Source organism: Ambystoma mexicanum, chromosome 13 (genome assembly GCF_040938575.1).
Source record: "Ambystoma mexicanum isolate Mex_15411 chromosome 13, UKY_AmexF1_1, whole genome shotgun sequence".
Taxonomy (NCBI): Eukaryota; Metazoa; Chordata; class Amphibia; order Caudata; family Ambystomatidae; genus Ambystoma; species Ambystoma mexicanum.
This window is the reverse complement of record NC_090938.1, coordinates 142,279,630-143,341,724: the sequence shown is the minus strand read 5'-3', so window position 1 is coordinate 143,341,724 and position 1,062,095 is coordinate 142,279,630. Positions and strand designations below refer to the sequence as shown.

The 1,062,095-nt window shown below is 46.9% G+C and overlaps 2 protein-coding genes across 5 annotated transcripts; one reads left to right on the top strand and one right to left on the bottom strand.

Moving 5' to 3' along the window:
• Positions 1-193,146: 193,146 nt before the first annotated feature.
• On the top strand, positions 193,147-732,112 carry BLTP3A (bridge-like lipid transfer protein family member 3A). Of its 2 annotated transcripts, none has more exons than XM_069633498.1 (21): positions 193,147-193,370; positions 322,977-323,139; positions 323,814-323,852; positions 324,674-324,765; positions 358,141-358,330; positions 403,968-404,108; positions 404,433-404,603; positions 404,705-404,882; positions 428,099-428,185; positions 431,845-432,009; positions 469,462-469,586; positions 490,120-490,261; positions 511,442-511,635; positions 574,483-575,963; positions 643,801-644,003; positions 651,875-652,032; positions 654,369-654,522; positions 661,081-661,349; positions 661,661-661,769; positions 709,989-710,095; positions 729,159-732,112. In XM_069633498.1, the coding sequence occupies exons 1-21, from the start codon at positions 193,327-193,329 to the stop codon at positions 729,285-729,287; spliced, it is 4,341 nt and encodes a 1,446-aa protein (XP_069489599.1). In that variant the 5' UTR covers positions 193,147-193,326; the 3' UTR covers positions 729,288-732,112. The 2 variants fall into 2 exon arrangements, with proteins under 2 accessions (XP_069489599.1, XP_069489600.1); XM_069633499.1 differs by lacking the exon at positions 193,147-193,370 and adding an exon at positions 249,585-249,688.
• A 26,794-nt stretch (positions 732,113-758,906) lies between these two features.
• TAF11 (TATA-box binding protein associated factor 11) lies at positions 758,907-1,061,016 on the bottom strand. Of its 3 annotated transcripts, XM_069633496.1 has the most exons (7): positions 1,060,976-1,061,016; positions 1,060,787-1,060,885; positions 825,980-826,196; positions 824,526-824,737; positions 765,813-765,900; positions 765,392-765,488; positions 758,907-759,484 (listed from the first exon to the last, which is right to left on the bottom strand). In XM_069633496.1, the coding sequence occupies exons 3-7, from the start codon at positions 826,163-826,165 to the stop codon at positions 759,354-759,356; spliced, it is 714 nt and encodes a 237-aa protein (XP_069489597.1). In that variant the 5' UTR covers positions 826,166-826,196; positions 1,060,787-1,060,885; positions 1,060,976-1,061,016; the 3' UTR covers positions 758,907-759,353. The 3 variants fall into 3 exon arrangements, with proteins under 3 accessions (XP_069489597.1, XP_069489596.1, XP_069489598.1); XM_069633495.1 differs by lacking the exons at positions 1,060,787-1,060,885; positions 1,060,976-1,061,016 and adding an exon at positions 844,456-844,602; XM_069633497.1 differs by lacking the exons at positions 1,060,787-1,060,885; positions 1,060,976-1,061,016 and adding an exon at positions 844,204-844,406.
• Positions 1,061,017-1,062,095: the final 1,079 nt, after the last annotated feature.

Genomic DNA, 1,062,095 nt, shown 5'->3' with positions numbered 1-1,062,095 from the left:
TACAATCTGCCTTCTCCCTCTCTGTTCCTGAGGTGGTGGAAGCAGAGCTGATCCCTAGGGCTTCTGGGGATTGTAGTTCCGATGATTACAAATAAGAATAGCCAGGAATAGATGGTTATAGCCAAGTGCATTGTGGTAAGTGTAGTTTGTTGGGAAAAATAGAAAAGCACCAAAGTCTCGCAAATGGGAAATAAGGTCCAAGAAGTGAATAGCGGTTGATCCAAGAGTTTTCCGCAGATAAATGAATAACAATTAGTCCATATCGATCGCCAATGTTTGCGCCCATGGTGCAGGCATGACATCAACACACAAGAATGTGAAGAGACTTGCGTCCAAGGGATCCACACCACCTCGAGACCCAAGGACATATGGGCCCCGCTCAGATCATACTTGCTCGATAAGGAGGAAGAGACTAGAACTACGAGCACCGTAATGCCTCCCGAATGATGCCCTTCCCTGATGTCCCTCCCTCTCCTGCCTCCCCCCACCTGTCCCCGTCCCCTTCATTTTCCCCTTATGTAAAAATTACTAGCAAAAGTTCCCATACCGCACTGCACAAAATGTATGCCATGACTGTGTGAAATATGCTTGCCCTCATATGTGAAAATGTCAGCATTAAATAAAGTTTAAAAAAATAAAATTCAACAGAGATCGTCGACCTACTCGACGACAGCGACATTCTGTTCATCACAGAAACATGGCTGGACGACAACTACAAAATCACACTCCAAAGCTGCCTTCGAACCAACTTCAAATGCCTGCAAACAGGGGAAAAAAAATGAGGAGGCATCGCAATAGCATTCAAAGAACACCTGAAAATAAAAACAGACAAACCACTGAACATCCTCAACTGCGAAACCATGGTAATACACCTAACGGTGAGCCCAAAAACCAACATCACATTCATCTTGGTGTACAGACTGCCGACATATGATGCAACCTTCGTCGACAACTTCATAGAAGCCATCACCAATTTAGCCATCAACCACGAACACTTATTCATCCTGGGGGTCTTCAACATCTGGTTTGAAGACAGCCATGCCAATTCCCAAAACTCACTGATTGAACAACTCGCCACCATGAAACTATGGCAACTACTCAAAGGGGCAACACAATCAGCAGGACACACCCTCGATGCAATTTTCGCCAAAGAAAAACTCCTCAACGGCAGCACCAATACAAATACTGTGGAGCGACCACCTCATACCATTCGTGTTCACTCTGCCTACTCAAGTCTGCATCCAAACCCCGACACTCACAACCACCACAAAAAGAAACAGGAAACACGTCAAAGAAAGCAACCTATTAGAGCAACTGGAATTAACCAAACCCTCAACTACAGAACTAGAGCTAGCTGACCTAGACGGGAAAGCAGAGATACTACACAAATGGATTGCAGATACAATTGACAAGATCGCCCCAGAAAAACCATTCACCCCATCAAAAAAAAGAGCAATTGCAAAATGGTTTACCCCATTATTGAATACCATGAAAAAGGAAAACAAAAAGATGGAACTGGAATGGAGGAAAGAATACAACCCAGACCAAAAAAAACACTGTTCCAGAAACAAATCCGCGCATACAAGAAGGTAAGGCGAAGAGAAGACATTACAATGCCAGAATCACCAATGCCGCCAACACACAAAAAGAAATGTTCAGCATCATTAAAGAAATGAGAAACCCACCAGGCTGCAATAGCACACCAACCCCCTTGGAGAAACTATGCAACGACCTGGCAGACCACTACAAGAAAAAAATCAGTGACATCCAACAAACCATACAAAAGAGACCAACCGACCACAACATACAACCTAACGAACCTAACGCAGAACCACAGCACAAACTCCAAAACTTTCCTGAAATATCAGCAGATGCATTCGCAATGCTGCTAAAACAAAGCAAGAAAACTGGATCATCCATGGACCCCTGTCCCCTGGACCTCTTCAAATCAATCCTCGCGCAAGGAATGCCGGCAGAACACTACAGAAACCTTCTAAACCTATCCCTAGCAACAGGGACTGTACTGAAGATCTTCAAATCAGCATATATCAAGCAACTCCTGGAAAACTCAAGTGGCGACGTAGAAGACCTCCAACTACAGGCCGATCACTAACATCCTCTACCCGGAAAAACTCCTAGAAACCTACGTATATAAACTAACCCAAGAACAAGTAGAAAAACACTACCTGCTAGAACAAGCCAAAGTCGGTTTCAGACCAGCAAGAGGAACGGAAACAGCACTACGATCCATCTGGGACGACCTCAAAACTAACGCAGACTCAAACACTACCTCAGCCCTTATTCTGCCCGACCTCTCCACAGCCTTTGACACAGTTAGCCATGACACCTTGATCAAAAGACTAGGAGGCATAGGCATAACAGACAGCACTAATATGGACCAAATCATTCCTAGCAGACAGAACAGAATCTGTATGGATTAAACCAGTCAAATCCACTCCACGAGTTAACGACTGTGGAGTGCCACAAGGATCCTCACTATCTCCGCTATATTTCAACATCTACCAGTTTCCGGTCATCAGAATCTTCAAAATATACATTACATACTACAACTAGGCAGACGACGCTCACATCATCTACAAAATCAAAGACACTGATGCCGATCATTCAAACCTAATTGACTGTCTAAAAGAAGTCTTCAACTGGATGAATGCCAACAACCTAAAAATCAACCCAGGAAAGATAGAAATCCTGATCATATCCAAAGACCAAGAGAACGACACCACCATCCCGTGGCCTACGGAAAAGGGAAATGCACCAACAGCATCTAAGGTAGTAAAAAATCTGGGAGTCCTAATGGGTAACACCCTAACCTTAGAACCACAAATAAATGCAACAGTGAAGAAATGCTTTTTCCTCCTCCACACGGCAAGAAGAATTCTACCTTTCCTCTCCTTCACGCACAAAACACTCACTATCGTCTCCCTCATCATGTCACGTATTGACTATGCAAACAGCCTCTACCTCGGAATACCAGAATACCTCCTGAAGAAACTACAACAATCCAAAATGCAGCAGCAAGACTACTCCTCATACTATCCAGAAGAGACCCCTTCACTCCTGCCCTAAAAACACTACACTGGCTCCCAGTAAAAGATCGCATCACCTTCAAAACAATGTGCATAACGCAAGGGCAATCAGCGGACAAGGAGCAGAATTCCTACAAAAGAAAATAACAATCTACAAACCAATGAGACCCTTCTGAGAGTACTCAACATGCTTTGATATCGGTCTTCTTGAAAGGAGTGAGAGATGATACTCCGCCTTCCAGTTATAGGCCCATTAGTCTTGTTAATGTTGATAATAAGATTCTGGCGAAAATGCTGGCTTGCAGGTTGGAGCGTCTGCTTCCGTCCGTGATACTTGTGGATCAATCTGGTTTTGTGAAGGGTAGGAAGACCTCCAGTAACATTAGGAAGATTTTGAGTATCGTATCGAAAGCGAGTGGTCAGGAGGGGGATAGTGCTGTTTTGTCATTGGATGCGGAGAAAGCGTTTGATAGTGAATTGGGAATTCCTCTACACAGTGTTGGGCAGGATGGGCTTTGGTATGAGGTGTATTTCATGGATCAGGTTGCTATATAGTGAGCTGACTGCGGAGGTAGTCGCCAATGGTATGAGGTACAAGGCAGGGGTGCCCTCTGTCACCTCTTCTGTTTGTGTTGGCTTTGGAACCACTGGCCGAGTTTATCAGGAGGGCGGAGGATGTGGTTGGTCATTCGTGCTGGGGGGTAGCGCAGAAGATTTGGCTGTTTGTGGATGACATGCTCTTGGGCCTTAGTGACATTAAGAAATCTATACCGGCGTTGATGGATGTTATGGGGGAGTTTCATCGTTGTTCTGGATACAAAATTAATTGGATGAAATCAGAGATTATGCCTTTGACACATTCTGTTGATAGGAGGTTTGTGGTGGACTTGGGCTTCAGGTGTTGTCCAGATAAATTGCTGTACTTGGGGGTTTGGTTTTCTCCAGAGATGGGGGGATATGGTTAAGGAAAATTCGCGGGTCATCTGTAGTGGCTTGCGGCCAGACCTTGAGAGGTGGAGTCTTATGAATCTTTCTTTGTGGGGTAAGGTGAATGCCTTAAAGATGATATCTACCTGGAGAATTACTTATGTTTTGAGTATCGTCCCTTTGATGTTCCCTGAGACTTTTTGGAGAGAATTGGACAGGATGCTGCAGGATTTCTTGTGGGATAGGAAGCCGTCGAGGTTGAAGTTATGGAAGTTACAATTGCCATTGCATAGGGGTGCCGAATTTCAGGGCATATCACCTGGCTTTCTTTTCAGAATTTTTGGTTCCATTTGTGGAGGACTTGCAGGATGTTTGGGTAGAGGCTGAAACCAGTTTCCATGGGCCTCTTACTTCAAGAGCTGTTTTGACTTCGGTCTCCAGACAGAGTTGTGGACATGATTTTCTGATGGATGACGTGAGGAGCACCTGGAAGGGCTTGTGTCGTTATTTGAAGGTGAACGCTTTGAGGGAGCCCAGTGCCTCGGTGTGGCTAAATCCTGCTATCAAAATAGATGGCAAGGTGGTCTTTTGGGCAGATTGGTTTCTGGGTGAGGTGGGTTGCTGATCTGTTTACAAATGGTTGTTTGATGAATGCAAGGGAATTGCAGCAAAAATATGGTATTGAAAACTTTAGACCCTCTGATTTTGTGAAGCTTAAACTTTCGATTGGTGGTGTGGATTTGGAGAGGAAAATTGCATTGGATCTGTTTGCAAGGAATTTGGTGGGTTCGGGTGGGGGACTGGCCAGTCGCCTGTATAAAGTGTCATGTTATCAGGGGAATGATTCTTTAAGAGAGGAGTGGGGCAGGAGAATCGGATTGGATATCACAGAGGGCTTATGGCAAAACATGTGTATGAATGTGAAGTTGTGCTCGCTGGGACTCACGGAAAGATCAAGACAGATTAAAATTCTTAATCAAATTTATTGGGCGCCTGAGAGAATGTTTAAAAGAGGGATGTTGGAGAGTGCAGATTGTTGGAGATGTTCGTGTGAGATCGGTACGCTGGAACATCTGCTATGGGATTGTAGGCTGGTGAGACTGTTTTGGGGGTGAGACGTTTGTGTGATGAAGTGATTGTCGGTCTCCCGGTCTTGGATTTTAGTGTGATCATATTGGGGAGTGTTGAGTCTTTGGATGATCTCACTCAAAGTGGAAAGAAGTGGTTGTTCAGAGGGGCGATGACTGGTAAAAAGAATTATATTGAGGAACTGGAAGAATGCTTTGACATTGAATGTGGAGGAGTGGTTGTCTGAGATGCATGAATTGGCAAATATGGACAGAGTGATGTATAGGAGACTTGGTAAATTGGCTTTATTTGAGAAAATATGGGGTAGATTTTTGCAGTTGTTTTAACTTGACATTATAGTTGTCAGGTGGGGGGGTAATTGAGAGATGTATTTGAGATGTTGGGGATTTAGGGTATTGTATATCTCGATGTGTACATAGTACTGTGTAAAATGCTGTGCTTTTCTTGTGTTTTTTTTTTTCCATGTGTTATTTGATATACGCTAATTGTTTTGGGATTTGTTATGGATGTTGTGTAAATAAAGTTTCAAAAAAGAGACCCTTCCGATCAAGCAATGAAATCCGCCTGGAACTTAAACCATATCTTAAGAAAAAACTTTTTGAGTCTGTGGTGTTGAAGAGCCAGATTTTTAGTGATTTTCTGAATTTTAAGTGTTCTGTGTTTCTTTTGGGATGTTCCAGGTTTTTGCGGCTAAGTGGTAGAAGGAGGTGCCTCCAAGTTTTTTATGTAAGGTAGACCGCTAGGAAGTATTTTCCAATCACTGCTGTATCTTCAATTTAGCTGTTTCGCCTTTTACTACTGGGCTCTCAAACTTACTTATCTTCTCATATTTGGGTGTGTATTTTGCAGCTATGTTCCAAATGTAGGTGGTTTCTCCTTTTGCTGTTATGTTGATTACACTGTGGTTTGCTGTTGTCTCAGATTTAGGCTTTTCTCCCACTGCTCAAGTATCTAAAAGGTAGCGGTCTCTATTTACCGGACTATCTCCATTGCTCTGCTCCTTTTATCTTGGGTTTTTGCCTGGTTGGTTTAGTAACGTCTACATGTTTCCCTGCAGCTGTATTCTAATGCTAGGTCTAGGTACCTTTGCCTTCTTGTTGCCTCAAAGCTAAGAGTGTGTCCACTGTTGTAATCTCCTTAGTTGAGGCACATTGCTGCCTGCTATGTTGTGTGAGATCTGCGGGATCTGTTCTGTTGGATTCCTGGTGTGTTAGAGTAATCTGGGTTCTTTAAACTACATGTACTGTTGCCCAGTTGCGCCCTCTTGACCAGGCTACCTCCCGTTTCATTAATCCAGCTGCACTGACCATACGTGTGTGAGCTCTCAATGAGGGGTGCAGCTGATCCACAAGATACACCATGCCTCGCACTGCCCAAATCGGAGCTGCACGCTGGTGTGCCAGTATGCCTAACCATGCCCACTCCACCCATCTTGCCATCACGTTCATACAATTCAGAAAATAACTCCCCACCCTCCCAGCACATCATCAGCCCTCCCGCCACCTTGCTCGCTAGATGCCACCCACCCCTCTACTCCCCATCACCAGGTACAGCTGTAACCCTCTTTACTCCTACAGCCCGTCCCCTTTCCTCGATACTTGTGGGATATTGCTTCCTTCGGGACAGTACCAGTGCACTTTTGTAAAAAGCATAAAAACGTTTTGTTTTTGTCCTTTTATTTTTATGTGGGGCCACCACACGTGGTTGTAACCCCGCCCTCCTGAGTCTCCCGCGCATCGCCCTAGTTCTTCTCTTTGCGCGGTCGGGCTGGATGCAATCGCATCACTGGGAATTTTTCTTCTTATTCCCTTTGTCTGTCCTTCCTGCTCCGGTTCCACGGTCATCTAGTTCTCCGTCTATGCCGGAGCGTCTGGGATTTGTGTCCTGTTCTTCGTGCAAACGTCGGTTGCCCCCACTCTCTTTGCTCTGAGTGTCTAGGCCTGGAGCATCGCTGGGATTTGTACTTCTATTGCGATTCCCTCTCTGTCCGCCCACTCCAACTGTCTTCTTCGGTGGGAGTGTTTCAGTGCGTTCCTCTAACTCATTTACAGCTTTCATAGACGAAAAGAAGAAATGCCTGATAAGTTATTTACTTTTTAGGGCGCCCCAGCCAGGGGACTCCTTCCCGATATCTTCCAGGACGGGGAGGGGCTTGTGTAGCTCTGTCACCAGGGGTTCCCCTGAGGTGCCCCACCAAGGGCCTAATAGGCGCACTGGAGTTGTCTCTGAGGGCACAATTTCTAGAGCTTTCCACACCTACACTGGGGTACGCCCTGAGGTCTCCATTTCTGGAGCTTTCCACACCGAGTCATGGATTGAGGCCCCTTTTGAGGGAGCCATTTGTCGTGGGTTGAAACCAGAGGTTCCTCTTCTTGGGGCTAAATCCAGCACTAACAGAATCGAGAGATCATCCTTTAAAGGTCTTGTCGATGAGTTATGTTCCTCCGCCGATGCACGCTCCGGGTCATGGTGGTACTGGTTCTGTAGAGGGGGCAAAGAAGGCAGTCACGGACTACAGGCCTTCCAGTGCCGGCTCTGACGAGGCTCCTCAACTGGAGGCTAATTCTGGAGCAGTTCCTAAGATGTCCAGTAAACATCCAAGACCTGCCAGCACCGGCTCAGCCGAGGATCCTTGTTTCAAGGCTAAAGTGTTAATTAAGTCCCTTGAGGAGACCATTGCCTCATCTTCACATGTGAAACCTTTCTCCTCAGGTGTTGACAAAATGGAGGCCCAACCTCCATGGTGGCCATTTTGGATACCTCCCTTACACCAACGTTCACAACGTTTCATGCTGGGAGCATTTCTTTTGGGGCTAAACGGCTCGATCCTAGGCAAGCTTCGGTTGACTGTTCTATCTTTTGTCTCTCATGTGGTCGTTTCTGGCATCCCTGTTCTGTCATGCAGAACTTACTTAGCCACTATTACGGCCTACCTGTCCACGGACAGCTGTTGTCTTTTGATGACTGGATTGGTCAATGAAAAGTATTTGCGGGTTTTACACACTTGGCCATCAGGCGAGCCCTGGCGTTTTACCTCAATAGAAAGAGTGAACTCAGAAGCTCCTCACAACTCTGTCACATACAGAAACCCGAAAGGGAAACCAGCTTCCAAAGCAACTATATCCCGCTGGATTGCCTCATGTATTTCAGAAGCCTTTAGCATTCAAGGCCTTCAACCTCCGAAAGGCATCCATGCACATCTTGTACGTGGCAAAGCGGCTGCTTTCCAAAAGTATGTCCCTTGGGAGTCCATTTCCAAGGCAGCTACATGGGCTTCCCCATCAGCTTTTTGTAAACATTACTGCTTAGACCTGAGCTCCAGGGCTGATGCCCAATTTGGCCAGGTTGTTCTTAAGAACTTATTCAAGTAAAGGAGTTTTTCTAATCCACCTGTACTACCTGTGATGTGTGCTTGGGAATCTCCCACAAGTATGAAGGCAAGGGGACGGGACGTGCGAGTATAATAAAGTTACCGTAGTGACTACCTTACTCCTAGTCCATAGTCCCCCTTTCCTCCATACGCCCGCAGTCCCCTCTAAAAAGTATCCACTATTATTATTGATTAAATGGTCTGACCTGGCGATAGAAAATGACTGGAGGGCGATGCTCGGTGGAGCGGGGGATACGTAGAAATAAAGGAGAAAAAAAAATGTTTTTATGCTTTCTATAAAAGTGCTTCAGTCCTGTCTTGAAGGACGGAATGTCCCACAAGTATGGAGGAAAGGGGGCTATGGACTAGGAGTAAGGTAGTCTGTTAACTCTGAAAATGTGGTATACCTCTGTAAAGTGCTCTGTTGCTTCTTGAAGCCATGTCTGCTCAGTAAATACCATAATAAAAATCTCCAACCCTCATCCACACACAGCCCAACCTCCAACACTCTGAGGTATACATCCCACAGCTACCCATGTCCAACCTCCACATAGATCTCGCTCTGTGTAAGCGGCACGTTGGAGAGCTAGAAATGAGACGATTGACTGCCCTAAGCCCCTGAACAGCTTGCACTGCCCACCTACCCAGTCCTGCCAACCTTCCCACTCAAATGCCCCACCTCTGCCTGCGTGTCTCACCTCTACTGAATGTCATGCCCCCACATTCATATTTCCCTTCACTTAGTGCAGGAAGCGCAGCCCTGGCCAACATACTGACCGCAACAGCCCCCCCATATCCACAATCCTGTGGGCCTCCTGAAAGATGAGAAAAGGCCCAGGCATCTCACACTCCACTTGGCATCACCTGTGCTCCACCCCAGATCCCATTCTTTGGGCCTTTGCTATAGCGCCCAAATCTCCCCTCCCAATATGGTAATTGTGCAATTCCCCCCTTTCCGTCCACCCCACATGACCTCCAATGGCCGCCCCCTCTCCAACAATACCCACAACGAACTGGGCAAGCTCACTCCTTCCAGCACGGCCCACAACAACCTGTGCTGCACGAAACTGCCCTCTCCTTACAGCCCACCAAATCTCTTGCTGCTTCATCAACGCGAGGTTGGTCTCTAAAAACAAATGTGACATTGTTGACTTTATCTCGGATGAAAATACTGACATCGACTTCATCAAGAGACCTGGTTTGCTGACTATTACAAACCCATTGCACACAAGGCGTCCCCAGACACCTCACCTTCTTTCACAAACTCCACATTCCAGTGCTTATCAAGGACATCTTGGCCAGCACCACAGATTCCGAATCCATAGTTGTAAAATTCCACCTCTACCCACAGCTTCCTACTCATTTACAGACCACCCCCTTGGCTACATCAAAAACTTTGCAGACACACTAAGCAACGCTCTCTACCATCTTCAACCTAATCCAACACTCACTATTATAGGTGATTTCAACATCTGGCTTGACTCCCCTTTCAAACCCCATGACGCGCTCGCTCAGATTCAACCTAATAACTAATTTCTCTGCCCACAACGGAGGCCATACTCTCGATGCAGTTTTCAGTGCCACAAACATATCCACTCTGCCTCCTAGCCAGGACAGATCGCTCAGTAATCTTCTCCTTTCTGCCTTCACTCTGGACCCCTCCCCTCCCAACGCCACGATTCCACCAACCTCTGCCTCTTCACTCCAGAGCAAGGTCGTTATCAACCCTGATCTAGTCAACTCACTCCAGTATTCTCCCCCCAAGAAGGGCCCCCCAATCAACTTCGACAACTGGCTCTGCAGTGCCCTCACTCCAACAAAAACAGACCTCTTCGAGATAAGGCCCCACACCAAATGGTACATTACCCACCTCAAATCTCAAGCACTGCCACTTGTAAGACTAACAAGGGCCTACAGTTTTGAAATAATAAAAACCAAAAAAGCATTCTATGGGAACAGAATATAGAACGCTTGCAACCCAAGCAAGGAACTGCATGGAATTTTCTCTGAATTGAAGTCGCCATGTTGCTTCCCCCCCTCCACTTTATACACTTGTGTATAGGCGTGTTACAAATGCCATATCATATCAATCCCTATGTAATGCCTTACCTGAACATATTCACATTGTTGCTATTGACACACATCCTGCCAATCTCTCTAAAATGGCTATAATGCCCCTGCCCGCTTCCCGTTCCCAACTTTCTCCTGATGCAAACCTTTGCCTCTTTCTCCTTGATTTCACACCAGGAGTTCCCCCCCACTCCTAGCACAAAGCTGCCTTGTTGGTCCCCAGAGGACCCATGCCTGCTCGCCTCAAAAATCATAACCTGTGTAGGCAGTATTGCACGCTCAATTGTTAATCCCTTACCGGGAATCTTCTTGAAAGCCCTCAAAACCCCCTAGATCAAACCCCTTCTCCAAGAACCTTCGCGCGACCATTTCCAGCAGACGTTTCATTGCCAAACTCATGGTTTGCACAGTATGTAAGCAACTCTGCCACTTCACTGAAGCAAACCATCTTCGTGACTCTGCCTTCAGACCACTTATGAACCGAGTCCTCCCTCCTCCTTTACCTCTCTGCTGCCTATGATACTATTGATCACACCATTCTAGGCCGGCTACACTCTTTAGGAATCGAAGACACTACCCTCAGATGGATCTCCTCCATCTCCAATCGCTTACAAATCACACACCTCCCCCTTTCAGCTCTGCTTCATGCCCAATGCTGAAAGTGGTCCCAAAGGGAGCATCCCCATCGTCCCTCCTACCTCAAGCCCACACCCTGCACTCATCTGCTTGCACAATTCCACCAGCTAAAATTATGCAGATGATATCCAGATTATCCTTAAAATCCCAAAATCGCCAAACTCTGCCTGTCTAGATCTGTCATCATGCTGCTCGGATATTGACCATTGGATGACGACCAATCACCTCAACCCTGGGAAAACAAATCCTAGTCTGTGGGGAAAAACCTCCCCAACCCATCACCTGGCCTCACTCTCGAGGTGACCCCCACTGTCCGGCAATATCCATTTAAGTGAAAAACCTCAGATGCATGCTGGTTCCGGATCCCTCACAATACATCAATTCTGTATCCAGGACCTGCTTCTCCCACCTATCCATCCTCAGGTGCATCTCCCCATACCTCACCTATCCGCACTGACTGCCTCTGCCTGGACCACCAACTCTATAACTGATGCAAACTGGTTACCAAATAACTCCTGTGAATCTGATCGCACCATGGATGTGGCCGCTTCACGGGCTCCGGACTGAATGACATTCAGACCACTAGAGGTAGCAACAGTAGCAGGACTAGTTTTAATTGGGACCAATGGGGTGGAGCACTCGGCTATGTGTCCCTACCCACCCAAGCACTCAGGCTCAACCCATAGGTTTCAATAAGGGGTAGTGGGGGGTGGGGGGTGGTGACCCTCTGTCAATCTGTCTGACTCAAAGGTATGTATGAATTGCACCATGTCTGTGGACACATGCTGCAGGCACAGTCTCCCCATACGTGTGCTCTAGAATGCAGCTACGGTTATGTCAAATCCGTGTAGGAGCTTGCATAACTGTCCACACTAAAACCCCTGATGTGCTACAACACCGCTGACATTAGTATACAGTGACAACCTATGTAAAAATTGGGTCTAGCTGGACACACATGAAGTCTCCTGCACTAGCACTCTGTGTGTCCCTTGGCCCTGCTTATTTCATCCACTTCTTGTTTCTGCTCCTGAGCTCTGTGATTGGGCCTAACAGCCCTACTTTAAACACACCACCCAGGGCAGCCCTTGGTGCAGGGCAGCTCCAGAAAAAGCAGCTCCAGTCTGTGCTTGCCTTTGAAGCCTGCTGCCCTCAACCAGCAGTGACTGACAACTTAAGTGTGGTCAGAGTGGGGAATACAGCAATTGCTGTACTCCATTAATAACCCTTCCACTCTTATTACCTTACACACAATTGCACACCCATGTTGGCCATCTAGTAGAAGTCCTCCAACCATTGCTGTGCGCCAACTGGAGGAGGATCTCCATTTACCACTGCATTTCAAATTTAGCCCGCTAGGTATCTCAAATCTAACTGTTTTAACCTACTGCTGCTGTCTCAGATGTAGGTGTTTCCTACTCGCTGTTAAGTCTCACATTTTGGGAGTTTTCTCCCACTAGCTGGGTTTGTCTAGTCTGTTTTCTACTTGCGTCTGTCTCAAATGTAAGCATTCCTACTAACTGCTGTGTCTCTAGCTCTAGGCGTTCACTGCTGGATTTGTAATCTGGCTTCTCCTCCCTTTACTGCCCTCTCAAACGGGGTGGCCTAGCCTCCTGTCCACCCAGGTCACCCCCCAAGCCAGACCCTTGCATGACTGAGTGCAAAGTTCAACTCAAGCTGGGCATTGTGACAACCTAGACCCTTGCCTTTCACAATTCTGCTGCATCAGTACCACACCCTCTTAGTCACACTTCCGCACTCATTGCACACCCTCCAACTAAAAAACAAGATGCTCGGGCAGTGCAAGCAACACCCCATCCACTCTACCTCATTTACCCTTGAACCCTCCTTCATGAACCCTTGTTACACGCCACAAAACCTTTTCACCTCCCGCCCTTACACTCAGACTGACCTGACTCAACCGCCTATGACCACGCACCCTTCAACTCTGACCAGAGGAGCTCTCTGGTGTGTCAAGAATCGCCCATTCCCTGCCTTCACACACCTTCACTCACTCTCCTCACCCCAATCCCTCTCCCGTCAACCCATCAGGAAGACATATACCCTCCCACTTCAACACTCATCACAGCTCCCAGAACAGAGGAGCACCCTAGCACACCCTGAATCATGCTAACCTTGCCACTTTCCCATTTACCTCTGCTCACACCCACCCTCGGCCACATAACTCAGCATCCAATCCTTGGTCCAGTGGAGCCCTCTGGTGCTCCAAGCACACGACCGCCCTGCCACCACCACCACAGCCCCTTTGCCGCCATTGTGGAACTCGCTCCAGTTCAGTCTCCCTGCTCCCATCCCACTCCTTCACAGCCAGAACACCAAGGACCTCTGCGCATCACACCTCGTCAAGCTCATATGAGCCGTGTTCCACTTCATACCAAAAACCCTCCTCCACCACCCCTTGAACTCATACCCTCTGACCTGTCCCTTCCAAGAAATCCTGGTGATGCTGTGACAGCCAAAACCCACCCGTACCATTCCCCACCTCTGCCTCAAATGGCCCAACATCCACTTCACCTTCCCTCGCACACCCCACTGACCTCCAACAGCAGATCACCCCCGGCCACTCCTACACCCATCATCAGTATTGCATGTCTGCCCTTTCCAGAACCATTGCTTCAACCCTATCCCCACCTGAGAAGCTCCCCCCATCTTATTGCACACATCACCACCTCAGTAATGAGATTTGGTATAATGATGATTGTTGTTGGAGGATTGAGAAGGTAAAGCCGTTCTTTGTACGACTTATTGCTGGGTATAACCACCTAAAGCAATGCAAAAGCAGCAGACGTTGCTTCAGGTGAAAAGCTATAGTGCATTTTGTAATTACATTCTTTTTCGGTGTGTTTTGGGGCTTGGTGTGGGCAGTAGCGTTAATCGAGCAGAGAAGTACGGGAATTTGGTTAAATGAATTAATTGAATGGGGTTGATTTTTTTTTTTTCTTCCTTCCTTCTATGAGCGATTGTCAGAAAATGTGCCCACCACCTTTGCCCCTTTTGGGAGAGTGTGATGTCTCGATCATGCCTCATTACATGCATACCCAAAAAGCATTGAGGGAGTTGGGTTTCTGAGTGCAATGCTAAAGTGAAGTGATTGTCAAATCGCAATCAAGACGCATTGTCATAAACCTCCCCCGTGCATGAATTGAAGTCATATGTCTCTTGTGATCAAGTTGTTGTATGTACAAGCATTGTATGAACTTTACCTGGACATTTGTTTTCTTCCACAGAGCATGTAATGCTAGTGTTAGATGGCCTGTCCTCTGTGCCGCTGCTCCCCGTATTTTTTTTTTTAAATAAACTAGTCCGTTTTCTTCCTGATCCAAGTGATTAGGTGTTTTTTTTTTAATGGGGGGGGCGGTGTTTTGGTTTTCTCACATTTTGCCTTTTAGAAGACCCAGCAGGTAACTGCAGTGGATTAGAATCACTGCCCAAGAGTCCACCTAATGCGAAATGGCCCTTAAATTGTGCAGGTTCTACGTTTGGGGGCTGATGACGATTTGGGAGCCATTCTGCTCAAAAGAAATGTGCAAGTAGACCATGCCCTCAGAATTGTAATGGACACATTTTTTGATCTAGAGGGACATCAACTGTTTTTCATTTAATACACTCTTGATCTGCTGTTAATTGATTGCCCTTCGCTGCTTTCCTCCCCGCCCCCCCGAACCTTACACACCCCTCCCCCCACTCCCCTGCCTTAGGTTTTTTGATCCTGAGAAGATGTGGAAAGAATTGTATGAATATCTTGAAGGATAACGATTTCCACCAGTTGTTTAATGCTGTTGGTTTGAAAAAGGAATTACTTTTGGTGATAAAATTGGCAACGCTCGGTGTCTACCACTGCAGATAAATGCTGTAACGCAGGTGGTTAGTGCACCCCCCCCCCCCCCCCCCCCCCCCGATCGCCCATATACCATCTGAGAAGGCAGCAGGACCAATCTTTAACTCCCACCAGCAGTGTTGCTGCTAAAATCCATAGCAGATCAGCCCTGTGTGGGCTTTGTTGTTACTGGCTGGCGATTGCATTTCTTGCAGCGTTTGCTGCCGGGCGTGCAAAATGCTCTAAATTGACTTGGAAGAAGCTCCATTCATTTAATATGAAAGTGCTCTTTGGGGGTGGGTGGGGCATGTTTGAAGGGCTGCAGGCTTCCTTTGTGGCCTTTTTCCCATCCACCAGTATCTCTCAGTGGTAATGTAAGATGGCTGCCCCTTCCTAGTGCTGAGGAGCCATTGATTGATTGCAAGCAGCCCCCAGTGTGATTGGCTGCCTCTTTCATCTTAAGCCAATCGGAGGTGCCGGGCAGGTGGAAGCCAGCCCCTCCAGCAAAGGGCCACATCTATGACCCTGTCTGTGCCTGCCTGGGCTAAGCAGGGCCAGAGGGGCTCCAACCTTCCTTAGCCCTGCAGAGAAGCAGCCGACTCCTCACAAACTTGGACCCCTGCACCTTGATGGGTCAGTGATGTCTGAACCGTTCAACTGCCTCCACCACTCACATTCTGAACCATAACTGCCGTTCCTCAATCTGCTTTCCATGGCTCACATATTCCACCTCTCCCTTCCTTCATTGCATTCTCTTTTTCGAATATGGGTGTGTTTGTAACCCCTAGCACCACACTGCTGCATTGCATCTGTGCCCTGTTGATTTTCGAATTTGGGTTTGTGAGCATTTTACCCCCACTGCTGTATTGCATTGTGTCCCCCTGTAAACTACAAGGCCACTTGATGAGCTTGGGCTAGGACTGTACAGTGCAACTACTCTTATCCTCTGCTGCCCACCATCTCTCCGATCTTCTTTAACTGCTACACCATCACCTACCCTCCCTTATGAAGTCTGGAAGAAGAAAAGCACAAAAAAAGACATCCTTGCCACCAACCCTGGCCTACTTGTCGCTGATACCTATGTCAGAGCAACTTCCCCAGATCTATGGATGCCTCATCTATACTCCCTTTTTCACATGTGCTTCCCCTCAATTGTGTCACCAATGGGAAGTCCTCTTGGTGGACGCCTCATCATCCCACTGCATCATTAATATCTACCACACTGGCATTGTCTTGGTTCACGGTCCTCAACCCAACCTCTTCCTTTTTGACCGGTACCTGCTGTCCCTCATTAACTTCCTTCCCTCACCTGTCCCTCCCCCTACCATGCTCTGTTCTGCCCCCTCTGACTGGTGTACCATGCCCCTGTACTCCTCATTGGAAAATCTTCAAAGTGGAGACTGCTTTCACGTGGCCACACTTAAAGCCCGCTCGGCCAACAAACGCTTCACCGACAACTGCCTCCTTCTTGAAGACATTGACCTTGACATTCTCGCTCTTACCAAGACATGGTTCAATGCCAGTTCAGTCACTGCTTTGGCCTCCCTTCTCCCTGATGGCTACAAGATAATTTCCAAGCCACGACCTAACCGGGCTGGCAGTGAGGTTGCCTTGATCCTCCGTGAATGGGTTCTTCCCTTCCTGACACCCACCTGCCTAACTCCTACTTTGAGAGCCTGGTCTGCAAGTTGATTATCGCTCCCTCCTCTCTGACCATTGCCACCATATACACGCCCATGGGCACTAACCACCCTATTCCGCTCTAAATGGGCTGTTTTCTGCTTCTTTCGGCCTCTAAACTTCTTCTCTTGGGTGACTTCAACATCCACTTGGACTCCACAATCACAGCATCTGCTCTCTTCATTGACCTCTGTACTTCGCTCTCCCTTCTGCTCCTACCCACGTGGCAGGACACACTCTTGATGCCTTCACCCCCCCCCCCAATTGATCACACCTCTCTCCTGGTCTGACCACTCTCTCCTCTTACTTGGGACCCATCAGCCCTTCCAACCCCATTCACGAACATCTGTCTGATGAAATGAGTGTTAGCTGCTGCTTTCACATCACCTTCACAATTTCCCCCTCTGCATACACCTCTCAAACTCTAAACCAAACAAAACCACAAACCTACAGCACAACACACCTCACAAACTTCACTACACTGCAACAACAAAACAAAAAAACAAACATAGATTTGCACAACAGTACACAACGTCTACCGGCCGCAAACGCCCCAGGCCCAGCCAACGGACGAACCTGGCTGTGGCCGCCAACACCACATAACTGCTCTCTTGCACTTTTCCAGCTTCCTCCCACTAACTCACCCTACCGTCCTGTTTCAGAGCACCAGGGGACCACTCTGGTGGTGATAGTGTGCGGTACAAATGTCCTTTAACATTCACCCGCCCCCTTCGCCCTCCTCCCCAACCCTCCCAGATACTACCTCTGCTTTCAACAACCTCCATCTGGCCATTGCTAACACTCTGGACATTCTGGCCCCCCATCATGAGGATTTGCCTGAAACCTGCCACCAAGCATAATGCCTGGTACGATTCCAAACTTGCATCCCTGAAAGGCAAGTGTGGATCTCCAGAACGGAAGTGTCAAACCTCAGGCTCACCCTCTGACAAACTGGCCTGCAGCCTGGTCCAAAGGCAATACAGACTCTCAATCCATGTCAAGAAAGGGGCCCACATCCAGGCATGGGTATCTGGTGCATCCAACATGTCTGTACTCTAAAATCTGCAGGGAACTAGCCAACCCTTCCAGTCTCCTCCCCAGACCCTCTGCAATGTACTTGCCACTCCCTTCACCATTAAATGCTTGACATCCTGAGCACTCTCGTTACCCTCTTCCCCTCCCACACTCCCTTACCTCATATGGCCTCCCACCCTCCTCCTGCCTCTCTCTCTCCTCCTGTTCTCCCTGTTAGAGTTGTCTGCTCTTTGAAGGTCTCATCCGAACTGGTTTCCCCTTGCTCTTCCAGAACTGTCAAGGACAACAGTGGCTCCCTTGCTCCTGCACTCGCTGATTTCTGCAACTATTCTTTTGCTACAGATTGTGCCCTGTCGTCCTGAAAAAACCTTCAGCAGACTCTACCTGTCCAGCCAACTACTGCCCTATTTCTGTCACTACCTTCCTTGGGGAAACTCCTGGTGAAGTTGGCCTTCCCCAAACTTACTTCACACACTGAACTTGGTGGTCTCCACAACCATCGATCTGCATTCAGAGCATGAAGGGGAACGGAAACTGCTCTTCTTAACACCCTTGAAGTACTGCTCACATCTCTGGACTCTACCTCTCCAGCTGTCCTCATTCTACCCGATCTCACATCTGCCTTTGACATGATCAACCACTCCATCATAAAATGGCTCCATGATACCCTGGGTATCTAGGAGTGGGCACTGGATTGGCTGACCTCCTTCCTAACTGCCCAACTGCCCAGGTTATTCTGGGTACCTTCTCACCTACCCCACCTGTGGGGTTCCCCAGGGTTCCAATCTCTCCCCCTGGCTATTTAACACTAACCTTGCTTAGCTGGCGCTCCTCAATTCTGCCTCCCCCCACACCCCCCATCTTCCAGTGTTATGCAGATGACCCACAACTCTTTTTCAAACTTCCTGCAGACCCTCTTGCATCTTCCATCATCCTGGACTGCCTATCTGCCATCCAGTCCTGGTGCACTTCCAACGATCTCTGTCTCAATGCCAGCAAGACTGAGATCCTTCCAATTGGGACCCCTGCTTCCTCTTTCTTCCCCTCATGCTGGCCATTCTCTATGGTCTCTCTTCCCCCTTAATCTCAGGCCAGAAATCTTGGAATAATCTTCAACTCATGTTTTGCCCGCCTTCCTTACATTCAAGAGATAGCCAAGAAGTCCAACTTCCAAATCTTCGTTCTCAGGGGAATTCTCTCTTTTCTTGTTTTCCTACAGAAGCTCAATGTCACCAGAGCTCTGGTTCTCTCTAGGCTAGACTACTGCAATAGCCTACTCTTGAATCTACTTTCTTCCTCTCTACAACCCCTCCAGCTAATACAGAATAGGCTAGTGAGACTTAACCTTAACCTTGGCCTTAAGCCAAGGGACCGCATCTCTCCTGCCCTAAAATCTCTTCACTGGCTCCTGGATGCTGCAAGGATCAAGTTCAAATCCCTCTGCATCATACATAAGGCTGTCTGGGGCCGGGGACCACGCTTTGCAACTTGCTCTTACTAAATGCTCTCCCTCTAGGCCTCTTGTTACTTTGTAATTGTTTATTTGTAAAGCGCTTATACACAAGTGAAGTGCTTCAAAGCGGGAAGGGAACAAGGGAAAACAGTAGTCATTCTTAGGCTTTGAAGTATCCGAATGATCTAATAAAATTAGTGTACTAGACCAAGGCATTTCAACTAGTGCAAGTGTGTGACAGGAGGGTAGGGAGAGCAAACAATCAATAAGCTCCTGTGCTAGGCTTAATGACTTGCCAGCTAGAACAAGTGCATGACAGAGAGTGTGGAGAGAAATAGGGAGGGCGGGGAAGACATACAGAACCATAAACTACTGTGCTTGACCTGCCAACACTCAAGTTGCGTGATGATCGGTCATCAATAATGGGTTTATGCACAAGTGTTTCAGGTGCAGCCAAGCTAGGGTGGGAAGACTGAGGGAGGACAGACAAAAAAAATCTTGCTGGGCCTAGTGCAATCGGGTCGTGCAAGTGTGCAGACAGGAAGTGCGAGGGAGGGGGCAGGTGAAACGAGTGCATCAAGTCCATCAGGGGCCTGGGATAAGTGCAGAAGAAGTTGCCTCTCACATGGAATGTGTGCAGAAGTGGGAGTCCTGGAGGCAAGTGTAGAACTGGCAGGGGAGACTGGCACCTGTGTTGCTCTGGAGGTGCACCAGGCGACCAGTCAGTGAAACTGAGCAGAGTTTGGGTGGAAAGCAGGAGAGAGGAAAAAGGAGGTTAGCAGGAGAGAGGAAGATAAGAGGAAGGTCTTGAGAAGATCTGGCTCAAGACTGAGAGAGGCAGGGAAGCTGTTCTAGAGGGCGGTGTGATGCTGGAAATGCATCGGAGGGACAGGGCCTCCGTATCCTTGTCCTTTACTGCTTTTTATCGTATGTTCGGTCGTGTTTTTCGCACAGGAGTTCATGTGGGACTCCTGGCGGTGCAGCTCTTTCTTTCCGTTTGGTGAACGGACCCGTGGGATACCCTTATGGCACCCATGGGTGGGGGTACAACCCTCTGCCCCTAGTGGATGTTTTTGGGTACCTGTGGGTGGCCCACAGAGCAGGGTATGGGCTGGTGGCAGCTCCATGCTGAATTTGACAGGTGCGCGGAGTATCCTCCATTTTGGGATACCCCGGCCCTGCCATTGGGATCAGTTGATTCCTGATGGAAAACAAGATGGCCCCGGTGGCCTCTTGCTTTCTATTACCCATTACCTTGTTTTCCCAAAGTCCTGGGAAGCCCTGACTCTGTCCCTTCCCCCTGACTGGCTGTTGGATGGAAGTTCCATATATGGTGTTGTTGTGAAGGCCCAGTCAGACTAGCTGGAGCCTTCCCGGTGATGTATGTTGTGGGTACCTCCTGTGGGTGGGACCTGGGTGAATAGAGTGTGTGATGAATATGCATTCTGTGTTGTGGGTGTCTAGTATCTGGTGGTTGACACAATGACCGAGACAACCCTGCCCGAAACCGGTATGAATGCAGCTTGGAGTGTTGAATGGCTCGGTACTTGTCCCAATACACATAACTTGTTGTGAGTGTCTGGAGAGAAGTGAATAGCCTGAATACCTCGTGTGCCTGATTGGCTGCCTGCCTGCATGAATGCCCGTAGTCGTGATTGGATGCTTGAGTGTGACCCAGAGGAATGAATGGGAGATCACCAGTGTATCTGGGGACCTCTCACTGCTAGGAATCGTGTTCAGAAGCTGAAGTCCACTACGACGAGTAACTGGATTAACTGACGCTTGACCTTGAAGCCCTGCTGGACGAGAAGAATTGCTGTTGCTCTCCTTCACAATCTGAAAGCTGTTGTGCCTCCAAGGACTGACCCAGAGAGGACCTGGTAAAACGCCCTCTTCCCGAGCTACGAGGGACCATTGTGCACAGCTGATCTTTGCCAACGCTCCCTGGTAGACAGACCTACAACAGGTTCCCGACCCGATACGGGGACTTCTGCGGAACTCCAAGGAGAAGCACTCGGACTGTTGTCCGCCACTGTCGACGACCGTCGTCGCCGACCGGAGCCGCCGTGCTCCCATTTGCCTAAGAACTTCCATTGATCATCGGACACTCTCGTCTGCATCGTCACCCGCTTGTCTCCCGCTGGAGAAGGCCCGACCATCGACGCGCCGAGGAGTATCCACGGGTGGGTTTCCCGCCACCTACAGACCGCAGAGACGCTGACTACTCGACACCCTTGCTGGGCCACAGTTCTTCATCTCTTTGCGGTCCAGAACTATTGTCATCGAGGTGCCCCGCACGCCTCTTCCTTGCAGGATGCCAACGCTCTGTCGCCGACGAGCACCGCTAGGAACGAAGCGGCCACTTCCCTGCCATAGTTCACCCTGTTCACCATCGGACGTTCGACGACCCGTGACTCCTGCCTTAAAGGGAGGACACTCAACAAGGGCCGTCAATTCCCCGACACCTCTCGACGATCCGTGGCTCCCGCCTGAAAGGGAGTCACTCAAGAAGGATCAGTCGGTGCATCGTCGGAGAACTCTACTCCAGCAGGTACAGTGGGGGGGGTAAAACCTTAATAGGAAGAAGTAAGACTATTGAATATTTGGACTGGGCTTGTGCTATATATCTTTATTTACAGGTTGCCCAGGTGAGGGGGATCTCCACACAGAACTGTGTCTGGGGTACGGAGCCAGTATTCTGCATACTGTTTCAACCATCTTGCGTTCCTTCCTAGCTCTATTGCTGGTTTACTCGTTATTGATCTGGGTGACATTTTAACCGTACAGTTGATGCACTTTAATGAGATTCGATAACATAAGTGGTACCACTCTAGACGTGTATATATTTATCATTATTGACTTCCAAGTACAAAGTGCGTTATTGTGATTATATACATACCTTTGAATATTATATAAAGACTGTGTTTTCAGTGATACAGTGTGTGGACATTCCTTTGTGGGGGTTCGGGGACTACACTGTACTTAAGAACCAGCCCGCACCCCCTCCTGAGAAGCTAGGCCTTGATTGCTCGACTACGTTACCAATAATAGAGAATCTTGGCTGGGGTCCTCTGTGCCTCTCCTCTACCATGTAGAGAGCGGACACCCCCTACCGGTCTTTACAGGAGGCACTTGCAAAGGAGAAGGTTCTACCCCCAAAACTCTGTTTGGAGAAACGGCTCACCCGCAGAGAGTTGGAAGGGGCCGAACGGAGGACTTGAGAAAGGGAGTATTTAGGGAGAGAGCGTTGTAGGTAGTGCAGGCCCCAGAAAGCCTTGTGAACTATGTAGATGGACTTGAAATTGATCCTTGCAGCCACTAGGAACGAAAGGAGAGATTTCAGTGCTGGAGAGATGCGGTCCCTGGGCTTGAGGCAAAGGATAAGTCTTGCGGTTCTGTTCTGGATAAGTTGAAGAGGTTGGGGAATAGAAGTAGGAAGATTGAGAGAGACTGTTGCAGTAGTCCAATCTAGAGAGAACCAGAGCTCTGGAGACAGTGAGCCTCTGGGAGAAAGTGAGTAGTGGGACATTTTAGAGACGTCTGAGATGTGAGAAGAGAAGGAGAGTGGAGTCGAAGATGACACCTAGATTTTTTTGACCGAGGGAGGCCGGCTAGAGGGCAAGAGGCAAAGCGGGAGAAGGGGTCCCAATAAGGATGATCTCTGTCTTGCTGGCATTAAGGCAGAGATCATTAGCAGCACACCAGGACTGAATTGTGGACAATCGGGGATGAGCGAAGAGGAGGAAGAGGCCGAGGGTATCCTGAAGGAGAGCGGTGTGTCATCTGCATAACGCTGAAAGTTGGAGGTGAAAGAAGAGATCATGTGAGCCAGAGGGGCCATGTAGACATTAAAGAACCAGGGGCATAGATTAGTTCCCTGGGGAACACCACAAGTAGAGAGAGTGATAGTGGAGAGAAAGGACCCAAGTTCCACCTGATAAGGATGATCAGTGAGGAAGTACCCTAGCCGCACTAGGGCCTGCTATGATACCCAAGGTATCACGCTGACGGGAGATCAGGATGTTGTGGTTTACCTATTTTACGCAGAAAAGAGGTCAAGAAGGAAAAGGACAGAGGGAGAGTGTCAAGATTTGAGAGTGGGTGTTCAGAAGAGCATTTTCCGTGCCTCTGGATGGTTTAAAGCCAGACTGATGGTCATTGAGACAGCCAACACATTTGGTGTGGAGGGTAAGCTGAGAGATAGCCAGCTTCTCCAAGAGTTTGCCAAGGAAAGGGGTGATGGTGATCGGGCGTTAGTTTGCCAGAATGGATGGGTCGGCAGAGGGTTGTTTTGAGCAGAGGGTGCACAAAGAGAGAGAGTGCTTGAGAGAAGTGGGGAAAACTGTGGCGAAGGAGAGGTTGCAGAGGTCTGTGTGAGAGAGTCAATGTTCTCCTTGATGGTTTTGGAGGGGCAGGTGTTCACCTGTGTGGAAGAAGCTTTCATAGATTGGACTCGTCTGGAAACCTTGTCAGGTGTGACGGGAGAGGAAGGAGAGGCGAGAGGGCCCAGGGGATGATGGTGCATTAGTGGGTGTAGCAGAGAGAGGACAAGATGTCCTGAGTTTTGGCAAAGTGTGCAGCCAGGGCCAAACTAAGGGCCTTGGTGGGTGCAGTAAATGATGAGGCTGCTGTAGGGTTGGCTAGTTCCTTGCAGACTTTGAAGAGTTCCGCTGTGGTGTTGGATGCCCCGGAGATGCAGGCTTGAATATTGACTATTTTCTTGGACTGGATGCAGAGTCTGTATTGCCTTTGCAGAGGGCGGCAGGCCAGTATGTCAGAGGGTGCACCTGAAGATCCCAATTTCCGTTCCGTTGCCCTGCACTTGCATATCGGTCGTATCTACAGTTGCACTTTTTTGGCAGGCTTCAAACAAACCCTTATGACGGGGGCGAGGGTATCTAGTGTTGGAAAAGTGAAAGTTAGAAAGGGCTATGTTACTGTGGGAGTTGGCTGCAGGTGTAGGAGGAGTAGAGTAGGTAGAGGTAAAGGCGGTCCCCGACTCTTTGTTCATGGGTTAGGTGACCTTGAAGGTGGGAGGCAATGCAGGGTGTGCCAGTGTTAAAGGTGCAGCAAGCTTTAAGTGAGAATAGAGTGGATAGATAGAGGGATGGCTGCAGATATGAGAGCATCCAAGGTGTGGCCAGCAGTGTGCATCGGACTGGGGGGGTGGGGGGGGGTGGATGAGAAAAAAATTAAATGTCCTGAGGAGTCGGGTGAGTTGAGATGGATGTTAAGATCCCCCAGCAAGAGGAGTTGGGCGGAGGAGGAAAGGAGAGAAAATGCCAAGTCAGCCCATTCAGAGGGGAAAAGAGTGGACTGGCCTGGCGGCTGATAGGTGGCCATGGTGAGTGAGGAAAACGGGGATCCACTCAGGAAAGATCAGGGCCACTCCTCCTCCTGGCCTGTTGAGCCTGGGTTCGGAGAGGATCTTGTAGCCAAAAATTGGGACAGAGCTGTCCTTCAACCATGTCTGTGAGAGCAAGAACATCAAGATCTAGTTGTTCAATGAGGTGGCAATGTCTGAGGAGTGCTTGACAGCGGAGCAACCGTTCAGCGTGGCAACGTGGAGCCGTTTGCCATTTCTGGAAAACTACTAGTGGGTGTACAAGGGACAGATTCCCCCCCCCCCCTGCAAGGGAGCCCCAGATATGTTGGTAGTGGGTGGCAAGGGCACCCGTGTTGGAGAGGATGATATTGTGCCGAGAGTGTAGGTGACGTAGCCAGGGAGGTAGTAGGGGTAAATGGAAAGGGAGCCAGCAAGGAGAAGGGGGGGGGTGGGGAGTGGATGAGGTGAAGGAGGAGCATATCAAAAAGGAGGTTGGGTTGAGGCCCTTGTACCAAGATGGTACCATTTTCACAGCCATTTATTCTTTATTTTCATTATTAAATTTAAAGTGCAAATGGGTTAATTAAAACCTTAGACACTAAAAAAAAATATTAAAATGTTTACAATATTTCTTCAACACAATTAAAACAATTCAGATCAAGTCATATCTCCTTACAAATGGCCTAGTGGTTACATTCAATTTTAACTTTACTACATAAAATCATACATATAGCTCTTTATGATAGAAGGTTGGGTTGAGGCCCTTCTACCTCCCACTGGGTGCCACCATTGATGTGTGAGGAAGAGTAGGGAGAGAGCAGAGCAACCATATGTAGCGTCCATAGGTCGGGAGAAGGAAAACCAAAGAGGATGTTGGTAAGTCTCTCTGGTGGAAGCACTGACGTAGGTGGCAGCGATAGGAAGGCCTGGGTTGGAGCCCAGTGTGTCCTCCTTAAGTCTCTTCCTGCCAGACTTAGTGAGCAGTGAAGAATGGGAGATAGAGAAGCAGTTGAAGAAGATGGAGTGCGCCATAGTGAGGAGACAGTGTGTGGTATACTTAACCAGGCTCAGGAGCTGAGGCACAGTGGAGGGAGTTGACAGGAGGGGGCTGGGAAAAAACAGTGAGAGCAAGGGGGGGAGGTTGTGAGTGAGCAAAACAGAAACAATACGGAAGGCAAGGGAGTATGTTGGATTTTACACTAGCAACACAACACCTAAATTCAATTTGTAAATTGCAGACACAAAACAATAAAATTATTTTTTTGTAAATTATTTTTATTCAAATTTTAGTACATTTTGTAACGGTACCTTTAAGGATGAGTGACTCTTACTACATGTCATTCCTCGACCAACTGGAGTCTATATCCACTCTCTCCCCAACATTATCCATCTCCCACGAACAGCTCACCCACTTCACCGCAGAACCCTCCTTGAGAGATTGCTCCTCTGTGGCTGATCGCTACCAGCCACGTGCTTGGGATACTTAATGTGCTTGGTGTCTCTACCATTGGGTCTATTTGTTACCATGTTTACTATCCTTGCTTTACCATCACTGGGCCTTTCCGTCGCCCCCCCCCTTCTAGATGTATGGGTTGATTATTTCTCTGAATCATATTGCTCTGGTCGGATTATGTGTCGCTTGTCTTGTGTATGCCGCACTTTCCAATCGGCATGTTTTGGAGAGGAGTGCAATCTGCTCAGCAGTCGAGGATGGAGCTTCATCTTTCCACCGGATGACAAGGAGCTTTCTGGCAGTGAACACGAGTCCTATGAGTTTGCGGACTAGAAGGTCTGTCTGCCAGGAGTCTGAGTCTGCACTCTGGAGTAGAGCCTCGGGTGGGTATGAGACATTGGCCCCTTCTATGCTTTCTATTTGCTCATGCATGCTCTGCCAGCAGGGGGTGATATTGGGGCAACGCCATAGTATGTTTCCTGTTGTGCCTGTAGCTCTTCAGCCCCGCCAGCATTTGTCAGAGTGGGTGAGCCCCATTTTATGCAGTTTAGTTGGGGTATAGTATAGGCGTTGCCAGATTTTGTATTGGATGGCCCTGTTCTTTTAGTTCACTGAGGTTAGGGGTATGGCTGCATAATATTTGAGGATGTCGGGTATGTCAATTTTGGGCCCCTAGGTCTTTGGACCATGACGGCGCTAGTGTGTGGTTTCTGCCCTTGTTGTTTGGTATTGCCATGTGATAGAAGTCGCAAAGGAACGGGAAGGACTCTTGTTGTTCCATCTCTTTCTCGCATGGGACCGGGGTCTGGAGACGGGAGTCTAGCGATGTGTGGGAGTATATCGTGCTTTGAATCGTAAGATAGGTGAGCCAATCCCCCTGGGCCAGCCCCAGCTTTGTGCGTGCTGTTTGAAAGTTCAGAAGTATCCCATCCTCACATAAGTCCATCAGCCTGATGTTGTCCCACTCTCTTGTCCTGTTTTTGGTGTATTGTTTGAGTTATCCCGTAGGAGAGTGCTTGGCCCCAGGATCGGGTGACTTTTTAGATAGGGCGGGAGCCTATTCAGGGGTATGGCCATGGTCGCTATTAGGGACAATGGTTTCAGGAGGGCAACTTCCATTGGCCTCCAGCTGGAGTCGTTGGTCTCGTCCAACCAACTTTTCATCCAGCAAACTTGGGCCGCTTGATAGTAGGCTCTTGGGTGTGGTGCAGCGAGTCCACTGTTAGTCTTCCCTGCCTGCAGAATTGAGAGGTGGATTCTCTCCTCCTTTCCAATTAAACTTGGTGATTGCCTTATCTAGATCCTTCATTGATTGGGTAGTCGGGCAAACTGGGATCATCATCGCGATGTGCATGTTCTGTTACTTGGCATTTATATAGCGCCTTATGCATCATTGGTATGATCTCAAAGCGCTGGTTGGTTGAACGGCCTCGGGACCTGTAGTTCAAGTCAGTAGAGAGAGAGAGAGAAAAAGAGAGAAAAAAAGAGTCATAAGGTGCGTGGGTGACCGGATATGTGTGCAGCCGGTGTGGCAATTGCATGATAGCTACTTCTTAGCGGTAGGTGTGGTGGTGGGGTGGTCAGTTGTATGTGTTCAGGCCTGTAGAGACGCTTTGGCTAGCATTGTGTGTGTGTGTTTGTGTGTGTGTGTGCGCGCTCAGCCACATGTTTTTAATTAGGATGATGAGTATGTGGAGGGTGTTAACATTAGAACAGCTATACCGAATGTGTCATAGTATCGCTGTGTTCTAGTTGAGTGGGGGTCTGTAGGAGAGAGTAAGTGTGGTAGTGTGATATGGGGGTTATCAGTAATGCGCTTGAGATCGAGTATTCCATCTGTACCATCTATACTATCTGTTTTATTTACTCTGTTACAACCACTTAATCTACAAGTCCTTCTAACCATTCCATCCACTCGACCCTTCATCCACATGGTCTATTCCATCCATTCTGTAGACCCATTTCATCCCTGCAATATGCTTAGTCTGTTCCATCTGTTCCAATTACACTGGCTGTTTAGTTTTCAATTTGTTCGATCAGGACTTTATGCAGGATTGTTATCTTTCTTCAACAATCTTGGGTTTCTGTTTATTGTGGTTGTTTATCCTTTTTGTGTTAAGAGTCCATTTTTAAGGGAAGAGCCACGTTTTCAGTTGTTTGTGGAAAGACATGAGGTCTTCGGTGAGTCGAATGTGGGGTGGAAGTGAGTTCCACAGAGTGGGGGCCAAGGCTGAGAATGACGATCCACCTTACCTGACTGAGTTGGTGTTTGGTATCACTAGGAGGTGGGCGGAGCTTGATCTTCGAGAGCGGGCGGATGGTAGGGTTTTAGCTTGTCCTGAAGACCTTGAGGTCCGGTTTTGTGCATTGCTCGCTGAGAGATGCATAATGTTTTAAAAGTCACCCTTCGTCCAACCGCGAGCCAGTGGAGAGTTTTGAGAGCAGGGGAGGTGTGATCTCCAGGGCCAAGTGTTAGTAGCAGTTTGGCTGAAGCTTTTTGTGCTCTTTGTCTTGGACTCCGAGGTAGAGGGAGTTAGCATAGTCCAGTCTTGACATTACAATTGATTGGACAGCGGCAAGTCTGTTGGGAAAGGAGAGGTATGGAAAAATGCGCCTAAGAATTTTGAGGTGGTAGTGGCAGGACTTAGAAACGTTGACTTGGTGTGAGAGAGTTAGGTCGGAGTCGAGAGTGCCTCCAAGTTTGTTTTTACTGAGGTTGAGGTTGTTTGGGGATTGCCCATGGATGATGACCAGGGTAGAGGGTGTGGAAGTAGTTTGGTGTTGCCACATACCATGATTTTGATTTTGGTGGGCTTTAAAAGGAGGTGGTTTGTGGTCATCTAGTGATCAATGTGAAGGAGGCAGGCAGCGAGGTCGGGCTGGCGGCTGGGTTTTGAGTTAAGGAGTTTTAGGATTAGTTTGGTGTTGTCGGGGTAGTTATAGCACAGGATATTGTGCAAGCGGATTATTTGTGGGAGGGTGGACACATAGAGGTTGAACAGCAGGGCTGATGGGCACGCTCCTTGTGGAACTCCGGTATTGACTGGTCGGGCAGCAGAACCAATGGAGGAGAGCAGGGTTATTTGGTTCCTATTGTTGAGGAAGGATGCTACCACTTGAGAGCGTTTCCACAGATTCCTAGGGAGTGGAGGCGGTCGAGGAGGATGTAGTGGTAGGCGGCGGATAGGTCCAGAAGGATTAGTGCAGCGCATCCCGCAGAGTCTGCAGTGTTTTTAAGGTCATCCCAGATTGAGGTCAGGGTGGTTTCGGTTCTGTGTCGGGGTCTGAAACGTGATTGGGCGGGGGCTAGGAGATTGTTGGCTTCTACAAAGGCATTTAGTTGGGAGTAAGCAGTTCGATAGATGAGTTTAGCAAGGAACCTGGTGTTTGAGATGGGGCAGTAGTTTTTGGGGTCGATAGGGTTGAGGGAATGTTTTTTTAGAAGAGGCTTGACATGAGCGGTTTTGAATGCGTCAGGAAAAATTCCAGAGGAGAGGAAGTCATTTATGATAGTTCTTGCGTATTCTCCTGCGCAGGTACATTAGATTATTTCTTTCAGGGTTCAGGCTGGGCAGGGGTCTAGCGGGGAGCCGGATGGTTTCCGAGCTGAGAGAAGTTTGAGAAATTTGTCAGTTGATATTGGTGTGAAATAGTCGAAAGTCGAGTGGGTTGCAGTTGCAGGCAGTGGGTTGGTAGGGTGGGTGGATTAAGTGGTGGGTGCAGGAGCGCCAGTTTGTTTAGAACAGTGGTGTAGAAGTGGAGAGAGCGGGAGTCGCAGAGTGACTGAGATGGGGTTAATTGGGTGGTGGTACATGATGGTTTGGTGAATTCAGAGATGATTTTGTGGAGTTCCTTGCTGGGGTTTTCACAGTTGAGGATTCTAGAGTTGTAATGGACTTTTTTTGCTTTCCGGATTTCGGCTTTGTAGTGGCGATGGTGCCGGGCCAAGGTGGATCTGCTCAGGGTGGTTTTATCTTTTCGCCATTTGCGTTCAAGGGATTTATATAGTTGTTTTGCAGTCTTCAGTTCTGGTGCAAACCATCTTGGAAATGGGCCATGGTGTGCAGATGATTGGCAAATAGGGGGGAGCGGGATTAGTGAGGTATTGAGCCATGAGTCAAAGGCGTTGTGGTTAAGTGTACATTGCGTGGGGGGGGGGGGGAGACCGAAAGAGTTTTCGGGAATGATTTTTAGTTTCTTCCAGCATTTGCGTCGGTTAGGAGGTTCTGGTTTGGGTAGGGGCAGGGGGCGGGTGAGCGAATTTTTGAAAGGGACAAGTAAGTGATCGGACCAGATGATAGGGGTGGGGTTAGATGTATCTGGTTGTGGGAGCTGAAGATGGCATCAAGGGTGTGTCCTTTATAGTGAGTTGGGCCGTTTATGTGGAGGCGGAGGTTAATTCCATCTAGGGAGTCGACCAGAGAGTGGGTCATAGGGTTGGTGGGGATGTCGAGCCAGACATTGAAGTCTCCTAAAAGAGTGAGGTTAGGATGGTTTAATTGGATGGTGGCTATTGATTTGCAGAGGTTACTTGAGAATTGTCTGTCATAGCCAGGCGGTCTGTAGATTAGGAAGCTGTGGGAGGGATATTTTGACGAGAAGCGATTCGCAGGAAGGGATGGTTGGCTGGCTGTCGATGATTGAGGTGGAGAATTGTGACTTGAAGGCGATTGCTACTCCTCCTCTAGAGGGTCGGTTGAGTGGAATGAGGGAGTAGTCAGGGGGGAAAGACTTCATTGGCGATAGGGGCAAAGTCGTCAGAGAACCAGGTTTCCATGATAAAGACTAGGTCTGGTTTGTCTGAGGGGAGGAGGTCAGAGATGCTGTCTGTTTCTTGCTACAGATTGGGCATTGAAAAGATGCATCTTATTCCGGTACAGGAGGATGATGTGGAGGTTGCAGAGGTGGAGGTTGGGAGGAGTGGGTAGGAGGGGTGGTGGGGAAGGTGGGTGGAGCGGGGTGTGGAGAGAGAGTGGAAACTGGCAAGTGAGCAGGGGGATGGTCGATGGTAGGAGTAGGCGGGTGGTCGAGGTGGTGGGTGTGGGGGGGGTTGTGGTTGGACGGGTGTGTGAGGTTTGTTGGATTTGGGTCATTGAACTCAAAGGTGGTGTGTAGGGGGTTATGGGTTCCAGTTGTGGTTGATGAGAGTTCAAGGGAGAGGGGTTTAAGGTACGGTGAGGTAGGGGTGAAGGGTGGTGATGATCGAGATTGGGATATTTAGGTGATGGGTCGAGACAGGAGTAGCAAGGAGTAATGAGAGATTGAGCGAGACAGCTACGTTTTCTTTTCAGGGTATTTGATGCTGTTGGTGTGTGAGAGAGGGTAGGGGGGTCCGGAGGGTGAAAGGGATCCGGTTACTGGTCTTGCCAGGGCGAGACGTGCAGTTTTTAGAGAGGGGAAGGAGGGGGGTTGGAGGAAGATGTTTGGGAGAGTTGATGAGGGGGAGGAGGAGCAGGTGGTGGTGGTGGGGATGGGTGTGCCTGGGAGGATGGGTTGGCCGTTAGTTGGAGGGGCCGGGGGTGTGAGAATGCTCATAGTGGGCGATTGGGAATGCTGATAGTGAGTTGGTGGAGGGGATGGGAGGACCAGAGGTCTTGGGATGATCGTCTCGCCATCGGGCTCCTCTGGATTGGTGTTTGGATAGGGGGCGTGGTGGAGGGCGGGCTGGAATGGTTCTTTTGGTTTGTGGGTTGGACATCGAGTGGGCTGAGAATGTGGTGGCGGGTGGGCTGGTTCTCTTGTCATGGGAGTTGGATGGGGAGTGGGCTGCGGATGTGGGGTAGAGCGGGATGGTTTGGGGAGTGAGGGGAAATGAAGTAGGGTGAGGGGGAAGGGAGGCAGGGGTGAGTGGGTCTCTTTCAGCAGACCTTGGTGTGCAGGGTGGACTCATGGCGCGACTGAGTTTAACTATGCTACAGTTGGAATAGGATGATTGTGTTCACACGTTCCAATTTCAACTATACCATAGGATGTTATTCACTTTCTAAGTTCAGATATACCAGTTAGGGACACTTTCTAAGTTCAGTTGAACCACAGGAAGATATTATTCACACTTTCTAAGTTGAGTTATACCAAAGGATGATATTATTTACATTTTCTAAGGTCAACTATACCACAGGAGGATGTGTTCCTCACCTTCTAAGTTCAGCTGTAGCATAGGGTGAGATTGTTCGTAGTTGCCAAGTTTAGCTATACCACAGGATATTATTCACACTTTAAGATTACCCATACCACAGTTTGGGACACTTTCTAATTCAGCTGTAGCACAGGATTATATTATTCACATCTTCTAAGTTCTATTTTACCACAGGAGGATATTATTCACAGTTTCCAAGTTATCCTGCAATTAAGCTATTAGGCACACTGGTTCGACTATAACATGGTTATGCTATCAGGCACACTTTCTAAATTCAACTATAACACAGGATGATATTATTCACACTTTCAAAGATTAACTATCGTGCAATTACGCTATTGGGCACAGTTTCTAAGTTCAACTACACTACAGTTATGCTATTAGGCGCAGTTTCTAAGTTCGACTACTACAAGCTGCTGTCGTTCACACTTTCTAAGTTCAACTATACCACAGTTTTGCTATTAGGTGCACTTTCTAAATTCACCTATACCACAGGATGATATTATTCACACTTTCTAAACTCAACTATACCACAGTTCTGCTATTAGGCGCACTTTCTGACTTTCTAGCAATTTAGGTACAGTCAAAATTTGTGGGTTTGAGTGGTAAGGTTGTCTGGCGTGAAGTAATTGCTTCAGTCCTCCCCCCCCTTGCCACACTTACTTTTAGGTTGTTGCTGGCTTCCTGCTTCTCCTGCGGATACCTGCAGATATGGTCTGGAGCTGCCTCGTTGAAGCTGTCCTTTGCCTAGGGGTACTTAGATGAGGGGGGCTGCACGGGCAGAGGGCTGCCCTGGGAAGGACGGTGATGGCCAGGGTAAGACGGTCACAGGGCCAATCAGGGCAGGGTGGTGGGAGACCAGGAAGCGGGGAGCAAGAGGGGGTTGCGGGAGGGAAATCGGGCAGCTGTGGGGCTAAGGGAAGGTGGATGGATGCACATTTAGGGCAACATGGCTAGGAGCAGCAAAGGAACACTCACCAGAAGGACACTCGAGGCAAATGGGGTCTTGTAGGTGGAACGGGCCACTAGTTCCCAAACACACAGCCTACTGGCCAATCAGGGCACGGTGGGCGGGTCGGGAGACCAGGAAGCAGGGAGCAAGAGGGGGTTGCGGATACCTGCTACAGTATGAAACATAGGCCCATTGGTACAAGACTCCATTCTAGACCTGGACAAATATTGTCACAGCCGAGCAATCTTGCAACCTACAGTACGCACATCTCACACCACAGGCACGGCCCAACATCCATGCATGATACAATACGGCTATGGCTAAGCACATCCAGACTAGTTTCACACATAGCTGTCCAGACTGAAACACACGACGTACCTCAACACCTCTACCACTAGCATACAGCGACCACCACCAGAAAGGAACCCAGTATAGCTGGCCTCACAAACTCTCTCAGCAATAGCAATCCCTAACCCTCAACGGCACCCACCCATGTGTCAGACCTCTCTTGGGCTGCTTAGTCAAGCCTTGCCAACCACCCAAGTCTTAGTTAGAACGGCAACATGCGCACATGCATCTAAGCTAAACTCCCTAGGATTTCCAACCACACCAACTATGGTCACCAAGGGCGTTCAACCAAGGAAAAAAAGTACATTGAGGCCACATAGGTGGGAAAAGAGTGCCATTTAAATAACCAAATACAACACAATACTTGTGTCGCTGCGCCACAGGGAACCAGGGTGCACCTCACTGAGGAGGTCCAACAAGGCCGAAACATGTCTGGGGTTGCTTGGTTTTCTGTGCAGAGGGGACCTGGCCTAGCAGTTCGGGCTGGGCTGCTACCTTCGGTGGCGGCAGCTGCTGACTGATTTGCACATGGCTGGTCCCCTTTTGCAATGGCGGAGACGGGCTAAAAAAACGGTGGTGTGGAAGGTTGCCCAGAGCAATTGCCAGTGGTTTAGATTAATTCAAAACCTTCCACCCATCACTTTTGTGGTCAGTTTGTTTCTCCTTGTGAGAGAGGGTATGCCCAGACGTGGGTCCCTTGCTCGCTGCGCCACAGGGAACCAGGCTGCACCTCACTGAGGAGGTCCAACAAGGCCGAAACATGTCTGGGGTTGCTTGGTTTTCTGTGCAGAGGGGACCTGGCCTAGCAGTTCGGGCTGGGCTGCTACCTTCGGTGGCGGCAGCTGCTGACTGATTTGCACATGGCTGGTCCCCTTTTGCAATGGCGCAGACGGGCTAAAAAACGGTGGTGTGGAAGGTTGCCCAGAGCAATTGCCAGTGGTTTAGATTAATTCAAAACCTTCCACCCATCACTTTTGTGGTCAGTTTGTTTCTCCTTGTGAGAGAGGGTATGCCCAGACGTGGGTCCCTTGCTCGCTGCGCCACAGGGAACCAGGCTGCACCTCACTGAGGAGGTCCAACAAGGCCGAAACATGTCTGGGGTTGCTTGGTTTTCTGTGCAGAGGGGACCTGGCCTAGCAGTTCGGGCTGGGCTGCTACCTTCGGTGGCGGCAGCTGCTGACTGATTTGCACATGGCTGGTCCCCTTTTGCAATGGCGCAGACGGGCTAAAAAACGGTGGTGTGGAAGGTTGCCCAGAGCAATTGCCAGTGGTTTAGATTAATTCAAAACCTTCCACCCATCACTTTTGTGGTCAGTTGGCAACTCACAACCGTCGGGGACTCCACGACAACCGAGAGCACCTCTCCGCCCTCACAACTGATCCATCTGAACCGCAATCACCCAGAGCATCACTCCCACAAACAAACCCTCTGGCAAGTCAAAAAACACCCCTCCTCCTTCAGACTAGCACCTTCATTCACAAACCCTCCCTGCATGCCACAGCTCCTGTCCAACCCCTGCACTTGAACCGTACACATTGACCTGCCTCACCACTTCTTGCACCCCCCCCGAGGAGCTGTCTTGCACACCAAGAAGCACCCCTCCCCCATACACTTCCACCCCACCTCTTCTAAAGCCGGTTTCCACTGCCACCCCACCACCATCCCATGAGTATGAACCCCCCCACCCCATTTCTACACACTGCAACAACCAACTCACAGGCCAGATGAGCTCTCTGGCAATCCAAGCACCCCACCCACCCCGCCACCACTGCAACAACTGCGCCATCTTAAAGGAATTACCCTTCCAGATCAGTCCCCCCCCCCTCTCCACCTTCCATCTCCGGCTTAGCCAAAACTCCAATGATCCACGCACACCACTCCTTATCAAACACTCACATGTGGAGAGCTCCCCACCAATAACCCTGACCCCTCTGCCAGTACAGACCCCCCTGCCACTTCTGACCTGAACCCCCCTCACAAATGCCACTCCTCTGCATCCGCTCAACCTCCGTCCCCAGACGACACCCTCCACTCCTTTCCCTTCTCGCAGCATAGCACGTATTGCTCTTGCCAAAACTATTGTTTCACTCCCTTTCTCCTTTGTGCCACAGCCCTCTCTCAAACTCCTTTTGCCCCCAAACGCACAAAACACAGGAGACCGGTCCTCAACTCATGCCTTTCCTCCATCAGTCCACCCACCTCACCGCATCTACACCTGTACCTCCAAAAAAGAGGGGGTGAGGCGCACACTCCAATTCCTGGTCAATATACTACCAGAAGAAAGAAAAAATATATAACTGGGTTAAATCCCAAAAGTGTCCAATTCACTGTGTTAGATCCCAATTGTTGCCAAAATGTTCACAGGGTTGGAGCCCTTCTGCTGCATTTGTGCTGCTGTTCTCCTCCTCCTAGCGCTTTTGTGTCCCAACACTCTTCAGGGAGGCTGTGTTGCCTTGCTTTTTAGGTGAATCTAATTAAATAGCTAATGCAGTCTCTAAGGATTATGGGAGCTGTAGTGAAAATGTTTTTGTTCAGTTCAGGTGACCAAGGAAACACTCTCCTCCAGGAGCACACATCTTACCCTTAGCAGGGGGAGGGGGGGAAACCATGACTATGGTTCTCCACTGTAGGGCAAATTATCCCCGGTGCTGCAGCCTCTGGAGTCCGGATCTCCATAACTTACATGTAAAAAAGAGGGGGTGAGGCGCGCACTCCAATTCCTAGTCAATATACTACCTGAAGAAAGAAAAAATATATAACTGGGTTAAATCCCAAAAGTGTCCAATTCACTGGGTTAGATCCCAATTGTTGCCAAAATTTTCACAGGGTTGGATCCCTCTGGAAAAACGACCCCCGCTCAAATTGCCTGACTCCACCCACCACACTGGCACTGCTCCCCACCTCCCTACTTTCATCATGTCGCGCATCAGCCACTGCTCATTCATTCCTGATCATCCCTGATCCCCATCCCCACAATCAGAATCCCCGACCCAAACCATCACCATCCCACCAGCCACTGACTTATCGACTCCCCACCACCCTGCGACAAACAGCTACCCACAGGCCACTCGGGAGTGCACCCCCCCCCACCTCAAGCCACCATCCCTCCACCCCCTCAACGGCTTACCACAGGACCCACCCACATTGGAGTGACACCCTTGATGCAGTTTTCAGCTCCTCAGACCTCGTTTCTGTGTCCAGCCCCAAACCCCTCATCTGGACAGGCCACTCTTTCTATGGCTGCACACCACCCCCCCTCCACACAAAGCCCACCCTGCCCCCCACGCAAACATAAATGCTGTAACAAGGTCAAGGTACTGCCCAACCTGGTGGATGCCCTGCCACGCACACTCCCGGCCACAGATTGACCCAAAACCATGTAATCCTTTGACTCCTGGATCAATGACGCCACCCTCTCACCAGTCCCATCTCGTTACCACCTGCAACCTCTAAATGGTTCAGGTCCCCCACCTTAAGGCTCTCTAAATCCATAATTGTTCCCTCAAGCACAAATGGAGAGCATCCAAAACCCCTCATAGCAAGACATTGTGCACCCACCACCATAACTCCAAATCAGAGACCCGAAAAGACCATAAAAGCCTACAAAAATAAAAGAATCCTTAAGTGCTGCTGCAGCAAAGAGCTCCGCAGGATCATTACGTGATCTATGAAGCCCTCACCCGCTTGATATTCCACCATCTCCTCCCCCACAACACCATCTTTCAACCCCATCTCGAGCAGGGAGTCCCTCAAACTACTTTCCAGAAGCAGACCTTCCGGGTTTCCCCCTGAACCCATGTCCCGCCTCTCTCGCCTCAAAGAAATCTCCACCTCCAGCTCTGCAGGAGAACAGGCGAGGTCCATTTTCAACGACTCTTTCACCTCTTGCATCTTTCCAGAACCCTTCAAAATAGTGCATGTCAAACCCCGACCCTGTACAACCAATCAATTACAGGCCGATCTCCAAAACCAGATACCATCGACCGCTCTGCATACTCAAGGCTCAACCTCTTTGTTGAATCAAACAACCTCTCGGACTCTGCACAATCAGGCTTCCGGCCACGCCACGGAACAGAAACCACACTGATCTCGATCTGGGATGACCTCAAAGTCTCAGCAGACTCTGAAGGATGCGCTGCACTGATTTTCCTTGATCTCTAAGCATCTTTTGACACCAATAACCACTCAATCCTCCTTTGAACGACTCCACTCCCTAGGAATCCGAGACACTGCACTCAACTGGATTGCCTCTTTCCTCAACAGAAAACAAAATGCTTCCCCTCCCTTAACCCCTAGAGTACCACAAGGCGCCTGCCTCTCACCTCTCCTATTGAACCTCTAAATGATCCCTCTGTCGGGAATCATGTTAGCACAACCACACCAGCTATAACTATGCTGACGACACCCAAATTATCCAGAGAATCTCCAAAACGTGTTCCGGTCTAGCAACATGTCTCAGAGATATAGACCCATGGATGACAAGTAACCACCTCATTCTTAAAACAGATCATGGTGTGCGGCAATATAGCTCTACTCCCGCAACCACTCATATGCCCCACCCACCCCCCAGGCATCCCCTCCACCACAATCAAAAACATTGGATGCACAATGCACTCAGGCCTAACACTGTCCCACCAGATGAATAATGTATCCGAATCCTGTCACTAGCACATTAGGCTTCTGAGACGCATTCTACCCTAACTCACTGACCCCAACAGACTGGCAGCAATTTTGTCAACTGTCATGTCCAGACTGGACTATGTAAACTCCATCTACATGGGGGCACCAGCAAATCAAGTTAAACCCTAAAGAGTAAAAAAATGCGGTGCCAGACTCGCTTGCTGATCTCTGTACCAGTCACTGGCTCCCTATTGGATGAAGTGACACTTTCAAAATCGTGTGCCTCACCCACGGCCAGACCCGGAACATCGACAAGAAAAGATAATGCCTTAACGCACAACACACACCGTAAGGTCAAGCAAGGCCCTCCTGCTAGTGATCCCAGCCTCCAATTCAGCCAGGATTGGAGGGTGCGCCTAGTTATCCCTGGCACTAACACTATGGAACTCAGACTCGCCACATTCAACACAACCAAGACTACATGGCCTTCTGTAAAGCACTGAAAACTTGGTTTCTCTAAACGATATAAGGGGCCACCTAGTGCTGCAAGCAGACAAAAAACACCACTTGTCAGATTTTGGCTAGAGCGGCATTATCATGGAAAATATGAACCATCGGGTCATGGAAGCCAGCTATAACGGCATCACAGAAATGGTGGAACAGTTGGGGCACAGAAGCCGGCCGGCTCAAGAGATCTGTTTGCTCTGGGCTAGGTAGCTCTAAGCATAAAATGAGCAGTGTTGCATAGCAATTTAAGTTACCTGTTCAATTAAAGCACAGCCTGCCCTGCAATTCTCTTGCCCCCGGGGCACTGTGCACCCTCTTTTTTTCTGTTCACTGCAAGTGTAAAGGGGCTAATGGAGAGAGTGTGCAGCAGTAATCATCTAATCCACTCTTAAGTACCAAAGGCATGTGTGGTAGTACTAGGCAAGAAGGATTTATTTTTAAAATTGTTGCAAACCAGAAGTTATTGGATGATACTTTTATTAAGCCAACTAAATCCTGTCCGGCAAAGACAAGTGCATGTAATTTTTTTAAAAAATTATTATTATTTTTTAAAGACGGTCGTGCATTTCCATAATTAAAAAAAAAATGACATAATGCTTAATTACAGTATTGATGCTGTAAAACACTGCACCATCTCCATGCTTTACAGTAAAGTGAGGTTAGTGTATCTAAATCTCAGTGTAAATTATATTTCATTTTGTTGGGGACGATGCATCATTAACTAGTGAACTTTTGAAAATGTACATGGCAGACCTAGTTCTGCAACTTGCTGGTTGCATACATCTGCAACTGGTGCTCAACCAATGAGCTGATCCCTTACTCCATACTACATTCTATGTTATCACCCTGTTGCTGAGAGCAAGATGGTCGCAAACTACAATAGTGCCCCTAGTTTGCCCACTTCTCTGCCTGCTACCCCACCCACTCTGCTTAGCATCTTTCCCCTTACATAATGAATACAGAATGCCAACTAGATGTTTATGCAAAGTAGTGATTAATAGTTCAATCTAGTCTGTACATCAACAGATCTACTGCACTACCATACACTGTAGTTAACTTTTTAGCTCAATAAGAGAGAGCTACCCTAAATGTTTTCAGAGCCTTATATTTATTTAGGTCCATTCATGCAGCTAACATTTTATAGACATTAGGTCAGGGCTTGCAAAGTCTTTTCTCCCATTCAAATAGTCTAGTCAATTTCGTGATGGGCGAATAACACTTGCAGGAGATGTTTGAAACTTTTCTTTTAACGTTTACTTTGCAGTAATGTCAATTAGAAATGTCCCTATGTATATCTAGCCTCTGGGTGGCAGCAGTGTGCCAAACAAAGTGTGTTTGTAGTTATCATGCACCATTTTACAGAAAGCACACTTAAATTTGTCATTTCGTTGCCATGGGTTGAGTGCATGCCTGTTCAACGGGCAGGTCTAGTAGAATTTTAAAGAATTTGCAAGGCCTGACTCTGCTCACTAATGTCTTACTTCAATGGAACACACAACTGCTGTATTGTTGCTTATTTTATCTGTTCGGTACAAATAACTTCAGGTGACACTAAAAATAAGAGTACAACATTGCTCATCAAATGGGTGGTTTGCTAATCAAGAATATTTTAATTGGCAAACTGCTAATCAATTTTTGAAAACTAATTCATGCCTTGTAGCTGCTGGCTCGACTATAATGGCCTAGCAGCACCCCCACCTGTGCCAACAATCGGGCCATGCCCCCCCAGCGCTCCACTCGCTAATGCCGACCATTCCAAACCTGAAACTAGACTGCACCATAATCGTATACTATGACCTAGAAAGCTCACTGCTGCCCAACCAGATATGCACCACACTCCAAGAACAGGATATGCTTGTCTGTATCTATCAAGCTGCAAAGGAATATCCCTGACTCCAAACCAAAGCCCAACAGCACCCAAGCTCTCACCTTAAATCAAGCTTAATCATTATCATCCCTAAGCAAGCACAGCGCTACCACTCCAGGAGATGCCAACTGTTGTTATACCAACCTACCCGCAAACGTCTGCACATATCTACAATCCCAGAACGTAATAGCTCCTCTGAGTCTATAGGATCAGACCCGTTCTCGGTACCCCGTGCAAACCCTACCCATCAGGAAATAAACTAGCAGAATCACTATCGCAGCGTCCTATATCAGTCTAATACGATTGGCCCTACTCCTGTTAACCCTGTGTCAAGCGTTACACTTATCTGGGAAGTAACACGCAGGGCCTTATAGCACTAATGTCTCAAACATTACCATTGGACCAGATTATGTCACCTATCCAGTACATAGGCGGTATTTGATCAAGTCAGGTGACCCAGACCCACCCAGGGGTAATGCCATTAACTCCCTGACTTGAGGCGCTAAAGCAATTGTGTGTGGTTGGCCTTGCTCTCATCTACTGAGAATAAGCACTACGATCTCCAGCCGGTCAGCTCTCTAGCACTCGGAAGGTACAAAGTTGATACGATATAACTCCATACATGACAGGAATACCGAGCCACCAACTATAAACAATGACCTGCGACTCCGAAAATGTGCCCTCTGGCACTTAACTTCAGAAACAAGGACCCTCCAACCGTGCAATCGCAACATATTCCGCACCAACCAGAGAATCTCTGAGAACAATTACCAAGAACCGCCAGTACAGACTGCAGCTCAACAGGCTCTGGAAACCAACCTGGAATAAGGGCCGTCTACCATCAAGCACAGACACTCACTCGTAGCAATATGCTCATTCTCTCCTTCACACCAACAAACAATAGAATGCAGCTATACCCCCTCGATCAATTCAGCCACTGCACGCATACCTACACTACTCCATGAACACTTAAACATTCTTTCAGAACGCAGTGAAATAAAAAAGAAAATTGACCTAGCTGCACAAAACCTCTTACACAGGGCCCACGGCCGGCAGAATGCAGACTCAGGCCACCTACCCTGCTGCACACATTCCACTGACCTCACAACCTCTGCGCCGTGTCTAGCATTAGAACACAGCCACTCTAAATACTTAGTGCACCCAAGCACTATATACTATCCTACTCTCTCCACTGACCTAGACTGCTGTCCCCAAGGGCGTTCAACGCTTTGAGATCATACCAATGGTATATAAGGCGCTATACAAATGCACAATAACATACCTGCGAGAGAGCATCAATAGAGACAAGAAAATATTCAGTTGAGATAACGTCTACATCATTGCTAAAATGGCAATATAACGTAACAATTTTCCAGTCAATTACATCCCTCAATATAGGACTTGGATCACAAACATCCATGTCTGGTAAGTACTTATTCTCATGAGTTAGACGAGAAATCCTCAGTCAATTATAATTCTCAATATGTATGGTGGTCAGAAAGATCTAGGGCAAATGCTTATTCTCACAGAGCTGGACAATCTCAACGTGCATCCAAATAGTCATTACTGGGAAGTCCTAAGCAGGGCCCCTTATCATTGGTAAAGATCCATTCTTCTTAACAGATCCAAAAACTCTGCATCAAAGACTTCTAAGAGGACTCTGTCATCAATTGTAAAAATGGCTGCCTCAAAATGGCATGCTGTCTGTATGTTATACTTCTGCCAACGCCCAACTGGGCTGGATATTGGCCATCCCGCCCATGAGCATAGACACCCCACAGTCGAACAACTTGAAAATGAATATGCATATAACCACAGTTGTCCGTAAGTGGCCAACGCGCCAGATAAAAAGATGTCAAGCCATCCCATGCCTCTCCCCCCATTTGGAACTCTCCCACCAATGTGGGTTAACCATCCATACCAACCCCTTCATCCCTCAAAGCCTGCTCCCCTGTCTCCCGACACAGCGTCCCCCACCCCACTGTGCACCCAAAAACACAGGGGAGAGGCTGCGAGTAGCCCCCGATATGTTGTGACATTCATTCACCTTTGCAACCTCTCCTTTTCCACTGCAGTTTTCCCAACTGTTCAATAAACCCTCTGCTTATGAGTTTGGGGAATCTATTCATATACAGCGTGTTTATCCTCCCTGTCAAGGAAAGGGCAAGAGTGTGCCATCTGCGTAGGTCTAGTGAGGCGCTTATGTTGATGCCTAGATATTTAATGTGGCTTGTTTGTAGTGCGAATGGGGTTACCCCCCGGGGTCCCATGGAATGTCTTGTCTGAGTGGCATTACCTCGGACTTGCTCCAGTTGATCTTATATCCAGCCATTGGGCCGATCTCCAGCAGGAGCGCTCAAATGTCTGGCAGAGATGTGGGTCCCTTGCTTATGTACAGTAACATGTTTTCTCCAGCATTGGATCTTTCATGGATTCACATGCTTAGAATATTCTCCGTCGTCAGACTGGGACCCCTCGGTACACATAGCCTTTTCCAATAGGAAAACTTCCGACACTTTTGTGTCCTATCTACGTCCTTTTAGGACCCGCCTACGCATGCTCCGTAGGCCGTCCCCGTATAAGAGGCCCGCCCCCGCGGTTCCCCTTCAGATTTCAACCGTCTCCATAGTAGTGGGATCTCCTCGCGTTGTCTTACTATTTTGTACAAGGTTGCATTACTGGAATTTGAGTACAGAAAATGTCCTTCGTGTCAGGAAAAGCGCTGTTCCGCCCATGCGCGACGTGCGGCTTGAAAAAAGTTTACGAGGGGGACGGACATATGGATTGTATATATTGCCTCCACCCTCATCATTCGGCGGATAACTGCGACATATGCAAAGGGTTTTCTCAAAAAACCCTCAAAGACCGCAGTCGACGACTGGTGGCATGGCTGAATGATGGAGCGGGGGCATACCCCCCTTCGGAGGTAGGCTCCACACAATCGGCGAAAACATCACGCCGCGCTACCTTGTCGGAACCACCGGCGAAGAAATCTCGACCGACGGAAAAAGAGTCGTCTGGAAGTCACTCAACTAGAGACTCCTCGTCAAAGAAATCATCATCTTCATCAAAGGAAAGGAAATCCTCCTCGGGCGATCATCATAGATCGACCACGAGTCGAGAGTCGAGTAAAAGCAAGCCAAGTGTGGAAAAGGCAGGACCGCCAAAACCACCTGCTAAGTCACCGTCGTCGACGGCGGCCCAGTCATCGGCCTCCACCCTGCCACTTATGCAGGTGGCATCCACCGTCCCACCGACAACGACGTCGACGATGGCCTCGTCGACAGGGGTTCTACAGGAGGCCTGGAGGCCTGAAGTTTTTGATCCGATCCCCCCGGATACTTTACTACAAGAACAGGCTGTGTTGCTGTCCTCGGAGGACGAGAATGAGAATAGCTGGCCCAGCAGACCTAGGGCTACGAGTGGCTGACAAGTCGTCGACGAGGGGATCTGTTATACTGGTATCTGCCTCTCTTCTTAATCCTCAATCTGTTTTGTCGTTGGAAATTCTGTCCACGCTTCAATCGTTGTTACAGTCGTTGGACCAGAGACTACCTCAGGCAAACCTGCCACAGTCACCCGTCGACGAGCCGGGCCCGTCCCGTCAACCGACGCACCTACGCACACCAATCTCAGCACTAGCACAAGAGGAAGGTGAGCTGCCAGATTCGGAGTCTGACAGGGGAGCCATGTCGGATATCTCATCATCCCCCTCCAGGGATCCAACCTGGGAGTCAGAGGTGGAGTTGGAAACCCCTAGAAGCCCAGCTCACCCCTCCCCTCCGGACGACATTGCGTCATTCCATTCTATGATGGAGAAGGCATGCAAAGAATTTGGTGTGTCCCAGGAAGAACAGAAAAAGGACTGTTTTTTGTTCGACCACATGGGTAAGAGAAGGAGGTCTGTGTTCTCGATACCAATACTAGACCATGTATGGAAGGAGGGGTTGCAGACAATGCGTCACCCGTTTTCAGAGCCGGCAGTGAAAGGACGCCTGGAAAAAAAGTTTAAGGCTCCAGAGTCTACCCCCAAGTGTTTATCCTCCCAACCAACGCCAGACTCGGTGGTGTCGGCGGCAGCGGCGAGGAAGGCGAAGGCCCAGCACAAGTGCATGACGACTCCTGAGAACGAAGCGAGACGCCAAGATGCCTTTGGCAAAAAAGTGCTATCCGTGGGAGCGACCACAGTAAAGGCCGCAAACTCTCTGGCAATTGTTGCCAGATATGATAGGGAGATGTGGCACAGGCTAGCTCTGTTGCTTGATCATCTTCCGGAAGAGCATAGGAAGGCAGCGATGTTACTCGTCCGAGAAGGTGAGGAAGCCTCAAATCACGCAATAAACATCGCGGTGGACCTCGCTGAGTCAGGCTTCAAGCAAGTCAATAATGGGGTCGTATTACGTCGACAGTCATGGCTTAAGTGTACCTACTTCAGGCCAGAAGTACAATGCAAAGTTTTAGATATGCCCTTTGAGGGAGACCTTCTTTTCGGTGAGAAGGTGGACGAAGCCCTAAAGGGAATGAAAGAGGACTCGGACACGGCACGTTCATTGGGTGCCCTCCAGAGTGGCAGAAACTACAAGTCTTTTCGTCCCTTTAGAGGGGCTTCAGGTAATTCAAGATTCTCTGCATCTGGAGACAGATCCTTTGGCAGATCAGCTTACCCCTCCCAGGGATACAGACGTGCCTCCCAAATGGCAAACCGTCGCCGGAACTTCCAGACTTCCAGAAAAAGACCATCATATCCGTCGTCGTCGAGAGACAAGCAAAATAAAGATCAGCAGTGATATACAACACACCGTTCTGGGGGGGAAGAGTTTCAGCATATGTCGACGAATGGGAACGAATAACGACGGATCAATGGGTGCTGGATACTATAAGAAACGAACACTCTCTACAATTCAAACACTGCCCTCCGCAAATTCCACCTGCGTTCACCGCTCATTCCCATCTGAAGATACTGCAACAAGAGGTAACACTCATGTTAGCAAAGGGCGTGATAGAGTTAGTTCCAACATCACAGAGAGGTCAAGGAGTCTACTCAAGATATTTCGTCGTAAAAAAGCCGAACGGCAAATGGCGTCCCATTTTAGACTTGCGCGATCTCAACAAATCTTTGAAGAGCCTAAAATTCAAAATGCTCACTCTGCAGGAAGTGATCCGCGCCGTTCAAGAGGGGGATTTTCTAGCGTCCCTGGATTTACAGGACGCGTATTTCCATATTCCAATGTGTCGGAAACACAGGAAATTCCTAAGATTTGTAATAGGGCGGACTCACTACCAATTCACGGTTCTTCCTTTTGGGCTCAAGACCTCCCCCAGAACGTTCACGAAATGCCTGGCTCCAGTAGCGGCCTGGCTAAGGAAGCAAGGCCACCATGTATACCCATACCTCGACGACTGGCTGGTAAGGGGATCCTCCCCAGCGTCGACCAACACAAGTTTACAAGCCGCCATGCAGCTTCTACAACAGCTGGGATTCGCTATAAACTTCGAAAAATCCTCTCTGCAGCCATTGAGATCGCTGGTATTCCTGGGGGCACAGTTCGAGACCCAGTTAGGGCTAGTGAAACCTTCTCTCAACAGAACCTCAAGACTCAATCAACAAGCATGCCGACTACGGCGAAACACCAAGATCTCAGTGAGAAAATACGTTTCGGTCCTAGGGGCCATGGCATCCTGCATCCATCTGGTGGAAAACTGTCGCCTATTCATGAGGCCAGTCCAGGAATTCCTCGCGGACCGATGGACGCAGGCTCAAGGATCGTGGTCAGACAAGATAACCATCGACGACGACAAGCTGCTTCGGACCCTTCAGTGGTGGCAGAGATTCCACAATCTGAACAACGGCGTACCCCTACAGGAGCCGGAGTTTCAGCGAACCATAGTCACGGATGCGTCCCTAACCGGATGGGGAGCTCACATGGGTGCTCTCCAAACGCAGGGTCGCTGGTCTCCAACGGAGTCACTCCTACACATAAACGTGTTAGAACTCAGAGCAGTACGATGGGCCTTGAAGGCATTCCTACCACACATCAAGGGCTCGCGAGTACGAATACTGACCGACAATACAACGGCCATGTTTTATCTGAGGAAACAAGGAGGGCCGTGATCAAGAACTCTTTCCATAGAAGCCCAGAAAACATGGCATTGGGCATTAAAGCACGAAATTTCCATCGTGGCTCATCACCTTCCAGGAGTGAGGAACTCCCAAGCAGACTCCCTCAGCAGAAGCATGGCCAGATACACGAGTGGGAAATGGACACAGTTCACCTGATGAAAGTGTTCGAGAAATGGGGTCACCCCCCTCTGGACGCCTTCGCGACCAAAGACAACAAGAAATGCGAGCAATTCGCAAGCAGATGGCCTCAAGAGGGCTGCAGGGGGGAGGCATTCTCCTTCCCATGGACGGACATGTTCCTCTATGCTTTTCCCCCGTTCCCCCTCATACGGAGGACAATACACTGGATACGCAGATACAATTGCCGGGTAATTCTAGTGACACCATACTGGCCAAGGCAACCGTGGTTCTCCGACCTGCTTCACTTGTCGCTGGAACATCCCATAGGGTTTCCGAAAGCCCCGAACCTACTATCCCGGGACAAAGGCACGGTGTGGCATCACGACCCGGACAGTCTCAACCTTACAGCCTGGCTCCTGACTTTTCGGAGTTCGGTGCTTTAGACGTTTCGGTGGATTGTCAAAAAATTCTGCAGGCGGCTAGAGCCCCTTCTACAAACAAATTCTACTCCTATAAGTGGCGGAGGTTCTGTGAATGGTGTAGGGGACAACAGGGCCTACAACCGTTGTCTGTGACGCCGGAACAAGTTTTACCTTACCTGCTTCTCTTGGCGGAGAGGGGATTATCCTTCACATCGATAAAGGTGCACCTGGTAGCCATCTCGAGGTTCACAAGGAAAAGGCAGTCGTCTCCTCTATTTAGCGACAGACTTGTAAAACACTTCATGAAGGGTTTATTTCGAGCTTTTCCCCGGAAAAACGTTTCCCCCCGACTTGGAGTCTCAACACAGTGTTGGCAGGCTTAATGAAACCGCCTTTTGAGCCTATGGCCACGTCCGACATAAAATTAATTTCGTGGAAATTGGCATTCTTGATTGCCATCACATAAGCTAGAAGAATCTCGGAACTGCAAGCGCTGGTCGTAGACCCGCCATACCTAAGATTCTTTAAGGACAAAGTAGTCCTGGCAACTAATCCTATGTTCGTCCCAAAAGTTCCGACAGTGTATCACAAACACTCGTCCATTGTTCTCCCTACTTTCTTCGCCACACCATCGGCAGCAGAAAAAGCTCTTCATACCCTGGACGTTAAGAGGGCTCTGAAATTTTACCTACATCGTACACAGGAATTCAGGTCTACTAGACAACTGTTCGTCGCATATGGTCCGTCGACGAGAGAAAAAGCAATCTCTAAACAAGGATTGGCTCGATGGGTCTCATCGACGATTGCGTTTTGTCACTCTAAGGCCGGAAGGCCACTGCAAGGACATCCTAGAGCCCATTCTACGAGATCGATGTCCTCCTCAACAGCTTTATGGGCAGGAATTCCGTTGACGGACATATGCCAAGCTGCAGCATGGTCAGTGCCCCACACGTTTACCCGCCACTACTGCCTTGCCAGGCAGCATGCGGACGAGGTGCAGATGGGAAGAGCTGTCCTGCGCCATCTGTTTCAGTAAGGTAAGCTCCACGCTGTGGAGAATATGTTGTCTACCTTTTTAATGACAGTTTATTTTAGGTGGGTAAGGTTATATGCGGTAACTTATTCCTACTGTACATATGCATTGTGTAGTATGTTGAGGGTATATTACATTACATTCTCACCGCCGTCTCAAGTGTTACTGCTATACAATCTATTCTAAGCATGTGAATCCATGAAAGATCCAATGCTGGAGAAGGGAATAGTTTCTTACCTGTAACTCCATTTCTCCAGCATTGGTATCTTTCATGGATTCACATGCGCCCGCCAACCTCCCCGGAATGTAATGTATTTAATTGATAAATTTAACCCTTCCAACTTTGGAGGGGCCGAAATCTGAAGGGGAACCGCGGGGGCGGGCCTCTTATACGGGGACGGCCTACTGAGCATGCGTAGGCGGGTCCTAAAAGGACGTAGATAGGACACAAAAGTGTCAGAAGTTTTCCTATTGGAAAAGGCTATATATGTGTACAGAGGGGTCCCAGTCTGATGACAGGGAATATTCTAAGCATGTGAATCCATGAAAGATACCAATGCTGGAGAAATGGAGTTACAGGTAAGAAACTATTCCCGTCTGCATAAAGGGAAATGTGATGCCCCCCTGCGCAATGGCCACCCAGCGGTTGTTGGCGCGGAGCTTAATTGCAACCGGCTAGGTAGAGAGGGCGTAGAGAAGGGGCGAGAATGGGCACCTCTGGCGGGTGCCTGATTGTAGGTCGAACGCCGGGGAGGTAATGGCGTTTGTAACCAACGCTGTGGTGGGCCCGTGTAGAGCAGTTTTATCAGTTGGACCAGATATGGGGGGGACGCCATATTGGGGTAGGACCCGAATGATAAATTCCCACTGTACCTTATCAAAGGCCTTTTCTGTGTTGACCGGGTCCCTCTCCCTGGCTACTAAGTGCAGCTGACGTCTGATGTTATCGCTTGAGCGCCTGTTGCAGGTAAATCCTGTTTGGCCTTGATGAATTATGAAAGGGAGGCTATTTTCTATGTGCCTGGCCAGACACTTCACTAGAATTTTAGCATCTGCGTTAATCAAGTAGATGGGCTTATAGGAGCCACACATTTCGGGGTCCCTCCTGCTTTTGTGGAATAAGACTATGTTTGCAGCAAGCAGTGATTGTGGTAGACTGCCTCATTGAATACCTCCTCCAATCTAGGAGCCAATTCTTCCTCAATGTGCTTATATAAGTCTATGGGGATCCCATCTGGGCCTGATACTTTCCCTGTGGCAAGTGCGGCTATAACGCTTACTATTTCTGTCGCTGTAATGCGAGAGCCTAAGGCTGCTCTATGTTCTGCTGGAATCTTGGGGATCTTTATAGAATCCAGGAAAGATTCTATGTCCTGAGCTGTACTATCACCTGAGGCTGTATATAGATCTCGATAGAATTCTGTGAATCTTAAATTAATTCGGTCATTGCCAGCCAGCCGAATGCCCCCTCAGCCCCCCTCCCCCCCATCCTTGATTGCGAGTATGGTTTGCGCAACTTGTCTCTACTTAAGGGACAGGGCCATTAGCCTCAGTGGCTTATCGCTTTCTGACTAGTATGTCTGCGACGAGCAAGTATACGACTCCCGGGCCCGAACTGCTGTTACCTGTCTTATTTTCGCCCTCAGTTAGTTCATTTCAGGTCTAAGCTGCTTGTCCCTTGAAACTTTATGGCACTTTTACATCCTCTCCAGTTCTGCCGTTAGTCTGGTTTCTTCCTCCCCCCATGATTTGCGTTCATGGGCCCATCGCGATCTGCATTGTCCCCGGATAAATGCTTTGAATGCGTCCCAGCATGCATAGGCTGTATAGTCCCCCACTAGGTTAAGATCCCAGAATCTTTCTTCATCCATTTCTAATTGGTGTGTGAGGTCAGGGTACTGTAGCATGCGCAGGTTCAGTCGCCATGGCAGCGGTCTACGCGCTGTGTCCAGGAGGGTGATCTGCAGCAGGACAAGAGCGTGGTCCGACAAGTTGGCCGTGAGGATCACATGCTCTGTGAACAGATAGTGTGTTGGCTGGGTCTAGCCAGTAGTCCAGGTGGGAGTAACAATCGCGCAGGAGTGAGTAGAACGTGAAATCTTGACTTTGCCCGTGTGTGCTTCTCCAGATATCGACTAGACTGAGATTGTTCATTAGTGTTTGGAGGTCTACCCGCTTTTTTAGGAGTGGTGAGGGTCCCTGTGGCTGTGCATTGGCGGTCTAGGAGGGGGTCAAGAGCTAGGTTTAGGTCTCCTCCTATTAAGGTGATATGTCCCATGAATCGTGCGCATTCTGCGAACATGCGAGTGACGAAGGATGGGGTGTCCGAGGTGGGGGAATATACGTTCAGCAATGCAATGTGATGGGGTATTTATTTTTGTTTATTTATTTGTATTGCGCTCCTTGCCCTGAGGGTGTTGGTGTGTGTTGGTGGAGCAGGCCTTGAGCTAGTGTGTACCTGCCTTCCTTGTCTGCGCATGTATGTTGAATCTGAAATGGGACCCGTTTGTTGATGAGGATGGATACTCCCCTTTTCCTATGGTACAGTGAGTGGACTGCGGTTCCCACCCATCCCCATTGTAGTTTCCTCGAGACTACTTCCCTAAATGGATTTCTTGGAGGTATACTATGGCTCCTTGGAGGTCTTGCATGTTGCTGAGTGTTCTCTCGCTTTTTATAGGGTGACCCATCCCTTGTATGTTGAGCGTCACCAGTGTGATCTGGGTAATTCTGGTGGTTTTTGGGCTGGCGCGGTGCAGTCTTCGGTATTGGTGTGTTGATAGTCTAGTGCAGAGGTAAGCAATCTGTTTACCCCATTCCCGTCTAGATCTAGGAGCATCTCTCTCCCCCAAGCTCAAATGTGAGCAACATATAACCTTATAAACAACAACACTGGGTTGGCCAATCTAATTGCCTATCCCCAACACTGGGCAACTGTGCCCGCATGGGAGCGTCAGGGGTGGTCCCCTTCCCCCTCCTGTCGCACCCTTCATTGGGTGTCTTTCACAGTGAGTGTTTCTGCTGAGGCGCCGGCCTGCCTCAGTTGATCAGGAGCTGCTGCTATCCAGTCCGGTCTGCTGTTGATCACGTATTGAATAGAGGAAAGTTATTTGCGTCATATGTGTGGATCCTGGGGTCCTGTTTGTTTCTGTCTTGTGGACGTGCTCGGAGGGATGCCTGTTGCTGCAAAGTGCAGCGTGACCCGTTGAGGCGGCGCGCTCTTTTCAGCAGTTTCGCCCACCAGCCCTTGGGACATCTGCCACCTTTGTGCCATCTGCCACTTGTTTGTTGACTGTCCAGGCTGGTTGTCTGGTCGCTGAACCTCCATTGGTGGTTTTTCGTAGTCGGTGGAGACCAGGTTGCGCTGCTGGAGAAAGCGCCATGCCGTCTCTGGGTCGTCTAAGGTGTGCCATTGCTTATCTATCTGGATGCACCATGTCGCTAGAAATTTTAGATGTCTGTGCTCCGAGGACTTTAGCGCCTCGAATATAGGGTTGAAGCCCTTGCGTCGCTTGGAGACTTCCATCGAATAGTCGTTATATATCCTTATGTCAGCTGCTTGGAACCGGATGGGGCCTGCCGCTCTATAGGCTTTAAGGATAGCCATATTGTGTTGGAAGTTGAGGAGGTGCATCGTTATGATACTGGGGCATTCCTAAGCTATGGGTTTGGTATCTGGGCCCTGTGCATCCTCTCAATAGTCAGTTCTCATGCATTTTTGATCCAGACGGAGTCACGAAGGAAGTTATATATGTGTGTGATTCCAGACTCGGGCCCCTTGATGTTCTCGGGGAGGCCCACCACCCGTAGGCTGTTGCGGCAGGACAGAGTTTCTTGGTCATCAATTCACCCCCCCACCCCCGGTGCTGCAACTCCCTGATGGCCCTGTCTAGATCTGTCGCCATTGTCATCTGATTCGCTGTTCTTTGTCCGTGATTCTTTCCGCCTGGGCGGCAAGACGCGCCTGCACGTCCTGTAAATCTCCCTTAATGTCCAGCATGGCAGTATTCGTTTCTTGGGTCTGCTGTCCGATTATCTGCATTTCTGCCAATGTGGCCTGGAGCAGTACATTAGTTGGACATACGAGGAACACCGGAATAGAACATCAAGAAGAACAGACACGGAAAGGGAGAAGAGAGACAGAAAGAGAAGTGTACCACAACTAAGGACAATACTCATCTTAAGACTGCAAAGCAAGAGTCTGAGTCGCAGCCCGTCTGGACTCGACGCGCAGGCAGTGGCATCACCAGGAATCAAATTTAGGAGGGGCACAGAGGGGGCCAAAGACGAAACTAGGGAGGGTACAGACAAAAGTAGGGGGGCATCTATGAAAGGTAATGAGTGACGCAGTGGCGTAACACAAAATGTGGGGGCCCTCCTGCGAGCCATGATGAGGGCCCCCCCCCCTACTCGGCAACAAATCACGGCTCGCACCACACTCTAGGCCAGTCTAGATGATCACGCTTCAACAATACGCACAAGCGTGCTGCTGAAGGGGTATGCCACACACTGCACTAGGAGAAAGATATAAATGTGTTTTTAATGCAATATACAACACAATTTTATGAAAACATTTGGCTATGAAGCCATAGTGTTTGCAATTGTTTTGTAGCGTAACACAAATCCAATACATGCAGTCACCATCAGTGCACAGGAATATTAATGCTTTGCTATTAAAAATGCCATGCCACAATCAAAACACGTCCAACTGACTGCACAATGTAGACCAGTGTAGACACTTAATAACATTACAGCAAAGCGTTCCAGGCCACATTTAGACATACCTCGACTGGTTGCACCAAAATGCCAGCCGAAGCAATAACACTCATCAAGAAGAGAGCACGCATTAAAGCCTGTGTCTACACGGCCTCTAACAACACGGCCAAACTCTTTACAATCTGGAAGGAAATGGTCAATACTGTTGCGGTCTCTACCTCTCCTGTTCCCTCCCAGGCCCTCTATACAGCTCTGGCCTCGCACTAAATCTCAGAACATCCTGTCCGCTATCTCCTGTTCCTCTCCCTCTCTCTGCCTCATTTGGCCATCTCTACCTCTTATCCTACTTTTTCCTCTTTCTCTCTGACAACACCTGAAAAGGTTTCTAGACAAGTTCGATCTATGAAAATTTCATCCAAGCAGGTGCTTCCCTGATCCTCCATAACCATCAAGGACCATATTGACACCCTCTCTCCAGCCTTGGGCGATTTCTGTAATCACTCTTTTGCCACTGGAACATTTCCCCCCCCCCCCTTAAGCACTCCCTTGTGCACCCACACCTCAAGAAACCGTCTGCCGATCCGAACTATCCAGCAAACTATCGGCCATTCTCCATTACCTCTTTCCTGGGCAAATTCTTGGAAAAGCTTGCCATCTCCCAGCTTACTCTCCACACTGAATCTGTTGGTTGTCGTCATGACCATCAGTCTGGCTTCAGAGCTGCCAGAGGCATGGAAAATGCTCTCCTGAAAACCTGTGAAGATCTGCTCACTAACCGTGATTCAAGCATTCCTTCTGTCCTCATCCTCAGCTTTCGACATGGTCAACCACGCCATCCTGATCAATCGACTCTGTGAGAATCTGGGCATCACGGATTAGGCCCTGTAGTGACTGATCGCCTTCCTATTGGACCACCCCACCCCTCCCCTCTCAGGTCCAACTTGGTTCCTTTCTCTCCGCCGCCACCTCTCCCCACCTGTGGCATTCCCCATGGCTCTATCCTCTCACCCTGGTTTTTCAACCTCTACTGGCCACTTTGTCTCACCTGATCTCTGCCTTCTCCTCTAACTTTCAGTGTTATGCGGATGACTCAGCTTTCCTTCAGGCTCCCCTCAGCCTCCTCTCCTCTCTCGCTCATTCCTGACTGTCTATCTACGATCCAAGGTTGGTGCACCTCCAACGATCTCTACCTTAATGCCATGAGATCTGTCTCATTGGGACCCTGCCCCTGCTTTCCCTCTCTCACTCTGGCCTCCCACCTTGGGCCCCCTTCCTTCGCCTTCCTGAGAGGCAAAAAACCTTGGTGTTATCTTCGACTCCACTCTCTCTTTCTCTCCTCACATCTCCGACGTCGCCAAGATGTCCCGCTAGCAGCTGCTCCTCCTCAAAGGGGCTCTTCCCTTTCTTACTTTCCACCAGAGGCTCACTGTATCCAGAGCACTGGCTCTCTCTAGGCTGGACTAATGCAACAGCCCCTTTCTCAATCTGCCTGCCTCAACTCTCCGTCATCTGCAACTAATCCAGAACAAGACTGCCAAGTCTTATCCTTGGCCTCAAGCCCAGGGATCATATCTCTTCAGCCTGAAATCTTTCCACTGGCTCGCAGTGGTGGCAAGGATCAAGTTCAAGACCCTTTGCAAGGATTTCTGGGGCCATGGCCCGCACTACATCCAACGCACTCTTCCAAAATCCCTTCCTTCTCGAGCCCTTCGCTCAGCTACCTCCAACTCTCTAAGGGTTAGACCCTTCTCCAGGCAGATAGTGGGGGGTATATCTCTCACCTCTGCAGGTGCCTCCCTCTGGAATGGCCTCTCTGCTCCTCCCAAACTTGAGGCAGACCACCTGATGTTTCGGAAGCAGCTCAAAACGTTCCTCTTCTCCTCTGCTTTCTTTCTCTCCCTCACCTGCTGACCTACCTGTCTGATGTACCGACTGGTTGCTTGGCTACCCTCAGAGTCTCTCTGAATCCAGGCACTTTCTTGATCGGTTACCCTTTCACTGCCTCCCGGCCTACCATGCACTTAGCCGCTGTAACTGTAACCCTGAAATCCCTTGTTCTCCTTGCACTACCCAGAGCCGTGCTGCCCTGGCTGCACCTACTCGGAGCATTGCTGCCCTGATTTTCCCTCCCCTCCTCCCTTTGCCCTTGCACTTCTCGTACTCGCACTTGCACCATCTGAATGACACATGGCCTAGTAAGATCATTTGTCTTGGCCTCCGTTTATCTTCCCTCCCTTGTCTTGTCACGCCATAATTTTATCACAGATGCCCAGAAAAATATGCAATGCGGCAGTAAGAAATTACTAGACTGGCAGCACTGAAATGCCAATCTATCCCGGTAATTACACTTAGCAGGACTGCTTTATCAGAAATGCCCAGTTAAAAGAAAGTCATACCAAACTGAGGAATGACTAGACTGGCTGCACCAAAATGCCTCTCTAGCCACTAATGCCACATATCATGCCTGCTTAGCCTGGACATGGACAACCATTATGATTTATCACACAATCCCGCCCCTCCACACCTTCCCTCTCTTACCCCCTACCCCAACCTCCAAAATCAGCTCCTTGGCCCAGAATTACCTCCACGTCCCTCATTCTTGTCCAAGAGCTTACGTATGAGGCTCTTTGCCTCATAGGTAAGTACTGGGGTGAGGAAGAGTGGGACTAGGGGTAATGAAGATTACAGGTAGCTAAGTCAGACATCACCGCCATGTACCTCTTCCTCACCACAGTACTTGTGTATGAGGCAGAGTGCCTCAAACACAAGTACTGCCGTATGCATAAGTACTGGGATGAGGAAGAAAAGGGCTAGGAGTAATGAAGATTACCAATAAGTAATCGATGCATTAAACACAAGTAGTAGTGCAACACCATTGAGTTGACTGTGCTTCCGCACCCCCTCCCCCTCCTGAAATTTTATGCTATGTTGACTCGACCTGGCTGACCTTTAGAGTAGCTGCTGGACAGAATAGGACTCAGATGTTAACCGGCACCTGGGCTTCACTGTTAACAAGGGCCCAGAAATTACCAATGTAAAGCATTTCACTGTTAGTACCTGCCTTTAAATGCCACATTTTTTAGGCAATTGAAATTGTGATGTGGGATTAGTACTTGCATGCCAGTGGAGTGATTGGTAGGGTGGAGAGGGAACAGGAGACCGTTCATTCTCACAGTAGTCCATAGCTGGGTGCTTTTAGAATTAAAGGAGAGAGTTAACTGCTTGTAACATTGAAGCTGCACTAGAATAGTCTCATTAAAATGCGTAAAGAAGTTAGATGCCCCCACACAAATACGTTTTCCCCTCCCCACCACTCGTGAAGTTAGCGCCTCTACCAACAGTTGAAGGATTAGCCCACCCGAAATGTAGGTTTTGTTGCACCCCTGAACATAAGCACAGGCACCATTCACCATATACACACACGCACACCCAGCCATTCATACATTTAAGTGTGCACCCTTTCACCATACAGGCACACTCAGGCAGCCACCCATACATTTAAGTGTGCACCCTTTCACCATACACTCACACAGGCTGCCACCTATACATTTAAGTGTGCATCCTTTCACCATACAGGCACACTCAGGCAGCCACCCATACAGTTAAGTGTGCGCCCTTTCACTATACAAGCACACACACGCGCAGCCAGCCACCCATACATTTGTGTGCACCCTTTCACCATACACTCACACAGGCAGCCACCTATACATTTAAGTGTGCACCCGTTCATCATACACTCTCACACGCACACGTCATGGGGTTGAGTGGAGCCCTATTACTTCAAAAAGAAATGTGTTTTTTTTTTTTAAGTCACTCTGACTTCATTAAGAAATGATTTCCGGTAAGGACCGAACCATAACAGAAATAATTTCTTTATGAAGGCAGAGTGACTTCAAAAATAAACTATGGGCCTCATTCTGAGTCCGGTAATAACCGTGCTGTTGCCACGGGTGGATTGCCGCCAGTCTCGGAATGATTTACGGCGCCTGACTTCCCAGTGCCACCGGGAGATTACAACCCCGGCAGCCCAGAAAGTCAGGCGCCGGTAAAATGTTTCTCCCTATTCCCATAGGACTCTGTTAATTGTTAATGGTGCTCGTGCTTGTATGGCGGTCTGCCTACCATGTGCGCTGTGCAGGGCAGGGTCAGACCTGCCGGCACTGTGGCTATGGCAGGCAGACCTGTAATATGCTGGTCCAGAAACAACGGTGCCGGTAAGCTTACCAGCACCGTTGTTTTCAGACCGGCATAGCTGTAATGAGTTCCTATTTCTTTTTGAAGTCATAGGGATCCCCCCAACCCCATGACATGGAAGCCTCGAGCCTAGGGTCTACCATGTCATGGGGTGGGGGAGGTGGGGGAGGGCAGACTTCAAAAAGAATGTTTCTTTTTGTAGTCACTCTGCCTTAATAAAGAAATGAGTTTTGTCAAAGAAATCATTTCTTTATGAATGCAGTGATTTCAAAAAGAAACAAAACTTTTTTGGGGGGGGGGGGGAAATGTTTCATTTTTTTTCTCCAAGTGGGACCCCCTCCCAGGGGCCCCCTGAACCGTGGGGGCTGCGGGGCCCCCTCAGTATGCCAGTGGTGGCGTCACAAGCCCTCCTGCAGAGAGGCTTTTGTGCACACCAACTACCCACACCCCACGCAGCTCCCCTCCCTCCCATCAAAATGCAGGCACGAAACAATTCAGTGACTAATGGCCCATCATTAGCAGTTTCGTGGCTACATTCTGATGGGAGTGGCTGCAAGCTGCTCGAGCACTACTCGCTTTGAGACAAAAGGAGTATTGCTCTGTGATATGCAGACATTTGCCTCAGTGAGTGTCACAAAACCACGAAAAGAGAACATGGTCACTGCGCGCCTTAGGTAGGGGGGTCACAAGGGAGGGCACAGGACTTCAGAGGGGGGGCACTGGCCCTCCCTAGCGACGCTCCTGCGTGCAGGCCCGTGGACCAGGGAAGCAACTAGGTCTATTCGCCGCCTGCAATGGCACCCTTGCATAGGAAAGCCAGACAGAGTTCATTGTTCATATATCCAAGGATCAGTTCCTCCCCTCCCCCCAAGGTTGACCATTGACCAGAGTGACTCCAGGAGCAGTCTAACCACGCCAGGCATTGTTTGGTGCCCCTGAGGAGACCAGGAGAGCGTAACGGGTGCCCTGTGTGGGATGGGCGCTTGCGCATGTAGGTGCAGCCCCTTTTGTGACTAATCCATTGCACTTCGTATGGTGTCGGCGCCACCTGTCGGGCCCTCAAGGTTTGTGGGGGTTGCGTCTCCAGGCAGCACTATTCATGGGGGGGGGTTATGGGGGGGGGTTGTCGCTGGTGTCCACTACTTATGGTTTTGCTGCTTCAGGTGTACTTTGTGTGAAGACCCACGTGTTATGAAGTGACCACCTCGCCCACTTGTGGCCCTCTGGCGTTGCCCAGTGGGGGCGTGGTGCGTATTGGTGTGCTGCAGTGTCTTTGGTGCCGTCGGGCTGCGATCCTCGGCCTCGCTTGCTCCCGGCTCTGCATGCCTGTGTTGTAGTGCTGGTTTTGGGGCACAGCGCAGGTTCCGAGCATGTATATAGTGGTGCTCCTCCACTCTCTGTGTGTAGGTGCTTGGGCACTGCCCTTCCTTGGGGCTACAGCACCGCCCCCGGGGGTCTTGCTGCTGCGGGAAGTGTTTTTGATGTGAGCCCACCTCTGTGTTGTACAAGAAGGACCCGGCTGTGGGAAGGGTGCCAAGCCCCCTGTTTCTGCCGGTGTAACGTCACTTTTTCCTATCTGTCAGAAAATCCTATCTTGCTGCCGGCAGTTGTTGATTGGACTGGATGGACCTCCTGCCCAGGGCATTGTTCAACCGTGTTTGCACTTAAGGTTTGGGCGGTGGACAGTCTGTCTTTGTGAATTGGGTGGCAGCGAGATGCCATGCCTCCCTTAAGTGTCTGTTTCGTGATGTGGGGTCGGATTCCCTCTATTTGCACTGTCCCGTTGGCCTGGGTTCCCCGGGGGGGGTGCATGTGTGGCGGACGCCCTACTGCCCGGTTGTCTGTTATTCCCCTCTCCTGTTGAGCAGCTGCAGAGTTTGGGTTCCAGCAGCTGGGGTGAAAGGGGGAGGTGGAGGTATGGCCCACTGGGGCCCTGTGTCATATTATTGGGTGCTTATGGCCCCACCCCTGCTATGCGTCCGGATACCCTCTCCTTCCCCCTGCTTACTTGTTAGCTATCCTGGCTTCTCTGTGCGTCCCGGCCATCTGCCTGCCCCGGGCTCGACCTCTGACGTGGTGATGTGCACTCTGGGGCACGCAGCAGCACTACCGCTGAGTACCAGATGAGTGGGCCTGTGTCCTTTGTTTGCTCACTTCAGCTGCGTCGTGGATGTCAGTATTATCTCAGTGTGGAGCCGCTGAGTTCTATGTGTCTTCTGTTGGCTGGGGTGGCTACTGGGTTCCTGCACTCGACCTCCTGGTTTTGCTTTGTTTCGGTGCCCTCTCTGCGACTCTGGTGGGCACTGCGCCAGCAGCCTCCCCATTGATGCTTGTTGGGGGCTCTGGCAGTAACGGTCCAGGGTTGCGAGACCCGTTACCTGTCCCTTGAAATTGGCGGCAGTGGCGGGCTTCTGTTTATGCCATGCTCAAGACCTTTAGCAGGCCACCTCCTAGTATCTTCGGCTCTGCAGCTCTGTTTTTTCCCCGTTCAGGTGTCCCCATGGTCCCACTGGGTGCAATTGCATATTCCTCTATTCTTTCTTCGGCTATTTTATGCTTTTAACGCTTCTATTTGCAGTTCCGTGCCTACTGCGGCAGGAATTCCGTCAACCTGCTGCCATCTTGTGTGGGCTCTCTCACAAAACACCTAAATTCAATAAATGAGACACAAAACAGTGCAGGATGAGGGCACACTTTAATTCAATTTCTAAATAGCAGACACAAAACACCTAATTTCGATTTGAATCCCAGGGTAATACAGTGCTGCAGTACAGTAGTGAGAGAGTCGGAGCTCAGAGAGGGGATGCAAAGTAAAAAGTTGTGAGCAAGTAGGAAAGGCGAGAAATGCCAGCTGTTATAGAATAGTCACCATGTCAGTGGCACAGGGTCAGAGGAGAGGTAGCCAGGCAACGGAGCAACAGTCGGCACTCGTGTAATGTCGGAAGTTGGGATGCCAAAGTCAAAGAGTGCATGGAAGATGTCCCCAGTGACAGGATGAATAACATGACCTGGAACAATGTAGGGCCTCAGAGCCCAGCCAGGCCTGGACAGGCACAGACAGAGCCTTAGAGTTGGGCCTTTGGTGAGGGGGCGGTCTAAAACCTGCCGGCACCCTGATAGTCCATAAGAAGGCTGAGTCCACAAGAAGGCTGTCCTGCCCAACCAGGCGGGCCAAAGGACTGCAGAGGTGCCTTCCTAGTGTGGGCTGGAGTTGGCAGCCATCTTGGGAGTGCCGAGAGGAACCAGTGATACCAGTGAATAGGCTCACTGGTTTCTTCTTTTGGTCAGCCTGCTACATGCAGTGCTGTTGGCCCACTGAATGTTTCCAGGCAGCGGTATGCCTGCTAAAGTGCACCCCAGCAATCGCAGATTTAAAAAATGCAAATTTTTTGTATTTTTCTCAAACCGCTCTTGGAAAATCCAAATGCTGGCAGCAGATGTATGTAGAGCTTCATGGGCATTATTGTGGCCTGCAGGAGGGAGAAGAGTCCTGTTCTTCGGGACTCTCATGCAGGAATTTGGTACCAACTCTCTGTGTGTTGGGTGTTCTGATAAACGGAGGCCGATCTCTTTCCTCTGTGGGCTCTCTTATGGAACAGCCTTCCTCTTTATCTTGAGCTGGACCTTCTCAAATTCCGGAAGCTCCTCAAAACTTTCCTTTTCACCACCTCCCTCCATTCTTCCCTCCTCTGCTAATCATACGGTCACTGTGATTGGTGACCAGGGCCCTTATCTGTCCTTCGGGTGCTGGCCTCCTACACCCAATTGCATTCAGCCTTTGCCTAATCACAGCACTTGACTTGGCACTTTCTGGCCTTCGCCACTGTAGGCCTACACTTGCCTTTTTATTATTTTACAGATGGTAGTTCCCTAGCACTTACACCGGCTGCTCACTCATGAGCATGGTCACTCCAGCACTTGCTTCACTCAGCCCACTCTCCCTCATCCCCTCCCTGCACTTGCATGCTCTGAATGCTCACAAGGCCTAGTAGGTTTGTCTTTATCTTTGCGTGTATTCATTGTTTTCTATCCCATGTGCCCTCCCTGTTGCCTTGTGGGTGCTTTGAAACGCAATTTACTTGTTGTATAAGCCCCTAACAAGTTCCCAATAAATAAATAAATATAGCACCAACACACACACAACTCGGAGGCAGAGACTGCGCCTCTACATTCCATAATCCCCCCCCCCCGCATCAGGTCCAGGCCACCTTTTCTAACCCCTCTGTCAGGACCACTCACCCATGCTTCCCATGTCCCCTCTTTGAGCATGACCCGCCCCGGCCCCCCCCCTTCATCTACAATTCACCCTACCCCCTGGGCACAAATCCCAAACTTCAGAGCCCAATGCCACCCACTGCCGTGCCTCCACTCAGCACCCCCCTCCAGCGACATTCCTCTTGCGAAGGCGTGCTACCGCCTGTTCACTCTTCCTGCTCCCGATCCATGTCCCACACTCTTCGCTCTCACAAATAGAATGCCTCAAGCCAACCAACAATGTCTTCCCCAGTGACATACACCTTCTCACCGGCCATTCTAACCAACCAAGTCCTTTTACTTTATTATATTTATATAGCGCAACCATGGACCCTTTGGCATTATGGCGCGTAACAAGAAGGACAACAAAAAACAGAGAAGGTTATAGAACGAATGGATCAGGTCACAGCACAGAACTAGTCGGATAGAAGGGAGGCGGGAAGTGCCCCGGACGCCTGGGGAAACCCCGCCCCAGCCACTTCCCATTAAGTCACCTGTCGCCTTTTCAATGCCTGCTCTCTGGCCAAAAACATACGTAGCATCTTTGACCTAACCTCTGACAATCCTGATCTAAATTACGTCACTGAAACCTGGTCCTCTATTTCAAACCAATCGCAAATGAAGCATGCCCTCCCGAATACTCACTCATCAGCCACAACCGACCCTCTAGAGGAGGCAGAACAGCCATCCTCCACAAACCTCACATTTCCCCCCACACTGACTGAAACTCAGCCTTGCACAGCTAACTGTGAATCCCTTATGGTCAAACTCTCTCTGCTGCCCCCTCTCCTGCACAGCCTCCTACTCATCTACAGGCTTGCTGGCTATGACCGACATTTCGCCAACAGCCTTTGCGACTCACTAGCAACCACACTAGTTAACCACCCAGCACTTGTCCTACTGGGGGACTGTAATATCTGATTTGATGTGTCGGACAATGCCATGACTCAACCCCTGGTTATGTTGTCATGTTACTTGGCATTTATATATCGCTCTATATATCATTGGTATGACCTCAAAGCGCTGGTAGGTTGAAAGCCCTCGGGAACCGTAGTTCTGGCCATTAGAGAGAGATAGTGTTGTACGGTGTGTGGGTGCACCAGAATATGTGTGCAGCTAATGTAATTGCTGGGTGGTAGCTGCATCCTAGTTTTAGGTGTGGTGCTGGAGATATCAGTTGTATGTGTGCAGTCTGGTGGGTGGATGCCCAAATTGGGCTCTGGCTACATTAGGCCTGAAGGACACCTATGTGAGTGACTAGTCCGGAATGTGCTCGGCTAGCTGCGTTTTATTAGAGTGATGAGGTGTTCATGTGGTAGTATTCATATGTGACCAGCTAGGCCAAATTATCAGGGGTATAGCTGTTTTCTAGATGAATGATGGTGTAAAGTAGAGAGTAAACATAGTGGTGTGATATGATGGTTATCTTTAAGCGCCTGAGACAAGGTATGTGAACAGGATGGCAGGGAACATAGCGACACACGGTCACATAGAGACAGGGGGCTGGGCTTATAGCGACAGGAGGAGGCATATGGATATAGCAATAGCATGGGGAACAGGAAGGCAGGGTACGCAGTGATACATTAGTGGGGCATGCTAACATTTACATTCGCATTTCTATCTAGATGTCATTCAGGCTGTTTACTACTCCATCCAAGTGTGGGAGATGCCGACATTTGCATTTCTATCCAGATGTGGTTCAGGCTAATATTTGTGTGACTTTGTCTGAGTGAGGCATATGCTTCATCCACAAGTCCATCCAAGTTTGGGACATGCTGTCAATTACATTCTCGTCTTGGTGTGAGACATGCTGGGACATGCTAACCTTCATATTTCTATTGACATGCGACTCAGTATAATGCTCATGTTTTGTCTGAGTGTGGCACATGTTAACATTCACAATTCCATTGAGGTGTAGGAAATGCTGACAATCACGTTTCTATCTAGGTGCGATCCAAGTAATGTTCATGGGCTCATCCGAGTGTGGCACATGCGATCATTAATAACTTTGTCTAGGTGTATGACATGCTAACATGCACAATTCTATCAAGATGCGACGCAGGCTAGTCTAAGTGTGGGACATGCCACCATTCCTAATTCTATCCAAGTGTGGCATATGCCACCATTCACAATACCTTTAAAGCGAGGCACATGCTATCATTCACAATTCCATCTAAGTGTGGCAAATGCTAACAATCACAATTCCATCTAAGCGCGGGGCATGCTGGCAATTCCATTCTGTCTAGATGCGACTTAGGCTACTGTCTACGATTCCATCTCTAAGTGTGGCACAAGCTAACATTCACAGTTGAAAGTTTAGAGGCACTCAACATTACCTGGCATATCACAGGACCCACCCACATTGCAAGCCACACCCTTGATGCCATCTCAGCTTCTCTGACCTCGTTTCGGCATCCACCTCAAAACCCCTCATCTGGACAGGCCACTCACCCTTTTTTTTTCCCCTCTCTCTGTACACTGCCCCCAAAGGCCTCCTCTGTCCCTCCATCTCATTCCAAATGCTGGAACACTGTCAAGGTATTACCTGACCTGGCTGAAGCTGTGCTATGCACCCTTTCGTCACGCCCAGCCACAGAGAGACCCAGTATACAATGATTATAATGAAATAAAAATAACAAATGAAATTATAATAATGAAAAATTACTGATTTCTTTAAATAAATATACATGTGGGGATGGGAAAGGGGATAATAGGATTCAGGAGGGACTATAAAAAAAAGAAATGTGGGATCCCCCTAATCAAATAAAGAATTAAGTATTTTTTGTTATTTTGCCCTTATAATTGAATTTGTTATTTAATCATTAGTTATAAAGACATGGAACCGATAGACCCATCAAGCCCTTTGACTCCTGGCTAAATGACTCATTCTTACCACCCCTGCTCCCTCCCGCAAAGGACCAACCCCTAAGAGCTTCACCCCCCACCTAAAGGCATTCAAAACCCAAAATAGCTGCCTTAAACGCAAATGATGAACCTCCAGAACCTCTCAGAGCAAATCGGTGTTTACCCACTATCACTGGAACTACAAATTAGAGATACAAAAGGCCAAAAAAACTTATCACAATAAAAGAATCCTGTGCTGCTACAGCAAGGAGCTCCACAGGATCATCACAGAAATCCTGAACCCTTTTTGCACTGCTGCTGGGCCACCTCCTCACAAACGCTCTGCAGTTCCATCTCTGAAAACATCCACAAAGCAGCCCTAAACCGGAAAGCCACCCTCAATTGCCAAAACCCTCTGGCTCCTCCCATGACCCTTGTCCCGACTATCCTCAAAGAAATCTCCCCTACTTGTGCAGGAGAACTGACGATGCCCACACTTACTGACGCACTCATCACCGGCAACTTCCTAGAACCCTTCAAAATCGTGTATGTCAAATAGTGTATGTCAAAACCCTTGTAAAGAAAGCATCCCTCGACCCTCTACAACCAATCAATTATGGCTCATCTCCAACACCCGTTTTGTTTTTTACAAAGCTCATCAATCCTCTGCATACTCTCAGCTCAACATTTTTGTGGAATCCAACAACCTCTTGCAACCCCAACAATCAGACTTCTGTTTGTGCCATGAGAACAGAAACTACACTGATCTCTATCTGGGATGACCTCCAAGTCTCTGCAAACTATGAGGGATGTGCAACACTTGTTCTTCTTGATCTCTGGGCAGTGTTTGACACAGTTAACCAAACAATCCTCCTTGACAGACTACTCTCTAGGAGTCTGAGGTTAGACACTCAACTGGATCACCTCCTTCCTCAATAACAAACAGCACATCACCTTCCTCCTCTGCTTTCCTCTCCATAGCATGCCCAGTGAACTCTGGAGTACCCCAAGGTGCCTGCCGCTCACCTTCTCTTCAACCTTTACATGACCCCTCTGTTAGGGATCGTCCTCACTCACAACCACACCTGCTATAACTACACCGACGACACATAAATCATTCAGAGAATTTCCGAATCAATTTGTGATCCTTGCATGACCTAGCAGCATGTCTCACAGATGGTGACTTCTGGATGACATGTAATATCTTCTTCTGAACGCAGGGAAAGCAGAGATTATGATGTGTGGCAATACAGCTCTATTCCTGCAACCATCTCCTTGGTCACCCTCCCTTGGCATGCCTCCACCACTGTCAAAGGCCTTGACTGCACAATGGACTCAGACCTAAATCTGTCTTGTCAATCTGGAAAAGTGAATACCCTTCATTTGAATGACAGACGTAACTTGATGGCCGTAGGCCAACCGTCTTATGCACCGAATTATAGAAATATAGACTGTTATGCTTGACCAACAAGCGGCCATTTTAAACGTAGCAAGAATCGCCATTTTGCTTGTTAACCATTGCTCATTGCTTTCTGTCTAAAACTGCTTTGCAGCTTGCAATTCTTGCGGATTCTGCTCACTCTGCTCAACTGTTAAAATTGTCTGAATATGAAAGGGCAAGGTCGCGGGACTGAGGAGTTCGTTGAAAACTCCTCATGAGTAGCCCAGAAAGGAATGCCCACGCTCCCTCTCTGTAGCCTTGAGGGAGAGCTGTGGGGCATTTAATCACTTCACAACTGCCAGCCAGTCTCGTACGATGGTAGAATATGTTAGAATAAAACAACTAAAGGCTTGAATTATCCTCTTCTTACGGCCCCCCTTCGCAAAACCCTTTACAGCGTGTTGGCTCCCAGGACACGAATAGTACCTCATAGATAGCAAAGCATGGAATGTGGCTCTTCCCCCGTGTGCAGCTTGCTTCCAAGAACAGAACCACCGTGTTCTGTTCAACAACTAAAAGATGCCTCCGCACTTTCTAAATTGCACATTGTTACTAGAATAGACATCGAAAGTGTCATAACTGTCATACCCGTCGGAAATGTCCATCGTCATCCCGAGTTCAAAGAAACTTAATAAAGGAGGGTGTTAAACATGACATAGCTGATTGTATGATATGCATTTTGTATATATGTAACTGATGTACGTAATCCGCTCTCTTGCGTCCCTCGAGGTCTAGGAAACTCACGTCGCGGGGCGTGAGACCAGAATTGGCCAATTGGGACTATTTTTGCTTGCAATAAACCCTAGCATTGGGAATTTGAACCTTGTGTCTGGCGCATCTTTTCGTGTATGGTTATTTCCTTGTTTCCATATCACGAGGGACCCCTAGGGGGTCCCTTTCAGTCTCACCACATCAATAATGTATCCAAATCATGTCACTATCACCCTAGGCGTCTGAAGCGCATTGTCCCTTACCTCACCTACCACCATAGACTGGGTGCAATTATGTCCATTATCATGTCCAGACTTCACTATGTGAATTTCCTCTACCTGGGTGCACCAGCCTACCAACTAAACAAATGCCAAAACGCAGCTGCCAGACTGCTTCTTCCACTGGGATGAAATCTTACCTCATCCCCGTACCCTACACTGGCTCCCAATTGGACGAAGGGCCACTTTCAAAATCCTGTGCATTACTCACTGAGTGGTGCACACATCTGGCCCAAATACCTACAAGAAAAGAGTGTGCCTTACCTCCCAACCTGCACCATAAGGTTAAGCACGGCCCTCCTCCTATTGGTTCCTGCCTCCAATTCAGCCAGTATTGGAGGGTCCACCTACAGAACGCTGTGCAACATTGTGGAACTCCATGCCTTCCCACCTTTCACACAACAAAGACCAAATGGCTTTCCAGAAAGTACTCAAAACATGGCTCTTTCCCTAAATCATTTAAGGGACTGGTGTTGGGCCACTCGACCTACCACCAATGGCCAGAAATGGCTGGAACCACATCAATATGGGGAGGTAAGAACAATCGAAGCATGGAAGCCGGCTCTAGTGATCAATTTATTTCAATGCTAGAAACCTGTTGGCTCAGCAAAACAAAAAAAAAGGCCTAGCTACTCGCATGCGCCAATAAGCGGACTGTGCCACCCCAAACCATTCTAAAATTGTAAGGGCCACAACTCCAAACCCGAATCATAATAACACTTGTGCTCTTACGCTATAACTAGGCCCGCTCATTGTCCGCGACCAGGCATGCACTATGCTCGAAGACCAGTAGATGTTTAATTCTAACTATAGATCTGGAATCCAATACCCTTGATTCTAGACCAGAGTCCTAATACTTAGGTTCTTGGGCCATGGCTGAGCTTAATCATCATCTTTCACCAAGTATGCACTGCGTTCTCAGTCCAGGGGATGTCTGCCTTTGTTAATCTTACTTATCTGGGAATTAATGTGCAGAACTACAAACCCAGAGCCTAATAGCACTTATGTTCAAACAATACGATTGGTCCTGATCTTGTCTTCCACTGGGTATACAAGGTGGTCTTTGAGCATGTCATGTTACCCCGATCTGCCTGATAATTGATGCTAGGAATTCCTTCACCCGGGGCGCAGTATCAATTATGCTTTGGTTGGTCTTGCTCTTTTTTCTCTTGCAGATGTGCACTATGCTCTCCAATCAGATGAGCTCTCTAGCACTCTCGCAAGTGACAATGATGTGCAACAATTCAAATAATAAGCTATGACAGGAATACCCATCCACTCGCTGTAAGCAATTCCCGGGACCTGGTAAATGGGCCCACTAGCACCTTTATAAGCCACCTTCAGAATGGACTGACTCTGTTCCACATCAAGGGACTACGCTCTAAATCAGGCGAGGACTCTAGCAAGGCATGCTCTTGCAAGTGACATCGCCTGTCATCAATACTTTAACTGCACCCCAGATCAACAACACTCAAACCCCTGCTGCATGTAACTGTGCCAGTAAGACACACCATGGCCTGATCTGTTTCTGGATCTCTGGGCACCATTGAGTACCAGTCTTCATCTAGGATGTGCTTGTGAGTCTGATAGAACAGAACTGAAGTAAATGCACACTGAGAAGGTGTCATCAAATAAGCAACTGCAGACGTATCAAGACACAGGGATGACCATAGTCTTGGATGCTGGACCTTTGGGTCCATTGAGCACCAGTCATTGAATCTAGAATGTACTGATACTTCAGATAGAACAGAACTGATGTAACTGAACAACTAGAAGATATCCTCAAATAAACAAACGTAGTTTAAACGAGACACAGAGATGACCATAGACCTGCCATTGTTAACCCAATAAAGATTAGAATCGGGCAATTTAACACTGATGACGCTGGCAAGCAGGGAAAACGCCCTTAAGCCTGGTAATCCGAACACGCCCCACACTTGACAGAAAATTTCCTTATGAGAACTAATGCGCCAAACCTCTAAAATAGATATGGTCAGCTCAGCAGACACTGGAAGGAAATCCAGAATAGGGGTCTCCATCCAATCCACACACACTTGCACATACTGATATGCTCACTCTCTCCTCTACACCAACAAACAATAGAATGCAGCTATACCCCGAGATTAATTTTCAGCCTAGCTGCACGTATACCTACACACCTCCATGGACACCTCAAAAGTCTTTGGAACACAGCTATACCCCACGATACAATCAGCCTAGCAGCACACCTAATCTCATACACAAGCTCCACCACTGCCGGAATGCAGATACCAAGGTCAACAACCTTGTTGCACACATTCTACTGATCTCACACAACCACAACACCATGCCCAGCATTAGAATGCAGCTACATACCAGGTAAATCATGCTGGCTGCACACATACTGAACGCACCCAAGCACTATTTACTACCCTACTCTTTGCACTGACCTGGACTACAGTCCCTGAGGGCATTCCACCCAGAGCGTTTTGAGATCATACAAAGATATGGACATTTTTAAAGTAGTGGCAATATGAATTATTTTTAAATTTTAATTCTGTTTTATTATTCTTGTTAGCTGAAAATGATGTATGGATTTGTTATATGTTGTATGTTACGTACAAAGCCCAATGCGGCTATATGTATTTAAAAATAAAAAATTAAAAATCATACAAATGGTACATAAAACGCTATACAAATGACCCCTAACATAAAATACATGGTCTTCGGTCCCTGAGTACGTTCCAACCACAAAGTGCATTGAGGCCATTTAAATGGGGGAAATGGTGCTGTATAAATGACTAATATAATACAAGTTACTATGCTCAGTTGGGCGTAGGCCTATCCCCCACTATGCAGGTCTCTCAAGTCTAGCCGTTTCCACACCAGGTAGGATTCCCGAAACCCAGGCATTCAGCCGTACTGTGATTAGCTGCAAACATTTAAACCACTAACCAAAAAAGCTCTAAAATGTCTACATACTTATCTCACTCAAACTAACACAACCACCTCTCGCACCGCAATCCGCATGCACTTCACCACACCGCTACAGCATATAAACCGCACCAACAGCACATGAGGACTGACCTCTCCCGATGCCGCACCAAAAGCTCAGCACCCGGTGTATACCGAGTTGAAGTTTCCAACAGAACACCACTCATCATTATCCTACTCCTCCATCACCCTACTAACCCATCCCACCTTCTCGTGTGCTGATCCGCGAGAGCGCCTGGGGACAATGCTAAACAGAAAACCTAAATTTACGACCTCTTAAGCGAAGGCGGCACTGACACGCTCTTCCTACCAGAAACATGGCTATTGGTCAACTACCAAGTAATCACCCACAAAGCTATACCCATCAACTTCAAACTAATACACTATAACACAGAAAACCGAAGAGGATGAATCTCAGTAGGGCACAAAAGCATCTGCTCCACCTCCATGCCACTTTCCTAAACTGACATGAAAGATTGCGAATCACTCCTAATCAACATCAACATCAACAACCAAGCCAACCTACTGTTCCTCCTGATCCGTAGACCGCCTTCCTACAACCCCAGATTTTTTCCAAGCGTGAATAGATCAAAATACACTCCTAATTGTTACACAGAAGTAGATGTAAAGGTGTATCCTAAGAATTATTTATTTTTAGGTGCGGAGGAGATAAATAACAGCCCTGGCAGATGGGTTGCAAAAATGTACACAAAAAATCAAGTTCCCAAATGTGGGAACTCCCGTCCTCTGCACTCTATGGGTGGCTCTGTGAGGAGTCCTTATATGTTTAATTAATTATTAGCTGATGATTAAACAAATTAATTTGCACAATAATGTAGGTAATTTACTTAGTAACACATATCAATACATATATCAATACACATTGACACAGTTAGGTATTTTTTAGAACCAATCCATTGATTTATTAGAAGCCCAACATGTTTTGTGAAACAATTCACTTCTTCAGGGGCAATTTGCATAAGTTTTCTTAAAGTAATCTGGAAAACATAATATTCAAGTAGATGCGTATTAGTCCCAATAGTATAAATAAATTATATAATTTCAAAAGCAACAAAATACATAATGGAACCTCCATATATATCCTTTAAAAAAAAACTCTATAACCTCATTGGTAGACCTAAGTCAAACCATTTTGGGATCTATATGCGTTCATCAATGATTAACATGGTGACATTTTTGTTTTACTTTACAAGTATTTTGTTGCTTTTGAAATTATATAATTTATTAATTTATTTGTTTAATCATCACCTAATAATTAATTAAACATATAAAGACTCCTCACAGAGCCACCCATAGAGTGCAGAGGACGGGAGTTCCCACATTTGGGAACTTGATCTTTTGTGTTCAACCCCAGATTTGCCACAAATCTCACTGATGCCATTGCCAACCTCTCCACATACCAACATAATTGTTTTGTGGGGACTTCAACATTTAGGTCGAAAGAGAAAATGAAAGCCCAGCAAACTCACTCGGCATCCTACTGGAAATTGTCTACTTCAAACAAATAGTAAACCAACCAACCCACCCATAGTGCTGAACTCACTTTAGATGCAATCTTCTGCAGAGATGGACTCTCGACCTCTCCCCCACCGGTACCAATCATATGGAGCAACCACCATGTGATCCCATTCACTGTCAAAATCCTAAGCTGCATGATGCCTACAAACAAAACTTCTGAAAAGAAACTGGAAAAGCTTTGACATGGAAACAATAGCAGATGTATTAGAATTAACCAAGCCAAAACCTCCAAGCTAAACAGAATGACGCTAGGCACAGCAGAACAGAAGCTTGACACCTGGATCACAGATGCTCTAGATCAATTGGCACCTACAAAACTCTTCAAACCCTCCCCAAAGAAAATTGCAGTGAGATGGTTCACAGGAGAACTGGGGCACTCCAAAAACCAAACCAGAAACTGGAAAAAGAATGGAGAAAACACTACAACCAATTGGACAAAAACAAATGTTGATGACAAATTTGAATTTACAAATCAGCAGTCCTCAAAGCCAAAAAAAGCATACTACGCTGCAAGAATCCAATTAGCAACACACCCACAAAAAGTGTTCAAAATCTTCAAGGAAATTAAAGCACCAATGTCTTGCAACAAATGTGTCCTATAAGTGAGGACAATTTCAACAAACGAATAAGACCCCAATCCCGCTAGGTCTCTCGTAACTAATGCCCACCGGGCATCTACAAAAAACTCAACCACAGAACGCCCACCTCATACTTTCGACTACTAATTAATCTATCCCTAAACCCTGGTATCGTGCCTAAATCAGAGTGCCTCTTTGACTAATCAACCTCAGGGGCACCAGTGGTCCAGGGATGAATATCTTTTTCTCAACCATCAATGAACCCCACACCTATAGTACACCAGAAGGGATCTGAACAGATTGGAATACAAGTGAATTATAAGCCCTCCTGGTCCAATTTTGGTAACATGGACGGAACGGCAGGCTTATCTCTCCGCAAGGTCGTGGATCGTTGGTTAGTTGCAACACAGCGAAAATATAATTATTTCCCAATGATAAAAGGGACTGTCCAGTCAAGGTTTTCTAAAAATATCTACTTTATTATTACTACAACTGTCATGCGGAAGTGCGATTTATCAATATTCAGTTCCCACTAACCTGGATCAAGTGCAGCAGTCGACTGTGAGGAATCCCCCCGAAACCTCTACTCCTCCGACTAATTGTAATAAGTGCTCGAGGAGCAGAAACCTCAGGGAAACCCTCTGGGGTAGAAAATCCTGATAGCTGGAGTCGGGTGCGTTGCCTTCTGGTAGTCAGGACGAGAGCGGACAGGGACTGAAGGTGAGTCGGAGTACCGGTAACTCTCAGCTGTGGTCTTCTCTGGCAAAGGCTGGAGAGGAAGTAAGAAGAAGTTATCAGAGTGAAGAGTCGGAGGTAAGGTGGAATGTAAAGAAGGTAGAGGTGTAACCTGGGAGTCTGTCCGATGCCGTCTTACACTCTGCGGGGAACCCCAGACTGGATGAGAGGACTTGAAGGGAAACCCTACAGTTGAAGAGAAGGAATACGGTAAATCTGCTCGATGTAGTGAGGAAGAGAAATGGGGTATGAAGTAAAGCTTACCGAGCTGGGCGTATCGTAGTAACTGTTATGGGTTCTACTGCAGGAGAGGGAAGAAAGGTAAACACCGGAGAGGTCCGAGTGAGCGCGTTTAGAGCTGGAGAGGAAATAAGGGAAAGTGAGGAGAGATCGGATCAGGACGATGTATGCGAGGGATTGAAAAGATACTAAATAGAGATTTCCAAGGAATACCTAGTTTCGAACTTCGGCGCGTCAGTGAAAGGAGTAGAGACTCGGCTGTTGATAAAGCTGGCTCGAGGAGCACCGAGCAATGGATTCCGCCAACACTGGAAAGCAGAAACCCATCAGAGTGGGAGGCTGTACGGCTGCCATCTTGGGTGAGGAGAAAAGTGTAATGGCACTGCACCGAATGTTACCCCTACGGCGCAACCAAGACCAGCACTTAGGGAGTCATAACACTATGCCCACCCCCCCGCAGAGGCGAACCCCCTGGTTTGGCCGGATGAAGGCGATGGAACCGGCGAACCAGGCCGGGAGCATGAACACCCAAAGCAGGTTCCCAGGACCGATCCGCCGGTGAGTAGCCACGCCAATCAACCAAATACTGCTCCGGAGGAGCAGGTTTGATCTGAGAGAAGTGGAAGACCGTATGGATCCTGGACCAAGAGGGAGGAAGCTTGAGCCGCAGTGCCGCAGGGCCCATCAGTTGCAAGACTTCAAAGGGCCCAAAATAACAGGGAGATAGCTTCGATGGGACCAAATGACGGGGCAAGAATTTAGAAGCCAACCATACTAAGTCCCCAACTGCGTATGACGGGGCAGGAGACCTATGTTGATCTGCGAAGCGTTTCAACCGGTTTTGAGCTTCTAAGAGCGATGTTCGAGCCGCCTGATGACCACGTTGAATGTCGGCTATCAGAGCGTCCACGCCAGGAAATTTGGAGGATGGCGGCGTAAGTGTAGGGGCCAAAGTCAGATGGAAACCATAGGTACAAAAGAAGGGGCTAGTCTTCAAGTCTGAATGTGGGGAGTTGTTGTAGGCATATTCAGCCAAAGGAAGAAGTTCGACCCAATTGTCCTGGGCTGCTGATATGAAGCAACGTAGGTAGCCTTCCAGCGTCTGGTTCAAGCTCTCCGTTTGCCCATTAGTCTGGTGATGGAAGCCAGAACTAAGGGAACATCGGATATGGAGTCCCGAACAGACTGTTTTACAGTAAAGGGAGGTGAATTGTGGGCCACGATCCGAAATGATGGTCTCTGGTAGGCTGTGACGAGAAAAGATGGTACTGATGAAGATTCGTGCCATTCGGGACGCTGTTGGAACCCCAGGCAAAGGCACAAAATGGGCCAGCTTCGAGAAATAATCGACCACTACCATGATAGCAGTGTGATGTTCCGATGGAGGTAGTTCCACAATAAAGTCCGTGGAAATAATCTGCCAGGGTTTGTCAGGTATAGGCATGCATGAAAGAAGAGCTGAAGGGAGTTGTCTGGGTGATTTGGTCTGGAGACAAATCGGGCAAGAGGACACATATTCTTGAATATCTTTGTCCATGTTGGGCCACCAGAAGTGTCTCTTAGTTAAGGTAAGTGTGTTGGAAATGCCCTTATGTCCAGCGGCTAAAGAGTCATGACACATCTGCATAGTCTCCAGACGAAGCTTGGAGGTAGGAATAAACAATTGGTGGTCATGGAAAAGACACCCATTTTCAGATGTCAATATGTTTTGCGTAAGAAGATCTTGATAATGTGCCAAATGTTCGGTAGTGGCTGCCTCAACTTCCTGGAGGAAGTCAGTGATAACATGCAGAAATCTGGCCTTGGGAAATATTCTTTCGGTCTGGAATTTGATAGTAGAGTGGTCCTCATGAGAAATAGCTTCTGCTCGAAGGTTTCGTCTGCCAGGGAGGAATGTAAAGAGAATGTTGTAAGGGGAAAAAAAAATGGGCCCATCTGGCTTGTCTACTGTTCATAGTATGTGCATACTGTAGGGCTTTAATATTTTGATGGTCTGTGCAGACTTCGATAGGATGATTAGAACCTAAAAGGAGATGCCTCCATTCCTCGAAGGACTTCTTTATGGCCAGGAGTTCCTTTTCTAACACAGAGTAGTTAAGTTCTGAAGGACTTAAAGTCCTAGACAGGTAGGATACCGGGAGTTCTTCTCCGGACTCATTTTCCTGGAGGAGCACGACTCCAATAGCATGATGAGACGCATCAGTTTCCAATATGAATTTTTTGTTTTGGTTCGGAGTAATAAGGATGGGCTCTCGTGAAAAGGCTTGCTTCAAAAAGTCAAAGGCGGCTTGTGCCTGTGTGTCCCAAAAAAACGGAACATTCTTCTTTAACAATTTCGTAATGGGTAAAATGATCTAAGAGAAGGCTTGGATAAACCTTCTATAGAAGTTGGCAAATCCAATAAAGCGTAGGATCTCCTTCACCGAGTTAGGCTTTGGCCAATTCAAAACAGCTAAGACCTTGGAAGGATCCATAGAAATCCCTTCCGCAGACTGGATATATCCTAAGTAGGAGACTTTGGACTGATGGAATTCACATTTTTCTCTGTTGCAGTACAACTGGTGCGTCTGGAGTCTCTCCAATACTAGACAAACGTGTTTCACATGATCCAATTCGTTAGAGGAAAAAATCAGAATGTCGTTGAGGTAAACCACAACATAATGTAGGAGGACGTCTGAGAAAATGTGGTCCATAAATCTCTGAAATATGGCCGGCGCATTCGAGAAACCAAATGGTATTACATGGTATTGATAATGGCCAAACGGGGTTCGGAAGGCCGTTTTCCATTCGTCTCCCTCGGCGATTCGTATCAAATGATACGCTCCGCGTAGGTCTAACTTGGTGTATATTGTAGCTCCTTTAACTACCTCCAGTATGTCGGGTATTAAAGGCATGGGGTAACGGTCAGGGATGGTTATCTTATTGAGACCACGGTAGTCTAGACAAGGATGGAGTTCATCTGTGTCCTTCTTTGGTATGAAGAATAAGGAGGCACCAGCCGGGGAAGTGGACTCAGAGATAAGACCATTTTGTAGGTTCTTTTGTAGGTAATCTTTCAGTATGGCTTTCTCCCTTTGTGAGAGCATGTACATTCTTCCGAAGGGAATGGGTTGGTCGGGCATTAAATCGATGTGACAATCGTCTCGTCTATGAGGTGGTAACTTTGCAAAGTTAGGGGAGGAAAACACCTCCATGTAATCCTGGTAGGTTATAGGAATGTCACAGACTTGATTTAGGATTTTGTGTGACCTTTCACGGTTGCACATAGGTACAGTGCAAACACCAATGGCTCTTTGGGTGAGGCAGCGACTTACACAGTATTCAGATCGCAAGAATATAGTTCCTGCAGTCCAATTTATATAAGGGTTCTGAAGTCAAAGCCAGGGTAGACCTAAAATTATCGGGAAGTGAGCTGCCCGTATGATGTCGAAACTTATTAATTCGAATGGGTTCCAATTCTGCAAGAGACCTCCAAAGTCTGTTCTCTGATCGGTCCGGAAATCAGAGGACTTCCATCCACCCCCTGAACCGGGATGGATACAGATTTTGTGAGACGGTCTAATCCGTTTTCCTTGGCCCAATGGTCATCAATGAAATTGCCGGCTGCTACACAATCTACTAGGGCGGGTACGTTCTGAGTATTCTTATCTTTGAAGGCAATATGTAGATATATGACCACCATTGGGGTTTCCACAGTTTCTGCGTTTTGCGAAACAAAAGGGTTTGAGGAACATGGTAGATGCAGCCCATTCGTAGTTCCTCTAACGATTGGGGTTTGGCGTTTCCCGGTTTCCATGCATTCTTGCGGCGAGGAGGAACAAGAGTGCGCTCGGGAAGTAGGTGTTCAGAAGACCCACAGTACATGCATAAATTATTGGACCGTCTGTGCTTTCTTTCCTCTGAGGAGAGAGGTCCCCTTGCAGTTCCTAATTGCATAGGTTCGTCTGGGGGAGTTTGACGGGACATATGTGTCATGGACTCCGTTCTACTTTCTGGCCTAGGATGAGATACCTTCCCTTTGCCTTTCTCGTGTTGGCATTCTTGAATAGGGTAGTCCATTTGCATAGGTAACGTGATCATGGCTGCATGGTTGGGGGATCGAGGTACCCTGGAAATTTCATCTTTAAGTTCCTCCATTAGCCCCGCCTAAAAAGGGTCAACAACCCTTCATCTGGCCAAGCTATTTCTGATGATAATTGTTTGAATAGCGTGATGTATTCTAGTAAACTAAGTTGCCCTTGGCGCAGGTTTAGAAGTCTTTCTTGGGAAGTAACCATTATTTCCTGGCGGCTAAACATACTTTTAAGGCTATTCACGAAGGCAGGATAGGCATCCAAAAGAGGATTGTTAGATGTTACTAAAGGAGTTGCCCAGGCTAGCGCAGGACCGGATAGATGGGAAATGAGAAACCCAACCTTATCGCGGTCCGTGGGGAAGTACGTCGATTTAAAGGAGTATTGAATGGTACAACTGTTCAAAAATTCCCTTAACTTGTGGGGATTTCCTTCGTATTTACCCCCGGGTAGAGAAGTAGGAGGGAGTGCTGGTCCTACTGTCAGTCGGGCTACCTGTTGTCAGAGGTACGTATTCTCTTGCTTTAGGTTTTGTACCTCATGTGTCAATGATTGCATGGCTTGCATGAGCTGCTGCATTTGATCCATGCCGTCAGCTGATAGGGCGTTGCTATTTGTCATGCGGAAGCGCGATTTATCAATATTCAGTTCCCACTAACCTGGATCAAGTGCAGCTGTCGACTGTGAGGAATCCCCCCGAAACCTCTACTCCTCCAACTAATTGTAATAAGTGCTCGAGGAGCAGAGACCTCAGGGAAATACTCTGGGGTAGAAAACCCTGATAGCTGGAGTCGGGGGCGGTGCATTCTGGTAGTCAGGACGAGAGCAGACAGGGACTGAAGGTGAGGCGAAGTACCAGTGGCTCTCAGCTGTGGTCTTCTCTGGCGAAGGCTGGTGAGGAAGTAAGAAGAGGTTATCAGAGTGAAGAGTCGGAGGTAAGGTGGAATGTAAAGAAGGTAGAGGTGTAACCTGGGAGTCTGTCTGATGCCATCTTACCCTCTGCGGGGAATCCCGGACTGGATAAGAGGACTTGAAGGGAAACCCTACAGTTGAAGAGAAGGAATACAGTAAGTTTGCTCGATGTAGTGAGGAAGAGAAATGGGGTAAGAAGTAAAGCTTACCGAGCTGGGCGGATCGTAGTAACTGTTATGGGTTCTACTGCAGGAGAGGGAAGAAAGGTAAACACCGGAGAGGTCCGAGTGAGCGCGTTTAGAGCTGGAGAGGAAATAAGGGAAAGTGAGGAGAGATCAGATCAGGACGATGTATGGGAGGGATTGAAAAGATACTAAATAGAGATTTCCAAGGAATACCTAGTTTCGAACTTCGGAGCGTCAGTGAAAGGAGTAGCGACGTGAAGTAGTTCCGACTCCGGCTGATGATAAAGCAGTTATAAGTATTGTACGGATGCCCTCCAGGTATGACTCTTCTTAATAGTGGACACATACTTATTTTTCCGTGCTCTTCTAGTTACACTCTATTCTCTATACTTTTATTCTTTCAGGGCGTTATTAATCTTTGGATTGAACGCATTACCGTTTTTCGGAACTTTTGGACCAATCTCCAGTGTTCATCGGCTTTAATGAGATATTGCTCTCGTTTTCCCAATATATTGTGACTTCTATCACGTACCATTCACGGTAATTACTATTTTCCTTATATCTCTGCTTTGCTTCCTAATTTTATTTTTATTGGATCTGAACTCTATTGAGTACCATCAGGCAGGGACAATCCAGATTTTTATCAGTCAACCCAACACGGTGAGGATCACTCAAGGTGTGGTTCTATCTTGAACACTTCACTGTGACATATATAGTCTGAAAATTGGATTTTCATTATGAAGTTGCCATCATTCGTTTGAACAGATTAAAAAATAGTGAAAAGTTCACAACTTGATTATGACATGGATATCCAACTTCATGAAAAAAAACCTGATTGTTTAATTTAGATATCTATCATTTATAAAAAGGTGAATCAAATTTAGTACGTTGATTACAATGTTGTAATTTGTTTTTTTCCCTTAAAGAGTCTGTTTTGGCCATATGAAGAAGAGGAAAGCATCCTCGAAACGTGTCGCTGTATAAATCGGACTCCATCTTGTCTTAACTTTTGATGTTTACCTATGATGCCACATTGTTTCTTTATTTGCAAATATTTATTCCCCTTGGAAATTGAAATATATTTTCGATATAAAATATTTTGTTCTGGAGATTCTTGTCTCCTAAATTTTGTTTCTGCATACAATTTTATTACATTATTTGACTAATTGTAGTTTTGGATTTTTTTCCAAACAATTGAAAGTGTGCAGGGGACGGGAGGATTCCCAGGCCGAATCTTCTTTCTTTTGTAAGCCGAGTTCCTTTCCCTTTTTGTCAAATGCCTGCTAATGTAGGCGACAGGTTGCTCTACCCCTTCAAAGTTCAGCTGCGCTAACACTGCTCCAATCCCAAAATCACAGGCATCTGGCTGGATGGTATCGTACAAAAATGTCACCCTCATTTGTGCGCCCCCGCAGTCACTGCGACTTTGGAGGTGAACAAAATGAGGTCGACATTTACTGCGGCCAAGCAGCGCAGGGGTTGCGGGGGTGTCCCCTGCTCTTCCTGGGCGCAGTAATGGGGGCCAGGGGTTGCGGGGGTTTCCCCCGCTTACCATTTCGGAAAGCGGGACACACCTAAGAAAAACAAATAATAATAATACATTTTTAAAAAAGCACCCTGCGGCATTAGCTCCAAACCACTTTAGTGGGAGGAGCTGACTCTGCAGGGATCGCAGAGTGCGGGCAGCACACGCAGAAGTATGCCACCCTAAAGGTGAGTGGGGTGGGGGGGATGGGAGGTGTAATGCAGGCCAGGGGAAGAGGGCACAGTAATCCATCAGCATTTTCGGCGTCGCAGTTGCGGGCGGCGCAGTAATCACATAGATCCGTCTGGATAAAGAATTCCTGACCATAGTCTGGCACTACTTTCAGAACTGGAGCCCTGCACAATCCATCCTTTAAATCGTGAAAGGAGGTTTGACAGGCGGGGTCCACGTTACCTTCTTTGGCATCTTTTTGGACGTTACATCATTCAGCGGCATGGTAATGTCCCATACCCTCTGATGAACGATCGGTAGTACTCGGTGAGACCTAGAAAGGCTCTCACCTGTGTCTTTGTGGTGGGGATGTCTCAATCCTTCACAGCTTGTACCTTTGCTTCAAGAGGTTGTTTCTTACCTCCACTGAGCAGGAGGCCTAGGTAAGTCACGGTACCCTGCGCAATCTGGCACTTTGTGGCCTTGATAGTCAGAACTGCATTCTGCAGCGCCTGAAGCACTTGTTTCAGGTGATATGATATGGTATTTGTAACGCGCCTATACACAAGTGTTTCAAGGCGCGACGAGGCAGGGAAGGGGGAACAAGGGGAGACAGACCACGATCCTACTAGGCCAGGTGTCATTCAGATCGCGCAAGTGCATGGGTAGAGGGGGACGGTAAAAGTGCAAGGGGGAAAGGGAGAGGGGAAAGTGCAGTACAGGGTTAGTAATGAACAGGATAAATAATAAGGGTCAGCTGGTGGCAAGTGTAAGATAAGTGCAGACAAGTGCTGGGAGGGGGGCTGTAGGGATACAGAGACAGTCCCGCAGTGCAGGGGTTGCCAGGAAGGCAGTGCAGGGGAGAGTGGCTGGGCCAAGGACCGAGATTGGTGAGTGTGGAGTTGAAGATGACCCTGAGGTTTTTTGCCTTGCAGGTAGGAGCAGGAAGAGGGCCAAGAGAGGCCGACCAGAGAGCTGCAGGGAAGGAGGGAGTGGGTGTGCCGATGAGTAGAGTCTCGGTCTTACTGGCATTAAGGCAGAGGTCATTGGCGGCACACCATTCCTGGATAGCAGAAAGACAGTCAGAGATTAGGGAAGGAGAAGAGGAGGCCGAGGGTAGCCTGAAAATGAGCTGGGTATCATCCGCATAGCACTGAAATTTGGGGCAGAGAGCAGCGATGCGGTGAGCGAGAAGTGCCAGATACTGGTTGAACAGCCAGGGAGAGAGGTTAGAACCCTGGGGGACACCACAGGTGGGATACATGATACTCCCAGGTGTGGCTGAACACAGCAATGTCATCTGGATAGGCGACGCTGATGATTTCCAGTCCGGACAAAACCTGGTTAACCATCCTCTGAAAAGTGGCAGGGGTATTTTTCAGTTCGAAGGGCATCACAGTGAACTGATAATGTCCTCCCGGGGTTGAGAATGCTGACCTCTCTTTCGCTTCTTCTGTCAAGTGGACCTGCCAATCCCTAACTGTGAGGTCAAAAGTACTCATGTACTTGGCAGCACCAAGCTTGTCAATGAGCTCATCTAGCTGAGAAATGGGGTGAGCATCTGATTTCGTAACAGAATTGAGCACTGTGTAGTCCACATATAAGCGAACTTCAGTCTTCCCACTACTGGTCTTTTTAGGGACCATTACCACTGGCCTAGCCCAGGGACTGTGCGATCGCTCTATCGCTACTAGGGACAACATCATGGAAACTTCCTCCTTGATGGTGTCCCTGACCTTACCGGACATCCAGTGAATTCTCCTCTTCACCGGCTTACTGTCTCCAGTGTCCACATCATAGGTGCACTAATCTGCGCAACCAGGAGTCAGTTAAAACAGACCGGCAAACTGTCAGTTGCTGTTCTAACAGGTCCGTTGCAAGGTTGACAACTTCAGCTGACCCATCTGTGGCTTCAGTGTGCAGGAGGTCTGGCAATGAATCAGTCTCCTCCTCAGTCTCTGTCCGTTACTAAGACCATGACCAAGTCATCCTGGCTGTAATGGGGTTTTAGCTGGTTGATGTGAAAGACCCTGCACATCTGTTTAGGTCCTTTCACATCAATGAGATAATTCACCTCACTGACCTTTTCCAGCACACAGTATGGCCCAGTCCACTTGTCTTGATGGGCACTGGGTTTGACAAGCTCCATATGCCACACCCAATTGCCCGGAGAATAGACTATCACTGGCCTTCTGGTCGTGCCAGTGCTTCATCAGCTCCTGACTGGCCTTTAGATTCTTTGTTGACTGTTCCATGTACGTTGCCGTTCTAGACCAAAGGCTGAGTACACAGTCCACCACATCTCGTGATGGGGATGAGGGTTTGCTTTCACATCACTACTTCACTAGACTGAAGGGGACCTTGTACAGGGTGTCCAAACAGAAGCTCAAAGGGGCTAAACCCAACTCCGTTCTGTGGCACCTCCCTGTAGGCGAACAGAAGACATGGCAGGAGAATAGCCCATTTTCTCCTCCGGTGCTCTTCCAAGACACCTATCATGCCTTTCAGGGTCTTGTTGAACCGCTCAAGAAGCCCATTGGTTTATGGATGAAAGGAGGTAGAGAACCGGCATTTGACTCCACACTCTTCCCACATAGCCTTCATATATGCTGATATGAAGTTTGAGCCCCTGTGAGAAACGACTTCCTTGGGGAATCCAACATGGGACAATATCCGAATCAGAGCCTTCGTAACCACGGGGGCTTTGATGCTCCTCAGAGGGACAGCCTCAGGGTATCTCATGGCATGGTCCACCACCACCACCATATATTGGTTCCCTGAGCTGGTTTGAGGATCCAAAGGACCCACAATATCCATGCCTATTCTCTCGAAAGGCCGCCCAACCACAGGTAGTGGAATTAAGGAGCCTTTGTGGCACCACCTGACTTGACAGAAGCTTGACAAGTTGGGCAGGAACTGACAAATTCCTTAACGTTTATGCCGAACTGCGGCCATAAAAGTGTGCAGACAACCGGTCCAATGGCTTAGTCACTCCCAAGTGGCCCGCTAAAGGAATTTGGTGAGCCAAATTCAAAAGAAACTTTCTGTGGCATTGGGGAACCACCAATCTTCTGTTGTCCTCGCCCTCGGAATCCTTTGGCTTACTGTACAGGAGTCCATCCTCCCGGTACACTTTGAACAGACCAGGAGCCTCGCCCTTAGCCTGTTCCTCCACCTGCTTCTGCAGACCCACCAGACTGGGGCACTCTCTTTCTGGGCTGTGTAGAAGACAGTCTGATTTGGGCCCCCACTGATGTGAACTCATCCAGCTTGGGCAGACCCTTCATATCTGCGCCCACCTGGTCCTCCACCTCAGGTTCCTGCTGTCACACACAGCACACGATCCTACCTGTTTGTCCTGCACCGATTTCTTCTTTGTGGGTTTCTCAGGTTTCTGGGAGGTCCTGGACTTGAACAGGTACGGCCGGTGATCCTCTATATCCAGCGTGAACCGTGATTGGAGACAGAGGAAGAGTTCAGAATTCCAGGGAGAAAGAGTTGACAATGTCCAGGAATAAGCGCGGAACCAGGAAGGAACTTGTTGCCCGCAAGCTAAACAAGCAGGCGTGGACACAGAGCAAGGTAAGGAACCAGGAAGGAAAGAGAAAGCGGTCAGGAAGACATGTAAGCGTTGCAAGGGCCAGGAATGAAGGGAATAAACGGGTAGAGGTATCGGAACAGCGATACGAGGAAGGAACGCTAGGCACTCTAGCTGCAAACTCGTACAGGAGCGTTGAGACGCAGAGCGCCGCGGGGGCGTGCCCTTTTTGTAAGAATCCATTGCTCTGGCGTAAACGCTGGAGCGCAGCATGATTGATGCGGCAGCCATGTTGAGAGGAATACTGCTCCGGTGGTACGATGCATCATGGACCAGGAAGTCCAGAAGGGGCGCAAGTGGCGGTTCATGACACCTGCACTACGCCAGGCAACTCTGAACTCACAGGGTCTCCTGCTACCAAAGTAGGGTCCTCCGTAGCTACTAGCACCTTTCTCGCAGGAGTAGGCGACTCTGTAGTCTGTGGAACTCGACTAAGGGCTACCGGCCACGCTAGTCCTTCCAACGAGCCCTTTTGTAGCACTCCAGACCCTAAAGCTTTCAGGGCATTCAATCTGGCGTTCTCTTTGGCCCTCGATTATGTAGTCACTGCGACTATTTCTGGATCAGGAAGATCATTACCCAACAGACATGGGACAGGGATGGAGTCATTTACTGCTACACAACGCTAGGTCATTACACCTCGCCAGCTGAACTCTACTATCGCCAAAGGACACGTACTCTTACCATCAAATCCACTTATGCACAACTCAGATCCATCAATATACGGGCCGGGTGTCAGGGTTCCATTCCAAAAAACCTATCGTGGTCTCAGATCTTCTCCCTCACGTCTTGGACATTCTATATACAGAAGGAAGCAGCCCTGTGCTCCCAGCAACTCCGCTATTATCTCTGAATCTTTGGGAGTTAAACGCTGTTTGCAAAGGCCTCAGGCTACACTTTCATCTAGGAGCATTTGTTCTTTCAGAGAACGCTATGGGTTGCCTTGGAAACGCTGGCTACCATTGCACAGACTTATGCCTCGTGGATTACTGCAGCGCGTTGTGCGTGCTGTCAGCTGTTCGTGATATAATCTCCACCCACTCTGCACGTCGCCGCTTCTGAATTTGTTCTGAAAGCTGCTTTACGTTTTGTTACCCTTGATTCCTGGTTTCTTGACTCCATGGTCTGTACTTCGGATTTCCTGCTCTGTCTCCTGATTTGGCTCGACTTTGGTTTATCTGGCTGATTCAGAACGCTTAACTGACTGCTACGGTTCTCCTCTGTATACTTGCTCCCGTCTGTTGCCGACTCGGAACGCTTACTGGATTGTCACGGTTCTCCTCTGTACATTTACTCTCGCCTGTTGCCGACTCGGAACGTTTACTGGGTTGTCACGGTTCTCCTTTGTAGTCTTGTTCCCGCCTGTTGCTGGCTTGGAACGCTTACTGGATTGTCACAGTTCTCTTTTGTGTTTCTGCTTTCACCTGTTGCTAACTGGGAACACTTACCTGATCATCACGCTTCTTCACGTCTCAATACTACAGTGTTTGCGGACTATAAACTTCAGCTTTGGGATCTTCTAAGACACTCGGGGACATTGGTGCATTGGCGCAAGGATCAAGTACTTTTGGTTTAGGCACCCTTGTGCCGGCGGGAATAGAAGGATTTTGTTGTCCTGGAACTACTGCTTTTCTTGCTGCAACTATTCCTCGTGGGACACTTCAAGACACTCTACACTGTTCTATAGGTAAGCAGACTGCACAGCAGCATTGTTGTTTCTTAGATTAGTTGTGCCTCCTCTATAATCAGTCTGTTCTATTTCCCAGGGTTACCCATCACACTTCTTCTGGAAACGTTAGCCAACCCACTCATTCTTTTTGTGAGTACTTCATCCTATCCTTGTTTAAGTCTTCAGTATTGTTCATTGACTTTATATTAATCCTTTGTTTTCTTTTTGCAGCCAGCTGTGTGTACCAGGGTGTACTCAATTTTCAGGCAATACTCACCTCAATTGGGCCTTTTGTACTCTTGAGGGGTATATTGTCAGAAAGACTCAATTGCTTCACGACATGTCAAGCCACCACTTCTGATTGTAGTCCTCGAGCCTATCATGCAGCATAACCATGAGGTTGAATATGGTTGATATTGTATGCCTTTCAATTGTAAGGGCAGATTTTATGCATTGCTGTAGTGTGTCCTATACATTTTAATGATCTATGTATGAACTTTGAAATTATGTTTAACATATTGTATTTTAGTATTTTGGTTTGTACTAGAATACATGTATTAAAGATTGTTTTCAAAGCATACAAAAGAAAATGTTTGTAAAAAAAGAAAGGCCATATTCCAACCTCTTTTGAAAGACTGGTGTTAGATGTAGTTTCAATAGTGTGATGTGCAAGTTAGCACAGCTTACCATTTAAAAAAAACATATAAAGCCTCACTCTTTGCAGTTCTTAATCTTCCCCATCCTGCACCTTGCATATCAAATTCTCAGTTGTATAATAGTTTTAAGAATCAATTTGATAGGGCCAGACCAGAAAAAAAATGTTCTCAGATCTTCCAATGGCTGGCCTGGGCACAGCTATACCTCGGTTTAGGCAGCACAGCTTGGTTCAGGTTACAGAGGGCAGTTTCAATTATTGACAAAAAGGTAATTCGTTATCCATGTAGATCAGGAGGTAACAGTTCAAGTTGGAAGTCCCTCGCCACCTCCAATCCTAAACGTACACACAGCACACCATTTCTTACTCGCAATGAATCAAATATCAATAGCCAAAGGCTAGTGCACGTGTTTGAGCCCTGATGTAGGTCATGAAATGTTTCTACAATTGTCCTAAAATCGAGATCAAAAAAGGATGTTCTGACATGGCCAATACATTTTCGACTATTAGTGCAATAAAATTGTTTAAAATTAAAATAGCAATTAACATTGTTTAATATGACTCTTGTGTGAACAGCAAATTCCTTGTGTTTTCAATAGAAACTAAGCCAATACTTCTTGCATGATGGAATGATTGACAACTTGGATAATTGGGTAACAAGCTTGCACTGGTAACTGGAACACTACAGGTTCTACACAAGGCTGGCCAAAAAGCACTGGTCATGGTTCAATCTATTTGAGACCATCCCTATCTGGATTATAGTTCCAGAAGAATCTGCCCCGGGATGGGGGCGGGGGAGGTAGCAGGGGTGGGGGGGGCGAAACATGTTTGGTGAAATTTACTTTTTTTTTTTGTAAATTGTTGATTTTATAACAACAGTAACCAACATAACAATTATCGGTAAGATAAACACAAAAGAAATGGCAGCAATGCAAGGCGGATAACTGCTTGTAGTTTTCTCAAAGTAAGACATTTCATTAAAGTAAAAAGTTGCAAATAAAGCCTTGCTTGCCCTACCCTACAGATGAATGCCCTACCTAGTCTAAAGGCTAAGGCAACAATCTCTAGCATAGATAAACTGGCCCTCACTCTAAACCACAAAAATTCAAAGTTAATGATAAAGCAACACAAGATAATATACAATGATCAAACAATATTTGGATGACCGTCACCTGTCCTGGGAAAAATCATGCTCCCCATGTTTCAAAGTCAGCTTCAAAATGTTCAAAGAGAAAGAAAAGTCTTGAACCAGTTCTTATCAATTCAAAGTCAGAACAAATGTTCATCAAACAAAAATCCACTGGTAACAATTCTCTGGTTTGGTTGAAAAGATCCCCTTCCAATCTCCATCAAAGAAAATAGCATCAATGGTAATCATGATTGTCTCCTCTTCAAGATTATTTGCCACAATTCAAAGGAACAGGTATATAACTTCTCCAACTACAACTTAAAAATGGCTTAAGACTTCTGCAATAAAAATTGGTATATGTGTCAGGATGCTTCTTTGGGTTGCTACTTCCTTTTAACAAACACCCTTCTACTATTGTTACTATGAATACAGTTACTTTTGTTTCACAGTATGCCACTACTGCAAAACCACTCCAATGTGGCATCCACTGACAGCCGTGTATGCCACCACAGTTCAAGTATTTCTCCCACTGTTTTGTACTTCAGAACTATCAGCAGAGTTTGACAAGACACTTCGACCTCTTCAGGTGGGCAAGGCACCCTTCCCTTTAATGCCTTTCTAAAAAGAGGGCAGCCTCTTTGCCTCTTCTGTCTGTCTAACCGCAGCAAGGATAACTTGCCTCTGCCCACAAGACTTACTTCCTTTCAACTTCAGCAGTCTTTTAGCATTACAAGTTAACTTCTGCAGCTTCTTTACAAACATCCGACTCCCCTTCTCCAGCTTTCTCACACCTCTTCTGCCCAAGTAATTACCCAGAAGCTGTAGTGCCACTCTTCCAACTTCAGGTAACAATGCCACGCTTAGGTCTGAAGTCCCTGAATAGTTGACAACTTCACATATTTGGTGGATGGGTTTAAACAGTACTTGTTTCACTATGAAAAGGGGTTGCCTCTTGGCTTGGGTATTGCGTGTTCTATTCTTCAGTATAGTAACTCCTTACAATAAAGAATATTAATTCAGGATAATACAAGGTTCTGTCTTCAAATTGAAAACATAATTAGGCCCACGCGACCAATCTTTAAGATAGATTTTTACTCTTAAAGTATTGTCTGGAATTGTATTCCCAGGTAGTAGCACAGAGGCATCTTCTACTTTCCTCTGGAACCACAATTAGTCACGCGCGATCTTCTCTTTATGCAGTTCTCACCTGTAACCTTTGTAACTCTTGTATGCCACTCTGATTAGGGTTTCGGAGTGGATTAAAAATGCATTCCTTCTATTATTAAGGACACGCAACCACTCCAGTACTTCTTAAAAGTTCAAAAATGGATGTAATGGTCTTTTATTTCTCACATGAACACTGCAGCTTTCCGAGTAAGCGCGCATGTTACATTTCTATTGTTAAAAGTCAGTTGTATAATAATGAACAACTTCTCAATTTTAGTTATACGTGCCACTTTGGAGCTGGTTACAGTTAACCGTCATGGCTTGTAAAGTGAATCTGGACGCTGTGCTTCACTCACCGGCTTCAGGGACACTGCGATTGCGGGTTTCCCCGACTTCCTCGACTTCTGCTACTGCTTCGGGCTCACTTGGGACCCACATCCTTCTCCAGCATGGGCGTCTCCGGTCCGACCACCTTAATTGGGAGTCTCTTCCATTCCCTAAACCCTTGGCTTGCCTTCTGCCTCTGGGCTTGGGTAAATGCATGGTCATGACTCTGCAATCGCAGTGACTCGGCTCACATGGGGGGACATTTTACTTCCAGCACTTCTTCCTCTGCGCAGCATCTGCAATACAGGTTTTGAGAACACAGGACCCTCTCAGAAATTGCATGTCAAATCTGCTGTCTCCATGTTCCGGTGTCTCTTCTGTGCTCTCACTTGCTTGTGAATTGCCAGCCTTGTGCTTCTCCTCTGCTACTAATACTGCCAGCTTCCAACTCCTGCTCAAGCTCCTTCTTTCTCTCCTTTCCGGCTGGGGCCTTTCATGCCCCACAGGTTTGACAATTGACTTTAGGTGTGAGCCATCAGTCTCAATTGCCTGACTCCTGCAATGGCTATTGGGCTTAACTGCCTGACTACTACATCTACATGCCTCCTCAGCCCTCTTCCTTGCCTTAGTCCCTCCAGGATTCTGGCACATCTAGTTTGTTTCATCAAAGTCGTTTTTTCCTGCTTTTTGATTACTTATAAAGGTCGATTTAATTCCCTTCATATTTTTAACAGAGGGGCTGTGGGTTTTAACTTTTACAGAGGAAGATGTTTTAGAGAAGACAACATTTCCACAACCTTTGTAGTGCACTTCTGGAATTCAGGAGTACATTTAGTTTTAACTACCAAAGGTATCTTTCTTTTGGTATAGTGTGGTCTGATGTTACAACCTTTGGGTTTACAACCTTATGTTTAATGGGAGGTTGAGAGAGATTAAAATGACAATAAGCCATAACCTCTTTTGGCACAGTAGTAAGAATCTCCCTGTCAGAGGAAAAATACTGTGTCTCATCCCATGGAATCTCCTCACTACCCTCTGTCCTGTCTTCATTCAGGTGATCCTGCTGCAGTACACAACCCCCAGGGTTCGGATCAGGAAGCGTCTGCCTTCCCCATGGCACCTGGAAGGAGACTTTAGGCAGGGTACAATTGTTTAAGCACTTCCACATTTCAGCCACGGGGTATTCCCCGCCCTTAAGAATTCAGTCTGTGTTCCCTGCAGTACTTTAAAGAAGTTTTTGGGTAGGATAATCAGGAGACTTTGAAATAGATATAGACATTTTGGTAAAACAACCATTTTAATAATCACCACCCGGCCCATTACAGCAACGGGTAGACCCCATCCGTTTTTGAACCTGATCTTGTAATTTGTCTACTGCCCTGCCATAATTCTCCCTAACAAAAACAGCTGGGTACCGTGCTATTTCAATACCCAGAGATTTGTCACCAGAGAGCTCCCGTTTAAACCCAAAGTCATCTTTGAAAGATATCACAGTGGGAGTCGGAGGGAAAATCACCAATTTGTCATAATTAATGTTTAACCCTGCCAACTCCCCAAATTGGATTATTTGCCTCATTACTGCATTAAGATTTTCTCACTGGTCTTTTAGGAACAGGACTATATCGTCCACTTAGAGTGATATAATGGGGGTCATTACGACCCTGGCGTTAAGGGTTTAACGGCGCCGTAAAAGGTGTCGGCGCCGTTAAACCCTTAACGCCTGATTACGAGGTCCCTTTGCGGGACCCGACCTTAAAGGCTGGTTTCACCAGCCGTTAAAGGAGGGTGCCGCAAAGGGACCTCGGTGCTAATTACGGTACCGCAATTAGTGGTACCGTACTTAGTGCCTTCCCCAGTCCCATTGAGCCCTATGGGGGCGAAAATGGGAACGGGGAAGGGCCATGGTGAAATAGGGAAATGCCGCCCCGCCAACCTTGGAATGGGGCGGTATTTCCCCATTCCACCATGGCGGACTCGTTACAACACCAGCACCAACCATGGTGCTAATAGCACCATGGTTTAGCGCCGGGGTTGTAATGAGGGCCAATGACTTTATGTGAATATGGTTGGATGCCTCTATGCAAATGGCGCTCCCTCAGTAATTAAGCCAAAGCCTCAATAGTAAGTGCAAATGAAAGTGGCTAGAGGGGGCAGCCCTAGCATGTCCCTCTTGCCATTGTTAGGATTTTGGGGCACCTACCATTAGCGTCAACTTGTGCACAAGGAGATGCATAGAGTAAGGTTACATAGTCCAGAAACCTGCAGCCCAAGCACATCTTCCAGAGAGTCCTGAACAGAAATTACCACTCTATCAAGTCAAACACCTTCTCAGCATCCAAGAGGACTGTTCTGGTACCTCTAAAAGGCCAAAGAAGCTTTGGAGGCCATACACAGTGCTTCTCCCAGGGGATGAACCTGGATTGGTCCACCATAACCATGCTCTGCATAAAAGGAAGAAGCCTGTTTGTTAACAACTTAGCTAGAATGTTATTGTCTATATTAATGAGTGATATGGGCCTATACTAGGGACATTCCTCCAGAGGCTTCCCAGCCTTATGCAGGAGTGTTATGGTGGCTTCCCATAGCGTCAGTGGAACAATGCCATCCCGCACTGATTCCTGATATACCTGAAGTAGATATGGGGCCAAAATATGCCCATTGGCCTTGTAGAATTTGCCTGGGAGTCCATTAGGGCCTGGCGACTTTTACCCTGGTAACTATTTAATAACCCCTTTGATCACTTCCAATGTCAAGTGTGAGAAACCAGAAGGTGTCTCACCCACTAGTCCCCAGGGATCTGTCATCCAGGTGGCCAGGACACAGCCATCGCTTTTGGATCCAGTTCCTAGGGGTGGACCAGTGCGGGGGGTCATCTGGGTGAGGGGTCTTCGGGGAGTGGGACACTGGATGGTGAGGCGTGGTATCCCCTTCCCTATAAACACCTTTATTCCATCCTATCAAGTAGGATATTTAGGAACTCCAACCCCCCTGCTCCTCCCCCCTTTACACCACAAACACTTTGTCACGGTCGGCCTGCTATGAGAGAAAACAGACTAACACCCGAGCCGTATACCGGATGTGTCCCATACAATGGTCAGGCAATTACTGACCATCACACACAACTGACATACTTCCATTAAGCATCCTCACACGGATAAAAGGCAGAGCACGAGAGCGCACTCTGAGTGAGGCAAAACACACAGGGAAACAGCAGTTCCAAGATGGCAGTTTAACGAGAGAAGAAAGACGGCTAAGCAGAAGGGGATCTCAAGGAGGGAAGTTCCCTTGACCTTTTTCGACAATTAATTGTTGCTTTCATGAACCCTCGAGATTGGAAAGCGTAAAACCAGGAAAACAGGTTGAAGAATCCTACATTGAATGTGGAAGATACCCGGGGCCCTCCCGCGTCAATAATCAAGGTGGGGAGAATCACCAGCTGCTGTGGTACTGTCCTTGGCTCCACAAGCAAAGCAGTGTTAGTGAAATCTACACAGCCGGTGAGTTGGGGAGACCGATACAAGACTGGTCTGTGTTGAAGCCAAGGTTGCAAGCGTCAACATTGTATGGTGAGTGCTGGAATGAGCATTGTTTGAAATACGTGTGATAAAAGACACAAGTAAAGTTAAACTGCTGATTAGAGATTGAACTTTGAAACCCAGATACAATACCTTTGACAGAGTTGTACGGCACTGGATGAGTGCTCAATTGAAGGTCTCTGTAAAGTATCCAGCTGAAAAGTGAGAGTTGTAGAGAACTGTGAATCAAAGTGGTCCTGCGAAGGGTCGAGCTAAATCCCACGCACAGTCAAAAGTCTTCGATGTTAACACAGTAAAGAAAGTTTGTGGCAAAGTGGATAAAGTTGGCCCAAGCCCAGCAGAAGGAGATCATTTGAAAGCTTTGTGTTAAAGGGGGTCTGATTCCGGCAGAGGGGCACCCGGGGTGAACAGAAAATCACCTTAGATTGTTTTGTGTTAAAGGGGCTTTGAGCCTGGTGCAGGGGGACTCCAGGGTGAACAGAAAATCACCCAAGAAGGTTTTGTGTTGATGTGGGTCTGAGCCCGGCAGGGTGAACAGAAAATCACCTGAGAATTCGTACATGTGAAATTCTAAGAAGAAAGGAACTTTGATGTTTGTCGTGTTACATCAGGCCCTCTGAAAAAGAGACTTTGAATAGCAAAGAGACTTTGGTGTTGAAGTTTTTAACTGCACCCTCGTGCTATAGAAGCCAGAGACTGTGCTAAACTCGAGTGTGCCGCTTCGTCCCGTTCTGAAAATGTGGGGAAGGGAAGCCAACAGCTTGAATATCCTGACATATCATTTCATGAACACTTTTATGTTGCATAACATTGTTTCCCACACTATTTGTATTTAAAAGTAAGTTATTGGCAATAGGTTTATTAATATAGGCCCTTTTATTTTGACAAGACACCACCAGGACTGCGTTAATATTATTTGATGGTTGTAGCTTGCTCCCATCTTTAGATTTAGGTTTAGATAGGCATTTTTCAAACCCAATTGAAGTTCAATAAACACCCTTAAACTGTGATCACTTGTGTCTGTCTTACTGTTTGATACCATGCCTTCTTTACATATGGTGTTAGTAGAGGGACTTGATTCAATTGATACAAATTGAGAATCCATGCTGATAATCATTGTACTACCAGAAGGAGAAAAAGGAGAAACGAGAATCATTGAGATCTTTGACTCTGACCGTGCATCCACTCTTAAAGAGGTTTTGCCCTCACAGCTGCACGTCCCAACTGGTCAACAAGATTTGTTTTTCAAAACCCAGTTGTTATTAGATACCCTTTCACTGTCCCACTATAACACCCAACAGTGGGATCGAATAATCTTAAATACACAGCCAGCACCCTCCTTTATTGGACCTAGTGCTCTAAATCACCCTTGTCCTGAACCTTTTTTGCTTCGGTACCAAATTAACTTTGGTCCCAGGTCCATCAGGTTTAGAAACCAATCTATCTAGATCTTTCCCTTCGGCGGAATCAGACTCGGAGGAGTCAGACAACTTTGAAACTCTATCAGAGGGAGTCGAGACCTGTTTCTTTTCCAATTCAGAAAAAACTACAGAAGGAACCCTTACCCCACCGAAAGAAATGGCCGACCTGACAGTTATCATGGCCCAGCTTGGCCACCCATCAAAAATTAGGCCGAAGCTAGGCTTCAAGAGAATTGAAGAAAATTGGTTGATTTACAAGCACGACCTCTGCTAGCTCAAGGGATACCTAGAGCGCAAAGATCTAGGGAATTTCTTTCTGAATTTCAAGCGATTAGCCGAACAATTAGGATGGGAAGAAAATCGAAAAACATTTTATCTAGGAACTCTGCTGAAAGGTGAGCTACACACCGCCAACAAGCTAATTAATCTTGCCCTGGGTGCTACCTTTATATCCATAAAAGAGGGGCTTTTAAAAAGGGTAGGACAAACCTGCTACTTCTATCAGCATACATTAAGGGCCATTGGACTAAACCCCCGGGGAAACCCCCCTTGAAATGGGAGAATGAATTCAAAACACAACCGCTCTTTGGAGTAACAACAAAACAATGGAATAATTGGTAGAAATTATTACTTTAGACCAATTCACCAATTCTTTACCCCCCTTTTTGAAAAAGGCAGTATTACAATGTAATTAACCTAACCTAGCCATGGCTATTGAGACTGCCCAAAACCACTCGGATGCAGCCAAACACTTCCACTCGATACACCGAAGTGAGGAGCGGAAAGATCACAAACCTACTCACCGGCCCCAACCCCAGGCATTACATAGGGGAGGAGGATCCTATAAAACCAAGGAATGGATACCGAAAGAAAGAATGGAAGTTAAAAGACTTTGACCATAGAAGTAGAGAGGCAAGTAAAAGAGAAGAACCTAAGGGAAGCAAACCATCTCAACCTATCTGCTTTTCATTTAGAGAAACTGGCCATTTGGCCAGACACTGTCTGAAAAAAATGTAAAGGAAGAACCCATGGAAATAGGCTGTCTGAAAGGGGAAGAAACCGAAGAAGATCTGGAAACCTTTAGCATGTGTTTGTGTCAGTCCTCTGCTGACTTCATATATGAAAAGGCCTGGATAAATGGGAAACGAGTAAGAGCCTTAATTGATTCAGGTAGCAAACAAACCGCCATAAGGGCTGATTTGGTCAGAACAGCAGACCTCGAAAATGCCACCCTAGTTAGAGTTATCTGTGTACACAGGGAAAACAAAATTTCTGATGCTTGATAATCTGCTTAGAATCACATGCTGTGCACATTGTCCGACATCTCGTGGTAATCGCGGAGTATTGCATCTTTCTTTCGAGGATCGAAAGGGACGTCGACATAGGTGTGCTTGTAACACTATCCCTAACGTGACGTGTAGTGTACCCAAAATCCCTCATGCGTCGAGGCCCCTCAGATTGTTCTTTTCCATCAAACTAGTTTTTTTGCCTTATGCGGAGCTCGAAAGAGATATATTGCAAATTCATAATTTGTTTGTCCCACAATCGATGGTCGTCTAGTCTTGGACTTTCATCTTCGACCGCTTTTCATGGACCCCTTCGCTGAAGACGTCTACGGCTTTCGGCGACTGGTGCATCGGTTGACGCTGTCCACCACGTGGCCTCGGCCCTCTGGCCAGGCCTATGCAGTAGGGAGAGTGGGGCCCGGGGTTTGATTCTCTGAGAATGAATTTGCATTTCCCCTCTCTATCCCTTTCTGGTCTGGCTGCCGCCCCTTACTGCTGTCTTGTAACAGAAAATACCCTTGGAAAGACACCCATCGCAAGTGCAATAGGTGCTTGCCTAGCTATCACGACGAGCAGTCCTGCAAGTCTTGAAAACATTTCCATCCAAAGACGCTAAAAGATAGGCGGACGAAAAGGTGGGCAGTGTCAGGGTTGCACACCGGTACCTGGCGCAGGAGTGGATGTACCAACTACCCCCACACTGGTCTTGATACCTGCAAGACGAAGCTTACGCAGGTCTTCGCGACCAGGGCAGGGAAAGAGGGTTAGGGTCTCGTTGATTGGATAGGTTGGGGGGTTGTGGGAAAACCGGGAAAAGGAGTAGGGCGAGGTAATGGGTAGGTAGAGGGAAATAGGGTGAGGCTCAACTGCTGCACACCTTCATCGTCATCTTATTAACACACCACATGATAATTCCTGCAGTGCCTACAGGCTGGGCCAACAGTACGCTTTCTGAAGTATGAATCACATAAACAACATTTGACCCCTTTGAGCAGTTCAATTGGCAGTGGGCAACCACTGTCACAGTTAGACTAGCATACAACACTTAGCTTGGGTTCATTGTCCGGTCCAAGTGCTCGGTCCTTGGAAAGCTGTCAGTCTGTGCTGCGTCTCTGAAAACGGTGTAGACTGGTCACGTCTTCCGCTACAAAGAAAGAATATGTGTTATTCTTGGTCACACATACACACGGTCATTCACTCCATGCCGCATTCATACTTTCTTCCCAGGCTTAATGATACGGCTCCCCACGGACTATGCCGCTCGCCGTGCTTGTCTTTTTAGCAAACAAGTCGTTAGTAAAAATGCCAGCGCGAGCTTCGCCGCGCGTGGCTTGGGGCGCGGGTATTCTCCGTTTTACGATGCCAATGTTGTGTTCCTCATATCTGCATGACTCGCGCGGCTAAACACTTTTTATCCCAGGGCTTGTACTTATCTCGTATGCCGGCGCAGGGGCGAGCGATATGGACTGGGAGACTGTGCCCCCTGCGCTTCCCAAAACTCTCTCTACGGGCTTTCTCAGGACTGAGTATTGCGCGGCTTCGATTCCCCGGGTATGCGTCCCCGACTTATCTGAGTATAGGCGAGGGGCCGGATTCTCAATCAGGCGGGGCGGGGCCCCTCGCACGAGTTTTCCTGCGGAGCTCGGTGTCTCACGTCCTTCTCCACAGCGATCTCGAGCACAAGCCCCGTGCCGGTGTTTTCGCGCGTGCGCGTTGGGGCGTACCACGCCCGGTCCGATCCCTGATTGGCTGTCTGTGCGCGAGGCATGCTGGGAAGTGTAGTCTCAATGCATTTGCAGTGCCTGCAGCCTACAGGGAGGACAAAGCAGTCTCCTTTATGGCAGCACCCTTCCCCATCCTACCTGAACACTACACACATTCACAACACATGGCCCATAGTGCAGGGCACCCACCAGTTTCTTCACTTTAGGTTTCGCTGCATGCTTCGCTGCATGCTTTTTGCGTGCCCCCCTGGGTCTGCCCCTGACATCACTCCCCCCCCACGGAAGGCCGGTGGAGGCCGGGGTTTATCTGGGAAGTTTCGATTAAAGGTGCGCAGCAGTCTTGGGGCATGTATATGAGCGGATGGCTCCCAAGAGCGGTCTTCAGGTCCATACCCGACCCAATCTACCAGATACAAAACCCGTCCTGCCCTATCCCGTTTAGAATTTAGGATTGCTTGGACCTCATATTCAGGTTCTCCTTGTACTAGGACAGGTGGTGGTTTTTGGGTCGTGGTGGTCTTGGGGGCTGGCTTCAATAATGAGGTATGGAACGTTGGATGTATTCTCATTTGAGGGGGCAATTTCAAACGCACGGCTACTGGATTGATGATTCGTTCTATGGGGAATGGGCCCAGATATCGTGGTTGTAATTTACATGGTCCATGTAAAGTTATATTTCGAGTGGAGAGCCAAACCATGTCTCCCACTTGATATTGAGGGCAGGCTCTACGATGTTTGTCAGCATACCTTTTGTAGATGGTCTTGGATTGTACAAGATTATCCTGCGCCTCTTTCCACACTTGTTCCATGCACTTCCTCCATCCTATTATGGTTGGAAGGGTCGGCTTGGATTCTGCCAATGCAACAGGGAGTACCATGGGATGGTAGCCATAAAGGCAGTAAGAGGGTGATTGCTTTGTGGAAGTATGGTTTGCGTTGTTATACGCTAGCTCTGCCAACCACACATGTTGCAACCAAGTTGCTTCCCGACTGGCAATAAAACAGCGTAGGTACTGTTCTAGCCCCTGATTGACTCTCGCTGTTTGGCCGTCTGCTTCCGGATGATAGCCCGATGTCAGGCCCACATCCATTCCTATGATTTTGCCGAATTCACGCCAGAAGCGAGAGGTGAATTGTGGTCCCCTATCCGTTATTATGTGGGAGGGCAGTCCATGGAGGCGTTCTATATGCTGAAGAAATAGCTCTGCGACTTGACCTGCGGTTGGTACTCCCATACAAGGGATAAAGTGTGCCATTTTAGAAAACGTATCAACCACCACCATGATGGAGGTAAACCCCTGGACTGCAGGTAAATCTACTATGAGATCCATAGTGATGGAGCGCCAGGGTGCAGAAGGTGTTGGTAATGGGCACAACAACCCTGCTGGTTTACCGTGGTCGGATTTATTACGTGCACACGTATCGCAGTCCCTCACATACTGTTGTACGTCTCGCCGCCAATTAGGCCACCAGAAATACCGTGATACCAGTTCTTGGGTCTTTGTCCTACCTGGATGGCCCGCAAGAGGGGAATCGTGGCACCAAGACATGGCTTTTGTCTGGAGTTTGGTAGCGGGTAAGAGTTTCTGGCCGTGATACGGGAGTCCAGCAACTACCTGATGCTGCGGGTCTTCTGCACACCACTTGTGTAAATCCTGCACGGATAATTCTTGCTGAATCATCTCAAATAGTCCAGTCGTAGCACCAACTATGCGTGCCAGTGGAACTATGGTCTGTGGAACACTTTCTGTCTTATTGACAGGATCAGGATACCGTGACAGAATGTCGGCCTTTCGGTTATTAGTGCCCGGCCTATATGTAATCATAAAATCAAATTCCGCGAGGAACAGGGCCCAACGCAAGTGCCGCGGGCTCAAGTTTTTAGCAGTCCGGATAAATTGCAAGTTCCGGTGATCGGTTATTACACCAGTTTCTTCACTTTAGGTTTCGCTGCATGCTTCGCTGCATGCTTTTTGCGTGCCCCCCCAGGTCTGCCCTTGACAGGCAGCCTACACAATGCAGTCCGAATGTAGTTCCCCGTAGGCACCATCGCCAACAGCGAGGACTCTAGTGGCAGCCATGCCTCTGATGTGGAGGCCATACACCTCTCAGCAGAACCATCCGGTTACCAGTTGCACATCCCTAGCCAGGCTGCCGGCACTGCTATGGGGAGATCACACCCCGGTGACACGGGCACACCCGCTCCATCAAAAGCTAAACATTCAACCCCACGAGCTCCTTCGACAGAAGCGTTCAGGAAGCATCAGACTCCAATAGGCCCGCCGAAGGTTTCTATGGCACCCTCTGATCCTCATGATTGGCCTCCTTCCCCGCATTCGTCGTCTCGACATGCGTCCTGGCCTTCCACCCATGAGGGCGTCTCTTCCAAAAAATACACGAGCGCCGACAAGCCCTCTAAGAGCACGAAAGGCCCAAAGGTTTCGGCGGAGGCGAAAACCTCAACGACGCCTACAGGCGCGTCAAAATCTCGATATTCTTGCAGCTATTGTCTCGGTGGCGAATAGACCAAGAACCACACCCTCTCATCGAGAGGAGTATTCAGAAGGGTCCCGGCCCCTCTCTAAGACGTTGTCTGATAAGGCTCTTTCTTCTAAGGACCCCTTTCCTCCTTGAGAGCCTTTCCCCCCTGGTTTATTCCTATGGACCAGAGTGAGGTTTGAGAGCTATATGGACGAACTGTCACAATTTGTAGACTTCTCAGAAAAATGTATTGCCTCTAAGAGACCTAGGGAGGAGGATTCCTGCCCTACTTTACCAAAGGCATAGAAACTTTCCAACCAAACTCCACAAAAAAACATTTTTGAATTCTTGGAACCTGAAGAGGTCTATGAGGATCCCTATGACCAGGAAGACAATCCTTTTGGGCAGGACACACCTGACCAGTGCCCAGATTGGGGGCGAGATCAGCCTGTAGAGGAAGCACATTGGCTTTCCCCCACTCCAAATCCAGACCCAGATGTCATTTGTCTGGATCCTCCCTCCTCGCCTCCACAGAGGCAAGCATCGCCTATTGACAATCAGATGGCTTTTAATGCAATTGTGAAAAGGGCTGCAGACCATTTTCGAATTGCCACGCAGGAAGCTGTTCAAGACACAGCCTTTGTTGAGGACATTCTAAAGGAAAGAAAAAACACAAGTCAGGCAATCCACCTGCTAAATTCCATCAAGAAGCACCTCACACCTTCTTTGCTGTCCCCTTCCCTTACAAAAAAAACTGTTTCGCCCCTCTCCCTTTGACCCGTTGTACATCCGAGGGCATGCCACTCCAGGCTCCGTAATTGTCACTACCACCCGGAAGAGGGCTGGGGTGCCACTATCAATTGCAGAAGTGTCCCCCAAGAAAGACTGCAAAAAAGTGTAGGCCCTTGGCAAACGCATCACCTCCTCAGCGGCATATTCAACAAGAATTGCTAATAATACAACACTTCCTGCGAGTTATAGTGATGTACAGTGGAACCTGCTTCCGGAGGGCTTCCAAGTAGTCCCTGAACCGGTGCGATCACGCCTACTGGAGATTGTCTCGGAAGGAAAACAGGTGACCCACAACATCCTAAAGAATATATTAGATGCAGCAGAGATGGCAGGGCGAATTCTGGCCCAGGGTACGCTTCTCAAAAGGTATGCCTGGCTTAAAAAATCAGGGTTTAAGATGGAGACCCAGGCCTCCCTAATAAACAAACCAATCTGTTTGGTAAGGCTGTAGATGATGCCTTGGAGACAGCGAAAAAGTCTCTTAGTCAGATCACTGCTAGACCTTATCAACGGGGAGTTAACTCTCGTTGTTCCTTTCAGTGCCAGTCTTTTCCCCGTTCTCCACACAACTAGTATGATATGATAGTTTATGATATGATATGATAGTTTATTTACATAGAGCCTATACAAAATGAGTTTCAAAGCGCTTCAAGGCAAGGGAAGGAACAAGGAAAAATACAATGACATTCTTAAAGGACATAAACAGTAAGGATTTGAAATTAACTATCGTTCTCGACCTGACGACATTTCAGATAGTGCAAGAGCTAAGACATAGATAAAGAAGGGAGGGGGAGAGTGGGAGAGTGGGAAGGAAATGGAAACAGACAGGCGACTACCACCATACTAGGCCTGACAACATTTCTGGTAGAGCAGGTAAAAAACAAAAGGTGAGGGAGAGTGGTGCAGAAAGGGAGGGGAGGAACAAAACAAGCGACTATCGTCCTAGGCCTGAGGACATTTCAGATAGTGCTGGAGGGGGGTGGCGGGGAAAACAAGTAAGGGGAGGGGGGAGGAGACAGACAAGGTTGTTATTATACTAGGTCCAGGGACAATTCTGATAGAGTAAGGGGATAGAAGAAAGTAAGGGGAGGAGGGGAGGTGATAGGAAAAGGGAAATAGGGTGAGGAGGAGAGAACAGAGAGTAAGCAGTCAAAAGAGTAGAGAAGCAAGAGGGGAGAGCGAATACAATTGCATAATGTTGCAAGTCAGGATACAAGATGAAGATGGGAACAGCATGACTCAGGGCCACCATGAGTACAAGATGCAATGGAAGTCCAGCATGAGAGTTGAGAAAGGGTGACGCACCGTGAATCAAGGAAGTCCATAAAAGTCAAATCCAGCATTGGCCACAAGACGGTGATGGTGAAACCAGAATGTATCAGGACAGACTCCTGCAGAAGTAGGCTAGAGAGGGTGGGAGGAGCAGGGTAGACGAATCAAGCAAAACAGGCAACATCTGTGTGCGGGAAGGGGGGGGCACAAGGGAACATCACAGGGGAGCCAGAGGGAGAGGGGATGGCCTGTGGGGACAATAAACACATGTTGGTGCATGCTTACCTGCTGTCTGAGCAGAGGTTCCGGCCCTGGGTCCTCCTGGTCCGAACAGATCCAAACAGGAATTGCCCTTTTCTTCATCTGCCATAGGTCCAAACAAGAATCACCCTTTTCTTTGTCTGCCCTACGTCCAAACAGGAATTGCCCGTTTCCTCTTTCGTTGGAAGCTCAGACGGGAGACGCCCTTGATCTAAAAGTTAAGAGCAGGAAGGAAGAGGCAGGGCTAAGAAGGTAGGCGGGGCTTAGGCCAGGTGCCCTAGATCCACTTGCACCCGCTCCCCATCTGCAAACGAAAAGAGGCTGGAGGGCTCCTTAATTAGGGAAAAAGAGCGGCAGCCAGGAAGACACCACGTGGGCGGGGCTTGCTAAGTGGGGAAAAAGACCAGCAACCAGGAAGGCACCAGGTGGGCGGGGCTTGCTAAGTGGGGAAAAAGAGCGGCAGCCAGGAAGGCACCAGGTGGGTGGGGCTTAGGCCAGGTGACATAGATCCACTTGCACCTGCTCCCCATCTGCAAAGGAAAAGAGACTGGAGGGCTTCTTGAGTAGGGAAAAAGAGCGGCAACCAGGAAGGCACCAGGTGGGCGGGGCTTGCTAAGGGGGGAAAAAGAGCAGCAGCGAGGAAGGCACCAGGTGGGCCGGGCTTAGGCCAGGTGACCTAGAGCCACTTGCACCTGCTCCCCATCTGCAAAGGAAAAGAGGCTGGAGGGCGCCTTAAGTAGAGAAAAAGAGCGGCAACCAGTAAGGCACCAGGTGGGCAGGGCTTGCTAAGTGGGGAAAAAGAGCAGCAGCAGGGCTTGCTAAGTGGGGAAAAGAAGGGTAGCCAGGAACGCACCAGGTGGGCAGGGCTTGCTAAGTGGGGAAAAAGAGCGGCAGCCAGGAAGGCACCAGGTGGGTGGGGCTTAGGCCAGGTGACCTAGATCCACTTGCATCTGCTCCCCATCTGCCCACACGAGGTACCCCATGGTCCTCTGGCGAAGGCGCAGCTGGCAACAACCAACACCAGCAAAGGGGAAAACAATGAGGCAAAGGTAGGGGCAGGAACTCCACCCCAAGAGGCTCCCCGGCCACCGCACCAAAATGACTTGGCAGTCCAGGCCCCTCCCATGCCTCCCCAGTCGGGGGACGTTTAACATCTTTTCTTCACACCTCAGATCAGTGGGTGCTCAAGACCGTCACCCATGGTCACTGTATCGAGTTCCACCGGCCACCAAGAAGCAGACGCCTATTGCCAGCACACCTGCAGATTCTGCTGGAAGAGGTCAAGATCCTTCAAGAAAAGGGTGCCATAGAAGTCTTCCCCATTCGTCAGGTAAACAAGGGTATTTATTCAGTGAACTTCCTTGTATCCAAAAAGGATCTCACCATGCGCCCTTTGTTAGATTTGCGCCCAGCGAACAAATTTGTCAAGCCGCAAAAGTTCAGAATGACAACATTGCAGGAAGTAATCCCTCTGTTGATGCAGGGGGATTACATGGCAACACTGGATATGAAAGATGCATACTTTCATATTTCAATGTTGCCAGCGCACAGAAAGTACCGAAGGTTCATGATCGAGAACAGACACTATCAGTTCAAGGTTCTTCTCTTTGGCATTGCCTCAGCCCCACGGGTTTTTACGAAGGTACAGGCGGTACTAGCGGTTCACCTCCGCAGGCAGTCAATCCCGGGCTGTCCTTACCTCGACGACAGGCTAATTACAGGGGATTTGTAGAGAACATGCCTATCAAATACCCAGAAGACGGTAGATCTCCTCTTCAGACTGGGATTCTCGACCAACTAGAAATAGTCCAGCCTAGAGTCCAGCCAAATCATGATAAATCTGGGGGCTCTAATTCAGACCAAAGATGGGCTTGTCTTCCCCTTTAACAAGAGGGTCCAAAACATGCTGTTCCAGATCACTCACTATGTAGCCAATCGCGAGGTGACCGTATGCAAAGCCATGCGACTGTTAAGGATGATGGCCTCCTGCATTTATCTAGTCCCACACACAGGTTTGCGCCTGCGCCCATGCAAGAGTGGCTCCCGAGCCAATGGTGTCAGGCCAGCGGACAATGGGATAATCTAGTGGTTGTCTCGGCAGCCCTCGTTCTCCCTGTATAGTGGTGGTTGAGGGAAAACCTCTTGCAGGGGAAGAGCTTCAACACCCCTCAGTAGAAGCCACTTTCACCATGGATGCATCTCTGTCTGGGTGGGGGTCTCACCTCCTTCATCAGATGGAACGCAGTGTTTGGTCACCAGCAGTAGTGTCCAACCACATAAACCTGTTGGAACTGCTAGCAGTATTCAAGGCCCTGAAGGCCTTTCAGACACACACCCAGGGAAAGACAGTCCTAGTCCTCATGGACAGTACCACGGCCATGTATTACCTGAACAAGCACACAATCTCCAGGGCTATCCAAACTGTCACAAAACATATGGAAATGGGCTCTCAAACACTAGGGGAACTCAATCTTCTGGCGTGCATGCTCAGCAGAGACTTCCCACTACCCGTAGAGTACTAATGGCGATTACACAAGGACATTGTTTTCAACATCTTCGCAGACTGGGGCTTTCCAGAGATCGACCTGTTTGCAATTCTAGAGAACGCACAATGCCCAGGTTACGCCTCCAGGTACCAGCTGACCTGCTCCAAGGGTAACAGACTCTGAATCACATGGTCAGGGAAATGTGTCTACGCTTTTCCCCCGATGTGGGCCCACACACCCTGGTTCTCTCATCTGATGGCGATGTCAGTCTCACCTGCGAGGAAACTTCCATGCCCGCACAACATGCTGTCACAAGACCAGGGGGAAACACTTCATCCATGCGGTTCCATGTGTTAAAATTGCTGCAAAAATGACAGTTTACACAAATAATTGCGGCAAAAAGGCTGTGGTTCTGCTGCCGCAATAGATGTAAAGGATGCGGGGGAAACCCCCGCAACCCCCAGACCCATTAAACCATTTTTTCATAGTTTTGTCCTCTTATTGCGGCTTATTTGACTGTTTTTGGCCCTTCCAAGATGGCCACCGTGGTTTTCTTTGTTGTGTAGACAGGCTGTGCTGAATCACCTCTCCCTTTGCTGCACTCCCATTGGTTGCTGAGTGTTTTCTTCCATCCAATCAGGGACCGGCAGGCTTCAGCCGGCCCTCTCAGCAAGGCCCACTGGCTGGAACTGGTTTCTTTCATCTGCTTCACACTGGGAGTGAGGTCCTGTTTCCACCCTCCTGGCCATCTGTTGTTCTCCTGCACATGTGCCTGGCTGCTGACCATTCCATTAGGTAGGTGCACTTTCTGTGCATTACTGCACCTCCTGGGGAATTATTGAACCTGAAAAATCAAAATTTGAAAAAATAATAATAAAAAACAAAAAACAAAAAAAAAGAAGAAAAAGAAAAATAGAGGAAATTTGCATAATATTGTTGGAAAGGACTGTTTTATTTGGCATTTTCATCGTGCAGCCATTTTTTTTTAGCTTTTTAATACCTGGAGCTGCGTTGCTATTTTGAAAGCACTAGTTTTGTCCTTCCAAGATGGCCACCGCGGTTTTCTTTGTTGTGTAGACAGGCTGTGCTGAATCACCTCTCCCTGTGCTGCACTCCCATTGGTTGCTGAGTGTTTTCTTCCATCCAATCAGGGACCGGCAGGCTTCAGCCGGCCCTCTCAGCAAAGGCCCACTTCCAAGGCCCCTGTCTGCTCCCTGTCCGCTTCCAGAACACTAATTGGGGTCCTCCCTGCACCTTAACCACAATGATGCGGCCACCTCTCTCCTCTAAGAAATCCAGACTGCCTTGACTTTGCCACCTCCAGAACTATGGGTTAGTTCCCTCCTTATGGACTCTCTTCTACTGCCTTTGACTATCACTGTTCTTTCTGCTTGTTGCTCCCATGTTGTCATCTTGCTGCACAATGCTTCCTAAACCCTTTGCCAACATCCGATTCCAAAATTGAAAAAGTCAAATCTTGCTGTTTTTGCTTTGCTCTTAAAAGTCAAATCTTGCTGTTTTTGCTTTGTGCTAAAAAGTCAAATCTTGCTGTTTTTGCTTTGCTCTTAAAAGTCAAATCTTGCTGTTTTTGATATCTTGCTGCCCAGTGCGAAATTCTCTGTATTTTGCTTGTATACTGTTTCTTTCTGTAACTTGCCAGCCCAGTGACCTCACCACTCTCTTTTGTCTCACACCTACCTGCCTTAGCCCCCCCCAGTATCTCCATCCTCTCCTTACTTCCACCCCAATGCCGCTTTCTGTTTCTCCTATCTTCTCCGACTGCTTCTCCATTGACTATCCTTCCCTTCTCACTAAGTCTGGTAGGAAGAAGTTCAAAAAGGATATCTTGGCCTCTAATCCTGGTCTTCCTATCGCCGACACCTACTCCAATGCTTCCGCCAGACAGACCCTTACCGACATCCTCTTTGTCGTTCCTTCGCCAGATCTATGCATCCTCATATGGTCTCTGTGCTCTGCCCTATCTGCTCCTCTCCCATTAATGGTGGCACTCGCTGGGAAGTTCTCATGGCTTCCTTCGACTCCTCTAAAGTCATCATTAATGTCTACCTAAATGGCACTGTCATGGTCCAAGGCCCTCAGGCCAATCTCCTCCTCTTTGATAGGCGCTTCCCTCGCCTCATCAATTTCCTCTCATCTCCTGCTATCCCCTCCTCTCCCCCCTTGGCTACCTTGCCCTCTCTCTCCTCCTCCTCTGCCCCTCCTAGGGCTCTTTCTCCTCCGCAGGGCATACCTCTGATCTCTACCCCTCCCCGGAAGGTCTTTAGGGCTGGCAACCTTCTTCATATTGCCACTCTCAACTCTCGCTCTGCCGTCAAACACTCCTCTGACATCTGCCACCTCCTTGAAGAACTAGACCTTGATGTCCTTGGTCTTACTGAGACATGGTTCACGGCCAGCTCTGTTACGAGCTTTGACACTCTCCTCCCTGATGGCTACAAGATCCTCTCAGCACCCAGATCCTCCCGGTCCGGTGTGGGGGTAGCCCTGATCTTTCCTGAGTGGATTCCTGCCTCTATCATTCCCACTCAGACCTACTTCGCTTTTGAATGCCTTGTCTGTAGGCTTTCTCTCTCGCCTACCCATTCTCTTACTGTGTTTACAATCTACCGGCCTCCTGGTCAAATCACTTCATTTCTCTCTGAGTGGGCAGACCTCTCCTCCTCCCTCCTGGCCTCTACCACTCAACTCCTCCTCCTCGGTGACCTAAATATACATTTAGACTCTCCTTGCTCCTCCTCTGTACTCTTCCGTGACCTCTGCGACTCCCTCTCCCTGTCCATCCTCCCCTCTGGCCTGACTCACTCTGCAGGGCACACACTCGATGTCTTGAGATCTCCTCTGACCTCCCCCTCTCCATCCCTCTGACCACTCCTCTCTCCTGGAGCGATCACTCCCTCCTCTCATCTCATCTCTCCCTCTCTTTCCCCCAAGCCAAGCCTACCCCAACACTGCCACCTACCTTCTCGGACATCCGGCCCATGAAGCGTGTGTCAGTTGAGGCTTTTGCCGCCACTTTCTCCGCCCCCCCCTCCACCTTTCGCTGTCTCTCATCTTGATACCGCCCTGTCTCTGCTCTACTCTTCAATTTCTGATACGCTTGATGTTCTTGCCCCTGTCATGAGGATCCTTTTGAAGTCCAAAGCCAAGTGCAATTCCTGGTATGACTCTGACCTAGCTACACTTAAACGTAAGTGTAGGGCAGCTGAGAGGAAATGGAGGACTCCCTGTTCATCCTCTGACAAACTGGCCTGTCGCCTACTACAAAGGCAATACCGGCTCTCTGTCCTCACCAAGAAGAGAGTCCACATTCAAGCTTGTGTCTCTGCGGCATCTAAGAACTAGGCCGAACTCTTTAAAATCTGCAAGGAGCTGGCCAACCCTGCTGCAGTCTCTAACCCTCCTGTTGCCTCCCAGGCTCTTTGCAATGCCCTTGCCTCTCACTTCATTTCAAAAACCCAGGACATCCTCTCCACCCTCTCCACCCACACTCCTCCTCTTCCCTCTCCATCTGTGCTTGCTGACCCTCCTTTAGCCACCCTCCCACCATCCTTCTCGTCCTTTCCTCTTTTCACCCCTGACAAGGTTGCTAGACAAGTCCGATCTATGAAAGCCTCTTCAAAAGAGGTTCATCCCTGTTCCTCTAAAACCATCAAGGACCACATTGACGCCCTCGCTCCAGCCCTTGCTGATTTTTGCAACCACTCCTTTGCCTCTGGATCCTTCCCCTCCCCTCTGAAGCACTCCTTTGTGCATCCTCTTCTCAAGAAACCCACAGCTGATCCTTCTTGTCCAGCTAACTATCGCCCAATTTCCATCACTCCCTTTCTTGGCAGATTCCTGGAAAAGTTGGCCATCTCTCAGCTTAACCTTCATTCCAATTCTGTTGGCTGTAACCGTGACCACCAGTCTGGCTTCAGAGCTGCCAGAAGCATGGAAACTGCTCTCTTAAACATCCGTGAAGATCTGCTCACCAACCTTGACTCTAACATTCCCGCTGTCCTCATCCTCCTCAATCTCTCTTCTGCCTTCGACACGGTCAACCATACCATCCTGCTCAACCGTCTCAGTGAAAACCTGGGTATCACTGATCAGGCTCTGGCCTGGCTGACCTCTTTCCTCTCAGATCGACCCTCCCAGGTCCAGCTTGAGTCCTTCCTTTCATCTACCTTCCTCTCTACCTGTGGTGTTCCCCAGGGGTCTAACCTCTCGCCCTGGCTTTTCAACCAATACCTGGCAACTCTCGCCCACTGCGTTGCCATTTTCTGCTCAAATTTCCAGTGCTACGCTGATGACACTCAACTCATTTTCAGGCTGCCCTCTGCCACCTCCTCCCCCTCTCTCATCTCTGATTGCCTAACTGCCATTCAAGATTGGTGTGCCGCCAATGATCTTTGTCTGAATGCCAGCAAGACGGAGATCCTCCTCATCGGCACACCTTCACCATCCTTTCCCCTCACTCTCTGGCCGGCCTCCCTTGGCCCTCCTCCTACCCCCACCTGCGAGGCTAAGAACCTCGGGGTCATCTTTGACTCCACCCTTTCCTTCTCCGCCCACATCTCTGAGGTCTCTAAAAAGTCACATTTCCGACTTCACCTCCTCAGAGGTACTCTGCCTTTCCTCTCCTTCCCCCAGAAGCTCATGGTATCTCAAGCTCTGGTTCTCTCTAGCTTGGACTATTGTAACAGCCTCTTTCTAAATCTACCTGCCTCTACTCTCCGCCCTCTGCAACTAATCCAGAACAGGACTGCGAGACTTGTCCTTGGCCTCAAGCCCTTGGATCGTATCTCTCCAGCTCTGAAATCTCTTCACTGGCTCCCAGTGGATGCAAGGATTAAATTCAAAACCCTCTGCATTGTCCACAAGGCTTTCTGAGGCCGGGGTCCAAAATACCTTCAGCTATCCCTCCGCAAATACCTCCCCTCTCGAGCTCTTCGCTCCTCTACCTCCAACTCACTCAGGGTCAGCCGTTTTTCTAAGAAACAAGCTGGGGGTAGATCTCTGTCTTCGGCTGGGGCCTCCCTCTGGAACAGCCTCCCTGCCAGTCTAAAACTTGAGGAGAACCATCTCCGGTTCCAGAAGCACCTTAAGACCTACCTCTTTTCTTCTACCTTCGCTCCCCCTTTCCCTTGCTGATCTGTTCTCTCTTGGCACCGTGCACCTGGCCACCCTCTGTCTTTTGGGACCTGCTCATCCTGTCACCCTCCCACACTGCCTCCGGGCCACCCCTTGCACTGCGGTCTGTATCTGTACCCATACAGCCCCCTTTTTCTTCCTGCACTTATCGGACCTACCCTGTCTGCTGCCTTAAACCTAGCACTTGTAAATTGCTGGCTGCATTACCACTGTTTGTTGCCTTTATTATTTATTTATTGTTATTTATCTGTTTCTCCTCTGCTTCACACTTTCCACCTCTCCCCCCTTCCATGCACTTTTCCCCTCCTCCCTCTCCCGTGTACTTGCGTGTTCTCAATGTCACTGGGCTTAGTAAGATCGCTGTTTTGTTCTCCCCTGTTCCCCTCCCTTGCCTTGTCACGCTCTGAAACACTTGTGTACGAGCGCGATAGAAATAAAATATCAATCAATCTATCAATCAATTTAAGGGGAGCGTGGGACACCCCCGCAACCCTCGCTTCCCTTAAATGGTATAATGGGGCACACCTTTACCGGGTCAAACCACTGCATTTTTGCTGTAATTTTTTGTAAAGGCGACATTTTTGCCGCTAATTTATTTCTGCATACCATCCATGCCCACATACTCTCAATTTAGCAGCCTGGCTCCTTAGGTCATAGAGTACGGACACCTCCAACTCCCTCAGAGATGCATGGACATACTTAGAGAAGCACAAAAACCTAACACCAGACATTGCTATTCCAGCAAATGGAAACGCTTTGTCATCTGGTGCAATGCCAAGAGCATTCCTATTGAATGCTCCCCAACACGTATCGTCCTGTACCTAACTCACCTGTTAGATTCAGGCCTGGTTTTCAATTTGCTAAAAGTCCACTTAGCTGCACTTTCAGCTTACACCACGTCCCAGAAGAACGTATCGTGGTGGAAAATTCCAGTAATCAAGGCTTTTATGGAGGGGGTAAAAGACTTCATCCCCCTATTTCCAACCCAGCTCCCAGATGGGACCTGAATGTTGTACTAACTAGACTAATCGGGCCTCCCTTTCAACCTATGCATAAGGATAGCCTTAAAGCACTAACGTACAAGACCGCCTTCCTGGTGGCAGTCACATCAATAAGGAGAGTTAGTGAACTGCAAGCCCTTTCAGTTCAAGACCCATTTGTCACGATTCACATGGATAAGGTGGTCCTGCGCACTCACCCACGGTGTGCACCTAAATTTATTTCAATGTCCCACGTGAATCAATCAATAGAACTACCCACCTTTTTCCTGAACCCAACTAACATGGCAGAATGATGCCTCCACACACTTGATGTGAGGAGAGCGGTGATCTATTATCTGGAGAAAACAAGACCACTATGAAAGACAAACCAGTTTTTCATTTCAGTGGCAGCTGGTAGAGAAAGAGACCTTGCCTCTAAATCAGCCATTTCAAAGTGGATCATAAACTGCATCACACTGTGCTATACTCTTGTCAACAGAGATCGAGATCTGCCCTTCAAGTCTAGAGCACACTCTACTCTGGGCACTGGGGCTTCCATAGCATTCATTGTAAATGTTCCTCTTGGGCCCATTTGAAAGCAGCAACCTGGAGTTCAGTACACACCTTTACACAACACTACTGCCTAGATTCACACTCTAGGTCTGACTCTAAGGTGGGACAAGCGGTGCTAAAACATCACTTTGCTACTGTTCCTTCACACATCCCACCACCATCTCTGGTTATTGCTCGCTAGTCTATGCACAGCATGTGGTTCTAAGCAGATTAACAAGCATCAGAAGACATGCATTACTTACCGTAATAGCATTTCTGATGATTGTATCTGCTTAGATTGACATGCGCCAACCCATCCTCACCTCTTGGAGTAGAAGGAACATAGACATCTTACACCTCTCTCTCTCTCTCTCTCTCTCTCTCTCTCTCTCTCTCTCTCTCTCTCTCTCTCTCTCTCTCTCTCTCTCTCTCTCTCTCTCTCTCTCTCTCTCTCTCTCTGTCACTCACAGTAGTCATAAGGCTCCCTCACGGCAGAAAAAACACAATCTGAGGGACCTCGACGCGTGAGGGATTTTGGGTACACCACACGTCACGTTAGGGATAGTGTTACAGGCATGCCCATGTCGACGTCCACGTCCCCTTTCGATCCTCGAAAGAAAGATGCAATACTCTGCGAGTACTACTAGATGTTGGACTAGATGCACAGCATGTGAATCTAAGCAGACACAATCATCAGAAATGCTATTACGGTAAGTAATGCATGTCATACCCTAAGATACATGTGTACATTAACATCAGGAGCGAGCCATGTCTGATATCATCAGCCATCATTTCCGGGCTCCCCGAAGAAGTCATTGTGGGAAAGTACTTCCCTGCATTCTCCACTCTTTTGCAGAAATCTCCAACTCCCACTCTAACTGTTACTCCCAAAACTCTCCAATATGGGATTGGAAGGAGACAGAACACCATGAATCTACCATTTACCAAGAACCTTCCACGAGACATGAGGAGCACATAAATCAAGGGTCCCCCTCGAGGCCGGTTTATGGGATACCTTCGAGAGACAAATAGAAACACCTCGCCTCTGCCAGTACAGAAGAAATGAAACCCGTGGAATATGCGAGAGTCCTTGGATATATCTCTTTCTTGTTCTTTCCAAGGTTTTCAAAATCTAGAACGTAGACAAAGACCAACTATATCCACCTCGCATAGGGGAACGGCATGTGAGAAACCAAAAGATGTCTCACCCACTCTTCCCCAGGGATCTGTCATTCAGGTGGCCAGGACACAGACATTGCTTTTGGAACCAGTTCCTGGTGGTGGACAAGTACGGGAGGATCACCTGGATGAGGGGTCTTCGGGGAGTGGGAGTGGGACAGTGACTGATGAGACACTGTATCCCCTTCCCTGTAACACCTTTATTACACCATCCTACCAGGTAGGATATTTAGGAACTCAACCCCCCGCCCCCTTTTACAAAATAAACACTTTGTCACAGATAGCCTGCTATGAGAGAAAATGGTCTAACACCCGAGCCATATACCTGAGGTGTCCCAATACAAAGGGGTCAGGCAATTACTGACCATCACACACATACACCTGACTTCCATTACACTTCCACACACTAATAAAAGGCGGAGCACGAGAGCACATTTTGAGTGAGGCAAAGCATACAAGAAAACAGCAGTTCCAAGATGGCAGTTTAACAAGAGGAGAAAGACGGAGAAACAGAAGGGGATCGCAAGAAGGAAAGTTCCCTCTTTGACAAGGAACCGTTACTTTCATGAAGCCTCGAGAATAGAAAGCGTAAGACCAGGACACTAGGCTGAGGAATCCTGCATTGTGTGTCGGAGGTACCAGGGGCCCTCCTGCATCGATAATCAAGGCAGGGAGAATTGTCACCTACCGTTGTACTGTCCTTTGCTCCAACAACAAAGCAGCTTCAGTGAAATCAACACTGCCGGTGAGGTGGGGAGACCGATACAAGACCGGTCTGTGCTGAAGCCAAGGTTGCAAGCGGCAACATTGTATGGCGAGTGCTGGAAAGAACATTGTATGAAACACGTGTGATAACCTACGTGAGTAAAGTTGAACTGGAGATGAGTGATTGAACTTTGAAACCAAGATACAATACGTTTGACAGAGTGGTCCGACTTTGCGTGGGTGATCAATCGAAGGTCTCTGTAAGGTATCCAGCTGAGAGTTGACAAAAGTGAAAGAGTGGCAAAGGATTGTGAATCGATGTGGTCCTGCGACGGCTCAAGCAAAATCCTGTGCACAATCGAATGTCTTCGATGTTCATACAGTAAAGGAAATGTATAAAGAAGTCGATAAGGTTGTTCTGAGCCCGGCAGAGGGAGATCAATTCCAAGCTTTGGGTTCAAGCAAGTTTTGTGTTACAAAAGATAAATTGGTCCGAGCCTGGCAGAGGGAGACTAATTAAAGATTTTGTGTCCAAGTGGATCTGAGCCCAGCAGAGGGGGATCCAGGGTGCACCGTGAATCACCCAAAAAGGTGGATATGTGAAAATCCTGAGAACATTGTGTTAAAGTGGGTCCGAGCCCAGAAGAGGGGATCCGAGTTAAATAGTAAATCACCTAAGAAAATTGGGTATATGTGAAATACATAAAGGAAAGGAACTTTATTGTTTGTTTATTGCATCAGGCCCTCTGAAAGAAAAGTCTTTGAATGGCAAAGAGACTTTGGCACAGCAGTCCATGATGTTGAAGTTTTGAACTGCACCCTTGTGCTAGAGAAGCAAGAGACTGTTCTAAGCTCGCGTGACCCGCCTTGTCCTGTGCTGAAAACATGGGGAAGGGAAGTAAACGGTTTGAATATCCTGACATATAATTTCTTGAACACGTTTCTTTTGCATAACATTGTTTCCCACACTATTTGCATTTAGCGGTAAGGATTGGCAATAGGTTTATTAGTATAGGCCCTTTTATTTTGACAAGACACCACTAGGACTGCGTTATTATTATTTGATGGTCGTAGCTTGCTCCCATCTTTAGATTTAGCATTAGATAGGAATTTTTCAAAACCCAATTGAAGTTCACTAAACACCCCTGAACTGTAGTCACTTGTGTCCGTCTTACTGTTGGTACCATGACTTCCTTACAGGGTGCTCAATCAAAGGTCTCTGTAAGGTATCCAGCCAAGAAGTGGAAGATTGGTAAGAATGAGAAGTGAAGTGAATCGAAGTGGTCCTGCGAAGGTCTAAGCAAAACCAATTGCACATTCGAAAGTCTTTGATTTTCTATATCAAGAGGAAAACTTAGAAAGTGAGATTACATTATCCGAGACCGATCGAGAAGACCAATTGTGAACATTGTGTTAAAGGTTTGAGCCCGAACAAGGCAGACCAATTGTAAACATTGTGCTAAAGGGTTATGAGCCTGAAGGAGATCCGTGATTTTAGCCCGATCAAGGGAGAGCAATTGTGAATATTGTGCTAAAGGGGTTCGAGCCCGAAGGAGGGAGATCCATGGTCCAAGCCCGAACGAGGGAGACCAACTGTGAACTTTGTGCTAAATGCTTTCTCAAAAATAAAGGGGATTGCCCGATAATATCCAGGGTCCTTCAGGCTAAATATATATCAAACAACAAGGGTGGACCCTTGGATAGAGGATGACAACCTATTCATTTATCTTTTTTTTATTATTATCGACAAATGATTCTCTAGATTCTTTCTAATCTTTCATTTGTTAAATATTCACCAATTAGGTGTAAAATGATTCAAAGCATAAAAAGAAAACTATTCATACTTATTTTTGATCCATAAAGCCATTAATCCCTACATTCAATTCATTCACTTCCTCATCCAAACAATGACACTAGTACACTACAACCTAATTTTAAAGGTCACAATACAACAATTGTATATGTAAACAAAACAATTCAATCCTTTTAGTTCAAAATTCCGATAACTGCCTGTTTTTAATCATGCAGTAGGTCGACACGTATTTCGGTTGTATTTTATAGACTTCAATCAGTCCACTAAGTAAGTCAACCATCCTCAGGACATAAACAGGAACAACAATAAAGTCCCATTAGGTATAGTAGGGTGGATTACACTTCCTAAAAAACAAGAATAAAAACCTTTATCAAAATATATACTAATGTCATCCTCTTTCTATTTAAAGACACTATTATTGTGATGCGAACAGTGTCTATATAATCTGACACACAAAATCGTCCAACCTCTGTCTTGTAATGCCGATGTGGGCAATGAAAAAGATGGATTAATCCTGTCTGCAGCCGTAGCAATATCCCCGATCAGTGAAGACAAACTCTACAAGGATTCAGTACATAATGCCTTTTAGACCATTTTAGCATTAATTTGTTTATGATTCAAATGTTTAGCTCAAAAACACACTTAAGAAACAACAGGTTGAGGCTCTATTGGAGTCTTTCTGATAGAGTTCCCCCTGGAACCACCTTTCTTATTAAAGTTCCACTTCAAAAAAACCTTTTGGAATGTGGTATCAGGCTTCTGGTCAGTGCTTATAAAAAAGTGATCCACAAAGTCACATAATCGAACAACACACATCCACCCCTGGTGCCTATATACAATTGTCACCAATTTACACTTACTTATGTAGTCACCAACGGTCTCTCCGATTACATGGACATAGTGTGTCTTTTGTGTAACTAGAGCAGTTCTCAATGGGTTGGATCAAGTTCCAAATGAATTGCCAATTTCAACTATTAAGGGAAAACGGAGAAACTTGCAATTAGTGCATATCAATTCGGTGTGCCCGATATTATCTAACATAGTACACTCTATTTGTTTAACTCATATATATACACTATCACCCTCTCTCTGCTGGCACCAAGGGTCTGTCCTACCATTTGGCAGTCTATTTAAAGAAATTGGGAAAGATCCAGTTTATGGGAACACCACCCTCAGGGATCAAAAAGGATATATGCAAGAGGCAAAGGACGGGGGTGGTGACCCTATCTCATAGAACTACACTCAGGTCAATGATGTGCTTACTGTACAAAGACAGAACCACTGAAACACTTATTCGGGATAAAGAATCATATTAATAGTGCTCAACTAATCCAGACAAAAAAAGCACACGTGGAGAAAACATTTAGAAAGCAACTGATAAAGACAACCACTGAATAATAACAGCGCTCATTTTATTTTTCATCATAATAAACCCAAGCTAAAAATCATTAAAAGGGAAGAACAAAACAATTTTCACAGTAAATATGTATGCAAACAGCAATTCATGTGGTATTTGTAAATACTAGTGGGGTTAGTACGTGAGGAATGGTGTTGTATAAGCACCAAATGTGCAACATCAAACACTCAGTAGTGGAGCAATATTTAGTTGAACCAGCTCTATCGAGAAATAAACCTATCAGATATCTTAGGTTTCTTTTTTGTGAGAGTCGACATATGTTTCGACTAAAAGCATCAAGAAAAATCAGGCAATGCACAAAACAGTTGTCTGTTGATGCAGATGTAGCCGTCTTCAGGACAAGGAAAAGGGAACAATGTAACAACTTGATGGTGTTGAATACTTCTAAATAATCATACTTTTTTGGAACAGGGAACCCACTATGAAAAAAACAGACATAAACACATAAATATATGTACAGTGGTTGAAAAAATATTCAAAACAGTAACAATGTTACAGGGACAGTGCCTTCCATAATAGTGCGCATCATTGTTATCAACACTGATTGTGGCCATGAGACAAACAAGTGATATTATTTTTTCTTTTTTCTTTTAAACCTTCCAACTAACAAGTTCCTAACGCATGCGCACCGTTTCGCTCAATGCGAGATTGCACCCCATGAGATGGAGAACCCGGAAAGGCACCCTTCCTCCAAATCCGGAACCTAGGGTACAGCCACCAGGCTCGCCCCCGCCCCAGAGGACCCCCCTGTCTCAGAACCCGGGTAGGTGTCCTAACACTATGCTCCCTCCCAGAAAGACCAGAGGCCCCCAGTTTCCATGGGTGGTGGAGAAAGAATTCACGTCCCAAACAAGGAGCATGCACATTCCCACTTGGTTCACAAGTGCGATCACAAGCAGAATATCATTTCCAGTCCACCAAAAACTGCGATCTCCCTCATCGGTAACGAGAATCACAAATCTCCTGTACCTCGAATTCTGGGGCACCTTCCACGTCAATAGCGGTAGGTCGGGAACCAGAGCGCCCATAGGGGTCGTCCAGATAGGGCTTCAACAGGGAGACATGAAAAACGGGGTGAAACAGCCAGGATGGAGGCAAACCTAATTTGAACGCCACTGGAGATACACATTTCACAATCCGAAAAGGCCCAAAGAAACAAGGAGCAAGTTTCGTGGACAGATTGCGAACAGGTACGTTTTTTGAGGAAAGCCACACCATCTCCCCAACCCGAAATGCTGGTTCTGGGTTTCGTTTCCTGTCCGCCTGTGCCTTCATGCTCTCACGTGCCTTTGCAAGGGTACCAGTTGCCTGAACATGTAATTTCTGGATTTCGTTGATCATCTGGTCAGCTGAAGGAATGGTGCTAGGTTGGACAGGATGAAACGGCAGAAATCAAAATGTGTCGCCCAGTCGGTCTGTGATGCATTGGTGAAGCAACGCAGATACTGCTCCAAAGTCTGGTTTGTTCTCTCTGTTTGTCCATTGGATTGTGGATGATAGCCGGAACTGAGAGCCTGATGTATACCCAGGTGACGACAAAGTTGTTTCTAAAAGGAAGAGATGAACTGAGATCCACGGTCGGAGATGATTTTTTTTGGAAGTTCATGCAGGCGATAGATGTTATGTAGAAATGCTTGTGCCATACAACCAGTAGAGGGAATTTTAGCAAAGAGAATGAAATGAGCCAATTTGGAGAAACAATCAACGACTACCATGATGCAGGTATAACCCTCAGAGGGTGCAAGTTCCACTATAAAATCTGTGGTGATGGTGTGTCATGGATAAGGCAGTGTTTCAGTAGGTTGTAGTAGACCAAGAGGCTTCCTTCGAGGTATCTTGATTTGGGCACACACGGGACAGCATTCCACGTATTGACTGATCTGATTAGCCCATCCTGGCCACCAAAATTGTCTGGTGACCATTTCTTGAGTTGAACGTATGCCACAATGCCCCCCAATCTTAGAGCCATGGAGTCCATGCAAAACTGCAGTCCGAAGAGACCCGGTGGGTATGTACAATCTGTTACGAAAGAAGAGCAAACCCTTGACTTCTCTGATCTGGGGATGTTTCAACAACTCTGTCTTGCAGGGGTCTACCAAGGTATCCTGTAGAATAGAATGCAAGTAGTGAGAGAGCGCCAGCAGAAAATGTTTCGGAGCAATCAATGGTTGATTCTGACACTCCTGCTTGATGTTGTTCTCCAAGGAGCGAGACAACGCATCCGCCTTCAGATTCCGAGGGTTCGGTATGTAGGTAATTGAGAAGTTATAGTGAGAAAAAAAATGTCAAACGAGCCTGGCGAGAGGTACGACATTGAAGGGATTGTAAGTATTGTAGATTTCGATGGTCAGTGCTGACTTCCACAGGAAACCGGCCTCCCAAAAGGTGGTGGCGCCATTCTTCAAATCCAACCTTAATGTCCAGGAGCTCCTTTTCGATTACCACATAATTCTGCTCACTAGATGTTAGTTTCTGGGAGTAATGTGCTGCAGGGAATTCTGTATCTGACTGAGGATCTTTCTGTAACAGAACCGATCCAACAGCAAAATCCGATGCATCAGCCTCTACAATGAAAGGCCTATTCTCGTCGGGGTGATGCAAAATCGGAGAAGTACTGAAGGTTTCCTTGAGTTGTTCAAAAGCAGTTGTTGCCTCGACATTCCACACAAAAGGTGTCTTGCTGCTGGTTAGATTGGTGAGAGGAGCAGTAAGTGCGAGAAGCAGGGTATAAAACGTCTGTAGAAGTTGGCGAATCCTAGGAATCGCTGAAGGGACTTCAAATCATTAGGTTGTCTCCACTCCTGGATTGCGCGCAACTTGGTAGGATCCATGTGTATGCCAGAAATACTGATCACATAACCGAGGAATTCAATACTGTTCTGATGGAAAAGACATTTCTCGGCCTTAACAAACAAATGGTTCTGGTGTAATCGACTGAGGCCCTCTTTCACATGGTATATGTGTTCCTTCTTATCCTTAGAGAACACCAGTATATCATTAAGATATACCCATACTGATACCCCAAGCAAAAACGGCTGGGGCATTACATAGTCCGAAAGGCATGACTCAATATTCAAAATGCCCAAATGGTATCTTAAATGCTGTTTTCCACTCGTCACCAGATTTAATTCGTACCAGAATATATGCTCCTCGTAAGTCCAATTTAGAAAACACACAGGAAAAATGCAAGGATTCTATGATGTCACATATCAAAGGCAGCAGATATCTGTCCTTCCGTGTGATATCATTCAACTGCTGGTAGTTAACACAAGGACGCAGGGTGCCCTCCTTTTTCTTGACAAAAAACAATGGGAATCCCACCAGAGACTTGGTGGGCGTGATATACCCTTTCTGGTGACATTCGTCTAGGTATACCTGTAATGCTTCCTTTTCATGTGGAGATAAGGAATACACCTTGCCATGTGGAATCACTGTGTCAGGTAGCAGTTCAATAGCACAATCAAAGGCCCTATCAGGTGGCAAGGGTATGTCCCCTGGTTCAGAAAAGACAGGATAGTAGTCTGCATATTCAGACGGCACAGTAGACACAGAACATACACAGGAATTTCCTCTTTCCTCCGTCTGAGTTGATGTCGTAGATACATCAGCGGTTAATCTGGAAGGACAGCACTCCTGAATGCAAAGATCCGAAACAAATGTCAGTGTACGGGTTACTCAGTTAATATTGGGGTTGTGGTACAACAACCAGGGCAAACCCAACACAATAGGATAAGAAGGTGACTTAATCACATCCAGAGAAATCATCTCTCAGTGTTTCTCGATCTGCAACAGTGTGTTGTTGAATGGGACCAGAAGCCAAGGGAGTGCCATCAATGACCTCAACCAATGTAGCGTGGTTCTTTTCGAGCAGAGGTATACTGTTTTTCTTGGCGAATTCGGCATCAATGTAATTGCCAGTGTGTTGTCGAATGGGACCAGAAGCCAAGGGAGTGCCATCGATGACCTCAACCAATGTAGCATGGCTCTTGTCGAGCAGAGGTATACCGTTCTTCTTGGCTAATTCGCCATCAATGTTATTGCCTGATGCGCCACAATCCAAAAGACCCAATACAACAACCGACTTGTCTTGTCAATTAACTACGATCCGTAGTACCAAGAGGACTACCGGTTGCATGGGCCGCAATGCTATCCCAGGACCTGGAAGGGCTGGAAGAGACGAAGGGCCTGTCATTGCCTTCCCCATACATGACAGGCCTATTAGTTTTCCGACTTCCTGTGTGGTCGCAAAGGACAGGTACCGAGATAATGTCCAGCTGCACCACAATACAAACATAAATGGAGATCTCTTCTGCGTTTCTTTTCCATCTCGGACAAAGGACCTCTGAATGAACCCAATTGCATAGGTTCTGGACCCGTCTCTGGAGTACTTGAAGCTCCAGCTGGTACTGGAAAAGACCTAGGATGTGCTCTGTCCATCCGGCGTCTTTCACCCCTTTGTTCAGCCAAATGATGATCGATCCGAAGGACCTATTCCTGAAGATTTAGAAATCAGGGCTCCTGGAAAAGACCCTATTCTGCCCAGGAGGGCTTCTTATGAAACAAGGATACAAATGAATGGGTCAGTGATTTACTCATGCACTCTCCTTTTGTCCAGTCGCCGTGAAAAATACATAAACACTTTCTACTTTGTACCCAGGTATGGTAAATGCTTGGTTTTTATAGATTAGCATATACTTGCAAAAAGTATGGTACAATGTAGGACATCACAGAACACTAAGTGTTGGTCATACAGATAAAACACAAGAACATAAACACTAAGTCAATACAATTACTTGTGCATTGAATGATGCATAAATCATCTACTGTCGATATATGGCGAACATTATCTAAACAACAGAAGTGAACATTTACAACAGGGATACAAAACAACAAGTTTCTTTTGAACAGTGTCAATACACCGGTGACACTGCGGTTAAAAGGTGCGTCTACACAGGGGTGTTACAGCCGTCTATGGGGGCTGGATATGCCTCATATCTGACACGGCCTTCTTCAGGACGGGAGACTGTATGAGCTGGATGTTCATGGAGTGCTGTGAACAGTGAAAAGGAGGTATGGTCAGGGGAGTGCTCAAATATCTTATTTAGCAGAGGATTTAATCACTAAATGTGTCATGTATTAATACTAGACACCGCTTAACTGTGGAAAAGAAATTGCAACAGGTGTTCTAGTAGAAACAAATTCCCATCGGGGAAGGTCCCATTGGACTCCTGTAGTCAAGTAGAAAGGTGACATTAGTGTTGTCTCCTCCGTACTGATGCACTTGGAAAAGGCACAAAATGATTGAGCACACGTGTATATTACCATAGTATACATAATTAAGCTTACCTCTAAATTGGGGTTGTGGTTTTCGGGGTGCGATGTCACAGGATTGGTGTCCTACAAGAGGGCACGAAATTAGTAAAAAGGCATGGTTTGTATCGAGTGTGATTGGAAAATGCATCTTGCAGTTGCTACATACCTTTTTCAATGATCTGTGCGTTCGCGTACTGCTTGTTGCGAGCGATGTACTCTGCAGGGAATGCTGAGTCACAGAATGCGGCGCGAACTGGCTCGTAACTCGTGGACCGGGAAGCACACCATTGCTAACGCTGTTGCTAGGTCACGAGTGCTTAAATACCGGCAGCCATCTTGGACTGGGGCATAAGATCGTGTTGAAGATCATGTTGTTAAAAACCTAATGGGGGTCCGAAATAGTTAATAAACCAATTTCGGTCGATGCCCTATTGGGGATATAAATTGTAGTAACATAGGGCCGCATGTTTGTTGCGATTGTCATGGCAACCGCGGTGGAAGGAAAAAAACACCTTGATTAATTGGATTGAAACACATATAAATACAACGTGTGCTCCCATATGAAACAGAATGTACAATTGATTAACAGGGAGCATTCAAGATTTATACATACTTGTTCAGAGAATGGCAATAGATGTCAACATGAGGGTGCGTATAGACACAATCTATTTCAATCAATGTACAAAGATTTGGTGGAATACACAGTTTGTTATTATCTCGGGAGGTTGAGCACGGGGCAACAGTATCTACACATGGTGCTCCCATATAACATAGAATGTACAATTGATTCACAGGAACCTACATACTTAATGAATAAGTTGTTAGGAAAAACATATTCTATTCTATTTTGTATAAATCAATGTAGAGTCAGATGGGACATAACATGGTGTCAGACAATATGGACAGAGAAGAAAGGATGGCCCTAAGGAATTTACAAATGGACAAGACCATCACAATCAAGCCCGCTGACAAAGGCGGAGGCATAGTGGTTTGAGATACTGCTGACTACGATACCGAATGCCTACGACTCCTGAGCGACCGAGAAGCATATAAACCACTCAACCATGATGCCACCAAAGAGCTGCAAGAAGAGATTAAGAGCCTCTCCCAACACGCTCTCGAACAAGGATGGATCTGTGAGGATGAACAATGTTTCTTGAACAAAGTCCACCCATGTACCCTGGCTTTTTACATTCTGCCAAAAATACACAAGGATACACCAGGGAGACCCATTGTGTCAGCTTGTGAATCATTGCTCGAACCCTTGTCTCTCTACATGATTTTTTCCTAAAACCTTTCGTAGCCAAGATGCCATCATACTTAAAAGACACCACCAGCACTATAAATTTACTTGAGGAAATCCTGCTGACCAACAACTGCGTCCTTGCCACCATGGACGTGGAAGCCTTATATACATCAATTCCACAAGCCGAGGGTCTAGAGGCCATACGAGACATCCTTAATACAAGAAGCAACATCAATTCAACTCCCACATAATGTATTATGGAATGCACCAGACTGGCGATATCAGAAAACTTCTTTCTGTTTCAGGACCAAATATATAAACAAACCAAGGGAGTGAGCATGGAGGCCTCCTACGCCCCCGACATTGCAAATCTCTACATGTCCAACTATGAGAAAAACATGAGAAAAACAATGTATTTATGGAAGAGAATCCCTTCCTATGGAATATCTCCCTCTGGAAACGTTACACAGACGACATTATAATCATATGGAATGGCTCCTCCCTCGAGTTGCAGGACTTTCATTAATGGATAAATCGACGTAGTCCACACATCAAATTCACTATACACTGGGACCATACACTAGGACCATCACCAGATTGACTTCTTAGATCTCCACATATATAAAACAGGAGACCATCTAAAAACTGAGTTATACAGAAAACCGACGGACCGCAACAGCCTTCTACACTTCCAAAGTTACCATCCTTTGGGCTTAAAATACAATCTGCCCTACGGTCAATTTCTACAGATTCGTAGGAACTGTACGGAAGTAGACATGTACAAAAAACACGCTGAAGATTTACAAACCAGACTGACAGAAAGAAGCTACCCCCGCAAGGCCATAAGACAAGCAGGAAAAAGAGAGATATATACACCACGGGAGTTCTGCTTTGAAAAAAAGCTGAAGAAAGAGCTGGGGAGGCTGGTGTGTGTGACCACTTTTGGTCCACTTAGCAATCTGGTACAAAAAACCATAAAGAAAAACTGGCACCTAGGGAAGCAGGTGGGAACACTGAGAAAAATACCCTGTTTTGCATTTAAAAAGAACAAAAATTGAAAGGACTCTCTTGTACACACGTTTTTAGAACCACCACCACGAGTGGAGAACACACTGTGGAACCTTCCGCCACTCGTGGGACACTACAAATGTGGAAAATGTGTGGCCTGCGCGCTCACATTACAGAAGAAATCTTTTGAACACAAGAAAATCAAATGGTTAATGAAGGACCGTACTAATTGCAACACGAAGGGAGTAATCTACATCATACAATGTCCTTGTGAACTCCTCTATGTAGGGAAAACCATCCGTCCAATCAAGATGCGCATCTCCGAACACCGTTCTTGCATCAGGAATAAGATAGCTGATAAGCCACTGGTAGAACGCTTTAGCAGAAAGAATCACAAAGACACAGACCTTAGATGGTTTGTCTTGCAAAAAGCGACACCCGCCACACAGGAGTCGAGGGGGGGTGACATAAACAGGACTTTAACACCTTGAGCAAAGATGGGTGCACAAATTAGACACTGTGCATGCCGGACTCAATATCTCTGTTGAATGGAAATCTTTTCTATGATGGCAATTCTCTGATTTACACCTCCCACGGGTTTCTGAGAGTATGTTAAGTGTCATCCGACTCTACATTGATTTATACAAAATAGAGTAGAATATGTTTTTCCCAACAACGTAGTCGTTAAGTATGTAGGTTCCTGTGAATCAATTGTACATTCTGTGTTATATGGGAGCACCATGTGTAGATACTGTTGCCCCGTGCTCAACCTCCCGAGATAATAACAAACTGTGTATTCCACCACATCTTTGCACATTGCTTGAAATAGATTGTGTCTATACGCACCCTCATGTTGACATCTTTTGCCATTCTCTGAACAAGTATGTATAACTCTTGAATGCTCCCTGTCAATCAATTGTACATTCTGTTTTATATGGCAACACCTTGTGTAGATACTGTTGCCCCTTGTTCTTTTTTCCCGAGATGATAACAAACTTGCATTCTACCACGTCTTTGCACATTGTCATCTACCACCTGATTGAAGCATTCTGTGTCCATATACACTGTCGCATATATGCCAGCACACGTGGTATTTATATGTGTTTCAATCCAATTAATCAGGGTGTTTTTTCCTTCCACCGCGGTTGCCATGACAACCGCAACAAACATGCGGCCCTATGTTACTACAATTAATAACCCCAATAGGGCATCGACCGAAATTGGTTTATTAACTATTTCGGACCCCCATTAGGTTTTTAACAACATGATCTTCAACACGATCTTATGCCCCAGTCCAAGATGGCTGCCGGTATTTAAGCACTCGTGACCTAGCAACGGCGTTAGCAACGCTGTGCTTCCCAGTCCCAGCAGGAGGACACACATTCTCAAAGCTCCTCCACCCAGACCTGCCCGCTCCGTCGCTCACAGCGTACATTGCTCCGCCATGACATGGATCCCCCTGGCTCTGGGAGCGCACATTGACAATGCTGGCATACACGCGTGGCCTATGTTGTCCTTATGGGACTAATGTGGGGCTGTTGTGGGGGAAGGGTGTGGGGGGTGAGGGTGTGTTTGGGAGTTGTGGGGGGAGGGGAAGGGGGGCGAGGGTGGTGGAGGGTTTGTTTTTCACATTTGAACCTACTAATTCAATACACCGGTTGTTCATCAAAAAAACAACACAGTGGACATTCATCATTGCGCATGTGTCATTTAATGTTTCACAGTGCATAGTGTACATGTATCCCCACACCCAGTGCCCGATGTCCTGACACCCTCACACCCTCTGCTGACTTGTGTGTCAGAAATATTGTCTAATCAATGATTGCCGCACAGCACGTCCCTCCTGTGCATCGGCACTTTGACGCTGTCCTGCCACTTATTCCTCCTCCTCCCCTTCATCATCATCATCAGGTGGTTGCAGCTCCATGACAGGGGGCACAGGTACGTTCCGACGGATGCACATTTGGAATGACCCCCATTGTGCAGCATTACACATGCCATGGTGATCTTGTCCACCTTCTCATGGCTGTAGATAAGTGCCCCACCCGACCGGCTGAGGCAACTAAATCGTGCCTTCAACAGGCCAAAGTTCTGCTCAATCCCCACACGTGTACGGGTATGGGAACGATTGTAGTCCTCCTCGTGCCTGTTCTGTGGGTTTAGGACAGGGGTCATGAGCCACGCCTTCAAGGGATAGCTACCATCACCTGCATGAGAGGGGAATGAAGGTAAGTGTTTGTACATTCATGGCGGACAAGTGCACTAGACTTACATGGCAGCAGGTAATTTCTGCCCATACGCACATGTCCCTGGATGCATTGGCCCCATTTCTGACCCTGCTATGTGTCCTGTGCAATGGGATGATGGAGTGGGTAGTTTCCTCAGGATGGTTTATGGTGTGCACCCACATCTTGTTGCACGTGCATCGTATATGCATGCAGCAGTGTTGGAGTGTGATCCTTGCTGTGTTGTGTTCTGTGAGATTTGGTATTAGGGAGTGTTGGCTGTTGTCAGTAGCACATTCGTACCACGCTGTGGTATCCCTGTTAGGCTCAGTTCAATGCACTCCCAGGGATGACTCTCCGGTGTGGTGATATGCTGGAGGCAGCGACATAGTGCATATGCAGTGCATATTGCTAGATGCCCTTACGATGTGTGATGACCGCCGATGAGTGGTGCATGTGTTGTGGGATGTGGCCTGGTCACCGGTTGGTCATGTAGTGTTAGGTGTCGGCCTTACTTCATCACTGTGGGATTTGGTAGTCATGTGCCGTTTCACTGGCTCTGGGGCACAGTGTTCGGTGAGGTGCTCATCGTGCACTGGTGCCTTCATTTCCACCAAGGTGGAGTATGCATCTCCCCCCCTTCCCACTCAGCTGGAGTATGCAGGCACCCACCTCATAACCTCATAACCCCGATGCACTGCCATGAGCCAGTCAGGAAACTCACCAAGCAGCCAAGCACGACGTCCAGCCTGTCGCTCCATGTAGCGTGGTAGCGTGATGTTCTGCAGGACCAAATAGTCATGTGTTGATCCTGGATAACGGGCACAGCAATGTGTGATGATCTTGCTTGCGTTGCATACCATCTGCACGTTGATGGAGTGGTATTGCTTGCAGTTGCGATACGCCACCTCCATGGCATGCGGGACCACCAACTCCACGTGGGTGCAGTCGAGGGCACCGATACAATTTGGCATGCCTGCCAGTGCATGAAAGGCAACTTTTGTATCGAATATCTCCTGGGGAGTCCGTGGTAGGGATATGTAGTCCCTTGTGTGCTTGAGGAGGGCATCCAGCACTTGGTTCAGTATGCGGGAAAATAAGGGTTGTGATATGCCATGGATGTGCCCCACTGTGTGCTGGTAGGTGCCATTGGCAAGGAAGTGAAGCACAGACACTACCTTCAGTGGAGGGGTGATGGCGGTGCGTATTTCTATTAGGCTCACTATGTCGTCATGTATCAGGTCTACTATGGTGGTGATGGTGTCACGGTCATGCCGGTACAGGGTGTGGATCTGCTCGGGTGTTAGGTTGAAGGGGGTGGCTGTGATGCGAGAGATTGGGGGCTGCCAGCGTGGTAACGGTGGCTGCACTGGTGGGGCATGCTGGGCCTATCTCACCCTCCTTCTCCTCCTATGTATCCTCTGTGGTGGGGGCTGTGGTTGTTGTTGTTGTTGCTCTTGTTGTTGCTGCCTTGCAAGCAGGGTCTCCAGCTCCAGTAATGCTACTGCTATTGGTATCATCTTGGTGTACGAGGAGGTGTGGTGAGTGGGTGTGCTCCTTTTGTGCTGTTCCAGACTCCATTGCCTCCGCCTGTGCTGATTGTGTGCACCTGTGGCACTTGGAAACATTGGACAAAGACAACAGGGTAAATTATGGCTCGAAGAGCCAGGTTAGCAACTGCCTTCCCAAACCGTAGGGAATAGCTGATACACAGGAAACGGTATGCGCTGCTCCTACGCCACCTCCTTATCTCGGGGCGGAGGGGAGGAACACCTGGACTGTGTGCAAAGGTGCACTCCACGGAAGGAGCCGAGGCCGCGCCTCCTGAGCCCGCCGGACCGGCGGCACTCTCCAGCGGACCAGGGGCACAATGATGAGGTACAGCTGCGCCGGGAGCGTCACCACCTCCGAGACCGTGGAGCCCAGCAGGCGGGGTAATATTTGTCGTTTGCGCCTGACTCTTCCTGTTGATGATCCTTCAAATTCAGAGCACAATGACCTTAAGAAGGACAAAATGGAAAAGGATCCACTTTGCAGCCTGTTATCGCTGCCCTAGTAAGAGGACAGACACTATTCAATAGAACATGAAGATTGATCTTGTCCTGAAGAAGATGGTCGTTAATCAGTCATGAACCATCGAAACCGGTCGACCTTACCTGTTGTGGCTCCACCACAACATTTTATGATACCCCCAAGACCAATAGGGGTTACTGCATAAAATTGAGAGAAAACCCTAAAAGTATTGGTTTTCCCATCCCACACCAAGTGGGACAGTGAATTTCTTTATTGATTATTCGGTACTTTGGTAGTCACCCCCTTGGACAACCACCCTTTTTGCAAGGAACTCTCTAGTCATTATTGTTAAAATAAAGTTACATGACAAATCCAATGTCTCAATCTTCGCAGTTTTGATTGCCAGCTGCCTAGATTTAAAAATGCGAGATTGAATTCCCCTCTCGCACTTTTGCATATTTGTGCTGGTTGCCCTCACTTTCATCCCCGCACCAGACCAGCTTCACACCCTGTGTCCAAGAGGACAGGACCACGGTCCACAGAAATATCATTAATTGTTTGGTCTTGCCCTTACCGGCAACTTGGAAACATTGCTCAGGGTTCTTAACACCTTCTCGGAGATGCCGGTATTTACTCCATGCCGGTAAGGTACTTTTCGGGCCTCAGGAGGCCATTATTTGCATGTTCGCATTACTTGGGATCAGCTCCGGTTTACGGCATGCCGCTAATATCGGCATAGTGTGTCGTGCGCGCGACCCTAGACCGCTATTTACGGCATCGTACTTTACGGTGCCGTAAATAGCGGTCTGGTTGGTCAGAATAGCCCATAGCAGTAAGCGATGCCGGTAATCCTTTACCGGCATCGTTTTTCCCTTACCTCCAACCTCGGAATGACCCCCAATATGTCTAGATTCCTTTCCATTATACTTTTGGGAATAAGGAGGGTGTTTATCCTGAAATACTTTGAAGGGTCTTTCTGTGGGTAAGGCTTGTTCAGGTTTTATAGTAGGTGCGCCCAGAGCCACAGATCGCATATGTGATTCAGGAACATTATAATGACAATAAGCCATTACCTGTTTAGGCAATTTGGAAAGATGTTCCCTTTCAAAGCACACATACTGTGTCTCCTCCCACAGGATCACCTCAGCACCCTGGGCCTTGTCTCCTCCCAAGTGATACACCCGCAGTACACCGACCCCAATGCCAGGATGCATTCGCCTTTGTTTGACCACCTGGGAGGAGGCTTTAAGCAGGGTTTCAGTGAGGGATCCGTAGTATTCTTCACACCAGGCTCCCGGTGACTCATGTCCTTACGCATTTCATAAACTATAGTTATCATGCAACAGAACTGTCACACTAATCTGAAAGTTCACTGTTTAGATCTGACCTGATTGTTTAATTGATGCAATTGCACAAGGAAAGGAAAAGACTGAATAGCTATATTTTCACGCAACCCATGTTGTACTGTTAGAGATGTGTATAATTTTGAACTGCATGAAATCGAAATTCTATGTCAAGAACCGGAGGTTCCTATTATGCTTGCTGTCTTTATTGACTACTCGAGCAGCAAAACCAACAAGTTTAAAACATTAACAATAAAGCACTGCCTTCTTGAAAGGTGTGAGAAACCTGAAGGTGTCTCACCCACTAGTCCTTGGGGATCTGTCATCCAGGGGTCCAGGACACATTGGATCCAGTTCCTGGGGGTGAACCAGTGCGGGAGGATCACCTGGATGAGGGGTATTCAGGGAGTGGAAGTAGGACACTGGAAGGTGAGATGCAGTATCACCTTTCCTGTAACACCCTTTCCCCATCCAACCAGGTAGGATACCTAGGAACTGAAGCCCCACCTCTTTCCCCAACACTTTCTCGCAGACAGTTCACCGTGAGTAAAAACAGACTACACCAGAGCTGTATACTTGACATGTCCCAATACAATGGTTAGGCAGCGTCATGCAGTTACTGATCACTTCAAACACCTGACTTCCCCATACGGATAAAAGGCTGAGCACGAAAGCACACTCTGAGCGCGACAAAGTGCACACGGAAACAGCAGTTCCAAGATGGCAGTTTAATACAAGGAGAAAGACGGCAAGACCAGAGAAGGTTGCAAGGAGGGAAGTACCCTTGACCTTTTCAGACTGTTACTTTTGCGAACCTTGGAAAGCAAGTAACCTAAGACCGGGAACTAAAGCTGAACAAACCTGCATTGTATGTCGGCGGTATCTGGGCTCCCCCGCATTGATAACCAAGGCGGAGAGGAGCGGTTGCCGCTGTGTTACTGTCCTTGGCTCCTACAACAAAGCAGCACCAGTAAAGACAGCATAGCCGGAGAGACTGATATCAAACCAGCCTATGTTAGAACCAAGGATGCAAGCAGCAACATTGTATGAAGAAATCTAAAGAGAATAGCGTGTGAAACATATGTGACGAACGATGCGACTATAATTGAAAACCAGAGGAGTGATAGAACTTTGGGAGGCCAAATAAGATACCATAGAAAGAGTGGTCCAGCACCGTGTGGGTGCTCACTCAAAGGTCTCTGTCAGGTATCCAATTAATTGGCAACTATTGAAAGGAGAAATTTGAGATTGAAGTGGTCCTGCAATAGGTCAAGCCAAAACCCATGCACATTCGAAAGTCTTTGATAGTTGAATGCGTGCTACAATTGGTCTGAGCCCGGCTGAGGGAGATTAATTGTGACGGAGAAAGGATCTGAGGCCAGCTGAGGGGGATCCGGGGTGAACCGTCAGTCACCCAAGCAAAGGTATTCTATAAACACTGGAGAAGAGGATCTGAGTCCGACTGAGGGGGATCCAGGGTGAAGAGTGACTCACCTGTCTTGAATATATGTGAAGGAACTTTTCGTTTGTTTTGGTACATCAGGCCCTCTGAATCAAGAGACTTTGATAACTTAACAGACTTGGGCGCAGAAGGCCCTGATACTGGTAATGGAACTGTGTCCTTGTGCCGAAGAAGCCTGATCCCTTTTACACAATTAGTCTCCCTCAGCCGGGCTCGGACCAATTGCAGTTCGTATTAGCCATTTGCCATAGCTTGCAACCTTGGTTATAACACAGACCGGTCTGCTATCAGTCTCTCCAACTTACCGGCTGTGCTGACTTTAGTGGCACTGGTTTGTTGTAGGAGCCAAGGACAGGACCACGGCGGCAATCACTCCTCCCCGCCTCGCCTATCAATGGGGTAGAACCCTGGGTACCTTCGACCCACAATGCACCTTTCTTCAGCTTTAATTCCCGGGGTTATGTTTTTTATTCTCGAGGGCTCGTGAAAGTAGCGGTTTCCCTCCGAAAAGGCTAAGGGCAATTCCCTCCTTGCAACCTTTTTCTGGTCTTGCCGTCTTTTTCGTCATATTAAACTGCCATCTCAGAACTGCTGCTTCCTCGTGTGTTTTGCCTTGCTCAGAGTGTGCTTCCGTGCTCCGCCTTTTATCCGTGTGGTGAAGTGTGATGGAGGTCAGGTGTGTACAATTATCAGTAATTGCCCGTCTCTGCCTAACCCTTGTGTTGGGACATGTCAGGTATATGGCTCAGGTGTTAAGTCTGTTATCACTCACTGTAACCTGTCCGTGAGAAAGTGTTTGTCTTGGGAAAGGGGGCGGGCAGTTGAATTCCTAAGTATCCTTAGTATGGGGAAAAGGTATTACAGAGAAGGGGATACCGCGTTTCACCATCCGGTGTCCCACTCCCCGAAGACCCCTCATCCAGATGATCCTCCCGCACTGGTCCACCCCCAGGAACTGGATCCAAAAGCGATGGCTGTGTCCTGGCCACCTGGATGACAGAACTTCTGGAATTAGTGGGTGAGACACCCCTGGTTTCTTACACCACGTACATCCGCAATGGGAAGCGTCTTTTTGGCAAACTTAGGCATATCTGTTGATGAGTCTCTTAGGGTGGTAAATAATGAATGAATATATAAATTAAAAAGTAGAAGAGCAAATACACAGCCCTGTCTGACACCGCGAGTTAAATTAATGGGATCCAATAATTCCCCAAAAGTATTAGCTAGTACTCTTATTGTGTGAATGTTATTCATAGCTACCAAATGATCCAACATTGAAGATGGAATACCAAGGGAATGCAGATGTGACCATAATTTTGCACAGTTCACACAGTCAAATGCTGTGCCTAAATCCATAAAAGATACGTAGATTGGAACCCCGTAGCCATGGACGTATTGTTCCAAATGAAAGTCAAATTTAAAGTTTGACCCACTCTCCCCAGACCCTTACAAAAATCATATTCCATATCTGAAAGGATAGCACTACTATCCTCTACCCTATCTAGGATTTTACCATAAAGTGCCCTACCAAACCATTTAGCCGTTGTATCGATTAAGGGGCTATAATACGTTGGATCTGACACATTAGCTTTCTTTTTTTATAACTCTGTTTATTGATTTATTCATAGTACATAACAATATGAACAACAGCAGGGTCACATGATACACATACACATTAATAACCATGAACAATTTTGGCATCACACTGGTGTCTCGGGCGGCCCGCGGGCAGTTCCTTGAATGTAGGCATCTATTATTTTAGGAGGTACATGAGATGCCGGGCGACCTCATTCGGGAGGGGGGGTTATCCAGAGTCTTCCCAAATTTTCTGGAATTTTGTGGGGCATCCTCTGGTATTATAGATTCTCTTTTTGAGGGAGGCACATCTGTCCACTTCGTTGGACAATCGGTCAATACTTAGTTTGTAAGCCGAGCCCCAAGTTGCGGCCGTCAGCCGTTTCCCTGCACCCAGTGCCACCGCCAGGAATGTTTTTTCATGTTTAGTAAAGTCCACCTCCCCCCAAATTCCCAATAGTATAAGTTTAGGGTCTGATGGAACCGGTGACCCCAAGGCTCTGGAGATCCTACTAGTGAATCGCTCCCAAAAGTTCTGTAGTACATTGCAGTGCCAGACCATATGGAAGAAGGTGCCCTCTGCACTTTTGCACCAGAGACATTCCCTGTTGTCCGCCACCCCCCACTGGGCCATCATTGTTCGTGAATAGTACGCCTGGTGCAGTATTTTAAGCTGGACCAGTCTTAGCTTGGTATCAATCCCTATCTCCCTAGGGAACATCAATGCTTCAACCCATTGTTCTGTTTCTAGTGGGCCCAGGTCTCCTTCCCATTTCCCTTTCAGTCTTGCGAGTTCTCTGGTCCTGAAGGAATTGAGAACTTGATACAGTGTGGAGGTGACCTTAAACAGGATGCGTACCAGGAAAACATTGGTCTCTAGGGGGGAGCAGTTGGGTATTTTGTCCAGATTCAGGAATTGGGTATTAATGGCGTGAGTGAGTTGTATGTGCCTATAATGGTCCATTGGTTGTAGCCCATATTTACCCTTCAGGGTCTCAAAATATAAAATGCATCTCTCTTGAACTACATCTGCCAGTGTGCTTATGCCTCGCCTTTCCCAGTTTGAAAAGTGCCCCATTCCCTGTAGTTCGGGGAGATGCTTGTTACGCCACAGAGGTTGGGACAGTGTTGGTTTTGCGTCCTAGCCGATGTGCTGGTGGGCATCACTCCAGACTCGACGGATATGGAGTGTCATTTTTGACGTTCCTACTGCTCCCTTGCAGTCACCATATAGTATCTGAAGAGGGGGAACAGAGCCTGTGCCGTTTAATTCAACCTTGATGTGTGGTAGTGCAGGGTTGCCGTGCAGCCAATCATTCACCACTCCCATTTGTGCAGCCAGTAATAGGTGCGTAAACACGGCAGTCCAATGCCCCCTCACATACTGAGCATTGCAGTGTCTTGGGGGCAACCCAGGGTTGCTTCCCCCCCAAAGTAGTCCCCGAAGCATCCTGTCTATTGTTGCAAAGGTATTGTGGGGGATGGGGAGTGGGGAGTTCTGAAGAACATATAGGAACCTCGGCAGTGTCATCATTTTGAACAGTGCAGCCTTGCCCATTAATGATAGTGGGAGGGACTGCCAATGGGAGACATCAGCTGCGAATCTGTCCACCACTGGTTGTAAGTTAAGCTTTAAGGAAATCGTCTAGGGTTGGACTGATGCGTATACCCAGGTAGGTAAAGACCAGGACAGAGACGGTATATGGACACTGTTCTGGCATTGCAGCGTCTCCCCCTTGGATTGGAAAGTATACAGTTTTTTGCTTGTTCACTTGAAGCCCACTGAAATATTGGTATTCTGAAAGAATATGAGACACTATCAGGCAACAGGTAATGGGGTTACTAAGGTAGATAAGGAGGTCGTCTGCATACAGCGAGACCCAATCTTCCCCTCTCCAAGGTCACAAAAATCCAGACCATTCCTTATCCATTTGAAGACAAATCGCTAATGGTTCAATAGCAAGGAGAAACAATAGGGGGGAGAAGGTGAAGCGCTGTCTAGTACCTCGGCCCAGTGGGAACTGTCTAGAGGTCCTGCTGTTTACTCTCACAACTGCCTCGGGTGAGTCGTAGAGAAGTTTAACCCATGATGTGAAACCTTGCCCAAATACCATCTGACCCATAATTTCCCACAGGGCATCCCACCCGCACAGTCAAACGCTTTCTCAAAATCCACCGCCAACAAGGTGAGTGGATCTGGGATTTCGGGGGGCACGGTCTATCGCGAGCTGGACCCTATGCAGGTTCATACGGGTAGATCTGCTAGACATGAATCCACATTGAACTGGATGAATGCGAGATTCTATCACCCCAAGCAACCTGTTTGCCAGGGTTTGTGTCAAGATTTTAGCTTCTCCGTTTATCAGTGATATAGGCCTGTAGAAGGCGCATTGTTCCGACAGTTTTTCCGTGTTTGGGAATCACCACAATGCATGTCCACCTAAGGTCTGAGGGGAGTTGTTCCTGCTCCTTACTGCACAGGAGCATGCAGTGTATGTATCCCGTTATTGATCCCCCCAGTCATCTCCAGGTTTCCACTGGAAAGCCATTGGGTCCAGGAGTTTTACCCGATTGGAGCTGTGATAAGGCTTCTTGAACTTCTTCGACTTTGACCTCGAACTTGAGATTCCTTGCCTGTTGTTCAGAGAGCTGAGGTATTTCAACTGAGTCTAGGAATGTTCAACTACTCGTCCCAGGTTCCCTTGATGGGGGCGGGTGGTAGAGTCGTTCACAGAAGTTAGCAAAGGCTTTCGCGATGTCGAGGTCTGCCGTTAACAGTTTGCCTTTGTCCGACAGAATGGCGTGTACCTGCCCTTTGCTTTGCTCGTGCCTTTCTAGCCATGCCAAAGTCTTGCCCGCTCTGTCCCCTCTCTAATATATTCGGCTCCGGACCGACTAATGGGCAGCCTGTGCATTGCCTAAGGCTATATTTCTGAGTACCTCCTGTGCCGTCTCTAGGGTGTCCTGTGAGGCCGGTGTCCCCAATTCCAAAAGCTGTTCTTCCCTTTCAGACACCTGTCTCTCTGCCTCAGCGATCTCTTGCATGTGTTGTTTACGGTGCTCTGACACTAAAGAAATGACTTCCCCACGGAGGACTGTCTTATAGGCTTTCCACAACGTAATTGGACAGTCCACCAACCCCTCATTCAGGTCAAAATATTCAGTGGTCTTCTGAGAGAGGCCCTCCGCTTTTTCCGGTACCCCTAGATTGTCTGTGTTCAGATGCCAATTGGCTTCTGGGTTGTGTTGCCTGCCTTTTAATGTAATCACCAGGGGGGAGTGGTCCAAGACCCCTCGCGCAAGAAAGATTGCAGACAGCAGTCGATGGGACATGTTCCTGGGGGCAAAGACATAGTCTATCCTTGAAAGTTATTTGTGTGCGTTAGAATAAAAAGAGAACCCAGTGTCTGCTGTGTGTACTGCCCTCCCAAGTATCCACTAGTCCCAATGCTTCCGCAAAGGTATATAATTTAGTTGGGGTGCCGATTCCTGGTGCTGCTGCATGACCTGTCCCTACCAACCTACATGACCTAATTAAAGTCCCCTCCCAGAATCCATTAATCGGCCCGTTCTGTAAGCAATATTGCCTGAAGCTCATTTAGGAACTCCATTGTGAGTGGAGAGGGAGTATAAGCTGCCATGAAGCCCCGCCTTTCTCCCCACATATCGCTGATCACCACCACAAAACGACCGGGGGTTCGGCCTGCACTTTTCTCACTTGGAATGGCGCTCACTTGTGGAAGAGAACCATAGTACCACTGGCCCTTTTGAGAATCCGGCATGGTATGTTTGCGAGTAATTAGACCATCTAAAGAAACTGCACTCTGTACCGACCAAGCAGGTCTCTGTAAAGAGGGCAATATCAGGAGAGTAACGATTAAGAAACTGGAGTAGCAATCTTCGTTTTATGCAAGAGCCTAGCCTGTTAACATTCCAAGTCATTAGGGATATTTGCACATCACGTGCCATATCTATTTATGCGTTGTTTTGTGGGGTCTGAAAGGAATGTCGTGGCCATAAATTCACAACCCCATGAGCGCCCCTGCAGACCGCGGACCCCGGGCGCCCTGCCCCGTATGTCTTGGTTGCTCAATGCCGACCCTGCTGTCGCTGTGTAACCTTGTAACTTGAACTCTGAACAGTTAACATCTCTAATCCCCAAATGCTTGGTGTACTGCCCAGGTCGTGGTCTGGGTGGAGTGGGTGTGGTATCTGCGTTTATAGCAGACTTCTGTGACAAGAAGTCATATACCCTCTCCTCCAGTTTTACCTGTTGTACCCCATAAACACCCCGCACCCTGCAGTTTCCCCCAACCAGAAGTACCTGTCACCCAAACTCATGGAACGTCGAACTTGTGAGAACATGCTCGAGGTAGCCCCCAGGGGCCAGTCTGAGACTCTTCACCTCGGTCCGGGGCTGCCGATTTTAGGATTCATATCGCTGTGCAGTTGAAGACATCATGTGGGAGGGGGGACCCCCACCATTATTGCATTCCAGACCCCTTATTGGTTCTTGCCGTGCTTCCCTAGTTTTTAGGTGTTTTCTGCTTGACTTGGGGATCCCCCAATCTTGTCCTCGCGTAGTATCAGGGTGTCGGATTGAGCTAGGCTACCTCTGTCAAAGTCTTTTCGAGTTGTGCAGTCCCTCGTCACCCCCGAGCGCGGGACAGAGAGAACTTGGGGTTCCAGCCAGTCCCAGAACTCATTCGGGTTATGGAACACTTGAACCGTGTTGTTGAAATGAGCTTGAGAGTAGCCAGAAAAAACAGTGCATACTTGATGCCCAGGGATGCAAGCTTTTTCTTCACTGAGTCATAAGACTGGCAGGACTTCTGGACCTCTCTCGTGTAATCTGGGAAGAAACCAATCCGATTGCCATTGTATGTTATTGGGCCCGTTGCCCTTGCCATGTGAAGGAGTGTATCCTGGTCCCTATAGTTTATAAGTCGAGCAATCACTGTGCGCGGGGGGGGGGGGCACCGGTTATTGGCCTGCCGGCAGGGATCCTATGTGCTCTCTCGATGGAGAAGTTCAAAGGTTTTTTGGTTGCCATGAGATCCGAGAGCCAGCTCTCTAAGAAAAGCTCCAGGGATGGTACCTCTTCTTTTTCTGCAAGGCCAAGAATTTGCAGATTATTACGGCAGGATCTGCCTTCGCTATCTTCTGCGCGAGTCTCGAGGGTGGTAAGTTTCTGCGCCATGTGCTCTAGGCATTCTACCATTTGTTTAATGGTATCTTCGTTGTCTGATATACGTTGTTCCGTGTCACCTACTCAGGATGTCAGATTCTGTAGATCTTGTCGAAAAAGGAGACTTCGGAAACCAGGCAATCAATTTTAGTCTCTACCGATGTCCTAGATTCTCTGATGGCTGCCATGATGTCTGTGAGCGAAGGCGTCTGGCCGGCCCCCCCTTTTGCTGCATCTTCTCCCAAGTTATCCGCAGCCACTAAGGCTTTTGCAGGGGTGCACGTTGTGTATCTGTCCATTTTATGCTCTGCTGTCCCCTTGCAGGTCATATCTTTCACCATATCCTTAATTCAGTGGCTCTCTTCAGAAGCCACAGACCGACTTAGACTTGCCTCCAAGTTGGTGACTCGCTGCTCTGATAAGTAGGAGGGCAGGTGATGCTCAGCAGGATTTTCCAGGGGTCTGGGTTTCTGCTTTCTGGGGGGTGGGAGCCGAGGGGGCCGACCACCCCAAGTTCCAGGGCCCCAAGGGTCCGGATGATACCAAGAGCGCACTTGCAGCTCCAAGCGGGAGTCAATGAGGGACTATTGAGTGGTGTCCCATATTTCACTAGTAATATTCGCCGGGTCCTTCACGCCTTCCAGGCTTAGCCCTCATCAGGTTCTCAGGGTGCAGAGTCACTGACTGTGCAGCCTCGCCTGCGAACTAGGCTGTTCTCCCCAACCCCAATGAACCCGCGTGATGTCCTTTGCCTTCTGGGGGGGGGGCTCTTTATGACTGGAGCCCCCGTGGATCGCTGTTGCCCCAAGGGCGTGCCACCCTTATCTCATCCCCCTTTCTCATGGCTTTGCAGCATCTCTCCCGGTGGCATACAGTCACCGCCTGTACTGTGGCCTCTTCCTCCCGTGCCTCTCGTTTCAAGCGGCCCACCTGTACCGCCCTGATGCAGCCCTTACTTGCTCAGTCTCCCCTGGGGAGCTGCGTGTCATGCCAAACGTCGCCACAGCCTGGTACAGTCCACCTCTGTGCCACCTTCTGTACTTCATCGGGCCCGGAGGACCCCGAGGAGCGCCCACAAGTCTACCGATCCTCCTGCTGTGCCCTTTCACAATTCCTTCCAGGTGCTGGGATTTCCTCTGCAGCTGGGATCCCTCCCTCGTCTCTCTTAGTGGGGTCCCGCCATGTTGGATTCTTCAGCCGGGGAAGCGTCTGGCAACCCGTCCCAGCTCGAGCATCCAGCGTTGACTCGCCTGTCTCTCCCCCCAAGTCCCCTGACGCGGTCTGGTGAGAATTTTCCGTTGGTGTCTCTCAAGGGCTGCCCGTGGTGCCCCGCCTACATCCGTGGCTGCAGCCACCACCCGTCTCCAGTCCCGACACGCAAATCAGTTTGCCTATGCGCCCGGCAGTTGAGGCAGCGGGTGCCCCCCCGCATGTGTCCTGGGCTCACCGGGTTCCCTCTGGTGTAGCCCACTTATCTTTCAAGGGGGTATTATCTGTTCAAGCCCCCTGGACCTCCATCTGGTCTGGGAAGCACCAGTAATCGGCACACCCTTAGCGGCGCAGCCTTGCGTCCAGGATTTTCTTCCCGCTAGTCGCTGTCGGCTCACGCCCTCGCTGCACGGACGATGCCAGGAGGCGTAGAAAGCTCCGATTTTCGTCAGAATTTCAGGAGGATAAAGCCTGTATGTTCCTCGCTCCGTCTATACTGTTTGCATGCACAAATTATGTAAAAAAACAGGATATTTCACAGGATAGAGACAGCCCTGGCGGAGCAGCAGATTTTCACCTCTGCATCCGTCAGCTGCTTGACAGCGCCCCCCCCACATTGCCTTTCGTAAAAATAGGTAGACTAGGAGCTTGATTCCAGCTGTGTCAGAGAGCCTTATTTCATATCACACGCTCATACTTAAAAAATGTGATTGGAACAAGTTCTAGGCCAGTGGCTTTTCCATTAGACAACTTTTTTAACGCAATGTCAAGATCTTCTATAGAAAAGTTAAGACAGTCACTGTCACGTTGACGTCTCCGTGACGATGGAGGGCGGGAGGAGGAAAGGGGAAAGGGAAGTGACGTGAGTGGGGCGGGATCCGGGAGTTCGTTGTAAGCAGGGAAATAAAGAGGATGTTTGTTCATGAGCTCTGTGTCTGCCCATGATTGCTGCGCCACGCACAGGCCTGTCGCGCGCAGACAGCACACTGGTGACGAGGATGGGATCCAGGGCACCGCGGCGCACAAGGAAGCAGCTGAAGCCCATCCACGGATCCTACAAGCAGACGCACCCGTAAGCATGAGACAACTCAGCAAATGGCGGATCCCTACTCAGCCCGGGCCGTGGCAGTGACTGCCCACGTGGGAGCAGAGCAACGGGAGGAGCCGGCGCCGACACATGTGCTCTCCGGAAGAAGCACCTCACGCTGCAGCCAGCGGAAAAGCACACAATCCACATGCTTTCTGGCTGCGGCAAGGGGCGCCGGCAGCGCGGGCCCACATGCATGAAAGCAGCCTGAAACGCACCTGCGCCAGAGAGGGAGAGGCCCTCTATCCTCCCGGCAAGTAAAGGTGTGGAGCATACGTGCTCTGCAGGGCACAGGAGACCCTGCAGCTGACCAGCACAGGGATTAAAGTCCACACAAAGGGCCCCAACATTAGAGGGCACAGAAAACCCAGCAAGGGGAGGGACAAATCGATGGTGCTCGTGCCAAGTTGGCGGCCATCCCCCACTGACAAGTGGAGACATCAGTCCTAGGAAGAGGAAGAAAACCGCCCCAAAGGGTTCTCGAGTGGTATTACCCCGCTCACATCACGAACACCGCCAGCAACTACCACGCCAGACATCATGTCAGGCCAAGATGACGGACAAGGAGCGCAAACGCAGGTAAATGCACCCCCAGCTCCAGGCGTGCCAGCGCTGGACCACGTGCCATACTAGCTACCGGACACACTGGCCACCCAGATGCCGGGAGCATTCGACTTGACAGACACCAGCAACATGGGCCACAGGTGAACCAAATGGATTAGAGACTTTGGCCTCTATATGGGAGCCACCGGACCAGTTGCTGATGCAAGTCAGGTATGCTTACTCGAACTAGCTGTGGGATCTGCCACACAAGACATAATTGATGAAATGCCCCAAGACTCTATTGACTCAATTCAAGACCTCAAAGATGCGCTTGCTGCATGCTTCGCACCACATACCAATGTAGATTATAAAAGGCACCTGTTCCATAGCACCAAACAGGCAAAAGGGGAAACCATGGACGCATATGTGATGCGCCTGCACACCAAACTAAAGCATTGTGACTTTGCAAATTATTCAAACACAAAGGCATTAAGGTCACAGATCATCTCAGGGTGTGAATCCCAAGCCTTCCGCCGGAAGCTACTGCAGAAATCGCGCACCCTGGAAGAAATCCTAGCGCTGGCAAGGGTCGAGAGAGCCATTGACTCCCAGGTGGAGAGCTTCGGAAACACAAACACTGCCCAGAACCAACCCATGGGCGACCAGCAAGAACGAGACTCAGGAGAAGATTGGCAGAAAAGGAGAGAAAGAACAAGGTTCGTAATGCGCGCAAAACCAGGGCGCAGGTCCCGACGCCATGTGCGATACCTGGTGGAGCAATCCCCCACAGACTCTGATGCCAGCTCATCCGGGAGCGATCAAAAGTAAAAGGCATACGTGTACGCTCTGGGCAACCCCATGGCGACAGCACACAGCCCAACACTCATAATTAAGCTACAAGAGAGGCTGACGGAGTTCCTCATAGACACAAGAGCCATGGTCAACGTGGTGAGCGAAAAGGTCTACACCGACCTCCTGCAAAAACCCAAGCTGCTCCCAGCGACTGTGGATAAATACGTATGTGGAGCCAAAACACCGCTCAAATGTCTGGGACAATTCAGTGGCCCGTGCCGCTACAAGGGACATGAAATGAGGATACCAATACATGTTCTGGCCACGGAAACGGACAGTGGCTGCGTCCTCAGCTTCAAAGCGGCTGCCGATATAGGGGCCTAATACACATCCTTTACAACATAATGGTCCACAATTACATAGATCCAGTTGAAATGATAAACAATCTATACCCCAAAACTTTGGAAAACTTCGTAATAGACAAATAAAACTCCACGTGGACAACTCAATTCGTCCAGTAGCCCAGTCTTATCGTGGGATCCCGATAAACATCCAAAAGAAAGTTGAAGATGAACTGCAGAAATTGCTAGAACACGACATCATCGAGAAAGCCACCGGTCCCACCACTTTGGTATCCCCGATCGTCCCGGTCCCCCAGAAAGGCTCTGAGGCCATCAGACTTTGTGTTGACATGCGGCGCCCGAATCAAGCCATCAAAAGAGAGAGGCATCCGGCGCCACGAATCGCAGACATGATACACCTGTTGAACGGGGCAAAAGTCTTTTCGAAGCTTGACCTGCAGAAAGGTTACCACCAGCTCGTTCTACATCCCGAGAGCCGAAACATCACGACCTTCGTCACGCACGTTGGTCTTTTCAGGTACAAAAGACTAAACTTCGGGGTATCCTCGGCGGCGGAGACGTTCCAAGCTGAGGTACATAACATCATAAAGCACATTCCCAATTGCCTCAACTACTCGGACAATATACTAGTGTTCGGGACCGATGTAAACAAACACGACGAAACTCTAATGAAAGTGTGTAAGGCCCTACATGACGCCAACCTCACCCTCAACAGAGACAAGTGCGAGTTTCGGAAAAATACACTGAAATTCTTCGGCCATGTCTTCTCGGAGTCAGGCATGACGCCAGACCCGGACAAAGTGGCAGCACTGAACGACACCGCTGCCCCATCCAACGTGTCGGAGCTCCGGACCTTCTTGGGCCTAGCCAGCTACTGTAACCGATACATACAGGATTTCGCGGCAGTCAGCGAACCACTACGACAGCTAACCCACCAGGATATGAAATTCGAATGGACCAGTGACTGCCAGAAAGCATTCCAAGTGATCAGGAAAAGAGTTGCAAAGGCAGAGAACATGTCCTATTATGATCCCAACAAGAGGACCAAGCTCACAGTTGACGCCAGTCCAGTGGGCCAGGGGCCATCCTAGCGCAGCTCGACCCGAAGGACCCCCCACAGAAACATATTGTGGCATACGCCAGTCGCAGCTTATCCACCACTGAACAAGCATACTCGCAAGCGGAAAAGGAAGGGCTTGCGGTGGTATGGGCGTGTGAGCACTTCCACCTGTTTCTGTATGGGAAACCATACCAGGTTTCACGGACCATCAGGCCCTCTTGTTCCTCTATGGCAACCCTCAGGCCAAAATGCCCCCGCGTATCGCCCGATGGGGTTTGAGGGTCCAAGACTATGCTTTCGAGATCATCCACAGGCCAGGGAAGGGCGAAAACCCGGCTGACTTTCTATCCAGGAGACCCCGGGAAGAGAGTGCTCCGGAACCATCAGTAGCCGACAGGTACCTAAGATACCTCATACATCAGTCCCCGCCAGAAGGAATCAACATGGAGGTGCTTGCCAGAGAAACAGAAAATGATGCAGCGTGCAGCATCATTCGCGGAGGACTGGAGTCGGGGTTGTGGCGAAGGGCGAAAGAAAGGGGGAGGGCCGCAGGAGGCACGGTGCAAGAGGAGGTGGAGAGATTACTGTAAGTAAAGGAGGAACTTGCGGTGTCAGATGATCACCTGCTCATCAAAGACTGCAAGCTCATAATCCCCCAGTCCATGAGAGCCAGAGTCATAGAACTGGCCCACGGGACTCACCGAGTCATGGTGTCAACAAAACGCATGCTCCGACAAAAGGTCTGGTTGCCTCACACGGACACTCTAGTAGAAGCCGCACTGAAGGTGTGCCCCACCTGCTGCCTGATCACACCCAGTCGCCATCCGGAAGCGCTACTCATGTCTGAACTACCACAGAGAATATGGGAGGCGGTGGCGGCCGACTTCTTCGGGACCATGGAAGGGGGAAAATACGTCTTGGCCATGATGGACGAGTACTCACGATACCCTGACGTACGGCTGATATCGTCAACTGCTGCCCACCATCTCATCCCTGCTTTAGACCACATGTTCTCAGCATATGGAGTACCGAAGGTATTGAAGACAGACAATGGGGCCCCGTTCTGCGGACATCAATTTGCACAATTTGCTGAATACCTGGGATTCCACCATAGGAAAGTCACTCCTCTATGGCCCCAGGCCAATGGAATGATCGAACGATTTATGGCCAACCTAAAGCGAGCTCTCCAGATAGCCAGACTAACAGGCCAGCCCTATGAACAAGTCCTAAACCAACCGATGAGAGACTACCGAGGGACACCTCACAGCACCACAGGAAAGACCCCGGCAGAACTGATGTTTGGCCGTAATACGCAAACGCGCATCCCGCAGGCCAATGACATCGCCCCGCCACCGATGCTGGATCAAGCAGTCCGAGAGCGAGATGGGGCAGCGAAAGCTTGTATGAAGGAGTACGCAGATACCCGCAGGAGAGCGCAGCCCGCCCACATAGAGGTGGGAGATGTCGTGGCAGTACGCCAACCGCTGACGCACAAGCACACGTCGGTATTTCGTGAGGAACCTCTACCGGTCACCCAGAAGAAGGGCTCCATGGTGACCGCCCAAGGCGCAGACAGATCTGTCACAAGAAGTTCCTCACACTTCAAAGAGCTTCCACTGACTGGATCTCGGCGCCTGAGTGGGAGAGTACAGACACACGTTACCTATGAATCAGATGATCCCTATCAGGGTGATCAGTGGGACTTGCAGGAATCAGGACAGGACAAGGTGAATGAAGTGGGGGAGAGTGGACCATCCCCAGGGCGAAGTCAAGCACGCCCACAGAGGGCTCTGAACAGATCTCGTCGATGGATAGAGGAAATGGACTAGAAGCCCACCAGACCGCCGCTCGTTGCAAAGAATCTGGCAACTGTTTAAAAAGGGGGGAGATGTCACGTTGACGTCTCTGTGACAACGGGGGGTGGGAGCAGGAAAAGGCAAAGGGAAGTGACGTGAGGGGGGAGGGATCCGGGTGTTCGTTGTTAGCATGGAAATAAAGAGGATGTTTGTTCATGAGCTCCGTGTCCGCCCATGATTGCTGCGCCACGCACAGGTCTGCCGCACGCAGACAGCACATCACCATGTGCAAAGTTATGTGTTGCCCCAGTGCTCACACTGTCCTTCGACCATGTTTCCAGAACGAGAGATTGGCCTGCGGGATTATACAATCTCGAAATAATGTTTGAGCCAATTGGGTATGGGAATCTCACTGGTCCTCACATTGCCAGTGTATGGGCTGTCACTTAAACCAGCGGCAATCGTCTTCCAGTATAATTTGGAATTGCCAGAGGCAGCAGCCTTTTCCAGGTCCCCACCATCTCTTTTCAGCCCATCTTGCTTTCCCCCTGGTAACTGCATTTTTATATACTGATCTGACTTCTACGATTTCGCTGCTGCACCTCATTGGGCGTTTTAGAGCTATAAGAAGTAAGTGCTTAGCACGCTCCAACCTGACTGTTATAATTTCCACGGGCCTCATTACGAGTCCGGCGGTAACCGAGCCGGTAAAACCGCCTGGTTACCGCCAGACTCGTATTACCATTCCGCCTCCGTGACTCCCGGAAATACCAGGGCATTACGACCCTGGTGTCCCGAGAATTCCGAAGGCGGAATTCGGTAAATCCCCATTCCCATTGAGTCCAATAGGACTCAATGGGAATGGGGAAGTGGAAACACCGGCACCATCTCGTGATGGTGCTGGTGTTTCCACGTCTGCCTGCAGGCGGGCGATGTTAAACCCGCCAGGTCAGACCTGGCGGGAACATCACCTCCCACCTGCAGGACTCGGGATTGGGCGGTCCGGAATTAACAGTGGCGGCGGGTTTACCGCCACTGTTAATTCCGGACCGCCCGACCTGTAATGAGGCCCCACATGTTCTTGTAGGCTGCAGAAAGGCTTTGCTTGCAGTCCTCATTATATGCCTCCATTCTTCCAACACCCTGTTTTGGTCAGTAAGAGGATTCAGATACAGCTCTAGGCTGGGCAAGGCATCACAAATAAAATTCGACATTAAGTTTTCTAGAAGTGGGCCAGAGGTCAGTAGTTAAAATCATTGAGTCCTGATCACTTCCTAAGCGGGCAAGCACTTCAAAATCATGTACCAGCTAATTATATCTATAATAAAATAGCCAATGATGGAGCGGAATTTGTAATTTGTAAAAGTATAATTAGCAGGGATATCAGAGCTACATCTGCCATTCACAGGACACGGACCAAGCTCATAAAGACTTAGCAAAAATGTCTGGCCTCTAACATCTGTGGTGGAATCAAGTGTTTCAGAGCGCGTTGAGGCAAGGGAGGGGAGCAAGGGAGAACAAAAACAATGATCTAACTAGGCCCAGTGACATTGAGAACGCACACGTGCCTGGCAGAGGGAAAGGGGTTAAGTGCATGGGAGAGGGGCAGAAGTGGAAAGTGCTGAGCAAAGGAAAACAATAATAAATACAAATAAAAAGCAGCAAACTGGGTAGTGCAGACAGCAAGTGGCAAGTGCTAGGTTTAACTCAACAGAGGGTGTGTCTGATAAATGCAGAAACAAAAAAGGGGGTCTGTAGGGTTACAGATACAGACCCCAGTGCAAGGGATTGCCAGGAGGCAGTGTGGGTGGGTGGCAGGGTGATCATGTACCTGGGCCCGAAAGTCAGAGGGTAACCACGTGCACGATGCCGAGACAGAACAGATCAGCAGGGGAGAGGAGGAGCTAGGGTAGAAGCAAAGAGAAAGGTCTTGTGGTGCTTCCGGAACCAGAGATGGTTCTCCTCAGGTTTTATAGTGGCAGGGAGTCTGTTCCAGAGGGAGGGCCCAGCTGAAGACAGAGATCTACCCTCAACTCGTTTCTTTGCAAAGCGACTGACCCTGAGGGAGTTAGAGGTGGAGGAGGAAAGAGCTTGGAAGGGAAGATATTTACGGAGGGACAGCTGAATGTAATTTGAACCTAGGCCCCAGAAAGCCTTGTGGACAATGCAAAGGGTCTTGAATTTACTCCTTGCAGCCACTGGGAGCCAATGGAGAGATTTCAGGGCTGGAGAGATACGATCTTGAGGCCAGGACAAGTCTTGCAGTCCTGTTCTGGATAAGTTGCAGAGGGTGGAGAGTAGAGGCAGGTAGATTTAGAAAGAGGCTGTTGCAATAATCCAACCTAGAGAGAACCAGTGCTCAAGTGACAGTGAGCTTCTGGGGAAGGGGAGGAAAGGCAGAATACCTCTGAGGAGGTGCAGTAGGAAGTTAGACTTTTTAGAGACATCAGAGATGTGGGCAGAGAAGGAAAGCGTGGAGTCAAAGATGACCCCGAGGTTCTTAGCCTTGCAGGTGGGGCTAGGAGGAGGGCCAAGGGAGGCCAGCCAGAGAGTGACAGGAAAGGAGGGTGAAGGTGTGCCGATGAGGAGGATCTCCGACTTGTTGGCGTTCAGGCAGAGATCGTTGGCGGCACACCAATCCTAAATGGCACAAAGGCAATCGGAGATGAGAGAAGGAGAGGAGGTGGCCGAGAGAAGCCTGAAGATGAGTTGAGTGTCATCATCATAGCACTGAAAATTGGAGCAGAAAATGGCAATGAGGTGGGCGAGAGTTGCCAGGTATTGGTTGAAAAGCCAGGGTGAGAGGTTAGACCCATGGGGAACACCGCAGGTAGAAAGGGAGATAGGAAGGATCCAAGTTGGACCTGGGAGGGTTGATAAAAAAGGAAAGAAGTCAGCCAGGCCAGGGCCTGATCGGTGATATCCAGGTAGTCACAGAGACGGTTGAGCAGGAAAGTATGGTTGACCGTGTCAAAGGCAGAAGAAAGATCGAGTAGGATGAGGACAGAGGGGATGTTAGAGTCAAGGTTGGATAGCAGATCTTCACGGTTGTTCAGGAGAGTAGTTTCTGTGCTTCTGGCAGCTCTAAAACCAGACTGATGGTCGTGGAGATAACCAACAGAATCAGAGTATAGGTTAAGCTGCGAGATGGGCAGCTTTTCCAGGTGTTTGCCCAGAAAAGGAGTGATGGAGATTGGGTGATAGTTAGCCGGGCAAGAAGGGTCAGCTGTGGGTTTCTTTAGAAGAGAGTGCACAAGAGAGTGCTTCAGAGGGTAGGGGAAGGTCCTGAGGCGAAGTAGAGGTTGCAGAAATCAGCCAGGGCAGGAGTGAGGGTGTCAATGTGGTCCTTGATGGTTTTGGAAGAACAGGGAAGAACCTGTTTTGACGAGACTTTCATAGATCGGACTTGTCTAGGGACCTCATCAGGGGAGAAAAGAGGAAAGGACGAGAAAGAGGGTTTGGGGTGAGTGGTGGTAGGAGGGCCAAAGTTCACAGAAGGAGAGGGGAGAAGAGGGGGAGGGGACGAACGGGTGGACAGGATATCCTGGGTTTTTGAGATGAAGTGAGAGGCAAGAGCTGTGCGAAGGGCCTGGGAGGCGACAGGAGCGGTAGAGACTGCAGCAGGTTTGGCCAGCTCTTTGAAGATTTTCCTTTTTTTTTACAAACTTTATTTCTCAAGAGCACACACATGGAAGGCATTATGCCACATTTTCATCATTATTCTCCTGGTCACGCCTCAGTTCTGTTACATAAGTACTTATGAGTTTAACTGTTATAACACCCTTCCCCCGCCCCCAAAACCCTCTATTCGCCATGTAATGTCCGGTATTTGGTTAAGGCAACACGACAATGTTCAGTGCGATGAAGTGCGTTGTGAACTAGTTTGTTTTCTTAAGGCGCAAAGTTCACAGGATGGAAATCTTGCGGAGGGAATTAGGTTTAAAGTACATTTGTTCCCTATCTTCCATAAACTCGTGGAATGGCGACCATGTGTTTTGGTATTTCGAGAGCGATCCATATACCAATGCCGTTACCTTTTCCAAGGCCATCACTGCCCATAGTCTCACCCACCATCTGGCCACTACCGGCCCCTGTTTATTTTTCCATGCTTGTGCTAGATTGAGTCTGGCCGAGCTCAACAGATGGGTGATGAGGGCGGCTTTATTCCCAGTGTTTGTGTAACTTCCCTCTACCGCCTTTCCAAGGAGGATTACCATTGGGTCAAGGGGCAGTTGTACACCCACCACCTCCTTGATATGGCTTAGAATTTCTTTCCAATACGTCTCTGCCGTTGGGCCAGCCCACCACATATGGATTAAGTCCCTGGTTTGCCCGCAGCCTCTCCAGCATGTTGGGGGGTATTTTGGGTTAATGGAATGCATCCGCTGCGGCATCATATATCACCTCAAGTGCATTTTGTACGCCGCCTCAAAGATTGAGGCACATTTGGAGCCTTTCGTGGCCCGTCGCCATATTTGACTCCATACCTCCCCAGGTATTGGTTCCCCTACATCTAGCTCCCATTTCTGCATGTCCAGTAAGCTCTCTTCAGGGCCTGCTCCACTCATCAGCCTATAGAGTCTTGACACCCCTTTCTCTGGAGTCCCCTCCTTCAAGGTGAGTTCTAGGCCTACTGGGTCCCGGGTTGCCCCATTCCTGTGTTTTGGTGTTTGTAATCCAATGTCTGACTTGGGTGTAGCGAAATCGTTCCCTCTCTGGGATTTATCCCTGCATCCTTCGAATGTCAAGGGTGTCCCCTCCATGTACAAGTCCCCCAATGCCAGGGGTTGCCCCCCTCCCCAATGTGTCCAAAAGCCAGGCTGCAGTCCCGCGTGAAATCAGGGTTGTATGCCACTGGCGTGAGGGGACCCTCTTTTTTATTCCTTTTCCCCGTAGCGCCTTATCCCAGTACCATAGTGTGGCTTTAGTTGTTTCCAAAAGTGTTCCTCCTCCCAGACTTTCCAGAGGGATGTTAGTTGCTTCCCTTTCTAGGGTTGTCCACATGTTTTGGTTACCTCTAGGCGCCCATTGCAGCATCGGTGCCACTTGTGCAGCACATAAGTACCTACGGAATTCTGGTATCCCCAGGCCCCTAGTGTCTGTGGCCGGTACAAGACCTTTCTGGGAACCCGGGGCTTTTTCCTGTTTCAAATGAAGGACATCACTTCCTTTTGTACATTTTTGATTGCTGGGTCTGGGATATGTATTGGGAGCGCTCCACTGCCATATAGGAACCTGGGGAGAAGGGACATCTTGACTGCAGCTGTACAAGCAAGCCAGGATAACTCCTGCATATCCCAATGTTTCAGGTCCGCTATTAGCGTTTTCAGTAATTCTGGAACATTTGACCCGTAGAGCCTCCCATATTCGGGTGCTAAGTGTATCCCTAGGTATTTCGTGGATTTCCATCCCCATTTCAGTACATAGAGGCTTTCCCATTCTGGCACTTGATCTGGGTCTTCGGTAATGTTGAGGGCTTTGGTTTTGGAGTAATTAATATGGAACCCGGAGACTTTGGCAAAGCTGTCAAGCAGTTTTATGGTTGCAGAGAGTGAGTGTGTTGTATCTTTCAGGAACATCAGGACGTCATCCTGCGATTTTCTGGGGCCTGCTGGTTCCCGCCTCCACCCCTTGGATTCCCTGATCATCGCAGGCTTTCTGCGCTAGGGGCTCCATGGCCATTGTGAAAATCAATAGTGACAGTGGGCACCCTTGCCTCGTCCCTTTACAGATCGAGATGCTATCTGTGAGTTGGCCGTTAACCATTAGTCGTGTGGTGGGGTTTCCGTAGTTGGCTAGGATCATACGGGTGAAAATTGGGCCGCATCCACATTTCAGTCGTCAGTCGTAGGAACTCCCAGTTTAGGCTATCAAAGGCTCTAGAAGCGTCTAGGGCCAGCACAGAGAACCACTACCCTGTCCTTGCCCCCATTCAATGGTGTTTATGGCCCTAGGGATGTTATCATATGTGTGGCACCCTTACACAAAACCCACCTGATCCGGGTGGATTATTTTCGGGAGAACGCTTGCCAACCTCTGGGCCAGAAATGTAGAATACATTTTTGCATCCCCATTCAATAGTGAAATGGGGCGATAGTTTGCACAGTCCGATGGGTCCCTGTCCGGCTTCAATAGGAGCACCGTGGTAGCTGGGCCCACATCCCGGTAGGTTCACCCTGTGTCTCTTATGTGATTAAACAATTTTGTTAGGTGGCCTACCAGGGTAGCCTTGAACATTCTATAATATGCGTTACACAGCCCGTCTGGGCCCGGGGATGTATGTCCTTTCAGAGCTTGTATTACCCTTCCTACCTCTTCCTCAGTTATAAGCGGTTCTAGCATTTGCCTATCCGATTCTGTGATTTGTGATAATGCCACCTGTCTCAGAAATGCTTCTTGTGCCTCTCCGTCTACTCCGTCCCCCCTCAGGTTTCGTTTATAGTATGAATACATAATCTTTCTTATCTCCTTTTCCCCCCTCATTAGGTTGCCTCCTTGTTCTCTGAGTTGAGTGACGCGGTTACTGGTTTTCTGTTTTCTTAGTTTGGCAGCAAGAAATCGATTGGCTTTATCCCTTTTTATATAGTAGGACTGTTTGGTTCGTTGGAGGAGCTGTGCAGATTCATCTGCCAGGTGTGCATCTAGGGCCTCCCTGGCTTTTTTGAGTTCCTGCCATGTTTGTGACCCTTAATTTTCATAGTGTGTCTCTGCGACCCTATTTTCAGCTTCCAGTTCCCGGCTCACCCTCTCTTTCCTCTGGACAAAGTGTGCAGTATGTGCAATGGACTCGCCCCTTACCACTGCTTTGCTAGTGTCCCAGATGGTTCTCCAATCAACCCCCTGTGTGGTGTTTTCTTTAAAGTAATTTCTTAGGGCCCGTTCTATGTCCGCCCTCAGGGCCAGGTCTTTTAATATTATTTCGTTTAGACGCCTTGGCTTCCCTCAAGGAGACCGGTGCATGGACGGTCAAGCATCGCACCCCTAAGTCTATCCCTGTGACTTGCGGGACCATGGCGTCTGAGATGAGCACCATGTGGATCCGCGAGAAACCTCTATGTGCGGTGGAGTAATGAGTATAGACTTTTTCCTGTGGGCAAAAAAAACGCCAGGTTTCGATCAGGTGTAGTTCCCTGAGGAATCGGGCTAGGGCTAGTCTGTGCATGCTGTCATTAGGAGTGGCTCGGAGGGTTTTGTCCATTGAGGCGTCCATTACAGCATTGAAACCACCCCCTATCAAGATCTGCCCTACCCCCCACTCAGCAATCTTGGGCAAAAGCCCTAACATAAACTGGTCTTGTTTATCATTGAGGGCATAAATTGCCACTAAGGTAACCTGTTGGTCCATCAGAGTCCTTCTCAGTACCAGGTAACGGCCCTCCGGGTCTCTTTTTATAAATTGTTTCTCAAACAGAATTCCTTTGGCCAACAGTATTACCACTCCCCTCTTTTTGGTCCCGCTGGAAGCTATGTATTGCATGGGGAAGGCTCTATGTCTCAACCTGTGTTCATCTTCAGGGTGCAAGTGTGTTTCCTTAAACCATACCACTGAAGGCCGGAGGTCCATAAGCCTAATCAGAATAGATTTCCTTTTAATATGGGAGTTAAGCCCCTGGGCGTTTAGTGTCACAAACGTTAAATCAGCCATAATTGAGATATAGATGGGTGACTTTCATCCCACTATGGAGCCCTTCCGTCCCCTTTTGAGTGTCGCCAGAGTCGTGCATGCCTCCAACCAAAGTGTTACATTCTTTTGTCCTGCCCTTAACACCCAAACTTGTAACACCCCCCCGAACTTTAACAGTAACTTCCACAATGGTTACCACAGTGGATCACCGGGTTTCTATGTACCCCTGGGAAATTTGGAATCTGAGCTGGATTTGCCAGAACAAGTCTACTACATATTGTTGCAGGTCGGAATCCGCCACTGACTTCGGGATCCCTCAGATACATATATTATTGTGCCTGGACCTGTTTTCGGCATCTTCCTGTTTATTTTGGACACGGTCCATCTGTTGTTCTAATTCTAGCACTCTTCTGGTTAGTTCATCATGCTCCTGCCCTTGTTCCACCACCACAGTTTCCATTTCGTCAACTGTTTTTTCCACCGCCATTTTCCTCTGTTGAGATCTGCGATGGACTTGGCTAGGTCAGGGGCATTTTCTTTAATGTCCTTTTTAAGCTCTTGCAGCATTGCCAGCATGTCAGATTTCCTCATCGGAGGATCCTCCGGCTCAAGAGAGCTCTCTGGTGGCGGAGAGTGTATCTGCGCAGTTGCCTGCTGTTGGCTACGCTTCTGAGCCTCCGCAGTCTGCATTAGGGCTTTGATGTTGCCAGACGCAGCTCCTTTCGATTTCGCTGTTTTTTGGACATGGTGATCTGTACGACGGGTGACAATGCCTTCGCTTTGATTCGGGCCCCCACTCGTTAGTATATGCCTAAAACCGGCAGCCTCCTTTGGTTTCAGGTCTGTCATTATTTTCAGCAGTGCTGGGGTGCAGGAATGCGCCTTCTTACTTCCTCAGGTGTCCACCCTTTACTGCTTTGTGGGTGCCTCTCGTGTTATGGGGTTCATCCTTCTCCGCTGTGCTGTGCAACCTTGGGTGTTTAGAGCCGTGGGGAGAGCCGCCCACTGTCTGTTGCTGTAGAAGCCTACGGGTAGCGGAATCTGTGGGCCACCTTTTGCGGGGGGCACCCTGTCCTGCTTGTGCTTGCTACTTGGTTCCACTCATCCCCCGTTTTACAGTCATGAGAGCTCCTGCTCTGCTGGTGGGAAGGGCTGCCGAGATGGTCGTGCCTGTAACTCAGGGCCTCCAGTGTTTCATTCTGCTCCTGTCGGGGTTCTGGTACACTGGGCCAGGTATCTAGTGCCTGCCTCAATGTCTAGGCAAGTCAATGTCTTGGACCTCTTTAAGAGCAGCCCCCCCATGTCAATCATTATGGTGTTGCCGCTCTGGGTCATATGCACGCAGTATTTGCTGCTTTCATTTATTATTCCTGCATTATTCCCCACTCTGTCCCAGAAATAAGCTCTGCGGGGTCAGAAGTGTTTCCACTCCCAATGAGGGGGCTTCTGCGGCACTCAGATACCGGGCTGGGATAGCCCCATGTTCAGGAGTGGGCCTGACCCTCCCCTTATTCCTGCTGCCTCTTTCAGCACCCCTCAGCACCCCCCCCCGCTCCTCCTTACTTGTACAAGTTCCAGTGCTGCTTGCCTCCGCTCCTCCAGCCCCCTCCTTCCCACCATCATTCCTTCCCATGGCAGTGTTGGGTGGGGGTGAGGGGCACACAAACGTGCGCAAGTCTTGGCCGATTCCTCCAAGCCGGGGGGGCACACGATTCTGCTCTTCTCCGGCTTCACCCCCCGTGGTCAGTGTCGGGCGGCTGCTGGGGTTCTCCACTGCTGGTGGGCTCGCTCAAGACCCCCAAGGCTCTGCTCCAAAGTTCCCCATGCCTCCGGCCACCATCTTGGCAACGGGGATGGCCTGTGCTGCGGAGTCCGTCTCAGCTCTGTTAATTGGGCATCTCAGCGCTACAAACTCGCCAAACTGGTGCCCGGGTGCTCATGTGCCCCTGGAGCCCGCCGTTGGGGCAATCGCTTTTACTGGAAGGGGGATTCGGGCCTGGGACTGGAAGGGAGATCGGAGCTCACTGAGAAGGCATCTGTCGGCTTCCTCAGCTGGCCACGCCCCACTCCTTGCAGATTTTATGGAGTTCGGCCGAGTTGTTAGATGCCGCAGAGACACAGGCTTGGATATGGGCTCTCTTCTTAGTGTGGACAGAGAGACGGTATTGCCTTTGGAGCAGGCGGATGGCCAGTTTGACAGAAGATGAACAAGAAGCCCTCCATCTCCTCTCAGCCACCCTACACTTACGTTTAAGTGTAGCTAGGTCTGAGTCATACCAAGAATTGCACTTGGCTTTGGGCTTCAAACGGATCCTAATGACAGGGGCAAGAGCATCAAGAGTATCAGAAATAGAAGAGTATAGCATAGACAGGGCTGCGTCAGGATGTGAGTCAGCCAGAGGCAGAGGGGGTGGGGGCGGGGGATGGCAGCGAAAGCCTCAACTGACACATGCTTCATAGACCGGATGTCCGAGAAGGTAGGTGGCCGTGTTGGGGTAGACAAGGCCTGGGGGGAAGAGATGGGAGGAGAGGAGGGAGTGATCGCTCCAGGAGAGAGGAGTGGTCAGAGGGATGCAGAGTCGGAGGTTAGAGGAGATCAAGACATCAAGTGTGTGCCCAGCAGTGTGAGTCGTGCCAGAGGGGAGAATAGAAAGGGAGAGGGAATCACAGAGGTCACGAAGAGTACAGAGGAGGAACAATGAAAGTCTAGATGGATATGGAGTTGAGTGGTTGAGGCCAGGAGGGAGGAGGAGAGGTCCACCCACTCAGAGAGAAATGTTACGCTCACCTGATATCCCCAGGGGCGTTTGGAAGGCTCTGAGATCTGGAACCCTAGATGCGTAGTTGCCCAGTGCTGAATAATGAATCTTAGTTATTTGTAGGGTGAGCTATCCGTCCTGCGTTTCTTGTGCAGGGGCGCTTGACGTTTGTTGGCGAGCTGCCCGAGTTGCTTCACTGGTGCAGTACACCTTCCTTGTGCCCAGGCCCGGGTCTGTGACCCCGAATCTGCTGGTAGGCAGGTAGGTTTGTTAATTGTAAGTCTTTGTTCTGTTTATGGTGGGAATTCGTTAATGTCTTTATCTCCTTCTTTTCAGGTGCAAAGGTCTTGATGCTGGCGTGCCAGATGGAGAGGCACGTTTCTAGGTAAGAGAAAGCGCGAAGTGTAGCGCCTTTATTGTCTTTTAAAGCTAACCTGTGTTTTCTTCTTCTCCTCAAAGGCCGCTGTAGTGCTGCGAGTGGATGAGAGCGCGATGAAAAACAGGCCCCCAGAATCCGTTAAGGTAAGTACAGCGCTGTGCCGTTGTTTAATATTGAAAGCGAACCTGAATATGTCTCTTTTCCTTTGCAGATGTTTCTGTGGTGCTCCGGATGGAAGCGTGGCATAGCGCGATGGAATTCAGGTAGGACTGATGGAATTCGATGTTTTGGAAGCGCACGTTCTAATATTGTTTTCCCCTTTCTTGTTATTGCAGGTTACAATGGCCGAACAGCAGCTGTGGTAGCGGTTCGCCGGAAGTCCTTAAGCTAGTACTCACAGGTGAGTGATGTTTCTTCTTCTCTCGGTTTCCACAGATTGCAGCCCAGTTGAGATGCTGAGTGCTGGATGGTGTTTTCTCAGGTGAAACAGAATAATCTTGTTCTTGTTCTTGCAGGAGTACAGAAAATGCTGAAGACCAGGAGCTGGACACGATGAGTGTCACGCTGCTGGTTGCAGAATAATATGAAGCGTGTTCTACAGACAGGGTGTGGTTTATATAGCCCAGGTAAAGTAGTACTAGGGAAAGTAGTTCCAGGCCTGCCACACCCAAAGCACTAAACAGCGTGGCTTGGTTCTTAGAACTAGACTGTGTGGGTGCTTCCATGTTGGATTTAAAGGCCCATGTACATAAATGGGACCTAGTTTGAACAGCCCTTCCTTCCTACATATGAGCCCGGTGCCAAAGGTGCCAGGACTGGCTCCAGGAACCCTTTTGCAGTGGTTTTAAGGCCCTCTGGGTTCTGGTGGGAGCCTGCTTGGGGCACAACTTGTGCCCCCTCACAGTGGTCATGACAAGAAATTAGGTGATCTGACCAGGAGGCCGGTAGATAGTAGCCACGGTAAGAGAGTGGCTAGGAGAGAGAGAAAGCCTGCAGACAAGGCATTCGAAAGAGGAGTATGTCTGAGTGGGAATGATAGAGGCAGAAATCCACTCAGGAAAGATCAGGGCTACACCCCCTCTGGACCAGGTGGATCTGGGTGCGGAGCGGATCTTGTAGCCATCAGGGTTGAGAGTGTCAAAGCTTGTGACAGAGCTGGCCGTGAACCATGTCTTGGTAAAACCAGTGGACATCAAGGTCAAGTTCTTCCAGGAGGTGGCAGATGTCAGAGGAGTGTAAAGTGCCATTAAGGTAGACATTAATAATGACTTTAGAGGAGTCGAAGGGAACCATGAGAACTTCCCATATGGTGCCACCATTAATGGGAGAATAGACAGGACACAGCACAGAGATCATATGAAGAGTCCATAGATCTGGTGAAGGAATGACAAAGATGATGTCAGTGCGGGTCTGTCTGGAGGAATCGCTGGAATAGGTGTCGGCGATAGGGAGACCCGGGTTGGAGGCCAAGATATCCTTTTTGAACTTCTTCTTACCAGACTTAGTGAGAAAGGAAGGATAGTCAATAGAGAAGCAGTTATAAAAGATAGGAGAAACTGAAAGCGCCATTGGTGTGGTAGCGAGAAAGAAGGGGGGGAGAAGCAGGGGGATTGGGAGGAAGGGGAAATCAGGTAGGAGTGGAACAAAGAGAACAGCAAAGTTACTGGGCCAGCAAGTTACAGAGAAGAAACAATACAAGCAGAGTGCAGAGCAAGTTAGCAAAACACAGCTAGATTTGACTTTTAACCAAAATGCAAAACACGGCTAGATTTGACTTTTAACCAAAATGCAAAACACAGCTAGAATTGTAATTACAATTGTGTTAAAATGCTAGCAGTGGGTGTACAACGCAAATTAAATGGTAGTGTGAAAATGAGAGACAAGCAGAGAGGGAGGTGCAGTGAAGAGGGGGTACGAGTGTGACCAGAGGGAGGGAACTAACCCATAGTTAATGGGGAATGAATGTCATGGTAGTCCAGATCACTTTCAAAAGTGAGTTAGCAGCATCATGGAGGCTCATGTGCAGAGGTGAAGAAGAGTCTCAGGCAGTGTACTCGTAGCTGACAGGGAGCAGACAGGTGACTTAGAAGTGAGCCTTTGAGGCAATGGGCTGGCTCCCGCCTCCCGGTCCCGCCGATTGGCTATTGTAGACAAGGTAGCCAATGGTGTGGGGTCAGGTGCACAGGGAGCATCACATAGGAACAGCTATCTTAGAAGCTGGAGAGGGCTGCTCTAACAGTGCACATTGCGTGCTGTTCAACAACTTAAGGGCACACGGCAAATGCACCAGAGTGGATCCAAAAACACATGCTTCTGCACACGTCTAACTTAAGAAATGCGGCTGCGTAATACACGCAGTGAAGTAAAATGCCAAAAATATATAAAGGTGCTTTTATTTTCTCCTTGTAATGGTTGTAGTGATAAAAGGGGCCTGAGGCGTGAAATGGGAGCCACAAGGCTTATCTCAATCAGGGTGTGCGCAAGCTGCAGAAGGTCGCCCGAGCCGAGAAAAAAAACATCTGATTGAAGAAATGGCACAGAGAGCGCAAGATCAGCTGGTTGTAGGACAGCGTAGTTGACGAAGTGAAAGTCCAGGGCCCTGCCCGATTGACTATTGTAGACAAGGTAGCCAATGGTGGGGGGGTCAAAAGAGTGTTGGATATCAAAAGAATGTTGGATGTAAAATACTTTGAAATACTGACCCGACCCAGGTACTTTGAAATAAAAGTGACCAGCCCCCCACACTTTCTACATCATTTACTAGAGGTAGCAATGATATAAAAAGAGATGTAATTCACTTACTCAGGCGGATCAGTAGACCAGGTTTCTTGCAGGATAATAACATCAAATGGACACAGAATGTCAACCAGTTCTTGCTCCCCAAGTCTACTCTCTAAACCTTTTCTATGATTGTTTTTCGCGAGAGTTAGCCTTTTATAGGCACTAGGAAGAATGAGACTGTCTATTGTGAGAAACATGAAGGTGTTTCACTCGCTAGTCCCTGGGGATCTGTCATCCAGGTGGCCAGGACATGGACATCGCTATTGGATCCAGTTCCTGGGGGTGAACCAGTGCGGGAGGATCACGTGGCTAAGGGGTCTTCGGGGAGTGGGAGTGGGACAGTGAATGATGAGACACTGTATCCCTTCCCTGTAACACCTTTATTACACCATCCTACCAGGTAGGATATTTACCTCAGCCCCCCGCCCCCTTTTACAAAATAAACACTTTGTCACAGATAGCCTGCTATGAGAGAAAATGGTCTAACACCCGAGCCATATACCTGAGGTGTCCCAATACAAAGGGGTCAGGAAGTGGGATGCCGATGGGTGAGACGCAGTACCCCCTTCTCTGTAACATCTTTTCCCCATCCTACCCCGTAGGATATTCAGAAGTTCTATCCCCCCTTTTCCAACACAAACACTTTCCTACACTGTAACAGACAACGGACTAACACCAGGGCTGTTTATTTGACTTGTCTCAACACAAGGGTCATGTAGAGTGAGGCACTTGACAATACCTACGCACACCTGAAGGATCTTTCCCTTCCCGACAGGGATAAAAGGCGGACCACGAGAGCACACTTCGAGCAAGGCTGAACACACGAGGAAGCAGATATTCTGGACCGGCAGTTCAAACCAAGGAGAAAGGCAGAGAGACCTGGAGGGACGACAAGGAGCAAATTGCCCTTGCCCTTTTCAACTCAGACCCGGGAAATCTGGCTGGCGTGTGATGTGACAGGTGTCAGCGGCACACTTGACCCTCCCGTGCTGATAGCCAAAGCGGGGAGAAGAGCTTGCCGCCGTGGTGCCGTTGTTGACACCCGAAACAACAAACTCCAACAGTTCAGCACAGCCGTTGAGTCAGAGAAGACAGAAAAACCGAAATGTGCTGGGCCCAAGATTGCAGGTAGCAACCTTGTTGAACAAAGAACTTGTTTAGTTGATCTTGAAAGGAACCCTAATAAAAGGTTCAGAAGCAGAGGGGTCAGGGGTCCCTGGGGCGCTCATTCGAAGGACTCTGGGTTTTGTTGTCGTGTTGAAACTACGATAACCAAGAGGCCTTATGATGGGCTAGTGTGAAGTTTTAAAGTGGTCCTACGAGGGTCAAGCCAAACAAAACCCCTCGTACACTCCAAACTCTTTGACACATTAGAGAAAACTGATTGCAGCATTATTTCTTGCATTTTCCAAGCAACATCGCTGAGTCTGCGCTTGTAGCCTCATGAAGAAGCCCAGTTTGCACCAATAATTTGCACCAATGAGCTATGGACTGAGCTGCCTCGAATAGTGTTAATGTGTTTGACATTAGTAGGTTCAAGGTGTTAGTAGCAAGTAATTGTTATTCCTACATTTCATTGCAACTCAGTCCATGCTATACCAAGGTATGTGCATTGTACTATGGGATCTGCTGTTATGCAATGCTGAACACAAACCCATGTTGGTCTTGTTTTGTATGAGTCTCACACCGAGTGTCACACATAATCATACCTTTTTTGCAAGAGTCTGAGTTTTTTTTTATAAACTTTTGCCCTAGCTGCAATGCGGAGTCTGTAACCCTTACATAATTCCTACAGACATGAAACCTTTCTAACCATGGACTGAAAATGTTGACACATGTTGGACTCTAAAAGAGGTTATAATTCTATGCATAGAATTTAGGTATGTTGCTTTTTTTCCCTCTTAGGTGATTTATAGTTATGACTGATGTAATAATGATGTAAATTAATGTATATTTGTATTTTATTATATGTGAAAAGTAATATCTTTGACTCTAGCACATTATACATTTAAAAGAATAATACTTTGCACTTGAAGTGCCTGCCAGTTTTTTTTAAAGCTGTCTTCTGAAGGTAATGTTTTAATTGGTTCTATAAACAGACTACTGGTGCAATAAAAAAATGTCTTAACCGTGTCTGCCTTTGCCCACTTGATTTATACGCAGTATGTGTGCCCTTCACTGAAGTATTATTAAAAAACACAAGCATTAGCAAAGAACACATTTTCTGCTTGTGTATCATTAGATAGGTATTTGCACTGATATCATATGTTGAGGTACGTACACCATTTTCAAGCTGCTACCGTTGATGGATGGTTTGTGCCATAACAGCAATTGAATTGAAATTTTATTTCTAATGCACTCGTACACAAGTGTTTCAGAGCCCGACAAGGCAATGGAGGGGAACAGGGGAGAACAAAGCAACAATCTTATTAGGCCCAGTGATATTGAGAATGCGCAAGTGCAGGGGAGAAGGGGAGGGGAAAAGTGCATGGAAGGGGGGGAGAAGGGGAAAGTGCGGAGCAGAGGAAAACAGATACATAATAATAAATAAATAAATAATAAAGACAACAAACAGTGCTATTGCAGCCAGCAAGTGGCAAGTTCTGGGTTTAAGGCAGCACACAGGGTAGGTCTGATAAGTGCAGGAAGAAAAAGGGGGTGCCTGAATGGGTACATATACAGACACCAGTGCAAGGGGTGGCCCGGAGGCAGTGCAGGAGGGTGGCAGGGTGAGCAGGTACCTGGGACCGGAAGACAGAGGGTGGCCAGATGCACAGTGCCGAGAGTGAACAAATCAGCAGGGGAGAGGGGGGGAGAAGGCAGAAGCAAAGAGGAAGGCCTTGAGGTGCTTCCGGAACCAGAGATGGTTCTCCTCAAGCTTCAGAGTGGCTGGGAGGCTGTTCCAGAGGGAGGCCCCGCCAAAGACAGAGTTCTACCACCAGCTTGTTTCTTTGAAGAACGACTGACCCTGAGGGAGTTAGGTGTAGAGGAGCAAAGAGCTCGCAAGGGGAGGAATTTGCGGAGGGATAGCTGAAGGTATTTTGGACCCAGACCCCAGAAAGCCTTGTGGATAATGCAGAGGGTTTTGATTGTAATCCTTGCATCCACTGGGAGCCAGTGGAGAGATTTCAGAGCTGGAGAGATACGATCCAGGGCGTGAGGCCAAGGACAAGTCTTGCAGTTCTGTTCTGGATTAGTTGCAGAGGGTGGAGAGTAGAGGCAGGTAGATTTAGAAAGAGGCTGTTACAATAGTCCAACCTGGAGAAAACCAGAGCTTGGGAGAGAGTAAGCTCCAGGGGGAAGGAGAGGAAAGGCAGAGTACCTCTGAGGATGTGCAGTAGGAAGTTTGACTTTTTAGAGACATCAGAGATGTGGGCGAAGAAGAAAAGTCTGGAGTCAAAGATGACCCTGATGCTCTTAGCCTCGCAGGTGGGGGTACGAGGAGGGCCAGGGGAGAGTAGAGGAATTACCTTTCCCAGAACTACACAAAAGCCAAAAACAGTGCTTGTTTTAGGTATCCTATGAAAATGTATAGTGAAAATATATTGAACTAAAAACGATGCTGACACTAGGTTACCAATAACATAAATCGGGTGATCCCCTTCCTTCAAAAGTGGCTGGGGTAACAAACCTATATAACATAAAAGTGTTCCACCATTGGTTTTTCTTAAATGGCCTACTTATTCAAATTTGATTCTATATGGTCGGGTATCATAACCTAATATCCTGCTCTGTGTATCTGAAATAGAACACATAAAACAAACTATAATTAATGATTCAAATACTTATTTAAAGGTTACAAATGGTTCAAACACTCGTCGTTCACAGTATATATATCGTAACTGAAATTTTATTTACACATTTCGTTAGTCACCAATTAAATCATTAACAACAGTTAAGACATCAAATAACATGAAACCAGGGGACAGTACCCTGGGGAAACAGAAAATGAAAAGGTGAAAAGGAGGATGGAGACTTGAAGGCTCGAAAAGTATTAATGGCCTAGAGCTTTGCCAAGTCTTCCTCAAAGTAGAATTAGTACATGAATAAATGAAAATAAAGGAAAGGAATGTATGGAAAATACATAACTTAATTTTAAATAAAGAGAATACAAATATGTGTTGTTCCTTATTTTACGGTTGTTTCTGTTCACATCCCATCATTCAAGATGTTTTTGAATATGCAGAAAAAACAAAACGGAAAAAGAGAGAAAACATTTTCTATTTTATATAAAGTTCCCTGTATGCAAAGGGTCTTCCAATGTGGGTGTAACGTAAGTGTTGCCACTAGATGTTCTGAGCGGAATCCTTGCAGGAGGGCAAGATCCACAGATTCAACACATTTCGGCAGTCCAAGGTACAAATCGGAGTGCCTTCTTCAGGGCGTGTTCATAGACCCCGTGGACAGATATATATATATATATATATATATTATGGTTAAGTTGCACTACTAAAAATCCTATGAAATTCAATGGAAAAAGGTTGCTACATGGATGTTATGGTTACAGGTAAAAAGCTAAAAACCCCACAAATTTACAAGTTATGGTACGGTACGCAATCATAACTCGCACTACCACTGTGCACTGCAAGGACTAACACCCATAACATCAAAGATGACATCACTGATGACATCACAGGTCGGACTCCTTTTTTTGTTTAGTGACATATGCACACTAGGTGCTTTTCTTCACTAACAATGAGGAACTACAAAGTGAAAAGGTGCTATATGTGTACACCTTACCCTTGTTCTTACACTGCTTTCCTTAGGGTTCACTCACATCACATGGTACATATACATATGGGAAAAAGGCAAGCCTTAAATACAGCAATCATTTCTGTGCAGGAAGATAATCAGTTAGGTTATTAACACTTTCTGGTTGTACCGCTACTATTTTACTTAATTTACTTACTTTGTATGTGCTGCTATTGGTATGCGTTGTGGTGTCTTTTAGTTTTGTGTGCAGTAGTACATTTATGTTGTAAGTGTGGTATTTGTAGGTACTTACTACATGTCTAACAGCCCAGAAAAGTCTAAAAGGAAAGCATTCATAATTTGACTATGAGAAGAATTTGGATATTGCACCTGTATCATGCATGATGCACACAATGCCTAAGTTTGTACATGACTTCAGTTATGTAATGGAAAGAAATGTGTAATCCAACACTGTTTATACCAATGCATTACCTAATCACCTATTTATGTAATGATAGTTATCCCAATGACCTCTGATATTTTTCTGCCAACATTACAATGACAATCCCTTCTGGAGACTTTTCATGACAACTAAATGCACATGTGATGTCATCAGTGATGTCATTGTTAGGCAAAATTGCATGCAGTTCGATCTGGGACCACCACATACAATTAGGACTACAGGTGTAAGCAAGACCAACCTTTGGTATACATCTGTCCCACACAGTTTTTGGTAGTGAGCTGAGCAGCCAGGCTTATCTCAAGAGTGAATGTGAGCAGTACAAGCAGTTACACAGAGGACCTTCATCACAGTGGTTCAAGTAGACACTGATACTCAAGGTTTCTTGGTAAAACACTTGTTAATTTATTACACAATCATTTAGAAAACATTTCACTAGTAGAAGACAACTTAATATTATATACCAATACACTGCAATACAAAACTGTAAGATTTTGAGACAGTTTGAGCTCCCCTGAAAGAGGAGCAAAATGGCAGTTCAGTTACTTAGAAGTGAGCAAAAGGGACAGAAGTAAGTAGAATAGATCACATATACTTATTAAACAGTGTAAATAGTTTCAGTTCACCAAAGGAGTTCAATTCAAGTCAATAGGCCAGGCCAAAGTCAATGGGCTACTGTTCTGGATAGGAAAGAGCAGTTCTGGTATCAAATGGTAAAGTCTGTGCAAACGTTTTCAGAAGTAGTTTAGCGAAATAGAATCATTTGTTGGCTCACAAGCTTATTAGGCCTGTAAATTGGGAAAGTTTCACAAACTTTCACTGCGAGAGTGGTGTTCTCTCAATCAGGTTGGCACGGTACCTTTGTATGAAGAAACAAATGCTGCTGAAGTCGTTGGTTCCTGGCAGTTCCTGCAGATCTCGCTGTTCCTGGGCCTTAGTCGTGGGGACAAGAGGGAGGACGTCGGGAGACTCCTGCACTGCACGGGATTGTTGAAGAAAGCAAACAATATGGAGTCACTTCAGTTCCAGTAGCTGTAGATTCAAGAACACAAACTGGTGTCCCCCTCCCTGGTTAATCCTAATCAGCCTTGAGAATGGTATGCAGGTGTTTTACGAGTTGATTGGTCCCACCAGCTCAAAGGAAGAAGCCGTCCTTGAAGGAGCTTCTTTGTCGAATGGAGTTTGGCAATTCGGACCTGAAGCAGGTCTTCACCGGGCAAACCAACGGACCAGGAGTTGCAGCAGCCGTCCTCTTCCAGCTCATCTTCAGTTCTTTCTTTCCAGTGGTCGACTCTGCTTTCCCGTTCAAGAGACTCGCCTTTTAAACAGTTTTCTCCCTTCCATTCCAGCCTAGCTGTCACTCACCCAGCAGGGTGGCTGTCCTTGCCGGACAGTCAGCTAGCCAATCACAGCAGAGGGCATTTGGGTCTCCTAGGACACTAAGCACAGAAAGTTTCGGGCACCTCCCTCGCTTCTTGCCCACCCCAGATACTCAGACGCCAGAGCCAGTCTTCAGTCCTGAAGCCCGCCAAAGGCACATGAACAAAGGGACCAAACCTGGTTTGGCGCACAGAGACAAACACTAGAAGGACCTTTCCAAAAAGAAATGATGAAAAAAGAAGACCGGGACCTGTTTAAACAAAGGGGCTTAAGGCGCCATCTTGAAAAACATGGCTCTCGTGATTTTTAGCTACCGGTGTTCGCGGTCGGGAAAAATCATGGTAGTTTGTTGTAAAACCACTGCCACCACCCTTTTCAATAGGAAAGAGTAGCATTTGACTGCTACCTGAGTATTTAGACACAGGAGATACTATGTAACCCCTCCAGCACTCCATTGTGAGATGGTGTGTGCTGTGTCTAGGCATTTGGAAAGACTAGTAAAGTCAATTTCACTTTACATTCTCTGGGAAACAGTAGTTTATCCCAAAGGTATCTAAACCTTTGGGAAGTCTAAAAGACATCCCTGTGTCACTGTGTCACTGCACTGAGGGTAACACACATGAAAAGATGATGCCTATGGAGTTATCTAAAACCCCATAATCAAAGAACAAAAGTGAAAAACACACATCAAAATACATGAAAGAGTGGGAAAAAAGGCTCACACTCTTTCCAGGAAATAAATCAAGTCCTAAAAAAAACAGCAAAGTTGCTGGGGGTCTCTAAGGTGAAGGGAATTAGCACATTTATGAGAATTCTCCCTAACACTCATCAATGACATTTGTGATGTCATCTTTGATGTCATGGGTGTTATCCTTGCAGTGCACAGTGGTAGCGCAAGTTATGGTTGCGTACCGTAATATAACTTGCAAATTTGTGGGTTTTTTAGGTTTTTACCTGCAACCATAAAGTGCCTGTAGCAACGTTTTACCTTTTGAATTTCATAGGTTTTTTAGTAGTGCAACTTAACCATAACGTCCCTTTAACAAGGTTTTTTGTTAGTGAATTTCATAGGTTTTTAGTAGGGCACTTTAACCATAACGTTGTTTTAGGCTACTCTTTTGCAATAAAGGGGAACCATTTTTTTTAGTAGCGCAACTTAAACATAACGTGCCTTTGACAATGTTTTTTGTCAGAGAATTTCATTGGTTTTTAGCAGGATACCCTTAGTTTGTAATGAAGAACTGTGCAACATGGTGAAACTGCTGGCACCATGCTAATGCAGACAGCAATTGCGGACTGTGCGTCTGTCTGCAGAGATTGCGTGGCATCCAACCTACCTTGGAAGGCAGGTGCTCTCTTACATAGTGGTACCAATCACCAAAGGCAAAGAACATATACAAACCGCACCACGTGCAAGAATTGCAAGTGAATAAAGAGTAGGTTTGCAAATTGTGTACTTATGTGTCATGATCTCTGCTTCCAAAAGGTCAGGGTTTTCCCAACTCCCTTGGAAGCAGATCCATAACCCAGGTTCCGAGTGCCAACCAGTCCCAATTGGGACCTTTTGGACCCAGTCCTGGCGCCAGTGGCACCAGGCTCATAAATATGCCCAGTCCCAGCGCTGGAAGCGCCGGGCTCATAATGCTTGGGTGGACTTACCTGCAGCAGACCATGCTGCTTACTTGCCTGCCAGTTGAGCCTCTGATCCTCTTCTGTTTGGAACTACTTTTCCTGTTGGGTGGGGCAGGAGCCACTCCCTAGATTCAGAACACTGGAACTCTTCTGGAAAGCAGGAACTCTTTTCTTACCTAGGCGTGGCTGTGGAAGGAGACACCTAAGCACTACAGGAGGCTATTTAAACCACACCCGATGGATGAATCTTGCTTTGCGTTATTCTGCATCCTCTCCAGCAGAACGCTCATCGTGTCTTCTGCATCTGATCCTGGGCCTAAGGAAAAAGGCTTACCATCCTGAATCCAGTCTTCAGCAACACCTATAAAGACAAGAAAGAACAGGTTAGCATTACGGTCTTCAGTGACAGCTCTTCACTTACCTGGTGCATCGGCTGTCACCAACGCCTCGCGCTGCATTCCGGCATCTGAAAGACAAAGGCTTACCTACTCTTCGTGCGCTCCGGAGGTCTTCACACTGCATCCCGGCATCTGAATGACAAAAGCTTACCAACTCTTCGCACGCTCTGGAGGCCTTCGGCGCTGCATCCCGCATCTGAAAGACAAAACAAGGTGCGTTTAAAGACATTGGGGAACTTTAATACTCACGTGCCATTACTCCTTTCCACATCTAACCCAGTGGGTATTCTGGCACCCTGCAGCCGCTCCGAACTTGTACCTGCAAAATAAAAAGACAGTTAGAGCGCATCGTGAAGCAGGCAATAAGCGCTTACTTACGTGCTTCCAGGCGCTTCTATTCATCACACGGGCTCCATTTTCAACTCACTTCAGCCCGTCATCCGCCATCGACGGAACCCTGCAAAACAAGAAACATCATTACTAAAGACTTTAAAGACATTAGAATTACTCGAAACTTACCGTTCGTGCAGTAAACGACAGACAGCAGTCCTCTGAAGTCAAGAGGCCTGCTCCCCTTATCCAGTGAAGAAACTGGTTACAGCACCCTGCCCCGAGGCAGATGGAGAGCACGGCGTTCACTTACCTAAGGTGAGAGCGTTAACCTTTGGGGTTCTACAGGAGAAGAGAAAGGGAAGAAGAGAGAGACATTCAATAACCCAGCTCCTTAATCCCATATTTTCTATCTGCAGACATCTTACCCTTCGAGTCAGAAATACAGTGCACAGAGGTCCAGCCCAAAGAGCCAGCCGTGTGTTACACATCACCTTTGCCCAGTCAAGACCGGCGCCTCTACGGGAATCAGGTGAGCGTTACATTATGAAGTATACAGGAGAAAGGCATAGGCTGTACACCATAACGGAATGCATGAACTTCAGAAGTGACGTCCACCTTCAACAATGTAGCGCACTGCTACTGTAAATGGGAACAAAGAACGAAGTGCCACAGTAACGACTGGAAAGTGCTAAGACCTCAACATCACTACAATGTAGTACGGACACTAAACTTTATGTTATAATTATACAGCTGCTGCAGTATGTAATAGAACATAACCATAACGTGTTTTTGTGTAACGCAGCAATAGCAAGCACCTTAAAGTGGCAGGACGAAAATTTCCCTCATGACGCAAACAGTTTCTATAGTAATCCCATTGGTACGCACAGTAAAGTGAACCGTAAATGATGTAATACATGTTGCTGCATGTACACCAAACACATTCTCTTTTCGGTAAGAGAACATATTGCAAAGGAAAGCAAGGCAGTACAAGTGGCATTCCTTGCAGAACAGCATACGGGCATAGGAAAGGAAAGAAACCCTGTGCATAGGGCAATGGACAGCCTGGAGATAAAAGTGGAAAAAGTGGTGAACAAATGCACATATATGTATCTTTTTTAAAAATGCAGGCCTGTTTGCCGAGTGCAAGTTCTCCAAAGCAGTCTTACAAAAGTGCACACCGCAAAGTTCCACCACAATTTCTTTGTAGCTTCCCAAAACAGAGTAGGAGGCCACAGTACTATGCCCTGTAAGTGAGGTTGGACCGGGTCTGGTGTGCTGCATTTTCTTTGCAATTAATGCCTACCCAGCTCAGTATGTACTGTAATTATTAAAAGTATTAACTGCCCTTCCTGTAACCCACACCCTAAGTTGCAATAGCCCCCTGCAGTGGCCTATCAATGATCACACCGGACGTGAAGGTTAATTTCCTGTGCTTTTATTAACTCTTCACAAATAGCACTGCCGTCAAGTTTTAGTCACCACGCATCATACATTTCAGCATATACTTATACAAATGTTATTGTCCTGCTGATGGTCCCTGTATTTAGGTGAGTCAAAGTCTGTGGAGGAAGGTTGTAGTGGAGACAGTATGGCTACTGCTACCTGGCTTGCCAGGCTGACAATGTGCTCAGCGGGAGCTGGCACACACGATCTCACAGGTTCTTCAACGTAACTTCCGCCGATACCTGCCTAATGTCCTTTACTGTGCAACTCCATTATGCCATTCCATAGGTAGCATGTTGCAAGCGGTTTTATGTGCCACGTGTGTTTCTTCAACTACGGCGAAGGCCGTACCCCAGTGAAGCACAAACATTCCTTCCTCCCTTTCATCTTCCTTCTTTGTAACACGCCAGCAGCGGTTGCTGTTAGAATGTTCCACACACATCTACCAATCACATTGAAAAGGTCTCCATTGAACTATATTAGTTTTGTACACCAGTCCTCTGCGTACATACCACACCCAGGAGCGGTATTGGGCAATTCCTCAGCTCTACAGTCCCATTTCCATGGCCATCCTCAAAATCCCCGATTTTGTGCTGTGTGCGGCTGGTACTTAATAAAGTACAACCAGGAGGAGGTTGTTTGTGCGGACAGCTCTAAAAATAGCACATTTTGTTTTAAGTTGTATTGTAGATGCTTCTACTAAACATTGTTTCTTTCATGTTTCAATTGCCTTTGTGTTTGATTGTGCTCACATTGTCACACTGAAGTCTTCAACGCATCCCGTAGGCGGGCAAACAAAACAGCATTACCAATGGTCTACAACGAAATACCTTCTGCTTGCAAAGACTCTGCATTTGCACAACCACTGGGTTCAATGCTACTGAGAAATATGCCCCCAGCGTACAAAAAAATGTACATGCTTCTGTTCAAAAGACATGTTCCAACCTGTTGCTCGGAACAATTTACATGACCATTGTCCCACACTCTCATTACTATTATGCACCAGAAAAGCACTTTGGTAGTGCGACAAAGCATCTGCACGACATTTAGCAACCTCTTCAGTGGACGGAGGATGCACAAACAAGGCAGGTAACCCATATACATGTCGCAGTACTTCATGACGATAACATCGCCAGTATTAAAAGGGGCCATGTCTCTCCAAAGGGCATGCATATCGGCAATACGACCGTCATACACAGCGCACCACAATGCTTGCACTCCTTCCAAATCTCAGTGGCCATCAAAGTGTCTTTCCTGGGCATACTTGTGCATATGTCGCATCAATGCATCACCCAAAGGCAACTCAAGGCATTTCGCCATGTCAAACAGACTCACTACGCAGAGCAATATACAACAGTATGACCAGGCCTTTGTGTGAACCACACCCACAGTACCATATTTCATATTCCCCACAGTTCCATTTCCATTGTCCCGTATGGTGAGACGCACAGATTGTAGCACGTGCGCATCTGAAAATACGGCGAAGGCCGCGCCCCAGTTAAACAGGAGTAGGTCTCCCCTTAGCCATCCTTGTCTGTGACGCACACCCTGCGCACCTCATTGGACAATGCCCACAGTCCCATTTCCATTGGACACCATGGTGAGAAGAGCTGAATATGGCACGTGCGCTTTCCCAAGTATCGATACTGGCGCGGCCAACTGAAGCATCAACAATTCTTCTTCCCTTTCCACTTCTTTCCTTCTTGCACGCCGTCATTATGGTCTCTTACAATGTTGCCCATACATCCACCAATTACATTAAAGAGCTCTCCATGTAACAGTATGAGTTTTCAACACTAGTCCTCTGTGTACACACCACACCCAAAAACGGCATTGCGCAATACTTCAGCCTGCACAGTCCCCTTTCCATGGCCATCGTGAAAATCCCCGGATGAGATTTTCGTGCTGCGTGCTGCCGCGGACAGATACATTTCAATTTTGTTTTTAAGGGAAGCTGTCCAAAGGCTTTTTTTTCAATTTCTCATTTTAGATGCTTGTAGCGAGACACCTTTTTTTTCCAGTTTTTCATTTGTTTTCTGTGTTCTTGCAGTCACAATTTTACAGTAAACTCTTCACCGCATATTGTAGATTGGCAAACAAAACCTCATTGCCAATGGGCGACAAGGAAACGCCATTTCCATCTAAAAACTCTGCATTTCCACAACTAATGAGGTCATTGTTGCAGAAGAACATCCTACGTGAGTGCACACAATCTGACAGGCTTCTGTTGATGAGACACCTCCCAGCGTCTAGCTTAGAACAACATTCATCAGCATTCACCCATAATCTTCTTGGTAGTATAGATGAAACAAGCACCTGTGTAGTTGGAAAAAGGTGCCTCACTGCATTCAGCAACTTTCTGATTTGACGGAACAAACCTAAACAAGGCACGTAACCCATATGCATACCGCCGTAGTGAAGGACGACATCCACAGTTTCAAAGGTAGCCAAGTCTCTGCAAAGTGCATGCATATCGGCGAAACTGCGCTCATAGACACCGTTCCACAAGGCGTGCACTTCTTCTGAACCAAAATTGCCATCAAAGTGTCTTTCCGAAGCATACTTGTGTAGATCGAGCACAAACGCATCACCCAAAATCCCCACAATGCGTTTCGCCATCTCAGCCAACCTTACTACGCATATTAATGGAACACTGTATGAGCGACCCTTTCACTGAACCACACCCTCAATACCTGTTTGGATAATCTCCAGAATCATATTTCTATTGGGCCGCATGGTGAGAAGCACACAATGTGGCATGTGTGGTTCCCAAATTGCGCGCAAAGCCACGCCCCAGTACAGTAGCAGTCTTTTCTCTCTTTCCACTAATTTTTTCTCCACCAGTACCTGATTGGCTACGTGTAAGCAGTCACACACACATCCACCAATGACATCCAAGACCTTAGCATGTAACACTGTGGGATCTATGCAACACTTCAAAAGTACTGTTACTAAATCAGCCTGCAACTATCCAGTCATTGGAAAACACTTGTAGTAGAAAGTTATGTGACAGAGTGCAAAGATTTTGCATCCACGTTCACCCACATGAGCACCCAGCATGACAAAATGTAGGTATGCTAACTTCTCCCACAGTATGTGTACAACTCTGTTAAGGAACACCTCTGCACACAGTATCTGCCACTGAGCAGCCATTACGTTCTTTACAAGTAAACTGGATGCTTTCCCATCCCCTACCATTAAGTAGCACTTCAGCGATGTGTGCTTACAACATTCTTATTTGCCCACATCATACATTGTAATATTGAAACAGTTCCTTCCGACAATTCTATGAAATGTATTACCCACTAACCCACCTCCTACATAAATCATAAAAAAATAGCACCAATAGCAGCATTGAATGTATCTCACTAGGCAAAAGGAGCTTTCCCAAACATCACTATGTGCACAGCTGCACTTATGTCTAGGCACCACTATTGCCACAGTCTTCTTTTAAATCTGCCCCCTTCTACTGTCGGCCTCTGGAACGCATCCAGAAGAGAAGTATGCAATTTAGGATGCTAAATGGCCTGCACTGAAATATCACCAATAACTCCCAGTGGCTGCTAAAAATAAAGTGGGAAGACTCTGCATTATGCAAAAGGTCTTCTGGGCCCTGGGACATCAATACCGCCAACTGGGACTTCCTATATATTTGCATGCACAAGCACTTTCCTCATCTGCCTCCAACACCCTCAGGGCCACGCACTTCTACAAATAACCAGTTTGTGGTAGGTATGTTTCTTCACCTGTATAGTCCCTCTGTAACAGCCTCCCTGGCTCCCTGACACTTGAGGGGTATCATCGGCAGTTCAAAAAGCACCTCAAACCCTTTCCCTTAGCGCCTGCTGTTTATTCCCCTCTCCCCGGCTAACTGCCTGAGGTACACTCATTCTGCATTAGTTACCGCGCAACTCTGGTATGTCGGTCCCATATCATCTACCCCCACCACACGGACCGCTGCACTGGCTTTCAATGATACACCGCACTTAAGGACTGTTTTCTGTATGCCTCACAGTTCATCCACCACCTGTTCTGTACACGTATCTATTCACTTGTCACAATTGGGCCGTATTGTTAATTATAGTCCTTTGTTCTTCTTCCCATATACTGTACCTTACCCCACCTCCACCCATGCCCTTTGACTACGTAAGTCACATATGGCCTACTAGCGTAGTTGTCTCTATCTCCCCTCTGTTTCCCTTCCCTTGGCTTGGTCCGCTTTCCTAGACTTGTGTGTAGGGGCATGACAAATGACACAGCATACAATTACACATCATGTGATGTCATACACAGAGCGCATGTACAACAGTACAATGCCTGCCACTTATCCCATACACTGCAGTTTGTGTTTGTTTTCCGCAATACCCCACTTACTGCACACTTTTGAAAAAATAACGCGCACACGCATCTCAGCTTCCAAGTTACTAACTTCAAACAAATTCATACATTGCATGCATACACCCAAATTGCCTGCCCCTTACCTTGCACACTTCCGCCATACCTTCTGCATTTCTTTCTCCAAAGTGACCTTGGGGCACAGTGTTTCCGTACACACCAGACCCCCAGGCTTATAGAGCAGTCTCTTTTTCATTTTCATACCTCCCATCGAAAAAAAGTCTGCATGTGGGGAACTGTAAATCAAGATAAGGGTTTGGGTGTGTACAACTGTCTCAAAAAACAAAATGTTTTTTTGTGTCCTGGTTCTGTTATGTAAGTGTTATGTAAGTGCTTTCATCCAATCTTTTTTTCTCTTTCGATGGCTCTCTTACAGTTCTACAAGATTGTCTGCAAATCATAGTGCAGAATTGCAAACCAAACAGCATTGCCAATGGAGGTCCAAAAAATAACATTTCCTTGCGATCACTGACAATCTTGCTCGTTAATGCTGTCATAGTCGGTGCAGAACATCCCAGCACTGCACATAAAGTCACACAAGCCTCTGTTTATTAAACAGCTCCCATACTCTGGCTGTGGGCAACTTACACCAGCATGGTTCCAATCCCCTTTCGTTATATGGAGAAGAAAATCACCTAAGCAGTGGGAAAAATGTGCATTACTGCTGACAGCTACTTCTAGAGGTGAGGTAGCAAACGTGCGCATGACATCTAGGGCAAATGTAGTGCTGCATAATGCACTACCACGATATCCACTGTACCGACAGATGCCACACATGTGCAAAGGAGAACCATAGCACCGAAACCCCACTCATAGACCGTGCCCCAAAAAGCCTCCACTCCTCCCAACTAAAAGTTAGTATCAAAGCCTCTTCCCACAACATAGCTGTGCACATCTTGCACAAAGGTATAACCCACGATAATAACTCTGCGTCTCTCCTTCTCAGTCAACCACACTGCAGCAACATTTAGAGACATCTACCGCCTCCCCTTCCTGTCACCCACATCCTCCACACCTCATTTGATAATCCCCACAGTTTTATTTGCAAAGGCTTCATGGTCAGAACGTTACATTGTACGACGTGCGCCTTCCCACCTACAGCGAGGGGCACATCCCATTGAAGCTGAGGCACTCCTTATTCTGTTTCCACTATTATATCTACAGCACTCCTGCATTATGTACTATTTAATAGGCACAAATGCATTTAGCATTCACATCCAAGTCCTCTGCATCGAACACTTTCATTTCTGCACTACACTGCAGACATACCTTTACACACTCACAGTGCCGGTCTGGTGTCATGTGAAACCACCTCCACATAACGGCTCTCCTAAGTGATCCACAATTTCATCGTCCACATTCAACCACTCCAGTAGCCAACACAACCAACTGCACCTACCAGTATTTTATTTTCCTCCCAACACTCCACCAACTGTAATGATACAGTACTTCCAAGTGCAGTACAGTATTTACTAATCTGCGCAATGCACACTACTCAAGCACACACTACCCAAGCACATGCACTATACAGTTCAACCCGATGCACTACAACACATACACTTTCTCAACACAACACTCAGTGGACACACTGCATAACTGTACACTCCATAAGCTCCTGCCATGCACTGCTAAATGTACTATGTGTGAACAATGAACACACCCATGGAATCAACAATGCATGCACAACTCACAAACCGCACACAAAAGGCAACATATTAAGGACTGCTTACAGACAACCCACACACGTCTTTGTGCAAGGCTTCCAGCCATGCATCCAAGTGTCATGCCACAGCGACGCGGGGATCAGATGACACTCACCGGATGCCACGTAACTCCTGGTGGCATCCCTCGTGTTGGTTCTCCCTGGTCCTGTGGTTCTGCGGCCTCCACTGGGGAAATGAACTGTGGGTCACGAAAGTTGCAGCTTCTGCGCTCCCGGTGGCGGTCGCATTGGCGGTTGCGATGGAGACTACAGGACGCTAGAAGGGCGCCTGTAGTCGCTCGCCGGCAACATCTTGATCAGGTGACATGTTCCCATGGCAACGGCCTTAAAAGCCATTCAAGCACGTAGCTCAGTGCTTCTCAGCTGTTCATTCCGGCAGTTTGTGCAGCTCGTCACATCGCAATTGTTTGTATTCACAGAACTTTTTGCCTTCCTGTCTTCTGGCCTGTTTCCCTTGAACTGCGCTTTGGATCTCTCTTCTATTTTGGCAACTTTGGACTTTCTGTGCTGATTTTCTGGTTTACCTGACCCACGGCTGTTACTGGACTACCTACTGGATTTTCCTTGGATTACTGTGTTTTGATCTCTCCATTGTTGATTTGGATTGCTCTTTGGACTTCTGCTGTCTGCTCCTTATGTACCCTGTGTTTGTGGGTCACTCTTGAGCCCCGTTGATCACTTCCATTGGTTCTAGTGGTTCCTCCGCCGGGCCTCTTACCACCTTCAGACTTGCACAGGTCACTGGAACCCCGTTCATCTACAGCACTCTTGGGCAAGGAAGTACATCCGGGCCTCCTGGAGACTGGTATCCCTCCTTACCCATGAAGCCTCTGCAGACCCCTCTTAGGTAGGTGTACTAGGTTTCCTGTTTGGTCCCTTGTTTGATACTTACTTGTATTTTATCTAACCTTCACCTTTCTCCCTTTAGCTACCCAGGGCTTTGCTGCTGCTGTTCCAGTTAACCTATGGCCTCAATGACTGGCCAGTGAGTGACTTACTCTTTCTGGCTGGTACTTGGGGACGGAGGTGTTCGATATCACTGTTGCAACCACCGTTCTTGACAGACTGAGAAGCCTTTTTGCAGCGTGGATATGGAGGCAGCAACTGGGGATCCGGTGGCTGCGTTGGTACAGGCTATTTTGGTACTTAGAGCAGACATGTCTGCTGCTGCTGCCGCAATACACCAATGGTTAGATGCCTTAAATAGTGAACGCCATGCCCTTCCCCCTGATCCAGAATTGTGGGACACACCACCACAGCCTATTGCTTCTGCCCATGCCCCACCACAGAACCCAGTCTATGTCCCTACACCCTTCCCTCTAGCCGCTCCTGAGAAATTCCAGGGGAATCCTAGGAAATTCCACACCTTTATAAATCAATGCAAACTGCATTTTCTGTGTTGGCCTCAGGCTTTTCCACTCTATGACCAAAGCAGCATTTATACTCTCACACCTTAGCGGGATAGTGGCTGCCTGTGCTAACCCCCTCCTAGAAACTGACAGTTCTGTTCTTTATGACTTCGATCAGCTAGTGTCCAAAATGACTTGGGTATTTAACACTCGTTATAAGGCGCAGTCTCGTGACTTGGAATTGCTGGACTTGATTCAGGGAAAGAGTAGTCTCATTGATTACATCACTAGATTCAATCAGTTGGTGGTAGAAACTTCCTGGCCTGAAAACAAAAAAGCTGTGGTTTTCCACAAAGGCCTGAGTGACCCAATGAAGAATGCCCTTGCAGTAGTGCCTACTCTACCAGTGGCTTTCCCCGAACTTGAGGATCTGGTTTTTACAGGTAGATGCCCGCAGGCCTGAACGTAGGGCTGAATTCGGCAGGACAGCTACCACTCCTCTTGCAAATCGTTCCCCCTCTGTTGAAGCAGCGGGAGAACCCATGCAGATAGGAGGGATTTGTGGCCCCTGTCCCCTGCCGAGAGGGAACAACGCCGTGTGTCCAACGCCTATTTTTACTGTGGACTTCACGGTCATTTTGTGAAAGAGTGTCCCAAACGTCCCAGGAAACCCTTGGGATTTCAGAAGGCTCATCCCTGATTGAGGGGGCACGGATGAGCCCATCTGTGACGTCCCTAACCCGGTCTACCATGACTACCTCCATAGTTCCCATGGCGCTACAAGCTCTCCTAAGTATCCCTGATGGTCTTTAACACACAGTGCACCTGGTTCTGGATTCCTGAGCAACTGGCAATTACATAGACATTACCTTAGCCACGGCTTTGAATTTACCCCTAGTCAACAAGAGCAAGCCTGAAGTGGTCCAAGCAGCTCTTTGCTTGTTTCAGGTCCCATTAAACAACAAACTGAGCCCCTTACCCTGACCACTTCTGATAGCCACCAGGAAGTGATTTACTTTGATCTAGTCACCACTCCCCAATGCGGTATCATTATTGGCGTCCCTTGGTTACGACAACATAACCCTACCATAGACTGGTCCCAAGGACGCATCTCCTTTGAGTCCTGCCATTGTCAGGTACACTGCTTGAAAGCAAGTAGTGGGCTTCATGCCCTCTGTCAGGCTTTGATAGCCATTGCCCAGCTTGACGTTTCTCAGGAAGTGGAACCGTCTTATTCTTCTATGACCCACACAGTGGGAGCAGTTGTCCCTGATATTCCCACTGAATATAGGAACTATATCAGCGTCTTCGACAAGGGATGTGCTGAGTTGTTACCCCCTCACCGTTCATTTGATTGTCCAATTGAGCTGATCCCGGGTGCAGAAATCCCCTGTGGGTGCATCTATTCCTTGTCCCCCACAGAAGACCAGGCCCTGAAGGAATATTTTGAACAATCCTTGAAGTTAGGTCATATCAAACCCTCACAGTCACCTGCTGCCAGCCCCATATTCTTTGTTCCTAAACGGGAGGGCGATCTTCGTCCTTGTGTGGACTACAGAAGGTTGAATCAGATTACACTGAAGGACAGGTATCATATTCCCCTCGTTACTCCTCTGCTCGAACAAGTGGGTCAAGCCACCATTTATACCAAGTTAGATCTTCGCCGAGCTTACAACCTTATTAGAATAAGAAGCGGGGACGAGTGGTAAACCGCTTTCTGTACACGTCATGGCCTCTTTGAATATATGGTAATGCCCTTCGGCCTTTGTAATGCTCCGGCCACCCTTCAGCGTTTTATGAACAGCATCTTTCATGACATCATGGATGTCTATGTCATTGTGTATTTGGACGACATATTGATCTTCTCTCCCAATTACCAGACTCATGTACAACACGTGACGGAGGTCTTGTCCCGTCTCAAAGCTAATGCGTTGTTTGCTAAGCCAGAGAAATGTCTGTTCCATGTAACCGAAGTAGATTTCCTAGGTTTTCATATCTCGCCTCAGGGTTTCTCGATGAACACTACCAAAATCAGAGCAGTACTGGACTGGCCTGTTCCTCGCAACATAAAATCTTTACAATCCTTCCTTGGTTTTGCCAACTTTTACTGGCGTTTCATTTCTGGTTTCTCCACCATTGTAGCTCCTTTGACTGCACTTACTAGCCCCAAGCTGTCATGACCCGGCGAAATTGCCCCTTCTGGATCTCATGGTCATTGTCACGAAGGGCTTGTACTCCTTGTTCCTCCCAACATGGCCGTACCAAGCTCTGTGCTACGCACTAGCTTTCACGTTGTGGCATGTACTATATATTGGTCACGCCCCTGCGGGTCCGCGCGTCTCAACGCTATCTTCGGTAGTGACCCGACGTGTGTTTACTCTCTACATTGGTTTCTTTTGATCCTCTTACTTCCTTCCTTGCCTTTTATCCTATTCCTGGATTTCCCCCCCTACTTACTCGTTCATCGCTATCCTGGATACCCTGGAACCACGAACTTCCCGGAACTCTGAACGCATCCTGCAACCTGACGAGGCTCGGGCGAGCCTATTCAAGACCCGAACCATCCACAGGAAGAGTACTGCGGCCGAACAAGGGAGATCCCGATCACAGGTGAGACAGGGGGAGATTTACGACACAAGCACCCCTATGTTTGGTCCTCTGCACAACAGGAGGCATTTGAGACCCTTAAATTGGCTTTTACCAGAGCCCCGCTTCTGCAGCATCCAAATACAGAAGTACCTTTTATCGTAGAAGCCGATGCCTCTTCTTTTGCTTTAGGGGCAGTTCTGTCTCAGTCCTGTCCCATGACCGGGTTGTTGCATCCCGTGGCTTACCATTCACGAAAATTCACTCCCACAGAGAAGCATTACACAGTGACTGAAAAAGACCTGCTAGCTATTAAGGACGGATTTAGACTTTGGAGGCATCATTTATTGGGAGCTAAATGGCCCATCACTGTCTATACTGACCATCGTAACCTACAGGATTTGGCCACGCTCAAATGTATCAACAGTCGACAAGTCTGTTGGCACTTGTTCTTTTCAGCATTTGACTTTGTCATTCGCAATAGGTCAGGTTCTACCCAAGCAGACGCACTCTCTCATATGGTAGGCGGCGAATCCCTTCCTGTGTTCCCTGACTCCTTGTTGGATAAGACACACTTTATCTGTCTTTGCACACCAACTTCCACTTTGTTGGACGATATACGGCTTTGGATTTCTGTCCACCCGGACCTGGTGCAGGACTGGAATGCAGTCGTGCTGGAGGGTCTTCTGTTTGTTCAGAACCGGTTGCTTTTGACCACGCCAGAAACGCACCTACAAGCCGTAGCGTGGTCCCATGACGCAGCAATAAACGGACATCCAGGTCAGAAACACATCTTTCTCCTTCAGCGTTGGTGCTGGTGGCCTACTATGCGACAGGATGTTACAGCATACGTTACAAACTGTTCCATATGTGCGTAATGTAAGAACAGAAAGGGTAGACAACTAGGCCTCTTCCAACCACTGCCATTACCACAAAAACCTTGGCATACTATTTCCATGGATTTTATTACAGATCTGTCAAAATACCAGGGGTTGACACTTTATGGGTAGTAGTTGATAGTTTCACTAAAATGGCTTGCTTTATACCCTGTTCTGGCCTCCCTTCTGCACGTGTACTTGCCAAGTTGTTTTTCCGTCAGGTTTTCTGCCTTTTTGGCCTTCCTGATGTCCTAATTTCAGATAGGGGTACCCAGTTCACATCCCGTGTCTGGCGGTCTCTTACAGCTCTTCTGGGTATTGATTCACGCTTTTCGTCCTCATATCATCCAGAGACGGACGGTCAAACTGAACGTGTGAACCAAACTTTGGAGCAGTATCTCCGCTGCCTTTGTTTGCAATATCAGAAATGATGGTTTCAGATACTGCATTTAGCTGAGTTTGCTTATAACAATGTTCCTCACTCCTCTAGGGGTACCTCTCCTTTCTTCTCTCTATAAAGGCAACATCTTCGTGTCCTACCCTTGTCTGATCTACCACTCTCCTCCACCACCGCCGCTGATGCTTGTCTTAGAGACCTCACTGTCACCCATGAGCAGACCCTGTCTCATCTGAAGGCAACCCAGGAATCTATGTGTCGCTCTGTAGACAGGAAGAGTAGCCTGACGCCCCTCTATAATATAGGTGACATGGTCTGGATGTCCACTAGACACTTGCACATCCCTGGTTGTAGGAAGTTGTTACCAAGCTATGTGGGTCCATATAGAATCCTTAAGATAATCAATCCTGTTTCCTACCACCTAGCTGTACCTGCATCCTGGTGTGTTCACCCAGTGTTCCACACCTCCCTGTTGAAACCTTGCCCATCCTCGACCCGACTGGTGCTTCTTCCTGCCCCGCTGGTACGGGGTTGTCCCTGCGATGAGTATGAAGTACATGCCATTCTTGATTCACGTGTGTGCCGGGGACAGTTGCAATATCTCATCGATTGGAAATGATATGGTCCTGAAGACAGATCATGGGAACTGGCTGGCAATGTCCAGGCTCCTATTCTTGTTGCTCGTTTTCACCATGACCATCCATCTCGCCCACGTGGACGTGGGCCATTGAAGGGGGGGCTCTCTCATGCCACAGTGTTACGCTCACCTGGTTCCCACGGGGGCGTCGACCGGAACTGGGCCGCTGTTATTTTCACCAGCGTGACGTGTAGCGCCGAGATGACTGACTGGACTGGCCCGCTCAGCCTATTTTGTCTGGCTCGCAAGAATATTCTTCTGCAAAGGAGAAGAGGAATTAACCACCCGTGGAATTGAGTGTCAACCCACCTTCCCCACTCCCGTTGTCTTCCCACTAATCACTCTTGCTGTCCCCTCCTTAGTCTCACCTGATGGTTTGGAAGGATGAGCTCTCCATCCTGCGTCGACCGCAGGGGCGCGTTGATGACCAGTTACTTCACTGGCGTAGAGGAATTGGTGAGTTCCAGTATTGACTCTAAAGTCCAATTGTTCATAAGAGTTCAAATGTCTGCTCTTCACTCTGTCCGATTCCTTGCAGGTTGCCGATTAGTCCACTCGAAGATTTCCAAATGGCACTCAGTAAGATTCAGGTAAGTCTATTGTGTTTTTCCCCCTAGGGGCCGGGGTACGGCGATGAAGCAGAGTTGACTGTGCCGACCCGAGATGAGGTGAGACCCCCGTGGTAAATCAGGTAAGTTTTGTGGGGGGTAACTGGTATTGTCCTTGCTTTCTCCCCTTAGGGGCCGGGGTACGGCGATGAAGCAGAGTTGACTGCGCCGACCCGAAATGAGGTGAGTACCTCCCGTGGAAAATCAGGTAAGTCCTTGGGGTAGCTTTTATGGCCTTGAGAGTCCCCTTGCTCACCTTGCTGTCTTTGTCTCCTTAGGTGTCGGAGGGCGGCCGCAAGATGGAGAGAGCGTGATGGAATGCTGAAGTACCACCAAGCAGGTGAGTTCAGCGCGGCGCCGTAGGAATGCGAAGCAATGCTTCAAAGACTTCTGTCTTTCAGTTCCGTGGCAAAATGGATCAGGATTCAGGTAAGGATTAAAGTTAAAACTCCTGTTCTAACCTTTATCCTTTTTGTCTTCTTGTTTCAGGAGTCCCAGGACTGAAGCGGGCGTGGCTGAAGACTGGAGCTGCTGAAAACACGGTGAGCGTTACGCTGCAGCAAGTAGAATAACGCGAAGCACGTGTGGCAGTCCGGGCGTGGTTTAAATAGCCTTGGAAGAAGATCCAGGTAAGTATTCTTCCACAGCCCCACCCAAGTAACAAAATAGTCCCTTCAGAAAAATAGTCCCTCCTAAGCCTCATTTGGCGTGAGTCTTCATCCAGCATGGTCTGCCTCAGGTGAGTATGCAGCATGGTCTGCTTCAGGTAAGTTATCAATAATGAGCCTGGCGCCCATGGCGCCAGGACTGACTTTATCTTTATGAGCCTGGCGCCACAGGCGCCAGGACTGTACCCAAACAGCCCCTAACTGGGGCTTTTGGGCATGCTCCAAGTGGCATGATGCCTGCTTCCGGGGCTGCTGGGCCTGGTCTGGTCTTCCGGGGGCAGGCATCATGACACACAGCGATGCAGGGATCAGATGACACTCACCTGACGCCACGTGACTCCTGGCGGCATCCCTCATGTTGGTTCTCCCCGGTCCTCGTGTTCCGCGGCCTCCACTGGGGAAAAGAACTGTGGGTCATGAAAGTTGCACCTTCTGCGCTTCCAGCGGCGGTCGCATTGGCGGTTGCCATAGCGACTACAGGACTCTAGAAGGGCGCCTGTAGTCGCTCGGTGGCAACGTCTTGATCAGGTGACACGTTCCCATGGCAAAGGCCTTAAAAGCCGTTCAAGCACATAGCTCAGTGCTTCTCATCTGTTCGTTCCGGCAGTTTGTGCAGCTCGTCACCTTGCCATTGTTTGTATTCACAGAACGTTTTAACTTCCTGACTTCTGGCCCGTTTCCCTTGGACTGCACTTTGGATCTCCCTTCTGTTTTGGCAACTTTGGACTTTCTGTGTTGATTTTCTGGTTTACCTGACCCACGGCTGTTACTGGACTACCTACTGGATTTTCCTTGGATTACTGTGTTTTGATCTCTCCATTGCTGAATCGGATTGCTCTCCAGACTTCTGCTGCCTGCTCCTTATGTACCCTGTGTTTGTGGGTCACTCTTGCGCCCTGTTCATCACTTCCATTGGTTCTAGTGGTTCCTTCGCCAGGGCTCTTACCATCTTCAGACTCGCACAGGTCACTGGAACCCTGTTCATCTACAGCACTCTTGGGCAAGGAAGCACCTCCGGGCCTCCTGGAGACTGGCATCCCTCCTTACCCATGCAGCCTCAGACCCCTCTTTGGTAGGTGTACTAGGTTTCCAGTTTGGTCCCTGATACTTACTTGTATTTTGTCTAACCCTCACCTTTCTCCCTTTAGCTACCCGGGGCTTTGTTGCTGCTGTTCCAGTTAACCTCTGGCCTCAATGACTGGCCAGTGAGTGACTTACTCTCTCTCTGGATGGTACTTGGGGACGGAGGTGTTACATATCACAGTTGTAACCACCGTTCTTGACACCAAGATGCTAAGGCATCACCACACACAGGACACCCTAGTACACCTCATGTAGTACTCCTTATGTCATGTGTCATGGATCCCCATCTGCATATGCGCCTGCCACCTTTCACTCAGGGCACATCTTTGCATGCAGGCAACCATGACATTGTGTTGGCTCTGTTAAATGGTGTGTCAGTAGCTCTGTATAGTGTCCATTATGCAACTTTGTGATGGTAAGCACTTCCTTTCATAATGCAATGACACTTCCTCAGTCAATGGTCATGTAAAGGGAATTCCATATTAAAAGCACATGCTGACATATGCCTCCCTAAAATGCAACACTTGCAATTGCCTACACCATCTGCTCGTGAACATATAGCACCTCACTTCAGGTGCTCCACCAAGTGTCAAATGCTCTCTGCACATATTATTTAAAGGTCACCATCCTCCGAGAGATACCAAGGCAACTCGGCAGGGCTGCATTATGGTATGCTGGATGCCGCCAAGAGATACGGTCTTGGGTGCATAGTTTATGGCCTTTGGCCATGTACCCAATAGTCAAGTCCTTACCCACACCCACCACAACAAAACTCTCTCATTAAGGGGAACATTTGCCACATATCACAATCCACAAATGTAACATACAATGGGTGCTTGAAAAGGCAACTGATGACAAACTGCAATAGCGCCACGTGGCTCCCTAAATCAACGGTGGTGCAATAATGTACACCATATAGGATTGCACGCATTTGAGGTCACTGGTGCTGTTCTACCATGTCTACAAGCTCCTGCACAACCATTTATTGAACATCACCACCATTTGACACATTCATACTTAAAACTAGATGTCTGCGTTATGGTGGCGTACTACAGTGCATGCCGAGGCTCTTTGAGTCCTCGCCTACACCCTGTGGCTTTTTGCCATACACCCAACAATATACACCTGGGCCACACCCAACACTACATAACAAAGTCATGCAAGTGAACAAGTGGCTAGTTACATGCAGGTCACCCCTAGCCATTTCTAATCATCCAGTACTTAAGCAATGCACAAACAGGATACACTACACAAGTTGTCACTCCATGAGGTCCAGGCATCCAGTATCCATTGTAAAAATTGCAACCAATCCCCATACCTAGGAATCCAACATGTTATGCAATAAGCACATCAAAGGCAGCAATGTCAAACCTAATTCACCCCAGGGCACATATTTTGCGGTGCATTCTACCCACCCATTCATCAAAGGAGCTACGGGCGTAGCACACACAACATGCCATACTACAGTGTAAGTTTCAACGTTCATGTCATCTTCATTGTACTCCCCTTCTACCATTGCTGTACCGGCACTTGCCGCTTGGCCCTCACCACACACAACACACTCTACTACAACCCATCTTCTACTCCTCATGTCATGTGTAATGCACTCGCCATCTCCAATAGCACCCGCCACCTTCCACCCTGTCCACATATTCACATGCAGGCATCCATGACATTGTGTTGCCTGTGCTAAACGGTATGTAAGTAGCTGTATACATTATCCATATTGCACATTTGTAATCCAGAAACCTTCATTGCACAGCGCAATTTGTTACAACACTTCCTCAGGTAAAGGTCGTACTAGGGCCCAACCAAAGCAAACTCAAAAGGTGACGTGTGCCTCCGTGTTGTGCAACAGGGCCACTAATAAACACCATATGCTAATGTACGCATAGCACCTCACTTCTGCTGTTCTACCAAGTGTACAATATCGTCCACAACCATTGTGTGCTACTCAACAACTTCAAACGCATGCAGAGTAACAACTGCATCACTGCATTATGTTCTAGTGGCTGTCATGCAGGCCTAGCCTGTTGGGTGCATGGCCCATGGCCTGCAGCCTTCGGCCTTGTACACAACAATTTAGGCCTACGCCACACCCACCACAATGTAACAGAGCCATACAGGCGACCATGTATGCATATACCAGACATCAGAAAGACAACATAAGCACCAACACTTCCACCCAACCGCCACACCATAAAGCAGGGGTGCAGGCACACATGTTCCACTTACCTAAATACAGACACATATCGCTGTATTTGACACCGCTACCCACTTCCTATCACAAAGCATTATAAGCATACCAACCAAAGAATACAATCTTCACAACATTGGGCCTACTCCCAACACTCTAGTATGTGCACAACATAACACAGCCATGCAGGTGAACATGTAGCCATATACTATACATCAGAAAGGCAACATACGCACCAACACTTCCACCCAACCGCCACACCATAAAGCAGGGGTGCAGGCACACATGTTCCACTTACCTAAATACAGACACATATCGCTGTATTTGACACCGCTACCCACTTCCTATCACAAAGCATTATAAGCATACCAACCAAAGAATACAATCTTCACAACATTGGGCCTACTCCCAACACTCTAGTATGTGCACAACATAACACAGCCATGCAGGTGAACATGTAGCCATATACCATACATCAGAAAGGCAACATACGCACCAGCACTTCCACCCAACCACCACACCATAAATCAGCGAGGCATACACACGTGTTGCACTTACCATAAAGCAGAAACATAGCACTATGTTGGCCACCGCGACCCACTTCCGATCGCAAAGCATTATAAACATACCAACCAAACAAGACACTCTTCACAACATTTACCCTGCTCCCAACACTCAACTACGTGCATACATGCAATGCTGCACAGGGCACTGCAACACTCACTAATCTGGGCAATACACACTACACAAGCACATACAAGAACCAGAGGCACCGTCACCTCTTACGGCTCTATGCCATTGTGTTGTCTGTGCAAACGGCATGTGAGTGGCTGGGTAGATTCCCCATATAGCAGATTTCTCATGCTGAAGACTTCCTTGCATGGCACAATGTGTAACAACACTTCCTACAGCAAGGGTCTTACAAGGGCCTAACCAAAGGAAACAGAAATGGTCACATTTCCCCCCTATTGTGCAACAATGCCCATCATTAACACCATAAGCTAATGTACGCATACCAACTCACTTCTACCGTTCTACCAATTGTACAATGTCCTCCTCAACCATTGTGTAATACCCACCAACTTGAAAGGCATGCAGAGTAACAACTGCATTAGTGCATTATGTTCTGTTGGCTCACATGCAGGCCTAGCCTGTTGGGTGCATGGCCTACGGCCTGTGGCCTTTGGCCATGTACCCAACAGTCTAGGCCTGGGCCACACCCACCACAACGTAACAGAGCCATGCAGACGAACATATAGTCATATACCAGACATCAGAAATGCAACATACACACCACCACTTCCACCCATCCACCACACCATAAAGCAGGGAGGCAGACAGGCAAACATGTTCCACTTACTGTAATGCAGACACAGATCGATGCGTTTGGCACCGCTACCCACTTCCTATCACTAAGCACTATAAGCATCCCAACCAAAGAATACAATCGTCACTACATTTCACCTGCTCCCGACACCGTACTACATACTTACAACCAATGATTTGTAGTGCACTGCGACACTTACTAATCTCTGCACTACCCACTGGGCAAGCACATATAAGAACCAGGTGCACCATGACCTCTTCCATATGTACACCATTCCGTTACTGCAGCCATGCAACATGCTACATGACTTGTCACTGCTGCATGTCCACCCATACACCGACAAGTGTAGACTGCTCTACCAATCACCACACCCATGCTACCAACATTATGTGCACTGCAGCCAAAGCACACACACAAAGTTACAATGTAGCACCTTCTTCCAACAAGTGGACACTCTTTTCAGTGCTAGGGCTGCAGCCATGCATCAAAAGGGCTACAGACTTACCTCACACAGCACACCATACTACGCACTATGCTTACATCCGCAAGTGTCCTGCAATGAATTGCCCTTCTGCAAATGTGCCTGCCACTACTCATCACAGAAACACATTTACTCTGCAGCTGCCATTTCATTACGAATGCTGCCTGCAATCACCATGTAACAGTGTTGTCTGTTCACGTAACCGCACATTGGCGGAGTATGAACTACTACCGATGGCAAGGCAGCATCTTCATCAAATGAGGTATATCACATGAACCATTTCTCACTCTTGCACCTTTTCATCCCTTCTTCCCACCACCAAATAACGTCCATTATGTTTCTCCGTCCCTTTCGCCGCCGCATTGTCCTCCCATACAACATGCCGCCAACATTAAACACTTTTAACACACATCCCGCAACCGCGCACTGCAGTGCACTCAAACTTTTTACTGCTCAGCGAACAGGTAAATGGGACGCTGAAGCAGAGCCTCATCAGACTACTTTGAGTGCACACACCAATACTTACAACACTCCCAGCCATGCTCACAATGCCTTACAGCCTTGCCACACACACCACAATACTATCCTCCGATACACCATGGCAGTGTTTCCCGAAAACTTTGACGCAGAGCACGCTTCCCTCCAGCCAACCACCGGCCGCGTTCATTTTTCACCAACATCACGGTTTGCCGCACGCAAATCAGACTACGGTCTGCAGAGCGAACAGGGAAATGGGTCAGCGGAGCGGACCCAGATATCACTAATTTTTTGGGATGTACATTTCTGTGATTTGTAACAAAAGTACTGGTCGGATTTCCACCAAACACACACAAGCACGCTTTCTAGCCCAAGCCCCTGCCACAAATTTGGTAAAAATCCATCCAGCCGTTCGGGCTGTAGCCGTGCGCAAAGTTTTACCCCTTCAGTCTATGGGTAAAAATAAAATGTGGAACCCCCCCTATAACTTTATCCCCCCTCAGCCCGCACGACACCTCACCCAACTTGGCGAAAAAATTCTGAGCGGCCATATACTGTTTTTGCACAGTTTGGTGAGAATTCAGATTTTCAACACATTTGTTCCAGAAAGTCATAATTCTATTCAAGACACAAAGGCGAAGGATTATGCTTCTCTTCCATTTACTGATCTCAGCAGCAAAGTACAAAACCAATGAAACATGAATAACAAAACTCAATAAACTACAATAACCATGTTTTTGTGCTTTTGGTAGTTCTGTTCCCATTGTTCCTGAAACTGACCATGTGATAAAACCTCAACCAATCATCATAGTCTTTGTCCCCAAATCACCCTGTCCTTCTTCTCTTCCCCCTCTTTCTTTGCCAGTCGAGAATGCGTCCCGTGAACTTTGCAATCTTGTCCGTTCCAAGTCGATGTAACTTCAATTTCCAGAAAGTTTGTTGTCCGCCACCATACCTATAGAACATAAAGTAATAGGTGACTATAAATCGAAAGAGGGTGGGACAATCGTAATACTCAACCACAATTTTCATAAATTATCCTATGTGCCTTTTACAAACTGTAACACTTTCATGTATTCATCATTAAATATACAGAAATATGCATTAAAAACATGTAAACATTCCAGTACTTTACCATTCCATTACATTTATTACGATTGATAGGGTGGGATAATCCTTCGCCTCCGTGTCTTAAATAGAATTATGACTTTCTGGAACGAATGTGTTGAAAATCTGAATTCTATGTCAAGACCGGAGGCTCGGATTATGCTTGTTCAAAGCATACTCACCACTAACGATGTCGCACTTTCTATAGGTTTGAAATAGAAAGTTTTAAAAGTCGATTCATTCGACCAATCTGCCGACCTCATAATGTCCTCTACTCTGGCCCCTATGTTGAAAGCCTTGTTAGCCATTGCTCCTCTAGCTGATTGAGCGCCATATTTCACTACATCAATGCCTGCCTGTACCATCACCCATCTAAGCCATCTGGCTATGGTAGCCGGTGTAATGGCCTTAAAGGGTTTACAAATTGCTATCAATAACTGGGATACTCATGGATGTCTTACTTCTCTTGTCATATCCTCATATGCTGCTAAGCATCTGACCGGACATAATTTTGGTTGTCCCGGAAAAGCTTTGTAAGATATGGATCTGAAACCTGTCTTGGTCCTTCTCGTTATGAGAAAGGTCACTTCGTTTGGAGATACACTTCCTGTTGATTTCTAGTGTTCTAACGTCTGATGATCTCTTACAAGCTAAAAGGCATAGAAGCATGGCTAGCTTGCCTGAAATAGCCTTCCTGGATAGATCCTGATTATCTGGCCATGATAGAAATAATCTCAAAACTGTGTCTACATCCCATAATTGATTATACTTTTCGCTAGGAGGTCTAATCACTTTTACTCCCCTTAATAATCTACAGATCAAGGGGTGTTCACCTATTTTTATGCCTTCTACCCTAGGGTGTCCTGCTGATATCACGGGCCTGGCCTTGTTGATAGTTCTGTATGCCTTCCCTTTGGCTGCTAGCTGTGCTAAGAAATTTGCTACGTGTACTACATACGTTCCATCAGGATGAATGTTACTTTCCACACACCAGCTACTCCATCTAGCCTATGCTGATTTGTAGGCCCTGTGTGTCACTCGAGCCCAGGATTCGCTAATGATGTTATCAGCCTCATTCGATAGTCCTGGCCTAACCCAAGATCTCCTGAAATCGCCCATGAAATTAGGTTGAGTCTTCTTGACCTCACTAGTGGATGGCTGATATCTCTGGGGTCTCGAACAATGAACTAGTTGTTGGGTAATGCCACTGGGTTGTGGTGTGATAATTCCAGAAGACTGGGAAACCACACTTGCCCTCTCCAGTCCGGCGTAACTAGTACTAGGGATTCTTTCTGGCATCTAACATGGGCTAGCGTCCTCGCTATCATGGAGAAAGGAGGGAATGCGTAGTTCGTCTGGTGGCCCCATGACTGTAGGAAGGTATCTGTTGCCTCTGCGTCCGGTCTCCAGCTGAAGAACCAGGGTAACTGCTTGTTTAGTCTCGATGCAAATAAGTCGACCTGGCATGGTCCCCATCGAGTCATTAGTTCTTGAAACACTACCTTTTCCAGCTTCCAATCGCTGGCATCCCTGAGGTATCCGGAGTTCCAATCGGCCACTTCGTTCTGATGGCCCGGCAGGTATACCGCCATCACTGAAACTCTCTTCTGAAGACAGAGTTCCCAGAAGTCTTTTGCCAGTTCTCCCAGTAGTCTGGATCTTGTCCCACCCAGTCTGTTTATGTATCTGACTGCCGAGACATTGGGGGTCATTCCGAGGTTGGAGGTAAGTGAAAAACAATGCCAGTAAAGGATTACCGGCATCGCTTACCGCTCTGGGCTATTCCGACCTAAGACCCCGCTATTAGCGGTACCGTTAATAACGGTGCCTCAAATAGCGGCATGGGCGCGGTCACGCGGTCCATCATACCGGCAAAACCGGCATGCCGCTAATGGGAGGAAATCACAAGTCAGGCGGACAAGCAAATACCGGCATCTGAAGGCGCTAATAGGGGACACCGGCATGCCGGTAATACCGGCATCTCGAACCAACCGTAAAATGCTATGTGCAGTGTTCCCAAATGCCACACATGCACGCAATCAGCACAGGTGGAGCCAATGGAGTCTGGGCCAGTACAAAAGGAGCACACCCACACACCACACCCCTTCCCACACCAAGATGATTCCAATAGTAGTAGTAATACTGGAGCTGGAGGACATGCTTGCATTGCAACACCAGCAACACCAGCAACAACAACAGCAACAGCAGGCACCACAGAGAAGACGCAGGAGGAGGAGGGTGAGACAGGCCCAGCATGCCCCACCAGTGCAGCCAGCGGTACCACGCAGGCAGCCCCCAAACCCTCGCATCAGAGCCAGTCCTTTCAACCTAACCCCGGAGCAGATCCAAACCCTGTACCGACTGGACCGGGAGACCATCACCACCATTGTGGACATGATACATGACGACATTGTCATCCTCATTGAAATAGACACTGCCATCCCCACTCTACTGAAGGTAGTGTTGGTGCGCCACTTCCTTGCCACAGGCACCTACCAGCACACAGTAGGGCACATGCATGGCATATCGCAACCCTTATTTTCTCGCATTCTGAACCAAGTGCTGGATGCCCTCCTCAAGCACACAAGGAACTACATATCCCTACCACGGACTCCCCAGGAGATTCTTGATATCAAAGTTGGCTTCCATGCACTGGTAGGCATGCCAAATCGTATAGGTGCCCTCGACTGCACCAACGTGGAGTTGGTGGTCCCGCATGCCATGGAGGTGGTGTACCGCAACCACAAGCAATACCACTCCATCCGTGCAGATGGTATGTGATGCCAGCAAGATTATAACACATTGTTGTGCCCGATATCCCGGATCAACTCATGACTCTATGGTCCTGCGAAACTCCAAGCTACCATGCTTCATGGAGCGACATGCTGGACGACGTGCCTGGCTGCTTGGTAAGTTGCATGACAGACATATGGCACTGATTCGGGGGGAGAGATGCACACACTACCATGGTGTCAATGTTGATGTGACAGCATGATGTGCACATCACTAAACACGGTGCCCCAAAGCATCCCAAACAGAACATGACATCCAGCTCCCATAGGACAGAAGTAAGGTTGTCACCTATCACAACATGACAAACAGTAAACCCCCCCACATCCCACTAAACGTGCACCACTCATCAGCTGACCTCACCTTCCGTAACACCATCCAGCAACATGCAGTGAATATGCACTATGTTGCTGTCTCCAGCAAATCACCACACAGGACAAGCATCCATGGGTGTGCATTGAACCAAACCACCAAGGGAATCCACTGTCTGTCACAGGGCTGTCTATCTTAACCAACAGAGACCTCTTTCTCTCTCTGGTGATAGCGTGGTTGGCATTTCCCAACATACATATTGCTCTCTGGGCCCACCCGATTAGGATCGTCGGGTCTACCGACTCTCCTTTTTCTCTGGCCTCTTCTCCAACCTGGAGAATCTTAGTGAGGGAACCTGTCATGTCCAGCATTTTGTCTTGGCATGAACGCCAGGACCTATCTAGACCTTTGCTCACGTCTTTAGTGTACTTGCTCATAAACGTGATCATTTTGTCATATATTTCGGGTGTATTTGTTGCACACTCTGGGAGGTGAGGCCTAGGGCATTCTGCCCTCATTTTACTCCTGGCCTCTTTTGCTAGGGGCGCCCTCAGGTGCTTTCTTAAGTAGGCCGCAATTCTCTTTGGCGGCTCCCATACGAATGACCTTGGATGGATTAGTGCCCCGGGATCGAAGTCATCATCACCTTCACCATCCTCCTCTGTCTCCTCCTTCTTCTTTTTATTTGGCGCTTTGTGGCCTTCTTCCTCTGAGGAAGATATAGAAAATACTTCTTCTGACTCTGAGTATTCTTCCTCCCAGTTGTCCTCACCCTCATCAGAGGTGTCTGAGGATTTATCCTGTCCCCTGCTAGGCCCCGCCTTTACTCTTATTCTCCTTCTTTTACCAGCCTTCTTCTTTGGTGGTGTGCCCGGGGGGGGTGTGGGCTAGCTCTGCCCTACGGGCTGCTTTTCTGCCCCCTTTTGATTTCCCCTGTGCCTTAAGCCCTCTGATCTCCTCCAGTCCCTGTGAGAACTTGAGCCAGTCCTCCATTAGAGCTATCTGCTGTGGTCCATGTCCAACGAGGCCCTCAGGGCTTTTTGGAGGACCTGAGTCATCTCCGCATGGCTCCTCTTCTGGCTAATGCTAGTCTTCCCCTCATCACTAGAGGAGCTCATGTCTGCACAGAAACACTGGGGATTTTAATAATATACCAGGAATATTTATGATCTTTATATATACTCTCTTTGAGTTGAGATATATATATATATGTATGTGCAGTAATCACCTGGTCTGCTATAATATATATGGTATATATGTAGTATATATCAGGTTTTACTTGTGACTGAGCCCGTATTGTTATTGCAGTACCTTATGATGGCCTGCAGAGGCGCTGTGCTGTTTGATCACGTAACGCGTTCTCGGTGGAACGTTGCGCTATGACAGCGAAACGTAATATAATATGTTTGCCAAGTCAGTAGAAAAAATCTCTCAGCGATCGCATTTGTGACTGAGATCCTCCTCTAATGGTTGCGGAATAAGGAGAGAGAGCGCCGGAACTACTCAGTTCCGTCGCGCTCTCTCTTCCGTGACCGCAGTGCCCTCTGCCTCTATTCATTGGAGTTGCGGTCGCCAGAGCACCAGCCCCGATGAGACTGCAACTTCAAAGAACTCAAGCCGATGCGGATATGCTACGTCAAACACTCCTTGAACAATGCGCGCGTCTGCGTGCAAGTCGCTTAAAGTAAAACACTCAACCCACATAAGTAAAACACTCATTATCACACATACACAACAAAGGTAATGAAAAGGGCACTTAACTCGCTGCAGAGCAGCAAAGAAAGAGGAGGAAAAGAACAAAGACAGGGTGATGTATGGACAGAGACTATTATGATTGGATAAGGTTTTATCACATGGTCGGTTTCAGGAACAATGGGAGCAGAACTACTAAAAGCACAAAAACATGGTTATTGTAGTTTATTGAGTTTTGTTATTCATGTTTCATTGGTTTTGTACTTTGCTGCTGAGATCGCAAACGGAAGAGAAGCATAATCCGAGTCTCTGGTCTTGACATAGAATTGGTCCAGGGGGAACAAAGTTATAAACCGCTGAAAAAGTGCTCTTCCTATGAGTTTAGCAACTTAACCATAACTACACGCCCGCTGCTGCGGGCCGTGTAATATACGTACATTTTAGTGCCATGTCTGAAACAGACCTACATCATTCTAAATGAGCCTTGTGTGTATACCCTTGGTCACTTACCCAATGTGGAGTAAGTACGGGTACTCCAGGCATTTGCTGCCCTCTTGGTCGTTACATGGTGACAGCATGGCCGTCCATGCAGCAACGAATCTGATATAACAGTCTAGCTTGCCAAATAATCCTGCAATGGTATCTATGCAGAGGAAGTCTCTGGATTAGTAAAATGGAAGGGATGTCCTTCAATCTGTGGACAAAATGGGGAAGAGTATGGTGAGTGGGCATATCATTTTGGGAATGTGACTCTACCTCCGAACTGGGGGGTGGGGGAGGGTCCATGCATATTCAAAACGAGGGGGGTTTGAATGACGTGCCACCCTTGTAGTTTGGACACAATATAAGGTGAGGGGTGTCTCATGCTGTTGCTCGCGCATGTAAGGTTACCAAAGGGGGATACAACTAGCCCCAGGGTACAGAGAGGGAAGCACGTAGTTACGATTTTTCAAGGGAGGAACGTGGGCTCAAAGACAGTCAACCTTAGGCAGTGATGTCAACCGCTACATGTTCAGAAGCTGGACACACCACCCATTAAATTCCCTTGCACCAGCAGAACTTTGACCCAAACAAAGATGGCTTCAGGACAATGTACCACGAATTACAGTACCCTTGGTAACAAATAGGCGGGGAATAAACGTTACATCCAATCAGCTTTCAAAATAAATGACAGCGACATAGATACTGCAGTGAGCCAGAAAGAGGTTTGCACCGCAGAGTGACGATTTGCGCCATCGCTTAACGGGTTCAGACCATAGTCATTGATCTAGATGTGCACTGTTTCCTGCTTTGGACGCCATCTTCAAGCCTTGCGCTGGTTTTACGAGACCGCGGTGCATGCTGGGATAATGGAGCTCTAGTCTGGCGCTGGCTCCGTTCCCGCACCCTGCCTCTCTCTCTCTTTCTGGGTGCGTGAGGCTGGGCGGCTGACTAAGCTGTCAGAGCTACCGGGAGAGGCACACACGGGTGCCTACAGCTGTCCCCCGGACGCACAATGGCTGGGATCATCAAGAAGCAGATCCTGAAGCACCTGTCCAGGTCAGAGGGCACGGAGGGTGGCTAGGTCCCACTATCCCCGCATCACACCACTGTCTACTGAAAAAGAGCAACCTTACACAACTCCTTGCGTATCATTCAGAATTGCCTGCAGCAGCAGCTCAGAACCACTGTTTTTACACTCCCTCCCCCAAATCCTACTTAACCAAATGCTAAGTCGAAACTTCAACAACTATCTTAGCTTCTGCAGCAACTCCGTGCATATGGTACCCTCCCCAAAACGTCTGTAGGTGCTGTCTATCAGCATAACACACCGCATAGAGTGCCCTTCAAAACCTTATGCCTGGACCCCATATTTTACGTCAGTTAATCCTATCATCTTGCAGATAACTCCCTCGAGCCCCTCCCCCCTTTCAGGACAGATACTGCCATCAACAAACTCCTGCAAGCTGCAGTTTCGCAACTCACTGCAGGTAAGCTACGAGTTCCGATCCCCGTCCCCCACCCCATCGATTTGCATTTGATGTAGAATTTACGACCCCGCGCCCATGTCTGGTTGCAGACACTACTATCCCACATCTGGTTGCAGACGCTCATCTCTCAAAATGCGCTGCATGTACTGGTCCGCTCTCACAACTCCCTGTAAAGTGTCTTAAAGCAACTATTCCCTACAGGGAGCGCCCCATCCCTTTGCCCACGTAACCCCTTTGCCCACTCTGCACCAGCAGCTCTCAATGAGGACTTGCTGTACCCCGCCTGACTACTCGAGGGCGGGGGTGGAGGAGAGGGGGGCGGGCATAAAACAGGTTGGATACCACTGGCTTAGGCTTTGTGCATGTGAGTATTTGAGCACCATGCACTGTCAGAAGCTGTGGAGCAGCCCGGTAGACATATATGTTTACAAGGGTATTCAGGGAGATAGTCCACCTACTCCACCTATATGCATCTAGCATTTTATAAGGGCACACAAACGAACTAGGGTGAACTAGGTTTGTTTCATTGAGTTAATTGCATCCAGTTTTACGTCAAGTACTATACAATTCTAAATCAAGTGTGCACTGGTGGCACACCGGTCCCATAGAAAAGCTAAATAAATACTTGGAGATGATTACTGGTATAGATTATATGAGATTTATTTGGTAAAGCACAGCATGCAATACAATTACTTAAGAGTGCATCAGGTGAAGCGGGATGGTCTTAAATAGAGCTTAAAGATAAATGTATAGTGCCTCATTTGGTAATTAAAATTAAGCACTTTTTATAAAAGAGATTAAATATGAGGATTTAGGTGATCTGTACCTAATCCAATCGGCTAGGGAACGTTTTTGGGACAGGAAAGTCCTTAAAGCTTTTCATAATTTGTGGTGGTTTTCCTATTGTTTTGTGGCTTGAGGTAGCCAGTTCCAGAGTCCTGGGTTCTTTTAGGAATCCACTGATCTCCGCCATAGATTTCCATCTTTGGGCTACAATTAATGGTTTGTTTAAAGCACTTGCTGCCACTGATTTGTGGTCTCTTACCTTTGCAAACACCTTTTGTTATTATTACTCAATTCAGTGCTACTATTTTCATGACCTTGTTGGATGATCTTTTCCTTCTCTTTCCCAGGGGTCTAACCTCTCTCCCTGACCCTAAAGTCCACTACCTGGCACCTCTTGCCCACCGCATCGCTACTTTCTGCTCCAATTTTCAATGTTATGCGGTTGACACTCAGCTCTCTTTCAGGCTCCCCTCCGCCACATCTGCTTCTTCTCTCCTACCAGACTGTCTGGCCACAATATAGAAATGGTGTGCCGCCAATGATCTCTGCCTTAATGCTAGTAAGACTGAGATCCTCCTCATTGGGTCTCTATCTCTCTTTATCTTTCCCTGTGAGGCTAAGAACCTTGGTGTCATCTTTGACTCCACCCTCTGTCCTTCTCTCCCCACATCTGTCGTCTGTAAACAGTCATACTATCAGCTGCACCTCCTCGGAGGTATTCTTTCTTTTCTTGCCTCCCCCAGAAGCATACCGTCTCCAGAGCTCTGGTCCTCTCTAGGCTGGACTATTGCAACATCCTCTTTCTAAATCTTCCTGCCTCTACTCTTCAACCTTTACAACTTATCCAGAACAGGACTGCGAGACTTGCCCTTGGCCTCCAGCCCAGGTATCGTATCTCTCCATCTCTGAAATCTCTTCACTGGTTGCAAGGATCAAGTTCAAGACCCTCTACATCGTCCACAAGGCTTTCTGGGGTCTGGGACCACTCTACCTCCAACGTTCTCTTCCAAAACATCTTCATTCTCGAGCTCTCCGCTCATACACCTCCAATTCTCTGAGGGTCAGACGCTTCTCCAAACAGAGGGTTGGGGCAGATCTATCTCCTTGGTTGGGGCCCCCCTCTGGAACAGCCTCCCTGCCTCTCTCAAACTTGAGCTGAACCACCTCTGATTCCGGAAGCAGATCTTCCTTTTTTGCTTCAGCTTTCTTTCTTCCTCTCCCCTGCTGATGCACCCGACTGCTCCGCACACTGGTCACCCTCTGAACTTGGGCCCAGGCTCCTGCATGTCCAGTTGCCCTTGCACTGCCCCTGGGCTCCCCAGCAATGATCTGCAACCCTACAGTCCCTTCTCTCTGCACTTATTAGCCACCCGCTGGCTGCACTTGTGAGTTAACTGCACTTCCCCGTTCCCCTCCACCCTGGCACTTCAACTCTTCCCTGCACTTGCACGATCTGAGTGACAGAAGGCCTAGCAAGATCGTTGTTTTCTCCTCCCTTGATTTCCCCCTGCTTGTCGTGTTGCGCCTAGAAACAATTGTGTACAAGTGCGTCATAAATGTCATATGATATCATGAGAACGGCTGCCTGGGCTGCAGTGAATTTTAACTTGTGGCTTCCAAAGTGCACACAGATTAGTCCTGTAAGTATTGTCCCACTACTTCTGTAAACCTGCCAGAAACTGTATTTATGATTTAACAAAGAAGTGTGGAAATCTGCACTAAGCTGAGTCACAGCCACATAGAATCTATCCCAGGGAGCTACAGTGCACTACCAGACATGAATACTTAGCTTAAAAACAAATTCTGCTTCATGTTTGAATCGTGAGTGGCACGTGCAAAAGCACTGTATTGTGAAACGCTGTTGGAGGTTTACTTGCCTGTACAGACTTTTGCTGGTGTGATCTGATGTGCTGCACTCTACACACCCATTTCTTATGGGTGTGTGTATTTAGTTGATTAAATTGTGATGGCATAGACTTGGCCCTATGATCCCAATAAGTATAACTTGCGGCTCCCCATAAAAAGCCCCTTTTGGGTGGCAAGAGAATAGATTTCCCAGTATGTATCATGAGCTATTTGAGAACAAAGGATGACTTCATTGTGTAGATTCATCACTGTTCTGACTCGTTTCCATCTGGAAAATCGCATGAGGCACAGGGCCTTTAAGACGCGATCGGTGGAAATTAAAAGCAAAACACTACGACATTTTATTGAAATCAGGGACTGGGTGGCGTGGACGAGGGGAGGTGCCAGTTTATGGGGTGCCCCCAGTAGAGAACCGGACCTCGGCTTGAACTGACATGAGTGTTGACTCCAAAAAGTCTGGGGTGACGAGTGATATTTGCCATGCCAGCCTGTTTGCCAGATCCATGTGTTTTAGAAAGATTTGGGCTTTAAGGCAAGACTGGCATATTGGGGAGAAGTGCACACCTCTTGGCCATCTTTGCTTTAACGAGAAATTAAGAGATATTTGTCTTCTTTGGTGGGAGGGAACATTTCCCAGGGATTTGTCTTCCAGTGAGCACCAACTGAAGAAGGTCTCATTCAACCACTGGTAACATTTAGGGCGGAAGTTGAGAACAACGTCTGTAGTGGCAGAAAGAGAAGCTGGTGACCTTTTCACTTGGTTTAAATAACCTTTGGTTTACAATTATTGTAGGCTCAGAACCTGTTTAAATTCTTGTTTTTTAAGCTCTTCTGACTTCAGTTCGATTTTCACCTATTGAGTGTGGTGGATGATGCGCGTTTCTGACCACTTCGGTTTTCTGGCTACTTCCAACGTGGTAGCGGAAAATGTTACGTTTCTTTTCCCTTTGAGATTGTTTTCCTTGGGTTAAATCTCAACCTGGCTCCATCAAGCCACGCCTCATCATACACCCCAGCCCACTCTGTGCAGACATTGTTGTTAAATGTATTTTTTGTGACTGACTGCTACTATTGATATGTCCTTCTTCTTTTCTTAGTTTTTTTTTTTGTTCTTCAAAATATCTGGGTTTCCATCTTAGTTTTGTACTGCCATAGCTTCTGCACTCCAGCGTCCGAAAGAGAAGCCCTGCGCCCCCCACTTTTCATGAAAATCGAGCTATTTGGTCGCACTAAGGAAGTTATTTTTCTCAGGCTAAAGCATAGCAGAATCATGGCTTTTTGGAAACTTTAGTCCCCCCAGCTCTGTATGCTTCCAGGCTTCAGCAAAGATAACGGGATACATTTGCAGTTTGTCTGTGTAGATTTTGAAATGGGTAAGGCAAATCTGTGTGAGTCAATGCTGTGGCTGTTCCCCCGTGAGCTCCCTAACTAAAACCAGTCGCTCTGTCTGAGCTGGGAAGCGCGAGACCCCCCAGAGTCGCAAAGAGGACCACCAGCAATGCCTGGATTCTGCAACCCCCTGCTCGTCGCCGGATATTCTGCACTAGGGTTCCTGTGATCCCTCACTGGGCTGACTAGGGCTGATGGAAGTATGTGGTGGGCTGGAAGAAACCGACCCAGTGCTAGTTTGTCTTTCGGACGGTAATGTGGTTTGGGGGCACAGGAGTGTGGAGGGCGGCACGTGCATGGCATCTGATGGGCATAAGGCAAAGGCCCTTTGGTAGCGTTGGTCAGAAGGCTGAACTGCCGACGCACGCTCCTAGTTGGGGCTTGCGCGCCCGTCTAGAACCTCTGATGGGATCCGCGACCTTCATTGCTCTGTCCTGGGACGCTGCCCCCATTGCCATGGCCGAGTGGCGCTCCGACGGACGGCGACAGAAGGTCGGGAGGCAGCAGCTTCTGTGGCGAACTCCCTGGCCGCGCAGACGGCTCTTCATTGCGTTCTGCATCCTGTTTGCTCGGCTTGGTCTCCTGTTCCTTCTAACCTCCCTGGCACTGCTCTGCCAGATCCTGGTGTGAGCGCCCGCCTTGCAGGCGGCAGAGATGTTTCTCTTCTGATCGGGAAAAGATGCCAAGTGACTCTGTTTTATGACTCGCACCTTCCGCTTCCACACCTCACGCGAGGCCAGTGGTCCCCCGTTCCCTTTAAAGGTAATGGGCATTTGTTTATTTATTTGTTTTACAGGTAAGGCTTACATTGACTAATATTAGAACGTTTTTGATGGCCCACATATTTCAGCCGTTTTGAATTAGTAGTTGAGGATGTTTAACAGTTGCAAGTCGTGTGTTTTAAAACACCATTTTCAGATTTGGCATTTGGGGGCGCACCTGTAATGCTATTTGCACGAATGGGGAAGAACGTTGGAAGAGTGGGTCCTCGGGTTGAACTGGCATCTCCAGCTCCCATCGGACTAGAATAGGGAGCTGCTTATACTGTGCTCTCTCTGAGAGAGGACGTAGCGTTGTCTTTTTTTCAACACAGTGCATTGATATAAAGGGTTGCTGGCACTGTCTAGACCGAGAACCAAAAAGGTTTTGCTCGTCTGCCTCGGTCGGCCAAACAATAGACCACATAGTGGTATGGCCCATAAACCTTTGGCCTCGTTGTGTGTGTTGTTTTTTTCGTTTTTTTTTCTTCAATTATTAGATTGGCTAAATGTTACTTCTTCATCAAAGCCATCCTGATGCAGAAGCTGTAGTAAATGTTACACCTGCTTGATGGGCACTAAGTAACACTTGGTACACACGGCTTTCAGGAATGCAGCAAAAGCTGAAAAGCAGACGCCGGTCAATGCTACGGTCAAAAATAAGAGCAAACTGCTCACCGAGCAGTCATGTGTTTTGCCCTTTAAAAAACCTGTTTTCTTATAGTTTCTCAGATCGTTGCAAGTGCACTCATCTTCACAAACTCAACATTTTACTTGTATGTATATGTGTGTGTGTAAATATATATATTCCATGGTCTGTGGTAGCGGCCATGTAGTTATGGTTAAGTTGCTAAACCCATAGGAAGAGCACTTTTTGGGCGGCTTATAACTTTGCTCCCCTTGGACGAAGCCTCACCAAACTTTGCGAAAAGTATATGGCCCACTCTGAATTTTATTGCAAAGTTTGGTGATGTTTGGTCCGGGGGGAGGAGGCGGGCAAAGTTATAGGGGGGATCCCAACATTTATTTTTTCCCCACAGACTGAATGGAGAAAAACTTTGCTCATGCCTAGAGTCCAAACCGCTGGGCGGATTTTCACCAAATTTGCGGCAGGAGCACCGGCTTGGTTCCAAAAGCATGCTTTTGTAAATTTGGTGAAAATCCGTCCAGTAGTTTTTTAGAAAACGACTTAAATGTAGTAAAAAAAATTAGTGATATCTGTCGGCTCCGCGAACACACTTCCCTGTTCGCTACGCGGACAGGACTCTGATTGGCTTAAAGCGCAACGTGGTGTCCGCAGACATCGGACGCACCCGCTGATTGGATAGTGAAAAGCGTGAAGTGCGTCAGATTTTTGGAAACGCTCGCCATCTTGGATTTGCGGCCGGTGTCCGCGGACATCGCAGTAAAAACATATTAAAAAACACAACATTGCACTTGTCAAACTTATCAAATAATCTCTGGGGAGGTGAGGGGTGATGAGGATGGGATGGGATATGGCTGCAAGAAGCAAAGGTGCTTTTTTGCTGCGAACAGTTCAGATGTTCGCGGACACCTGCATTACAGGGTTGGTGAAAAGCAGTTCTTGGATGGCTTATAACATTGGCGCCACTTAATTAAACTGCATGACATGTTGCACTTCTATTCTTGACCTGATCCCGAATGAGTCTGCAAAGTGTGGTGGGATTCTGTCAAGAGGGGGAAAAATCAGAGGGGTGGGGTCCCAAAATAATATAAAGGCTTATAAATGAGGTGTCATTTGACGAATCTTCACTTAAGTTGGGGAACTGACAATAGCTCTAGGTATACATGCTTTTGCAAAGTTTGGTGGGATTTTTTAAAGAGGGGGCAAAACTAGAGGGGTGGGATCCCAAATAATTTTAAGGCTTATAAATGGGGTGCAATTTCACAAATCTACACAAGTTTGCAAAAATATTTTAGATCTAGATATAAATCTTTTCATAAAGTCTATATGGATTTTGTCGTCAAGTGTGGCTAGGTTATGACTGTTGTATGTGCATACATTTGACACTTTTGAAAAAATGAAACCTGTGGATTTCCAGCAAACTTGTGAAAGGAGCATTGGCAAGGATCTGAAAGCATGGTTTTGCAAATGTGCCCGTGTTTTATTGTTGAACAAGTCTCATAATGTAGGTACAAAAAATAGTGATATCCCTTTTTGGTGACTGAGGTATAGCCGGTAGCCATGGGCAGTGGCCAGATTGTTCCATGACCCGGACAAGGTCATGATCTGGACAATCTGGCTACTGGCCATGACCACGAGGGACAACACATGGGGTTAAAGTGGCCATGTCCACCTGGGACCGGCTTTGTGGTAAAGTTGTTCGAAATTGGGATAGGTTTGAAAGGGAAGAAAAATGTGCTTGTAGTAATATGGTCATAGGGTTTTCTCTTCGCCTTCTGCAGGCTGCCATGGAAAGTGAAGAGGGGCCCTGTATGGAACCCCACCTTACCTTTCCATGGTGGCCATCTTGGAAAAGGATTTTCCTTCCTACACCAGGAGGCGTCCCGGTGTAGGAAGGAAAATCCTTTTTGGGCACCCCGGTTCCCGCCTTGGGAACCTAGGGTGCTAATGGCCTTCATCCCTCATTTCAAGGGCTGGAATGGGGGATAATGGTCTGGAGACCTCGTTATCCACCCTTGCTTCGGCTGGGCTGATATCTTGGGCTGCTGGGCCGGTATCCACCGTTCCAGTCCCTGGAACGGGGTATGAATGCCACAATATTCCCATTAGCATAACACAAAATGCAAATGGAAATGTTGGAAAATCTTATTGAGTCTATGTACTTTACTGAGAAATGTAAAGTAGATGGAGTCTATTCTTTTTGAAAAAAATTTTTGGGAAATTAATTAATGAATTTTTTTTAACTGTGAACTGTGGTTCCTAAAGGAACATTTCTTTTTGTTTTTGGATGTGTATATTTTTTTTAATTTATTTTTGGCAGGTGAGCTAAGAACGAAAGGTGGGGAGAGAAATGAGGGAAGAGGCACCAAAAACTAATATGGAGGGGCAGGTGGACCGGGGATAGATGTTGCGGTTGTGTTATTTCTAAGGTAGGGGGCAGTGTTTCTCACGCTCCTTGATTACAGCACTGGTGGTGGCTCTTGGGGAGGAGGGATGGCAATAGCTGATGCCATTTTAACATAAATAGCAGTTTTGCTAAATGTATGTACTGTGTACTAGATTGTTAATGGATAATGAGTAGGTATAGGTGTTGGAGCTGTGCAAAGGAAATTTTGAAGTTGAAAGTTCCTAGATCAAATGCAGTTCTGAACTGTCCGCGAAGCACAGATCTTACCGTGAAGTGCGGACTGGTTCTTGGACACCTCATCATGCCGCACGTCAGCATATGGTCATGTGGCACTGTCCAGAAGGTCCGCAATGAAGTCAGATGTTCGTAGACGTCTACAGATGCAAAACTAGTTGAAATAGTTGCAAAAAGTTTATAGAAGTGTCTAAAAATTATTCTAGAAGGTGGGAAAAGGCAGAGTTTTAAGGTGACACTTTGTAAATTGGACACAAATATTGTTATATTGGGTAAGTATGATATTGGTAAGTTGTAGGAAATAACATGCACTAATAAAAGCCTATGAAATTCAATGAAAAAACTTTGTTAAAGGACGTTATGGTTACAAGTAAAATAGAAAACCCCCTGAAATTCGCCAGTTATGGTAAGCGAAGCAACCATAACTCACACCACCACCGTGCACTCCTAAGACTAACACCCAGCAAAGATAACCTCACAAATATCATTGATGACATCACATGTCTAGCCCCTTCTTTTTTGTTCACTGCCATATCTATGCCAGGTGGTTTAATTTACTGTCTGAAACTTAACATTTAAAAGGTATTACATTTATAGATGTTGCTATTCTTGCCAAGTACAAAATGCCAAGTACAGAGAAAGATGATAATTTAGGTTTGAAATAAGAGTGGGCAAATAAAAAAAATTTAAAAAATTACGTCTCTTCATTTCAAAGAAGACCAAAAAAAGTGCAAAGTTATACACAAAGCTATGTGGACAAAGTAAACGTTTCAAAGTAGAAATATTAATGGTAAAAAAGGTTGAGTGCAGTCATATCCTGCAAATGAGCAACCTGTGCACTCTGCAACATTACAGGAAAATTGTAAAAGGGCAGAAAAATAATATGTCAATTATATTAGCACAATTAGATGTGCAGTTATGTAAAAATAAAGCACGGTTCGCTATAGAGTGGGCCAAAGTAAACTTACAAAATATTTACAGCCTCATCAGTCACGAATGTGTTCGCAGCGAAGAATCTTCGTTGACTGATAATAGCATGTCCCTTACAAACTTTTAAAAACATAACCTTATCAATTCCTGTTTTTTTTCGACCCTTTCATTCTGTGAATAGCGAGCAAGTTTCTTTTGGGCTCAAGAACAAAGAACAATTGCCCCTTTACATTCACTCGGATGCACGGGCGTATTGAGAGATCAACCAAAAAAGCAACTCGTGTGGCCTTCACTCAGAAGCCAAGTACATTCTTGCTTTGAAGCAACATATTGAAATCCAATAATGAGAACCTCTACTCCCATACACCTCCAGAAGCGCTGTTTCAAGCAAACAGTGCAGATGATGGCCTCAGTTTTCAAAACTGAAGAGGCCAATGTGAGGGAAATATTATTCCAAAACACATTTTATTCCACACGCTGTAATTGGTCGTGGTGCAGTGAGCATGAACTTGCATTTAAACGTATCATTTTGCAGACAAGAAAACTGCACTTTTTCACTTTGTGCTTCCACAGCTCACTGGCCCCCCTCAAAGGTGACCTTGTGAAATACTATTACTTGAGTTTGAGAAGTCTAATGCTCTCTTGTTTTGGAAGTGTTTCTGGCTGTATCCGCGCACACGAAAACATTAGTAAAAGATAGGGGGGGCCAGCGAAGAAAGCTGCCTTACTTCACGCTGTTCTTCAAACAATCTGGGAAAGAGCCACATGGTCGTGAGCACAACCTTTTTCCTCCGTTCAGTGCAAGGGGGAAAAGAGAGGTTTTGAGAACCGCTCCCCCTTATAACTTTCACCCCCCTGCACCAAACCTCACCAAATTTGCCAACCAAAATCAGAGTGCCCGATATATTTTTTTCCCAAAGTTTGGCGACAATTCGTCCAAGGGTAGGACAGTATAAGGCAGCCAAAACAGTTCTTTCTATGGAAACAGCCACTCCACCAAAGCAACAGTCACTAACGTGCCTGTCTAATGTGCTGCAGTGGGTGACGGCAGGACCTAGAGGTTAAGATATATGTCCACGTACTTTTGAATGTATAGGCGTGCATTGGCTTATACCTCCACCGCTAACCAGGTTGTTTCTGGGTGCATGGGCTTCAGCCATGCAGCCAAGACAGTACACCCTCTCCAGAACCATCTGACATGCTAACCTATAGGACGAGTGTATGCATGCAGTAATATGATGTGGTGTTTCTGGCCAGGGCCTAGGGTTTTAGGAGTATGATGTATCGGCTATGGGCTGCAGCCATGAAAGCAAGTCTACATCCTGCCCACAACCACCTCAGTGATGTCTAGTAGTACGGGTGTATTGATAGGTGTGGTATGCTTCACTTATTCTGGCCAGAGACTGCACTCCTAGCTATGTGTCCATAGATATTATTGCAATGTGTTCATGCGCACTGGCTTATAACTCCAGTGCTTATAACTTTGTTGTTGGGTACATGGCCTCCGGCCATACATCCAAGACTCTAGGCCCTGCCCACAACCACTGCAGCATGTCTCGACCATGGTGGCGTACTAAGCAATAACACACCCATAGGAAAATGTAATATAATAGGGAAATACACTCAAAAGCAATGGTCACTAACGGCACGCGTGTTCTGGGAACATTTTCAAGGTGCCTGTACACAGCACAGACTCAAATAGTATCCTTATTAGATTCCTCATTTTCTGCACGTACAAACATCCTGAAGAAGGCGCCAATGCAGAATATATAATAGACAATTGCCGTCCAAACAAGTGCAGTATTTCATCCGTCTCTTACTCTTTAAACCTCCCCAAGCACTGTAGGAAATCAAAATCCTTTCCCAAACACAATTTCTCATGGCAAATACATCATTAACATCTACCGGCCAAACAAGTACAGTATTTAACCCATCTCTTACTCTGTGATCCTCCCCACACACTGTAGGAGAGGAAAAAAGTTTCCAAAACAGCATTTTGCCTCTGCTAGGTAGCGCGCTGTCTTCTGATCCAAGATGTCAGGCGCATCCACATATTCTGACGTATATCACGGCTCGCTGTAGCCAATCGGTGAAGATGTTGCGTGTCTGCGGTGATGACGCCACCCCCCCGGCCAATCGGTATCATGTCCGTGGAGCAAACAGGGAAATGTGACAGCGGAGCGGACATAGATATCACTAATTTATTGAGACATATTTTTGGGTCGTTTTAAAGGAAAGTACTGGACGGATTGTCACCAAATTTACTAAAGCATGCTTTCGGGTCCAAGCCCCTGCCGCAAATTTGGTGAAAATCCATCCAACGGTTTGGCCTGTAGCCATGCGCAGTTTTTTTTCCCCATTCAGTCTGTGGGGGGAAAAAAGACGTTTTGGGACCCCCCGCCCCTAGAAGTTTTCCGCCCCTGGACCAAACATCACCAAACTTTGTAAAAAAAATTCTGAGTGGCCCATATACTTTTTTCTGCAAACTTTGGTGAGGATTCGTCCAGGGGGAGCCGTGCTCTTCCTATGGAAACAGCAACTTGACCATAACTACATGGCCACTACTGTGGCCGTGTGATATATTTGTATCGATTTACAAGTTTCTTAATACCATGCACAGAGTGGTCTTTCTTTGCATAACCAAGAAGTTGTGGCATCACTCTATGAAGTCGATTTCCTAATACTTATATTTCACTCCCTCCTGCTGTGGATGACATTAAAATTGTGGGAATTCTTTTCTGGTTTCAATGTCAATTGGTGTAAATCAGGGCTACACGCTTTGACTAAAGTTAACCCTTGTGTGGCTAGGGCCTTGGCTTAAGGTCTTGGCAAGATGAGTCTTGTTCTTCGAGTATTCGATTTGCCAGATCATCCAGAGCACTTGGGTTTCTCGTGGCCATGTACGAGAAGGCCATTCAGTACTGGTTCCCCACCCCCCCTTTGAATATGAATATGAATATATATATATATATATATTTAGTTTCCTTTTTGAAAATTACAAATCTTAGAATTTAACTGGATGACTTTCTCACGCATGGCCACAGGAAACTTGGAGTATGACCTTTACCTTGCTCCAGTGCTCCCTGAGGGTGCTACCAGAGTGCACCGCTGAGTTTTGCTCCAGTTCTCGCTGATGGCACGAATTTTGTTAATTGAATCTCAAAGGTTTGTATTGATTTACCAATATTCTTATTTGTCCTTCTGCAAATTGACGTTCATGCTTAATAAATTGGTAGGGGTGCACTGGGGTATGTCAAAGTTGTTGTATGCGCTTGGTGGGCTCTGTGCCTTAAACCCTGACGAATATTTTCTTGCCACCGGGCCCACCACTAGATAACTTGGTTTGTTAGTAGTATGAGGGCCAACGCCTATATGTGGCCCACTGTTGAAACCTGTTCATTGGCTGTTCGCCCATTAAGCATGCAGAGATTGGCACTGTGGCTGTCGCCCATTGGGCCTGTACCGATTCCATGTTAAATGACATTAAGCCCCACCCTACAAACCCCCCCCCACCCAAAAATGACTTCATAGGATTAATGGACTCCCTTTCTCCTCTGACACGAATATCTTCTAAACTTCAAGACCTGTATGAAAATGTTTTTTTTTTCTCTTTATAAATGTGAAGAGCTGGAGGGGGGCGGGAGGGGTCCTCTCTTTTACCTTTTACACATGTTCAGCTACATACAGATCGAGGTGTGAAAATGCCCAGAAATGTACATCTTCCCTTAGTCACCCCTGAAAGTGCTACAGATATGTCACAATCCTAGTCTAGTTATAAAGCCATGTCTTCTATTTACAAGCCAGTGATGGGCTGGCACAAAGGGGCATTGGTAATATCCAAGTGCAGGTGGAAAACTGTTCAAAGTGCCCATCAAAGATAATGAGTGAGTCAAGATAATTCTCTGAACTAAATTGATATATTTGATCTATAAATACAATCTCCTGCGCTTTAAGTAAATTCATCAACTTTATTACACTTCACTTGATATCAGAAAAATCTGCCCTGCTGTTCCAAGCAACTGTCACTGCTGCAAAGTGGGCGACGCCTATTGCCTCCCCTCGGCATGACGTCTCCCGTTTTTGGAATGCGTTGAGGGAACAGCTCTGAAATCGTGGAAGCTGAGGTGCCACCTGACTCGTGGCCTATCCTTCGCCACAGGGCGTGCTCTTAACAGAGGTGTAACTCTGGCACTCACCAAGGCCTGAAAACAGACTGAGGTACATTAGCTGGGAGCTCTTGGGCCAAGGTTACTGTCTGCTATACTATGCATGAAGGTGAAGAAACATGAAGGGAGTTCTTACCCCTGCCTGACCACTCAAAGGACATGCTGGCTTCTTTCATACGCTACTTACCTTCCTCTCTTAGCCTGTATCGGATGAGGGGCCATAAATACTATGCCGGATGCGGATACTGATCGTAATTTATCCCACTAGTTCAATTGTCTGAGACATCTGCTCCAACAGACCCGGATAACCTAATTTCGTTTTCGTTTCTATTCTTAGCCAATGCATGATGTCAGGCTGTGCCCTGCTTCGTTTGTATTCCACGCAGTTTTTTTTTTTTAGTATTGTTAAAAATCTGTACTCAAAAGACTATTGGTGCGGACGTCTTTCTTCTCCCACTGCTCATATCACAAGAATTTGTGGCAGTGGCAGAAAGAAGGGGCTCCTTAGACAGGTGCTTCCAAGAGGGTGAGGCACACAATGGCACAACTAGAAGAGGGATGAACGCTGCCCCTGAGCCCAGTTTACCAACCTAGTCCCATTGACTTAATCCAGTGGTCTTCAAACTGGATTAAAACCCACTAAGAGGGGCATGAAGGATGTCCAGGTGGGGGCCCCAGACGCTTTTAAAAAGGATTAGGGCGACTGCTTTTAATAGAAAATCTATAAGCAGTAGATACTCTGCTTACATTTTAAATAGCCTGGTGCCCCCTGGACATCCTTTGGACACCTTACTTAGGCGGACAACCCCTAGGTGAGGGAGGGGGGGACCTAGAAACAATATTTTTATTCGGGGGGGGGAGCTTGGTATGAAAATGTTTGAATACCACTACCTTAATCACTGGAGGTGGGATGCGGCTGGGAGACATGGTGGGGTGGGGTCTCTAGGGATGACTAGCCTTCACCTGTCTAAAGCAGTGTGGCATGGGAAGTATATTGTATTTTGTATTTTTTTGTTGAATATTTTGTTCATAATATACATATTTTTAGCCGGTAAAACAGCTCAGTGGGTTGACCGATCGCTGCTCTGATCCTTGTGTGATCTACAGGTTCGAATTCCGGCAAGGCCAACATGGTCATGCACCCTAAAGTGGTCGATAAGTGAGTACCAACTTCGGTTGGGGGATACTGTAAGTACATATGGTCTACGTAAAGCATATTGGAGAAAGTGCTATATAAATAATACATAATTATAACTCTCGACCAAACAGAATTACCAGCATTTAGGTGCAGATCTTACTTTATTCTTCATTTCATCGTAATAACACTATAAAAGAAATACACAATATATACAATAATAAAACTTCAGAAACAAAGATAAGTTTGTGAATTATGCCAAGCACATCACCCCAAAACATCAGAAACGGAGAGACCAGATCCAGAATGATGCCAACCACATCATCCTAAAACATAGTTAAAATTAAAAAACCGTTTCCTGAAAGTGAAATTTTAAAAAAGCTACAAACTCCATCATATCTGCAGGAGTGGTACAGCATTTCAGATTCAAAAGCCACGCATGGACAGGGCAAAATCCAAAAAAGTGCATTTCATCCTTGGTCGTAGAAAGACAACACAGACGCGAGATGACTTGCTCTCGCCCCAATTGCAAGTGTAATATGCAAGTGGCAAAATACCAAGTTGAAATTTAGCATAGATACTCTTCACATTCGGATCTAACTGGTAATCCAAATACGGCTCCAGTCCCCACATCTTTTAAACTATCAGATAATTGGCTGCCAGCTTTCTCGTGCGGCAAGAGTCTATTATCATACCTCATGCTCAATACCCAGCCGGGTCAAATAGATCTTAAGGGGTACCGATACTGCCTCACCCACCCCCACCCGCCCCCTATCCCTCACAAACGAGAGACCATGCTTGAAATGACACCACGTTGCTGTATGCCTGTCAAAAAGCTCTTTGCAATCTGATGCAGCCATTTCAGTTTATCACAGAAATCCATCCCAAATAGTCCACCATCTCCCGAGGATAGTCATTCAGATAGAATTTGGTCATTAAACGAGAATGGCTCCCATGAGGAAAACACATCATTGTCTTAGTCTTCCACAAATTGATGCGAAGGCCTTTGGCACAGCATAATTTCCTAAATACCCCAAGCTGCTTTTGGAGCCCTACCAACGTTTTGGCTAAAAGAACAGAATCCTCGGCAAAAAAGTAGACTCCATTTACGACTTCCCAGGCTAAGAGCATCCTTTGCCACAGCATGCAAATCAAGGGCAATATCATCTATATATAACACAAATGGCAGGGAAGCTAGAACACATCCCTGCTTAACTCTAATGCCAATAGGAACTGGCTCTGTCATTTCACCATTTGCCACCCCACAAACGCAGACACAGTTACTAATATACAAAGACCTTATGGCACTGCGCAAGCCTCGGAGGGTGGTGGGGGATGAGGTATGTGCAGCTCCTCTAGGGTAGCCCATAAGAGGTCTCTTGGAACAGTGTCAAAGGCCATTTGCAAATCAACAAACGCCAAATAACATGGGTTGTGAATTTAGGCGCACATGTTTGTGAAGCAAGAGGTCCAACCTCATTGCTTGTTCTAACGTGGAGGCCCCTGGACGAAAACCTGCCTGAACATGTGTAAGAATGCCTAAGTTGTCCACACGTTCCTCCAATCTGTGTAAAATAACCCTTGAATACATTTTAGCCAAAGAGTCAATGAAAGAAATGGGTAATTTGATGGTACGTGTTTATAAATAGGAAGCATAACTGATTCTTTTAACTATTCGGTGGGGTGTTAGTAGAAAGTATGCAGTTAAAAAATAAAAAAAATAAAACTTGGTAGGTTGGCCACCAAGGGGCGCATGGCGAGCAGCTAACTGTTTAGCCAGCTCCTGTGCCTGGCCTTGCAAAGGGGTACTGAGCCCCAATCCCCTGCCACAAGGAAGATTTCCCCCAGAAGGAGAATTCCTGGGGCACCTGCGCTCAAAATTTGAGGATTTGTGGCAGGACATCCGCGATAACCGTCCCGGGGATGGGAGTGGAGGAGCATACCTGTGGCAGAATGAGGGACACGGGGGACCCAGACCGGCCCCCTCAGAGGAGGGCCTTGACAGAGGCCTGCGGAGACACAGTAGTTAGCCCTGGCGATGGCAACACGGTATAGCGGAGGACCCTCCCCCAGAAGGTGGTGGTGGGGCCTCCACCGAAGTAACGGTGCTATGTGGGAAGCTACTCCCTCTGAAGAGACAAGGAGGTGGCCCTGCATCCTGTCCAGAGGACGTGGGGACAGCAGGAGCGATGGGAGTGGGAGTAGCAACCCGGTGGCCCCGGAAAAGACACCACTTGGACCCTGTGGGGAGGAAAGCCACTCTTGCAGGCCTGAAGGATAGGAGAGTGCACCTCTGAGACCCGGAGCGAGGTAGGACTGGAGGCCTCCCCGCAGCGTCGCCTCCCCCCACCCCCAGTGCATAGGGGGCCGGTGAGCAGGCGAAGGGGAAGAGGAGGAGAACGAGAGAAGCCGTTGTGGAGCACTGAAAAATTGGTCCACGGGAGTTAAAATGATATGGCATTTATAACGCGCCTATAAACAAGTGTTTCAAGGTTTGACGAGGCAAGGGAGGGGGAACAGAGGGAAGACGGAGACAACGATCTTACTAGGCTAAGTGACATTGAGATAGCGCAAGTGCAGGGCAGGGGGAGGGTTAGGGGCAGTGCAGTACATGGGAATGACAGTAAAATAAATAGAATAAATAAAGCAATAAGTGAAAGTGCGACCAGCTGGTGGTAAGTGCAAGGGTAAGTGCAGATATTAGGCTGTAGGGATGCAGAAAACAGCCCCCAAGTGTGGGGGATACCAGGGAGGCAGTGCAGGGGTCGACTGGCGGGGGAGGGGACCTGGTCCCAAGATCAGAGGGTAGCCAGGTGACCAGTGCAGTTTCAGCCTGAGTTCAGAAGGGGAGAGGAGGAGAAAAAGCAGAAGCAAAGAGGAAGGTTTTGAGGGGCTTCTGGAGCCGGAGATGGTTCTCCTCACGTTGAAAGGAGGCCCCAGCCAAAGATGGAGATCAACCACCAACTCGTTGCTTGGAGAAGCGATTGACCCTGAGGGAGTTGGAGGCAGATGAGCGAAGAGCTCGAGAAGGAAGTTATTTAGGAAGAGAGTGTTGAAGGTATTGAGGCCGCTGGCCCCAGCGGCCTTGTGAACAATGCAGAGTTTTGAACTTCATCCTCGCAGCCACTGGCAGCCAATGGGAGCCAATGCAGAGATTTCAGTCCTGGAGAGATACAATCCATGGGCTGCGGCCAAGGACAAGTCTCGCAGTCCTGTTCTGGATGAGTTGCATAGGGCGGAGAGAAGATGCAGGCAGATTTCGAAAGAGGCTGTTGCAGTACTACAGCCTAGAGAGAACCAGAGCTGTGGAGACAGTGAGCTTCTGGGGGAAGGAGAGGAAAGGAAGAATACCGCTGAGGAGGTGCAGCTGGTAGTGTAACTTCTTGGAGACGTCAGAGATGTGAGGAGATAAGGAGCGTGTGGAGTCGAAGATGACCCCAAGATTTTTAGCCTCATAGGTGGGAGCAGAAAGAGGCCAAGAGAGGCAGGCCAGAGAGTGACAGGAAAGGGAGCACGTGTGCCGATGAGGAGAATCTCATTCTTGCTGGCATTAAGGCAGAGATCATTGGCAACACACCACTACTGGATAGCAGACAGTCAGAGATGAGCGAAGGAGAAGTGGCGGAACGGAGCCTGAAAATGAGTTGTGTTATCCGCATAGCACTGAAGGTTGGGCCAGAGAGCGGCAATGCGGTGGGCAAGAAGTGCCAGGTATTGGTTGAACAGCCAGGGAGAGAGGTTAGACCCCTGGGGAACACCACAGGTAGAGAATAGCAATAGAGGAGAGGAAGCACCCAAGTTGGACCTGGGAGGGTCGATCAAAGAGGAAAGAGGTCAGCCAAGCCAGGACATGATCGGTGATACTCAGGTTGTCACGGAGATGGTTGAGCAGGATGGCACGGTTGACCGAGTCAAAGGCAGAAGAGAGATCAAGTAAGATGAGGACACGGAGTGTTGGAATCGAGGTTGGAGAGCAGGTTTTCACAGATGTTCAGGAGAGTAGCTTCTGGCAGCTCTGAAGCCAGGTCAAGAATCTGGGCGGGGTTGGATGTCGAGGGGCTGGGGGGTGTGAAGGGGAAGATGGAGTTGGGTTTGTTATGCAAAGTTTGGAGTGGAAGGTTTCAAAGTTTGTTAAATGTTCATGGATTCCGGGGATGGAGGCCCATCGAGGGAAATGTCTCATGGGGAGAGTGGGGTAGTCATGTTGTGTTCCGACAGCTGAGTAATGTCATGGAGACAACCAACCGATTCAGTGGGCTCACCAGGCCCCATTGAAATGCATACTGGGAGCAGCCTGGCCCTGTGCCCTACTAAAAGGAAAGGCGACACCTTGGACAAGTGAAACCAGAACAGGTGAGGGCACCCTCCTCTGGAAGAGGGGCGTGTGCTCTCCTCACTACAACCCGCCTAGGGTCTGCCATAGAAGTGTGCCAGTTTCAAATCCCTGTGGCTGGTGCACCCCAGACCTTGCCCACCCAGACCAGTGTAATGGAGGATGCCCCGGTGTCCCCCAAGAAGGACATAGCTGGACTGATGGATTGAACCGAGGGAATGCGTTCAGCACTGGGCTTCAGGTTAGATAACATGGACAAGAGAATGGACTCCATCGACAATAGGGTTCAATGCCTGGAGAACAATCAATCCTCACTTGATACTTTGGAAACACAGATGGATATGAGGCTCTCAGAACTGGAAAGGAGGGAGACCTAAGTGAAATAAAAAATGGATGACTTTGAAAACAGGGAGCGAAGGAAAACCCTATTTTATTTATTTTTTGGGGGTTCCTGGAAAGAGAGGGAGAAACCGAGGGAGATATGAAGAGGTTGGTCATGAAGGTACTGAGAATGGTTCCACTACTTCCCTGAAAAGTATAAAATGCTGGAGAGGGTGAGGAAGGCGGGTCCATTGACTTATGGGCCCGCAAAGATAGCAATGTGATCCCCTGATGAAATGGCTCACTGACAAGGGAGTGAGGTACTGATGGCTTTTACCCTTCTCAATATCTTTTGAGCTTGAGGGCTGCTCGTACAGACTAACAAGGGAAGATGACATTCAAAGGGCGATCACCGAAGGTATGGGTGACTCCCAGCCCCTGCCACGGGGTCCTGGCGAAGCGATGGAAGGAGCTTGCAGCAGCGGACAGCTGAAGGATAGACGGAAGATCCCTAGGACACGGAAGTTTAAAAAACTTAACACTCCCACGGGAGGAAGGTGGAATCGATGAGTATTTCGGGGAAGGGTATCTCTGGGGCCATTGTCATATAGGGAAGGAGTGGTGGGTCCCTTGGGGCAGGACGTTGGGTGGGGGTGTGGCAGGAGAGAGGTGATTGGAGGTATTCAGAGATGTGGGGGGGGTCAGGGAAAAGTGCTTGATTTAATGTCTGGTTCTGAGTTCAGGGCCACCACTGGTGATTTGATCCCATCTGAGGTCAGGAAGCTGGGCGGGGTTGGATGTCGAGGGGGTGGGGGGTGTGAAGGGGAAGGTGGAGTTGGGTTTGTTATGCAAAGTTTGGAGTGCAAGGTTACAAAGTTTGCTAAATGTTCATGGATTCCGGGGATGGAGGCCCATAGAGGGAAATTTCTCATGGGGAGAGTGGGGGAGTCATGTTGTGTTCCGACAGCTGAGTAATGTCTGGATTGGGTAAAATAAGTATTGGCTCCCTCAATACGCGAGGCCTCAATTCTCCAAGTATGAGATTGATAGTGCTCTGTGAATTTAAGTGGGCAAAATTAGATTGGATGTGCCTTCAGGAAACACATCGGCTGAAGGGCAAAGACCCTGATTGCGATCCAGGGAGGTGGAGGAGGTGATCATGGCTTCTGATGTGGGGAAAAGGCAGGGGGTGGTCGATCCTGATTTCAACACCCAACCAGGATTTGTTGTGGAGTTGGTTACTCAAGCACGGCCCGCTCAGCTTCCTTGGCGGTGATGGGGCTAATCTTGTCCTCCACACATTGAGGACCCACCCATGGCTCCATCACAGCCACTCGTGTGCCTCCCTGTACAATAATTAACCATCTAGAGAATATAGTGAAAGTGCTTATTCCATTCTCCTGCTGTTATATTTTGAGATGAGATTGCTAAATCAAGCTTGTTTGCTTTAACTAGCCGCCAAAATACTGATCCAAAGGCAGATATGTGTTTGTAAAGTTTATGGCGCAACACTCTTTTATATTAGGTAGCATATGTCCAAATCCAGAGCTTCTTAGAAGCTAACCAACTCCTAGGTTCTCGCCAATCTGGTTTGCGGCCATTACATGGCACAGAAACAGCACTTATTGATCTGAAAGCTCAAATAGATAAACTAAGAGCTAATGGAAAACTATCATTATTCTTCCTCCTGGACTTGTCGGTAGCATTCGATTTAATGGAGCATAAAGTCATATGCAGTCACTTGGACTCAGCTGCCCATTTCTCCAGAGGCTATAGTTTGGATACAATCTTTCTTAGCAACCGAACTATGAGGGATTTCTCGCCTTCTGCAGCTACGGATCCCATTTCCATCAACTGCGGGGTGCCCCTAGGATCATCCGTCTCTCCAACTCTGTATAACATATTCACCAAGCCCCTGTTTGATGATAGGGGTGTCGTCTACACAAATTATGCAGATGATACCCAGATCCTCCTACCACTTCCTGGGGATTACAACAAGGAATTGGCCTTGGTAGATAAAATTTACAGCATCATTCAGGCATGGATGGCTACCCATGGCCTTTGCCTGAACGATGATAAAACATAGCTCCTTATCCTGGGATCTGCATCTCTTCTTACCAAATTAAGCAATGATTACTCATCATTCATCATCGATGGGAACTCCATTAAGGTAGCTAAAGAAGTAAAAACTCTAGGTTTTTATTTAAATTCCACCTTAACATTCAATAAACAGGTAAACTCCCTAGCCTCTTCTACAGCTTATACATGTAAATTAATTTGAGCTGGTAAACCATTCCTATCTTCTAACAGTTGCATGACCTTAGCGAGAGCCCTCATTTTATCCAAACTCGACTACTGCAACGCCTTATACATTGGTGCCAATAAATATATTATAAACAAAATACAGATACTTCAAAACAGTGCCCTTAGGAGCTGCTCTCAGTACCTCTAGGAAAGAACATATTTCTGAAACAAGAAAAAAACAGAAGTGGCCATCCACATTTGAGAAAATCTGACTAAACTGCATCCCTTATCCACAAATGCTTAAATAAAAAAGCACCATGCTATCTGATAGAATCTCTAGAAAAACTTCCAATAGGCCCACGAGACTAGCTAATTCCAATTGCCTTCACATGCCCAGCTTTAAATTATCCACCATTGGTGGTACTAGCTTCCCAGTCAAAGCAGCCCAACTGTGGAATTCACTACCTATACCACTAAGAATGGACCAAACCTTTGCTAAATTCAGGCAAAATATGATAATTTGGCTGCTAGAAAATGATGAGAAATGAACCTTTTAGAATTTGACTACATCTGCAAACAACTGTACATGTATATGCTTGTATATAGAGTGCTTGTATATTCTTTACTTGTGTTTTTGTATGTTCTTTATATCACACACACTTGCTAGTTTAGATGTCGTTATTCTTTATCATAACTACTGTAACCTTTGTAGTAAGCTTAGGGACTTCCTAGTTCCTACGCCCTGATACCTTTGGGTCTGGCGGGCATAATAATTGATAAACAACCAACCAACACTGGCTTGGTGTACACTCCAAATGTGGCTCAGGGTGACTTCTGGGAGGTTCAGGATAAACTGAGTTTGCAGATGGTCAGTTGATGGTTGGCGATGACTTCAATATGGTTCTAGACCAGGTTATGGGCCATACACCTATTTGGCGGTGCACAATTCATTCTCGTGCATTGACCTAATGCTGGTGGACGCAACCCCGAAAGTGCAGGTTCAGGAATCTTGAGTCTCCCCAATGCCATGGTCTGATCACGATATGGTTAGAGTCTCGGTTGACATGGGGAGGAGAGGAGACACAGGGGGAGCTGGAGGTGTAACAACCTCCTACTGAAAGATATGGAGGTGCAACAGGAGCTGCTCGCGGGAATTAAGTAATATTTTTCCTTTTACAACACCGGAGAGGTGGGGATTCAGTCTGTGTGGGAGGGCTTCAAGGCAACGATTCGATGGGGTGGTGGGGGGGTGTGCTGATCAGGATAGGCTTCCAAAAGAAAGAGGGGAGAAGAAGGAAAGCTTTCTACGGCACAAGATGGCGCAAATACAGCTGGGGGGGGGGTGGGGCCAGGAAACTATATTTCTCTGGTGTTTTAACACAGTTGAAGGATGACCCAGTACACAGAAAGGAAGGTTCTATTCCTGAAACAGAAATATCATGTAGGGGGGGGCAAGGCAGACAAGATTCTGACTTGGATGGAAATGGGGAGAGGAAGCAGAGAACAATTGGTGCTATAAGGACCGAGAAGGGTGGGTCCTTCTTCGACTCCCCCCCCCCCCCCACCCCCCCCACCAAGGGCATCTGACATGAATTCCCAAAGTACTATTGCAACCTCTATGCGTTGGAATGGATGGGGAGGAGACACAAATAAATGTTTTCTTGAGGGGTCTACCCATTCCGGGGCTTCACCAGGATGTAATGGAAAACCTTGAGCGCCCTATAAGTGTTGAGGATGTTTTGATGGCCATTAAGGGTATGAAGGCAGGAACGACCCCGGGGGAAGATGGTTTCACCATTAAGGTTTAGAAGCTATTCAGGTCACTGTTGGCCCCATGCTTAGTGAAGATGTACAACTCCTGTCTGCAGGGGTGGGAGGGGCCTGGTTTAGAAGCTATTCAGGTCACTGTTGGCCCCATGCTTAGTGAAGATGTACAACTCCTGTCTGCAGGGGTGGGAGGGGCCTTTGCCCTCGATGATGGTAGCAATTCTGAAAGGGGGGGAAGGACCCAACTATGTGCATGTCGTATAGACCTATCTCCCACCTTAGCAGTGTCGTACTGGTAAAGTCCTGGAAACGGGACTAGAGTGGCGAACGCTGAAACTGGTACATGGAGACCAGGTGCGCTTTATTAGAGGGAGCCAGGGCTCTGATAATAAACAAAAGACTATACATTTGATTCATGGTGCACAGGAGTGGTGGGGGGCTAGATTCTTGCTTGGTATCGAGTTGAATGGCCTTTGATGATGCAGGTCCTAAAGGAGATGGTGTTCTGGTCGAACTTCCTGAGATGGGTAGCTGAGCTTTATAATAAGCCCACAGCTAGTCAGTGTGAATGGCAGACTCATGTCCTTTTCGGACTCTCAGAGGAACAACACAGAGGTGTCCCCACGCTCCAATACTTTGCCTTCACGATGGAGCTGATTGCGATCCGTTGTAATGGGCAGATCAAGGGCATAGGCGGTGGGGAGATCGAGTGCCAGATCGAGTGCCAGCTTTTGCTTTTCGCAGACATACTGGGATACCTCACTGACATCCAGCATTCATTCCCAGATCTCATGACCCAGATCACGGAATATGGCAACCTCTCGGGCTAAAGATTAATGTAGGGAAATCATGCATTATGCTGATACTTTAGCACAGTCGCCTTCTCGATTCCAAGAGACAATACCAGGGCATGAGAGTTGACGACAAGGGCATAAGGTACCTGGATATTCAGATAACTAGAGACCTAGAGGCGATGGTGTCAGCTAATTATGATCCATTTCGTACACGGCTGACGGCGAATCTTAAAAGGTGGGACCCCCTTATATTAGCTTGGTAGCGACGGATGACATCTATTAAGATGAATGTACCCCCCCCCCTCCACTGCTATACTTATTTACAGCCATCCCGAGACCGCTCTCAGAGAGGTTCTTTCTAGCAGTAACAGGAGAACTCTGTAGATGTATCTGGGGTAATAAGACACACAGGCTGAAAATGGTGACTCTGATGCCTCCGAGGGATGGGGGGGGGGGGGGATTTGGATTCCTAGAAGTATGACTGTACTACAAGATGGCGCAGCTGAGGGTGATGCTCAAGCACATGAGGGACAATTTGGGGACCTATTGGACCTATTTGGAAGATTTGGTAGCTCACCCAGTGAAGGTGAGCTACTATTTCCGGTCCCCACCTGGTGCCATCTCGTAACGTCTCCGCTCCCACCCTACCTTGTGGGTGTTTTTGTCCATCTTGCGCAACAACGGAGGTAACCAAAGTTTTTCAACGTGGCCCTCTCTGATGTCCTATGTGTGGGGCCCCCTATTTCACTTCGGGTGCCAGGTGCTTGCTTTGCATTAATGGTCAGACGGGGGCCTGGAACGGGTGGGACAAATGTTTAAGGACAGGGTTTTTCTGGACCTGGAAACTATCTGAGGGGCATTGGCAAAGGATGTGGTTTCAGTGAGTACCTCCGCATCAAAAACTTATTGACGGACCCAAAGTGGGGTGGCTCAGTGGCAAGTGGGCTTACCGCTGTTGAGAAGGTCTTAGATGTCGCTCCCACAAGAAAGGGGCATCTTGTCTAGACTACTACAGTGTGTTACCTGTGAGGTTGTAGAGGGAGAAGTGGGGACCAAGAATGTCGATTTTTAGTATGTGGTTTGGAATTTGAAAACAACATTGTCTTGTTCCTTTAACAAATGTCAATAAAAAAACTAAAGTTAAAAAAGCTTGGTAAGAAAGGGATCCCAGATGGCAAGTTCACCCTCAAACAAGTCAGACGGGAGAAACTCCAGATCTGGGGCTCTGCCACCTTGTTGCTCAAGCACGGCCCGCTCAGCTTCCTTGGCGGTGATGGGGCTAATCTTGTCCTCCACACATTGAGGACCCACCCATGGCTCCATCACAGTGTGCCGCCCTGTACAATAATTAACCACCTAGAGAATATAGTGAAAGTGCTTATACCATTCTCCTGCTGTTATATTTTGAGATGAGATTGCTAAATCAAGCTTGTTTGCTTTAACTAGCCGCCAAAATACTTTTTCCTGTGCAAAACAAGTTTATAAGCACACCTTAAGCTTGCAACCCTGCCTTCGATTCTGCCCTTGAGTGCCTTTACAAGCACTCTACGCTCACCATCGATGACACTTACAAGTAGGGGTGTCACGGTATTCTTTTTATGATGGTACGATAACCTTCTTGCCAAATGACGGTATATCATGGTTATCGCGGTGTAGCAGGTGGAGTTAACTGATCTTAACAAATATTTTCTAAAAGGTCATAAATTGACAGATGTATCATCACAAACAAAACCAGGCACCCAGGGCCAGAATTGGGCTTTTCAACATACTTTCCACTGAAATGCCTTGCTTCCACCAAACACAAACACACGTGTGGAGAGGAGGGGGTGGGGTGGAGGCCTGCTGCAACTGGCAAAGCAAACTGAATAGCTTTTCTTAAGTGGCCATTTAGGCTTTTTGCTTCCCCACTGGCTACTGGTGAAGATGAACATGTTGCCATCTTGATAACCTGCATGCCACAGATCAATGGAGGCTGATGGTAGTATATGCTTGTATACACACACACACACACACACACACACACACACACACACACACACACACACACACACACACACACACACACACACACACACACACACACACACACACACACACACACACACACACACACACACACACACACACACACACACACACACACACACACACACACACACACACACACACACACACACACACACACACACACACACACACACACACACACACACACACACACACACACACACACACACACACACACACACACACACACACACACACACACACACACACACACACACACACACACACACACACACACACACACACACACACACACACACACACACACACACACACACACACACACACACACACACACACACACACACACACACACACACACACACACACACACACACACACACACACACACACACACACACACACACACACACACACACACTCTTTCTCTTTACGTTACAGCCTTTAGTTTACTTGCGGGCCAAAAGGTGTTCAGTAATCACTGACATGTTACCCTTTGGTATGGCAGCAGGGAATACCCACAGATATGAGTGAATTTCACAGTGTGACTTATTATATGTAAATTCAATGATAGAACCAGGGAAATCCCCCATTGCCATATGTTTAGAGAACATTATCCATTATAAATATATAAACCCTTTTCCTTCTTGGCACTGTATCTATTCTTCCTATTGCTAACATATTGATTTTGTGTAAGGCACGTGTGGTTTATGGAATGGCATTAAAAACTGCTCCAACTGAAACTACTTGGCAGACGGCACATCCAACAGTGCAAAACCAAGACGGCACAGCAATTGCTTACTGCAGCCTTTCCAAATCAGATTGAAAAGCACACTTAACGGTATGAACGGTATAACGGTATAAACAATGTGACGGTTATTATTGTTCAATTAAGTGGTTCACGGTATCTTTAACGTTATACCGTTACATCCCTACTTACAAGTAAAAGGGGATATGATGCTGCCTCTCCTTGTAACGGAGAGAGCCGACCTCACAACCACCTCATTATGAAAATCAGCGTGACGGCATTTAGGGCTGCACTGAGGGTAATCCTCCAGCACAGGAAGTACAGCCTTATAAATTGAGGGAAAGTTTCCTTGCGACCACAGATGACAAACACCAACCTCCCCTGCCTCCCACCCCACCCCCCAATCCCCTTACGGTTTAAAACTCTCAGGGATATGAGACAAGGGACCCCTCGAGCTCCCATCACCTCATAACATTTCAAGTAGGAGGGAAACGATGAGGGGATCGTTATCACTTTCAGAACGTTCTACCACTTTAAAAGAGACCAGGGCCTGAAATCCAAATATAATGAATAGGACTACTCTTGCGTTGGGTACAGAAAGTCACGTGCACCGGTGAGTCCTTGGGGAAACCTCCCCTTACAAGCTTGCAGCCCATGAGAATACAAAATAGATCGCACCCTGCCTGCGAAAGCACAAAGGGATCGAGGAGGATGGACAACCGGTGTTGGGATTCACCAAAGTTCTTATTTATTAAATCATCTGGAGTTTGATTGGAAGCCTCAATCTGGCAGTTGCAATTGCCCGCGAGAAGCAATATCATACCCGGAGACCCAGCAATATGAGCGCACATTTTGGTAACTGCTTTACGATTTTGCCTAAGATATAAATTCAAAAGAAGTGCATTAGGACCACCCCAGCGGCTCAGCGCTATACAAAGCATATTGGGCGAGTTTAGTTCCAAGTAACTGCAAGAAACCTTCAAACTTGCGTGAATCCAAATCAAGAAGCCACCTTCAGGTGACCCTGCTTTAGATTGCAATGCCCCACTTAAAACTAAACAAAGAGAAAACCAAAATCTTGATAATGGCAGCTGGAAAGAAAAGAAGCAACGACAAATTCAAATGGTCTCTTGAGGGAAATGAGATCGAGAGGGTCACCGAATATAAATACCTGGGAGTTTCGATAGACAGCTCGAAACATGAGAATTCTATGCAGGCTTCCCTTCAGATCAAAATCAGGAAGCTGGCCTCGCAAGGGAAAGCAATATACTTAAAATTTGGAAAATTCTCATGTATCCCAGTGATAGAAGGGACCACTTCTTTTGCTGTAGAATTCTATCACCTACGGTGCTGAAGCTATGCCATCGATTCCTCCCAACACATGGCAGACATTAGAAAGCCAGTTTTGGAAATCGGTCCTTCCACTCCCAAAATCCACACCTATTGCTGCAATTGGTCGTGAGCTGAGCCTGCTGTCATTAAAAGCAACGGTAAACATCAATGCCCTCAGGCTATACAGAAAGTGTATTATGGACGACAGCGATCATATCTATGAATTGCTAAATAAAGATCTCCATTCCGGTAAGGTGAAAATGTTGACATCCTGGAAGGAATTTAAAAGGGCCCAACTCGAATCGGTTGTTTGCTTGGAAACCGAACTTTGCGCAAACCCTACAAGAGTCTACCAGAAATTTAAAGATCTAGATTGGATCCAAACCCAAGAGTCAGCAGCAAATCACAAACTCCTCCTTCATCTTCCGCCCTCGTTCTGCAAACTCAACGAGCCAATGAAGTACCTTCAAAAATGTCCTAGAAGGGGGGCCCGAAACTCTCCTAAGGATTAGGCTAAATCAGCTAGAGACAAAGGAAATTTGGAACATCAGAGGTCTATCGGATGCAAGTTCCTGGAGTTTGTATAACTCGGAGACCGAAACTATCAGACACCTGCTTCTGATATGCCTGACAAAATCCAACCTAAGAGTGGCTTACTTGAATCATCTAATCGCGGACGATCAGGGGTGGGATGACGACACCTGGTGGCCAAGACTGATTGGAGGAGACCGCACTTCCTGGCTCCTAGCAACTATAAAAATTCTTGAACACACCATGAAAATGTTAACACCGTGAGGGTCCCACCCTGTGTAGTCCCTATGATTTTCATTTTTTCTCAACTTTTTCTTTGTAAAGTTCTCTCTTGAACACATACAAATAAAATAAAAATAAAAAATGCCCCCCTTTAGGTGACCCTCCTTTAGATTGCACTGCTGGCCTGAAAAAGGTACGGTAGTGTAATTTATGGGTTGGACCAGCAAGCCACGTTTCCTGAAGGCACACCACCCTGTAATTGGCATGGAAGGCGTTGGGATCAGTGAGTTTGCTAGCCAGACCATTCACATTCCAGGACGGATGGGAGCACGTGGGATGAGCCTTGGGCCTTTTAGTTTCAAAGCAGGCCCTGCCATGGAGCGCATAATTAATCCGAGGAAAAAACATGGCCATTAGTCGTACATGACCACACCCTCAATCTTTTGCCCCACCGGACCCTCTCCAACATGAGATGGGGGACGGCAGGGGGATCATGTTCATGCAGCTATAAACATTCTCCCGGGCACCTCAAGAAATGTCTCAAACAAATTTCGAGGGGGGATGCCTTTTGCCTTTAACACAGAGTCCAGGGTTGCATAGGGGCAGTTCAAAATCGAGTTCCTGTCCCAAGGCCGAGGACCAGAGCTCCCACCCTCAGCCCCCCACCTGGTCTTCATCCTGACCAGACCCTCAGGTACAGAAGATTGGCACAGAATTGGATTGAGCCAGGAATTGTGAAGATGACGCATTTTAAAAGCAGCATCTAAACACACCACAATTCCTTTTACTTTCCTTACAATTCAATGTAAATATTATAACATGGGATTTAATGAGGACAAACCTAACATTAAACACCCCACAGAACATACAATCCGAAAGTATTCTAAAAGTCGAAAATATAGTACTGGTAATGTCATTGACTTCTATCATTCCTGACAGAGCTTTTTTACGCTCTTTTTTCCCTTGAGTCCTGCCCTTGAAGGTAAATATTAGGTTTGTGGATTGCCAACCCTGTATCAGGTCCGGTACCAGCGGATTAGCTGCAACTTGTCCCAACTCCGCAGGCGACGCCGCCGCAACAAAGATGTGGAGCCAGGCCACACCCTTTCACAGGCCTCCTGCCCTTGCTCACAAGAGCACCACGAAGGAGTAGACGATCGCCTCCTGCCCATGGAGGAACTGATGCTGAGGCGGCAGCCAGTGGCAGCTGATTGGCCTGCCTCGGCTGTGGCAGAATAACTACCTCCTGGGCCCCTCCTGGACAGACTTCAGCACTATGCCAGTCACCTGGGGTTTGCAAGGCCCTCTCCGTAATATGCTGCCTCACTCTTGCCAGTTCCATTTTTTTTTTGTTTTGTTGTTGTGCTGAACAGCACACGTTTTTAGAAAGCTATGCGCCATTTAGGAGGCTAGAGATCATACTTAAGCACTTCTCAACACCGCCATTGCCACGCATCATGGCTTCACTCTGCTCCCATACCACATTTTCCAGCTCCTGTAAACGCTGCACAATCTTAATCCTAAATGGCGAAAAAAAGGTGAAGAGGAGGTTGTGCTGGGGCTCGCCTGATCTACATCAGTCTATACCAGAGCACAGCAGTGAGCAAAGCAACGAGCAATGAGTAAACAGTAAGCAAACGTGACTAGCTAGTGGTCTCAATAGTCACGATGGAATGAACATTGCATTGCCCCCGTATTATGGGTTATGGTTATGATTGCACCAGGGAAGCTCATGCTATGCCAAACAATGCCTCACAGTTCTATTTAAACCCTTTTGTGCTGCGGCACGTTGCACAGTTGCGATGGAGCTCAGTTGGGCTCAAACCCTGGGCCTATAGCTATACCTCGAGACTAGGTAGGGTGAGACATTTTAGCAAGGCTCTCCCACTTCCGAAATCTGCTGTTGCATAGCATTTGCCAACAAAAGCCACCAAGTGGCTTGGCACTCTCGGCGTTCACTACCTTGCAGCCTCAATGTCCGTCTGTGACTCCGCTCCTGCAGTTCTACACTGATGTCCAAAGACGAGAGCAAATGGGAGCCAATGAGATAATTAAGGAAACTAAAACTCCTTCCTAATGAGAACTACTGTATGAATCTCATTTTGATTTACCGTCCCGCAGAGGCTATGCCAGCCTTCACAGAAGAACTGACTCATCTACTTGACGCCCTAAACCAACCTAACTGCGCTACAATTCTACTTGGCGACATAAATCACCAGCTGAGTAACACTGTGGACAAGGACGCTTACGAGTTAGAAAGCCATCTTAAACTTTTAGATTTCCTAGTCCTTTACACAATCATCTCACTCGGGTGGCAACATCCTGAATTGGGTTGCCACCAGAAACATTATAATGGAAATTACAAAACACTAGACCGCGACCGTGGTCTGATCACTACTTTGTAGAGTGTGATGTAGGTCTCCCCAACAAGCCTTTTAAGGTGACTAATCGGCCAAAAAGGATTGTTAGCAGAAACCTCAAAAGGAGAACTCCAGTTGACTTAGAAATTTGTCTCAATAAGATGATTGGTTTTACGTCAGACGCCATTCCCCCTAAAATCTTGGTAGAGGTGTACAATAACACTAAAGCATCTCTTGGATGGAGTGGCTCTTCTTAAATCCAATATGATCAGCGATCGGGCGTGTAAACAGCTATGGTATAATTCCACCTTGGCTTTTAAAAAAAGGGAAAAAAGGAGGAACGTAGATAGATCACTCAAACTAAGGAGAACAAGGAAAAATGGAAAGCTTTACAAAAGACATATAAGGATCTCGTTTATGAGGCAAAACGATTTTTTTTCTAACAAAGGGGCTGCCAAGAAGAATTCTAAACAATTATTCAAAGTTTATAGAAACCTTGAAAACCCAAACTGCAGCCCTTGTCCACACCACCCACCATTGAGGACTGTAAGATGATGCAGCAGGCCATCGCAAAAAAAAAAATCTAACTGCCCACCCAAAAATGTTCGATCTCACGAAAGATACTATGCACACTCCAACGCTGGCCTACCCTAAAGAAAAACGATCATGTCCCCCGTTCTTCTTTAGTTCCATGTCAAAGGATGAAATGCTTGGGGTGCCTAAATGTATGTACTGCCCAGGCGCGATACTCTCCGCTAAACTTATCTTGCGAAACCCCATTATCTTTGCCACTTTTCTGACTCGATTTGTTAACTCATCCTTTGATCACGGCAAGACCTCATTAAAGATGTAGCTGATGGACCACTGCCCAAAAAACCTGTCTCTTGCCCTAAAAGATGGGAGTAATCTGCACCCCATTACAAACTCGCTTTTCCTGCTGGAAATTTTTGACAAATTGGCCCCATCTCGGCTGCAACAACATTTAGAAAAGGCTAATATGCTCTATCCCAAACAATATGGTTTCCGTGCCCACCACAGAACTGAAAGTGTGCTACTCGAGCTGCAAACACACATGCTGAATCTCATGGAAAAGAGCAAACCTGGTTTGCTCATTCTGTTAGACTTATCAGCTGCGTTTGATTTGGTTGATGACGGCTGTTTGCTGGATTGCCTAACCTCTTATGGGGGAGTGCTCTAGTGAAGGCAGTGGGTTGGATTCATTTTTTTCTGACCAATTGAAGCTTACGTGCATGCTGGGGAGAGGTCTCTTCAAGCCCAGAGCATATGCACTACAGGGTTCACAAGGCGCATGCTTGTCGACAGGGGTGTTGCTAGGGGGGGGGGCGCCTAAGAGGGCTATAGCCCCTGATCTTTTGGTTGTAGCCCCGGATAGAATCTCAGGAGCTACAGCCAAAAGACTAGCTAGCCCCCAGTCCCAACAGTTCCGATATCAGCGTAGCCCCGGGTCTTTTCCAGACCTAGCAACTCCCCTGCTTGTCGACCCTGTTTAATTTCTAGCTCGGGCCTCTCTGCGACCACCTTACCATCTGCGCTGTCCATTTCTCCAACTATGCTGAAGACATCCAGCTCATTATGGAGCTGAGTGGTGATTACGCTACTGATTCAACCGGGCTTGCAAACATCTATAAAAGATGGATGACCCAAAATTGGCTGTTTAAATCCGGCCAAGACTGAGCTGATGATCTTTGGGTCCACGCAAGCAAGATCGAAGCTACATCCCGACTACTCATCTGTCCATGAACCAGTTAAAAATCATTACCAAAGTTGAAACATTGGGAGTCCATATTGATGCTTCGCTAAGTTCTGATTCCCAGGTAGATGGCATTGTAGGGACCACTCAGTACCACTTGAAAGTACTAAGGCATGTCAACCATTTCTCTCAGAAAAATCGTGCCCCTTTGGTCAGGGCAATTATTATGCCATGCATTGATTATTGCAACGCTCTCCGGATTGGAGCAAGTAACAATAGTTTAATTAGACTCCAAACACAACAAATCGACACAGTTCGTGTTGTGATATCTACCTATTACGCATGCTAGAAAGGGGCTTTGCTGGATGAGTGTGGCAGCAAAAGTGCATCTCAAGGACAAATTAAAATTCTACACTCCTCAGCACCATCTCCGCTTCAGGCGGTTTACTGTTTGTTCCCACATCTGAAAGAGCTAGAGGTCTGGGCTGTTCTTTCATTGGCCTAACTACTCTACACTGGAACTCACTACCATTAGAATTACGCCTGGTAAAGTGCTACCCAGCGTTTAGGAAACAATTCAAAACTTCTACTATTTGAAGCGCCTCCCCTGACTTGTGACGGACCTGTACTGAATCATTCTGCCCTATTTGTCCCATTGTTTCTCTTTCTTGGTCCTTGTGTATGTGTAGCACCCTGATGCCTGTGGGCTTTCAGCACTTAAGAAACCAATAAATACTAATACAAGGACTTGATGCCTGAGGACGCCGAAGCTCATTGGTTGGATACAGACACGGCGAGCCCCAAACAATCGCGAGAACATGTGAGACTGATCTCCCCTTTGAGTACAATGAGGGGAGGGTGTGCCGATGTAGGGAAGTGTAGGCGAGGTGCAGGAACGATGCACTGTCTGGATATGCTATGCATCCTACCTTCCTGGAGCTAACCTGCGAAGCAAAGGGGTTCGACTTAACAAAAGTCAAAACTCCACTTCGCCAATGCTTCTTTGTAAGCCCTTTGTAGGAATTGGGGTTGTAAGTCCGTGGCTGAAACTTTCGAGGGAGAAAAGACCGAAAGTAATTTTTTTCTGAAAATAACTTTCGGTCTTCTCTCCCCTGAACATTTCAGACTGCCTTTGCCCCCAACCCCTACTTACCTGCGGGCGGCACACCACCTTGTGTGCAGCCATCGCCAACATACCTCTGCGATGCCGGTTCCCTTCACTTGCGTGTATGGGAACCAGTGTCACAAACTGGCGCCGCAGGGTCTGTTTTTAATTTATATTTTTTTTATTACTTCGAGTCACGGTTCCGGGGGACTGCAGCCCCTGCTCTCATTACAGTGTAGGGTGCGGGGGGTTGGGGCGGCTGCAGCCCCCGTTGCCCTTCTTCACTCTAATGTTTTGTATGGCATATTTGTTAAAATTTTATTTTTATGCTATACGAGAATTTCGTGTAGCCAAAATTAGGACAAATATGTCACACAAGCGGGGTCCAGGTAGGATTTTGAAGTGAGTGTATTTTACTCCCTATTTTTCAAGTTTGGAGTACAATGATGTCTTGCAGTAAAACATTCAATCTTGTTCCAAAAGAGGATATTTTTGGGCAAGTTAAAATATCTTTACAATTTTTAAAAGGGATTTCAGGGTTCTTAGCAACTATTCATGCACAAATGCATGTTTTCATTAAAATGCACTCTTCAACTCTGGCAGGAACAATAGTATTGGTGATGGCTTTGCTGTGCTGGTACTATTTATCAACACATATCCATTAATGTGGGTGGCAGTGTAGGGGCAGGATACCATATGCCCTTGGTTTCCTTTTTAAAATTTGTATTTATATTTTTTTGTGAGCGTATTTGCTTGTTTTTAGGGAGTAAAAGTGGCTGGTACATGCCTTGTGGCGCAGCTTGGTACAATTATTTTCCTAATATGTACTGAAATGCATACATGCCAATCTGTGCTCCAGATAAGATTTTGAGGTGGGAGTGTTTACTCCCTATTTTTAAACTTTGACAGTAAAGGAGGTTTCAAGAGAGTTTTCTCCTTTGCAAGAGAGTAAAATGTATGTGACGTCCAGCCGACATTTGTAAAATCTGTATGGAAATAATTACTATGCAGCAGCTTTTTGCATTGGGACAGAATACACCTTTTTTTCTCCACAGTCTGGCCATTTGATCTCTTGTGTATATACTTAAATGTTGAACAACACCAAAACCTAGCCAATTAAATAGTAAAGCAAACAGGAATTATATTGTGTTGTTCAATAGCAGAATTGTCTTTTGATGTTTAATGAAAGTCCTCATTTTCTGGTACTATTACCACCAATGGTATGCAAGGACTCCATGCAAAATTCTATATCTAATCTCATGGTGAAATGGTTATTTATATAGCACTTTTGACAAAGCGCTGTACGTAGAACATATTTATCACAATTATCACCCAACCGAAATCGGTACTCGTTTATCAACCTCGAGGATGAAAGGCTGAGTTGGCCTTTTCCTGGGATTCAAACCTGCAACCTAGAGATCACACACAAATTGCAGCAACAAGCGCTCAACCGACAGAGCTATCTCATTGGCTAACATCCTTCACAGGTCGGTAAACTGAGTATTGACTGAGGTATAATAATCTCAGTGCCTCGATTATGATTTGGCCATTTATAATGCGCTTAATACCCAGAGGTTTCTAAGCACAGACCTAGGGATTGAACCTGTGTTGCTCCGCATCGTCTTGCTTCCAAGGCGAGTGCGTTTCCCCTGAGCTATGTTGAAGCGCTAAATAAAGTTCAATCCCTATCTGGATTATCACATGGGCAGGTTTCGCTGAATGTCTATTTCAATTACAAATGTAACTTTTATTTGTTTGTTTTTGAACAGCTCTTGCACTTCTTTGAGTGTCAGGTTTTGGATGCTTTAATTGAAGTCATGAAGATCTGAAAGGCTATAACACCTGTGATTGGTGTAATGACATTCACTCACCCTTAAGCAAAGACTCTGCTCCCACTGACCATTTATAGTAATGTACCCCATTGACTGCAAAGTTGAATGGATGTAAACTAGACCGTGCATATTCATAATTTTAAACACAGTTTTTTAAATTGGAGTATAAAATTAAATTATAAGGGTAAAAATGATCTGCCTCTGCATGATTATGCACACAGCACAGGAACTCTGAAAAATAGAATTGTGAAATACTGGTTTGCTTTCACAGGGGAAAAAAGCATAATTTGTTAGATTAATTCTCAAGTGCAACTTAGTCTACCATCTTATTAATTATACAATCCTAAAATGCTAGGAAAATAAATATGCACAGTGCTTCTGTTTGATCCATGAGCATCAACGCAGCAGAAGCTGAATGCAAAGAAACCATTCCTTTAATCACAGTGTGCCGTTTCTTTTTTGAAGGGCTTCACCGAAATACATTCTGTTTCAGAGGCTTTTCTCCATGGTGTGCAATTACTTTCATGCAGATAAAAATCAAAAGCAGCGTTCTGGTATCTGTCAAGTAACCTGACCTTTGCGCTGCCGTCCGCTCTAAACTTGTGTGTAAGTGTACACGGGGAAAATAAGAAAGCTGTTGTATTTACAAGATTTTAATGTGTAAAAAGGCCTGGTACACACCTTATCTGGAGGCCTGATGCCAACAATTCCAACTGGAGATGCTATTTCAGTCCTGGTTTTAACTTTGCATTCTGGGGCTAGCAGTGCTGGATTTATATTGGGGAAATCCAGGATTATAAAGTCACAGAATCCACAGTTAAAACCAGGACTAGACTGCAGTCTCCTGAATGGGATGGGGCATGCATGTGAAATGGAACACATAACTACTCAAATTATTACCTGAATCGGCTCTTATTTTATGCATTGTAGTTTGACTTAAAATTGTATTTGTTGGTTTGGGTAGTTTCTCTTCATCAGTCTCCCCAAGTGAGCATTTTAGCTTATAACAGTTTAATATTTTACCAATAAGATGTTCTGTCCCTCCACATTATATGTTGAATTGCTCTTAAATCGATATTACATTTGAGGGGCATCTGTTACAATAACCTAGTCAGTGTGATTTTGAATAAAGGGAAGATATGCCTACTGGGGATGCATTGATAATGAAGCATACAATCTTGTACTACTAGGTGTTTTGTCAGAATTTGTGATAAAGGGCCTGTGTGGCATTAATCCAAGATGGCTGCCGTTTTCATTTTTTGAGCTGTAACTGCTTTTATGGTGGTTCTATGAAAAATTGACTGTTTTTTTTGTATATAGCCTCGGAAATTATTGCTGCTTCATTGCAAACCTTCAACTGTATGCTCAATAAATTAGGTTTGAAATAATGTGCAACTTTCTCATTGAAATATGCTATTTATTAAAACTACAATAGCTGTTTACATTTGAAGAGATAAATTAAGTTAATTTTTTTAACATATTTTATTGGTTTTACAAACATTAAAAGTATCAACTCCACCCCCCCCCCCACTCCCCACTCGTGTGGTGGTGTCAGATTCTCCCTGTCACGGTGTGGGTAGGCTTACAGAATGTCGAGGATTCTGATGTTGTGTGGGTGCCATTGTAGCATATAGTCATTTTATTGATCGGACAGGATGTTGCCCCAGTCTGACCGAAAGGCTTCCGGGGTCCCTTGAAGCTTGTAGGTCATCCACTCCAAAGAGACACATCTCCATACTTTTTGAAGCCAGTCGTATATTGTGGGTGGGTTGTTATTTTTTATTTTTTATTTCTATTGTTGGCCTATCGTTAACCAAGCCACTATAGCCAGCATCATCACTCCCATCTGTTGTGCTTTGGTGTAGTCCCTTTGGCTAGGGTCCCACATGCCCGCCATGCAGACCTTTTCCTGTAGGTCATCTGCCCTTTGTATAATTTTTCCTGCTGGAATTTTCACGTCCCCCCAGAATTGTTAAAGGACTGGGCAGCTCCACCAGATGTGATTCCAGTCTCCTTTTGTGGTACATCCTCGTCGGCACTTGTCGCTTGTGGCTGGTTACATTGCGTGGAGTCTCTCTGGAGTGTAGTGCCATTGGACTATGACTTTCTGCCACATTTCTCCCATCTGTATGGAGCATGTCCGCTTAGGGATTTTGTTCCACACGTCTACCCATTGGTTCTTTGCTGTGGGTTCTCCCAATGTCTTCTCTCATTGTTTCATATAGCTCCATTGAATTTCTTCTCCTTGGTTGTTCAAAAGTTTGTATAGATTGGAGACTATATTTTTGGAGCCTGTGTTTGTCATATAGATTTCAAACTGGGTCATTTGTCTGGTGGCCGTTTCTTTGTTGGGGTGAGGGGGGAGATCCAGTTGGCCGTATTTGCATTCCTCTGTGGGCTTTATCCCCCACCATTTGTTTACATTCTTGAAATGTCATAATGGATTGGCCCCTGTACACATCTCTTATCTTGTTGCATATCTAAGATATGATTTCTGGTCCATCCCTGGCTGGAAGTCAGGGTTTCTGAACATTGGGGTGAAGGGTGATGGGGGGGGTGTGTGTGTGTGTAAGACTTTGGGGCCCCTCTTTGACCGCTGTTTACCAGGCTTCAATCCCTGCACCCACCACTTTGATTATTTTGGTATTCGGATGTCTGCAGCATTTATGTAGCCATAGAAGATAGGATAGGGGGGAGTCCGCCACAGCCCTGTCTTGTTTTGCCAAGATGTGTTGGGGAGGTTGTGCTACCCATTCTTTTATGACTCTTTGCTGCTTCGTAGCATCTTCGGAAATGGGCGTGCGTGAGCCTGGTCTTTCTGAGCTGTTAGGGTTGACATCGCTATTCTAGGAGTTTTATATTGTCATATGAAGGTAGACTCCATTTTGTTGAACGCCTTGAAGAACGTTCTCTGAATTTTTACTGGGAGTGTTTGAAAATAATAGAGAAGTTTCGGTAGGACTGACATTTTAATGGCCGCCTGTGTCCCCCACCAGGAGATGTTGAGAGGATTCCATTTTGCTAGGTCTTTTTTTAGATTCACTCGAAGGTTCGGATAGTTGGTGTTGTAGAATTGTCCAATTGAAGATGTTAATTTAATCCCTATGTACGTGATACCTTCCGTGGCATTGTTAAGTTGGGTAGCTTGGGCCAGTTTGTCTTCCGTTGCTGGATCCTCAGTAAAGTTCAGGATTTCTGATTTTTGTTTGTTGATCTTTAGGCTTGAGATTGGTCTAATTCTTTCAGAAGCGCAGGGAGTGAACGTTCTGGGTTTATCAAAGCTAGCAGCATGTTGTCCGCAAAGGCCACTGTTTTATGTTCCTCTGCTCCCATCGTTATGCCAGTCACCTGGCTTGCTTCTCAAATCCGAATCGTGAGCAGCTCCAGAAATATTGCATATAGTAAAGGTGAGAATGGGCATCCCTGCTTTGTGCCTCTGGTCAGGGGTACCTGTTTCGAAAGGATGCCATTCAATGATATCCTCAACACAGGCATTTTATAGTTCGCTTTGATCATCTGTATATAGTTTGGCCCGAAGCCCATGTTTTTTCCATTGTGTGGAACAGCTGTGTCTATTGTGTACATTATACTCTATCGAACGCTTTCTCCGCGTCGAACGACATGAGGATAGCGGGGGTGCAGATGTGTTCAACTTTGGAATGAATCGTGATTGGTTTTGTGTATAGAGTTTAGCGTCCAGATTAATTGGGGCTATTGGGTGCTATGAACCCGGTAGAGTTGGGTCCTTTCCTGGTTTGGGGAGGATGACCAGTTTCGCTTCATTAATGGAGTCTGTTCCCTTGTGTCCTGAAACTGTTGTATAAGTTGGACAGTTTTGGGGCCTGAACAGCTTTATATTTTTTGTAGATGTTGTCAGGGTAGCCATCTGGGCCCGGTGCTTTATTTCTAGGGAGTTTTATGATTGCCTGCAGGACTTCCTCCACTTGTATGTCTGTCCAATGACATTTTGTCTGCTTCTGTGATCTGGGGGAGAGTGAGGTTCTCCAAGTAGGCCTCTTTGGTTCATCTGACTTGTATAGGGTCTGATAGTATGCTCTCATTAGTCTCCCCCCCCCATTTCTTCATTAGTTGTTTTAAACTTGCCCATGTTTGTCCCTTAGTTTCAGTATTACAGTCTTGCGCCCTTTTTCGCGGAGCTGCCTCGCCAGTAGTTTGTCCGCCTTATTGGCGCTAATGTAGTACCTATGTTTCAATCTTAAGAGCACTAATTCTGCTTTCTTGTTTTGAATCCTCCCCAATTGGCCTTTTATATGTTTCAGGACTAATTTCGTCTTCCTACTGGGATTTTTTGCAAGCTCATTTTGCTCTCCCTTTAGCTTCTCTTCCAATTCATCCTCCCATCTGCTTCGTTGTTTGTCTTTTTGCGCCTTTTATTGCTATTTGATCACCCCTTAGTACCGCCTTAAAGGCGTCTCACACCACGCCCTGGGGGGTTGCGCCGTTTCATTTTCAGAGAAGTAGAGTTCGACCTTTCCCTTTATTGTTTCTACTAGCAGATTATCTTGAAGGATGTCGGTTGGGAATCTTCATGATCAGTCCCCTTCCCTGGCCCTGTTGATGTTGAAAGATGCCATTATCCGGGCAAGATCCGAGAGGGATATTGGTCCAATTTCTAGATCAACCGCTTTCCCCACTAAGCCCATGGATGCCCAGATATAATCGATTCTAGATTGGGAGTTATGCATATGTGAGGTGGGTGAAACCCTGTGTTTCCCCTTTCATGTTACGCAAGATGTCCTGGAGTGATAGTTTCAAAAGCTTTCTTCAGGGCCTTTTGAGAGGGCATTTGTTCCTGCGCGTTTCTTGGCGCTACCATCTAGTCTGGGGTCCCATGCTAGGTTGAGATTGCGCCCTAGTATAATTTCCCCTGTGGCAAATCCCTATTGTGTCGTGAGGTTCCCTATCCGGAAACAATCTTGTCCCGTGTTGGGAGCATAAATCGAAGCTAATGTGAGTTGCTTGCCTGCTATATTTACATTAAGGAAGAGGTAGCGCCCCTCCTTGTCTGCCGGAAAGTTCTGGACGTGTGGATTAAGCCTATCTTGTATGGCTGTGAGGACTCCGCTCTCTTCTCTGCCGCGTTTGCCTGATATGTCTGTGAGGCCCCCTTGATTTTAAACTGTGTTTTTGTCTTTCTTCTTTGTGGTAGTTTTTTCCTCTTAATTGGAGTATTCATCTCCCAGACGTTGTGTAAGACTTATCGGTTTTGGGCTCCCACTATCCGCTGGTTCAATTCTTACTCTCCCATGATACCACCCCCAATTGGTTCTCTCTGCTCAGTTCCTTTCCCTCCTTTCCTCCCCCCTTGTGCTCCCCCCCCACCCCAACTTCTCTTTCCCCCTCTGGAGGTTGGGGGGGGGCTAGGTTCCTAGGAGCGCTCGGACGAAATGTCCCTCGCGCCTAGGCCCCCTATCAACCTCTGGTTCAGTTTCTCTCCACTTGAGATTCCAAGATCGCCCTCCTCCCTCCTCCACCCCAGGGCCTGAGATTATGTAATTCCAGGTGGGATACAGCCCCCTTGACATGGGTTGGTGCACTCCATGCCTTAGGTTCTTACTTGGGTAGTATTAGGGATGTAGTTATCTTCATCACTTCTCACCCCCCCCTCCCCCCTTGGTTTTTCCTTGCTACAGATTTCCAGCCTTCCTGCTTGCCGAAGCCTTGTACTCTCCCTTGTGTTTGATCTTGGCTGTCTCCTTCATCCTGGTGCAAGCCTAAGATCTGTTCCCCTTCTTCGCATGAGGAGATCCTATACTGTCTCCATTCCCATGTGAAGAGGAGTCCGAACGGGAAGGTCTATTTATATCTCAATTGATTGGTCGTTAAGTGTTGGACTACGAGGCCCATTTTCCTTCTCCAAGCGCGTAGCGTGAGAAAGGTCTTGGTATGGTTGTACTTCTTGACCGTTTATTCGCAACGTGCCTGTATTTCTTGCCTTTCGTAAGATTTACTCTTTTTGAGTGTAAGATGATATGGCTGCCAGGACGTCCCTTGGTCGTACCCCTGGTTCGGCTGGTCTTTTTGGTCCCACTCTGTGAAGCCTGTCAACCTTGACCTGTGTGTCCTGACAGAACTTACGGAAAGTGTTAGAGGACCGTTTCAGGGAGGTCCTTGTCTTCAACTGTAGAAAGGACATGGGGTTTTTTGGTAGCACCAACTTATAAGTACTCTGTGACCAAGTATATAAATTTCCTTTCGGAATGGTTGTCGCATTTGTCGGAGGGGCAGAGGTAAGCACCCCATCTCTGGACAATATTGAACACACAAGTGCACCCTCCTATTGATTAATGCGCCACATTCAAGTTCATGGGTGCTGAAAACTGTTGTTTATTGGCACAAATAGTTGAGCATGCGTAACACAGATTGCCCTATGATGACACGTGTTTCCGCAAACAACTCCTTGCCTTTTTCAAATCAGGGCTATTAACATACTGAATAATCAATGTTTCATATATGAACAAACATATTGGTGAACATATGTTATAGAAGACAGAGATGAGGGACGGGGCATGGGGAAGGATTCATGAGGAGTAACGTAATGAGAGAAAAAGAAAACTGGACAAAAAACATGAGACCTCTGAAGCAAAAATCAAGAATTCGCACAGCATAATTGGTCCAACATAAATAACACAATAGTATAATTTGCAAACCATGAAATAAAGCCATATTTTAAGTCACCAATAAACCACAGAGAAACGCAACATCATAAAGTTCACGTGGCATATACTACTGCACTCAAATGTGCCTATACGTGGCAAATTCTGAACCTTCGTATTGTGCCACAAAGTTAGGTCTGATGTTAGGTGTGGCGCATTAATCAATAGGAGGGTACACTTGTGTGTTCAACCTTGTCTTCAACTGATTCCGATCCATTTTTGATTCTGATATTTGATCTTCCCGATCTGTTCTCCAAATCCTCACATTGGTGTTCAAGGTTGTTAGAGATACGAGCTATTTGTTCCAGCAATCCGTCCGATTTTTGGGTGTCGTCCTATTTGTTGCACTACATTTTTTAAGCCTGTCCGTCCTCTATTTCAACTTCACATTGTCTTTCTTTACCTCCTACAGGGATTGCTTCATGTCTTCTTTTAGCGTCTTGAATTGTTCCTGGAAGGAGAGCAAAAATTGGCTCTGAAATTCCTTGAAACAATTTTGCATGTCCATTTTGGTCATGTGCTGTTCTCCATGTTGTGCCGGTGTTGGATGAGCACTTCAACTCCCTGCGTCGTCGCCGTGTCATCCGTGCTTGATAGCTGTTTCAGGTTTTGGCTTGCTTCCCTTGGTGGGAGAATTGAGTTGGGGTTGTGGTTTCCAGTCTGGATTTTGACTTCAATGCTGTTGCTGTGGCACTGTTTCTGCTCCCTCTTCCTATGCTTGTACACTTAGCTGTATGGATTTTAATGAGCTACAGGGCTTTGATTGGGTCTCCCTTCGCTTTGTCCCCTCTGAGTGTTGAAGTTGTGTGGCTGCGGGGCCTCCACCTCTCCTCTTCATGCTGGCTGAGTTTGCTGTGTAGTATTGGCGAGGTTTCCTCTTCCTTTTCTCCTCTTTTCTTCCCCTGTGGTCTATTGTGGCTTAGGCCCTTGCTCTCTTACTTAAAATTTGTCGCCTGGGAAGGTCCATATTACTTGGGATGCCCAAGCCCGGCCTGAAGTTAAGGCTTTTATTGCTTGGGGAGGGAGACTTTGCTTATTGACCCAAATCCGCTGGGGTCTTTCACTGCATCTGTGGAGTCTGTGACCGGGGCCCCCTTAACACTGGCCTCTTTCTCCTTATTTGTTCGCACCAGGGGTTTAAGTGTCTTGGTTGTAGTGCGCTGCTGGTTGCAGGAACGTGTGTTCCAGTGCAGCTTTGTGGGGTTGCTGGTTTATTTATGAGCTTGGGGTTCCCGTCTTTCAGATTGCTGCTTTGCTCTTACTGTGCAACTGGGTCCCTACCTTGTGGGATTTCATCAAGTGCTGGAATGCTTATGGCAGGTCCGTCAATCCTTCCAGCCGCTGGCCCTGCTTCAGACTGGTCCCCTATGCTTCCCACTTCCGCAGGCCACTATATTTTCGTGCTGATGGATGGGCTTCTATTATTGGCCCTATGCTGTGCTTCCTTTGTGGCTCGTTAAACTATGGGTTGGGTTGGGTTGTGGGATGGTCGTGTGTTTCCCCCTATGTTAGGTCGCTGTCTGTCTGTAGGCCGCCCCCTTGCCTCGGCTGCTGCCGGTGTCACAGCTTGTGGGTGCCCGTCTCTAATCCGAGGACGCTCTGCGGACCACGGTTTTCCTCCCTTGTTGTACAGGGTGTTGTATTGCTTGCCCAAAGTGCACGGACAGTCATTAATCGCCAATGCAATTGCAGAGCCAATACTTTAAACCAGGTAGACGACGCACTGACTTACAACCACACGCACTCTTAGAAAATAATGATCACTTATACGGCTATTTATTCAAAGCTTGGAAGCAACAAGTGATAACACAGAAATAAATCACAGAAAAGACAGCAAATTCAAAAGAAAATACATCACCGTGGGCGTAACTGAATCCCTCATCTCACCAGAAGCGGCTGGAAGACCCCGATAACAGCAAGGCCGAGAGCACAACAGCCCACAGTTATGCCGGACGGAAGCGTCCCCCCTCCGACTGAGGTCTTTGTACTTGTCCCGTCTGACCGTTGAGGGGTTCCGCATATATGCACTGCTCAAAAAGGGGTGGTAATTTCTCGAACCTTCTGGCAAATGCACTTGCGCATTGATGGGCAACCGTTGGTTGCCAGCTGGGTCAACCAAAAGTAACCTCAAGGAGCAAAGCGCTTCCCTCCTCTAAGAACAAGCGCCACAGAAAACAGTCTCATAACTCATAACAAGACATAACAAAGCCAGCTTTCCCAGCAGAATGTCCTTGTCTGCATACCAGGTTTGGAAAGCATGTTTTCTTCAGTAAAGTAAATTCAGCTCTCCGCGAAGTAAGTACAGCTTTTCACTGCGGCATGAAGTAAATATCCATTATGGCTCTGAGTGCCCCCAGAATACACTGCGCACCAGTGCCATGTTTTGGCTCCAGCATAACAGGTGTGCAGCAGCTGTCTCCCTCCCCCTCGCCCCCCCTTCTTTTCCGAGTGCACTGCTGGTCCGATTTGTGTTCCATTGGAGCGAGATGTCACCTGAAATTCTAGATTTTATTGATTGTTGGCGCGGCCCGATGGAGAGACACCTACGCACGTCATCCTCTGCCAGCCGCCATCTTGGAATCCCAGAAATTAAGGTTTTAAAGGTTATCTTTCGTGTCCCAGAGTTAATTTTCATCATCTACTAAATCGTTGTTATCACAGAGCTTTGTCACCACCACACTTAACAGCTCTGTGCACCTTAGTGACTGAGCTTGGTATTTGCAATGCATAGCACACAGTCCTTTGATTCATGCACACTCTACCAACTGTATGTTTGCGGAGCACATGGAAGCGTACACATAATAAGAGAATATTGTTTATATGCTTTCTCCCACTCGAATTGTGATGGCTCTGGGAGATTTCGGTGGTGTTCATCAATTCGTCGCCACTCCACCACCCAGTAATGAGTCCTTAAGATGTATGGCATTGGAGAGGAGCTTGTTTGCGGCAGAATTTTACTTTGCATCTGCTTTTTATTTTTTGTGTTTTTATTTTTGTGTGTGTGTGTACACATACACCAATGCAGTTGACCAATTTCTCTATGAATCATTCATTTTTTCTTAAATTCTTCTAGACATCCAATTCTTCCCAAAGCTTCCAGGATATATTTTTCTGAAATCTTAAACTTTCAAGAAAGATAGTTTTTCTTTCTTCGTAAAGCACTAGGTAACCTCACATTCTGAAAGAGCACAAAGGCGTTGTAATGCCTGCACTTTTGTCGACCCTACGCATGAGCACACATGTTTCAGATCTATAAATCTTCTATTAGTTCCATCTCCTGTGACAAACATGCTGTCAGATGGAAAAAACGATGACCACCACAGTGAAAGGACAAAAACGTTGGCACTGGATGACAAAATGTGCATGGTATTAGCATGACAACATGATACATAAAGGAAGGAAATTATTATGTTTGTGTCTGCCTCCTCATGTGTGCTTTCAATCACTCCAGCATCATTTCCATTTGATGACTTGGCTTCATTTCTCCAACTGACTAGTAGGCTTTCATATCCTCTGTGCGTGCAGAATTGCTTCATATGAGAGGTAAGCTGTTAACTCGGCTTTAGTTTTAGAATGCAGTAGGGGGCTTTTGTTTGCACGTAAAATCATTGTACCATCAAAGTTGAACGTTGACAGGAGTAGTGCAGGGAATTTGTAATTACTCAAGCATTCCTGTTGATCTTCTGAATTCTTTTCATCAAAAACGGCCTTTGCCGGGATGTTGATGTTCATAATTCACAGGATTAGTCATGTCGTGATCGAGTTGTAGATCCTGAAAAACATCTTCCTTTTGGCGTGTTGCTTCGGATGCTGCTAGGTGGTGATGTTTTGACCGTTCGTAATCTGTGATTATTAAATATTATTTGCTTCTGTAGACGGCCTAGAGAGCTCAGGAGGGACTAAAAAGAACCGTACTAGGGCCAGTTTCTTTTGAGTAATATTAAACACACCACTGAATACGGCCATTGCCCCCTTTTGATGTTTCAGGGCTTCATCTGTACCTAAAGCACAAAAGAGAACTTTTGTCTTGCTTACTACCAATTGCCTTTTTGAAACTGAGTCCACAAATCCGGGTTATTGCTTTCAAGCTGCTTAATTGCTGCTGGTACCATGCTATCATACTTGCGTAGTTTATCAAATCCAGAGCTAATAAGTACTTAAACTCAAGTGATGCAAGGTCTAAATCCCAGTTTGCAGTTCGGACGAATCTGATAGATAAAAGCATTGTGTCCAACATATGAATGTACTGAAGAGCAACGGTGTGTTTGTTTTTTCTTGAGATTCATTAGCCTCCAATGCTTCCATTTTGGCCATCACATTCAAATTTGTCAGAACTGTCGCAACGTAGTTATGGACTGATTTTGTGTTTCTTGGGAATCGTCCACTTGTAAACCTTCAAGTAACATCTTAAACTCAGGTTCCATCCTTCCCTTGATTTCAACATTCTCGTCAAATGCATAATCGATGAATTCTACAAAAGTGCAAGCCTTAGTGACGTGTGCTTCAAGTGCTGTTCTTATGCACTTTCCTGAACTGTAGCGAGTGTTTCTAACTCAGCCTTACTTACATCAGTCTAGGTTTCTTCAGTGAGAATACAATGTGTATTCAGCAACTCTTCATCAAAACATTTTTGAAAATCACTCAATGGCAACACTTCCATCACCAAAGTAGGTCCTAGAGCCTGTTGGAATCTAAAATTACCTTCTTCATTGCTGTATAATCCGTGATTTGACTGCTTACAGGATTCTGTGGTCTACACCCTTTGGGAATGTTGCAAGACATGACCTCAGATGGGGACTGCTGAATCTTCTGCAGTGATCAAAGTGATGATGGTCCTGATATTTCGGTTGGGCTTAGGACATCTGACCCCTCCTTCTCGTGATAAAACACCATAACTACTGTGCAAAGTTCCTTTACAATACGGAGTATCCTCAAGGATGTCAATGTTGTTAGCAGTTCAATAGACACATCTGCCTATGACAAGCTCTGAGGGAACGTAAGACCCTCCACACTCATCCATGCGTTTTAATACCTTTGTGGCGATCTGTCTAAAAACGAAGGACTCTGGTGTAATCTATAGAAGCTCCCATGCAATGCAGAAATTGAATTAAGATTTTGCTGCGGATAGCTGTGTGCATTGTGAGCCCAGCTACCACTTGCAAGGACCTTTTCTCAAGTATGGCGTGTTGTAGAAGTGCTTGCATATGAAGCTTATTGTGGTGATACCATTTCATATATAAACCTCTGAGAATTTGAGGCCCTGTTCATTACAGGGGTATCGCACTTTTCTGAATTACTTGGGGAAGCCAGTGTAACCAGCCGTCAACCAGCAGCAACTTCCAAAGTAAGTGTGGCATGGGTTCCACACCGAGATAGAATTGTGAACATTTAGCTTGCGTTGCATCCAGACATGATTGTGAATGTTGGCTTACGTCGCATCTCGATAGATTTGTTAATGTTAGCAAGTACCTCATTTAGATAGTATTGTGAACACTAGCCTGCGTCGAACAAGCTACAACGGTGAAAAATAGCAGTGGCCACACCGAGATAGAATTGTGAACATTGGCCAGTGCCGCAACCAGGCAGGATTATGAATGTTAGCAAGTGCTACAGTAATTGTGAATGTTGGCAAGTACCACATTTGGATTGAAGAGGGAATATTAGTCTGTAGGCATGTTTTTTGTGTTTCCCTTGTTCCCTCCTCTGTCGCAGGGCGCTTTTGAAGTGCATTTTGTATGTACGCTGTATAGATGAACTATCATTTCATATCCAGATGCTTACTCTCTAGACCATCCCACAACTAGGGTGCAGCTATACCCCTCCTTCGGCCTAGCTGTTCAGATACGAACGCTATCCCATGAACACCTCCTCATTCTAATACAGCGCAGCTATACCCCACGACAAACCGGCCTAGCTGCACACATAAGCGTCTCACAGGCCTAACGCAGCCAGAACCCAGTGTAGGTGTCCACCCACCAGACTGCACACATTGAATCAATATCAATACCACCACACCCATGCTAGGAGGCAGCTACCAATTACATCAGCTGCACACTTAACTGGTGCATCCAAGCACCCTTCGACACCTTACTCTCTCACCTGACCTGGACTGCGGTCCCTGAGGGCAGTCATCCTACCAGCGCTTTGAGGTCCTACCAGTGATATGTAGAGCGCTATATAAATGCCAAATAACATAACATATCCATCTGTCCTTGACAGCACAAAATAACTTCTTCCTTTTGAACATCTGCCCAATTCCCTTTTTCAAAACTTCCATTGAGTTTCCAATGTTCACAAGTAATTACAGCTCTCAGTAAAATCGTAGTTGCTACAAGAAGGGCTCTCATATTTTTCTCAATATCCTCAAATTCTTCTGCTAGAGAGAGTAGCAGCGGATCCTTCAGTGAGACCTGTTGTGGTTCATTTACCCTTTTGGGATTACTAAAAATGCCAATACATTCAAGCTCTTCTTCCATCCAACTTTGGATTTGTTTTCTTTTTTCATCTGTCCTTTTTCTAAGCCATTGTTGGCTGCAATGTTCCTGTAAAACATTTCAATTTCCCCCTATTTTGTTCGGTTGCCTTCAAGGAGAAAATCACTGATTGATGATACAAATTCAGCATTTGCTGCTTTGTAAGACAGGGAATTTGGCTGCATATTTACGCTTAGTGGAGGATCGCATCAGTATACATTCACTACATGTGTGCAACATAGCTTGTGATGTGCAATTTCCCTTGTGTGGGGGCGATGGGGGGTCTCCAGGATTTGTACAATCACTAAGACGAAACTTCAGTGTGTCATTGTTGGACGTTCTGCTGAGCTCTTCAGATGCCTGCTGAATCAGTTGGTATCAAATATAATCGATTTCTTCTTTTTCCTTCTTTATTTCAAAAGAAGCATTTCTGTCATAGATGGGCATTTTTGATCTTGTAGTCTAGCTTTGTTCTACTTCTTCCTGGCTGGAGATAGGTGGCTTTGGCTCACATAACTACACTCCATACAACCTTTTGCTTCGATCCATGTTTTCTTTATGAGTACGTTGATTGTAGCACTCTGAATGCTGTGATGCTTTTTTCATTTTTCAGTTCTTCGGGTGTGAAGTTTCCTAATCATAGACTTATGTTCAAGTATTCGTTATTCTTCTACTCAGCTCTCTTCTTAATGCACTCTAAAACCTTTCCATAACATTTTGGATTAACCAGGGGAGATTTCTTAATTTGTTGACATACGATGCACAAGGAAAGGTCTGTTATCTGTTTTCTTTCTTTGTCTGAGGGTGGAAGTTGTAATTTTAAATGACTTTCGATATCTGGAGGTATCGACATTTTAAAAAAAAATGTATTTTACTTGAAGATGGAATCAAAATCTTTTACAGACCTTCATTGGATTTTTATGGTGAAGAAAAAAGGTCCTTTGAAAATGTTTAATAGGATCACCCTGAAAGGAGTTATAGATCAAATTCTGATTCATAAATTGTAGCGGTGACCATCTTGAATTAATTACATCACACAGGCCCTTTGCCACAAATTCAGACAAAACTGTTAATAAATGATTATATGCTTCAGCTGCAATGCCCCCCCCCCCAGTATTCAAAACTTCCCTTCATTCAAAATCCAACAGAATTACACCCCTCCTCCCCCAAACTAAAGGGCAATACAAGAAAGATTAATTCTAACATACCTCTTGTTATGACCTATGGAACTACTGTAGGGAACACACAAGTTGTAATAGTGCTCTCCTGGCATGTGGCTCCTATCTAAGCGTTGTGAATTTTTGCTTCTAACAAATGAGCAGTCTCACAAGGTGATAGTTTAGCAGGATCACATGTTGAGATTTGGAAACTGTTCTGTGCACATATGGTATATTTTATATTCAATCAAACTGAGTATTCTCCGAAGCAACGTGTTTTATGATGATGATGATGATGAATGTGGCTGTTTGAGTTGATGTGCAGTGCCGGATTTCCGAACGTAACTTGCAAGTATTGCTTTTTTTTCCCCGGAAGTTCACAATACATGCATTTGTGGTTGTGGCCTCTGCTGCTGTGAAGCTTCACGCGTTATAGGTTGTACCCAAAGAACTGCGAGATGTGGGCAGAGATGTGTTGGCGGGGGACGGAGAATGGGGAAGAGTGCTTAAGACATCACAGGAGTTTGTGGTGGCAGGGTTCCGCCAGTCGATCACTAGGCAGACTCGGGCGGCAATTTGACCGTCCGGCTAGATAGGCCAGCTTTCCATTGGCCTTTGAATGAAATCGGTGTTGTTTTTGATCAGTTAATGAAGACCCGCATGTCTGCAAAGCATTCTCTTTGCAAGGCTCGTCCTTTCGGCAGTCCCTCTTGGATCCCTTCTATATGATGAGTGTGGCGAACCAGGCTGTTTAATGTGAATGGGGCACGTAAGGGACTTGGGGTGAATGTTATCCATTGCATAGCGGGACCCGAAATTTGGGGGAGGTATTTAGCTCCTGCTTCTAGCCCAGGAGATCCTGGTTTGCTTGACACCTAGAGCTACTGGTGCCATACAACCATGCCTAATGCTTTCTGTATCTACATTTAAAGAATCATTAGACTTCTAGAAGACCTTTAAAGCGTAATAAATTATTATTGAATATTTAAGTGTTTGCAACTCACGAAAAGTACATTTGCGGCACAGGTTTCCTGCCTACTAGGCAAAGGGTGATACCCAGGGGCTCGTTTTTAGTTTCTGCTCATGAAATCTTAATTTCGGCCCCTGGACAGCGCACCACTGCATCGGTAATAGACTCTCGCTATACCCTATATGGAACGGCGCTAGTTCTATTCCTTGTAGTTTATTTGGCAGATAAGGAAACGTGGTTCAGGGAGGAAAAGGTATACGCCCAGCATTATGCCAGTTTGTTCAAGTAAATGTAAACAGTGCCTTGGAGGATGCCCGTTTCTGCCGTATTTGACTCCCAGTGCGAAGACTTGTCCGCATCTTGGCGAAACGTGCCCCTGCCATGGGGTCGAGACCCCAGCCTGCGGAGGAGAAGCGTGAACCGGAAGGGTTAAGTGGGAGGAGCTACTGACAAAGCATGAATTGTTTATTATGCATAGAATTAAGCATTCGAGGGGAGAACGTTTAAGCCAATACTTGAGGCGTCTACAGATGGGTGGCAGAATATTCTTTAGACAGCATGTACTGATGGTGGCCATTTGGTTTCCTGATGGGCTCGAGCGGCGCGCAACCATGTAGCACTCACACCTAGCTCACCAGAGTCCCCAACTCTGCCACTAGACTCCAGATCTGCTGTAGACCGCATGGTAGTTGTCATGGGCTCCTCTATGTAACTGAGTTAGACGTCATTGCTTCAAAATCCAAATTTTACTATGTATTTTTTTATTTTCTTATTTGAGGGTTGGGGGGGGGGCGCTTCCCCTCCCCTCATCCCCCCCCTTCCCCTTCACTACTACACTTACCCCAAACTCCTCCCCACCCCTTTTTACCCCTTAACCCACAACCAATTACTTCGAAGTAATTACCGTTGTTGAAACCCTGGGATACCATTGTTATGCATGATGGGAGTTGTAGTCCAGAACATCTGGATAGCCACAGATCACCATAACTCCAGCAAGCATTGGCGGCTTACTGGCTCCTGGGGCCAACAGTACATGTCCCAGTTGGCCAGTCTCTTTCGAAGGCTGTAATTCACACTCGTGCCTAAGCGACAATCGTTGCCCAATAACTCGCCTTATTCGGGCCTTCATATGTTGCATAGGCGTTAGTGGCAGTTTGCAGCAGCCACCCTCTTCATGGAAGCACAGGACGGCACACCGCAGAGTTTATTTATGAAACGCATTGTTTGCTCCGTGGAGAAGTGACATGATGCGACCGTGCCCCTACTGGTGGTCTCATAGGAGAGCATGCAACCCCTGGTACTGGATGTGAGTAGCTCGGCACCCAGTGGCAAAAGCTAGCATGTAATGGGAGGCCCTCATTACTTGCAGGATTCTGCTGATACTAGCCATATGGCGTCACCACTTGCCAACATAGGGACTATTTTCACTGTATATAATTCCAAACGATTGGCTTTGCTAGTACTTGCCCTCCTGTCTGGTGGAAGAGACGAGCTTCTACTTCTCGGATCTATCCATGGATTTCTCTCTGGTATTAGCCATCTAGACACTTGGTCCAGCCTCCCCGCGGCTGGAGCAGGGCTCTCCCACTCTCCAGAGTAGGTACAGCACCTTACAGTATACTTGGGGCAGCCAGCACAGGGTTCCCTACGCGCGTGTGTCACTCTATGGTTAAGATCAGCATTGCTTGCCTCCTGTTTAGAGTTTGCCTGTGTTGTGTTTTCTGGTGCTTGGGCGTGGGTCTTCGGCTTATAAACCCATCGTGCTTCTTATCTAGTTGCGTTGTTACGTTTGGCCTTCTCGATGGCAGAAAGCGAGGTGATCTCTGGGTATGCAAGATAATTCTACCTGTGCTGGTTTCACCTCTACGTAGGCGGGCAGGTGTTGCTACAACTAATGAGTTTGTTTTGCTGCTTCTTGTCAATGGCATCGGCAGGGTGGGCTGGCCTTTAGGGAACTCTGGCGATTTCCTGGTAGGCCTCAGCACCCTGGGCAGGGGTAGGCTGGCCTTTAGGGAACCCTGGAGATATCCCGGTAGGCCTCTGCACCCTGGGCTGGGGTGGACTGGCCTATAGGGAACCCTGGAGATATCACGGTAGGCCGCTGCACCCTGGGCAGTCTACAGGGAACTCTGGAGATTTCCCGGTAGGCCTATGCATCCTGGGCAGGGGTGGACTGGCCTATGGGGAACCCTGGAGATATCACGGTAGGCCGCTGCACCCTGGGCAGTCTACAGGGAACTCTGGAGATTTCCCGGTAGGCCTATGCATCCTGGGCAGGGGTGGACTGGCCTATAGGGAACCCTGGAGATATCCCGGTAGGCCGCTGCACCCTGGGCAGTCTACAGGGAACTCTGGAGATTTCCCGGTAGGCCTATGCATCCTGGGCAGGGGTGGACTGGCCTATGGGGAACCCTGGAGATATCACGGTAGGCCGCTGCACCCTGGGCAGTCTACAGGGAACTCTGGAGATTTCCCGGTAGGCCTATGCATCCTGGGCAGGGGTGGACTGGCCTATAGGGAACCCTGGAGATATCCCGGTAGGCCGCTGCACCCTGGGCAGTCTACAGGGAACTCTGGAGATTTCCCGGTAGGCCTATGCATCCTGGGCAGGGGTGGACTGGCCTATGGGGAACCCTGGAGATATCACGGTAGGCCGCTGCACCCTGGGCAGTCTACAGGGAACTCTGGAGATTTCCCGGTAGGCCTATGCATCCTGGGCAGGGGTGGACTGGCCTATAGGGAACCCTGGAGATATCCCGGTAGGCCGCTGCACCCTGGGCAGTCTACAGGGAACTCTGGAGATTTCCCGGTAGGCCTATGCATCCTGGGCAGGGGTGGACTGGCCTATAGGGAACCCTGGAGATTTCCCGGTAGGCCTATGCATCCTTGGCAGGGGTGGACTGGCCTATAGGGAACCCTGGAGATATCCCGGTAGGCCTCTGCACCCTGGGCCACATTTGAAAGTTAACATATTTTATTTCCACTTTTTTTGTCATAGGAAAAGTGTTGGATGCTGAAAATGTGTAATTTGGGGCCCTTTTGAAAACTATTTCCAGGGCCTCTCTTGGTTCCCAGTTGACCCCTGAAACAGAGTTGCCGTATTTAAACAATAATGCCCAGGGAATTGCCAGGTGATTCTGGCTGTTGGAACACTCCAGCCTATGAGGGTAGAATGTTTAGTTTAAAACTAGGTGAGAATAAGGCGAAACGTTGGAATGTTGGCACAAGGGGCTTATACCAGCCACTATTGCTTTCTGGCAGTGCTCTGGCCTCACTATGAGTTTGGTAGTATTCCGGTGGTAAATTCACTGGAATACTGCCAAATGGAATCGCTGTTACCTCCACTTGGTCCTGTGGGTTTATCACAGAATTACAAATGTTAGTAAAGCAGTGTTAGTCTCCGCAGTGGTGTTCTCCCTTTTTTTTTTTTTAAAGTTCAGGATGTACCCCTTTTCCTTCCAAAATTGACAGAATTATCACTCGGTAATTCCGTTGGTGGTAATTTCGCGGCACCATCAACCTTGTAATGAGGCCCATTGTCTGCAACGGAACTGCCAACATTCCAATTGTCAACATCACACTGGGGGGGGGGGAGAGGGGGCTTATCAGATGACCGCGATCATGAACTAGTGTGAAATTGCTTAAACGTAGTTCTTTGCTGAGCTACACTGGCGGCCAACGAATAGTTAAACGGGGTTCAAGCATAGGCAGACCACCCTCAGCTGGTAAACACTGCCTGCCTTGTTTTATTCCTTTTTCTGTCTCTTCCGCCTCAATTATTTTCTTTCTCGCTCATTATTTTTTCTCTTTCTCGCACATTGTCTATTTTCTTCCCCTCCCACTCCCCCCTCTATGCTTTTTTTTCCAGGAGTCCCTCCTCCAGCCCACACCAAGGCTAAAGATAACCAGCCAGCAGACCTTTCTTATTCCCCAAATCGGGCAAAAAATAGGGCGTAACGGGTAACTGTGTCCGGCCCTTGACCCACCCGCACTGTGGCGTGAGGAGTCCTTTCCACAAAGGGCACTCCTATTAGAGTGATGCTCCACGTGGCAACTTCCTGTCGATGATGCTTGAATTATAAGGAAAATGCATTGTAGAAAATAAATCAATGGGAATTAATTTTTACTTGCCTAAAATATGCCAGTTGGGGTTGAGTACTAGGTTTTAGAACACTGAGAAAAATCTTTTCTCAAGTAACTTTACAAAATAGTCAGTAACATTCTTGTGCGCCGCCTTCTGTTTTGCAGCATTAATGCCGTGCAGGTGATGGCGCACCACTGATTGGCTGCACGCAGGCATTCACTGATTGGCTGCACGCAGGCATTCACTGATTGGCTGCACGCAGGCATTCACTGATTGGCTGCACGCAGGCATTCACTGATTGGCTGCACGCAGGCATTCACTGATGGGCTGCACGCAGGCATTCCGCGCATATTGCTTGGTATGTGGCAACACGGCTGCACCCGCAAGAGCCTGCCGCTGGCCACGTGCTTGCAGTGTTCCTGTCGGGCCTGGTGATCCCCTATCACTGAGACTCCAGGATGGTGTTTTTTTGTCACCTGGTGGTATTTTTATTTTATGAGGCAGCTGCCACTATATTGTCTCGGGTGTTTCTATAAAGAAAATAGTTTAAGGCCTGCTGCGCACTGATCCACCCCATACAGGCCTTAACGTGTTTGACTGCTGGAACATTAAGAGATTTTTTTTTTCCACCGACAGTCACCTATCGTTTGACATTATTCTGAGATGTCGCCCGAATTCCGACAAGCAAAGGTTTTTTCCCCCCACCCTACGAACGTCCTGCCAAGCAGCATAGCTGGTGACACTTCGGTGGACGTTTTTATTATGGAGGAATGCGTTGGTGACGCAGGAGCAGCGCCCCCTAGTGTCCGCCCCACCCTGGCATGCCGCTGATTCAGCCGTTGTCCCCGCCCAGGAGCAGGTAACCGCAGAATTCCTTCAAGGTGAGTGTCCCAGCCGGCAGCTTAGGGCACAGCTGAGAGAAAGCACGACGCACGCAGAGCGCGCTGGGCTATTGCACGTTTCCATGTGAGTTGGACGAAAATGCACGCCCCAAGTACTTGGGGAATGACATGCGTCACCACGAAAGCCGCGCACCCCCTTCGTGTGTTTTTTAAGTAGACCGCGCCAGTTGTTCCTAGAAGGGCCTTCACCTCTTCTGCCCGCTATACTGGTTCCCGCACGCACACGCAGGATGGGGGTTCCTCAAAGAAATGTCCCGAGTTGAGCACAGCTGCGCAGCCCCTGTCAGCCAAAGGCACATCCGAGGCGGGAGCTTTGTGGCAAATGCAAAGTGCGTACCATTTCTTCTACCTCCCCATTGGTGTGTGTGTATACACCTGCCCTACCAATGTTCCCAACCTCTCATTGGTCCTGCCCTTAAACGGGTGCAGTGGCAGTGCATGGTCCTGTGAGGCAGTAATGCCACATCAGGCTGTACTTGCCTTGACATCATAGTACGTCTGTGTTTGGGGCCACACTCCCAGTAGGCGATGACGTTCACCATGTATGTTGCCTGGGCGCCCGACATGACCCATTGCTGTACACTGTACACATGCTGTCTGCTATGGCTGTTCCTGGCCATGACCTGTGGGATGATCCTGGGCTGGGCATATGGAGCTGGACCGGGCACACAGTTCCAATAAATAAGAATGTAATCACTGCAGACATTAGTCGGTATCTTGCTTGCATTCAGGGGATGTACATGGGACTTTGCCTGCTCATAGCATGGATGTTTTTGGGCATATTTGGGTTGAACTTCCATAAAATGGCTCTACCTGGACTCGTGACAAGGGGCCAATGGCCGTGCTATGAGAATTGTACATGTAGACCTATCGACTTAGTCAGTGTTTGCTAAAACAATGTCTCTATTCATATTTGTCTATGTGGGTCATAAAGTGCGCCCGAGTCTTAATGGCCTTGAGCCTGCCTAACGCACTGTGTCAATACTCGAGTTCAGTGCCTTCCCGCTTGCGTCTTGCATCCAGGGACCCGTCTTGCAGTTCCTAGTCTGGCACCTGGCGTCTATAGATCCCTTCTCTGGCTTCTGCCCACTCGCCAGTCTTGTGCCAACAAAGTCCGCGTCTCGATTTCGGGCTTAACGTCCACCTGTTGAAATGAGCACTCGATGGCCTCTGAGGAAGCTATCCGTTTCTGACCCTGGCATGGGTTAATTTGCCAGGAACTTCCAGCATCAGCGTGAAGAATTACGAAACGCCATTGCTGCTTTAGGGATGCAGAAGAGCATGATGGGTGGCAGCACATCTGGATGGCTCGTGGATGCATGGGCACCGTGTGTCCATGATATCCACGGATGCAGAAGAGCATGATGGGTGGCAGCACATCTGGATGGCTCGTGGATGCATGGGCACCGTGTGTCCATGATATCCACGGATGCAGAAGAGCATGATGGATGTGAGCACATCTGGATGGATGGGCACCGTGTCCATGATATCCACGGATGCAGAAGAGCATGATGGATGGGAGCTCATCTGGATGCATGGGCACCGTGTCCATAATATCCACGGATGCAGAAGAGCATGATGGCTTGTGTGTGCACTCTGTCCAGGATATCCACGGATGTATGGTGGTTGTGAGCACATCTGGATGGTTTGTGCGTGTATGTGCACTTTGTCCATGATATCCATGGATGCAGAAGAGCATGAGCCAGGCCTTTGCAGCAGCAAAGGCCTGGAACTATCTCCCAATCGCCCTTCGCACAATGGATAATCGCCTCTCCCTGAAGACGCTTCTTTTCTAAATCGGCTTGATTCTGTCTCTGCTGGCTACTTTGGTCGTTAGCGCCAAGATGCCCTTGGGTGACCGTTGCGCTCAATAGGTTTTATTAACCTAACATGATGGATGTGAGCACATCTTGATGGCTCGTGGATACCTACTGCTCAATATAATGAAAACCACGGTCCTTGCCTCACATCTCCTAATGCCTCACCTCTCCTGTCGCCTTTCTACCAGATCTCCTCATGCCATCACTGAAATCTAGCGACCTCTGGGTCCTGTCCGGCTCCTCCTGTTCATTACCTCCACTGCCAGAATCGCCTGGAACAGGCCTCCCTGTACCTGCTGTTACACCAAACCCTTCATTGCCACACTCTTCCTCCACAAAAACAAAGGGGATGGCTGGAAGGTTTAGAATGAATCTTAACCTCTGGCATTGCTCTGGGCAACACTCGTCCTCCACAGGCAGGCCAACTCCCCCACAATTCCATCGTCTCCTTGAAAATGTTATGAGCTTTGTAACCCACACCCTCTTTACCCTGCCTTGCCCCCCCCCCCACCCCCAACCTCGCACCCCTCCTACCTCTGCCATAGACACTGAATTCTGCGTGCGCCTGTTGCAGATCCAACGGGACACCCTTCTGAGTTGGATATCTCTGCATTGAGTGGTGTAGGGAGGAGGGGTGGAGCGTATTTGATGTTTTTACCGATACGTGATGTCTGCCATCATATAATGCTGCATGTGCATTTTATAACGAAAAACGAAACGCACTGGGATAATCCTAAACCAAATGTGACTATTGCACCTTATGATTCTCTGCTTCGCCTGAGACCATAACTTGGTGGCGGGTCATTATCCCATGATAATTGACCCCTACCCCCCCCCCCCCCCCCCCCGATCTAAAAGACTATATTATTTTCCTCTCGGTAACATGTCCTACCAGCACCACTGTAACGTGCTTGCTGTTGCTGCAGCCTATTGTTATGCCTGTCCACGCCAAACGTTCTTGGATTGTGTGTTTCATGGAATGCAGTTCGTGCAGTTTTTCCTGTCTGCTCGGCTCAAGCCTTGGACTCCCCTTCAGGCGTTTACGAACTAATTGGTTTTTGGGCCGAGGGAAGGATTCCCCCCCCCCCCCCCCCAGTCCCCCTTGCCCTTTCCTTGCAGTGCATCGCTGTGCACTGATTGATGAGCGGCTTCTCCCGGATCTCTGCGCTATCGTCCTTAGACGAGAGCTGTGGAGGGCGAAAGGGGCGCAGCGTTTGTGAGGTGCAAGTGGAGGATTTTTTTAGCAGTTAAATGTGAGCGGAAGGTTGGAGTGTGATTGGGTAAGGGTCCGGGAGCTCGTGCCTAGGGTTGGACCTGAGCTCTAGTGGTGCATCCAGAAAGCGGGTCATTGGGCTGGGAATGAAGTATTTGTGCAGGTGGAGGAGAGTGAGGGTGCAGGCCGGTTATGGGAGAGGAGGAAGTGGGGTAGGGAGTGAGGGAGGGAGGGGGGGGGGGGGTGGTCGATGAGTGGCACTGGAGGAAGTGGAAACAAAGGGTATGCGCGTGGAGAAAGGTGGGGTGTGCCAGTGGAGCAGTGAGGAGGGAAGAAGGGCAAGGTGGAAGCTGTCCTAGTTGCTCCGGTGTTGAATCTCTTGTTTTGAGGTTGTGTACGCTCCGATTGGCTGCAGTAAATCCCAGCCCCGTGTCTGACCACAGGCCCATGCCACGGAACAGTCGCATGCTGTGTGCTGTGCTCGAGTGGCCATTAGCTGTATCATAATAGTGCCTGGCATGCGTATTACATGGCGCTTGAGAGGCCTACAGGGCAGATGCCCGTGCTTGGCTGGGAGGCTCGGTGCTGTGCCGGGAAGGGCAGCGGCTGTCTGCAGCCAGTGTCCTGGGCATCAGAAGGGTGAAGCACAGCTGGGCGAACGAACTGCCCCGAATTATTTCAAGAGCAAGCAAAGTGGACGTTCTCACTTCTTTATTCATTACTATCTGCCAGATAACTTTGTTTGGTTTATAGTGACATTTTCGACCGTCATATTTTCGACATGGCATTTTTTTCGACACAAAAATGCCGGAAAAAAAATGTCGAATAGTTTTATTGACCTTTTTTTTTTTTTTTTTAATGGGGGGGGGGGGGGAATCCCCCAACCCCCCGTTTTTTTTATTGTCACTTTTTTTTCTACTAACGAAACAAACGTAAAACATAATTTTTTTAAAAAAACGATTCGAATTTTTTTTCCCGACATTTTTGTTCCGAGATTTTGGCATGTCGAAAATGTGTTTTCGAAAATATAACTGGATACCCTTTTTTTCTTAAGGGTTACCTTGTAAAGCTTACCATTACTCTTGTGGCCTTACCACGTGGTACAATCTCTCGGGGGCGTTCACAAGTCCTGTGTGGCTTCATGACGAGGCACAGTTTGCCAGTGGCTTACCGACCATCTTTTGTGGCATTCTCATGAAGCGCCATCTGTTGCCAACATTGTGTGGCATTGCGTAGAAGCCCCATCTCTGAGGTTTACTGACCGCATCTTGGGGCATTGCTGGTGGCTTGAGCGCCCGAAGGCACCTCTAGTCGTGGCCTGGTCAGCAGCTGGGAAAGAAACGGAAGAGGCATTCTGGCAATCTCGTCCAGTTGTGGGCCGGGACACTGTATGGATTTCTTCGGGTCCTCTTGCCTAGTCTGCCAGGGGGTTTGCAACTTCATCAGGTGACCGTGGCGACACAACACCGCAGTTGAGACGTTTGTGGTTCATCACACATTGGGATTTCTGGAAGAGGATGCTGCGGTATAGGTGTGGGGACCATTGAGGTGTACCAGTAGTGATGCTTCTGTTTGTGAAGGAGTAGCACGGTGTACAGAGCAGAATTTTGGGTCAAATGCCTCCCACTATCATGCAATCCTTTGTGGAAGCACAAGCCTAGCCTATTGCCCTTGATACACAAAGAATTAGAAAGAACACTGACCCCTGACCTAACATTTCCCAGAGAAATCCGAGATGGCACCCTATGCTTTAGGACCTCTCTTCCCTAGACCACGTGCTTATAGATCAGATGCAGCAAACGGTGGAGCATGAGAAGAAGCCATAGGCCAGTGAGGACCGGTCCTGCTAAGTCACTGGCGGTATGAGAAGCGCAAGACACACCGCAGAATGGGCGAAGTTGGGGAGACCTGGAAGAGGTTACCAGCAAGTGGTAGCTGAGGAAACCTGGAGGAGAGATGGCTCGGAGAAGACTCTTAGCAGGAGACGCCCCGACATTGTTGGGGCTGGGCACTGGCAGAAGATTCTCTCAGAGAACCCCTTTATTGTGGAGGGGTTCTGAGACCATGCCCCTGTGGCAGAGAATCAAGCAGATGGTGTCGACCGATGAGTATGGGACGCTGCAGTCACCGCCACAGGATTGTTGGAGGTCATGCGAGAGCAGAAGAGGAAGGAAGAGGCCATGGAGGTAGGAGGGCATCTGGTGGGCTTCATGCACATGTTGTGAAGGGTAGTCAAACATGCAAATCGTCCTATGAAGGCCCCTCTACTATGCTCTTCCCTCCTTACTACACAAACACCCTCTTTTCACCCAGTATCAGTCATTTCACATTCACTCCTTAAATGAACTTCCTCGGCGTAAACGCCACGTGATCATGCACACTCAAATTGCAGAATAACTCTACCACTAAAACCAGTACTTCACCTTGTCCAACAATCTCTGCTCCCTCCTTCCGCCTGCTGGTCTCTTGTTCACCCTCCACCTCTGAACCCATGCTGAAAACCTACATCTTCCCCTTCCTGCCTTGTATTGCTCCTCCTCTCTAGGGATTGGTACCCTTTCCCTAGCCAGTAGTTTGCTGTCTTTTTTTCCCCAGAGCTGTGTATGTGTGTGCAAAAGGCATAAAACGGGGACTAAGCCCTACCCAATTCCACGCGTTTCTGCAGCAGAGCTTCCATGGAGGCCCTGGATGGCCAGTGTCCCAAATTCGTATCTCAGGACTGGTTCCATGCCCCCCTCGAAGGGAAGTGCTTGAGCTGGGACAGTCCCAGCTCCCTTCATCTGTTCCTGGTGATAAAGTGTGTCCCAAGAAACCATATTGGTGCACCCGCCAGTGAACAGCTGAGTGTGTGGAAATTATGCAAGTCCTGTGGCTCCGTTCTCTCGCTAGTCCCGGTTGTTGGCCCGAGGCATCAGGTACACGGCTTCCTGGAGGGGTGCCGGTGCTTTCAGATTTCTCGGTTTCCAGTGCTTGACCAACATGGCATTGGGTCGTTAGTTACTTGCTCCACTTCTTGGGCTGGCCTAAATTCTCTCATCTTACCTCTTCAGTATGGTGCACCTCGGAGCTCGGTCATGGCTGGGTCCCCTAGCTTTCTGTTTACACCATCCTGCTTGCCTCTTATCACCTCCTTTGGCCTTTCCCGTCATCTTTATTTTCAGGATGCACAGCTCTTGCTCCCGTGTTCCTCATTCTCTGTCCATACACCCAACTCTTCTTGCCTTCTAGCTATTCAGCCTTGGATGTCGGCCCACTTCCTCCTTCTCAATCCCTCCAACACTGAAGTTCTCTTCCCTGCCATGACTCTGCCCCCTCCTCTGCCTCACCTTCTTCTCTCTCCATCGCTCTTTCTGCCTGAAATCTTGGTGTTATTCTTGACTATTCCCCCTCTTTCTCCTGTCATATTTCTTCTTTCCCGCTCCTGTCAGTTTAAGCTTAACATTTGAAAGGCTAGGCCATTTCTTTAATTTAATGCCACCAAAATTCTTGTTACTGCCACCAAAATTCTTGTTTCCGTTTATTTTCTCATGTCAATTTCACTGTTCTCGCCCTCTTGCTGCCCATCTCTCTCCCCTTCACTCCATCCATAACTCAGCTGTACGTTTTCTCTTTGCCCTAGCCTCTCGCGACACTATTGCCCTTGCTCTTGCCTCTCCTTTGAGTCACGGTTGCTATTTAACTGTGGCTGGTTTTTAAATGTCTCCGTGATCTCGTCCCTCTATATCGGTCTTCTCTTATTTCTTTCTGTGTCCCATCCAGTTACCTTTATCACTCCATGGTTCTTCTTACTGTTCCTCGTCCCCTCTGCGCTGATTCCCGTTTACGCTTGGTCCCTAAAGTCTGGAACACGTTTCCTCTTCCATCGTTTGTAGGAATTTGGGCCCTCTCTGCTTCCACAATCCAGCTCGGGCTAGCACTGGCTCTGCATAGCCTCCTGGCCTCCCACCCCTCCGGCGACAGAGGTTCCTGTGTCCTCCAGGCAAGGGATGGTTATTGGCCTTGTCACAGTAAATCCAATCTTTGCTTTCCAAGCCTGTTTCCAGTTTGCCACAGATTCTCATTGGCAGGACATGTGCTGCACACGGATAATGATGCCTTGGCACAGGTGCCGGAACTCTGTGCTTACGAGAAGGAGGCTCTGGCACAGGTGTGTGAACATTAGTTTGCTGTGGCTGATTCATATTAAAATGTAAAATATTTATTATCAAGTTGGCAAATTTGTCGGGATATTTTACAGTTTCCATATTTACAGCATTTTCGGTTTGTGTGAAGCTCTTCTCCAACTGTGGGAGATATAAGGTTAACTAGTCTCTTCGACTTGCGCCAGACTCTCTTCCCCTTCCTGTAGCCACATGCTTTGTAATGTATTAGGAAACGTAAACTGCCTTGGTGACACTTTTCCTGCTTGCTTAGTTTTGACATTCAGGTGGTGATTTAGTGCTATCTATCAAGGTTTGGCATGGGGTTACAGGTAGGATGACGCAGGCGGTACGTGAGGTTGTCCCAGCTTGGCTGTGGTGATCGACCTTTGATCTTCCTGTTCGACCACCCATGACAGCTTTATTTCTCGGCAGTCCTCTGAAAGGCAATGGCTGAATTGCAGCTGTAAATCATCTCTTGGTGTAATAACATTTTTTAGCCAAGTGTGCCTTCAGCCACTTGAATGTTAAGCCCTGTGTCCATGTATCTGTTCCTGCCACTGAAGGCACATTAAAAAAAAGCATTGACGAAGCCTATCGCGTTGGATGTTTTACATGCATTATATAGACCCTGCTATCGTATTCACAGGTAATACTGCCATCTTAAGCCTAGGTTGTACCATTGTGGCAGTGTTTGGTAAATGTCTGTCCAGTGGCTACACAAAAACCCAAACTGTTCACTTTGCCAGTGCTTGTTTTTATAGCCAAAGCACCCCCCACCCCTCTTACCTTTTCTTAGTTTTATTCATTTTCTTCGGCCCATGGCATGAACGGTAAACCCTCCTCAGCTGAGCTTCTCAGTGTGGTATAAGTAGCAGAGGTGAACTATAACCAAAAAAGTGATGGGTCGAAGGTTTTGAATTGATCTCAACTATTGGCAGGGCTGTTGACCCTCTACACCATTGTTTTTTTTTTTTTAGTCTGTCTGCGTCATTGCAGAAAGGGACAAGCCATATGCAAATCAGTCTGGTGATGTCAACAATGGGCATAGTCCAATTCAAACTCTTGTGGATATCTTTACTAACCACTACCCACCCCTGCTCCTCGCTCCTCTCCAGCACACCCCACAGATACCTTGTACGAACGAACTCGCCAGCCCTACCTCACACAAGATGCACACTTCGCACACCCGCAAGAAGAACAAACTGCTGCAAACAACCCAGACACTGGACGTTGACCCTTCCGGACACAATAACCCCAGGGCGCACAATCCAAACGCACTCCAAGCCGACGCGCTCAGACGCCAGTTTCTCCTGCTTCTGTGAGCACCAGCAGAAGAGCACAACCTCTATCCTATTCCTCTTCCCTCACTACCCAACCCACTTTCTTACAGAGCCATGTGAGCGCCTGGAGACCATGGTAACGGTGCTCGCTACAAATCAACTTAACGTAAGGTTTGCACGGAAATGCTTGGTTCCCTATGGTGCACGGCATGAAAGGGCCCTACGCCTGGCCATACCGTCTCTCATAGGAGACCATCTAGAACGGAAAAAGAGATGGGTGAAAAACCTTCCAGCCACCACTTTTCTGTTTTGTAAATTTCACCCAGAGTGGAACGGGTAGGCCCAGAAGTGGGTCCAATCTGTCTAGATTCCCTTACTGATGATGCCCAAGCAACTGATGATGCCCAAGCAGTAGGGTGACCTTGGGCAGGCAGGCCTGTTTCCACCTCTATTGGTAGGGGCATGCGTTTTCCTATCCCTTGTTCTGTCTTCATCCATTTGTTAGGCTGTTTAGGCGGTACGCACAATGTATTCGAAGTGTATGTTAAGGGGCAGATGCGGCCTCTGCTATGTTACAAATCGGAATGCTAAGGCGCAGGTGTGAAATCGTTGCAGTTCATAGATATTGATTCTCTGATGCATGTGTGGAAACTTTGTGGTTTACCGATGGGGCTACTCCGGCGCAGGTTTAGGAACATTGTGGTGTTTTAAAGGGATGCTGCGGTTCTGTTGTCGGGACATCTCGGTTTATGGATAGCGATGCTCCAGTGCAGCTGTCGGAACATTGTCGGTTAAACCTACCGATCCTCTGGTCCAGGTGTGGGAACTTTGGAGGCTATGGAAAGAGATGCTCCAGTGCAGCTGTGGGAGCATTGGAGGATATGGAAAGAGATGCTCCAGTGCAGCTGTGGGAACATTGGAGGCTATAGAAAGAGATGCTCCAGTGCAGCTGTGGGAACATTGGAGGCTATGGAAAGAGATGCTCCAGTGCATCTGTGGGAACATTGGAGGCTATGGAAAGAGATGCTCCAGTACAGCTGTGGGAACATTGGAGGCTATGGAAAGAGATGCTACAGTGCAGCTGTGGGAACATTGAGGCTATGGATAGAGATTCTCTGGTCCAGGTGCATAAATATTGTGGGTTACAGATAGAGATGCTCGGGTGCAAGTGTAGGAACATTGTAAATTAGGGATAAAGACGATCATTGCAGAAGCGGAAACATTGTGGGTTTTAGAGAAGCTTTGCTGCATGTGTTGGAGCACTGTAGATTATGGATTGGGATGCTCCGGTGGGAGTGTGGTAATGGATGCTCCATTACAGGTGTGGGAACATTGTAGGTTACGGATGGAGCTGCTCAGGTCCAGGTGTGCGAATAGTGTGGACTACGTATAGAGCTGTTCGGGTGAGAGTGTTAGGAACATTGTGGGTTTGAGATGCTCGGTACAGGTTATACATTTGTGGGTAGCAGATCGAGAAGCTTCTGTGCAGGTGTGGGAACATTGTAGGTTACGGATAGAGATGCTCAGGTGGGGGTGTGGGAAACGTAGTTTACGCAAAGAGGTGCTCGGCTGCAGGTGTGGGAGCATTGCTGTTCACAGACGGCAGGGAGTAGCACCTGCCCAAGCCCTGTCGAAATGGGTCCAGTTCTGTGAACACGCATATCATTTGCCCTCCAAAAGTACCTTCTTGCCATTAAAACGTAAGTACAACGCAAGACAATTGTGAAAAACTCCTTGGACCACTGTGTAGGGGTGATGCAGTGCAAGGTGTTTAGCGATAGGGATGCTGTGATTGAGGTGGCAGTGTCTGGAGGTTTTCAGATAGGGTAAACTTTGCAAGCTGCTAGCCAGGCATGAAGTGTCAATCACCCCACGCCCTGCATTGTGCACATGCACACCAATTCGTACACGCCTAGAGGCTATGCTCCGATAGGTGCAGGCTAGATGGTGGTTTATGGATCACATAACTCCAGTGCATATGATGGAACATTGAAATTGGTGTTCATTGATGAGGGAGTCTCCGGTGGAGCCTATGGTTAGACTCCATGATGCTTTTATGCTTCTGAGTGTCCTTGTAAAGCCTGCATGAAGTTTTTCAATAAGATTGCTTTAGATGTTAAGGTGCACATGGCTGCTCCGATGCTGGGCACATGGCGTTTTTTCCCCCCACTTAGCAAGTCCCGCCCACCTGGTGCCTTACTGGTTGCTGCTCTTTTTCCCCCACTTAAGAACCCCTCCATCCTCTTTTCCTTTGCAGATGGAGAGCAGGTGGATCTTGGTCACCTGGCCTAAGCCCTAGACAGCTTCTTAGCCCTACCTCTTTCTTCCTGCTCTCCCTCTCCCTCTCCCTCTCCCGCTCTCTCTCTCTCGCTCTTATCGCTCGCTCGCTCTTATCTCTCGCTCGCTCGCTCTTATCTCTCGCTCGCTCTTATCTCTCGCTCGCTCTTATCTCTCTCTCGCTCTTATCTCTCTCTCTCTCGCTCTTATCTCTCTCTCTCGCTCTTATCTCTCTCGCTCTCGCTCTTATCTCTCGCTCGCTCGCTCTCTCTCTCGCTCGCTCTCTCTCCCACACACCATAGACTCACATAAAATTGTACATGGGTGACTATCATCTAAGGGGAAATGTTACATCTCTGGGTTCTGAGCCACAACCTAGAGAAATCTGGCTTCACACTTGACTGAACCCCACGGTGGAATATTTCGGTTCCATGTGTTAATATCCCCGCAAAAATATTGCAATACAAAAATATCACCATATTTTTTCAGCAATATTGCCCTATGGACCCTGCAGGGGACACTCCCGCATTATTTTAAAATGTGTGGGGGACACCCCTGCATCCCCCCAACAAAATATCACCTATTGCGAGACAAACGGACATATGTACGGTGATATTTTTGGTGGGGATATTTTGTAGGGATACCAATATTTCCCTAGAATTGATAGTCCCACATGTGCAATTCTGTTATTATTTTTCACATGCAGTGTACCCTAGTCCTAGTCCCACTGCCTGGCCAGTGTTCTAAATTGTGCCCCAGTTCGCTTTACAAATCTGTGACCTATGACCTATTTTGTTCCATGTCTGCAGTGTTTGGACGTCATTGAGGAATGCAACTGCAGCAGAGGGGGTTATATAGCCCGCTTTTATTTTTAATTTGAGAAGTGCTGCAACTACCTTTATGTACCTTGTACCGTCTATGTCTGCGGCCAGCATCTTGCATGCTTGAGCTGTCGGTGGCTGTTCCCTGCTGTAGCGTCTTGGTTTGCCAGGCCCTTCATGTGGAGGGACTCCTCTTTGACTTGGCCTTGCTGCGCGCCTCTAAAAGTGCGTGGATTCTTCCACCACAGCTGAGGCAGGTGTGAGGGGAGGGTGGGGTTCACGCTAAAGGACCAATCGGTCAGAAGCTTGATTCATGAGGAGTAGAAGCTCCATTACCAATCCAAGCCAACGTTGTGGCAGTGGGAGGCCTGGATGCGGTGGAGTAAAATGGGCAGTGTTCTGCCTCTGTGCAATGACCTAATGCAGTCCTTGCCGCTCTAAATGATGTCGCCTAATGGAGTGCTCCAGAAGATTAACAACATAATGTGGAGCAGGGAACACTGCCTTTGGCAGCCCTGATTTGATGCACGTTCTGGTGCCGGGCAGTCTGGATCCGGTTGTCTTTCCCCAGTGGTTTGTAAATAATCGTGACTGGGGCCTCCACCTTACCACTCGGATTTTCTCAGAGTATGCTTTGGTTTTCGTTGTTATGCACAGCAACTCATGTGTGGCCTCTCGGGTGAAGTTCTATTAACCACTTTAATGCACGTTAGACGTGCATCTCCACCACAGGGAACAGTCCCTCTGGTGTGGTATGTAGCATTGTAGGACTAAATGTGCCCACTTGTGTTGCAACAGTAGGAAATTGCATGCCGCCTGATTGTGTCGATTAGAAGGGAGACCTAGTTTGAACTTTTTTCAAGGCAAAGTGATGCATTCTCTAGTCTGCTTAGGCACACCATTGGCACCGATGGCGTGAAGGCCATGCCATTACACCAACATTGTCTTGTTGGATTGCATTCCTAGCACAAGGGTAACGTTTAGTTCGTCTCCGTTGTATTTCATACTTCTGTAAGCCTGAGAAGCACATCACACATACACCAATGAGTGCACGCTTTTGTGCAAGAGTGATTTTGTCAATCCCTGCAATGCATTGTTTGACACTAATAAGGTGCCACAGGAAGGGCTTTGCTAACCTAGAGACGGCCTCATCACTCCATTCCTGACTTATATTATTGTGTGGTCATACAGCGCTGTGTGGATTTCCCTCTGCTCTTGTGGTAGCAGCTTTCAAACCGAGCATCGATCCAGTATTTGTCCCCGGAGAGTCCTCTTCAGGCTAAATAAAATGGCTGTTGGTTCCTGAGGTTGCAGGATTTATTTCCACTGATTGGTATCGACAGTTCAGTCTTGGGTTGCTGGGGCTGCTGGTCTGTTTCCTCTGCATTTGGAAAGATGTGGAAGGAAAGTGTCGTGTCTCATGGAGCCACAGCATGGTGGCCTTGCTCCGTGCAGGATCGCTTCACCCAGAACTAATATTGCAACATTGAAATGGGGGCTCTTCTTTCCGCCTATGTAGGTGGCGAGGCGGATTGCACCCCGTTAGTAATCTGCCTAACGCCCATGAAGCTGTTGTACGGGTCTTTGCAAGAGTACTCACCTAGTTGCCTTCTTGCTTTACGATATAGTGTAGTACATTGCACTGTCTGCCACAGAGGTCAAATGAACTGCGAGAAGCTTGGTCGAGTCCTGCATGTAGGCTCGAGCCTGGTAAGCTGAATACACTTATTATTATTATTCTTTAATGTGATGTAGTATGAAATAATTCAAACTTTACACACATAATTTTTACATATTACAAATCACAAATACATAACCTTATGCTCAATTAGGCTATATACATATTCATGTTAAAAGGAAATAGAAAAGTCATATAAAAACTCATATAAAAACTAAAAACTAAACACCCTAACTAAGGAATAAACATTGACATTCTATCACCCGAGTCTAATTGAGGCCTTTATATATGGACTATCAAACTTACTCATTTCAGTCTCTAAGTGGATTCATCATGCACCCCCTTACATTTCCTCCATCTTAGAATGGTACTAATTCACACTTCAACTCCCGCTCGGCTTGTTGCCAGATGTTATATAGGGCGATAAATAAATGCATATTGCTGGTATTAGTGCAATATAACCAAAAGGACATTTCAGGTATAGTAGCATGATCATGTGCAAAATCACCCAGATGTCGAATGATTGTCGCTCTCAATTTCAAACATTCCGTAAGTAGGTGTCGAGCTGTCTCTAGGTGATCAGGGGATTTACACAAGCGACATATACGTTTGTCGGACGGGATTTTTTCCCAACCCCCTCTGTTATGCAGGGTGGGCAATTGCTCAAATCTAAGTAAGAGAATAAAACGTCTAAGTTTACTAGAGGGACAGAGGGATAAATAGGTTTGTGGCTTCATAAAGCTAAACAAACGATATTTAATAAACTGATACGACTTGAGGTTGCGCATGTGATTGTAATTCTCAAGCCAATCCCATAGATCCACTTTTTTACTTAGGGCATATAGGATTTCCTTGGAGGTGTTAACCCTTCTATGTGTCCATCCAATGTCAGTTAGGAATGTCACCATATCTTTGTAAAGGGGTGACGTAGTATATTTATTGGTCACCTCGTGATGGATCACCAATAGGAGGGGATTGATCGAATCATCAGTCATCTTGAGATGTAAACCAGCTCTTTTCTTTAAGACCATGGCTTTAAGGGAGGGTAGTCCCAGTTCTAATCTGATCAGGGCCATTGGTATCCCCGGGTGTAACCCGAGGATCCGTCTCCAGAACTTACCCTCCAAGACTTGTAACCATCCTAGGTCCATTGTGTGTAGAGAATCAAGCCCATATATAATCATTGGTGCCATTACTTGGATATAGAGCTGACGCGTTCCCCAAAGGGTAAAGCCACCCTGTTTTTTTGTAAATGAGGCAATGAGTGAAGTGACTTGCATGGCTCTCATGGAGCGCCCCTGTCTGCACAATGAGTAATCCCCTAAGGGTTCAATATCCACTCCGAGGTAGCGGTAGGATGGAGCATAAGGGATGACACTTCCATGTACCATAAGATTCACCCTGGATGCTTTTTTACTCGTGAATCTCAGTACCTTCGTTTTATCTAGATTGATCTTCAATCCATTTATTCTGGCGTAATCCCACAAAGCGGTAGCAGAACGCCTCAAACCGCTTATGGTATTATCAAAGATCACAAGATCATCCGCATACGCTAGTACCATACAATGCACCTCACCCACTTTCGGGGGACAGTTATTTGCTTCAGCCAGGGCTGCAGGGATGTCGTAGACATAAAGATTGTATACTAAAGGTGCTGTCACACATCCCTGTTTAACCCCACTATCTTGTATCACATTACGTGTTGAATTACCTTCCTGGTCCAATCTAAGGCATGCCGTTGTGTTATAATGGAGTAATTTTAGATAGTATAATAGGTTAGGTGGACATCCCAATTTCTCAAGTTTGGCCCATAACCTTAAAAGCTGAATACAGACTACCTGTACCTTTCGACTCCGAAGGAACGGATGCCAAAAAGAGTCTAAAGAAAAAACGAATGGTTCAGTTTTATGCAAAACCTTTCACCCATCACTTCTTTGGTTATGGTATTGATCCCTGTGTGAGAGGGTGTTCCCAGACGTGGGTCCCTTGCTCGCTGCGCCATAGGGAACCAAGCTGCACCTCACTGAGGAGGCCGAACAAGGCCGAAACAGGTCTGGGGTTGCTTCGGTTTCTGTGCAGAGGGACCGAATTTAGATCGGGCTGGGCTGCAGTACCTGACTGATTTGCATATGGCTGGACCCCTTTTGCAATGGTGCAGAGGGGCTAAAAAAACTTGTGAAAGGTTGCCCAAAGCAGTGCCGGCAGATCACTTTTTTGGTTATTAAAATATACTCTTGTCACATAGCGGAAGTGTTGCCATTTCGAGATTTTGAACTACTTTTAACATTTTCAGATGCTTACTCAAGCCTTCGTTGCCTAAAAACTGGATTATTGTCGATCCACATCAGGAGCCAACTGAACTCTAATAAATGCATTGCAAATGCTGCAGAATTCAGCAGCCAGATTGCGGAGCCGCCGTGAGGAGACTGCTCGCCAGTAACGTTACTTACTAGCTACTCCCTGTCGGCGAAAGATGCACATTTCAATTCTTGGTTTAACCCAGAAAACGCGGCATGGAAAAATCCCAGATTACTTACCCAACTCATGTACAACCTACAATCCAGCCAGCGCTTTTACATTCAAGCAACAAGAACCTTTAAGGCTGCCCGCAATGGTGGGGAGAAGATTCGCATTCATGGAGCTTTAGTCCATCCTTTAACCATCCACCGCAACCTGATGACCAGGCTTTTCGTCCAAGCTTTCCAAGACTGCTCGCGCTGCCATGTCTGCTTCCTTTCTGTAGCCTTGACGCTTCATAGCGATACATGTGCTTTACAAATTCTCAAAATAAAAGAATTTGTGTTTAATCACGCCTCCTAATAGGGTTTTTTTTTTACTGTGCAAAATTGTGCTATACAATTAACCAGTCGCATTAGTTGTGTGCTTTTGATATCGTCGGACGTTGATTGCCATCTAGGCCCGTGTACATAAGAGCGACTCTTCGAGGGCCATTCGGTAAAGGCAACCTGCTGAAAAGGTTTTCCTGTCTCTCCCCCACCTCCTTGTCTTCAGGGAACCACCTCTCCAATTCACGTTGTGCGCCCCCGCAGTGGAGTAACTTTGCTGAAAATGTGGGGGGGGGACATGACATCTGAAGAAAAGGTGCCCCAGCCAAATGAATGAGGACAAAATGGTGTGCCATGAAAGTTGGCGGGGGGCAAACACCCCTATCCCCCCTAAAATTATGCCCATGGGCCCCACATCCACCACCGCTGCCCCTTTTCCCCATGCATTCACCTGTTTCCACCACTTAACGTTGCAGTTACTCCGCCCTTTCCACAGTTTTCAGGACTGAAGCGCGATGCACTGTGAATCGGCCTAGGCACGGTGCTCGTTTGTGTGGCGCATTTCAGCCCAGCGGTCTGCAGCTCGCAGTCGGTTGATAATAATAATATGAGTAGTGAGCAGATATTAATTCATTTACTTTTGTTCTGTGCATGATTTTAGGAACTCGATTAGAAAGTGTTCCTTCTCTTTTTTTACATGACTGCATTTGGAGTCTTCTAGAATATACCCAGAACACAATGTTTCAACAATTGTATTATAGTTGATGGTGAAACTGACTTGCTATTTGTCATATACGCGTCACTGGGTGAATTTTCTATTTACAGCAGCTATTTTTAGCTCCTGCTTACAACTATTCCAATTGACTCTACAGCAGATATGGCCGTGGGCCTGGGGATCCTCTTCTGGCCTGTAGCAGGTGTGGCCAAGAGCTGCAAAAGCCCTGTGCATCTGGTACAGGTATGGCTGATGTCGGCTGGCTTACGTCACTAGGACTGAAAGCCAACCTTCTGAGTGGTCTCACATAGAGCGGAGAGCCACCTGCTGCTGGCCTATCAAAGGCTCGGGTCTGAGATGGGCGCTTCGTCATCCGCACTGCTCCACTACAGAGATGCCAGAGTTGGGTAAAACGTGCTGCACTAGGCCATCTAGTCCGTTTTAAATCTGGTTCCAGGGGGGAAGCAGAATCATTGTGCCTCCGTACGAAGTGCTGTTAAATATGGACCCAGCCTGATCCAAAAGTTTGATACCGTTTTGATCTCCTTTTAATACTCCAGATTTTTCTATATAATTCCACAGCAGGAAACTTACTGTTACAGGTGGTGGTTTAAGAGATTTCCAAATATCCTGGGGAAGAATTGAAGTACTAGCTATAGGGGCCCTCTAAGGAGGGTTTCACAATCTTTGGCTCACCAGATGTTTTGATGTCAATTAGCCTTTGCATCCTAGTCCATAGTGAACATATAGAGAATATATATATATATATATATATATATATATAGCGTTGCAGATCACCGCTGTAGAGTAACCCCCATGTGGGTGCGAGGGAGTAATAATAACCCTCCAAAGATTGATATGGATTGTTGATCAGGATCAGAGGTTACGTTTGGTTGCTTTTCAATCCCAGACACTTTGTAATAAAAGATCGATGGGGAGATGTTTATGCACCTGTGAGGGGTCAAAAAGGCGAGGCGGACAACTTGGTGAAGGGTTTTCACAATTATCCATTTTATTAACTCAAAAAGGTGTGACAAACGCCTCCCTACCCATAATCTAAATAGTTCCCTGCCTATCAAAACAGAACTAAAGGAAACTGCTGTAATAAAAAGGAATCTGTCACTCACATTTATACATGCATCAAAATCGTAAAGGTAGAAGTGTTATTCTTTGTATTCTTGTTACTTGGATTACATCCCCTTCACCATGTTCAAAGAAAGATTTCCAACAAAAGTACAAAATAAGAAAGGTTCCATTTTGTAAACAAGTTCTGTGCATGAAGTTCTCCTAGCTCCAAAAAGTATTTCACTTGGCAATGTTTCCACAGAACAGAAAGACTCTAATTGTCCACCTGATAGTCAATATCTCAAATATCACGTCCCCCTTCTTTAAAAACAAACACTTTTATAATTCTTCTTTATTCACAGTAGTTGTCAGAATCGTTTTTTACCACAGATCATCAAACACAGTAGTGGCTTTGCCAATTCCTTTCCTCCAGAACCACAATTCAGTACTTCAATTTCTTCTTCCTGGTTCACTAACCTGCCAGGAGTACCACTAACCATCCTTTTTCTGCTATATTCACCTGCCAGGAAGAAAGCTCCTAACACTAAGTACTCAGTGGTGAGACTGCTTCACAATATCAGAAAAAGTCTTCAACAACATTGAGATTCATAACGTCTTCTTTGGGGACACAATACACGTTGGTGTTGGTTCCTCTGACATATTGGCCACATGCAATGCAGGTCATCTTCCTTTCCTCCTTGATACCTCTTCCAAAGGGGTGGGTGTTCTCTCCTGCCACTCTTGATCTCTCAATTTCACATCAAACAACTGCTGACAATATCTCTTTATTACACTTGCCTTTCTTTAGCTTGGGAAATGCTTAATTATCGCCTTTTCCCCATTCTGGGAATAATAATCTTTCTGCAATATCATTCTCTTGTTACTTTGCCAGTGTGTGTTATGTTTTCTCAAAGTTTGCCCCTCTTTACTTTGGTTATTATATTGCTTCTTTATTACCCGCTCAGTGTTCTGGCAATAATTGTAACCTTTCTTCTCAGGTCTTCCTTCCCCAAAAAGACTTTCTCGCATTAGTTCGGGATTCAAAATATTGATTATCGGTCAGCGTTCACCCACGGAGGGTTCCGGGCTAGCTGTTACAGGCCAACTCACGGGTCTCTCTACATGTGTCTGCTCGATCAGTTGCCTCTGCTTCTGCTGCTGCTCCTTCAACATCTGATGGCTTCAGTTGTGTTCCCGCGGCCTGTGCCGCTGGGGAAAGGAGCCTGTGTTGCCCCTCCTGCACTCCGGTGCTTGCCACCCACCGCGATAAGGCACGATATCTAGGAGCTCCTTACTCCCACGGGACAGCCTGTCAAAACACTGCTTCCCGCTGCATGAACTCTGCACTTCAGTCTTTTAGCTTCAAAGACCCCCTCAGAACTAGCTTCCGCTTCAACAATAGAGGCGACTCCAGCGTCTTTGTTTTCCAGCTTCAGCTGCTGCAACTACAGCTCTCCACTACTGCTCCACCTTCTTGTTCCAATGGCCTGCACCTGCACTAAAGGTCCGGCTCAGGTGTGGGTCATCGGGACCACTTAACTGCATGCTGCAGTTTTGTGCCTCTGAGCTCCTACTTCTGGTCCCAGTACCTAGGGCATTGTGGGACTTGTAGTCCCCAATGTTTTGGTTACTTTCGAGACTTATCCTTTGCCTCAATCCCGGGGACTGCATCCCTCCAGCCCTAATCTCTCTCCACTAGCTCTGGGATGCTGCTAGGATCCAAGACCCTCTGGATCATCCACAAGGCCTTTTGGGGCCTGGGACTTGCTACATCCTTGTTTCTCTCCTTAAAACCTTCCTTCTAGAGCCCTTCGATCTGCTAGCTCCAACTCTCTCTGAGTCGGTTGCTTCTCCAAACAAAGAGTGAATGATTTGTGGATTTATACCGCGCATATCCTTGGGGGCAGGGGGGGTGCAAGCACAAGTACATCTAGGTGCAGGGTGTTCATCTATACATTAGTCAGTGTTGCATGGGTTGAAATGTTCATACATTCTATACTAGGCAAATAGTTATGTTTTCAGTTGTTTCCTGAAGGTTATTAGAGATTCATGGAGCCGAAGGCTCAGTGGAAGAGCATTCTACATTCGAGGACAAAGAACTGAGAAACGTTGTTCGCTCCATGTGGCCGTTTGTGGCCGTTCCAACCCTTGGGATCTGCAGAAGTTGCTGATCCAAGAAACGCAGCTGTCTGAGGTTGGTACAACTGAATCGTTGCTCTCAGATAAGCTGGTGCCGTCCCATGGATGCACTGAAATACCAGGAATAGTAGCTTAAAGAGAATCCTTTGAGATACCAGGAGCCAGTGCAACGGTCTTCTAAACAGAGAGAGAGGTGTTCTCTACTCAGTGAGAAAATCAACCTAATAGCTGAGTTTTGAGCTACCTGGAGCCTCTTAATCTGTAATTTTTTGCACCCCCCCCCATGCTAAGAGCATTGCAGTAATCCAACCTAGAGTTGGTTAATGTTCCAAACACAATTGGGCAATCCTTTGCCGCAATCGGAGGCATCACTGGTTTTAGCAGCCTTTCACCATCTGATTAACCTGTCCATACTGTACTGCCAAATACAGCCAAGATTCTTTTTATAGTATCCACATACTTGGTGGATGTGTCAAAGAGAGATGGGCACGGGACAGTATGAACCAAGTCCCGTACCTTCCTCCTTGCGCCCAGTACAATGACCTTGGTTTTTGATGGATTAAGCTGCAGTTTATTTTTCAGCACCCATTCCTTGATCTTAGTAGCACAAGCTAACACAATTTCTTGTGTTATGCCTCTCCTCTGCAGGAGCTGCCCTCTGGAATGGTCTCCTTACCCCTCTCAGGCTTGAGCAGGATGTCCTTAAGTTCCGGAAGCTTCTCAAGTCCTTCCTTTTCGCCGCCTCCTTCTCTCTCCCCCTTCCCTGCTAACCCCTTACTCCTCCTCTCACTATTCTCTTGGTCTCCTCCGAGTATTACAGGACTTCAGGCCCTCTTCCGCCAGTCCCCCTGCTTACCTGCTCTCAATGGCACTTGCCCCAACCACCCCCTTATTCCTACCTCCCGCTTCCCTGTGCATACCTGCTTGCGATGGCACGTGCCCTTTGGCCTCCCATTATAACTGCACTTCCGCCTGCCTTTCCCTTCCCTCTTAGCCCTTCATTAGTTCCAGACCTGCACTTCCCCCTCCCCTTTTCCCTTGCACTTGTTGTTCTGCACTTGCATGATTTGAATGTCACAGGGCCTAGTAGGGCTGTTATTATATCTTTCTCCCTTGTCCCCTTCACCCCTTTTTTGACTTGTGGCGCCTTGAAACACCACTTGTTGTATAGGTGCCTTACAAATGACCAATAAATAAAACAAACAATAAATCCATTTTTATGTCCTGAAAAACAGCTTCCAGCTTTAATTAACTTTTCAGGTGGGTAGCTTTGGGAATGAAAGCCTCACTCTGGCAACAAGCCATTAAATATTCTGGTATCATGGAAATCTTTCTCTTTCTCCTTCTTTCTCATGGGGTCCTTCTCGACCCAGGTGATCCTGCCGACTAATACCACCCGAGGGTTAGGATCGGGTAGCGGCTACTTTCCCCTGGCCACCTGGGAGCAGACTTGAGGCAGGGATTCTGTGAGGACTTTGCAGGATTCATTGCACACCGCATTAACACAAATCGTGATGCACTGGTCAAACCTTTAATAAATACCCGCAGATTACCATTGGAGCCTGCCCAGGAACACGGGTAAATACATTATGATCTATTAGGGTAATTACTGTCTTCATAAAGAAAAAAATATTACATGGAGATGAAGTGATTTGATCAGCGGGAAGTAAAAGCAGATTGTCGGTGTCGGCATCACCTAGTACCTAACTTTCTTTTGAGATTAGATGAAACTATAACCTTTGTCCATTTTATATTTGAGTTACGACTTGTAATATCTTTTTAGATGGGTTCTATTCTTTCACATACGTTTCCAAACAATAATGGCCCGATTCTGAGGCGCATGCAAAAAATAGAAAAGTGTTCTTCCAGGGCAGAGCAACACTTTTCTTAAACGCAACATATTCTGTTAAAGTAAGCATGGGGCTGCTGGGCACCAGACCCTCTGCTTTTGCATGTCCCCTATTTACTCCCTTACAATGGCCATAGTGACCATCATTAATTCAGGACAGACGCAGGAAAGGCACTCTCCTTTCTAGAACCCTTCCTTTCAATGTTCAACAAGAGTTAAAATACGGCACCTGTGAGTCGTTGCTAACATTACTACACAATGTTATTCTTCAAAAGCTATGCTTTTGCTTGGATAAAACCACTTTTCTGATTTACTTGAAGTTAGACGAGACTTTAATAATGAAAAAAAGTGGCAGACGTTTTAGAAATCCTCGTAGTCAGCCTGGTGCACACGTTGCTCCCACAGAGACAGATTTTATGAGCTGGAACGCATGACTGCTCCTCTACAATCCCCCCAACACGCCTCAGAATGGTGGTGCTGGAAACTGGAAGGGAGAATACCCACTTTGTCTCAAGTTTTTGCCACAACTCTCAATCGGCCCCTCACGTTCATGTGACATAGGTACGTACGTTCGTATGGCTTCAATTGCCCAATGGATGATGAAACGAGAAGAGCACTTTTAATGCAATCATCAATGGTTAATTAGGTTGATTGTTGTTTGTAAGGTTTTGTATATATCTGCTACTATTTTAATTATGAATAGTTATTTTCCCCAATGGGCATGTTTTATGCCACGCTGTATTTCGAATAAAGTGAATTTACTGAGCCTTGGCACCTCTTGGTGTACAGATAACGAAGCACTTCCAGTCTGCAACAGGGGCTTGTTGGAGTTAGTAGTTTCAATCGCTTGTTACAACCTGTACAGGGAATTCGGCCCATTCTATCCTGCTGATCTGAGTGCAGTTTCCCCTCGCCTACCTTGGAAGATTATGCCCAAGGCTGGATCATGTAATCTGAAACATAATATACACTGCATTCATAATGTTTTGTTACAAGTTCTTCATTTTTCTTGTATGGTGCATTACGCCAGGGTGATTTACAATAATTTAAGTGGTGCAAAAAAAGTGATGACCCTCAATAACAGAATACAACTGAAAGAAACGAGAAAGAAAAATGAATGGACGGTCTGATGAACTGTAAAGAAGGTCCAGCAACATAATTAACCATTCAACCAAGGAAACCCCACTTGCGGGAAGCCAGGTTTTAACTAGTTCAGCTGGTAGCTCCCTCTTTGATCTTTCAACCGCACTATTTATAGAAACCCCTGCAGGGCTTGGTGAGGGGTCTAATTTAGCAGTTCCACCTTGAATACGCGAATGCAGTAAAAGTCTTGGTATCAAGTGGCTACCAGGGGTCGGAGTTGCTGAAAGGTGGGAGCGTTCTAGCACCTTGCCGTGGCCCAGAAGAGCCTTGTTAGTCTGACGCCACTAGCTAGCCTTTTATTCTTATTGAGGGTCAAAGTTCAATTAACAAATCAACACATCTTTACATTTCCCTTCAACAGGATAGAAAAAATAATTGCCCCAATCCACAGTGTGGGGAGATATGAACGAATATCTTTGGAGGTGGACTTGGGTTGCAATCCTGATGGTTTTTGAGCAAGAAGTTATTTTTCTTGAACTCCTTGGCAACTCCCTTTTGATCTCTCTGCCTTACTTCTAAGCTCACCTTGTTGGTTATTGACCAACCTTTGTCATTAGTGGCAATTGTGTGGATCTTGATCTCAATTTGCAACTCGAGGCGCAGCAAGAGGGCAAGGCAGAGCCTGATATTTTATTTTTCTTTATTTTATTTGTGGTTTTCAGGAGGTTAGCATTGGGCAACCGTCCTTTTAAAGTTTTTGGTGGCAACCACCTTGGGGCCAAGACTAGAGGAACTTTCTTTGGTCCTCAATCAGCATAGTTGAACTATCACGAAGAGCTGGAATAAGGATTATTTCCTCACCCATAGTTTCTGGTCTCGCCATTGCAGGTGCCGGGATTGCAGCAGGGTTCAGCTCGTCCACTGTATTTTTGCTCAGAGGGACAGAAATCTGAGGCACTTTGTGTTATGGCGAGGCCTTCCTGGGCTTGGGCCTTATTGATGGAATTAGACAAGACACAAGTCATGTTGGACAAGGCTCTATGGGTGCTCAATTGCTCTAAATTGGCGTTCAGGAGAATGGTGTAGTCGGATGAAGTTGTTTGCAGCTCTTTGCAAAGCTTAACGAGTAAAGTCAACAAATGGTCAAGAGCTTGCAATTGTGGTGGAGTAATGCTAACATTTCCATCTGATGCTATAGCGGCCTCGCCAGAATCAAAACCATCAGGTTCCTCGTCAGAAGAAATGGTAGAGTTTGATATTGGTAGTTGAGGAGAAGCAAGTAGTCTTTTGTTTGAGTTTGCGGTCCGTGTCATGTACAGTTATTTTTGTTTACTACCAGTTATTATTCGGGAGTGTACTCGCAGCCAGATTGCTACCATCAGTAGAGGGCGTGGGCTCAACATCTAGGAGACCGCATTCTCGAAGAATTGATGTAATTGTCCAAAATGTCTGATTTTAAATGACCGAATGTGTGATTTAGCTGAATTTTGGCCGTTCAAAAATTCCTAACGGACGAATCGTTAGATCAGTTCACGCATTCGGTGCTGGGGGCTGCAGGGGTGTCCCTTGCACCCTTGCTCACTATATTGTGAGTGGGCGTTGCGGGGGGAGTCCCGCAGCCGTTCCGGGAAAAAAAAAGGAAAGGACCCTGCTGTGCATGTTCCCGATCACGAAAGGGAACGGGGGTCATAGGGATACTGCGATCAGTGGCTCCAAGGTAAGTAGGGGGGCTGTGGTGGGGGTGTGGGTGGGTGCCGGGGGCCAAGTTGGAAATGTTTAGGGGAGAAAAGACCAAAGGTTATTTCAGAGAAATAATCTTCAGCCTTTTCTCACTCGAACATTTGGATCTCGGGCTTTCAACCCCTGATCCAGAATTGACTACAATAGCTGGCAGAATCGCATTTTGTCCAACAGAATTGTTTTCTGGATTACTGTCTCTACAACTATTTAACTTTCTATGCAGAATGATCGGGGTGGCTTCCGTAAGAGTCGCACTTTACACTATAATTGGAGTAGGAGGATCATGCGGGGGAGGAAGTGGCGAAACCATGGTCATCATCAAAGGCAGACACTATTGAATGAGAACCTGCTTCCCAGGCACCTTAACAAGGTCATTAATTGAGCCTTCAACGTTTCTGCTAGTTGGTGCCTTAACAATAGGATCTACATCTAGTTGTGCAAAATATTTAATAATTTTAGGGGCACAACACAGAGTTTTATCAACAGAACTCAAGGGTTTTGTAGATCCTAATACCGTGGTAGTCTGATCAGTGGCTCTAGTTATAGTACGAACAACAGAGATGGTGCTTGCCACAGTAACCAAGGCAGTGAAACAGTCCTTGGCAGTATCTGCAGAGGTTGAGGGTTGGCCCGCAGGGGGCCGAACCTTTGGTCTCCAACATCCTACATCCTTACAGTCATGCTGCTTCAGCGCTGAGGTGCTGCTTTTATGGGGAAGCAGTGGTTCAAAGGGCACTACTAGCCCAGCAATTGCCGCCTCGGGAGAGATAGTAATTAGTCCAGTGCTGCGCGATAAACACCCAGGAGAGCAATTGTAGTACTTAGTTTTGCACTTCCCATCCAGTAAGTTCTCTGGCACCTACAGGGGGTCCTTCAACTTCAGTTAGTCCACAGCAGTATCGCCCCCCACCCCCATTGTTCGCGGGAGATGTTTAGGGAGCAGAGCTTGCCTCTGTCTTGGGTGCCTTCTGTCTTCACCTCTGTGGTGGAGAACTGTGACAAATTGAGGAAATTTGTCCCTTTGGAGACCCTCGCCGCTGTGAGGCTAGGGAGGTGAGCCTCCTTTGCAACACCCTCCCAGGTTTCGAGGCAAGTGGGACCTCACCGGAAGAGATTCTCCTTTCCATGACAAGGACTCCCATTCCCATGAGGAACTCCATAATGGCCTCAAAGGGGTGGCTTACATGGACTTATACAACATACCAAATTTTTATCAAACTCATGAAGATAATGTGAAGTAATTAGGAACAAGAAATGGAAAATATCGCTTTTGAAGAAAATGAAGACCTGAGAGACAAAGGGAAAGATCTCTGTGCGTAATGTAGCAGTAGAAGGCAGGGCTCTGGGAGAACACAGAGCTGACAGGTGACAGCCACTCCAGTGCAGAAATGCAGAGCAACCGTCTTGCAAGAGTGGAAGAGTGAGATATAGATAGATATATTGGCGTGACCATGGAATCTGATACCAAGCGGGATTCATTATAATTTACGTGCAAGTAGTCCTAATGATGGGAACAGTTTTGGAAATAATCCAGTGAAACAGAACTGTTTCAATGAGACCAGAAGAAATGCAGAAACAATAGATTGGGAAAGCAATACATTTGGAGGCTTCTCACGTTGGGGGAAAAAGAGAAGGTCCACCCATATCTCGAAGATACATTTGAGAGCATAGAAAATAGGGACATTTGGGGACAACACACCTGTGTAGCCACGAAGCACAAACTCCTATATGAAACTACACCCTGGGAATGGGGGAATTGTAATTGGAACTTGAACTATTATAGAAGAGTGTAACGGAGATTCAGGAACCGTACAATAGGCAGAAAAGGAACTTAAATAGACTCAAGCTGACCAGGAAGAATAAGGACCAAGGCAGTACCAGTCCCTTAAAAGAGCAACAAAACCCGATACAGAGGATGAAGAGAGACCATTTGCATATGGCCTACTGAAAGGAGTAAGAGGCGCAAGAAAGAAACTTGTGAGAAAACACGAGCACCTGTCATTCTCCTGACCTTAGTAATACTAGTGGTAGGGTCGGATAGCTTGGATTCTGAAAGGGGACTGATTTGCTTTTGGGCATTTATCCTGATTGACGAGCACCTTAGCCAGCAAATTGGCCGGGAACATCCCAGAGAGAGGCCTTATTTTACTTTAAGTAAACTTCACAGTAAGAACATGCCAGACCCTCCACAGGACTTGGAATAGGCTCTATTCCCAACTGAGGTCCAGTGAATCCTACATCAGAGTCCAAAAATGAATCCCCAAAGTGGGAGGATTTTCTCTCCTTACAAAGGCAGAATATCACAGCCCTGCTGCAAGGGGTTGAATCCGGTCTGTTGTAGCTAGTGTACCCTGCCTTCTGACATAAAAGCCACAGTGCTTTGCCTGCATGCAGGAAATGGGGTGTTGCAGAGGTTTTAGAGACCCCTGTGTGATGGGTCAGAAAGAGGAAGCAAGCTCTTTGAGGACATTTTTAAGGAAGGGTGTTTTTTTTTTTTTTTTTTTTTTTTTTTTTTTAGATCAGTCAAAGGCCTAGCTATCCATACAGTTATGGGGTGTTCCCTACCTAAAGAATAACTAAGGTGCTTGTCTGTCTCCTTTTCCTCAATGTCAAAAAAGAAATCTGTCCACCGTCAAAAACAATCACTATCTGACCCTATCACTTATTGTAACAAAATAAAGACAAGAGAATGTCGCCCTTCTCCTGCTTCGTGCTTCTAGCACTTGTTTTCTTGGTATCTGTTCTTCTTTGGCAACTGTCTTGATCAGTTCAGATAGTTCCTTTCTCACACTATAGAATTTGCATTCTACTTTAGGCAGGTCTTTGTCTTGTTCAACTTGTTTGGTGATATAGGCTATGCGGGTGATTAACTCTTGCTATTCTCTTTCTTACTTCACACTTTTATTTTGGGCGTCCCATATGTTTGTCTGTCTTTCCAGGATATAAATACATTCCAGGGTTCATTGCCTCCAGTGAGGAATCAGAGATTTGAGACGGACACAACTGTAAAGTTTTCTCAAGGTTTGCAATTTATTAAAGGAATATGGGTTGGTTGGATAAATGACCATCTTTCCCTTTCGTAATAAGGAGGTCCCCGCCTAGCAAACATAAGACTAAAGAAAAATTACTTTATATCCAAAACATCTGACCCTCACACTAATACACACAATAAATGTATACAAGGAAGATATGGCCACCTTTTTGGTTCATCAAAACAGTTCCTCAATTCAAACTTAAAGGTTCTTAAACACTCCTTGTGACCAGAGTGGTACTCCCTTCCCCCTGGATCAATTCACGAATACTTTGAGCACAGTTCTGTTTTTAACAAAGTTCCTTTTACGGCAACACAAAAGTCTCAACCAGTGTCTATCCTTGGGACACAGCAAATGGCTTTTCCACAAATGTGTGTTCACAATTCAAAGCAACTGACGTTTTCCACAATATCCTTCTCCGAAACGTAAATGTCCTCCTTCATAATACAAGATCAGAACAAAAGCAACTGTACTCTTCAAAATGTTCCATAGGTATTATCTTACTTCACCTTCAAATGGACCACGTTTGTCAGGCTAGAAAACCAACTTTTCTTGGCACACCTTCTGCAAATAAATTACTGTTGTCAGGACAGCACAGTTCAGAAAAAGATTTATAGTTTTTTGCTTCAACAAAAAGGTCTTTTCACCATAGCTTTTTAACAGAGATATACTTAATTATAGCATCACCTTGTTTCCTGGTATACTCGCCTGCCAGGAAGAACTGCTAAAACTTCTTTCAACTTTGATGGCAATATTTGTTCCACGATATTCCACACCAATCTCTCTTGGACTGGGAATTAAACTACTTTTTCTTAGATCTCTTCACTCTTGTGTGTTTCAGTTTTCCCCTAAACTGATTACTTGTTTCTTTTTTTATAAAAGGGGCATTTTCTAAGTGTCTTTTAAATTCTTCTTCACAACCGTTGGCAGTTTGGGTTACAAGTTTCATCCAGTTGGTATGCCAAAAAGGGAGAGTTGTGCCCTTGTCACCTCGGTATGGGTTCATTCTCTTGGCTGTTGGCAACATGTAACACAATTCTTCTCCAATCTGTCTCTTGAAAGTGGATTTATATCTTCGTTGATTTATTCTATTTTTCTCACAGCCTTTTGGCTGTTGGCAATGCTTATTGTAAGCTTTCCTCACTTGTAATTCCCCATGAGGGAATTCACGTTCTTTCCACTTCTGCTTTCCCCCTTTAGCCACTTAGTATTTGCAGTTTTGCAATTAGAACGTTTCTGCATTTTTTCATTGAGTATTTGGTATTCTAAATTATGTGACCTCTGCTTTCCTTCTTTAACAGTTCAGTATTCTAAATCCTCTCTCCCCCCTCTTATATCTTGGGATTTAAATATCCTGCTCATGTGCCTAGGTCTATCAAAACTAGACCACACCTTTTGTTCAACAGTACTTTAAATCTTCATTGCTTCTGGCCCTTCTTCCTCGTCCCAGTACATATGCATTATGGTTAATGTAGTCCATATTAGATACAGTGACATTAGTTTGTTACGTTTCACCTTAGTTTAGACGGTTTTAGGTTCTGAGAATTATTAAAACCAGGAGAGGTTGATAAAAGGCCTGTGCTTTAACTTTTTAAGGAAGACTTCCATTTATGTGGAATTAGAATAATTAAAAGGTTTCATTTTAAGCTCTTGAATCCCTGAAGCATCAACATTATTCTGTCCATATGATTTCCTCTGACATGTTCTTGGAGCATTTATATCAGAGGGACGTGCACATTGATAATATGCTATTAGATATTTAGGAATGGTTTGCCTTTCATCCTCAGAAGATGAATACTGCGTCTCGCCTAGCGGATTGACCACTTCCTATTGATAGCCGTCTCCTCCCATGTCATTAACCCCCACCCCCACCCCCGCCCCCCACCGATGCCACCCCCACAGTTACGATCGGGTAGCGGCTGCCTTCCCCTGGCTACATGGGAGGAGACTTTAGGATGGGGTTTGATGACTCCGCAGGATTCGTCCCACTCCTTTGAGGATTTCTGTACCCCTCTTCCTTTTACTCAAGGTGTTCTCATTCATTAAGGTTGACCTTGGGCGGCTTTCACTTTCATGCAGCTCACTGTTTGGGAGTGTTACTCCTTCCTAGTAAGAGTTCGCTTTTAGTAAACCTATTGTATTTCTAATTTCCTCCCCTCCAGGGAACATTCTTGTTGTTTTCCCCAAAACTATCGCAGTTCATATGTAACGATAATAATTCACTTCTATTCAACTCTCCTTCAATGAGCTTTATGGGTTTCATGCTTATTTAATCACAGTTCCAATATAGTAACTCTCATTTCTTATTTGCACTGTGACAAGTTAGTTGTTCTGTATTATACTCTTCGTTATGCTTCCAGTGTCTCACCGGTCCCCCGTTACCAAAATTCTTCTTAGGAAACGGTCCTGGCACTCTTACGGGTCTGGCGTCGGTTCGATTTCTTCGTTCTACTTGCAAGCAGCCGTCCCTTGCCTGCGGTCCTGGCACTTCCACAGGTTTCCATGGTATCTTGGCTGCTAGTATTCGCTTCTCTTGGATTGTCTCTGCATTGTTGAGCGGGCCAGCTGCCCACCTTGACTCTCCCAGGGTCACGACACACCAATTCTTCTCCACTCAGGCTCTCTGGGACACTGACCGCTCAGCGTTCGTTCCCTTGCTTCCAAGCAAGTTTGGAATTAGCAGGATCTACGTCCCGAGATGGGTCGGTCACTTCCGAGGCTCATCTCAGCATCAAACTTACCCTGTGTGGAGATGTACTGCCCTCTCTCGCTTCATTCTCATTCTATACATGACCAGTGCTCTCTTTTCAATCCTTTCATCTCAGTGGATTGGTTAGTTTTTCCTTCAAGAGAACTCTTCTCTTTCTTCTTAAGTTTATTACCCCTCAGTCTTTGCTTCGACGCAGTCTTGATACTTTACAGGATTTGGTAGTCCCTTGTATGCCATTGTATGCACTTGTAAAGGGAGTTCCTCGCAGGAACAGGAGTTCTTGTCCCCAAAGGGGGAGGTTCAACTTGCCTCCTCCCCCTGCGGAGGGTGTTGCAGAGTGGGCTCGCCTAGCTGGCAGTAGTATACCGAATTGCTGTGGCTGTAAAATGGTTTGACCCTATTAGTCACCATGCATGTCTTATATTTACAGTTTTACGTGCTAGCGAGCTGGTTAGGGTACACAACTACAGTTCTTTGAATCAAGAGTTGCACAAGATAAAAATTGCACCTCTGCCTGTTGCAGCTTTGTGGTCCATCTGCTGCCAGGCATGTACATGTGACATTTGAACCTTCCCTGCTTCCACTGTAGACCAGCCACTTTGGGTGTCATTAAACTGGCACCGCAAAGGCATATGCATGCCCTATGCTTTTGGCATGGGACTTTTTGAAAAGTGGGACTGGTTAGCTGACCTCCCTTTCAGAAACAGAACTGCATACATTATTTATTTATTCATTTTTTTTATAAATTAAACAAGCTTGGGCTATCCCACCAGGTGGTATTCGGTCCTACCTGATTCCTTAAAGCATTGTGGACGCTTCAGTGTCTTAATGCAGCCTCATCTTTCAAATTCCTAATGATGGTAACCAAAACTAACCTGATTGAGAAGCTAGAACAAATCCCACATGTTGAGGGATGGTTGGGGAAATCTAGACCAGAATATATCTCGTCTACTCTTCAGTCCTCCACATTCCATATCCCCTCAAGTAGAGCGCAGGCCTATTCATCTTAATGAACCAGCATCACGTTGCTTGCCAAAATGCATTTTTCTGTCCGCAGTCTGAAATTCCAAAGTACTCGGTTTGGGGGCGAGTTCAGCATTGTACTGCTGGGACAGTGTTTAGTTCTTGTTGCCCTTAATGTTCTCTAGCATTTCGTCTCCTTAATGGATTCTCTAGCTCAAACTGTTACTTCCATGACTCTGCAGATTGCTGTATCTTGGCTTGGATATGCTGACGATTTCCTATTTGATCGTATGCAGGTTGCTCTACAAATGAGTGTGCTGAGCACCGCCAATTAAAAATAATTGGGTGGGAATTTTTTTTCAAACCATGATATTTAATTACAAGAAATGTAACGGGAGAGAGAAATGGTATCAAGAGGGTAATTCCATTGAAATAGTAAACCGCTGTAAGTACCTTCGCGTTGGAGTTAAACTGCTAAATTGGAATAACCACTTTAATAAAATCGCCAAGAAGTAATCCATTAAACCATGGCCTGAAGACGATTGAATTTGGGACATTGCGTGAACAGCCTCTGCCTAGAAGCCGCACTTGAAGACTTATGGCAGAACCCGTTATATTAAATATGGGGTGCGATCTGGGTTTTTAAGAACAAGGACTGAATCGGCAGGAGGAAAGGGAAATGCTTGTAATTGCAGCTTGGTTTGCCACAGGGAACCGCAATGGTATATATTTGGACAGCTTTTGGACTTGTGTCAACTGGAATGCTTGCTTAATTTCGGGCATTAACGCTATATATTAATTTGAAAATTCAATGCACCGAATTCTAAAAGAAGAGAAGTAGGTGTACTATTGGAGAAAGAAAAGTGCTTTTTATCTGGCTGTAACGCTCGTTTTTTTAACATTTCTTCACCAACCTGCACTGCGAGCTGAGACGGGGCTCTTGCAGGTGCAGGCACTCGCATAGCGCTGTGGAGGCGGGGCCTGCGCTCATCACGTGACCTATCACGTGACATCACCCAGCCACAAAAGGCACTGCCATCCGCCCGAGCGGCGTGTACTATTGGAGAAAGAAAAGTGCTTTTTATCTGGCTGTAACGCTCGTTTTTTTAACATTTCTTCACCAACCTGCACTGCGAGCTGAGACGGGGCTCTTGCAGGTGCAGGCACTCGCATAGCGCTGTGGAGGCGGGGCCTGCGCTCATCACGTGACCTATCACGTGACATCACCCAGCCACAAAAGGCACTGCCATCCGCCCGAGCGGCGTGTACTATTGGAGAAAGAAAAGTGCTTTTTATCTGGCTGTAACGCTCGTTTTTTTAACATTTCTTCACCAACCTGCACTGCGAGCTGAGACGGGGCTCTTGCAGGTGCAGGCACTCGCATAGCGCTGTGGAGGCGGGGCCTGCGCTCATCACGTGACCTATCACGTGACATCACCCAGCCACAAAAGGCACTGCCATCCGCCCGAGCGGCGTGTACTATTGGAGAAAGAAAAGTGCTTTTTATCTGGCTGTAACGCTCGTTTTTTTAACATTTCTTCACCAACCTGCACTGCGAGCTGAGACGGGGCTCTTGCAGGTGCAGGCACTCGCATAGCGCTGTGGAGGCGGGGCCTGCGCTCATCACGTGACCTATCACGTGACATCACCCAGCCACAAAAGGCACTGCCATCCGCCCGAGCGGCGTGTACTATTGGAGAAAGAAAAGTGCTTTTTATCTGGCTGTAACGCTCGTTTTTTTAACATTTCTTCACCAACCTGCACTGCGAGCTGAGACGGGGCTCTTGCAGGTGCAGGCACTCGCATAGCGCTGTGGAGGCGGGGCCTGCGCTCATCACGTGACCTATCACGTGACATCACCCAGCCACAAAAGGCACTGCCATCCGCCCGAGCGGCGTGTACTATTGGAGAAAGAAAAGTGCTTTTTATCTGGCTGTAACGCTCGTTTTTTTAACATTTCTTCACCAACCTGCACTGCGAGCTGAGACGGGGCTCTTGCAGGTGCAGGCACTCGCATAGCGCTGTGGAGGCGGGGCCTGCGCTCATCACGTGACCTATCACGTGACATCACCCAGCCACAAAAGGCACTGCCATCCACCCTTGCGGCGATAAGCCCGGTGGAGTCAAGCCCTCTGGCTGTTGTGTGGCTGTTGGGTGGATGGCAGCGACCTACTAGTTTTGACACAGGTACTGTTTCTTCCGCTGCCTTCACCTAATCAGCCAATATGCAACAAAGCCTTGCCTGCTAGTACTAACCTCTCTCAATCCGATAATTCAGCTAATTGATTGCATTTTTCCATACACAAAGTAAAAAAAAAAAAAAAAATTATCTTACAGTCTATAAGTGGTTGTAAACCATTAATGTTTACCCTGAAAACAGGTATGCCATCTGAAATCACAAGAGATCCGATGAGTGCTCTCTCATGCTCAAGGCCAAATCTATTGGAACACGAGTGCCTCCCACAAACCCCTGTGCATTTGAATATATCTAACTTACAGATTAAGCCTAATAGTCGTATGCGCACTTCTAAGAAACATATTAATTTGACACCCCCTATTAGAGCCCCTACTCAACATGATATTCGTAATTTTTATGACAAAACACTGTGTGGTAAGGCTTTAATTGATCCGGTAGGTTTTGCATCTTTGAGAAACACACCCACTGTTTTATCCTCCCCTAAGGCTCTTCAATGTGTTTTGAGTCCAGTAAAACTCTCCTTCGTTAACAAATGCCCTCCTACTTCAATTTTGGGTACTACTATTTCAGATCAAACTTTGCTAACTGTATCTCACTCTCCGAATAAAATCATCAAACCTTTTCCAATTTTTGCTACAGTTATAGAGGAATCTATTCATGATAGTGAAGAGTTATCACAAAATAACAATAAGTTAGCTTGTGATAAGTCTGTCATAAATACCTCGGTAGCTTCAGTACTTATTGAAGAAGTGGGTCAGGTTAGTGTAAATAAGCATTCTCCACCTCCTTGTCTCACTCCGGTTGAGAGTAGAGACTTAGAAAGTTCTAGAGTCTCAATTTTGACTGATTATGCACAGTCATGCTCCATGGACTCTACAAGACAAGAGGACGAGGTGTCTTTTATCCAACCGACTCCCCGTCGCTGTCCCATCACTGATAAGAAAAAACAAATTTCTACCTCCCTGGCTAACCCTGCTTTACTAGAAGTTACTCTGGGAGCTATCAACACCACTATTTCTAGTTTATTTAAACTCTTTGAAACTTTAGATCACAAAATAGCTAGTCAAACAACACAATTAGATTTAATAAGCAATTCGATGAGAGATAATTTGCCTAAAATCGTCAAAAATCTCTCTTTAGAAAACTTGGAGCAAAGAATAACCTCCCTTGAAGCCAATTGGTCGTCCGTTCGACGCACTCATGTACAATCTCGAGACATCTCTACACAACGTCTCTCAAATTTAGAACCACTAAATAAAGTCTCCTCTTCTACCTATTCAGTGTTACCAGCTTTTTCAAAGATCATTCGACCAATTGAATGTGTTGAAGATGCCTTGATCTCAACTCACAATGAGTCTTGGATTAGTGTTGACTCCCCAGTAAGAACTGCTATTCAATCAGTAATCAATTCCAATGCTTCTGCTTGTTCAAAACAAAATTCACAAAAAACTGGTCGTACATCTGCTAATACTGGCAAAAAAGAAAATGTGTCTTCTAAGGCCACATTAAGACATAAACCCTCGGGTGGCTCAACAAAAAAACAACACCAATTAGCTACCCCCGTGGGTGTTATTAGTACTTTTGACAACTCACCTGTGGCTCCAACACAATTGTTTAACGAATCTGCATACAATGATACGACCGGTATGTCAGCTAATCCAATGCTACCATGCGACTCTCAGCCACCTCAAACTATCCCCAAAACGGTATCTAACACCTCATCAAACTATGATCCTTTGAATGAGCTGGTACACTTACTTATAGCCCAACCTGATTGTGTGCAAAATAGACAACCTTCACAGGTTGCACAAACTTTGACTGCGCACTGTGATGCAATCTCCGTTAGTGCTGGTAAGCAATCTAGACCTGCCATCTCCACAACAGGGGCTAATGACCGACTAAGCTCACTCAAAGCAGCTGTTGACACTTATTTATACAATAGAATTTCTGTGGTTATGCCAGAAGCTGTGAATGTTAGCACCGAACCCTCTCAAATACCTAATGCTCAACATAGCACTAGAAATGAAATTTCCAGAGTTAATGTTCAACATAGCACTGGAAATGAAATTTCTTTTCCAAAAGCCCAAGTAGATACTTGTGCCAAACGTCTAAATTGCCAGCGCAATCAAGCTCCTCTTAAACAAAACAGCAAATGGAACTCAGATTCTCGTATTGGTGGAATTAAACCTCGCACCGATGGTGATAGCGTTGCATTAACAAAAAAATGTAACGTATTACATAGTCTGATTTTAAAGTGTCGAGATGGGCCGTTCCCTAAATATGATTTATGCCGTGCCAGTGTCCTCAACATTTTTGGGGACATAGAAGGTTTGGATGCCATCTCCTCCTCTGATTTAGACCAAATTGAATTTCTATGTGACCAGAACCTTTCCATTGTGAGACTATGGATGAAGTCCGGAATTGTACGTAATACCTTATGGAATGCCAGAATGGATTTATTCAATCTCGGCTTTTTACTAGCACAAGATCCGGCACGCCAGCAAACAAAGAAGGTTGATTTTAATGATTCTATTGCAAGCACGGCCTCTGAAGCCTTGTGCTCTTGTAACTTCTGCACCCAAGAATCATTTCCTGATTCCATGTACTCCACTAACCCTCACTCATAACCACGAACATGTACCAATCTAACTGAAATTTCACTCGCTAGCTGGAATACGCGTGGTTCGTCCCACCTACAATGGACCTTAAATACACAACTAAATACATACGATATAGTAGCCTTACAAGAAACGTGGCTCGTAAACGCTCCTATATGGGATGATCACGAACTTGTTCTTCTTCCAGCAGAACAAGGCGAGAAAGGGAGACCTACTGCTGGTTTGTTAGTTGCTGTAAAAGCAAGCAAGGGCTTCAAAATCTCTCCATGGCAGGCTCCAAACAAATTCATGCAATTGGTAAAGATCTCATTTAATTCACTAACTTACGCTCTTATTAACCTATACCGCAATCCACTGGGCATTATTGATGATAGCTTTTATACAGCTCTTTCTACTCTATTTGAACTTATCTCTGTGCAAGATAATATTGCTGGAATTTTGGTATTGGGAGATCTGAATTTGTCTTGCTTTGAATTTAGTACAGGTTCTAAGAATCGTGAGGGATTGAGATGGTTGTCCTTTATGGAAGATCTTGATCTAAAAATGGCAAATGGTGCGATCTCTGGCGACATCCCTCCCATGAATACTTGGGAGAGAGGCTCTTCTAAATCGATAATTGATTACATTTTTTTGTCTAATAATATCTTTATGAACACTAATAAGTTTGCGGTTGTCAAACAGGCAGCTAGTGATCACCATCTCCTAGCCCTATTTTGGTCGGTTCGAAGTATCAATTATGTTAAACCTACCCGTTGGTATAAACAGACCTTAGTAACCAATAATGCCAGAAATCGCTTTAAATGGTCTTCTGACAAACTTCTAGCCCTGAATGATGCCATCTTGATTAGTCAAAAGCTACTCAAAGCGGACTCCTATATAGATGTATTGAACACCTTTGCTAACTTACTTCCTGTTTCTAACAACCCATTAAAAAGACACGCTCACGGGTTTGATTTAGCTCTTTGTGAGAGGAAAAAAGCTTATAGAAAAGAAATTAGAATACTTCGTAAATTACCCTTGAATGATCAGATTAAAGCTGTCAATATTGCTAAAGCAAAATATCGCCGTTGGATCCGGTTTAGGAAAGCTGCATTGTATCAAATGGATGGGGAAATCTTTCTTGCAGCCTGTTACAATAAAAATTCTGCAACAGTGTGGGAACTTTTGAATAAATGTAATACTGTTCCCAACATCCACTTGCAAATTAATGGAGTATCTGAGTCTGTGTGGGTTACCCATTTTACTACACTGTATGAGGATTCTCAAATGAATCACTATAACTACAACAGCAACTCTGTGAAATGTTGGAGTTTGCGCTGTACACAACATATTATACAGAACTTCATTAAGTTATCATCCTCGTCAAGAGCGGCAGGTCTTGACGGGCTTACGAATTGGATGTTTAAACAACATATGAATGAATGGGCGTTAATTCTCAATAATGCTTTTCATCATATTTTGCAAACTAAAACCATTCCTGAATCTTGGCGCTCTTCTGTAATTATTCCGGTCTATAAAAAAGGCGATCGTATGAATGCCAAGAGTTATCGTCCAATAACAATACTGGATGCCCCAGGAAAAATATTCTCCAGACTGGTGCTGAGAGATTTTAATGACTGGACAAAACTGGCTAATCAACGCGATCCAGCCCAAACAGGTTTTGTCGCTGGACTGGGCACTAGTATCAATCTAATTACTTTAAACGCCATAAGACAACAAGCTCAGAATAAGAGACAATCTAGATACTTTGCATTTGTGGATCTTCATTCCGCCTTTGATTCGGTCTCAAGACCGAAACTTATAGACAAACTAATCAGGGCGGGATGCCCCTCCACTCTAGTTGACATTATTTATGCTCTTCACTCAAAAACTAAGGTCTTTATAAGACTAAACGCTGAGGGCTTGTTATCTTTACCAATTTGCACATTTAGAAGGTTAAAACAGGGATGCATTTTAGCGTCAGCTTTGTTTAATTTCTTTATTAATGATGTCCGATGGATTTTTGATAAAATCATAACTGACGCACCTAAACTAAATGGCGTGAAAATGTATGCCCTGTGGTATGCTGACGACTTAGTTTTGGTATCTAAAACACCTAGTGGTTTACGTAACCTTCTTTCTGCGCTTTGCCATTATTTTAAAGATAATGAACTGATAGTAAACACTGGTAAAACACAGATTGTCACTTTTGTTCCCAAGGGTTTACACAAGCATTTACTAAACTGGCAAATTGAAGGCACTCCCATAAAAATAGTTCCAAATTATGTTTACTTGGGTCTTATTTTTGATGGCTGTCCGGCATTAGAGTCACACCTGAACAAAATCAAACAGAAATTAACTATGGCAATTTGTCAAACACGTTTGATTATTTCAAAATATGGTAAGTTTTCGATCAAGGCAGCCATTACTTATTGGAATCAGAACGTAGTGGCAACTGTGCTCTATGGTCTTGAAACACAAATTATACCTAAAGGTTTCCTAAACACATTAGAAGCCAAGTTCTGGAGAGCAATTTTTCATCTACCTCAATGTGTACCTGGTGCGTTACTGCGCTATGAGTTAGGCTTAATTTCTCTAATGGCCCTCCATAACTGGCGACTATGTGCCTTATTTCGTAAATGCTTGTTATCCACATGTGACAATTCTACATTATCATCTATTTCTAGTTATTTACTTACTTCATTAGAAATTTTTCCTAAAAATTGGTCCACAAGTATTTTGAAGATCATGGTGAACGCTGATATTCCTCTTGATCTTCTGGTGTTTTATCCGAAACAAGCAAAGAAGAAAGTGTACATGATGGACTGGATAGATACTAGAACCCAATGCTTAACTTACAAAGACTTTGACTCTGCAATATTTGGTCCTAAACGATACAGAGAAACTGCTTCCTACTTATGTCTGGCTCCATCTGCTGCTATTAGATCAGCTATTTTGCGTCTGCGACTTAACATCTGGCCCACGCGCCAGGTTAAAACAAGAAGGAAGCAGATCTCCCCAGATCTTAACTGGTGCAGATTTTGTAATAACATCACCATAGTTGAAACTCTGCGACATATAATATTGGACTGTCCGGCTCTTATGAGCACGAGAAGTGTACATTTTGTGAATCACCTTGCGTATTTTGCACAAATTGACCCAAGTCACAGATGGGCTGCCTTGGCTGCAACTGAATGTATGAGCATAAGAATTGCTACTGTTAATTTTTTAAATGCTTTGAACATGGAATGAATCTGGTATTATGCTATCTGTTCAGCAAGATGAATTTGTTTTAAACATCTCATTATAACATGAAATACTTTATTAATATTTAACCAAATTTTTGTCTAATCGGCTGATATTTTGTAGTTGTATCTCTTTTATTGATATGTTTATGTTTATGAAATTTTGGCTATGTTAATCATTGAAAAAGTTGATATAAATTCAGCTATATTCAATAAATAAAAAAAAAAATAAAAAAAAATAAAAAAAATTAATAGATGACCCTTTCGAAAAAAAGTTCTAACGTGCTCATCAATGAATTAGAAAGTTGAATCATGGAAAAGGCTTGCATTTTGGGCTGACTGAGAATAAGCGTGAGACGAAAGCAATGGCTCGCCATCAAAATGACAAGGGGTTCAAATAATTCAAGAATGCTGTAGAATATGCTAAATATGCTACACAGCTAGGTGTGATACCCCAATATGAAGACCATTTTCCTTGTCGATAACGTACATGCAGTTATGATCAGCGACCTGTATGGGAGATTCCAGTAGCCTGGAACCTCCTACATTATAAAATCCTCGCTTCTATGCTGGGAGACCATTGAGCATTCATTGCTGACCCGTCTTGCTCTAAGCTCAGATCAACATCCTAATTAAAAATGGAGTCGTGAAGTAGGCTGTGATATTTACTCTACCATTGTTGGTGGTATGGGGTTGTGGCTCATTTACAAATTATTGACATTAAAGATTGTTAGTTGATTAGTACACAATTAACTATGTTATTAAGAATTGTATTACGTTTCATCAAAGCATTGTTTACTGAATTAATTCCTATCTGCTGGAATTATAAAAGGTTCTTTTGTAACCATATCACATTGTTGATTTATTAAATTTGTAATAAACCTACGCTGGTCCCTGTCACAAGCAAGCATTTTATTTTCTGGTTGCTGCCATTGCAGACACGTTTGAGATCAATGGTCGAGTAGAGAACTTAATACCTTGGTTTGAAGCTCACACCTCCACTTATTGAGTTTATTGGACCCTCCTTAGAATTTTTGTTTTATTTTATAAAAGGTGACTATTTTAGTTTTATCTAGCGGCCTAATACTGGTTTGTGACTAGTTTCTGAGCACTTACACTCCAACAATGAGAACATAATGTGTCGAGCTCGAAACTGAGGAGCAGCACTATTTTCTTGTGTAGTTCCTTATTTTTTGGGTGTTTTTTTTATGTTATTTTCGGCTATGTCCCATGCCAATCTATTTCTAACCCCATTCACTCAACACTTCCTGTTGTGTCTCCAGAAATCTCATTGTAACCGCCCATTATGAACTGATCTTGCACTGCCAATATCGCCATATGTGATGTTCCTAAATGTCTTCTTATGAACAGCGATGAATATTCTCTTCATCTGCGCATGTTCTGATCGCATATATAGAATCCAGACTTCTTTTAACCTCTGTCCTCTTCATCTAATCTTGACATAGCGTTGTCAAATGGATGCAGTTTTGTTTTCTGCCCTGGGGCCGTTGGTTGAGGAATCCTTCTTCTCCAGAAGGCAGACCGGCTCCAGCTCGAACTCTCCAAAGAGTGCAAGGGTTTTGGCATCTGGGCAGCACAGGAATTAAAAGCGTGTAGTCTTTTATTGAAGGTGTATGGTCTTCTTGACAAGAGCACCCAAGGACCAGAACTTTCTCCAAGCGTCTTTTGTCTTGTCTCTTACACGCTGTAGGGGTGTTGGAGACTAGTGGGTGTCCTCAGAGGGTGCCTGGGGGCTGTGTTTACTCTGCGTCTTGAGGATTTCCAACAGTTGACTGGATCCCGACCCAGCATGTGATTGTTTTGCAGCCTGTTTGCAGGATTCCTGTATCCTTCCTCCTCTGGTCCTGGTGGCCCGGTCAGTGATTCCATATGGAAGAGTCAGCATTTTGTTGGCTTTGTAACCCCAGTTGGTGAGGTATGCTTGTCTTGGCTGCCTGCCTCTGCTTGCAGTGCAAAGAGAGCAAGAGAGCCTGGTGACCATGAGACACAAACTGCATCCTGATCTCTGGCCACCAGAACTCTTAGCATGCCGCGCGGCACAGGGGGTTTCGCACAGTGCTGGAATGGACCGATGGCTACCTCTGGGGAAGCTGCTGGCCATGGTTTTGGCGCTTGATCGCCTGTGAGTTTGTAGTCCATGCTGTAAAAACCCCTGAATGAAAACGAGCGAGAGGGTGTCTGGTCGGATTAGGAGGCACCTAATGGTGGCGAGCTTTTTGGGAGCCCTGCCTCTGAGAAACCACAAGCAGTAGTAGTGTGGGGACTGCTCGTTGATCAGAGCAATTGGGAAGAGTCTCGGAACAAATGCTGTGTAGTAGTAGCTCCCTTGGGCTCTTGGGACGTCGTAGTGGGATGATGTAAGAGCCCTGAATGGCGCCAGGTATTTCGTATTTGTAGGAGTCTTGCCTATCACGACGGTCGGCCTACGTATCCTTCTACACAGTTCATGCTTGGGTGTGTAGTAAGGGGTGTCCGGAGGGTTGGCTCAGGCCTGGAGTGGAAATAGTAGGGAGTGATCTGGCCCTGTGGAGGCTGTAGGAATCGGTGCAGCTGCTTAGGCGCGTGATTGTGCATGGAGCTGGGTGCTGCATAGAATGGCGCTGGCCACGGTTTGTGCAGCAGTGGCCTTTTGTCCCTTTTGGCTCGGCAGCACCGTCCTAGACCGTGGAGTGGGAGATTTTGACAGCAGTGGCCTGCTGGGAGCCCGAGGTCCCGGGGATGGGTTGGTCTTGGGATCCTCGGTTCCCTCCGCCCTTTACAAGATGAGGCCGAGAGCCTGAAATAGACCAAGGCGCTGTGCCTACGCGCCTGGCATCGCAATCCCGCCTGCCTGACAATGCGGCCTTTCTTCAACCCCCCTCAACAAGACCCTCGTCCGGGCAGCGGGGGCGAAGTGTGTGACAGAGCGACAATAACCTGGAATGCGGGCAGTGCCAGAGCTGCGTCCGCGGAGGAGCCTGACAGCGCCACTCTGTGTCGCCTGACTGTTCCCGTCTCTTGGCGTGGCCCCGCCTCGCCTCCTCGGGCCTCTCTGACCCGATGGCTGGATTGCTGTGTCGGCAACACCGGACTGAAGTCTGCTTTCAAACCTAGTAGCATGACTCAAGAGTGTAGAAATGTCTGGGCGAAAGGACAGTGTTCCCAAAAATACAGGCTTGGCAAAGTGTGCTTCTTATCCAGGTGAGGGGGGAGGAACAGGGCAGAGTAACAGGGTAGAGTTTCTGATTCTGAGATCTGCCAAAACCGGGACCTCTGGTCACCTACACTAGCTGGACTGTGGGGACCCCAAACTAACTTGCCATCATCTTGCAGGCCCTACCATTCTCCTCACCCAGGCGGGTGCATTGCACTCTTTTTGCAGTGCGACTACCACATTCTCTTCATGTATAAACTAGACTTCAGACCCTTGTCGGCACGCTAAATGGGCCCATCGTTTATCCATTTAATGATGAGTAATGCCTACCTCTGCCCTTGACAACCTGACCTTTTTTTTTAATATGGTTTGGACTAAGACTCCCGTGATCTCTCACCTATGACTGTGCTGGCTAAGGCTTATGGGATTTGTAGTTGAATAATTACATCAAACCACTCATTGTCAGTTATTCGGATGTCCCATAATTTCAGTGTTGAGGGGAGAAATAACGCCCTATAATGCTCAAGACTGTAAAATCTTAGTCCCCTCCTAAAAAAGGCAAAACTCAGCCTTTCATCCTTCCGTCCTTCCGAGGTCGATAAATGAGCACCACACACCGTAAGCAGCGCTCAGATGCCTTAGGGTTCGTAGTGCTATATAAATGCTCAATTATTATTAAAAGTACATAAACAATTTTTATTTGAAAATATTTTTTTAAACCTATTAGGACAAACTAAAATGATTGTAGACAATCAAAATACATTTAAACGTACCCGGTAACACAAAACAAAATGCAACGGTGCTGTGTAAATGTACAAACCAGACAAAACAGTACAATGCGTCCATTCCAAATGTAACCCCATATAATACATCATTGAATAAAAGTTCTTGGGGTACAAAAAAATCCTTTTTTTCACACGATTAATGATTTAAATGAATTGTAAAGCCCTACATGTTTCAAACTACTGGGGTAATTTAGGGGGATTTTCTTCAGGGGCTTTAGACCTTGGACGTGGGGACTGGTACCTATAAAAAGGTTAAAACAGGGGGGACAAGGTATGTGTTCAATTCCATCACAAAGGGAGACTAAGAAATGGGGTGCTACCTATTGTTAGTGATTTGTGGCCAATGCGGAATGTGTTCACAATTCGTGTTAATATTCTGGTGAAGGAATCGATACTGCAGGCCCCTTAATAAGGAGGGAATACCTGAAACGAGCACAAGAATTTCATAAGATTACCTATTTCGTTACACACATGTATATAGAGTGCAGATGTTTGGTGCAGTAACTGAAAATTGCTCTACTCTCCCTCTAGCTGCTGGAAAATAGTGTACCTCCAAGTAAATGCAACTGAGCCTTATATATCGAAATCTGAAAAGGGACAAATAAGTTGCCTCTGAGAATCTACAGCTCAGAACTAGGTGATCACCTAGTAAAATGCTATGTATCCGGAAGTGTGCACGTTTCTTACTAGAATAGGGATGATCGCAGGGCATGGAGATGTGTGGCTGCTGCCTCTGTTCGATGTGAACTGATCCTACGGGATGATAGTAATAGGTGTGCACGCATGAAAGTGAGGCTATACACGCGCTATATATATATATATATATATTCAAGGAAAACCAAAAAACTCTTGAAAGTCTCCAGTTATGGTACGCTAAGCAACCATAACTCGTGCCATCTCCGTGCACTGCTAAGACTAACACCCAGGACATGAAAGATGACATCACAAATACAAATGTCATTGATTACCTCACTGATGACATCATCACATATGGGTGCCACTTCTTTTTGCTCAAGCGACATATCTAGGCCACGTGGTTTTGTTCACTGATGGAGACGATCTTAAAAATCAAAATGTGTTACATATGTAGACATAACCTTGTTGTCTGTTAAGGCACTTTCCTTGGGCTTTTGCCTCAGTTCATGGTACACATACATGGGGGGGAAATAACCAAGCCTCAAACACACAATTCATTTCTGTACTTGATGGTAAAGTCCAATGTTACTGTCATTTTTGGTGGTGTTTCTTTCCTCCTTACTGAAGTTTACTTGTATGTGCATCACGTTTGTATGCGTTGTGGGTCTTTATGTATTGTTTGTACTAACACAAGTATGTAGTAAGTCTTCAATTATTAGCTATTTATTCCATGTGTGTCATAACTCAAAACTCTGATAAGGTACCATTCATTATTTTACTATCCAAAATCACCAGATTAAAAATATTGTACTTCTATAGTGCATGCTGCAGCCATTGCCTATGTGCATGTATGATTGGGTTCCTGTATTAACAACACTCCAATATCATGTTTTGTTCAGATTAGTACATTCTTTAATACAGTAAGTAGTTCATGATTGGTCTCCTGATCACCCCTAACATCTTGTTAGTAACATTATAAACGCAACCCGTTCTTAGAGACTTTTCAAAATTAATTTCATATGTAATGTCATCAATGACATTTGTGATGTCATCTTTGTCCTGGGTGTTAGTCTTAGCAGTGCACAGAGGTGGCACGAGTTATGGTTGCACAGCGTACCATAACTGGTGAATTTATAACTTCCCTCTAAAAACATTTTTTCAGTGAATTTCGTAGGTTTTTACTAGTGCATCTTTAATCTGCTACAAGTTCCTTTATATTATCCCTCCACTGCCTCCCGGTAGCAGGTATGGAGTCCGCGGACATCTGGCAGCATTCATAAGGCTCAATCATGGAGACCAAAAAAGTTGTACCCATCAACCAACAAACAGAAGTACATAAAATGAGAACTAATGTTTACGACGCGCAAATATACATTTTTGTACAAACCTACCTAAAATTGAATTTTTTATTTATTTACCACACATTGCAATGGAATGCACCAATCACAAACCATAACTGTACACTTCATATAATCTCCACACTACATACAGATTGTAAAACACAAATTCTCACTAAATAGTAAGTGCACACCTTACTAAAAATGATTTGTTTTCTTACACTACATAGCTTTCATGAAGAAACCATGGCCCAGTTTAATTATCCACTATCTCCAAAATCACAAAGGGAAGCCCTATCCCCAACTGTAAATCAAATCATGAACTTGTCTAAAAAATGTGAACCAAGTAATGAATTCAAAGAACTTTAGAGTATGTGAAAAATCATGTCATTAAAATGTTTCACTATCACTGTTCTTCTTGCACCTGTCCCCAGCGATATTCCCCATCAAATTCTGAACCTTTCAATCAAAGTGCCAGGGTGCCAGGACAACTACATACCTAGTTTCCTACTTTCACATTTCAGATGAAAGGTTTTTTTTCAACTTTTTTAAACCCATCATAACTTTCTTGGTGATATCGCCAAGAAAGTAATGGTGGGTTCAAAAAGGTATGAGGGGGGGGGAACAACCTTTCACCTGAAATGTTAAAGTAGGAAAGTCCGTTTGAGCCAAGTCACACATTCCACAACGCCACCTAGTAGCCATCACTGGAAGTTCACTTCTAGTTCTGAGCCACAACAGCATGGCATTGTGGGTATGCAAATTAGCTCAAATGCTAACTTTTTTCCCCACCGGAAATTGTCTTTGTACTGCACTGATGATCCCTAATAAGGGTGAAACCAGGTATGTAGTTGTCCTGGCACCCTTGCAAATGTCTGTCTTGGGCTGATTAAGAGGGCAGTGCTACTTTATACATAGCTTAAAGACAATTTCCTGGAGAAAAAGTTTTGCATTTGAGCTAATTTGCAGACCTACAATGCCTTGCTGTTGTGGCTCAGAACTGGAGGTGAACTTCCAGCGATGGTTACTAGGTGGCATACCATAGAATGTGTGACTTCGCTCAAATGGACTTTTGATATAAATTCTCAAAACACAACACCTGAAGGGAAGTACTGACAACATTTGCTAGCTCCTGCCTTTCCTTACTTGGCGGTGCCAGTGCATGCACACCTCCATAACATACACTAGATAGTAAATATCACCTTTCATTGATTTCACAATACAAACATATTCACTTGATCAACTCTCATAAAAAACATACAAAGACTTAACAATAGTGTGGGGGTTAGTATGATGGTCAATTTAATGCTCTTGCGATACCTAATTCAAACACAATACTACACAGTTTGACTTCTACGGAAACCCTCCAGCCCCACTGTGTCTGGGGTGGTGCTCTTGTGAATATCTAAAACCTATGGTCCATTAGTGGCCTCCCTGTACAATGAAAATGCTTTTGCATGTAAACACATCTGTGTTTTGGGCCATTTAATTTGGGGTCAACCATGTTTTTTTTTTTTTTTTTTTCAACGTCCCCTTCATTCCAGTCGGACCTTCAGCAGCACTAGCGAGCGCACTGAACCCCTATTCTTCATTGCTGTCCTCCTTTAAAATAATCCATCATTTTGCAAAGACTTTGCTTGTAAAAAGCAAAATTTGTGTGTATGCATAAGTACCTCTCACTATATTCACCAAAGTGATCCCAGCATCAGGCACAGGGGTTGAACTTACTTGGAACCTCTCGGTGGAACCATCAAGAATCGTGTCCAATTCCCCAAAACGTTACTGTTCACAAATCGTTTTTTCTTTTTTTCCTATGGCTTTCCAGAGTGTTCTGTAACAGAACTCCAACACCCTGTTTAGCTTATTTACCACTTGACGTTTATGGTCACACATTCACCATTCAACCATATAAATAAACTGTGTTCGCCACTTGCATTCTTTACAGGTACGTACCTCACTCCTTTTTCCTGTACCGTTCATGTTTGGGTGCAAACAAGTGGTGGCCTCTGTGCCGTGCAAAGCAATTGCGGCTCCATCTGTGAAATGTGAATAACATGCTCAATGTTTTGTCTCCCTGGTCAAAATGTTATCACAGTTTTGTTCGGAAAATAATTCTTTTTACAACCACGGGATGACTGTGATCGTGCGGAGCCCTTCCGCTTACCTCTTGCTTCTGGGTGAGTCTCTTGAGACTCAAGCACTCACTCACGCGCTAGTGCATGCTCTCCACCAGGGGTGCATGACTGTGATCGTGCGGAGCCCTTCCGCTTACCTCTTGCTTCTGGGTGAGTCTCTTGACTCTCAATCACTCGCTCACGCGCTAGTGCATGCTCTCCACCAGGGCTGTTGCTAGGTCTGGAAAAGATCTGGGCTACGCTAATGTCGACACTGTCGGACTCTAGCTAGCCTTTTTGTTGCCCCTGAGCTTCTATCTGGTGCTTCAACCAAAAGACCCGGGCTATAGCGCCCTCAGCCCCCCCCTCCCTAGCAACGCCTCTGCTCTCCACACTTCACTGCCGCCTCAGATGTCCCTCGCGCCACTAGAACGTTATATGGCTTTCTGTGTGTCCCCGTTTTGGAATTGAATGAAGACTGCCGTTCATGCTGCCATCCAATGGGTGCTAGTTTTAAAGCATCTCACTGCCTATTCCCTTATTGCCAGAAGCCTGGAAGTGTTTTAGTGCGAGGAAGTGGTGCAGTTAAGGCAGGATGAAATAATGAAATAACCTCACCACAACACCCCCCCCTCTCCCCCCACCACCCCTCTTTCCCTCATAAGAGGTCATAGAGTACCATAATCATGAGACCAAACAGCCAGGTAAGGTGGAAAAACGTTGTCCACAAGCTTTATTAGATAATTGGCTATGTGTAACGAAAACTAACCAAACAAAACTATTTCGGGGAGCATGGGATCGGGTGAGCGGGGACCCTACTCCCCCGTAGGGTCAACTCGAGGCTGATCCCTGCCGCCCTTCACAGAAAAGCTTGCGACTTTGTAATGACCAGGTGTTGCGCCGTGTCTAGTTTTATTTTGGCCACTTGTTCCCTTCTTTTTATCTGGTAGCTTTCCTTTTTTCCCCCTGCCTCTTGCAAAGGGTTAGCTCTTTATCGTGTTTATCCTCCTTCATATTTATGCTTTGGTTTAGAAGTTGCCTTATTCTATGAGCCACTTGTTCCCTTCTTTTTATCTGGTAGCTTTCCTTTTTTCCCCTGCCTCTTGCAAAGGGTTAGCTCTTTATCGTGTTTATCCTCCTTCATATTTATGCTTTGGTTTAGAAGTTGCCTTATTCTATGAGCCACTTGTTTCCTTCTTTTTATCTGGTAGCTTTCCTTTTTTTCCCCCTGCCTCTTGCAAAGGGTTAGCTCTTTGTCGTGTTTATCCTCCTTCGTATTTATGCTTTGGTTTAGAAGTTGCCTTATTCTATGAGCCACTTGTTCCCTTCTTTTTATCTGGTAGCTTTCCTTTTTTCCCCTGCCTCTTGCAAAGGGTTAGCTCTTTATCGTGTTTATCCTCCTTCATATTTATGCTTTGGTTTAGAAGTTGCCTTATTCTATGAGCCACTTGTTCCCTTCTTTTTGTCCAGCATCTTTCACTTTTAATGAGACCGAGGGTTGTTGCCTGCTATCTGCGCACAAAGACACAATTCAACTAAAATTAGCGTAAAGTTTAATTGAAGAAATCTTGAAGAGCCTTAGGAAGATTCATAAAGCAGCCTGACACGTGTTTCGAGCAGAAATGCTCGTCATCAGAGGCTGGTCATTCTGTGCATGTTTATATAAAGATCCAAAACATAAACCCAAAACAGAGATAAACAGAAAATAAAATATAGGGGGTTGGCTTTGTTATACCAACAGTTCCAAATAAGGGATACATGTGTGGCCTCACCCGCAATTTTAAATCAAAGGGTCAACAAAGACAACGGATAAAAGTAATGTACCAGCATATGATTGCATGAATAGAAATTATAAACAATTAGATTGCATATTTTTGTTTAAAATAAAGAATATAGTAATTGCATACATAGTTACCAGAGTCGTTGCATGATCAATGGTTTGGAAGAAAAACAAGAATAAATACGAATTGACATCAATTAGTAGTCCAAAAACATGTTTTAACAAAAGCATGAGAGGTAATGTCTCTCCCACTCAATCTTCCTAAGGCTCTTCAAGATTTCTTCAATTAAACCTTACGCTAATTTTAGTTGAATTGTGTCTTTGTGCGCAGATAGCAGGCAACAACCCTCTGTCTCATTTACATACCGTTGGCAACATTGGCAGGTTGCCCTCAACCTTTGCCTCATTCTGCAGCCCTTGCACAATACATTTAACAGTCAGGGCGCCTATTTCTCACATTAATCCTTTTCTGCCAAATACAAAGTCATCTTTCACTTTTATGTTGCCTCTTGTGAGGCATTAGCCCTTTTCCGGATTTATCCTTTTCGCATCTTTAAGTTTTAGTCGGGTGTTTCCTTCTTTAATTCTCCTAGGTAAAAAATGAAGGAAGGCGAGGCGCGCACTCCAGGTCCTGGTCAATTAGACCTGTTGCAAAAAATATATATATCTGGGTTAAATCCCAAAATGAACCAGTTGCTCAGTGTTACCAGGGTTAGATCCCTTCAGCTGCTGTTCTGTTGTCTGTAGTTGTACATGTTTTACCTACTGTTATGGGAGTTCCGGGCTCCAGAGGCAGCTACACCGGGGTGACTGCACCACTTTGGAGAATCATAAAGATGGTTCTCTCCCCTCCCCCAAACTTGAGAAGGACTTGTGCTATTGGACGGGTGTCAGTTGCTGGTCACCTGTACTGGAAAAACGTTCTCACTACAACTACCAGAATTCTTTGAGACTAATCAGTAACACCTGCTAATGAAACTCGGCCTTCCTGATGATTATTTGAGATGAGAAAGCGCTTGAAGGAGTACAACTACAGATCACAGAACTGTAGCTGAAGGGATCTAACCCTGGTAACACTGAGCTACTTGTTCATTTTGGGATTTAACCTAGATCTATATATTTTTTGCAACAGGTATAATTGACCAGGACCCGGAGTGCGCGCCTCGCCTTCCTTCATGTTTTATCTTCTTTAATTCTCCACTTGCTTCATTCTTTTTATCCATCCTATTCCTTCTTACATTGCCTCTTGCAAGGCTTTAGCACTGTTTGCGATGTATCCTTTTCCCATCTTCATCTCTTAGTTTGGATTAGAATTCTCCATTTGCTTCCTCCCTTTTATCCATCATATGTCACTTGTTTATAGATTGGCTGTTGCGAGGCGCTAGCTGTTTCCCGTATTCATCCTTTTCTTACCTTCATGTTTTAGTTTTATGTTGGCCTCTTTAGAGGGACTTGTTTTTGTCTTTTTACCCATATTCCAGAGAGATTGTGTCGTTTTATTATTGGTGCTACTTGAACCTTGCACTTCTTATGGGAGGGAGGGTGGTATTTTCGTTTTTCCTTCAGAACGCCTGGCCTTGCAGCAGATGTGCGCCCAGTGCCAGGGAGACGGGAGTACTGGAGGGGCTACCTTGCCCTCCTCACATGTAGGCCAAAAAAGGCCTGAGGGCAGGTAGCCCCCTTTGTCACATCAAAGGCCCTGGGTCCTCCCGTCCGGATGGAAGGTGGGCCTTGATGTAGCTGTCGGGGGCAGGGACCACCTGTTTGGCAGGTGCTTGTTAATTGTCCCTGCCACCTTCCAGCCTGCCTGGGCACCCAGTAGTCTGGGCCCCTTTTGTCTTGTGGGACTTGGAGCCCTCCCTGCACACATGGGTGCCACGGGAAATGCACCTGTTGGTGTTGCCCTTTTCCCTTGGGAGGGGCGCTTCCTCCTGCTAGCTTACCTCCCACCTTATGCCTCTGGGCATTCCACCTCCAAGGGGCCCATGTTAAATTAACTCAACCATTCCTTGCATAATGTAAGCTACATGTCTATTTTACACACAGTACGTTCCTCACTTGCGGAGACCATACATTTGATTGTACTGAACAGTGAGGTCAACATAACCTTTCTTTTTTTGTTTTTTTGTTCTGATTATGGCATGTTTTATTCTTACCACTCCACTCGGTCCTGCTTTACAGGAGGGGCCCGCATTTTATACCAACATTGAGGCCCTTCATGACTCCATCAAATATTTGTATTAACCTCTGCTCCGTTCTATGTAGCTGTTAAGCATTGCACTAACCTGGCTTGTTGTTTTTTAGCTGCAATACAACAACCCCGAACAAGTCTAATGCTGAATGCTGTTTCATGATAATGTGCTCAATTAGGGGTTTGTCTGGCACACGTTTATTTTATACAGGAATACAGTGCCTCACTTCTCTTCGTCTTTCCTAGGTAGACCAAATTGCATGGGCACTTGATCCCATAAATCAGCCATTTAATTTTACTGTTAAAAAAGAAAAACTTCCAAACACTGCCAGTTAGCTCCATTTCTTTAATGTTTTTAGTTGGGCCACACACACCAACCTCCCCTCTCCCCGCCCCCCCACTTAGCATCCTGTCACTAGGGAAAGCCCCCTTAGGTGCCTTCCGTTTCCAATTTCTATTAGCCTCTAATGTTGGGCTTGCACAAGGTTTTGCCTGATGTTGCTTCTCCTTGTGAAGGCAAAGAGTGGTTTCTTAATAGCAAAACCTGTTGTCCTTAGGAGGTGCCAATTCTTCCTCAATTCCGTTCTAATCGTTCTCAATGGACTTAAAGTAGTGACACAATCCTGTCTTGTTTCAGACATTTGTGCTGTTGTAAAAAACACTTCACGTTGTATGTCTGGAGCTTGTTCCTTATGTTGCTTAGTCCATCTCCTTGGATACCCTCGTTTGGTGCGCGTATTCTAGAAGAAAAGCTCCTCTGCCAAGAAATCGCACCCTATTTGAGCAATTTCCCCTCACTCTTAGAAACTGTCTAAATGGAAGATTTTCTCTCATTGCCTGTGGGTGATAGCTGTTAAAATGTAATACACGGTTTCTAAAACTTGAAGTTGTTTCCCATGTTTCCCAGATAACTCGTAAAATGAAAGATTTGCCCCTCCTTGTCATTTTCGAGTTGGGGTCTTGGCCCTCTGTCCTCTGCTTAAAAAAGGTCTAGACTCTTATTGATGTTGCATGGATCTTCCTTGGTCTCTGCCAAACCTTTCCCCCCCCTCGTCTCTATCCTCTAGTATTTATTCGCGTGTTGAGAGACAAGGGAGGTACTGGGATTTTGAGTAGTCTCCCTACTAGAATCGCTGTCTGTACTGTAAGACGTGTTCCTGAGTCTTACTCGTTTTTGATTACATTGTGTCCTCCGGGGCTCAATTGTAAAATATTTCAGAGTAAGGAAAAGCTCCTGTTAGTTTAAAGTTGGGAATGCCTTTTATTTTATTCTCCCCATTCTGTCTGCTGTCGCAGGTATTTTGAACTAGTTTATTTCCTTGTTGATCTCTTCCAAGCGTTTTGAAAACTGTTCTAAATGTACTAATTTCTCCATCTCCTTCACATCTATTGAGCATGCATGTGACAACAGGGGATAATGAGAAGCTAGGGAACTGTTAAACTGTTTATTATCTAGACTTTATTTTCCAGCACTACGAGTTTCATCAGTCACCATTAAAAAGCATAGGTTTTGTCTCTAATAATAATGGTTGTGCATTCAGTTCTGAAAAATGCTTGCTCCTGAAACTCCTGCATAAGCGAAAAGATACCCAAGAGTCCGCAAGTACCCTAGGTTGGCACCACCTCGGGGCAAGCAACCTGCCAATGCCAACTGAACTACAAAAAAAGAATCGGTCATGCAACTAACGTTTGTGGTTCACACCTAAAACGCTTAGGCTGGCCGTATGAAGAGCATTACCTGCACACAGGGAACAATACGTTAATTAAATTAATACCTTCTTGATTGTGAAACTGTGTTCTCTGTTAGCTTGGCTCTAAACTGCATGCAGTAGGAATAGGTAGTGTTTATTTTATTGGAAATGTGTATGGGGCGTATACACAAGTGTTACCCGGCAGCACAAGACATGAAGAGGCTGCGGGGGATGGGGAGCATGGGATATCGGATATCGTAAGAAAACGGCAACAAGAACCAAAACGGTTATAATGGTCCTGTGAAAATCCTACTGTGCAAGTGCTTGACAGGGTGATAAGTGCAAGGGGGGGAGGGGAGAGGGAGAAGTGCAATAGTGGGAGTACCCCACAGGGGGGGTGGGCGGGCAAGTGCTATTCAGGCCGTGGACACTAGTGATCTGTGATGTTTATTTGGTTTATGGTCTTTTCATTGAAAAAGAACCATCAAAGTAAAGCCATTGAAGAAAATGCATCAAAAATAAATGCATTGAAAGTCTATCTTTTACATTTAAAAGTACAGAGCCATCGAAACTTGCCCATCGAATATACTGTTAAAACGTTACATGGAGCTGTCCAACCCAAAGGCCCCCCCAACCCCAACCCAACCCTAACCCAAATCAAAATCCAAAGAAATGTATTCAATGAAAGTGCATTTCGATGGAAATGACTTTCAATTAATACACTTCGTTGGATTTAACTTCGATGAATTTATTTTTGATGGGTAGTCCAGATACCTTTTCATTTATATAGCGCCTATACACAATGTGTGTCAAAGCGCTTCACGTCAAGGGAGGGAACAAGGGAAAATACAAAGCCGCCTTACAGGCCATGAACAAGAATGTGAAATTAACTATTGTACTCGGCCTAGCGACATTTCAGATACTGCATGTCCTAAAACACAGATAGGAAGGAAATGGGAACAGACGGGCGACTACCGTACTAGGCCTGACCACATTTCTGGTAGAGCCAGAGAATTACACAAGGTGAGGGAGAGGAACAAGCGACTATCGTACTAGGCCTGACGACATTTCAGATAGTGTGGGGGGAGGGGGAGGATAACAAGTAAGACAAACATTTGTTACTATCATACTAGATCCAGGGACAATTCTAATAGAGTAAGTACACAGAAAAAAGTAGTGGAGGCGGGGGAGAGAGCGAAGGGAGAGGAGAAGAAAATAGAATAAAAACAGTTAAAAGAGTAGAGAAGCAGAGGGGAGGGTGAAACACTTTCAAACTGCAATGTTCAGCCAGTGGGTTTGCATCGCTGTGCTCATCTGAGGCTGTTACTGGTAAGTGCGGGGGGGAAAGGGTGGGGAGGGGAGGAAATGTGCAGTGGACAGGACTGGATTGTGATAGTCTAGGAAAGGGAGCCCGACGGCAAGTGCAGGCTTGCACTCCTCTTGCAGGTACGTTTACGTGAAACCATATATTCATATTAATTTGACTTAATTGCTATTTAATACACAGTATGACCCGAGCAGTTTGTTTGTGCCAGGACAATCCATTTTTAAAAATGTATTTTTAAAGTTTTTATTTAAAGCTCTGCCCTTCCCTTTTGAGCAGATACTCGTGGAGCTTCACAGCTGGGGGTGAGGAGCAATGGAAGATTAAACAATCTAGTGATGAACCTCAAACAATAGACACCAGCTCTGTCCCACATAACATCCACTGAGCACCCCTGCCTAAATGCTTCAGTGACAGCACATAAGAATCGGACTAAGTGAGAGAAATCCGGCCAGTCCCAACTCCATCTTACAGGCATTGCTGTGATCCTTTTCCTTGCCGCCTTCTCCCATCAGTGGCTTGCCCTTCTCTTGTATGCACTGCTGTGATCCTATCCTTTGCCTTTTCCCTGCACTGGCTTGCACTCCTCTTGCAGGCGTTGCTGTGATCCTCTCCCTTGCCTTCTTCTCCCAGCAGTGGCTTGCCGTCCTCTTGCAGGCACTGCTGTGATCCTCTCCTTTGCCTTTTGCCTGCACTGGCTTGCACTCCTCTTGCAGGCATTGCTGTGATCCTCTCCCTTGCCTTCTTCTCCCAGCAGTGGCTTGCCCTCCTCCCAGGGTGTCATTTGCCTTCACATTTAGCACTGGCTTGCCGTCCTCTTGCAGGCACTGCTGTGATCCTATCCTTTGCCTTTTCCCTGCACTGGCTTGCCCTCCTCTTGCAGGCATTGCTGTGATCCTCTCCCTTGCCGCCTTCTCCCAGCAGTGGCTTGCCCTCCTCTTGCAGGCATTGCGGTGATCCTTTTCCTTGCCTTCTTCTCCCATCAGGGGCTTGCCCTCCTCTTGTAGGCACTGCTGTGATCCTCTCCTTTGCACCCTTCTTCCAGCACTGGCTTGCCGTCCTCTTGCAGGCACTGCTGTGATCCTCTCCTTTGCCTTTTCCCAGCACTAGCTTGCCCTCTTCGTGCAGGCACTACTGTGATCCTCCTCTCCCAAGGAATCCCTTGCTTTCATCTTCCGGCACAGCTAGCCTCCTTTTTGCATGCACCACCATGATTCGCCCTCACCCCGCCTCACCTTAAGGGGCCCGACTTCCCCAGACTCCCAGGACACAGGCAAGTTCAGTGTTGGATTCCCAAACATGGAGGCTGACTATATTGACCATCTTTGTGTGTTGGCCCTTAAGGCCAACATCCTTTTGTCCAGTGCCTGCTGACTTTGGTGCATTCACAACTTGCATTTGACTGAGACACGGCTCACTCTGTTTGCAAACTATGCACTTGGACGCCCCTTTGGCCATGGGAGGAGCAAACTGGGGAGCTTCTTTTTTTAGGGCCATTAGCTTTTTTCCTGGGCTGTTGTAGTGACTCACTTTAGATAACAAAGGTGACCTTTTAACATTTACAACAATAATTCGAGGGGATTGGGTCCTCCGACGTATTCCATATCTGACAGTAATCGCCACAGCTGTGCTGTTTCGGAAAATCTTTCTGCGTCGATGACGCCGATACGCCGTATTCGAAGACCTCCTCCGACGGCCGACGTCACCGGATGTTATAAGTAGGACGCACGACGCCCGTAGTCTCAGTTCCGTTTTTTCAACGAACGTGTTCGCTTCGGAGATCTCAGCACGCCTCGACTCTTTGGAATTTCTGTTCTTTCGGTTCTTCGAACCTGTTCTTTTGTGAAGTTTATCAGGATGTCTTCATCTTCTTCCACCCCGCGTCCGGGCTTCAAGAAGTGTGGGGACTGTGGGTCCAAGATGTCAGTGACAGACTCGCACGACGCCTGCCTCTGGCCCTCTGGGAGGCCCACGACACGAATGATTGTGTCGACTGCTAGTCGCTTACGTCCAAGGCCTTGTGGGAGCGTAAGAAGCTGTCCGTCGGTAAGGTGTCCAAGCCCCAGAAGTCGAAGTCCACGGGGCTTTCGACGGATGATTCGAGAGGCGACTCTCCGCATCGTCGTCGTAAGTCTAGGGGGTCTCTGTCCCGGAGTGGGTCCCGCCACTCCTCTGCCTCTTGAAGGCACTCACGGAAGCGCCGTCATCGGTCGCCTTCCCCGTCCTCGTCCGAGGACTCCGCCCGTCGGCCGGTTGCTTATCACACCAAGCATGTGACTCCGGAGGAATAGGCTTCCTTCGGTAAGAAAATGTTGGCGATTCTTGAATCGCAGGGCACTGGTCTGTCCGCGCCTCCGAGTGAGGTCGGGCGTCACCGTACTAGAGACACCGCTCGTATGCCTTTGGGCTCGGGTAGTCAGCACAATTCACGGGAAAGGTCCTGCTCGGACAAGGGGAATCTTCGAAGAAGACGTCGACGCCTGTGGCGCCGAGGCCATCGGGACTATCTCGAGGCTTCGCCTCCGAGGAAGTCGCCGATGCCATCGGCGCCCAGGCTGTCGAAGGACACGCTCTGGGCTCTGCCCTCGAGGCCTGTGTCGGAGGTACCCCGTGGCATGGTGGAACCTTCTCGAAAGGCTCTGGCCAAGGCCAAACATGTCTTTGTCCCCCATTCTGTGCCCACTTTACACCATCTGGATTATATTTCTGAGGTGGAGGAGGGCTCTGAAGATGGGATGGTTCCTGATACGGTACCAGACGAGATTATCTCGGGACATAGCCAGATTGAGGACCTGCATTAGTCGCTGCACGACGCCAGTGGTCCGGACACCTCTCCGGAGGTGGAGTTCTGTAGGCCTCAGCCTGGCACCCATGGCGAGTCCTCGTACCAACGCCTTATGTCGAGGGTCGCCGAGTACTTGGAGTGGTCTGCTCCACCAGGGGATTTTCTGCAGGATGACCTGACGAATATATCCTCGACCAAGGTCCACGAACTGACCCGGTACTGCCGTTCCAGATGGCTCTACAAAGGAGGGTGGCGGCGGCTTGGACTGCGCCGGAGAGTCTCCCGATAGTGGGCAAGTCTTTGCCGCGAAAATACCGCCCAGCCAGTAGCGACCCCTGCTACTTGACCACACACCCCACTCCGCAGAGTTTGGTGGTGCAGGCGGCTACGGCCCCAGCAAAGCAGGCGTCGTATCCTACCATGCTTCCTGATAGGGACGACAAGCGTTTTGATGGTTGGGCGAAGAAAGTGTTTTCTTCAGGGGGTATGGCTCTTCAGGCAGCCAACTGCGTACGTGCCTTGTCACGTTTCACGCACTCTCTAAGGAACTGTGTTTCCTTAGTGGCTGAACATATTCCCGAAGGGGACGAACGGGATGGTTTTCTTGCTACGATACAGGATGGCAAGGATGCATGTGTGAGGCCGTTCAGTCGGGTCTGGACATGGCAGATTGCGTCAGCCGGTCCATGGCGGTGAGCATCGTAATACGCAGGTTTGCGTGGTTGCTGAAGTTGGGGTTTGCTCCTGATGTGCAAGCTCGGCTCCTCAACATGCCCTTTGATGGTGTACATCTTTTTGGCAGCAAGGCTGACGAGAGCCTTGAGAGGTTGCAGACCTCAAAAGCTGCAGCAAAGTCGTTGAGCGCTGCAGTTCGACATCCTCCGCCTTTTCGTCCTAGGGGACAGCAATGGAGGGGAGGTTACTTTCGTTATTACTCCTCCTTTGGTAAAGCAAGACGAGCTGGTAGTCCAAGGGGCCACCGTAGGAGTGCCAGAGGTGGTAAACCAGGTGCTCGAGGTGCCAAGGCCGCTCGGGCAGTTGCCTCTTTCCCCTCAGGCAACGCCGCAGCTGCTTCAGCTCAGTCATGAGGCCATGTCCCATGGTTCGCCGGTTGGGGGCAAGGCTGACGCAGCATCTTGTAGAATGGCGTGCCATTACTTCAGATGTGTGGGTTCTGGAGATCATAGCCCACGGTTACTGTCTTCCCTTTCGGCAGAGGACTCGCGACAATCCACCAGAGAATCTCATTGAAGAGTCAGGATCCGCTCCTTGCGCAGGAAATTCAAGCCCTGCTGGAGAAAGGCGCCATAGAACTGGTGCCTGTAGCGGAGAGGAACAAGGGATGGTATTCCCCCTTATTTTTTTATTTCAAAGAAAGACGGGGGGATTGAGACCCATCATGGACTTGCACGGTTTGAACCAACTCCTCAGGAGGGACAAGTTCAAGATGGTTACTCTCTCTCAAGTCCTCCAGGCCCTTCAACTTCAGGACTAGTTGGTGTCTTTCGACTTCAAGGACGCTTATTTTCATGTGCCGATCCATCCAAAGCACAAGTTCCTGAGGTTCGCGGTTGGCGACTTGCACTTTCAGTTTTGGGTCCTGCCGTTCGGATTGACCTCCGCCCCGAGGGTCTTCACTAAGCTCATGGTAGTGGTGGCAGCGCATCTCAGGAAAGGGGGGATTCACGTCTACCCCTACCTGGACGATTGGTTGATCAGGGCGTGCTCTCCAGAGCAAGTCCTGGATCATCTGTCAGTCACCTGCCACTCCCTTCACAAGCTGGGCTTCTCCCTCAACTTAAAGAAGTCCCACTTGACGCCAACTCAGAGGCTCCAGTACATTGGAGCAGTGCTCGACACGTCCCTGGGGCAGTGTTTTCCTCCCCAGGTGAGGGCTCATCACATTCAGCAGATGGTGCACAAGTTTCAACATGCCCAGAGTCTCCCAGCGTTCGAGTTCTTGAGGTTGCTCGGCCTCATGGCATCCTGCATTCTTCTGGTGCCAGTGGCCAGGTTTCGGATGAGATCTTTGCAATGTGCTCTCAAACTCCAGCGGTCACAGTCCTCCGGCAGGATGTCGGACCCGGTTCAGGTGCCACTCTCAGTCGCCCGGGACCTTCTGTGGTGGGCTGTCGAAGGCAATCTGATGAAGGGGGCTCCATTTTGGCTACCCTGGCCGGAGGTGACAATCGTGACGGACGCATCCCTCGCTGGATGGGGAGCTCATGCCAACGAGTTGACAGTCAGGGGTCGTTGGTCTCTGTCGGAGTCCAGACTCCATATCAATCTGTTGGAGCAGAGGGCCGTCGGGCTTGCCCTGAAGGCTTTTCTGCCGACTGTGCAAGGAAAGACTGTCCTGATCCTGACGGACAACACAGTGGCCATGCACTACCTCAACAAAATTGGGGGGGGGGCATTGTCACTTCCTCTGTGCAGGGAGGCGATGCAGCTCTGGTTCTGGGCAATCCAGCCGGAGATTTCAGTCTCGGCAGTTCATCTGGCCGTAAACGAAAACGAGACGGCGGACGCTCTGAGCAGGCAGAACGCGATCTCTCACAAATGGGAGTTGGCTCAGGAGATTCTCCTGGAGATCTTCGCCCTTTGGGGGACCCCTCAAGTGGATCACTTCGCCTCCAGTGTCAACCGGAAGTGCGAAGGGTTCTGCTCGCGGGAATTTCCTCCAAGAGGAGCCTTAGGGGACGCATTCGTGGTGGAGTGGTCATTCCCACTGCTGTACGTGTTTCCTCCAGTCCCCGTCATCCCGCAAGTGCTGCGGAGGTTACGGAGGTTCGGTTCCCTGATGATCCTCATTGCTCCGGCATGGGCCAGGAGGACTTGGTACCCGGACCGTCTCGACTTGTCCATCTACCCTCCAGGTCGTCTTCCCTACCGAGACGATCTCTCACGGGAGGGGGGTCAGGTTCTCCATCCAGAGGTCAGAACACTCAACCTTCACGCTTGGCTTCTGAAAGGTTGAGGTATAAGGATTGGGACATCCCTGAAGACGTGATGGAGGTGTTGCTTTCGGCCAGACAGCCGACAACAAAGACCCTATACCGTTGGAGAAAGTGCTGCGACTGGTGCAGGGTTAAGAATCTGGATCCTTTTTCATGTGACATTCCTTTGGTTCTGTCTTTTTTGCTTTCTTTGGACCACAAGGGCCTGCAGGTGGGTACTGTTAAAGGTTACCTGCAGCGCTGTCTATATTTAAGCGCTCGTCTGAGGAGTGTTCTTATTTTAAAATCCCTTTAATTTCTTAGTTTATGAAAGGGCTCACTAATGTATTCCCTCCGTCACCGTTCCAGGTGCCCGGTTGGGATCTGAACCTTGTTCTCAAGTTTCTAATGGGTGCTCCCTTTGAGCCTTAGCATTCTTGTCCTTTGAGACTGTTAACCCTTAAAACTGTTTTTTTAGTTGTGATCACTTCCGCTCGCAGAGTGAGTGAGTGAGTTACAGGCACTTTCAGTTAAGCCACCCTTCACTGTGTTTCATAAGGACAGGGTTGTCCTTAGAGTTCGTCCTTCCTTTTTTCCGAAGGTGGTGTCGGAACTTCATTTAGGCCAGAAGGTTATTCTTCCGGCATTTTAGCCTCCTCCGCATCCTGGTAAGGAAGAGGAGAGGCTGCATAGGCTGGATCCTAGGAGAGCTTTAAGCTTTTATATTTCACGCATGTCCCGGGTCAGAGGACGATCAACTCTTTATTGGTTACGCTGGAAGGCGTTTGGGACAAGCTGTTACTAAGCAGACTTTGTCTCGTTGGATTATCCTGGCAATTTCTGAATGTTACCGCTTGGCGGGTAAGGACCCTCCGATAGGCTTGCGGGCCCATTCTACCAGGGGGATGGCTGCCTCTACTGCCCTGCAGAGGGGTGTTCCTATTCGTAACATCTGTGATGCAGCCACCTGGGCTTCGGTCCATACTTTTGTACGTCACTACTCCCTCTATTCTATCCATGGGCAGGATCTGGCCTTTGGCAAGGCGGTCCTTTACTCTGCAATTTGATTGGGCATTCTAAATTTCTATATTCTAAATTCTTTTCCCACCTCCTTACGTTGGTACTGCTTTGGGAGTCTGTCATAGATATGGAATACGTCGGAGGACCCAATCCCCTCGAAGAACAAGTTACTCTTACCTGGTAACGTTCTTTCGATGGGATGGTCCGACAACGTATTCCATATCTATGACAGTAATCACCACAGCTGTGCTGCTTCGGGAAATCTTTCAGCGTCTCCCTTCTTCCTATCCACCAAAAAAACAGTACATCATCAACTGACAGACAACTAAACTCCTCTTACATGTATTGTTGTAATAGAATACCGGAAGTATACTCTCAACATGATACTATGGCGAGTAAGAACATGAGTAATGAAGAGTGTATGTCTGTCAAATATTGACGAGAAGAAGCCAACAGGAGGCATGGTGCATATGAACCCAACACCAAAGTAGGACTTTCCTTGGAAGCTGGGGAAGCCGCAGTAGTGAGTCATAAAAGTAGAGAGTCAAGAGAACAAGGAAGAGTGACGAATTCCTGGATGTCGCCCCCCCCTCCCGGCCCCTCCCCACTCCCTCCCCCGAGGAGGAGCCCCTTCCCATGAGGCCAGGGAGATGAGACTGCCCGCCGATAGTCCCCCTGTAGGTGGTACTCGGCGGGAGGATCTCATGGGCAGAACAATGAAGTATCTTTGAGAACGTACATGCACGTTCTAGTTTTACTATACTCCAGATAAAAACAGAAGAAGGACTTACCAAAGTGTTTAGCCCTCCCTGGAGGAACCGTGAGTATGAAGGCGGTATGTCGCGGGACTAGAAAGCAGATCGGGAGGCCGAGGACTGAGCCGAGAGGTCTGGTCCAAGTAAGAGGGAGAGCATGGCAAGCTGCCGGACGGGAGCTCCAGGCATTCCTGAAGCCTGGGTGGCATGGAGGAGAAACACTGCACATCTGGGAGGAAGCCAGTCTGCTGCAGTGCCGTGCAGGACAGCAGAAGTCTATGAAAGCTACAGGGACCCCACTGCTGTAGGCAGATGCCCAGGAGAGGCCAGAACCCCTGCAGACCATGCACAAAGATGAACAGATTGCCGGGAAGGCGTTAAATACCCGGGAGGTCAGTGGCAGATACAGAGGGGCAGCAAAGAGCAGCCAAACTTCTGCTAGGCCTGGCAGGGAATCTTCCTGAAAGGGTCAGCTGCGAGACCCTACCCGAATTGTGGGAAGCCAAGGTGAAGGTAGAGGACATCTTCCTTGTCAGGGTATTAGCAAGAAGACTGAAGAGTAAGATAAAAAGGTGGAAGACCACCCAACTGAGATTATCAGGATCATACTTTGCAGATTAGTGAACCAAGTTGGTCCAAGCCAGGAGAAGCAAGTCATTCCACCCCTGCCCCCAACATTGTGAGCCGCCTATGAAAGGCCAAGGGAAGGGAGACATTTCCCCCTGGCTGCGTGTGGAGAAGAAACACTAAAAGTCAAATATCTGGAGAAGGCAGTCATTCTCTTGGAACCCAATAGTGAAGAAGCAACTATGGTTAATGAGGAATGTTGATGTTTGAACTGGAACTTTATCCTTTGATTTGAACTGAGAACTGCTTGCTGATATTTCAACCAGGAACTTTGTTTTGGACCTTGGAATGGGATTGAGACCTGGAGAAGAGTCCTTCCCTCAAATACAGATCCCACATAACAACTAGAATCGTGATCCATTGTCCAGAAGAAGGGAGTTCTCTCCATGGGCCAAGAAGATCCTATACATAAATATGTAGAAAGAGACACATATTTGTGCCAGTGATTAGCAAAAGTATTTATGGACCAATGTTCCCTCTAATTATTTTAAGGTATGTGCGGCAATAGCTGGTCTTTTGAGTGCACATTATTTTTCATTTGCCCAACAAACTAACGAGGCAAGCCACTTTCTGAGCATGCTTAGTTTGTGAGCTAATATTCCCAAAGCGTTTATAAGGGAGTTGCTCCTTTTAAAGCCACTGTAACTCTTTAGAAATCAGTGTAATGAGTATTCATGTTTCCAAAGAGATTAATTTCTTTTATTTTATGCGATGAAGACTCCAGGATCTGCAATAGTACTCCTTCAGAGACCATGCATTAAGTGTTTAATTTCCTAGGGGGGGGGGTGCAGGGCTCATCTGTATTACAAAAAACAAATAATCACTCCTAACTGAAGTGACTTTCAAAAAGCTGACTGGATACAATATCTGCATATGGTATAATGGCAACTAAAAGAAACCGCCACTAAAATGAACTACTTCAAAGGCCAGGAGAACATAATTTGTTGAAGGATGAAAATTGCATCAGAATAACTGCACCACAGAATGAGAATTTCTTGCTGCTACTTGTAATCCACGTTACATTGTCCTGTGAACGGAGCTTTGACAATTCTTTCTGAAAACTAGTCTTGCAGCTAAGAGGCATACCGCCACCCATTTCTACTCCCTGAAACAGGAAAATGTGGCCAACAAAAACGGTTAACAATAAACATATGCATATATCACCTTGCTTTTAACCACATAGTTCCATTGATATATTCTAAGCAGTGGCCAGCAGAGCAGTGGCGTAGGAAGGAACTCTACTAAATATTACTGCCTGATTTCAAGAGGAATTTTAAGGGAGAAAGAACGTCTTTTAATAGGCATAAAGTATCCCTATTGGCAAACTAAATTACTTTTTCACTCCATGGAAAAATCATTTGATTCCATATAGGAAGTAAAATCTCATCAGAGCCCTACTTGCAACCCTGGCATAGAAAGTGAAATGACAGGACACATAATACAGTGCATGGTTTTGCCCTCCCTTCCTCACCCCATCCTAGATAACAATTCAGCAACAGACTTACTGCGATTTCTCATGGAGCCTGTGGAAAAAAGGCACATGCATTTGTCTTTTATGTCTTCTAGCAGCATTCTCAAAGGTGCAACAGTTTGAGTTCCATCTTCTGTAACTAGGGACCCCTCTATTGCAATTCACTTATCAGTTAAACAAGATACATGGGCATGCTAAGGGCACTAAGCACAGAACACGTGATTATATTTAAAAGTCCTCTGCTAATGAGCATGGAAGGAAACAGACGGTGCAGTTTCCTAGACTGCTGCTAGAGGTTCCAAGGAAACACATTCCCTACACTGTGATGTACTGCTGAAACACCTGACCTGGTTTTTGAAAGTTGCTAATTTGTTCTCTACACCCTCTGCCCCCACCAACATCCCCCTCCCCCAATGAGTGTTCTCTTGGGTCCGTCCCCCCAGATCCTTCACAGCTCCTATGCTGGCTTTCAATACTAGTTGGAAGGGCTATATAAAAAGTGGGGGATTGCAGCAGTAAAACACTCACTGGGATATTTGCAAACCCATAATACTTTACAAGCTAAAAAACCCAATTAAAACCTCACTGTGATTGCATGGGCAGTTTAAGAAAATGACATGAATCTGCATGTACACAATTATTTTGCAGTATAAACAAGATTTTTGTCCACTTGGAAGCACGATATCCCTGAAGGAAATACGGGATCTGAGTAACCAATCTGTAACGGAGAACGTAGTACCTCCTTGTTTTTTTTATTGGTTTCATTTGCCAACTTTGGGTGTGTAAAAAAAGAAAGAAAAAGGCATTTGGAAATTGGGTACTTGACATACATGAAATAGCAGATTTTACGTTCTTTTATCTTTTAAATCACTGGAATTGTATTTTATATTTTTATCATTGTGTTGACCCACGCATTACCATCGGGTCTACACACCATGCACACACTTCTTGGAACGTGAATAAAATAACTATACTATGGAAATACTTCCTTCATGAAATGTCCATGGGAATAACGCAGACTTGGTCCAAACTTTTTATCTGTGGAAAAATACTGCAAATATATACACATTGTAGGTGTAGGGACAGCTACCCTCTTCTCTTTGCTATTAGATAGGCGGTGCACCAGCTCTGACCTAGGGACAGGGACCCCCTACAGGGATAGGTTGTCCTTCCACCTAGGGATATTGGTAGCATACACATTTAATGAAAAGAAAATGAGCACTAGAAAAATTGTTTGTCTTTTGCTCTCAAAGTGTTTTTGTGTGATGGAACAGATACCGTACCTAACACTTAAGGTCACCCATTGTCCTAAATCAGGTGTCCTGCTTGTTGTTGTGGAGTTTTTATTCAGTTTTCATCCTTCAACAAATTATGTTCTCCTGGCCTTTGAATTACTTAATTATAGTGGAGGTTCCTTTTAGTTGCCATTATTCCATCTGCAAATATTGTATCCCGTCTGATTTCTTTTTTTTTTTTTTGACATCCACGTTAGTTTTGAGCGATATTTGTTTTTAGGAATACAGGTCCACCCCAAGGGATTGATCCCCCAAGGGAATGAAACACTAGATGCATTGTCTCCGAAGGAGTACTTTTGGTAGTTACTGTGGCAGATCCTTTAAGTCTTAGACTGGTTGATCATCACATAGACTAATTTCTTAACTGTATATCTTTATGTTATATGGCATTTATATAGCACTCTATATATCATTGTTATGATCTCAAAGCGCTTGTGGGTCAAACTCCCCTAGGGACCTTAGTCCAGGTCGTTGAGTGGGTAGGTTACTTGGGTGCACTCAATATGTGAGCAGCTGATGCGATTGCCTGATGGTAGCTGCATCCTAACATTAGATGCATTGGTAGTGGGAGATCAACTGAATGTGTGCAGTCTGGTGGTTGGTCTCCGAGACTGCATTCTGGCGGCATTAGGCTTGTGTAGGACGTTTATGTGTGCAGCTAGGCCCATTTTATTTTTTAATTAATTTTTTTCCCTCTTATTTCTTAAATATATATATTTTCTGTGGGGTATTGCTGCTTTCTGGCAGGATATTGAGGTGTTCATGGAGTATTGTTCATATGTATTTATCGAGGGGTATAGCTGCGCTCTATTTTGTGTTGGTGTAGAGAGTGAGCATAGGGATAGGAGAGGTGAGTGTCTGGAGTGTATCTTCTATTCGTACAAGCCCACTGTTCCAGGATTACATTCTGGATCTGGATGAGTTGGTAGTGGTCCTCCTCGTGTTTCGTGGTAACTGCACTCTGAGGTAGATTCACAGTTAGGAGCGGGTAAGATATGTTAGCTTGGTCAGAGTGTTTTTATTCTTAGACTCAGCACTATGCATCTCGGGGGCCTGATTTCCGGGTCACTGGTTGTGGTTTATGGTGGTTTGCAGGATAGGGTTAGCAGGGTATTTGGTTATAGGGTAGGAGCTGTCTTTCTCCAATGTAATCACACCGAGCTCATTTTCCCAGTTTCTGGTTGTTAATGGTGGGTTGCAGGGTAGGTCTAGACAGGATATTTGTTATAGGACAGGAGTTATTTTGCACCAGGGTAGTAACATTGAGGCAATGACGCTAAAGGATAGGCTGGACAGAGGCAGTGTAGAATCTGGGTGTTCTAGCACCTAGGAGGGATCGTATCTAAGGTATGTAGTTGGGACCAGGTATGGAGCGAATGGGTATTATCGGCTAGATGGTGCGAGAGGCTGCTAGGCCTGTGTAGTAGACTCGGGGAAGCGCAGAGTAGAGCAATTGCATATCTTGGCGCCTGCAGGACGCTAAGGTCTGCCATGGTGTGTGGACAGTGAAAGGGATGGCAGAGTGCTCTGTCCAGATAAGCGGTTTCGGACTAGATCTAGAGACGAGGTTGTAGGCTCTGAAGATCGCATCAAGGGTGTGACCAACGGAGAGGGTTGGACCTGTGGTATGTCGGGAGAGGTTGAGTGCCTCTAGACTGTCGACCAGGAGTTGGGGTCGGGGTCATGGGGTTGTTGGGCACATCGAACCAGATATTGAAATCTCCCAGTAGTGTGAATTTTGGATGATTTACCTGAATGGTAGATTTTGAGTCAGATTGTTGGGAAAATGTCTCATATCCAGGGGGGTTTCTGTATATGAGTAGGAAGCAGTGAGTGTTGATGGTAACAATAGTTTCCCTAGAAAGGATTCACAGTTGGCATCACATGTCTGGGTTTTGGTGAGTGAGTTGGAGAAATGAGGTTTGTAGAGGATTGCCACTCCGCCACCTCTGGAAGGTCTGTTGTCAGAGATAAGCGAGTAGCCAGTGGGGGAGGCCTTGTGCACGACTGGTGCAAAATCGTCTGAGAACCAAGTTTCAGTGATAGAAATTAGGTCCGGATTGTCAGAGGATAGGAGGTCAAAGATGCTCTGCCTGTTTCCCGCCACAGAGCGGGCATTGAAATGGAGGCAGGTGACTTCATGAGGCAAGGTGATTTTCTTGACGCTCATGGCTGGGAGTGCTCAGTGCACATAGGTGCCCTTTGCGATGCAAGGTGAAGTCGGATCAGTCTGGTTGGTTGAGACTGGCTGAGGGGTGATAGTGGGGGGGGAGTCAGGATGCAGGTACTCTTTTAGGGGGGGTCTTTGTTGTCGAGGTATCTCCATCAGGGAGGGGAAGTCAGTCATGGTTGTGAGATGGAGCAGTCAGCAGCTGAGCGATGTGGGGCGGCGGGGTTGGGGGGTCAGAGAGTAGCTGCCCTTCCAGAGGGCTAGGTCGAAAGGTATCTGGGTTAAGGCACCCAAGACGGCAGGAAGTGTACTGAGCTATAATGCAATAGCAGCACCTAGCTTTGGGACACCTGGGTAGTGGAGGGAACAAGGGTCCAACACGGGGGAACAGTAAATGCAATAACAGTAAATCCAACAGCAGCACCTAGATTGGGAACACCTGGATAGAGGGAGAAAGGGCCTAAGAGGGGGCGACAACAGGAAGTACAACAGCAGTAGTAACAGTAACACAAAAGGCAGGTAGTAATCAGAAAGACTAAGTTTTACATTTCTGAATAGTGCTAGCTAAACACAAACCCCACAGGCCACACCACGGCTGGCAAAGGATGAAGCCTGGGAAACCTGCAACCTTGAGCCACGGGATGGGAGATTGGCAAAGAGTAATAAAAAGTAATACAAATTACACTGATTCTGTAAAGAGTTAGTGGCTGGTAAGGGACAACTCTCTTACAAACGCGTTGGTCATGATGGCTCACTAACTAAGCATGCTCAGAAAGTGGCATACCTTGTTGGTCTTTTGTGCACATGGAAAATAATGTGCGCACAAAGGCCAGCCATTTCTGCACATAGAGAAAAATAGCTAGAGGGAATATTGCTGCCCGGTAAGTTCTCCTTCAACTGCTTAAGTCCTTTGGTGAGCCGAGCATTCCCCATGCTCATGGTTCCCCCACGGAGGGCCTCTCCCTTTCCTGGTTTCCCGGAAACAGCTTTAAATGAATGGGCAAGACCCAATCAGCTTTCGGGAACAACTAAACTGTTCATTCAGGTTCTCATGAGGGCTCTCTGTATGCTTCTGCACTGCTTCTTCATCCCAATACTGATCTTTATTTCTACCAGTAAGTTAACTGGTCTTTCCCTTGTTTCAGTACATAAGGGATACATGCTCCTTGAGGGGTCTACTCTTCCTTGTCCCAGTACTCGACATGACAAACCTTTAGGAACACTAGGGAAAGTGTTGGTGGGGGAGGGTGAAGAGGAAGGTGGGCTATGGGGATTCCCAGGTAATCGCTAATTCCATAGGGGGTTTCCATAAGATCCACACACTTAGTACCACCCCCAGGGGGACTATCGGGTAGCGGCCCCACCTCCCTGGCCTCATGGGGAGGGGCTACCCTTAGGGAAGAATTGACCACAACCAGGTATTTGGCACAGAAGATGGCTAAGTAAGTTACTTGCCCTCTCTAGGGATCTGTGAGCCACCTGCATTCACTGGTTTGGACTGGCAGGGCCAACCGAGGGAAGGAATTGGTCATGAAGTGGTATATGAAATCTATTATCCTGCTCAATATTTGCTCGTCTTATTGACGAGTAATTCAAATGGGGTGATGAAGGATTTATGGCCACATCATTATTACAATTATGCAGAGACATTTCCCGAAGTAAATGGCTTGCTAGTCTCTCGGCGTCTTGATCTGATGCTTTAGGATTGTAATCATTTTAATGATGGCTTGCAGATAGTAGTGACTTCGGCAGACCAGCTTTTTATTCCCAGTTTCTCCATGTGAATATCTATTTCGATACTGAACAAAGCATGGCATTCCACATTGTCTTTGTTCTCTTGTTTGCTGAAGTTGATATCCTTAGAAATGGGCCAAAAGCTTATATTCTGAGGTAGGGATTTGAGGAGGTTGTCATTACTCTAACCCCTCAATCGAACAAGGAATTATCATTGAATTTGGATGAATAGCCGGGTGTTTGAGAACAAGGCATAGATTGCAGAAATATGTCTGTTTCAGACTTAAAATATATTTGTATTTGACCCCCAAAAATCATTTTTTTTTCTTTTTACTCCTTAACCATTTTACTTCCAGCTTAAAAAATACAAATATTAAGTACACTATTCGCATTTCAAAATCTTCATCTGGAGCCCTGCCTCCTGCGGCTTGGAATGCTATTAAACTCTACCATACATCCATTGCTTTCTACTTGGTTCATGGAGTTGCGAACGAGTATGATTAGTAGTCACTTCTCAGTTTGTCAATATTATTCAGGGTAGGTCGGTGATCTTATTAAGTGTCTTCTTCCAGAGACTTATAGTTGATGTTGCTGCTAATTGGTGCACAGTTGTTCTAATGTTGACGTTTATTTGTTAAGCGCTCATGCTAACCCTGTGGCTGCTTCAGTAAATGAGGACTAGTTTTGTATAAGGCTGCAAGAGTGAGTAGCTTAATGGCTGTGTTTTATATTGGAATTGAAGCATGAAAGTGTGGCACCTGAGTGCATTCAAGATGCAGTTAGTGAGTCATGAGAGGTGTGGGCATGTGTATGATTGACGTGATAGACTGATCTGGTGCATTTGATTTTTGCTTCACTTTTATTTTATGAAGTGATCTTAAAACTAGTATTGACCTAATGTTCAGCGAGGCGGTGCAGCTCCAACCTGTAGTTGAATAGGATTTTTATATAGCACATGCAGTGCGCTAAAATGCCTCCAGAAGGGATGCGTGTGTAAGTGGCAGATGGGGCATAGTAGATCTAAATGTCCTCAGGCCAGTCTAAGATGCCTCCTGACTCTACATGTGCCAAAGGTGAAAGAAATGTGCGCAGTGGAAGCCATTGATCTATACCCATCTAGGTACACATTTCAATTTAAATCTTAGTGATTGTCTCCTTTGGTTCATTGAATTAGCTGATGCTGTTTTTTTCTGATTAAAGCAGCAGTTTAAACGTTTGAGAACGCTTCATGAATAATATATGAAGACATTTTACGTTTGGTGTTGTGTGGCAAAGCCCCACCACGTGGACTCTGGACTCGCCACCTCATTGTTTTTGTTGCCAAAAATGGAGGCGGAGAACGGAACAGTTTCAAGTGGTTATTTACAGTTCTACATAAAGAGTCAGAATGTTGTTCAAACATAGCTTGACAGCATCAGGATGATAATCCTGCTCAAACCTAAGGGGCTGGATAACGTTCACAAAGTGTCCATCATTGATCTGAGGGTAGGGTAAAAAAGAATTTCCCAATTCCAGGACTCAAAAATAGGGTTCTTCCTCTGAGGCCAAAGGGTATCCTCATCAATGTCCAGTTCTCAGAAAGGGGCAATACAATGTCCTCAAAACTGCATTGAAAAACCAGAGGTTCCAATGACACTACTCCAGTGTCCAAACAAATGTATGCAAGGCATCTCTTAAGGAGGCCTTCTCCTTTCCTCCCTTTGAACCTGTCTCTTAAGGAGACCCTCTCCTGGCCCCAAGTGTCTCCTCACTCCCCAAACCCCCCCTTCCCCTCCAAATCTGCACTCCTATAGCTCTCAGCCAGACTGATTCTTTGGTGATCTGCAAGACCTTTGTCTCCTAGGTTGCTTTTCAGTTGTTGATTAGGGTTTCACCCGCCAAGAGGTCAGTTGGCCTGGTGTGGCTTGATTGAGTAGCATGGCCCTATTCCTACCTGCCCATGTCTCCCCTCGTTTCCCCTGAACTTGCACCCTTTTCTCCTTTCCATCCTATTCTCTTCTTCCTGCTTCGTGGTGTAACATTTCTGTTTCAGACCTTATTGTCCATTGCAAGACTAACCTGAATAGAACGGCGCTTTGTCTTGATGAAAAATGGCCATCCATCTGAAGAATCCACATGGTCTAAATCTATTACCAGATAGGTGGTCCCCCAAAAACGGGTGCCCAACTGGGGGTGTAGAGGGTGTGGGGGGTGGGGAGAATATGCAGTCACCAGCAGGAAGCATAGGAAACAGAACAAAAGACTCGGAGCAGAAGAATCTATGGCGCAGGAGCAGACTAACCCCATAAGAATGGGGAGGAGAAAATTGCAGGAAATGGCAAGAAATCAAAGGTCGATCAAGAAGCACTCGTGCGATAAGGCGCGCACCCACATCTCCCGCTGTGAAGAAGTAGCCGATGAGCTGCGCATCTGCCATAGCTGACCTGGGACTGGGTACATGTATCCGACGGCTACGTGCGCCATCTTGTTATGGGCACTCACCAATGTAAACCATGCAGTCTGTGGTGCCAACGGCTAGACCAGCTGTGCCGGGATATGACACTCCTCTCGCTTCTATTCTCTTCCCTGGACCAACCGCGTTCTCCAGAACCTCCCTTCTCTTTGACTTCCCTCTTTCTCTAGTTCCCTGATGGGGTTTTCTTTAGTTGTATTTTCTTTTATTTCTCACTTGTCCACCCTCATCTTAATTCCTTTTTCTTCCCTTATGGTGTCTCAGAATCTTTGCATACACTAGATGTATTCACTCTCTGGTCTGCCCCCTCTGCCCCACGCCTCGCCCTCTGCCTCTGTGCCTCTTTCTGTCCCTCTTTCTGGTGTCCTCTTACACCCCTCAACGTCACTTTCCCTTATCTCCCATCTGGTACTCCTTGCTTTTGTCCCAAAGTTGGTACTCTTCTCTTTCACTCTGGTTCTTTCCAGACTTCCTTCCGTTTCCCCCTTTCTTTCAGGTTGGCACCCTTCACACTTTGCTCCCAAGTAATCTCTTCTGCTTTCTCTGTATACTTCAAGTCCACCTAATGTCCACTCTTACTTTCAAGACGATATCCATTCACAGCCAGTTGATACCCTTCTTTTCGAGTGACTCTCTCTAGTAGTATCAATCATTCTATATTTTACCCATGTTTCACAATCTTGTCTCTCACCAGGTTGTGCTCCCAGAAGTACTTTGCCATTGCACTTTCTTCTTCTAGGGGACCAGTTCCGACTCATGGTCTGCACCTCTTGTCTGGCCAGTTCTTTCCAGGTTGGGTTCTAGCCACGTCTCCTTACTTGGAGTCTCCCAATAATTGCATTCCACCTCAATGCTCTTCCCGGGACTGACAAACTCTAGCTGGGTAGATTGGCTTATAAAGGTTTGTTGCTACTACCCTTGGGTGTGGGCTTCATAGAAATATTCTGCACCTGTGTTTTGTGGGTGGCGGTGTTCCGTGATTGGGAAATGTGTGTTTAGTCTGGTGGTCCCTCAGGGGGTCTGACCTAATGTAATATAAGGGCCAGCTGCTGTTTTGGATTTCAAACAGGGTTGGATGGTATGCTGGATCTCAATTTCTGCCTCCCCAGGGTGTCTGCTTTTCTTGCCGCCTCTCTGTGAACCCAGCATATGTTTTATATGTACATACATTCTCTGGTGCGCTTGGGGAATGTGTATGCACTTTAACTTTGTCTGGTTTTTATATTGCAGAATCCTACATTTAATTTCTGCTTGGGAGACGCACGTTTCTTCTTGTCAGACTCGTACAATGAAATAAATTACAAATGCATTTGTATGTTGCCCCTTTTGGGGAGTGGTCTGTCAGTTTTTGCCGGTAGTAGTCTTGCACGAAATAAAAAATAAAAATAAAAAAAAGAATTGTTGCTGTTGCCACTTTGTTTCCTTTTTTGTTCACTTAAAGCAAATGCACTCCCTCCATACCCCAAGATGATGGTTCAATTTAATAGTGTTTTCTGGCTCACTTGTCCATTGGGTTCCCCAATGAGGACTTCTGGTGCCTCAGTGTGGCAGACACCTGACCGTGAAAGGGCTGCCTCGACGCACCACCCGGGTGCCGGATCAAGAGAACGGTTGGTATCCTGAGAATAATCCTACTTTTTTTCTCTGTCTACTCTTAGGTTCGCCAAGAACCTCTCCGCAGATAAGATCAACCTCAGCACTCTCAAGGGGGAAGGTCAGCTGACCAACCTCGAGCTGGATGAGGAGGTTCTACAGAACATGCTGGACCTTCCCACCTGGCTGGCCATCACCAGGGTCTTCTGTAACAAGGCATCAATACGGGTATGGGGCTGGGGCAAGGTGGGCTAATGATGGTTGTTGGAATCAAGGTGCCCTGCAGTAGGTCACCCACCTAATTGCTAAAAGTATAGGGGGGAAATTAGCAAGGGAGGTTAGGTTGACCTGCGACAATCATGCTTTTCTGGAGGAAAGAGTATCAAGGGAGGGAGGAGAGTGGCACAGTTACATGTCAGACTAACCCATAAATGAAGTGTCCATTGGGGTGGTAAAGTGCAATGGTGAACCTAGGGCAAGGTATGGGATAGGAAAGTGGGCATGAACCTGCCGTCTGTGAAAATTGTAAGAAGTAGTGCACACAAGAGAACAGTGATAGAAGAGCAATTACCTCCAAGGCTGTGAAAATAGCACTTTATAATGCACTGGGTATAGTGAGCATAGCAGTCTGTGGCACAGGAGACCGGAACAGCCACATTAACTAGTTGATAAGTTTAAGGCACTAGGGGCAGGGTGAAAGATGTCTAGTGGTGCTCTTAAGCCCTCACGTGAAGCACCACGCTTGAGAAGATGGGTCAAGGGAGCCAGGATCCCAATGTTTTTAAACGGGCCAGGCATGGTTGAATACCAGAAAAATCTTTATGCTGTGGTATGGGGGCTGGGTTCATTGGTTGAATTACTTCACAGGGTCCATTTTTAACACTGTACTTTCCCTTGTACAGATCCAGTGGACGAAGCTTAAGACCCACCCCATCTGTTTGGTAATGCTCGGTAGCTTTTTCTTTGTACTCTCCTCCCCCCAACCCATTGTTATTTTTACTTCTCTGTACCAGCTTTTTTCTTTCTCATTGCACAAATCCATGTCATTTACCTCCCCTTGTTCCTCTGTTACCTTCTTTCCAATTCTCTCCACTTTCTCTGCTTGTCTCCATTCTCTCTATTTGCTCCATCTTTTATTACGTTTTCCCCGTATTCATTCCAGGCTGTTTTCCTCTTTCCCCGCCTCACTTATTTTCCCTCTCCCGATCTCCTCCCATTCTGATGCATTTTCTTCTATCAATTTTCTTTCCAACCCTTTTTTCCTCTGTCTTCCATTCCAATGTCTTTTTTCCTTTTATTTTGCATCTTTTTCTCTTTGAGTCTATCTTTGCATGCCTGCCTATCAGTGACTCAGAAATGTCCGCCCCCTTCTCACAGGTCGATCCAGCTCCAGGTAAGCTATTGGATGCCTGGGGGTCTGTTAAATTTTTTATCTTAATACGGAATGTTTTCAAAGTTGCAGAATTGGATTGGTAGTCACAGAAGTGTTGTCCTGGAAGATGTCACTGTGATGCTCTTAATGCTGTTGATGCAGGTGCCAATCGTCTTCTCCACTGGTCTCTGGGTTGGTGTACCCACCCGTAGGGTACAGTGACCTACTATTTGCTCTCCCTCCTAAATTCCTTTTCACCCTGCTCCCCGCCCTCCTGGCTGTGCTCCTAGTTCCCTAGCAGCAATGGCGGTCTCTCTGCTTCTGCCAGTCATCCTGTGAATGATGGTCATGCTGGTGGAGTGATGGCTGTTTCTGTTTCTTTACTCGCAGTACCTGGATAAAGTGGAGGTGGAAATGCGGACGTGTGAAGACCCACGGCCCCCAAACGGACAGTCTCCTATCGCCCTGGCTGCCGGGCAGAGGTTAGTGGCCACCAGCTGGTCTGGTTTACCATCACTTTCCCCAATATGAAAACTGATGTTCAGGGGCTTGGTGTACCTGTCCTATGATCATGGCCACCACATGCTTGGACTCCTAGCCGCCTTCTTCTTTTTCAATCCCAAGGCATTGCCTTATTTTCACTAGAGTTCCTGATATAAGGACAAATGGAAAGGCGAGAGGTTTCACTGAGAAGATATTGAGTCTTAACTGGAATTCTGCTGAAGTAAGCACCCCCTACTACTGCAAATAAATGCTCTGAAAAATAGTTGCATTGCTCTGTTTTTTTCAAACCTCAACATATCACCCACATACGGCCCCTTCGCAGATGCACTAGAAATAGGACAGATTCACATCGGTTCTATGTAATAATCTCGAATATTAAGGGCTGCTCACAAAAAATATATATATTTTTTTTCTTTCAGCACGTGCAGGACAGTTGAGATTTAGAAAGACCCTCTGAGCATTCCTACAGTGGTCTGTCTAAATCGTGCTTTTTAATTTTTGGGAAAATGAAAAAGATATTTTCACTCCATACAATTCACATCCTGCTGAAGAAACCCACACACTATCTAGGATGACCTTGTCAACTGTTGCCCCCATTAAGCATCTACTTTTCTTGGAAAAGTGATTCAAAAGATTTTCTATCATCCTACAAGTGTGTTGGACCAGTATGGTGGCCATCCATTTAGGTACCATACATTATTTTATTTTAAGCCCTATTCCCGGCCATTTTGTTTTGAGCCATGCCTTTGCTCGTGGGAACCATGAGGCAGGCCTACAATGACTGTTGTGCTGGCGTGTGCTCACTCAAGTACATACCTGCACCCTCTCGCGTGGAGCTAATGGGGTCAGCCAGTGTTTCTGCACCAGGCAAGCCCAATACACATCCTCTGTGTGGAATTGAGTGTTTGGTGTTTTCTGCGGCCAGTCTGATTGACTGGATGGCAATACCTTTGTGTGTGATTGGGAGGCTGGCTTGGCTGAGCTCCTCAGTAAGTGTGCTTATCAAAGGGAGACCATGTGGATGCCTTATATCAGTACATTCTTACCTGGATTGCTGCAGAATTGGAGATTTGCAAGAAGATGGGCTGCTGCATTTGATGACCTGCTGGATGGGCTGGTACTAAGTGATTAAAAAAAAGATCGATTTAGAAAGACCGCTGTGTGACCGCACAGAGCGGCCTTTCTAAATCAAACTGTCATGCCCCTGCCATACACAAGTGCATGCAGGGGCTAACGGGCAAGTCAGGACCGGGAAGAGCCGTTGCGGGAGAACAAATACATTTTTTGTGTTGGGTGTTTGTGTGTGTGTCTTTTTAGGATCGGCGATTTCTGGGGTGGGGCGGCGGCTGTGCGTGAACAGGGTTTTGGGGGTAACCCCCTCCCAATTTAGAACACATCCGGCCGGAGAGGGAGAGGGAGAGGGAGAGGGTGGAGGCAAGAAAATTGGATAATTTTGCTTTTTGTGGGCCGCCTAAATTTGGCCTAAAAATTATCTGTCTTTTTGTTAGGCGGCAAAAAACGGAAATATCACATAGCACCGATGGACTAGCTCTCGCTTGGACTGTTTGTTTCATTGGTTTTTTGTCTCCCTGCTGAATCCTCTTAGAGCAAGTGCTTTGATGCAGAGGGTCTCTGGCCTGGAAGAGTGGTGGGGTCACTGTCGGTAAGGAAACCTACTTTCTATTCCATGTGGTACCGCCTGTACATTTTGGTGGTTTTTAAGGCTTTTGCACGTAATTTTATCAAAACGTTCTCCAAAGCCGGGTGTTAGGCAGAAACCTGTGCAGTTCCCTTGGGGAACACGGCAAAAGATTTAGAACTACAGGTGTTAGCAGTAAACCCACTTGGTAGCAGTCTGTACCACCCAGATTTACCTGGTAGCTGTGGCTGTAGACTTCCCTCAAGAAGAGTTAGGCAGTATGCAAAGTATACACAATAGGCACTCAGATACAATAATACAAGGAAACACTGACCAGAGCTTTGGTTTCAAAGTATATAATTATTTATTTAAAAACACACTGAAACACTCCAGCACTCTTATTGTAAAAGACTCTAAACACAGTTACTATTATAATATATACAACCCTTATTCCTTATCAGATAAGTCTTAGTTAACACCACTTATTTCCAGACAGAGGTGAGCGCTTAACTATAGATGACACTCCAATAAGTTCATGAAGAAGGGAGGGAAAAAGACAGAATATGGAAAGATACACCACTCTAAGATTTAGGAACACTATTAGCAAGGCAGAAGAGCAAAAGTCACTTGTGAGCCAAAGTCCATAGGCCGGGCCCACTCTTAGAGAGAGCAGAGCACAAATGCGCCCAAGATCACACAGTTACACTGGGCTTAGAAAGTCTTGCAGAGAGTTCGAAAAGAGTTTAGAGAGGCTCAGAAAAGTTTAGCCAGGGTGTCCCACGCTAACCCAGGTTTGAAAGCCGGGGGCTAAATCTACCCTGTACAGTCGGTGGCAAGGGAAGCCAGGCGGAACACGGTACCTTAAGTGGGAAGGATCCTCCAGCGGGGACAGTTGTTCCTGGCAGCGGGTGCAAGTCTCGGCATCGTCCAGGGGTAGAGAAGATCTCGACTTGGAGGAAAGCTGAAGGTCATTGCACTGCCAGGGAAGAAACCAGCCGCAGAGTTTTCAGGATAAAGGTATTACCCTTTATTTCGCGGTCGTGGTAAAATGTGGTATTCCGGTTGCCGGGGTGCTTGGCACAGGCAAGGCGGCCACGAGGTACGTCGGGAAGGCGAAAAGACAGTGAACCTGGTTATCTCCACCAGTTAAAGGAAGAAGACTCTCCGGCGGGAGATCTCCTCTGTCGTTGGGAAAAGTGGTGAGACAGTCCAGCAGGGCTCCACCAGTGGTGTCGTCGTGGCAGGTCGGCTCAGCTTCTCCCTCGTCGGATTCTTGGGTCCTGTGGCGACTTCTGAAGTTCCAGTCCCCAAAGCCCTGCTTTTATGCAGAAAACCCCCATTCACTCAGCCTAGCTGTCACTCAAAAATGCTGAGTGGTGAGCCGGCCGGCTCACCACTTGGGCCAATCAGGACAGAGTGTGACTTGAGTTGCCAAGGCAACTCAGTCCAGGGTGCCTAAATCCCCCTCCACCCCTCCTAAGTACCTCAGACAGAATGGCACCACTTTGGAGGGCTTCTGTGGAGAAGCCCGCCAAAAAGTGGAACAAAGGGCTCGACTTGGGTTGGAGTCACAGAAGAGAACACAAACGCCATTTTAGAACCGAGTTTTGGCAAAAAATACCAACCGGAGAATTAATAATAATTAAATAAACCGGCGGTATGTTCGAGGCTATCGTAATTAAATAAATAAAGATAGTAGCCTCAAACAATGGGAAAATCCCATAGAGAAATATTTGCGGTTGAATATAAAAAGTAGTATCCACTGCCACCAGCCAAAACTCGATCAGGGGGGACGGAGACGTGCCTCCTCGACTAACAGACCCCGGGGCAATCGAATTGCCCCAGCAGTACGTCCACAATAAGATGGGTTGTACTGGTTCTGTTCAGAATTCAAGACTAGTAAAGTCAATGGTGACTTTACATGCCCTGGGAGACAGTAGTCAGTCCCAGGGTATGGAGTCTATACTGGGTGGTCACTATGACGTCTCTGTGTTACTACACTGAGGGTGCTGTCTAACACACATCGCAAAAACACATGAAGCCCTATGGAGTAAAAGACCCCATAGCCCATTAAACACATCTAGAGTCAAAGGCATACACTCAAATCATGTCCAAGAGTGAGGGTAAAAGAGTCTCACTCTTGGCAGGAGAAAAAAAATAAACCCCAAAAATCCAGCAAAGCTGCTGGGGGACTCACTAGGTTAGGAAATTCAGCCTAAACTGAGAATTCTCCCTAACACCGGGCTGAGGGTTTGACTCTGTTTTTCTTATCTGCCTTACACGTTCTTATGACTCCTATGGCGGTTCCCCATAGTGTCACTGGGAAGGTACAACTTCTCGGGTAGTCTGGTGACATGATATGAGATGTTATTTGTATTTTGCTCAAACACAAGTGTTTTTGAGTGTGACGAGGCAAGGGAGGGGAACAAGGGAGGACAAAACAACAATCTTACTAGGCCCAGTGACATTGAATACACGCAAGTGCAGGGGAGAGGGAAGGGGGAATAATGAAAGGGAGAGGGAAGAAATGGAAAGTGCTGAGCAAGGGATTACAACAAATGGTAGCGCAGTCAGCAAGGTGGCAAGTGCAGGTTTAGAACGCAGCCAAGGGGTGTCTGATAAGTGCAGGTAGGAGACTGTAGGGTTACAGATACAGACCCAAATGCAAGGGTTGCCAGGAGGCAGTGCGGGTATGTGGCTGGGTGGGCAGGGACCTGGGCCTGAAATCGGAGGGTAACCAGCTGTGCGGTGCCGAAACAGACCGATCAGCAGGGGAGAGGAAGCGCGAAGGCAGAAGCAAAGAGGAAGGTCTTGAGGTGCTTCCAGAGATGGTTCTCTTCAAGTTTCAGAGAGGCAGGGAGGCTGTCCCAGTGGGAGGCCCCAGCTGAGGAAAAAGATCTACCCCCAACTCATTGCTTGGCGAAGCGAATGACCCGGAGGGAGTTGGAGGAGTGAATCTCTTCATTGGCACTGGGAGCCAATGAAGAGATTTCAGGGCTGGAGAGATACGATCCCAGGACATCAGGCCAAGGACAAGTCCTGTTCTGGAGGAATTGCAGAGGCCGGAGAGTAGAAGCAAGCAGATTTAGAAAGAGGCTGTTGCAGTAGTCCAGCCTGAAGAGAACCAGTGCTCTAGAGACAGTAAGGGGGAAGGAAAGAAGGGAAGAATACCTTGGAGTAGGTGCAGTTGGTAGTTTGACTTCTTAGAGACATCGGAGATGTAATGAGAAAAGGAGAGTGGAGTCGAAGATGACCCAGAGGTTCTTAGCCTCACATGCGGGAGCAGGAAGAGGGGCAAGGGAGGCCGGCCAGAGAGTGACAGGAAAGGAGGGTGAAGGTGTGCCGATGAGGAGAATCTCCGTCTTACTGGCATTAAGGTAGAGGTCATTGGCGGCACGCCACTCCTAGATGGCAGAAAGTCGGAGATGAGAGAAGGAGAGGTGGCAGTCATCCGCATAGCACTGAAAGTGGGGGCAGAGAGCAGCAATGCGGTGGGCAAGGGGTGCGAAGTATTGGTTGAACAGCCAGGGAGAGAGGTTAGACCCCTGGGGAACGTCACAGGTAGAGAGTGAGATGGAGGAAACGAAGGACCCAAGCTGGGCGTGGGAGGGTCGATCAGAGGAAAAAGGTCAGCCAGGCCAGGGCCCGATCAGTCATACATAGGTTATCACCGAGACTGTTGAGCAGCGTGGCATGGTTGACCGTGTCAAAGGCAGAGAAGAGATAGAGTAGGATGAGGATAGAAGGGATGTTGGAGGCAGGTCTTCACGGATGTTCAAGTGAGCAGTTTCCATGCTTCTGGTAGCTTTAAAGCCAGACCGATGGTCATGGAGACAACCAACAGAATCGGTGTGAAGATTAAGCTGGGAAATGGCCAGCTTTTCCAGGAATTTGCCCAGGAAAGGAAGGAAGGATGGAGATTGGGAGATAGTTAGCCGGGCATTAGGGGTCGGCTGTAGGGTTCTTGAGAAGAGGGTCACAAGAGAGTGCTTCAGAGGGGAGGGGGGGGGGGGAGTGTCAACAGGAGGCGAGGTTGCAGAAGTCGGCCAGATCAGGAGCAAGGGTGTTGATGTGGTCCTTGATGGTTTTAGATGAACAGGGAAGAACCTGTTTTGATGACTTTCATAGATCGGATTTGTCTAGAAACCTCACCAGGGGAGAACAGAGGAACGGATGAGAAAGACTGAGGTGGGAAGGCCACAGGAGGAGTTAGCAGATGGAGAAGGGAGGAGAGGGCGAGAGGGTGGACCGGATGGCCTTTTTCTTTTTTTTAGATATGAGAAGCAAGGGCATTGCAAAGGGCATGGGAGGCGACAGGAGAGGTAGACTGCAGCAGGATTGGCCTGCTCCTTGCAGATTTTAAAGATTTCAGCAGAGTTGTTAGATGCTGCAGAGACGCAGGCTTGGATGTGGGCTCTCTTCTTAGTTTGGACAAGGAGCCAGTATTGCCTTTAGAGCAGGCGGCAGGCCAGTTTGTCAGAGGATGCACAGGAAGTCCGCCATGGCCTCTCAGCCACCCTACACTCGCGTTGAAGTGTAGCTAGGTCAGTGTCGTACCAAGAGTTGCACTTAGCTTTGGGCTTCATGCAGATCCTCATGACGGGGGCAAGAACATCCAGAGTATCGGAGATGGAAGAGTAGACATTAATGATGACCTTAGAGGAGTCGAAGAGGGCCAGGAAGGCTTCCCAGCGGGTTCCACCATTAATGGGAGAAGGGAGAAGAGGCTAAAGGAGAGAGCACAGAGACCATATGAAGAGTCTATAGGTCTGGCGAGGGAGCGACAAAGAGGATGTCAGTGAGGGTCTCTCTGGAGGAAGTGCTGGGATAAGTGTCAGCGATAGGGAGACCAGGGTTAGAGACCAAGATGTCCTTTTGTAACTTCTTCCTGCCAGATGTAGTGAGAAGGGAAGGATAGTTGATGGAGAAACAGTTAGAGAAGATAGGAGAAACTGAGAGCGCCATGGGTGAAGAAGATAGAGGGGGGTGTGGGAATCGGGCAGAGTACCACAATGCAGTCACTGGGTCAAACCAAGTTCAAGAGAAAAGCGAACGGTATAGCCTCACGAGCACAGCTAGATTCAAATTGGCAGCAGCAGTTAAAACACAGCTAGATTCCTAATGGCGGCAATAGGTGTAAATTGTAGTAACACAGGCTGCAAGAGTGGGATAGGGATATGGAGAGGGAGGGAAGACAGAGGGGTAGCAGAGTGACGGGTTGGAGGAGACTAACCCATTGCTGTGGTGGAGAAAAAGTCACGGTAGTTCAGGCTCCACTGAAGGGTGTGGGAGAGGCATTCTCAGTGCTTACGTAAGGGGTTGTAGGAAGTCCTCGCACTGCGAACCGGCAGCGAGCAGACCGGGGCCTTCGGGGGTGGGCTGGCTGAAGCCTGCCGGTCCACCATAGGCCAAAAAGTAGCAGCAGGGAGCCAATCGGAATTCCCGATAACAGAAAGCTGAAAACACAGTGAAGTCTTTCTTTTAGCTTGAAAAGACGGTGGCCATTTTTTTGCAAGCCACAAGACCGCAGAGAAAGGCATCAAGTGTGGCTTTCAACTCGTGCTACACAGTCGAGGGCAGCAGGCAGGGTGCGAGTAAACAGGAAAGCATGCCAGATTAAAGAACAGTCTGGTGGCTCTTTCACCACTGTAATATGGTTCCAATGGGTGGAGTCCATTTTTATCAGGCTTTGTATTTAAAAAAAGAAAGAAAAAAAATATTTTCAATGTTTTACCCCATCCTCCTTTTCACAAAATGTTGGCTGTCTTTGTTTGCTTTGAAGACCTGAGGGGTCAATGTCTACACAATGTCCCTCTTTTTGAATGTGAGAGAAGTTGGCCACCTATGGGATGTGCCACCGGAAGCTTGTATTCAGGACTTGGGGCTGTAGTTGGCCTAAAACCAATTTGGATTGGCATATTGTAAGAGGATGCATAAGGAGGAGACGACACCTTGTGGCATAGTGATTGCTATAGACCTTTATTCACCAAGAAAATGAAGAGAAAACCTTACTTTCACAGCTTCTGTGCAGGCTGTCCCTGCCTCAACTAAAATGCTAAAGGGGTCTGTCAGAAAGTTCTTTTAAACTAAAGAGTCCACCTTCCTGAGTCAAAATTTCTAATTCTGTCCCTTACACTTAACTTTCCACCGGTACCATCCCTAGTAACCTAAGGAGTCCTGGGTACTCCCTCTCCTTAAAAAAACAAACACTAGACCCTGCCATACCCACGAACTACAGACCCATCACCACCGTTCCCTTATTGCTCAAATTTTTAGATGGGATTGCATACCTCCAAATACAGCAGTACTTGGAACAAAACCATCGGTTAGGTGTCCGCCAGTCAGGCTTCAGGCCTCAACGCGAGACCGAAACAGCACTGATGGACCCTAAGGCCCAAATTGACGCATTCGTAGACAATGGAAAAACCCCCCTGCAACTATTACTTAACGTCTCAGCGGTATTCGATCTGGTAGACCATAAAGTCCTCTGTAACCACCTAGACTCGGCTGCGCCCTTCTCGCAAGAAGCAATAGGCTGGAGACAGTCCTTCCTAAATAATAGGACTATGTGTGTCTTTTCACCCTTGGTATCTGCTGACCCTATCCCTATCACCTGTGGAGTGCCTCAGGGCTCTTGTCTCCCCGACTCTGTACAATATTTTCACTGAGCCCCTTTTTTGATGATCTCGACGGTCTTGGTATCTCATACACCAACTATGCAGATGATACACAGATCCTCTTAATGTTGACGGGAGATTATGACAAGGATTTGGCCTTGGTGAACAGTGTACCTCCTCATCCAGGCATGGATGGCCACCCATGGTCTATGCCTGAATGATGATGATGAAACTGAGCTCATAATCCTCGGCACCACCCCCAAACTGAACAAACTCAGCCACAACTACACCAGCTTCATTATTGATGGCAATACTATCAAAGTTTTCAACTAGGTTTCTACCTAGACGCTACCCTCTCTCTCCCCAAACAGGTCAACTCCATGGCCTCCGCCACGGCTTACACCTGCAAGCTAATTAGAGCTGCTAAGCCCTTCCTATCAACACACAATTGCACCACCCTGACCACAGCACTAATTCTATCTAAAATAGATTATTGCAACACCCTCTACCTGGGAGCCAACAGATACATCCTCAATAAAATACCGATCCTCCAAAATAACGCCCTCAGAGCGGCACTGGGTATAGCAAAAAAAGAGCACATCTCAGAAATAAGATCAAATAACTGGCTTACCACCAACAATAAAATCTTGCTAAAAACAGCCTCACTCACACACGTGTCTAAATAACGCCGCCTTGATTACCTTTTATAGAAAGATTTAAGAGACAATCTTCAAACCGTCCAACAACATTGGCCAACTCGAACTCCCTGACTGTCCCCAGATTCAAACTCTCCATAACGGGTGTTTGTAGCTTCCCAGTGAAAGCCACGCATCTGTGGAACTCCCTAACCCCAACCCTAAGGGCTTACCAAGCCTACCCCCACTTCAGACGTAATATCAACTGGTTTAAAGAAAATGACCACAAAAACCCTGGGTACCTCCTACCACTTCCACCCCCCTATCCTACATTGTATATATTGTATACATCACAACTTCTCCCTCATCACAGTTGACGGTTTATGCCACTTTTATGCCTGTATATGTTTCCAAATGTTTTTCCTACTTTTTTCTGTGTATATTTGTACAGCACTGTAACCTAAGTAAATAAGCTGAAAATAAAAACCTAAAATAAATAAATAACCTGAAAATATCCTTGCTGCTTATTGCACCCTGATACCACCAGGTCTGGCGCACATTATAAATAATAAAACAAACAAACTTAAACTAGAAGGTTGTGTCAATGTTCTTGGTCCAAGAGAATGACTAGCTTCTCCTGCACTTGGTGCACAGATCTGGTTCCAAGTTCTTAAAGCGGGTGAATGATTCCTTTCCCCTGGCCTCTTTCACTTTGGTTTCACAATTCTACTTTCAGTTTGAGGGTCCCAGACTTGGGCTTCCCTGTTTCCAGACTGGTGCCCACTTGGTTCACTCTTCTGCCAAGTACTGCCACAAGGAAGATTATTGCACTTCTCCACGTGTGGGTCCCGGAATCATATTTCTCCATTACTTTGGTTTGGCAGAAATGATTGACCCTCCTGCCTTCTGGGCATCTCCCATCCGTAGTTTGCCCCTGTACGCCCATGGACGCCTGACAAAGCACCCTATTGCAACAACTAAGGTAAGGTGGCATGAGTGGTGAGCACAGCCATGACTGTGCTCTATTAAAATCCTGCCACTTCTTCATTACTGCAGAACAAAAATTAGGTGACAGCCAGAAGGTTTAGAATTAATCTTAACCTCTGGCATTGCTCTGGGAAACCTTCCAGACCATCGTTCTTTGCCTGCCAAGCTATAACTAAAGAGGGAAAGACCTTGTGGATATCAGGCTTGGTCCCACCCCAAAACAGGCCAGCCCAAACTGCTAGGTCACATCCCTTCTGCAAGAGGCCACCAGCATCCCCAAACATGTTTACTCCTCATCGGTGAGGAGTAGCTTGGATCTCTAGGCCCAGCAGGCACAGAACCCCCATCTGGGCATAACTGTCCCACTCTGGGTGACTTCAAAACAAAAGGGGTGATGGCTGCAAGGTTTCTTCGTTTACAAACATCCTCTGAGGAGGTGAGTCCAGCATGCTATGTGCTCTGGGGCTAGCGACCCCATTTTCTTTGGGGTGCAAGTAAATTTGTTTATTTGTAGGCTTTTCACACACCATTGCAGTCCTCTGCCCCCCTCTTCCCCCATCGCTTCCTGGTTCCCGCCTCCACTCCTACCTTCCCCACTGGGCCTCTGATTGGGCAACAGAACCCTCATGGACCAACCTCCCAGGGCAGCCCCTTCGGCTAAAGGCCCGAAGGCAAAGGGCAGCTCCAGATGGTGTCCGCAGATGTCCGTAGAGGAAGCAAGAAGCCAGAAGCCGTCACCACGAGCGAATGAGGCGGTCTGTGTCATGCGGATAGGGGGTTCAGCAATCACTGCACCCAAAAAACTGCCCCACTTCTCTTATTACTCCTACCTCACCCTAAAGGATGCATATAGACACACTGTTTTAGTCCAACACAACTAGGCAGACTGTGTAGCTTAGCTACCCCTCTCATCTAGGTGAACTGTGTCTTAACTGTGCCAGTTAGCAATATCTCGCATCTAGTCCAGTCAGGGAGAACCATTACTGCTCTCCTTTGGGCTGCCGTACCGCTCTTGGAGCCTAGCGGCTTTAATGTGATGAACAGGGCCTGCAATGGGTTGGTGATCATATCCTGCACTAAAACCATTATTGTAGTTGGACTCTCTGGATAATCCTTTGACTACCCACCTGTAGTATCACCAAGTACCCTTCTCCCCCATGCCTCCCTATGTCTATCAGCCATTGTCAGCATTTACCACACTTTTACAAGGTAGCCATCCTGCAACCAGCCTCATTGTGTACATTAACCACAATTTGCATCGTGTCAATGATGTTGGCAACCCACAGTGTGCTTTGCAGCATGTAGGGATGGGATAGTATTGTGAATTGACTAACTGGCACCACATCCAAAAAGAATTTTGAAGATAATCACTCATCTCGTCTAGATAGAATTGTGGAGATTAGCATGCGTCACGTCTAGATAGAATTGGGAAGTTTAACATGTGCTGCATCTAGATATTGATGCCATTAACCAACCCTACTACAAATCTCACCCCTCTGCAAAAACTCTCCTACTCAAACCAAACACAACCATTTCTTCAAACACAGTAGACAGCACACGCTTCACTACACCGCAACAACAAAACAAACCACGCGGTCTCGCACAACAGCACATGACGGCAACCAACTGAGAAGCACACTTAAGCTCAGCGAACAGTGTTAACCGAGCTGTTGCTGCCAACATCACAGCTCTTCCTCTTTTCCCGCTCAGTCCTACTAACCCACCCACCAACCCCACCCTCTTTCTCTTTCCACCAGGGGGATCACTCCGGTGGTGATAGTGTGCAGTGTGGATATCCTTTAACATTAACATCTAGGAATCTAGGATATGGGCGCATTTTCTCATTGGCTACCATTCTTTTGAGACCTGGGCCTTTATTCCCACTATCTAAGACAAAAAGGTAAGGAAGATCTGCTAACCCAACTCTAAATCCTCAACTTTCCGCGCGCACTTCTCATATAGAAACTCAAACTACCACCTCTCTGCACAGCAATCTGCACATACTTCACCACATTGTAACAGACCAACTGCACATGGGAATTCGCACCGACCCAAAAACCGCACTTAAGTTCAGCGAATGGTGCAAATCGAACTGCAACTGCCAACAGGACATCACAACTTTCACTTTACTATTCCTAGTAATCGCCCCCAGATCCCTTTTATTTTTCCACTCTCCTTTTCAGATCTGCCAAAGCGCCTGGGGACCACTCCGGTGGTGACGGTGCGCGGTATAAATACCTTTACCATTACTACCATAAATCAGAACATTGTCTAGATTACCTGCTGCACTCGTAAAATAATCTGATAGATGTACCTAGAGGGGTTGAAAACGTGTTGCATGTGGATGTATTTTGGGGAGGGTCAGACAATGTGTTGGAGGACCATGAAGGTTGGCCCATTGTATCCGATGTGTTGCACTTGAAATTAACCTTGGGGTTAGCCATGTGTTGCACTTAGAATTGTCATGGTTGGCCTACTTGTTGCACTTAGAATTGTGAGAGTTAGCCAATGTATTGCACTTAGAAATGCAAGGAATAGCCATACTGGTTAGTGCGCCTAGAGGAATCTCTCACACGGACAACCTGATCAAACTGTGGCGTCAATAACAAAGCTCCAACCGAGCCACAAGATGCATATACTTTGGCGGACATCCGTCGCATGCATGGCGACCCACACACACCAACGCATCAGAATACTGTGACGACCCACGACAAATTGGGTCTAGCTAGGTACATAATGTTATCGCCTCCTTAAACCAGATTATGCCTCAACACCTCTGCCATCAAAATACAGTGATGACATACAACATTTGGGCCAGCTGGACACATTGTCTCTTGCACTCGCGCACTCTCCTGACCTCCCTCAGCACACGTCCACATGCCATATCTCTTTGGTTGCTTAGTGAAGCCTGGCCCGCCCACCTAATTCCTTATCTGGGCCAAATGCACACACACTTTCTAAGCCTTTTTCAAGGATTTTCCCATACTTTTGACTGCGGTCCCCGAGGGCGTTCCTACCACAAGCAGGTCGAAGCCTTAGTAATGGGAAAAGGCACTATATAAATGATGACTACTGCTACTGGCAGGCACTACCACAAAGATGATGATATGGAACTTCTTCTCCTTTGAAAAGCTAGGGGCTTGATAATCCCTAACTGGGAATTCCTCCCCTTTATGGATCTGAGTTTCTCTATATACAAGTGGGTCTTTTGCTCACCCAACTCCTATGATTTATTCCTCCTGTTAATTTCATATACTTCCAAAAATCCTCTTGTGTCCCCATCAGCCGGGCTGTGTGCTCCATTACCTTCAGGTATCTTTCTGGCAGGCTCTGGTCTGTCAGGGCGGTGGGGGGTCCATGTTCGGGCTGCTTGCGTCTTCCGTGCCCTTCGGCTCTGCTGCGGCAGCCTCTGGCTCTCTGCAGTTCTTACATCCGCATCGGATCACGTGATCCCTCCTCTTCTTTCTGGCGTGCTTCTGCTTAGTTAGTTTCTTGCATCTTCGAGACGCTTTGGTTCTCCTGACCGCATCTCGCTCTGCAGCTTTTTCGTGCTCCTGCACTGAACCGATTTCCAGATCACGGTTTATCCAGGGATGGTTTGGCTCCATATTGAGTCCTTCTTGTCAACCTTTCATATTCTTTGTATGTTGACTAGAAAGCTCACCTCTGTTCCATGGGGTGTTCCTTGCTCCACACCCCTTCCTTGTCCCAGTACTTACTTATTTATTTTATTTGTTTTGGCTACACAGTAACCTTTACAGAAAATAAACATCTTAGTAAGAATACATCAAATTTCAATGGATTAAAAACAAATACAAGTAACATAACATTTTCTTCCTCGGGCACTTTACATTTTCCCCCAAAAAATATTTTGCAAAATTTTGCTACAATCTTAGCATCTTTGTCCTTGAGTTGTTGTTTTTTGACCCAATGGTACATTTGAAATTTAAGAGCTGATTTTTCCATAACCCGTGATGTTTCGTTCTACATATCTTTAACCCAATCAACACCTGTCGCAAATACATCACAATTCTTACACAGATCTTACATATATAATAATCATACCTCAGCCAAGTAATTGACATTTGTTTTTAAAAAAATGCAGCACCGCCAGTTGCAGTTTAACCCTCGACCCGTGAAGCATCTCCATCCAGAGAGTGTCCAGGTTAACACATTCTGGGTTGGGGACATATTTCAGAAAGTATTCAATGTGTGCTGGTCTAAGTCCCACGCATTGGGTCAGAAGTTGCTCTAGTGTAACATCCCTTGAATCCAAATGACAAAATCTGCATTTAGACTCTACCACTTGCGTACCTTGCCTTATGCTCATGATTTGACCCGTGACCAGTACATTAAAACGGAATCTCATGAATTCCTGTCTAAGCAACTTGCAAGGGAATTTAATGAGATATAATTCCATAGTGCCCATTTTTTTTTTGTTTTCCTTTACAAGATGCCCATACAGTTTTTTTTACTAGATATTACACCAACCGTCGGATTCCAATCTGCATGCTGCAAGAGCATCTTAACTTTCAGAGGATTGTTGATAAGTAATTCTTTGGAGACCTGTACTTCTGTAAGTGCTTCCTTAGCCTCCCTTTCCAGTTCATGCAGAACTATGGATAACCCCTCGCCTACAACCAGCGACCTTCCGATAATTCCATAGAGGGTGGACATCTAACCCATAAGTATTTTCCTGTACAGTGATATTCTCCGCCAAAGTATTATACCGGATAATGAGAAAAACCCAAGCTCATAGCGTATAGCTGCTAATGGGACACATTTGGGGAGGAACCAGACCAGGGACCCCAACAGACGCGCCTCATACGTTGGAAATTCATTTTTAAACCAGAGGGGGGGGGGGCAATTCCATTCCGTAGCATAGCTGGGCCCACGGTCTTATTGCGGTACACTTTTAAACACAGCAACATGGAAAATTTTCGGTATTTATTGTCAATTTTACGCAGTTGCGCACTAAGTGGCCCAATCTTCTGATCCAGGAAGGAACATAGATTTGTCCTGGTTACAGACTCAAAAATGGGGTATCCTAGGTAACGGAGAGCATGACATATAACAAGTTTAGCATGATCTACGAACCAAGAGAATCTGATTGAACTTTTCTTGTAGCTTAGTCTTATGATGAAAGTTTTTGCATGTTTAACAGCCAATGAGTTTTCACCCGTATATTTCTTAAAAGCGGAGATCACACGCTGCAAACCAATGGGAGTCAGGTCAAAGAGTAATACATCATCGGCATAAGCGGTCCACACAATTTTAGTCCCCTCAACTTTGGGCGCAGCAAATGATGCTTCCTCCAGAACAGGACCCACATCCGATAAATACAAGTTAAAAATGGTTGGAGCGAATATACAGCCCTGACGGAGGCCATTTGATGTAATGATTTCTTCTGATAGTGTACCTTCCATGTTTAAGCAAATCCTAATCTTAGTTTCCACATGAAGATGGTAAATAATAGATAGAAGCTGGGCAGGCATGTCAAGGGCATACAGTTTGGACCACAGCTTAGCTCTATTTACTAAATCAAAAGCCGAACTCAAATCTATTGATGCCAAGTATATAGGTTGGCTGTTTCTAGGCCTGGTCTGGGCCTGCATAATGGATAATAGCAGTCCCCCCAGCATCGGTGCCCACCATTTTCCTAAAACCGAAATGCTGGGGAGATAATATTGCCTCTTTATCCATCCAGGAATGAATGTTCCAGGACCAGGGACGCAAAGATTTTCGAGTCTTCGTCCAGGGGAGCAATAGGTCTGTAACTAGAATGTACGGACCTTTCGCCCTTTTTATAGATTGGTACCACGTATGACAGATGCCAGCTTGTTGGGAGGACCCTAGATATAACGATGTCCTTAAATAACCGATACAAGATCTTGGCCCACAAAAACGAATTCCCCTTGAACACTACGTTAGCCAACAAATTTGTCCCTGGTGCTCGGGACGACTAGCATCTTGATATTAATCTTTGTACGTCCAGTAGTGTAAAAGGGAAACGCCAGTTGCATGTCAAAAGGTGTGCCGGCACTGGCCAGTTTGTAGAAGGTTGGCTATATAGCGAGCCAAAATGCCTTTCCCAGACAGCCGATGATATGCACCTACCTTGTTCTCTAATTAGTTTTAACTAAAACCTCCAGTATACTTTCGGCAGCCTGCTGCCATATTTTTGCTTTTAGTGTTCGAGCTTTTGTTTTCCACTTATTTTATGTTTTTTTTAACGCTTCCACTATATTCGGAGTGTAAGGCTGTTTTGCTAAACGCCGAATCTCTCGATTCCTCTCTTTTTTGAGTTGATGCATAGTTGGGTCAAAAGTATGTGTATGGGCAGGACCTTGTGTCTTAGTCCTCCTGATCCTTTTGGGCCCTAAAATGACACCCTTAACGTCATTATTAAAATCCCCATGAGTATACATGCTAGTAATTTTTTTTTCACAACCATTACTTTCGTAATCCTGGAAAAAAAATCTTGTTTATTTTTACAACATTATCACAATGCCAATGAATTCTATTTCCTGCGATATTGGGTTCCATAGTCAGTGGATATGTCTCCCTAGAAACTGCCACCGACGGGAACCGAAGGGACAATTTGAGAACATTGTGATCGCTGACCGCAGAAAGAATTATGGTGAAGTCAGCAGTGCAATTTAACAAGTACTTATTTACAAATATATAATATATGGTTGAGAGTTCAGTACCATTTGTCCAGGTGTAACTTATAGCTTCCTTACACAGGGAATTATTTACACAGCTTAATCCCCAACGCCTCAGAAAGTGATTCCACTGTAATCCTTGTACTTGTTTTCTATAGGAACCAGGATAATTGGGACACTGCGTCTCCTCTCCCGGTAACCCCTTTATGCACAGACCTGCTTCAGAGTTGAAGTCACCCATGATCATTATATTCAAAACTTTGCACAACAACTGGCATTCCTGTATGATACCATCAATTAGATCAATAAATTTACTTAGGTCAAGTTCCGGACTCCAATAAACATTGACAACCAACAGATGACCAAATGGAATTGGGTGAGAGAAATGCACCAACATGGCAATACAGCCCTTATCCAGGGAAAAATGCTTAAGACACTTAAATAGCAATGAATTTCTGATGGCTGTAAGCAAACCTCCTGCCGGTCTCCCTCTAGCTTTTTTAACTGCAGGTACTTGGTGAATATAGTACCCATCCAGCACTGGGGAGATAGTGCCCATGTCTCCTGGAGGCAAAAAATACTTGCTTCAAGTGGGTGGATGGCGTTGTCAGACGCCAATCTAAGAGATTTATTTCCATGAGAGTTCCATGTCACCACTGTGAAAATTGAGGAGGTCTATGATTTAACATTAAGAGCTTGAATTGTGGCTACAGATTCACTCAATGTTTGCACCAACAACCTTAAATCAGTTTCTGAGCTTGTGGTCTTTGTGCTCGCCCCCTCAGCCTTTTTTGAGAGTACATGAGGAGGCATCAAAAAGGCTAGTCTCCTCTGCCTCAACCCCATGGCTAATCAATCTGTTGTTGAATGGCGCTAAGTCAAAGCCGAAGCAATGGAGAAAATCTATTTCAGAGACTACTAGTACCATGATGGCCTGAGAGTAAAATACAAGTCTAACACAATCAAACCTCAAAGGATGGATAAAGTCCACCAATTTAATGTCCCCCGATGCAATCATTGAGAGTCTAGGCATTTCACTAAAAAGAGATAACACTATTGGGTGACCTAATGAGGCTGGACAGCCCTGAGGAAGCATGTAATGTAACATAACCCTCGGAAAATCATTTAAGTGGGGTGTTCTTCAATCCATTCGATATGATATATCATTCTGTGTTCTGTAAGAGTTAAATTTTTCTTCCCCTGTTTGGTGTACTAGACCTTCGTTAAACTCGTCTTTACTCTGAAGAAAGTGGCCGGGAGCCCTTCCGTCGGCCCTGTACACTTTAGGGTTTTCCTCTTCCCTCGAGTGCACGGCTTGTGCCAGTTTCTCCCATTGTTTAAACGGTTGGGGATAACAACAGTGTCTCTCATTTCTTGTTGTTCAGTCATCGCATTTAACTTGTACTTCAGAGGATCAGGGCACTGAAGCTTAAGACCTGCTTCAGGTCCATCCCCAAGATGTGTTTTGTTATTAGGCACAGGAGGAGGATCTATACTGATGCCCCCCTGACTTGGGAGATGATGAAGGCTATTTGGAGTATCACAGTCTAGTCTCAACCTAGATGGCAAATCAGTTCGAGATATTTCGATCCCAGCACAGTCTTGTGGGAGTCAAAGTTTTTGTATGGCATTGGAGGGCTCTTCACTATTATCTTTGGGATAGTATCCGGTTTCTGTCCAATTAAAAGTGCCGGGTAATCTGGCACTCTGCCTGTAAGAGTTTTCTAGCAAGTTCTCCACTGCTTGTTTTACAAGAATTTTGATATCTTCAATGGGGATCTCAGTGGAGACCGCTGGCAATAACCCATCTCCCTCCCCACTCCTTCCCTTGGGCGCTTCTTTGTTGAGTTCCCCTGCATTAGTAGCTTCCCCCCTATTTAGTGTAAGTTTACCTCCTAAGGGGAGCTCTACTAGCTCAGCCTTCTCCTGAGATACTGGGGTGTTGTTTCTCACCTCCTTAGCCGGCGGTGTGAGGTGTGGGTCACCACTGGTTTCCTCTCCACTACCCCGATTATGTGTTAATTTAGGTGTAAAAAAAAGCTTAATATCCGTGTTGCCACTCGACCTAAGAATTTTTTTGTTATTTTTTATTTTGTTTGTGGTGTTTTTTTCACGGATTTGACTTCATTGCCTTCTTTTACACTCTGCAGATGTTTACTCCCCATGTTGCCTTCTTCTCTGATCAGGGCTTTCTTTTGTGCAGTTTCTTTTCTTGAGTTTAAATGTTTGTGTGCAGCCCTTGTGAATCATGGTCTCCACCAGTGTGTCAGCGGCGTCCCCATAATCACCCTCCTTCTGTTCACTACATACTGATGGAGGAATGTTAATATCCTGATCAAGGGGCAAGTTGATTTTTTTTTTTTGGTGTACCCTGTTATTTCAATTCCAAGGCTTTTTTGCTTTCATCTAATTGTGAAAGATCTATGCCACCTTCATTTGAAAGACCACATATGTCTTTTATGTTGGTGTAAGTGTTGGCAATTTTACGTGCGGGGAGATTCTTGCTTTTTTTGCGGGGTTTTTGATGGACGCTTGTGTCCTGGCAGCTCTTCGCCTGATGGCCCTAGCCCTCCATTTTTTTCTCCCTACGGGAGATAGGGAGGTCAGTGCTATTTGTGCACTCTACAGACAAGTCCACTGCCCTAGATCCCATTTCTTCCCCCTTGGGAATACCTCCTTCCTCCAGCACCCTTAAGAGTGTTGATGGGCTGTCTGAATTGGTGTCTATCTACGGATCCTCAGATAAACTGTCACTAATAACCAGCTTCTCTTCTAATCGTGTGAGGTTAGTTTGCACTAGTCCGATGTTCTCATCTAGATTTTTAATCTGTGTGCCGTTTAGGGACACCATAAGTTTCAATTCAGACAGACAGCTCAGGATAGCCGACAGGTCGGAGGCATTATTCCCTTGAGAGAGAATCTCTGCATATGATTTCGGGCACAACTCAGTTTGTGAGTGCTGATCGTGGTAGAACATTTTGGATTGCACTTTACCTTGTACCTCTGCCGCTGTGAGTTTATCCATGGCCATAATGTAACCTTCCAGTTTACACGTTTTCTCTGAGTTAACTATTATCAAGGATCTAAGTTTCTGGATATCTAGATGAGTTTGTTCATGACCCTTATCCAGGAGATTAAGAAGCCTTGTCAACACATGAAAAGTGGCATATGTTGAAACCGTATCCTACTGATTGATACCTTCAAAAACTGGACCCGTAAACGGATAATTTGCCCCAAAGGACTGGTATTGTATGGGGGATGAGGAAGGACGGGGGCTGGGAGTTTTAAAGGGGTTGATGGCCTGGCTATCCAGCCTCTCTCTATCCCTATTCAGAAGCCCTTTTTCCCCTGCTCCAGAATTGATAACAGGGTTGAACATCCGATGTGGGGTTAAATGGAAAGGAGGGAGTTACTTCATCGTTTGCTTCATACAGGTGAACGTTGTCAAAACCACCTGCTCTGGGTCTGGCCGGAGTCGATGGCCCAGTTGATAAGCGCACCCTTCTATTCAATTCAGCGAGTACCACGGGTGCAAGGAGAGCGGTATCTGCCCCTATTTTCCTTCTTGCTCCCTCCCCTGTTTGTTCTATAACAGAGCTACCATGATTTTCTTGTACACTTAGTATGCTTTCCAGAGAGGGTCCCGAGGTTGCATCTGTGATTGTGGCTCTACCCCCCATATTCAATCGCCCCTGAGGTATACAAAGCGGTCCTAAGCCATTCATGTTGTCCTTCCATGGTGGAAATTGATCATGTATTACTTTAACGTTACTTGATGCATCAAGTTCAGCAGAATGAGCTCCCTTCTGCATACTGTCCATGTTAAATACAAACACCGGTTTGGCCAGTGAATATAATTTCTTTACTCGCTGTGTGGGACGAACTGTCTTACCATTACGGAAGGTGACGACCATGCTCCGGCAAAACCGTCAAGTTCTTGATTATTCCAGGCAAGGGCATCACATTCAACTCATGCGGTGAATTGTAGCTACATAGATATAGGGGAAGAGTATTAATCCAGGCATAAAGTACTGGGCTTGCGTATTACACTAAGTGCAAAAACTCCCAAGGAGCCCCTCCAGGACTTACTTGGAATCCGGGTCACTGTTTTACTCGGTACCCAAATATCCACAAGTATCCCTTTACAGCTTCTTGGCCCCTATATATCTCGTGTTGGTCTCATACCCTCAAAACCTAATTTTGTAGCCCAAAAAGACAAAACATGGCGTATCAAAATGCGGACCCCCTTCACCCCACGCCCTAGGAATATCAATTTAAGTAGGTCAATGCGCTGACAACAGCCCTCTAGTGAAAGTTTCTGTGCTCAGTTAACAATCAGCTCTAGCAGCCTGGCAGCAGTTTATCCATACGCCAAAAACGAATCTCATCCCGAAAGAGTACCTGTATGGGACCTGGGAACCAGCACCCTAGCCTACGCCAAACAGCCAGGCCACTTGATTCCACTTGGTGCGCATGCAGGTGCACTAGTGGAGGCTGTTTTGAAAGGCTGCAGGGGTCAGAGGGGGCAGGGCCAAGCTCGCCGGGGCGCAAGGGAACTGAAGAGGAGAGAAGGGGGGGGGGGGAAAGTAAACCGAAACGAATGTGAGACACAGCTTAAAGTCCAGAGATGACTGTGTCTGGTACCAAGAACCCCGAGAATATTTACATGTAGTCCGTGAGTAAGTGAAAGTCTGTATTTCTGCTGACAAGGTGGAAAGCAGGATTCCTCTTGCAGACGGCGTTCACTGGAATGCACCAGAAGTGCAGCGATGCATACAGCCCAGCCAAACAGCCAGGCCACTTGATTCCACTTGGTGCGCGCGCAGGTGCGCAAGTGGAGGCTATTTTGAAAGGCTGCATGGCTCAGAGGGGGCAGGGGGTAACACAAAAACAACGGTTTTATAGGAAAAAATAGTATTTTAGGTGCATCGAATGTATGCCAAACAAATAAATGAGTTGAAGTGCTCACACTCAATTACATGAAAAGGAGGGCCACCTGGCTCGGCGTACCTAGCCCTAAGGAAGAACACCCTGACCCTAACGGGGTGCCTCTCCCTGGGTTGCGCGTGATGTATCGCCTACTAAAAAGATATAGAGGAGAATACTGTCCCTCAACCTTCTATACTGGTGGCGGTGTCTGAGAACAGACACAAGTAGTCCAACAGGGACATCTAAAAAGTGGTAGACTTCAGCAGGTTGGGCAGCATGCAACAAAACTGTATATTAGATTTTGGGGCTGCTAAAATGTGTGGATACAACCTACCAAACAGGTCAACTGCTTGTATTCCATCCAGAATGTATAACTTTAATGATTCCCGTAGGACATTGTGGTTGGAGTTTGAAGCAGTGCTGCTGGAGACACCACTGAAGGGTGCAATAAAAACAAACCCAGCCTAATGGCTCTTGTAAAAAGGGTGGTGTAGCTCGCTCTGTTAAGGTGAGTGTGCTACAGTAAGCAATTTATTTAAGAGTGCAGTCTCTAAAGTTGGTGTGGAAGAGATCACGGGTAGGTCATGAGAGCCCTCATGACCAAGAAAGGTCGACCGGTTTCGATGGCATGGGGGATTCAAACCATCTTCTTCAGGACCGTGACTTGAAATGCATGATGCTTTAAACGAACCAGTGTCATCCCTCGCCTCCTAAACAGACCTTATGTTTAGAGATTTCGGCAAAGAGGTAGGTTCTTCCTACTTGCACCATTTTGGGACAGCTCCCCTTTCCTTTCTTTGTGGACCACACAGAGGCTCACGCCCTTCATACTGTGTACTGCACTACTTCCCACACCAGCACTCTTGCTGACCCTCACTACCCAGGCAGTAGATAGCCTGTTACCCGGAGAGACTCGTTTGTTCACGGCCCCCCTCTCCATCACCTCCTTGTCCCCGTCTTCCTCCACACTTGGCGTTGAGACCCTACACAGGTGTCCAGGCACCTTTACCATTCCTGTAAACTTCTGACCGCTGCAGTTATTGTTGTTTAGACATGCTCTACTCTACGCATGACAAGCACCGCCCGTTATTCTGCACACTATTGGTGTTTGTTTTTCATCATTGTTTGATTGCCCCTTTCTCTCTTTCCCCCTCCCTTCTGTCTCCCTACAGGAGACACCAGCATCCCCTTGTTCAGCATTTACCTGAACATTTGGCAACTTTGCTTGCATTTCAAGTCACGGTCCTGAAGAAGATGGTTTGAATCCCCCATGCCATCGAAACCGGTCGACCTTTCTTGGTCATGAGGGCTCTCATGACCTACCCGTGATCTCTTCCACACCAACTTTAGAGACTGCACTCTTAAATAAATTGCTTACTGTAGCACACTCACCTTAACAGAGCGAGCTACACCACCCTTTTTACAAGAGCCATTTTTTAGCCCTACAGCCCTTAGGCTGGGTTTGTTTTTATTGCACCCTTCAGTGGTGTCTCCAGCAGCACTGCTTCAAACTCCAACCACAATGTCCTACGGGAATCATTAAAGTTATACATTCTGGATGGAATACAAGCAGTTGACCTGTTTGGTAGGTTGTATCCACACATTTTAGCAGCCCCAAAATCTAATATACAGTTTTGTTGCATGCTGCCCAACCTGCTGAAGTCTACCACTTTTTAGATGTCCCTGTTGGACTACTTGTGTCTGTTCTCAGACACCGCCACCAGTATAGAAGGTTGAGGGACAGTATTCTCCTCTATATCTTTTTAGTAGGCGATACATCACGCGCAACCCAGGGAGAGGCACCCCGTTAGGGTCAGGGTGTTCTTCCTTAGGGCTAGGTACGCCGAGCCAGGTGGCCCTCCTTTTCATGTAATTGAGTGTGAGCACTTCAACTCATTTATTTGTTTGGCATACATTCGATGCACCTAAAATACTATTTTTTCCTATAAAACCGTTGTTTTTGTGTTACCCCATGTGATCCCGTTAACGGTTAAAAGGACAAACACGGTTGTACCGTGCTTAGCTTTATAAGCTCTCCCTGTTGTTTCTGAATCAGAGGGGGCAGGGCCAAGCTAGCAGGGGCGCAAGGGAAATGTAGTCCGTGAGTAAGTGAACGTCCGTGTTTCTGCTGATAAGGTGGAAAGCAGGATTCCTCTTGCAGACGGCATTCACTAGAATGCAGCAGAAGTGCAGCGATGCATACAGCCCAGCCAAACAGCCAGGCCACTTGATGCGCGCAGTACTTATCAGGCAAGTCCTCCTAAAATGGTCTATGTCTCAGTAGAGTTTAACCACATAGCCCTACACATGTACATGGATTTGTTAGGGATGATATTTGGGTGTAGGAGAGGGTGGGTTAAGGTACACATAGCGCATTCTCCCTAGATATTTGTCCCTGTCCCCAGAGGGGGGAGTCTCTTCCCCCATGAGATCCTCCCTCTGTGTACCACCCCCAGGTGGACTTTTGGGTAGTGACCTCACCTCCTTGGCCTCATGGGAAGGGGCTCCCCCTTGGGGAGAAGTGACAACATCCAGGGATTAGTCACAATATGCTGATGCCTGTCTGGGAGAGTGTGGATTCATTCCTTTGGCGTGTTTTGATGAATTGTATGTCATTGACCCACCACTCTTCTCTTTGAATGATTCTTGGTGTGCGATTGGGTGCTATATTCCACCACCCTGTCCTAGGGAGGATAAAACATAAGCCCTTATCCACTCACTGGTGTATTGCTGGAATTCTGCACCTTTGTTCCTGGAAGGCCTGCTGCTCGTGGAATGACGGAAGCCATTCACCGTCATTCTGTGATGCTCAACTAAATCTGATGGTCTAGCTCTTCCTCTCCAGAAGGAACGGACTGTGCCATTCTTTTGCCCTGATCCGGTGGAGACCACTGGATCACGGCTCTTGTCCGAAGGCCAGGTCTTCCTGAAGCTACTGCCGTTGCTTGCATTGCCAGATCTAGAATTTGTGCCCCTTCCCTGCATCGACTTTGAACTCTTCATGCCAAACCAGTTTGAGCCACTTCATCCCAGGACATCAGGCAAACGCCCTGTGTTTCCGTTCCTGCAATCATACCACCAAACTCTCCTACCGGTCCTTCTGTGGCCTGCTCCTTTTTGGAGTGACTTTGCAAGCTTTTCTTCAATCATTTTTCTTCCTTGGGATTGTCTCTAGCCAGCCCAATCCTCAGGAGCTGAATCCTGTACCCAAGAATGATGTGGGAATCCTGCTTTGGAGACTACTGCAACGTTTCCACCCTTCATCTCCTTTGGCTCAGACCCTCGAACCGGGAACAACCAAATCTTCAATAATCACGCTTCTAACATGGCTTTAGGTCTCTCCTACACTGGGGTGTTATTCCCAGAACCTAAGGTGGTTGCCCAACAATGTGCACAACAAATGCCTGTGGAAACCTGCAAGCCAGTGCTTAAGACCTGCTTTTTCAGGCCCACGGTACTGTGCTCCTGACTATCCGGCATTGCTGGGGAGCACGGAATTAGTGTATTTCTTCATCCCTGGGCCCTCTGTTCATCAACCAGTATCTTCTCTAGACTTCACTCCACTGGAACGCCATAAACACCCCCGTGGGACACTTTTTCAGAAGGTAACTCTTTCCTGCCAAAGACTTCCCCAGATCTGCACAACTGATCTGCTTGGTGTCTTAACCTTTTTGCCAAGGTCGGAAAAGAATGTTGCCTTACCGTTTTATTTATTTGTTCATTTGTAGAGCGCTCCTGACCCTATGGTATCTGGGCACATCCATCCGAGCGTACATTACAGTTTCAAAGAGAAAGTTACATGAGGATAGATATTCAACATTACAGTAAGCATCACAGAGTATTCCAAATATCACACTGTCTTATGATCATTCTTGAGTGAATAACCAAGTTTTCACTTTTTTTTTCTAAGGCCCCTGAATGAGGGTTCTGCCCTTAGAGCAAGCGGCATGGAGTTCCATAGTTTAGCGGCTAAAACGGGAAAGCTGTTTCCGCCAGCATTTTGTAGCTTAAATTTAGGAACTTTGAGACAGTGAGTGAGGGAAGACTGTGTAAGTCGGTTGGATTGGTTTTTGGTGATTTTGCATGCAAGGTATTTAGGAGCGGATTTAGAGAGACATTTATGGGTTAGAGCTAGGATTTTGAACGTAATTCTGTCTTGAACTGGCAGCCGGTGGGCATTGCGGCTAGCTGCCGAGATATTATTGGATTTGGGGATATTGAGTGCAGTCCTCAATGCATTATTTTGTAAAAGCTGAAGTTTTTTTTACATTGCGTTTTAGTCCCTAGGTAGAGGGCATTACAATAATCTAATTTAGATAGTATGAGGGCTCTTGCTAAGGTAGTGCATCTTTCTGTAGATAAGAACGGGCTGCAAGCATTGATCATTTTGCATGTGGATGCCGTAGTGGAGCCTGTAGCGTTGACTTGTTTAGTCAAGGTGAGTGAAGAGTCTAAGTAAATTCCTAGTGTCTTCACTTACCTTGAAACTTTGATGTTGATGCCTTCAATGTTGAATGCTTTGAACTGGTTATCCAATTTATTCAGTTTAGTCTGAGATCCAATGAGTATTAACTCTGTCTTAGCGTTGTTAAGACATAGGCCATGAGTGGCCATCCTGGCTTGAATCGTTAGGTAAATTTAATTTATCGGCTTCGTATCAATGTTGTGGTCGCCTGTGATGGGAATGAGGATTTGGGTGTCATCTGTATAGTTAGTGTAGGTGACACCCAAATTGTCTAGATTGTTGAAAAGGGGCTTGGTAAATATATAAGGTGGGGCGGGACGCAGGAACCTTAAGGTACTCCGCAAGTGGCGGGGGCAGGCACGGCCATCGCAGTTGGTGCGAATACCCTCATGGTTCTGTTTAAGAAAGATTGGATCTAGTAAGTAGCTTTGGTGGAGAAGTGGACTGTTGAAGACAGATTTTTACAAAGGACTTTGTGATTGACTAAATCAAAGACAGTGGATAGATCCGGAAGCATAAGGAGGGCCAGGTTACCCTCGTCCTTCAGTTCGTCCATTTGCGTTTCTAAATAGATCAGGTTTGACTCTGTGCTATGACCAGGTCTAAAGCCTGATTTGCCTAAGAGGCGAGGAGATTGTTTGAACCAAAGTGTGCCTGGATTTGTAAGTAAGCGGACCTATCTAAGATTTTTAGAAGGAATGGAACTGTAGTTATGGGTCTGTAATTCGTTGGTATGTTAGGATCAAGGCTAGGTTTTTTTTAAAAGCGGTAAGACCCAGGCATCCTTCAGATTAGTTGGGACCGAACTAGTTTCAAAGATGAGTTGATTAGTGTGGTGATGAAAGGGGTGAGATCTTTTGCAGCCTCTTTGATAATGGTTGCTGGGCAGATGTCCCTTTGGCATTTCGATGGTTTGAGGCTTGTTACTATTTCTTCGACTTCTCGAATGGTGACGGGGGTAAACTGGAATAGACTGCCAGTGTTAGAGGGTGAGTCCTGTGGCTTTGCTGGTGAGGGGATTTCTAATTCTCTGAGGATGGTAAATAATTATTTTTGTTCCAGAGTTAGCTTTCGAAAATTCAGTCATTAAATCATTAAATGTGTCATTTTTTTGTCTGGTGGATAGCGGTTTTGGAGATTTTTAGAGAATATTTCTTTATTCAGGTCTGAAGGGAGCTTTTTCCAATTAGCCTCTGCGTTTCTTTTTTCTTAAGTTTTGGAGTAAACCATTTGAGGTGTGCAAGAGGTTTGGCTTTACGCATTTTTAACAGCGGTACTTTGTCTTTAGCTTGCCGTAGAGTAAGGTTGTTAAGCTCAACTAATGCAGATGGGTCCATACTCGTATAGGTTGGATCCCTGGTGATGGGTTCTAGCAGCGGTAGGATGTTCTCTAGTGATGTTGCTGTTGTTTCTAGTGGGAGCAGGAGGTGCGTGTAAGTTACTGGGGTTAGGTCGAAGGCAATCCTGGATAGTGAAGGAAATGTTGCTGTGGTCTGACCAGGTGCAAGGTGTGTTGGCTGTGTTCTTGATGTTGCAGTTTCCAAAGTTCTCCTTTTGATGTGTGTTGAATTGAGGATGCAGTGTGAGAAGCCTCATTTTGAGTGTGTTTGCAAGGGATAATGCATTGTTGTAATTGGGGTCAAGAAGGCCTAAATTAAGGTCTTGGTTTAGTGTTGGCAGAGAGGAGTTGGGTGATGGCCTCCTCGAAGGAGGATATTGGGCCTGGGGTTCTGCACATGAGGTGTATCGTTAACGTGCGAGTGGCCTTAAGAGCTAATTTAACAGATGAGTTATTTTGAGGGAATGGTTGATTTGGCATAGCCCTTAAGCCAAGCTGAGTATTTGCAATGAAGGCTACTCCGTCTCCTCTGGAAGCCAAGTTTCGGATATTGCTAGGTCTTGATCATTCCTTACTATAAGGTCATTGGAGGACATGGTCCTGGTTATGGAATTTCTTCTGTAGACAGTTAGTGGAGGTTGTACATTCTTTATTCTAGACCCTAGTCTGGTATTACTGATGTTTATAGGACAGGGTTGGTCAGGTGAAGGGCACGCAGCATATAGCTGGATCCATTGGATGGGGGTGAGTGGGTAAAAACGGTTCACTGTCCTCCCTAAAGTAGAATTGGATATAGTGGTACCAGACTGTAGAGCTGGTAGCAATTTGTTAGGTGTTAATGGGGGAGAGGTTAGTAACGATGTGGACATGGTAAGGGTCATGCCATGTTTGTTAGACCTAGGTGGACAATAGTTGGGGACCCGTAGTGTGTAATATCAGTGAATATCTTGTAGGTGACAGCTAAAGCTGTTCTAAGGAGAGCGATGAGGTAGTATAACCTAATTGTGATCATTGTGGTGTTGGCCATTCAGTGTTATTGAGGTGGGGAGCTTGGAGGTACCAGAGTGGCAGGCTGTAGACTAAAGAGGCTCACATGGCCCATAGTCTGTGCTAGCTCAACTTGGTGCAATGTTAAATCAAGTTAGTACAGTAGTGGAAAGATGAGTAAATTGCGCAAGCAAGGTAAGGAGTACTTTTGGCAATCCTAAACAGCAGTGTGTGATACACAAGCCGGGTGTGGCACAAGTTGGCAGTCCTGATCAACGATATTTTTACTCAAGCAGAGGTTGGGCGTGCGTCTGGCTATCAATGAAGTAGGCAATCCTAAGCGTGGATTGGGTCGGAACGAATTTTCCTGGCTCTGAAGCCCTGCGTTTCTGTGTAAGTTGGATACAGTCAACAGTAAAGCAGAATTAGTCAGTTGTATCAAATTACATCATGAGTATGTAACTGGGGGGGGGGGCGGCTAACTTGCTGATCCTTAAGAGTGCTCCTCGCAATCTAAATTGCAGCAAGGAAGCTGTAACCTTTAACAGTAGCGGAGGCTGATACTCTTTTCGCAAGCATTTAGTGAACTCAGAACGATTGGGTGATGCGTATCTAGGGATGCAAAGGTTCTAGTATGATTTGGTAATTGCAAACCCAAAAGGCGAGAAGATCAAACATTTAGCACAGGCACAACCATTGACTAGAGCAGGCAATTGGCATTGGTAAAGCACCTCAGCTGCAAGCACAGTTAAAACATTTGCAAAGTTTCTGGCAAGGAGGCCACGTATTTAACAAGAGTGAAGTTATTATCTAGGGAAAACAGTTGACATTTGCGAGATCAGTGGCGCGGACAAACGTGCATATAATGACGGCATTTGCTGACTCAAGACAAAGGTACGACCAGTAGTAATAGTGGTCGTAGGCAGGTTACACGTATAAGGCATAATTGACGATGGGTTTGCATACAATGATGGCAATGTAACGCTTGTTAGAAGCTTAGGGAAAGGACTCAGTTATGGTGAGTACTTTGTTGGCCCTAACCTCCGTTAGACGGAGGCAGGATCGTGAGACAGGTGGTAGAACGATATGTTCACAGAATTGTTATAAGCAGTCGTTGAGCGATTTAACAACCAATGGCAAAGTGAGACATGTGGTTAGTATCAGTTAGCGTAGTTAGGTTGGCGACTGCAAGAAACGCGCCTGCTTGAGGCTCGCAAAAGGCTCTCGCAGTTGGGAACACGGTTTTAACGGCCAGGTAAAGGAATCCAGGGCAGTAGTGACCCGCATAGGTCAGCGGGCCGGGCTCCTCGTCTCCAGCGGCCCGGACAGGCACAGACGGGGCATAGCTTTGTGATGAAGGCCTTTGGATGATGGGTCGGCTTCTGCCTGCCGGTCAATCCAATTGGCTTATGAAGCAAGCTACACCCAATCAGCAAAGGCGAGGATGTTTCCAAGAGAGCCCCTTAGTTAATCAAGAGGAACACAGCGGCCATTTTCAAACGGTCGAACCGTGCTTGCGGATAGTCGGAAGATTAAATTTAGAAGCGCTCAGCAGGCAATCTCATGGGCTGGTTGTTCCGTGCGCACATGTAGATTTAGATGAACAATTGCGAATAAAGGTTTTCAAGGGCTTATCCCCCCCCCCTGCTCTGACTGATATTGATGTGCCAGCATGCTGTTGTGATCAAGCTTCTCCTGAAGCCGATCCGAGGGATGCAGGTGGTGAGGTCTCCTGCCCTCCTGTCGTAGGTACTGCAGGCAAAGTGATGAATATTCTTTTATTCTGTGAATACCTTTTCCCTTCTAGGAAATGCTCCTGAACTCTGAAAACCCGCCTTGAAACAAAAGCATGAGGAAATCGCTAACAGTCAGGAAGATTCACCCAAATACCCTGTCCACCGGGCTTTAGGAAAGCCTTCCCCTTTTCATTACACCACTTCAGTTCTCTTGGGCCTCCCTAGGTCTCCCTAGGTCTCCTCCATCTGTTGCTCCCATCAAGAGACCGTTCTTTATTGGGTTGCTCCATCGTCTTGCCCGTGGATCTTTCCGAAACCTCTTGATCTGGTTCCTCCATTTTACGGTGACTTCCGCTTTGCTGTTGCGGTTTATTGCTGGGGGATAGCCCTCCTGAGAACACGGTTTCTTCCGTGTGGGTCATCTTTGGTCTGGAGGTTTAAGTCCCTGGATTGCACATCCTTGTACAAACTAGCGTGGGTGTGCGGGCACCACTTTATTTCAATTCTGTACAGTAAGTTCATTAATAAGTGGATATTGTTATTGATCAAGTTTGGAGTGCATACCCTTTCAAGAATGCTTCCGCATGGGGCATTGACAATTGGAGCAAATCTGCAGGATCTACTATGCGGGGGAGACTAAGAGAAGAGCCACAATCGGGTGGAATAAGCACACATCGTACATACCAAAGAAGAACACAAACTCATCTGTGGCTCAACACTTTAATGAATCCAGACACACAATCGTGCAGATGAGATTCCAGGTACTTGAGGTACTGAACGTGAGAGAATTTTTAGGCGACACCTACAGAAGAAGAGCTCCGAGGGAAGCGTATTGGGTGCACAGGCTGTAATCTCTAGTGCCGACTGGCATGAATGAAGAACTGCTTTCTGTAAAAATGACCATTCAACACCACTCGGCTGACTAGGCTGTTTATAAAGAAGTCTTATTAAACATCCTTAACATTTCACAATTGTATATGTATTAACAAATGTTACCCTACAGCACCCAATTTCCTTTTTTCTGGTTTATCTGTCTACACACTATACCCTCTGTTTTGTATTTTAGTTTGCTGGTGAGTCTAGGTAGATGGCAAAGGGCAGACAAGCAGGATCACTTCATTTGTCCATATAGCAATCTTGGTCTTGGTGACTTTTCGGCCATTCCTTTCCCTTTTCAAATTCCTTTTGCCTGTCACTGGTGCCTATTAGCCCGTTTGTGCAGCTCTCAGTGGACGAACAATTTTAATTTTAGTGATTTTCTTTTTTTTTTTTTTTTACCCCCGTCACAGCATAAATTAGCCATTCCGACCACTTTCCATCCACTTCGTCCTGATGAGGCAGGTTCGCAAATCGTCTTGAGGACCCTTGGTTAAAGCCCAAACTCGAGTCGACGAAGACAGTGGATATATATATCTCTAAGAAATAGACTTTGTAATAACAAGTGACGGTTATACAACAATTACATAGTAATTCCAAGTGTAAAATTTGGACACTTATAGATAAGCCCTTGGTTTAACGTATCCAATCTATTTCGTTATGTATGATTCTACATGATTTTAATTTGTATGATTCTATATGATTTTAATTTGTCATTTTGATTAAGATTGGCGATGTGTATGTTTGTGGTATGTATAAGTGCTGTGAGAGTAGCAGGTGTCTGTGAAATGGTAGGCTAGATTTGCTAAATTTGCTTTGCAAATTAGCACTGCAAATATTGTTTTAGGTGAGTTAGGTTTGTTTGAATCTTTTCAACAATACAAATGAGAATAAAGAAATTTAGTTTAATATCCATTTAAAGATTGCTTTTTGAAAAATTGAGTATACATGATAATATCACAGGCATATTGTGTGTGCGTGTTTATCTGGATAACTCTGGTGTCCTATGAGGTGTTTGTTACCCCGGAATAGCTTTGACCACATTTGGTGTTTGCACTGTTATATTTACACAAAGCTCTCCAAGATCACATTGCGGTCAAAGGTGGCTATTGCCTTTTAGTCCTGCTGATATATTGTCCATGTTTCATAGTCTACCACAAGCCCTTACCAAATTTCTGGCCTTGTGCATTGTTTTGAAGCAATGCAAACCTATTCTTGTTCACTTCCTACATTGTGCATATGAGGGGGGGGGGTACCATTTATAATGGTGCCCCCATCTCATGTGGAGTTCTGCAGGGGTTCCCTACTCTCTCGTGTCATCTTCAATGTGTGCTTGGAACCCCTGCGAGAACTCTTTGCTAACATCAGCAATACAGAGACGACATACGACTGTACTTCAAGATCAAATTTGTAAAGGAAGTTCACCCACTAAGACCTATTTTGTCCTCCTGGTCCAATCCTGTTGGTTGAGCCCTTAATCTGAAACTGAACCCTACCAAGACCGAATGTGTCTTCCTAGGAAACACCAAGAATGCCCAATTCCAACAGTGACTGCCTGACACATACTCGCCTGTTCTAATTCCACATGTAAAATCGCTTGGTTTCATATCAACTGCAAACACACCAGACCCATGCCACTAAGAAGATAAAGGTGGCCTGGTACTAGCATTAGTTGCTCCACAAAATCAGTCACTTCACCCCCTTAGATTTCAATACTGCCTTACAAGCACTAGTTCTTTCCATGCCTCTTAGAATTCCTGAAGGTAGTTCATCACACTGAAGCATGTTTCTTCACTGTCATAAATAGGCCACACAAAAATGCAACTCCATCCTCTGGGGACAACGCTGGTTTCCACCTCAAGCTTAAACCACCGTCAAAAGATCACGCACTACTTATAAAGCTATAAAGATCAAGGCACCATTACATCTGCAGAAAATCTAAGTATATCTGTAGGCTGTAGCAAAATCTGAAGCATTGACGTAGTGCGACTAGAAACAAAGAATTGCAAATAAAATAGAAAGACCAGAAACATGTGGCATCAGATTTGCCTCTTCTCCCCAATCGTGAAGGGACCTGGTACTCGTCTTCACAAAGACAACCACATTGAATACTGATCCTTATCTCCTACCTCCCCCGCCTTCCTCCTTGAGGCCTCTACACCTAATCCCTAACCAAACACCCAGCCCCCCATTTTGGTGATTTTTATCTCGCCCACATGCCTGGGCACAGCGCATACAATCAGTTTGCAAATGAGGTGCGTACATAAATCTGTATGATCGACCTTCATGGTGTACATGTACTGTACACTTGTAATGTTGAAAATGTGATTTGCGCCTTTTTATCCAGGGAACTCTTTCAAGCTGCAGAACTCGTACTTCCTGGCCTCTTTTGACCTTCCAAAAAGATTGATCTGTGCATTTCCTTCTCTAGTTGTATTCTCTATATTCTAACCTGGGTTTTCCTTCTTTCCTCTATAGTGAGTACGGCTTTGCTGAGAAGGTGGTGGAAGGCATGTTTGTTGTCGTCAATTCCATCACAATAAAAGTCCATGCTAAGGCTTTCCACGCCTCCTTTGAACTGTGGCAGCTCCAGGGATACAGTGTCAACCCCAAGTGGCAGCAGAGTGACCTCCGGTTCACTCGTGTGACTGACCCCCAAAGGGGAGAGGTAGGTGCACCATGGATTCAATCTTTACAGCCAGTGATACCCTGCGCAGTTCAATATCCCAGTATGACCCGAAGTTTTCTTTGCTGCAGGTTGCACCATGTTGTCTTTTCTTTTGCATCCTTATTTTAACAGTAGCAAACTATTCCCCGAGATGTTTGCAAACATGGGCGTCCCAAGGAGGATGTCATTCCCTTCCATGCGTTCCTTGGGGCGCATTTCCTATGGTGGTGCCACAATAGCAAAAACATTTTTAGTGCTTGCATACCAACATTCTTTTTAAAATAAACCCTGACATCAAAACCTCTGTAAGGGTGCAGAAGTCAAGCTCAGACGCAGTAGTGGCTTTTTTTGGTAATAACTTTTATTAAATAGTAAAGGGTTGGAAACGTGCCTCTCTATCCCTAAAGCTAAGAGGGGGTTCTCTACCTCAAACAAAATTAGTGAAATTATCAAGAAGTCTGAAAATAAGAAGTCTGTCACTGTTGTGTCCAAAAACCTGCTTCTGAACCCCAACAATAATAATCTAAAGTTACTTTAAGATGAAATCATCTTTGCACAGTTACAAGTGTTCTTTGTCTTCTCAGCCAACAGAAAGGTTCCCAGTCTCTTTGGTAGTAAGTGATGAATTAAACATTGTTCATTTATGTAAGATTCATATCCTTGGGTTGTGCTCCTTTCGGCTGGAGTTCTTCTCAGTGTCATTCCTTTGGGCTCTTGAGGCACATTTTATCCTCTTCGGCAAATGTCTCTGGACAAATCACAGGGATATGTTGCTTAGCTTCACAATTTTTTATCTTGCCAACTTGATACAGTTCATTATAAAATGTAGGATCATTTATTTACCAAATTCCGGGGTCCTCGACTCTTTTAATCTCACATGGGTGCAGGTCCCAAACTCGCAATATAGGTTGGTTCACTGTCCTGCCAAGCTAGTGTGCTTTTGTGGACTGTCTCTTTCACGTGGGTCCCAGACTCTCCTATTTGGCGTTTGCTTTTCTCACGGGTGCCAGTCCCAGACTCGCAGTTCGTAATCATATAAGTTTGATTCATTCTCCTGCCAAACATATGACTACTGTCTTTATTTTGTTTATTTATTGAACATTTGTATGGAGCATATACCGCAGAAAGGGTTTGCAGGCGTCGCAAGACGGAGGGAACAGAGGAGGATTAAACGACAAACTGTCCTATTTGGCCTTGTGACATTCGGATCGTGCAAGTGCAGCAAACTGGAAGTGCAGGGCGGTGGATGGGCAGGTCAGGACGAGGGACAGTAAGGGGAGAGGCCCCTGGGGCAGGGTAAGTGCTAGGTAGGGCAAGTGCTACGGGGGGGGTGGGATAAGGGGTCAGGTAGTGCGAGGTGGGGGGAGGGGTGGTGGACCAGACTCGGTAGTCTGATATGGGAAGGGTGCCTGAAGGCAAGTGCTGGTTGGGAGGGGGGGGGGGTGCTGAGGCAGACTGGTCGAGGGAGGGCTGTTAGGCAAGATTGTATGCAGTACCTTTTGGGTGCACTACAACAACCCTGACCTCCTGGCAATAGGAACCCAACCTTTGGTAGAAGTCTGTACTACACAGGTTTGTAGCATGATTGAGCAGCCAGGCTGATCTCAAGAGGGGCAATGTGAGCTGCAGGAGTTAGAGAGATTCACAGTGACAAGTATTCAAATAAACACTTACACACAAGGTTTCTTGAGTAAACAATTATTTATGTATTTATCAGTCAGTTAGAATAAGACTTCTTCAGAAGGGAGCAATAGAAAAGCAACACACAAATACACTCCAACTACACACTCTTTGTTCTAAATAATTAAAGACCCTTTTGGGATGGCCCACAGACACAACCTACACCCTCGGGTGACTTCAATAGCCAGGTTGCTGGGGACATTAATATATCACGGTTGTATTTAGAATCAACAGGAGTAAGTCAAAGGAAAAGGTTATTAGAACATACAAGAAACCACAAATATTCTTAAGCAGGCAAATACTTTCAGATCCCCCTATAAGAGTCATTCAGTGGAACAGGCTAAGCCAAAGTCAATGGGCAAAAGTATAAATGAGCTGAAGCACTTCTTTGCAGGTAGGTAGAAAAGTAATTGCCCAATGTTTTAGAAGTCTTTGAAGAAAAAGAAGAATCAATGTAGGGCCACAAGCTGTTAGACTTGGGAGTAGTAGAAGATGGAAGCAACTCTACAGCAAGAGGCAAGTTCTCTGACTTTTACAGTACCTTTGTGTATTGAAAAAAAAGTTCAGCAGATGATTTCTGTTCCTGAGCAGCTCTGCAGATCTCACTGTTCCTGGGCCTCAGTCGTGGGGACAAGAGAGAGGAATGATTTCTGTGGACTCCTGCACTGCAGTGGGGTGGTCACCACTCGCAACCAGCAATCTTCAAACAAGTGGCTGTTCAGTGTTTCAGCTCCTTGCGTCTACCGCAAATAGCAACACTGCGGTTCCTGGCTGTCAGGATGGGCTTTATTTGCTTCTGGGGTCCCGCACTCTGTTGAGGGGGCTCATGCTCGGTCAGTCCTGCTTCCTGGGAGTCCGGAGGATCTTCCTGGAACTCTTGGCCAGCTGAAAAGCAATGCACACAATCTGGTGTTCCTCTCTCTGGTGTTTCGGTTTCCAGCAGCAACTCTGTGGAAAGTCAACCAGCTCCAAGAGAATGTCGAGGTGGCTTACTTTGGCGTTGATTGGTCCCACCAACTCAAGGGGAGAAGTCGTCCTTGCAGGGACTTCTTTGTCAATACGAATTTGGAGTTTCAGCACAGCAGCAGGGCTTCACCAGGCAAACCAACGGTCCAGGAGCTGCAGCAGGCATCCTCTTAAAGTTCTTCGGTTCCTTTGTCCAGTGGTCGACTCTGCCTTCTAAGCCAAAAGCCTCGCCTTTTATTCAGTTCTCTTCTATTCATTCCAGCCTAGCTGTCAGTCACCCAAAAGGGTGGCTGTCCTTGCCGGACAGTCAGCCGGCCAATCACTACAGAGTGCATTTGGGTCTCCTAGGAAATAAAGCACAGAGTTTCGGGCACCGCCCTCACTTCCTGCTCACCCCAGACACCCTGGAGCCAGAGGCGGTTGCCACTCGTGAATCCTGACAAAGACCAAACTAACAAAGGGACCAAACCTGATTTGGCACGCAGATTAAATCTCAAGAAGGACCTTTTCACAAAGAAATGGCGAAAAAAGACGACCTGGGACATTTTGACAAAAATGGCACCCATGGGCGCTTTACCGTGGCTGCGAACGCAGCCCACGGTAAAATCCCATAATGGTAGTAAAATGTAAACCACTGCCACCAGCCATTCATCGAGTAAAGGGGTAACATTAATATGTTACATGAGAAGCTAGACAAAGGTCATACAAGGTAACCCCTCCAGCACCCTATTGTAAAATAGTGTGTGCTGGGTCTAGAAAGGTACATATGTAAGTAAAGTCAGTTTCACTTTACTGCTCTGGAAAACTGTAGTTTATCCCAGGGAAGGTATTTAAACATTTTGGGAAATCTGGAAGACTTCCCTGTGTCACTGCACTGAAGTTTGTCAGACTCCACAACCAAAAGAAACACTGTGTACAAAATCACATTAAAATGCATGAGAGAGTGGGGGAAAAAGGATCTCACTCTCCAGGTAAAATAAATAAAGTTCTCAAAATCCAGTGTGTGGGTCTCTAAGGTAGAGGGAATTGGCACATACCTTAGAATTCTCCGTAACAAGGGCCTAGCCCCTGTATGACTCAGAAGGGACCAGGCAGCCAGTTGTATCAGCAGGGGGGGCATTAGCAAGCAAGCAAGGAGTGAGTAGGAGAAAAGGAAGGTCTTGAGAAGCTTCTGGAACTTAAGGAGATCTGGCTTAAGTCTGAGGGAGGCGGGAGACCGTTCCAGAGGGAGGCTTTTGCCAGAGGAAGAGATCTACCCCCCCACAGCTCCCCCAACTCTCTGCTTGGAGAAACGTCTGACCTGCAGAGAGTTAGAGCTAGAAGACCGAAGGACTCTAGCACGGCGGTATTTAGTGAGAGAATGTTGGATTCAGCGCAGTCCCAGGCCCCAGAAAGCCTTGTAGATGATGCAGAGGGTTTTGAATTTGTTCCTTGCATTCACTGGGAGCCAGTGGAGAGCTTTTAGGGCTGGAGAGATGTGGTCCCTGGGCTTGAGGCCAAGGATACGTTTTGCAGTACTATTCTGGATTAGTTGCAGAGGGTGATGGGAGGAAATAGGCAGATTAAGGAAAAGGCTGCTACAGTAGTCCTGCCTGGAGAGAATCAGAGCTCTAGAGACAATGGTTTTTGGGCTAAAATGAAGGAATGGGAGAATGCCTCTGAGGAGGTGAAGGTGAAAGTGAACCTTGCTGGCAAGAGCCACAATATGAGGTGAGCAGAAGCGTGAGTCGTCGACGAGGACACCCATGTTTTTTGCCTCCCAAGATGGTGAGGGGAGTGGACCAAGGAGAGTGGCCAGAGAGTAGGGGGGGTGAGAAAGGGGGTATGGTGGGGGAGGAGGAGTACCAATGAGAAGGATCTCAGTCTTACTGGCATTAAGACAGATTCTTAGCAGCACACCATGCCTGAATAGCAGTCCGGCAATCAGGAAGGAGATGAGGGAAGCCTAAAGGAGAGTAGAGTGTCATCTGCATAACACAGGAAGTGAGGAGAAAGGGTGGCAATCAGGTGGGCAAGAGGGGCAAGGTCAGTGTTAAAAAGCTACAGTAAGAGTATAGAGCCTGGACGGACGCCTGAGGTAGACAACAGAAAAGGGCCCATTTGAACCTGCAACGGCCAATTTAAAAGAAAAGGGGTAAGCCAAGCCAGTGCCCAGTTGTGATGCCCAGAGAATCACAGAGTCGGTTAAGGAGGGTGGCCTGATTGACTGCGTCGAAGGCAGAGGATGGATCAAGGAGGATGAGAACATAGGGAAGAGTTGGAGTCCAGGTTTGAGAGCAAGTCTTTACGGGTGTTCATGCGAGCAGTTTCTGTGCCTCTGGCTGCTCTGAAGCCAGACTCATGGTCGTGGAGACAGCCAACAGATTCAGTGTGGCGGATTCGTTGGGAGACCTTCTCCAAATGTTTGCCCAAGAAGGGGGTAGTGGAGATAGGGCAGTAGTTAGCCGGGCAGGAATCGTCTGCAGACAGCTTTTTTAGGAGTGGATGCACAAGGGAGTGCTTAAGAGGTGATGGGAAGGAGCCAGTGGCAAGAGTGATTGCAGAACTCAGCCGGAGAGGGAGGCCATATTGTCCTTGATCCTTCTAGAGGAGATGGGAATCTGTTGGAGGAGACTTTCATAGAGCAGTCTTGGTGACCTCATGCAGTGCTATGGGAGAGAAGGAGGAGCGTACGCAGGATGGAGAGAGGGGGGGCAGGAGTGGAGTGGAGTGGAGTGGAGTGGAGTGTTCCTGTGTTTCTGTTGGGAAGCGGGAGGCCAAAGCCATGCAGAGGGTTTTGCTTGTTATTGTGATGTTGTATGTGTTTTGTTCACGCTCCTGCCAAACCTATTATTCTCTTCTCTTGGGGTTTCTAAGGATCCCAGACTTGTATACTGTTGTTTCCAAATAGGTGCAGGTCCCAGGCTCTCAATGTCCCTTCAGGGTTACAGACCCTTCTTTTCCAATGTTTGTATTCAGCCCCTTGCTTCCTCATACCTCCGGCAGCTCTGGTGAATGATTGGGTCTGTAGTGGTTCTGCAGACATCTCTCTGCCTGGCTGCGTGTCCTGCCTTGCAAGCGCTTCACCGGGGCCTGGGGTGCCCAGATGGATGTCTCAGCAGCAACCCGATTGGTCCCTCCAGCTTGGACTGTGGTCGGGTTCGCCTCCTTGCTTCGCTGCTTCTTCCCCTTTGGCTTTTCTCTGCCCATCCGGTTCACGCCTCTCGCAGTTGCTCCTAGGAGGATCGCTCTCTTTCTCTGACTCCAATCTGAGTTCCTTTTAAACACCCGCTCTGGCTGGGTGTGTTCATTCGAGCAAATGACATCTTGTGAGAAACTAGACCGCTCACTCTGCTTCTCCTGACTGATCCTCGGACTCTCCGTGATCATCTTCACAGTACTCACTTACAGGTCAGACTCAAGATACTTTGTATTCTCTTGTATTTTCGGATTTTCCAGTATATTAAAGTGACTGACATGGCAACAGAGCATATTTGCTCTACCTGGATGGATAGATGGATGGATGGATGGACGGACGGACGGACGGACGGACTTTGGTATTTGAGAGGGGGGTTGGATGTATTAAGCGGGAGAATACCTCGTTCGAGTGGATTGTGTCCTCCAACGTATTCCTCATCTTAGATGTATTCCATCCAGCTTTGCTGCTCTTCGGAAATGTTTTCGGGCGAGGGCGCCGTGCGTCGATGTCATCGAGTCGATGGTCCCTCGAGGGCCTCCGTCGAGGGCGAAGTCATCGGGTGTATAAGTAGCACGCGCGGCGCCCGTTGGCCTCAGTTCCGTTTTTCCACAGTACGTTGCTTCGGACATTCGGCGCGCCTTGCGTTCTGTCAGGAAATATAATATTACGAGAAGTAATTATGTCCTCGTCATTGACGCCGACCACCACCCATAGATCAAGAAATGCAAGTTTTGCGCCTCAAAAATGTCGATCACGGACCCGCACCGCGAGTGTTTGTGGTGTCTCGGGGAAGGCCACGACATGGAGGCCTGTTCGAAGTGTCAGGCGATGATGGGAAAGGCCTTGCGAGAAAGGAGAGGAAAGCTACAGGTAGCTCGGAAGGATCGGAAAGCCTCTAGCGTCTAGTCGAGACCCCATGGGGAAAAATCTCCTCGACGTGAAAGGCATAGATCCAGATCTCGAAGCGATTCTCATTGCTCGTCGTCTTCGTCAAAAAAGTCGAAACAACGCAATAGATCTCCCTCCATCTCGTCGTCGGACGAGTCTCCGAAAATGAAATGCCCCACAAAACATTCGTCTTCCGAAGAGTTGGAAGCATATAGGGTCAAAATGATGGAGGTGTTTGAGAAAGCGAAGCCTCAGTCCGTGCCTTTTTCGGAAGCCGGCCGGGAGCGTCATCGCTCCGACACTCGTGCGCCCTCGAGCCTGGGTGATCGTAAAAAGGAAGGATAGGGAACCTTCCAGGACGCCGAGCGAAAAACGCTCGAGTGGACCTCTCGAGGTCACCGACGCCGTCCGAGACCTTTCACACCTTGAAGGGGAAACTGTCGAAGGCCTCCTCGACGCCCTCGAAGCAGACCCTGTCGACGACCACGATGTCATCGACGCCTTGATTGATGTCGATGCCGAAACCCTCGGCGCCAAAGGCTCCAACCAAGCCAGGGCAGCCAGAAAAAGAGAAGGAAAAAGTTAAACATGTAATTCCTTCAGAGCCTGGTACTACACTTCTTCCTCCTCCTCTCCCAGAGAAGGTTTTCAAGCCTCTCCCTAGAAAGGAGTTTTTCAAATCCTTGACCTCAATTTTTGAGGAACAGGAGAGATCTGAGGAGGAAAATGTACCTTTTGGATTGGAGTATGGCACCCCAAATGTCCCAGAATGCTTGATCTCGGAGGAAAGCAGAATGAGGGATTTGGTGGAGTCTTTGCACAATGCAAGTGGCATTGACACCTCTCCTGAGAATTACTTCGGTAGACCAGATCTAGGAGAGCATGCCAGTCCATCTTACCGTCAGTTAATGACCAAGGTGGTAGATTACTTGGGATGGGCTAGACCACCAACCCAATTCGTCCAGGACGATTTAACAGACATATTGGACCAGGGTCCTACTGAAGACCCAGTACTACCTTTTCATGTAGCCTTACAAAACAGGGTGGCCAATAATGGGGAAACTCCGGATTCTATACCTCCGGTAAATAAATCCCTCGCATCAAAATACCGCCCAGCCAGTAGCGACCCCGGCTATCTGTCAAAAAATCCAACTCCCGAGAGTTTGGTCATACAGGCAGCCACAGCTTCCAACAAACTTGCGTACCCGTCTATCCCTCCAGACAGGGACGATAAGCGTGTGGATGGTTGGGCATGGAAGGTATTTTCAGCCGGGAGCATGGCATTAAAATCTGCCAACTCCACATGTGCCTTGGCAACATTTTCGTACACTCTATGGGAGTGCATTACAATGGCAGCAGAGCAAGTAACAGAAGGGGAAGAAAGGGAAGGTTTCCTAGCCATCGTGAGAGATGGAAAGGAGGCCATGCAGGAATCCCTTCAATCTGGATTGGACACTGCGGATAGTGTAAGCAGGTCCATGGGAACTAGCACGGTAATGCGCAGGTTTGCATGGTTACGGAAGTCGGGTTTTGCACTGGACGTACAGATCCGCCTCCTGAACATGCCTTTTGACGGGACTCACCTTTTTGGCAACAAGGCTGACGAGAGCCTTGAGAGGTTGCAGACCTCAAAAGCAGCGGCAAAATCCTTAGGAGCTGCTATTAGGCAACCTCCGCCTTTTCGTGCGCAAGGGCAATCATGGAGGGGACGATCCCATCGTTGTTACACCTCATACGGGAAGACAAGAGGAATGGCCAGTCAAAGGGGCCAAAGAAAGGCCACTCGTGGTGGACGAGGAAAACTTGCTAAGCCAGCTCCAGCTGCAGCCTCTTTGCCATCAGCAGCTGCAACATCCGCCACAAAATCACTTTGAGGACTTGCACCACAAAACAGCTGTATGAGGCAGGCTGTCGCAACATCTGCTAGAATGGCGAGCCATTCCTTCAGATGTTTGGGCTCTAGAAATAATAGCCCAAGGCTGTTGCCTTCCTTTTCTAAATCAACCTCAAAGCAATCCACCAGGGAGACACCCGTTGAAACTTTCAAACCCACTCCTACAGCAGGAAGTTCTAACCCTGCTGGAGAAAGGTGCTATAGAACCAGTACCTGCAGCGGAGAGGAACAAGGGTTGGTCCTGTATTTTTTGATCACCAAAAAGGTCGGAGGACTGAGACCCATCTTGGACTTAAAACACTTGAACAAGTTCCTCAGGAAGGACAAGTTCAAAATGGTTACCCTTTCTCAGATCCTTCAGGCCCTTCAACTCCAGGACTGGTTGGTGTCATTGGACCTCCAGGATGCTTATTTTCATGTGCCGATTCATCTCAAACACAGAAAATACCCGAGGTTCGTAGTTGGTGACTCACACTATCAGTTTCGAGTCCTGCCATTCGGGTTGACCTCCGCCCGAGGGTCTTCACCAAGTTAATGGTAGTGGTGGCAGCGCACCTCAGGAGAGGGGGGATTCAGGTCTACCCCTACCTGGACGATTGGTTGATCAGAGCATGCTCTGCCGAGCAAGCACCGGTTCATCTGAAAGTCACCTGCCACTTCCCCCACAAACTGGGCTTCTCCCTCAATTTCAAGAAGTCACAGATGACCCCTTCCTGACAGCTTCAGTACATATGAGCTGTATTAGACATGTCCTTGGGAAAGAGCTCGCCTCCCAAGTCGAGGGTTCAAGACATTCTTCAGATGGTTTCCAAATTCCAAAATCTCCAGGCTTGCGACTTTTTAAGGTTGCTCGGCCTCATGGCATCCTGCATTTTTCTGGTGCCAGAGGCACGTTTGTGAATGAGATCCCTTCAATGGGCCCTAAAGACTCAGTAGTCCCAGTTCTCGGGTCAAATGACGGATCTTCTTCAGATTCCGAACAAGGTCAGACAAAACCTTCTATTGTGGACCTGTGCAGAGAACATCTTAAAAGGAGAACCCTTTTGGCAACCACGGCCGGAGATCACAGTAGTGACAGACGCCTCACTCCTGGGGTGGGGAGCACATGCCAACGATTTGACAATCAACAGTCGTTGGCCTCCATCGGAGTCCAAACTACATATCAACCTTTTAGAGCTGAGGGCAATCAGACTAGAGCTGAGGGCCTTCCTGCCATCTGTCAGGGGAATGTCCTGATAATGATGGACAACACAGTGGCCATGCACTATCTAAACAAAAGGGGAGGTGTGGGGTCACTACCCCTGTGCAGAGAGGCAATGTAGCTCTGGTATTGGGCGATTCAAGAGGGAATCTCTTTAACGGTAATTCATCTAGCCGGTGAAGAGAACATGACGGCAGATGCTCTGAGCAGGCAGAGCACGGTTTCCCACGAATGGGAATTGGCTCACAAAGTCATTCAAGAGATCTTCGCCCTTTGGGGAACCCCTCAGGTAGACCTATTTGCAACCGGTACCAACCGAAAATGCAAAAGGTATTGCTCAAGGGAATTTCCCCGAGAGGAGCCCTGGGGGACGCGTTCGTGGTGGATTGGAATTTCCCACTATTGTACGTGTTCCCTCCGATTCCCGTCTTTCCCCGGGTCATCAGGAGGCTGAGACGCTTTGGGAACCGCATGATCCTAATTGCTCCGGATTGGGCCCGGAGAACGTGGTATCCGGACCTCCTAGATATGTCCATCTGTCCTCCAGTACGTCTTCCTCAGAGAGAGAACCTTCTCTCTCTCAAATGGAAGGCCAGGTTCTCCACCCAGAGGTCAGAACACTGAACCTTCTTGGTTGGTATCTGAAAGGCTGAGATACACGGATTGGAACCTTCCAGATGATGATATGGAGGTGTTGCTTTCGGCAAGAAGACCAGCAACAAAGTCTCTGTACCGTTGCAGTTGGAAAATGTTTTGCAACTGGTGCAGAGAAAAGAATGTCGATCCTTTTCTATGTTCTATTCCGGAAGTACTATCTTTCCTTCTGACCCTAGCACATAGTGGTCTGAATATCGGAACAATAAAAGGTTACCTTGCGGCGCTTTCCATCTTCAAGCGCTCATCGGAAGAATGGTCCTACTTCAAAATTCCTTTGATAACACAATTCATAAAAGGTCTCACTAATGTGTTTCCTCCTCACCCATCTCAAGTACCGATTTGGGATCTAAATTTGGTATTACAATTCTTAATGTGTGCCCCTTTTGAGCCTATGCACATGTGTCCATTAAGATTGTTAACATGGAAAACAGCCTTTTTAGTTGCTCTAACATCAGCAAGAAGAGTGAGCGAATTGCAGGCACTATCTTCTGGGCACCCCTATACTGTGTTCCATAAGGACAGAGTTGTGTTGAGGGTTAAACCATCATTTTTACAGATGATAATATCTGATTTTCATTTAAATCAGAAAATTGTTTTACCCTCATTCTATCCTCCACCACATCCTTCTAAGGAGGAAGAAAGACTACACAGACTGGACCCTAAAAGAGCTTTAAGCTTTTACATCTCTAGGCTTTCTAGACTTGGAGTGGACAACCAGTTGTTTATAGGCTACCCTGGAAGAAAACTGGGTCAATCAGTAACAAAACAATTTCACGCTGGATCGTGCTTTGCATTTCAGAATGCTACAGACTAGCACAAAAAGACCCACCAGAAGGGTTAAGAGCTCGTTCCACCAGAGGCATCGCCTCTTCCACAGCCCTTCAAAGAGGTGTCCCTATAAGGTCCATTTGCGAAGCAGCAACTTGGTCTTCGCTTCACACCTTCTCTACCTGGATGCTTCCCAGTCTAGGGAGTTAACTTTTGGAAAAGCAGTGCTTTATTCTGCCATCTAAAGGCATTAACATTTTTTTTTTTAATAATCTGACCCCTCCTCCAGAGGAACTATGAAAAATACTGCTTTGGGAGCCTATCTAAGATGAGGAATACGTGGAGGACACAATCCACTCGAAAGTTACTTCTTACCTGGTAACGTTCTTTCGATTGGATGTTCCTCCAACGTATTCCTCATCGCCCTCCCAACTTACCCCTCTAGATTTTTTCCGGGTTATTGCCATCTCAGATCTCGCAAGGCTGATACCTGTCTGCTGGAACAATCTACAAAGTATAAGATCACAGATACAAAAGAGGGGAAAAACAGAACTGAGGCCAACAGGCGCCGCGCGTGCTACTTATACACCCGATGACGTCGCCCTCGACGGAGGCCCTCGAGGGACTATCGACTCGATGACATTGACGCACGCCGCCCTCTGCCGAAAAAATTTCCGAAGAGCAGCAAAGCTGGATGGGAATACATCGAAGATGAGGAATAAGTTGGAGGAACATCCAATCGAAAGAACGTTACCAGGTAAGAAGTAACTTGTTCTTCTCCGAGAATAGTCGTCCCCAATCCTATAGGGTGCTTCCCTCACCATGCAATCCTCCCTCTGTGCACCACCCCTAGGGCGATTATTGTGCTGTGGACGCACTGCCCTGGCCCCATGGGAAAGTTCTGCCCCAGGGAAGAAGGGTGATGACATCCTTGTATTCGTCCCACTTACTTTATTCTTAAATAAGTTTGGGAAAGATTTCCAGTTTCAAGTTTTCAAAAACCGTCTCGCAAAGAGCCAAAAGCCACGAACATCCTTGAGACTTGGAGGGAGGCGCTGTAAAGGCATCATGAAGTAAGACACAGACAACAGATTCAACTTTTTAAGTAGATGTTTTATTTTTCTTAAATGTCAGGATGCACTAAGGCCTAACTTGCCCTATGCTAAGGTGGTATTTCCCTACCTAAAGAAAATGAAGGATAGTCTGAGTCAGTAAGGTCAACTGTCTTGTCTGCATCCAAAACCTATACAACTAACCATATATAATGTGTGGCCCATATATAATGTGTGGGGATGTCGGCATCAAATGAAATGGTGGTCAAAGCAAAGTTCAGAGCTTCTTCCAGCTCATGGCTTAAGTTCAGCTTCCCTTCCCCAAGTTGAGAACAATTCCAAAAAGACCTCTGGGTTCCCTTCCCCAAGAGTTCAAAACAGTTCACAATGTCCCACGGTTCCCCAAGCAGTCAGCTCTTCCAGGTTTCGGTTCAAGCCTCTTGACTTTCAAAATAATTCCAATTCTCTGTATTTCTCATGCACAAGTAACTGTAGCAGAATGTAAGCTTCTTCACATTTGCTTTTGTTGACTCTTTTCAAATAGTGGTCATTTGGTCTATGTGCAGTTGTCGGACCACACAGTCCACCCATCACAGGTCATGCAACTGATAACCATTGGCACTTTGATATATCAGAAGAATACAGAAGCATAACCATCAACACTGATTTCGGATTAGCCCTGGCATTCTCTTGGCTTTGCCACAACGTGCATTTCACATAACTCATTCTGTGGTGTTCACCTTTTTACACCACCTTGCTTTCACTTTGCTCATAAGTGTTCATCGCTTGCTTTGATCTCGTGCTGTATTCATTTAAAACATATCTTTATTAGTTTGCATGAATACAACAGAGAATTAACTTGAAAACTTTGGTTAACACACCCTTCTACCCCCCCCCCCCCCTCCCCCTGTGTCGGAGAGCTCTAATTGTCTCTGGCTTTTATTAGGCATTGAAAATATCTGAGACTTTAATATTATGGGGACACCACTGTTCCATAAAGTCTGACTGGAGGTATTGCAGGGTCCCTTCCCATTCTTTTCCGAATTTGTCTCCGGAACCTTGTATTTTGTGGGTGATTTTCTCCATTGTAATGTGGGCCCAAACTTTTTGCAACCATGTGAATTTCAGTGGAGTATCCTTGCTCTTCCACTTCTGTGCTATGGTGGTCCATGCCGCGATGAGTAGGCCTGTGAATGCTCTCCATTGTGATTTACTGTATAGTCTTGCGGTGCCATCCCTGAGTCCACATAGCCAGACCTCTTCCCCAAGCAGCCCCACATCCGGGAACACTCTGCCCAAGTCGTTTCTAATTTCTTCCCAGAATGGTTTAATGCCCTCACAGTCCCACCAAATATGTCTCCAGGTACCCACTTCATCACATCCTCTCCAGCATAGATTTGACACATTTGGGTACATGGAGTGGAGTCTCTCTGGGGTGTAGTGCCATTGAGTCATAACTTTGACCCACATCTCCCTAGTTTGTGCCGAGCGGGTCATCTTGGGGATCTGCTTCCATAGGTCCACCCATTGTCTATCCGTTGGTTCTTTCCCTAATGTTCTGCCCCACTTTATTCTGTAGGACCATTTAATATCCTCCCCTTGTGTGTTTATGAATTTATAAAGAGTTGCCACCCACTTTTTTTCCCCCGAGTTGGATATGAGGTATGTCTCAAAGGCTGTGAGATCTCTGGTTGCTGCTTCCGTGATCTTCGGGGAGCTTAGCCAATGTTTCAGTTGCTCATATCTATATCTCTCACCTTTTGGGGGGTTTGAGCCAGTAAAACAGGATTCCATTGGGATAATTTCTTTGTCTGCAAACATTTCCCCTATTTTGGTTTCGTGCTGTATTCATATAGGATCATCCCACCTTTCATTTAGTTTGGTATTCAACAATTCTTGCAGCATTCAGAAAAAAGTACCTATGATACTTTGAATCTTTATCTGGTATTCAGTAATGCTTGTAGCACTCTTAAAAGTACTTATGTCAATATTTGCAGCTTGTTCGGTATTCAACAGCATTGGATTTAATCTTCCATAGCAATTTTAATGATTCCTAGTTTGCTATTCCAATATGCCTCTTTCCAGCCCTGGTGTGCCCCGGTATGAGTGTTCCCCTTCTTTTACACTCACTGGTCTATTATCGCTCCTCCAGGCCTCTTGATGCGTCTTCTCTGCTTCTTTTCGGCTTCGCCTGTTCATCGCGTGAGCTCCTATGAGCAGTGGTGGCCGTCCTCTGTTTCTGCTGTGCGTAGCCCGCTCCTCCCTAGCAGAGGCTACCTGCGGCCTTCGGTGTCCCACAGCTCCGGCTGTGGACACAGGGAAAAGGGGACAGCAGGCTTCTTGACCCTCTCACGGCCTGCACTGGCCCCGGCATTCTTTCTGCACTCATGCTCAACCCGGCTTTGTTCCAGCTGGTTCCTCTTCAGCCCGCTCTGCCTCTGCATACCACATTCTTTCCTGGATGGCTCACCCCGGGATGGTTCTCTCCAGCTGGTGGGCAGTCACCTATTTTTATACACCTGGGGACTTGTTAAGTGTTTTCAGGTGTAAGTCCTTCACTTTAGTTGCCTGACCATAATTAAACCAATTAGCTGGACATGCCTGACTTCTAGAGCAGTACTCCTCCACAGCCCTCTTCCTCATCTCAGTACGAAAGTGGTGTGAATGAATGGATGTGTGCATTGCTCCCAGTTGCTTCTTCCTCATATTAATCTATATTAACAAGGAGGCTGATGTGTATTTATCCAGCCCATCGGAGGAGTTGCCCTCCTAGTGAATTTCTTCCTCGTTCTAGTAAAATATTGGCATTTTGAAGGGTCACTTGGAAAGAAAAAGGAGGGGAAGGATTAACAATAGCCTACAAAGGCCTTTGGGACTGAAGGTTCATTGTGGAAAAGGATTGGGGAATGCCATGCCTCACCCAAGCACATTCTCTTCCCCACTCCCCAAGTCTACTCCACTCAGATGATCCTTCCTCGCATCTCCACCCCAGGGTCGAGGATCCAAGAGCAATGGCCTTTCCCTGGCCACCTGAGAGGATGACCATAGGGGAGTAGAAGCAGGGGTCAAGTCCTACAAATTAAAGTGGGCTGATTCATCAACTATGCAATGGCATGTGAAGTCACCAGAAATTAGCATATCAACGTGAAATATGCACATTTTCTTAAATTGCCTTTGCATAACCACCCAAATTGCACAGGATGAATACCATTTTTTGCCTTTCATAAAATAAACACATACACAAAACCAAGAGGATATTTTCTTGTAATAGTGTTTTTGAAAACGTTAAAAGGTGTGCATGTTTTAAACTCCAAGAACCAATACAAATATTTTTCCTGGGACTTGCAGTACCGAAAGGAGACATTTCATCGTTAGTTTTTAGTTCTTTTTCATCAAGTTATATAGTGCAGTGGTGAAGTGTCCAGTCTACAAACCTGACAACTCTGGTCCGTTCCCTGTGTCTGGTTTACTGCATGAATTCAAAAACAGGCAATGTTACTCATTTTAGCAGGGGGGATGGAGTCCACCCTCTGAAAAAAGTGGGTGGACTCCGTCCCCCCCACTTGTACCCTGGACTTGAGCCCTGAGAAGAAGTGAGGATGCCCTCGGGTTCCTCACAGCGCACAGAATACTTTGTTGATCTTTGGCCCTCATTATGCGTTTGTGCTAATGGTAGAAATAAGCAACAGGGATGGATATGTGGGTGATGCCCAGATGCCCACCTTCTTATTTTGCTGTATAATGCTCATCATCATACTTTTCATTCCTTTAAGGATACAATACTGCAGAAACCTAAAATGTCTGCATTTGGCATGGGTAATTATGCAGCATGCAGACATCTGTACTCATAGTGAGCCACTTAATCTTTTGATTTGTATTCAAGCAACGTTGTTGGACCCTGCCAAAGTTGTGCTAAAAAAAAGCACATCACCCGTATCTGAAATTTGAAAAAATGTTGATAAATTTATTAAGGCTAAACTTATTTCTAAATACTGCCATTCAACTGTACTTTGAATTGCAAATGTTTTATTTTAACATTCTCTCAAACATCAATTTTATTTGCAAAGAGACATTGTAGGGGTTTTGCCTCAGTGGGTTACGTGACTTTAAGAGCCTCTTGAAGCCAGCGGTACAGTTCTTATTGGGTCAAAAATTCACAATAGTCTTTACTTGAAACCAAAGCATCCTCAGGAAGAACAGCCAATCCAAATTGACAGCTAGTTGGCAATGGCGGGTGCAGACCCTTACCAGGAGACTGAGAAACCTGAAGATGTCTCACCCGCTAGTCCCTGGGTATCTGTAATAAAGGTGGCCGCCAGGACACAGCCATCGCTATTGGTTCCGGTTCCTGGTCCTGGGGGTGGACCAGTGCGGTAGGGTCATCTGGATGAGGGGGGTCTTTGAGGAGTGGAAGTGGGACACCGAAGGGTGAGACGCGATAGCCCCTTCCTTATGACACCTTTTCCCCATCCTGTCCAGTGGTATACTTGGAAACACTACCCCACCCTTTTCCAACACAAACACTTTCTCAAAGTGTGAATGACAACAGACTAATACCTGAGCCGTTTACCTGACATGTCCCCAACACAAGGTCAGGCAGAGTCGGGCAATTGCCGACAACTACACACACCTGGGTACCAGATCATTCTTATCCCACCGGTATGCTTATTAAACCCTATTCAGCTTGTTCCGTATGTCATCTATCTGCCAGTGTGCTTGACCGTAATGCTTGACTGTAATGTACTAGGCAAATTGTGTGCACTGCTGCAAGAACTCCACGTAGTTTGGATTGCATGCCCTTATCTTGTACTAATGTGCTACTGCATATGCACCAACAAACACTAAATGTGCATTGTCTCCTGATCTCTACTCGGCCTAGACAGCCTATCTTCATTTTGCCTCTGTGCCATCGTAAACGCAAACCCTGTGCACTGTAGCAAGAATCTTATTTAGGCTGTACTGTATCAGGCCCGGCTCCAGCAGGTGGGCCAGGGGGGCCAGGCCCCCCCAGATCCAGCCCCTGCCCCCCCCCTAGAAAGGAGGCCATGTCAGTGGTGTGATACACCACTAGTAACCAAGGGAGTGGGGGGATGGACGACACTCTAAACATTAATCGGCAACCTCAAAGACATTCTGAGAGGCTGAACTGCAGGATTTGTTTTATTGCCCTAGACAATGATTTATGCCCCACAGCCATGAAAGTACAAATAACCAGAGAGATGGAGAGCCACACACACCACTAAGTGAGGTAGCACACATATTCAAGCAGCCTGCCTACAACTATTTTCTCAAACCTACAATCACAATGTTGGTTTCTGTATTTTAAATTGTGTTTATTTTTTTGTGAGAATATAATGGTTTTTCACATCATGCTTAATAAAATGGTTAACTGTATCAAGTTATATAAATGACAGGTAAGATGCTTGAACACAGATTTCTGTGCAAAGTGCGTCACCTGACTTGGGGTCCTTACAAATTACATTCAAAGTATATATTCTGCTGCATTAACTACTTGAGTATAAGTGAAAAAATAAGGTTGGTTGTAACAAAAATGTAATTCTGGAGGGGAGAGTAGTAAAAGCAAAAAGTGATACATGCAGGGCTTTGAGTTAAACATTACCACTACCGTTGCTCCGCCTAACATTCCATGACATCATTTTGCAGTATGTCTGTACCATTAGAGAAGGGGACAAGCCATTAGCAAATGACTTTTGGTGCTGCCACCAAAAGGTGCATGTCAGTCTCAATTTCCATCTTCACTGGAACACAAGTAACCACATGAATTTTTAGGCCCTGTGGTCTAGAAGTTTGGGACGGGCTTCTGATATTAGTGACAGGGCCAAGGCTGATATGCAAACAATAGTATTCAAGGCTGGCCAGAGCAATGTCGGTGGTTTTAATTGATTCATAGACTTTTTACCTATTAGGTACAACCAGACGATGCAGTGAAACACAGCTAGGATGGCGATAAAATGTGAGAAGAACACACATCCTATGGGTGTGTCTGTTCTTTTACCCACCTTATGACTAGCCATGGCTGTGTTAATACCTCACCAGAAAAACCTAATGTTTCTAGAACTCTATGAGCAAGCTCTATAACAAGGTAACACCAAACATGTTGCTGTATAGGGCCTGTCAGTGTTATATCTAAGCATTCTTTTGAGTGTTTAATTACTTAATTTTCTGTGTAAATAAGCTCCTGGTGTAATAAAATTCTCTTAATGTGTGTCTTCAGCCAGTTGATTTTATAAGCAATATATTTGTCAATGCCTCTGTGATTGCACTGAAGTCATGTCTTAAACAAGCAATCACATTCCATCCGTTTTGGCTTGCTTAAAAGGTATTAGACGTTTGCCAGGCAATGCCATCATATGCCCAGTTACTACCACCATTTTCCGGCTGTTCCCATTTTATGACCAGGTGGTACCCTTATGTGGTGCCCTTATGGAAGTGTCTGGCAAATGCCTATCCATGCCTAATCAAAAGCCCAAGCTGTTGGCTTTGCCGATGCATGTTGGCTTCTGTTTGTCTCCCTAAGTTAATGTGTATATGCCCAGATGTGGGTGTCTTGCTGGCTACGCCTTGGGAATCAAGCTGCACTGAGCTGGTCCAACAAGACCCTACCTGAAAATTATTAGGCTAGGTTGGCAAGTTTTGACAAGTTTCAGATCTTCTCATGCATACTTACCAGTGGGGCTCCGACCTAAATAGAATGTATCTTTGTTTGGAAGCCTAGTCTACTCTGACAGAATGTTTCATGATTCAAACTGATAAGTACTGACTTCATAACCTTAATCTGTTGAGTAACTTTACAGAGTTTGCAAAGTATGATGTAAATCCTGGGTGCTGGGAGTTTAGGCAGTGCCAGAAATTAAACATGAACACCCACAAAATAAACAAAAAAGAGGAGCGTGTTCTATAATGTTCCAGGGCAAAGTATATAAGGTGTACATCTTTTATAAATAAAAATCAGTATTTCAATATTTACTAAAGAGTACAATCAGAGGTGGATTTAACATTTAGACAAGGGACACATGCCAATGCCCCTCCCCTGCTCTACCATCACCCCTCACATGCAAACATCAGGGCTGAACAGGCCCTACCATTGAGGTTGTATCTTTTAACACGTCTCGGAGGCAGATTATTTACAATAGGATGTGCTATACCAAATATGCTGTTGATACTCAGTGTCTTTTCACTTTATCAGGTGACCACTCCAAAGACACTGAGGTCATTAATGCCACATACAACCAAATCCAGCTCTGGATGCTGTATAATGGCCTAGCCCTGAATAACTTAAAAACTGAGATTACTATCCTGGGCACTAGCCCCAAGTGGCGCCAGCTTGATCAGTCCTATTCATTCTTTCAAATCGCAGACTGTCTGCTCCCTACTTTGAAAAAACAATAAAAACCTTGGGAGTCACGATTGAGGTCCCATATCAGCAGCCTAGTGTCAAACTCAACATTATATTACATTATACTTATGGCACAACTCAGACCATTCCTTGAGGCCTGCAGTTGTGCCACACTAGCCAGGGCGATCATTGGGAGCCGCCTAGACTTCTGTGGCAGCAGTCTACTTGGGGTAGGCAAAGGAGAGCTCAATCGTCTGCAAGCTGTCCAGAACAATGCAGTTAGGGTCGTTATGGGGATGCGCAAAACAGATCATCTCTCAACAGCAAACAGAGCATTACATTGACTCCCTAGTACAGAGAGAATCAAGTTTCATACCCTTTGCATTTCAGGGGCTTACATGTATGGAATAAGCCCTTTTTATATGGCAGCACAGTTGAAATGGCTATCTAACAGCCGTAATCTAAGATCCAATAACACAGGGTTGCTTTTCACCCCAAAGGCCAAACTAGTACAGATGCAAAATGGACGCTTCCCAGCCACAATTCCTCACTTGTGGAATATTCCTCCTGCCTGATTTGAGGCTGTGTGCCAGTCTTCCCAGGTTCAAACGTGTCCTGAAAACCTTGCCTTTTGAGTAAATGGATCCTTGACCTCCACTAGTTTCTCTCAGGTTTTTCCTTAGGCTTTGCTGAGCTTTATCCTTTTTATTGTATGTCATGTCAGCGCTCTTATGCCCCCGGGCCACTGTCATTGTGCTTTACAAATAAATTCAATAAATAAATAAATTAGAAATGAGAAAAGGTAAAAAGGCAGTGATCATTGCTGTGGCACTTAAAAAACTATATAGGGTTTTAAGAAGCTGTTTAAGTGTGATTGTTAGGTGATTAGTAATTAAGGGGATACAGAACAAGCTGTGTGAAACAATAACCTTGACATGCATTTCATTTCACTTTGTGTCTGTAAGAGGTTTTTTTGTAAATTCTCATTCATTGCTATGCTGGAGTTTGTAGGCTTCCATTCAGGATGGGGAAAATAAAGCTACAGTCTTAAGGGATTCTTTTCCAGGTCAATCAGAGTGGAAGAAGTGGCACTAAATGCATTTAGCTACACTTTGTATGAGCTACAGGATTTTGTATGATTTGCCAAGCGAAGCTGGAGAGCAGATCAGACTTAACAAGGCCCCCCTGCCAAATTCTATTGGCATTCCAGCAGCATGTATTTTTAAGTTGGCCGAAATCCAATGGATTCCTATGAGATCTGCCGACTTTTACACGTGGTAAAAGCGGACAGAGTCAAAAGGAATCCATTGCGGATGACTCCCACAATCATTTATTGTGGAGGTGATTTAAACTTTTCCAGACATGTAGTGGTAAAGTAAAGATCAAAAGCGATTTTTACCTGTTTTAATCTTTACTTTTCCAGTACTTGGTGGAAACAATTAAAATTAATGAATGGCCCCTTTTGCAAAAAAGCGCAAACAGGAGAATTCTGCTCTATGCAGTTCAGGATTCAAAACAAAATGCCCCACCTTAATCTTTTCATCAACATGTTTCTACAATGATGAATACATTGTCACGATGGTTTATCATGTAACTGGTGCATTTTTTAAGTAAACTTACAATTTAGCATTATTTTAGTTATTGAAAGCCAAACTTCAACACATATTTGTACCAACTTGAGCTCTGCAGATGTTTGGTCAAATATCTATATTTCAGGCTACGCTGAAATTATGGCTTTACCACTCAACCAAAGTGTGTGATCCTCAGCATATTTTTTTTAATTTCACTATGCCTTGCCTGTTAAAAGTAGGTGCCCCCAGAAGGGATTCAGTTTGCATTACAAGCTATTCCAAAAAACCTCACTCATGATTTAATAGATGGCCAGCACAGGCATTAGGACACACACACACACACACACACACATCTAACTTTGAAAATATCCAGGCCACATTTATTGAACAAAATTGTGTCATTCAATACCAGTGAACACATCAATCAAAGAGTCATCTCGGACAGTTGCATTTTATAACCAGTATGTAAACAGTATGTACCAGACAATGATGTATAGGGGCATGGCAGGGGAGCAAGACCCGCTACTTCATGCCATACTCCACCAGGAGGCTGGAATACCCTCAACCAGCACTGTCTGCCTCCTGATGCAGCCCTTACAACCCTAGCACAGCCTTGCACTCTCAAATCAATTAAAATGTGCTGCGAAAATGCAACAGAAATAACATTTTGTGTTTCAAATTTAATATTGGACATGAACCATTGATACAAGACATTCAGAATGGGACTAATGTAGGGGTTCAGTTGGAAAGGAGGGAGCATTTGTGGAATGGATGGGTGAAGAGAGAATTGTATACATGTGTATGTTATTGGAGGATATGTTGTTGTGCTCTAAATATTGTTAAGATCAACAAGACTACCCGTATTGATTGGGCATGGTATGTTCTGTTCATGAAATAAAAAGAAGTTAGAAAAAAATGTAATTTTGTAGGAAACAAAATCTCCTATTCCTTGCTTCAGTATTGTGGGGGTCTATCTTTCACAACAGGATGGAGGGAGCACAGGCATCCCCTTTGGGGCCCGCTGGGAGTAGCCACAGCGCTCAGGAAGGTATTTGTTGGGCAGACACCATCCATCTGCTCAGCCCTCTCAGAGGAAGAGGAGGAGGCATCGCCCTGAATTCTCTTAAATCAGGCCAGGAAATGCATGCTGGGTGCTGGTGTGAACAGGTGAAAGGGTAGGTAAATGGGAACAGTGATTAGGGCAGCTGAAGTAACATGTCTGGATGGTGAAAAGTGAAGGAGGCTCAGATATAACAGAAAGGGGAGAGCAGATGGGAAGGGAAGACGGGTAGATTGATGTTGCAACACGATTTTCCTTGCTTCTCTTTTGCTATGTACTTTTTTTTGATGGAGGTGTGCAAATGTATTTTTGGAGATCTGCAAAATCTGGATCAACGCCAGCACTTTGAATAGGGTTCTCCTAGACCCACACCCAATGGAATGTGGGCCCCCCTGGTACAACCCTGGCCCACCCAGATGGAAATTCCTGGAGCCGGGCCTGTACTGTATGTCTCTACTTTGCCACGATATCGCTGTATCGACTATCCAGCACTTGTGAAGCCCTACAGCCACTTTGTCCATGTACTCTCAGTATTGCATCTATGTGACCTAGCCTCTCATTGCTCTGCACAGCAATAGCCCTACTAAGCGCAAGCTTACGACCCGCCCGCTCCGATTGCTAGCCATTTCGGTGCCTTGACTCACCTCGATAGATGAACACTATTGCCTCACCTCTACCACCTAGAATCTTGGACTATATGTTAATCTAGCCAAAAATCACTCGCATTTGATAATTGGCCATGCTATTTCACCCTCCCATAAGGCAACTGCTCTCCCCACCGAGAACAACGCATTGCACGCTGGCGGTTACCACCATCATACTACTCCTAGCACTAGTTAGCCTAGCTGCACCCTGTATTGCGCAACTTGAAATTATGGCCCCTACTTGCAGACCTACAGCTGCCCTCCTAAGCGTCAAGTTGCATAACCTCTACTTAAATGACACTGCTCTATGGTTAGACCACTTCACCAAAAAACCCACAGCTAACCAACCTTGCTCTACCCATTTAAGAAATCAAAGACTAGGAACTAGATTCTTGGGCAGGATAGGCCTTCCTTCACACGCCAGCATCCTGTCCAACCATCTTTCAACCAGTCTGTCCCACCAACTCTCTACTTCTTGTACTCCTGCTCACTCCCAGACAACCTCTGCCCCTCTAAGAAATGCCACACAGATCAAGGCTGCACTGGTCAACGCAAGATCCATTGCAGCACACGCATTGGACATAGCATATCTTATCAAAACTCAGGAGCTTGATCTCCTTGCTATCTCAGAAACATGGCTGCACCCTGCTTCTGGCCCGGCACTATCCTTGGCTATCCCCCCAAATTATACCATCTCGAGATGCGACCGCACCTACAGAGGTGGCGGGATTGCATTCATCTACAAAAACTCTCAGAACCCTCCAAAGCACAAACTTTGAATTGGCTGAGCTACTCTCTGTCAAACTCCCCATATCTGCCAACCAAACAGCCACACTATATCTTATATACAGACCACCTGGCCCTCCTTCCACATTTGTGGACGATATTACGTTCCTAGTACTTGACAAAGCTAAAACGAATTTTCAAACCATCATCCTTGGAGACCTCAATATAGGCCACCTGGACCCTAACGACCTCGTAGCCACCGACCTTGCCAACACCCTCACCGATTTAGGCTTCTCATATAATTGAACCTACCCACATTAAAGGGAGATCCCTTGATTGGCTAAGTGACACTAATTGCAACATTAGCCTGATCTCTAATGTTCCATGCGCATGGTCAGATCACCACATCATCACCTTCACCATCGAAGCAGCCCTCTTGCCTAAGCCGCCTAATGCCCCTGCCATCCTCACCAGAAACGAAAAGAACATCACTGCTGAAAAACTTATCCCACTTATCCTTCCTGCCCTCAAAACCGTCACTAACCTTTGCTCAGACCCTACCACCTTGGCTGATACCTACAACCAGACAGTGCTCTCAGCCATAAACTCCATTGCCCCTCTTAAACTAAGGAGTCCTTAACAGCACGCGCACCTTAACTCGTGGTTCACACCACAGCTAAGAGGGTTACGCAAAGAGAAACGTATAGAGGAGTCGAGATGGAAAAGTGACCTGTCTGATGTCCACAAAGACCGTCTCTTCCTTGCTACTCTCAACTATAAAGAAGTCATCTTTGAGGCTAAAAAAGACTCTTATTACAACCGCATTCTAACTGCACAATCCAACACTAAGGAACTCGTCAAAAGCCTCAAGGAACCTGAGACTCCTGCTGCACCCCCCCCCCCCGCCCCGACACCTGCACTAAAGATAGCACCTGGTGCTCCAACATACAGTGAGCACTTGTGATGCTGGAAATGCATCGGAGGGACAGGGCCTCCGTATCCTTGTCCTTTACTGCTTTTTATCACGTGTTCTGTCGTGTTTTCTGCGCAGGAGTTCATGTGGGACTCCTGGCGGTGCAGCTCTCTTTTGGTTTGGTGAACGGACCCGTGAGATACCCTTATGGCACCCATGGGTGGGGGTACAACCCTGTGCCCCTAGTGTATGTTTTTGGGCACCTGTGGGTGGCCCGCAGAGCAGGGTATGGGCTGGTGGCAGCTCCATGCTGAGTTTTACAGGTGTGCGGAGTATCCTCCATTTTGGGATACCCCGGCCCTGCCATTGGGATCAGCTGATTCCTGATGGAAAACAAGATGGCCCTGGTGGCCTCTTGCTTTCTATTACCCATTACCTTGTTTTCCCAAAGTCCTGGGAAGCCCTGACTCTGTCCCTTTCCCCTAACTGGCTGTTGGGTGGAAATGCCGTATATGGTGTTGTTGTGAAGGCCCAGCCAGACTAGCTGGAGCCTTCCCGGTCATGTATGTTGTGGGTACCTCCTGTGGGTGGGACCTGGGTGAATAGAGTGTGACGAATATGCATTCTGTGTTGTGGGTGTCTAGTATCTGGTGGTTGACACAATGACTGAGACAGCCCTGCCCGAAACCGGTATGAATGCAGCTTGGAGCGTTGAATGGCTCAGCACTTGTCCCAATACACATAACTTGTTGTGAGTGTCTGGAGAGAAGTGCATGGCCTGAATACCTTGTGTGCCTGATTGGCTGCCTGCCTGCATGAATGCCGTAGTCGTGATTGGATGCTTGAGTGTGACCCAGCGGAATGAATGGGAGATCAACAGTATATCTGGGGACCTCTCACTGCTAGGAATCGTGTTCAGAAGCTGAAGTCCACTACTACGAGTAACTGGAGTAACTGACGCTTGACCTTGAAGCCCTGCTGGACGAGAAGGAGTGCTGTTGCTCTCCCTTGCAATCTGAAGGCTGCTGTGTTTCCAAGGACTGACCCAGAGAGGACCTGGTAAGACGCCCTCTTCCCGAGCTACGAGGGACCATCGTGCACAGCTGATCTTTGCCAAAGCTCCCTGGTAGATAGACCTACGACAGGCTGTCAACCCGATACAGGGACTGCTGCGGAACTCCAAGGAGAACCACTCGGACTGTTGTCCCCCACTGTCAACGACCGCCCTCGCCGACCGGAGCCGCCGTGCTCCCGTTTGCCTAAGAACTTCCATTGATCATCGGACGCTCTCGCCTGCATCGTCATCCGCTTGTCACCCGCTGGAGAAGGTCCGACCGTCGACGCGCTGAGGAGAGTCCACCGGTGGGTTTCCCGGCCACCTAAAGACCACAGACGCTGACGACTTGACGCCCTTGCTGTGCCACAGTTCTTCATCATCTCTTTGCGGTCCAGAACTATCGTCATCGAGGTGCCCTGCACGCCTCTTCCTTGCAGGACGCCAACGCTCTGTCATCGACGAGCACTGCTAAGAACGAAGCTGCCACTTCCCTGCCGTAGTTCACCCTGTTCACCGTCAGACGTTCGACGCGTGACTCCTGCCTTAAAGGGAGGGCACTCAAGAAGGGCCGTTGATTCCCTGACACCGAATGCCAAGTTCCCCGACACCTCTCGACGATCCGTGGCTCCCGCCTGAAAGGGAGGCACTCAAGAAGGATCGGTCGACGCAGCGTCGGAGAACTCTACTCCACCAGGTACATTGGTCGGGGTGGTTGTAAGACCTTAATAGGAAGAAGTGAGACTATTGAACATATGGACTGGGCTTGTGCGATATATCCTTATTTTACAGGTTGCCCAGGTGGGGGGAATCACCACACAGAACTGTGTCTAGGTAACGGGCCAGCATTCTGCCATTGTTTCAACCATCTTATGTTCCTGCCTATCTATACTGCTGGTTTCCTCGTTATTAATCTGTGTGACATTATAACCGTACAGTTGATGCACTTTAAAGAGATTCGATAACATTAGTGGTACCACTTTAGAATTGTACATATTTATCATTATTGACTTCCGAGTACAAAGTGTGTTATTGTGATCGTGTACATACCTTTGAATATTAATTAGATAAAGACTGTGTTTTCAGTAATTCAGTGTGTGGACATTCCTTTGTGGGGGTTCGAGGACTACACTGTACTTAAGAACCAGCCCGCATCACCTCCTGAGAAGCTAGGCCTTAATTGCTCGTCCATTGCTACCTTATAGAGAATCTTGGCTGGGGTCTTCTGTGCCTCTCCTCTGCCATATAGAGAGCAGAAGTACAGACACCCCCTACCAGTCTTTACAGCACTTTTGGGCAAAATTGCAACCCTCAAATCCAAAATCAAAAACAAACAAAACTCCTTACAGCCTGATCAACTCCTGACTGCTCCATCCAACTCTTAACACCGGCCACGTCAACTCACACTGTAAACCCTTTGTATTCTCCCCCCTCACTACTCGAGAGGTCGAAGGGATAATAAAAAAAATCTCAAACCTTCCAACTGCCAAGGTGATCCTTGCCCAGCCCCCATCATCAAGGATGCCGCACATGAATTAGCCCCTTTTATCACGATCTTCATAAATGCCTCCTTCAAAACGGGCATTGTCCCTGACAACCTTAAGGACGCCTGGGTAATCCCTCTACTCAAAATGCCATCACTCAACCCCAATATACCTACCAATTTCAGACCCATCACCACAGTCCCCTTCCTCCTCAAGATCCTTGATCGTGCAGCATACCTACAGATCCAGGACTATCTCGAATCAAATAACCTTCTTGGATTAAGACAATCCGGCTTCCGCCCCAAACATGGGACGGAAACCGCCCTAATCGATTTGAAAACCCAAATGGAGATACTAAAAGACAATGTAAAGTTAGCGTTACTCCTTCTCCTAGACCTATCTGCGGCATTTGATCTGGTCAATCACCAAATACTTTGCCAGCATCTCAAATCAGCAGCTCACTTCTCGGACTCTGCCAATGCGTGGATCCATTCCTTCTTAAGTAATCGATCCATGCAGGTCTTCTCGCCGCTAGCATCGGCTGACCCCTCTCCAATTCATTGTGGTTTCCCCCAAGGATCTTGTGTATCACCCACCCTCTACAATGTGTTCACCAAACCCCTCTTCGATGTGCTTGACTATCTGGGCGTCACCAACTACGCGGACAACACCCAGATACTCATTCCCATCACTGGTGACCACACAGCCGACTCTAAATCTTTGAACGATGTCTATCTGGTCATCCAGGCTTGGATGGCACAACACAAACTATGCCTTACCGACGAAAAGACGGAGCTACTACTATTAGGCTCATCCCAACGTCTTACCACATTAGACCAAGCCTTCAAGTCGTTCAACATTGACGGTAATGACATCAAGGTATCGAGAGATACTAAAACCCTGGGCGTCTACCTGGACTCCACCCTCTCGCTGAACAGGCAAATGAACGCAGTTAGGTCAGCCTCAGCATACACCTGCAAACTTATCACAGCCTGAAGACCCTTTGTAACGCTCACCTGGTATCCATGGGGACGTCACTCGGCCTGTTCTGACCTCTTACGAACTCAAACCCTTCCCTGGAGTCTACTCGACTGGAGACTGGGCCTGGTTTTCTTGGAAAGTTTGCGCTCCGTCCTGCTTTCAGCGCAGGGGCGCGTTGATCGATGCGGGCTCGTTGCTGCCTAGTTACTTCACTGGCAAGAGTCCGACAGGTAAGTATAATGAGTCTTTTGAACAGTTCTCTTACTTCGTTCCTTTCCTTCCTTAGATGATGGCCGGCATCCGGGGATGGCAACGTGCTGCTGAGATGAGTAGCGCTGAAGGTGCATGAGGGCGCGATGCGACCCTTTCGTATTTGTATTGAACTGAGTTATTTTTCTGTGTGTTTTAGGTGCCGCAACGTTTTCAGCATGGATGCTGGTACTGAAGAAGAAATGCGGTGAGTAAGCACGGTAGGCGGCGCCTCTCGATGTTTCAACGCTAACCTGGAGTGTCTTTTCCCTCTTGCAGATGGATGAGAAGTTCCGGCGACAGCGTTTCCCCCAGAGCGGCTGGGATACAGGTAAGCGTTTGAAGCTTGTACAGTATTTAGAAATAAGTGAAGATCTGCTGAATGCTTACTAATGCCTTTTTTCTGTTCTTTTCCCTTTTCCTTAGGAAGCGGCGTGCCAGGATGGGAATGACACCGCCGAAGATGCCTGCAGAACAGATGGAGCGATGAATGATGGGCAGAAGCGCTGCGAGGTAAGGCTGTTCCTAACACTGTTCTTGTTCTTGCAGGAGCTGAGCGCAGAAGAAAGATGCAGGCCTACTGGAGACCGATCCGAACACGGTGAGTGTCACGCTGCAGGTGCAGAAAACACAAAGCATGTTTCTCAGCCTGGGCGTGGCTTAAATAGTATCTGGGTATCCCAGGTGTTTCTGGGCTGAACCACACCCAAAAGACTAGACTGCACATGCAGTTCAGGGAACCAAAATATGTGGGGGCATCCATCTTGTCCCCATCAATGCACTACAAGTCCAATCCCCAATGTTCTCCTATGGGAGTGAGTGAGTGAGTGAGTCTGTTTCCACAAGCGCCAAATCTGACTCCAAGTGGGTCTTTGGAGGGATGGAGAGGCCCTTGAGGGCCATGTAGGTGATCGTAGCCTGGCTCCAGCCTGACATCTTGGAGGGCTGCGGACATGAGGGGCAGCAATCATGACACCCTTTCTCAATCCTCACAATTGTATCACGCTGGCAAAACACTCATCATGTCAAAAATAGACTACTGCAGTGCCCTCTACCCAGGGACCAGTCAGTATAACATCAACAAACTGCAAACAGTCCGGAATAATACCATCAGGGCCACCCTCAACATCCCTAGGCGATCACACATCTCTAGCACCCGATCCGACTTACGTTAGCTCCCAGTAAAACACAGAATTGCTCTGAAAACACTAGCCCTTACCCACAAATGCCTGGACAACAAAGCACCTCCTTACTTAGCCGCCCCATTCACACTCCACACTTCCTTGAGATCCACCAGAACTCCACATATTCACAGTCTCACCATGCCCAGATTCAAGCGCCAAAAAGCTGGTGGGGTGAGTTTCCCTGTCTTAGCCACTAAGCTCTGGAACTCCTTGCCCACTCCTATCAGAACAGAGCCTTCTTTCCAAACTTTCAAGAACAAAACCAAATCCTGGCTGTTCCTGCAGAATGTTTGAACTATGTACCTTAGATATGGCCCTGTCTTGTAACATACTGTAACTGTGTATATATCTCATGTACTTACTGTAAATACTTTCCTCATTGTATCTTATGTATGTAACTGCCCTCAAGATGATGCGTCCGGTTGCCTGAGGGCCTGGTGCGCTTTACAAATAAAATAAATTACCCAAAAAAAATTACCTGACTACCCTTTCCCATTGGGATAAAAGGCGGAGCACACTAGCAAGGCCGAACGCAGGAGGCGAGACCTGAAGGGACGTCAAAGAGGGAGTTGCCTTTGCGAACGCAGACCCGCAAAGCGGTTGCCAGTCAAAGGATCGAATCTGAAGGGTCGACAGGTCAAAGGATCGACACCAAAGGGTTGACGGATCAAAGGATCGAATTTTTTTTCACATTTTGTTTTGGGGGGTGGGGGGGTCCCCCAAGCCCCTTTTTTGCCTAAAAACCACTTTTTTACCCTAAACGAAAACCTAAAAAAATATATATATAATTAAAAATAATTCGATCCTTTGACCTGTCCACCCTTTGGTGTCATTCCTTTGACCTGTCAACCCTTTAGATTTGATCCTTTGTCTAGACACCCCGCAAAGCCTCTGATGAAAGAAACAAGACCAAGAATCCCAGGTGGCAAATGGTGCGACGGATGCCAGCGGTACATGGAACCCTCCCGCGTTGATAGCCAGGGTGGGGAGACAGGGTTGCCATTGTGGTACCGTCCTTGACTCCAGCGGCAAAGGAACTGCCAACGAGTTCAGCAAAGCCGGGCATCACTGATATTGAAATTTGTTCAGTAAATGTAGGTCATGTTGTATTAAAATGAACATTATTTAATCCCAGAGTTGCGCTTCTCCACTAAATTAAGCGAATGATTCAAATTCGAGTTTTCAAATAATAAACAACTGAGAACAGTATAGTTGAATTCACTATCAACAACAGTAGATGCACACATTTGTAGAGATGAGGCTTAATAGTCAGTTCATTTTTCATCTCCCTTAGATTTGTGGTCTGAAACCCACAGGGGGAATTTGCTAGGAGTCCTTGTATGTTACATAGTCTGCCTTGTGTTATAGATCCTTCGTTGTGGGAATTGGGTTTCCAAACTTTAAATATGGTGATTTGAAGTCCCCAAGGGGGGGTTACTCAGAATCCTTGTAATTCAACTGATTAGATATGTTGATGCCAAGACTCCTTATTGTTGAAAAGTCCTTGACATGTGTTTCCCCACTCAAAGTTTTGGGTGGTTCTTCAGGAGGTAGATTGGTCTCTACAAGGAGAATTGCTCCAATTGGTTTAATGATGCTGTATTAATGGCGGCCCCAATTTAGATTTCCATTAAGGAGATGGTAAGATGTGCATATTGACTAGCCTGAAAGATAAAGTTACAATGATGTGTTCACTTGTACACTCTTGGTAACAGATAGTGGTTCAATATGTAGAGTATGTGTACTCACGTGGGTATATGTCCTTATTGTCTCGGGTGATGGTACAGCATGGTAGTTTGTGTGCGTTGTCTCCTTTTGTTCGTAATTTATTTCGGTTAGAACAGGCGATAGATTCCTACAGTTGAAAAACAATTTTTGAATGCTCTATTACTTTTGATGTTTGTCTCATATGGATTTAAAGATGTGTACATTCCATAGCATTTTCGTTTTTTATGGTAATGTATAAGCAAGTTGAATGAAAATGTATGCGTTGCATGACATTACAATTGAGGAAGTGAGAGGTGATCTAAAAGCTCCCTGCTATGGGCAAGTTAATTGGCACTTTGTGCATTGTATAGCATTACAGGTGAGAAAGTCAAGTAAAGGGATGTTCTGACCGCTCCCTACTGTTGTGGTGGCCAAGGATTGGTCTTTTTTAACTTCAGTTAAAGATTGGCTCCTATTTTAAGAAAGTCTTACCTTTAAAGATATTCTGCTGCTTTTGTTCGATCCAACTTGATGGTCCGATTGCCATGATAACATTGGTGGAATGGCCGCTTTTAATAGCGTGCAATTGTGTTGTGACGCCGGCGAGATGACATCATGCGTTTACGAGATGATGTCATGCGCCCGCGATTGGCGCCCATCTTGAAAATGCTGGTTTCTAACGTAATGTATTTAGGATCTGATGTCTGTTTTTAATATTTCCAATTATGCTTAAATTGGCAAGGGAGTGTTCGCTACTTGGAGTATGTTGACTATTAGGAAATGGTTTTGTGATTTTGTTCAACTTGATGTTAGTCTGGTCTTTGTTCATTACTGATATGTTATAGGATTGGTTAAAACTATGATCATTGGTTTGAAGTTCAATTGTACTTTGATGCTAAAAAATAGTGGATCTCTTATCACTGGAGTGTTGTAAAAAGATTAATGGCAGAGATGAGGAAGAAATACTATATGGTGTCTATAGTATATTAAATGGTTTATCTGGTGTGTGTGTCTATAGAGAATAGATTGGGTGCAATTTGAAAAAGAGAAAAGGAGGAAAAGGTCAAAAGGTAAAAGAAACGAAGGGGTGAATATTGATTTCAGTCAGTCAAACAAGTTTATTCGGATTCAAGAAATCCATCAAACATGAAATATATACAAACAATCAAAGTTATACAATTCTTAAATAATTTCTAAGAACCTGTGCATACAATGTTAAAATGGGGCGAAGAAGGTAAGACAATAATTAATTCATAGTCATTAATTCATAAAACATTTTTTTACAGGGACACAACATACAAAATAATTCCTCCAATGTTAGGTTTTTCATACTTGGCTTCCGTCCCCCTGGAGCCTCAGCAGACTTTTCCTAAAATACATTGCTCTTTTTAAAAATATGAGCAGAGCCCACGCCGTGAAGACTGTCTGCGCTCAAAGGAAAAGCGAGTGCGGCTTTATAGTGGCGTATCTTAGACTTCCTTAGGGCTGGTAACAAAGAAGCTCTGCGAATACCTGCATAACCCGGGCAAAAAAACAATAGATGAGCAAGATCTTCCAACTGGTGTCCGCATACCGGACAACCGGGCACATCTGGGAATCCTTTCCAACTTGCTGTATTCACTTGCAAGAGGAGGGAATCAAACCGTGCCCTTGTTATCAGCCAACTATCTTTTTTGTTTGGACTCCAAGTTAGATAAGGTTGGATCCCAGAGGGCCTACTGATTGTGGAGTGGAATTCATCAGATTTATTGCCATATTCCAAAAGTATTCTTTTCCTCGCTATGGCCTCTCTGACCACAATTTTGTGGCTAGACCCCTCGGTCTTAGCTATAAGTAGGTCAGGCGGGAAAAGAGCACTAAGGTTAACCTCCCCAAGAGCACTTGAAATTAGGTTATGTTACTTTGCATTTATATAGCGCCTTATGTACCATTGGTATGGTCTGAAGGCGCTGGTAGGTTGAACGCCCTTGGGAATCGAAGTTCAAGTCAGTAGAGAGTAGAGGGAGTCAAAGGTGCGTGTGAGCTCCGGATATGTGTGCAGCTGGTGTAGCATTCGTGTAATAGCTGCTTCTTAGCGATAGGTGAGGTGGATGAGAGATCTAGAGTATGTGTTCGTTCTGGCAGGATTTATCCAGAGCGATTGTGGCTGCGTTAGGCCTGAGAACGCCTGACTGGGGGTGTGTTGCCAGCAGTGTTTAGATAGAGTGATGGGGAATATGAGGCAGGTGTTGGTATGAGAACAGCTATACCGAATGGTGTCATAGTATCTCTGTGTTCTAGTTGAATGTTGCTGTAAGGAGGAGAGTAAGCGTGGTGATGTGATATGATGGGTTACATGCTCTTTCAAACGTTCCATGCATTCCAAGCCATTCCATGAAAGTCGCGTAATTCTATGCGCTCCAGCCCGCCCCACATGCTCCAATCTGCCCCCGCGCTTGAATCTGATCCATGTACTCCGATCCATTCAGTGAATTTCTAAGTTGTTTTATGTACTCCATCCACGTATTACACCGGTATCATCCACATACTTACCTGTACCTTTCACATATTGCACCAGTACCTTCTACATACTTCATCCGTTCTAGCCACATATTTCACCTGTTCCATCCACATGCATCACTCGTTCTATCCACATACTTCACCCATTCCGTCCGCTCTATGCACTCATCCGCCAAACGCACTCATCCGCCAAATGCACTTGTCTGCTCTATGCGCTCGTCCGATCAAGGCATTCGTCTGCTTTATGCACTCACCCGCTCTATGCACTCACCCGCTCTATGCACTCACCCGCTCTATGCACTCACCCGCTCTATGCACTCACCCGCTCTATGCACTCACCCGCTCTCATGCACCCCTCCGGTCTTGCACACTCATTCGCTCTTATGCACTCGTATGCTCCATTCACTCGTCCGCACTACTTGCTAGTCTGTTCTACACATTCATCCACTCTATACACCCATCCGCTCTGCACACCCATCCGGTCTGCGCGCTCATACGTTCCCTCTATGCGCTCGTTCTTTCCACGCAATCATCTGCTTTGCAAAGTCGTTCGATCAAAGGCACTAATCCGCTCTATACGATCAAACGCACTCATCCGCTCTATACTCGTACGTTCTACATACTCGTACGCTCTATGTACTCCTGCGTTCTACACACTCCTCCGCATTTACGCACTCATCCGCTCTACACCCCGTCTGCTCAATACACTCATCCGCTCAACATACTCATCCGTTCTATATATTCATCCGATCTACACACTCATCTGCTCAACGCATTAATCCGCTCAGCACACTCATCCGTTCCTCTCGCTTCATCCATTCTAATGATTCCATCCGTTCCATTCACTTTGTTCATTTATCATGCATTATCGGTTCAGTCCATGTCAATTGTCATATGCACTTGATCCGTTCCGTGCTCTCTATCTGTTTCATGCACTACACCCGTCTCATGTACTTGAATCGTCTATTCTGTACTTTCCATTTATGCCTTTCACTCATACAGTCAGTGTCATCTGTCTGAGCACTCTTCAGTGGCTTGTATTCATTTTTCCATCCACTTCTTTTTATTCATTTTGCCCATTACTCATTACATCCATTTAATTAATTTAAACCTCATTATTGTTTTCGTACGATTTATTCTTTTTATCCACTTCACTGCTTTGATCTACTTTACTCGTTCTATTTTATTTGTCTTTTTAGTTTAGATTAGCGGTTATTAGTTTTTGATTTCTTGAATGGAGCTTGATGTTGTATTGCTATGTCTTATTGTTATTCAAGATCTAGTAGTTTGTTGGGTTGGTGTCATTGAGATGGTGTTATTCAGTTTGGGTTAGTTTGTGTACAGGTTGGTTTTAGGGGAAGAGCCAAGTTTTCAGTAGTTTTCGGAAAGACATTAGATCTTTAGTTAGTCGGATGTGGGGTGGGAGTGCGTTCCATAGCGTGGGGGGCCAAGGCTAAGAATGATGATCCGCCTAACCAGTCTGAGTTTGTTTTAGGTAGGACTAGGAGGCTGGCTGAGCTTGATCTTAGAGTGCGTGGAGGGTGATAGGGTTTTAGCTTGTCTTGAAGATATTGAGGACCAGTTTTATGCAATGCTCGATGAGAAATGCATAAGGTTTTGAAAGTCACCCTTCGAGCCACTGGAAGCCAGTGCAGAGTTTTAAGGACTGGGGAGATGTGGTCTCTCGGGCCGAGCGCTAGTAGCCGTTTGGCTGTGGCATTTTGTGCTCTTTGAAGTTTATTCAGTTGGATTTTTTGCCACCCCGCTTTGCCCACCACAAACCGAATAATAAAATGACATAAGGATGCAAATTCATTGGCCCACAGTCGGAACCAAAATAAAATCGGAGCCAACGCCCACTGGTCGTCCCAGAACTCCATTCTCTATGAATTGAGATGCAAACTGCTGAGTTCGGGAGCCCCAACAACTGTCTGAAAAATGTGTTTTCTTTAACTTGGATTTCCACAGCCCTTTGGTAGCCCATATAGGGCGCCATACAAAGTGACAGCCAATGTTTGGGCACCATAAATCTTGGTAATCACTTCTAGAGGCTGGCCCTTACACCTAGACGTAAAATGAAAAATTCCCCCAGTTTGCTGGCTCATTTTGGACGATTGTTTGGTCGCATGAGCCAAACCATTCAGTGCTTCCGAAAAAACGAATGCCCAGGTAGTCAAAGGCCTTGACTCGGGGTATGATTTCTCTGGCGCAGAGCATTGGTTTCATAGCCACTGACCGTTTTCTGTCCACAACAGCCATTACTGCCGATCTTTTAGTGTTCATTTTTAGACCTAGATTACACACAAAGGTTGTGTAAGCGTTAATCGGGCCTGTAATGCTCTGGGGGCCCTTGGTAACAGAACTGTCATCAGCATAGGCTAAAACAGGGAAAGCCCGTCCCCCCAAAACTACAAAATCAGCCAAGATCTTAAGATCAAATGAGAGACCATTGATATACCCTGCCGTACACCCCACCCCACCCTGAAGCAGGCCGTGTAATGTCCCCCTGGGCCACTACGTACACACGCCTCATTATCTGTATGCAGCTCGACCAGTACCTTCAGGATATCCCACGGGCACCACAGGGACCCAAGCACGGCCCAAAGCTTTGCCCTATCCACCTTATCAAAGGCCGTACTCGGGTCCATAAAGGCCAAATATACTGCATCTCCCCTACAATGGACCGAGTTGGCCACCAGGAGATAAAGTTTAAGGCTCTGTTCCATTGTGCCAACCCCTGGACCGAATCCAAACTGAATATCCAAAAGGATCGATGCTTCCCCCAGCCAGGATTCAATGCGAGCCAATAATATTCTCCCAAAAATTTTAAAGGAGGAGTCCAACAGAGATCGGTCTATATGCACTTGGACTTGCCATATCTCCTTTTTTTTTTAAATTGGGAATATAATAGCCCTTTTCCACGAAGGTGGATAATTCCCTGATTGCATACATGCATTTAATACCACCATTGGTAGTGGTGCCCACAAATCCAGCGGGTCTTGAAACAGGTCGGAGGGGATCATGTCCGGTCCCGGAGCCCTGTTATGGGCTTGAAGGTTAATGGCTTTTCTGACCACCTCCACCTCAAATTTTAGAGCAGACGCAGCAGATTCTGCACCAACTTCAATATTTGCCACCCCGAACAAACTCCCAAAATGTTTTAACCAGGCCCCATCCTCCACGTGTCCCACTGCCCATGTTAGTCCTACACCCCTCCGAACCACCCTTTACAAATTCCCAAAATGCCTTCTGGTCTCCATTAGCGGCAGTTAGGAAGCCCTCCCAGGCCACCCCTTCAATTTTTTGTTTTCTTCCTTTTAACTCACACTTGTAGGCAGTTCTGGCTTGAGCTATCGCTCTTCTGCTGGATGTTGGGTCCCTGAGTATTAACAGGAAGGATCGTTTGGCCTCTTTGCAGGCCAAATCGAACAACCCCCTCTGCAGTGATTTCTCCTTAACCTTAAAAGTGGTAGTGAATTTCAATGTAAGAGCAGCCACCAGTTCTACAAATTTGTCAATAACCGCCTTTGGTAGTAGACTATTCCCCAATATATCCACCAAGAGGGGTTCATTCTCCCTGATTGCATTAACCTGTAATTCCTCCTCTAAGATGGTCCCACATTTAATTCTATGGGAGCGAGTGGGCACACCAAACATTGTGCACGGGGCTGTTACCTTAGAGACCCCCACCCTCAGCAAGCACTTTAAAGACAAGCAGATAGGGTGGTGATCGCTATGTACATCAGCGATCACCTCAAAACTCAGTGCTCTCCCATAGGGTTACAGAAATGCAAAAATAGTCAATTGTGAAAGAACCCAGGTGATAAGGTCACCTCACCCGGTATGTCTCGCGCTATACGACCATTAACAGTAAATAAACCCCATTCATTCGGCCACATGCTCACCTGCAGAACCTTCGGGCGCACACTCGCATCCCTCATACAGGGTGCCGGAATGTTCGATAGCCTATCCTCCCACGGATCCAATGTATCCCTAGAGGCTCCCATTCCCATTTTGACATTCAAATCGCCCCAATATATATATATATATCAATCTATCTCCGAGATGTGCGGACTGTTACAGAAATTAATAATGCAAATTGACTCTCCCTTTGCTGATGCCAAAAAAACCGGTAAAAAGTCCATGCCTGTGAGAATCATCTTAGTCCTACATTCAAGTGAGGATTTAATCAAAATACAACGACCCCCAAATAATTTGCCTCTTGATTTTTTTCTTAGCCGGGATATCATATGAAATGAAGCTATCAAGTTGCGGTGGTTCCAAGGCCCACGTTTCCTGAAGTAGAACCACTGCGTTGGCTTGCAAAAGTTCAATCACAGGCCCAAGATTCATCTTATTGGCTGAACCCGCAATGTTCCATGAAAGCAGACGAAATTCAGTAGTCGTGCTCACCGAAACACTGCGGGTAAGAAGGGGCACCAACAGCTTGTCTCCCAGACTGGCCACCAGGGGCTCACTGCCACCTGGTGCTGCCTGAAGTCAGTCTACATACTCAGATGAAGTTAAGATCTCATAATGATTGGCCAGGGGAATAGTTTGAGGCCTTCTCACTCATGGGGTTGGACCCCCTCTTTGATGGAATCCTGCTCCAGCCATCCCCCCGGTCTTTAAATAAAGTAGGCCGGGCAGGAATGATACCTTTCACCAGTGCCCTCACCTACCCTTCTGCCAGACAACTTATTATTATTGATTTATTAAGGTGGTGGGCATGAATTATGCATATAATTGTATTTGTATTTATTTTATTTCTATTGCGCACCAGGCCCAGGGGCAACCGGGCGCATAACTTGGATACAACATGATGAAAGCATAACATGGCAGTATAAATGTTTTTACAGGAGAATTTCAAAATTTCCGATCATGAGAAATAGCAGTAAGAAGATAAGCAGAATGCATATACAAGAGTCTGCAAAGTGCAAGTAGGGCAGTGAGCCAGTGTTAGATGTCTTGGGAGGACAGCCAGGCTTTGGTAAGGTGTTTGAATTTCAGGAAGGAAGGTTCTGCTCTCAGCTCATTAGGGAGTGAGTTCCAAAGTTTGGCTGCCAAGATGGGGAAGCTGGTTCCACCTGATCTTTGGAGATTGAATCGTGGGATGACAATGCAGTTGGCTTGGGCCGATCTGCGAGGTCTAGTGGAGCTATGGAGGGCAAGTCTGTTCGCCAAGTAACAGGGACCTTGGTTCTGAAGGCATTTATGGGTGAGAGCCAAAGACTTCAAGGAAATGCGGTGTGGGATAGAGAGCCAGTGAAGGTTACGCCTAGTATCGGATATGTGATGGCGCCTGGGAATGTTGAGGGCCGCTCTGATCGCATTGTTTTGGACAATTTGTAACTTATTTAAGTTACAGCGATTAGTACCTAGGTAAAGGGCATTGCAGTAGTCGACCTTGGACAGTACCAGGGTCCTAGCCAAGGTCACGCAGTTAGTTGTGGAAAGGAACGGGCGACAGGCCGTAATAAGCTTACAAGTATAAGCTGCTGCTGATGAGACTGAGTTGGTTTGTCTAGTCAGCGATAATGTCGAGTCAATGTAAATCCCTAAGGTTTTTGTGTCCTTAGCAGTAGGGATAGTATTCCCGTCAATGGTGAAGGACTTAAAAGCAGGGTCAAGTTTCGTGAGTTTTTGTGGTGAACCAAGAATGTGGAGCTCTGTCTTTTCATCATTTAGACAGAGTCCGTGTTGAGCCATCCAGGCTTGGATGACCTGGTAGATGCCGTTGATGGCGAGGGAGTCAGTAGTGTAGTCACCTGTGATAGGGATTAGTATCTGGGTGTCGTCAGCGTAATTGGTGTACGTGACACCCAGATGGTCCAGAATATCAAAAAGGGGTTTGGTGAACACGTTATATAACGTGGGCGAGACACAGGACCCTTGAGGCACGCCACATGAGACCGGGGCCGGTGGGGCGGCTGCTAATGGAGAGAACACGCGCATTGATCTGTTATCGAGGAAGGAACTGATCCAAGTTGAGGCTTTGTCTGAGAAGTGTGCAGCTGATTTGAGGTGGTGACAAAGAATTTTATGATTAACAAGATCAAAAGCCGCCGAGAGGTCCAGGAGAAGTAGTAGCGCAAGTTTGCCTTTGTCTTTGAGATCTTCGATCTGCGTTTTTAAATCGATAAGGGCAGTTTCAGTACCGTGGTGTGGCCGAAACCCCGATTGCCTGAGTCCCAGAAGTTTGTTTGATTCAAGGTATTCTTGAATTTGTAGGTATGCCGCACGGTCAAGGATTTTTAGTAAAAATGGGACAGTGGTGATTGGCCTGTAGTTTGTGGGTATGCTGGGATCCAAGGTAGGTTTTTTCAGGGGCGGGATGACCCAGGCATCCTTTAGGTTGTCCGGTACAATCCCAGAGCTAAAGGAAGAGTTAATGAGTGTAGTGATGAATGGTGCTAGGTCATGAGCTGCTTCCTTAATAATAGGCGCAGGACAGAGGTCACCATGGCAGTTGGAAGGTTTAAGGCTGGCGATGATCTTTTCCACTTCAGGGATGGAGAGTGGAGAGAAGCTAAAAGGAGTCAGAGAATCTGGGATGGAGTGGTTTATAGTAGGTGTAAGGATCGGTAGAGGGTTAGATTGAAGGCTAGTTTGTTTGTTGTTGATTTTAATTTGAAGAGTGGCAATCTTGCCTGGGAGAGCCTCTTGGATTTTGGAGCACCAGGTGCTATCTTTGGTACAGGTGTCAGGTGCAGTAACAGGAGTTTCAAGTTCTTTTAGGATTTTAAACAGTTCTTTGGTGTTGGATTTGGCTTGTTTGATGCGTTTATTGTATGTGTCTTTTTTGCCTGGGGTATGGCTTCCTTGTAATTAAGGGTGGCCAAGAGTAGACACAATTTGTTGGCTGGAGAGTGGTTACTTTTCCAGTGAGATTCCGCAATTCGTTTATCTTTGCGTAAACTTCTTAGCTGGGGTGTGAACTAGGAGTTCAGGTGGGCTCGAGGTTTGGATTTTCTCAGTTTAGAGGGTGCGATGGTGTCTAAGGCTTTAAGCATAGCCCGATTAAAGGCGTCAACCAAGGCCGTGGGGTCAGAGCATGAGAGAGCCTGGTCATTGAGAGCCGGAAGGAGGAGAGGGAGGAGTCTGTTGCAGGTGATGTTACGTTTATTGCAAGTGGCCGTAGCAGGTGCAATGCTAGGAGAGAGGCTGACAGATTTGGACTTGATATTGAATGTAATTAAGTTGTGGTCAGTCCATGAGCACTGTTGGTTGGAGGTGATGTTGATGGGACAATTATGGGCGGCTAGCCAATCAAGGGTTCTACCCTTGTCGTGGGTAGGTTGGTTTATGAACTGTGTGAATCCAGCATTCGTAAGGATGTTGTCAATAGTCGTGGCAGCAGTGTCCTTGGGGTCAGAAAGACCTAGGTTGAAATCCCCCAATATCGTGACCTGGGAATTGGTTTTGGTGTTGTGAGTGATGATGTTAGAGATGTCCTCCGCAAAAGTGGATAGCGGGCCAGGTGGCCGGTAGAGTAGATGGAAGGTGATAGAGTGGTTAGGGGTAACAGCTAATTTAGCTGTCAGTGCTTCCAGAGTGGAAAAGTGGTGCATGGCAGAGAGGTGGAGGTTTAGGGCATTTTTGTGGATGATGGCAATGCCACCACCTTTGGACTGATTAGAATTACGATCATGTCTGATAATGTTATAGTCTGGAGGGATGGCGAGGGAGAGAAGAGGACCTGAGGCAAGATGGAGCCAGGTTTCGGTAATAGCGATAAAGTCAAGGTCGAGGTTGAGGTCAGCTACTTCTAGGGCGTGAGCCGAGAGAGATCTGGTATTGATTAACGCACCTTTGATGTTGCTTAAGTTGGGGGGGGATTGGAAAGGGATGGTGGAAGATTTGGCGTAAGTGTGGACGGTGTAGGGGTTTGAGGCAGTTTGTTACCATGCGCTGAGTAATGGGAAGCGTGGGTGAGTCGCGAGCCAAGTCTGGCATTTCTCAGGGTGATGGAGCAAGGTATGTTAGGTAAAGGTCTAGTAGCAAAGTGTTGGATCCAAAGGGCTGGGTTGTTGAGGTAGGGGTTGGCGTGGTGAGCGTAGGATGGCATAGTTGTGGTGTGATGCAGGTGAAAGTGGAGGACGGGGCGGTGGTGTGGTTAAGTACGGTCCAACCAGAGTGCAGTAGAAGGAGGAGAAAGGTGGGCAGTAATCTAGTGAGTAGGACACTGAAAGTGTACATGGGTGAGTTTATAGCAATTAGACTGTTGGTGAGGGGCATGTTGACCTAGTATAGTCTAGGAGCAAGTGGTCTGATGGTGACCAAGAGGGCGACCATAAGGCACAGCACAATTACAGTGGTCCGTTAGCGACCATAAGGCACAACACAATTGCAGTGGTCCATTAGCGACCATAAGGCACAACACAATTACAGTGGTCCGTTAGCGACCATAAGGCACAACACAATTGCAGTGGTCCAATAGCGACCATAAGGCACAGTACAGTGGTCCGTTAGCGACCATAAGGCATGGTACAATAGCCTTGGAGGTTAGTCAAGACATAAGCTTGGTGAAGGCAGAATACGGAGCGACCCCTATAGTGCTGTGGTAGTAAAGTCAGCTATAGTAAGACGGGTGAGGTCTATAGTGACCAAATGGCACGACACAAATCAGTGTATACTGATAGCGATCATAGGGTACAGCAATAGTCATAGGTGGATAGTTATTGACCCTGGGGCAGAATACACGTCACAGGATACAGTGCACACGAGATGTGAATAGGCCAGGATAGAATAATCCGGTGAGGCAGCTGTATGCAGCAAGGCAAGGCGGTAGTTAAGCAGATGACGTGGTGCTCATATCGTAATAGGCAGAGGAGTTAGTACGGAATTAAGAACATGCCAAGTTAGAGGTAGGTCAAAGGTAGAATGCTGGTAGGAGATGCTGCCATAGAGATTGTTAGCTGTGCGAGTAGAAATTCTACAGCAGTGATGTACTCATGGGTGGTGACCGCCGATAGCGGGAAGAATACTACTCCTCCGCCTTTGCAGGGGACTTCACTCTGCGAAGCGGCGAACAGGGGCAAACAGGGTCGAGTGGCCTTAAGAGGCCTTCGGATGGCCGCCGGCTCTGCCGCCTGCCGGCGGATGTTTGTATTTAAGTATAAATACAAATACACATTGCCTAGCAACGTAGAGGCAGCCTCGTTTCCGTGCCGCATCGCGCCCGACATTTTGAAAAGGGGGATGTCGGCGCGTGCGGCTTTAAAGCGAAGATGGGGGGGCCAAGGGTGCCAGGGAGGCGATGGGGTGCCTAGGCAGGGCAAGATGCAGCATCAGCTGGTGTCTGCAGGCGGGGAGGGCCGGCTGCCGCTCGGATGCAGCGTGCTCTTCGCTGGGATCTCCTCGCCTAGTCCTCGTTCCTGGCGGGTGTGGGTGCTCTTGGTCTGTGTTTAATGCAGTATTGCACTTGTCCATAAGACAAATCGACTGACCTTCTTGTCTTCTTAGGAGAAGTTCTGTGTTGCCTCCTCTTGGTGGTGGTTTTAATTTCACAATTCCAAAGAATCTTAAATCCTTGACTTGTTCCAATTTGTGAGATTCATAGAAATGGGTAGCTAAGGCAGATTTCATGTCCTGGTTTTTTATAGCTCTGATGTTTTAGCTTATCCTAGTTTTCAACTGTCGTATGGTGCTTCCAATGTAAAGGCAATTGCATAGGTAGTTTATGCCATATATTACAAATTTACTATTGCAATTGATTAGTTGTTGAATAGTATGCTTGGAACAGTTGGGTCTTTTGATGATTGTTTTCGCATTGTCTACATTTGAAATTTCCGTGGAGTGGTTTTTGTCTTGATTTAGAAATGTGAGGGACTTAGTTGTTTCAGATTTCTTGCTTTTCTAAATGTTATGGTAGGTTGTGTTCCTAATGCTGGGAGTAGGTCTGAATCTGCTCTTAAAATGTTCCAGTTCTTGTAGAAGGTTTTTCTAATTACTTTGTTGTTGGAACTATACATCGTAATAAAGTTGTTTTTTTGTTCCATGAGTGTTCTTGTCCTTTTTCGTTTTCACTTGTAACAATGCCTGTCTGGATCTTGTCAATGTTTTCTGATAGCTTTTGTTGACTAGATCTGCATGATGACCTCTTTCCTTGAAATTGGCAATTGTTCGAGTTACATGTCTGGTGAACTCTTCCTCCTGTGTGCAAATCCCCTTTATTCTAACATTTCACCAAACAGGATGTTCCGAATCACATGTGGATGATTGCTAAAGGTGTGAAGCACGCTATTGACTGAAGTGGGTTTGGTATAAAGTGTTGTGTGTATCATGTCGTTGTTGATGTATTAAAATGAACAAATCTCGGAACGTAAACAAAAAAAACTTTCTGGGCACAGTTGGCCTTTGACATGACCAGACCAGACTCCGGGAAGAGGCTCAAGCTAGAGGAAGGGGGTGTACCGGGAGTTTAGAGAGGAGGGTAAAAAGGCACCAGAAGAAAGTCCAGAAGCACTTCAGAGACCCCTATCTAGCTCTCCATGCAGGCAAATTCAATACACCTGACTGCTGATAAGAATCTCTGACCTGTGAGGCAGGGGTTATGTGTTTCTAGAAAGCCCGGATCTAGAATCGACCAAGGTTTCCAGTCACCCTAGAGCTTATAAAGTTGCAGATGATTGAGGTGCAAGCCTTTGTGAATTGTTTGAATTGGGACTTTTGGTTCGTAAGCTAACTGGGGCCTATTCTGCATCTTGTGGAGTGGATGTTGGGCTAGGCAAGGATCCTGACCATCCAGACATCTTTTATTTGGGGTGATCCCATTTCATTTTGAGTTCCCCACCTTGTAATAAAACCATTAATAAAAGATAGAAAACTAACTCCCAGCCTTGGAGCCCTTTTGATCCCTTCAACACTGTGGCAGCCCATATTTTAATTTTGTTGTTTAAAGTACGGACATAGCTCAAGCAGCGGAGTGCTGTACAAGGTTTGGATAGACAGCGCTTAACTGTTATCTCTTAAATAATGATAATTTGCATTACCTTTCATCGATGCAATCATCTCTACTAGAAGAGTTGATGAAATTCATCCTTTGTAGGTTTGCAAGCAGTTTACTGGTTTTCAAAGGGAGAGGGATAATCTAGCATTACTGGTGTTTTTTCTCCCTCTATTTTAGTTTCTTAATGAAAAGCTCCAATCAAGCAATGTTTGAATCCCATAAAAGGACCCGAATTTAATTTATGAAGAGTATTAAGCCCTTCACTAAGCAAGCATGCGATTTTTATTCTAATGTTGAACAGAATTGTGTTGCAAACAAAAAAGCCCATTTTATTAGCGGAAAGAAATCTTATTCTTCTACCCTCTACCGGGTAACTCCAAGGAACGCTGCACTTAGTAACACTGCATCTGAGAACATAATAATCATCAGGCGGAAGTGTTCATGGCAGTAACACTATAGCACACGCTGAAGAAGTGTGGGCAAAATACTCATTTCCCCATGCACTTCTCCCTTTGGGCACGCTGCTCAGCTACACGACTTGGAACTGCGATGGATCCCTTGCTGGAAAATCGTTACTTTAGCTGTAATATTAGTTTTCCAGCGCTGGCATCTACATAAAATCACTGGTCCCTGTCTAGCTCCGTAGCTTGTAGAATAAGAAGCCATGAAATATTGTTCTCACTAAAAAAAAATCTAACCAAAGGGGCAGTGGGTTTTCACGGAATGTCTATCTCCTAGAATGTCAAAAGGCTGAAAAACAATGTTGTCCAAAATCGTACTGCTACTAATATATAATATTCAAGGTATGTGAACCTATAAAAGATCCATTCTCATCCACACACATGCCTTTTCCTATCTTTTCTTCCCCTTTCTCGTTCTTCCACTTCTCATTCTACTGTAATGCCGCATCTCGCCCCTGTTTTTTTGCCATTAGACTGATTGATCGCTTGTTCTTTGTTTTTGCTCTTGGCAGGTGTTGACATTTAAAGAGCTGACCTGGCAGACCCTTCGTATTGAGGCTGATGCCACGGACAGTGGCGATCAGGACACTGTGAGCACCCCACTGAGACTGATCACCAACCAGGGAAGGATCCAGATCGCTCTCAAGAGGAAGGTGAATGCAGCCATCCCTAGTTGAAACAAGTTTGACTCTGTAATGGGTCATCCTGCTCCAATTGCATCTGGACGATTCTCGCTAGGTCACCAAAATATGAGAGCCTTACCCAAAGAAGGAATGCAGGGATGTAAGAATACTTGATTCTAGACCGCTATATGTCTGATCATCCATGGTTTGAGGGCTTACTCCTTCCCTTGCTCCCAATCCCTGCGTTTAAGAGGGTAGGGGCATATGATGAGTTGTCTTTGCATCCTCCCATGTGTGTGTACCAGGAAATTGAGCAGTGTGAATTGTTACATTTTTTTTCTGTTATGATTTTAGACCAAAGACTGTAATGTGGTGGCATCAAAGTTGATGTTCATCCTAGATGACCTCCTTTGGGTGCTCACGGACTCTCAACTCAAGGCCTTGATGAAGTACGCAAAGTCTCTGAGCGAAGCCATGGAGAAGTCGGCACAGCAGCGGAAGAGCTCTGCCCCTGAGCCTTCACAGGTATATAAAGCTGATGGATGAAGGGGTGGCTACTGCTTCCTACACAATGGAAGAGAAACATGGGTGAAGGCTTAATCTTATTTTCCTTGTGTGTCCCATAGGTGACCCCTCCGGCCCCCAATGCCCAGCAGACATGGTCCCAGGCGTTCTCTGGCAGTCCGAGCACCAGCACAGTTGGACAATACTTTGATAAATATGACATGAAGGAGTCCTCCTACCATTTTCTCATCTCTCGCCTCGACTTGCATATCTGTGATGACAGCCAAACCCAAGAGACAGGTTAGGGGAAGAGGCTTGCACTGCATGTAAGACTAGAGCTGACTGGTGTGGAAGGCAGTGGAGCAACACTGTGAAATTAAGAGGTGAACTAGGAAAAGGGAAGGAGAGCAACACCTGGGAAGAAGTAGGGTACTGCACTAGGGCATGAGGTGGGAGAAGCTGCATCATTGTAAGGTAGCTTGCGGCAGTACATTTGTCTTGGAAGCAAGACCACACAGAGCAACAAAAGGTTTGAATCCCGGTCCTGCGCTTGGAGAGTGGTCTCCAGTTTTAAGTGTGTTATAAAAGATTAATTAATTGAGGAACAAGCCTCACCTTGGAATCAGGACATCATTTGTGTTGGGAGGAGCAAGATCTGTGAAAGGGGCTTCCTCTTCTTTAGAGTGTGTCGCTCCTTTTGAGCGCGTCCTTCAATCTCCTTGTATTCATTCTCATACCTATTGCCTCACCGCCCTCTATCCTTACTTTGGCTCCACTAACCATGGTCTTGTCGCTGTCACAGGTGTAGTTTCCCATTCTCGCTCATGGCTCTGCTCTTTTCTACTAATCCACGGTTTGGTACCCTACGCTTCCCTGAGAGGAGCGGTCCCCAATAGGGCCAGTATCCCCAAAAGCACTAGTGTTCTGTGACAGTTTGTGTAAGGCAAGAGTAGAAATACTGGGTGCCATATACTTCACTACCTGCGTATATGGGTCATCTGCTCGGGTTTTGGGAAGGGTGTATGGTGCATTAATATGATGTATACTTAAAATGATTGCCAGGAGGATCACTATTGTGTTGTACATTATTCCTTTAGTCAATCTAGGTGTTTAGCCCAACCACCCCTACTTGTCAATTAAAGATTTAAACCGCACTTTGTGCCATGTGTTTTCTCTGTCCACCACAAATCGTGGCTGTGCTTAAGCTTTCTAAATCATAACAGTTCAAAGGTGAAGGTCAAAATGCTGAAGTTGCCCCCTTACTAGCCCTTCTTTTTCTTCTTTCAAACTGTAATTCACCCATGTGAACTAAATGCATCTTGGTGTACAAGGCTCTTCTGTATTACCCAAATTAAAAGTTTGAGGGTAGGATGGTGTTTTGCAGACCAAAGCACCAACGTGTAGTTCCCCGTTCAACTCTCTTCAGAAAGAACCCATGTCTGTCTAGGCTTCAGATCCTCTCGCTTTATCTCTTCTCGATTTACAGTTCGAGTACCTTCACCTTTTTATGCTGTGTTATAAATACCCTCAATCAATGTGAGGGAATTAAATAACCACACGTGTCTCATTACTTCCCTAGTCTGGATTAAAGCTACAATCTTTGTACTTTGTTGAAAAACAAAGGGCATCTGATCTATTTGCTGCATTGGAATCATAACTTCTTAACTGTCGAGCGATAGTCTCTCGTGCATGTCCAGCTTAATATTGTTAACCATGTCCTTCGTTCTAGATCTGCAGGATGTAATTATGGGCTTGTTTTGCCATCCAGCTCCAGATATTTGGAGCCATCTCCCTTCCAGTATCCAGGTCCTTTACAGACTGGTCTCCTTCACAAAGGCTCTAAGAATCTGCCTTTTCGAATGGATAATGTTCTCCCACGTATTCCTCATCTTTGATATCTCCTTCCAGCGTCGGCTGCTTAGAAAATGTTTTCTCTCTGTAGAGTGCGTCGTCGACTTGATGTCCCTTGACAGCCTCCATCTGCTTTCGAGCATGACGCCACCGATTGTACATATAGCGCGCACCGCGCCTGTTACTTCTGTTCCGTTTTTCAGTTGCACTGTTTGCTTTGGATATGGTTTGTTGTCGTTTTGACGGTTACTTCTCAGAAAATGTCGACTCCAAAATCTGGTTTTCAAGAAATGCACTGACTGTGGGACCAAGATGTCCATTACGGATCCACACCGTGTTTGCCTCTGGCATCTCGGGGGTCGAGCATAAGACTGAGGACTGCATTTCCTGCCAGTTCATGACAGGTAAGGCGCTTAAAGAGAGGAACTCTCTACCGATAGGCCCCTGTATAAATCCCCCATCAACGACTCCTTCGAAGAGGAGATCTTCTGATTAAATGAGTTTGAGAGTGTGTATGTGTGTGAGGGGCACCGGGGGGGGGGTCACCACAACAGAAGTGCTCCAGGTCTCGAAGTGGTTCCCACCACTAGTCCACTCATATTAAGGCCAAGAAAAGGCATCACCGATCCAGCTCAATGTCTTCTGACACCTCTTCCGAGTGCAAGGTATCTCGTCCAGGTAAGACAGCCACTATGGCTGAGTGGTAGGCTTTTCATCACCAAATGTTAAATCTTTGAGAAGGCCCCTTCTGAAGAACCGAAAAAGATCCATGACCCCATTGCGCCTCGTAAGGTTTCAGCTCATGCGCTCTCAAGCCCGGGCTATAAACCCTCAAACCCTCGTGTGGATTTGAAGCCTCGGGTCAAGGCCTAGACCTCATTCTTCTGTGACTCCATCAGGTCACGGGTCGAGGCAGTTGACGGAACCTGCAAAGGTTTATAAGCCCCTACCGAAGAAAGACTTTTTAAAATCAATGTCTTCCATATTTTAGGAGAATGAAACCTCCGACCAGGACACTTCTCATTTTGGGCTTGAGTATCGAACCCCAAATGTTCCAGAGGATCTAATTTCAGAGGAATCTAGAATGGAACACTTGTTTGACTCTTTAAAAAATGCAAGTGACCTTGATACCACTCCTGCGGTGGATTTTGCAACATCAGACCCCTCTGGTCTTGCAGAGGCCTCTTACAGCTTGTTCATGAATTGAGCCAGAGTATCTGGGATGGGGAAGGCCTGCTACGGTTTACCAGCAGGATGACCTCACTGATATTTTGGACAAGGGTTTTCCGAAGGATCGATGTTATCCTTCCACTCTGCTTTTACAGAAGAGGATGATGGCGAATTGGAGAAACCTCAGATAAAAATCCTGCAGTGAGCAAGAATCGAACTAGAAAATATAAGCTATCTAGTGTAGATCTGGAGTTTCTATCCAAACTCCCGAAGGTTTGGTGGTGCAGGTTGCTACTTCTATATCCAGGGCTGTCGCCTACCTTACTACACCATCTGACAGGGATTAGAGGTTCAACAGTTTGGCTAAGAAAGTTTTCTCTGCCAGTAGTATGGTGTTAAAGTCTATTAACGCTACTTATGCCCTGGCCAAATTTATTTTTAAGTTATGACACATCATGGCTATGACTGCAGACCATATCCCGGAAGGGAAGGGAAGGGAAGGAAAGGGAAGGGAAGGAAAGCGATGGTTTCCAAAATATTAAGGATGATACGGAGGCCATGTATGAGTGGGTCTTTGCAGTTTGGACTTGATTCTGCTGACAGTGTCAGCAGGGCCATGGCAGCCAGTACTGTGTCGTGAAAATTTGCAAGGCTGCGGACATCTGCTTTGCTCTTTATGTTCAATCTAGGTTATTGAGCATGCCATTTGATGGGTCCCATCTGTTTGGAAGGAAAGCTGATGAAAGTCTGGAGAAGCTCCAAACGTCTAAAGTGGCAGCTAAATCGCTTGGCGCAGCAATACGCCAGCTGCAACAGGCCTATGAAACTTCCTGAGGTCGGAGGGGTCAGCCCTTTCCTTGAGGTGGACGAGGTCGTGGTGCAAAGTCAGTCACTATCACAGCTGCCCCAACGCCTCTGAGGCCTTAGTTTCACAGTATTGTTTTGGTCCAAATAGGACTGGGGATTGAGACCCGTTTTGGACTTGAGATGCTTGTTCAAGTTCAAGATAGTTACCCTTTCTCGAGTCCTTCAGGCCCTCCAGCTCCAGGATTGAATGGTATCATTGGACGTTGGATGCTTCCCTTCATGTGCCTATTCATCACAAGCACAGGCAGTACCTAAGGTTCGCTATTGGCAGTTTTCACTTTCGGTTTTCGGATTCTGCCATTTGGGCTCACAGATTGATGGCGGTAGTGGCCGCAAGTCTCCAGAGGGGAGGGGATTCATATCTACCCCTACCTGGATGATTGGCTGATCAGGGCCCGTTCTCCGGAACAGGTCCTGGAACATCTCTGCATCACCTGCCACTTTCTCCACAGACTGGGCTTCCACAGACTGGGCTTCTCCCTCAATTTCAAGCCGTCCCACATGATACCTTCTCTGTGACTGTGCAAAGGGGCAATGCAGCTCTGGTTTTGGGCACTGCAAGCAATCTCTCACGGCCGTTCACCTTTCCTGAGAGGAAAACATGGCGGCAGATGCTCTTAGCAGGCAGAGCAGTGTCTCCCACGAGTAGGAACTAGCTCAGGAAGCCGTTCAAGAGATCATCGTCCTTTGGGGAACCCCTCAAGTGGATCTGTTTGCGTCCAGTGTCAATAGGAAGTGTGAGCTGTTCTGCTCCAGGAAATTTCCTCCAAGAGTAGCTCCGGGAGACACGTTCGTAGTGGACTATGTGGGGGTCAGTAATGTGAGACTCACAAATGTTTCATTTTCTCAGGATTTGACATTTTATTATACACAATTATAAAATAAACCCTAAATAAACCTACTCCACCATGGGATTCCCTACCTAGTCTAGGATCTATGGGAAAACCTGCTAGCATTCACAAAATTAACCCTCTCACTAAACAACATAAACATTCAAAGCAACATGACAACAGCATAAATAAAACTTTACCAAACACCCAGTGTCTTTGATGACTTCTAGTGGTCCTGTGCAGATCCTGCTCCCCCAATTTCTTACAAGGAACAAAGTCTTTACCAAAGTCTTAAAGTTCCAAAGAAACAAAAGTTTACACAAATAAAAATCCACTGGCAAAAGTCTCTTCTTTGTTTGATGAAAATATATTCCTTTTACAGTTCCACAAAGAAAATAACAGCACCAATGGGGTTTCCTGGATGACTTCCTTCCAGCAAAGAAAAGACAAAAGTACATCAACTTCTCTGTTTTCAAATTCTGCAGTATCTTTTATACACAGTTTGTCAGGATGCGTCTGCTTAAGGTTTGCTCTCTTCAGCAACTTCCTTATACTAGAAAAACTGTGTGCAGGTTCTCCTGCCCCACAATTGGCTTTGGCTTCTACTTCTACCAGCTATTAAAATTCTGATAAGAATATTGACGACCTCCGTTCTACTGCTGCTAGTACAACTTCTGATATCAGGCAAATTGGCTGCTACAACTGCAACTTCAACATAGGGCAACTTCAACAAGATGTATTAAACCTCTAGAGGTTGGCAAGGCCCTCTTCTCTCCTGTATGACAAGAAGCGGCAGCCTCTTTCGCTTTCCTTCTGTTTTGTAGCTACCACAAAATCTGCTTCTAGCTTTTACACCACCTCTTCTCCTTTCAAATATTCTCAGCCATGCAGATTTTAAAACTGCTTATTTTAACAAGTTTTAAAGATATGAAGGCAGGCGCTCTGTTACCAGTCTTTAGCTTCTCCTCCTAACGCACGTTTTCATGCCTTCATCAATCTTCTGTCATGATGCCTACCTCTAAGGAGCCAGGCCGGGCCCAGCAACCCCAGAGGCAGACCTCATTTTCCCCAGGGAAGTCTCAGCGGGCCCAAGTCGGGGCCCTTTGGACTCAGTCCTGGCGCCTTAGGCGCCAGGCTCATAGCGGACCCCAGTCCTGGCGCCTTAGGCGCCAGGCTCATAGAAGAGGATATGTGTTTAAGTGCTTGGGTGCACACTTACCTGATGCAGACCTTGCTGCTTCATCCAGGCCCTCTTGAGGCCTGAATGGGACTACTTTACCTGTAGGACTACTTCACCACCCGGGTGTGGTCGGGGAAGGATACATACCTGATTGGTGGAAGGATACATACCAGGAACTTCTTCCAAGGCTATTTAAACCCCACCCGAACAGCCACACATGCTTCGCGTTGTTCTGCACCTAGCAGCTGGACGCTCACCGTGTCAGCTCCTGCATCCTGACTTCAGCCACGCCTGCCAGCACCCTGGGACACCTGCAAGGGGAGAAAGGAAGAGAATAGGAGAAGAAAAGCCCTTACCTGCTAAATCTGCATCCCGGAGTCATTTCTCCAACGGCCCTGAAAAGGAAGACATCATTTTAAAGGCATTTCCTTTCGATCGCTGCAGCGCTGCATTTTACTCACCTTGGCAAGGCGCTTCCATCTTCAGCAGCGATCTTCCGGGTTCAGCTAAACCCCGGCTCCTAGAGGAAAAAAGACAAGAACAAAGGTGAGAGGGGGAAAAGGAATAAGGAAAGCTCAGTTTCCTTTTAAGTCTTACCTGTTGGATTATTCCCACTGCATTTCGGGTCCTGCCGCTTCCTGGCATCTCCGGACCCCGGCCCCTATGGGGAAAAAAGACAAAGACATTGAATGAGCGAATGCAAAGACATTACCTGAGCGCTCATCCAGAACTGTTTCACTTCGGGTCGGCGCCATATCTCCGGCACTCCGAACCCCGGCCCCTAAGGGGAAAAAGACATAAGCATTAGCACTTGCTGCAATTAGACAACGAACATTATTATTAAGCTTGAACTTTTACAGCGCCTTACCTGAACAGTCAAGCTTACCTGAACTCTCCTCAATCCAGTGAAGTAACTGGGTTTCAACGCACCCCTGCATCAGAAGCAGGATGGAGAGCTCATCCTTCCAAACCCTAAGGTGAGGCTTCACGGGGAATCGTGGAGGAGGTATTGTGGAGGGTTGGAAGGGAGTGGGAGGCTTGAGCATTGTTCCACAGTTGGTAATACTCCCTTTTCACGCACAGGAGGGTATCCAACGAGCCAGGGAAGCCAGAATAGAGGGGCCCTTCCTGTCCATCTTCAGAGTTCTGCGCCTTCGACGCCGCGCCTCCGTGGGAACCAGGTGAGCGTTACAGAACGCGAAGCCTTACCACAATTTCCCACCTGGGCGCTATGGAGACTTCCGAGACAGATCAGCTGGCCCATCTTGTAGGGGAATTACGGGCAGAAGTGCACTCAGCCCGCCAGGAGACTAATGCTCTCAGAAGGGAACTAATCCTATCCAAGGAAAGAACTGATCTGGCCAAAAGGTTATTGCAGGGGCAGGCAGAGCACACTCCTTTACCTGTTTCCGGGGATATTTCTACAACAATGGGTTCGAATAACCCGGTACAAATCAATCTACCTGGACACATGCCTTTGGCCCCGCCGGAACGTTTTGCGGGGGATCCCAAGAAATATGCCGTTTTTATGAACCAATGCCGTTTACACTTTTTATGCAGGCCCGGGGCCTTCCCCAACGACCAGACCAAAGTAGCCTTTGTACTATCTTACCTCAGTGGCTGTGCTGCCGATTGGTCTATTCCATTGGTAAATCAGGATGATCCCATTCTCCGGGATTTCCAGGGCTTCCAGGCCAGCATGGAAAGATTGTTCGCTCGACACTCGCAGGGACAGGCCCTTGACAACGAACTGCTATCCTTACGACAAGGTAATCAGGATCTTTTGTCCTATATCGCCACCTTTAATAGACTAGTTGTGGAAACCGGATGGCCTGAAAATAAAAGGATCGCATTGTTTCATCGAGGCCTGCGCGGAGAGCTTAAAGATGTTATAGCTCAGATAGTAGATCCACCCCAGGCCTGCGCAGACTACATAGACTTAGTGGTTCAACTTGATCACAGACTTCAAAATGGAAAAGCAGATCGGCTCAAGTATGAAACCAGAGTACCTATCAAGACCCACGTTAACTCCAAGAGTACTGACGTTTCCGAACCTATGCAAATTGGCAGTTTTAAAGGACCATTAACGCAGAAGGAAAGAGAGAGAAGGCGACAAATGCAACTTTGTCTGTATTGCGGAACTTCCGGGCACTTTCTTCAAAGTTGTCCAGTTAAACCACCCAAGAAGGTGGTTGGAGCCACTGATAACGAGTTATTGACACCTGGTTCGGGAAACGACCTAGCCCGACAAGCGTAGGGGTCCGCTTGCCGAGCTTGAAAACAAACTCTTTGACCTCGCATTTTGTCATGCCAATGGTGCTTGTGAACCCAAAACAGCCTCAGCAGTTGCATGCTATAAAAGCATACATTGACAGTGGAGCTATTGGAAATTACATAGACCGTGAATTGGCTTCCAGGATTAAGCTTCCTCTCCACCCGAAAGTAACCCAAGATGTAATTACTACAGTTGATGGAACCGAAATAGCCTCAGGGCCTGTAACGCATTCCACAGTTGAAATCACTCTGGTGGGTCAGGACGGACATCGGGAAGCAATCGTGTTTGATGTGATCAAGGCCCCACAATTTCAAGTACTTCTTGGAATCCCTTGGTTAGAAACACATAATCCGAGAATAGACTGGCGAGCAAAGAAGATAACTTTTCCTGATTGTGAACCAACCTGTTACCCAAGGAATCCAGCTATGGGTCTAGCCTCTGTAACTTCCACACCTGTACAGCTACCATCTGAATACCAAGAATTCCAAGGCGTTTTTCAGAAAGAGCAGGCTAACACCTTACCTCCCCATCGATCTTACGATTGCCAAATCGACTTGGTACCCAATGCACAACTACCCTGTAGTAGGATTTATGCTCTTACTGAACCTGAGAACCTGCATTTGCGCCAGTATTTGGATCAATACCTGGCCAATGGCTTCATTCGCCCATCAAAGTCACCAGTCTCTTCCGCTTTGTTCTTCGTACCGAAAAAGGAAGGAGCCCTTAGGGCCTGTATTGACTACCGCGCCCTAAATCAGATAACGATCAAGAATCGTTACCCTTTGCCCCTGATACCTGAGCTTATCGACCAAGTAAAAGATGCTCGTGTGTACACCAAGCTAGATCTCCGAGGAGCTTACCACCTGGTACGTATAAAAGAGGGCGACGAGTGGAAGCCCAGAACAGAAACAATTGGGACGACGGTTCGAGACAAACCAGAAGCGGGAGTCGCTTCTAATTAACCTGTCGAACTACTTACCCACTATGACGGAACAACAAGTGCTTAATAAAGGCCTAGGTTTTGTCATAACGAAAGAGCATGACCCATTCGAATTCCAGATCGAATTCAAAAAATTGATGAGAAAAATCCATTTGAAGGAATTTTTTTCTTCCCTGATGACATCACGGTTGAGGGCCCCATTAATTGTACTGGGCTACGTAATCCATCTACGTTCTACCCTCCTTCCCAAAGTTTCTCTCCAGAATCATTAGTATTTGAAAGGAAAGTTATTACTGAGGTCACGGCCCTTGAAGTTAAACACCGTAGAACCTTTCACAATCTATCCAATCAGGAACGCAAAGCTCTTGATTCTCTATCCTCTAACCCCTCGATCGTCATTAAGAAGGCGGACAAAGGTGGAGGGATTGTCATTCTCAACCGCTCAGATTATATTGATGAATGTGAAAGACAACTAAGCAATACCTCTTACTACCACCTACTTACTCATGACCCTACACTTGAACTCCAACACCTCGTTGCTGATAAGGTGGGCAAAGCGAAAGATCGGGAATGGATCTCTAAACAGGAAGCAGACTTCCTTGTTAATAACAAACCTAGCATTCCCACGTTCTACACCTTGCCTAAAGTCCATAAAACTCTTCTGAACCCTCCTGGTCGTCCCATTGTAGCTGGCATAGACTCAGTCTTGGAACCACTCTCTACCTTTGTGGACCATTATCTTAAAACATACGTACAAAAAATGCAATCTTATCTAAAAGATTCTAGAGATGTTATTAATAGCTATGAAAATCTCGAGTTTGACCCTCTATCCAACCTACTTATAGGTCTGGATATTGTTTCTCTCTATACCAACATACCTCAACAGGCGTCACTTGATACTATTGAAGAAATATTACTGACCCGAGAAGATAATGACCCAGTACCTACCTCATTTATCCTCTGGTGTGTAGAACTCGCTTTGAGACGTAACTACTTTGAGTTCAATGGGAAATTTTATCAACAAATTGAAGGCACAGCGATGGGGGCCATGATGGCCCCGAGTGTGGCTAACCTCTATGTCGAAACATTTGAGAAATTACATATCTACAACAGCAGTAACCCTTTCAACAACAATATTACCAAGTGGAGTCGTTACATCGACGATATCCTCGTATTGTGGAAAGGTTCACGGGATGATGCTAACAATTTTTTCACCTGGCTCAATGGTCTTAATTCCAATCTACAATTCACTATGACTTGTAGTAATGAGTTTACTAATTTTCTGGACTTAACCATCTACCCCCTTAATGGGATCTTAAAAATTAAACCTTATCACAAACCCATGGATAAGAACTCTCTCTTGGATTATTCTAGTCACCATATTAAACATCTACGCGACAACCTCCCTTTTGGACAATTTCTCTGTTTAAAGAGAAATAGCTCGGATAAAGACACCTATGAGGTTGAGGCGTTAGCCCTCAGTAAGAAGCTTAGACAGAGAGGCTACCCCAAAAAACTAATAAACAAATCAGCTGAAAGGGCATTCAATAACAACCGTGAGGCGTTGCTAGAACCCAAACCCAAGAAACCTAAAGAGGATAGGATTGTCTGTGTGAACACTTTTACGGACCGGAGTTTTGAAATTACCAATATCATAAAGAAAAACTGGAAAATCTTCAGAACCGCAACTCAACCGATTCCCATGCCTATTTTCGCCTACAAAAGAAGTACCACCATTGGCAATATAGTGAGTAACAGTAAATTGAAATTGGTCAATACTTTGGAACCCAAATTAACCTCACTCTGGGGGCTCCCAGAAGCCACGGGACACTACCCTTGTGGCTCTTGTGGCGTTTGCAAATTAACCATGAGAACGAAAGAAGTTGATGTTGGTCTTTCAAAACCCTGGACCCAAAAAAGTTTAACTAATTGTAACACTGACTTTGTTGTATACATGATTACCTGTAGATGTGGATTGCACTATGTTGGCAAGACTATTAGAAAAGTAAAAACCCGCATAATGGAACATCGGAGCTGTTTGAAGAACAGAACTGAGAACGCCCCCCTTGTGAAACACTTCAACCTTTTGAAACACAAGTATGAGGACTTTACCTGGACGATCCTGTTGGTTGTGAAAGGACTTAAAAATACAGCACGAGAAAAGAAATTGTTGAAAATGGAACAAAAGATGATTTTCACACTACACAGTGATGTTATTGGACTCAACAAGTCGATTGATTGGCATAATATATAATGACCCTGCTATTGATCTGTATATATTGTTTCAATTTTTACTATCATTTTTTTGAGACTAATGTTGCCACCTCTTTCGTGTAACTCGATGATTCCCTGACCCCCCGGTGAGCCTTCCACACTTTTGCCCCCAGTGATTTGCAGTAAGCTTCTAATCGGGGTTGCACCACTATTTTATTGGGACACGCTGTACACCTGGGGATTCAGTTTTATATTCAGCTTAATGTTCCCCGGCGGCACTTTCTGTTCCCTTGCATGATGGCCGCCGTGTTCGACATATCTACAATACTCGTCTCTAGATACATTAACATAATAGTAGGACTAACCCGGGGTTTTTCTTGACTACGAATCTGCATCGGTAGCTACGTGCAGATAGCGGACACTTCGTTTAGTTTCTTGCGAGCGAATTAACTGCTTGCTTCTCACTCCTCCATATGGGGTAAGTTACTACACTGAGTATGGCTCAACATTATGTGGCTTTCTCTTACTCGCTTACCTACTAACGATGTTGCGAAGTCTTCGCATCTCCGTATTTCTTATCGCACGTCTCTATTGTATTTTATCTACAGTGCGGTTAGTAAGGAATCGCCCTCGACGACACTAGGTTGGTCGTCTTAAGGTATGATCCCTCGTTATATTCTTGTATTTATGGCTACATGGGCACCCTGTTTATCACCGCGATCACGGTACTCTATGCTAGTCTGTTCTGATTCCATTCCAGGGTCACTTTGATTCATAAACCCAGTCCTATGGTTGTCTTTCCTATTCATAATCACATAGTGACATATATATTTTTTCTAATTTGCTTCGCATGTACTTTTGGTCACCACCTGGACTCCTACACCGTCTTCCATCACGGGCTTTTGTCCCGTTTATAGGGTGTTTCATGCGTCCACTGCTGGCATGGGGGGGTTTTACCAGGGAAGTTTTCCCTATTCACGCTGTTACACTCATCTGGATACTTTGTGTCCTTTTCCATTCTGGCTGCTGCTGTTTGTTTTTTGAGTACTACTAGGCTTGGTTGTAGCTTATTTTATTGGCTATTATCCCTTTGTTGTTATTTTAGGGTCAAGACTCGGACTACCCTATGCCTACTAATGTTAGTAGAGAGCCCCCACAGGCACACTATAAGGTAATTATGTCCCTTTAATAGTTGCCCAGTTCATATTTTGAACATTTCAAAATATACAACTATTTAATAGTGAATTTTTGATGATTGTTGTTCTTATTCTCTTGCAGGTGCTATGATATTGTAGTGGCATTTTTGCTCTCGATCCCGATTGTTAAATAGGCGATACTGTTATGTACTTCCTCCTGATGAATGTTCCACACTTTGCTCTTTAGGAACAGAAACATGTCGAGACATATCTCTGAACCCTAGACAGAGAGTATAATTGATGACACATTTATCCATACCTGGATAGGGTACCCTGTTACTTTGAAAAGTACCCCCGAGTGGTCATATGATTGTTACAACATCTTTCTAACTGGCCACCAAGCCTGTTACGTATTCCCTATTTTTTTTCCTTTGCACATGGGATTTGACAATGCCTGTATTACTAACCTATTTATTTAATTGAGGTTTTAATCTGAATGAATTGTTTATTATTAAAACTTGATATTGTCTTTTTAACCATCCTTGGTCCCTGCAAATGTTTTTACTGAGAGTATCTACACCACACACCTCTAGTACCTGCTATATAACTTTGTCTCCCGATACCTTTAGACTGCATTCCGCACCAAATTTGGGCTCTTCGAATATCAAGTAATGCCCTTCGGTTTGTGCAACGCACCTGCCGCCTTTCAGTACTTCATGAATGATGTTCTTCGGGAACTTATCGATGTTTGTGTCATCGTTTATATTGACGACATCCTGGTGTATTCCTCCTCAGAATCTGATCACAGAAACCATGTTAGGGCAGTTCTTGAGAAATTGCGCCAGCACAAATTATTTGCCAAGCTCGAAAAATGCGTTTTTCATACCACAGAAGTGGAGTTTCTCGGATTCATCCTGACACCACAAGGAATCCGAATGGACTCGCGGAAAGTGGACGCCATTCTCAAATGGCCATCTCCTAGCTCTGTGATGGGAGTGCAAAGCATGCTTGGCTTTGCCAATTTCTATCGAAGGTTCATCCCGGAATTTTCTCGAACTGTTCAACCCATCACAGCTCTCCTAAAGAAAAATAAACGCTTTGAATGGACTCTTGAGGCTGAACAAGCCTTTCAGGACCTGAAAACCAAATTCACCTCTGCACCTGTATTGAAGCACCCGCGCCCAGATCTCCCTTACATCGTGGAAACCGATGCATCCAGTTCGGCCATGGGAGCTGTCCTGTCGCAAAGAGACCCAGAAACTAACCAACTACACCCTGTAGCCTTTTGGTCCAGAAAATTCTCTCCACCTGAACTCAATTACGCAATTACTGACAAAGAACTACTGGCTATTAAATCCGCTTTCAAGGCTTGGCGTCACTATCTTCTCGGTGCAAGACACACCATCACCGTAATTACGGACCACAGAAATTTGCAGTATTTAAAGACGGCCAAAGCTCAATCTTCGCGACATCTCCGATGGGCTTTATTCTTTGCGGAGTTTTGATTTTGTAATTACCTATCGCCCTGGCTGCAAGAATGGTAAGGCAGATGCCTTATCCCGGATAGGCATGGAAGAACCCAATTCGAGTTTAGAACCTGTGCCAATCATACCGGAACAAAGAATTCTGGGCTTGACTTCATTGCAAACCATTGAGGACATCCAAGCTCAAGTAAAACAACTTTTTGACTCTTCTGACTTACTGGAATGGAGTCAAAAGGGTCCTCACTACACCGTTAAGGATGATTTACCCTACTTCCAAGAGCGGTTATTTCTGCCAAGTAAAGAATTGCAGGAACTTGTCATTACCCGTCATCATGAATCATTAATGGAAGGACACCCCGGTATCGCGAAAACAGAAGAAAAGATCAAACGCCACTTCTGGTGGCCTTCTTGGAGAAAAGACATAGTCATTTGTGTTGTCTTGCGGAATTTGCGCCCAAAATAAGAGTCAAAAGAAAAGGCCAGCCGGCCTACTTCAACCTTTGGACATTCCACCAGCACCTTGGCACACCTTGTCAATGGACTTTATAACTGACCTGCCTCCTTGTGGTGGTTACAACACGATTCTCGTAATAGTGGATCTATTCTCCAAAATGGCCCATTTTATCCCTTTAAAAGGATTGCCGTCAGCTTCCACCTTGGCCAAGGAATTTATGGAAAATATAGTGCGGTTACATGGTTTCCCTTCCATATTAGTCTCAGACCGTGGAAGTCAATTTATCTCCCACTTTTGGAAGAAATGTTGCCAACTAGCACAAATAGACGTGCGGTTATCCACCAGCCACCACCCCCAGACCGACGGACAAACCGAGAGAACCAATCAGACTCTCGAGCAATATCTGCGGTGCATGTTACACCAATCAGAGTTAAATTGGAAAGACATCCTTTGGATTGCAGAATATGCATACAACAATTCAGTGCATTCTGGAACCGGACAGACTCCTTTTTATACCCTGTATGGTCACCATCCTCGGACCTCTGACCTAGATCCACCTCTGACCCTGGAGATCTGCAGTAAATCACCTACATTCCACAATAACCCAAGCCTTCAAAGAAGCTACAACCCACTTACAGCAAGCCAAGAAAAGGTATAAAGAAAACGCTGATTTGCACCGAAGTAAAACTCCTCCTTACCAAGTAGGAGATGAGGTATGGCTAGCAACTAAACATCTACCCCTCAAGGGTCAGCGAACTTTTAATCCCAGATTCATTGGGCCTTACCCCATCAAAGCTATTATCAACCCAGTGGCCTTTAAACTCGATTTACCATCCAACATGTGGATTCATCCCGTTTTTCACGCATCTCTTCTAAAACCAGTACAACCTGGAACCAGACTGTCTGAGCCCCCAGGCCTTGTCCAAATTGATGGAGAATTAGAATTCGAAGTGAAAGACCTTTTAGATTCCAAGATAGTTAAGTCGAAACTCTTCTATCTTGTTGATTGGAAAGGATATGGACCTCAGGAAAGATCTTGGGAACCCAGTAACTATGTTCACGCACCACGATTAATTCAAAGATTCCATCGAAGATTCCCGCACAAACCAAAACCCCCGGAGGAAAAGACCTTGGGAGGGGCCTTGAGGGGGGGTACTGTCATGATGCCTACCTCTAAGGAGCCAGGCCGGGCCCAGCAACCCCAGAGGCAGACATCATTTTCCCCAGGGAAGTCTCAGCGGGCCCAAGTCGGGGCCCTTTGGACTCAGTCCTGGCGCCTTAGGCGCCAGGCTCATAGCGGACCCCAGTCCTGGCGCCTTAGGCGCCAGGCTCATAGAAGAGGATATGTGTTTAAGTGCTTGGGTGCACACTTACCTGATGCAGACCTTGCTGCTTCATCCAGGCCCTCTTGAGGCCTGAATGGGACTACTTTACCTGTCGGACTACTTCACCACCCGGGTGTGGTCGGGGAAGGATACATACCTGATTGGTGGAAGGATACATACCAGGAACTTCTTCCAAGGCTATTTAAACCCCACCCGAACAGCCACACGTGCTTCGCGTTGTTCTGCTCCTAGCAGCTGGACGCTCACCGTGTCAGCTCCTGCATCCTGACTTCAGCCACGCCTGCCAGCACCCTGGGACACCTGCAAGGGGAGAAAGGAAGAGAATAGGAGAAGAAAAGCCCTTAACTGCTAAATCTGCATCCCGGAGTCATTTCTCCAACGGCCCTGAAAAGGAAGACATCATTTTAAAGGCATTTCGTTTCGATCGCTGCAGCGCTGCATTTTACTCACCTTGGCAAGGCGCTTCCATCTTCAGCAGCGATCTTCCGGATTCAGCTACGCCCCGGCGCCTAGAGGAAAAAAGACAAGAACAAAGGTGAGAGGGAGAAAAGGAATAAGGAAAGCTCAGTTTCCTTTTAAGTCTTACCTGTTGGATTATTCCCACTGCATTTCGGGTCCTGCCGCTTCCTGGCATCTCCGGACCCCGGCCCCTATGGTGAAAAAAGACAGACATTGAATGAGCGAATGCAAAGACATTACCTGAGCGCTCATCCAGAACTGTTTCACTTCGGGTCTGCGCCATATCTCCGGCACTCCGAACCCCGGCCCCTAAGGGGAAAAAGACATAAGCATTAGCGCTTGCTGCAATTAGACAACGAACATTATTATTAAGCTTGAACTTTTACAGCGCCTTACCTGAACAGTCAAGCTTACCTGAACTCCCATCAATCCTCAATCCAGTGAAGTAACTGGGTTTCAACGCGCCCCTGCATCAGAAGCAGGATGGAGAGCTCATCCTTCCAAACCCTAAGGTGAGGCTTCACGGGGAATCGTGGAGGAGGTATCGTGGAGGGTTGGAAGGGAGTGGGAGGCTTGAGCATTGTTCCACAGTTGGTAATACTCCCTTTTTACGCACAGGAGGGTATCCAACGAGCCAGGGAAGCCAGAATAGAGGGGCCCTTCCTGTCCATCTTCAGAGTTCTGCGCCTTCGACGCCGCGCCTCCGTGGGAACCAGGTGAGCGTTACATCTTCAGGGAGGCTGAGTTCCTTTGTTTTTTCAGGCGGGTCTGCATTTCTGTTTCAGGTGTGACAAATTAATTAGCTCTGAGGATTCTGGTACTTGAATTTTTCGCACTTGATTTTGCTGGCAGGTGACTGGAAACAACTCCCTCCATAGCACAAATGTTCCCCTTGATGGGAGGAGGGAGAAAGCCATGGTTGTGGCTCTCCAATGTAAGGCATGATGGCCCTGCTGCACTGCCTTGTGAGCCCGGGACTCCTGGAACAATATTTAAAGATGTGCAGGCAGGCGTCACCTGCCAGCAAAATCAAGTTAGAAAAATACCAGTACCAGAATCCTCAGAGCTAATTAATTTGTCACACCTGAAACAGAAATGCACGCCCGCCTGAAAAAACAAAGAAACTCAGCCTCCCTGAAGATTGATGGAGTCATGAAAATGTGCGTTAGGAAGAGAAGCTAAAGACTGGTAACTGAACGCCTGCCTTCACACCTTTAAACATTATTTTAACAAGTACCGAGCTCCCTACCCCAGCTTCGTATACACATTTTCTTTAATTGTTACCACAAATCTGTTGTGCCACTCTAACAGCTTTGGATGATCTTGTCACATTTAATGTGGAGTTCTTGGGTAACAATAACTTCAACAACTTCAGAACGCTGGTGTATAGTTCTTAATTGAACAGGATTCACTTTTATAGAATTCACTCTATGGGCTTGGGTTATACTTGCTCTTGCTTCAGCTTCAACCACTTCTATGACTTCTGCTTCAGCGTGTAATATGTTGCAAGATGTGGACCTCCTACTGAAAACAAAATTAGGCGCACAAAATGTTGTTTTACTCCTGAACTGCCACTTTAAATGGAGACTTGTTCCAACCTTTCAATCAGCATTCAGCTTCCAAGATATTTGGCAAATATTGTCTCATGCGCGGCCTCTTTAAACTATGCTTGCAACACTTTGGAAATGTCTGTTCTACTTCAAATGAGCTACCGGCAATGTTCTCCATGTTATCAGGAGCCACGCGACTGCTCAGTAACAAGGTAATTCTAATATTGGGGAAAAGAAAGGCTTTCACTAGACGCAAGAGTTGTACATAAGGACACGTGTTTCAAATCCCTTATCAGAGACTTCCCACTTCTGCGATTTAACTTCTACTCGCTTAGATGTATGCACAAGTGCAATTGAACTTGGCTACAGTTACCAGCAAGGTATTTCTGTTGTTCAGAAGTACGGAACTTCTTTTTTCGACTCAATTATGACTGCGGGCTACTGCTGCTTCCTGGCTTGGTTTCTTCTTCTCTTGCTATGGGCACTCTTGGGAACCACATCTCTGTTGCATGGATGTCTCTGATCCAGCCTCATCAAGGGAGATTCTTCTACTCGCCAGTTTCCCTTGGCTTGCTTCTGCACATGGTCCTCGGGAGAATGCACAATTTCAGCTCTGCTTTTACAGCAATTTGGTGCACCTTGAAAGACTGCCTGTTGCTTCCAGTCCCTTCCAATGCTGCCACAGCCAAACGGGGTTTGTGAGCACAGGACCAACTCGGAGGCTGCAGCTGAAATATGCCCTTCCTCTGCTCCGGCGTCCCTTCTGTGGTCACACCTCCTTGTGAGTGGCCAGCCTCATGCGCTGCTTCTTCTGCTACTTCCGACCTTCCAACAACTGCTCTAGCTTCTTTTTACTGCTCCACCATGCAGCAGCCTGTTATGCCCCTCAGGTGGGCAAATTGGTTTCAGGTTCAGGTACAAGCCCTTGGTACTAATTGTCATTAGGCTTGCCTCCTGACGAATTCCTGCATTCCTCTTCAGCCCTCTTCTGCAGTCCCTGAGAGATTCTGGGACTTGCAGTTTATTTTAGGAAAATTCTATTCTTCTAGTTCTTTAAAAGATTTTAGATGGCTTTTCTTCCCACAATATTAAGAGGAATTATAAGATTTCGCCTGTTGCCAAAGAAGGGTTAGGAAAGGTCACATGTTCACTGTTACAGTTAGAATATTTTGAGGAGGATGCGGGAACTTGGGGATATAAAAGATTGGTTCCTTAGGTTCAACACAAAGTGGAGTCACTCCTTCAGATTGTACAGTTTCACCCTTAGATAGGCATGTGAAAATGGCAATAAGCCAATTCCTCCTCTGTTGGAGTCCACAGTATTCCTCTTCAAGGAAAAATACACCCACCATGCACAATCTCCCCACCTCCATGGGCCTGGTCTCCACAGTACACCACCCCAGGGATTGGGATCAGGACACGCCTGGGCCTCTCCTGGCCTCTTCTGGCCACCTGCAAGGAGACTCTATGCAGGGCTTTAGTAGAGACCCACAGGATTCTCCACAGTATTACCCAAATTGTTTGAACAGAATTGTTCGAATGCACAATTGACTTGATTTCAAGGGTCCGAATTGACCTGTTCACAATTGAATATATATATATATATATAATAGTGTTTTGGTGGGGGTTGCAGGGGGTTCCCCCCGCATATATGTCACAATTGACCTTCAAAATTCAGTCAATTGTGAAAAGGTCAATTGTCATTCAAGCAATTGTGACTCGAACAATTTGTATACAACCTTCTCCACAGCTGGGAGTTTCCACTCCTGTAAGCGTTTCCTCCAGTCCCAGTTATTCCTCACATCATCTGGAGGTTGAGTAAGTTTAGGAAAACCATGATCCTGATTGGGCCAGGCAGATGCGGGACCCAAACCTTCTGGACATGTCCATCTGCCCTCCAATTCTTCTTCCCCTAAAGAGAGGACGTACTCTTGCAAGAGGACGGTCTCCTTCACCCAGAGATCAGGACTCTAAACCTTCACACCTGGTTTCTGAGAGGTTGGGATACAAAGATTGGGACCTCCCAGAAGAGATAATGGAAATGTTGCTTTCTGCTGGAAGACCTGCAACAAAGTCTATGTACTACTGACGTTGGAATACGTTTTGCATCTGGTTCAGAGCTAAGAATGTGGATCCTTATGTTTGTGACACACCAATGGTGGTGTCAGTTTTTTTGACAAATCCGGGGCTCCAGGTTGCCACTAAAAAATGAATAGCGCTGCCAGGTAGCCTTTTAAAGTGCTCACCAGGGCAGGGATCCTTTTGTAGTCCAATTTTAAAAAGGACTCACTAATTTTTTCCCTCCAGTCCCTTTCATTCTACCAGTTTGGGACTTGAACCTTTTACTCAAATACCTCATGTGTGCCTCTTTTGAGCCGCTACATTAATGTCCTCTAAGGATGTTAACTCTCAAAATGGTTTTCCTAACGGCCATCACATTGGCCAGAACAGTCGGTGACCTATATGCTCTTTCGTGCAACCTGCCTTTTACCACCTTCTACATTGAGAAGGTTGTTTTTTGAGAGTCCATCCAACCCTTCTAACTAAGGTAGTTTCAGCATTTCATCTGGCTCAAATAATTGTCCTTACTACTTTTTATCCTCCACGTCCTCCTTTTTACATCTCTAGGATGGCAAACCTTAGACAAGGCGACTAATTGTTTGTGGGTTGCCTGGGTCACAAGCTAGGACTGGATGTAACCAATTAAACCTTGCCTTGCTGGATTATTCTTTGCATTTCAGAATGCTATCATTTAGGAGGCAAAGACGTTCCTGTGGCCTCACTCTACTAGGGGTCATCAGCGTTACAGGGAGGGGTACCAATAAAAGACAACTGTGCTGCTGCACCTGGTCCTCTGCATACATTTTCAAAACGTTATTGCCGGGCTCTGCGTAGGTATTTGAAGCAGGACTTGGGAAAGCTGTACTTCACAGCATTAATAAGAAGTACATTATTGCTCCCACCTTCTACACATACTGCTTTGGGAGTGAATCATAGATAAGGAATATGTGGGAGCAGTGCTCCAGATAAGAGTTTGAGGTGGGAGTATTTTACTCCCTGTTTTTAAACTTTGTGAGTAAATGTGATTTCAAAAGAGTAAACTTTACCTTTCTCCTTTGCAAGAGTAAAATGTATGTGACATTCAGCCGACATGTGCAAAAACTGTATGGAAATCATTACCATAAGGCAGCTTTCTGCATTGTGACAGAATACACCTTTCATTATTTCTCTAATGTCTAGCCATTTGATCCCTTCTGTATTTATTTAAATGTTGAAAACACACAACCCTAGCCAATCGCATAGTAAAACAAACATGACTTGTATTGTGTTTTTAAGGTTTGATAGCAGAATTGTCTTTTGATGTTTAATGAAAGTCCTAATTTCCTGGAGCTATTACTACCCAATTGTAGGCCAATGTATGATACAAAAGTGCAGAGAGGGAAGCACTCCATGCTAAATTCTATGCTTAATCTCATGGTCAAATGGTTATTTGCATAGTACTTTTGGCAAAGCACTGTACATAAAACATATTTATCACAATTATCAGCAAACCGAAATTGGTACTGCTTTAGCGACCTCAAAAGGATGAAAGACTGAGTTGGCCTTGCCGGGATTTGAACTTGCAACCTACAGATCACGCACAGATTGCAGCAGCGAGCGCTCAACTGGCTGAGCTATCTTATTGGCTAACCTCCTTCAGAGGTCGGTAAACCGAGTATCGACTGAGGTATAATAATCAGTGGCTAGATGCTCGACGAACCATGTATGAAGAGCTACATAAAGTTAAATACCTATCTGGATTATTATAGGGACATGTTTTTCTGTTTCTCCTTCAATTACAAATGTAACTTTCATTTTTTTTTCCACGCTTGCACTTCCTGGAGAGTCAGGTTTTGGGTGTTTTTAAATTTGAGGCTATAACACCTGTGATTGGTGTAATGATGAATGACATTTTGCAGGTCTTCATCTCTTTCCACCAGTTAGGTCTCCTCATCCAAAATGGGATCTGAATGTAGTCCTCACTGCCTTGTGTCATAAGCCTTTTGAACCTATGCCCACTACCAAGCTCAAGTACCTTTCTTGGATGGTGGCCTTCTTAATTGCGGTAACATCTGCAAGAAGAATAAGTGAGCTTCAAGCTCTGTCTAACATCCGTTCCTAACTTTCCACAAGAATAAGGTTGTGCTTCGCACTCATCCTTCTTCCCTTCCCAAAGTTGTCTCTGAATCCCACTTAAACCAGTCAATATCCTTACCAGTTTTCTTTCCGAAGCCGGTCTCCGATGCTGAGGCAGTTTTACACAACCTAGACGTCAGACGAGCTCTGAAGTTTTATCTCGACAGAACAAGCGAACTTGAAAGTTCTTCACACATCTGTTAAGTTTGGTGACCCAAAAGGGAAACCTGCCTCGAATCGTGCGTCAGTTGTTGTCTAGCTTCATGTATCTCCGAGGCTTACAAAATTTAAGGCCTTCAGCCCCCAAAGGGTATTCATTCGAATTTGGTCTGTGGCAAAGCGGCTGCTGTTGCCTTCCAAAAATACATACCTTGGGAGTCCATAGCCAAGGCTGCTAAGTAAGCTTCCCCTTTGGCTTTTCGTAAACAATTGGCCTCATTACGAGTCCGGCGGTTGCCGTGCCGGAAAAACCTGCAGGCTGCCGCCAGACCGGTAATACCATTCTGCCTCCGTGATTGCTGAAATCACCGGGGCATCACAACCCTGGTGACCCAGTAATTCTGGATGCGGAATTCTGTAAATCCCCATTCCCATGGAGTTCCATTGGACTCCATGGGGACCATGGAAACACTGGTTCCGTCTATGACAGAGCCGGTGTTTCCATGTCTGCCTGCAGGCAGGTGGTGTTACTCAGACCTGGCGTGAGTGACACCTCCAGCCTGCAGGACTCCGAATCAGCCGGTCCGGAAACAACGGTGGCAGTGTACTTACCGCCACTGTTGTTTCCGGACCGGCTGACTTGTAATGAGACCCATTGTCTTGACCTGTGCTTGCTGGCTGATGCCCAATTCGGCCAGACACTTCTTAAAAATTTGTTCCAATAAGAGACATTTCCATCCTCCTGTTTTTCCTTTGGTCAGTGCTTGGGAATCTCCCACAAGTATGGAGGAAAGGGGATGGGATGTAGGAGTCTGACAAAGTTACTCGCCTTAGTGACTATCTTACTCCAAGTCCAGAGTCCACTTTTCTCTATACGGCCGCCCACCGTCCCCTGTAATAAGTATATTCTATTTTGCTAAATGGTGCTGGACCTGGCGATAGAAAAGGACTGAGGGCGATGCGTGGGGCGGAGCTCAGGAAGCAGGGCTGCGGTCACGTGCAGTGGCCCTGCATGAAAATAAAAGGACATAAAAAAAAATGTTTTATGCTTAAAAAGTGCTCACGTCCCGATGGACAGAATTTCCCACACGTATGGAGGAAAGGGGACTATGGACTAGGCGTAAGGTAGTCACTATGCTGAGTAACTTTGTCATTCCAGTATATGGAAACCCGGTCTCTAAGCATATCGAGGTAAAGTGTACAGTGCACTGCAATCAGAAAAGCTCCTGCACTGTGCTTACATCACTTGTGATGTCCATTAGGTGGTTTTGGTTGGGGCGGGGAGAGGCGTGGAAGCAGTTGAGCAGCCACAACAGAGAAGGTTGTTGGAGCCCCCGACCCTGAAGAGGAGGCATCCACGTCCAGAGCGTAATAGTTATTAGGCCCCACTGCCTTATTTTTACAAACTTTTCTATTTCCCCACAGGTGCTGCAAAGCAACGAGTGACAAATGGTGCCATCCAGCTAACCTTCAGGAAGATGGGCTTCGATTACTACCCTTTCCATCTGGCAGGTGCGGGAGTACCAGCTTTTCCTTTGTGCAGGGTGATGTGGGGGTGGGGGACTGGTGTATGCACTTTCTCTGGGGAGATTTAGTGCCTTGTTGTAGGAAAGATGCAGCAGACAAAAGGGGTCTGGCTGGTGCTCGTCAGATTACTCCTCTTCGCTGCTGTGGCCATCTGATTTGTCCTGGACTGTACAGCATGGGAATCCTCTAGTCTGTTCTAGCCCTTGTCCTGCAGGGTGGTAAGAACATACATCCTTGCAGCAGCAGTTTCACATCAACAAGCAGTAGAAGTTTGAAATGTTCGGTTGTGATTTAAACTGCGTAACACTGCCATTTTTATGGTTTCCAGGCACTCGGGATCTGAAGAGGAAGGGCGATCGGGAGGGATAGTTAGTGGGATTGAGAGAAAAAAAGCGCTAGAGCGGTTTGCTGTGCTGTTGGTAGCTTCAGTTCTGAAAAAACAGTCGTTTGCTTTTGGTTGGTGAGGATTTGGTGGTGTTTTGATTTCTGAGTGTGTATGGGGTGGTTTAGTTTTCTGTAGTATGTTGGATTTGGTTAGGTGTTGGAGAGTGTGTGCCGTTTTGTTGTGTGTGTGTACGTGTGTGTACGTGTGTGTACGTGTGTGTACGTGTGTGTGTGTGTGTGTACGTGTGTACACACTTTGTTTGGTGGTTGAGGGTGAGTATGGTTGGTATTGGAAGGTTTTTAGTAGGGTTAGTAATGCGTGAACTGTGCCCTTGTCTGGCTGGGTTCATATGCTTGTATTGTGGTTTGCATTAAAATGCTTTATTTAATTGGGGTATCCAGGTTTTGGTTCATTGGGTTTAGTTTGTTTTCGTTATGGGAGTTTCTCCTTGCATTGTGGTTGGCGGTTTCTCTTCAAAGGTGTTCCCAGTTTAACACAGTGAGTTGAAGAGCCATGTTTAGTTTACTTTAGACTGTCATTACGCCATGTCATGCAGTTTATGAACACCCCTATCCTTGAGATTGGATTTATTATGTGTACAGTCAGTAAAATGTAATATTTCCTCCAGAGGGGCTTGCTGGTCTGTTTAGTAGAATAATGCCTCCTAAAGCAGCAGTCTGTGTCTCTCCTTATATTCTGGATCGAGATTCCAATGATCCCTCTCCACTATCTATGCTTGCTGGGGCTGCTGGGAGATATAGTCTCAAACATCTGACGTGCCAATGGTTGCAGACCCTAACCAAATGCTTCTATGTGAAGGAAGCTTGTGTAAAATAAAAATGGTGCACCGTTGAGGCGGCCATTGTGTTTTACGCGAGGCCTATAATGCTCATTTGTGGGTTTCTGTTTTGGGATGATATCTGCAGGGGTTACACCCTCACACCGTTGGCATCTTGTTTAATGGAAGAGGGTTTCAATGAAGGGATACTGCGCAGCCTGTTGTCCTATGCAAGGGACAATTGTTTCCTTGTTGGAAGAACCTGGTATTTTGCCTTATGTAATTTTATTCGTATCTTCCATAGAATTTGGAGTGGTTAAATTATTCACTGTCATCGCGTCTTTATGTAGTACTAAAGCCAAGAGCTCAAGTTGTCCTATATGTGACGACATCAGTTCATTCAGCCCTGCCTTTTTCAATCGGCCACTTCAAATCACAAAATGCATAAAAAGAAAGTGTCTGGAGGGGGTACTAATCTCAGACCTGCCACCACCTGGCCTCTATTTAGCACTTTGAGAAGCCTTTCCTGGTCATCAAATTGTTACTCGCGATGATTCAAGGATTGTACATCCTAGCTAGATCACCCATCTCTTAGTATATTCTGTTTATTTAGTTGAACCCTAGTGTTCTTCACAGGTTTTGGGGTGTCCTGTTAGTTTTATGTTGAGATGCTTTTTTATTATCCTGCTGTTTTCCTGGGAACTCTATGTATTCCTCAGTTCTGTGAACGCATTATTTCCTTTTCTACATGCTAATGGTATTTGTCTCAGCTTCAAGACAGTGTGTTGTTTTAATCCAATATACCAGCCCTCATTTTCCCTGCCTGTTTTCTCCCCATTGAAGTTGATTTATACCGGTGTTGCCTGCCTTGGAGAAATGGCTGTAAATGACATGCATGAAACCTAGCCAAAACATAAGTCTACTTTACAGACCACCACTAGTGCTGCAGCTACCTTGACAGTTGAACGATCTTCAGACCAGACACCATACAGCTGTCACAAACTAAGATGGAAGCTGCTGAATCTAAACATGTTTTTTTTTTTTTTTTGTTTTTTAAGCCAAAGCTTCTTTTAAGTGTTCCATGTTCTCTTTGACTATTGCTCCAAGTTTGCCATAGGGACCAACTGGTTCTTGGGTTGAATCCAGTTGTTTTCACTAAGGTTGTCATGTTTGTATACCATTTAGACAAATTCCCTTCTAACCTTTTTCCAACTTCGTTATTCAGTAGAACATACACTGGAAGTCTGGAGACTTGAAGTGTTCAATTAAGAAACCATCCAATCTGCAGATCAGCTAATTATCTCAGGAAACAACACCACCTGAAATAAAGGCCATCTAGCTAGACTGGATATCGCAAATTTCTGTGTTGCAGAGGTTTTTCCACATCCCCCTGGTGTAAGGATTGTGAACAGACATATCCTAAATGAAAACCGTTGTTCATCAACTTGGACCAAAACTATCTGTGGGTGATGTCTCAGAGCAGAGGTTTCACTCTTAGAGGGGATGGGCGGGTCCGAGACACGTACACAATAAAATACACCACAAGTAATCTACATGCTTGTTTGCATTATGACACCGCTGATAAAGATGTGAGGGGTGAATTTTCTTTGGAAAACTAGCAATGGTGGTTTGGGTTCAAATGGGCGCTTCTCTCAGCCATTTGTCATGGAAATATATATAAAACCACATTTTATAACAGTAAAAATATTAGAAATTAAAAATGTTACCTTCTTCCTCCTGGTGTACACAGGACTGTATCCATTGGAGTAATTTCAAGCCAATGTGTGGACTTGAACCTGCCACCTTGCCACTGGTAAACCCATGCTGTAAACCTTCAGTGTGTTGTAAAAGATTAATTAATTATAAAAAATGGAAGACCATTAACACAAGCAAATAACATCAGTGGCGTCCTAAGTAGGCACTTGGTTTCGTTTTTGAAGCAGAGGATTTTGAGGAGGAAGATGAAGACAGACTTCATCACACCTTCGGGGGGTGGAGGGCTACTACCCGCTTGGCAGAGGCAGACTTTTAGGAAACTCTAGCCAATGTAAACCTTTAAATCAGAGAGAGAGAGAAGAGACCGCAGGAAAGATCACATGAAGGGCTAAACAGGCCTGGTACCAAGATATCCAGAATGGACTAGCTCCGCCTGCATGACGTCTTCCAAGAGGAGACTGGCACGAAAGGAGACAATGTCCAAAACAACATTGCACAGCACAAGCCCAAGTCTACACTATAGACTCTTTAGAAACAACATCTCATTTGTAGCCAGGGAGGACTTATCTTACTACATGGTTTGATGTGCAGTGTCCAAACCATTGGGATTTTCAAGGTGCATCCTTTGGAGCTGAAATCCTGTCTCGTTTTGGGGTGCAAGGGTGTGTATATGCATACACAGTGATGCGAGGGCTGCTAGTGTTCTATGTAAGGGCAGCTGCTGGGCTGGCTGCTTTTGTGACATTTTCTGTTTTCGTTGCACAGGGGATAGCTGCGCGCATTGGGCTCAGTACTGCCCAGCCATGGAGACTAGAGCAGAATGGGCGGCTGCCCTGGAGGCTGAGTTCCGGACCAGTGCTGATGCGTTGTTCGAGGAGATTGGCTCTTCGAAACGCCCAACGAGGGACTCGCCCCTCAAGGGGAGACCAGGTATCTAAAGCTTCATCACGTTTTTAACTCAATATTTCTCAACATTATTCTTGAAAAAGTGTTTAAGACCCAAATCTCTTACCCATGTCCAAACACACTGATATGTGTTGATCATAAAAGGTGGCCGCAGTGTGCCCTTAAACTCGTATATACATCATTGTCTTGTGGGAGAGAAATATACTGCTGTTAGAGTAGATTTCCCTTTTTGTGTGAAATTCTCTCCACCTGTGAGTGCATCAGCACTTTTTGCTGGACTGCTGGATTTTCGACTAGTTCTCCTGAGTGGGAACCTTTGCCGCACACTCACTCATTCTTTTACTCTGCTTTCACTAACCCTGTTTGTTAGGCAGATTTATCATTTTTATGCTTCATCCCCTCGCCTAGTGAGTCTTCCAGCACTTTCTGCTGGACTTTTCTTTTAATATCCTGAATGAGTGGAGTTTTTTTCCACTCATTCATTCTTATGGGCTCTGTTCTGTGGTTTACTTTTTCTATGGAGTCTACTTTCCGCCATATCTCTATTAAGGCATCTGTATTTTACTTTTGCAGCACACAGCTCCTTATAACAGTGTTGATGGGAACCCTTTGGGTTCTCCTTTGAGATTCTTTATCCTTACTTTCTACTAGTATCTGTACTTAAACTTTATATTTTGAGAGATTGGCACACACCACCTTATGTGGAGTGGCAAGGGGATACTTAGTATCCCCCTTCTCTCTGCTCCTGTGACATTATAGTTGCATAGATAAACCTCCTAGTTATGGCTGGTGGCAGTGGACGTGTTCTACCAGCTATTGTGCTATTGTTACTGCAGACTGTATTCACAAGCCCGGATGTGCACAATAGGGTCACTTAAGTACTAACTTGGTGGCTCCTTTATGTTTTTGGCCATTTTATTAGCTTGGTGGTTTTGTTAGCCCTTCTACCATTCTGGGAGGGAGAGGTTGGGGCGGGGGGGGGTCCTTGAGACACCATCTTGAGCTTGGCTTTAGGAATCTGAAGGAGGCCAGTGTTAGATCTCGGTGCCCTACATGATGGTAGCCAGGCTAGCTGGTTAGATAACCTGGGCTGGTACCATATAGGCATTTATGTGTCAGACAACGTGCGAAAAGAGATCCTGCTAGTCGCAGGAAGCCAATGAAACGCACGTTGAGCTTATGAGATGTTCCCTTCTACTTATGCCTTCCACCTCTCTAGCCACACTATTTTGAACAGTTGGAAGGTGCCTTCTTTCTCCTTTGCTGATGCCCTGAAGCAGAGGGGGAGCCCTAGTCCAGCTTGAAACCCACCACTGCTCTAGCAATGGTAGCGCAGTTCTCCCATAATAGGACTCGTTTTAACTGTGCCAGCAGTTTGTGGTAGTAAAATGGGCATGCCACTAGGCAGCTCGCATGTGCCCTCATGCTCAACTCCTGGTCATTAACTACACCTAGAGTCTTAACCTTGGGGAGAGTTGGAATACTGCAGCCAGCTATCTGAAACACCTGGTGGTCTCGGGTAAGTTTTTTCAGCCATGCCCCTGTGCTGATGATCAACTCAGTTTTTGCGTCATTAAGCTCCAGATCGTTTCCAGCATGGAGAATGGAACAAGCTCCCACTAGGGAGGCTTGGGGAATCTGGCTGTCCTGATTGGACAGCCACCCACACCCTTTCTATAAACTGCTGAAAGAGATTTCAGAGGATTGTGTGCTGAAACTGAATAAAAGGTGAGGGTCCTGAGGTAAAAGGAAAGACGACAACCACAGACGCCTGCAGACACTTTGCAACACCATGAAGTGACCACTGCTATCTTGACCCCATTTTCTGTGCGATAGGGGAGTTCCGAAAGAGGACAATGACTTCATTTTGGCTGGTGCAACCAACCAGCCCTGAGACTAACTACAATCTGAGCCATCTCCCGAGGTGCAGTGGCGTTCCAGAGCTGCACACCACAAATACCAGGAGACCTGACACAATCATAGTTCATCATCTTGCCAAGGCTGAATCCGTCCAGGTCTTTGCTGAGCTCCAGGGGAAACTCCACAGACACTATCCGACTCATCCAAGTCCCCTGACCAGTGTGTAGGACTCCACGAATCAAAGAAGATTGACCGGGCAAATTGTGTCCTTTGTTGGTGCTGCAGAAAAGGTGCCAAAATCAGACTGACCAGAGAAGCTGAGGAAATCCATGCCAGAGGTCCTCCCCCGAGGCTGCTGCTCTGAGATTCCGTCCATTGTCCTGCCTTTCGTCAACATACCAAGAATCCAGAGGTGTGCAGGGTGTGAAGTCTTGCCTCTGATGCAAGCTGCTGCTTGTGTCACTTTTTTTTCGAGTCCTTTAACAGGGTCTCCACCGTTTCAGTTACTCTTCTAGTATCCTTACCTAGAGACTGAACGTATCCACAAGAACCTTTTCTATTCTGCCATGTCGTAAGACTGAGCCATCTCTGAATGGCCTTTTAGCTAGGATTGCAAATTGGACTTTAAAAGCCTTAGTGCAGTGAAAATGCCTCTATAACCTTAAACTCTGCTACCGTTTGACTAACAAACTGTTTTCCTTCCAAAAATAATTCTTATGTGGTTTTGCTAACTAACTACAATTGCCGTTTAGCTTTGTGTGTGCGCGAGTGCACGTTATTACCGATAACACGGGAGAATTGACATTAGTGTCAAACTCTGTAAGCATTTTACCTGTGAGCAATAACCAACTAAGCAGTGGCCTTTAAAAGGTATCCAAAAGTATTTCTATTTATGTTGCCCTAATTATATAAGAATTTTAAGAATGTTCCTTGTGTAAAAATAATATATTTTAATATACATTTGGAGGTGTTTCTTGGATCTGCTTAACTGGGTTCAGTGTACTTACCTACAGCTCACATATTCCTTTTATGATGAGCCTGACTGCTTTGCCACTCTGAGTTGCCATGAGTAGTAGAGACTGATAGTAAGAGTTGGTGATCTGTATACCATCAGGATAGTTTTATGAAGTGTTACCTCAAGTGGACTTAAGTCCCCTAACACTTTTAAACTGTTGTTGGTATTCCATGTTTTAAAAAAAACTTTAACAGTTAGCTTGGCATCACACCAGAGAACAAACTTAACATTTCAGAGCAATAAAGCATTTGTAGCATATTCAACATATCGCAAATCCATCAGCAAGACCCTGTCACCTTGAAACTCATGAGGGAGGCAAGCATCTGGTTAAACATGTGGTCCGCACGTATTGCCGCTAGCTAGCAGCGGGAGGGGGAGAAGGCGGTGTGTCCATGTTTTCCCCGGATTCTTCAGACGTGGAGGAAACAAATGTCTTTCGGTCTGGATCTGCTTGGTTGTGACCGAATCCAACCCTCTTCGGTGTCTGATGCCCATGTGAGAGCGCAGAGCCACTGTTCATGTGTGTGGGGCAGGGGGGGTCTGGGTTGAAGCCATACCAGGAGGATACAACGGGTTGCCAGGAGGAGCCCCAGACTTGCCAACTTCTTGAGGCCGTGGCTTAGTGGTGGTAGTTCGTAGAAGAAGCAGGTTAGCGGGGATGGGGAAATGGTGCATTTCACCATGTCTGATAGAGCCGTGGACACTGAGGCCCAGAACTGGGCTATTTGAGGGCACGACCACATCATATGCATATTGTCGGCATTTGCAAAATTGCATCTAGGGCACGTATGCAGGTGTTCATGTGACATACGGTGTAGCCTTGTCGGTGTGTAGTGGAATCTATGTAACAGTTAACATTGAATTAATTTGAAACGGGAGTTGAATGAGATTGTACGTGAGCGGGCACACATGTAATACCAGCGTTGGTCTGTCAGCTCAGCTCAGGACTCCAAGTTTAGTGAACGGGAGGGATGCTTGTGTTTGGAATGTGGTGTATAATCTGGAAACCTTACCCCTCATGGACGCGGTGCCAATGATTTTCGATAGGATTGGATCATCTTGTGCGATGATGGGGGAAATCAGGGAGCTTAGTTTTCAACATTCGCCCAGTTCGCTACTTATGTCAGCCAGCGTGTCAGGTAATTGCGTAGCCGTGTATTGTGCTTCTAAGTCGGCAAGCCTGTCTTTACTTTTTGCTATGTCTCTCCTAATAGTTCTGAGCACCCCCGCCTCTGGAGATTGCCATTCCCCTAATGTACGATTTGAATGCCTCCCACAGGGTAGTCTGGGACGAGACAGAGCCAGTGTTTAGAGCGAAGAAATCGTCGATATCCGTCTCCAATTCGGCTTTGTATGCAACATCTAATAAGGAATATGGCTTGAATCTCCATGTACGGGTCGCAAGGACGTCTGCGGCCCACCGAAGGGTCACTGTGATTGGTGAGTGATCAGAGAATGTCCTGGCAAGGATGGAGGTGTGAGTGATGGTTGCTAGTAGAGTATCAGTAAGGAGCCACTTATCGATGTGGGAATCGTGTACCGATGAATAAAAGGTAAATGTACAGGAGTCAGGGTGAAGTATCTGCCATGGGTCGACCAGTTCAAAGTGGGCCTGTATATTCAAGATGGTCTTGGCTGCTTTGGTTAGTTGGCGCCGCTTGGAGCCTGATCTGTCGTATTGGACGTCGAGAATAGTATTGAGGTCTCCCCCTACCCCCATATTAGCGGGACAAGAGGGAATCCAGATACGAGTGTAGATAGGTGTTCATAGAAATTGGGATCATCCACGTTTGGGCCATATACATTTAAAAATATCACCTCCTTGCCCTGCAAGGTGCCAACCAGTAGTACATATCGCCCTACGTGGTCAATATGGACTGCCTTTTGCTTAAATTGGAGACGCTTGTGAATGATAATCAGAACCCCCTCCCCCCCTACCACCCCTGGTTCTGGGAAGAGTTAGTGGTATACTACCATTGAGAGCCCCATGCCTTGGCAAATTTCTCACATGTGGGCGCGAGGCTGTGCGTCTCCTGTAGGAAGAGCACGTTAACGTGATGTCTTTCAGCATAAAGCTGCAGTTTCTGCATTTTGGCAGGGTTACCCAGCCCCCTAATATTCCAACTCATGCAAGTCACAGTATCAGCCATCATCCCCCCACATGACTGTTACCAGCAGAAGGAGCTGGGCCAACATATACCCCTCTCAATCCCAAGTCGTGTGCATGCAGCAATGAATCCACGGTCGCCGTGAGCGCGACATGCAAGTTGTACTTCTCCGGTGTTCGCCAAGCAATTTTCTTAATATAACTCCCCACCCCTCCGACCCCCCCAAAAACCCTCCCCCAATCGGAGGAATGTCCCCATCTCAATACTAAACCAACTCATAAACCTAGCCAGGGTGACTTCGCCCGGGGGCCTTAACGCCAGACGAGCCTGGGTGCGCTTGTGCTGGAGTTGTGACTAGGTTGTGTGACATATAAGCACTGAAACAATACTTCATTGCAGAGATTAGAAATTATCACAGGAATCATGTCACTATGTGACTGGGCAAACCTAAAGGAGTGAAGTCAGAAAGTAGCCAGGTCAATGTGACATTTGAGTGTGGTAGGTAGATATAACAAAGGGGCGAGGGCCAAGTGCGCATAGAAGGAAACACATTGAGGTATTCAAAATGCCAAGGTCAGCCATGGAAATTTTCCTCTATGAACCTGGTGGCTTCTTCAGGGATAGTGAAGAAGAAAGTCTGGTTTGCGTGTTCCACCCTGAGCTTGGCTGGGTAGAGCATGGAGTACTTTACACCCAGATCACGTATCCGTTTTTTCACCGCTTGGAAGCGTTTGCGTTCCTGTTGGACTGCAGTGGAAAAATCTGGGTAAAGATGAATCCCCGAAGATCCCAGGAGCAGTTCTGCTTTGGCTCTGGCAGCCCGCATTAGAGTTTCTGTCTCTAATTCAGTACCCTTGCGATAATTAGACGGGGGGGCTCCCGGCCTAGGTCTAGCAGTGAGGGTCCGATGGGCCCTCTCAATAGCAAACTGAGAGGAGAGTTTGGGGGGGTCCAGCAGGGAGAGGAGGGTCTGCTCTACATATTCTTCCATAGAGCCTTCAATGCTGTCCTCAGGAACCCCAATTATACGGATGTTATTGCACATGGAACGAGATTTGAGGTCGTCATTTTTCTTACTGATCTCCTGGACCCTAGCGGGGAGTGTTTACCTCGGCTCTAAGGGAGGTGAAATTGTCCTCGGTGGCACCGACCCTATTCTCAACCTTGGTGACGCGGCCGTCTGTCCTCTCGATGTGTGCCTTGATAGAGCAGATCGTCCCACTCGTGTCATCTAGTTTGGAGTGGAGCGCGGTGAACCCCTCCCGCATGTACTCGAACGTTTTAGCCGAGTCTGGCTTGTCTGGAGCAGATGACGAGGCCGCCTCAGGTTCTGGCCCGACTCTGTTGCCTTCTCGGAGGGTTTTGCAAACATATTGATGGAGCTTTGTTTCTTAGTATTCTTCCTGGGCATACTATGCAGGCGTGTTATCACCAGGGCAGCTCTGATAGAGTTCCAGAGGAGAGTCTGTTAAGGGCTAATTGTAGATATACAGGCTAGAGGCCCAGGAGGGTGGGCCTATGCTGGAGGGGCGAGAGAGCACTGGGTCGTGAGTACCACGTATCAAAATGCGCAAACGTGTCCCACGGATATACGTTGCCGCTCCATTGAGTGTCCAGTATTATGGAGTGGATTGTATCCTCCCACGTCTGTATCATATATAGTATATACACAGGGAATGTCGTTGGCCCTTAGCCGAGGCGTTCAGCAGATTATGTATAGACCAATGATCATACCGTATGAGTACAGAAGTACAGACAGAAGGGGCCTTCGCTGCCTAGTATGTTAGTATTCATGCACCATTGTACCAGTTAATTGGATCTCTTGTGGAGAGCGTGTGGATGTTGACCGAGTGGTTCACTCTCTGGTACAGTATATAGGGGAGAAGGAACCAAGTGCATAGTTATGGCTGGATACATGGCTATGGGGTGCTCCCGGTAGTTGCATGGGATCTTCTATGACTATAGATTGTATATCCTCAGATCATACATGCGGTGGGCATTGATTCCCTTGTGGGGTTCGTAGTGCCCGGGTTCAGTTGTATCGCAGGCCATCAGGCAGTCCCTCCCAGAGCTGAGGGTAAGTAGTCGGTGGATTGAGCCACCGGTGGGGAGCGGCCCACTCAGGGCGACACCCCAGGGAATGCGGAGCAGAGTGTGCCGCCTTTGGGACAGCCCGATGGAAGCCGGTAGCCACCCCCCCCCTGTTCCAGGTGGGTAAGGGGGGGGCTAACGTGCCAGCCGGCCTGCGCCGCCGGTATCTTCCAGCTCCCCCCCCCCCCCGTGGCATAGCCGATGTAGCTCTTACCTTGGCGCGTCCCGCCGATGGCGGCTGAGCGGGGCAACGCCACGGGAGGCCCACACTGCTTTTTAGGGCACAACCGCTGTGCTCCCAGTTGTAGACAGTCCCGGATCCAGGAGCAAGCAGTAGTGCTTGGTAGGGGCCAGGTGCCGTCCCAGCCCGGAACAGCGTCAGGCGGCTACGGTGGCAGGCCCCCGGTGATGTTGAGGGGGAGCAGCGATGGGGATGCTGGGAGTCTGGTCCGCGATCCAAGCAGCGGCAGGGGCCTTGGTTATGTTAGGAGACTGCCACGACAGGATAGATGCCAGCAGAACAAAGGTAGAGGTTGCGAGCGTGGAGAGTAGTAGGCGCCCCTCCTCCAGTCTGCCTGTAGCGCCACGTCGTAGATTGGTGCTCAGTGTGCAGTGTGGCGCCGTGCAGAGAATATAAAGTTAAATTGACTTTACTAGTCTTTTTTTTAAATTCCTAGACCCAGCACACACTATCTTACAATAGTGCTGGAGGGGCCACCTAGTATCTGCTATGTCTAGAAACTCATGTATCAGTCAAATGCTACCCTTTCCTATCGAAATGGCTGGTGGCAGTGGTTTTACAACAAACTACCATGATTTTTCTCACCGTGAACACCAGTGTTTTTCAAGATGCCATCTTAGCCCCCTTTTTGTTTAAACAGGTCCCAGTCTCCTTTTTTCGCCATTTCTTTTTGGTAAGGTCCTTCTAGAGTTTGTCTCTGCACGCCAAACTAGGTTTGGTCATTTGGTTCCTACGCCTTTGGCGGGCTTCAGGACTGAAGACCGTCTGTGGTGGGCAGGAAGTGAGGGAGGTGCCCGAAACTCCCTGTTCTTACTCTCCTAGGAGACCCAAATGCACTCCGGTGTGATTGGCTAGCTGACTGTCCGGCAAGGACAGCCACCTTGCTGGGTGAGTGGCAGCTAGGCTGGAATGAATGGGAAAAAACAGTTTAAATGGTGTGTTTCTTGGACTGAAAGGCAGAGTCGACCACTGGAACGAAAGAACCGAAGATGAGCTGGAAGAGGAAGGCTGCTGCAACTACAGGACTGTTGGTTTGCCCGATGGAGCCCTGCTGCAGCTCTGAATCGCCAGGTTACCTCGACAGAGAAGCCCCTTCAAGGACGACTTCTTCCTTTCAGTTGGTGGGACCAATCAACTCGTAAGCCACCTGGAGACCATTCCTGGAGCTGGTTAGGGTTAACCAGGGAGGACACCAGCTTGTGTGCTTGAAGAACAGCAACTGGAATCGAAGATTTGCCAATTTGCCGGCTTTGTGATCTGTCACCGTGCAGTGCAGGAGTCCCCCGACGTCCTCCCTTTTATCCCTACGACTGAGGCTCAGGAACAGTGAGATCTGCAGGAACTGCCAGGAACAGAAGTCTTCAACTGCATCTTTTACTTCAATATAAGGTACTGTGAAAACCCATCATAGAGAATGTACCTCTCACCGCAAAGGTTTGTAGAACTTTGGCAACTTGCAGGCCTAGTCAGCTTGTGACCCAATATACAAACCTTTCTTCCATGAACTGCTTCTAAGAACCGTGGCAAAGACTTTTCCGTTTTAAATACCAGAACAGTTTTTACTGATACAAGACACTAGCCCATTGACTTTGGCCTATCTATTGCATTGAATCAACTCCTCTGGTGAACTCAAACTATTTGCACCATTTTAAAAGTAACTGTAATATTCGTTTTATGAACTTATGCCTTTTTGCTCCTACTTCAATGCTATTTTGCTCCAACTTCAAGGGGCTCAACTGCTTAGTAATCAGTATTGTAGTATAATTTTTGGGTGGTATTGGTTGTATCCTTTAGTGAATGCTTTCTAAATGATTGTGTAATAAATTAATAATTGTTTTACCAAGAAACCTTGAGTAGAAGTGTCTATTTGAATACTTGTCATTGTAGACGTCTGTGTGTAAGTGGTTTCAACCCAGCACTCCACCTAAATCCATGCCTAGTATGAGAAGCCCAATTGAAACCCTTATTTATATATTTGTATGTCAAAAGTTATTTTATTGCTGGATGATGTACCCTTATATAACGCCCCTCTCTTTGAATCCCCCCGGTCTCACTGAACCAAGAACGTTTGTTTTGCAAAGTCAAAAGATTTATTTGATGAGTTGCACAATATATATATCAAACTTTTATGAATATGAACAATTATGAATATTTATGCAACGATCAGCAATGGGTAATATTACAATATCTTTAATCAATTGGGAGTAGGAATAGGAAGAATAATGTAGCAGAGAATAACTTTGTATGAGTTCAAGGAAATGCAATTATAGGAAAGAATGCAACACAGAAATAAAACTTGATATGAATTCAGTCAAAGACAAGGTGATCACTCTTTCCCCCTGTTACTACTCACTCCCCCCAATATGCAATATGAAGATATGGAATGAGGGCACACAGGTTTCAGGAATAACAATCAACAATTGCAGTTTCAATGCCACCCCCCCCCCAAATGCAAGCTTAGAGAGAACGGTAATGATTTAAAATGGGTCAAGTGCTTTGAAATGTGGTTTGAATTGAATGGGAAAAATGCTAAAAATGATTTTAATTCGTTAAATGAGATTCAAAACTAGTGAGAGTGGCTTTGGATTGGTTCAGGTAAACACTAGCAATGATTGTTGAATGGTTGGCAGATGGAAAACGAAATTTAGAGGTTGAATGCAAGAAATAGCTATTTTTACATTTGGTGAAATTGAGCCAAATGCGAAATCGCGGCAAACTTTTCAGCGCACGAAAAATGCAATTACAGAATAGTTAGACTATAAGGAGTTGGAATGCGTTTGAAAGCTGAGGATGTTAGCTTCAAAATGACATTTAAATCTCGTTCCTAGCATGTACGGTTCAGAAGTTAGAGGTTTTAGTGAAGGTTGACTTTTCTCAAAAAGAGGTCAAGATTTCAAAATGAAAGCTGCGCTGTTGAAGATTTGGAACAAAGATTTCTTAACACTAGGGAGTCTATGGAGCCGCAAACTACACGACAGCACAGCTACCGATCCAGAGGCGCCTCCGGATGGTTTCTATCTGCCTGAGACGATTGCCTTTCTCCAGAAAATATATATTAGCGCCAGGATGATTGTCACTACAATTAACACAGGATTATGTGGATGGGATAAGGATTTCAGGATGGACAATAGAGATTCTATAATGCAGTTCTGGATATGTTGGAATGGGTTGGATAGGATTACTTAAACTAAGAGTGGCTATGGACAGTTCTATGCTAAATACTCACAACTATGGGTTCGAATGGGCCCGTCAAAGATCTGCTCAAAGGTTTGGACTGGACTTCCGGACCGGTCTCAGGCGCTTGGTCCTGCTCTCAGAAAGGCACTCTGGTCTGCACGGCCCCTTGGACTGGATCTGACGGGTGGTTTTGGGTTACAACTCTGCTGGACTGATCTGGATCTTGGGTTCTAGCAACGTTTCTTGGCCAGAAGCAGCAAAACAGCTCAGCAGGCTATTGGATCAGTTAGGCCCCGTGGAAGTTTAGGGGTTAAATCAGGTTACAAGATTTTAAAGGCCTGCTGAAAAGGGTTCAGCTTTTGGGTTGGGCCTCTGCTTCAGGGTTCTGGAGTCTGGTTCTGGAGTCTGGAGTCTAGAGATGGGTTCTTCCTGCAGAGCGCTTCGCCGGCAGATCAGTGATGAGTCAATGTGTGTGTTTTGGGTCCTCAAAGTCCCTATTTATCCATCTTCCAAAGGGGTGGGGAGACTGATTATACTATGCCCAACCCTCTAAGAATCTGATAGGCCAGAGAATTACCCCTCTCCTGATTTGAGAAATGAACAGTGTGTCATGATGTGTCATCATGTGTCAGAGTGACACTGTGTTTAGGGTCCAGAGAAAATCCCTCCCCTTTGCTTTTACCCAGAAAATCTATTTTTCCCAAAAAACACATTTCCAATATGCACAACTTGTTAATAATACATAATTACATGACAGATTGACTAAGGTACGTTTCTGTCCAAGCCTCATCTTCCTACGAGTTTTGGTTCACAAATGACAATTCTTCGCGCTTTTGGACGGTTACTCAGTCAGTTCTGTACCAGTTTTTACACATACATGCACATACCAACTGGGCATATTCCTGTACTTTTTCATGTTCCTAGCATAATCACAATAGCTAGAATATGATCAATTTCGTGGTTCAGTCTCTGAATATCGCACAGATTCCAGATTAGTTTTAAACTGTGAGCAAACTTTTCATTTTAATAACCTATAAATTCCATATTTTTACCAGTTTAGTACAATTTGCTATAAGTCTTTTCCAAAACATACAGTTCAGTTTCAAATCCACATTTTCAGTAGGGTAAGCCTCCAATGCTTGGCTGAGCCAGAGACTAACATGAGCTTGTTCCTGCCTGTGCTGGTTTCTGTCGCACCCAAATTAGCATTTTCTTTCAGTTCAAGAAACCCATGTCTCTTTCCCAGAGCAGCAGAGGAAGTCTCCTCCTCTTCTCATTAGCATCCCCATGAGATATCCTCTCCTTTTGGGGGGGAAGGAATAGGGTGGTGTGTTCTCAGTGGAAAAAACCTCTTTGAAGTTTTAGCTAAATCAGGTTACCTTAGGGTCAATTGTGACATTGTTCCTTGTGAAAAACTACAGTTACAAATTTAAAATAAGCAACATATCTTCAATTCCAGTCTTTTTCAACATGAAAATCAATGTGTGGCACCCTATATTGCATTTGATGGAAGTCCCGTCTTTAACCACACTTAGATTTTGAGACACAAGTTTAACCTGACAGATTTAGAGATCGCCAGCTTCTGACAGAGGCGAGTAGCAGTATTGCGCCTATTTTCAACATATTTTCTCAAGCAAGCATCTTTTACATGTGGATTTTCTTCTGATAAATGTACTTCTTGAAGCAAAATGATGTTTAACATCCAACAAGGAGGTTGGATCTTTTGTGTGGTTTGTGAACCATGATTTTTGCAAATTTGCCAACCAAGAAAAACGGATTTCCTAATAGCTCTGTCTTTCTTTTGCAATCAAGTAGTTTCAGGCAGCTCTGTGGGTAGCCCAATGGTGGGCTTTGACAGTGGTATCCTGTGTTACCACTGACATAGGCAAAAGTGGATGGCGGCCTATTTTTCAGATTTTTCCTGCACACTTCTGGGTGATTTTAACATGCATAATGCTTTCCAGCGGCCATTCTGATGTTCCTGATGCAAGCAGCGCACAGGAATGTTGCAGGGCCTGGACTAGTGGGGGAAAACATCCCACACGTGTAACACCCTTACAAGCTCACATTCCCTCTTGAGATAAGCCTGGCTGCTCCGCTCGCTACCAAAAACTGTGTGGTACGGACTTATTTCAAAGGTTGGTTTTGCTTACACCTGTAGTCCTAGTTGTGTGTAGTGGTCCCAGAGGGTACTGCATACAAACTTTGCCTAACAGGATCCAATGTATCCCTTTTCTCGATTCTCCAGTAACGTTGTGGGTATGGTGACGAGCTCCCTGTTCATGCTGGTGTCAGTGAATCTTTCAGCACAAGTTTTTGTGGACTTTTGTCACAGGCTGTCTTTGCAGCTGCGGCAGGGGACACAAGGGACACCATTTATCTCAAATGATGGCTGTACTTTTTAAGCCCTGAACAAGATGACTTGTCCTTTCTGATGTCTTCTTCTACCTTTCTGGCTGGGGGAGGATTCTCTGTCCCTTTTTGTCTCTGCCAGGCTTCCCAAAGAAAGCCTGTGAAGGGTCTTCGAGTGAAGGGCAAGACAGGAAGTGTGGGAGGTGACCGAAACTCCCCTGTTCTTTGTCGTGCAGTGTGGATGACTGAAACCAGTTAAGACTTCGAGGCTGGATGTACCCGTTCTACACCCACCCCCAAATTTGAATGGTGCATGAGTTATGATTGGCGGACTCAGCTTGTGTTCCTAGATAAATTCTGATGTCCTGGAGCTGAAACTCTGTCGACCAATGGAACAGAAGAAGATTCCGAAGAACAACAAAGGATGCTGCCAGCAACTTCCAGTGACTGCCAGAGCCTGCCGAGTAACCGCTGCTGTCCTGCCCTCAAATTTTAAGCAACAGGGAAGATCCGAACACAATGACTTCCTCCTTTGGACTGGTGGACCTAACCAGTCCCAAGACTGACTACAATTTGCACCTTGCCTGGAAGAGCTGCGGCCTCCACAGCCTGCAATTCACTAATACCCAGGGACCTATGCAGCATTTCTGTCATCGATGCCTGAAGCGCAGTTTCGCCTGGAACTTTGTGGGCATCGTCCTAAGCCTGCAGTGACTTAAGCCAGCTACCCAAAGTCCCCTCACCAGAGATGAGGACCGAGAAACCGAAGTGTGTCTACCGCTGTGACAGTCGTCCTTCATCCAAGCCTGAAAAAGATCCTTTGCTCGGCATCTGTCTGCACGAGAGCTCTTGCCAAAGCCACTGAAGTCCCTTTCTTCTGTCGCCAAGACTGAGAAATTTGTAACCGGGTCTGCTGTCTCCTCACCACTGGGACCATGTTGCAGCAACTGTTTTCTTCACTTAAAGGTGCTGTCCTGCTCCTGGTAAAACCTACATGTAGTCTGTTTGTTCTTGTGATCCTGGCTGCTGTAGATTGCCTATATCTCTCCACCCCTGCAGGCCTCCATAGTTACATGGGGGGGGGACAACCCGCTGTACTCTAACTCTGCCTCGGGACATTGGTCCTTTGGCCAACCCTTAAAGGAAACCTCTTGACTTCCTTCACTGGTTAAACTTAACTTGTATTTAACTCAAAACCAAGAAAATATCCTGTCGGACTCTGCCACTCTGAACCTTGTACTGTTTTCCTGCCTTTTCTGCCCATCCTTTGGTCCTGGTCACTGGTGGCCCATTGTCCCCTATGAATATTGCGAAACTCATAAAATAGGGTTGCAAACTTTAAGACCGGCTGGAACACAGTTACTAAAAGTGATGAGTTTGGAAATGTGCGCATATGTTTCAGATGGATTTACTATGTGATTTGTTACTGAACAAGCTATTCTAGTGTGACTGCAACTGTGGTTTATTCTCCAAAGAATATTGAAAGTGTTCTTTTACTGGGTTTACTTGACTTGAAAGTCACAACCGTGTGTCTTAGTGTATATATTAAATAACTATTTATGATATAACTTCCAAGTGTATCAGTGTTTTCTTGGACTAAGTGTGTGCTCTGAGCTCTTTGTACCTCGCTACAGCCCTCCTCCCTCCTTAAACTAAGCCTGTCTGCTTGCAATTCTACCGAACCCTTGTGTGGTTCAGGCTGAACCGAAGTAGTGTAACCCTGTTCAATCAAGGTGGACTTTCGGAAGTGCTGTCCAGCCAGTACTTCTGTAAAATCCCCAAACCGCTAACTTCACAATATCTATGCAGACATTTACAAACCCAGCTGACACACAGGGGCTCCTGCATTTAAGATAAATGGTAATGAAGCTTTATTGCCAGATTTTAGGGTTGGGATAGGGATGAATGCATCCCACAGACCTCTTCCAACGTTTTTCATATACGGCAGGACTACACACCTGATTTGCCTGAGGAAAAATGCATGCTTGGAGCCTGCTGTGGGGATGAAGCAGTATTGACCTGGGTCAGGCCGTCTCCTTTTTACGCTGTGGCAGTGTAGGATTGGGCAGAGTTAATGGCCACAGGGTTGATTAATGTTTTCCCTGAATATTCTGCCCTGGTACGGTCTGTAGGCCTTCCTGGAGAACCCCCTTAGCAGCCCTTACTTTCTTACTTCAGACTGGGAAGCTTGTGTGTCGATTTGAGTAGAATGGTTTGGTGCTAGGCATCATATCCAGTGTGAGACCATGCTTAAGGCACCTCATCCTTCAACGGTGGAGCTGGACTCTAGGGTTATCCTTTCCCTCCATGTCACAGGAACATCAAGGATGCTTAAACCTAGTTTATAAAATGACAATATAGTGGCCACAAATACTACCCTAATGTAAAGCTTTCCAGACAGATTTTTTCTTTCATTTGGGGGGTGGGGGGGATTGTACGTTAAGGTTACAGGGGGTATTTCCCCTTCTGTTATTGCGCGACAGGCTGTAAAACTATTGATTTCTAAGGCTGCCTAGAGCAGTGCCGTTTAGTTTAATTCAAAACCTTACAGCCATCACTCAGTTTTTCAACCTTCAAAATGATGTCCCTGGTTAAATTCAACCAATACTTGTGATTTATCAGTCCCAGGTTGTGGGGTTTCCCAACACCTTACTTGGGGTCTCTCCTCTTCTTAGTCTTGGTTTTAATGGTTCCTGCACCCTGTTTACCACTATTCGCAGAATATTTTCTCCTTGGCCATTAGTGCCATACTTGGAGCCTCTGGTTAGATTCTGTAAATGGGATCGTGAGAGGTGTCTTCTAGGATGGATTGGAGCCAGCTGAAGACAGCAGGCTGTCCTAATGTTGGGACAGGGTTCCCACCAGATTCGCCCTTCATTCCTCCCTGCTCGGGTCTGGCTCCTCCAGCCATCTGCTCCAATCCCTCTCTTCCCTGCCGTCTCGCCTCATGTTTTGCTCCCACAAAACGTTGTCCTTCCTTGGCTATCTTTCTCCCGGTAACTCTATTTGTCTTTGCGCATACTGGTTTCTCCTTACCAAACTTCTCTTCTACAGCTCTCTTTAACCTCCTCCATTAGTCCACCACTAGTCTTTGTTTCCACCTCTTCAATTCCTTCTTTCTGGTGGTTATATAAGATTTCCCCTTCACTTCTTTCTGACAACCCTTCTTTCTGTTGCCATATGTTTCTCCAATCCTTCATCTTGTTGAGCACTTCCTCTACCCACACTGCTTCACTTTCCTCTCTTTCCTTTCATTGTCCATCTCCATCTTCTTGCGCCAGCTGTCTAAACTTCACCAATTTGAGCACTTTTCCCAGGAACAATTCAGATTCTCAAGTTACCTACTATCCCTCTTCTTCATTCCTTTGGGTGCCTTCTCTCCTCCACTCCTCAGCTACTTGCTTCTCATGTCCCAGTTGGTGAATCATTTCCCAACCACCTTGACCTTTGCCGCCCCATCCTTCTGGGCCTCCCTCCTTCAAGCCCACTGACTCTCTTGACCCCCCCCCCCCCCCTGAACCCCCCGCAACCCCCACACCTTCAGGGCCTGTCTTTACCTGGCCTCCTGGGTCTTCCATGCAGCCTCCTGCCTCTCCAGGCTTCTGTCTCCTGCTGCTTTGGCCCCTCCATGCAGCCTCCCCCTGGTGTATTGGGGATCAGTGTGGCGGCTTTGCATAGGGAGCTTGGGAATCGTAGTTCCCTGGACGGATCTGGACTGCTGCTTTGGGAACCATGGCCACCATATTGGAATCGCCAATTTAGGTGGAATCCGCAGCAGTGTTGGCACGAATGCGGAGCGTAGCAGTGCCGCCAGCCCCTCAAGTGTCTTAAAGGGGCCATAGAGGTTACCCTCGCCCTATGACGAAGTGCCAGTTTTCCAGCCCCACCATCTACTAAATCGGACAAGCAGGGCACTTTGTCACAGCGCTGATAAACAAATACATTTTGGAGCAGCAGACTGAAAGGACATTGCAAATATAGTTATCTAGTGATGACCATTTTGAGACCCCACTGCCAACAGCAACAGCATAGGAATGGTATACAGTGGCTGTAGCAAACACTGCAGTATCGGTCACAAGAGCCATTACATGATTTCCTCCAACTGTAGCAGTATCACCACTGTGGCAGATGTCAGCCCATTAAAGCATTTCAAAGGGGACCGGCTACTGCTCCTTTGGAGACCACTTGGGATTCGGCTTTACTGTGATGCATTTCACTTGACCATGCCACCAAGTAGATGGGAATGAGGGTAGGAGTCCTGTGTACCCTTTGTTGCAAGCCTGGCTACTTAACCAACATCACCTAGCATGGCAGCATTTTCATTGGGGTCAGTAGGGTTTTTCAGTGCATATGTCTTTCCTTTCACTCTAAGATGACGAGCTGAGAGCAGTTTTACTCTTTCCCTGTCAGACAGAATTCCATGTGCGAGGGGATGGAAGGCAAATTTTTAATGGTAATGCGATGTAGGTAAATGGGCCTCTAAAAGTGAGCTCTGCTAATCACCCTTGCTGTCATTATGTTCCATGCCAAAAAGTATAGTGCACACATGTACCTTGCTGTGAATGTTTGACTTTCCCCATCAACTCCCTTGCAATGGCAACTTGGCAGGTATAAAGGTCACATGTACATTCTTGAACATACTTGCTGCAACCCAAATTTACAACATGCATGGTTGACTTAACAGTGAGCACCTCTGGTTCAAAATATAATTTTGGGCTCCCAGGAGCATGGTGGCAGTTGGTAAAGAAGACCGATCTAGTTTTGACATGATGGCTACTGGCATTGCACAATTATACATCAGCCAGCATTTGATTCCATTTGTCAGCCTGGTGGACAGTGACTCATTACAGGGCATGGTGTGCGTTCAGTTTGTCTGGGCTGTTTACTCGCACCTTGTAGATCCCATCCAGTATACCCCCTTCTGTGATGTCAATGTAAATGTTTATCTGATCGACTGACCAGGAACACCCACTGGGGGTTTAGTAGGGAACCAGTGTTCAGAAATGGTCCTGTCATTATAACTGCCGTCCCTCACCAGGGAGTATTTTTGATACAGGCAGACAGAAGAAAAGGGCAGGGTTTGAATACTACAGGTGAGCGCTTCAGTCCAGAGGGGTCCCATCTTGAATTTTGCTAGGGCTCCTGAAGATTTGTTTGTTGAAAATTATTTTAACTGACATAGTTACATGAAATATTCTTTGAGCGTTTTTACCCAAGTTAACATGAGAAATGTAAAATTGGTTACCGCTGCTCTGCCATCTTCAACTCCATTTTAGGTTTAGTTCATAATCTTCAAATGAGAAACTAGTGTCTCTGCTTTTTGAGGTCCCAACAGCTTCAAAAGGAAATTAATCTTCTTTCTACACTGGCAGAAAAATCTAAAACTGGTAAAAATCCATCTTCACCCAATGCTTAAGTGACTTCTCAAGTTGACTGGTGTGACTTTCTTGAAACCATAAACAGCAAAGATTATTTCTTGAATTGGTCACTTTCACCTGAAGTTTTATACTTGGCATTTCAAATTAATGATCCCTGGATGCCCATGTCTCTGTCAAATACTCTTCAAAGGGCTTACAATAGTACAGAGGACTGAATATGCTTGTCAGAAATTCATCTGGAGATAGTTCTTAACCCATTTGTTTATTTAAAACAATATTTAAGATTAATATTTCGAATGCATTGTGTCCTCCCACGTATTCCTCACCTTATGATATTTCTATATCCAGCTGCTTCAGAGCTTATTTCCAGCAGAGGGTGCTGTGCGTCGATGCCTGTCGACTTGATGTCCCTTGGAGGCCTCTGTCTCTGGCTTCAGTTCTGTTTTTCCACAAGAGCTATTGCTTCGGATACTGTGAACTTTGGTTCCCTACAAGAATCTTCGATAAAAATATTACATACTGCATCGGCGTCATCAACTCTGAGATCAGGGTTTAAGAAGTGCCAGGACTGTGGGTCGAAGATGTCCCTTACCGACCTCCATTGGGTGTGTATGTGGTGCCTGGGTTCCTTTCAAGCTACCTTTGACTGTAAGGCCGGCCTATTGATGACTGTGAAAGCCCTGAAAGAGCGAACAGGAAAACCAGCGGCAGGTAGGTCTAAATCCCGATCGACGATTCCGTCAAAGACAATCTTCAGACAAGTCGAGAAATATTTCTCCTTGTCGAAAGAAGACAAAAAGATCAAGATCACGCAGTGGTTCTCACCATTCGTCATCTTCGCAGCATTCAAAGAAAAGGCACCATAGGTCGGTGTCTTCATAGTCTTCTAATTCCTCCCCAGAACGGGGTCAAATGCCCAACAAAATCTGCCGGGAACATTTCAGAGTAAAAATGATGAAAGTTTTCAAGAATGCGGCCTTGACCCCCCCGCCCCCCTTGGAGACTTATGAAAGCCATGCCCAGGTTGAAAAACTCGACAAGGAAAAGAATTAAAAAGGCCAAAACCTGTGTGCCTTTGGGCCCGGGAGGCAAGGAAAAATCGAGATTGGTCGAAGGATCCCCCGAGTAGAGAAAAATCTCCTTCGAGGAAGAAGTAATCGCCGCCATTGGCGCAGACTCCTCATCAAGCCCTAAAAAGTCATAGACGCTGCAAGCGTCAAAACCCTAGACGTCGATGGGGTCAAATCTTGGCTCCACCATCAACACCATAGAGGATTACTGAAAAGTCCTCACACCTCTACCAAGAAAGTATTTTATTTTAATCACTTTCTTCTATTTATGAGGTAGAACATTCCTCTGATTCGCGTCCCTTTGGCCTACAATATCAAACACCTGGGGTCCCTGAACCCTTGATCTTAAAGGAATATAGGTCCCTGTAAAATGCAAGTGGGCTAGATATGTCCCCAGAGTTAGAATTTGGGAGACCTGATCCTACTGACCATGCAGATGGGTCTTCCAGACATTTAATATCCAGGGTGGTGGAATACATGGGGTGGAAAAGACCCACACCAATGTATAAGCAGGATGATCATGCAGATATCCTGGATAAAGTACCCCAGAGAGATCCTATTCTTCCCTTTCATGTGGCTCTGCAAAGGCAGGTAAATACCAAGTGGGAGACTCAAGAATTAATTCCAGTAGTAAATAAAAAACTAACCTCCAAATACAGGGCGTCCAGTAGTGATCCCAGTTATCTGACAAAACATCCGACTCCTGAAAGTTTGGTAGTGCAGGCTGCCACGTCCACCTCCCCCCCTGACCCCCTAGACACAGGGAAGACCAGCATTACAACAATTTGGCCAAGTGTAGGGAGTATGCCTTAAAGTCAGTGAATGTTGGCCAGGTTCACTTGCACAATTTGGGAACGTATAGCCATGGTGGCTGAGCATATCCCCGAAGGGGACGAAAGAGACAGACGTTTAAATCTAGTCAAGGATGGGAAGGATGCGATGTGCAAATCTCTCCAGACTGGTCTCAACACTGCTGACAGTATCAGCATGTCAATGGCGGCTAGCACAGTAATGCCCAGATTTGCCTGGTTAAAGTCCGGTTTTGCTCCAGATGTGCAATCCAGACTTCTTAACATGCCATTTGACAGCACACATTAATTTGGTAGTAAGGCTGACGAGAGTCTGGAGACGATGCAGACCTCCAAAGCGGCAGCAAAATACCTAGGTGCTGCTATTAGACAGCCACAAAACCGCCTCAACGGGACACCTTGGAGGGTTAGGTAGTTTCGCTTTTACTCCTCAGTTGGAAGGGGGAGAGGACTGCTGAATCAAAGACGTCAAAAAAGATTCCCCTGTGGTGGAATGGGAAGAGGCACCAAGACCCCAGAGGCAGCGGCTACTTTAGCATCTGCCACTGCTTCAGCTGCTCTGAAACCTCTGAGGCCTTGGCTTACAAGACCGCAGTGGGAGGCAGACTCTCAATGCATTTGGAAGAATGTTCCGGTATCACGTCAGATGCATGGGCATTGGAAACAGTTGCTCAGGGTTACTGCCTTTCCTTTCTAAAAAAGCCTCAGTCATCCACCGGGGAGCAGCTCTTTCAAACTTCCAGATCCGCTCCTTATGCAGGAAATCTTGACCCTGCTAGAGAAAGGTGCTATAGAACCAGTACCTGTGGCAGAGAGGAACAAGGGTTGGTACTCCCTGTTCTTCCTAATTACCAAAAAGGGACAAAAGAGGATTGAGACCCATTTTGGACTTAAGACACTTACAAGTTCAAGATGGTTACCCTTTCTCAGATCCTTCAGGCCCTCCAGCTTCAGCAGTGGAGTTATTTTGCTGAAAATGTTAGGTGGGACATGACAACTGAAGGAAAGGTGTGGGGTGAAGGAAGGGCGGATGGTGGCTCTGAGAGATCGTTTCGGCCAAATTGTTAAAAACAATTAGGTCGAATGGTAGATATGACCGAATTCGGTCACCACCATTAGTTCGAAGCTGAAGATACCAAACATGAAGAGCAGTGGTTGCAGGGGTGGCCCCCACAGCCTGTGTATGTTATTTTTGGCTTCGGCGGTTGCAGGGGTGTCCCCCGCTTCCTTAGCATTGGTGGTAGGGGGGACCCAACAAAAAAAAGAAAAGGGCGGCAGCGTCCGATCCGACCCACGTTAAAGGGATGGATCTGACGCTGCAGGTTACAGGAGAGGCAGCAGATGGAGAAAAGGTAAGGGGGGGGTTTATGGGGTGTACTGGCGGTTTGAGGGGACATGGGTTTGGTTTTTTGTACCGAGGTAAAAACGTATTTGCAGCGAAAATTACTACAGTTAATTCCACCGTGATTTTGTACGTAAGTTAAACAGTTAAATAACCTAAATCCCTGAGGGATAACACTAAACCACTATACTATTGCTGACGCTCTGTTATAACTTTCAGAAGACTGATGGCGTATCTTTAAAATTCAATTAGACCCCACACATCTTTAGCCGGCCAACCATGCACCCAGTGATGAAACATAACATTCACAAACATAATTCCACTAGAACATAAAAACAATGCATTATCATTAATTCAGACACAAAAGTCAACACATATATACTTGCACACACTCTCCCTCACGCACAAATGCACCCAGCACCTCCACTGACATACACTGTGCACAAAACATATATATGTACATTTACAATAACACATGGAAACCGTGGCGCAACGTCCATTGAGAAGACCAGACTTAATCACCCCCTGATACCTTCAATTTTGGGCTATGTTGACTTGACCTAGCTGAACTATAAAGCCATGGCCAAAAGGACCAGATTCATTGGAATGTCATAAATTTGCCTGATTTTCCTTTCATTCAAAGGCAGAAACCATTGGTTAATTCAGTGCAGTGGGTGACCAAGTATACATGGCATAGATTTTTAGATGCCATATATCTCCAAACTTGGGCTCTGCAGATCACCTTTTATGTCTACGCGCTGATAGATTTTTTTCTACAAGATTCTGATTGATTAAAATTATGTTTTCCTGTGTTCAAATGGCTCCAAGCAGTGGAGTACCGAGTGGGAGAGCTGCAAGGGGGTGGTCAAGCTTTCCCCCCCATGCTCTTTTAAGAGCCAGACTGGCACATTTCTCATTGGGTCACCTCTCCCATTTGGCACCTCAAAGAGGTTGCCCAACGGCAAGTGTCCCGCTGGCAGGACAATGTGTGAACAGCAATTCCTGCTCAGCGCACTCATTGTCCTGGCAGAGGTCACCTTACCCGTTCCGAATGGTAGAGGTTTCTCGAGTTTCTAAAGAAGTGCCCCCGCATTCCACCCATGGCCAGGAAGGAAAACCACGTCCCTCGACTGCTGCTGGAAGTAAGGGCGATGCTGAAGAAAGGAGCCATCAAGCTCGTCCCAAAGAGGCTGCGGGGCTCCGAGTGTACTCACAATACTTCCTCATAAGAAAGAAGAGCGGCGGCTGTCGACCCATCCTGGACCTTCGTCGTTTAAACAAGTACATGTCGGAACGGACTATGAAGGATCGGCGTATCCACCTCACCAACTGGCTGGAAGGGAAGAGCCCAGCGGTAGGTGAGAAGAATTCGTCTGAGCGGTCTTTTAAGACCTTTGAGGGCGCTCCGGCGACGGGGGTCCAACAAAAGGCAAAGCACCGCGAGTCCGGGGGTGCTGATTGGTTGGGCTCCTCGGTTGCCAGGCAGGGCGCACTTTCACCAATGCCATTAACCACGAGCCAACGCTCTGGCTCGGGGAAGAGATTTTTCAAAGAGTTTAATCTCATTTTTTCTGTCAATCGAGCCTCAAGCTCCACCGTTTCTACTTCCGATCAATGGGGACCCGTTTCGGAATTTTCTACGCCCCTCAAGGGCAAAGTTTTCGTCGAGTTTCACTTCTTGGAGGATTCCGGAAGTTCTTTGAGGCCTACCCCGCGTGGACATGGCCCAGGACAAAGGAAACATGATGCCCGGATCCAAGCTGTTCAGGAGCTGCCCTGGATGCGGATTGCAGAATGTCTTCAAGGAGGATGAGCATTCCAGATGCCTCTACTGCCTTCACGGAGACAAAACGCATGTGGAGAAGGACTGTGCGTTTTGCAAGAACACAAGTTCCAAATGGTCACCCTCCAGCACGTGCTGGGACAGCTGGATGAAGGCGACTTAACTATCGTCGCTGGAATTGGAGGATGCCTACTTTCACATCCTCATTCTAAAAGGACATCGAAAGTTCCTCAGATTCGTAGTCCAAGGGCGACGATACCAGTTCAAGGCCCTTCCTTTCAGATTGAAGTCGGCGCCAAGGGTATTCACCAAGTGCCTAGGAACAGTGGTGGTGCGGCTGCAGGGGATCCACGTGTACCCCTACCTGGACGACTGGCTCATCCAAGCAAAGACAAGAGAACTCGCCGTCGGGCTCATGGCGAAGACCGTCCAGCTGCTCACGGATCTGGGATTTTCGATAAATTTAGCGAAATCCCACTTGGTACCGTCCTAAGTCACCCTGTTCATGGGAGCGAGGCTCGACACAGTTGCGCGATTGGCCTCTGTCGGAGGAAAGGACGAAGGCCATCCTGGGCAAGGTGCAACGGCTGTCGACCATGGACGTGGCCAGGGTGAGGTCCATCAAGTCCCTTCTCGGCATGATGTCCTCGTGCATCTACCGTGTGTGCCTGTGCAGACCTTCCGCCAAGACATCACAGCAGTTTGTGAACTTTGGACCTGTGAACCAAGGGAAGGCCCTCTCGAAGGCTTCCATTTCCAGGTGGCTCTGCGGCTACATCATGCACTGTCACCGGTTGGCAAACCGACCGTTGCCTGGCCGCCCGAGAGCCCATTCGACCAGAGCGATCGCTGCTACTACGGCATTCCTATCTGGTGTGCCCCTGCTGGACCTCGGCGGGGCTGCTACGTGGAGGTCGACCCACACATTCACGAGATTCTACTGTGTCGACCGGGATTCCAGGGAGGAGTCCAGAGTCGGCCAGGCAGTGCTGCGCAACCTGTTCACCTGAAGGTGGGCCTTGTGAAGGGGTAAGAGATGCTTAATGTTGAGTTGATATAATTGCTTAATGTTGAGCCTTGCCACCTCCCGTGGTTGTGCATGTGTGTACTGCTATGTATTCTTGTATTCATGAGCATGTGAATCCATGCCAGACCCCATGCTGGAGAAGGAACAAGTTACTTACCTGTAACTGTTGTTCTCCAGCATGGGTCTGGCATGGATTCACATGCGAACCCTCCCTCCTACTCCTCTGCGGCTCTTCTCTTGGTCCTACTACCACTTTACGTGGTACCAAATCTGAAGATGGCTGCCAGAGGAGGGGCTTAGGTAGAGGGCAGTCATTGGTTGGGGGAAGTATGACCCAGAGACCAGTGATTGGTTATTAGGAGAAAGACAGTTCAGAAACGAAACTGAAACTGATTTTTTTCTTTACCGAGGATTCCCAGCCTGACGACGGGGAATATTCATGAGCATGTGAATCCAAGCCAGAGAACTGTTACAGGTAAGGAACTTGTTCCTACCTCAACAAGAGAGGAGATGTAGGGCCACTACCACTGTGCAAAGAAGCAATGCAGCTCTGGGCAATTCAAGAAGGCATCTCCCTATCAGCAGTTAACCTAGCCGGAATGGAGAATACAGCAGGGGACGCTCCGAGCAGACAGAGCAGTCTCCCACGAGTGGGAACTAGCTCAGGAAGTCCTTCAAGAGATCTTCACCCTTTGGGGAACCCGTCAAGTGGATCTGTTCGCAACCAGTGTCAACCGGAAGGGCGAGTTTTACGTCTCAAGGGAATTTCACCCCATAGGAGCTCTAGATCCATGATTCTAATTGCCCCGGATTGGGCCAGGAGGACGTGGCACCCAGACCTTCTGGACATGTCCATCTGCCCTCAATATGTTCTCCACAAAGGGAGAACCACCTCTTTCGAGAGAGGTGGGTTGGGTTCTCCAAGAGTTCAAGGCACTCCACCTTCACGCATGGTTTCTGAGAGGATGAGATACAAGGATTGGGACCTCGCTGATGACTTAATGGATATTTTCTTTTCGGCCAGAAGGCTAGCAACAAAATCCTTGTACTGCTGCCGCTGGAACAAATTCTGTAGCTGGTGCAGGGATAAGAATGAGGATCCTTTTACGTGCAGCTAGGGAGTTGCTAGGTCTGGAAAAGACCCGGGGCTACGCTGATGTCGGAACTGTTGGGACTGGGGGCTAGCTACTCTTTTGGCTGTAGCTCCTGAGATTCTATCTGGGGCTACAACCAAAAGATCAGGGGCTATAGCCCCCTTAGCACCCCCCTAGCAACGCCCCTGACGTGCAGTACACCTATGGTGTTATCATTCTTATTAATCCCGGCCAATCTGGGGCTCCAGGTTCGTACAATTGAGGGGTATCTGGTAGCACTCGCTATTTTTAAGTGCTCCTCTGAAGAGAGATCTTTCAAGATCCCACTAGTTTTTCAATTCTTAAAAGGACTGACAAATGTCCTCCTGTCCCAATTAGGGACCTCAACTTGGTGTTGAAATTTCTTGTGTGCTCCTTTTGAGCCTATCCATTCCAGTCCTTTAAGGTTATTAACTTAAAGACCATGCTTTTAGTGGCCATCACATCGGCCCGAAGGATATGTGAACTTCAGGCCTTGTCCTGCAAGCTTAAGGTTAAACCTACTTTCTTACCTAAGATTGTGTCCGAGTTCCATTTAACTCAGAAAATAATTTTACCTTTGTTTTATCCTCCTCATCCTGGAAAGGAAGAGGAGAGGTTACATAGGCTTGCTCCTGGGTGCGCACTTAATTTCTACATCTCCAGGATATCTAAATTAAGACAGAATGGCAAGCATTTTGTGGGCTAAACTGGCCACAAGTTGGGTATGGCAATTATGAAACTAACTTTATCAAGATGGATCATTTTAGGAATATCTGAATGCTACAGATTAGCTGGAGAGGATCCTCCTGAGGGTCTTGGAGCTTATTCGACCAGGGGCATGGCTACCTCCTCTGCCTTACAGAGGGGTGTCCCAATGAAAGATATTTGTGCGGCAGCCACATGGTCGTCCATACACACTTTTACCAAACAGACTCTTCCTCCAGCTGGGAAGTTTTATGTGGAAAGGCAGTGCTACATTCTGTGCACACAGACCTATAAAGGAATTCCTAAATTATCATGATCATGAGTCTGAAAATTCTGACTCCCTCCTCCAGGAATACGTACACTGCTTTGGGAGTTTATCATAAAATGAGGAATATGTGTGAGGACACAATCCATTAGAAGAACAAGTTACTTACCCATGGTAATGCTCTTTCGACTGGATGTTCCTCCCACGTATTCCTCATTGCCCCTCCCAACCTGCCCCGCAGTCGAATTTTCCATGTGATTGCAGTCTTTCCCCTTTCAAGATGAACTGTCGGGTGTTGGATATCCGATGCACGTAAAAAACGGAACTGAAGACAACGGTCTCTGCGCGCGCTGTGTACCACCGATGACATTGAGACGACTGCCTCTGAGGGACGTAGAGTTGACGGGCATTGACGCACAGCACCCTCTGTTGGAAAACATTTCCGAAGCAGTTAAAGCTGTATATGGAAATATCATAAGATTAGGAATACATGGGAGGAACATCCAGTCGAAAGGAGGTTACCATGGTTAAGTAACTTGTTCTTCAAAAAGCACTTCAATCATTTTTAAAGCAACCTTTATTGAATGCTGAAGGATCCAAGGTTTGTTTTACTCCATTTTCAGACTCTCTGCTTGTTTTCATACTTAAAGGTAAACACAACCTTGTGGAGTCTCACTTGACTTGTAAATTCAGGTTGTAGTATCAGTGGGGATCTGAAAAGAACAAGCTGTGGTTCCCTGGTCACTGAATGCCTGCTGCAGCGTGCAGCCTTCTGCAATAACAGTTTACAACCAGACCGCAACTTGCAGTAGGAGCTGACAAGGGATACCTTCTTGGGGAGAATTACTACACAGTAATTACAGTACCTTTTTGGGGCAGCTGTGCCCGAGAGTGGTATGTACTCCCATGGAGAGTCATGCATGAGGGTGGATGGGTGTTCTCAAAGGAAATAGAGGGGGCTGAGATTAGTGAAAAGTGTGAGGGGAGTCGCGGATTATGACTTGTGTACGAACAGTACACTTTGTGCAAACAATATGCCAACACTACTTTACCATGCTAGCTGGTAAACGGAGGTAGCAGCATGCTCAGTGTGATGATCAGTTACTGCTTCTTTCTTCTGTTTTATTTATTGAGCATTTGTTAGGAGCCTATACAACAAAATAATGTTTCCAGGTGCCACAAGACAAAGTGGCAAGGGAACAAGGGGAGTAAATAGCCCACTTCTGCCGGCAGGCGGACGCCAGCCCGCCTCTGCAAAGGCCCGTGTGATAAGGCCCCTGTTGGCACCCTGTCATTGAACCTGGTTTAGCGGAGAGGGCAGGAGGCCTTTCCCCTTAATCAGCGCCGCACATCCTACAAGCTGCAGGAGCAGCTGGTTTAGTTTATCACTAGCCTCTATAGAGGTGAGATTGCATTCCTGGCCATCCACCTGAAAACCATTTGGCCCATATACCTCCACAACGATCCGCCAACACGGATCATTTGCAGCGTTTTCTGCCTTTTTAATAATGCCTTCTGCCTGCTTCTAAAATGTTCACCCGACCAAAAGGGAAGGCTAGCATTGCGCTGCTAAGCAACGCTCTGTTTATTTAAATCACCCACTTCCGCCAGCAGGCAGACGCTGGCCCAATTCTGCAAAGGCCCTCGAGATAAGGCCCCTGTTGGAACCCCTGTTAGCGCACCGCAGCACGAGGATTCTAATCCCTCCACCAGTCATCACCAGGTAAACGCTTCCAGACCCACGGACATTGTCTTCTATGAGTACTCTGCAAAATGCCTAAGAATTGCCCAGCACTACTTCCTCCCTCATTAACATTGCTCCCAAGTAAATATTGTCCTTTCTATTTGTACCTGTACTTCATATTGCACTTGGCATCGCCTATACTGCTAACAGCGACGCTTCGTATTCGCAAGCTCTCCACTATGTTGTACATCTTACCCTCGCCACTGCTCCTTGTCTGCTGCCCGCCAAAAACAGGCTACAACAGCATAAAGCATTCGCTCATGCAGCCTCTGCCCGAGCGCCAGTTCTACCGCGTGGTGGCCATTACCGTTCTTGCGCTCTTAATCCCTTACACGGGTTTATACCCCATATTCACACCACTAATAACTCGCCCACCGATCGCCTGCTCTAATATAGACTAACTGCCCAGTGAGCCCAGGTAGTGATTACTGACATGTTGTTAGGCCCAATACCCCGCTAATTACTTTTAGTCTCATCCCAGCCCAACCACTGCTAACAACTTGCATACAGATTGCATTAGATACTAAGTCTAGTCTAATGCTTCACTATGTTCTAGTAGCCCCTGTCTACCTATTTTATATCGCCTGCTCAAATGCCCTATTGCTTACCACTGCATCTTACCTGGCCTGCCCGACTGTCTACCCATTGCATCCTGCCTGTAGTGACCTACTGCTTGCCCATTGTATTTTCCCTGTTCTAGTGACCTATTGTTTCATGTACCTCACCTTAACATAGGAGCCCACGGCTTGCCTACTGCAGCCTAACTGGCCCAATGGCCCCACGCTGACACACTGTATCCCGCCAGACCGCAAATCCTCTGTCTATCCCATACTATATACCCTAGTACAGCTCAACTAGCCATCCTGTCACTAATCATGGCTACTCTATTCATTTTATTTATTTTATTTTAGCATTTGTAGAGCGCACTACAGCCCAACAGGCAACAAGGCGCTATAAGGAGTTTTTAAGAAGGCTTGTTTGAGGGTTACAGTAAGCGGCCCCAAAGGTCAGTTTAAATACATTTGCTTATGCACATTTGCATGGTTACATATTATACAGATTGATTGTTACAGTTGGTTACAAATCTTGTCTAGGTATATAGTCTCCTGTACATGGTGAATACAGTAATAATGCAAACCTAGAGTGGCAGGCTCTTTAGATGAAGAGCTTGGTTTTTAAGGCCTTGCGGAAGGCCGTGTGTGAGTCGATTGATCTCATCTGAGCTGGGAGGTTGTTCCATAGGGTAGCCGCCATAGTGGGGAAGCTGGTGCCTCCTGCACGCAGTCTCCGTGTGTGTGGAACCGTGATGCGGTTGGTATAGGCTGCCCTTGAGGGTCTGGAGACAGTTTGTCTAGTTATCCTCTGTGTCAGATAGGGAGGTGCTTGGTCGTGAAGGCACTTGTGTGTAAGAGCCAGAGTTTTGGAAATGATCCTTTCCTTGATTGGGAGCCAGTGTACCTCCCTCCTGATCCCCAAGATGTGTTCCTTGCGCGAGGTGCCTGTGGCAGCCCTTAAGGCATTATTTTGTTTTTTTTGGGAGGTTCCAATGAACAGGGCATTGCAGTAGTCAAGTCTGGAGCTGATGATGGCTCTGGCTATTGAGATGCAGTTTTGCTGTGACAAGAAGGGCCTGATGGCAGAGTGTTACTCTAAGAAGAGTGACACTCACAATGGCCACTATCCTCCCACTATTCCATAACGTATCACCTTCTAACCGCCCACCTGCTACACCGCCCCAAGCATCACCTGCCACAGCGACCATAGTCTTCCCCCCCCTCCTAGATCCACCCCTGTCACTTGTAGAATGGATTACTAGATTCACCACCCCCCCACACCACTTATCCCATGATCCACACACTCAAACGCAAGACTAGGTTCTTGCTCCAACTTCAAACCTAAGGCCCCTAGGACTCTCCCCTTGCACACTAGGGACAACGACTTGTTGCCTCCCGTTCTTCCAGCGGCACACACTAACACACTCAATGACCACAGTCTGTGTCCCTTGTACTACACACTTGAGGAATCCAAGACTATGCTCTCGCTCCAGCATAATGTCTAAGCCCCTTAGGACTCTCACCTTGCACACTAGGGACAACAATTTGTTGCCTCTTCTGCCTCCAGCGGTACATACCGACACTCTTATCGACCAGTCTCTTCACGTCACCTGATGACCCACTAAGAGAGTCGGCCACCACTGCCAGCACGACAATCAATGGCGCTCTCATCAATGCTCAATCCCTAGTGGCTCACACCCCCGATATTGCTGACCTGATCTCGTGCAATCATCTGGACTTCGCAGTCATTGAAACATGGCTACATCCTGCTGCGGGTCCCGCACTCTCACTCGCTACCTCGGAGAACTACACCATCATCCAGGAAGATAGAAAGTCGGGGATTGGGAGTGGTGTGGCCCTCATTGCGAAATCCAATTTGAACATCAGAGAAGTCTCCAATCCAGGTCTACCTTCTGCTGAACGTCTGTCTTTCAAACTCCTACTATCTAACACCCAGACTGTATTACTTCACCTTATTTATAGCCCGCCAGGTGCCATTACTTCCTTTGAGGAGGACATTGCTCATCTACTGACATCTAATACTAAATCAGGCTCACAAATTATTCTAATGGGTGATCTCAACCTAGGCCTTCATGACCCTAACGATGCGAATGCCTCCCTGCTTAATGACACCGTCACTGAACTAGGTTTCACACCACGCATCAATAAGCCTGCTCCTTCCAAAGGGAGAACTCTGGACTAGTTGGCCGATGCCAACTGTGACATTTCCCTGATTGACATCACACCATGCGCCTGGACAGACCACCGTTTTATCACTGTCACCATACCCAAAGATACTCTCAAGAGTGCACCTACAACCACTGTACCACAAATTATGTCTAGGAACAAACGTAATATCACCATAGAGAATTTAAGACCCCTACTGCACCCGATCACCAACACTGACGTCACCAACACAAACCCAACTTCCCTAGTCTAACTCTACAATGACGCATTGGAACAAGCTCTAAATCAAATGGCACCACTTAAATTAAAGGCTAAACCAACTGCTCACTTGAAAAATGGTTCTCAGCAGAGCTAAAAGCACTTCTGAATATTAAAAACGCCTGAAGCCAGCTGGAGAAAAGCTCCTTCTCCCGCCACTAAAGAAAGGTTCTCCACTGCAGCAACCACCTATAAAGCTGCCATTACGAACGCCAAAAAAAGAGGTCTTCAAAACAAGAATTCACAATGCCAAATCTGGCACTAAAGAGCTATTCTCTCTCCTAAGATAATTGGAATTGCCAGTGCCCCTCCCCCCCCCACTGATGACTGCAACAAGGACAAGGCCTGGTGTGACAACATCCAACAAGCTCTATCAAACAAAATGGCTCTCCTGCAAGCCAAGATAGAAACCAAAAAAGCTATCCTAGCCCCCAAAGACCGCTCTTGTAATGAACCTAGCTCCCCCCAACCAGACTGCCCCCCCTTTCCACTTCTCCCCAGTCACAGAGAACGAAGTAGTTAACATAATTGCGAGTATAAAACCATCTAATTGTTGTGCCCTGCCCCAGTTATCAAGGATGGGGCTAAAGACCTAGCTCCCTTCATCACCACCCCGATCAATTCATCATTTAAGAATGTGTCTGTCCCCAATGACCTTAGAGGAGTGGGTCCTACCACTACTAAAAAAAAAAACAATCTAGACCCCAATATACCGACCAACTACAGACCCATCACGACTGTCCCTTTTCTCCTGAAAATACTAGACGAGTGGCATACCTCCAAATGCAACATTTGGAGGATAGCGACCTCTTAGGTCTGCAAAAATCTGGCTTTAGACACAGGCATGGGACTGAAACTGCCTTCCTGGACCTAAACATCCAAATGGACGAAGCCAAACACAAGGGCAAATTGGACATCCTGCTTTTGTTGGATTTGTCTGCAGCCTTCGACTTGGTCGACGATCAAATTCTGACCAAACACCTCTCCTTGCCTGCCGGATTCTCCCAGAATGCCACCAACTGGATTTGGTCCTTCCAGTCCGACAGAACAACCAGGGTCTTTGCCCCATCGGCTGCGGCTGACCCCGTCCCAATCCAATGTGGAGTCCCCCAAGGGTCTTCTATTTCCCCCACGCTTTACAACATCATTACTAAGCTCCTCTTTGACTGCCTTGCCGACTTGAGTGTCACATATACGCATTATGCTGATGATGCCAAGGTCCTCATCACACTCAACGGGTGCTATGAGATAGATGTTGCAAAGCTAAATGAAATCTACCTTGAAATCCAATCTTGGATGGCTACCCATAACCTTTGCTTAAATGACGACAAGATGGAACTGCTGATCGTGGGCTCCCAGGCCTGTCTCAACAAACTCGACCCCCGGTACCAGTCTTTCACCATTGATGGCAACATTATAAAAGTCTTAAAAGAAGTCAAAACGCTGGGTGTGTATCTTGACTCCACACTCTCGCTTAAAAAACAAATAACGCCACTATTTCATCCACTGCTTATACTAATAAACTTAACGCCTGGAAACAATTTTTATCCACCAACAGCTGCCTTACACTGGCTAGGGCTCTGATTCTATCCAGATTGGATTACTGTAACACTCTTTCTTGGCTCCACTAATCACAATCTGAATAGTTCCCCAAAATAACGCCCTCGGATGTGCCCTCAATCTTCCCCGCAAGGCCCACATCTCCACCTTCAGAAAGGAAGTTCATTGGCTCCCCATTCGTGACAGAATCAAATTACGATCACTCGTCATTACACTTAAATGCCTCTCCCTGACAGCCCCACATTACTTATCATATAAATTTACCAGACAAAGCACATCCAGACCGACCGGATCCCCATATCTACACTAACTAAACATTCCTAAATTCAACCTGAAAACAGCAGGGGGAGCAAGCTTCCCAGTGTTAGCTGCGAAATGCCGGAACATACATCCCACAGAAGTTAGAGCTGACTCCTCGTTTTGGTTGTTCAGAGCCAGGGTGAAGGCTTTGCTCACGACACAGCAATAGTTTATCTGCCCTCAGTAAACTCCTTCATGCTGTAATTTTGTGTTATCCATTGACTCTGACCTCTCTGTAACCCGGTCCATCCTGTAATGTGTGCTATCCATTGACTCGGACCACCATGTAACCTGGTCCCTCATACTATTTATTGTATTTATTACTGTCATCAGCACTTTATTACATGTGCAACCTTCTGTAACCTTTGTTCTACAAGTCTAACGTGCCCAGTTACCCCAGGGTTCGGCTGAGCTATACAAATTAACTAAACTAATGGCAAAAAGACAGTAAATCTGGGGGATTCCAAGATGGCCGCCGCCTAGAGTAGATGTACTCCTCGGACCTCCGTCCGTACCGGGGCTTTACACACCGGTAAATAAGCAGCAGCGGAAGACCCTACTTCTGGAAATTGGATGCGGACGAAGCGGATTGAAGACTGCCTTGGCAGATGTGAGACGGAAGCGGTTGGTGTAGTGAAACGCGGTCAACGCCCAAACGGACGAGCCGCGGGCTCCTGAGAGTGCGTATTGGCGTGTGAGTCACTCGGAGCGAAAGAGAGCGCCCCTATCCCAGCTGGTGGAACTGGATGGGGTGGAATCGGAGCGGTGTGTGGAAACACGGGGTGCTGAATCCCTGTAACGGGAGACCTGGAGTGTTAGCGGCCTCGGACTTGACCGGAGCTCCGAGGAGGAGGGGCCGGGAGTGCTGCGTGCGATGCAGAGAGATTGGCCTCGCGCGCGCTCCTGCCTCTCGTGAGCCGGTTGCAAAGACGGACGGGGGCGGGGGGCTGTTGGGAAGACGAAATTGGCCTGGGCCCGACGCGTGAGGGACTTGTGGACACCACAATCGTATAATCTGGAAATCTGGAGTGGGATACGCTTTTCGCGTATCGGGAAAAGAGTGAGGTCACGGCCCCTACCCCCCTGTCTCTTCCCCCGTCCCTGGGCAGTGCGGAGGATTCTTCACGGTCCGTTGAGACCGAAAACTAGCACACCTTCCCAAAAATAAATTTGAAGCACACCAGAGTGGACTCCCATCGGATTTGTGCATCTTGCAGGGGTGACGGTCGGGTCTGTCAACAAACGTCCCTCCTAGGAGTTCATAGAGGTGGTGCAGCCGTGCCTGGCGGGAAGAATTAAAAAACTTAAGTTGCCTGCATCCACTGTAACAACCGAGTCAACACTCGGGGAACATATGCATAGAGACACCTGATATAATATTGTCCCTCTGGGTCTGGGCACTGCGGGTTTGCCATAGACATTTACCTAGAGTTTGAAAGCGGAACGGTTCCGGGCTGCTGCAGCGACACGGATAAATTGCGCACTGCATCCAAACCCACGTAATCTCCAATAGGCAGGCTGGACACAAGCACACGAACACATAGGTAGCAGTTGCGGTGGCTGCAGACTCAACTCGAATTAAGCGTATTCAAGATACTGATGCCAGGCGCAAAAAAGTTAGAGGGGCTCCGAGAAAATCCAAGGGAATAATTACTCGTCCAGAATCCCGGATAGAGAGGTGCTGGAAATATAAGCAAACAGAGGACACTCCGCTGTTGGAGCCTCGTCGGAAGAGGTTGGATTTGGAAAACGTTGAACAGTCAACTGATATGGCCTCAGACAAGGAAGATCTATTATCCTGTTTGAAGGGAATGGAAACCAGAATGATGAGCACATTCTAACTCCAAATAACCCAAATGAAAGAAGAACTAAAAGGAGCTTTGCAGGACATTAGGAAAGATCTTAATGAAATTGGAGAAAGAGTAGAGGTGCTTGAAGGGGGTCTTTCTGAAGTCGCGGATGACAATAAGCAAAATAGTATGTTGTTAGAACAGTTGGCCAGAGCTACAAATAATTTGGAAATACAGGCTGAAGATCTAGAAAATAGATCAAGAAGATCGAACATAAGGAGCAAAGGCCTGGCAGAGTCAGTACTGGACGTTGATCTGCGGTCCACCCTACAGCTTGGTCTCAGTAGCCTCATCAGAGACACCCTACCGGAGGAGATCTGTTTTGACAGGGTTCATCGAATTGGTCCAAAAAGAAACTAACCTGGGGCTAGGCCCAGAGACATACTGGTCGCCTGTACCTCCTTCATCCAGAAAGAAGAAATCTTGAAGGGAGCCAGGTCGCAGACAGAGTTGACTATCGACGGCAGTCGAGTTCAATTATTTGAAGACTTGGCTCTCAACTCTTCAAAAAAGGAAACTAATGAGACCAGTGACGAAAGCTCTAATGGCTAGGCAAGTTAGATATCCCTGGGCTTACCCATTTGGTCTCGTGTTTAAACGGTAAGGTAAAACACATTGGATCACCACATGCGAGGAGGGGATCTCAATTCTGCATATTGAGGACGACGCAGGACAAGTGGAGTCGGCTTAGCCTACATACAAGGCATTCAAAAGAGTGGTGGGTTGAGTTGGTATGTTAGAAGCAGGGACACACTCTGGGGAAAATCAGGGCCACTCCACCAATGGGCTGGTTAGACCTGTGTTTGGAGTGTATTTTCTAGCCCTCGGGTAAGAGAGTTTCAAGAGCAGATACATAGATGGCATTGAACCGCGTCTCGATAATTAGAAATTACCACATTTTCTGGGTTGAAAAATGAAAATTACTTTTGGGTTTGTTGACCCTTTTTATAATATGGTGTGAGACCCCCTACACTCCCCCCTACCTTAATGTATACCCTTACCCCACCTATTTATTTTTTACAAAAACATGCAAAAATGCCTAACAAATTCGACCAAAAGAATTTGTTCTGTTTTTCTTAGGTATTTTCGTGTTCTGTTTTTCTTTCTACAGACACCGTTCAGAGTAGTCAAGGGTAGCTGATTACCTTTGAAAGTTTTCTGAGGAGGCGTACAGGGGCGTGGTACTACCGTTGGTGGTGGTGGAGAGGATAAAGGCGTAGCAGCAGAAGGGAGGAAGTTAATGAGGGAGGGCAGGCGCTGGTCAAGGAGAAGAGCAGGTTGAGAACCTTGGGCCATGATCATGCCATTGTTATGGACATTAATGGTGCACCTATAGGAAGAGAAGTATGCCAAGAGTATAGTGCCACCATTGATGGGTGAGGAGGAGAAAGGGGAGAGTGTGGAGACCAGGTGGGGAGTCCATAGGTCCGGAGAGGGGACAGAAAAGAGGATGTCTGTGATAGTCTGCCTGGAAGTAGTAGTGACGTCGGTGTCAGCAATAGGTAGGCATGGCTTAGAGGGCAGGAGAGCTTTTTTAAGCTGTTTCTCTTCCAGACTTCGTAAGAGAGGTAGGATAGGTGATAGAGTAGCAGCTAGAATAGATGGGGGAGATAGAGTGCCATATAGCAGGGAAGGGGAGAGAGAGAGACACAGGGAAGCTGCACAGTGCACAAATAAATTCACCAGGCGGCCTAGCAGCCAAGCAGGAGCAGATGAAGGATGTTGCTTCAAACAAGATATGTACAGGGATGCAGAATTTTAAGTACCCATACTTGGTGATGTAAGGAAGGCATGGCATTACTAGTAAGACTGACACAAGTGACCACATTTCAAGGGTGTTTATTGAACTTTAACAAGGGTGTGATAAACGCCTATCTAATCCTAAATCTACAGATGGGAGCAAGCTACGACCATCCAATAATAATAATGCAGTCCTAGTGGAGTCTCAGCAAAATAAAAGGCCTATACTAAAAAAATTATTGCCAATCCTTTTCTTCTAAATACAAATAGTGTGGGATAGTGTTCATGAAAAAGAAAAGTGTTCACAAAATTATATTTCTGGATGTTCAGGCCGTTGGCCTCCCATCCCCATGTTTTCAGCACGGAACAAGGCGGTTACTTAACCATAGCACACTCTCGGGCTTCCTCGGCACAAGGACACAATTCCATTACCAGCATCGTGTCCTTCTGTGCTCAAGTCTCTAAAGTTATCAAAGTCTCTTGATTCAGAAGGCCTGATGTACCAAAACAGAGTTCCTTTCCTTTCCTCTTACTCCGGGTGAACTTTGTGCTTTAAAAATGTATTAACAGAACATAACCGGCAAGAGGCGAGCCAATGGTGTGGAGATACACATGGAAGTAGCAACATTCAGGCATGGTAGCAAATTGAAGGATAGGGGTAACTAACTACTGGTAAGGTCATTGCCCTCTGGGAGTGAGGGCCGTGATTGGAGGGTTCATTGCGAGGCCATAACCTACAGATTTAGATTGTGATTTGAGCGGCTATCCATCTCAGGCTGGAGCCTTCTGCAGCAAAGCTATGCTTTATCCCTTTTCTTGGAGGTAATTTCCACAAGGTGCATACACCCAGGCATATGTCTCAGTTGCTTCTCCATTCTGTACAGGCCTTTAACCTGCTCTCTCATGCCTAGGGTGATTTACCTGAGCCTCACTTGTCATTTTTAGAAATGCTCTCCACCTCCCGGACCAGTCTCTCTGATTTGATGCTGATGAGGCCATCCCGCCCTGTGTGGAGCCGGCTCCGGTCCAGCTGCGTGTTGCTAAGAGTGGATGGACTGGACATCCATCAGGTACGTCCATGAGAGGGCATGCATGCACTGCAAGAGTTTGGGTTGTCCTGTGAGATGTTTAGTCTTTATTGCTTTCACTTTAGCAGGGTTTCACTGGTCTTTTTGCCTTTGTATGTTCATTATTATAATTTCCCTAGATAGCTTTCCCCCTAATTTTCTTAATGTTTTTTTTCATAAGTATTCTGTTCATTTTACTCTTCCTCTGCACCCACTACACTAGACGTAGGCTCCTGTGACTTCCTGATATTTCAGAATTCTCTACAGCATTGGCTACGTTTAGGCCTAGTCTACCTATTTCAATTTTAATGTATTTGCAAATACATTATACATGAATGCTCGTAAGGTTATGATGAGAAAAGAGGGAACCTGTGCTTTTGACATCCCTTCATCTTTCTGTTGGACATATTGAAGAAAAGGCCTTTTATTTGTTAACACTGATCTGTATGTGTTAAAACATGCATGCACTATATGCTTGAGAGCCTGGATCCAAATATTTTGCCCAGACAGGATTTTCTTTTTGGGCATTTGATTGGTCCTGCTTAGGGACCCTTTAACTTTTTTCATTTCTCCTCCTTGGATCACTGACATGTTTTTGGTGGTTTTCCTAGAGCTCTCAATTCTTTAATGTGGCCACGTGTGAGAAGGCCATCTAGTCCTGTTTTTTTCCCTTTGGATTCCGGGACTTGCAGTTTTTTTTTTTTTGTTCCGAATTTGAAAATCATGGAAATTACAAGTCTGAGAATTCCAAGCAAAACCAGGACAGGAGCATTGTCTCCTGTATGGCCACAGGAAACATGAGAGCTCTGGACTTCTACTGAAGTCCTCAGCCACAGCAACCCTTTTTGGCTCATTAAGCGTATAGGGTCCCTGTGAGGGGTCAGAAATGCTAGACTGACAAGTAGGTAGAGTTTTTCTCACAAGCAGCCATTTTATTAAATAATAAGGGTGAGCCAAAAGTCTATTAGAACCTTGTACCCTCCCCCCCTCCTGAAAGCTAGGCATTAATTACCACCCACCTCCCTCTACCTAAAACCTCCTGTCACACAGGAGTCCCCAACTTAATACTTGATCACCGCCTGCCATCTGCAAAGCCAAACCCCTCCAGATAGATTAACGTCATAATCTTGATCACTGCCTGCCTTGTGGAACCGAACATTCCCGCTGCTGTCCAAGGATCAGGAATTAAGCTGTTCCATCATCTTTGGCTCCCGCCGAAACCAGCATCTCTTCGGAATTCTGATACCCCACACCCAAGATCACAATCTCATTGGAAACCATCTGTAAAATTCTAAACTCTCCACCTCTTGTCCCTCTTGTCGTCTAGGTGTTATCAGTAGCACCTACAACAGAATCCTAGGAACTGGACACCTAGGACATCCGCAAGCACCTAAGCCAGTAACTACTACCATAATTCCCTCCCAGTTACCTGAACCCTTAGCCCAATCCATACGCCCAACCTCTAACTTATAATACCCCCAGGACAGCCCTCCCAGTCTAAGAGGAACACCATACCCAACTGACTGAACAAAGACACACACCCGAAAATACCCAGACAGAATAATTTAGGATTTAAAATCTACACCAGCCTGGCACGAGGCACCACAATCAGAAACTGCCCCTATAAACCGAACACCCAGATCAACTCCTACCTGAGACCAAAATGACCCGATGAAGAATTGGACGCAAAGAGAAAAGTAACACGGTATAAATAACACAGATACACAAGCTCAATTGCCCCCAGAAGAAGACTCCTTAAATGCAGAACACACCCTGCAAAATAATACTTTCGACAGAACAAACATTGCAAGAGAAAAATCCTTATACCTTACACCATACCTCGCACCAACCAAAGAACCTAGATACTCCGACACCAGCATTTACACACGGATAAGACAAACACCTGAACAAGGGAACAAAAGAAGAGGCGACCCGAGAAGAGAATGGGATGACGCCAACCACCTTACTCCCTACATCACAAGAACAGAGGGGCCCTATCGATACCCAGATCAAATGACAAGAGATGAAGAAACAATATAAGTCGGCAACCCAATTATCAACCTCACAGACCGATTGAACGACGAAGCCGCCTTCACAGTACCTCTAACGCTCGTAAGCAATACAAAAGCACCCCAACTGAACACCCACAAACCGTAATTGGGGTTGGGGGGGAGATAAACCAAATGACACCAAAAAGATTCACTGCAATCTAATCAACTCAAGATCAATGTCCAAACACGCCACCGAAATCTACGACCTACTAAGCGACGGAGGCATCAATATCCTTTTCGTAACCGGAACATGGCTAGCTGACAACTACAAGATCACCCTCAATAACTGCCTGCACGATACCTTCAAGTGCATCCAAGGAAACAGGAAAACCAAAAGAGGTGGTGGACTAGCAATCATCCACAAGGAACACATTGAAATTAAAGCACGCCACTTTGCCCCCCTTCACCACAGACCTACTGTAACTATCGTCCTGCCTGACTCTGATTGCAGCTGATCTCCAAAGTATCCTTCCCCCCCTCAGCAACACGACCTCAACCACTCTGATTCTGCAACCTTCACTCCTCTGCCTGACTCCCTCTCTGCTGTTGACTCCCCATCCCTCCTCTCTAAAACCTCCCCCACGTCCCTCCACTGAACCTACAACAGTTCCTGACCGACACTCCAACTGTCTGCACTCCACTGTATGGCCAGAATCCCAGTGATTTGCCCACGGCTGAAAGTACCGCGGGCAAATCGTTTGCATGAGAAAGGTGCGAACTACCAAAAGTTCTCACCTTTCTCATGCGAACACTCATACATTCTCACATCCCCACAACACACCCATAACACACCCCTCACCCACACCCTCAGCATACCCCCACCCACACCCACAACATAAACCAACCCCACTTACCTGCATCTTCATGCTGGGTTCCTGCAGTGCCAGTTCCCTTTCACTTCCGTGATCGGGAACCGGCGCTGCAGGGTCCCCCTTTTTAAATTTTTTTTTATTTATTTATTTTTTTAAAACAGAAGGCTGCAGGGGTGTCCCCTGCAACCCCCGCTTATACCCTGAAGTATAGTGAGCGGGGCGATGTGGGGGACACCCCAGCAGCCCCCTTTTTTTTTTTTTTTTTTTTTTTGTTTCAATGGTACCTCCAAAGGAACTTTTGGTGTTCGAACCTTTGGTGGTAGCAATTTTAGAACTTTTGGTCAATGCGACAATTTATTTTGTGGGTAATTTCGATCTAAACAGTGTGGCCACCTACACTTACACTCTTATCCCCCTTCCTGTCATGCCCTTTAACTACCTTTCCCTCCTCTGGCTTCCCTCCATCCCCCTCCTTCCTCTTCCTCTTCCTTCACCTTCCACTCACCCTCATGCCCCCCCCTCCCTTCCCAACCCCCTGCACCTCACATAATCCCTTCTCGATCTAATCTTATCCACCTCCCCACTACCAATCCCTCCAGTATCTTCAACATTGGCCTCTGGAATGCCCGATCCATCTGCAACAAAGCCACTGCAGCCCTTAACCTGTTCTTGCGACTCAACCTTCACTTCCTTTGTATCACAGAGACCTGGATTCCTCCCTTTAATTCCACTCTTCCTGCTTCTCTCTCCACCCCCTCTTCCTCCTTCTTTCATGTCCCACGCCCCTCTGGTCGCAGGGACGGCGTCGGTCTCCTCTTTTACCCTAAATGTCTTTCCTCATCTCATCCCTCCCTACCTTCTCCTCCTTTGATTTTCTTTTCAAATACTTTACTTACCCTCATGCGATATCCTTCTTAATCATTTACAGACCTCCTGCCCCCCTCTCCTCCTCCTAGGAAGACCTAGATCATCTTCTCTCTCTCATTTCTCACTCCCCTACTCCTCTCGCTGTCCTCAGCGACTTTAACCTCCCTCTCTCCACCTCATCTCATTCTCCCCCTCTCCACTCTTTATTTGACTCTTACCTCCTCTTCCCCCTTCGCACCCCCCAACCCACTCCTCTGGCCCCACTCTCGATCTCATCTTTCTCTCATCTCACTCTTCCTCCCCGTCTCATCCCTCCCCAACTATCTCTCAGATCATGCCTTACTCTCCTTCTTCCTTACTCCTCCCCCTCCTCATTGTCACCCCCCCTACCTTCTCCTCCTTTGATTTTCTTTTCAAATACTTTACTTACCCTCATGCGATATCCTTCTTAATCATTTACAGACCTCCTGCCCCCCTCTCCTCCTCCTAGGAAGACCTAGATCATCTTCTCTCTCTCATTTCTCACTCCCCTACTCCTCTCGCTGTCCTCAGCGACTTTAACCTCCCTCTCTCCACCTCATCTCATTCTCCCCCTCTCCACTCTTTATTTGACTCTTACCTCCTCTTCCCCCTTCGCACCCCCCAACCCACTCCTCTGGCCCCACTCTCGATCTCATCTTTCTCTCATCTCACTCTTCCTCCCCGTCTCATCCCTCCCCAACTATCTCTCAGATCATGCCTTACTCTCCTTCTTCCTTACTCCTCCCCCTCCTCATTGTCACCCCCCTCTCCCTCAGCTCCCTCCTTCTTTCATCATGATCTCCGCAACTTCAACCCTTCTCGCTTCCTTGACTCCTGTTCTTCCTCCCTTCCCCCTCTCTCTGACTTCTCATCCCTCTCACCCGATGACGCCCTCTCCTCACTCTCCTCCTCCTTATCCTCCAGTCTTGACCTACTCTATCCTCTCGCTCCCTTCAAACCCTCTTGCAAACCTTCCCATCCTTGGATCTCCTCTCACCTTCTGTCAATGCGTCGCCTCCTCTGTCGCCTTGAACGACGGTTGCTCAAATCCCCCTCTCTGACAATCCAATCCTCTTACTTTTCATATAACTCTCTCTTTGACTCCTGCCTCACATCTGCCAAGCGCTCCTACTACGCCAACCTCCTCCACTCATAAACTTCTCACCCCCGCTGTATCTTCCATACCCTCTCTCGCCTTCTTTCCCCTCCTACTCCAGAACCTTCCTCAAACTCTCTCCTCTCTCCCTCTGACTTCGCCAACTTTTTCTCATCCAAAATTTCTCTCCGCCAAAGCATCCTCTCCTCCCCTTCTTTCTCCCCTCGTACCTCCTCCTCCTCCTCCTCTCCTCCTTCCCCCTCCACCTCTTCTAACATGTCCAACTTCTCTCCTATCACCCCAGCATGAGTCTGTCGCCTCCTGTCCAAAACTCATCCCACCGCTGCCCCCTCTCCTACCCCCACCTCCATCATCCCCAAAGTCTACTCTCTCCTCATCCCTTATCTTACCACTTTCTTTAACACCTGTTTCTCCTCTGATACCTTTCCATCAGCTTTCAAACACGCCACCATCATCCCTATCCTGAAATAACCTTCCGCTAACCCTCTTCTTACCTCCAACTTCAGACAAATCTCCCTTCTCCCCTTCCTCCCAAAGCTCCTCGAGCGCTTAGCATACTTTCAACTCTCTGCTTTCGTCTCCTCTCAATCCCTCCTCCCCTCCTCTCAATCTGGCTTTCGCCCTAAACACTCCAATGAAACTGCTCTCACATATGTACTCCACTCTCTCCTCATCGCTCACCACGCTAAGCAATCCTCTATCCTCATCCTCCTTGCAGCCTTTGACACTGTTGTTCACCCCTTACTTCTTGGCACTCTGTCCTCCCTTGGCTTCAAAGGCTCTGTCCTCTCCTGGCTCTCCCCTTACCTCTTCAACCGTTCCTATACTGTCTCCTGGGGTGGCCGCACCTCCTCCAATTTCCCCTGAACTATGGCATTCCCCAGGGATCTGTACTCTGACCTTTCCTCTTCTCTCTATACCTCCCTTCTCGCTCCCGTCATCTTCTTTCTGCATCTCCCACCACTACTACGTGGATGATACCCAACTCTTTCTTTCCTTCACCTCCTTCACCTTCGACCTCCACCACACTCTCTTCCTGCCTCACGGCCATAAAAATCTGGATGTCATCCCACTTTATTTCCCTCAATTCTGACCAGACTGAAGTGCTTTTCTTCCATCCTAACACTCTCTCACCCTCCCCTCCTCCTTTCATCCACTCCCCCTCCCTTCCAATCTCCCCATCTCTACCCATGGCCTCAACCTTAGCCTCCACATCGACTCCTCTCTCCTTCTCCACCCACATCTCTCTAACCTCTTGTGCCTGTCGGTACCACCTCTTCAACATCCGCCCCTCCCTCACCTTTCACGCTTCTAAACTCCTAATCTCCTCCCTTATTTTCTCCCGTCTTTTCTACTGCTCCTCTTCTCTTTGACCTGCCTACTCCTCACCTGACTCCCCTAAAATCCACCTACCACTCCTCTATCCGCACTCTGTCTTCTCGGCCCTCGAGACTCTATCTCTATCTCTACCTCACTCTCCCAACTCGGCTGGCACTCCTTCCTCTCACAATTGAAATTTCAATTCCTCTGCCTTGTCTACAAATCTCTCCATGACCTAGCCCCCCTCCCATCTTTCCTCCCTCCTCTCATTCTACTCTCCCTCCCGCTCTCTCCGCTCAGCTGACCTACACCTTCTCACTGTACCCCCAGTCCCTTGTGCCTCCTCACGTTTCCGCTCCTTCCAACTCTTGGCCCCCCTCCACTGGAACTCCCAACCCCTCTTTATCTGCTCCTCCCCCTCCTACCCATCTTTGCGCTCCTCCCTGAAAGCGCTTCTTCATCAACCCCCCCCCCCCCGACTCTCCTTCCCTACCGCTCCCCCTAGCCCTACCCATCCCTTCCCCTCCCTTCTTCCCCTACATCCCGATGACCTTATATAAGACGCTGAATGAAAGCCCTTCCTCACCAATCCCCCCCGACTCTCCTTCCCTACCGCTCGCCCCCTATCCTCTACTCCTCCCCCCTCCTTCCTCCTCATCCTGTCGACCTCATACAGGAGGCTGTAACCACCTAAGGGTGTTAAGTTCACCCTTGAACACCCCCCCCCCCTTCCCCACCTCCTGAGTTAATTGTTCCATATACTGTACCACTGGTTTGTTTCAAGTTTGTAAATATGCTTCTTTATGTACCGTTATTCTGTAAAGCGCTTTGAAGTAAAGCGCTATATAAACTCAATAAACATATTAAACATCAACAATTTTGAATCCCTAATCATACGTCTATCAACAAATCCCAGAACAAACCTGAAATTTATACTGATATACAGACCACCAACGTACGATGCAGCCTTCATAGACATCTTCATAGACGCAATCACTGACCTAGCTATCGAGCGTAACCAACTGATTATCCTCTGAGGCTTCAGCATCTGGTTCGATGAAAAAACCACAACCTCACAAAAATCTCTGATCAGCCAACTAACAACAATGGAACTACATCAACTGGTCAAAGGAGCAACCCACACAGCAGGACATAAACTAGACGAAATCTTCGCCAACAGAAAACTAAATACCACAGCACCACTGATTCAAATCCTCTGGAGCGAACCTCATCATCCCCTTCGTAATCACACTACCCCTCCCAATAACCTGGAAAGAGGAAAAATGACCAATCATCATGAAAAGAAACTGGAGAACCATAAACTCCAACTTAACAGAACGACTGGAGATCACCAAACCACATACAACAACCATAGGCGAAGCTGACCTAGACACTAAAATACATATACTTCACAACTGGATCACCACAACAATCGACGAGATTGCAAAAGAAAAACCTTTCATTCCATCCCGCAAAAGAGCAATGGCAAAATGGTTCACCCCTCTGCTATGCGCCATGAAAAGGAAAAAAACGAAAACTAGAATGGAGGATCAATGAAGACTGCAGAAAAACATTCAAACTTCAACATACCCGTTCATACAAAAAGGAAATGCAAAAAGGAAATACGACAACAGAATGCTCAAAGTGCCAAACACCCAAAAAGAACTGTTTAAAATCATAAACGAAATAAAAAACCCACCAGGCTGCAACAACACTCAATACCATCGAAGAAACTAATGAGTGACCTCGCAGACCACTTCAAGAATAAAATCACGACCATCCAACACACCATACAAAACAGACCATGCAACCACTACACTGAAGACACTGACCGATGCAACACCAGAACAAACTCTGAAACTTCCCGCACCCTTTAGTGGAGACTCATCAAACTCATAAATCAAAGCAGCAAATCGGGCTCCCCCGCGGGTCCCTGCCCCCCTGACATATACAAATCAATCCTTGCACAAGGAACACCAATGGAATACTACAGGAACATCCCCAACCTATCAATCTCAACAGGAAGAGTGGCTCAAGCCTTCAAAACAGCATACATCAAACTACTCCTCCAGGATACAACAGGAAATGTAGAGGATCTCTCCAACTACAGACCCATCTCCAATATGCCCTACCCAGCTAAACTCCTGGAAACACACATATATTGAACCGCCCAAGAATTCATAGAAGACCACCTATTTAACCAGGCACAAGTAGGCTTCAGACGGATGAGAGGAACAGAAACGGCACTTATTTCAATCTGGGATGATCTAAAGGCGAACGCAGACTCCAACAGCACCGCTCTGATATTTTTAGACCTCTCTGCAGCATTCGACACAGTTAACCATGGCATCCTCATCATGAGACTGGAAGAATTTGGAATCACTGACAACGCCCTACTTTGGATCAGATCCTTCCTAACAAACAGAACAGAAACCGTATGGATGAAACCTTACATCATGCAGAGTCCCACAGGATCATTCTTCTTGCCACTACTATTGAACATCTACTTGTCACAGCTAATTAAAATCATCGAAAGACATGGCCTCACCTGTTACAATTATGCTGACGACAGACAAATAATCTACAAAATACTATACTCGCAAGAAGACCACGCAACACTAGAGAACTGCCTTCGTGAAATATACAACTGGATGAAATCAAACTACCTTAAACTCAACCCAGGCAAAACAGAAATAATGATCATCGCCAAAAACAAAGAAGACAACCTCTACATCCCTGGCCAACTAAAACCCCAGCCCCATTATCGACTGTAAAAAAAATAAAAAATAAACTGGGAGTCCTGGTGGACAACAAACTCGCTCTAGAACCACAAGTAAACACCCTAATCAAATGCTTCTTTCTCCTGAGATCGGTTAAAAGGATCCTACCATTTCTCTCCTTCACCAACAAAACTGCTGTCATCGCCCTCATCATGTCCAGATTAGACTACGCCAACAGCCTATATCTAGGCATGCCTGAACGACTTAAATAAACTCAACGCATACAAAATGCGGCGGCCAGACTGCTTCTTAAACTACCTCGAAGAGAACACCTCACACCAGCACTGAGAACGCTAGACTGGCTATACATCATACAGCGGATCAAGTTCAAATCAATGTGCATAACCCACACAGCAATCCATGACCAAGGTGCAGAGTTCTCCAAAGAAAACTAAATGTAAATCCCACTACAAGGTCGCACAGATCCAGCAGTGACATCCGTTTGGAACCCAAATCGTACAACAAGAGAAAACTCAGAAGATCCTCTTATTCTCACCTCAAAAACCTGGTACGAACTACCAAAGAACATACGGAACACAAGAGATCACCTACAATTCAGGAAACTCCTCAAATCGTGGCTCTTCACCCCACAACCAGAAAGAATGCCCATAAGGACATACACAGAGGAACTAGGCTGAGAGAAGAACCTACCCTGATTCCCTAAATCATCAACCCTTATAAAATAAGGATATACTGATCTGTAACATATCCACGTATCAATTAATAGACAAACCACATCGATTCCTACCAAGAATACCCTCAGATCAATCGGAAGGGAGAGCAAGTTATGACCCAGCGGTAGCAGCTGGGCCACCTTGTAGACATGAGGAGCAATTGACGACCGACAGTAAATAGATAGGATGGAGCGGGAATGATAATAAAACGCCACTAGCAAGCAGGGATCATGTTTGCCCCCTGGGTGTACTAGGCTCAATATCTTGGCTGGAGGCCAGCCTCACCAATGCCCCTGAAACTAGACTCATGAAAGGGAAAAGAAAATATACCACTAATAGACTACCTACAGTAAATAGATATAATGGAGCTGGTGAATGATAACATACCACCACTACCAAGCTAGGAAATACTCGTCGAACCTGGGGTACAAAGCCCTCTTATCTGCTGGAAACCAACCACTGTATCACCCAGAAACTAGACCATCCATAAATCAAGATAAAGAATATACCTACCCAGTATGACAACCTGATGCATAATACTACACTAAAAGGATTATGAGACATACAACCGACTAACCAAAACCTCCAAATTTCTGCAAACTTTACACAAAAACCTACACAATCACCTCTCTTGCAGCAAACCACACGAACTTCTCCACGCCGCAACAACACACAATCAACACATAGATCGCAACAGCACGCAATGACTCGCTTCGATCCTATATGCACTCCCAAGCTCAGCGCACAGTGAAAACCGAACTGAAGCTGCCAACAGTACACCACCTTTCACTTTCCTACGCTCTCTTCACCCACTAACCTACCCCCCTACCCCCTCACCTTTGTTTACAGATCCACCTGAGTGCCTGGAGACCAACTCCGTTGGTGATGGTGCACTATATAAATACCTTTTAACATTAACATCTTTCCCTAACCTAACAAGGATTTCCCTACCTGTCAAACTAAGGCTAAAGGAAAATGATTGAATGTCCAAAAGTATCCGTCCCTCACACTCGTACACACAACAAAATCATAGAGGGATTATTTGGCTGCTTAAAACTTCATAAGATAACATTTATTTCAAGCAGAAACTTCATAAACATGAATCCTTGCAACCGGGTCGAATTCTCTTCCCCAGGCTCAATTCAGGATATTTCAAAATAAAGGCAAAAATCAAGAAAGTTCTTTTCAATAGCCACGTTCAACTCCAAATACAATCCATAGGTCCTTCACTTGGCAATTTGATGGTCTTATTTTCAAAAAGGATTTCTCACTCTTAAAGATAAATGTTAAAGTTTCCACAAATTTCTTTTTGACAAACCAAAAAGACTGCCTTCACACACCAAGTCGGTATTCAATGTAATTATTCTCTTCTCTGAAGACCAATCACTTTTCATCATATCATAATTCTTCATTAGCAACATAGTTTTGTCAAGATGGTTTTACAATTGTTCATCATAACAAATTAGTGCACTTTCTTTCCACCACAACCTTCTACTGCATTGCAGTACTTCAAATTATCTTCCTGGTCCACTCGCTTGCCAGAACTAACCACTTTTTGTCCCTTTACTGGTGCATTTGCCTGCTAGGATAACACTCCCCTTTCCTCCTTCTCCTCCTCCTCCTCCTACTCCTACCTTGAGTACTCTGTGGTGAGGTTTGCTTCAAACTTTCCACACTTAAATCCACAATGGGCAAAAGTTAAATCAACAAATGCTACTCCAAGAAGTTTGTTCATTCTTCCACAAGGATACAGTACAGATCAACAATATCTCTCACACGGATTTGTTTGCCCCAGGCAATGCAGGTTACATTTCTCTCCCTTGATGATTTCTATAAGGAGGGCTTCTATCCTACAAGCGCTGGTTTCCTTCTACACCACCAATTAGTTGCTGGTAATGTAGTCTATAATGTGTCCTTTCCGGGTATCTCTCATTAGGAAAGTTGTATCTTTTTATAATTGCCTTTTTTGGCAATACTGATTATAATCTTCTCTTACAGGTAATCTCCCTTTTTTGTAGATTACATTCACTTTGTTGGAATATTGTTCCCTTTTTAGTTTGCCAATGTTGGTTACAATATTCTTCTACTTGGTGGCTCTTAACATGAGAGTTGCGCCCAAATTGCTTTAATTAAACGGTTCGGTGTTCAAAAGCTTTAAGTTGAGCCAGCGGTTCATTTCGGAGCACCCTGGGGTTACCTAGCGAAGGCCAACTGACAGGTCTTTCCTTGTGTTTCGGTTGGACCCACTGCTTTTCTTTCTTCGTTTGTCAGGATTGTCCTGGCGCATGACGGCTCTGGTAACACTCGTGCTGCTCGCACCACCTTAAAATGGAGCTTTCTCTGCTCCGCACATACTATGGTGAACACCACCCACCGAAGCAGGACGTGGAGAGCTTCACTATCTTTCGGGACAGCGAGTCTCAGTACCGCTTCCAGCTTGCGTTCTCTGCATTCTACAGGATTCCCGACTTCAACCACTATCTCAACAGTGTCCTGCTTGCAACACAGCGACGGCTCCGTCTTCTACTTCCTCTTGCTTCTGCTGCTCCCACTGCTTCTCCTTAATGGCCCGTACCTGAAGGGCCTTTAAATGTTTAAAGGTCCCACTCGGGTGTGGGTCATTACAGCCACTAGACTGCACATTACAGGTTTGCAACTCTGTGCCACTCTTCCTCGTCTCAGTACTAAGAGCATTATGAGACTTGAAGTCCATAATGTTCTTATTCATTTTAACCTCCAAATCTTCAACTGCACAATAAGCCATTAAAACTGTATGATCACTAGGGAAATTGAGTGGTCTCCTTTTTCTTCCTAACCTGAGCCTCCTCTCATGTGATCTACCCCCAGGGTCAGGATCAGGTAGTGACTGCCTTCTCTGGCCACATGAGAAGGGGTGTCGATGTTGGGGTTTCTGGGATGATCACCTCTAATTCATCACATCCCATAAGGCCCCTATGACAGGGATGCATTTTAAGCAGCCTGTGTGGGCCATAGGGGGATTATAACACCCTTCATTGATTTTAGGGTGTAAACTGGTGGCAGTAGTTGGTTATTATTGGGCTCGCCAGGGCTGAAAGCTAGTTTACTGCATTGGTAGCCCAATCTGTTTTGGTTGCCATTCAGATACCAATTTATTTTTGTTTTAGTCCTACTCTTGGCTCTTGGGCATTTTGTTTAATAGAGCTTCCTTTGTTCAATGAAAACCACAAGCCAGCTCAAAATGGCTATTGTGCACACATTGGCTGTTTGTGAGCCCAGCCATACAGCCTCTAGAGTGGCTCTAGCTGGTGTATACTGTTTCCTGGCCCTGGGCAGGCAATACCACATCCTGTGGCAGTTGTCTGGGGTGACTGTCTTCACTCAGTTCTGTCTGCCTTTTCTTAGAAGGCAGGTTACTTAATACATGCTGGAGGATTCCAGCATTTTTTTGGAGCAAGAGCTGGCCTCTATGTCCTCGGATGGTCTCCTAATGCGATTTTCAACTGCTGGAATTCCTTTCTGGGCCACTTATATTGGCTGAGCAAGACCTTCTGTGTTGGGGGCATTTCCAGGCTTCCTGCTTTTACCCCTGTGGTCGTCCTGGTGTAGGTCGCAGCCATTGACTGGAACGGTGTTGAGGCTCCAACACCCTTCATCATCTGCTCTTTGGGAGTGGCCTGAGTTGCCCCATTGTGGTCTTAGTTATTGGGCTGGTTTCTTAGGCTGGGTGGCCTTCTTTTTTTAATCTCTAGCTTTTATTACCTGTGTTGCCGGGTTCTATTGGCTTTTTGAGTCCTGAACGATGCTACTTTTCCTTCTGGCTTGCGGGTCCCATTCCAAGGAAAGGCACCTGTTCTTCTTTACTGTTTGGGTTTTTGGTTGTTCTGTGTTCACGTCCCTGCCTGTTCAGATCATGTAAAAATATTTTTGTACTCACTGGGTTGTTTTGTCTTCCTAAAAAAAACATTTCAGGAACAAACACCCTACTTAGCACTGAGCTTTTGGTTGGTGGTTTATATGCGTGTGATATACACTCAAGGGTCCTGGTGATCTGTGGTTTAGTCTACTTGAAGGCAAGTCTCCACCGCTTATTCCCATTGACTTGCATTGGGGCTTATCCTACTGTGCTGGATCTTCTGGGGCTGCTAGACCTCAAACCTGCCTCAAACTCTTCTTTTGCATCTACTCTGGGGTATTTGGCTGACTTATCCTCACATGTGGTCTAGAACTCTGACTTGCCACCTTTTATCGATACACACCGGTTTATCTATTAACTGTGTCCTGTTGACCTGTATTGGGGAACATTTTACTCGCCTAAAATTCTTCAAAAGTAAATTTTTGGGGTAGCTGCCTGCCCCTGGACATCTTCTCTGCATCCAGTTTTGGTCCATTAAGTTTTAGGCCAAAGACTAGAATTTGAACTTGCACCTTGATTTTTATATGGATACTAGCTTAAGGACCCGTCTTCGCACGGGATGTCCATTCTCAGATTTTTGTTCATATTCCACCAAAAAAGATGAACAAATATTGTTTGCCACAAAGGAAACTCGATATATGTCAATTTCACTGATTAATTGAACACCACATTTTTATTTACCTCCGATTTTAAATTCTCATACGAATATCATATTTGTATTCTTACTGATTATTTGCAGTGGTAGCCATTTTCGCTGCTAAACGCACACTGCAAATAATCAGAGCAAGCATACAAATATGGTATTCATGTGAGAATTTAAATCGAAGGTAAATAATAATGTGGTGTTAAATTAGTGAAATTAACATTTTTTGAGTTTATTGCAAAACAAAAAATGAAAAGAAAGACACACTTTCACAAGAAATGGACACAAGAAAATTAAAAACAAAAAAAAAACACAAGACCAGTTTAGCACAGACAGCGCGATGAGTACTTTCTACAAATGACCTGGAGCTGGCGTGCGGAAACACCACAAAACGTAATGTGGAAAAACCCCAAAAATAATCATCTCGGGTACGGGAGCTAGAAATGGTTGCATTAATTCGGCAATGAAATAAAGAATATTCCATGCAAAATTCATGACGCCAGACCTCACCGTTCATGAGGAGTTATGTCCCCAAGATCAACACCATATACAAACAAATACGACTGTTTTATATATATATATATGTAGATTTATAGTCTTGTCTTTCACTTCTCTTTTTGTAAATGCCTGATTGTAATGTAACATTTACTAGTGACACTATCTAATTTTCCCTGCATTGTAATGACCTGGTGTGTCTTTGGTTGATTATGACTGTGTTTTAGAATCTTTTTCCAACCATGTAGGTCCTGCATTGAGAGCGAGGTGCACATTTGTATTTTTCAATTACTCGTGATGTTGTCCACATAAAAAAAAGGGAACTTAACGAGTTCCTTTGCTGGTATTACCTTTACCACCAAGCATCTCCCCTGAAACAAGGTAGCCTTTTCTTCAAGATCACATAGACCGAAAACCAGAAGAACTGTATTCTGCAAAAGAAGTGGCTATAGCTTCCAAAATCTTTCTTCCAAATTTAAACTAGGAGGGAACTTCTTGTTCACGCCATAGATGACAGCCAAAGTAAACTAGAGGCTTGTCTGCTTGACATGGCCCAATTATTTTGCAGCCAAGACAAATCCCATGTCTCCTTAATAGCACTGAGATACGCGGACCAGAATTTCCTAATACATAAAATGTTTGCCTGGTATCAAAAGCTCAAATTTGCTTCTCATTTCATATAAAAAAAACAGGACATCCTGTCCACCCACTCATCCTCTCCCCCTCCTCTCCCTTCTCTCTGATACATTTGACCCCCCTGCAGCCACCTCTCCTCCCTCTTTCTCATCTTTTCCTTTGTTCTCCCCTGATGAGATTTCCGGACAAGTCCGATCTATGAAAGTCTCATCAAAACAGATTCTTCCCTGTTCATCCAAAACCATCAAGGACCACGTTGACAACCCTTGTTCCTGCTATGCCCAACCTCTACAACCACTCCTTCGCCTCTGGACTGGAGCCTTCCCCCCTCCCCTCTGAAGCACTCTTGTGCACCCTCTTCTCAAAAAAATCCACAGCTGACCCCTCTAGCCTGGCTAACTATTGCCCGATCTCTATCACTCCTTTCCTGGGCAAACTTCTGGAAAAGCTGCCCATCTCCCAGCTTAATCTTCACACTGAATCTGTTAGTTGCCTCCATGACGATCAGTCTGGCTTCCGAGCTGCCAGAAGCACGAAAACTGCTCTCCTGAATATCTGTGAAGACCTGCTCTCCAACCTTGATTCTAACATCCCATCGGTCCTCATCCTACTCGATCTTTCTTCTGCCTTTAACCATGTAATCCTGCTCAATCGCCTCCGTGATAATCTGGGTATCACTGATCAGGCCCTGGCCTGGCTGACCGCCTTACTCTCGAACCGACCCTCCCATGTCCAACTTGGCTCTTTCCTTTCCTCTATCTCACTTTCTACCTGTGGTGTCCCCCAGGGGTCTAACCTCTCTCCCTGGCTCTTCAACCAATACCTGGCACCGCTCGCCCACAACATTGCGGCTCTCTGCTCAAACATTCAATGCTATGCGGATGACACCCAACTTGTTTTTAGGCTTCCCTTTGCCGCCACCTCTCCCTCCCTCATTTCCGACTGTCTGAAATCCAGGAGTGGTGCGCAGCCAACAATATCTGCCTTGGTGGACAATCATAATGTCGACAAAAAAATGTCGACTTTCTCTTTTTTTAATTATATATTTATTTTAGGGGTTTGGGAGCTAAAAAAAAGGGAAAAATTAAAAAAAAAATTAAAAAAGAGGGGTTGGGGGGGAACCCCCCATATAAAAAAAATGCATTGAAAGAAAAAAGTCGACATTTTATTTTTCGACTTTTTTTCGACATTTTGACTGTCGACATTTTGACTGTCGACATTATGACTATAAACCATCTGCCTTAATGCCAGTAAGACAGAGATCCTCCTCATCGGCACATCTGCACCTTCCTTTCCTGTCACTCTCTGGGTCATCTTTGACTCCACACTTTCCTTTTCTCCTCACATCTCATACGTCTCAAAGTCAAACTACCAACTGCACCTCCTCAGAGGTATTCATCCTTTCCTCTCCTTCCCCCAGGTGCTCACTGTCTCCAGAGCGCTGGTTCTCTCTAGGCTGGACTATTGCAACAGCCTCTTTGTAAATATGCCTGCAACCACTCTCCGTCCTCTGCAGCTCATTCAGAACAGGACTGTGATACTTGTCCTTGGCCACAAGCCCTGGGATTGTATCTCTCCAGCCCTGAAATCTCTTCATTGGCTCCCAGTGACTGCAAGGATTAAATGTAAGACCCTTTGCATTGTCCACAAGGCTTTCTGGGGCCTGGGTCCACAATATCTTCAACTCTCCCTCCGTAAATACATTCCTACTCAAGCTCTTCGCTCCTTCACCTCCAACTCCGTCAGGGTCAGTCGCTTCTCCAAGCAACGAGTTGATGGTAGATCCCTTTGCTCTGCTGGGGCCTCCCTCTGGAACAGCTTCTCTGAAACTTGAGAACCATCTTCAGTTCCGGGAGCACCTCAAGACCTTCCTCTTTGCTTCTGCTTTCGCTCTTCCTCTCCCCTGCTAATCTGTCTGCGTTGGCACTGGGCACCTTGTTACCCTCTGATTTCAGGCCCAGATCCCTGCCCTCCCAGCCACACACCTGCACTGCCTCTTTGCAACCCCTGCACTTGGGTCTGTATCTGCAACCCTACAGTTCCGTTCCAGGACTTAACAGACACCCGTTGTCTACACCTTATTCTCGCACTTATCACCCTTGCCTTGTCGTGCTCTGAAACACTTGTGTGTGGGCGCAATACAAATAGAAATATCATACCTCAAACATATTTACTTAATGTGACTGGTTTATCTGGAATGAACTCCGAGCACCACTTTGCTTTTCTATTACCTATTCTATTGTTCACCCGGCTTTGGGCTCTCTTTTCTATAGCATTCTTCTGGGTTCATGCACGGGCCATATAAGCAGTTTGGTCTGTTGTGTGCCTTACTAAATGTAATCCCTCAATGTGTTCTATTTTTATACTGGGAAATCCTTGACCATTCTAGATGTCACTTTTAGCCATTCACTTTAATGTTCCGTGGGTTGCCTGCTTCTTTTGGCCTTATTTGCCTTTGTTACCTTTTTTAATTGTGTGCGTCTGTCTGTCTGCGTGTCGGAAATGAAAGCCAGACACAAAGTTATCATGTTTTTGGTTAAAGATTTATTAACTTAAACAGCTCCAACTCTACTGTAAGAGGAATTTCCCTACCTATTACCAGAAACTAAGAACTGTCTTTGTCAGGATATCGGAAATCAAAAGCTATCCTTGTGCCCAAACGTTCTATCTTGACCCTCACACTACAAACAAAAATAATAAAGTTAAAAGGGAAAATGTCTCTAAACTAGTATTTGCTAAAAGTGTTCATAAATAAATCTATTACCGCACCAACATAAGTTATCCAAGATAACATAACCTTGATTCCTGAACATGGTTCCCTTCCCCTGGATTCTTCAATGGGATGGCAATGTCTCTTGTTCTAACAGTTCTTGGTCTCTCCTTGGCCCACAACCCTCCTGTTTGGTAAAAGGCTGTTTAGCCTTGTAAGTCCTTCTTTAACACAGGTTCTTTCTTTAAGACGTCTTGTAGGTTTGCACTCTGCCTGGTAAACTCCAGTGCCAGGACTTCTCTTATACTTCCAGTTGCCTGGTATCTCTCTTTGCCAGAACCTCTTAAACCCTTCAAACTGCCTGGTTGCCAGGACTTCTCAAGCACTTTCAATTGCCTGGTATTCTTTCTTGCCACGACTTCTCATATGTTTCCAACTGCCTGGTACACGTCCTTGCCATGACTTCTCAAATGCTTGCCCTTTGCCTAGTTTACTCACCTGCCAGGACTTCTTATTTCCATATATGTATATACAGTCTCTATTTACATTCCCATTTTGTATCTTTTCCTTGATTCAGTAATTCTTATGCTTTCAGTGTTCACTTTCAGATTTCCCCATATCGTCATTTCATGCCCTCATATACTGTTTGGGGTTCTTGTCGTTTCTGTTTCAGTGGCATTACAAAGTTCTAATTGTTTTTGGCACGGTCGCCAAAACGCCCTGGCGTCCCCCATCGCGTGGGCTTGCTCATCGACTCTGCCTGGCGTCTTCGGGTCCAGTTTGCGCTTATGCGGCACAGCTCTGCCACTCTCCTTCCACTATGGAGTGCCTTGACGTCTCTCCGCCTTCTCCCGCGGTTCCGCTCGTGCACACCTCATGCCTTCTCGCTTCCAGGTCTCGGTGAAGGTAATGCTGCCGAACGCCCAGGAATAGTCTTGTGGTTCCTGAAGTTTCTACGGCCCTGCTTGCTCTCGCAAACAATTCCTTCCCTCTTTGCTGGCGAGCTCCTTGGCTCTGCCACACTGACTCGTGTCTCCAGCGTCTGTCCGCCTTCAAGGAAGACACGTCTTCTCCTGAGCTCCCTCTCATGGTTTGGTTTCCATTTTTAAATGTACAGCGCACGTGTGATTTTCCAAAACTACTAGCATGATCATTGAGGCTCTTGTTGCTCTGCATCATTGCCTTCATCCTCCTCATCTTAGTACTTCAGTGGTTGTGGCAATTGGAGTCCACTGATCTCAAATGATGCACAGTGCTTGGAGACCTTCTCTCAATGATAACATTTGAAGGATCAGTTCTATATAAAGCGGAATTGAAACTGAAAAAGGTTTTCTTGGAGATTTTCCTTTTCATACCATAGATGTGAGTTTGGTCTAATGGATGTTGGGAAAAGGTTTATCTAGGGAAGAGGCACATGCCAATAAACCAAAAGGTTATTGGGTAGCAGAGGGTCTTTTCAAAGGAAAAATGGGGGATACTGCGCCTCATCCAATGAAGCCATGATATCTCCCCAGTGGTCGTCTCCTCTTATATGATCCTCCCTCATATAGCTGCCCCCAGGGTGTGGATCAGGTAGCAGCTGCTGTCCCCTGGCCACATGGGAGGAAGTTACTGCCAGAGAATCCGTGATGACTCCTTTGGATTCATCACAGGTCCAATTCTACTCCCATTGAGCTCCTTTTCCTGATGCAGTGATGCAAGTACTTGCTTTCTGCTCCCGCCTACAGCAATGCCCTGGAAAGTAGGTTCTTCACACAATGTAGTTTGTCTGGACTGGGTGTTTGTCTTTTAACCAAATGTGTATGGTCTGAACCTATAATCAATCCGCTTGTTCTTGCCATTTTACTTTTGTAAACCAACCTGGAACAGCTCCTTTTTGTGTAAAGTTGATTTGATTTGGAATTTATAGCACGCATATCCTTACGGAACCAAACGGGGAGCCTGCATCTAGGCGCAGATGTGCAATTCCTGTGACCACTTAAAAATATTACCACAGAGGAATAAAATCATTGAAACAAGTGAGTTTTCAGATTTTTTTTTTTTTTTTTTTTAAAAGAGTAACAGAAGATATATTCCGTAATTCAGCTGAAAGTGCATCCCAGAGAGGACCCCTGATAGAGAAGCATCTATCACGCTGAGAAACAAAGTGAGAGGGAGGAACAATCAAATGATTTTCCCCAGTTGAGCGTAGCGCGCAAGATGGCTGATGGAGCTTAATTTTAGAGGCCAGATAGCTGGGTGCCACTCCTTGAGTACACCGATATCGGGCACAATGATATGAATTCAATCTTTTTCCAAACAGGTAGCCAGTGCAGCTTCCTCCGATTGTATAGAAATTGATACCTTTTTTGGCAGATTATATACCAGTCTGACAGTGGCTTTCTTGGCCTCCTGGAGTCGGTGGAACTGGCTCTCTGGTGCTCCCAGAAGAAGAGTGCGGAATCCTGGTCTTTGGATACAGTGGTCTACTTGCACAAGCCTGTGTTTATATGCTTTGTTCATGTTTTGTGTCCAGGTTTCCTCTGCTGCCCAGCGGACTAAGAAGCCCGCCCCACTGCTGTCCTGTAACAGGAAACAAAAGAAGCTTGCGGAGCGTGTCTCTGCAATCCACCTGCAGTTCACGGAGTATTACTTCCCTGACACCTATGGCTTCCCAGGTAAAACTGTTGTTGACAACTCTGTATCTATTTGTTAAATTGTGACTATTTACCCAAAACTGGCAAAATTAAAAGCTTATGCATCCCTCTTTCTCTAAATATCCCTCTTTCCTTACTCGCCTATTTTACATCCTCTTCACCTTTCTGCCTGTCATCCTCCAGTCACTTCCTATTGTCATTTTGTCTGTCTCCTTCCAGTCTCTCTCTTTCCAGTTTCTTTCACGTTCTGGTCTTTCTGTTGGGTACATTTTTCTGTAGTCCAATTGGTATTGAACTCTACAAGGTGTATCCCTTGATGACAAGGCCCCAACTTCTAATATAGGCCTGTACTACCGAAGGTTGGTAGAGTGGCAGAGCAGCAGGCTTAGCGTTGTAGGAGGAATGTGAGCTGTAAATCAGTACAAAGAAATTGGAACATAAATGGATCTAAGGAAACGCACATTTGCAGTTATATTAAAAATAGTGATACATTTGTGTACATACACAAGGCAGTTAAAAACTCAGATGTGCCAACTTGCAACATGAAACTTTCATTTAGGCTATTAAGGGAATAAAGCGGGTTTGTAATGTGCTATATACTTTTCTTACCCACACAGTGACTTCAGTTAAGGTCAGTAAAAGTACTTATTTTAAATCAACCCTGCAGCATTCAAGTTTAGGTAAGTTCAAGAATGTTCAAGAACAATCACAAGTGAGCAATACTAGTAGCAACTCTTTAAGGTTTGGCAGTCTTTTCCCTAACAAGAAAGGAGGTAATCAGTTGAGGTTTTGGGGGGAAACTAACAATGCCCAAGCCAGGAAGTTGAGAAGATTTACTGTTGGGAAACCAGCAATACCCAAGTCAATAGGAAAACGACAATTCTGATGCAAATCTCCTTGGCACAAGTAAGTAACAAGTTAGTTGGTCTTGAAATAAGTTCAGGGTTTAGGAGAAGCCTTCCTGGAGGGGGCAAGCTGTTGGGTCTGGATGACTGAAATTGGGTGAACACCCACACAGCAAAAACAGTGCTCCAAAAGCAAAAGAGCAACACAAACGGCTTCAGGTAAGCTTCCCTTAAGTCCCACAGTACCTTGATAGTGAAGAAGCTGATGAGGCTGGGCATCTGGTTGCACTGCTGCAAACCCAGTCTCCTAGTCCTTGGTCGTGTTTACGGAAGGGGGGCCCTGGAGGGGTTCTGCGGAAGGGGGGGGGCTTGGAGGGGTTCCTGCAGCAGTAGTTGAGAGAGGGACTAAGCAGCACAGAAATCTTCTTACTACAGCATCGGTTTGTGGTTTTGGCGCCTTTTTCTCAGCACCAGTAGCTATCACTGCCAGTTAGAATCATCTTGGTTTCTCAGTCCTGCACACTTTGGTGAGGGGGACTTTGAGCAGAGGATTCGTGCTTCTGGAGGTCTACATAATGCCACCGAAGTTCCAGCGAGATTCGTCAACGGCAAGGCAATGCACTTCAGGGTGGTTGAGGTACCCCGAGTATTGGGATTCTTCAACCCAGGAAGGTTACAGGACATCGGGGTACAACTCAAATTGAAGAGTTTCTTGAGGGTGGTTATGCCTACCAGCCCAGAGGAGGAAGTCGTCCTTGGCGGAGCTCCCGTGTTGATCGTAAAACTGGTCAGGACAGCAGCGGTACTTCAGTGGTGCTTGTGCAGTTACTGGAGGTGCTGCAGGCGTCTCTGGTTGTCTCCTTCGGAGCTTCCGTTCCAGTAGTTGACTCTGCCTTCTGCGCCAAAACACTCTCCTTTTATGCAGGAACCCATTCATTTAGTCCTATGGACCTGTGAATTACCTGGGGTGACTGTCCTAGCAGGACCGCCAGCCACCTAATTCAAACTGGTTCCAGCCAGGCTTACCCTCAAACAAAGGCCTGGGAGGTTTTGGGCTCCAATCTCACTTCCTGCCTTAGCAGACACACTGGAGCCTTGGCAGGCTTCACAAAGGGGGCCCCCGGAAAAAGCAAAAATCCGGACCCACCCCCACCTAGAATGGTAAAGGGCCAACAAAGGACATACACACTGAAAATGGTGATCAAAGAAGACTTGGGCAATTTTGGGAAAATTGTTACCCATGGGTGCTGTACTGCAGCTGTGGACAGAGCTTGTGAGTACCAAACACAGAAATGGTAAAAAGGTATCCACTGCCACCAGCAGTTTGGGTTTGTCTGTCTCTGTAACTATAAAAGTTACAGGCGCAGTGGGAAAGAAGTTACAATGTAGCCCCTCAGCACTCCACATAAGGTGGTGTGGTGTGATCCCCCAAAAAAGAACGGTAAGTACCTTACCAACCTTGAACAGTAGTTCTAAGTAAAAAGTAATAAATAATAGTAAGGGGAGCCCAAGAAACTCCCCAGCAAAACTTCACATAGGGTGCTGTGTGCTGCAATAATGTATTACACATGGCTGTAGTGAAATACATGGAGGAAAGAATGACTCCATTAAAAGAATAAAGCAGCAGAAAAAATAGGGTTCCATCTCAGAGAAAAAGAATGACGAGTAGTGAAAAGTCCAATCACTCACATTAAAGCAAAACAATCCTAGATGTCCAACAAAAGTGCCACAGGTATCTTAGGTTGAGGGGAATTGGCACAAGAAATGAAAATTCTCCCGAACGCTTTCTCCTTCCTTCCTGTCGGTTTGTCTTTCTCATTTCTTACCGTCTGTCTGTCCTGTTATTATTATTGTTTTTTTTTTAATATCTTTATTGGATTTTCAACAAGTAGTGACAAACAAAGGATCGTTGATTAGTCAATGCAATATGCATAATCCCCCCCTCCGAGACCTCGGGTACATCCACCTTATTCTTCTGGACCTTGTGTCGGGCCGGGACTGTCCGTACTGACCGAGGTGCTGTCTTGAGCTGCTGGGTGGAGCAATGGCACTGTTAACGCCACCCAACGGAGTAGTTCATCACTGGAGTCCAGCCTCTGTACCTGAATCGCTGTCTCCCAGGCTGCGGTCTCAGCGGCTATCCATCTTTTGAGGTCACCCCACCAAAGGGCCTCGCTAAGGCCTCCGGCGCTTTTCCATCCCATGGCTATGCGTCTTTTCGCTGTGATGTATATCAAGTCTTTCAGTTTATTTAGGGGCTTATTCTTACTGTTTCACTTATAGCTTCCCAAAATACAGACTGCTGGTTTGTGAATTTCCACTTCAATCTCCGTGTTTGCTACCCTCTCCTTCACCTGGGCCCAGAACCTCTGGACCGTCGGGCAGCCCCAGAACATGTGGGTCATTCCCGCCCTCGGCTCATTGCATTTGCGGCATATCTGGGTTGTGGCTCCTTTGAACCTCGATATGGCGGCAGGTGTAAGGTAGGCCCTGTTGGTAATGTACAGTTGGATGAGTTGGAGACAGGCATTTCTAGAGATTTTTTTATGGTAGTGAGCTATTCTCTCCCATGCTTTGTCCTCATATTCAACGCCCAATTCCCTCTCCCACCTCTCTTTGCATTTAAGTTCATTCTTGGTTGTGCCCTGCAGAAGGACTTCGTATAGTCTGGAGGTTGCGTGGCCCCCCTCAGCAGTGTCCAGCATCGACTCAATGATATCGTTCTCCATGACTTGGTCGGTGGCCTCCGGCCATCTGTCCTTCATGGCCTGTGTCACTGCTCTGTGGAGCAGAAACTGGCTTGTGGGCAGGGCTGTGGACTCGCTGAGGTCAGTGAATGTCATGAGCGCCTGTCCGTAAGTGAGGTCTCCTAATACTGCCGCCCCATAGGGTTCCCACTGGGTGCGTGTTTCCGTGTGTCCCCATGAGAGTTTAGCCATGACTGCTGCAATGGGGATCTGCGGGGAATATGGGTCTGTCACCCCCACTGATTTACAGGCCCGCTTCCAGAGCTGGGATCCAAGTCTAACCAGGTATGGGTAATGTCTCAGAGCCCCCTTGTCAGCCCATAGTAAGTCTCGGAGTAACAGTCGAGGCAGAGCTGGTTGTAGAAGTCGGGTGTCTGAAGTGGTTTCATCTGCCATCCATTGCGTCACATGCCTTAGTTGGCTGGCCAAGTAGTAAAGTTCAAAATTAGGGACCTTCAATCCCCCCCTTTCATAGGGTCTATGGAGAATGTCCAGCGCCACCCTGTGCCTACCTCCCTGCCAGAGGAATCCCCTACAGAGTTTGTTTAGGCCTCTGAAAAAGGAGCGAGGGATGTTGTAGGGGACGTTGGAAAAGCAATGCAGTAAACGGGGGAGTGCCACCATTTTGAGGAGACCCGCCCCGCGACTGAGAGTGGGAGCTTACCCCAAAAATCCATGGACTTTGCAAGGGCATCTTTAGCCCTAACCGTGTTAAGAATGTGTTCGGTGCTAGGGTTACGGTGTATTGGAACACCCAAGTATCTAAAGGATGTCACCTGCCATTGAAGGTCTAGAGGAGGCAGGGATCTGTGCTCCTCTCTATACAATGCAGCAAGGGGATAGAGACAAGACTTGTCTTTTTTGATCTGAATGCCCGTGTGTTTGTGGAAACCATCTAAAGTCTCTAAAATGTAGGGCAGGAGGTGCTCCGGGTTATGCAGGTACAGCAGCATGTCGTCTGCGTACATAGAGACGCGGTGTCTCCCCGTCAAGTTCAATGCCGCCGTCTCCATACTCCTGCCGGAGATATGCAGCTACAGGCTCCGCGGCAATAATATATAGCATAGGGGACAGTGGGCAACCCTGCCGTGTGCCTCTGTAGAGGGGCCATTTCTCAGAGTATGTCTTATTGGTGCGCACTTTGGCAGTGGGATTGGTGTAGACCAATTGGGTGCACTTAAGGAAGGCGGGTTCGATCCCCATCCTAACCATGGTGCATATAACCATTCCCATCTCAACGAATCGAAGGCCTAGGTGGCGTCTGGTGACGCCACAGCATATTTCTGAGGTCCTCGCTCGGTGCTGTATATTATGTGGTGTAACCTGCGCAAGTCTTCGGTGATAGAGTGCCCTGGCACGTAGCCAGTTTGGTCCTGGTGAATCAACCGGGGGATCGCTCTACATAATCTGTTAGCAAGGAGTGCAGTCAGTATTTTGTTATCTACATTTAACATAGATGGTGGTCTATATGACCCACAGTCCGTGCCAGCTTTTCCAGGCTTCAGCAAGGGGATTATTATGGCTTCTCTCATGGAGTCAGGGAGGATACCGCGTTCGTAAGCCTCGTTGTATACCTGTGCTAGCAGTGGGGCAAGGGTCTCCTCATATGACTTATAGAATTCCCCGGGTAGGCCATCCATGCCCGGTGCTTTCCCAGATGGTAAGGATCTAATTATTACTTTCACCTTGTCGGGGGTGATTGGGTCGTCTAGGGCTTCAGCCATTTGTGAATCTGTTTTGGGTAGCTCTGTTGTCCAGGACATCCTTTATCTCGGTGTCAGTGGGGGGCAGGGTCTTTGAGTATAGGTCAGGATAGAACTCGGAAAAGACCGAGTTAATCTCTGCCTGGGTGTGCGCTGTGGTGCCATCAGGTCTGAGTATGTGGCAAATGGGAGTCCTAGGGGTTTCCCTCTTGTAAAGCCAAGCTAAGAGTTTACCGGGTTTATCTCCCAGCATGTGCGTTCTTTCAGTGTGCTTAGCATAACTTAGTTTTCCCAAGGTTTCCCGGTGCGACAGGCAGGTTTGTTGCAGTTTGGTAATTCCCTGTAGATGTTCTGGAGTCGAATCTGTCCTACTCTCCAGCTCCCCCAACTCCCTTTCCACGCCCACCAGGGAATTAGTGATGGACCTCTGGGCGCCTCCACCGCGGCTATCCTCTCTCCCCTCATGACTACCTTGTATGCCTCCCACGCGGTACCGACACATTCAACACTGTCCAGGTTGTTTTGCCAGTATTCATCGGTACTGTCTTTTATGTGTTCGCTAAAGGCTCATTGAGCAGGGCTTCGGCCCGAAGTCTCCACTTGGGAATTGGGGGTCTGGGCGGGTATACCTCCCAGGTGGCCAACATGGGGGAATGGTCTGACAACACCCTTTGCAAATACTGTGCGTCGCTAAACGTGGCTTGCTGCCCCAGACTGACTAGAATATAGTCCAGCCTAGTGTGGACATTGTGGCGGGGAGAAGGAAAATTCTCTTCGCTTAGGGCCCTGTTCCCTCCACAGATCATAGTGACAGCTGGCTTATTAACTTAGACAATATTTTGGGTGGGGGGGTGGGCGGGAGTGTTTGGTATCAGACCTGTCTTTGAGGGGATCTAGGGTGCAGTTATGGTCTGCCCCCCCCCCCCCTCAAATCATAGTGCAATTTACATAAGGGCTCAGTCACAAAGCTGTTCATGCCTCTGACGTTCCACGTCATTACTTTTATTTTTTCAGCCATAGGCGCCGTGGTGTCCGTTGCTCCTCCTCGGCCTCGGTCGAGGTCCTGTTAATGATGTATCTGTCGTGAAGTTATCCTGAGGTCTCAGTGTTTTTTGTTCAAATTTCCCAACGTGGGTGCTAACTCTCTGTTTCTCCCTCCAATTTAATAAACTTCCCAAACATAGAACTGGTCCAGCGAGGTGACCCTCGTTATGACTGTCCCGTTTCCTCTCCTTAGGACCAGGCATGGTCTTCGGGTGCCCTACATGTGGGTAAACGTACCCTGAAAAAGAAACTCCTGGGGGTTGGGGCAGCTCTTGCTTCGGCTTTCCGCATAGTAGGATCATATCAGCCGTTTAATAGGCTAGGTCCTTCTGCTGATACGCAGTTGTATTAAGAAAAGTTCTCCTGCGGTTTTTGGAAGGCGGTTCGATACGGCTTCCGCCTTTTGTCTTCGATGTCGGGTAGTTGCTGTCCGTCGATCCAGTCCCGTGCCTGGCCTGGGGTGTCAAACAGGAGGGCCCTGTTGTTGTGTATCACTTTTAGCCTTGAGGGGTATAGAAGCATGTATCGCAATCCTGCTGCTTTCAATCTGGATTTCGTATGTATGAACTGAGCTCTGCTCCTCTGTACTTGGAAGGTGTAATCGGGATAAATCGCATTCTTGGCAGAGTCCCTCTTGATCTGGCCACCTGATCGTGAATACGCCAAAATGACCTCTCGGTCCCTGTAATTCAGTACTTTTGCTATCATAGGCCTAGGTGGACCGCCTGGTGGTGGTTTCTTAGCAAGTGACCTACGAGCCCTCTCTATGGAGAAGCCTTGCGACAGCTTTTCCGCGCCAATCTCCTGCAGCAGGAGGTTCTCCACGTAGTTCGTGGGATCCGGGCCTTCAATGCCCTCCGGCAGGCCGAGAAGCCGGATGTTGTTGCGGCAAGCCCTCCCTTCTGCCTCCTCCACTCTGTCCTCCAAGTTCTTGACTCTCTGCTGGAGGCCATCTACGTCATGTAGGAGTTGGGTTTTTGCTTCCGTATTTTCGCGTACCTGGGTCTCCAGCGCTTCGGTTCTGCCAGCCAAGGAGCGGACATCCTGACGTAGGAGGCCCAGATCTGTGGCCACGGCGTCGATTTTGTTCACCATTGTTGCTTGGAATGTCTTAATGGCCTCCAGTAGTTTGGTGTTGCTGGGTTCGGCCACCACTACAGCGGGGCCGGTTTCCGTCTCAACAGATGCCGTGTCTGAGGCCTCGGGGTTGGGGAGTCCGTTGGCCGTGAAAGCGTCTATGGTGGTCTGGCGCTGGTTGGACCTAGCCCCCTTCGCCGTCTATTTGTCCAAGCGCGACATTCCCCTGGTTCCGGCTATGTCTGTGGGCTTGGGGCGCTGAGGGCTGTTTCGGCGATGTGCGCTTTCCTTTGTGGCCTTGGGTGAGGCTTGCGGCTTCGAGGTGCGGAGGCCTATGTCGAGCCTATCGTGCATGGTCCCTCGGGTGTCTCGGTGGCCCATGCAACGCCGCCGATGCCCCGTTCGGCAGTTGTGCCACCAAATCGCTTTTCCTCTTCCTCTCACGAGCGGTTGTGCGGGTTTGTAGTTTCGCGGTCTGTTGGGCTGGCGCTGAGCTCCCCGGGCTCAGTGTGTGAGAGCCGCACTCTTGGCTCCTTGCTGAGTGGTTATCCGCGGGCGGCAAAAACAAGTCTTTCGGGCTTACACCCTCGTGTGTGGAGGGTCCTGGAGCTTCATGCAGGCGTCCGCAGCAATCGTGGTGCTTCGCAGGGTCTGTTTAATGTTTCAGAGCCGTAGAAAACAGCTTATAAGTGGCACATCTAGCGAAGCTCGACGAAGTTGCATCCTCTCTATGTGGCGGTTAGCCATGCCCCCCACATTATTATTATTATTATTATTATTATTATTATTATTATTATCGGGATATTAAGCGCGGACCTAGCTTCGGGAAGCAACAGAGCATTTTACAATCAGAGAGAAGGAGAGAAAAAAGAAGTGGGGAGCTAACGGGAGAGGGTGGGTATTTGGCAGCATGGCTGGAAGGACAGTGGGGAGCAGATCACGGAGTCGCAGGTAGGGTGGGAAGTAATGTTGCATTCTCATCACTGTCATTTTTCAGCCCTGGTTACTTTGGCTTTCTCTCTCCATGTGTCTCTTTTTGTCTCTCTTCACCTGGTCCTAGCCAGGGGTTCAACCAACAAATCGAAGCCAAAGGTCAAGGTATTTTATGGTGGCCAATAAAAAATAAGAGATTAGTCTTCACTGTGGGCCACAGATTGAGATCTGTAAAGCACACACAGCTTGGTCAAGCTTTTCTTAGCACAGTGGGTCTGTCCTTCAATGTCTCCCAAAAATGGTGCCTTTTTGTTGGAAAATGTCTCTTAAGCTTATTTAGAATAATTGTCATACGACAAGATGTTCCAACTGTACTTCTGTACTACTTGGCATCACCTTGTCTGGTGTCCTACGATCATCAGTATGCGTGTCAGTCACCAGGCTCTTTAAAAAACATTGGATCCCTTTTGTAGACTCTTCATTGGTTTACTACTTTTCCACTTCTCTAGGACCTGTTGTCTTGGCAGAGGCAGCTGCCGAATTTTGAAAAATATTTGCTTTACCATTGATGCTCATTAAAAAAAAAATAATAATAATGCACCTCCTTCTCCACATTCTCAAATCATAGGCCCGCTCTGAGCGAGCCTCTCCACCAACATGGTGAGTGCACCTTTGATTTTGTGATGAATCACAGAGGACCGCTCACCAGCACGGTGAGCACTATAGGCATCGGATTTACCACCCTTTCCCACAGAGGATTTGGGGATGCAGGGGTACACATCACGCACGCACCCATACACATTTGCTCACATTCACTCTTTCATTCACGCATCCAAGCATACATTTATTTTTTCTTAACTGCTCTGGTCCAGAATCCACTCTACCAGATCCCAAGATGCTTGGGCTCCTGCATTGCATGTACAGGAAGTGGGGAGCGCTTTCTATTTCCTGCACATGCTTGCAGGAGTCTGAGCATCCCCTGAAGTATGCCCAAACAGCTCTTGTTAGAGTAGATTTCCTATTTGATTGAAATTCTCTCCACCCATGAGTCTCCCAGCACTTTTTGCTGGACTTTTATCTTATTTTCCTGAGTTAGTGGGAACCTTTTTCCGCACTCTCATTCTTTTACTCTGCACTTGGGAACCATTTGTATCTCTTTTTGGTACTTTCTAATGTAGTTATGCTTTACTCCCATCTTTTCTAACATTTACATTTTACTATTGCAGCACACAGCACTTTCTGTTGCAGTGTTGCTGGAAGCTCCTTGAACTTTCCTTTTTATTTTACCTTGGTTAACTACTGTTATCAGGGTGGGGGGGGGGACAATGAGATCAGCACACCCCACCTCATGTGGAGTGCTGAGAGTAAACATTGTCTCCTTTTTCTCACTATTGCAGTACAGTTTAGTTACTGTTACATTTTCATCTGACAGGCTGGTGGCAGTGTACATTTTTGCACAACCTTTTGTGAACTTCTACCTCAGGCTGTCTTTGCAGCTGCAGTAGGGGATCAAGGGGGGTCACCATTTGCCTAAAATGGTGGCTGTACCTTTTTTTACAAAAAAACTTTTTTTTGACTGAGACCGACTTAGTATAGGGGTTGGACTTTTAAAGATTGGCTAAGCAGGGGTTAATTGAAATTGCAAGAGCTGCTATAAAGGTTGCTTAGTTGTTTCAGTAGTTGCTCTTACTTTTGTGTTACTTTATATTGATTTAAAATGCCACCTTTTCTTCTGCTGTGATAATCCTGTGGGAATAGTACTTAAGTTACTTATTTCGAATGGATTGTGTCCTCCCACGTATTCCTTATCTTTGATGTATCCATTTCTAGCTTGCTGGCCTCGGAATGTTTTTTTCAGTATAGGGCGCTGCGCTTCGATGTCCCTCGTAGGCCTCGGTATCGACGTCTACGTCCTCCTAGGTATAAATAGTTGCGCGCAGCATCCGTTGCTCGGTTCCATCTTTCCGCGCTTCGTAAGCCTCGGAGACATAATGCTCGGTTCCTCAGTGAATCAAAAAACGTCGACCCGTGTTCAGAGTGTGAAGAATGTCTTTCTATGACAGCGAAAGCCTTGATGGAGCGCAGGGGGAAGCAGGAGAGAGGTAAGACCATTAAATCTGTTAGCCCTTCAAAACTGACCTCTGACGAGTCGAGACCGTCCTCTCCTCGTCGAAAAAGAAAGCACTCGCGTTCGAGGACTCTGAGTGGATCACATCACTTATCCGCGTCGAGACACAATAAGAGGCGCCATAGGTCGCCCTCATCTTCATCCTCCAGTTCCGCAGAAAAAGTTGCTAGCCCCACTAAGTACAGCTGCCCGGCTTAGTGGGAGGAATTTCCTTTAAAAATGTTAAGGGTCTTCGAGAGGGAACGCGGCCTTGCCCCCCTCGGAGATACCTAGAGGTGATACCCGAGGTAAAAAACCCGATAAAAATGAAAGCCATGAGTAGTCTACCTCGGCAAAACCTACTCCTTGAGCGTCATGAACCCTTGAGTAGAGAAAAAGCCTCTTCGACGCATAAGACGTCGACCTTACCTTCGAAGTCCAAAACTGCGTCATCGACGACTTCGTCGAAGGAGAAGTTACCGACGCCTCATGCGCCCACTCCTTCAACGCGTTCACACCTGAGGCATCGAAGTCTCCTTCAAGAACGTTGAGACCGGGGTCGACCCTATCGGAGACATCAAAGAAAAATCCTGAATCCCTCGACATCGAGGTCAGTCTCGAGTACATAGACGCCTTTCACGATTACATCGAGACCTATGGTGTCTACCTCGATGATTTTTGAGTTTTTCTCAGCCAGTGGTGACTAATATAGCCCTCATCACTTGAGAAGCTTCACACCTCTTCCACGCTCTGATTATTTCAGGTCTTTATCTTCCATACATGAAGAGGGGGACGACTCCGATTCAGAAAGGCCTTTTGGTTTAGAACCTATAAGACCTCCTCTACCAGAGGAATTTGTACCAGAAAATGTCAGGCTAAAGGATCTGCAAGAGTCCTTACAGGAGGCCAGTGGTATTGATACCTCTCCAGGGGTAGACTTCAGTAAACCGGAGCCTGGTGACCATGCAGAAGGAAATTATAGGTTACTTATGAACAGGGTAATGGAGTATATGGGGTGGACGAGACCCACACCCGCTTTTGACCAAGATGACCTAACAGACATTTTAGATAAGGGACCTCAAGAAGACCCTATAGTTCCCTTCCATAAAGCCTTGCAGAAAATTGTCCACAAATTGGGAGACTCCGAAAGTAATTCCTGCAGTCAGTAAAAAACTCTGCAAGATATAGGACATCGGCTACAGACCCTCCTTATTTATCTAAACACCCGACTCCAGAGAGCCTAGTAGTCCAAGCTGCAACTTTATCAGGCAGACCATCAGCATGCCCCACAATCCTGCAGGATTGTGACGACAAAGAATTTGACACCATGGCCAAGAATGTCTTTTTGGCATGCAGCATGGCTCTTAAGTCTGCTAACGCCACATGCACGCTGGCAAGATTCATTCAGCCACACCCTTTCGGAGTGTGCTTCATTGGCAGCTGACCTCCTCCCCGAAGAAGAGGAGAGAGACGGTTTCTTGAGCATTATCAAGGACGGGAGGGATGCGATGTGGGAGTCCCTCCAAACCGGTCTCAACTCTGTTGACGGCATCAGCAGAGCCATGGCGGTGAGTGCTACAATCTGCAGATTTGCGTGGTTGCGGAAATCTGGCTTTGCTCCTGATGTGCAATCCAGACTTCTGAATATGCCCTTTGATGGCACCCATCCATTTGGTAAAAAAGCTGATGACAATTTGGAGAAGTTGCAAACTTCCAGAGCAGCGGAAAAATCCCTTGGAGCTGCAATTCGACAAACTCCAAACTGACCCACGGGTACACCCCAGAGGGATAGGTCCTTTCACTTTTACTCCGCTTTCGGAAAAAGGCAGAGGACAACCAGCTTAAAGAGGCCAGAGACGATTCCCCCCTGGTGGATGGGGCAAAGGTACCAAGTCCGCATTCGCAGGTGCTCCCTTGCCTTCAGCATTTGCTTCAGCTGCCCCAAAACCCCTCTGAGGTCTTACTACACAAGACACCAGTAGGAGGCAGGTTAACTCAACATCTGACAGTATGGCAGGCTATTACTTCAGATGCTTGGGCATTGGAGACAGTTGGCCAAGGTTACTGCCTGCCTTTCCTACACACTCCTCAGTTATCCACCATCCACCGGAGAACAACTCTTTGATGTTTCCAGAACCTCTCCTTATGCAGGAGATTTTGGACCTGCTAGAGAAAGGTGCTATAGAACCTTTACCTGCAGCGGAGAGGAACAAGGGTTGGTACTCCCCATATTTCCTAATTCCGAAAAAGGATGGAGGTATGAGACCTATCTTGGACTTATGAGAATTGAACAAATTCCCCAGGAAAGACAATTTTAAGATGGTAACCCTTTCTCAGATCCTTCAGGCACTCCAGCTCCAGGATTGGTTGGTATCTCTGGACCTTCAGGATGCTTACTTTCATGTGCCAATCCATCTTGAGCACAGAAAGTACCTAAGGTTCGCCATTGTCAGCTCTCGCTATCAATTTCGGGTTCTGCCATTTGGTCTTAAATCCACCCTGAGGGTTTTCACCAAGCTAATGGCGGTTGTGGCAGCAATTCTCAGTAGGGGAGGGATTCATATCTGGTATACACGCATTTCACTGCGGTATTTTTCATCGCGTTTTTTCATCGCCGTTTTTATTTCATAATTTTTTTTAAAAAAAATATGAAAACAAATATATGGTTGTGGGTGTAAGGGAATAAAAAAAGGGGGGGCTTGGGTGGGTAATACCGCAGCGAAATAACGTAGAACCTTCATATCCACCCCTACCTGGACGACTGGTTGAACAGAGCAGTGTCCCCGGAACAAGCTCGATCATCTGGATTATGTTTGCCACTTCCTCCACAAACTGGGCTTCTCCCTCAACTTCAAGAAGTCCCATATGATACATCACAGAAACTCCAGTTTATTGGAGCAGTCCTGAACACATCCTTGGGGGGGGAGGGAGCCTCGCCACCAGAGGTGAGGGCTCAGAAGATTCTACAGATGGTGACCAAATTTCAGAATGACCAGCATCTGCCGACCTTGTTTTTTTAATTTTTATTTTTTAGGTTGCTCGGGCCTCATGGCATCCTGCATTTTTCTAGTGCCAGAGGCTCGCCTGGAAATGAGGTCTCTCCAGTGGGCTCTAAGGATCCAATGGTCGCAATTCTCAGGAAAGATGTCAAATCTCCTACAAATTCCGAACAGAGTCGCACAGGACCTTCAGTGGTGGGCCTGTCGGGAGAACATCTTGAAAGGAGAACCGTTTTGGCAACCATGGCCAGAGATAACAGGGGTGACGGACGCCTCACTCACGGGGTGGGGAGCCCATGCCAACGATTTCACCATCAGCGGTCTTAACTACACATCAACCTATTGGAGCTGAGAGCAATCAGGCTAGCACTGAAAACTTTCCTGCCATCAGTACAGGGAAAAGAATTTCTGATAATGATGGACAACACAGTGGCCATGCACTACCTCAACAAAAGAGGAGGCGCAGGGTCACTGCCGCTTTACAGAGAAGCAATGCAGCTCTGGTTCTGGCCAATTTGAAAAGGAATCTCTATCAGCAATTCACCTAGCCGGAGAGAACACGGCGGCGGACGCTCTAAGCAGGCAGACCAGTCTCCCACGAGTGAGAACTAGCTCAGGAAGTCCTTCAAAAGATCTTCTCCCTTTTGGGGAACCCCTCAGGTGGATATGTTCGCAACAAGTCTCAACGGGAAATGCAAACAGTACTGCTCCAGGGAATTTCCCCCAAGAGGAGCTCTAGGAGATGTGTTTGTGGTGGACTGGGAGTTTCCACTTCTATATGCGTTTCCTCCAGTCCCTGTCATTCCTGCTTTAATAAGGAGGTTGCGAAGATTCCGGAAAACCATAATCCTAATTGCCCCGGACTGGGCCAGGAGAACATGAAGCCAGATCTAGATATATCCATCTGTCCTCCGATTCGTCTTCCACAAAGAGAGGATCTTCACTCACGAGAGGAGGGTCAGGTTCTCCATCTGGATATCAGAACTTTCAACCTACACGCATGGTTTCTGAAAGGTTGAGATACAAAGATTGGGACCTCCTGGATGACGTAATGGAGGTGTTGCTTCCGACCAGAAAGCTTTTTTAAGGCAATTAAGGGTTACATCGCCGCACTATCAATTTTCAAAACACACAGCTGAGGAACCCTCATATTTTAAGATGCTGTTAGTCATTCAATTTATGAAAGGGTTGACCAATGTCTACCCTCCAACTCCTTTTCAAGTTCCCCTGTAGGACTTAAATCTAGTTCTAAAATGTCTAATGGGCACTCCCTTTTGAACCCCTCCATTGCTGCCCATTAAGATGTATCACTCTCAAAACTGTTTTCCTAGTGGCTGTAACTTCTGCCAGAAGAGTGAGCAAACAACAAGCTTTATCTCTCAAATCTCCACATACTATCTCCCACAAGGATGAAGTAGTTATTCAGGTGAAGCCAAATTTCCTCCCAAAGGTGTTAGAATTTCATATTATGCAGAAGATAACATTCCCTTCATTTTACCCTCCTCATCCGGGGAAAGGGTAAGAAAGGTTGCACAGACTTGAGCCAAAGCGTGCTTTGAGTTTCTACATCAGCAGACTTGCAAGACTTAGACAAGCAGACCAATTGTTTGTGGGCTATGCAGGACGTAAACTAGGCCTAGCCATCCCCAAACAAACCATCTCAAGATGGATAATTCTAACTATCCTAGAATGCTATATATTGGCAGGGAAAGAACCCCCCCCCCCTCAGCATTTGAGGGCTCATTCAACCAGGGGTATCGCAGCTTCGTCAGCTCTCCAGAGGGGAGTTCCAATAAAAGACATCTGTGCAGCTGCCACATGGTCGTCTGCACATACCTTTACCAGATTCTATAGTCTAGATTCCTCCACTAGCCAAGAAACAAAATTTCAAAAAGCTGTATTGCACTCTGTACACTTAAACCATACTAATTTTTACTTCCGCCTCCTGTACACATTACTGCTTTGGGAGTCTATGAAAGATAAGGAATATGTGGGAGGACACAATCCATTCGAAGAAGAAGTTACTTGCCAACTGTAACATTCTTTCGACTGGATGTTCCTTCCACTTATTCCTTATCGCCCCTCCCATCCTTCCCTTCAGTAAAATCTCCCTTGTAGGTGCAGCCTGCGCTCCCTCAAAGGTAGTAACCATTTCATCCTGTACAAAACACTAAACAGAACTGAGCAACATACGCTGCGTGTGACTATTTATACCTATGATGACACTGACGTCGATACGGAGGCCTCCAAGGGACATCGACGCGCAGTGCCCTCTACTGAAAAAAAGATTGAGGCCAGCAAGCTGGAAATGGATCAATCAAAGATAAGGAATACGTGGGAGGAACATACAGTTGAAAGAACATTACAGTTGGTAAGTAACTTGTTCTTCTATAGCCTTAGTGTATATGAAATAAATGACTATTTTCTTACATAACTGTTAGTGTTTCGTTGAACTGATTGTATGTTTGAAGTACTGTCTGCCTCACTACAGCCCTTCGCCCCCCTAGACTAAGCCTAGCTGCTCAGCCCTGGCTACCAAACCTTTTGGTAGTTCAGGAAGGGGTACAACCCTGTCACCGAATGTGGGTTTTTGCCAAGTTCTGTCACAGACAGCAACTTGTGTGAAACTCCTTAACAACTCTGAATGTGCAGAGATGCGCAGTAGCGCCTCTTTGCACTTTCATAGCTGCAGCACCACAGGCAGCATCCCCAATGGGTCATGCAAGGCTTGGGAAACAAAACTTCCCTGGCCTTGCATGGACATTTGCGCATGCGCGCTGTGATATGAAATGTCAAAGATAAACCGTTTCCCTTTGGCAGTTCTAGCAGCCCAGGAAGCACTACCTCAGCAGCAACAAGCACCCGAGAGTGCTCAGTGGTGGCTTGTTCATAATGGGGTGGGTTAATGCCCCGTCGCCCATTATGGATGAGCCGCCACTGGGTCTTGGCCTGTTGCCTCCTGTCTCGGCCCAGTCCTTTGTTAGTTAAGATTTCTTTTTTTTTTTTAAACAGTCATTTTTAATTACCATTTATATCAATGACATCTAACAAGAACACCAAACAACAACCTGATCCCCCTAACCCCTTCCCGGCCACCCTATCCCTAACCCAAGTTGCACAAATGGTTACCACAGTTAGACACTTGCAAGGAGGAAAAATACATCCCAGATCGATTCACTTCTCAGTTTACAATTAGTTATTTGTTTCCCAGGTCCAAAAAAAGAGAAAAAAAATATTTCGGCTCATCAGCAGCACAACCCCTTTCATCCATTCCGACATGCTGTCCAATCAACCCGCCCATTATATTGAACAAAGTTTTAACCGAAAATCTGGAAGTTATTAGTTTCCCTCTTAAGTCTCATGGACGGCACTTGGGCAATCCAGCGGCCCTTCCTGCTCCGCCACATAATGCCTGAACATGGCCCAGTAGTCCGAAGGTCTGCCAGTTGGAGGTAGTGTTTGACTGCTTCACGCTTCTCACATCTGGACATTGAGGAGATCCATTCAGGGAAGGCAGGAGTTCTTTTCGCACCCAAAGTTTTAGCAATTAACGATCTTGTTATTATCGAGGCCATGCCCATGACTCTTCTCACTTCTGGATCCAGATTCTACCAGGGCTAACAACCACACTGCCGGAGAGTGAGAGATTGGTGCGTTTAGTGTAGTAGCCATCATCTGCTTAATCCTATTCCATAGTGTCTGCACTGGGGAACACACCCAAGCCACGTGGTAAAAATCTGCTGGTGACTGCCCGCAGTGCTTATAGCTGGGGGACCTGTCCGGGTAAAAGTTGTTTAGGCGAGCTGGAGAGTAATACATTTGGTGTATATACTTAGTGTATCAAACGCAACCTGTTATTCATAGATATTTGCTTAGTTTGCGCGCACACCGTGTCCCATTGAGCCTCTGATAATATGAAGCCCAGGCTTTCCTCCCACCTATTCCTATATTGGCTCCCGGGGTGAGAGGGCGTGTTAGTGCGTACTATTTTATATATCGTGGAGATCAATTTACTTTTATGTTGCGGGACGGCGATGTACGTTAAGACCAGAGAGATGGTCGGGGCTATTGGGAAGGTTGGCCATTTGGAGTGCATCGTTTACCTAAGTCGTCTATATTAGAGGAACATTGTTATAGGTGTCCACGCCCCTCTCACTTTAAGTTCGTCCCAGGTTATGAATCTACCCTCCACCACTAGATCCCCATCATGAGTATGAGGAGTTTCCTAAAGTGTTAACAAAACGTTTCCTCCTGGGTGAGTGGGATGCCCCAAACGTGATAAATAGCCATGTCTGGAGAGTACCATTGATCTAGGCCTATTCTAGCCACCAAGTAATCCAATGCTTTAAGCGTGGCTGCGATCGGCTGTACTGTTTAAGATTTTAACCGTAGTGCTAAATATACCTCACTTGTGAGAACCCCAGAACCTTTTGCTTTACTGGAGGATTATTTTTCCCTATACCTCAGTGAGTGTGAACCTTTTTCCACACTCACAGATCCTTTTACTCTTTTTATGGGTGTCATTTTGAAGACTCTCCATAGTGTCCTTTTAATTGTATTCCCTTTGACAACCTTTGGTATATACCTTTTTATTGTTCCAGGGTTGCCCTGTGGGCTCCCCTTTTACTTTCTCTGGCTAACCTTGTCAGAACTACAGTTCCCAAGGCTAGAAAGGATATTTGTATCCCTTCTACATTTTGTTCGGGGAAAACCAGAACACGCCCCCCCCTACCTTGTGTAGTGCTGAGGATCCCCTTTCTCGCTGACACTAACGATTCTGTTACAGGGACAAGCTTACCTTTAATGGCTGGTGGCAGTGAACCTTTTTACAAATTCAGTGCACCTTTACCGTGGGCTGTTTACACAGCTGAGGTAACGGCACCCATGGGAGCCCATTTTACCAAAATGCCTGCGTCGTCTTTTTTACCATTTTAGTGTTGCTTGTCCTTTTTTGGCTCTTCCCATGTCCTCCAGGGTGGGAAAATCCTTAGGTCAATTTTATCTTTGACGGGAGATCTCGGTCAAGCCCGTCCATGCTCCAGAGTGTCTGTGTAGACAGGAAGCGAGGGAGGAATCCAAAACTATACAGCCTTTTGTCTTCCACCTTGCCTGGGAGAATCCAGTTCAAACTGGGAGGTTGGCTGTCCTAAAAGAACTGCCAACCCCCCAAGTTTGAAAGTCCGGTCCAGGAAGCTGAAGAGGTAGTCGACCACTGGACCTGAATTTGAAGAGGAAGATGATGAAAAAGCGGCTGAGACTATTTCCAGCGACCAGAGAGCCTGCTGTTACCGTTCCTTCAAAGCGACCTGGGGACTCTGAAAGCGACAACCTCGACCCATAGGCTGGCGAGATCCACCAAACTCAAGAAGACCTGCATTTTTAGCATGACGTGCTGCGACCTTGCTGGGCTGCAACACCCCAATACCCTGGGACCTCGAGCCAGTGTGAAGTGCAGTCTTCTGTTTTCCAAATCAAGCTGAAACTTTGGCATCCTGCTGGACCTCCGGAGATGTGAATCGAGTCCGAAATGTTACCCCACCAGACAGCTGGGGTATTTACTTACCTTAAGCCTTTGTGATTCCTGTGTAGCTTTGGGGTGTTTCCAGTGATTGGGAGTCCTCTCATCCAGGTGGCCCAGGCCCTCTGCTGGAATCCTCCTAGGGTGTTTTCTCAGAGGTCCCTGGACCCTAACTAACTCTAAAGTGAACTACTTACTTGTTTGAACAGTCTTCCACAGGAACTCTGACTTTTCTGCAACTGAACCCTATCTCACGCTGCCTACAGCTAGCTCCTAGACGACTAGCATCCGTCTTCCGCCTCTTGAGTGAACTCATGCACTAGCTTAGGGAAGTACTGGATAAGTAAAGGAGTGTCTTGAAAAGCATAACAAGTGTTTAAAAAGTGTACTTATTGTGAAAGTTAGTTGGCACTGTAACTGAGAGTGAGCAGTTACAAAAGTTCTTATTTACCTTGAATGTGTGTTGTGCCATTCTGAAAAGTGCATATATAAGCTTAAATTACCCCCTGGGGAATTGGTTGTGCCTCTTTCCCTAAGGTAATGCTGTTGGAACTATTTCTTTCAGAGAATAGGTCTATACGTTTCCCAACTGGATCTTGCTTCCCTGACTTTCTCTTACCCTCTCTAGAATAAGTCTGCCTTAGATTATACTTACCTTTTAAGTTGCTGATAGCTCCTTTAAAAGGTATATGGGTTTTACTTAACTTGAATAATTGTGAGCCCTTCTAAAATAAGTTAGAAAGTTATTGCGTACCTCAATTTTTGTGTTCCACTGATCTGAAAAGCAACTTTAATAGAATATTACAACATTAGGTTTTACCTGCCTAGAATAGCTGTGTGCCATTCTTAGTCTTCTTTGGGTGTAGCTGACCTTGGTCTGCCTGGTGCAATCTGTAATTGTATATTACACCAAAAGGTCTTACTCAACTATTATAACTGTGTTATCCTGAATAATTGTTCTTGGTAAATGCTGTTCCTTGAATCTGTGTTCCACTATCAGAAAAGTATCCGGGTAAGCGGGTTGGTTGATTATGCGATTCCTTAACTGTCACTCATTACTGACCCGCTGTACTACCCTTGACTTACTGTAAAGTAATCTACAAGTAACTTCTGGTTTTACTACCCATGAATAGGTTTGGCCTATACTTAATGTGTATGATAAGGTCTGACTTTCCTAGAATTACTGTTTGGCATTAAGAAGATGGTTTTAGCTTTGGTCTGTGTACCTTCAAGCATTGTGTTGTGTTTTTATAATATGTTTATGACTCTGACAAAGTACTTACCCCAAGACTTAACTTGGCCTAATTATATTTATAATAAACCTTTATTTTGTACAATACTTTTGGTTGCAAGTGTTTCTGTTGAACCCTTGGTATACTACATGTTGTTTGTACCTTCCTACAGCCCTCTCCCTCCTAAGATAAGCCTAGCTGCTCTGTCTACGCTACCCTTTACTCGGGTGGTACAGCCTTATACTAAGAGTGGAGTCTTGTACTGTCTCAGTTGTATGGTTTTACTAAACCCTTAGTTGGACTTCAGAAAAGCGACCCTAACATCCTTGAACACCTCCTCACTGTTTTCTCTTTCCTTCTTTCTGCTCACTGCCTTTTCTAATTCTGCCTCATTCACTTTTTTCCAGCTCCGCTTTCCACCATTTTCTAGACTCTTCCACTCGCCACCCCCCTCTGCTTTTCTTTCTCCCTTGTCCCCCCACTCATTCCTGCTCTGATTTCTCTCCCTTGTCTTTAGCTCTGGTTCATTCCCCCCCTCTGTTGCTTCCCTCTTCTCTACTCCCTGTCTTGCCGGTTCTCCCCCTTCCATGCCGCGTTTCACCTCTATTCTTGACCTCTCACATTCTCCTTTCAGCCCCATTCTTTCATCCCTTTTTTCCGCTTTGTCTCGCCACTTTCCATTCTCCCTCCACCTCCTCCCGTCCTCTCTTCGTCCTCCTTTCCCAGCCCTCTGTCATGTGCGCCTTGCCTCCTCGGTGTGTGTCTATCTCTCTCTGCTGTCTCGCATTCACACTTTTCACTATCCTACTTCTACCCCACACTCCCACCTCCACATCCTGTCCCACCCCATTCTTTCATTTTGCCCCCTCCCCTATGCATCACTCGTACTGCCTGCACTGTCCCTTCACTGAAACTGCTTCACTTTATTTCTGCTTTTTCTATCCTTGTTTGCATGTCTCTCGCCAGAGTATGCTTATACTTTCTCCTGCCTTGCAGTGCCCAGCCCCAATCTTTACATGCAACTAAACGGCCTGACCCTCACAGTGGACCCCACCAGCCTTCTATGGCTAAACATCTTCTGCCTGGATCTTTACCGCAGTCTGGAGCAGTTCAAAGAAATCTACCAACTGCAGGACCTGGGGAAGAGTGATGAGCATGTGGCAGTGCGCCTAGACGGCACTGGCCTGAAGGTATGGCATCATGCAGGCAGAATATGCTTCACTCTCTCTCCTGTTACATAGTTTGCACCAAAGAGATTGGAAACAGTTGGCTTTAGTGCAGTGGAAGGTACGTATGTTCACAATGTTGAATCTTTAATACATTTTGCTCACAGGGTGTGACCTCCTACTCCCCAAAAAGTCCTATGGTACGAGTTTGACATGGTCACTAACTAATTGTTCAGATGGATTTTCAGAACCAGCCCCAACACTTGGGTCTAGCCAAACATGGTCAGGTAGGTGGTAGAGTACTGAGGCTTAGACTTCAGGAATTGTTTGGGAGGTGTAATGGTACAATTACACACACAGAGCTCTCAAATAAAACAGATTATACAGGAACTATACAAAAACACAATTTGGCCTGAAATTCTGTTGTCTATTCGCTTGGGTCGTTTCTTCCCCTCGGGGCTTGGCAGGACTTCAGCGTTAGTTCCAGCAGGTGCCAGTCCAGTCGGTACCGGCCAACCACTTCATGTGGTTGCATCTCTATTCCGGTCAGCAGGCCCAAGCTACTTCAGCTCCGGCCTTGATGCAGGCAGCGGCTCTGCGCTTTCTCGCTCCTCCACTCTCCATGCTGTGTGTGGTGCTGCAGGCTTGTGTCTCTATCGTCAGTCAATGCGGCTCTCTACTTCGTCAGTCTCACGCAAACTTTATGTTCCTCGCAATTAGCTCACACAATCCATTGGTCCTGCGCTTCATGCAAGGATGGCAAGAGTAAAGGGTCAGAAACTAACCACTTCTCTAGGGTTATTTACACAGTTGTCTCTTGCAATCCCCATATGACCAACAAAGATATCAACTTTCTTCACTCAAGGCAGGGTAACACATCACCCCTTTTCGGGATTTCTTGTTCTCTAATGGGGTGGTGTCACCAACAGTGGGACCCTGTTTGTCCTGGCCCCCTGGGTGTTAAGCTAGGAAGGCTCCCCTCCCTAGCCCCAAAGGGGGTAGCTCCCCCTTGGGATGAGGGGATGCATTCCCTGGATTTGTCACAGGATACAAAGTACACTTCCCTCACTTCAATGGAAGGTGATGTTTGTAGCTTAAAAACAAGTCCTCTTGCAATGGGAGAAGGTCTCCCCGCACTGGTAGCTTTGGGGACCGGCCAGTAACCCCCTCAACTGATGAGCTAAGCCAGAAAGGTCAAGCAAAAGGTGTTACTTGCCTCAGTCAGAACCGGAATCTGACAATAGTAAAAGGTTGATGTTGATGAAGGAAAAGTTGCAAAAAGAAATCTATCCTAAAGGGCAGTAAAACAATATGACATGTTACTAATCACCTTTTGATGTATGTTAGAAAGAAGATACTTTATTGTACAGTTACAGAAAACAGTCAAGTCTTCAAAGATAGACAATGAAAAGATATAGGACCACCATATATTAAGTGTCCTCACTCCCCAAATCATACCAATTAAATATCAAGTCAGTAAATATTGTTGTCTTTTACTCTTAAAGCTGAAAACAGAATCTACATGGACTATGAACACTCAGCAAAATCTGTGAAAGAATTGAGGACAATTAGAACAGCTATGCGCCCAAATTATTACAAAGTAGTAACATCAAGTCATTTACCCATTGGATTATGAAAGGTTGAGCATTGCATGGCCTTGATGAGTTTTCTTCAAAGCAAAAATTATGAAATTCATTGTTATTTTTTCTCACACTAAGGGCCTCATTAAACGGAAGGCGGTAAACCATGGTGCTGTTAGCACCATGGTTTCCGCCGGTACCATGCCGGTACCACCATGGATAAAAGGGGAATTACCACCCCAAACCAAGGTTGGCGGGGCGGTAATTCCCCCTTTCTCCATGGCCCTTCCCCATTCCCATTTTTGCCCCATAGGGCTCAATGGCAATGGGTAAGGAGCTAATTACGGTACCGCAAATTGCGGTACCGTAATTGGCAACAAGGTCCCTTTGCGGGTCCCAACTTTAACGGCTGGTCTACACCAGCCGTGAAGGTCGGGTCCCGCAAAGGGACCTCGTAGTAAGGCAGTAAGGGTTTACCGGTACCGGTGCCCTTAACGGTACCGGTAAACCCTTACCGCCTTCCGTGTAATGAGGCCCTAAATCTCAAATTGAGATATGTAACAACCCCTTAAATCAGATCTAATTAATATGCAGTGCAAACAAAATAGTGATACTTGGACTGCAATACATTTTTATCTAACACCAACTCTCACAACTTATCGGAAGTTCATCATTGGGAAATAAGTCAGGTATTTCCTAAGTTACTGCAGTGAACTTCTAGGAAACAAGAACCAAAAATAAAAGGAGTCCTGCTCATGTTACTGGTTAAGCACTGTAAACACGTGAAATGAAGGTACGCATGTTCTAAATTGCATGGATAAAAAATGGCATCTGAATTGCAATCCAGTCCGTAAGACCTATCTCACATTTACTGCAGAGAAAATAGAACCGAAAATATCTCAAGGGAAACTCTGCACATACTGTATGTTGATCTTCTCAAGCCCTCGCCCGAGGACTTGTAGAAAATCTTCCTAACATGCTATACAGAACAAGGCAGCGATCTGAGTTGGATTCGAAATATGAGGAACTAGGATGACTGCAGTCATCCTCTTAAGATTCAGCCCCCTTCATATTTCAAGAGGATATGGAAGCAAACTCTGTGAGCTCACACATGTCTGGTATTTATGAAGCTGGTCGGGCACAGGTTTTCCGTGTTCCACAATTGTATAGTACTCTGCCCCACAGACAAGTTCAGTCTTCAGTTTCACTGTGGAACCAGAGTTCATGACACATCTGCAGCTGGTCTGAGTTATGGGGTTGGCCCAATGGCTCGGGGGACACCACCAGTCTGGTCAAAGACTGTAGTGCTCACACGTTGGTCACTCTGCACGTGACAGAGTTCTGGGCGGCATCCTAGTTTTTTTTACACAACAGATTGGGTCCAATCTCACTTGGGCAGCCCGCTTGAGGACTGAAAGTTAGGGCCTAGTTATAAAGTGGATTTCTCAGTATATGCTTTAGGACAGATGGCACAGGACTACATGGTGGAAAAGTACATCTCGGTTTACATGGCTACAGGTTCCAGTTACTCTTGGTATGTTGGGGAACATCCATCGGCCATCCTCCAATACCTCGGCTCAGGGCTCAACTGACACCTTTTAGAACACCAAGATGTTAATCTGCTCAGACATATTATGCAATAGCCCGAATACAAGACACAACACACCTCCTTCTCTTTATATATTAGATACAATACTAGTCTCCTAACAAGTCACAGCTTCTTCGAGTAACGGTACACTGTGCATAGTTGACAACCAGACCTTCAAGCTGGAAGCCCAATTCTAAGTACCTGACCAGCTTCTCAACACAGACCTGCTGTCATGTACTGCAGGAGTTCCTCTGAATGCCCTCACACCATTCCAGCATGGCTACCGCAGATTCAAGAGCATACATCCTACCATAAGAAAAGAAGCAGACATACTTCTCTTCAAATGGATTGTGTCCTGCAATGTATTCCACATCTTTGACATGTAATGTCCACTGCTGTGTACTTCTGAAATTTTTTGGCAGAGGGCATCCTGCGTCAATGGCGTCGGGTTGATGTCCCTCGAAGGCTTCCGTCGAGGGCAACGTCACCGGATGTTATAAATAGGATACACGGCGCCCGCAGCCTCAGTCAGTTTTTTCCGCATCGTGTTTGCTTCGTAGACTCAGCGTGCCTCGTGTATTCCTCGTGAATGTCTTCTTCAACCCCTACGACTCTGCGGTCTGGCTTTAAAACTTGCTGGGACTACAAGCCTAAGATGTCGATTACGGACACGCATTGCTTTTTTTTGTGGTGCCTGGGAGAGAGTCATGACACAGACAACTGTTCCAAATGCCAGTCGCTAACTGCTAAGGCCTTGCGGGCAGTGTAAGGGGAAGTTACAGGTAGGTAGGGGTTCCAACCCCAGTAAGTCCTGTAAAGCTGCTAAGGGGATGTCCACCGACGATTCGAGGGGGCGACTCTCCTCGTCAGCCGAATTCCCGGGATCTCGGGCCCGGAGTGGTTCCCGCCATTCGTCGTCCTCGTCTCGACATTCCCAGAAGCGCCGTCATCGGTCGCCTTCCCCAGCCTCCTCGGAGGATGGCGCAGCGAGGAAAGTGGCTTGTCCTACAAAGTCCTCGACTCCGGAGGAATCGGCAGCCCTCAGGGAGCAGATGCTGGCGATTTTTTTTCTTCCAATTCCAGCGCACAGTTCCGCTGGCAGGGAACGATCTCGCTCTATGGCTCGTGCCCCTTCGGGCTCAGGTCCTCTGCGCGATTCTCATCGGGAACTATCGAGGTCCCGTTCGAACAAGATTCAGGTTGATCGCCAGAGACGTGCTTCCAGATCTCGGTCCTCGACCCCGGCGAAACCGCAGAAATCTGGTAAGGGCTTGAGGTAGGCATCGACTGTCTGCGCTTTGTCGGCCGGATATGGATGTCAAAGCTTTGTCTTCACACCAGCCCTCCGTGACGTAGACGCCGAAGCCGTCGGCGCCCTCGACACCTTCGGGGCCTTTTAGACGGAATTTGCTGATTGCGGTCCCTGGTACTGTGGATCCTCCAAGGAAGGCTACTTCCATGTCTGTGAGGCCTGTTAAGGATTCCAGACCCTCTTCTGTCCCGAGGCAGGGGTTTTCCGGTGACAGTCAATTGGAAGAGTTACGTCAATCTCTTCATGATGCCAGTGGTTTTGACACTTCTCCTGAGGTGGAGTTTGGCAGACCTGAGCCTGGGGCTCATGGTAAGTCATCCTACAGGAGACTGATGGCTAGGCTCACTGAGTATCTTGATTGGTCTAGTCCTCCGGAAGCTTTTGTTCAGGATGACTTAACTGATATTTTGGATCCAGGTCCGTCCTCTGACCCGGCATTACCTTTTCATTTGACGTTGCAGAAAAGAGTGGCGGCTGCTTGGCAGACAACGGAATCCCTGCCGGCGGTTAACAAATCGTTAACTAAAAAATACCACCCTTCCAGTAGCGACCCCAGTTACCTTTACTCTCACCCTACTCCTGAGAGTTTGGTGGTTCAGGCGGCTACGGCCACCTAGAGGCAGGCGGCGTATCCTACCATCCCTTCTGATGGGGACGACAAACACTTCGATGGTTGGGGACGCAAAGTGTTTTCTGCAGGGCGTATGGCGCTGAAATTGGCCAACTCTACTTGTGCCTTAGCAATAGTGTCATTCACTCTGTGGAATTGTTTCTCTAGTGGCTGAGCATATTCCCGAAGGGGAAGAAAGGGATTGGTTCCTTGCTCTCGTGCAAGATGGCAAGGATGCCATGTGTGAATTCCTTCAGTCGGGATTGGACACGGCCGACAGTGTTAGCCTGTCATTGGCTGCGAGCACCGTTATACGCAGATTTGCGTGGTTGCGGAAGTCGGGTTTTACTCCAGATGTACAAGCCCGTTTTTTGAACATGCCCTTTGATGGCGCGCATTTGTTTGGCAGCAAGGCTGACGAGAGCCTTGAGAGGTGGCAGAACTCAAATGCTGCGGCTAGGTCTTTGAGCGCAGCTGTGCATCAACCTCCGACTTTTCGTCCTAGGGGACAGCAGTGGAGGGGAGGTTCTTTTTGTTACTACTCCTCTTTTGGTAGGGCGAGAGGAGCCACCAGTCATAGGGGCCAGCAAAAAAGTACCCATGGTGGTTAGGGAAATAGGGGTGCCAAAGCTGCTCAGGCAGCTGCCTCTTTGCCTTCAGGTGCTGCCGCAGCCGCTCCACAACCAGCATGAGGCCCAGTTCCATTGTTCACAGGTTGGGGGCAGACTGTCTCAGCATCTCGAAGAATGGTGAGCTATTACTTTGGATGCGTGGGTTCTGGATACAATAGCCCACGGCTGCTGCCTTCCCTTCCTAAAGTGGCCTTGCGACAATCCACCGGGGAATCTTTTTGAAGCTTTTAGATCCGCTCCTTTTGCAGGAAATCTTGACCCTGTTGGAGAAAGGTGCTATAGAACTGGTGCCTGTAGCGGAGAGGAACAAGGGATGGTATTCCTGATATTTTTTGATTCCAAAGAAATACTGGGGATTGGGACCCATCTAGGACTTGCGTTGGTTGAACAAACTTCTCAGGAAGGACAAGTTCAAGATGGTCACTCTTTCTAAGGTCCTCCAGGCCCTTCGATTTCAGGATTGGTTGATGTCTCTGGACCTACAGGATGCTTACTTTCATGTGCCGATTCATCCAAAGCACAGAGAACCTGAGGTTTGCGGCTGACGGTTCGCATGTTCAGTTTCAGGTCCTCCGCCCGAGGGTCTTCACCAAGCTAATGGTAGTGGTGGCAGCGTATCTCAGGTGGGGGGGGATTCACATCTACCCCTACCTGAACGACTGGCTGATCCGTGCACGTTCTCCTGAGAAAACGATGGATGATCTCGGTCTCACCTGCCGCTCCCTCCACAAGCTGGGCTTCTCCCTCAATTTCAAGAAGTCGCATCTGACACCTTCCCAACAGCTCCAGTATATCGGGGCTGTGTTGGACACGTCCTTGGGGAAGTGCTTGCCTCCCAAGATGAGGGCTCATCATATTGTGCAGATGGTGGGCAAGTTTCAACATGCCCAGCGTCTCCCGGCTTTCGAATTCTTAAGGTTGCTCGGCCTCATGGCATCCTGCATTTTTCAGGGTACCATAGCCTAGGCTGAGGATGAGATCCTTGCAAGTGGTCCTCAAGACGCAGTGGTCACAATTCTCTGGCAAGATGTCAGATCCCGTTCAGATTCCACTCTCGATCTCACAGGATCTTCTGTGGTGGACCAAAGAGGAGAACCTGATGAAGGGGCAGCCGTTATGGCAACCGTGGCCGGAGGTGACTAGTGACGGATGCTTCCCTCAAAGGATGGGGAGCTCATGCCGACTATGTGACCGCCATTGTTCTCCGTCGGAGTCCAAACTCCACATCAACCTCTTAGAGCTAAGGGCCATCTTTCCAGCAGGAAATATCACTCTCTGCAGTTCATCTGGCCGGAGAGGAGAATGCAGAGGCGGAAGCTCTGAGCAGGTAGAGCTCTAGCTCTCACGAGTGCGAGTTGGCTCAGGAAGTCCTCCTGGAGATCTTCTCCCTTAGGGGAACCCCACAAGTGGATCTCTTTGCTACCAGTGCCAACCGGAAGTGCGAGAGATTCTGCTCAAGGGAATTTCCTCAGAGAGGAGCCTTAGACGCATTTGTTGTGGATTGGTCATTCCCACTTCTGTACGCGTTTTGTCCGGTCCCCATCAATCCTCAAGTGTTAAGGAGGTTGCGGAGGTTCGGATCCGCATTGCTCCGGATTGAGCCAGGAGAGCATGGTACCCAGACCTTCTAGAAATGTCCATCTGCCCTCCACGTCGTCTTCCCTACCGAGAGGATTTCTCTCTTGCGTACGGGGGTTGGGAGGTTTGGGTTCTCCTTCCAGAGGTGAAGACTCTCAACTTTCATGCTTGGTATCTGAAAGGTTGAGCTATAAGGATTGGGACCTCCCGGATGGCGTAATAGAGGTGTTGCTTTCGGCCAGACGGCCGGCAACCAAATCCCTGTACCGTTGGCGTAAGTTTTGCGACTGGTGCAGAGGACAAGATGTTGATCCTTTTCAGTGTTCCATTCCTGTGGTTCTGTCTTTCTTGCTTTCTTTGGCCCACAGGAGCCTTCAAGTAGGTACCATTTAAAGGTTACCTGGTGGCGCTGTCTATCTTCAAGTGCTTGTCAGAAGAATGTTCTTATTTTAAGATTCCTTTGATTTCCCAATTTCTTATAGGACTGACTAATGTGTTCCTGCCGTCCCCGTTTCAGGTGCCGGTTTGGGATCTGAATTTGGTGTTGAAATTCCTGATGGGTGCTCCATTTGAACCTTTGCACTCTTGTCCTTTGAGACTGTTGTTTTTCAAGACTGTGTTCTTGGTTGCGGTTACATCCGCTCGCAGAGTGAGTGAATTGCAGGCACTTTCATCTAAGCCACCCTTTACCGTGTTCCACAAGGATAGGGTTGTTCTGAGGGTACGTCCTTCCTTTCCAACTAGGGTATTATCTGGGTTTCTAAGATAGAAAGTGGTACTTCCTTCTTTCTATCCTCCTCCTCATCCTGGTACGGAAGAGGAGCAACTCCATAGGTTGGACCCTAGGAGAGCTCTGAGCTTTTATATTTCTAGGATGTCCAGGGTCAGAGTGGTCGATCAACTCTTTGTGGGGTATGCAGGACACTGATTGGGCCAGGCTGTTACCAGACAGACCTTGCCCAGGTGGATTATCCTCACCATTACTGAATGTTAAAGATTGGCAGGCAAGGACCCTCCTGAAGGGTTGCGAGCTCATTCCACTAGGGGTGTGGCTACTTCCACAGCCCTGCAGCAGGGAGTTCCTATTAGAAATATTTGTGACGCAGCTACATGGGCTTCTATCCACACCTTTGTCAAACGTTACTCCCTGCATACGCTCCATGGTCAAAATATAGCCTTTGTTAAGGCGGTTCTTTATTCTGCCATCTGATTGGGTATTCTAAATTATTTTCCCTCCTCCATTTTCTGGTACTGCTTTGGGATTCTGTCAAAGATGTGGAATAAGTTGGACACAATCCATTCGAAAAACAAGTTAGTTACCAACTGGTAACATTCTTTCGACTGGATGTTACTCCAACGTATTCCACATCGCCCTCCCAGCCTGCCCCTCTGGAGAATTTCCTATGCGATTTGAGCTTACGTTTCCGCAAGGCTATGTGCAGTCAAGCAGGCATTGTGCGCAAGCATAGAGTAAACGGGAGGAAAAGCCCAAAAATAGACCAGGACAAAGGGCTATCTATGTATGAAATACAAACAAGGGGAGGTGTCCTGTCTGTGGGAGTCAAAGCTTTTTGCAATATGTTTAAATGTAAATTTAATCTGTGGTGTATCCAATCCGCTACTGTAGCTTTATGTGTGCATATCAAAAGGGTAGGCGTACATACAAACGAGTAATAATACACGTGCGCTAGTTTATGTGAGACTGGGAGTAGTTTTTATTTACTAAGTTCAGTCACTTTATCACTTTTTTTTAGGAAAATCAGGGATTGCATTATACAAAAATTCAATTGTTCCGCACATTCAGAAAACCATGATGCATGAGGAATTGTGCGGAGGGCATATAACCGAACCGAAATAAATTCATACATGGATATGCAGTGTGATGACACTCTTTGAGAAAGACACATATACAAACAGATTTCTTCTCGTATTTAGTACATTTTGTTCTTCTCATAATTCACTGTATATAAACATCAGGTAAGGAACACATTTACCTCACAAAATTAGAACAAACATAACCCGTTGTTGATCTAAACACAGGACCTTGGATGGGTCTGACAAAAGCCAGGCTAAAGGGTGACCAAAATGGATCACCGTCACTGACCTAAATCAAAACAAAGATATTAGAGGGGGACCTAACAACCCCGGAAGGTGAAAGAGTCCCAGGATGTTTCAGCTTTATTGTGTGCAAGCATGTCACACGTTATGGAGGAAAAAACATAAACTGAGGTTACGGATGCCGTGCGTCCTGTTTAGAACATCCGGTGACGTCGCCCTCGACTGAGGCCTTCAAGGGTCATCGACGCAGGGCGCCCCGTGCCGAAAAATTTCTGAAGTACACAGCTGTGGACATTACATGTGAAAGATGTGGAATACGTTGGCGGAACATCCAGTCGAAAGTACGTTACCAGTTGGTAAGTAACTTGTTCCTCTGCACAGAAACGCAGTGCTGTACTGCAGGAGTTCCTGTAAATGCAACCAGACCCCACTTGGCATCTGGCCAGTTTCCCTGCCAAAGGTCCAAGAACCCCAAGGTTCTTTTGGGCAGGACAGGAAGAGCGTGACTGCTTAATCTCAGCAAAGGGCCCCATCTCGTGGCAGCTTCTAGCCCTTTTAAAATCCAATCCCAGCTCCCAAAGTCAGGCAGAGGACTTTGTCACACTGGGTTCTAGCCAGAGCACACAAAGAAGATGGCAATAAATGGTCACATCCTACCCTTGCTGACGAAGACTGACCAACCGCAGTGGATCAAAAAGATGTGGCTTAAGACAACATGGCCATTCCTTTAGAGCTTGTAGTGTAAAAGAGGTGCTCAGGTGTTTAGCCAAAAAGGTACAAATAAAGGTACAGCTGCCACCAGCCGGTCTGGGCTCTGTTTAGCTTGTGAAAAACATGCATACTATAAAATGAATGGAAAACAAGTCTTCCCCGTACAGCTCTCCTTGGGGGAAGGTGGTAGTGCTACCATGGACTTAAATAGGAGGCATGGTTCCCCTGAACTGGTGCCTTAAGGACTGACCAACCCCCCCAAAGTGAAAAATTGAAAATGCATAATTCCCAAATATCAGTCTGCAAATATGATTGGGCGCCCATTGAAAGAGATGCAAAAGCTTGTTCGGAAAGATTTTTCTTTTTGCTGCTCCCCTCTCTTCGAGTTCAATGTGAAAACTTATCTTTCCGCTATTGTCTGCTTCCTAACCTGACTTTTTGGAGGCAAGTAAAGACCCCCCCCCCCTCCCCCTGCTTTTATATCCCTTGCTGTTTGGTTACTTCTATGGGAAACTGGTCGGTCCTTAAGACAATCAATGCTGGGAGATTTATTTATTTTTTACATTTGTTATACGCCCAGACCCTAAGGTATCACGGCGTAGTTACAGACAGCTTTAGGACCTATTGTACAGATATTATTCATAAGGAAAACGAGCATAGTAATTACAATTTACAGAAACAATTACAGTAGAAATACAATGGCACATATAGGACAAGTGGGATTCAGTGATATTTGACTGACCCTTTCGAGTTACAATTTATTAAATAGCCAAGTTTTTAGTAGCTTCTTGAAGCTTAGGAAGGAGGCTTCATTTTTCATGCTGAGTGGGAGGGTGTTCCAGAGCGTGGGTGCGAGGACTGGGAAGCTACTACCTCCCGCTGTAATGCTCTTGTAGTGCTGGATCGCCAGAAACGAGTTAGAGTTAGTTTTAAGCGTTCTGTTTGAATCTTTTATAGTGACAGAATTATTGATGTAACTAGGTGCTTTATTAGCAAGACATTTATGGGTTAGGCATATTGTTTTATATAGGATTTTGGCCTTGATGGGCAGCTAGTGGACCTCTCTTCTAATGTGGGAGATGTGGTCTAATTGTTTCTTTTTTTTATCCTAGGGCTGCATGTAAGGCTTTGTTTTGGATGAGTTGTAACTTTGCTATATTAGCCTTGGAGGTGCCTAATAGGAGAACATTACAATAATCCAATGTGGATAATATTAAAGCACTAGCTAGCTTGGTGCAATTGTATGGTGTGAGGAACTGGCGGCTTAGGGCTATAAGTTTGGCGGTACAGGAGGTGGAGGAAGTTAACGCATTTGTATGTGTTGTCATGGTTAAATTAGCATCTAAATATACCCCTAAAGTTTTAACCTGTTTCAGGACAGGTATGGGGGTACCGTCAATATTGATAGAGCTGTAGTCTGTGTGGAGAGAATTGATTTTGGTTGGGGTGCCCACAATGAGAATCTACGTTTTCTCATCGTTGAGACAGAGGCTTAGAGCCATCCAATTTTGTATAATTGCGTAAATATTGTTAATTAAAAGGGTATCCTGTTCATAGTTCCCTGAGATTAGTATGAGGACTTGGGTGTCATTGGTGAAATTAGTATATATGACGCCCATGGCATCCAATGCTGCAAATAGAAGCTTAGTCTAAGCGTTGTAGAGAGTGGGGGAGAGGCATGATCCTTGGGGGACCGCTATGGGGACTGGTATGGGATCCGCAGCCTCTTTCCCTATGCAGATTCTGGAAGCGCGATCAGCTAGGAAAGATTTGACCCAGAGGGTTGCTTCATTTGAAAATCTGAAATCATTTGCTAGGGTGGTACAGAGTTTATCATGGTCAACAAGGTCAAATGCTGCAGATAAATCTAGTAATAGCAAAATACATAGTTTACCTGTATCCCTGATGCTATCCATCTGGATTTTAAGGTCTAAGAGAGCTGTTTCAGTGCTGTGGTTGGGCCGAAATCCTGATTGTCTGGCACCTAGGAGCTGGTTCTATTCTAAGTGAGCTTGGATTTGGGTATAAGCTATTTTGTCTGATTTTTAACAAGAATGGGACTGTAGTGATGGGACGGTTGTTTGTGGGGATAATAGGGTCCATTGAAGGTTTTTTAACTGTGGGGTTACCCATGCTTCTTTTATGCTGGCTGGGACCACATTGGTGTTAAATGAGGCGTTAACAGAATTGGTCACAATGGGGGCGAGGCTGGGGGCTCAGAGCTTGACAAGGTGAGCGGGGAATTTGTTACTTTTACAGTTAGAGGCTTTTAGTTTGGCTATGGTTTTGAGACTTGTCCTTGGGTGACTGGGGCGAAATGAAAAAGCGAGTTAGAATTGTCAGGGGTCACGTTAGAGATATTGGCATGGCAGTTTTTTTCGGCTATCAGTTTTCTTTTGTTAATTTTGTTTTGTAGTAGATCAATCTTTGAAGCTAGGACACTTTGGATGGTGGTGCACCAGGCTTTACTAGAGTTGATCGGGATAGTGGTTGGAGTAGAATTTTCCAGTTCTCTAAGAATGTTAAAGAGCTCCTGAGCATCACCTTAAAGTGAAATGCGGTTAGGATACTTTGTATACTTTTCTACTCCAGTATGGGGTCTGGCTTGGATTCACAAGCTCATGAATATTCCCTGTCGGCAGGCCGGGAATACTCAGTAAAAAAAGGTTTCACTTTCGTTTACAAACTTTCTTTCTCCTATGAACCAATCACTGAGCTCTGGGTCATATTGCCCCCAGCCAATGACTGCCCTCTCCCTAAGCCCGTCCTATGGCAGCCATCTTCAGATTTTTACTGCATGTCCAAGTGTTGGGAGTCCTTGTGTTGCGCTCTTAAATCCTCCTGCGTTTTTTGTGCTTTTTTCTGCTAGGAAATTCCTATTTCGAGGGGATTGGTTCCGCCGACGTATTCCACATCTATGACAGGTAATCACCACAGCTGTGCTGCTTTTGAAAATGTTTGGCGTCCGCATCCTGTGTCGATGACGTCGATACGCCCCTTCGAGGACCTCCTTTGATGGCTGACATCACCCGATGTTATATGTAGGACGCATGACGTCCGTAGCCTAAGTTCCGTTTTTTCCGTGAACGTGTACGCTTCGAAATCTCGGCGCGCCTCGGTTCTTCTCCTGTTTGAATCGGTTCTTCGTTCGTGGTTTTGTGAAAAACCAAGTCTTCATCTTCTTCTACCCCGCGGTCAGGCTTCAAGAAGTGTCGGGACTGCGGTTCCAAGATGTCGCTTACGGACCCGCACAACGTCTGCCTCTGGTGCCTCGGCGAGGACCACGCCACCGATGACTGTGACGATTGCCAGTCTTTGACTTCGAAGGCCTTGCGGGAGTGGAAGAAGTTATCTGTAGGTAGGGTTTCCATACCCCCAGAGTCGAGATCCGCTGGGCTTTCGACCGATGATTCGAGGGGCGAGTCTCCGCATCGGCGTAAGTCCAGGAGGTCTCGCTCCCGGAGTGGTTCCCACCATTCCTCTGCCTCTTCTAGGCACTCGTGGAAGTGCCATCACTGGTCGCCTTCCTCGTCCGAGGACTCGGCCAGACGGCGGGTAGCTTGTCCCAACAAGCATTGATCTCCAGTGGAATGGGACGCATTTCGCAAGGAGATGATGGCAATTTTTGAATCGCAGGGCTCCGTTCCTTCCGCGCCTTCGCAAGAAGCTGGCAAGGAACGCGCTATGGCCGCTGCTCGCACGCCTTTGGGCTCGGGCAGTCGGCGCGATCATCGGGAGTCGTTGAGGTCCCGATCGGACAAGGTTGATCGCTCTAGCCATGCCCGTTCCAGGTCCCGGTCCTCGACGCCATTGAGACCGTCGGAGCCTGTGAGGTCTTCTAAGAAGACGTCAACGCCATCGGCGCTATGTCCGTCGAGGGACTCTCTCGAGGAAGTCATCAGCGCCGAGGACATCGAAGGACACGCTCGGGGCACCCCCCTCAAGGCCTGTGTCGAAGCAGTCGGCGCCACGCTTGACGCTTTTTGTGGAGGCTTTATCGGAGTTACCCTGTGCATTGGTGGAAACTCCGTGGAAGGCCCTGAAGAAGTCAATGAGGCCTGTATTTGAACCTTTTTCTGTGCCTTCATCCACGGATTTATTCCAGCTTCTGGATTACATCTCCGAGTGGATGAAGGGTCTGAAGGTTTGGTTCCTGATGAGGTTCCTGACGAACTCTTGTCTGGTCATAGCCAGTTGGAAGACCTGCGTCAGTCTTTGCAGGAGGCCAGTGGTCTGGACACCTCTATGGAGGTTGAGTTTGGTAGGCCTGAGCCTGGCACACACGCCGAGTCTTCATACTGGCGTCTCATGTCGCGAGTGACTGAGTACTTGGAGTGGTCTGCGCCACCATTGGATTTTCTGCAGGATGACCTGACAGATATCCTGCACCACCAAACTCCGGAGAGTTTGGTGGTGCAGGTGGCTACGGCCCCGGCAAAGCAGGTGTCGTACCCTACCATCCCTCCTGATAGGTACGATAAACGTTTTGATGGCTGGGCGAAGAAAGTGTTTTCTTCAGGGGGTATGGCTTTACAGGCAGCCAACTCTGTGTGTGCCTTAGCACGTTTCACTCGCACTCTGTGGAATTGTCTCTTTGGTGGCTGAACATATTCCCGAAGGGGAGGAACGGGATGGTTTTCTTGCCCTCGTTCAGGATGGCAAGGATGCCATGTGTGAATCCGTCAGTCGGGTCTTGACATGATAGACTGTGTCAGCCGACCCATGGCTGCGAGCACCGTGATGCGCAGATTTGCGCGGTTGCGGAAGTCGGGGTTTGCTCCTGACGTACACCATCAAAGGGCATGTTGAGAAGTCGAGCTTGTACATCTTTTTGGCAGCAAGGCTGACAAGAGCCTTGAGAGGTTGCAGATTTCCAAAGCTGCAGCAAAGTCGTTGAGCGCTGCAGTCCGCCAACCTCTGCCTTTTTGCCCTAGGGGACAGCAATGGAGGGCAGGTTCCTTTCGATGCTACTTGTCTTTTGGTAGATCGAGGGGAGCGGCCAGTCAAAGGGGCCAACGTAGGAGTACCAGAGGTGGAGAACAAGGTACTCGAGGTGCCAAAGCCGTTCGGGCAGTTGCCTCTTTGCCCTCCGGCACTGCCGCAGCCGCTTCAGCTCAGTCATGAGGCCATGTCCCATGGTTGGCCGGTTGGGGGAAGGCTGGCGCTGCATCTTGTAAAATGGCGTGCCATTACTTCAGATGTGTGGGTTCTGGAGATCATAGCCTACGGCTACTGTCTTCCTTTCCGGCAGAGGCCTCACGACAATCCGCCAGGGAATCTCTCTTTGAAGAGTCCGGATCCACTCCTTGTGCAGGAAATCGAATCCCTGCTGAAGAAAGGTGCCATAGAACTGGTGCCTGTAGCGGAGAGGAACAAGGGATGGTATTCCCCATATTTTTTGATCCCGAAAAAAGACGGGGGATTGAGACCCATCATGGACTTGCGTGGTTTGAACAAGCTCTTCAGGAAGGACAAGTTCAAGATGGTTACTCTTTCTCAAGTCCTCCACACCCTTCCACTTCAGGACTGTTTGGTGTCTCCCGACCTCAAAGACGCTTATTTTCATGTGCCGATCCATCCAAAGCACAAGAAGTTCCATGAGGTTCGCGGTTGCCGACTCGCATTTTCAGTTTCGGGTCCTGCCGTTTGGATTGACCTCTGCCCGAGGGTCTTCACCAAGCTCGTGGTGGTGGTGGCAGCGTATCTCAGGAAAGGGGGGGGGGGTTCACGTCTACCCCTACCTGGATGATTGGTTGATCAGGGTGCGCTCTCCCGACCAAGTCCTGTATCATCTGTCAGTCACCTGCCACTCCCTTCACAAGCTGGGCTTCTCCCTCAACTTAAAGAAGTCCCACTTGACACCTACCCAGCGGCTCCAGTACATCGGAGCAGTGCTCGACACATCTCTGGGGCAGTGTTCGCCTCCCCAGGCGAGGGCTCATCACATTCTGCAGATGGTGGACAAGTTTCAACGTGCCCAGAGTCTCCCGGCATTCGAGTTCTTGGGTTGCTCGGCCTCATGGCATCCTGCATTCTTCTGGTGCCAGAGGTCAGGCTGTGGATGAGATCTTTGCATTGGGCTCTCAAGATGCAGTGGTCGCAGGTCTCCGGCACGATGTCGGATCCAGTTCAGGTGCCGCCCTCGGTCGCCCAGGATCTTCTGTGGTGGACCGTCAAAGGCAATCTGATGAAAGGGGCTCCATTTTGGCTACCCTGGCCGGAGGTGACGATCGACACGGACGCATCCCCGGGGAGCTCATGCCAACGAGTTGACGGTCAGTGGTCGTTGGTCTCCGTCGGAGTCCAGACTCCATATCAATCAGTTGGAGCTGAGGGCCGTCAGGCTAGCCCTAAAGGCTTTTCTGCCGGCTGTGCAGGAAAAGAATGTCCCGATTCCGACGGACAATACAGTGGCCATGCACTACCTCAACAAAAAGGGGGGGGGCAGGGTCTCTCCCTCTGTGCAGAGAGGCGATGCAGCTCTGGTTCTGGGCCATCCAGCAGGAAATTTTGATCTCGGCAGTTAATCTGGCCGGAGACGAAAACATGGCGGCGGACACTCTGAGCAGGCAGAGCACGATCTCTCACGAGTGGGAGCTGGCTCAGGATATTCTCCTGGAGATCTTCGCCCTTTGCGGGACCCCACAAGTGGATCTCTTTGCCACCAGTGTCAACCGGAAGAGAAGCCTTAGGGGACACGTTCGTAGTGGAGTGGTCCTTCGCACTGCTGTACGCGTTTCCTCCAGTCCCCGTCATTCCGCAAGTGCTGCGGAGGTTCGGTTCCCGACTGATCCTCATTGCTCCGGCATGGGCCAGGAGAACGTGGTATCTGGACCTTCTCGACATGTCCATCTGCCCTCCATGGCGCCTTCCCTACCGAGACGATCTACTCTCACGGGTGGGGGGGTCAGCTTCTCCATCCAGAGGTCAAGTCCCTCAACCTTCATGCTTGGCTTGTGGAAGGTTGAGGTATAAGGATTGGGACCTCCCTGAAGACGTGATGGAGGTGTTGCTTTCGACCAGAAGGCCCGCAACAAAGTCCCTGTACCGTTGCCGTTGGAGAAAGTTCTGCGACTAGTTCAGGGTTAAGAATGTGGATCCTTTTTCATGTGCCATTCCTGTGGTTCTGTCTTCTTTGCTTTCATTAGCCCACAAGGGCCTGCAAGTGGGTACCATTAAAGGTTACCAGGCGGCGCTGTCCATATTTAAGCGCTCGTCTGAGGAGTGTTCTTATGATTTCTCTGTTTTTGAAAGAGCTCACTAATGTGTTTCCACTGTCACCTTTCCAGGTGCCCGTTTGGGATCTGAACCTGGTTCTAAAATTCCTAATGGGAGCTCCGTTTGAGTCTTTACATTCTTGTCCTTTGAGACTGTTGACCTTTTAAAACTGTTTTTTTAGTTGCGGTTACTTCCGCTCGCAGAGTGAGTGAGTTGAAGGCACTATCCGCCAAGCCACCCTTCACGGTGTTCCATAAGGACAGGGTTGTCCTTAGGGTTCGTCCTTCTTTTCTTCCGAAGGTTGTGTCGGCATTTCATTTGAGCCAGAAGGTCATTCTTCCTGCATTCTATCCTGCTCCGCATCCTGGTAAGGAAGAAGAGCGGCTCCATAGGTTGGATCCTAGGAGAGCTTTAAGTTTCTACATCTCGCGCATGTCCTGGGTCAGAGTGGACAATCAGCTCTTTGTAGTTACGCTGGAAGGCGTTTGGGACAAGCTGTTACTAAGACTTTGTCTAGATGGATTATCTGGACAATCTCTGAATGTTACCGTTTGGCGGGTAAGGACCCTCCGATAGGCTTACGGGCCCATTCTACTAGGGGTGTGGCTGCCTCTACTGCTCTGCAGAGTGGTGCTCCCATTCGTAACATTTGTGAAGCAGCCACATGGGCCTCTGTCCATACTTTTGTCAAACACTACTCCCTGGATTCTATGCATGGGCAAGATTTGGCCTTTGGTAAGGCAGTCCTCTATTCTGCAATTTGATTGGGCATTCTAAATTCTTTTCCCACCTCCATACGTTGGTACTGCTTTGGGAGTCTGTCATAGATGTGGAATACGTCAGAGGAACCAATCCCCTAGAAGAACAAGTTACTTTCTGACCTTGTAACGTTCTTTCGATGGGATGTTCCGACGACGTATTCCACATCTACGACAGGTAATCACCACAGCTGAAAGGGTGAAAGGGCTGACCTGACCCAAGGGGCCCCTCCGACGACCAGGTCTAGAAGGAAGTTGGGCATGACGACAAACGTCGATGTGTAGTCACCGGAGGTGGTGTTGGCGGGGACGATGGCTTAGGTGTTGGGCCCAGCAAGCCTGAACCCCGACACATCCCAGAGACTTGTCACAGGACATTCTTTTGACTCTCCACATGCTTGTGTCGGAGAGGAAGAAAAGGATGCCGATGGCCCCACCGGACCAGTTGACACTGGGCCCACCGCAGCCAAAAAAGATGAAGCTGCACCCTATGCCTCCTTTCCATCCACCATATGTGCCCCTCCCCCCTGTGCCCCCCCTAGGGGGAGGGGGACAGACACAGTGACGACAGACACCGACAGCAGCACCTCTCCACCTCCAAGGGCTTCTCCCCCGGATGAAGTGGCCTCCTTCCACTCCATGTTAGCCAGCGCATCGGAACTCCTCCAGCTCACACCGGAGGAGAGATGACGAAGGAGGCTGGGGGCAAAAAGGAGGACCATTCTGGTGGTGCCCTTCGTGGAAGATGTCTGGGATGAGGGCTTGGTGCTGCTGAAAAATCCTGCCTTGGCCATTGCAAAGAGACGGGCTAGAGAAGAAATACCGGGTGCCGGAGTCTGCACCCAAGTGTCTGCGGTCACAGCCATCACCAGACTCTGTGGTCTTGGCGGCTGTGCGGGAGGAGTCATCCAACCAGTCACCCTCAGCCTCTGTTCCCCCGGACAGCAAGGGGAAGAAGTTGGACGCGTGGGTAGAAAAGGTCATCTCCTCGGCAGCTACGACGGTCAAGGTCGCTAACCCTTTAGCGATCCTTGCCAGGTACGATTGGGGGTTATGGTACAAGATGGCCCCGCTACTGGAGTTCCTTCCCGAGGACACACAAGTCGAGGCAATGGAGATCCTTCAGGATGGCGAGGTGGCGTCAGACCACGCCATCACCGTGTACCTGGACATTGCAGACACCGGCTTCCGCCAGATGGGAAACAGGGTTTGCCTCCATCGCCGTGGCTGGTTGAGGGCCACCAACTTTAGCCAGGAAGTTCAGATGAGGGTCCTGGACATGCCGTTAATGAATCGCTCCAGGCCGTCAAGACCGACGCAGATGGCCCATGCCCTTGGCACGCTGCAACAGCACCATCCGTCCTTTCTTTCCTCAGGAGAGAAGTTGGGCAGATCATCGAATGGTTTGGCAGTGAATCGTTCTCTTGCCACCAACCCTCCCGTTCCATGACCCAGGAAGCATCCAGGGGTCGTTCCAAGGCCTTCGGGGGTGGCTGTCGTCAAGGCGGCAAGCCGGCTTTCAAGCAGGATTGAACCGGCCAAGACATCGGGGGGAGGGGATGGACCACCCCTGCACCCCTGGTGGGAGGCCAGCTGGTGAACTACGTCAGCGCGTGGGGAAACCTCTCCACCGAGCGATGGGTGCTGGATGCTCTCGCCCACGAATATACTTTGGAGTTTCAGTGAAAGTATCCGCAAATACCACTGATGGCCCGACAGGAACAACACATCCCGCAGCTACAGCTAGAGATTCGGACCATGTTATAAAAGGGGGCGATAGAGCTGGTTCCAAAGCACCTCCAGAGCTCTGGAGTTTACTGCAGATACTTCTTAGTAAGAAGGAAGACCAGGGGCTGGAGGCCCATTCTCGATCTACGACGACTCAAAGTACATAAAGTCCTGAAAAATTCAGGATGGTCACGTTGCAGGAGGTGCTCTGCCAACTGGAGCAGGGGGACTTTGTCATCGCTGGATCTAGAGGACGCATACCTCTACGTCCCCATTCATGAAAAACATTGCAGGTTCCTGCGCTTCTTCGTACAAGGGAAGCACTACCAGTTCAAGGCTCTCCCCATTCGGACTGAAGTTGGCGCCCAGAGTATTTACGAAGTGCCTGGCGCTGGTGGCTGCTCATCTGCGCCTGCAGGGAATACATGTGTACCCATCCCTCGACGATTGGCTTAGCCGGGCCAAGTCAAGGGACATCACAATCGATCACACAGCGAGGACCGTCCGGCTGCTGACGGATCTGGGGTTCTCGTGATCTATCCAAAAGCCTGCTTGGGGCCATCGCAGGATGCGCTGTTCCTGGGGTCCAGGCTCAACATGGTGTCCTGCCTGGCGCTCCCCCACCCCCCCCTGAAGAAACGATAGTGGCCATTTTGGAGAAAGTGCAACGGTTGTGAGCACTGAAGATCGCCACGGTGAGGACCATCAAGTCGCTGCTCGACATGATGTCATGTATCTACCTGATCAGACTCTGCAGGTTACGGATGCAACCTCTCCAGGAGTTCCCATGGATCCAGATGTCCGGACGCTTCAAGGACAGATTTGTGCTTAACGAGGAGTTCCGTTGAGCAATAAGGTGGGGAGCAGTGCGCTCCAACATCGCCAGGGACACAGACTTCTAGAGCCGCCTCCCCCTGACCCCCCGCCCATACCAAGAGACGGTCACCATGACTTCCGTGGAGGGCTGGGGAGCCCACACCGGATGTCTCCACGCCAGAGGCCTGTGGCTGCTGGAGAAGGAGCTACACATCGTCCTGGAACTGCAAGCAGTCTTTTGGGCCCTAAAGTCATTCCTTCCGTCCCTCAAGGGCAAAGTGGTGAGGGTCTTCACTGACAATACCACCACAATGTTTTACATCAGATAGCAGGGGGGCACCAGATCCCCAGCGCTCTACAGAGAGGCACAGGACTTATGGCACTGGGCTGTTGCTCAGGGGATGTTTCTCATTCCTTTTCACCTGGTGGGAGTCAAAAACACTGTCACCGACTCTCTCAGCAGGGAGCTGCGCTCTTGCCACGAATGGGAACTTGGCCAGGATCAGGTGGACAGTCTCTTCCTCAGATGGGGCCGGCCCCAGATCAATCTGTTTTGTTTGTTTGTTTGTTTTATTCAAATTTATATAGCGCACAGCAGCCCGTATGCATCGTGGCACTTGTTACACGGCAGAGCTTAGTTACATAAAAGATATTGACATTTGTTAGATAGTGATTCCATTTGTGATGCAGTATATACAATTATTACAATAGTTTATATTACATTTATATTACAATATACAAGTTAACAGGACAAGGCGTGGTGACAGTGTTAGTCAAGGAAAGAGATCTTGAGAGTATTGCGGAAGACAGAGATGGAGGTTGCCGCTCTGAGGGTGGCGGGGAGTGAGTTCCATAGTTTCGGTGCAATGTAAGAGAAGCCCAGCCCACCAACAGTATCTCTCTTAATGTGTGGTGTGTGGAGCTGGTTGGTGTACTGAGATCTTGTGGGGCGCGTGGATTGTGTTCTTGATATAGCTTCTGATAGGTATGTGGGAGCGGTGTTGTAGATGCATCTGTGTGTGATCGTGAGGATTTTGAGAGTAATACGGTCTTTGGCCTTTAACCACCGTGCTGCATGTCTGACATGGAATATGTGGTCTCTTCTACGGATGCTCTGGGGGACATGATCTCCTTCCCGTGGGAAGGCCTGTTCCTGAACGCATTCCCACCGTTGCCTCTGCAACTATGAGTAATCCGTCAACTCAAACGGTGCCGGTGTAAGATGATCCTCGTCTACTCGGCATGGCTGAGGCAGATTTGCTACCTGGACTTTCTCAGCGTGTCAACTTTACCCCCAGTCAATCTACCAGTGGTCACGGATCTGCTTGCCAGAGAGGGAGGCGCAATCTTGCACCACGACCAAGGATTGCTGAACGTGAAGGCCTGGCTTCTGCAGCCTTAGAGTTCGGTAGGTATGAGCTGCCGGCGGACTGCAAGAAGATCCTTGCTAGCGCCAGAGCATTGTGGACTCTGAAGTGCTACGAGCACAAGTGGAATCGGTTTGCGACTTGGCTGTTTCCTGCAAGCGGCCTTACCTGACTTTCCACGATACGAGGGTGGTGCTGCAGATGCACCCCTCCGTCATGCCAAAAGTTCCGTCGGAATTCCATCTCAACAAACCTTTGGTGTTGCACGTTTGTTCCCCCGAGGCATTCGTCGCCGGCTGAAAGGACTGTGTACTCGCTGGATGTTGCGCGTGCTCTGAAGTTTTATGTGGCTCGCAAGTTTCCAGAAGACAGCTCAACTTTTTGTGAACTTTCGTCCTGTGAACCATGGGAAGGCCTTGTCCAAGGCTTCCATCTCCAGGTGGCTCTCCAGCTGCATCACTCATTGTCACTGGTTGGCAAACCGACCGCTGCCTGGTCGTCTGAGTGCCCATTCTACCAGAGACGGCGTTCCTGTCTGGTGTGCCCCTGCTGGCCATCTGCAGGGCTGCTACATGGAGGTCTACGCACACCTTCACGAAATTCTACTGCATCGACAGGGATTCCAGAGAGGAGTCCCGGGTCAGCCAAGCTGTGCTACGCAACCTGTTCTCTTGATGGTGAGCCTGGTGAGGAGATAAGAGTAATTGCTTCTGGTGATCCTTGCCACCTCCCGTGGTTGTGTTGTATTCTTTATTCATGAGCATGTGAATCCATGCTAGACCCCATTCTGGAGGAAGAACAAGTTACTTACCTGTAACTGTTCTCCAACATGTCTGACATGGATTCACATGCAAACCCGCCCTCCTGCCCCGCTGTGGCTGCTCTTGGTCATAATGCCACTTTAAGTGCTACCAAATCTGAAGATGGCTGCCAGAGGAGGGGCTTAGGGAGAGGGCAGTCATTGTCTGGGGGCAGTATTACCTAGAGCTCAGTGATTGGTTTATCGGAGAAAGACAGTTTGTAAACGAAAGTGAAACTGTTTTTTCTTTTACCGAGGATTCCCAGCCTGACGGCGGAATATTAATGAGCATGTGAATCCATGCCAGACCCATTCTGGAGAACAATAGTTACAGGTAAGTAACTTGTTCCTTTTTCAACATTGTTGCTGGAGTAACAATGTATTCAAAATGGGCTGGTGACTGCAAATATTTTTCTACCATGTTTTTTACGTTTTACTTGTGGACTTTGTTGCTGGAGTAACAATGTATTCAAAATGGGCTGGTGACTGCAAATATTTTTCGTGATCAATGGCGTGATCTTAGAAAGCGGGGCCTTGAAGGCTTCCCTACATGTATTCTGCTGGGCGATGTGCTCATCATGGCATAAAGTATGTAAATTAAACTTGCAATGGGCAGTGTCCAGGGGTTGTCTCAAATTGTCAAGTTTGTGGCAGTCTGGCTTCTCTTCAGAGGTCGATAAGCTGTGTGCATCCACCTTTATGGGGCATTCTGGGGGTGAGTTGTAATACCCCTTTGCGACATTGAAAAAGGACTATACCGCACTGATGATCCCTAATAAAAGTGAAACCAGATCTATAGTTGTCCTGTCAGCCTTGCAAATGTCGTTCTTGGGTTGATTAAGCTAGGTTTAAAGTAGCACTGCCCTCTTATACAAAGACAATTTCCTGGAGAAAAATGTTTGCATTTGAGCTAATTTGCATACCCACAATGCCTTGCGGTTGTGGCTCAGAACTGAAGGTGAACTTTCAGCAGTGGCCACTAAGTGGTGTTGTGGGATGTGCGACTTGGCTCAAATGAACTTTCCTACTTGTAGATCTATAGCTATCCCTAGATCACTCTTGAGGCTAAGCCGTAATGCTCTACTACACTAACTTAATTAGGTTTTACCAGACCTCAGTCTCTTTTCCTGGTCACCATAATAGATCGGCCTCCCAAAATCCACCCCTAGGGTAGATTAAGAAACGGTCTACCTGTACCGTCCTCAAAGCTAAATCTAATATGTTTTAGGACATCCACACACAATTTTGTAGCCAACAAAAATATAGTCTGTGACAGACGTAGTGAAAATACATCTGCAGTGAAAAAGTTGTCAAGCAAAATGTAGCAAAAAAATGTAGTGCTGCTAAGGTTAAGGAGGATTTAGTGGGCTTGTGATTGTCTGGTTTAGGGTTAGGATAGGGGTTAGGGTAAAGAAGTTGGGGTTTGGTTAGTCGTTGGGGTAGTTTAAGTGCCAGGGTTAGTATTCGGGTAGTTGTATTTCAAGGATAGGGCTAATAGTGATGGTTTGGGTAAGTGACCAAGGGATAGGGAGGTTGGTGAGGGCTGGTGATGTTTGGGTAGGATGGCAGTTAGGATAAACCTAGTTATTGGGGTAAAGTAAGCATTAGGGTAAGTGGTAGTGTTGCATGTTAATTTGAAACTCCCTGGCTTAGCTACGTTCTGCTGGTCCTTATGGGGAAGTTTCCCACCTGTGATTGATCAGGAAGAACCTAGCACCCTGTAAAAAGCAACATGCAGCACAGGGCTGTGACACTTGGAGGGTCTGGGCAGACGTCTCTAACGTTTCTTAGTGTCACATGGATTTAACCCTAAATGGAAACTGTCAGCGTGTGACAGAAACCTTAAAGTGATACCTCATATATTGTGCATGTTTGAACAGAGCAAAACAGAAATCACAGTATGAATGGCATTGGCAAATATTTCCAAAATGAATGCACGGACCATTATATGTAAATTAATAAATGTTATTATAAAACATATACTATATCTAGGGTTCGAAATTGAGGGCAGCGTAGAGCAATTTAGCCCTTGCTTGTAGCCTAGAAGAGCCTGGTTAGCTTAACACCAATGGCTACCAGGAGCTACGCTTGCCTCCTAGGGTAACTGATGCTGAGCAACCACACGCAAGTGAATTTAACTGCATGCATTTGGGACATCTAAAAATGAACATTAGGAGACATCTACACACCATTGGTGAGGTTGGAGCCGTGCTTGGCCTGCCAAGGCATCATTCCATTACTGAAGCCCGGAAGGAACTGCATTGGCTTCCTATCAGGCATAGGGTCTCTTTTAAGATACTTACGCTCACGTTTAAATTTTTTCGGCCTTTTTTTTCCGAGATTTTTTTTTTTTTCGAGATTTCGAACTTCGGTATTATGACTATAAACCGCCTGAACGACTCTGCACCCAGCTACCTGGCACAACATATTTAACGTTATGTCCAAGGTCAATCACTGAGGTCCACCGAGCAGATCAGGCTTTGTCAGCCTCGCTTTTTCCTAGCCAAATCTGGAAAAACCAACTTCAGCGTCATTGCGCCAACTCTGTGGAACTCACTACCTCTTTACCTCCAGTTCACCACTTCGTTTGTCAACTTTAAAAAGAATCTTAAGACTCACCTTTTTACTGCCCCCTAGATCCACTGCCAGACTGCCTCCATCCTCTTTTGGTCTCTGACCCTCTTTTAATTGATGATTTGTCTTGTATTGTTTTGTGTGCGCCATAAGGACTGCTGGCGATTTGGTGCTTTATTAACAATTAAAATAAATAAATAAAATGTAAGCTTATGGGGTGATAAATAATGGACAAACGGATATGTTTGAATCTTATGTGGAAGTTACATTTGTGAAACTCGGTGTTCTAGCTCCTCGTTCCCCAGTGGTAGCTCCTGATCACTTGTTAATGCTGCAACCAGCCAATATTAATTTCGAACCGCGTATATAGCTCAGCTCATCAACTTAACAAGTCTTGATTAATCCCTTCATAGCGTACAATTCACAAATCACTTTTTATCATGAGCAGGTGCTGAAAAGTAAAACTCTTTCCAAATCATCAACAACCAATAACTCCTTTCATGATGCCACACTGGGTAAGGCACACTTTCTCCTTGAAATGCCAAAATCAAACAATACCAAATTCAGTCACCAGGATAACTGCAAAATGCAGTTTGCTACCTACCAAAGTGAACTAAACCAAAACTATGCATCTTTTTTCTCAATGCTAGAGAAATACAGTCTTGTAAGGCAAATGCAAATATTGCTATAGAATCATTCTTTCAAATGGATTGTGTACTCCCATGTATTCCTCCTTTTTCTTTGATCTATTCATCCAGTGCCAGCTGCTAAGGAAATCTTTCACAGTAGAGGGCGTCGTCACGTCGTCGACGCCATGTGTCTCGGCCGCCTCAATCCGCTCACAAGTAGGACGTCAAAGTCTGTTATATATTGTATGTACTGCGCTCATTGCCTCAGTTACGTTCTTCTGCATGCACAGCACGCTTCGACGGTTCATAATTCTACTGCGTCATACGGTTTCATTCAATATGTCTACCTTCAAAAGGTAAGCAGATTGTAGTACAAAGATGTCCATCACTGACCCGCATCGTATTTGCCTTTGGTGCCATGGAATCGGCCACAAGGTCGGACTGTGGTTCCTGTGTCAGAATCCGTTTACTACTTGACCACGTAGTGTAGCCGACAAATTCTTCATAACAATACAACCTACTGTATGTATTAAAGAAACAGACAGTAGGATATATTCCTCGAAAGAAGGGACCCAACGAACACACCAGGCTACCTAGGATCAAAGAAAGAACCAGTCTTAATCCAGTCCTTTAGAACCAGGAAGACAACAATCTCTATTTGACCAGGACTAACCTCTCTTAGGTGCTTAGACTGCTGCAGTTGTCACAAGACTGCATGAAGGCAAGGTAACTGCCTCTTCTGTTGTGTTCTTTCGACTATGGCACCTTCAGTAACTGTAATACATATACCCTGATGTTTAGGAATGAGGATGGATGTTGGGCAGTGTTTATATGATTAAGGAAAAATAGATAATTGGTTTTACCGTAAGTTCATGGCTGGGTAACAGAAAGGAATTCTTCATAGCGCTCCATAGCAGAAACACCAAGCAAAATGGAGAAAACCCCAGGAGTCTATTCCCAGCAGAACGAGAACACCTAAACAGGTGGAGTCTGTAGTCCCAGACGCCTACCCCGCTGGAACGCGGATGCCTGATTGCTAACTGCTAACGCACATCGTGAGTCTCTAGTCCGTGTGAAGCGGGTAGAAGTGGAAAGGTGTAGGGAATGCTCAGTATCAAACTTGGTGTGCGGAGTCCAAAGAAGGCAAAACAGGTCGGCAGGAATCGGGACAGAACAATGACTAAAGGCAAGGCAGAGGCAATCCAGTCAACGAGTTCCAGGTCAAGCAATGTTCAAGGCGAGTAGTAACCAAGGAGAAGTTGCAGGCAAGAAATAAACAAGGGCAATACAGGAAACAGACGAGAAGTTCAAAACGACAAGATGATCCAAAAAGGCAAACACAGGATTTCAAAAATGCACTTCCCCAAATTCAGAAGCACTGTGGCAAGGGAAGAAGGCGCTTAAATGTCATGAGTAACATCACGTGATTGACACTTGTCGTGAAACGTAACCTGGAAGTCATCAGAACAAGGCTGCCACAATCTCCATGGCAACCTCCAGTTGCGGCCATATCGGGTACTGTAGTGGGAAGGCTGCTTAGGGGAACAAATACTATGTATGGAGGGTACACACGGGTATGAATGGCGCTTGTCAGTCTGTGTTCTTGCAAGGTGGATCGACCCCTTGTTCACCGTAGAAGGGTGACTGACTTGGACTCAGTGGCGTATGTAATCCTGACGTCAGTCCATGACAGGAAAGGCCTGGAAGGAGAAGAAAGGGGAAACTCGTCCAGGGTAGGCCCCTTCGAAATACCCCTCGGCCACTCCATCCAAGAGCTCTTCGGACGGGTTTAGTTTGAAACACTTTACCTCCTCATAAGCGCTCAAAACACTCCAAGTGATTTTGTTCCAGAAACCATTCTTTGTCTTTGACATCCCGCAAGATGAAAAAAGGGCAACATCGTTTGCATTCTCTTCCTGTCCGGGCTCCTCACATGACTGCAGTGTGGTTTTTCCAGGTAAGTCGTCTACCAAGGCTCAACGTCAATGCCATCAGTGTCAAAGCCATTGACCTCTTCGACTGAGGTATCGAAGATTTTCAAGCCCCTGCCTAGAACAGACTTTCTAATCTATAGGCCTCATTACGGCTCCGGCGGTAACCCTGCCGGATCCGTAATAATTTACCAACGCCTTACTTCCCAGTGCCACTTAGCTATTACAAGTCTGGCGGCCGGGAAGTCAGGCGCCGGTACATTTGTTAATCCCCATTCCCATAGAGTCCTTTGGGACTCTATGGGAGTGGGAGCACTGGTACCGTTGGCAATGGTGCTGGTGCTTCTGTGACAAGTCTGCCTACCATGGCCGCTGTGTCAGACCTGTCGGGCACAGCGGCTCTGGCAGGCAGACTTGTAATTTACCTATCTGGAAACAAGGGTGCCGGTAAGCTTACCGGCACCCTTGTTTTCAGACCGGCAAACATGTAATGAGGCCCTATGTCTTTGATTTTTGAAGAGGAGGTAACGGATCAGGACACCCTTCCTTTTGGCCTTAATTGGTAACTCCCAATGTTCCTGAGGGTTTCATTTCTGAGGAGTCCAGGATGCACTATCTGGTGGAACCATTGAAAGATGCCAGTGGGCTAGATACCTGCCCAGGGGCGGAATTCGCCAGCCCAGAGCCTTCTGCACATGCAGATGCTTCCTATAGGACATTCATTGGCAAGGTTACTGAGTATCTGATCTGGGGGAGACCGGCTGCGTTCAGAGCAGGATGACCTTGTTTATATCCTCGACAAGGCCCCCCACCCCTAAAAACTCTGTTCTCCCTTTCCGTACGGCTCTGAAGAGCAGAGTCATGGCAAATTGGGAAAGTCCTGATACAAATCCTGCTGTCAATCAGGATTTCACCAGGAAATACAGGCCTTCAAGTCTAGATCCGGATTTCTTGTCTAAACATCAGTCTTTAGAGTCTAGTAGTACAGGCTGCCACTTATTCATCAAAGGCAGCCACCGATCATATGATTCCCCCTGATGGGGATGATAAAAGGTTTGATATTCTAGCAAAGAGTTTTCTCAGCCAGTAGTATGGCCTTAAAATCCATAAATGCCACGTGTGTATTGGCCAACTTTACGTTCCCCTTGTGGGAAGTGGTGACTATGGCTGTCGAGGGAAGGGATGGATTCTTGAGCATTGTTTAAGATGGCAAGGACACAAGTTGCCAGTTGCTCGTGTCTGGATTGGACTCAGCTGACCGTGTTAGCTGAGCATTGGCAGCCAACGGTCTCGCTGAGGTTCGCCTTGTTGCAGAAATCTGGCTTTGCGTCAGATCACCAAGCAAGGCTTTTAAACATGCTTTTTGATGGCTTTCATTTCTTTGGCTCCAAAGCGGATGAAAGCTTGGAAAAGCTTCAGTCCTCGAAAGCAGCAGCGAAATCGTTTGGCGCAGTAATTCAGCAGCCTCAACAGAGCCACACGGCTTCTCAAGGGTGGACAGGCCGGTCCTTTCACTATTTCTCGCCAGTTGGAAGGACAAGGGGTCAGAGCATACAAAGGGGATTTCCTCGTGGTCGTAGGTCCACCCAATCAGCTGCAACCTCCTTGCCATCAGCACCCGCCACTGCTGCACCAAAACCTGTCGCCTTGGTGCACAGGACCGTGTTGGGGGAGGAGCAGCATCTGGAAGTGACAAGGCATTACTTGAGATGTTTGGACCCTGCAGACTGTAGGTCAAGGTTACTGCCTCCTATTTTTGAAAAGGCCGCCCGATTGTGCACCAAGGAGTCGGTCCTTTAAGCTAGTGGATCTACTCCTTTTGCAGGAGATTGGCATCCTGCTGGAGAAAGGCACTATAGAGCCTGTGCCTGTAGCAGAGAGGAACCAGGGATGGCACTGCCCTTATTTCTGAATACCAAAGGAGGACAGAGGATTGAGACCCATCTTGGACTTGGGACGCTTGGACAAGTTCAAGATGGTCCTTCTTTAGGGGGGGAGCTGTTGCGCACGAGGAGAGATGGCTGCTCCTGTGTAAGCTCCATAGACCTCCCGGGCTGAAGTGCAAATGATATAACCTCAGGAGCCTGTTACCGTTGACAAACTTGCAGAAGTGCTCATGAACAGTTAGAGAATACTTTGCTAAAGTTTTACCCAAATTACTGCAGCCGCGATGAAGATACACCGTGTAGAAGCTGCCGCGCTGCTGATGGGAGCAGACAACTGACGCACACAGCACTGAAGGAGGAGGGGGCCCGGCGACGAGAGGATCGTCAACTCCGCAGAGGTCTCAAATCACAAGTGAGCTAGTCGCGGGCGCTCCGTATAACGTAGAGCGCCTGCAGACCCAACGCTGCAGCTACATAAAGGACACGAGTCCCGCTGAGCAGGCGTGGCGTAGAGCGCCGGCGGCTGACTGCGTTTCTCGCCACCCCTCCCCCCTGGGGGCAACCCAAATCCCTCCCCACCGGGACCCTGCCGGTGCTCCCACCTCAAAGGGCAGTTATTCCATAGAGCGACGAGCGGGCCCACTCCAGGGACGCTCGTAATCAGATATATCTGCTGCATGGGGACGGCTCTCAGAGCGGTCCCGGGCACAGGAGGCGCCGATCCACACGCATCAAGCGGCACAGAGACCCCTACTAAAATCCTTCAGCACCTGGATATACTAGACTCTCACCACGTAAAAGCACCCTGCCTCAAATCACTCCTATTACGGTTGTTCTAAGCAGAGCATGCTGTACTGGACACTATAACAGTCACCCCTCCTGGGAGAGAGGGAACTATACTCTCCTCTGCAGAGTGGTGCCCCATGAATACCTACCCCCACGGACCAGTCATTCCAAGCAGGAACATCCATCTGCAAGCGAGTAAGGGGTGATTCATTCCCAGGCTTAACCCAAGTTCTGGCACTCAAGAACTGTTAGTTACACTGTTGGCACAGAACACACAAGGGGGCAGATAACAGGACATTGCAGCATGGCCTCTACTATAAAGCTCTAGCCCTCCATGGCATATTGGACTGTGAATCATCAGATAGTCCCCGAAAATCCACGCCTGCGACATAAACGGGGCTACTAACTTGCATAAGATCTATACCCCTCGTCTGCAAAAGACAAGTGAACATTAAAAACTGCGGCCAAAGGCAATAACAAACGCCCCTTGAGGATCACTACAATGTTCTGCAGCCTGAACAGAGAAGGTATAACACTTGGAACCGGGAGCCGCCTCTCCCCGACATTCTCTACGGCCTCCCAGACGCCAGTGGACGTGGATTTAAACGAGTCGCGGGAACCTGGCCCATACCACAACTCAACACAGGGCTAGCCCAACCGAAGGAACGCATATGATGCCCAAGGGCTTTGGTCCCAAAAAAGGAAAAGGAGCCATAGAAAAATTCACAACGAGGCGCGGCATGGAAAGAAAGATGCCCAAGGAAATAACCACGCAAGCGCAATCAGCAGAGGCAGCAACAGCGATGGACCCTCAAGCAGTCTTCCAAGCCATCCAGCAGGAATTCTCCTCCCTCAACGAAAAACTTGACGTAATAACGGCCAATGTCTCCTCCATCAAAACTCAACTGGACAAAACTACAACCCGAATTAGGGAAGCTGAAACACGCATCTCTACCATGGAGGACACGCTGGAGGCCCTGAAAGCTACAATGACCACAATGGCAAAGGAATTGGGAACGGTTAAAATCAAATGTGAAGATTTGGAGGCCAGGTCCCGACGGAACAACATCCGCATTATAGGTATGCCGCAGGATTCCCTGAAAGGCCCCATGGAACCTGCGGTGGAAAAGCTCCTGCGCGATGATCTGGGTGATCCTGGGTGGTCACCCACATTCATAGTAGAGCGGGCACATAGATCTCTCGTGCCACGCCCTAAGCCCGGGGCATATCCGGGGCCCATTATAGCCCGTATCATGAATTACAGAGCTCTGATCTTGAAAGCCGCCAGAGAAAAGCAAGAACTGAAATGGGAGGCCAACAGTCCGCATTTTTCCAGACTATACATTGGCAGTACAACAAGAAAGACGTCTATTCACCTTTGTCAAAAAAACTCCTGCGGGAGCGTAATGTTCCCTACGCTTTGCTGTATCCTGCCAGATTAAAGCTTCGACACCAAAACAAGACCTACTTCACATTTCCAGAGGAAGCCGCAAACTTTGTGGAAACTCATATCGCACTGCCATCTCACCAATCCCGAGACTGGGGAGGAATCTTAAAGAAAGGCGATCCAACGACATGAAACAAACAAAACAAAAAGGACAAACGACGTGAAGATAGAACCTGGGCCTCCCCCAGATGGGGCTAGCCCCAAAGCTATGGTGCAACTAATTGAGTCCTTATAAGTTGACGAAATGAGCGAACCCTTGTTGTTTTAATCTATCCTCATGGTTCATAATGAGTTCAAGTAACGGAACAGGCAGCAAAGAGACAGAACATAATCGCGCGGCCCGGGATGTCGCCACAGCCCCCCTGTAGCAGGTGCATTATAAGTTGATGGGTGGGGTTTGGGAGGGATGTGTGGGCTTAAAGTTTGGGTAACTATATGGGAGGGGGGGGAGGGTAAGATTGTTGGGGTATGGTTGGGGAAACGAGGGAAATGCACTAAAAAGCACACAGGTACTTTACATCGACACAGAAATGCTCAAAGTCGAGAAGGAATACACCGACCACAATCATGTATATATCCAAGGAAATGGCTAAACCAAGGAACGATGACATAAACATTTTTAGTTGGATTGTCCGGGGCTTGGGATCTCAGATCAAAAGGAGGAAAATCCTAGCATACATTAACAGAGCGGGCCCCAAGATAGTTTTTCTACAAGAAACGCATTTACTACTTCAACAGGCTGGGAAGCTTGCACCGAGCTGGGGGGCAAACCAGTACTTCACGTCATACTCCAGTCGAGCGAGGGGAGTAGCGACCCTCATACACAAAACCATACCATTTACATGTCTCCACTCAGAGTGCGATCCAGGGGGCAGATATGTACTGGTCCATGGCACCCTCTGTGATAGGGAAGTGGTGCTACTCAACGTATATGGCCCAAATATAGACAACCCCAGCTTTTATTCCACCTTATTTGGGAAATTAGCAAAGTTTCCCACCGCTCAATTGCTAGGCGGAGGAGACATTAACACGATCTTAGATGTACATTTAGACCGCACATCAACACAACCACGAACGTTGTCTAAATCAGCCCCCACGATACTTACCCATATGAGCGACTTGAATCTGAGAGATGCATGGCGCGCCCTAAACACCACCAAAAGGGCGTATACATTTAATTCCTCTGTGCATGATATGCACTCCAGGATAGACCTATGGCTGGTCACTAACGACGCCTTAGGCTGGGTCACGGACGCTCATATTTACCCCAGGACATACTCTGATCATTCACCCATACAACTAACACTCCGGATCCCTGATATAAAAATAAATAAACCACCCTGGCGGTTTAAATCTGCTGCCCTTCAGGACCCGGTCTATAAGATGGAACTAGCGAAGTCCAAACGAGAATACTTTGATATTAATGAAGGATCAGTAACCAGCGACGCAATATTATGGCAAGCATTTAAAGTCTGCATCATGGGCACTGCAATGTCTAAAGAATTCGGGGTCCTTAAGGACATCCATAGAGACTTAGCGCGCCATGAGACAGACATTGCCAACTCACAGATTCAATACGCACAATCACCGTCCCCGCAGTTAGGACTAGAAATTAAAACGAAACTAGATGAATACAAGGAAGCGGCCGATCGTGAGAACCGCTACTTTGACAGGCCCGTGGCTGCAAGGAGGTACGGGGAGAGTGAGCGACCTGGTAGACTATTAGCCAGAATGGTTCGAGGTGAGAGAGGACCGACCACCATACTCTGCATAAAGCGCCTAGATGGTAATGTGACCACGGACAGACAAGAGGTTATGGAAGCGTTCTATGACTTCTATAAACAACTGTATTCCCCCCAAAGTGTTGCCACCGACGATGAAATAGACAATTACCTTTCCCGAATACGAACGATGTTGATAGCGGAAGCTACTAGGGATGTCTTCGAAATTCCAATTACAGAGGCTGAAATATCCGAAGCCATAAAAACATTACCAAATGGGAAGGCTCCGGGCACAGATGGCCTTGGAGCAGAATTCTACAAGGAATTCAACCAACTCCTCACACCTAGGCGGTACGTGGTATGGACAGAGGCCTTTGAGAAGGGCGAGCTCCCAGAAACCACCCGGCAGGCAGTTATTACTTTACTCCTCCAACCAGGGAAACCGCCTGAGGAATGTGGCTCCTATAGGCCTCTATGACTAATAAATACTGACACAAAAACGTTTGCGAAAATACTGGCCACTCGATTGACCCCATTAATGCCTCACATGGCCCATGAAGACCAAGCAGGTTTCGTTATGGGTAGGTCAACCGCAACAAACATTAGACGCTGCCATAGGATAATGACGGCAATACCAAAAGAGAGACAAACAGTAGCAGTATCCCTCGACATGCAAAAAGCATTTGACACAGTATACTGCCCCTTCTTATTTAGGGTATTAGAGAACTATGGTTTTGGCCCCAATTTCATCAACTTGGTTAAAATATTATATACTCGTCCCTATGCCAGGATAAACACCAATGGATCCCTCTCAGATATATTGGAACTGCTGGGAGGCACCCGTCAAGGATTCCCTTTGTCACCCCTTTCATTTGCACTGGTGATAGAACCACTGGCAGATATACTCTGGGCCCGCTTCGGCGCGTGCGGATTATGGTTAGAGGGCAAACTGGAAATTATTACATTATATGCTGATGACATTTTATTATACCACAGAAACCCTGATCGCACACTCGGGAAGGTCTTGGCAGAGGTTAAAACCTTTGGCGAGTACTCCGGCCTCAGACTCAGCGCAAAAAAATCTAAAATCTTCCCACTCACAGAAGTGACGACTATACCAACAGACCTTCACGGACTCATTTGGAGCCTGGTGCATATTCAGTATTTGGGGGCACAGGTGGCTAGGACAGCCAAGCTATCTCGGGCTTTGAACTACGACACCCTAGCCGACACCCTGTGAGCTAAACTGACGCGATGGGGTGCCCTACCTATTTCAATGATGGGAAGAATCGCCCTTATTCAAATGATCATCCTCCCAAAACTCTTATTTGTTCAGTACAGTCCCGGTGTGGCCAGGTCGAGCACTCTTTGCCAAGATGAAGAGTGCCTGCATTAATTTCACATGGGGGGGACATCCCAGATTGAATTGGAGGAAAGTCACCAACCCCTATGGACAGGGAGGCCTAGCGGCACCAGACTTGGAACTTTACTATTTGTCTGCACAAGCAAATGATGCCGCCCAGTGGGCCACAAACTTCCTTAACCCCAAGGATACACAGAGGGAACTACATCTATCTAAATCCGCAGCGCTGCTCCATAACATGACAACGACACACCCTCAGCATCGTAACTCCATTGACCCCACTCAGGTCATGGGTACAGTTTGGGCCAAAATCACTGCCGTCTATGGTACGGACAGATTATATCACCCGAGCATGCCAATCTGGGGGGTACCCCAACATTCCACCCACTTTAGATGAGGACACAGCTGCACACTGGGGGGCCAGAGGTATCGTCCAATGGGGCCATATGTTTATGAGAAAGCACTTTGTTACTTGGGAAAACCTTAGACACGTTGGGGGGAAGCGCCCAGATAGAAGATGCTATACATGCAAATTAGATCATCCATTTCTAATAATTGGCCTACTTTCCCAATGGAACCAGCGATCAACTTAGGTCTGGGATACATGTTCAACCCTCAAAAAGGGAAGATTTCTGCATCTATCCTGTATAAAACTATCATCCAAACCCGCCCTCCGGAACAACATAATGCTAGAAGCAAATGGGAACGAGACCTGGGACTTCAAATAGAGGACGATCAATGGCAACAGATATGCTCTCTTACGAAACATATATCATGCAATGCCAGATAGAAGTTAATTCAGTATAAAATTGTTCATAGAACGCACTACACCCCCGCCAAGCTGAGTCGCATATACCCTTCAGTGGCAAGTACATGCCTGAGATGCCAGTCCAAGGATGCAGACATTGTCTGGGCATGCACAACACTTAGAGAATACTGGGCAGAGATCTGTGCAGCACTAGACGAGATGGCGGACCAACCCATTAAATGGTCACTGATGTTGTGCATATTGGGGGCTACAGGGAAGATGAACCCAACCTGGCGGAAACTACTGAACCTAAGCCTATTGATGGCCAAAAGGGTGATTCTGTTGAAGTGGAAAAGTAACACCCCACCAACAAAGGCGGAATGGGACAGGGACATGATTTGGACAAACGATACAGAAGAACTATACATAGACTCAGTACTGCCCACCTCCCGGCCAAGGAATATATGGGACAGGTATAAATAATACTTAATGGACAAATCTGTGGTCGATGATTCCGATTAACAAGGTCAACGATATGTGTTGGTGTTAAGGTTCTCCAACTCTTTTATACTGCATATGTGTTTTATTTGTGTGCAACAATAAATACATGTTTTTTTAAAAATAAAAAAAGATGGTCCTTCTTTCTCGGATCCTCCAGCTTCAGAATTGGAGGGTACCATTGGACCTTCAGGATGCTTACTTCCATGGGCCTATTCATCACAAGTACAGGAAGTACCTGAGATTTGTCATTGGCAGGACTCATTTTACAATTTCTATTTTTTTATTGCATTTGGTGTACTTAAACCTTTACAAATGTAGAGATAAAAAACACAGCCACAATAACATCACATAACCACAACAAAATCACATAAACATCATGGAATGAACAAAGAAAGCGAACAAAAGAGAAACAAAACCCAGAAATCAATCAAGCACACAGTACATCACACAGAATAATGCTAATTCAAATATAACAGATTGAATATATAAATATCCACCATAAAGAAATGAGAAAAAAATATAGAACATCAGGGAAGATATGTACAACATGCCCCCTAACACAATTCATAATAAGCAGGACAGCATATCATGATAAAATTCATCTGAAACATTGTTCCAGGTCGAGCCTTTAGTTAATGCAAGCATAAGAAAGAGAAAAATCAAATTTAAGACCTTTAATAAAACCTGATGAGGCAAGACCCTCGTGTACATTCTGGATACTGAGGCAGCGCTTCCATCCCGTATCCTCACTGCAGAGTTGTGGATTAATTTCTAGGCCCGACAAAAATGTAGCCCTGGCCAGCTTTAGTCAATCACACTTGAAGACCAAGACTAAGTGTCGTAATGGCTCATATTTCAGCGTACAGAACCTATAACTAACTGCATCATTCCTAATTAAATTCCTCCTGAGCTGGATTTCCTTGGTGGGTAGACAATTCCATTGTACCGTGAGTAGTAGCCCATGATAATACTGAATCGGAAATTGGAGCAGAATATTGGATGGGGATCCGCGGCACCTATGCTCGTGTGCAAGATGACCCAAAGATGCGTATGAATGGAAAGCGTCAGTCGTCTGGATCCAATCAAAATCGAGCAAGGCCCTTTTTACCTTCAAGGGGTTGGAAACCAAGGTCTCAAGATTAGAGTCGATATCATGAAAAATAGTCCCATCTAACCCTCAAGGCAGTAAGATTTGCAGAAAATTTCACATTTTCACCCATCGGATGGTACAAGGAATCTGGTATAGGGACCATCATTTTTGCATATAGTGTTAAGAAGCACCATTGCACCTTTGACCAAATTTAAGAGACCCCTTATTCAAATCTTAGTGCCGGTAGTGGCACTGCATTAGGTACACCAAGGATCTGCCTCCACATTCTGCCCTCAATTTCGTCCAGTATATTCTGCACTTTATAAGACATTAGTTCAAGGCCATGTGTTAATTTTGTCACCATCTTCCCTTCGAAGAACATTAATACTAGTTTCAGCGAGACTCTACCAAACCTACAGTCAATTTTGATCCGGGATTCTAGGAGCTTGGCCTTATATAACAATGCCTCAAGGAGACCATTTTAGTACCTTTTTATGTGCTCCAAAATAGAAACCCAGATACCTTGCATTCTCGGATAACTTCACTACCGTATCTTCAACGTGCCCTATGAGTCGGTTGGTCTTCACCTTTGTTTTCCTGAATGCAAGAATTTTCGTTTTGTTGGGATAATAATGAGCCCATTATCTTTTGCATAGCCCTCAAATTTATTTAGGAGCCTCTGCAGACCGACCCTAGTTAGGTCGAAGATCAAAAAAATCATCTGATATGCAAGCTTTATGATTTTTGCCTGCCCAACTTTGGGAGCAATCAACCCTTCCTTGGCTAGGGTGAGTGCAACATCTGACATATATTGGTTGAACAGCCAGGGGGCCAGAAACCATCCCTGTTTGATCCCCCGCTAAGATCTAATTCTCTGAGAGGCATCCCCCTTTTAACTCCAACAGACTTGTATCTCACAGTTTTCATAAACTCCCTTGATTAGCCTCAACAGCCCCTTCGGCATACCCCAAGTAGCCAATTTTGCCCAGAGTTTACCTTGGACTACGCAATCAAATGCTGCCGATAGATCAATCAAGGCCATAAAAGTACAGCCCTTCGGCCTCTTCCATGCTTCTTTCTGGATGCATTTGAGAATAAGCCCATTGATGTTTGTCGAGTGCCCCTGCCGAAAACCTGTCTGAAATCGATCAAGATGATGATCCACTTTGGCACATTCTTCTAAGTGAGAAAGCAGAAATGCAGAGCAGATTTTAGTCGGTGTCAATAATTGAAATCGGCCGATAGTTCGTAGGATCAGCCCTACTTCCACACTTAAAAATGGGTATTACATGGGCTGTGCTCCAAGACAGTGGCGTTATTCCTGTACCAATAATATCCTTAAATTCCAGGTAGAGTAGGTTTGCCCAGATGTATTTATCAGCCTTCCGGAGCTCTTGAGTTTTTACATTTGGTTAGCATGGAGTAAATGATGTTTATGTGGTATCCCAAAATGCAATCCAAAGAACCAGTTATCACAGGAGGGTTAATCGTAAGTGTCCCGAACTTTCCCTCAAAGAACTCGACCCATTCCAACTCCGAGATAGTATTTAGCTGGGAAACTACATAGTTGGGATCTTGGCCATGGAAAAGGTGCCAGAAGGCACTGACTTGTGCGTTGATCAATACCCCCCAACATGGATTCAGCATCCTGTTGCAATAGAATATTTTTAACCTACTTACAGTTAGTTTTTATAGGACTACTTTGTTTTCCTAACAAGCTCTGAACAAGTACCCTCATCCATGCTAGATTGCTGGATCAGTCTAATTTCCCCCCCTCATGGTTCTTTTCGCTGAGGCCAAGTCCCCATTGTAGCAGTGAATATGTTTAGCAGGGCCATTGCCTCCATTCCCAATCAGAGTACGGATACCAGACACCAGGAGACCAATAAACCTCTGGAATTGTTACATGGAAATTATTAATTTTCCAGTCAACGGTAGAAAGATTCAAGGTGTCCCTCAGATTCTGATTCAAAGTACAGATGTTAATATCAGTCCATCTTACTGAATTACCTGCCGCACTAGTGACAACCTGCGGCTGGAGATGAAATTCTCAGAAATTTAATACAAAATCGAAGGTTGCCATTAAGATAGTGATCACTTCAATAATTCTTGGACACATTAAATGACGCACAACGTTTCATAAGAAAATTATCCAGGAAAATATAATCCAAGAGGGAGGAACTATTCCCCCTATGCCAGGTGTTGCTATGCCAACTACTTAGATGTCCGAGACTTTTTCTCCACCAAAGGCTGTAGGCCCAGACACCCCAGAGCCACATGCCAGGTTTCCCCGCAATGTTGCTTCCCAATATGACCCGCTTGATCCAAACAGACCCCATCCAGACCCCAGACGGTAGTATGGGATCCACAATCGGCATTAAAGTCTCCCACCACTAAGACCCTACCATTCAAGAATCTCCCGTACCACCGTCAAACCTGGCACAACATAAGCATCCACCAACGAGATACCTTTGTGGCAGTAAATATTAACTATCAAAATCTTCACGGAACCATCCCGGGAGTTAAAGTCCACACCAAGTACACCAATGGCTAGACTTTCAATAATTGCCCCACAGGGGCCCAGAGTGTTTTCTACTGCAATAGGCAAGCCCCCTGAGGGCCTCCCTCCTGCACTCTCTTTTGCTGATTGGCTGAAGATCTGATAGCCATCTCCGATAGGTATAGAGGTCAGCCACGTTTCTTGTAAACGGATACAATTAGCCTCTTAGGTTAGCCAGACAAATCGGGTTAGTAAAAAGATGCATACTTCCAAGGGTATTTCAAGATTTTAAGGGGACCTTTTTCCACTCCATGCCGACCGATTAGTTGTTTACGGGACAAGTTTCTGCCACAGGGAGGAGATGATGGCAGCCCAATCTATTTCTTTTTCAACAGCCTTTACAGTCTCAGAGCCCACTCCCGCACTTTCACTCCCCACCTGCGGGTGCAGATTTCTCTGCTTGTCGTTTTCAAAGTAAAGGCCCCCCTTCTCCATCTCCACCTGTTTAACTTCAAACCCTAGCTTCAGAAGTCATTCACGTTGGGTGAGGATCAGTTCCTTTACTTGGGGAGAGTTCAGATAGATAATGCAGGTGTCTATGTGATCTCTCTCGGGGAAGGCCACTCTCCCAATATCAGGTGAGCCCACCAATGCCAAAGATGCAATTTCTGGGAATATCGACAGAAGGTTAGATCAATTCAGACATACCGGATAATCAATGCCCAACAGGCTCGTCATTTTAATTCGTTGTGGCACCTGACTGGCATACCTGTTCTAAATCCTAGTGCCCAGTAGTTCCCTCAATTTATACCCCGAGAATCAACCACTCGTTGGTTCAATGATGTGCTACGAGAGCCCCATGCTGTAGGCTGCTGATCATTAGATCGATGTCTTGGTTTATAGGTTGAGGGCAAATGTAGGCGTTGAAGCAAATCCTTAACTCCTGGGATAGTTGGACATCGGGGGGGATATCAATTGGGTTATCCAATAACCAAGGTTTACCAATTCCACATCCCACCCCGAAGGGGAAGGGTCCCACGCCAATGTTCTCAGTAGGGGGAGATTTCCCAACCTGCCCCACCTCCAGACCCACAAGGGTATCAGCTTGGCTGAATGCCCCCACTGTGCCATCCCAAATAGGTTCCTGGCAATCTGCCCCTCCACCCCGACATTACTGCAGGCTGTGCCGAGGTGGATGCCCCCAGATATATCTAATGGGGCCAGCCTTGACGACATGTGGGCACATTGACACAGCTCCCCCCAATAGGAGTAGGGGGTTGTGGCACTGCCAATTTCCCCTGAGTCACCTTGTGTGCCCCCTAGGCGCCAAGCCAAAACACTGGGGGTCAGCAGCCCCACATTTGCCCACCTTCAATGCGGTTTGAGCCAAGAGGGTAAGGTCCCCACCCTGGCCTGAGTTTGCATCTGCATCATAATGAAAAACCAGCACATTTGAATCAGTTTGTGCCGTAGAATCAACAGACCAGGCTTTGGAGGGCACCACCACACTCAAGCTACCATGTTCGAATACAGGGGTCAGCCTAGAGCAAAAGAGGGATTTGTGGGCAGCTCTGATGCTACGGATACGATTCCTTCTTACTGCAGTTTTCTGATTGACCAATTTCATCCTTTTTTTGTGTGCATTATTTGGTTTAGGGGAAAGGAGCTGCCACACCCAATAAGTCCCGCCCCCACCTCCCCTCAGGATATGGTCAGTAGTTAGGTCAACAATTGGGCCAGGCCCATTAAGGCCCTTCAAAGTGGAGCTAGAAGGAATCGTCTCCAAACTAGACCCCAGCAAATCTATAGGGATAGTTAATTTGACCTTCCACATTGTTGGTATTGGAAATTACAATAATTTCTGAGGAGCTTTCAACAAGAATGGGATTAAGCTGTTGCCCCCACCCTCCCACACCTAACGTGCTCTAACCTAGGGTTTTCTTATTCCCAAGTTGTTTGGCGTTAGATCATCTGCAATATCATTGACTAAATCAGGGATACTTACTTTAATGCGCTTTCACCAGCGGATGATTCCTGTGCTCCCAGCAGGGCAACTTCAAACCTAATGAACTATCACCACTTAGTAAGTTTTGTTTTTGATTCTTAGGAACCTAATGAACTAACAGTGAATGGACTGACGCAGGAGTAATTAACAAGGATTTTCCGTTATTGTTTTTTTAAATAAATAGGTGTTAAACCTATATCATTCTGGAGTACAGAACTATACTTACTAGATTATACAGTACTATCACTAGTCATTCAAAATTGGTCATTTGGTTTCAAAAATGTTAGGCTCATTTTATTAAAATCCTGTAATATATGTCCTATATACTCCCGGAGAAACAAAGAATACATTTGTTTCAAACCTGATACTTACCGTGGAGGGAAGAACATCCTTCTACCCAATGTTTAAGAAAAAAAGGAACAGGGTAAGCACATCTTCTGTCATAATCACCAATAGTCTTTATACTTTATTACTTTGAAGGTCACAAAGGTGGTAGGAGAACAATTGACTATTGAGGTTTTTTTCAATAGTAAATAACTATAATTTATTTTTTTAACAAACATAAATATTAGATCTAAAAATATATATCAAAAACATTTTTGTTGTGTTTTGACACCTACTCACTTTATCACACTTTGGATGATTCTAACATTCTGTTTCTTTATGTGATGACAACTTTGGTCAAACTTTGATGTCAAATTTATGTTACTTATGCTTTAGCAACAATGTATGGGAATGTTGAAAACAATTAAGTTTGTATCTCCAATCTAATTTAGAACATTGTTTAATTTTCTTTACTAGATTTAAAGTTCGACTTTCATAATACAGCCCCTGAAGAAGCGCGTTGGGCAACCTAGTTTGGACCAATAAATCCTGAATAATTCAAAAATCAAGCTACGAGTTGTTTTTTGTACAAAAGTGAAAAATGAAAAAGCTATTGTTATACCGGATGATCAGACTATGTCATGTCTAAATTTTACTCAAGAAATACAATGATTATCTAATTGCTTATCTATAAATACTTGGCTACATAGCCCTAGATAGTGTGCAGGGGACGGGAGTTCCCTAATAGGGAACTTATTTTGTTCTCACCATTCAAGTCCTGAGTAAGCTTGCCGACAGCACTATTAATTTCAAGCGTGATGAGGGTAGAATGCTGAAGGCGGGTTGTTAGGTATGGAAGTAGCGAGACCCCGGCTAGACCCGGCTAATGCCGCTAACTGCCTCGAATTCTGCTTCTCTCTGCAAGTTGAAATAGGCTCCTCCTCCTGCTGCTGATGGGAACACATACAATGGACAGAAAAAAAACGCCTACTGCCAGTAACTGCCTCAACTCTGTCTCCAACTCCGCCATACTTATTTTCAATTTCGGGTTCTGCCTTTCGGGCTCACCTCTGCCCGAGGGGCTTTCACCAAGTTGATGGTGGTAGTGGAAGTAAGTATAAGGAGGGGAGGGATTCATATCTACCCCTAACTGGACGATTGGCTGATCAGAGTTTGTTCCCCTGAACAGGCTCTGGAACATCTCGGCATCATATGCCACTCCCTCCACAAACTGGGCTTCTCCCTCACTTTCAAGAAGTCCCACATGACACCTTCTCAGAAGCTTCAATTCACTGCACCTGTCCTAGACTCTCATGGAAGCCTTGCCACCCGAGGTGAGGGCTCAGCATATTCAGCAGATGGTCATGAAGTTTCAAGATGTCCAGCGTCTACCGGCCTTCGACTTTCTAAGGTTGCACGGTCTCTTGGCATCCTGCATTTTTCTGGTGCCAAAAGCTAGTCTGAGAATGAGATCTCTTCAATAGGCCCTCAAATCCGAGTGGTCACAATTCGCTGGCAGAATTGCGGCTATACTTCAGGTCCAGAGCAAGGTCGCGCAGAATCTCCTATGATGGGCTTGCAAGAAAGTGTTGAAGGGGGAACCCTTTTGGCAATTATAGCCGGAAATAACTGTAGTTACGGATGCCTCCCTCACAGTTGGGGAGCTCATACCAGCGATCCGGCAATCAGCTGTCGCTGGTCTCCATCAGAGTCCACAATACATATCAACCTTTTTGAGCCGAGGACAATCGGAATAGCACTGATGGCCTTTCTGCCCTCTGTATGGGGAAAGAATGTCCTGATAATGACCGACAACCCGGTGCATTACCTCAACGAACATTGCGCTGGAGACCACGCCTACTTCCGGTTCAGTATATCCGGAAGGTGGACCCAGTACTCTTCGCGTTGCTACTCTCTTAGGAGTTTTGCCATGCTCCGTAAGTTGACCCAGTTCATTGTTACTATTGATATATCCATCCTGAATTCTTTCTATCTGTTCATTCCACCGTCTCTTGCTAACCTTTACTTTCCTCCTTTCCCAGACCGCTCGAGGCTCTGCCCACCGAACGCTTATCAGTCCCCTTTCTCGTACACGGATCTCCTCATTTACCCCACGCAGTTCCCTAACACCGCGGTGAGTCACACCGCCCCTTTCAGCGCCAAGCTACGAACGTACTCCTGTGTAAACAATGTTGTCCTCTTCCTGTAGGAACAGCTCGAGCAATCCACATCCCCATTCTGATCTCCACGGTCAGGAAAGCTCGAGCGCTTCAGATCCGGGAACAGACCTTACCCTTTCGACTTCTGGGCATTCTCTCTGTCGCTGCACTACAGGGGTAAGAAGTGTTATGGGAGATGGTGGGAAGAATGCAGCAGTAAACAGAGCAGAAGCCTAGGGTTAACTTCCCTTCCTTTCCATATAGTTAACGCCAGGAGCTTTCAAGATCCAGCTACCAGAAGAAACAATTACTTGGACCACACGTCTCCGGTGCTCCTCCATTGAACACTGCGCCTAGGATTCTACGAACCCTAGCAGCTCTTCACAGGGTTTTTGTCCTTCGGGGTTTCCCTGGGGTTCTCTGTGCCTGAGCCTGGGGCCCAGAGGGGATTACAGGTAGATTCCTTTATACTACAAAGAGGAAGACCTCTAAGTCTGCAGAGGCCAATCTTGATACCGGTAGGTGATTTCTGAATTCTGCTTAAACTCTGGGTGTAAGGTTAAATCCTAGCATAACAGATAATGACTGACAACACTGTGCCTTTCCTCAACAAGAGAGATGGTGTAGGGTCACTACCACTGTGCAGAGGCAATGCAGCTCTGGTTTTGGGCACTGCAAGAAGAAATCTGTCAGCCATTCACCTTGCTAGATAGAAGAACACTGCAGCAGATACTCTGGGAAGGCAGAGCACTGTCTCCCACGAGTGGGAGCTAGCTCAAGAAGTCCTTCAAGAGATCCTCACCCTCTGGGGAACCCCTCAAGTGGACCTGTTCACATCCAGTGTCAACAGGAAGTGAGGCATGTTCTGCCCCAGGGAATGTCCTCAGAAAGGAGCTCTGGGTGACGTGTTCGTAGTCTACTGGGAATTTCCACTTCTGTATGCATTTCTTCCAGTCCCTGTCATTCCTCATGTCATCAGGAGGTTGAGAAAGTGCACAAAGCCCATGATCCTCATTGCCATGGATTGGGCGAGGAGAACGTGGTACTTGGACCTTCTGGACATGTCAGTCTGCACTCCAGTTAGTCCCAAAGAGAGGATTTGCTCTTGTTTTCTCCACCCAAAATTCTGGTCCCTGAACCTTCACACCTGGTTTCTGAGTGGTTAAGATACAAAAATTGGGACCTTCCGAAAGATTTAATGCAAGTGTTACTTTCAGCCCGAAGACCAGTAACAAAGAATCTGTATCGCTGTTTCTCATTGAAGCTCCATTTGAGCCTCTCCATTCATTTCCTTTAAGGATACTGACCCTTACTATCTTAACAGCTATTACCTTGGCTCGTAGAGTCAGTTAGTTGCAAGCCTTATCTTGTAATCCTCTGTTTACCGCATTTTACAATGAAAAGGTTGTGTTGAGGGTCTGCCGTTCTTTTCTACCGAAGGTGGTCTCTGAATTTCATTTGGCACAGACCATTATGCTGCCTACCTTTTAACCGCCTCCTCATCCTTCCAAGGAGTGGAGGAAAGGCTTCATCGCCTAGATCGGAAAAGGGCATTGAGCTTCTACATCAATAGACTAGCAAACCTTAGACAGGACGATCAGCTTTTTGTGGAACATGCTGGTCACAAGCTGGGTCAAGCTGTAACCAAGCAAACTTTATCCCATTGGATTATTTAATGCATTTCAGAATGCTACAATTTGGTGGGCAAAGATGTCTCTACGGGCTTACAGGCTCATTCTACCGGAGGTGTTGCTACTTCTTTGGCTTTGGAATGGGAGGTGGGAGGGGTACCAGTTCAGGACATGTCTAGTGCTGCACCTTGGTCTTCTCTTCCTACATTCACCAACCATTATTGCCTGGATTCTGCATCGGGTCAGGAGGCGTAGTTTGGGAAAGCTGTTTTGTGCAGCATTAATGACCAGTACGTTCTATGTTCCTGTTAGGCAAAGTTTGAATGCAGTACCCTTTGGCAACACTTCAAACAACTAGGAATACAGGTATAGGCAACCCAACCTTTGGTATAAGCTTGCACTACATATGTTTTGGTAACGTATTGAGCAGCCAGGCTTATCTCAAGAGGGGAAATGTGAGCTGAAGTGGAGTTCCACAAAGATTCACAGTTACAGGTATTCAAATAAACTCTTACACTCAAGGTTTTTTGCTAAACAATCATTTATCAGTCAGTTATGAAGCCTTCTTTAGAAGGGAGCAATAGAATAGTAACACAAATATACTTTGAGTTTCTGGATCAGACAAGGCCCTTTTGGGATGGCCCGCAGACCAACCTACACCCACAGGTGACTTCCGGAACAAGGGTATTGGGGACATTAATACCTTACTGTTGGCATACAGAATACTCAACAGTTTGTAAAAGGCAAAGGTTATTAGAACACAAGAAATTACAAATATTCTTAAGCAGGGCAAATACTTTCAGGTAGCAAGAGAAGAGTCATTCAATCCAATAGGCTAAGCCAAAGTAAATGGACAAAAGTCTTTATATAGGATGCAGCTCTTCAGGTAAGTAAATGGAAAAGTCTTTGCACAAGTTCTTAGGAGTCTTTGATTAAAAGAAGAACCAAATGTAGGGCCACAAGCTGATTAGACAAGCACTTCCACAGTAAGAGGTTAAGTTCTCTTAGGCTAGTTTTACAGTACCTTTAGTAAAGAAGAAAAAAGATGCAGCTGAAGACTTCTGTTCCTGTACAGCTCTGCAGATCTCACTGTTCCTGTGCCTCAGTCGTGGGGACAAGAGGGAGGACGTTGGGACTCCTGCACTGTATTGGCACAGTCAAAGCTGGCAACCGGCAAACTTTACTTTCTGTCGCTGTTTGGCGTTTCAGCTCCTTGTGGTACAGCAAATAGCAATAAGCGCGGTTCCTGGATGTCAAGGTGGGCTTTCCTCACATCTGGGGTCCCGCACTCGACTGAGGGGGCTCAGGCTTGGTCAGTACTGCTTCGTGGGAGTCCGGAGGATCTTTGAAAAGTTTTAGGCCAGCTTACAAGCAACGTACACAATCTGGTATCTCTTTCCCTGGCTCTAAGGTTTCCTGCAGCAACTCTGAGGAAATTCAACCAGCTCCGAGATGGGTGTCCAGGTGGCTTACTTGGGAGTTGATTGGTCCTACCAACTCAAAGGGAGAAGTCATCCTTGCAGGGCTTCTTTGTGTATGCGAACTTGGCGATTCGGACCTGCAGCAGGGCTTCACCGGGCAAATCAACGGTCCAGGAGTTGCAGCAGCCGTCCTCTTCAAGCTCTTCTTCGGTTCCTTCGTCCAGTTGTCGACTCTGCCTTCCAAGCCAAAATCCTTGCCTTTTATTCAGTTCTCTCACATTCATTCAAGCCTAGCTGGCACTCACCCAGCAGGGTGGCTGTCCTTGCCGGAAAGTCAGCCAGCCAATCGTCAGAGTGCATTTGGGTCTCCTAGGAGACTAAGCACAGGGAGTTTCGGGCACCTCCCTCACTTCCTGCCTACCCCAGACACTCTGGAGCCAGAGGCGGGTTTCACTCCTGAAGCCCGCCAAAGGCGAATGAGCAGAGACCAAACCTGGTTTGGCGCGCACAGAGACACACAAAGAAATGGTGAAAAAAGACCGGGGGCCATTTTACCAAAGAGGCTCTGCGCCATTTTGAAAAACATGGCTCCTGCGATTTAACATTACCAGAGCTGTGAACAGTTCGCGGTCGGGCTAATCATGGTAGTTCATTACAAAACCACTGCCATCAGCCATTCTGAGAGGAAAGGGTAACATGTGAATGCTACATGAGTAACTAGACATGGGGGATACTAAGTAACTCCTCCAGCACTCTATTGTAAGATGGGGTGTGCTTGGGGGGGGTAGAATTTTACAGGACTAAGTGAAGTCAATTTAACTCCACTGCTCTGGGAAACAGTAGTTGATCCCAGAGAAGGTATTTAAACCTTGGGAAATCTAAGCCTCTCCTGTGCCACTGCACTGAAGGTGCTGTGTGGCACAATTGAAAAAGATGATGCCTATGGAGTTGGTTAGACTCCATAACCAAAAAGAAACGGTCTATAAAATCACATTAAAATACATGAGAGAGTGGGAAAAAGGGTCTCTCTCTCTCCAGGTTAAAAAAATCAAGTCCTCAAAATCCAGCAAAGTTGCTCGTGGTCTCTAAGGTAGAGGGAATTAGCACATTTTTTAGAATTCTCCCCAACAGTTCCCAACTCCTACAACACGCGTCTATCAAAGATGAGAAATATGTCGGAGGACACAGTCCATTTGAAGAACAAATTACTTACCCCTGGTAATTTTCTTTTGACTGGATGTTCCTCCCATGTATTCATCGTCCTCCCAACCTGCCCCTCTACCTGCGGGAGAATTTCAGTGTTTGACACATTCTTCTCTTCCAACGTCTAGCCATCTTGTGCATATGAGATGGAAAAAATGCATACTGAGGCAGCGGCCACAGTGAGTGATATATCTCAACCTCATACTCTGGAGCGGACGGAGACCGCTTAGGGACACTGGGTCGATGATGCAACAATGCACAGTACCCTGTGCTGTGAAAGATTTCAGAAGCAGCTGCCACTGGATAGAATATATCAAAAATTAAAGAAAGATGAGGAATGCGTGGGAGGATCATCCATACTACGATCTATTTCAGAAATGTACTAAAAATTGCTAAACCAAAATGCAAACACATTAAGTCCAAGCTTTAAATGCTAGAATGCAATTCCAGAATGGAATACAATAGTGAATGCTGAATAAAGGTTGGTGTATATGTCCATTCAAGCAAGGCTACTACCCAGCAACTTAATGAATGCCTGCTTTTAGGTCAAGCAAAGGCATTCCCTGTCAAAGGATGGGGCCTTTCAAGGAATGACTGGTGCTTCAGCTTCCCCAGCTCCCCATCAGGTCTATCAGCATATTGCTGTCCAAGCGCTTGCCAGTCCAGTTTATTGGAGAATTGCTTACCATTTAGATAAATGTTTGATGGAAAAATCCCCAGGAATCTGACTTGATGCATACGCTTCTGGTCTGGCATTCCTAATACAATCCTATGAAGCATGGGTTCTGATTCCCTGCCCCTAAGGTGTTGTGCCCCAATCTTTACGAGTTGGTCACTAACATTTTAGGTTTGTTGTGAAAAGCCACGCATGTATTATCTCCTAGAGAGATTTCTATTGGCGATTAAGTGTCATCCTTCTGCTATCACCAACCACACGTTTCTTACCTGTACAAAGGACAAGGACATGTTACATAGCTGTTTTGGAGAGGTTAACTTTCAGCATGTAGTGCATACCAGTTGTTAGGAGGATTTATCATTTTTATGCTTCATCCCATCTCCTAGTAAGACCCCCAGCACATTTTGCTGGACTTCTGAACATTTTTCTTTCTATCCTGAATGAGTGGAGCCTGCCAACTATTGTGCTATTTTCTTTTACCGCAGACTGTATATTGCCTCGGTTGTGCACAATAGGGTCACCTATGTTCTAACATGGTGACACCTTTTTATTTTTTTGCCCATTTCTAGCGTGATTTTTCTTTGTTAGCCCTTCTATTGTTTGTGTGTGTGTGTGTGTGTGTGCGCGCATGTGCAGTAGTGGGGGGGGGGGAGTTATTCACTCCTCTGCCCTTTGTCTGCCTGAATGGATCCAGTGCCCACTGGGGCGGGGGGGGGGGGAGGGCCTGGTTGTCCTGATTGGACAGTCACCTGCCCCTTTCTGTAAACTGCTGGTAGAGATTGCAGAGGAGTATGCTGAAACTGAATAAAAGGTGAGGGTCCTGAGGTGAAAGACAAGTCGACCACTGGAAACTGAAGTAACCGAAGATGACCAGATGAACCTGCAGATCCTTTCCATCCCTGTGAAGTGACCACTGCTGTCCTGACCCCGAATTCTACTCATCAGAGGAGCTCCGAAGAAGATTCCTCCTTCCCTTTGGCTGGTGGGACCAACCAGCCCTGAGACAAACTGCAATTTGAGCCATCTCCCGAGGTTCTGTGCCTTTCCAGAGCTGCAGACAAAGAATAACAGGAGACCTCCAACCTATTTGCAGTGCAACATCTTTGAGTTGCCAAATCTGTCCATGCATTTGCTGAGCTCCAGGTGAATCTTCAGAAACACGATCCGACTCACCCCAAGTCCCCTCAGCAGGGTGAAGGAATCGAAGACTGACCAGATGAATACCATCCTTTGTTGGTGCTAAGAAAAAGGCACCAAAACTGCAGACTGACCAGGGAGACGAAGAAATCTATGCCAAGGGTTCTCTCTCAAGTCCGCTGCTGAGACATCCGAATCAGTCCTTCCTTTCATCACCAGACTGTGGAATCTGGAGACCTGGTCTGCCGGTACTGCACAGTGGAGAATCCAGCTACAGGAGTTTATTTTAACCTAAGGTAATGTGGGGTGAAGGGTATTGCTTACCTTGAACCGAGAAGTCGCTACAGAATGTTGTAGTGCGTGAAGGTGCTCAGGGTGTCCACTCTTACCTCTGACCCAAGCTGCCGGCTTGTGTCCTTTTAGTGAGTCCTTTTACAGGGTCTCCATCGTTGTTAACTCTTGAAGTATCTTTTCCTAGAGACTGAAAGTATCCTAAGGAACCTTTGATGTTCTGCTTCTTAAGACTTTAAGCCCACTCCAAACTGACTTTTGTATTTAGTTAGGGATTGGACTTTAAAAGTGTTAATTTGCCAAGTAAGTGTCTTTAGAATGTTAAGCTGTGCTATTGAATGACTAACCAACCTTTGTCCTTCCTAAAAAACATTCTTACATGGTTTTGCTAATTAAATACAATTACCGTACATCTTTGTCTTAACGCGAGTGCGCGGTTGTACCGTTCATACGGTAGAACTGTCATTAGTGTCAAACTCTAACAGTTGGACCGCAAGCAACTACCACTGAAGCAGTGGCCTTTGAAAAGTATGTATAAGTATTCCTAAGTATGTTGGTTAATTGAACAAAGTATATTTCTGACTTCCTTGTGTAAATGTCATAAATTATATATGCTAATATAACTTTATTGCCGTGTTTATTTGGACTAACTGGGTTCAGTGTACTTATCTACAGCTCCCATCTTCCTCCTATGATAAGCCTGACTGCTCCAACACTCTACCAAGATTCCTTGAGTAGTAGAAGTGCATACTAAGAGTTGGGGACCTTTATGCCAAAGGATAGTTTTATGAAGTCTTGCCTCAAGTGGACTTTAGGAAAACTCCCCTAACAGTATGTCCTGCTTATGCAAGGCACTTATTGACACATTTAGCAACTAAGAACTCTATGCACCATACCCTGCCATTAGAATCCTTCAGACCTAAACCAGTTTACTCTGACTTGCTTTCGGGTTTAGGGGAATGAGGGAAATGCTGACATGAAATGGCATTTTATGCACTATTTCACACCCATTAGGCGCAGAATTGTTCCTACCACACAACAGTAGAGTTGCAGTTAGGGTAAGGCTAAGGTTGGTATTAGAGCAAGGGTTTGGATTAAGGAACGGGCTATGCACTTTGTGGCAAACTGGAGATGGGTTCACTATTCATTTTATATTTATTTTGTATTGAGTAACATGCAAATAAAATGCCTTGCACCTTACTATCCTATATTTTCTTTCAAAATTCTAAAAGCCTGTTGTCTAGTACAGGCCAAAGTTATTTTTATTTTTTTGCAAAATGCATTTTAGTTTTGTGCTCTTTCCCAATAGTTTTTGCCTGATAATCTTTTCGCCATCTCACAGATTATCAGCTTTTTGTGCATTTCCTCTCTTGAGAACTATGGGCCTCATTACAAGTTTTGCAGTGCAGGAACAAAGTGGTGGTGTTTTTTTTTTATTTAAGTGCAGGATTTATCTCCAGCATCATGATGGAGTGAAGGCCTCCACTTTAAAGTCAACAATCCATGGAATTACCACTGTGGAATTACTGCTCGTGGGAAACCCCATGGCGTTGTGTACTGCAAATGTGGGGAGTAAACACCGCCATACCTCCACTTGTAATCCCATGGTAAACCCATAGGACCAAGTGGCCTTAATGGTAATTGTTTTGGTGGTTATTCTGTGGAATTTCTGCCAAACTCTGAATGAGGCCCTATTTTTCTTGTATATCATAAATCTGGTGTAGGTATTCAGTGAAGCCTATTTGACCTTTTATTGCACAATGAGATAGTGTGCAGAAAGCTACTATTTCGGAACTGGATGTATAGGGCATGTAGTACTCAATTTACTTAAGTGTCCCTTTGCAGACGCATGGTTTACTTCTCTTAGTTCGCTACATATCTCTGGTACTGCTGACAAGGCAGCTGTGGAACTTGTTCTCCCCCCTATTACCTCTGTGCTTACTCATCTACTCCCTATCTTTACTGCAGTGTGAGCTTCCCTTCCACAGGGGCTCATGCAGTCCTCCCTAAGCATAGGATTTAGATGGTGCTTCCAGGCACTACCACTTCTCTGAAAAGGAGTGTTAGGAAGAATTCTCTGTTTAGGCTGAATTTCCTAACCTAGTGAGTCCCCCAGCAGCTTTGCTGGATTTTGTGGGGTTTATTTTTTTCTCCTGCCAAGAGTGAGACTCTTTTACCCTCACTCTTGGACATGACTTGAGAGTGTTTTCTGTGACTTTCTATGTGCTTATGGGATAGGGGGTAATTTTCCCCATAGGCCATCATTGGTTTTTGAATGTGTGTTACACAGCACCCTCAGTGCAGTAGCACAGGGGTGTCCTAGAGACCCCCAAACATAGACTCCACACCCTGGGACTGACTACTGTCTCCCTGGGTCTGTAAAGTTACCATTGACTTTACTAGTCTTAACTTAGGAACTTAACCAGTACAAACCATCTTACTGTGGAAGTACTGGTAGGGGCAATTAGATTGCCCCTGGGTCTGTTGTCGAGGGGGTACTGTCCCGTCCCCCCTCGCCGAGTTCTGGCTGGTGGCAGTGGATACCACGGAAATATTCCACCGGAATATTCCCCAATGGGATTTCCCATTGTTTTTGATGCACCACTTTTTGGTGCAATGTTAAAGATACCGCCGGTTTATTTATTTAATATAAATTCACCGGTTGGGATTTTTTGCCGGAACTCGCTGCCAAAATGGCGTCTAGGTTCACTTCAGTAACCCTGAACCCGAGTCGAGCCTCTGTTCCACTTTTGGCGGGCTTCTGCACAGAAGCCCTCCAAAGTGGTGCCATTCTGTCTGGGTACCACAGGGGGTGTGGGAGGGGGTTTAGGCACCCTGGACTGAGTTGCCTTGCCAACTCAGGTCGCACTCTAGTGTGATTGGCCCAAGTGGTGAGCCACCCCGCTCACCACTTAGCATGTTTGAGTGACAGCTAGGCTGTATGAATGGGGGTTTGCTGCATAAAAGCAGGGTTTTTGGGACTGGTTCTTCAGAAGTCGCCACAGGACCTAAGAAGCCGAAGAGGGAGAAGCTGAGCTGACCTGCCAAGACGACACCATCGGTGAAGCCCCGCAGAACCGTCTCACCACTTTTCCCGACGACAGAGGAGATCTCCCGACGGAGAGTCTTCTTCCCTTAACTGGTGGGGACAACCAGTTGCTGCCTTCTTTTCGCCGTCCCGAAGCATCTCGTGGCTGCCTTGCCTGTGCCAAGCACCCCGGCAACCGGGATACCACTTTTTACCTCAACCGCGAAAGAGGGGTAAAAATCCTTCGTGTCCGGAAAACTCCGCGGCTGGCCTCATCCCTGGTAGTGCAACGACCTGCAGCTTTCCTCCCCGTCGAGATCACCTCTTCCTCGGGACGACGCCGCGACTTGCACCCACTACCAGGAACGACTACCACCGCTGGAGGAATCCTTCCACGTTTAAAGGTACTGTGTTCCGCCCGGCCTCCCTTGCCACCGATTGTACGGGGTAGATTTAGCCCTCGGCTCTCGAACCTGGGTAGGTCTGGGACACCCTAACTAAACTTTTCAGAACCGTAGTAAAACCTTTTTCTACTCACCTGCAAAGACTTGTGACATTGTGTGATCTTGGGCACATTTTCGCCTGGCTCCCTCTAAAGCGGGCCCCGAACTAATTCCCCTTGTTCCACCATTGACTGTCTTTGCTAACCTTATGTGAAAAGTGTTTACCTTACTGCTCTCTTTATTTCTGCCTTTTCCCTCCATTTTGGTAATACTTGTTGGAGTACCATCTAACGTTAAGCGCTCACCTCTGGTTGGAAATAAGTGGGGTTAACTTAGAATTGTCCAACAAATGATTAGGAATGTACATATGAGTAATAGTAACTGTGTTTGACTTTCTTACCTTTTCTATTGTGCTAGTGTAATTTATGAGTGTACCTTTAATAAATAAGTTTATACTTTTACACCTAGCTCTGGTCAGTGTTTGCTTGTGCTACTGTGCCTCTGTACCTATTATGTATCCTCTGTATACTGCCTAACTCTTCTTGAGGGAAGTCTGACTGCTCAGCCACAGCTACCACAGTGAATCTGTGCGGTGCAGACTGCTACCAAGTGGGTTTACTGCCAACACCTGTAGTCTTAAATCTTTTGCAGTGGTCCCAGAGGGAACTGCACAGGTTTCTGCCTAACCAGGAGTTTCCGCTTGACCTTGATGACAAGCCTCATGATCAATACTCGAAATCTCAGATGGGAGGCAAACCTGGACTTTTGCTTCTAAACACTGTTTTATCCAGGCAGTTCTAAAAGAAAGTCTTGCGGCACTAAAGACATGCATGTAGGCAAAACCCATATGCCCATGGTTGAGGATCAGTCTTTGAAAGAATGTTATGGACCAAACACGTTTCTTAATTACCAACTTGGAGAAGCCAGCAGGGAATGAGCCCATAGAAGCGTTAAATAGTGTTGGCATAGCTTTTCTGAATAACTGGGCCTCGGATTATCAGAATGTCAGACTTTAAAGTCCTTCAGAGAATTGAATTGGATAGATGGTGCACACACGAAAATGGAGACTGTGTGTTGGTCGTGTCTGGTGGCAGCAACCTCCCTCAGTTTATCACTGGTGTCACGGTATTGGTTTTATGGCGGTTTGATAACGTTCTTGCCAAATGGCTGTATATCATGGTTATCGCGGTATAGGAGGTGGAGTTAACTAATCTTAACAAATATTTTCTTAAAGGTCATAAATTGTCAGCATTTTGAAACTTGTCTCTGCACATTTTTAGCTGATCCTCCTGGAATCTAAGGCGGCTGCATGTTTGGTCTTTCATGGCGCTCACTCGATCACCTTGAAAGAAAGAGTGACTAATGGAAGTGTTAAAATTCAAATTTTGAGCAATGAGCTTGCGGCTCAGTCACAGGTCATCGCTTTGAAAATCACCCTCAACTGCATTATTTTGGAACCACATGTCATGGGCATCATGACGACTCACTGCGATCAGTCATAAAAGTTTGTTTTGATAACGCTTTACCCCATTAAAGGGAGAAAAGTCACTCATGTGAGGTCTGAAAGCCCATGTCGTGTTTCTTTTGTCAAAATGTCATAGCCAACATACACTCACCGAAAGGTTGCATATTGCTCAAATCACTATAGCTTGTTTCCCATCTGCCTGGTGTATTATAAAGGTCTGATGTTGGAGTCACCACTGACCATGTAATCCTAACAGGACAGCGTTTAGTGGGCGCTGTTGATTTCTTTCTTGATTCTTGCAATACATGTTCATTTACCTTCTTAAAGATAGTGGCACAAAAACCTTTTGAAAATGACAAAGTTACAATAGAAATCGGCACAAATATGACCTAGACCACCACAGCCTCATCATTACAATTTTCCGTAGGTCTGAGCGCATTAGGACCCTTGTCATGTGAGTTGAGGACGGAGGAATGCTTTCATGGGTGGGGTCACAAATTGAAGATAGACCTGAAACATCTCTCACCCCCATTGCTCTGGATACTTCAGATTGAATGTAGAATCTGTCCTGCCTGCTTGAGTCCAGTGCCATATGCAGAAGGCAGGTGAAGGATCAAGCGAAGCAACAACTCTAGTGCCAATGTGTAAATCTACACGGAGGACAGTGGGGGGTGTGGAGTGGGGGGCAGTTTATATACTAGCACAAAGCACTGATCGGCCCAGTGTTCATACAGTCTACAGAGCTAACGTTTTTTATGGACCTGCATCAGAAGGGCATCCGGTTCATTCCCCCTTTGAATTCTGGGATGTGTAGTTCTCCATCTTTCAAATTAGTGGGAAAACTACAAATCGGCTGATCTTTAACCCGACTATACTGATCACAGAGAAAGAGCGGTCACATGATCAAAGCTGCATTTGGTCTCACTTTCCCTATGCTCTTGTCTACCAAATGCCACATCCCACAGTGCAAGATCCAGAATGCGCGGCACTTGCTTACTGCAGCCTTTCAAAATCAGATTGAAAAGCTCACTTAATAGCTGCAGGCCCTAAAACGGTATACTGGTATAAATAACGTGACGGTTATTATAGTTCAATTAAGCTGTTCACAGTATCTATAACGGTATACCGTTACACCCATATTTCTCAGCATTTATGAACACCTTCCTCATGGCCCATCGAATCTGAAATTGATAGTCGATTTTGTGTAGTGCTGTATATGATTCAGAGGAATGTTATTTTTGCTTGCATCATACCAACTGGTTTTAATGTGTGCTGGATTTTACCGGATATCTTTTTTTACTCTTTCTTTTTATGTGTGTAGCTTCTTAAACTTGTGTACTGTTGATTTTGTTTGTGTTGGTGCCCTGATTCCTACGGGCTACCTCTGGCGCTTTATTCTTTTGTTTATTCATTTTCATTTTAGAACATAATCTGAGTACTTCCAATACAATCTCTTCAGGATCACAAATTTCACATGAAACTCATTCCCCCCCTCCAGACCCCCCTCCTCAACCCTTCCACCTGGACCCTCCCTAACCCCAACTTACACTAAAGCTAACACGGCTATCACCTTCCCGAGATTTTGCTGGTATTCTGTCTCATTGTTAAACATGATCTTCCTTTGAGCACCGGGGTGCCCACCCTATACCTGGGCCATCGCCCTTCACCAATTTAGTGATCAGTTCCGGTAACCCTAATGTATCCGGGGGCTTTGTCGTCTGGTGAGGTGAAGAGCGCGTGTACTAGAGCATTCCAGGTCGTTCTGTCACCCATGCTTTCCTTCCTGCCTAGTTGAAGTGCCTCGTACCACACCACTGTCTCCACCATGGACCATCTCTTTTGATCCTCCAACCATCTATGTGCGGACCGTCCCTCTTCTTCCACACCTTTGCAATTCTTCGTTTTGCCAGAACCCAGGTCAAATCTATCATCCTCTTATGCGGCTGGCTTTTTTCCGGCATGCGTACACCCCAAGGAGGCATGCGTCCGGCGACCATTTATATCCTGTAAACCCCCCCCCCCTTTTTATCCTTGTTTCATCTCCTGGCAAAACCCTTGGATTACTGGGCACGTCCAAAACATGTGCTCCATACCTGCCCTGTATCTTGGGCACCTCCCCTCATCTACATCAGAAAAACGCGATACCATCAGAGAGGTCATTTATGCTCTGAAGTATGTGGTATTGGGTCTGTTTTAATCTGGCATTCCTTGAGACCATCTTGGAGTATGACCATGCTCTTGACCACTACCCTTACGTGCGCTCCTTTCCTATCTCTGATTCCCATATACTTTTCCCCTTGGTCAGATCTTTGGGTAAAGCCTCTAGCAGTCCCTGGTACAATCTGGACACGGTTGTAGGTCAAAGGATCGACAGTGAAAGGGTCGACAAGTCAAAGGATCAAATTATTTTTTTTCACTTTTTTTTTTTTTATGGGGTCCACCCAACCTCCTTTTTTTTTTGCATAAAACCACTTTTTTCCATAAACGAAAACCTAAAAAAAATATATATAATTTAAAAAGAAATTAGATCCTTTGACCTGTCGACCCTTTGGTGTTGATCCTTTGACCTGTCGACCCTTTGGATTCGATCCTTTGACTAGACACCGCCTGGCCACCCTCTGACACATCGTATACCAGTCCTACTATCTTATTCTCTTCCCCTTGGTTCGGGAAGTCTGGCCATTTGTTTCTTATTACATGTATAGTTCTGGAGTACGTTTTTAACTGGCCTCTGTGTATCTCGAATGCTTCACCTAATTTTTGGAATGTTAAGCACTTATCCGAGGAGTAGAGATCTCCAATCATTACTACGCCCCTGCTTTTCCAGTACAGTCTGCTCTGCTAGATGTTCTTCAGTGTTTCCGCATATGGCTGTCGGAGATCTGAGGGGAGTAGGGTTCTTTAAGTATTAGAATCGTTTTGGTTCTGGCCCATATCTGCGTACCTAACTGCAAGAGGCCTGGGGGTTGGAGGGATCTCTGATCCTCTTCCTCCTGAGCCACAACACCTCTTTCAAGAGGTAAAGGGTTATAACTGGGCTCTTCAAGGTGTGCTCGCCTGTTTCTAAGTCTGCTAGCCACCCTGCCACTTGTTGGAGCTGGCCTGCCAGATAATGGAGTTCAAAGTGCGGGAGACTCATTCCTCCCTCTGCATATTCTCTACATAGGATGTCTAGGGCTAATCTTCTGCCGCCTCCCCATATGAAGCTACCTATTATCGAGGTTACGTCCCTAAAGAAGGCCCTGGGTATGAGATATGGGATGTTTATAAAGTGGTACAATAGGCGGGGGAGGGCTATCATCTTTAAGAGTGCTATCCTGCCAATAACTGAGAGGGGCAGCTAAACCGGATTTCGACTTTAGTGTGTTATGTAGGTGTGTCTTTTGTGTCCTGGTGAACATCCACCCCATGGTACCTGAAAGTATGGACCTGCCATTGTAGTGTGAGCCGTGGGAGTTGCCCCTTGTTTGCCCCCCACCCATCACACCTGGGGAAATAGGCAAGCTTTTGTCTTGCTAATAGATTCCCGACAGTGCCGCAAAGTTCTCCAGCACCTCTAGATACGACTCCAGATTGTCTTTGGACGTTTTATATATAATAGCATGTCATCCGCATATAGGGATATTGCAGGGTGTACCCTGTCCACATAGAGTCCCGTGTCTTTGAACACCTTCCTCATGAAAATTGCTAGGGGGTCTAGTGCCAGAATATACAGCAAGGGGGCTAGGGTACAGCCCTGTTTTTGTACCTCTGCGGATTGGGAACTGTTCTGATAAGTACCTGCCAGTGCGTACTCTGGCAGTCAGGCTAGCGTCGAGCATCTGGCCCGACCTCATGAAATTGTCCTCCATGCCGAAGTTTCTCAAGGATACAAACAGCCACTCCCACCTGACAGAGTTGAAAGCTTTGATGGCATCTAGTGCCACTACCGCGCAGCCCTCTGACCAATTCTTTGTTCTGTCTATCACTGCATGTAACCTTCTCACGTTTTCTGAGTGGGATGGTTGCTTAGTATCAACTCAACGGCTAGGGGCGAGTGATCTGAGAGAGTTCTTCCTTCATAGAAAGCCCTAACAAATTCCCTCAACTGGCCTCTCCGTATGAGGATGTGGTCTATTCTAGTATCTATTTTGTGCACACTTGAATAAAATGAGAATAGTGTTTTCAGTCCATGAACCAATCTCCAAATCTCATGCAGTTCTAGTTCCTCCTTCAATGTTCTCAGGACCTTGGTCGGGGGGTGGGGGGGCAGGGATGAAGTCTTATCTGACCGGTCTAGTTCTGGGTCTAATGTGCAGTTGAAGTCCCTTCCCAGATCCGTGTCATACCTCTAAAGGGGGCCAGTCTGGCATATAGGGAGTGAAAGAAGGTGGCAGCACCTGATTGGGTGCATAAGTATTGATCAGACAAACCTCCTTGTCTAGGAACCCGTGTACTAGTAGCATTGTCCCCCTCGTTGTCTGTTTGTACTCCCATCTGCTGGAAGGGCACCGTGGGGGCCACCCAAATCAAGACTCCCCTCGCATGATTGGAATATTCTGGCCCAAACCCCTTTGCTCCTCATTTATTCATTATCTGGGACTGTTTCGCCTGTGGAAGTGCATCTCCTGCAACAGGGCTATCTGGATCCCCTTGCGGTGAATATAAGTGGTCACTCTTGCACTCTTAGCATAGTTTAATCCCCTTACATTCCAAGAAGAGATTCTAAGTGTGTCTGCCATCAGGTTTCTCTGCATCCTCCACCATTCTCCCACTAATAAGTTTACAAATTCCGTCCCACCATGATTATTGACTCATGGGTTCCTGTCGCTTTTCCATCCGTGAATAATAAGGCTGTCTTGTAACCTAAACAAACTGTCCCAAATATAAACTAGAACATACCACCCACCAGGGTTTACTTGTAGAGGCCCAGCACCATTTGTTCCCTGCTCTCCTCAGAGTCTGGTGACAGAGTACTTTTTTTTTGTACTCTAGCTACTCCTTAAGAGAGCAACAACAGAACTGAAATCACCGACCCACTAGGGAGAAAAATAAAGGGCACATGGGGACATGTAACGTGGAGGTGGAACTTCCCAGTCTCAGTGCCCTACCCAGAAGGTCTGAACTGGGAGTTAAAGTGTAGAAAACCAGGATCCTGGGCTCCTCACATCAGTTTTCGTAGTTAGGTCGTGCATTAAATGTTAGGTGCCTACATTACTGTGTCCGTTAACCTGGCGGCACCTCTGCCGTGTTCTTTTCTCTCTGGTATCCGCTCCATACAATGTTTGCCAAAGTTTCAGATTCGCAACAGATCTCTCCTCCAGAACCAGAGAAGGCCAGGATCTGATCCTTGTCCCGATAATTTAGAATGTTGGTGATGATGGGCCGAGGGGGTGCTCCCGCAGGGGGTTCCTTGTTTGTGCCCTATGTGCTCTTTCCACAGTAAACCCTTGTGATAGAGCCCCTGGTCCAATTTCCTGGAGGAGCATATTTTGTATGTAGGTGGTGGGGTGTCTGCCTTCTGCTCCCACCGGAAAACCCAGGATTTGGATGTTACTCCTCCTCTCCCTTCCTTCTGCATCCTTGGCCCTGTCCTGCAGCATCCAGACTTTTGCCATCAGATCTTGTACTGTTTCTTGCAGTTCTTTCGTGGAGGTTGAGACGTCTTCTAGCTTTTTTTCCATCTTCCCCCACTCTGCCTGCTAAGTTGCGCACGTCATTTCGCAAGAGACTCTCGTCGCTTTTTGGGTTTCCATGGATGTTCTCAGGGCCGCTATATCATCTAGGATTCTCTTGTCAGTGCTGTTCTGCTGAGGTTCCTGATCTTTTCCATGCAAGCGTTCATCTGGGGCCTTGGAGTCTGCTCCCTGGTCTTTCTCTTTTGCAAATGTATCCATCGTAGTTTTTTTCGGCTGCTCCACCATCTTTTTCCTCCCTCCTTCCAGCATTGAACCCTCTTGCGTGTTATCGATTCCTCCGCGGGCGGTTCTGGTGGAGGTGTTTCTTCCCTATTGCCCCGGCAGTCAGACTGCTTGTGCCTGGCAGCTTGTGCTTGTTCCTCCCCCGGCTCTGCTATCTGAGCAGGGTGTTATTAGCTGTGGCTCTGTCGTTCTGGAAAGTCTCCTCTGTGAGTCTGTGCCCTCGTCAGCTGTTTCTTGGGTCTTCCCGCTTATGCAATATGGTGGAGCGGCACTCTGTTCCTCCCTGACCGGTGCAAAGCCCTCGTTTGCTCGCTTTGCAACCTCCACCTCTTTTCTTAACTTAGTTGCAGCAAACCCTATCACTTATCAGGGCTCTGTATAGGGTGTCCTGGTCTGGAGGGGCACTCTTATTTGCAGTAGGAGACACCGGAGGGAGACAGTTCCACCACCACCCTGCCCCCTAGCCACTGGAGCATTGTTGTTGCCTGGGCAGGGGGAATCGCCAGCATCTTGATCTTACTCTGCGGGGAGCTCTGCTAACTGATAAAGGGAGCTCTTGGGCGGGGTGCGTGCACGGTCTGCTGTCCCTCACCACCTCTGTTCATCCCTCAATTGGAGGTGCCTCGTGTTCTTGCCTGGGTCAGGTTTCCCTTCCTTAGTACCCAACCCTACCGACTCTGCTCCGGAAGGTCTCTCCGGGTGTAAAGGCTTCTTTTGGAGGGGAGTTTGCTGTGTGCGCTCCTCATCAGGCCGCGCTCGCCATTTTAATATCCGTTTTAGCCGACCGAACTCCAATGATTTCTCCTCTTCCAGGCGGCCGATTTCTTCCAGGATCGATCCGGAGAGTGCCGCTGTTGGAATCACTTGCCCTTGCCAATCACTGGATCACAACAATATTTGTTGGTCGGATCAGGCGGGAAGCTCACGCGGGACATGTCCTTTTTATCTCTTGGCTAGCCACACCCCCTACCTCGGGCGCTTTATAAATAAAATTACAATGCTCATCTGGGATTCTGGGCTTTGCTAACCTTAGTCCGCTCAGCCACGGTACCATGCCAGTAGATCCTCTAGTGCAATTGTTCTGAGATGTGATGACCACCTCTTAAACAAATCTGAGCATTAGTGACTAGCCTGTGAGGAAAACATCTGATTTGCAGAATGACAATGTTGCTTCAGGATATCAAAAGTTCAAACAATAAAGTGCTGGGTTTGCCATTGTTTCTGTAAATATAATTGAGTTCCTTTTTTCTTCTGCAGGTTACGATTCCTGTGGAGAAGAAAATGGCTGATCACCCAGACCGCCCACAGTGCCTCTCTGTGTGCATGTCCAGCATGACTGCCACTAACACCCGCCACGCTGCATGCTGCACCTGCCCCGACCTTCAGTCACTCTTCCGATGCTTTACGGCGTCCCAGTTCTTCCACACCAATTTCTCCCACTTCCCCAAGTCGGCAATGAGCTTTGGGCTACTCGACAGTCTCTTTTTAACCCATGCCTATCCGGTTGACACTAGCCTTGGAGTAGGAGGTGGCGACATGGCTGAAACATTGAAGACTTGGGCTTCTGCAGACCTCTGGTCTGCTCACTTCTCAGAGATCTCCCTACAGTTTGAGGGTGCTGAAAATTCAAAAGGAAAGCCACTCAACTTTATTGGTGCCTTCCCCCTCTCGCTCTGGGCATGCCTCCCAAATCGATACAAGCAGGCTTGCAAGTCTAGGAAGCTTTCAAAGGCCTCTTCAACACCAGCCAAGTGTTCACCTGGCTTGAGTAGAGACTGCTCGCTAAACAGCATGGACAGAGAAGCTCAGTCCTGTGGCAAGTCAAAATCTGAACAGGATCTCCAAAAGGTGTCTGTGGCCCCAGAGACAGCTGACCTGTCTGGGGGGAGCAACAGCAGTTTGTCAGCCAGTTGTGAAGGGACCAGGGAACGAGAGGATACAGCAGATGCCCATATCCTGGTGCACTCTACGGCCCATGTGAGGATTAGGCTAAGCCATTATCAGTATCTGGTGCTTTTGAGGATGAAAGAGGAATTGCAGGAATTGCAGGAGTTGTTGGCCGAGGACACTCAGACACTGATGGGTTCACCTACACACCCTAGGACTTCCTGCATGGGTGTCCTCTTCAGCAGTGCAGACATTGCCTTGCTGCTGCCCCCTGACCTAGCATCTGGGCCTGAGCCACATTTGGCAGACTCTGAGACCACTAGCTTCCTAGATTCCGAACTCTCGCCTTCAGAGAGCAGGGAAGCCCTCACCTCCGATGCAAAAGGATCTAAATGGGATGGATCAGTGGACACTGCTGGAAGCCATGGCCACATGGAGGACAATGGGACAGTGCACTTGGAAGGAGGTATGGCCGCATCGGACAGTGGGGTGCTTCTGAACTCTTATAACGATGGTGCTAACACTGACCTCTGCAGTGATGGGCCAGGCCAGATGGAGGTGGCTCATGAGGCAGTAGAGGGCTTGCATGGGAAGGAGCCTGTTCTTCCCTGTAGTCCCTCAATGGCGCTTCAGCCTTTACGTAGCAGGGACTCCTCGATGAGCGGGCAGGATCTTATCTCTATGAAGAGCTTGGAGGCAGAACTGACCAGTGCACTGAACATGACTAAAGATGCCACCAAGGAAGCATTGAGCGTGACCATGGACCTCACGAAGGAAGCGGTCTCTCTCACCAAGGACGCCTTCAGCTTCAGCAAAGGGAGGATGAGTTCCACGGCACAGCTGCCCTCCAGGTACTGGGTTGTGGGGCGGGGGGGGTCACCCTGTGATGGCGAGCATAATTACTAGCTAAATAGCACTGTGTCTCTCATTTGGAGACATCCTTTGTGTGTGGGGGGATTGAGTTCATGCAGCAATTAAACCTTGGTTTGGTTCTGGTGCCCATCGAGAGTGAGGGGCAGCTGGGGATGAAGTAGGGGTGCTGCTGTGTTGTTGGATCATTCAGATGGAGGCTTCTCTCATGGGTACAGTGAGGATGAGCTTCATCCAGAGGGGACCATGAAGGTATGGTGGGGTGGTGGCATGCAGGGATAGTGGGACAGGATTAACTCGACACTGCTGAAGCACTCTGTGAATGGTGCTACTGTAATGAAAAACTGGCTGGGGCTGCATGGTTCCAGTAGGAGTAAGACAGGTGCTGGATGGTTTGGTGAACTCTGAGAGAGGGGGGATATGCATAGTGCCAGTGGGAGACATGTGGTTACTTGGTGGTGTCTGTTAGTGGTGGTACTATACCACCGGTGGTGTGGGGTTTGGAGAGGCTAACTTGTAGTGGACCTACATGGTTTCACCAAATGTTAGAACAACTCTCACTGGTAATGTGACTGGGCAGTTAGGCTATACTCTTGGAATAGGTTGAATCTGGTATATAGTACAGCTCACTTACAAGGGAGATGAAGTAAAGAAATTGTCCACCATATATATGGAAATATATTCTATAAATATTTTATTTGCTGGCAATTAGAAACGATATTATAAAGGTTGAATTGGCACACGTGTGATTTTGTAGGCTGCATCACCAAAGACGAGGTTTCAACCTGAGTTCCAGAGAACATGGTGGGGAGGAGTTTTAAGGCAAATTATGCAGAATATTTAAGAGTCCATATATTTGCAAAAAAAACAAAGTAAGACCTATATGTATTTTTACATGGGGCACTTACTTTCCTGCCAGCTCTTGGTGACCGAGAGCCTAGAAGTTAAACGGAACAAGTTCTCAAGAGGGGAGGGATTCAACACCAAAGGTAATAGATGTGGTCAGCTGGCTTTGCATCACATGTAAAACGCTACATTCTCATTTGCTGCCACTGCATGCAACACTCATGTTAAATCACAAAAAAAGTGAGCATTCTAAAACGTAGGCTTTAAAAAGCCTTCATTAGAAAATCGATAATGTAGAGTGTTTACAAAGTACAGGTTTGAAACCTAAAGGTTGCTATTACTACGGTTCCTGTCCTAACAGTTACGGCTCATGGCCGATGGCCGTTCTTTCGGAGCTGCAGGTACCCTGAGGGTATATTTTGCCTTCACCCTCCTCCCCATCATTTACTCAGCAATTCGAGTTGAAGCTTTGTGATTGGCATTGCAGACCTTAAATCATACATTTGTGCAAAGTCGACCTTTCTTTTTTAATATATATATGTAATATTCAAGGAAAAAACTTTAGTTAAAGTGCAGTTAATGTGACTAAACTTAAAGCAACAAAACCCTTGAAATTCAGCACATTGGGAAGCTCCGGACCGGCTTAACTCGGCACGTTCCCGTTGATCTCCCCCATAATGCCATTTTGTATGGCATTGTGAATCCCTTCTCTTGTAATATATATTTGTTCTCTTGAGCTTTGCAATGGGAACGTGCTGAGTTGAACCAGTCCCGAGCTTCCCAATGTTTCAAGGGTTTTGTTAAACCAGATTTATTTTTTTTACTCCACTATTTCTCAGCGCCATTGGGCACGGCCATCGGTCATGCCCACAACTGTATATTTCTCACTGCCACTGTCCATGGCCTTCGGCTGTGCCCACTGTATATTTTGTAGCGCCATTGTGCCCACTGTATATTGTTCAGGGCAACTGTCCATGACTTTAATTTCTGAAAAGCATCATCCTGCAATACACCATGGGAGATATAGCAATCATTTTGGCAGAAGGGGGTACCCCTACTCTGTCAAATAGTTTAAAAAGTACTGGACACAATAACCCCAAACATATGGCAAGCCAAATGCTTTGTGCCCAAGTTGTTTCGGATCTGGTACATTTCCCTCCAGCGTTTTTTGCTGGTTGGCATGACAAATATGTTCCTTTCTTGTCTATGGGAAAATGAATGTGGCTTTTATTATGGTCTATGGGAAGGCTGAAGGTGCTTTTATTTAATTTTTTTGTTTTTTTTAATTAATTTGTTTGATTTCCCAAAATGTCCAGTCTGGCGGGGACATGTGCATACAAAAATTGTCTGCATAAAATTTCAGCCAAATTCATCATACGAGTCAAAAGTTATTAGCAATTCATTTTTTTAATTTCCTATGGACCGCAATACCATAACACTAGTGCAGAGACCGCCACACTATAATGTATTTATAAAACAAGGATGTGTATTAAATTCAGCTAAAAGTCTAACAAATGCGTTAATGTGTGGAGCAAATATAGATCTCAATATCGATGCTACTAAAAAGATCCACTATTTTACTTAAATGCTGCATTGTATTCCACTGGAAATTACCTGCTCTTATATCAAAACCTTGTAAGGGCAAAGGTATTCATGTGTATTCTTATGCACAATTTTGTCCCAATAAATGACTGTCATGCACAATTTAATATTCTAGCTTTCATGTTTTTTTTATCAGCAAAACCTTTGCATCGCCTTACTTTGCATGGTTAATTATCATTCTTCATTTCATAATCGCATGCCTTTAATTATCAATTCTTGTGATACGTTTTATGCTTTTTCAGATCCTTTGAGTCGTCTTGACCTTTTGTCATTTGTGTCCATTATTCTTCGTTCACGCTGCACAAGGGTGTCCGCATATAGCACAAACCAACCGATGGGTTGAAAGACAGAGTACCACTCTGGTCTTTTCTATTCTAGAAGTTGAATAATTCATAATAAAAAATACCCTTCAAGAATTCTAAAGAAAAATAAATATAAAGAATTGGAGACAAAATAAGTAGGCTACACAATATCCTCCTGGTGAGCTATGATAGCGAATTTGTGTCATTGTGACAATTGAAAAATGAACAAGAAAAGTTATTGAGAATGGATTTGAGGGATTGAAAATTGATCAAGAAAAGCTATTGATTGACCTATTGAGATAAGAAAAAACTGAAGAGCAAATGAGTCTTTAGATGAAAGTTCTGACAAGACACAGAGATTAAAAAAATAAAATGAAGAGCAACCAAACTGATCATTGATGAGAACTAATAAATATTCTACACAATTCATAAAAGGTCTCAAATTACTATAGATTAAACAAGATAAATGAAGATTAACGACCATTGTTTTAGTACTGATAACTGATTAAAGCAATTGGTGAAGTTTAAAGACCAAGTCATCTCACAAAGCATCTGAAAATGATAGCAAGAATTGGTAATTAAAGGCATAGTAATGAACTGAAGACTGATGATTAACCAAGCAAAATGATAAAGCAATGTGATCGTTTTGTTGCTTTAAAATAAACAACATTAAAGGTATAATATGAGAAATGTGCATTACATTAGATCCTTTTTTTTGCACAGAATTACACATAAGTAGTCACATATATTTGCCATAATGCTCGAGCAATCTAAACTATCGCCATAAAACAAATTGGACGTCTGGATGGTGTCCAAAGTGGACACCATCCAGACGTCCAATGCAAAACAGTATGCAATTGTATCATAAGAGGTTATGCTGTTCATTGGTAAAGTGGGGAGGGAAATGAAGGTTTAGAACGTATAACAAGCCTTGTAAGTATTCAGGCAAACTGGCAGTACATATCTGAAAATTCCAGCCCTGACCCATAAACAATTGTACCAACAAGAGTTGCAGACAAGAAAGCAGTTTTCCTTATTCAGGGGAGGTTTAAATCTATGTGCAAAGTTCTCCCATAGACTGTGACAAATCCTTTGATGTTGTCCCTTCTCCCATACAGGGGGATCCTTCTCATGGAGCCAGGGCGGTGTGGCCATGATCCAGTTAAAACCCCCACACACCCCTCCGGCCCCAAACCCTGTGCAGGTGGTGTACCATGGGAGAATCACATGAGGAGGGAAAACCCTTATGGGACGAGGGAGGACCCACTATGAAGAACATGGTATTTACCCACCACTTCCCAACCTCCTTCAACCTCTTACCCATAGAAGATCCTGCAATCCCCTAAACTTCCATGTAGCTGTGTAAGGTAGATATTTCCTCCTTAACAAGTACTAGGAAGAGTAGGGCCTACCCATGTGAATCCTATAGGAAAGCGGAGCTGCAGAAGAACATCAGTACCTCAGTAAAGCATGTCACTGAGGATACTATGACAAGGAAGATGTGCGGAGTGATGAGGAATACTCCAAAGAACCAACACGCATAGTCTAGTCCATATGGACAGGTGAACCACCCTCCCTAGAGGAACCACAAAGTTCAAGGAAGCCGGAGAAGAACGGACTGGGACGTCGTGAGAAGGGGAAGTGAGCCAAGAGACAGTCCAGTGGCAAGTGCACATGAATGAGAAGCCAAGGATGAAACTCCAAACAAACCGAGAGGTCGTAGAAAGTAGGAAGTTCAGCCGCCAGGATAAACGCTATCCCTGCGGAGCAGCCGCAGACCGAAGGTAGGCAAACTACGGCAAGGAAACCACACAGCTGACGGCTGGCGTCTGAAGTGCCGGACAATGCCGCAGACAAGAGAAAAAGGTGCGTGGCTGGCAGGGGGGACGCAGACAGCCCAAGTCAGTGGGATAGAAGTGGTGAAAGGGAGGCATGCTATCACAAGTACGATACAATAGATACAATTTCAAAACCTTCATTCAATTTTTTGGGGTTTGGAAAAACTACATTGCCCTAAAGCTGAGATGGGAGTAGCCTCTACCATCAAATAATAAAGCAAACACAGTTCTAGTCAGTTTTTGTCAAATCAAAGATGGTCTATACTAACAACCTAATGCCTGCCCCGATCTCTTATACAAAACGTGTGTAAAGGGGAATGTGTATGCAAAGGAAAATCTGTCAAAACATAAAGCATCAATGTGGCGTAGTCAGCTCTCCTTCCCACACTGGACAGCACGGAGTAAGGCGGTCCCCGTAAACAGGACGACACACTCAGGCTCTCAAAACAAAGGCAGTTAAAAACATGGATCGAGGCCCGCGAGGCCTTCCAAGTTAAATCACGTATTCCAGCTTTCAGCAATTCAACAAAAAGTTCAGTTAAACAAAAAGTTCATGTAGGTCTCCCTCTATCTGGCTCGGACCTTTTTAATCGCAGCACTAGTAGGGGGTCCCTTCCCCAAGCTTAATTCACATTCTACTGAAGTTCCCTTCCCCTAATTTATTACACGGTCGGTCTCCCTCATTCGGGCTCAGACCTTTTCCTGGTGTTGAAAGACTTTTGAATGTGCCAGGTTTTTGCTATGGACCTCTGCAGGACCGCCCTGATCTTTCCTTCCGTTCAGACACCTGGGGTATTTGCCCCAGTGTCTCATGGTCTGTGTAGTTCAGTATCACAAGCACAAATGTTCAACATTCACCTTTTCACTTCCCTTTCTGTCGGGGGTTACTCTTGGTCATTACGCTTTTTAAAGTTCATCCACTTTGTCGCTTTAGAACAAAACATTTCACCTTTTGCTGAGACTTTCGAGTGGGCTACTTCCTTTCGCCAGACCACTCTGCTACTCTGTATCACTGGCATGACAGTCATCGATAATTAAATGTTCCTACCTTCCTTCGCGTCTCATCCACACGCATGCAGCCTACAATTGAGATATACTATTGCACTTTCAATCTTCCTTAACATAGCCCAGCTTTTCATGTCGCTCGCCAACTCAACAGCTGTATGCATTCCTTTTTCTCTCTTCTGTTTCAATTCACGAGTCAAGGTTAATACCACAGGCTTGACCTTGCCTTCCCAACTCTGCCGTTCACCTGGGAGGATTGCTGGAGCCTTTGAAACACAATGCAGTCTTGTTGTCTGGGATTTGGCCTTCTCTACGTATCTTTTACGGCTCTTCAGAGGCAACAACCTCCTGCAAGGATCTCCTGGGTTTCTCCACCCTTTGCTTTTGTCCCTCCTTCGATCGTTCTACTCCAGTAGGTCCAATCTTCGCCCCAGAAGTTCTCCTGCTTCTTGTGTTCCACTTTGCTCGAAGTGTGTCTCTGTTCTGCCCACCGGCGCGAAGCTCCAAAATGGCCGGCAGGCCTGAGGACTGTGACAGAGCGGCTGCAGTGCTATCACCAGCCCGCACCCTCAGACCTGGCGGTTTCGGCGCAGGTGAAAGCCAGTGCACACGGGTGGATCGTGTGAGCTCGCCTGGTGGGAATCCCTTTGAGCTGGGTCGGGGCGTGCAGTGGCGCGTCCTGTGTATTTGGAGGTGCTGCCTGACTTGTGCGCTGCGGTGCCACTCGTACCCGACCCATACCCCCGGTGTACTCTGGTAGCGGGAGGCGAGGGGCGGCCGTAACAGCGCTGCACCCTTTACTGTGCGTGGTGCCTGAGAGCGGTGGACCGAGGCACCATGCAGCTGGAGAAGATCCACCATTAACGCACTACGCAACAACCAAGCAGAGACCCATGAGCAAGATCCTGCGTGGCGGATATATGTTGGCTTGGAGTAGCGGGGAGAACTGCGCTCCAGCCCAGGACTCCTGATTGCCCATGTGTCCTGGTGAGAGACCCTCCTCGGGAGGGAAACCCGTCAGCCTTCTACTCGCATGGCGGAGGGAGAAGGACCGATAAAATCACCAGACCACAAGTAAGTTCGGCCCCGGGGAGCCCACCAGATCAGTTCTGGCCACACTCCAGGAGCACATCCCCCCGCAGCGGGGTGCCGGCCTTCAAGGCCATATTGACACTGACTAGTGAGTTGGGAAACACAGCAGAAATCGCCCCTGCAGAGGGTGGGGATGTAGTGGGTGTAACGCTCACCTGATTCCCACAGAGGCGCAGGTCTGGCTTCGAGTGCTGATGCTTCTTCAATGGTGAAGCGCAGGACTCTGAAGATGGACAGGAAGGGCCCCTCTACTCTGGCTTCTCCGGCTCGCAGGAATATTCCCCTGTGCGTGAAAAGGGAGTATTCCTACTGACCGAGTTATGCTCAAGCCTCCCACTCTCTTCCAACCCTCCACGATACCCTTCCACGATTCCCTGTGAAGTCTCACCTTAGGGTCAGGAAGGATGAGCTCTCCATCCTGCTTCTGATGCAGGGGCGCATTGAAACCCAGTTACTTCACTGGATTGAGGATTATGGGAGTTCAGGTAAGCTTGACTATTCAGGTAAGGCTCTGTAAAAGTTCTGTTGCAAGTTCAAAAGTCCAAGCTTAATAATAATGTTCATTGTCTTTTTCCCCTTAGGGGCCGGGGTTCGGAATGCCGGAGATATGGCGCCGACCCGAAGTGAAACGTGCAGTTCCAGTAAATGACAGGTAAATTCTGGATGAGCGCTCGGGTAATGTCTTTGCATTCGCTCATTCAATGTCTTTGTCTTTTTTCCCCATAGGGGCCGGGGTCCGGATGCCTGGAAGCGGCAAGACCCGAAATGAAATGGGAATGACCCAACAGGTAAGACTTAGAAGGAAACTGAGCTTTTCCTATTCCCTTCCTTCTCTCACCTTGTTCTTGTCTTTCTCTCTAGGTTCTGGGAAGCGGCTGTGGATCCGGATGATCGCTGCTGAAGATGGTGGCGTCCAGGAAAGGTGAGTGAAATGCAGCGCGGCAGCGATCGTAGCGAAATGCTTTTAAAATGATGTCTTCCTTTTCAGGATCGTCGGTGTGATGTCTCTGTGGTGCTGATTTAGCAGGTAAGGTCTTTTGTCTCCCTTTGCAGGTGACCCAGGATACTGACATGTGTGGCTGAGGTCCAGATGCAGGAGCTGACACGGTGAGCGTCCAGCTGCGAGGAGCAGAACAACGCGAAGCGTGAGTTGCTGATCGGGTGTGGTTTAGATAGCTTTGGAAGAAGTTTCAAGTGTGTATCCTTCCTCCGATCAGGTATGTATCCTTCCCCGACCACACCCGGGTGGAAAGTAATCCCACAGGTAAAGTAGTTCCATTCAGGCCTCAAGAGGGCCTGGATGTGGCAGCATGGTCTGCATCAGGTAAGTGCACATTAAAACACTTGAACTCATGTCTAGCTTTATGAGCCTGGCGCCTAAGGCGCCAGGACAGGGGTCCAACATGAGCCTGGCGCCTAAGGCGCCAGGACTGCGTCCAAAGGGCCCCAGCTTGGGCCCGCTGGCACTCCCCTGGGGGAAATGATGCCTGCCTCTGGGGTTGCTGGGTCGGACCTGGCTCCTTGGAGGTAGGCATCATGACAGTGGGGCACAGTGTGCGGGGAGGGACACGGCTGCTAGACTGACAGAACCTCCTGGAATTAATTGGCACAAAGCCCTGCCTGTCCCTGCACACCCTACGGTGAGATCACTGGGTGCAGTAACTGGACAGACAGGGTTACTCAGAGGACCCGCCAGAGCCAATTAACCCCCTTGCAGCCACAGCATACGAACCGGGGACTGAGTGAGGGGCCACTGCCTGATTAATACCAACCTGATAATAGGAGGGGTGCTGCCCCGGAAAACACCACAGTAAAACTTTTTGAAGGGCCCTCCGGATCCTGCTACTCTCGACCCGCGATACTTGCTGCTGGCAGAGGGTCTACCTGACACCGGTGCGCAATGTCCCATTGACGCTGAGAACCCTAATGGAAGGAAAGGGCCGACAATGAAAGGAACACTTGGTGCTAAAGACCAGACCAAGATTAGGGGGTGAGAGAGGGCACTGGCGCCTGACGCTACTGCGGTTACCGCACCAACCGGGCGGACCCAGGTTCGGCCAACAGACGTCCGGCCACCCTGAACAAACCAACCACTGGACAGGTACCCAGTCACAACTAGGATTAATCCAACAACAGCGGAACACAGGACCTACACGATTCGCAAAATGGGCAAAGGCAAACAGAAGAAAACATCCACACAAATTAGCATGGATCAATATGCGGTCGCCACCACTCCAGCACCGACGGGCCAAGCAACGCGGCCGACCTCCCCTACAGGTGAGGACAATCTCTCGTTAAGGGACGTGATGGCCGCCATTGCCAGCTAACGCTCCTCCATGGAGATCAGAATGGACAGCATTGTGGCGGATGTCTCCTTTCTACGCCACGATCTCCAAAAACTCACCTCGCGAACGGTTGTAGCAGAACACTGCATCTCCGAAGCAGAAGACCGCATTAGAGGCGTCACCCAGCAATTATCGCAAACCCTGACCTGCCTGAAAACTTTGGCATCCCGAGTAGATGAGGAGGAGGGGAGAGTATGTCGTAACAACATACGCATTCTCGGACTTCCAGAAGGAGAGGAGGGACACAGCATGGAGCTATTTATAGAACAATGGCTTGTGGACATCTTTGCACCCCACTCCTTTTCTAAATTCTTCTCAGTAGAACGGGCCCACAGGATGCCCACAGGCAAACCAATCCCAATCCCGGGTGCACCTCCTCGTACGGTGATTGCTAAGCTGCTCAATCACCGAGACAGGGATGCCCTTCTCCAGATGTCACGCTCAAAGGGGACAATTACCTACAACGGATCCCAAATCTCATTCTTTCCGGATTACACCCGGGAGGTGCTGCGTGCGCTGCAATCCTTCGAACCACTAAAAAGACAACTGGCCCTCTTGAATGTGAAATACAGGCTGCTCTTCCCAGCACAGCTAAAAATGTATCATAAGGGCACTACAGTACATTTCACTGACCCGCTGGAGGCCTGGAAGTGGGCATAAGCCCACACTGAAGGCGACTGGAGGGCGAAACCAACAAGACAAAGAGGGAGACCCCGGCCTAGACCAGTTCACGCCTCCCCCATGAGAGATCCCGAAAGGTTGCAACCGGAAGCCCAGGACAAGCAGCGAACCAAAACAAAGGATGAAAATGCTACGGTTCTACCACTAAGAAACACCATGGACCATTGCGGTACAACAAGTTGCTGTATAACCTAACCCATCACGAAGGACACAAATAAATAATCGGCGCAGGAAACTGAGATTCAGGAGAGCCCCTCCCCCCCGCCGCCCCCGGTAGTTCTTTAGGTCTTGTTAGTGTTGGGGAATTAAGCTGATGCCTTAAGTTTTTGAGTGTCAGCAATGTTTGGGCTACAGGTACTTCGTGTTGGGGTGGAGTTTGGGGATGGGGGGAAGAGGGGAGAGTTGACATGGTTTCTTGTTGTTTGGGGACTATCGCATATTCACACGACGATCCAATCACGCCCCTTTGTACGAATCATCTCACACCACCTCACACAGGGATCCCATCCCCGCAGCACACATCGGCGGGAACCCGACCCTTCCCTCTGGCCAAGCAATCCTAAAAATCCTCCAATACACGCTATAGATGGCGTCCGCACAAGCCTAGTCATCACCTGCTGACCATCCCAGATCTTTTAAACTGCTCACTTGGTACGTGAATGGAATGGGTTCTGGAATCAAGACGCTCTTGAATAGACACTCCCCTGATATGGCCCTGATAACCGAGACACATTTAGCATGGTCAAACTGCACCTTCTTCCGTAGGACCAACTATCGTACGGTATTCCATGCTAGATATACAATGGGATCCAGAGGCACTCTTATCCTGCTACATGAACGTACCCCGTTTGTTCCACAGGTAGTAGAACAGGACCCTGTTTTGACTCTAGGAACGCTCTGGGGTGAGAAACTGGCTATTGCTTCGGTGTACTCTCCACCGGGCCTGGGACAAGAACTGCTAGATGATCTGACCACTCATGTATAACACCACGGACCGTACCCACCTTAGACATCGCAACCCGGACACTGCCACGCAACTGGCAAACTTTGTATCCGCCCTGGGCCTTCGTGATGTGTGGTGGGAATTAAATCCGGAATCCAGGGGATACTCGTTCCACTCGGGAGCCCACGGTCCGCTATCTAGGCTGGATTACTTCTTCCTCCCCAACACAGACCCACACAGGGCAGTCTCCGCAGAACTGCTGCACCGTGGCATCTCTGACCATTCGCCACTAACGATGGAGATGCGAATGCATGGTCTGACCCCACCCCCCCCTTCGGGCCCCCCAGAACGTGGAGGCTCAACAACTATTACCTTGGGTTCCCCGAACTGGTTGATCGCCTCAAGGAAGTAACTAATGAATACTTTGAGATCAATGAAGCTGCAGTAGACAACCCAGTGATAATATGGGAGGCCTACAAAGCAGTGCTGAGGGGAGAAATAATCTCCTGGACAGCGAACAAGAGAAAAGAGCGACTCAAAAAAATAGTAGAGGCGGATGTGGAGGTGAATGATTGGGAAATTATTCTTGATCCAACCCCCAAAAACCACGGGTCCCTTAAGCGCGCCAAAGAGTGCCTTCGGAACACTGGGACTCCAGAGCGAGGATATATGAATTTCGGGACAAAGCGGCAAAATGTTGGCCTGGCTTGAAAAAAGGGACGAGCAACAACGCCATGTCTGGGAAATTGTCACTCCAGACAATGAAAAGTGCCAGTCAGACGCCGAGACAGCGGAGGCCTTCGCTGAATTCTACGCTGACTTATATCGGGCCCCAGCCTCTTCACTGGACCCCTCTCTCTTAGACATCACGCTCCCATCTCTCTCGGAACAACATAAGGAGCAATTAGACGCCGACCTCTCTGAAACAGAAATTGCTGAGGCGGTGGCACAATTGCAGGCGGGAAAGACACCTGGTCCTAACGGATTTCCAGTGGAAACCTGGCATTAGCTGGCTGGAGACAAAATGGCGTCCCCCCTCCATAAAATGTTTCTATGTGCCCGGGAGCAGGGACCCTCCCACCAGACCTCTGCAAAGCCACGATTGTGGTCATCCCCAAACCGGATAAACCCCCTGATAGATGTGCATCTTAAAGGCCCATATTGCTAATTAACAGTGAAGCCAAAGTCCTCGCCAACCGACTACAATTGGTCACTCCCACCCTGCTCCACCCGGACCAATGTGGCTTTATAAGTCAACCCGGATGAATCTGCGGTGCCATCATCTCTCATTGGAACGTGCTCCCATCATAGACACAACAGTTTCCCTATTGGCGATCGATTTTGAGAAGGCATTCGACTCGATCCGGTGGGACAGCCTGTGGGAAATTATGCAGCGCATGGTGTTTGGGGATGCTTTTCTGGGGTGGGTACAACTGCTATATACAAATATCCAGGCAGAGGTCGGGGTGAATGGGTGGCCCTCTCGACTCTTTCCTCTCAGCAGAGGTACACGACAAGGATGTCCTCTCTCTCTCTCTCCCCCCTCCTCTTCGCCCTTGCGATTGAGCCGCTTGCTTTGTGGCTGTGCCATAGCACAATCTGGAAAGGATTTAGGTGGCCTGAGGGGCACGAAGACCCAGACGTCTTTATATGCAGACGATCTTCTGATATACTTGGGAGACCCAGCCCGGACATGCCCCATAGTGACACAGATGCTCATCCGATTCGGTGAGTTTAGCGGACTGAAGATTAATTTGGGGAAAACGGTTTTCTTTCCGGTAAAGGGTGGAGTACAGGCAAACCTCCTCTGAGACCCCCTCCACCCACGACCACAGCACACATTACCACTGTTTGGAGACAAGCCCATAATTTCGTAGGATGGAAAACAAAATAACTGCGGCACAGCCTTTATGGGAAAATAGCAACCTGACCGGGCTGGGGAAACTTGGGCCATGGCCTAGATGGATGAGGGTCGGGATTCTGACAGTGGGGGATGTCCTTGTGGATGGGAAATTGGCTTTGTTTGACGCCTTACAACTAAAATTCCAAATCCCGAGTGCTGAGCGATATCATATACAACTGGTCCACGCCTTGAAAACCCACATACCAGCAGATGCCACTGTCCCTGATTACACACCTATAGAGCGCAATATGCTACCAGCCTACATTCCCACCAAATGCACTTCCATTCTATACACTGCTAAAACATCCTTTGCCACTCCCGAAATTAACAGTTTGAAGGCCAAATGGGAAAAGGATGTGGGGGGATAGACCCGGAAGACTGGATCCAGGTGCTGATGCATCCTCAGGAGGTTGCTATCTCCTCCAGGCTCTGTCTAGTACAGCTGAAAATTCTACATCGGATATACTATCCCAGGACGACCTTATATGGTTGGAAACCGGCCCCAAACCCGAACTGTCTGCGATGTGGTGAGGAGGAGGGAACTTTCATACACATTCTCTGGACGTGCCCCCGGATCCAAGCCTTCTGGAACGTATGTTGTAATGAACTTGCTAGGGTCCTAACCTGTGTCATCCCGCTGGATCCGAAGACCCTACTCCTAGGTATACCCAGCGAGAGTGATGTTAGTAAATGGGGGGAAATCTGTTCCTAATCACGGCAGCAGGACTGATGAAACGTAACCTTGCACAGAAATGGGGAGCCCCAGACTCCCCGACACTGGACCAATGGGTAATAGACATGGACATATGCGCTATGATGGAACGTAAAGTCTACAATGCAAGGGGCTGCCCTACCAAAGCTTCCAAAATATGGGGGAGGTGGGAAGATGGGTGCCCGAAGACCTCCTGGTGTAGCTTGTGAGACCTTGAACAACGTGCAAAGATGTTTACGTGAAGGGCCTTTTGTGATTGATGCTACATTTACTGATATTTACCTATGAATGTACAAACTAATCCCCATTTTGGCTTTGTTTTTATGTTTGTTTCTTAAAATAATAAAATGTTTTATTAAAAAAAAAAGTGATCACCAGTCACAGTACCTGGCAGGAGAGTATACCAGGTAAACTACAAATAAAGGCAGGATATGCAAGTCTGAGACCCGCACCCATAAGTCCAAAGCATCAGGAGTGCTCATCCTAGTCTCAGCACCTGGCAGGAGAGTACACAACCCGAAACAGCAGGATATTCTAGTCTGGAACTCAGACCCATGAAACAGTATCAAAGCATCAAGAGTGCTCATAATTGTCATAGCACCTGGGAGGAGACTGTACCAGGTGGAACAAGCCGAGAAGTAGTTGTTCATCACGTTAGTATCTGGCAGTGAGGCCACCCAGATAACAAATCAACAAAGAAAGTGAAGAAGAAAAAGAAGATAAATGCCTCTTCTTCAGTACAGTTGTGGAATAAACTAGGGGAAAGGAGCCATCCCCTCTGGTAGTTGTGAACATTGAAAGACTTGTGTACAGAAGGAAAAAGAAGAAACCAAGGAGAGGGAGTCATCCCCTTTACTTGTTGCAAACAGTGAAAGAAAGCAAGGGAATTGGAAATCCTTTCTCTGGAGAACCTTATGGAAAACTGGCAAGGTCTCCTGTCCAGAAGGACGGTGGACTTCTATGATTTGCTGGACATTCTGACAGCCCTTAGTTTATTAGCTGAGGCAGGGAATCCCCTCTTGGCAATGGGGATAGCTAGGTTTTTCCTTTTCTTTTCATAATTAAAGTCTGTACCTAAAAGCAGGTCAGCTTCGTGTCGGTCCACAAAGTCAATGTGCAAGTAATGTTACAAATTGATAAGCAGATGCTTGCAAGTTTACTGAAGAAAAGTGTAGGAGCTCCCTATATGTGGAATGAGAGACCCGAAAGCAAATTTGTGTGTCCAAGTTGCTCAACCAAAAACTAGGCCAGGGATACAGACTTGTACACTATGGAGATGTATGCAGTCCTGGGGTGTGCAAAAAGACTATGCCAGCAAGCGGAGGGGGAGCAGCAACTCTGCGTAAGTCGAAGGACTTGGTGAATACCAATGAAGAAGCTCCAGGCCTCTGAGGTGCAGAGGTGAAATTTTGGATCGGATTAGGTACAGTTGGTCCATTCTCTTTCGTATCTCATTGTGCCACATGTTGTCTGTAGCTAGTGTTCAGGGTCAGTATGAAGCAAGTCCTCTGCATGATTCCCACCTACTGGTGAAGGTCTGTCGATGCAACCGACAGTGAGCAGTGTGGGAGATAATTTTCATTTCTTGTGCTAATTCCCCTCAACCTGAGGCCCCAGCACTTTTGCTGGACTTCTGGGATTTTCTGATTTATTCTTCTGAGTGAGTGGGACTTTTTACCACTCACTAATTCTTTTTTCTCTAAAATGGGAACCCTATTTTTCTGCTACTGTAATTCTTTTTACTTTTAATGGAGTTATGCTTTCCTCCATGTATCTGTTTCTGTATATGTAATAGATTGTTGAAGCACACAGCACCTTATGTGCAGTGTTTCTGGAGCGTCCCTTTTATTTTGTAATACTTTCCCCTGAGAACTACTTTTCTCAAGGATAGTAGGATACTTTTATCTTACTTACCGTTCTTTTTGTGAGATCAGCACACAACACTTTTATGTGAATTGCTGAAGGGCTACACTCTTACACCTTTCCCACTGCCCCTGTAACTTTTATAGTTAAAGTAACAGACCAACCTAAATGGCTTGTGGCAGTGGAGACATTTTTCTACGCTTTTTGTGTTAGTTACTCGCAGGCTGTTAAACAGCTGCATTACAGCACCCACGGGTGACCATTTTCCCCAAATGGCCCCACTCTTCTTTTATCGCCATTTTTCAGTAGTTTGGCCCTTCTTCTACCATTCCAGGCGGAGGTGGGTCTTCTTTGAGTTTTGCCTTTGGCGAGATCCCTTTGTGAAGCCTGCCAAGGCTCCAGTATGTCTGCTGAGGGAGGAGCCAGAAACTTCTTTGGCCTTTGTCTTGGGGTATGCCTAGCTGGAATCAGTTTAAACTGGGCGGCTGGCTGTCCTGCAGGGTTGTCCACCCACAGGTTATTGACAAGTCCGTCTTTAAATTCCAGGCGCTGACTGCCAAGGCCTTGCAGGAGTGGAAGGGGAAGCTCCAGCTAGGTAGGGGCTCGAAGCCTGTTAAGTCCCGTGCTTCTAAATCCAGGTCCAAAGGGGTTTCCACTGACGACTCGAATGGCAACTCTCCGTCGTAAGGATTCCCCGGGATCTCGGTCCCAGAGTGATTCCCGCCACTCGCCTTCCTCGTCCCGGCCCTCGCGGAAGTTCCGTCGCCTTTGCCGTCCTCCTCTGAGGATGGTGCCTCGAGGAAGGTTACGTGCCCTACAAAGTCCTTGACTCCGGAGGAATGGGCGGCGTTTAAGAAATCCGTGATGGGGATTTTTCAATTGCAGAACACTGGTCTGGTAGCGCCTTCTGACGAAGCCGGCCAGGATCGGTCTCATTCCGTGGCTCGCACACCTTCGGGCTTGGGTTCGCGACGCAACACATCGGGAGCCGTCGAGGACCCATACGGACAAGGAACCAAAAGGTTGCAAAAGACGTGTCTCTAGGTCTCGATCCTCCTCTCCAGCGAGACCGCAGCAGCCTATTGATGGTGTGGGGCCATGGTGCCATTGGCACCTGTGTCGGCGCCGAAGCCTTCGGCGATCACGACGTCGAGGTTGTCGACGCTGTCAACGTTGAAGCCTTCGGGTCTATCGGCGCCTTCGGGGATTCTTTGTCAAAATTTGCCATTGGAGTACCCGGACGTCGTGGATCCTCCAAGGAAGCCTGCGTCGAAGTCGGTGAGGCCGGTTTTGGCCTCCAGGCCCTCTTCTGTCGCCAGAGTTGGGTTTCAACCCCATCTGGATGATATTTATGAAGAGGAGCAAAGGTCTGAGGTTGAGTAACCTGGTGACCTAAATGATGAGCCCTTTTCTCTGGAGACAGTCAGTTGGAGGAGTTGAGGCAGTCCCTCCATGATGCAAGTGGACTAGACACTTCCCCGGAAGTGGATTTTGGTGGGCCGGCACCTGGGGCTTATGCAGAGTCTTCTTATAGGAGACTCATGGCGCGAGTCTCGGAGTATCTGGGCTGGTCTAGTCCTCCAGAGGACTTTGTGCAGGATGATCTGACGGACATCTTGGATCAAGGTCCGGCCTCTGACCCTGTTTTGCCATTTCATCTTAATTTACAGAAAAGGGTGGCAGCTGCTTGGCAGTCCCAAGTGTATCTTCCGGCTATTAATAAATCTTTGACCAAAAAATGCAGCCCTTCCGTAAGCGACCCAGCTATCTATCTACTCTCCCCACTCCCGAGAGATTGGTGGTTCAGGCGGCTACGGCCACCTCAAGGCATGCGGCGTACCCTACCATCCCTCCGGATAGGGACGACAAGCGCTTCGACGGTTGGGCCCGGAAGATATTTTCAGCTGGGAGCATGGCCCTGAAATCGGCCAACTTCACGTGTTCCTTGGCAAGGTTTTCACACACTCGGTGGAATTATTTCTTTGGCGGCTGAGCATATTCGCGAGGGGGAAGAAAGGGATGGGTTCCTTGCTCTCGTGCAGGGCAGCAAGGATGCCATGTGTGAATCCCTTCAGTCGGGTTTGGATACGGCCAACAGTGTTAGCCGATCCATGGCTCCGAGCACAGTTATCCGCAGATTTGCGTGATTGTGGAAGTCTGGGTTTGCTTCGGATGTGCAGGCCCATCTTCTCGACATGCCCTTTGATGGCGCACAGTTGTTTGGCAGCAAGGCTGACGAGAGCCTTGAGAGGTTGCAGACCTCAAAAGCTGCTGCGAAATCTTTAAGCGCTGCGGTGCGTCAACCTCTGCCTTTTTGTCGTAGGGGACAGCAGTGGAGGGGAGGTTCCTTTCGTTACTACTCCTCCTTTGGTGGAACGAGAGGGGCTGCCAGTCAAAGGGGCTAGCGAAAAAGTACCTGTGGTGGTCTGGGAAATTGTGGTGCCAAAGCCGCTCAGGCAGCTGCCTCTTTGCCTTCAAGCACTGCCGGAGCCGCTTCCAAACAGTCGTGAGGCTATGTGCCATGGTTCGCCCGTTGGGGGCAGACTGTCTCAGCATCTGGAAGAATGGCGTGCCATTACTTCAGATGCGTGGGTTCTGGATACCATTGCCCACAGCCAATGCCTTCCCTTCCTTCAGCGGCCTCACGACAATCCACTGGGGAAACTCTTTGAAGCTTCCGGATACGCTCCTTTTGCAGGAAATTTTGAGCCTGCTGGAGCAAGGCGCTATAGAACTGGTGCCTGTAGCGGAGAGGAACAAGGGATGGTATTCCCCTTATTTTTTGATCCCAAAGAAAGACAGTGGATTGAGACCCATCATGGACTTGCGTTGGTTGAACAAACTTCTCAGGATGGACATGTTCAAGATGGTCACTCTTTCTCAAGTCCTTCATCCCCCTTCAACCACAGGATTGGTTGATGTCTCTGGACCTCAAGGATGCTTACTTCCATGTGCCGATCCATCCCGCACACAGGAAGTACCTGAGGTTTGCGGCTGGCGAATTGCACTTTCAGTTTCGGGTCGTGGCGTTCGGATTGACCCCCGCCCGAGGTTCTTCAGCAAGCTCATGGTGGTGGTGGCAGCGTACCTCAGGCGAGGGGGGGATTCACGTCTACCCCTACCTGGACGACTGGCTGATCTGGGCATGCTCTCCCGAGTTAGCGTTGGATCATCTGTGTCACTTGCCGCACCCTTCACATGCTGGGCTTCTCCCTGAATTTCAAGAAGTCGCACCTGACACCTTCCCAACAGCTCCAGTACATTGGGGCTGTGTTGGACACGTCCTCGGGGGAAGTGTTTCCCTCCCACAGTAAGGGCTTATCAGATTGTGCAGGTGGTGGACAAGTTTCAACATGTCCAGAGTCCCCCGGCTTTCGAATTCTTAAAGTAGCTCGGCCTCATGGCATCCTGCATTCTTCTGGTGCCAGAGGCTCGCCTGCGGATGAGATCTTTGCAGTGGGCACTCAAGACGCAATGGTCGCAGTCCTCCGGCAGGATGTCGGACCAGGTTCAGGTGCCGCCCTCGGTCGCCCGGGACCTTCTGTGGTGGGCCGTCGAAGGCAACTTGATGAAGGGGGCTCCATTTTGGCTTCCCTGGCCGGAGGTGACGATCGTGACGGATGCATCCCTCACGGGATGGGGAGCTCATGTCAACGCGCTGACAGTCAGCGGTCGTTGGTCTCCATCGGAGTCCAGACTCCATATCAATCTGTTGGAGCTGAGGGCCGGCAGGCTAGCCCTGAAAGCTTTTCTGCCGACTGTGCGAGGAAAGAGTGTCCTGATCCTGACGGACAACACAGTGGCCAGGCACTACCTCAACAAAAAGGGGGGGGCAGGGTCACTTCCTCTGTGCAGGGAGGCGATGCAGCTCGAGTTCTGGGCCATCCAGCAGGAAGTATCGATCTCGGCAGTTCATCTGGCCGGAGACGAAAACGTGACGGTGGATGCTCTGAGCAGGCAGAGCGCGATCTCTCACGAGTGGGAGTTGGCTCAGGAGATTCTCCTGGAGATCTTTGCCCTTTGGGGGACCCCTCAAGTGGATCTCTTCGCCTCCAGTGTCAACCGGAAGTGCGAAAGGTTTTGCTCGCAGGAATTTCCTCCAAAAGGAGCCTTAGGAGACACGTTAGTGGTGGAGTGGTCATTCCCGCTGCAGTACGCGTTTCCTCCAGTCCCCGTCATCCCGCAAGTGCTGCGGAGGTTACGGAACTTCGGTTCCCAGATGATCCTCATTGTTCCGGCGTGGGCTCAGAGGACGTGGTACGCGGACCTTCTCGACTTGTCCATCTGTCCTCCACGTCGTCTTCCCTACCGAGACGATCTGCTCTCACGGGAGGGGGGTCAGGTTATCCATCCAGAGGTCAGATCCCTCAACCTTCACGCTTGGCTTCTGAAAGGTTGAGGTATAAGGATTGGGACCTCCCTGAAGACGTGATGGAGGTGTTGCTTTCGGCCCGAAGGCTAGCAACAAAGTCTCTGTACCGTTGCCGTTGGCGTAAGTTCTGCGACTGGTGCAGAGTTCAGAATGTGGATCCTTTTGCATGTGACATCCCCATGGTTCTGTCCTTTTTACTTTCTTTGGCCCACGGGGGCTTGCAAGTGGGTACCATTAAAGGTTACCTGGCAGCGCTGTCCATCTTTAAGCGCTCGTCTGAAGAGTGTTCTTACTTTAAAATCCCTTTAATTGCACAGTTTCTGAAAGGGCTCACTAATGTGTTCCCTCCGTCACCTTTCCTGGTGCCCGGTTGGGATTTAAACCTTGTTCTTAAGTTTCTTATGGGTGCTCCGTTTGAGCCTTTACATTCTTGCCCTATGAGGCTGTTAACTCTGAAAACTGTGTTTTTAGTTGCGGTTACTTCCGCTCGCAGAGTGAGTGAGTTACAGGCACTTTCAGTTAAGACAACCTTCACTGTATTTCACAAGGACAGGGTTGTCCTTCGAGTTCGTCCTTCTTTTCTTCCGAAGGTAGTGACGGAATTTCATTTGGCCCAGAAGGTTGTTCTTCCGGCATTCTATCCTCCTCTGCATCCTGGTAAGGAAGAGGAGAGGCTCCGTAGGCTTGATCCTAGGAGAGCTTTAAGCTTTTATGTTTCACGCATGTCCCGGGTCAGAGTGGACGATCAACTCTTTATTGGTTACGCTGGAAAGCGTTTGGGGCAAGCTGTGAAGAAACAGACTTTGTCTCGCTGGATTATTTTGGCCATCTCGGAGTGTTACCGCTTGGCGGGTAAGGACCCACCGGCTGGCTTGCGGGCCCATTCTACCAGGGGTATGGCTGCATCTACTGCCCTGCAGAGGGGTGTTCCTATTCGCAACATCTGTGATGCAGCCACCTGGGCTTCAGTACATACATTTGTACGTCACTATTCCCTCGATTCCATCCGAGGACAGGATCTGGCCTTTGGCAAGGCGGTCCTTTGCTCTGCTATTTGATTGGCTATTCTAAATTTTGATTCTAAATTCTTTCCCTCCTCCTTGCTCTGGTACTGCTTTGGGAGTCTGTCATAGATATGGAATACGTCGGAGGACCCAATCCCCTCAAAGAACAAGTTACTTTCTTACCTGGTAACGTTCTTTCGATAGGATGGTCCGACGACGTATTCCATATTGCTCCCGCCCTGCCTTCCCCGCTGCAGAATTTCTTTTGCGATTGCAGCTTACGTTCCGCAAGGCTTTGTGTCTGACTGGCAGTTGACTAATGTCACACGTTCTGGGGGAAAAAACTACAACTGAGTCTACGGGCGTCGTGCGTCCCACTTATCACATCGGATGGCGTCGGAGGAGGTCCTCGACGACGGCGCATCGACGTCATCGACGCAGGACGCAGACGCCGAAAAAAGTTTCCGAAGCAGCACAGCTATGGTGATTACATGTCATAGATATGGAATACGTCGTCGGAAAATCCCATCGAAAGAACGTTACCAGGTAAGAAAGTAACTTGTTCTTCTATCTGAATAATGCAGTTAATTTAAAAAGTGCTTTTACTTACCTGACTTAAGTCCCTCCGTGTGTAGATAGGAAAAGTACATAACAATGTACTCACCTGCTTTAATTTGTCCTTATTACTCTAAATGTGCATTTAATGTTGCTGGATGATGCAATATTCTTTTAGTTTAGAACTGCCTTGTGTATTTATCAAATACATCACTATTTTTAATATAACTACAAGTGTGTAAGTGTTGCTTTGGATGTATGTATTTTTCTTGTATTTTTTTTATTGTAACATATAGTTTATTACAAACTTTTATTACAAAAATCCTCTCATTTTGTTTTCCAATTACTCTAAATTCCACATATCACATTGCGCGACTTATAGTTTTCTACTCTTTTACAAATCGGACTTTCCATTTTGATTTAACACATGATTGTGTCTACAAAATTTACGACTGAACATGTTAAGTGCACAGAACTCCCACTTAATATGCAGAACCACCAATCGTCCATATTCATGTTCAGGGGAGCAAACTTTCCAAGATGCAGAGTTCTCAAGTCTTTGAGCATAGGACATTCTGTTATTAAGTGTCTTATCGATTCTGTTTTAATCTCACAGTATCTACATATATTGTCCTTGGTAGCCTGATGATATCTCATCAGAAGCATTTGTTTGGTTTTGATGGCATTCAGTCGTAGACAAAGAAATCCAGCACGATGATATTGTGATGGAAATTGTATCAGATACCTCAGCATTTTGTTCAATATATTAATTGTAGGCCCGAGTTCTGGAGCTGTTGTTAATCCTTCAAACTTGGCCAGGTTTTGTATCCATGCCCATTGTTTCAATTTTCTTTTTGCAATTTGCGGTTGCGCCGTCAACATATCACTGTTTATGTCAGCGGCTTGCAGAATCGCCTTTAGTCCTTGGACCCATTGCAAGAGTATTCCAGCATATGGTTGTCTGTTGTTAGAGGCGAGTATTTCATATGCTGGTTCTGGATTTGGGATAATCATCTTTCTTAGGAGTGCCATTGACTTCCAGATCACATTTACGTACAGTTCTTCTAATGCCAACTTGTGTCTGATGATGGTAATCGATATGTATTTTGGCAATTTTAATACTCTCTTCCAAAATAGCCCTTCCAGTTTTGCCCAAATTCTATGGTCTAAGTTCCACCCTGCTTCAGAGCCAAAGGTGATGGCAGGTATTACCTTTTGCAAGTAAAAAGTCCGTACTGGTGTTAAGGTGAATTTGCCGTACAGGCTATGGATTTGTGCACCTTGTAAGGCCAAGGTTTTGATGCGTCACACAATGTCTTGCACCCAGCTCCATTCCCGTATTGATTTATTGACCAGTACCCCTAGGTATCTAATTTCAACAATTTCTTCGATAGCTGTGTTTTCGATCCTCCAACGGAAGTTTGTTTTTGGCTCCTTTTATTGAACCAATTTTCATGATTTTTGTTTTGGTGACATTTATTTTTAGATCATTGTAGTTCATGTAATGCTGGAGCTTCGTCAGCAATCGTTGTAACCCTATCTGGGTCGTGTCAACCAAAACTAAATCGTCGGCATAGGTTATGCAATTGATGTGGTGACCATTTATCTTTGGAGGGAAACATTTCACATCACACAGGGCCGCAGGCACATCAGCAATAAACAATTTAAACAAATATGCAGCAATCGGACAGCCCTGTTTAACTCCCTTTTGCGTCTTCATAGCTTCTGATAGTTGTCCTTTTTCATTTATTCTTATTTGAATTGACGTCATTGTATGTAAGGCTTTTATTGGTTGTAAGAGACTATCCGGGCAGTCCCAGTTTTTTAATTTCTGCCACAGCTTTTCGCGGTTGATTGTATCAAATGCTTGGTGCCTATCAATAAAAGCTAGGAAAAGCTATGAACTTTTTTCTAGGGTGTCCAATTTTAGCATATTTACCAGTGTCAGGTTGATTTCAGTCCCGACGCCCTTTGTGAATCCAGTTTGACGACAATCGGTAATTCCTTTCATAATTGCCCAAGCTGTTAATTTCTGCTGCAAAAAATTTGCGAATATCTTGCTGATTGTGTCAAGTAGGGCAGTCGGGCAATAGTTGGCTGGATCGGCCCAATTGTCCTTCTTGAAAATCGGGACTATTATAGCCTTTGTCCATGAGGCTGGTATTTTTCTATGCTCTGCAATTCTTGCGAATAATTTTGCAATGAAGTTCGACCACTCATGTTTGTTTGATTTCAGCATAACGTTGGTAATGCTGTCCGGCCCAGCTGCGCGCAAGTTTTTCAACTTTGCAATTACGGCACTTATATCTTCGGCTGTCTCATTGCAGTCCCATCCAGCCACCACTTCCTCATGTGCTGGAAACGCTGTTATATTGTCCTTTGAGAACACTTTATTGTAATGTTTTTTTCAATCACTTTCAGCCACCCCACTAGCCATCCTGTCTGCTTGATTTCTGGTGCAGTTATTCAGGGTACGCCAAATCTCTCTGCAATTGTTCGATTTTATTAGTCCAAGCATGACCTCTCCTCGTTCTTGATCGCGCAAAAAGGCAAAGGCTTTGACCCAGTTGCGCTATATTTGCTTCCGTTGTTTGATCCTAGCGAGGGCACCCACTCCCCCTTGCATTTTTAGTTTGCGTACTTCTTTTTAAGCCTTCTTTTTTTCCTCTCTTACTTTCGTGCTCCATTCATGAGTATGTATTTTAGTTGTTTGTTTTTTCAATAAGGATCTCTCTTTTTGGCGAGGAAGAAGTGCCAAATAGTTTACCAAAGCTCTGTCAGACTTGTCCAACTTTTGAAAATTATTGGTAAGCAAGGTTATTTGTTTGTTGGTTATTCTGAGCCTATTTGCCCATTATTTACCTCCAAATTTTGGGCTAATCTCAAAATTTCTATTTTTTGAGGTAAGGTCATGTCCATTACCAGTGCATCATGGTCGCTGTTTGTTGTCGGAATTGTTCTCAGGCTCACGATTTTTTTTGTGCCAAAAGTTTTTTGATAGCCAGATATAATCCAAGGTCTTCTCATAGCCCATATTATGCCAGGTGTAATTGGCCGGTATATCGCCCTCTACTTGTCCATTGGCCATGTTGCAGTCGCGTGCCTCCATTTCGGTTTCCCATTTTGCCCTTCTTGAATGATGAATTTGCCCTTCCTTCCTGGTCTCTTTGATACGGTCTCCATTTGCATTGAACCAAGTAATGTTCATATCGCCGCATACAATTATGAGGTCACGATGAGTTTGTTGTTGATTGTCTATAATCACCATTACGGATGACATAAATTTTTCTGAGGTTATCTGAGCCGGGTTCCAGTACACATTAATTAACAGAGACTGCTGCAGTTTGGAAGTTTTAGGGGTGGAATGTTGCATCAACGTACTTTGCACAAATATATTTGGGTTTTCGGATTCAATCACTTCCCAATTTGTCCCAATCTTTATCATCGTTATTAGGCCTGAGAATGGACGGCCCTGGGAGTTTTTCCCTGCTGGATTTAACAAAGTCACATAGCCATCTTTCACCGGAGAGTTTCTCAACCATGTTTCCTGGAGACATATTGCAAAGTTGTTACTCAGATCCACAGGAAAGTCGTTGTATAAATGTCGGAATCCTCGTGTGTTCCAGGAGATCAGTGTCAAGGGTGTTTCTACGAAGCTCTGGTTTAGCTAATGATTTCTCCCGCCAGGCTTCCCTTTGCCAGATGATTGTTGTGAGTTTGGCGCTATGGTCAGATGTTGCCTCAATTCATCTCTGCGCTGCTCATTGGTAATCTCATTTGGGCGATTATCATAGTTTTTGGGTTGATTTATTTGTGTTTCAAGCATCACGTCTGACACCTCAAAACCCAGCAACAGCAGTTCTTCTTTTGCGGACAATATGATCTTGCGTACGGCCTGAGATTTTATGTGCAGGTAGACTGTCAGCTTGGTCTTCTGAAATGTATTCCACAATAGAAATGTCATGAGAGGACACAGTTCTTAGAGCCGGTACTGAATGCAGAAGTCGAATTACGTTTCCTCTGTTCAGGTTGACATCATTGTCGTCCTCAAATACATTTGCAACACAAATGTTCGAAGTCAATGGCTTGAGGTCCGCCCTAATTTGTTGTTCAGCTTGACTTTGCTCCTTCTGTCTCTGAGCTGCCGTTAATTTAGGATTCAATTTCACTGCATTTTTGGTTTCATTTCTTGAGCAACCAAGCGTTGGCTTTCTTCGGCTCCTCTTTGGATGGCTGCAGGTATACCCTTTTCTTGTCTGATTCCAACTTGTCTTTGTCTATCTTTCCGTGCACACTCACCATCAGATTTTAAACCATTTTGAGTATTTGCAATCCATCGATTTGAAGTTAGCATCTCAGCCGTTCTGTCCTGCCTATCCAAATCATTGAGGCAAGATGAGCTCACCTCGTGTCCATCGAGGCTATTTTCCTCCTCAAATTCTTCAGAGTAGGTTGAGAGGTTACATAACTCTTCCAATGACGTCACTGAGTGGATTGACTGTATGTCTGAGTCCAATCATTGTCATTTTTTTGGATTCGTTGTAAGCAATTTCGTCGTTATGACCTCTACGATTTTCATCTCGTCCATATGTCTTGATTTGGCTGTCTCCCCATTTTTTTTTCTCGTACAAATAGGCTTGGTTTGGCTGGTGTGGTTAGATTTCTTATAAACTTTCTTGAATTGCTGTTTGATTTGTTCGGCACACAGTTTTTCTTTTTCTCCTTTTTTTTTGTTGGTTTGGCCGGAGCCAGCCTCTTGCAATTTCTGCTTTACATTTGCAGTCTTCAAGGTTTTTGCAGCCCCACTAAATATTCCAAATGACATTTTTGTTGTTGAACAATGTGCAGTAAGAGGGGATTGTTGTATAGGAGCTTTTTCAGAAGACTGTTTCTTTTTTACGGGCTTATCAGAGATCACAGGTGGTATGGTTACACGCTCAGTGTTGCGGATGTGGCTGGCCTCTGCTGAGTTTGGACTCACACTCTGAGTAGCTGGTATCTTATTAGGAATCTTAACTGTTGGTGTGGCAATTGCCTCAGGGATTGTGTTCCTTAATCCTCTAAGGTGCCAGCAGATTGGACAACATTATTCTGCATGTTCGTATTGTGAACCTCAGTAGGCAAGTTTACCTGTGTCAAGTTTGAGACGCTACAGCTCATCTGAGACCATGGTTGATTTGTGTCTCGGAATTTTAGTCAATTGTTTCATACACTCGATCATGGCGTCCATCAGTGTTTTTTTTTCTTTTTTTTTCTCCAGAATGTCTTTCACAGCTATATCGTTCAGGCTGTTGTGCCACAGTGTTGAGGTTGCGGCTTCGTTATCTAAACGGCCTTGTAACGTTGTGTTCAAGCTTTCCATTTTTATTATCTTTTCATTTAATTGACCCAGCATTGCCCCATTGTTTTGTACAGCTTCATGTAGATTTACATAAAGCTTGGTAAAAGGGATTAGCGCCAGCGATGTCGCTAGTACATTATTGTGGATCTGTATGGAAGCGGCTGCCGACAGGTTGGATTTCACAGCAGATGACGCCTCTTTAAGAACATGCGTCAATTAATATTTGTTGCTCGTGTTAATCGGTTCATGGTGGCCTTGAACTCCGAGTCCCACAATTCCTTGCGACCGCTGGTCGGGACCGTTCAAATCAGACTGCGTTTTCGGGGTAGAGCAGTGAGACGGAGGCCTTGCCGGTAAGATTTTATCTTTGTTTTGAAGGGGCCCGTTGTCTCGATTGTGCACTGCTTTACTCTTTGAACCCTGTGCGAGGTATCGGGCGGACACCAGTCCCATTCGCATTGGGTCAAATCTGCATGTTGCACTTGTGCTACATTGTTTGAGTGTGAAATATGCAGCAGACTGCCTGCTTTTGCCATCTGCGAATTTTCAGGATCCAAACCCAGTGTTTTTTTGCTGGATTTTGCAAAGCTCTCAGCTAGTCGTTCCTTCATTGTTTCAAAGTCTGCTCTGAGACGCTCTGTGAGCCTAGCTTCCTGCCCAGCAAGATAAAGCCCATTAGGGTTTGTGCTTGGTTCTCTTGTCTGCACTAATACCGTTTTTATGGGCGGCTGTGGGGTAATTTTGTAGTTCTTGCTCTGCGCATTGATGCCGATTTTCTCCGTTAATACTTTCGTGCCTCTCTCAGGAAGCACGGTGTTTGTTTTGTTAGTATTTGTTTGCGTCTCCATTTTAGACTGTCCATGTTAGCTCTGTGGCAGCGCTATTTAAGCTGTTTGCAAAGTTTATACTGCCCACCTTTGTTTTCTCCGGAAAAGTAAATGAGTTTTGTATCCGGGTGAATTGTAGGCACTTCCATCTCCAGCAACTTGGTGTTGGTTACATTGAATGGAGATTGAAAGGCAGTAATGTTGACTTCAATCACGTTTGATCTTGCATCCGTATTTTTGTCAGCATTCGTCTTTACATTACCATCTACCTTCATGTTGAGTTCACCGCCAGCCTCTGCTACCTCGCTGGTCGAGACCTCCGCCTTAGCCCGCGGGGCGCTTGCAGCAGCATTAGTAAATACGTGGTCGCCATGATCATCGACATTGAAAGCTACTGTTGCATTGATTTCCATTGCGGCATTCATTGCCCTCGGTTGCTGTCTTGCGGTATGCAGACACTCCATCGCAATTTGCACAAGGGATGGTGGGTATATATTTTGGGTTATGTTTGGAGGTGAATGTCGGGGTTCAGGGCTTTGGGGGCTTTGAAGTCTTAACAGCACGTCCTCACACTCTTCCGGCTCTCCCCTTAACCAATCATACCCCCCGCCCAGCGCCCCTGTTAGTTCTAACACATCTCCATGTTGTCACAGCATGTTTTGATTCAAAGCACAGTCTCGCAATTGCAAAGATTGCTTTAACTTTGAGCGTGTCTGTGGGCCAATTTCGGCCATATGTTGGGGCTTACCTCTGCTTTCAGCTGCGGACTGCTGCAGACTGAACTCTGCGCCCGAACTCCGTGTGCGCTCCGCGCTCGCCAGGAGTTTTTAAAGGCTGTAGGAGTTGTTTTTCTTAAAGGTGCACTCGCCCAAAAAGCACAAGAAAACAAATTCGAGTTCCAGTGGCCAGTAGCTGCAGCTCCTCTCTCCAGCAAGACTGCTGCAGACTGAACTCTACGCCCGAACTCCGCCTGTATTTATGTATGTTCTGATTTTCTTTGTACTAATTTACAGCTTGCATTCCTGCTCCTAAGATTAAGCCTGGCTGCTCTGCCACTCTATCAACCTGGGGTAGTACAGGCCTATACTAGAGGTTGGGGGGCCCTAAAACTAAGGGATACGTCTTGTAGAGTCCAATCCCAATTGGACTTAAGAAAAACTTACCTAACAAGCAGTCTGTAGATGATTCAGCAAGGACCTGCTGGTAAGGAGGGATCAAAGGACTTAAGCTCTGGTGGGCAAATTTATCTTGTTGACTATAAGCAGTAGCAGAGCCACGAAGATATCCCTCGATTTGGCACAAGCAGCACCGTTTTGGTGCCCAGATTCAAGATGGTGTTCCTTTCAGGATATACAGACATTCCAGGATGGCGCCGATCTGAACGTGTCCTTGTGAGAGACTGAAGTACACCAAACTAAGAGCAGGATGAAGAATCTGTTGTCGCCACTGGCTCAAGGGAGAGACCTCTCTGGCAGGCTTCCCCAGGTTTAAAGAGGCAGTACTTTGGTGTATGGGCATTGGCTTGGCCAGTAGTGTTTTCAGCAGCAGTTGCACTGTCCCTAAAAGTCCTCTTGGTGTTTCGTATAAGAGTTTCCGTGATTAACTGAAGAATGGCCCAGAAACCTCCCCAGAAACACCATGATCCCAGCCCCCTCATCGGGAAACCTGCACCATTCAAATTTTATATTCTTCACTTTCTTTAGAGTATTCACATCCAAAGGGACAAGTATGATGAGGCCCCTTATATTCTTCGCTTTCTTTGAGGTTTTCACAACCACTGGAACGAGTATGTTTAGGCCCTTGAGTGTCTTCCTACCGTATTCCCCTCCTGGGTCTCCCACCTGTCCCAGTAACTTGATTCTGATTGATTGGTGTCACCGATTCTTCCTGTGGGGTCGGGCTGCCTCTTGGATAGTCTACGAAGCAGGCCGTCTGTCTCCGCAGAGCCTTTCCAGTTATGGTCTCAGTCATTGAGGACCAGCCGACCCATCTCTTCAGAGTCACACCCTGCCTCGATTCGCATTCTTGGGCATGCACAGTCTGACTCCCTGTCCTCTCTGTGGTTCTTCCTCCTCGTGGTTGTGGGTGTCCTCTCGGCTGAGGACTTCCTGTGGCTCTCGGATCTCTCTTCCGCTTTGAACCTCCCGGATTCCACCAACAACATGCGTTGGTCCTGCTTCTGTTTTTAAGGGGAAGTACTAGTCCCTCCTGAGCGAAGAACCATAGTCCTTTCTCTCTCTCTCTCTCTCTCGCTCTCTCCTGAGCGTTCTTCTACACTTGCTCAATCTTCTTAGTCCCCGTATGGTTGGCTGCCAACCACTGGATCATCTTTATTTCTAATATCCTCTTTTTCTATGTATGTTTGTTGAGGTGGTATGACATTACAATAGCAAACAATGACTTGTGAAGGATTTTTCTCCTGAAGCCTTGATGTTTTCAATGGTTCTTAATAGAGGGATTTAGGAAGTTCCTTGACAGACGGAAGGCTTTGTCCCCAAGAGGGGAGTCCCTTCCAATGAGTTCCTGCTTACCGCCACCTCTAGAGGGAATGTTGCATAGCGGGCTTACCTCCCTAGCCTCACACTGAAGGGCTCCTCTTTAGGGAGAAGTGATGAGATGTGAATCGTTGCAGCAGATGTTAAACAACCCTCAAAGCCACTGGTCTTCGCAATGGTCATACTTGCAAAACCTGATAAATCTTGGAGATCTTGATTTGACTTCCAGAAGCTAAATTTGATCTTGCAATTTGACAACTATCCGATGGCCTGATAGATGATCTGATTGAGAAACTGGGCGGCACCAAATGTATCTCCAAGATTGATCTCATTAGGGGTTATTGGCAAGTTGCCATCAATCCCTCGGATAGAGAAAAACTGCTTTCTGAACTCCAAGTTTATTCCAGTTTAGGGTGTTACCTTTCAGGATTACATGGGCCCCCATCCACATTACAATGCTGAATGGGTAGTTTTATGACCCCTTTTCCACTTTTGTGGCACGTATCTTGACATGATATATAGTGATACATGGGAAGATCACGTATTCCATCTAAACAAGATTGTTGGAGCCTTAAAACAGGCCGGACTAACCGCCAATCCCAGAAAATGCCACCTAGTCCAATTGGGTGTAAAGTACTTGGGTTTTCTTTTGGGAAACAGCTTGCTCCAGCCTCAATGAAAAGATTAAGGCAGTGCAACAAGTAGCTCCAGCCAAAACTAAGAGTGAGTTTCATGCGTTTTTGGGGCTGACAGGATAATATCGAAGATTTATACCAAACTATTATTCCATAGCGGCTAGATTAACCGATAAAATCAAGAACGCACAACCCCAAAAATTGGTATGGGCCTCTTGAACAAAGTAGTTTCGATGGCCTAAATAACATCTTGTGCAGTGAAACCAGTCCTAAAAGTTCTGGATTTGAACCAAGAGTTTATATTACAGACTGATGCATCTCAAAAGGGGCATGGTGCAGTGTTCTCACAGGAATATGATGGCATAGAGCATCCGGTACTCTACACAAGTAGAAAACTGTTGCAGAGGGAGCATAATTATGCCACCATATTGTGGAAGGCCCTAGCTATCAAATGGGCAGTAACCTATCTGAAATATTTGCCTCATCAAAAGAAAGTTTAGGCTGTTCCGAGACCACTCAATTCTCACGTGGATGATCTTAAGAAAAGTGGTTCGTAGACCTTCAACCATTCTGTTTCACTGTGCCAAGGGCAAGGAAACGTGGACCTCCTCAGCCGACTTCCCCATCTTTGAACAAGGAGGAAGCCAGTGAAACGAGGGAAAGGGTATGTGATGAATCACATGATTCACATGATTCAGTCACTTCTCCCCAGGTGGGAGGGGGCCTTTCCCTGTGAGGCTAGGGTGGTGAGCTACGGGATACCACCCTAGGGGTACAGGTAAGCAGGACCTCACCAGGAGAGGCTCCCCCCTTGGGGACAAGGACTCCCGTTCCGAAGAACTACTCCCTGAATCACTCATCTACGACTCAGCACTTACAGCTTCTACCACGAACAAGCTAATGTTTCTTATTGTGATGTAGAAACATACATGAAATCAAAATGAGGAAGAATTTTGTGATACTGAGAAAAAGATTGTGCAAGTAATGCAGAGTACTCCAGAAACAGTAAAAAAAAAGGCCAGGGGAAGACCCAGCAATGCATCATAAATCAAGGCGGAAGAGTCCTGTTTGGAGAGAGAGAGAGAGAGAGACGCATGGGAGTTTTGGGGATCAGCTGTGCAAGGAGATCTAAGAGCGACCAGGATGTGCAAAGCCGACACAGCAGAAAGGTTATCAACCAAAGTCTAGCTGGTGGTGTGGGTGGGTGTGTAGGGTGGTGGGGCATTTGAGAAACCTGAAGGTGTCTCCCCAACTAATCCCTGGGGATCTGTCATCCAAGTGGCCAGGACACGGCCATCGCTATTGGATCCAGTTCCTGGGGTAGACCAGTGATCACCTGGATGGGGGGGGGGTCCCCTCAGGGAATGAGACATAGACGGTTGAGACACAGTATCCCCCTTCTTTCAACACCTTTTCCCCATCCTACCACGTAGGACATTCAAAACCACTACCCCACCTTTCCGACACACACACTTTTGCATGACACAATAGAGAACAGACTAACACCAGAGCCGTTTACCTGACATGTCCCAATACAAGCGTCCTCGCACACACCTGATGGCCCTTTTTCCCTTCCCCATAGGGATAAAAGGTGGCGCAAGAGAGCACAGTACGAGCAAGGTGAGCAGGGCAGACAGCGCGACGGCACAGCTAACCATGCACGGCAGTTCAAGAGAAGGAGAAAGGTGGCAGGAATCGAGAGGGTGGCGAGAGAAGTGACCTTGCCCTTTTCATCCAAAGCCTGCAGAACCTTTGGGGAAGAGAACCTAACACCGCGAACCGTAGCACAAGTGTCTTGCAGCAGATGTCAACGGTACATGGGGCAAGCCTACGCCGATAAGCAGGAGTGAGGGAAACTCCTGCGACCATAGTACCAGCCTTGACTCCAGTGAAGCCGAACGCCAAGCGGTTCATCACAGCCAATGAGTCAAGGGGAGAACCAATAAGAATCGGGCTGTGTTGAATGAGATGCGCAGAGTGGCAAGTTTGAGCCAAGTTCAATGAACTGTGAAAAGTGTTAAGGGAAGACCAGCTACAGAGGGATACTGGCACCTCGAGACTCTGGTCGATCCCTTTGTGAATTGAACTACAGTTACCAAAAGGCCATAGGAGAGCCGCCAAGTTAGGTCACAGTGGTCATACAGGAGGTCAAGGTAAATCCCTGTACAACCAAAAGTCTTTGATCTACAAACTATAAAGAAAGCAAGGGAAGTGAATCCGACTATTTGTGAAGGAGAAGTTAGTAAGAGTGAACCTGACCGAGGGATGATGATGAGAAGCAGCAAAACTAAAGTCCCAAGAAACAGTGTGTTAACAAGAGTGAACCCGGCCGAGGGGGCGTCCGCTGGAACTGTTTAATAAGATTTATGAAAGAGGGATCTACGCATGGAAGGGTATCCAGGGGTGAAGAATCCTCACCCTAAGTGAAACCAAGAAACAAACTTTCATTTCGATGAAGAACCTTTTTGTTTTGTTATGTGAACACGTCAGGACCTTGAAGGCAAGATACTTTCTAGGAAAACGTGGCTCCTGATAAACTGGAACAGATCTTAGTTGCTGCATCCTGACACATTATTTGAGAACACTTCTTTCTTTTTTTGAAAACTATCCCGTACCCCTTTTTGTATTAGCTGTGAGGTTTGGCAATACGTTTCTTAATATAGGCCCTTTTAATTTGACACAGCGCCTCTAGGACTGCCTTATTTTCATTTGATGGTCGAAGATTGCTCCCATCTTGGATTTAGGTTTAGTTTTTTTTTTTTTTTTTTTTTTTTTTTTACTGTTGCCACCATGACTTACTTACATATGGTGTCAGGCGTAGGATGTGACTCAATTGAAAAACATTGGGGAAGCGTACAATTTAAAAAACGTAGTCGAAGAGCCTCTAACCCTTCCATCGCCACCAAGGAATCAATAGGGTTTGATATCTGTAGCAGTAGGGAAGCTACTATACCCCCTGGAAAAAGAGGAATGATTCCTACGGACCTGGTTTTGATACCCCCCTCCAGGGTGTTGCATACGATTAGCCCCAAAATCTGGCTTAGCATGGAAGTTTGGGATAGACGACTTGGCGAGCGTTATTGACCCAGGGAGATCCTAGTAGCCGCATCCTAACATATTATTTGAGAACACTTCTTTCTGTTCTTGAAAACTATCCTGCACCCCTTTTTGTATTAGCTGTGAGGTTTGGCAATATGTTTCTTACTATAGACCCTTTTGACACAACACCACTACGACTGCTTTATTTTCATTTCATGGTCGATGCTTGCTCCCATCTTGGATTTAGGCTTCGTTAGGCATTTTTCCACTGTGGAAACATTGTTCAATGAACACCCTTGAACTGTGATCACTTGTCTGTCTTTACTGTTGCCACCATGAGTTTCTCACAGGCGTTACAGGACACAAGTTCAAAATGCTTTGGTAACTAACATTGTACTAATTACTACACTAACTGAATTATTCAGTTATATTACAACCTCACCTAGAAACCAATTCCCAAGACATGTAATGGTGCAACCTGATGTGATGGTATTGGGCTGATATGTAAGGGGCCTGAACAACCTGATCAAGGCCAGGAAGCATCCAGCGTACATTTACAGGCACAGGGCGAATATACTACTCCACACGTTATGTCAATTACTAATCTTTCATTTGCCAAGGCCCGGTGATAATCCAGGTACTACACAATGTATTCAACACAATCTAGGGCTGTCCTGACCATCAGACTTAAATCCTTGCAGTTTACGCTCATTGATGGGAAAATTGACCCGTTTAGCCGATGGGTGGTAGTGCATGGGAAGCTCATGAATAGGGAAATACTGCTAGTACACACTTATAGCCCTAATATTAATAACCCAAGCTTTTACGATGGTACATTTGATGTCTCTCAGACCCAGAAATACCAGTTATTTGGGGTGGTGATATGAACACAATTCTAGACCTTTCCCTTGACCACACTGGCCCTACTGGTAGGTCCGTGTCTAAAGCTGTATTGACCATAAAGACCGGAATGCACATACTGGAACTCGATGCATGGAGAGTGCTACACCCTACAATTCGTGCCTACACATTATTCATCCCTACAGGATATGTCATCCAGGATTGACCTATACTTACCTATGACTGCAATCTTAATGAAGGTCCTAATGATTGTCATCCTGCCCCAGCAAATACTCTGACCATGGCCTAATAGTACTTAAAATGTCCTTTGCGGCACTTACTCTGCTGTGCTGATTCTAGAGATTTAAAACTCTGACATCGCATGACTTATTATTTCACTCTACACTGCAAGATGACATCCAGCAGTACTTTGCCCAGAGCCTAGGCATGGTAGACTCCTCGGGCGTGGTCTGGCAGGCATTCAAGGTATACATCAGAGGGATAGCCATGGCGCCTCGAATGGCCGTATTGAAGACCATTCAGAAAGATATACAGGCCTCCGAGACAGAACTCCACAGACGAAGAAACTGCATGCACACATTCACTCCAGGGATACATTAGCTGACATTTAAAAAAGCATTGGACTCTGTGGCCACGCTGACAGTGAGCTCGGATACATAACCAGGCCTGTGGCAGCTCAACGATATGGCGGAGGAGATCACTTTGAAGGGTCAGTAATGCGAGGCGAACAGCTACTTGTGGATTTCTCAAAATATGCCATTCTAGTAAAGAAATAATAAGAAAATACTTTGCTTGCCCTACTCTACATAGGAATTCCCTACCTAGTCTAAAGGTTAAGGGAACATTCTCTAACATGGGAAAACTGGCCCTCACACTAAACAAACAACATACATACAAAGAAAATTATATAGCAACACAATAGAATTAACAATATTAACACAATATCTGAAGGGCCTTCTCCTGTCCTGGGTAAGATCCCTTTCCCAAGATTCAAAGTTAACTCCAAAATGTTTAGCACAAGAAAGGGTTTCAAATGGCTCCTGAAAGTTCAAAGTCAAAGAAAATGTTCATGAAACAAAAATCCACTAGTAACTACTTTTTGTTCCTGGATGAAAATATCCCCTTGTAACTTCCAGAAAAAGAAATAACACCCATGGTAGTCTTGGTTACGGTTGTAAATTGTCTCTTCAATGTAATTTTCCATGGTTCAAAAAGGTGGGGTAATATTCCCCAATGTCAATAATAAACCATTTTTTAGGACTTCTTCAGATACAACTTTACATTTGGTATACTTGTCAGGCTGCCTTCTCTGTGCTGCTGCTTCTATTTTTAACAACCAGACTTATGCTGTTGGTACCAAGAGAACAATCAGCTTTGTCCTACGGTATGTTACTGCTTCAAAACCACTTCAAAGTGACATCTGCTGGCAACTTAATATGCCACCATAGTTCAAGTATTACTACTACTGCTCAGTACTGTTGAATTATTAGGTAGATCTCGACAAAAGACTTCAACCACAAGGCACTCTTCCTTTAAATGACCTTCTTAAAAGGGGCAACCTCTTTGCCTCTTGTCTGACTACCACAAGAACAACCTTCTTCTGCCCATAAGACTCTCTCCTTTCTAGCTTCAGCCTTCTTCTGCACCACATGTTTTATTTTACTTCAAAGTATTCTTCAAAAGAATTTGGTTCCCCTTCCCCAGCTTTACTCCCACCTTTCTGCCATTTATCCGCCCAAGTAATTATGCAGAAGCTTATGTGCCACTCTTTCACGTACAGCTAACAATGGTGTGCTTATTTCTTACGCCACTTGACTGTTAACAACTTCACAGTGTAGTTAGATGACTCTTTAACTCTTGGCAAGACTGATTTCACTATAAAAAGGGGTGCCTCTTGGCGTGGGCAGTGCTTGTTCTGCTCTTTAATAGTTTAGACTCTTTCGTAAAAATAAAACAAATGTAACTTGCTTTAATCTCTCTTAGTTGGGGTCCTAGACCCTTTTTCTGTCCCCAGTGGTTTCCTCTTCTCCACTGATTGCTATGGACGGGGCCTGTAAGGAAGGCATGGTACCAAACAGTGAAGACGGACATGAGTGATCACAGTTCAAGGGTGTTTATTGAACTTAAAATGGGTTGGTTGAATACCTATCTAAACCCAAGTATGGGAGCAAGCTACGATCATCAAAGAAAACGAATGCAGTCCTAGTGAAGTCTGTTAAAATAAAAGGGCCTATATTAATAAACCTATTGCCAATCCTTTTAAATACAAAATGGTATGGGACAACAATGGATGCAAAATAAAAGTGTTCAATAAATTATATGTCAGGATAGTTGAGCAGTTGGCGCCCCTTTCCCACGTTTTCAGCACTGGGCAAGACAGCACGTTCGAGCTTTGCACACATACTCTGGCTTCTCGGCCACGAGGATACAGTTCATAGCACAGACATTGTGCCTTCTGCCAAAGCTTCTTTTACGAGAAGTCTCTTACTGCAGAGGGTCTGTCGTAACAAAGTCTCAAAGTTCCATTCCTATTAGGATTTTTACATGTACAAGTTCTCACTTTCTATTTTCATCATGGGTCTCCCTCTTCAGGCTGAGACCCCTTTTATCACAATGTTCCCACTTGGGCTCCCTCATTCATGCTCGGACCATGGATCTCCCTCGTTCGGGCTCGGATCCTCTTTTTACCAAAATCTAAGACTTTCGAATGTGCAATGGGTTTTGCTTAAACCTTCGTAGGACCACTTCGATTCACTTCACACAATTGTTTTCCTCAATCTACTTTCATTTCTCTTAGCGGGATACCTTAGAGACCTTTGATTGAGCACATTCACAGTGCCGGACCACTCTGTCAAAGGTATCGTATCTTGCATTTTCAAGTTCAAACATTCACCAGCAGTTTGTCACGGTGCTTGCCCCCAGACATCAGGAGCAGACCAGCCTGCCCCAGGTACTAGCACCTATGGGGACCTTTAAGGCCACAAAAGGTTGCCTCAAGACTTCCTGGACTCTGTCCTTGTGATGCTGGAAATGCATCAGAGGGACAGGGCCTCTGAATCCTTGTCCTTTACTGCTTTTTATCGTGTGTTCTGTCGTGTTTTCTGCCCAGGAGTCCATGTGGGACTCCTGGCAGTGCAGCTCTCTTTTGGTTTGGTGAACAGACCCATGGGATACCCTTATGGCACCCATGGGTAGGGGTACAACCCTGTGCCCCTAGTGTATGTTTTTGGGCACCTGTGGGTGGGCCACAGAGCAGGGTATGGGCTGGTGGCAGCTCCATGCTGAAATTGACAGGTGCTCTGGGTGTCCTCCATTTTGGGATACCCAGGCCCTGCCATTGGAATCAGTTGATTCCTGATGGAAAACAAGATGGCCCCTGTGGCCTCTTGCTTTCTATTGCCTCTTACCTTGTTTTCCCAAAGTCCTGGGAAGCCCTGACTCTGTCCCTTCCCCCTGACTGGCTGTTGGGTGGAAGTTCCATATATGGTGTTGTTGTGAAGGCCCAGCTAGACTGACTGGAGCCTTCCCATTGACTGTATGTTGTGGGTGCCTCCTGTGGGTGGGACCTGGGTGAATGGAGTAGGTGACCAATATACACTCCTTGTTGTGGTTGTCTGGTTTCTAGCATGTGAGACAAAGACTGAGACAGCCCTGCCCGAAACTGGCCTGGATGCAGTGTGTAGTGTTGAATGGCTGGGTACTTGTCCCAATCCACATTCCTTGTTGTGAGTGTCTGAAAGGGAGGAGTGTGGCCTGAATGCACTGTGTGCCTGATTGGCTGACTGACTGCATGAATGCCCTTCTGTGTGATTGGCTGCTGTGTGTGTGCCAGCAGTGTGGATGAGAGACAGAATAGTATATCTGGGGACCTCTCACCACTGGAAATTGTTCAGAAGCGTTCAGAAGCTGAGTCTCCACTCAAGAGTAACTGGAACTGCTGATCCTCGACGTCCAGCTGGAAGAAGAAGACTTGCTGCTGCATTTGCTTCGACAGATCTGAAGGTTGCCGAATTCGTCGAGGACTGATCCGAGAGAGGACCTGGTAAGGCGCCCTCTTCCCGTGCTCCGAGGGATCATCGAGCACCGCTACATCTTCGCCGAAGCGCCCTGGAAGTCAGACCCTCGAAAGGCTGCCGACCCGAGACGGGACAGCCGAGGAGATCGAAGTGAAGCACCCGGACATCGACGCCGTCGAAGTCCATTGCCGTCGACCAGGGTTCGCAGGTCTGTGGAACCGCTGGAGGCCCGTCGAAGTTGTGTTGCCCAGCCGTGGGAACCGCTTGACGCCGTGCCGCCGACGACCGGAGCCGTCCGCTCCTTGCCTAAGAACATTTGAATCGAAGGAATCCCTCGTCCGCACCGTCGACCGCTTTATCTTGCCGGGGAAAGTCGAGGACGACCAACGCCCCGAGGAGAATCCGCCGGTGGGTTTCCCGCCACCTCACGACCCCAAAGACTCGAGCGACTCGACGCCCTTGTTGGGCCACCGTCGTTCACAATCTTTGCGGTCCAGAACTAGTGTCGCCGAGGTGCCCCGCACGCCTCTTCCTCGCAGGACGCCGACGTCTCGACGCCGACGAGCACCGCTCAGATCGAAGCCTGCCGCCTCATCGACGCCGTTCTACCCTGTGTGTTGTCGGACGTTCGACGCCCCGTGTCTCCCGGTTGAAAGGGAAGGCATTCAAGAAGGGCCGTCGATTCCCCGACACCGAACACCGAGTTCCTCGACGCTTCTCGACGCCTCTCGACGATCCGTGACTCCTGCTTTAAAGGGGGTCACTCAAGAAGGATCTGTCGACGCCTCTTCGAAGAACTCGACTCCACCAGGTACATTGGGGGGGTAAAAACATTGTAGGAGAGAATAAGACTATTGAACAATATATGGACTGGGCTTGTGTTATATCTCTTTATTTTACAGGTTGCCCAGGTGGGGGGATCTCCACACAGAACTGTGTCCAGTAGTAGGGGCCAGTCTTCTGCCTATTGTTTCAACCATCTGTTATCTCTCCTCCCTCTATTGCTGGTTTCCTGCTTATTGATCTGGGTGACATTTTGACAGTATTGTGAATGCACTGTAATGAGGTCTAATATTAGTGGTACCACTTTAGAATTGTAGATATTTACCATTATTGATTTTCCTGAGCACAAAGTGTGTTGTTGTGATAAGTGTACATAACCCTTGAACATTAATTATATAAAGACTGTGTTTTCAGTAATACAGTGTGTGGACATTCCTTTGTGGGGGTTTGGGGATACACTGTACTTAAGAACCAGCCTGCATCACCTACTGAGAAGCTAGGCCTTGATTGCTCGTCCATAGCTACCGTAATAGAGAATCTTGGCGGGGGTCCTCTGTGCCTCTCCTCTACCATATAGAGAGCGGAAGTACAGACCCCCCCACCGGTCTTTACAGTCCTGGTGCCAGGCTCATAATATTCTTTCAAGTAAGGCAGGTTGCAGAGGAAGAGGAATCTCATTCAGCCCAGTCTGAGGCATGCTGGAGGGATTACTTTACCTGGGACTACTTGTGCAGGGTGTGGTTGGAGGAACTATTTCACTTGGGACTACTTGTATGAGGCTATATAAACCAAACCCTAAGAACAGAACACGCTTCGCGTTATTCTGAACTCCTGCAGCGTAACGCTCAATGTGTCTGCTAGCTTCAGTCAACCCGGTCTTCAGCCACGCCCGTCCTGAGATTCACGAACCATCGCCTGTGGAGAAGGAAAGGAGAGAGAGAGAGAAAACAAGAACATAGACAGCAGTTAAGTTCTTACCTGATGCTCCACCTTCACGCGATCGCCACTCCGGAGTCACCGCACCTGCCGAACAGTAAAGAAACATCAGGTTAGCCGCGCAGAGGAAAAAAGCCACGTTAAAGACATTTCAACATTACGCCAGTGCTAATACTCGCCCGAAGGCAGCACACTCTTGCGATCCATCAAGACACCCTCACGCGATCACCGCTCCAGAGTCGCCGCACCTGCAGAACAGAAAAGGAACAGCAGGTTAGTCACGCAGAGGGACAAGTGCCGTATAGACCTTGTCACTTCGCATTAGCGTTGACTCGCCTCTGGAAATCATTGTGGAGAGGAGGCACTCTTCATCTGGCACATCGAAACTGTATCTACAAAGAAACAAGCACAGTAGTTAGGATTTTGGCAACTTGAACTCTAAGCAAACTATACCAAGAAACTATTGGCATAAAGACTTACCTACAGAGTCACAGTTGTTCAGGACTCTACAGCAGGCCGCAGGATCAGTGAAGTAACTAGATCCTATGAACAGCAACGCACCCCTGCATACAGTCGCAGGACGGAGAGTCTGCCATTCATAACTCTAGACATAGTAGAGGGGTGCACAAGGAGGTCACGGGAGGTGGTAGCCGGTCCTCCTCCTCCTTATGGCTAGTTAATATTTAGTTTCAACATTCCAGGCAAACCTTCATTTGTGACGGAAGGGTGAAACAGAGAGGGCACGTGCAGCCATTCACCACTCCGCTTTGTGTGACGCAGGTGGAGACAGTCACCGCCCAGCTTCGTCTGACGCCCCTGTGGAGACCAGGTGAGCGTAACAGTCAAGCTTTACTTGTGTCTTTCATCACATGCGTTTAACAATGTTCGTTCCAGCACTCGTTATACAATGTTGCTGCTTGCAACCTTGACTTAAACACAGAGCGGTCTTGCATCGGTCTCCCCAACTCGCTGGCTGTGTTGATCTCGCTTGCACTTCTTTGTTCTTGGAGCCAAGGATGATACCATGGTGGCTGCTGCTGCTCCTCCCCTCCTTGGTCAGTTACGTGGGAGGGCCTTTGCTTTCTGGCTTGACTGTTCCTTGAAAGTAACATCTTGCCGAAAAGGTGAAGGGTATTTCCCTTATTACAAATTCTTCTAGGTTATTGATATTGATATTTTATTTCTATCGCGCTCGTACACAAGTGTTTCAGAGCGCGACAAGGCAAGGGAGGGGAACAGGGCAGAACAAAACGGCAATCTTACTAGGCCCAGTGACATTGAGATCGCTCAAGTGCATGGGAGAGAGGGAGGGGAAAAGTGCAAGGAAGGGCGGAAAAGTGGAAAGTGCGAAGCAGAGGAGAAACAAATAAATAATAAATACATAATGAAGGCAACAAACAGTGGTAGTGAAGCCAGCAATTTGCAAGTGCTAGGTTTAAGGCAACAGACAGAGTAGGTCTGATAAGTGCAGGAAGAAAAGAGGGGGCTGTATGGGTACAGATACAGACCCCAGTGCAAGGGGTGGCCTGGAGGCAGTGCTGGAGGGTGGCAGGGTGAGCAGGTACCTGAGCCTGTAGTACAGAGGGTGGCCAGGTGCACGGTGCCAAGAGAGAACAGATCAGCAGGGGAGAGGGGGAGCGAAGGCAGAAGAAGAGTAAGGTCTTGAGGTGCTTCCGGAACCGGAGATGGTTCTCCTCAAGTTTTAGAGTGGCAGGGAGGCTGTTCCAAAGGGAGGCCCCAGCGTAAGACAGAGATCTACCCCCAGCTTGTTTCTTTGAAAAACGACTGACCCTGAGGGAGTTGGAGGTAGAGGAGCAAAGAGCTCGAGAGGGGAGGTATTTGCAGAGGGATAGCTGAAGGTATTTTGGACCCAGGTCCCAGAAAGCCTTGTGGACAAAGCAGAGGGTTTTGAATTTAATCCTTGCAGCCACTGGGAGCCAATGGAGAGATTTCAGAGCTGGAGAGATACAATCCCAGGGCTTGAGGCAAAGGACAAGTTTTGCAGTCCTGTTCTGGATTAGTTGCAGAGGGCGGAGAGTAGAGGTAAGTAGATTTAGAAAGAGGCTGTTACAATAATCCAAGCTAGCTAGAGAGAACCAGATCTTGGGATACCATGAGCTTCTGGGGGAAGCAGAGGAAAGGCAGAGTACCTCAGAGGAGGTGCAGTAGGAAATTTTACTTTTTAGAGACCTCAGAGATGTGGGCAGAGGAGGAAAGGGTGGAGTCAAAGATGACTCTGAGGTTCTTAGCCTCGCAGGTGGGGGTAGGGGAGGGCCAAGGGAGGCCGGCCAGAGAGTGAGGGGAAGGATGGTGAAGGTGTGCCGATGAGGAGGATCTCCGTCTTGCTGGCATTCAGACAAAGATCATTGGCGACACACCAATCTTGAATGGCAGTTAGGCAATCAGAAATGAGAGAGGGAGAGGAGGTGGCAGAGGGCAGCCTGAACATGAGTTCAGTGTCGTCAGCGTAGTACTGAAAATTTGAGCAGAAAGTGGCAATGCAGTGGGCGAGAGTTGCCAGGTATTGGTTGAAAAGCCAGGGTGAGAGGTTAGACCCCTGGGGAACACCACAGGTAGAGAGGAAGATGGATGAAAGGAAGGACCCAAGTTGGACCTGGGAGGGTCGATCTGAGAGGATAGAGGTCAGCCAGGCCAGAGCCTGATCAGTGATACCAAGGTTTTCACAGAGACGGTTGAGCAGGATGTTATGGTTGACCGTGTCGAAAAGGCAGAAGAGAGATCGAGGAGGCTGAGGCCAGAGGGAATGTTAGTCAAGGTTGGAGAGCAGATCTTCACAGATTTTCAGGAGAGCAGTTTCCGCGCTTCTGGCAGCTCTGAAGCCAGACCGGTGGTCATGGAGACAGCCAACAGAATTGGAATGAAGGTTAAGCTGAGAGATGGCCAGCTTTTCCAGGAGTTTGCCCAGAAAGGGAGTAATGGAAATTGCACGATAGTTAGCTGGACAAGATGGATCAGCTGTGGGTTTCTTGAGAAGAGGATGCACAAAGGAGTGCTTCAGAGGGGAGGGGATGGATCCTGAGGCAAAGGAGTGGTTGCAAAAATCAGCAAGGGCCGGAGCGAGGGTGTCAACGTGGTCCTTGATGGTTTTAGAGGAACAGGGATAAACCTGTTTTGACATGGCTTTCATAGATCGGACTTGTCTAGCGATCTTGTCAGGGGAGAAAAGAGAAAGGACGAGAAGGATGGTGGGGGGGTGGCTAAAGGAGGGTCAGCAAGCACAGATGGAGAGGGGAGAGGAGGGGTGTGGGTGTAGAGGGTGGACAGGATGTCCTGGGTTTTTGAAATTAAGTGAGGGGCAAGGGCATTGCAAAGAGCCTGCGAGGCAACAGGAGGGGTAGAGACTGCAGCAGGGTTGGCCAGTTTCATGCAGATTTTAAAGAGTTTGGCCGAGTTGTTAGTTGCCGCTGAGACACAAGGCTGAATTTGAACTCTCTTCTTGGTGAGGACAGAGTCGGTATTGCCTTTGTAGCAGGCGACAGGCAAGTTTGTCAGAGGATGAACAGGAAGTCCTCCATTTCCTCTCAGCCGCCCTACACTTAAGTTTAAGTGTAGCTAGGTCAGAGTCCTACCAGGAATTGCACTTCGCTTTGGACTTCAAACGGATCCTCATGACAGGGGCAAGAGCATCAATCATATCAGAAATTGAAGAGTAGAGCAGAGACAGGGCTGTGTCAGGATGTGAGACAGCCAAAGGTTGAGGGGGACGGGGGGACAAAGTGGCGACAAAAGCCTCAATTGACACGCTTCATGGGCCGGATGTCTGAGACGGTAGGTGGCAGTGTTGGAGTCGGCTTGGCTTGGGGGGGAAGAGAGGGAGAGATGAGGAGAGCATCTTTCTCCCCTCGTTCAGCTGCTGACTGGAAACTGCTGTTCCTTTGTGTGCTTTGCCTTGCTCAGAGTGTGCTCTCGTGCTCTGCCTTTTATCCGTGTGGGGTAGTGTAATGGAATTCAGGTGTGAGTAATTGCCTGACCATTGTAGTGGGACGTTTCGGTTATACTGCTCTGGTGTTAGTCTGTTTTCTCCCAGAGCGGGCTGTTGGTGTCAAACTTTTCGTGTAGGGAAGGCTGGCTGGGCAGGATAGAGTTCCCACGTATCCTACCTGGTAGGACGGGGTAAAGATAATACAGGGGGTGGGGCAGTACCACGTCCCTCTAGTGTCCCACTCCTGGAAGACCCCTACCCCAGGTAATCCTCCCGCACTGGTCCACCCCCAGAAATTCGAACCAAAAGCGATGGCTGTGTCCTGGCCATCTGGATGACAGATCCTGGGGAGTAGCAGGTGAGACACTTTCTGGTTTCTCACAGGCCCCAGACCATTCCCTAGTGGCCAGTGGACTTCTCTGCCACTGTCTTGAGGGTAGCTCTCTCTAATGCATGCTTGGTTTTGCTTTGGGTCCCAGACCTTTATCTTGCTTGGGTTCCAACCCCTTTCTTTCCTCCCCTTTGCACCAGGCCCTCTTGGTTCACTCTCCTACCAAGGACTGCCACAAGGAAGATTACTTGTATCATAATGTTCAGTTAACTTGCACTCCGTCTGTCTTTCCAAATAATTTGAATGTACTTTCTAGTTGTATACCTCTACCGGTTCCCACATTGCACCCATTGCCTCTGCAGGCTTCGGGATGCTCTGCTGGTTGCTACTGGGGTTTTGCTTCATTTGGGAGCATTGCGTGGGCCTGCCATTTGCTCTGCGGCTCCTGTGCCAGGTTCTTCATTCCCGCTCGTCGGGACAGCGGCGTAGGCTCTGTTGTAGGATCACATGGCCCACATCCTCTGGGTCGCGCTACCGCTTCTCAGCCTCCAGCCATGTTCCCAACCAGCTCCATACCACTGGGCAATTGCTGGCATCTGCTTCTCATCTCTGGCAGATGACTGCTTTTGGCTTGCCTGGAGCATTCTGTGCTCCATCTTTGATTCTCCCTGGCTGGACTGTTTCCTGTGCTTCATTCCTTCTCGGCTGGTCCACATCAGGATGGTTCTCTCTCTCACTGTCACGATGCCCGCTCCCGGGGAGCCGGCTCAGGCCCTGCGTCCCCGAAAGCAGACATCAAGTCCCCGGGGAAGGTCCCAGCAACCCCTCATAGGGGCCCTTTGGACAGCGTCCTGGCGCAAATGGCGCCAGGCTCATAGAAAACGTCAGTCCTGGCGCCATAGGCGCCAGGCTCATTATGAAAGTGTTTGGGTGCATTTACCTGATGCAGACCATGCTGCAGAACCCCGGCCTCCTTGAGGCCTGAAAGGAACTACTTTACCTGTGGGACTCATTTACCACCCGGGCGTGGTCGGGGAAGGATACATACCTGATTGGAGGAAGGACACATTCTAGGAACTTCTTCCAAGGCTATTTAAACCACACCCGATCAGCCACACGTGCTTCGCGTTGTTCTGCATCTAGCAGCTGGACGCTCACCGTGTCTGCTCCTGTATCTTGACTTCTGACACACCTGCCAGCATCCTGAATCACCTGCAAAGGAAGGGGAACAAGAGAACAGAAGAATGAAAAGGCCTCACCTGCTAAATCTGCATCCCAGAGACATTTCGCCGACAATCCTGAAAAGGAAGACATTTATTTTTAAAAGCACATCGCATCAATCGCTGCAGTGCCGCATTCTACTCACCTTTACAGTGCGCCTCCATGTTCTGCAGCGACCATCCGGATTCACAGTCGCGCCCCCGCGCCTAGGGAGAAAAAGACGAGAACAAAGGTGAGAGAAAGAAGGGAAAAGGGAAGCTAAAACTCCATGTCGAGACTTACCTGTTGGGTCATTCCCTTTTCATTTCGGGTCCGCGCCGCATCCAGGCATTTTCGGACCCTGGGCCCTAAGGGGAAAAAGACATCAGAGTTAATGAGTGAATGAAAAGACATTACCAAAACACTCATTAAAGACTTACCTGATTTCCACAAGGATTTCACCGCTCGCCTCGGGTCGGTGCCTGTTCCCCGGCATTCCGTACCCCGGCCCCTATGGGGAAAAAGACACTAGCATTAGAACATTAATGCATGGACACAAGGGGAACCACTTATAGAAAACTTACCTGGAAGCCAAGCAAGTTTGGTTCTCACCCATCCAAAAATCCAGTGACGTAACTGGATACCAACGCGCCCCTGCATCAGAAGCAGGAAGGAGAGCTTGTCCTTCCAGACCCTAAGGTGAGACGATACGGGGAAGCACAGAAGGGTTTTGAGGAGGGTGAGAGGGGTAAGTGGGAGGCCGATTGTATTACCCCGCAGACAGTTAACCCCATATTCTCACCTACAGAAGGATACTTCTGCGAGTCAGACAAGCCAGATCTGGGGCCCGGTCCAGTCCGTCTTCCGAACCCTGCGCATCACCTTAGACGAGGACACAGCAGCGCGAACCAGGCCAGCTCCCCTGTGGGAGTCAGGTGAGCGTTACAGAACGCGAAGCCTTCCTACAAATTCCCACCCAGGCGCTATGGAAACTTCTGAGACTGATCAGATGGCCCAATTACTGGGGGTATAACAGGCCGAAGTACATGCCGCTCGTCATGAGACTAATGCCCTCAAGAGGGAATTAATAATATCAAAGGAAAGAACTGATGACCTGGCCAGACAGCTTTTGCAAGGTCAAGCTGGACAAACTCCTCTACCCTGTTCCGGAGGGAACCCCGCTCCTGAGGTTCCCAGTAACCCTGTGCAGATTAATCTACCTGGAAACATGCCGCTGGCCCCACCTGAACGCTTTGCTGGGGACCCCAAACGATTCGCCGTATTCATGAATCAGTGTCGTTTGCACTTCCTATGCAGACCTGGGGCCTTCCCTAATGATCAGACCAAAGGAGCCTTTGTATTGTCATATCTCAGCGGCTGCGCTGCCGATTGGTCAGTTCCACTGGTTACTCAAGATGACCCGATTCTCCGTGATTTTCAAGGATTTCAAGCAAGCATGGAAAGGTTATTTGCTCGACACTCTCAGGGGCAGGCTCTGGATGACGAACTTCTATCCCTGCGACAGGGCAATCAGGACCTCCTATCCTATATTGCAACCTTTAATAGACTAATTGTGGAAACGGGATGGCCAGAGGATAAAAGAGTGACGTTATTTTATCGAGGTCTACGCGGAGAACTTAAAGATGTCTTGGCCCAAGTTGTAAATCCGCCCCAAGAATGCACAGAATATATAGACTTAGTGGTCCAATTGGATCACAGACCTCAAAACAGAAAAACAGATCGGTCCAGGTTTGAGCCCCGGGTGTTGGTCAAGACCCATGCTAACCCCAAGGGAGTTGATGTCTCTGAGCCTATGCAAATTGGAGGGGTTAAAGGACCCTTAACTCAAAAGGAACGTGAAAGGAGGCGGCAGTTAAAATTATGTCTTTATTGTGGGAACTCTGGACACTTTCTACGAGATTGCCCGGCAAATCCGCCCCGAAAAGCGGTAGGAGCCGCTGATAAAAACCATGAGGACTCTGTTTCGGGAAACGACTCAGCCCGACAAGCGTAGGGGTCCGCTTGCCGAGCTTGAAAACTAACTCTCAGACCTCGCATTTCATTGTGCCAATGGTTCTCGTAGATCTCGTAGATGCGGTTGCATGCAATAAAGGCATACATCGATAGTGGGGCTATTGGAAACTATGTGGATCGTGAATTGGCCTCTAGGATTAACCTCCCTCTCCGTCCTAAAACCAGCAAAGATGTCATCACCACAGTCGATGGAACTGAAATTGCCTCTGGACCGGTAACACATTCCACTACTGGGGTGACTCTTATTGGTCCTGACGGCCATCGGGAGGGAGTTGTGTTTGATGTAATCAAGGCTCCACAGTTTCAGGTTATTCTTGGAATTCCTTGGTTAGAGACACATAATCCTCGAATTGATTGTCGAGCTAAGAGAATAACCTTCCCGGATTGTGCACAAACATGCTACCCAGAAAACCTGAAGATTAATCTAGCATCTGTAACCTCTGCCTCCATGCAATTACCTCCGGAATACCAGGACTTTCAGGACGTCTTCCAAAAGGAACAGGCCAACACGCTACCTCCTCACTGATTGTACGATTGCCAAATCGATCTGGTGCCCGGTGCACAACCCCCTTGTAGCAGGATTTATGCCCTTACCGAACCTGAGAACCTGCATTTGAGACAATATTTGGATCAATACCTCGTCAATGGTTTTATTCGCCCGTCAAAGTCCCCGGCATGCTCGGCTTTGTTCTTCGTGCCTAAAAAAGGTGACCTTAGAACTTGTATCGATTACCGCGCATTGAACCAGATAACGGTTAAAAAACGTTATCCTCTGCCTCTGATTCCTGAACTCCTTGACCAGGTGAAGGACGCTTGCATATACACCAAGTTAGATCTCCGGGGGGCATATCATCTGGTGCGAGTAAAAGAAGGCGACGAATGGAAAACAGCCTTCCGTACAAAATATGGATTATTCGAATACCAGGTAATGCCTTTCGGGTTGTGCAATGCGCTTGCTGCCTTCCAATTCTTCATGAATGATGTCCTTCGGGAACTCATCGATGTTTGTGTTGTCGTCTATATCAATGACATTCTAGTGTACTCCTCTTCGGAATCTGATCACAGAAAACACATTAGGGCAGTTCTGGAAAAACTGCGCCAACACAAACTATTTGCTAAACTGGAGAAATGTGTTTTCCATACCACAGAAGTTGAGTTTCTCGGTTTCATCCTGACACCCAAAGGAGTCCGAATGGACTCAAGAAAAGTGGATGCCATCCTCAAATGGCCATCACCTAGCTCTGTAAAAGGGGGTTCAAAGCATGCTATTTAAACCACACCCGATCAGCCACACGTGCTTCGCGTTGTTCTGCATCTAGCAGCTGGACGCTCACCGTGTCTGCTCCTGCATCTTGACTTCTGCCACACCTGCCAGCATCCTGAATCACCTGCAAAGGAAGGGAACAAGAGAACAGAAGAAGGAAAAGGCCTCACCTGCTAAATCTGCATCCCAGAGACTTTTCGCCGACAATCCTGAAAAGGAAGACATTTATTTTTAAAAGCACATCGCATCAATCGCTGCAGCGCCGCATTCGACTCACCTTTACAGGGCGCCTCCATGTTCTGCAGCGACCATCCGGCTTCGCAGTCGCGCCCCCGCGCCTAGGGAGAAAAAGACAAGAACAAAGGTGAGAGAAAGAAGGGAAAAGGGAAGCTAAAACTCCATGTCAAGACTTACCTGTTGGGTCATTCCCTTTTCATTTCGGGTCCGCGCCGCATCCAGGCATTTTCGGACCCCGGGCCCTAAGGGGAAAAAGACATCAGCGTTAATGAGTGAATGAAAAGACATTACCAAAACACTCATTAAAGACTTACCTGATTTCCACAAGGATTTCACCGCTCACCTCGGGTCGGTGCCTGTTCCCCGGCATTCCGTACCCCGGCCCCTATGGGGAAAAAGACACTAGCATTAGAACATTAATGCATGGACACAAGGGGAACCACTTATAGAAAGCTTACCTGGAAGCCAAGCAAGTTTGGTTCTCACCCATCCGAAAATCCAGTGACGTAACTGGATACCAACGCGCCCCTGCATCAGAAGCAGGATGGAGAGCTCGTCCTTCCAGACCCTAAGGTGAGACGCTACGGGGAAGCACAGAAGGGTTTTGAGGAGGGTGAGAGGGGTAAGTGGGAGGCCGATTGTATTACCCCGCAGACAGTTGACCCCATATTCTCACCTACAGAAGGATACTTCTGCGAGTCAGACAAGCCAGATCTGGGGCCCGGTCCAGTCCGTCTTCCGAACCCTGCGCATCACCTTAGACGAGGACACAGCAGCGCGAACCAGGCCAGCGGCCCCGTGGGAGTCAGGTGAGCGTTACACTCACAAAGTCCTTCATCAGTGTTTATGTTTTGGTGACCATTCCCCCACAGATCACTAGAAAGGTTTCTCTCATTCCATGAGTTCTTCTTCATGGCTCCTTAAGGCCACCTCTTCTTAGTACTTGACATGGGGTTACCTTTTAATTTTCAGATCTTCATTTCAGTTGATAAAACTGATATTGCAATAGAACATGGTTGTGTCAGTAGAGGGGAGGTGTGAAGAAGTGCTGGAGGTAGGTTTGGGTTTGTGTGTTGTGCCATCGATCACCCAGGTAGTCGTCCTTAACCCCAGTTGGGGAGTCCCTCCCCATGAGGCCCTCCTGCATTAAACCACACATACGGGACTATTGGGAAGCAACCTAGCCTCATGAGGCGCCCCCCTTTGGAGAAGTGACGACACCTAGTGATTCGACAGAGTACTAAGGAAAAGTGGCTTTGGGACTCTATTTATACAATGGATTCAATTATTGTACTCCCTACCTAGTGTTAGACTAGGAACTATCTACATCATTCCGCCTTGCCAGGGGTACAAGGCAAAGCCGCTCCTTGTCCCCATTGGTTTCTGCGCTAATTATGGAACGTTGGCAGACCGAATCTAATAGAAGAATTCCCACTAAGATCTCACTGTACACTGACGATATCCTGTTGTGTATCTGAGACCTGCGTGTCAATTTGAATCCTCTACTCACAGAGGTTGTCAATTATGGCTCTTACTCTGGCTTTAGAATTAACCAATACAAATCTGAAATGTTCCCGCTCTTCAACGCTACGGTGCCTATGCCCAAGCTAAATGCATTGAAATGGTAAGTAGACTGGATAAAATATTTAGTCAGCTGGATATGCAGATGTCAGCAATCGCTATTCACTAATGACTATGAACAATGCAGTGAGCAAATGATCGACAAATTGAACAGACGGAAGCATATACCTATAACAGCAGCAGGGCGAACCGGGTTGATTTAAAATTCTGATATTGCCCAAGTTATCGGTTTCAGAATGTTCTTACCAGGCCTGATAAGAAATGTTGTTCTCCTCCCTCTTACCAGGAGGCCAGGCCGCTACCCGATAGTCCCCCTGGGGTGGTACTCAGCGGGAGGATCTCATGGGGAAGGGACCCCCCCCGCTATGGGACTAGGGACCAACGCAGTACATTTCCCATCAATCCCCATTCACCCTACCCTCCTTTACCTTGCCATCCCATGCACATGTGTCCTGTGGTTTATAGTGATGTTTTCGAATGGCATATTTTCGGATGCCATTATGTGGACGCAATTTTGTGGAAATTTTTTTTTTCAGCATTTTTTTTTTTTTAATTTTATGTTTAAAATGTGGTGTTCCCCCAACCACTGTTTTTCTAACACTTTTTTTTTTACTTACCAAAAAAAATATATTCGAACAAAGAAATTCGGCAAAATGTTTTCGACATAATGGTGTTTCGAAAATATGTATTGGAAAATATGACCGTATACCGTGTCCTGTATGTAGTAGCAGTACTGAGACAAAGAAGAGGAAGGTCCACTTTAGAGCAAGCTCTCAGGGAAATACGAGGCCGAGGAGGCGGCGCAAAGGCACGAAGAGCACTTCTTGAAACACTACAGAGCAGTCTAGTGTTTCACGAATTCCTATTGGCCTAGACAATACAAAATAGAAGAGGGAAAACCAAGCAAGCAGTATGACTCTCCCAGGAGGATCTGCAAGCTTGAAGGACGTCCAGCGTGGAGCAGAGAGGAAACCGCTGATCGGGACGCGGGAGAAGAGGCATCTCTACCCGATCAGCGGTACCCTGGCCGACTGGAGAGCTGGAGAAGCGGAAGTCTGACAGAACGTTGCTGTCGGATTATGCCTTCGGGGAGAGGCTCGCCACCGGCCCAGCACCCGCCGCTGCATTAGTCACGCAAGCAGATAGAGCATGAGAAGCCAAGTAGAGCAACAGAAGTGCTTGCAACCGATCATCAGAACCAGAACAAAAACCAAAATGTACAAGGCTGTTTGGGGAAGAAAGGAGGAGGGCAAGAGAAGCCGGATACCATTTTCGGGGACCCATGCATCACTTTAGAGACTGCTTCAAGTAATCTTGAGACACGATAGACCTGGTTCACTATCTCACCAACGAGATATAAAGAGAACAGGGTCTGGGACCCGCAACGGAAGAGAAAGGTCATCACAACCACTCTTCCTCGTTGCAGTACCTTAGCAAGGAATTGGACCAGGTATGCCAACAGGGGTCTGGGACATACACCCAAGATAGGGCCCTAGCCTTCGTGAGCTGTGGTAAAGAGCCTGAGAAGAGAAACCAGGGGAAGGAAGTCATAACCCCTGGTGTTGTCTACCATGAAGTCAAGCAGAAGAAAACCCGGAAAGAGAGTCCTTCCTCTGGCACAGTGAAAGTATTGAGAACAAGCTACCTGGAGATGTAGGGTATTCTCCAGGAACGCAATGGTGAAGAAAACTATGGGCAATAAGGAAATATGCTTGAACTAGAAGCTTACTTTTTGAGGTGGAACAAGCTTTTGCTTTTTCTTTTTTGTAAAGGAACTGAGACCTGGGGAAGGGAGCCATTTTTTCAGGCGAAGCTCCCAACTGCAATTGGAACTATAGTCTATTTTCTAGAAGAAGGGAGCCATTCATCTGGGCCAAGAAGATCCACTATCTCTTTGGTATTCGTTACAAGTGTGAGGCACAGAAGTAGGCATTTTGACACAAGACTTTGGACTATTTTCATTTACTTGAACTAAGGATTCAGTCAGAATGTCTGTTAGTCGAGGCAGGAAAAACCCTCTTGGCGTTAAGGAGAGAGTTTCTCTTTATTTAGAATAAATAAAAGTTAATGCCAACAATCATGCCACCTGTACGTCAGTCTCCTCCTTCTGCACCCTACATATAACTAATTTTCTCAATTCCTCTGGAACTCCAGGACAGTAAGGAAAAAGTGACACCATCTTACTAAACCTTATGTAGTAGTGGGGATTAAGGTACCAGACTTTGTACTGGATGGCGGCTCAGGCACGCTACGCATCCTACTTGGTTTGGCCCACACAACCCCCTCATGTGAAAATTGAACGTCCGGCACGCGATGGCGATATTCACACATTGCTTATGGCCAACATAAATATGGATCCCTGTAGGTTTCATCCAGTCAAAACAACATTACTAGCATGGCAGAAAATATATCAGGTGACTGGTTCACATGCACCCTAAAGAACATTTCTACCGTTGTGGAGTCTGCCTATTATCCCACCTACCATGGATGGAGCTAAACGAACCAGGTGACGGGTGTGGAATTCAACTTACTTTGAAATGTGTAAATGGGGTATTTATACCACTACACTCTGACACCACTCTTCAGGCTACATTACTATAGAATGAGAGCAGCATTTAGGGAGATGTGGCCTATGTTTCCCAATGAACCAGCAATGGACCCTATCGTCCTATACATTGCTACCTCCCAGGGTTGTCGGCGTGTAGGGGCTATGCTATATAACCTAGTACAGACAAGCTGTGCCTGTAAATTTAAGTATACTCTGGAAAAAATGGCTATTGATCTGGGAACGGATATCTCGGGTATTGATATTGTATTTGTATCACGCTCCTACACAAGTGTTTCAGAGCGCGACCAGGGAGGGGAACAAGGGAGAATAAAAACAACAATCTTACTAGGCCCAGTGACCTTGAGAACGTTCAAGTGCATTGCAGAGGGAAAGGGGGAAATGTGCATGGAAGGGGTGAGAAGTGGAAAGTGCTGAGCAAAGGAAAACAGATGAATAATAAATAATAAAAAGCAATAAACTGGGGTAGTGCAGCCAGCAAGTGGCAAATGCTGGGTTTAAGGCAACAGACAGGGTGTCTGGTAAGTGCAGGAAAAAGGGGGATGGGGGGAACTGTATGGTTACAGCTACAGACCCCAGTGCAAGAGATTGCCAGGAGGCAGTGCATGTGGGTGGAAGGGTGAGCAGGTACCCGAGCCCGAACGTCGGAGGGTAGGCCAGGTGCAAGGTGCTGAGAGAGAGCAGATCAGCAGGGGAGAGGAGGGGCGAAGGCAGAAGCAAAGAGGAAGGTCTTGAGGTGCTTCTCCTCATGATTCAGAGTGGCAGGGAGGCTGTTCCAGAGGGAGTCCCCAGCCAAAGAACGAGATCTACCCCAGCTCGTTTCTTTGAAAAACTACTGACCGTGAGAGAGTTGGAGGTAGAGGAGTGAAGAGCTCGAGAGGGGAGGTATTTACGGAGGGACAGCTGAAGGTATTTTGGACCTAGGCCCCAGCAAGCCTTGTGGACAATGCAAAGGGTTTTGATTTAGTCCTTGCATCCACTGGGAGCCAGTGGAAAGATTTCAGGGCTGGAGAGATACGATCCCAGGGATTGAGGCCAAGGACAAGTCTCGCAGTCCTGTTCTGGATAAGTTGCAAAGGGCGAAGAGTAGACGCATGTAGATTTAGAAAGGGGCTGTTAGAATAGACCAACCTAGAGAGAACCAGGGCTTGGGAGACAGTGAGCTTCTGGGGGAAAGAAGAAAAGCAGAGTACTTCTGAGGAGGTGCAGTAGGAAGTTTGACTTTTTAGAGACATCAGAGATGTGGGCAGAGAAGGAAAGCGTGGAATCAAAGATGACCCCAAGGTTCGATACCTCGCAGGTGAGGTAGGAGGGCGGCCAAGGGAGGCCGGCCAGAGAGTGAGGGGAAAGGAGGGTGAAGGTGTGCCGATGAGGAGGATCTCCGCCTTGCTGGCATTCAGGCAGAGATAGTTGGCGGCACACCAATCCTGAGTGGCAAATAGGCAAGGAGAGGAGGTGACTGAGGGAAGCCTGAAAATGAGTTGTTGTCAGCATAGCACTGGAAATTGAAACCTCCTGGGGAACACCGCCGGTAGAAAGGAAGATGGATGAAAGGAAGGACTTAAGTTGGACCTGGGAGGGTCGATCCGAGAGGAAAGAGGTCAGCCAAGCCAGGGCCTGACCAGTGATACCCAGGTTGTCACAGAGACAGTTGAGCAGGATGTTATGGTTGACCGTGTCGAAGGCAGAAGAGAGATCAAGTAGGATGAGGACAGAGGGGATGTTGCAGTCAAGGTTGGAGAGCAGATCTTCCCGGATGTTGAGGAGAGCAGTTTCCGTGCTTCTGGCAACTCTAAAGCCAGATTGATGGTCATGGAGACAACCAACAGAGTCCGAGTGAAGGTTAAGCTGCGAGGTGGCAAGCTTTTCCAGGAGTTTGCCCATAAAGGGAGTGATGGAGATTGGGCGATAGTTAGCCAAGCAAAAAGGGTCGGCTGTGTGTTTTTTGAGAAGAGGGTGCACAAGAGAGTGGAGGGGAAGTTTTGTGAGGTGAAGGACAGGTTGCAGAAATCAGCCAAGCCAGGACCAAGAGTGTCAATTGGGTCCTTGATGGTTTTGGAAGAACGGGGAGGAACGGGTTTTGACGAGACTTTCATAGATCAGACTTGTCTAGGGACCTTGTCGGGGGGGAGAAAAGAGGAAAGGACTAGAAAGAAGGTGGGGGTGGCTGTAGGAGGACCAGAGTTCGTAGAAAGGACGAGAAAGAAGGTTGGGGTGCGGGGGGAAGCTCTAGAAGAACCATAGTAGAATGGGGAGATGTGTAGTCGGACAGGCAGCGACTCCTTTGATTCGAGATTTTGTATCCTGCAACTTAGTGCTGCATAGGCTACATTACGCACCGGCCGAAATAAAACTTATCAGGGGAGATAATAGGAGGTGTAGTGCTGATCTGGCTGACCATATCCACATGCTTTGCTCCTGTCCGATACTACATTCCTTTGGGATGGGGTTTTGTAGCACTCACAGAAATTATAGGGGAAATGTTGTAACCTACGCTGCAATTATGCTGATTTGGTTTGTCAATTAATCTACCTTTGCTTCAGCTTAGATTTGTGAACCGGTGTTCTCTTAGCAAAGCACTGCATTCTTAGGAACCAAACTTGTAAATTGTCTCCTAGAGTTGACAGATGGCTGGTGGATGTTACTTGGGCAAATGACAATGAGGAACTGTATATAGCCATGATGTCACAGACACCCAAGGAGGTATGGGCATACTACGGACTAGATCTACTGGAAAGACCTGCTATTATCAGACCTACTTAAATGTTGGGGCCACCCCACAGTCGGCACTATCGCTCTGGTTGTTGAATCCAAACTATTTGTATACTTTCATGACAATAAGAGGCACAGGTTTGCTGGAAGGTGCTGCCCTGCATTTGATTGTGCTAATATATGTGCTGTTGGAAAATGTACTTATTGTGCTGTATATGATCAAGGCATTGCACTGCGATATGTGCGAATACGTGTAGCCAAGTGAATAAATATATATATTATTTTTTGTAATTTTGTTTTTAAAGGTGCGCAGTAGAGCACTAATAAAATATATCAAAATAATGTACTGCCGCCATCCTGTCTGGAATACATTGTCTAAAACAGGCTTGTCCAACCTTTTTGAATGTGGGGCCGAAGCATTCACTTTTTGTCACCCGGTGGGCCGGCGAGCCAAAAGTCAACACCCTCACCCAAAGCAGTATATTAAAAATCGATGGTGTGTGACCTTTGACAAAATAGCATCACAGGCAGTGATAGCCATGCAGTCCCAAAGATGGCTTTTGGTGTCAGGGACAGTGATCAAATGTTAGTTTCTTGTGATTTCTTCCAGTGTGTATGTGTTGATATTTTTCTGAAACAGTGGGGGGAAACCGAGCGTAGCGAGGGAGCTATAACGATCGGGGAAGGGTTTGGGCCCCCACCCCAAGATTTTTCTGGCAAATATGGGGCTGAAATGGTGCATCTTACAGCAGGAAAAGTGGCCAAAAAGCCATAAGTTTACAATCCGTTCTAAAGGCGAACATGTACATTCCATGTCACAAACAGACAAGAACATTGTAGAACACAACATATTTGAATGATCAATGTGTCCACAGAGTAAGATAGCACTGTCACTGATGTAACACATTGGCATGCTGGTTGTGCCCAAAATATGCCTCTGTAGCAACATATCTATGCTGGTTGTTCCCAATTTAGGCCAGCATTGTCCTGTACAAAGAATGATTGATGCTGCCTGAGCATGTGCAGTGTGCCCAATACATATGCCAGCTTATCTCTGTAAAACACAATCATTACTTCTTAGTTAATGATTGATGCTGCCTGTGCAGTGTGCCCAAAACATACGGACCCGACAAACATCGAACAAATAAATAAATAAACCAGGCCCGATTCATTTATTTATTTCTGCAATGTTGGTCCGAACATTGCAGAAATAAATAAATTAATCGGGTCCACAGACCCGACAAATATTGAATAAATAAATAAACTGGGCCATGGCCTGCAACAAAACAAAGAAAAAAACTTACCAGGCCTCGGTCACCGGCTTGATGCTGAGCTGGGCTGGGCTGGGCTGGTGATTCACACGCAGCTGGCTGGAACAGAACTGTGAAGATGGTACCGCTGGCGAGGTATACCTTCACTCCACCCATAAACATTACATATATGATTTCCATTGGCTGAGAAAAAGCCAATGGAAATACTGTGACCATGCAGGGTTTTCTTTTTCCTTTTTTTTTTTTACTATGACGTACCTTGCATGGCAACAGTATTTCGATTGGCTGTTTCTCAGCCTAACGAAATCACAACCCATGCCGACTTGTTCTTTTGGATTTCCTTTGTTTGTTCAGCCTCACGGGGCCACATGAAATGGCTCGGAGGGCCGCATTGTGGCCTGCGGGCCGCATGTTGGACAACCTTGGTCTAAAGGGTGAAAAATACACTGTAGAAAAAAGGGGAATGGGAACTATAGCTTTTTTTTTTATTGTGTTTTAGTTCAAAAGAAATTTTCACAAAGTATGAACAGAGACAAAACAGTTGGGTAAAAGAAAAAGAAGAAAGTACACACTCCTTAGCCAATAAAATAATAACAAACTTGTCGCCGAAATACAATATACATTAAAAATGGATTGCATAATTTGCACGAAATTATAAAATACAATAGAACAGACAGAGCACATCACACCGATATATAATATAGATAATACTAAGTATGTCTAAATCTCATTCAATTCATCTAGGAGAAAAGGTGACCAGAATGGTAGCATCGTTACTTGATGCAACCCCAACACGGATGGGAGAGAAAACAAAATGTAGTTATAATTCTGTTAGTAGCTTCACATTTTCTTCAAACTGCCTGAGGCAAAAATATGCCACCTTCCAGATCTGGGTTGTTGTAATTATTAAGCTCCTATTCCACCCTGCTAAACACCTCAGCCAAAACCTTTCACTGGCAATGTAGGTCAGATCATATTCATATTTTTCAAAATATTTCTCATAGATAGACTCATATTCTTACAACAGGTAAGCACATGTCTTATGGTTTCTTTCTCATTTTCATTACAGCACAATCTGCATATTCTCCTTTCCTCTGGGATATTTACAAATTAACAAGGGGTGGTCCTGGGAGTCCCTCTGCCAGACATTAGTCCTGGTTACGAGAGACCTACCCAGAGTCTTGAGCTCACTATCTTTCACAGAGAAGAAATATCCCAAACATATCAGTCTTTGTCCTGCCCTGGGGCAGTCCAGCACCGAAATGCTAGGCAATTCTCCTCTGAACTATCCCAGAAAGAGTACTAACAGAAACCCCAGACACGTGTTTCGGTCTGGTTGGACCTCATCAGTAGGGTGGATCTGTGCCTCTCTAAGAATAGTGAGCAAGGGGTCCACGTCTGGATTCCCCTAGTAACTTAGGGTGAGACCAAAGTTACTTAAATATGCAGATTTAACAAGGGGGGTCCCGGGAGTCCCTCTGCCAGACATTAGTCCTGGTTACGAGAGACTTACCCAGAGTCTTTAGCTCACTATCTTTCACAGAGAAGAAATATCCCAAACATATCAGTCTTTGTCCTGCCCTAGTGCAGTCCAGCACCGAAATGCAAGGCAATTCTCCTTTGAACAAGAGTACCAACAGAAACCCCAGACACGTGTTTCGGTCTGGTTGGACCTCATCAGTCGGGTGGATCTGTGCCTCTCTAAGAATAGTGAGCAAGGGGTCCACGTCTGGATTCCCCTAGTAAGTTATGGTGAGACCAAAGTTACTTAAATATGCAGATTTAACAAGGGGGGTCCTGGGAGTCTCTCTGCCGGACATTAGTCCTGGTTACGAGAGACTTACCCAGAGTCTTTAGCTCACTATCTTTCACAGAGAAGAAATATCCCAAACATATCAGTCTTAGTCCTGTTGTTCAGAGGAGAATTGCTTCGCATTTCGGTGCTGGACTGCCCCAGGGCAGGACAAAGACTGATATGGTTGGGATATTTCTTCTCTGTGAAAGATAGTGAGCTAAAGACGCTGGGTAAGTCTCTCGTAACCAGGACTAATGTCTGGCAGAGGGACTCCCAGGACCCCCCTTGTTAACTCTGGGATATTTAGCCATGCCCCCCGTTCCCCCAGAACATTTAGTCGATTTAACCTCATGTCCAGAAATATTTTCCGATTTACCTTAGAGGGCAGTAGCTTTAAATAAAACCGAGGTTTTTTTATACAGAAAAGGTCATTTTGCAAATTAGCCAAATTCGGCAACCCTATCATTGCTGTGGGCCCAGTCCCACTTTTCCAAGTCGTTTTTCAGGGCCTTCAACACCACCATCTCACCCTAATCCCATTTTGGGACAAAAGCAATTCTTTCGAATATATCCTGTTTTTTTAATGGAAGGTATTCAGGGCCCCCCATATTCTTCAAACCTTCATGTAATATATGCAGTAGAGAGCCTTGCTGTGCATACCTTATTTTGATATATAACTTTGCTCTATTATAGTCAATTTGGGTAGATAGATCAGCCCCATTTCTAACCGGATGGCCTGGATTGGTGTATAGTTAGACCTAATATTTTCCTCCATATCACACCCGCCCATTCGGACCAGTCAGAAAAAGAGGCTTCCAAAGCATACAAAAACATTGCAACCAAATTTTGCTTATCGATGTTAATAATTCCCAATAAACTAAAGCCTGCTGTTTTCTTAGAAAAGCTCATAACTTCTGCTAGGGTTGCCATTATCTTGGTTTGTTTGCTCTTTTGGACTAGTGGGTTTATTTTCTTCCTCTCACCACATAGTTCCTGGCCCAGATATTTGTAACTGTTAACTTTCCTTATTGCTATATCTGCGCTAGTTTTTGGAGGTAGTTGTGCTACACAAATGAAAGAAATGGGGGACAGGATCCCCCTTTGGTGATGGCCTTAGAACCTTTGCTGGTGTGGGAAAGGTACATCACTTGGCAAACATGTGTAGGTCTCGGAGAATTTGGCTAAAAGGCAGCAAAAAAGACTTTCCTAACCATGCCAGTGTGTGACAAGCAGGTACTGGATGGTGCCAGTGCAGGGCAGGTGGGAACTGGATGGTGCCAGTGCAGGGCAGGTGGGAACTGAATGGTGCCAGTGCAGGGCAGGCGGGTACTGTTATGGTGCCATTGCATGACAAGCCAGTACTGAATGGTTCCACTGTGGGACAGGCAGGGTACTGGATGGTGCCAGTGTGGGACAGGTGGCTACTGGATGGTGTGAGTGTAAGGTGGGTAGCTGCTGGCTATTTGTGTGTGTGGTGTGAGGCAGTTCTCGTATGAGACAGTTCATGGCTAGTTGCTTATGTATTGACATGCAGATGCTTGATTGAGCCACTGTGACAGGTAATGGCAGGGCCATTGTGAGGCAGATGCTATATTGTACCCGTATGGGACAGGCAGATGCCAATGTGAGGCAGGTGCTGGATGGTTTGGCCTGAGACAGGCAGGGGATGGATGGCGTTGGTGTGAGATGGGCAGGGGCTGTAGGTTACTTGTGTATTGTGGAAAAGGCATCACCTGATGGATGGTGCAGGTACAAAGCACATGTTGGATTAATCTGGTCTGATCTTGGTTGTTGATCCTTCTTATGTTTTGTGACGACCCCCTCTTGCTCCACTCTGTTCCTCTTTAGCGCTCTGAGGACCATGGGCGGGTGGTGCTCTACAAATAATTAATAATAAAAAGCTGGGGGAGACGAGAAGTGAGAAGACCGGCTTACTTATGCTGTCTGTAGAAGGTAAATGCAGTGACTGGTGTCAGTGTGACGGGGGCTGTGGAGCCCAATCACGCTATGTAGTTTTCTTGCATGGTTGTGTGATTGGAAGTGGCAAATGTGGTTTTGTGCTCATGGTGTTGGTTTAACTAGGGTCCGACAGGGAAGGATGCTTGCACTTTGCCCCTAGCAGGGCCAAACAGGTCAATTCTTTCTTATTTGCCCTTTGCTGCGGATGCCTGGGCATGAGACACTCTGCGAGCTAAGAGTTCAGATGAGAAGACAGTGAGTGAAAGAGGCAACAAGAGTATGAAAAGGGGAGAGAAAAAAAATATGCAGAAATTAACCTCTCTCCACTTGTACGGGCCAAACAGCTGTGTTATAAATTCACTGTCTTTTTACTGTCGCTCATATCCAACCTACCCCTCCTCTACCCTACTTCCCCCTCCCTCCAAGTGCTTTTAAATGGCATGACATTGGTTTTATGTGCCATTGCAGTGGTTTCTTACCGGACTCCACATGCTACACAAGGAGACCCATGGTTTGTGGAATCCACAATAAAGCTGCAGCAACATGCCCAGGATTTGCAGGCACACGCATTGCCAATAGGATTTCAGTGCATTTGAAACCCATTGGTGTCCATTGTCGGCATTTACTTGTGCACCTTCTATACAACATATTGAAATCTGTGACCTGTGGCCACCTTAATTGCTCTCATTGGTGTATTTAGCCCTCTACAAGCCCATCCTATGGACACATCAGGGTTTATGGTTTGAATTCTACGTGAAGTCATTTATAACGCGCCTGTACACAAGTGTTTCTAGGCGTGACAAGACAAGGAAGGGTAGACGGAGGGAGGACAAAATAAACTATCTCATTAGCCCTGGTCATTCAGATTGTGCAAGGGGTAGAGAAGAGAAGTGCCTGGGGTTCGGGGGTGGAGGGGCGAGGGGGGGGTGCAGTGTCAAAACGCGGTAAGTGCTGCCAGGATGGTGGCTCAAGTAAGTGCAGGGCTGCAGGGGACTGTAAGGGTGCAGATACAGTCCCTAAGTGGGTGGGAAGCCCAGAGGCAGTGCATGGAGCTACTGGTCGTCCAGGTCCTGGTTTCCCTGTGAGGTTCAGTGGGTGGCAAGATAACCAGTTACCGCATCAGACTGGAGCATCAGCGGGGGAGTGGGAGCGTGAGAAACCGGAAGCGAAGAGGAAGGTCTTGAGTTGCTTCCGGAACCTTAGGTGTTGGTGGTCCTGCTGAAAGTTTGAGAGAGGCAAGGAGGCTATTCCAGAGGGAGGCCCCAGTCAAAGACCAAGATCTACCCCCCCCCACTCTCTACCTGGAGAAGTGTCTGACCCTCAGAGTTGGAGGTAGATGAGCACAGGGCCCGAGAAGGAAGGTGCTTAGGAAGAGAGAGTTGGATGTAGTGTTGTCTCCAGCCCCAGAAAGCCTTGTGGACGATGCAGAGGGTCTTGAACTTGATCCTTGTAGCCACCGGGAGCCAGTGGAGAGATTTCAGGGCTGGGGATACGCTCTCTGGGCTTGAGGCCAAGGTTAAGTCTTGTAGTCCTGTTCTGGATTAGTTGCAAAGGGCGAAGAGTAGAAGTAGGCAGATTTAGATATAGGCTGTTGCAGTAATCCAACCTAGAGAGAACCAGGGCTCGAGAGACTGAGCTTCTGGGGGAAATAGAGGAAAGGCAGAATACCTCTGAGGAGGTGCAGCTGGTAGTGATTTTTAGAGATGACAGAGATGTAAAGAGAGATGGTGCTGGTAAAGGGCCCAAGGTGGGCGGCCAGAGGGAAAGCTGGAGCAGGGGTCCCGATGAGAAGGATCTCGGTCTTACTGGAATTAAGGCAGAGATCATTGGAGGCACACATTCATAAATCAGAGTCCGTCGGGAATGAGCGAGAGAGCAGAGGAGGCTGACTGGAGCCTGAAGAAGAGCGGAGTGTCCTCCACATAACACTGAAAGTTAGAACAGAAGGTAGAGATGAGGTGGGCCAGATGTGCCAAGTAATGGTTAAGAGCCTGGGTGACTGGTTAGAATAATAGGGAACACCACATGTAGAGAGAGAGAGCGGTGGTACAGCGGAAGGACCCAAGTTGGGCCTGGGAAGGCTGATCAGAGAGAAAGGAGGTCAAACAGGCTAGGGCCTGACCCGTGATGCCCAGGTTGTCACAAAGACGATTGATCAGGATGGCGTGGTTGACCGTATCGAAAGCAGAGGATAGAGCAAGGAGAATGAGGACAGAAGGGAAGGTTAGCGTTGAGATTATAGAGCAAGTCATCAGGGGTGTTCAGGAGAGCAGTGTTTGTGCTTTTGGCTGCTCTAAAGGCAGGCTGGTGGTCATGGAGACAAGCAACAGATTGATTATGGAGAGTACGCTGGCAGATGGCCAGCTGTTCCAGGAGTTTACCCAGGAAAGGAGCGATTGAGATTGGGCAGTAGTTTGCCGAAAAAGGATCGGCAGAGGGCTTCTTGAGGAGGGGTACACAAGGGAGTGCTTTAGGGGGGGGACGGGAAGGTTCCAGTGGCAAGAGTGATTGCAGAAATCAGCCATGGCTTGAGCGAGGGTGTCAATGTGGTCCTTGATGGTTCTGGAGGAGCAGGGGAGCACCTGCTTTAAGGAGACTTTCATAGATCGGACTTCTCTAGAAATATCGTCTGGAGTCAACACGAGAACAGAGGAGAGACGGTCGGAGAGGTGCCGGGAATGGTAGAAGGAGAGGAAGTGGAGAGAGTGGACAGGATGCCCTGAGTTTTAGTGGTGAAGTGAGAAGCCAGTGCCGTGCAAAGGGCCAGGGAGGGAACAAGAGAGGTGAAGACTGCAGCAGGATTGGCCAGCTCCTTGCAGATTTTGAAACGTTCGGCGAGTTTGAGGGCACAGATACGCCGGCTTGGAAGTAAGCTCTCTTCTTGGACAGGACAGAGAGAGCCTTTGAAGCAGGCGGCAGGCCAGTTTGTCAGAGGATGAGCCTGATGCCCTCCACTTCCTCTCAGCCACCCTACACTTGCGTTTAAGGGTGGCGAAGTCAGAATGCATCTTTCAGGCTAGCTCATGGTTGGTGCTACACTGCTTCCCTTTCTGCGTTTCCTAGTCTGCTCTAGCATCTGGTTCTTGCCCCACTGTCTTAATGAGCCGTGGCTGTTGGTGTTTCCCTATGTTGGTGTTAGGTAAGATTTTAATATCAATGATAAATCTTCCTGACCTGTGTCAACCCCAGAACATTCTGCTGAAATGGTAGATTATTTTTCCTTATACCTCAGTGAGAGGGAATCTTTTTCCACACAGCTTTTTACTCTTTTTATGCGTGTCCTTTTTAAGACTCTCCATAGTATCTTTTAAAAGTCCTCTTGCTTGGTTGCGGTAGGGGCTCCCCTTTTCGTTTAAACATTGCGAGTTATTAGCAAGAAGTATGCTGTTTTGAAATTGGAGATTGGCACTGCGTCAGTTTTGTAGTCACCTGGGGACTGGATCCGGTTGCCTTAACAAGGGCGTTCCTCCCTGTGCCCCACGTTGTGGGTTTCTTCACATGTGTGAAGGTGTGACGATATCTCGGCGGATTGGGACGCCGTTTGAAGAGTTTTGGTTTTTCAATGAAGAAAAATTAGCTTATCGGTCATTTACAGACCTGCTTTGAAGGTTCACCATATTAAGGCTGTTTGCCTGAAACTACCCATTCAACACAGTGTTGAGAAGAATAGTGGATGTTTTAAAGTTTCCCCTGAAGAATGTTCGCCCGAAAGGGCTCTGAAGAACAGAAACATGTTGGGATTATATGTTGTTTTAGTGACACATAGGTTTTTTCTGTGTATTGTGATATGTGATTTTGTTTGTGTCTTGGGTACGTGTTTAATTTGAACCTTAGCTTTTTAGATTTTGCAGGTTTTAGTGGTAGTATTTACACTGTGTTAGGTGAGGGTAGTATTTTATGTTTTAATTTAAATATTTTGAATAAAACAGGAAAATGTTTTTTTGAAAATGTAATGTTGCACGCAGTCTATGTTGTCAAGACTTGTAGTGCCTGGGTAATCTTTCGGAGGTTTCTAATTGATGGGGGAGAGAGAGGGGTGCAAGTAGAGAAAGTTTACCATCTTCTCCTTCTTTTATGATATATATTAATATTCCTATTGGTGGAGTAAGATGTGGTATGTATGTGTAAATAGGAATTTTTGTACCTATTTGAATACATATGGGGCTCCCCTTTTAACATTCTCTGGCTAACCTTGTGAGAACTACAGTTCCCAAGGGTAGAAAGGATCTTTGGGTCCCTTGTACATTCTATTAGGTGAGACCAGCACCCTCCGCCATATGTGGAGTGCTGGGGAGATACTGAGTATTCCAGTTCTAATTTTAAATGTAATATTTATGTTACAAGGCCAAACTTACCTTTTAATGGTTGTGGCAGTGAACATTTTTATGAATTTGGTGAACCTTTACCGTGGGCTGTTTCCACAGCCCCAGTAAAGGCACCTATGGGTGCTCATTTTACCAGAATTGCACTGGTCTTCTTTTTTTGCCATTTTAGCGTTTCGTGTCCTTTCTTGTTCCTTCCTCTGACATCCAGGGTGGGAAATGACTCTGATTTTTATCTTCGGCAGAGTCATGTGGACTCCCCGCCCAGGCTACACAGTGTTTGTGAAAGCAGGAAGCGAGGGAGGAGTCCAAAACTCTGCAGCCCTTTGTCTTCCAGCCTGACTGGGAGAATCCAGTTCAATTTGGTGTGCTGGCTGTCATGAAAGGACTGACAACCCCCCAAGTTTGAATGTTGCAGGCTTTTTGATTGGCTGGGTTCCTGCATAAATGTCTGATCCTGGAAGCTGAAGATGTAGTCGACCACTGGAACCAAAACTGAAGAGGAAGATTAAGAACCCGCAGCAGAGATGATTTCCAGCAACTGGAGAGCCTGCTGTGTAACCGGAACCTACTTTAGCCAAAAGTTCCAATCGACCTGGCTACTCTGAAAAACGACAACCTCAACCCAGTGCCTGGTGAGACCCACTAGTCTCGAGCACCTGCATTTTGAGCTTTCCCACATCGTGCTGCGACCTTGCGGGCTGCAATGCCCCAAAACTCTGGGACCTCGAGCAGTGCACAGTCTTCTGAATCTTGCTAAAAGTTCATGGGCAACCCGCTGGATCTCCAGAGGCACGAAGGTCTGAAAAGTCTCCTCATCAGAGTGCTGAAACTTGCAAACAACGAGAATCCAACGGGTGATATTCTGTCTTCTGTGCTGCTGAGAAGGCGCCACATCCATCTGCGAGGAAACTCTTGCCTGGAGCCTTCTTCTGTGATCCCTGCTGCAAAAGTCCTGTCTTTTTGACAAAGGAAATACATTGACTGGGTTTATGGCTGCATATCCTGAAGTCATCCTGCTGCAACTCTTCTTCTATGCTGAGATACTGTGTTGGCTGGAGTATTTTAACTACCTTAAGCCTTTGTGATTTCTGTATAGCTTTGGGGTGTTTTCTGTGATTGGGAGGACACTCATCCAGTTCTCCTAGGCCCACTGTGGAATCCTCCTAGGATTTCTTCTCTGAAGTCCCTGGACCCCACACTAACTTTAAAGTGAAATACTTACTTGTTTGAACAGTCTTCCTCTGGAACTCTGACTTTCCCTGCAACTGAACCCCATCTCACCCTGCTTACAGCTCGCACCTAGACCACTAGGGTCCCTCTACTGCCTCTGAGTGAATTCATGCTATAGAATAGGGGAAGGACTGGATAAGAAAAGGGTTCTGCCTTGAAAAGAACAAGTGTGCAAAAGTTACTTACTTGTAAATTAAGTTGGTTGGTAACTGTGAGAGTACACAGTTACAAAAGTTCTTACTTAGCATGAATGTGCGTTGCACTATTCTGAAAAGTATATATAAGGTTAAGTTACTCGCCTGTGAGTTGGTTGTTCCTCTTCCCCAAAAGTAATGCTGTTGGTTTCACTTTACTATTCTTGTTAGGATAAATGTAGGCGTGTCCCCAATGGATCTTGCTTCCCCTGACTAGCTGTTAGCCTGTCCAGAATAAGTCTGCCTTATGTTATACTTACCTCTTAAGTTGCTGATGGCTCCTTTAAAAAGTATATGGGTGTTACCTACCTTGTGATAGCTGTTTCCCATTCCTGAAAGGTGTAGCTGACCTTGGTTTGCCTGGTGCATCCAAAATTAGTGTAAAGAGTTCTTGCTTATCTCAGACTATTTACCACTGAGCTGAAAAGCATCTGTAATTGTATATTACACCAAAAAGTTCTTACTCACCTAGTATAACTGTTATCACAAATGTTCCTTGAATCTGTGTTCCACTATTTGCGCTTTAAAACACATTGTCTATGTAAATAATCAATTCAACTATTCAGAAATGTATATTTGCAAGTTAGTTGACTGTGATTTCCTTGTTGAGTGCCACTGCATAACTGACAGGGTCTATTATCCTTGTATTACAGAAAGTAAGCTCTGGTCTTATCCCTCTAGAAATACTGTTCAGTGTTCTAAATAAGGTCTGTGTTTTGATCTGTGTATTTAAAGCAGTGTTGTGTTTATATGCTACTTCCTTATCCAAGAATCTCTTGCTCTCCTTGTATATAAAATAAACCCTTTATTCTTTACAATACATAGTGTGTCAGTGTTTCTTTGAACCATTTGTATTACAATTTATTTGTACTGATTCTACAGCCCTCTTTCCCTCCTAAGATAAGGCTGGCTGCTTTGTATACGCTACGCTGAACTCGGGTAGTACAGCCTTATACTAAGAGTGAGTCTTGTACTGTCTCAGTTGAATGGTTTTACTAAGCTCTTAGTTGGACTTGGTTGGCTTAAGAAAAACTGTCCTAACAGTTGGCACATTATGTTGTCCTCCCTTTCCTGTCTTCTGGCCTGGCTCTTGCCCCTCCTTTCCCCTCTGTTGATCATGTTCTCTGCATCAGTATATACCACACTTGTTCAGTAACTGATGAGCTGCGCTTGCTTGTAGGGACCCTCTCATAAAGGGAGAAGATTTGGTACTCGCATCGGCGGTCAGCAGCGCCAGTCGGATGCGTTTCTTTCAAGTGAAGCGGACCTCGTCACAGCAGTCCTTCGACACAACTTCACTGGACGGAAGCGTTGGCGCCCTGGAAGATGGCATTTCCATTGACAGCGATGGCAGCGAAGGCTTTGTGCTGCTGATGGAATCCGGTGAGTCCTAGGGTTCCTAAGGCCCACTTATCCTCCAATATGTGATGCTGATAGAACCACCACACAACTCTTTAAAATTCATACTGAACTCTCGAAATAAACTAATATTTCATCCATCTTCCAAGCTCTGGCACCAGGTATGAACAACTTTGCAAATTCTTAAATCAACCAAGTTGTCATAATTGATCCTAATATTACTTCAGGCCCCCTTCTTTCTTTTATCAATACCACTCAAAACCCCACGGGAACCCCCTCTCTTTTTGTTTGAACTAGTGGCCTGCTTTTTTGGACGGAAGTAAACCCTTCTGCTTTACTTCCCTTGCCCTTCTGCTCTCTCTTATGGGAAAACTGGTCTATAAGACTGTCTCTCTTAGTGAAATTCTTGCATTGTCACAAATGCACACATCCAAAAGTGAAGTGCGGGTTGGAAACTTTGTATCCTTATAACATTGTCTGTAGTGGCTTTTTGGTTATATTTCCAATGTACCTAGGGTGAGCTGATGTTCTGCATCCTATTCTCAACAATACTCCTGATGGCCACTATCTCTTCCTCCAGCATGCTTCCTGCTCTCCCTTAACCTCCAGCTCTATTTCTGCCCTCCTCTCAGTACTCCTTTCTCTCGCCATTCACTGCCAAACTCATTTACCCAACTCTAATTTAAACATCCCATAACACCAGATTGGTCTGGCTACTTTATATAGAAAGGTCCTTTCTCGCCTGGGGAGATGCCCAAGGAAAGCGCGCATAGCTGTATATGGAGGCGCTGCTTCCACATTGGATTATTGGTGAGTGGTCATGTGGCTGGGCAAGGTTCTAGTGGGAGGTTACTTGAGGCCAGCCGCCATCTTGGATTCCAGTGGGACTAGGGTCCGATGTGGTGTCAGTCTCCCTCCAAAAGCCTTGCTGATAATGGCCTTGCAAAGTCTGGGTCCCCCCATTACCCTGGTTTGTGGATTGGGAGTCTGCAAGTCATTCAGTAAGCACTGAAAATGATTTGCGGTATTCTAGCTCCCTTTGTTGCTGTAAATTGGTAATCCACATGACATTCTGAGACTGGGAATTGTTTGTGCTTGCCTTTGCGCATACCATGCAGCTTAACCCTTCCTGGCTAAACCGTTTTGTGACACTTGGACTTTCACGGGTCACCTGCTTGTAAATCAAAGTGGAAGAGGGCTTCCCCTGCACCACTTCCGAACAACAAAATATATTTCGAATGTATTGTCCTCCCACGTATTCCTTATCTTTGATATTTCCATATCCAACTTGCTGCGTCAGAATTTTTTTTCAGTAGAGGACTCTGCACGTCGATGCCTGTCGAGTCGATGTCCCTCTGAGGCTTTCCGTCTCGAGAACGTCATTGCGGGTATAAGTAGTCGCGCGCAGCGTCCTTTGCTCAGTTCTGTTTTTCCGCTCTTCATGAGCTTCGGGAGAGGTAACGCGCGCTTCTGTGAGGAAATTGAACAAATTTGAGTTTTTTTGGCCAAAATCCTTCACATCTTCCAATCGAGATGGCCTCGTCATCGGCTCCATCTACGGCCCAATCTGGTTTTAAAAAATGCCAAGATTGTGGGGCAAAGATGGTTGGTCTGTGGTGCTTTGGGGCAGAGCATCCATGTTCGGAATGTGAAGAGTGTTTTGCCATTGACGTTGAACACCTTAAGAGAGCACAGAGGGAAGTTGGAGAGAGGGAAGACCCAAAAATCCATTACCCAGTCTAAACGTACCTCAGACGAGTCGAGACCATTGTCTCCTCGTCATAAGAAACGCGCTCGTTCCTGCTCTGAGCAATTGCACCACTCATCCGCTTCGAGGCATAGTAAAAAAAAAAGGTGTCCTAGATCGCCTTCCACTTCATCCTCCAGTTCACCAGAGAGAGTTGCATGTCCCACTAAGCACAGCGGGAGGAATTTCGTAAAAGAATGCTAAAGGTGTTGGAGAACGCGACCTTGCCCCCCCACCCCTCCCACCCACTCAGATACCTAGAGGCGATACCCCAGGAGAAAAACCTGGTAAACATAAGAGCCGCGAGTCTTCCACCTCAGCAAAACAAACTCCTTGAGAGCGTGAAAAACCCTTGAATCGAGATAAAGCCTCTGTGACACATAAGACGTCACCGTCGACTCATAAGTCGAAGCCGAAGACTGCCTCGACGCCCTCTGCGACTCCGTCGAAGGAGAGGCCATCGACACATAGAACTTCGACCACCCCCCTCTCCCCGCGATGCCAGTCGGTTCCATATCCTCAACAACATCAAAGACGTTGAGGTCAAAGTCGATTGTATCGACGACTTTGAAGACAATATCGAATCCATTGAGGCCAATGACGTCCACGTCGACGATTCCTACCATTTCTCCACCTGTAGTGACTGTTATTGCCCCTTCTTCATTGGAAATGAGCTACATAACTCTGCCCCGCTCAGATTACTTTAAAACCTTATCCTCAATTTATGAGGAAGGGGAGGATTCTGATGCAGAAAGACCCTTTTGTCTGCAGTGTATGAGGCCTTCATACATGAAGAATTGGTCTCAGAAGAGGCCAGATTGAAAGACCTGCAAGAGTCCTTACAGGAAGCAAGCGGGATTGATACTTCCCCAGAGATTGATTTCAATAAGCCTGAACCAGGGGATCATGCAGACAGTAATTACAGGACACTTATGAATCAGGCGATCGAATATATGGGGTGGTCTAGGCCCACACCTGTATTTAAGCAGGATGACCTCACCCACATACTTGATAAGGGACCTCAAGAAGATCCTATTGTCCCCTTTCACAAGGCCTTACAAAAGAAGGTATCAACAAACTGGGAAGTGCTGGAGATGATCCCTGCAGTCAGCAAAATATAGGGCATCAGCTGCAGATCCCCTATACTTGTCAAAACACCCGACCCCAGAAAGCTTAGTTGTTCAAGCTGCAACTTCGTCAGGTAAACAGACTGCATACCCTACAATCCCGCAGGATCGTGACGATAAAATGTTTGATGCCATGGCCAAGAAAGTTTTCTCGGCATGCAGCATGGCCCTAAAGTCGGTTAATGCCACATACACGCTGGCAAGATTTAGCCACACCCTTTGGGAGTGTGTTTCAATGGCGGCTGACCGTCTCCCTGAAGGGGAGGAGAGAGATGGTTTCTTGAACATCATCAAGGACGGAAAGGACGCTATGTCTGTTGATAGCATCAGCAGAGGCATGGCGGCTAGTACGACAATCTGCAGATTTGCATGGCTGCAGAAGTCTGGATTTGCTCCGGACGTACAGTCCAGACATCTGAATATGCCCTTTGACAGCACTCACCTATTTAGTTAGAAAACTGATGACAGTTTGGAGAAGTTGCAAACTTCCAAGGCGGCAGCCAAATCCCTTGGAGCTGCGATAAGACAAACTCGGAACCACTCCACAGGTGTGCCCTGGAGGGGCCGGTCCTTTCGCTATTATTCTGTATTCAGAAAAGGCAGAGGACAGCCAGCTTAAAGAGGCCAGAGACGATTTACCCGTGGTGGACGGGGCAAAGGTACTAAAGCCGCAGCAGCAGGGGGTTACCTTACCCTCGGCCTCTGCGTCAGCCGCCTCAAAACCTCACTCGGGTCTTATATCACAAGACAGCATTAGGAGGCAGGTTAGCTCCAACATCTGACAGAATGGCAGGCTATTACTTCAGATGCTTGGGCACTGGAGACAATTGCCCTGGGTTACTGCCTGCCTTTTCTATGCACACCTCAGTCATCCACCGGGGAACAACTCTTTGAAGTTTCCAGACCCGTTCCTTATGGAGGAAATTCTAGACCTGCTACAGAAAGGTGCCATAGAACCAGTACCTTTAGCGGAGAGGAACACGGGTTGGTACTCCCTTTTATTTTCTAATTCTGAAAAAAAAGGACGGGGGAATGAGACCCATTTTGGACTTACGAGAATTGAACAAATTCCTCAGGAAGGACAACTTCAAGATGGTTACCCTTTCTCAGATCCCTCAGGCCCTCCCGCTTCAAGATTGGTTGGCATCTCTGGACCTTCAGGATGCTTACTTTCATGTGCCAATCCATCAAAAGCACAAAGTACCTGAGGTTCGCCATTAGCAACTTTATCAGTTTCGTGTTATGCCATTTGGGCTAACCTCCGCCCGAGGGTTTTCACCAAGCTAATGGCAGTTGTGGCAGCGAGTCTCAGGAGAGGAGGGGAGGGGGATTCATGTCTACCCCTACTTGGACGATTGGTTGATCTGGTGCAGCTCCCCGGAACAAGCCCTCGAACATCTAAACCATACCTTCACAGGCTGGGCTTCTCCCTCAACTTCAAGAAGTCCCACATGATACCATCACAAAGACTCCAATTTATCGGAGCAGTCCTGGATGCATCCCTGGGAAAAGCTTCGCCACCAGAGGTAAGCGCTCGAGACATTCTACAGATGGTGACAAAATTCCAGCATGACCAACATCTCCCAGCCTTAGACTTTCTGAGGTTGCTCGGCCTGATGGCGTCCTGCATTTTTCTGGTGCCAGAGGCTTGCCTGAGAATGACCTCTCTTCAATGGGCTCTCAGGACCCAGTGGTCACAGTTCTCAGGAAGGATGTCCGATCTTTTACAAATCCCAAACAGTTCTCACTGGATCTTCAGTGGTGGGTCTGTCAGGGAAAACATCTTCAAAGGAGAACCTTTCTACGGTAGTGAAGGAAGCCTCACTCACGGGGTGGGGGGCCCATACCAACGATTTCACCAACATCGAAGTCCAAACTACATATCAACCTTTTAGAGCTGAGGGCAATCAGATTAGCGCTGAAGGCCTTTCTGCCCTCTGTATGGGGAAAGAATGTCATGATAATGTCGGACAACACAGTGGGGAGAAGCAATGCAGCTCTGGTTCTGGGCAATACAAGAAGGAATCTCTATCGCAATTCACCTAGCCGGAGAGAAGAACACGGCGGAGGACGCTCTGGGCAGGCAGAGCACAGTTTCCCACAAGTGGGAACTAGCTCAGGAAGTCCTTCAAGAGATATTTGCCCTTTGTGACCAGTGTCAACAGGAAGTGCAAACTATACTGCTCAAGGGAACTTCCCCTAAGAGGAGCTCTAGGGAACGCGTTTGTGGTGGACTGGGAATTTCCACTCATCTATGCGTTTCCTCCAGTCCCCGTCATTCCTCATGTAATAAGGAGGTTGAGGAGGTTCAGGAAAACCATGATCCTAATTTCCTAGGATTGAGCTAGGAGAACGTGGTACCCGGACATGTCTAGAAGGTCCATCTGTCCTCAGATTTGTCATCCACAAAGAGAGGATCTTCTCTCGCCAGAGGAGGGTCAGGTTCTCCATCTGGATATCGGGACTCTCAGCCTTCACGCATGGTTTTTGAGAGGCTGACGTACAAAGATTGGGATCACCCGAGCGACGTAATGGAGGTTTTGCTGTCGGCCAGAAGGCCAGCAACCAAGTCTTTATACTGCTGCCGTTGGAACAAGTTCTGAAGCTGGTGTAGAGATAAGAATGTTGACCCTTTTACATGTACTACACCAATGGTGTTATCCTTACTTTTGCACTTAGCAAATCTGGGAATACAGGTTGGCATAACAAAAGGTTACCTAGAAGCGCTGTCCATCTTAAAGCGCACTGCTAAGGAACCCGCTTACTTTAAAATATCCTTGGTAATTCAATTTTTGAAGGGGCTAACTAATGTTTACCCTCAATTCCTTTTGAAGTCCCCTTGTGGGACCTGCATTTGGTCTTAAAATTTCTAATGGTTACTCCTTTTTGAACCCCTTCATTCGTGCCCATTGAGTCTTCTTGCTCTCAAAACTGTCTTTTTGTCAGCAATAACATCTGCCCGAAGGGTGAGTGAGTTTACAGGCTTTATCCTGCAAACCTCCTCGCACTCTTTCACAAGGACAGGGTGGTTTTACAAGTCAAGCCTTACTTACTCCCCAAGATTGTTTCAGAATTTCATATCACCCAAAAAATAACCTTGCCTTCCCTTTTACCCTCCTCCTCATCCAGGGAAAGAGGAAGAAAGGCTGCACAAACTTGATCTAAGGCGTGCCTTGAGTTTCTACATTAGCAGAATGGCAAAATTAAGGCAAACTGAGAAATTATTTGTCGGGTACAAGGTCATAAGCTCAGCCTAGCCATCAGCAAGCAAACAATTTCTAGATGGTTTATTCTAACTATTGTAGAATGTTACAAGTTGGCCGGTGAAGACCCTCCAGAGCACTTAAGGGCTCATTCAGCCAGGTATATCGCAGCTTCGTCGGCTCTTCAAAGGGGAGTTCCATTAAAAGACATCTGTGCAGCTGCCACATGGTAGTCTGCACACACCTTTACAAGGGTCTATGGCTTGACTCCTCCACTAGCCAAGAAACTAAATTTGGGAAGGCAGTGTTGCATTCTGTGCATACTTAAAGAATTAAAATATTTACTCCCTCCTCCTATATACATTACTGCTTTGGGAGTCTATCAAAGATAAGGAATATGTGGGAGAACACAATCCATTCCAAGAACAAGTTACTTATCCATGGTAACGTTCTTTCGACTGGATGTTCCTCCCACGTATTCCTCATCGCCCCTCCCATCCTTCCCTGCAGAGAAACTTCCCTTGTTATTGCAGTCTGCGCTCTCTAAGGGTAGTAACTGCCTCATTCTGGACAACATCAAACACTTCAAAACGGAACTGAGCAACTGACGATGCGCGCGACTATTTATTCCCGTGATTACATTGTTGTCGAGACGGAAGCCTCTAAGGGACATAGACTCGACAGACATCTACATGCAGCGCCCTCTACAGAACATTTTCTTCCGAAGCAGCAAGCTGGATATTGAAATATCAACGATGAGGAATATGTGGGAGGAACATCGAAAGAACGTTACCATGGGTAAGTAACTTGTTCTGCTGCGCATGTTGAGATCTCTAAATTGATGCCACTTTGTCTTTAAGGAAGTCTTTCACTCCAGTGCAGGATGTTGTGATCTGGCAAACTCTGGAATGGCTCTCCTAGTCTAGCCCTTTTCCTGTGATAGGATGGTGCTGCTTTAGGAATTAAATCTATGCCCTACTTCGTGGGAGTCCCTTGGTAAAGGTGGCATGGGCCAATAACCTGTAATCTCTCTCTCAGGAATCTGCACTTTGGTTTTGGGTGGTGGGAGGGTGAACATCCCTGTGGATGGCACCTGCGTATAGACATAGTTGTGAGGGGTTAAATAACCCAGTGACTAATGCTTGGACGTCTATAGCTTTAGGAACAGTGGAGGTGTAAACTCTCTGGACTAGTCTACCGTGACCTTTGATGTCTGTAGCGATGGGAAGGCTGACTACCCCCTGACTTAGTGCAGGGACCCAGTTGGAGTGGTCTGGACAATACCCCTTAAGCCTACTCTGATTCCAGCATCCAAAGCTCAGGGTGGTACACAAGGGTCGAGACCACCTCACTCCGTTCCGAAGTTCAGACTGGGGACTGGGTCACCGATTAAAGGGACTGCACTACCATAAAATCCGTCATGATCACACATTTAGCAGATATGATTGTCCCATGAAAGATGGAGAAAGCTGCAAAAAGAAAAATGTGTTCCTAACACAAATCATACTAAGCAAGGCTCTGTGAACATTTGCCATCAGCATCCACCCCTCCTTCCTCCAGAATCTGCCACTTGTACCCACCTATACACCCAATAACCCCAAATCTCACTGGATTGTTCTTTTGTAAAGCGCAGCAAACCCACCAACATATGGCCTGCAGTGCCAACAAAGTACACCTATCCTTAAGTCTTTGTTCCAGACGAGAATGTTTTCTCAAATGTATGTTGCGAGCAGCAAATATTTTTGGAAAAAATTGGTTTAAGAAGGCCATCTTTGTCCTGACATCTGTCTTTTTTTTTTCTTTTTTCTTTTCTTCCAGAGACCAGCTTGGAACCTGGGGTGTCTGGTGATGTGGGCAGCAGGTACAGCCCGGCAGGTTCCAGCCATGGGGGAAGCGGCGCAGGACACGATGAGACTGCAACACCGGACCTGGATAGCTCAGCCTCCCCAAGCATGGGTGAAGCAGATCAAGCACTGGTCAGAATTTAGCTGCTAGAACATGGTTGGAAGTACCTTTCCGCCTTCTCACCATCTCTCATCCGCTTCTGTCATTGTGTATCTTTCTTGTTTTTCCCTTCTTCCTCCTTTTACACCTGCTTTATTTTTTTATTTTTTATAAATGTTTTATTGGTTAAAGTCAAATATGTTAAAACAATCATCAACTTAAAATAAACCTTTAACATTACATTTCCAGAGAGCATCTATAACCAAACAGCAACACATTCTGATCCCCTACATTCCCACTTAATAATTCGGGCCAAACAATAGGTAGTTAAATCAGAGTCGACCAACTGAGTTCAATTAGTCCTCACCCTCAATCCTATGTGGTCCCCCTCAGTTTGATAACACAGCTTTAAGCATTTTCATCACTGCAATAACCAACTGGACATTTACCAATTAACATCCACTTCCACCATTCCACAATTGTAAGAGGTTGACCCCATCCGTAGAGAATACTCAAGAGAAAACGCTTGAGTCTCCATCGGAGCTTCGCAGTTCATTACTAAATTCTCCGGGGTTTCCACATGCTGGATCCTCTTACAATACTGACAGGTTGCATTATCAACACCCACCATCTTCCTCCTAAACAGAACCTCTCTTGTATGGAGGATATTCAGATGACATCTAGGAAGTAAATCCCGATATTTTGGGGAGGGGAATTTGATCATAAATATAGGTAGCTCATTGACCCTCCCACTCTCAGTGGTCATCATTTCTCTAGACTTTAAACCACCACATCGATCCATGGTGAAGATCCAGTCCCTAGACAACAATTTCTTTCTCGCATTCATTGGTTTGGACAGCAACAATTCCACAGAGACATTCTTATCCAACAAAAAAGCTTCCACCTTAATCTGCCATTGTTCCAACTGGCCTTCTACCACCCTACTATCTAGTGCCAAGATCTTAAAAGGCATCACCACAGTCTCCAGGGCACACTTTCTATATAAAGAGGCAGTCATCCAAGCCACCATTGATTCCAGAGACTCGAGCCTTAGTTCAAGCCTAATCATACACATCGGAAGGTCATTTGGCAGTTTTAAGATCTTGCGCCTAAAATGACCCTTCTCTTAGCAATCACATGAGAGGCGAAGAACCGCCTCGGCGCCATAGGTGAGTATCTGCGCCGCCTTCTGCTTATAGAAGGTCACAATAGGTAGAAATGTAAATGTAAATTTACCAAACGTCTGGTGGAGCACCCTGCACCTGCTTTATGTCTCTCTTAATGTGCTCTTTTGTAGCCTTGCATCCGGTTCCCTTAATTTACCAACTCTGAACCATATCCATTTTCTAATCTGATCAGAAACCACCACGTTTATAAATGTTAGACCATAGAACTTGCAGCTAGACCTCCCACCATTACTCTGACACTGATCTGTCCTTATCTTTAACGCCCCATTCTACTGTAGATTGCAGCCCCACCACAATGGGGTTTGGAAGTGGAGGGGGGGCAGCAGTTTCCAAATGTTGATAAAGAAAGTGATCTCATGAACCTGAGGTCCTAGCATGCTATTACAAGATTGAATTTGGGACGCATATTCCATATCTATCCATCAACACTTTAGATTGCGTGATGCACGTTTGTGATGCAGTAGGGGGCCAGGGTTTTGCTTATTATGTTGTGTGTTTTGTTCTGATTGCAGAAGTGATGTAGACATTTGAATATTTGAACTTGTTTTGTTAGTCTTTCTATGGAAAGACGCAGAGTGGCGAGGGTGTAGGAGTGATTGAAAAATTGGGATAAGAGGTATGCGTTTTGTTTTTGGGAAGCAATTAGTAAGATAGGCGTATGTGTGATGAGCATGGTGCAGCAGGTGATTTAATGCATCATCTAAGAATTGTCTATTTCTGTGGGAATAGGTCTGTGTGACGGACATGCACCTTATTTTGTGCTCAGTGGAAGCCTAGTGAGATGGTAATGTGCGTGTGGCATTGGCAGCCTTGTAGTTGATTATGGATGGCTAGTGTGATACATGTTGGTAAAGGGGTGGAGTTGTCTAGGGTAAGGTATATTGGAATGTTTGGTGAATGGGCTACAGAAGCTGATTGATCATGTTGTACTTTGGGGTTCACCTGCTCTGAAGGGGGATGTGTACATTTTGAGTATTGCAGCGGACGTCTGGGGTTAAGCTTGGTCTGATGCATGTTGTACTTGATGTTGTGATGTGGGTTGATGGTGGGGAGGTCCTTTTTCTTAGGATCAGGCCTGCTTTGATGGATGACTAAGGATGGTGCAAGATGGTTAGCCATTGTGTTTTGTGGAAGTCTACTTGGCATGATGCTCATGGCTTGATGTTTATTCTTACTTCCAGGTGTCCGTACTGGTTTTAAAGATGCGTGATGTGAATTGCCTCATCGAGGTGCGGGGGGCTGATCTGGCTATAGCTGTGCAGGCTGCAGAGGTAACCCCTGAGCACCTAGGCAACATTGGGATGCAGGAGTTCATGCAGAGCAGTCCCGGGGAAGGTAAGACCATGTATGTAATGAGACACACGTTTGGTGGCAGTGGGAACAGGCAGTATTGGATCAGTAATGGGTTAGATCTGGGTGAGTAGCAACGGTACTAGCAATGGGTGGCGGGGCGATAACAATTTCATAAGAAGATATCAGCCTTGGGGCAATGGGGAAAAGCAAACATTGATGGGAGGAAAGAGCTGTGTAAGACTTAGGCCATACCCCACATAGCAGATATGGGCTTATAGCAGAATGGTGGTAGAGAAAAGGGGAAGCCTAGCAGCCCCAAAGTGTGGGTACTGTGGTCAGGCCAAGTAGTGACATGTTGGTGTGGTTCAACAAATGGCTTTATTAACTATTACTTGACTGAAGGGGTTGGGCTAAACCTCTACAGGACCAAGGGCATATTCTATAACCCATAAAGATATTTCTAAAGTAAACAGATTCTGGGATGGCTAAACCAAAAGTGAGTCTTTCTTCAGGTGTCCAGTCTCTTTAGAGGTCTGTGTCCAAATCATTAAGTTCTTGAACTATTATTAGAAGTCTTTGCCCCTCCTTTAGAGGGCCACCCTTTTTCACAAAGAAATGTCCAAACCATGTTGCCGAAACAAAGTTCTGAAAACCTAAGCTTAACAAGTATTTGAGCTTTCTGGCTACCCTAAACTTTCAACACAAACGTTACAATTTTCATCCAACGAAAGGGTTTAAAAATGACATTCTCAAATGTCCAGCCTGAACTAATAACCAAAGCAAATAGGTTTTCCTGGGAAGGCTCTTCCAGATTTAGTTAACCTGGTCTCATCTAATCTAAATGCTTTTACCATCTTGTTGACAATCTCACTCCGGTATCAGGCTCTTAAGTTCCTTCTCTTAGGCTTTCCTTCAGCCTCTGGTTTCTTCCGCATTGGGCTTCTTGTATCACTCTGTGCTGACTTCAGATCACCTCCCTGGCCTTGGGTTTAGTTAAGCACTCAAAATAGACATCTTCCAGACCTCTGGTTTTGTTCAGCATCTATAACTGGGTTCTCCCAGATCTTGGATTTGGTTCAGCATTCATAATGGGGTTCTCCCGACTTTGGGTTTCATCAACTTCCACAGAGGACTCCCCTAAAACTTCACTTCAGTGGGTGTATCTCTGCCCCCTCACCCCCACCACATCCCCATTCAGCGACCTTTTCAGACATTGTCACCCTGCTGCCACATGTCTCAGTTTAAAGAAGCACTTCACCTTCAGCCCTCCTTCTCCTTGGCATAGAACCATCACTAGAGCCACCTCCTTTCTAGGAGCCACTCGTCTTGTGGGTATGGGCTCTAGGTTAGGCCTTTCGAGAGTAGCTGTTGCAGGTTGGCCAAAGCGTGCACTAGCTTTACCCAACAAGCGTGGTCCCAGTGTATCCAGGAATGGTTTGGAGGCGTGCAGTCTTCCTTCCAAACCCCTTCTCCTTTTCACCTTCTTTTAGTGGTTCTGGGGTTTTGGCATTTGTTTTGGCCCTTTGGGTTGGTTGGGCTAGTGTGGTTAAGTTTTGTTTGAACTCTTGGGAATACTTTGTTTAGTTTTAAATTGGTTCTGTGATTCTACTTCGCCTATTGGATATTTAAATCTTTGTGGCGGGCTCTTTGTGCCTGGGTTAATTGCAAGATTTCCCTCACCTGTTCTTCCACATTTGCAAATGCAGCTTGTAGTGGCGCCATCTTGACATTCTTCCTGTTACTGTTCCTGCATGTGTGGCCATGGTGTTCTGAGCACACCAGATGGTGATCCGCAGCTTGTGGCTGCAGCCCTAACCAACAGCAAGGACACCAGTCTTGTAACTGTTCCGTTTAGAAGTTCTTTTAAGTGTGTGCTTCTCGTGTGTGGGCTTTATGCTCCAGTTTCTAAAAGCTATGCTGGTTGACCTGCGAGGAGTTCTTTTAGTACCATCAACAGGTCTAGTAGTGGAAGCAGAGTTTCCATTATGCTTCAGCTTGCTTCCGGTTAGTGAGGCAGTACTAGGCAAGACTGCCAGCGAGTTCTGTTCTCTGGGTCTTGCTCTGAAATATTTGATAGTTTGCTCTTGGGGCTTCAGAAACAGGGATACGCAGGAAATATAATGTTGGTTTCCATGCTGCACTCTAGTGATGTTGGCAAACCTGCAGGATCACACTCCTTCCACAATCTCGTTTACACCATTGGTAGCAGTCAGTCCAAACCAGTCTTCCGTTGTTTACGCCCTTCGTCAAAAGTCATGAAGCGTTTCTCCAAATCACCACAAGACTTATTCTAAGGCACTCTACATTGAGAGGGGGAAAGCAAATGTCAGACTGTTTTTTTTTCTTTTTAACACTCTGGTGAGGGCCTAGGGAAAAAGAACTGTTCCCATGCAGGGGTTCTAGCAAGTTGGTCCTAACTCTTAAAATGGTAATGTGGCTATGCAGTTTTCCATCAATCTTAGAAGGGCTACAGGTGGTATGAGATTGTACAGTTTCATACATCCGTTCCCATGGTTACTAAAAAGAAAAATGCACTTCATATAAATGCTGTGCGTTCAAGCAATATATACAAACGGGAGTTCTAAAAATCAGGCATGGATATTAAAAACAGTAAGTGTCTCTGGTAGAGCCACAGTACACTTAAAAACAAAGTGTACCAGTTTGGAAGGAAGGTAGTTTCAAGGTTTCTGAATGTTTTTTTCCATGGGCAAGAATGAGCCCAATCCTGTAGGCAGCAGCTGGTTCCAGGCAAAAGATAGCTCAACTTTATCGAGGTCTCATGGGAGCTGCACAAGTGGCAAACCAAGGAAGACCCCCAGAAAGGAAACCATGACCGAAGTAAGACAACCAAATGCATTTTTGGAGGAGGAATGCAGCAAATTTAAATTGGTGGAGATCGCAGTACCAGTACCTGGGAAGATGGCCCGAATGTGAAGTGCCTAAGTCAGCAATGATAGATTTGGAGGATGAAGATCCTAGCATGTGGTCCTGGCTGCTAAAGTGCATTGAAGGTACCCACAGGACTTTGGTGTAGGAGGTCAGTCTGGGTTTCAGGGTTCAGTTTGTCATGGTTGCGGTTACAGAGGGCGACTGATGGCCAGTGCAGAGAAGTGAAACTTAGTCAGAGGAACCTCTCTCTCCCACCCCCAAGATGCAACACTGAAGTCGGTAAGGCCAGGCATGGCACAATGCTGAACCTTGGACACAAGTCAGCTTGTGCCCTGGTTTGAACTGTAGCACCACAGGCCACACGAGTATGGTCCCTTGGAGGAACGATGTACTGGTAGACAGCTGGAAAACAAATGTTGTGGCTCCAGGAGGCAAGAATGGTCTCCACATGTGTTGAGAGGACTTTGTCCAGGAGCCTCCCAGGAGTGCACAAAAGGTTGCAGGGAAAGGTGACCTGAAAACTCCAGTATGCTCAATGGGAGGGATAGCTTGAAACATGTTTCCTCTGGTCAATGAGGGACAGAGCTTTGCCTCGGGCATAAGAAGCTCAGCATTCAGCTAGGAGTCCTCTGTGTTGTCCTGGTCTGATTAGGCCCAGTAGTACGTATTGTGATGAATCCAAGGATGTTGTCACTGTTTCTGAAGGGGCACCCCTTCCCATGAGGCCAGGGTGGTGAGGCCGCTATGCGATAGTCTCCCTGGGAGTGGTACTCGGGAGATGGATCTCATGGGAGGGGAAACCTCCCTTTGGGGATCAGTGACCAGCACATCAGGAGAGCACGGTATTCCTGCCAATCACATGATGCTACACCCCCCCTTCCCATAGTTACTGCACCTTTCCTTCACCTCCTTCCTCTTCAATCCTACCCTCATACCCTAAGTGCTTTTCTAAGGCAGTCCAGGTAGAGAGCATTTTCGACGAGGAAAATCCTTTGCGAGTTACCACATCAGCACACACTTCATACTGAGACGAGGGGGAAGTGTGGTGCAATACCAAATAACATCTGAACCACTTTGACCAATCTAATGGTTTGTGACAATTGATTGGAAGAAACAAGATAAACACTGAAGAGGGACATGAAACAGCATCAAGCCCTGCCTGGCGGAATCATGAGAGCCAGTACAGGCTCGACGGGTGCTGACCGGGACTCTGAAAAGTGGGAGAGAGAGTCTGAGGCCGGTCAGGATGTGAGGACCACCCGGCCTGCAAGTGGACTAAGATTCTGGGCGCCCCAGACACCCAGGAAGCGTGAGATTGCGAGACCATGCAGTCCTGGAAGGAAAGACTGCAGAGCTACACCATAGCAGGGGAAGCTCCAGGAAGTTGCCTGAGCCCCGCAAACGAGTCCAGCTACCTCAAGGGAGCCAACACTCGTGCAGACCACACCACAAGCTACGCGGGTAGCTGAGAAGGCGCTGAAGGCTCAAGGAGGTGGTGGCGGCACAAAGGCTTGGAAAGGAGGGTCTGGGACCCTAATGCAGCGGGAGAACAGCAAAGTAGTACATGGACTTGTACTAAGGCTTGGCAGTCGAGTGAACCAGGCCCACAGACAGGGGAACTAAGGCTGGAATTGCAGGTCTGGGACTTGAACACAAATAAAGAGAACAAAGTTAATGAACAATTCATACAGTACATGGCAGGTTAGCGAACCAAGTCTGTTTGAGCCACCACAGCCTGGGGAGTGCATCCAGGCTACTCTTATTCGTTGCAGTTCTTGGTGATAGGGAACCAGGTCTTCCCACCAGGGTCCGGGACCCACTACAGCTTGGGAGTGTATATGCATCCAGGCTGTTCTTCAGTGCAGTATAAAGCGAGAGGAAGCCAGAGCTGCTAACCCGGGTCTGGCACCCCCAAGGAACTACATTGTAAGCCTGAAAGAGAGACATTCCCCCAACAGTTATGGAGTGGCTAAAACTGCCCTTTGTCCAGGGGAAGGGAGTCATTCCTCTGGACCAGGAAGACCTCTCCTTTGATTTAGTTAGCTTAGAGTGTATGGGATAGTTAGGAATTTGACACTGGGCATTGGGACCTTGGCTTTGGACATTCTGGCACTAGTTCTTTCAGTTAAGGCAGGGAATCCCCTCTTCGAGTTAGGGCAAGATAGGGTTTTTTCCTTTTTTGCCCTTGAATAAAATCTTCAGAGAATCAGACGTACACTCCAAAGAAAGGTTCCTGGAGGCATCTAAGACAGTCACCCATGAGTTTTCAAAGCTATTGGGTACGTCTTTTCCTGGTTTTGCCCCAGAGGCTATGAAGAGGAGGTGATAGATGGATGGTATCACAAAATAATTTTGTAAAATAAAACATTGTTCAGGCTGGACTGCTTCAACCTGTTAATATGGATGAGAACAAATATCTTTTCTGCTCCCCACACTTGGCTGAGGCCCTCGTATACTCCATCACTGGGAACAAATCTGGAGATGCAGGTGAAGACCTGAGAGATATGTATGTGATACCTGCTGTTGAGTCATCTTTTCATTTTGTGGTCAATGTGTAGCATAAATTAATCAGCGGAAGCAGTGCTTGGCTGTATTTTTCCTCTTAGTCCACGAATATAGGATGAAAATCCAGTGTCATAGTTAAGAATTTATCATCATCATAACTTATACCTTAATATGTATGACTTGGGCTGTCATGAGACACTAACAGTCGGTTATTATTCTCTTGTATTTATTCTGTATTTGTTGGTTGTGAGAAATACATTAGTTCCCCTGTCTTTGTAGCCATATGCGCTACCATGTTATCCCAATGAAAAAGTGAGTTAGTCACAGGGGAAGCTTTGGCTAAAGACTCACTTAAGCAAAAATAAATTCTCTGGATCAAAGAAATCAACAAAAAGTACTAGCAGGACTACAAAGTGAGTCTAAAGGTGCAACAGGGGATTTTGCATATTACAGCATGTATGGGGTGAAGCGAACGGTTTGGGGGGTGTTCGGCAGCAGCTCAGATATGAGACCATGTTGAGTGCTTAGAACGCACGGGGAGTGTTAAGAATAAAGCTTAAACACGAAGAGCAAATGTGACCTGGTGAGCACCCGGAAGGAAATACATGAGGTGAGCACGCATATGCTGGAGCAGTCATGAGGTAGGGCCTGAATATTTAAAAATTGGAGAATGAGTGCAGAAATGGAATACTAAGATGTCAAGCAGTGTCGAAAGCAAATCGGGGGTGTGGGGGAGTGGTGCTGGTGGGCAGGAGGCGTAGAAGTAATTGTTGACAAAAAGGTAGCTGAGAATCTTTGAGGTGAAGCTGCCATAAGTTAATGGAGGGTGGGCTGTGGTGGCCAGAGCAGCCAGAAAGTGAAAGGGGGGGGGCATTATGCCACAGGAAGAGATGAAGCAGAACAGTAATCTAGGCAAGTGGGAGCAAAGCCTAAAGGAGTTCAAAGGTGTGATGCAGTAGTAATTGGCAAGAGGGGCAGAGCTACAGTTAAGATGGGGTGACCAAGCCACAGGGGTAAAAGAAGGCAGGCAGCAATGTGATGAAAGGGAACTGAAGTCAGGCCTGGGGTGAATAAGTAGAGGATCAGCCAAGCATCGAGTGATCTAGAACTGTCCACACATGAAGTCGTTCAGGCAGACTAGGGAAAAGCAGCCATGATCCAGGGCTCCCACAATTCTAACTGTGATGTGATCCTTTTCCTCACTAGGAGACACCTGCTCTCAGAAATCCTCTCCATCCCGGGATTTGAGCCCAACCGAGCCAGCAGTTTGTTTGCGTTTCGAGGCGGGACCCAGTGCTGCTCGTCTCTCGCCTCTTGCCGTTCTGAACGGATTCCTGCACTTTCAGATCAGACATTACAGTGCTGAGTTAATGATCTCATCGCTCACACACCTAGCGCCTTTTCTGGAAGACGAACAACCGCCAGAGATCATCCCCATGAAGATTGAGATCATGGACACCCAGATAACTCTGAAGGTGAGGCTGGCCACAGGCAATCTCTCCCGAAAGCTAGCAGATGCTGCCTTCTCACGAGAGGCGGAGTGCATCAATCCTGGGCTTTCATTTCTTCATTTGCATTTTGGAAGTTGTAGTCTGGGGTCAGGTCAATAAGAGATCTTGACTTCAAGTAAAACATAAGTAAACGCAAAGCTCCAGACTGAAGTAGAACGTCCCCTGTGGCATGGAGTCATCTGGTAACTTTACCTCTCCCTAGAATGAGATGCGGGTGGGATTAATTGAAAATGTCTAATTTCTGATTTTCTGTCATTGTTTTGTTTGATATGCAGGATGATGGTCCACGTATCTACCTCTCCTCTCCCGGACCCATCCCTGTCACATTGGCTGTGGATCACATCTTCGTTGTGCGGAAAGACAATGGTATCTTCTATGTCACAGGTGAGTTAGATGACCAAGCTCCAGCTTGTCTGAGATCCATGTTCAATTTAATCTACAGAAGCGGTTATATTGAAATAACCAGAGTGCTCAATTTGGTGCCCCACTAGTTCACACCCACCACCCTCAACATCCTGTTTCTGCTTACAGCTTCTACAGACTTCTAATTCTTCCTTCCTTCACTACTGCTGTGCCTAACTTAATTTACACCATGGTACCTTTTTAAGAAGCTTTTCAGAACCTACTCTAGTGAGGGGGTTCTGAGAAGCCAACCTAAAGGTGTCAATTGTGGATGGGTTAGTGCTCCTGCAACTGCCCCCTCACTTAGGGTGGAGACCCTGTGAGACTCTTCTGATGATCTCCTGTATACCTCCTTCCTGCTAGTTCACTGCATACCCAACCACTTCCATCCCCGTCAACAAAATAGCTGCTGCTTATTGCTCAGTTTGGTGGTTCACATTGCACTGGAATGCTGCAGAGCGCTTTGAGACACTGCAGCATGCTGCACTGCCAGAAAAGAAAGGGCAAGCTTCAGAGATCTATAGTGACCAACAGATCCCCCCCCCCGCCCTCCAATGGTGACCACAATTTCTTCATACAAACAAACTGCACCAGTAACCAAGCTGTAGCTCCCCTCCTAAGGTAATGCTCTGTCCATACACATCTACCACAGCTCTGCCCATGCACATCTGCCACAGCTCTCACCACTGGGCTGCTACATTATGTTTTACTGTGGTGTTTTGTCAAAGTATGGGGTGAGGGGACGGAGCTTGCTTTTTGAATAATTTATTTTTTAAAAAATATATTTGTCTTCATACAAACTTTTACAAACAGGTATGAATACATGCATATATCAAATCATGTAGTCTACTAATAAAATATCCATATATCATAAAATGTGAATAAAGAATTCCTATATCATAACACTTAACACTTAAAACCCTCAGTTAATTAGTTCATCCTTCAATAGTAAGGTAATGTGCCCCCATACACTAAAAAGAGCAATCTGCATAGAAACCGAATTAGTATTGTCAAAATACTTCAGATTTGAACGAATCATAGTGGCTCACAAACTGGCCCAACAAACATATATATAAACTGTTCCAATCCTACAACATTCTGTAAAGATGTGTCTGGCTGTGTCTAATGTGTCTTGTTTTTTACATAAACGGCAGAATCTTTTATTACAAGGTATTTATAAATAAGCCCCTTGCACCGCCCGCAAGGGTAACTGATTGATTGTTTACCTCAAAATTAAGTTTTGGACAGCAGACTTGGACGGTATTAGGTAATATCGCTATATATATGGTCGCCGTAAATAATATCGCCGGGAAAATGTTGTGGCGATATTATTTGGGTGACCATATATATGGGGACAGGGACAAAAAAAATGTAAAAAAATGTAAAAAATAAAATTTGGGGGGTTGCGGAGGTGTCCCCCGGATGTTCCATGCAATAATGTCACCACAAAAAAAGCCCATTTTCTGGCGATATATTTGCATGGCGAGATTTGTGTGGCGGCATTATTACATGGAACCACTTCGACTCTGAAGAAGGTATACCTTTGGTTTAAGATAAACATGGGTAACTCTAGCAACATACTTGTAGCTGTGCAAGTAGTTCAGATGATCCTAGTTATGTATCTAGTCCCATTGCTCTATTTTTTTCTTTTTTAAATATATATTTTAGCATCACAAACCTTGTGCCCCGTTCAAAATCGGGCTGCCAGTTTGAGAGCGAAGCAAACCTCATTTACGCTGTAAATGTTACAATTTCTTCTGCTGCATGGTGGTGACCCTTGATACTGCACCAGTATTTTCAACATAGAGCAATGGGGACTGGGTTTGGATCTAATATACAGAACCCCTCGGCGCAACATCGCCTGGCTATGAAGGGAGACCAGCCCCAGCTTGAGGTGTAGGTATTCTATGGGAGTAGAATGCGGCAGATTCAACATCTTCTGCCAAAAGTGCCCTTCCAGTACATCTAGCCACTTCAAATCTTCCATTACAGGGGCCTCCAATTCATACAATATAGTGGGGCAAAAACTCTGTTTGTACAAGATTCCTTCAATTGAGTATCCTGCCGTTCTCTTGGCAAATTTGCTAATAGCAGCAATCATACATTCGCTTTCCTTTTTTAGCCTCTTTGATATTGTGATTATCCCCACAGTTGTCAAGGTCTAAGCCCAGATAAGGGTAATGTTCCACGTACTCAGTGGGCCCTAATGGCGTATGGTTAAATTGTCGACTAGACACCACCATGCCCTTTATTTTGGCCATAATGATTGACAAATAGTTTTCAGCTGAATATCGTACCAATTCATCAAACTTTACTTTCACACCCCCCCCCCCCTGATTGTACAGTCCATTAGTACAAGGTCATTGGCATACAACATGCCTGCAAATGGGGTATCGCCAATTTTAACAGGACAATCCACAGTTTGCAGCAGACGGCCAAAAGGTTAAGGTTAAAGGATATTTGTACCGCACACTATCACCACCGGAGTGGTTCCCTGGCGGCTCTGAAAAGGGAAGGGGGGGCTGGGTTAGTGGGAATAAGCTGGAAAAGTGCAAGAGAGCAGTGATGTGCTGTTGGCAGCCTCAACCCGGTGGGACCGTTGGCTGGGCTTGGGGTGTTTTACGGTCGGTAGACGTTGTGTGCTGTTGGGCGAGTCTGTGTGGTTTGTTTTGTTGTTGCAGTGTAGTGAAGTTTGTGCGAATTGTGGTGTTGGAGGCTTGTGGTTGTGTTTGGTTAGAGTTTGAGAGGTGTATGCAGAGGGGTGAGATTGTTAGTGGATTGGTTATTTGGCATTGCTGTCCTTGCAATTATGTCTAGATGTGAGGCTTGGTATCATTCACTATTCCACCTAAGTGCGGCACATGCTAACTTTCACATTTCTATCAGGATGCGACGCTGGCTAAAGTTACGTTTCCATCTAAGTTTGGCGCATGGTAACAGCCACAATCCTATCTAGAAGCGACATAGGCCAATCTTCACAGTTCTCTCTAGGTTTGGCACTAATTAACATTGGCCAATTATGTTAGTATGTAATATGAGGCAATATTTGTAGTCCATCCATGAATAGATTTAGACTGGTGGTCACAAATCTCTAGGTATGCATAGGTCTATGGCAGTATGCGTTATGGCAAGGTAAGGTAGAGTGGCAGGGGCTTTCTGGAATAGAGTAACTGCTCTACACCCCACCCATGCTACACTCAGTTTTCGTTGGTGTCTGTTGACTGCTGGCTTCATTGGCTTCTCCTGCGGACACCTGCACACACCTGTAGGAGCCGCCCTTTGTCACTCAGGTATAGGTTAAATACCAGGTGGGCCAGCACAAAACCTTGCTTGACCCCTCTGCTGATTCCCATTGCATCGAAAGCGAACCCATCCCATCCATCCGCACCTGAATACTTGTATTGGTATGCAATAATGTCAACTAATCTAGACAGCCCAGTTCTCGCAGCTTCTGCCAAAGGGTTTCTTGGTTAACTGACTCGAATGCTGCAGAGAGGTCTACAAAAATCGGGTACAACCCTGGATTCCCAGTTCCATGTGATTATAACAACAACCAAAATAACAACATACATCTTCAGTGACACTTTAATAACGAATTTCTGTACTTTCTACAGCTTGTTTTACACCCTTCCCCACCACTTTTAATCCCTAACCCCAACCCATATATTAAAAATGTGACTTTTTTTGTCGTTATTCTGGTTTTGTTATTAACACTGCATACCGTATTCCCTCGTCTGCTTGCCTGTTCGATCAATTTCTCCAGCAGTTTGATATAGTGGGTTGTGGCCGACCAAGGCCTAAAACCAGTCTGCATTGGATGCAGTACGTTTGAGGGGGACACCAACACATTTTCAGTGCCACCAACACAAAAGAGCCGAATAGTTTTCCAGTTACGTCAAGTAGTGATAAGTCTGTAGTTTTCGGGGGAGTTCTCGGTCTCCCTTTTTGTACACTGGCAGCAATATCGGTTGCCGCCAGGACCTTGGAATTTCCCTATCGCTACAAACCCTATCAAAAAGAACTTTCAAGATTCTGGCCCACTTACCAGTGTATTTTTTTTTTTTTTTAATACCATATTCGAGAGCCTGCTAGGCCCGGGTGCCCGGGCGCTTTTCAACCCGTAAATAGGTATGCATATTTCTTCCATGGCAATTGACAGCTGCCACAGTTCATTCTTTCCCATTTCGTGACTCAGCAGGGGAAAAGCCTTCGATTTGGCACATAAATATTCTGTCCACTTCTTCTCGCTAATAGGGTTCACAGTGTTCTTGTGGCTATCACCCTTGGCCATTGATGGCATTTGCACAGGCAAAATTACTTCGTAATGCCCCAATAATTTGCTGCCACCTTATACTATTGGCAGAATACTGCCATCTCATAAGCAAAGACCCATAAACAGACTTAATTTTTTTGTAGACTTTGGAATCGGTAACCCACGCCACTTAGACCCAGCTGATATTTCTGCGCATTTTCCGCTTGGCCTCCCTGATTGTTTTGTCAAAGGGGTTTTGGTGCTGTCTGGTTTTAATAGCCAAACCCCTGGATTTCACTTTCCCAGCATTGCAGGCCAATAATTTTAGGCTCGCTTCAATTTTGTTTACATTTTACTGAGGCCGGTTCGATAAGTTCCAGGAATATCGGAACGTGCTAGGCTACATGCCTTGTCTACATTATTCTAGGACCACTTAATCCGATTACCAGCATGGTTTACCCCCAATCCTGCTAGCATCTGTCATTCTTGTCTCTTCCTCTGGCATTCTAATAATCAACTCAAAGATCGGTGAATTTGGTATGTTACCTTCAGTGATTTAACTTTTTTAGCACAGCTATTACTGCTTAAGAAGTAATTGAGTGCCAGCTTATTACCTGCCCTCCTGCCACGACCACTGGCCTAAGGACACAGATGCAATGCCTCCAAGTTATGGGTGCCATGAGTGGCTACCCAAGACTCGTCCATTTAAGTCCTTTTAGGACAAACCAACACAGTGGGCCCGGTAGGACTCTGTCTTCGCGCCTCTGGCGCCAGGCCCATATGCAGCAGTAATGAGGGACTACTTTTATTCCTTTTGGGCCACTTATTTCCGGGGCAAGTTCCACACGCAAGCTGCTAGGTGTGACTGGGTGTGGCAGATAGGTCAGGCTAATGGGCATGGCCCAGAAGCGCAGCTATATAAGCTGCTCTGTTGTCGGGGCCCGTGCTTCACGTTACTTTGCACCCTGATGCAACGTGACGCTCACCGCCGCGTGAACCTCCAGATACTCCCCTCCTGAAACCAGCGATCATGATCCTAATCCCGCTCCACAGCAGTCTTCTTACTGCAGCTCATCTTCCGGAATCCGACGATCCAGCTTCTGACATCGCTTCACGACGGCCTTCTCTCTCTCACGAACTTGCACGCTGCAAAGGAGACAACAGACAAGGTTAGAACATTTCGCTAGTGGGAAATCGTGCTGCATTTACAACACGCACGCATTCCTACGAGTTAACCTACCTTTTGTCAGCAGTCGCTGGTCCATTCTTCATCACTCCGGCTACCGCCATCGGACTCAGCAGCCATACGGTTCCGCACCACCACCTGCACGGAAGAAAATGAAAGAACAGGGTTAAGAACAGATCAGACAATATACACACAGAAACAAACACCTTTACAAGGAAACCAAGACGAACAATACGGAAGACAAACAAGAACATTGCTACTTACCTAAAGAGGAGTAATTACTCCGCCCGCAAAGGATCAGTGAAGGAACTAGGTCCTCGATAATCCAACGTCCCCTGCCAGAAGTAGACGGAGAGCCCACGGACATAAGACCAGTGAAGAAACTTGGTCGTCGAAAATCAAGCGCCCCTGCCAGAAGTAGCAGAACGGAGAGCCCACAGACCGTATACACGAGGTGAGCCTCCCACAGCAGGGCATCTATGGGAATCACACCTTGGGAAGGACGGGAAGTGGGGGCCAGGACCTTAACCTAATATACTCGTGCTCATTAAATCCACGCAGATGCAGCCCTAGAAGCACCTTCTCGTTATCACAGCCATCCGCGCAAAAGGCAAACATAATTCTAGGACCAACCCACATCCCTGGGAGGGCTGCAACCATGCACCAACGCCCACGCAGGTGAACGTAACACCTCCAAGTACTCTGACCCGGGTTATCACCCACAGTTCTACCATTTAAAATGATAATCTCCCATTCTTTCATGAAGCTTAACTAATGTTTTCCTTTTTCTATTTCCCTTTTTAATGACCATTACGCTTTCAGCTTTCACAGAACGGTGCACATTTGTCCATGTCTAAGCATCCAGCGTTAAGATCTCCCACCCCCCCACCAAGAAGAAGAATGTCATGAGCCCAAAGAGTTCTCCAATCGGCACATATTACATCAATACTGTTATGGATCTCTTCCAAGCTGGAACCACCTGGGGGCTATACACATTCAATATTATATCCAGGACTTCTGCACCTGTTAGGCAAGAATTGATGTAGTAACCCTGAGGGATACTACACAACACTTGTCCTCTTGGTATGAGGTAACCCACCTTTTGGTATAGGCCTGTACTACACAAGTTGGTAGTGTGACTGAACAGCCAGGCCTATCTCAAGAGGGGTAAATGTGAGCTGTAGCAATGCAATTCGCAAATGCAATTAACACTTGCTCTCAAGGTTTCAGTTATAAATAGTTATGTATTTAACATCAGTTTTAAAAAAGTATTCTTTAAAAAGGGAAATATATGTAACAATCAAATATACTTTAACATTATTTTACAGAATCAACACAAAGCTAGTAGATTATCTTTAGAGATGCTTTTTACACACTTCCTACCCACTGAGGTGACTTCACTACAAGGACTGCAATGGCATTTATATATCACTAGTACACTTTGTAGATTCTGAAGTTTGTAGAAAGGAAAGGTTAAGGGAAGGAAAAAGGGTTAAACAGGTTCTCCGAGCATGTGAGCACTTACATCTTCCAATAAAGTCTAGACAAAGAATTTCCCAGCAATAAAAGTTAAAAAGTTATCACATCTGAGGGACAGTAAATATCAAAGTCAAATGGACTAGAAGAGACTGCAGGGAGCCAGGACAGCCAAAGTCAATTGGAGCACAGTCTATGGAGCTGAGGCACTTCTTAGATAAGTCTTTCACAAAGTTAGAGAGTTTGTTGGAGAAAAATCACTCTAGGATCACAAGCTGTTACACTTGTGAAGGATAGAGCTGAAATCCACTCTAGCAAAGTAGCTACTGCAAGTCACAACTGAGAAGAGCAAAGCTAAAGACACTGAGGTAAGTACCCCAAGTCGGAACAGTTCCTTTGGTTAGAAGAAGAGTGGTCTAGCTGGCTTCTGTCTGGTTGCAGCAATGCCGATCTTGGGTTCCTGTGCCTCAGTCGTGGGGACAATAGGGAGGACGTCTGAGGACTCCTGCGGCAGCAATTTGAAGGTCGACGGCAGCTACAGGCTCATTTCAGATCAGCGGCACTTACCGATTTCAGCGCTCGGTAAACAGCACCACTGCGGATCTTGGACACCGGTTGGGCTTCCTTCATTCCTTTAGTCCTGCTCTCTGGCGAGGGAACTCGAGCTCTGGTCGTCCTGCTTCGGGAGAGTCTCCTTAGACTCCTGGAGCTTCTGGCTGGATTGCAGATGTTGCACTCGACAATGGATTTCTCGACCCCGGGCACTCGGTTCCTGCAGCAGCAAAGAAGTACAGTCGGGGAAGATGGTCCAGTGGAGTTAGTCTCGGGGTTAGTTGGTCCCACTAAACCAAGGGAAGAAGTCGTCCCCTCCTGGAGCTTCTCGATCGGATCGGAAAAAGGAGTTTCAGCACAGCAGCAGGGCTTAACCTGGCAATTCAAAGGTTCAGGATGCTGCTGCAAGCTTTGTTCACGGTTTGTTGAACTCCAATCTAAAGCCCCACCAATGCCATACCGCACTCTAGCCCCGTTATTGATATTTTATTTCTATTGCACTGGTACACAAGTGTTTCAGAGCATGACAAGGCAAGGGAGGGGAACAGGGGAGAACAAAACAGCGATCTTACTAGGCCCAGTGACATTGAGAATGCGTAAGTGCATGGGAGAGGGGGAGGGGAAAAGTGCATGGAAGGGGGGAGAAGTGGAAAGTGCGAAGCAGAGGAGAAACCGATAAATAACAATAAATAAATAAATAATAAAGGCAAAAAAACGTGGTAGTGCAGCCAGCAATTTGCAAGTGCTAAGTTTAAGGCAGCAGACAGGGTAGGTCTGATAAGTGCAGGAAGAAAAAGGGGGGGCTGTATGGGTACAGATACAGACCCCAGTGCAAGTGGCCTGGAGGCAGTGCGGGACGGTGGCCGGGTGAGCAGGTACCTGGGCCCGGATGACAGAGGGTGGCCAGGTGCACGGTGCCAAGAGAGAACAGATCAGCAGGGGAGAGGGGGAGCGAAGGCGGAAGAAAAGAGGACGGTCTTGAGGTGCTTCCGTAACCGGAGATGGTTCTCAAGTTTTAGAGTGGCAGAGAGGCTGTTCTAGAGGGAGGCCCCAGCAGAAGATATCTACCCCCAGCTCGTTTCTTTGAAAAACGACTGACACTGAGGGAGTTGGAGGTAGAGGAGCTAAGAGCTTGATAGGGGATGTATTTGCGGAGGGATAGCTGAAGGTATTTTGGACCCAGGCCCCAGAAAGCCTTGTGAACAATGCAGAGGGTTTTGAATTTAATCCTTGCATCCACTGGGAGCCAATGGAGAGATTTCAGAGATGGAGAGATACGATCCCAGGGCTTGAGGCCAAGGACAAGTCTTGCAGTCCTGTTCTGGATTAGTTTCAGAGGGCGGAGAGAAGAAGCAGGCAGATTTAGAAAGAGCCTGTTACAATAGTCCAAGCTAGAGAGAACCAGAGCTTGGGATGCCATGAGCTTCTGGGGGAAGGAGAGGAAAGGCAGATTACCTCTGAGGAGGTGCAGTAGGAAATTTGACGTTTTAGAGACCTCAGAGATGTGGGCGGAGAAGGAAAGGGTGGAGTCAAAGATGACCCTGAGGTTCTTAGCCTCGCAGGTGGGGGTAGGAGGAGGGCCAAGGGAGGCCAGCCAGAGAGTGAGGGGAAAGGATGGTGGTGTGCCGATGACGAGGATCTCCGTCTTGCTGGCATTCAGACAAAGATCATTGGCGGCACACTAATCTTGAATGGCAGTTAGGCAATCAGAGATGAGAGAAGGAGAGGAGGTGGCAGAGGGCAGCCTGAAAATGAGGTGTTGTCAGCGTAGCACTGGAAATTTTAGCAGAAAGTGGCAATGTAATGGGCAAGAGTTGCCAGGTAATGGTTGTTAAGCCAGGGCGAGAGGTTGGACCACCGGGGAACACCACAGGTAGATAGGAAGATAGATGAAAGGAAGGACCCAAGTTGGACCTGGGAGGGTCTCATGGTATAGTAACCTAATGGCTCTGAGGAGGGGTTGGGGGGGGGGCGGATACCCAGGTTTGACAAAATAGTCTACAATCTGGCCTTGGGAACCGTGTCAAAGGCCGTCATGAGGTCTAGAAAGACCAAGTAAATGGACATTTTTTTAACTTGACATACTTATAGCAAAGCAGGCAGAGCCTTAGTGGCCGTCTACAGTACTGATGCCCCTTTGCAACCCTGCCTGGAGGTGGTTCAGCCCAGCATCAAGAAGAGAGTTAGGCCTATCATTGGTTGGATGGTGTCTGTCCCCCTTCTTGAAAACTGGGACGATTATTGCCTTGGTCCATGGCGTTGGTACTCTTCCAGTACGTAAGACTTCATTAAACAGTTTGGTCAAGTGGGGGACCCATATCAGGGGATCAGTGGCAAAAAAGTCGACCGGGGTCATGTAGGGCCCTAGGGCTTTTCCCTTCTTTTGGGAACATAAAGCTGTTTTTATCTGTCTCACTGAGCATTAGCCCTTCAACTATGGATGTTTCATTGGGACTAACCAACTCCTGTTCTCTTCATACAAGGTTCCAAAGTAAGCAACCCAGGCGCCTTCAGAGATCGCCCCCTGTTATATTTTGCAGTTGCCCTTTGCTGACTAATTCACAAAAAGTCCTCATTTCACAATTATTTATAGCATCATCAGGGAGGCCCAAAGGGCTTCACGATATTCAGAATTGTTTTATGTAATCCGCCGTGAATACTTTTTTTGTGCTTCAGACAGGTGAAATCCCCTCTACGGAGACTTTTCTTACTTGGGCTTTCACAGCTGCCTTTGCTCTTCGACAATCCCCTTCATAGCAGGGGTTCTTACGGACAGCCAGTTTCCCTATGGTTTGCACAGATTTTGGAAAGAACACCCCCACCTTACCCAACAATTTGCTATGCATGTGGATGATATCCATGCCCCCCTCATCAAAATCCCTAAAGAAGGTAACCAGGTCCAGAAGAATGGAGCTGTAGAGAAGTGGAATGGTGGTTTCGAAGGGATTGTGTCCTCCGACGTATTACTTATCTTTAATGTTACCCATCCCAGCTTGCTGGCCTCGGAAATGTTTTCAGTAGAGGGCGATGCGCGTCGACGTCCTTCGAGTTGATGTCCCTCGACAGCCTCCATCTCAGCGCCGACGTCGCCGTGCGTATAAATAGACTTGCGCAGCGTCCGTTGCTCAGTTCCATTTTCCGCACTTCGTGGGCCTTGGAAACGTGTTGCTCAGTTCTTTCTTCAAGAAGATTCAGACTTATTCTTCGAAGATATCATATTAATTCGAAGGCTTCTTCATCCGAACCATCGACCCCTCGGCCCAGCTTCAAAACGTGTTGTGACTGTGGGAAGAAAATTTAATTGACAGATCCTTATAGGATCTATTGGTGGTGCCTGGGATCGGAGCATCACTGTTTGGAATGCGAGGACTGTACGTCCATGACGGCGAAAGCCTTGAAGGAGCGTAAGGGGAAGCTAGAAAGAGGTAAGACTCTTAAATCTCTTACTCCCTCGAAAGTTTCTTCGGCAGAGTTGAGACATTCGTCTCCTTGTCGTCATAAGAAACATTCCTGTTCAAGATCTCGAAGCGGTTCCCATCAGTCTTCGAGATCGAGACACTCTAAGACGAGGTGTCGTAAATCTCCCTCTTGTTCGTCGTCTTCTGTCTCTCCGGAAAGGATCACCTGCCCCACGAAACACAGCTAAGTAGGAGGAATTCCGTAAGAAAATGCTTAGCGTCTTCGAGAAAGCAGCCTCAACCCCCTCGGAGACGTCTAAAGGTGATACCGTGGGTGAAAGACCCGCAAAATCAAAACTCTGCGAGTCATTGCACCCGGCGAGAGAAACTACCTGAGAGCGTCATGAATCCTCGAGTAAAGGCATTAAGACCGCATCATCGACGCCGTCGTCAAAGGTTTCTTCGATGCATAAATCGGTTGCGTCGACGCCGTCTTCGACGCCACTGTCGACTCCGATAATGGACAGACCTACAATTGGAACTACATCTCAGACAGAAGAGCTGTCGAGGACCTAGACCATGACGTCGAGAATGCAATTGACTATTTCGACGACACAGAGTAGGATTCCGATCCTCTCGAATACATCGAGGTCTCTTCAAACTTTTTCGACGTCCTTTTCGAGTTTGTCGAAGCCTGTGAATGCCACATCGACAACTTCGAAGTTTTCCCAACCCAGTGACAACAAATTTGTCTTTTTCTGCTTTAGAAATGGGTTTTAAACCACATCCGATTCTCACTTTTTTAGAGTTTTGTCCTCAATATTTGAGGAAGGTGAGTATTCCGACCATGAGACCTTTTGGTTTACAAAGGACCACTACACCCATACCAGAGGAATTCATCTCTGAAGAGAACAGGTTAAAGGACCTTCAAGACTCCTTACATGAGGCAAGTGATTTAGATACTTCTCCAGAAGTAGAGTTTGCTAAACCAGACCCTGGGGAACATGCTGAGACCTCTTATAGGGTTCTTGTAACGCTCACCTGGCTCCCACGGAGGCGCTGACCTGGTCTGGATTGCTGTGACCTCTTCAAGCGTGATGCGCAGGATTCGAAACACCGACTGAACTGGACCCCCAAATCTGGCTTGTCTGGCCTGTAGAAAAATCTTTCTGTAGGTGGAGAAAGGGGATTAACTGACTGCAGAGTATTGTGATTGCTTCCCACCTCCCCTTTGCTCTTCTCTGACCACCTCCGAAATCCCCAATCAAGGCTCACCTTAATGTTTGAATGGATGAGCTCTCCATCCTGCTTCTGGTGCAGGGGCGCGTATTTGACCAGTTACTTCACTGGTTTCGGAAGGCGAAATGCCGTAAGTATGCAGTTTAAAAAGTTCCTGAGTAGAGTCTTCTCTTTGTTTGCTTTTCTTAACCTGCGATCTGTCCTTATTTTCAGGTGCAGAGTGGAAGTGTTGCTTCGAGGGATTTTGCCGGAGATAAACTCAGGTGAGTTTGTGATAAAATGATCCCTTTAAATGTTTTTGAATCCCTCTAGTAATGTCTTTCTTTTTTCCCCTTAAGGGCCGGGGTGCGGTACCAGGCCAAGAAGTGGCGCCGACCCGAAATGAGGAGTGGTTCCGTCAAATATGGCCAGGTAAGTCTTGTGATGGAAAATCAGGCTTTCCTCATTTGTTCCTCCTGCTCACCTTTTGTCTCTTCTTCTCCCCTGCATGTGCAGATATGTGGCGGAATGCCCAGAAGGTCGTGGTGGATAGTGAAGAGCCCACGAGGCAGGTGAGTGATGCGCGGCGCTGCTACAAGTAGCGCAACGCTTTTAAAGAATGTCTATCTTCAGGATCGCTGGCGTGATGATTCCGGAGACAGGTAAGAAATTAGATTAAGTTCTTGGTTTTCACCTTTTCTCTTCCCTTCCTTCCTTTCAGGTATCCCAAGATCGAGGCGGGCGTGGCTGGAGGCAAGATGCAGGAGCAGGCACGGTGAGCGTTCAGCTGCTAGATGCAGAGCAACGCAAAGCACGTGTGGCAGTCCAGGCGTGGTTTAAATAGCCTTGGAAGAAGTTCCAGGTAAGTATTCTTCCACGGTCCCCACCCAAGTAAAATAGTTCCTTTGAGAAAATAGTCCCTCCTAAGCCTCATTTGGCTTGAGGCTTCATGCAGCATGGTCTGCGTCAGGTAAGTGCACCAAACACCCTCTTTTATGAGCCTGGCGCCTATGGCGCCTGGACTGATGTCCAACATGAGCCTGGCGCCAAAGGCGCCAGGACAAAGTCCAAAGAGCCCCTATTAGGGGCCGCTGGGCTTTTACCCGAGGGCATGATGCCTGCTCCCGGGGGTGCTGGGCCTGTCCTGGTGCTCCGGGGGTAGGCATCATGACAGTTCTGATGGCCAGAATAATCAAATTCATGGGGTGGTCTACACCTAAACCCTCTTTTCAGCAGGATGACCTTACTGATATTTTAGATAAAGGTCCACAGGAAGATCCTGTTGTCCCCTTTCATTCTGCTCTGCAATGAAAAATGTCTGCAAATTGGGAAACTCCTGAAGTTATCCCTGTAGTTAACAAGAGACTATCTGCTAAATACAGGGTATCTGCTACAGATCCTGAATATTTGAGCAAACGTCCAACTCCAGAGAGTTTGGTTGTACAAGCAGCAACTTCATCAAACAGTAGATCTGCATACCCTACTATTACACAGGACAGGGATGATAAAAGAGTTGATGCTATGTCAAAAAAAGTATTTTCAGCATGTAGCATGGCGCTTAAATCTATTAACGCCACTTGCACGCTTGCATGATTCAGCCATACACTTTGGGAGTGTGCTTCATCAGCGGCTGACTGTCTCCCAGAAGGAGAAGAAAGGGAAGCATTTTACAACATCATCAAGGAAGGAAAAGATGCAATGCGCGAGTCCCTTCAAACAGGCATTGATTCTGCTGACAGTATCAGCAGGGCCATAGCGGCAAGTACCACAATCCGCAGATTTGCGTGGATGCGGAAGTTTGGTTTTCCTCCAGATGTACAAGCTAGACTTTTGAACATGCCCTTTGACGGCACTTCTTTGTTTGGTAAGAAGGCTGATGACAGCCTGGAGAGATCACAAACATCCAAGGCAGCAGCGAAATCTCTTGGGGCTGCAATCCGACGGACACTGAATCGCCCCTCAGGAACCTCCTGGAGGGGTAGGTAATTTTGCTTTTACTCCGCATTCGGAAAAGTCAGAGGAAGGCCAGCTCAAAGGGCCCAGAAACGATTCACCCGTGGTGGACGGGGAAAAGGTAAAAAAGCCGCAGCAGCAGGTGTCACTTTACCCTCGGCATCTGCGTCAGCCGCTTCAAAACCCCTCTGAGGTCTCCCCTCAAGACACCAGTAGGGGGCAGGTTAACTCAACATCTGGCAGAATGGCAGGCTATTACGTCAGATGCTTGGGCATTGGAGACAGTTGCCCAAGGTTACTGCCTGCCCTTCCTACACACCCCTCAGTCATCCACCGGGAAACTAATCTTTGAAGTTTCCAGATCCGCTCCTTATGCAGGAGATTATAGACCTGCTAGAGAAGGGTGCCATAGAGCCGGTACCCGTAGCGGAGAGGAACAAGGGTTGGTATTCCCCCTACTTCCTAGTACCAAAAGAAGGACAGAGGACTGAGACCCATCTTGGACTTGCGATAATTGAACAAATTCCTCAGGAAAGACAAGTTCAAGATGAGAACTCTTTCTCAGATCCTCCAGGCCCTCCAGCTTCAGGACTGGTTGTTATCTCTAGACCTTCAGGATGCTTATTTCCATGTGCCAATCCATCTCAAACACAGGAAATACCTGAGGTTCACAATTGGCAACTCTCACTATCAATTTCAAGTTCTGCCATTTAGGCTGACCTCCGCCCGAGGGTCTTCACCAAACTAATGTCGGTAATGGCGGCAAGTCTAAGGAGGGAAGGGATCCATGTCTACCCCTACCTGGACGATTGGTTGATCAGAGCAGTATCTTCGGAACAAGCTCAGATTCAGCTAGATTATGTCTGCCACTTCCTTCACAAGCTGGGCTTCTCCCTCAACTTAAAGAAGTCACAGATGATACCATCACAGAGACTCCAGTTCATTGGAGCGGTCCTGGACACTTCCCTGGTGAAAGCCTCGCCACCAGAGGTGAGGGCTCAAGATATTCTGCAGATGGTCAACAAGTTTCAAAATGCCCAACGTCTTCCAGCCTTCAGCTTTTTGAGGTTGCTAGGCCTCATGGCATCCTGCATCTTCCTAGTGCCAGAGGCTTGCCTGATAATGAGATCCCTCCAGTGGGCGCTAAGAACCCAATGGTCGCAATTCTCAGGAAGAATGTCAGGTCTCCTTCAAGTCCCGGACAGAGTGGCTCGAGACCTTCAGTGGTGGGCCTGCCGGGAGAACATTTTGAAAGAACAGTTTTGGCAACCATGGCCGGAGATAACAGTAGTCATGGATGCCTCACTCACGGGGTGCGGAGCCCATGCCAACAACTTGACCATCAGCGGTCGTTGGTCTCCAACGGAATCCAGACTACATAACAACCTGTTGGAGCTGAGATCAATCAGACTAGCGCTGAAATCTTTTCTGCCATCAGTACAGGGGAAAAATGTCCTGATAATGACAGACAACACAGTGGCCATGCACTACCTCAACAAAAGAGGAGGCGTATGGTCACTGCCAATGTGCAGAGAGGCAATGCAGCTCTGGTTTTGGGCAATTCAAGAAGGAATCTCTCTATCGGCAGTTCACCTAGCCGGAGAGTAGAACTTGACGGCGGATGCTCTGAGCAGGCAGAGCAGTCTCCCTTCAAGAGATCTTCGCCTTTTGGGGAACCCCTCAAGTGGATCTGTTCGCCACCAGCATCAGTTCTGTTCAAGGGAATTTGCCCCGAGAGGAGCTCTAGAGGACGCGTTCGTAGTAGACTGGGAGTTTCCACTTCTGTACGCGTTTCCTCCAGTCCCTGTCATTCCTCAAATGATCAGGAGGTTGAGAAGATTCCGGAAAACTATGATCCTAATTGCCCCGGAATGGGCCAGGAGAACGTGGTACCCGGACCTTCTGGACATGTCCATCTGCCCTCCAATTCGTCTTCCGCAAAGGGAGGATCTTCTCTCGCAGAAGGGAGGTCAGGTTCTCCGTCCAGACATCAGAACCCTCAACCTTCACAATTGGTTTCTGAAAGGTTGAGATACAAGGATTGGGATCTCCCGGATGACATCATGGAGGTGTTGCTTTCAGCTAGAAGGCCAGCAACAAAGACTTTATACCTATGCCGCTGGAACATATTCTGCAGCTGGTGTAGAGAAAAGAATATCGAACCCTTCTCCTGCAGTACACCAATGGTGTTATCTTTCTTACTCTACTTAGCAAATTCAGGTCTTCAAGTTGCTACGATCAAGGGTTACCTCGCAGCGTTGTCAATCTTTAAGCGCACTGCGGAGGAGCCTTCATATTTCAAATTACCCCTGGTAATCAAATTCCTGAAAGGGTTAACTAATGTTTTTCCCCCAAAGCTTTTTCAAGTTCCATTGTGGGACCTTAATCTAGTCTTAAATGTTCTGATGGGTACTCCTTTTGAACCACTCCATTCTTGTTCATTAAGGTTTCTCACTCTTAAAACAGTATTCTTAGTGGCTTAAACATCTGCCAGAAGAGTTAGCGAATTACAAGCTCTATCTGGTAAACCTCCTCATACAACCTTTCATAAAGATAAGGTTGTTTTACAAGTGAAGCCTAATTTTCTCCCAAAGGTGGTCTCTGAATTCCACATTACGCAGAAAATAACTTTACCTTCATTCTATCCGCCTCCCCACCCAGGGAAAGAGGAAGAGAGTTTACATGGGCTGGATCCAAGGCGTGCCTTGAGTTTTTAGATCAGCAGACTTGCTAGGATAAGGCAAGCAGACCAACTGTTTGTAGGATGTGCAGGACTCAAATTAGGAATGCCAATCGCGAAACAGACCATTTCAAGATGGATTATTTTAACCATTCTAGAATGCTACAAATTGGCAGGGAAAGAGACCCCTCAACATCTTAGGGCTCATTCAACCAGGGGTATCGCAGCCTCTTCGGCTCTCCAGAGAGGGGTTCCGATTCGGGACATATGTGCGGCTACAACATGGTCATCCGCACATACTTTTACACAATTTTACAGCCTAGATTCCTCCTCAAGCCAGGAGACAAGATTTGGCAAAGCTGTGTTACATTCTGTACATTCTAAAAGGGAATATTACATTTTACTCCCACCTCCTCTTTCACACCACTGCTATGGGAGACTATCAAAGATGAGGAATACGTCGGAGGACACAATCCCTTCGAAGAACAAGTTACTTCTTACCTTGTAACGTTCTTTCGATGGGATGTTCCTCTGGCTTATTCCTTATCGCCCTCTCCCATCCATCCCCGCAGTAAAACTTCCCTTGTAGTTGCAGTTTACGCTCCTTCAAGGTCAAAAACCAATGCATGCACAGCTAATTTCAGCTTCAAAACGGAACTGAGCAACGGACGCTGCGCGAGTCTATTTATACGCACGGTGACGTCAGCGCCGAGACGGAGGTGGTCGAGGGACATCAACTCGGACGTTGACGCGCAGCGCCCTCTACTGAAAACATTTCCGAGGCCAGCAAGCTGGGATGGGTAACATCAAAGATAAGGAATACGTTGGAGGAACATCCCATCGAAAGAACGTTCCAAGGTAAGAAGTAACTTGTTCTTCTAAATCCACCAAATCCCACTTCAATAATTTCTTAGTGTGACCAGTGATGAACACCTCCACTGTAGGTGACACTATCTCACTCCCCGGTTGACCTAGGAAGTTTGGTAACCTCTCAAGAAGAAGGGAATTATGATCACTCTCCATCCTGCTTGGGACCCTAAAGTCTGATGTAATGGTAGGCTTGAAGATTCACAATTATGTAATCCAACTAGAGCGATTCCCTATTACAAAGGTTTTGTGCGCTGGCAAGTCCCCTGCAAAGCATGCATTACAGGCCCAGAGATTTCTAGCAAGGAGTATCGCTGCCACTTTCTCTGCAGTCTTCTAGTTCCTCTTGAGGTAGGGAGCCACTAACTCTGGGATACCCTATAGCAAATTCTCATCTTCTGTAAGACTGTCCAGCGGTTTGTTTTGGAGATTAAGGTCTCCCAGTACAAGAATCTTGGAGGCTTGGCCATGAGTTGACTTCCAGCTCTGTGTGGAGGCCTGTATATAAGACAACAAACCCGTTCCCCAATCCCCTGAGGCTGCCTTGCGATTGTAGCGGTTTATTATCATTATATTGGTCCCATCCAATCCTGTTAGATGCAACTACAGCAAATCCATTGGAGCACTCTCAATGACTCTAACCCTCCTATACTTTTCAGTGCAGATCCAAAAGAGAAGCCCACCACTAGGTCTTCCACCCCTGCCCTGACATGCAGGCTGTTGTAATGTTGCAGAACCCTGGATACTAGGAGCATCCACAGTCCATGTCTCCTGGAGCCCAATAATGTCATGCGCTTGGACGAAAGATAACCATGCTTCGTCCACCATATGCCTGGTCAGCCTTGCAACATTCCACAAGAGTCTGTGGACATGTTCTGGGGAGGTTTCTGTCACCCGGGGACCGGATGTTCCCTGCACAAACTGAAATGGCAAGGGTGGGACATGGATAGCACCGGGTTGCGGTGTGCGTCCCATCAGTCCATATCACCCAGAACCGAGACATTATGATGGATGGAGGGAGGTGCAGGGTGCTATATTCATAGGTAATTTCCCTGTTGGAAGCAGAGAATATGCACCCCGCTGATCCACCAATGCGGACACCAGGGGCCCTGTTGATCCACTTACTTGGTCCAGGATACTGTGCACCACATTGGTTGCCATCAGGGGTTGTTCTGTTGACAAAGGGTACAAACTTTGTTCCTCCATCCTTAATAGATTCGTCCTTTCAACCCCAGGTGGAAGATTTTGTCCCCCGATTCCATTTACTGGTGGCCTACTAGGGTTACGCCTATGACTTAAGAAGGATAATGTTATTTCTAGATGCTTCGGAGAGAGGGACCTCTGATCAAGATTCAAGAGCCCCTCAAATCAGGGTCCCAGAGCTGAGTTGCATTTCAATATAGGCTCTCCCACCACCATCCCTTTTCCGCTCACCAGGTGTAGATGTCCTCTATAACGATTGAACAGCCCCTCCTTGTTCGAATCCAGTGGATCACCTAGTTTGTCAGGCTTTCTTTGGATTCATAATTTCCTATTAAGATCCTCGTAACATTAAGCATAAAGAATAGGGAGCCTCGCCGGTCCGTTGTGTGCCCACCCAGTGGACATGGATTAGATTGTGGAGAAGTATTTTTTTGAATTCGGGTGGGAAGTGGCATGCACTCTGTTTCTTAGTTTGTGGGCTTTGATCACATGCACTATGTTAGCCAAGCCATCTCCAGCCGGGCCATTGGGTTTGTCCAGGGCAACTTGCGGAATGTTTGGAGTAGTTGCTTGTACACTAGTCGCATTCACCCTTAGAGAGGCCTTCCTGCTTTCCTTAATTAGGATCTTGCCCTCCACCAGCGTCTTTACAAACTCTTTCTTATATGGAGCATTTTTCCGCAAATTATAGTTATTAGCCCGAGTGCGCAACTTTCCGGGCATCATTGCTTATGCGAACGGTTTTACTTCTTGCTTGCTGATCGTACCGCTATGTTAAAAACCACTAGAGTAAGAGTGGATAGGGGAAACTGATAAACCACGAACACGCCAATGATCCCAAGACAAAGCAGGAAAGAAAAGGGAAAGTTAGCGGTTGGGTTACAAGCTTACTGCTACAGTCTCAGTGTAGCTAGGAAGAATTAGAGCTGCGAAGGAAGCCACCACACCACTAATCCACTCGTAAACACTCTGATTATGCCGATTTGTTTAATTATTTAATTAAATGCTTGATATAGGTTTTATAGAGTGCATTTCCTCTGTGAAATAGGGTCCACATTGGCTTTAGGTCTGGCAAAAAATAAAGGTAAAAATCAAACACTAAGATTGGAAGAAACGACTTGGTAATATACACAGATATTCCCTATTAGGCGAATATGTTAAGATAATGAGATCAAGATTCAATCTGCCCAAACATATCGAACAATTTCCTGACTCCGTGAATAGGCACATTTAATTAAGATTTAGGTTAAATCAACTTTGGATGTGTGCAGCCTGAGAAGGATAATATAATTTGTCAAGCATGTAAAAAACGTGACCAGACCTGAGAATTGGAGACATTCGATTCTGGAGTGTAGGGAAAAGGATGTACGCCAGATTGCTTCAGCCCATTTGTATGTGATTTCAGAATGATAGATGTGAATAACCAGGATCGCAAATGAAATATTTGCCTTAATACATTTTAGTGAAGTGAAGAACCTTGGAGTCATCTTCGACTCCACCCTCTCCTTCTCTCTTCACATCTGACATCTCTAAGAAGTCACACTACCAGCTGCACCTCTTCAGAGGTATTCTTCCTTCTCCAGCATGGGGTCTGGCATGGATTCACAGGCTCATGAATATTCCCTGTTGTCACGCTGGGAATCTTCGGTAAAGAAAAAATCAATTTGTTTAATTTCTGAACTGTCTTTCTCCGAACAACCAATTACTGAGCTCTGGGTCATACTGCCACCTACCTAAGCCCCTCCACAGGCAGCTATCTTCAGATTTTTATCGCACGTTCAAGTGTTGGGACTCCTCGTGCTTAGCTCTTGAACCTTTAATGTGTTTTTCGCTTTTTGGAAGAGTTTTACTCTATTTTTGGGTCAATCAAGCCTTGTGCTCCATCGATCATCCTTCCGATTAACGGGGACCCGTTTTTCGGATACTTCAGCGGATTCAAGGGCGGATTACGCCGAGTTTCTTCGTGGGAGCTTCTAGAAGATTATTCAGGCCTACACCGCGTGGATCATGTCGGACCAGAAGGATTCCCCTTCCCCTTTCAAGATTTGCTCCGTATCAGGTCCCAGCGCCGAATTCCTGCAGGAGCATATGAATAGCCAACCAGATCCCTCAAACCAGTAGTCAACTGAACAACTCCTGAGTTAACCAGACCGGGGGAAAAGGGGAAGTGGAGAAAATAACAAATGGACAGGATTCCTTCAGCCTCCTTCACTCCTTGGAACACAGGAAACCCTGCAAATAATACATTACTGATTAGCATTCAGGTAAATATCTGCTATTGAGAAATTATAAATTACTAATCTATACCTCCTGTACCTGTGTGTCTCTGCTTATTGCCTAGAGACTCTGAGCAGAATTAAGTTTTTCTATAGCAGCTTCCATACAATAAGTCCAGTATTTATAACTCTGTGGTTTCTTAATCTTTCTCTCTTCAGAAAAATCCTTTTTTAAACATGTTTTAATGTCTTTCTTCAATTGAACACTTTCTCGCTCCTTTAACTTGCACAGCTCTAAAGTTTGAGTCCATCAATCAGAACTTGAAGCTTTATTCTACTCTTCAAGAAAACGTAGGCTTTTAACTTTGTACTTGCACTCTTCAGTTACTTCAGACTTGAATTTAGTACTATTTCTTCTTCAGAAAACTCTTTATCTTTCACTCTTTCTTATGACTGCCTCTTATATTTCTGATTACCACTTAACTGCTTTTAACAACAATTAACTGGTTCTTCAATTGCGTTACATTAACTTTGATACATGACTCGGTTACTCTTTAAAGTCATTAATGCATACACGCGCTCACACTCGTACCGCTGCAACCACTCTGCTTCAAAACTCACTTTTTAACTGCTGCCGGTTCTGTATTTCTGAAGCTCAGACCGCCGGACACCAGTGCCACCTCAGCAGATCACTCGCTCATAATCTGCGCCCAAACGAAGGCTCGAATTCAACCAACGCAATTCCTTTAACTTCCTGTGCATACGCACAGCACGCCGCTGGGTCCCCTACTCGAACGTGAGGATTCACAACGGGAACTAACGAAGTAAACTAAACTTTGCAATGTTCTATTGCACGCGCATGCATTCTTTCAAACAAACTTTAACTTCCTGTGCTGGCGCGCACGCTCGCAAATCATTGCTGTGAATTCAATTATTTACAGTTCTTAACTTCTAGAAAGGATAACGTATATTACAGATAACTGACCAAGTGTCCGATTCCTTTAGCCAACAACCTGATAACACTGTTCATGCAGCTAACACAGTTCCTTAGATTTAAACATTGTTTTTTTCCTTAAACAATCTTCAGTTTCTTTTCAGTTCTGTCACTTATCTGAATTTTTAGTCTTAGCTCTTTATGATGAACTTCCACAAATTAGTCTTCTTTTCTCGAATTCTTTAGTTTTGTGTAGAGCTCCTAAGCACTGTGTAGATCTTGAATGAAAGGCAGTTTAGAACCTCTCCTGAGGTTTCAAACTGCATCACGGTAGTCCTCAACCAATCACTGCTGATCAGGAAGTAGTGCACCTTGAGCTGAGACAATCGGGGCAATAGTAGCTGGCTGAAATGATTGTATTAAGGAACACTATTGACAATATTGGCAATCCCTAACCTAACACCTTCTGTTACAACGGGACCTGACACTCCGACTGCGGTTTGCGGAATGTTTACATGGACGATAAACCTTCCCGGTGCCAGTACCCAATGCTTAAGGAGGAGGATTGTGCGTTTTTCCATGAACTCTCAAAACGCACGTTGAACAATCTGCATAAACGACTGGAGGAGTGGCTGCAGGCCAAGGCCTCTGGACCGGGTGGGTCCCCGGAGCATGCCTCTCCCGGATCTGGGAAAGCTGAGCGGGCTTCTAAGTCCTTTGAGGGTGCCCCTCCCGCGGGACTCCAACCAAGCACTGGTAGTCTGCTACCGTCGGGAGCTGCGTTCCGACGGACTCCTCGGCGGCCAGGGCGCATTCGACATCCCTAGCTGCATCAGTATCCAGTCAACGCTCTGGATCTTCATCCAAGAGGAAGTCGGATCACCAGGACAACTTGAAGGTGGCACCGGAGAAGACCAAACGGGGTACGGCGTCCTGCCGACCCTCGACAGTGAAGTCCAAAGGGGACCGAGCTTCTGATCCGGCCCCTAAGTAGAAGCCCAAGAAGGATATGGGGCCTTGCCTGACGGTGAAGGCCCAAGTGCACCAGAATAAGGCGGCGCCTTCCATCGAGGTGGTGGTAGCGTCACTTTCGAAGGTCGCAGGGATGGACCCGGTAGGGCGCCCTTCCGAAGGCAAGAGTATCCCTCCCTCCAGAAGGGAGGCTGCATTCCAACCCATTGAGAAGACCCCGGAGAAGAGGATGCCGATCATCTCCCTGAGACCATCCCCTCTGGATGCAAAGAAAGGGGGTCGGGGGGGGTGTAGAAGTCCTCCAGGACACGGATATCTCCTCTGCCGAGTAGGGGAACTAGTCTACCTACACACCATCCAGGAAGACTGTGGCGATAGGGAGAACATCCTACGACGATGGCGACTACGGGGGCGACGACTAGGAAGATACTGTCGAGGGCGACGGAGGGCCTCAGGACGACGAGGGCCCTGGCCTGACTCCTATGCCCCAGCCGCATATCCCTACGCCAGAGCTGCCACCTAGAGATCTTTCAATGGACATTCTCTCCACCCTGCATACACTGGTATCCGAGATACAGAAGAGGATGCCGGCAACACTGCCGCCTGCTCTCCCAGCGGCGCCGGTGCTGACCGCCCCACTGGCGATGGGTGAACCGCCATCCAAGAGGAGGAAGAGGCACCCGCTGCCTCCTTGCCACCCAACGCCTCCTTCTCGGCCACCCCCCACAGGTGAGACTGAGTCGGACACAGCGACGACGACTGACACAGACGGCGGATTGGGGGACCTCCCGTGGCCTCCACCCAGATCCCCTCTGCCGGACTAGATAGGATCGTTCCTTGCAATGATCTCCAGAGCACCGGAGCTCTTCCAGCTCGCACTGGAGGAGAAGGAGCGTTTCTTATACAAGTGCCCCGAAGCAGAGAGACCATCCTTTCAGTCCCGCTCTTGGATGACATTTGGGATGAAGGGCTGGCGCTCATGAAGAACCCTTCTACAGCTCCAGCGAATAGGGAGAGAAGTACAGGGTGCTGGATTCTGCGCTTAAGTGCTTGCCGGCCCAACTGTCGGCGGTCTATGTGGTTTCGGCAACAGCGAAGAAGTTGTCGTGCTCTGTCTTCGGCGGTATCCACCTCTCGTGACAACGAGGGGAAGAAATTGGATGCAATGGGAAGGCGAGTTATCTACTCTGCCGCAACGACCATCAAGGCCGTCAACACCCTCAATATCGTAGCGCGCTACGACCGGAAGCTGTGGTTCAAGCTTGCACCTCTGCTGGACTTCCTGACAATAAGAGGGCAGAGGCGTTGGAGAATTCTACAAGAGGGCGAGGTGGCGTCTGACCATGCCATCACGGAGGCCACAGACATCACGGACGGAGGTTTCCGCCAGATGGGCAGTGGCGTTTGCCTTTGCTGCCGTGACTGGCTCAAGGCCACCAACTTTCAACGGGAGGTCCAGACAAGGGTTTTGGAGATGCCCTTTGACGGAGGCCATCTTTATTGGAAGGCTGTGGATGAGTTCCTACAACACATCAAGGCGGAGACGGCACATGCCCTAGGCATGCTACAGCAGCGACGGCCGTCCTTTCGGTCCTCATGAGGCAAGTCTTCGAAGGGTTACGGCGGGGGCTCCTCCTTTTACCACCAACCCTCTCGCTCCTCGACCCAAGAAACCAAAAGGGGCAGGTCCAAGGCCTTCGGAGGAGGATGCAGTCGTCGCCAAGGACCCCAAGGCGGCCCGTCGACCTCAAAGCAGGAATGAACCAGCCAGGACATCGGGGCCTCACCCATGCACCCTGGTGGGAGGCCGGCAGGCGAACTTAGTCAGCGTGTGGAAGACCATCTCCACCGTCCATTGGGTGCTGGATGCTCTTGCCCACGGACACACTCGAGTTCCAACAAAGGTGTCCCCAAATACCACCCGTGGCCCGGCAGGAAAACCGCATCCCTCAGCTGCTGCTGGAAGTTCAGGCCATGCTAAAGAAAGGGGTGTTAGAGCTAGTTCCAAAGCGGCTCTGGGGTTTATTCAAGTTACTTCCTCGTGCGAAAGAAGACCTGGGGTTGGAGGCCCATTCGCGATTGGCGACTAAATACATAAAGTCCCAGAAGTTCTGAATGGTCACTCTTCAACATGTGCTTGGACAACTCGAGGATGGAGATTTTCTGTTGTCGTCTTATCTGGAGGATGCTTGTTTCCCCATCCGTGAAGGACACTGCAAGTTTCTGCACTTTGTCGTTCAGGGGAAGCATTACCAATTCAAGGCCCTTCCCTTCGGGCTGGTGTCTGTGTCCAGAGTCTTCAAGTGCCTGGTGCTGGTAGCGGCCCATCTACGACTACAAGGGATCCATGTCTACCCGTACTTGGACGACTGGCTCATCCGGGCCAGTTCAAGCGACATTGCAGTCGACCGCATGGCGAAGACCGTCCACCTACTGACGGATCTGGGGTTCTCGGTGAATTATGCAAAGTCCTGCTTGATTCCATAGCAGGACGTGCTGTTCCTGGGATCCTGGCTCAACACGGTGTCATGCCTGGCATCACCGTCGGAAGAGAGGGTAGCGGCCATCCTGAGCAAGGTGCAATGGCTGCTGGCTCTGAAGATCGCCATGGTGAGGGCCATCCAGTCTCTTCTAGGCATGATGTCATGCATTTACCTAATTCGACCCTGCAGGTTACAAATGCGCCCACTGCAGGAATTCCTCGACAACCATTGGATTCAGGTGTCCGGAAGCTTCCAGGACTGGATCGCGCTCGACGAGGGATTCCGTCGGGTGATAAGGTGGTGGGGCGTGCGCTCTCACCTGACCGCAGATGCGGATTTCCAGGCCCCACTGCACTAGGAGACTGTCACGACGGACGCTTCCGTGGAAGGATGGGGAGCCCACATCGGAAGTCTTCACGCCAGAGACCTGTGGCTGTCGGAGTAGAAGACGTTGCACATCAATGTTCTGGAGCTACGGGCAGTGTTTTGGGCCCTCAAATCGTTCCTGCCGTCACTCAGGGGCAAGGTGGTGCTGGTCTTCATACAATACCACCACAATGTTTCACATTAGGAAACAGGTGGGCACCAGATCCCCAGCGCTCTCCAAGGAGGCACAGGACTTATGGCACTGGGCTGTGGGCCAGGGGATGTTCCTCATTCTGTTTCATCTGGCAGGAGTAAAGAACACAGTCACCGACTCTCTGAGCAGCGAGCTTCGCTCTTGCCACAAGTGGGTACTTCGGCAGGACCTAGTGGATAACCTTTTCCTCATATGGGGCAATCCCTGATCAACTTGTTTGCGACGGCGACCAACACCAAGTTCCGGATGTTTGCCAGCAGGTTCCCCCCGCAGAGGAGCCTGGGGGACGCATTCTCTTTCCCGTGGGAAGGCCTCTTTCTGTATGCGTTCCCTCCGATTCCATGGTTACGTCACCAGTCAAGTGGCTATGCCAGTGCTGGACGATCCTCGTTGCACCGGCGTGGCTGAGGCAGATCTGGTACCCAGACCTTCTCAACATGTCGGCGTCCCCACCAGTCAAGCTGCCAGTGGTCGCGGATCTGCTTGCAAGGGAAGGAGGCGCCATTCTTCCCCACTACAAGGGTCTCTGAACCTGAAGGCCTGGCTCCTGCAGCGCTAGAATTCAGTGGCTACGATCTCCCGGCAGACTGCAAGGAAGTTCTCGCCAAGGCTAGAGCATTGTCTACTTTGAAATGCTACGGACTCAAGTGGAAGAGATTTGCTATTTGGTACCGTTCCCAGAAGATCGACCCTCTGAGGGTCACGGCTCCTCAGGTACTTCGATATTTGCCGGCGTTGGCCAAATCTGGGCTGGCTCACGCCTCCAAAGGACATCTGGCAGCTATTTCCTACTACACTAGATCCCCAGGACGAACCCCCTTGTGGCCACACCGGTTGGTCGAGGAATCCATCAAGGGACTATGCCGCTCGTTCCCGCCGGTGAAGGCTCCGGCCCCGGCGTGGGAGCTCAATGTGGTACTTATTAGGCTCATGGGACCCCCATTCGTACCTATGCATTCCGTTCCACTGAAGTTTCTGTTGTGGAAAACAGTTTTTCTCATGGCCATCGCCCCTGTACGACAAGTGGGTGAGATCCAGGCCCTCTTCTGTAAACCACCTTACTTGACTTTCCACGAGACAAGGGTGGTGCTGCGGACGCACCCCTCCTTCATGCCCAGGGTGCCGTCAGACTTTCATCTAAACAAGCCCTTGGTGTTGCCTGTGTTTTTTCCAATGCCTTCATTGCCGGATGAAAGTACTTTGCACTTGCTGGATGTGGCTAGAGCGCTGAAGTTTTATGTGGCCCGCAAGAAGAGTTTCCGGAAAACTTCTCAGCTTTTTGTGAACTTTGGTCCTGTGAACCATGGGAAGGCCCTGTCCATGGCTTCCATTTCCAGGTTGCTCTCCAGGCTGCATCACCCACTGTCACCAGTTGGCAAACCGACTGCTGCCTGGCCATCAGAGAGCCCATTACACCAGGGCGATCGCTGCTACTATGGCGTTCCTGTCTGGTGTGCCCCTGCTGGACATCTGCAGGGCTGCTATGGGGAGGTCGACTCACATCTTCACAAAATTCTACTGCGTCGACGGGCATTCCAGGGAGGAGTCCAAAGTCAGCCAAGCAGTGCTGCGCAACCTGTTCGCTTGAAGGTGAGCCTGGTGAGGAGGTAAGAGATGCTTATGTTGAGCCTTGCCACCTCCCGTGGTTGTGCATGTGTGTACTGCTATATACTGTCGTCAGGCTGGGAATCCTCGGTAAAGAAAAAAATCAGTTTCATATCTGAACTGTCTTTCACCTAACAACCATATTCGTATAGAGGTTTTGATAAATCAAAATACAAGTAATCATTTTTTTGGTATTTTTTCAAACCTCTGGCCCACATCAGTCCTAGAGTACGATAACTACACCCCTAACAGCCACATCTTGGTAGTCCTAGTCTATCCTGCAGTTTCCCTGGATCTCACCAAAATCCGAGCTTGGGCACCATTTGTACATCTCAACACTTCCAACGATGACTCCACTCCCATCCCTCACCACTGCCTTCAGTACCAGAAGAGTCCTATCAGCTTCCCAGCACATCCTCTAGAGCTCCTTCACAGTATGCAGTCTGTTAATATGGATTTTCAGAATCAGCCCTGTGGCCCAATTCTCAAAGGCCACCCCATTCTCGTGAACAAAGAAAGACGATGTCTACTCAAACGCTATAGCAACACTTGGACGTAGGTAATTGTGAGTGTGGGAAAGGGCTTAGTTAGACACACAAAGAGCACTCTAATAACACAAGCTATGAGAAAAGTATAAAAATACAATATGATAGTTTATTTATATAGTGCCTATTTATATAGCACCTATACACAATGTGTTTTAAAGCATTCAAGGCAAGGGAGGGAACAAGGGAAAATACAGTGACATTCTTTGTACAGTAAGCTTGTGAAATTAAATATCGTACTCGGCCTGACGTCATTTCAGATGGTGTAAGAGCTAAGACATAGATAAGGAGGGGAGAGTGGGAAGGAAATGGAAAGACAGGTGACAACGGTACTAGGCATGACGATATTTGATAGTGCTGGGTAGGGGGTGAAACAATTAAGGGGAGGGGGAAGGAGACAGACGAGGTTGCTATCATACTAGGTCCAGGGAGAATTTTGATAAAGTGCATAGAAGAAAGTAAGGGGAGGAGGAGCGAACAGAGTAAGCAGTCAAAATGAGTGGAGATGCAAGAGGGGAGAGCGAATACAATTGCAGAAGTCAGTAGTAACACATAATGTTTCAAGCCTGGATACAAGATGAAGATGGGAACAACATGATTCGGAGCCACCATGAGAAAGGGTGACGCACCGTGAATCGATTAAGTCCATAAAAGTCAAATCCAGCATTGGCCACAAAACTGTGATGGTGAAACCAGAATGTATCAGGACAGACTCCTGCAGAAGTGGACTGGAGGGGGACAGGGGGAGCAGGGTAGAAGAACCAAGCAAAACAGGCAACAACTATGTGCGAGAAGGGCGGGGCACAGGGGTGGGTATGTCCTGCGGGGACAGAGGGAGTAAACGCATGTTGGTGCATGCTTAACTGCTGTCTGAGCAGGGGTTCGGGCCCTGGGTCCTCCTGGTCGGAACAGGTCCAAACAGGAATTGCCTTTTCTTCGTCTGCCCTTCACTTCGGACGCCCGGGTGAGAGATGCTCTTGATCTAAGAGTTAAGAGCAGGAAGGAAGAGTCTGGGCTAAGAAGGTGGGTGGTGCTTAGGCCAGGTGACGTAGATCCACTAGCACCTGCTCCCCATCTGCAAAGGAAAAGAGGCTGGAAGGCTCCTTACGTAGGGAAAAAGAGCGGCAACCAGGAAGGCACCAGGTGGGCGGGGCTTAGGCCAGGTGGCCAAGATCCACTTGCACCTTCTCCCCATCTGCCACAATGATTTATATTTAGGCCTTGAACAGCTCATAGAAATAAAAGAACGCAATTAAGAATTAAACTAAACATACATTACTATTATATGCACATTCATGTTTTGGGGTGGTCTGGCTACAAATCACCAACACCTTACTTTTGAACAGTTATGTCAGTTTTAGGACACTAATGTGGCAAAGCAAGTGAAGAAAGAACAAGTTAAGTGTTGTGGATTTTCAGTATCGGCCCTGTTGACAGATTCTGAGGGGCCACCCTGTTCTGATGATCAGAGACCAACACTAGCCAATCTCTAGCTGGGTAGAGTGAATGAACAGCACGGCTTAGGAGGGTGCGAGGGTGGTGAAGGATTCAGTTACGCACACACAGAGCACTCTGAATAATACAAGTTAGGCAGAATGTATAAAAGGCCTAAGACAACTTTTAGCAAAAACCACACTGATAAGAAGAATTCTCATACATGTGCTAATTCCCTTCACCTTAGAGACCCCCAGCAACTTTGCTGGATTTTGAGGACTTTATTTTTTCCCACTCTCGTATTTTGAATGTGATTTACTCTTGTGTTCCTTTGATTATGGAGTTTTTAGACAAACTCCATAGGCATCATCTTTTCATGTGTCACACTGCATCCTCAGTGCAGTGGCACAGGGAAGCCTGTTAGGCTGTCACAAGGTTTAAATACCTTCCCTGGGATAAACTACTGTTTCCCAGAGAAAGTAAAGTGAAATTGACTTTACTAGTGTTTTCAAATTCCTAGACCCAGCACACCCTATCTTACAATAGAGTGCTGGAGGGGTTACCTAGTATCCCCTATGTCTAGAAACTCAAGTAGCAGTCAAATGCTACTCTTTCCTCTCGAAATGGTTGGTGGCAGTGGTTTTACAACGAACTACCATGTTTTTCCCGACCGCGAACACAGGTAGCGTTAAATCGCGGGCGGAAGCCATGTTTTTCAAGATGGCGTCTGAGCCCCCTTTGTTTAAACAGGTCCCGGTCTTCTTTTTTCGCCGTTTCTTTTTGGAAAAGTCCTTCTAGAGTTTATCTTTGCGTGCCAAACCAGGTTTGGTCCCTTTGTTCCTACACCTTTGGCAGGCTTCAGGACTGAAGACCGCCTCTGGCGCCTGAGTGTCTGTGGTGGGCTGGAAGTGAGGGAGGTGCCCGAAACTCCATGTGCTTAGTCTCCTAGGAGACCCAAATGCACTCTGGCGTGATTGGCTGGCTGACTGTTTGGCAAGGACAGCCACCCTGCTGGGTGAGTAGCAGCTAGGCTGGAATGAATGGGAGAGAACTGTATAAAAGGCGAGTCTCTTGGCTTGGAAGGCAGAGTCGACCACTGGAATGAAATAACAGAAGATGAGCTTGAAGAGGGTGGCTGCTGCAACTCCTGGACCGTTGGTTTGCCCGGTGAAGCCCTGTTGCAGGTCCGAATCGCCAAGTTCATCTCGACAGAGAAGCCCTTCAAGGACGACTTCTCCCTTCGAGTTGGTGGGACCAATCAACTTGACCCGTTAGCCACATGGATAACATTCTCGGAGCTGGTTGTATTTTCCTCAGAGTGCTGCAGGAAACCGAATAACCAGGGAGAGGGACACCAGCTTGTGTGCTTGACTACAGCTAACGGAATTGAAGATTTGCCATTTGACAGCTTTTTGAGCAGTATGAGTGCAGTGCAGGAGTCCCCTGACGTCCTCCCTCTTGTCCCCACAACTGAGGCTCAGGAACAGCGAGATCTGCATGAACTGTCAGGAACAGAAGTCTTCAGCTGCATCTTTTTCTTCATTGTAAAGTACTGTGAAAACCCGACCGAGAGAACTTACCTCTCACTGCGAAAGTGCTTGAAATTTTGGCAAAGAAAGGTTCATGTGTTGAGTCACAAGCTGACTAGGCCTGCAAGTTGCCAAAGTTCTCAGAATGTCATGATCTCTGCTTCCAAAAGGTCAGGGTTTTCCCAACTCCCTTGGAAGCAGATCCATAACCCAGGTTCCGAGTGCCAACCAGTCCCAATTGGGACCTTTTGGACCCAGTCCTGGCGCCAGTGGCACCAGGCTCATAAATATGCCCAGTCCCAGCGCTGGAAGCGCCGGGCTCATAATGCTTGGGTGGACTTACCTTCAGCAGACCATGCTGCTTACTTGCCTGCCTGTTGAGCCTCTGATCCTCTTCTGTTTGGAACTACTTTTCCTGTTGGGTGGGGCTGGAGCCACTCCCTAGATTCAGAACACTGGAACTCTTCTGGAAGGCAGGAACTCTTTTCTTACCAGGAACTCTTTTCTTACTTAGGCGTGGCTGTGGAAGGAGACACCTAAGCACTACAGGAGGCTATTTAAACCACACCCGGTGGTTGAATCTTGCTTTGCGTTATTCTGCAACCTCTGCAGCAGAACGCTCATCGTGTCTTCTGCATCCGGTCCTGGGCCTAAGGAAAAAGGCTTACCATCCTGAATCCAGTCTTCAGCAACACCTATAAAGACAAGAAAGAACAGGTTAGCATTCCGGCATCTGAAAGGCAAAGGCTTACCATCCTGAATCCAGTCTTCAGCAACACCTATAAAGACAAGAAAGAACAGGTTAGCATTCCGGTATCTGAAAGGCAAAGGCTTACCTACTCTTCGTGCGCTCCGGAGGTCTTCACACTGCATTCCGGCATCTGAAAGACAAAAGTTTACCAACTCTTCGCACGCTGCGGAGGCCTTCGGCGCTGCATCCCGCATCTGATAGACAAAACAAGGTGCGTTTAAAGACATTGGGGAACTTTAATACTCACGTGCCATTACTCCTTTCCACATCTAATCCAGTGGGTATTCCAGCACCCTGCAGCCGCTCCGAACTCGTACCTGCAAAATAAAAAGACAGTTAGAGCGCATAGTGAAGCAGGCAACAAGCGCTTACTTACGTGCTTCCAGGCGCTTCTATTCATCACACGGGCTCCATCTTCAACTCACTTCAGCCCGTCATCCGCCATCGCCGGAACCCTGCAAAACAAGAGACATCATTACTAAAGACTTTAAAGACATTTGAATGACTCGAAACTTACCGTTCGTGCAGTAAACGACGGACAGCAGTCCCCTGAAGTCAAGAGGCCTGCGCTACCTATCCAGTGAAGAAACTGGTTACAGCACCCTGCCCCGAGGCAGATGGAGAGCTCGGCATTCACTTACCTAAGGTGAGAGCGTTAACCTTTGGGGGTCTACAGGAGAGGAGAAGAGGAAAGAGATAGGGACACCCCAATAACCCCAGTTCATTAACCCCATATTTTCTATCTGCAGACATCTTACTCTACACGTCAGGCATACAGTGCACAGAGGTCCAGCCCAAAGAGCCAACCGGGTGCTACACATCACCTTTGAAGATACGGTAGTCGCCCAGTCAAGACCGGCGCCTCTGTGAGAATCAGGTGAGCGTTACACAGAAGTAGTTCGTAGAAGACTTTTCCGTTTAACTACCAGAACTGCTTTATCCTATACAAGACTTTAGCCCATTGACTTTGGCCTACCCTATTGCATTGAATTGGCCCCTCTGGTGAACTCAAAACTATTTGCACTGTCTAAGAGTAACTGTAATATTCTTTTTATTAACCTATGCCTTTTTGCTCCTACTTCAAAGTACTCTGAATGCCATTTTGCTCCTCCTTCAAAGTAGTTTAAATGCCTCAGACCCGTACCGTGTAAAGTACTGAAGTATATTTTTGTGATATAGATTGCATCCTTCTAGTGAATGTTTTATAACAGACTGTAATAAATTAATAAGTGTTTTACCAAGGAAACTTGAGTATAAGAGTTTTTGAATACTTGTGATTGTAGACCTCTGTGTAACATCATTACAGCTCACATTCCCCTCTTGAGATAAGCCTGGCTGCTCAGCAACGCTACCAAAACTGTGTAGTACAGACGTATACCAAAGGTTGGTTTTGCTTACACCTGTAGTCCTAGTTGTGTGTAGTGGTCCCAAAGGGTTCTGCATACAAACGTTGCCTAACGCACACCTAAGTAACACATTAAATTCTCAATGTCCTCAATGTCTCCTGCTGACATTGAGGACTCCTGCCTCCTCCTCCTCTTGCCTGACTTTGCCATTGCTGGGTGGCTCCAGCAGCTCTGCAGGACATTCCTTATCGGGTCCTCCTGCCGGCATTAAGGACTTCTCCTCCTGCTTCCTCCTCTGCACCTTCTGGAACTTGGCACCTTCTGGAACTTGGCTTCTGTGCCATCCTCCCTACTCCCTATGGTCCTCATCAGGCCCTCCCGCCACCATAAGGACTTCCTCCTCCTGCTCCTCCTCCTCCTGCTACCTGACTTGACCATCGGAAAACAGTTGCACCAGCCCCCCTGAACTCGCCTAGCTTGCAGAGCACCTCCGGTCCTGGCTCTAATCAGTTGGCTTAGGTTACACAGGGAGTGTGTGGCTTCTGCTTGGCGGGTCACTGCGGCCTTTACTGCTCCGAAGCTACTACCCAGTACAGTGGATGTTTACTACCCTATTGGCTCGCACTACTCTCCATGAACACCTCCGGACCCTCCTCTGCCGGCATTGTAATCTCTCACTCCTGCCCTTCTCCGCACTGAGCTCTAGACCCCCATCTGCAACCTCTGACTGCATCTACTCCCCCCTTCCAGACTACTACCTCTGGACCAAGGAAACTGCCCCTGCCTGAGGATCCTTTCTTCCTTGCCACCCCTGCTCCTGCTACACCATTCATAATGCGGCCGGCTTCATCCTCTGTATACAGTGCCTCTGCACACCTAACGACCTAAAGGCACAACCCAAGACAGTTACACTTCCCCTTGAATCTTCATCTGCCTATCCCTTTACTCCCTCTAAGATCTCTGCTTTGCCTTCTCAAGCTCCTGCTTTCACCCTTTCCCCCTTTATTCCATCTTCTTCAAACCACTCTCCTCTGTTATGCGTATTACCAAACTCCTCCCACCCCGTACTCATCGCCCCCCCTTCTACCCCTCCCTCCCCACCCCCTTCCTCTCCCACTCTCCATCTCCCTCATGTCCATTCCCCTCCTCAATCCCCTTCCCCACTCCTCCCACTCCACACCTACCCCCTCTCACCGTCCTAATCTTATCTACCCCTCCCCCCCCATTGTTCATCCCACCAGCCTCATCAATATTGCTTTCTGGAACACTAGATCCCTCGCAACAAGACAGCTGCTGTCCTGGACATGTTCTTTCGTCTTAACCTTCATTTCCTATGTCTAACCGAAACCTGGATCCCCCTTCACAACTCTACTGTCCCCGCTTCCCTCACACCTCCTCTTCATCCTTCTCTCATATCTCTCGCCCTTCTGGTCGTGGCGGCGGCATTGGCTTTCTCTTCCACCCTAAATATCTTTCCTCTGCCTCCTCACCCCCCCCCTTCCTATTTTCCCTTCCTAATCATCTATCGGCCTCCTGGCCCCTTTTCCTCCTTTGACAGCCTTGATCACCTCCTCTCACTTATTTCCCCCTCTCCTCTAACTGTACTAGGCGACTTTAATATGCACCTCCCTATTCCCCTTCAATCCTCCCCCCCCTTTCTCTATCCTTGATTCCTATCTCCTTTCCTCTCCTACTCACTCTTCTGGCTCCACTCTTGACTTTATCTTCAACTCAGCCTACCCCTCTTCTGCCGTCTTTACACTACCTAGCTCTCTGACCATGCTTTACTCTCCTTCTCCCTTACTCCCCGTCCCCTTTCACCTTCTCCTTTACCCTCCCCTACGATCTTTTCTCGATGTGACCTTTGCGACTTTAATCCCTCTCTTTTTCGACACTTGTTCTTCCTCTCTTCCCTTCCACCCAGTGAAGCACTATCTCCTCCACTCTTGATTTACTCTACCTCCTCTCATCTTTCCGTTCTACCCGTAAACACACTCAACCTTTGTTCTCTCCTCAACTTCTCTCCATGCGTCGTCTCCTTCGACGTCTTGAGCGACTCTGGCTCAAATTTCCCTCACCATCCAACCAAACCTCATATTTCTCCTACCATTCTCTTTATGACTCATGCCTTGCCTCTGCTAAACGTTCATACTACTCTAACCTTCTCCACACTCAAGCCCCTCACCCTTGCTGTATTTTCCAAACCCTCTCTCGTCTTCTCTCCCCACCTAATCCGGACCCTTCAGCCTCTTCTAGCCTTTCTTCTTCTGACTTTGCAAACTTCTTCTCCTCCAAGATTCTTTCTCTTCGTCAAAAAATTAACTGCTCTTCCTATTCCCCCCTTCCCCTCCCTCCCTATTCCCCTTCAACATGCATGTTTGACTTCTCGCCTGTCTCCCATTCTGACGTCTCCCTCCTCCTGTCCAAAGCCCACCCTACGTCTGCCCCTACTGATCCTCTCCCCTCCCTTCTTATCCCCAAGATCTACCCTCTTCTTATTCCTTACTTAACTTCCTTCTTCAACTCCTGCCTTTCCTCAGCCACCTTCCCCTTTGCATTTAAGCATGTCACCATCATCCCTATTCTGAAGAAACCCTCTGCTGATCCCCTTCTTACCTTTAACTTCTGTACAATCTCTTCTCCCATTCCTCTCTAAACTACTTGAACGCCTTGCTTATTCCCAGCTCTCAGCCTTTGTCGCTAATCTTTCTCTCCAACCCCCCTCTCAATCTGGTTTCCGACCTAAACACTCTCCCGAAACTGCCCTCACTTAAATCCTTAACTCCCTTCTCTCCGCTCAATACTCTAAGCAATCCTCTGTCCTTATTCTCCTTGACCTATCTGCTGCCTTCGATACTGTTGATCACCCCCTACTTCTCAGCACTCTTTCTTCCTTCGGTTTCAAAGGCTCTGTTCTTAACTGGCTATCCTCTTACCTCTCATCCCGCTCATTCGCTGTCTCCTGGGGTGGCGGTTCCTTGCCTACCCTCCCCTTGGAATATAGCGTACCCCAAGGTTCGGTTCTTGGCCCTTTCCTATTCCCTCTCTGCACCTCTCTCCTTGCCCCTGTTATCTCTTCATTCGGTATCTCACCATTTCTATGCTGATGACGCCCAACTCTTGCTCTCTTTCTCTTCCTCTCTTTCTTCTCCTCTGACCTCCACCTTAAACTCTCTTCCTGTCTTACTGCCATTAAAAACTGGATGTCATCCCGTTTTCTTTCTCTCAATACTGATAAGACTTAAGTCTTGTTCTTTCCCTCTAATACTCTTCCCCCTCCCTCTCCTCCACCTTTCATTCACTTTCCCCCCTCTAATCTTCCGATCTCTGCCCACGCTCGCAATCTAGGCATTCACTTTGACTCCTCCCTCTCCTTTTCCCACCATATTTCTCTTACCTCTCGCACCTGCTGCTACCACTTCTTCAATATTCGTAAAGTCCGCTCCTCTCTTACCTTCCATGCAACAAAACTTTTAATCTCCTCCCTTATCTTCTCTCGCTTCTTCTATTGCTCCGCCCTACTGTTTGGACTACCTGCTTCTCATCTTGCTCCCCTCACATCCATCTACCACTCAGCTATCCGTACCCTCTGTCTCCTTGCCCCGCATGACTCAATTTCTTCTTCGCTCTCCTCCCTTGGCTGGCTTCCCTTTCACTCCCAACTTAAATTTCATTTCCTCTGTCTAGTCTTTAAATCTCTCCATGATCTGGCTCCCCCTTATCTCTCCTCTCTTTCTATAATCCCTCCCGCTCCCTCCGTTCAGCCGACCACTTCCTTCTCACCGTTCCCCCCTTCCCCATGTGCCTCCTCCTGTTTCTGCTCCTTTCAGCTCCTAGCCCCCCAGCACTCGAACTCCTTACCTCTCTCCATCTGCTCTATACCTACATTTTCCTCCTTCCACACTTCCCTGAAATCTCTCCTTCTCCATTCCCTGCCTTGAAACCTTCCCCCACCTCTCATCCTCTCCCCTTGAATCTCCCCTATGATCCTCTCCTCCCTCCCCTTATCCTCCCTCACTTTCACCCTTATATCACTTCTTTCTCCCCTCCTCCTTCTCTTCCTCACCCCTCCCCTTCCCCCTCACAGATTAATTGCTCTACTTACTGTTTTTTATTGGTTCAATTCATTGTAAATTGCTTCTTCTGTTATGTTTTATGTATTCTGTTATTATAATGTAAAGCGCTTTGGATGAAAGCACTATATAAACACAATAAATACAAATACAAATAAATGACTCACTATTAATATATATACGTTCACTTTGGTGTGTTCTGGTAAGAGCAGTAACACGTTTGCAATATACTGAAGTGTAGTAAAAGTGTGATAAAAAAGATAGAACTAGGTTACAAATAAGTTCACAATAAAGAAACTAGCAAACACCATAGAAAAGTCCTTCACTAGCTAGAAAAGGAGCATAGTTCCCTTAGTCACATGTCCCAATAAAATATTTTTTAGGAGGCTTGGTGTTTTTAGGAAGTTGCACACATGTTGGCTGGAGTAGTAAATTATGTAAACCAATGAGACCCTTTCCCAATCCAGCCACCTTACGGGTGGCCCAGGGAAGTATACCAGGCCAAAACACCATAGTTCAACGCTACGCAAGGGAGAGAGATGGTTAGGACATTACGCCCATACAACCCTATGGAGACGGGGAGGAGGGGCAAAACAAGTATGTTTACTTTCCCCATGTACTCTGATTCACGCTGGGGGGCCACTGTAAGGATTCCTGAAATCACTGGGCCTTGTGGATTTGTGCCTTGGTTCTGTTGGCGGTATCCCAGTGGTCCTGGGTGCAGAGGTTACTTCAGGCATTGGGTTCTTTGGTCTGGCTAGTTCGTGGTTCCATGCTCTGATGGACCGGGTTCTGGAAGCTGGACACCTCGACTTCGGGACGACCACTCTGTTGACGACCTCAGAGGATTTCCAGGATGCGAAGCAGACCGCAAGCTGCGATGGCCACTTGAAGAAAATGATGAAAGGCAACACTAGTGGTAAGAACAAAAAAACAGGTCCTGCAAGGATTCTCCTCATGCTGCTTGTTCCATAAACTGAAGGTCTGCTGAGTCCCAAGGCTCCACTCGGAATCACGGCCGTTGCAGCGAAGTAGTTCAGCACGATGTCTAGCTAGCCCACAGTATGGTTCCTGGACTGCACCAAGTGCTTTTCAGGGGCTGGTTCTTCGGGCAGAGGTTGGAACTTGTTGTTCCTACCGGCCCAGAGGTCAAGGCACAGATTGAGGTCTTCTTGAGATCTGCAGCGAGACAGGACGTCACTGGGCAAGTTAAGAAAGGGCTGCTGGTGATCCTCCATGGCCAGTTCTGGGTATTCAACAGGCGGCTCTCTTTCGTAGGGGTCTTGGCACCAATGATGATCTGAACTTTGACTGTAGGAGTCCTCCCCTTGTTATCAACAGTTTGGGCTGTGGCTGTCGAATCCTGGATAGCCTCTGGCCACTGCGTCTGCCCAGCAACAGACACCTGGTTAAGATGTGGATTGGACCCAGATAGACCCAGTCCCCAACAACCGGCCACACACACACACTAACATTTGGAGTACAAAAGCTGGAGGTTTCCCGGGGAATTGGATTACCACATATGGAAAATCTGGCCACTCAATGGCAAGTATGGCCAAAAGACAGGCGGAATTCTTGTGGCATTGCCATTTTAAAGTGGCCACTGCTCCCCTGTGCCAGTTTCCTTGTGTGGCATTATTCCTGCCACCCTCCAGCACCTGATTGGGCCTAGCAGCCCATTGATTACAACTACGAGGGTCCATTGTCAAAGCCATTTTAGCTTTCATCTTGCTTGGTACAGTGCATGGGTCTGCGACCCTGTTTGTTTAATTTGTTTGGCTTGTTTTGCAGTTTGCTGCATTTCAGTCTGTGACCTCCCCCCGGACGCCCCTGCAATCCTCAACTTTCCACTGTTTGACCCGCTTCCTTGTGTGGCATTACTGCCTCCCTCCGAATCCTCATTGGGTCTAGCAGCCCTATTCAGACACACCTCCCAGGGAAGCCCTTGCCAGGCAGCCTATTGGCTAAGGGCCCTGTTAGGGCAGTTTTCCTAAAATACACTTGAGGTAATACTTCCTAAAACTATCTCAATGGCATACAGGTCCCCCACTCTTGGTATCAGTCTGTACTACTCATGGAACCTTGGTAGAGAGGCAGAGCAGTCAGACCTATCATAAGAGGAAGATGTGAGCTGTAGGTAAGAACACTGAACCCAGTTAGTACAGTAGTGCAAAGAAACACTTACACCAATAAACTTATATTAAAATATATATTTATTATATTTACACAAGGAAGCTCCTAAAATACTTAGTACATTTAACCAACACACATAGGAATACTTTTCAAAGACCACTGGTTAGTTTGTAGTTGCTCGTGGTTACAATTGTTACAGCGTTTGACACTAATGACAGTGCTACCATACAGTGGTAATACTGCGCGCTCGCGCTATGACAATAATATACAGTAATTGTATTTAGTTAGCAAAACCACACAAGATAGTATTTTAGGAAGGAAAAGATTGGTTAGTCAAACGGTAGCAGAGCTTAATGTTCTAGAGGAGTTTTCTGGGCAAAGTAAAGCTTTAAAAGTCTGATCCCTAACTATGCAAAAGTCAGTTTGGAGAGGGCACACAGTCTTAAGAAACAGCAGAACAGCAAATGTTTGAGGATACTTTGTCTCTTGTTAAGGATGCTAGACGAATGAACACAGCATGCAATACCCTGTTAAAGGACTCGCAAAAGGGACACAAGCTGGCAGCTTGGGTTAGAGGTAAGAGTGGGCACCTCTTTGTGCGCTGCAACGCTCTGGAGCGACTTCTTGGTTTAAGGTAAGCAATACCTTAGGTTAGAAGAAATGTTTGTGGGTGGATTCTTCTTGGTGCAGCAGCGATGGACCCGGTCTCTGGATTCCTTGGTCTCTTGACAAAAGGCAGGACACTGAACGGGATGTTTCGGCAGCAATCCCGAGAAAGAGGACCCTTGGCACAGATTTCTTCAACTTCTCTGGTCAGTCTGTTTTTGGCACCTTTTCTGCAGCGCCAACAAAGGACACGATTGGCCGATCAACCTTTGTCGATTCCTGGAGTTCTGCACTCTGGTGAGGGGACTTGGAGGAGTCGTATTGTGTCTCTGGAGGTTCACCTGGAGCTCAACAAAGACTTGGACGGAATCGGCTTGGGCAAGATGTTGCACTACAAATGGGTCGGAGGTCTCCTGTATTCACAGTCTGCAGCTCTGGAAAGGCACAGCACCGCAGGAGATGACTCTGATTGTAGTTCTTCTCAGGGCTGGTTGGTCCCACCAGCCCAAGGGAAGGATTCCATCTCTTTGCAGCTCCTCTGTCGCATAGAAAATAAGCTCAGGACAGCAGTGATCGCGTCAGTGTTGCAACGGGTCGGCAGGCGTCTCTGGTCTTCTTCTTCGGTTACTTCATTTTCCAGTGTTCGACTTGCCTTTCACCTCCAGGAATCTCACCTTTTTATTCAGATTCAGCACACACTCCACTGCAATCTCTCAGCAGTTTACAGAAATGGGTGGGTGGCTGTCCAATCAGTGGGCTCTGGTTCCATTCAGGTACTCGGGCAGACAAAGGGCAGGGGAGTGGAAAAACTCCACCACCCCTGCCTGGACACACTGGAGCTTAGGTAGAGACACCCAAGGGCCCCGCCAAAGGCAAAACACACACATAGACCTTGTCCTCCCAGAATCCTAAAAGGATTAACAAAGGACAACCATGCTTCAAATGGTGGGAAAAAAGCCACCATGTTAGAACATAGGTGACCCTAATGTGCACAACCGGGACTGTGAATATAGTCTGCGGTAGAAAATAGCACAATAGTTGGTAGAACATGTCCACTGCCACCAGCCATAACTAGGTTGTCTGCGACTAAACAGTCACAGGAGCAGAGACGAGGGAGATACTAGGTATCCCCTTAGCACTCCACATACAGTGGTGTCTGCTAATCTCTCATAGTATAACGTTTTAGGGGGAATACAAAGTATCCCGCTATCCTTAACAACTGTAGTTACTCGAGGATAACGAGAATCTCAAAGGAGAACCCAAAGGGTTCCAAGCAGCAGTGCCCATAAGGAGCTGTGTGCTGCAAAAGTTAAACACAGGTGCCTTAAAAGAGATATGGTGGAAAGTAGACACCATAGTAAAAGTAAAACACAGGATATAGTTCCAAATGTCAGGATAGAAAGAAAAAGGTCCAGAAGTCTAGCAAAAAGGGTCTCTACCACTGCAACAGTTAGCCACATAGTCCAGATCTGTTAAGATTAGCCATGCGCCACCTTAGACTGTGAAATTAACCATGTTTATCACTATATAGAATTGTGTAGATTAGCCACATAGAAGAACTTGCAGAGTAGCCAATGTACTAACCACCCTGCTGCCTCCAACACACCACCAAACATTGTACACGCCCACTGGGCTAGCCAACCTACACACGTAACACAAACTTACAACAGCAAACCTGGACACTGGACCTTACCCATACGGATACAACAAGCCAATGCGCACAACCTGAAATACCATCATATCTACACATAAAACACAACACACTCATACATAACAAAAGTCACATACAAACAACCCAGGCATTGGAACTTGCCCTTATGGATGCAATAACCCAGTGCTTGCAACAAACCATCTGCAAGCCAACACAGACGTGTTACTCCAGGTAGGAGGTTCTGAACCTACCTGATCACTCTTCCCTCACTAACCAGCCAAGTGAGCACCAGGAGACTGCCCTTGGGTGGTAGAGGTGCTTGGTATAAATCAATGCAACATATTGTGTTAAGCAATGAAATGCACAAGACTACTTAAAAGAAAACATTGTAAAAGTATTTGCTGCCATCAGCCCATCCGGAACACATCATACAAGTAACCACAAAGTTGCTCAAAACAAATGTTACCGGGTCCCAGTGTCCCTACTGCACTTCACTGAAGGTGATATTTGCAGAAGAAACTAACAATTTTACAATGAAGAACAAGTTCTCCTGCACAGATAGCTATAGGGATTGATAAGTGCCCCCAAAATAGATGAGCTTAGTAAGGTAAGTGGCGCAAAAAGGCTTCACTTGAATCCAACAGTCAGGAAAGAGTCAAAACAATAACAAAAAGAATCTCTTAAGGAGGGGAAAGCAGCAAAAAGTAAAATGTTTCCAAACAGTAATAAACAAAATGGAGAACTAATATGTAAGGAAGAAATGTGTAAAGTCCTTCCCTGGCGAGAAAAAATGGTGCCCAGTGCCCTTATTGTCCCACGTCCCAATACTACTGTTTTCAGGAGGTTAGGAGTCTTTAAATGAGTCTGAACGAATGCTGGCAAAGCCAGCAAGCAATTGTGTTTTAAACTTGAAGTATAAGAGATCTTGGAGAAAAGCCTGGGAAGGACATCTGATCAGAACATCCCTGTTCATGGTCAGGCAAGGGAGTGGTAGGTCAAGAACTTTACACCTGTTAAACCCTGTGGAGGGTGGGTTGGAACATGTAGGTTAACTCATCCCCTTGTACTCCAATTTATTCAGGGATCACTTTAGAAGCTTCTGAAGTCACTTGGCGCCAAGCTCTGTGCCTTGGTTGCATTGGAGAGTCTTGGATTTTTTTCTAAAGTCTACCAACAGGCGAGAATCAAGCTATCCCGTAGTATACAGGCCCCAACTCCTAGTAGAAGTCTGTACTACCCAAAAGTTTGGTAGAATGGCAAGCAGTCAGGCTTATTTTAGGAGTAGGATATGAGCCCTAGGTAAGTACAGTGAACTCCGTAACTACATAGGCCCAAAGAAACTCTCACACACTTGCAGTTATAGTAAAATAGACATGCATTTTATATACACAAGGCAAATTTATATTCAAGTAAATAAGTACCATTTCAACCATCAACACACTATAAAACATGAGCAATACTTTAGGTGAGTAAACCAATACTTAGGGAAATATACAATTCATGAACACAGTTCAATGTTAAGTAAAATCAATTGTTAGTCACTCAGAAAGCGTTCTGTTGTAGGAATAAAAAGGGTTATTCAGCACCAGCAATAGCAGTTGAATACTTTTCAATGGCCTATGGCTTGAGTAGGCCATCCCAATCTACTATGAGTTCTTCAGAGTCAGGTTGGAGGGATGACAGGTAAGTCACAGCAGCAAGGTGTTGGGGAGAATTTTCATTTCACTTTAATCTGAAACCCCTAGCACTTTTGCTGGACTTTGGACTTTTTTTTTTTTATTTGAATCTGAGTGGGTGGAACATTTTACCACTTAACCATTCTGTTTCTCTGACTGGGATGTTTTTATTCAAACTGTTTTATGGAGTTTGGTAACCTCCATATGAGAATACAGGCCTTTACTTTCTGCTTAGTGTCACCCACACTCCCTCTGTGCAGTGTCACTGGGGAGTCACTTGGGCTCCTCTTTATATTTAAATACATTTTCATGCGAGAATTACAATTCCCAAGAATAGTAATGACTTTTATCTTGCATACCTTTTTCTTTTCTGAGTCCAGCACACACCACCCTATGTGGGGTGCCGGGCGTTTACATTGCAACTCCTTCTCCCACTCCTCATGTCACTTTTTGTTCCAACTGACTAACCTAAATGGCTGGTGGCAGTGGTTACTTTTTACTACATTTGCAGGTTACTAGCAGGCTGATTTTGCAGCTGCAGTACAGCCCCCACACGTGATCATTTTCTCAAAATGGCCCCTGTCAGCTTTTTTCGCCATTTTGAGATTGTCAGTTCCGTCTGTGCTTTTCATCTATCCTGTCCTTTGAGAGTTTTGCATTTGGTGGGCTCAAGCCCTGAAGCCCGCCCAGGCACCAGTGTGTCTGGGAAGGCAGGAAGTGAGGGAGGAGTCTGAAACTTGATATGATAGGTTATTTATAACGCGCTTAATACCCAGAGGCTTCTAAGCGCGGACCCGGGGTTCGAACCTGTGTTGCTCTGGGTCATCTTGCTTCCAAGGCGAGCACGTTGCCGCTGAGCTATCCTCCCGAGACTGTCTTTTGTCTGTAGGTATGCCTGGCTAAAACCAGTTCTAACTGGGTGGCTGGCTGTCCCGGAGAACAGCCAACCGCCTGGTGATTGACAGCTATATGAGTTTGATTATATGGGTTTGAGCATAAAATGCAAGGATTTTGTGACCACAGATAGTCGACCGCTAGAACAAGGAATCCGAAGAGACGCCAGCAGCACCTTCCAAGGGAAGCAGAAGCACTGGTGAAGCTCTGCAGCTGTGCTGACCCAGTTTTCAAAACTACCGGGAAGACCCGCCAAGAACGACTTCCTCCCGTAGGCTGGTGGGACCAACTAGACTCAAGGCCGTTTATTTTGGGCCATTCCCAACGTCCTGTGACTTTCCCGGGCTGCAGGACCCCAATTCCTGGGGTACCTGGACCATTATCAAGAGCATCGTCAAACTTGGCAGGGATCTGTGTGGTCCTCCAAAGGCAGGAATTCTTCACCAAGTGTCTCCTTACTAGAGTTCAGGACCGAGGAATCGAAGAGAATCCAACCAGCGATATTTGTTTCTTCTTGGCACTAAGAAAAAGGCACCAAAACAACAAAGAGCTGCTGAAGTGAGTGGAATCCATTGCTTCCAACCCCTTCTCCCGAGTGCTGCCGCAGAAGCCCGGCAGAGGTCCCCCCTTTCGTCACCACGACCAAGGAGCAGGAATCTGGGTCTACGACGTTGCACCTAGAAGGAAGCCAGCTACAATGTCTTCATCTTTAAAGTACTGTGGTGTTTGGGGTGTAATTACCTTGTGCCATTTTCGGTGCTTCCTGGCTTGGGAAGGGCTGCTTTCCTCAAGTAAGAGTTGACCTAAACTCCTCTGTATAGACCTTGCAGCCTGTGTACTTTCAGGTAGGCTTTCCTTGAGCTCCTTTATTTTCTTCATGAAATGTCAAGTTGAATAACGTTTCCTCTGAAGATCTTGCTCAGAACTGGAATTGACCACTTGACTTTGGCCGTACTGGTTTCCTAAAGGTCCATCTTCTGATCCTACTGGCTTTGCAATGCTGGTTCCTCACTAGGTTTTAATTGTGAACACTTTTATTGCTATGAACCTAACTGCCTATATCCCTCTGGGAGAGTGTATGTATTAACAGTTTCTAACTTTGTACTGTAAAACCTTTTTATTTCCCTCCCCCCTCAATTTTGCATTCCTGATTTCTTTGTACGGCTCTGCAGCCCTCATAACTCCCTCCTAAGATAAACCTGGCTGCTCAGCCACTCTACCAACTTGTGTAGTACAGACCTATATTAAGAGTTGGGTCCCTAATACCAAGAAATGGGTCTTATAAAGTCCCACACCAGTTGGACTTTCCTTGCAGACACACTGGAGCCTCGGCGGTCTACACCAAGGGTTCCCGCCTAAGACAAAACCCAAATCAGGACCTCTAAGTGCCAGGATTGTAGAAGGACCAAAAAAGAACATCCACACCAGAAATGGCGGTGAAAAAAAAGGAAGGAGCCACCATTTTGGAGCAAAGGTGACCCTTCTGTGCATAGCTACAGCTGTGAATGCAGCCTGCAAGCAAAAAGAGCAGAAAAGTCAGTAGAACATGTCCACTGCCACCAACGTTGACTATAGTGTTGTTACTGTAACATAAATGTCCCAGGAGCAGAGAGAAAGGGGGATATTAGGTAACCCCTCAGTACTCCACATACAGTGGTGTGTGCTGATCTCGCAAAAGGGGAAGCGAAGAAGGATAATAAGGATCCTTCTAACCTTGAGAACAGTAGTTTTTAAGGAGAAATAATAGTATAAAAAGGAGAACCCAAAAGGCGCCCAGCAACACTGCACATAGGGTGCTCACAAGGAGAGGGGGAATTGAGCATAATATGGATAAATCTCCCTAACAGAGGGATTTTAATTACAGGGGGTCTCTTTGATGTCTGGATTTACGTCTGGCTAATTAGCAGTTCCGCGCTGTGGCGAGACAGTTCCTGATACTGGACACTCGGACGATCCTCCAGGACACTATGTGGGTGGATATTGCAATTTCTCTGACTGGGATGTTTTTATTCAAACTGTTTTATGGAGTTTGGTAACCTCCATATGAGAATACAGGCCTTTACTTTCTGCTTAGTGTCACCCACACTCCCTCTGTGCAGTGTCACTGGGGAGTCACTTGGGCTCCTCTTTATGTTTAAATTTTCATGCAAGAATTACAATTCCCAAGAATAGTAATGACTTTTATCTTGCATACCTTTTCTTTTCTGAGTCCAGCACACACCACCCTATGTGGGGTGCCGGGCGTTTACATTGCAACTCCTTCTCCCACTCCTCATGTCACTTTTTTTGACAGCTATATGAGTTTGATTGTATGGGTTTGAGCATAAAATGCAAGGATATTGCAATTTCCGCTGAACAGAAATGGTGGAAGTTGAGCCTTGAGGTGGAAACAAAGCGGCTGGTCATGCAAGTCCCCCTCTTTATTCTTGATGGCTGCAACTGCAGGGGGGGTGGGGGCCTCTTATTTCCCACGTCAGGAGTCTGTAGAGTCCTACGTCTGAACTTGGGATCTTGTCTGATGTAGCAAGGTAGCTCATGAGGAAGGTGGTCCCACAACAGGATGGTTCAGGAACACTGCTAAAGGCTTCCGGGGCAGGATCCTCAAGCAGGTGTTGATTTCTTTCCACTGGTCCAGGGGGTCGAAGCACTGAAGAAGGCCTTCTCTAGATGAGTAAAGAAGCAGGGCTTGGTCAAGAAGTTTGAAGGGTTCCATGTGTTAAAATTGCGGCAAAATTGGCTGTTTACACAAAAAATCGCGGCAAAAAGGCTGTGGTTTTGCCGCTGCAATCCATGTAAAGGATGCTTGGGACACCCCCGCAACCCCCAGACCCATTATACCATTTAAGGGGACCGGGGGACACCCCTGCAACCCCCGCTCCCCTTAAATGGTACAATGGGGTACACCTTTACCGGGTCAAACTACAGCATTTTTGCCACAATTTTATTACTGCATACCGGTTGAAGACCATGCTGGTTGGCTGCAACAGCGCATTCAGTCTTCAGCAAGATGCTCCTTTTTGTAGGGGGTCTTGGCTCCAATGATGAACTGTTGAAAGGGTTACAGGAGTTCTTTTTAGCCAGGATTTGGACTGGTGTCTCATCAGGCCCACGAATGGTAAGGATCGGCACCATTCAAATTGGCAGGGTCTGTCCAATCAAGGACATCCTCCGGCCACCACATCGGCTCAGTGACAGGCCCACATTGACATGTATGTGGACTGGGACCAGACAGTCCCAGCCCCTACATCCGGTCATAAACACACACTGCAGCTTTGCCGGGGAAGTCTTCCCTGAAAAGGGCTTATAAATATATGGCAAATCCTGTACTCGGAGGGCAGGAAGAATGCCACAATACAAGATGGCCAACGGGCAGGCACAAATCTTGTGGAACAGCCATTTTAGGGTATACGGCACTCTAAAAGGCTTTAAATGGTCAAATGTAAAAGCACCCATGAGAATTGAAAGAAATACTTTACAAAAATATCCGTTGCCACCGGCCAGTCTTGGGCACCTCATGCAAGTAACCACAAACGTACCAAAAAAAGTTAAAGGGACAGTTTCCCTACCGTACCTCACTGTAGGGTGAAGAGTGCAGTCTAAAATAAAGAGAATTTCACAATGGAGACCAGAATTCTACTGCACTGATAGTCATAGGGGCTGATCAGTGCACCCAAAACTGATGATCTTAACACAGCAAGTGAAGTAAAAAGGCTTCACTTGCCTCCAAAAGTCAGGACAGGTACAAAAATGCAAAAGTTTGGTGGTTTCATAATGCCCATGTACACTATTCTCTACATCACTGGTATATTTGTTACCTATACCGTTTCCACAACAAGCACTCCTAAACCATTACCTCAAAGACAGTGCCATTACATATACTGTGTCCAGAGCCCAGTGTGTATCGTATAGTGTCTCCTACTCGGGGTAAATTGCTGTTGAAGGTGGGTCTTGCTTAAAGTTCATGGTCTCTCGATGCTTTCTATTTCAGCTGCACCTCCTGCTGAAACTGACAAAGATATGCAGGGAGCTATGGTTTCACTATCGGGTGTTGTAGCAGTGCAGCAAAAAGAAGCTCCAGTGCATTCTTCACAAGTGGTAAGATGTTTGTTTTTTGTTATCTTCTCTACAGCCCTATTTTTTTTTTATTTTTTTTAACCATGGTTTAGGAAAACGCTTATACAGGGATAGTCACCACATTGCTAAGGGAAGAAGACAGATCATGTGTATTAGCGATGAAAGTACACAGATAGGTTTATGGTACAAATTGAGATGACAATATATACAAATACAAAAAGTCAATCCTAACATTCACTTCCCACATCTCAATCTTGACAATGCTGTTGCTGGATTCATGTCAGCAAAGCTCTGCCCGTGCACCTCACTCCTCGAAAGCCTCATACGTTGATTTTACGGGACTAAAATCAATTTTTTCTAATTTACCTCGGTGTTAACCTGAGGTGCACCATGACATTTTGGTATTGATATCTGACCTACAAATGTTAAGCATTTGCTAGGCCCTATGTTTAAGGTTCAGGAAGATATGACTGGGTTAGGGACTGGTGAGGATCCCTCTCAACCTGGGGCAGGAGGCCTTCTAGGCTTTGTGTCAGAGCCAGACATGCCTCAGTGTGGGAGTTGAGGGCCTTGGTCTCTGTTCCCAACACCTTAATTGCAAATGAGTATTACAATATTTATAATCTGATAGCTGCTGTGTGACATGCTGGCCAGTGTTTTCTCTCAAATGTTGCAGAACTGCACATCTAGAAGTCCTTGCGGCAGACAACGGAACATGCAGCCCACAAGCAAGAGATGTGATGTGAGCACAGAGCTGCCAGAAATGTGCTTGCTGTGGACCAGCAATCAAGATGCCTTCTTGTACTGGCCCGCCATTGCCAAACAATGGCAGGCCTGTGCTGGGAAAGGAGGCGGGGTGCTTTATTGCTTCACACTTGTTAGCCGGCACCTGGGGGACATCGTGGCTGAAAAATGGGCATGGTAACGACATGAGCCAAAGAACCAATGGAAGGAGGAAGAGGCGGATAAAAGTGGACGAGCAGGACAGGAGAATATAGGTTATCCAAGTGAGGAGGAAACCAGGTAGTGGAAGACTAGGCGAGCGGAGGCAACTAGCAGAGAGTGCTGAAGGTGAGCTATTGGCTGGTGAGAAAAGTGGTATATGGGTTGGGGAGGTGGGTCTGTCTGTGTGTCTGTGGCAAGGTGCATGAGACTTAAGAGGCAGAGTAGGGGAATCTGTGAGATGGAATGGGTAGGGTGACTGGTAGAGTGAAAGTGTGAGAGAAGAAGGGGTGGAGGGTAGTGTACAGAGCGGTGGGAGCAGAGAGTAGAAGAGCGTATCAGGTGGTGAGAGTATAGTGGAGGGTGGTAGGAGTAGAGAGAGAGGATAGATAGTGTGAGGGAGTAGAAGGAAGGAAGAAAGGAACATCAGGGTGTTAGGAAAGAATGTATTTTTTCACCTTTCCCTCCATCGATTCCCCTGGGACACCCAGCTTTTTTTTTTTTTTTTTTTTATTTATTATTAAACGCTGTCCTGATTTTGAGGTCAGTGAAGCCTTCTGCTTGAATTCCCTGGCCTCTTTTCTGTTGCTTGTTCCTGTGGGGAAACTGACTAGTGCCCAAGACTGTCAGTACTAAGAGACTGCCTTTCTTTTGGAATTCTTGAATTTAAAAAATTGCACACATCACCTGACATTGAAGTGCACTTAGAATACTAATATCCTTATTTCGAATGGATTGTGTCCTCCCACTTATTCATCATCTTCGTTGATATTCGTATCTTCAGCTTTGCTGCTTCGGAAAAAAAATTCCACACCAGAGGGCGCTGTGCTCAATATCGTGGTGTTGATGTCAATCGGGGGTCGCCATCAGCTGTCGACATCATCAGTAGTACAAGTAGCGAGCCGCGCCCATTGGCTTCAGGTTCGTTTTTCTGAAAGCGTTGTTTCGAGTATTGAATGGCACGCTTTAATTTCGTCAAATGTCTTCATCTTCCAACCCTTTGACCCCAAGGTTTGGTTTTAAAAAAAATGCCATGAATGCGGGACGAAGATGTCTATTACTGATCCCCACCTGGTTTGCCTGTGGTGCCTGGGTTCTGAACACCAAACCGATGAATGCGGGTCCTTTCAGGCCATGACAGGAAACGCTCTCGGGGAGCGCCGAGGTAAACTGCCAGCGGAGAGGGTGGCTTTGAGGTCCTCTTCAAAGAGGGATAGAAAGTCCAGGGAGTCTAGGGACTTGTCCCGATGCAAAAAGTCAAAGAAGTCTCGGTCGAGGAGTCGGTCGAGACAATCATCTTCTTCGTCCAAGAAGAGACGCCATAGGTCTCCTTCTTCATCTGATTCCTCTAACGAGATTATCAGGTGCCCAACCAAAAATGATTCCCCTAGAAAATGGGATGCTTTCAAGAGTGAAATGTTGCATATATTCGAGAATGCAGCCTCAAACCCCTCGAAGGAATCACGCAAAGGCCATGCCCTGGTCGCTCCTTCAGACGACTTAGGGAGTTCAAAGACTACCATGGCAAAGCAGAGTGTCAAACTTGCGAGTTACTCTCAATCTGAAGAGAAATTGTTGAGGGTATCGTCTCGAACATAGTCCTTCTCCGATAGCTCCAAATAGGGGCAAATTGTCGAAGGAGTCAAGCCTGTGGGCGCCTTCGACGGTCACTTTGACCATTTCGAGGCCTCTGCTGAGTCCAGAGAAGGTTTTTAAACCTATGCTGAATCAAGACTTTCAAGTCTATGGCTTCAGTTTATGTGGAAGAGCAAGCCTCTGAAGAGGATTCTCCCCCCTTTGGTTTGCCTTATGGCACGCAAAATGCTCCTGAGGAGCTTATTAATATGGATTCCAAGATAGCTGATCTTTACGACTGCCTCCAGTCGGCTAGTGGTGTGGACACTTCGCCGGAGCTGGAATTCGGCAAACCTGATCCAGTTGAACATGCAGATTCTGCATACAGGTCCCTCATGAATAGTGTCATTTAGTACATGGGCTGGACCAGGAATTCTCCTGCCTATGAGCAAGACGATATGACGGATATCCTGAATCCAGGCCCTCAGAAGGACACAGTATTACCTTTTCATGCAGCCCTTCAGAGGAAGGTCATGGCAAAATCGGGTAAACTCCAGAATCTGGACCTGCTGTAAACAGGAACTTTGCCAGAAAATATAGGCCTTCTAGTATTGATCCGGATTATTTGACCAAGCACCCTACACCTGAAAGCTTGGTGGTTCAGGCAGCCACATCGACCAGGCAGTCTGCTTAGCCCTCTATTCCCTCGGATAGAGACAAGAGGGTCGATGCTTGGGCTCGTAAGATTTTCACATCATGCAGTATGGCTTTGAAGTCTGCTAATGTTACTTGTACTCTTTCAAGATTTACTTATACCCTGTGGGACTGTGTTAGCATGGCGGCTGAGCACATTCTGGAAGGCGAGGAAAGAGACGGCTTCCTGGTTATTGTGAAGGATGGAACGGAGGCAAGGGGGGAGTGTCTCCAGTCATGACTGGTAAAGTAAGCGAGCATGAAAGGCAGTTACCCCACTCTTGATTCAACTTGTTGGTTGGTGTACCATCTACTACCAGAGTACTTTAGAAATTTTGTAAACAGGTAATCTTACAACTCCTGTGTCATTCAAAAGAAGCATATTTTATTCAACAATCGCAATAATATGAAAAATGTAATCTTTAAATCGGACAGTATCAGCAGGTCCATGGCTTCTAGCACCATACTACGCAGGTTTGCGTGCTTGAGAAAGTCGGGCTTTGCATCTTGAGGAGCAGTACCTGGACGTTTTATACGCTGCACATTGCACCAAATTTCATAGCTCCTCAAGATGCACAAAGATATATGTGGGATGACCAATGGACGTTTTCCACACCATATATTTTTTTACTATACCTTAAATGAACATGCCGCCCACAATAGCAAACAAGTAGGGGCTAGGACCCGTCACCCCTATTTTCCACCATCTAACCCTCTGGATATATATCTCTTCATATCTAGATTTCGGCATCTGACTTACGCAGACTGCGCTCCAGCAGCCCTGTTTATCAGCAGCTGGTTCAACTAAGACTTCGGCCATGGCGTTTACTCAATAAACCCAGTATGTCCACCTCCTTGCAGCGCTCTTTCCAATATTAGGCTTCACCCGATCACCACACAACTAACTTAGTTCTTTACCCTCTAGGTGGACGCCCACCTCTTGTAACAGCGTCTTGACCACAATCAAATGTCCTGAAGACAGTTCGGTGCCCCACAGCAGCGCTGCTCAATCCTAAACAGCCACTGCCTGTTCTCAACAACCAACCGAACCAGAAACGCCACCAACCAGTGTGTCGACAATGTTAGCATATTTCTACTGAAATTGATCTAGCAATACATGAAATAATTGTCACTGGTTTACTAACTCACCGGTATGCGAACCACAATGTACTTTATAATGCATACCCTCCGTGCTACGGCACATGTCCATTTATGTGAATGTTTTTGTGTTCGTTTCAATTAAACTTTATTTTGGTAATTTCACGTCTCGTGGTGATCTCCTTTGAGCGAGCAGCCATCTAGCTCTGTTGCCACCGTTTGGTGACCTCCTCTTACGTCCATGACTAGGGTGGCCTTTGACTCTCACCCCCCTTTTTGATTATCCTCTCTAACCCTTTAGAGTCAGACCCCCTCACAAAAAAAGAGGGATCCGCCCTCATTTTACCAACTTCCTGCCCTCTGTACGGGGAAAGAATGCCCTGATAATGACGAACAACACAGTGGCCATGTACTACCTCAACAAGAGACGAGGTGTAGGGTCACTACCACTGTGCAGAGAGGCAATGCAGCTCTAGTTCTGGGCAATTCAAGAAGGAATCTCTCTGTTGGCAGGTCACCTAGCTGGAGAGCAGAACACGGCGGTGGATGTTCTGAGCAGGCAGAGCAGTCTCCCACGAGTGGGAAATGGCTCAGGAAGTCTTTCAAGAGATCTTCATCCTTTGTGGAACCAGTGGATCCGGTCACGACCAAGGTCAATCGGAAGTGCGAACAGTGTTGCTCAAGGGCATTCAAGGGAGCTCTAGAGGACACGTTTGTAGTGGACTGGGAATTTTCGCTTCTGTAAACGTTTCCTCCCAGTCCCCGTCATTCCTCACATGATCAGGAGGTTGAGAAAGTTCCAGAAATCTATTATCCTAATTGCTCTGGATTGAGCCAGGAGGACGTGGTACCCGGACCTTCTGGACATGTCCATCTGCCCTCCAATACGTCTTCCACAAAGAGAGTATCTTCTCTCGCAAGAGGAAGGTTGGGTTCTCCATCCAGAGGTGAACGTGATACGCCTTCACGCATGGTTTCTGAGAAGCTGGATTACAAGGATTGGGACCTCCCATGTGACATAATGGAGGTGTAGCTTTCGGCCAGAAGGCCAGCAACCACATCCTTGTACTGGTGCTGTTGAAATAAATTCAGTAATTGGTGCAAGGATAAGAACGTGGACCCTTTCCTATGTAGCACACCTATGGTGCCTTCTTTCCTGTTGCATTTAGCCAATCTGGGGCTCTAGATTGGAAAGATAAAAGGATACCTGGCTGTGCTTTCCATTTTTAAGAGCTCCTCTGAAGAGGTCTCGTATTTCAAGATACCCTTGATTGTGCAATTTCTGAAGGGTCTCTGTAATGTGTACCCTCCAGTCCCATTTCATGTGCATGTTTGGGATTTAAATTTGGTATTAACATTTCTCACATGCATTCCATTTGAGCTGTTACATGCATGTCCTCTAAGGCTCCTTACATTAAAAACAGCCCTAATAGTGGCTTTAACATCAGCAAACAGGATGAGTGAGTTACAGACTCTCTTGTAAGCCTCCTTACACTGTTTTCCATAAGGACAACCTTGGAGTCAAACCATCATTCCTGCCTAAGGTAGTCTGACTTTCATTTGTCGCAGAAGATAACACTACTGACCTTTTATCCCTCCGCCTCATGCAGGTAAGGTGGAAGAAATGCTTCACAGGCTAGACCCAAAAAGGGCTCGAAGCTTTTATATTTCAAGACTTGCTAAATTTCGACAAGATGATCAACTCTTCATTGGGTATACCGGCCATAAATTGGGCCTGGCAGTAACCAAACAGACTATATTCAGATGGATAATGTTAGCAATTGGAGAAAGTTAGACTGGCAGGTAAAGAACCACCAGATGAGCTAAGGGCTCATTCCGCTAGGGGCATGGCAACTTCTGCAGCTTTGCAAAGGAGTGTCCCGGTAAGATATCTGTGCAGCGGCCACTTGGTTGTCTATGCATACATTCGTAAAGCATTACTGTTTAGACTCTACCTCATTTAAAGGAGGTCTTTTTGCAAAGGCCGTTCTTCATACGGTCCATGACTAAATGAATTGCTACTCCCTCCTGCAGAAAATGTAAACGCTGCTTTGGGAGTCTATCAAAGGTGAGGAATACGTGGGAGGACACAATCCATTAGAAGAGCAAGTTACTTACCCCCTGGTAACTTTCTTTCGACTGGATGTTCCTCCCACGTATTTCTCATCGCCCCTCCCAGCATACCCTGCTGTACAATTTACATGTTTTGCACCTCCCGCTTTCTGAGAGCTTGCAGTCTTAGGTACGCCTGGTCAATTCTTCGATTGATGGAAACGAAAAACAGGACTGAAGCTAACAGGCGCGGCTCGAGCGATTTGTACTACTGATGACGTCGACACCAGCCGGAAACTCTCGAGGCACATCGCTGCCACGACATCGAGCACAGCGCCCTCTGAAGCAGCAAAGCTGAAGATATGAATATCAACGAAGATGAGGAATACGTGGGAGGAACATCCAGTCGAAAGAACATTACCAGGGGTAAGTAACCTGTATAGCTTTATATATATTAACATTTTTGGTTCCTTTTACAACGTGCCTAAGGGAAGCTGGTGGCAGCAATACATTTTGACATTTATTTTAAACATTTTATTTGTGTGCTTTTGCATTTATCTCAAATGGCTATTAAAGGTGGCCAGCACCCTAAGATGCCTGTGCCGCAAGGTTTTTCACTTGTGTAGCCAGAGGAGGGAGCTCGGACTGACTAGTCCCAATCCACATCCCTGGTGCCCGAATGTTTGTTGCTGGGCAGATGTTGTGGCTAGTGGCTATCCAATCATGATTGGATAGCCACTGCCTCTTTGAATGGTGCAGATCCTTAATATTGGTAGGCTTGGGCAAGCGTCCAGCACACATCTTAGATAAAATGGGGGTTCCTACAGCTATTTGACAGATCATCGTTGGAGTCAAGACATCAACTAAGAAATGCAGCCCACTGATGACCCCTTGAAGCGGACTAGCATCAACTCCAGTGCTGCCCTGGAGAAGCCCTGCTGGTCTGCCTGATCTCAAGAAGACCCATGTCGGTACTTGGACCCTTAGACTGATGGGAACCTGTCTCAAACTGTGCTTAAGGATCCATGCCTTCTAAGCTTTCAGAAGTGTCCCTGGATCAAGCAGCGGACTGACCAGCTATCTTGCTGTCGCCGTTATGAGTGCATTCTTAGAAATAGGAGCAGCTTCTATAACGAGATACCTGCTCATGCATTTTCAACTTTCTTGCAAGAACAGAAGCTGTGCCCGGCCTGCTCCTTTCTTCATTCATTGAAGATCACCTGACGCCGCCTGACTGTGGTGACTTGCGTTGCCACACTCCTCCTTTCATCTGTGGAGGCGGTCTGTCATGCAGAACTATCTGGTCTGTCACGCAGAACTATCGTTCCTCGTTTGGGTGCTTTACTGGAAGCAGCCTTGAACCGATTCAGCACTGTGACCAATCAAAACTAAATACCAAGGCCGAACGTGACCTCTGCACCCATGACCCCTGGGCCTTCCTCGATGGACCAAGCACAGAAGATGGACCTCCACGAATTCTGGAACCCCAGCAGTGGGGTCTGGTGAAATCCGAGTAAGGGGTAAGTTAACCTTCTGTTTCTGTACCTCCTCGTCCCACTCCATCCTCCATAGGGATGATTGGGTTTAAAGTCCAGTCCCTAAATCACTCTTACCTGACTTTGGTCATTGGAGGCCCGGTCAAGGATCGTATCCTAGGATTATCCTAAGGACTCGGATTGAGTCTGTTCACGTTCCTGAACCTTTTGACTTACTAATCATATCCAGTGGCATCATACTTTGCAAGTGGTGGCTTGGGCACAAGGCCTGAAACCATCAGAGTTCAACTTTATAAGTGAAGCGCTTCCTGTGTAATTCACACTGAGTAACAAAAACGGAAAACCTTTTTGGTCCCACCCACCGATAATGTTCGGGAACAGCGAAGGGAATTGGATGATGACATTCTCTGCCTCTGAATTGCTTAAGTGTCTTTAATTCCTCCTGCCCCTCCTCCTGAGTTAAATCCAGAGGGTCTAAATCATCAAACTTGTTGATAGGTAGCAGAATTGGCTGAGTCTGCATTTCTTTCATCTGGTTTCCCAAACCTTCCACTTTCTCACCTAAAGCTACATTTTCGCTCCTAACCGCCCTTAATGCCTGGCGTAACTATACCAGAACCTCACTCAACGAGAAACCTGTTGGGTCCATAGCAGCTCGGATGGGAAAGATCAATACCTGTGAATCCTCTGCAAAGGCTTAGAAGATTACATTCTTATTGTAATTCAAGGTGCGCTTTTAAAAAGCGTTAAACCCTTTTCTTCTTTTTCTTGAATTCAAAACAGAATATTTCTGTAGCAAGTCTTTAGTTGAACTGAAGTCTTTTTACTCCTTGCCACTCGCTGACTCAACTTTTGTTTGTAAAACGTTATACTTCAGTCATTCAAATAATGTTCTATGTATTCCCCCAAAAAATGTTTGTGGTAGTTTTGTTCCTTTATTTGAATTCCTTCTCTCTAAATGTCTTTTAAAAACTCCTTAGAAAAAAACTACACAAAGAAGAAATGAACTACAGCTCCCCTAATGTTAGATAAAATAGCCATATGGATCTAACTGAGGTCAAAACGAGGAGTTATAACGATGCGGGATCCCGCCTAGTTTCCAAAACAGATGAGTATTAAGTCAGCTTCCTTCACATAAGTAAATTGCGCAGGGGGCGACTTTCAAAGGCCCTCGGAAGAAGTGCGCGCGTTCACAAAATAGTATTTAAATTACCAATATTAACTTAACACACTCTGGCCTTATGTTTGCGAAGTGGTGAATTTACTGTAATTTTATTTACAATTTCGTTTGCAGAGCGAGACACAACTGCTATAAGTCATCTAGTGGCGAACGCGAATATAGCAGGGGATTTTCATTTAAATTCCTGAGAAAAGAGGAGGTTCACTGGCTTTGATTTAATTTAGGAATCCAGTAACTGTCAATTGTGAGCTTCCTCTCTAGCGCGCTGTGCTTAATCTGAAGTGAATTCTTAAACTCTTGACAATATACTTTTCTCCACAGGTCTAGCTCCATTAAACAATTATCACATCGTTCCTGGACACAAAGTACCCTGCAGATTTCAAAAAACAAAACTAAAGTCAGTGCGGAGTACTATGCATAATAAAATACTGAGTCAAAATGAACAGCATCCAAATCGCTGCTCTTCCGCCAGTAAAATATTTAGTTGCACTAGTTCCGAAATCTTCTAAACATTAATCCAAACTTCTTCACAGCTGTAGGCCTCAATGGGGCTGGAACAGAACCTGACTTCCTCACAGGACAATTTTGAAGAAAGGCAGTTGAAAAAAGGTGTTCACCTCCAATCTGACCTTAACATTCCATAGTAGAATGTTACTGAGGGAAAGCACCATCTTGCCCTGGGTTACAGCCCAAACCTCCATCTTGTGAGCTGCCAGCTACAGATCTCTGTAAAAGGTGGTTAAGGAACATTGTGTGTATTTTCTTTTCTTCCCAGCCCCCTGTAAATGTCTGTACACAATTAAGTCTGCGTGTACTCTTTCCCCCCTGCCCCCTCCCCCCTTCAAGAGACCTCAAACCCTGTCTTCCCCGAACACTGACAGGCGAGTGCTGTCCTGCCGGTGATACTTTGCCTTCTGCGCTACTACAGTGACTGTTGAACATTCTTGGGACACCCACTTGGATTTCTATTACTTCTATGGAAGTGAGAGACACCCTGCCACACTTTCCCAGACATCGTTAAAAATGTGCGCTGGCAGTGAGTGCTGTCTGGTGAGTGCTGTTCTGCTGGTGATATGTTGCCTTCTGCGCTACTACAGCGACGGTTGAACATTCTTGGGACACCCACTTTATTACTTCTATGGAAGTGTGGTAGGATACACCACTAAAAAGACTTATTAACTTGTATCCCTGTTATAACTTATAGGAGTTTTCTAGAAGCCTAAAAACCTGTATCATTATCTTTCTAGAGAGAGACGCCCTGCCCACTTTCCCAGAAGTGGTTCAAAATATATGCCTGTGTGCTTCCAGTGAGTGCTGTCTGGCGAGTGCTGGTTGGCTGTTCAGCTGAGCATCCCCCACGCACTCCATAGGATTGTACTCACTGCATACTATGGTAAGTCCATAATTTGCCAATTTCAACAAAACACTTCATGGCTTCTAGTCGGCTCCTCTTACTTCAATGGCGTTGTATACTTTAAAATCAGGCATGCCGCCAGCTATTACAACTGCACCTCCAGTAATCACCACATCCAATTCGTCCACTACGGCCCTCCCTAATCGCAGCAGAAATGCCGCACGGATGGCATGCACCCAAAAGCTCACTCAATCTAAATCAGTAAGATCGGACATTCGCACCTACGACGCCCTGGTAACCCCGTTAGGAAATCCTGATACGTTGCCAGTACATTCAAATCTGCAAACACTGTGGCTATGTTGTCGCCGCCTCCACCCCTATATTGGATGCAGATTTACTCGCCTAGCTGTCTTAAACTGTGGTCACAGGCAGAGAGGCGCTTATCAAAGCCATTTTACCACATCGCCAGCTTGTGCAAGTGCATAAGGGAGCTAGCCTGGAGATACCGCTTTTATATTCACAGGTATTGAAAATGCAATCCACTATTCCAAGCATGACACAGACAAAGGCCCTTGTTCAAGAAGACAAAGTTTCCCGCAGGCCTCTCATGTCAGTGTTCACCCCATGCAAGCCACTAAAAGGGTCAATGATATACCTAATTCTACTCTAATTCATTCAGTAGAGACATTGTTTTAGAGCCACGTGTGTTCTCGGCTCAATTGCCTCAGTCCGCAATGTTTACTATTCCAGAGACTCGTATGAAGCCCTTTTGAAAAAAAGCTGATAATCAACAAATCTGCTTATTGAATATTGACAAAAAATTGGATATGCTAGCTGATTCAACTAAATCTTGGCAGATAGACGAAAACAAATTTGATGTTTTAATTGCATCTTCAAAAAGTTCCAACTATTGCTTACCTATCCGAAACTAGTGCGCCACAGTGGCTGAGCCTCGTATTCCTTACTTTGCCCCGCAGGTTGATATTGGAGTGGGTTCTTTAGGTAATGCGACAGGGCTCATTCTTACTGATGTTAATTCTGTTGAGTGTAAAGAACTGGACACGATCTTGGTGGAAAATACATCCAGCATACATAATCAGGTGCTGTAGTTTAGTTGCTCTCCCCTGCCCCTCTCCCCCAAGACTGTGTCTTTGAAGTATTTCAAACTACTTGTAGGAAAGGCATGACAAAGCAGTGAGATAAAATTAACAAAAAAATGCACAGACAAAACAAAAAATCTAAAAACCAAGAATTGACTGGAAAAATTACTAAAACCTTCATAAATGCATTGACTATGCCTCCTAAATCAAATTAAAACAAACAATGTAAAAAGGTAGCTGCAAAATGGAACAGGATGCTTTCCAACATCCTTTGACAGACCAAACTGCTGAACTTACTGACCAAATAGATTGTCTGAATTATTCGACATATATTAGACACAGAGATCTCTCTTCAGCCATATTAGATTATGTATTTATCTCTGAACAGGCTCTGACCCACGTGCGGAACGTTAGTCATACATTCTAGTCTAAGCAACCATAATCTACTTGAAATTGTCAGAGAAAGCTTCAGCAGTAACATCCCAGTATTATAACCACCAGCTCTGTATCACAATGCCAAAATAGGATTAGATGGACATCTCCTATGTTTGCCTGCCTCACAAAAAAGTAAAACATGGAGGAAAATCGTGGCCTAAATGATGATGATCTTGATTATAATCACTCTTAACTTATTTATAGCTATGGGGGCGGGGAGGCATGAGTACGTATTATAAAAACAAACACGTGTTCGATCAAACTTTATATAAGGCTAAAATGAAGCTGAAAAAAGACATGAGACGATTGAAAACAATCTCGAACTATAACTGTAAGAACATAGTCAAAAACGTGCATACAGAAACTTTGTGATTCAATACAAGATCCAGAAGAATCAAGCTGAAAATGAACGCATGCTCATAGCGCTGACAATGAAATCTAGAAAAATAATCTGGAAAATGATGCATCTACCAAGAGTAATGAGACCTTAATGTTAAATTCCATATCTGAAGAGACAGGGACATCACTGACCATGACCATATTCCTAATTCGAGGAGATTGGGTCCTCCGATGTATTCCATATCTATGACGGGTAATGTCCACAGCTGTACTGCTTCGGAGAAATTTTCGGCGTCCTGCGTCAATGCGCCGTCCCCGAGGACCTCCTCCGACGGCCGACGTAACCCAATGTGATAAGTAGGACGCCCATAGCCTCAGTTCAGTTTTTTTTCCCGCGAACGTGTTCGCCTCGTGAATCTCGGTACGCCTCGACTCTTTGGAGTTTGTTGTATTCTTCTCGGTTCCTTTGAACCTGTTCGGTTTTTGTGAAAACCTGTTCATGAAAATCTACCTCGTCTTCCACCCCGCGTCCGGGCTTTAAGAAATGCGGGACTGTGGGTCCAAGATGTCTGTCACGGACTTGCACGACGCCTGCCTCGGGGAGGCCCACGATACGGACGACTGCCAGTCGCTCACGGCCAAGGCCTTGCGGGAGCGCAAGAAGTTGTTGTGGGTAGGTCGGGTGTCTAAGCCCCGGTAGTCGAGGTCTACGGGGCTTTCGACGGATGACTCGAGAGGTGACTCTTCGTGTCATTGTCGGAAGTCCAGTGGGTCTCCTTCCAGGAGTCGGTCTCGCCACTCCTCTGCCTTTTCGAGGCATTCCCGGAAGCGCCGGCATCAGTCGCCTTCCCCGTCCTCTTCCGAGGACTCTGCTCGTCGGCGGGTCGCTTATCCCACCATGCAAGCGACACCGGAGGAATGGGCTTCCTTCGGGAAGAAAATGTTGGCGATTCTCGAATCGCAGGGCACCGGTCCAGGTAGCCGTTCTCGCCATGCCCATTCCAGGTCCCGGTCCTCGACGCGCTCGAGACCGCGTGATCCTGTGCTGTCTTCGAGGAAGACGTCGACGCCTACTACCTCTCTCGAGGCTCCTCCTCCGAGTGGGTCGTCGGCGCCTAGGTCGTCGAGACACGTTCGGATCTCCGGCTTCGAGGCCTGTGTCGACGCCGTCAATGCTGGCGGCGCTGCAGCTGACGTTGACGCCGATTCACTCGACGCCGACTCAAACTCCAGTGGTCTCAGTCCTCCGGCAGGATGTCGGACCCTGTTCAGGTGCCGCCCTCGGTTGCCCAGGACGTTCTGTGGTGGGCCGTCAAAGGCAATCTGATGAAGGGGGGGCCCCATTTTGGCTGCCCTGGCCTGAGATGACGATCGTGACGGACGCATCCCTCACGGGATGGCGAGCTCATGCCAACGAGTTGACAGTCAGCGGTCGTTGGTCTCCGTCGGAGTCCAGACTCCATATCAATCTGTTGGAGCTGAGGGCCATCAGGCTAGCCCTGAAGGCTTTTCTGCCGACTGTGCGAGGAAAGAGTGTCCTGATTCTAACGGACAACACGGTGGCCATGCACTACCTCACCAAAAAGGGGGCGGGGGCACAGGGTCACTTCCTCTGTGCAGGGAGGCGATGCAGCTCGAGTTCTGGGCCATCCAGCAGGAAGTTTCGATCTCGGCTGTTCATCTGGCCGGAGACGACAACGAGACGGCGGACGTTCTGAGCAGGCAGAGCACAATCTCTCACGAGTGGGAGCTGGCTCAGGAGATTCTCCTGGAGATCTTCGCCCTTTGGGGGACCCCTCAAGTGGATCTCTTCGCCTCCAGTGTCAACCGGAAGTGCGAAAGTTTCTGCTCGCGGGAATTATCTCCAAAAGGAGCCTTAGTAGACGCGTTCGTGGTGGAGTGGTCATTCCCACTGCTGTACGCGTTTCCTCCAGTCCCCATCATCCCGCAAGTACTGCGGAGGTTATGGAGGTTCGCTTCCCGGATGATCCTCATTGCTCCGGTGTGGGCCCGGAGGACGTGGTACCCGGACCTTTTCGACTTGTCCATCTGCCCTCCACATCGTCTTCCCTACCGAGACGATCTACTCTCACGGGAGGGGGGGGGGGGTCAGGTTCTCCATCAAGAGGTCGGATCCCTCAACCTTCACGCTTGGCTTCTGAAAGGTTGAGGTATAGGGATTGGGACCTCCCTGAAGACGTGATGCTCTCGGCCAGGCGGCCGGCAACAAAGTCTCTGTGCCGTTAGAGAAAGTTCTGCGACTGGTGCAGAGTTAAGAGTGTGGATCCTTTTGAGTGTGACATTCCCATGGTTCTGTCTTTTTTGCTTTCCTTGGCCCACAGGGGCTTGCAAGTGGGGACCATTAAAGGTTATCTAGCGGCGCTGTCCATATTTAAGCGCTCGTCTGAAGAATGTTCCTCTTTTAAGATTCCTTTCGTTTCTCAGTTTTTGAAAGGGCTCACTAATGCCCTCCGTCACCTTTTCTGGTGCCCGGTTGGGATTTGAACCTTGTTCTTAAGTTTCTTATGGGTGCTCCGTTTGAGCCTTTGCATTCTTGCCCTTAGAGACTGTTAACTCTGAAAACAGTGTTTTTGGTTGCGGTTACTTCCGCTCGCAGAGTGAGTGAGTGAGTGAGTTACAGGCACTTTCAGTTAAGCCACCCTTCACTGTGTTTCATAAGGACAGGGTTGTCCTTAGTTCGTCCTTCCTTTCTTCCAAAGTGGTTTCGGAATTTCATGTGAGCCAGAAGGTTGTTCTTCCGGCGTTCTATCCTCCACCACATCCTGGTAAGGAAGAGGAGAGGCTCCATAGGCTTGATCCTAGGAGAGCGTTAAACTTTTATATTTTGCGCATGTCCCGGGTCAGAGTGGATGATCAACTTTTCATTGGTTACGCTGGAAAGCGTTTGGGACAAGCTGTGACGAAACAGACTTTGTCTCGGATTATTTTAGCTATCTCCGAGTGTTACCGCTTGGCGGGTAGGAACCCGCCAGCTGGCTTGCGGGCCCATTCTACCAGGGAAGTGGCTGCGTCTACTGCCCTGCAGAGGGGTGTTCCTATTCGTCACATCTTTGATGCAGCCACCTGGGCTTCGGTACATACTTTTGTACGTCACTACTCCCTCGATTCCGTCCGAGGGCAGGATCTGGCCTTTGGCAAGGCAGTCCTTTATTCTGCAATTTGATTGGGCATGCTAAATTTGTGTTCTAAATTCTTTTCCCACCTCCTTGCTTGGTACTGCTTTGGGAGTCTGTCATAGATATGGAATACGTCGGAGGACCCAATCCCCTCGAAGAACAAGTTACTCTCTTACCTGGTAATGTTCTTTTGATGGGATGGTCCGACGACGTATTCCATATCGCACCCTCCCTACCTTCCCCGCTGCAGAATTTCTTATGCGATTGCAGCTTGCGGTCCGCAAGGCCTTGTGTGTCTGGCTGGCAGAAAACTGGTGTCACACGTTCTGTGGGAAAAAACTACAACTGAGGCTACGGGCGTCGTGCGTCCTACTTATCACATCGGGTGACGTCGGCCGTCGGAGGAGGTCCTCTGGGACGGCGCATCTACTTCATCGGCGCAGACGCCGAAAATTTTCCGAAGCAGCACAGCTGTGGACATTACCTGTCATAGATATGGAATACGTCGTCGGACCATCCCATCGAAAGACCGTTACCAGGTAAGAGAGTAACTTGTTCTTCTACCACATTAAGAAATGACAAGACATGCCTGGAGTTTGACCACTTGGACATTAAGTTACTCATTAAGAAACTAAGTACGTCGAGAGCCCTGGGGCCAGATGGGTTAGTGAATGTGACAATAAAAGCCAATCCTTACGAATGGGCCAACATCTTACATATACTGTTTAATAGAATTAGAACTGGATGGATCCGAAACACATGGAAAAGATCCATCCTAGTACCCATTTTCAAAAAAGGCGATAGGAGTTTGCCCTCTCACTTCGGGACATTCCGGGCAAACTGTATGTGAGATTAATATTACGAAATCTAAACAAGTGGCTAATTACAACAAAGCTGATCGATCCTCAACAATCTGGGTTTGTTCCCAGGACTTGGCACCTGAATCAATCTCATAGTATTACCTGCACTACAAAAACAATCCCAAACCCATAACTATCCCATCTACTTAGCATTCATAGACTTTAGAGAACCATTCAACTCTGTATCTGGGAAAAAACTGAAGCTGATTGCCCTTCCTATATTTTACATACCATACAACAGTTCTATGCAGATTCCTTGATCCAATTCCAACTAACAGAGGCCTGAAACAAGGCTGTATATTTGCAGTGACACCCTTTAATTTCTATATTAAAGATATGAACTACTTGTTTCACAACCCTTGCACTTACCACCAAAATTAGGAACAGATTGTATACCCTATCTATTTTATGCAGATGAATTAGTCATCATAGACTACTCCCATCAGCCTACAAAGGCAATTGCTAAGCTTAACCAAATATGTGGAAATAAAAGTTGTCTATTAACGTAAACCAATCAAACAATGACATGGCAATGCAAGAGGAACAATCCGAGGCAAGTTTACAAGTGGATAGCCAGCGGGATACTAGTTAAGGGAACACACGAGTACAAATACGTAGGCACTGTCGTCTGTGATTCTATAAATGAAGCTTCTTATGTCAATGATTTGTGACATAAAATTCAGGCATTGACATCGCAAGCAAAACTGATACAAGCATGATATGGGAAATTCTCTTACATCCCAGTATTGACACTTTATAAAGGCAAAGTTGTACGGGTTGTGACATATGGTGTGCATACTAAGCTAGTGGAGAATCAACCTCACTGGCATATGCTCGAGGGCCTTTTTTGGAAGGCCTTATTGCCCATTCCTAGATCCTTCCTGATACAGATTGTGAGATATGAACTGGGTCTGCTTTCTTTGAAGGCAATAGTAGACTGGAATGCTATGATGTTATATGCCAAACGTAAATCTAAAGAGCGTGATCCAACTTCTTTATTGACAGCCATAGATTATGGGATGAACCCTACCAAACCGCTAGCTGATTGGCACAATTTCTGCGGTGAGAATATAAGAGCTGATATAGATTTAGACTTGTTATTATCTAATCCAAATAAAACAAAATTGAAATGGTGGCATGCTGACTGGATTAACACATGGGCTAAATGTCAAAAATACAAGATTTTCAAAGCTGGAGCCTTTATGGCCAAATCATTGAACACAGTTCCTTTATATTTAACAAAGTTTTCAGATCAAACGTACAGAGCAGACATTATGAGACTTAGGTTTAATTTGTGGCCTACCAAGTCTCTGCGAGCTTCGAGATCGAAACCAACTATAGATCATTTGTGTAGATTCTGTAATAACTCAGAATATAGTGAGACACTGAAACATCTTCTAGTTTGTTCAAGCCTGAAGGATCTGAGGTGTGAATATTTGTATGAAATCATTTGTGATTTTCGGTTACTATTGCAGCAGGACATGTAGGAGCTGATCATTAATGTGCAAAGAATATTGCTAAACTTAGCCACAATAAGGTATTTAACAAAATTCTAATAGATCCCTTCTAAAAATCTATAGATCCCTCCTCTAAGCGAAACCATCTTGCGCAAATGTATGAACTGCAATTTTTTTAATGTTTTTATACTTTTGTGTCATAGAATGATTTGTTTTATGTTTAATACCCTACAGCATAAATGGGGAAACTTGAAATTAGAAGTGCAATTTTGTTGAAAAAGTTTTATTACAACTAAAACAACTTTAAAATAAAAAAATAAGTGAAGTTGTTCTATGATTCTCCTGAAGTGTCCCTTGTATTTCCAGTACATCGGAGAACTTGCCTGTGTTTCACATGTCATTGTATCAAATGCTATTCTAATGCTTCTACAGGTGTATATATTAGCTTATTTGTGTTGGTGTGTCAATATTGGGCTAAAGGTTTTACTTGTAAGTGTGTATTTAAAAGGCCAAATAAACTATTGTATATATTTGTAATTACCTGTCCTACTAGGCTTATTGGTAATACTCTATGTGGACTCATTGTAGCCCTAGACCACTCACACACCCTTCCTGCTTGCTACCTTACCCTGATTGGATGAGACTAAACTCTGTCTCTTCCCCGTTTACCCGAATAGGGTAGCCTCACAAAATCATCATCCCAGGGCTGATTTTGGAAATCCTTAATAATTTGTATCATTAAGCACTTGCAGATCCGGGACTGATGCTTTTGCATTGCTTTCTTTCTGGGGGCTGTTATGAGAGTTCCTAGGCTGCCCCTTTGTCGATCCAGGGTGCCCACCTCCTCTGCTCTTGGCATTTCCTGGGCCTTCCCTTGGCTGCCCCCGATACCTCCTTTGTGTGCCCAGCTCCTGCACACACGCCTCCTCCAACTGATCTGTGTTGCCCCATACCCTTCTCACCTAGCTGATTTCAGGTGCATCCACCCTCTCTTTACAATGGTGTGCCCCTCCTTTGCCTCTACTGGTATGTTTTTAGCGTCCGTTCTGCATCCATTCCTCTTAATTCACTGGCTTGTCCTGAAGCAGCCCCCTCAATGCCCCCCGCCGCCCCCCCCCCCCCCTAACCACCAATGTGGTTTATACTGTGTGTCCTGTCCTCCTCAGGTATACATCTCTTCCAAACTGCCATAGGAAAAGGTGTGGTGATGTACTTAACCAATCTGCACGGTTTCTGTTCCATTATTTACCCTGTCTGTACTTCAGATTGTAAAGCACCCATACATGGGATTTCTGTCCTATATTTGATGCCATTCTGTTCAAAGCACTACTTATCTGCTGTTTCCAATAAAACACAAATCTTTCAGGTGCTGAAGGACATCCGAAGCATGCACCGCGAGCTGGTGGCCACTAGGTCTGCTTTGGAACAGGCCCATCTCGACAAGGAGAAGCTATTGGAGGAAATTAGGAAGTACGACCCCCTCTTCCAGATCTGACATTGGAGCACAGTTTATGTTGTTGCCACAAAGGATGCACAAAAGGCAGAGACCCCAGACACAACTGTGAAGGAAACAAGGCAGCAAGAGCTGTTGAATAACGGGGGCTGCTTGGGTCCAGCAGAAGTCCTCTGCACAGAAGGACCTTCAGGTTTACTGTGGAGTAAAGCAATGTTTTCTCTTTTAACAGACTATGCCAGGTCGATCGGTGAGGCGGCTCTGGCATTATGACTGATGCAAGATCACATTGCACATACTATAGCCATACTGAAGGGCGATTCAGTGTGGTGCCATCTCACCTGCACCCTATATTTGGATGCATTGCAAATCTGGCCAGAATGTAGCAACAGTTGGTGAGAGTTCTTGATGCAGATCTTTTCCTTGTGAGGGAGGTAGGAATGAGAGCTGGAAGGGAGGGACAATGAGAGGTGGAACTCCTCCTGTATCGTACAGAGATATATAAAAGGTAAGATGGACAAAACCCCCTTCTATTATGGTGCAGATGGGATCTGTAAGTGATCAACTCAATGCTAGAAAGAGAAGCAGAGCAAATCTAGCATGAACAGAAGGAGCTGTGTTGATGGGCAGAATGGAGGCAGGCCAGGATCTTTCATGGGGATAAGGAGAAGCTTAAGATGGAGGGAGGTCAAAGGGACGAGGCCGCTTTTGTAGCAAGAAAGATGAAGGCATGATGCCTGTAACCCCTCCCCTTATAATTAACACAAAGGAATTGTGGATATGAGATTAGAAAACTTCTTCAGTATGTGGCAGAAGCAGCTTGGGGAGTGAGAAACATACCTTTTTTGGCATGGACCCAGGGTAATATGCAGGGAGAAGATGTATAGGTCTATTATTTCAATGTGGGCTTAGGGAGCAATTGGGTGAACAATATGACTTGATATTAAGTAGCTACTAAAGGAATGTGAACTCCCTGCCCAGTCTCCTACAGCACTCTCACTAAAAGAGAAGGGTGAACACTGCCAATCACTTTGCAGAAAAGAGGGGTGAGTTTTATTTGCAGTGGTATGGAGACTGCTCATTCTAGTGTAAAACAGGGAGAGGAATGGAACCGCTCCCTCCCTATGCGCGGGCACTATGCTTGAGCATGAGGTTACAGAAAGTGCTCACCCAAAGTTTGATACAGTTGGCAGAAGACTGCTCATTCATATGTAGGACTGAGCATTCTCTGTGGAGAATGCCATGGAAACTGTTTCCTGCTAGCATGACCAGAAGGAACTCTAATGGTGGACTTAGGGCTAACAGTACAACATATACCTGTGTTGGTCAAAGAGCTTTATATGGAAAACTATATAATGCCAGTCCTTCATTGTGGGAGAGATGGTGCTTTAGTTGTGATGGGTGGATAACCATGTTCTATCCATGCCAAGGGCACATGCAGTGCAGAAAGGGAGCCCTTGGAGAGGAATGGAGATAGCCCACTGGTATACAAGAGTGGTGGGGCACCCTTGATAAAGCGATATGTAGACAGAGTCCCTCTCAAAGTGTGACCAGAAGGGGATCTAGTAGTGAGGTTGTGTTATTTAGACAGCACCTTCTGGTGTTTGACATAGGGAGCTTTACATTGAGGGTGATAGCAACAGGCCATAATGCCTGCAGCAAGTGGAGCATTGGTTTGGGGGATTGGAGGGTGAATGTGACCAGTTTCTTGTAATGCATGGCCACCTCAAGGGCCCTGAGTGATTAAGACGGCCTCTGCATGAGGGGCAAAAGGTGTTAGAAGGCTACAGGAAGGTCTTCACATGGTGCGAAGAGTTATCCAGGCTCTGTTCCACGCATTCCTGGCTGGATTGTAGGATTTGATGGGGGCATGCCTGATCTGTGAAGACGCAGAAAGTTGGCCTGAAAATGTAGTAGAGGTTTGACTTTTGTGGTCATTGCCTCTGAGAATCTCCAGCTCTGTTGGACTATATGAAGGAAGTTAGAACCAGAACCAAATGTTAATGTCAGGCATTGTTTCAGTATTACCCATTAATGTCTCAGAGGTTGGTCAATGGTTGATTGATTCCAAAGGAAGCAGTGGTTTACGCGTTGCTGGGATTAATCCTGCACAAGCAAAGTTTTCTTCACCAGTCTAGGTTTTGCTAATGGTCATTCCAAGCCCTCTTTGTGAAACACTGTTGGCAACAGTGGCCTCCCACAGAGTGATGCTTTCTTTGAGGTGGTTCCTGGGTGATAAGCAATGCCTCTTTGCCTTTCAGCAGTGTAATGAGCTTAGCATACTGGTTAGTCTGCTGTTTTTTCAGAAGTGGTATTGGGTTTGCTGTTAATGGGGCTGTTGCAGACTGTTTTGCGAGTCTGTTGGATCCTGCTGTAGAGCCTTCTTCAAGCACACCACCACTGCCAATTGGGAAAGGTTCAGAGAGTCGCTCATCACCTCCCCCCCCCTGTCCCAATGCCTACTGCTCACTAAATAAACATGTCCCTCCTGCCCCCACAGATTAGTTGAATTTGCTCCATAGACTTCCTGTATGATGATTTTTTTTTAGTTCTGTTGAAGGGGGTACTTTCTGAAAAGTTGTGGCATTAATACCGCACAACGTGACTCTGAACCTTGCCTAAGCGTCACACTGCCATCCTCTGGATCATCTGCTTGAGTTCCTCCCCTGAAGGCGCTACCCCAAGAAGTCTGGAGGCATTCTGTTTACACCTGCAAATACTTGAATATGATGACCAAGGTGGGCCCAGCTGGGGTTGTGCCAGCAACTGCTTCATCATTGGCTGCTCTCTTGAGACCAGATAGCACATTTCACATTCTTGGGTTCTGTGAACCAGTTTCTCCTAAATTAAATGCACTAACCTGTGAAGTGTCCGTGTGGTGGTCGAATTTATTTGTAACTGAAGATGTCACTGTACTGGAAGTGGAGGTTTCAAGATAACGCTATGTACTGTTTCAAAGCCCATTGTCCTTCCACAAAAAGCAACACCAGTGCTTGCTCTAAACTAGATTTTTCTTTGGGGTATGTACACTGTGGGACAAAGTAAAATGGGGAAAACAAGATCACTTGTTGTTCAGTGCTCGAAAATAGCTAAAGTTTCTTCAAAGTATGCTATCTCTTGGTTTGTCCCATGTCTCTCAATGGCTTGGGGATGAAAGGGCTCTGCACCCTTCTTTCTTGATCTTCCTACTTTGGCATCCTAGACAGACCGTGTCTTTGTCTTTAGTTTGGATGGGCTACCAGCAGTGGGAGTGTGTTTGATGGTGGGCCCAGGTCATCAGAGGCCTAGATGTCTAGCCATGTCAGGAGACCATTGGACTGGTTTTGTTGCATCGACTTGGGAGCTTCGCCACCTCCCTGTTCCTGGCTTTACAGCCCACCAACTCTTTCTCACTCTCCTCAATGTCTTGCCATGTGCTCATGGAATCATTCCTAGCCCCCTCCACCTTCGTCCCTCATCCCTACCTTTGTCTGCAACTCCTCTGTGCTCTACCATATGTTAACTCCTCAACCAACCTCAGGCACACTCTGCACAGACTGGGCTTGCCCTACTCCACTCTATCTCCTTGGTCACTGCAAGGCAAAGTGTCGCGTAGCAATTTGCTATGCAATTCTGAAGGTTTTCTCATTAAATTGGCATTTGTGTATCAAACCTTGCTATTTAAGTCACTCTGTTCAATGAAAGCACAGATTGCCCTTCATTCCTCTCTTGCCTTCAGGGCTCCCTCCAACCTCTTTTGTTTGTTCACTGCAAGTTCAAAAGGTCTAATGGACAGTGCAGCAGTCTCTTCCACCCTTACGTGCCAAAGAACTGTGCGAGTATGCATGCAAGAATTATTTTTTCTTTTTCAAATGATTGCAAACCAGAAGTAATTGCGATAATATCTTTTATTAAGCTAACCGTATCCTGTCTGCCAAAGACCAGTATGTATTAACTTTATTTTCTTTTTTTAAATGCAGTCATTTAATTTCATTTCTAAAAATTGTATTGGTTACATAATGTATAATTACAGTATTGCTACTGTAACACACTGCATTATATCCATGCTTTACAAGTGTAGGTTAGTGTATCTAAATATAGTGCCAACTATATTTCATTTTGTTGGGGAAGATGTATCATATTGATGAGTGGACACTTTTGAAAATATACATGATCAAACGGCCAAATGCTTTTGATGGCAAACCTAGTTCTGTAACCTGTTGGTTACATGCAGCTTGCAACTGGTGCTCAACTCGCAGTCTGATCCTTGTACTCCTTGACTTTGTCTTACCACCCTGTTGCTTTATTCCAGCTGCCCTGAGAGGTAGATGGCCTCCAACTACAATATTCCACATAGTTTGCCCAGTTCTCTGCCTGCTACACCATCCATTCTGCCTAGTCTGTTTCTTTCCTCTTAAATAATTAATAGACAAGCTAACTAGATGTTTACGCATAACCGTGATCAATAGTTCCAAACAATGTGTATGTCTTTAGATCTAGTGCACTACCATCAATGTAGTTGGCCTCCAGAGCTTGCTTTGCTGTAGGATTATGATTACATTATATTAGCGCCTACAGTTGAGAGATGGCCAAACTATTTTCAGAGCCTTTTTCTCATATCTATTGGTGTCCATTCATGTAGCTAACCTTTTACAGACACTCATCCAGGGCTCGCAAAGTCGAGTAGATTTAAGAAAGGCCAATATCATTTGCAAGGGATGACAAACTTTTATTTAAACTTTACTTTGTTTGTAGTAAACATCAAATAAAAGTTTCACTTTCCAGGGCTGGCCTCGGGGTGGCAGTGGTGTGCCAAACTAAAGTGGGATTGTGGTAACATGCACTGTTTTACAGAAAGCGCATTTAAATTTGTAATCATCCTTTGCCATGGGTCCAATGCATTTCTCTTCAGTCGAGTAGGTAAACAATCCATTTCTTTTCATTTACATTTTTTGCCAATTTCAACTAATGAAAAAATCAAGTTCTTGGAAATCCATGCTCAAAACCAACTTCAATGTTTATTGGTTGTCTTATTATTTTTTTCTCTTAAGCTTCATTTATCTATTATTTCAGTAAACCTCTGGGCTGATAGCTTGATTATTTCAAGAATTATACAGCATCACAATTAATTATTTGAAAACAAACATCACTTTGATACCAATTATCCATAGCACATTCATTTAAATAGTACAAAGAATATATACAAATATGATTCCTCATCTAACCCCAAGTGTTTCTTCTAAACACCCAAGTGCTGTTGCAGACTCAATTCCACTACATGGATGTTCTTTAAGACAAGGTCTACGTCTCAAAGTCTAAATTGATTTTCTCCTATGATGTAAAAGGGCTTGTCGGGACAACACCCCTCTGCTAGCCTGATGTTTCTGCAGACCATCTAGTTGACTGCCTTCTTCAGGGCCTCATTTTATTGTCGCCTGACCCTGGAATCACCATAAAAATAAGAGAGAGAGTATATCAGCAACTCCTATTCTATTGTTCAAGCACTCTACATTTCTTATTTCATTGCCAAACACTGAAACCTGACAAAGGAGGCCACACAAGATATATACCAGGAAGGGAAAGAAGGAGATGGCAAGCTGGATGCTTGGCAAGTAGCCGCTTAGATTGACATGCAGATGCAGTTTGGAGCTTTATTTATTAATGTATAGAGTTTGTGAACAATGGAATAGGAGTGGATGGTGTACTATTTTATTTTTTAACTTTTCATGGTGATTCCATGGTCAGGTGACAATAAGATGTTTGTTTTGTTTTCAAATAATAATTGTGATGCTGTATAGTTCTTGAAATAATTGAACTATCAGCTCAGAGGTTTACATAAAGAACAGACGGTATATTTAACTGAGATAGATGAAGATCAACAGAACAAATAATATGCACCAATAAACATTGAAGTTAGTTTTGAGCATGGAGTTCAAAGAACCTGATTTTTTTCATGAGTTGAAATTAGCAAAAAAAATTTAAGGAAATGGAATTCTAGATTGTTGGATATACAACTAGGTTTACCTAACGAAAGGGTTTTCCCCTTATGTAAAGGGGTTCCTACTCTTCCAAGCAATTGCTCTCCTCCAGCCTTCTTGGAATGTCCTCCTTTTACAAATAACTACACACTTTGGTTCAGCCCATACCCACATCTCTGGACCACCTATTAAGGTTCAGATGTGAACTAACTACAGACCTATCACCACAGTCCCCTTCCTGCTAAAATTAATTGACCGTGCAGCCTCACTTGCAAGTACAGAATTATCTTGAAACAAACCACGTCCTAGGAATGTGCCAATCCAGCTTCCGCCTGGGCCATGGCATTGAGTCAGCACTCCTAGACTAGACTTGGAAAATCAACTTGATCAGAGACGAGGGCAAGACAGCACTCTTCCTCGACCTTACTGCGGCCTTTGACCTGGTTGACCATAACATCTTATGCTACCACCCCGGCCAACTTCTCCCCAAACGCCACGGCATGGATTGCCTCCTTTCTGGAAGGAAGAGACCTGAAGGTCTTCGCAGAAAATGCAAACCCGCCCCCCCCCCCCCCCCCCCCCCAACCTTTTCCAACATTTTCACCAGGCCCCTGTTCAACATCCTAGACTCATATGGCATTGCCTACACTAACTATGCTGACAATACCCAAATCATGATCCCTCTCACAGGCAACTATGGAGGTGATTCGAACACCCTCAACAATGTTTACGCGCTGATTCAGTCTTAGTTAGTGGAGAACCATCTCTGTCTAAACAGCGACAAGTCAGAAATCCTCATACTCTGAACCCCCCAAAGACCTAAAAAAAAAAATCTCTCCTCACTATACTCTGCATTCCTGGTTGATAATATCTCCATTCCGGTCTCATCCTCTGTTAAAACCCTAAGAGTGTACCTCAACGCTCCCCTAACTATGTCCTGCCAAGTGGATGCCATTGCATTATCAGCAGTCTACTCAACGAAAGTGTTAAATGCTGTCAGACCCTTCTCATCCAGAAACGGCTTAACAGTGGCCAGAGCCATCAAAGGCTCAAAGATGGACTACTGCAATGCGCTCTTTGCTGGCACATCCTCGAGCAACATTAAGAAACTCCAAACTATTCAAAACAATGCTCTACAGGCAGCCCTGAACATCCCCAGAAGAGAACACATCGCCAAAGCCAGAAAGGAGGCCCACTGGCTTCCCATCCAAGCATGTATCACCTTCAAAACCCTATCAATCACTGATCAATGACTTTAGCCCACAGCCCCCTTGTATCTCTCACAGAAATTAGTCAAAGCACACTCAACAAGACCTACTAGAACACAGTACACTGCCTGCCTAGTCATACCCAAGATTAAACGCACCCAAGCAGGCGGAGCTAGCTTACCCTACCTAGCAGCCAAACAATGGCACTCACTTCTCCCCTGCACTCCGAACAGAAAGCTCTTAATAGGTTTTCAGAAAAGCACTCAAAGCGCAGTTCTCCGAATCACAATCCACCGAATACACCCAGAATGTATACGCCTGTGCTACAAACCATCATAGAATGTACCAGTTACCTGTTGACACCAATTTGCTTGTATGAACAGCAAATGACATGTGCGTGTAACAGTGCCCTGATGCGTCTGGGCAGCTTTGTGCACTATACAAATTAAACAAATAAGTGTTGTGAACCGCTCTGAAACTGGATTGGTTGGGTACATTCACTCCTACGACCTTCCTTGGACACGTGGGGCAAATGGATAAGGAATTGCTGCCATCTTGAATTAGATTCTCGTGCATGCATGAGCATATTGGAGGTTCCAGTTCCATGGAACCACTCTTCCTCCTTCATGCATGCACTGGAATCAGCTACTGATGTATTTCTTCCGCACCATCCATCACATGGTACCATACAGAGCCCAAAGAAAAGTTTTATGTGTTTAAAACAACCAGTTAGTTTGTGGTCTGCATGTTCAATTCTTGTAAATTGACTTTTTATCATTTTAAATGATGGGGACCTATCCTTGTCCCTACCATTCCCTCATACCACACAGATACAAAAGGTTGACTTAACAGTCAAACTAGCAGACCACAAACTAACCTTGGTCTTTTGTAGCACTGTGAACGCTCTGTATAGTGTCCTGGAATCCTGCCTCGCTTGTAACTCCCTGCGAAATTGAGAAGGAAAACTCACAAGTATTAGATCCAAACATGCTAATGACCAAAACGAGGGATTAGCATGTTTGGCTCTAATACCAACATATTGTTGCAAGTCCCTGCCTACCAACCTGGCTGTAGATGGCTTGAGGATCCTCGCCTGCAACCGGTTTCCCAGCGGGAGTGGCACCTTCCCTTGCCAACACCCATGGGGCAGGCTGGGGACTTGTCACACTGCTCCAGTCTTGGAGGGGCCTCTAGATCTATCTGCTTGTGTCTAGAGGCAAACGAGCCAATTGCAGCCATATAATAGTTGTTACCACTTGTTTGGGTGCAGTTGATGTTAGTACCAGTCACAGTTAATTTAAGAACTTGATAAAGCATAATCCATTGTAGCAATGAACCCTAACGCCTGCTCTTCTTGCCATCCTACTGATGTGATACCACTCCTAATGCAGAAGGAGATTGAAGCACTTTTACACAGCATAGTTCATCTTTGTCTCTGAAGTTAGGTCCTCCTGTGTACACCCTCACCTCCAGGCCATTCACACAGCATGCTGATCAGCTTCAACAGAACCCAGTCTTGTTCACAGGCGGAGGCAGATGCCCTTCCCTCGTCGGACTCCTGTTTATTTTCACGACAAGGGACTCTAATAAGGAAGCCCACTGATGCAATTACTAATTTTGGTGTCTGTGTATAGAATCTATTATTTGCTTGTGAGACTCTTGATGGGAAGGTAAGCAAGAGCCCCCCCCCAACAAGTTTACTGACATCTCGATATTTACCCTCCACAGTCAGCCCTACCCTTTAGATAAACAGAAGGACGTTCCGGTTAACTGGCAACAGTAGCATCTCCACCTAATTAAGAGATCACTTTAGAGAAGGGCAGCATTATCAGTAGCAACATTACTGCCAATTTCTTTAAAGGTAGTAAGATAATGCACATGTAGGTGATTTTCCAACCTTTGGATTACCCATAAGCGGGGGTGGGGGGTTCGGGGTTAAGGGGGGGTCAGTAATCTTACCATTTTGTTTTTTAGTTACTGACTTTTTCACGTAATTGAAATGTGTAATGAGCAACTCTCTCCTACCACCAAGTGAGCAAATAAAAATCTGGTCTAAACATACAGATAAGATCTTCGCTCCACCCCAATATGACATGAGCAACAAATTAAATCAAGGTGCTTGCCCATTTAAAATAAATGTACTATAACTATTGGGTATACTTCTACAGAGCCTAGACTGGCTCTGTATCAGAGCCCTACCAATCGGCTCAATAATTAGAAAAGCACAGGAACCCCCACAAGGAGGACTCATTCTTGCCAACCCAAAATTCAACCACAGCTACAAAAGAACAATAAACCAAATGAAGGTGGAGGAAAGGTCAGGGACTTAAGTGGACTCTACACGCAAACCAATAGTCTACCACCCAAGACAATGTACATCCCAATTGCATCCAGCAACAAGGTTACACCTAAAGCTCGGGTGAGTAATCCAATAAAGTTTATTTACCTTTGGGGATAAAGATATGGGTCAGAGTCTGAAGGGTATTATTCCCTGGGAAGGAATACAGGAAGACCATCAACTCTGGTCCAAGGTGACCAACGTAGAGACTAGGTGCTTCCACTGCAGGCCGACTGAGGAGTTCCCAACAGAGCAGAAGCTTGATAAATCAGCGACAAACTCAGCTCACACTATGGGAACACACAATCCGAGACCAAGCTCCTAAATCGGGGGACACCCCATTCCCACACTACCATCTCCTCATCTGAGGTGCCTCAGGTCAGAATAGAATTGCCCAATCCCCTAATGATATCTCTATCAACTCACACTCATCCTAGCATGAAGTATGGACGCTGTTGTAGACCAACTATGTAGCAAACACTAATTCTTCTGAGTTTGGGGAAAATATCCTGTATGATACCTGTGGTAGCATTGATCTCACAGTTCAAAAAGGGGAAGTGAAAGGAACAGGGCTGCCAGGACAAGGTGACAGGGGGGGGTGTATGTGTTCACCTATAAATGCATTAACCAATCAGGAACTGATGAAGGTCAGGATGAGGAGCTCACCTGCTGCACTGTAGGATATGGTAGCTGCCCCCCCTGAGCCTCAATGCAAAGAACAGAGTACAAAGGAGACAATAGAGATCCACAGATACCCATTCTTCAGCCGTCCAGATGCAGGTAACGCTGTGGACTCAATTTAGAAATGTAAGACCATTGATGCAACAGCTTATCGAATGCAAGTAGCCATATTGAAACACCCTATCTCATCCAGCATCAACATTGTAAAACATAGGGCGGTAGATAGACGCCAGCTCTGCATCCACAGATCCACCTCCTGTCCCTCCTCCCAAAATCTTCACACCCTGGCCAACATTCAAGATGCTCTCAACCAAGGACCTGGTGAGAACCGTCGCTGCTTTCCAAGCCACATTGTATACTGATGACATCCTCCCCGCAGAAGCTCTCCTTTCCTACCTGGAGATCAGCAACAGCTCCCTAACTCAAGACACCTTCCCATCTACCCAAAAAATAGGACAAATCCTCTGTCTACTAAAGAAACCCATTCTGGATCCCGACAACCTAGGTGACTATCGAGCCATCTTCCCTTCCCCGGTAAGATCATCAAGAAAGCAGTAGCTGCACAACTGCAGTAACACATCAACAATCTCCTCCAAACCTACCAGTATGGATTCAGACCCAGATCCAGCAACCATACAGGTGGTCGACGACGCCCTCAACATCCTTGACTAGGGCCACCCCTTCTGGTTCTACTCCACCCTTTCTGCCTCTTGACACAGTAGACCACCAGGCGCTTACAGACATCCTACATCAGCGCACAGGGATCAGCAACCTTGTCCTACACTGGTTCAAATCCTACCTCCTACATAAGGTTTAGCCACTCTGAGAATAGTTAGTCTGTTGATACGGACATTAACCTAGATGTTAGGTCACATAGATTAGTAGGTTCCCTCTCTTTGTACGGGAGTGTTGATGTAGCGGTTGGGCATTAGAGAGGGTCATTTGCCCAGCAGGCGTCATTGTGTTTAAGTGTCCTCTGACCAGTTCGTGCTGGTGGCTTGAATATCCACATTAATGTGACAAAAGAGACAAAACTGATTTATCCAATTGTTAGAGAAAACGTACCATAGACTATGTCAGACTAATTATCTGGCATTTACAGAAGACCTGATTGCGGGGATCCCCACGGCTCCCTCCTTTTTTGGGGAATGTGACTGCTCCCCTAACCATAGCTATAGGTGATGAGTGGAATGAAATAGAAGCGTTGGAGGAACGGCTAGTAAGGACTGAGCTACATGGAGCACTGATGACAGAATGTCTGAGCACCCATGCAGCTCCTAATGGACTGATCATACGAGTAGAAGCAAGGATTTTCTTAGAGGACCTACAGTTCTGCAAAGATTGGTCATATATAGCAAATAAATGCACCAGAGAATGGTTAATGTCAATAATCAACACTGCAAAGAAAATCTCAGAAGATCTGGTATGAGATATTCTTGGAATAAAGTTGGAGGCACTCAAAAGAACCTTGGAAGACTTCAAAGAGTTTAATTTGAACAAAAACATTTTGAAGTTGAAAAAGGATTTAAGTGTGTTCTTACATGAACAGGCTTATCCATATACAATGAAGACATATTACACAGACAGTTACAAGATCAGACGCAGGTTCAAAATCAAGGTGCCTTCCGACGGAGGAACAACCAAAACCGTAAAAAATATACTGCAGGACCTAATTGAAGTTTTTTTAATAGTAGTTTGGATGATAACAGCCCGAGTACATCAGGAAGGAGTTCTAACACAACAAGGAATACTAGACGAATGGTACATTTTCAAGAAGTACCTAACAATCGGGGTGGGAATTTGAATACCACTGCCCTGCCATTTTTAGGGCAAGGGAACAGGAGGATGGCAAACACACTCGCCGCAGATAACAAGGAACAAGGGAAGAGCCCAATTCCAGCAGCAGAACTACTAGTAGTTAACCTTTCGAAACATGTATTCAGTGATGCAGAGTAAAAGGTATTCCAAAAGGGGCCCTAATTTGTTCCAACTGCCAACTATGATCCATTTGTCACAAGAATTGAACTCTCCAAAATGATGCGCAAAATAAGGCTGAAGCAAATCTTTGGGAAAACTGAAATCACACCAGAAGAAGAAATGTTCAGGATTTTATCACCCTACATGTACAGTATTAGCCAAATCATATACATTTCAAAAAACATTGTTTAAGTCGTTTGAGAAACTAGAGCAGGGTTTAAAGCCATCTTTTAACAACTGTAACAGGCTAGAAAGGCAGGCCCTACACAATTTGGGGAACCACTGGTTGCCCGTGGATGCGCGCATCACCTTCAGACTCATGGTTATTACTTTTAAATGTCTCAAGGGCACTATGCCCACCTACCTTCAAAGATATATCAGAATAAAACGGTGGTCGGTCATTTTTCCCAAAAAATAATGTCTGAAAAAAATGCCGAATTCTGTTCTTTTTAATTATATATTTATTTTGGGGTTCGGGATTAAAATAAAATTGGTAAAACAAAAAAAAAAAAAATGTAAAAAGGGGGGTTGGGGGGGAACGCCCCCATTTCGGAAAAAAAATGCATTAAAAATTATGCGACTTTTTTTCGAAAAAATGACTTTCGACATTATTGGTTTCGAAATTATTACTATAAACCGAATAAAACCTAATTGCAGAAATCTTCGCTCCAACAATCAGAACCTGCTCCATCAGTCCAAAGTAAAAACCAAAAAGCCCAATGGGGTGCCTTCGCCTTTGTGGCAGCAGCTATCTGGAACACCCTTCCACTGCAGTTGAGACTCTCTGTAGCCCTGAGCAATTTCAAGAAGGACTTAAAAACCTTTCTTTTCAAGTAGTAGTATATGATCCTTAATCTCTCCGTCTGCTTCCGGATCCACTAATTTTGCTTGACCTTTCTTGTTTTGTCTGCGCCCTCACACTCATGGGTTTATAGTTGCGCAATAGAAATGTAATAAACAAGGAGATTACCATTAAACTGGCTGATAAAGGTGGTGCTATCGTAATAATGAATACAACTGATATACTACAAAATAGTGATTGATATGATTCATGATAGAGATAGTTATGTCCCCCTTTCATGTGGCCCCACTAAAATACAGAGAGATCTCATTAATCCGGTCATACTGGAAGCCGGGTTGGAGTCATAGGTAGGAGACAGATTTTCTGATACCAGACTTTCCACAGACCGGGACACTGTATGCATATACCCAAGATACACAAAGGTAGAGATCCCCCACCAGGGAGGCCAATAGTGTCACATATTGGGTCTATACTTGAGCCTCTGTCACAATTCGTTGACTTCTTTTTGAAAGATCTAGTACCAAAATCCAGGCTTTATATTAAAGACACAACAGCAATGTTATTGTTGCTAAAGGACAGACAATTCGATGGAAAAACTGAATAGTTGGTAACTCTAGATGTAGAGTCGTTGGACACCACAACTGGAGACCCTACGAATGAGCCAGAGGGTCTTAGAAAAATGTTGCCCCACCCCTCAGATTCCAATTCAATGTATTTTACAGCTCACAGAGATTGCACTCCCAAAGAATGTTTTCCTTGTTGACTGGCAATTTTATCAACAAACCTCAGGCACAGCTATGAAGGCAACCTTTACCCCTAGTTTGTCAAATCTCTATGTCAGTGCATATGAGGAAGATTGCATTTATGCCAACAATCCATTTGGTCAGCATATATATAGGTGTGTGGCGACAATATATTGATATTTTGTTCAATTTCAAAGAGACAGAATTGGAACTTGAAACCTATAAATGGCTGAACACACAGAATCAACATCTTTAATTAACGACTATACAAAATAAAAGGAACCATCTAATTTCTTGACCTTTGGATTACAGCGGATGAGGGTGGTCTGGCAACGACTGTGTATCACAAGAAAACTGACAGGAATTCACTGTTACACTAGGACACCACCCTAGGAATTTGCGTGACAATTTGACATTTGCGAAACTTCTCAGGTATCAACAGAATTGTTCCACATTATGGGAATATGTGAAACAAGCAAAGGAACTATGTCACAAATTGCAATTGAGGGGATACCCATAAAAGGTGATAAAACGGGCTCGGAAGAGAGCAGGCAATATCCAGAGAGAAATAACTCTACAACAACACCCCAATAAGAAGGCAATGAACACAAATAGTGGCGGTGGTGTAATTCACCCTTGGTAAATCAGATCAAGAAGGAGGTCTATTGCTTATGGTCGCTTCTCAATGCAGGCACTGGTAACATGGAGCAACCACGTTTTGCAATAAAGAGACGTAGACGCGAGAGACATGCTGATAAAGAGTTGACCAAGAATGCAGACAAGGCACACTGGACAGCCGGTCCACCAACAGCACATACACTGTGTGGGGAACTGCTCAGTCTGACCCCAGTCTACCAGAAGCCAAATACATAAATTGAGCTGAAGTCCCCATGGCAACTAAGAGGGCTTACTAACACCCAGAATGTTTATGTGATCACATGTCTGTGTGAATTTACAGTATGTGGGGATGACCACACGAAAAATTTGACAAAGAATTACTGAGCATAAATCGTGTATAAGAACTAACTAGAAAAATAACAGCCCCTTTGGTAGCACACTTTGTGGAGCAGGGCCATCCTGAAAAGGACGTGCAATTGACTGTTATTGAACAGGTCAAGGTCCCAATCAGAGGAGGGAATATTGTGAGCCTCCTTTTGCAGGAACAAAAAAACTGGGTGTTCAGAAATTACACCATTCTTTGGTAATACCCGTCAACATTAGTCACATAGAACGTGGTTGACTCAGGGCTATAAATATCTGAGAACTGACGCCAGTTGACTAACGTAACGGTTAATAAAAATGATAAAACAAACAATTGAAAAAGACAGACTGTCCTAATCCTAGCGATATTAAGAGAATGGGTTGTTACGAGAGCGATTGCAAGAAAGAAATGCAGAATATAGTAAATAATAAATATAACTAAGAGAAAATGTAACAGTTCGAGATTGAAATGACAGAGAGCACCAACACTGCTAGCAACATACTAGTATATGAGCAGATTGTAACTACTACAAAATGGCCACAAGTGTAGATCGACACCAAGAAGGGCTCGGCTGGACCGTCATCACTTTCTACAAGCCCGGTGCTGCATTAAGTTAGCCATGCAATACGGCAGTCGGGTTACCCAATAAACAAGAGACGCGACAACTAACACAGCGCTCCTTTGGATGTTGCAAGCCCATCAGTAAGGTAAAACGAAACATTGGTAATTAAGCCAGGTTGGGGCTGCGACTGAAGAGTGGTCTGCACTGATCAGAGAAATGTCTCGGGCCAACCACTCGGCTCGGAAGTCAATAGACTGTGATGTTGGGGCGAACAGTACACATAACAGCTTGCACAATATGTTTCTGTCCCTGTTCGAGTGTGAGATGGGAGGACAGCCAGCTGCGATTCACAAACAGCCATAGACAGGAGATGCTACACACCCTGTATCAAAGACCATACGTGCACCAGCCCCATAAGGACACATTGAGGAGTGGCTGCAGTTTTGCTCAGCCATATTGGGATGTTTTTAATTCATTGAAACTTTGTTTTAAAACCTTTTAATTCATTTTTAATTAGTAACTTTTGGATCATGAGGTATTGATCTCAGAAATGAAAAGGTGAGAATGGGAGCACGGATAGGTGTCTATTGTCTCTAGAGGTTGCAAGCGTGTGAACTATAGCACAAAATAAGGTTGTGGACTGGTCTGGCAACACAGCAATTCCAAAGGAAGGTCTGGTAAATCTCCGGGATAGGTTTTTGTCCTGAAGGTGGTGTTATAAGCTAGATGCCACTGAAACCAGTTGACGTTGTTTGGGAATGAGTTGTGCTCATCCACACAATATTCGCTCTTTTGGTTCTTTATAGTAAAATGTTTCAAAAAGAGCAGATGGTAACAGGTCATTAACTAGAGAGTGTCCCGACAATATGTTGTCAATTCAGAAATTCTGTTATATGTTGTTTAAGCCAGATGTTTTTAGTAATAGATAGACTGGACAGTACATGAATAAAAGTGGGTGAAGGTACAAGTCCAGTGCTATGGTTTTAAACATGTTACAGGATGAAGTTCTAAGTACTCACAGTGAGGTAATAGTCATGCAGACTAGGTTTAGCCACGTTAAGAGTCTGTTGATAGGGACATTTACCTACATGTTAGGTTACATAAATTAGCAGGTTCCCTCTCTTTGTATGCAAGTGTTCAAGTCCTACCTCGCCAACCACAAGCAGTTTGTTCAGATGGACTCCTCTAGATCGCCAATGCTTCCCAGTCACCTGTGGAGTCCCACAGTCCCACAGTGTTCCATCCTCTCCCCAGTGATCTGCAATATATACATGGAGCTGCTGGGAGCCATCCTAGCCACACACCATATCCAAATCCACCAACACACAGCTATACACCTCAAGACTGACTGCATCAAGGACATCCATAGGCTCAAACCCTACCTTTCGCTGATCGAGTCTTGGATGTCTAGTGCATACTTGAAGTTCAACCTCCTCCAAGACCGAATTCCTACTCCTCACCAACACCACCAAACACCCAGACATACAGACCTGGCTATCAACCATGAACTCAGAGGGCTTCACACCCGAGCTCACCTCCTGTGCCAAGTCGCCTGGGTTTCACAAACACCTCTCCTTCAAGACACACATAGCTAAGAAAACTCAGATAGCTTGGTATCAGCTCTCCCTCCTGTGGAAAGGCAAGCCCTTCCTCCCTCCAGACAGCTTTAGATCCACCGTTCAAGCACTAGTCCTCTCCCATCCTCTGGATGGTGGCAATGCACTCCTCAAAGGCCTCCCATCTTCCTCCCTTCTGCCCCTGAGAAGCGGCCACACGCCTCTTCAAGGGTCTACGCAGATACAACCACATCACCCCAGTCCTCATCGTCCTTCACTGACTCCCACTGCACACACAAATCACCTTCAAGTCTTGCTGCATCATCTATAAGGCAGCCACCCAGCTACCTCCGGGAGAAACTCTGCAACTCCAGCTGTCAGGGCACCACCAGAATCCAGGACACGTGCAGACTTGAAATCTGCTGCTGCAGAAAGGAACAAGTTACTTACATGTAACTGTTGTTCTCCAGCATGGGTCTGGCATGGATTCACATGCTCATGAATATTCCCCGTCGTCAGGCTGGGAATCCTCGGTAAAGAAAAATCAGTATCAGTTTCGTTTCTGATCTGTCTTTCGTAGTAGTAACCAATTACTGATCTCTGCGTCATACTGACCACAGCCAATGACTGCCCTCTCCCTAAGCCCCGCCTCCGGCAGCCATCCTCAGATTTGGTAGCACGTGAAGTGGCAGTATGACCAAGTGAAGAGCCGCAGAGGGGTAGGCGGGAGGGTTCGCATGTGAATCCATGCCAGACCCATACTGGAGAACAACAGTTACAGGTAAGTAACTTGTTCCTTCTCCAGCCTGGGGTCTGGCATGGATTCACATGCTCATGAATAAAAGAATACATAGCAGTACACACATGCACAACCACGGGAGGTGGCAACAGGTTCAACATTAAGCAATAAAACAACTCAATATTAAGCATCTCTTACCTCCTCACCATGCTCACCTTAAGCGAACAGGTTGCGCAGCACTGCCTGGCCGACCCTGGACTCCTCCCTGGAATCCCGGTCGACGCAGTAGAATTTCGTGAAGGTGTGCGTCAACCTCCACGTAGCAGCCCTGCAGATATCCAGCAGGGGCACACCAGATAGGAACGCCGTGGTAGCTGCGATCGCTCTGGTGGAATGGGCTCTCGGACGGCCGGGCAGCGGTCGGTTTGCCAACCGATGACAGTACATGATACAGCCGGAGAGGCATCTGGAAATGGAAGCCTTTGAGAGAGCCTTCCCCTGATTGACAGGTCCAAAGTTCACAAAAAGTTGTGACGTCTTCCGAAAACTCTTTGTGCGGTCCACGTAGAACTTCAGCGCTCTAGCCACATCCAGCGAGTGCAAAGTCCTTTCAGCCGGCGACGAAGGCGACGGGAAGAAAACAGGCAACACCAAGGGTTCGTTGAGGTGGAAGTCCAACGGCACCTTGGGCATGAAGAAGGGGTGCGTCCTGAGCACTACCCTCGTGTCGTGAAAAGTCAAGTACGGGGGCTTGCAGGAAAGGGCCTGGATCTCTCCCACCCGTCGTGCGGAGGGGATGGCCACAAGAAACGCTGTTTTCCACGACAAGAACTTCAACGGAGCTGAGTGCAGAGGCTCGAACGGAGGTCCCACGAGCTTGGTCAGCACCACGTTGCGCTCCCACGCCGGGGCCGGAGCCTTCACCGGCGGGAACGATCTGAACAGTCCCTTCATGAATTCTTTCACCAGACGATGAGACCACAAAGACGGTTCTGGTGTATCGGGAGATCGCAGCAAGATGAATCTTGATGGAAGCGTGCGCCAGTCCAGCCTTGGCCAGCGTCAGTAGGTATGGCAGTACTTGAGGAGCCGTAATCCGTAGAGGGGTTAATCTTCTGTGCGTGGCACCAGACAGAGAACCTCTTCCATTTGTGTCCGTAGCATTTAAGAGTTGAGGACGCCCTGGCCTTTGCAAGAACCTCTCTGCAGTCAGCCGGTATGTCGTAACCTCCAAACTCAAGCGCTGCAGGAGCCAGGCCTGCAAGTTCAGCGACTTCGGGTCGTGATGGAAGATGGCGCCTCCTTCCCTGGAGAGAAGATCTGCGTCCACTGGCAGCTTGACTGACGGGGACGCTGACAAGTCCAGAAGGTCCGGCAACCATATCTGCCTCGGCCACGCAGGTGCGACGAGGATCATCCTGCACCGTGACCTCTTGAGCTGGTTGATGAGTCGGATCAGCAACGGCAATGGAGGGAACGCGTATAGAAACAGGCCCTCCCAGGGCAACGGGAAAGCATCGCCCATGCTCCTCGGCTGGGGAAACCTGCTGGCGAACCTCCGGCACTTGGAGTTTGTCGCCGTCGCTAACAGATCGATCTGGGGTGTGCCCCACCGTCGGAAGAGGCGGTCCAATAGATCCTGTCGTAGTTCCCACTCGTGGCTCGAGCGCAGCTCTCTGCTGAGCGAGTCGGCGATGGTGTTTTTTACTCCTGCCAGATGAAACGGCACCAGAAACATCCCTTGGGCGATGGCCCAATGCCACAGATCCTGCGCCTCCTTGGACAGGGCTGGGGATCTGGTACCGCCCTGCTTCCTGATGTAGAACATGGTGGTGGTGTTGTCGGTGAAGATCCTCACCACCTTGCCCTTGAGGGATGGAAGAAAGGACCGGAGGGCCCAAAACACTGCACGGAGCTCCAGGACATTGATATGGAGGGAATTCTCCGTCAGAAGCCAAAGGCCTCTCGCGTGCAGATTTTCTGTGTGCGCTCCCCACCCTTCCAGGGAGGCATCCGTGGTCACTGTCTTCTGGTGGCCCTGGGTCTGGAAGTCCATGCCCGCCGTCAGATGCGCGCGGGTGCCCCACCACCGGATCGCTCGTCAGAAACTCTCGTCGAGTGTGATCCTGTCCTCAAAGCTGCCCGTCATCTGGATCCAGCGAGCGTCCAGGAACTCCTGTAACGGGCGCATCCGAAGCCTGCACAGGCGGATGTGAGAAATGCAAGAAGACATCATTCCGAGGAGGGATTTGATGGACCTCACCCTGGCCGCGTCCGCAACCAGCATCCGCTGCACTTTGCCCAAGATGGCCCTAGTCCTTTCCTCCAACGGCGAGGCCAGAAGCGCCACTGTGTCGAGTTTCGCTCCCAGAAACAGTGCGTCTTGCGCGGGCACCAGGTGGGATTTGGCGTAGTTTATGGAGAATCCCAGGTCTGTGAGTAGTTGGACGGTCCTCGCCATGTGCTCCGCGGCAAGCTCCCTTGTCTTTGCTCGGATGAGCCAGTCGTCCAGGTAGGGGTAGACGTGGATCCCATCCAGGCGCAGCCGCGCCGCCACCGGTGCGAGGCACTTGATGAACACCCTGGGTGCCGACCTCAATCCGAAGGGAACTGGTAGTGACGCCCTTGGACCACGAATCTGAGAAACTTTCGGTGTCCCTTTAGGATGGGGATATGGAAGTAAGCATCCTCCAAATCCAACGACGACAGGAAATCGCCCTCCTCCAGCTGACCCAGGACGTGCTGGAGGGTGACCATCCGGAACTTCTGTGCCTTGATGAATTTGTTCAGTCGTCGTAGGTCCAGGATGGGACGCCATCCTCCTGTCGTCTTCTTCACGAGGAAGTATCTTGAGTAAACTCCGGAGCCCCGAAGCCTCTTTGGGACGAGCTCTATGGCGCCTTTCTTGAGCATCGCCTTTACCTCCAAGAGAAGTTGAGGGACGTGATGTTCCTTCCTGGCCACGGGGGGGACGCGCGGGCACTTCTTTAGAAACTTGAGCGCATGACCCTGGGCCAGGGCGTCCAGCACCCAACGGTCGGTGGAGATGGACTCCCACACGCTGACGAAGTTCACCAGCCAGCCTCCCACCGGGGTGCTTCGGTGGGGGCCCGACCCCATGGCCGGTTCAGTCCTGCTTCGACGAGGCTTTGCCGCCTTGTCCTCCCTGGCGACGACGGCGGGGTCCGCCCGACTTGCCTCGTCCCCTGTAGGCTTCCTGTGTCGACGAACGGGCCGCTTGACGGTAGGTGGAATATCCGCCGCCGGAACCTTTGGAGGCACCCTGCTTGCCTCCGGCGCTCCGAAAGGGTAGCCGTCGCTGCTGGAGAACACCAAGAGCCCGGGCCGTCTCTGTGTCCGTCTTGATGGCTTGCAGGGAATCGTCCACTGTTTTCCCCAAACAGGTTGCTCCCGTCGAACGGCATGTCCAAAACTCTGGTCTGCACGTCCTGCCGGAAGTCTGTTGCCTTAAGCCATCCACGCCGTCTAAGGCACACGCCGTTGCCCAACTGGCGAAACCCGGTGTCAGCGATGTCCGTCGCTATCGTCATGGCGTGGTCCGACGCCACTTCTCCTTCCTGCAAGATCTCTAGGGCCTCCGCCCTCTTGTCGTCCGGTAGGAAGTCCAGCAGGGGGGCGATCTTGTACCACAACTCCCCATCGTGTCCAATTTCTTTCCCTCGCCATCCGGGGGGGGCGGGGGGGGGGAGGAGGAGGTTGACGTAGAGGCCAATGCCCCCCCCCCGCTTTCTTCCTGGCCACCGCAGAGACGACCGAGTCCGGGGTCGGCTGTGCCCGAAGGCACAAGGGGGGTGCGTCCGGGACCCGGTACTTCTTCTCGTACCGATCCCTTCTCGCAGGCGTTGTGGATGGGTTCTTGAGGAGGGCGAGACCCTCATCCCAGATATCGTCCAGTAGAGGTACAGCGAGGACCGTCTTCCTCTTGGTCTCGCGCCGTTGATAAAGGAAACCTTCCTTCTTCTCTTCCGGGCAGAGCTGGAAAAGCTTGGATGCCCTGGCGGTCATGGCATGAAACAATCCAATCTCGTCGAGCGGGGAAGCCCGGGGAGGAGGCGACGACGGAAGATCCTCGTCGTAAACTTAGTCGTCTGTACCCGTCGCGGCAGTGTCCGTCCCTGTATCATCCCCACGGGTAGTAGACAGGGAGGAGGGCTGAGCAGGGCGCGATGTTTGAAAAGGAGGTGGAGGATGAATCCTTCTTCTCTTAGGAGGAGGGCTCCCAGAAGGGCCTGGCTCCGGGTCCCCCATTGGGAGCGGTTCCTCCGTTGGTGGTAACGGCAATCTCGTCCTTATCTCCGAGCATAAGGACTGTATAGCCAACAAAATGGCCGCCGAGTTGTCTTGCGGCACTGGTTGAGGGGGTTCCGACGGGCGGTCAGGAACCTCGTCGGCACCCTTGACGTTCTCGTCGTCTCCTTCGTCGGGGTCCCTCCCGACGGGCTGGTCTTCTTCCACGCCAATGCCATGGCTTAAGACTTCGATCAGTTCCTCTTCAGAGGTTGAGGCCAAATCCACGACGGCCTCCTGCCCCCCCCCTTTTTCTTCTCCGTCGGAGGTTTCACAGGGGTCGTCGATGGGCTTGAAAGTGGACTCCCTCTGCGGTGGCAGGGAGACTCTGGGCCCCGAGGTCGCCTCCACTGGTGTAGCCTCCACAGGCTGGGCCAGGGCTGCCGCGACTGTCTCGATAGAGGCCTTGACAGGGTGGATCAAGGCTTTCACCACCTTAGGTGCGCTCACCGCCTTCTCCTTGGGGGGGGGGGGTGGAGGGTCACCGCCTCGCTCCCCCTCTGATGGGGCCTTCGAGCTCGACCGGGGCATCTCCAGAAGCTTCGCCGGGTGCTCGGACTTCCTCTTACCCGAGCCAGAGCGTTGGCTCGTGGTTGATGGCGCCGGGGAGGTTGCGCCCTGCCTGGCAACCGAAGAGCCCGACCGTTCGGCGCTCCCGGTGCCAGTGGACTCGCGGTGCTTGGCCTTCTGTTGGGCACCCGTCGCCGGGGCGCCCTCAAATGTCTTAGAAGACCGCTCGGACTTCTTCTTTTTCTCACCTGACGGGCTCTTCCCTTCTAGCCAGTTGGCGAGACGCAGATGGCGGTCCTTCATGGTCCGCTCCGACATGTTCCCGCAAAACGCACAGTCCTTCTCCACGTGCGTCTTGTCCTCATGCAGGCAGTAGAGGCAAAGGGAGTGTTCGTCCTCCTTGAAGACATTCTGAAGCTGGCATCCAGGGCAGACCCTGAACAGCTTTCCGGGCGTCTAGCTTCCCTTCTCCTGGGCCATGTCCGAGATGGGCCTGAGAAACTTCTGGAATCCTCCAAAAGTGTGGCTCGACAAAATCTTCACCCTTGAGGGGCGTAGAAGAATCCGACCCGGGTCCCCGTTGATCGGATAAAGAAACGGTGGAGCTTGAGGCTCTTTTGACCGAAAAAAGAGAATTTTCCTATGAAAAAGCGCGAAAACGCACTAAAGCTCGAGAGCAATAGCACGAGGATACCAACACTTGAACGTGCGGTCAAAATCTGAGGATGGCTGCCAGAGGCGGGGCTTAGGGAGAGGGCAGTCATTGGCTGTGGTCAATATGACGCAGAGATCAGTGATTAGTTACTACTACGAAAGACAGATCAGAAACGAAACTGATACTGATTTTTCTTTACCGAGGATTCCCAGCCTGACGACGGGGAATATTCTTGAGCATGTGAATCCATGCCAGACCCCATGCTGGAGAAATAAGCCTTCTCAGCCTATGGCCCAAGACTATGGAACCAACTCCCCGTCGGCATCAGATTTGTCCCCACGCTCCTACAATTCAGAAAAGAACTCAAGACCTACCTCTTCAAGGAGTCTCACCTCAACACCTAGATCATCACGTCACCCCTTAGGCCACCTGACCCGCTAGACACCGGCCACCACTCTCCTCCCCACCACAGCTGTACCCCTCCTCTGTATCTTGCACCCCTGCTTGTACACCTCTGTAAAGTGATCCATTATCTATCTCTATTGGTGTATACCTCTGTAAAGCACTCCATTGCTTCTCAAAGCTAGGTCTGCGCTCAATAAATGCCATCTGTTAGGGGGGTTTTCCTAAAGTAAGACTTTCGTAAGCTATCCCAGTGGTTTGTAGATCTCCAACTCTTCGTATCAGTCTGTACTAAGTCAGGAACTTGGTAGAGTGGCAGAGCAGTCAAGCTTATCTTAAAAGGAAGATGTGCGCTGTAGGCAAGTACACTGAACCTCAGACATACACACCAAAGAAACTCTGACACTTCTAATTTATATAAATTATATATACACACCAAAATCACTTTAAATACTTTAGACGTTTACACTAGAACACACTTCAAATGGCACTTTCACTTGTGTGTGTTTGCGGTTACATTTGAAGCAAAGTTAGAAAGGAAAAAGACAAGGTTATTGTAATATTGGTTATTATGCGCACCTGTGGATTCTAGCAGTTCATACGGTAATGCATTTAATCTGAAAACATAAATAGTCTTGGGAGGATAGCTCAGCAGCAAAATGCTCGCCGTGGAAGCAAGGCGACACGTAGCAACACCGGTTTGATCCCCGGGTCCACGCTTAGAAAGCTCTGGGTATTAAGCACATTATAAATAACCCATCATATAGTAAATTCACTAAAGGAAAGAAAATGGTTAGCTAGTCTAACATTAGCCTGGTTCAAGGTCCTATAGAGGGTTTCTTCACCCAGTATGTCTTTTATGTCCCAAATTGCAACCCTAACTAAAGGGAGTTCAGAGAGGGCTCAAAGTCTTGACAAGCAGCAGAATACGAAGAGTTCCTGTGGACTTCTTCCAGTCCCAGCAAGTCACTCATCAGACCAAGGACTCAATGAAGGGACACAAGCAGCGGCTTGAGTCGGAGGTAGTGACCCTGGACACCTCTAGGTGCACTCCATCGATCTGGAGCGACTTCTTGGAATCGGGTAAGCAATACCTTCCTGCCCCCCTCTGCCTCCCACACCCCCACAGTACCTTAGGTTAGAGGAAAATGTTCGTGATGTATGCTCTGCTTTATTTCAGCTCACCTGACCTGCGATTCCTTGGTCTGATGAGTGAAGGCAGGACAATGAACGGGATCTCTCAGCAGCAATCTCGAGGGAGGACCTGGGGTACACATTTCAACAACTTCTTGGTTCACTCTGCGGTTTTGGTGTCTTTTCTGCAGCACCAACAAAGGACACGGATTACCCGCTCAATCTTCTTTGCTTCCTGCAGTCCCACGCTCTGATGAGGGGGTCTGGGCAAGTTGGATCGGATCTCCTCTGGTCTAGTTGGACCGGATCTCTGGAGTGTCCTTACAGGTTCAAAGATTGGGACACATTCGGCCTTTCCAAGAAGATGCACTGAAAATGGGCAGCAAGTCTCTTGGTATTGGGGTTCCGCAGCTCTGGAAACTCCTAGGACCTCGGGAGATGGCTCAATTCAAAGTTAGTCTTGGGACTGATTGTTCCCGCCAGCCAAAGGGAAGAAGTCGTTATCTCTTAGGAGCTCCTCTGTCACACAGAAAACAGGGTCAGGGCAGCAGTGGTCGCTTCAGTGTTGCAAAGGATCTGCAGGCATCTCTGGTTGTTATCTTCTTTGGTTACTTCAGCTTCCAGTGGTCGACTTGTTTTTCACTCCAGTAGACTCACCTTTTATATAATTCCAGCATACACTCCTCTGCAATCTCAGAACGAGGTGTCTGGCTGTCCTGTGGGAGCTGGTCCTATTCAGGCCCTCTGGCAGACAAAGGACAGGTGGTGGAAGACTCCTCACCCACTTCCAGTCTACCCAGACACACTAGAGCCTAGGTGGGGACACCCAAGGGTTCCTGCCAAAGGCAAAACACACACGCCTCCCATTCCAAGAATGGTAAAAGAAGGGCTAATAAAGAATAACCACACTAGTAATGGCGGAAAAAGAAGCGAGGCCCCAAGTTGGTACTGGGGTGCCTCTATTGTGCACTACCAAGGCTTTGGACATAGCCTGCCGTATAAAAACAACACAATAGTTGGTATAACACGTCCATTGCCATCAGCCATAACTAGGGGATTGTCTATGTGACTAAAAAGTCACATGAGCAGAGATACTAGGTATCCCTTTGGCACCCCACTGAAGCTGGTGTGTGCCAATTTCTCAGACTATAGACTTTTGGGAGAAATACGAAGTATCTCTCTATAATTAAGAACTAGTAGGCTATAGAAAAAAATGAATCTTCAAAAGGAGGACCCCAAGTATCCCCAGCAACACTGCTTATAAGGAGCTGTAGGCTGCAGTAGTAAGAACACACATGCCTTTAAGAGCTATGGAGCAGACAGACACCATAGTACAGGTAGAATACAAAAAAATAGAGTTCCAAAAGACTGAGCCCACCAGAATGAATTAGTGGAAAAAGGCTACACTCAATTCAGGATCGAAAGAAAAAGGTCCAGAAGACCAGCAAAAAGTGCTGGGGGTCTCACTAGGAGAGGGGATGAAGCATACAAATTATACATCTCCCCAACACTATCATACCAATAAGAGATAAATCTCCCATCTCTGTGGTCAAACAAACACTTCCCACCAAGACCCCCTCCCAAAATAGTAACAAAATCGAGATATTATCAAAACAGAAGGCAAATAAATATGGTTGGTGAGCGGTCACCCGACACTGAATCCCACAGGGAGATATCAGTCACTTCGACTGATGGCCCAGTGAGGAGGACCTTCCATGCTTCCATCCGATTAGTGTTCATTTATTGGTGCGTAAGTCCTCCTGTATTACAAGAGGATACTGGGACAGTAATTAGCACATTTAGATCGATCCACTCCATACAAAAGGCCTGGACTCCCTAAAAATGTGTTCTGCTGGACAAACAATGATGACAGTATTGTATGATATCTGGCATAAATTGATGCCATAGCTCCCCAGATTGACATAAACACAAGCAGCATCCATTGTTTTATATAATCGCAAGCATTACTGTTTGAAACATGTGTTCAACCATTTGGACATTCATCTACAACTAAAAAGGAGGTGTTTTACCAACCATCTTGGTGGACTGATCAGCCCCTGCTCGTAAACTCGTTAGTAGTTACTGAACTGTGACCATACAGAAAGATTCTTTGAACGAAGCAAGATGCAGCAGAACCTATTGTTCCATTGGATGCATATATAGTGTATAGCAGTGGAATAAAACTTCAATTAGCTGCAAAGCGGGGGGTAAAGACATACTCTGTGTTCAAATTTTGTTGGATAAAATGAAGACTCTAGAGCAGCAGAATTCAAACTGTGGCCTCATGTCCAGGTGGGTGCACACTGTCAGGCTAGCGCGGGATTTAGTGAGGGGACAGACAGGGTTGAGGGCTCAGGCCAAAAAAAAAAAACTAGCAGCAGCTCAGTCCAATATGGCCCCTGCTGTAACATGAAAAGCCTTCCGTGGCGGTTTTTACCTTCTGCTCCCGGCTCCGGGACGCCCTCCCCGCCACACCTTGGGGACAAGGTAATGGGCTATATATATTATTTCTTTTCCCAGACTGTTCGGGGCAGTCCGCACTCGCTCCAGACCCCTAACCTTCAGCACACCAGTGTAGCGGGTCTGGATCTCAACATAACCCCACCCCTCCCCCCCCTCCCTGTACCAATATCTGAACCCACCATTAGGGCATTCAGTCCTTGGTCCAGACCCCTAACAACTCACACATGGGTGTTAGGGGTCTGATGCTCCCAACAGTGGGATTGGGTTTGACCGGGGGGGGGGGAGGGGGCAAGAGGGGTAGACCCCTAACAACAGTGTTTTCCACAGCAAACTAATCAGCATGTTTCTAAAAAAAAAAAAATTAAAAAGAGAAGCACCAGGCTATGACTGGCCTATAGGGCAATTGCCAAACCCAAAACGTGAGTCTGGCCAGTTTTTTGGGGTCAAAGTGTGCCACTATTTGGGCAAACGTGGGCCAGTTTGATGAGTTATTTCACCATGTGGTTAGTAGTTTTGACCAGTGTTACTGAATAGATAATCTTTAAAATGCCCAATTTGTATCAAAATCCTTTTTTAACGCCTACTTGGGTACCACTTAAACTGTCTGCTACAAAATTAATGAATTGTTTTTTGCAACTATGGGCCACTTTTTCATTGGTGCCCGAGAAAATTGTATGTGCCAGTCAGATACTGAGAAGCACTCCATATGTTTGGGGAATGGAGGAAGGAAGGTTTCATTAGGATTTGTTCCACTATCGATTGTCCTACAGTCACATTTTAGACTGTCGGCAATTCAAACACGAGAATGATTTGACCATGTGTGTATCTTTCTATTGCTTATCTAGAGCAGCCTTGATTAAGACCCTGGAAGTAAACACCACTGGCTGAAACATGTCAGCCACAGCTGTGGATAAGATTCTTCCTGGCACTCCGACCATTTAACAATATTTGGAAAATTGCAGGAATACTTGAAGCATACTGATATGGAGGTACATTTTAAGCACTAGAAAAGTGGCTTAGCATTAATATTTTTCAAATAATTGAGAACGTCATTTTACTTTACCTGTAAATCCCTCTGCAGCACAGCAGACTTTGAAATTAAAATGTCACATAATAAGCATTACATATACAATTGTGCATAATGTAGGTCTCAAGTCTATGTTTATAGCCCAGTGGTGTGAAGCATCTGGAAGTGCACATACTTTTTCTTGCCATGGTGTACTCAACCTACCACACACGTTCAGGTCTTCAGCATATGAATGCATCACATCAAACCAGTTTCACGGTATGTTTTGAACGCCTTTCTCCTGTAATATTTACAGCATAAACTTGTATCCCCCCGGGAGAATGCTTTCTTTAGGGAGCTTTCCCAAGAGACCAAGTGGCATCCACCCCTGCTATCCCCAAGCCATACTGCACTTGTACAGAGTTCAGATGTAGCAAATTATTGCCTTACTCTTGAGGCAGACAGTGGAGGCAGCAGTGTAGGTCTAAGGAGGAAAGTATGACCTCAATTTTAAGTTAAGCCTTTAAAAAGGTACATTAAGGAAAAGTGAGTCATCAGCCAGCTGACTCATTGGAGTACAGTCCCCAAGGGACACTCCACACAGAACACTCATCCAAAGCCCTCATCATTACTAACGTCTATCATCCCTTCACTCTAGCCAGCAAGACATGCAGACATAAGACACAGGAAGATGGCTAGTGCAATAAGACAGCGGTCCAAGGTGCACCTTAATATGGATGGTCTGTGACAAAGCACACATCTGACATGATACACAGGTGTGCCTTTGGTTTTGGCTCTGCGATAGCTCCTTGCAAACATTTCACACAAGAACTATGGAAACCACTGCCCCTATACTGGAGGGTTTTTGGGTGTTCTAAAGTTTTAGGAAAAACTGCCAGAGTAACTCTTCATTACCTTCTTGGCTATAGCTCCTTCTACTAAACTCCCAACACCAAACATGCAGCTCCTTTCTGAAAGCATATGGAAACTTCTCAAAGTGATTTAGTTTTAAGTGGTTGCCTGGACTGCAACTGTTCCCAGAAAATAGCATTTATATTTACCTCTGTGAGAAACCTAATGGTCTTGAAGATTATATTGGAGAAAGAGCCACACCAACCCATTAACAGCCCAAGTGTTCGCTTTGGTATGCAGTATTTGTAATTAGTTACAATTCAACCTCCTTTATTATATTTAAAAAAAAAAAAACGAATCCACTCTCCAGATGCACATGAGGACAAAGGGTGTATTCCCTCCGAAACCTGCTCGAGGGGATATCAAGATTGTCACAGCTTCAACTGTGCCTTTCTGAAGGCCTCTACTGGGTACATCCAAAAATAATTTGTTGTAAGAAAAAAAACTATACCATAGTTAACACTGAAGGTGTCTTTATGACCAAGACCTTTAAGTCCGGAGGCTCTGACCAGATGTTTGAGTGCCTGCTGCTTATAGAGATAAACATCTGATACTCCCCCTGAACTGCTCCCGAACTAAATGCATACATTTCCAAAGATTACAAACGTGTACGAGATCGAGGGGAGCAAGACTGGATCTTAGGTTAGAAGCTGTGGGGGTAGGGGCGGTGGATTTTGAACTTGTCAGCACATCCCCAAGAGCCATCTCAAGAAGAAGAAAGTACTCTCAAAATAAGAAATCAGTTTAAATAAGATTCAGTGCAAATGAAGAGTCAATTGTGTGTTTAGCTCCAACCATGTCTTGCACAGACAGAAAAGGCTTAGTTAAAACAGTCAACAGTGTCACTGGGAAAAGAGGATATAAACTGACAGAATTATTCGTTTGTCTTAATAGTAAAAATTATGAAAATATCTGTTCTGGTGTGCAATAGTTCAAACCACCTCTCAAATTAGGTGCCAGTTGAAATCCTAGCTCTTCCATTTTGAAATCCTAGCTCTTCCAACTTGGTTCAACACTCATTGGTAAAGAACTCTTGTCTTGTAATCTGAATCAGTAAACTTCCTCCAACCAACACGACATTCAGCAGCACCTCCAGTGTACAAAGAGGATAATCAAGGTCTTTGCTGCTTCCTTGATGCAAGTCTGCTGTGAAGGTTTTTTACAGACATTTTATTAATTAAATATTATCTTCTTGTATTTTGAATTTGGGATCTGTCCCCGAGCCTTTAACCTGCGGACGGCTTCTCGCATATGCTTGGGTTGCAGAGGCGGTGTCTCTCCCCACTTTTCACAAACGTCCAGCGCTATAGAAGGGGAAAAAAGATCTTCAGTACTCTCCAATCTACAAGAGCGTAAACTGTAAGAGCTTGATATACATCTGACACAAATACCAGCATTGCAATGCAAACTTCAACAAAACGAGACAAAATAGATTGCCATATCTACACACCCCTTCCTCTTGATTATATCAGTTAGGATTTTAGAACTCTATAAAGAACCATAGACAAACATACAACACACAGATCTATCCCAGCCTAGCCCCTTACATCAGTGATTTGCTTTCATCAGCTAAGCTTATTTTTGAGGCATACTATCCTCGAATTTAAGGACCCTTTGTGGGCAATTTCGCCAGTAATCAAGAACACACTAGTACAGAGAAACTGTGATAAGAGCATATCAGTGAAGTAGCTCGTCATAAATAAACAATAGTTCTGAATTAATTTTGACCCGACATAGAGGGTACTTTCTTCAGCCTTTAAAGGAGACACATTCACAAATCTGCAGTGATTGGACTATAACCTCTTCTGTAGAGTGTGCTGCTCTCCTAAGTACCGTATTATCAAAATTACATATGTAGACTTATAAAAGGAGACCTGCTCCCCTGAAACTGAAATGATCTGCTTACCTCAAATTTGAAGGCAGCTATAATCATCTGCATTGAAGGTCACAGAGGGGGTTACTTTGGTCTTTGAACAAGTCTCCTTTTAAGAAGGAGCTCCAGGCTACAGTTTCCCTACAGGCAAATGTGCATATCTGCAATCTTACTCTGTTTGGAAGGGTTAAGATGTCTTTCACAAAGGTCTCCTAGCCGTCCGTCATTTCAGGGAACAAAATGCTGATTTGGTGGAAAACGTTTTCGTACCACCATGTGTGCTGGTGTACAGATATATTTCCTTACACGGGTTTTATCTTTTTTAGTGAAGAATAACAATACGTATATCACACAATACAATTTTTAGAGGGTTGAGGCACTTCATAATGCTTGAAAGAGAAATTGCATTCTCTGGCAGATGCATAGAACTCAGAAGGACAAGTTCTGGAAGATCCAATTAACGTCTCAACCAATATTAAAAGGAAAATAAAGAGAGCAAAGCGACTCCTGTGCTTAGACCATAAGGCGCTTGATAATCTCATGAAGTGTATGTCAATAGCAAAGTATTAGAATACATTTTTATTTTTTACATGGATGCGGCTTAAAGGAAAAAAGGTATTGCGAAACATTTTGAATGCATGAACTAAAATAAACTCCTCCTTGCTGCCAAAATATTTAATCTGGGAGTGGGTCAGCATGTGTGAAAATTAATGTGTTGTGCCACATTATTTAATATGGCCATCTGGGATTTGGAAAGTTTTAGCTCATCTACTGCCCACATTTTCATTTATCATACTGCTGGCAAAGGGCCTAGGTATAAGAGTTTACCTCTGTAGCAAATTCATTTGTGCCGCAAAAGATTTTAATGCAAAACCAACAGTCACGTTTAAAGGGTTTCCAAATGTATAAACTCCGCAGATTACCATTTCTCTGTCCTCCAAGTCCATTCTTGGAGCAAATTAATTTGTATTTCAAGGCTATTCTCTCCATTCTGGACCGGAAGACTAGCCTGGGACCTTCGAACTGAAGACTGTTCAGTGCCGTAGAAAAAGTAGGTTTTCCAGTAACGTGAGCTGTTTTTAAAACCATCTGCATTTCACCCTAACTAGGCAACTGCAGCGCAGGATAGCTGTTGGAAAGGGGTGGTTTTTGCTATCGCCCAAGATGAACCCAGTGTCCAAAACAACCCAGGATTACTCAAAGGTTTTCTTGCATGGTACGACTGCTCAGACAGCAGCCTTTGGGGTTTGACATCGACAAGGAATCTGCATACTGAAAGTCACCCTATCCTGGAGAGGTTTTACGGTTAAACATTTATTGAGCTGGCCATTCAATGCTGCTCCGTGGGCATAGGGACTGGTGCTTACATTGTTGGTTTATAGCCTGAAGGATGTCCCTCCCCTTTCCTAAGAGCGGAAAGATGTCCCTGCTGTGGCAGAATGCACTGTACAGAACACAGTTTGCATCTAGGGCAAATTCTAGGGCAAATTCTCCCCATCCCACTCCTTTTGCTACCAACAATATTCAACCCTCTGCCCCCATACATCCTACTCTAGGGTGAACTCGCGTTTGATTTGGCTTGACAGCACATATTTATTATTCATGAATTTACCTGCCGTGCCGTAAAGCACAGTAGGCATTTTAAGCTTGCATATCTACCAGGATTGTCAGGTACGCTCACAACTCCCTTCCCCACCCCCAGACAGACCACACACTATTTGATCTCAATTTACAGTAACAGTCTTGGAATCTATGTATATATTAGCTACAAACATACATTTCTATGTCACCGCCTTCTAGCAGATATTAGTATGGTTGTGTGTTCGTCCATTATAAGCATTTAGCCCCCCCTTAACTCCCTCAATGTGTCTGCAAACTCGTTTACCGTGTTACCGCCCTCCATCTTTAACCATGGTCATGTTATTCTTCACAGCAGACTATGGTCTGGTTATCTCAAGCAGAGGAGTCATATTCCCCACACACAAGGATTCAGCGCTTTCAAATTAGTGGGGATTTGGCACAGTAACAATCTCGCATGTAACAATACACAGTCCTCCAAACAGGAACCCGTAGCACTGTTGAGATTGCCCTCTGTGGCGGGTCAGAAGTATGCAGACACTATGAAGACATTCCCAACAACGGTTTAGTAATAATAATAATAATGCAGCCTATCTCTCCCTATAACTATGGGGTAGTCCTAAACTATATAATCAAGGCGCTTCTCGTCATGTCAGTCATCCGGCAATGTCCGGATCAAAAGAAAGTCCACTGTCAAGAAGAAAAAAAAAAAAAACTATCCGTCTACCACTATTCAAAGTAAAGTCAGGGAAATGACTCCCTTCTCTTGGTGAAGCAGGGTTCTGCTTTGCTTTAGAGTTGTTTTAATATCTTATTTTCAAATGGTCTCTAGCCACCTTCTGACCCAGGGCTTGCAATTTTTGGATAAGGTATTTAGCTCTTCCCGTGTGCGATTATTTTCCCAGGGCTCGTTCGTAAAGTTTGTTTGATCCTTACATCCACATAGTTTTGCTCTGCACGACCTTGCATGATATCTTCTCTTGGCAGAGTTATCCCTTTAGGATTGTTATGTCTCCTTCTTAGCTTAGGCTCATCGTGGTTGTATGTCGGGTTTGTCCCCTTCTCTTGTTCGTATTTCAAACTCTTTTGGTTCCATTACTCTCCAATTACAATTAATCCCTTGAGGGTTGGGATCTGCTCCCCTCTTCCCAGGGTAGTCCTATCCACTGATATAATATTCTCTTTCCCAGTTTATATATGACTTTCCCACTTATTTTGTTACTGTTCAGATTGCTCAACTTTGTAGTTTCTCCACTTGTGTAACTATTCCCTTTAGACTTCCCGGGCCCCTCTGTACCTCTCTCAGCATGGTGGAAATGTCTCCAGGGGCTGCGGTCGCTCAGGACTTCTATTCTGCTTGGCTTCTCTTTCTCAGTTCTCTTCTCCAATGGCATCTCTTCGCCAGTTTCTCACTTCGCTTTCATGCTACGGTCCGGCATCCTACCTGGGAACTGGTGCCATTGCAGATCCCCGCTTGTGTTGGTGTCTGCGTATTTAATTGGGCTCCCTGCTCAGCATGAACTACTCATGGTCACACCACCAACAGGTTTCGGGTTGTCAGGCTCACAGTTCTCCAATTCGGTAGGATGTCTCCCCCCCCCCCCATCTCGGGGGGGATAGCTCAGCAGCAACGTGCTCGCCTTGGAAGCAAGACGACATTGGGCAACACAGGTTTGATCCCCGGGTCCACGCTAAGAAACCTCTGGGTATTAAACGCGTTATAAATAACCTATCGTATATCTGCCAGTCTAGTCAGAGCCAATACGAATTCTGCAGGCTCTGCCTCCCACTTGCTTTGCGCTACCTGGGAGCCTCCCCTGCTGCCAAATGACTCTCTCCTCTCAGCCTGTCCTCACAGTGAAGTCGAGGTTTGTCCTTAAAGAGACAGCTCAGTCTTGGTTTTTATTGCTGTTAAGTATCTCAGGCAGTCCCAAGTATGCCATCATTGGAGAGGGGTTAGGAAGTTCCTTAGAGGAACAGAAGTCCTTGTCCCCTAAGGGGGGGTGGGGGGGTCTCTCCCAGTGAGGTCACACTTGTCCAAAGGGCTCATCTCCCCAGCCTCAAAGGGGGAGGTTGCCCCTTGGGGAGAAGGGCCAAATTCCCTTGATTCATCACACCTCAGAGACAATATAGTATTAGAATATCAGACTATTTCCTCCTCTTTGAGTGCCAGTCTTGCAATATATACTTGAACTTGTCAAAAGATCCAAAGGAGCCCTTTCTATCCTTTTGTTCTCCAACCACATTCATCACTGCCACAGTGTATTCCAAACCTGGCCACATGACCTCCAGATTTGGGAGGTCAGATTTACCTTTCAACACCCTCCATCTTCATGGGAAGACTCCCCCCACCCCCCCCCCCCAAGCCAGAGTTTCAGAATGACAAAAGACTAATGAACTGATGTTGCCACCTATAAAGTCTGTTCTCCACATGATAACACTCCAGGATTGTTTTGATCATAAACAGAGGACGCTTTTTCTCTCAAGCCCCTTTACACATTTCGGGACACAGGCCCTCCAGGAAACACCACACAGTAGTACCACAAATTGCAGGAGCTGCAGCACCCACCAATTATCACCAAGTCCAAACAAGAAGCTGCATTCTCTGCATACCTGCATTCAAGAGGCAGGTATGCTGACATCAAGAGAGCAGTCAAGCCTTTCAGAGGTTCGGGGACATGCACAGCAGATATACTGCTGCATCCAATTACCAATTTAAGGTGTCCACATCAGTCTAGCATAATCCCCTATGAGGGCAGCCGTAAACGGGTTTGGAGATGGTGACAGCTCCACAGATTAAGCCGAGAGCAAGCATCGAGGGGCCTGAAAGAACTTAAGGACTAGAGGGATCTTAAAGGCCCAAGCCAGTTGAGTGACCAGAGCAAATTGAAAAGTCCCAAGGAGCTAAAAGGAAAGTGTGTTGAGAGGCTCGAGACACAAGAGTGGTCCAATATTACAAGAAAGGCGCAGAACACTAAAGCATCACGCAGGTGCAGAAATCCAACAATGAATGAGATGCTGTGACTGGCTTGGTGAGAAAAGCACCATCTCCATAGGTGCATGATTAGCTTGGTACTATATCCCTGGAAGTGGCTCGTAGCATGTTGGGTGCTATATCCCAGGACATGAGCTGGGCATCATATCTCTGGAAGTGACCAGAAGCATGCTGGGTGTTGTACTGCTGAAATTGTGCTTGGGTGTGAAAAAGCTTGCTTTATCTTTGAGACCGCACTAGAACCAAGAACAAGAGGATCATTTCTAGGTGGGGAAGTCATGAAAATCGTGGTCTGCCCCCATCTACACCTTTTGCTTGGATCCTTTGGCAAGCAGAACACCCTTTTTAGTTGTAGACAAACCCTCTAGGGCCTAAAGGCATTTATCCAAGTCCGCAACCAGACAAGAAAAAAAAAATAGCTTGTTTGAATCTGCTTCTTGGCCTGTATATTCCATAACCCTTTGAGTGCTATAAGGAATTTGTATACCCATCCTAATTTATCACAGACACCATTGAAATGCCTCCCCTCAAAGGATTAACTATTAGAGCGGTCTAATGGTAGCAGCTTTCTTTGCTAGGGTTTAACCAAGAGCAAATTCTTCCCCTCGCTCTTCGTGCTATACGATAATCTGAATTTATTAATTTAACAAAGGCATCCATCCCTTTTCCTTCAAATCCCAAATAATGAAGTGTCATCGCAACGATACACCACGATCATCCTTCTGCAAACCACAACCCGAAGTAGTGTTTACATTTGCCACTCACCTTCTTCCACAACTTCTCCTACGAAGACCTTGGAGATACCAGACATGGCGATCACCACATTCTGAGAGACCGAGCAGCCTGTGATTGACTGGATCAGCTTGAAAAGACCAAAAAAAGCAATCAACCAGACTGGATGTAGATATTCTAGAATGGTCATCGCATACTCCACCCACAAGAAGTCTTGCCGACTACAGGAAAAGCCTAGCATGGCCCCACAGAAGTTAATCTGAATCACTGAATTTATCTGAATCCAGAATGCTCCAGGGAGAACAGGAATATGCAAGCATTGACCCACCCATCATCTTTAAGTAGAACCAATAGAATCTGTTTTCTAAATGGAATGAAGGTTCTTGCAAACAAGTACTGCACAGGTCGCTTCACTGAAACACATGAAGCAAACTACACATTTTCCAGACCTTACCCTTTTGATGGCTGCCTTGGGGAAGGCGGAGCGTCTGTACATCTCATAGCGGTTCAGCTGTTCTTCCGAAAATGAAGACACCAATATCCTGGTGAAAGGAGAAATTGAGGTCATTCCTTCGTTACAAGTAGTAATTATAGGATACATTACTCCACACTGCATTGATGGGGGCAGGCATTCTGAGAGTGGACTACATGGGTCTGAATTCTCCCAAGCTCCGGAGCTGCGACATAGGGTGGAATAGGAATCTCAGCCACTTTGGGAGGGGTATGGGGGAGGTGCAAGCAGACTTTACTTGACCATGCCAACATCAACAATCAGGATGGTGGCACTGAATGTAAAATATGAGGTTCTGAAACCGCCATAGTCAAAATCTGGAATGAGCCCCGCAATATGACAGATAATGGTTCCTCCATCTAATCCTTTCAGATTTTGAAATGCAGCGCACACTGGCCAAAACACAAATCAAATTACATTTAACTAGATCTCTTTTTACACATGAACAAACTACCACTCACGCCATACCCTTGATTTTTAAATAGCGTTTGCCTTCAAACACAACATTTCTCAAATGAAAAGCATTGTTCAGTTTTCAATACATATTTTTTACTGGATTGCCAACACGTGTGTTTCGACCACCACTAAGGTCTTCATCAAGGTATTTGATTAGTTGCAGCTAACTGACGACCAAGATATTGATCCATTTATCTTACTTCATTAGTACACACAAATGATAATCAAGGTTCTTTAATTGCTTGAACCCCTTAAACTTGGAGCCAAAGAAAATACAACAAAGGCGTATGTTATGTATTTTACAATACAATACAAGTTCCACTCTCATGGGTTCATTCCCAAGTCACAAAATCCCTGGTTCTTGTAACCAAAGTAAATTCAATTATTGAGTTTGATATTATTGCTGCGTAACAGATTTAATTTAATGACTTTTGGGCTTATGTCACTTCTCATGACCAACAATAGCCAACACACTACAATTAGAAGAATTGAATATAATTGTGATAAACATTTTTTTTCAATTGTGCAGTAGATGGCTCAATGGAGTTCTAGCCCTAAATCTACATTTCTAGATCTCCAACTTCAGAGCTATCCCAGTTTCCTAGAAAGTGCATGCAGTACAGTGGACCTGATTGCAAGCAATGAATTGGAATGTTACAATCTGTACCCTGTTTCCCACATCCCGTCCTGTTGCTCCCTCTACACTCTTCTCTTATGCAGGGAACTACATTTAAGGAGAGAACACTACTCCTTCAAACCTACAGCAAGTACCCATATGATTTTCTGGAGGGTCTCCTGATGGACAAATCTACGGCAGGAACAGCTCCGCTTTTACACCTTAACCTGTCAACATACCTACAAATCAATGGCAGCAGCCAACTCTCCATTTCAGGAGCAACTGAAAAACTTCAACCCACTGGCTCCAAGACTGAAATCCTAGTCATAAGCCCAAAACGTGTCCTAGGCACGATGGGCAGTGCCTGCCACCACTCAAACCACCTTTACAGAAGTAGTTTAAGAAGCTGGGGGGGGGGGGACTTTAAGCCATTCAACTCGCATGGCGCTGCTAAGGTCAAATCCTCCTTCCACTATCGTAAAAACACACACTCTTTAAAGATAAACTCCAAGGTAGGTGTACCCAAACTAACTGTCAATAATATGCAGCCCTCCCCAAATTCAAAATCTACCGGATGCAAAAAGGTTCAGGGCGTAGCTGGGTAGCTCTATGTTGCTATTTAAATAATACACACCAGGGCTCTCCACTGGCTATTGGCCCAAGCCAGAATCAATTTCAATTGCTACACCTCTTTGAGAGAATTAGGTTCTAGGGTGAGTGAAGCCTGCGTTGGCTAAGGGTGCTTGTCTGTCTATAGCCGCAGCAGTGAAGCCAGAATCACCTGGGGACAACTACTGGCTTCTGGCACTGGCCCAAGCCTGAAAAGCATCCTGGAAACCCTTGCCAGAGAAGGGTGCACAGCTGTTTGGATCTGCAGGCTGTTCTGAGCTTAAGGCATTGGGGGCTGCCAGGCCCTCTTTTAACTTAATAGTCTTTTTACCGTGGCGTTTTCATCCTGGGACCTTTTTTTGCAATTTAAGATTTCAAGACACACACAAAAAAAAAAGTACTGTAACTAGTGTATGCCTTGCACAGCAGTTTTAATTATCAAGCCCTAGTTTGGAATTATACCACAATGATACCAGTGGCGCATTCGTGCAAGTACAGGTGCAGAAGGTTCAACTGTGTCAATTCTTTGAGGTTTGTCAATCACAATGTCTTTGGTGTCTGTTGACTCCCCCTCACCTGAATCCTTTGTAGTAGTCTCAGGCCCCTTGTCTTTCTTTAGTCTAGTGGTCTTTTTCTTCTGGTAGAGATACGGTCGTCCCCGGAGAGAAGCCTCTGTGGCGCCGACAGGAGTCAGAGAACACAGGACTCCCCTCCGAGGGCACCAGGTCAAGAGGAAAAAAGCCAGAGGCTGGAAAAAAACTTCTTGAAATGACCACTGCGTATCCGGAGATTGTTGATAGGAGTCACGACGGAACGGTAAGTACTCCGTGGAGGAAGGTTTGTAGTTGCGAGGAAGGGCGGCGCCAAAGATGCAGCAGGTAACAACAGAGTAAGGAAACAAGGGAGAGAGGCAGGCAAACCAGGAAGAACCGTAGCGGAGGAAAGAGGCAGCGGAGGAAAAATAAAACAGGCGGAGGATACTCAGGTAGAAAGCGGGAAGCGGAGGCGGGGCTCAGAAGAAAAAACTAAAAAGAGCGGAAGGCAAGCAGCAAGGAGAGGGAAGGAAAGAGAGAAAAGGAAGGGAAAGGCAGGCAGAGAAGCAGTAGCAACTGCAAGTGGAAAACTGGAGAGTGTTAATCCAAATCACAGACCAGTGAACGGGGTTGCAATGCACAGAGCGAGTGAAGGGTGGGACTAAAGTAGGAAGTGAAAGGAAGAGGAGAAAAACGCTAGCACGCTAACCAAGAAAATGGAGGAAAGCACACCGGCAAGGTTAATGGCGGCGCAATTTCCATGATGACCACAAGCGCCAGGAAGGCAGGCACGTGACAAACTGGCTTGATTTTTCTTTTATTTGTTTTCGCTACACGCACTGGGCCTGGTCGGACTCTAGGTGCCCCTCTAGTCACTTGGACGTTGCCTACGCCTACTCCTTGTGCCTGCTTAGTCCCATTCCTCTGCAGGACTGGATGTGCTTGATCTTGTTGTAGGCGTCCCCTTTTCTTTTTTTTTTAGCTTTACCTGCCTTTGATCATTCACTAAACCTCGCCACCATTGTTTCCTTGGTTTATAGCTTTCCTGCTGCTAACAAATTACACTTCCAAGCCAATATCTAAGAGGAAATCAACCACTGAGGTTTCTCCTAGGGAGAGCTCCAAGAAGATATTTTTTTAACATGTTTCAGTCCATTAGGGTAGTTAATGTGTTAATTAGTGATTTATTGTGTGATATAGAATGTGAAGCTAACCCTGTAGCCAAAAGGCTTCTTAGATCGAATTGTACTCTGCCTGGAAACGATGTCAACTTTATTGATACTATAGAAGTATATTCTCTCTACTACCACGGGCCCATCGGAAAAGGAAGGGAAAAGGAATCCTTGGAGAATTTCCCGATTGAGAAAAGACCTGAGCAGGAGGGGGCAGGGGGCGGTGGGATAGAATTCATGAGCTGCCGCAGTCCCCACCCAATGTCAGGTTGGTTCCAGCCACATCTGATGGAGAAATCACCACCCTATCTGTCCCCACTCAGAACAGGTTTCTGCCACCGACCTTTATTTGGTACTTTTGGAGAGTGAAGATGGGGTGGGTTGAGAAGGGCTAATAGAAAGAAAGGGCGCTGCAGAAAGGAGCACGCCCCCTGTTAGGGAGAATTCTCTGTTTAGGCTGAATTTCCCTACCTAGTGAGTCCCCCAGCAGCTTTGCTGGATTTCTGGGGTTTAATTTTTTTCTCCTGCCAAGAGTGAGACTCTTTTACCCTCACTCTTGGACATGTTGAAGTGTGTTTTCTTGGTTAAACCTTGTGTTGAATGGGCTATGGGGTCTCTTACTCCATAGGGCCTCATGTATTTTTGTGATGTGGGTCACACAGCACCCTCTGTGCCGTGACCCAGGGGTGTCCTAGGGACTCCCCAACATAGACTCCATACCCTGGGACTGACTACTGTCTCCCAGGGCATGTAAAGTCACCAAAGACTTTGCTAGTCTTGAATCCTGAACAGAACCAGTACAAACCATCATATTGTGGACGTACTGGCTGGGGCAATTCGATTGCCCCAGGGTCTGTTAGTCGAGGGGGCACGTCTCCGTCCCCCCTGATCGAGTTTTGGCTGGTGGCAGTGGAAACTACTTTTTATATTCGACCGCGAATATTTCCCTATGGGATTTCCCATTGTTTTAGGCTAACACATTTAATTATTTATTTACGGTAGCCTTAAACATACCGCCGGTTTATATATTTATTTTTATAACTCCGGTTGGGACTTTTTGCCAAAACTTGATTCTAAAATGGCGTTGGTGTTCGCCTCTGTAACTCTGACCCAAAGTGGAGCCCTTTGTTCCACTTTTGGCGGGCTTCTCCACAGAAGCCCTCCAAAGTGGTGCCACTCTGTCTGGGGTACTTAGGAGGGGTGGAGGGGGATTTAGGCACCCTGGACTGAGTTACCTTGGTAACTCAAGTCGCACTCCGTCCTGATTGGCCCAAGTGGTGAGCCGCCCGGCTCACCACTTAGCATGGTTGAGTGACAGCTAGGCTGGGTGAATGGGGGTTTGCTGCATAAAAGCAGGGCTTTGGGGACTGGGACTTCAGAAGTCGCCACAGGACCAAGAATCCGACGAGGGAAGAGCTGAGCCGACCTGCTTCGACGACACCACCCGGTGGAGCCCTGCTGAACCGTCTCACCACTTTTTCCCGACGACCGAGGAGAACTCTTAACGGAGTGGCTCCTTCCCTTGACTGGTGGGGACAACCAGTTTTCGCCTTCTTTCCGTTCTTTGAGGTATCTCGTGGCCGCCTTGCCTGTGCCAAGCACCCCGGCAACCGGAATACCACACTTTACCCCCATACCGCGAAAGTCGGCACCAACCCTTTAACCGGAGGACTCCGCGGCTGGTTTCTTCCCGGGCAGTGCAACGACCCTCTTCTTCTGCTCTTCAGCGAGAACTTCTTCTCCCCTGACCGACGTCGAGCCCTGCTGCCACTGCCTGGAACAACTGCCACCGCTGGAGGATCCTTTCCGCTTAAGGTACTGTGTTCTGCCTGGCTTCCCTTGCTACCGACTGTACGGGGTAGATTTAGTCCCCGGCTTTCGAACCTGGGAGTGCCTGGGACACTTTGGCTAAACTTTCTGAGCCACTCTAACCTCTTTTTGACTCTTTGCAAGACTTTGAATCTCTAACTAACAGTGTGATCTTGGGCACATTTTCGCTCCGGCTACTCTAAGAGTGGGCCCTGCCTAGTGACTTTTGCTCACCTGTGACTTTATTCTTCTTTAAGCCTATTGCAAGTGCTCTGGACCTTAGAGTGGTGTGTCTAACCCATTTCTGCTTTTTCTCTCCCTTTCTTGGAAACTACTAGAGTGTCATCTAACGTTAAGCACTCACCTCTGTTTTAATTAAGTGGTGTTTACTTAGAGTTGTCTAGATAGGAGAAAGGATTGAATCTACTTTCATTATAACTGTGTTGAAGTGCTTTTACTATATTTTTGCTAGAGTGTTTTTAACTTATGTGTATTTTAAATAAATAACTATATACTTTTGAAACCAAGCTCTGGTCAGTGTTTGCTTGTGCTATTGTGTTTTGGTACATATTGTGTATACTTTACATACTGCCTAACTCTTCTTGAGAGAAGTCTGACTGCTCAGCCACAGCTACCAGGTAAATCTGGGTGGTACAGACTGCTACCAAAGGGGTTTACTGCTCTACCTGTAGTCTTAAATCTTTTGCAGTGTTCCCCAAGGGAACTGCACAGGTTTCTGCCTAACACTGGTGTACAGCGGTGGGATTTGTATTGAGTATACATTTTATTGTGCTTTAGATACCTTAGTGCAACTAACCACAAAGCTTAGCACTGAAAAAGTAAAACCTCTAACATGTCAGTTATAGAAAGCTATAGTCAAGAGTCCCTTGCAGCCAAAACTGCTGATTGTTTAAGAGTGCTCTGTAAACATAAGGATCTCCTGACTAAGGGCAAGAAAATGGAGCTGATTGAAAGATTGTTAGCTAACCAAAGTCTGGGTGATGGTTCAGAGGAACCTACCACTCCAGCGACTGTAGATGACAGTGTTGAAGTTAACATGGAGCAAAATGTTGATGTTTCTGAGGAAGAGTCAGAAGAGGAGGGTGAGGCTGTTGTAACTGTCCCCCCTAGGCCTCTGCCTGCTCTACCTGCTGTACCTACTGGACCTTTACCAGGTCCCACATTTAGTCCTCAGTACTTTGAACTGGAGAAAATGAAGCTAGAATTGGAGTATAAGAAACTTAATGCTCAAACTGACAAAGAACTAAGGCTAAGGGAAATGGAGCTCAAGTATGACTTAGAAATGAAGAAATTATCTGTTGAGAATGTTTCTCTCTCTGGCTCCTCTAGAAGTTCCAGTCCTAAAAGACCCCGGATGCCTAAAGAATTGGTTGGTATGTATGAGCCTAAGTTGGATGTGTTGGATTGGTTGTCTCTGTTTGAATATAATCATGGGCTCCAGAACATCACAGGAAATGACTTACTCACCTGGTTGTTCTCTAGGCTTCCCCCTGTTGCAACTGATGTGGTAATGGAGATGGGGGAGGAGGATAGGAAGGACTATGAATGTGTGAAACTAGCTTTGATAGCTAGGTTTGGGAAGACCCCTTCCCAGTATCTTAAGAGGTTTAGGAACCTCAAAAAGCATGATGGTACCCCTTGGGCTACCTGGGTGAGTGAATGTTTGAAAAACTTAGAGGGATGGATTAAGGGTTACAAGGTGAACACTTATGAAGGTATGAAGAATTTGTTTATGTTGGAGACTATTTATGATGCCTGCTCTCCTGAGCTCAGACAACACTTGGCTGATTCCAAGGAATTAGATTCCCGGAAACTGGCTAGGGCTGCTGACTTGTGGGTTGCCAACAGGGCCACTCACAAGGATTCTGGGGTAACTCAGAAGAAGGATGGGGAGAAACAGCCAAAAAAAGACTCCAAAGAGAATTCTAATAATTCCTATCCCAAAGAGGGCCCCAAACCACAAAATAACCAGGGTAAGCCACATGGGAAACCTAGTCAGGCTACTGTACCTTCTGGCCACAAGCCAGAAGGAGGTCAGAACAAGCCACCCTTCCAGAGAGCATTTGGACAATGCTATGTCTGTCAGGGTACTGACCATATCAAAGGAGATCCCAAGTGCAAGGGTAAACCTGCAGGGATCAGCACAGTCTCCTTAGCCTTCACTCCTGAGGATGAAGTACAGATGGCTAGTGCCCACTTTGAACTCTTTGCTGAAGAACCCTTGGGTCTTCAAGCAACTGTAAACTTAGAGCCTATGGGTCTGGTTAGTCCCCAGAATAGGGTTGTGTATAACTCCCTACCTGTTAACTCTAAGGTGTATTATGTGGACAGTGTTCTTGTCAATGGCCAGGATACTCCTGCCAGGAGAGACACTGGGGCCAGCAGAACAGTAGTGGATGAAAGCTTCTTTCAACCTGAGGATGTGGCCAAAGCACCCAAAGGTCCCACTAAGATGTCTGGAGGCCCTGTCCAAATGGTTCCTATCCTACCAGCCCTCATTCAGTGTAACAACATGACAGTGAGGATCCCTGTCAGTGTTCAGACTGAGGTACCTGGGAAGGTCCTGTTAGGGAATGACCTAAGAACTCTAGGAGTAGTGTCACATACCCCCAGGCCTCCCAGTATGGAGAAGCAGAACTTAACCAAATTGGCTAGACAGGCTACCTTGAAGGACCCTTCTAAGCCTGTGGGACCCTCTACTGAGAACCCCACTACAAGCCCTGGTGTTAGTAAGTTGACCTCTAACCCAGGCACATTTCAGGATAGTATGCTAGGAACATGGGCGCCCCAACCAAGCTCCATCATTGTTCCCCTAGTCTCAGAGTCTCTGACTCCCCCTGCTTCTGAGGAAGAGGTGGATAGACCAACTAGGCCCCTATCTGGACCTGAGAGAACTGGTAATTCTCAGTGCTGGTGGAAAACCAGAAAAGAAAAGTCTAAGGCCAAAAACCTTCAGACTGTTGGACCTTCTACTGAAGACCCCAACTCAAATCCTAATATTAGGGGGGAAACTCCTAAAATAGGTAAGGGTAGATCTAAGAGGAAGGGGAAGCAGGTACATTGCCTAACCCCAACCCCTCCAACCAAGAGGCCTAAGACCCAACCTGCTCCCACAAGAGAGGTGGTGAGGAACCTTGGAGGCCCCTCTAGATCTAAGGGAATCCTTTATAAGGACCCCTTCAAAAAGCCTAACCTAGGTTCAGAAGTTGTACCAACTTCTGAGGGACTGGTCAACCAGATCCCCTATAACAAAAAGACTGATGTTCCTCAAAGGGTCTGTAGGTCCGTTAGCTTGCAGAAGAAAACCTTTGAGCTCTCCATTGAACATAGGTCAGGGTGTCACCATCAAAATGCTGATGGACTCTCTAGGATGTATATCATCGACTAGAGGTATGAGGTTCATCCAGGAGTGGATTAAATCCTCCTGTCCCTTAGTCTGGGGGGGGCGAGTGTTAGGGAGAATTCTCTGTTTAGGCTGAATTTCCCTACCTAGTGAGTCCCCCAGCAGCTTTGCTGGATTTCTGGGGTTTAATTTTTTTCTCCTGCCAAGAGTGAGACTCTTTTACCCTCACTCTTGGACATGTTGAAGTGTGTTTTCTTGGTTAAACCTTGTGTTGAATGGGCTATGGGGTCTCTTACTCCATAGGGCCTCATGTATTTTTGTGATGTGGGTCACACAGCACCCTCTGTGCCGTGACCCAGGGGTGTCCTAGGGACTCCCCAACATAGACTCCATACCCTGGGACTGACTACTGTCTCCCAGGGCATGTAAAGTCACCAAAGACTTTGCTAGTCTTGAATCCTGAACAGAACCAGTACAAACCATCATATTGTGGACGTACTGGCTGGGGCAATTCGATTGCCCCAGGGTCTGTTAGTCGAGGGGGCACGTCTCCGTCCCCCCTGATCGAGTTTTGGCTGGTGGCAGTGGAAACTACTTTTTATATTCGACCGCGAATATTTCCCTATGGGATTTCCCATTGTTTTAGGCTAACACATTTAATTATTTATTTACGGTAGCCTTAAACATACCGCCGGTTTATATATTTATTTTTATAACTCCGGTTGGGACTTTTTGCCAAAACTTGATTCTAAAATGGCGTTGGTGTTCGCCTCTGTAACTCTGACCCAAAGTGGAGCCCTTTGTTCCACTTTTGGCGGGCTTCTCCACAGAAGCCCTCCAAAGTGGTGCCACTCTGTCTGGGGTACTTAGGAGGGGTGGAGGGGGATTTAGGCACCCTGGACTGAGTTACCTTGGTAACTCAAGTCGCACTCCGTCCTGATTGGCCCAAGTGGTGAGCCGCCCGGCTCACCACTTAGCATGGTTGAGTGACAGCTAGGCTGGGTGAATGGGGGTTTGCTGCATAAAAGCAGGGCTTTGGGGACTGGGACTTCAGAAGTCGCCACAGGACCAAGAATCCGACGAGGGAAGAGCTGAGCCGACCTGCTTCGACGACACCACCCGGTGGAGCCCTGCTGAACCGTCTCACCACTTTTTCCCGACGACCGAGGAGAACTCTTAACGGAGTGGCTCCTTCCCTTGACTGGTGGGGACAACCAGTTTTCGCCTTCTTTCCGTTCTTTGAGGTATCTCGTGGCCGCCTTGCCTGTGCCAAGCACCCCGGCAACCGGAATACCACACTTTACCCCCATACCGCGAAAGTCGGCACCAACCCTTTAACCGGAGGACTCCGCGGCTGGTTTCTTCCCGGGCAGTGCAACGACCCTCTTCTTCTGCTCTTCAGCGAGAACTTCTTCTCCCCTGACCGACGTCGAGCCCTGCTGCCACTGCCTGGAACAACTGCCACCGCTGGAGGATCCTTTCCGCTTAAGGTACTGTGTTCTGCCTGGCTTCCCTTGCTACCGACTGTACGGGGTAGATTTAGTCCCCGGCTTTCGAACCTGGGAGTGCCTGGGACACTTTGGCTAAACTTTCTGAGCCACTCTAACCTCTTTTTGACTCTTTGCAAGACTTTGAATCTCTAACTAACAGTGTGATCTTGGGCACATTTTCGCTCCGGCTACTCTAAGAGTGGGCCCTGCCTAGTGACTTTTGCTCACCTGTGACTTTATTCTTCTTTAAGCCTATTGCAAGTGCTCTGGACCTTAGAGTGGTGTGTCTAACCCATTTCTGCTTTTTCTCTCCCTTTCTTGGAAACTACTAGAGTGTCATCTAACGTTAAGCACTCACCTCTGTTTTAATTAAGTGGTGTTTACTTAGAGTTGTCTAGATAGGAGAAAGGATTGAATCTACTTTCATTATAACTGTGTTGAAGTGCTTTTACTATATTTTTGCTAGAGTGTTTTTAACTTATGTGTATTTTAAATAAATAACTATATACTTTTGAAACCAAGCTCTGGTCAGTGTTTGCTTGTGCTATTGTGTTTTGGTACATATTGTGTATACTTTACATACTGCCTAACTCTTCTTGAGAGAAGTCTGACTGCTCAGCCACAGCTACCAGGTAAATCTGGGTGGTACAGACTGCTACCAAAGGGGTTTACTGCTCTACCTGTAGTCTTAAATCTTTTGCAGTGTTCCCCAAGGGAACTGCACAGGTTTCTGCCTAACACCCCCCACCCCCACTAAGCAACTAATGGGGAAACTAGTTCCTACTGGTGGTACTAGCAAATGTATACCTCCCATAAATAGGACAAAGGCGGGGGTATTGATAACTCTATAGCAGGGATACCACCTGCCAATCTAATCTTGGAGATACAAATCTGAAGAAAGTGTCCATGAGCTAACGGCTCTCATTAATCAGTTAGGGTCCAAGCTGGACAGTTTGAGTGGTAAGACCAAATAACCGGACTGACTCAAGGAAGATGGTAAAGTACTGCTTTAATCTCAATGAAAGAAAGCAGGGCAAACAGACAGTCATCAGAATAGATACATGTGCAATCACACTTTATTTTGTTTATACAGAGTTTTTATACTGCTATGAGCGTCATCTATGATGTCATCCTACGTGGTCTATAAAAATGTATCGACGGAACGGATTGGATTAGGGGGAACAGGTCTACTTATAGAACATGTACGTGTTAATATCTCATTGGCTGCCCCTTGTCTGTACGACGTGTTTTGAAGTAATGTATTTCTTGACACGAGCCATTGTCAACTTTCTAATGGCTGTTCCTAATCATATTCATAGACCTCTTTTTAGCAAGCTTCTATACGCCACATCCATCTTGCGTTACTGCATATTTATAGTTATTGGCCAGTATGCTACTTCATCTTCATTGTATTAAAGATTACTTTATTTTCAGGAACCCATTTCACTCAATGCTTCAGTTACATGATTATTATTAAGTATGTTCAGATTGTTTCAACATAGGTGTATGTATTTTCTTCATGGCATCATTTTGCCCGCGTCAGATGTCACTTAGCATTCCATGATGTACTCTGAATCATGGAGACATTTTTCCTAACGACATCCTTCAACTTGCTCAGGGTGAGGATGCATTCTGAATGGTTGTCCGAGTACATATCGTCTATCATATACTCGATGCAGTACAGGAATATTGCCTGGATTCCCAATTGTCGCTTTTCATCTGCTATACCAATAGGACATTGATGAGGGGGCAGGAACCAGAGAAAATGCTCCTCCACATTCCTCCACCTGGTCGAGTTCTCGACCACACCCTCCTCCTCGCCAATTCCTGCTATATATTCCATCTCATTGTATTTTCTTTTCTTCGGGACCCGTATCCGTCACCCCTCAGGTGACTTGCATTTTTTTATATGTTCATCCACACCATATGATGACAATCTCCTGTTAATGAACAGAATATGCATCGTCCTACATTCTTCTTCCGATCCTGGGAATAGTAAAACTTTGTTCCTGGAGGTGCAAGAGAACTTTTTTTTTATGTTCTCGCAAATGCTTTCTTCGGTCTGCATTTTATCTCCAGTGTCACTGTTAATGTCTATCATCATCTTCATTCCAATAGTTTTCTTGGCTGTCTTCTGGCATTGTCCCCAGATGATCCTTATAAGAAAAAATCCTAGCATTACTAACAGTATGATTGCTTCAAGTCATTTGAAAGCATTCGTACAATCAAGATGGAATCCAACCAGAGATGAAATCCAATCATCACCTGCCGTCTCCTCAGCTTCTTCTTCCATCTTTGTATGCAGGGTTGTTAACATCGTTATTGCCTCAATCAGGGTTTCGTTCTCCCCATCATGGGATAGTATGAATGTGCAGCAAAAAAAGGCCCAACCTTGGCACAAACACCCCCCTTGATTGCAGTTATCAGATCCAGGACATGTCTGTTCTGAAGTGTAATCAGCTTGATGGCTCAATTTTTCTCTGTTTGCATTAAATCCTTTTATTGTTGCATTAGTTGTCTGCATCAACTCCCATCTAGTAATCTGAAGCCATTTGGCATTCACTGCAGCTTTAAGGCCTGGCATGAATACAGATGTCATTATAATGACTGTTTTGCCAGATAGTTTGTGTTCATCAGGAATATCTTCATAAGCCTTTATTGATTCTGATTAAATCTCCCTCTTCTCCAGCATGGGGTCTGGCATGGATTCACATGCTCATGAATATTCCCCGTCGTCAGGCTGGGAATCTTCGGTAAAGAAAAAGTCAGTTTAGTTTCTGAACTCTCTTTCTACTAATAAGCAATCACTGGTCTCTGGGTCATACTGCCCTCTACTAAAGCCCCTCCTCTGGCAGCCATCTTCAGATTTTTACCGCACGTTCAAGTGTTGCGAGTCTTCGTGCTTAGCTCTCAAGCTTTTACGGCGTATTGTGTTTTTTCAAAGAGTTTACTCTTATTTTTTCGGTCAATTCGAGCCTCAAGCTCCACCGATTCTTCTTCCGATCAACGGGAACCCGTTTTGGAATTTTTCCAAAACAGTATGAGGTATCTTGCCGACAGCGATTGGCAGCAGTTCCTCAAGGGTTTTAATGTCCTTTGTTTCCAGGAAACTAGATATCCAGGGGTATTTGTCCTACAATATAAATGCTCAGAAGAAGCAGACGGGGAGACCCTTTGGGGGTCTCTCGATTTGGGTGGAGGCTAGTCTAAACTGGGAGATTGGGAAGGTTGACAAAGGCTCTGTGGATTTGCAACAGCTGGTAATTAAATTCTGGGCCACTGCCCTAAGCTTTCATTCAATGTATATAATCGTTCTGATTGATGCAAAAAATGCCTCTGGCACCATCTTAACACTACAAGAACATTTTAGCAATTGGGAAGCAACAAAAGGTGGAAGATTTGGGGTGATTGTGTTGGGAGGTTTCAATCTTCAGTTGGAACTTTCAAGCGAATTGGAAGTCCTGTGGAACGATGAGGGTGATGCTTGGGGAATAGATCGGCTTGATGCGCACCCCTAATAAAGGATCCATGGTAGTGCCACAGACACTACCCTAATTCTATCCAATCTAGGGTTACGCCCTATGTAAGGAACTCATGGTGGCAACAGTAAAGACAGATACAAGTGATCACAGTTTAAAAGGTGTTTATTAAACTGTATCGGTAGGTTGGAAAAACGCCTAATCTAAAATTAAATAATAAGGCAGTCCTAGTGGTGTCTTGTCAAATAAAAGGGCCTATACTAAGAAAAACCTATTGCCAATACTTACTCTAAATACAAAGCGGTGTGGAATAATGTTCATAAGAAAGAAATCTTCACAAATAATAAGTCACGGTGCGGTATTCAAGGTCTCCCTTCCCCACGTTTTGAGCATGGGACAAGGCGAGACTTCAGCATATGTTCAAGCTTTCCCAGCACGAGCCAACAGTTCCGCTCTCAGCTATCTGAGCCTTCCGTGGTTTCTACTCGCCTCGGAGGACCTGATGTATTCCAAAAATAACAAACAAAAGTTCCTTTCTGCTTGTACTTTGGTGATGCTTTTTTACACACTGTATCCACCTCTTCCAGGATCAGATCCACCAAAATGTTATTTACAATATCAGGACCTCCAGTTAAGTTTCTTTCTTCCGAGGGTCTGATGGGTTTAAAATAATAAGGAAAGGTTCCTTCCTTATAGTACTAGAGGTGATATTTCATTACCCCTGGGTCCCCCTCTGTCATGATCTCTGCTTCCAAAAGGTCAGGGTTTTCCCAACTCCCTTGGAAGCAGATCCATAACCCAGGTTCCGAGTGCCAACCAGTCCCAATTGGGACCTTTTGGACCCAGTCCTGGCGCCAGTGGCACCAGGCTCATAAATATGCCCAGTCCCAGCGCTGGAAGCGCCGGGCTCATAATGCTTGGGTGGACTTGCATGCAGCAGACCATGCTGCTTACTTGCCTGCCAGTTGAGCCTCTGATCCTCTTCTGTTTGGAACTACTTTTCCTGTTGGGTGGGGCAGGAGCCACTCCCTAGATTCAGAACACTGGGACTCTTCTGGAAAGCAGGAACTCTTTTCTTACCTAGGCGTGGCTGTGGAAGGAGACACCTAAGCACTACAGGAGGCTATTTAAACCACACCCGATGGATGAATCTTGCTTTGCGTTATTCTGCATCCTCTGCAGCAGAACGCTCATCATGTCTTCTGCATCTGATCCTGGGCCTAAGGAAAAAGGCTTACCATCCTGAATCCAGTCTTCAGCAACACCTATAAAGACAAGAAAGAAAAGGTTAGCATTACGGTCTTCAGTGACAGCTCTTCACTTACCTGGTCCATCGGCTGTCACCAACGCCTCGCGCTGCATTCCGGCATCTGAAAGACAAAAGCTTACCAACTCTTCGCACGCTCCGGAGGCCTTCGGCGCTGCATCCCGCATCTGAAAGACAAAACAAGGTGCGTTTAAAGACATTGGGGAACTTTAATACTCACGTGCCATTACTCCTTTCCACATCTAACCCAGTGGGTATTCCGGCACCCTGCAGCCGCTCCGAACTTGTACCTGCAAAATAAAAAGACAGTTAGAGCGCATCGTGAAGCAGGCAACAAGCGCTTACTTACGTGCTTCCAGGCGCTTCTATTCATCACACGGGCTCCATCTTCAACTCACTTCAGCCCGTCATCCGCCATCGCCGGAACCCTGCAAAACAAGAAACATTACTAAAGACTTTAAAGACATTAGAATTACTCGAAACTTACCGTTCGTGCAGTAAACGACGGACAGCAGTCCTCTGAAGTCAAGAGGCCTGCTCCCCTTATCCAGTGAAGAAACTGGTTACAGAACCCTGCCCCGAGGCAGATGGAGAGCACGGCGTTCACTTACCTAAGGTGAGAGCGTTAACCTTTGGGGTTCTACAGGAGAAGAGAAAGGGAAGAAGAGAGAGACATTCAATAACCCAGTTCCTTAATCCCATATTTTCTATCTGCAGACATCTTACCCTTCGAGTCAGACATACAGTGCACAGAGGTCCAGCCCAAAGAGCCAGCCGTGTGTTACACATCACCTTTGAAGATACGGTATACGCCCAGTCAAGACCGGCGCCTCTACGGGAATCAGGTGAGCGTTACACCCTCTTCCAGACTCAAACTCCCCTCGAATATCAGCCTCCCTCCGTAGGGTTCACCCCAGCTTCTATTCAAAAGATTTCTCTGCTACTTTCTCGTGTCAGTGGGGCGATGCAGTCTCACCTCCTGTATCCCCCCCCCTCTTGAATACTTGCCTTCCCTCCGTCGGGTTCACTGCGGCTTTCAACACAATCTCATCTGTGAGATTCATGAGTCTTCATGCCTTTTTAAACAGTTCACTGTGGACATCCCTCGGTCGGGTTCACTCTGGTCAACTTTAAAACTTTAACAACTAGACAGTTTCTTGAATCAGTGCATATGATGCAGGATTCACGTCCCTTAGCTTCACAATCATCTGCCAGTCAAAGACTCGACTGTACAGAGCATTTTACTAGTCACCTGTATGACCACTTTGACCCCTTTACAGTAGTTTCAACAATAGGGTGATCGCCCAGAGTTTCCTGAGTGAGCACCCACCTGGTTCCCAACTCGTCTGTAGCTGGTTTTTCTCTTTCGTATCAACAGTTCTTTGTACTTTCTTCAATAAGCCGCTTGCTACTTTCGTTCAACACAGTTTGATATCGGCTCTCAATGGCTGTGATGAATGGCTTGGCCTTTGTCTCTGGAGTCAAGGCCAGAACCACGGTGGCAAGCATCTCTCCGTGGCTCGATTATCAGCAGAGGAGGGCCCTGTGCACCGTTGACATCTGCTGCAACACTCGCTGGCTATTGTTTGCGGTCTTATAATTCCTTCCGTGGAGGTTTCACATGCCTGGCTCGGAAAGGGCAAAGTTGCTTCTCTCCTGGTCACCCTCGCGATTTGCGCCGTCTTTCTCCACCTCTTGTACTTCCATGCTGAGTTAGCTCTCTCATTGTGCGGTCTGCCTTGCTCGTTTTGTGCTCTCGTGCTGCACCTTTTATCCCTGTGGGGGAAGGAAGGGAAAGGATCGTCACGTCAGGTGTGTGCGCGTCGGGTCAATTGCTTGACTTTACCTAACCCTTGTGGTGGGACATGTCAGGTAAATGGCTCTGATGTTTGTCCATCGTCTTTCGTGGTGTGCAAAAGTGTTTGTGTCAGGGAAAAAAGGGGGCGGGGTAGAGTGTCTGAGTATCCTACGGGATAGGATGGGGGAAAAGGTGTTACAAGAAGGGAGATGCTGCATCGCTCCCGTTGGCATCCCACTTGCACTCCCCGAGGACTCTTCAGGTTTCTCACACCTTGTAATGGTCGATATCCCTCTGACCAACAGGCGAAGGACACATACCATGGCCCTAGCGGCAGGTCTGGGATCGACTATGCCCTTACCCTTATTTCAGATTGGTCCCAGGCTAGTGATTTTCAGATAATAAACCGCCACAAAAGTGACCATAACCCTATAGTAATGACTAGGACGGCACACTTTGGATTCAAACTGCTTTACCACATCCAACTTAATTGTGGTGGGGCATGCTCTCCGTTCAATCAGATGGACCAAATTAATAGATCTGATTTCTATTATTTATGAATCCATTCTCGAGTACATTGTGAGTCTATGTTAGCAGGACTGTTCAAACCACGGGGTAATCAAGATTTGAGGAAATACAAACTATATTACAGCCTTTTTGTCACAAGCACTAAACAAGCAATGAAAAAGCAAGCAAAAAAAATAAAATAATTTGTAAAAAAGGAGAAGAGAAGTTTGGTACAATAGGGAGTGCACAGATGCCAAACATGCCATTAACTTCTTATCTAAATTTGCAGTCCTCACTAAATGGGGCCCACTTCGAAACCTTGAGATCAGTCTATAGGAGCTTAGGGAAGACCAAGAAGAAAGCTTTTATTTTGCTAGAGGCAGCTAAGATTTATTTTATTAAAATGTATTGTGCATTTGTAAGGCGCTTGCACAAAAAATAAATTGTGTTTCAAAGCACCCACAGGGAACAGGGCGGGAACATGGGCATGAAAATCAAAAAACAATGAAAGCTAGAGGCGTACCTACGAGATCTTGTGAGCATTCACAACACGCATGTGCAGAGAGAGAAAGGATGAGGGGTTGGGGGGGATAAGTGTAGGTGTACCAGGAGGGAAATGCTAGGGAGTGAGCAGTTGTAAGTGCCTAGACGAGTGGTCATCTGCCTATAAAAAGATAAGTGCAAGACTGTGGTGGCATAGGCCACTGGGTGCCAAGGTAAGTGCTGACAGCGGGCGGAGGCTGAAAGTGATTGTGTCCGCTTGGGCCCTTGCCTCACATACGCAAAGGCCCTGGTCACCAATCTCAGCAATTGAGGGGTTTTAGCAGGGGAGGGATGAAGAGAGGGAAGAGGTGAAAAATAAAGTCTTGACGAGCTTGCGGCATATGAGGTAATCCGGCTCAAGAGGAAAGGAGAGGCTGTTCCATAGGAGGGAGCCTGCAGAAGAAAGAGATTGTCTTTTAGCGAAGCATTTGACACGCAGCGAGTTGGTGCCAGAGGAATGTTAAGATCTGGAGGGAGTGTATTTAGTGAGAGCCAGTTGTAGATAGTGTGGCCCCCGGCCCCAGACAGCCCTATGGATGGTGGAGAGTTCTTAGGGCTGGAGAGATGCAGTCGCTAGGCTTGAGGCCAAGGATAAGTCTTCCAGCCCTATTCTGGATTAGCTGGAGGAGTCATAGGGACGAGGCAGGTAGATTAAGAAAAAGCTACTAAACAATTTTAGGCAGAAAATGACAAGGTGGGACAACAGTGCTTGTACTGGTAAGTTGGGGGTTGATTGGCTGCAAATGGAAACACAATGTGGGTTGCCTGCCTAGCAAACCACAGTCACAAAATGTAGTTTAAAAGAAGGGGGTTGCTTCCACACTGCGCACTAATCATGAACGAAAACAAAAAAATAAATAAGAAAAAAATAACTGAAAAAGCGGCATATATTTCATTTGTTTCAAAACAGCCTAACACGTGTTTCGAGCTTCCGGCTCTTCCTCTGAGGCTGCAAATAACAAACATCAATTTTTGTACATTAGTCAAAAATAATATACAATACACAGCAGGCCAAACAGAAGGCACAAGTGAGTTGGTAGTGGTTGACCATTAATTATATCAACCATTGTAGCATCATTGAATAATGTCACATAGAAATGCAAAACCATCCATAACATAATTGTAAATAACACAAGAAAAAGGATATCCATCATTTATTGACAGCAATGAGTTTCATGGCAGAGGATGGAATTGTCAAAGACCAATAAAATAAAGAAAAGAAAAACAAACGAAATTCCTGTTAGAATAGTTGAACATGTGTGCTCACTCAGAGAGTCACGAAAGCCAATTACAAAATATAATGGTAAAGGTACCTTATGGGATTGGTAATTGCCAAAGTAATTGGCGATAAGAGAGGGAACCATTTTTTAAAAACGCCCCATCATTTTACTCAAAATCTATTACTTATAAGGTCACTTTTCTTTTTTAAATCCTCCGTATTAGAACAATTCCTTCTTTCCCTTATAAACTCGCCCTTAGCGATGTTTGAAATTGGGGCCTGAATAGACACACGTGTGTAACAGCATGTTTTAATGAGGCATTTTTGGGCTAATGGAGCGCACTTATTTCTCTCTTGACTTGTATATGGACTTGAATTCGACCATGGAATTACTTGAAAATGAGTGCAATTTGGATCTATGGACTGACCTGAAATAATTGTTATATGGCCAGAGCCATCAATATATGGAAACTTGCCTGAATAACCAACTGCAGGGCATATAGGTATGTGGAAAGAGTTCAGCACTAATTATATGTATATTAATTGAGTTGGACCGCATAACTTGGTGCCGACATGTGAATTTTTTACCTACAGTGGAGATTTGCACTTGCAAGTCACATATTGGGTCAGATTACCCTTAAGAAACTGGTAAGCAATAATATAAGAACTATCTACAGCCACCTTAATTTACAAACTATTGTAAATTAGAAAACACTGTCTTAGTCATTTACAGGGAGGTTTTAGGTCTGGTTTGAGTACTGTGGACCAGGGGTTCTGACTGTATTGGATTATCCAGAAACACCTAGTATTGACCAAGGCTAAACTGTCGCACACAACAAAAACCGCATACAGTGTCCCGCAGAGGCCACCATGGGATAGATTATTGTCCAGAAGCATCCCCGAGACACTGCTAACGCCAATTCGGCCATTATATTCTGGCAATACAGCCACAGTATGATGAGCTTGGTGCGGGATGCAACTGCACCTTTTCCGGTGGACAGAGGTCCATGGCAAGGATGAGTTTTAGCTCCCCTATTATTCTGCATTTACATCCATACCATCATTGAAAAATTGAGTCAGCTATTTGCAGCACTGCTTTTTGCGGATTGCGCTGTTCTTTTGTCCACCACCCCAGCTGGCCTGTGAAGTGCATTGTTATGTTTTTCAAGGAAGTGTTCTGACTTGGCATTAAACTAAAAGTTGGTAAAACAAAAACTGTTGTCTTCTCTCTGAAGAATGCACCTAAAAAAGCCCTCTGATGGAAGTAGGAGGCCTAAATCTGTAGCAGGTCCCATGGTACGACTACTTTGGCATCCAATTTGCTACTAAGGCGGGACTTCACATTCAATCAAGGCCAATGTTGCTCTTGGGAAAAGCAGCAGATGTTTGAAAATAAAAGGCATGGGTAGATCGAAGGTCCAGAAAGATGGAAAGATTGTGTGTCGGTTTACCCCATGGCATGGATTACCTGCTTGCCAAACAGATGTTTGGTTATGAGCCCTATTTGACATAATTAGCCCGAAATATGCATGAGCAATTTATATAGAGTGGAGACCTGGATACTAGAAGGCCCGGGCCCACACTGGCCAGTGGAAAAATGTGCCTGGTGTAAACTGCATGCTGTGTGGTGCTATGAAGGAAGACACCATGCACTTCAAGTTTATTCTCAACAGGTTGAAACATGCAAGAGTTACAAACCTTAAACCTGTGTTTTTAATGTAATGTACAAAATGTGCACTTTGTCCGAGGCCACCCAATTTTGTGAAAGTTCTTCCAACACGGATGTGGTCTATTTTGTTGCCAAACATATACATCAGGCAAGACGTTCACTAGCAGCATCCCGGTTCTAAGCATCTTTTACCCAGTTTTAACCTTCAATTTTATTTGTATGCGTTATCAATCCTTATTATAACATTCTATTGTACCAACACAAGTCGTACGGATTTTTAGGAGTTCTGTTTTTATTGAAATTCTGATGGAGACATGGATATTTATGTGCGGTTTTATTTGTGTACCCGAGGACTATCGTTGAATAAAGGATTGATGATGGTTAGAGCACTTATGTAGCGCACACTACCTCAGAGATTCTCTTGACAATGATTACTTACTGCAGGCTGCGAATGAAAATGGAAACTAGAATAGGTAAGGCTTTAAAAGTGTGCTTTAAAGGCCAGTTGAGAGATGGTTTTGCAGATGGACAATGGAAAGGCATTCCAGATTGCCACTATCTGTACTGTGAAGCTCCCACCCCATTTGGAGGAAGCCTTAGGTCAGGACAAAAGGCACTGGTGTCTTCGTTCTCAGACGGATTAAGTTGACGTTTAAGAGACAAGCAGCCAATCTTGAAACAGATACTGTATTTGAAGCCAGTGAAGGGATTGTTTGGCTTCAGAGACATGGTCACATTTCTTCATGCCACTGGCCAGTCAGACTGCCACGATCTTTGCCCACTAAGGGTTGCCGATATGGTGATCTGGTAGACAGGCATTAGCATAATCCAATCAAGCATTGATGGATGCTTCGATCACCAAGGCACTGCGCTGATGGAATTAAAAGGGGCAATGTATCCAATTCCTTTCTAGCAAAAATAATTGCTCTGTTGATTTGGGATGAGAGGGCCATGTTTCAGTCAACACACACTCCCAGAATATTTTCTTTGACAGCTGTGGTGACTGGTCGACCAAACAGAATAAGAGGAAAAATGTAACTGTAAGGGTGCAGAGGGAGGAGACTGACAAACAGGTGGCATAGTGATTGCTACACACTTATTTAGTCAAGAAAATAAAGAGAACACCTAACTTTCCCTATGTGTATGAGAGGCTTCCCTACCTAACAGAATGTCCCTGCAAATCAATAGTCCACCGTCTTGTGTCAAAAACTCAAAAAACATACTTCTGTCCCTTACACTTAAAACTGAGCTAGAGATAAGGTAGATCTTCTTGGTCCAGAAGAATGACTCCGCCCTCTCCCCCTATCCACTCTGGACTGGGGTTAAAGTTCACTTCCAGGTTTGTTTTTTTTCTTAGGGGAAGGACTCCCCTCCCCAGGGCAAATTTGTCCTCCAACACAAAATATAAAATTCCGACACTTCTGTGTCAGGCACAACACTTTGCAACACAGTCTTTTCATCATCGGTTACCAGGAGAACTACTCCCTCCTTCTGCTATCTGGATTTTACAGATCAACACAACCAGGGGGGATTACTCCCTTCCCGTGGTTACCAAGAGAATGACTACCTTCCTGGAACTCTTGATCCTGCCTTAAAGATAGTTTGCAACAGTCAATATCAACGATATTCAGGGTCCCAATCTGAGGTTTCTCCACACCTTTGATTTTGGCCAACCTGGTTTACTAGCCTGGCAGGCACTACCACAACAAAGATGACTTGTGTTTTTCTCAGTGCATGTCCTTTCGAGTTGGCCAAGAGAATGCCTCCCTTTTCCTGGCCTGGTATGTCATTTGGCCTGTGGGAATGAGACTCTTCCCCAGTCTTCTTGGCCCTGGCTTCAGGCCACCAGGGGGAAAAGAATCCCTTACCCGGGTCTACGTAGCTTCAAACACACAGTTCTCAAATGTTGAAAGGGCCTGCAACCCCGGCTTCTCTTCTTTGATTGGACTCACTTGGGAACCCTCTCTACCAAGTACTGTGAGGAAGAGGACTTGCGTTACTTCCCAACGTCGGGTCCCAGATTCTGGTTTCTCCCGCTCTCTCTCACTCACTCTTTGGTTTAGTCCATTTGGCTTACTCCCTCGACATGAGGGAGATGCCTCACTTCTTGATTTGGGTCCCAGACCCCACTTTCTCTCACTCTTCGGCCCACTTGGCTTACTCTTTTGCCAAGTACTGCAACAAGGAAGATGCGTCTGATCCTCCAATTATTGATTTGGCTCCCAGACCCTTCTTCTCAAGCCTCCACCGGCATTGAGCCCTTTACCTTTTTGACTCCTGGACGCACTGTCGGGCCTCCATGGGTGCTTCTCTGCTTGCCTGGTCTGGCCCTGTGTCTCTCTTTCCCCAACACCGGCTTCCAACCTACAGTTCTGCTCTGGGCCAGCCCTGCGCCCTCGGTTTCTTTGCTCTCTCGAGTGCCAGAGGACTTCCTTCTTCCCTGCATCATCTTCAAGTCTCCCGGGCTGGTCGGTATTTCGCTCTGGTCGGTTGGTGCATCCGTGTCCCTCCCGAATGCAGCTCCTCTCGTTTCAGAACCACTGCTGCCAGTCCTTTGTCAGTATGTATCTATGTCTCAAAACTACTCCTACACGGAAATTAGAATGGTCCTTACAATTCAATCAGGTGGTCTTCATGGCTCCACACCTCCTCCTTGTCCCAGTGCTTATCTGGTACTTGCTTTGGGTAGTCCCTACTCTTCTTCGTTCTTACAAAAGGTACATAGGGGTGCTAGGTAAAGTGTTAATGGGCATAAGGGGTGGCAGGGGATCATACCGCGTTCTCCTGAGATGTCCTACCTTGTCCCCAGGGGGATTGGTGGGGGGAAGTCTCCTATGAGATCCTCCCGCCGAGTTCCACCCCCAGGGGGGGACTATCTGTAAAGGCCTCAACACCCTGGCCTCATGTTAAGGGGCTCACCCCCAGGGAGAGGTGACAACATCTCTGATTAGTCACATAACTCATTACAGTTATGGGCCCCCAAGAGGAATACTTCAGTCTTGGCTTGTTTTAATTGAAGAAGAAAAAACAGGTGCTTCATGCAATTTTTTTTTACTTTAAATATGGCAGGCTCAGAGTAGGCTAAAGTCATATTGTGCCATGTAACCTCAAATCTGTGTTCAGCATCAGCAAAGGACGAAATACCAACTGGAAAGGCCTCCAGGAAAGTCATTCAGGGACAGTGGGGATACCTGTACAACGCTGCAGGTAAGTGGTACTTCCGATCATTGGGAAGTCCTGATCTTGATGCCCATTTTGAAGGAAGGCTAGAATATGCACATTCGCCTCGCTTTCATGCCATTTTCTTTCCCATATATTTTACGCCATCCCAAAGAACAGGGTAAAAGGGGGGGGGGGCAAGTGGTGGAATTGGAAGACCATCCAACCCCCCCCCCCACCCCCACCCACTTCCATCCTTCATCCCACACCTGCAAACGCACCCTCGACAAAATACACCTACCCATTTTCACAACCCAAGCCATGTGAGCAGACCTGTTTGGGTGTCAGGGTGTCTGGTGGCAACGCTAAAGATCGCACCATAAACACGAGTGACATTGTTGTGCAGAGGTGAACCCAAGGCGGCAGTCTGTTAGGGGAAGCTATCATGTATAGCCTATCTTTGCATGTATCCCTGGAACAAGTGAAGCCTAGGTCTCAGTGGGTTTGTAAACAAAGAATGCAAGCGCACGCGGTGAGCCCAAGGTTCATCAGTTCACAAGAATAAGAAGGTATCATTAGTTGCACTGTAACTCTGATCAACAACTGAGGAGCTTGTTCCCTCTCTCCCGCTCTATGGGCAAGACGGGAGGAAGGTTTCCAAACGTTCTTCCTCTAAAGTATAGATGTTTCTTTATTCGTGCACTAACGAAAGCCGAGAATTTTTGTAGGCTCTGCGCTCCCAACCTTTTTCATTAGTATAACCCCACGAGCGCAAAAACAAGGAGAAAAATATAAGAGATGTTGCAATGTTGGTGTATGCAGCAATAATATGGTAATGGATTTACTCTTCATGTAGCTATGCCTCCTCGAAGGCCTCCCGTTGTCCTCCCTTGTGACCCCTGAGAAGTGTCCTATACACGCCTGCTGCACACCTGAAACCAGGGTCTACGCAGCTACAACCACATCATCCCGACCTTCACTGGCTCCCAATGCACGCACAAATCACCTTCAATTCTTGCTGCATCATCTATAAGGCAGTTGCCACCAAGTCACCCAGCTACCTTGCCGAGAAACTCAGCATCTCTGCCGGACAGCGCACCACCAGAAGCCAGGACATGTGCAGATTTGAAACCCTCTGCTGCAAAAAGGAAAGGACTAGAAAACAAGCCTTCTCTGCCTACGTCCCAAAACGATAGCACCTCCTACCCATCAGCATCAGACTTGCCCATTCAAAAAAGAACTCAAGCCCCACCTCTTCAAGGAGTCCCTCCTCCTCAACACCTAGGCCATCACGTGGCCCGCGCCACCTGACTTGCTAGACGTTGTCCACTCCATGCCACCCTGTACAGCTGTACCCCTGCTTTTCTGTGTCCCTCTGTATCCTACCCCCCACTGTATATCTGTTCTGTTACCTCTGAAAAGTGCTGCGCTATGAATCTGTACTGTTGCATTTTTTATTTATTATTAGTTTATAGTGCGCCAAAAACCCTGAAGCATCCAGGCGCAACAAAAACAAGCGCCGACAAACAAATACAGGACTACATTTACACTATCAAATAAGCAGATGGCAAGGAGACATAACATCCTAAAAGACAACTGCTGAAAGGACTCGCAGTGATTACTGGTGGTTTTTAACGCTTTTCATAACACCCTTGGGTTTTCTTCTAGACTGAGCACCAGTGGCAGGAAGTTCCAAAGCGTACTGGCACAATGGGAAAGATCTGCGAGCCCCTTAGCTCGTTTATGGCCAGGACAGGTCACCAGGGCTGAATTTGAAGAACAAAGTGGCTATGCTGGAGAGTAGTAAGAAATTAAGGATTTAAAAGGTATTAGGGGGCTTTTCCAGAAAAGACAGTAGGGCACTAAGGTACCCACTTTGAAGATGATACAGCTTTGTATCGGTAGCCAGTGAATATCTTTTCGGTGGTCTCAAATGTGTGCTCTTCTTGGTATCATTTTAATGATCCTCATAGTGTCGTTCTGAATAATTTACTCTTTGATTAAACTAGGGAAACCCACCCTAATCACTCGCCAGTGATCTCTCTGGCTTCTGGTGGGAAGTGAGTATACTGTTAACAAAGAAGTAGATAGACCTATCAGCAGTTAAGCCATCAAGTAATCTCAATTCACAATTTTATTAAGATACAATTGATTAAAAAAAAAAAACAAATCCAAAAAAAATTCAAATAAATAAAACAAATGTAGAAAACAATACATTGATATGATATGATATAGCATTTATAACGCGCCTATACACAAGTGTTTCAAGGCACGGCGAGGCAGGGGGAACAAGGGAAGACAGAACAACGATCCTACTAGGCCAGGTATCATTCAGATCGCGCATGGTGAGGGGGAAAGGGAAAAGTGCATGGGGAAGGGAGAGGGGAACGTGCAGTACATGGGATAGTAGGAGAAATAAGATAAATAAAACGGCCGCAGGTGGCAAGTGCAGGGTAAGTGCAAACATAAGTGCTGGTAGAGGGACTGTAGAGATACAGAAAAACAGTCCACATGTGCAGGGGTTGCCAGGGAGGCAGTGCAGGTGGGCAACTGGCGGGACCTGGGCCCGAGAATCAGAAGGGGTGGCCAGGTAACCAGTGCCGTTTCAGCCAGGGATTCAACAGGGGAGAGGTGGAGAGAAAGCAGAGGCAAAGAGGAAGGTTTTGAGGTGCTTTCTGAACCGGAGATGGTTCTCCTCAAGTTTCAGGGAGGCAGGAAGGCTGTTCCAGAGGGAGGCCTCAGCCGCAGAGAGAGATCTACCACCAACTCGTTGCTTGGAGAAGCGACTGACCCTGAGGGAGTTGGATGAGGATGAGCGAAGAGCTCGAGAAGGAAGATATTTAGGAAGCTAGAGTTGAAGGTATAGCAGACCCTGGCCCCAGAAGGCCTTGTGGACAATGCAGAGGGTTTTGAACTTAATCCTTGCAGCCACTGGGAGCCAGTGAAGAGAGTTCAGTCCTGGAGAGATACGATCCCTGGGCTTGAGGCCAAGGACAAGTCTCGCAGTCCTGTTCTTTATCAGTTGCAGAGGGCGGAGAGTAGAGGCAGGCAGATCAAGAGAGAGGCTGTTACAATAGTCCAGCCTAGAGAGAACCAGGGCTATGGAGACCGTGAGCTTCTGGGGGAAGGAGAGGAAATGAAGGATATCTCTGAGGAGGTGCAGTTGGTAGTGTGACTTCTTAGAGACGTTGGAGATGTGAGGAGAGAAGGAGTGTGTGGAGTCGAAGATGACTCCGAGGTTTTTAGCCTTGAAGGTGGGAGTAGGAAGAGGGCCAAGAGAGGCCGGCCAGAGAGTTGCAGGGAAGGAGGGTGCAGGTGTGCCGATTAGTAGAATCTCAGTCTTACTGGCGTTAAGGCAGAGGTCATTGGCGGCACACCACTCATGGATGGCAGACAGACAATCGGAGATGAGGGAAGGAGAGGAGGAGGCAGAGGGTAGCCTGAAAATGAGCTGGGTATCATCCGCATAGCACTGAAAGTTGGGGCAAAGAGCGGCGATGCGGTGGGAAAGGAGTGCCAGGTATTGGTTGAAAAGCCAGGGAGAGGGGTTAGACCCCTGGGGGACACCACAGGTAGAAATCACGATATCGGAGCGGAAGGACCCAAGTTGGACCTGTGAGGGTCAGTCAGAGAGGAAAGGAGTCAGCCATGACAGAGCCTGACCAGTGATGCCCAGGTTATCACGGAGACGGTTGAGCAGGATGGCATGATTGACAGTGTCAAAGGCAGAAGAGCGGTCAAGCAGGATGAGGACGCATGATGTGTTGGAGTCAAGGTTGGAGAGCAGGTCTTCACGGATGTTCAGGAGAGCAGTTTCCGTGCTTCTAGCAGCTCTGAAGCCAGACTGATGATCATGAAGACAACCAACAGATTCAGTGTGGTGATTGAGTTGGGAGATAGCCAGTTTCTCCAGTAGCTTGCCCAGAAAGGGAGTGATGGAGATTGGGCGATAGAGGGGTCGGCAGAGGGTTTCTTAAGAAGAGGGTGCACAAGGGAGTGCTTCAGGGGAGATGGGAAGACTCCAGTGGCGAAGGAGTGATTGCAGAAATTAGCCAGGGCAGGAGCCAGGGATTCGATGTGGTCCTTAATAGTTTTGGAGGAACAGGGGTGAACCTGTTTCGACGAGACTTTCATAGATCGGACTTTTCTAGAAACCTTGTCTGCAGAGAAAAGGGAAAAGGCAGAGAAGGAGGGAGGGGGGTTGGCTGCAGAAGGGCCAGCGGAAGAGCAGGGAATAGCGGGTGGGCAGCGATATGAGGAGAGTGAGGACAGGATGTCCTGGTTTTTAGAAATTAAGTGAGAAGCCAATGCCGTGCAGAGGGCCTGGGAAGGGACAGGAGAGGTAGGGACTGCAGCAGGATTGGCAAGTTCCTTGCAGATTTTAAAGAGTTCATCCGAGTTGTTAGATGCCGCAGAGACGCAGGCTTGGATAAGAGCTTTCTTCTTGGTGAGGACAGAGAATCAGTATTGCCTTTGCAGCAGGCCAGTTTGTCAGAGGATGAACATGAAGCACGCCATTTCCTCTCGGCCACCCTGCACTTGCGTTTTAGGGGGACGAGGTCTGAATCAAACCAGGAGTTACACTTGGCTTTGGGCTTCAGGCGGATTATGACAGGGGCAAGGATATCGAGAGTATAGGATATAGAAGAATGGAGAGTGGAGAGGGTTGTGTCAGGGTGAGAGTCAGCCAAAGGGGGAGGTGGGAAGGGGGAGTTGAGAACGCGACAGCGGAAGCCTCAACTGGCACAGGCTTCATGGGTCGGATGACCAAGAAGGTGGGTGGCAGTGATGGAGGTGGCTGGGCCCGAGGGAGAGGAAGGGTGAGGTGGGAGGATAGAAGAAAGTGATCACTCCAGGAGAGAGGAGTGGAGAGAGGGACAGAGAGGGGGAGGTCTGACGAGATAAGAGCATCTAGAGTTTGCCCTGCAGAGTGAGTCGGGCCAGAGGGGAGAATAGCGAGTGAGAGAGTGTCACAGAGGTCACGAAAGAGTCCAGAGGGAGTACAGGAGGCATCCAGGTGGATGTTGAAATCTCCAAGGGGGAGGAGTTGAGTGGTAGAGGCCAGGAGTAAGGAGGAGATGTCCTCCCACTCAGAGAGGAAGGAAGACATCTGACCAGGTGGCCGATAGATAGTAGCCACAGTAAGGGAATGGCTACGGGGAGAGGGAGAGCCTGCATGCCATATCATATCAGACGAGGATTCAAACGAGGAGTAGACCTGCGTAGGAGTGACAGTGGCAGGAATCCACTCTGGGAAGATCAGGGCTACACCGCCACCAGAGCGTTTGGGCCTGGGCACAGAGAGGATCTTGTAGCAGTCAGGGAGGAGAGTGTCAAAGCTAGTGACAGAGCCGGCCGTGAACCATGTCTCGGTGAGACCGAGGACATCAAGGTCAAGTTCTTCCCAAAGGCGGCAGATATCAGAGGCGTGTTTGACAGCAGAACGAGAATTAAGAGTGGCGATATGGAGAAGGTTGCCATCCTTTAAGGAATTTCAGGGAGGGGTACAGATCATAGGTACGCCCTTCAGAGGTGTAGCGGGAGCCAGAGAGGGAAGGAGGAGGCAAGGTAGCCAGGGAGGAGGCAGAAGGGGGAGGTGAGATAGTCGGGGAAAGGCGGGAGGGGACAGCAGGAGAAGAAAGGAAGTTGATGAGGCGAGGGAATCGTCGAACAAAGAGATGAAGGTTGGCCTTGGACCAAGACGGTACCATTAGAGTAGACATTAATGATGACCCTGGAGAAATGGAAGGAGGCCAGGAGGGCGTCCCAACGGGTGCCACCATTAATGGGAGAAGAAGAGAAGGGAGAGAGCGCCTAGAGACCATATGAGGGATCCATAGGTCTGGTGAAGGAACGACAAAGAGGATGTCAGTGAGTGTTTCCTTGGGGGTGGCACTGGTGTAGGTGTCAGCGATAGGGAGGCCTGGATTGGGGACCAGGATGTCCTTTTTAAACTTCTTCCTACCAGACTTCGTGAGGAGAGCAGGATAGTCAATGGAGAAGCAGTTAGAAAAGATAGGAGAGACAGAGAGGACCATAGAGTAGGTGGGAGAGGAGAGGGGGCAGGAGGGGGGCCTAGGGTAGACAGTCAAGACAGAGGGAGGCAGGTGAGTAGAGCTATGGGATGAGAGCTCTGGAGGAGAACAACGGGGAAGGGGGAGCAGGAGAACAGGGACACGGGCAGGAATAACAGTATTCAGACAGCACACGCAATAATATTGGAGCCCAGGAGGGCCTCAATGCAGGATCTTATATCAGCGCTGCACTCACCCGCTCAGCCTGGTGGAATGGCCAGTGCAGCAAGCAGCGCAGCTGAACACATGGCCCCAGAGAGCCAATCAGGGGGGTGTGTGGGCAGGAAGAGGAGAACAACGGGGAAGAAGGAGCAGGAGAACAGGGACACGGGCAGGAATAACAGTGTTCAGGCAGCACACGCAATAATATTAGAGCCCAGGAGGGCCACAATGCAGGATCTTATCAGCGCTGCACTCACCCGCTCAGCCTGGTGGAATGGCATAAAAAGACTAATATAAGACTGCGTGACAAAAGACGTTCACAAAGGCTCAATTAAACAGTTAATTCATTTTGTATGGAGAACATCTTCCATGCAATGGTATTCTAATATTCAGATATAAAGTTTAATGCTTATTGAAGACAGTCTGAAGTCGCTAGGCTCTCAAAAGTTTTGGTCCTCAATTTTTATTCAGGGACTTTTCTTCAGGAGTAGTGTCACGTTATTTAAAAAAAATGTCATTCAAAAAATTGAATGAATCCCCATTAATTAAGTCGTTATCCTGTTCGGGGCGTGACTGCTTTTCCATTATGTGGGATGGGTCCTTCGATAGATGCCACAATCCTCGGTAAATCAGCAAATGGCCCGTTTTCATCTGAATTTGTAGTAAACCTGGAAGAGTCGAAATTCTCTTGCCCGTTTCTCATATGGTCTCGTCAAAGTCAGCAACCTGATTCCAGATTGATCAATTTCAAAAAGCTGTCATTTAACCGGGCTTCAGAATTGGCTCCACAAAACTGTTGGTAAATCCAAGGTCATTCCTTCCTAGCAGGTTGCCGGGATTGATACATTCCACTTGCCTGCAGGCTTCCCAGAACGAGAATTAACTCAGTCTGTTGCTTTCTTATTTCGATTGTGTCTTTGGCTTCCCGAGAAACAGCATGGGAGCAAACGTGTTTGGACAGACAAATTGGGCAGGAATTAAACTACCTGAAGCCACAGACAAGTCCAGATGTGACACTCACAGTAATGGAAGCCTCATGTGGGGGGTGTTGAAGGCTGCCAGGGCCAACACCCTCAGGACTGACTGGAGGAGTCTATCTCGCACAGCACAGCACTGATGCGGTCAATGCGGGGTAGCTGAAAGGAGGTCATAGGGAAGAGCAAAGGAAAAAAGAGGAGACAATGAAAAACAAAGGAAGAGTGGAATAAACAAAAAGAAAATCAGCGAAAGACGGAGAAAATGCCGGCAGGAATAATAAAGCGCAATTGAAGGGGATCAGGAAAGCGAAACAAACAGACTAAGAAAGGCGGAGCAAGAAAAAACCCAGCTTCTGTTAATTTGATCTCCTGCCACCCTCAGGAAACTCGACAAACAATACTGCTCTTTTACATTTGATAACTTGCCAATCCCTGTATCACAAGCTGTAAAGACCCTGGCGGTCTACCTATACTCTGACCTCTCTATGAACAGGCAGTCAGTGCCATTACATCAACCTCAGCCTACCACTCTAAATTGATTAATGCAGCCAGACCCTTTCCATCGCAAGAGCGATAATTCGATCGAGGCTGGACTACTGGAATGCCCTCTTTTTGGGGATGTCCACTAAAAACATTACCAAACTACAGACGCTACAGAATAATGCCCCGAGGGCTGCCACTTTTATTTTCAAAAGGGAACACATCTGAATCTAGGACAAAGGTTCACTGGCTTCCCATTAAAGAGACGATAGTCTTTAAAGCTCTCGCCTGATCACATAAATGTCTCCATAACCGGCCACCTCTATATTTGGCTCAAAGAGTTGTTAAGCCAGTTCCTTCCAGACCTACAATAATGGCCTATACTAACAGGATATCTGTTCTGAAAAACCTGACAGGACGTGCAGGAGAATCTAGTTTTCCAGTCCTGGCAGCGACACATTGATACGATATGGCATTTATAACGCGCCTATACACAAGTGTTTCAAGGCACGACGAGGCAAGGGAGGGGAAAACAGTGGAAGACAGACAACAATCTTACTAGGCCAGGTGTCATTCAGATCGCACAAATCTAATTCCTCACACCCCCCTACCCCGCCCGGCTAGAAATACTGAATCTCATTACACGATTCCTTGTAACATGATTGTCCTATGAATACTGCATTTTCCAGTCTATTTCTGTATCTTGCATTGTAACTGCAACATGCTCACTGTAACCAAGAGCCAAGTATCCATGCGTAACTAAGAAAATGCATGCAACTAAGGCAATCTAATGCAACAGCGCCTCGATGCCTGCGGGATGTTAGCACGCTCTAGAAATCCAAATAAATAAGAAGGAAAGCAAATATATACAGCAATGATCGTACAAAGGTGGAAAACTGTGGTCTTAAAAAGCGGGAGATGGAGGGGGGCGCTGTTGCGCCGAAACAAGATGGCTGCCTGATGTCAGAGTTCTGAACCGGGCGAGAAGAATATCCTGCAAAAGCACCCTTCCAGTGCACTCATTCAAACCCGTGCTTACGGAGTGGACGTGTGAGCCCATCTGGCATCTCCCTGCTGAGTCCTGTGCCCCTGCGCTCCTGCAAGATCCTGCTGCGGCACTCGGCTTTGACTGCGGCCGTCTGTACTTGGCCGCCCCGACCTGCGGCTCCGGCAGCTCTCTCCGTCACCATCCACTACTCTGCCCCAACGGGCCCATTAAGCCCACCTAGTTACTCCTCCAACCTACACTGCCGGATCCTGTGAACTGCCTAACAGCGCTGTGGGACCCCGCGCCTCTGCCCGGCCGGCTCGCCCATCCTCTGCCTTCCTCCTCCCAACTCCATGCAGGCCGCACCAACGGCATGGTTGGGGGGATGCGATGGGGCTCTGACCTCCCGGCTCCTTCACGGTCGCGGTCCAGGCGGCCTGATTATACTGGCCCAGGCTCGTGCCACGGTCCGGCACTCCAGTAACTCCCCATCAGCTGTGCCTCCTTCCCCCCCGTGGCCTGTGGGGACATACTTGGCGGCGCCGCCGCTTGGACATACACCACTTTTTCAGGGGATTAGTCCATTGCTCCTGATCCCCCATACTCACTGCAAGCCGGCTGATCCTACTTACTACACTATTCTTTGGATGCCCGAGGTACGGACCACTTGCTCACAGTGGCAACGCACACGTGGCACCCCCCAGCTCAAACTTCAATTCAGTGAGACCATTCTTGCAGCCGTTCTCCGGCTGAGTCCTATGCCTTAACACAACGGTCAGGGACACGAGACCCTTCGATCCCCCCTGCAGCCACACGCACCAGGAGGGCATACCCACGGAAATAACCGCACAGCCATCTAGCTACACCCCCCCCCCCGCCCCCGAGACGAAGGTGCAGTCCTGATCCATTGCATCCAACCCCAGCTCGGAGAGCTGGTGCCAACTGCGCCACATCATCACCCCTTGTTGACTCCCCCCCCAATCGGGGCAACTATCTACACAGGTACTGTCACGCGCCCTTGTTGGCACCATTTGAGTTCCTGGAGACCCAAAGTCCACCATCACCATGACAAAGGGTGCTGGCGCTGGAAAGAAACAAAGCTCGCTCAAGATGTTTGCCAAGACTCCGTCCAGGACGCCAGCCGATCCTCCTGAAGAGGCACCCACGGTCTCAACACCCTCACCCTAAGATGACTCGCAAAGAATGCTTGAATACATGAGAGAGGGATTTACCGCACTGCACTCTAAATTGGACGATATGAACGGTACCATCTCTTCCATAAAAGCTCATATGGAAAGAACGGACAGCCGGGTCGCCAAGGTTGAGACCAGGGTGGGCATTGCTGAGGATGACCTGGGATGGCTGCGGTCTCCACACTTACTAATCGTGTCTCAGCGGTGGAAAAGAAGAACGATGACCTGGAATCCCGCTCTAGGTGTAATAACCTGCGCATCGTTGGCATTCCGGAGGATAATATTAAAGAGCCCATGGAGGACTATGTAGAATGCATCCTCTCTTACAGTACTAGATACCCCGAAGCTCTCCTCTCACTTTGCGGTCGAAAGGACACATCGCTCTCTTACTGCCAAGCCTAAACCGGGTGCACCTCCCCGACCCATCATCGCCAGGATCCTAAACTTTCGGGATCGGGAAGCCTTGCTTCGTGCAGCCAGAGCCAAGGGGGAGCTACACCTAGGGCCGGCATGAATTCATCTTGATCCTGATTTTTCTGTCACTCTGCAACAGGAGCGCAAAACCTTTCTCGCTGTAAAAAAGCGGCTTTGCGACTTGGGGGTCAAGTACTCCATGCTCTTCCCAGCAAAATTAAGGATTGAACACTCGAACCGAACTTTTTTCTTCACAATCCCAGAGGAGGCATCGAAATTCATTGATGAACACTTTTCCGGACGACCCTCTCACTCCTATTGCATAGGGTAACCCGGGGAGGACCCCTGCTCATAACTATGTCAGTTACGTGGCCACTGCCGCCAGGCTCCCTATGGCACCCAAGCCCTTATGGAAATTCTTGACCACCGGTTCTGTTCTTGTTGTCCCCAGTGACCCTTGGCGGGACCGACATTTGCTTCCACACAGCCTTATTATGTTCAGAGCGGCCTTGGCCCCCGGACGGGTCCCCCAGCTTGGTGACTGTTGCACAGCCGATCTCGGGCACCCGGACCGGATTGTCTGGGCTCTGGATCCACCCGGATCATGATGTATTCACTGGTCGCCCCTGTTCTGCATCCGAAGACCCCCGACTATTGCTTTTGCTCCAGGCTGCTCCATTCCTGATATTCCGAAGCCCTGCAGCTCCCGCTAGCCAACACTATGTACTTTCCCTATTACTATTGCACTGTGTATTATCCTTATGCTCTCCCCGGTTCAGCGTGCCATCGCTAGGCTAACTTACAGCCCCCCAAGGCGTAGATGCCTAGTATTTTGTTATTGTTGTTAATTGCTTTGGGTTTCTTCCCTCTGGTTGGGGGAGGGATGTGGGAGGGGGATTTGGGGGAGGGGTAGTTATGATTGAAAATGACTGGACGACCACCAGGGGCGCCACATGCTCCACAGCACCACATCATATGCACGCAGGCAGAAATCCTTCCATGTCTGAATCAACAGACTTTCTCTTGTTTGGTAACACATTCCTGAAGCTGAATCAACATCTCTACACAAATGGCGAGTAACGACCTGACTTTCATGAGCTGGAATGTTCGGGGCTTGGGGCAATCACAAAAAAATGCGCCAGATACAGTTATACGCTGAGCGCCATGGAGTCAAGATTCTCTGCTTGCAGGAAACCCATGCTAGTTCCGAACAATGTGAACGGTTCGCTAAACAGTGGGGCTCCCAAAGATATTATACTAACTATTCCACCCAGAGCCGCGGCACACTCACTCTGATACACAGGAAGTTTGAAATTTGTGTGCAATCACTCACGTATAGACCCCCTTGGCAGATATGTTTTGACCATCGGCACGCTGCAGTGCCGGGAGGTAGCCATCCTAAACATTTACGGTCCTAATGTTGACGACCCGGACTTCCATTTACACCTAGCCTCGCTCCTGGAAAGCTTTCCCTTTATCCCGATCATATGGGGAGGAGACTTTAACACTATATTAGATGTCACCCTAGACAGGTCGGGCTCGCGACCTCGCCAACTCTCCAGAGCGGCCTACACCATACTTACTACACTCCCACGCTTGGCACTAGTTGATTCTTGGCGACTAATATACCCTGATTCCCGAGCGTATTAATTCTATTCCACAGTCCACAATTCGCACTCTAGAATAGATAGATGGCTCATCACCGACAGGCTAGTTAGGTCTCTGTCTCACCAGGCTATCCTCCCCAGAACACTATCTGACCACTCACCTGTTGTCATCTCGCTGAACTGGGGTCATGACGCCAATAGACTGAGGCAGTGGAGATTAAGCTCCCATGCGCTCCTCAATCAGGCCTTTGCGTCTGAACTTGAATCGTCCATTGAAGAGTTCTTCGAGTTCAATGTGGACTCAGTGACAGCACACGCTATGCTCTGGGAATCATTCAAAGCATATACGAGGGGCGTCGCTATCTCCAAGGGGAGTGGCATTCTTAAGAGAATTTGTGCAGATATCTCCGTTAGTGAATCAACCCCAATCTCGAAGCTCAATACGCTCTTGACCACTCCCCAGTCACTCTCTCGACATTGGGCTCGGAACTGGATAACTTTCGTACCCTTGCGGAGCGAGAGATCAAATTCCTGGACTCCCCCTGTTTGGCGAGAAGATACGGCGAAGGTGAAAGCCCCGGCCGTATGCTAGCTAGGCTGCTCCGACGCAAACTCAGCGCCCCTAATATTCCGGCCTTAGCAAGGCCGGACGGTTCCATGGCCGTGTCCCCACAGGACATCAACTCCAAATTTCTTGCATTCTACACATCCCTGTACTCTGAGGCCGATGGTCCCCCCATATTGGAAATAGATTCCTTCCTGGATTCTCTCCCTCTCTCTGTCCTATCCGACGAGACTGGTATTTCCTTGGAGAGACCTATCACTCCTGAGGAACTCACCGAAGCTATTGAGTCATTGGCATCTGGCAAGGCCCCTGGCCCGGATGGGCTTCCCACTGAATTTTATAAGCAATATAAGTCACTACTGGTCCCACACATGTTGTCCCTTTGGGGGGAATCATGCGAAAAGGGTATACTTCCTCCAACCCTGCGGGAGGCATTGATTACAGTCCTCCTCAAACCGGGCAAGCCCCCCTCCCAATGTAGCCCACATCGTCACCTCTCGTTGATTAACAGTGATGTTAAAATATACGCCAAACTCCTAGCCAACCGTTTAGCCCCAATTATGCCACACATTATTCACCCTGACCAGGCAGGATTTGTCCCAGGAAGGTCCACATCCCTAAATTTGAGAAGACTCTTTAACGTGATCAGCAGGGTCAACCCCACCACACAGGCGGTGGCAGCTACTCTGGACATACAGAAGGCCTTTGACTCGGTCTCATGGAAATACTTATGGCGGGATCTTGTGAAATGTAAATTTGGTCCCAACTTCCTGACTTGGGTTAAGCTACTTTACACCTCTCCCTCAGCTAGAGTCCGTACTGAGGACAGATGTTCCGTCCCCTTTCAGGTAGCCAGAGGGACCCGTCAGGGATGCCCCTTCTCCCCACTAATTTTTGCCGTGGCCATTGAACCTTTCGCTGACATGATTCGCCAGTCACACTCCCATAGGGGATTGCGCACAGTGGGCCAGGCCAACATAGTTTCCCTCTATGCAGACGATGCTCTGCTGTATATTCGCTCACCAACTTTGCCCATATCCTTGCGGATGTTGCCCAGTTTGGTGACATATCGGGATTAAAAGTGAACTGCTCCAAATCTACATTATTCCAGCTTACTGACTGTACACGACCCCCCTCAGATCTGATGGGTTTCACCTGGTCTCAATCTAGCTTTACATACTTGGGGGTCGAGGTGTCCCGTCTCACAACAAGGCTACGCGAGGACAACTACTTGAATTATCTGTCGACCTTGACCAGTAAAACTTCTAGTTGGACCAGGCTCCCCATTTCACTAGCAGGTAGGGTTGGCATTTGTATCGGTTCACCAATCTACCTGTATGGCCAGGCGATGCATTAAGTCACTACGCCATATTACAAATACCTTCCTCTGGCACTCGGGGGCTGTTCGGCTTAAACTCTCTATGCTTACCACCCCGAAGGAATTTGGAGGTTTTAGCGCCCCAGATTTCTCTAGGTATTGGGTGGTGGCTCAATCCCAATTCGCCTCCCATTGGTTCAACACCACCGTCCCCCCCCAACACACGTCCGACTCGAGAAGCTATCTGTCTCCGATCGGGTGCTGGGTTCCCTTATCCTCAAGCCTATACCATCCGACCCCGACTCGGCAGACCCTGTGGCAAGAACTTCCCTAGCCCTTACCAAACTCTGGGCCCTGGTTAACACACCGTGCCCATTCCATGGAGACCTGCTGCTATGGAACTTCCTCCCGGATGTCCCACCTATCCCACTATCCATCGTGACCCGCTGGGCTGACGCCGGCTTCCCGTCGCTTCGCAATGTATACGAACAAGGCAACTTCGTTGAGTGGTCGGACCTCCCTCCGTCCCTCAAGCGCCGGCCCTCTGCATGGCTACAATTTTCCTCCCTTCAAAGGAATCTTAAATCCAGATACCCTGATTTCCCCACAACACCGCCCAATGAACCCATAGTTGCAGAACTCCGTTCCTACCTATCCTTTAGAGGTAAAGTGTCAAGACTATACTCCCTGGTACAGACTAGAGCAGTTCCAGCCTTCACTAAGCTGAAACACAGTTGGGAAGTCAACCTTGAGGTGGAGATCACTGACGAAAGGTGGTCTCGAATGTGCGCTCGCACTCGAGATGTATCTTGTAACTCGAAATTCAAGCTCATACAGTTTAAGATCCTGCATAGATGATATCACACACCTGAGAGATTACACCGTATGTTCCCAGACTCCCCCTCCAGTTGCCCCAGGTGCGGCATGGAACAAGCAACCTACATCCATATGCTCTGGCATTGCCCTCACCTAACCCAATTCTGGACCGATGTCTGCTCCACGCTGTCAGACATGCTGGAACACCCCATTGCCCCTACCCCACTGCATTGTCCATTTCATGAATTTCCCCAGCTGGGCCGGAAATCAAGGAGGCTGGTGGGTCTCTGTATGCTGCTGGCGGTCCGCTGCATTCCGTTATGTTGGCTCCGGCCTAGGGCACCTGTACACTCACAATGGCTTAGATAAGTTACGTGGGCCCATGACACTGAAGAAACCTGGAGTGCAATGCAACATCCGCACTCACGGCCAATAGATGTCTGGCGAAGCTTCCGCGACTACATGACCTCCTTATCCTCTCCCTCAAACTCTGCTCGGTTGTCTCCCCAATGTGCATCATAATGTGATTACCGTGTTATCTGTACGTCTGTTCGACTCCAATGCTGCTACCTTGTTTGCACCCTGATCCCCCTCCACTTTCCCCACGGATGAACTGTTGTGTGTTGCTGTAGATGTATGCTTACTTCTATCGCTGTGGCTGCCATGTGGCTGCCCTATGCTCTCTTTTCAAGTGCGTTGTCAAGTCAAACAATAAAAACAAGTAAAAAAAAAAAAAAAAGGGGGGGAGATGAATGATAGATGCAGTTTTTGATGGGTGAGGGGGTATGGCTGGGTCTTGGGCCTCGATTGAGTTGTGGGTGTGCCCACACAATACCTTTTGCTTCCCCAGAGCTGTTGTAGCCTCTCAATGTAGAGGCTCTAGTTACTGCCATGTTTGTGAAAGAGGCAAGGGGGCACACTGATCCTGAACATTACTTTGGAGGTGTTTACAAAGCCTGCATCTTGAGAGTGAGCTATCCCAGGTCGGGGGAGGGGGGGGCAGGGTGGGCGGGGATGCTACACATTTGTGTTTGCCCATGGCACTATTTGGCCTAGAAACTGCCCTGCATGTTAGCCTCACGCATCTTGGAATGCCACACCACCTTGTAGTCCTTTAAAGAGATTGTGCACAATTCTCTGGAACACGGATGGAGGCACTTACCAAGCCGAAAGGCATTCTCTTAAATTGGTACAAACCATTAGGTGTTACGAAAGCGGTTATCTGTTTTGAATCTTTATGCAACTTCACCTGATGATATGCACTAGTCATATCCAAGGTGCTAAAAACTCTTGCCTCGCCCAATAATGTTAACGTTTCTTGCAAATTAGGTAGAGGTTGACAATCGGCCACCACAAACTCATTCACAATCCTCAAATCCATGCCTAACCCGTTTCTTCCATCCGATTCGCTGGTCGGAGCCACTAGAGAAACCCATTCTGCACACTCAATGGGTTCTACGATATCATCTTTTACCATCTCCTTAAACAGTAAATCCAAATCTTTCCTCACTGTGACAGTACCTTGCTTCTCACGGGCACTGCACCCTTCAACCTTAACTCATGCATAAATTTGCCCAACAACCCCAGTTCCTTCTTAAAAAATGTTGGTTATGCATTAATCATGTATCTACTCTTTTCCTGCCCCAATAAACAAAACGTGTTCTTCTTCCCCAGGATGCAACTTCATCTGTAACTCTTCTTGCCGAATCCATCCTAGAATAGGTGCGCCAGAATCCGCCATATAAACCTTGTTTTCCAGTCATTGTATCCAATGTCACAGAACTATAATGTCAATTTTGCCACCACCATGTCCTCCTGGATTAATGTCATGTTTGAACATTTTACATTCCCCAAAACCATCTGTAAAGTCCTCAACCCCAAAAATGTGTACTTTGAGGACAAGTCGGCCATTACTCTCTTCTTGTGTCCATCAAATGTGACCCAGCAGCAAGGACTTTCGTTATGGTCCTGATCAAGACCTCCATTGACCATCAAAATAGAATCAGCTGCTCCGACCTCATTGCTGACGGCATTCCCCTTAATGTAATGCACCGTATTCTTAGGCCTCAACACATCGTTCAGAAATGACCTTTGTGACCACAATTCAAACAGTCTCTCCAAGGCAGGACAATTTTTTTGCGAGATGATCCTCCATCTCACACCCGAAGCAATATCTCTTTTCTCCTCTTAATTGGTACATATATGAACTTTATGCATCCCTTCTTCCTCTTTGCATCACCGTTTTCACTGGCCCAATGGCATTCAAGTCATCTTTCTTCTCCCCTTCGAGTGCTTTAATGCTTTGCTCCGACGTCTCAATGCTCCTTGCCATTTCTATTGTAGGATGTAAATCTGGATTCGTGCTAGTCCAAAGTCTTTCAACGTACTCATTAAAACTTGATCTCGCAGCACTTGATCTGGAGTTATTTTTTCAAATTCACATGTTGCCACCTAGTCTCTTAATGCTCCCACATAATCAATACCTTCTCCGGGCATCAGTTTTTTTAATACAAATTAAACCGTTCAAGGACTACATTCGTTTTTTCGGCAAACCGTTCTTCCAGCCTTGACATCCATATATTAAAACAGATCCTCATCTTCCCTCCTCCCGACCCGGAGGTAAGTGTTTAATGAGACTCGCAGCCTCAACTGCAATCACTGTTTTCAATTATGACAGTTTTTCTTTATTTAATTGATTTGGTTGCTAAGTACAACCTTTCAATGAATGCATAATCCTTAAACATAGTCATACATATAAGGGCAAACAAATATTCATAAAATAGTTTAAAATACATGTTATGAATTATATTACCATTCCCAAAAAATCAGCAATTTAACAATTTGCATTTATCATTTTGAACATAGCAATCCGGTCACTAAGAATGGCAATTCCAGGAATTTCATTACTGCTAAAGTGACTGAGATTCTCTCACCCTTCTCAATTCTAGACCACACATTTTTAGGTGTTAAAATTCTGTAATCTTTAAAATAATTGCTGTAAATACAGTTTCCTTAATGCTAAGAGTGCTGGGCAATAAACTAGTATATGGTTTATCGTTTCCAACTCTAAAACATTTTTACATGCTCTTTCATTAGCGGCTGCATTTACTCTAGTACCCAAAAGATCCCTAGTGGGCCATTGATTTAGCCTTAATCTTAAAAACGCAATCCTGTATATAGGGTCAGGGAATCTGATCAAATGCAATTGAAAGGTTTCAGGAATGAAACTCGCATTTGGAAGCTCTTATACCTTTGGCACGATTCCCATGTAGTCCGCCAATCATACCACGACAATTTCTTTTTCGCTTTCATTGTATTATTTATCAGCATATCAGATTAAATGTCTGCAGCTTCAATGTAGTGGGTTGCATGGAGTGTCCAGGGTTTCAATGAGTCATCTACAGCGGAGTTCAGCATTGTGGCTATAGCAGACAGAAGGGACTTTGAGGCTGGAGCGATCACATTTTCTAAATAGAGTTAATATTTTCCACACAACAATTATATTCAAAGAGCCGCCCCAGCTCGCATCTTACAATCGCCATTGGTTGGCTAGATGGTAGCATTAGCAATTTCTTCCAAAATAACCCTTCGATTCTTATGCATTATAACACTCCTTGATACAATCTGGTCTCAGCCCCGCAGATCACAAGCGGCACTGTTTTCTGCCTATAATAATTTATTAGTGGTTTATACATGCATTTACCGTATTTCCGATGCATCAATCTGGCCTGTGATACAGCAGTCTGCATTTTCTTCTTTAGGTCAAAGTGATATGGAAGGTCAACCAGACTATTATTCGCGTTAAGCCTAAAATAGCGGTACTCATCAACTCGGCTAAACATTTATTTGGATTAAAAGTCATCACTTTCGTTTTTTCCAAATTTATAAATGGGTTTTTTTGCATACATTTCTAGGGTGGTTAGCAAATTTTGCAGTCCTATTGGCGTTTCAAAAATTAAAACTAAATCGGTGCATAAAAGCCAAGGTATTTTAACTTAACCCGATTGGCTGAATCAGGTACCTCATTTAAAAAATCTTTACTGATATCTGCTATAAAAAAAAAGTAGTGGTCCCTAAAATACAGACCAATGTCGGCCCCCTGTATGTCTTAATCGGTTGAGAGAGTTGGCCATCTTGGTTTAAATGAGGTTGCACAGAAGGGTTAGTGTAGAATTGTGTTATTAGTGCTTGACTATAATTGGGACAGTTTGCCTTTTCTAATTTTGCAAACAATAATTCTCTAGAAATAGTGTGGAAGGCAATTCTGAATTCTATAAAGGCCATATAAATAGCTAAAAGATGTACCGAAGTGCCAAGGCCCGCTATAACCCCTGTTTGAAAGTTTTCAATCAGCTGCATAGTATTTACCCAGCATTTAAAGTCTCTCGGCAAAGGGTGCACCAGTGCTCTAGATAAGATATTGAGGTGGGAGTATTTTACTCCCCATTTTTTTACTTTGAGAGTAAATGTGATTTTCAGAGAGTAAAAATGACTTTTCGCTTTTGCAAAAGAGTAAAACGTATACGACAGCCAGCCGACATGTGCAAAAACTGTATGGAAATCATTACTATGCGGCACCTTTCTGCATTTTTACAGAATACACCTTTCATTATTTCTCTAAGGTCTGGCCATTTGATCTCTCATGTATATATTTAAATGTTGAAAACACAAAAACCTAGCCAATTGCATAGTAAAGCATGCATGAATAAAGCAACCTCCGATTTCGGGCCCAGGTCCCTACCCGCCCAGTTGCACACCGGCACTGCCACCCGGCAACCCTTGCACTTGGGTCTGTATTTGTAACCCTACAGTCCCCCTACCTGCACTTTTGGACACCAGCGGTCTGCACGTACCCTTGCACCTGCCACCTACTGGCCACACTTCTTGTTATTGTTTTGATGCCATGTATAGCACTGCCCCCTTCCCTTTCCCCTGGCACTTTTCCCCTCCACTGCACTTGCGCAATCTCAATGTCACTTGGCCTAGTAAGATCGTTGTCTCCGTCCTCCCTCTGTTCCCCTTTCCTTGCCTAGTTGCGCCTTGAAACACTTGTGTATAGGCTCGTTACAAATGCCACATCATATCATGTATTGTATGTTTTGAGGTTCGATACCAGAATTGTCTTGACGTTTCGTGGAGCTATTACTATTGTATACCAATGTTACGATACAACAGTGCAGAGAGGCAAGGACTCCATGCTAAATTCTATATCTAATCTCATGGTTAAGTATCGCTTTTGGCAAAGCGCTGTACATAGAACATTTTTATCACAAAACCGGAGTCGGTATTACTTTATCAACCTTGAAAGGATGAAAGGCTGAGTTAGCTTTGCCGGGATTCGAATCTGCAACCTACAAATCACGCACAGATCACAGCAACGAGTGCTCAACCGGCTGAGCTATCTTATTGGCTAACATCCTTCAGAGGTCGGTTAACTGAGTATCGACTGAGTTATAATAATCACAGTTATAATAAACGAATGAAATGGATAGAGTGGATGGAATGGATAGAGGGGATGAATAAAGGGGATGGAATAGATGGAAAGGACAGAGTGGATGGAATGGACAGAGTGGATGAAACGGATGGAGTGGTTAGAGTGGAAAGAATTGATTAAATGGATAAAGTGGATGGAATCGTTAGAGTGGAAGGAAAGGTTGAAATGGATAAGACTGGATGGAATTGATGAAATGGATAAAGTAGATGGAGTGGATAGAGTGGACAAAATGGATGCAGTGGAGAGAGTAGATGAATGGATGAAATGGATAGAGCAGATGAAATGGATCGAGTGGATGGAATGGATGAAACGGATGGAATTGGTGTAATAGATTAAATGGATAAAATGGATAGAGTAGATAGAATAGATACAGTAGATGAAATGGATAGAATGGACGGAATTAATGCGGCAGAAGGAAGGATGGAGTCGATGGAATGGACAGAGTGATGGGGCGGATGGGGTGTGAACATTGGCCTGCGCCAGATCCTGACGAGATTGTGAATGTTGGCCTGAGTCACTTCTTGGTGGAAGTGCAAATGTTGGCATGTCCCACACTTCGAGCTGTGAATAGTAGCCTGAATCGCATCTGGATAGAAATACGAATGTAAATGTAAACATGCCCCACACGTGTATCACTGTGTACCCTACCCTCCTGTTCCCCATGCTGTTGCTATACATCTGTATCCCCCTCTTGCTGTAAGCCCAGCCCTGTCTGTATGTGTCCGTATGTCGCTCTGATCCCTGCCATCATGTTCACGTGCCTGGTCTCAGGCGCTTTAAAGATATCCATCATATCACATGACTACGCTCACTCTCTACTATACACCATCATTCAAAACTAACACAGCTATACACCTGATTTATTCGGCCTAGCTGTTCACATACGAATATGACTACATGAACACCTCATCACCCTAATAAAACGCAGCTAGGCGAGCACATTCCGGCCTAGTTTGCTCACATATGCGTCCTTCAGGCCTAACACAGCCAGAGCCCAGTCCAGGTGCCCACCCACCAGACTGCACACATCCAACTGATCTCTCCTACACCACACCCAACGCTAGGATGCAGCTACCACCCGGCAATTACATCAGCTGCACACATATCCGGTACACCCACGCACCCTTTCTCTCCCTCTACTGACCAGAACTACGGTTTCCGAGGGTGTTCAACCTACCAGCGCTTTAAGGTCATACCAATGACATATAGAGCGCTATATAAATGCCAAGTAACATAACATAACAGTGCCTAGATGTTGGACAAACCAAGTATGAAGCGCTACATAAAGTTCAATACCTATCTGGATTATCACAGGGACCGTTTTCGCTGAGTTTCTATTTCAATTTTACCAATGTAACTCATTTTGAACAGCGCTTGCACTTCCTGGATATTCAGGTTTTGGATGTTTTAATTGTCTTGAAGATTTGAGAGGCTAGAACACCTGCGATTGGCGTAATGACAATCGCTCACCCTTGAACAAAGACTCTGCTGCCACTGACCATTTATAATAATGTACCCCATTGGTTGCAAGGTTGAATGGATGTAAACTAGACCGTACATAGTCATCATTTTACACTGTTTTTATAATTAGAGTGTAAATTAAATTATAAGTGTAAAAATTATCTGCCTCCTCCGCATGATTATGCACAGAGCACAGGAACTCTGAAAAATACAATTGTGCAATACTGGTTTGTTTTCACTGGAAAAAAAAGCATAGTTACAAAATATTAATTCTCAATTGCAAGTTAGTTTTCCAGCTTATTAATTTTACAATCCTAAAATGCTAGGAAAATAAATGCATAATGGTTCGGTTTGCTCTATGAGCATCAACAAAGCAGAAGCTGAATGGGAAGAAACCATTCCCTTTAACACAGTGTGCACTTTCTTTTTTTGAAAGGCTTCAGAGAACTAAATTCTGTTTGAGGCTTTGCTCCATGGCTTGCAATTACACCCAGGCAGATACAAATCAAAAAGAAGCGTTCTGGTTTCTGTCAAGTAACCTGACCTTTGCACTGCCCTATGCTCTAAACTTGTGTGTAAATGTACACAGGAAAATAATAAAGCTGTCCTATTTTACAAGATTTTCATACGTAAAAAGGACTGGTGTGCACCTTAACTGGAGGCCTGCGTTGCACACAAATTTTACCGGGAACATCCATTAACGCAATAGGCCGATAATTCTGGGGGAGGTCGCAGTCTCCCTTTTTAAAAATCAGGATTATTATTGATTTGTTCAAGGCAGGTGTTATCTGCTTTGTGTGTAGTATATCGTTAAAGAGGTTGAGCAAAATTTGAGCATGTTTCTGGATGTGCCATTAACATTACGTTTGCGAGTCCATCCGGGCCTGGGGCTCTAGACCCGCTTAACTTAGCTATTAGCAGCATAATATCAACCTTATCGAAAATATAATTGTATCCCCAGACGTGCAGGGTTTAGGAGCTAAAGTCTGATTTTGGTCTCGAAGGCCATAAACTTGTTCATAATATTGAATCCAGGTCACTTCTTGTACAACATTAATCTGAAATGGCAGTTGATTGCACAAATATGGGCGACTTATCAGCGCTATTCATGACAGTGTTCTTAGATGCTATAGCCTTCAGCATACGTGCTCCATCTTGCTGAATGGGACTTACACCAGTTTCGATTGTTTGTCTTTTGTTTCTGAATCACGGGTAGCCTCAAGGCAAAGTCTAGTTGGGCCGCTGCTCTCATGTCTTTTCTGATCAAAAGAATATTCAAAATAATATTTAGGTTTATAGCATGGCTTAGACGTAAGGATTTTTGAATTTTGAACAATCACTACATATCTACCTTCTCTTTCAACCAAATTCGAGGTAAGAATCACATTTTTGGAGGAGAGGTACATGTGAAAACATTCTAGGGATTCATTTGACCACCTGAATCTATTCCTCCCTCTGTTAGCAAGAACATATTGGTATAATAAGCAATGTTCTCATGGGGTTCAGCCCGCTTCCAGGTTAACGATAGCAGGTCATGGTCACTTTGCATCTGTTCAATTATTTAAAAATGAGTTATTATATTGAGCATTTTCCTTTAGACAAAGAATCAATGGTTGAAGCAGATCTACCACACCTCCACGTGGGTCTAGGTGGTATATTATATCTCTCTTAATGTACCATTAATCATGACAAATTGTGCCTCTTGCATTAGTTCTACCTATCTTGTCGAGGCATCTATGTTGTCTAGTTCTTTGGGTAATAGGCACTTAATATTTAGATCTCCTGCTATAATCACCTCAGTAAATTTAGCTTCCTTCTTAATCAGAACAAGCATCTAAATTACTCCTAATAAAAAAAGAGTTACCAATATTCCTACATGGCTCCAATACAGGTTTAGTAATGCAATGATCCCATTAGCAGATTTGATCTTGACAAGCTGGGTAAAAGAATTTGGAGAAGCCCATGGTTCCAGAGGAAAACCCCCTGTTAGTTTTCACTGCCACCAAGAGACCTGTTGAGGGTCTTCCCAAAGAACCTATAGTTGCTGGCACCAAGGCTACAGGATGGCCTTCCCATAGAGAGGGTTTAAGAACCATGTCTCCTGGAGTATTATGCCAAAATATTTAAGGGTATATATTTTGTTAAATAACAGGTGTTTAAACCCCCTCATGTTCCAGCATGCCAATTTGTACATTCTTTGCAAGGTTTCAATAGGTTGTTACATATTCTTAATATTTCTTAAGATATTCTGCGTTCTAGTTATTTCTGTACCTATGCATGGTTGACCTGCCATTTGATTGGCTGGTCTTACTCAAGTCTCCTTGGGTACAGGTAATCCGCAGTATTTCAGGGGGTTGAGTATAATTTGCCTGGCCTTCTCCCTTGGTACAGGGGACTTTCAGATTATGGTCCATGCTCCCATCATATCTATTCAGGATGTCAAGAACATGACGCTTTTTGTTGTTGGTTAGAATCAAATTCTTTGTCTGTTGTCAATTGCAGGAGGATGTAATCCTGAGACCGTATAAAACCGAGTAGATACAATTCCTCCATTGCTAACCACACTGTGTTCATAATTACTCCAGATTGTAGCCATAGCCTCACTATGCTCAAGTTGGTGTCCCGGACAAATTCAACTTGCGTTAGATCAGTAGTTTGGAAATCTTCCAAAGTATGTACGTTACTAAATACATTTAGGATGTTCAATCCATTTAGAACATATTGAGGGTATGATGTAGGTCTACATTGTAGTATTAATGAGTGGCAACTTTCTTGGGTGTTTATGGTTTTCATCTTATCTGTGTTTTGATTGATTTTCTGTTCTGGTTTAGTTGACCACAATCTAGGCAGAAGGCTCACTGAGTCTTTCGACTCACAAAAGTGGTCACTTGATAGCGTTTTCAGAGATGTGCTGTGAGGGTTCTGTAAACTTACAGATAGTTTTATGGAGGTTTCCATTTAGTTTCTGCTTTGTTCTAAAGTAAGAAATGTAGTCATATTTTGCCAAGATTGAACGGTTGGCCTCTCATCGTTCATATTGCTCTTTTGCTTTCCAGAGTTAATTTCCGTCAATCTATCCGCCAATGCAGACAAGGATACATTACATGAAGCCGTTTCCCCGAGTCATCTGTTCAGCCACTTGAATCAAATCCTCCAATGGGTCCAAGTTCGCATTTGATTCTTGCTGATCGCTAGGGTGGAAATTTGTTCTGGAGTTTTTTTTCAAGCAATCTCACTATTTTCCTCGGTTTTTTCTAATTTCTTAAATTTGTATGAAATCTCAGTTTCTCCGGTGTCGTCAATAGTCAAATACATTTCCTAGAACCTAGCTTCATTGATTTAGAACAGGTTTTCTGATTCTTAGATTTCATTTCAGTTTGAGATATTTTCAGTTTGTCTTTTACTCCTTGAAAAATCCCAAAAGTGGATTTCATAGTTTGCAATGCAGGTCTAGATACATCTAAATTTCCTATTTCGTCACTGTTGTTCAACTGCTTGACTAAGGATGCAGTAGTGTCTCTTTTTCCTCTGCTAGGTAAAGGAGGTTGACAGGGCCTTTGGGCGAGGGAGGTGCAGGCGGTTTCAATTTTTTTATACATTTATCAGCTAGTTGATCAGAGAGATATTTTAGCAGAGCAGTCTGGCTGTTTATCAAGAGACTCATATAATTTATTTAATGACAATAGAGCTGTATTCATCGCACCCAGAGCCCCATCAAGACAAACACCAGTGTCCCGGTTCAAATTGGGAGGCCTCCGTGGTGTCAGATTTACATAGGAGGCTGATGAACATGACAAGGTATCTGGTGAGGAGGTCCAGAATGGGGGACTCCGGTAAATTTAAAGGATGAGGCGAGGGTGTAACAATGGTTTGGTTTTGAGAGTTGGGTGCCAGGCACTAAAATTGCTTTCAAGTCTATATGCCTCGGGTTAGTATTATCGGAGGGAAAAGCATCCTCATGGGTAATCGGTTCTCCTTTGTTAACACTTGCCGGCACATTGATAGATGTAACCATCGAAATGCCTTCATTAACCATGACGGGGATGCTATCTATGCTAATTTGCGCATTAGCCTGTGGGCCGTAATAATTGCCCCTCCGGCCTCACCATGGAGAGGGCCAGGCAATTTGGCAATGTCACTGGCTCAAGTTCTTGGTCTAGGATTGTGTGGATGGTTACCATCATGGCATCTGATATTTCACTAAAGTATATCAGTAGTACATTTTTATCAAGGTCTTGATGCACATCGGAGTCAACAACATTTTTCACCTTTTTTGAATTTAGTTCTACACCCCTCTCTTTCAGAGCTCTTCTAAGGATGCAAAGGTTTATTATATCCGACGTTAGGGATTTAGCACGCCTCCGATTTTGGGCGGATGCATTAGCTCAGTGATTTTAATCTCCTCTATAATGGGAACCGCGCCCTGTGGTAATTGGAGTATTTTATGTTTAGGCAGCATTGCCATCTTTAAGGTGTACAATGTTTTTCTCCACGCGAGTCCTATTACGTTAATGAATATCACCACTACCGGCCCTTGGTGGATGATAGGCTTAAGTGCCTATGCTAATTATCCAGCCGTCCCCCAAACAATTACCAGCACAATTACACGTTACACAATACTTTAGAAATGCAAATCCTCGCTAGTTTATACAGTTCAGCAAATATAACAGATTAAGCAGAAACATTCATTAGCATATAGTAAACGTTCACCTTTATAATAAACACAATCAATGACAGACCTATACATATTCCAAGAGGAAGGCTCACGCACCGCAGCAGTGAGTATGTAATGTCGAGATTTCAACAATAGAAAAAGCTCTCAAGCATGCAAGTGGCACTCAATGAGCGTACCTTAAAACACTAGCACATGCCACTGCAAGTGTTCTTGATTTAGGGAGCATTTTATCTCTTAAAACCTAAAATAACTTCTAATCAAATAAGAGCAACAACTCTAGTTTCTAGACCTTAGCCCACTCCGAGCAAACAGCACTTCAAAAGCACTTACGGATGCGCCCGCGCTGATGTGCGTGGCTGGCTGTATTTGTATGTCACTTCCTGTTAGGCGGGCGGACCGTGGGTAGATCTTTTAGACCTTTTCAAAAGCACAGGTTTGGTTTCCAATAATGGGGCTAACATTCAGCGTCTCCAGCCAACAACACTTCAGAAGCACTTCCGGATGCACGCTCTTCACCATTCTGTACATCTAAGTAGGCTTTAAACAATTTGCTCCACAATTTCCATTGCATGCTCGGGTTTCCTGGAGATGGCAAAAATGGTATATGCGGTTGTACCGGCAAATTAAAGTTCCTCCTCTCATATGCTCTTTTCCCCCTCTCCATGTGATTCCTATGTTATTTTCTTTATGTAGTGCCTGGTTTCTTTGAGTAATGGCACGAACTTAAGAAATATGGAAGTCAGGCACTTGCTTCAGTTCATCATTTACATCCTGTGAGGAAATACAGGTGGTGTTTTTCTTTCCTCTCTTCTTGATATTTAGATCAGCTCAACCCCTCTCCCCCTCCAATTGCTCACCAACCTTGAGCAGTTTAAATAAGCTCCAATCACTCACGGGTTAAACTCCCTGTAACTTTTTTTTTTTCCTCTCAAAAGAAGGCGGTGACTGCGCATGTCCGCCAACATGCCTTCTGTTCCTGTGTCCTCATCGCCACTGGGGGGATGGGGGAGTGAAACAATAGACAAGAGATGTAGATTTATGGAGGTTATTTAAAAGGTAAGGATCAGTCTTCGAATTGACGGCGGAGGGAGCCCGGCAGCGGATGGGACATATCGAGCGAGGAGAGAGGAGATAAGGAGGGGCGCCGCGCCAGTGGTGCCCGAGACTCTGAGTGGAACCCGGACTCTGGGCGGGGGGCTGGGGCGAGCGATCACGGACTTGGAGGCAGTCCCCCCTGGCCCTCCCCCGGGCCCTGGTGTCGGACACTGAAGCGAAGGGTTGAGGCAGCCCTCGACCCCCCCCTCCCTCTCCTCTGCTGGTGCTCGGATTTCTACGTGGCTCTAACACGAGCACTGCAGCCGCTGCAACGGGACCTGAACTTGCATATTATCCCCGCCATAAGACTGACAGACACTGGTCTGGGTGGCTAAGTTGAGCAATCCATTGCTGGCACATACCAGAGAGTGGGTCAATAAAACATCATTCCAACTGAGAGATAAGGCAATACTAACCAGCGAATGAGGGTCTGCAGAGCGACACCAGGCCTCCACCCACGGGTCTAAAGAGAGGGCAATCCCCCCAAACACAAGTATTAAAGACCCGCTGGATGCACAGAAGCGTAGCAATGCCTACAACCTCACAATATTGCCCAGCAAGAAAAGCAGTGTGATCTGATTGGTGGAACAGTCATTGAGAGGAGAGAGAAATTGGAAGGCGCATGCTAGGTACCCAAATAGGGTGAGAATATATCCAAATGAGCTAAACTGGTCCCCTGTCCGGGTCACTGGGAAGGCAAGACAGCGCACAGACCTAGGGTGGCAGTGGAGATAGCCTCAGACAATGACCTCTAACATAGCCAACATCAGTCCACGAGGATTCACGGCATTGGAGACGAAGACGAATCCCTCCTTGGAGCACTAGAGGAAAAGGGCCTGGGTCGGAACCTATCCACACAAGCAGACTGTGACCTGGAAGTGGAAGGGGACCTCCGGAGTAGACCCTGGGGTTAACTCCCACCTAAGTAAACAATGCCCAAAAACGTTGGCTCTAGGAAAGGTGGAGGAACCATAGATAAGTTTACAACAACTATACAAAAAGATATTGACCCCGAGATGGAGAAGGAAGCTCACGCATAAGAACTGCAGACCCCCAATGGGGCAACGATGGACCCACAAGCAGTCTGTCTGGCCATGCTGAAAGGCTTCTCTGCATTAAATGAGAAACTAGATGGAATCACAGTAAATGTAGCGAACATTGGAACGCAACTTGAAAAAACATTGCGCATTACGGAAGCCGAGGCGAGGATATCGCCACAGAAGATGACCTTTCAACCTTGAAAACCACGGTGGCCACAATGGCAATAGACTTAGGGACAGTGAAGGCCAAGTGTGAAGATTTGGAGGCAAGGTCCAGGCACAATAACATTCGCATAGTGGGGGTACCAGAGGAAGCAATAAAGGGATCAATGGAGAAAGCAATAGAAGAACTCTTGCACAACCTCTTAGGAGAGCCGGGCTGGTCGCCGATGTTTGCAGTGGAGAGGGCGCACAGATCACTCACCCCAAGACCGAAGCCTGGGGCATAGCCTAGACCAATAATAGCATGGTTGATGAATTATAGGGATAGAGACCTGATCCTCAGAGCGGCAAGAGAAAAACAAGAGTTACGATGGGAAGCGAACATCATACGCATATTCCCGGACTTTACGCTCGCAGTGCAACAAGAAAGGAAAATGTTTACGGGGGTCAAGAAACTGCTGCGTGAAAGACGAGTGGAGTATGCCATGCTCTACCCGGCAAGACTCAAGATTCAGCATTTGAATAAAGTATATTTCTTTACGTTCCCAGAGGAGGCGGCAAGCTTTATCGAAACACATATCCCAGTCCCGACGAGGCAGCCAAACAAGGAAGAGAACTCGTGAATACCTGCTGTTATGGAACAGTAAACACTTTCATGATATACAATTGATGTGCAAAAACTGTGAATCTCTCTGCAGAGGTTCATAAGAGGGGCAATTATTCTTTCACTGCAACTAAAATGATAGGTATTACCCCGCAAATGCAAATATGAGTTAGAGTAACGTAACAGAACCGGATGCATCATAAAATCCTATTGTTGGTACGGGCCTTGGTGACCACCACAGTTTCAGGTACACGGACGATTGTTGGGGGGGAGGTGGATGGGACATTGTATACACGGTTGAAGTTAGGGGAACTGTGAGGGTGGGGGGAGAGGGGAAGTTGGGACTGTTGAGACTCAGTTATGGGAAGAGTTGTAATAAAATGCTAAGCACAATAACTTTTGCAAGCGCAGGCGAAACACACTGGCACACATATGTTACCAAACCCTTCATAGATAGTGGATAAAGTGGGGCCAGAGGCCATTAAAATATTAAGTTGGAATGTTCAGGGTTTGGGATCCAGCATTAAGAAAAGGAAGATCCTGGCAAGCATTAATAGACATAACCCCAAGATAATATTTTTACAGGAAACGTACATAGGGCCCCAGCATGGGGGGCGCGGGGGGGAGAAGAGAGTATAATACCATTCTTGATGTACACGGAGATCGCACGTCAACACAAGCCAGAACATTGACCAAGGCAGCGCAGACTATATTGGTGCATATGACAGATCTAAATCTAAGGGATGCATGGCGAACATTAAATCCATTTAAACGAGAATATATCTTCTACTTCTCTGTGCATGACATGCATTCTAGAATTGATCTATGGTTGGTAGGCAATGAGGTCCTATCTTGTGTTACTGAGTCCCTTATACACCCTAGGACGTACTCTGATCATTTCCCAATACAACTGACCCTACGGATCCCCGGGAGGGTGTTGAACAGACCTCCATGGAGGTTCAAACCTGCTGCATTATGGGACCTGGTCTATAAAAATGCGATGTCTCAAAACATAAATGACTTCTTTGAAATAACTGAATTTTCATTTAACAGTCAAGCCACTTTATGGCAAGCTTTTAAGGTCTGCATCAGTGGCCACTCAATATCTGCGGAGAGTGGAATTCTCAAAGACATTAGGGGTAGACTGGAGACTGGAGCAGTTGGAAACACAATTGAGCGCATTGCAATCCCAGTATGCACACATTCCCTCATCGCAGTTCACCTCTGAAATAAAGATCAAACTAGACAAATATATTGAGGCAGCGGATCAAGAGATCCGATACTTCGACAAGCCTATGGCGGCGCGCCGGTATGGGGAGGGTGAACGCCCGGGGAAACTACTGGCCAGAGCAGTAAAAGGGGAAATAGGTCCATCAACCATACCCTGTATACGTATGCAGGATGGTGTGGTAACCACCGAACGAGACAAGGTGGAAGAGGAATTCTACACATTTTACAATAAACTGTACTCCCCACAATGCAATGTTACAGAAGACGAGATACAAAATTCTCTCTCTCAGATCCCAACAACACCCTTATCGGACGACGCCAGAGAAACACTAGAAACCCCGATCACAGAAACCGAAATAATGGAGGCGATCAAGGCACTTCCCAATGGAAAGGCCCCGGGATCGGATGGCCTCGGAGCAGAATTCTATAAGGAGTTCATCCAGGAGCTGATCCCTAGACTACACGCAGTATGGGAGGAAGCCTTAAATAAGGGCTTATTCCCTGAAACCACAAGGGAAGCAGTGATCACGCTTCTGCTTAAACCGGGGAAATCCCCTGAAGATTGTGGTTCGTATAGGCCGTTGTCATTAATAAACACTGACGCAAAGATCTTTGCAAAGATTATAGCAACTAGACTTACACTATTAATGCCCTATATGGTACATGAAGATCAAGCAGGGTTTGTTTATGGTAGATCTACAGCCATGAATATTAGAAAATGCCACAAAATCCTGGCTACGACCCCCCCCCCCCCCCCCCCGAGACACAGGCGGTGGCGGTGTCACTAGATATGCGTAAGGCATTTGATACGGTGTCGTGGCCCTTCTTATTCGGAATACTGAAGAATTATGGATTTGGCCCTAACTTTATAAAATGACTACAAATATTATACACAAGTCCCCATGCCAAGATTAGAATCAACGGACACTTAAACAAATTAGAATTACGGAGAGGTACTCGACAGGGCTGCCCACTATCACCTTTACTGTTCGCCCTAGTGATAGAACCCCTGGCAGATATACTGAGGTCACAATACTGCTCTTATGGCCTATTGCTAGAAGGCAGGCAGGCTACAAATAATAACTCTATATGCTGATATCTTGTTGTATCTTAAAAACCCAGAACGCACATTAGGCAAAGTTTTGACTGAGGTGGAGAGATTTGGTGAATACTCGGGTCTACGGTTAAATCCCAATAAGTCAGTGTTATTCCCGCTGACAGAAAATACAAGGAAACCTCTAGATAAACATGGCCTTATTTGGAATCCGACGCAAATTCAGTACTTGGGGGCATACATTGCCAGGACACCCCAACTCTCACGTGCCCTGAACTATAGCGCGCTGGCGGTAGCATTGTGCACTAAGATAAAGCAGTGGAGTGCGCTGCCAATCTCAATGATGGGTAGAATAGTGCTACTCAAAATGATAATATTACCGAAGCTATTTTATCTATTCAGCACAGTACCGGTTTGGCCGGGACGAGGCCTGTTCACGAAGATGGGCAGCGCCTGCTCCGAGTTTGTTTGGGGTGGACACCCCAGACTCAGCTGGAAAACACTAACTGGCACGTACCCGAGGGGTGGATTGATGGCACCAGACCTGGAATTATATTACCTCGCAGCACAAGCACAGCATGCGGCACAATGGGCTACACAATTCCTTAACCCAGGGACTCCGCCACCTGCCCAGAAAGAACGAGAAGCAACGGCGCTACTGCATAAGTTGTCTAGACCAGCCCCTAAACACTATAACACCATAGATCCTAATAAGGTAACAACCACGGCGTGCGTGAAAATAGCGGATATATTCGCTACAAACAAACTATACCATCCGAGTATGCCTCTCTGGGGAGATCCACAAACACCATTCAATTTAGATGGGGAGGTGGCAAGGCACTGGAGCTCTCGGGGTGTAACACAATGGGGACAGCTCTTTATAGATAAGTGTTTTGTTCAGTGGGGAGACATAAAGGATGTATTGGGAAACACAAGTAAATATAAACAGCAATATGAGCCTGTGAGTGACGCTATACGTGAGCAATACCCTACATTCCCAACTGAGCCAGAGGTAAATATGGGGCTTGGATATATGTTTACCGGGGCAACACAGAAAATCACAGCCTCGGCACTGTACAAAATCATAATGCAAACACGCCCAGCAGATATCCACACGGCCAGGACCAAGTGGGAACTTGACCTGGGGCAACAAATAGAGGAAGTGGAATGGTCTCAAATTTGTGAGCTGACTAAATGGGTCTCATGCAATTCTAGGTATAAGATAATCCACTATAAAATAATAAACAGGGCATACTACACCACTGCAAAACTCAAACGGATTTACCCAGAGGCCCGGGGAACATGCCCAAGGTGTAACGAAGAAGGTGCAGATATATACCACATGCTCTGCTCATGCATAAAACTAAAAGATTACTGGGGTGGGGTGTGTGAAGCGTTAAATGAAATGGCAGAGCAACCGGTGGAATGGTCGCCGCGGCTATGTGTCCTAGTGGCGGTGGGCGAGATGAATCCGATATGGAGCAAATTGTTAAATGTAAGCTTTTTGATAGCCAAGAGAGCAATATTGATGAGGTGGAAGAGTGCAATCCCCCCAACCAAGAACGAGTGGGATAGAGATATGTTATGGACCAATGATATGGAAGAGTTGTATATAGACACGGTGCTACCACCATCCAAACCCAGAAATATATGGGCAAGATACAAACAAAATTTATCAGACAAAGCCGAAAGTATAAGCGAAGAGCCAGTGGAAGTCGACTGTGCATGATGCAAAACAATGTATTAATGTAAAGTGTACATATGCAAGTGCTGTACCCGTGTGCAATGATAAATAAAGTAAAAAAAAAAAGGCGGCAGAACAAAGCCTCTGAAGTGCCGGCTCCCAACCGTCACTCTGCAAACGTTCTGTGGCTCGCGCAGGTCACGTGGGCGAGACCTGCGCGAGCCAGAGTTGTAACACTTTGCTCACTTGTCTTGCTTACTTTGGTTGCTCCTTGGTACCAGAGTATCCTGCTGTTTCTGCATCCTTGGTCGACCCATTTGTCTACTCCTGGACCTACCATCAGGAAGTTCAGAGCTTTTGCCGCGTAATCTAGCGCAGAGAGGCCGGCCCTTCTGTGTGATACCCGATTACGTTGGGAGTACAGAACCACCTACCTAGTTTCTGCAGTATTCTGTCAACTGCATTATGGCTCAGTCGTATCCTTCCCCAATGCAAACATTGGGTAAGAAGCACCAGCACACAGATACAATGCTGGAAATTGACAAACTGTACTGGGGGAACCCAATCATCCTTGGAGGGGCGTGGCCCAGGCCAGGTCATGCAATACAGTATGTCTTCATAGAACCCAATACTGGTGATTTACATAAAAGCAAAGAGCATTATGGGGACATACGATTTCAGACAGGTCTTATAGTGAATCGGTAAGAAGCACTTGAGCTGATAATGGAAGTTGGGCTCTGCAGTTTAATTGGTCATACTACTAACCCTAAAGGAGAAGGAAAAAAAATACTTTGTAGGGCATGTATACCAGTTTGGGCAGCTGCAACAAATATGTGAGGCTTTGGCTGTTTCTGCATTTAGTTTTCCGTGCTGAGTCTACTGAAAGGGTCTTCTTGCTGAAATGTGGGTTGCTCGTGCATGCAATAACTGTTTCAGGACAGATCTTGCTGAGTATCCTGTTCTAAAGCGGAGTTATCACACACATGAGCAACCCGCTTGCTGAAGACTCGGCAGCGCTACAGAGTCTTCTGAAAGCCGCCTACTCATTGAAGCGCTGGTTGCACGTCTGTGCGATAACGTGGCTTCAGAGAAGATCCGCGAGTGTCGAGGGCAAGCCCCTGGGTCTGGGGGATATGTCTTGCCGCAGCACCAGTACAACTTGTTTCAGCCCATTTCCTGCACTGTACGGATACCCATCAAGTATCAATGCCCCACACCGATGATTTGCAGGGTCTCCGTCAAATCAAGAAATCTGCGTACCCACTAGGTAACAGGGTATCGCACTTGCACCTAGTGCCTTTTCGTAATGTTGCCCTTTTCAGCTCTGCACTTTTCAATTTATATCTAGGTGACGAATACTGATCAGTATATTTTCGCCATATACAGCATATCAGCCAATCCAAAACAGAGGCATGACATTTTTGGTGTGTCATATACAAAAGAGTAAGCAAAGTAGTACATCCGAATTTTACATAACCACTAGGTGGCAGAGTCTACTAGCCTACTCGGGGCCAATAATTGAGCATGTAATAATGTCTCACAACTCGACGTGTTAGGAATGACCTTGTTCGCACGGTTGTCGAACGATGCAGTTCGCTTACCTGATCTACATGCCCAACAAATCTGGTTATTTTGCTTCTCATGGTTCCATACCAGCTGGATTCCACCCAATGCCTGCGTGACAACTACGAATGCATGCTTACCCAACAAATTCAGCCAAACGGGAGATTCTAGTACTCATCTAAAAAAGTACTAAACTTTTCGTTCTTTTTAAGATGATCAATTATTGTTTAAGGTGCATGATATGTCAGCGAGCGATTGCCCTGGCCTTGGAAACGGAGGAAAGGTAATAGGAGCTGGACCAGCCACTTACTGCATCTTTTGGATCTCGTCCTCATCCACTTTCTGCTTTCGCTCCTTCTTCTCCTTCAACTCCACCTTTATCTTCTTGGAATCAGGCTGCTTCTCCGAATCATCCCTGTCGTCGCCTTCTGCGGTTTCTGACGTCGCAGAGGTTGAGGGTGCAGGGTCTTCAGAGGACGTGGCATCTGGGTGTGTTGCTTCAGGGGGCACCACTGGCTTTACCTGCAGGAGGGGTGGGGGGAGACACCAAAGCTGTAGCCTCAGTCTGTATAAAACAGAGATGGCGACTGACACAGGCAGGACTAAGCTTCCAAAGGATACAAGCCGGTCAAATAACAGCAAGGTTGGGAAGGCGGGGGCTGCCTTCAGATCAAAGGAATATGTGGCATTGCAGCCCTTGACAAGTCAAGATTTCAGTTGTGTCAGAAAAGTATGGCTTCAGAAAGATGTAGGCTACCTCCGTGTAAAGAAGAGTGTAGATGCAAAAAGGGGCATTGATTTGAAACATTCTATTTTTGAAGGTTTCATTCTGGTCTAAAGGAGGCTGTAAATAAAATGAGCCCTCAGCTTGTCTCGCATGAGGAGCAATTTTAGAATGAATCATTGCCACCCTTTAGCAACCGTTACAAAGTAACTAAAATATATAGATGCCTGGAAGCCTGACGTTGAGCAGAAGATGCATACTGTCTGATAGGAAACACAGGGCCACATTGCACCACCTCACTAAACAGTATAAAATATAAGCATTTTACCTAGCTCTGTCTGTGGGGTATGAGAACTGGATCCCGCATGGATGGAGTTTAAAACACTAGGTAGTGGTGGTGAAGGGTGGATCTGCACAGGAGGATGTGTGGGGGTACTGCATGAGCGGGAAGAGGAGAGTGGATCTGGGTGGAGAATCTGCACTGGTTGGTAGAACAGGCTGAAGGAGGTTCTGCGTAAGACTGAGGAAGGGGCGAGTCGCAAAGTGCTTGAAGTAATCGAGGAGGTGAGGAGACCCGTGGGGCTAGCATGCCGAGGAGGATTTGCAAGTGAAAACACCTACAGCTGTACTCCCACAACCTCACGCCACCACCCGTAATGTGCACGCAGCTCAGTGCAGTGATACAACGTGGCCCTGTTTTTACTTTCAGACAGGAAGGAGGTAGCCTTTGCAGGACAATGTCAGGTTAAAGCCACCAATCTATTAATGTTACTTTGTAACATTTGCTGCAGAGCTAAAAAAATTCAATCTAAAATGCCTTCCACAGTTGTCCATCACGAGTGCTCATTTTGTGGGCCAATTAACAGGTTTACAGATAGTCTTAATATTCCCCAAAGTACCACTCGAGTAAAAGCATAGTCCTCTATGGCTCCTCCCTCCAGGTATGACTACACCTGCCATGGATGGCCCTGTTTTCCCACCACTCTTCCAACTCCAGATGCTGTCCAAAGATGCCACCACACAGCAACGCAAGAACTTACATCGTGGTCTTCCTCGTCCTCTTCATGCTTGATCAGCTGGACGCTGGGAGATTTCTCCTCTTTGATGGCTATGGTTGGTGCCACACCATCGGCAGTACTAGACATGGGATTGGGAGCAGGCTCTACAGGTTTTTCAGAGGCCAGGTCATCCACCTTCCTCGACACCTCTTCCTTGGAATCCTCCATTGTTTGCAGCTACACAATCACAAAACTCCAACTGTATGGAAGTAGAGTAAATGCTTAGTATTCTGAAGAAACATGGCAATGTATTCCATAAAAATTCTTAGTGAGCGAGTAATATTACCACCCAACAGGAATCCTATCCTAGCTTAAATGAGTCTGAAAACACAAACTTTATTTACACAGATCTAATGCAGATACCATTTTCAACCAACATAATAAATAGTAACAATTACAACAGAGGGTAGGTTGTCTAATAACCAGCTGTAACATTGTGGGTGCATATTGTGAGGTCAGTAATGGTGGTCATGTCCGAGGATCTACAGCAAGAAGATGTGTTATCCAGTGGAATTAAACATAGAAACTGGAGTATAATTCCAGAGTCCCGAAATTACTCTCTCTTAATCTTAGACATGACAAAGTTTAGGCAATGACTACACAAACTATATCTACAACTTCATGTTCTGCACCGTTTACAAGGGGTCCCGAGGTGCAGGGGTACAAAAAGAAAATATGCTGTTGGAGCGGTCCAGGTGTGGCAGAACTAAAAGCTACCACTACTTGAACCTTATGATGGGAATGATAGAAATAGCAACACGCGTTTCGGCATCTTCAGGATAATCATTCTGATGTGTCCTCGTTAGGAGCCCCTTGCCTGCTTTAGTGGGGTTACTCTTTCCCTATTCAACAGCCAACACGGAGTCGGGGAAACCATTTATCATGTCAGGACCAATGTGCTTAAGCATGAAAATAGATTGGACTACTATGCAGACGGTACGATGTAGGCTGATCAATAGTGTTATGTAGACACTGTGGTATTCCTCTTCATTTTAACACTCAGCCACAAAACAGGGCACCAAAATCGTCAAGAGGGGGAAAAGGGGGATCTGAATACATAATTGTTGCAAACCATTTCGAAAGGGGGTGCGGGGGTCCAACAAAAGGCACAACAAGTGTCAATGTTGCAACCCACACGTTTAGGAATGAAGAGACTGGCCATGGGCTCCGGACTGGTCTAAACAGACATGGGCACGAGAGGCTAGGGATACTTGATTAACAGTGACACACGGGCAAACCATGATGGGGGCTCGGGGTGCGCGGCGCAACGTATCTGGAATTGATGTGCAAACAGTTACAATGACTGGGTCTGATCGCATTTCCAGAGGGGCTGAACTAAACATCCAGTGGGCGCATGCAGCGGTTGCAATAGGCGAGAGGGCAACAAAGTAATGTGGGTAATATAGAATAAGGAACAAAAGAAGAGCAAGAGATTTTCAAGGGCAACAGCACAGGTCCTGGAATTCATGGTGAAGGGCCACAAGTTCATAAGCTAAAAGTCAAAGTGAAATAAATAGTATATCCACGACTAGAGGGCATGCCAAGAAGTCGGGAAAAGGAGGTTCATAGCCAACAAAGAGTCTGCCTGGCATTTATTATGTGACTAGCAAGGGCATCTGCCATTCGTTGCCAGGCAGAATCCTTCTTCAAGATAGGTACAAAACCTATAGGACATTACTATATTAATATAGTTTTCTTTACTGCCACATTCTCCTTAAGCTATCCACAGTTCATCGATTTGCCAAAGTTGCCCCCTGCCCATTATTAAGTCCAGTATAGACTTTTGTGATTTTATCACTAAAATGCCCGGCTATTCTCTCACAATGCTTGAGGTGGTACGATGCAATTCTTCATAGCCGCCGGATTGCAGCGTTAATTTATTTCCTGATAAAGCTCTTTTTGAGGGGATGACGCAACAGATAGCCATTCTTGATAATTATTTTGTGACCACAGTTATTACTTTTATATAGTGTCTCTTTTATAGGTCAGTATACTTGTATCATTTTGCTGTGGACTGTGCTCCATTTGTATCCCAATCCTTTTTTCACTTTCTTTAGTTCAACGACCGAGATACATCTCTGTTAATGTTTTTTTTTCTTCTGTGCATACACTTTATCCAAGTATGAGGTGGGGGTGCGGCAGGAGAAACACTTTCCAAACCTCTATTAAGCCAAGCTGTCGAGTCACTGCAATCTGTTTCTCTGCCTTATTGTTAGCAAGGGTGGCTAGTGGTCATAATAGGAGTGCCCGGAATCACCTTTGGTTAGTGGTTACTCTTCCAAGGAGTTACTAATCTGAGGAAGTGCCAAGTATTGATCAATCATCGAATGAGGTTTGACAAAGCCATCACATTTGTAAAGATCTTCTAAGTGGTAGAAAATGTAATTAGCTTTTGTCAGCAATGGTTACCTGTAAATGGGATATATGCACCAAAGAAATAGTGCAAGAGACTAACACAAGTTCACAGTAGAACAGCTCAATAAGTCCATTTGAGCAAAGTCACACATTCCATAACGCCACCTAGTAACCATCGCTGAAAGTTCACCTCCAGTTCTGAGCCACAACAGCAAGGCATTGTGGGTATGCAAATTAGCCCAAATGCAAACCTTTTCTGCAGGAAATGCTCTTTGTACGAGAGAAGTGCTACTTTATACGTAGCTTAATCAAGAAAAACATTTTGCAAGGCTGTCTGGACAACTACATACCTGGTTTCACCCTTTTTGGGGATCAATGCAGTATAGTCCCGACAGCCTTGTGGTTGGACCATTTTGCCAGGTTTTCACAACACCAAGAAAGTTATGATAGGTTTGAGTTTGAATTAATTATTTGCCTTGTAAGGGGGGGATCTGTAATGGCTAACCCTTCCGTATGCAACCATTTGTAGGTGTAATCTTATGTCCTGCAGGAATTGAGCACAATTGTCTTTTAGCCAAAAAGAAAGCCTTGCATATAGGCAAGGATCAAATAGTCCATGCTCAACCTATGAATAACCATTTACCTGGTGTTTATTTGCAGTGGTCTTGTAATCAGGTGTTGTAACGGAGTGCATGTCTTCGGGAGCCTAAAAGGTTGCAATTGGTTTATAGGCGCGTTACCTTCATAGACAAATTACTGTGGCGGGCATCATTTTTAAAATCTGGACGACGTACCTTTTTGTAGCTATAAATAAGTGTGGTGCATGTTATTTTGTTGACTGTTGGATCCAACTTTTTTTTTACGGACAGATGTACCTACGATTGCCTTTGTCGCACCGTCTGCGCTATGGGATCATTTGTCCATATGCACCCTGCCAAAGGTCTACACTACTCTGCATAGCAACAATAGGCTGCTGCAGCACTGGCTGGACTCCCTCATGTGTGTGTGGTACAAATGCCAGAAGCAATCCTTAAAGGGAAATGATAAAATCCTACCATGCATGTCAAATAAGAAGTAAGTGTGTTCCTCTATGCAAACACCCCTTCGCCTAGGATGCAAAATGTACACTAGTTATTGGCTGGTGAAATTTAACTCTTGACGAGTATGAAATTGAGTGCTATGTGTATGAATAGAATTGGGGTGGCAAATGATTGTCATACCTTTCAACTTGAGTTTTTGCTCCCTGGATCCACCCATCGTGCAGCTCAACACTTGCATCCATCAAAAGATCCGTGTATCTGCAGAGCATAAAGGGGAAGGCTACAAGAACAGTGCAGTGGAGCCACACTCAACTGGAAAGCGTTTCTGCTCATTTAGTACTCCTCCTCCAAGCACCCACTTTGCTGCCATGCTTCTCTCGGCTTGTAAACAACAAATAACATTGATTTTTTTGTAGTGGGACCCCAAGTGGTAAAAAAATTTGAACACCCATATCCACTTCTAAGTGAATTCCCACGAAGAGCCCCCAGTTGAAATCTGGGTTCTCGAAACGCGAGTATTTAAAGTATTTCAATGAAATGGCAATGGTCGAATGTAGCAGCGAAACACTCCACCATTACATTTAAAAATGCTGGTGGATTAGTAAAAACGGTGCTATTAATAGCTGTACCCTAAGCCCCATAACATTTAAGATGTCTTCTAGCCAGGATTCTCAAGGGGGGATGGGAGGGGGGTTGCGGGGGGAGTATTGAGCAAGGCACGAGTGGGGTGGGTCAATCTAGCGAAAATGTGTCCGTCTTGTTTGGGAATCCGGGTCTCCCATGTGTGGTCAAAGAAGGGAGAGACGCCTACCCAACCATATCGTTCCCAACTGCAGGATAGTAATTTCCTGATGGAAGGAGTCAACTTTGCTGTGTTAAACAGAGTGCAGGAAGGCTCACCGTATTTTAAACAGCAAAGTTTATTGTTACCCAACGAACATGTACTCTTTGTATTGTTTGCAGAGGATGGACGGCAGAGAGGCAGTCTTGACAAAATTCGAACACATGCGTGCAGGTTTTACTGAAATCTACTGTGCACACAGGGTCCAACGGGAGCACCCCCCCCCCCCATTTAATTGAAAGAAAAACATGTCTACTCTTCTGCAGCACCACAGTAACCGGAACACCACGACTCTAAAGCATGCTCAAAATACTGAGGAAATACCATGGCACGCACGCTTTCCCAACCAACGTCAATACTTCATTTACACGCGTGTTTCTTGCTTCTTAAAAACATGCTGATAAGACTGCAACTGTTGGCTCTCCAGATGTTCTGGACTACAACTCCCATGATCCCTCCTCATTGATTCTGCTGGCTGGTGGTGGTAAGATTTGTTGCCCAAAACATCTTGAGAGCCAAAGGTTGCAGACCCCTGTGACAGGTTATGCATGTACTTTATCAAAAATACAAACCTAGCTGGGAAGCAACAGAGTGCTGTAGGCAGAGAATGTACCGATGGCGTTACTGATAGGATGCAGGGGACGCAGAGGTTGCAAGACTGGGCTGAGGGGAGAGCTTCGGAGCAGAGAACAAGCCGAGAGATTGTACACTGTTGAGGCATGAATCTGTACAAATGCTTGGTAGGGGTTGAGGCATGAATCTGTACAAATGCCTGGTAGGGGTCGAGGCATGAATCTGTACAAATGCCTGGTAGGGGTCGAGGCATGAATCTGTACAAATGCCTGGTAGGGGTCGAGGCATGAATCTGTACAAATGCTTGGTAGGGGTTGAGGCATGAATCTGTACAAATGCTTGATAGGGGTTGAGGCATGAATCTGTACAAATGCTTGGTAGGGGTTGAGGCATGAATCTGTACAAATGCTTGGTAGGGGTTTTCTTTGAGAATGAATTTGATCGCTGACAGATTGAGCTTCAGGTGACATCCAGGAAAGACAGACCATGCTTGCGTCAATGGATGTCGTCATTCCAATGGAGCTTTAGACAACATATTGTGTTGTTATGCATTACGTGCTAAAAAGGTTTCTGCGCATTACACAATCAGACATGTAGCAATCCACTTCATAAAAATCTTTAAAAGATGATGCATGCTTTAGTTTACTTCGATGTTTTACACAGATTGAGATGCAAACTGGGGATGTTGAAATGGAGATGCCCCTTCTAGTCCTGATAACTCAAAAATGGACACCTAACAGGAGCAAAGGCGTGTACGTCCCCAGCCCTCAGACAAGGTATGCTTGCCTAATGGGTGCCCTAAAGGAACCGTCCCATGCAAATATATTTCCCTGCATCTGTATTTTGGAAGGACACACCCAGGGACGGCCTCAGGGCCATTCAACTATTTCAAATGAAAGCAGCCTCGAGCCTCATGGGGGCCTCCAGCAACTACCCCCATATTGCCAGTCAGCAGTCTAACAACACAATATATTCCTTTATTTATTTATTTGCATTTGATTCTTAAAGAACCTTTAAAACTGTTGTGAAGACGCTCTGGACACAGGTAAGTCTTCGTAGTAAGTATTTATTAGGATAACAGGATATTAAGGCCCCAACAATACAGAGGGCTCCTCTCCTCCCACCTGAGGCTTCAACTGACTAAAACAGAGCCTTGAGCAAAACATAAACATACACACAGGGTCTGTGACATCATCAGAACCTGGACTAGTAAACATTCTGCTGCATGGCTTTCCATGCAGCAATGATCAACATCATAACACATCTCCCCCCTTTTTTTTTTTTGGAACCTTACACTTGATCTCTCTTCACTGTAGCCACCCTACTCTTGTTCCAGACCTGTCCCCCTTCCACACGTACCGCTCCCTTCATAACAGCAACCACTCTAACTGGATCTGAGTATAATGAATCACCTTTTCTCTTCACCACACCCTTCTTTATTCTTACCCAATCACCTTGCTCCACATGCAATTCTTTCCTTCCTCTTCTCTTATTTTCTCGCATGACCCACTCACTCTTCCTTTTCTTGAGTGAATTTCTGACCTCCTCAATAACAACATCCGATTCCCTGCTCTTCCCTAACCATGGGGGACACGCCATCGAGAAGGCCCTTCGGCCCCTCATAAGTTCGAATGGACACAATCCCGTAGTTGCATGGGGTGCCATGCGTAATGCCCACATTCTGTTTTGAATCATCACTAATTTATCAAAACCACACTGCTCTCCCATGCGTACACTTTCCATCACACATCTATTTAGTCTTTCCACCACTCCATTGGTCTCAGGATGATAAAGAGATGCCCTCCTATGACTTACCCCACACCTTTCTAAGTATGCAGGAAATAGCCCTCCAGTAAATTGCGTTCCGTTGTCAGTAAGGACACTCTCAGGTAATCCTTCACTCGCAAAGATTTCCTGCAACACCTTCACCATATTCTCTCCCGATATCTCACGAACCACCTTGAAATCTACCCACCTGGAGAATAAATCAACCACCAGTACTACGTATCTTCCTCGGCCATATCCTAGGTCAACAGGACCCAATATATCCATTGCTATATCACACCAGACTTTTGATGGAACTCCTACATCAATCAGAGGCTGCTTCCTAGCCTCCTCCCCCTTCCCACTCCTGATGCAAAAATGACATTGTGCAAGATGATTCTCAAACTCTTTGTCGAATCCCGGCCACCAATAATCTGATCTTAATACTGCCTTGGTCTTGGTAATACCAATGTGACCACTGTGAGCCAAATCAATAATTCTTTTCCGAATACCTGGCGGAGCAACTGCTCTCTCCCACCTGAACAGCACGCCATCAATGACCGATAGCTCATCCTTAACTTCCCAATAAGGCCTCTCACCCTCGACCAAATCAGATTTGTTGGGCCAAACAGACGTCGACACATATGTAATCACCTTATTAATTATCAGGTGTCTTGCAATCTCCACCAGCCACTCTTCTCTAGATACAATTCCCTCTGTATTAACAAACACCATTTCCATTTCCGTCTCCTCACCTGACCCTTCCAGGGTTGCAACCCTTACTCTTGAAAGATTGTCGGCTAGCTTGTTCTCCTTCCCAGGTATAACCTCCATAGAAAATGTGTGCGCTTGCATCCTGGTAACCCATCCGGCCACTCTGCGCGAAACCTTATCCAAACCCTTACTCTCGAAGATAACCTTTAATGGTTTGTGATCAGTACGCAAAACAAATTCCATACCCCACACAAAATTTCTAAACCGCTCAACAGCCCAATAACAAGCTAAGGCTTCCTTCTCAAGAACGGAATATCTCAACTCTGCACCCTTCAAGGCACGTGACGCATGTGCTATCACCTCCTCTGTACCATCGTCTTGTCTCTGCGAAAGTACTGCACCTAGCCCTCCTTCGCTGGCATCTACAGTGATTATAGAACATTTCCTTGTATCAAAACAACCCAAAGGGCGGGCCATATCAATCTCTTGTTTGATCTTTGTAAATTCCATGTCACACTTTTTGTTCCATATGAATTCAACCCCCTTTTTTAGAATCTTCCTCATTTCCACAACTTTGGATGCATAGTTCATCACAAATTTTTGGTAAAATTCCGTCATGCCTAAAAATGAACGTAGTTCATTTTTGTTAGTTGGCTTCTCAATTGCCTTTATCGAATTTACAATGCTCTCTTTAGGTTTCACCCCTTCATGAGAAATTTCGTGGCCTAAGTAATCTACCTTTGAAAGAGCAAATTTACACTTTTCCTGTCTCAATGTGACCCCCCTTTCTTCAAAAATTCTCAAAACTTCGAATAATCTTTTGTCGTGTTCAAGTGTTTCTCCACAGACCAACACATCATCCTGGAAACAAAACACCCCCTTCACACGTCTGAGTAGGCAGTCCATTACCTTTTGAAATACCGATGAGGCCGATGCCAAACCAAAAGGCATCCTTCTAAATTGAAAAACACCCTCGTGAGTAATAAAGGCGGTAAGCTTCCTACATCCTTCCTCCAACTCAATCTGGTGATAGGCTGACGCCATATCTAATTTTGAAAAAAACTTCCCTCGCCCAACCCTGGTCAACATCTCACACATGTTGGGCAATGGGTGCCTATCAACCATGATACATTTATTGAGCTCACGCATATCTATACACAGCCTTAGATCTCCTGAACTCTTTTTAACTACCACTACCGGGGACACCCATTCTACTCCACCTGCCTTTTCAATCACACCCGACTGTAACAATTTCATCAACTCCTTCTTGACCCCTTCCCTCAATGACAAAGGTACTGGCCTAAGCTTCGCAACTACAGGTGTGCTATTTCTTTTCAAAATAATTTGGTGAATAAAACCTTTCACTTTTCCCATATCTCCATTGAACACTCCACCGTGCTCTACCACATACTTACATGACCCTACATCTGATCTTGATACCTGATAAACCTGCTCATCCTTGTTCGGGTCCAACTTGATGGCAAGGTTTTTCTGCTCCCTCCATCCCAACAGGGATTGTCCCTTTTTTGTTATGTATACCTTGCCGTCGCATTTCCGGCCCTTGAACTCAAACTCACTCCACACATACCCCAACAGGTCAATTTTGTCCTGATTATAACCCCCCGGATTTATATCAGGTTTTGATAGGCCGGACACTTCCCCTTGCATCTCCTTCTCAAACACACTTCTTGACACCAAAGTGATCTTGGACCCAGAGTCTGCCATCATGGATACCTCATGGCCATTCACTTTTACCAAAGCATATGGACGCTCACAATCATCGACACTTTCATCCTCCATAACAACATTAACCACGACATTCTGCATTTGAAGTGTCATTTCCTCCTCAGACGACCTTCTATCTTCTTCTTCGTTCACATATAGGACCTTCTTTTGAGCATTTTGTCCAAATTGAAAGTTTTTGCAACAGTTTTCGTAATGGCCTTTTCTCCTACACTTAGCACACGTAGCCCTGCGTCCCGGACACACAACCGAGGATGCGAAGTGTGTATTGCTCGCACATTGGAAACACAGTCTCTCATTCTTCTTCTCTGCCTTCTGCGGGAGTTCTTGGCTTCTTTTCTCTTCCGGAGTTCCCCGACTTGGCTGCCGATTCCTCGATTTTTTCTTGCCCTTCCCATCTGTTACACTTAAAACTTCCGTTTTACTCTCCTTTGGCTCTGGCACTTCGTTTCTAGATAATTTGGCAACACACGCTAATGAATGTTCTACCCTCCTCGCAATGTCCAATACGTCATCCAGATTTGGCTCATCTCTTAGCCATAGCTCCTCTCGAATCTTGTTGGCCCTGCAGTGTGTCATGAACTGATCACGTATGTGCTCGTCAAAACCATCTTGAAATTTGCAGGACAGGGCAAGATGTCTCAACGCCGTCACATATTCTTCCACAGATTCTTCAGATGCCTGCACACGCATGCGGAAATTGTACCGCTCCAATATCGTGCTGGTCTTGGGATTAAAGTGCTTATCCAACTTCATCAGAGCCACATCAAATTCGTTCATGTCATCACCCCCAGCATCCCCATGCGGTTGTGGAAGCTCTGGACACAGGTAAGTCTTCGTAGTAAGTATTTATTAGGATAACAGGATATTAAGGCCCCAACAATACAGAGGGCTCCTCTCCTCCCACCTGAGGCTTCAACTGACTAAAACAGAACCTTGAGCAAAACATAAACATACACACAGGGTCTGTGACATCATCAGAACCTGGACTAGTAAACATTCTGCTGCATGGCTTTCCATGCAGCAATGATCAACATCATAACAAAAACATTAAAACGTATTTTAAAATGCAAATACAAAGTCCATTAATCAATCTATTTATGTAAATCAGACAAAATAAATCTTATAATTCGATACAGCCAACAGTTTAAAACAGATTACAACAACATTACTTCTTGAAAAGACTTAAATCATTTGAGTTTAAAAGTAGGATTGTTATAAAGTGGTATACAACCAATTTGATTATTGTTTAAATGAGTGGAAAACATGCTACTATGATAATTAAATTGTGAATCGTGAGAGCATTGGCAGTCTTTATACATCAGGCGATCAATTACAGTAGATGTGTTATGGTAATACGAGAGAGTTCACCTCTGACACTCTATTCATTCAAAAAGGTGCTTACTGGGAGGGCACGCTGTCCACAGATATCAATTTAGAGTTATGACGCCACAGCCAATATCTAAGCTTTCCGACTCATAGTTAAGACAATAGTGCCAAAACTCCTCTCTTCTTATGGAGTCGTAGCTATGGACATATCTGCCAAACGTAGTCATATACAAGGTCCCAGGCCTTTGCATTCGGTAGAGATGTCTGGCTGTTTCAACCATGCTTGGTATTTTACAGACATGACATGCAGCATACCCATTGGTCTAGTGGAATCTTGTTGGCACCACGTAGGGCGAATAGTGGCAATTGATTTATGCGCAATCTAAGAATAAAATTGTGCACGGCTGGACTAGGGCTCTGCCAGAGATGGATTTGAGTTTTTAAGTAGCTGTATGAGACCTTTGATACACATCTGTAAGATCGCAAAGTGAAGAGGTGTTCATAATTATTTAGCCAATCCCATTGGTTAATCTTTCTCCTGAATATTGTGTTCAGTGTAGCATACTTTGTGCCCCAATTAAAGTGTGGGTGCCAGATGATGCGATCATACAACTTATAATTCAAAGAGGAAAATGTGCTTCCCCTGTGCTCCAATCGCAGTCTATTATCTCCCAGCAGCGCAAAGAATTGGCATTTAGGGTTTGAATTGGCTTTCATATGGAGTTCACCTAGTTTGGTCAATAGTAGGCCCCTCAAAGAAATCAAGCCCAGTTTAAGCCTAAAATATTCCATAGAGGTCGAGGGAGATCATTTTAGCACTCCAAAAATGGCCCTCCAATTTATCCAGCCATATCAAATCCCCCATGACCAAGGCATCCCAGCCATATAAACCATAGGGCAAAAACATTGTTTGTATAAAATGATTATGCCCTCGATCGAATAGCCTGCTGTGTCAAACCTGTCTTATGTGCGTCAGGCGGTAAGCCTTTATCTTTTTAGCCTCCATTATCGGGCCAAAGGACACGTTGATGCTAATTTCTAAATACAGGTAGGGATATTTCTCAACATAATCAAGGGTGCCCAAAGATGTGTGAAAAGTCAGACGATTTATCTTCTGGACTGTGGCCAACACAGCTTTCGTTTTATCCATGTTGGTTATCAAGGCATTTTCCACTGCGCAAGCGTTTCTAACATCCCCCTTGCGCCACTGAAGTTACGGTTGAATAAAACCAAGTCGTCGGCATACAACATAAATGGTATAGGCACACCTCAGACTTTGGAACAACAGCCCACTACTGAGGAAAAGTGCAAGGGGAGGTCAGCCAAATATAGGTTATGCAACAGGGGTGCCAAAACGCAACCCTGTTTGACTGCCATGTTTATAACAACCCAGTCTGTCCCAAAATCATCCAACCTCACTCTGTCCCCAGTGTTCTGGCGTAACCCCTTCAAAATGCACAGTAACCATTTTGGGCAACCCCACCGCTCCAGCTTGTGCCATAGCTTTTCATGACTGACTGTCAAACACTGCTTGAAATCCACAAAAATTATATACAAAGCAGATCCTCCCTTAATGGATGCTCTCCGGAGTAATGTATCCAGGGTCCTGAGCTTGTGGGTGGTTGAACTTCCCGGGCAAAAGCCAGTCTGATCAAATTGAAGTAGGTGATTATCAACCGCCCATTTCTGCAGGGCGCTCGGGACCATAGATGAGAAAATGTTCCCAGTCACATCTAGGAGAGACAGCAATCTATAATTTGCCGGGATCACTTAGTCTGCCTTTTTGTATATTTGCAGCAAGATGGTTTGCTGCCAAGACTCTTGGATCTCCTAAGAGTGGCTAACCCTCTAGAATCGGAATTTTAAAATCCGTGCCCAACCTATGGAGTCCTTTATTAAAGACAATACTAGCAGGCCAGTTTGGGCAAGAAGCCCTGCACTTCTTTAAATTCGTAATCGTTCCGGCAATAGTCTCAGAGGTCATCGATAGAGGCCAAACCCCTGGCAATATTCGTGGTTGTTTACTTTAGTGTGGCCATATTCGTTATCCTTTAAAAAGGATAGCCACACATTTTCCTGGATGGGTTTTAATATTTTTTATTCGATTTAAAGCCCTTCGCCCCGGACAGAATCTGCCATATGTTTCTATTTCTAAGCACACAAATGGTAGTTTGCCATACGCTATTTTTGATAGAATATCGCCATCGTTTCAACCAAGACTTATAGGCAACCTTAGTAGCCCTAATTTGTCTCCTCCTCTCCCCTAGAGTAAGTCCGGAGCTTCGTGCCATCCTCATATTTCCTTCCCTTTGCTCTTTTGCCGTCACGTATATCTATATCGAATGCATTACTGCGTTTGTCCACTTCTACTTGGTGAGGCTGAGTGACAGCACACGATGCAGTTGCTATAGGTTTTAGTAATGCTTCATATTCATTACCATTCAGGGAACCCAGCCATGTTATATCGCTATCCGTAAATTCAGATAATAAGTTGGCTTTACATACATGACAAGCAGTCCAACAAATTCGATTGCCCACATGATTCGGGTATATCCTGCTACAGTTATGAAGTGGCCTTTTTTTCTTAGGGCAATGGATAGTTAGTGCCATTATGGAGTGATCACTAAAGCAATTCTGCTCAATTTTAATTCCACTGTGTTAATCAAGCAAGCAAGCATTATTCCCAAAAGAATTATCCAAAAGTACCTTGGGATTTCCCAGGTGTATTTGCCAGGTAGATCACCATTCGTTCTGCCATTCATAAGTGTAACATCCCAGACTCTCAGGAATTGCACCTATTGAGCACTCCTGCCGTTACCTTGTTTCTGTAGCATCACACTTTTAAAAAAATGTTTCGGTAGGATGCACAATCTTGGACCTCAATACACCATGCAATAAAATCATCACACAGAAGAATCATCTGATTTACTGAAGGCCCACCCGAGGTGGAAAAGAATCTCCTCAAGACCGGCACAAATGCTCTGCAGGCATGCTGTATCAGTGGGGGATGTATACATTTACAAATCAGGATATTATGCCTATCCCCTAAATAGCCCACCTGCAATTCAACTGCCTGGACAGAGCAATTATTGGGGGATTGGGCGAGGGAACAGGAGTCTATATCTTGTCTTACTCAGATGATCAGCCACCCATAATTTGGGGCAAATGAGATCTCTCAAGGTACATTGTGGACTCCAGACAGGTTTCCTGTACGAGGAAGACATCATACGTAGCAAGCAGGGATACTGTCCCTCCCCATTTACAATGTGGCCATGGCCCTTAGTATTCCAGCTTGCTATTCCGTATCTTATTTACCTCCCTCCAACTGGTCCTCTGGCATAGTCATAGCCCCACTTACCGGGTAACAATTAGTTCTCTCCCATCCACAATAAGATCATCAGATTGACCAGCGCTAAAGCCCCTACCTTGTTTTCCAAATGGGACACCGGGGAAAGAGGGGAGATGCTCTTTCCTTGTTTAAAACACTATGGCCCATGCCAGCATTATAGGTTATCGTAGGCAGATCACAACAGAATGTCAATTTAAAACCAAAATGGTGTAAACCACCAGCACACATGCACAGAAGGGAAACCACTGCAGGTGATGAACATTTTTTCAGCGTCCAGTTTGTTACACTATCCCATTTGGGGAGTTCAATTTGGGCCATGTCTCTGACTCTAATCCTAAAAAGAGTCTGGTTATATTAGACCACATACATAGTAAAAAAGAGCGATTAATAAAGGGCCTATTTGCCATGGGGTACAGTTCTTCTAGCTTCAACAGGGTACCTACACACAGTAAGACTACCAAGAATATTACGTTTGAACTTATTGCACATATTTAAAAGTGACCCATTATTATCTATTGACAGTGTAGGGCTCAGTATGTGTTTATTAAAGTCTTCAACAAGAGCCATATGGTCATCGTAAGCAGAATGTATGTACTGTGGGAGATCAAACCTCACAAGAGTCTGGGAGGGAGTTCAATAAATCAGCTCTGCCTTGATCTGCCAGCAGCGACCCAGGCAATGTTGAAGCCAGCTTTCTTTTTTTTGTGTTTTTATTGTTTTTGGTTAAAAATACATTCAACCTTAATACAATTCAATACAATTAATATAAAGTAAAAGAAAAAAAAAAAAAGATTAAAAGCAAAACAGTGAGTACTTCTTTAGTCAAGAGTTGGTTACATCTAAAACCAATAAATACATTTCTGGTCTTGTCACATGGGAACCTTACCGAGTAGGGGGAAATAGTCCCTCTGCACTTATGCTCCGATTCTAAATGTGTCAGAGAGGCATAACCGTGCAGACTTTCAATAGTATTAGACCAATCCTATCTGGATTATTCATCAGTAGTGAAATCAATGTACTCTTGCAGCGTGCTTTAAACTTTCCCAAACTCGAGACTTGCCCTTGGTTCATAGCCTCTGCAAAGTCCTGATGTAAGGTCTTTCTACGAGATTGCAACAATTTCCCATAAAATGACAATAGACGCCATTGACCCTTTGCTTTTAACAACGTAAGGCCACATTCATGTGTAATGCTGCTACTGGAAGAGAGTTGAAAACACCCAGCACCTTATGCCAGATAACACCTTCAATCAACGACAGGTAATCCAGTGCCCATTCATCCAACAACTCAATACAATACAGGAGTTTTGGACAAATATTTCCTTCAAAGAATTTGATAAATCAGTACAAGTGAAAACCTGCAGAATCAATGCTTTAGATGTTTCATTTGGGGAATATAAAAGTCAGCTTTGGCTCTCATATAGTTCTGAAGAAATACTTTATCTGGAGAACAGATGAACGGAAACCCCAAGTAAATTATGCAATTAACCCTTTCCAAGGCTAAACCATTTAGAGAACAGCTCAATGTGGTCTTACGTTTTCTTTGCACCATAGACGTAATCTGGGTTTTTTTGGGATTCATTTTTAAATTGCTCTCCTTCACGTAGCCTTTAAAAGGTTAGCAATAGCCGACGCAGCCCTGTTTGAATACAAATCAATCAGGACAAAATCATCGGCATAAGCCATCCAACAAATTGACAAATGTCCAATTTTAGGAGGGATAAATTAAGCAATTTCTAATGATTTGGCCACAGAGATTAAAGAGACAAGGGGCCAGGATACACCAGTCTATCTTTATAGTCAAAGAACCCTCGTGATTCAGCCACACTCTTACAAAGCTGTCTTCATGTAACAACAAAATCAATTTGAGAAGACCTTCGGGATTCCCCATTGCATTAATTTGGCTCTAATAACAGTATCAAAAGGCACTGGATAAATCAAACGCAGCCAAATGCATCACTGGGTATCCCCCCTATTAACAGAGTCGTTAAGACAACCCAACAGGAACCGGTTCTAATTCGTTCCATGAGATTTCCGGAAACCCGGTTGAAAGGGGGAAATCAAGTCAATACTATGAACCCAAGAATCCAGGTGCTTCAGTATCATGAGTGCGAAAATTTTACTTTCTGAATCCAGGATAGTTATCGGACGATAGTAGCCGGCTTTGTACCAATGCTGGAAAAGTAGCCCAAGATCGTGGGCTAGGTAGTTGTAAAGAGGTCAACTGCCACTGCATTCGCTTTTTTATCCTTTGTGTATGGGGCATCGACAGTGGAGTTAGGACAGTTTATGGGACTCTGCTGAAGTTTCCCCACTTTTTCTGTGGGCCTGCTAGGGTTTGTGTTCCTCATATTATCACCACCAGATTGCAAAGAGTAGCAGAAATGTCAATTATGTGGCCCAGCCACGGGGTTGTCGCATAGAAGGATGAGAGACTCTTATTGCGAGTCCTGGATGGAACAATAACATCAATGTGCAACAAGCCCAATAGGGGAGCTCTGGGGCATCAACCCTGCGTGGCTCTGCCGCACAGTTTAAGGAAAAGCAAAACAAAATAAACCAATATCACAATGTTCACTGTTTCTTTTCCAGCATGGTTCTGCTTCGACTAAATCTCAGGAAGTAGGGCGTTGAAGACTGGCGAGGGAGCTCAAAGGCTGTGGCACACAGTCGCTCCCCGCAAGCGAAAAGATAATAGAGACAGGCAAAATAATCAATTTGTTCGATGTTCAGATACGGATTCCGACTGCGTTTGTTCTTCTCAGCATCCAGCAGTCCACAGAACGATTCACGCTGGGCTACGTGATACACCTCCAGAGTTTGGTAAAGGAGCCGTGCTCTGCGTTCACAGAAGGACAGTGCCTGTAGCTGCTCGCTCGCTCGACCAACACAGAAAACTTTGCCCAAAACACTTTGCGCAAGCGCTTCGTGCTGGGCTCCGGGATATGTAGCAACGCCTCCAAAGTTTGGTAAAGGAGCTGTGCACTGTGTTCTCAGGGGGACAGTGCCTATTGCTGCTTGCTCGCTCACTGCCAGTCAGCAGTCTAATGACAAAATATATTCCTTTATTTAATTGTATGATTCTTACAGAACCTTTACAAACATTACAAATGAGAAAGAAACTCACTTTAAAATGCAAATACATCATAGTACAATCAATCCATTCATATAAATCAGATAAAATCAAATATGATTCGATACAGCCAACAGTTTAAAACAGAGACTAACAAAATGACTTCTTGAAAAATATTCATAAAATCATTTGAATTTAAAAGTAGGATTGTTAAAAAGTGGCGTACAACCAATTTGATTATTGTTAAAATCAGTGGAAAACATGCTTCTATGATAATTAAATTGTGAATCGTTAGAGCAGTGCCAGTGTGCTTGGTAGTGGTGTCTTTGAGAATGAATTTGATTGCTGGCAGCTTGAGCTTCAGGTGACATCCAGGAAGGACAGACCATGCTTGCGTCAATCGTTAGACAAAGAACTGCGTTATGCATGACGTGCTAAAAATGTGTCCCCTCAAAAAGGTTCACGTTTCTGGGCAACTCTGCTTCAGTTTACTTAGATGTTTTACACAGATTGAGGTGCAAACTGGGGATGTTGAAATGGAGATGCCCCTTCTAGTCCTGATAACTCAAAAATTGACACCCAACAGGAGCAAAGGCGTGTACGCCCCCAGTCCTCAGACAAGGTATGCTTGCCTAATGGGTGCCCTAAGGAAAACGTCCCATGCCAATATATTTCCCTGCATCTGTATTTTGGAAAGCCACACCCAGGGACGGCCTCTGGGCCCTTCAAACTTTTCAAATGAAAGCAGCCTCGAGCCTCAGGACAGCCCCCAGCAACTACCCCCATATTGCCAGTCAGCAGTCTAATAACATTATATTCCTTTATACATTACTTAGGTTCTGGGGGGTTATAGTGTGCGCTTTGCAGCGCTCGCCTTACAAGCTGAGTTTACTGGAGCCTGTCCAGTCTTCAACCCCCTTGGGGAAAACAATTACCTCGTTGCCTTTCAACACTGGTTCATCTGCCTCAGCCACTTTCTAACAAAAAAAGGATTCATAGCTATTCAGCAGGCATTCAGTCTCAGCTTCCCGCTGTTTCGCGCCTCGTAATAATTGGCGGCTATTAACATGATGTCCATTAGAATGGGTGTCTCGGATTTCTTTCCACTCTAAACGAGGGGCTAAGGGGGGCCACAATCATGTGGAAATTGGCCCCCAAACATCTTCAGACGGTCCTGGCCACACCAGGAAAGGCACTAATTGACTAATAGCTGAAGTCAAACAAAAGGGTCACTGTCTCCGATACCTAGACATTGTTACCTTTACGAGGGCTAGAGATCGGTAGGGCTCCAGTTAGCAATAACAGGAGGGGCTTGTTTTACGAGGCAAGGTTGGGTAGGATGAGGACATAAGGTAGATAAGACAGGAAGGAAGGCACCCACCTTCAAAACCTGTAGTGCCAAGTAAATAATTTTGACTAAACTTACGGAGGTGCGTGCATAGCTGTGAAATGAAGGAGCATAGGGTTTGATGCAGCACCACTACGGGGCGTCTTTCATTAAAACGTACAACACATCTTAAACCATCGAGCGTTCGACGCTACACATGATATTCCACCAGCGCTCGTCAGGAAATCATCTTTACTTTTCATCAGAACACCTCCTCTCTACATATAATGGGACCAGGAATATCAGCATATCCCCAGGCCGTGTCACCGAGACGTCAGGACATTCTCTCACCGATTCATTACATTTCTTCCACGCTCTGTTTTTTCAATGCAGTGCACGGAGTTCTACTCCGCAATGTAGTGGGCAATATTTAGTTCCCAGTAGCCCAGTCCTTCCTATGTGAGAAATGAACCCTAGCTACGTCCTACCAGATCACGTGAGGTGCACGTTACGCACAAGCAAACTATGTATGCCCGTGAAGTACCACGTGATCAGTGCACGAGCGGGAATCTGGGAGACAGAGGGAACCTCGTGACAGAGGGGCAAAGATACGCCTGCATTGCGCCGAGATTGAGAACAACGGCGGCAAGTAATTCCCAGGATAAATTGTAGTAAACCGGTATACATCTTGGGAATTGTGGTCCCATGCAAAGCTATGAAATACTTGTGCTCCTGTCTAGAGGGGAGAGGCACCCTGTGCAGAGAGGCATACATGCCAACATTCTGAAGCACATAGGAGGGAGATTTCACTAGAGAAAACGGGAGAAATTGATTTCCCCATAGTTATGCATTGGGGCTAGAATTATTTTAGGCGGGAGAATGTCAAAAATAGCAATATTTTTCCATAGCTCTCAACTCACCCGCTTTTGGCGGGTGTCACCCGCCTTCAAAGCAGACGAATCACCCGCCAAGTCCCTCATACGCCCATTCATTTCAATGGGCCTCTCACCCGCCAAAAAGAAAATCGGGTGTTTTCACCCACCTAGGTGACAAATAAGGTTGGGAGTTATGATTTTTCAGTTCGAAATCTTGAGTCTCCCACCTAAAACGGAGGGTTGGTATGTCTGGAGAGAGAATATTTGGGTATTCTTTGAGTAGCATGGTGGTTTGTCTTTTATACAGAGGGGTTTATTTGGGGGTTTGTCTTTTACAAAGGTATATAACCACTCCAACACTTTTGCTGGGTGTCACCTGCCTTGAAATCATGTCACTCGCCTGCCTACAGCCTTAACTAGCCATACATTTCAATGGGCTCTCACCCTAAAAGCAAAATCATCAGTTTTCACCTGCCCTGGGGACTCAAAAGGTTGAGAGGTGTGGTAGAGGGGGGTCAGTGGGGGCTTTGTTTTCCTGCACACATGGGGATATTCAGTGGCGTTGCTAGAGAGGGCTAAGGGGGCTGTAGCCCCTGATCTTTTGGTTGTTCCCTGAATAGAATCTCAGAAGCTACAACCAAAAGGCTAGCTAGCCCCCTGTCCCGACAGTTCCGACATCAGCGTAGCCCCGGGTCTTTTCCAGACCTAGCAACACCCCTGGGGATATTTGTGATTTATCATGTGTAGTGACGGAAGTGGGCGTTGGCCTGTGCAGAAGTGCGGATTTGGGCTTTTGCCAACTGCAGAGGGACAGATTTGGAGCGTTTTATCCTGTGTTTAAGAGGCGATATGTCCGGTAAATTAATTATACAGAGAGTGTGGTTGGATAAGCCTGCTCAGGAAGGTCGAGTATTTGGAGATTTGAAACATGTAGTAGAAGTAAGGGGCAATTTGTTTCAGAGGAGGGACTGGGACATTTGTCCTGAACAAAGAGGCCAGTTTGAGCATTTGTCCCGTGCAAGAGACCAACCTGGCAGAGAGGTGGATTTGGACATTTGTCTTGGCAGAGGGACAGATTTAGGCATGCATGCCAACATTCTGAAGCACCTGGGAGGGAGACTTTGTAACGGAACGCCAGAAAAATTAATTTTCCCATAGGTGTTCATTGGGGGTTAGAATGACTTTAGGAGGGGGAAAGAGAAAAATAGCAATATTTGTCTTGAAAAAGAAGGAGTGGACATGGACCAAGAAAAGATCAAAGCTTTCCAAACATGGAATTGTAAGGAAGGCATGGTATCAACAGTAAGACAGACACAAGTGACCACAGTTCAAGGGTATTTATTGAACTTCAAAAAGGGTTTGAAAAACGCCTAGCTAATCCTAAATCTAAATATGGGATCAAGCTACGACCATCAAATAATAATAGCGCAGTCCTAGTGGTATCTTGTCAAAACAAAAGGGCCTATACTAAATAAAACCTATTGCCAATCCTTGCCTCTAAATACAAATAGTGTGGGAAACAATGTTATGTAAAAGAGAGAAGTGTTCAAGAAATGATTTGTCAGGATATTAAGCCCATTGGCCTCCCTTCCCACGTTTTCAACACGAGACAAGACGGCACACTCAGCCTTAGCATAGTCTCTGGCTTCCCTAGCACCAGGGTGCAGTTCAAACATTAGCATCCCAGCCTTCCGTGCCCAAGTCTCTTTGCCTTTCAGAGTCTTTTCTTTCAGAAGGCCTGATGCGACAAACAAACAATAAGCTATTTTCTTCTTAGGATTTCACACATACTCAATTTCTCAGGTGATTCACTATTCACCTCGGATCCCCCTCAGCTCGGCTGAGCTAACCTTTAACAGAATTCTCGTAGGATTTTCATGTATCCAATTTCTCTGGTAATTCACGGTTCACACCGCATCCCCCTCAGCTGGGCTCAGATCCGTTTTAAGACAATATTCAGTCAGTCTCCCTGCGCCGGGCTGGGACCAATTTAATTCACTCTAACACAAACTTGCTGTGACCTAAAGCTTTCAGTTGATCTCCGTCGTTCGGGCTCGGGCCAAATTTATCTACTTTGTCATCAACTTTCTTGGCAGTATCAACATCGAAGACTTTCAATTGTGCACAGGATTTTGTTTGACCCGCTGTAGGACCACTTTGATGCAGAGTTCTTTGCCCCTCTTTCACCTTTGTCAACTCTCGGTTGGATACCTTACAGGGACATTTTAATGAGCATGCACGCAGTGTCGCACCACTCTGCCAAAGGTATTGTATCTTGGTTTCAAAGTTCAATCACTCATCTGTTGTTCAAGTTTACTCGCGTTGGTTATCACATGCGTTTCATACACTGTTCGCTTCACCGCACACCATACAATGTTGCCGCTTGCAATCTTGGCTTCAACACAGATCAGTCTGGTATTGGTCTCCCCAACTCACCGGCTGTTTTGATTTCACTGGTACTGCTCTGTTGTAGGAGCCAGGGACAGTACCACGGCAGCACACGATTCTCCCAGCTTTGATTATCGACGTGGGAGGGCCCCAGGTACTTCTGACACACAATGCAGGATTCTTTAGCATGGTTTCCTTGTCTTACACTTTCTATTCTCGTGATTTCATGAAATGAACGTTCCTTGTCGAAAAGGTCAAGGGCACTTATCTCCTTGTGATCCCCTTCTGTTTCACCGTTTTTCTCCTTGTGTAAAACTGCAATCTTGGAGCTGCTGTTTCCTTGTGTGCTTTGCCGCGCTCAGAGTGTACTCTCTTGCTCCGCCCTTTATCAGTGTGGGAAGTGTAATGGAAGTCAGGTGTGCGTAATGGTCAGTAATTTCCTGATCCTGCCTTACCATTGTTTTGGGACATGTCAGGTATACGGTTTGGGTGTTAGTCCGTTTTCTCTCATAGCGATCTGTCTGTGAGAACGTGTTTGTGTTGTGAAAGGGGGGCGGAGTTGAGTTCCTAAATTTCCTACCTGGTAGGATGGGGTAAAGGTGTTACAGGGAAGGGGATACCACATCTCGCCATCTGGTATCCCACTTCCACTCCCCGAAGACCCTTCACCCAGGTGATCCTCCCGCACTGGTCCACCCACAGGAAATGGATCCAAAAGCGCTGGCCGTGTCCTGGCCACCTGGATGACAGATCCCCGGGGACTAGCTTGTGAGACACCTTCTGGTTTCTCACAGAATGTACCAAGAAGGCCAAGGAATTGCAAAGATTTCTTGGATTTGTAAATTACTACACGCCTCCTCAAAATGGACACCGTTTATCAGTGGGACCCTTATGCAGAAGAGGCCTTCTCCAGAATGAAAAAAGCATTTACTACAGCTCCTGTGTTAAGCCTACCTCGGGCGGATGCCCCCTTTATCATTGAGACTGATGCATCATACCATGCCGTAGGAGCAGAACTTCTGAGATCGACCCAGTAGCCTATCACTCTCGTAAACTCAGCCCTTCTGAAAGGAAACACCCAAAAAAACTGAAGAAAGAAAAACGTATGACATATTTGACAGAATTTAGGCTGTCAAATCTTGTACAGCCTAAACATTTGAAAAAATATGCCATACAAACCATTTTACTGAAGAAGGGCAGCAGGGGCTGAAGGAGTGTCCCCCGCACCCTCCTTCACTGTAATGTGAGCAGGGGTTGCAGGGGTGTCCCCGCTCCCGTCACAATAAGTAAAAACATTTTTTTTAAAAGCAGACCCCACAGCGCTGGTTCCCATACACGCAAGTGAAAGGAGCCGGTGTTGCAGAGGGATGCTGTAGACGGCGGCACACAAGGAGGTGTGCCGCCAAGAGGTAAGTAAGAGGCAGGGGGGCAAGGGGATAGTCTGAAATGTTCAGGGGAGAGAAAACCGAAAGTTATTTTCAGTAAACTAACTTTTGGTCTTTTCGCCTTCGAACATTTCAGCTTCATGAAAATCACAGTAAATCTTCTGAAATCAACTACACAATTTTCGATAAAGTGTTATTAGCAATCCGAGAAGCCTTTCTACATTAGAGACAATATTTGGAAGGAGTGTTTTTTCCCATCACTGTTCTCACAGACCTTCGAAACTTGGGTTTTCTCAAAACAGCCATATGCACCAATCAGAGAGAGTCCCATTGGGTGTATTTCTTTAGTTGGTTTGATTTTGTGATCATCTTCAAACCCAGAGTACAAAACAATAAGGCCGACGTGCTATCCAGATGTTTTTCTAATGATACCATGCCCGAACGACAAGGACTACCCTTTATACTGCCCAAGAAGGTGATATTTGTGCTTTCCCAACCCTTATCCGAGTTTTTAGGCGCACTGCAGAATTCCTATCAGGAACAAGACATCCTAGAATTTCTACAATACGTCCAGCATCACGATGCAGATGGTCTATTATACCATGTTAAACGGCTCTGCGTACCTCAATCTACAGAACAATGACAAATCCGGGCATGGTGTCATGACAGTCCTCTTGTGGGTCATTATGGCCAAAAGAAGACTTCAGAGCTAGTAAAACGATATGGCTGGTGGGAGACCATGGAAAAAGATGTGAAAGAATATGTACGTGGTTGTGAGGTCTGTGTCAGAGCCAAGAGCCTCCGGTGAAGACCAACGGGTTTACTGCGTCCACTCCCCATCCCGCCATACTCTTGGCACTCCATTAGCACCGATTTCATCACTGATCTCCCTGAATCCAATGGATACAACACTATTTGGACAGTTATGGATTCATTTACGAAGAAGGGTCACTTTGACTCCGTGGCTGGATTGCCTTCTGCAGCCGAACTCGCCCATATGTTTTTTCTAACCATATTTCGACACTACGGACTCCCAGAAATTATAGTTTCGGACAGGGGTTCGTAGTTCATTTCCCATTTCTGTAAAGCATTACACCGACATCTAGGGATTTATCTGCATTTATCCACAACCTATCATCCACAAAGCGATGGGCAGACGGAGAGGACTCATCAAAACGTAGAACAATATTTCTGCTGCTATTGAGGCCAAAAGGAACAGGACTGGGCTACTTTTTTTTCCATTAGTCAAGTTAACGTACAACAACTCCATTCACTCCTCTACCGGAATGTCACCTTTTTTGGGTATTCGGCTTGTCATCCAAAAATCATCTCCTTAGAGACGATCAGCGTGTCTTCGGTTCCCACGGCAGATGAATGGATAAAAAAGATCCAGGAAGAGTTTGTCACTATCCATGATAAACTTCACCTGAACCAACTGCATACCCAAAAACATGCTAATCGACATAGGCAAAAAGAACCTTCATATATCATTGCTCAAAAAGTCTGGCTCTCCACCAAGAACCTGACCCTTCCAGGGATTTCCCGAAAGTTCCAACCGCGTTACATTGGACCTTATGTTATGGAGACTCTAGTTAATCCTGTGGCAATATGTTTAAAACTGCCACCCACATTCAAGATACATCCTGTCTTCCATGTTTCGCTGCTACAACCATATCAGCAGAACCAACCCACACATTCAACTCTACCTCTCCCACTACCCGTTGTGGTGGAAGCCGAAGAAGAATACGAGATTTCTTAAGTCATCGATTCCAGGTGGCAAAAGCATAGAATGTACTATTTGTTGGATTGGGAGGGAGATGGTCTAGAAGACCGTACCTGGGGGCTCTCTTCATTTATACATGCACCCGAACTCCTCAGAGATTATCGTTGGCTGTATCCCTGCAAACTGGGACCTTGTGAGGGGTCTAGAGGGGGACCTACTGTTAGAACCTCGCCAGCACACCTGCGTGACCACTGTCCAGCTCTGAGGCCTGTCACTCAGTCCCTCCCTTTGAGGTGGTACCAGCAGCAGACTCACTTCTCACAATAGGGGAAGCTCCTGCAAATCCAGACCTGTTACATCCCGCGCCGCCTGCGCCAAGATGGACCTGCTCCTTGCAGCTTCTCGGAGTCCAACAGCATCCCGGAGCCTAGCGCCTGTACCCAAGATGGCGGATTTGGGACAGGGTCAGGCCCGGGATGCACGCACCAGGTGATGAGCATCGACTCTTACCCGAAAGTGGGTGAAAGTATAAAAGGCTTCCTCACGATGGTCTTGCGTCCGATCAACTGGTTCGGAGCCAGTCTTGCATGACACCAGCGCCCCAGGAGAACAAGTACGTTATTTAGTTAGGCAAAGTAAGATAGACTGTCTGTTTTTTTAGAGAGTTTCCCTGTTGTTGTTTGTTTCATTCTCATTACTGTTGCCTAACCTGTTATCCTTCTACCTCACCTACGATACCCAAGATTCATCAAAGCTAGGTCCACAATGCCTAATTGTAAGTAGCACACCTTGGGGATATATGACCAATGGGAGGTAGAAGCCATTTGTATGCATTTCCTAAGCCAAGAGAATGTTGTAGCTGGTATAAAGAAGCGTTAAGGAAGCATTGTTGGAAATACAAATTGGCTATGCAAAGGAAAGTAATAAACCGTCAATACCAAAAGCCAAGAGGCTGTAATATGAACCTGAGGTTGTAACATACAGTGGATCAAACAACATTTGCACAAGCCAGTAGAATCTGGTGAAACCAAGGAACTGTGTTTTGTGAATCTGAGGAAAACTTGACCAAACAAGAGGGGCTAGGACAGGGGCGTGGCCAGCAGGCGTGGAATGAAGACGTGAGCCTTCCCAGCTCCCGCGGCCACCAAGACATCCTCTGCTCATAATCCTGAGTGAACGGCACCATAAGAAGGCATATAACAATCAGTGTACTATGATAATTTGAGCCGCTTCCTGATGAACTGCGGATGCAAAACACAATGTAACACCCGAGATATTTGAGCCAGAGTGGAATCACCCAAAGCACGGATGCCCGCCGCCAAAATGGCCACTGGGACTTCATCAGCCCTTGAACGTGCATGAATGACAACAGTGCTTGTGCCGCAACACACCACAGCCAGGACAGCACTGGACCTCACACCTCACGTAATGGTCAGAACACATCTACAAACAACCTGCAGCCCGTTAAACTACACTGTCCCACGAACCTGGAATCTGCGGCGAGCAGACAGCAACGAGACCCACTCATCAGCCGCGAGCACTCAGGAGGCTGGCCCAGAACATCCGGGCCACAATGAATCCAGGGACCCTACACGGCCAGAATCACCCTCCGTTCAGGCAGGACGGATGCCAGCAAAGTCTCTGACAGCCAGCCCGATATAGGAGCACTCCCTGTGGAGCGGGAGAGCGTAACCGGAGAGGAGCAGCTTAGCAGTGGAGCCCTCTCAGGGCTGGGAGGACAGCACACCAGCTCTCCAGTAGGTGCACCCGGGAGTGCAACAATGACTGGGGGTCCGCGGAGGCGGGGCGGGTGAGGGGGCACTGCAACTACAGACCCCTTCAGCATTGCAGCGACGGATGGTGCACACCTCACCCCCACATGTTGAGCAATTACCGGCCACTACCTGGGGAGGAGATCTCCCCCCGTTAACGCAGATCCTATATCCTGTCCACGTTAGTATAAAGGGAGAGTGCTGTACGATGAACGGTGTAACATGCACCGGAAAGCAACACTACCCACTGTATGAGCACAACCCACAGACACACTGCAAACATTCTTCTTGGGAAAACACACTCAAAAAACACCCCTGAGGTACCAAACTGCTCTAAAGTACCAGCTTGAACTGAGGCTGATGACGATTAAAACTCAAGTATTAGCAGCCAATTCACTCGACGGCTTAACTGCCCGCTGGCACACAACACAATTGACTGAATCATCATCAAAGTGCAAACCCCTGTTGAGAGGCAGCTGGTGCTGTACCATCATCACGCTGGAAGGACACAGTGGCAGACCCACCTGACACTGCATTAAGACACTAAAATGCTGAGTGCCTCGCTAGGCAGGTTGCTTGTACTACAGATAACACTGTAAACCACCGCAAGTTAATGCAACTACCACTGAGAAGAAGCGCAGAAACAACGGCTATGCAACAAAGTCGTTAATGGGGGAAGCACCTGTGAGTGACCCTGCGGACTGGTCAAACACACGGTCCAGCTGCCCCTGCCCACACAATCGACACACTCTGGTCCAGGCTTACCCCACCCTAGATGTGCAGCCCGGGATGAGGGGGGAAAAATACGAACCATAAAGCCAAGCATCAACACATATACCATCCTGCAATAGCAGGATCCTCAACAGTGCTGCGACCCTGGACCTCGGTGGTACGACCAGAGCACAGCACATCCAATAAAAAGAATGGCATGTATCACGGCGGAAATACCTCTGACCTACAGCAGAAGACACACTCTGTCAAGGTCCACTGATATCCAATTAATACAACCTGACACTTCTGTATCCATCAAGAGCCAACACACGGACGGCCACACGTGAACTTTTAAAAGTAATATTCTGGCAATACACAGCGCTCCCACGCTGAAACATGCTGCCCCTGCCACGCCCAACTACAACCCATTGTGAACAGAGACATCAAGTGACGACATACCCACTATCGCACCTTAGCATGGTCAAAGACAAAACAAAGAAAATGTCCACACAAAGCAGAATAGACCAATATGCCACATCCTCAACAAACCCCCCAAATGAACGGGAAACCATCTGCTGCCATGGCAGAATCCGACAAATCTATCTCTCTGAAAGACATTATGAATGCAATTGCCAGCTCCCACGCCTCCATGGAAAAAAAGATGGATGGCATCAGCGCAGATGTTTCACTCCTTCAAAATGACTTCCCGCACGAGTGAAGCTGAACAGCGCATCTCTGGGGCAGAGGATGGAATCCGTGGTATGGAGCAGCAGATGTCCAGAGTCCTAGTACGTTTGAAGACAATGGAAGAGAGGGTGGATGAAGGGGAAGGGCGCTTGCGATGCAATAACGTACGCATACTAGGCTTGCCAGATAAATCTGAGGGCCCGGATATGGAACTATTTCTGGAACAATGACTATCAGACATGTTTGAACCCAAAACTTTCTCCAAATTCTTCTCGGTTGAACGCGCCCACTGCATGCCGACAGAGCGTCCAACACCTGGCGCTCTCTCACGCACTGTGATCGTAAAGTTGCTTAACTACAGAGATTGTGACGCACTACTTCAGATGGCCTGCACCAAAGGGACTGTAACATACAACGGCTCTTGAATAACCTTTTTCCCGGACTACACGAGGGAAGTGCATAGGGCCAGACAATCCTTCGACCAACTCAAGAAACAGCTACAATCCATGAATGTGAAATACCGTCTTCTCTTCCCTGAACAACTCAAAATATATCACAAAGGCACGACAGTGCACTTCACAGACCCCAAAGATGCATGAAGATGGGCTGAGCAACATATTGAAGGAGACTGGGGGCCTGAGGATGCTGATAAAAACAGAAAACCTCAGTCTCGGCCTCCACGCACACCATCAAATCACCCTCCACGTGAACATGACCCCGACCCACCTCTGCTTGCTGCAAACGATTGATTTGCGACCTCCAATTGTGAACTTGCATATGATAACCGGATGCAATCAAAAGGAACATCTGCACTGTCCACGCTGGGAATCGCCCACATTAATCACAACAACACCTTCAGCCATGCGGCCTGACGCACCAAACCCCTCAAACACCTCTCGATCAATAGCTAGTCTCACTCATCTTCCAGAGATTGGCAAGCTACTTGTTCTTTAAACTGTTGTTTGATCACCTGGAGGTTGGATTTCTCGCCTATCAGTAAGTTCGGACGATAGGTTCTTCAAGTTGGGATGAAGTATACGGAGGGGGGAATGGGAAGTTGTGAACTTTGTTTACGTTTTTGTCCATTAATCCACTGATCATAGTTTATACCCGCATCATGTCTGCGAATATGCTGAGCTGACCTACTACTACACACCGGCTTCCCCACACAACCCTCAAACATGCTCAAACAGACCACTAACCGACAATGGCAGAAGATAGCGCCAAAACGTTAAAGCTCTTGACATGGAACATCAATGGCCTGGGTACTGGAATAAATTGACGCCTAGTCACCCAATTCCTCAACAGACACTCCCCAGATATTGCCCTCATCACAGAAACCCATCTGGCCGGCGCTACCTGCAACCTATTCTGACGTACAAACTACCGAACAGCACTACACGCTGGCTTCTCCATGGGCTCCAGAGGAGTTCTGACACTACTACATAAGAGGCTCCCCCTCAAACTATCCAAGGTGATACAGGATACCGGTGGCAGATTTGTACTACTACACGGCACGCTATGGAAAGAGACCCTTACCATTTTGGCGGTGTATGCCCCACCGTCCTTAATTACAGAATTGATCCACGACATTACTCCCGTAATCACAGCTCACCCAGCTGACATATGGGTTATGGGAGGAGACTTCAATGGTGTTATGAACGTAACGATGGACCCCACACACATACGAGGGAGAAACCCTAGAATAAACACAAAACTCTCCTCCTTCACATCAGCCCTCGGACTGAAAGATATATGGAGAGATCGACATCCAACAGAACACAGCTACTCTTATCATTCTGGGGTCCACACCTCTCTCTCGAGGCTAGACTACTTCTTCCTTCCAGAAACAGATACACACAGAGCACTCAATGTGACCCTGCTTCCACGCTGCATATCTGACCACTTGCCCCTGACATTGGTGCTTTCGATGAACAGACCCTGCCCCCTCCATCGTGGCGCCTCTACAGCTACTATCTAGGCCTCCCAGACCATGTGGAGCACATCCAATAGATAACCACCACATACTTCGAGGTGAATACTTGGTCAGTGGAAATCCCTGCAATGCTGTGAGAAGCGTACAAAAAAGGCCTCTGTGGTGAGATCCTCTCCTGGACCACAGCTCACAGGAAAGCCCACCGGCAAGCTGTAGTGGAAGCAGAACAGGAAGTACTACAAAAAAAGGCAGCGCACATAGCCACTGGGTCACTCGATACACACCAAGCCATGCTGGTGGCCAAGGAATGCCTCCACAACGTGGCCCTGGACAATGCCAAACAGGTACACTCGAAAAAAAATCCTAGCCTGGCTAGAAAGAAGAGCTTTGCAGACTTCTACAAGGAGCTATGCAGAGCCCCCAATGCATCCACCGACGCCACCATACTTGAAAGCATCACACTCCCTTGTCTAGACCTGCCTCAAAAGGCAATCCTAGAAGACGATATTACAGAAGATGAAATTGTGTCAGCGATATCCCAACTACAATTAGGGAAAACGCCAGGACCCAACGGATTCCCCATTGAAGTATGGAAAAAGCTAGGAGGGCCCAAAATGGCCCCACACCTCCTCAATATGTTCTGGCACTACAGGGAACTGGGCACTCTGTCCCCTGACTTACGCAAAGCCAGCATAATTGTCATCCCGAAAGCAGATAAACCCCCAGAACTGTGCAGTTCATATAGACCGATATCTCTAATAAACAGCGAAACAAAAATCTTGCCCAAAGTCCTAGCGAACAGACTGCAGAGGGTAATCTCCTCACTGGTCCACCCCAACCAGTGTGGATTCATGCCACAAAGATCCACAAGAATGAACATCCATAGACTTCAAGTCATACTAGAAAAGGCCTCCGCCCTGCAAGATCCCCTTGCACTATTGGCTAATGACTTTGAGAAGGCTTTTGACTCTGCCTTTTGGGAAGCCCTCTGGATAATCATGTCACAAATGGAATTTGGGGAATCCTTCATTGGATGGATCCGCTTCCTGTACGAGTCGCCAATGGCAGAGGTAAAGTAAACAGCTGGCCTTCATGGGTCTTTCAGTTGGGCAAGGGAACACGTCAAGGTTACCCCCTCTCCTCCCTGCTCTTCGTGCTGGTAATTGAACCCTTAGCCATACTGCTATGCCAAACGAACTCATGGAGAGGATTTCGCTGGTCTGAGGGTGTAGAGGATAGAGTTTCCTTGTATGCTGACGATCTCCTGGTGTACCTGTGAGATCCGGCCCGCTCCTGTCCAGAAGTCACAAAAATGGGTCCTTTAGGGGACTGAAAATTAACTGGAACAAATCCATCATATTCCCGATCAAAATGACATCACAAGTACTCCCGACACAATTCCCATTCCGTATTGAAAAAGAACAATTTCGATTTCTAGGAATCCGTATAACAGCGAACCTCGCGGAATACATACCTAGGAACCGACACCCAATCAAACACTCACCCCAGGAAGCAAGGCTTTCACCTGTCCCGAGCCTCTCACTCTCTTACGTGGCTCCATCGGGGGAGCAGGAGCATCAGGACCGCTGCTGGAGCAGCGGCCCCCACCCCAGGAGACGACCCGAGGCTCCCATACCCATATGGTGAGAGCACAACTTATTTAGGCAGCGGGATTCGAATTGAGCCTGCCTTCCGAAATTCAGCATTTTCTTTAGTGAGTATTCGAGGAGAAGTCACCCGCAACATTTTCGCTCCATCTGAGGTTGCCTGTGCAGGTGCTGAGACCTGCACCCAACAGCAACCACCATTGAGCACCACGAGGCTGGTGCTCTGTCCAAGATGGCCGTCCCGATTTTGGCATCCTTTCCATCTGCCTAACTCTGCTCCAGCTGAGCCCGGATTGGCTGGAAAGTGCATTTGAAGCACCTATCACAGCCGGCAGCGTAAGCCGGCCCACCAGAACAAAGGCCCCAGGAAACAAGGCTTTCACCTGTCTCGAGCCTGTCACTAGCCGTTCACGCCGTCTGCCAGAACCCGTGCTCAACTTGGCCTGGCTACCTCAACAGACGTATCTAAGGTAACATCTACAACAATATTGTGGTCCAAATGTTCTGCCATTACGTGCCCATTCCCATGTCACACTATTGGCCATTGGACCCCAGAAGTTCACAGACACTCTCATCGGTGACGAACACTAGCCTAAAACAGTATAGCCTGAATGGTCACCTAAAGCCTACTGCTACGTCTATCACTGTCTTAGAACTACGCTGATACTTTGTCCTGACCTACCTATAATGCCACTGGCCAATTTAGGCTACTTTCTTTGCCCATTTGCCTTTGGCCGCTGTTAATCGCTCTCACCGGCCTCCCGAACTGGCTTATTGAACTTACTGGCCTCCTGATTGCGTAACCATTTCTTGCTTCCATCTTGATTCTCCCACTGCCACTGTGTCTTGTTCATGCTATCAGCGCACTGTTATTCCCGCTTGCAATCTGAGATCCTGAACGAGCTGATATAGACTATACTGTACTGTTCATACATGCCTGATTGTGCCTTCCCTGCCCTTTGTTCTGTGCACTACTCTAACTTACTACTCTATTGCGTTATATTGCCCATTTGAACTGCCATACCGTTCTCCCAAACACCTGATTGCGTATATGTCTACTGTGCACTTTCTCACTGCGCACTGATTGTGTGCATATTTCCTTTGTGTATTTGTGCCTTGCGCACCGTTTGCCTATACTGTCCATACTGCACTGCGCCTACCTGCCTGACTATGCCCACTCTCCCCTTGAAAATGTGTGCTCTGTACAGTGTTTTCTCCTGCTATTTGATCGTGTTCTATAGCCTAGCTTAACTGCCATCCTATGCTTCACCTGACACTTGCCATTGTGCATTTCTCCACGGCGCACTGATCGTGTGCATATTGCATTTGTGTACCTGCGCCCTGTGCACTGATTATGTGCCTATTGCCATCATGTGTGCGCTTATTGTGCGCATTATACATTTGTGTATTTGTGCCCGGCACACTGTTCATGTTTATAATTTGCATGTATGTGCCTAAACTGCCTATATTGCACTGGTCCTACCTGCCTTTCTTTTTGCCCTTTGAAATCATGTGCTCTGTGTAATGTTTCCCACCTGATTGTGTCATACGGCCTAGTTTAACTGCCTCACGGGTCTCACCTGACAACTGACTTTGCTCATATCGTCCAGGACACTTGACTCCTTTCACGGTGCGCTTCTGCCACTCTCCTTAGTACTTGCAGTTGCTATATACTACCTCCCGCTAAACATGTTAAACCAAAGCATTACCTACTGTATAATGGTTGCCACTATACTCCTTTCTACTAGTACCTTAGAATACTGTAACAGGATCCCTTCACTTGAGGTTGAACTAGTCTCACCTAGCCCGCCAAATATGGCAGCAAACAACCCTAGCTCTGTCCATCCTAAATACCTCAGTGCTACAGGTCCAGGAGACTATGCTACTCTCCCATGTACCACTAATGACAGAAACCTCAAACTCTGCGCTAGACCCACCAAACTGCACGAACGACTCACAAGATCTCTGCCACCGATAAATAAGAAAACAAATTGCCCCCTCAGCATGAAGCTTAATAATACTAACCGGCCTACCTCCTCATCTGCTCTTTGCGCCAATGCCTTTCAGATTACGACACACAATCCTAAACCATTGGTCCCCAATTTACCTAATCCTCTCCAGGTCATAGCTAAAATGGAGGCACACTCCCTTAAAGGAGCACTCCTAAATGCAAGATCTCTTGTTGCCCATGCTATGGACATCGCCAACCTAATAATAGAAGGTAACTTGGACTTCCTTGCTATAACTGAGTCCTGGCTACATAATGCTGCAGGACCCTCGCTTATGCTAGCCATCCCAGATGGATACACGATATCCAGGCAAGACAGAGATGGAAGCTGAGGTGGAGGAATCGCCATTATTTCCAGAGCGAGCCTATCACTGAGACTAGCCCCCCACAAACTATGCAATCATGTGAAATCCTCACTGCCAAACTCCCTCTAAATAACTCCCAATCATGTACTATCCATCTAATCTACAGACCACCTGGTCCTCTTGGGACATTTGAGGAGGATATGCATGGCACAATAGCCAAAAACCTCAAAACGACCACCCAACTACTTTTACTAGGTGACTTTAATCTAGGCTTTAGCGATCCAGTGGACAAGCATGCTTCTGAAATAGCCAGTATCCTTATTGCACTAGGACTGTCACAAAAAGTTAACAAACCTACCCATATTAAAGGGAGAACCCTAGACTGGGTAGCCGATCATAATTGCATGGCCACTATTACCTATATCACGCCACAACTGTGAACAGACCATTCACTTGTGTCTTTCACATTATCAACCACCAGACCTCCACCCATGGCCCCGCAAACGGCGCCACCTTGGCTAACTAGAAATAAAAAGAATATCACAGTGGACAAAGTGATCCCTGCTATTCTCCCTACTCTAAATTCATTGTCTGACAACTTAGACCCTAGCACATTGGTCCATGAATATAACAAAATCATGCTCACCACATTGGATAAAATTGCCCCACGCAAACTGAGAGCAAGCAAACCTAAAGCCCATTTAAACAAGTGGTTCACTCCACAATTAAAGGACTTACGTCTCATGAAAAGAAAGTGTGAAACTGCCTGGAGACTATGCCCCTCCAATGAGAATAAAGTCAAGTTAACTACTATCTCTATGCATTACAAAAATGAAGTCTGCCTGGCAAAAGAGAACTCTTATAACAAACGTATTGCCAAATCCAACTCAAGTGTGAAGGAACTATTCACCATACTAAAAGAACCAGATTCCCTGATTCCCATACCTGACATATGAACCAAAAATAAGACCTGGTGCTTAGATATTCAACACGCGCTAGCCAATAAAATAAACACACTCCAAAATAAAATAAAACTAAAAAAAGACACTTTGAATTAACAGCATCCTTCTAATACCCCTCCGCCCAGTGATATACCCACATCCCAGACCAATAGATTCTGCTTTACCAAAACGTCTATTTTAGAGGTAGAGAAAATGATCTTATCTCTCAAACTATCTAATTGCAAAAGCAATATCTGTCCAGCTCAGATTATAAAAGATGCTGCTAGAGACCTGTCACCATTTATCTCCAAATTGATCAATGCTTCCTTCTCCTCCAGCACCATTCCTGCCAACTTAAAACAATCATGGGTTCTCCCACTCCTCAAGAAGCAAACCCTAGATTACTTATTCCCACTAATTACGGTCCCATCACGACGGTACCATTCTTACTTAAAATACTTGACAAAGTCGCATATACCCACATTAAAAAATACCTTGAACTGCATAAGCTCCTAGGAGCTAGACAATCCGGCTTCCGCCCACTACATGGGATGGAAACTGCCTTGATCGACTTACAAACACAGGATGATGAGCTGAGAGATAAAGGGAAGACAGCACTTCTCCTATTACTTGATCTCTCAGCTGCATTTGACCTAGTGGATCATAAGGTCCTATGCAACACCCTGGACTCAACAGCTCACTTTTCTACAGAGGCTATCAGCTGGATAGAATCATTCCTGAGCGAGAGAACCATGAGGGTGTTTTCCCCATCGGCAGCGGCAGACCCTACCCCTATCCTGTGCGGTGTACCTCAGGGCTCCTGAGTCCCCCCTACTCTATACAATATATTCACCAAACCTTGTTCGATGATCTGGACCTTCTGGGTATCACCTACACTAACTATGCAGATGATACACAGATTCTCCTCGCTCTTTCTGGGGATCATGGCAAGGACCTGGCGCTGGTGAATAGGGTATATCTCATCATCCAGGCATGGATGGCCGCCCACTGTCTATGCCTGAACGATGATAAGACAGAGCTGATAATCCTGGGTACCCACTCTAACCTCAACAAACTAGGCCATGTATACTCCTCATTCACTATCGATGGAAACATCATAACTAAGGAGGTAAAAACTCTTGGCTTCTACCTTGACTCGACTATGTCCTTTGATAAACAAGTGAAATTTTTGGCCTCTACCACTGCTTACACTTGTAAGATTATCAGAGCTGGTAAGCCATTCCTTTCAAATGACAGTTGCATGATCTTGGCTAGAGCATTAATACTCTCTGGGCTAGATTATTGCAATGCTCTTTACAGTGGTGCTAAAAAAGCCATTATCCAGAGGTTACAAACTCTTCAAAATAAAGCCTTAAGAGCTGCACTAGGCATGAATAAAAGAGTACACATCTCCACTAACAGACGCCAACATATTCTACCCACAATAAAATACTGCTAAAAATGGTCTCCATGACCCATAAAGCATTAAACAATGCTGCCCCTAGTTACCTAGTAGACAGACTAAATAGAAGAACGTCCATCAGACCGACAAGAGCTGGTAATGCCAACTGCCTTGTGGTACAGAGATTTAGACTTACCAAGATTGGCAGTAACAGTTTTCCCATGAAGGCTGCCAAACTCCTTGCCCCACGAGTTTATCTACACCATGGGTGCACAACATATGGCCCACGGGCCAGTTGCGGCCCGCCATGCCGTTTTATCCGGCCCGCCAGCAACAAAGACTTTCCTAATGGAGGGTGGCCCGCAAGCAGCATCGGCCATCCTCCATTAGGAAAGTCTTTGTTGTCTTCCGGGCCGGACAAAACACTGGCCCTCATTGGTTCAGTGCACACGAACCATGCAGCTCCTACGAGCCACGTAGTGCGTGTGTGCTGCACCAATGGAGTGCCAGTGCTCTGTCTGGTGTGGCCAGTAAGGCTTGATGCCGGAAGGCATTTCAGCCTTGTCACGACCATGCCAGCCGTAGTGCCAGAAGCCTCGCCAGCGTTCCAGCACGTCTGGGTAAGTACATGGTGGGGGAGCTGTATGTTTGTGTGTGTGTGTGTGTGTGTGTGTGTGTCTTGGGTGCGTCCTGACTGTGTTTTTTGTTTTTGTATGTATGTTGAGATGCGGGGGTGGGGAGTGTGTCAGGTGTCTATGGGTCTTTGTATTTGTATGTCTGCAGTGTATGTTGAGATGCGGGGGTGGGGCTTGTGTCGGGTCTGCTTGAATGTGTTTGTGTGCAAGTGCAGTGTGTGTTGAGATGCGGAGGGGGGGTGTGTTGGGTCTTCCTGAATGTGTTTGTGTGCAAGTTCAGTGTGTGTTAAGATCCAGAGGGTGGGGGGTTCAGGTCTGTATGGATGCATGGTGTATGCTTGTGAGTTTGTATGGTGATTTGGGGGTGGGGTCTGTATGGGTACATGGTGTATGCTTGTGAGTGTGTGTGCTGACATGGGGGTTCGGGTCTGTAAGGGTGTATTGGTGTATGCTTGTGAGTTTGTGTGCTGAGTTGTGGGTGGGGAGTTTGAGTCTGTATGGGTGCATGGTGTATGCTTGTGAGTTTGTGTGCTGAGTTGGGGGTGGTGGGTTGGGGTCTGTGTGGGTTTGTGTGCTGAGTTGGGGGTGGGGGGTTTGGGTCTGTAGGGGTGCATGGTGTATGCTTGTGGATTTGTGTGCTGAGTTGGGGGGCTCGAGTTTGTATGGGTGCATGGTGTATGCTTGTGAGTTTGTGTGCTGAGTTGGGGGTGGGGGGTTCGGGTCTGTATGGGTGCATGGTGTATGCTTGTGAGTTTGTGTGCTGAGTTGGGGGTGGGGGTTCGGGTCTGTATGGGTGCATGGTGTATACTTGTTAGTTTGTATGCAGGGGAGGGGGTTTGGGGTCTGTATGAGTATGTATGCATGGTGCATGCTTGGTGGCATGGGGCATAGTGTTTGGTTGGGGTGTGGGGGCCATGGTTCATAATGTTTGCTTGAGGGGTGGGTGTCTTGGGGCATAGTTTTTGCTTGAGGGGTGGGTGTCTTGGGGCATAGTGTCTCCTTGAGGGGTGGGTGTCATGGGGCATAGTGTTTGCTTGAGGGGTGGGTGTCTTGGGGCATAGTGTTTGCTTGAGGGGTGGGTGTCTTGGGGCCTAGTGTTTGCTTGAGGGGTGGGTGTCTTGGGGCATTGTGTTTGCATGAGGGGTGGGTGTCTTGGGGCATAGTGTTTGCATGAGGGGTGGGTGTCATGGGGCATAGTGTTTGCTTGAGGGGTGGGAGCAATGGGGCATAGTGTTTGGTTGAGGTGTGGGAGCTCTGGGGCTCCCATATACCAAACTGTTGGACTGCTGCGCCCTGTTACCTTTGGGTTTGGTGCGCATTAGTAATAAATAAACAAACAAACAAACAATCACAGAGAGATTCAAAGCGGACGTCCGGCACTGGGTGCTACTCCCCCTAACCCTGTTGGGAAAAGCGCCACTCTTCAAGATGCTTGCCTTGCCACACTTCCTGTACATTCTTCAAAACGCCCCACTCCATATACCAAACCTAGAATTCCCCAAGATTGACAGCATCCTCAGGCATCTGATATGGGATGGAGGACACGTGTGAATCACACTACAAACACTACAACGCTCCATCTGGGAGGGTGGAATTGGGCCACCGCACCTGCAATCCTACTACTGAGCAAGCCAGATGGCGGTGATCAATCATGTCCTACATAGGAATGCAGATTTACCCCACATACGGGCAGAAAGTAACGCGATGCAGGACATAGCTCCGCTCACGTGCCTCTACTAGAAACTACCAAAACCTACCCATTCCACGATGACAGCCCATATCGCATCAATATGGAAAGGGACCCACAAACACATTAACTGGCACCCGAAGACCTCACCGATCCAACCACTATGGAGAAACAGCAACCTGCCCGAATTGAACAAACTACTGACGTGGTCTAGTTGGACAGCGGCAGGAATAACAAAAGTTGGGGACGTAATTACCCAAGGCACACTGACCTTGTTCAAGAGATTAGCGGAAAAACACGGCCTCCCCACTATTGAACGATATTGCTACCTCCAACTGACACATGCAATACATACTCACCTCCCCATACTGTTGGACATGCCTGAGTGCACACCGCTAGAAAGGAACATAGTAGTGGACAGCATACCAAACAGAATCACCTCTGTAATGTACAACGCAATATCATCTTTTGCCACACCTGAACTAAGCAACCTGAAGCTCAAATGGGAAGAGGACGTGGGACAAATACAACCCGAAGACTGGCTAACTGCACTAATGCACCCATGAGAAATTGCAATTTCGCCGAAAATCCGATTGATACAGCTTAAAATTCTACATAGAGTATGCTACCCGAGGGTTGCACTGTACAGATGGAATCGTGCCACTGACCGTAATTACGCTGCTCGCATGCAGAAGGTATGTTTTTTTCACATCCTATGGGACTGCCCCCAGATCCGGGAATACTGGCAACAATGTTGCAATAAACTGACAGAAGTCACAAGGGATCCTAAACTGCTGTTACTGGGCATCAAAGAGGAAGGAGACAGAACACGCTTCGAGAAAATGTTCCTCTCCACGACCACAGGATTAATAAAACACAACATTGCAAAATTGTGGGGATCCAGTACAACCCCGCTTTTTGCACAATGGGTAGCAGACGTGAACATTTGCATGTTAATGGAACGCCGCATATACACTACCAGAAGATGCCCCAGGAAAGCAGATAGAATTTGGCAGAAATGGGAGGATGCAAATTGAACAAACTTAGAACACTGTACTGTACAAAGTAGTCAGACGGACTAACGATATGATTTAATGTCTCACACTAATAAATAAGGTGGATTTATATTCTTTGTTTATTGTGCTGTTGAATGCGCAAGCCCTGTTTCCAATGTTTTAAAACTAATAAAATGCTATATAATAAAAAAAACAGGGGCCAGGACGTACCCCCGTTTGTAAAGAAACCAAAGTGTGAAAAACCTGAAAGCAAAGTGGTGAAGGAAGAAAACCATCACAAAGTGAACTTTATGTATCAGTACAATGTGGCAAGGTCAAGGACTGCCCAATGATATGTAACACATTGTGGCAACGCCAAGACGCTGACAAGGAGAAGCCAAGTGAGGGGGAAACCTTCGCATAAAGCCAAGAGACTTACAAGGTGAAGACAAGTGAGGGTGAACCTTCACACAGGGGCAGATACAGAAGAACCTGTGTGGACCAAAGAGCCTAGGGTTCCTGGTTGTGCGACCTGTAATCGGTGGACCGTGTGGTCTGACAACTGCGCCTAGACAAGGGAACCCTTACGTGTGAAGGCTAAAGACTTTGTTGCACCAAACCAAGAAGGGGTAAGCTGATTGAATTGTTAAGCCTTAACAGAGAGAGTGTTAAGTTGATCTGGATTTGTATTGAACATTGAAAGACTGAAACCAAGTGTAAGTTGGCAAGTTGAAGTCTTGGGGAAGGGTACCCTGAGAATTGACGTTTAATGCTGTCTTGAGGACTGAGCCCTCAAGACCCTTTTCCTGGGAACTGGGTTGCCTTGAACTTGGGGAAGGTAACCCCAAGGAATTCTGGGACTCTTTTGCCTTGAACTTGGGAAAGGGAACCCCAAGGATTTGTGGAACTGTTTTGAACTTGAGAAAGGTAATCCCAAGATATTTGTGGAACTTTCTTGAACTTGGGGAAGGGAAGCTCAAAAGAAAGCTAGGAGCTGGAAGAAGCTCAGAACTTTGTTTTGATCACCATTTCTTTTATTGTTGACATCCCTATACATTGTTTAACTTTAGCTGTGAGGGCAAGGATAGGTTTTGGACACAGACAGACTCTGGACACAGACAGACTTTTAAGTGGAACTGTCTGACTCAGACTTTCCTTAGTTTTGTTCAGGTAGGGAAATTCCACCTTACCATAGGGCAAGGTAGGCCTTTAACCATCCTGACATTTGAGTAAATAAACCATTTTATTTTTTAACTTTGAATCTGGTGTCTTACTTCATGATGCCTTCACAAATGGTGCACTAGACACACACCAGCCGTTGCCAGCTGGTAGCCCTATGCTGCACTCTTGATGGGACAGAGTCCCCAATGTTATTTTGTAGAGTCTCGTGAGTCTCATCCCACTCCCTATCGGAGAGGTTTTAGGTCACGAGAGTCAGAAATGTACGTATTCTTACGATGCAACCAGCATTTACTCAATACATAATATATTTATAAGTCAAGGTGTTTTGAATCTCTGTCTATTAGCTCATCTCCAGCAAGGCACCACCACTCTGAGACGAGACAGAATTTAAACAGAAAAAGTCTTGTTTATATCAGTTTCACTAAGAACCATTTAAATTAAATTAACAACACACTATTTCCTAATAGTGTGGGAAAACATTGTCAACAACAAAAACGTATAGCATATAGAAATTTTAACAGTAGATGGGGCTAAAAAACCGTCCCCACAGGTACAGAGGTGTATTCAGATAATTATACACATTGTAACATCTTCAATTAAATAAGGAATTCATATGTTGCTGAGTAACATTGGTATGATTGTCCTTCTGAGCAGTACACTTCTTTCCGCTCAGAGTTATATAAACACACTCCTGTCAATCATATGTGCCGACACGTTTCGGATTAAACAATCCTTCAGGGCGGGGTATGTTACAGTTTCATGAGTGTCCATAAACTCCTACAACAAGGAGGGATATACTAGTTAGTCTTATGGGAAAATAAAGGGATTTCACCAGTTAACTCTTAAGAGAAGGTGCAGTACTGACCTTAATTCCTGTGTGTATGGTCAAAAACCGGTGTCAACCTGTGTAATAAATGTGCAAACGTGCAAAATCAGAATTTGTTCTGTAGCATGAGTGAACTTGTAACATGATGTAAATACGTTCTTGGCATACTCACCCGGACGGAAGATAAGAAATGGTGAAAGGCTGTGACTTCCAGTGCGCAATGGCTGAAGGCAAAAACAGAACAGATGTGTGCCGTTAATGCCGTGATATTTATTGGCAGTAGATACTTTTTTTATTAAAGGGATATAAGTATATAAATGAAGTATTGCCGTTGTGAGTTAATATGGCCACTAATTGATGTTCGTAATTGCAGCGGGATACGCCAATCGTGCATGTATCTAGAAAAATCTATTCTCGTAACGTGCACGCTGGCACGAGATCTCGGGTTTAGGGACGTAAACCTCCACTCTCTAAATGTCAGGGTCCACCCTGTGTACCGTGCCCGTCACCGTGCGCGCAAGACAAAGGGTATCTCAACAAGGGTACTCACTGTCTCGCGACCACAAAACTCCGAGAACGATCGAGCAGCCCGTCGCCAAGACGCGCTGTTCGAAAATGTTCTGTTTACATGGTTGTCATGGAGTCGGCGCGCGTGCGCGCGTCCATTCCAGACTTCCATCTTGGTGTGGGACTGGCCGCTCGTAACCAAAGGCTCGCAGCGTGCTCCTCCCACAGGCACCTGGTCGTCGCTACACCAGCTTAATGCTCAGTTTGAGTTCAAGATTAATTGGATGTCGAAAAATGGGAAGAGAGATTATTTCATTCAATCTATAAGTTATGTGGATGTACATTGTTACTGGTCTCAAACATAGAGACATACTCTTATTCGCCAATGCAAAGTGGAGAGTATGGTGATACAAAGGCGGGAAGAGGGGCGCCCGGCAGTAATGTACTGCCCCAGGCCCCAACTTCCCGCAGGGTAGTGATGGAGACCTTCAGGTGAGCATGGTGTGATACAGAAAGCCTGTTACACCTGCCCTCCCATGGGCCACCACAATCAAAGAAATCTACACATCAATCTGAACCAAACATCTTGTACAATAGCCTCAATGAGGACGCTAAATGTGAAGCATCCTAACCTGTATTCAGTGTCAAACCTGCGGAACAATTGCCGCTAACATTCTTTTGCATAGCTCACAAGGTCTAAACTAAACAAATGGTGTCAGGGGTGAGATGCGGCTCAACCGATACAAGTTGTGCACCTCACCGGAATGAGGAACAACATCCCTTAAAATCTAGCCCCTTGACAAAATTACATAGAGAGGAAACAACTAATATCCTCTCCACCAGCAGATCATTTTCCCACAAGAAAGAAAACGACGAACCCAGCAAATACTCAAACTACAGGATGGGGATCACCTTTCATCTTTTAACCCCAGAGGCCATTTTCTCCTAAGAGAAAATTTGGAGGGAAACACCTATCAACTTTTATGTCCCCAAGATCACCCGGTGCAGGAGAGAGACAAAACAATAATTTCTTTGGGGTTACAGATGAGCTTCCCTGAAAATGTTGCCATCTATATAATTTCATACAGGGACACAGAGTTGAAGAATGTACCCTTCCTCTTCTTTGGGAATGAGCTAAAACTTGTTCTCCTAGATTTTTCCTCTAACCCAGTAAAAATCAAAAGAGGCGAACTAATGGAAAACCTTGTATATGACATTCTATGGGAACGTCATCACCATAAAATCTATGAAGAGAGCAAGCGAGAGGACTCTAGAAATCCTTCTGAAGCAAGGGAGACCTCAGAAAATTGTCTTTAGCGCTCAGAAAGTAAGGTTGTGAAGGATCAGATCTGGGTTAAGTATTTAGAGAAGTATGGAACCAGAGAGAATCCCCACCAAACTATATTCGGCAGTGAAAATGGAGAGAATCCAGCCTTCCTACCTTTCCTCCGGGATAACATCATAACCTCTAGTGGAGAAATGGGAGAAGTATCATCCTCTAGAACTTCATCTCCGACAAGCAAAGAATTAAATCCCTTTGCGGGAAAACTGTGAACTGTCCCAATCTCAAATGAGTCTGTACCCTTCTTTTAGTAACAACCCTATAGAGATTCGGAACCCTTCTCAGAACAGGAAAATCCTCATTATGGTACCCACCAACATAGATACTAGTCCCTCTGTTGTACCTAGAGTACCATATCTCTCCATTGAATTCCAGTCCTTCTTCCTTATCATCACAGAAGATGGATTCCTTAAGATATGAACATATAGTCGGAACTGGAGATAAAAATATTCCATCTTCCCTATCCCCATCTCTTCCATTAAGTCAGAAGTTGTACTTCTCATGGAGGGGATATGGTCATAAAGCCAGGTGTTACCCCTTGAATCCGGTCGACCTTACCACTGCACCATCCTTAAAGAACCAACAAAATGGATTGGATATTTAAACATCTTATGCAAATAACTTTTTTATCCAACCCCATGAATTGTTAGCAGAGGAGGAAGAGAATCTGGAAAAATCCTAACCCCAAAGGGAAGAAAAAGAAGACCCAGAAAAAGCCCCTTGCTTTTCTGTATACGGGGGATAAAACCTCCTACAGAATACCGACTATCTTAGAGGAGAAAAGCATTTGAGCACAGTTGGACACAGGAACTGAAAAGGTGCGATAAAACCAGAATTACTAATCCAGGGTTGCAGCAGAGTTGGGGAGGAGAAAACATTTTGTTTTCATGGACACATAGCGAATTATGATCAAGCACATATTCCCATTTCCATCTTGGGGAAGAAATTATATCTTATAGCAGCCATAATTCCCAACCGTCCAACCCAGTTGATTATAGGAAGTAGTATGCCTTAGTTTGACCACTGGGTCTCTCAGGTATCTCAAATAGGGATCAAACTAAAGAAACCTAAACAGTCTTGTGTGTCCCAAGAGAACAACACTGGCTGTAGGGGAAGAGAATGTGATAAACCTGAGAGTGTCCTCATACCTACTCCCCATGGGTCTTCTTCTCAGTTAGCCAAGGAAAGGCCATTGCTTTTGGATTCTGGCCTTGGGGGTGGAGATCCGAGGGAGGATGACCTGAGTGGAGAGTCCTTGGGGATTGGGGAGAAGACATGGTATCCCACTTTTCCATTTGGTGACCAACTCTCCCCTCCCCCTGCCTTTATAGGCTGATATCAGTCACTTCCCATTGTTTTCTATCATGTTGACCACTATAGTACTGGCACGAGGAAGAGGCGACTAGGAGTGGTACACACTAACAGGTCATTTTACTACTCTAGTACTGGGAATAAGAAGAGGAGCCCAGAGTCAAATTGGAGTGCCTGTGATTTTATGAAATGTGAGCGTTCTAGATCTTGTGAGCACATCCAGAAGCGGATATTTAAAGAAGGAAACAAGAATCAGGTGAAGAGAAGGGGCTAGAGAATAACACGTGAATGTGCAGCAGGTGTAGAAGCCCAGCATCAGTGGAGGTGTGCTGTTGGAAGAGGCTGTGACAGACCAAACTAAGAGACAGAGTGCACCAAAACCAGAGACCCTGTGAGGCTGTGGTCGGGTTCTAGTGAGTGGCAAAGGAACCGTTGCTCTTTTCTGCAGAGATCGCCCGGCAGGAAGTGGTGCCGAGTTGGCCTATTCTCCCAAATCATTAGTTGAGTGCTTGTTACCTCCGGGTGAGGCACTGAAACCGGAGTGCCTGAGGAGCAGCCAGAAGTCCCCTTGCAGCAGAGGAAGTCAAAAGGAGTGGGCTCCTGTTGAGGCGATACAAACAAGAGGTTTGCATTATCAGCAGAAGCAGGCTGAAGCTCTGATGAGTCTCTGTGCAAAGGGGAACTCAGGGCTGCTCTGCACGCGAGCACAAAAACCTTGTGATACTGTTATAAGTAAAAGCAAAAGAATTGTTAAAGTCAACGTACCATGAAAATCCTATACGCGAGCAGAAACAAAGTGGTAAGACATTTTTTAATCAATCTAGAGGTAAGGCGTGAGAGAGGGATCTCTCCCAAGTGAACATTTCCCTTGTCGAATGGCTGGATCTTTCTTTACAAAAGCATTTGAAGCTCACTTAATGGAAAAGGGAGGAAGAAGCCGTAGGAACGCATTTCCTAAGCCAAGAGAATGTTGTAGCTGGTTTAAAGAAGCGTTAAGGAAGCATTGTTGGAAAGACAAATGGGCTATGCAAAGGAGCGTGATAAAACAGCAATACCAAAAGCCAAGATGTTGTAATATAAACCTGAGGTTATAGCATAAGCCTGGATCCAACAACATTTGCACAAGTCAGTAGAATCTGGTGAAACCAAAGAACTGTGTTTGGTGAATCTGAGGAATACTTGACCAAACAATAGGGGCTGTGACGTGCCACCTGCTTGTGAAGAAAACAAAGTGTGAAAAAACCTGAAAGCAAACTGGTGAAGGAAGAAAACATCACAAAGTGAACTTTATGCATGAATACAGTGTGGCAAGGTCAAAAACCGGTCAAGGATATGTAACACATTGTGGCAAAGCCAAGAGGCTGGCAGGGATAGGCCAAGTGAGGGTGGTGTAACGCTCACCTGACTCCCACGGAGGCGCTGGTCTAGTCTGGGTGGCTGTGGCCTCTTCGAGCGTGATGCACAGAACTCGGAACACCGACTGAACAGGACCCTCAAATCTTGCTTGTCTGGCCCGTAGGAATATCCTTCTGCAGATGAGAAAGGGGATTAACAGTCTGCAGAATAGTATGCTTGCTACCCCCTTCCCCCCTTCGTTCTTCTCTAACTTCCTCCGAAATCCCCGGATGAAGCCACCTTATGGTTTGAAAGGATGAACTCTCCATCCTGCTTCTGGTGCAGGGGCGCGTGTTTGTCCAGTTACTTCACTGGTTTTCAGGATGGCGCTGGCAAAATCCACTTGACTTTTCAAAGCGGAACGCCGTAAGTATGAAGATAACAAAAGTTCAAGTGTTGAGCCTCCTTTTCTGTTGCCTTCCTAACCTGTGATCTGTCCTTTATTTCAGGTGCAGAATGAAGGCGATGCGTTGAGGGATGGAATTGTCGATGGTAAACTCAGGTGAGTTAGCGATGGGGGCGATCCCTCTTAATGTCTTTATATTCCTCCAGTAATGTCTTTTGTCCTTTCCCCATAGGGGCCGGGGTGCGGTACCTGCCAACGAAGCGGCGCCGACCCGAAATGAGGAATGATCCACCAACAGAAGACCGGTAAGTGTTATGGCGGAAAATTAGGCTTTCCTCATATGTTCCTTCTGCTCACCTTTTGTCTCTTCTTCTCTCCCTTAGGCGCAGAGATGTGACGACCGGTGCAGACAGTCGCAGTGGAGCCAGAAGAACTCCCGAGGATAGGTGAGTGAAGCGCGGCGCTGCAGCGAGCAACGCAATGCTTTTAAATGAAAGTCTTTTCTCAGGAACGCTGGCGTGAAGGTTCCGGATGCAGGTAAGAAGTTTGCTAAAATTCTTGGTTTTCACCTTTCTCTTCTCTTCTTTCCTTACAGATTTTCCAGGATCGAGGCGGGCGTGGCTGGAGACCAGATGCAGGAGCAGACACGGTGAGCGTTCAGCTGCTTGGATGCAGAACAACGCGAAGCGTGAGCTACTGTCTGGGCGTGGCTTAAATAGCCCCCAAAGTAGTTCCAGGTAAGTATCCTTCCCTGGCCACGCCCGAGTGGAAAAATAGTCCCAATGAAAAAATAGTCCCTTTCAGGTCTCAGGGAGGCCTGAATCTTGCAGCATGGTCTGCATCAGGTAAGTGCACAAAACACCTTCCTTTATGAGCCTGGCGCCTATGGCACCAGGACTGATGTCCAACATGAGCCTGGCGCCAACGGCGCCAGGACAGAGTCCAAAGAGCCCCTATAGGGGGCCGCTGGGCTTTTACCCGGGGGCATGATGCCTGCTCCCGGGGGTGCTGGGCCTGGCCTGGTGCTCCGGGGGTAGGCATCATGACAGGTGGAACCTTCACATAAAGCCAAGAGGCTGACAAGGTGAAGCCAAGTGAGGGTGAACCTTCGCACAGGGGCAGAAACAGAAGAACTTGTGGGTGCCAAAGAGTCTAGGGTTCCTGGTTGTGTGACCTGTAATGGGTGAACCGTATGGTCTGACAACTGCGCCTAGACCAGAGAACCCTCAAGTATGAAGGCCAAAAGCTTTGTTGGAGCAAACCAAGAAGAGGTAAGATGATTAAATTGTTAAGCCGATCCAGAGGGAGTGTTAAGTTGATTTGGAGTTGTTTGAACATTGAAAGACTGAAACCAAGTATACGTTGACAAGTTGAAGTTTTTTTGTATTTTATTTGTCTTTTATTAAGCGGCTTAAACCAAAGTGCTGAACATAAAAATGAGAAACAGTACAATAAAAGTGAATTAGCAATTAGGTCCAGGAAACAATCACTGAGGAATGTTGAAGTAGATGTGATTTTAAAGAACCACGGAAGAGAGAGTAGACAGTGATAGAACAAAGAGAAAGTGGAAGAGCATTTCAGTGAAGGGGGCATGAAGTTCAAAATATGGAAAACAAGACTGAGCACAGGGAGGACGAGCAGCCAAAAGTCAGAACTGAGAAGAAGACCGAAGAGAGCGAAAGGGAATGTAAAAGGATATTAGTGCAGCAAGGTAGCTAGGGGCAAAACCATGGAGAGACTTGAAAACAAGATCGAGAAAATTCTATTTAATTTGAGAATGAAAGAGCAGCCAGCCGAGTGATGCAAAAGAAGAAGAAATAGAATTCCGATAAGTCAGAAAATCCAGTAGACGAATAGAAGAATTAAATACTGATATAAGAGGAGCAAGATGAGAATTAGAGAGCACAAACAGAGCAGTAGAACAGTAGAAAAGTTGAGAAAAGATTAAAGAGGAGATTAAGAGTTCAGATGCTTGAAATATGAGAAACAGGTGAGCCTTATGAATGTTGTGAAGATGTAAATGACAAGAGCGAGAGGTTAGAGAAATTTGATGAGAGGTTTGAGTCAAAGTAGAGACCGAGATTACGAGCTGTAGATGAGGTTGGGAGCTTAGAAGAAGGAAAGGATGTGAAAGAAGGCGTTCAGTCGTCCCAGCATTAAGAGTAAGAAAGTTGGAATAGATCCAAGATTTAATGGCAACTAAGCAGGCTGAAGGAGTGTGATGAATTTCAGGAGAAAAGGAAGAAAAAGATAGAAACAGTGAGTGTCATTGGCGTAAAAGGGGTGTGATAAGCCAAAAGAGGAAATAATAGCTGCAAGCTGCGATGTGCACAAAGAGAAGAAAAAGGAGCCTAAGACCGACCCTTGAGGTACCCCAGGGGCAAACGAGAGAGACGTAGAGGACTTGCCCCCCAAAGAGACAGAAAACATTTGATTAGACAAATAGTGAAACCAAGACAAAACAGAACCAGTAAAACCGAAAGAAGAAAGTGACGCCAGAGGTAAAGAGTGATCCACAGTGTCAAAGATAGCCGATGTATCTAGAAGAATAAGAAAAGATGAGTGCTTAGAATAGCGAACCGAGAGAAGAGGATTTAGAACGGAAACAAGAGCAGTTTCTGTAGAATGAAAGGGACAAAAACCAGATTGAAATCGAGGAAGAAGAGAAGAAAGAAACAAATGAAGAAATATGGAAGTAGTCAATGCGTTCTAACAATTTAGAGGGGTATGGTAATAGAGAAATAGGACGAAGGTTGGAAAGACTCAAAGGATTGGCGGTGGGTTTCTTTAGGATGGGGATAATAGATGAATGTTTAAAAGATGTAGGAAAAATAGAGGTACAAAGACCGATGTTAAAAAAGGAAACAAGGTAGGGTTCAAAAAGAGGATTGACCTTAGGGATTAATGCAGAAGGGATCAAGGTAGGTAGGAGAAGCAGTAGGGTGGGCATTAGCCAGTAAAAGAAGAACATCAGTATTAGAAACTGGAGCAAAATGAGCAATGAAAGCATGAGGAATGGACATAGAAAGAGGTGACTCCTCGGGTGGAAGAGAAGCCTCAATGTCACGACAAAGAGAAAGAACTTTAGGAGAGAAGAAATTAGCAAAATCAGAAGCAGATAGAGTGGAATTAACACAATGGTCTGGTGTAGGAGGAGAAAGAATTTGTGAAAGGGTTTGGGTGTGCAAGAGATCAGAAAAATTAAGACGCTTTGCTTGCGGAAAATAGACATTTATTCTAGAGAGCATGATTAAGAGAAGTAGGAAGAAAGATAAGGCGTTGATTTAGACTTAAGCCAACGCCTTTCAAGATGGCGTAGAAAATGATGCATAGAACGAAGATGCGAGGATAACCAAGGTAGGGCTAGCACAGGAAAGGCAGTGAAGGTTGAGATGAAAATTAGATCAAGAGAGGAGCCAGAGCACAAAAAAGATTGCAAAGCATAGCGATGGACAATGCTCACCAAGCGCACACTGCTATGAGAGCAAGGATCTATGAAACAGGCGACAAGGCCGGCAAGATGCTGGCATGGCTGGAAAGGAAGGAGCAGGGACACAGCCATGTCCGGAGACTCGAAGCGGAAGGATCAAACGCAAGGGTGACGGACCAGGAAATAACCCAGGGCTTGGCGGAATACTACGCAGAGTTATACATTGAATCCACAACCCCGATGGAAGCTACGATTATGGACCGAATTGAAACCCCTACCCTAAATGAGGCACAGCGGCAACAGCTGGAGCGGGAGATCACTGAGGATGAGATCCTAGCCGCCATCTCTGGTCTCCAGACCAGTAAGACCCCTGGTCCAAATGGCTTCCCGGTGGAACTATGGCGAAGGGTGGGTACCAATGTGATAGCCCCCCAACTACTGCAAATGTACCTCCATGCACGTGAAAAGGGCATTCTCCCTCCAGATCTCCGAGAAGCAACGATAGTAGTGATACCCAAGCCGGACAAGCCCCCGGAAAGATGTAGCTCGTACAGGCCCATTTTACTCATCAACTCTGAGACTAAAATACTGGCAAAGCTTTTAGCGGACCTCCTACAACAGGTAATTTCATCCGGACCAGTGCGGCATCATGCCACAAAGATCAACTCGTATGAACCTCGGCAGGCTATTCTCAGCTATGGAAAGAGCCAACAGCATACAGGGGCCACTAGCCCTGTTAGCAATTGACTTTGAAAAGGCCTTTGATTCGGTGAGATGGGAGGCTGTCTGGACCATAATGCGCTGCATGGGCTTTGGTGAGAACTTCATGAGTTGGGTGCGGCTGCTGTATGAATCCCCGGTTGCTAGGACCAGGGTCAACGGCTGGCGATCAGAACTGTTCGGTCTGGGAAGGGGTACAAGGCAGGGCTGCCCACTATCAGCCATGATTTTCGCTATTGCGATCGAACCCCTGGCGATCCTGCTGCGAAACGATCTAACCTGGGAGGGCTTCCGGTGATCCGAGACCTGGGAAGTCAGAATATCCCTCTATGCGGATGACCTACTCATCTACCTGAAGGACCCAAACACTTCTTGCCCCAGAGTTATGCAACTGCTGGGCCAATATGAGGCATTCTACGGATTACGCGTGAACTGGTCCAAATCCATTCTCTTCCCTATAGGGGACACCTCATTGGTGAGTCTGGCGACCGGCCCCTACCAGATCGAGAAGGAACAGTTCAAATACCTGGGGATACACATCACGACGCACCTTACTGAATACACAGCCTTAAACCTCTCCCCTTGGTAGCAAGATTTGCAGACGTCACTTGCCACTGGATCTCCTTGCCACTGACGCTGATGGGTAGGGCAGCTTTGTTCAAAATGATTGCCGTCCCTAAATTCCTATACATCCTGAAAAACGCGCCATTGTACATTCCCCATCAGGACTTCCACAAAATCAAATGCATCCTCCGGAAACTACTTTGGAAAGGAGGTCACCGAAGAATTGCTCTTGCTACCCTTCAGAGGTCCATCTGGGAAGGGGGGATCGGGCTTCCCAGGCTGCAATCATATTACTGGGCCAGCCAGATGGAGGTGGTAAACAATATGCTTCACGGCGACGGGAGCCTCCCACACGTCAAGGGCTTCCACTGTAACACCACAAATAAGCCAATAGAGCACCTCTACAGAGACTTGGATCGCCCTCCGAAATCTGATATGGCATCACACATAATGAGAGTTTGGAAGGAAGCGCTTCGATACTTAGGGTGGGGTGGGAAAATAACACTGGCCCAACTGTTGTGGAACAATTGCAACCATCCCGAAATACGAAAACTACCGAGATGGCCCGAGTGGACCCAGCGTGGAATTTCTAGCATTGGGGATGTGGTACATGAGGACAACCTGGCAACATTCGAGATAATGCAAGAGAGGTTCTCCCTGCCGGACACAGAGAGGTTCCACCACATGCAGCTGAATCATGCTTGGACGACCCATCGACAGATCACACAAGACCTGCCGGAAAGCTCCCCGCTAGAACGAAACATAGTCCTGGATCGGGTAGAGCGGAAGGTCACCTCCACCATGTACAATGTGATAACTTCCTTCGCGACACCGGAACTATCCAGTCTGAAATCAAAGTGGGAACGCGACGTGGGTCCACTCCTCCCAGAGGACTGGATGGAGGCCCTGATGTACCCACGTGAAACAACCATCTCCTCGAGGCTCCGACTCGTCCAGTTGAAGATCCTGCATCGCACCTACTACCCGAGAGTGGCCCTCTTCCGCTGGGGCAGGGCCTCGGATGCAAAGTGCCTACGCTGCAAGCGAGAGGAAGGTACCTTTTTTCATATCCTGTGGGAGTGTAGTAATATTCAGCTGCTCTGGCAGAAATGCTGCGACAAACTGTCTAGCGTTCTGGGAAAGACGATACAGAGGTGCCCGAAACAATTGCTTTTGGGGGTCTCCGGTGAATCTGACTTATCCCGCTATGAGAAACTGCTGTGGTCAACTGCGTTTGCAGTCCTTAGGCGGAACATTGCACAATTGTGGGGCTCGGAGCGCACACCCAGCTATGACCAGTGGGTCACGGATGTGGACATATGTGCTGTAATGGAGCAACGGGTGTACAAAGCAAGCGGTTGCCCGCAAAAAGCAGAGAAAATATGGAGAAGATGGGAGGAGGATAGCTGAAGGCCAAGGGCGACCCTGTAGCCGCTGAGACTGTGTGAGGCCCACCGAAAGGGAAATATTGACTCTGTTAAGAACACCCTGTGCCATGAAGTCATACTATGTCAAATTCGATGGTCTGTTGGACCATGGTCCCTGAAGCTGAGTTTGTTATTGTTATTGTTTTTTTTTATTGCTTTGCTCTCTCCCCACCATTAGCTTTCCCTGGCATTTGACTTCCCTATTCCAGCCCCCCTCCTCCCTCTCTTCCCCTTCTCCCCCCCCCCCTCCTGTGTCCCCTCCCTGGAACGTAGAGAGATGAATGTAATGTTGTTTTAACCTTGAAAATCAATAAAATCTTTGATCAAAAAAAGAGAGGAGCCAGACATGTGAGATTGAGGGGTCACAAGAGGCAGAAGAAAGTGGGAGTCAAGAACTGAGAGAAAAGGAATGGTAGTGTGAGTTGAGGATAGATGGAGATTAAAGTCGCCTAATAGTATGGTGGGAGTAGGAGTGTGAGAAACTTGAAGGTTTCTCACTTACTAGTCCCCGGGGATCTGCCATCCAGGTGGCCAGGACACGGCCATCTCTCTTGGATCCAGTTCCTGTGGGTGGACCATTGCAGGAGGATCACCTGGATGAGGGGTCCTCGGGGAGTGGAAGTGGGACACCGAAGGTTGAGACCCAGTATCCCCTTCCTTGTGACACCTTTTCCCCATACTGCCCAGCAGGGTATATGGAAACTCTACCAACCCCTTTCCCGACACAAACACTTTCTCACTTCGTGAGCGAAAACGGACTAACAACCAGAGGCAAGCAGAGTCAGGCAATTGCCGATAACCATACACACCTGACTACCCTTTCCCTTCCCCACAGAGATAAAAGGTGGAGCAAGAGAGCACACTTTGAGCAGGGCCGAACGCACGAGGAAGCAGCCATTCTGGAGAAAGGCGGTGGGACCTGCGAGGACGACCAGGAGGGAATTGCCCTTTTCAACCCAGACCCACAAAGCCTCTGCAAGAGGAAATGTAAGACCGGGAACTGCAGCTGGTGAGCGGTGTGACAGATGTCAACGGTATCCGCGGCCTTCCCGCACTGATAGCCATGGTGGAGAGAAGTGCTTGCTGCCGTGGTACCGTCCTTGACTCCCGAGGCAGAAGAAGAACCAACAAGTTTAGCACAGCCGGTGAGTCAGAGGAAACTGATATTGAACGAGACTGTGTTAGGCTCAAGGTTGCAGTGGCAACATCATAAGAAAGAAGATAGGTGTGACTGCTCATGCATTAAGCACCCACATGCGCGCTCTTGCTCCCGGTGACTATCCGCATTTTCCCTGAAACATCCTGGTCCCCTGCAGAGCCTTTAACTAGAAAATCGGCGCTCTGTGAGCAGAAAAGCGGGGCTACAGCCCGACACCATGTGAGCGCAAATCAGTGACAGGAAGCCGGAGATTTGCAGACTGACTCAGCCGCAGAGACTGAGGTGCCATTTTGCCTGCGCGGTGGTGGTTGCACAGGGGGATATCCTACCCCGGACGCCGCCAGCTTGACTCCTTGCACAAGGCCAGCACAACAACCCGCAGTGAGCAGCGGGACGTCGGAAGCCTGCAGGCTCACGGAGAGTGAGCGGCTGAGGAGGCAGGACCCGAACGCCTCCCCTGGAGCAGTTGCAGAGGCGTACGACTGTGTCTTCGATCCCTCCCCCCTCAACCCCTCTGCTATTGCTGAAATGTGTTTGGCCCCTCCGGAACCCCCTGGTGGTGTTCGGTGCCCCCCCCAGCTCCAGCAGAGGCTGGATTCAGACGCTTGACCACAGGCCGCCGTAGGTGGAGATATGCTGTGCCACCCAGGCTTCTCCAGCTCTGCGGTCAAAGGATATCCTGCAGCTGCCCAACGTACCTTGCAGAGGCCCACGGGGCACACTGCAGACTGGAAGAACCAGTGGGGGTGCCGACCCTGCCTGAAGGATCGCAAAGCCACAGATTCATCGGGACTGCCACAGAGTGGAGAGGGCGGAGACAAGAATGGATGACCGCTTATGCCACTACTGAGGTTTCTGTAGCGGACTGGCAGTGTATGGTGACCCTACACTGGCGGTTGCTGCCTAATGTTGTGGGTCTTCTATTTGCAGTAGGGGTAGACGCCCTACAATGTTTAATTTTGTAGTTTTGCGCTCTGTTGGCGCACAGTTTGGGCTACAGGTGCTTCAGGTTGGGGGGAAGTACAGGGTGGGGTACTAGAACTGCTGCCCTAGGCTGCAGGGTTTGATTCACACGTAGCCGAAAAGGGAGGTGTTGTGGGTGTTTGTTTATATAAGTTGTCTTGTCTGGTCACAAAGCTTAGTAAAGAGGGTGATTGCGTGGGACAGATATAGGTCCCACCTGCCCCTGGAGTATGAACGTCATGACCCCGTATTCTTCTGCGCCAGGAGTCGAATACTGTACACCATGCATTCCTTGGGAATCTCTGGCCCGGACAAAAAATGAATGGGGTTGACCCCTGCCTGCACCCTGACAACAACTCCTTGGACACCAATGGCATATGAGGGACAACTAACCCTGCTCACATGGAACGTTAATGGGCTGGACTTGAGTATCAAGCGCAGGCTGGTGCTTCAATTCCTAAACAGGCACTCACCCAATATTGCTCTGCTCACCGAGACACACCTTATGGGTACAGAATGTAGGTTCTTTCGCTGATCCAACTACACAATGCCCTTTCACGCTGGATTCTCCAGTGGGGCGCGAGTAACGATGATCCTTATACACAAAATGGTCCCATTCCTGCTGGGAGGGGCTCAGGCAGATCCGAGGGGGCGCTTTGTGGTGGTGACCGGGGAAATAGACGGGAGCAGTTGCGGGGTAGTAGCAGTCTACGCACCCCCCCACCCTCCCACTCACACTTGCACTACTGCAAGACCTCCAAACAGCAATGCTGGCTAAACAGGCAGATTACTGGGTAATGGGTGGGGACTGTAACGAAGTGATGGATGTGGCCAGAGACAGAACACGCACTGGCACCTGGGATCCTGACCACCCGACCAAACTGAATTCCTTCGCAACAGCACTTGGGTGGGTGGATGTATGGCGAATATTGCACCCCAAAGACCTGGGGTTCTCCTTCTTCTCCAACGCACACAAGTCCCTGTCTCGTATAGACTACATCTTTGTCACGCAAGACATGACATACAGGCTGCTTACAACTCTTATCTGGCCAGGGGCATCTCGGATCACTCCTCTCTGAACATGGCGATAGAACATGGTCGAAACAAATCCAAACCCAACTGGTGCCTTAACGCATACTACCTTGGTGTCCCTGGGTTGGCAGATGGACTCTCCCAAAAAACAGCTGAAGACTTCTTCTTCAACGAAGGCTCTGTTGACAGTCTGATAACGTAACGGGAAGGCTATAAGGCGGGTCTCCGGAGGGAGGCTCTCTCTCTGGTGTTGGCCCATCACCAGCAAAAGACCTGGGGTATCTTGGGAAGCTAAGAAAGAGGCAGCTAGGGTAGAGGAGGGGTTCCTTGCATCGGGAACCGGGGAATCAGAGAATGCTTTTGTTACGGCCCAAGAGGCTTTGAGGAATCTGGCACTTGACAATGCAAGGACCGCTCACTGGGCAGTGCACAGCCAAATATATGAAACCGGGAACAAAACTGTGAAAACCCTTGCGTGGCTGGAAAGACGGGATAGGTACAGGGGACATGTACCCACCATATGTGGGGCCGGGGGGGACCTACTCTCTGATGATGACGAGATTGCTGAAGCATTTGCCACCTTCCACGAACATTTGTACGCCCCCCGGGAGGCACCGCTGGGCACCAAGGGTTCACATTTCCTGGATTCAATTGGGATCCCCAGACTCTCGGACCACCAGACTTGCAAACTAGAGGTGGAGATCACAGAGGGGGAGGTGGCGACGGCCCTGTCCCAACTCCAATCCGGTAAAACTCTGGGACCAAATGACTTCCCGGTGGAGACCTGGAAACAAATGGGGGAACCAATAATAGGGCATATGCACTGCATGCTGGTGCCCTTCCGAGAGCAAAGACAGCTTCCCCAAGATCTCAGACGGGCAACATTGTAGTGATCCCCAAAGCTGGGAAACTGCCAGAACTTATTGCTTCCTGCAGGGCAATTTCGCTCATCAATGGTGAAGCCAAGGTTCTTGCCCGTGTCTTAGCCAATAGACTGCTAAGGGTTATACACTGCCTGGCCCATCCGGACCAATGTGGATTCATGTCATCCAGATCGACCCGAATCAATCTGCATAGGGTTCAGTTTGCCATTGATCAGGCAGACGCGATAAAAGACCCACTCGTACTCTTGGCAGTTGAATTTGAAAAAGCCTTTGACTCAGTTGGATGGGCAGCCTTATGGAAAATTATGGAATGCATGGGATTTGGGGACTACTACATGTCCTGGGTTAAGTTGCTCTATGACTCCCCTGAAGCAGTGGTTTGAGTCAATGGGACTTCATCCAGGGCTTTTTTGCTGGGGCGAGGAACCAGGGAGAGTTGCCCCTTCTCCCCCCTGCTATTCACACTTGCCATAGAACCACTTGCAATCAGACTCTCAGAACGTCGGCAGAGTGGTGCGAATTTGCATGCCCGTGTGGAGGGGAAAACCGTGTTTCACTTTATGCAGATGATTTGCTTATCTACATGAGCAACCCCAGGACCTCGTGCCCGTTAGTGACAAAGATCCTCATGGATTATCAAGACATCTGTGGCTACGTAGTGAACAAACAAAAAACTGTACTCTTCCCCCTCCAGGTTGGGGGTCAATGCAAACCCACAACATTGCTCCTACTTGGTCTCCATCCAGAGTTTCGTCTACCTGAGCATTCGCGTAGGCCCCAACCCTGATGATTTCCCTCGTCTCAACCTGCAACCAGTAGTGGACAGATTCGAAACCGATGTTACCCACTGGCACTCCCTCCCACTCACTCTAATGAGCAAAGCAGTCCTTTTTAAGATGCTCTCTCTCCCAAGATGTCTATATGTCCTTAAACATGCCCTGCTCCATATTCCCCACACGACCTTTGCATCCATTGATGTTACCCTTTACCCTCCAGAGACTACTCTCGGCAGGGAAACAGCCCCGTATAGCCCTTAAAATCCCTCAGCGCTCTGCCTGGGAAGGGGGAATAGATTTACCCTGTCTCCGTGCTTATTACTGGGCCACACAGTTGGGAGTGGTGAATGATTGGCTCGACAGGGATCCAGAGCTCCCACATATAGGGGGCAAGGTCAGAAGTATGGGCACGATTACACCCCTCTGAGGGCTGTATGGAACGGAACAAGACATGTCCGACATGCCCAGGATGATACGACAAATCCTCACTGTCTGGGCTGAAGCTCTGCACCATAATGGAGGGGGCGGGCAACCGATGCTGGCTCAACCCCTATGGAATAATATGCTCATCCCCGAAGTCCTGAAAATGGGGCATTTCACCATGTGGGAGGACCTGGGGATACGGACCCTAGCTGATGTGATACAAGAAGGGAGCCTCTTGTCATTTAGTGACATACAGGATAGGTTTACAATACCCAAGAGGAGGCACTACAGACACCTACAACTAACACACGCTATCCGGGCCCAGTTTCCAGTGTTGGCTGATATTCAAAAATGTTCCCCCCTAGAGGCAAACTTGCTCCAGGCCGGGATCCTGGCGAAGGTCACATCAACACTCTACGAGGTAGTTACCATCTTTGGGGACCAGGAATTGACTCGGCTCCGTGAGAAGTGGGAGAGAGTGGTAGGCCCGCTTGCGTTGGAGGAATGGGTTGAAGCACTAATGTTCCTACGAGAGATTGGCATAGACACTAAACTTCGCATAATAGAATATAAAATACTACGCCAGGCTTACTACTCCCGGGCATCAATGATGAAGTGGAGGGTGGTGGACAATGGAGATTGTCTGCGATGTTGAAGGTCAGAAGGAACCTTTTTCCATATGTTGTGGGAATGTGACATTGTGCAAGAATTCTGGCACGGATGCCTCCGCAAGATTACGGCGGTTCTGGGCACACCAACCCGCATGATCCAAAGATGGTAATACTGGGGATCTGGGGAGAAGTGGAGTATACTGATTACGAAAAGGTATTCCTCTCAGTGGCATTGGGGCTAGGTAAGAGGCTCATAGCCTCCACATGGGGTTCCTCAGAGGGGCTGAGTCTCAGCCGATGGACCAATGAAGTGGACCGATGTGCGTCCCTGGAGAAATGCATATATAATGCATGGGGTTGCCCTGGGAAGTTCCTGAAAGTCTTGGGGAAATGGACTGGAACTGTGTCAACACCAGACATGGGACTTCCCATGTTTTCGGACCTAAGGGGCATGGATGTGTTGTGTCCTGGGGCCCTACGTGCTCCCCCCCTGCCCCAAGAATTGCTCTCACCTGTTTCCTCACTTCTCTTCACTATTTCGAAATGCGCTATACTGTACCCGCAGAGCAACCTTGTTTTGCCTATGTTTTGCTTACTTTTTATGTTTGATCTGTTCACCTTGATTTGTCTTGTAAACCAATAAACAGATATGTTAAAAAGGAAAGAAAGAAGATAATAGACAGAGGTCTATTTCGTGAAATGGACTTGGTATTAAAGATAGAGTTGTCAAGGTCTATGGCTGGTAACCCTCTCCTGAACAAAGAGCCAGTGTTGAACATTGTAAAGTAAAGAAACTACATGTGCCATAGGGAAGACCGGTATAAGGTGTTAAGGTGGTCATACAGGGGTCCAGCCAAATCCCTTGTACTTTCAAAAGTCCTTGACACATTACAGAAGTTTTGTTTTTGTGGAACTGACGTTCTGTGATGTTATGAAGCCTGCGCTTGCCATAGGCTAACAGAGTGACCCAGCAAGAGGAGATCGCCCTTCGGAATTCTCTGTTTAAAGATATGTCAGTACTTGGAAGGTCTGGGCCCGGATGAGGGAGACCTCACTCAACCTAAGGGGCTGTTTAAAAAGACATTATGTTAGGCAGAAACCTTTGCAGTTCCCTTAGGGACCACTGCAAAAAGTTTAAGACTACAGGAGTAAGCAGTAAACCCAATTGGTAGCAGTCTGTACCACCCAGATTTACCTGGTAGCTGTGGCTGAGCAGTCAGACTTATCTCAAGAAGAGTTAGGCAGTATATAGAGTATACACAATAGGGCTAAAAATACAGTAGAACAAGCAAACACTGACCAGAGCTTTGGTATAAAAGTATATAATTATTTATTTAAAAACACACTTGTAAAAATACACTGGCACTAATATGTCAAGCAAGTTCAAACACAGTCACTATAAGTATATACACCTCCCTAGTTAATTATTCGACAAGTCTAGGTTAAGACACCACTTATTTAGCAAAACAGAGGTGAGCGCGTAACCGTAGATGGCACTCCAATAATTTGTTTATGGCAGTCTCCTGGTCCCTGCAGTCTGCTCTCCATTGCTGTGGTGGGAGGAGTGACCCACACAGCCTTCTTAACCTCATTCGAGCCGCGGAGCGGCCGCGGAGCTGCTCGCTGAGCTGCTCGCAGTCTACGTGTCTATGGCAGTCTCCTGTTCCCTGCAGTCTGCTCTCCATTGCTGTGGTGGGAGGAGTGACCCACACAGCCTTCTTAACCTCATTCGAGCCGCGGAGCGGCCGCGGAGCTGCTCGCGGAGCTGCTCGCTGAGGTGCTCGCAGTCTACGTGTCTACGGCAGTCTCCTGTTCCCTGCAATCTGCTCTCCATTGCTGTGGTTGGAGGAGTGACCCACACAGCCTTCTTAACCTCATTCGAGCTGCAGAGCGGCCGCGGAGCTGCTCGCTGAGGTGCTCGCAGTCTACGGCAGTCCGCGGCCGCTCCGCGGTCCGCTTGCTTCAGAGATGCTAGTCTGGGAAACGGACAGTGAGGGGCACTGGCTTTGGAGCCAGCGAACCCGGAGCGAGGACAGTGGCCTGGAGCGGCGGAGTCCTTTGAAGCCGGAGAGCTGCGCCAGAAAACCGCCCTCCACAAAGGCAAGCACAGCTCAACAAAACCCCAAACCACTTGAAGCTTTGGTGCTGCGGGACTCTAGCAAACACCAAGAAGACTACACTAAAGCATTAACCAGCTTGGAAGATGTTCCTCCAGCTTCAACACCACCGGAACGGCATAGTGACATGGAGGGGAGTAACCAGCCCGCAATGGCAGCGGTGGCGGTGGAAGCCTTCAAACATGCCCCGCTGGTTGACAACAAGACCTTACCCCACCACCCCCTCCCTCCTGAAAACAGTACATCGGGCTCTACTAGCCCTCAAGACCTGCAAGCGGAGGAGCCAGAAACTTACCCCGCCGATTACGCTGTCGCCGAGGTGGAAGTCTCTGAAGGCGAAATTGCAGATAAGGCGCACTGTTCCTTCCCCTTGGATCCGCGAATCTTGCCCGTCTGAAATCCTCCTCCTCTCGAACTGAACGCCGCCGCCGGCCGGGAGCCCGCCGCGGAGGCGATGAGTCTCACTGCTGACGAGCCGCGAACGGTGGAGAGTGAGCTGGAAAACACGTGGCGGAGTGGCGGCTCAGCCTCGGAGACTCTGCCGACCATGCAGCTCTTGCGGAACTCGGATGAACTGCGAAACTCAGAGGCTCAGCCCGCTTCAACGTCAGGTCGGGGTAATCCTCAGAACCCGACTTCGCTAGAAAACCTAAAACTGGGTCCAGCTCCTCCAGAAAATCAGGAGACCCAGATAACGAAGGAGCCACCTGCATCGGGGGTCCACCAACCAGCTGTTACCCCCCTAAAAGTGCCAAGTATGCCTACGCCTTTGGTAATTACCATCTTGTCAGCCAAATTAGCCGACCTTCAGAACAAAGATGAAACCAAAGTGGAAATTCATCAACCACTCAAAAATGAGGACCTACCCAGTCCCCCAAAAAACAGGGCTATTGGCAAGAGCACTGAGGACTGCTCGTACTCTACAATTGAGTACTCTGAAGATGACCTGGATGTATCGGGGGATGCCACAAAACCTCCGACCATCCCCCAAAGACTCAATCTCTGAGCCACACTCCACGCCGACTGAAACAGTATTCACAAGTTGCCTCAATCCTATGGTAGCAACCAACATTAAGTGCCAGTCACAACAATGTATGACGTCTTTTCCCAAGTTTACTAAGCAGCAGCCGAGTAAAAAACCACTGATGAAAGACAAAACACCATCACGCCCTAGCAAGGCTCAAAAAACACCAGCGACGGGATCCATAGTCGACTTTTTTGCAAAAAAAAAAAATACCTGCAGCAGGAGGACAAAGCTGAGTTATCGGACGCCGAACTCTTGGAAGGAACTCATCAAGACCTGAACCACGAAAGCGATAAAGACTCTTTGCGCAAACCTGCGTTCCTGAAAAGATGGCACCTCAAAGTGGAGAGGCCAGGCCTTGGAACCACCTTGAACGCACCGGAATCCAAACCGACACAAAAGGATACCAAACCCTTCACTGACCAAGTGCAAATTAACTGTGTCCCTGTCACAAGTAAGACAGTCGAGGATCCTGTGCTAAGAGTTCCTGTAATTCCAACGAAGAGTCAATGCCGGATCAAACTCCCGGGCAAAGACTTAATAAATTCGACCGACCAGGAAGTGAGGAAAAGAGACGCTGCTCCTTGTAGTTCCACCCAAGAGAACTCTGCAAGTGAGAGGCTCAATAATTTACGTCAACCCTCACCGGAAAGACATGAGCCTAACTCTATGCCCGGCTCTAGAGCTGCTCCTGGCTCACCCACCAAATCTCCAAAAAGAAAAACAGACCTCTTTGCCATCATGTCATCCCTGACTATAGCACTGGCTCCTTTCACCAAGCTGTATGAAGCGCTCAACGACTCAGCAAAAGATCAAGTAACTTTATTGGCCCACATGCAAACGCGACTTTCCTTCATCGAAGGCTACAATACAGCAAAGGAAATCAATAAACCTCCTACGGGAGAAGCTTCTCTGCAACCTGGATATCCTGCCTTTGGCACAAAGTTTTCGAAGCCCACTCAAACGGATGAGCCAAGCATCAAAACCTTCCAATTTACAGGAAACTCGGCAAAAGAAGCCACGATAGCCATTACCACTCAAGCAATAAGCGAGCCATCTGGACGGAAGGCAGCGACAAAAGCTGAAGTTCCTCCTGCAAGCTCGACTACACTGAAATCAAAAGAAAAAAACAAATCTTTGAACACTAAGACTTTGCGGTCGTCTCCAACTAACCTGAAGAAAATCAATCTGAAAACTATAACCAAACCTCAACTGAAAAATGGATGTGCAACCTGGTCCTCTGACCAATCCATCCAAAAAGACGGTGCTAAACTGAGTGGGCACTCCAAGGCGACGATGAGCAGGCCCTCAGCCAGACTCAAAATCGATGACGACAGTCTGGCATCTTCATTAAAACAATCCTGCCTACCTTTTGAGCCCAAATCTAATGATTCTACTCTTCTTCCTCAACCAAAGATTTCACGTACTTACACCAAAGGAAAGCAGGATACGGACGATACCACCTTGTCAATCACGGAAAGTGAGTTGATGGAGGCGCCTTGAATGAGACAGAAACCTCAGTGGACTGGGACGAGGTCGATCGGAAGCCACCACAAAAAAGGAAAAGAAACATGAATAGTAAATCTCCTGCGTCAAAATGCTCTCTCCGGAGCAAACAAGTCCAATCTTTTTAACACTGGAGGAGAAGAAACTAAATCTCCTGGCAAAAAATAAAGGCACTAGAATGTTTCAATACCCACCGGCCAAGAAAACGGAAAAGTCTTCTGTGCAGGCTAGGTCCAGGGCCCGTTCATCTAACAGGAAACTATCAATGAGAGATAATTCTCAAAAACCAAAATACGAACGGCCGACAGAAAATTCAACTCATTGGCGCTCTAGAGTTCATAGAAGTCGCCACAGGGATGAGCGTTCAACTTCTAGAAATTGGAGCACAAAAAGGCAACTAAAATCAGATCATGCAGCCTGACCCTCGTTTACACCAAGAAAACAACGAACTTCAAATTCCAGAGGGCCCCGAAACTCAAAGCATGCGACAACACCCAGAGAAAAAAGCAAAGAACGCCGAGCAAAAAGAGAACTCATAAGACGTTCTGCTAGGTCTACTAAGACCCGCTCTTTCATCCTGAAAAGCATCTGGAAAGAAGATTCCTCTTTCATTCTCAACAGGAAAACCATTCTAAAAATCTTGCACTTGGTTCTAGCACTAAGAAATCTATCAACAGAAGATCTTACGATTGTGGTGTTTCAAGACAAAAAGAGAGTTGACAGTGTTTACTTACACATACAGTCTGAAACAATAAAGTCTCTCTTAACCAAGGCAAAAAATAAATTAAGAGCTTTAGGATACGATCTCATAGATTACACGATCAATGAAGGTCACAAACACAAAGAGCATTCAACAGATCATTTGGAAAGACGCTCGAGAGCCAGAAAGACGAACGACCAACGTACCAACGGGACTCCTCACTTGTATGAGTGTGTTTCGTCATCTTCAAATAGGCGTAACCCAAGGTCCGCTCTGCGGAAACAGAACGAGGTCCATCGTCCAAGTTCTCTAGAATTGGAAAGAGTCCCGTCAGGTCCTCAGAAAAACTGAAACATTACCATCGAATAAGACATCTCAACTAAAGGAAAAGAGAAGGCATTTCTTTTTTTAAAAAGTTTGTATTAATTTTAATCAAACCAAACAACAAGACAACCAAACATGCAGTGCATTTTACAACAATGCCATTGTTCAATACTCAATCTTGATCACAGTTCCCCCCTCCAACCCCCTTCCATGAGCCTGTTTATTCTTCGTACTCTGTATCTGCCGTACGCAGCGGGGTCTCACTTCCCGTAGATTCTGTTCGGTCTTGTGTTACTCCAAATAATTCCGCTATTAATGATTTCCATGCATCAGGGAACCTGTCTCTTCCTCCCCCTCTGCCGTGCTTGCCTCTTGCCATACCATTGTTTCTGCCTCTGCCCTGTCTCTTCCTCCCCCCTGCCGTGCTTGCCTCTTGCCATACCATTGTTTCTGCCTCTGCCCATTTCTGTAACTCTTTCCACCACACCTCCACCCGTGGCTTGTGACAAGTCTTCCATCCCATTGCAAATCTTTCAATTTACCAACATGTTTAAGTTTGGACGATCTGGGGAACCCTCCCAATAAGCAAGCCCAGGCTGTATCTATAATTATCGTGACCCCTTTTTCCGCTAGCCTTTGTGCGACTTCGCCCCAAAAACGCTTGATTACAGGGCATGACCAAAACATATGTGTCATATCAGCATTTTCCTCGGTGCACTTGGGACACGCTTGTCGTCCAGCGTTTCCGAACTTGGATATCCTCATAGGTGTCATATATGCTCTGTGCATTATGTATAGTTGTATTTGTTTCAGTCTCGCATTTCTTGACACCTTTTTGTGGTATCCCAGGGCTCGTTCCAGCATCCCATCTTCTATCGGGGTTCCGACTTCCGCTTCCCAATCTAGTCTCAATTGTATCAAGTCCTTCCCGACCTTAGACATCAACATCTCATACAGTCTAGAAATCTCATGCCCCCCCCCCTCCGATATGTCATATATTGCTTCTATAATCGCATCTGGATATTCTTCTAATACTGTTTCAGGTCATGTTTTTCTAATTCTCTGCATCATCCTGTGATATGTGATGTACTGGCCCGCATGCAGTCCCGATTCCTCCCCAAGAGTTTCAAAATCCAAAATGGTCCCCTCCTGCCAAACATCTCCCAACGTTACCAACCCCACCGATTCCCAGTGAGTCCTGATTATCGCCCTTAACTGCGTGTCCTCCCCAGCCAATGCGACTAGCGGTACCTGCGGGGAGCATGGGAATGGGTTCTCCATCATCCGGCATGCCCGACGCCACATCTGCCATCCGAGCGTCACCATCCTAGGGTGCTCTTTTATCTCAGACTTAGGGAGCCAGATCATTTCTTTTAAGTAAAATGGAGCTCTATCGTGTCTGAATAGTCTAGATTCAGGGGTCTCTTCCTCCGAGAGCCACTTAGCCACATATTACAGCTGACTTGGTACATAATAAACCTCAAAATTAGGCAGTTTTAGCCCTCCTTTTTATAGAAGTGCTGCAGCTTCCATAACGCCACTCTGTTTCGGCAACCATGCCACAAGAAATCCCTACATATACCTTTCAGTTTAGCAAAGAACTTCTTAGGTATCATATATGGAATATTACTGAAATAATGCAGGAGCCTAGGCAGGACCACCATTTTTAGCATTGCACCCCGTCCCATCATAGCTAGGGGCAACTTTACCCAAAATCGCATACACTTCTCAATTTTCTGGATTGCTGCCTCAGTATTGTGTCTATGTTCCTCCTCTACCGTGTGGTATACGTCTATCCCAAGATACCGGAAAGAATGCACCACCCCTGGTATTTGCAGCACCGGTAGCTGTTCCTCGGGGGTTCCCTTATAACTGCCCAGCGGGAACATACTAGATTTCTGAGGGTTCACTGCTATCCCAGACAGCCCTGCATACCTCTCCATCACCTCCAGTATGTACTGGAGATTTTCCTCTGGATACCTTAAGTATAGCAACAGATCATCTGCATATAAGGAGATCAAGTGTCGTTCCCCCCCACCTCAATACCTATCGAATCATATTGTTGTCTGAGGTATATCACTAGGGGCTCTAGGGCCAATACATAAAGCATCGGGGACCAAGGGCAACCCTGCCTAGTGCCCCTGCCAAGTTGCCATCTCTCAGATATTACTGATCCTGTTCTAACTCTGGCCAGTGGTTCACTATATAGCATCCTTGCCCACCTCATGTAGCCAGGTCCCATCCCATATTTCTCTAAGGCCGCCAGCAGCCATGGCCACTTGACCAAATCAAAAGCTTTGACCGCGTCTAAGGACACAATCGCCATTTCGCCTCCAGTCACACTACCCCATTCAACCACCCGTCGGAGCCGCCTATGGTTATGCGTTATGTTCCTATTCGGGACATAGCCTGTCTGATCAGGGTGAATTAACTTGCCAATTACTCTTCGCAATCTGTTTGCCAGGACAGCCGTCAATATCTTACTGTCCTGGTTCAGCATCGAGAGAGGTCGGTAAGAGCCACAGCTGTGCACAGGTTTATTGGGTTTAGGGAGCGGTATAATGATCGCCTCTCTGAGTGTTTCAGGTAACCGTCCTACCTCGAACGCCTCATTGAGCATTTCTAACATTGGGGGGAGCACGTCTTCCTTGTATATTTCATAAAACTCACTCGGGAGCCCATCCGCCCCTGGGGTCTTACAGGTAGATAGCTGCCTCACCACTTCTTCTAACTCCTCTAAGGTGATTGGTGCATCTAGCTCTTCCCTCTCCTCCTCATTGATCATAGGTAGTCCTATGTCTTCTAGCGTTTCTAATATTTCTTCTTGGCTACCTCCTCTCTTGTCTGTATATAGCACCTTGTAATATTCTGCAAACTCCCTGTTGACTCCTTCTTGGGTGTCCACTGCACCACCATCTTCTCTCATTATCGTTCTAATCGTAGGTCTGGGAGCCTCGCTCTTGTATAGCCATGCTAAGAGCCGTCCAGTTTTATCCCCTCCCACATGCTGTCTCTCAATATATTTTTTGTAATTAAGATTGCAGAGCCTTTCCCAGTATTCAGCACATTCCTGCTGCAGCCTGAGAACCTGCTCCATGTCTTCGAATCCCCTTTTTAATGCTCCCTCCAATTCCTTTTCTGTTCTTTGTAGGTCAGCCAGAACTCCTACCTGCAGGCCTTTTGATTTTGCTATGGCAACCCCTCGCATTACTACCTTAAAGGCTTCCCATAATGTGCCCGCTGAGTCAACACTACCCGTATTTTCCTCAAAATAATTGGTAATCTCTTCTCTTATATCTTCTCTAAAAACTGGGTCCTTGAGCGCCTCTGCCCGGAGGCGCCACGTCAGGATCCGTGCTCTCGGTGGGCGGTATTGCCACCCAAAAACCAATGGTGAGTGATCCGAAAGGACCCTCGCCTTATATTCTATCTGAGTGGTCTCTACTATCACATCCGACGTGGCAAAGATATAGTCTAGCCTCATATGTAGGTGCTGCGGGGGCGGAGTTATGCGAATATTGCCTCTCCTGGGGGTGTGCTGTTCTCCATACATCTGTCAGACGAAAGTCATCTAGCAGTGTCTGTAATACTTTCGCCGCTGGGGTAGGTCTATCCATTTTGCCATCCGATCTATCTATGTTGGGGTTCAATACACAGTTAAAATCCCCACCCCAGATCACTGCGCTACCCACACATATGGAGAGGCTGGTACACAGAGTCCTAAAATACGCTGCCGTGCTCTGATTAGGGGCATATGTGTTTACAATGCTTATCTCCTTATTTTCTACCAGCCCCCTCAGCATGACCATCCTCCCATCTGTCTCAGCCACCTCCTGTAGTGGTTCAAATGGGACGTGTGGTGCCACCCAGATTAGTACTCCTCTGGCATACGCAGAGTATGTCGAGCCCACCACCACCACCCCTTTCCATTTCTTCACAACTAACTCCATCTTTTCCCAAGTCAAATGCGTTTCCTGCAGCAACCCAATATCTATTTTTTGCCTTCTTAGATACAGCATAACCTTATCCCTTTTTAAATAACTGTTGAGTCCCCTGACATTCCATGTAATTATTTTAAGATCCCCCATGACTCATTATTTTCTCTCTTCTCCATCTCTACAAGCTTCCGCCCTCCTGCGCGATACAGATTCAACCGTCTAATGTTTCTAGATAGGCTCATGTTCAAACTTAAACTCCCCACAACTATGTACATCTCAAACTCTCCCTCCTCCCTCCCGCCCCCCTCCCAACCCTTCCCCAACAACTCTCCTTCCAACTGTTGCCCTATCAAAAAACGAATGAGCAAGGTCAGGTTAATCTCTGCTGAAGAGTAACCACTGCTACACCCTGAGTGGGTGACCCCTTGTGTCGGTGGTCACAGAATTCTCATGAAACTGTTCTTCTGCACAAAAGGGTTTTATTTTGAAGTGCAGTGGTGTAGTAATACACTGGTATTTTTCAAAAAACATAGGACATTCACATCTGAGGATGCCCTTCGATCAGTGAATCGTGATAGTTTGAAATAATATGCTGTTGTAATTCCTTCTTGGGTACATATAGGTGATCCCTAAAAAAGAGTAGATGGTCCTTGATGGTATATTGTTCTCCTTGAGTTTGCCATGCGAGGTAGGCATCAGGATTCATTGTCCGTTGGATTTCTTTTCATAGTTCTGCTTGTGTTAAGGCTGTCGTGATACCCAAGAGTTTGTCTTCAGGTATAATAGGTACTGGGTCTGGAGTTGTATATACTATTTCATCTATGCCCATGCGAGATAAGGCATCCGCCTTTCCATTTCTGACTCCTGGTCGAAATGTGATTACACAATCATATTCGGCGAAGAAAAGGGCCCACCGTAATTGGCGAGAGGACTGGGCCTTGGCTGTTTTGAGATATTGCAGGTTTCGGTGGTCTGTGATGACTGTAATGGTGTGTCTGGCCCCCAGAAGGTAGTGCCTCCAGGCTTTAAAGGTGGATTTGATAGCCAGGAGTTCCTTGTCCATGATGGCATAATTAATCTCTGGAGGTGAGAACTTTTTCGACCAGAAGGCCACAGGATGTAGCTGGCCGGTTTGCGGGTGTCTCTGTGAAAGGACAGCCCCCATTGCGAGACTGGACTCATCAGTTTCAACGACATAAGGGAGGTCTGGACGAGGATGTCGCAGGATTGGAGCGGAGGTGAACCTTCGTTTAAGTTCCTGAAAGGCTTCTTCTGTCCAAGCAAACTTTTTATTGTTTTTTCGTAATAGTACTGTGATTGGGTGCACAACCTGAGAGAAGTCTGGGATGAACCGGTGGTAGAAGTTCGCAAAGCCCAGCACGCTTTGTATCCCTTTCAGAGACGTCGGTGAAGGCCATTTCAGAATGGCATCTACCTTGTGCACTTCCATTCTGATGCCTCCTGGAGTAAGGATAAAACCAAGAAATTCTACTTCGGTGATGTGAAAAAAGCATTTTTCAAGCTTTGCAAACAAGCGATGTTGACGGAGCTTGGTGAGGACATAACAAATGTGCCTGACATGATCTTGCTCCGAGGCTGAGTATACTAAGATGTCGTCTAAGTACACTAAGGCGCACACATCAATTAACTCCCTTAAGACGTCATTCATGAAATACTGGACTGGAATGCCGCAGGAGCGTTGCATAACCCGAAGGGCATGACTTGATATTCAAACAAGCCGTACTTAGTACGGAAGGCGGTTTTCCATTCATCTCCTTTTCTGACTCGGACCAGGTGGTATGCTCCTTGAAGGTCCAATTTGGTATAAATCTGGGCATCTTTAGCTTGGTCTAGCATCTCAGGGATAAGTGGCAAGGGGTAGCGGTTCTTCACAATGAACTGGTTCAATGCGCGGTAGTCAATACAGGTTCTCAAGTCTCCTTCCTTTTTCGGTACGAAGAACAAAGGACTGGCTGTGGGGGACTTCGAAGGACGGATAAATCTGTTTGCAAGGTACTGGTCTAAATAGGATTTCAAATTAATTTTTTTGTGGTTCTGTGAGAGCGTAGATTCTGCCGCAAGGGATTTGTGCACCAGGAACAAGGTCGATCTGACAGTTATAGGGCCTGTGCGGCGGCAATGTATTGGCTTGGTCCTTTCGGAAAACATCCTGGAAATCATGGTATTCACTTGGCAAGGTATTAGTTGCTCCCAGGGTTGATACTGTCGCTCCGGGAATCATGGGGATACAGACGTCGGGGTTTCTCCTCTTGGTAATAGCAGGCAGGGGAGCAGTCACTGGGGAAGGTTAATTTTCGTGCCCGCCAGTCTATCAAAGGTTTGTGAGCAACCAACCATGGCATCCCTAGTATTAGCCTGAACTGAGGCGCCTTGATGAGATCGAATGAAATAGACTCCCGATGCCCGTCCTGGCACAGCAAGGTTACCCTGGCTGTGCACTGGGTTACTGGTCCGAAAGCGATTTCTGTCCCATCCACGGTGGTTACCTTGTCCATAGTTGGCTTAGAACACAAAGGAAGCCCCATCTCTGCTGCCAGTTCTTGATCAGTATAATTTCCAACTGCTCCGCTATCGATGTATAATTCAACGGCATGCATTCTTGATGACTGTTGTTGGTTAATTAAGATCACTGGTATTGCAAAGTGCGAGGTCAGCAACTCTTTCTTCTCACTCGACAAACTGACCTCTACGTTTGTCGAGCTTGGTAGTTTTCCGATTCCTTAGCTTCATCCTTCTCTGTGGCCGCGACTGTTCTTCTTGGGGGTTTTACTGGACAGCCCTTCAGGAAATTTCCTGGTTTCCCACAATACAAACAAAGCTGTTGTTGTCTTCTTTTGTCCCTCTCTTGTTTTGTTAATGGAGGCCGTATCCCTCCAATCTGCATGGGTTCTACAGCATTTTCAGGTACACAGGGTGTGTTTTCCCTTGGTCGAACATAAACGGTCCGAGGGTCCGTCTTGGACCGGTCTGCCTTTCGGTCCTGCAACCGGTGGTCTAGCTGCACAACCAGATTTATGATTTCTGCACAGTCTCTGGGTGGATCAACCACCTGGGCTAAGACGTCCTTTAATTCGCCTCGTAAACCTCGATGGAATAACGTGGTTCTTTTGTTTTCTGGCCACCTAGCTTCGGCAACCAGTCTGTTGAAGGTAGCAATGTACGTTAACAAGTCCTGATTCCCCTGTCAGAGGGACAAGAGTTCATTGTCTACTGCTTGTTCCTGGGTATGGCGAGCAAAACGTTTTACCATTTTTCTCTGGAACCCCCCAAAGTCATGTAATAGAGGATCGTCATGGGTTACCAACGGCACCGACCAATCTGCTGCACTACCACTCAGGTATGATAAGACAAAAGCTACCCGAGCTTGGTCGTTTGGAAATGCTCCAGGCCCACAAAGAAAATGAAGACGGCACTGATTGGTGAATGCCGCATACTTCCGTGGGTCGCCTGAGAACCTTTCTGGTGGTGCCAGGGGCACTGTTCCAGGTAACGTGATCTGTACCAGAGTGGGTGGTATGGCAGGGTTTTGCATCGTTGGATTGCTTCCAGGTAGAGGCGTCTGTCCTGCCTGTGATTGCAAGTATTGCCTGCTAATCTCTTCAGTGCGTTCTTTGGTCACTATTAGGTCTCTCCAGAGGACATTAGTCTCTTGTCGGGCAGAATGAACCTCAGCACGAAGCTCTCCTAGTAATTGGGCCAATTGGTCAATTTCTGATGTCTCCATGGCGCCCAGGTGGATTTGTTATGGTAGACTTTGCGTTCTGTTACGCTCACCTGGTATCCACAGGGACGCCACCCAGCCGGGTTACTTGCTGGTATGCTTCTCAGCTTTGCCCCGATGTGGTCTCAGGGAAGGTTCTGCCTGAAAATATAGGAGGACTGTGTTCAAGACTGGCCGACTGGGGCAAGTATCCTCCCTCCACCCCCGTATGATTTCAGTCCCTCTGGCGCCCTCTCCTCACCTTGTGATAGAATAAGGCCTGCTCTCCGTCCTGCCTTCTTTGCAGGGGCGCGTTTTTTTTCATGGGCGAGTGCGGTCCAGTTACTTCACTGACGCCGACCCGTTTGATATTGTTCAGGTAGGTCTTATTGCTGTTCTTTAGTTTTGTTGCTATCCTGCATGCCTTTCTTTGTTTTCTCCCTTAGGTATGCAGAGCTTCAGCGCGTTGAACTGGCTTGGTCGAGCCCCGCTGGTAAATGATGGCGCATTAAGAGCCTTGCTGCACAAGGACCCCACCGTCTTAGTAGACACTTTCAATAGCACTCTGCTCAAAGCTATTGAGACCATAGCCCGTTAAAAATTCGCAAAGCTAAACAGCAGTCCCACCTGAACTCTTGGTTCACCCCGAAGCTTAACGATCTACACAAAGTAAAGCGCAAGGCCGAAGCACTTTGGAAAAGTCATCCTAGTGCGACTAATAAAGCCTCCCTCTTGATCACCTCACTTAACTATAAGGAAGCCATCCTTCAAGCCAAGAAAGAGACGTATAACCTACGCATATCCCAAGCAGAATCTAACACAAGAGAACTTTTCAAAATTCTCAAAGAATTAGAATCACCATCACCAGCCCCCGATACGTGCATTAAAGACAGCACTTGGTGCAACAATATACAAAATGCGCTTCTCAATAAAATAACCACTCTGGAATGTAAAATTAATGTTAAACAAAACTCTCTCCACACGCCCCTCTTAAGCAAATCCATGCCACCTAAAACTACCACTCTAGACTCTCATTTGCCTTTCAGTTTCATGCCGCTCACCACCCTCGAGGTTGAAAAAATCATTTGCAACTTAAAACCTCCAACTGCCAAGGGGACGCCTGTCCAGTTCCTGTCATTAAGGAATCGGCCCATGACCTTGCGCCCTTCATTACAACCTTTATCAACTACTCATTTCAATCGGGAGTGGTCCCTAACATCTTGAAGGATGCCTGGGTTATCCCTCTACTAAAAGAAACATCCCTGGATCCTGAGGTCCCAACCAACTATAGGCCCATCACGACGGTCCCATTCCTTCTGAAAATTTTAGACCGAGCAGCGTATTTACAGATACAGAACTACCTGGAAACCAACAACCTTCTAGGCACCAGACAATCCGGCTTCAGACCTAAGCACGGCACAGAGACAGCCCTCTTAGACCTCAAAACCCAAATTGAGGATCTCAAAGACAAATGTAAACTAGCCCTGCTACTACTACTAGATTTATCCGCTGCCATTGACTTGGTCAACCACCAAATCCTCTGTCATCACCTAAAAACTGCAGCCCACTTTTCTGACAATGCCACTAACTGGATTAAATCATTCTTGGACAATACACATATGAGGGGATTTTCCCCCACCTCCTCTGCTGACCCTGCGCCAGTCCCTTGCGGGGTTCCTCAAGGACCGTGCGTATCCCCTACCCTCTACAATGTCTTCACTAAACCCCTGTTTGATGTCCTTGATTATCTGGGTGTCACCTACACCAATTATGCCGATGACACCCAGATACTCATCCCCATCACGGGTGACTACACGGTTGACTCAAAAGCTTTGAACAACATATAACTTGTCATTCAAACCTGGATGGCACAACATGAGCTCTGTCTTAATGACGATAAGACAGAGCTCCTCATACTAGGGACACAGCAAAGACTGAACAAGTTGAATCCTATGTTCAGCTCCTTCAACATCGACGGAAATTCTATAAAAGTTTCCAAAGATACTAAAACCCTCGGAATTTACCTCGATTCCACTCTTTTCCTTCACAGACAAACGAATGCAGTAGTAGCTGCCTCTGCCTACACATGCAAGCTGATCACAGCATGCCACCCTTTTCTCTCCTCTCAAAACTGCACTACTCTTGCTAGGACTTTGGTCATGTCCAAACTTGACTACTGCAATGCTCTGTACCAAGGCACCAACCAATGTAACCTTGACAAACTCCAGGTCACGCAAAATAATGCTATCAGAGCTGCCCTCAACATCCCTAGATCTTCCCACATCTCTGAAACTAGAAAGAACCTTCACTGGCTGTCAGTCTCCCAAAGGATCTCACTAAAATCTCTTGCCTTGACTTACAAATGCATGAATAACACGGCCCCTAGCTATCTATCCTCCCGGTTTACCCAGTATATCCCACCTCGCTCACTAAGGTCTGCCACTAGCCAGAGCCTACTGATCCCGAGATTCAAGCTCCAAACAGCCGGGGGAGCTAGTTTCCCAGTTTTGGCAGCCAAACTGTGGAACTCTGTGCCTCTCACTATCAGAAACTTGCCCTCCCTGAATTCATTTAAACACAAAGTCAAAACGTGGCTAGTCTCCTCTGATGATCAATTGTCACTTTGATAAGCATGCCTATGTATGTATCAGTTCTTGAATCTGCACTGTGATCTTATTTTATTGCTCAACCTGTATGTTCTATTTATATGTTCTTTGCATTGTTATATTGATATGTAACCTCTGCCTCAAGATATGCGCCCAGTAGCCTCCGGGCCTGGTTTGCGCTATACAAATAAATAAAACAAACAAAACAAACAAACAAGTAAGAGCGCTATGATGCGGTAAGTAAGCACTATACACAGCGCTGCCAAGTCTTGCCTTTGTTAACCTGTGTTTTCCTTCCTTGTAGGTCGCAGTGTTCTTGAGCGCAAGTGGAATGTCCGGAGTGGTGCCAGCCGAGAGGCGACCAGCCAGGTAAGCCTTTTGAGCAGTTCTTAATTTGTAAATGTCTCTACTGCTTTCTTTAATGGTGACTCTATCTTCCTCTTTCAGGTCGTTCTGTCCGGGAGGCGTGCAGATTCGAGGAAGCTGTTCTCAGTAGCTGCGAGTGTTTAAAGATGGAGACTGCAGGTAAAATGCTGCTGCTAATGATGTTCCTTTTGTCTCCTTGCAGGTTCTGCTGCTCCGAGGTTCGAGGGAATAGCTGGACACGGTGAGCGTCACGTTGCAAGCTGCAAAGTAACGCGAAGCGTGTTGTCTTGCTCGGGTGTGGTTTAAATAGCCCCAACAAAATAGTCCAGGTAAAGTAGTCCCTAGGCTACCACACCCAAAACACTAGACTGCATAGCTTGGTTCTTAGGAACCAAGCTATGTGGATGCCTCCATGTTGTCTGACAATACAATAAAGTAGTTCCCAAGCACATTGTTTTTCATGGTGTATGAGCCTGGCGCCATAGGTGCCAGGTCTGGCCCCATGAGGGCTTTTGAAGAGGATTCCAGGCTCTTGAGGCCTGAGTCCTGACTCCACCTGGCCAATGGATTTGCCAGAGGGGGTTTTGGGCGAGGGTCGTGACAGTAACTCTGTCAGCAGATTATCAATGCAGCCCTGTGTAGCAGCATGGGAGGCTGACATGTCAGCACGTAGCTCAGCTACCAGCTGCAGTATATTAGCCTAGGTCTCGTTGGCATCCATTGAATGCTTCTGAATATGTCAGAATTCTCCTTCAGGTTTTGCAGACGTCAAGTGTTTGACGCGAAGTGTAGGAGAAGAATTCTTCCTACTTATGTACTCTTCAGGATGTTATGAATACATGCAGAAGAGTCTATTAATTGAAAGACAGGATGCGGCACGAGACACTTATGGCTGCAAAGGAATACAAAAGCAATCAGTATACAGCTGGCAGAAAAGACACTGTAAACAATTATCTCCCAGAATAGCAATGGACTGACCTGTGCCAACAGCACAGCAAGTGAAGTAAAACAGCAGATCAGTGTAACAGTCGACACGTGTGAAGGTCACTGGGAAATATTCTGTAATGAGATACCCAATAAATATGAGAACAGTATACTGGGTGAGCCCACCTAAGGTTCAAATGAGAGACTGGCTTACTGTGTAGTAGTCCTGTAAGGGCTTAAGGGCACTGGAATGAGATACTCTTGACGTGTTGCTTGATCCGTGGAAAAAGTTCCGGCAGGCCAAAGAGATGAAACCTTACTCGACGGCACGAGGATGCCTACGGGAGTTCGAGTTGACTTCAGGAAGTTTCTAGCCCGTGTACTGAAAAGGAACGGGGAGTCCGTAAACAAATGACAAAGTTCCAGGCAAAATTCAGAAGAAATCCTTGAGTCAGTCCGGGTGGGGGAGGTGGGGGAGTTCAGGCGGCAAAGTACAGACCACTGAAGCAAAGAAGCCGTTACACAATTCAAGTCGAAGCGGGACAGCAGTCAGTAGTTCATTGAGGGCAAGGCAAAGAGTCGTTGTGAAGCAAGATAAATTTGTTACCGGAAATCCAACAGAACAAATGGGCAAGGCGAGGTCTGTAGAAGCAGAAAACAAGTTTGGTACACAAAGCAGGAGGATTCACAAGACACGTAGTAACAAGCCACCGATACAAATTCAGAAGCACCGAACAAAGAACAGGGAGGTGCTTAAGACGGCGTTGTCATGTGACTACGCTCCACGTCTCTCTGCACAGGGGGCGGGTACCAACAATAGTGTACGGGACGCCAGCGTTGCAATGACAGCTTCCAGGCAACAAGTAACAGGACTCCAGGTACACCTGATATTTTCTTGCCCCCGCGGACATGAGCTCCTCAGGACGTTAAATGACGCATTGAGCGTAGCCCTCTCCAGTTGTGTAAAGTGGATCTAGCATACCCGATTTTGGTACCGGTGAGACTATCGATACTTGATAGAATCCTGACTCAGAGTTGTTGGCAAGCAGATTACTACTCCCAAACCTCTCTAATATGGGACTGGAAAAACTTTAGGAGACCTAAACCAACTCTCGAAAACCACTTCATAGGCTTCTGTATAGAGACCAGTAAAAACAATATACCTTTACCAACACCGACCATGACAAACCAATGGAATATGCGAGAGTTCTTGGACATCTCTCATCCCTGTTCTCTTCTAGGTCTTCACAACGTCGAACCTGGACAGAGAACAAGCATATCCACCTCGCATAGGGTAAGGGTATGTGAGAACCCTGAATGTGTCTCACTTACTAGTCCCTGGGGATCTGTGATCCAGGTGGCAAGGACACGGCCATCGCTATTGGATCCAGTTTCTGAGGCTGGACCAGTGGAGGATGGTCACCTGGATGAGGGGTCCTCTGGGAGTGGAAGTGGGACACCGAAGGTTGAGACACACTATCCCCTTCCTTGTGACACCTTTTCCCCACCCTGGCCAGCAGGGTATTTAGAAAGTCTACCACCCCCCACTTTCACGACATGAACACTTTCTTACTACTTGAGCGAAAATGGACTAACACCAGAGCCGTTTACCTGACATGTCCCAACACAAGGGTCAGGCAGAGTCAGGCAATTGCCGATAACCATACACACCTGACTACCATTTCCATTCCCCACAGGGATAAAAGACGCAGCATGAGAGCACACTTTGAGCAAGGCCGAATGCACAAGGAAGCAGCCATTCCGGGATGGCAGTTTAAACGGGGGAGAAAGGCAGCAGGACTTGAGAGGATGACCTGGAGGGAATTGCCCTTGCCCTTCTCAACCCAGACCCACAAGGCCTCCACAAGAGGAAACGTAAGGCCAGGAATTGCAGCTGGCGGGTGGTGTGACAGATGTCAATGGTACCCGGGGCCCTCCCGCACTGATAACCAGAGCGGGGAGAAGCACTTGCCGCTATGGTCCGGTCCTTGATTCCAGAGGGAGAAGACGAACCAATGAGTTCAGCACAGCCAGTGGGTCGCAGGAAAATGATACTGAACTGGACTTTGTAAGGCTCAAGGTTGCAGTGGCAACATCATAAAAAAGAAGATAATAGACGTAGGTCTTTTTGTGAAACGAACTTGGTACTAAAGATAGAGTAGTCCGGTGCCACGTGTGTGCTCAGTCGAAGGTCTCTAGCTGGTACGCCTCTCCTAAACAAAAAGACAGTGTTGAACATTGTAAAGAAACTACATGTACCAAGAGGCCATAGCAAAGGCCGGTATAAGGTGTTAATGTGGTCATACAAGGGTCATGCCAAATCCCTTGTACAATCGAAAGTCCTTGACACATTACAGAAGTTTTGTTATTGTGGAACCGTTGTTTGCACTTGGCTGAGGGGAACTCTGTGTGAACTGTGATGTCATGAAGCATGCGCTTACTGTAGGCTTACAGAGTGACCCAGCGAGAGGCGATCGCCCTTCGAAAGTCTCTGTTTAAAGATTGGTCAGTACTTGGAAGGTCTGAGCCCGGATGAGGGGACCTCACTCAATCTAATGGGTTGTTTAAAAAGACATTAAGGGCCTCATTACACGGATGGCGGTAAGGATTTACCGGTACCGGTAAAATACCGGTACAGGTAAATCCTTACCGCCTTACTACGAGGTCCCTTTGCGGGTTGGGGGATTTAACGCCTGCTTTTTGCAGGCGTTAAAAACCAACCCGCAAAGGGACCCAGGGAGCTAATTACGGTACCGCAATTTGCGGTACCGTAATTAGCGCCTTCCCCATTCACATTGAGCCCTATGGGCCAAAAATGGGAATGGGGAAGGGCAATGGTGGAAGGGGGAATTACCGCCCCGCCAACCTTGGAATGGGCAGTAATTCCTCTCTCCGCCAAGGTGGTGCCGGTATCTTTTGGCAACTGTGAAACCGACCCAGGGATGCCTGCGAAAGCATAATGATCATAGAAGTATATGAAGCCTGACTGGGGGCTGGAAAACCAAGGGAAGTGAATCCTGCATAGTGTTAAAACACCCATGAACATTGTGATGACAAGTGTGAACCCGACTGAGGAATGTCCACAGTGAGTGGTTGGTCCGAACTCGACTGAGGGAGGCTGACGAGTGAGAGAATGATCGGAGTCCGGCTGAAGGGGATCCAGGGGTGACAGATATTCATTCACCCCACGTAAATATTACCTGAAGGCGCTTGTGTTTTGTTGTTTTGGCGTATCAGGCCCTCTGATGCAAGAGACTTTACATGAGAAGAGATTTAAGCACAGAAGGCCCTGATACTGGAAAAGAAACTGTAACCTTGTGCTGGAGAAGGCTAGGAGTGTGCTGTGCTCGAGAGTCCCGCCTTGTCTTGTGCTAAAAACATGGGGAAGGGAGTTTCCGGCCATAACATCCTGACTTATTTTGTGAACACTTCTTTCTTTTCTTATAAACAGCATCCCACACGATTTTGTAACATAGCGGTAAGGATTGGCAATAGGTTTCTTAGTATAGGACTTTTATTTACTAGACTCCCCTTGGACAATATTATTATTATTTGATGGTCGTAGCTTGCTCCCATCTTAGATTTAGGTTTAGATTAGGCGTTTCTCTCACCCGTTTTACAGTTTAATAAACACCCTTGAACTGTGATCACTTGTGTCTGACTTACTTTGATGCCATGCCTTTCTTACAGGGAGTAGGCAGGATGGGAGACAGAAGATGATCAATGACTTCACAAAAAGAGCCAACAGAACCAGATGGACGATACACAATGATAAAAGAGATAGGAAAAGGCTTCATGAACATTTTATAGATACATTCAAATGAGGAATAAGACGGGAGAGCAAGAGAAGAAGAGATAGCAGAAAGGGAAGAACGGGGCAAAGTATGCCATTGGCCCCTCCACGACTAGTGGTATGAAGGACATGGTCGAACGAGGTCAAAGATGTGATTAAGGAGGCAACAACAGTAGTATCATGAGGCAGAATCCATGTTTCTGTAATGCACAGAAAGTGAAGATTTAGTTTTAGGAATAAGTGCAAAACTGCAGCAGATGTGTTACAAAGTGACCTGGCATTCCAAAGTCCTTGGTCAAGAGCAGCAGTGTTTGCAGAAACCGGCAGGTAAATGAGTTTGGTATTGATACAAGTGCATGTTGTTCTTTCAGCAAAATGAAGGTAATCTGGAGGCATTAAGCTAAGTACAGTCGGTGTTGTGAGTAGTGTTGCCAGCACCTTGGTGGAAATAGACGTTATAACCAGCAAATTAATTACCTGGGTGTGCTGGGGAAATGGCATTGTGGCAGGATGACATGGTATCAAGATGTAACGCATCCTCACCGCGGACAGCCGCAGACAGCCAGGGCCGACTTAGTCCGACTTTGCCTGGGCGACCCAGGCCGGACATGATGTTAAGCAGTCGGGATGAGAGTGAGGGGATGAACTTTAATGCTGTCTTGAGGACGGAGCCTGCACAAGACCCTTTTCTTGGGAACTGGGTTGCCTTAAACCTGAGGAAGGGAACCCCAAGGATTTGTGGAACTGTGTTGCCTTGAACTTGGGGAAGGGAACCGCAAGGATTTGTGGAACTGTTTTGAACTTGAGAAGAGTAATCCCAAGATTTTTGTGGACATTTCTTCAATTTAGGGAAGGGAAGCTGAAAAGGAAGCTAGGTGCTGGAAGAAGCTCAGAACTTTATTTTGATCACCTTTTCTTTTATTGTCGCTATCACTACACATTGGGGCTTATTACAGCCCTGTGGTCCGGTAAATCTGGTGCCGGCAATTCTGTTAATCCCCATTCCAGTGGAATGCCATAGGACTCCATGGGAATGGGGACCGCGGAAACACCGGCACCGTGTCGTAATGGTGCCAGTGTTTTTTCGTGCATCTCTGCGGGTGGGTGCCGTTCCGCTCGCAAAACTCGTAGTTTGCCGGTCTGGAAAATGGTGCCGGTACGGTTTTACCGGCACCTTTAATTCTGGACCGGCAAACTTGTAATGAGGGCCATTGTTTAGCTTTAGTTGTGAGGGCCAGGATAGGTTTTGGACACAGACAGACTTTTAAGTTAAACTTTCTGACTCAGACTTTCCTTAGTTTCGTTCCGTTAGGGAAATACCAGCTTATCATATCCTGACATTTAAGTTAAAGGGAAAGTGCGCTCAAAAATGTTATTGTCCCGAGCGTTTGGGCATGTGTTTTTAATCATACTGTGATCAATCGTAAAAAATATTCCTATGCATCTTACCTTACTTTTCCTCACTTTTACACATGCGAAAGTAACGGGCTGGGCGTGGCCATCTTGTGCTAATCTTATCTGTTGATGCATCGCCCTAAATTCAAGTGCCCTCGCGGCAGTAAATTACATCACCCGCCCCTGAAGCTGAAATCAATATTCCAAACGATATGCTCCACCTATTTTCATGACGTTAGTGGGCAGCGTAGCCAATCGCGCTCAGTCATCACCCACATCACAACATCAGTTAACGCAGAACCCGGAAGATCAACACACACATCCTCTTACAGCATGTCACAAATCGGATTTGCAAACAATTGTTTTGAAAAAAAACATCATTAATCTGCAATTTAGCAAGTGCTTTTATTTAACAAAGAACTCTCCAAAAACCACATTATCATGATCCGCTGATTGCGATCAACGACCAATTGTTGTGTCTCCTTGGGTTAGTGCAGCAAAACTTTATAATGACGTACATGATGTTCCTTTCATGAGAAGCTGCAGATTTGACACACTTTCAATCGCAAGGCTTGGGCATCATCTTCTTGCTACACCGTAAACGATGACAGGTTGCTCCTTGTTGCTGGTACCGCCAAAGGGCATATCGGTCCCGGTCTATCGTCCCACATGAGGGTGATGCAAATCGATGCGTTTAGGCATATCTGCCATTGTTGATTGAAGAAACCGTCCCACGGTAGCTGGAAACTATGGCATTCGCAGAACGGTACAATATATCTGTGTTGAAAATATAATAAAAATATATTTTAGTAGCCGTTCTTTATTCAAAGGTATCCATTTACCCTGTAATTCTGCTCCGGATGAAACCTAATAATGAACACAAACCACAAATACTGAACATACACAGACAACATGGGAGAGTATTTGATACTACGATGTGCATGAAAGGTTAATGCTCTGAAGTAGGTATAGCTCTCAATGGGATGCAGAAACGGACACAATATGGAACAACAGACAGATGGCATTATGACTGAACTGGGAATATTATCTTTTGAAAAGCGAAGCAAGTTCCCTTGGAAAAATGTTCTGCACCCGGGACATCCAATAATGCAACATTGATAGCACACCCTGATTTCCATGGGACAAAGTGGTTTAGATGTCACCAGCTTGCATACAGGTTGTGCTTGTTGCTCATCGATGAATAATCGTCACATAATGCTCATACAAACAACCCATAACAATGTCAGTAAGCAATACCGGTCGAAAAATCAAATCTTTACTCACTCCTCTTTAAACAATACACAAATAACAATTATTAGTAGAGTTATAAACGAACCGCGAGTTACGCACTTGCTTTTTTAAATATGGCGAAGTATAAATTTAATCAACAGAACAACGGATTGTGTACACTACTTTTGTCAAATGTCATATTCGCACGTTGCTGAATTGTTCCATATGCATACAGCACAAATGCTGTTTTTAATCGCAAAAATATTATGGGTAGTTGAACTTACATTATGTTTGGTTTCCATTTTCTTGGCGTAACACAGAGTGACCGCTCAGAACAACGGTTTGCACAATATGAAACTAAATGTTCCAATGTCCACTTTCAGTATAGTAAATGTTATCATTTTTGTGGGTATTCCACACCTTCTGTCCTTCTAGCCTAGCGATTGCTCCCTTTCATCCAAGGTCAAATAACAATAGAAGTTTATTTTCAGCATTTATGCGTGGTAGGTTTCATTTTTGTGAAAGAATGCCACAATAATAAAACATACCGGACAAGACGAGTCAGTGTAAACTGATTAATTTCTTCTTTCCCCACAAGCTTCATCCCACGAAGAGACCTTCACTCCATGGAGCAATGAGCCCAGCTGACCAACGTGACATTCGAAATATGGCTGGCATCCACCAATGCTGCGTGATTATGAATACTGTCTTACCCATCACTAGTGTGGTTTATGAACCTATATGTGATGTCATTCATGACACTGTGGTACTTTCGTTATGCAAAATCATTCATTCTGGAGTCTCAACGTTCTTGAAGAGCAGACACCTTTGGTGATTTTTTTTTCATTTTGGAAAAAGTTAACCTTGCTAAACCCTGCAAGCTATCTCTTGGGTTCTTTCCCGAGAGGTTTGTATTCATTATGTTGTGAACGTAACAGGGACAGCCTTCAATTGCATGCCGTCTTCTGTAATATATGCATGTCCGTTCAGACTATCTATTCCACCTGAGGCAGCCCTGTCTACGTTCAAGCGAGACAGGTTACATACATTGTTTGCCCAAACCAAGTTAGTTGCATTCATGATCCGACTAGGCCTCGTGTCAATCGACCGTGCGAGTGCATAGGGTAAGCGAGGATGAGCGTTAGACAATATTTCAGAGTCGTTCCCTAACTTTCTGATGCAGACCTGAGAAGTCAGTAGCCTTGTGCTCAACATTGCAGTTTTGCTCGAAAGCGCACAATCGCAACGGTCAAGCAAAAATAATTTCTTCTTGGGAAGGCCATAGCAAGTCAGGAAGAGGCCCGAGGTGATCAAGAATTGGTTCCCACTATTCGGGTAGGATGTGTCCTTGGCGGCAGATCAGTTTTCAAAAGGTGAAAATAGCTGGAGAGCGCAGGTTAACCCAGCCAACATCGAATTCCTTTACTACACTTTATCCGTTGTACTGTGACTCTCAGCAAGAAATCACATAGTGTAATAAACATGGACAATACATTTTACTGATCTCCTGATACTCATATAATAGGCACAGTATAAACCTATGAATTATATTCTAGGTAACTGTCATTCTAGAGGAGTTGGACCTTGGGGTGTAATATTCAATTACAGTTGCTTTTCGTTTCACAGAGTAGGGGAAGCAATTATTTCAACATAGTTTTGGACAACAGTTACACTCAAGGTAAGTAAAACCGATACTACAAGCCACTGAAATGCTGGTTCAACCTAAGATTCCTTTTGTGTCTGTCTAAAACAGACCATGATATGATATGATGATATGATATGGCATTTATAACGCGCCTATGCACAAGTGCTTCAAGGCGCGACGAGGCAAGGAAGGGGGAACAGAGAGAAGACAGAGACAGCGATCTTACTAGTGTTGGGAAGGAGACGATCATTGCCCCCCCTTTCGTCACTCTAGAACCATAACATATGCAATAACCAAGGGGGAGGTGTAAACACCCCCGCGACATTCTGTTACACCACACCCCATAGAAAATAACATATACACTATAACCTCTAGCCCTGCATTAGGAAATAATTTTGAACTAGGCCCAACGCCATCTTTCTACTAGGCCCGAAAAGCCATCTCTCTGTAGAAATGCAGCTCTCCCATCCCCAGCGCCTCGCACAGCCAGCCCACACCATCGCCTCCCCCTTGCCAGCTCTACGCGAGCTCTGTTCTCACGGAGAAATGTGCTCTGCCGAGAGCGGGAGACAGTGACTAGACATAAGCCCAAGTGCCCATTCATCTCCACTAAACTGCCCGTGCCCTCACAGCCTCCACCCCGCCAGACCAGAGCCCACCAGCTCAGACCCCGCAGTTCCTTTCATGGTGATATCTATCTGATCCTCCCGTGCCCCGATCACTCCAGGACCCACAACACAGCCCTAATCCTATGTAGTAATATATTCTCCCAAAAAGCAACACACGTCTACCGAAATCATGAGCAGGGCAGATGGCATATCAAACCATTAGGGTAGGCACCTGGGTACAGAGATTGTGGTATCAAAGAGATTCCAAAGGGTAGAGGTTAGAATGGCAATATATTAACTCATGTGACCTAAGTACTCCTATTCATGCAAGATTGTATGTGTGCCCTTATTTCTGCGTTATCAGTTCCTGTTGTTTAGTTTAGTTAGATAGATGCATTGCTCCCCTGCCCGGACCTTCACATCGCGGAGATGAGCCCAGCTGACCCACGTGTGCCAAGAGCAGCGGAGAGACGGTGGGCAATTATCATCTTGTTTCCCTTATAGTATCAGCTGTCCTGTAGGCCCCTCACCAATCTGATGCTAGAATGTGCACCCTATTCATGTCATCATCAATGATGCTGTATGCCCTTTTAATGTGCTGACCATGTAATGTTTCAGCAGAGCTCCTGCGGGCAGCAGAGTTCTTTGCTGGCAATTTTTATGATTATATAAACTTGTTTATCTTTGCAGTTCATCTCCTGGTCTCATTCCCCTGACTTGGGTTTGCCTTATTTCTGTATATTTCCATAGGTCTGGCGAGGGAACGACAAAGAGGATGTCGGTGAGGGTTTGCATAGAGGAAGCAGTGGTATAGGTATTGGCGATAGGGAGGCCTGGGTTGGAGACCAGGATGTCCTTTTTAAACTTCTTCTTACCAGATTTAGTGAGGAGAGAAGTGTAGTCGATAGAGAAGCAGTTAGAAAAGATAGGAGCGACAGAGAGCATTACAGAGTATGTAGGCAGAGGAGAGAAGTGGAAGGGTGGGGGGAGCGGGGAGAGCACAAGGGAAGGACACAGGGAGGGGCTCATGCAAAGCAAAACCCAGAGTTACACTTGATGGCAACCTAGCAAAAACAGGCACTTATTGCCAAAATGTTGACAGAGAGGATACATTTGAAAATACAATTTGGACGCTATGGTGAGCTATGTAGAGCTATGTAGAACCCAAAAAAATCACACACGTCAAAAGACCAAAATACTCTTTGAGTGTGTAAAAGGTGCCCACTCGCCGAGGTGTTGGAAAAAATATTACACTGCTAAAGCAAAACGTTCTGTTAGTTATGGGGTTGACACAGGTCAGGCAATTGATCATTGCTATGAAAATCTTACCCACCATAGGCCATCAACGCCAATGCTATGCACTGCATGTAGATGTGGTTTGGGTCTAGTAGAGGGATTTACAGACACCAAGCCTCAGTGTACCTTTGCCTGATGGCAAATATCCATTTGCCGATCTGTATTTCAGCAACCTAAGTGGGCAGTGCAGCACTGATGTGTTAGGGCAATTCTATTCAGAAATACATCAACAATAGCAACCACAGGCATGTGTCTTATTGATAGAGTACCAGTAATATAAATGAAGGGAAGGTAAAAGATATACATTAATGAATCATACACCCAATTAAATCTGCATAATTAAATACTTTTAAATACTTTTTATAGCATTGAAATTGAGTGTAATAGCATCCGATTGTTGATGTAGAATGTCCAAACATTGGGGAACATATCAAACATTTTATTGTGAGCACATTATGAAGACAGCTACAAATCATTTAAATCAGGAAGTCAACTTTTCAACAAGTTTCGCTTTAGGTGACCAGGGCTCGTTTGCAATGTTTTGTGGTATTGTATGTGTCCTAGGAACAAAATCAGGATCGATTCCATGAGTATGCATGGCCAACACAGTCAACGTCAGATCTTTCACAAATTTGAATTCCATTTCGTGGTATATTGGCTTGGCCACCCATTGTTTGCCTTGTTTTATAAAGGCCAAGAGATAACGAAGTATCCTGAAGTTTCCTGCAGTTTTCACTTGTTCCCTCCCAATGTTCTCGTTGTGCGCAAGTACAGCTAGTCTTGTTCTGGCCTCCATACCATCTATGCCGAAATGCAAGCTTTTGGGCCTGTACTTTAGGCACATATTATGGAACAACTTCAAATCTCTGGTATGACAGAATTCTGTGAGTCCCTTCAGGTCTCTTGAAAGAGTTTTATCGTACACAATCTTCTCAAGAGCTTTGTGTTGAGGTGAACATGGCACTAACCACTTCTTCTTGCGTTCCTGCTCCTTCGATAAAGGACCATGTGCACATTCATGAAAATGTTGGTTTTCTGTCCATGAGTGTACGTTGGAACAATGGTGCACCAACAAATGCCATTTTTCGAGTAGAATTTCTACAGACCGATCACAAGTTTTGGAACTCTACCAAAGATGGTTACTTATAGACTGAGTACAGAAAGAGTCCTGGTTACCTTACAGTGAGAAAAAATGAATGTGTGACCCTTTAGTAAAGGATCTGAAGCTTGTTGCTGTGTTTACAGGGTGTCTTTTTATTGTTAAGTGTAGACGTTTCGTCTAGATAGGGTGGTCAGCCGACACGCGTTTCAACCCGTAAGGGTCTTTTTCAAGGCGGGTGAAAAAATGGTGGAGGATAAGATCCTGTTAAGTTCTAGTGTGCCGGATTGAACGGAAGTCTGCATATTCAGTAAGAATCCATGAGGCTGCTGCCTGGTGCTATATGGTGCTGGCGTGACTGTGCTAGAATTCTGACAGTCCTGGACCATCCGGCGCACTAGAACCTAACAGGATCTTATCCTCCCCATTTTTTCCCCTGCCTTGAGAAAGACCTTATGGGTTGAAACACGTGTCGGCTGACCACCCTATCTAGACGAAACTTCGACACTTAACAATAAAAAGATACTTTGTAAACACAGCAAAAAGCTTTAGATCCTTTACTAAAGGGTTGCACTGTGAAAGGGTCAATCACATGAGGGGTTAAGGTATATGAAACCAAGGGATGTTATCTGATAACATCCGGCCTCACAGCACCTCACAGCATCATTCAGAATAAAGGAATGAGTGAACGAGGGCGGGACATTTACATGATAAAGGACATTTTAACTGGTGAATGGGAGAAGAGATAACTTTGTAGGTGATTTTATCTAAGCTAGTCTCATGTGTGTTCTGGTTCCCAGGTGATGGAGGAGGAAGAGAGGGAGAGCCGTTATGCCTGGGCTTATTAGAAGGTAGCCCTGAAAGATGATCTTCAGTTAAAGAGTTTGTTTTAAATAGTTAGAGAAAGAAACATTGATCGGAGTGTGAGCTGCGCTGGAAGGAAGCCTGAAGTCAAATCCCCAGAAATAAGTTGCTATATGTATAGACTTTGACTTCGTTGTTGTCCATGAAAGGAGAAGCTCCACGAACAGCTGATAACTGACAGCGGAGTTTGCAAGGAGCACCGAGAGAAGTGAAGCGGAAAAGTGATAAGGGACTGAGTCGAGCTGAGGGATCGGGGGAGCTGAAACAGCTGATCTCACTTCCCAAATCTAGAGAAAGGAAAGGCCCGAGTAGCAAGGACCTCTAGGAGCCATCAGTGGAACTGCAGGTACCAATAATTAATGTTAAGCCTGCTGCGAGGCCCTCTACGAGCCATCAGTGGAACTGCAGGTACCAAGAATTAATGTTAACCACGTTGCGAGGACCTTTAGGAGTCATCAGTGGAACTGCAGCTAGGAAAAAAGACGAACCAAAGGATAAAGAGAAAGTCAGACTTTAATAATAAGAAATAGAGTGCAAAGTGGAAGGAGAGAAAAATAAAAGCAAAGAAGAAAGAATGCAAAGTCTCAGGTTCTGTCTGATCTCTAATAGCTTCACCAACCCCCTCCTCACCTGATGCCTTTAAGGTTGTGGTATCGTCTGTATCTGTGTCACCGGAGTCGTCCGAAGATAGCTCTTTCCTCCTCTGTCTCCAATTATCGCTGGGCTTCACACACGTCCTTTTCCTCTGTTTGGAGTGATGGGAGTGAGCTCCACCGGAGGCCACTTTGCCAGAGATGCAGCTTGCCTGGCAGCGGGGACCCCGAGGAGCCCACCCCAGACCAGGGAAAAGCTTTGCCGAAAAACCCTGGCAGATGGTTATGGCTGAATGGACTACGAATCCCAGAATGCACCTTGTAGTTGATGAAGTGTTCCGTGATATCTCCGGGAGAAGAACTGAATGCTTGAATAACACGGACTGATGGAAACTCAGAGACTGGAGGTGAAAAGGAAAGGTAGCGTGGCGTGCACCTCGCGTAGGATAGAACAAGCGTGCACGGGGAAGAAGGGGCATACAAGAGGTAGGCAATGTAGAGGGCACAAGGAGTACAAGCCGTCTGAGAACAGCAGAAACGAAGGGTATGCCGTATGGAGCGGCAAAAGAGTACACACACACAGGAGCGCTGGATTACCATCCGTAGCACTGGAAGTTGCAACGCAAATGCGTTAGTCGCTTCATGGAAGATAAAGGCGAAATGACTTCAGTGCGCAAGGCACTCCTGGGAAATTAGTCCTTCCTCTATTGCTCATGGTGACATGGCCGGCAAGCATCAAACGTGTAGACCGCGTACAGCGTTCTCAGGGAGTAGTCCTTCCTCTATTTCCTCCATACTCTCCATGGCAGGCGAGCCGTGAGTTTCCATGGTAGGCGAGTCGTGACACAAAGACTTTTAAGATGGGGTTGAAAGTGGCTGGAGAAAGTTCAAGTTAAATTTAGTAGATAAGAAAAATTCAGTCTAAGTGACAAGTTGAGAGACTGATTCTGGCACAGCTTCTGGAAGAATCTAAAGAAATTTCACATCAGCAGTGAAGAGATGCTAGACTTCTAAACAACTACAGAGAAGCTTTCTTGCAGTTAAAAGTTTGTGTTCAGTTTGAATAAAAGTTGACAGTTTTTACAGACTATCTAGAGTGATTGCCTTTATTCCCATTTTGAAACTTGACATTTGGTGGCAGCGGTGGGATAAGGCACAACGCAATGGAAGCTCTAATAAAGACTTTAAGCGAGGGGTAGCATCTTTTACAACAAGCACTGCAGTTACCGAGTCAACAGGCACAAGCAGACCGCCAGGCATTCCAACAAGCACTACAACTTCAACAGGCACAACTAATTGACGCCACAAACCTAAGAAGACATGTTCAGGTACCAGCCGCTGTACTACAAAAATATACCCCCGGAGAAGATCCAGCCCACTTCTTTGTAAATTTTGAAAGGGTGGCGAGAAATGCCCAGTGGCCAGCTGAACGATGGTGTCATTTCATTGCTCCCCTGATGATAGGGGAGATGCAAAGCGCATATCAGGCTGCCATTCCGACAGGTGACACCAATTATGTCGGCATGAAAAGAGTAGTACCTGAAAGGTTGGGACTTGATGAGGAGGCATACTGGATCAAATTTAGAGAAATCAAATTACAAAGTGAGGAAACCCTGAGACCATTTTTTTATCGGGTTAAAGAATTAGGCGACAAGTGGCTACAAACCTCAACCACCTCAACTGAAGAAATGGCCGAGAAGATTGTATTAGAACAATTTATAGATGTGCTACCACCTACAATACAACGATGGGTTAGACAGCACCACTGTCCTAGTTTGATGGAAGCAGTGAACATTGCATCAGCCTACCAAAAGGCAGGTCAAAGTAAAATGATGACATATGCAGCGCCCAACAGAATGGTCAATGGACCCTCGACCACCGTCAATAGATCAACAAATGTGTCATGGTGGCCAAATTCAATGATACGCAGATCTTAGTGGGAAGGTTCACGATCCCGACCTGGCAGTGAAGATATTCCAGGAACTGTTATAACAAGACCCGCTAGTCAATCCTTCATAGGTCCCCAATGTTTCGAATGTGGTGAGTGGGGACATCTAGCATGACTCTGTCCTAAGCGAAGCAAGTCTGAGCCGATGGACGTTGGCACTTTTGAAATTTCAAAAGAAACTGAGGGCAATGAAGAGCACCAGTTTATCAAATCGCCATATGTTTATACATGTGAAGCTGAAGTGGAGGGTCGCCCAACCCGAGCAATGATTGATTCCGGGAGCCTGCAAACAGTAGTTACAGCTGATCTGGTAGGTGAAGTGCCTGAGTCGAGTGCTAGCATCCCAATAAGGTGTGTGGATGGGGATGTGAAAAGGTATCCCACTAAGCAGATCAGGATTAAGGTGGCAGAGGAGCAAATTGGGGTAAAAGCTGCTATGATGCCGATGTTACCAGAACCCCTATTAGTCGGGTCGGATGTTCCCGATCTGCCACGACTAATACGACACATCGAGAAAGAGTGGTTGAAGACTGCCCCCTTCTATGAGCAAGAAATTGTGGCCACTTCCACAAACGAACAGAAAAGCAGAACCAAACGTCGGAACGAAAAGAAAGAGTGGCTCGAGCAGAATATGTACCCTGTGTTACACTTCGGAATCCCTTGCAGCGTCCGGCTCATTTGCATGCTCCTTTGTGGAGCCGGTACAGGTTACCATGGCACCTGCATAAACAGCGGCAGAATCTGTGTCAGCTGACACGGCTTGTACGTGAAATACGTACGGCAAAGCACGCCCCCATATGGCTTTAAATCGCCGTCTTTCAAGGGGGCTTGTTGCTGCTAATTAGCGTTACTAGCTACTGCGGTTACATCCGTCCTATCCTTCGTGAAATCTCCTCCCGGGATTTAATCCTGCTTACCTGGTTCTGACCCTCGCCTGACTTCTGGATTGAGACTCTTTCAACCTTCTCTGGTACTGTTTATCGATTTTTACAGCTTTTGACCCAGACTGCTCCTGACCTGCTCTCTCGCTCCCCTGGTCTCTGTCGTACCCTTCTGGTTCTTGACGCGGAACGCTGCTGGATTGTTCTCCCTGGTTCCTACAGCCTCTCGTGGCACCTTTTCAGCTGGCAGTCGCGGAATGGACTCTTCCTGCTTCAGCTGCCTTTCGCAGACTGCCAACAAACACCCACCCGAAGCACCACAGCTACTCCGCTCCTCGCCTGAACGTGTGGATTCTCAGGGGATTCAGTAGCGGTATTTCGGGTGAGCTTTGCCAACGCCCTCTCTGTTTGGAATATGCTCCTTCGCTACTGAATGGTGGGGATTTATTTTTCCTTTTACTGATACTGGGCCAGTGTTGGATTATTAGACTTTGGGAACATACCATCAAAGTGCATCCGAACGCTTTCCTGATAATGCACCAACCCGACTCTAGTGCGACCCTCGTGCCGCCCAGGTTACTTCCCTATACTAATCTTCCTGTTTGTTATTTTTTCTTGCCGTTGCCTCCAAATCGGGACTTGTTTCAATCCTGTTAAACCCACTACTCAGGTCTGTTGTTCTTGGTTCATACTGTTTTTGGGTATCTCTTCCACTGTTTCACGCACTAAGCTTAGTTCCTTATTTTCATAGATCCATTCCGGGGTAGCTCCACTCCAATACTTACCTAGGTATTTTATTGCCTTATTCCGCTGTTTGATTGTTTGGGTAATCTCAACACTGTCTAATATTCTTTGTATTCCTTTACACCATTGATATTGGCGGTGCGTGTTCTCCCCGCTCTTTTATTCAATTGACACCTTTGTCTGTCCCAATCTAAACAGCAGAGAGGTACATTGTAGAAAAGAGCCCCTCTTTGAGGAAGCCTGAGTCTTGTACTCAGGGGGCTGGAAGTGAAGGCTGAATATCGATTCTTGCACACCCATCATCTCCAAGGTCATCTATCTACTTCTTTGATCTCAACGGAGTGGTGAGTAACACCCTGTCATGGTGGAATGGTGGCTCGACGAGCAGGGGGACAGTTTCCGGATGGCACAAGAATTGGATCCGGTCTTGAAAAATGCACGAGAATGTGTAGGAGGATGCCAGGAAGGGAAAGGCCCAACCTTCATTAAGGACAAAGGTCTATATTACCGGGTCACACAAAACCAAGGGGGTGAAACACTTAGACAACTGTTAATTCCCAGTAAGTATTATAGGACTGTATTAGAAGTGGCTAATGTGCAAGTGGGAGAAGGTCACTTGGGAACGGAGAAAACAACGCAAAAGATATTAGCACGATTCTTCTGGCCCGGAGTATACGGTCAAGTGACCAGGTTTTCTCAACAATGTACTGAATGCCAGAAGAAGAATAAGGCAGTAGTCGCAAAAGCTCCATTACAAACTATGCCTTTAATTGTGGAACCATTCCATCGAATAGGCATGGATATAGTTGGCCCTTTGGATCCTACTAGTCGAGGGCATAAATACATATTAGTGTTAGTTCCCTATGCCACACGCTATCCTGAGGCTTTTTCGTTGAGGTCTACCAATGCACAACAGACATGTGATGTGTTAGTTCCCTTCATTGCTCGAGTGGGAATCCCCAAAGAGATTGTGACTGATAGAGGAAGTCATTTTATGTCAGCAGTAATGAAACAGGTGTGTGAAACGTTAAAGATTGAACATCTCAAGACCGCTGTCTATCACCCACAGACGGGTGGATTAGTCGAGAGATATAATCAAACAATCAAACAAATGCTAAGAAAAACTACCACGCCTTGAGAAAGAAATTGGGATTGCTTATTACCTTGGAATTTGATGACTCTCAGAAATACACCACAGTCGTCAACGGGCTTTGCCCCTTTTGAACTTCTTTTTGGTAGACCAGTCCGTACACTACTTGATATATTAAAAGAAGGATGGGAGGAACAACCAGATCAAGATTAAGCCTGACTGAATATGCTTCGCAACTAAACGAGAGAGTAGAAAATCTCTGCTCGATAGCCCGAGATAACCTGTTACAAGCTCAAGGGAATCAAGAAAGATATTATAATCAGCATTCCCGAATGTGGAAGTTTCTAGTAGGGGACAAAGTACTGGTTCTTCTTCCAACTTCTGAGAATAAAATGTTGGCCACATGGAAAGGCCTCTATACGGTGGAAGACTAGGACCAGTGACCTATAAAATACGCCAATCAGATAGGAGAATACCTCTACAAACTTACCATGTGAACCTGTTAAAGAAATGGATCAAACCTTTACCTATAGTATCCATGGTTAATACTGAAGAGGTGTCAACTGAACACTTACCACAAGCATCGGAAGAAGTAGGGAAAGAAGCCTTAAAGATCAACCAAGAATTGTCTCTAGTGTAAAAATCAGATCTTTCCAAGTTGATTGACAAATACGCTGAAATATTTTCATCAATTCCTGGGAGAACCACTTTAACATATTATCACATAAATACTTCTCCAGAAGTTACAGTACGTCTTCGACCTTATAGGATACCTGAAGCTTGGATACAAACCATTGATGTGGAAGTAAAAGAAATGCTTAAATTGGGAGTCATTGAACCCTCACAAAGTGCTTGGTGTTCCCCCATGGCATTAGTCCCTAAACCGGATGGGAGTTCAAGATTCTGTATGGATTTCAGGAAATTGAATGAAGTGTCTAAGTTTGATGCATTTCCAGTGCCACGAATTGAAGACTTGTTGGATAAATTGGGGAAAGCAAAATTCTTAACTACCATCGACCGTACGAAATGATACTGGTAAATTCCTCTTTGACCTTCGGATAAAGAGAAGACAGCCTTTGCGACACCAACAGGCCTTTATCAATTCACAGTTCTCCCCTTTGTGCTCCATGGCGCACCAGCTACCTTTCAAAGGTTAATGAACTCCTTAATCAAAGGACATGAGTAATATGTAGGAGCCTACTTAGATGATATTATTTTGTATAGTTAGTCTTGGGTAGAACACCTGACACATTAAGAGTGAGCATTGATGACCCTACAACAGGCAGGCTTACATATCAATCCTAAGAAAACACATGTGGCCAATTTTCATACTAAATACCTAGGATATTTTGTGGGACAAGGTATTATTAGACCACAAAAAGAAAAGATGGAAGCTATACAAAGGTTACAGTTCCCCTCTATCACTAGACAGGTTTGAGCTTTCTTAGGCTTTGTGGGGTATTAGCGAAGGTTCATCCCACACTTCTCTACTGTAGCAACACCTCTAACCAACTTGTTAAGATCATCAGCCCCTTTAAAAAGGGAATGGAAAAACGAAGAAACCGAAGGAGCCTTTAATGCACTCAAGAATGCACTGTATCACAAAGCCATGCTTCAATGTCCTGATTTTACAGCACCTTTCTTTTTACATACAGTCGCTTCAGGGACAGGACTGGGAGCAGTATTATTTCAAAGTAGAGGTGATGAAGAAAGGCCCATACTGTTTATGAGCAGGAAGTTACTCCATCATGAATTAGGGTATGCAACTATTGAAAAGGAATGTTTAGCCATCAAATGGGCTATAGAAGCTCTCAGATATTATCTACTGGGGAGGTATTTCACACTAGTGACAGATCATGCACCATTAGTATGGCTATCAAGGAATAAGGATACCAATCCAAGGATTATAAGATGGTTTCTGTCTTTGCAACCTTACTCTTTTAAAACTATACATCGCCCAGGTCGGTTGCTAAAATAGGCTGACTTCCTTTCGCGCATTCATGCCCTTCCCGAATGTAAGGGCTTAGGAGGGGGGTCTGTGAAAGGGTCAATCACATGAGGGGTTAAAGTATATGAAACCAGGGGATGTTATCTAATAACATCCGGCCTCACAGCACCTCACAGCATCTCACAGCATTATTCAGAATAAAGGAATGAGTGAACGAGGGCAGGACATTAACATGATAAAGGACATTTTAACTGGTGTATGGGAGAAGAGATGAACTTTGTAGGTGTTTTTATCTAAGCTAGTCTCATGTGTGTTCTGGTTGCCAGCTGGAGGAGGAAGAGAGGGAGAGCCGTTATGCCTGGATTTATTAGAAGGTAGCCCTGAAAGATGATCTTCAGTTGAAGAGTTTGTTTTAAATAGTTAGAGAAAGAAACATTGATCTGAGTGTGAGCTGCGCTGGAAAGAAGCCTGAAGTCAAATCCGCAGAAATAAGTTGCTATATGTATAGACTTTGACTTCGTTGTGGTCCGTGAAAGGAGAAGCCCCACGAACAGCTGATAACTGACAGCTGAGTTTGCAAGGAGCACCGAGAGAAGTTAAGCGGAGAAATGATAAGGGACTGAGCCGAGCTGAGGGATCGGGGAGCTGAAACAGCTGATCTTACTTCCCGAATGTAGAGAAAGGAAAGGCCCAGTAGCAAGGACCTCGAGGAGCCATCAGTGGAACTGCAGGTACCAAGAATTAATGTTAAGCCTGCTGCGAGGACCTCTAGGAGCCATCAGCAGAACTGCAGGTACCAAGAATTAATGTTAAGCCTGCTGCGAGGACCTCTAGGAGCCATCAGTGGAACTGCAGGTACCAAGAATTAATGTTAAGCCTGTTGCGAGGACCTCTAAGAGTCATCAGTGGAACTGCAGCTAGGAAAAGAGACGAACCAAAGGATAAAGAGAAAGTCAGACTTTAATAATAAGAAATAGAGTGCAAAGTGGAAGGAGAGAAAAATAAAAACAAAGAAGAAAGAATGCAAAGACTTTTTATGGGGGCTCAAATGGGAATGGGGAAGTGCCATGCTGAATGGGGAATTACCGCCCCCACACACCTTGGAATGTGGCGGTAATTTCGCCATTCACCATGGCGGACTCGGTACGGTACCGGCGGCAACCATGGCACTAATAGCGCCATGGTTACCGCCTACCGTGTAATGAGGCCCAGGGTGAGACCCAAAGCTACTTAAATTATGCATATTAATAAGGGGGGTCCTGGGAGTCTCTCTGCCAGACATTAGTCCTGGTTACGAGAGGCTTACCCAGATTCTTTAGCTCACTATCTTTCACACAGGCGAAATATCCAAAACATTTCAGTCTTTGTCCTGTCCTGGGGCAGTCCAGCACCGAAATGCTAGGCAATTCTCCTCTGAACAAGAGTACCAACAGCAACCCCAGACGCGTGTTTCGGTCCGGTTGGACCTCATCAGTAGAGTGGAGCTGTGCTTCTCTAAGAATAGTGAGCAAGGAGACGGATTTGATGAAACCATGTTTCTCCATGGCCACAGAAGATGTTCATTCGGACACCTGCGCAATCTCAAAACTCACAATTGTTTTACTTTCCATGTCTTGAAAGTGGAGCAGTACTTGCTGAAAATCCGGGGCTGTCACACTGCCCGTCGCCAGCTAGCCAGAAACATTTGCAGGAGAATGTGCTTTTGATTGACATCTATTCGATTTTCCAGGCTTGACTAATAGCAGGGAATAAGAATTCCCTTTGATATATGTAGTACTGGGATTTAGCAAGGAAATCAACTCCCACAAATTGACAGAAACTGGGTTTTACAGAAAGTTGACGCGCTGAAAAGTAAAGTTGCTGAACATAGTAGATTTCCAGCTGGCACTTTGCCCAGCATCGGCTGAGCGGCCATGAAAGTGTATTATGAAGGTGGACACAACTGGCTAGGATTTTCCCGACTCTTCCGCCTTTGCCTCCATTGTCCCCTGTGGACAAGGCAGCGCCTGACACGGCTCTGCAGGATCCTGACCTGTCGGATGACGCGCAAATCGATCAGGACAACAAGGACCTTCCCCACTCTATCAGAGCTTTTCATGACCGGGTACTGGACATGATGAACTTCTTAGATGTTCCAGTGCCCGAAGCACCCGCTCTGCAGGTGGGCGTGCTTTCTGGGGCGTTCACCCTGTCTCCCTTGGAGCGTACCGGCCTGTTCTTGCAGAAGGACGTCCTGGCCGAGGTCCGCAGAGTTTGGGAAAAGCCACACTCTGGACTTTTTGTCAATAAGAAAATTGACGCGAGATACAGGCTGCATTCTTCGGAAGAGGTGGCCCTGTCGTCTTGTCTGCCCCTTCCTCCACAGTAGTGGCTGCACCCACTTTGCAGTCCAGGCCTGCAGCATCCTCTTCCACGACAGCTACTCAGGTTCTGGGAAAGGAGGACAAGCTCCTCGACTCCCTCGGGAGGAAAATCTTCGCCAACTCGGCCTTGCAGCTCAGGCAGGCCAACGCTGAATTGATATTAGCGGGAGCTAACATGCGGATGTGGAAAGGTCTGCCGGAGTTTGAGGAGTTTATCCCGGTCGAGAAGCTGGAAGATTTTAAAGGAGGCCTATCTGACGCCAGGGTCTTGGCCCAGGATCTCCTGGAGGCTGCTGCTCATCACGTAGACACCTCGGCTCGGGGTCTTATGCTGGGGGTTGATACCTCGCGGCAGGCGTGGCTGCATGCAACTAAATTCTCAAAAGAAGTGCAGGACAAGGTGTTGGAACTTCCGTTCGATGGGAAGGAGCTCTTTCATTCTACAACAGATGTAGAGCTCACCAAGACGAAGGATAGCACTCAGACAGTTAAATCCTTGTCTGTCCTGGTTAAGGCTCCTTTCAAAACCCAGAGACCGTTGTCACAAAGTTGACCTTCCTCTGGCTTTAGGGGCTTCCTCGACCAAAAATCTCGCAGAGTGGATACCCCTCTGGGGAACAACCACCGTAGGCAACAACGGATGTGGTTTTTCTCCCGCTCCTCAGCCTCCTCCTCAGGTTCAGATGGCACCGCCACCGATAAACCTACTAAATGAGGGTTTTCCGCGCTCGCACGAGACCCCGGTGGGAGGACGCATTGCGTCTCATTGGGAGGCGTGGCAGACCATCACAGAAGACAGATGGGTCTTGTCAGTCGCTCGGGTGGGCTTCTGCTTACCCCTCAACCCCCCTTTTCAGCTGTCGGGCTCGTCCTCCCTCAAAGCCGAGGTTCAGAAACTTCTGCACCTCAGAGCTGTGGAACTGTTCCCCTTGGGGAGCGAGGTCAGGGCTTCTACTCCCGGCTGTTTACTGTGCCCAAACCCAACCAGGCACAACCCCTGTTTATATGTGTTTGTAGAATAGTGTTGTGTTCACTATTGTTGTTCTAGTACCCCTGGACCTATCACAGTCCTGGGCTGCACACCGTTGACACCTTCTGTCATCAATCACTTGTACTGTATACTCGTGCATCACTGTGAAAATTGTTCCTCCGCAAGAAAAGAGGACGATACTCATTTGTATTTCGCAAAAAAATAAATATCTGTCCACCTAACCTTTCGTGCTTATCGAAAGTTGTGTAAATGTTTAAAAATACTAATCTGTGCAAAATCTTTTTGAAGGCAAAATAAAATAGCTTCAAAAACTCGACAGCTGCTCTCGGATCTCTCACCCTGATTTCCTCTATTTACCTACAAGTACCCTCCTGGGCATATCAGGACTTTGCCAGGCGCCCTTTATATACTCTCTTCGGAGTTCCTGGCATCAGGCGGTGGACCCGGATTCCAAGCTGATAATGATTCCGGATTCCATGAGAGTGGACCTGGAATGGTGGTCATCTCTCAGCAACCTGTCGGTGGGTGCGGGTTTTCAGGACCCTGCTCCTATGGTGACGATCACGACGGACTCCTCCCCCCTGGGGTGGGGTGCGACGTTGAATCTTCTACAAGTATCGGACCTCTGGTCGCCTCAGGACAAGCTCCTGCACATAAATCATTTGGAGCTTCTGGCGATTTTTCTTGCGCTCAAGGTGTTCAGACCGGTCATTGCCAACAAGGTGGTCCGCATACGTACGGACAATGTGGTGTCAATGAATTACATCAACAAGCAAGGGGGAACGAAGTCTCCCCCCCTCGTGGAACTGTCCATCCAGATTTGGGAGTGGGCCGTGCTTCATGGTGTCTGGTTGCTTGCAGTACACATTCCGGGCCAGCTGAATGTCACAGCGGATGCCCTCAGCCGGCGGACAGTGGTCAGCTACGAGTGGGAGTTGAAGGCAGATGTCCTCTCAGGGATCTTCTTGCGTTGGGGCACACCGGAGGTGGATCTCTTCGCTACAGCGGTGAACAGGAAGCTTCCTCTGTATGCTTCCAGAGGGGGGCTGGGAGCCTCCTCTCTGGGGGATGCTCTCGAGATTCCATGGCACAACATGAGAGCTTATGCCTTCCTGCCGCTGCCTCTAGTCCATCGAGCAATTTGGAAGCTGAAGAACTCAGTGAACTGCTCTCTTCTACTCATAGCCCCCTGGTGGCCGGCAAGGTTCTGGTTCACAGAACTTCAACACCTGTCAGTGTATCCGCCGATCAGGTTACCAGTGACCCCCGATCTTCTTCATCAGGGGGAGCAGCACAATTCCTCAGCTTGGCGGCATGGTGCCCGAGTTCAGGGGCCTCATTACACGGAAGGCGGTAATGGTTAACGGTCACCGTTAATGGTAACGGTGACCGTTAACCATTAGCGCCTTACTACGAGGTCCCTTAGCGGGTTGGTGCTTTAACGCCTGCTTTTTGCAGGCGTTAAAAACCAACCCGCTAAGGGACCTTGGTGCTAATTACGGCACCGCAAAATTGCGGTGCCGTAAATAGCACCTTCCCCATTCCCATTATGCCCTATGGGGCAAAAATGGGAATCGGTAAGGGCAGTGGTGGAAGGGGGAATTACCGCCCCGCAAACCTTGGAGTGGGGCGGTAATTCCCCTTTCCACCAAGGCGGTACCGGTATTTTACCGGCATGGACCAAGGTGCTAATAGCACCTTGGTCCTCCGCCTTCCGTGTAATGAGGCCCCAGGTCTTTAGAGCATCTTAACTTGTCTACGGATAACATCCCTATTATCCAGGCAGCCAGGAAACCCTCAACCAGATCCCAATACAGGAGTAAATGGCTCAGTTTCTGTCATTGGTGTTTGGAAAAGCAGTTAGACCCGAGGGTGGCTACAATTGACACTGTGCTGTCCTTCGTGTCCTCCCTAGCAGAGTCGGGTGTTCACGTTCTGTCCTGCAGAACCTACCTTTCAGCGGTCTCCGCTTATCTTTCTACAGACCAATGTTCCTACTCTCTGAGTAACTCAGTCGTCAAGAGGCATTTTGCAGGGATGACACACCTCTACCCTCCGGTTCGTAGGCCACACCCGCCGTGGGACGTAAATGTAGTCCTGACTCCGCTGTGCCATAAGCCTTTTGAACCCATGGCCACGGTGGACCTCAAGTACCTATCATGGAAAGTGTCCTTTCTGGTAGCCGTTACCTCAGCAAGGCGAGTGAGTGAGCTCCAGGCCTTGTCAGTGGAGCATCCCTGCTTGGTTTTTCACAAGTGCAAAGTGGAAGGAGAGAAAAATAAAAACAAAGAAGAAAGAATGCAAAGACTTTTTATGGGGGCTCAAATGGGAATGGGGAAGTGCCATGGTGAATGGGGAATTACTGCCCCCAAACACCTTGGAATGTGGCGGTAATTCCGCCATTCACCATGGCGGACTCGGTATGGTACCGGCGGCAACCATGGCACTAATAGCGCCATGGTTACCGCCTACCGTGTAATGAGGCCCAGGGTGAGACCCAAAGCTACTTAAATCATGCATATTAATAAGGGGGGTCCTGGGAGTCTCTATGCCAGACATTAGTCCTGGTTACGAGAGGCTTACCCAGATTCTTTAGCTCACTATCTTTCACACAGGCGAAATATCCAAAACATTTCAGTCTTTGTCCTGTCCTGGGGCAGTCCAGCACCGAAATGCTAGGCAATTCTCCTCTAAACAAGAGTACCAACAGCAACCCCAGACGCGTGTTTCGGTCTGGTTGGACCTCATTAGTAGGGTGGATCTGTGCCTCTCTAAGAATAGTGAGCAAGGAGACGGATTCGATGAAACCATGTTTCTCCATGGCCACAGAAGATGTTCATTCGGACACCTGCGCAATTTCCAAACTCACAATTTTTTTACTTTCCATGTCTTGAAAGTGGTATGTGCAGTACTTGCTGAAAATCCGTGGCTGTCACACTGCCCGTCGCCAGCTAGCCAGAAACATTTGCCGGAGAATGTGCTTTTGATTGACATCTGTTCGATTTTCCAGGCTTGACTAATAGCAGGGAATAAGAATTCCCTTTGATATATGTAGTACTGGGATTTAGCAAGGAAATCAACTCCCACAAATTGACAGAAACTGGAAGTTTTACAGCAAGTTGACGCGCTGAAAAGTAAAGTTGCTGAACATAGTAGATATCCAGCTGGCACTTTGCCCAGCATCGGCTGAGCGGACCATGAAAGTGTATTATGAAGGTGGACACAACTGGCTAGGATTTTCAAGTTAGTGCCTTGTAATACACGAGACACATTTACCAATGGCTCCCGCATATATTCCCCCTCAATGTATGGACACATTTCAGCATGTCTACAATCTCTTGCAGGCAGCTGTCGAATACAATGTATTTTTGCTCCTTTATTAGCCAATTGTCCGGCATGAATGTGGTTTGTGACTAGACTGTGGTGGACAAATCGTCCAAACTAGGCAAAAGGCAGGCGAGATCTTTAGCAAGTTCCTCAATCAATTGCGTTGAAGCTTCAGTCTCTGTTAGTTCAGGTTGTGTATTTGCACACGAATTGGAGAAACAGGTAACATCGAATGTTTCTTGGTTGGAACATTTTTAGCGGGTGTAGATTGTGTCAAAGGCTCTGCAAGGAATGGCAATGCATTTTCATTGTATTCAGTTCATCTTGTCCAGTTGTCACATGGTAGCAATGGTCCATGGACACTTTGCACGAATAGCCGGTCACATTCCATTCAGTTTCCGGTCGTTGGGCATAAGCATCACGAGTCTGCTTATTGACTGGACCATGCTGCGCCCCAAATAGTAGTGGCTCCATTGTGAAATCTGTTTGGCAAGCGACATCTTTGGTTTAATTTGTTGTCTGCGTCTTTATACTTCTCTTCCTTCTGGGCCTGTAAGAGATGTTGAAAAACAGGCTCAATGTATAGCACACATACAGCAGATACCACTTTAAAAACAAAAACATTCTCTGAATAAAACACCAGCTTAAAAGCATCTACAAAACAAACTTGTTTGTTTGTTACCCTTGTTTTCTTTGAGACTGTGTGCTTCTCTTTTCCCACCGCACCAGCAAGCTGAAAAAATAGCGTTTTTATATGGTTTAAATCAAGCACATTTTATTTCCACGCAAACAAACACATGTACATATCTACAAACAGAACCAACTTGATTGAATAGAAAAAATTACAACATTAAAATGTATTCCAAATGCAATGTGATGTCCAATTGTTTTCAATATTAGGTTATGTTCACCTCTGGTCCATGTGCCTCCTCTTGTAATTCCACGCCTTGTGTACATTCTTTGAATAGAATATTAATTTAATTAAAAAAAATAAAAAGTCAATCGTACTGGAAATTAAAATCTTTCATCGTACAGGGCACTTACACACAAAGTAGTATTAAATGATTAAGAACCGTATGCTACAAGGTTTGTTGTCGCAACAGTAATAGAACATTCTTATGAACATACCCTCGCAAACAGTGTACGTCATTTAGTCATAATATATTTTTCAGATTTCACCTGATAACCTTCCGAGATGACACATGTACTTGATCAGAGATCACAGTGCAAAATATACTGATTGTAATGTTGCCCTCAAACTTTTTGTAATGTATTCTGCATTAGGGAGGAAGTGTAACTTTGGAACCGAAATCAGAAAGGTTTAAAACAGTGCATGGTTACATGCATTTCACTCTCAAATATCCTTTTTAGGATTTACTTTCATTGTTGCAAGGAACTGTAAGTACGCATACCTCATACTCTGGACCAGTTGCAAAGGAAGAAGTGATTGTAGTCGAAGTTCCAGAATCCCCCTGTAACACAGTACTTGTTTTAGTACGGATGAAAACAGTGAAATGGAACTGAGACAACGAGATGCAAACAATGGTACATATAGAGAGACACCCATCCATGCCACTTAGTATAAATAAACAATAGCATACATAAACATTTTCATATTATTAGAAATTCCAAGCATAACACATTCTTGTAAAGGACAAGAAAAATTAAATTACTTGATAGGCGAGTGAACTTGATGTTGACTCCGGAAAGGAAATTGATGCAGAATCTTGCTCCTTCGTTTTCAGTCCATTGTCAAAAAGTGGTAAAAGGGAAAATTAAAGTTGTATTAGATATGTGAGCAGATCCAAAGCTTGAGAATATCACTTTGTGCATGTCGGTAGGGCTCACAATTGGGATTCTGGACGTGTCAGTGGTTTCGTCACTTGTGAGGGTCTGTGCTTCCATCAGTGTGCTCTACGAAAAAAGGGACATGTCAAGCAACCGATTACAAAAACATTATGCACTATGGCATTGTTTTCTAATGGTCATAATTCCTCTATTTATTAGAGGCTCCAGAAAGCGGGAACAGATGTAATATAGTAAAAGGTAGCATAGTAAAAATTCAATACAATTTGGTAACTATGGAATTTTTGTAAGACACATTTTAAGTAAATATACACCCAAAGCTCCAATCCGTTTATGAAGTTACCTTTTAAATAGCCTACCCTAATTAGATTGAGAGATCATAGATAATACTTATTTATGCAGACCATCATCCTACATAACAACAAACACAGCTAATTCATCATCCAGTACTCACCTGAGGAAGCGTATGCATACATTTAGTTAGAATTGCATTTGGAAGCAATTTACGAACAATTCTGCGTTGACACTTTTTTGTGTACTTCGATTGTTCGTAAATATCGTCGGTAAATTGCAGGCTGCAGATGCGGAATCGATTGGCCCTCATGTCCTTCACGACATTCTGCGCTCTACTTTCAATTTCGTCCACCAGAAAACCACAATATTTAACCCACCTTCTTATTAAATCAATATCCTTCGGGAATGTATGCAGGACTGTGCCCGGTTATTTGGCATGGCTCATAAAAGGGCAACCGAAAACGACACAAGCAGGCATTCTTGAAAAGTCTGTAACATCTGTATAAAAAAATATAAATCATTTAAAAAAATTATCCTGTATGCATGTGATTGATGAAATTATATCACAGATTTCTATGCAATATTTATTTTAGTCAAAGAAGGAAAACCTGTGTAACCTAGTCGAATGAACACGGCGATAACTTTCTTACAGAACTGATTGGTATACCGCAAATCGTAACGTGTTACTCGTCCGTTGAATGTACTTTCTTGCATCTAAAGGAAACATGCTTACAGACATGGACCACGAAAGATGCCATTCTATTACAATGGACATTGGTGGAATGTGCTATTTATCGAGATCAAAATACTTCAACCATTAGACAATGGTGAAGTCATTATTATACATAAGCATTCAAATACTGGGTACATTAGGTGGAAATAGATAGAACATTTGAGATCAGCAATCGATGAATATAGAGAAGTAAATAGGTGACCTACCCTTACCTGGACGAACAAGCAAGCTGATTCAGCAAGCAGGTGAGCAAGGAGCTGGGGAACAGGTAGCATGATAAAGAGATAGCTTGCAGAGCTCAGAGATGTTCTCCTGTAAAATGTCAAGGTGTTTATAAAGGATTAGAAAAGTGGGTGTGTATTTATTTATTTATTTATTTAGGATTTGTATAGCGCAAAAATCACTGACCCTAAGGCTTAAGGGCGCTGACAAAATACAAACACAAATAAAGCGACATCCAAACGGGATATATAGAGCCAAAAGAAAGAAACCAGGACCATGATGGTATTAGTTATGTGAATGTGTGATGTGTTTGTTGCAGGGTCTTGCAGATGGGAGCCTGAAGACACTGGGTCTGGGGAGGCCTTGAGAACAATGACACAGTGCAGAAGAACCCTTTTGAAGTGTAATTGGTGTTTGGTTACTTGGCCGTTTCCATCCTTCCAGCCCCCTTGTGAGCACATGGCCACAGGTGCAAACTGCCATTGATCTTGGAGGGAGGATGGATGGGCATGAGGCGAGCTCAAAAGGCCCGGAACACTGCTGAAGGGAGACACACTTATGTGGATTGCAGGGGTGGGGTCTTGAAGAGGGCTGTTGACACTGGGTCTGGGGAGGCCATAAGAACAATGGTCACTGTGCAGAACTACCCTTTTGAAGTGTACATGATGTTTGGCACCTTGGCCGTTCCCATCCTCCCAGCCACCTTGCAAGCGCATGGCCACAGGTGTGAACTGCCATTGATAATGGAGGGGGTATGGATGGGCATGACTCGAGCACAAAAGGCCTGGAACACTGCTGAAGGGATACACACTAGTGTGGATTTCAGGGGAGGGGTCTTGAAGAGTAGAGCCTGAAGACACTGGGTCTGGGGGGGGCCATGAGAACAATGGTCACTATGCAGAAGAGCCCTTTTGAAGTGTAAATGGTGTTTGGCACCTTGGCCGTTCCCATTCTCCCAGCACCCTGGCGAGCGCATGGCCACAGGTGCGGACTGCCATTGATCTTGGAGGGGGGGGTGGATGGGCATGAGGTGAGCGCAAAAGGGCCAGAACACTGCTGAAGGGAGACACACTTGTGTGGATTGCAGCGGAGGGGTCTTGAAAAAGGGATCCTGGAGACACTGCGTCTGGGGAGGACATGAGAACAATGGTCACCATGCAGAAGAATCCTTTTGAAGTGTACATGGTGTTTGGCGTCTTCGCCGTTCCCATCCTCCAAGACCCCTTGCGAGCACATGGCCACAGGTGCGAACTGCAATTGATCTTTGAGGGGGGATGGATGGGCATGAGGCGAGCGCAAAAGTCCCAGAACACTGCTGAAGGGAGACACAATTATGTGGATTGCAGGGGCAGGGTCTTGAAGAGGGGAGCCTGTTGACACTGGGTCTGGGGAGGAAATGAGAACAATGGTCACTGTGCAGAAGAACCCTTTTGAAATGTACATGGCGTTTGGCACCTTGGCCGTTCCCATCCTCCCAGCCCCCTTGCAAGCGCATGGCCAGGTGCGAACTGCCATTGATACTAGAGGGGGTGATGGATGGGAATGAGGCAAGCGCAAAAGGCCCGGAACACTGCTGAAGGGAGACACACTTGTGTGGATTGCAGGGGAGGGGTCTTGAAGAGAGGACCCTGGAGACACTGGGTCCGGGGAGGCCATGATATGATATGATATGGCATTTATAACGTGCCTATACACAAGTGTTTCAAGGCGCGACACAGTAAGGGAGGGGGAACAGAGGGAAGACAGATACAGCGATCCTACTAGGCCAAGTGTCATTCAGATTGTGCAAGTGCAGGGGAAGGGAAAGAGGAAAAAAAAGCAGAGTGGAGGGGGTGGGAGGGTGCAGTACAAGGGATAATAGAATAAATAAAACAATAAGAGAAGTAGGGCCAGCTTGTGGCAAGTGCAAAGGGTAAGTGCAGACAACAGGTGTCAAGTGCAGGTGGGGGACTGTAGGGATACAGAAAAACAGTCCCCAAGTGCACCGGTTGCCGGGAAGGCAGTGCAGGTGGGTAACTGGCAGGGGAGGGAACCTGGGCCCGAGATCAGAGGGCGGCCAGGTGAGTAGTACAGTTTCAGCCAGGTGTTCAGCAGGGGGTGGGAGAGAAAGCAGAAGCAAAGAGGAACATTTTGAGGTGCTTTGGTAACCGGAGATGGTTCTTCTCAAGTTTCAGGGAGGCAGGGAGGCTGTTCCAGAGGGAGGCCCCAGCCGAAGAAAGAGCTCTACTACCAACTTGTTGCTTGGAGAAGCGACTGCCCCTGAGGGAGTTTGAGGCGGATGAGCGAAGAGCTCGAGAAGGAAGATATTTAGGAAGAGAGAGTTGAAGGTATTGATGCCCCATTCCCCAGAAGCCATTGTGGACAATGCCGAGGGTTTTGCACTTAATCCTCACAGCCACTGGGAGCTAGTGCAGAGATTTTATTCCTGGAGAGATACGATCCCTGGGCTTGAGGCCAAGCACAAGTCTCGCAGTCCTGTTCTGGATGAGTTGCCGAGGGAGGAGAGTAGAAGCAGGCAGATTTAGAAAGAGGCTGTTGCAGTAGTCCAGCCTAGAGAGGACCAGCACTCTGGAGACAGTGAGCTTCTGGGGGAACGAGAGGAAAGGAAGAATACCTCTAAAGAGGTGCAGCTGGTAGTGTGACTTCTTAGAGACGTCAGAGATGTGAAGAGAGAAGGAGAGTGTGGAGTTGAAGATGACCCCAAGTTTTTTTGCCTCGCAAGTGGGAGCAGGAAGAGGGCCAAGAGAGGCCGGCCAGAGCATGACAGGAAAGGAGGGAGCAGGTGTACCGATGAGGAGAATCTCAGTCTTACTGGCATTAAGGCACAGATCATTGGCGGCACACCACTCCTGGATAGCAGACAGACAGAGATGAGAGACGGAGAAGAGGTGGCCGAAAGTAGCCTGAAAATGAGCTGAGTGTTGTGGGATGTTTTTACCCATGCATCCAAGCCCTACCATAAAACTGTGCGGTACTGGCATGGAAAGCATCATGATGGCCAGAACTCCCCAGAGAGTGCACAGGGAAAACATGAAGAATAGGCTGCCACCCATTTTTGCCTATGTTGTGAGCACAGGAGGGCACTGCCTAAAACCACCATTGGGCTACACACGCAGTAGCCTGAAACCATTGGGAATGGCAATGCTGATTGCCAAAAAGCAACTCAGAACTGTGGGGAATTCATTTTCTTAATCCCAAAAATGGTTGCATTACCGGTACTCACCACTATCAGAAAGCCGGCGTTTTAAAACCACCAGACTTTTGTGTAAAAATGAACACATGAAACAAAACCAGACCAAGGAAAGACTTGCTAAGAGGTGGATACAATGTAAAACTATATTCTGAAATGACTTGAAGGAAGTAATTATTTAATATATAGGTAAAAATTGTCAGTTTGATTTGAATGTAGAAAACTGGAAACAAAAAGTGACATTTAGCTGAAACCTGGCTTAATGAAACTGGATTCTGCCTGACAACTACCCCCGACAGGAGTTGAAACCTGCTCAGCCACTCTTCCCAGGCCTAGCTGCATCCTGCTGCCCCTTGCCAAAAGGAGTTGACACCTCTCTGATTGAATTAAGGGAGGGGACCTGGGGACTACAGAAAGTTGAACAAAGGCCTGTCCTGGACTCAGGCAAATGTTATATTGGGGGGCCGTAAGGTGGCTTCCTCTTAGGGGAAACTGGGAGGGGTGGTGCCTCTGCAAGCCAGCTGAGCTTGGGGGAAGTGGATAAACCAGTTATTCCACCATGTGATGTGGGAAGCCACACCGCTTTTTGACCAGAGCATAATTTTAAAAAGATAGATAACTCATAGTGCGGACTTGTCAGAATTATATAAGTAATATCATTATTCTTGTGATTTTTCTGTGCACGTTTTAAGAGGTGTTAGGACCCTGTGGTGTATTCTGGGGGGTTGCTAGCGGAAAATAGGGTCTCACTCCAAATGTCTGCATGTTAAAAATCTGATACTTTATCATCTGTAACCCATATCCCTGGTGCACATTTGTGTAAAATCTGGAAAGGTTTAGAGGTCGTTATCTGGATGAAAAGGGGAGAATTCTGTCATCAGTGGACACGACATCGTACAAAGACAGGGATTGGATGGTTTGGTGCTACAGAAAATATGTTAACTGGACCTATAATATTAGAAAAATGGTACATAGATAAATATGTATTTGGATCAGGAATAGATTTGTGTGCAATCTGACAAGGGGAGGTTCCTCTGACCATAAAACCTACAGCATCACTCTGACTCACATTTCCTTCCCCCAATCAAGGGAGAGAGGAGGAATTGGCCAATGATAAGTGAGAGGGGCAGGTTTAGTTAGGCCCAGGCACACACCCATTTTCAAAACACATAAAAAGAGACTGCTGGGACAGGTAGAGACAATCAATTCCATTTGCTGCGGAGCATGCTGACCGACGACTTCACATCCAGAGATCCAGACTTCAAATCCATCAATCTCCAGAACCTGTAGCAGAAATTAACTCCAGAATTTGGAGCAGAGAGGCCTGAATCCACGAGCTGAATCCTCTTCAGCAGGCCTCAAAACCAACCAAACTATTCAACAGCCGGGCGAGCTGTTTGAATTTTTGCCAAGAATTTTTGCAAGAATCTGTAGCAGTATCCAGAAAGCAGTGCTGTATCCGGAACCCGAGAGAACCACAAACCAGACCGTTGTGAGCAGATCCGGTGCTTGACAGACCCAGAGAGCAGAGCTGACCCAGATAGCCGGGACTTCAGAACCAGCCGCCGGAAGTCCCGTCCAACCTGACCAGACCGTGACAAGGCCTATTTCAAATTGATATTGTGAGTACCTAGCAGAACTGTGCAGAACCAATCTCTTAGTTAAAATAATCTAATCCAAACTATTTTAACCTAAGTAGAACAGCCTCCTAGAAATCGTGTCATCTGTCATTTTTAAAGCTGCACAACTGTCACCTGTCAATTCTGCAGCTGCAAGCTGTCACCTGTCATTTTGAGTTTTACTTTAAATCCGAAAATCTACCTTTATTAAATCGTCCGTATCTCTGGAACCGTTTGGGCTAGGAACGTGGTTTAACTTTCATTTTAAAGCTGTGATTCTAGGCTTTCCAACGAACCTAGACACTAGAACCGACTTTATACTTTTTCCGCAATCACGATTTACGCACTCGCGAAATTTACCGCCATTTGCGATTTGGCTCAATTTCTCCACTTGTCAAAATAGCAGCTCCATTCTTTCTTTTGTTAAAATCCGTTTGCAACTTGGTAATAACTCATAGAGCATTGCTAAAGTGAGCCTGAACTAATACCAACACGCATCTCCCACTCACCCTGAATCTCTAGAGGGAATTAAAATCAGTTGGCACATTTTCCCATCCATTGCCATCACATTTAAAAAGCATTTTGGGCCTGTGTTTCAAACTCCTACCTGTTTCCTCTAAGCTTGCTGGGGGGGAACTGAATTTCGTATTGTATTTGATTGCATTCCTGAGAACTGTGTGCTCCTCTTTCCATCTCCTTCCATTTCTTACATTGCATAGGGGAGGGGGGTGAATTGCCAGAGAAAAAGTGATTATCTTACCTTTTGCTAAAATCATATCAAGTATTTCTGTACTGCATTTTATTCCTCATTGCATTTCCTTGAAACCATAAAGCATTTTCAGCTACCTCATCCGCTATACTACTCCTAAGTAATCAAGTGTACCACTGTAACATTACCCATTGTGGATCCACATCATATGTCTCAGTGTACTATCAGATATTAATATATTATAAAAGTGTGATAGATATATATTGTTGAATTGTCCAAATAAACCTTTTAATTTGCAAAACAAACCTACTTCTTGGCTCAGTGGGGTCAGGGGGATTCTAAGAGGGGGGTGTTACACAAGGGTTGTCATCCAGAGTACTGAACTGGATATAAAAATACATCAATAAGGGTTTTCCTCAGCATCGCAGACTAGGCATTGACTTAGCTGTAGTGTTGATTGAATATCGCTTACAGTGTCATCCGCATAGCACTGAAAGTTGGGACAGAGAGTGGCAATGCGGTGGGCAAGAAGTGCCAGGTATTGGCTGAACAGCCAGGGAGAGAGGTTAGACCCCTGGGGGAAACAATGAGAACAATGGTCACCATGCAGAAGAACCCTTTTGAAGTGGTCATGGTGTTTGGCACCTTGGCCGTTCCCATCCTCCCAGCCCCCTTGTGAGCGCATGGCCACAGGTGCGAACTGCCATTGATCTTGGAGGTGGGATGGATGGGCATGAGGCGAGCGCAAAAGACCCAGAACACTGCTGAAGAGAGACACACTTGTGTGGATTGCAGGGGAGGGGTCTTGAAGAGGGGAGCCTGTAGACACTGGGTCTGGGGAGGCCATTAGAACAATGGTCACCATGCAGAAGAACCCTTTTGAAGGGCACATGGTGTTTGGCACCTTGACTGTTCCCATCCTCCCAACCCCCTTGTGAGCGCTTGGCCCCAGGTGCAAACTGCCATTGATCTTGGAAGGGGGATGGATGGGCATGAGGCGAGCGCAAAAGGCCCAGAACACTGCTGAAGGGAGACACACTTGTGTGGATTGCAGGGGTGGGGTCTTGAAGAGGGGAGCCTGGAGACACTGGGTCTGGGGAGGCCATGAGAACAATGATAACTGTGTAGAAGAACCCTTTTGAACTGTACATGGTGTTTGGCACCTTGGCCCTTCCCACGCACCTAGTGCCAGAGTGGGGTATTACAGAGTGTGGATGGATTTCTGCGGACAAAGTGAACGTAAAAGGGCACAAACCGTTCTTTTATGTCCCTCATAAACGGGTGAGCGTGTTCTCGATTCACTGAAAAATACACCCTGTATTCTATGGCATAGTTGCCCGTACAAAAGTTACTTCATGGATAAATGAACTTGGGCTTTCAAGTCTCGACACATTACAAAAGTGAAAAACCATTCAATCCATAATATTTGGGTATTTGGGGGCACAGAGAAATATTGTTTCTTAGTTGAATGTGAAAGACACGTAAGCGATGAGCACTCTGATTTCCCAAAAGCGCGAGAAATATATTCAGTTTGCAGACTACATTCACTTGTCAGTGATCGATGAAAGTTACGACAATGTAGGAGACAAACATGAAATGTTAGTCGTCTCAGTGTTCAAAATGACATTACATCTAGAGTACACTTACTCATTACTTGGATTGCGAGGGCACACTGTTGCGCGAAGTTTGTGCATAAGCACCATCATAATCCTCAACACGGACCTTGTAAGGCAGGCTGCCTTGAAGTCATGTAGCTCGGTAACGCATAGCGGTGGTGTGTCTCCTTCTGATATGTAGGCTACGCATCCAGAGTTTTCTTGGCAGCAGCAGTTCTCCACCTTGGTTGACATGACCTCGCAACGATTGCAAACACACCAGGTGGTAACGTCTTCCATGCGACTAGGCTCAGGCTCCGGTAATCCATCTTCCCAACTATCGCCCCCATCGTTTCAGTATCTTTCTTTTTCAGTTACTTCCTCCTCGGAATACTCAGGCTCGTACTGGTAGGGCTGTATTGTTGCCATTATATGAAACATTTTTAAATAAAACACAAGTAATAATTGAAATCATTCGTAATGCTAGTGTAAGTATCTGTTGGCAGGGGCTTCTTGCAACGAAGATAGGTGAACAGAGCAGAAACGAGTCACAGGTGATCCAAAAGAAAGATAGTGAAACAATTGAAAAAGCAACTCTGATGTTGTCTGATGAGAAGGCATCTGTTTATACCTATTGAGGAAAGAGGCGTCCGGCCATTTCCATGGAGACACTTCGATAGCTTGCGCACAGAGAACCTTGATACGAGACGTGCATTGGCATTTTGAAAAACGGTGCAAGTGTCTAGAGCTGTCAGCTTCAGAGGCGGGTGATATGATTTACTGCTGCGAGGGCACTTGAACTTAGGGCAATGCATCAACGGGTAAGATTAGCACAAGGTGGCCACGCCCAACCCGTTGTTTTTGCATGTGTAAAAGTGAGGAAAACTAAGGTAAGATGCATAGGAACATTTTTTACGATAGATCACAGTATGATTAAAAACAAATGCCCGAACGCTCGGCACAATAAAAATTTTGAGCGCACTTTCTCTTTAATAAACCATTTTATTTTGAACTTTGAATCTGTTATCTGTGTCTTAGCCATTGATACCTTCACAGGAGGCTGATCAAGATCAGCCTCCTAAAGTAGAAACACTCAAGCCCCACATGGAAGAAAGTGAGCTGGAGTTAATTCTGATATAGCGTTTGCCCAACGCAATGACCCCATTCTGGCTGAAACGTTCCTCAAAATAGTTCCAAAGAAGGAAGTCAGAAGCAAAGATGGTCCATTCTTTTATTTAAAGCAGGGCTTGTTATATCGGGGAGATACCACCAACGAGGGAACCCCTCAAGCCCAAACAGTGGTCCCGAGAAGTCCTCGAAGGGTCGGCATCGAAATTGCACATGCTTACTTAACCTCGGGACATTTGAGGATGGCAAAAACACAGGGACAGGTTATGAGTAGTGTGACGAATCCCATGATGTCGTCATTGCTTCCAAAGGGGGATGCCCTTTCCATGAGGCCAGAGTGGTGAGGCTGCTTCCCGATAGTCCCCCTGTGGTTTGTATTCATGGGAGGGGTGAACCCCTTTGGGACCAGTGACAACCATCTCGGGAAAACGCGGTTTTCCCATGCAACACATGACCCTGGTACACCTTTCCATAGTTACCCCACCTTTCCTTCCTACCCTCATACTCCTACGTCCCGTCCCCTTTCCTCCATACTTATGGGACTCTCTCCGTCCTGTGGGACGGGACCGGAGCACTTTGTAAAAAGCATTAAAACATTTTTTCAAAAATGTGTCCTTCCTCTCTTTCTGCGTGGGGCCCGGCACGTGGCTATAACTCCGCCCACCTTGGCTCCGCCCCGCGCATTGCCCATCAGTCCTTTTCTCTGCTCGTTCGGGACTGGACGCACTTGCATCCTCGGAAGGTTTTCTTCCCTTTTTCCTCTCTGGCTCTCGCTAGCGATCGTGTACTAGTGTGTCTATGTCGTTCAAACTTGACTTTCTAGACTGTTCATCGTGTCACCGTCGTTTCGCGAGGGCGTATCCTCATCCTCTTTGCTTAGAGTGCCTGGGTCCGGACCATCATTGGGATTCCTGTTTTTACTGCGACTCCTTTTCGGTCCGGGCACTTCAACGTTGGTTGGAGCGGTGGGAGGAGGTGTTCGGACAAACTCCTCCTTCACATTTTTAGGCGTTCATCGACGAGAAGAAAAAACGCCCAGTAAGTTCTTTACTTTTCAGAGCACCCCGGCCGGGGGATACCTTTCCAGGTTCCTCTCGGGCCGGGAGGGGGCTTGATCGCTCTGTCACTGGGGTTCGCACTGAGGTGCCAGTTGGGCCTAATAAATATACCAGAGTTTTCTCCGAGGGTCTCCGTAAGGGGCCTGTGGATACCGGAGCACGCTCCGAGGCCCCTCCTGTAGGGGCTGTTTGTGGACCCAGTTCTACTGAGTCGTGGGGTACCGGAGCTAGCTCTGAGGCCTCTCTATCGGCTTCCCTCAAAAATACGACCGGGGTGCGCCCCGAGGCCTTCGGTGGGTTTGCTGTCACCGAACGGATGTTCGAGGCCCGCGCAGATAAGGCTTTTACCGGACCCGGGTCCGAGGTCCCTCGTCCAGAGTCTAAAGCTACCAACAGTTCTGAGAGGCCTGGCAAGGCCCTGTCGGTGAAAGTTGTTTCTCACCGTTCCCGCTCTTGCGGCGACACCAGACCTGTTGAGGGGGCAAAGAAGCAAAGTTCTTCCTTTACCGGCAGTGCCAAGGTCCTTCCTTCGAAGGCTAATTTGGCGGTTGGTATGTCACAAAAACATTCCAGGCCTCACAGTACCGGCTCTGCCGAGGTCCCTTATGTTAAGGCTAAAGTTAAGACCCCTGATCCATTGACGGGGACCCCTGCCTCACTTCCTCACATGCCACAGTTCCCCTCAGATGAGGACAAAATGGCGCCCGTTCCCGCCACGACAGTGGCGGCCATTTTGGGTGCTACCCCTACAACTACACCATCGGCCTCTGGTGTAGGGCTTGGTCCCTTGGGTGAACATAGAGTCCCTTGTGCGCATCCTTATCGGCCAGTCTACGACTGGAACGCTCAGATGCCTCTTCCGCACAATGTTTCGTTGCCTGCAGGGTCGGCACTTTTGATTTATGTGGATATGTCGGTGGAGGGGCCAGTATGGCACCCTTCCCTGTTACGTCCCTGGATTTGTGTCATGCATGCTGGACGTGATCCTACCTCCTACGCTCGTAGAACAGCTAGACCGTTCTATTCCAAATGGCGGTTGTTCTATACGTTGCCGGGAAAACGACGTTTGCACTTTTCACGTCGCTAACTTCACGTGTATTCTGCTTCGTCACGTGAACTAAGGCATTACGTATTTAAGCAGCGTGGAAACTTCACTCGCTGCTTCTGATCGAATCATTTGGCGTTGTGTAGCTGAACCTCCGGTCTGCATCCTTGCAGGTTACTACAGCTACTTTTTGGGCCTTCTATAGCGTGTTTTCCGTCACACGCTGATTCCTGGAGCTGTTTGGTTGCGTGTAACTCCACACGCGCACGCTATCTTCAAGCGCTGCTGGCCTGGGCTGCGTGAATCCTGTTCGCGTGTAAATCCACACGCGCACGCTATCTTCAAGCGCTGCTGGCCTGTTCGAGCGCTGCTGGCCTGGACTGCGTGAATCCTGCTCGCGTGTAAAATCCACACGCATATATTGCTCGCGTGTAAATCCACACGCGCACGCTATCTTCAAGCGCTGCTGGCCTGGACTGCGTGAATCCTGCTCGCGTGTAAATCCACACGCACACGCTCTTTTCTTTGCGGCTGTACAGAACCGCGTGAACCTTGTTTATACCTCAAAAGGAGTGCCATTTCCAACTCCTGCACCTGTGATATTAACAGGGGGATTGATTCATTTCTATACTTTACTCTACGTGGGAAGGAAGCTTTTCAAGGATAATTGGAAGGTGACAGTGAACAGTACTTTGGACGCTATCCTGTGGTGCATCAACCCGGTATCTAGCGTGAGCCTCGTTCCGTTCGGGATAAGTCTCCCTTTCTAATCTTCCCTTCCTTGTCGTTTGTTCTACCTTGGATTCCTCAAGAGACTCTGCTGGATTCGTCTGCCCTAGACTCAAGGTCAGTGTGTGCATTCATGACATTTTCTATTCCATCATACCCAGGTTGGGGCAGTTATTAATGATACTTTATTTTGTTCTAGGCTGACTTCCTATACCTTACCCACGCCCTTTCCAGTGATCCATCGCTCTGCCTGTTTTACCTGTCAGAGAGTTGTATCATTTGGAAGGTCTTAACTTGACTTCACAACTATCAAAATGCGTGAACAGGGATCCGGAAGACCCTACCACCTGTATCCTTTTGAGTACCGTATCCTTTTCGGTTAATACTTTGGTGCTTTCTGACAATTTGTCCACCTCATGGGAGGCCTCCTCAGGTTCCGAAACAGTCCCCGGAGGACGCCTTTTTCGGTAAATTTCAGACGCTCATGCGTACCGACCCCATGAGGGAGTATTTCAAAGGGCTTTTTAGGGAGATATGTCCGCCCGTGCCTCCGGCCCCACCCGTTCCTCTGGTGGTTCCGCCCGCGCCTCCCTTGCCTACGATGCCTTCCCCGAATCTTCAGCCTTTGCCTTCATTGTCCCCTGTGGACAAGGCAGCGCCTGACACGGCTCAGCAGGATCCTGACCTGTCGGATGACGCGCAAGGCGATCAGGACAACAAGGATCTTCCCCGCTCTATCAGAGCTTTCATGGCCGGTTACTGGATATGATGAACTTCTTAGATGTTCCAGTGCCCGAGGCACCCGCTCTGCAGGAGGGCGTGCTTTCTGGGGAGTTCACCCTGTGTCCCTTGGAGCGTACCGGCCTGTTCTTGCAGAAGGACGTTCTGGCCGAGGTCCGCAGAGTTTGGGAAAAGCCACACTCTGGACTTTTTGTCAATAAGGAAATTGACGCGAGATACAGGCTGCATTCTTTGGAAGAGGTGGCCCTGTCGTCTTGTCCGCCCCCCTCCTCCACAGTAGTGGCTGCAGCCACTTTGCAGTCCAGGCCTGCAGCATCCTCTTCCACGACAGCTACTCAGGTTCTGGGAAAGGAGGACAAGCTCCTCGACTCCCTCGGGAGGAAAATCTTCGCCAACTCGGCCTTGCAGCTCAGGCAGGCCAACGCTGAATTGATATTAGCGGGAGCTAACATGCAGATGTGGAAAGGTCTGTCGGAGTTTGAGGAGTTTATCCCGGTCGAGAAGCTGGAAGATTTTAAAGGAGGCCTATCTGACGCCAGGGTCTTGGCCCAGGATCTCCTGGAGGCTGCGGCTCATCACGTAGACACCTCGGCTCGGGACCTTATGCTGGGGGTTGATACCTCACGGCAGGCGTGGCTGCATGCAACTAAATTCTCAAAAGAAGTGCAGGACAAGGTGTTGGACCTTCCGTTCGATGGGAAGGAGCTCTTTCATTCTACAACAGATGTAGAGCTCACCAAGACGAAGGATAGCACTGAGACAGTTAAATCCTTGTCTGTCCTGGTTAAGGCTCCTTTCAAAACCCAGAGACCATTGTCACAAAGTCGACCTTCCTCTGGCTTTAGGGGCATCCTCGACCGAAAATCTCGCAGAGTGGATACCCCTCTGGGGAACAACCACTGTAGGCAACAACGGATGTGGTTTTTCTCCTGCTCCTCAGCCTCCTCCTCAGGTTCAGATGGCACTGCCACCGATAAACCTACTAAATGAGGGTTTTACGCGCTCGCACGAGACCCCGGTGTAACGCTCACCTGATTCCCACGGAGGCGCTGATCCCGGCTGGGCTGCTATCGTTTCTTCAATTGAGAAGCGTAGAGCTCGGACGACTCTCAGGACTGGGCTTCCTCTTATCGAATGTCTGACTTGCAGGGTAAGTTTTCTGCAGGTGGAAGAAAAAGGGTTAATCACCGTTTGATGGGATTCATTCTCCCACCAATCGCCAGTTTCTCCCACAGCCTAGCTTTCTACTTGTCTCGGCGAGCTCTCACCTTAGGCGTATAAATGCTGAGCTCTCCATCCTGCGTCTGGTGCAGGGGTGCGTGGATTCCAGTTACGTCACTGGATGAGTTCAGTGTTGAGGCTCAAGTCTTTTGCGGCCTTAGTGTGGCACTGGTGCTGGGATGCCGAAGAGCGATGCCGCCGTTACTGCACGAGCGGATGCCTGTAAGTATACTGTAGTCTTTAGGCTTTAAAAGATGGGCACCTCAATAATGTCCCTTTTCCTTTTTTTCAGGCCTCGGGATGCTGTGGGCGTAGTTTTCCGTTGCCGCTGCACGTGCCGATGCACGTAAGTATAATGTTCTTTGGCCGCTTTTAATGGCACCTCTAATAATGTCCTTTTTCTAGTTTTCAGGTGCCGGGATGCTGCGGGCTTTATATCCGTTGCCACTGCACGTGCCGATGCACGTAAGTATAATGATCGTTGGCCGCTTTTAATGGCACCTCTAATAATGTCCTTTTTCTAGTTTTCAGGTGCCGGGATGCTGCGGTTGATGCGGCCGCTTCTGCGCGTGCAAAAACTGGTAAGTTAAGATGAATGCGACTGCCTTCACCCGAACCCCTTTTTAATTATGTCCTTTGCCTTTCAGGTGCAGAGAAGCTGCCGAAGAGAAGGCCTTGGTTAGCTCCGTTGCAATCACGGATGGATCAGGTAAGCGGGCGCGGCTGCGAGCGAGTTGCACTTTTCTAACCTTATGTTTATTCTTTGCAGGTTTTGCCGGTGACTGGATTCCGGGATCTGGTAAGTATTGTTCTGTATCTTTCTTCATCCACAAGTTGCTGCGCGGAAGCTGAAGATGACTCTGGACCTGGAATGCAGGAGCCGACTCGGTGAGCGTCCTGCTGCTGCTGCAGAATAACGCGAAGCACGTGTTTTCCATCGGGCGTGGTTTAAATAGCAGAGAAGTGCTTCCAGTGTGTGTTCTTCCACCGGTTCCACCCAGGTAAGAAAAGAGTTCCTGAATGGAGGGAATAGTTCCTCCCAGCCCTGATGGCTGGGGACTTCAACCAGACTGGATTGTTCTGGGTAAATATGCAGCATGGTCTGCCTCAGGTAAGACAGTTATATCGATTTGTAGAGAGTTTTTCAAAGAAAGGCCAATATGTCTAATTGCGCTTTCCGAATAGTCTCTTTTTGCACTTGTGGTGTGCTAAAAGACACATGCTCTATCACCTTGACTAAGGCATGTGTTAGCTGCCCCCCAAATGAAGATAAACATTAATTTTATTAGGTTTTCTCTGGGTAGGCAGGTGCAGATTCAAATTAGTTAAAATTGTGAAGAATTTTCTTCAACGAAGGTCTCTCTTGAGTTAGGTCGCTTCAGATAAAGAAAGGGTCCCTGGATACTTATAACAGGGTAACCCCGGATGGAACGAACAAAAACTGTGCGCAGAACGACTCTAACCTAGTGCAAAAAACGTACCGCACAGTTTTTGTTCGTTCCATCCGGGGTTACCCTGTTATAAGTATCCAGGGACCCTTTCTTTATCTGAAGCGACCTAACTCAAGAGAGACCTTCGTTGAAGAAAATTCTTCACAATTTTAACTAATTTGAATCTGCACCTGCCTACCCAGAGACAACCTAATAAAATTAATGTTTATCTTCATTTGGGGGGCAGCTAACACATGCCTTAGTCAAGGTGATAGAGCATGTGTCTTTGAGCACACCACAAGTGCAAAAAGAGACTATTCGGAAAGCGCAATTAGACATATTGGCCTTTCTTTGAAAAACTCTCTACAAATCGATATAACTGTGTTATTATTAGTGTGAAAACGAAATTGGGCAATACACAGTTATATTACCCTATAAATAGTCCTCCTTTTGATTTGGTCTACTGCCTCAGGTAAGTCCACCCAAGCATTATTACACTGTTTATCAATATGAGCCCGGCGCCTATGGCGCCGGGACTGAAACCCTTCATGAGCCTGGCGCCAAAGGCGCCAGGACACGGTCCAAAGGGCCCCTGTAGGGGTCTGCTGGGTCCGGAGTAGTGGAAGACGGGTCTGCTTCCGAGGGCGCTGGGCCAGTCCTGGCCCCTCGGGAGTAGCGCCCATGACACCCGGTGGGAGGACGTATTGCGTCTCATTGGGAGGCATGGCAGACCATCACAGAAGACAGATGGGTCTTGTCAGTCGCTCGGGTGGGCTTCTGCTTACCTCTACCCCCTACCCTACCCCTCAACCCTCCTTTTCAGCTGTCGGGCTCGTCCTCCCTCAAAGCCGAGGTTCAGAAACTTCTGCACCTCAGAGCTGTAGAACGTTTCCCCTTGGGGAGCGAGGTCAGGGCTTCTACTCCCGGCTGTTTATGGTGCCCAAACCCAACCAGGCTGGCCTGCGCACCATCCTAGACCTTTCCCAGTTCAATCTTTTCCTACCCCTAGAGAAATTCAAGATGATCACGCCCAGCCTGATACGCCCCTCCTTGCAGATGGGCGATTGGCTCAGCATGGTGGATCTTCAGGATGCGTACATGCATATCCTGATTTGGAACCCACACAGGAGATATCTCTGCTTCTCTTTGGGAGATGAGCACTTCCAGTTTCGAGTGCTTCCTTTTGGCCTCAGCTCGGCGCTGCGTGTCTTCACAAAGATGATGTCGGTGATTGCGGCCCATCTTCGTCTCCTGGGTATTCATGTGTATCCATATTTGGACGACTGGCTCTTACGCAGCCCTTGTCCGCTGGCAGCAGCGGGCAATCTCCAGTCTCTCCTTCAGCTCCTGTTCCATCTTGGGCTGTTGGTGAACTGGCAGAAATCTTCCTTGACGGTCTCTTTCTGGGTTTTCGCTGGAACACGATCGACTGCAGAGTGTGCCTCACCGGGGACAGAATGGCGGATCTGTTAGCCACGTGTCAGATGTTTGCGCAGTCGGAGAGCATGTCGGCCTGGTGGTCCCAGAAGCTTCTGGGCCTCATGGCCTTGTATGTGCTGGCTCTTCCTCTTGCTCATCTCAAGATGAGACGGACCCAGATGGCTCTTCGGAGTTCCTGGCATCAGGCGGTGGACCCGGATTCCAAGCTGATAATGATTCCGGATTCCATGAGAGTGGACCTGGAATGGTGGTCATCTCTCAGCAACCTGTCGGTGGGTGCAGGTTTTCAGGACCCTGCTCCTATGGTGACGATCACGACGGACTCCTCCCTCCTGGGGTGGGGTGCGACGTTGGATCTTCTACAAGTATCGGACCTCTGGTCGCCTCAGGACAAGCTCCTGCACATAAATCATTTGGAGCTTCTGGTGATTTTTCTTGCGCTCAAGGTGTTCAGACCGGTCATTGCCAACAAGGTGGTCCGCATACGCACGGACAATGTGGTGTCAATGTATTACATCAACAAGCAAGGGGGAACGAAGTCTCCCCCCCTCGTGGAACTGTCCATCCAGATTTGGGAGTGGGCCGTGCTTCATGGTGTCTGGCTGCTTGCAGTACACATTCCGGGCCAGCAGAATGTCACAGCGGATGCCCTCAGCTGGCCGACAGTGGTCAGCTACGAGTGGGAGTTGAAGGCAGATGTCCTCTCAGGGATCTTCTCGCGTTGGGGCACACCGGAGGTGGATCTCTTCGCTACAGCGGTGAACAGGAAGCTTCCTCGGTATGCTTCCAGAGGGGGGCTGGGAGCCTCCTCTCTGAGGGATGCTCTCGAGATTCCATGGCACAACATGAGAGCTTATGCCTTCCTGCCGCTGCCTCTAGTCCATCGAGCAATTTGGAAGCTGAAGAACTCAGTGAACTGCTCCCTTCTACTCATAGCCCCCTGGTGGCCGGCAAGGTTCTGGTTCACAGAACTTCAACACCTGTCGGTGTATCCGCCGATCAGGTTACCAGTGACCCCCGATCTTCTTCATCAGGGGGAGCAGCAGATATGGCACCCCTCCCCACAATTCCTCAGCTTGGCGGCATGGTGCCTGAGTTCAGGGGCCTCATTACACGGAAGGCGGTAATGGTTAACGGTCACCGTTAATGGTAACGGTGACCGTTAACCATTACCGCCTTACTACGAGGTCCCTTAGCGGGTTGGTGCTTTAACGCCTGCTTTTTGCAGGCGTTAAAAACCAACCCGCTAAGGGACCTTGGTGCTAATTACAGCACCACAAAATTGCAGTGCCGTAATTAGCACCTTCCCCATTCCCATTATGCCCTATGGGGCAAAAATGGGAATGGGGAAGGGCAGTGGTGGAAGGGGGAATTACCGCCCCGCCAACCTTGGAATGGGGCGGTAATTCCCCTTTCCACCAAGGCGGTGCCGGTATTTTACCGGCATGGACCAAGGTGCTAATAGCACCTTGGTCCTCCGCCTTCCGTGTAATGAGGCCCAAGGTCTTTAGAGCATCTTAACTTGTCTACGGATAACATCCGTATTATCCAGGCAGCCAGGAAACCCTCGACCAGATCCCAATACAGGAGTAAATGGCTCAGTTTCTGTCATTGGTGTTTGGAAAAGCAGTTAGACCCGAGGATGGCTACGATTGACACTGTGCTGTCCTTCGTGTCCTCCCTAGCAGAGTCGGGTGTTCACGTTCTGTCCTGCAGAACCTACCTTTCAGCGGTCTCCGCTTATCTTTCTACGGACCAATGTTCCTACTCTCTGAGTAACTCAGTCGTCAAGAGGCATTTTGCAGGGATGACACGCCTCTACCCTCCAGTTCGTAGGCTGCACCCGCCGAGGGACGTAAATGTAGTCCTGACTGCGCTGTGCCATAAGCCTTTTGAACCCATGGCCACGGTGGACCTCAAGTACCCATCATGGAAAGTGTCCTTTCTGGTCGCCGTTACCTCAGCAAGGCGAGTGAGTGAGCTCCAGGCCTTGTCAGTGGAGCATCCCTTCTTGGTTTTTCACAAGGACAAGGTGGTCCTACAGACAAACCCTGCCTTTCTACCGAAGGTGGTAACTGAATTCCATCTGAATCAGTCGATCTCCCTGCCGGTCTTTTTTCCGAACCCTACCTCAGAGGCGGAAAGGGTTCAGCACTGTCTTGATGTCAGAAGGGCTCTTAAGTTCTACCTTGACAGGACTTCCGAGCTTAGGAGTTCTTCTCAGCTTTTTGTGACTTTCGGTAACCCTCAGGGTAAGCAGGCGTCTAAGGCGACTATTTCTGGTGGATCGCCGCCTGCATTACGGAGTCTTTCACCATCCAAGGGCTGGAACCTCCTAAGGGTATTCATGCACACCTGGTGCGGGGCAAGGCAGCTGCGGTTGCTTTTCAGAAGTATGTCCCCTGGGAGTCCATCGCTAGGGCAGCTACTTGGGACTCCCCATCTGCTTTTTGTAAGCATTATTGTCTTGACATGAGCTCGAGAGCTGATGCTCAGTTTGGTCAGGCTGTGCTGAAGAACCTTTTTCAATAAGGGGTATTTCCATCCACCCGTAGTTCCAGTTAGGAGTGCTTTGGAATTTCCCATAAGTATGGAGGAAAGGGGACGGGACGCAGGAGTATAACCAGGTTACTCACCGTAGTGACCACCTTACTAGTCCATAGTCCCCTTTCCTCCATACGCCCCCCCACTGTCCCCTCTAATAAGGTTCCTCTGTTATTGCTAATACGTCTCTGACCTGGCGATAGAAAAGGACTGATGGCGATGCGCGGGGCGGAGCCAAGGTGGGCAGGGTTACGGCCGCGTGCCGGGCCCCGCGCAGAAAGAGAGGAAGGACACATTTTTGAAAAAAAAAATGTATGCTTTTTACAAAGTGCTCAGGTCCTGTCCCACAGGACGGAGAGATGTCCCATAAGTATGAAGGAAAGGGGACTATGGACTAGGAGTAAGGTGGTCACTACGGTGAGTAACCTGGTTATTCCTCTTCACACTTACAGTCACATCCCATCTATTTTGCTAAGGCAACTCCAATAGAGAATATTGGGACAAGGAGAAACACTAATGAGTTACCATCCCAATACTCACTTAGTACTGAGACAAGGAAGAGGACTAGTGAGTTATTATTTCAATACTTACCTGGGACTGAGACAAGGAGGGAATATGGAGCAATACCAAGTCCATGTTGGAACCACTTTCAGCTGTCTAGTCGTTCATGCTCCATGATTGGCCGAAGCAAGATGAAAACCAATGAAGGAATTGACAGAGTGTCAATCCCTCCCAGGAGGAACCACGTGAGCCAAATCGAGCCCAACATGCAGATGGACACTGACATGGACACTGTGCAGAGGAGGAGAGAATTCGGGGCTGGTCCAGGATGTAAGGACCGCATGGCACAGAAGTGGAACAAGATTTCAGGCATCCCAGAGACGGTGGAACCGCGAAAACGAAGAAGCACGCCGGCCCTGAGCAGAAGAGACTTGTGCAGCCACCACAAGGGGAGACAAGCTCCAGAAAGGTACCAGAGCACCGTGAGTGGGCCCAGCTGCATCAATGAAGCCAGCATTCGTGTATGCCACGCAACAGGGTACGTGGGAAGCTACAGGGGCTCAGAATCCTCAAGGCGGTCATTCCAAATGCAGGAAAGGCAAGTCTGGGACTCACGTCCAAATAGAACATGGAGTTGTACTAAGGCTTGGCAGGAGAGTGAACCAAGTCTACAGAAAGTGTAAGGAAGGCATGGTATCAACAGTAAGACAGACACAAGTGACCACAGTTCAAGGGTGTTTATTAAACTTTCACAAGGGTAAGATAAACGCCTATCTAAACCTAAATCTACAGATGGGAGCACGCTACGACCCTCAAATAATAATAATGCAGTGCCAGTGGTGTCTTCACAAATCAAAAAGGACCCAGACTAAACAACCTATTGCCAATCCTTACCACTAATTTACAAAGTAAGGTGGGTGATGTTCATGAAAAAGAAAAATGTTCACAAAATGATTTCAGGATGCTCGGGCCGTCAGCCTACCTTCCCCGCGTTTTCAGCAAGGGACAAGGGGGTTCACTTGAGCAAAGCACACACTCTGGCTTCTGCGGCACGAGGATAAGTTCCATTTTCACAGTTCAAGACCTTCTGTGTCCAAGACTCTTTACTTCTTGCAGGTCTCTTGACTCAGAGGGCCTAGTATACAAAAACAGCGCAAAAATGTTGTTTTCTTTTTCCAACAATCAATTTGGGTATTCACCATGGATCCCCCTCTTCCAGGCTCAGATCCCTTTCTTTCACTCAATTAGTCTCCCTCAGCCAGGATCGGACCAATTGTGTTGTAGTTTAAATTATCAAAGACTTTGAATGTGCACAGGGTTTAGCTTGACCCGTTGCATGACCACTTCAATCTCAATATTCCTTTTTCTCAGACTCAGTATCAGTTGGATACCTAACAGAGACTTTCGAATGAGCACCCACATGGCACCGGACCACTCTGTATGTTGTCTTTTCTCCCAAAGTGAATATATAAAGGGGTTTGAACCAGAGTGTACAGAACGACAAGAGAATCTTTTACTTTATTCTAAAAATAAATGTGTATTATTCAATACAATACAAAATTCTCTATATTTTTAAAACAATTCTCATAATTCATTTAACCAATTGCTAATAACCATTGACATTACTCATCAACTCACAACCCAAGTACAACTCACGCACACCTTTCTCTCTCAGTCGCTCATGTATTCCCATATTGTCCACTTTGGCAAAAGCTCTTTTCAAATTTACAGTGATGTCATAACGTTTTTTATCAATGTTACAATATTCTTTTATACATTGTTCAACCCCATCATAAACACAAGTGTTGTTCAGTGTTCATTCTCATTTTTAGCAGTATATGATTGTATTGTATTGAATAGAATAATAAAAAACATTTTTAGAATAAAGTAAAAGAGATTCTCTTGTCATCCTGTACACTCTGGTTCAAACCCCTTTATATATTCTGTTTGATATTTACCTGAAGAGCCAGAGAGTGAATAACAGGTAATCCCCTTATATTTGTGTACTTTTCTCCCAAAGTTCCATTATAAAGTTCAGTTACTCCTTTTGGTTTCTATTTATATTTGTCGCTCTTTACAAACGTCTCACACACTGTTCTCTTTGTAAAATGTTGCCACTTACAACCTTGGTTCAAAACACAAGCTGGTTTGGGATCAGTCTCTCTCACTCACCGGCTGTGCTGTCTTTTCTGATGCTGCTTTGTTGTAGAAGCTAAGGACGGTACCACAGTGGCAATCGCTCCTCCCCACATTGGTTATCAATGCGAGAGAGCCCTGGGTACCTCCGACACACTGTGCAGGTTTGATCAGCCTTAGGTCCTAGTGTTTGGTTTCTTATTTTCCAAGGCTCACAAAAGTAACAGTCTTTAGAGGTCACAGGTACTTCCCGCCTTGAGACTCTCTCTGGTCTCGCCGTCTTTCTCCTTGTATTAAACTGCCATCTTGGAACTGCTGTTTCCTTGTGTGGTTTGCCTCACTCAGAATGTGCTTTTGTGCTCCCCCTTCTATCCATGTGGGGAAGTTTGATGGAAGTCAGGTGTGCGTAATAATCCGTAATTGCCTGACCTTGCCTGCCCATGGTGTTGGGACATGTCAGGTATATGGCTCTGGTGTTAGTCTGTTGTCGCTCACGGTGAACTGTCCGTGAGAAAGTGTTTGTGTCCGAAAAGGGGGGGGGGGGTGAATTCCTAGGTATCCTATCTGGTAGGATGGAGAAAAGGTGTTATTGGGAAGGGGATACCGCGTCTCACCCTCTGGTGTCCCACTCCCAGAGGACCCCTCATCCAGGAGATTTTCCCGCACTGGTCCACCCTCAGGAACTGGATCCAAAAGCAATGGCTCTGTCCTGGCCACCTGGTTGACAGATCCCTGGGGACTAGCGGCGAGACACCTCCAGGTTTTTCACAAAAGTGAGAATACCGCAGAGAAAGCGAGTCTAGGATTTGCACCCAAATAGTACATGGACTTGTTCTAAGGCTTGGCAGGAGAGGGAACCAAGTCTACAGAAAGTGAGAAAACAGCCGGAAAGGCGAGTCTGGGACTCGCACCCAATTCGTACATGGAACTTTACTACGGCTTGGCAGGAGAGTTAACCAGGTCTACAGCTTGGAGAGAGCATTCAGGCACCGTTTGTACAGTGCATCGCTTGGTGAAAAGGGAAACAATTCTGTATTAAGGGTCAGGGACCCATAAAGCTTAGAGAGAGCATCAGTGAACATGTGGACAGTGCATCACTTGGTGAGAGGGAACCAGGTCTGCACCCAGGGTTTAGGGACCATCCAGATTCGAGAGAGCATACAGGCAAAGCTTTTCAGCACAGCAGCTGACAAGGGTAAGCCAAAGCTACCAACCAGGGTCTGGGACCCCAAAGAACAAATGTGTAAGCCTAAGGGAGGTTGGGGAAAGACAGATATTTCTCCGACAGCCAAGGAGTGGCTGGTGTTATATGAACAGAAGCTGACAGGAATTGCCTTTTGTCCAGGGAAAGGGAGATTCCCCTCTGGATCCCGAAGACAGCTCCTTTTTGTTTAGTTAGCTTAGCGTGTAAGGGACAGAGTTAGGATTTTGACACTGGACAGTCGGACTTTTACTTTGGACATTCTAACATTAAAAAATGTTGTTGAGACAGGGAAAGCCCTCTTAGAGTTAGCGCGAGTTAGGATTTTCTTTGCTTTTTACACCTTTGAATAAAGTTGAGAATTATTTAGCTGCATGTTTTCTTTGTCAAAAGATCGCTCCACATAACACCTCCTCCAGCTCCATTACAACCACTGCCTATAATTAAAGTCCTCCTTTGCCGAATTGGGATGGATATAGTGGGCCCATTGGAACCATCTAAACTTGGCCATAAATACATTTTAGTCATTCTTGATTATGCCACACGTCACCCATGAGGCCTTCCCACTGAGGAACAATACATCTCAGCAGATTTGAAAACACTTGATCCCTTTTGTATCATGGATGTACTTCCCCCAAAAAATGTTGCCAGACCAGGGAACCACCTTTGTGAGTAAGTACATGTCAGAAGTATAACAGATTCTACAAATTAAAACTTTGAGGACCTCCGTCTATCATCCCAAGGCGGATGGGTTGGTTGATCGCTTAAATAAGACCTTAAAGGAATGGTTTGCCCACAATTTTTTATTTCAAAAATAGATAGCCAATATTAAAAAAAAACTATTGGCAATTTTTTTTGAAGTCCCTATGTAAAATTTTGAGCAATTCAAGCTCAAAGATAACACATGGGGGCATCCATTTTGGGAAATGGATGCCCGCCGCTGTGCTGGCTTTGGCTTTTTTGGCACTAATGAGGGAAAAGCCAGCCAGCTGTAGTAAACAAAAGCTACCACTGGGTGGCTTTTCCTTCATTGGTGCTGTACGCGGAGGACGGGGACCGGAGACTACAGGCAGAAAAGCTGCAGCTGCATCTCGGTAAGTGCTATTTTTGAAATAAAAATAAACACTAGCTGCGTTTTTTTTTCTAAGTTTTCCGGGCTGGAGGAGCCCGGAAAACTTAGAAATAAAACCGCAGCTTTAAAAACGTTGTATTTATGTTTGCGGTAGCTTTTGAAGCGACTGCAAACATAAATACAACGTTATTGTGTTTGAAAACGCTGTGGTTTTTCTTTCTAAGTTGCTCAGGTTCCTCCGGCTCGGAGGAGCCTGAGAAACTCAGAAAGAAAAACCGCAGCGTTTTCAAACACAACCGCGTTGTGTTTCTGCCTGCCGTGGCTATCACTTTGGGTCTCCGGTGCTCAGAATTTTACATAGGGACTTCGAAAAAAAAAATGGCAATCGTTTTTTTTTTAATATTGGCTATCTATTTTTGAAATAAAACATTTTGGGCGAACCATTCCTTTAAAAAGTGTTTCAAAGAAATTGGTAGAGGCCGATGGCTGCAATTGGGATATGAGTCCTTCGGTGTTATTCACCATCAGGAAGGCTCCCCAAGCTTTCCTTCGGTTCTCCCTGTTCGAGCTCCTCTATGTACACGATCCAAGAGATGACCTAGACTGTTGAGAGAGACATGGGAAGAATGGGAATTCTCATCCCCATCCCCTTTCCTCCATACTTGTGGGACATCTCTCCGTCCTGTGGGACGGGACCGGAGCACTTTCTAAAAAGCATCCACATTTTTCCAAAAATGTGTCCTTCCTCTCTTTCCTGCACGGGGCCCGGCATGTGGCCATAACCCCGCCCACCTTGGCTCTGACCCGCGCATCGCCCCTCAGTCCTTTTCTCCGCTCGATCGGGGCCGGACGCACTTGCATCCTCGGAAGATTTTCTTCCCTGTTTTCCTCTCTGGCTCTCGCTAGCGTTCGTCTTCTAGTCTGTCTATGTCTTTTAAATTAGACTTTCCAGACTGCTCTTCGTGTCATCGTCGCTTCGCGAGGGCGGATCCCCATCCTCTTTGTTTAGAGTGTTTGGGTCCAGAACACCGTTGGGACTCCTGTTTTTACTGTGACTCCCTTTCGGTCCGGGCTCTTCAACGTCGGTTGGAACGGTGGGAGGAGGTGTTCCGACACGCTCCTCCATCTCATTTTCAGGCGTTCATCGACGAGAAGAAGAAACGCCCGGTAAGTTCTTTAGTTTTCAGAGCACCCCGGCCGGGGGATACCTTCCCGGGTTCCTCTCGAGCCGGCAGGGGCGTTGATCGCTCTGACACCGGGGTTCGCCCTGAGGTGCCTGTCGGGCCTAATAATTCTACCGGAGTTTTCTCCGAGGGTCTCTGTAAGGGGCCTGTGTACACCGGAGTAACTTCCGAGGCCCCTCCTGTGGGGAATGTGTGTAGACCCAGTTCTGCTGAGTCACAGGATACCATAGCTTGCTCTGAGGCCTCTCTTTCGGCTTCCCTTAAAAACAAGACCGGGGTGTGCCCCGAGGCCTTGGCTGGGCTTGTGTTTACCGAACGGATGTTCGAGGCCCGTGCCAATAAGGCTATTACCGGGCCTAGGCCCGAGGTCCCCCGTACAGAGGCTAAGGCTACAAGCAGTTCTGAGGGGCCGGGCAGGGCCCTGTCGGTGAAAGCGGTTTCTCACCGTTCCCGCTCTTGTGGTGATACCAGATGTGTTGAGGGGGCAAAGAAGAAAGGTTCTTCTTTTACTGGCAGTGCCGAGGTCCTTCCCTCGAAGGCTCAGTTGGCGGTTGGTATGTCGCAGAAACATTCCAGGCCTCATAGTACCGGCTCTGCCGAGGTTCCTTATGTTAAGGCTAAAATTAAGACCCCTGATCCATCGACGGGGACCCCTGCCTCACCTCCTCACGTGCCGCAGTTCCCCTCAGATGAAGGCAAAATGGCGGCCGTTCCCGCCACGACCGCGGCGGCCATTTTAGGTACTACCCCTACAACTACGCCATCGGCCTCTGGTGTAGGGTTCGGTCTCTTGGGTGAACCTAAGGTCACTTGTGTCCTTACCGGCCTGTTTATGATTGGAACGCCCGGATGCCTCTTCCGCACAATGTTTAGTTGCCTGCAGGGGCGGCCCGTTTGATTTATGTGGATACGTCAACAGAGGGCCCGGCGTGGCACCCTTCTCCGTTACGTCCCTGGATTTGTCCACCTCATGAGAGGCCTCCTCAGGTTCCGAAGCAATCTCCTGAGGACGCTTTTTTCGGTAAATTTCAAGCGCTTATGCGCACCGACCCCATGAGGGAATATTTCAAAGGGCTTTTTAAGGAAATTTGTCCACCAGCGCCTCCGGCTCCACCCGTTCCTCTGGTGGTTCCGCCGACGCCTCCTTTGCCCGTGGTGCCTGCCCTGCTCTTCCGCCTTTGCCACCGTTGTCCCCAGTGGACAAGGCAGTGCCTGACACGGTTCAGCAGGATCCTGACCTGTCAGATGACCCTCAAGGCGAGCAGGACAACGAGGACCTTCCCCGCTCTGTTAGAGCTTTTCATGACCGGGTACTGGACAGGATGAATTTCTTAGATGTCCCGAGGCGTGCTTTCTGGGGCGTTCACCCTGTCTCCTTTGGAGCGTACCGGCCTTTTCCTGCAGAAGGATGTTTTGGCTGAGGTCCGAAGAGTCTGGGAGAAGCCACACTCAGGACTTTTTGTCAATAAAAAGATTGACGCAAGGTACAGGCTGCACTCTTCGGAGGAAGGGGCCTTGTCGTCTTGTCCGCCTCCCTCCTCCACAGTGGTGGCTGCGGCCACGTTGCAGGCCAGACCTGCAGCATCCTCTTCCGCGACGGCTACTCAGGTCTTGGGAAAGGAGGACAAGCTCCTGGACTCCCTAGGGAGTAAAATCTTTGCCAATTTGGCCTTGCAGCTCAGGCAGGCCAATGCCGAATTGATTTTGGCGGGAGCTAACATGCGGATGTGGAAAGGTCTGTCGGAGTTTGAGGAGCACATTCCAGTCGAGAAGTTGGAAGATTTCAGAGGTGGCCTTTCCGATGCCAGGGTCTTGGCCCAGGATCTCCTGGAGGCTGCGGCTCATCACATAGACACCTCGGCTCGGGGCATGATGTTCGGGGTTGATACCTCGAGGCAAGCGTGGTTGCATGCCACTAAGTTTTAGAAGGAAGTGCAAGACAAAGTTTTGGACCTACCATTCGATGGTAAGGAGCTTTTTGATTCTTCTACTGATGTAGAGCTCACCAAAACCAAGGATAGCACTCAAACGGCTAAATCATTGTCTGTTCTGGTTAAAGCTCCTTTCAAACCACAGAGACCGTTATCGCAGAGTCGACCTTCTTCTGGTTTCAGGGGCTTCCTCGACCGCAAATCACGCAGAGTGGACACTCCTGCGGGAAATAACCGCCGTAGACAACAGCGTACGCGGCATTTCTCCCGCTCCTCAGCCTCCTCATCAGGTTCAGGTGGCACCGCCACCGATAAACCTGCCAAATGAGGTTTTTCCGTGCTCGCACGAGACCTCGGTGGGAGGACGCATTGCGTCTCATTGGGAGGCATGGCAGACCATCACAGAAGACAGATGGGTCTTGTCAGTCACTCGGGCGGGCTTCCGCTTACCTTTACCCCCTACCCCACCCCTCAATCCTCCTTTACAGCTGTCGGGCTCACCCTTCCTCAAGGCCGAGATTCAGAAACTTCTGCTCCTCAGAGCTGTGGAACCCGTTCCCCTAGGGGAGCGAGGGGAGGGCTTCTACTCCCGGCTGTTTACAGTGCCCAAACCCAACCAGGCTGGCCTGCGCACCACCCTAGACCTTTCCTAGTTCAAGCTTTCCTTACCCCAAGAGAAATTCAAGATGATCACTCCCGGCCAGATTTGCTCCTCGTTGCAGGCGGGCGATTGGCTCAGCGTGGTGGACCTTCAGGATGCGTACATGCATATCCTGATTTGGGCTCCACACAGGAGGTACCTACGTTTCTCTTTGGGCGAGGAACACTTCCAGTTTCGGGTGCTTCCTTTTGGCCTCAGCTCGGCGCTGCGTGTCTTCACGAAGATGATGTCGGTGATTGCAGCCTATCTTCGTCTTTAGGGTATCCATGTGTATCCTTATTTGGACGATTGGCTTCTACGCAGCCCTTGTCCGCTGGCGGCAGCGGGCAACCTCCAGTCTCTCCTTCAGCTCCTGTTCCATCTTGGGCTGTCGGTGAACTGGCGGAAATCCTCCATGATGGTCTCTCAGGACCTGATTTTTCTGGGTTTTCATTGGAACACGATCGACTGCAGAGTATACCTGACCGGGGACAGAATGGCGGATCTGTTGGCCACGTGTCAGATGTTTGCGCAGTCGGAGAGTATGTCGGCCTGGTGGTTCCAGAGGCTTCTGGGCCTCATGGCCTCATGTGTGCTGGCTCTTCCTCTTGCTCGTCTCAAAATGAGACGGACCCAGATGGCCCTTCGGAATTCATGGCGTCAGGTAGTGGACCCAGACTCCATGCGGATAATGATTCCGGATTCCATGAGAGTGGACTTGGACTGGTGGTCATCTCTCAGCAATATGTCTGGGGCGTGGGGTTTCAGGACCCGGTCCCTATGGTGACGATCACGACGGACTCCTCCCTCCTAGGGTGGGGTGCGACGTTAGATCTCCTTCAGGTCTCGGACCTCTGGTCGCCTATGGACAAGCTCCTGCACATAAACCATTTGGAGCTTCTGGCGATTTTCTTGGCGCTCGAGGCGTTCAGACCGGTCATTGTCAACAAAGTGGTCCGCATAAGAACGGACAATGTGGTGTCAATGTATTACATCAACAAGCAGGGGGGAACGAAGTCTCCCCCCTCGTGGACCTGTCCATCCAGATTTGGGAGTGGGCCGTGCTTCAGTGGTGTCTGGCTGCTTGCAGTGCACATCCTGGGCCAGCTGAATGTCACAGCAGATGCCCTCAGCCGGCGGACAGTGTTCAGCTACGAGTGGGAGTTGAAGGCGGAGGTCCTCTCAGGGATTTTCTCGCACTGGGGCACACCGCAGGTGGACCTCTTCGCAACAGCGGCGAACAAGAAGCTTCCTCTGTATGCCTCCAAAGGGGGGCTGGGAGCCTCCTCTCTAGAGGATGCTCTAGAGATTCCATGGCACAACATGAGAGCTTACGCCTTCCCGCCTCTGCCTCTAGTTCATCGGGCAATTTGGAAGTTGAAGAACTCGGTGAACTGTTCTTTTCTACTGATAGCCCCGTGGTGGCCCGCCAGGTTTTGGTTCTCAGAACTCCAACACCTGTCGGTTTATCCGCCGATCAGGTTACCGGTAACTCCCGATCTTCTCCACCAGGGGGAGCAGCAGCTGTGGCACCCCTCCCCACAATCGCTCAGCTTGGCGGCTTGGTGCCTGAGTTCAGGTCTTTAGAGCATCTGAATTTGTCTGCGGATAACATGCGTATTATCCAGGCAGCCAGAAAACCCTCGACCAGATCTCAGTACAAGAGTAAATGGCTCAGGTTCTGTCATTGGTGTCTAGAGAAGAAATTGGATCCAAGGGGGGCCACGGTTGACATGGTGTTGTCCTTCGTGTCCTCCCTAGCAGAGTCAGGGGTTCATGTTCTGTCATGCAGGACTTACCTTTCAGCGGTCTCTGCTTATCTCTCTACGGATCAGTGTTCGTACTCTCTGGCTAACCCAGTGGTAAAGAGGCATTTCGCTGGTTTAACACGCCTTTACCCTCCAGTTCGTAATCCGCACCCGCCATGGGACCTGAATCTTGTCCCGACGGCCCTGAGCCATAAACCCTTTGAGCCGATGGCTACTGTGGACCTCAAGTACTTGTCTTGGAAAGTGTCCTTTTTGGTCGCCATCACATCGGCAAGGAGAGTGAGTGACCTCAGGCATTGTCGGTGGAGCATCCTTTCTTGGTCTTTCACAAGGACAAGGTAGTCCTTCGAACTAATCCGGCTTTTCTGCCGAAGGTGTTGACCGAATTCCATTTGAATCAATCGATCTCCCTACCTGTCTTTTTTCCGAACCCCGCCTCTGAGGCGGAGAGGGTTCTACACTGTCTTGATGTCCGAAGAGCTCTTAAGTTCTACCTGGATAGGACTTCCGAGCTTAGAAGTTCTTCTCAACTTTTTGTGACTTTCGGCAACCCTCAAGGCAAACAGGCGTCTAATGCAACTATTTCTAGGTGGATTGCCGCCTGTATCACGGAGTCTTTCACTGTCCAAAAGCTGAAACCTCCTAAAGGTATTCATGCACACTTAGTGCGGGGCAAGGCAGCTGCGGTTGCTTTTCAGAAGTATGTTCCCTGGGAGTCCATCGCTAGGGCAGCTACTTGGGCCTCTCCCTCTGCTTTCTGTAAGCATTACTGCCTCGATATGAGTTCTAGAGCTGATGCTCAGTTTGGTCAGGCTGTGCTGAAGAACCTTTTTCAGTAAGGGGTATTTCCATCCACCCGTAGTTCCTGTAAGGAGTGCTTGGGAATCTCCCACAAGTATGGAGGAAAGGGGACGGGACGTAGGAGTATTACCAGGTTACTCACCGTAGTGACCACCTTACTCCTAGTCCATAGTCCCCTTTCCTCCATACGCCCGCCCGCCGTCCCCTCTAATAAGGTTCCTCTGTATTGGTAATTGGTCTCTGACCTGGCAAAGAAAAGGACTGAGGGGCAATGAACGGGGCGGAGCCATGGTGGGCGGGGTTACGGCCGCGTGCCGGGCCCCACGCAGGAAAGAGAGGAAGGACACATTTTTGGAAAAATGTGGATGCTTTTTACAAAGTGCTCCGGTTCCATCTCACAGGACGGAGAGATGGCCCACAAGTATGGAGGAAAGGGGACTATGGACTAGGAATAAGGTGGTCACTACGGCGAGTAACCTGGTAAAAAGCCATCATGCCTCTGTCTCAAACTGCACAGTGATTAAAGAACATATGACCGTGGTGAGCGATATAGTACATTCCCACCTAGCGAAAGTACAGGAAAATCGAAAAGCCCAATACGATAGAAAGGCAATACCCTGGTTGTTTTCTCTTCGTCAGAAGGTATTGGTACTTTTACCCACTTCAGGACACAAAATGCTGTCCCACTTGCATGGCCTGTATAAGAGATCTTAGAAAGAACTGGCCCCTGTAACTATCGAGTTGTACAACCCAATAGACGAAATAAGACCGAAATATACCACGTCAACATTTTGAAGGAATGGAAAGAGGACCCAGTTGAATCTTCCTCCATGGTAATGGCCAGTTTATTATCAGAAGAAACAGAGGCAACCAATTTAGTACCCCCTGACCTTCCACTACAGCAACAGCAAGAGATCCAAGATCTTTTGACCCAGTTCCCGGATGTCTTTAGTTGCGAACCTGGGAGAGTAAAAGGAATCCAACATCACATCTGCACTCCCCCACACCCGGAAAAATCATCAACTTAAATTCTTATCAGATCCCAGCGGTAAGTGTAAGAAACTCATGGTTGCAACAGTAAAGACAGACACAAGTGATCACAGTTCAAGGATGTTTATTAAAATATATATGCGGGTTGGAAAAACATCTAATCTAAACCTAAATCTAAGATGGGAGCAAGCTACAACTATCAAATAATAATAAGGCAGTCCTAGTGCCGTCTTGTCAAAAATAAGGGCCTATTGTAAGAAAACCCTATTGCCAATCCTTACTCTAAATACAAACAAAGAGTGCGGGATAGGGTTTACAGGAAAGAAAGAAGTGTTCACAAATAATAAGTCAGGATGCGGTAGTGGGGGTCTCCCCCATGTTTTGAGCACGGGACAAGGCGGGACTCCGAAGCACATGCACACTCGAGCTTTCCCAGCACAAGACTACAGTCCTGCTCTCAGGTACCAGGACCGTCAGTGGTTAAGTCTCTTTTCTACAAAAAGTCTCTTGCCTCTGAGGGCCTGATGTATTCCAAAAATAATAAACAAAGTTCCTTTCTGCTTGCACGTTGGGCGATATCTTTTCACTCCTGGGTCCCCCTCTTCCAGGCTCAGACCCTTCTTGAATGTTAGCCTCCTTCTGACTGGATCACTACGGCTTTCAACACAATCTCCTCTGTGACATTCACTGTGGACTCCCCTCTGCCGGTTTCATTCTTATCAACAGACTATTTATTGGGACTTCAGACTTCGTCCCTTTATCAGCATCCCTCCGTCGGGTTTACTCTTGCCAACTTTTGTAATTCACACAGTGCCGGATTCACTTCCCTTAGCTTTACCTTCATTTGCCGGTCAAAGACTTTCAACTGTATGGAGGATTTTGCTAGACCCTCATATGACGACTTTGACCGTGTTCGTGCACGGTTCCCAAGGCCTTCTGGTAACGGTAGTTTCAACCATGGGGTAATCGCCCAGTTTCTCAAGTGAGCACCCACGTGGTGTCTGCCTTCTCTGTAGCTGTTCTTTGTACTTTCTTCAATTAGCCGTTTTGCTACTTTTGTTCAAACACAGTTTGGTTTCTTATCGGCTCTCCCCTCGACTCACCGGCTGTGATGAAACGCTTGGCTTTTCTTGTCTCTGGAGTCAAAGCTGGTACAATGGTGGAAAGCGTCTCCCCTCGCTTTGGTTGTAAGCGCAGGTGGGCCCTGTGTATCATTTACATCTGCTGCAACACACGCTGGCTATTGTTTGCGGTCTTACGCTCCCTTTTGTGGATGTTTCACGGGCCTTGGTCAGAAAGGGCAAGGCCGCTTCTCTCCTTGTCACCCTCTCGGTTTGCGTTGTCTTTCTCATCCTCTTGAACTGCTGTGCTGAGTTAGCTCTCTTGTCGTGCGGTGTGCCTTGCTTGTCTTGTGCTCTTGTACTCCACCTTTTATCCTAGTGGGAAAGGGAAAGGGCAGTCAGGTGTGTGTGTATCTGGTGAATTGCCTGGCTTTGCCTGACCCTTGTGGTGGGACATGTCAGGTAAACAGCACTGGTGTTTGTCCGTCGTCTTTCGTCGTGTGCAAAAGTGTTTGTGTCGGAAAAGGTATGGGGAAAAGGTATAAGAAAGGGGATACCGCGTCTCACCTGTCAGTGTCCCATTTCCACTCCCCGAGTACCCCCCATCCAAGTGATCCTCCCTCACTCGTCCACCCCCAGAAACTGGATCCAATAGCGATGAGTGTGTCCTGGCCACCTGGATGACAGATCCCCGGGGCTAGTCAGGAAGACACCTGCAGGTTTCTCACATAACGAAGGAAATAGTTCTCCAAGAGTTGGAGAAAATGTTGGTGGCTGACATTATTTACCCTCCTCAAAGCCTGTGGTCCTCACCAATAGTCCTTGTGACAAAACATGATTAGTTGTGGAGGTTTTGTATAGACTTTAGGAAACTCAATGCTATATCCCAGTTTGATAATTATCTGATGCCACGAATTGACAACCATATTGATTAGCTGGGGTCAGCAGTTTACCTCTCCACAATTCATCTTATCTAAGGGCTATTGGCAGGTACCCTTAAATCCGACAGACAAAAAAAAAGATGGCATTCTCCACCCCTAGGGGGCTATTTCATTTTAAAATCCTACCATTTGGGCTTCATGGGGATTCTGCTACTTTCCAAAGACTAATGGACCAGATTTTGTAACCATATTCCAGCTTTTGCAGTGCATCTCTGGATGACGTAGTCATTCATAGTCAGTCCTGGGAAGAGCACATGTTCCATCTTTATGAAATTACTAGAGCCCTGAGACGGTCTCACTGCTAACCCCAAGAAATGCCACTTAGCCCAGTCGGCAGCGATATGATATGATATGTTATTTATAATGCGCTTAATACCCAGAGGTTTCTAAGCACAGACCCGGGGATTGAACCTGTGGTGCTCTGTGTCGTCTTGCTTCCAAGGCGAGCACTTTGCCCCTAAGCTATCCTGCAGAGACTGTGAAATACTTGGTATTTGTTGTGGGGAATGGGTTAGTCCAGTCCCAGTTAGAAAAGGTCTGTGCTGTCCAGGAGAAACAGCTCCAAAAACGAAGAGAGATCTAAAGGCCTTGGGATATTACAGGAGGTTCATCGCCAATTACTCTGCCATCACCTCCTGTCTCACCGATAAGTTAAAGAGGCAGAGCCCCAAAAACTCAGCTGGCAGAAGGAGGATCAAGACAGTTTCAACACCTTGAAAACAATCCTATGTAGCGAGTCAGTCTTAAAGAAATAAGGAGCTCATCCTTCAGACAGACGCATCTAAGGTGAGGATAGGTGCAGTGTTATCTCAGGAATACAATGGTGTGGAACATCCCATGCCACACATTAGCTGGAAGTTATTTCCTTGAGAAATAAATTATGCCACCATCAGATTAGAGGCACTGGCAATAAAGTGGGCCATGGGATACCTGAAATATTATCTCACTGGAAGAAAGTGTAAGCTTATCACTGACCATTCACCCCTCACTTGGCTTAGTCTCCAAAAGGATACCAACTCGAGGATCATGCACTGGTTCTTAGACCTACAGTCCTTCTGTTTTTGTGTAGAACATAGGAGGGGAAAAGAGCAGAGGAACGTTGTCACGGCTTCAAATTCCCGGTGCAGGAGTGGCGCGAACCAACTACCCCCACTGCGGTCTGGGCACCTGCAAGACAAGCTTACACAGGCCGCCGAGACCCCAGCAGGGAAAGAGGGTTAGGGTCTCGTTGGTTGGATGGGTCTCGAACAGAGGGTAACCGGAGTGAGGGTTAGGAGAGGGTAAGTGGACAGGCAAGGGAATACATGCAAAAAAACAACAATAACATATGCACTATCGTCTCAACATACACACCGTGTTCTACAATAACTTTTGATACAAAGGCACTTAGCTCTGTGGTTGAGTGCTGGCCTCCTGCCTGCACACTCTCAGGTCCGGAGCTTGGAGCAGTTCAAATGCTGCAAGAGAGTTTTAGTATTAGTGACCTGTGTTTACTCACATAGGTATAATACATCTCACACACATATCACAGTGAGGTATGCCACCTCAGGGTTTAGTTCGTCCTGGCCCAAGTTCACCGCACGTGGCTTAAAAGAAGTAAGATCCTTAGTGCTGCCAAAGTTTTGCCGCACGTGGCCCAATATCTAAACACTACGTGCTGCCAAAGTTTGCCGCACATGGCTGCGATCAGAAATGCTCTCCGTGCTGCCAAAGTTTGCCGTACGTGGCTGAAGACACGTTTGGTAAGTAAACGCTGCGCGCGTTAGTCGTAATGGGTCATGGTAGCCGTAATCGGCGTTGGTTAAATGCTATGGGGCGCTGATAGGCACTTAGCTTTTGCCCCTAGCAGGAGACGTATTATGGCTGGGCGGTGGCCCCTTCGCGAGCCCCTCAACGGATTTGAAGTTCCAATGCTTCTCTGCTTGTTCCACGCTCTCCGCCCGTAGCTGCGCTTCTAATTCCCATGTGGGGGTTGATCGCTCATTCGCTCTGGGTTTGCTGCAGTTATCTATTTTATGCGAGGGGCCGGAATGCTGGTTCCTCTGGGCGTGGGCCCTCGCGTGATCCCCATCAACAGGAGCTCTGAAGAATGCATCCGTTCCGGTCGGGAGCTTAAGCACAAGCCCCGTGCCTTTGACCTTCGCACGTGTGCGTGCGCGAGCCCCTCCCAACTTGGGAGTGGAAAAGTAGTTCCCGGCCCAGAGGCTGCTGGGAATTGTGGTCCGGCGAGCCTTCTGCCTGCAAAAGGGACAGAGAAGCCTCCTATAAGGCTGGAGGCTATTCCTTTGGGTTTGTTTTGTTTTGTGTCTGCGCCCTGGACCCCTCACTAAGCCCTGACTCCCTCTTACAACTCCCTGCACCCTGACAGTACTCCCCCCGCACGTAAGGGCTCAGGCTTGGGTTTCTCAGGATAATTTCTGTGGAATTGTCTCACCAATCTAGGAGCATGCACATTGTGTGTAGGCTCCCAGGAACGTTCCTCGGGACCATACCCAACCCAGTCTACCAAATAGTACAGCCCATCTGGGCGACGCTGTGCGTTCAGAATCCCCTGGACCTCATATTCGGGATGCCCTTGAACTATAAAGGGCGGTGGTTTTTCATTGCGGATGGATGGCCAGGCTGGCTTCAATAAGGACACATGGAAAGTGGGATGGATTTTCATTTGTGGGGGTAATGCCAGCCTCACTGCCACCGGGTTGATCACATCCGTAATAGTAAAGGGACCTAAAAACCTTGGTTGTAATTTACGAGGTCCCGATAATTTAATATTTCGGGTTGACAACCAGACCCTGTCGCCCTGTTGGTACTGGGGACTTGCACTTCTTCTTTTGTCTGCATAATGCATATGATGTTTTCGCGGTGTCCAGATTTGCATGAATATCCTTCCAGACCTGCTGCGCATAAACCTGACACCCCAATAGAGTGGGTAGGTTTGTAGAATGATCAATAGATCTTGTGGGCAATACTTGAGCATGGTATCCATAAGCACCAAAGAAGGGTGTATGCTTGGCGGACCTATGCACGGTGTTGTTGTATGCTTCTTCTGCCAACCAGACATACTGGACCCATGACACTTCGGTATTGGCTGCGTAACAGCGTAGGTACTGTTCCAGACCTTGATTCACCCGTTCGCTTTGGCCATCCGTTTCCGGGTGATAACCGGATGATAGGCTGACCTCCATCCCGATTAATTGACAAAACGCTCGCCAAAATCGTGAGGTGAATTGATGGCCTCTGTCCGTGAGGACACATGTGGGCAGACCGTGTAGGCGAACCACATTATGTAGGAATAAGTCCGCCAGCTCACATGCGGTGGGAACTCCAATACATGGAATGAAATGACTCATCTTGGTGAGGGAGTCTACAACCACCAGGATAGAGGTGTACTTTTGCACTGATGGCAAATCCACAATCAAGTCCATTGTGATTGTATGCCATGGGGCCGATGGAGTTGGCAACGGTTGGAGTAAACCTACCGGTTTCTGGTGACTAGCTTTTTGTCTGCTGCAAGTGCTGCATTTCGTTACATAAACCTGCACATCACTAAGTAACGTAGGCCACCAAAAATGCCTGGTTACATTCTGCTGGGTTTTAGCAATACCGGGATGTCTGGCTAATGTAGTGTCATGACACCAATGTATCACTTCCTTTCTGAGTGCTGACGTAGGTAAATATAAGGCCTTGGCGTAATATGGGACACCGTCTACCAATGTATGTTGCGGGCCTCTTGAGCACCACTGCTGTAATTCCTGAGCAGACATGGCCTTTAACACGTCGTCAAAGATGTTAGGTCTACCTAGTAGCCCAACTATCCGGGTGGGTGGAATTATCGGACGAGCCTTGCCTAAGCTATTGCCCTCTGGCTCTGGATATCGAGACAAGATATCGGCCTTCATATTATTTGCTCCTGGGCGATATGTAATTAGGAAGTCGAAACTCGAGAAAAACATTGCCCAGCGTAATTGGCGGGGGCTCAGTGGGCCTCATTACGAGTCCGGCAGTAACCGCAGCGGTAAAACCGCCTGGTTACTGCCGGACTCGTATTACCATTCCGCCTCTGTGATTCTCAGAATTACTGGGGCATTACAACCCTGGTTTCCCAGGAATCACGGAGGCGGAATGGTGTTAATCCCCATTCCCATTGAGTCCTATGAGTCCTATGGGACTCAATGGGAATGGGGATCATGGAAACACCGGCAGCATCTCGTAATGCTGCCGGTGTTTCCTCGTCTGCCTGCAGGCGGGCGGTGTTAAACCCACCAGGTCAGACCTGGCGGGAACATCACCTCCCGCCTGCAGGAGTTGTGATCGCCCGGCATGGAAACAATGGTGGCGGCGGGGTTTACCGCCACCGTTGTTTTCATACCGGGCGATTTGTAATGACGCCCAATGTCTTTGCGGTTTTAATGAATTGTAAGTTCCGATGGTCAGTCATGACAGTGATCGTATGGCGGGCTCCCAACAGCTAATGTCGCCATTCGTCGAATACTGCCTTTACTGCCAATAATTCTCGGTCGGCTATGGTGCAATTGATCTCTGCCAGTAGCAATTTTCTGGAGTAGTATGCCACAGAGTGTAGTAACCCTGACTTGGGGTCTCGTTGGGATAAGACCGCTCCTAAGGCATAGCTCGAGGCGTCGGTTTCAACTAAGAACGGCTGGCTGAGGTCAGGGTGCCGTAGTACCGGTGCGGATGTAAAAGCTGATTTAAACCTCTGAAAACCTTGTTCGGCGGATTTATCCCATACAAACGTCTTCCCTTTCTTGAGCAACGTTGTGATGGGCGTCACCAATTCAGAGAAGTTCCTAATAAATATCTGGTAAAAATTGGCGAAACCTAAAAAGGATTGTACTTCCTTCACAGATGTAGGAACCGGCCAGTCGACCACTGCTCGTACCTTTTTCTGGTCCATCTGCACCCCGGATGGAGTCAAGAAGTATCCCAGGAACTCTACCATGGTACGGTGAAATTTGCATTTTTCAAGCTTAGCGAATAGATGGTGTTCCCGAAGCCGCTGTAATACGGCCCTAACATGTTCAACGTGTTCCTGCATGCTGGTGGAATATATCAAGATATCATCGATATAAACCACAGCAAAGACGTCCAGGTACTCCTGTAACACTTCATCCAGGAAGTGTTGAAACGCTGCTGGGGCATTACACAACCCGAAAGGCATCACCTGGTACTCGTACAGGCCAAATTTGGTTCTGAATGCGGTCTTCCATTCATCTCCAGCCTGCACTCGCACTAGGTGATAAGCCCCCCGGAGGTCCAATTTTGTGTACACTGTTGCGTTTCGCAATTGATCCAGTAATACTGGAATTACTGGTAAGGGGTACCGGTTTTTAATCGTCATACGATGGATTCCTCTATAATCGATACATGTTCTCAATTCACCCGTCTTCTTGGGCACAAAAAACAGCGGCGACGAGACAGGTGAGTTGGAATGTCGAATAAAACCGCTTTTCAAATTGGTTTCGATATATTCTTTCAGATGTTCTGTTTCTGCCTCCGTTAGGGCGCACACACGACTACAAGGTAGTACCGCCCCAGGTTCTAAGTCTATACGACAATCAAAAGGCTGGTGGGATGGCAGAGTCTCAGCCGATTTTTTACTGAATACATCTTTGAACCCTTGGTATTCTGGCGGCAAGTTACTGAGATCTGAGGTCTCTATAGCGGCAACAGTAGGTTCCTGAGCTGAGGGCAAAGACTGAACTACAGTAGTGCAATGTGAACGACAGTATGGAGAGGACATGAATACCATACCCCTGGGCCAATCCACCAGGGGGTTATGTTTTGTGAACCAAGGTAGCCCCAGGATAACACCAAACTGTGGTGCTGCTATCAGATCAAATTGGATTGTTTCTCTGTGATTTTGTTGACTACAAAGTGTCAAGGGTTGAGTGCAATGTGTTATGGGACCCGAACTCAAAGCAGTCCCATCCACCGCCCTTACCGGTTCTGGTGCCCTTTTCCTACACAAGGGCACTCCCAACTTAGCCGCATATGAAACGTCCATAAAGTTACCCGTGGCACCAGTGTCTAAGAATAAATCCACCTTAACCTCACGCCCCTGGAATTGCAAGACTCCTGACAGAGTGATGTGGGGGGCATAATTCACAAACTCTGAGACTGGGGTAACTTCTTTCTCAGGGCTCAGCTGTAGTACCCCTACGACCGCCGAAGCGTTTCCCTGCGCTTTAGGTTTCGTAGGGCAGTCTTTGACAAAATGCCCTGTGGTCCCACAGTACAAACACAGACCCTCCTTACGCCGTCGTTCTTTCTCGTCCTTAGTGAGTTGACCCCGGACTGACCCAATTTGCATCAGCTCATCCCCATCTGATTTCTCCAGAGCCCGAGTTAAATGGGTATGGTCTAACCTCGCTATTGGACGAGAGTCCCCCCGTTTTCCATCTCACCGTTGTTCTGCTTGACGATGATCTAGACGCAATGCTAGGTCAATCATTGCTGGACAGTCTCGGGGTTGAGGGTCGACCTGTGCAATCAGGTCCTTTAGATCGTCACGAAGACCCTGATAAAAGAGCGACATCATTTTATCTCGGGGCCACTCTGTCTCCGCCACCAGTCTGTTGAATTGAGATTTATGTGACTAGCTCCTTATTACCTTGACGTAAGGTAAGTAACTCCCTATCTTTGCACATAGCGGCAGCTTGACGATTAAAGATCTTACCAAACTCGGTTTGGAATTCGTCCCAGCTATACAGAACTGCATCATCCCTTTGCACTAAAGGATTCGCCCAAGCCGCTGAATCTCCTGTAAGGTAGGAGATGACAAAGGCCGTCCTAGCCTCGGTTGAACGAAATGCTGAAGGTTTGGTAAGGAAATGAAGCTGGCATTGAGTCAGGAAGGTTTGGTATTTCTGTGGATCACCGGAGTATCTTTCTGGGGGAGCTAACGGGACTATGGGCTCTGGGGTAACACTTACTTTGACAGGAGTGGGCGCAGTAGCACCTCCCGGAAGGGGAGCAGTTTGGGCTGCTAAAGAACGTACTTGGGCGGCCAGGGTAGCATAGTCCTGTCTGGTGGCAGTGAGCTCGGCTTGTAGGTCCTGTAATTCCTCCATAGTCTAGCTGGGTCGTGCCACTCAGGCACCTGTCACACTTGGGCTTGTGCTTCTGTCACGGCTCCAAATTCCAGGTGCAGGAGTGGCGCGAACCAACTACCCCCCGGTCTGGGCACCTGCAAGACAAGCTTACACAGGCCGCCGAGACCCCAGCAGGGAAAGAGGGTTAGGGTCTCATTGGTTGGATGAGTCTCGAACAGAGGGTAACCGGAGTGAGGGTTAGGAGAGGGTAAGTGGACAGGCAAGGGAATACATGGGAAAAAACAACAATAACATATGCACTATCGTCTCAACATACACACTGTGTTCTACAATAACTTTTGATACAAAGGCACTTAGCTCTGTGGTTGAGTGCTGGCCTCCTGCCTGCGCACTCTCAGGTCCGGAGCTCGGAGCAGTTCAAATGCTGCAAGAGAGTTTTAGTATTAGTGACCAATGTTTACTCACATAGGTATAATACATCTCACACACATACCACAGTGAGGTATGCCACCTTGGGGTTTAGTTAGTCCTGGCACTTGCACATTACACATTGGAGATACAGTGCTAGCACATGCACACATCTGCTCACAGAGCTCAATAGTACCCAACTATAGCGAGTGGTTCAGAACATGTGGCCCAAGTTCACCGCACGTGGCTTAAAAGGAGTAAGATCCTTAGTGCCGCCAAAGTTTTGCCGCACGTGGCCCAATATCTAAACACTACATGCTGCCAAACTTTGCCGCACGTGGCTGCGATCAGAAATGCTCTCCGTGCTGCCAAAGTTTGCTGCACTTGGCTGAAGATACGTTTGGTAAGTAAACGCTGCGCGCGTTAGTCGTAATGGGTCATGGTAGCCGTAATCGGCGTTGGTTAAATGCTATGGAGCGCTGATAGGCACTTAGCTTTTGTCCCTACCAGGGGACGTAATATGGCTGGGCGGTGCCCCCTGTGCGAGCCCCTCAACGGATTTGAAGTTCCAATGCTTATCTGCTTGTTCAGCGCTCTCCCCCTGTAGCTGCGCTTCTAATTCCCATGTGGGGGTTGATCGCTCGTTTGCTATGGCTTTGCTGCACTTAACTGTTTTATGCGAGGGGCCGGAATGCTGGTTCCATGGGGCTGGCCCCTCGCGTGATCCCCGTCGGCAGGAGCTCTGAAGAATGCATCCGTTCCGGTCGGGAGCTTAAGCACAAGCCCCGTGCCTTTGTTCTTCGTGCGCAAGCCCCTCCCAACTTGGGAGTGGAAAAGTAGTTCCCGGCCCGGAGGCTGCTGGGAATTGTGGTCCGGCGAGCCTTCTGCCTGCAAAAGGGACAGAGAAGCCTCCTATAAGGCTGGAGGCTATTCCTTTGGGTTTGTTTTGTTTTTTTTCTGCGCCCTGGACCCCTCACTAAGCCCTGAACTCCCTGCACCCTGACAAACGTAGATTTCCTATCCCGTTTTCCTATGTAAGGAGATGGGGAAGCCAGCAGCATTAGGGGAAAGGCATGTGACTAATCATTAGATGGCTTCACTTCTCCCGAGCGGGATCCCGTTCCAATGAAGCCACTACCCGAGAGTACCCTTAGGCGTGGTATAATGAAGGAGGATCTCATGGGGAGGGTCTCCCCCCTAGGAAGAAGGACGACCATCTAAGGTGTAGCCCTTACAGGAACATCATACGCCCAAGCACTCTTGCCTCTTCTTCCTCTGCTAATATCTTTGTAGAGAGTAGGACTATGTGTTGTTGTAGACTACCCCAAGCTCCTAGAAAGTACTGAGACGAAGAAGAACATTAGAAACTTAGATACCCCAAGTACTGGGAGGAAGTGGGACACAGGAGCAATGAAGAACAATGGTAAGAATGAAATGCAGCGGTATAGTCTTCCATGGAGGCGTGGTCGCGCTTATGCGATAAAGACCAAGGAAGGACTGCCTATCGAGGAGACGCAGCCAACCAGGATGAGAGACTATGAAGCCCAGCAAGCACGAAGGAGACACGGAAAAGGCCAGGAGAGAGCCGAGAGCAGTTCGTTCCCGGAGTCAAGAGGACAACGAGACTCCTTCACCCTATGGCATCCAGAAGGTACTAGGAGGCTGGCAGATTGTGACACGAACGCAAGAAGCAGCGTCCATACCGTCACTCCAAGGGCTGGGCAGGAGATCTGTAAGGCACAGGAACCGAGATGCGTAGAAGCCTGCGCAGAAGAAAGACCTCAGGAAGAACTGGCCACCCATCCTAGGTACAAACAAGGTAACCTGAGAGTCATGGGGACCGGTAGAGGGCAAAAGGTGAGGGAGGTACAAACCTAGTACTAAGATCACAAGCAGTATTATCTTCCTCATGTCCATACTTTGCAGGGTAGTGAACCAAGTAGACCAAGCCAAAGAAGAAGAGAAACAAGGGTCAACAACCCAAGAGAGTGATACAAGTCATCTTCCTTGTGGCAGTACTTGGCAGGGAAGTAAACCAATTGGGCCAAACCAAAGAAGAAGAGAAACAAGGGTCGAGGACTCAAACTAAGAGCGCAATACCAGTCACCTTCCTCGTGGCAGTACTTGGCAGGAAAGTGGACCAAGTGAGACAGAAGAGAGAAGCCAGGTTTGCGGACCCTCATAACACTCATAGTTGGGTGTCGTAAGTGTGAAACCTAATAAGGAGAAGACCGGCCCGTTGTTAGCTCCCTCTTCCCCTTAATAAGGGCATGGCTGCCACCAAAACCGGGTCCGGGTTCCCTCAATGGGGAATTACTGTGCCATTCCAAGTTTGGAGGGCCTGGTAATTCCTCCTTCAGGGAACCCGGGCCCAGACCTTCCCCATTCCCATCTGAGCCCCCATAGGGCTCAATGGGAATGGGTGCAGGGAGCTAACAACGGGACGGTTACTACCGGGCCGTTGTTAGCTCCCTGGTCCCCTCGCGGGACCCGGTAAGGACGCCTGGTTTTACCAGGCGTCCTTACCCGGTCCCGCAAGGGAACCTCGTAATGAGGCGGAATGGGTTTAACGGGTCCGCCTCCATTAGCGGCACCCGTTAACCCATTCCGCCAGGGTTGTAATGAGGCCCTATGTGTCACTAAGTTCAACTCCAACGTATGTCTATGTCCAAAACCTATAAATGCCCTCCCAACTAAAGATATAGAATGTGTAGGCATGTCAGCACTAAAAGAAACATTGTTCATAATAAAGTTCTGAACTTCTTCCAGCTCTGGCTTGGTTTGTGCTTCCCCTTTCCCAAGTCCCAAATAGTTCCAAGCAGTCTTGGGGTTCCCTTCCCCAAGTTCAACACAGTTCAAGTCCCTAACTTTCAATGATACTTCCAGTTTAAAGGAATGGTTCGGTCAAAAAATGTTATTGGCCCTACGGGTCGGCAATGTGTTTTCAAGCCTAAGTCGCTCGATTTTAGAAAAATTTCCTATGGACCTTACCCGAGTTTTCGTCCATTAAACACATGCGAAAACAGGCAGTAGGGCGCCGCCATTTTGTGATAATCCTATCACTTGCCGCATCACCCTGGCTGACCTGCTTTTGCGGCACTAAATCATATCCCCCGCCCCTGAGCCTGACATTATCAAAACATTCATATTCCCCGCCTCTCTCCGTGGCGTTACTGTGCTGCGTAGGCAAACGCGCCCAGTCGTCTTCTACGCGACTTCACACAGAACCCGGAAACCAACACAGATCAACTCACAACAGAGCGCTCCACAATTCGGAATATGAAACTGTACTTTCGAATCAAACAGCAACACAGTACATTTGGTAAAGTACATTTATTTAACATTAAATGTTTATAGAATATTCAGCAATTGGCATATTAAATCGGAATGTGATTTGTTTTCTTTTCCCTCTATCCGCAAATCCTGTTCCGTTTTATCTGAGTCACGCGCTGTTCCTTTATGGTACACAGGGTGTTGATTTTTGTTAAAAGAAGCACTTTGGTCGCACGGTGAACCGCAAGGTTGTTCCATCAACTAGGCACTAGGCCAGCATAAAGGTTGATATGTTGCTTCTAGCCGCTAGTACCGTGTAAGGGCATATGGGCTCTTGGCGATCGTCCCATAAGATCGTCAAAGTGGTGCAGTTGTTTACGATAAGCTGCAGCTGGCGGTTGAAAAAAACATCTGCCGGGGTCTGAAACTGGTGGCAGTAGCAGTAGGGTAGGATATACCTGTTTTGAAAACATAAAAATTATAATTAGTCTCACCAGCCGATCTTTATTAATATTATTCATTTTATTTATTACGGCCGATCTGAAACTATTTGCTTTCAAGGATAGTGCAATGGAGTATGTTCGGCTCTAAAATCAATGCGAAAACTAACGAAATAAATTGAGGTTAACACACAATGAGAAACGACTGTTTGTCTACATGCGTGTGGAATGTGGACCTGCATGCCCATGTGCCCGGTACAAAGACGATCCCACAAATGTTTTACTTGCTCGTCATTCATTCATCCATTTATTAATTCTTCGTTCCGGTATAAAAGCGTCTAAAGAGTTACTTACATTATATTTGCAATTTCCATTGTGTCTCTGCGTAATGCAGTCCGTAAATCCCACTGTGCTCTAGACAACGATTTTTCGTATACTGAACTACCATGAAACTCGGTCTAGTTTCAGAATTTTCTGCCTTATCGTCTTTTACGTTATTGCACCCCTCCTTCAATTGAAGTCCTTTTGGCATGGTCCCTGTCTCTCAAGGTCAAAAAACAATAGAACCTTATACTGCCAGTGCGAGTTGTGGGCCTCTTCAGGCCGCCAGCTGAAAATCAAAGCCGCTGACCTTCAATCTAAATGAGCATATATTCTTACTTTGAAACATCCCGTGTAAAGCCATCTTTGAGAACTTGAATTTTCGAATCCATCTATGTACTAGGCCTCAATGTGCAAATGCAAACTGGCTTCTCTCCCATCTGCAACGGCTCGCTTGGCACGTTCTGAGGCCCCCAATTTTGTCCTTGTTGTCCGCGAGCTTTGCAGCCCTAGAGAACCATAACTATTGAGACATTGGGCCTCATTACACGGTAGGCGGTGGACCAAGGTGCTAATAGCTCCTTGGTCCATGCCGGTAAAATGCCGGCACCGCCTTGGTGGAAAGGGGAATTACCGCCCTATTCCAAGGTTGGCGGGGCGGTAATTCCCCCTTCCACCATTGCCCTTCCCCATTCCCATTTTTGCCCCATAGGGCATAATGGGAATGGGGAAGGTGCTAATTACGGTACCGCAAATTTGCGGTGCCGTAATTAGCACCAAGGTCCCTTAGCGGGTTGGTTTTTAACGCCTGCTAAAAGCAGGCGTTAAAGTACCAACCCGCTAAGGGACCTCGTAGTAAGGCGGTAAGGGTTAACGGTCACCGGTACCATTACCGGTGACCGTTAACCCTTACCGCCTTCCGTGTAATGAGGTCCATTGACTTTTTGGGGGAAGGTCAGGGAAAGTATAACGTACCCGAGGAGTTGAGTTGAAAGTGAGATTTATTGTTTGTTTGTTTTATTATTTGCAATACGCAAGCCTCCCCTCGGTTAACAGTGTGCAGCATTTACATGAGATTGCGAAACTTAGTTACAGCAACAAAAATATATATATACACATATTGACAAGGTCAGCAATATGAGGTGAATAGAGAGAGAAGTCAAAGATGACACCCAGGTTGTTTGCCACCCTGGATGGTGAAGGGAGGGCTTAGGGTTAGCATACTTTGTATGTACACTGTACAATAACATTTATTTACAAAAAGACAATCATATTACAATTATTTAAACCGGGATTTGTACTTCACAACCAGCTCTGCTTTGGGTGGACATGGCACAGTGGCAATGTTTGGTGGCAATGCATCAGTGCTCTGCACAGAAACGTTCAAAATTCCATATCTGTGCTTCTCGAGTACAGCAACAATAAGGCTTTTTACAAAGTTGAACTCCATTTCCTCATAGACTGGTTTGATCACCCATTGCTTACTTCTTTTAGAAAAAACCTTAGTGTAGCGAGGCATCATTACATTACCCGTAGTTCTAGATTGTTCACGGCAGAGATTCTCGTTATGGGCCAAGATCGCAAGTAGAGTCCTTTGTTTCATTCCCTGTATGCTGAAATGCAAGCGCTTTGGCCTGCATTTTAGGCACATTGTGGAACACCTCCAAACCTCCTGTGTGACAGAATTCTGTCAGTCCCCTCAAATCTCTTGATAGAGTTTTATCGAAAACAATCTTCTCAATGGCTTGGTGTGTCGGTGAAGATGGAATCAACCACTTCTTCTTCCTTGCCTCCTCTGGGGACAAAGGGCCATGTTCACATTGGTGGAAATGTAGGTTTTCTGACCAGAGGTGAACGTTGGTACAGTGGTGCATCAGTGACCCCCATTTTTCAAGTAGTATTTCCACTGACCCTTCACAAGTTTTGGAGCTCCACCAAAGATGGTTGCTGATAGACTGGGACCACTGTGAAATACTTTCCAAACCTTTTTTTTCCCTTGCAGCCGAGATTTTCTTATTGATTGATTTAGCAAGATGCCATACATCAAATTGATGTTTAATATGTGGGAACTGCTCTCTCATTGTCTTGGCTATTGAAACGTGTCTGTCCGTGGCTATGAGGTTGATGTGCATTCCCCTCGATTGTAGATATTCCACTGATTTTATAAATCCTAGTTTCTAGTTTCTCCATGGCCACTGAGGATGTACAATGTGTTACCTGCACGACCACCAAACTCACAATTTTCTTACTTTCCATGTCGTGAAAGTGGTAGGTGCAGTACTTGGCAGAAAATCCAGGGCTGTCGCACTGTCCATCGCCGGCTAGCCTGAATCGTTTCCCTTCGAATGTACTTGGTAGAGACAATTGTTCAATTTTCCAAGCATCACTAATGGCCGGAAACAGATAATCATGTTGGTATTTGTAGTACTGCGTTTTTGAAATGAAATGAAGTCCCACAAACTGAAAGAAAGACTCTAACTTTCTAAAACTGGAGCCACTAAAAAGTGATGTAGCTGCACACAGTAGATTGCCTGCTGGCAGTTTCCCCAGCATCGGTTGTGCAGACCATGAGAACGTATGATTTAATCTACAGGCGGCATATATTTTGACATTACTGCCTTGTTTTGGATGAGTCACATGAATTAATGGCTTCCCACATACTTTCCCTCTGACAGAATGCCCACATTTCAGCATACTTATAATATCCATCAAACAACTGTTGAGTACTATGTATTTTCCCTCTTTCATTAGACTGTCATCCGGCATCACACTTGTTTCAGACTGCATCGTTGAGGACATATCAGCAGCATTGAAAGAAATATCGCCGTTATCATGTTCTGAGGCGTCGGTGAAAGCTGCTGCTGGTTCATTCTCTGTCATTGCTTCAACATTGATGGGAGAACACAACAATGTCGACAGCTTTTTTGGTGGCAATTTTTTGGCGGGTTTAGATTGTGTGAATTGATCTGCGACTACTTCCGAGCTATCCTCAATACATTCAGTATCATATTCTTGTGTTGCAGTCGCACTGTAGCAATGGTCCATTACAACTTTACTGGATTCTCCGGACACATTCATGTCATGTTCTGGCCATTGGATATGAGCATCTCTAGTTTCAACACGCGGCGTCTGAATTAATAGTTCCTCCATAGTGTAAATGGTCTGGCAAGTAACATCTCTCATTCGCTTCACTGTCTGTGTATGTATAGTTCGTACACCCACGGGTAACTAGAGGACAGATTGGAAAAGGGATGTTCAGTTTAAACACAAGATAAAGTATAGTACAATTGACTGGAAAAAACATAAAATAGTCCCCAGCACAAAGAAAGTCTAAAGTTATGAACTGTTTGTAACTAACCTTATTTTTGTTTCTTTTCTTTGCAACATTCTTGACTCAACCTTCAACATCTGCACACTGTAGCTCCGATTCATTTCTGCATCTCTTCCCTTCCTCTTGCGCTCCAACGACTATATTTTCTGTATCGCATAGACAGCACGGAATGAGGCTCCATCGACTCCCTGAAACATAGTACTTTCATTACTATGTATCACAATATTGATAACATAAAACACACGTGAGGACGAACACACAGGTACATCTCAATAGCTCAACACAAATTATACATTGTTTAGAACAATCAAACAACAAGTATTCGAGCTCTGATGACCTAGTTCCATGGAACTGTCAGTATCCATACCTCTGGCTCTGCATGGACTGCCATGAATGATTGTATTGGAGAGGAGGCATCAGCAACTCCCTGAAACACAGTACTTGCGTTAGTATGGTTTTCAATATTGTAAACATAACACACACTTGGGGTCGACGGCACAAGTACATATAAAGAGATAACCACAAATGATGCATTGTCTAAAAGAATGAAGGAATATTTAAATATGATCACATTTAATCAACTTATTTCTACGATTTCTTTACATCTGCATCATCTAAATGGGATCTTGTGATTGTAGTGGAAGCTCCATCGTCTCCCTGAAACACAGTACTTGCGTTAATAGGGAATAAAGTATAGCGAATGGAATCACGTTATATGATCACGCTCGATGGAGCTGTCAGTATCCATACCTCGTGCTGCTGAAGAATATCTATGGATGTTGTAAATGTGGTGCGCACTTCCGAAAGCTGTTGCGACGATTTGTATCTGCATGGTCCCGCTTCCACTTCCCCTGGAATTACTTGAATGTCAGGCTCCGCATCAAGTGCGTGGGTTGACGCTTCAACAACTGCCTGAAACATAGTATTTGCATTAGTAAGGATTACAATATTGAAAACACAACACACACTTGGGGTCGACCGCACAGGTACATATCAATGGCTAACCACGAATGAAACATGGTGTAGAACAATCAAACGACAAGTGTTCCAGTCCTGATGATCACGGTCGATGGAGCTGTCAGTATCCATACCTCGTGCTGCTGAAGAACATCTAGGGCTGTTGTCAATGTGGTGGATGCTTCAGCATCTCCCTGAAAGACAGTACTTGTATGAGTATGGATAACACTAATTATAACTGAAAACAAATACCAGGGGACGACAACTAAGGTGTATATCAATCGGAAAGCACTAACCAAACAATTGGTAAAATAAGCACACGATACATAAAAACTATTACTTGACATGCATAAAACAAGTCTGTAGTGGAATAGCCAAGTATGATTACCTGATACGCGCTAGAAGTGGTTGATAACTGCGGGCACGTCACGGATGTAGAATGTTCTTGCTTCAGATTCAGTGGATAGTCAAGCAGTTGTAAAGGTAAATTATTGTTTGATAATTAAATGCAAATATTAAAAAATTGCCATGTAAACCGACAGAATACTTGAGAATAATGCTATTGAAAATGCGCAATATAGCACAGTTCCCTGTGCCCATAAATAGATTTCCTTTGGGGGTTATAAAATCAAAAAATAATGTATTGATAAATGTAATTATTCAAAAAGCTATACACTCATATCAATATCGAAAGTATTACAAGGGACACAACACCTAAAATATCAATTAATCCATTCGGCTACCTACACACTACCGCAAGGCCTAAAGCTAAATCTGGACACTTGACTCACCAGTGGCGGAATGTGGACGAATAGCTTTTGCGAGCAATTTTCGTGTCGTTCGGCGTTTATTCTTCTTTGTTACCCAAGATGTGGCGTGCATGTTCGAGGAAAAGTGCCGGCTGCAGATGCGGTATCGATCACCCCTCTTGTCCTCAAAGACTTGCTGGACTCTACTTTCAAGCTCTTCTGGTGGATATCCGCAATGTCTGACCCATTCTCTTATTCGATCAACAGTTTTAGGGAATACATGTCATGATGCCTACCCCCGGGAATCAAGACCAAGGCCCTCAGCTCCGGGAGCAGGCATCCAGACATTTGTTTAAACCCCGGCTAGGGGCTGTCTGGGTTCAGTCCTGACGCCTTAGGCGCCAGGCTCATCATAGAAATCAGTCCTGGCGCCATAGGCACCAGGATCATAGACTTTACTTACCTGATGCAGACCATGCTGCAAAAGAGTCCAAGCCTACACGAGGCCTGGATGGGACTATTTTGTTACAGGGACTATTTTTACTCGGGCGTGGTTCTAGGGAACTTCTTACCTGGGACTACTTTGGAGGCTATTTAAACCACACCCGAACAGCAGCACATGCTTTGCGTTATTCTGCATCCAGCAGCGTGACGCTCACCGTGCCTGCAGCCAGCATCCAGTCTTCTGCCACGCCCGCGTGCCTGCAGCCAGCATCCAGTCTTCTGCCACGCCTGCCTCGAATCCGGAGCTCCTAGAATAAAGAAGAAGAAAAGGACAAGGTTAGAAAACAAACTTATTTCAAATTCCTCACCTAATTCCGGAACCATTTCATCTCCGGACCTGGAAAGTACATCAGTCCTGCACGCGTCGCTTCCCCAGCTCCAGCACAGTGCCATACACACCAGTTCTCACAGCATCTTTCGATCCGGCACTGTCTCCATCATTTCTTCGCCGTAATCCGGCACCTAGGGGACACAAGAAAAAACAAGGTGAGCCAAGGGAATCAACAAATACAACCTCTTACCACCATAGACTTACCACCGGCGGTATTATTCCATAACTCTCCACATTTTCTATTGCCGCATCTGTAAAGAGGGAGAAAAACAACACGTTAACGCATGCAATAGTTACCGGACAGCGTTGGGTAACACAGACTCTTACCTGAACGCCAGCAGCAGCTACAAGACCTTCTTCTCACAAACTCAGTTGCAACTTAAGGAAGGAAGGGGACAAGAGTGAACATCGGGCACATTGAACTCTTTGAACTTAATACTTACCAATCCCACCAGGGACTTCAGCGTCAATACTTACCGGAACTCTCCCAACGCCTTCAAACCAGTGAAGTAACTGGTATCTACGCGCCCCTGCAAGACACGCAGGATGAAGAGCTCATCTTTTACGAAGGTGAGGTTACTAAGGGGATATCGGAGGTGATTAGTGGGGGAGAGCGAGAACAGTTGGGAGGCCATCACTAAAACCCACAGGTGGTTAATCCCTGTCTCCACTTGCAGGAAAATACTTCTTCGGGTCCAGCAGACAAGACTAGGCGGGCCAGTCCAGACAGTCATCTCTGCACTACGCATCACGTTGAAGGAGACCGCATCTGTCCGGGTCCGATCGACACCCCTGTGGGGTCCAGGTGAGCGTAACAGAACGCGAAGCCTCTCTACAAATACCCACCCGGGTGTTATGGAAACCTCAGAAACCGACCAACTGGCCCAATTATTGGGGGAACTTAGGGCGCAAGAACATGCCGCTCGCCAAGAGACTAATGACCTCAGGAGAGAACTGATTGTCTCAAAGGAGCGCACGGGTGATCTGGCTAGGCAACTACTGCAAAACCAAGCTGGGCAAACGCCCCTACCTGTATATGTGTAACGCTCACCTGATTCCCACGGAGGCGCTGATCCCGGCTGGGCTGCTATCGTTTCTTCAATTGAGAAGCATAGAGCTCGGACGACTCTCAGGACTGGGCTTCCTCTTATCGAATGTCTGACTTGCAGGGTAAGTTTTCTGCAGGTGGAAGAAAAAGGGTTAATCACCGTTTGATGGGATTCCTTCTCCCACCAATCGCCAGTTTCTCCCACAGCCTAGCTTTCTAATTGTCTCGGCGAGCTCTCACCTTAGGCGTATAAATGCTGAGCTCTCCATCCTGCGTCTGGTGCAGGGGTGCGTGGATTCCAGTTACGTCACTGGATGAGTTCAGTGTTGAGGCTCAGGTCTTTTGCGGCCTTAGTTGTGGCACTGGTGCTGGGATGCCGAAGAGCGATGCCGCCGTTACTGCACGAGCGGATGCCTGTAAGTATACTGTAGTCTTTAGGCTTTAAAAGATGGGCATCTCAATAATGTCCCTTTTCCTTTATTTCAGGCCTCGGGATGCTGTGGGCGTAGTTTTCCGTTGCCGCTGCACGTGCCGATGCACGTAAGTATAATGTTCGGTGGCCGCTTTTAATGACACCTCTAATAATGTCCTTTTTCTAGTTTTCAGGTGCCGGGATGCTGCGGGCTTTATATCCGTTGCCACTGCACGTGCCGATGCACGTAAGTATAATGATCGTTCGCCGCTTTTAATGGCACCTCTAATAATGTCCTTTTTCTAGTTTTCAGGTGCCGGGATGCTGCGGTTGATGCGGCCGCTTCTGCGCGTGCAAAAACTGGTAAGTTAAGATGAATGCGACTGCCTTCACCCGAACCCCTTTTTAATTATGTCCTTTGCCTTTCAGGTGCATAGAAGCTGCCGAAGAGAAGGCTGCGGTTAGCTCCGTTGCAATCACGGATGGATCAGGTAAGCGGGTGTGGCTGCGAGCGAGTTGCACTTTTCTAACCTTATGTTTATTCTTTGCAGGTTTTGCCGGTGACTGGATTCCGGGATCTGGTAAGTATTGTTCTGTGTCTTTCTTCATCCACAGGTTGCTGCGCGGAAGCTGAAGATGACTCTGGACCTGGAATGCAGGAGCCGACTCGGTGGGCGTCCTGCTGCTGCTGCAGAATAACGCGAAGCACATGTTTTCCATCGGGCGTGGTTTAAATAGCAGAGAAGGGCTTCCAGTGTGTGTTCTTCCACCGGTTCCACCCAGGTAAGAAAAGAGTTCCTGAATGGAGGGAATAGTTCCTCCCAGCCCTGATGGCTGGGGACTTCAACCAGACTGGATTGTTCTGGGTAAATATGCAGCATGGTCTGCCTCAGGTAAATCCACCCAAGCATTATTACACTGTTTATCAATATGAGCCCGGCGCCTATGGCGCCGGGACTGAAACCCTTCATGAGCCTGGCGCCAAAGGCGCCAGGACACGGTCCAAAGGGCCCCTTGTAGGGGTCTGCTGGGTCCGGAGTAGTGGAAGACGGGTCTGCTTCCGAGGGCGCTGGGCCAGTCCTGGCCCCTCGGGAGTAGCGCCCATGACAGCACCCCCCCCTCAAGGCCCCTCCCAAACTTGTCCTCCCCGGGGGTTTTGGTTTATCGGGAAAGGTTCGGTGAAATTTCTGGACTAGACGAGGAGCATGGACGTGGTCATAGGGTTCCCATGACCTTTCCTGAGGTCCGTAGCCTTTCCAGTCGATTAGGTAGAATAGCTTCGATCTGATGATTTTAGAGTCCAAAATGTCTTTTACTTCAAATTCGGGCTCCCCATTCACTTGAATGGGCTCTGGAGGATTGGTCAATCTGGTTCCAGGTTGCATGGGTTTCAAAAGAGATACGTGAAATACAGGATGTATTCTCATATGGGTTGGCAATTCTAATTTAACGGCCACTGGATTAAGTATGGCCGTAATTGGATATGGTCCCAGGTATTTGGGGTTGAAGGTGCGAGGCCCTTTAAGCGATAAATGTTTGGTGGACAGCCAGACTTGATCCCCAACCTGGTATTGAGGGGCGTTGCTTCGGTGTTGATCTGCTCCTTTTTTGTACCTCTCTTTAGCTTGTTGTAGATGTGCAGTCGCTTCCTTAAAAGCTTGGGTAATAACGGTGTGCAATTGATCCACGGCGGGTGTTCCAAGATCTTGAGGTGGATCAAGGTTGGAGGTTCGAGGATGAATCCCATACAAGATGTAGAAGGGACTCTTCCCGGTACCCGAATGAACTGAATTGTTGTAAGCATATTCAGCTATCCAAAGGATGTCCTTCCAGTTACTCTCCGACTGTTGTAGCATGCATCGTAAATATTGCTTGAGAGTCTGGTTTGTTCTCTCGGTTTGCCCGTCGGTCTGGGGATGATGGCTGGTCGAAAGTCTTACATCGATTTGAGCTAATCGACAACAGCTACGCCAAAAGTGGGAAATAAACTGGCTCCCCCTATCTGAGATTAGTACTGACGGGAAGCCGTGTAGCCGGACGATATTTTCAAGAAATACTTTGGCTAGGACTGATGCTGAAGGTAAGCCTTTTAGCGGAATGAAGTGGGCCATTTTAGAAAACAGGTCCACAATAACAAGAATGGTGTTGTACCCGAAACAGGAGGGTAAGTCTGTGATGAAGTCCATGGAAAGGGTATGCCAGGGACACAGTGGGATGTCTAATGGTTGCAGAAGACCAGCCGGCCTCTTCTTCTGACCCTTGTTTTGAGGCACACACCGCAGGACATCACAAATTCCTTTATGTCTTTTCTCCACGAAGGCCAACAGAAGTGTCTCTTCACCTTTTCTGTGGTTTTGGCAATGCCAGGGTGACCCTCAATTAATGAATCATGATAGCAGGAGATTACCTGTCTTTGTAAATCGGCGTGTGGTAGGAACAATCGTCCTTGGAAATAAGGCAAGTCATTGCTTACGGTGAAATCTTTTCCTTTTTGTAACCAGTTCAGTAAGTCTGGTGAGGTTACAAGTTGTTTAGTTTTTTCTTCAATATCCTCAATGGATTGTGAAGAAATCAGACCCACGATCCTTTGTTCAGGAATTATTGGTACAGGTTCTGGATTGGCAACGTTATCTCCCATTCCAATTCGGGAAAGAGCATCCGCTTTGCCGTTCTTGTTGCCGGGGCGATAAGTGATCACGAAGTCAAATTCAGCAAAGAATAGAGCCCAGCGAAGCTGTCTGGAGGATTGAGCCTTGGCGGTTTTCAGATACTGCAGATTTCGATGTTCGGTGATCACTGTGACGGTGTGTCTGGCCCCGAGGAGATAATGCCGCCATGCCTTAAAGGCTGATTTCATCGCTAGAAGCTCTTTGTCTGTGATGGTGTAGTTGATCTCAGGCGCCGAGAACTTCCGAGACCAGAATGCCACAGGATGCAGTTGGTTAGTCTCTGGATCTCTTTGTGATAGGACTGCTCCCATTGCTAAGCTGGAGGCGTCGGTTTCAACGATGTAAGGGAGGTCCGGGCGTGGGTGTTTCAGTATTGGCGCCGAGGTAAATTTAGCCTTTAGCTCTTGGAAGGCTTGTTCTGCTTCTGCGGACCATTCAAAGCGTTCATTGTTTCTTAAGAGGGCGGTGATGGGTTGTACCACTCGTGAAAACTCTGGAATAAATCTACGGTAAAAATTGGCAAAGCCTAGCATGCTTTGAACGCCTTTCACGGAAGTAGTAGACGGCCATTTGACGATACCGTCTACTTTTCTCGAGTCCATGTGGACTCCTTTGGGTGTCAGAATAAATCCCAAAAATTCGACCTCAGTGACATGAAAAACACATTTTTCGAGCTTGGCAAAAAGTTTATGTTGGCGAAGTTTTTCAAGGACCGCCCTAACATGATTTCGATGGTCAGCTTCTGAAGATGAGTACACAAGAATGTCATCTCTTTAGACGACAACGCAGACATCAATGAGCTCTCTGAGGACATCATTCATAAAATATTGGAAGGCGGCCGGTGCATTGCATAGTCCAAAGGGCATCACTTGGTATTCAAATAGCCCATACTTAGTGCGAAAGGCCGTCTTCCATTCATCTCCTTCCTTGACCCGTACCAAGTGATAAGCTCCCCGGAGATCAAGCTTAGTATAAATACAGGCGTTTTTTACCTGGTCAAGGAGTTCCGGGATCAGAGGTAAGGGGTACCGTTTTTTTACTGTTATCTGGTTCAGAGCACGATAATCTATACAGGTTCTGAGGTCACCTTCTTTTTCTGGTACGAAGAACAGAGCCGAGGATGCAGGGGACTTCGACGGACGGATAAAGCCATTGGCCAGGTACTGGTCTAAATACTGTCGCAGATGAAGGTTCTCAGGCTCGGTAAGGGCGTAAATCCTACTGCAAGGGGGAGTTGCACCGGGTAGATCCTCAGATCGATTGGCGAGCAAGAACGGTTCAGTTTCCAGAATGTGTCTCTACTTGTCACCCTCGACCTGGTGTTGCACTGGCAGCAATTTCCTCGGAGGCTCCCCAGTTACCTCCTGAATACCTAGAATTCCAAGATGTTTTCCGGAAGGATCAGGCTAACTCTCTACCTCCTCATAGGTCTTATGACTGCCAGATAGACCTGATACCTGGATCTACTCCTCCTTGTAGTAGAATTTATGCCCTCACCGAGCCTGAAAATCTTCACCTCCGACAATACCTGGATCAATACCTACCGAATGGGTTTATTCGTCCTTCCAAGTCAACTGCTTCCTCAGCTTTGTTCTTCGTTCCAAAAAAAGAAGGGGACCTTAGAACTTGTATAGATTATCGCGCCCTGAACCAGATCACCGTTAAGAATAGATATCCGTTACCTTTGATCCCTGAACTCCTGGACCAAGTCAGAAAAGAATGCATATATACAAAGCTGGATCTTAGAGGAGCCTACCACTTGGTACGAGTAAAAGAGGGCGATGAATGGAAGACGGCCTTCCGCACCAAGTATGGGCTATTTGAATATCAGGTCATGCCCTTCGGACTTTGCAATGCCCCGGCCGCCTTTCAATATTTTATGAACGATGTCCTCAGAGAGCTCATAGATGTGTGTGTTGTTGTTTACATTGACGACATCCTCGTTTATTCTTCATCGGAAACTGAACATCGGAAACACGTGAAAATGGTCCTCGAGAGATTGCGTCAACACAAACTGTTCGCTAAGTTGGAAAAATGTGTTTTCAACGTGACTGAAGTTGAATTCTTGGGATTCATATTATCACCTAGCGGAGTGCGTATGGATTCAAAGAAGGTCGATGCAATTCTCAAATGGCCATCTCCATCCTCCGTAAAAGGTGTTCAAAGCATGTTAGGCTTCGCTAACTTTTACCGCAGGTTTATCCCCGAATTCTCTCGAATAGTCCAGCCCATCACCGCCTTGTTAAAGAAAAACAAACGTTTTGAATGGTCTACCGAGGCGGAACAAGCTTTCCAGAATTTGAAGACTAGATTTATCTCTGCACCGATCTTAAAACATCCTCGCCCAGAACTCCCCTACATCGTTGAAACTGATGCTTCGAGCCTTGCCATGGGGGCAGTTCTATCACAAAAGGACCCAGTAACCAATCAGTTGCATCCCGTGGCATTTTGGTCCCGCAAATTCTCGCCTCCTGAAATCAATTACACTATTACTGATAAGGAACTTCTAGCTATCAAGTCCGCCTTTAAGGCTTGGCGGCATTATCTTCTGGAGGCCCGACACACCGTTACTGTGATTACAGATCACCGAAACCTGCAATATTTGAAAACCGCAAAAGCTCAATCCTCTAGGCAACTCCATTGGGCACTATTATTATATTATTATAAAGCTGATGCCCTTTCTCGGATGGGAGTGGAAGAACATTTGGTCAATCCTAAACCTGTACCTATCATTCCCGAACAAAGAATTCTAGGTGTAATCGCCACACAATCCATAGAGGAAGTTAAGGATAAAGCCAGGCTACTGGTAACTCCAGCAGACATACAGAATTGGCATCTGCAGGAAAAGGACTTTACGGTGAAGGACAACCTATTATATTTCCAAGAACGGTTATACCTGCCCAGCACAGATTTACAGAAAAAGGTAATCTCTTGTTATCACGATTCTTTAATGGAAGGACATCCCGGTATGACCAAGACCTCGGAAAAGATCAAGCGCTACTTCTGGTGGCCGTCTTGGAAAAAAGATATCAGAGACTTTATAATGTCCTGTGGAGTATGCGCCCAAAACAAGAGTCAAAAGGAAAAACCAGCCGGCCTCTTACGCCCTATTGACATCCCGCCTCGCCCTTGGCATACGCTTTCTATGGACTTCATCACCGATCTACCTCCATGCTCTGGATACAATACGATCCTAGTAATCGTGGACCTATTCTCCAAGATGGCGCATTTCATTCCACTCAAAGGCTTACCAACAGCAGCAACTCTGGCCCGAGAATTTCTCGAAAACATCGTCCGACTGCACGGTTTTCCTTCAGTTCTAATTTCGGGTCGAGGTAGTCAATTTATTTCTCATTTTTGGCGAAGTTGCTGTCGGTCGGCTCAAATTGATGTGAGACTTTCGACCAGCCACCACCCTCAAACCGACGGACAAACCGAGAGGACCAATCAAACTCTGGAACAGTATTTGCGCTGCATGCTACAACAAACTGAAAAAACTTGGAAAGATATCCTTTGGATAGCCGAATATGCCTACAATAACTCTGTCCACTCGGGAACTGGGAAGACCCTGTTTTTTATTTTATACGGTAGTCACCCTCGAACCTCGGAGTTGGATCCACTCCAAGATCTTGGAACACCAGCAGTAGACCACCTGCATTCTACAATCACCCAAGCCTTTAAGGAAGCCGTTTCTCACCTTCAAAGGGGTAAAGAACAATACAAGAAAGGAGCAGACCAACATCGGAAGGAAGCCCCCCAATATCAAGTAGGAGATCAAGTCTGGTTATCCACCAAATATCTACCTCTAAAAGGACCACGCACATTCAACCCAAGATACCTTGGTCCCTATTCCATCACTACCATAGTAAATCCAGTAGCGGTCAAGTTGGACTTGCCCCCTCACATGAAGATACATCCGGTCTTCCACGTCTCTCTATTAAAACCTGTGCAACCTCAAACCCGACTAACTACATCTCCAAAACCTATTCTAGTTGATGGAGAACTCGAGTTTGAAGTCAAAAGCATCCTGGATTCCAAGAACTCCAAATCTAAACTATTTTACCTGATTGACTGGAAAGGCTACGGTCCCCAAGAAAGATCCTGGGAACCTGCAGAATATGTCCACGCGCCTTGTCTAATCAAAAGATTTCATCGAACATTTCCTAACAAGCCCAAACCCCCGGAGAAGCCCGGTTTGGGAGGGGCCTTGAGGGGGGGTGCTGTCATGATCTCTGCTTGCAAAAGATCAGGACTTGCCCGACTCCCTTGGAAGCAGACCCATAACCCCGGTTCCGAGTGCCAGCCTGTCCCAATTGGGACCTTTTGGACCCTGTCCTGGCGCCAGTGGCACCAGGCTCATAAAGATGCCCAGTCCCAGCGCTGGAAGCGCCGGGCTCATAATGCTTGGGTGGACTTACCTGCAGCAGACCATGCTGCTTACTTACCTGCCAGTTGAACCCCTGATCCTCTTCTGTTTGGGACTACTTTTCCTGTTGGGTGGGGCAGGAGCCACTCCCTACACTCCCTAAGTTCAGAACACTGGAACTCTTCTGGAAAGCAGGAACTCTTTTCTTACCTAGGCGTGGCTGTGGAAGGAGACATCTAAGCACTACAGGAGGCTATTTAAACCACACCCGATGGATGAATCTTGCTTTGCGTTATTCTGCATTCTCTGCAGCAGAACGCTCATCGTGTCTTCTGCTTCTGATCCTGGGCCTAAGGGAACAAAGGCTTACCATCCTGGAATCCAGTCTTCAGCAGCACTTGTAAAGACAAAGAAAGAACAGGTTAGCACTACGGTCTTCAGTGGCAGCGCATCTCTTACCTGGTCCATCGGCTGTCACCAACGCCTCGCGCTGCATTCCGGCATCTGAAAGACAAAGGCTTACCTACTCTTCGCATGCTCCGGAGGTCTTCGCACTGCATTCCGGCATCTGAAAGACAAAAGCTTACCAGCTCTACGCACGCTCCGGAGGCCTTCGGCGCTGCATCCCGCATCTGAAAGACAAAAGAAGGTGCGTTTAAAGACATTGGGCAACTTTATTACTCACGTGCCATTACTCCTTCCCACGCCGAATCCAGTGGGTATTCCAGCACCCTTCAGCTTCTCTAAAGCTCCGAACTTGTACCTGCAAGATAAAAGGGACAGTTAGTGCGCATCGTGAAGCAGGCTACAAGCGCTTACTTACGTGCTTCCAGGCGCTTCTATTCCTCACGCGGGTTCGATCCTCAACTCTCATCAGCCCGCCATCCGCCATCGCCGGAACCCTGCAAAACAAGAGATATCATTACAAAAGACTTTTAAGACATTTGAAGTGCCCAGATGCATCCCGTGGCATTTTGGTCCCGCAAATTCTCGCCTCCTGAAATCAATTACACTATTACTGATAAGGAACTTCTAGCTATCAAGTCCACCTTTAAGGCTTGGCGGCATTATCTTTTGGGGGCCCGACACACCGTTACTGTGATTACAGATCACCGAAACCTGCAATATTTGAAAACCGCAAAAGCTCAATCCTCTAGGCAACTCCGTTGGGCACTATTCTTTGCCGAGTTTGACTTCATAATTACCTATCGACCTGGTACAAAAAACGGTAAAGCTGATGCCCTTTCTCGGATGGGAGTGGAAGAACATTTGATCAATCCTAAACCTGTACCTATCATTCCCGAACAAAGAATTCTAGATGTAATCGCCACACAATCCATAGAGGAAGTTAAGGATAAAGCCAGGCTACTGGTAACTCCAGCAGACATACAGAATTGGCATCTGCAGGGAAAGGACTTTACGGTGAAGGACAACCTATTATATTTCCAAGAACGGTTATACCTGCCCAGCACAGATTTACAGAAAAAGGTAATCTCTTATTATCACGATTCTTTAATGGAAGGACATCCCGGTATGACCAAGACCTCGGAAAAGATCAAGCGCTACTTCTGGTGGCCGTCTTGGAAAAAAGATATCAGAGACTTTATAATGTCCTGTGGAGTATGCGCCCAAAACAAGAGTCAAAAGGAAAAACCAGCCGGCCTCTTACGCCCTATTGACATCCCGCCTCGCCCTTGGCATACGCTTTCTATGGACTTCATCACCGATCTACCTCCATGCTCCGGATACAATACGATCCTAGTAATCGTGGACCTATTCTCCAAGATGGTGCATTTCATTCCACTCAAAGGCTTACCAACAGCAGCAACTCTGGCCCGAGAATTTCTCGAAAACATCGTCCGACTGCACGGTTTTCCTTCAGTTCTAATTTCGGATCGAGGTAGTCAATTTATTTCTCATTTTTGGCGAAGTTGCTGTCGGTCGGCTCAAATTGATGTGAGACTTTCGACCAGCCACCACCCTCAAACCGACGGACAAACCGAGAGGACCAATCAAACTCTGGAACAGTATTTGCGCTGCATGCTACAACAAACTGAAAAAACTTGGAAAGATATCCTTTGGATAGCCGAATATGCCTACAATAACTCTGTCCACTCGGGAACTGGGAAGACCCCGTTTTTTCTTTTATACGGTAGTCACCCTCGAACCTCGGAGTTGGATCCACTCCAAGATCTTGGAACACCAGCAGTAGACCACCTGCATTCTACAATCACCCAAGCCTTTAAGGAAGCCGTTTCTCACCTTCAAAGGGCTAAAGAACAATACAAGAAAGGAGCAGACCAACATCGGAAGGAAGCCCCCCAATATCAAGTAGGAGATCAAGTCTGGTTATCCACCAAATATCTACCTCTAAAAGGACCACGCACATTCAACCCAAGATACCTTGGTCCCTATTCCATCACTACCATAGTAAATCCAGTAGCGGTCAAGTTGGACTTGCCCCCTCACATGAAGATACATCCGGTCTTCCACGTCTCTCTATTAAAACCCGTGCAACCTCAAACCCGACTAACTACATCTCCAAAACCTATTCTAGTTGATGGAGAACTCGAGTTTGAAGTCAAAAGCATCCTGGATTCCAAGATCTCCAAATCTAAACTATTTTACCTGATTGACTGGAAAGGCTACGGTCCCCAAGAAAGATCCTGGGAACCTGCAGAATATGTCCACGCACCTCGTCTAATCAAAAGATTTCATCGAACATTTCCTAACAAGCCCAAACCCCCGGAGAAGCCCGGTTTGGGAGGGGCCTTGAGGGGGGGTGCTGTCATGATCTCTGCTTCCAAAAGATCAGGACTTGCCCGACTCCCTTGGAAGCAGACCCATAACCCCGGTTCCGAGTGCCAGCCAGTCCCAATTGGGACCTTTTGGACCCTGTCCTGGCGCCAGTGGCACGAGGCTCATAAAGATGCCCAGTCCCAGCGCTGGAAGCGCCAGGCTCATAATGCTTGGGTGGACTTACCTGCAGCAGACCATGCTGCTTACTTACCTGCCAGTTGAACCCCTGATCCTCTTCTGTTTGGGACTACTTTTCCTGTTGGGTGGGGCAGGAGCCACTCCCTAGGTTCAGAACACTGGAACTCTTCTGGAAAGCAGGAACTCTTTTCTTACCTAGGCGTGGCTGTGGAAGGAGACACCTAAGCACTACAGGAGGCTATTTAAACCACACCCGATGGATGAATCTTGCTTTGCGTTATTCTGCATTCTCTGCAGCAGAACGCTCATCGTGTCTTCTGCTTCTGATCCTGGGCCTAAGGGAACAAAGGCTTACCATCCTGGAATCCAGTCTTCAGCAGCACCTGTAAAGACAAAGAAAGAACAGGTTAGCACTACGGTCTTCAGTGGCAGCGCATCTCTTACCTGGTCCATCGGCTGTCACCAACGCCTCGCGCTGCATTCCGGCATCTGAAAGACAAAAGCTTACCAGCTCTTAGCACGCTCCGGAGGCCTTCGGCGCTGCATCCCGCATCTGAAAGACAAAAGAAGGTGCGTTTAAAGACATTGGGCAACTTTATTACTCACATGCCATTGCTCCTTCCCACGCCGAATCCAGTGGGTATTCCAGCACCCTTCAGCTTCTCTAAAGCTCCGAACTTGTACCTGCAAGATAAAAGGGACAGTTAGTGCGCATCGTGAAGCAGGCTACAAGCGCTTACTTACGTGCTTCCAGGCGCTTCTATTCCTCACGCGGGTTCGATCCTCAACTCTCATCAGCCCGCCATCCGCCATCGCCGGAACCCTGCAAAACAAGAGATATCATTACAAAAGACTTTTAAGACATTTGAAGTGCCCAGAACTTACCGTTCGTGCAGTTAACGACGGACAGCAGTCCTCTGAGGTCAAGAGGCCTGCACCCTTATCCAGTGAAGAAACTGGTTACGGCACCCTGCCCCGAGGCAGATGGAGAGCTCGGCGTTCACTTACCTAAGGTGAGGGCGTTAACCTTTGGGGTTCTACAGGAGAAGAGAAAGGGAAGAGGAGAGAGGCACCCAATAACCCCAGTTCATTAATCCCATATTTTCTATCTGCAGACATCTTACTCTTCGAGTCAGACATACAGTGCACAGAGGTCCAGCCCAAAGAGCCAACCGTGTGTTACACATCACCTTTGAAGATACAGCATTCACCCAGTCAAGACCGGCGCCTCTGCGGGAATCAGGTGAGCGTTACAGATGTCATGATCTCTGCTTCCAAAAGATCAGGACTTGCCCGACTCCCTTGGAAGCAGACCCATAACCCCGGTTCTGAGTGCCAGCCAGTCCCAATTGGGACCTTTTGGACCCTGTCCTGGCGCCAGTGGCACCAGGCTCATAAAGATGCCCAGTCCCAGCGCTGGAAGCGCCGGGCTCATAATGCTTTGGTGGACTTACCTGCAGCAGACCATGCTGCTTACTTACCTGCCAGTTGAACCCCTGATCCTCTTCTGTTTGGGATTACTTTTCCTGTTGGGTGGGGCAGGAGCCACTCCCTAGGTTCAGAACACTGGAACTCTTCTGGAAAGCAGGAACTCTTTTCTTACCTAGGCGTGGCTGTGGAAGGAGACACCTAAGCACTACAGGAGGCTATTTAAACCACACCCGATGGATGAATCTTGCTTTGCGTTATTCTGCATTCTCTGCAGCAGAACGCTCATCGTGTCTTCTGCTTCTGATCCTGGGCCTAAGGGAACAAAGGCTTACCATCCTGGAATCCGGTCTTCAGCAGCACCTGTAAAGACAAAGAAAGAACAGGTTAGCACTACGGTCTTCAGTGGCAGCGCATCTCTTACCTGGTCCATCGGCTGTCACCAACGCCTCGCGCTGCATTCCGGCATCTGAAAGACAAAGGCTTACCTACTCTTCGCATGCTCCGGAGGTCTTCGCACTGCATTCCGGCATCTGAAAGACAAAAGCTTACCAGCTCTTCGCACGCTCCGGAGGCCTTCGGCGCTGCATCCCGCATCTGAAAGACAAAAGAAGGTGCGTTTAAAGACATTGGGCAACTTTATTACTCACGTGCCATTACTCCTTCCCACGCCGAATCCAGTGGGTATTCCAGCACCCTTCAGCTTCTCTAAAGCTCCGAACTTGTACCTGCAAGATAAAAGGGACAGTTAGTGCGCATCGTGAAGCAGGCTACAAGCGCTTACTTACGTGCTTCCAGGCGCTTCTATTCCTCACGCGGGTTCAATCCTCAACTCTCATCAGCCCGCCATCCGCCATCGCCGGAACCCTGCAAAACAAGAGATATCATTACAAAAGACTTTTAAGACATTTGAAGTGCCCAGAACTTACCGTTCGTGCAGTTAACGACGGACATCAGTCCTCTGAGGTCAAGAGGCCTGCACCCTTATCCAGTGAAGAAACTGGTTACGGCACCCTGCCCCGAGGCAGATGGAGAGCTCGGCGTTCACTTACCTAAGGTGAGGGCGTTAACCTTTGGGGTTCTACAGGAGAAGAGAAAGGGAAGAGGAGAGAGGCACCCAATAACCCAGTTCATTAATCCCATATTTTCTATCTGCAGACATCTTACTCTTCGAGTCAGACATACAGTGCACAGAGGTCCAGCCCAAAGAGCCAACCGTGTGTTACACATCACCTTTGAAGATACGGCATTCACCCAGTCAAGACCGGCGCCTCTGCGGGAATCAGGTGAGCGTTACAGGTGTGCACTCTGGGAACTTTATCGTCTTTGCTCGCCAATCAATCTGAGGATTGTGTTTCTCCAACCAAGGAATCCCTAGAATTACTTGGAATTGAGGAGCCTTGATCACGTCGAACACAATTACCTCCTGATGCCCGTCTTGGCCTAGTATCGTCACTTCAGTAGTGGTATGGGTCACTGGTCCGGAGGCGATTTCCGTCCCATCCACCGTGGTAATGACGTCTTTAACCACCTTTGGACAAAGAGGTAAGTTCATCCTGAAAGCCAATTCGCGGTCCACATAATTTCCAACTGCTCCGCTATCAATGTATGCCTTAATTGCATGCAAACGATCAGGTTGCTCTGGGTTTACGAGGACCATTGGCATTATGAAGTGCGAGGTCAAAGAACTGGTTTTTACGCTCGGCAAGCGGACCTCTACACTTGTCGGGCGAGGTTGTTTCCCGGCTCAAGCTTTTCAGAACTCTTATCAGAAGCTCCCACTGTCTTCTTAGGTGGTTTCACCGGGCAATCTCGAAGAAAATGTCCTGAATTTCCACAATAGAGACATAGCTGCATTTGTCGTCTCCTGTCGCGTTCTTTCTGGGTTAGGGGACCCTTTACAACCCCAATTTGCATAGGTTCGACGGCTTCAACTCCTTTGGTGTGACTTTGAGGCTTAGGGAACACTTGTGTTTCAAACCTGGATCGATCCCCCTTTCTGTTTTGTAGTCTGTGATCCAATTGGACCACCAAATCAATGTACTGTGAACAATCCTGAGGAGGATTCACTACCTGGGCAAGGACGTCTTTGAGTTCGCCACGCAAACCCCTGTGAAAAAGCGTGATTCTTTTGTCCTCAGGCCATCTGGTTTCCACGATTAGCCTATTGAATGATGCAATGTAGGCCAAAAGATCTTGATTGCCCTGTCGTAGGGAAAGGAGTTCGTCCAGGGCCTGCCCCTGGGAATGCCTTGCAAAAAGTCTTTCCATATTTGCCTGGAAGGTCGGGAAATCACGAAGGATCGGGTCATCCTGTGTAACCAGAGGGATCGACCAATCAGCGGCACTGCCGCTAAGATACGAAAGCACAAAGGCTACCTTAGTCTGGTCAGTCGGAAAGGCTGCAGGTCTACAAAGAAAGTGCAATCGGCATTGATTTATAAACACCGCAAACTTTTTAGGGTCACCAGAGAAGCGTTCAGGCGGTGCCAATGGCACATTTCCGGGTAGGTTGATTTGAACAGGATTGGCTGAAGCCGCTGGGATATAGCTCCCTCCTGAATTAGGTAGCGGGGTTTGCCCCGCTTGTGTCTGTAATAACTGTCTGGCGAGATCATCAGTTCGTTCTTTTGATATTATCAATTCCCTCCTAAGGGCATTCGTTTCCTGGCGGGCAGCATGAACTTCAGCTCTTAATTCCCCTAATAACTGGGCCAGTTGGTCTGTGTCGGAAGTTTCCATAGCGCCTGGGTAGGAGGTTATTGGTGGGCTTCGCGTTCTGTAACGCTCACCTGATTCCCACGGAGGTGCTGATCCCGGCTGGGCTGCTATCGTTTCTTCAATTGAGAAGCGTAGAGCTCGGACGACTCTCAGGACTGGGCTTCCTCTTATCGAATGTCTGACTTGCAGGGTAAGTTTTCTGCAGGTGGAAGAAAAAGGGTTAATCACTGTTTGATGGGATTCCTTCTCCCACCAATCGCCAGTTTCTCCCACAGCCTAGCTTTCTACTTGTCTCGGCGAGCTCTCACCTTAGGCGTATAAATGCTGAGCTCTCCATCCTGCGTCTGGTGCAGGGGTGCGTGGATTCCAGTTACGTCACTGGATGAGTTCAGTGTTGAGGCTCAAGTCTTTTGCGGCCTTAGTTGTGGCACTGGTGCTGGGATGCCGAAGAGCGATGTCGCCGTTACTGCACGAGCGGATGCCTGTAAGTATACTGTAGTCTTTAGGCTTTAAAAGAAGGGCACCTCAATAATGTCCCTTTTCCTTTGTTTCAGGCCTCGGGATGCTGTGGGCGTAGTTTTCCGTTGCCGCTGCACGTGCCGATGCACGTAAGTATAATGTTCGTTGGCCGCTTTTAATGGCACCTCTAATAATGTCCTTTTTCTAGTTTTCAGGTTCCGGGATGCTGCGGGCTTTATATCCGTTGCCACTGCACGTGCCGATGCACGTAAGTATTATGATCGTTGGCCGTTTTTAATGGCACCTCTAATAATGTCCTTTTTCTAGTTTTCAGGTGCCGGGATGCTGCGGTTGATGCGCCCGCTTCTGCGCGTGCAAAAACTGGTAAGTTAAAATGAATGCGACTGCCTTCACCCGAACCCCTTTTTAATTATGTCCTTTGCCTTTCAGGTGCAGAGAAGCCGCCGAAGAGAAGGCCGCGGTTAGCTCCGTTGCAATCACGGATGGATCAGGTAAGCGGGCGCGGCTGCGAGCGAGTTGCACTTTTCTAACCTTATGTTTATTCTTTGCAGGTTTTGCCGGTGACTGGATTCCGGGATCTGGTAAGTATTGTTCTGTGTCTTTCTTCATCCACAGGTTGCTGCGCGGAAGCTGAAGATGACTCTGGACCTGGAATACAGGAGCCGACTCAGTGAGCGTCCTGCTGCTGTTGCAGAATAACGCAAAGCACATGTTTTCCATCGGGCGTGGTTTAAATAGCAGAGAAGTGCTTCCAGTGTGTGTTCTTCCACCGGTTCCACCCAGGTAAGAAAAGAGTTCCTGAATGGAGGGAATAGTTCCTCCCAGCCCTGATGGCTGGGGACTTCAACCAGACTGGATTGTTCTGGGTAAATATGCAGCATGGTCTGCCTCAGGTAAGTCCACCCAAACATTATTACACTGTTTATCAATATGAGCCCGGCGCCTATGGCGCCGGGACTGAAACCCTTCATGAGCCTGGCGCCAAAGGCGCCAGGACACGGTCCAAAGGGCCCCTGTAGGGGTCTGCTGGGTCCGGAGTAGTAGAAGACGGGTCTGCTTCCGAGGGCGCTGGGCCAGTCCTGGCCCCTCGGGAGTAGCGCCCATGACAATATGGGGGAAACCCAACCCCCGTTTCATCAAGCAATCCAGTGCAAGTGGTTTTACCAGGAAATATTCTGTTAGCTCCACCCGAACGCTTTGCTGGGGACCCCAAAAGGTTCGCCGTGTTTATGAACCAATGCCGCTTGCACTTTTTATGGGTGACCAGGAGCCTTTCCAAATGACCAAGCCAAAGTAGCCTTTCTATTGTCATATCTTAGAGGCAGCGCAGCGGATTGGTCCATTCCATTAGTCAACCAGGATGATCCTCTTCTCCGGGATATTCAGGGTTTTCAAAGGAGCATGGAAAAACTATTCGCCAGACACTCACAGTGTCAAGCCCTGGACAGCGAACTTTTATCCTTACGACAAGGTAACCAGGATCTGCTAACCTATATTGCAACCTTCAATAGGTTGGTGGTGGAAACCGGGTGGCGGGAGGAAAAACAAATTACATTGTTTCATCATGGACTTCGGGGAGAACTCAAAGATGTCTTGGCTCAAGTTGTGAACCCACCTCAGGATTGCAAAGAATTTAAAGACTTAGTGGTCCAGCTAGACCACCGACTTCAGAACCGAAAGACTGATCGAGCTAAGTTCGTGAACCGGTATTGGTTAAACCCAACGTTGCCCCCAAGGAACAGATGCATCTGAACCTATGCAGATCGGGGGAGTTAAAGGATCCTTAACTCAAAAGGAAAGAGAAAGAAGACGACAGATGCAGCTGTGTCTGTACTGTGGAACCTCAGGACATTTTCTACGGGATTGCCCTACAAAACCACCCAAGAAGGTGGTAGGAGTTGCTGATAAAAGCCACATAGAGCCTGATTCGGGAAACAACCACGCCCGACAAGCGTAGAGGTCCGCTTGCCGAGCTTAAAGAAGGACACTCAGACCTCGCATCTGATCATACCAATGGTCCTACTTGATCCCAGGCAGCCATCACGTATGCACGCAGTAAGGGCATACATAGATAGCGGGCCGTAGGAAACTATATGGACCACGAATTGGTGTCAAGGATGAATCTACCTCTTTGCAAAAAGACCACTTCGCATGTCATCACCATAGTTGATGGAACTGAGATTGCCTCGGGCCTGTAACTCATTCCACTACAGAGATGACACTGTTGAGTCAAGATGGGCATCGAGAGACTATTGTGTTTGATCTAATATAAGCCCCACAGTTCCAGATAATACTGGGGATGCCATGGTTGGAAACACATAATCCTTGTATAGATTGGCGAGAGAAGAGAATAACCTTCCCGGATTGTGCACACACCTGTTACCCGGAGAAAACTTTGAACAAAGGCCTGGCTACAGTTGATAACCCAATCATGCAGTTACCTCAGGAATACCAAGAATTTCAGGATGTTTTTCAAAAAGAACAGGCCAATACATTACCTCCTCACAGATCATACGATTGTCAAATCGACCTCCTACCCGGTGCACAACCCCCATGCAGTAGAATTTACACCCTCACGGAACCTGAAAATCGCCACCTACGGCAATACTTGGACCAATACCTTGCTAATGGCTTTATTCGTCCTTCCAAGTCTCCTGCATCCTCAGCTTTATTCTTCATGCCAAAAAAGGAAGGTGACCTTAGAACGTGCATGGATTACTGCGCATTAAATCAGATTATGGTAAAAAAACGATACCCATTGCCTCTGATCCCCGAATTACTAGACCAAGTAAAGGATGCTTGTATCTACACTAAGTTAGATCTCCGAAGGGCATATCATCTGGTACGTGTCAAGAAAGGCGACGAATGGAAGACTGCCTTTCGCACCAAGTATGGATTACTGGAATATCAGGTGATGCCCTTTGGGTTGTGCAATGCACCAGCAGCCTTCCAGTATTTTATGAACGATGTCCTTCGTGAACTCATTGACGTCTGTGTCATCATATACATAGATGATATTCTAGTGTACTCCTCCTCAGAATCAGACCATGTTAAGCACGTGCGTGCAGTCCTTGAGAAACTACGCCAGCACAAGTTATATGCAAAATTGGAAAAATGTGTTTTTCATGCTACGGAAGTTGAATTTCTTGGATTTATCCTGACTCCAAAAGGAGTCCGAATGGACTCTCGAAAGGTGGACGCAATTCTCAAGTGGCCATCACCCAGTTCAGTCAAAGGGGTACAAAGCATGCTCGGATTTTCTCATTTCTACCGCAGATTCATTCCGGACTTCTCCCATGTTGTACACCCCATCACAGCACTTTTGCAAAAAAACAAACGCTTCTTGTGGACCGAAGAGGCTGAAAAGGCCTTCCAAGAGCTGAAAGCGAAATTCACATCAGCACCTGTCTTAAAGCATCCACGCCCTGAGCTTCCCTACATAGTAGAAACTGATGCATCCAGTTTAGCCATGGGAGCTGTCCTGTCCCAGAAGGATCCTGAAACCGGTCAACTTCACCCAGCAGCGTTTTAGTCCAGAAAGTTCTCAGCACCTGAGTTAATTAAACTATGCGGTTACCGATAAAGAGCTATTAGCCATCAAATCCGACTTTAAGGCTTGGCGGCACTATCTTCTTGGTGCCAGGCATACTATTACCGTAATCACCGATCACCGGAACCTGCAGTATTTAAAAACAGCCAAAGCCCAATCATCGCGACAACTCCGATGGGCATTGTTCTTTGCCGAATTCGATTTCGTGATCACTTATCGACCAGGCTGCAAAAATGGCAAAGCAGATGCCTTATCCCGAATAGGGATGGGAGAAGCATATGCAAACCCGGAACCGGTGCCAATAATTCCCGAGCAAAGAATTCTTGGGATAACTACTCTACAGACATTAGAAGATATTCATTCAAAAATCCAACAACTCTTCGATCCAGCAACCCTGCAGGACTGGGTAAAGAAAGGCCCGGACTACTCAGTCGTCAATGAACTACCTTACTATCAAGGACGACTATTTCTACCACACAAGGAAATACAAGAACTAGTCATCTCCAATTACCATGACACCCTGATGGAAGGGTACCCAGGTATCGCAAAAACTGAAGCGAAAATTAAGAGACAGTTCTGGTGGCCCACTTGAGGAAAAGATGTAAAGTCATTTGTGATGTCTTGTGGTATTTGCGCCCATAACAGAAGCCAGAAGAAAAAACCCGCTGGCCTTTTACAACCTTTGGATATTCCACCTACACCATGGCACACCTTGTCTTTAAACTTTATTACAGATCTACCTCCATGTAATGGATTTAACACCATCCTAGTTATTGTGGATCTTTTTTCCAAGATGGCCCACTTTATTCCTTTAAAGGGGTTACCTTCTGCTTCGATTCTGGCCAAGGAGTTCCTCGAAAACATTGTTTGATTACACTGATTCCCTTCCGTATTGGTTTCTGACCGAGGTAGTCAATTTATATCGCATTTTTGGAAGAAATGTTGTCAACTGGCACAAATCGACGTGAGGCTATCAACAAGTCACCATCCCCAGACCGATGGTCAGATGGAAAGGACCAACCAGACCCTTGAACAGTACCTACGCTGCATGCTACACCAGACCGAAAGCAATTGGAAAGATATTTTATGGATTTCCGAGTACGCATGCAATAACTCTGTACATTCAGGAACCGGACAAAGCTTTTTTTATACCATATATGGACATCACCCTCGAACCTCAGAACTCGATTCGCCTCAGCACTTAGATATGCCCGCAGTTAGTCATTTGCACTCTACTATTACAAAAGCCTTTAAGGAAGCCACAGAACATTTGAAACAAGCAAAAGAGAAATACAAGAAAAATGCTGATCAACATAGAAGTGAAACTCCACAATACCAGATTGGGGATCAAGTTTGGCTGGCTACAAAACATATACCTCTGAAGGGAACTCGGACTTTTAATCCTAGATATAGATATTTTGGACCTTACACCATTAAGGCCATTATCAACCCTGTGGCCGTCAAATTGGAATTACCCTCTAATATGCGAATTCATCCTGTCTTTCATGTTTCACTTCTAAAACCTGTTCAACCAGGGACAAGATTAACCAAACCACCTGACCCCATCTTGATAGATGGAGAACCTGAATTTGAGGTAAAAAATATCCTGGACTCCAAGATGATTAAATCAAAACTTTTTTATTTGATCGATTGGAAGGGCTACGGACCACAAGAAAGATCATGGGAGCCTAGCGACCATGTTCATGCACCTCGGTTGGTGAAAAGATTCCATCGGAACTTCCCAGACAAACCGGGGCCAGGGGGAAGAACAACTTTAGGAGGGGCCTTGGGGGGGGGGAGTGCTGTCATGATGCCTACCCCCGGGCATCAGGGCCAAGGCCATCAGCTCCGGGAGCAGGCATCCAGACATTTGTTTAAACCTCAGCAGCCCCGGCTAGGGGCAGTCTGGGTTCAGTCCTGGCGCCTTAGGCGCCAGGCTCATCACAGTAATCAGTCCTGGCGCCATAGGCGCCAGGCTCATAGACTTTACTTACCAGATGCAGACCATGCTGCAAAAGAGTCCAAGCCTACATGAGGCCTGGATGGGACTATTTTGTTACAGGGACTATTTTTTACTCGGGCGTGGCTCTAGGGAAATTCTTACCTGGAACTACTTTGGAGGCTATTTAAACCACACCGAACAGCAGCACATGCTTCGCATTATTCTGCATCCAGCAGCGTGACGCTCACCGTGCCTGCAGCCAGCATCCAGTCGTCTACCACGCCCGCGTGCCTGCAGCCAGCATCCAGTCTTCTGCCACGCCCGCCTCGAATCCGGAGCTCCTAGAATAAAGAAGAAGAAAAGGACAAGGTTAGAAAACAAACTTTTTCAAATTACTCACCTAATTCCGGAACCATTTAATCTCCGGACCTGGAAAGTACATCAGTCCTGCACGCGTCTCTTCGCCAGCTCCAGCACGGCGCCATACACACCAGTTCTCACAGCATCTTTCGATCCGGCATGGTCTCCATCATTTCTTCGCCGTAATCCGGCACCTAGGGGACACAAGAAAAAACAAGGTGAGCCAAGGGAATCACCAAATAGAACCTCTTACCACCATAGACTTACCACCGGCGGTATTATTCCATAACTCTCCACATTTTCATATGCCGCACCTGTAAAGAGGGAGAAAACAACACGTTAACGCATGCAATAGTTACCGGACAGCGTTGGGTAACACAGACTCTTACCTGAACACCAGCAGCAGCTACGAGACCTTCTTCTCACAAACTCAGTTGCAACTTAAGGAAGTAAGGGGACAAGAGTGAACATCAGTCACATTGAACTCTTTGAACTTGATACTTACCAATCCCGCCAGGGACTTCAGAGTCAATACTTACCGGAACTCTCCCAACGCCTTCAAACCAGTGAAGTAAATGGTATCTACGCGCCCCTGCAAGACACGGAGGATGGAGAGCTCATCTTTTAAGAACATAAGGTGAGGTTACTAAGGGGATATCGGAGGTGATTAGTGGGGGAGAGCGAGAACAGTTGGGAGGCCATCACTAAAACCCACAGGTGGTTAATCCCTGTCTCCACTTGAAGGAAAATACTTCTTCGGGTCCAGCAGACAAGACTAGGCGGGCCAGTCCAGACAGTCATCTCTGCACTATGCATCACGTCAAAGGAGACAGCAGCTGTCCTGGTCCGATCGACACCCCTGTGGGGTCCAGGTGAGCGTAACAATACATGCATTGTAGTGCCTTCAGATTTAGCATGGGTCTTCGAAGGGCAACCGCTAATCGAACAGGCAGGCATTGTTGAAAATTCTGAAAAGTAAATATCTAGATTATTATAAAACCTTGATGAATAAAAATGTCAAAAAAGTAAATGAACCATATCATGTTCAATGGAAGGTTTGTTTTGGTCTTCGGAACTATACCAGTTCATCATGTGCGGCTTAGTATTTGCATAAGTTACAGAAATGTTTTAAATGATGTGACTAAACTCTGAACATAAGACTCGTCCCTTGGATGTTCTGTCTTGCACGAGAATGAAACATGCTTACATTATAGACTGGACCCCGAAGGATGCAATTCGATGACAATTGACACAGATGAAAATAAATAGATCTATTGATAGCATAACAATTGAAACTCAAGTCAATAGCAATGAGACCAATGACCATAGCACTATTGGGTACTGTAATCTCAAATAGTTAGAAATGTAAAAATGACCGAAATATGACTACGATACATGGCCTTACCTTGACCAACAAACAGTTGGATTTAGCAGGCCGAGCAGTATGTTGTAGGAGAACAGGTAGATGGCCACAGGTAGCACACTGACGAGTTTGCTCGAAGCGGTTACAGATAGCACGACAACGAGCAGATTAGCATAGATCTCAGTACTTCTCAGGTAGAAGGTTCAGGAGTTGACTTGCAAAGCACAAAGATGTTCCCATGAGACATATCAAGTGGTTTATAAAGTATTAGAAACATGGGTGTGTTTGTGAATGAATGACGTGCATATGTTGTGGTATTATGTGGATTGCAGGGTGGCGGCCTGCCTCAGGGGAGGCCTGCCTGGAGACACGGGGTCTGAGGAGGCCATGTGAGCGATGGCCCCTGGGCGTGGGATACCTTATGAAGTGCACATGCTGTTTGGCACCTTGGCCGTTTGCGTCCGTGACAGCCCCCCATGCCAGCGCTCATCCCCGGGTGCGAACCGCCTTTGATAGAGGGGGTGGGATGGATGGGCCTGGGGCGTGCAGATAAGGCACAGGAAGACTGCTGAATGGAGACACACTTATGTGGATTGCAGGGGGGCGGCCTGCCTCAGGGGAGGCCTGCCTGGAGACACGGGGTCTGAGGAGGCCATGTGAGCGATGGCCCCTGGGCGTGGGATACCTTTTGAAGTGTACATGCTGTTTGGCACCTTGGCTGTTTGCGCCCGTGACAGCCCCCCATGCCAGCGCTCATCCCCGGGTGCGAACCGCCTTTGATAGAGGGGGGTGGGATGGATGGGCCTGGGGCGTGCAGGCAAGTATGTGGGAGCGAGGGGCCATCAGGCCCCTCTCATCCTTTACATCGCAGTAGAAACTCGGACCAAGTGCCTCCAGTAGTGGGTTCGCCCCTTGCCCTTATGTGATGTTAACTTTGGTTGGCATTCGCGTAGATGGGACCACTGAGCAGGACACGGGGCATCCATTTTTGTACCCCCTTTCCACTCCATCTTGGTGACCAGGCCTCACTGCGCAGAGCACATGGCCCCCACCACGCTCGTTCCCACTCTGACTGGAAAACCCCAGAGGTATTTGCAACAGCTAATAAATGTAACACATCACTCTTCCTCTGAGATCACTGTCCTGCATGTGAACCAGCCTGAAATAAGCACATAGCTCGTTCATCTCCACAAACGTGTCCTTGCCCATGCACCCTCGCCAGTGGAAACTTACTGCCATTCTGACCCTTTGTCCCTGCAAGGTATTCTCTTCATGTGCCAGACCACTGACCATGCCATGATGCCCACCTAGCAGATCCCCAACTAACATTAGACCCCTACTGCAGTATATCGTTGCCTATCAATAACAAATGCCACATACCGGAGATTCTTGTGAGCACAGACCCACACTTCAAACAGTGTATTATAGTGGTCAAGACCCTTAACCTAAGGCCTGTATAATCCAATGTTAATTGATAGTATAGATATATGTGTGACTTTTATAGAGACATAACCGACTGAAAGACTTTGAACAAGTGTTATTTAGTGCATGCATTATTGAGAATATATTATGTTAGCTTAGATAGTGACCACCCTGCTTCACAGCGACCTGACCTTCACCCATTCGGAGCACAGATGTCTGACGTCCATCCTTGAATGGAGACACACTTGATTCATTTAAAAAATCGAAACAACTGTTGTTAAAATATATGTGGTGTTTTATTTTGTATCTTATTTTGATGACACATAAATACAAGACTTTACACATTGTACAGGTCAGGTTGCAGCATAGCGAGAGAAAATCCCCTGTACTGACCGCTGTCACTTGGGAAAGTTTCTCTTATGGCACGAACGGCACAGGCGGGTATTACTCTTCGAACGCGGTGTCCAAGCCTCCCGTGAAGCCACCATGTAAAGGAACGATAGGCCACCAGCCTGTACCCCCTGTGAAAAGGAATGAAACAAACTGTTTTTAAATGACCAAGATAAGTTTAATAAACGTTTGTTGTCAATGACAATTCTTGTAACTAATGGCATTCTGCTCGGACAAATGCTATCTAGACACTGCCCACTACTGAACGACTTTCATGCGTTACAATGATATGTATATGTAATTTTGGATATAGTAGAAGACTATGAAATAGGAGTGGCATGACAAGCAGAGTATACTTACTCGTTACTCGGATTACGAGGACGAACAGTTGCGCGAAGTTCATGCATAAGCACCATCATTATCCTCAACACGGACCGTGTGAGGCAGGCTGCCCTGAAGTCTGGCAGCTCGGTGATGCATTGCGGTCGTGGCTCGCCTTCCGAAATGTAGGCCACGCATCCTGAGTTTTCACAGCAGCAGCAGTTCTCGTCCTCGGTTGGCATTAGCTCGCACCGATTGCATGTGCACCAGGTGGAAACACCGTCCATGCGACTAGGTCCAGGCTCTTCAGCTGTTGAATCGTCCTCCCAACTGCCGTCCGAAGACCCATCGTTTTCACGTGTTTCCCTTTCCAGTATTTCCTCCTCGATATACTCGGGCTCGTACATGTAGGGCATTATTGTAGCCATTGTGTGTTAAACAAACTAAAATAATTCATAGCGGTGGTACTGGTATCTGTTCACACGGGCTACAAGCAACGAAGGTAGCTGACCAGAGCACAGAAACGAGTCACAGAATACTCAAAGTAACACAGAGAGAGGAATGGAATCGAAAATCTGCTGCATGTGTTTTGTGAAACGGTCTGTTTATACTTATTGAGGAAAGAGGCGTGCTGCCATTTCCATAGCGACACGTCATTAGCTGAAGCGCAGCGAATGTTGACACGAGACGTGCTTTGGCGTTGTGAAATGGGCGGTATGCGTCTGCTGATGTCAGGCTCAGCGGCGGGGGATATGATTTAGTGCCGCAAAAGCAGGTCAGCCAGGGCGATGCGGCAAGTGATAGGATTATCACAAAAAGGCAGCTCCCTGGTGCCTGTTTTCGCGTGCGTTTAATGGATGAAAACTCGGGTAAGGTCCATAGGAGATTTTTCTAAAATCGAGCAACTTAGGCTTAAAAACAAATGGCCGACCCGTAGGGCCAATAAAAAATTTTGACCGAACCATTCCTTTAACTTTGTAAAATTTTGTAATCTGATAGACTCTTTAACAGTGCACACACATGATTTTGTTCACATAAGCATTTAGTATACCACACAGCCTTGTAGCTTGGCTTTCCTTGGTTCTCTCCCAAGTAGGGGCTACTCGGTCTAAGCACAGTTGTCAAACCACAAGGTCCACCCATTACAGGTCATGCAACCAATAACCTTTGGCACTTTGTGACGCTCTTGGTTTCCCTTGGCCAACACAGCTTTTCTCCATGTACATGTGTCAGTAATCAGTGTTTGCTGTATTATTCTCCTTGGCAGTCTTTTGGCTTGGTCAGCACCACAGCATTGTGGTTGACGGCCCCGAAGGGGAGCCGGTCCCTGGTGCTCCAGTTGCTTCCTTGAGTCAGTGTCATTCTGCCGACTGTCCACCCATGACGCTTCCAACGTGATCTTGCCTCCAGGCTCCAGCAAGGGAAGCAGCTCCTCCTCTGCACTTCAGCACAGACTGCTAGCGTTTTCTGTCTGGCTTACTCGCCCCAGCCTCTCATAGGTGCTGAGACTTTTCAGTTCCTCCCTGGAAGGAGGACATCGATTCCAGTGGTTCTTGGTTGCAGTTTGGGGTATCAACAACTCAGAGTCAGAAACCAAGCTAAACCTGTTACAAGGGCCCTGCACACAATTTATTTATGTATTTATTGTTTGCTTGTTAGGCGCTTATACAGCAAGTAAAATGTTTCAAAGCGCCCACGGGGCGAATGGAGGGAATAAGGGAAGAGAAACACATTACAAAACACAATATTAAGCAGTGGGAGGAAAAAAAGGAAAAAGGACGACCCTACTATACCTTGTGAATATTCAGATTGTGCAAGTGCAGCAAGGAAAAGGGGGTAAGTGCTGGGTAGTTTGTGCTCATGGGTGAGCCACAGGTGAAGTGCTAGGATTGTTGAGTTCTAAATGGCCTGGAGCCATGTTAGGTGTAAGTGTGAACCTCCAGGGCGGAGGGTGTGCCAATGCAAGTGCTGAGGGTAGACAGGAGCTGGTCTGATTCGTTGTGGGAGGTCAGGGTCCCCGAGGATGCATAAGGGCCCCAGATACCAATCACAGCAACTATGGGATTAGTAGTGAAGAGAAGAAGGGAAGGAGGAGGTAAAGAGGAAAGTCTTAAGGAGCTTCTGGAATTTAAGAAAGTCCTGCTCAAGGCGCAGACGTAGGCGGAGGCTGTTCCATAGGAGGGAGCCATCTGACGAAAGAGAACTACCACCTACCATCTGTTTACGAAAACGTACCCTCTGTTTAGCAAACCGCTTTACACACAAAGAGTTGGTGCCAGAGGAACGTAGTGGTCTAGAGGGAGAGTATTTAGTAAAATAAAGTTGAAGATGGTGTGATCCCTTGTCCCAGAAAGCCTTGTGGATAATGCAAAGGGATTTGAATTTAACCCGTGCAGCAACCAGGAGCCAGTGAAGATTATTTTAGAGCAGGAGAGATGTGGTCCATGGATTTAAGGCAAGTCTAGCTGCCCTATTCTGGATTAGCTGGAGAGATCACAGAGTGAAAGATGGTAGACTGAGGAGGAGGCTATTACAATAGTCAAGTCTAGATAGAACCAGGGCTCGGGTAACATTGAGCCTCTGGGGGAAAGTGAGAAAAGGGAGTATTTGTTTGAGAAGGAAGAGCTGAAAGTGGTACTTCTTGGCAATGTCCTGAGTGTGAGGAAGGAAGGAGAGAGATGAGTCGAAGTGACTCCAAGGTTTTTGGCTTGCAGAAGAAGGAGCAGGAGTAGAGCCAAAGGATGAAGGCCAGAGTGAAGGGAAGAAGGAGGGCTCAGGGGTCCCAATGGGAAGGATCTCAGTTTTACAGGCGTTGAGGCAGAGATTGTTGGAGGTGCACCAGGGCAGGATGGCAAAGAGGCAGTCAGCGATGATGGGGGGTGCAAGAGGGTCCCCAGGAAGTTGAAAAAGAGCTGTGTGTCTTCTGCGTAACACTGGAAGTTGGAGGAGGAGGAGATGAGGCGTGAAAGCAGAGCAAGGTAGATGTTAAAGAGCCAAAGGGAGGAGAAAAGAGAGCCCTGGGGGACACCACGGGTGGAAAAGGAAGTAGGAGAGGAGAAGGTGCCCAGGATGACTTGGGAAGAGCGATCATTAAGGAAGGATGTCAGGCAGTCCAGTGCCCCATCCGAGATAACAAGCCTTGTATGAGGATGGAATGGTTGACTGTGTCAAAGGCAGAGGAGAGATCAAGAAGGATGAGGACAGCTGGGGAGTTGGAGGCCAGAGATGCAAGCAGTTCTTCACAGGTGTTCAGAAGAGGAGTTTCCGTGCCTCTGAATGCTCGGAATCCATATTGATGGTCATGGTGGACCTCCAACAAGTTTGGTGTGTCAGTTGAGTTGGGGAAATGCCAGCTTCTCCAGCAGTTTCCCCAGGAAGAGGGTGATGGAAATAGGGCGGTAGGTGGCAGGGAAGGTAGGGTCTGCTGAAGGTTTTTTCAGTAGTGGGCGCACAAGGGAGTGCTTAAGGGAGGAGGGGAAAGATCCAGTGTCAAAAGAGTGATTGCAGAAATCAGCGAGTGCAGGGGCAAGAGAGTTAATGTTATCCTTGATGGTCCTGGATGAGCAAGGGGAAACCTGTTTAGAAGAGACCTTCATGGAGCGGACAACTCTGGTAATTTCTGGTGGGGCGCCAAGGGAGGTAAGGGGGTGTGGGATGTCCTGAGTTTTGGTGGTGAAGTATATTGCCAGTGCGTTGCAGAGGGCCTGGGAAGGAGAAGGGGGGGAGGAAACTGCAGAATGGATGACTAGTTCCCCGCAGATCTTGAAAAGTTCAGCCGTGTTGTTGGATGCACCAAAAACCTGTGCCTGTATGTGGGCTCTTTTCTAGGCACAGATGGAGAGCTTGTATTGCCTTTGGAGCAGGCAGTAGGCCAATTTGTCAGAGGATGAACCTCATGTTTGCCACTTCCGTTCTGCCACCCAGCATTTTCTTTTCAGAGCTGCAAGTTCAGAGTCGTACCAGGTGTTACGGTTAGAGTAAGGTTTCAGTCGGATCCTCATGACTCGGGCAAGAATGTCAAGAGTATTGATGATGGAAGGTGGATGTTGCCGAAGGCAGAGTCAGAATCAGAGGTAGGTGGATGGGGGGCTGAATGTGGAAGCAAAGGCAGCAGCTGACACTTGTTTCATCGGGCAGATGTTAGCAAACAAAGTTGTCAGGGCTTTTCGGTAGGGGGGCGGTCAGAGGACCAAAGGGACCCAGGTGGGAGGAGAGTAGAGAATGGTCTGACCAGGAGAGGGTGGTGACTAGTGGGGGGGAAGAGAGAGAGAGAGAGAGAGAGGTCAGAGTGTATGAGAGTGTCCAGAGTGTTTCCAGCTGAGTGGGTTGGCCCAGAAGGAAGAATGGAGAGGGGAAGCGAGGTGCAAAGGTTAGTGAAGAGGATGGATGCAGAGCCAGGGGAGTCCAGTTGGATGTTAAAATCACCTAGGAGGAGGAGATTGGATGTGGATGAAAGTAAGGAAGAGTGCAAATCATCCCATTCAGAGAGGAACGAGGCGGTGGCGCCTGGAGGCCGGTAAATGGTAGCAATAGTCATGGTGGAGATGGGAAGTGATTTTACGCGAGTTTCAGGAGGCGGAAAGCAGGCTAGACGAAATAGCGCAGACGGGGAGAAGATCCCTAGAAGAAGCACAAGAGGTGGCCCTCCTGCAACAAGACTGTCGGAAGCATTGGGATAAATTAGGCAAGTTAAGTTAGAGATGGTTCATCGAAAGACAACACACAGAAGGGGACAAACCGGGGCGATTACTGGCCTAGCTCTATAAGAGCGAGAATGAATGGGTGATCGTCAAAGCAGTGATAGGGGAAGACGGAGAGTTGTGCGAAACACAGGAAGGAGTAAATAAATGTTTTTATGAATATTATAAACTTTTGTATGAAGACACTTCTGAGTGTGATATGGAAGAGATACGAGAAGCACTGTCTTGAGATTAACTTACCTAAACTGAGCACAGAAGAACAAGATAAGCTGGGAGTCCCCATTACAAAAGAGGAACTAGAACATGTGATTAAAGAATTTACATCAGGAAAGGCCTTGGGGCGGAAGGGCTCCATAGTGAACTCTATGAAGAATACAGGGCATAAATCCTGGCTCCACTGCTAAAGTTGCTTAACGAATCCCTGGAAAGGGGCAGACTGCCCAGTTTCTTGCGTGAGTCGTTGATTGTCCCCCTACTGAAGCCAAATAAGCCACCCACAGATTGTGGTTCATCTAGACCACTGTCATTATTGAATCAAGATGGGAAGATACTCACAGCAGTAATGACGCTCAGGCCTAGACCGATCATATCCACCTGGACCAGACAGGCTATGTCCCGCAAAGAAATATTACTATGAATTGGCGTATATTACATCACGTGATAGACTGTACCCCAAGGAGACACGCGACAATGCATGGTAGCCTCATTGGATGCAGTTAATGCATTTGATACGGTTAGATGGCCATGGCTATTGTCAGTGTTAAGGAGATTGGGAATGGGTCCGACATATATTAAGTGGGTGCAACTGCTGTATAGCAAACCAGTGGCTAGGGTCAAGATGGGAACAGTTATATCAGAACAATGGCAGCTAAGCAAGGGTACGAGACAGGTGTGTCTGTGGTCGCTGATGCTTTTCATCTTGGCATTAGAGGTTTACCTGAGGGATGAGTACAGTGAGGCAGGAATAGACCCGCCAGGGGGACGGTATCTCATCTCATTGTATGCATTGCTCCTTTATCTGCAACAACCTGAGACAAATCTACAGTATCCGCTAGACATGATGGAGCGATACGCTGCCTTGTCAGGCATAACGATTAATCCACAGAAGTAGCTGTTTCCACTGGGGGATATGTTGAGAAGACAGATCGCAGGCTAACGGTGCTACAAATAAAATCGGAATTGAATACATTTCACTATTTGGGGGGGGACCTTTATCATGACCCTCAGACAGAACACACAGAGGGCTATGAACAAAATTGGAAACTCTATGTCCTTCTGGTCTATATTACCGCTGTCCATGTTGGGAGGGGCAGCACTGCTGAAGATGGTGGTGCTCCCGAGACTCTTACATTTCTTTACAAATATCCCATTTGCAATACCGAGGTCGTTCTTCAATAAGCTACACAGCATATGCAGAAGCTTCCTATGGCAGAACTCAAGGTGTAGGGTGGCACTTTTGAAGCTTCAGAACTCCTATGAACTAGGGGGGATAAAAGTACCCAACTTTGAGGTGTATTTCGTGGCTAGGCAGCTGCAATATGTGGCTAAATGGCTATCGGACCAACAAACACATGAGTCGAGACTGCTACAAGCAACAAGAACCCAGTTCTTTCTGAATGAAGTTATATGGATAACCGACTCCCGTTTAACCAGACGCCTAGGCTGCTGAATTTAGGGCATGTAATGTGGTGCAGAGCCTTCCAGTTGATGGGGAACTACACCATATTCACTACACCATATTCCCCACAGATCCCATTTGTGACATTAGAAGGGAAGAGCGACCAACTGCAGCTGAATGTGCGGAAATATTGGGAACCCACAGGGGTGGCCACGATGGGATATCTGATGGAGGGGGGTTTGCCAAAAGGGTTTGAGGTATTGATGAGGGAGACAGAGGTGCCATTATAGCCAGATGAGGCGATTGGGACATTTTATGATGTATCAGAAGGTGGGCACGAAGTCTCGCGGATATACGAGCTGTTAATGTCCAAAGTGGGGAAGGAATTAGGACAGACGAGATTACAATGGGAGGGTGACCTGAATGAATCAGTGTCAGATGCGGTGTGGAATAGAGCTATGGTGTATCATAAAAAAGTGTCCAGGAACACAAGGCTACAAAAGATCCAATTGTACATAACACAGAGCATATCTGACTCCAAATAGAACAGCAAAAATGTGGCCGAATAGTGATACAATCATGTCCAAAGTGTGGGGAGGTTGAAGCAGACTTAGTCCATATGTTCTGGGCTTGCATAGAGATCGGTAGATTGTGGGAAGAGGTGGCTCAAATACTAGCAAAGGCAGATATCACCTTGGAAATCTGATCCCCTAGCTTGTTTACTGGGGGGCTTCACGAGGCCTAAAAGAGCTAAACATGTGAGTAAATTGAGGGATCTGGCATATATATTAGCGAAGCATAGGAGAGTGATGGGGTGGAAAGCGCAGACAAGGCCTGAGGTACAGGTTTGGCGGAATGACCTGCTGAAATGGGCGAATGCAGAAACGGTGGTGTGGCAGGAAGCAGAAAACAGAGAATCAGACCAAGAAGGGGAGGGAGTGGAGGCCTGGTGACAATTGATTGCAGAAATGACCACGTCTGCCTTGAACAATGGAGATTCGGAACACAGTCCCACAAAAGAAGGTGCAGACACCTGAATGAGTAGGGGAAAGTAAGCAAGAGATGGTAGAACTGTGAGGTGCGCATAGGCTGGGATAAGGGGAAGGGGTAGTTGGGGGAAAGGGAGAACATATAGATAAGTTGTGTACTATATATATCAGAATTTATATTGCAATGCCTGGAAGTTACAAGTTGTTACATAAAAATAAAAAATAAATATTCTTTTTTAAAAACAGTTTCACAAACCTAACCTGGAAGAGGCAACCTGAATGGCTATTCATTCATTGGATGTTTGTAAGGCATAACAGTCTTATAATTTTTCCTCAATACACAAACAAAGAAGGTAGTGTGCTTTTCGGAACGTAAGAACTCATTCACTCTCTTAGTTAGGTTATAAAACTGGCACTTATCTGGTTGTTTATTAACTCAGGTAAATGTTACAGAATACAAAGGGAAATAATAGAAAGGGTTACATCATGGTTGGCAAATATGCGCACCACTCCATCCCTGCCATGTGCTTCACTGGACAGCTTCCCAAACCCAGATTGGCAAAGAGAAACCCGCACAACGGGAACGGACCGGACAAGATACGTCTACCTTCTCTCAGCCCAGCAGAAGTGATTGTGTCTCTCTCTCTGCCAACCTCACTCAGTGTCCCCAAATCTAATGCAGGACAGTCATTTTCTAGAGAGGTCAGCTGCCAATAGTACTCCACAGGTACCCGGCCGCTAAATGCTGTGGAATGCCAGGACAAGTAAACACCCTCTGTTTCTCATGTGAGACGAGACAACTGCTTTCGGCTCTTTGCAGAATGAAAAACAAACCTTGTCTGGCCTGAACAAAAACAAGATGTTTTTCTACAGTTTCAGAAAATGCAAACAATGTTCAAAACTGAAGCTTTCACTGAGGCTTGGAGTCAAATGTCCAATGCTGCCCCCGGAATGCATTTCACAGAGACTCTGTCGTTGCGTCAAAGATATTACATTTTTAAATGCATTACAAGCCCCTATACAACAAAAGGTGTTTCAAGGTCTACCGGTGAGCTATCTTCCAGCAGGAGCCGTTCCCAAAGATCCAGGAAACCAGTTGAGGTGAAAACCCAACAATCAGTTACTGAAGGGATTCTTACATTCCGCGTTCTAAACCCTCCAGGAAAATAAACTTTGAAAAGAATAAGACAGACTTTCCCACGCAAGGATATAGTTTAGAACCTGGTAGACCTTGTGTGGTCCCAAGGCTGTAGTTGGGACTATGCTGTTATGCCTGTGGAAAGCATGGCCACATTGCCAGGATCTGGCAGGAACAAAGAAGAGAGCAACCAATAGATCTCAGTTTACCGTTTCTGACGCGTGATATTCCGGGAATACGGGCAGGGGAGGAACAGTAAATTCCCATTCCCGTGACATCCCATAGTACACCATGGGAATGGGAACACTGAAACACTGGCACCGGTAGTAACGGTATTGATGCTTCAGTGAAAGATCTGCTGGTTGGGGCCTGAACTACTGGCAGGTTAGGCCTGGCGTTAGTTCACAGCCCCTACCATCAGACTCTGAGTGACCCGGTCCGGAAAAGGTGCCAGGAACCGTTGTTACCAGCACTTTTTTCCGGACCTGGTCACTCGTAATGAGGGCCGTATGCTTATTATGGTTTGAGTCTAATGAAGGCTTCATGCTATTAATGCTAGTTAACCACACTATCCCACAGGGTTCAGCAATAATGCAATAGTACAGCAAGGTCAGAACCTGGACGCAGGACAGGGAACTTGGATGGTGAGGCAGGCCTGAAAGAAAGAGTGGAGGGAATCCCTTGGCCTGGTGTTGGCAGACTACCAGGGCAATGCCAGAGCAATTCCTACCCCAGAGGTGGTGTGAGGGAGTTGAGATGCACCTCTGTTCCTGGTTCAACAACATGCATGGATTCCTGTATGTAGCTCTGTCCTGTTGTGGCCAGGCCTCTTTTTCTGATATTTCAAGTAGTTCCTGAGAGACTGCAGCTAGCAGCATGCACCACACTTCTCACACCGCTGGAATAGCTAATGGATCCCGGTAAGCAAGAGTGAATGTCAGCAAGTCACTCAAAGGTAGTCTTAACGTTTGGGTGATAACTTATCGGTCATTTGTATCTGAAAGCCTCTACAGGATGGATACTGGAATCATTTTCTTCCCTCACACATGTGAAAAACCTAAGGGTCTTTCCCAAACTACTCCCGGGGATCTTCTAAACAGGTGACCAGGGGCTGGCCATTGCTTTTAGATCCCAACCCTGGGGGTGGACAAGCGAGGGAGGATCACCAAGGTAGAGGGGTCCTCAGGTTTTGGGGAGGGAATACGTTAGGGCGTGACTTGGTATACAACTTCCTTGATATGACTGTTCCAACCCCCACTCAGCCTTTATAAGGTACACTAAAGTACACACTCCTCCTTTCCCCAAATATTATCCCAGTACTGAGACGAAGAAGAGGCGATAAAGAAGAGTACAGATTTCCTATGAGGAATACCACTATGGTACTGGGACAAAGAAGATGCAGATCAAGGCACATCAACTTCCCCAATAGACCTGTCCCACTAATGAGGCCAAGCAGGGTCAGGCAATTGATTTGAACTATGCCCACCTGCAGCCTGTTAAATACTCAGGTGCATATAAAAGGAACACACAGGCTTGGCAATGGGAACGAGCTAGATGGTGAGCAGGAGGGGCAGCAGAGCTAGAGCTGCCAAAACCAAGGCAGCGGAGAGCGAGACGCTGGGACGCTGTAGGACTACCAGGTGCTGCAGGAGAAAGCGCAGTGAGAAGGTTGTGTCTCCAGCAAGCAGGAGGAGTTGTCAGATGGGAGCCGTGGGGCGTGTCATTCCCGTACTCCGTGTGCCAAAGAGGTGCTTGTTCCCCTAAGTAAAGATGGAAGCCCAGAAGGGGCTGAGGGGCAGATGGAGACCCTGACCTCAGGCGGGAAAACCGCTGAAGGAAGGAGCGGCGAAGACCATGACCGTTGAGTTTCTGTATGAGCAAGAAACCCGGCATCGAATGAGAAAAGACTAAATACTTTGCAATGGTATGTCTGCGAGTGAAAGAGCACTCGTTCCCAAAAGCCGTTGGGACGCCGTTGAGAGGTAAACAATGATAAAGACAGTATACAAGGATATAAAGTAGCAGAGAGGTCCCGCATAGTATTATACGCATTTGAAAGTTTGTCTGAAGGAAAAACGATGTGCCTGCAGGGGAGCTGTGCACAAGCAAAGTATGAGCAAAATAGAAATCCTTTTTGAGAAGCCCCACGACAGAAGGGGAGCTAAACGAAAACTGAAATAAGAGTAAAGATGCAAAGACTAAAGATGAGAATCTGTGAATGAACCATCGGTGTTGTAAAGCATTGGGGTGGCCCCCAGGCAGTTGGCAGATCCAGGAGGGCCGAAGAGACCCAATTCTAAGAATTGTGAGTGAATTAAGAGAGTTCAGAAGTATTGGGGTTACCCAGAGGCAGGAGGCAGATCCAGGAGGGCCGAAGAGACCCCATCCTAAGGACAAAACAAGAGACTTAAGCAAAACTAGGCACCTGGTTTTGTATGGGAAAGAGAGTCCTGTAAGCAACAAGTGAAGAGTGATATTATCTGATGGAACTTTTGTGAGTCATATTTTTGTGTTTGGAACAGAGGTTGCATTGAACATGGGTATTTGAAAGATAACCAGAAGGGCCTAAGCTTGAGGCAATGGAAGGCTGAGAGACCCAGTGAAGAAGTGAATCCCATCAAGGAAAAGGTACTGTGAACTTTTGCCAAGTGAATCCTCAGAACATATGGAACTTTCTTAACCTGAGTGTCTTGAACTTGGGGAAGGGAGCATTGACTTTGTTTTGAACACTGTTAAGTTGGCCAAATCCCACACATCCTATCACTTTGTAGAAGTGAGGGCAAACATAGGTTATGACACAGACAGTAGTTTGTTTTTGAATAACAGACATAGACTTTCCTTAGTTTTCCTTTCATTGGGGAACATTCCCATGTTAAGAGTTGTGGCTAGTTAGGAATTTTCCCATCTTGACCACTGAAAATAAAGGTTTTACAATGTGCTGTGACGGGACATATCGCTAGACCAAGATTGGTGTCAAAATTAGGAGTTTATTAAAGGTTTATTAAAGGTTTTAAAGGAGATTGCTTGTTATCGCCAGGATAAGTATTGGTATAACTCAGTGTGAGGGTTGTGTAAGTTAGACATGGTATCAAACAGTAAGACAGACACAAGTTATCACAGTTCAATGGTGTTTATTTAACTTCAATTCAGTTTGAAAAATGCCTATCTTAGCATAAATCTAAAGATGGGGGCAAGTTACAACCATCAAATAATAATAACACAGTCCTAGTGGTGTTTTGTCAAAATAAAAGGGCCAAGACTAATAAACCTATTGGCAATCCTTACAAATAGTGTGGGAAATAATGTTATGCAAAAGAAAAGTGTTTAAGAAATGATACGTCAGGGTATTCAAGCCGTTGGCTTCCCTTCCCCATGTTTTCAGCACGGAACAAGGCGGCACACTTGAGCTTAGCACGGTCTCTGGCTTCTCTAGCACGAGGGTGCAGTTCAAAACTTCTACATCATGGCCTTTTGTGGCAAAGTCTCTTTGTCATTCAAAGTGTCTTTTCCACAGGGCCTGATATATTACGACAAACAACAAAGTTCCTTTCACCTTAGGGTTACACACGTACAAATTCTCTGGTGATTTCCTGTGCACCCCGGATCCCCCTCCATCAGGCTCAGGCCCACTTCAACACAAAATCTTCTCGGGTGATTTTCGCTTCACCCTGGATCCCCCTCCGCCAGGCTCAGACCCACTGCAACACAAAGCTTTCAATTGATCTCCCTCTGCTGGGCTCGGACCAACTTTATCAACTTTGCCACAGATGTTCTTTACTGTATCAACATCGAAGACTTTCGATTGTGCGCAGGGTTTTGCTTGACCCGTCGCAGGATCTCTTCGATTCACAATTCTTTACAATACTTTCACTTTTCAGCTGGATACCTTACAGTGAACTTCAATTGAGCACCCACGTGGTGCCGGACCACTCTGTTAAAGGTATCGTATCTTTGTTTCAAAGTTCAATCACTCATCAGCAGTTCAACTTTACTTGCATCTTTTATCACACGTATTTCAAACAATGTTTGTTCCAGCGCTCACCAAACAATGTTGCCGGTCTGGTATCGGTCTCCCCAATTCACCGGCTGCGTTGATTTCACTGATATAAGGAAGGCATGGTATCAACACTAAGACAGACACAAGTGATCACAGTTCAAGGGTGTTTGTTGAACTTCAAAAAGGGTTTGAAAAACGCCTATATAAGCATAAATCTAAAAATGGGAGACAGTTACAACCATAAAATAATAATGACGCAGTCCTAGTGGTGTTTTGTCAAAATAAAATGGCCTAGACTAATAAACCTATTGCCAATCCTTACTTCTAAATACAAATAGTGTGCGAAATAATGTTATGCAAAAGAAAAGTGTTTAAGAAATGATATGTCAGGGTATTCAAACCTTTGGCTTCCCTTCCCCACGTTTTCAGCACGGGACAAGGCGGTACACTTGAGCTTAGCACGTCTCTGGCTTCTCTAGCACGAGGGTGCAGTTCAAAACTTCTACATCATGGCCTTTTGTGGCAAAGTCTCTTTGTCATTCAGAGTCTATTTTCCAGAGGGCCTGATACAATAAGACAAACAACAAAGTTCCTTTCGCCTTAGGGTTTCACACGTCCAAATTCTCGGGTGATTTTCTGTTCACCCTGGATCCCCCTCTGTCAGGCTCAGGCCCACTTCAACACAAAACCTTCTCGGGTGATTTTCGCTTCATTCTGGATTCCCCTCCGCCGAGCCCAGATACACTTCAACACAAAGCTTTCAATTGATCTCCTTCTGCCGGGCTGGGACCACCTTTATCAACTTTGCCACACATGTTCTTTACTGTATCAAAATCGAAGACCTTCGATTGTGTGCAGGGTTTTACTTGACCTGTCGCAGGACCTCTTCGATTCACAATTCTCTACAATTGTTTCACTTTTCAGCTGGATACCTTACAGAGAACTTCGATTGAGCACCCACGTGGTGCCGGATCACTCTGTCAAAGGTATCGTATCTTTGTTTCAAAGTTCAATCACTCATCAGCAGTTCAACTTTACTTGCATCTTTTATCACACGTACTTCAAACAATGTTTGTTCCAGTGCTCACCTGTCATGATCTCTGCTTCCAAAAGGTCAGGGTTTTCCCAACTCCCTTGGAAGCAGATCCATAACCCAGGTTCCGAGTGCCAACCAGTCCCAATTGGGACCTTTTGGACCCAGTCCTGGCGTCAGTGGCACCAGGCTCATAAATATGCCCAGTCCCAGCGCTGGAAGCGCCGGGCTCATAATGCTTGGGTGGACTTACCTGCAGCAGACCATGCTGCTTACTTGCCTGCCAGTTGAGCCTCTGATCCCCTTCTGTTTGGAACTACTTTTCCTGTTGGGTGGGGCTGGAGCCACTCCCTAGATTCAGAACACTGGAACTCTTCTGGAAAGCAGGAACTCTTTTCTTACCTAGGCGTGGCTGTGGAAGGAGACACCGAAGCACTACAGGAGGCTATTTAAACCACACCCGGTGGATGAATCTTGCTTTGCGTTATTCTGCAACCTCTGCAGCAGAACGCTCATCGTGTCTTCTGCATCCGGTCCTGGGCCTAAGGAAAAAGGCTTACCATCCTGAATCCAGTCTTCAGCAACACCTATAAAGACAAGAAAGAACAGGTTAGCATTCCGGCATCTGAAAGGCAAAGGCTTACCATCCTGAATCCAGTCTTCAGCAACACCTATAAAGACAAGAAAGAATAGGTTAGCATTCCGGCATCTGAAAGGCAAAGGCTTACCTACTCTTCGTGCGCTCCGGAGGTCTTCACACTGCATTCCGGCATCTGAAAGACAAAAGCTTACCAACTCTTTGCACGCTCCGGAGGCCTTCGGCGCTGCATCCCGCATCTGAAAGACAAAACAAGGTGCGTTTAAAGACATTGGGGAACTTTAATACTCACGTGCCATTACTCCTTTCCACATCTAATCCAGTGGGTACTCCGGCACCCTGCCGCCGCTCCGAACTCGTATCTGCAAAATAAAAAGACAGTTAGAGCGCATCGTGAAGCAGGCAACAAGCGCTTACTTACGTGCTTCCAGGCGCTTCTATTCATCACACGGGCTCCATCTTCAACTCACTTCAGCCCGTCATCCGCCATCGCCGGAACCCTGAAAAACAAGAGACATCATTACTAAAGACTTTAAAGACATTTGAATGACTCGAAACTTACCGTTCGTGCAGTAAACGACGGACAGCAGTCCTCTGAAGTCAAGAGGCCTGCGCTACCTATCCAGTGAAGAAACTGGTTACAGCACCCTGCCCCGAGGCAGATGGAGAGCTCGGCATTCACTTACCTAAGGTGAGAGCGTTAACCTTTGGGGGTCTACAGGAGAGAAGAGGAAAGAGATAGGGACACCTCAATAACCCCAGTTCATTAACCCCATATTTTCTATCTGCAGACATCTTACTCTACACGTCAGGCATACAGTGCACAGAGGTCCAGCCCAAGAGCCAACCGGGTGCTACACATCACCTTTGGAGATACGGTAGTCGCCCAGTCAAGACCGGCGCCTCTGCGAGAATCAGGTGAGCGTTACAGAACGCAAAGCCCACCGCAAAACTCTCGCCCAGGCGCTATGGAAACCTCGGATACTGACCCCCTAGCCCGGTTACTTGGGGAGCTAAGGGCAGAAGTGCATGCAGCTCGTCAGGAAACGAATGCTCTAAGAAGGGAACTAATTATTTCCAAGGAGAGAACAGACAATCTTGCTAGACAAGTGCTACAGTCACAAGCCGGACAGACCCCATTACCCGCATCAGGGGCAGATCTTCCTTCAACATCCTCTATGAATCCAGTGCAGATCAACCTACCTGGGAATGTACCTCTGGCTCCGCCCGAACGATTTTCTGGTGACCCAAAGAGGTTTGCAGTATTTATCAATCAGTGCCGGTTGCACTTCTTATGCCGGCCAGCAGCCTTTCCAACTGATCAAGCAAAAGTAGCTTTTGTACTTTCGTACCTTAGTGGCAATGCGGCAGACTGGTCGATCCCTCTAGTTAATCAAGATGATCCGGTTCTCCATGATTTTCAAGCCTTTCAGCTTAGTATGGAAAAACTGTTTGCAAGACATTCACAGGGGCAGGCCTTGGACAATGAGCTTCTTTCGTTGCGACAGGGTAATCAAGACCTTTTGGCTTATATTGCATCTTTCAATAGACTAATAGTGGAAACTCAATGGCCTGAGGACAAAAGGATTACGCTGTTTTATAGAGGTCTACGTGGAAAGCTCAAAGACGTTTTAGCCCAAGTAGTGAATCCCCCACAAGACTGTTCGGATTATATAGACTTGGTCGTTCAAATAGATCACAGGCTGCAGAACAGGAAGGCCGATCGTTCCAAGTTTGATGCTCGAGTATTTTCCAAACCGCCAACTCCTTCCAAAGGAGTAGACTCCGGGAAACCCATGCAAATAGGGGGTCTGAAATGTCCTCTAACACAAAGGGAGCGGGAAAGGAGGAAACAGTTGCAATTATGCCTATATTGCGGAAACTCAGGGCACTTTCTTCGAGACTGTCCGGTGAAACCTGCCAAAATGGCAGTAGGAGCTGCAGTTACCAAAGTTACAAACTCTGAGCAGGGAAACGACCTCGCCCGACAAGAATAGAGGTCCTCTTGCCGAGCGTGAAAACCAGTTCCGTGACCTCGCATTTCGTGATACCTATGGTCCTCGTTAGCCCTGATAACCCGGATCGATTACATGCAATTGAAGCTTACGTCGACAGCGGTGCCATCGGCAATTATGTGGATCATGAAATGGTTTTGAGGATGAATCTAACTCTTTGTCCCAAGGCTGTAAAGGACGTCATTACTACGGTGGATGGTACGGAGATAGCCTCCGGGCCAGTAACGCATACCACTCAAGAGGTGACGCTAGTAAGTCAAGATGGACACCATGAGAAGATCGTGTTCGATGTGATCAAGGCCCCTCAGTTTCAGATTATTCTAGGAATACCTTGGTTAGAGAAACACAATCCTCTGATCGATTGGCGAGCAAGAACGGTCCAGTTTCCAGAATGTGTCTCTACTTGTCACCCTCCACCTGGTGTTGCACTGGCCGCAATTTCTTCAGAGACTCCCCAGTTACCTCCCGAATACCTAGAATACCAAGATGTTTTCCGGAAGGATCAGGCTAACTCTCTACCTCCTCATAGGTCTTATGACTGCCAGATAGACCTGATACCTGGATCTACTCCTCCTTGTAGTAGAATTTATGCCCTCACCGAGCCTGAGAACCTTCACCTTCGACAATACCTGGATCAATACCTGGCAAATGGGTTTATTCGTCCTTCCAAGTCCCCTGCTTCTTCAGCTTTGTTCTTCGTTCCAAAAAAGGAAGGAGACCTTAGAACTTGTATCGATTATCGCTCCCTGAACCAGATCACAGTTAAGAATAGATATCCGTTACCTTTGATCCCTGAACTCCTGGACCAAGTCAGAAAAGCATGCATATATACAAAGCTGGATCTTAGAGGAGCTTACCACTTGGTACGAGTAAAAGAGGGCGATGAATGGAAGACGGCCTTCCGCACCAAGTATGGGCTATTTGAATATCAGGTCATGCCCTTCGGACTTTGCAATGCCCCGGCCGCCTTTCAATATTTTATGAACAATGTCCTCAGAGAGCTCATAGATGTATGTGTTGTTGTTTACATTGACGACATCCTCGTTTATTCTTCATCGGAATCTGAACATCGGAAACACGTGAAAATGGTCCTCGAAAGATTGCGTCAACACAAACTTTTCGCTAAGTTGGAAAAATGTGTTTTCAACGTGACTGAAGTTGAATTCTTGGGATTCATATTATCACCTGGCGGAGTGCGTATGGATTCGAAGAAGGTCGATGCAGTTCTCAAATGGCCATCACCATCCTCCGTAAAAGGTGTGCAAAGCATGTTAGGCTTTGCTAACTTTTACCGCAGGTTTATCCCCGAATTCTCTCGAATAGTCCAGCCCATCACTGCCTTGTTAAAGAAAAACAAACGTTTTGAATGGTCTACCGAGGCGGAACAAGCTTTCCAGGATTTGAAGACTAAATTTATCTCTGCACCAATCTTAAAACACCCTCGCCCCGAACTCCCCTACATCGTGGAAACTGATGCTTCAAGCCTTGCCATGGGGGCAGTTCTATCACAAAAGGACCCGGTAACCAATCAGTTGCATCCCGTGGCATTTTGGTCCCGCAAATTCTCGCCTCCTGAAATCAATTACACGATTACTGACAAGGAACTTCTGGCTATCAAGTCTGCCTTTAAGGCTTGGCGGCATTACCTGCTGGGGGCCCGACACACCGTTACTGTGATTACGGATCACCGAAACCTGCAATATTTGAAAACCGCAAAAGCCCAATCCTCTAGACAACTCCGTTGGGCATTATTCTTTGCCGAGTTTGACTTCATAATTACCTATCGACCTGGTACAAAGAACGGTAAAGCTGATGCCCTTTCTCGGATGGGAGTGGAAGAACACTTGATCAACCCCAAACCTGTACCAATCATTCCCGAACAAAGAATTCTGGGTGTAATCGCCACCGAATCCATAGAGGAAGTTAAGGATAAAGCCAGGCAACTTGTAACTCCAGCAGACATACAGAATTGGCATCTGCAGGGAAAGGACTTTGCAGTAAAGGAGAACTTATTGTATTTCCAAGAACGATTATACCTACCCAGCACAGATTTACAGAAAAAAGTAATCTCTTGTTATCACGACTCTTTAATGGAAGGTCATCCCGGTATGGCCAAGACCTTAGAAAAGATCAAGCGCTACTTCTGGTGGCCGTCTTGGAAGAAAGATATCAGAGACTTTATAATGTCCTGTGGAGTATGCGCCCAAAACAAGAGTCAGAAGGAAAGACCAGCAGGCCTCTTACGCCCTATTGACATCCCACCTCGCCCTTGGCATACGCTTTCTATGGACTTCATCACCGATCTACCTCCATGCTCCGGATACAATACGATTCTAGTAATCGTGGACTTATTCTCCAAGATGGCGCATTTCATTCCGCTCAAAGGCTTGCCAACAGCAGCAACTCTGGCCCGAGAATTTCTCGAAAACATCGTCCGACTGCACGGTTTTCCTTCGGTTCTAATTTCGGATCGAGGTAGTCAATTTATTTCTCATTTTTGGCGAAGTTGCTGTCGGTCGGCTCAAATTGATGTGAGACTATCGACCAGTCACCACCCTCAGACCGACGGACAAACCGAGAGGACCAATCAAACTCTGGAACAGTATTTACGCTGCATGCTGCAACAAACTGAAAAAACTTGGAAAGATATCCTTTGGATAGCCGAATATGCCTACAATAACTCTGTCCATTCGGGAACTGGGAAAACCCCGTTTTTTCTTTTGTACGGCAGTCACCCTCGAACCTCGGAGTTGGATCCCCTCCAAGATCTTGAAACACCAGCAGTAGACTACCTGCATTCTACAATCACCCAAGCCTTTAAGGAAGCTGTTTCTCACCTTCAAAGGGCTAAAGAACAATACAAGAAAGGAGCAGATCAACATCGGAAGTAAGCCCCTCACTATCAAGTAGGGGATCAAGTCTGGTTATCCACCAAATATCTATCTCTAAAAGGGCCACGCACATTCAACCCAAGATACCTTGGTCCCTATTCCATCACTACCATAGTAAACCCAGTAGCGGTCAAGTTGGACTTGCCCCCGCACATGAAGATACATCCGGTCTTCCACGTCTCTCTATTAAAACCCGTGCAACCTCAAACCCGACTAACCAAATCTCCAAAACCTATCCTAGTTGATGGAGAACTCGAGTTTGAAGTTAAAAGCATTCTGGACTCCAAGATCTCCAAATCTAAACTATTCTACCTAATTGACTGGAAAGGCTACGGCCCCCAAGAGAGATCCTGGGAACCTGCTGAATATGTCCACGCTCCTCGCCTAATCAAAAGATTTCACCGAACATTTCCTGACAAGCCAAAACCCCCGGAGAAGCCCGGTTTGGGAGGGGCCTTGAGGGGGGGTACTGTCATGATCTCTGCTTCCAAAAGGTCAGGGTTTTCCCAACTCCCTTGGAAGCAGATCCATAACCCAGGTTCCGAGTGCCAACCAGTCCCAATTGGGACCTTTTGGACCCAGTCCTGGCGCCAGTGGCACCAGGCTCATAAATATGCCCAGTCCCAGCGCTGGAAGCGCCGGGCTCATAATGCTTGGGTGGACTTACCTGCAGCAGACCATGCTGCTTACTTGCCTGCCAGTTGAGCCTCTGATCCCCTTCTGTTTGGAACTACTTTTCCTGTTGGGTGGGGCTGGAGCCACTCCCTAGATTCAGAACACTGGAACTCTTCTGGAAAGCAGGAACTCTTTTCTTACCTAGGCGTGGCTGTGGAAGGAGACACCGAAGCACTACAGGAGGCTATTTAAACCACACCCGGTGGATGAATCTTGCTTTGCGTTATTCTGCAACCTCTGCAGCAGAACGCTCATCGTGTCTTCTGCATCCGGTCCTGGGCCTAAGGTAAAAGGCTTACCATCCTGAATCCAGTCTTCAGCAACACCTATAAAGACAAGAAAGAACAGGTTAGCATTCCGGCATCTGAAAGGCAAAGGCTTACCTACTCTTCGTGCGCTCCGGAGGTCTTCACACTGCATTCCGGCATCTGAAAGACAAAAGCTTACCAACTCTTTGCACGCTCCGGAGGCCTTCGGCGCTGCATCCCGCATCTGAAAGACAAAACAAGGTGCGTTTAAAGACATTGGGGAACTTTAATACTCACGTGCCATTACTCCTTTCCACATCTAATCCAGTGGGTATTCCGGCACCCAGCAGCCGCTCCGAACTCGTATCTGCAAAATAAAAAGACAGTTAGAGCGCATCGTGAAGCAGGCAACAAGTGCTTACTTAAGTGCTTCCAGGCGCTTCTATTCATCACACGGGCTCCATCTTCAACTCACTTCAGCCCGTCATCCGCCATCGCCGGAACCCTGCAAAACAAGAGACATCATTACTAAAGACTTTAAAGACATTTGAATGACTCGAAACTTACCGTTCGTGCAGTAAACGACGGACAGCAGTCCTCTGAAGTCAAGAGGCCTGCGCTACCTATCCAGTGAAGAAACTGGTTACAGCACCCTGCCCCGAGGCAGATGGAGAGCTCGGCATTCACTTACCTAAGGTGAGAGCGTTAACCTTTGGGGGTCTACAGGAGAGAAGAGGAAAGAGATAGGGACACCCCAATAACCCCAGTTCATTAACCCCATATTTTCTATCTGCAGACATCGTACTCTACACGTCAGGCATACAGTGCACAGAGGTCCAGCCCAAGAGCCAACCGGGTGCTACACATCACCTTTGGAGATACGGTAGTCGCCCAGTCAAGACCGGCGCCTCTGCGAGAATCAGGTGAGCGTTACATCACCAGACAATGTTGCCGTTCTGGTATCGGTCTCCCCAACTCACCGGCTGTGTTGATTTCACTGATATAACAAAGAGATGCTATCAACAAGTCACCACAGTTCAAGGGTGTTTGTTGAACTTCAAAAAGGGTTTGAAAAATGCCTATCTAATCCTAAATCTAAAGATGGGAGCAAGCAACGGCCATCAAATAATAATAACGCAGTCCTAGTGGTGTCTTGTCAAAACAAAAGGGCCTATACTAAAAAAACCTATTGCCAATCCTTACCTCTAAATACAAATAGTGTGGGAAACAATGTTATGTAAAAGAAAGAATGTTCAAGAAATTATATGTCAGGATATTCAGACGTTTGACCTCCCTTCCATACGTTTTCAGCATCGGACAAGGCGGCACACTCGAGCTTAGCACAGTCAGTCTCTGGCTTCTCTAGTACGAGGGTGCAGTTCAAACATTAGCATCTGGGCCTTTCGTGCCCAAGTCTCTTTGCCTTTCAAAGTCTCTTCTTTCAGAGGGCATGATGCCACTAATAAACAATAAGTTGTTTTCCTCTTAGGATTTCACACGTACTCAATTTCGCAGGTGCTTCACTATTCACCTCGGATCCCCCTCAGTCAGCTACAGATCCCCCTTAACACAATGTTCGTAGGATTTTCATGTATCCAATTTCTCAGGTGATTCATGGTTCACCCCGCATCCCCCTCAGCTGTGCTCAGATCCGTTTTAACAAAATGTTCAGTCTCCCTCTGCCGGGATCAGACTAATTTAATTCACTATAACACAAACTTGCTTTAACCCAAAGCTTTCAATTGATCTCCCTCGTTCAGGCTCAGACCAACTTTCTCTACTTTGTCATCTACTTTCTTGGAGGTATCAACAATCGAAGACTTTTGATTGTGTACAGGATTTTGCTTGACCTGCTAAAGGACCACTTCGATGCACAGTTTTTGCAACTCTTTCACCTTTGTCAACTCTCAGTTGAATACCTTACAGATACCTTCGAATGAGCATGCACACGGTGTTGGACCACTCTGTGAAAGGTATAGTATCTTGGTTTCAAAGTTCAATCACTCATATGTTGTTCAATTGTACTCACGCTGGTTATTAAATGTGTTTCATACACTGTTCGCTTCAGCGTTCACCATGCAATGTTGCTGCTTGCAACCTTGGCTTCAACACAGACCTGTCTGGTATTGGTCTCCCCAACTCACCGGCTGTGTTGATTTCACTGGCGCTGCTTTGTTGTAGGTCAAAGACAGTACCACGGTAGCAGGCGATTCTCCCCGCCTCGATTTTCGACTCGGGAGGGCCCCAGGTTTCTCTGACACACAATGCAGGATTCTTCAGCCTGGCTTCCTGGTCTTATGCTTTCCATTCTCGAGGTTTCATTAAAGTAACGGTTCCTTTGTCGAAAAGGTCAAAGGCACTTCCCTCCTTGCGATCCTTCTGTTTCACTGTCTTTCTCTTCGTTTTAAACGGCCATCTTGGAATTGCTGTTTACGCGTGTGCTTTGCCTCGCTCAGAGCCTTTTATCCGTGTGCGGAATTGTAATGGAAGTCAGGTGTGCAGGATGGTCTGGTTAGTTATTGCCTGACCCTGCCTGACCATTGAATTGGGACATGCCAGGTATACGGCTCGGGTCTTAGTTCATTTTCTCTCATAGAGAGCTGTCCTTGAGAAAGTGTTCGTGTTTTGAAAGGGGAGCCAGGGTTGAGTTCCTAAGTATCCTACCTGGTACGATGGGGTAAAGGTGTTACAGGGAAGGGGATACTGCATCTCGCTATACGGTGTCCCACTTCCACTACCCGAAAACACCCAATCCAGGTGATCCTCCCACACTGGTCCACCCCCAGGAACTAGATCCAAAAGCGATGGCCGTGTCCTGGCCACCTGGATGACAGATCCCCAGGGACTAGCGGGTGAGACACCTTCAAGTTTCTCACACTGACACTGCTTTGTTCTTGGAGCTAAGGACAGTACCACGGCAGGTAATTCTCCTCACCTTGATTCTTGACGCTGGAGGGCCCTGGATATCTCTGACACACAATGCAGGATTCTTCAGCCTGTTTTCCTGGTCGTACGCTTTCCAATCTCGAGGGCTCATGACAGCAACAGTACCTTGTCGAATAGGTCAAGGGAACTTCTCTCCTTGTGATCCCCTTCTGTTTCACCGTCTTACTCCTGTTGTTAAACTGCCATCTTGGAACTGCTGTTTGCTTATGTGCTTTGCCTCGCTCAGAGTGTGCTCGCGAGCTACGCCTTTTATCCCTGTGGGGAAGCTTAATGGAAGTCATGCGTGTGTGATGGTCAGTAATTGTCTGACCATTGTATTGGAACATGTCAGGTATACGGCTGAGGTGTTAGTCCGTTTTTTCTCATAATGAGCTGTCTGTGAGAAAGTGTTTGTGTTGTAAAGGGGCCGCGGGGGTTGGAGTACCTAAATATCCTACTTGGTAGGATGGGGCTAAAGGTGTTATAAGGAAGGGGATACAGCGTCTCACCATCCGGTGTCCCACTCGCCGAAGACCCCTCACCCAGATAATCCTCCCACAATGCTCCACCCCCAGGAACTGGATCCAAAAGCGATAGCCGTGTCCTGGCCACCTAGATGACAGATCCCCGGGGACTAGTGTGGGAGACAACTTCTGGTTTCTAACATGCCCTTCCCCTATGCCTTTAGCCGCATCTGTTTCAGAAGGAAACCGAGAAAGGAAATCGACGTTCCTCTGGTCTTTACCTTTTCGGTCCTCCACAGTGACACAGTAGAGTTGCAAGTCTAGGAACCATTGAATGACTCGACGGTTAGAGTCTTTTCTCTGGCTTATCCACACTAATGGAGAATGATCTGTGACGAGTGTGAAATTCCTTCCTAGGAGCTAGTTTTTTAGATGGGTGATGGCCCATTTGATGGCAAGGGCCTCTAATTCTAATACAAAGTCATTTTTTTCACATGTGAAGAGTTTTCGACTAGTGAATAGGATAGGGTGTTCTAACCCATCACAAACGTGTGACAAAACTGCTCCTAACCCTGAAACAGAGGCTTCAGTTTTTAAAACAAACTCTTTTGAAAAATGTATTACTTTTAGGATCGGGTTCTGGCGCAGAGTTTGTTTTAAGCTGTTGTAGCATACATAGTCCACATCAGTTCAGTGAAACTTCTGGGGTTCGGCGTTCTTTAATTTGACTGTCAACCTAGCTGTTCTGTCTGAGAAATTAGGGATAAACCTATGGTAATAATCGATTAACCCTACAAATGTTCTGAGATCTCTCTTGGTTTTAGGTATGGGGGTATCTAGGATGGCTTTCCCTTTTTCTTGTTGAGGCTGGACTGCCTTCCCCTACAATGAAGCTAAGGTATTTCACAGCTGATTGAGCCAGCTTACATTTGGATGGATTGGCAGTTAAGCTGGCTTCTCTGAGTGCTCTCATAATGGTAAAGAGATGGAAAAGATGGTCTTCCCAAGTCTTACTATAAATGACTATGTGTCAATATAAGCCCCACAGAAATCAGGGTAGGGCTGTAATATCCTGCCAGTAAGCCGTTGGAAAGAAGTGGGGGCCTGGTGTATGCCAAAAGGGAGGACTTTGAACTGGAATAGTCCGGGGGCACAGAGAAACCTGTCTTTTCCTTATCGGGTCCATGTACTGGGTGGAACTGCCAGTACCTGTAACGCTCACCTGATTCCCGCAGAGGCGCCGGTCTTGACTGGGCGAGTACCGTATCTTCAAAGGTGATGTGTAACACACGGTTGGCTCTTTGGGCTGGACCTCTGTGCACTGTATGTCTGACTCGAAGAGTAAGATGTCTGCAGATAGAAAATATGGGATTAATGAACTGGGTTATTGGGTGTCTCTCTCTTCTTCCCTTTCTCTTCTCTTGTAGAACCCCAAAGGTTAACGCTCTCACCTTAGGTAAGTGAACGCCGTGCTCTCCATCTGCCTCGGGGCAGGGTGCCGTAACCAGTTTCTTCACTGGATAAGGGTGCAGGCCTCTTGACTTCAGAGGACTGCTGTCCGTCATTTACTGCACGAACGGTAAGTTCCGAGTATTTCAAATGTCTTTAAAAGTCTTTTGTAATGATGTCTCTTGTTTTGCAGGGTTCCGGCGATGGCGGATGACGGGCCGAAGTGAGTTGAGGATGGAACCCGTGTGAGGAATAGAAGCGCCTGGAAGCACGTAAGTAAGCGCTTGTTGCCTGCTTCACGATGCGCACTAACTGTCCTTTTATCTTGCAGGTACAAGTTCGGAGCTGCTGAAGGGTGCCGGAATACCCACTGGGTTCGGCGTGGGAAGGAGTAATGGCACGTGAGTATTAAAGTTACCCAATGTCTTTAAATGCACCTTCTTTTGTCTTTCAGATGCGGGATGCAGCGCCGAAGGCCTCCGGAGCGTGCGAAGAGTTGGTAAGCTTTTGTCTTTCAGATGCCAGAATGCAGTGCGAAGACCTCCGGAGCACGCGAAGAGTAGGTAAGCCTTTGTCTTTCAGATGTCGGAATGCAGCGCGAGGCGTTGGTGACAGCCGATGGACCAGGTAAGAGATGCGCTGTCTCTGAAGACCGTAGTGCTAACCTGTTCTTTCTTGTCTTTATAGGTGTTGCTGAAGACTGGATTCAGGATGGTAAGCCTTTTTCCCTTAGGCCCAGGATCAGATGCAGAAGACACGATGAGCGTTCTGCTGCAGAGGATGCAGAATAACGCAAAGCAAGATTCATCCATCGGGTGTGGTTTAAATAGCCTCCTGTAGTGCTTAGGTGTCTCCTTCCACAGCCTCGCCTAGATAAGAAAAGAGTTCCTGCTTTCCAGAAGAGTTCCAGTGTTCTGAACCTAGGGAGTGGCTCCTGCCCCACCCAACAGGAAAAGTAGTCCCAAACAGAAGAGGATCAGAGGCTCAACTGGCAGGTAAGTAAGCAGCATGGTCTGCTGCAGGTGAGTCCACCCAAGCATTATGAGCCCGCCGCTTCCAGTGCTGGGACTGGGCATATTTATGAGCCTGGTGCCACTGGCGCCAGGACAGGGTCCAAAAGGTCCCAATTGGGACTGATTGGCACTCGGAAATGGGTCTGCTTCCAAGGGAGTTGGGTAAGTCCTGACCTTTTGGAAGCAGAGATCATGACAGCACCCCCCCTCAAGGCCCCTCCCAAACCGGGCTTCTCCGGGGGTTTTGGCTTGTCAGGAAATGTTCGGTGAAATCTTTTGATTAGACGAGGAGCGTGGACATATTCTGCAGGTTCCCAGGATCTTTCTTGGGGGCCGTAGCCTTTCCAGTCAATTAGGTAAAATAGTTTAGATTTGGAGATCTTGGAGTCCAGAATGCTTTTGACTTCAAACTCGAGTTCTCCATCGACTAGGATAGGTTTTGGAGATTTAGTTAGTCGGGTTTGAGGTTGCACGGGTTTTAATAGAGAGACGTGGAAGACCGGATGTATCTTCATGTGAGGGGGCAAGTCCAACTTGACCGCTACTGGGTTTACTATGGTAGTGATGGAATAGGGACCAAGGTATCTTGGGTTGAATGTGCGTGGTCCTTTTAGAGGTATATATTTGGTGGATAACCAGACTTGATCTCCTACTTGATATTGGGGGGCTTCCTTCCGATGTTGATCTGCTCCTTTCTTGTATTGTTCCTTAGCCCTTTGAAGGTGAGAAACGGCTTCCTTAAAGGCTTGGGTGATTGTAGAATGCAGGTAGTCTACTGCTGGTGTTCCAAGATCTTGGAGTGTATCCAACTCCGAGGTTCGAGGGTGACTGCCGTATAAAAGAAAAAACGGGGTTTTCCCAGTTCCCGAGTGGACAGAGTTATTGTAGGCATATTCGGCTATCCAAAGAATATCTTTCCAAGTTTTTTCAGTTTGTTGCAGCATGCAGCGTAAATACTGTTCCAGAGTTTGATTGGTCCTCTCGGTTTGTCCGTCGGTTTGAGGGTGGTGACTGGTCGATAGTCTCACATCAATTTGAGCCGACCGACAGCAACTTCGCCAAAAATGAGAAATAAATTAACTACCTCGATCCGAAATTAGAACTGAAGGAAAACCGTGCAGTCGGACGATGTTTTCGAGAAATTCTCGGGCCAGAGTTGCTGCTGTTGGCAAGCCTTTGAGTGGAATGAAATGCGCCATCTTGGAGAATAAGTCCACGATTACTAGGATTGTATGGTATCCGGAGCATGGAGGTAGATCGGTGATGAAGTCCATAGAAAGCGTATGCCAAGGGCGAGGTCGGATGTCAATAGGGCGTAAGAGGCCGGCTGGTTTTTCCTTTTGACTCTTGTTTTGGGCGCATACTCCACAGGACATTATAAAGTCTCTGATATCTTTTTTCCAAGACGGCCACCAGAAGTAGCGCTTGATCTTTTCTGAGGTTTTGGCCATACCGGGATGTCCTTCCATTAAAGAATCGTGATAACAAGAGATTACCTTTTTCTGTAAATCTGTGCTGGGCAGGTATAATCGTTCTTGTAAATACAATAAGTTGTCCTTCACTGCAAAGTCCTTTCCCTGCAGATGCCAATTCTGTATGTCTGCTGGAGTTACAAGTTGCCTGGCTTTATCCTTAACCTGCTCTATGGATTGTGTGGCGATTACACCCAGAATTCTTTGTTCGGGAATGATAGGTACAGGTTTAGGGTTGATCAAGTGTTCTTCCACTCCCATCCGAGAAAGGGCATCTGCTTTACCGTTTTTTCTGTACCAGGTCGATAGGTAATTATCAAGTCAAACTCGGCAAAGAATAGTGCCCAACGGAGTTGTCTAGAGGATTGGGCTTTTGCGGTTTTCAAATATTGCAGGTTTCGGTGATCCGTAATCACAGTAACGGTGTGTCGAGCCCCCAGAAGATAATGCCGCCAAGCCTTAAAGGCAGACTTGATAGCCAGAAGTTCCTTATCAGTAATCGTGTAATTGATTTCAGGAGGCGAGAATTTGCGGGACCAAAATGCCACGGGATGCAACTGATTGGTTACTGGGTCCTTTTGTGATAGAACTGCCCCCATGGCAAGGCTCGAAGCATCAGTTTCAACGATGTAGGGGAGTTCGGGGCGAGGGTGTTTTAAAATTGGTGCAGAGATAAATTTAGTCTTCAAATTCTGGAAAGCTTGTTCCGCCTCGGTAGACCATTCAAAACTTTTGTTTTTCTTTAACAAGGCGGTGATGGGCTGGACTATTCGGGAGAATTCGGGGATAAACCTGCCGTAAAAGTTAGCGAAGCCTAACATGCTTTGAACACCTTTTACGGAGGATGGTGATGGCCATTTGAGAATTGCATCGACCTTCTTTGAATCCATACGCACTCCGCTAGGTGATAATATGAATCCCAAGAATTCAACTTCAGTTACGTTGAAAACACATTTTTCCAACTTAGCGAAAAGTTTGTGTTGACGCAATCTCTCGAGGACCATTTTCACGTGTTTCCGATGTTCAGATTCCGATGAAGAATAAACGAGGATGTCGTCAATGTAAACAACAACACACACATCTATGAGCTCTCTGAGGACATCGTTCATAAAATATTGAAAGGCGGCCGGGGCATTGCAAAGTCCGAAGGGCATGACCTGATATTCAAATAGCCCATACTTGGTGCGGAAGGCCGTCTTCCATTCATCGCCCTCTTTTACTCGTACCAAGTGGTAGGCTCCTCTAAGATCCAGCTTTGTATATATGCATGCTTTTCTGACTTGGTCCAGGAGTTCAGGGATCAAAGGTAACGGATATCTATTCTTAACGGTGATCTGGTTCAGGGCGCGATAATCTATACAAGTTCTAAGGTCTCCTTCTTTTTTTGGAACGAAGAACAAAGCTGAAGAAGCAGGGGATTTGGAAGGACGAATAAACCCATTCGCTAGGTATTGATCCAGGTATTGTCGGAGGTGAAGGTTCTCAGGCTCGGTGAGGGCATAAATTCTACTACAAGGAGGAGTAGATCCAGGTATCAGGTCTATCTGGCAGTCATAAGACCTATGAGGAGGTAGAGAGTTAGCCTGATCCTTCCGGAAAACATCTTGGAATTCTAGGTATTCGGGAGGTAACTGGGGAGTCTCCGAAGAAATTGCTGCCAGTGCAACACCAGGTGGAGGGTGACAAGTAGAGACACATTCTGGAAACTGAACCGTTCTTGCTCGCCAATCGATCTGAGGATTGTGTTTCTCTAACCAAGGTATTCCTAGAATAATCTGGAACTGAGGGGCCTTGATCACATCGAACACGATCTTCTCATGGTGTCCATCTTGACTTACTAGCGTCACTTCTTGAGTGGTATGCGTTACTGGTCCGGAGGCTATCTCCGTACCATCCACCGTAGTAATGACGTCCTTTACAGCCTTGGGACAAAGAGTTAGATTCATCCTCAAAACCATTTCATGATCCACATAATTGCCGATGGCACAGCTGTCGACGTAAGCTTCAATCGCATGTAATCGATCCGGATGATCAGGACTAATGAGGACCATAGGTATCACGAAATGCGAGGTCACGGAACTGGTTTTAACGCTCGGCAAGAGGACCTCTATTCTTGTCGGGCAAGGTCGTTTCCCTGCTCAGAGTTTGTGACATTGGTAACTGCAGCTCCTACTGCCTTCTTGGCTGGTTTCACCGGACAGTCTCGAAGAAAGTGCCCTGAGTTTCCGCAATAGAGGCATAATTGCAACCGTTTTCTCCTTTCCCGCTCCTTTTGTGTTAGTGGTCCTTTCAGGCCCCCTATTTGCATGGGTTCCCCGGAGTCTACTCCTTTGGAAGGAGTTGGTGGTTTGGAAAATACTCGAGCATCAAACTTGGAACGATCGGCCTTCCTGTTCTGCAGTCTGTGATCTATTTGAACGACTAAGTCTATATAGTCCGAACAGTCTTGCGGGGGATTCACTACTTGGGCTAACACATCTTTGAGCTCTCCACGTAGACCTCTATAAAACAGCGTAATCCTTTTGTCCTCAGGCCATTGAGTTTCCACTATCAGTCTGTTGAAAGACGCAATATAAGCCAAAAGGTCTTGATTACCCTGTCGCAACGAAAGAAGCTCATTGTCCAAGGCCTGCCCCTGTGAATGTCTTGCGAACAGTTTTTCCATACTGAGCTGAAAAGCTTGAAAATCATGGAGAACCGGATCATCTTGATTAACTAGAGGGATCGACCAGTCTGCCGCATTGCCACTAAGGTACGAAAGCACGAAAGCTACTTTAGCTTGATCAGTTGGAAAGGCTGCTGGCCGGCATAAGAAATGCAACCGGCACTGATTAATAAATACTGCAAACCTCTTTGGGTCACCAGAAAATCGTTCGGGCGGAGCCAGAGGTACATTCCCAGGTAGGTTGATCTGCACTGGATTCATAGAGGATGTTGAAGGAAGATTTGCCCCTGATGCGGGTAACGGGGTCTGTCCGGCTTGTGACTGTAGCAATTGTCTAGCGAGATCGTCTGTTCGCTCCTTGGAAATAATCAGTTCCCTTCTTAGAGCGTTCGTTTCCTGACGAGCTGCATGCACTTCTGCTCTTAGTTCCCAAAGTAACTGGGCTAGCTGGTCGGTATCCGAGGTTTCCATAGCGCCTGGGCGGGAGTTTTGCGGTAGGCTTTGCTTTCTGTAACGCTCACCTGATTCCCGCAGAGGCGCTGGTCTTGACTGGGCGAGTACCGTATCTTCAAAGGTGATGTGTAACACACGGTTGGCTCTTTGGGCTGGACCTCTGTGCACTGTATGTCTGACTCGAAGAGTAAGATGTCTGCAGATAGAAAATATGGGATTAATGAACTGGGTTATTGGGTGTCTCTCTCTTCTTCCCTTTCTCTTCTCTTGTAGAACCCCAAAGGTTAACGCTCTCACCTTGGGTAAGTGAACGCCGTGCTCTCCATCTGCCTCGGGGCAGGGTGCCGTAACCAGTTTCTTCACTGGATAAGGGTGCAGGCCTCTTGACTTCAGAGGACTGCTGTCCGTCGTTTACTGCACGATCGGTAAATTCCGAGTATTTCAAATGTCTTTAAAAGTCTTTTGTAATGATGTCTCTTGTTTTGCAGGGTTCCGGCGATGGCGGATGACGGGCCGAAGTGAGTTGAGGATGGAACCCGTGTGAGGAATAGAAGCGCCTGGAAGCACGTAAGTAAGCGCTTGTTGCCTGCTTCACGATGCGCACTAACTGTCCTTTTATCTTGCAGGTACAAGTTCGGAGCTGCTGAAGGGTGCCGGAATACCCACTGGGTTCGGCGTGGGAAGGAGTAATGGCACGTGAGTATTAAAGTTACCCAATGTCTTTAAATGCACCTTCTTTTGTCTTTCAGATGCGGGATTCAGCGCCGAAGGCCTCCGGAGCGTGCGAAGAGTTGGTAAGCTTTTGTCTTTCAGATGCCGGAATGCAGTGCGAAGACCTCCGGAGCACGCGAAGAGTAGGTAAGCCTTTGTCTTTCAGATGCCGGAATGCAGCGCGAGGCGTTGGTGACAGCCGATGGACCAGATAAGAGATGCGCTGTCTCTGCAGACCGTAGTGCTAACCTGTTCTTTCTTGTCTTTATAGATGTTGCTGAAGACTGGATTCAGGATGGTAAGCCTTTTTCCCTTAGGCCCAGGATCAGATGCAGAAGACACGATGAGCGTTCTGCCGCAGAGGATGCAGAATAACGCAAAGCAAGATTCATCCATCGGTGTGGTTTAAATAGCCTCCTGTAGTGCTTAAGTGTCTCCTTCCACAGCCTCGCCTAGATAAGAAAAGAGTTCCTGCTTTCCAGAAGAGTTCCAGTGTTCTGAACCTAGGGAGTGGCTCCTGCCCCACCCAACAGGAAAAGTAGTCCCAAACAGAAGAGGATCAGAGGCTCAACTGGCAGGTAAGTAAGCAGCATGGTCTGCTGCAGGTGAGTCCACCCAAGCATTATGAGCCCGGCGCGTCCAGTGCTGGGACTGGGCATATTTATGAGCCTGGTGCCACTGGCGCCAGGACAGGGTCCAAAAGGTCCCAATTGGGACTGATTGGCACTCGGAACCTGGGTTATGGGTCTGCTTCCAAGGGAGTTGGGTAAGTCCTGACCTTTTGGAAGCAGAGATCATGACAGTACCCCTTGGTTAAGTCTATGGTTGATAGGAAGGTGGCATTTCCGAATTTATCAATCAATTCGTCAATGCGCGGCATGGGGCAGGCATAGAAGTCAGAGATGGCGTTGACCTGTGTTGAAGCTCATGGTGACAACTAGTAAGATAGTCACAAGTGATCACAGTTCAAGGGTGTTTACTGAACAATGGATTCTGAATGTGGGTTGGAAAAATGCCTATTCTAAACCTAAATCTAGGATAGGAGCAAGCGTCAACCATCAAATGAAAAATAAGGCAGTCCTAGTGGCGTTGAGTCAAATAAAAGGGCCTATACTAAGAAACCTATCGCCAAACCTTGCAACTAATACAAAAAAGGGTGTGGGATGATTCTCAAGAAAAGAAAGAAGTGTTCTCAAATAATATGCCTAGGTGCAGTAGTCTGGGTCTCCCTTCCGAACGTTTTGGACACGGTGTAAAATGGGAGCTTGGAACACAGTACATTCTCGGGCTTCTCCAACACAAGATGACAGTTCCAGTGGCAGTTCTCAGGACAGTCAATGGCCAAGTATTGTTTACTGTGAAAGTCTTTGCCTTTGACGCCTTAGGTGGTCAAATAACAAAAATAAAAGTTCCTTTAAGCAAATGAAAGTTCATTCAAATGTTTGCTGGGTGATGGGTTCATCCCTGGGTCCCCTTCCTCAGGGCGCTGACCCTTCTTAATTGTTTATCACAGTTTCACACAGGGTGATGGCTTCACCCCTCGTTCCCCCTCTTCTGGGTCTGACCCTTCTTGTATCGTGTTCCACAAATATATCAAAGTTCCTTTATCAATCAACTTTGGGTGATAGCTTCAGCCCTGGATCTCCCTCGTCGGACTCGGAACCCTCTTCTCTTTATATTCTTGGGTGATGGCTTCACCCCTGGATATGCCTCGGTCGGGCTCTGACCCCTCTTGTCTCTTTATCTTCTCGGGTGATGGTTTCACCCCTGGATCTCCCACGGTCAGACTCAGACCCCTCTTGACTGTAACAGGATTCAACTCCCTAGGTTTCTCAATGTTCACTTTCTCTGTGGGATTCACTTCCCTTTTTCTCACACTGCTTGTAGATCAAAGTCTTTCGATTGTACAGGGATTTTGCTTGACCCTTTGTATGACCACTTTGACCTATTTTACTGGCCCTCCTATGGCCTTCTGGTACTTGTAGTTTCTCTCATATGGGGCTTGGCCAGAGTCTCCTGAGTTAACACCCACATGGTCCCGCTTTCCCTCTGCAGCTGGTCTCCCCTTCACACTCTTAACAGTTAATTCAAAGTTCATCAGCTTTGGTTCAAAACTTGCCACTTTGCGATTCTTATTCAACACAGCCCGGTTCTTATCAGTTCTCCCCTCGACTAACCGGCTGTGATGAACGCTTGGCTGTTGCCTCTCTGGAGTCAAGGCCGGTACAATGGACATGGGAGCTTCCCTCGCTTCTGCTTATCGGCATAGTGTACCCCGTGTACCTTTGACATCTGCTGCAGGACACTTGTGCTATTGTTCGAGGTCTTAGGCTCTCTTCCACAAAGGCTCTGTGGGTCTCGGAATGAAAAGGGCAAGCTTACATCTCTTATCACCACCCTCTCGATACCTGCCGTCATTTCTCCTTTTCTTGAACTGCCACATGGTAGCCGTCTCTCCGTGCTGTCTGCTGTACTCGCTTTGCTCGTACTGCTCTCGCTTGCTCCACCTTTTATCCAGGTGGGGAAAAGGAAGGGCTGCCAGGTGAGTGCGGCTCACGTTAATCGCTTGACTTTGCCTGACCCTCGGGATGGGACATGTCCGATACAAAGGCTTAACATTAGTCAGTTGTTTGTGGTGTGCGCAAGTGTTTGTGTTGAAAAAGGGGAACGTTTAAATGTGTAAGTGAGAGGCCCCCAAAAATACAGTTAATTCTCACAATGGAGTCTATCAAGACATACCCCAGGAGGGAATGAGACCACGACCAAGTGCTGGTTATATCAAAGGCTTTATCTAAAATACGGCAAGCAGAATCTACTCTGCTCACGCCGAGAGCGCTCTGCAGAAAACATGTTACAATTCACTTTTATACAGAAAATTCGTCATCAAGCTGAGGGAAGGCCTAAGAGGCACATGAACAGTGGGGATTGGTCAATAAAAGCGGACACCTATAGGTGCCATAGGGTCAGAGGCGCTTGGTTCGCTTGAGGACACTTGGTGTGGCGATGACGTGTCTTGGGTCAATCGCTCAGCTGGGCTCATCGAGCTGGTATGTAGGATCGGCAACTTGTGATGTTTTTTTGTTAAATAACCATTTGACATTTGCTCTTGTGGCCACACATTCCCATTCATTCACTACCATAATCTGCTTGTCCGGTGAGCTCAAAGACTTGTGGCTTAAACTCTTATGAAAACGTAGTTCAAATACAGGTTAATTTATTATTGGGCATAGGTTAAGATTCATCCATTAAATACAGCGCTTGACCTGTTCAGGCAATTCAGAATATACTGACTAAGAGGTAAAGCTCTTGGGCTCATTGTGTGATCTAGGATGTCCATCTGATAAACAACAAAGAGGGCTCTAAATCTATGACTGGAACAAATAGGTCACAAGAGGCACATACCATCATGGGCATACATTTAATTGTGGGGGGTTTTAGTGGTCAGTTGTCCAAACATCATTAAATCTCTGCTAATCTATCATGACACCATGAAGGGTAGAAGGGAATCGAAACCTCTTTGCGGTATAGTTCCTCGTTGCACAAAGAAACAGGGCCTTCAGGAATAGATCTTACATACAGGCCTTTACACGTGGCTTAATATATTTCATTCAGGTTATACTGATTTAGAATATATTATATTTTCTATCTGGCTAAATATTTTCATTGTAACAAAAACTCATCAAGAAATTGAACGTGTACTTGAATCAGTGTCATCCTTCATTAAAAGCAGTTCATGGCTGAGGGTCTGTGCATGCAGCCTTAACAGATGTTGCAATTTGGCGAGAGTGATTAGTTGCTGTATTACGTTTACACGATATCGTACATATGTCCAGGTCCTGATATGTTGACCAACGCAACCCTTAAAGAAAATCCTGAGGCCTGGGCAGACGTTTTATATTCTATTTTCCAAAACATCCTAAATCAAAAGAAATTTTAGCAAGGCTAGTAGTCAGGGATTTCTCAAAATGGCTTAATAAACACGATCTAATGGATCCATATCAATCCAAATTGTAACAGGAATTAGTACTGCTCTAAATCTACTCATCATATCCACAGTCAAGTCGCAAGCGATCCACAAGAAGCAACCAACATATCTTGCTCTAGTGGACTGCAAACAAGCATTTGACTCAATTTCTCGTTCATTACTATGGGAAAAGCTTCTAAATGCCAATTGCCCTGACTACATCTTCAACCTGATCTTACTCTTTTACTCTAACACAAGCATTAAAATTAAACTCACAACCGATGGCATTCTATCAGATCCAATTAGAACCAACGCTGGGCTGAAACAAGGCTGCCCATTTGCTTCAATACTTTTTAATTTTTATATTCGTTAATTTTTTAAAGAATTAATGAAAGTACAGTCTTATTCACCCCATTTAGGGACTCTGCATATCCCTTACTTACTATATGCAGATGATCTGGTTCTTTTTGGTAGAACTCCAATAGGCCTTCAGAGAAAACTAGCTGCACTATCACGATATGCTGAAGTAAATAAACTTGAAATCAATATAAAAAACAAACATTTTAATTTTCATCATTCAGCAGAAAAAAATAAACACCAAATTTAATTGGTCCCTCTCGAAAATCCCTCTTGATAAAATAAAGCAATACAAATATCTTGGAATGAACATCAACTCAGATTTGGCTGACAAACCATATAAAGACGAACTCACTAGCAGGATGAAACTCCTAGCAACCCAAGCTAAAGCATTACAAATAAAGTGTGGTCTGTTCTCCTTGATCCTGGCTCAAATGTTTTATTTACAAAAAGCCGTTCCAGTAATTAGATATGGTAGCCAGACCAAAATTATGACCAAGCAAGTAAATTGGGAACACCTAGAGGGGATCTATTGGAAAGCAATCCTACCTGTCCCATTAAGCTGCCCAATAGCCCTAATTCGCTATGAACTAGGTCTGTCATCTTTATCTATCGTTGTTTCTTGGTCCATCTTGTCATTATACCTGAAGGCTCTCCTCGCTACAGATCCATCAAAAAACGTATTCCATACTATAAAAGAGATAATTGAATCCGTAAGCCATACTGCGCTATCGATTTGGTCAGAGTACTGTAAAAAATTACTCCTTGATGCGGACATCTCTCTCAAGGAAATCTTGGAACTTCTGCATAAAGCTAAGCTTAACCTCTTCAGACATGATTGGATTAATACAAGCGAAAAGTGCCTTCAATATTCAGCCTTTAAAGCAGGTGTTTTTTTGATTAAAGCATTGAATGATATACCCAAATATATCCTTGCCTTTCCTGATGGATCGTATACTTATATCTTCTTACGTTTTATGCTAAATTTACTCCCAACCAAAATCAAAATTGCACAATACTCCAAAGAGTCAACACTAAGCTCCACTAGCAGATTTTGTAGTGTACCTAAGAACGATGGATCTAGTTACCACCTAATTACGGAGTGTCACTCCATGGCTGAACTAAGGAAAAAAAACTTCTTTAAGTATTTCAAGAATAGAGTGATGTTTACCAGAGATCAATTATGGAATGAAATATTTAATGCATCAAAGGACTCATTAATTATAGCTATTGCACAGTTTCTTAGTGAATTGAATTTATAAAAAAACGGACACTTTGATAAATGCTGATGATTTTGCACAATCCTTTTACTTTTTCATGATTTTATATGATGAACGATTCATCTTAATTCATTGATTTTATCTGAGGTTTTAAGAAAAGTTATATCTGATTTACTTTTAAGTGTGTAATGCTGATTTTTAAATAATTGAGTTCTCTGTTTTTTAATCCAATAATGCACGTGTTAACAGACACAACTTATTGAAAAAGTTGATGTTTCAAATAAAACAATTTCAATTAAAAAAAAGCTATCGTACATATATTTACATTTGAACTTACGAAAACGAGGTAGCTTAGTGCTGGCGTGTACAGTATTATACTGGTTATGCATCTTGTTGTTGCAATCTTTTTCTATGAGCAACGTTATACCATATGTTAACATATATCATACTTTCATAATTAAACTTTAACGTGAGAACTTCTGATTACACATATATGTTATATTGTTTGCTAGTATGCCTATTGCCCCATTATTAGTTTTACATTATTTTGCATGCAAAAAGGCACGTTGGCTCTCTCCTCATTGAGACGCGAACAATCAAACAGACTCGAGGGTCACATCTAACTGTCGACCCTGTTTTAAGGAATATGGGGATGGTGTTCTTTATGGCCAGGGTCTGTTGGGTGATGGGGCAGGTTTATAGAAACGTATTGCTTTTGCACTGGCCCCTGCTCAGGGCTGTATCTGGGTCAATAAAGTGAGACAGAAGACAGAAGATACAGTGTAAAGTTTGGTGCGTTCTTGCGGCTAGTCTCTCATGAGAACCGAACAACTGGAGAGACTGCATAGGGGAGGAGGGGGGGGAGTAGCTTACTCGCTGTGCGCGCCTGGCTGTTAGAGCTACAGGTCTGCGTTGAAACTTCACAACGATCTTGCCATTACAAAATGGAGTCTGTAGCTTCCAAAATGGAGTCTTGTTCAATGCTGGTTTTACACTGTCACAAGGGGGGGTCACAGTTCCTAAGGGTATTCCCGCACAGGTGCTCCGGGGCCCTGAACCCAAAGCAGCCGTAACTGGGCCTACCCAGGAAGTGTAGGAATGGGGGGGTTCAAAATGCCCCCTCCTTCCACTCATTCCCCCTTTCGTTACTTAAGTAACGAATAGTGTAACTGCACCAATCTCTTACGTTCTTCTTCCTCTGCTACTGCTTCATCCCATGCAGGTGTCCCCTTTATTGACATCCATGCCCTACATACCACTTGGAGGCTTTCCCCCCCTTCTAGCATACTCATCTGGGGTGCAGATCATATAAATACACCCTCCCTCACCCTACAGGTCCACCCAGACCTCCTTCTACCATTGTCACTCTCTAGGTTCCTTTATGGTTGTGTGATATAAATTATCCACTCTGTGCCCTGTGTTGTATATGGCAGTCATTCTATATTTGGGCTCTGAACTATCTCCTGTTTGCACCTCCGCCTCATGTTTGATTTGCGCCACTCCATTTGCACGGCCCATTGTTACCATCATCAGCACACCATTAGGTACTGCATTTGCGCAGCATCGGAGACCTAATTGGCACGGGAAAAAAGATTATCGAACCAGGTGCTGGGCTGTGCTCCTCCTTTGTCGTTCATACGCTCTCCGAGATCGTGCACTGCTGCTATCACGTGGAAGAGGGAACCACTCTCTGCGCCTGAAGAAGGTACAAATGTGCAACATGCGCTCCCGATTGTTCGGCAAACACCTCATCGATTGCTGTTAACAGGTCTAACACATACCTGTTCTGCATGGTCATTAATCGCAGGGCTCTGAGTTCCATTCTTTAATGACATTAAACCCTTCTTCAGTGTCGTTGGCCAGTTGGATGAGCTCCCACCTTGTTATCTGGAGCCACTTGGCATTCGCTCTCGCCTGGATGCTAGGAGCGAGGGATGCGAAAAATGTCTCGACAGAGTTTAACAACCAGAATCGATCAGGTATTTGGGCCATGAGGTCTGATGATTTGGCTGAAATATAGTTTGATGATCGTTTCTTCCTCTGCACCGGATTTTGTACACCTTCCTCCTCTATGGCATACACAGGAACTGCTTCAGGCGGCGTTGATGACAGTTCGTTTGGTGCCACCACTTGTGTACTTCCTCCATGGACATGTGTTTCTGGGATCACCATCAGCACGGAATGCAGCGTTGCCAGTGAGCATGTGCCTCTCCACGATTGCGGGAGGTGCATGTACGCCATGTTGCCGCAAACCCAGTATGTGTCCATCATTGCAGCCGTTCCCTTTTTCATGTCAGGTATTATGAGAGTCTTGTTGCAGTTTTTGTTTTCCCCCATGCTCTTTTTCCCTTCCCCACGGAAGCAGAGTTCGTAAGAAATGTCTTATTGCAATTTGAAGGGTTTCTCGATGGCGGTAACGCAAGGGAGCTTCGTTATGTGTTCAGTCCATATGGGAGTGCATGTTCTCTGTACCCATGAAAGCTTTTCTTCAGACAGCCCTCGCAGTGCTTCTGCTTTGCATAGTATTTCTTCGTTTTGCCATTTATTGTCCGCGTCCAATGTCCCTTTTATCACCAGAAAAGGCTCTTTCACACAAATTACTCCTTGCGGCCGGGAGTAACATGTCCGCTTGTTCTGCAATAGTTCAAATGAAACTGTGTGTGCTTGAAAAGTGTTTTTGATTCGGCATAGCACGAGATGTAGGAGAGACTGAGCCTCTGCAAGTGGAATTTCTTGTGGCAGTAATACCTTGGGCGTGCTCGAGGCATGAGGTATAAGTGAGCACACGTAACAACTCTTGTTAGTTGTTTGTTTTGGCGTGTTACTCATGTCAGCATACCACTTGTTTGTCTGGTGTGGGTGCTGAGGATCATCAACCGTATCTAAGCCGAATTTATAATGCTCTTCCCATTTTTCCTAGTGAGTTTCCCTCTTTTTCCTCCAAAGCCCACCTCCCTCATTTCCTTGGGCCTACCTGTCACCCTCTTTTCCTTCTCATTCTGTGTATAGAGTATAGTGACTAATAGTCATATGTTTGTTATCATTGTTCTCTTCTCTGAAGGTTATGTTTCCTGATGATGCAGGTTCTGAGACTGGCATGGTGGTTGGGTATGGGTGATTTTGCACCCAGGTTAGTGAAGGAGTTCTGTCATTCATTGTGTAAACGCTGAAATAAGATTCATTTACATATGGGGACTGTGGGGTGCTCTATTGTGATATTTTTGGTGTTATTATATTCATCCCCATGGCTCCCGTGAGCCCAACTTAATTTCACACTCTCCCAAATTAGATGGGGGGCTTTTTTGATTGTTTTTATGCCCACACCCCCTGGCTCACATCGATTGAAATATATGTAATTGCCCAATACAGGAACAGGCCAAATACTGTTGAAAAGAATAATACTGCACACACAAACAGCATACATTCATATGAATAACTAGGATAAACATGTTTCCTTTGTCTACTCCTATCTACACTATCATTTGTTGCTGCCGGGGCCTCATCTATGCCCATTGTAGCTACTGATAAATGAAAAATAAGCATTTGTTAATCATGCATATTTAAGCTTTCGTTATTTACACACCGTTTACTTGTGAATCACCTTAAATATTCAATTTGCATTTACCTTTTCTTTTTTCTTACTACAAATATTTGTTCCTGTGTCCCTCCCTTCTACCTCTCCACACCTCAAGTCTGGGAAAGAGGAACTGAGGGAGACAATGCACCGTCAGTTTAAATCAACAAAAAACCTGAATCACATGTGCATATTTACATCCATATAAACAAAGGTAAAGAATGTAGAGAGAGAGAGAGAGAGAGAGAGACAGAGAGAGAGAGAGAGACAGACATCTTTGTTATTTTATCCTCTTTTACACGTTACCAGTACTTCTTGATACCATATTTATTTAGATATCTTCATTTAATCTTTGTTTGCTTCTATTCTGCGCCTTGCTATTCTTCCTTTTCCCACCTTTTATGTGTGTGCACTTTGCTCATATCTGTTACCTTTGTTGTCTGCACAGTCCATACTCCCATGGGCCCTGCGAACATCTGTTAGGTGTACCCAATACCTCAGGCCCTGTACCTTGACTGCTGTGGGTGTGCAACATATCACCTTGCATGGGCCATGGAACCTTGGCCCGTTCCACCTACGCACAAAGCTCCTCACATATGCCATGTCACCTGTCATCAACTGGCAGTCTGGGCTATCTGTGGCTGCAGTGGTTGTATCAGTGGCGTTTTCTTGTGTGAATGGTGGTGCTATTTGTTTGGCTATGGCTCGTGCTGCTCTTGCCAAGTTCCTAAGATACTCATGGAATTCTTCTCCTAGAACTGTGGCACTCTGGTGGGCTTCTGATTGTCTGCGCAGGGGTGAGTGGGCTGTGTGCATCCTCCTAACTGTCACAATTTCATGGGGTGACAGGTGGTGGTCCTTGCAAGGTTGGTTCCTCATTTCAAAAAGCACCAGGGGTAAACAATACACCCAGTTCCTCTTTAGTGTATGACACAGTTTTGACAATCTACTTGCCTAGCATCGGAGTGATGTGCTTGAACATGTTGTTCACAAAGTGTGTCCCGTTGTCGGAACGTATGACATCACAAATGCCCCAGCGGGGAAACACCTCTCTCACTAAGAACTTGGCGGCACACCGTGCATCTGGAGGAGCGCAGGGGCCTGCTTCCACCCATCGGGAAAAGAGGCATACTACAACAATCAAATATCGAGCCCCATTACACCGCTCTCCCATGTCTGCATAATCTATATGCAGTTCTCTGAACGGCCCTTCAGGTTTTGGCAATGTTCCTCTGAGGGTTCGTAATTTCATCCCAGAATTATATTTTTGGCATGTGATGCATTCTATTATTAACTTTGTCATGTGCTCCTATACTCCTGAGGCGAACCAATTTTACTGTATGTCTGCAATAATGTGCTGCTTTGCATTGTGAGCTGGGAAGTGCAGTTGTTTGAATGCGACCTCTAACAATTTTGCTGGCATCTCTACCTTGCCAGTGTTATTCTGTCTCCATAATAGATAAGTGGATGACTGGCTACACCCCCTTCTTACCCATGTCTCCTTCTCCTCGCTGGGTGCATCTTGCTGAAGCTCAATGATTTGAGAGACTGCTAATGAGTTGAATCCTTCCGGCCGTGTTTCCTCTACTATCTTCTGTAGTATGTACTCACCTGTTGGGGGTTTTGGTAAATAGGAGGCTTCCTTGGCGGCAGCATCTGCTGCCGCGTTCCCCAAAGAGATGACGTCATCCCCTAATGTGTGGGCCTGACATTTCACGACTGCTACAAGAGTATGTTCTTTTAGTGCATCACTCAATTCCCCTAGTATTATTGCGTGCTGAACTGGGGACCCGTCTGCCCTTCGAAATCCTCTCCTCCCCCATCTCGCTAACCCTCCATGTACTGTTGTTGCCATATAGGCAGAATCTGTGTAGATGGTGACTAAGCACCCCTTTGCTGTGTGTAATGCTTCTCTGAAGTGCGGTGGTAATCTTTTCTGCACAATCACTTCAAATTCCCCGTCCTCCACCCAAACTACTGCTGCTCCTACGTGTTTTTCTCCCGTTTCACAATCTATGGAGACCCATCTACGAAGTAAATTTCTCCTTCTGACAGTGCAGTTTCATGTGCTTTGGCCGTGTCATTATCATCTCCTGTGTATATAGCACAGTCATGTTGCTGCATGTCTTCTACGATGCATCCTTCTGTGATAAATGTGGCTGAGTTTACACATTTTCACTGCACGATATGAACGTTCACACTTGATATGATCAACTCATATGCTGCAGCCCTTTGGATAGTCAGTGTGCTTTTTGAGCTTTCAAGGATGGCAGAAAGAGAGTGTTCTACGTGTAACGTGACAGAGCATCCCATCACGATTGTAGAACTCTTTTCGATTGCGAACGCGGCGGCTGCGAGAGCCTGTTCGCTGGTGAACTGTCCTTGCATTACTGCATCTAGTGTTCCACTGTAGAATGCCAGGGGCGTGTGACCCAGGGATGTTGTTTGTGTCAATACAGCTGTCATGAGTGTGCCATTACAATGTAAGAATAAATAGAATTCCTGCTCATAATTAGGAGTCGCGAGAACTGGGCAGTGGATATCAATTCTTTGAGTGTGTCAAAAGCTATGTGCATTTCCTGCGTCCATTGTAAATTGGTATTTTCCCGCTGTGCTTCATTGAGTGCCTGTAACAGGGGTTTTGTGTATGCTGCATAATCCAATATCCAAGCTCAGCAATAGTTGCACATGCCAAGAAACTTCTGCATTCCTTTTACTTTGTTAGGCTCTTTTACTGCTTTTATTGCTGCTGCTCTGTCAGGTATCATTCTCTTACCATCTTTAGATAAGTATAGCACTTCACTTCTGTCTTTACCGCAGACTAACAAATCATTCTACGTACTGAATTATTGGACTTGCGTGTATGTTTCCAAGGTCTTCATGCAATATTCTGTTAAAAATACTGGGACTTTCGCAGTACCCTTGGGGCAATCTGCAGTGCTCATATCTCTTCCCCCCCTAATGTAAATGCTGTCAGGTACCATGAACCTTGATCGAGTGGAATTCAGAAGAAGGCTTTTTTAGGTCCACTACTGTAAAATGTGTGGCCTCTTTTGGGATGCTGCATAGGATTGAAGCAGGATTTGGGACAAGAGGGAACTCCTTCTGTACTACGTCATTGAGGGGGCGTAGGTCCTGGATCATCCTCCACGCCCCGCCCTTTGCTTTCTTGATCGGGTAAATGCAAGTGTTGCAGGGCGAGTTAGATGCCACTATTATTCCCTGTACCATTAATGCACAAATTGTGTCATTTATTCCTTCCTCAGCTTCCTTAGATATGGGGTTTTGTTTTACCCAGAGTAAGATGGCCCCGGGTTTGAGCTTTATCTTTACTGGTGTCACTTCATGCAGTAATCCTACATCATGTGGGTCCGTGGTCCACAGCTGCTGTGGTACTTGGAACATGTCTTCCTCAAAGTATGCTGGTGGTGCTTTGATCACTGCTAAGAGGGGTAGTGGCACCTCTCTTCTTTTGGATCATGACATCACAGAGGATTGCAATTTCCATCACTAGTTCCTCATCTGTCAGGTCTCGCAGGGCCTTATTGGCGTCGATGCACAGCACTGTTCTCCACTGGCATCCCTGCATGTCCATTGCTATTACTGCTATTCTTTGGGGTGACACTTGTATTGCATGTATATCCAGGGATACTATAGACCCTGGCACTATTTCTGGGTCTGCAATTGGGCGGAAAATTAATTCTGAAGGCACCGTCCATTTTTAACTTTTTCAATTCTGGCACTACTCTCGCTAGTATCCTCAATTCGTGTATGAATATATCTGGGTTTACAGGTATGCCACGTTTTTGCGGGAAGTTTGCTTGCGTGTGTATGGCTAACATGGCGCAAATCGCACATATGCCTGGTGTAGAACACACTATTGCTCTGTTAGTGAAGGATATGGTTTTGTTGAGTTTGCTGAGAAGATCCCTTCCCAGCAAATTAATGGGCGACTTTTCATAATACAGAAGGGGTGCCCGTACAGTTTTTCCCCCCACCGCTATGTCTAGCTCTTCAGTGCATGGAACCTCAACCACTGCCCTAGAGAATCCTTGCGTTTCCAAAGTCCGATTAGAAAGCGGGAGCCTGCCTTCCTTGAGGCATGATTTTTCCACTCCCGAATCCACCATGAAAATGAATTGTTTGTTTCCTATCGCCGCCCCCACCAGTGGTTCCTCTGCTGCGTCAAGGGTCATCAACAGTACTGGACATGCAAGTGTTCCCCGTGGGCTGTCCTATGCTGAATGCCATGGGAGCTCATCAACATCAAAAACATTTCCTGTTACCATCGCTGTCCCTCTTCACGGTGTAGGTGCTCCATTTGCATTGGTGGCATAAGTGTTATTGCGCATGGGGGCAGTACCGTCATGACACTGGGGGTGTGGAGATGTATTTTGTGGGGGCATTGGATGCTCGTTCATGTACCTCAGGTAGGGCTGTCTATCTCGTCTATTCCTGCCCATTAGTAATCCATAGGGGCTCCCCGGGTCGGGGTGTCCGTTCTGGTGTTCATTTGGGTATGAGTTATTGGGCCTGCTTCGACATTCTCTCATGAAATGCCCCACCTCCCACAATTTCAGCACTGTCCTTGCATTCCTCCTTTGGGCCATCCATACCCTGCACCTCCTCCCCTCAACCCCCTGAATCCTCCTCTATTGCCCCGCCCCCCTCTCATTGGCCACTGTGGTCCCTCATACTGATTTTCTCCTGACCATGAATCCTGGCCATTACCTGTCCATTTTGCCGCCATTTGCATTGGTATTCCCATCTGTCCATCGTCCTCCTCCCACTCCCTTCCTGCCGTGCTGGTTGCTGCTACTGCACTGACCTTCAGCAGTTTGCTTTGTACTAATTTAGCCTCGCCTGCCCACCGCCGCTGAGCTATCTCCTTTTCCTTCTCTATGATCCTTTTACAGTGGTGCACTATTATGCTTTGAATTTCAGGCCATCCCTTGGCTTCTATCCAAGCTATTCTATCAAGGGCCTTCTGTACTTCCTTTGGGAGCCCCCTTTTTATAATGAAATAGAACAGGAAAGTTGATTGGTCCCAGGCCGTACCCGTTTCTGCTCTCCACATGTCCTGCACCCGGAGAATGAAAGACATCGCATCTTCCTCATCTCCCATTGTATACTGCATTAATGACTGTAAATCTGGAGTGTCTGGGAATGTTTCTCTCAATGCATCCCACATGCATGCTCGCACTGTGTTAAATGAGGCCCCATCATGGCGGTCACAATCTAATGTTATTCCGGGAAACCCCGCCTTCGCTCGGACTCTGTTTGCTTGGTCTCCCATTACAGATACCAGCAGGCTTTTAACACCTCCCACCGCCAAGGGCAGTGTGCTTCTCAAATGCATATATCCACTTGCTGGCGCCTCCTGACAATAGGGTAGCTGTTTGAGCAAGTTGGCCTTGTCCATTTGGGCCCATGGTATGTAATTTGGCCTTCCTGCCGCCATATATATTAGTGGCAGCTGTGGATTCCCCCCCTTTTGGTACTCACCTTCTTCCCTTTCTTCCCGATCACTGCCATGCGCCCTGCTCTGTTCCTTAACCTCCCTCTCCACCCTTCCATGGGAGACAACCCCTCTCCAAATTAAGCCCCACCTTTGGCATTTACTAATCTCCTTTCTTCTTCTTCTTGCTCCTCTAAGTCACACCAATATTCTTCCTGCCTGTCTGATGTCACCCCGCCCTCTTATATCTCACGCTCACTGTCAGCTGTGTTTATTTCTGTGATTCGTGTGGGGGTGTCATTTATTCGAAATAGTATCTCTCCTTTCTTCTATCCATCTTCCCCTGCCCCTACACTCGGTTGCGGCACCTCATCGTGATCTACCCGTGGGGTGAGTGACCCCCCCTTGTTCTCGCATGGCCCTTAGGCAGGACAGTTCAGTTTGAGCCATTGTTAGTCGCAAGTCTAGATTTTGCGTCAGCTTCTTTATGTCGATTGTAGGGGTACTCACCTGTCCTGTTACTCACTGACTCCCATTTGGGGGTGGTGCTGTGGCAGACGGCTTAAGTATGGTGGCGCTGTGGGTTGTGCTACATATACATGGTCACTATATCCTTCCGCAGGCACAGGTTTTGACAATAAGGGATATACACGTGTGATCTCTATCCTGTTCTCATTCTGTATAGTTTGCCCTTTACTGCCAGTTGCTGTCAGGGGAGATGTATTACACTTGCCACTTTTCTCTGGGGGCACTTCATCAAACAGCCGCCACAGGTCCAATATTTCTCTCCTGTTTTCCAACTGTTTTCCTTTATATTGTTATGCTCACCTGGTATCCCCAGTGACGCCACCCAGCCGGGTTACTCGCTGGTATGCTTCTCAGCTTTGCCCTGATGTGGTCTGCGGGGAAGGTTCTGCCTGAAAATACAGGTGGACTGTGTTCAAAACTGACCGACTGGGGTAAGTATCCTCCCTCCACCCCCGTATGATTTCAGTCCTTCTGGCGCCCTCTCCTCACCTTGTGGTAGAATTAGGTGTGCTCTCCGTCCTGCCTTCTTTAGAGAGGCGCGTTGTCTTTCATGGGCGAGTGCGGTCCAGTTACTTCACTGACGCCGGCTCGTTTGATATTGTTCAGGTAGGTCTTATTGCTGTTCTTTAGTTTTGTTGCTATCCTGCATGCCTTTATTTGTTTAAAATGTCTCTTTTTTCTCCCTTAGGTATGCGGTGCTTCAGCGCGGCGAACTGGCTTGGTTGAGCCCCGCTGGTAAATGATGGCACATTAAGAGCGCTATGATGCGGTAAGTAAACGCTATGCGCAGCGCTGCAAAGTCTTGCCTTTGCTAACCTGTGTTTTCCTTCCTTTAGGTTGCAGTGTTCTTCAGCGCAAGTGGAATGTCCGGAGTGGTGCCAGCCGAGAGGCGACCAGCCAGGTAAGCCTTTTGAGCAGTTTGTAATTTGTAAATGTCTCTACTGCTTTCTTTAATGTTGCCTCTATCTTCCTCTTTCTGGTCGTTCTGTCCAGGAGGCGTGCAGATTCGAGGAAGCTGTTCTCAGTAGCTGCGAGTGTTTAAAGATGAAGACTGCAGGTAAGATGCTGCTGCTAATGATGTTCCTTTTGTCTCCTTGCAGGTTCTGCTTTTCCGAGGTTCGAGGGAATAGCTGGACACGGTCAGCGTCACGTTGCAAAGTAACGCGAAGCGTGTTGTCTTGCTTGGGTGTGGTTTAAATAGCCCCAACAAAATAGTCCAGGTAAAGTAGTCCCTAGGCTACCACACCCAAAACACTAGACCGCATAGCTTGGTTCTTAAGTACCAAGCTATGTGGATGCCTCCATGTTGGCTGACAATACAATAAAGTAGTTCCCAAGCACATCGTTTTTTATGGTGTATGAGCCTGGCACCATAGGTGCCAGGACTGGCCCCATGAGGGCTTTTGAAGAGGATGCCAGGCTCTAGAGGCCCGAGTCCTGACTCCACCTGGCCAATGGGTTTGCCAGAGGGGGTTTTGGGTGAGGGTCGTTACAGCACTCCCCCCTAAGGCCCCTCCCATGGTGTTCCTTCTGTCTGGCCCAGGTTTGTTTGGGAAGTTCAGATGGAATTTCCTGATTAGACGTGGTGCGTGGATATTCTCACTGGGCTCCCAGGATCTATCTTGTGGTCCAAATCCTTTCCAATTGACGAGATAATATAGTTTGGTCCTGGAGTATTTAGAGTCCAAGATATCTTTGACTTCGAATTCTGGTTCTCCGTCAACAAGTATGGGCTTAGGTGGTGTCCCAATCCGTGTGCCGGGTTGCATTGATTTCAGGAGGGACACACGGAATACCGGGTGGATGTGTAGATTAGATGGTAAATCCAGTTTCACGGCTGCTGGATTGATAATTGCCTTAATGGTATAGGGTCCTAAGAATCTGGGATGAAAGGTCCGAGTTCCCTTGATAGGTACGAATTTAGCGGCTAACCAAACTTTGTCTCCTACTTGATAATCAGGGGCCTTTTTCCGGTGTTGGTCGGCAAATTTCTTTTGTTTTTCTTTGGCATGAATAAGGTGTTCCTTTGCCCTTTCCCTTTTGAAGGCCTGAGTAATAGTTGTTTGTAGAGTCTTTACTGCTGCCATTTCCAAGCTGGCTGGAAGGTCTAGTTCAGAGGTACATGGATGTCTGCCATAAAGGGCATAGAAGGGTGTTTGTCCCATGCTTGAATGCAAAGAATTGTTATATGCATATTCGGCTATCCATAGTAGGTCTTTCCAATTCCTTTGTTCGTGGTGCAGCATACACTGTAAATATTGCTTGAGTGTTGCATTGGTTCTCTCGGGTTTGGCCGTCCGTTTGGGGATGGTGACTGGTAGATAGCCGAACCTCGATCGGCACCATTGCACAACCTTTTTTCCAGAGGTTTGAAACAAACTGGCTGCCCCGATCAGAGACCAGAACCGAAGGGAAGCCATGTAGCTTAACCACGCCCTCTAGGAACACTTTTGCTAAAGTGGCTGCGTCGGGGAGGCCATTGAGAGGAATAAAATGGGCCATCTTCGAGAATAAATCCACAACTACAAGGATGGTGTTGAACCCTTGGCTTGGAGGTAGATCAGTGATGAAGTCAAGGGAAAGTGTGCCATGGAACTGGAGGAATGTCTAATGGTTGTAGGAGACCAGATGGTTTTTGTTTCTGTGATTTACTTTGTGCGCAGACACCGCAGGACTGAATATACTGAATGATGTCCTTACGCCAGGTAGGCCACCAAAAGTTCTCTTTCACCTTAGCTAGGGTTTTGGCGATCTCAGGATGCCCTTTGATCAGTGAATCATGATAGTTTGAAATAATATGCTGTTGTAATTCCTTCTTGGGTAAATATAGGCGATCCCTAAAAAAGGGTAGATGGTCCTTGATGGTTTATTGTTCTCCTTGAGTTTGCCATGTGAGGTAGGCATCAGGATTCATTGTCCGTTGGATTTCTTTTCGTAGTTCTGCTTGTGTTAAGGCTGTTGTGATACCCAAGAGTTTGTCTTCAGGTATAATAGGTACTGGGTCTGGAGTTGTATATACTATTTCATATATGCCCATGCGAGATAAGGCATCTGCCTTTCTGTTTCTGACTCCTGGTCGAAATGTGATTACATAATCATATTCAGCGAAGAAAAGGGCCCACCGTAATTGGCGCGAGGACTGGGCCTTGAGATATTGCAGGTTTTATTGGTCTGTGATGACTGTAATGGTGTGTCTGGCCCCCAGAAGGTTGTGCCTCCAGGCTTTAAAGGCGGATTTGATAGCCAGGAGTTGCTTGTCCGTGATGGCATAATTTATCTCTGGAGGTGAGAACTTTTTCGACCAGAAGGCCACAGGATGTAGCTGGCCTGTTTCCGGGTCTCTCTGTGAAAGGACAGCCCCCATTGCGAGACTAGACACATCAGTTTCAACGACATAAGGGGGGAGGTCTGGACGAGGATGTCGCAGGATTGGAGCGGAGGTAAACCTTCGTTTAAGTTCTTGAAAGGCTTCTTCTGCTTCTTCGGTCCAAGCAAACTTTTTTATTTTTTGTAATAGTACTGTGATTGGGTGCACTTCCTGAGAGAAGTCTGGGATAAACCGGCGGTAGAAGTTCGCAAAGCCCAGCATGCTTTGTACCCCTTTCAGAGACATCGGTGAAAGCCATTTCAGAATGGCATTTACCTTGTGCACATCCATTCTGATGCCTCCTGGAGTACGGATAAAACCAAGAAATTCTACTTCTGTGACGTGAAAAAAGTATTTTTCAAGCTTTGCAAACAAGCGATGTTGACGGAGCTTGGTGAGGACTGAACGAACGTGCCTGACATGATCTTGTTCCGAGGCTGAGTATACTAAGATGTCGTCTATGTACACTAAGGCGCACACATCAATTAACTCCCTTAAGACGTCATTCATGAAATATTGGAATGCCGCAGGAGCATTGCATAACCCGAAGGGCATGACTTGATATTCAATCAAGCCATACTTAGTACGGAAGGCGGTTTTCCATTCATCTCCTTTTCTGACTCGGACCAGGTGGTACGCTCCTCGATGGTCCAATTTGGTATAAATCTGGGCATCTTTAACTTGGTCTAGCATCTCAGCGATAAGCGGCAAGGGGTAGCGGTTGTTCACGGTGATCTGGTTCAATGCGCGGTAGACAATACAGGTTCTCAAGTCTCCTTCCTTTTTTGGTAGGAAGAACAAAGGAATGGCTGCGGGGGACTTCGAAGGACGGATAAATCCGTTTACAAGGTACTGGTCTAAATAGGATTTCAAATAAAGGTTTTCTGGTTCTGTTTGAGCGTAGATTCTGCCGCAAGGGATTTGTGCACCAGGAACAAGGTCGATCTGACAGTCATAGGGCCTGTGCGGTGGCAATGTATTGGGTTGGTCCTTTCGGAAAACATCCTCGAAATCATGGTATTCACTTGGCAAGGTATTATTTGCTCCCAGGGTTGATACTGTCGCTCCGGGAGTCATGGGGATACATACGTCGGGTTTCTCCTCTTGGTAATAGCAGGCAGGGGACCAGTCACTGGGTAAGGTTAATTTTCGTGCCCGCCAGTCTATCAAAGGGTTGTGAGCAACCAACCATGACATCCCTAGTATTAGCCTGAACTGAGGTGCCTTGATGAGATCGAATGAAATAGACTCCCGATGTCCGTCCTGGCACAGCAAGGTTACCCTGGCTGTGCACTGGGTTACTGGTCTGGAAGCAATTTCTGTCTCATCCACGTTGGTTACCTTGTCCATAGTTGGCTTAGAACACAAAGGAAGCCCCATCTCTGCTGCCAGTTCTTGAACAATATTATTTCCAACTGCTCCGCTATCGATGTATGCTTCAACGGCATGCATTCTTAACGACTGTTGGTGGTTAATTAAGATCACTGGTATTGCAAAGTGCGAGGTCAGCATCTCTTTCTTCTCACTCGACAAACTGACCTCTACGTTCATCGAGCCTGTTAGTTTTCCGATTCCTTAGCTTCATCCTTCTATGTGGCCCTGACTGTTCTTCTTGGGGGTTTTACTGGACAGCCCTTCAGGAAATGTCCTGGTTTCCCACAATACAAACAAAGCTGTTGTCTTCTTTTGTCCCGCTCTTGTTTTGTTAATGGAGGCCGTATGCCTCCAATATGCATGGGTTCTACAGCATTTTCAGGTACACGGGGTGTGTTTTCCCTTGGTCGAACATACACGGTCCGAGGGTCCGTCTTAGACCGGTCTGCCTTTCGGTCCTGCAACCGGTGGTCTAGCTGCACGACCAGATTTATGAATTCTGCACAGTCTCTGGGTGGATCAACCACCTGGGCTAACACGTCCTTTAATTCGCCTCGTAAGCCTCGATGGAATAACGTGGTTCTTTTGTTTTCTGGCCACCTAGCTTCAGCAACCAGTCTGTTGAAGGTAGCAATGTACGTTAACAAGTCCTGATTCCCCTGTCGGAGGGACAAGAGTTCACTGTCTACTGCTTGTTCCTGGGTATGGCGAGCAAAATGTTTTTCCATTTCTCTCTGGAACCCCCAAAGTCATGTAATAGAGGATCGTCATGGGTTACTGTTACACATTATCAGCGTTGGTCATGGTGGCAAAACAGGAGATTAGGAAGAACGGCACATAACGTTATAATGCAGGCTCCCAAAGCGGCGGTCCTTTGTAAAGAAGACCGCGGTCTAGTTGTTCCACGCACATCTTACATTCCTGCGTCTGCTCACGTGACTCCTGATAAGGAAGGAAGTGTTGCTAGCATACGCGTCGCTACTGTTCTTACCGACGCTCCATACGTTCGCCGCTAGGATTCCTCCTTCTAATATTGCTAACTTGCATTCTCCTCTGATATCTAACTTCCCTCTTTTCTTTCTGCCTCCCTTACCCACAGGCTTATTCTCAGGTCGTATCCCGTCTCCACCATAGGTTTCAAGTTAGAAGTTCCGCCCTTGTCAGCAGGTTCCCTTAAACTTAGTGTCCTCTTTAGCACACTCAATCCTCCCATTTCTAACATTTATTCCCTTACTTATCCGTTCGTTCAGCACCACAGTTCTAAGACTTCCAGTCATCCGGAGACTCCCAAGAACGTCCTCATCCCATTAAGGATCACATTCTGAATATCACGTACGTGTCACTTCCAAACCTTAATACTCTCCTTTTCTCTCACTCCTTCCTACCTGGCATTTACCTGTTCTATCTTGTTCCCCGGAAAGGTTTACAATCCTCTTCGCACTCCAGCTCGCCTCGAGGCACCGTCCAAGCTGCTACCCTCCGTTCCGAAGAGCCACAGCGATTCAGGGTTTTATTCCCCGGGAGGGTTTCCCTGGGGATTCTGCCTCCCTCCTCTCTAATATTCAATCCGGGGAGTGAGAGAGAGCAGGACTCCCACGGGGGATTCCTCAATCTCTGCCTGTTGCCTCCGTTGCAAATCTCAGTCTGCCCAGGTTAGTGAAATTTAAGTCTTTGATTCTATACCAGTTGACAGTTACCAACGGCACCGACCAATCTGCTGCGCTACCACTCAGGTATGATAAAACAAAAGCTACCCGAGCTTGGTCGTTTGGAAATGCTCCAGGTCTACAAAGAAAATGAAGGCGGCACTGATTGATGAATGCAGCATACTTCTGTGGGTCGCCTGAGAACCTTTCTGGTGGTGCCAGGGGCACTGTTCCAGGTAACGTGATCTGTGCCAGAGTGGGTGGTATGGCGGGGTTTTGCATCGTTGGATTGCTTCCAGGTAGAGGCATCTGTCCTGCCTGTGATTGCAAGTATTGCCTGCTAATCTCTTCAGTGCATTCTTTGGTCACTATTAGGTCTCTCCGGAGGGCATTAGTCTCTTGTCACGCAGAATGAACCTCAGCACGAAGCTCTCCTAGTAATTGGGCCAATTGGTCCATTTCTGATGTCTCCATGGCGCCCAGGTGGATTTGTTATGGTAGGCTTCGCGTTCTGTTACGCTCACCTGGTATCCACAGGGACGCCACCCAGCCGGGTTACTCGCTGGTATGCTTCTCAGCTTTGCCCTGATGTGGTCTGCAGGGAAGGTTCTGCCTGAAAATACAGGAGGACTGTGTTCAAAACTGACCGACTGGGGTAAGTATCCTCCCTCCACCCCCGTATGATTTCAGTCCCTCTGGCGCCCTCTCCTCATCTTGTGGTAGAATTAGGCGTGCTCTCCGTCCTGCCTTCTTTGCAGGGGCGCGTTGTCTTTCATGGCCGAGTGCGGTCCAGTTACTTCACTGACGCCGGCCCGTTTGATATTTTTCAGGTAGGTCTTATTGTTGTTCTTTAGTTTTGTTGCGATCATGCATGACTTTCTTTGTTTAAAATGTCTCTTTTTTCTCCCTTAGGTATGCAGAGCTTCAGTGCGGCGAACTGGCTTGGTTGAGCCCCGCTGGTAAATGATGGCGCATTAAGAGCACTATGATGCAGTAAGTAAGCGCTATGCGCAGTGCTGCAAAGTCTTGCCTTTGCTAACCTGTGTTTTCCTTCCTTGTAGGTCACAGTGTTCTTCAGCGCGAGTGGAATGTCCGGAGTGGTGAGGAAAAACAAGCAATTAGAGCTGGAGGGTCCTCTTTTTTTAGGGGGCTGTGTGGCTGAGGACCAAGTGTAAACATGTACATCAAGAAATGCCACTTAACAGCTACCCGCCTACACACGCGCTAGGTGTGTCTAGTTGCAACAAGTGCTACCAATCATGTCAGTCACTAGATCAAGACAGGAACAGTAGAGATAAACATTTTTTAATCAATAAGTATAAAAACACTCGGAAAAATTTCCATATAAAAAGAACAACAGAAATGCATTTTGTTTACACAAAATATCACATAGAACAACATTCTGTGAATGTCACTATTTCAATTAATCAAAACGACCACAATTCCCATATTTTGACAGTAGTGTGAGGTTAGTAGGAGTGTGTGGCAGACAAATTGCTATTTTATATGTCCCAAATTTATAATAACTTGTCCCTGGCTCTGTCGAGAGAGAGAAATGCGTTTCTGGGAAACAGCAACAATTCTTAATAAACACTCTATAGCTGACTTAAACCGCTATTGGATGTGTGCTGAACCCGTCTTCAGGACATTAGATGGTGACACCGAAAAATTTGATGTCAAAAAAGGTTCATTAGTTGACCCTTCACATTGTGGCAATCTAAAAACCAAAACAAAAAAAGCAAATTGGTAACATGATTAAAACCCAAAGAGGGATATCGTATCTCTATGCATGTGCACATGCAACTATTGACACTAACCTTGTGATTGCTTCATTGGCGTTTGTGGTATCGAATGGGGTTGACAAGTAGGCCAAATTCGAATATGAGGGCTGTGAATTCTCACAGTCGTTGAAACTAAAAAGCACATGTGAGATGAGCCTTACATACTCATATTTGCAAATTGCTTCTGTTTTTACTTATTACTTTTTTGTGCAGCTTAATGCACGTGATGTAATGGGTACACAGTAATCCTGAGGAAAGGAGCCCAGTGCGGGTTCATGCAGTTTATAATTGAATGCAGTAAAGGATATTATCTGACATGACATTGCTAAAAATATAGCTTCTGTTTTCATTTTTATCAGCCTACTTAGCTGTTTTATTTCATATGCAGAATAGAATGCAAAAATGGCACACATGCCTTTAACAGCAAGGCTAATGCAAATGCCATTGCGTAGCTCTCAACTCACACGCTTTTGGCGGTGTCACCCGCCTTGTAAAGAGCTGACTCACCCGCCAAGCGTCCTGCACGCCCATTCGTTTCAATGGGCCTCTCACCCGCCAAATTTAAAATCCGGTGTTTTCACCCGCCTTTGCGACAAAAATGGTTGAGATCTATGCCATTGTAAAGTGCATGTTCCGTGATACAAGCACTGCAGTCTTTGTTTTGATGTCAAGGTGGGGCACAGAGTGAAATCGGGCACATAATACACACATGCACTATTAACTGCTGTCCTTAACCATGTTGTTATCAGTACGGCTTTTACTTTTCTTTTTTATATTCAGCCTGCTAGATTAATTTCTATCACATGTGAAATGAAATACTAAAATCACAGATTTACCTTTCAACAGTAACGGAGGTGGTTCCTACTGGGTCTTGAATGGCCACAGAGTGCACGTGTTGTGCTCAGCGTTTAGAGAAACTTCTGTGTGTTCAGTTTCTAGAAGAAATGCTCAGAGTAAATGACTCGAAGCATTGCAGTTCAATAGAATATTGTTGCGCAACGTATATATTAATGTTATGTGCTTACCTCTTTTGATATATCTTTTCTCGTTCGTCCGTTGCTAGGTGCCACACTGTTAGTATAGTGCGATGATTTCTAATTGAAATATCCGGATGTAACTCCACAAAGGGAAACAAAAGACTGAACTGTGACTAAGGCACCAGACGATGTGGTACAATCTATGCGCCATCTTTAAATGGAAAATGGCGAATTTTCCTCAGAAAAGGACTTGAATTTAAGACATATGAAAGCCCAGTTTGAATTAATTTTGTAAAAACCATTGTGATTTTCACTGTTATTTTTAAAAATTATTTGAAAATGTGCCTATTTAGTATATTAATATGAACACATTAATCAAACTGGCAGCCCAGATGGTAGTTGGGCAATTTTTATTAAAAGGAATCACGATGTTTCAAACTAAACAATTGTAATTAAAGGATGGATGTGAATACTAGCACCGTTATTCACCACCACGGTGCTAGTATTCACATCCATCCTTTAATTACAATTGTTTCGTTTGAAACATCATCATTCCTTTTAATAAAAATTTCTCAACTACCATCTGGGCTGCCCAGTTTGATTAATGTGTTCATATAAATATACTAAATGAGCACATTTTCTCCCTTCACTTCGCTCCAGTCCACCCAAGAGGGAGAGAGAAAGAGATAGGTAAGACGAAGTTTGAAAAGGAGTTTCTAAATACTACTCCGGGTCTTTATTTGAGTCCCCTACGTTATCCGTTTTTGCGTCAGTTTTCCCTCACCCATATATCCTGTACTAGTCAAGATAGCACTATGCGGCTCTGCCTTCCACCCCCCCCACCGGAGATAGGATCCCTTTCAACCTCTTTTCACTTTGTGCTCTGTCACTGTCCTAATGGCCATATGCGATAGAATGAGAATAGAATGGAATATAGAGAAAAGACCCAGGCCCCCAGGACCTTTCCCCCCTGTTCTACAGATTTCCACACCTTTTTCACCCAAATTATGCCGTTTGTCCCAAGACCTTCTAATCTGAGACCCACCCGCCTTTCAATATCACCCGCACTTGATACTCACGTGTCCGTCTTGATCCGAGATCCTCTGGACCCCATCGGTCAGTGCGCCGCTCCTCGCTCAAAGACCACGCCCGGCGAGTGGTACGGTGG

What these genes read in the sequence shown, in the direction of transcription:
- BLTP3A (XM_069633498.1), top strand. Translation starts at nt 193,327, where the DNA reads ATGGCTGGGATCATCAAGAAGCAGATCCTGAAGCACCTGTCCAG. An exon ending in AGATCGCTCTCAAGAGGAAG is followed by an intron (nt 404,109 to 404,432) that starts GTGAATGCAGCC and finishes TTATGATTTTAG; the next exon opens with ACCAAAGACTGTAATGTGGT. An exon ending in ACACCCAGATAACTCTGAAG is followed by an intron (nt 661,350 to 661,660) that starts GTGAGGCTGGCC and finishes TTTGATATGCAG; the next exon opens with GATGATGGTCCACGTATCTA.
- TAF11 (XM_069633496.1), bottom strand. Translation starts at nt 826,165, where the DNA reads ATGGAGGATTCCAAGGAAGAGGTGTCGAGGAAGGTGGATGACCTGGCC. An exon ending in AGGACGAGGAAGACCACGAT is followed by an intron (nt 824,738 to 825,979) that starts GTAAGTTCTTGC and finishes CCCCTCCTGCAG; the next exon opens with GTAAAGCCAGTGGTGCCCCC. An exon ending in CCAAGGCAGCCATCAAAAGG is followed by an intron (nt 765,489 to 765,812) that starts GTAAGGTCTGGA and finishes GGTCTTTTCAAG; the next exon opens with CTGATCCAGTCAATCACAGG.